Source organism: Schistocerca americana, chromosome 2 (genome assembly GCF_021461395.2).
Source record: "Schistocerca americana isolate TAMUIC-IGC-003095 chromosome 2, iqSchAmer2.1, whole genome shotgun sequence".
Taxonomy (NCBI): Eukaryota; Metazoa; Arthropoda; class Insecta; order Orthoptera; family Acrididae; genus Schistocerca; species Schistocerca americana.
In genome coordinates this window covers 761446103-762599535 of record NC_060120.1, presented here as the reverse complement: position 1 = coordinate 762599535, position 1153433 = coordinate 761446103, and the positions used below count along the sequence as shown (strand labels likewise).

Genomic DNA, 1153433 nt, shown 5'->3' with positions numbered 1-1153433 from the left:
TTCTTATATCGTTGAGAGGTGAAGGTTAGGTTAAATGGGAGGCTGAAAAATTCCATGGTCCAACCGGAATTCGATCCCGTAAGTTCTCGGTTTCCAAGCACGCGCTTTATGACTTGGCCACCAGGCTCGACACTTCAAAGTTCTTTCAAACCTGCTAGTGATCTTATACCACCAACGTAGACTATCACGTCAAGTACTCTCCCTACAATGTACCGAGCAAAAATCACACAAACGACGACGCAGGATTGTATGCTGCAGTATTAGGAAACCCTGTGAAATGACAGTGGTCAAAATAGTATGAGTATATCCAAGGGTTGAAAAGCGAATAGGATTTAAATGCAATAATAATTACGACGAAGGACGCTTATTATAGTGTTATGAAAAATTAGCGCAACGCTTTGGATAAACATTTAGGGAAACTATATATATATATACACTCCTGGAAATTGAAATAAGAACACCGTGAATTCATTGTCCCAGGAAGGGGAAACTTTATTGACACATTCCTGGGGTCAGATACATCACATGATCACACTGACAGAACCACAGGCACATAGACACAGGCAACAGAGCATGCACAATGTCGGCACTAGTACAGTGTATATCCACCTTTCGCAGCAATGCAGGCTGCTATTCTCCCATGGAGACGATCGTAGAGATGCTGGATGTAGTCCTGTGGAACGGCTTGCCATGCCATTTCCACCTGGCGCCTCACTTGGACCAGCGTTCGTGCTGGACGTGCAGACCGCGTGAGACGACGCTTCATCCAGTCCCAAACATGCTCAATGGGGGACAGATCCGGTGAATTTGCTGGCCAGGGTAGTTGACTTACACCTTCTAGAGCACGTTGGGTGGCACGGGATACATGCGGACGTGCATTGTCCTGTTGGAACAGCAAGTTCCCTTGCCGGTCTAGGAATGGTAGAACGATGGGTTCGATGACGGTTTGGATGTACCGTGCACTATTCAGTGTCCCCTCGACGATCACCAGTGGTGTACGGCCAGTGTAGGAGATCGCTCCCCACACCATGATGCCGGGTGTTGGCCCTGTGTGCCTCGGTCGTATGCAGTCCTGATTGTGGCGCTCACCTGCACGGCGCCAAACACGCATACGACCATCATTGGCACCAAGGCAGAAGCGACTCTCATCGCTGAAGGCGACACGTCTCCATTCGTCCCTCCATTCACGCCTGTCGCGACACCACTGGAGGCGGGCTGCACGATGTTGGGGCGTGAGCGGAAGACGGCCTAACGGTGTGCGGGACCGTAGCCCAGCTTCATGGAGACGGTTGCGAATGGTCCTCGCCGATACCCCAGGAGCAACAGTGTCCCTAATTTGCTGGGAAGTGGCGGTGCGGTCCCCTACGGCACTGCGTAGGATCCTACGGTCTTGGCGTGCATCCGTGCGTCGCTGCGGTCCGGTCCCAGGTCGACGGGCACGTGCACCTTCCGCCGACCACTGGCGACAACATCGATGTACTGTGGAGATCTCACGCCCCACGTGTTGAGCAATTCGGCGGTACGTCCACCCGGCCTCCCGCATGCCCACTATAGGCCCTCGCTCAAAGTCCGTCAACTGCACATACGGTTCACCTCCACGCTGTCGCGGCATGCTACCAGTGTTAAAGACTGCGATGGAGCTCCGTATGCCACGGCAAACTGGCTGACACTGACGGCGGCGGTGCACAAATGCTGCGCAGCTAGCGCCATTCGACGGCCAACACCGCGATTACTGGTGTGTCCGCTGTGCCGTGCGTGTGATCATTGCTTGTACAGCCCTCTCGCAGTGTCCGGAGCAAGTATGGTGGGTCTGACACACCGGTGTCAATGTGTTCTTTTTTCCATTTCCAGGAGTGTATATATATAGAGTGACTCACCTAACGTTACCGCTGGATATATTTCGTAAAAACCACATCAAATACTGACGAACCGATTCCATAGACCGAACGTGAGGAGAGGGGCTAGTGTAATTGTTTAATACAAACCATACAAAAATGCACGGAAGTATGTTTTTTAACAAAAACCTACGTTTTTTTAAATGGAACCACGTTAGTTTTGTTAGCACATCTGAACATATAAACAAATATGTAATCAGTGCCGTTTGTTGCATTGTAAAATGTTAATTACATCCGGAGATATTGTAACCTAAAGTTGACGCTTGAAATTGGTTCAATTGGCTCTGAGCACTATGGGACTTAACAGCTGTGGTCATCAGTCCCCTAGAACTTAGAACTACTTAAACCTAACTAACCTAAGGACATCACACACATCCATGCCCGAGGCAGGATTCGAATCTGCGACCGTAACAGTCGCGCGGTTCCGGACTGCGCGCCTAGAACCGCGAGACCACCGCGGCCGGCGACGCTTGAAACCTCCGACGTTAAGTTGCGTGTTGTAACAAACACGGGCCACGGTCGGCGAGCAGCATCTGCAGGGACATGTTTACGATGACTGCCGTGTTTACGAGTGTGGCTGTAGTGCACTGTTGTGGTTTGGTCTAGCTGTCGCAGTGTCCGCGTGTAGCGCTTGCCGCTATTGTTATTCTGCATTCGTCTCCGCACGCAGACCAACTGTAGTACACCATGTTACCAGACGTCTGTGATAGTGTAGTGTTGTAGGAACTGTGACCATGGTGTATTCGAACTCTGAAAAGGCGGAGATGATACTCATCTATGGCGAGTGTCGACGAAATGCAGCTGAAGCCTGCAGGGTGTATGCAGAACGGTACCCGGACAGAGAGCATCCAACGTGCCGCACATTGCAAAACATCTACCGCCAACTGTATGCAACAGGTATGGTCGTAGCACGCAAACGGGTCCGTAACAGACCCGTCACAGGAAAAGCGGGTGCAGTTGGTGTGTTAGCTGCTGTTGCCATGAACCCACACATGAGTACATTGCGAGAGCCGGTGGACTGAGTCAAAGTAGTGTCATGCGCATACTGCATCGTCACCGCTTTCACCCATTTCATGTGTCGTTACATCAGCAATTACATGGTGATTGATCGAGTGCAATTCTGTCAATGAGCATTAACAGAGAATGCGTTGCAGTTCTACTTGTTTACCGACGAAGCGGGTTTCACAAACCACGGGGCAGTGAATCTACGGAACATGCATTACTGGTCCGTGGACAATCCTCGCTGGCTGAGACAGGTAGAGCGACAGCGACCGTGGACTGTAAATGTGTGGTGCGGAATCATTGGCGACCACCTCATTGGTCCTCACTCATTGGAGGGGCCCAAACAGCTGCAACATACATCGCGTTTCTACAGAATGATCTGCCAACGTTGCTCGAAAATGTCCCACTGGAAACACGTCGACGTATGTGGTATCAGCATGATGGTTCACCTGCACATTCCGCAATTAACATTAGGCTGACCCTTGACAGGATGTTTGACGGGCGTTTCATAGGACGTGGAGGACGCATAAATTGGCCAGCCCGTTCTCCTGATCTTACACCTCTGGACTTCTTTCTGTGGGGTACGTTAAAGGAGAATGTGTACCGTGGTGTGCCTACAACCCCCAGAGGATATGAAACAACGTATTGTGGCAGCCTGCGGCGACATTACACCAGATGTACTGCGGCGTGTACGACATTCATTACGCCAGAGATTGCAATTGTGTGCAGCAAATGATGGCCACCACATTGAACATCTATTGGCCTGACATGTCGGGACACACTCTATACCACTCCGTAATTGAAAACGGAAACCACGTGTGTACGTGTACCTCACCTCTCATGGTAATGTACATGTGCGTCAGTGAAAAAGACCAATAAAAAGGTGTTAGCATGTGGACGTAATGTGCTGTTCCAGTCTCTTCTGTACCTAAGGTCCATCACCGTTCCCTTTGGATCCCTACGTAATTCGGTGCTCTCCGATACACACGATCGAACAGCGGAGGAGTGGTACTCAAGCGTCAACGTTAGGTTACAATATCTCCGGTTGTAATTAACATTTTACAATGCAACAAACGGCAGTGATTACGTATTTGTTTATATGTTCAAATGTGCTAACAAAACTAACGGGTTTCCATTTAAAAAAACGTAGGTTTGGGTTAAAAAACATACTTCCGTGCATTTTTTTATGGTTTGTATTAACCAATTACACTAGCCCCTCTCCTCACGTTCTGTGGAATCGATTCTGTGGAATCGATTCGTCAGTATTTGATGTGGTTAACGAAATATATCCAGCGGTAATGTTAGGTGACTCACCCTGTATATGGCAACCAGAAATATTGGACCGAGTAGACAAGAAATGGCAGCACTGAATGTCGACCGGACACTTCAGGAGGTAATAATGTTGAAGAAGAAGTATATCAGTCTTTAGCACCAATCTCCGCCATGAGCCGAACGCGCTAGGAAGAAACAAGTCGGCCAACTCATTTATGCGGCAGCCATCAAACAACTACCGAGCGTATGAACAACGCAGATACAATCCCCTCTTATCCCATGTAGGAAACCCCACAGCAGAACAGACATTTGGAGGACAGAAAGCCGGCCGAAGTGGCCGTGCGGTTAAAGGCGCTGCAGTCTGGCACCGCAAGACCGCTACGGTCGCAGGTTCGAATCCTGCCTCGGGCATGGATGTTTGTGATGTCCTTAGGTTAGTTAGGTTTAACTAGTTCTAAGTTCTAGGGGACTAATGACCTCAGCAGTTGAGTCCCATAGTGCTCAGAGCCATTTGAACCATTTTGGAGGACAGAAGACAACACACCGATGCGTTTCCACTGTGGAAGCCCTGAACACATTGTATGGTACTGCAGTTGAAGGCGATTTTTCGAAGACCGCGACGCCACCATACGATAACCATTGCGACAGTTCTGTTAATGTCGGCTGCAGACTGTTTTATTAGCCTACCTATGGGATGAAGCCCAACACGCCGTAGCCATTCCTCGTCGTCCTGTAGAGGTATGAACTACTCGTCTAGCCGACAGCTTCAGGAAAATAAAATCAGCCGACCATCTGCGGAGGACCATCTATGAAGGTGAGGACGCCACAAGGAAAACAGTTACCAAGATGTCACGAAATCTAATTGACGTCGTCATTGACGGTCAGCTTGTCCATGCACTGGGAGACCCAGGTGCTCCCTTTCTATAATGCTGGACGTTTATCGTCCTCAGCTAAAGAAGTCTGTGTTCCAAATACGAAAGCGATTGTGCTCAAAGTCGCAAACTGAATAAAACGTCCAGCTGACAGAACATGTATTGCAAGAACAACTATCAGTGGCAGAACAGAACCCTTCGAATTTGTCATTTTATCAGAATGTAGTCATAATGCTATTCTCAGGTAGGTTTTCTTGCATGCGTGACAAGCAATCATAAACTGTTTAAGATAAGAGCTTCAGTGTAATGAAGCCATTCCAACAAGCACAAATCCAAAGATTGCCCAGTGCGGTTGTTTGCCATTGAAGGTGTTGATATCCTACCATGTCAACAAGACGAGTTCCAGAGTGGCAAATCAAACACCTTTCAGCTGTCTAAATTTCCAAATTGGTATTTTACTGGGCTACCAGTTTCGGCGGTATATTACGCATCTTCAAGTCCCATGACCGACGTGCAGGAATACTCTCACCCTTGTTCCGGTCAAAATAGAGGCCAGAATTCAAGGACTGGAATCCGTAGCTTTTTGAGACAACGATGACTTCAAACATCTCCTATCGACTGGATCAAAGGTGGGTACTTCCTACAAGTCGGTCACGGCGCCTGAAGATGGCGTAATACGACGCCGAATCTCTTAGCCAGATAAACATAGCAATTTGGAAATTTAGAGCGCTGAAAGTTATTTGATTCGACATTCTGTACTGAACAGTCGAAGTCCTGCAACCATCTGTGAAAAGATGAACATACAGAGACGATTTTCAATCCTCAGTGGAGTTGCGCTGTTCGACATCGAATCTTTTGTCGATTGTAAAAAGCTATTCATATGTGCCAGCGACGACTGTCAGCATTGTAGTTGGTCAAGGATAACTTAAGATCGCTGTCACCAGCCGCCATAAATCATCCCTAAAGATATGTGTGTAGAGACAGCCTAATCAGTGTCACTGTTGAAGAATCGTGCTCCAATAACACTACAGAGAACGCAGGAGGCAACTACCGAACTGTCAGTAGGATCTAAGGAGGAACTTCGATGATTCATAGCCATTCTGCTTGTGTTTCTGACTGCTTTAGAATCCCGAATGGAGAATGGTTCAAATGGTTCAAATGGCTCTGAGCACTATGCGACTTAACTTCTGAGTTGATCAGTCCCCTAGAACTTAGTACTACTTAAACCTAACTAACCTAAGGACATCACACACATCCATGCCCGAGGCAGGATTCGAACCTGCGATCGTAGCGGTCGCTCGGTTCCAGACTGTAGCGCCTAGAACCGCACGGTCACACTGGCCGGCCCCGAATGGAGAAAAGACAGACCAACCGGCTCACTGGTGGTCATCCACCAATTAGCCAGTGCTTATATGGAATGAGGCCAACTGAATGACGTATAATCAGGGACGAAGTGGAGAAGATGCTTCAGGATGGCATCGTCGAAGCTCCAGAGAGTCGTTGGTCATCTCCTGTGGTCCTAGTAAAAGTGTTGGGAGCAAAGTTATGAAGAAATATGTCTACCCAACGCCGTGAACTGATGACACGCTAGACTGGTTGAAAGGAGCAAAGTACGAGTATTTATCAGCTAAGGACAAGCAGGCTATTGAAAAATCGAGGTTGACAAGGCTGAATGGGAAGAGACTGCTTCTTGACTCCTGAAAGCCTCTTTGAGTTCTAAGTCAGGCGTTTGGACAGTGTTACGCTCCAGCCACCTTGAAACGAAAATGGACAACCTGCTTTGACACTTGAAATGGACGATGTGTCTTTGCTGTAGAAATGTGCTCAGCTTGTATCCAAACAAATGCCTCTTTCTCGCCCAATACATTAAAATCTTGGAGCACCTAGAGAATGGCGTAGAGTCTGTCCTGATCCAGAAAAATAAGAGCCTTCACAAAAAGTGATTAAATTACCCCAAACTTCGTCAAATTACCCACTGCATAAAAGTGTATCAAATTTCCGTCTGCACTGTCTCATCTCGCCGGCCGGTGTGGCCAAGCGGTTAAAGGCGCTACAGTCTGGAACCGCGTGACCGCTACGGTCGCAGGTTCGAATCCTGCCTCGGACATGGATATGTGTGATGTCCTTAGGTTAGATAGGTTTAAGTAGTTCTAACTTCTAGGGGACTAATGACCTTAGAAGTTAAGTCCCATAGTGCTCAGAGCCATTTGAACCATTTGAACTGTCTCATCTCTCTGTGTCAAAAATGTTCAAATGTGTGTGAATACCTAAGGGACCAAACTGCTGAGGTCATCGGTCCCTAAGTCTTACACACTACTTAAAATAACTTATGCTAAGAACAACACATACACCCATGCCCGAGGGAGGACTGGAACTTCCGGCGGCAGGGGACGCGCAGTCCGTGACATAGCGCCTCAAACCGCGCGGCCACTCCGTGCGACTCTCTCTCTCCTTCCCACAGTTGTCTCTTCATTACAATATGTTACTGAGAAATGAAAGCAAAAGTCAAACTTACCATTTCTCTCTACCTTTTACATGTCAAAAAAACTGCAAACTCTTTTGATGTGTCTCACGCAAAGTAAACATTTTCCCTTGCCCCTCCATCTCTCTCTCTCTCTCTCTCTCTCTCTCTCTCTCTCTCTCTCTCTCTCTCTCTCTCTCTCTCTCACACACACACACACACACACACACACACACACACACATACTCAATATTACAAACGTGACTCTATATACAAAAATAATCACTTATTCTCTCTCTCTGTATTTATTTATCAAATATGGTAATCCGTAAACACACATGTGATTCCAGCTGTCACTACATTTTAAAAAAATACCTCACCTTTTTTCTATCATGGTGAAAAAGTCTAGAACTACTCAGATCTCTCAAGATTTTTCGTCAGTCACCTGCAGATATGCACTGAATATCCACTGTAGAGGGAGGTACCTCCACACGTCTCAGCGGTCCTGATAATATATAGCTATGATGAGAGACAAACTGACGGTTGTTAACACTGTGTGTGTGTGTGTGTGTGTATGTGTGTGTGTGTGTGTGTGTGTGTGTGTGTGTGAGTGACAAACTGTAGAGAAAGGATCACAAAAAAGAACTCAAATACAAAATATGACACAATATTTTTATATACAATGTTTTTACAGTGTTTTTTTCCCTACCAGTATATGAGCAGTTGTAATGGACGACCGAATTTTCCTCAAAAAAGTATACAATTTACATGCAGTATTTTACATACATTTAAATTACAGGGGATCATTATACTTCCATCGAAAATTTAGTACAATTTACAGATATTTCCACTGAAATCATTTTATGATGGGTAACTAAAAATAGTTTTTCTCTACCAGAAAAACGTGGCATTCGCCTCAGTTTACGTTATTTACACTATTAACATTTTTCCCATCAGAGAAAGGTGGTACTCACATAAAATAACAATCTACAATTTTTAATTATTTATATTTATGCAATTTGTATTAGCCAGGTACTCACATTATTTATAACCATAATTTTTTATGTGTTAGCGTCCCCAGCCCATTGAATTTACTTTTATCTGGAAGTATATGATGTTTATCATCTTGAGCAGATAAAGAGAGTTGAAGTCAAAACAAGATGCTGCTTCGAATGAAAGACAAAATGCTCAGTGGTGTTTACCTCCAAATAAAGAATGCACTGCTTGCAATCATTGGTGGTTAGCCTATTTGCAGATGCTTATTTCATACCTTTCGCTTTAATCATTACCCAGTCAGCCTCACTCTCAAGAGCATACAGCCCTGCACAGAAAACCACAAATTTTGCAATGGGCTCACCATTCAGTTTGTCCTTCATCAGACTAACCACTTTTTAATTCACCATAGGAACACTAAGTTTGTTATTCGCTGGGAATCCTTAAGTATTGACTCATTTGTGAACATCGCTTCTGATACGGCATAGGGTAATACGGCTTCCAAGTTATAAAATTTTTATTGGAATTCAGCCGCCTTAATGTAAGATAGGCTGGCTGCGACACGATTAGCGGCGGACCAGGAAGCACGGTGATGCAGGACAGATGGGCAGCATAGTCTGCAGCTCTGCTGTAGCTGAGAGAGAGAGAGAGAGCAAATGCAGCGGGAAAACAGAAAAGGACAGCGAGTCAGCAAAATAAGAAGCACGCTTGTTCGCGCGGCGGGATGCCACGAAGCAATAGACGCGGCTAGGGGAAATACTCATAGACCAATTTAACTAGCTGCTAAGAGAGAATTAAAGCAAGGGTAGCCGAATAACGAGACCACATGCGGTCATCGCTAGTACACCCCACGTCACAGAACTTCGGAGAGCTCTTTAAATACCGGAGCCCCAGCTCCAGGAAGAAGAGAAGGTTCAGGACAATGGGAACGATGGAGTACGTGTTGACGACTTTCCGTTCCATGATGACCACATTGTTTTAGTAAGACTTTTCTCAGATCATCAAGCGCAGTACCAGACAGCCGTGGAGTGCCGCAGAGCTGAACTCCACTGACGAACTTCGTGCTGTGTCGCACCAACCACTACTGATGGCAGAGATGATGAACCACCAGCAGCAGTGTAGTACCAGTAGCAGGTGATGTACTCTCTGAGTATGGGATAGAAGACGACGACCAGGGTTCCTGGCAGACCACCGTCTGGTACGCCTAAGCGCATCCGAGTGCGGGGCCTACGAGGCCGGCAGTACTGGGTTCAACGCCTGCGGCCTACAACACACCACGGATGGGGTGGCCCAGGGAAGAAGAGGCACGGAGTGGGATCGAGTACACTCCCTCAGCTGGTAGCAACCATCCATGCTGTACCAGGCTGGGCTAAGCATCCGTATCGGCGCAAGAGGGACGACATTTCGCTAGGACGCAAGCGCAAGGGCTGGCGCAGCGTCCGACACCGAGAGTCTGTCCGTGACCAAGACAGGAGGCAGCTACAGCCAGCAGTGCACCTCCCTTTGTAAAAGTTGCAAAAATAACGATTCGCTGAATAATCATGTTCTATTATCGCCACGAGCGTTTCTAGACGATTCCTGACGTCAAAAAAATGGTTCAAATGGCTCTGAGCACCATTGGACTTAACTTCTGAGGTCATCAGTCCCCTAGAACAGAACTACTTAAACCTAACTAACCTAAGGACATCACACACATCCATGCGCGAGGCAGGATTCGAACCTGCGATCGTTGCGGTCGCGCGGCTCCAGACTGTAGTGCCTAGAACCGCTCGGCCACTCAGGCCGGCTTGGCGTCATCCTCTCGGCCCCTCTGTACTTCTAATATCCTTGTAAATACTGGAGTTTTGATGTGATATATGAGGCTATCAGAGTCTCTGTAGAACAGATTTACACAATTTGGTGGCAGTTTGTTCAAAATATATCCATAAAGGAAATAGAAAAGAAGCGTTTCTCAAATATTTAAGATTCCCATTCCCACTGTGGTGGGTTATCAAAGGCTACGATGAGTCTCGTAAGTTCAATAGCGACTGAAGTTACATTAAAAACGACGCTCCTTTGGAAATCTTGTTTTGCAATTAATGCTGCTATCCCTTGATGTTGCTGGTCTAGTGTCTTACATCTATAGAACATTTTGGACGGTTTTTCCGAATACAGGACTATTAATTAGTTTGAAGAAATTCATCTTAGACCCATTCCACTTAGTTTTGCAGGTAAATCTCTATTATGGTTTCATGCAGGGAGCTTTCCTAAGTGGTAGGATTTGGCGAATCTTCTTTAAAAGCAGTTTATTTTCCAACATTGTTTTGGGTTCCTACAGTATGACGTCTTCTGATTCAACATCGAAAAAAAATTCTTTGGTTTCTTACTCTCTGAAGTTGGGTCCATTTTATTCCAGACGTAAAGGTAAATCTGAATGCAAATCATGGATACCATCAGGGTATTCAACATGTACTTCTAGTATGTATCCTGTGTTAGAATCATCTGGCATGTCCTCCACACAAAGCTTTTAACACTCTCTGAAGGAAGTCACTCACAATTAGATGCAGAAAGTTGTTACACAATCGCCCAGCTATATAAGATACATCGAGCTGTATGGTGTAAGATTAATCGAGTTTTCATCATAAATCGACATGAATCTGTTATTGGCAACTGCATGTCTACAATAACAATGAACAATTCAACCTCCGATGCCTCATTCAACACATTGGAATTGTTTGATATTGGTTATTAGCTGCAATTCGTCTTTGTAATTTTCAGCAGAGCATCCCATGCCAAGCCAGATGAGGTAACAAAATACACAGAATGTAATTCATATTTCCTAAGGTGAACACTTAGAAAATTTCCGAAAACGTCACTAAGGGGAAGTACATTAGTTCTTCAATAAAAATCAAAGTGTCTTACCATTGAATGCGTTCCACACACTGAAAGCTCTAGCATTAAGCCTTTGTTATTGTTTTGCCTGTTCCAAACTCTAAAGATTTTCGATGGAGAGCTGGCAATCTTGTTTGCATATTCATAAGAAAAACCGTACTTTTGGTTAACTATATTAAACTCAAGATCATCTGTAAAATATGCCCTCATTATATTGTGTTTTTCTGGTTTTATGTAGAAGCACACTTTTAATGAATCAGTAAAAATGAAATTAATCTTGCAGTACCTTTCTTGGTGCATTACTGGAATACTCTTTGCGAATGATTCATATTTTTTCATATTGATGATAGAATAGAAATGAGACATGATTTTCATGTAGTTTCTTCATCAGCATCTGTCGTCTTTTGTACAAATAGATTAGTGATCAAGAAATGCACATTGTCATTACTCGGATTGTGGGATACGACAGGTACAGTGCAGTGACGCCTATAATTCACATGCATCATGGGTGTACTGCACCACGGTAAGCACCTGTGAAATGACAGCGAACCCGGTGCTTTACTTCGTCTTACTCAAAGGGTTTTACGCAAATATTATAGACTTTGCCTGATTCTTCTTTGAGTCTTCATATCTCCTGTTAATTTTGTAATAATCACGTATTAACAGTCTTGGTGATAACTTAGAGCTGTTGAATAAACCATTCATGCAGTCGCTGTCTCTATACAATTTAAACTAGGAATATTCCTGGTTATGGATGCAGTGGGTGTAGTAATCGACACTGAATGATTTATACAAATGTACCTGGTTGGAATACGAACCAGAGTCAGTACTAGTACTGTAACCAGATGGTAGAGCACTTGCCCGCGAAAGGCAAAGGTCCCGAGTTCGAGTCTCGGTCGGGCACACAGTTTTAATCTGCCAGGAAGTTTCAAATCAGCGCACACTCCGCTGCAGAGTGAAAATCTCATTCTGGAAACATCCCCCAGGCTGTGGCTAAGCCATGTCCCCGCAATATCCTTTCTTTCAGGAGTGCTAGTTCTGCATGGTTCGCAGAAGAGCTTCTGTAAAGTTTGGAAGGTAGGAGACAGGATACTGGCAGAAGTAAAGCTGTGAGTACCGGGCGTGAGTCGTGCTTCGGTAGCTCAGATGGTAGAGCACTTGCCCGCGAAAGGCAAAGGTCCCGAGTTCGAGTCTCGTTCGGGCACACAGTTTTAATCTGCCAGGAAGTTTCATATCAGCGCACAATCCGCTGCAGAGTGAAAATCTCATTCTGGAAACATCCCCCAGGCTGTGGCTAAGCCATGTCCCCGCAATATCCTTTCTTTCAGGAGTGCTAGTTCTGCATGGTTCGCAGAAGAGCTTCTGTAAAGTTTGGAAGGTAGGAGACAGGATACTGGCAGAAGTAAAGCTGTGAGTACCGGGCGTGAGTCGTGCTTCGGTAGCTCAGATGGTAGAGCACTTGCCCGCGAAAGGCAAAGGTCCCGAGTTCGAGTCTCGGTCGGGCACACAGTTTTAATCTGCCAGGAAGTTTCATATCAGCGCACACTCCGCTGCAGAGTGAAAATCTCATTCTGGAAACATCCCCCAGGCTGTGGCTAAGCCATGTCCCCGCAATATCCTTTCTTTCAGGAGTGCTAGTTCTGCATGGTTCGCAGAAGAGCTTCTGTAAAGTTTGGAAGGTAGGAGACAGGATACTGGCAGAAGTAAAGCTGTGAGTAGCGGGCGTGAGTCGTGCTTCGGTAGCTCAGATGGTAGAGCACTTGCCCGCGAAAGGCAAAAGTCCCGAGTTCGAGTCTCGGTCGGGCACACAGTTTTAATCTGCCAGGAAGTTTCAAATTTTATATATTTTTCAAGTAATTCTTTTCATTAGGCATGACACTGGTAACCGGTTTAAACGGGCTTGGTCAACTGGTGTACATCTAATCTTTTCTGTGAATTAAAATAACAATTGAATGCTGATACTGAGTAACGCTGCGTCTTTTTTTTTTTGTTTTTTTTTTTTTGTTTTTTTTTTTTTTAGGACATCAACCCTCTGACTGGTTTGATACGGCCTACCTCGATTTCCTCTCCTGTGCCAACCTCTTCATCTCAGACTAGCACTTGCAACGTATGTCCTCAATTATTTGATGATTGTATTCCAATATCTGTCTTCCTCTACAATTTTTATGCTTCACGGCTTCCTCTAGTACCTTGGAAGTAATTTCCTGATGTCTTAACAGATGCCCTATCATTCTGTTCTTTCTTGTCAGTGTTTTTCATATATTCCTTTCCTTGCCGATTCCGCGGAGAACCACATTACTTACGTTATCAGTTCACCTAATTTTCAATATTCATCTGTAGCGCCACATCTGAGGATTTTCGATTGCCATCTGTCCTAGTTTTTCCGCAGTCCTTGTTTCACTACGTTGCACTGTTGAGCTCCAGACGTACATGCAGAAATTTCTTCCTCAAATAAAGGCCTATGCTTGCTACTAGCAGACTTCTCTTGGCCAGGAATTCCCTTTTCGCCTGTGCTAGTCTGCTTTTTATGTCCTCCTTGCACCGGGGTCGTGAGTTATTTTGCTACCTAGGTAGCAGAATACCTTAGCTTCATCTAAGTCATGATCACCGATCCTGATGTTAAGTTTCCCGCTGTTCTCAAGTCTACTACTTCTCATTTCTTTTGTCTTTCTTCGTTTTATTCTCAGTCCTTACTCTGTACTCATTAGATGGTTCCCTCCATTCAGCAGATTCTGGCACTCTTCTTCACTTTCATTGAGACTAAAAACGTCGTCAGCGGATCTTATGATTCATGTCCCCTCACCTTGAATTTTAATCCCACTCTTGAACCTTTCTCTTACTTCCGTCATTGCTTTTTCTGTGTACAGATTGAACAGTAGCGGTGAAAGACTACATCGTTGTCTTACAACCTTTTTAATCCGTGCATTTTTTTCCTGGTCTTCCATTCTTATTATTCCCTCTTGGCTCCTGTACAAATTGTATATTATCCGTCTTTCCCTATAGCTTACCCCTATTTTTCTCTCTTTTTCGAACATCTTGCACTATTTGACATTGTCGAATACTTTTTGCAGATCGTTAAATCATATGAACTTGTCTTTCTTTAGTCTTGCTTCCATTATCAACCGCAACATCAGAACTCTCTGTTGCATTTACCTTTCCTAAAGCCAAGCTGAATGTCATCTAACACACCCGGGTTCCCGGGTTCGATTCCCGGCGGGGTCAGGGATTTTGTCTGCCTCGTGATGACTGGGTGTTGTGTGATGTCCTTAGGTTATTTAGGTTTAAGTAGTTCTATGTTCTAGGGGGCTGATGACCATAGATGTTAAGTCCCATAGTGCTCAGAGCCATTTGAACCATTTGTCATCTAACACATCCTCAATTTTCTTTTCCACTCTTCTGTGTATTGTTCTTGTCAGCAACTTGGATGTATGAGCTGTAATGTTGATTGTGCAATAATTCTCACACTTGTCAGCTCCCACAGTCTTCGTAATTGTGTGGATGATGTTTTTCCGAAATTCAAATTGTGTATCGTCAGATTCATATATCCTACGCACCAAAGTCAACAGTCGATTTGTGGTCACTTTCCCCAATGATTCTAGATATTCTAATGGAATGCCTTATTTGATCTCCTTAAATTCTGATTCTAATACTGGATCTTCTCTGTCTTCTATATCGACTCGCGTTTCTTCTTCTGTCATGTCATCAGGCAAGTCTTTTCTCTCACAGAAGCTTCCAAAGTACTCTTTCCACCTATCCGCTCTCTTCTCTGGGTTTAACAGGGTAATTCCCGTTGCACTCTTAATATTACCTCCCTTGCTTTTAACTTCACCTAAGGTTGTTTTGACTTTTCTGTATGTTGTACTCTGAGCATGGATAAGTTTCTACGTGATAGAAATAACATATATCAGTATTACTAACAACTCACAACATTAATCGATTTACATGTCTGTTACGGCGGCATTTTGTAATACGCCTTGGTACAATTTGAAAGTCATTGTCTTTGCTCTTGGTTTCCACACTTATAAAATGAATACTGGACACCGCAGACGTTTTCAAACCTGTATTTCATTTTCCGAAAATGGGAACATGACTGAGCTCTGCAGGGAGGAGTATATTGGCAGAGTTTAATACATTTGCACATGTCACTGCACCGCGCCTCTTTCGCTGTCTGCTGACATCAGTGGATTGTACTGGACCAGTGTCACAGAGGGCCTTTTGGAAATACTGGAAACTTACAAAATCCACGATTCTGACTAAACACTGAAGGAAATAATTCAACTACGTGTTAACGTTAATGAATCTCATGGATTTTATGCAGTGCTCCCGCACGAATCTTCTTAAGGTAATAGGAGATAACATCGCATAATAAACTTCAAGTCAAAGGATCACGCATATTTGAAATGGACTGTGCTAGCACAATTCCCAATAGCGTTGCTTACTGGGAATCTGGAAAAAAATATGGAGGGATTTTCCCGAACAAATTTCTCGCCAAACAGAGCCGCAGATTCTACGGCAAAAATAACCCCTCCCAGAAATTTCCATATGTGCATGCACATTCTTTTAAAAAAAATAGTCGTGGTGAACCACCAATATTTATTTCCAAACCACGTGAAACTCGAGAAGGCAGGAGAGATAAATATTCCATAATTAATACCACGCAAAAGAGACTGTTTGAAAAATAATGTTGCACGTCCTGTCATTCATGATGGCGAGCATGACTATATATATATATATATATATATATATATATATATATATATATATATATATATATATATATAAAAGGCATAGTATCAGCTATCTTCGTCAGCATTTGTTTAGACATCGAGTGAGCAACAGTGTTAGCACAGATTGCAAATAATTTCCTCACATTACTGATTATTACAGCATTTAGATAAGCCCTACATTGCATCACATAGTTGTTGATGCTTAAACCAGGCATTGTTCTTCTTCCTTATGTTTCAGATGGTTAGCAAATATATGAGAAACACAGAGCGAAGTAAGTGGACTGCAGAAGATTTGTGAAAGGCGAAACTTGCTGTTGCTGTTGGGTTTTCGATTAAGAAAGGCAGATAAAACTTTTAAAATACCTCTTAGCACACTGCGATACAGATCAAAGAGCGAAAATGAATCGGCATCGTGCTTAGGAAGGAAATGTGACTTTCCTTCTGCCCGTGAAGACGCTACGACGTGTTTAGAGATCAAAACGCAATTCGCTTTCAGTTCGATTTTATTGTAGCCGTTAAAGCTTGGTTAGCTGTGCAGTAATTCAAGTAATAATGAAATAATTTCTGTTGCAGAGGTACTTCGATTACTGCCTAAAAGTTTACGATATGTCACGGAAATATTAGAGTAAAAGACTGGGGTGCTGCGTATTGAGACATTGAGGTGGTTAGGAGACGTCCCCAAAATATCATTTGGAAATGGTCCACGTATATACTGATTTGGGTAGAACAGTGCACAACGGATTATGCAAACAGATGGCGAGAGATTGTAGTCACTTCCACAGAAGAACTGAAAATATTAGTCAAATAACGGAGCCACTTTTATGTATACGATGTACATAGCGTGACGGGTAAGCAAACACAGGGAACAGTGTGCAAGAGATAAGATTGCAACTTATATCTCGCAAGGTCACGGCGAGCGCTCACATTACCGCCACTTATAAGAGAAGTGCACTACCACTTTAATTATGACATACGCAAATTAAAAAGAATTTTTCCCGAAATTTTCTTTTTAACGATTTTTTTTGCCGGATATAGACTGGGAGACTTAAAGGTTCATAACGGGTGGCAGGGACAAAGAATCCAGTGAAATTTGTTTAAGTGCTTTATCTGAAAACTACCTTGAGCAGTTAAACAGAGAACCGACTCGTGGCGATAACATATTAGACCTTCTGGTGACAAACAGACCCGAACTATTTGAAACAGTTAAGGCAGAACAGGGAATCAGTGATCATAAAGCGGTTACGGCATCGATGATTTCATCCGTAAATAGAAATATTAAAAAAGGTAGGAAGATTTTTCTGTTTAGCAAAAGTGACAAAAAGCAGATTACAGAGTACCTGACGGCTCAAGACAGAAGTTTTGTCTCAAGTACAGATAGTGTTGAGGATCAGTGGACAAAGTTCAAAACCATCGTACAATATGCATTAGATGAGTATGTGCCAAGCAAGATCGTAAGAGTTGGAAAAGAGCCACCGTGGTACAACAACCGAGTTAGAAAACTGCTGCGGAAGCAAAGGGAACTTCACAGCAGACATAAACATAGTCAAAGCCTTGCAGGCAAACAAAAATTACGCGAAGCGAAATGTAGTGTGAGGAGGGCTATGCGAGAGGCGTTCAGTGAATTCGAAAGTAAAGTTCTATGTACTGACTTGGCAGAAAATCCTAAGAAATTTTGGTCTTATGTCAAAGCGGTAGGTGGATCAAAACAAAATGTCCAGACACTCTGTGACCAAAATGGTACTCAAACAGAGGATGACAGACTAAAGGCCGAAATACTAAATGTCTTTTTCCAAAGCTGTTTCACAGAGGAAGACTGCACTGTAGTTCCTTCTCTAGATTGTCGCACAGATGACAAAATGGTAGATATCGAAATAGACGACAGAGGGATAGAGAAACAATTAAAATCGCTCAAAAGAGGAAATGCCGCTGGACCTGATGGGATACCAGTTCGATTTTACACAGAGTACGTGAAGGAACTTGCTCCCCTTCTTGCAGCGGTGTACCGTAGGTCTCTAGAAGAGCGTAGCGTTCCAAAGGATTGGAAAAGGGCACAGGTCATCCCCGTTTTCAAGAAGGGGCGTCGAACAGATGTGAAGAACTATAGACCTATATCTCTAACGTCGATCAGTTGTAGAATTTTGGAACACGTACTATGTTCGAGTATAATGACTTTTCTGGAGACTAGAAATCTACTCTGTAGGAATCAGCATGGGTTTCGAAAAAGACGGTCGTGTGAAACCCAGCTCGCGCTATTCGTCCACGAGACTCAGAGGGCCATAGACACGGGTTCACAGGTAGATGCCGTGTTTCTTGACTTCCGCAAGGCGTTCGATACAGTTCCCCACAGTCGTTTAATGAACAAAGTAAGAGCATGTGGACTATCAGACCAATTGTGTGAATGGATTGAGGAGTTCCTAGATAACAGAACGCAGCATGTCATTCTCAATGGAGAGAAGTCTTCCGAAGTAAGAGTGATTTCAGGTGCGCCGCAGGAGAGTGTCATAGGACAGTTGCTATTCACACTATGTATAAATGACTTTGTGGATAACGTCGAAAGTTCACTGAGGCTTTTTGCCGATGATGCTGTAGTGTATCGAGAGGTTGTAACAATGGAAAATTGTACTGAAATGCAGGACGATCTGCAGCGAATTGACGCATGGTGCAGGGAATGGCAATTGAATCTCAATGTAGACAAGTGTAATGTGCTGGGAATACATAGAAAGATAGATCCCTTATCATTTAGCTACAAAATAGAAGGTCAGCAACTGGAAGCAGTTAATTCCATAAATTATCTGGGAGTACGCATTAGGAGTGATTTAAAATGGAATGATCATATAAAATTGATCGTCGGTAAAGCAGATGCCAGACTGAGATTCATTGGAAGAATCCTAAGGAAATGCAATCCGAAAACAAAGGAAGTAGGTTACAGTACGCTTGTTCGCCCACTGCTTGAATACTGCTCAGCAGTGTGGGATCCGTACCAGATAGGGTTGATAGAAGAGATAGAGAAGATCCAACGGAGAGCAGGATCATTTAGTAATCGCGAAAGCGTTGCGGAGATGATAGATAAACTCCAGTGGAAGACTCTGCAGGAGAGACGCTCAGTAGCTCGGTACGGGCTTTTGCTAAAGTTTCGAGAACACACCTTCACCGAAGAGTCAAACAGTATATTGCACCCTCCTACGTATATCTCGCGAAGAGACCATGAGGATAAAATCAGAGAGATTAGAGCCCACACAGAAGCATACCGACAATCCTTCTTTCCACGTACAATACGAGACTGGAATAGAAGGGAGAACCGATAGAGGTACTCAGGGTACCCTCCGCCACACACCGTCAGGTGGCTTGCGGAGTATGGATGTAGATGTAGATGTAGATGTAGAACTGTGTTGCGGAGAGGCGATGTCTGCTTAATCTGTTTCCTCTCCAAAATACACAACACACACGCATCCACAAAGAGAATATGTTTCTGGGAATATCTACAGGAGAGAGACCGTTCCTGGGAAATGTGTGTTGTAAACAACTACAAGATATGAGAAAAGCTTGCTGACTAATGCCCGTTAATCACATCTTTCCAGCCGACTCAGCAGGAAGGTTCAGGTATAAAAGCAGGAACACTCACCAAGAAGCTCTCAGCTGATGCTGAATCATTGGAGTGATAATATTATCATCACAGTCACTGTCTTCACAAAGAAATGGAAGTACAACATGCACTGCTACTAATAAGAATTTATACGTAAGTATATTCGTTATCAAGCCCCAAGAACACCTCAACCACGCTTAAAATCAGTTGTCTATAGTATTACTGTGGTTGGTAAAAAGAGATAAATGAGTGATGCTTATCCTACGAAAATTCAGCGTCGAATGTAATGATAAAGTCTAAATAACAAGCAACTGCTGGTGTTCAGGTTTTAAATGACGATCCACAGCACACCAGACAGCGCCACAAACCATTATGCCACACTGCATGCACTACAACGGGCGGAATTGATTCCTCTCCTGGAGATACAGCGACCCAATGTTTCAGAACTTCTCTTTGGAGCCGATTGCAACACTCTGGCTGTAGCTCTTTTCAATGGCCCTCGGGCGGCGGTGCTGGTAAGTCTTTGCGTTCTGGTCTTGTTGTGACATCCTCTCCTTTGTGACGAGAATCTTGGGGTTTAGTGTCGTCAGAACCAGTTTTCTCTTGCGGTATCTATAGGCATTCTATACTTCTAGATAATGGGTAGTTCAGGATAAGTTGGTACGGCTCAGATATCCTCATCGCCGTGTGGAAGACCCCTAAGGATGGCGTTGTTGGATTGAATAATAACAACGATATTAAACAGAGCCTTGTACAAAGTGTTTCCTTCTCCAACGAATACTACCGTCTGTCTTCCTTTAAGAAATCACCAAATAAAGATAACCTGTTTCACATGCAGGGCTGCTTAATTTTACATAATCCCATAGGTGATCACATTGGTCGGTTTTTGATCACTTTTTCGGTGTATGTGGACCAGAGCTCACCTGCTATCACAGGGAAGTATCACGAGGGCGTTCTGTGTTGTTCTATGCTATTTTGCAGCTGACGTCCACTAATAGACAAAAATTGCTAACTATGAACGCTGGTCGTGGCGTACTCTTTTCTCGATCAAAACATGACTTGATTTTATTCCACCTGACGATGCAGCTAAAACGCTGCGAAAACGGTAGTGCTTATAAATAAAGTACTTACAGTTCAAGCGGTTTTATCTTCAAATGATATATCCAGGATGATGGCTACCCTAAGTACAGAGTCTTCTCAAATAAAATAAAATATCACCGACATAAACGCCTTTCCTGTGCCACGCTGAGTGATTATCGCTTATTCTCCCCAAGTAAAATTTCGAGAATGCGTAACGTTTGTTAGAGACCAATTTTAATAATGTCCACATTCTACATAAATTATGAAGCGATATGACAGAAGAACGAATTAGTAGTTACTAGATTTTAAGAAAATTGTAATACTGTGTTTACGCTACGCTATTTCACCTATTTCACCTATTGTATAGGTACGAAAATTTCACATAGGGCGCGACCATTGGATTTAAAATAACACGAGATAGCCGGCCGAAGTGGACGAGCTGTTCTAGGCGCTTCAGTCTGGAACCGCGCGACCGCTACGTTCGCAGGTTCGAATCCTGCCTCGGGTATGCATGTGTGTGATGTCCTCAGGTTAGTTAGGTTTAAGTAGTTCTAAGTATTAGGGGACTGATGACCTCAGATGTTTAGTCCCATAGTGCTCAGAGCCATTTTTTAAAACGAGATATTTCCAGTATAACGTCTAGATTGCACTTCTGTGACAAAAACACAATAATGTGTTTCCATCTTTCAAGTTCTACACAACCTTCACAACTTGATTGTTTCACGACTGATGTGTCTTTTGACAACCGTATTTAGTTCTCGGTGCACCCATCATACATTTACGATCTTTCACCGAGTACCTTCCAACTGTTTCGAAAGTTGAAGGAGCATGTGAGTGGGAAGACTTTTGCAGACAACTGAACCGTTCATGAGAGAAGCTGAACATTTTTACGACGCTGAAGACATCTCAACACATCTTTTCGTTTCAGTATATCCATGGTGGATGACGAACTGCGACTGTGATTTAAATTGGTGATTTATTTGGCAAAAATATGCAACCAGTAGCTATTTTAATTCTTTGATATGATTTATTCTAAAAAAATGGTTCAAATTGGTCTGAGCACTATGGGACAGCTATGGTCATCAGTCCCCTAGAACTTAGAACTACTTAAACCTAACTAACCTAAGGACATCACACAACACCCAGTCATCACGAGGCAGAGAAAATCCCTGACCCCGCCAGGAATCGAACCCGGGAACCCGGACACGGGAAGCGAGAACGCTACCGCACGACCACGATCTTCGGGCGGTTTATTCTCCCGTAAACACGTTTTTCGATCCAGTGCAAGCTCATCATCAGATGGGGGTGTTACACCTAATGATGCCCCTGCAGTAGCTCCAAAGAAGTCTATGGTAGAATAAACCGCATAAAAAACCAAAAAAAGCGACTGTTTGCATATTCATTACCAGATAAATCACCATCTTTTCGTTAGTACAGGCATCGTATTTGATTTATTGTGATTTTCAGTGTGTTTTAGGTTGCTTGAATGTCTATTCATTTAGCACATTCTTAGCATTTATGTGTAAATCTTGTTATTAATTTGTATTCGTCCTCAATTATTTATTGGTTATATTATGTTCCTTTCTTCATCCATTCTGCGGCGAACCACTTCACTGAATATTTTATCAGTCCACTTAATTTTCAACACGTTAAACATTCATTTCTACAGTGCATGATTCACAACCGTATAAGGCTGTGCATCAAACGTACATTCACAGAAATTTCTTCCTCATATTAAAGTCAATGTTTGATACTAGAAGAATTCTTTTGATGATGAACGCCCTGTTCGTCTGTCCTAATCTTGTTTTTGTGCCCTCCTTGTTTCTTTCCCAATGAGTTCTTTTATCCTTAAAAGTAGCAGAATTCCTTCACTTCAACTACTTCTTGGTCACCAACTTTGATGTTCAGTCTATTGTTAACCTCAATTCTGCTACTCTCAATCCATGTTCTATACACAGTAGACGATTCATTTCACTTGAAAAGTCCTGTAATTCTTCTTCACTATTGTTGAAGAGAAACTTATCATTGATACCTTTTCATCCGGAATTTAGAGCCCACTCATGAAATTTTCTTCATCATAGCTCCCTCGACGTGTAGACTGAACACTAGGGCGAAAGACTGCATCCTTGCGTTACACCACTTTTTAGTCAGAGAACTTTGTTTCTTTTTGTCCCCACTTGATTCTTGTGTGTGTTGGATTTACTCATCTTTTCTTATATTTATGAGTATTTGCAAACTTCTTGCTCCATTTTGTCCTGTCAAGCACTTTTTGTAGATCGAATCAATAAATCCCATGAAAGTGGCTTGAGTTTTCGTAACTTCTATTATCAAGCGTAACATGAGAACTGTGATACCAAACTGATGATCCTCAGTTTTCTTTTTAATTCACCTACATATTATTCTTGTTGGCTACATGAGGTGCTGAGTTCTGCGCTTTATTTGTAGCATTTATCTGACCTCGCTGTATACGAGATTCTGTGGATGGTATTTTTCCAGAAAGCTGACGATGTGTCTTCAGTGTCATAGATCCTATACATGAAGTTATTAAACCATACAGTGACAGTATAATCCATTGATATACAACTGATTTATTTTCCGCTCTGCGATGCGTTCCAGTTGAATTATCATCAGAATTTGTCCCGTCAAATACTTTGATTCTGTGTCTTTGAAGACAGTTTTTAAAAAATAGAGGTTTTAATCCCATCGCCAAGGCGATTTACTCTGTCACAACAAGCATGTAAGCACGCTGCGAGCATCGGGCTGAAATTAGGTATCGGAGCTGAGCGCTGACATGTAAGCTCCAAGTTCAGCCCTGAGCGAACAAGCAGCAATTTGCTTGTCCAACAGGCACGGCTAGCAAATACCACAAGTGCTCCAAACTCTGCGGAGCTCGAGAGGCACCTGAATAAATTGTCGCGGGCGGCGCTGAAGTCAAACTATCGGCCTGCTGTTAACAAGGACGAAACTTGTGCTTGTAATCAGCTCCATCGGCTGGGAAGTCTATTTCCGACATCCTTACACTGAATATTAACAAGCCGCTCGTCTGAGTCAGCCGCAAGGCAACGAAGTCAACGTAGGACTAATGCACAACGTATCGATACTGAGATATATGATGTGAAAGACCTAGTAAAACTAACTATCCTATACTAAGCGACGATTCTTCTATGTTTGTAATAAGAATATGCTACTGTGTGAACTTTTTGTTATGAACCCTTTTTTAATTTTAAATTTTGTGTATGTAAAGAGAACCTGATTGGCCCATTTTTGTTTTGGCAGCTAAGCTGATGGTGCTGACCATGCTGCTGGGGGCCTCCGTTGACAAAGTAAACCTTTTCTTAATTTCTTATGAATCTGAAATGTGTACAAACGAAAAATTACAAGGACTATTTCTTTTTCAAGCTCCGGTCAGTCGAGAGATTAAAACTACTGTGAAAATCCGATGAAGCTTTGCGCAGATATGTTGCGCAGTGTCTCTAGTACGCCCGTCCATCATGTCATGTGGCACTTTTCAGTTCTGAACGCTCTGTGAGCACGTAAAATTTTTTAGGTTAGAGGGGTCTCGGGAAAGGCTTGAATGGCAAAGGGTGTGGAACGAAAGCAGGAAGAGGGCAGACACAGCAACAATCAGTACTGTTGATGTTACTTTCCACCATCTCCCTACGCTGGTCTGCAGTTCGTTGTCCGTGGTAAAATACTGTCTCTATAGACAGTACTTCACGTGAGATGAGTCCGAGCTGTATGGTGGGCAATCAAACACTTCCCATCGAAAACGCTGCAGGAGCGATTTTGTTGCACCTGCAGTGTGCGGCCGAGAGTTGCCATGAAGAAGGACATGCACCCTCTGGCATCAGGAAATCGAATGACAGTACTGGGCAGGAGGCACTGTTGCTTTAGGTATCTTTACATCTATGTCTCCATCTACATGACTACTCTACAATTCACATTCAAGTCACTGGCAGAGGGTTCTTCGAACCATTTTCAGAATATTTCACTACCGTTCCACCCGCTAATAGGGTGTGGAAGAAACGAAAACTTAAATCTTTCTGTATGATGTCAAGATTTGTCTTGTTTCATTATGATGATCATTTCTCCCTATCTAGGTTGGTGACAATTACATATTTTCACATTCAGAGGGGAAAGCTGGTGACTGAAATTTCGTGAAAATATTTCGCAACAAGAAAAAGATTTTTATTTTAATGATTGCCATCCCAACTCACTTCCTCTGTTTCCGATAATACAAAACGAGCTGCCCTTCTTTGAATTATTTCACCCTCTATCAATCCTCTCTATTAACTATCACATACAGCACAGCAATGCTGTGGCAGAGCATGATCAAGCTTAGTGTATTAAGTGACTTTTGCAAACCTGTTGCATCTTCAAAGCGTTTTGCCAGGAAAATGTTGTCTTCGCTTTGCCTTCCATACATCATCGGTCTAATCTGAGTTGGTCGTAATTACAATTTATAGACATTTAGTCGAAGTGACAGCCTTTAAATTTATATGATTTATCATGTTACCAAAATTTTGCAGATTTCTTTTTTTACTAATGTGGATGACTTCTCACTTTTCCTTATTGAGAGACAATTACCGCTGTTTTCATCATACAGATATGTTGTTCAAGTCATGTTGCAATGGTTTTCATCATATGTTGCCTTTACTAGATGGTAAATGACAGCATCATCTGCAAACTATATAAGAGGGCTGTTCAGTCTGTCTCCTAAATCAGTTATGTAGATTAGGAATAGGAAAGGGCCTATAACATTTCCTTGGGGAACGAAAAATATCACTTCTGTTTCACTTGATGATTTTCTGTCGATCACTACATTCTGTGACCTTTCTGACAGGAAATCAGCAATCCAGTTGCACACCTGAAGGGATACTCTATAGGCATGCAATTTGTTCAGAAGTCTCTTATGAGGAACGGTGTCAAAAGCCTTCTGGAAATCCAGAAATATGGAATCAATTTGAGATCACCTGTCGACAGCGTTCATTACTTTGTGTGAATAAAAAGCTACTAGCTTTTCACTAAACGATACTTACTGAATCTGTGGTGACTGTGTGTCAATAGACCATTACCTTCGATATAATTCTTAATGTCAGAACGTAGAATATCTTTCAAAATGACGCATAAGATCGAAGTTTCCGATATAAGTCAGTAATCCGACCGATTGCTCCTGCTTGCTTCCTTGTGTCTTGGTGCGACTTATGCAACTTTACAGTCTTTCTGTACGGATCTTTCGTCAAGGAAGTTGTTATCTAGATTGCTAATTATGGGACTATTGCATCAACACATATTGTTAGGAACCTTCTTGGGATACAATCTGAAGTGCAAGACTTGCCTTTATTAAGTGCTTTAAGATTAGAGAGACTATCATCACACTTTTCAACAAAGACTGCGTGTATTGTGGATACACTTTATGTGTCTTTAAGGTAGTAGTTTCCATTGATTTCTACAAGTTCATGTCACTGATCATCGCTGATTCTTTCGCCTTTAGGTGTTGTTTCCCATCCCAAGGCAGTAATATGAGCCTCTGTTCGCTTGTCTGCACTCTTTGACAATGCTGTTGGATGCAAGAGGATAACTTCTTATGCCGGAATTCTTTGGCTTGTATTGCTGATGAGTTTTATTCAGAATTTAAGCATTGTCAGCGTTGCAACCTAGGACGAAAGCCACAACATCAGGACTGTATCACTGATACCTTTAAATTCCCTAAAGCAAAATGCATTGTTGTCTAACTGATCTGCAGTTTTCCTTTCCATTTTTCTGTATATTATTCTTGTCATCAGCTTGGATGCATGAGCTGTTAAGCTGACTGTGTGATAATTCTCGCACTTGTCGGGTCTAACAACCTTTGGAGTTGTGTGGATAATGTTTTACCAAAAATCTTATGAATAATATATTTATTCCAAGTCAGACTGAAAGAGCATTTTGATTAAAAATTCGAGGATACAGATGAAGATTCTAATTTCGCCATATGCACTGTAAAAACTTCAATTGTCTATACCAAAGAAACCAAATTCTCATTTTCTCATTTAAAATTTACAAATCTAATAAATTTTATTTCTTTATAAATAAGAGTCATCCAATCTTATTAGCATATACTTAGAAAACAAAATTCTCATATAACTAATCAATAACAACCTAATAAATTTTTCTCTTTATAAATGATATCTGTCAAACCATGCCCACCTATATCATCGATTTAAATTTAAATTAAAAATCTCAAAGGTACATTTTAACTGTAATCGTTTTAATAATGAAAACTTAAATTTCTTTCTGTACAAATAAAACCTGAGCTATTTCAAAATTCAAAAACTTATAGTAAAGGAAAATATAGATGGTGTTATAGAGGTTTAGAAAAGTATTGTAAAGGAAAGAGTTATTCAAATGTAACTAGACAAGATCTGATGGAATTTATTGATTATTTCAATAAGAAAGAAATGAAGAAAAGAGAACAAAAATATAAAAATGCAAAACCCCTTAGATCAATTTGTAAATCACAAAATTTGGCGAAGTATTCCAAACTTAATAAGCAAAAGTTAATTGTTCTCATTCAAATCATAATGACATTATTAATAACAATGATAACGATTATGAATTGAATGAATTATCTGTATAAGATATTATTAAGATTTATAAAACGAAAAAAAATTCTAAACTCAGAAATGAGAATTAATTGTGGTTATCTGAAGATCTTCAGGTAAAATTAATGATAACGATTTGAGTAAAAAATCTTATAGTGATCTTTGTAAAATCTGTAAAAAAAACTTAAAAATTACTCTAATGTTAATAAACAGCAATTAGTCAATCTTATCAATAAATATGAGTGTAAAATTAGTAATAACGGTAATGGGAATTGTTTTCGAAAGATTCAAATAGATAAATATGGACATATTACACAAAACTGATCAGAAAATTTACAAGGTATCCATTTTCTGGATGATGATTTTTTCAACTCACCTACACGAATTTATAGAAACGTTTCTACTTTTAAATCAATAATAATAACTTATGGAATTAATAATAATGATAATTTTGTTGAATGACACGAATTTTTTTAATCAAATTAGAGAAGCTATAATCACCAAAGTTCGGAATATTTTAATAAAAAGAAGAGCAATAAAAGTTAATAGAGATTTTATTCTGATTTTAATACACAAGGTGAAATACAAGCATTTAATTTTAAAGCAGGAAGTCAGATTTTATTTAGAACAACTGATTTAGAAGATCTTTGTCAAAATCTGTACACAAGCTATTAACTGAAATGGAAGAAAGGCAAAGGGAAAAATCTGGTTGGTCTATATTTTATACAGATAGTTCAGAATTAAATGTTAATAGACACAATCCAGTTTTTGATTCTTCATTTATCGGTTTACCAGAAGTAATAAAAGATAAAAAAAGCTGCAGTTCACATAAAAAAAGATGGATCAAAAGCTGTTTTCTGTGGGTCATAAAATCTGCATTACATCCAGTAGATAAAAAGTCAGAAATATTTAATAATTATAAAAATATTGGATTAGAATTATATGAAATATTTGAATGAGAAGAAATTAATTTTCTTTTTAAGTTAACAGGTATTCTAAAACTTATAAGAAATCAAATATTTTAGTCAATGTTTATGCATATGAAAGTAATGAAAAGAAAAAAAAATTATTATGTAACCTCTTTACCACACGAAAATTAAAGAACAAAAGAAGTTAACCTTCTTGTAATTCAACAAGAAAATAATTCACATTATTATTGGGTAAAAATCTATCCAGATGAATTAGGTCATAAGCAACTAAAAATGGACATCAAATTTATCTTTGAGATCGATGTTTAAGATATTTTTATTCATAAGAGAAAGTAGACATTCATGAAAACGATTGTAAAGATCATAAAGAAGTAAAAATAAGTGTCTCTGTAAAAGGTAAAAAAACTGAATCTGAACAATTTAATTATTCATTACGGGTACCTTTTGTAATTTATTCAGATTACAAATATTTGTTAAAAGATATTAACTCTTGTCAACCAAATTCTGAAAACTCATAACTCAATAAATACCAGAAACATTTACTGATTTACTATGTTAAATATTCTAATGGAAATATTAAAATCCTGTAATATATACAGGTAGATATGCAGCAAAAATTCTTTGAAATGTTAAAAGAACAATCTAGAGACATTGCTAAACTATATGGATAAAATATTCCAATGATAATGAGAAATGGAGATAAAATAAGTTTTATAAATTCACAAAATAGTCATATTTGTAAAAACAAATTTACATTTGGGGAAAAGAAAGTGAGAAATCTTTGTCATTTAACAGAAAATATCGTGGAGTAATTTTAACTATCAAAATCAAAATTTATTCCAGTTTACATTCCTATTTTAACAAACAATAATGTTCATTTGTTAATCAAAGAATTAACAATAGATAATAAAGATATCAATGCTATTCCAAATAACAAGCGAAAACATATTTCTCTTTGAAAATATGTTTAAGATAGACTAACATTATGATTTTAGGATATGTTTAAATTTATGGATTAAGTGTTGATAAATTATTTTCTAATTTCACAAAAGAGCAATTTAGAAAAAGAGCAAACTTTCTTGATGGTGTATAATTAGCATTAATAATCAAATAAGTAGTTTAGCCCTTTGAATATATGGATTCTTAAGAAAAATTACAATAACTAAATTACCTATATAGGAGTGTTTTTTTCGAGACTTAATAAAGATAATATTTCTGATGAACACTGCAAGCAAGTATGAACAGTTTGGGAAAAATTAAATATATAGAGGAATATACAAAGTTATATAATAAATGTGATGTTTTAATTTTAGCTGATATTTTTGAAAATTTGAGAGAAACGTATATTACATCTTATAAACTTGATGCATCTTGGTATTTTACTGCAAATGGATTATCATGGGATATTCTGATAAAAACGACAAAAATTGAATTAGATTTATTACACACTTATGTTATGACTTTATTTCTTGGAAAACGAATTCGAGGTGGAATTTGTAAGAGTATAAATAATAGGCTAAATCACATAATAAATGTATGAAAAATTTTAAGCCAACAAAACAATCAATTTGTATTGCTTATTTAGATTCAAATAACCATTTATAAATTAGATTTGGAGGGAACCAAAATTTTTTAATGCTGAAAAAATACTTTTAAATGTCAGATGATTCTCAATATGGTTATATTTTAGAAGTCGATTTAGAATATCCAGAAACAATACATTGCTTACATAAAGCTATATCGTTGGATCCAGAAGGAGGAAATAAGTTATTAACAACTTCAAATAATAATGAAAAGTATGTTTAACATTAGAGTAATTTTAAAAAGTGTTTAAACTTTGTATTAAAGTTAAAGAAAATTCATTGAATCTTATCAATCAGAGTGGTTAGGAAACAATGTTGAGTTTCATAGAGATATGAAAAAAGTCAGGTAACGATTTTGCAAAAAAATTTCACAAGTAAATGAAAAATTCAGTACATGGACAAATATTGGAGAATGTTACAAAAGGCAGAATATTGAAATGATAGCAGATACAAGAAAATACACGAATTATATTTGAAAACCAAATTATGATCGTACTACTGTATTTCCAAAAAATCTAGTAGCAGTTCACATGGAGAAAAAAGAAGTATTGATCAATAAACCATTTTATATTGGGAAAGAGTATTCCACATATTTCAAAGATAAAAAATGTATGATATTCTCTATAACATTATGGGGCCAAAATATGGAGAAAATATTGTTTTATGTTGTATGGATATTGATTCTTTCAGTCGATCTTTAATTACTTGGATACAAGTGATTATTCAAAATGTATCAGTTATGGAATTCCACAAGCAAATAGGAAAGGCTAGGAAAAAAGCAAGATGAAAATAGTTATGTTGGAGCACATTAGTTCAAGATTGAAAATGTATCTTTATAAACGTGGTGATAAAGTACTTAAGAAATCTGTTGAGAAAAATGAAAATACCTTTAATAATTATAAAAAGTGTTTAACTGACATAGTAAAACAAAATAGAAAAATGAATTTGATTAGACCATGAAAATACGAATTGTATACCATTAAATGCAATAAAATTGTTTTAAGTTCTGATGAAGATACATGTGTTGTATTACAAGATGGTATTAATACACTAATATTGGTTATTATAAAGTAATTCAAATAAAATAATAGATGTTAAGAATGAATTTCTTATGAGATACAAACAGTTGAACAGAATATAAAATAAATTAATATTCTAGCACGATACGGTAATTTTTGATGTTTTTCCAAATAAATTATATGAACAATTTTTCCACAAAAACATTCAGCTTTTCGATAGTCTGTTTCTTTATTTTTTTAATAAATTAAAGCTACCTTCACAGTTTTCGGTTGATCACAGTTATGAATACATTTAGAAGAATTGTTAATTACCCTTCCACATTTTTGACAAAAATATATGTTTTGTTATGCCATTTATGAACACATTGTTTTTGCTTCTGTTTTCTACGGTAATTACAACCTGATTTTGTTGGCATATTATGTTTTGTTATTTTAATTTCTTTACAAATTTTTTTTCTTGGGTGCACAATGGACAAATCATTTTATTTTCGCTTTCCATATCTAAAGAAAAATTATTGGTACTAAAAAATAAAAATAGATTATAAACTTTGTCATAGAAAATGGAGTCATGTATAGATGTAAAAAATAATAAATTTTCATATAATTATAAAACCGTTTCAGTTGTTATTGACGAAATAATAATCCATGGCTTAAAGCTAAAAATATTTAAGATATTTTGGATTTTTCCAATTCCAGAAAAGCTTTAAGCCATAGTGTTTCAAATAAAGCCATAAAAATAATAAAGAATTGGAGTGTAACAAAAAGTTCAACTCCAATTCATATACAAATTTTATAAATGACCAAGGATGATATTCATTAATCATGAAATCAAAAATGTGATTAGCAGAAAATGTTAAAGATTGGGTTTAGAGGAAGTTTTACCATCCATTGGGAGACTTGTGAATATAAAATAAATATTAATATAAAATGACTCTACTATGGATAATTAACTCATTAAACAAACTGAATGAACTTGAAGGTAACTAAATACAAAAATCAGATGAACAATTTAATAAAACTATAGAAATCGTAAATGAAGGAAATGATCAAATAAATACTTTATTACCACATGTAGTTCGTAAATTTAGTGAACAAAATTTAAGACTAACTTTTGTTACTTTAAGATTACAGCTGACTGGAGTGGCCGAGCAGTTCTAGGTACTACAGTCTGTAACCACGCTACCACTACGGTCGCAGGTTCGAATCCTGCCTCAGGCATGGATGTGTGTGGTGTCCTTAGGTTAGTTAGGTTTATGTAGTTCTAAGTTCTAGGTGACTGATGACTTTAGAAGTTAAGTCCCATAGTGCTCAGAGCCACTTGAACCATTTTTTAAGATTACATGATTTTAATTATGAATTTTATATTATTAGAGTACAATTTAAAATATGTAAAATCTAATAGTTACTATCAGAAACAGACATGAAAATTGTGAAGAATTTTTAACATAAATTATTTACCAAATTCAGTAAATGTATATCACTGAGTGACAAAAACTTTAACACTTAACTGCCATCCAAATTATTTCAATAAACTGAATAATTAATTACAATAACAATTTTGTGATGATATTACTAACCTAACTCTTTCTTAGAAGATAAAACTAAAGTTCCAAGTACATTTTTATAATTAAATATAAAATAACAATCATTAAGATTTTTATGTATATCTAAGAAATAAAATTGAGTAAAACCATATGATCCCATCAACTCAAACTAAAATGGTTTCGATGTTAAGTCAGTTTTGTTGTACTTTATTTCAGTATCAAAGTATTCTCTTCCTTTTTTAATAAAATAATATGTATAATGAATGTTATATTCAATGCAAAAAATATTTAAATTCCTAATAACACTCTCCATTTATATACAAATTTTTTATTAAGATTTGAAAAATTACACTGCTTTTATCTACTCAACTATTCTGCGAGTTATCAGATCCTAACCATTTAACATATACTTTATTACCTCTCTTATTTAACACGTTTTTAACAACTTACATACCAGAAAAGTTCTTTTTTAGTAGTTATTGTCCCCAAAAATTTCCTTTTATTTGGTAATTCCTTAAATCTTTCAATTCATATGTAATTGGATTATAATGAATAACATCTTTAATTTATACAATTTCTGATGTATATTCTTTTTCAAAAAATCATTTTAATTTAATTAGTCTACTTTGTCCCCAATTTTATATTCTGGTTCAGTACCTAACAAATATGTCACAAACAGTTAACAACATCATTCTTTAGGTTTCTTTATTTATATTTTTCAGCGCCATTATTAGAACTGAATGTTTTATGTTATTATATTCGTCAATTAATTTGAAAACTAAGTCAACCCATTTATAATTTCCTTGGGGAGTCATTTTGTTGCATATCTTTTCTTCCAATGTTCTTTTAAATCATTCACCAACAGATGCTTTTAATTCACTATTTTAACAATGATTGATGTAACAATTTCCATTAATTCTTGAAATTATTTATTATAAAATTCTGTACTATTATCAGTTTGCAATTTTTTTACGAAATATCGATGAATAATTTTTTGAAAGTGTCAGCTGTGTTCTTACCTGTTATACCTGTAACTAGAATAGCTTAAGTATGTTTTGAAAAGATGTCTGTAAAAATTAATTAATATTTATATCATTGTTTTGTTTTTAAAATTCCTTTCAGATTGCCTGAATCCATTTATACTAAATTGGCTTGTCACAAATAATGCATTTGAAAAGGAATTATAGGTTTAAACAATTTTTTCTCATTGTTTTATGTTATTCATTGTTAATGTGTTCACGAATATTTAATCCGTTACCTACAAAATTTATGTGAAGAATTTACTCCTTTTACATACTGTACAAGCTCCTTCGATTCTTAGTCCTTTTTTAGTCATTAATTTATGAGAACTACGTGCGTCAGTAAACTTTCCGCATCTGAAACAGTAAATGCGATTATCATTCTCCATTTATAGAGAATAGTAAACAATTATATTATTTCACCAAATGTACTTATCTTTACATCAGCTGCAACAATTTTAACAAAAATTTTTAGTATTACAGGAAGAAAATTTGATTTGCACACTAATTTGATGCATCTAATTTTAGAAGTTATTGTGTAAAGTTTTTTTTAATAACACTCATCTTAACATCAAAATCATTGTGTTAAATCTCTATTTATGTTTTCAACAATTACAGCAAAAACTTTTTTTAAGAATAAAATCTTATTCATTGATATTGTGCATTTTTGGATCAGCTCCAGTCATAAAAATATATTTAATAACTTATTTATCATATAATTTATAATTAAGAATTCTTAACTCATTGAAGTATAAAGTATAACCTATTTTTAAAATATCTTCTTCAGTTTCCTTTTTTGAAATATTTATTTTCTTCTTGTTTAGTGATATAATTATTGAGCTGTGGTAGAATATTTGTGTATTAGGGTTTTGTAAAGGACTTGATAGCTTATTCTGTAGATATTGTATGTTGACTACATCTACTGGATCATTTACATTCACAATTTTTCCAACTTTAAAACGAATATAATATCTTGTTCGTTTAAAAATTGCATTTAATTCTTTCTGAAGTTGTGTAAGTACATTAAATATTATTGAGCCTACTGATGATGCAACATTTTTTAATTTTGAAATTAATCCATTGTTAGTTTCTGGTTCCAATGATTGAAAATATTTTAATTCTTCTAAACCTTTATTGAGCTTGTTTCCAAAAATGTCCATTTATTAAATCTAATATATCATTAGTATTATTATTCATGCATAATAGTCTTAAAAGAAACACATGCAAATTTCCACAAATTACTTCTTTGAAATTTTGTATTCTCCTGAAATTTAGAGTAGATTATTTTTTCCTAAATAGGTAACTAATTCTTTAGGTACATTTCCTGCATATGTCTCAAAAACAAATTTTATATCTTTATGCTTTTAATAACAAATCCAATGAGTACCAACATGATTAGAAGTATCTACATTTACTATTCCATATTCCAACCTTTTTGGTTCATTGGGTAATTTGTCAATCATAGAAATGCCACGAAAATGATTAATTTTTAATTTTTAACTAATTCTTCTATCAAAATTAGGTTATGATAATTAATTTTTTTCATTATTTCTTTGAAATTTTTTCCACCTTCTTCTGTTCATTGCTATATTATGTCTTCTTTGTTGTTCTAAGTCGTTACCTCCTCTTATTTATAACTGCATTTGCAATTGCTGCAGAACCATCAACTAATGAATCAAGTGTAGTGAAATATGGTAATGCAGCCTTCCTGTAGTACTTCCCCTACAAGAGCATTCCAATCTATCATGACTATTAGAATTTCATGTCCATTACTTACTGCATTACCCTTCAATATCCTTATATAACTTCTCTATCTCTCCGTCATCTGTTTTCGATGTTGACATGTACACCTGAGGTATCGTTTTCGATGTTGGTTTGCTGTCGATTCTGATGAGAATAACCCTATCACGGAGCTGGTCACAGTAATTCACTCTATGCCTTACCTTCCTATTCATGAAAAATCCTACTCCTGTTATATTATTTTATGCTGCTGATCAGAAATCCATGTTGTCTTTACATTTCACTTCACTGAACCCACACTACATCTAGCTTCAGTATTTCTAGCTTCTCTACAATGTTCAAACTCCTTAATTTTCACGCCCCAACTTGCAGAACATTATTCTTCAGTTGGTTAACTTCTTCTCATGGTCACCTCCCCATGTACAGTTCCCTCCAGGGGATCCGAATGTGGGACTAGTCTCGAATCTTTTGTCAATGGATTGATCATCATGACAATTTTTCAATTACACTGAGGTGACTAAAGTCGTGGAATTCCTCCTAATATCGCGTCGGAGCTTCCTTTGCCGGTGTAGTGCAGCACCTCGACGTGGCATGGGCTCAACATGTCATTGGAAGTCCGCTGAAGAAATACTTGGCTGTGCTGCTTCTACAGCCGTCCTTAAGTGTAAAAGTTTTCCCTGTGCAGGATTTCATGCTCAAACTGACCTGTCGATTATATCCCATAAATGTTCTATGGCATTCATGTCGGTCGATGTGCGTGGCCAAATCATTCGCTGGAATCATTCAGAATGTTCTTCAAACTAATCCCGAACTATTGTGTCCCGGTGACAAGGCACATTGTGATCCATAAAAATTCCATCAAAGTCGCTGAATGTCTGCAAATGGTCTCCAAGTAGACGAACGTAACTATTTCTAGTCAGTGATCAGTTCAGTTGGACCAAAGGACCTAGTCCATTCCTTGTACACACTGCCCACAACATTATAGAGGCGCCACCAGTTTGTACAGTGTCTTGTTGACAACTTGGGTTCATGACTTCGTCGGATGTTCGAGACAAGGAGAGGCGCTGCAGGCGATGTCGTGCTATTAGCAAAGTCACTTGCATCATTGTTAGCTACCATACACTGTTACCGCCATATTTCGTTGCATTGTCCTAACGGATATGTTTGTCTAAGTCCCACTCTCATTTCTGCCGTGTTGCTTGTCTGTTTGCACTGAAAACTTTACGCCGCTGCTTTCGATCGTTAAGTGAAAGCCTTCTGTCACTACGTTGTCCGTGGTGAAAGGTAATGCCTGAAATTTGGTATTCTCAGCACACTTGAAGCGGTGCTGCCAGTACGCTTCGCTACTACTGTCGATGTGCAAATGATATCAGAATATAAATTAAGTAACGTTTACAATAAACTACGATATTACAAGAGTGTTTCTTCTCTTGTAAACATAAACCTCACCATTGGAGATGGAAGTGTGCACCACTGTGTTCTATTAAGTACTTCTATGTGTCACACTTCCTCGTCGTATCTATACATTTCCCAGTGAGTATGAGGGCATGATATGAGAATATAATGGTATGTAGGTAGGTGAAGGACTAACCAAAGATTGTTAGAAAGCAATAGGATTGTCAAAGAATAGCATCAGAAGACTAAGCACAGTCTCAGGAGGCTGTGGAAAGACCGATTCCGATGAGAGCAGACGGCGTAGGTTGGCCTTCAGCCAAGGGGAGCCCACAGTTTGAATAAGAGATGGTTGTTTCCGGAAAGCAGCCATGTTTCTACTGCTACTGGGGCCGATCAGAAGAGACGTGCTGTCGCTGAGTTCCGGTTGGTATGCGGTAAGAAGTTGAAAATTGGGTTATATCAGTGTGAATTGGACTCTCGGCGCGTTATTTAGGTTTGATTTCGTTAGTAGAGTGTTAAATGTCGGTGCAATTTTGGTGGAATAACGTGATGAATGAGTGGTAGCTACAATCGTCTTTGTACTAGTGCTGACCATCAGTCTTGCACCTTATAGGGCGAGCTTCAGAGTGTACGAAAGTAGGTGAAGATATTTCTGTGCTAACATAGTATTGTGCAATCGAGGTAAATTTTGAAGTAGTTTTTTTGTGATCGAGTCTTGGCCACCATTTCGGGCCATTCCTGGAATGTCACAGCAACTGCAGACAATAAATAGGTTTTAAATCGGTCAATGGTTGCGAACATTCAGGAAGGATAATTGAAAGCGTGCTAGAATACTTTTAGTTAATATTTGGACGAATTCGTGGCACTTTCTTTGCAGCTTGTGTCTGCGCCACCTCCGAAAGAAAGTAGTCACGGTCAAAAAAGTGCGAGTGCTTAACTGTGGTCAGGGATTATTAGAGGTAGCATGAATTGCGAGATTGACATTTTACTCGATTAATTTGAGTGTTCAGCTCATACTCTATGTGGTTTGTAGTAGATGCCTTACGTGTAGCTGAGACCAGATTTATTTGCGATCTTGACTCCGAGGATTTTCTGCCCTTTATATAAAAATTATGGTAGATCGCTTATCTCTAACGTTGATATTGATAACAAACATGAATCCTGAAACTGCTTCTCCATCGAATGCAGACTTCCAGATTCAAAAAATGGTTCAAATGGCTCTGAGGTCATCAGTCCCCTAGAACTTATAACTGCTTAAACCTAACTAACCAAAAGACATCACACACATCCATGCCCGAGGCAGGATTTGAACCTGCGACTGTAGCAGTCTCGCGGTTCTGGACTGAAGCGCCTAGAACCACACGGCTACTTCCAGATTCACTGAAATCTTACGTAAGAGTTTGTGTGCTTTGTGGTTTTCCACAACAGCCTATATGAGTGGGTAATCACATTTCAGTATTACTAGAAGCCATAACAGATGTATTCTCTTCACCATATGCTATGAAAATATTGCTTCAAGCTGCATTCAATGCAGGTCGGAGGCGAGGTGGCTGCTTTCTAGTTCCTCGATCATTAGCTGTTGTCAAACAGGTGACCCAACGGTAACGAATAGGTTCCTCTGTAGTTTTCCCTAACCATGTTCTCAAGATCTGACTGCTTCAAGATTTTACTGTCTTCGACGCGGAATTATATGTGGTCCTACGGGCAGTGGAATGGATGAGATATGTTTCGAGTGCTCAATCCTTGTCTGTTCCGATTCCCTTTTAAGGTGTCAGGCAAATCCAACACCTTCCATGAAAACCCTGACATGATAAGCAGATCCAGTAGTATGTCACATAGCTCCGAATAAATCGTGACATTAAATTAACCAAAGTAATACGAGTAACGAGTGAGCAAATGAAATACCACAGACTAACACAAGAATGCCTAAATGCATGTCATACCTTCCCACCGTGAGATAGACGCAGTTCCGAGGGGAAAACGAGAACAGAAGCCGAGAGCAGAACCGTGTTAAGTTAGAAGGCACTACGACGGACAGCCACGCCACCAGCTAACCGTTAGGACCACCCCCCAGCCCATGTTAAAAGCTAGAGCCCTCCAGATGAACAGTATAGATCTTACGATAACACAAAAAAAGGCCACACCACCCGCAAGTTTTAGCGTGAGACTTTTTCGCGTCTCTGTTACGTTAGGACCACCCCCTAGCCCATGTTAAAAGATAGAGCCCTCCAGAAGAACAGTATAGATCTTACGATAACGCTAAAAGGACTACACCAGCTGTAAGTCTTAGCGTGAGACTTTTTCGCGTCTCTGTTACGTTGCAAACTTTAAAAACATTGCCCCACCACGAAATGTATAACGTTTCTCATTGAGTAGACATAATTTTGTAGGCGGAGCTTAAGGTTAACATTGAGACCCTGATTGGTCAGATGAAAACACAGCCAGATAGTTTTTTTTAAACCAACTTCGGTAAATTGTAGTAAGGAGAAGTTAGGAGAGAGTTGCTTCGGAGACGGCGAGGTGAGTGGAGCTGTACTGTTCGCCACCCCCTGACGAACACCGACAAGGTAATGAACGCATGCGATGCCGCATAACAGCGCATAAAGCTTCACTCAGAACTGCAGAAGTCTCATCTGTTACACCCATTTTTTGCGTAATACTAGTGTCGATCGTCAGTTAAAGCTCATGGTGTTCACATTTGCCACTTTAAGTAAAAATCTGAAACGCGATGATTTTTCTGTTATATAGTTATTGAGAAGCCACAACAGCCACTGTAATTTACGACAAGTTAGATAAGTAATTAAAGATGATTGAGGGTCACTGTAGACCATTTTGATAGTTTTCTCTTTTGTGAAACTTAATTTAAGCCTAGATTATAGATGCGATATGGCATAGGTCATCCTTCGATCCATTGTAGAACTTGGAAACCCACTCAGGGAATATTCGTTCACATTTTTGTTGAACCCAGTTTGTTTTTACCATCCTGTATCAAAACATTTCCTTTTATCAATAGTGCAATTTATAAACAATGTTTTGTGAGTAGAATAAAATTTCCAACTGCTTTTTCGACGTTATTTTACCAGCTAACTAAAAATAGGAGAGCCTTGAACCCCTTACACTAAATTTAGTTAGTATTAAGATTCTTTTACAGGGAGTGCAGTGGAGTTGACGCTGAAATCATTAAGTGTTTGGTTATATCATCGCTAGTCTCACTGAACTCTTCTGAATTCTACATGTCATGTGTGGTCTGACATCTCCTTACCAGCATCAGGTCCCAGGTTCAAACTAGTCAATTCCCTAAAATACATGCTCAGAGCGTTGTTGCGCAAAAGGGGTAGGGAGACACGATATAGAACAAACAGACACCATCCAGAATGTTAGCAAATGGCGACCCTGCCAGGATAGTAAAATACCATGATTGAAGGTCGACCACATGCCTAACTAGGTAGAACCCGTAGTACAAGTAATCAGAGCTCCCTCACCACAGAGTACAAGGAATGTGAGCAGAAACATGTCACAGCACAGTTCAGTGCAATCGGTTGCAAACCAACTATTGGGTGAAAACACCGAGCGTAGGTCGTTGGAAGAAAACGCAATAGGACCCACCAATCTGGCAGAATTATTACAATTAATGATGGATACCATGACAAGAGAAAATAAAGAAATTGTGAACCAAATTAAAATTCAGAATGCAGAAACGACGAACCAAAATGCAGAAATCACGAGACAAATGCGTGAGATTAAAGAACAAAACAAAAAAATTCAGTTACACCTAAGTCATATTGAAGACGAGGCAAAAGAATCTCGAAAAGTGATAGGAAACTTAATAACAGGTTACAATCAATTGAGAACAGACATTGACAAGGTACAAGTGGATGTACAAACATAGCGTAATGACACTCAGGACGAGATCAAAACATTACGTAACAACACCCAGGGAGAAGTCAAGAAACTAAAGAAACAGATAAACGTAATTACTAGACAAGCAGCAGGTACAGCGCGTGAAATTGTTGAAAACAGTGTGCTACACAAACTTATCACAAAAGCGGCGCTGAAAAGATATAATAACCGCATAGTCAAAATAGAAGCGCAAACGAAGCGACAATTTCAGAAATTCCGAACAGAGTTGTTGCAAACCATTCAACAGCGTAGTGAACAGGACCGAACAAGCACAGAGTCTGCAACCACATACGTATCTGTAACAGCACCGAAAAAAAAGCAATTAACGAAGATATCATGCATTTACGATTCCAATCACAGGCCGAAAGTAACAAATGTGACAATGGAAAGCCAGGTCGCGAAGAGTACAGTGCAATGCATTCAGCTACACGTTCACAACCGATGGAAGAAAATTATTGCGTACCACTCCAACGATACTACGCAAGGGTACGCGAAAGTTACAGTGGACAATATCCAATGGATCTACCATAACCGGAAAGAACGACGGGAGAAATGATCAGAAACAATAGTGGCAAAGAACCGCGAATTTCATATGGAACTACGACGAAGTACGACAACGATAATTTCCTCAGTCAGAAAATTTCAACACTTTCGAGAGGGAAACTCATTACATCCACGAACTTTTATTGATCGATTCCGGTTAGGATTACCAGAACACTGGACGCTAGCAAACAAATTAGACTTTATATGTGCACACATGACAGGAACAGACGCAGAAACCATGCAGAATGTTGCAGTGACATGCCGATCGTATGAAGATTTCAGAGAGAAGTTTCTCATCTCGCTCAAGTCCATCACCTTCGCGCAAAAAACATTCGCCAACCTCATGCTTAAACATTCATAGGATTGTGTGAATGTGTGAAATCAAATTATGTGATGTAGGAATTGTGCAAAAGAAATGTGAGGAAAACTAAATAAGTTAAGCACACCAGACAGCTAATAAACTACAAAATAACAGTCATTGACTATGGACTTAAATAAAAAATAGACTATCGATTAAAATAAGTCATTAGTTCTGAAACGGACAGAATATAAAGAACAAAGGTAAGGCTTAAACACTAAAACTATATGCCACTTATTTTCTCCTCAAAAAATAAAGGAATAACTGTATTTTACTTATTTTCTTCTTATAAAAACAAAGAATAAAAAATATCTTGTTGGATGTTTTTCCTTTTTTAACATTTGTACCATTTGTTAGGATAATATCTCAATACTTGTGTATGTATATTTCTTTGTCAAAGCAATTCCTGGAAATAATTCTTATTTGTTAGTGTAACAATGTTGAAATGAGTGTCTAGATACAAAAACATTTTACTTGTACATGATATTTAGAAAATGTGTTAGGAATAGATTTTATTTAATTACTACATTTATAAAAACAATATTTCTAAGAACATCGATGTGAATGACTCCTCACTTTCGATAACAAACTTCTTACAAAACAAACTTCACACTTAAATAAAGAAAGAAAATAATTAAAAATTAATAATAGCGTAAAAATATTCTTCTCTTGTCATTTTTAATTATAATGTGGAAGAATATAAAAATATAAATTAGTAATACAAAGTAGCATAGAACAGAATAATGTGGCTGAACAGTAGACAACAAAATTTAGACAATGGAATAATTTTTGACTGACTTAGACAACGATTCAATCATTGCCTAACTTCAGTACAAAAATTAAGTTCGAAGGGTGGTGATAAGTAAGGTGCCAGGCAAATCCAACACCTTCCATGAAAACCCTGACATGATAAGCAGATCCAGTAGTATGTCACATAGCTCCGAATAAATCGTGACATTAAATTAACCAAAGTAATACGAGTAACGAGTGAGCAAATGGAATACCACAGACTAACACAAGAATGCCTGAATGCATGTCATACCTTCCCACCGTGAGACAGAAGCAGTTCCGAGGGGAGAAACGAGAACAGAAGCCGAGAGCAGAAGCGTGTTAAGTTAGAAGGCACTACGACAAGGGACGGACAACCACGTCGCCAGCTAACCGTTAGGACCACCCCCCAGCCTATATTAAATGCTAGAGCCCTCCAGATGAACAGTATAGATCTTACGATAACACAAAAAAAGGCCACACCACCCGCAAGTTTTAGCGTGAGACTTTTTCGCGTCTCTGTTACGTTAGAACCACCCCCTAGCCCATGTTAAAAGATAGAGCCCTCCAGAAGAACAGTACAGATCTTACGATAACGCTAAAAGGACCACACCAGCTGTAAGTTTTAGCGTGAGACATTTTCGCGTCTCTGTTACGTTGCAAACTTTAAAAACATTGCCCCACCAGGAAATGTATAACGTTTCTCATTGGATAGACAGAATTTTTGTAGGCGGAGCTTAAGGTTAACACTGAGACCCTGATTGGTCAGATGAAAACACAGCCAGATAGTTTTATTTAAACCAACTTCGGTAAAATGTAGTAAGGAGAAGTTAGGAGAGAGTTGCTTCGGAGACGGCGAGGTGAGTGGAGCTGTACTGTCCGCCACCCTCTAACGAACACCGACAAGGTAATGAACGCATGCGATGCCGCATAACAGCGCATAAAGCTTCATTCAGAACTGCAGAAGTCTCATCTGTTACACCCATTTTTTGCGTAATACTAGTGTCGATCATCAATTAAAGCTCATGGTGTTCACATTTGCCACTTTAAGTAAAAATCTGAAACGCGATGATTTTTCTGTTATATAGTTATTGAGAAGCCACATCAGCCACTGTAATTTATGACAAGTTAGATAAGTAATTAAAGATAATTGAGGGTCACTGTAGACCATTTTGATAGTTTTCTCTTTTGTGAAACTTAATTTAAACCTAGATTATAGATGTGATATGGCATAGGTCATCCTTCGATCCATTGTAGAACTTGGAAACCCATTCAGGGAATATTCGTTCACATTTTTGTTGAACACAGTTTGTTTTTACCATCCTGTATTAAAACATTTCCTTTTATCAATAGTGCAATTTATAAACAATGTTTTGTGAATAGAATAAAATGTCCAGTGGTAAACTTAACTGCTTTTTCGACGTTATTTTACCAGCTAACTAAAAATAGGAAAGCCTTGAACCTCTTCCACTAAATTTAGTTAATATTAAGATTCTTTAACAGGGAGTGCAGTGGAGCTGACGCTGAAATCATTAAGTTTTTCGTTATATCACCGCTAGTCTCACTGAACTCTTCTGAATTCTACATGTCATGTGTGGTCTGACGTCTCCTTACCAGCAACAGGTCCCAGGTTCAAACTAGTCAATTCCCTAAAAAGCACGCTCAGAGCGTCGTTGCGTGAAAGTGGTAGGGAGACACGATATAGAACAAACAGACACCACGCAGAATGTTAGACACTCTTCAGTGCTTGTTCCAGTAGATAAAGCAGTTCAGAATATTCAGGAGGCTCTTCTCCTCTTTCTGCTGGGTACCAGAGCACATGGGTGTTACGGGTGACTAAATGGCGGAGGTATCAGCCAATAAGACGTTCACGATCCTCTGTTAGTCCAGTGTGCCACCCCGCGGCATACTATCGCCTCGGAGTTGAAGGACAGAGTCACGTTGGAAGAAGAGTGGCTGGAAGTGACAGACAATAAACTGCTTCTATTAAGATCCACAACGCGGACACGGCGTACCGCCTTCCAGCCACGCAGGCAGGATGACATTCTTCTCACTCGTGTCCGTGCGGGGGACAGCTCTACGACGCATGGCTTCTTGCTCAGGTGGGAGGACCCTTCGATGTGTGATACTTCTGGCGTACAGAGCAATGTGCGTCACGTTTACTGGACTGTGTTTTATTTTCGGGCTAGAGGACAGCGGGAGATAGGTCGACAGATATGCCCTCTAATTTAAGTGGCATTCAAACGAACGTGGTCAGAGCTTTAAGAGTTTGTGATGTGTCCAAGTTGTTCCCTAAATTTTTAGGGAGATGCTCTTTATGTGTTTACTGGCTGACGGCTCATCCGTGATTTCTGTAAGTGGTCAGGCAATCACGTTTCCCTATGATAGCATTTTAGCTTTTCTCTTGTATTTCTTTATTTTCGTTTTAGCACCTTTAAGGTATTTTACGTGCTGGCTCAACCTTGTTTCTTGTAAGTGGTAATCCACTCACATTTATCTGTGCTGTTATTTCAGATATTTTGTCGTTTTACATACGCTTAACTCCCAGGTATAGAATCTTGTAATCCTGATTCTGCCAACGGTCTTCTCAAAGAGGGTGGAGGAGCGGACAGAGGTTCAGGGGACTGTTTTGCCCTTGGGATGGAAGAATGCCCCCAAAGGCGGAAGAGTCAGCAACGATCAACGGCATGAGGATGCAGAATTTAATGGAAACCACTGTATTATAGAAAGGTAATGTGTATCCAAAGGACACATGGCCTGTAATTGAAAAAGTGTCATGATGATTTCTCCGTTGGCAAAAGATTCCGGAATTGTCTCTATTTGGATCTCCGGGAGGGGACTGCCAAGGGGGAGGTGACTATGGGAAAAGATTGAATAATCAGTGAAAGGACAACATTATACGAGTCGGGGTGTGGAATCTAAAAGGTGAGAACGTTTTAGGAAAGCTAGAAAACCTAAAAAAAGAAATGCAAAGGCTGGGCGTTAGTGAAGTGAAATGGAAAGAAGACAAGGATTTCTGATCAGATGCGTATATGATAATATCAACGCAACAGAAAATTGTATAACGGGAGTAAGATTCGCTATGTATAGGATAGTATGACAGAGAGTGAGTTACTATGAACAGTTCAGCCATAGGGTTGTTCTCTTCAGAATCGGAAGCAAACCAACACCGAAAACGATAGTTCAGGTATACACGCCAATGCGGGAAGCTGAAGATGAAGAGACAGAGAAAGTATATAAGGAAATTGTAAGCATACTTCAGTATGTAAAGGCTGATGAAAATCTAATAGTCATGGGGGACTGGAAAGTGGTTGCAGGGGAAGGAGTACAAAAGAGGGTTATGGGTGACTATGGGATTAGTATTAGGTATGAGGGAGAAGAAAGATTAATTGAGTTCTGCAAAAAATTCAGCTAGTAATAGCGAATATTCTGTTGAAGAATTATGGAAGGAGAAGGTATACTTGGAAAAGGCTGGGTGATAAGGAAAGATTTTAGTTAGATTACATCATGGTCAGCGAGAGATTCCGAAATCAGATACAGATCTGTAAGGCGTACCCAGGAGCAGATATAGACTCAGATTACAACGTAGTAGTGGTGAAGCGTAGACTGAAGTTTAAGAGAGTAGTCAGGAAGAATCAATACGCAAAGAAGTTGGATACGGAAGTAGTAAGGGATAACGAGACACGCTTGAAGTTCTCTAAGGCTATAGATACAGGAATAAGGAATAACGCATTAGGTAGTACAGTTGAGAGGAGTGGAGTCTCTAAATGGGAAATCACAGAAATTGGAAAGAAAAACGTAGGTAGAAAGAAGGTAACTGCGAAGAAACCTTGGGTAACGGAAGAAATACTTCAGTTGATCGATGAAAGAAGGAAGTACAAAAATGTTCGGGAAATTGAGGAATCCAGAAATACAAGTCGCTGAGGAATATACGGGAAGCTAAGACAAAATGGCTGCATGAAAAATGTGGAGCAATAGAAAAACAAAAGATTGTCGGAAGGACTGACACAGCATATAGGAATACCAAAACAATCTTCGGTGACATTAAAAGCAAGGGTGGTAACATTAAGAGTGCAATGGGAATTCCACTGTTAAATGCATAGGAGAGAGTGGATAGGTGGAAAGAGTACACTAAACGTTTCTATGAGGGTGAAGACTTATGTGATGTGATAGAAAAAGAAACAGAAGTTGAAATAGAAGAGTAGGGGATCCAGTATTAGAATCAGAATTTGAAATAGGTTTGGAAGACTTAAGATCAAATGAGGCAGTAACGATAGGTAACACTGAGAATTTCTAAAATCGTTGGTGGAAGAGGCAAGAAAATGACCATCCACGTGGGTGTGTAGAATGTACGAGTCTAACGATATAGCATCTGACTTTTGGAAAAACATCATCCACACCGTTCTGAATAATGCAAGAAATGAAAATTTCGAGAATTATTGCACGATCAGCCAAGTTGAAGACAAGAATAACATACAGAAGAATGGAAAATAAAATTTGGGATCAGTTAGATGAGTTTGGTTTCAGGAAATGTAAAGTCACCAGAGAAGATGTTCTGACGTTGCGGCTGACAATGGAAGCAAGACTAAAGAAAAAAATCAAGACACGTTCATAGGATCCTTCGACTTGGAAAAAGCGTTCGACAATGTACAATGGTGCAAGATGTTCGAAATCCTGAGGCAAATAGAGAGAGACGGGTAATATTCAACATGTGCAAGAGCCAAGAGGGTATCATAAGAGTGGGAGAGGAAGAACGAAGTTCTCGGATTAAAAAGGGTGTAAGACAGAAATGTAATATAGAAATATAGTCTTTCGCCTCTCTCCATTGTATACATCGCAGAAGTAATGGCAGAAATAAAAGAAAGGTTCAAGACTGGAATTAAAATTCAAGGTGAAATGATACATTGATAAGATTCGCTGATAAAATTGATATCCTCAGCGAAAGTGAAGAAGAATTAATGCATATGCTGAATGGAATGTACAGCCTAATGAATACAGAATATATTGTGAAAGTAAATTGAAGAAAGACGAAAGTAATGAGAAGTAGCAAAAATGTGAACAGCGAGAAACTTAACTAAACAGATGAAGTGAAGGAATTCTGCTACCTAGATAGCAGGGAGGACATCAAAAGCAGACTAGCATTCACCAAGAGAAGTATCGTAGTATCGACCATAGCCCTTAATTTGAGGAAGAAACTTCTGAGAATGTTTGTGGGGAACACAGCTTTGTGTAAAACATGGACTGTGGGAAAACGGGAAGAGAAGAGAATAGAAGAATTTTAGACGTGGTGAAACGTCCCCTTAGAGAAATTTATGAATTACTGTGCTGGTAAACCCCTTACATTATTTGATTTTCAAACAGCTGAGCAGATCTGAACGTACTCAGACATTTCGCTCTTTACCTATTCTGATCAACACTAAATTGACACACAAATTTTTAGCGCAACTCAATCTGACTTTCAATAATCTCTACAAAAGAATGGCCCTGACTAACAGTAACCTATACCTTTCATGAATCACTTACCTCACAAAAATCTTCGTTACTAGAACTACTACAATACAGCGAGCGCCAATACTGCCAGTTAAATAAAAGATTCTAATTACTGAAGGCACTAACTACTGATAGGCATACTTAGCGAATGAAAGATTTTGATAAGAGAACAAACAATGTATTTACCTTAATAGTGTTCAAAAGTCGTAATATATATCAGTTCATGACATCCAGTCTTACAAATTTACTGTCTCTGATGGACACACGTTCAGATCATCCACTCTAAAAACTCCGCCATCTCACTCCCCACATCCACCACTGCTGGCGGCTCACCTCCAACTGCGCAACGCTTCGCGCTGTTCACGTCCAACTGCCCAACACTACAATAGCGAATATTCCAACAATGCCAACCAATCACAGACTTTCATACAGAGCGCTACGTGGCGTTACCAATATAAAAACCTAAACAGCCTACTTACAGTGGTGCTATAGACTAACGTTGAAAATTAGGTGGACTGATTAGGTAACACATGAAGAGGTTCTGTGGATACTCGGAGAGAAAAGGAATATATGGAAAACACTGAGATGAAGGGACAGTATGATAGGACATCTGTGAAGACATCAAGGAATAACTTCCACGATATCAGAGGGATATGTACAGCGTAAAAACGGTAGAAGAAGACCGAGATTGGAATACATGCAGAAAATAATTGGTGGCGTAAGTTGCACGTGCTACCGATACTCTGAGACGAAGAGGTTGGAACAGGAGAGGAACTCGTGGCAGGCCGCATCAGACCAGTCAGAAGACTTATGACTAAAAAACAAGCAGATTTCACCCTTTCATAGTTGTATTGAGGCGTGAGAAGGTAATTGTGTGCCTCAGTGCCAGTGAGGTTGGAGGAAAGTGTGTCTGTTTGTAGTTTTATCCCTCAACACTGTGTGACAATGTATTTAACCATTCTATCCACATTCGTTTCTTCAGATGTTTGTAAGGGGGCTGATAACCTCCGCGTTCAACCCCGTAAATATCAAACACACAAATACACACACAGGAAGCGTATATTTGAGGATAAGCTCTTCCCCTGCTTCTGCACAATGTTGCCATTTTTTATTGCACCCTTCCCGGGCTTAAATTTTTCATTGTCTGCTGGGACGCTCCAACGGTTAATTACTCGGTAGTGAGTGTCATCTTTAGTGATGTGCCATGGTTACTTGAGACAGTTCAAGCCCCGCTCGGCTCGCCAGGTTGCCACAAGATTAGTGGCTCCTAGTGTTGGTTTGTTGTGGCATCGAGCGCGTGGAGCGTAAAAGCAGCCGTGAGCAGCGCCACGTATGTTGACAAGCCTGGCGAGTAGTGGATAGCGGACGAGTCTTGTGTGTACCATCGGACCAGCTGAATATTGGAGACAGCGCTGGGAAAGACGATGGGAGGTTGGTGGCTGATAACACTCCGAGAGCAGCGTCAAGTGCACGGAGGACGCGTTGTGCAGAGGCGTACAAATTACGCCTGCCTGCCCATATCTCCGCCGCAACCGTTACAGCAGCTCAACCTGCCGTAACGGAGATACATCTTTACTGAAGCACAGTGGTTAAAGAAGGCCAGCTTGGATTTCAGCAAGTCTGGAAAGCTTACGGGATCCGTCTGGCGTGCTGCACCTGACAACTGGCCGCGCTCTCGGTCCAACGTGGCCACTAGGTGTTTATCTGCGCAGTTACTTTCACTGCAGCTCACTTTTCATGAAGGTAGGAGCAGCGAAGTGAACTTTCCGAACTTAAACTAGACTTGCGAGAAATTAAGAATAGGGAATTATATACCACTCACGAGACAGAGCACAGGGGAAAAATTGTCGTGTGTTTGTGAGGCAGCTTCAAATGAATCAGTATGTGTCTTGCAACGCAAATTGTGCAGAAAACTACTAAATAGTCTTTTGGGAACCTGAAATATGTTACAAGTTTGTAAATTTTACCAGCAGTTTCCTCACTCCATAAATGTTTTGAAAGAGGACAAAGGCTTAGTGGCTGGCAAGTGTGTGAGAATATGTGCTAAGCACTTGAGGCCGTTTAGCAGTATACCGGCTTTCTAAGTTTAGGGCAAACAATGGTTGAGCTAAGATAAATAGTATGGCACAGAGGATATTAAAAACCACATTCTGATGGTGTACAACACAGTGTGAAAAAGCTTAGTGTGAAAGAAAAGCTTTTTCTTACAGATATGTATTTTTAAATAAACATGACATGAAAAACGAACTTCTCGTTTGCTTAAATGGATTTGAAGAATTTAGAATGACCTATTTTGGCTACTTAGAATGATTTTCAGCGAAACCGAAAGACAAAACCTGGAAAAAGTAATTGAGATTACTGTACCAGGTTTCATATTTGGCTGGAACAAACTAAAGTTGCTTTACTCAGTGTTGCAGTATAGTAGACATCTTCAGGTTCTTAAGTCCAAGAGATGCTTCTGCTTACTACAGGAAATGTGTATTAGAGGTGACCTGATGATGGTAGGAGCTGAGAATAGCTAGTGCTAGGCGAAAGAAGGTAAAGTTGCAGAAGAAACCGTTCGTATCGAAATACGCCAGAAAATCACAAATAAAATCCACAATTTTCTGGCCTACACTTACCCAGAATGAGTACATACTCGGGAAAAAAGAGCTATTCCTCATCTTCCGAACCCTACTCATAACATCACAATGAAAGCATACGGAATGAATTGCTACGTAGCGTAGCACAATGGGAAGACGGACAGGCAAGCAAGACTCCTTCAGCCTGCTTGTGTTTGGCGTAGCTTGTCTTGGATGGAGTAAAGCAGCTTGCGAGTTCGGCTGCTAACGTGCGGCAGCGTGCCTCCCTGGCGCAAGCACGAGAAGGTTAAAAGCGGAATACGTACGTCTCTCGTTGCAGAGCAGGACTTGAAACGTGCGCCTGTGGAACCGATTGGCAGTGGCCGTCGAGGTCTCGGAGAATGGTGTTCAGGTGCCTGGGAAGACTGTACTTCGAATATACGGGCGTGACGGCAGCTAGTGCCGTATGGTAAGCAAAGAGGAAATTCAAGCCCAAGGGCGCGCCAAATCTGCAATTAATAGTTCGTTGATACCAGTTACGCATTTCTTCAGTGTAGGACTATCACCGTCACCTCAGTTAGATATGTGCTGTATGTATGGTTGAGACTGTGCAGACTATCTACTCGTAGGCTGTCCCACAGCAGTATCGTCAATCTAAAGTAACTTTTCTGACCATAGAATGAAGGCTTACACGACCAGATGACATAGCTGCTGGTAAACCTTTCAGGATTTGAGGTCGTGGTCCAAGAAACTCTTCTGTTACTGACGTTTCGTCTGGAAATGCGCTGGACATCCTCAGAGGCGTTCCTCCACTGAGTCTTGCCGACTGACCGGTCGGACGTCCGAGAGGGTGTTTCACTAAATGTGTTTGCCTCTGTAAGTTACGAAGTAATAGGCGACGGAAATATTTATTACGGTAGGTCACCATAAGAATCGTTACACTGTCTGCGGAGCTATGAACATAGTTTATTGTGTTATTATCCAAAGAGTTACAGCAAAAAGATACAATTTTTTAAATGGAACAATCGTTGTTTCTATCATGCACTGTGTATATATCAATTTAAATTACATTCCTATCACTTTCAGTTTGGGAGCAACAACCCTTCAAAGTTTCAGGGGCAGATACCACTCGCTGTACATAATACATGGCTGTGTGGTGGGTGATGGATGTTCTGGCGGTAGGAAATTGATTTAAATGAGATGTTAAATGAGTGTCCACATTCCTGAGTGCACAATGCAATGAGCCTTCTAAAGGATTTGCGGACGAGATGTAACATCGCCGGTGTCACGGAGCAACATGCCTCCTCGATGCGCCGTTTTAGATCATCTGGGGATGTGGGCTCAGTGATATAAACATGATCCTTTAGATGTTAAATCGGGAGACCTTGCGGGCCATGAATGAGGACCATGGCACCCCAACCACCTTCCTGCAAACCTGTTGTTAAGTTCTTCCACAACAGTACGCGCAGAATGGGCTGGGTGACCATCGTGCTGCATCCACATATGGACTCTCGTGAGTAGACACACATGTTCAAGGAGACCACCCAAACTGACGATTATAAACATGCGATATAACTCATCTGTCAGTGTACCTGGGAAGCGGTGTGGACCGATGATTTCATCCCCAAGGATTCCACGCCATACATTAACAGACCACCTACGTTGACAGTCGACAGGTCTTACTCACCGAAGATTGTTTGTGGCCCAGTAGTGCACGCTATGGCGATTCACTGCACCGTAATTTGTGAAGGTGGACTCATCAGAGAACATCACACCCTTAAAGACTCCAGCGTGAAATTGCGCATGGCCCATTCACACGATGTAACTCTCACACGGAAATCGTTCCCATGCAGCTCCTGGGCCAGTGGCAGGCGGTACGGGTGAAACCTGTGGCCGTGTACTATACGCCACACAGATGTGAGTCTGACACCAGCGACTGCACCAACGGCTCGTAAGCTGACATGAGGATCGTAGTGTACTGCAGGTAAAACAAACACCTCCGCGTCCTCACTTCTTGCAGTTCTTCGTCTGTTACTGCGGCGCATTACCAAGCTGCCTGTTTCCCGAAGTCGTTGCTCGGCACATAAGAACGTAATGGCTGCCGGAGCTCTTCGCGTATGTCATGGCTGATTCAGTGGAATCGTGTCGGCACTCGCCCAGCATCAGCAACATGTCAACGTACTCGTTGTTTGCGTATGCCATCTTCATCCTATGTCAGTAACTGTGGTATACTGAGGCCCGTTTGTTTGTGTGGCTCGAACTGTCAGGTATACGGCCGTGTGCGGCGACAGTCGGCAGTCTAACAGCGCATCGAGGAAGCTTCTCGCTCCGTGACACCGGCGACGTTACAATTCGGCCGCACCACATTCAAAAGGCGCATTGCGTTATGCGCAGCGTGTGTGGTATCTGCCCCTGAAACTTTGAAGGGTTGTAGCTCCCAAACTAAAAGTGATAGGAATTTACTTTAAATTGATGTATACACAGCTGGTGTTAGTGATTCCAGTGCATGATAGAAACAACTATTGTTCCATTTAAAAAATTGTATCTTTTTGCTGTAACTCTTTGGGTAATAACACAATAAACTATGTTCATAGCACCGCAGACAGTGTAACGTTTCTTATGGTGATCTACCGCAATAAATATTTCCGTCTCCTATTACTTCGTAACTTACAGAGGCAAACAAATTTAGTGAAACACCCTGTATATACTGTAGAGAGGGGGACGTGGTCGAAGTAACACGTGATGAGCAGAGATAATCCTTGTCAACGATAAAATTAACTATAGATTGTCGTCTTGTCAAAGATAAAATTGTCTAGCGATTCTGCCGAGCTACTGTCCATATGTCGCTAAGATTCATTGCCCCCTCTTCCATATTAAAATTATCCTGATGCTTATAAATTTCAATGGCTTCTCTAAATAGTCGTGGATAATAACTTATAGATAAAATTTCTGTTTCAGAAAACTTCACTTCGTGATTTCCTGACCGAAGAGGATTTTCTGCTATAGCTGATTTCTCTATTTTCCTAGGCGGCAAAGACTTTTGTGCTCTTTACCGCGTATTTACGCTCCTCTTGGTAGTTCTAATATAAACTTTACCGCACGTACACGGAATTTTGTATACACCACATGTCGACAGAGGATGAGGTTTAGTCTTCACAGAGCGGACTACTTAACTTATTTTCTTTGTGGTCTAAAGATCGGTCTAATGTCATGTTTCTGTAAAATCTTACCGATCTGATCAGTTATTTTTTTAATAAAAGGGAGAGAAACTGTATTTTTCCGTCGTTGTGGTTCATCCTTATCCATCGGTCTTCTGTTCCTTGATCGCAAAATTCTCTTTCCCTCTTTCTCTGAGTAGCCATTGTTCTCGAAGGCCTGCTTCAGATGTCTTATTTCAGCGTCCAGGTGTTTCGATGTGCAGATCCGTTCGGTTCTATCGACAAGACTTTTAATGACACCTCTCTTTTGTTGTGGATGGTGTTTGGAGTTTTTATGCAAATACTTGTACGTATGTGCTACTTTTCGAAAAACTTAGTGTTCCAAACTTCCGTCGGACCGTCTAATAACTATAACATCCAAGAAAGATATTCTGTTATCATTTTACATTTCCATGGTGAACTCGATTTAAGGATTAATTTTATTTAGATGATCAAAGAATTCGACCAAGCCTTTTTACCATTGGACCAAACCACAAATGACTCATCTACAAACCGATACCAGCGAGGTGGTTTCTTATTGGCTTTGTCTACAGACGACTGTTTGAATTTATCCAAATTGGAATCAGCGATCGTAGAACTTAATGCGTTACCCATTACTACACCATCAGGTTGGTCATAAAATTCATCGTCGCACTGGAACTGGCTCGAAGTAAGGCAGTGTCTAAAAAGAGCAGTCAAGTCTTCTGGAGAAATATCCGTTATAGAAATCATAACTTCATTAACTGGAATCATAGTGAATAAGGGCACTATGTCAAAACTTAAAAGAATATCTTCAGGAGCCACTATTAGTCCAATTTTCTCAATAAAATGACGGGAGTCTTTTATATATGAGTCAGTTTTCCCAATATATGGTTGTAAACGAGTTGCCAGATGCCTTAATATTTCTGGTCATCACCTGTTACTTCGACCACGCCCCCTTTTCTACAGTATATATGTCGGTGTCGAACGTTCAACCGGTCAGTCGGCAAGACTCAGCGGAGGAGCGCCTCTGAGGATGTCCAGCGTAGTACTGGACATAACGTCAGGAACAGAAGAGTTTCTTGGACCACGACCTCACGTCCCGAAAGGTTTACCAGCAGCTAAAGTGACTTTGCATACATTGATCATCGTCATTGCAACTTATTTTTTCGGAAGGCTAGTGGTGGCTTAATGTTGATACTATTAAGACATTGCTCTTAAAGCGCGAAGTTTTTGCTCAAGCGTGGCACTACCTTTCATGATTGCTGTTTAGCTCTTTTAACTACCTTTTACGAGCTTACTATTTCATGTTATTCTGTTAGGTTACGTGGCATATATGCGTGCTAGCGATCAGGTCTTCAGGCTCGTTAGAATATTGTCCCAAACGAGGATTGCTTGTGTACTTTATCATAGCGTAGCATCCTGTATCTAAACTGTGTGATTTAAATTTTAATTCTGATTGTGTCTTTCTGTCTTACATCCTCTAATTGAGGATTTCTATAATACTGAGCCAGACCTGAAACGTGTATTGTGATATTTTGAAATATACCTTCGAAGTCTGATTTAGTTCCAGTGTTATTTGAGTTGTAGGTATCACTATATCTCTCACGGAAGATTTTGGCACTGTTTGAATATTATTGTTAAATTATTCCTATTGTGCCTGTTTTAAGTAATCTATTATCGGCGTGCTTTACTTAAAATTTTAATAGTTTTGTTTAGTAATAGAGCTGCCAATATAAGGCGTCTCGGATAAATTATACTTACACTTCCACAACTCCAAGCCAATTCCACTCCACAGCCCGTACTGTTGCTGCTTTAAATTTCCTCTGTACCAGTGAAAATGCCTACAACTTGTTTCCTTAAAATACCGCAATGTGTCGTTATTCAGAACTGGCTACCCTGCTGGCGGCAATTAATGTTAGCACTTTCTATGTGTCGTACGCAACGGAAGGATTACTTAATTTGTTGTATAACGTCTTCAGGACGGTAAATTGTAATAAGACATGGGCAAGTATGAAAATGTATTTTTCTACTTATCGAGAAGCATACTTGAGTGCACATATGACTGTTAACAAGAGCAAGGAATATTCGTGCTTACTGTTTTATACACTTGGAGGTATTTAGTGGCGGGGGCACAAGAACGGATCAGGGAAGGAAATTGGGAGTCTCCTTTCTAATAGAATCATCGCAGCGTTTGGCGTATGCCATTTAAGGAAACAATGGACAGCCTAAATCTGAATGGACGGGAGCGGATTTTGACAACCGTCCTCTCGAATGCTAGTCCAGTATCTTGCCATAGCGCCAGCTCGACCAATGCTGTCTGAACTGCGATGTCCGGTGATAGCATAGATCTTGCTTCTGAGTTTAGCGATAGGGCTACAGCGAAAGCTCCCAAACCCCTCATCATTTAACGGAATGCGGAGGGTGGACGAAAATATCGATATACCAAAAACATGACGCACTGCAATGCCTAATACGTTGTAGGAAAATCATTGGCATTCAAAACAGCATACAGTCGTCTCGGAATGGATAAATGCAGGACCTGTATGGTTTTAAAAGGAATCTTAGACCATTCTTATCGCAAAACAGAGGCAAAGTCTGGTAACGATTATGGTCGATGGTGATCACGCATCATTCTCTCCGAAGTAGAGCGCATAGGGTCAGTAGCATTGAGATCTGGTGATTGTGGTGGCCAGGAAGATGCGACAATTCATACTCGTGTTCACAAAACTAGTCCTGGACGGTGCGAGTTATGTGAACTGTGGCCCTGTCGTCTTGGAACACAGCATCGCCAGTGAGGAACAAACATTCTATCACGGGATGAACCTGGTCAACCAAAATGCTCACATAATGCTTCGCAGCAATGCGAACTTGCAGAGTATTCATGGGGCCCACGTAATATCACGATGTTGCTGACCAAATAATCACCGAACGCCCCCACTATGCTTCATTCTTGAGACGCAAACTCAGCCAGAAGTTAGTGTGAAAGAAGACTCACCAAATGATGTTCTTCCATTGCTACGTAGTCCAGGTTTTTATGGCTTTGGCACCACGTTTTCCTGGTCCTGGAGTTTGTAGCACTGATGAGTGGCTTTGGAATTCCAGCTCGCCGTGAAATTCCCAGCTGCTGACCCTTCCTTCGTATTGTTAAGGTGCTGACAAGGTTAGCGAGTGCAACATTCAGTTTGGAGAGGTCGTCCTCTTATTTTTTGTAACAATCCTCTTTAATGACTTTCAGTCTCGATCACTTAAAAAGCACTTTCGTCCACGTGGTTACATAGCGGATGATGATTTTCCGCTCTCCCTGTAGACGCCACGGTGTCTCTTGAAACACTAAATGCCTCGGCTACCTTGATTACTGCAGCACCCACCATACGAGCACCAAGAATTTGCCTGCATTTGAAGTTACTTAGCTCCGACATAATGGACTCGCAGTTCCACGAAAAACTGTTCAGATCACGACAGACAATTGCAACGTGTTGAGGGCATTGCGCAGGAGCCAGTCTCGCGTTTTTTTTTTGTTTTTTGTTTTCTCCAACCACTGTACCTTTCTGAATTCAATTAATAGTTAATTGACTCAAATGGAACGAATGAACTAACGGGAAAGAAGTGAAGATGCAATCAGTTCATATCCTGAACCTGCAATGTAATGAGAAGCTCACTACGCACGTAAGTACTGAAAGTTTGTGCCAAACTGAGACTATGATATCATATAAAGTCTCTGTGCCCTCAGTGATTCCATCCCCGTTGATTCATTCACTTTAATAAAGTAAACGAAACTCCTCCCGAATAGGCTGTGAAGGCCCAACGGTACCAACCGGCCGCCGTGTCATCCTCAGCCCATAGCCGTCACTGGATGCGGATATGGAGGGGCATGTGGCATCGCTCTTCCGGCCGTACGTCAATTTCCGAGACCGGAGCCGCTACTTCTCAATGAAGTAGCTCCTCAGTTTCGCCTCACAAGGGCTGAGTGCACCAGGCTTGCAAACAGCGCGCGGCAGACCAGATGGTCACTCATTCAAGTGCTAGCCCAGCCCGACAGCGCTTAACTTCGCTGATGTGATGGGAACCGGTGTTACCACTGCGGCAAGGCCGTTGGCGCGTTCACTTTAATGCATTTGAATACTTTTCTATACTTTATGTCCCTTGTAGCAGAGTCTGTCACTGGCCATCATAGACAGCGCTTTCCCACTATTGCTACTTCCACATACTCCCTGACGAAATTTCTGGTACTAGTTACGGAAATCATAGATGAAACTTCAATGAGAAAGAATTTCAGTCATTCCTGGAATCTACACAGATAGTGCAATAGGTAAGCCACTTCTCGATGAAAATCAGGAACTACAGAGTTCATTTGCTTCGACACTGCAATTGATTCCATACTTAAAAATTAGCTCTAACCAGACAATGTAGGATACCTAGCGTCGAAGATGTCTAGTCACTGGGCAGGTCTACTTCTGGTGAAGTAAGCACGTGCTATCTCTGGCATGAACGGGGGGAGGCCCCCATTTAGCCAATATTTAGCGATAAAACACACACTGATAAGAACTTGAATATTCGACAAATGCTTGCTTATCTTCCGTACACTGCGCTCCTATTAATAAGAATTTCACACTGAGATATTAACATCGTATATGAGGACGAGGTCTGTTGATCTCTACTAGTACGGCGTTTGTTTGAGTGAATTTTACGGTGTTGAGGTAAACTGAGTGATTTGGCACTTATCAGGACGGCATGAAGTTGTATCACAAGCTGAATTAAATCGCAGACAAACGTAATTAAACAGGGTCCCTCTACACCGCAGTCTCATGCAACTTTCATTCAGAAACGTACTTTCTTTTTAGCACTTTCATGTAGAGCCTTTAATTTGTGGTTTCCACAGAAGCTAGTTGTGATAAGACGAGGGTATAACCCGTCAGCTCAAAAAGTTCCGAGACGGGTTAGTACCGAATACAAAAACATTAAGATGGTGATCATCTTGGGGTTGAAGCAAATTGTAAGTTTTTCCTTAAATAATTTATCTACATTAAGTTGTATATGGTTGCAGATGCCAAACTGTGAAAGAAATCAGCCACTGTAAAAACGTAACACATCAGGAAAACCACACCATGTGGTTAAAAGGTATGAATTCATAATTTTATGCGTATCTTCGAAAATCTGTAATTACGATTTTAAAAACTAATATTTACATGTATACAAACAGTACAGAACATTCTTTAAGTGTAACACACATAAAATAAAAGCCCACTGTTGATGATGATGCAAAAAACAAAATTGTGTTTCGATAAAGGCGGACCCTCATCCAAAAACAAATGTATTAAGATGATAGTTTTAACGCTTTCGGCGTTCTACATTGTCTCCCCTCCTCCCCCTCCCCCTTCCCCCTCCCCCTCCCCCCAAATTAAGTACAACACGTATAACGTCCATAAATCCATGTGAAAACTGTCAAATAAATCCTTCTTAGGGATTCAATTCGGGCGTCACTATGGCTTGAATGTCGCTCATGTCATCAGAGCATTAACGCCTTAAGTGAATTTCTGTAGTTTGACGTTTTGTGGTACGTTTGTTTTGATAAGTCTCTTTATCCGTGACGATATTTTCCAGAAAAGAACTGTCCTTGCTTTTCATTTTAATCAAGTCGCGGCAGGGGTCAATTCGTTGTTTTTGTTAGTGAATCAAGGTGTGCAGCACAAACTTTGCTCACACTTTTTCCTTCTTCAGAACATTCTGGAGAATGTCTTGAACGCTTCATTTAGGGGATTCTTCTATTGCGATTTGTGACACGACAATGCTGACACACTACAGTCATAGGTTCACTTATTAACATTGCAGCTCACGACTGACTGGTCGAATGAAAACATGTGTTGTTGACAGTTGTTGGTCCAAACTGCCACCACAGTTCATTTACATGTGTAATCTACAATTCACAGTTAATTTCCTGTCAGAGGCATCATTGAACGACTTTCATATTATTTCTCTACCATCACTCCAAAAGAAGTGGACACTATATTTGTAAAAATACAGTTTTCATTCTGCATGTGTGAAAGTTTTACAGTGTCTAGATACATCCTTCCGCTTGTTTTCAAACCTAGTTCAACCTGTTCCCGTGAGTGGCGCCGTCACAGCATGTCTTCAAGTTGCCTGCTACACTTGACGTTCGTCAGAAGCAACGTGCTGTCATAGAATTCCTATGCTGTGAAAACGAGACAGTGGGAAACATCCACAAGAGGTTGAAAAAGGTGTATGGAGATGCTGCTGTCGATCGTAGTACAGTTAGTCAGTGGACAAGCAGGTTACGTGATGAAAACGGGCAGGGCAATATTGAGGATTGTCCTCGCAGCGGCAGGCCTCGTACTGCACACACTCCAGACAATGTGCAGAGAGTTAACGAATTGGTGACTGCTGACAGACGCATCACAGTGAACGAATTGGTCACGCTACGTTGGGATAGGGGAAGGGAGTGTTTGCAGAATTCTGAAGGTGTTGGCGTTAAAAAAGGTTTGTGCCAGGTAGGTTCCCAGGATGTTGACAGTGGCTCACAAAGAAACAAGAAAAACGGTATGCAGCGAACTTTTGGAACAGTACAAGAATGGTGGAGATGAACTTCTTGGATGAATTGTGACAGGTAATGAAAGATGGCTCCATCATTTTTCACCAGAGACGAAGAGGCAATCAATGAAGTGGCGTCATGCAAATCCACAAAAGAAAAAAAAAATTCAAAACCACACCTTCTGCTGGAAAAGTTATGGCTACGGTGTTTTTCGATTCCGAAGGGCTCTTGCTTGTGGACATCATGCCAAGTGAAACAACCACAGATTCTGATGCATATTTGACAACACTGAAGAAACTTCAAGCTTGACTGGGTCGTGTTCGAGCACATCGGCAAAAGCAGGATGTTTTGCTGTTGCACGACAATGCACGGCCACATGTCAGTCAAAAAACCATGGAAGCGATCACAAAAATCGGATGGACAACACTGAAACACCCACCTAACAGTCCTGACCTGGCTCCATGTCACTATCATCTCTTTGGGAAACTGAAAAACTCTCTTCGTGGAACAAGGTTTGAAGATGATAACTCCCTTGTGCACGCTGCCAAACAGTGGCTCCAACAGGTTGGTCCAGAATTTTACCATGCGGGTAATCAGGCGCTGGTTCCAAGATGGGGTAAGGCAGTTGAGAGGAATGGAAACTATCTAGAGAAATGAAAATGTTGTTCGTAAAGGATGTATCTACACACTGTAAAGCTTTCAATCATGTAGAATAAAAGATGGATTTAAAAAAAATTGTAGAAAAATGTGAATGGTGGTAATGATTCACCAAAGGTGATGACAGAACGGAATAGAAACTGTGCCATGACAAATATTTAAATTTACAGTTACTGCAACTTCGCAACCAGTAACACTTTCTCCTTACGCAAGATGAAAGACATTTAGAGGCTTTCTCCAAATTCCTTAAAATAAATGTTCGCTTGAAAACTCCAGAGCTTAAAAAAATAACTCGTGTAAATTAATTATATTAAACTTGGCGCAACTGGCGCGCTAAACTTTACAGAGTCAACTGGTGACTCATTGAAAGGGCAGATAAGAAATTCCTTAAAATAGATGTCTAACACAAAACTCTCAAAAAAGGTCAAGCTGACGTGTACATCAGTTAGTTTAAAGCGTACCGAAGCTTGCACGTACCTTTGGCGCAACTGGTTCCCTAAACATACAGAATCGAAGGGTAACAACCCAAGACAAATAGCCTAACATATGTGGAGCCATCTGATGGACGACCTCAGCGCTACCAGTGCAATAAATATTTAACCTTAATGGAATGACGGGAAGATTGACAATTTAACATCTCAATAAAACCTAACAGTCCTTTGCAGCGTGAAGAACACATTGTTATAGACTGTTATAGACGGGGGTAGACAGAAGACATGCCAAGCCAAACACTAGCTTCAGCGAACAGGGGCAAATAAGAAAAGAAGTTATATATTCGAAAAATTGGCTACTCACTTGTACGAAACCCCCCACACTGAGATACTTAGTTCAACAGGGCCACTTGCTCTGCCATGGCAGGCAACTCCAGCATACTTCAATGAACGAACTAGACAAACATGGTATCAGACATACCAGAAAAAAACCGCTAGGCGGACACGACTCTGGGAGTCTTAATCACTCGTGTTTGCAGCTACAACTCCAACACACAAGGCAGCTTCTCCAGCGGACCACGTGTTCCCTTTCTCATTCGTAGGCCAGTAACAGACTGCAAGCCCGGATCAGTCAACACCGCTGCAATTCTACCTCAGCCAAAGTTTACAAGCTCCGCAGTGCACTCTTTGCAGTACTCTCTAATAACGATACCCAGGAATGTGCTGGAACGCCTCAAATCTCAATTACTTGTTGGATATATTCCAGTTTCTGTCTGCCCCTAAAGTTGTTATTCTCTATAGCCTTCTCACGTACCATGGAAATTATCCTTGATGTGCTATCCTTCTGTCTTTCCTTCTTGTCAATCTTTACCACATGTTCCTTTTCTCACCAATTCTGTAGCGTATCTCCTCGTTGCTTGTTGCACGAGTCCGCTTTATTTTCAACATTCTATTACAGCACCCTATCATAAACACTTCGATTCCATTCTTTTCTGTTTCCCTTACACGCAATCTTGTATTTCAAACGCAAACTTCTTTTCGCCTTGGCCTCTGCTAGTCTGCTTCTTGTTCTCCTTGCTTCCTCCATCATGTGTTACTTTGCTTCCAAAGTCAGTGAATTCCTTCACTTCATCTACTTTGTATTTCTCAATTCTGATGTTAAGTTTATTGCTAATTTTATTTCTGCCCTTTCTCACTACCTTCATCTCTCTTCAAAGAACTGTATCACCTATGTCTTTTAACACTGAATTTTAATGCCACTCTTTAAATTATCGTTCATTCGCATTATCGGTTGTTCGATATATAGATTGAACGGTATGAACGAGTGACTACATCATCATCTTACACCATTACGAGTACTTCGATCTTGGTATTCCGTACACAGAGTCCCAGTGTCTTCAACACACTCCCTCGCCTTTTTCCATTTACGGATGATACGCGAGAAGAAAGATAGTTGGCACTTCAGTGTACATTACGGGAGATGTACACTTTCCGATGAAAAGTAACCACTAGACAGTTTCACCAGTATAAAAGAAGGTGGGAACTATAGCGTTGTCAGTAGAGAAGCAAAAACACAGAATGGGTTGATCAGGAAAGTTCTATGACTTCGAACGTGGACCAGTCATTGGATGTCACCTGAATAGGAAATACACCAGGGACATTTCAACCCTAAAGCTGTCCAAGTCGACTGTTAGTGATGCAACTGTGAAGTGGAAAAGTGAAGAAACACTACAGATAAATTAAGACGAAGCGCACCTCATGTACTCACGGACAACGATTTTACAAATCACATGAAATCAGCGGAAGGAATCACACGTGAGGTTCAAAGGTGCTACTAACAGTCCAGTTAGCACAATGACTGCGCAAAAGGAGTTTTAAGGAATTGGGCACAATGGTCGAGCAGCTCCTCGTAAGCCAGACATCTTGCAGCCAATGTTAAGCGATGCTAGAGATGGTGCAAAGAGCGACGCCACTGGATAGTGGATGACTGGAAAAGAGTGACATTAATTAAAACTTCCGGGCTGAATTGCCGTGGTCCATATATAAAACTTTTTCTCCTTCCTGACGTTTCGTTGCCTACTGCGGGCAACATCTTCCGAGGTGAGTCGGCGACTGGCTGCTAGGCGCTGGTGTTCCCGCTTATATAGAGCGCTTAGATGGCGCCACCACTCGTCACGTGCTTTCGACTTTAAAACTATCTCTGGCTAGTGCCATCTCTCTCGATTACGGGTAATCGATTGTCACTTCGTTGGTACAAAGTCGACTGCCATATCTTGTCTAGTTTTAATCCTTCTTCTTTTCTATTAAAATTATTTCCGTGCTATAGCTTCTCTGTACATGCGAGTATAATAATGTGAGGTCCTAGCTATCACGTTTGTCTCACTTAATTTTATTTCGCGATCACCGTCTTTGAAACGTGTTCCCCTAAAGCTGATTTCTCAATCTGTCCCAATCTACAGTTCGTTTTGTGTTCCGCTAGGCGGGTATTAACACTCCTTTTAGTTGTTCCAATATAAACCATGCCACAGCTACACACAATTTTATACACACATGGGGTAGCTAAAGGGTGTCGTGCGTCTTTCACCGATCTTAAACTTTCACTAATTTCCTTGGTAGGTCGAAAGATTGTCTCCACTTGAAACCTGGCCAAAACTTTACCAATACGGTCCGTGATGTTATGAATAAATGGAAGAAAAACTTTTCCAGCCGACGGTTGTTGTTGTCGTGTATTTTCGAACACTTTTCTTCTAGGGTGGAGTGCTCGATCTGTTTCCTTGTCAGTGTACCCATTTCTCTTGAAAGCTGTTCGCAAATGGCTTAATTTATCTTGCAAGTAAATTGACTCACAGATGTTATTAGCTCTGTCCATTAAAGTTTTTATGACTCCTCTCTTCTGCCTAGGATGATGATTCGAATTCTTATGTAGGTAACGATCGGTGTGACGTCATAAGCGCGTGACTGCGTGTGAGATCGCTCTCTAAGTTTTCATCTATTTTTAGTTTTCAGATATATATTTTAACTGTTTTTGTGATAATATTTACTATATAAGTGACTTATTAGTGGTTTCTTCATTCACCTCTGCATTTCGTGTGTTGTGGCCTGATATTTATGAGTGTTTCGTATCGAGCAACTTAACCTCTTACCCGTGTTTACATTCCGCGCTGACCAGTTGCAGCTGTAGCGGCGCATCGAAAGCTAAGTACTAATTAATTGTTTGTGTATAGTAGTTTATTTAGGAACTTTAGTAGTCTTCAACCGGTGTTCTTGGTGTTTTCCGGTGAAATAACTTCAGAAGAAATTTTTGCGAACTGCTTTCAGTTTCGTTACTGTCATTAGACGTTTGATTTTCTTTCTGTGTTAGTATTTTGTTATATTCTCATTTGTTGTTGATTAATACTGTCAATAATAGTAGTTACTTCCCTTGTAGAGCAAGTTTGTGATAATTGTAGTCAGTTTTTAACATCTTCTTATTGTAGTAGCGGAACTTAGATAAAGTTGTTTTCTTGTTTCAATAATTGTAAAATTTTACCATGAGTGAGAAGTGTGGGCTTTGCCGTAGGTTCGTGAGTAGTGGATTGCGGTGTGAGACTTGTTCGAAGTATTTTCACTGGGGGGAATGCAGTGGGGAAGCCAGTGGGCATTCTGGTGAGATCCTCTCCTGGAACTGCAGGTTATGTAGCAAGAGTAAGTTGATAGAGGAGCAGGAGCGTAAGATCTGTGCCCTTCAGGTGCAGTTGAAAAACGCACAGGAGGAGCTAGATAGGATGAGGAGGGAGAAGGGGGTTGGGGAATGGGAGCTGGCTGTTGGCAAGAGATCTGCTAGGAGAAGGAGATTTTCAGATAGTTTTACTATTGGTGTTTGTAATAGATATGACCAACTGTCAGAGTCTAGTGGAGAGGAATCTCTAGTAGCTGTAGATGTAGGAAGTATGCAGCAGACCTCAGCAGTTACGGTGGCTAGGACAGTTGCAAAGTCTAAGAGAAAGAAGAAGGTTCTGCTGTTAGGTAGTTCTCATGGTAGAGGTGTAGGCCAGCAGTTGCAGGAAGTTTTGGGGAGTGAGTACCAGGTCACCAGCATTGTGAAGCCTAATGCAGGATTGGCTCAGGTGACTTTTAACATAGGGGGGTTATGTAGGGATTTTACTAAAGAGGATCAGGTAGTGATTGTGGGTGGGGCTGGTAATAGTATTGATAGGGATGGGAAGTATGACATAGATGGTGACCTGGAAAAGATAGCCACTCAGACTGGCAACACGAATGTGCATTTCGTGGAACTGTTTCAGCGTCACGATCGGCCTCATCTTAATATAGCCGTCAGGCGTAATAACATGAGACTTGGGGGTGCGCTGATGACAGAAGGCATGAGTCACATTTCAGTGGTGTCGGTGGAGTCTATCAGTAGGACGGGTTTCACTAGACATGGCCTGCACCTCAACAGGTATGGGAAGGGGAGGTTGGCAAAACTTATAGGTGACAGCATAGGTGGGGGTGGTGGGATCACTCATGGGAAAATTCCGGTAGTTGTGGGTGTTAGAGCTGTACCTTTTTTAGATTGAAGTCAGCTGATAGGTATTCCTGCTTAAGGGAAGTCTCTCTAACAAAGAAACCACTTTCTACAAAGCTTGGGTATCCGATTAATGAGGGAATTAGTATATTTCATCAAAATATACAAGGTATTCGAGATAAAGTTAGTGAACTGCTTATAGATGTTGACTCTGAAATTATTGGTATATCTGAACACTTCTTAAATAAGGAGATAATTCAGAGGCTTCCTTTACCTGGATACAGGTTGGCTGGCAGCTTTTCTAGGAGCTCTTTGCGGTGTGGGGGAGTAGCCATGTATGTGAAAAACGGTATCCCATTTGAGTCAATTGATGTTTCAAAGTACTGCACTGAAAAGGTGTTTGAATGTTGTGCAGGTGTGGTTAAATTTAGTGGAGCTAAACTTCTTACTGTTGTTATTTATAGATCCCCAGACTCCGATTTCACAACATTTTTGCTAAAGCTAGAGGAGGTTCTTGGTTCACTTTGTAGGAAATACAAAAAGTTAGTTATATGTGGTGACTTCAATATTAATTGTATAAGTGATTGTGCAAGGAAAAGGATGCTGGTAGACCTCCTTAATTCATATAATCTTATGCAAACCGTATTCTTTCCAACGAGAGTGCAAGGAAACAGTAGAACAACCATAGACAATATTTTTGTTCATTCGTCATTATTAGAAGGGCATTCTGTTAGCAAAAAAGTGAATGGCCTTTCAGATCATGATGCACAAATTTTAAGTCTAAAAGATTTTTGTGCTTCAACACATGTTAAATATAGTTACCAACTTTTTAGGAAAGCTGATCCAGTTGCTGTACAGACTTTTGTAAACCTTATCAAGGAACAAGATTGGCAAGATGTTTATAGTGCTGATACAGTAGACGATAAATATAATGCTTTCCTCAAGACTTTTCTCGTGCTCTTTGAAAGTTGCTTTCCGTTAGAACGTTTAAAACAGGGTACTAGCACAAACAGGCAGCCTGGGTGGCTGACTAAAGGGATAAGAATATCTTGTAGAACAAAGTGGCAATTATATCAAAACGTTAGAAACAGTCAAAATCTAAATGCAGCAGCCCATTACAAACAGTATTGTAAGGTGCTTAAAAAAGTTATTAGGAAGGCAAAAAGTATGTGGTATGCAGATAGAATAGCTAAGTCTCAGGATAAAATTAAAACCATATGGTCAGTCGTAAAGGAAGTGGCTGGTCTGCAGAGACAGGTCGAGGATATAGAATCAGTGCGTAGTGGGGATGTCCGTGTTGCTGATAAGTCGCATATATGTACAGTACTTAATAATCACTTTCTGAATATAGCAGGTGAACTAAATAGAAACCTAGTCCCAACAGGGAATCATATAGCGCTCTTAGAAAAAAGTGTTCCGAGACTGTTACCTGAAATGCTCCTCCATGATACTGACAAGAGGGAGATTGAGTTAATAATTAAATCACTAAAGACCAAGAACTCTAATGGATATGACGGGGTATCTAGCAGAATACTGAAGTATTGTTCCACGTATATTAGCTCAGTACTTAGCCATATCTGTAACTTTTCCTTTAGCAGTGGTCGGTTTCCTGACCGATTAAAGTACTCGGTAGTGAAGCCACTTTATAAAAAGGGAGACAGGGATAATGTTGACAATTATAGACCTATTTCTATGCCATCGGTGTTTGCTAAAGTTATCGAGAGGCTTGTATATACAAGGTTACTGCAGCATTTAAATTCACATAATTTGCTGTCAAATGTACAGTTTGGTTTTAGAAATGGCTTAACAACTGAAAATGCTATATTCTCTTTTCTCTGTGAGGTTTTGGACGGATTAAATAAAAGGTTGAGAACGTTAGGTGTTTTCTTTGATTTAACGAAGGCTTTTGACTGTGTTGACCACAAAATATTACTGCAGAAGTTGGAACATTATGTAGTAAGGGGAGTAGGTTACAATTGGTTCGCCTCCTACTTTAAGAACAGAAAGCAGAAGGTAATCCTCCGCAATATTGAGAGTGGTAATGATGTTCAGTCCCAATGGGGCACTGTTAAATGGGGCGTTCCCCAAGGGTCGGTGCTGGGGCCACTGCTGTTCCTTATTTATGTAAATGATATGCCTTCTAGTATTACAGGTGATTCAAAAATATTTCTGTTTGCTGATGACACCACCTTGGTAGTGAAGGATCTTGTGTGTAATATTGAAACATTATCAAATAATGTAGTTCATGAAGTAAGTTCGTGGCTTGTGGAAAATAATTTGATGCTAAATCACAGTAAGACTCAGTTTTTACAGTTTCTAACCCACAATTCAACAAGAACTGACATTTTAATCAGACAGAATGGGCATGTTATAAGCGAGACGGAACAGTTCAAGTTCCTAGGCGTACGGATAGATAGTAAGCTGTTGTGGAAAGCCCATGTTCAGGATCTTGTTCAGAAACTAAATGCCGCTTTATTTACCATTAGAACAGTATCTGAAATAAGTGACATTTCAACACGAAAAGTAGTATACTTCGCATATTTTCATACGCTTATGTCATATGGTATTATTTTTTGGGGTAATTCTTCTGATTCAAAAAGGGTATTTTTGGCTCAAAAACGGGCTGTTCGAGCTATGTATGGTGTAAGTTCGAAAACCTCTTGTCGACCCCTATTCAATAGTCTGGGAATTTTGACATTGCCCTCACAGTATGTATTTTCTTTAATGTCGTTTGTTGTTAGCAATATTAGCTTATTCCCAAGAGTTAGCAGCTTTCACTCAGTTAATACTAGGCAGAAATCAAATCTGCATGTGGAATGCACTTCCTTGACTCTTGTGCAGAAAGGAGTGCAGTATTCTGCTGCATCCATTTTCAATAAGCTACCACAAGAACTCAAAAATCTTAGCAGTAGCCCAAACACTTTTAAGTCTAAACTGAAGAGTTTCCTCATGGCTCACTCCTTCTATTCTGTCGAGGAGCTCCTGGAAGAGATAAAAAATTAAGCAAATTCCAGTGTTACATTCTTGATTTTCTTTATTTAAACTAACGACTTGTTTCATTTTATCTGTTTCTACAATCGTGTTATAATTTCATGTATTGACTCGTTCCATGACCATGGAGACTTCTCCTAAATGTGGTCCCACAGAACAATAAATAAATAAATAAAAAATAAAATAAATAAATATACCTTGTGCCCTAAAGTCCTGCTATTGATAATCTATTTATGGAATTTTTCGAACAACAGGTGCTGAAGTCGGCCCTTTGAAATGGTATCGATACGTGGATGACACCTTTGTGATATGGAATCATGCTGAAGAGGAACTGAGTGATTTTTTGGTGCACAGAAACAGTTTCAATCCAAAGATACAATTCACCATGGAGAAAGAGAGTAATGGACAACTAAATTTTTTGGATGTATTGGTTATTAAACGGGCAGATGGAACTCCAAACTGATCTTTCCCGAGGTATAGAGAAGCTATAGCACGGAAATAATTTTAATAAAAAAGAAGAAGGATTAAAACTAGACAAGATATGGCGGTCGACTTTGTACCAACGAAGTGACAATCGATTACCTGTAATCGAGAGAGATGGCACTAGCCAGAAATAGTTTTAAAGTCGAAAGCACGTGACGAGTGGTGGCGCCATCTAAGCGCTCTATATAAGCGGGACCACCAGCGCCTAGCAGCCAGTCGCCGACTCATCTCGCAAGATGTTGCCCGCAGTAGGCAACGAAACGTCAGGAAGGAGAAGAAGTTTTATGTATGGACCACGGCAATTCAGCCCGGAAGTTTTAATTAATGAAGACGCCGGCCGTGAAAGCTTACATGTTATGATTGGAAAAGAGTGATTGGAGTGATGAATCTCGCCATATCCTGTGGCAGTCCTATGGAAGGAGCTGAGTTTGGTGAATGCCTGGAGAACGTTACCTGCCATCATGTGTAGTGCTAACAATGAAGTATGGTGGAGATGGTATTTCAGTATGTTTCGTGTGTCCTCTTTATTGCGCACAGGAATACGCTAAATGCAGACGGATATGAATACATTTTTAGAATTGTGTATTAAGAACAGTAGAGCAATAGTTCTGAGGCGACGGCTATTTATATCAGCATGACAGTACGCCCTGTCATAAAGCAATACATGTGAGGCAATGGTTTGTGGACGATAACATTCCTGTAATGGAATGGTCTGCACAGAGTGCCGACTTGAACCCAATAGAACGCCTTTGGGCCGAGTCGAAACGCTGACTTCAATGCAGACTCCAGCGTCCAACTTTAGTAGCTTCTCTGGTTTCGGCTCTTGTGGAAAAATGGTCTACTATTTCTCCACAGACATTCAAACACATTGAAAGTGTCCCCAGCAGAGTTCAAGCCGTCATAAATGCGAATGGTAGACACGTCCCATGTTACTGTCCATTAATCGGCGTCCGGATGCATTTGATCAGATAGTATATGCTGGAGTAAATGGTATACTTGTTGGCTCGTTTTGGATGCAGGGTCTCCGTATTTTGAGAGAGGCACTCCACGATATCCAACGCCTTCCTTGCAACTTTCCACTGTAATTTTTTTAGAATTTCCGTGACACTGACGTTGACTAAAAATCCAATTAGGAATGGTGCAGTTCTTCTTTGAAAGTTTGCAACTATTAGCAGGTTGAGAAAGAGTACTCAAGAATTGAGCAGTTCCTATTTTTGTGGACGATTTGTTTAGTAGGTGAATCGCACATGATTAACCATCCATAGCGTTTTTGCAATAAATCCTTCTGCCTTCCCCTAGGTATTAGTTTTCAGTACTCGTGCAATCTTTAATCGCTTCGGACGTAGTTCGTAGACTCCTGAAAGTTGTGACTGTTTCATTGCAGTGAAACAATATCGGGTCTTTTCGTCTATTCATACGCAATACATTACGTTTATTTGTGTTTAGAGTCAGCTGGCAATATTAATATCAGGCGCTGACAATATTCAAAGGTCTCTGCATCGTATAACAAGTTTCTAACAATATTACTTGACTGCGAACAGGCTCATAGGGGTAGAAACGTTATCGAGATCTTCTTAGCGAGAATATTTAGCTACCTTCTCTTTCAAACTTTCTTGTTGATCCATTCTACCATTTTTATTCTCTTCTCTGTGAAACGTCCCCTTAGAAAAATTAGTGAATTGACTGTGCTGATAAACCTCTTACATTATTTGATTTTCAAACAGCTGGGCAGAACTGAACGTACTCAGATATTTCGCTCTTTACCTATTCTGATCAACACTAAACTGACACACAATATTTTTAGCGCAACGCAATCTGACTTTCATAAATCCCTACAAAAGAATGGCCCTGACTAACAATAACCTGTACCTTTTATGTATCACTTACCTCACAAAAATCTTCATTACTCGAACTACTGCAATACAGCGAGCGCCAATACTGCCAGCTGAATAAAAGATTCTAACTAATGAAGGCACTAACTACTGATAGGCATAGTTAGCAAATGAAACATTTTGATAGAGAACAAACACTGTATTTACCTTAATAGTGTTCAAAAGTCATAATATATATTTATCACTTCATGACATCCAGTCTTACAAATTTACTGTCTCTGATGGACACACGTCCAGATCATCCGCTCTCAAAACTCCGCCATCTCTCTCGCCACATTCACCACTGCTGGCGGCTCACCTCCAACTGCGCAACGCTACGCGCTGTTAACAGCCAGCTACCCAACACTACAATAGCGAAATGACAACAATGCCAACCAGCCACAGACTGCACACAGCACATCCAGTGATTTTCATACAGAGCGCAACGTGGCGTTACCAGTATAAAAACCTAAACAACCTATTTACATCTGCTGCAGCCTAAAACATACGTAAATTGTAAAGTTAGTAAGCTGGCAGGAAAACTCATAATTCCACACGACATGTAAGCACCTGGTGATGTTACGGTGCTTCGGCTTTGTGTTATCTACCGAGCCATTTACACAGGGCGGGCAAAATAAAATCGATCAGCCATCTAATAGCTGGTATGTCCACATTTGCCACGGATAACGGCGGCGGTACGCAAGCATGAGGCCCTGGTAGGTCGTTGGAGCGATTTGGCAACCCATCTGCTCACATAAGTCGCCTAATACGCACAAATTCCGGTGTGTGTGTGTGTGTGGGGGGGGGGGGGGGGGAGGGGAGGGGAGATACGGAAGGGCGGCATGAGCTCTGACGCTACGTCCAGTCACATTCCAGATGTGTTCGATAGGGTTTAAATCTGGTGAGTTGGTGGGCCAGCACATCTACTGGAACTCGCCACTGTATTCCTCGAACCACTGCATCACACTCCTGGCCTTGTACCATGGCGCATTATCTTGATGAGAAATGTCACATTCGTCGGGAATCATGATCGCCATGAAGGGGTGTACGTGGTCTTCAATCTGTGTACGATACTTCTTGGCCATCATGGTGCCTTGCACAAGCTCCACTGGACCCACAGACGCCCACTTGGATGTTCCCCAGAGCATAATAGAGCTGGAGCCAGCTTCTCACCATCCCGCAGTATATGTGTCAAGGAGCTGCTCCCCTGGAAGACGACGGATTCGCGTCCTCCCATTGGCATGATGAAGAAGGTATCGGGACTCATCTGCCCACGCAACTCTCTGCCATTGCGCCAACGTCCAGTGACAATGGTCACGTAACATTTCAGTCGTAGCTGCCGTTGTCGTGGTGTTAACATTGGCTCATACACGGGTCATCGGCTGCGGAGACCCTTCGTTAGCTGTGTTCGGTGCACGGTGTGTTCAGATACACTTGTATTCCGCCCAGCATTAAAGTCTGATGTTGTATTTTACCAGTCCGCCCAGCCTAAGACTTCCGACGTCTTTAACGAGTGTTGGCCGCCCAACCTCACGACATCTAGACGTGGATTCAACTTGGTTTCGCCATGCGTTGAAGACACTCACTTCAGCTCTCCTCTAACACATGACAAATCGTGCAGTTTCTGAAACGCGCGTGATAAAGCTTCCGGGCCATTACAATCTGCCCTCGGCCAAACTCAGATAGATCGCACATCTTCCCCATTCTTCATCTGGGCAACACGCTCACTGATAGTGCATGCCCCGTGTGTGTTACTGATTGATAATAGGTCGGTGATCATATGGTGTGGCTAACCAGTGTACAATATGATGCGAGATAGACCCTTGCTGGTGAGCAACCCAGAAGATACTGCAAACTGCCACCGTTGACTACGATACAGCGCTCTGCTCGATTTATAAGACTGTCCGGATCGCGTAGCAATTCTAACTGAAGAGTAGTGACAGTTGTGTTTTCGGTCTTCTGCTGTAGCTCTTCCAGTGTGTGAGGATTATATGACTACACCTGACCCTTCAATTTATTCCAGAGGAAAAAAGCACAGTAGAAGAGGTCAGGCGTTCGAGGTGATCAGGAGATTTCACTACCTCTGCTGATTGTCCTCTCTTCGTTGAACACCTCACGCATGTGTTACAAGGTTGTCAAGGCAAGGCGGTTTGTACTTTGCTCCGTCTCGCTGAAAATATCCATATACCAGTTTATCCACAAATGTATTAATCAGTTTCTCGACGTACCGGTTTGTTTTAACAGTTTGTGAAAGATTCGTGTTATAATGGGGACGCCAGACATCTGAGCACAAAACACCAGTACTGATACAATACAAAGGTTCTCCAAAGTACTGGAGGGGATCTTGTGACACGTAATTGTACATTTTTTGTGAGTTCATATACGTTTTACCAGGCCTCTTCTAAAGAAATGAAAAATTGAGGATGCAAAACTCTGATTCCACTTACTCAGACACAACCTGCAGAACTCAACAGGTGAAAGTTCGTTTGGATGCTTTAAGTCATCCACAACAGGAAATTTGTGAGAATACGGATGTAGGTTCTTTATGATAACTTTTCGTGAGGACGATCTGTTAATTCCCAATGCTCAGATAAATGGCGTTGAGTTTAGTTCGTTCCGCAGTTAACTTCAATCAAGCTGTTTTTTCTGGTGTTCGAACTCTTTTCGGAAAGTTGGGGATTTTATTCGCTACAGAGACCGTTTATTCCAATTTTTCCACTAAATTTTTGCGTCGAAGACTTTGCTGGAGGTTTTGCCAAAACATTTTCCAGTCTTAAACTCTTACGCAAACACTTCCGCATACGTTTTCTACCAGTTGTACATTGTATAACACTTGGCAACGAACACACACTGCTTTATCGTGAGCATTGTTTTTTGTTGCATTGAAAAGTTTTTTCGGAAGGAATGCACAGCCTGAAAATTCGTTATCGTCTCTGAGATTGCTTAGGGGCCACACATTTGTGGCTATTCAGAAAGTAGGGAACGTTTTGGCATAAAAAAAAACTAAGTACAAGAAATATATTTTATTATATATAGCTGAAAGAGCGACTGTCATACAACTTTTCCATATAGTCACCAAATACATTGAGGCACTTATCATAGCGGTGGATAAGCTTTGAAAGACCTTCGTCGTAAAATTCTGCCGCCTCAGACTTGTGGTAACCTAGCTTTTGAGTGAAAATTTCAAACAACAAAGTCAGTGAAACTTGAGGAAAAGAAAGCTAAAGCTCCGTTATTGTGAAGCGACGGTTTTCAAGAATCGTTTCATCAACTTTAGCGACAAGATCGTCAGTTACAATGCTCGGGCGTCCACTCTTCTCTTCATCATGAACGTTGGTTCGGCCATTTTTAAACCGAATGCACCCTTCCCGGACGGAATATTCGCTCATTACTTTGTTTCCGTACACTTCGCACAGTTCACAATAAATTTCTATAGGTTTTAGGTTTTTTGCCAACAAAAACCTTATCATAGACCCCACCTCACAACTGGCGGGATTTTCGATTGCAGCGCACATTTAAAATTCGAATATTGAAAAAAGCAGACGCGCAGAGACGTTCCCGCTGTCACGGATGGATACCGACTGAGCTGCCGAGCACGCACATACCATAATATACGCGATCGGCGCGCGCCTAGCGGCCTCAGACGAAACGATCTCTACTTTCTGAATAGCCCTCGTAGATGAATTACTACTATTAATATACTGTACTTAGTCAAGGATGAATTGCGAAGAGCAGCTATTCTAAGAATGTTCTTATATTTGTTCTGAGATAATAATTTACATTTTAATTTCAGGGATGCAATTAATTTGTAGCTTGTGGTTAACTGTGTGAACTGGACAAAATATATTTATCGCATTCAAAGTGTATCTCAGCAGATACTGTAATTTAGTTAAGGGCCTATTTGATGCTAATAAATCACGGTGGAAGCATTAATTTAAAAATGTGCATCGACCTACTTCCTGTCATTAAGTGTATTCTGAATTATAAAACTCGCTTACTATTCCCTGAGTTCGATTTCTGATATGTGGCCATTTTATAGTCCTTAGATAACGTAACATCAAGCTGTCTCATCTACTGACTATACTTCATGTCGCCTTTTGATATTTCGGGACTAACCTAAACTTATTTTGTTCACAGAACAAATAAAATTTTCCAATTTCTTACTCCTTAATGTATACGGCTTATTCAGGTGCGAACTGAATCTTTCCTCGCTTCATCTCTCTTTGCCGCCGCAGGAGAGGTAGTACCATGCCATTCACGTCTGCTCTTCTCTCTTATTCGAATGTAATGAGAGGAAATTACTCGAGAAAGAAAACGTAAGAGTTGCGCGTTCGTAGATGTATGACAGCGATCGATTAGTGCATCATAATCGAGGTTTCCAGCACTTTCTCTTGTTCATTAACAGCGATCAATTCTGAGTCAATCTTACACATGTTTTTCGGGCCAGCTTTAATTTGGCGACTCGGTAAACACCACAAACAGCAGCGGTCATATCACACTGCGTTGAGGTGAACTAGACTCTGTCTCTGGTTTTGGCGATGCCTTTGCATTAAAAATGACAATCCTAGTTCTGTTAGTTAGTAAATCAGTTCAGGGGTTTATGTGTAAGTAGATTCCGCACGCATGCATTTTGTATATAAAGCGAGGGTGTGGAACTGTATCGAAGTCAAGAAATTCAGAATCAACCCGATTTCCTCAATCTGCTGACCACCGGATTTCTTGAACGAAAGAGGAAGTTGAGCGTGACACGATTGGTGCTTGCGGAGGCCACGTTAACCTGTGCACAGGAGTTGTTCGGTCTCAGAAATGTCATCACACGCCAGCTCAATACACGAATCCTCAATTGTGAATGCAGCCGTCACTGAGTCAGGTCAATAGCTCTCTGTGAGATGTTGGTCCACATTCTTCCAAATATGTCGAATCCATTTTAAGCAGGACCTCTGCAAGTGTTTTGCGTTCTTTGTAAATATATAGATTGTCAACGTACTGCATGACCTTTATATTTGAAACTGAGAATTCGTTTCAGGTCAAGGGTACATACCTGCGTCTACATTCACATTCCGCATGTCCCTATACGGTGTATGGAGAAGGGTACTTTGTCTACTGCTAGTTATCCCTCACTAGTCACACTTGCAAATAGAGTGAAGGAAAAACCGACTATCTACATGTTTTCCCAGTGTATTCTAAGCAACGACTCCGGAATCCAGAAACCTATAAAAAAGTGTGCGCCTCTGGTCTCAATTACAGAAAGAAAATACATCGTGTTAAGTCATTTATTCCTGTATGATACTATTTGCTATATATTTCGGTTAAGAAATGCTACATTTTGGTACTACACTACGCAACACAACTCAGGTTTCACTTTTCGAAACCCCATAATTGTTTCCAATTACGACGCAGAAGCTCGAAATTTCTCTAAAAGATGCTTGCAACATTACTGTATAACGGTGCAAAGGCATGGCGTCCTGTGATGTCACCCTCTGACTCAGCGACGCTTCAAACAGCAAGGTGTCGACATATGAAAAAAAAAAGGCCACTACTCTGAAGCTCATGTGAGGTGTCAGGTGGGTTAATGGAGTCATATTGGCACCAAATTTCACCAAAATTCAGCCCAACGCCACGGAGGACGTGTCACACAATGGGGATGTCGTCACACCCCTTCTTACCCTCATGTCACACCTTATTTTGACGCCTGTACGTTGGAGGTCAGAACCACTACGCCCAGCGTTGAATCTCGCGGTTTTCATATTGGTTTCAGAGAAAAAACATTTCAGACACACAGGAATAGGCTTCAGGGGATGACATAAAGGGCGTCGGCGCAACCATCCCTTCCATTGGCACGTTGATTCCCACACATTTCACGGTCGAAAACGACAGTTCGTAGTGCGATGAGCAAGAGGACGACGTTGTTGATAACGTTTGACACTGCTGACACTCTCACCCCCCCCCCCCCTCCTCCCCTCCCGGACGATTCAACGCTTCTCTACGCACATCGTGGTCCTGCAGTCCAATTTGGAGCGTAGCGGGACCGCAGTGTTTGCTCTGGTGTACGGGATGGAACCAGTCGACGAAATCTGCCCGTGATCTGATGCAACAAGAGGCGTTTATCCGTTTTCAGCCCTCCTGTGGCGTCATAATGAGCGGAGAGGGGGGGGGGGATTACATTGACACATACGACAAAGGGTACCTCCAAGAATCTCAGTTCTTCGGCACCACCCTCAGTGCCACCCTCCTCCTTTGTTGAGCATTTTAAAGTTGAACCTGTATAGAGACACGCAGTCATTGATTTTTGGGCGTTAGTGTGACAGGCAATCATTTCGACCCCCATAGTTTAGTGACACTACGTTGCTGGACTCGCGTTTGTCAGCTGCATGCGAAACCTGAGTGGTGTCTCTCTGATGCCTAGGATTCAGTGACTGGCTGTCTTTATACAGGGACATTTTTAAATACCCAAGAATGATACGCTGGTGGCACCTAGGGTGTTGTCGAAATTGGAGGTCTTAGCGGGACCATTTGCGGTTTTATTCGCGCATGCGTCAATGTAGTGCCCTCTCGTGATCACCCCACAGGAGGGCGCGAAAAAGGCGGGCTGAAAAAATAAACACACCCTTTGTTGTTTCGGATTACGTTCAAATTTCGTCGAATGGTTTTGAACGGTCCTTAGGGATGCCACCCTATGTATTAGAGCACGCATTGCTCTCTTGCTACACTCCAGAGGGGTGCGATCACATTCAATGGAATTTCAGTCCCACGATGTCCTTAGAGAAAGGATGAATCGTCCTAGGGATATCAGCAGTGTCCAAGGTTGTATAGAACGTCGTTATTGCTCTGCGAACTGTCTGTTCGAGCGTGAAATGGTTGGGAATCAACCCCCAAAGGAAAGAAATGGTTTTCTTGGCCCCCTTTCTGGCAGCCCCTGAGCCCTTTTTGTGTTGATACCGACTGCTGTTGTCTGGGGTGTTTTCCTCTGCCAACCATAATTCAACGGCTTGATTTCAACGTTGAGCTTCGTGGTTCTGACCTCCATCACAGAGGAGTCGAAAGGAGGGATGAGTTTCCATATGAAGGAGTGTGACGACCTCCCCATCGTGTTGTACGACCACGGTGGCGCTGGGCAGCAGTGTGGTGAAATTTGGTGCCAATGTGCCATCATTAACCAGCCTCATACATGAGCTCGGGCCTTTTCTCCACAAGTGTTGTTTTAGGTATCACTGGGCCCGAGAATCATCTCGCAGGGTGCCATTGTAGAGGAAGGTTGTAAGCCCCTTTGAGCCAAATTTCGGTCTTCTGCGTCGCAAACGAAGACAACTACGGGATTTAGAGAAACTGACTCTTTAACTGTATTGTGTTGTGCATTACTGGCGATTTACTTCATTGCTTATATCTGCTATTTGTATGACTTAATATTATAGGATGTTGAGTCAAAAATATTCTCATACTAGTTTTCATTTTGAGTCTCACTCCTTCTAGAACGAATATACTGAATCGTAATCAGATTTATTTGTTGACCCACTCAACGCTAAAGTAGTGAATAGCCATCTTCCAATAAATCCCTTGCTCTGATAACGAAAGTGAGCAGTGTTTACATTGTTGCTATAGGCGTAACTGTTAATGGCTCTGTCACGGAACCGCATCAAAAACTACGCATTGAGTCAATTACTGTTGATGCCTTCAATTTGTACTCTAGGACAATTAAAAAGTAACTGACGTATGGTATTAAAAGTCGTTATTGCGCAAGACAGGTCTCGTCGACGACGGGCTTTTATAAAGGTAGCACAGGTTCAGATTCGAGACACAAATTCAAAGAAAGTATGCCAATTATTTGCCTTATGTGGAAAAATAAATCAGCATAGCCTGACAGGCATTTGAACCCTCCTCCTCCTCAAGGCGTGTTCAGAGTTTAACTATTGCGCCACCTCGGTTGATCCATGCGCGTGCTGCCTAATCGAATTTCCGGGTTAGCGGCGATAGTGTCGCAAACGAGAACGCCCACAGGGCACAGTCCTCGTGATTTCGGTGTCTGTGGCAGACGCTGCGGGCCGAGTCCCCCGCTCTGACTGGAAGGTCAGCGCCGGTGTCTGCCGCTGCGGCCGCCCCTAGGGACGCCGGCTGGCTGGCTGGCTTCCTCTCGTCTCCTCGGCGGTTACTTCGCAGGGCGTGGGAAGAGGAGCCACGGCCCAGCCGAGGTAGGTCCGGGAGGTGGCGGTCCGCGGATCAATACCAGGCGTGCGCACGGCGGCCCGAAAAATGGACTGCGGGCCGCCTCCAGGCAGCGGGGGCTCAGAGGGAACGAGGGAACCTCTCCGGACCGTTTGTGTCCAGTGCCCTCTGCCTTCGGCTCCATCTGGATTACTGAAGATCTTCTCTAGTCGTGTCTCTTAGCAGTAGAGGTTGCGCTACAAAAACAAACTTGTGTCAATACTAAAGCGAACGCTGAGTAACGTTTACTTAAAAAAATGAAAAAAAAAAATGATAGTAGCAAACCGAACTCGCATGATGCTCCACCACAGAGACGGAACACCAGGACGCGTTGTGAATAGAGACTGATATCAAGCGAGCCCAGAACGGATGTGAAACTATTTCACTACTCACAGCTATTATGTCTGCAACTGAAAATTCAAAATGATTCGGCGTTCTAAAAGCCTCCAGCAGCGTATAATTTTAGTGTGTGATAACAAAAATAAATAATTACAATAAAAAAAGGATTTTTTTACTGCAGAGATATGATGGTATTTTTAGAAGGTGGTGGTGTTTTCTCTAAATTTTCCTCTCCGATCTTAGCTCTCTCATTTAGAATCAAGTGTAAATGTCTTTTATTATTTAATTTTGTCTGTGTGTTATTAATTCTTGTTTTCAAACTTTGATTTTCTCCATATTTTTGTCAATAAATAATGATATACTAATATTTCCTCAACTAATATTGCTACTAATGCATATTTTTACGATTACTTGATTATCGTACCGATTAGGCTATTTATAGTATTATTAACTTGCTGGACGACAACTTCGTTAACAAATACCACACGTAACATATTCGAAAAACGTTCTATAGTAATAAGGAAATAAATAAATTTATCAGTAGATCATGCTAGAAGTTCATAAGTAAATTTATGTCAAAAACTACTGAAAATATGGATATCGAAAGTATTCTCATGTATCTGAAAGTTGCCTGCCTGAAGACAAAATTATACACTGTTGTTGTTATGGTCTTCCGTCCTGAGACTGGTTTGATGCAGCTCTCCATGCTACTCTATCCTGTGCAAGCTTCTTCATCTCCCAGTACCTACTGCAACCTACATCCTTCTGAATCTGCTTAGTGTATTCATCTCTTGGTCTCCCCCTACGATTTTTTACCCTCCACGCTGCCCTCCAATACTAAATTGGTGATCCCTTGATGCCTCAGAACATGTCCTATCAACCGATCCCTTCTTCTGGTCAAGTTGTGCCACAAACTTCTCTTCTCCCCAATCCTATTCAATACTTCCTCATTAGTTATGTGATCTACCAATCTAATCTTCAGCATTCTTCTGTAGCACCACATTTCGAAAGCTTCTATTCTCTTCTTGTCCAAACTATTTACTGTCCATGTTTCACTTCCATACATGGCTACACTCCATACAAATACTTTCAGAAATGACTTCCTGACACTTAAATCTATACTTGCCATTGCCAGTCTACATTTTATATCGTCTCTACTACGGCCATCATCAGTTATTTTGCTCCCCAAATAGCAAGACTCCTTTACTACTTTAAGTGTCTCATTTCCTAATCTAATACCCTCAACATCACCCGACTTAATTCGACTACATTCCATTATCCTCGTTTTGCTTTTGTTGATGTTCATCTTATACCCTCCCCTCAAGACACCATCCATTCCGTTCAACTGCTCTTCCAAGTCCTCTGCTGTCTCTGACAGAATTACAATGTCATCGGCGAACCTCAAAGTTTTTATTTCTTCCCCATGGATTTTAATACCTACTCCGAATTTTTCTTTTGTTTCCTTTACTGCTTGCTCAATATACAGACTGAATAACATCGGGGAGAGGCTACAACCCTGTCTTACTCCCTTCCCAACCACTGCTTCCCTTTCATGTCCCTGGACTCTTATAACTGGCGTCTGGTTTCTGTACAAATTGTAAATAGCCTTTCGCTCCCTGTATTTTACCCCTCCCACCTTTAGAATTTGAAAGAGAGTATTCCAGTCAACATTGTCAAAAGCTTTAAGTCTACAAATGCTAGAAACGTAGGTTTGCCTTTCCTTAATCATTCTTCTAAGATAAGTCGTAAGGTCAGTATTGCCTCACGTGTTCCAGTGTTTCTACGGAATCGAAACTGATCTTCCCCGAGGTCGGCTTCTACTAGTTTTTCCATTCGTCTGTAAAGAACTCGTGTTAGTATTTTGCAGCTGTGGCTTATTAAACTGATTGTTCGGTAATTTTCACATCTGTCAACACCTGCTTTCTTTGGGATTGGAATTATTATATTCTTCTTGAAGTCTGAGGGTATTTCGCCTGTTTCATACATCTTGCTCACCAGATGGTAGAGTTTTGTCAGGACTGGCTCTCCCAAGGCCGTCAGTAGTTCCAATTGAATGTTGTCTACTCCGGGAGCCTTGTTTCGACTCAGGTCTTTCAGTGCTCTGTCAAACTCTTCACGCAGTATCGTATCTCCCATTTCATCTTCACCTACATCCTCTTCCATTTCCATAATATTGTCCTCAACTACATCGCCCTTGTATAGACCCTCTATATACTCCTTCCACCTTTCTGCTTTCCCTTCTTTGCTTAGAACTGGGTTTCCATCTGAGCCCTTGATATTCATGCAAGTGGTTCTCTTTTCTCCAAAGGTCTCTTTAATTTTCCTGTAGGCAGTATCTATCTTACCCCTAGTGAGATAGGCCTCTACATCCTTGCATTTGTCCTCTAGCCATCCCTGCTTAGCCATTTTGCACTTCCTGTCGATCTCATTTTTGAGACGTTTGTATTCCTTTTTGCCTGCTTCATTTACTGCATTATTATACTTTCTCCTTTTACCAATTAAATTCAATATTTGTTCTGTTACCCAAGGATTTCTACTAGCCCTCGTCTTTTTACCTACTTGGTCCACTGCTGCCTTCACTACTTCATCCCTCAAAGCTACCCATTCTTCTTCTACTGTATTTCTTTCCCCCATTCCTGTCAATTGTTCCCTTATGCTCTCCCTGAAACTCTGTACAACCTCTGGTTCTTTCAATTTATCCAGGTTCCATCTCCTTAAATTTCCACCTTTTTGCAGTTTCTTCAGTTTTAATCTACAGTTCATAACCAATAGATTGTGGTCAGAGTCCACATCTGCCCCTGGAAATGTCTTACAACTTAAAACCTGGTTCCTAAATCTCTGTCTTATCATTATATAATCTATCTGATACCTTTTAGTATCTCCAGGGTTCTTCCATGTATACAACCTTCTATCATGATTCTTAAACCACGTGTTAGCTATGATTAAGTTGCGCTCTGTGCAAAATTCTACCAGGCGGCTTCCTCTTTCATTTCTTAGCCCCAATCCATATTCACCTACTACGTTTCCTTCTCTCCCTTTTCGTACACTCGAATTCCAGTCACGCATGACTATTAAATTTTCGTCTCCCTTCACTATCTGAATAATTTCTTTTATTTCATCATACGATTCTTCAATTTCTTCGTCATCTGCAGAGCTAGTTGGCATATAAACTTGTACTACTGTAGTAGGTGTGGGCTTCGTGTCTATCTTGGCCACAATAATGTGTTCACTATGCTGTTCGTAGTAGCTTACCCGCATTCCTATTTTCCTATTCATTATTAAACCTACTCCTGCATTACCCCTATTTGACTTTGTGTTTATAATCCTGTAGTCACCTGACCAGAAGTCTTGTTCCTCCTGCCACCGAACTTCACTAATTCCCACTATATCTAACTTTAACCTATCCATTTCCCTTTTTAAATTTTCTAACCTACCTGCCCGATTAGGGGATCTGACATTCCACGCTCCGATCCGTAGAATGCCAGTTTTCTTTCTCCTGATAACAACGTCCTCTTGAGTAGTCCCCGTCCGGAGATCCGAATGGGGGACTATTTTACCTCCGGAATATTTTACCCAAGAGGACGCCATCATCATATAATCATACAGTAAAGCTGCATGCCCTCGGGAAAAATTACGGCCGTAGTTTCCCCTTGCTTTCAGCCGTTCGCAGTACCAGCACAGCGAGGCCGTTTTGGTTATTGTTACAGGGCCAGATCAGTCAATCATCCAGACTGTTGCCCTTGCAACTGCTGAAAAGGCTGCTGCCCCTCTTCAGGGCCCCTCAACAGATACCCCTCCGTTGTGGTTGTACCTACGGTACGGCTATCTGTATCGCTGAGGCACGCAAGCCTCCCCACCAACGGCAAGGTCCATAGTTCATTATACACTAACAGAAAAAAAAATCACACCACCTAGTATTTGTGCGGGATAAATGAAAGTTGGTAGGTGTGTTTCTACCTCTGAAAGATGATGTCTATTTACACTTTTCGCCAGCCGCATAAGAGTAGCGTTAGTAGCGCCACTATGAGCAAGCAAATCAGGTTTGCTTTGAATACACGCTGTTACGGTCGTGAGCATTAGTTATCTTAGAGACTGGACGTGGTAAGTTGATTTTAGTCAGGAATGCCTTTAAGGCGACAAAGACACCGCTATCATCATCTGAGTTGGAAAGAGGTCGTGTCATAGGGCTATGAGAAGCTGGATGTTCCTTCTGCGATACTGCATGAAGGCTTGGCAGGAATGTAGCCACTGTACATGACTGCTGGCAGCGGTGGTCACGGGAATGTACGGTCGCAAGAAGACCTGTCTACAGACGGCCACGTGGCACTACCGAGAGAGAAGACCATCGTGTTCGGCGTATGGCCCTGCCTCATCATACTGCATCTGCAGCAGCAATTTTAGCAGCAGTTGGCACCACAGTGACGTAATGAACTATTACAAATCTATTACTTCAAGAACAACTCTGAGCCAGAATCCCGATAGCATACATTCCACTGATCCCAAACTACTGCCAAGCGAGAGCTCACTTGAGGGCAGGTTGAAGGTCTGATGAAAGTTGTTTCTTCCCTGGTGGCATGATAACCATGTGTTGGTTAGGAGGAGACCAGTTAAGGGCTTTCAGCAGACCTGTCTGTGTGCTAGACATCCTGGACCTACACCTGGCGATGTCCTATGGCATCAGGAGCACTCTCGTGGTTATACCTAGCATCCTGACTGCAAATTTGTACGTCTGACGATTCGAAGTGCTGTGCTGTCACTCATGAACAGCATTTCACGTTTCTTCCCCAACATAATAAGTCTCTCCTAAATACCGCTGTTGTAGCTGAACATGCTCTAGAGTGTGTCGACATGTTGCCTTGGCCTGCTCGATCACCAGATCTGTCTCTGATCGAGCATGTATGGGACACCATCGGACGACAGCTCCCGCATAATCCACAACCAATAGCATTCCTCCCTGTGCTGATCGACCAAGTGTAACAGGCTTGGAACTCTACCCCACAAACTGACATCCATCACCTGTACAACACAATGCATTCACGTTTGCACGCTTGCATTCAACATTCTGGCTGTTGCACCAGTTATTAATATACCAGTATTGCACATTTGCAATGGCTGATCTCGCGCTTATATTAACGTGTGGTCTTGTAATGTTTATCACTTCAATATATTACTTAGACAAATGTATTCCCGAAATTCCATTACTCTATATTGATTAATTTTTGGTGTTGCAATTTTTTTTCCGTCCGTCCGTCTCTCACTTAAGAGCGCAGTATGAGATAGGTACCTGTTATAAAGTCATAACATTAGCTTGTTTAGTTTCCGAATGTATCTTTTATTGTTTAGTGGGGTGTGGTCTATTTTCACAGCACCTAGCAGATTAAAACTATGCCACGTCCCTTTCATCTACGATAGATACGAAATAGTTCTTGCAGTTACCAAGTGAAGCCATGTGGTCACACCTAAGAAAAATGCGTCAATTGAACTTGACGACTCAGTTGCAGACATACAAAACGTGCGACTTCTCGTCGCAAAACAAAACAATCAAACGAACACTTTCCTTAAAGATATGTGTGACTTGTACTTCTTAGGCTTCATTTGTGAAATTAAGACTATGTATTCGAGGTGAATAATTTTTCCACACAATGCAACTTAATAATGCAGCTACAGTTACAACAGCTCAGCGTCTCAACTCCAGTACAGAAAAAAAAAATTCAAAGCACTGTGTATTTTACTCTCTGATAGTAAATGCATTATCGCAATAGATTTACTGACACTGAAATATCCAGTTAATGATCAGATATCCGGTGTCGTAAACGCAGTGTGGTTTGAAACAACTGGAAGTCATTCCACACACCCTAAAATACACGATCTCGAAGTAATCTACTCGAAGAAGAATTTTGCGCATACCGATTACTTTTCTTACTTTTTCTTTAACTTTTACTTCCTTTCTTCCTTCAACGGAATTCATTTTTAATTGCGGTCGGGACTTATTAACTCTCACCCAAGCAAGAGATGTAGATAAAGTTCATAACATTCTCAGTTGGGTTTCTGTTTTTCTTTTAAGTAGCAAAGTTGAATGCGATTTTCATCACTTCAAAATTACAGAATATTTAACATTTCCAGTTATTTCTTACGGTATCAAGCCTTTATATGCACTTAATACGCTATTTGACATGTATTCATCACCACAGCGAAATTAAAACAGAAGTCAGGTTACATTTTCAATAACACGCTAATTATTACGAACAAACGCATGACCTTCGACAAATCATTACATCCCCAGCGAGAAACGAAAAGTTATATAATAAAAATTCCGCTTTCAGAATCGTAGGTGATCGATAAATACAGCTGTTCAATAGTGTTGCAAGATACTGTATTTCGTCCTCCCCCTTTCCCCTCTCATAACGTTAATAGAGGCTACCCCCCTTCCTCTTAAGTCGTATCCTGGTTACTCCGTTGTGTGAACGGTAATGCTTTGTGTGCTTCTCCAATGCTTTCTTCCATGTAATAGCAACCTCACTCTCTCATCACAAATTCTTTAAAGAAGCAAACTCTGTTTCAAGAGAAGCTAGTTTCTGACGTATCTCAATGTTTATGAGATCATATCTCCTGTACTGGTATAATTTTACAGGTACGTTCAGTGGTACATGTGAATATTGTCTGCAATGTGTGTTGCGACTAGAAGCACTAATAAAGAAATAATGGTGCAGTTTTACTGCATTCATAGCGAAGATGTAGCGAGTGATATTGTGGGCCATGCCAGCAAGAATATAAATTGTTTGAAATTATGTGTAAAATTTGATGGAAGCCACCGAGTGCTCTCTTTGTCAAAGTCTGGATGAATACAGCCGGGTTAATCTGTGTGCTGCGAGTTACGGGCCGCGCGGTTAGGGGCGCCATGTCGCGGATTGTGCGGCCCCTCACGCAGGATTCGAGCCTTCCTTCGGGCATGGGTGTGTGTGTGTGTGTGCTGTTATTAGCATAAGTTAGTTTAAGTAGCGGTGTGTATGTCTAGGGACCGATGACCAAAGTACTTTGGTCCCTTAGGAATTCACAAACATTTGAATTTTGCGAGTTATGCTGCTTCGACACATATGCACAGTTTTTAACTTTAATACTAGATTTGTTATGCTAAACCTTTAGCTTGGGATTATACCTCTTAATTTGAGTGCTTCAGTTGTAATTTTTCAACACTTGAGTCACTTTTTGGATGACCTCTACTCTTTGTGATATTGTCATTTTCTGTTGTTACCTATTGTGCGCCTCCCTCTGCTATCCCAGTGGGGGAAATTTAATTTAAGGATTTTGTATTTACTGTTTCCGGTCTTCCAAAGGCGTTTTTTAAAAATTTATCAAGAATATATTTTTATTTTTAAATATTTCGATTTGCTTGTTGCTATGAAGTGTTTTACCTGAGTTATTAATTTGGTGCCAGAAGGCATATTTCTTAAATATCTAGAGTGTAAGATTCCATTAGTAGTAATCGCTGAACCATGGATGGTCACTCATGGGGAGTGAAATGAAACGTCAGGACGACAGTAGATCTGTTTATCTATTCAGGCCCTCGGTCATGTACATCAGGAACAGCTTGGTGGAGGCATCCGGTTGCCTCTCAAGCGAAACAATAGACGTCTGGTATTGCTGACAGCGCAAGGAGAGGGGCCGAGCGTGGTGTCACTCGAATGCGCTCTCAGCGATGTCTCCAGCCGCGACGGTGATGACAGCGAGGCAGCGTCGGCCGTGGTCACTCTCCAGCGAGCGGACAGCTCTCTGTCCGGCGGCAGCCCTCTCGTGACTCGGGACAGGCTACCCTGCCCCTGTGTTTCAGATCCAAAAAGTATGAGAACATTTATGTTAAGCGAACCGGCGGAAGTGCCCGTGCGGTTCTGGCGCTGCAGTCCGGAACCGCGGGACTGCTACGGTCGCAGGTTCGAATCCTGCCTCGGGCATGGGTGTGTGTGATGTCCTTAGGTTAGTTAGGTTTAAGTAGTTCTAAGTTCTAGGGGACTTATGACCTAAGATGTTGAGTCCCATAGTGCTCAGAGCCATTTAATGCTTATGTGTTGCATAGATACCCTTGCAACGCATCAAGGTAATAGACCCTTCTAAAACAGTTCGTTCAGTGCCTGATCATCAAGTCAGAGTGTGTTTCAGATCCAAAAAGTATGAGAACATTTATGTTAAGCGAGCCGGCGGAAGTGGCCGAGTGGTTCTAGGCGCTACAGTCTGGAACCTCGCGACCGTTACGGTCGCAGGTTCTAATCCTGCCTCGGGCATGGATGTATGTGATGTCCTTAGGTTAGTTAGGTTTAAGTAGTTCTAAGTTCTAGGGGACTGCTGGCCTCAGCAGTTAAGCCCCATAGAGCTTAGAGCCATTTGAACCATTTTATGTTAAGCGATTTTATTTTCTACTCTTAGATAGCATACAGCCAAATAAAAGGAAACTGACTGAAAGCTGAAAAATTTCTGCAGTAAATGTGAAACCAATTATAAATCATTAGAAAGAAAAATGAAATTATATGAATGTATCTCTCTGTCAATCAACAGATTTTAAAAGAGGACATAGGTGGCTATAGTAACATCCTCGTGTAGCTGTAGATTATGGACTGCTAATGAACAGAAATTGCACGACGGAAAACAAATCTGTGTCCACGACTCGTCACAAATTTAGAACATTGTGGCTGATGCTCGACGCCATCGTTGCTACAGCATCGTAAACAACTCACGCAAACTGTTTCAGAGAATATATTACGTTCCGCTGGGTCCGCAGCATAGTATACGTCATTATAAGACATAATGAATATGAAATACCCATAATTAGCTGCAATATGCTGATATATTTAATATTTTACACTACAGGCCTATTTTGGCTTAATTGCCGTTATGAAGTGACCTGTGGAAAATAAAATTGGTAAGATTACCTATCTGTAAATTGTGGCTGTTTTGTGTTGAAATTTACATGAATTCTTACATCTAGTTGGAAGTGACGACAATATTCCACTTGTAGTAATCTTTTTCTGTGAAGCTGTGATAGGTATAAAATTATTTTGTTTTGCAGCTACAAAAGCAAAAAAAAAATGTGTTTTTGACAGGCATTCTGACATTTCTTTACTACGTTCCTATGTGTTTACTAGGCGTATACGGCCTACTTGAGGCGACGTTACATTTTGTATTCCATATGACTATCCCTTTTCATGTTCTATAGCATTCTATAATATTTCTGTTTAAACCCTGTGTGTTTATTTACAGTTTCGTGTTGATATTTTCTTGTGTGAATATATATTTTCAACTCTTTTAGAATGTTCATAGTAAGTACTTTCTCTGCTATGTGGAATATTTCTAACGCAGTTTCAAGTACCTCGGTTTTGAGGTGTTTAGTTTTCAGATATAAATAGAAGCTTGACGGATTACTATCACTGCTTTTATTTACATCTGAAAACTCAACAACAGAAAGCCGAAAAAATTGAAACTGCGTTAGAAATATCATACATAATATCGAAAGGACTTACTATGAACATACTCTAAGAACTGGAAATAATACAGAGTGGACAATTTTAGTCCATAACGGGGAATAAATGAACAGAGAAGAGATACAGAAAAATGTTTTACATAGAAGTTGTAGGTTGCAAAGAGGGTCACACACTGCTACTAATGTCTGTAGCATTGAATGCGATTTTCAAGATGATTTTAGGGTTAAAGTTACTTTTTTTTAAAATGAGAACCATAATATTTAAGGTTTTAAAACAACTGAAAATTTTACATATAAAAATGATGCATAATTCGAGGTCATCGCATCGTGCAATGAAGGTCAAATAAGCAAATATGTTTTTAGTTGTAAGAGAGATTAAATTGGAATAGAGGAGGGATACAGCAAAACTGAAAGTTAGACACAAACTGGAAGTAGCATCACGAGGAATGAGAGGCGAGGGGAATCACTCGACGACTTATAAATCAATGATCTACGTTTTATAAGTTTGCTCTGTCTTCCAGATGTCAAAATGACATTTAAACATTATGATGTATTTATTTTTGGCTATCAGCACGTTCATTAAAACTTAACGTTCAAATACCTTTTAGGTCTTTCCAAATTTGAAGTCACATGTAAGAGTTTCCATGAAACAAAACTTAACCTTCGAATAACTTTCGATAATTACCTTTAAGATCATAGTTATTGGTAATTATACGTGACCCCTTATGATTCAGTTTGTATCCAACATTGTATTTTGCTGTATCCCTCCTCTTTTCCGAGTTAATCCCTACTACAACTAAAAACATATTTGCTTATTTGGCCGTCATTGAGACTTGCCACGGCGTAAAATAATGTATCATTTTTTCGTAAAATATGCCGCTCTTTTCAAATCCAAAATCAAATATTAGAGTTTCCATCTAAGAAATCACTTTAACATCCAAATCACCTTGAAAAATCATGTTCAGGTCACGCTCATTAGTAGCAATGCGTAACCCTCTTTACGGCCTACAACTTCTATTCAAAACATTTTCCTGTATCTTATCTCTATACCGAGTTATTTCCCGTTATGGAGTAAAATGGTCAACGCTTTATATTCATACAAGAAAACATTCACACGAAATTCTAAATAAACATGCAGGCTTTGAACATAAATACTATCTCGAAAACCCTATTGACATACTAGAATACGAGAAGGAATAGTCATATGGAAAACAAAAGGTACCCTGACCACAGACAAAATTCAAACGATATTAAAAACAACGAAATGTAACATCTCTGGCAAGCTGTGTATACTCTGTAAACATATAGCATCGTTTTAAATAATTGTCAAAATGCCTATCAAATTGTAGCTACAAAAAAGTTTTATATTTACGATGAATTGAAAGAAAAAATTACTGTAGTTGCATTATGGTCGTCAGTTCAAACTAGGTTAACGTAGAACAGCGACCATTTACGTGTAGGTAATCTTAGCAATAATATTTTCGCAGGTCACTTGGTAATGGAAATTAAGCTGATAAAGGCTTTTCGAGTAAAATATTAACTGAATTACCTTGTTGCACCTATCTCTGAAGCTTTAATTTTTCATTGTGTCTTACGTTTCTGAGAACGTTGCAAATGGCATGATCACCATTTTCTTTGCGTACTGTACAGTACACGGCTTTACGTAGCCTCATTTCATGCAATTTTAAACCAGGACAGAGCGGCATGTTCTGATCATCAGGAAGTGAACTCCAGCATATCTCCTTTCCTTGATGCTCAAATACTGTTTTTTCGAAATTAAAAATTACCTCCAGAGTTTAAGAAGACTGCATGAAAACTTCAAGATGTCCAAAAAAATTATATACCAATTAATAATCTGTCACGTTTCAATTCGTAATACGGGCTGTGATAAGGGTGCCCTGTGCCATGTCAAGAACGCCTTTACTTTTAGACAGATCACCCGTTCCGTACTGTCGCATCGAATTAGTCCGTCCCTGCGGGTAGGCAACACAGTGAACAGATTGCCAAAGTGGACTGCTGTCGCACATTACCAGAAAATTCGTATTAGCACCTTCAGTTCTTTGATGGACGTATCGATGTTCGTCGTTTCGTAATCGTTGCTTGTATTTAGCACCTGGAACACGAACTTAAAACTTAGAGTGGTGTTGCATCCTCTGCTATTCCCTGTATGTCTTGTTTTCATATAATAGTATTTTGAAACTCCAGAGGTACACTACTGGCCATTAAAATTGCTACACCACGAAGATGACTGGCTACACATGCGAAATTTAACCGACAGGAAGAAGATGCTGTGATATGCAAATGATTAGCTTTTCAGAGCATTCACACAAGGTTGGCGCCGGTGGGGACACCTAAAACGTACTGACTTGAGGAAAGTTTCCAATCGATTTCTCATACACAAACAGCAGTTGACCGGCGTTGCCTGGTGAAACGTTGTTGTGATGCCTCGTGTATGGAGGACAAATGCGTACCATCACGTTTCCGACTTTGATAAAGGCCGGATTGTAACCTATCGCGATTGCGATTTATCGTATCGCGACATTGCTGCTCGCGTTGGTCGAGATCCAACGACTGTTAGCAGAATATGGAACCGGTGGGTTCAGGAGTGTAATACGGAACGCCGTGCTGGATAACAACGGCCTCGTATCACTAGCAGTCGAGATGACAGGCATCTTATACGCATGGCTGTAACGGATCGTGCAGCCACGTCTCGATCCCTGAGGCAACAGATGGGGACGTTTGCAAGATAACAGCCATCTGCAGGAACAGTTCGACAACGTTTGTAGCAGCATGGACTATCAGCTCGGAGACCATGGCAGCGGTTACCCTTGACGCTGCATCACAGAGAGGAGCGGCTGCGATGGTGTACTCAACGACGAACCTGGGTGCACGAATGGCAAAACGTAATTTTTTCGGATGAATCCAGGTTCTGTTTACAGCATCATGATGGTCGCATCCATGTTTGGCAACATCGCGGTGAACGCACATTGGAAGCGTGTATTCGTCATCGCCACACTGGCGTGTCACCCGGCGTGACGGTATGGGGTGCCACTGATTAGACGTCTCTGTCACCTCTTGTTCGCATTGACGACATTTTAAACAGTGGACGTTACGACCCGTGGCTCTACCCACCATTTGATCCCTGCGAAACCCTACATTTCAGCAGGATAATGCACGACCGCATGTTGCAGGTCTTGTACGGGCATTTCTGGATACAGAAAATGTTCCACTGCTGCCCTGGCTAGCACATTCTCCAGATCTCTCACCAATTGAAAACGTCTGGTCAATGGTGACCGAGCAAGTGGCTCGTCACAATACGCCAGTCACTACTCTTGATGAACTGTGGTATTGTGTTGAAGGTGCATGGGCAGCTGTACCTATACACGCCATCCAAGCTCTGTTTGACTCAATGCCCAGGCGTATCAAGTCCGTTATTACGGCCAGAGGTGGTTGTTCTGGGTACTGATTTCTCAGGATCTATGCACCCAAATTGCGTGAAAATATAATCATACGTCAGTTCTAGTATAATATATTTGTCCAATGAATACCCATTTATCATCTGCATTTCTTCTTGGTGTAGCAATTTTAATGGCCAGTAGTGTACTTGTACTTTTGAATAACTCTGTACTTAGCCAACAGGTGGTTTCTAACTGGCTAGCGGTGTGAAGTAAGTATCGATAGAGCGCCTTGACTGAGAAGTTCCGCAAATAATTGCCATTTGCACAACCAGTTAACGATAGCCGCTACCTTTTGCAATCCCGTCACCGCGTGCTGCTCGCGCCAGATAAAAGTCGCGTAGAACGGCTCAGCTGTCTCGCATAAAAGAGAATCTCTCGCATCGCCACATTACGAGAGCGCAGACACAGAGTCTAGTTTGCAGCCTGTTGCTGCTCATTTGCCGGCGGCGCTGCCCCCCGCTCCCTTCCGTCCCTGCCGTACCGCCGCCACCGCCCCCGCTGCCACTCACTGGCGAGCCTCTCTTTCATCCTGCGACCGAGAGCAAAATCCCGGCGCGAGTTGGCGGGCCGGGACAACGAGCTAATGGCAGGATTAGGCGGCGCCACGCTAGCGGCCACCGCCGCACTCGCCGCCGCCCGCCGCTAGGATTACGACCCGCGGCCCACACAGCCGCAGCAGACGGCGCACCGGTTGAGTGCTCGGACTTTTTCTTTTTCCTCCTGCCGACTACCAGCTCTTAACTCTGCTGCTTTGAGCTGCTTCCAACGAGCTGTTCAGACACTGTGCGCGTTTACGGGGACTTCCTGGCTCCACTGGGAGACTAAAATGTATCGTCTTTCGTCTACACTGCTACCAACTGTGATTGATGCGATGCGACGGAGAGAGATGTGTAATATAATTATAATTTATTGCCGAAGCAAGGGTCTGCTTCTGTTCATCGATGGGTAGTCTTTTTCTACTAAATGACGTCGCTTCAATTTAAAATAAAATTCTAAAATGGTTACTGACTACTCAGAATACCAGTAACTGCTACGTTCAACCATTAGTGCAGGTTTTTAAATCACTAACACAATTGAGGGTGATCTAAGTTTTCACAAAGCAAATTTATTGTCCACATTTGTTACAGTTTTCTGCTTATCAAATGTTCAAATGTGTGTGGATTCCTAAGGGACCAAACTGCCGAGGTCATCGATCCCTAGACTTACACACTTTTTAAACTAACTTATGCTAAGAACAACACACGCACCCATGCCCTAGGGAGGATTCGAACCTCCGGCGGGAGTGGCCGCGCAATCCACGACATGGCGCCTCAAACCGTGCGGCCACTCCGCGTGGCTTTCTGCTGATCAACCCAAGCCATTTTGCAGCTATAAATAACAGGACGCGAGCACCCAATGGTGAATAAGAACGCATCATAAATTTAACAAATTAATGACCTAGTTGGGAAACACCAGACTGTATTCACAGCTACAAATTACATCAAAATATCCTTACTCAAGGCTAGATAACCATTACACCGCTCCATTATCCTGTAGGTCGATTATATACAGAATTCAAATATCGATTCCTGTAACTGCTGTGGCATACACCGAAATAATCTGTCTAAACTGAACCCGAATAATTTCAAGTTCAGTGACTGTGCCAGAAACTATGTGGAAAACTACACAAAATTTATCAGAGCTCACAAGGAATGCGAAATATTTTCAAGCACTAAGTCCGTGCTAAACCACCACTCTCTTGGACAGTTAGCCTGACAGACAGACCGACCACCACAGACAGACAACTGGAATCTTGCTCCAGACCTTTTAAAGCCTCGGCCACCCCTTCCAAAAATTAATCCCATCTCTAACTCTCAGCGTCTACTACCAGCGAAAAGTGCACCCAGTGACGTCACGAAGTCCCCCAAATGATCACCAGCATAAATTTACAACTTTTTATAATGTAATAGAAATTCCAGTTGCGCCATTAGCTGCGCGCTAAAATTCTACTTCAAAAAAATAATTTGTAAGTATCATAGCTTGCCCATAAATTAGAGTTTAATTATTCACAATTTGAGCCTTCAACGGCGAAAATTGTTTATGCTCTTGGCATCTTTGTGATAAAGTCCAAACAAATGGTATAATATTTTCATTACGTGTTCTATGCTCTTTTCATTGCTGTATCTAGAATTTACGTATCATTGACTAAAACAACCTATCGGAAAACTGTGTAAATTTAACATTAAACAATAAAAAGGCTTAATAAAAAGAATACTCTTACACTCTAAACAATGTATGCTGAATTTAATAGATTTCCAATTAAACTGATTACCTCATATTACTTATTAGAGTTAATCATCATATGGTTATCTCAGTCGATGCAGCTCATTGGAAGGCGCAGTTTGATTGGTCGGACTCTTTGGTGGCGTGGTCACATTAAAAAAGTTATAGATTATCAAGCGCATTTGCTACAAGTAAGTTATCCCTGTAACTTCATTTATATATAAGTGATATCCCTTTATTGTTAGATGCATAATTAAATCCTCTTCCATATGACACCTCGTGTGTTTCTGTACGTAGCATCGTTTGCGCTGCACATGCGCAGATGGTTACAAAGCCAGTAAGACGTTTCAACGGCCACTGAATGCTGACGTCACGGTATCGTGAAAAGCCCACGCGTGGTCCGCGTTTTGTCAGAAACCACGAGGACGGACCTGCTGTTGACCAAGTGGCCCTATGGCCATAACGGCAGAGCAGAAGACTCCCTCATCCAGTGGCCAGAAGTAGCGTGCGTGCCCCCTACCATCATAAGCCCCGTGGTCGTGTAATTCAAACGGCGTGCCTGACAAAATTACGTTCCAGTAAATCTACACAGATATTCCTTTGCCCTTTTGCATGGTGCAGTCACAGGATCACGGTAAAGACAAAGTTGTAAAACATGTTCGTTTTCCATTGTTTATTCATTAATCTGAAGAGGTCGGGTTGTAAGTAATACGGTATTCGTCGACGTAACCGACGTCCCGACCACGCGTTAGCGCAGCAGCACTAGACACTTGGAAAACTGATGTAAAGTGATAATCTGTGTAGTAGTTGTGCCGTGGTGAACACATACAGTCACAGGAGTGCCGGGATGGATTCGAATTTCCGATCGTCCGAGTCCAGCGACACGACTGGGTGAAACAGAGGGCGCGGTTGTCCCTGTGCTGTCCGAGGCGGAAGGAGGCGCCGAGCTGCCGCGGAGTCTGGGGACCTCGCCACAAACGCAGATGCCAGGCCGGCCGGCGTGCTCGTGGCTGCAGCCGGGCGAGGGGCGCTGGTTTTACCTGATGGTTGGCTTGCAAGTGTTGTCGAATTCGTTGGTCTCCACAACGACGTTTATGTACCGCGTGACTGTAATTAAAGCGCAGTTGCTCATAAGGGTCCAGTATTATATGGCAGCGAAACTCGACAGATATTCTAATGCGTTAATACGGAACCGATTTATGCTGAAAAAGAAAAATAGTTCCAACTTTGGCCACCAGGTGCAAATCTAACCCTGTGAAGGCACGAACGACGCACACAAATGTTTCCACATACTGTATAATGGATTAGGGACGCGACGGGGGCAGGAAAGATCAAGCAAGTGAGAAAGGCATAATGTTAATTTTATTATTAACTGACGCTTACATAATTTAATCAATATGAATACCAGAGTCAACGAGGTGCTGTACAGCTGCAGATTTGCACTTGGCGGCCAAAATTGGAACTCATTTTCTCTAGAGTAAATTAGGGCTACAGTAACACATTAGCATATCTACCAAGTTTCGATGCCTTATGACAATTACAGCCCACACTGGGCCTCTGTGAGTAGCTGCACTTTTATTATAACCACGTGGTACATAGGCCTACCGTGCCGGGTATTGTGGTGACAGTGTAGTGTAGGTACTAGCACCGCTCGCTCCGAGAAATGTTTAAGCAGTAAGTCATGTTGCTTCGCACCGTGATATACACACGTTAAAAAAAGTTTGGCATCACCCCAGTTCCCAGAACTCCTGCAGATAGACGTTGACTGTGGATATTGTATCACAGACACAGTCCCTTTGACTGTTCAGACATGTCACTAAACCCGCCCAAAGATGTAAACAACCTTGCATGAGCAGCGCCTATCAGACGGAGGGGTCCGACGGCCGATGAGTTCCAGTCATTCCACCAGGAAGGAGGTACACGGTTCGTGTTGTCTGTAGTTAAAGAATGTGTAGACGGTCAATACCACGGTTTGATCTCGTCCGCTTTGTTACGTTGTGCCAGGAAGGGCTCTCAACAAGGGAAGTGTCCAGCCGTCTCGGCGTGAACCAAAGCGATGTTGTTCGGACATGGAGGAGATACAGAGAGACAGGAATTGTCGATGACATGCCTCGCTCAGGCTGCCCAAGGCCTATTATTGCAGTGGATGACCGCTGCCTATGGATTATGGCTCGGAGAAACCCTGACAGCAACGCCACCATGTTGAATAATGTTTTTCGTGCAGGATGTCGTGTTACGACTCAAACTGTGCGCAATAAGCTGCATGATGCGCAACTTCACTCCCGACGTCCTTGGCGATGTCCATCTTTGCAACCACGACACCATGCAGCGTGGTAGAGATGGGCCCAACAACACGCCGAATGGAGCGCACAAGATTGACATCACGTTCTCTTCACCAATGAGTGTCGTATATACCTTCAACCAGACAATCGTCGGAGACGTGTTTGGAGGCAACCCGGTTCAACGGGTGCAGCAAGGTGAAGGTTCCCTGCTGTTTTGGGGTGGCATATATACGGCCGACGTACACTATGGTGGTCAAGGAAGACGCTGTAACGGCTGTACGATACGTGAGTACCATCCTCCGACCGATAGTGCAACCATATCGACAGACATTCACGAGGTATTCGTCTTCATGGTCGCATCGTGCACATCTTGTGAATGACTTCCTTCAGGATAACGACATCGCTCGACTAGAGTGGCCAGCATGTTCTTCAAACATGAATCCTATCGAACATGCCTGGGGTAGATTGAAAAGACAGTTTATGGACGACTTGACCCACCAAGCATTCTGAGGGATCTACGCCGAAGTGCAGTGGGACAATCTGAACCAACAGTGCCTTGATGAACTTGTGGATAATATGCGACAGCGAATACAGGCTTGCATCAATGCAAGAGGACGTGCTACTGGGTATTAGAAGTATCGGTGTGTACAGCAATCTGGACGACCAAGTCTGAAGGTCTCGCTGTATGTTGGTACAACATGCAATGTGTGGTTTTCATGAGCAATAAAAAGCGCGGAAATGATGTTTATGTCGATCTCTATTCCAGTTTTCTGTACAGGTTTCAGAACTCTCGGAATCTAGGTGATGCAATTTTTTTGTTGTTGTGTGTATTATTATTTGATAACCAACCGTAATCCAACGCCAGTCGCTAATATCGGACAGAGAATCATTATATTTATGAGGAATCATGTCTTGCAGAATGGAGTCTGAGACGTGGTACCAAGGAAGGCAGGATTGGGTTACGATTGTGGACGGGGCCGTAATCAATTGCTCTTGTTTAGTTTATTTTTGACTCATGTACACATTATTTGGAAACAACAACAAATAAAAGGTGACAATAAATTAATAAGTGTTCCATGGCTGAAGGCCTTAATGACAACAAATTCAAGACTATTTCTCGGCTGAAGGCCCCAATAGTAACAATTCAAAACTGTTTCATGGATGAAGGCCTGAATAGCAGTCTTAAGAACCAGTTAAACTACTTCAACCTGCAATTACTGTTATTAAAATATTTTTAATAGAACAATCATCAAATCTGACCAAACCAAAAGGAGAGGAAAGGGGGGGGGGGGGGGCGCAGACGTTACTCAAATCTTCGCAAGCCATGAGACAGACAGCCAAGAGTTGCATTCACTCCACGAGATGGTAACTCAGACTAGTGGCAGTTTAAACGCATGAGCAATAATCATTTGCCGTATCTACCTAACGTCTGCCACGATGGGATAACACACCCAAGCCGGAACCGGCGGTCAACATTGCATCTTCAGACTGGTGTTTAGAGCATCCGGAAGCAGAAAGGAACCACTTCTACCAGAAGAGAAAAAAAAACAAAAAAAAACCACCCGGCCCACGAATCAAGGAAGCTGTCGAACTATACGCCTTACCGGACAGGAGCGGCAAGGTGAGGAAAACTACACCGCAGTAACATACACTAAGCTCCAGGGCAGTTAACTGGGGCGCTAGCGACGACTAGGCAGGAAAAATACCATTGGTTGGACTTCACAAATAATAACGTATTGAATGCAACAATTAATAATAAGAAGTGGAGGAAGGCTAATTTAGTTCGCCTCCCCTAAAGGCTCCACACGCTGCTCTTCGTCTCGGCGACACTGCGAGCAGCAACACGTAAGCAAATGGCGAGTTCTCACAATGGTGGAGGTTTCACTACTTCAATTAAGGTCGACTCAACTTAAACTTCCTTGGTCCGGTTGTCAACGAGGTTGTACCCCTCGCGACTACAGCCCTTCCATCCGGCAGTGCATGCGTGACGCCAGTGGTCCTGACGAGTCATGGAGCTGTGCGGACCTGACTGCTCGTCCGTCCCCAACCGAACTGCCAACTCGCACCACACGGAAAAACCACAACGTCGCCCCAAAGATAGAACCACCGTTACTAGATATCGATAACCGCCGCTGCTGCCATTAGTGGACTGACAACGCTTGCAAACGGAGTGAGGCCAATGAACACAAGAAGAAGACGACAACCGTAACTATACCAACTAAACGATGCCAACCTAGCAACAGCACCAACGCGAGCAGCAGCACGGCTCAACCTCCCCCCCTCCCCCCCCCCCCAATACAAACCCGGTGACAACCCAACTAGCGGTCTAACCAAACTTATTTTGATTAAGATGGACCCGGTATTGCTTACCGGTATGGTTGTCCTTAACCAGATTGACTGGGTTTAAAATACGTATAATTGTACACGGACCTAGAAAACGGGAAGTAAATTTACCAAGGTTGCCAACAAACCTCTCCCTCCCGGGAAAGTTACGGACATACACTGATCCCTCGGTTTACCTCTGAAGACTCGTCGATTACGGTTTTTCTTGACGACCTGAGGGGTAATGTCCGCAGGAATTAGATCTTGAATCCCCAGTAAGTTCGAAATGGGGGAATTAACAGGATAAGCAAAGATCAGGGAAACCGGGGTAGCCTTTAAAGCCTTATGGCTGGCAGTATTGAAGGCAAAGCTAAGCCAAGGGAGACTACAAACTCATTTACTGGGTGACTTCTGATGAAAGATAATCAGTGCGGATTTAAGGTTACGATTGACTCTTTCCGCGAAGGAGCCCTGAAGATAATTCGAAGTGGTAGTGACGTGCTTCACAACGCTTTGAAAACAGAAGGCCTTGAAGGGAGGCGAAAGAAAGGCTGGCGCATTATCGCTAACGATTTGCTTAGGGGGTCCAAAAACACTAAATACGTTAGTTAAATGCACAATGGTGGTAGCAGCAGTCACATTACGACTCGTAAGAAGCCATGTAAACCTCGAAAAGGCGTCAATAATAACTAATACGTACCGATGGCCTCCTTTGGTGCGAGGTAAGATCCCACATAATCAATACAGAGCTTGTCCATGGGCAGGATTCGCGCTTAGAACTCAGGAAGCCTTGTTGAAGAGCGTTCTTCGGTTTGGCCACATGAAACAAGTGGTACCTAAACTGGTTCCTAAATGCCCGCCAATCAAAGAGTTGTGAATGTAATGGAAATCAGGGCGTACTAGGGTGGTTGATAGACAGATCTTAATCTCCCAGGCACGTCCCACCCTTTTACACAAAATGTCTTTGCTGATAATGTATTCATCCAAATTTTCTCCTGTCGAAAGCCGTTTCTTAACGGGTCCCCAAGTGGGGTCCTGATCCTGATGTTCGGCAATGTCACTAAACAAATGAGGGATACCGCCTAACACGACACAGCTAAGATTGTCCTCCTTAGTTTCTTGGGCGCCCTCACTAGGTGGATGATCAGTAACAATACGGCTGAGGATGTCCGCGAGCACATTCTCAGTGCCCTTAATGTGTTTAACCTCGAACTGAAACGCCGAAATGCGTACCACCCGACTCGCAATACGGCCGGTTTCACGTGGCAAATCTCAAGCTATGGCTAAGTCATTATATTTTGTCAATTAAAATGCGAGACATTTCGTATATCGTAGACGACGTTTAGACTGACACTGCCAAAAAGGTTGTGCGTCAATCAAAACAAATTATAATCTATCCTGAAAATTTACAAGAGTGTTTAAGATATTTTTATGTAGACTCTTTAGTTACGGAATCGTCCAGATTCTGAGATGAAGTCAGAAAATTTGCCTAAGCTGATTGTCTTTTTACTGTACCCTCACGGTTGCGGAGGTAGTCTTTTATCCACTCAGGGTTGTCGTAATCTAAGACAGCTACAGTGAATATTCTACGTCGTTCTATGTGTCTGTTTTAAAGTACTTTCATTAACACATGCTGTAAATGCCGTTCCAAGGTGTTGACGTTCAGGCTATAAAGACTGGTACCGAGTAAGTTTCGTATTGGCATGGTTAAAAACTGGGTACTACAAGTGGTGATTAACTTGTAAATATCTAGACAGTTCACTGCTGTAGCTAAGTGCTGATAAAATTTTGCAATAGTATGCTTCTCCCTGAATTTGCGGAAACCCCAGAACAACCGTGCCGTTGGGATATAGCACCTGTGGTAGAACTTCCGAAACTGCACCCTCCTCTCGACACGCACCTCCCCCCTCCTCTTTTTCCCTTTACTGAAATTTTTCTGCAAACATTTAGTAAATTTTGTAAGTAGTTCTAATAAACTCATAGGAACATGACTATAGGCACTGCAAAACTACTTAGACTGATAATAAAACTTCATAAATTAAACGTTAGAACAAAGAAGGTAACTGTGAAGAAGTCATGGGTTACAGAAGAACTACTTCAGTTGATCGATGAAAGAAAAATAAAAAAAATTGTTAAGGGGAATTTAGGAATACAGAAATACAAGTCGCTGATGAATGAAATAAATAGGAAGTGCAGGTAAGCTAAGACGAAACAGCCGCATGAAAAAGTGAAGAAATCGAAAAAGAAATGATTGTCCGAAGCACCGACTCAGCATATAGAAAAGCAAAACAACCTTCGGTGAAATTAGAGGCGAGGGTGTTAACATTACGTGTCCAAAAGCAATTCCACTGTTAAATGCAGAGGAGAGAGCGGATAGTTGGAAAGAGTAAACCGATGGTCTCTATGAGGGGGAAGATTTGTCTGATGTGATAGAAGAAGAAACAAGAGTTGACATGTCGATATAGAGGAGATAGGGGATCCAGTACTAGAATCAGATTTTAAGAGAGCTTTGGAGGAATTAAAATCAAATAAGGCAGAACGGAAACATAACATTCCTACATAATTTCTAAAATCATTGGGGGAAGTAAGAACAAAACGACAAGTCACACTAATGCGTAGAATGTATGAGTTTGGCGACATACCATCTGACTTTCGAAAAAATATCATCCAGACAATTTCGAAGACTTCAAGAGCCGACAAACGCGAGACAAGTAGCTCATGCATCCAAGTTTCTTACAAGAATGATATACAGAAGAATGGAAAATAAAAACGTAGGTTTTCGCGGCCATTTTCACAGTCAATGAAGTTTTTCTGGGTTTGTGACGGCATTGTGAACATGTAAATCAACCGACGTTTCGGTCAATGCTGCAAGTGACCTTCTTCAGGTTGTTTGTGTTTTCTGCTGAATGAGAAAACTTTGTTCCTTACATACCTGCAGACATGGGTGCTATCTAATTCTGATAGGCTGTTAAGGATGGAGGAGACGGATGTTAGAAGTTCTTTATTGGTGTTTTTATTATTTGTTTTCATTGTTGGAAACTCGACGTTTTGACTGGTATTTGCTTTACTGCTTGTGATAGGTGTATATCGCCTATCACAAGCAGTAAATCACCTGTCACAACCACTAATGCAATCGCCAATCAATACGTCGGGTTTCCAACAATGAAAACAAATGATAAAACACCAATAAAGGACTTTTGACATCCCTCTCCTCCATCCTTAACCACCTATCAGAATTAGATAACATCCACGTCTGTGGGTTTATAAGGAACAAAGTTTTCTCACTCAGCACTAAACAAAAACACTCTGAAGAAGGTCTCTTGCAACAGAGACTGAAACGTTGGTTGCCGGCCGGAGTGGCCGTTCGGTTCTGGGCGCTGCAGTCTGGACCCGAGCGACCGCTACGGTCGCAGGTTCGAATCCTGTCTCGGGCATGGATGTGTGTGATGTCCTTAGGTTAGTTAGGTTTAATTAGTTCTAAGTTATAGGCGACTGATGACCTCAGAAGTTAAGTCGCATAGTGCTCAGAACCATTTGAACCATTTTTTGAAACGTTGGTTGATTTACACCTAGCCAGCCTCTGTGGCCGAGTGGTTTTAAGTGCTTCAGTCCGAAACTACGCGGCTGCTAAGGTCTCATGTTGGAATCCTGCCTCGGGCATGAATGTGTGTGATGTCCTTAGGTTAATTAGGTTTAAGTAGTTCTAAGTCTAGGGGACTGATGAACTCCGATGTTAAGTCCCATAGTGCTTAGAGCCATCTGAACTATCTGATTTACATATTGACAGTGCGGTCACAGACTCAAAAAAACTTTATTGACAATGGAAAAGAAAATTGAGGACGTGTTAGGTGACGATCAGTTAGGCTTTAGGAAAGGTAACGGCACCAGAGAGACATTTCTGACGTTGCAGTTGATAATGAAAGCAAGACTAAAGAAAATAGAGACATGTTCATAGGATTTGAAGACCTGCAAAAACCGATCGGCAATGCAAAATGGTGCAAGATGTTCGAAATTCTGAGAAAAATACGGGTAAGGTATAGGGAGAGTCGGGTAATATCCAATATGTACAAGAGTAACAAGACTGGACGACCAAGAACGAAGTGCGCGGATTAAAAAGGATGTAAGACAGGGATGTCGTCTTTCGTTCGTACTGTTTAATCTGTTCATCGAAGAAGCAATGATGGAAATAAAAGGAAGGTTCAAGAGTGGAATTAAAATTCAAGGTGAAAGCATATGATGACATTGCTATCCTGAGGGAAAGTCAAGAAGAATCACATGATCTGCTGAATGGAATCAAAAGTCTAATGAGTACAGAATGTAAACTGAGAGGAAATCGAAGAAAGACGAAAGTAATGACAAGTATCAGAAATGCGAACAGCGAGAAACTTAACATCAGGATTGATCGTCATGAAGTAGATGAAGTTAAGGAGCTCTGCTACCTAGTCAGCGAAATAACCAATGATGGATGGAGCAAGGAGGACATCAAAAGCAGGCTAACGGTGGCGAAAAGGGTATTCCTGGAGCACAATTTTTGGAGCACAGTCTTGTGTGCTAGTGAAACATGGACTGTGGGAAAACCGGAACAGAAGAGAATAGAAGCATTTGAGATATTGTGCTTCAGACGAATGTTGAAAATTACGTGGACTGATAAGGTGAGGGATGAGGAGGTTCTGAGCAGAATCAGAGAGGAAACTAATATGTGGAAAATACTGAGAAGTAGAAGGGACAGGATAGTATGACACCTGTTAAGACATTATGGAATGACTTCTGTGATACTAGAGGGACCTGTAGAAGAAAAAACTGTAGAGCAACATGAAGTTTGGAATACATCCAGCAAATAATTGAGGAGGCAGGTTACAAGAGCTACTCTGGGAAGAAGTAGTTGGCGCGGGAGAGTAATTCGTGGCGGGCCACATCAAACCAGTCTGTCGAATGATGATCCCAAAAATAAAAGAAAAACATTGATTAATAAAGAAACAGACATAACGGTTAACCTCTCGTAATATTATGAAGGTCATTTCAAAAGTCATACAGATTGCGCATATGTGACCGTTGCTGTGACGTGAACGAGTTGAAATTCATGTTATTTGTGAGCGAGACTTTAGGCGTGACGGTCGTATATATATTTGCTGGTTCACCTGGCTATGTCGTGAGTAATGAAGTTTTAATACTGAAGTGAAAACCGAGTCGGGTCGGATACAAGTAGTGACCAACGTTCCTACGCCAAAATAGAATCCCTACTTGGAAAGAATCCAATGGAAATTTACAGTGATTTGAGAGAAGTATGTGGAAATAGTGTACGGGATCGTAGCACGGTATCACGGTTGTCTGCTCGTTTCCTTGAAGTTCAGGTAGGCACTGAGGACAACTCAGGAAATGGAAGGCCTTCAATTGTAACAGAGTACACCTCTCAGATTATTTTTTATGACATTTTGAGAGAGGATCGACGATAAACGTGAAGGGAAATTGCATATGAGCCCACAATGTCCATCAATTCATTTTACAGAATCACAACTGAAAAGTTAAAGACGAGGAAAGTTGTTGCCAGATGAGGTAAGAGCAGGAAGCAGGTCGCAAAAGAGTCACTGAAGAATTGCTTCAAGGTTATCGAAGAAGATCAGTTTCTGAAAAGGATTGTTGCACTTTATGAAAGCTGGATACGAGATTTTGAGGCCGAACTGAAATCACTGTCGTCACAATGGAAAAGTTCCGATTCTCCAAGACCGAAAATTTCCACTGCTAACAAACAAAGTTGAAACTGGTGATCTTTGACTAGGAGATGAATGGAGTCACAACTACATACAGAGTGGACTAGGCAACGTCAGTAACAAGTGTGTACTGCAATCCCTTTTTGGAAAACATTTTGCTTCAGGAAATTCGTGTCAGAAGGCGTGACCTGCTTGCAACTGATGTCCCAATTTTGCACCACAATGGAAGACAGAATATGTCTTACCAGTGATATTGGATTGGATTGGATTTGATTGTTTGGGGGAAGGGACCAAACAGCGAGGTCATCGGTCTCGTCGGATTAGGGTAGGACGGGGAAGGTAGTCGGCCGTGTCATTTCAAAAGAACTATCCCGTAATTTGCCTGGAGCGATTTAGGGAAACCTCGGAAAACCTAAATCAGGATGGCCGGACGCGGGATTGAATCGTCGTCCTCCCGAATGCGTTACCAGTGAGAGAAACAATTGACAAATATGGGTGGGAAATATTCCCCACTCGCGCTACAGTCCTGATATGAGCACATCAATGATTTGTTTCCTAAATTCAAGGAACAACTCCGTGGAAAACATTTCGATACAAATGATGAAGCATCTAGTATGGTTAGCCAGGTAAGCAGATCCCCTATCCGCAATACAGAGATTGCCAAAACGTTGAAAACTATCAAAAGCAAGAATGGAGATAATATCTAAGGCAAGTAAAAGTATAATTCTCTTCAATTCTATCTTACAGCGTGCAGAGCTTTAGAAATGACATTCGTGTTGATCAACTACAGAAGGCAAACTCACACAGTAAATCGTACCAACAGAAACTTGGGAGCAGCAAAATGACTGGCTGGAGAGAAAAGTAAATCAATATGCCATCTTTATTACTAATTTTCTTCCCCTAGCCTCTCATTCCCGATGTCAATCGGCAGAAATTGGCAAAAATCGGAAGCTTTCGGGCGATAGCCGATTTACTTCAACACTCTCTCGCCGAACCAAGCACACTGATGCCACGTAACCTACATTAGGGATAGACTTCTGTACGGTACTAGTAGCTTCTATATGACACTACGTGAACGAAATGATATTGTAGAGATGACACTGTGACGACAGCGTTCAGTTACTTTCGGGTCTAGCAAAAGACTTTATCGCAGGTGGATTATTCTTTCTTTTTTTTGGGCCAGTTTTGCGCGCCTACTGTGCCTGTGCCCTTGACGGGCACAGCCCTGCTTCCAGAGGAAAAGCCTATCTTCTGTACATGAGAAACCTTTCTTTGAAAATTATCAGACTCGTGCAGAAGTATGAAGTGCATTGGATCTTGTGCCAACCAGTTAAAACAACAGTTGTTCTGGATAACTGAAGGATGATGTGATTTTACGAAATCTACAAATTTCCTTGTAAGTACGGTCAAAGGCATATGGATAAACCCACTTGCATTTCTCGAGAACGGTGCATCGAACATCAGTGGTACATCTACATTCTACAGACTAACAAATCTGCGCTGGCTGAACGTTTTAATCCCATTGATCATTCCACAGATTACGTAAAAGGTAAGATATTGGACACAGTTTATCTATTAGAATTCAGAAGTGAAGGAAGCTTTTGAAGCTCAACTGGCAGACAACCTGCTCAGCCGAGGACGTTCGTCAGTTGCTCCTAACCTCTTATTTTACGTCTGAGTTTTCAAAGAATTGGAAATTTATTCGAAACTAAGGTCTTCGGTGTGGAAAAATGGTAAGCTTCTAAGTCAATGCAGTCAAAAGATACGGCCATTTATGTCACACATTTTGATACTCGCAAACTCACTCACAAAAGCCTATAGTGTGCTTTCCGTTGACCTAGAATCATAAAATTTAGCAAGAAGCAAGCTGTCATAGCATCGTATAAGTAAAGGATAAAATCCGGAAAATTGTAAATTTGTAATTATGTTACACAAAAATTATTCTTTAGCGTTTGTTCTCCGCCTGTCTCTGTCCCTCTGTTAAGACCCGTTTTGTCAGGAACGGGTAGAAGTTTCAAGTTGAAATTTATGACCTACGGTCTAAGGTCCCTTGCAGGTGTAAAAAATCTAAGCTTCTAAGCCATCGCAGTCAACTAATGTACGACACATATTTTGATTTTCGCAAACTCACTCATTAACACCTATAGACATGTTAAATAAGACGCGGGTTACAAAGCTGTTCCTCGTTTGTGTTGAGATGCTCGGCATGTCTCAATGCTGGTTCGCGCGCTGCTGGTAAGGCTCTCTTACAAGAATGGTGACTGTTCCAGTAGCTCTTGCAGAAGTTTCGGATACACAAGGGTACGACAAAAGGCGTTGGTCAAATATCTGCCGAGGGTCTGGAGAAAATGAGTACGAAATTAGAAAAAATACAGGTTCTTCTGTAGGAAAACAACTGAGCCTACGTCAGCAGATGATGTGGCTATAGCATTGCAAGAGGGGTCGAGTGGTGATTTGCAAACATTCAATGCACGGGGATTTGCACGAAGTGTAGACGTGCCTCCGAGCATGGTGAGTAAAAGTCTTCGAAACATGCTACATTGCTAACCACATAAAAATACCCATATTCAAGAGTTGCTTCACGCTGACCTGCCAGTAAGACAAACGTTTACTTTAGAATTTCTTGCTCACATGGAAGTAGCCATGGAACATTCTGCGAACAGACGAAACTCATTTCCAAGGACCTGTCAATTAAATGTCGGCAACAGAAAAAAACGTAGCCGTGTGCAGCGGATGGACGGCATCGTTTATCGCAGGGCCATAATTTCTCGAGCAGATGGGTTCTGCGGGCCCAGTTACCTGTACCATCACTGGTAAATCGCCATAAAGTCTTTTGCACATAAACGATATTCTAACATTTCAAAAGCGTGGATGTGTTTGTTGGATCATGTTTATGCAATATGACGCTCTTCCGCATATCACACAGCCACTGAAGCAGCTGCCGCAAAGGAATTTTGGAAATGTTAGAATTATCAGCCATCATTTCCCTACAGTCTGTTCGTGGAGAACACCTGATCTTAGTCCGTGTGACTGCGGCCCGTGGGGCTATATAAAATATGTTATATTCAGTTCTCCGACCACAAACGTATCTGAACTGAAGGCACGCATTGCGCAACGCATTCTGCACTTAACATCTGGGACCCACTACTCTGTTATGGAACATGCTGTTTCTCGATTTTAACTTGTGACACAAAACAGCGGGCAGCATATTGCATATGTCTTGCACCAGTCTCACAATAGTTAAAAACCAGTTGCATTTTTATGCGTTTTTGACCTCAGAGCAATCAAAAATAAAACTTTACTGTTGCTTTTTATGCGTTTTTTGGTCTTACGACAACTAAAAGGCGATGTCACTGTTGTTTTTTATGCTGTTTTTGGCCTTAGAACAATTAAATATCGTCTTTTCCTATCCGATGTGGACGGCCTTGGCCTGGTGGATGGGATCACCAAACAGTGCAACAACTGTTGAATGCACAATGCACAATGCACACTACGCTTGATTTGACCTGCAATTAACACCACAGCCGTCGTATTTCAATTCATCTATCATTTGTAGTCTAACCTATTTTCGTTATGACGCTTGCAGGGCCATCTAGTGGCAAAATTTTGGCTAATTTTTTTCCACAATGTTTCTTCCTTCATTGATAATATTCTGTTAAAATTTAGCGTCATTCTGAGCAGCGGTTCTTCTTTTAAAGCGTTTTGAAACCGGAAATTTATTTATAATCATCCTGTTCTTGTAAAAGCTTCGAGCTGTAATCCAGCTCTATTTTATCACGATAATAATAATGGCGTGTGACGAGTGCCTCCCATCGAGTAGACCGTCCGACTGGTGCAGGTCTTTCGATTTGATTCCACTTCGGCGACTTGCGCGTCGATGGGGATGAAATGATGGTGATCAAGACAACACAACACCCAGTCCCTGAGCGGAGAAAATCTCCGACCCAGCCAGGAATCGATCCCGGGCTCTTAGCATTGAGAGTCTGTCGCGCTGACCACTCAGCTACCGGGGGCGGACTTTTAGCATGATGAAACAGTGATTCAGAAATTTGGTACTAGATTGTAGGGCATACACAAGAGCAGATATAGACTCAGATCACAATTTAGTAATGATGATGAATATGCTGAAGTTTAAGAGAATCGTCTGAAAAAATCACTGTGGAAGGAAACGGGTGCTGCACTGCGAGAATATCGCCGACTGAAAAATCTGAGGAGATGCCCGGTGTCATTAAATGGTTTAAAGAAGATGATAATAAAATTCGAAAACACGGGTGAGCTTGGTGTGGCATCTGGAAGAGAAAGGTGTCCTATCCCAGTGGAAGTTATTGAAGACCCTGCTCTTACTGTAAGTGGCCATGCAGCATGTGTGCTGTGTACTTCTAGGGCCCGTGCAATGTCACGAGAATTATCTACCAGATGGTCAACAGTACGGAAACTTTTGCTGCCTGTTTTACACTGGTACCAGCACGAGATCTAGACGGTGCAGCAACTGATACCTAATGATCCACAGCAACGTTTTGAATTTGCTCTTCGGTTTCTGACAGGATAGAACTGATGACATTCTTTGGAGTGACGAGGCATATATTACACTCCAGAGTGCACTGAATAAACACAAATGCCGAATTTGGCGTACTGTTATACCGCGTCTTGTGCACGAAGAGCCATTGCACTCACCATCTGTGACTGTGTGGTGTGGATTCACAGCACCTTCGTTCTCCGTCCCCTCTTCTTTGAGAGAACACACAAGGAGGGACTGTGAGGTGTACGCTGCGCGTTATCGGGACCATTTTGTGCAACTGTGATTCCTGCTTTGGAAGAACGCAGCTGTGTGAAAACAGCACTGTTTTCATGCAAGATGGGGAAACCCCTCAGGTCACTTCGCCAATGGAAGATCTGCTTAATGCAACCTTCCACGAACGTGTGATCTCAAGTTACGGTCTACAAGAATCCATGTGCCTTTTGGCTCTGGAGATATATAAAGGAATGAGTTTATCAGGGACACGTTCGGTCTCAAACTAATCTGAAGCTCAGGATACACGAAAACGTTGCTCGGTTTCCACCGGAAACGCTACGACCAGCTGTTGATCATGTCGTTTTAAGTTTCAGTATCTCGTCTACGTGTTCGGTCCCCTTACTGAACAAACTGTGTGAGCGGAGGTTAATTATAAAATCAATACTATGTCTTTCTTATTCGTCTGACCTCTTCTGCACACGTCACGTTCATAATCCGCTACATGCGAAAACATATCCGTGCGTCTTTCTTGCATTCACAGCGCACCATTTGCTCCTGGTGGCCAGAATTGGAACTAATATTTTTTTTCACTTTGAATCGGTTCCGCATTAATGCATTAGAATATCTACCAAGTTTCGCCGCCATATGATAACCGCAGGTCACAATGGGTCTCTGTCAGTAGTTGCACTCTAATTAAAACTACCCTGTGTATTCGTCATAAATTTGATATTAATTTTTAAATGAAAATATTTTTCAGATTTTCGATTTATTTCACTTCACCCGGGAGAATATCACTTAGGATACATGTTTGTAAGTACCATTAGCATGATTCTATTTTAGTAAATGTGTGCAATGTATTTTTGTTTTTATGACACGTTCTACATCCTTCGCTATCTGCGTACAACGGGTTTACGGAGCAGTAGGTACAATTATTTAAATTATCTACCTTGATTATTTCACAGTTTAAATTGATGCAAAGTTCTTACTTATTAACATCTAAGTTGGCACAGACAGCCATTCCGACACGCGAATGAGAGAGATTAGAGCGTCGCTCAGGCCGGAACCCGGAAACTGTGAGGCGGTTCGCGAAGCTAGTATCGCAGCTGGGTAGCGCGCAGTCTGCGCCGTTACGACCGCCGTAAAAACAAACGAATTAATAAAAGGTGTCTACAGCGTAACAGCATTGTCTTCAGGCGGCGCCACTTTCCGCCCACACAACGCTTTCTCCCCCACCCCTCACCTTCTCTCTCTCTCTCCCTCTGTCTCTCTCTCTCTCTCTCTCTCTTGTTTCCCTCAGCGTACTACCTTTCTAACTTCCACTTCGCCAATTCCCGTGGCTGAAAAAAGGACTGCAAAAACGAAGGGAAAAAAAGAAGATTCCTAGGTCTGCGGCGAGCTGCGTTAAGCCCGCAATCTCCTGAGCTGCGGCCCGGCTAAACTTCCCTTATCTTGGAAGCTAGAGGTCATGTGGCGATGGGACGGTGTGGGTTGGGAGTGTTGGAGAAGAGCGGGAAGAGGGAGGGGGGCGGGGGGTTGGAAGGGGTGAGGCAAGACAGGGTTAGGAAGGGCAGCAGAACGCTGAGGGAACGGTGGAAATGGGAAGGATGAACAAACTTCGGGGAGAATATTCTCATTTGCTCTTAGGGTTGGCCATATGATGAACACAAAGCTGAAGGTTCCATTAGAGAAGTAGGTAATATGAGGCAGTAATTATCTATTGGAGAGTCTTTCAAGAAAGAGCTCTTGCGTTACCCTTAGATAATCGTTTTTGGTATCTAATTATTAAAACTGACAGTTCCTAGGTACACATCAACTGAAGTCACAATGCGCTACCTAAATTAGGAAAGTACACACAGTTCTAAAAACTGTTCAGTATGCTTCATAAGTGCTCAGTATTTCAGGAAAATCTTCGGTATTAATAACCGCTCAGCAATATTTATTACTATATCAGTACCGGTTTCGTAGCACTAAAAGCCACATCGTCAGGTGAACATATGATTAAAACATTAGATCGGAAAATCTCGGAATCTTTTTTCCCAACATTCGTCGTCCGTCAAAACAAAACACCACTAAGAGACGGTATGTCATGGATTAAAAACTGCAGATTCCAATATAATGAATGTTTCCAAAACAAATCCTACCGTAGTTATCGATTCTCAGATCCATATGGAACCGCATATAGGGGACGCGGCCGCGTGCTCTGTCATACTGTATTGGAATCTGGCAATTTTTAATCCATCACATAACGTCTTTTAGCAGTGTTTTGTTTTGACGGACAACGATTGTTGAGAACAAAGATTCCGAGCTTTTCCGCTCTAATGGTTTAATCGTAGGTTCACGTGAAGATATGGCTTTTAGCACCACAAAACAGTTTGTTTGCAGTAACAAAAGGACCAAATACAGCTGGAGCGGTTATTAATACCCAAGTTGAATACTCATAGCGGTGGTTGTCTGCATTTCAGGAGAAGGTACTTCAGGTACTTCTTGGTAAAAGTTTGTACATCATGGGTGCAGTAATGGAGAATTACAGTTCTTTCAATATTAACTTATACCTGCAAGAAAATTACCAAAATGATAAACAACTCGAAAATAAGTCACTGAAATTAACTACTGACAAAATGAAAAAGAACCTAAAACATTTTATATTGAATTATAAAAAAGTCAACAGCAATTTCAACACAGTTTTCGACGTTTTAGTGGCTGGTGGCAAGTTATTGGAACTGCGTGTTGCTGAATAATGGAGACAGTTCTGATCCAAATAAATGACTTTAAATCATAGTGTAGATTGTTCTTATTCCCAGTAATGATTTCAAGCACTGAGCTCTTGGAATGAAGAAGACATGTTATTCATGAAAAATTTCATTAAGGAATAAGTAAATTGGGAAGCAGTTTCCTGGACATATCTCTATGGGACGTCCTTGAATTCAAGGCACAAATAATTCACGTTACACGCTTCTGAACTTGGAAATCTTTACATTGGCTTGATTTGCTACCACACGAAATGGCCCCGTTTGACATCATGGAATGAAAGTAAGCACGATAAACCACATTTCATTTTTATATATCAGCCATGTCTAACAACGTACGATGTGATATTTGTATGGGTCGATCAGCAGCTCCTCTCAACTATATTTCGCATCAGGTTACCTTCCATTACGAACGTGGGTGCACTCAGCGACTGTGATCTAATTTATAAATGATAGAGAACAGGAATCGTCCTTTTTTTAGGTTTTATTTGGCAAATCTAGATCTCGGCTAGTGCCTAGCCATTATCAATGCAGTATTTTCTAGTCTCTGTGCTTGTAAGTTCCCCCGTTGTTCGGCCATCAGTCACAGTTCTTTGAATACTACTCAAGTAGTATTGCTTAAATTTTGAATAAAGTGTCATCGGAAATGACGGCATGAGAATTGGCGGCTTAAGAAATCACTCCTGTTCGGCAAACGGCCTTGTCAAAGTTGGCGGAGGAGCGGTCAGAGGTTCAGAGCACTCCCTTACCCTTGGGGTGGGAAACTGTCATCAAACTGTGGAATAACCAGCAATGATAAACAGTATGAGCCAATGGAACGCAATGAAAATCATACACATAATGTGTATCCACTGGACATGTGACCTGTAATTGAAAAAGTATCATGATGGTCTCCCCATTAGTAAAAGATAACGGACTATTCCTCCATTCGGACCTTTGGGAGAGGACGGCCAAGGGGGAGGTGACCACGAGAAAAAGACCGAATAACCAATAAAAGGGTAACGTTTAACGAGTCGGGAATATCAGAAGTTTGAAGAGGAAGGGAAGCTGGAAAATCTGAAAACGGAAATGTTAATGCTCAATCTAGATACAGTGCGTGTCACTGAACTGAAACGGAAAGAAGGCAAGGGTTTCTGATCAGATGAGTTTAGAGTAATATCTACAGCAGTAGAAAATGGTATATTGGGAGTAGAATAGGAAGATACGGCAGGGAATGAGTTACTGTGAACAGTTCTGTGACAGAATCGACAGCAAATCAATACCAACATCAATAGTTCAGATGCACATGCCGACGTCCCAAGCAGAAGGTGAAGACCTAGGGAAAATATATGACGATATTGAACGGGTAATTCAGTACGTAAAGCAAGAGTAAGATTTAATAGTCAAGGGACATTAGAACGTGATTGTAGGAGAAGGAGTAGAAGGAAGTGTTAAAGAAGAATATGGGCTTGGTAGCAGGAATGAGAAAGGAGAAAGATTGAGTTCTGTAATAAATTTCAGCTATTAACAGTGAAAACTCAGTTAAAGTATCACAAGAGGAGTGGGCGCACCTGGAAAAGGTCGGGAGATATTGCAAGAATCTAGTTAGATTGTAGCTTGGTCAAGCAGAGGTTCCGAAATAAAATGCTGGATTGTAAAGCATGCCTAGGAACTGGTACAGACTCCGACCACAATCTAATAATGACGAGGAGTAGAATGAAATTCAAGAGAATCTCTGAAAGAATCAGTGTGGAACGAAGCGGGACACTGAAGTACTGAGGAATGATGAGACGCGTTTGAAGTTAGCTAAGGATGTGAATTGTATCCGTGGTCTAGGGGTAGCGTCTTTGATTCATAATCAAAACGTCTTCGGTCCCGGGTTCGATCCCCGCCACTGCCTAACTTTTGATAAATAATCAGCATTGGCGGCCGAAGACTTCCGGCATAAGAAGTCGGCCTCATTCTGCCAACGGCCTTGCCAAAGAGGGCGGAGGAGCGGATAGAGGTTCAGGGTACTCTCTTGTCCCAGGGGTGGGAAATTGCCCCTAAAGGCGGAAGAATCAGCAATGATCAACGACATGAGGATGCAGAAGGCAATGGAAACCACTCCATTAAAGACAGGTAACGTGTATCCACAGGACATGTGGCCTGTAATTGAAGAAGTGTCATGATGATCTCTCCATTGGCAAAAGATTCCGGAATAGTCCCCCATTCGGATCTCCGGGAGGGGACTGCCAAGGGGGAGGTTACCACGAGAAAAAGATTGAATGATCAACGAAAGGATAACGTTCTACGAGTCGGGGCGTGGAATGTCAGAAGCTTGAACGTGGTAGGGAAACTAGAAAATCTGAAAAGGGAAATGCCAAGGCTCAATCTAGATATAGTAGGGGTCAGTGAAGTGAAGTGGAAGGAAGACAAGGATTTCTGGTCAGATGAGTATCGGGTAATATCAACAGCAGCAGAAAATGGTATAACAGGTGTAGGATTCGTTATGAATAGGAAGGTAGGGCAGACGGTGTGTTACTGTGAACAGTTCAGTGACCGGGTTGTTCTAATCAGAATCGACAGCAGACCAACACCGACAACGATAGTTCAGGTATACATGCCGACGTCGCAAGCTGAAGATGAACAGATAGAGAAAGTGTATGAGGATATTGAAAGGGTAATGCAGTATGTAAAGGGGGACGAAAATCTAATAGTCATGGGCGACTGGAATGCAGTTGTACGGGTAGGAGTAAAAGAAAAGGTTCTCTAACGCTATAGATACAGCAATAAGGAATAGCGCAGTAGGCAGTACAGTTGAAGAGGAATGGACATCTCTAAAAAGGGCCATCACAGAAGTTGGGAAGGAAAACATAGGTACAAAGAAGGTAGCTGCGAAGAAACCATGGGTAACAGAAGAAATACTTCAGTTGATTGATGAAAGGAGGAAGTACAAACATGTTCCGGGAAAATCAGGAATACAGAAATACAAGTCGCTGAGGAATGAAATAAGTAGGAAGTGCAGGGAAGCTAAGACGAAATGGCTGCAGGAAAAATGTGAAGACATCGAAAAAGATATGATTGTCGGAAGGACAGACTCAGCATACAGGAAAGTCAAAATAACCTTTGGTGACATTAAAAGCAACGGTGGTAACATTAAGAGTGCAACGGGAATCCCACTGTTAAATGCAGAGGAGAGAGCAGATAGGTGGAAAGAATACATTGAAAGCCTCTATGAGTGTGAAGATTTGTCTGATGTGATAGAAGAAGGAACAGGAGTCGATTTAGAAGAGATAGGGGATCCAGTATTAGAATCGGAATTTAAAAGAGCTTTGGAGGACTTACGGTCAAATAAGGCAGAAGGGATAGATAACATTCCATCAGAATTTCTAAAATCATTGGCGAAAGTGGCAACAAAACGACTATTGACGTTGGTGTGTAGAATGTATGAGTCTGGCGATATACCATCTGACTTTCGGAAAAGCATCATCCACACAATTCCGAAGACGGCAAGAGCTGACAAGTGCGAGAATTATCGCACAATCAGCTTAACAGCTCATGCATCGAAGCTGCTTACAAGAATAATATACAGAAGAATGGAAAAGAAAATTGAAAATGCGCTTGGTGAAGATCAGTTTGGCTTTAGGAAAAGTAAAGGGACGAGAGAGGCAAATTCAATAATGGAAGCAAGGCTAAAGAAAAATCAAGACACTTTCATAGGATTTGTCGACCTGGAAAAAGCGTTCGACAATATAAAATGGTGCAAGCTGTTCGAGATTCTGAAAAAAGTAAGGGTAAGCTATAGGGAGAGACGGATCATATACAATATGTACAACAACCAAGAGGGAATAACAAGAGTGGGCGATCAAGAACGAAGTGCTCGTATTAAGAAGGGTGTAAGACAAGGCTGTAGCCTTTCGCCCCTACTCTTCAATCTGTACATCGAGGAAGCAATGATGGAAATAAAGGAAAGGTTCAGGAGTGGAATTAAAATACAAGGTGAAGGGATATCAATGACACGATTCGCTGATGACATTGCTATCCTGAGTGAAAGTGAAGAAGAATTAAATGATCTGCTGAACGGAATGAACAGTCTAATGAGTACACAGTATGGTTTGAGAGTAAATCGGAGAAAGACGAAGGTAATGAGAAGTAGTAAAAATGAGAACAGCGAGAAACTTAACATCAGGATTGATGGTCACGAAGTCAATGAAGTTAAGGAATTCTGCTACCCAGGCAGTAAAATAACCAATGACGGACGGAGCAAGGACGACATCAAAAGCAGACTCGCTATGGCAAAAAAGGCATTTCTGGCCAAGAGAAGTCTACTAATATCAAATACCGGCCTTAATTTGAGGAAGAAATTTCTGAGCATATACGTCTGGAGTACAGCATTGTATGGTAGTGAAACATGGACTGTGGGAAAACTGGAACAGAAGAGAATCGAAGCATTTGAGATGTGGTGCTATAGACGAATGTTGAAAATTAGGTGGACTGATAAGGTAAGGAATGAGGAGGTTCTACGCAGAATCGGAGAGGAAAGGAATATGTGGAAAACACTGATAAGGAGAAGGGACAGGATGATAGGACATCTGCTAAGACATGAGGTAATGACTTCCCTGGTACTACAGGGAGCTGTAGAGGGCAAAAACTGTAGAGGAAGACAGAGATTGGAATACGTCAAGCAAATAATTGAGGACGTAGGTTGCAAGTGCTACTCCGAGATGAAGAGGTTAGCACAGGAAAGGAATTCGTGGCGGGCCGCATCAAACCAGTCAGTAGACTGATGACAAAAAAAAAAAGGATGTGAATACTGCGATAATCTATGCGACATTTAAGGAGAACGACTATAAAAAGGGCAATCACAGATGGTGGACAGACAAACATAGATACATTGCAGGTCACTGGGAAGAAACCATGGGTAACAGGAGAAATACGTCAGATGATGGACGGAAGAAGGAAGTACAAAAATGTTAAGATAATTCGGTATTACAGAAATACAAGTCACATAAGAATAAAACAAATAGGAAGTGCATTGAAGCTAAGGATAAATGACTGCACGAGAACTGTGAAGTAATCGAAAAAGAAATGACTATCGGAAAGACTGATTTAGCACATAGAAAAGTCTAAACAACCTTTGGCGAAATTATAAGCAAGTGTTGTAATATTAAGAGCGCAATGAGAATTCCACTGTTAAATGAAGAGGAGACAGCGGATGGCTGGAAAGAGTATACCGAACGCCTCTATCAGGGGGAAGACTTGTCTGATGACGTGACACAAGAAGAAACAGGGGTCGGCATGGAAGTGATACACAATCTCTTCCCAGTATTAGAATCAAAATTAAAAAGAGCTTTGGAAGACTTAAGATCGTGTGAGTCAGAAGGGATAGAGAACATTCCATTGGAAATCTAAAATCATTGAGGTAAGTGGCAATAAAACGACTACTTCATGTTTATGTGTAGTATGTATGACACTGGCGATATACCATCTGACTTTCGTAAGAACATCATCCACACAATTCCGATCATAGCAAGAGCCGACAATTGCGTGAATTATCGCAAAATTAGCTTAACAGCGCATGCATCCAAGTTACCGATGAGAATAACATAGAGAGGAAAGTAAAAGGAAATTAAGAATCTGTTAGATGACTATCACTTTGGCTTTAGAAAAATTAAAGTCACGAGAGAGGAAATTCTGACGTTGCGGTTAATAATGGAAGCAAGACTAAAGAAAAATTAAGAAACATTCATAGGATTTGTCGACCTGGAAAAAGCGTTCGACAATGTAAAATGGTGCAAGATGTTCGAAATTCTGAAAAAAGTAGGGGTAAGGAATAGGGAGAGATGGGTCAATATGTACATCAGCCAAGAGGGAATAATAAGAGTGGACGACCATGAACGAAGAGCTCGTATTAAAAAGGGGGTATAAGACAAGGGTGTAGCCTTTCACCTTTGCTGTTCAATCTGTACATTGAGGAGGCAGTGATGTACAGAATATGGACCACAAGTAAACAAAGGAAAAAAAAAACACTTTCTATAGCCACTGGGCTGAAAGTAAGTCGAAGAAATTGATGAGAAGTAGAAGAAATAACAACAGCGAGAAAATTAATATCAACATTGGGGATCATGGGGATCACAAAGTAGATGAATTTAAGAAATACTGCTAACCCGTGATGGACGGAGCAATGAAGATATAAGACGCAGATTAGCACTGAAAAAACGTTAAGACATCTGTTAAGACTTGAGGGAATAACTTCCATGGTACTAGACAGAGCCGTAGAGGGCGAAAACTGTAGAGGAAGGCAATACATCCAGCAAATAACTGAGCTCTTTGGTTGCAGTGCTACTCCAGCATGAAGACGCGCGGAAGAAGACTTAGTGGCAAGTGGCATCAAACCAGTCAGAAGACTGATAACTTAAAAAAAAGGAGGAAAATCAGAAACATTGTCACATACACAGAAAACTTTGCTTATCTTCTGAATTATTCGTTATTTTCGCACTACCTATGAGGATGTAATTATTAAGCAGTCAGTATGGTCATCATATATAATACACTGCATTCCAAAATATGATAAAGTTGAGTCCCAAAGGTAGTACCCTGTAGCCTACTTCCCAGCCACCCGACACACAATGATGTACGGCTGGTTGCCGCTCTTCCCATACGCCAGTAAACCGGATGCCAGAGACCAAACTTACAGCAGCAAATTCACTACTGAAAAAGAAAAATCTGTCAACAAAAAAGTAGTAGGCGAAACGCAAGAAAATCAGAAGGCTGCGGCTGTGACCAAAGTTGTCGCAAGTTCACAAAAAAGAAAGGAATCTGAGGAGATTGATCCGGAGTCCGACATCTCTTTCATGAATGAAGATAGTATGAAGGAAGCAGTAATTCATACAGCTACAGATATGTCCGCACCATACGAAAAGTACTGGGAAATGGCTTAGAAGTGATGTCTCTAAAGTTTGTACACATATACAACATAGTTTTTCAGTTAAACGAAAAAGACGTTTCGCTTATTAAAAAGTGTGATGTGATAGGGAGACTGCTAAATCCTCAAAGGTGTTACTGGGACGGAAATACTAAACAAGGAATCTGCTATGTGCAGTCCTGTTGATGTCCATGAAAAAATATAAGACACTGATTTTCCTTTGTGTATCTCTCCTTTGTGTATTAATGTCATTATATTAAGTATAACTGTAAACGGTTTCTAGCCATAGCTAGGTGACTTAATAGTATTAAAAACAGGAAAAACTAATACGAAATTTCTGTAGTTCTTTCTGAAGTATGTTTCATGCCATATGTTTCCTATTTTCCTAGAAACATCCCCTTCGCAGAAAAACCCCAGTTATAGATATACGGGGTGGTCCATTGATCGTGACCAGGCCAAATATCGCACGAAATATGCGTCAAACGAAAGAACTACAAAGAACGACACTTGTCTGGCTTGAAGGGGAAACCAGATTGCGCTATGGTCGGCCCGCTAGATGGCGCTGCCATAGGTCAAACGGATATCAACTGCGTTTTTTTAAAATAGGAACCCCCCATTTTTTATTACATATTCGAGTAGTACATGAAGAAATATAAATGTTTTAGTTGGACCACTTTTTCGCTTTGTGATAGTTGGCGCTGTAATAGTCACAAACATATGGCTCACAATTTTAGGCAAACAGTTGGTAACAGATAGGATTTTTAAATTAAAATACAGAACGTAGGTACGTTTGGACATTTTATTTCAGTTGTTCCAATGTGATACATGTACCTTTACGAACTTATAATTTCTGAATACGCATGTTGTTACGGCGTGATTACCTGTAAATACCACATTAATGCAATAAATGCTCAAAATGATGTCCGTCAACCTCAATGCATTCGGCAATGCGTGTAACGACATTCCTCTCAACAGCGAGTAGTTCGCCTTTCGTAATGTTCGCACATGCATTGACAATGCGCTGACGCATTTGGTCAGGCGTTGTCGGTGGATCACGATAGCAAATATCCATCAACTTTCCCCAAAGAAAGAAATCCGGGGATGTCAGATCCGGTGAACGAACAATCCACCAGTCATGAAATATGCTATTCAATACCGCTTCAACCGCACGCGAGCTGTGCCGGACATCCATCATGTTGGAATTACATCGCCATTCTGTCATGCAGTGAAACATCTTGTAGTAACATCGGTAGAACATTACGTAGGAAATCAGCATACATTGCACCATTTAGGTTGCCATCGATAAAATGGGGGCCAATTATCGTTCCTCCCATAATGCTGCATCATACATTAACCGCCAAGATCGCTGATGTTCTACTTGTCGCAGCCATCGTCGATTTTCCGTTGCCCAATCGTGCATATTATGCCGGTTTACGTTACCGCCAATCGTGCATGTTATGCCGGTTTACGTTACCGCTGTTGGTGAATGAAACTTCGTCGCTAAATAGAACGCATGCAAAAAATCTGTCATCGTCCCGTTATCTCTCTCGTGCCCAGTGGCAGAACTGTACACGACGTTCAGAGTCGTCGCCGTGCAATTCCTGGTGCACAGAAATATGGTACGGGTGCAATCGATGTTGATGTAGCATTCTCAACACCGACGTTTTTGAGGTTCCCGATTCTCGCGCAATTTGTCTGCTACTGATGTGCGGATTAGCCGCGACAGTAGCTAATACACCTACTTGGGCATCATCATTTGTTGCAGGTCGTGGTTGACGTTTCACATGTAGCTGAACACTACCTGTTTCCTTAAATAACGTAACTATCCGGCGAACTGTCCGTATACTTGGATGACATCGTCCAGGATACCGAGCAGCATACATAGTACAAGCCCGTTGGGCATTTTCATCACAATAGCGATACATCAACACGATATCGACCTTTTCCGCAATTGGTAAACGGTCCATTTCAACACGGGTAATGTATCACGAAGCAAGTACCGTCCGCACTGGTGGAATATTACGTGATACCATGTTTGTGACTATTACAGCGCCATTTATCACAAAGCGATAAAAGTGGTCCAACTAACATTCAGATTTATTTACGTACTTTTTTTTTCACTGCTGCTACTCTTTGTAATAACCCGCCATCTTTATACATAATACGGGTCCTTTCTAGCCAATGGGCTGGTCTCTTAGCCGACACACTGAGCGCTACAACCATACTCTGTGTGTCGTTGCCCGTGTCCCACCAACGTGGAGGTGGACCACTATGCCCTCTTTCTAAGTATAGATTGCAGCCATAAATACTTATTACAAAATAAATATACATAAATTTAACAAATTATAATTCTAAAGTTTAAAGTTAATGTAAGTTAAGATATTGTATGAAATTAAGTAGTGGTTAAAGATTATGTCTTAAACATGCAGGTGTATATTAATAAAATTTTGTTTAAGTTAACTATACATACAGTTACTGTTCATTTGTCAAGAATGCAGAATTTCAATTGAGACAGACTTATTTTGTGTTCATATTAATTTGCTTCTTCTATATGACCAATCAAACTTTACCAATATTTGATTATAGGAATATAAAACTTAGGATTAAAGATATCATATGTAGCTCGTTGTTTTACATGCATTTAACACGTTAAAACCTTACCTATCTAGGATGTGATAACATAAAACTTGCCATTGACATAAATATTAACATTGAAATTATTGTCAGTCACTAGCTTACATTTCTCAAAAACAAGTTAAAAGCTTAAAATATTACTACTACGTCAATTCATAAAACTTACAGTTAGTCATAAAACTTGCAACTAGTACATCTTATCTGTAGTTTCTATTTATGCCGTCAGAGCATTATAACTTTACAATTCTTGGTGTGCACATCGTGTTAGCTCTCATCAGTGCTATCTCCCTCTGTTTCCTCGCTGTCACTGTCGTCCTAGAGTGTCTGTCGTTGCTGTGGCCGAATCTGCGCAGGTTGGCGTTGTCTGTCTCTTCTGTACTCTTCCTTAAGGGCTCTCGAGACTCTGTCTGCCATGTCACTGATTAGCTTCCATTTATCAGGGTCCCGCAGCGCTTGCTTCACATCGTCTTGCAGCAGTTGTAATGCCTCACCAGGTTCAAGTCTATTGCACTGGAGAACAACATGCTCTGGTGTTCCCACGTTTCCGCATATGCAATTGGCATCTCTGTCCTGATGTATACGATTAAAGTACGTTGGGTACGGTCCGTGACCCGTAAGGAAGTGCATCATGCCTACGCCTGGATCAGCATGTCTCATTTTCAGGCGCTCTTCAATATTAGGAAAAAACTCATATACACGCCTGCTCTTTTCACTGGTGTCCCACTGCCTTTGCCACTCCATCAGTCTCCATCGCTTTAAGTTGTATCTGGTTGGGACATCCTCGTCAGTTATCTCCTGAACTTTGTGATTCTGTCCTCGTCTCAGCCAATACGCTGCTGCTCTGTACCTTATTGTTATATCTATAGGATACGTGCCAAGCACTACACATAGGGCTTCAGTAGATGTTGTTCCAAAAGCGCCAGATAGCCGCAGGAGTACATTCCTCTGACCACTTCTGGCGGCTGTCACATATGTCGACAGACGTAATCTGTGTGCCCATGTGCTAGAGGCAAAACTCACTATCGACTCATATATTGTATAGTAATACGTCTTAATCATTCTTAGTGGCATCCTATACTCTGCGGTATTTATTCTGGCGAGTTTATGTAGAATAGCTACTGCCTTGTCGGTCGTCAGCTTTATATGCTGCATAAATGATAGTCTTTCGTCTAGCTGGACTCCAAGGTATCTAGTTACCTTCTTCCTGGCAATGTTATTATTACCCAATCTTATCACTGGATTCCGCTGTAAGTTTCCTTTCATCAACATATATGACGTCTTTGCTGGGGCTATTGTTAACTTATATTTCTGGCACCAATTGTTCATTTCAAGCAGGGTGTCATTTGCCTTTGTTTCCAATTCGGCTCTTGAGTTCGCCGTGACTAAAACTGTTAGATCGTCAGCATAGCCCACGATCCCTTCTGTATTGACACTTTCTTCCATGAGACTGAGAAGTGGCTCAATTGTGATATCCCAGAATAGGGGCCCTAGGATAGATCCTTGTGGGCATCCTTTTGTTACCTTTTTGACTACCTTCCTGTTACCTTCTTCCCATTGGACGACCCTATCTCGGCAGTAATCTTTCAAGCTGTGGTACAGGGTTCCCGGGAGCTGCAGCTCCCTTAACCGCAAGAATAATCCAGGCCACCACATGTTGTCAAATGCTCCTTGTATATCTATCAATATTGCTACTGCATATTTCCTGTCAGTTTCATTAATAATTCGAAGCACTTGATTGATGGCGTCATCTATTGACTTATTCTTGCGAAAACCATACTGATGCTCACTAAGCCCCTGAAGCTCTCTGTGGGCTTGCAGACGATCACCTAATAGTCTTTCTTGAACTTTCGCCAAGGTGTTTAATAAACATATAGGCCTGTATGACCTCGGATTTGTAGGGTCTTTATCGGCTGCCTTTTTATTATCACCGTATTTGCTGTTCTCCACGAAGCCGGTATTTTCCCTTCTAATAATGCATCGTTTAGAAACTTTGTCAAGAAAGGCGTTATCTGTACTGCTACTTGGTGTAATGTCTCCAGATATATACTGTCCGGGCCCGGTGCTTTCCGACTTTTCATACTGAGAATTGCCCTTTGTACTTCTTCATTCGCGAACGGGGGAGTTACTGCTTCTGTCAGATAGACATCATTAAAACATCGTCGCATATTCGCGTGTTCTAGGTTATCTGACGTCAAGTCATCGTCTGGTAAAAGTTTAAAAAGCAGATATTCCGCAGTGCTCCTCCATCCTCTCGTCATGTTCCCATTTTCTTGTTTCAGTGTAGACAGTATGGTGGGTGATTTAATCTTCTCCGTCAAAAGCTTATATGGCGTGCCCCAAATATTTTCAGCTAGTTGCGTTTTGACATAATTGTCCCAATGCTGTTTCCTTGCGGCGATTAATTTTTCTTTATATTTTGCCTTCGCATCACGATAGTCAGCCAGTCTGATATCTTTATCTTGTGCGGTGATCGCCTTTTGATAAAATTTGCGTTTCTTCCTACTATCTTTTCGAAGTAGGGATAATTCATTTGTCCATGGCGTTCGTGTTTTGGGCCTGCAGTTGTGCTTTGGAATGCTTTCTTCCTGTGCCCTCACCAACAGTTGCGTGAGGACGTGGATTCTGTAGTTCACACTACCACGTTTTGAAGCAAGATCAGCTGATTCTACTATCTGTCTCAGTTTAAGCCAGTTTGCTCTCTTCAGATTGAACTGCTTTCCTTCTCGATTACTTGTCTCTAGAGTGCCATGTAACTCTATCACTATCCCATTATGGTCACTATGTACAAGCCCTGGTCGCACTTCCCACCTATGGCAGTGTGGTAAAGCTTTGTCGTTTACTATAGTTATATCTATCTCGCTCTGTGACCTACCATTGTCGAATGTTGGTGGTTCTCCCTCTTTGTTTAGAACGTATAGGTTGTGCTCAGCGAGGATTTCATTGATGATTCTTCCTCTATCATCTGTAGTGTTTGCATGCCAAACGGTTGACTTTGCGTTAATATCAGTTGCGATGAGCAATTTCCCTCCTCTTGCATATTCGGCCACCATCTTAATCCAATCTGCATATGGTTCTACGTCATGGGAATATTGGGCGTACAAGGATGCTATTATCCACGTTTCACTTCCTCTTTTCAGTTCTACTGTTGTTGCATGAGTATTACTTAACTGAGTAATTTTAGTAATAGTTATATCTGCTGGTTTTACAACCAATGCTGCCATCGGTGGTGTATCTCCTGTTATCACTCTACTATTACTTGGGATACATATCAGTTTGCCATTTCTTGAGTACGGTTACTGCAAACATGCTATATCAATTCGTGTCTCCTCCATTGCCTTAGGAAGCTCGTTACTCACCATGATGCTATTCTTCATATTTAACTGTAGTATCCTCAATTTATTTACGTTTCCTTCTCTATTCATATTGGATTTTAGCAATCAGTCTGTCGTGCAGCATCTTGTATGTTGGGCAGTCTGAGCTTCCTCCTTTATTACAAACTTTGTTTCTTCTTTTACATGGAATGCAAGCAATCAACTTTTTTATGTCCCTTCTCCCCACACTTGGCACAGGTTATTTGTTCGTCATCACAGTACTTAGTTGTGTGGCTTAGCCCACAGCATTTAAAACATTTACTTATTGCATCGTAGTCCTCAATATACAGTGCCAAAAAATTTATAAAGACTCGTTCTTGATTCAAAAGAATTGTTCTTATCTTTGGTGTAACTTCCAACACTATGCTAGTTGTGCTCCTCCCCTTATGCCCTGCTTTAAATTTAATCTTCACCCCTTCAGAAAATTCTTCTTCGCTAATATTTCCTTCAATGTTTAGTTTATAAAGCTGTAATAAAAATTCACTCTCCGTAACTGTAGTTGGGACCCCGTGAGTTATAAGTAATGGTCTTCGTTTTTTAGTTTCTTCACACCTAATATGTTATATCGTTCCTGCCCTTGCCTGTAACTTTTTACAGTCTTCTTCGGATGCCGTTTCAACTATCACCACTGTCGGTGTGGTTCTTATAGCCATAATTTTCAATTTTTCTTGTTTAGGATCTATTTCTCTCGTCAATGCGTCCCGAACAACTTTGGTGTTTTGATTGTTTGTAGGTCTGAAAAATAGTGTTGTAGCCTGCTTTTTCCATCTTCGCAACCGATTTACGTTGTTTTGGGTTACCTGGTGCAACCACAGATGCGAAAGTCTGTGTCGTTTTTATCCCAACGCCTTGAAGGTGGCTGTTTTCCTCTCGTGCTTTTCGCAATTCATCCTCTAGATTTTGTATTTTATGTTTTGCATCTGGTATCGTTTCGCGCAGCAGCTCATCCACCTGTTGTCTCAACCTGTTATTTTTCTCTTTTAACATATCTATTTGGCCTTCGAGCCTCGCCTGTTGGAGGGCCTCGGTGGACTGCGAATCATGTAGTGCTCTAGTTGTAGTGAGCACTTCTACTTGTTGTCGAAGTCGGGTATTTTCTGTATTTAACACATCTATCTCTCCTTCTAGTCTCGATTGTGTCAGTACTAATGCCCAGATTCTATTTCTCACGAGTTGGGAAACGTTGGTGGAAACCTTCTTACTTTTCAATTCGGCTGCAAAATCACTAAGTATTTCTTCTACTGCGGTAATTTTCTCGGCGTTTGATGCACTTTTCGGTGTATCAAAAGTTGCCATTTTGTTTCCATGTGCTTCTTCACTCTTTTTCGATCTACATGGTGGTGTACCTTGCTTTTTTACATCTTGTCCGTGTAGAGAGCCGCTCCGTTGGTGCCTCTTTACGTCCACTGTCCCGTAGATCTGCGCACGTTCAATACGCGCGCCTAGTGCGGTTTCTCCGGCGTGAATTTCCTCGTGTCCAGTAACGACACGTTGCGAGTTGTTATCAGTACGTCTTCAATTAAAATACTCTCCCTCCATGTCGGTTTGGTCAATCAATAAAATATTTCTGCCAAGATGACGTCGTTATGATTCCAGCAAATCAACTTGCACACTAGAAACCGACCAATACAAAATTTCGCGCGGATTTGAAACAGTCCCCTTTTAGCGAATAGGATAGTAGAAGGGAAACCGTCAATCATGGGGCTGCCCTCCGTAATGATGTAGAGGAGCGCACAGCAAATCACCAACAAGTGGTGAGATGACATGTCGGAACTGTTACCGCCAAACTGACGTCACTACGTAAACAGCAATGGCAGACCAGTTTACCGCGCCAAAACTAAAATACGTTGGAATATATAGTTTCTAACATCATTCTGCTCAATTCAGTCTCATTATTCACACACAAAACACTTTTCCAAGCACTACAGGAAATAGTAGACCGTCTTTCCCAATTTAAGTTCGGAAAAACACTAATTGAGAGAGATATTCATTAACTTATAGGCAGTCAGGACAGATTAACAGCCTACATTGAAGAAAGATCTTCCTATGCCTTATTTTGCACATTTATAATCTCAATTTTTATGCACAGTACAGTACCTTAGAACAGCAATCACTGATATCACTTTCATAACAAAACTCGAAGAAAACACCACAAAAACACGATCAAGGCGAGGAGCACTTCAGCAGCACGTCTTCATGGCAGCCATGACAGATAGGGACAGCGGGAATGTCGCATATGTACAGGGACAGCGGGAGTTTAGCATGTTTACGTACTACACGAATCTGTAATAAAAATGGGGGATCCTATTTAAATAACGCAGTTGCTATTCGTTTGATCTATGGCAGCGCCATCTAGCGGGCCAACCATAGCGCCGTCTTGTTTCCCCCTTCAAGCTAGACGAGTTTCGTTCATCGTAGTTTTTTCGTTTGATGCTTATTTCTTGAGGTATTTGTCCCGCTCACTATCAATGGACCACCCTGTATATTGTCTTCAAGGTATATAACAATATCACATGTACATCATGTTTTGGACCAGCGGCAGCATGTTTAAGAATATCAGTCTAAAAATGATACATTGTTTTTATTTTTTTCTGTTGTACATTTGTAATTTTAAAATATTAAGTAACAGTATAATTTCAAATCAGGTTATATTCACCAACATTTAAAATTTTTGCCTCACAATTTATCTTTTTCTTTCAAAAATACAGACGAATTTTATGATTTTGTATCATATTTAAGTTACCTTATAGTTGTTCAACGAAATGGAATACGGAACACCAAAGAAAGGGGCATGGTTAATCTCAGGTGTTGCGGGTATGCAAACAATGGTTGCAGCCAACCAAATACACAGAAAGAACCAGCAAACACCGCCGACAGAAAAAGAAAACAAAACAACCACAAGATAATTATTAGATGAGCGGGAAGTCCGAACGACAGCTAATAACAGGTAATATGGATTTACTAGAATCAGCTGGCCAGCTGTCTTACAGGAAAAGATACCTTTTCCACAGATGCATGTTGAATTTATAAGGGGCAGACAAATGAAAACCGAACACGTGGGGCAGAGAGACCATGGAATGGTTCCATTCAAAAGTCATCCTCACACGCGTTAAGAAATTTATCCCACTGAGAGACGAAACGATCAAATCCTGTTTCGTGGAAAGCAATCGGCTGCTGACGGATGCACAACCGCACCCACTCTTGCAATTCTTCGTGCGACTGAAACCGACGTCCACGCACGTCTTTCTTCAGGTCCCCAAAGAATTGAAACTCACTCGGTGAAATATCCAGGACGAACAGAGAATGCTGCAATGTTTCCCAACGAAATCCCTGAAGCGTAGCCTTCGTCCGATTGTCAGTGCGCGGGCGGGCGTTATAGTGCAGCGGTATTGTTACGTCCGACAGCATTCCGAGACGTTTTGCCTGTATGGTGCTTTGCAGTTCCTGAAAAGCGTCTTCGTAAAGCTGTGCGCTGGTTGTGGTTGAACGCTGTCGAATGGATCATCCTGTTGCACTATGGACAGCCTCCACACTACCAAGCGGACGAAGGCTACCCTTCAACGATTTGCTTGGGGAACACTGCAACATCTTCTGTACAACACAGATCTTTAATCGTGTAATTTTCACTTGTTTGGCGTTGTGAATAAATATATGCTTGAACATCGGTTTCAGTCGGACGAGAAAATGCAATAAAGAGTGTGATTGTGATCCGTCAGCGGCCGACCAGGAATTGATTGTCTCGTCTTCCAGTGAGATAAATGTCTTATCGCGTGTGGTGATTAGTTTTGAAAAGAACAGCTTCATGGTCCCATTGTAGTAGGTGTTTGGTTTTAATTTGACCACCCCTTATAATCCAGAGACTAAACGTCAGTGGTACATATCTCTCTGTTAGCATCTTTGGTTGCCTCCTGAGTGAATTTAAGCAAAAAATACTACAGTTTTAGTGACATAATGTAATAAAACACATTGTTCCTTCGTAAACCGAACACTACCTTTCTTACTTCCTTTCTACCTTCTTTCCTTTCTTGTTAATCCGGTGTTTTGCTTGTCCTTTTTGTCTAGGGTAAGGTGTCTCAAAACTGATACAGCTAGAACTTTCCAAGTAATGATACACGCAGTCTACGCATAAGAAGACCATACCTATCACAAATGTTCCTGCTGTTAGTTATGCTGCAACGTTTAGGAATAGTTAGCCATAATTTGTTTTTCCATCAGAATCTTCATTTTGACTATAAAATATAATATTGAGAAACAACATTTCCAAACTACAAATAAATGTGTGCACGGCTGTAGACCATTTGCCACACTTACTGAAGTATTGACTTTGTACCCACCAAATTTGCGTTACATACACAGAAAACTTTGATGTATCTGCTGAATTATTCGTTATTGTCATGTTTGTTGTATGGAGATAATTATTAAGCAGTCAGTATAATCCTTAAATGTGTTACGCTCCATTCCGAAATATGATACAACTGATTCCCAAAAGTGATACCCTGTCGCTTACGTCTCAGGAACTGGACACTCAGCGAGGTATCGCGGGTTGTCGCCAGAGACCAAACCTCCAGCAATATATATGAAGATGGTATCTGTTCTTTCTGACCATGCAGCTCGTTAGAATGAAATTACAACGAAATGAATACCCTTAGCTGCATACAGGCGTTGATATAACTCAACGGGGACAGTTTAAAATGTGTCACCCGGACGGGACTCGAACCCGGGCTCTCCTGCTTGCATGGAAGATCTCCATCCATCTTTTCTTATTTTTTTGTTTTTTCTTCTTTATTTGTTTTTAACTGCGAAAAAATGACAGTAGTGAGGTTTTTTATTTATTTTTAAAGAAGGTAGGAGAAAGAGAAACCTTTATTATTCACAAAATAATCATAGTACATCCTTACACATTATAACTGTCCTGGAAGGAACCTCGCTGCCGTCCTACCATGTAGCATGACATAACGACAAAGTTGGACCACCTCCGGTACTCTAAAAAAAAGTATTTATAGATATGAAAACAAAATTCGAAGTACATCCCATTGCCAACTGTGCAAGTGTTAGTTCTTCCTAGGTCGCATAGTTGTCCTTAGCTGATCACTTTACTTGGTCGGTTTCACAACGACAGCACCGCCGCTCATCTTTGCGCACCCGGCACACCCCAAGTATATGAGGGGTCCGCAAAAACCGTTACTAGGAAATTGGCATACCAATCCTATTACTTTTGTAGCCGTAACCATTTTGTGTGTCCATCTTGCAAGTATTGCCAGTAATCGAGTACGTTCAGTACGTTCAGACGTGTGTCTCTATAGATGTAATGGACCGTCATACCAGTGATCCACGCCACTGCGTTCGTCTTATGACGTGGAAAATACGTTTCCTCTGGGAAAAAACACCATGTCAGAAGATACTACTGAATAGATAGTGCGCCGCATGAACGCTATTATCTTCCTGGCGAGTGTCCAGACAGCCAGTGCCTCGCCGCAGACCAGCCGATGGTCGTCCGCATCCAGCACGCCACATTGGTGACGCATGTGCGAATCCGCGAAATGTACTGCGTACTTTTTATCATTCGTAGGTTATTTTCGGTTCACTTCAATATACCATATTGATCTGACTGTTGTGGGTAGGTGGGGGTGGTGTACCGTACGCTACACTATGTGCCAATTTACGGCTGGATGTGTCCGTGCCACCCTATTCCGGGCGATCTGTCGAAGAAGCAGACGGTACACGTCCTTCGATGTCGACTGTCGGAACGTCGGTAAACGCTCTCGCGTTACTGTTCCACGATGAACGTGCAAGCATACGTTAACGGGGGCGAATATGGCCGACACTGACAGGAGGAAGATACGATGTTGATACTAGTTCTACGATGATCGTCCCCGCAAGCATGTAATGACTGTTACGCCACCGTTTGAGTATAGTATTAATATACATGGCACTCGCCTTCTCGTGCACGTTCACTAAACCAACGCCCCCCTCTCGCCCTGGGAGGGTAAGCGTGTTGTACTGCACCTTAATGAGACGTCCCAGATTTACATAGTACCCAAAAGCCGCCTGAATCCTCATAGCCATCGTGCGCGTCAGGGGGAGAAGGTGTGTCAGGTGGCGCATCATGGGCGCGAGATCAAGGTCGACTAGTAACACTCGCTGCAGCATATCCATCGACCGTAAGGCGTTTAGTCGTACTGCCGTGCGGACTCTGACTAACAGCCATCGGTAGTTGTCCGCAGCCGTTCCCGCCTTTTCCTTATGGAAGGTGACACCCAAACTGTTGTGGACTGCCAAGACAGCCAATCCACTAGGAGGAAGCCGAAAGGCACGCGTTTAAGCTCACGCAGGCTGGCGTGAGGTCGGGAACAGTTAAAGGAGTTGAGTCTAGTAAAAAAAGTATGTAGCTGCTGGAATACTTAACTTTAATCCATAATTGGTGAAGATCGCTCGTGACGGTACATGTTTTACAGCATCAATAGTGACTGGTAATGGCGCCTTTCTAGGTCGTAGCAAATGACGTAGCTGAAGGCTATGCTAACTATCGTCTCGGCAAATGAGAGCGTAATTTGTCAGTGAACCATCGCTAGCAAAGTCGGCTGTACAACAGGGGCGAGTGCTAGGAAGACTTTCTAGACCTGCCGTGTGGCGGCGCTCGGTCTGCAATCACTGATAGTGGCGACACGCGGGTCCGACGTATACTAACGGACCGCGGCCGATTTAAAGGCTACCACCTATCAAGTGTGGTGTCTGGCGGTGACACCAAACAAACAGCGGAGGATTTGCACCGCAGGTAAGGGTTCTTTCGCTCCTGGTTCTAGTCCACGCCCCACATGCATGAATTGTGATATTCGGAAGTTGACATCGCTGCTAGCTGCCATCCCATGCGTCTGTAGCCAATCCAGTGCTGATTGAATCTCCCCCTCATTCCGCACGAGGAACACAGTGTCATCCGCGTATGCTCTGCATTTGAATGATAGATGCCGTAGGGAGATCCCGGTAAGACGGCGCCGAAGGCCTGCGAGGCACGGTTCTAAGGCGATCGCATAAAGGAGGATCGACAAGGGGCAACCCTTGATGGACGGAGCAATGAAGATATAAGAAGCGGACTAGCACTGAAGAAACGTTAGGACATCTGTTAAGACTTCAGGGAATAACTTTACTAGACATAGCTGTAGAGGGCGAAAACTGTAGAGGAAGGCAATACATCCAGCAAATAACTGAGCTCTTAGGTTGCAATGCTACGCCAGCATGAAAACGCACGGAACAAGACTTAGTGGCAGGTGGCATCAAACCAGTCAGAAGACTGATAACTTAAAAGAAGAGGAAAAACAAAAACAGTGTGACATACACAGAAAACTTTGCTTATCTGCTGAATTAATCATTATTGTCATATTTCCTATGTGGAGATAATTATTAAGCAGTCAGTTTCACCATCAAATATAATACACTCTATTCTGAAATATGATAAAGTTGATTCCCAAAAGTAGTACCCTGTAGCCTACGTCCCAGGAACCCGACACACATGTACTGCTGGTTGCCGCCCTTCCCATACGCCAGTAACCAGGAAACGTTAGCGACAGCCCCGGACATTTGCACAAGCCCTGCCCATTTACCCCCCTCCACACCTACCCCCCGCCACACCAATCAAGAGCGCATCAATATGATCTTCGGTAGTCCTCGTCGCTGTCGTGTTTTTGTTCGTCGGTTTTTTGTTTTACCGCGGTTGCTCATACTAGCAGTGTTGTGCTGTTAGTACTTCTTAGCAGTTTGTGTAATACTGTCAAAATGAAACATAGATAAGCACTCTCAATAAAGTTATCATACACAAGGTACCTAATCTTGACTGTTGTGGCCAACTGCTGTCAAAACTTATATCTAACAGACATTACAGTACGATAAGATGTGTTGGAATGACACTGACAAAATTATGTACATATGTTTAACAATAGGCAGCTCTAAAGCTCTCAAACACTGAAGAAGAACTCAAAGTAATCTCGTGTTTGCTATAAGCAAGCAGTCATAAGAGTTCACAAGCAAAAATTCACCCATTTACACAGGGAAATATTAATGAAGAATGTCACTGTATAAATATCTGACTGCTTGCATTATGCATTTCTACATTATCTTACTTTAGTCTTAATGAGGTAATCAGAAACAAACCAAGACATCGACTTTGCCTTGTTTATGCACAACATTGACTTTAGACAATCGAGATAAGGGACAGCATCTTTGGCGATACTACCAACTAATATTTCCCAACAGAATTTCGTACACTACGCGAGGTGACGGACATTTGCGCTCACTGCAGTTAACAAATATCAGATTTTTTGATATAGTGCAGATGAAAGCTCATGAAATAAAAAAGACAGTGTGGATACCATTTTTATTTTTCTTTCTTATTGATAATTTTTCAACTCGCATATTCAACGAACATATTTCTAATTCTTTTCACAATGGTACCGATAAACTGTATTTCGTACTAACTACTGATTTTCTCCCTTGTTGTGACTGGCATATCTGTTATACGAACAACTTTGACGTTGGAACATGCGGCAGATCATGGGCTGAGCTTAGGATATGGATGGGTGTGGAGGGAGGTGGTTGGGCGGGACTTGTGCACCGTCCGGGGCTGTCGCTGACGTTACGTCAGTAACCCGGATGCCAGAGACCAAACCTACAGCAGTAAACTCACTGCTGAAAAAGAAAAGTCTGTAAACAAAAAAGTAGTAGGCCAAACGCCAGAAACTCAGAAGTCTGCGCCTGTGACCAAAGTTGTGGCAAGTTCACAAAAAAGAAAGGAATTTGAGGAGACTGATTCGGATTCCGACATCTCTTTCATGAGTGAAGATAGTATGAATCATGTAAATCTCTTTGAAGAATTCGACTAAATCCTATTACAATGACAATTCCAGCAGATGTTGGAGGACGAGATTCTAAGTTGGCTACATTTCCAGAAGGAAGGAGGAATTAATACAACTACAGATATGTCTGCACCGTACGAAAAGTACTGGGAAATGGCTTAGAAGTGATGTCTCTAAAGTCGTTAAATATAAACAGAATAGTTTTTCAGTTAAATGAAAAAGACTTTTCGATTATTAAAAGGTGTGATGTAATAGGGAGACTGCTAAATCCTCAAGGTGTTACTGGGACGGGAAACATTAAACGAGAAATCTGTATTAGGTATAATTGCCTAGCCATAGCAAGGAGACTTGATAGTATTAAAAATAGGAAAAACTAATAACAAATATCTGAAGCTCTCCCTAACATACGTTTCGTGCAATAAATTTCCTAATTTTCTAGAAATATCCCTCCACAGAGAAATCCTCGTTATGTATGTGCGTCGTTTTGTGTAATCTCCAATTAATTGTTAAGAAATCAACCTTATATCATCATTGCACATAAAAATATCTGATGTATATCATATTTTGGACGAGCCGTATTGTGTTTAAGGAGTTCACTACAAAAATGATGTACTACTTCTTTTTTTATGGTCTAAATTTGTAAATTAAAAAATAAATACAATGTAATTTCAGAGGAACTTATACTCACTATCATTTAAATTTTTTGTACTAACAGTTAATCTTTTTCTTTCAAAATACAGACTCATCAATTAAAATTTTTTCCTAACAGTTACTCTTCTTCTCTTAAAACTACAGACGAATTTTGTGGTTTTGTGTCGTATTTTGGTTACTTTATCTTATTTTGTGTGTCATTTTAATAGTTAAGTAACGGAACTAAGTAATACACACCTTGTACAGAGACTTTACCGCCGCTCTGATTGCTAATTTCGTGGAGTGTCGTTTTTGTACATAGCCTCCGATAGACCTGTCATTTGACTTGATGGTGTATTGTGACTTACATCCCGGGTTGTCTTAGTTAAATACGTTCCGACCGCCAGTATGCATGCTTTCTTGCCTGCTTAGCTGAATATTTTTAGCTGAGAGATATTTTTTTCCTCTACTTACAAGCCTGGCCATGTTACCTTCGGGCTGGTACATTGCCCCATCTTTTTAGTAAGTGTTGCTATTTGTTAGCGTCTTTGGTCGATCTCATAAGTGTATTTAAGCAAACTATATCGTTATCCAGCTTAATTGAGCCTTATTTCTATCTCTTGTCACGCATCGGGTATCAAATCTGACACGTGCTGGCTGACGCCAAACACACACATACTCCAAAAGTATTCATCTGGCGCATGACATTATGTTTAAGGGTATATAGACTGTGGAATATTTTCGGAATGAAATACAGCAGGGGCATGGACGTGTTTGTTAATCAGTGAAATTAATCAGTGGAAACGAGAATACGATAAAGAAACATAGATTTCCGTTTACATAAACATAACTAAACACTCAGAAAGAAAGACAGATAGTTTAAGATTCGTTTGCAATACTGAATATGAACATGGATTTTAATAGTTAGTATTTAGTGGGCCCTTCTTTCCTATTTATAATCTCTTGCATCCTCATTGGGACGAATTTCACCAGAGATGCTGTCGTTTGCGTTGGAATTTTAAGTCAGTCCTGTAGTGGATCGTTCATTAGGTCATTTCAATTGGATATCCGATGATTTGTCGATTACATTCCACAAATTCTCTATTGAATTAAAGTCTGAGGTTTATGGTGTCGGCACGCAGCCTTGCCTCTAGAGCTATATGTTTTGGTTCGTTAGCTTGTGTGCAAATTTAATCATCAAAAAGACATATATTATTCACACATAGATATGTTTTTAGGATTTTTATGTAAACTTTGTGTTCCACAATTTCATTAATAAAACAAAAACCCTCATACCATTTGCAGCCCCAGAAAAGAACTGAGCTTCCTCCTTATTTACCTGAAGCTGTTATATTTCTCTTGAACTTTTTCTCTTTTATCCACACGGTTACTCGTCCATTTCACTTAAACAACTCAAATCGGTAAATACAACCCTCTTTCAGAAACTAAACCTATCGGATTTGTGTTCTCTTGCAAATGAACATGTTTTCTTTGATAATTTTACTGATGGTTTCTACAGGCTGTTCAGCCTCCATGCCTAGCTTTATAAGGCACATCTCTTATAGTCTGTGCTGAAACTCACTTTCCTTTATGCATCTGAACTGCTGTTGCAAGTTTTGTAGCGTTTACGTTTAAATTGCTTAACTTCTGTAAGTGGCTGTCGTTTTCTCATCTGGGATGGAACTGCAGGAGGATAAAAAAAATTGTTCAAATGGCTCTGAGCACTATGAGACTCTGAGGTCATCAGTCCCCTAGAACTTAGAACTACTTAACCTAACTAACCTAAGGACATCACACACATCCATGCCCGAGGCAGGATTCGAACCTGCGACAGTAGCAGCTGAAGCCGACTGAAGCGCCTAGAACCGCTCGGCCACCGCGGCCGGCGCAGGAGGATCATTTCTTGATTCGTTTTCGCACGTTTTGTTTTCTGATTTAACCTGTATATAATAGTTTTCACTGTAGTGGTTGGTCTGCCAATGGTTTCTACGATTTCTTGAAAAGAATTTCTTTTTGTAAAAAGCCTGACGCAGGTTTCTGTTGAAAGTTTTTGACGTTTTCAACTCATACTACTTAATATTGGGTAACATCTTTGAAAACAGGGAGGGAGGTATCCACTACGGTGGAGGAAACATAACTGCACTAGAAATGGGAGAGGGGCGTGTGTCAGTGCAACAGCACACCTGGGATCTTGTTTGCTACACGAATACTTGTCTGACATCAGTTAGGGAATGATTTTAAACAAAGTGGATTTGTCCACAAATTAAGCAACATACGAACTCAAATAGCGTTTTATTTCTAAAAATAGAGCTTAATAGATGTTATTGTTCGTTTCTTGGCTATATTGTATGGCTGCGCTTGTTATATTCTCTGTGCTGAGGTCGGACGAATAATTTTTTGGATCACAGTACGTCTCGTCTCGTTTCGGTTAACGCTATGGAGTATACAGACGTACATGTCATTATATGGGAGGAATGTTTGAATACACACCACATGTGAGCGCATTTACATATGTCAACGTACTGAATGCAATAAATCTAGGATATGCGAATATCGGTAAACGTGAGTAGGTACTAATGTATACTGATAACTGATCAGTTATGGAAATATAATGACTCCACTTCATCACTCTGAATGACTGGACTAGGGTAGTTCATTGGCGTTAATAAGTCACCTTTTAGGAGGAAAAATTTATGGGATCAAAACAACAGCAGTGATTTTTCTGCACCATAGTTGATGAACATGATTTGATGCCACAAATTATTGAGAATGCGCAGCATTCCGTGGGTTCCAGGCAACATAATTAAAATGTGTGCAATTTTAATCATACCCACTCAATTTGTTTCTCAGTACAACTCTTCTCCATTATGCGAATATCAGGACTAGTGGGAAGATGTTTTTTTTAATGTTTTTCTACGTAATTCCTGAAGTGATTTCCATATGGTATGATACGCGATGGCAGCGTCTCCGATGCATGACGCTACGTTTGGAAACGCTAAGGACATCATCTTGGTGTATTCGCTAAAATCGAGCGACACTACAATTGCAGAAAAATCGCAACATGCGCTTGCCAAAAGCTCAGTGAAAGGATGCAATTGTGATATGGTCCTATATGACAGAAGCCATCGGTGTGTTCAAATAATTACATATGTGGCGCTAGCGTCGCATCCTTGTAGCATCAGCTTCAGCCCCAGTATCGCATCACGATACTCTTCGACCGTTCGGATAATTTTTGAAATTATGATTTATTACGAGAATAAACAAACTCGATCAAACTCCCTGCAGACCACATTACTTCAATGATTCCTATTGTATGAGAAGAAAAAGGGGGGTGGAAGGGAGTTCGATTTTGATTGACGAATTCCCCCTCCCATCTCCCTTTCCCTCCCTTTCCCTCCCCCCTTCACACTCTTGGATCACTTCGCCACGTGCCGAGAGTGGTGTTCAATATGACAATGGGCAAAAAATGCCGACGGATGCTGAGTCATCAATTATGGTCAGAAATGCCCTTGCCTTCCGCTACCGCGTGTAGGAGACTAGTATGACCCTTTCTTGACTACTCCTCGAGTGTTTGGGGTACATACTAAGTGGGATTGAAAGACGACATTGAAACCAAAGACAGTCTACTTTTTAACGTTGTTAAAAAAGCGTTTATCCTCTGTGGCCCTTTTGAAATGATCCGTTGAATGTATTCAGTGATTTGGCACCACAAAGTTCTTTCCTCGTCCTTCAATATCTTCTATGCTACAGAACCTAAGATAAGGAGGTATGACTATTCATCAAAGTATAGGGAAAGAAACAGACAGCAACATCACTGAAAAACGATTTCCGGATGATGTTATTTTCTCTTTATTTGCCACCAAATTCGTGCACTTAGAGGGGACAACATTTGACATTTGAATACAGAAAAAAAGTTCATCTTTTGATATACTTTTAAAATAGTATTGGCACCACCTTCAAAAAGTCAGAACGGAGAAGCAGGGAAAATAACTTTCGGTGTCCATAGCCAGACGCACTATATGCAACGCACGCTTGTTTAAGCAGACGTGTTTCCCCAGGCGCTTGTTGCTTCTCCAAGTCCTTCATAAAGAAATTCCATAAACACGTATTTACGGATTATTCCGTTGCTTCTTGGTAGATTAGGTCCATATTTAATGTTGAATAACAAGTAAACTATTTTTGTTCTACTGATTTGTGATTATTTGTAACTAGTTCTCAGATTACTGCTCCATCTGCAGGAAACAACTAACTAACGTACGCGAGAGACACTTGTTATTAGGTAATGAAACATTATAAGCAAAGACGCAATCAATTTGCACAATATGGTGGGCACCAAACTTGGGTTTTAACGTTGAAATTACGCATTACACAATGGACAGTATTAAGGGCAATAAATAATTAAACTACACAATATTACAGTAGGAGAGGTTGCATGGTTCTAATGCTAAAATGTGTGAAATTTTGACAATGGCTGAGAAACTGTCAAACTGAGCACTAGTCCTTTAGCTGTGCAGCAAACATGTTTCATATTTTAAACTACAGTTTATGCAATGGGCACACAGATCATGCTTAAAATACGCAATATTATGGTACTGTAAGTTATACTGTTGTAATGTTGAAGTTTGTGAGGTAAGCAAGGTAAGGAATATGATATTATATTGTGTTTTAATTTTCTATAGCAATATGTGTCACTATGATGATCTGTGAATATGTGGCTAACGATGTTCGACGCTAGGAGCGGCCGACAGGTCATCAAGGGTAACATACCGTTTGACATGCTGTTTACAAGTTTCCAGTCTTTTTTGCTCAGCCTTCGTACACACGTTTCTCCCAAAACAATCTACACTGAAGCACCAAAGAAACTGGTATAGGTAAGTGTATTCAAATACAGAGACATGTAAACAGCCGGAATATGACACTGCGGTCGGAAACGTCTACAGAAGGCAACAAGTGTCTGGTGCAGTTGTTAGATCGGTTACTGCTGCTACAATGGCAGGTAATCAAAATTTAAGTGAATTTGAACGTGGTGTTGTAGCCGGCGCACGAGTGATGGGACACACCATCTCCGAAGTAACGATGAAGTGGGGATTTTCCCGTACGGCCATTTCACGATTGTACCGTGAATATCAGGAATCCGGTGAAACATCAAATCTCCGACATCGATGCGACTAGAGAAAGATCCCGCAAGAACGGGACCAATCACGACTAAAGAGACAGAAATGCAATCCTTCCGCCGCAAACTGCTGAACATTTCAACAAGTGTTAGCGTGCGAACCATTCAACGAAACGTAATGGATACAGGCTTTTGCAGCGGAAGCCCAATCGTGTACCTTTGTTGACTGCACGACACAAAGCTTTACGCCTCGCCTGGGCCCGTCAGCAGCGACATTGGATTGTTGATGACTGGAAATGTGTTGCCTGGTGTGACGAGTCTCGTTTCAGATTGTATCGGCCGGATGGACGTGTACGGGTATGAAGACAACATCATGAATCCATGGACCGTGCATGTCACCATGGGACAGTTCAAATGGAGGAGGCTCTGTAATGGTGTGGCGCGTGTGCAGTTGGAGTGATACGTTTAGATACGACTCTGACACGTACACGTACGTAAGCATGCTGTCTGATCACATGCATCCATTAATGTCCATTGTGCATTCCGACGGACTTGGGCAATTCCAGCATTACAACGCGAAACCCCACACGTATACAATTGCTACAGAGTGGCTCCAGGAACACTCTTCTGCGTTGAAACACTTCCACTGGCCACCGAAGTGCCCAAACATGAACATTATTGAGTTTATCTGGAATATATTGCAAAGCACTGTTCAGAAGAGATCTCCAGCCCTGCAGGATTCATGGTGTCAGTTCCCTCTAGCATTACTTCAGCCATTATTCGAGTCCATGCCGTGTCGTGTTGCGGCAGTTCTACGTGTTCGCGGGGCCCCTACACGGTATTAGATAGGTGTATCAATTTCTTTGGCACTTCAGTGTATATTTATCTTGATAGTTTTTGCGTCGTTGTACTGTGTACTGGAAAAAGCTAAAATATTACTTACGAATAATAGGTAACGGCGTTCCGATGCGGAATTGTTATCAGGTTGCAAGAAACCTGAACCTTATCTAAAGTGTTACACGTATGCTGTCAATTATGTTGAAACCGGTGACATAGTTCGCATTATTACAGCACTGTTTTTCTAATTACACTAAGCGTTTTTTAATTCACAAGCGAGTGCAGAATCGCAGTTTTGAGCTAGGAACATTAGGTGAAAAATGATTAGTTTAGCCTGGATCAGTGGCCACTTTTATAGGCATTCGAACAATTGTCCTACTGTAGCAATGTTTGGGAGGTTTCTGAATAGCTCCAGTTCTATATTTTACACTTATAAGAACGGGTTCAAACTTTGCACTAAGGTAGATAAATGGATAAAACTCTTTTTATCCAAAAACCTTTATCCGTTGTGAGGATACGATGGCTTAATGTCGTGCGAAGGATAGCAAGCAAAATTCATTCTTACGTAAATTGAATGTGCGGAAACAGTTAAAGGTGATTAAAATAAATAAAACATGTGTTACTACGACAAAATTGAAAACTCGCTTTCAAAACTCTAGCATCATTTGGATTTTACGTGTTTTTTTTCTTGCGCCATTTCTTTGTTTCAAATGACTTGCAAAAAACACGTTTTTTGGGAGGTTTTTGAAGCACGCCACTTATATGTTTCAGACTTGTGCGAATCGGTTCAAATTTTGTAAGAAAGTAGACAACTACATGTAATTAATGGTCGCCTTGATGTTTTGTGAATGATATATCCGTTGCCACGACTTAAGCAACATGGTTTGTAACACAATTAAAAAACCTGTACCGTATCAGTCACAGCCAGTCGACAAAAATCTACGTCGGTTGCCAAGCTATGGCGATCTCATGTCACAATTATGGTAGGCTAAATGTTGGATCGGTCTAGTAAGCTGACATACGGCCGTGAGAGCTGTGTGCTGACCACATGGCCCTCCATATCCGCATCAAGCGACGCCTGTGCGGTGAGGTTGACACGGCGGCCGGTATGTACCGATGGGCCTTCATGGCCTGTCCGGGTGTAGTTTTTAAACGTTGGGTAACAGAGTTCAAAATGCTCCTGTCACAGCACACAAAAACGAATCGGCAGAGTTATGGTTTCAAATGAAGGAAACTAGCTTCTTGATTTATCTGGCAGCTTAAAAGACATTTAAATCAAAACACGTTGACATATTCGCGCTTTTTTACGAATTAAGTCTACTTCCGCAGCGCAATGAGCCGTCTTAGCCGCAAAGTGTTGGCAGACCTGCATCTTGCAATTTATTTAGTATTTTTCATCTTGCTTAAGTCCCTAATCCTGTTCCCAAAAGCCAGAAGATTCGCAAGCTACAGTAAACTCTATACTGTATAATATCATATGGCTGACGAACATACATGTAATAACTAAACGAAGTTATGGAGGATAACATTTATTGGGTGGATTTGTCCTTGGGGGGGGGGGGGGGGAGGGGGCATCGGATGACACCATATATCACGTTATTTCACTTGACACGATGCATTTTGTTACATGACAAATAAAAAAGCGCCAATATGTCAAGATTGAATATAACATTTCTGTGCTACACGTTACTTTTTGCATAAGACACGAGTTCTAAAAAAAATGTTCAGTTGTGTGTCAAATCTTATGGGACTTAACTGCTAAGGTTATCAGTCCCTAAGCTTACACACTACTTAACCTAAATTATCCTAAGGACAAACACACACAACCATGCCCGAGGGAGGACTCAAACCTCCGCCGGGACCAGCCGCACAGCCCATGACTACAGCGCCCTAGACCGCTCGGCACACGAGTTCTAGATTGCGGTCAAGTACTCATAATACACTTAGAGCTGTAAGAGCTGTAAGAGCTGTAAACGTGTTATGGCTTTCGTGCTGGAGTGGTTGCGAAGTGGAACGCCTCTACACATGGCATTCCACCTCTCTTGTGTTACCGAAGGAACGAATACATTTCAACAGCGGGTTATTCACAAATGAGTGGAATAGTGAAAACTCGCTTTATTGACCATGAAAGCTACCCTACGAAAATTTTATAGTATCCTGAGGAGAACATATCTTTTTGCCTAATATATGCTATTCAGCAAAGATGTTATTTTAATAGTTACTTTACATAATGCCCATCACTAATTATACAGCTGCGAGGTCACATGCCTTATGAGTGGCACAATTTTATATTGGTTGGCGTAGTTAAATCGTACACGGTCCAGTCTAATTAATGTGACCACCTGGCCTTAATAACCACCTTTTGCAGCGCGGACCACTTCGAGACGTCCAGGACGAGGTCCATGACATTCTGGAAGGTACAGCAGGGATGTGGAGGCATGCCGCGGCCAGCTGCGCTAGATTTATTGGTCGAGGATCCATGGCGAGAACAGCTCAATCGATCTACCTTTTACTGCGCAGAAGACTGCGGTTCCAATGTGGGCGGTGAAAGGAGCTTTTATGATTCTAGAGGAGCACTACGTAAGTTCTTTATTAGCCGACGGCTGCGTCTTTGTGGTTAAACTACCATTTATAGTGTACATGTTGCGTACAGGCAGTGCATTGAGTATATTGCTAAACAAATAAAATTACGCAAGGAGTATCGGTGGTTGTAGTGCGACGTATTGTGGTTATTGTGTAATGGTATACGGGGCATGTGAATGCATTCTCTACAGGCGTGAACCATTACGATTGTGTTAACTACACAACGTGAAAAGGAATGATTTGTATATTCTATTTTTTGTACGTTTTATTCCAGTGTTTCTTATTACGCCGTGAGTGTGGCTGATTTGGTTTATGCGATATGTACAAAGGAAGTTACCTCGTTATTCAGTTCTCTGAGACCGATTCAGTATTTTATTTTAAAGTATATTGACTTGAAGTATATGCGTATATAGATTGTAGGGACGAATCTGTGATGGGAGTGGCCGTTGACCATATTTATATACGCGCTATGTGTGTGATCTTAACTGAATATGAGAGTTGTCTTATTGTCCTGCAGTTAGTTGCAGGAGCTGTAACGCTATATTTATTTTCTTTTCCAGTCTAAGGCCCAGGGCCAGGTATTGTAATTATTATCCTGACTGCACAATTTTCATTGAATTCTGTTTCATTGTGTTGAAGGCATTTCGAGTTAAATTCCTTTTTTGAGCCTTGCTTTGGTGAATTACATTAGGCTGCAAATTAAGTTCTGTTTAGTTGTTAATGTTCTGTGTCAAGAAGGTTTTAAATTTCATAAAGTAGTTGCTAAACTGAGCCCATGGGTGCACAGTCCCCAGCCTAAAACCCACTCCATCCAAACCTGCACTGTAAAACAAATTCTTAATTTTCATCATGAACTTTATGGGGAAATAACTAATGACAGTACATAGATATAGACGTATATTTCCGTAACTTTTGCGGATAGTTATTCTGTTTTATTAAGAAGCGATTTTCTACAGGAAAGTGTATTCCGTTAAAAGCGAGCTCTTGTAGGAAATTGAATGACGTCTTGCTCACAGACATAGCAGAAGGGCGGTTTTAAACCGTAGTAGACGTCAGTGCCTGCCAAGCTAATAGGTCTGAGCAGTCTTCTCATACTTGTGAAACTGGGCACAGTTAGGGTGTCTGTAAAAAGTAGAGCTTCTCTTGGCAGTCGACTTCTTTTGAGCACCAATGTTTTAAATGACATTCAAATCAACTGGATAGTTGGGTCTTCTACAGGCAATACATGTGTTCCATGATTAATATAATCACACTCAAGGCCACATGAAACTACGAGGTGTGTTAAATAAGTAATGCAACACGTGTTTTTCTGAAAGTGAATTGGATTTATTAAGGATTCCAGTTCTCCACTCTTTGGACTACAAAAATCTATTTTTCAACATAATCTCCGTTCAGTGCGACGACCTTACGCCACCTTACTGGGAGGGCCTGTATGTGCGCATGGTGTCTCTCTACTGGTCGACGTCGAAACCAACTTCTTGCTGCATAATTAACCTCCTGATCATCCACGGGCTGCTTTCAGTGGACTGCATCCTTCATTGATCCAGATGGATGTCGGAAGGTGCGAAATCCGAGCGGTAGTGTGGACGAGGAAGATGAGTCCAGTGGAGTGGCGCTCAGACTTGTGTGAGGCCTTGCGTTGTCATGAAGCAGGGGTAATTCGTTTGCATTTTTGTAGCGACGAGCACGGTGAAGTTATTTCTTCAATTTCCTAGGGTAGCACAATACACTTCAGAGTTGACTGTTACACCACGATGGAAGACATCAAACAGAATAACCCCATCACAGCCCCAGAAAAATGTCACCAAGTCTTTGCCGGCTGAAGGCGCGGCTTAGAACTTACACTACGGGGGAGAGGTCATGCGGCGCCACTACATCATTTGCCGTTTTGTCTCAGTTTCGGAACTGATGAACCCATGTTTAATTATCTGAGACGATGTTCGACAAAAAAATGTCATTATCAGCCTCAAAACGCACAAGAAAATTTCGCACAGATGGTCCTTCGTTCCTTTTTATGGTATTTTGTTAGGCAGCGATAAACCCAGTGGGCACAAAGCTTTTGTACCTCAAGTGGTGGACGAGTATTTCAGCACTACCTGAGGAGACGTCCAGTTGAGCTGCGAAGTGTTTTATTGTGATCTGTTGACCGCATCGAATAAGTGTGTCCGCAAGTTCCAACATTGTAGGAGTCACAGCTGTGAGCGCTAGCGGTACGCAGAAGATCGCACAGGTTCTCCGCGACCGTGTTGCGATGATGATAGACGCCTCGCCCGTCGGTTCGCCGTGCTTTTGTTCACTTCTAAGTCTCCGCAGACGTTCTATAAGTCGGCCGCGGTGGTCTCGCGGTTCTAGGCGCGCAGTCCGGAACCACGCGACTGCTACGGTCGCAGGTTCGAATCCTGCCTCGGGCATGGATGTGTGTGATGTCCTTAGGTTAGTTAGGTTTAAGTAGTTCTAAGTTCTAGGGGACTGATGACTACAGCTATTAAGTCCCATAGTGTTCAGAGCCATTTGAACCATTTGAACGTTCTACAAGCGTCTGCGATGTTCTGGTTTTTCTCCAGAAGGAACTCGATGAGAGCTTTCTGCTTGGAACGCTCCTCCTATACGGACGCCATTTTTAAGGCTGCGCATAGATCACAATTCGATAATGATGAAGAGCATGCTGAAGCCTTCAAGACTAGTTAGGAAGAATCAACGCGCAAAGAAGTGGGGTACGAAAGTAATAAGGAATGAAGGGATACGCTTGATATTCTCTGAGGCTTTAGAAACTTGGATAGTGACTAGCTCCGTAGACAGTACAGTTGAAGAAGAATGGACTTTTACGACGAAAGAAGGAAATAAAAAAATGTTCAGAGAAATTCAGGCACACAAGTCAATTAGGAATGAAATAGATAGGAAGTGCAGGGGCTAAGGCGACATGGGAACGTGAAAAATATGAAGAAACAGAAAAAGAAATGGTTGTCGGAAGGACTGACCCAGTCAAAATAGCATTCAGTGAAATTAAAACCAAGTAAAGTAACATTAAGTGTGCAATCTGAATTTTACTATTAAATGATGAGAAAAGAGCAGGTAGATGGAAAGACTACATTGAGGGCCTCTATGAGGCAGGGGACTTGTCTGATGACATGATAGACAAGAAACAGAAGTCAATAGGGAAGAGACAGAGGATGCAGTATTAGAATCAGAATTTAGAGGAGTTTTGCAAGACTTAAAATCAAATAAGGCTTAAGGGACAGATAACGTTCTACCAGAATTTCTAAAATCATTGGAGGAAGTGGCAACAAAATATTATTCAAGCTAGTGTGTATAATATATGAGACTGGCGATGTACCATCGGACTTCCGGAAAAATATCATCGGCACAATTTTCAGTATTATAAGAGCCAACAAGTGCGAGACTTACCGTACAATCATTAACAGCTCATGCATCCATGTTGGTGATAAGAATAATAAACAGAAGAATGGAAAAGGAAACTGAGAACGTTTTACATGAGGATCAGTTGTGCTTTAGGAAAGGTAAAGATATCAGAAAGGCAGTTCCCACGTTGCGATTGATAATGGAAGCAAGATTGAAGGAAAATGAAGACATGATGACAGGATACCTGGAAAAAGCGTTCGACGATGTAAAATGGTGCAAGATGTTCGAAATCGTGAGAAGGACTAAGCACAGGGAAAGACGAGTAATATAAAATATGTACAAGAATCAAGACGGAACAAGTGGAAGATGAAGATCGAAGTGCACGGATTAAAAACTGTGTAAGATCTCCGGGGATATAGTCTGTTGCCCCTAATTTTCATGTCGAAGAAGCAGTGATGGAAAAGAAAAGTTTCAAGAGTGGGATTAAAACTGAAGGTAAAAGTATATCAGTGTTAAGATTTGTTGATGACACTGCTATCCTCAGCGAATGTGAGGAACAATTATAGAATCTGTTGAATAGAACGAACAGTCTAATAAGTATAGAATATGGACTGACTAAATTAATGAGGAGCAGCAGAAATGAGAGCAGCGAGAAACTTGTCATCATAATTGCAGACCAAGAAGTAGAAGAAATTAGGGAATTCTGCTCCCTAGGCAGCAAAATATTCCATGACAGAAGAATAAGAAGGACATGAAAAACAGACAATCGCTAGCAAAAAGGGCATTCCTGGCCGAGAGAAGTCTATTAGTGTCAAACATAGACCTTAAATTGACGAAGAAATTTCTGAGAATATACGTTTGGGGGACAGAATTGTATGGTAATCAATCAGGGACTGTGGGAAATCCGGAACAGAAGAGAATCGAAGCATTTGAGATGTGGTGCTACAGAAGAATGTTGAAGATAAGGTGGACTGATGAGTAAGGAATGAGGAGGTTCTCCTCAGAATCGGAGAGGAAAGGAATATATGGAAAACACTGACAAGAAGAAGGAACAGGAGAATGGGATATCTGTTAAGACATCATAGCATAGCTTCCAAGCCACTAGAGGGAGCTGTAGAGGCTAGAAATTGTAGAGAAAGAGAGAGATTGGGATACGTCCAGCAAGAGAACGTAAGTTGCAAATTTCGGCGCAGGAGAGGAATTCGTGGCGATCTGCATCAGGTGTCACCACCTGTCGGAACTTCATGATATTATAGGGACTGAAGCGGAAATATTCTACAACGTCCAACAATTAATTTCCGCATGTTTTCAACCGAAAGTGAGAGAGAAAAAAATTTGTGGCATCACAAGCCAGGCGACATGTTGCATTAGTTTACCTGAGTGCCTAACGCCCGAAAATTTCGTAAGGGGCTACCGCTTTTGTGAACAAAACACGTTTGTTGTAAGCTAGTCACAAAACTCAGATACGTCAGAATTACGATGGTAATTACTACCGCATCCGAACCATAATCGCCACTAAGCTGCCTCTAACGTAATCTTCCACATTCCCCCGCCGAGTACCATTCATTAGACAGAACCTCACCTTTAATTTTCATGTTTGATTTCGATATTTATCTAAGGCCCATGATTTTTTTGTGTGTGATTTTACAGTATGGATCGGTGGATATCTACTGGCGTATTGATCATTGACTCTCTTCAGTAACAGTACTTTTGGCAATTGTTTCAGTGGTTTCTAATTTCATAAAAGTGTGAATCATTCTGCATATCATGGATCTCTATGACACGATATACCTATCTGTGTCTGTCTCTCGTGATCGCTGTGATCATGGGAGAGGCCAACGCTACATAGACCTGCAGTATGAAAATAATTTGCTGCCGTAGACAACGGACAAGGCCAACGGCTTTGCCGCGGTGGTAACACCGGTTCCCGTCAGATCACCAAAGGTAATCGATGTCGGGCTTGGCCAGGACGAATGGATGACAGTCCGCGTCTGCCGAACGCTGTTGGTAAGAGGGGTGCACTCAACCGATGTGCGGCCAATTGAAGAGCTACTTGATTGAGAATTAGCCGCTTCGGACACGGAAACTGACAACGCTCGGGAGAGCGGTGTCTTCACCACATGCCCCTCCATGTCAACATCAAATGACGCCTATCGCCTGAGGATGACACGGCGGTTTGTCGGTACCGTTAGCCTTCCGAGGGCTGTGGGCTGTTCGGACGAGGGAAGAGACAGACAGACAGAGAGAGAGAGAGAGAGAGAGAGAGAGAGAGAGAGAGAGAGAGATGATGATGATGATGATAAAAGCAAGACGGGACAGTGGGGGTGCCCACTTTAAGCCACGACTTGTCCGCAAGTCTATTTTCAGAAGCTGATCACGACATGGTTTATTACGATGTGGACAGGTTGCCTTTAGGAAACCCGTCAGGCGCGTTTTCGCTGAGGCGGCATTTCCAGTGGGCATCTCTGTAGACGCGGCTGTGAGGCCGGCGCCGAATGGCGGCGGCGAGTGTGACCACGGCTTTAATGGCCGGCGGAACGAGTGGCCCAGTAATTAAATTGCGCCGCGCCACGCAACGCGGCGCTCCATTCGCGGATTAGCGGCAGGCTGGGCAGCGGGCAGCGGGCAGCGGGCAGCGGCCAGCACGGCCAGGGATTTCATTAGAGCGCCCTTTAGGGCCGCCGCGGGCGTTCCACAGCCCACGCACCTCGGCGCTGTTATTGGCCGTTGACGTCAGGGCAACGTCCGCTCATGACTTCCCAGAATGCCTACATAGCGGTGTCATATTCTACGTAGCCGTTCTTCAAACGGCTGTCTCTCTGTCATTAGACCTGTGTCTCTTTCTCACTCTCTCACATACACACAACTACACCCTTAAGATACGCACGTATGTCGTTCCCTTGTACCTATCTGTCATTCTCTCTATTTCTTACTGCGTGGTCGAGGGGTAACGTCTCTGATTATTAATCATAACGACTTCGGTCCCAGTTTAGAAACCCGCCACCGCTTAAATTCTGATTAATTATCAAGATTGGCGGCCGAAGACATCCGGCTTAAGACGTCATCCTCATTCTGCTAACGGCCTTGTCAAAGAGGGCGGAGGAGCGGACAGAGGTTCTGGGCACTCTCTTGTCCTTGGGGAGGGAGGAAGGGGGACTACCCCCAAAGGCTGAAGAATTAGCAATCATCAACGGCATGGGGATGCAGATGGCAATGGAAACCACTGCATTAAAAGAATTAACGTGCATCCACAGAATATGTGACCTGTAATTGAAAAAGAAGTGTCACGATGATCTCTCCATTGCCAAAAAAATTCCTGAATAATCCTCCATTCGGATCTCCGGGAGGAAACTGCTATGGGAAAGGTGACCAAGGAAAAAAGACGGAATAGCCAAAGAAAGAATAACATTCTACGAGTCGGGGCGTGGAATTTCACATTCTTGACACTAAAAAATACAAAAAGGGAACTGCAGAGGCTTAATCTAGATAAAGTAGGGGTAACAGAAGTGAAAAGGAAGGAAAGCAAGGATTTCAGGTCAGATAAATGTAGGGTAATACCAAAGCAGCGGAAAATGGTAGGATTCGTTATGAAAAGGAAGGTAGAGCAGAGAGTTTTGTTACTGGGAACAGTTCAGTGATAGGTTTGTTCTTATCTGAATCGACAGCAAACCCACACCGACAACGATAGTTCAGGTATATATGCCGACTTCGCGAACTGAAGATGAAGAGATAGAGAAAGTATATGACGGTATTGAATGGGTAATACAGTGTGTAAGGAAAGGTGAAAATCTAATAGTCGTGCAATGCAGTTGTAGAGGAAGGAGTAGAAGAAAAGGATAAAGGAGAATATGGACTAATTGAGTACTGCAATAATTTCAGCTAGTAGCAGCGAATAGTCTGTTCAAGATTCACAAGAGGAGGAGGAACACTTGGAAAAGGCCGGGTGATACGGGATAGAGATTCCGAAATCAGATACCAGTCTGTAAATCGTACCGAGGAACAGATATAGACTCAGATCACAATGTAGTAGTGATGAAGAGTAGGCTGAAGTTTAAGAGATTAGTCAGAAAGAATCAATATCAAAGAAGTGGGATACAGAAGTACTAAGGAATGATGAGATACGCGTGAAGTTCTCTAAGGCTATATATACAGCAATAAGGTATAGCTCATTAGGCAGTGCAGCTGCATAACAATGGACATCGCTAAAAAGGGTTATCACAGAAATTGGAAAGAAAAACATAGGTACAAAGAAGGTAACTGCGAAGAAACCATGGTCAACAGAAGAAATACCTCAGTTGATCGATGAAAGAAGGATGTCTAAAATTTTCAGGGAAGTTTAGGAATAAAGAAATAGAAGTCGCAGAGGAATGAAATAAATATGAAATGCAGGAATGCTAAGACGAAATGGCTGAATGCAAAATGTGAAGAAATCGAAAAACAAATGATTGTCGGAAGGACTGACTCAGCATATAAGAAAGTCAAAACAACCTCCGGTGAAATTAAAAGTAAAGGTGGTAACATTAAGAGTGCAACAGGAATTCCACTGTTAAATGCAGAGGAGAGAGCGAATAGGTAAGAGTACATTGAAGGCCTCTATGAGGGGAATTTCCCTGATCTGAAGTAAGAAGAAACAGGAGTCTATTTAGAAGAGATAAGGGCTCCAGTACTAGAATTAGAATTTAAGAGATCTTTGAAGGGCTTAAGAACGAATAAGGCAGAGGGGATACTACTTTTCAATTTATACTTCGAAGAAGTAGTGATGGAAAATAAAGTTTCAAGAGTAGGACTAAAACTCAATGTGAAAGTGTATCAATCTTTTGATTCGCTGATGACATTGCTATCCTCAGCGAACGCGAAGAACTATTGCAGATTATTTTGAATGGAAAGAACAGTCTAATAAGTATACAGTATGGATTGACGGAAGTAATGAGAAGCAACAGCAACGAGAACAGCGAGGAGGTTAACATCAGGATTGATGGTCACGAAATAGGAAAATTTAAGAAATTCTGCTACCTAGTCAGCAAAATAACCCATGATGGACGGAGAAAGGAGAACATCAAAAGCAGACTAGCACTGGACAAGAGAAGTCTACTAATATCAAACATAAACTTGAGGAAGAAATTTCTGAGAATGTACGTTTGGAGCACAGCACTGTATGGTAGCGAAACATGGACTGTGGGAAAACCGGAAACGCAGAGAATCGAAGCATTTGAGATGCTACAGGAGAATGTTGAAAATTAGGTGGACTGGTGAGGTAAGGAATGGAGAGGTTCTGCGCTGAATCGGAGAGGAAAGAAATATATGAAAACACTGACAAGAAGAAGGGAAATGATGATGGGAAATCTGTTACGAAATTGGGGGATAACTTCCGTGTACTAGAGGGAGCTTTAGAGGGTAAAAACTGTAGAAGAAGACAGAGATTAAAAGACAAAGGTTAGAGTACATCCAGGACGTGGGCTGCAAGTGTTACACGGAGATGAAGACGTTGGCACAGGAGAGGAATTCGTGGCGGCCTGCAGAAACCAGTCAGAATCGTATTCCACCTGAAACTGTAGAACTGTAGGCCCCCTTTCCCTGGCTGGATAACATCGGTAGATTAGGGTCACGCAAGTCGCAGACGTGGCGTCCAGTTGAAATATTTCCTCTCGGCCATTAAGCCAGGCGAAATGTCACAACTTAAAATCTGATCTTTGTGTCATTTTACTTTATCTGCCGTTGTTACAGTGAATTATCACCTGAATATGGACTAAGGAGCCAAAAACTGGATAATGAACGATTAAAAATAATTTCAAAACACCTAAAAATGTTTTCACTTTGTTGTCATTCTTACTTTCTGCCACTAAACAACGGAAATTCTACTAAAATTATAGTGAACCGGTTCTCACCTTATAAGACTATCGTCAAGTAACATCTGAATCGGTCCAAAAAAATTTATCTTCCGGCGTAACACTAAGCGCTGGCACGTCGGTCTGCAACGTTACAGCAGAGAGGGCTGTGAGGCGACGTCAGCCAATACTACGCTGACTAGGACGACGCCACGACACGAGTGGCCCCTATGTTGTTGTTGTTGTGCTCTTCAGTCCAGAGACTGGTTTGATGCAGCTCTCCATGCTACTCTGCCCTGTGTAAGCTTCTTCATCTCCCAGCACCTACTGCAACCTACATCCTTCTGAATCTGCTTAGTGTAATCATCTCTTGGTCTCCCTCTACAATTTTCACCCTCCACGCTGCCCTCCAATACTAAATTGGTGATTCCTTGATGCCTCAGAACATGTCCTACCAAGCGATCCCTTCTTCTAGTCAAGTTGTGCCACAAATTTCTCTTCTCCCCAATTCTATTCAGTACCTCCTCATTAATTATGTGAACTACCCATCTAATATTCAGCATTCTTCTGTAGCACCACATTTCGAAAGCTTCTATTCTCTTCTTGTCCAAACTATCTATCGTCCATGTTTCACTTCCATACATGTGGGACCTATACGAAGGCATATAGGCAGTCATTTTTCCGTCGTTCTATTTTGGAGTGGAACAGGGACAGCAGATGCTAGTTGTGGTACGAGGTACCCTCCACCACGCACCGTATGGTGGATCACGGAGTATGTATGTAGATGTAGATGTAGATGAAGAATATGAGCGCCGCTCCGCTTAGCCGCGACCGCACTAGAAGATGAGCCGTCTTCCAAAGACTTTAGCCGTGACTGATGAACAATTGTGTTTTGCTTGCATTGAAGTCGTGTATACCAAAGGACATTGATTATTTGCATGTAGGCAGTTGTTTGCGACGCCTCTTTGTGAGAAAGCAAAGTTACGTACTGTCAATTTAACTTACTGTTATAAACTCCATTAATGAGATTTGCTTGAATTATTGCGTAGCTATCCGAGAAAACAGCTTCCTAGTCACCTTATATTAGACGAGTGGGCAGGATACGACACTTTTAAAGGGAAAGTTAAACAAACATTGAACAGTAAGTATACATGATCTTCCGTTAGTCACTTTTTAGCAGTTTATGGTTAGTTATACGTTGTTGCATTGGAGTGTGCAATAAGGATAACAGGTGATGGCTCTTATAACCTCTTGCAGCTCTTTAATCAGTGAGCATACTGAAAACTAGCTCACGATACATTTGCTCATACGTGAAATTTGTTGTTAACCAGCAATCACAATTCGGATACAACGGTAACATTCATAAATATAATACTACAGAGAGAAATGACCTGCTATCCATCACTAATCCTTAATAAGTCATAGAAAGGCGTGTGGTATTTTTCCAAAAATTCTTTGACCACCATCTAAGTGATGTAATGAATTTAATAGCAACGAAAAGAAACTAACTTCAAAATCAAACTGAAATCTTATCAGGTTGACAGATACTTCCTATGCCATAGGTGTGTGTGTGTGTGTGTGTGTGTGTGTGTGTGTGTGTGTGTGTGTATATGTGTGTGTGCGAGAGAGAGAGAGAGAGAGAGAGAGAGAGAGAGAGAGAGTGAGCGAGGGAGCTAACGAACCATCTATAAAACTGGAATACAGGGGGATACTAAACGAATACAGCAACTGCAAACAAATATAAGTGTTTGATGCATGGATAACATATACAGAGAATGTTAAAGGAAATTCAGTTTCTTTGTAGATGATCTATTTGAGTCACGTTAGCCACACGGACAACATCTAAGCGTTAATTCATTTGACGCCATATATTCCGAAGCGTACGTGGAGTCAGTGGCGTCAGTGCATTGTGACATGGGTTGTGGAACCGGTTTCGGCAAAGATTATGTTGTGACTTGGCAAGACAGCCAAGCCACTATGAGATAGCCGAAAGGCACGCGTTTAAGCTCACGCAGGTTGGCGTGAGGTCTGGAAAATGACAAGGAATTGAGACTAGCAAAAAAGGTACGTAGCTTCTGGAATACTTAACTTTAATCCATAATTGGTGAACATCGGTCTGACGGTACATGCATCACAAGATAAACAGCTAATGATAATGGCGCCTTGCTAGATCGTAGCAAATGACGTAGCTGAAGGCTATGCTAACTGTCGTCTCGGCAAATGAGAGCGTAATTTGTCAGTTAACCATCGCTAGAAAAGTCGGCTGTACAACTGGGGCGAGTGCTAGGAAGACTCTCTAGACCTGCCGTGTGGCGGCGCTCGGTCTGCAATCACTGACAGTGGCGACACGCGGGTCCGACGTATACTACCGAACCGCGGCCGATTTAAAGTCTACCACCTAGCAAGTGTGGTGTCTGGCGGTGACACCACAGATTCTTCATGTAACTCAATAAAGGGGAATGCACGAGCGTAAACTCCGGAGATCTAGGCGGACAAGAGCAGAACACAGTGCCATGATGTCCAGTACGACCGAGCCAACGCTTTTCGAATGTACCGGCTTACGATACGCTGGGATCGCAGCGATCGAAATTTTGAATTTACTTTTACATTCTCTGTAATTTCTTCCGTTCTATCGCTTTGTGTTATGTATAGGGTGTTAAAAAAGTATTTTGAAAAACATGGACGAAAACAAGAAAAAAAGTTCAGCAACTATGGGCTCTAAAATGCATACCTTAACACCTAAGAGCGCTTGTTCGTCTTCGCTACTGTGGAACATTTCTCGTCCAGCAAGCTTTTTGCTTTTATGAACGACATATAGAATCCAGTAAATAAATGAGAACATATTATTCGCTTACTGTGAAACAGCTGAGCTTCTAATGTACCAAAGTGCTTTAAATATCGTGTTTAAGTAAACATCAGGCTACGCTACATATCAGTGTGTTACCACAACCTTTATTTCGTATTCACACTTCTAGGGTGGCTAGAGATCACAATCGCCTTCTTTTTGGGTGTGAAGCGAGTGTTTGACATCTTTTGGCACCCAGCCCTACTATACAATGTTCTCGCCTTTGGGTTTCATGGCTACTACGTTCAGCTTATGGAAACTCCGACGGCGGATATTCGTAGTCCAGGCAGATTGGGCCACTTCTGCCGTCCAGGGGTTCCCGGCAACATCCGTCTTTCGGCCTCTATACCTCGGACCTACCCAGGTAGGTTCAAGTTACTCGGTTAGTTTACACGAATGACACCGCACTCCTTACGAGAAGACGACGGCCGCTTACCTACACAGACGCTTGCAGAAGGCGTGTTCAGACTGCATTAGACAGCAAAGTGGATGATGGGCCTGAATGCGAGTAAGAGCCAAGCTGTACTGATCGCCAAGAGACGCCGTCCAATGATACCGCAACTGCAGCGCTTCGGCGAGCTTGTACAATATAACGATGACGCAACCTACCTCGACGTCACCTGCAAAAGCACGGGCGTGATGTTAAACGGAGATGCACCAACAACTTGCCGCACTCCACCCACTCCTGCGTGTAGGATCCACGTTGCCCGCCGACTATGGCCTCACAGTCTTCCGGGCTTGTGGCGGCCCCATCGTGGACTATTCGTGCGAGGCATGGGGCACCGCGGTTAACTGTCACCTACCCTCTCTGCATCAGGCGTAGTACTTCGCAATACGGAGGGTATTTCACGCACCTCTATGGTTTCTGGCACAACGTCTGCACTCCGCAGCACAAGAAATAGAGATCATTGCCCGCCTCCATAATCATGCCAGCATGACGTAAGAGAAGACGAGGAAATCCACCTCTCTGTTCATCCGCCAACAAGGCAGACCAAATGACGACAGTCCGTTTTACGGTTTTAACTTCACAGATAGTTAGGTCACCATGCTGCGCCCCTGCAGTCCATATCAATATGGCTCTCGAGACGACACAACAGCACACTGAAGAAAAGTATGAACACTAATACACACTGCTGTTGCAGTAAGTGCTCAAGAGTAAACACTGCCTTACATCTTTCACTTTCAGAAAGAGAAGATAGCGCATTGCGTGCGCATTCACATTCATTGATTTCCCCAATTCACAAAAACAACAGAATGAGGCCTCATTTCTTTTCTATATTCTGTTGGTCGATTGTCATAGAAAATAGCTTGCAGTATAAGAGATGTATTTTAGAGTAACGAAGTCGAACAGTGCTTGGAGCTCTCAAGATATGATACCGTTATTTATTGGATATTTCTTTCTTGTTCTGCTCCATACAACCAACTACCAAAACATGAAACACGAGAAATTTTAAATATTTGATTGATTGTGATCCAGCAACCATACGCTGTTTAATTATAGGACATATATACAGCCTCTTCGGTTGCACAAAATTTTATCATCTGACCACGGTTTCGATTGCACTAGGGCAATCTTCATCAGAATAAAAATTTACAAGGAATGCATGTAATCTCACCATGATTTAAAACGTCTGATCAATAGTGCTCTCGTCAAACAGAAATGTCACAGGAATAAAAACTAAAATGTAAAAGTATAACATAATTGACAACCAGATAAAATACTCCATGGAATATAATGACAACCGCAAGATCACTTAGGACCAAGAGCGGCATTACACGGTTGCTACCATCAGACTAAATAACCTTGCGGTTGCCTTATATTCCATGGAGTATTTTATCTGGGCCCCCATGAGCCATGACCCTTGCCGTTGCTGGGGAGCCTTGCATGCCTCAGCGACACAGATATCCGTACCGTAGGGGCTACCACAACGGAGGGTATCTGTTGGAAGGCCAGACAAACGTGTAGTTCCTGGAGAGGGGTAGCAGCCTTTTCAGTAGTTGCAAGGGTGACAATCTGGATGACTGACTGATCTGGCCTTGTAACATAATCCAAAACGGCCTTGCTGTGCTTGTACTGCGAACGGCTGAAACTAAGGGGAAATTATAGCCGTAATTTTTCCCGAGAGCATGCAGCTTTACTATATGGTTAAATGATGATGGCATCCTCTTGGGTAAAATATTTCGGAGGTAAAATAGTCCCCCATTCGTATCTCCGGGTGGGACTACTCAGCAGGACATCGTTATCAGCAGAAAGAAAATTGGCGTTCTACGGATCGGAGCGTGGAATGTCAGATCCCTTAATCGGGCATATACGTTAGAAAATTTGAAATGGGAAACGGATAGGTTAAAGTTAGATATAGTGGGAATTAGTGACGTTCAATGGCAACGGGAACACGACTTCTGGTCGGGTTAATAATGAATAAAAAAGGAAGCGTGGGAAAGCTACTACAAACAGTATAGTGAGCGCATTATTGTAGCCAAGATAGACACGAAGCCCACTCCTACCGCAGTAGTACAACTTTACATGCCAACTAGCTCCACTGTTGATGAAGAGATAGAAGAAATGTATGATGCGATAAAAGAAATTATTAATATAATGAAGGGAGACGAAAATTTAGTAGTTATGGGGGACTGGAATTCGATAGTAGGAAAAGGAAGAGAAGGAAAAGTAGTAGGAGAATATAGAAGGGAGGTAAGGAATGAAAGCGGAAGCCGCCTGATCAAATTTTGCACAGAGTACAACTTAAACTGGGTTTAAGAATCATGAAAGAGGCCTGGAGACACTGGAAGGTTTCAATTAGATTATATAATGGTAAAACTAAAATTTAGGAACCACGTTTTAAATTGTAAGACATTTCCAGGGGCAGATGTGGACTCTGACCACAATTTATTGTATATTAAAACTGAAGAAACTGCAAAAAGGTAGAATGTAAGGAGATGCGATCTGGATAAACTGAAAGAACCAAAGGTTGTTCAGAGTTTCAGAGAGAGCATTATGGAACGATTGACAAGAACGGAGGAGAGAAATACAGTAGAAGAAGAATAGGCAGCTTTGACAGACCTAAGACCTAAGTGGAAACAAGGCCATTGGAACTACTGATAGCCTTGGGAGAGCAAGTCATGATAAAACTCTTCCATCTGGTGAACAAGGTGTATGAGACAGGGGAAATACCCTCTGACTTCAAGAAGAATCTAATAATTCAAGTCCCAAAGAAAGAAGGCGCTGACAGGTGTGAAAATTACAGAACTGTAAGTTTAATAAGCCACGGCTGCAGAATACTAACACGAATTCTTTACAGACTAATGGAAAAACTGGTAGAAACCGACCTTGTGGAAGATCAGTTTGGATTCCGTAAAAATGTTAGAACACGCGAGGCAAAACTGACCCTACAACTTATCTTAGAAGATAGATTAAGGAAAGGCAACCTACGTTTCTAGTATTTGTAGATTTATAGAAAGCTTTTGACAATGTTGACTAGAAAACTCTCTTTCAAATTCTGAAGGTGGTAGGGATCAAATACAGTGAACGAAACGCTATTTACAATTTTTAGAGATACCAGACGGCAGTTATAAGAGTACAGGGTCATGCAGGGGAAGCAGTGGTTGGGAAGGGAGTGGGACATGGTTGTAGCCTACCCCCAATGTTATTCAATTTGTATATTGAGCAACCAATAAAGGAAACAAAAGAAACATTTGGAGTAGGAATTAAAATCCGTATGGAGAAGAAAAAAAAGACTTTGTGATTTACCGATGTCATTCTAATTTTGCCAGAGACAGCAAAGGACGTGGAAGAACATTCGAACGAAATGGACAGTGTCTTGAAAGGAGGATATAAGATGAACATCAGAAAAAGAAAAAAGAGGATAATGGAATGTAGTCGAATTAAATCAGGTGATGGTGAGGGAATTAGATTAGGAACTGAGACACTTAAAGTAGCAGATGAGTTTTTCTATTTAGAGAGTAAAATAACTGATGATGGTTGAAGTAGAGAGGTTATAAGATGCAGACTGGCAATGACAATGAACATCTGAATTGTGCGTCAATGACAAGGAAAGCGTTTATGAAGAAGAGAAATCTGTTAACATTGAGTATAGATTTAAGTGTCAGGAAGTCTTTTCTGAAAGTATTTGTATGAAGTGTGGTCATGTATGGAAGTGAAACATGGACGATAAATAGTTCAGACAAGAAGAGAATAGAAACTTTTGAAATGTGATGCTACAGAAGAATGCTGAAGGTTAGATGGATAGATCTTATAACTGATGAGAAGTTACTGTATAGAATTGGGGAGAAAATGAATTTGTGGCACAACTTGACCAGAAGAAGGGATTGCTACAGAATAATACTGAAGATTAGATGGATAGATCATGTAACTAATGAGAAGGTACTGTATAGAATTTCGGAGAAAAGGAATTTGTGGCACAACTTGACCAGAAGAAGGGATCGGTTGGTATGACACGTTCTGAGGCATCAAGGGATCACCAATTTAGTATTGGAGGGAAGAGTGGAGGTTAAAAATCTTAGAGGGAGACCAACGGATGAGTAAACTAAGCAGATCCAGAAGGATATAGGTTGCAGTAGTTACTCGGAGATGAAGAAGCTTGCGCAGGAGAGAGTCGCTTCGAGAGCTGCATCAAACCAGTCTCTGGATTGAAAACCACAACAATAACATTTTATCTGGTTGACAACTATGTTATACTTTTACATTTTAGTTTTTATTCCTGTGACATTCCTGTCTGACGAGAGCACTTTTGCTCTGAAGTTTCAAACCATAGTGTGATTACATGTATTCCATGTAATTTTTCATTCTGATGAAGATTGCCATAGTGGAATCGAAATCGTGGTCAATTGATAAAATTCTGTGAAACCAAAGTGGATTTATATACGTCCTATAATTACATGAAACACTTTTTTTTAACAGTCTATGTAATTACAGGCTTTTGTAATCTCTATGTTCGCTTTCTGTTGTCCTATGTACCTTCCAACATGTATCTTCTTTTCTTTTTTGAGTCATCAGTCTTCTGACTCCCAGCCACTCATTCCTCTCCCTTGCCAAATTCTTCACCTCAGAATAGCACTTGTAATCTACGTCCTCAGTTATTTTCTTAATGTATTCGGATATCTGTCTTCCTCCCCATTTATTGTCCTCTACAGCTCCCTTTAGTACCCTGATGTCTTAACAGATGGCCGGCCTCGGTGACCGTGCGGTTCTAGGTGCTTCAGTCCGGATCCACGAGACTGCTACGGTCGCAGGTTCGAATCCAGCCTCGGGCATGGATGTGTGTGATGTCCTTAGGTTAGTTAGGTTTAAGTAGTTCTCTAAGTTCTAGGGGGCTGATGACCTCAGAAGTTAAGTTCCATACTGCTCAGAGCGATTTGAACCATCTTAACAGATGGCCTCTCCCTTCTTCTTGTCAGTGTTTTCCACACATTATTTTCACATCCGATTCAGCGAAGAACCTCTTCATTCCTTACATTTACAGTCCGCCTAATTTTCAACATTCGTCTGTATCAATACATTTCAAATGCTTCGATTCTCTACTTTTCAGGTTTCCCCACAGTTCATGTTTCACTACCATACAGTGCTGTGCTTCAAACGTACATTCTCAGAAATTTCTTCCTCTAGTTAAGGCTTATTTTGTTACTAGTAGACATATCTTGGCCAGGAATGCCATTTTATCCAGTGCTAGACTACTTCTGATGTTCTCTTTGCTCTGTCCGTCATCGGTTATTTTGCTGACAAGGTAGTAGAATTCCTTAACTTCAACTACTTCGTGACCATCAATCCCGATGTTATCTTTCTAGCTATTCTCATTCCTGATACTTCTCATTACTTTCGTCTTTCTTCGATTTACTCTCAGTCCGTATTCTGTACTCATTAGACTGTTCATTCCCATTCAGTAGAGCACGTAATTCTTCACTTTTTCTCAGGATATCAATGTCATCAGCGAATCGTATCATTGATATCCTTTCAACTTGAATTTTAAACCCACTCCTGAACCTTTCTTTTATTTCCATCATTGCTTCTTCGATTTACAGATTGAACAATAGAGGCGAAAGACTACATCCCTGTCTTACACCCTTTTTAATCCTAGCTCTTCGTTCTAGGTCGTCCACTCTTATTATTCCTTCTTAACTCTTGTACATATTCTATATCACCCGCCTCTCCGTGTAGCTTACCCCTATTTTTCTCAGAATTTCGAACATCTTGAGCTATTTGTCATTGTCGAACGCTTTTTTCCAGATCGACAAATACTATGAACGTGTCTTGATTTTTCGTTAGTTTTCCTTTCATTATCAACCGCAACGTCAGAATTGCCTCTCTGGCGCCTTTACCTTTCCTAACGCCAAACTGATCGTTATCTAACACCCTCAGTTTTCTTTTCCATCATTCTGTACATGTGTCTCGTCAGTAACTTGGATTCATGAGCTGGTAAGCTGATTGTGCTACAATTAATACAATTGTCAGCCTTGCAGTTTTCGGAATTGAATGGGTGATATTTTTCCGAAAGTCAAGATGGTACACCGTCAGACTCATACATTCTACACACCAACATGAATAGTCGTTTTGTTTCCATTTCCCTTAATGATTTTAGAAATTCTGATGGAATGTTGTCTATGCCTCCTGCCTCATTTGTTCTTAAATCTGCCAAAATTCTGATTCTAATACTAGATCCCCTGTCTCTTCTATATTGACTTCTGTTTCTTCTTCTAACATAACAGACAAGTCGAATACATGTATTCTGATACATCCAGCAAATAACTGAGGACGTAAATTACAAGTGTTACTCTGAGATGTACTCTTTCGACCTATCTGCTCTCTCCTCTGCATGTAACAATGGAAGTCCCATTGCACTCCTAATATTACCACCCTTGCTTTTAATTTTACCGAAGGTTGTTTTGACTTTTCTGTCCATTAAACAATCAATTCTTTTTCGATTTCTTCCTATTTTTCAAGCAACCATTTCGCCTTAGCTCCATTGCACTTCCTAATTATTTCATTCCTATGCGACTTGTATTTCTGTATTCCTGAATTTCCTTCAACATTTTTGTACTTCCTTCTTTCATCTATCAAGACGTATTTCTTCCGTTACCCACGCTTTTTTCGCAGTTGCCTTCCTTGTACTTAAATTTTTCTTTCCAACTTCTGCGATTGCCCATTTTAGAGAGTCCATTCCTCTTCAAATAAACTGCCTACTGAGCTATTCCGTATTGCTGTATCTACAGCATTAGAGAAATTCAAGCGTATCTCGTCATTCCTTAGTACTGCCGTATCCCACGTCTTCATCACTACTACATTATGAACTGAGTCTATATCTATTCCTGAGTCGCCTTACATTCCAGTATACGATTTCGGATTCTCTCCCTGATTATGATGTACCGTAACTGACATGTTCCCGTATCTCCTTGCCTTTTCCAAGTACACCTCCTCCTCTTGTGATTCTTGAACAGAGTATTCACCATTACTAGCTGAAATTTATTGCAGAAGTCGATTAGTGTTTCACCTCTATCCTAACGTAGGTTTGCCTTTCCTTTCGTAATACCAAGCCCATATTCGGTCGTAACATTTTTTTCTTCTCTTTAGCCTACAACTGCCCTCCAGTCCCCCATCACTACTAGATTTTCATCTCCATTGACGTACTAAATTACCCTTTCGATGTCGTCATATACCTTCTCTGTCTCTTCATCTTCAGCTTCAGCTTGGGACGTCGGCATGTGTACCTGAATTACCGTTGTCGGTGACGGTTTGCTTTCGATTCCGATGAGAACAACCCCATCACTGAGCTGGTCATAGCAACATACTCCCTGCCCTATCTTCCTATTGATAACGAATTATGCTCCCGTTATACCATTTCCCGCTGCTATTGACATTACCCTGCCTCATCTGACCAGAAATTCTTTTCTTCTTTCCATTTCATTTCACTGACTCCCATTATATCTAGACTGAGCGTTTGCACTTCACTTTTCAGATTTTCTAGCTTACCTACCACGTTAGAACTTCTGACATACCACGCCCCGTCTCGTAGAACGTTATCCTTCCGTTGATTATTCAGTCTTTTTGTCATGTTCACCTCCCCGTTGGCAGTCCCCTACCGGAGATCCGAATGGGGAACCATTCCAGAATCTTTTTAGGGTAGAGATCAGTATGACGCTTTTTCAGTTATTGGTCACAGTCCTGTGGATAAACATTATGTTTCCTTAATGAAGTGGTTACCATTGCCTTCTGCATCCTAATGTTATTGATCATTGATAATTATTTCTCCTTTAGGGGAAATTTCCCACTCCAAGAACAAGAGAGTACCCTGAACCTCTGTCCGCTCCTCAGCCCTCTTTGAGAAAGCCATGGCCGAATGAGGATGACTTTTTATGCTGGAAGTCTTTGGACGCCAATCCTGACGATTTTCATTCAAAATCTAAGCGGTGGTGAGATTCGAACCCGGGTCAGAGGATGTTTTGATTACTAGTCGAAGACAATATCCCTACATCACGAGTATCCATCATTTGTAAGTGGAAATTAAATTAAATGTAAGATTTTTATGTCCCTACCAGGATTCGATTTCGCGACCTATCGGTTTCCACTCTCAAGCTTTTCCACCAGGCCCAACACTTAAACTTGTCAGTTCATACGGTACTACGACTCCCGTTTTAATGCCCTGAAACAGTCCGTTTATATTGAAATATGACCCATAAGTGAACAACAATGCGATCTACCTTAGTCTGATATTATGCCGTAGTAACTAGGAACTTTCTCTTAGCACAACAGAATAATGAAAACGGGATTTAAGATAACCTACACTATAAGAAATTGAAACCACAACACTTACAACAGATCTCATGCAGCTGCTCCCTATCTGCGTGAATGATTCAGAGAGTTTGTTGGGATGATGCGTGCAGTGAAAGTGTACTTGCACACTGTTTCCTACAACTGAAATCAGATCGTATGGTAGACAAGTATCGACGTCTTCGTTACCTTGAAGCTTCACTGCCACACCCACATACCTTGTTAGCTGAAAAATTTCATTAAAGGAAAGTATCATCTTTGCTGAAGGCACTTCATTTTTTTCTTCTTGAAATGTGGTGTGATTCTCTCCTATGCGACGTTCTTATATAAGCACATCTGATGATTTGGACAAAGATCAGAGTATAGGAAAATAGCTTCGCGAGACTGGCAAATCATGTGAATACTGACGAAGCATATATATGGTGTCCAAGGAGGAATTGTCAGTATTCAGCAAATGACAGAAACGACGTTTCAAGCAAAAGAGACTGGTAAACATGGAATCTAGACTGCATATCTTAAGAGCTATGAACACTTGTTCATCTTCGCTACTGAGAAACACATCTCTTCTACTGAAAAAAGTGCTCATACTTCTCAAGGTATGTGAGCCTTGCGCGGCTCGTGTTCATGCCATTTATTTTTTGTCATATTCTATTACGGTATTTCCGCCTCGTCTCCTTATTCCATTTACTGGTGTCACTAACTTCCTGCTTTACTTGTCCATGAGCGACAGCAGCAGCGCGTATCGATAAGTGCACTGCCGTACCATCTCTGGAGCGACCGATAGTATTTCCAGGTCTTCGTATGTCTGGCATTGGTAGCGACCATCTCCCTGTCCTCCTCACCGTTTCAGACGGACGTCGCCCCCGCCCGACCCTCGTAATGACTCTCCCCCAAAGTACGTCCATGACTATTCCTACCGGGATACCCTCTCCACCCAGCTCGATAGCCACCCCTTCACCTACCACCACCCTGACGATGTAACCCATGCCGCCTCCTTTCTCCAGCAGACCTTGTCTGAGGCTGTGGAGGCCCACGTCCCTACTGTCGCCATCCACCCTCACCGTCCTACCTTACCCCCACAGGCCGTCCTCCTCCTCCGTGAATCCCGCCATCTCTACCGTGCCTTCCTTCATACGCGTGACCCGGACGCACTGCGACACCACCGGCAACTCCAGCGACACATTCGAAATTTGCTCGCAGCTAAGAAACGCCGGGACTGGCGACAGACATGCACCCGTTTAAATGCTACCCTACCTATAAACTCGTCTAAGTTCTGGTCAGCCTTCCGTCACCTTACCGGAACTAAACCCTCCCCCTATTATCCTCTTCTCCATGATGACCACCCCTTCCCTGACACCCTTAGTAAGGCCTCCTACCTCTCTGATGTCTTTTCCATCCCCGATGATCCTCAGTTCGATTACTCCCTCTTCCCGGATGTCCGCGATCGAACTGACACCTCTGTCCCTCCCTTCGCTCCTGGTTTCCAGTACTTGGACAACATTGCACACACGGAACTCAATGCCCCTATCACTACACAGGATCTCATTGCTACACTCCGCACGAAACGCAACACCGCTCCTGGTCACGATCGCGTCACAAACCGCCACCTTCGCGAAGCTCCTGTCTCTTTCCTCTCCACCCTGGCCAGGCTCTACAATGTAGTCCTGTCCACCGGTTACTACCCCGACCTGTGGAAAACCTCCCGTATCCTGATGTTCCTTAAACCTGGTAAACCGCCGTCCGCCGTCTCCTCCTACCGTCCCATCAGCCTTACCTCGGTCTTCAGCAAGTTCCTGGAATCCATCCTCACCCGACGCATCCACCAGCATCTCCGACAGCACCGCCTCCTTCCCATTACCCAATGTGGCTTTCGGCCATCCCTCTCTTCAGACGACCTTCTCCTTCACCTCACACATCTCCTTTCCGAACAGCTTAATTCCCCAGGTTTTCGCGGCGCAAAGACTGCTCCATTAAGTTTCGGGAATGCAGCCGCATAAATTCTGCTTCTTCTTCTAATATTTCGGCTGTATACCTTTCAGCCATCTTCAGAGAGAGCCGTACGACTGACGCTCCAGCGCTCGCTCCATCCTTTTAAACTCGCGGACCGCGCCACTGCGCATGCGGCCACAGATAAACAAGGCGCCAGTGATGTTAATCGGCGGCAAAGACGTACAATATGCATGAGTTACGTCTGTGGCTGCGCATTCGATCCACGCTGGGAGGTCGATGTATTACTGGGAGCTGAACTGTAGCGACGTCTTTGTAAGTTCAATACTGAAAGTGCCGGATTCCATGATTTATCTAATGTGAAACCGCTGTCTCTATTAATTAAATTCTTCGTCAAGCGGATTTCAATGGCCTCTTTTACTACGGACTCCCAGAAAGATGAAACAGAAGTCAGAATTTCGACATTTTCATATACCATAGAGTGACCAGAATCAATACAATGCTCTGCCACAGCCGATTTACTGGGTTGTAAGAGCCGAGTGTACCTGCGATGTTCCGTACACCTCTCTTGGACTGTACGATTCGTTTGTCCGATATATGAAAGGCCACATTCACATGGTATCTTGTAAACTCAAGGCTTGCGGAGTAGTAAGTCATCTTTAACGGAACCCAGGAGTGCAGCCGTCTTCGCCGGTGGACGAAAAATCACTTTTACTTTATGTTTAGTGAGGATCCGTCCTATTTTGGATGAAAGGCTTCCCACATACGGCAGGAAAGCCATGGATTTAAATGTTTCCTCGTCATCTTCTGCATTCCTTACGGACACCTTAGGTTTTATTTGTAGTGCCTTACGTATCTGTTGTGGAGAATACCCGTTGTCCTCAAAAACTCTCTTCAGATGTAGAAGTTCGTCTTTTAAACTACTTTCATCAGATATGACGTGTGCTCGGTGTACCAAAGTTCTTAGAACACTACTCGTCTGCGAAGGATGGTGACAACTATTTGCATGTAAATATAAGTCCGTATGGGTCGGTTTCCGATATACTGCATGACCCAAAGTGCCATCTCCCCTGCCCATGGTATCATTGCTCTCCCCTCCCCGTCCCCCCCCCTCCTCCTCTCTTGGCAGGTCACCGGACTCGTACATGCGTAGTGAACATTCGCGCGCCGGAGATCAACGCCTCGTGTTTCTGTGTGTGCCGTCGTTTTGTGCTTAAGTGGTTCAGTGTTATACGTTTTGTGCACCTACGTTCGCGTGTGACAATTTTCGTCTATGTATATCTCCAAGTGTCTGAACAAATTTTATCTTGGACTCTACGCCCGTGAACGGCTCCACGTATTTTAAAAAGTGTTTGTCTCCGTTTATATGTCCACCGTATTTTTTCTCTAATTGTCTTCAGTTGTATCTTTTGTGTTTCTCTGAGGCCAAAGAGCGGCGTAGTATGCTGCTGCTGGCCTGCCTGTAAATAGGTTTAAAAATACCAATAAAGAAAAACAAATATATCTGGCAGTCAGTTGGAGACGGACCAGCAGTGCAGTCGGTATGCAGCAGTAGTGGAGTCGGGGATGGAGCGCCGGTGAGGCGCCGACAGCCAGTGCTCGCCGACCGCTGGCGACACACATGAACTGTCCGACGGAGGGAGATTGGATCGGGACGACCGTTGGTTGGTTTTCGGTTGGTAGTCTTAACAGCCAACGTATATTTGGTTCTTTCACCGTTTCTGGGCCTGGAAGTCGGTCGGTTGGCGTGGAGCAGCGAGGATTTCCTCGCAGGACGTAGTTTGGCCAAGGCTACTGGTGGTCTCTAAGCGTCTCGGAGTGTGTGGGACTGTTCCCATTGCTGCGAGGTCCGTGGCTCACTGACCCTGGACACGAAAGTTGAGTTTTGATTTAATCTACCAGCAACTCAAGACTGTTCACATTGTGTCATTTAGAGTTCGTTGTCGGCTGTTGGAATATTCCTGCGAACAACAACGTGGTTTTCAAGTTGGAAAATTCTAACCACCCTCTGGTGGACTTTCACTGTATTTGGTTATTTGAATTGAAGTGCACAAGCCTTGTGGCCGTCAACGTTCCGGTTACCTGCCCTGGCCGTTGCGTAAATTACAGTCAGTGTAGTTTCCTCATCGTGTTGTTCCTGTCCAGCACGGTGTGTAGTTTGACAGCTCCATGTATGATTGGTTGTGGTCGCCAATATCTTTTACATTATTCCGTTGAACTTATAACACTGCAACTGGTTTTACGCAGCTTGTACTATGAAATACCAAATTTGGTTTATGTACTATGCCCCAACAGAACAAGTAGTCCTGTCACGGAAAAGCCACGTATAACACTATCGTCCGCTACTACTATACCATTACCTCAAAGTTGGAGGCAGGTCATGAAATAAAACTATCTTGTTAAAGCAATTATGGTATAAAGCAACAGAGCAGTGTTACCCTCTGAGAGGAATTTTGTTATGTTGACCATGTTGTACCTAACGGAGGTGGCTTATCGGAAGTGAAAGACAGAATTACGTAAATATTCAAACAGTAACAAATAATATTTCACCAGGCTACACTGTTTAAAGAACAAAGAAAACGGTCCCCAGCCTAATTAGGCGGGAGAAGATTAATATTCTTGTTTTTAAGAAAGTAGGTATGAGTAACTTCAACAGACAAACACAACCTATATTTTGCCACACGCGAATGCAATGAACTCTGACACCTGCATATGTTCACGATAAGATTGGAAACTGACAGAGCAGAACAAACTATTTGCATAAATATAACAGATAAAAATACACACTATTACTTTCAAGGCTTATTCAAACTGAATGGCCTTTATAACATTACTATTAATATACACTGTAGAATCCAAAATTAGACATAGATTCAGCATTACTTTTGAAACATTTTCCTCGCTGACATAAAATTGTAAATGTAGTTCACTGCAAAATTATGAACTGATCACAGGTTAAGTCTCCCTCAACTAAATATTATTCTGTTTAGAACGAAAATTAATTGGAATTCACTAACAGGTTACTTCCTACTGTCTTTTGAATAAAGAAATTATTGTTTTCATAAATAGTGATCTTTATATTAATTGTTATTTATCATGAGCATAAAGAATAACCTGTGGATCCTATTACACTACTAATAAGCACTTTCAATACCCAAAAGAAACAAGTGCTTAGCAAACATGAGTATATAACTTTCCACTATTGCAGTTTTCCGGTTTTACTACAGTGAGACACAAAATTAACATATTTGTAAGATACTGATTCACCTTTTGCAATTTACAACAAGCAGCAATGTGATCATTTACCAAGCAAAACTTTATAAGCCTCAGTCTTAAGAACTTTTAATTTTGAAGTTAGCAACAACGTATTAATAAGCGGTTTTAATAGAAAAATTATTTTCTGCAAGCATCAATTACTTTAGTTCACTCTCTTGCCACATTAACTTTAACTTTGTTTTTACTATGTTCAAGAGGCATTAATTAACAAAACACTGAGCTTTAATGTTCTTTCAGTAACGACACTCTTTAATGTCTCTAGCAGCGGTCTCTCCGCGATATTTTCAGAAATTTTATAAATTATATAACTCAGTACATATCTCGAAATATTTCTTATCTTACCGATTCCTAAACTTTAATATACGATGATTATCAATGCAAAGTAGTTTCATGCCCTATTATTCCTTGGAGCGTCCATTTACTCCATGGAATAGCTTATCTGCTATCTAGGTTTTCTCTTCTGAAAAGAATGAAGGAGAGCTTGCCGATTAGCCGTGAAAGAAGGAGGATGTATATGTATGTATCGTTGAGCTAGTCGCCATCTTGATGAGATTCTGTATGAGAAGGAATTTAATACATGAACTAAATAAAAGTAAGTGTGTTCGCGTATTATTTAACTGATTATTATTGACAGTGTCTGCTTACTACGCTGTGTTGCACGGGATCAGTGGGGAACGTCTGATTTACACTGGATGAACCTGCCGTTTTGTATGCTCAAGATATCCAGTTTATTACTTCAAAATAGGCTAACACGGTCTTACCAGCAGATCTCCGGTGTTCCCCATGTGATCACCGAAAGTTAATAATTATTACAAATGTTTTCAGGAGATCGACTGACTATTTTCGTCGCACCGAGACTTCGAAATTGCTTCACTGCCTTGTGGAATTTAAGTTAAGTTCAATTTAATCAGGGTAGAACAGTATTGAACTGTGTGAATGTGATAAGCCTGCTTTGTGAATGAAAATTCCCTTAATATACGCATGTTTTTACTATGCTGATCAGTGAAGCTAAATCAGGCCGGTGTGAGACAGGTTTTTTAAATTTTAGACCCCACAAAAACAATATTAAATTTGGCGACCGTGACAGGACATATTTTTGAGCATTACTTAAACATTGTGTGAATTTTATGTTGCATGTGCACGAGAGAAAAGAAGACGAGGCCTGTTCCAGAAGTCACAATTTCTCCAGAACCTACGAGAACGTCGTTCAGGCCAGACAATATACGATTAAATTTTTGTAGATAGAAATTTAAAATAACTATTTAAATGCCTAACGGTTTGAATCAGATTGATTGAGTGACTGTTGGGTTGAACTTCACATAGGAAGTGTTTATTATAAGTGAGTATTATGCAAAGTTTAGGTCAGTGACTTTATTAACTCATATGCGAGTGACTTTATATATTTGTTGTTCTGTGTATTAGTGGTTCTTACTAGGGCGGCTTATAAAATGGCAATGCAACAGCAGAGCGAATCATAACAGCCCTCAGCTGTTTCTGAGGTTAGTGAAACATTAGATGCTAGCTTAACTGAAGTAGTACCTAGCGGCTGCATTAATCAGGCCCCACAACAAAGCTTAAGTGTTTCGATGTCATCTGAGCACGACGAAATAAACCCATTGACTGTAATCATGCAGCAGTTAACACTGTTAGCCAAAAATGTAACAGACTTAACTAAAGCGCAAATAGAGACTAAAAGGGAATTAACTAAAGCGCAAATAGAGACTAAAAGGGAAATGAATGAACAATTAGCAGTCAATCAAGTGAAAGTGGATCAATTAGCAGCCAATCAAGTAAAAGTCCAGGAGCAATTACTAGCTTATCAAACAAAGTTGAATGAGCAATTAGAAGCTAATCAAGCGGAATTAAATAATAAATTAGTAGAGAGTTTTCAGAAACTTGATGATAAATTAAATAAAACTGCGGTAGAATTGAAAATTCAGAATGAAAAGACAGAATTAAAATTAGCTGCTCAAATTGAGCAAGTCACTCAGCAGTGTAATGAAAATGCGAAGAAGTTACGCCTAGAGCTAACCGAGTATGTTGCTACTAAGCTTGATACTATTAAAGAGCAGGTCGAGTCAATCCCACAGATAGTTCAAGCACAAGAACAGATGCAATGTTCTATGGCGGTAATTCCGGTATTAGTTGAAGTTCAAGATGAATTAAAGCAACAAGTAAATGAGATGTCAGCAGATATGCAGGATTTGAGACAATTACAAGACAAGATTCCGAAGGACATCCAAAATTTGGATAAACCCATAAATAACATAAAGGAGAGACAAGACGAGGTTGATCATAAGGTAAACATTCTCGCGGGAAAATGCTCGCAGTTAAGTTTGGAAAGGCAAAGCATTTCTTCAGACAATATTGAACAAACGGTCAGAGTAGCTATACAATCTATGACTGAGTGTTCTGAAGAAAATTTATTTAATAAAGGTTTGCGAGAAGCCAGAGGACAACTAGGCGAAGATCTTAGACAATGGAAAGAAAACATTGAGAGATCCTTAAACCTATCTCGAGAAGATTTGTGTTCCACGCAAGAAAATGAACCCATAACAAGATCTATTAATGAAGCTACATTATTTAACCGATCAAGTACAGAAAGGGACATTAATGCACATGCTCGTTTTTGCAATCACAACACTATGAGGGTAGTCATAGTGACTGTAATTGTGAAAGAAATACTGAGGAGAAAATGCTGAAACAACGTCAATTCCAGATCTACAACCCAGACAAGAAAAATGCTCATCCCGTAGTGTTTATAAGAAGTTTTAGGGGAGTATTGCCAAAAAATTGGAGTGAGTGGCAAAAGGTTAGTTTCGTGACCGGTTATATTCAGGGGTCAGGAGCTATATGGGCATTTGATATGATATCAACTTGGGACACATATGAAGATTTTGAACGAGCATTTTTATCCAAATACTGGTCCGAAGGAGTACAAGAACGTTTAAGGCAGGAGGTATTATACCCGGAACCTTTTTCCTTTTCACGTGGGTCTTTAAAGAAATACTTTGAGAAATATATAAACATATCGCGGTATTGGGATAAGCCTATGCCTCTACAAGACGTGATTGGCATATTAAAATCTCGACTTCCGGCCAGCATCAGAAATAGAATGCTGTATATTAATGAGCATGACCTTGACTCTTTCATGACTACGCTTGATACTATAGATATGATCGAGGAAGATGAACATCGGCCAAGACAACCGGTTATGCAGAGGGGAGAGATTGAGGCGCCAAGCGCAAACCGGAACGGAAACGGATTTAATAATTAGGAATAGTCAGAGATTCAATGGAAACAATTGCAACGGAAATGGAAATTTCAATAACAGTGCTGCGAGGGGCAGATTCAGAGACAATCGAACAGGTCGCAGATACAACCCAATGTTTGGAAATGCAAGAGATTATCAGAACCAGTAGTTTTCAAACAATAATAATGAGTACAGAAATTCTTACACTAGATTTGAAGCAAATAACACAACCAGTCATCAACAACAACCAATCGTAACAGAAGTAGTAGATGATTCAAGAGGAAATAATAATCGGCATTTAAACTGAAGGGGGCTGCTTTATGCTCCGTAAAGTCGGCCGGGGAATACAAAAGGGGCAAACCTGTTTTAAACAAAATTAATTCCGTGGCAATGTTGAGATATAATGAAGGCGAATTAATGACAGATGAACTGTGTAGTCGAAGATAAAATGGTTCCTGTGTCTGAGATCATCACAGAAGTGGGAGGAATTTTAACCAATGTTGTATTGGACACAGCTTCATGTACAGACGGAGTATCCGGAACTTTGTTTCGCAGAATCAGTAAAATTAAGAGAGTCCCTGTCCTCCCAGTACAAAATTGCCGAGTTATACGTGCAGTGGGAGCAAAATCCCGGAACGTCAAGATACAAACGCTTATAGAGATAGAATTTGGAACTGTAGCTAAACAATGCACATTCCTTGTAGTGGAAAAGTTGTTAAGTATATTGTATTCTTGGCATTGGAACTTTGCAAGCCTGCAATTGCAAGTTGGACTTGGTAGAAGGACAGGTGCATTTTAAAATCGAAGATCAATTTGTTACACTGATCTTACTGAGAAAGGAGGCAGTGTATGAGCGATATATCCGTGGTGCTGCTCTGCAGTTGATTTGTGCTGAAAATAATAACATGTACCGACTACCGATCAAGTCAATTCAAGTAGAGGATTTCAGACAAACAGTCGAACAAAAGATTGCTGAGTCAGATTGCCTAACGGATAATCAGCGGGAACAATTATCAAATATATTAACAGAATATGAGTCAGTTTTCGATGAAAACCCCGGAATTATTAGAGGATATGTTTGTACATTACAGATTAAGCCCCATAAGACATTTTGCCGCACACACTACCCCATTCCCTGGCGATTAAAACAACCAGTTCAGGAGGAGATACAAAAACATGTTAAACTGGAATCTTATTGAACCGTCGAACAGCCCATATTATTCTCCGTTGCTTGTTGTACCAAAGCCAGCAGGAAAAGTTCGATCGGTATTAGATGCAAGGGAAATTAACAAAATTATAGTACCTGTGCGCACACATCCGGAGGAAATCGATGAGTTAATACAGAAATTTCAAGATGTATCCTATTTAACCAGTATTGATTTGAGAAGTTCGTTCTGGCAAGTCCAGTTAGACAAGGACTCAAGAAAATATACTACTTTTATATATGGAGGGAGAAGCTATCAGTTCAAGGTCGTTCCGTTTGGTCTCAATATCAGCTCTGGAGTTTTTATTTCTGCGTTGGACTATGCCCTTGGACCAGAACTACGTAGTCGAATAACAATTTTTGTGGACGATTTATTAATTGCCTCTAAAACTTGGGAGGAACATGTACAACTTATTATGAGGATTTTTGCTGTGTTCAAACAAACTGGTATAACTGCAAATCTAAAAAAATCCCAATTTTCTCTACAGAGAATTAAATTCTTAGGACATATGATTAATGCCAAAGGCATTCTTCCAACAGAAGCGAAGATTAGTGCGATAAAAAATTTTCCAACTCCAAAAAACAGAAGACAACTGAAAGGCTTTATAGGCTTGGCTTCATTTTTTCGTCGATTTATTAAAACTCAAGCAATGAACTCTGAAGCACTAAACCGGCTCCTGAGGAAAGATGTACCATGGCAATGGTCTAATGATTGTGAAAAGGCTTTTTGTGAAATTAAGGATCAACTGATAAATGCTCCGTTTTTATACCACCCTGATATGAATGTCGGATTCTGTTTAGCCACTGATTCATCAGATGTGGGGTTACGATCTTGTTTATTTCAAATTAGGTACATCGATGGTGTAGAAACCTTTTTTCCAATTGCATTTGCTAGCATAGTTTTATCCACCTGTGAAAGAGCATATACCACTACGGAATTGGAAGCCTTAGCAGTTATTTGGTCTTTGAAAAGGTTTAATTATTATGTATATGGCTCAAGTATAACCGTTTATTGTGACCACCAATCACTAGCCTTTTTACAAACTTGTAAGTTGCTGCATCCTCGCTTGTCAAGGTGGACGCTGGCGCTGCAAGAATATCAGTTACAAATTATTCATGTAGCCGGAAAAGAAAATATTATAGCTGACGTGTTGTCAAGATCTCCAGAAGGAATAACACCTGAAATGGATGTAAATAATAAGGCAGAATTTCCAGTGCTTCTTCTTCTTCAAGAAAATAATTACAAGTTATATTATACCCATTTATGTAAGACAATGGCTCAGCTTCAGAAGAAGGATCGGCGATGGAATGCTATAATACGACAATTCAATCAACAAAATCCTACGGTCAATTTGGAATACTTCCGGCTTGTGAATAATATTTTATTTTTTAAATCTGGAAAGGCTGAGAATCCAAAGTGGTGTGTCTGCATATCCAAAGAATATGAAGAACGATTAATTTGGTTTACACATTTGACCTGGGGTCATGTTGGTGTTGTAAAGTGCGCTAATAAGATTAGATATTATTGTTACTTCCCAAATATAAGGCGAAAAGTGCGTAAAGTCATACAAAAATGTATTCTCTGTCAAAAGGCTAAGCCGGACAACAAGGGAAATGAAATTGCGCTTCACTCAATAATACCTGAAGCACCAAGATCACTTATATCATGTGATATTTGTGGACCACTTCCTAGAGCCAGAGGTGGTGTTAAATACATTATTGGATTCTGTGATGTGTTTACAAAATATGTTAAACTATATCCTATAAAATCAGCAACTGCAAGAGCTGCGGCAGTAAAGTTTGTAAATGACTACATTCTTCATGCAGGGATTCCAAAATCTATAATCTCTGACAATGCGAAGATATTTATTGGATATTTATGGAGGAAATTAGTATCACAACTAGGAATAAAACAGGTATTTACATCTTGCTACCATCCACAAGGGAATTTAATTGAACGGGTTTTTCGAGAACTAAACAGATTCATAAGAACGTACTGTCATGATAAACAAACTACCTGGATAAACTATTTGACCGAGTTTGAGCAGATTTATAATAATTTACCACATAGTTCTACAAACATTACCCGAATGAACTGATGTTCAGAGATAACGAAAGAAACTTTTGGGTAGATAACTTGCCTAAACTCGAGGACACCAAAATGTCATGGGAAGAAAAAATTCGCAATGCTCTCATTAACATTACGGAGAAAGAAAGACAGCGAAAGGAAATCCATGATAGAAACATCAAACGGATTCAGACTTTCAATATCGGACAGAAAATTCTTTTAAGAAGACACAGCAAGTCATCAAGCTTGAAGAAGACCATTAGAAAATGGAATCTAATTTATACAGGTCCATATATAATAGTTGATATACCGAATCCTGGTGCGTATTTATTAGCATATCCGGATTCTGGAAGAATAAAAGGATTATTTCCCAATGTAAACCTAAAGAGGTACTTTTAAGGAAAGTGTTTCAAATTAAATGAAAAGTCTGTATGAAGTATTTGGGTGTCGGAAAAAAAAATTGAAGTGCGAAGGACAGTATGCCTCAGCTACTGTGATAGGTTAAATGACAGCATGCCAAGCATCTGTGATAGTTTAATGAACAGTAAGCGATTGCTTCTGTGATAGTATAGGAATATTTAGAAAAGTAAGTGGAACTGTAGCTATTGCTGCTGTGAAGACTTACGGGTTATCTGTCTACGCGATGATCACCAAAGAAGCTTGTGGGTGTGAAATGATATACATTCAGGGAGGGTTAATCTCCAGTGATAATAAGTTTACTGAAACTATACGATCGAATACGGTGCTTGCGTGTGAAGTCTGTGTTTGTAAACTGACAGTTCACAGGAGAACAAATGAACCGCGTTAGAAAATTAGAATCGGTTGCAACTGTCCACAGACGTAAAGACTCGCTGGTTTTTTTTTGGCGCGAGCTAAATTCTATTCAAGAGAATTTAATTAACTAGCTTAGTGTGTGTTTATAAAATTAGAGTTAATAAGAAAGGTCTTCATTGAATTTATATCAATGTGTCATTTTCCAATTGGATTTGTTTATTGTTATATAAACAATATGTTCATGCGAAAATGCGGAAATCGGAGTATAAAAGAGAAAAATTTGGTCGTCAGTCACTACTAACAAAGATTAATTTCAGATGGAGAGGTCATTTTGCAAGACTTAATTAAACGTTCTCTTTCAGAAAAATTTCATTGTAATCATGTATGAATAAGATATAATTTTTTTTTGAAATTGTCTCAAATAATAAAGTTTTTAATATTCTGACATGCTATCCACATTCGTACTTGAAACCAAATTAGGAAAGATTCAGATCTACTTCCACCTGGAAAAGCCAACGAAAAAAAAAAAAAATTAAAACCAGGATTAGAACCTTTCGGCTTACTCAAGAAGATGGATGAAATTATCCATGTTTTCAAAATTGTTTTCGGATCTGGAGTTGTGATATTGTGCAACTGCAGTATCGATTAAGACACCTAGGTGTGGAAAGTATAAGACGAATGGATTTTACCATTCCTCAGATGGAAGATTGGATGGATCAGGTCCATATTTGAGTTCAAAATGAATCTGGAGAAATTCGACTAACCCTTCTCTTCCAGGAATCTTTAATAATTGACCATTTCTTAGACGAATTTAGATTGTTTCATGCCACAATCCTGAGTACCTGTTCCTGAGGTTCCTTCTGGTCTCTCAAATCCGTTACGTCTCCTGTCCGGTACGCCAATGCGACGCCTGTCCTCCGTGCCGTGTCCCATGTACCTATTCGATCAGTTACACCGCAGTTCAGCAAGACATCGATGAAGAAAATTTTTTAGAAGATTGCAAAAATTTGGATGTGTATAGATATTTTTTGGCTATGAGACAGATTTTATCTTTCCTATGAATTCTAGAATATCTCTCAAATTTCAAAATTATTTTCCGGGGTATCCCTGTGAAGGCCAGTTCCTGAATAGGTAGACCTGATTAACAACTATATAAGTCCATCTTCCCTGGTTGTGTGCGTGGGATGCGTGTATGCCCCAGTACACGTGAAAGCAACAACTAGGTATCTAGGTAACGAAGATCGGTGTTACCTATACCAAATCTCTTTCAGTTCTTGTAATCAAAAAATCTTACTAACTTCTTAAAATTTGTAGGAACGTATGTTCCACAAATTCTAACGAGTTAGCTAAGCCAATAGTTAGCTCGCAAAGTGGATACATATCAACTTTGCTCGCTGCGAGGGGCGATGTAATGTCTCTTGCAGCGGTCTCTCCGCGATATTTTCAGAAATTTTATAAATTATATAACTCAGTACGTATCTCGAAATATCTCTTCTTATCTTAACGATTCCTAAACTTTAATATACGATGATTATCAATGCAAAGTAGTTTCATGCCCTATTATTCCTTGGAGCGTCCATTTACTCCATGGAATAGCTTATCTGCTATCTACGTTTTCTCTTATGAAAATAATGAAGGAGAGCTTGCCGATTAACCGTGAAAGAAGGAGGATGTATATGTATGTATTGTTGAGCTAGTCGCCATCTTGATGAGATTCTGTATGAGAAGGAATTTAATACATGAACTAAATAAAAGTAAGTGTGTTCTCGTATTATTTAACTGATTATTATTGACAGTGTCTGCTTACTACGCTGTGTTGCACGAAATCAGTGGGGAACGTCTGATTTACACTGGATGAACCTGCCGTTTTGTATGCTCAAGATATCCAGTTTATTACTTCAAAATAGGCTAACACGGTCTTACCAGCAGATCTCCGGTGTTCCCCATGTGATCACCGAAAGTTAATAATTATTACAAATGTTTTCAGGAGATCGACTGACTTCGAAATTGCTTCACTGCCTTATGGAATTTAAGTTAAGCTCAATTTAATCAGGGTAGAACAGTATTGAACTGTGTGAATGTGATAAGCCTGCTTTGTGAATGAAAATTCCCTTAATATACGCATGCTTTTACTATGCTGATCAGTGAAGCTAAATCAGGCCGGTGTGAGACAGGATTTTTAAATTTTAGATCCCACAAAAAAATATTAAAACTCGGTAATCACTTTAATTCAAGCGGAGAGGAACCTGAGAGGTGTTATGATAAGGAAAAAAATCAAGGTAAGTACATAAATTCAGTTATAAATTACCTTATATTTGAGCACACTAACACATCCAATAAGCTGATCCTTCACTGTAGATTATTATAGTGTTTCGTTGCAGTGATTGCGCGATGTGGTGGCGATTGCATGTTGGTAGGTGGATCTGCAGGTAGAATTGCCGGACTCTGTCATTTCTTGGGGGCGATGATACACATCAATTCCAGAATAGCTCCAGTTCTTTATCCATCCATCCGAGGCACTGGAAAGTGGCACGGAAAGCCTCTCTCGGCATCAGCACAATATACAACTTTTACATGGGCAGTTCACAGTTTGGTAGCTCGTTCCCGACTGACTCTCAGTTCCATCCTTCTACCTAGGCCAACCGCAATTTTCGCACGCTACACAGTTCCTTTCCCGAGGGGAACCACAACACCTTTTACATACAAAATAACTAAGAACCCTAAGTGAAGGTCAGCAGTTTACATAACAGCAAACAAACATTTTAAATAAAACAGAACATTTGCATATATTGGCAGTTCTACACAAAATTATTCAAATAAAATTATTTAATTTTAAAGATAACCAAAGAGATCGTATGAGGAAGACAAAAGACGATTACAGAGATTATTCTTAATTGCCGTATCGAATTAATCGTACACTAACTACAGAAGTTCAACGATACGGTGTTGAACAAAATAGAAAGCTAAATGAATCAACAAAAGGTATGTAATGTCTAAGCTATGGTGTTATAAACTCCCTGTTGTACCCTGCTCGGGTGAGGTAGAAGTTACCCTGTCGGTGAGTCCGTTGACTGTTGGTCGGTTGGGTTGTCGCCGGATCGTGAATGGTTGGCCCGACTGCCTGTCTCACCTAAGCGAGCGGTAGTGTTTGAATTCCAGGCCGACCCTCGAACATCTGAGCGCCCTTGGGTGAACTGCCCTTTTTTTTATTTGTTCTTGTTGTTTGTACTTGTATGGCTTCTAGCCGATTTTTTTTTTTAATTAAGGTTTTTTGCCCTTAAGTCGTAAGATTCTCACGCCTTCAGCCTAATTTAAAGAACTGTTTCACGTAAGACCATTGGCATTTTAAAGGTTTTAATGTTGTTGAATTTTAAGTGTTCGGCCTTCAGGCGATTTTGAGTTTGAGTTGTTTTACTCTTAAAGCCTTCAGTCTAGTTCAGAGAAATGTTTCACGTAAGGCCTTTGGCATTTTAAAAATTTTAATGTTGTTGAATTTTAAGTGTTGGGCCTTCAGGCGATTTTGAGTTTGAGTTGTTTTACTCTTAAAGCCTTCAGTCTAGTTCAAAGAAGTGTTTCACGTAAGGCCTTTGGCATTTTAAAAACTTTAATGTTGTTGAATTTTAAGTGTTGGGCCTTCAGGCGATTTTGAGTTTGAGTTGTTTTACTCTTAAAGCCTTCAGTCTAGTTCAAAGAAATGTTTCACGTAAGGCCTTTGGCATTTTAAAAATTTTAATGTTGTTGAATTTTAAGTGTTGGGTCTTCAGCCGACTAGAGTTTGAGTTGTTTTGCTCTTAAGGCCTTCAGACTGAATTAAAGGTCTGTTTCACGTAAGGCCTTTGGTATTTAAAAAAAACAATTAATGTTCTGGAGTTTTAAGTGTTGGGTCTTCAGCCGATTTGAGTTTGAGTTGTTTTGCTCTTAAGGCCTTCAGACTGAATTAAAGGTCTGTTTCACGTAAGGCCTTTGGTATTTAAAAAAAACAATTAATGTTCTGGAGTTTTAAGTGTTAGGCCTTCATCCGATTTGAATTTAACTTGTTTGCTCTTGAAGTGTCTGATTCTTTGGGCCTTCAGCCTAACTAAAGAACTGTAAATTTCTGTTTTGCTTGAGTTTTGCCGAATTAAGAACTGTTTTACGCAAGACCTTTGTTTTTTTTTTATTAATGTTGTTTAGCCTTAAATGTTGGGCTTTCAGCCGATTCTGACTTAAAGTTGTTGCTCTGAAAATCTCAGATTCTTTGGGCCTTCAGCCTGAATAAAGAACTGTTGTAAGATAAGGCTGCCTTTTAAATTTATGATTGTGCTTGTCTTTTAAGTTATTGGGTTTCAGCCGTTTTTAAATTAAGGTGGTTTTCAGCTGGTAATTAAGTCCCAAAGATTAAAGCTGTGTGTTTAAAAAAAAATTTTTTTTGGGGATCTTGTAATGTTTGATTAAATAATAAAGTTGTATGTTAGAGTGTAACTTACAGCCCCTTATTTTGGCCCCTTTCCACCATTTAAACTACCTGTCCTGTCCTGCGGGTTAAGCTGGGCGAATCAGTATGCATTTCAGATTTCAAGTTTACTAGACTCTTTTGCTTGAAATGGTCGTTTCTGTCATATCCCTGAATATTGGCCATTCTTCCTGGGACGCCCTGTATGTACACTGCTTGACTAAAAAAGTGACACTCGCGGAAGACATGCTCGAATGTCAATGTAACTTCGTACACGTACACATCAAGGGTGCATACGTAAATGCTTAAGAGTCGCAGTTCTCTGTGAGTGGCAGAACGGCCACCAAAGTGCATTAGTGTTGTTACCGGACCTGGCAAGGTATTCAAGGGGCGTGAACAGTGTCAGATGTTGAGCGATCACTACTTAGGACACAGGGATCCTGCATACTCATGTGTGATGGTGACCGTATGTCGGACTGGTTGGAGTATGGTGGCAGGCACACTGGTCGTCAAGATTCCGGTCGACCACGTGTGACCACCACAAGTTAGGGCTACGTTATTGTCCGCCAGGCACATAGTAACCGCGTCAAGTCTGAGCCTTCCATCCGAGAAGAAGTATTGGACTCCCAACGACATACTGTGTTATCCCGCACCTTTTGTCACAGACTGATAGCTGCTGGGTTAGGTAATCACCGTCCCATCCGTAGGATCCCGTTAACACCACAACGCAAACGGCTGCAATCGGAGTGGTGCTGTGGCTGTAAGCGTGGACTGCTGATAAGTGGTATCGCAGAGCGTTCAGCGATGAACCGCGGTTCTGCACTACCCCAAATAACCATTGTCGGCGAATATGTTCAAATGTTTTTGGAAGTTACCGCTGTGTGACTCCTGGCATCAAGGTGTGGGGAGCGGTCATGTATTATTTCAGGTCACGGCTGACGGCAGTTGAGGCAATTGGACTGCACAAGAGTACATTGCGTACATTTGCGTCCTTATGTGTTACCTCTCACGGTATGGTGGTGCCATTTTGCAACAGGACAATGCTCGCCCACACATGGCACCTGTATGAACTGTCGGTGCTGAATTACTCCCGTGGCCACCAAGATGCCCAGGTTTGTCCGCGATAGAACATTTGTAGAATCAGCTCGAACGTCAAACCCGATCCATTACCAGCACCCAGGATATCAAGGATCAGCTACAACGGTGGTGGCAAAAGTTGCTTTGGGAGAGGATACAGCGTTTTTATGACATCCTATCCAACTCCAGAACATTAATTTTTTTTTAAATACCGATATCTGTTGCAGATGCACCTGAGAATGAGCAATGCTGAAAACAGGAAGTGTTTAGTAAAATACTGTCTTACAATACAGTCTAGTGGAATGATACTTTTCTTCAACTTTTCCTATGCCGTGTTTCCCCACATAAAATGTCGGTAGTAACTACTGCATTTAAAATTGTGAAGCTGATGTTAAATAGAGATTTTATTCAGAAAATAACTGACATTTTGAAGGATTTTTTTCTTTTTGCGCCATGTAACAGATTCTCAATTCCCTGTTTCATTCTTCTGTATATTATTCTTGTTTATAATGGTGTGATTATCTAATTGTCTCATATATCCAAAAGTGAAGTGCAGTGTCGTTTATCCCTTTATTACATCAATTTTGAATGTACATAAACAGGAGCGAACTAGGTAATTACACCATTATATTCCGATTTTTTAAATAACAGTATTTTTCTTATAGGAGACTGTACTTAAATCAAGTTAAAAATTTTAAGTATCGTTACCTCTGCCCCGTTTAACTTCTCAGTCTACCCCACGTCATTATATCTGACGCAGGAACAATCAAGTGCCAAGCAGAAATACGGTTAGTCAGCCAAGAAAAATTGCCAAAGTATATTCGTCCTCATTTCACTAGTTGAAATTTATCTATCAATTCTATTTACAAACTGGATCGTGGTTTGGTAACACGTCTCGTTCGGAAACTGTGGAGTCTGCTAAGTTCATGCAACGATTACGAAGTTAGCTCGTCTTTACGCATAGGCCACTAGGCATTACCAGCGGCTTTCTGACGAACCCCGCTGCCCTCGGAGCGGACTTGGCTGCTCATTTAATCACTTTAACCGCGTTACCGTTCGTCTGTTTGCTTCGATCCGCAGGCCTGCTGTTTGGCAAGCTACCCGCTGTGTGTGTTAAGAGAATTACGGCTAAGGCCTTCCTCACAGTAGTAGATTTATCTGTTTGCACAGCGCGTAATGAAAATGGATGAAGTGCAACATTTACACTCCTCTGAATTTGGTCCGCAGCAAACAAAATAAGCATCAGAATGTTTACCAGTGTCCGAAGGTTTCAAGGCATTTATTTCATTACATGTTTGTTTTCTCATTCGTTGCGTTAGATTATTATTCAAAAAGAATACGGCATTAAAAACAAATTTAAAGTGCTGTCAACAAACTTAAGGGTTATGCGAAGACAAAAAAAGAGTGATTTCGACTATAAATGTATGCTATTCTATGCGACATTAAATCACTGCAGGTTTCACTATGTACTGTTCAAGTCCTACAGTGTTTTACATGATTTATGGCGCTTGAGGCACTGGTAAATAGTTTGCTTTACAGAAGGTGTTCACTCAGTGCCGTCTGAATAGAAAATCTAATTGCAGTACCACGAAGTTCTTCGTATTGGACCCCCCTTTTTTTTGGCACAGCAAGTTATGTACATTCTACGGTCAACGTCTATAATTCTTCCGAGACAATATACCTGTAAGGTATCAGATACTACCGTCCGAAGCGGAAATGAAAGCATTCAATGAATTTGTTAGGACATGACTTATTTTTTTCAAATTTCTAATGTATTCGAGCAATAATGTAAAAGCTTCATTCGATGGTGCAATGGCTTCATCGTTATTTATTTATTTATTTCTTGTTCCGTAGATCCAGTTAGTGAGTCAATCACAAGGATATCGTGTCAAATTGTACAGGTTTCAATTTAAACTTACAATAAATACAAGGACAATTCAATGGCAAATTGTACATAGTTTAAGTAAGACATACCATAAATACAGTAACATATACAATGTCAGCTAGATAACATAACAACCATTTTACAGACAAAAGGAGTTCCAAATAAAGGTTAAATATAAGAGCACAAAGTTAAATGAGATATTAGGCCTACAGGAGTAAATACATGTACAGCCAATCTGTTGTTACAAAAAGTGTGCTAATGCCCAAATGCACAATTATAATAACCATGCGAGAAACTCCCCTAAACCGAAGCACATATTTATATTCTGTGCATAATAAACTGAGTTTAAACTGACACTAGTCATTGAAATGTAGGCGAATGAGTTAACTGGCTAGGTCCTAGTAATCTACATAAACTACAGTCACAATAACGCTGTAGGACGTGTTCATGTAAGGTAATACAGAGTACCCAGTGAGAAACAGACGATGTATAAGTGCAGACTGGTAAAAAATTGTCCTTAAAGTACTATGTTTAGAGCAATGTTATTACACACAAATAATCATGAGCTGAAGCCATGTTGCTGCCTGCATAATGTAAATAACATGTACCACATATTTTTGTTATTGTTGGGCACACACTCTTACTTATATGACATTATTCTATCATACATCTGTATATGTTTTTATATATTGTAGTACAACACCCATGTGTTCAAAGGCCAAAAAAGCAGGGTATGACTTGTGTCTATCTACAGTAAGTTTTTGAAGTAAACCTTTGTCCGACCAAGGACAGTTCTATATGTATCTTGCTTGAATTGTGGTACTTTCTTGTCTCACCAGGCTCACTACTTAATATCTGCTTTCTACGCCATTATAGACAGCTGTTTGTGAATAATTATACCTCAAGGCTTCAGTATTCTGCTTGGGAGTGTTTGTGATTTGTTGGTTTCCACTGAACCTAAACACTGCGAGTTTTGCTCTCTTTTATTGTCCTGGATGGATGTTTGCCGGTGCCTCCCTCACATCAGCAGCAGTGAGCGTGTGCGCCTGTCACGTCTGCGGCAGGTAAGCGTCACAACAAAAACCTAATAAAATATTACAGAGTAAACAACTACCAATTGTTAGTAAAGTTCAGTTTTTCGATCTTTACTATTCTTAAAGGTCACTCACTGAAGTAGTTAATTTTAAATGTGAAAAGATAATTATTTATGATCTATTATATGGTTCCGACGTAAGAGTGATCTAGTGGTTGTAACACACTATACAAATGTTATCTTTGTAGTAATACCTGTCAGATGTACCTTATACGCCATTTAAAGTGGATTCTCACTCTTCTGAATATGTCCAGCATATGTAAACAGATGTGCTATTATGTAAAGTTTTTGTATTATGTAACAAGCATCTGTTTGTGATATGTATATGGACATGACCTTTTGCACAAGATGCTTTATATTATTAAATATTTTAGCGATGACAATACATTTTATAGTGTGCTTCTTTTTATCCGCTTGGCATATTGTGCATGAGTTTCAGTGTAAAATGAACATGTTTTACTAAAAAACTTTTAAGATACGTAAAGGTGCAGGTTCACTTCCAGATTTTTTAATACCAAACTAAAAAGTTTTCTCAAATGTTACATCTTAAATTATGAGACGTATTCCATGTATACGCTCTTTCTTCCAGACTTGAAGACGACATCAAAGTCTGTTGAAATTGGTTGTCTTAAATAAGAAATAATATGCAGCCTTTTCTGTTGAATGGTTTTTAAAAATTAAAACTAATTGCCCTTCAGTACTCTCAAAGTGACAAAATTCAATTAAACTGTACACTTGCCTTACACCAGTGATGCTTCTCGGATTGAGTCACCCGAGTACGTCCAACGAACTTACAGACAGAGCGAATTTGCCATTGATTATCGGAGTAATATTCAAGATTTTGTGATCAACTCTCCTTCATGTTATTGCTACCAAGGGTGATAGCTTGAAGGGTGAGACCTTCGCAATTCAGTTTCTGTAAAATGACGAGTCCAGTTATAAATAAGACAATAAGGATAAGATATTGTCCGTTTATTTTCTTCTTCCTAGGATTTCGTCTGTCGTAGGTCGGAGGGGCGGCTCTGTTCATCTGCCTCCATACTTACTGAGCGGCGTTTTCGTTGATGACTCGCAAATAGCCAGAAACGATCTATTGTCGGATATCCGTTTTTAAATATGCTGTATGTACTCTGTGTAATTCAGGGGCGGGCAGGAAACCTGCACATGTGCGGTGCACTTGCACGCGTGCAGTTAACAGGTGTTCCGCGTACACACAGGGGCAAGCTGGCCACCGGCTTATCTCCCCCATCCCCACCATACCTTCTGTCCGCTCCTTCCTCTGTAATGCGTTTTGTTTCCTAGCTTGCTTTATTGAGTGAATGAATAAGGTTAGTAGGAGTGCTTGAAAGAAATCATGGTTTGAAAGAGTACCTATTACCTACGATACGTTTTATTTAATTATCACAGGTGGAGTTTACAATACGTTTAATATCTGAAACAAAATTTCTACATAGAGACAAACACAAACAGTTACGTAAATTTTCATCACTGATGTTTGCTCTTAACCGAGACTTATTAATTCAGCAAATGGTTTTCCAGCTCTCGCTATATTAAGCGCAGTCTTATAACTTGCACATACCGCTGGGCTATTATTGTTGTCGTCCTGAAAACTTGAAAACAGTGCTCCATAAAATGTTAAATCAGTTAGATGAGAGACATGACGAGAGAAAGTCGCAGATCTCTCGTGACAACAGCAACTACGACAAATTCAAATGGCTCTGAGCACTATGGGACTTAACTGCTGTGGTCATCAGTCCCCTAGAACTTAGAACTACTTAAACCTAACTAACCTAAGGACATCACACACATCCATGCCCGAGGCAGGATTCGAACCTGCGACCATAGCGGTCGCGTGGTTCCAGACTGTAGTGCCTAGAACCGCTCGGCCACTAGGTCGGCCAACTACGACAGATTCATCTGGTATCGTCAGATCGCTCTTCTTAAGCTCAGTCAATTCCCCATCCGCTCAGAATACGACAATAAATTGTACTCGTCCTTGTGAAATTTATTATAATGGCCTTCAATACTAAACTTCCGTTGACCAGCGAGAATACTGCCACATATTAAACATTTCGAATTTTCACGTTTTTGCACTAAGAAAAAATGATTCTCCCATTACTTTTTAAGAGACAGCAAATCTCCGCTTCTCCGTTTCTTGAAATACAACGTTCACTACATAGTGTTCGCTTCGCATCAACGTCCGCAGCTTAGCCTGGCACTACACTGCCGCAACCTGCCGGCTGTCGCCACAGCCCCGGTCGACGCCTGCACGCGAGCAGCACGCGTGCAGCGCTGTGCGCTCATGAGCCGCGTGCAACGTTTGCCCGCCCCTGGTGTAATTGAATCACCTTAAATCCCATCTTATATCTAAGGCCAAACTGAAGACTTATATTTTGAATTAAAACTGAAACAAAATCTTACTTTAATAAGGTATTGCTGTTGTAGATACTTCTATGAAATGTTTTGTCATATATTCTCATAATGTCTGCAATGTTCTCTCCTTGTCCAGAAAGTTATTATTTTCTGTTCAGCTGTTTTGCTTTGTTCTTTTATCGTGCCGAAGTTTTATTTTCATTTTTATTCAGTGCTCTCATACTGCCCTCTCGTTCAACGTGAGGTATTCCGTTCCAAGTAGCAGCTCAGGCCAAAATACAATTTTAGGATGCTTGATTTGTTCTTGGAATCTCCGGGACTCCTTTTAGTTAAAAAAAAATGTTTTATTGTATTTGTCAGATCGAAAATGCTTAATCTTACTTCATTGGCTGTGCTGTCCACTTCTTTTAACTATATCTTCTTTTAAGTGCTTATCTTATCAAACTTCCACATGACGTTACTATGTATTATACTCCATTGTTTGAAAAAACTTGTATATGAATTTTTCGCCAAATATCTGCAGATGATTTTCAGATTTTTTTTTCACGAACGCTAGTTTTTCTTTCTTTCTTATTTTTCAACCAAACTGGATCATTCCTCATTTTTGCCAAACGTGCAACGTCTCCAGTAACCTCTTAGTCTCGTTTTTCCTGAATCTTTATGAAACGATGTGTTATCTCACTTCACTTCTATATGAAAGCTTGACTAAACTTCAAATTTATAAATTCCGATCTTCTGTTACATGCTGCCCGCTATGACATCCGTCTATCTTCCTTTCATTGCACTGCACTGACGTCTACTGTATCTAAACTGAGCCTTTGCAGTTCTCTTTTCAGCTTTTCTAGGTTCTTTACCATAGACAATTGGTATTTCACACTCCGACTCGCAGAATTTTAGCCTCTTATTGATTATTTAATTTTTTTCAAATACTCACCCCCCCCCCTCCACTTTTCGCTCACCTCAAGAAGATCCGAATGGAGTTCCCCAATCCCCCCTCCCCCCCCCCCCCCCCAGCCACCCTGCACTTATGCAAAGACTTAAATTTACCCCAGAGAAAAAGTTCAATGGTTTCATATCAGGCGAACATGTTGATCAGCTGATAACGTCCTCACATCCTGTTCAGCGACGTAATTCAGTCCACAAGTTTCCCATGACTTGCAAAGGTTACCTCACCGTTAAAAATAATTCTATGTGAAAGAGATATAGTCATGATTCCCTGTCTGAAACCAGTTACAGAATCCCATCTATCTTCTGCCATCCCGCTGGTTACCCTGCCAGAGAAATGACGACGCCTATGGAAGCAATTTACGTGAAAAATACGAACCGTGTTAAAACGACTTATTCCATAGGCATCCGCTGTTCCTCTGAAGCTTACATGTGAGTTTTGAGCAAAAGGTAACAGAACATCCATTTCGTTTGCTGCAGTCATTGCAGGATTCTCGCTTGCCTTTGGTGGATTATTACAAGCATTATTCGGCGTATTCACCGATTTGTTAAGCTTGTTGGACACAGTTGTTCAGGACACCTTGTACGTACAACAGATCTTCTCTCTTCACGTTCATTTTCCATTCTCGGTAAAGCAGTAAACTGATTTCTTTAGTTTACTGAAATACTATCTTTTTTCAAAGTAGCTAGAACTTGATACACAGGGAGACTAGAAATCTATCTTTCTTCTGTATCGCTTTAATGTCTGCGTTTCAGTGGTGCAACGCTCTGTTTCCTCCCGACATAATGTGATGCATTTGTTTTATTAAGGTACGAAATCCTGGACTCCCGACAAAATAGCCTTCGCTTTTATGTGAAAAAGAGATAAATTCTAAGTTCTGAATACTGTAAGTATTCCGGAACTACTAACCGAAGATTGAAACACGGTGGACTCTTTGAGATCTATGATACCTGTAACAGATTGAGTATTGTTGTATTTTAAAAATTATAGTTAATGCCAGTATCTTTGTAACCAATTTAGGTATGAGAACAGTCTATACGTTTAATGAAGACTACCTTACAATTAGCTAAAATGAAAATAACATTATGAAATCTTAAACTGTTCCGAAAATGTTTGAGGTGAACGGGTTAGTCGAGTTAGTGGGGAGAGGTAAGGAGAGAGAGAGAGAGAGAGAGAGAGAGAGAGAGAGAAAAGAAAATATCGAGAAGCCCGCCATCCGATGGGCGTGGACTGTTAGGTTACTACGAAAGTAGAAAAAAATTCCAACTTCCAGACAAAAGCGTAGTGACAATATCCTTTATTACAGGGAAAAGGTTAACGTTTAACACTGAGTCGACATCGAAGCTACGAGTCGGAGCACCTTACGGATCGACGAGGATACTGGAATGAATTGTCCTTCTTGTTTATGGTGAAACCATCGTATTTTTTTGTTTGCAGTAGTTTATGGAAGCTACGAAAACAAAATGCGATGTCCAAATTGATATTTGCACCTCCCTCCTGCTTCATATAAGTCCAGTGGTTAAAACATTGCGCTGGCCACACCATAGAAGAGGAAATCGGTGGAAGCTTGAGACGGACATCAGTTGAAATGTAGAAACGATACGATTAATTCTGATTAAACAACGTGCACAGATAATTTTTTTGTGGTAACAGAAAATGCAAAAAGTGAATAGGTTCCTGGCTTCTAAAACATTACAATAGTATCACGGAATATCTGTGGGACTACAGTGGATAGACATGTGAACGCACACCATCTCATACATACAACATTGTGTGGACCAAAGCCAAGCCTGCACTTCCTTGAAGTCTTCGTCTTCGGTAGTATAATTCGATCGTAATGCTACTGGATGAGACGTGTAGTACTAAAGCGCTATGCTATTTTTCTGTATGTTGTATGCTTTATTATTCCATTAGTCTTTCGCAGCTTGTTGAGCCTTTACACTGTATCTTTCTAGAAAGATGGACTAATAGGGCATGCAGCTGCTTTAGTAAAAGTACAGTATAAGAGAAGTTTCAACCGATGTATTTGTAATGAAATACTAACTCGAAGCTTCGTTTTCCTGGTATCTAAACAGTGTTGCAGCGTGACACAAAATGGAATTATATCTTTGGTTTTAATACAAAAGGTGCACCAACTAATGTGTTCGCCCCTAATATTTCATGAATAGCTCAAGATACGAAAAGAACTTCACAGAAGTTACTTCAAACGTATTTTTCTGTACAATTAATATTCCAAACTATTTTTTCTACCTCGAAACAACGACGGGTTACCACTCTTTCACTCCTCCTCTTTTTTTATGAAATAACGTTCTTCTGTTAAGGATTTGCGAGATGCTTTGAAAAAAGAACGCTGTCTTTTATTTACAATAAAATTGCCAAAAGTTGTCGGTGAATGTTCTAGACGTTACAGAAAATGCGTAGGTGCCAGGCACGATATTCTATCTTTACTTTACATTGAAAATGACAGTACACAATATTGGCAGAGTCAGCCCAAATATTTAGCAAAACTTCGCCTTTACTTTTGTTTCTCTACAGAATTATCCAAGTGCTTCTTTCAGTATTTTCTCTCCATGATCGGTCCAATCTCGTGAAGAATTACATAGTTTTATTTACAAAAGGAAACGTGGGTGCTTTACTGTCTATGTAGAACACAACTAGGAGGTTTAACTGTACCTCAAAACACTCGTCTCTTCGGGTAACGTTTGTCATAAAGCTTACTTTTTATGTATTTGAGGCATCAAACATATATACAAATATCTTTAGTTAAACACACAATTTAATTTGCAGAAACAGATGACAGTACAGGAAATGTCTTTATTGCAGTAAGATCACAGTATCTGTATAGTTATGATACGTTTATGAGGGTTCGGGGCAAATGCTGTAAGAGTATTCCAGTGTTTTTAATGTTCACACATCGCAGACGATGTCTCTGCGTTTCATTTCTTGAGGGACCCGCCCACAGCACATTTGGCTTCTCGTACACCTGACAGTCGCGGCCTCCCTGGCGGCGTTATCTGCTTTATTTGTAGGCACCCTAACGACGTCGCGGGTGTTGATGATTCAGTTATTTGCCAAGCCAGCTGGAGGGTCGCGCCTTAAAAAGTCCCCCTGCCTACCCTCCGGAATGGTGGGGGAGCGCTCTGCGCCGTTGGTGGGTGAAGGATTGCTCTCTGCCTAAGGGAAGCATCGTTGCTTCCTCGTAACCACTGAAAATATTTTACGCATCCCCAGCAGGAAAGCTAGTTTTTAACGTGTAGTGTTATTCCCTGGTAATTTCTTTTGCTCTTTTTAAGAAACGTAAGCATTACCCATTACGCTTAAACCAATTATTTTTCTTGGGATATTAAAAGGACTTAGAGGGAAATATTTGCACATTCTTTGGCCTTAGTTAGTTGCAATAAATATACCCTTGGCACTTCAGGTAGTTACACACAGAGGTGACAAAAGCTATGAGATATCTCCTAATATCGCGTCAGACGCCCTTTTTCCTGGTGTAATGCAGCAAATCGACTTGGCATGAACTCCGAATATCGTTGGAAGTCCCCTGCAGAAATATTGAGCCATCCTGTCTCTACCGCCTATAGCCCTCCATAGCTGTGAAAGTGTAGCCGGTGCACGAGTCTGTGCATAACTGACCTCTCGATTAGGTCCATAAATGTTCGATGGAATGTAGAGAGATGTGGGTAGCCAAATCATTTGCTCGAATTGTCGATAATGTTCTGCAGACTAATCGCGAACAATTCTGGTCCGCTGACATGGCACATTGTCATGTAGAAACATTCCATCGTTGTCTGGGAACATGAAGTCGATGAATGGCTGCAGAATGGTCTCCATGTAGTCGAACATAATCATTTCCAGTCAATCATCGTTTCAGCTGGTCCAGAGAAAGCAGTCCATTCCATGCAAACACAGCTCACACGATTATGAACTCACCACCAGCTTCCACAGTGCCCTGTTGACAACTCGTGTCCATGGGTTCGCGAGATCTGCGCCACACTCGAACCCTACCATTAGCTCTTACCAATAGAAATCGGGGCTCACCTCAGCAGGCAACTGTACCTAACTGTCAAGGTCCAACCAACATGGTCACGAGCCCAGGAGAGGCACTGCAGACAATGTCGTATTGTTAGTAAAGGCACTCAGGTTGATCGTCTGCTGCAAAAGTCCCTTAACGCCAAATTTCGCCGCACTGTCCTAACGGATATGTTCTTCGTCCGTCGCCATTGAATTCCTGCCGTTATTTCACGCAGAGTTGCTGGTCTGTAAGCACTGACAACTCTACGCAAACGTCCCTGGTCTCGGTCGTTAAGTGAAGGCCGTCGGCCATCGCGTTGTCCATGGTGAGAAGTAATGCCTGAAAAATGGTATTCTCGGTACACTCTTGACACTGTGGATCTCAGAATGTTGAATTCCCTTACGATTTCCGAAATTGAATGTCCCATGCGTCTAGCTCCAACTACCATTCGGTGTTGATAGTCTGTCAATTCCCGTCGGGCGGCCATAACCACATCGGAAACCTTTTCACATGAATCACCTGAGTACACCATATTGCCCTTTACACCTTGTGTACGCGATACTAGCGCCATCTGTATATGTGCATATCGCTATCCCATTACTTTTGTCCTCAGTGTATGCAGCACTGGTCGTAACGAATAGAAGACGATCCTCGTGTTACACAGAAAGATACCATAGAAATACGGTCGTTAGTCATAATCGAAGGGTACGCACTCCATACACGAATTTAGCACCTTTCCTAGATTTAAACTTTCCACCAGTATTAGGGCTAAGTCGAATACAGTACTATAAAATAGGTAGGGGAAATGAAAGTGCCGCAGACTCCAACCATACAGTGAAGAGCATTTAATTGATGTCGGAGACATTTTTCCCAATTAACTTTCCTCGAATATCCTACGAAACACATCGGAAATTGACAGTTATGTACCATTTGGATAGTATTCTACTTACCTGCACGAACTGATCCGGTACACACCAGGGAAATAGGCACGGTGATTGATTTGACGAAGATGAGTAGTATTAGACAGCTGATTTCAGCTTACAGACACCTGTGATTACTACTGTTTAGCGCCGCGAAGAGAGAGTATGAACAACTTCTCTTGACTTTTTCTCTGATTATGACACTGAGTGAAGTCAAAACATCGGGAAACTAAGCTGTATCACTTGGGAATAGCTGAAACATTTATAAGAAAATAAAAAACATCGCCAACGAAATTTGACTGTAGTATTTCTCTCCCTCTCGTTGTTGATTGTTTTGTTTGTTTGTTAACATGTGGGAATGGAGTAGCTGGGAAGGGACGTGAGAAGTTTAAGGTAAGAAGTGTTTACAAACTTTTAACGAAGGGTATATTATTTGATCTTAAGCTTAATTAGAGTATGAGAAATATGTGAATTAGAGAAACATTCCCGTCGGCCAGTAGTAAATTTACACGACCAGGTGCGATCTAACGCGATTCACGTCAATATTCGTTGTTTGTGTGGGTTACTACCTCAAAAAGGTGGATGAATATTCAATGATCAACGGCATGAAGATGCAGAAGGCTACGTAAACCACCCCACTAAAGACACAAAACGTTTATCCACGGGCTTGTGGTCTGTCACTGAAAATGGTCTTAATGTGACACTGTTGATGGTGATCCGTCCTTCACATGGGGACCTCAAGCTCGGATTCGAGAAGAGTACGCCATGAAAAACCAAAATTAGCTGGATTCCGTTCCTTCCGTGGCAATAAGAAGCCTAGCATGGTCAGACGACAATTGACCATGCTGAACTTGTCATTGTCACGGAAGGTACGGTATCCAGTTAATTTTGGCTTGCTGCATACGATCCTGTTCACCGCACGTGAAATCGGTTGTGGCAGGCAGGTTATGCTTGGGGCCTGAAGATGACGCCGTTTGGTGTCGAAAGTGGTAGCATGTTTTGAAAAGAATAAAAGTCATTGGATTCAAATACACCCGCTGGTTATTTTATCATTAATCAAGTCAAGTTGACTTACTTCAAAAGAACAGATGGCCTTCAAATCAAATGTACTGTAGAACTTCGATAACGTATACCGTGTGATAAGGTCATACGCTGAAGTCACAGGAGCGGTATATACAGTAGACTTCGCAGTAGCACACAGAAAATCGTTAACGTGTGTATGATCTGATGACATTAGTGTCAATGGAATCGATTTGGGAATTTGACGTTTAGGTGGGGCGACACATTTGTATGAGAATGTACTGGATCTGAATCGTTTTGCAGCCATATTATCTGGTTAAGTCGTAGTAACACCTTTTCTAAGGTAGGAAGTATTTGTCAGAGAGAAATGAGTTGGGTCAGTCGGTCCTGCTAGACTCCCAATGATAAGATTAGAAATCAAACCAGTCCGTACGTTCACACTGAACCTGTGTTGGTTACTTTTAATAACATTTTTCAAGCAGAGTTTCGTATTCCCAATTGTGGAGATTGTGCAGTTTCATAGTTCCGTGTCGAGTGAACGTCTATTCATCAGTAAACAGCACCAAAGTTGGTAACTGCGGCTAGAGTATGAAGTGTTGTAAGTAACGTCGACCAACTGCACACGTCGTGGGTAGTCCTCCTAAACCATTGACAGGACACACTGCTACTGGTACGAATGTAGATCTCGTTCACAAATAACTCTCGTTAACACTCACTGATTGCTAAAAACTTTACGACCACCCGCTTAACAGCAAGTTGGTCCGCGTTTGCAAGTGAGTACAGCAGAGATTCTCCGTAACACGGGTGGTGGTGGTTAGTGTTTAACGTCCCGTCGACAACGAGGTCATTAGAGACGGAGCGCTAGCTCGGGTTAGGGAAGGATTGGGAAGGAAATCGGCCGTGCCCTTTCAAAGGAACCATCCCGGCATTTGCCTGAAACGATTTAGGGAAATCACGGAAAACCTAAATCAGGATGGCCGGAGACGGGATTGAACCGTCGTCCTCCCGAATGCGAGTCCAGTGTGCTAACCACTGCGCCACCTCGCTCGGTTCCGTAACACGGATCCGACAAGCTCTCGGTAGGTTTTCGAAGGTATGTGAAAGCAGATCGCTACGCACTTATCACGAAATTATCCTAATTTACGGGCTGATGGTTTGTGCGTGAAGAGCTTCCGCCCGATAGTGCCTCACATGTGTTACTTCGGGTTCAGATTAGGCGGTTCTCGCGACCAAGACAACAATGTGAGTTCAGTGCCATGCTCGTCAAACAACTGTTGCACAATGTTGGCCTTGTGACAGGGACAGTTTCCTCCGTGATGGGAGGTAGATTGGTTCAAATGGCTCTGAGCACTATGGGACTCAACTGCTGTGGTCATAAGTCCCCTAGAACTTAGAACTACTTAAACCGAACTAACCTAAGGACATAACACACATCCATGCCCGAGGCAGGATTCGAACCTGCGACCGTAGCAGTCGCACGGTTTCGGACTGCGCGCCTAGAACCGCGAGACCACCGCGGCCGGCTGGGAGGTAGATGATCCACATTAATGTTTACGTAGTCAACGGCTGTCATTTTGCCGTCAATTACTACAACAATTCCAATGGAAGCCAAGGTAATTGTTCTCCACAGCATACTACTGCTCCCACAGGCCCGAGTCCGTGGCGTAGTGCACGTTTCGTGCAGCCGTTGGACGGTATGACGGCGCATCCTGGCCACTACCTTCGACTTGTTGTGACAAGAAACGTAATTCATCTGACCAGGCAACGCATTTCCACTGATCCACGGCCCAGCCGCGATAATCTCGTGACCACTGCAATCGTAGCTGACGCTGTCGTTCAGTGGAAATGAGAACACTTAGGGGTCGTCTTTTGCGGTGCTCCATGTTCAACAATGTACTGTGTACGGCGTGCTCTGAAACATTTGTGGCAGCACCAGAACCGTACGATGTCATCACTTCCGAGACAGATTACAGCCTTATCTGTTTTACAGGGAGGACAAGCCTCCCACCCTCACCTCGACGACCAACACCTTGTTGTCCACTCATGCTTTCACTGCTAATTAATCTCTTTCCATACTTGGTCCCGGCTGCAGCATGCGAACAGCTGACTAGCACCTCCGTTCACAAGACTCTCTTTTTCAGGAGCAGAACCGTAACATTCTGCCCTTCGTCAAAGATGATTCTGTTGGTAGTAGTAGTAGTAGTAGTAGTAGTAGTAGTAGTGCTGGAATGATTACCTATTCGTCGCTGCTCCGCTTGTATACCTTTCTTATGCGTAAAGTGTCTGCAACGCCACGAGGATGCCTTTAGCCTCGTGGTGGCCACTGTTTACAAAGTTTTGGCTCCTCAGTGATATGGCCATGCTTGAACCACATGACGGTTTCCTTATTCTCGGTAACCCAGTTTAACTTTTTATTCTTTGAGGCACAGTTGAATAAAATAAGTTGTTTCAGATGTTCAGTCTTGTAGCTATTCCCAGCGAAAACGACAACGCACTTGTTCCATAAGCCCTCGAAGACGCCTAGGAATTACGTGACGCCCTTCGAAAGCGCTGGTGTTTTGAAAATGTTCTTGAAGACGTTACATTCAGGTCCTTTGCCAATCTGTTCTTCTGTAAAATTTTAATTGCTGATATGACAGCCCAAGCAGTAGTCGGATTAGAATGAATTACATGATGCGTAGTCTTGACAGAACACGAACGCTAGAGAATTGTGTTACAAGGGTGTGTGACAAGGCGGCTTTTAACGCTTAATAATGATGGTATAACAATTCGTTCTCTACCTCACGGATGTTAAGAGGACGGCAATGTAACAACATCCTTGCCGCCAGTGTGTGCAGTTGCCGTTGGTAGAATGCTCGCTTAGTCGTAAATCTTACGTACTTTCCCACAAGTAAATCTGCAGCACCAAAAATAAAACGACTTCAGACATCAAATAAATTTCTCAGTCAAAACTACCTGAACTTGCTTTCCGTGTAGAGGATCTATATTTCAGATCTATCTTTTCCTCCAGATTCAATGGAAGTACATGGAATACAATTCGATAGCTTTTAGCGAAAAATTAGCTTTCAGATCACCAGAGAACGCAACGAGCGTAATATCCAACACTTAAAACAGATGGTTTTCTTGGATATAAATTACTGAAACTTAAGTCCCATCCTTAATAAAATAAAGAAAAAATGACTGTCAATACTTTGTAGAGAGTGTTGCAACGGCTCAAAGCTGCCAGCCTTTGTAATTTACAGGTGTAACTATTGCCCTGATTTTGATGAGAAAATGGCTTTACTTGTTAATCTGCAACCAGGAATGTTTGCAGTACCGCCCTTTGATGTTGAAACTGAAGGGCAGTAGGAAAATTTAAGATTGCCGTTTTATTCCATTTTTGTTTTACCCTGGTTCGTTGGCCACTGAAAATTATGATCGCTCTACACCAAAAATTGTTCTGTCTGCAGACAATTGCTTTCGTTTCAGCGTAAATGCAGCTAGAAATACTAATTCAATACTAATGGATGGGTACCAAGGAACTATCAGTGAACGGTGACTACCGGGAATTTCGGGAAGGACTGGACCAGGGGTTTACAAACCTTCATTCAGCTTTTTGTTACACAGTTTTATTGAACATTAAATTTAAAAATTTTCTCATCGTAAAAATGGTTCCCAAACGATTTTACAATGTTAACAAATCAAAACAGAGGTTTTGCGTGCCGTAAGTTAAAAAAAAATCAGTTAACATCGAAGGCACTAAAATCCCAATGAAAACAAATGCAAGTAGTTAAGTATAATTATAATATTACTTTAATCTTCGGTAAGAACCAGGAAAAGAATTGTATTATAAAAAACAGGCCTTAAGGCTTCACCGTATTACAGAAAAAAGCAATATCTAAACATGCGATAGCAAGGCGGGGCAAATTCAAATACACTAACAGTTACCAGTACATGAATACTGCATTGCCATTAATGAACAGAATAATAAGACCTTCGATACAGCTCCCACAAAGAAATTTTGACTTACAGGAAAAACAAGGTAAATAGTGGTGCCAACAAATGTACACAAACTAATGGCCAAGTTATTAATGGATCTCTTCATACATTAGGATTAGCGCACTCTCGAGGTGTTTGGACTCTAGTGGCTGATGCAAAAATACCTGAGAAACATACGATAAATATCTTCTATCCCGGAACTGCCGGACGATATAGCGTATCTTAGCCCCAGGTCCGCGACCAAATACAGGGCAACGGAACCTCTAGCACGGGCACAGCTCGTCTGCATCGTAATCAGATTCTGTTCGCCCGGCCACGGAAGATCAAACAGGAAAGGAAATGCATAAAGAAGGTTGGTCATGAGATGCTTAGCCACCAGCCCGGGCTAGGACTAATGTAATTGTAAGGTGGCTGCATGACATACAAACCACAGATCACTACATTGTAATAACAAGGTTAAAGCTAACGTACAAGGATCAGATATAATAAACAAGAACCGACTAGACAATTTACCATAGGATTCAGCACTTTCAGCCACCTACCCTCCCCCCCCCCCCCCCCTCCCGACTTATAACTGATCACAAATACAAACCGAAACCTGAGAAGGCTCTAAGCACTATTGGACTTAACATCTGAGGTCATCAGTCCCCTAGAACTTAGAACTACTTAAACCTAACTAACCTAAAGACAGCACACACATTCATGCCCGAGGCAGGATTCGAACCTGCGACCGCAGCAGTCGCGCGGTTCCAAACTGAAGCGCCTAGAACCGCTCGGCTACCGCGGCCGGCAAACCTGAGAAGCAATTTGGGCTTACATATGAGCAAAACCATATTATAATTAATAACAAAGCCTACTTCGGCGCTAAGGCGAACGGAATACATTAGATTTAACGTCGTGTGAGACGACTTGACCTGGTACAGTACAATACAAAAATAAAAATTCAAAACCAAATTTTAAAACACTTAAATGACCGGATTTTATTATTATCCTGGCTAATTACAGATCCTCACGAATGCCAAGATTTATGTACTTGGAGAAATTGATAGCACATAGCGCTTAATCTGATATATTAAATGATACACACGACAATTTCCCACAAGGGGAGAGGCCACAGTCGGATATTTTAAGCTTCTGAGTAGGAGGAACAGATTATCAACCATCCCGGAACACAAAATAGCATGCAACAGACTAAACCAAGTCTTTAGGAAAAAAGGTTAACAAACAAATTTGTAAACTATAATATCTAAATGGCAGCATATGATAAGCAGAAATTTAACGTCGTGACAAGTTGCTTGAAGTCATTGCTCGGAAACAGGCTAACGGACCAGTTACTTCATTTACCAGTCGCAACATACAACTAACGGTCTATTCAAAATGCTGCGATTATGTAAGAGACAAGTCCACTGCAGTTGTAAGTACAGAGGCAAGAACATGTGTCACTAGAAACAGAAGCATTCGCCATTACATAAAAGTGTGACTTCGGCTCCATATGTGGCAATCATATTGAAATCAACAGAAATCTTTCAGTGACGTAAGGCGCCAATCGCACAAGCTACCCTGCTGGACTCGTGGACAAACCATGCACTTAAGTGAAGAATCGGTAACCACAGAGCCGCAATGGGTCAACTTCCACCATCAAAACTCCTCTCGCCCCGCCCATTTGCGGTAGGGAGAAGCCAGGCGAATCACACTTTGGCCTGGCTAATATATACGTGAGAGATTTTATCGGTACCAAGGTTACGTACCAATAGGTTTACTTAACTGTATCAATACCCTACACAGCTTCACAAAACGCGAACGCAATTTAACGGAAGGTTGCGTTTTCCCTTTTATGCCAGAATCAAAGTTTAGCTCTACTCCAGTTGTGCCGGGAGAATTTGCTCGAGAGACCATAAATTAGATAGCAGGGAGTTAAGAGGGTATGCCAGCATTAGGGACGCTCGAGTCGTCTTATCCGCGTCACGCTGGGCCGAATTAAAAACAAAGATAGGCCACGGTGTTCAAGTATCACACTATCTTTGTGCCTTGGAATGAAAAATTATTAACGTATACTTCAGATTCCTGTTAACTCTCTCCGCGAACTAGGGCTGGGGGCAATAGACGGTGGTGCTGATATACCGAAAAAAACATCATCATCATCATTTAAGACTGATTATGCTTTTCAGCGTTCAGTCTGGAGCATATTCCCCCTTATAAAATTCCTCCATGATCCCCTAATCAGTGCTAACATTGATGCCTCTTCTGATATTAAGCCTATTACTTCAAAATCATTCTTAACCGAATCCAGGTATCTTCTCCTTGGTCCACCCCGACTCCTCCTACCCTCTTGCTGAACTCATGAGTCTCTTGGGTAACCTTGCTTCTCCCATGCGTGTAACATGACCCCACCATCCAAGCCTGTTCGCCCTGACTGCTACATCTATAGAGTTCATTCCCAGTTTTTATTTGATTTCCTCATTGTGGTCACCCTTCCGCCATTGTTCCCAACTACTAGTACCTGCAATCATCCTAGCTACTTTCATATACGTAACCTCAACCTTATTGACAAGGTAACCTGAATCCACCCAGCTTTCGCTCCCGTACAACAAAGTTGGTCGAAAGATTGAACGGTGCACAGATGACTTAGTCTTGGTACTGACTTCCTTCTTGCAGAAGAGAGTAGATCGTAGGTGAGCGCTCACTGCATTAGCTTTGCTACACCTCGCTTCCAGTTCTTTTACTATGTTGCCATCCTGTGAGAATATGCATCCTAAGTACTTGAAACCGTCCACCTGTTCTAACTTTGTTCCTCCTATTTGGCACTCAATCCGTTTATATCCCTTTCCCACAGTCATTACTTTCGTTTTGGAGATGTTAATCGTCATACCATAGTCCTTAAATTTCTGATCTAGCTCTGAAATATTACTTTGCAAACTTTCAATCGAATCTGCCATCACAACTAAGTCATCTGCATATGCGAGACTGCTTATTTTGTGTTCACATATCTTAATGTCACCCAGCCAGTTTATTGTTTTCAACATATGATCCATAAATAATATGAACAACAGTGGAGACAGGTTGCAGACTTGTCTTACCCCTGAAACTACTCTGAACCATGAACTCAATTTATCGTCAACTCTAACTGCTGCCTGACTATCTATGTAAAGACCTTTAATTGCTTGCAAAAGTTTGCCTCCTATTCCATAATCTCGTAGAGCAGCCAATAACTTCCTTCTAGGAACCCGGTCATACGCCTTTTATAGATCTATAAAGCATAGATACAATTCCCTGTTCCACTCGTAACACTTCTCCATTATTTGCCGTAAGCTAAAGATCTGGTCCTGACAACCTCTAAGAGGCCTAAACCCACACTGATTTTCATCCAATTAAGCGTTAAGAAAACAAAATCTCCTAAATTTTCTAGATCTAATGGCACTCACCAAAGATTTATAGAGAATAAACACGGAGAAAATGCTAGTTAAATATCGAATAGGTAATGCAGCAGTAGTTCTGCGACTGGGAATCAAACAGGAAAAACGCGTAAACGTATCGACCACGATCACAGAGCGGTTCCCATTCCTGGTACAAGGCAGACGACCGATATAATCAATGTAAAGTTAGTCCGTGGGTGTATTTGATAAACTTTTCGTGAACTGGGATTAGGTTAGGCACATTTACAATCATGACACACACCTGTCAAGCGCTTGACATCGTTATATCGTAAAGGCCTTTACTCAAAAGATAATCCTGAGGCTGCTCACCCCCATGTAGCCTACTCTTAGTAGAAGAAATAGCCGGGTAATAAACTTGTGTCCGCCTTAGATCGGAGAATAACTCAGAGACCTCGCTTAGTACAGTATCCACACACACGCAGTTAGTATCATCCCCATCCTCACGATGGCTACACTCCTTAAATATGCAACAGAGGGACAGATATTTGGACCGTCCAGCGCGAGGTCCTCCCGGTCTTCCAAGGCCGCCACAAAACTCAACTCAATACCAGATTATCGATGGCCAATTGTGAAGAATGGGACTAGGGAAGGCAGATTTGGGTGTGGACGGGGCCTTACTCAGTTACCATTGGATGCTCAGTTTCTTTAAAAAATCATGTACACTTTACTTGGAACCACCCTCCTTCTCCACCGAAGACCAACTCCTTAACCTCGTTCACCTTCTCTCCCTCCAGCTTAACTCCCGTCGCTCCGCCACTTTTATTTCCCTCGATCTCCAAAATGCCTATGATCGTGTATGGCACCCCAGTCTCCTCATTAAACTCCAAACCTACGTCGTGCCTATCAACTTTGTCTGTGTGGTCGCTTCCTTCCTCTCGCGCCGTCCTTCATATGTCACCCTCCACAACACCAAATCCTGTATCTTTTATGCCAGTGCTGGCGTCCCCCATGGCTCTGTCCTCTCCCCTCTCCTTTATCTCTTGTACATGGCTGATATGCCCAAGCCACCCCCACCTGTCCACCTTCTCCAATATAGTGATGACACCGCCTTCCTGGCTCTCTATCCTATCCTTAAACGGTCCCAATGCACCCTCCAAACCCACCTTGACCAGTTCACCATTTGGTGTAATCAGTGGTTCCTTCATCTCAACCCCTCCAAAACCCAGGCAATCATCATAGGCCGCACCACCCACTCCTTCTGTCTCCATGATTTCTACCTCCCCCTTTATGGTCATCCCATCCAGCTCACCCCCAGCCTGAGATACCTTGGCCTCATCCTTGACCGTCATCTCACCTAGACCCCTCACCTCCTGACCATCCAGCAGAAAGCCCATTGCCACCTCCACCTCCTGAAACTCCTGTCTGGCCACCATCCTCCACACCTACAAATCCCTCATGCGTCCTATCCTCTGTTATGCCAGTGTTGCCTGGATCTCCGCCCCCACCCCACCGAGCGAGGTGGCGCAGTGGTTAGACACTGGACTCGCATTCGGGAGGACGACGGTTAAATCCCGCGTCCAGCCATCCTGATTTAGGTTTTCCGTGATTTCCCTAAATTGCTCCAATCCGCCCCCCACCCACTTTTACAAGGCCCTCCAAATCCTTGAACACCACATGCTCTGTCTTCCCTTCCATATCCGCCTTCCTTCCCCCACATGGCTCCTACATGACCTCATCCCCTTCCCCCACCTCCTCCTTTTCCTCCAACATCTCCACATCCTTTACACTGTCCGCAGGCTTGATCCCTCCACCCCCTAGGTTTCCTCCTTCCTCTCCACCCCCCACACATTGCCGCACCTCTATCGTTGTATCCCTCCCTCTCTCCTCCTCCACACCTCCATCTCCTTCATCAGGGCAATTTCCAGCATGTTCCCTTCCAGAATATTGAACTTAACTGTGACATATACCCTTCCTTCCACCTGTAACTTTGCCTTGTCCCTCCCCTCCCCAGGGCCCCCCTTTTCCTCTCCCCTCCTTCTCCCAGAGCGAATTTTCCTCCTTCACCCCCCCCCCTCCTGAGTCCCTGCACTCCCTCCTCAACTGTGTCCCTCCCATGTCCTTCCCTTCCCAACCCTCTTCGACGCACCCCACCCATCTCCCCCATCTCCCTCCCTCCCTCCCTTCTCCCTCATCTCCATGCCTATTACAGATCCTGTGATTTACTCATGATTATCAGTGTGGTACATCAGTGCTGTGTTTGGTGCTGTTCTCCTGCATGTCACGAGCTGTGATTTTAATTGTGTGCTGGATTTGAACGCAGTGTTACTGTCAGTGATTGTTATGCGCTATGCCGTCCCTCAACACTTTTATGATGCATTTTACAGTGGCCCCGCCCCCCTTTTTGTCTGTTCTCATCCATTGTGTTCCCCCTTTTCTTATATTTTTGTCCGCCATATTTTCTCCTTTGTCATTTTAAATGTCTTCTGTTGTATCCTTATTGTCTTTTGGCTGAAGAGCAGTGCATATGCTGCTGCCAGCCCACCCCGGATGGGGAACTGAAATTCAATAAAGAAAAAAAAAGTATTTGGAACCAATTGGATATAAGGTTGACAACAAGGAACAATTATGAAATTTGACTGTTAAGACAATATCTAATCAAAAATTCCTTAGACAAATTGCATCACAGCTGAAGGCCTTAATAACAAGAAATTCAAATTATTTGTCAGCTGAAGGCCACGAGCAATACTTTAGAACAATTAACGGCTGAAGGCCTGAATTACAAATGAGGAAGGCAATTACACATTGAAAATACCAAAATCATTTTTTAAAACAATCATATTAAAAAATTGACTGTAACACAAGATACACTGACGGCTGAAGGTCTTATTAAGAAAAATTCAAATTATTTAACGGCTGAAGGCCACAAGCCATAGGAATAATTTAAACAATATTATTATTAAGCAATTGACACAATGAGACCAAATAAAGAAGGGAGTGATCCACAGACAGTGCTCCAAGGATCGACATGAGAAAAAGTCTCTACATCTGCGTAAGCGGTGAGACAGGCAGCCAAGAGTTATGCTCACTTAACAGGATGGCAACTCAAACTCCACCTAAGATGCGATAACCAATACCACGATAGATTAACAGTTAACATCGTCAAATGACAAGCATTTAATTACACAAGTTGGTTCCACCAAATCCTAGTACGGAGACAGGGTTAAGACGAAACTGCCTATTCGAAATCTGACTAGATGCCCATGGAACCGCAAAAGACAATTACACAAACAACTCAAACAATGCTAAAACAGGCACTATGCAGCAACAAGACGAATTGCACGTAGAAATGAACGTTCACAGAAACGATCGAAAGACCAGATACACGCCGTCCACTGAGGTGACCAACCGAACGACCAACCATCGGTCGTTGCCAATCAAGTCAGGCAAGGGAAACGTTTAGAGTATAAAACCGCTAACTGATAGCTTGATGGCATGAGGTCACTTCGACGGACGGACACACACACAAGTGGAAGTTGAACTACTAGAACATAACGATCCATTCAACTTAAACTTGCTGAATCTGGACCTCGACGTGGTCGTGCACTCTCGTGACCACATCCTTCCATCGGGCAGTGCATATATTGCCAGCTCCCTTGGCGAGCACTGGCACTGTCGGACCTCACTATTGCTCTGTCCTAACTGAACTCCGACACACGACGACCCGGAAATCCTAGAGGTAGCTCCAAAGATAGTACCACAGTGCTCGCTACCGATAAACGCCGCTGCTGTCACTCACGGACATACAAAGCGAGCAAACGCAGTGGCGCCAGTGGACGGCCTAAGAAAACGAGAGGTCACAATCCGAATACACGACGCCAACCTGTCAACGGCACAAACAAGAGCCGGAGCACGGCTCAAATTGGAACTCCTTATGCTCAGTACAAAATTTAAATTTCTCTAATGCGAATAGGACAGCTAGAGCTTTCCATTCGTAAACAGAGTATTTGAGTTCCGTGGGGGATAGCTAACCCTTTCGAAGCATAGGCTAAGGAACGACGCTGGCCCTCATCTTCTTGTAAGAGGACAGCAGCAACAACCGAGTTGGATGCATCAGGCGGAATAGCTAAACTGGTCGACTGCTAAGTGATTCTTCAATAGCTTCGAACTAGGCTTGCTGGCTCTCGCTTCAGACAAAAACATCTCCTTTTTACGTAAATTATTAAGAAGCGCAGCCAGTTACGCGAAACTGGGAGCAAATTTTCAAAAAACATTGTCCATGGCAATAAACCATACTACTCCTTTCTTGCTCTTGGGAGAAGGGAACCTGTGCAAACGGTGGGTACATACCTGATCAAACCCTTAGTGCCTCAGTAGACACCAAATGCACAAAAAATGAAATCTGCGAACAAACTAAATCGATCTTAGACCAATTAACTGTGAGCCCTGACTCCCTAAGGTGGGAAAAACATCTCAGAGATGCTCCAGGCGTTCATCGAAGGTGGCACCGCAAACATCTCCATCGTCAAGGTACTTATAGACGCATTTAAACTGGGGAGGTCTTGTACGATTACTTACGTTCCCCACGCGCAAGAGAATCTAAATCATTAAGTCTGCCACGCTTTCAGCAGCAAGTCTTAGCCCTTCAGCAGTGCCAAATATCCCGTCCAATTCTTGCAAGGAAGCAGGTTTACTCTAAAACGTTACATGCGATCTTCCGACTTCATTATCTCCAGGACGTTGTGAATTATTTCCTCATCCGCGAGGCGAAGTTTTGCGCGGTCACTGAAGCACGAACGCGTTCGATGTAATGAGATAAATTTCCTTGCAGCGATTGTATCCGTCAAAGGTGCTTCTGCTGTTGCTCACTCTTAATTCGAGATGTCAGTTTATGCTGAATGGCACATCTTAAATTCCTTGGAGAATCCTGATTCTGGAACCCTTTGGCTAACAATCTACACAACTAGCTGCGAGTTAAGGTATACAACAGCTGGTTAATAACGAAACCTAATGCGTTAGTATGATATTAAAAACGAACAGTTAGCCATAAGAAAAATCCTGCTTGACTGAAATGCTCAATGGAAAACTCAGTAATACCTTGCAAAAATTGCATGATGGGATTAAGTAACATAGCGAATCCTCCAATAATCGGTGTGTTCGCAACTTCTTCTCCTTCCGCAGCAGTGCCTTGTGGGATATGCCGGACAGCAGGACTCTGACCATCTAACACACCTAGCACTTCTTCTAATCCCAGAACACTCACACTGACTTGCATTTCTTGAACCTGCTTAAAAAAACGTTCCACTAAATTACTCTGATCAACATTTAACTGCAGTTGTATCAAATCGATAAGGCGGTTACCTCAGTGCGAGAGTTTAACCTACACGTGAGACATTTGTTTATGGGTGGTTGACCAACTACGAGGAATCTACATTTTGCAGCAAATCTACGATAGCAGATGAATACAAATCAATAACTGTCCCTAAGTGACTAGCGGTGTCCGTCATGATGCATAATGGTAGATCAAGAATCAAACACTGACGAGCCACCAAATCAGCCGTCCCCTTACACGGCTGTTGGCGCACCTTCAGTTCATTCTGGAGCTAATTCCTTGAGAGAAAAGTAGTACAGAGACAGGTACTCGCCTCTATACCAACAGAACAGTGTACCTGCAAAACAAAGTAATTAGCAGTTGATCAAAATATAAACTCTACACAACCCAAAAAGGCAAACGGCGAATGAAGGTCTCTAACAGGGAAACGAAAACTAACCCTATTTCACCAGAGCACAAATACGCTCTGCTACCATTGAAATGGTGACTACCAGGAATTTAGGGAAGGACCGGACGAGGGTTTACAAACCTTCATTCACCTTTTTATTACAGTTTTATCGACCACTAAATTTAACAATTTACTCATTGCAAAAACGGTCATCAAACAATTTTACAATATTACCAAAGATAAACAGAGATTCTGTGTGTTGTAAGTTAAGAAAAAATCAATTAACATGGAAGACACACAAATCCCAATGAAACCAAATGCAATTAGTTAACTACGATTATAATATTACTTTAATCTTCGATAAGAATCTGGAACAGAATTTTATCATAAAAACAGTCTTCGAGGCGGAACAATTTACGCAATGCAAACACTAGGCAGAATATGATTATTAAATTACCATTAATGAACAGCGTGATAAGATAGCCAACACAGTACCCCACAAACGGAATTTTAAGATGTGAAAAGAACAAGGTAAATAATGGCTCCAATAAAGCTTTAAAACTAAGTGAGTAATTACTCGTATTAATAATCTCTTGATACATTAGTACTAGCGGGTCCGCAGCTCGTGGTCGTGTGGTAGCGTTCTCGCTTCCCACGCCCGGGTTCCCGGGTTCGATTCCCGGCGAGGTCAGGGATTTTCTCTACCTCGTGATGACTGGGTGGTGTGTGATGTCCTTAGGTTAGTTAAGTTTAAGTAGTTCTAAGTTCTAGGGGACTGATGACCATAGATGTTAAGTCGCATAGTGCTCAGAGCCATTTGAACCATTTAGTACTAGCGGACTCTTGAGGTGCTAGGACTCTAGTAGCTGATGCCAAAATATTCGAAAAAGATCTGCCAAGTAACTTCTATCCCAGAACTGCCGGACGATGTGGTGTACCTTAGTCACAAGTTCCGCGAGCGAATACAGGACGACGGAAACTTTAGAGCGACCACAGCTCAACCACCACTTAGCCAAACTCCTTTCGGTCGACCACGAAAGACCAGACAGAAAAGAAAATGCAAGTTGGTCACGTGATGCGCAACCACCATCCCGGGCTAGGACTAATGTAATCGTGACTTGTCTACCTGGCATACAAACTACAGATCACTGCGCTGAAACAAGAAGGTTAAAGATAACATACAAGGATCAGATGTAACAAACAAGAACCCACAAGACAATTTATCATAGGATTGAGCACTTTCGGCCAGCCGACCCAGTGACTTATAACCGATCACAACTACAAACCGAAACCTGAGAAGCAATATATGCTTACACATGAGAACAACCATATTGCAGCTAGTAACAAAGCCTACTTCGGTGCTTAGTCGAATAGAATAAAACATGAAATATAACCCCAGGTGAGACTTATGGACCTTGTATAGTTCAATTAGCAGTCATTTAAAAATGTTGTTGTTGTTGTTGTTGTTGTGGTCTTCAGTCCTGAGACTGGTTTGATGCAGCTCTCCATGCTACTCTATCCTGTGCAAGCTTTTTCATCTCCCAGTACCTACTGCAACCTACATCCTTCTGAATCTGCTTAGTGTATTCATCTGTTGGTCTCCCTCTACGATTTTTACCCTCCACGATGCACTCCAATACTAAATTGGTGATCCCTTGATGCTTCAGAACATGTCCTACCAACCGATCCCTTCTTCTGGTCAAATTGTGCCACAAACTTCTCTTCTCCCCAGTTCTATTCAATACTTCCTCATTAGTTATGTGATCTACCCATCTAATCTTCAGCATTCTTCTGTAGCACCACATTTCGAAAGCTTCTATTCTCTTCTTGTCCAAACTATTTATCGTCCATGTTTCACTTCCATACATGGCTACACTCCATACAAATACTTTCAGAAACGACTTCCTGACACTTAAATCAATACTGGATGTTAACAAATTTCTCTTCTTCAGAAACGCTTTCCTTGCCATTGCCAGCCTACATTTTATATCCTCTCTACTTCGACCATCATCAGTTATTTTGCTCCCCAAATAGCAAAACTCCTTTACTACTTTAAATGCCTCATTTCCTAATCTAATTCCCTCAGCATCACCCGACTTAATTAGACTACATTCCATTATCCTTGTTTTGCTTTTGTTGATGTTCATCTTATATCCTCCTTTCAAGACACTGTCCATTCCATTCAACTGATCTTCCAAGTCCTTTGCTGTCTCTGACAGAATTACAATGTCATCGGCGAACCTCAAAGTTTTTATTTCTTCTCCATGAATTTTAATACCTACTCCAAATTTTTCTTTTGTTTCCTTTACTGCTTGCTCAATATACAGATTGAACAACATCGGGGAGAGGCTACAACCCTGTCTTACTCCCTTCCCAACCACTGCTTCCCTTTCATGTCCCTCGACTCTTATAACTGCCATCTGGTTTCTGTACAAATTGTAAATAGCCTTTCGCTCCCTGTATTTTACCCCTGCCACCTTTAGAATTTGAAAGAGAGTATTCCAGTCAACATTGTCAAAAGCTTTCTCTAAGTCTACAAATGCTAGAAACGTAGGTTTGCCTTTCCTTAATCTTTCTTCTAAGATAAGTCGTAAGGTCAGTATTGCCTCACGTGTTCCAGCGTTTCTACGGAATCCAAACTGATCTTCCCCGAGGTTGGCTTCTACTAGTTTTTCCATTCGTCTGTAAAGAATTCGTGTTAGTATTTTGCAGCTGTGACTTATTAAACTGATTGTTCGGTAATTTTCACATCTGTCAACACCTGCTTTCTTTGGGATTGGAATTATTATATTCTTCTTGAAGTCTGATGGTATTTCACCTGTCTCATACATCTTGCTCACCAGATGGTAGAGTTTTGTCAGGACTGGCTCTCCCACGGCCGTCAGTAGTTCCAATGGAATATTGTCTACTCCGGGGGCCTTGTTTCGACTCAGGTCTTTCAGTGCTCTGTCAAACTCTTCACGCAGTATCATATCTCCCATTTCATCTTCACCTACATCCTCTTCCATTTCCATAATATTGTCCTCAAGTACATCGCCCTTGTATAGACCCTCTATATACTCCTTCCACCTTTCTGCTTTCCCTTCTTTGCTTAGAACTGGGTTTCCATCTGAGCTCTTGATATTCATACAAGTCGTTCTCTTATCTCCAAAGGTCTCTTTAATTTTCCTGTAGGCGGTATCTATCTTACCTCTAGTGAGATAGGCCTCTACATCCTTACATTTGTCCTCAAGCCATCCCTGCTTAGCCATTTTGCACTTCCTGTCGATCTCATTTTTGAGACGTTTGTATTCCTTTTTGCCTGTTTCATTTACTGCATTTTTATATTTTCTCCTTTCATCAATTAAATTCAATATTTCTTCTGTTACCCAAGGATTTCTACTAGCCCTCGTCTTTTTACCTACTTGGTCCTCTGCTGCCTTCACTACTTCATCCCTCAAAGCTACCCATTCTTCTTCTACTGTATTTATTTCCCCCATTCCTGTCAATTGCTCCCTTATGCTCTCCCTGAATCTCTGTACAACCTCAGGTTCTTTTAGTTTATCCAGGTCCCATCTCCTTAAATTCCCACCTTTTTGCAGTTTCTTCAGTTTTAATCTACAGGTCATAACCAATAGATTGTGGTCAGAGTCCACATCTGCCCCTGGAAATGTCTTACAATTTAAAACCTGGTTCCTAAATCTCTGTCTTACCACTTAAAAATACAAATTCAAAACCAAAGTTTAAAAACAATTAAGTGGCAGGATTTTATTATTATTCTGGCTTACTGCAGCGCCACAAAAATAACAAGTTTTATGAACTTGGAGTAATTGAAAGCATATAGCAATTAATCTGTTCTATTAAATATTATATACGACAATTGTTCACAAGGGGAGAGACCATAGTCAAATATTTTAAGCTTCTGAGTATGAGAAACAGATTAACAAACATATCATCTGCTTCCCGGTACACAAAATAGCCTGCAACAGACTAAATCAAGACTTTATAAAAAAAGTTTAACAAACCAATTCGTGAAAATACAGTATCTGAGTGGCAGCATACGATAAGCAGAAATTTAATAGCGTGACAAATCATTTGACTTCACTGCTCGGGAACAGGCTAACGGACCAATTACTTCTTTTACCTGTCGCAACATACAACTAATGGTTTATTCAAAATGTTGCGATTATGTCAGACAAGTCCACTGGGGTTGAAGTATGGGGCGAGAACATATCACATAAACGTTGACTTCAGCTCCACATGCGGCAGTCTTATTGAAATCAACAGACGTCCTTCAGTGACGTAAAGTGCCAATCGCACAAGCTACCCTGCTGGAATCACGACAGTGAAGCAGCTCCCATTTCTCTCTCTTCTCTGAACCACCGAGCGATCCGCTTCCCCTCCGTGTGGATTGCAATCTCTCCCCTTTATCGAGAAGGAGCATAACTTTTAGCCCCCCACCCCCCGCGCCCTCCTCCATTGCTGCCAGATGGAGCCATCACTTCTGCCACGTGCTCGTGGACAAACCATGAATGAAATTATGTGAAGAATCGATAACCAGAGAGTTGCAATGGTCAATAAAGTTGTCGTAGTTAAATACTACAGCTATCTGATTTGCTGGAGCACGGTTGTGATCGAAGAGTGAACTACTCGATGCTGGGAATTACCTGCCTGCTACTCCACAGAACATGATATTGAGACTGGAGTAGATGTTGAGACTGGACCACCATGCGCTTTTACAGTCGTCTTGAGGAGAAGAAAACAGCCAGAGTTCTACACAGACATCTAAAATCAAGTGTATTGAGCAAATTATAAACGTACCAAAAATAATTATGGAAACTGAACTGAAAAATACAGAGAAGAAACACAAAAATTTTTCCCGATTGCGTAACACACTGAGGTGACGAAACTCGTAAAATAGCTATATTCACTCATACAGATGGCAGTAGTACCGCGTACTCAAGGTATAAAAGGGAAATACAATAGCGTGGCAGTCATTTGCACTCAGGTGATTCACGTGAAGAGCTTTGCAACGTGATTAGTACCGCAAGACCGGAATTAACAGACTTTCAACGCGGAATTGTATTTAGAACTAGACGTATGAGACATTCCATTCCGGGAAATAACAGCACTGGAAAACCGTGCCTGGTCAGGTGAGTCCCTATTACAGTTGGTAAGAGCTGATGGTAGCGTTAGAGTGTGGCGCAGACCGCACGAAATGATGGAAACTTGTTGTCAACAAGGCACTGTGCAAGCTAGTGGTGACTCCATAATGGTGTGAGCTGTTTTTACAGGGAATGGGCTGGGTCCTTGGTCAACTGAACCGATCGTTGAATGGAAATGGCTATGTTCGGCTACTTGGAGACCATTTGCAGTCATTCATTAACTTCATATTCCCAAACAACTATGGAATTCTTGTGGATAACAATGCTCCATGTTAGCCGCCCACAATTGTACGCAATTCCTTTGAAGAACACTCTGGATAATTCAAGGGAATGATTTGGCAATTCACATTGTCCGACATGAATCCCATCGAACATTTATCGGACATAATCAAAAGGACAGTTCGTGCACAAAATCCTGCAGATAAAACTTTTGCAATTAAGGCTGGCTGTCGAGGCGGCACTGTTCAATATACCTTTCAACGACTTGCTGAGTCCATGCCACGTCGATTTGGTGAACTACACTGGGCAAAACGAGGTCTTACATGATGTTAGCAGGTATCCAATGACTTTTTCAGCTCAATGTAATTCCGTCATCGATACCAAAGGTCTCGTAAGATCGGTCGAATGGAATGAATAGTGTCATGAAATTAGGTTATAAGATAAAAATCACCAGAAGACTGAAAAGAACAAGAAAAGTATTTCTGAAAGAGACAACTATTTTAACATCGAATATAAATTTTAATGTTAGAAAGGTTTGTCTGAAAGTATTTTTTGGGCTGTATCCTTCTACTGAATTGTAATGTGGACGATACAAAGAGAGTAGCAGGTTTTGCAGTCTGGTAGCATGGAAGAATGTTGATAGTCAGATGGGCAGGTTGAACTACTAATGAAGAGGTACTAGGGAATAGTATCCAATAAAAATCTTAGTAAAAATACGTTTCATCTGCGTTTTGTTGTATAAGACTGAAGCAGTTAACTAGCTTTTAACTTAAAGATTATTTATTTCGACGTTTTATCATTACAAAATTGTTAACAGAACACATAACGAAATACACAGTTTTAGCACGAAAGAGAGACGTTTATATGCTCAATTTTTCGTAGTAACACATATATTCTGTATGTACATTTTATACGCACTCTGACCGACACCCCTGTGAGCTGTACTAAATTGAGCACTGTGGCACGAATCGCGATCTATATAAAACAGTATTGCCTCCAGAAGCTTCTAGAAGCCTTATCTCTTTTCAATGTTGCATAAATCAAAGGATTAATTTTAATGGTAAATGTGGCTAAATAGAACTCTTTGGATACAAACTTCCCACGTGTAAAGTGCAGTATATATTTAAATTTAACAAAATACTGAATTATTTACGAAAATATTAAGTGTAGTTTTGCAGCATAACAATTTTATGTTTAGTAAACAATAAACTGCCATGAAACATTACATAAATTATATCTGGAAAATATTTGATCATTGTGAAATTATTATAGCTCATAAAAAGTGAAATTTATAGGATGACTGATTTTATGAGCAAGAACTTTTACATTTAAAGATGCAAATGTTTCAAAATGTTCTGAATTCATTCAAAAAAGTGGATAATTTTTGTAAAGGCTTTATATAACGTGTTAGTTATACAGCTATGAATCAGGCACTTTATAACTATAATCCGGTACTTTATGACTGTAATGAGAGTAAATGTTACCGAAAGAATAGGTAAGATAAGTTTTCCTTAAGAAAGAATACTATCACAAACCATAGACAACATTGGAATCCCACAATCGTGGTGTGTTGTAGACTCAAAGGCTTGATTGCAGTAAGCTGGTTCATATGGATGTCGGCTGCAACAATCCTGCTGAGATTAAGGGGCTTGTGCAACACAGACTAGCATGGAGAGCTGGATCAAACCAGTTCACAGAGTGATGACCACCACCACCACCACAACCACCACACAACAACAACAATTAAAATGTGATCTGGAGTTACTGGACGACTTATTTTGATTGGGTGATGCTTTCATGCGTAGTAGTACTTACTCCTCTTAGTGTTTATCGTATTTCAAGGGACAAAATTTTCTTACATATTCGTCGATTGCTACTCGTATTGATGTCTTTATGCTTATACTGTCTTTATTCAGATTTAGTTTGTCGGCATTGCTTCGGTTTAGTTTGTATCTTCGATGAAACTCCCTTTACTTTCGCAAAAACCTCCTCCCATTCCTGTTGAAGCAATATGCTTTCTCTTTTTTTGCGGATTATAAATCTTCTACTTGATTTGATATCACGCTCCAGGATTTCCTTGCCTGTACAAATCTTCTTGTTTCAGATTTGTGCTTACACTCCCCAGCCATAATAATTTTACTTGCTGACATTCAATAAATGGCCATAACACCAAGTCCATAGAAATGTTAAACTCTTGGTTAATTTTTGAAGGCACTCGTACGACTATAAAGTTAATCGTTGCTGTGTATGTTCTTTGGACCTGCTTATGTAGCATAATGTGAAGTACTCTTACAAGACAAGGATGTGCGCCAGACCACATCCTCAACTAAAGAATGTTGGCTCAATGCACGGATGCTTTTTAAGGTGGTTTCCCGATATTGCGTAATTACATTCTGAGCTGTTCCCCCATCGCCGCCCCATAAAATTTGATAATCAAAACTGACAGATGACGTGTACAGTCCGGAGCCGTTTGCAGCATTAATAGTTTTAAAAGCTGTTATTATAACTGCTCGTGCAGATTCCATAACATACAGAATTAAGCGGTCGGAGATGCTACGTACTGTTCAAGAGTGACTGACACCAGTCTATACATTCAATTCTGTGCCCTGTCTCACAACGGATATACCGAACACTCTGCGTACAGCAAGTGCAACAACATCAGTAGGATTAATAAAAGACCAAAATTGCCACTGGGTTTCGAACACAGAATAAAGAAAGCTGAATGTGTTACAACCCATCGACGATATGTATTCACTAACATTTCGGAAGCACTGCTTATATCTTGCACTAATTGTTTATAGCAAAAAATATAGGCCACGCAGTGCTCTAAGATAGGGAATACTCGAAACTGGAGCGAGGAAACTGATATACAATACTCCACTAATGTTGTTTACCACTGTACTCAAATCTACCTGTCCACTAAAGAGTGTCGATGCTTAGAGATAACATGGTGTCTCTCCTAAGAGACATCAGCCGCATTTTACCGTATGTTTCGATACGTACTTGGAATTTCGTTTTTGCAATGTATAGCTGGAGTCAGCGCAAACAAATATTGAAGGGAAATTCTGCCTTAAGCAAACCATTGATGACTTGCATAAGCTGGAATTCCTCTCCAGTTTTTCTTACTAAACACGGAAATAAGAAGAACTATAAGATTCACAAGATGGCAAACAAATACTACTCATCATGTCTTTAATGCTACGCCCAACGCCAACGGAAAGCGGCCCTTGGTTTCCAGTTAGAAACAAAATTATTTTTAAAGGGAAAGTTTGCATGCACATCCCATGGAGCGACGGCAAATTAGTCTAGGGCAGGGATCGGAAAGTAATTTTAGACGGGGGTCCGGTTGCTTCTGAAAATTTTTATCGAGGTCCAGACGGAAAACCTCATGTTCCTTAGTAATGTTCTATTTTCATTTTCACTCACAAAATAATATGAAAATGCGACAGATAGGCATACTTGTATTCAAAAAATCCAGAAAAAAAGTCCATATTCCATTATAATTTTTTATTTTAATTTTTATTCTGAATCCAATATAAAATAAAATAGATAGACATATTTGTATTCAAAATCCAGAGAGAACGTATATGCATTACTATTTTTTATTTCAATTTTCGCTCACAGAATATGAAATACAATCGATAGGCATATTTATATTAAAAATCAGTGGGAGAAATGATATTTGAGGTCTTGTGCCAGTTTCTTAAAGTTAGGTTCACGTGGGGAGCAGCTTATGCTAGCAGTGTCTGCAAGGTGGTAGGTCATAAATCTTGAACGATACTTGTTCTTCAAATAATCAATTATTCATTCAAAATGAAATTTCACAAACATATGTTGAGCCAAACATGGTAGCCAGGTATATGGCTAATTTTTTGCAGTTTTCACATTTTTCTGGGACATATTTAATCACAAAATTCTTCAGCGGATGAAATTTTACATGTTTGTAGACAATCTTTCCTGCAAGTAAAGGCTTCGAAAAGCGGAACAGCTTTTCAGCCACATACGTCCATTCTGCCGCCGGAGAATCTTCAAAAGGCGATTTTAACAATCGCGACAGCTTCTCTATCACTGAAAAGTCATGGAATCTTGCTGCATATTTCTTCTTAAGATCCGACATGGAAATTTAAAAGTAATGAAATGTCTATTTCAGAATTCTTTCCATATTCAAAATTTGTTGGAAAGTGAAAAATTCGTGACTTTCATTATCAAATTTATGGTTTTAAGGATCCATGTAGGAACAAAAGAAAGTTATGAGCCTCGATAATTACGAAACGCTCCGTACGGGATCCCAAAAGCTACTAACGAAGTGGCGATAAAATTTGTGTACTTTATTTATGTTCGTTCTGTATAAAAATACCGACGCCCGCACCGCAAAGGAGCTACTTCCATGTCAAAGTGTATGATGCCGCGCACCACGGGAGCCACTCCGCTAAGGAGCTGCACTGCAAAGGAAGCGCTTCGTTGTCAAAGATCGCCGCCGTAGACTGCACTTGCCGGAAGAGCTATAGAGTAGCTTTAAGCTGTCGTTCGAGTTACGAGCACAAAGAATGGCGTTTGAATTAATATGCCTTCTCCGATTTAATAAAGGGTTTAGAGGCTGCCAGAGTCTGAAATCGATTTTTAACATTTTCTTTTTATTAAATAAGAATCTCGTGTTGCATTCGTGTATTCAGAACCTTTATGTAGATCGGCATAACATGCTGCGCCGGCAGCCAGCTTTCTCCCTTCCGTCCCCGATCTTCAGCGCACTCTTCTGCGCTGCACAGTATAATAACTATGCACTTAATGTACCTATAACTAGCCATTTAGAATTTTAATTATTGAGTAGTTGATTGAGCGCTACTAGAATAAATTATGAGGGTGACGCTCAAACGAATTGTTCTCTAGAGAACAATATTTTTTTTAAATAACCTGAGTACGTAATTTATACTTCGAAAATAATTTTGGTGGGCCATTTTTTGACCTTGCACTGTCCGGACATGGACCACGGTCCGCCACTTGACGACTGCTGGTCTAGGGTGACGTTTGTTTTATCGATCTTTATTAAGAGGGACAATAAAACACGAAGAAAAATCAATAGTCCAGAGGCGACGGCACCGCTTTGGCTCGCAATGACTGCAACAGCCATGCAGCAACGCTGCTCAGTCGCTGCTGGATTACTGGTTATTCTTCGTGTTTTACTATCTCTGTTGATACTTATCGATAAAACAAATATCGCACTAAGCCAATTTGGGACTGCTCCATTGAAAAGGCACGCAAAATTCCTCTTTAAATCTCATTTTGTTTGTGAAGGGAAATAAACAAACGCTGTCTGTCAACATTGGGCGTCGCACGAATCGTGTGATGAGCAGTATTTGTTTGGACTGACCCAGCTAAACCCAGACGAAATGTGCCTGACGACTCTTACGAGAGACTCCTGCATATACAGGGTCAACGTTAATAAAACCGATAAACTGTAGGGAGAGATTCCTTGCTGAAAATAGAGGAAAAAAGGTCCGACGGCTATGCGTCCGCAAATGCATCCTTGCCACGGTAGATGACGCTGACGAATGAAAGTTCGTCTGACCAATTATCGTCAGTTCTTTCTGTGTTGCAGGCCATGTGATAGACGCAGCGTTTTGTAAGTAGCTGAAAGTCTGGTATTCATGTCGGTAATAAGCCGAGATGGTGTTCGTACGGGCAAGATGTTTGTGTACGCCCAAGCGGATGGAAACGGTCGAAAGGCAGCACGGCTATACCAATACAAGTACCCTCACAGACACCAACCATATCACACTACATTTCAACCCCTTTTTGGGCGTTTGTGTGATCATGGTTCCTTTCAGACTAACAAACGTGCAGGGAAGTTGCGGAGTGTGCATCCATCAGATCTGGAGGGCCGCTTTCTACAGGATAAGGAGATGAGCCCTAGTACAAGCTCCAGGCGAGTGGCCCACCAACATGGTGTAAGGCAAAAAGATACGATTCTGTGTGTCTTGCATGACAACTGTTGTTATCCCTATCAGCTGCAACTATTGGAAATCTGTTGTGATTAGGATGAGGTGCAGATCTGTACTGTATTCTGGGACGATTTGTTGTCGTTGCATGCACACCGTACATTTCTGGGACACATGTTCATAGGATCTTTCTTCCTCCATTTGCAGTCGGGATCAGTCCCAGCAATTTGTCGGCTACGCGAGAGGCGTTCAATGAATTCGGAAGTAAAGTTCTATGTACTGTATTGGCTGAAAATCCTAAGAAATTTTGGTCTTACGTCAAAGCGGTAGGTGGATCAAAACAAAATGTCCAGGCACTCTGTGACCAAAATGGTACTGAAACAGAGGATGACAGACTTAAGGCCTAAATACTAAATGTCATTTTCCAAAGCTGTTTCACAGAGGAAGACTGCACTGTGCTTCCTTCTCTAGAATGTCGCACAGATAGTTGATATCGAAATAGATGACAGAGGGATAGAAAAACAATTAAAATCGCTCAAAAGAAGAAAGGCCGCTGGACCTGATGGGATACCAGTTCGATTTTACACAGAGTACGCGAAGGAATTTGCTACCCTTCTTGCAGCGGTGTGCCGTAGGTCTCTAGAAGAGTGCAGCGTTCCAAAAGATTGGAAACGGGGACAGGTCATCCCCGTTTTCAAGAAGGGACGTCGAACAGATGTGCAGAGCTATAGACCTATATCTCTAACGTCGATCAGTTCTAGAATTTTGGCACACTTATTATGTTGGAGTATAATGACTTTTGTGGAGACTAGAAATCTACTCTGTAGGAATCAGCATGGGTTTCGAAAAAGACGATCGTGTGAAATCCAGCTCGCGCTATTCGTCCACGAGACTCAGGGGGCCATAGACACGGGTTCCCAGGTAGATGACGTGTTTCTTGACTTCTGCAAGGCGTTTGATACAGTTCCCCACAGTCGTTTAATGAACAAAGTAAGAGCATGTGGACTATCAGACCAACTGTGTGATTAGATCGAAGAGTTCCTAGATAACAGAACGCAGCATGTCATTCTCAATGGAGAGAAGTCTTCCGAATTAAGAGTGATTTCAGGTGCGCCGCAGGAGAGTGTCATAGGACCGTTGCTATTCACAATATGTATAAATGACTTTGTGGATAACGTCGGAAGTTCACTGAGGCTTTTTGCCGATGATGCTGTAGTATATCGAGAGGTTGTAACAATGGAAAATTGTACTAAAATGCAGGAGGATCTGCAATGAATTGACGCATGGTCCAAGGAACGGCAATTGAATCTTAATGTAGACAAGTGTAATGTGGGTGCGAATACATAGAAAGAAAGATCGTTTATCATTTAGCTACAATATAGCAGGACAGCAAGTGGAAGCAGTTAATTCCATAAATTATCTGGGAGTAGGCATTAGTAGTGATTTAAAATGAAATGACCATACAAAATTAATTGTCAGTAAAGCAGATGCCAAACTGAGATTCATTGGAAGAATCCTAAGGAAATGCAATCCGAAAACAAAGGAAGTAGGTTACAGTACACTTGTTCGCCCACTACTTGAATACTGCTCACCTTTGTGGGTTCCGTACCAGATGGGGTTGATAGAAGAGATCAAATCAAATCAAATCAAATGTGTGTGAAATCTTACGGGACTTAACTGCTAAGATCATCAGTCCCTAAGCTTACACACTACTTAACCTAAGTTATCCTAATGACAAACACACACACCCATGCCCGAGGGAGGACTCGATCCTCCGCCGGGACCAGCCGCACAGTCCATGACTGCAGCGCCGGAGACCGCTCTGCTAATACCGCGCGGCGATAGAAGAGATAGAGAAGATCCAACGGAGAGCAGCGCGCTTCGTCACAGGATCATTTAGTAATCGCGAAAGCGTTACGGAGATGATAGATAAACTCCAGTGGAAGACTCTGCAGGAGAGACGCTCAGCAGCTCGGTACGGGCTTTTGTTGAAATTTCGAGAACATACCTCACCGAGGAGTCAAGCAGTATATTGCCCCCTCAAAAATGGTTCAAATGCCTATGAGCACTATGTGACGTAACTTCTGAGGTCATCAGTCGCCTAGAACTTAGAATTAATTAAATCTAACTAACCTAGGGACATCACACACATCCATGCCAGAGGCAGGATTCGAACCTGCGACCGCAGCGCTCGCTCGGCTCCAGACTGTAACGCATAGAACCGCACGGCCACTCCGGCCGGCATTGTTCCCTCCTACGTATATCTCGCGAAGAGACTATGAGGATAAAACCAGAGAGATTAGAGCCCACACAGAGGCATACCGGCAATCTTTCTTTCCACGAACAATACCAGGCTGGAATAGAAGGGAGAACCGATAGAGGTACTCAAAGTACCCTCCGCCACACACCGTCAGTTGGTTTGTGGAGTATGGATGCAGATGTAGTTATTAACGTTCACTCTGCATAAATAAAATATTTAGCACACAATTGAAAAATACAGCACGTATGTGGTCTGTAGAAAGCTTGTACCAGACCTCAGCTATCATTTTTCACGAAAGACCAGTAAGACCCTTTTCAAAACTCCCCTGCTGTGTCCGTAAAAATGTCAGACACCGAAATTAGGGGCAGAGTGAAAAGCGCCGTGAGGTGCTATATTGTTTTTTTGCTTTCTGGGAATGGGGGTGGGTGTGGGTACAGCCGTATTAAAAGGCAGTGCTGACCGCCGCGGCTGGCAGCTGCAAGTGGGGTGGCGCGGTGTGGTGCGCCGTGCTGCCTACCACAGAGCACATTAGGCGCGCGCCGCTGGACATCGGCCGCACAGCACGCTTGGCGGCGCAGCCGACCGGCTCACCGCAGGCGCAGAGCACAGCGCGGGCTTTATTTTCGCTCCGCTCCGAGGACGCTCAAGGCCGTCCAGAGGCACGGCTTTATGGCCTTCTTTTAGCCTTGGAATTCGTTGACTGTGTGCCGCTCTGAGCTGTTGAAAAACTTAAGTTACAAGGAATGAAAGCAATCGTGAAGGCTCTTTTCTCTGAGAAATGTAGGGAACAAAGCAGAAATGGAAGTTGACAAATCCCAGATGTGACTGGGGAATGAACATGGAAGAGTTCACTTTTTTAAAATTTTGATCAAGTGTTTAATTAACGACCGTGTAAGTTAAGAGCTATCCACAGTGAAAGTGTGGAAAAACTGCAAGAATGGTCTAAAGAGCACACACTATGGATTAAGAGTAAGCTGAGGAAAGATTAAAGCAATCTACGGGCTCGCGGAATAGATTGAATTAAGGAATTCTATTACCCTGGAAGCAAAATAGCACTTTACAGGCGAAGTGAAAAGGACATAAAACAGACTAGCACAGGCAAAGACAGTATTCCTGGTGGTAATAAGTCTACTGGTATCAAACACCTGCTTTAATTTGATGAGGAAAGTCCGGAGAACGTGTGTTCGAAGCATATCATTGTGTGGAAGTGAACCATAGCCTGTTGGAAAACCAGAAAAGAGAATCAAACAGTTTGAGATGCGGTGCTATAGAAGGATGTTTAATATTAGACGGACTGATAAGAAAGAAGGAGCTTCTCTCCAGAAGCTCCGAGGAGACAAACTTATGGAAAACACTAGCAAGAAGAAGGGACAGGACAGCATCAAAGAAAAATTATAGTAATTATGAAAACCCCTGACTGCTCAGGGGAATGGTGTCCTAATTTTTCAAGAATGACCATATATTTCTATTTTTTATTTTTATTTTTGACACTGTCTCGTTTACAGGAACATCTGTATCGTCGCAACTTGCTTCATTTCAATTGCTGGAAAACTAAAACAGCAAAAAATGCAGTTAATCGAATGAAGGTTAAAAATTCAGCCTGTTGTGGAACTATGTATTTTCTACTGCTCGCTCTTAAGACAACTGTGGAGGGAAACACAGAGCATTATGCTGCATAATAGCCGTGTGTTACCAGCACCTGAATGTGTTACTGCTTTTTGTCCTCTTATTGCTGTACGGGCTGGTGGAACTAGTGGTGTGCATAAAGCATCTCTATAGCTGTGGTCACACAAGCCTGAAATATTGAATGACCTTTGAATGTTTACTTCGGCCAGCATCTATCGCAAAATGTACCGCGCTACTTCCCTGCTTTTATGCCTCCTACTGCGACTAGTAACACAAATAACTCAGAACTTTGTGCTCTGTAATGTATTCAGGGCAACAGGCGGCTGATACGCGTAACAAAGTGGCATAACAAGTAAGGGTCCCAGCGCACGCGCCGTATGTGATAACGACCTGTTGCGTCCGACCGCTGCTCTGCCGGTCCGCTTCCTGTTCCACGGATCACAACTTTCCCTTCTGCTACAGATACCAGAGTGCACTTCGCAAGTGGCACGTACGTATGTTCTAAATCCAGCAGGTGTCTTGAACACCCAACAGCCTTGAATTTGATATCTTTTTATTGTGCATACCTAAGCCATACCAGTTTTTTGGTATTGCATATTGAAGTGGCATACTGCATCCAACCATACATGATGGCTCCTCTCAGTATGGTCTCGTAGACTGTCAAACTGCCATGAGTGGCCTCTAGAGATCCGTGTGACTGTGGCTCGTAGGCTTAGTGTGTATCTCGTCGATCCGGAACTTAAACTTTAGAGTGATGCTCAAAGAGTTAAATCTATGCTCGCGTAAGAAAGACAGAATATTCCATACCGCAGGATTATATGGAAGATTTCAGGAAAGATAAGTTCTAATGAGCTAAGAGAACACTCTAAGCGTTGTATGAAGTGGTCAATAATCTTCCTGTCTGCTTCACTTTAATGGAAGCACATTGGTCATCAGAAACATACTAAAATCAACACTGGTTTAAGAGAAACATGAACGACGAACTACTTAAAAGCCTAGTAATACATGGTCATAATCTTCTGTATTATTCTAAAAGGAGAATAATTATAAAACCTTAAGCCGAAAGAGTATTTGCTTTGGAAATGGAACTTCCGCAGCTGCACTATCTTATTTTCATTTTATTCTTTACGTACTTTCTCCGTGACTGTCACGCTGTTAAATTACTGCTTGTCATATGCTGTCACTTATATGTCACATTTTACCGCCCGCAAGTGTTCGTTCTTGTGATCAGTCAAGTAGTCGCTCTAGAACCTAGCATTAGCATTGCTCATAGACAAAAATTTCCGGTACCGCAATGAATATGCGTTTTGACCGTCAATTGGCCTTGTGGGTGCAGTGCCTTGAGAAAATGGCGACAAAGCAAGAAAGAGTTTTGGGTGTTGGAATATGCTACGCGTGTCACTGCTACAACATGAAAGGTTAACCGCCACTATAGGAGAGTGCGAGGGACTGAAAATAATTACGAAATTGTGACGCATGAGCGAGCTTCTCTGGAAATTCATGCTTTTTGTGTAGTGTCAGACAAAGATGAATAGGCCATTTTCCTTCTGTGAGAACGAAAATTACCTCTTACCTTGACATGTTGCTTTTTCGGTTGTTTTCACAACTAACGGCTGAGTTCAGGAATTTCATCTTTCAAAAGAGGGTACATCTTCACTGGAACATCGGTTTTCACCGCTACCGAAACGACGAACTTCCGCATCGCACTGAGTGTATTGGTGAAGATGATGATGTCGCTCATTTCTCTTGGACCCCAGGTCGGCTGATCTAAGGCCTTATGACCTTTTCGTTGGGAAAACAGGTCAAGAACACTGGAACAGATCACAGAACGTATCGATGCTATTGTGATACCCACTGACACAATGTTGCTACATAAGATGTTGAATGGTCTACCACCTGGAGGTGTGCCGTGTGACCAGAGGGGCCCTCATAAGACATTTGTAGGGTGAAAACTGTGAACTTGAATTTACGGTCCCGTTCATGCATCAGTCATATTTGCACATGCAATACTTTGGAAAATATAGAGCTTTGAAAACGAATGAATGTATACTCCGAACGTCACCACTATCAGTTGCATCTAATATTATGCCGACAATTTTCACGTTAGATCCATATAATGAAAACCAAATAAAACGATTTTTTTCGGGTCACCGTGGTCTAGGGTTAGCGCCTTTGATTCACAATCAAAACGTCTTCGGTCCCGGGTTCGATCCCCGCCACTGCCTAAATTTTGATAAATAATCAGCATTGGCGACCGAAGACTTCCGGCATAAGAAGTCAGCTTCATTCTGCCAACGGCCTTGTCAAAGAGGGCAGAGGGGCGGATAGAGGTTCAGGGCACTCTCTTGTCCTAGGGGTGGGAAATTGCCACTAAAGGCGGAAGAATCAGCAATGATTAACGACATGAGGATGCAGAAGGCAATGGAAACCACTGCATTGAAGACACGTAACGTGTATCCACAGGACATGTGGCCTGTAATTGAAGAAGTGTCATGATGATCTCTCCATTGGCAAAAGATTCCGGAATAGTCCCCCATTCGGATCTCCGGGAGGGGACTGCCAAGGGGGAGATTACCATGAGAAAAAGATTGAATAATCTAGGAAAGGATAACGTTCTACGAGTCGGGGCGTGGAATGTCAGAAGCTTGAACGTGGTAGGGTAACTAGAAAATCTGAAAGGGGAAATGCAAAGGCTCAATCTAGATATAGTAGGCGTCAGTGAAGTGAAGTGGAAGGAAGACAAGGATTTCTGGTCAGATGAGTATCGGGTAATATCAACAGCAGCAGAAAATGGTATAACAGGTGTAGGATTCGTTATGAATAGGAAGGTAGGGCAGAGGGTGTGTTACTGTGAACAGTTCAGTGACCGGGTTGTTCTAATCAGAGTCGACAGCAGACCAACACCGACAACGATAGTTCAGGTATACATGCCGACGTCGCAAGCTGAAGATGAACAGATAGAGAAAGTGTATGAGGATATTGAAAGGGTAATGCAGTATGTAAAGGGGGACGAAAATCTAATAGTCATGGGCGACTGGAATGCAGTTGTAGGGGAAGGAGTAGAAGAAAAGGTTACAGGAGAATATGGGCTTGGGACAAGGAATGAAAGAGGAGAAAGACTAATTGAGTTATGTAACAAGTTTCAGCTAGTAAAGCGAATACCCAGTTCAAGAATCACAAGAGGAGAAGGTATACTTGGAAAAGGCCGAGAGATACGGGAAGATTTCAATTAGATTACATCATGGTCAGACAGAGATTCCGAAATCAGATATTGGATTGTAAGGCGTACCCGGGAGCAGATATAGACTCAGATCACAATATAGTAATGATGAAGAGTAGGCTGAAGTTCAAGTCAAAGTCAGGAAGAATCAACACGCAAAGAAGTGGGATACGGAAGTACTAAGGAATGACGAGATACGTTCCGGGAAAATCAGGAATACAGAAATACAAGTCGCTGAGGAATGAAATAAATAGGAAGTGCAGGGAAGCTAAGACGAAATGGCTGCAGGAAAAATGTGAAGACATCGAAAAAGATATGATTGTCGGAAGGACAGACTCAGCATACAGGAAAGTCAAAACAACCTTTGGTGACATTAAAAGCAACGGTGGTAACATTAAGAGTGCAACGGGAATTCCACTGTTAAATGCAGAGGAGAGAGCAGATAGGTGGAAAGAATACATTGAAAGCCTCTATGAGGGTGAAGATTTGTCTGATGTGATAGAAGAAGAAACAGAAGTCGATTTAGAAGAGATAGGAGATCCAGTATTAGAATCGGAATTTAAAAGAGCTTTGGAGGACTTACGGTCAAATAAGGCAGAAGGGATAGATAGCATTCCATCAGAATTTCTAAAATCATTGGGGGAAGTGGCAACAAAACGACTATTCACGTTGGTGTGTAGAATATATGAGTCTGGCGATATACCATCTGACTTCCGGAAAAGCATCATCCACACAATTCCGAAGACGGCAAGAGCTGACAAGTGCGAGAATTATCGCACAATCAGCTTAACAGCTCATGCATCGAAGCTGCTTACAAAAATAATATACAGGAGAATGGAAAAGAAAATTGAGAATGCGCTAGGTGACGATCAGTTTGGCTTTAGGAAAAGTAAAGGGACGAGAGAGGCAATTCTGACGTTACGGCTAATAATGGAAGCAAGGCTAAAGAAAAATCAAGACACTTTCATAGGATTTGTCGACCTGGAAAAAGCGTTCGACAATATAAAATGGTGCAAGCTGTTAGAGATTCTGAAAAAAGTAGGGGTAAGCTATAGGGAGAGACGGGTCATATACAATATGTACAACAACCAAGAGGGAACAATAGGAGTGGACGATCAAGAACGAAGTGCTCGTATTAAGAAGGGTGTAAGACAAGGCTGTAGCCTTTCGCCCCTACTCTTCAATCTGTACATCGAGGAAGCAATAATGGAAATAAAAGAAAGGTTCAGGAGTGGAATTAAAATACAAGGTGAAAGGATATCAATGATACGATTCGCTGATGACATTGCTATCCTGAGTGAAAGTAAAGAAGAATTAAATGATCTGCTAAACGGAATGAACAGTCTAATGAGTACACAGTATGGTTTGAGTGTAAATCGGAGAAAGACGAAGGTAATGAGAAGTAGTAGAAATGAGAACAGCGAGAAACTTAACATCAGGATTGATGGTCACAAAGTCAATGAAGTTATGGAATTCTGCTACCTAGGCAGTAAAATAACCAATGACGGACGGAGCAAGGAGGACATCAAAAGCAGACTCGCTATGGCAAAAAAGGCATTTCTGGCCAAGAGAAGTCTACTTATATCAAATACCGGCCTTAATTTGAGGAAGAAATTTCTGAGGATATACGTCTGGAGTACAGCATTGTATGGTAGTGAAACATGGACTGTGGGAAAACCGGAACAGAAGAGAATCGAAGCATTTGAGATGTGGTGCTATAGACGAATGTTGAAAATTAGGTGGACTGATAAGGTAAGGAATGAGGAGGTTCTACGCAGAATCGGAGAGGAAAGGAATATGTGGAAAACACTGATAAGGAGAAGGGACAGGATGATAGGACATCTGCTAAGACATGAGAGAATGACTTCCATGGTACTAGAGGGAGCTGTAGAGGGCAAAAACTGTAGAGGAAGGCAGAGAGATTGGAATACGTCAAGCAAATAATTGAGAACGTAGGTTGCAAGTGCTACTCTGAGATGAAGAGGTTAGAACAGGAAAGGAATTCGTGGCAGGCCGCATCAAACCAGTCAGCAGACTGATGACAAAAAAAACGCGTTTCGCCTCTGTTTTTCGAAATAAATCGTCAGTGGCTCAGATTGTTGGTACTGTTCTACATGAGATCTTGCTCATTAGCACAGCAATAAGAAACGTTCACCCATTGTCCCAGTTTTAGGGCTGTTCTTAAATGTTGTTTCTGCTATTGCTTTTGATGTAAGATAACTGTGGTGTGTGAGATTTAGTTCTATTCTTTCGTCTTATGGAGCCTCGGACGAGTTTTCTAACGTGAAAATAATCAAGATCATAATATTCGCAGACGAGGACTACATGACAATAGTTAAAGTCGATACTACAGCTTTGTCAAGCATTTCCTTTCGACTAGTACGACAATTCTAAATATTGTGTTAGTGGCGTAAGATAAAATCATAGAACAAAATCTCATATACAGCAGTAAGTTTACTTCTGAAGCGATAGTACAAATAACAAGTAAGAACAGCTCTAAAATCGCAAAATCTGAATTAATTTCTTAGTGCTATGCTAATTATGAAGACTATTTGTAAATCAGCATCTAAAAACTTTGCCCTCATGGTGTTCTTAAAAAAATAAAGGTGATGCTCGTATTTAAAGGAAAAAAACTCTTTTCATTCATTGGTGTTAGACGGACCTAACGTGAAAATTATCAACATAATGTAGTAGATGAATCTAAGAAGAAGTTGGAGGTAAGTCTCCAAACCTAATTCGTAATCAGAATGGGACCAGAAGCTTTGCATTTTTCCTTGTTTATAAGTATATATTTAACTTGCTATTCATAGTACATGTACGGTGATTCATTGTGATAGTGCCATAATACAAATCCAAAGGCGCATGTATGGATGCTAGGACTGTTTTTTTCTGTCGGGTACTGGTTCTTTTATCTTTTGCAATGATTATTCCAAGTTGCGCCGTGGGTCAGATTCCATGTTGCACTGTAGGTCGCCTCTAACTAGTGGGTAAGTCAGTTGCAGTGTCGAAATAATGCAACAGTACATTACCACAGTCCACAGTACTCTCAAACCATTGAAGAAATGTATGATGAAATAAAAGAAATTATTCAGATAGTGAAGGGAGACGAAAATTTAATAGTCATGGGTGACTGGAATTCGAGTGTACCAAAAGGGAGAGAAGGAAACATAGTAGGTGAATATGGATTGGGGCTAAGAAATGAAAGAGGAAGCCGCCTGGTAGAATTTTGCACAGAGCACAACTTAATCATAGCTAACACCTGGTTTAAGAATCATGATAGAAGGATGTATACATGGAAGAAACCTGGAGATACTAAAAGGTATCAGATAGATTATATAATGGTAAGACACCTTACGACTAATCTTAGAAGAAAGATTAAGGAAAGGCAAACCTACGTTTCTAGCATTTGCAGACTTAGAGAAAGCTTTTGACAATGTTGATTGGAATGCTCTCTTTCAAATTCTGGGAAGGGAGTAAGACAGGGTTGTAGCCTCTCCCCGATGTTGTTCAATCCGTATATTGAGCAAGCAGTAAAAGAAACAAAAGAAAAATTTGGAGTAGATATTAAAATTCATGGAGAAGAAATAAAAACTTTGAGGTTCGCCGATGACATTGTAATTCTGTCAGAGACAGCAAAGGACTTGGAAGAGCAGTTGAATGGAATGGACAGTGTCTTGAAAGGAGGATATAAGATGAACATCAACAGAAGCAAAACAAGGATAATGGAATGTAATCTAATTAAGTCGGGTGATGCTGAGGGAATTAGATTAGGAAATGAGACACTTAAAGTAGTAAAGGAGTTCTGCTATTTGGGGAGCAAAATAACTGATGATGGTTGAAGTAGAGAGGATATAAAATGTAGACTGGCAATGGCAAGGAAAGCGTTTCTGAAGAAGAGAAATTTGTTAACTTCGAGTATAGATTTAAGTGTCAGGAAGTCATTTCTGAAAGTATTTGTATGGAGTGTAGCCACGTATGGAAGTGAAACATGGACGGTAAATAGTTTGAACAAGAAGAGAATAGAAGCTTCCGAAATGTGGTGCTACAGAAGAATGCTGAAGATTAGATGGGTAGATCACATAACTAATGAGGAAGTATTGAATTGGATTGGGGAGAAGAGAAGCTTGTGGCTCAACTTGACCAGTAGAAGGGATCGGTTGGTAGGACATGTTCTGAGGCATCAAGGGATCACCAATTTAGCATTGGAGGGCAGTGTGGAGGGTAAAAATCGTAGGGGGAGACCAAGAGATGAATACACTAAGCAGATTCAGAAGGATGTAGGTTGCAGTAGCTACTGGGAGATGAAGAAGCTTGCACAGGATAGAGTAGCATGGAGAGCTGCATCAAACCAGTCTCAGGACTGAAGACCACAACAACAACAACAACAACATTACCACGAAGAAGACTATGCTAAAAGTGAAGCACTGAGGTGTTCAAAACAACTTTTAGGATGAGAAGAGTTTCGTTTTTACTAAATCCATGCTGCAAGCATTCCCTCTGATGTCACAAGTGCAAAGCTTTCGAGTAAAATAAACAGGGTCCCTTACCATAAAATGGTACAAACAGAAATCTCAGTGCGACTAAATGATCAAAGCACATCAAGAGCTGATTTTTTTAAGTTACGGATTAACTTTAAATTCTAAGCAGACCGTAGGCTGTTGTGATACTTCCTAACTGATTACAACTTTGTTCAGAACCAGGAATCGTAATCGGGCAGTAATCGGGCAGCTGTTTTTCGCACAAAATACTGCTATCCAAGCACGACTCACTATCTGCCTCACAACTTAGATCTGTCTGTACCTCTCTCCCACTTTCTAAACTTACTTAAAATTGTTCTGCATACCTTACGGAGTCAGCAACCCCAGGAAAAAAAATCGCGAAAAATGTCTCAGAAAACGACCACACCTATTGTCCATCTCTATGGTATACGTAGGGCTTCGCCGGGATTGAACGTGACTGAAGTGGGAGCTCCAGATGGCATTTAGGGAAAAAAGTGTTTTTGGCGCGGTTTGGGCGAGACACGAGCCTTTTTGTTAGTATAGTTCCCAGATAGCGATTGCCTATGTTTCCGGAAGGAATCATTCACTTCACGAATTGCTCACGAAAGGCAGGCGTCCAATTTCTAACCCAACACACAGTTTTAATATATCAGTAAGAGTCAAGCCAGCGTAGAAGCGGCTACAGATTTAAGACTGTCTTCGGTACTACTCTAGCAAGGTACACGCAAGTGAGTGCTTGGAAAGTCCAAGAGCGACACTAACAGGTTTTGCTCCCGGATTAGCTTCGACACACAAATATGTTTTGACTAGAACTTCTTAAAGTTGCCGATGCACAAATTCACATAATTCAAATGCAACTTGCCCTTTTATGCAAAACTGAGAAAATAGTATATTTCCACGTATTGTGTCCAGGTTTATATTTTGTGTCAGCGACGAAGCCTCCCTGTGGTCAGACACTTCCAGTCCGCAATCCACAACCACAGAACAGAGCTCCTTCCATGTAATTGTTTTTGAATCATCAGTCTTCTGACTTCATTGATGCGGCCCACCACCAATTCTAAGATTAGCACTAGTAACTTATGTCCTCAGTTATTTGCTGCATGTATTCCAATCCTCCTGTGCAGTTTTTGCCCTCTACAGCTCCCTCTAGCCCAATGGAAATCATTCTCTGGTGTCTTAAAAGACGTCATCCTGTCCCTTCTTCTTGTCAGAGTTTCCCACACATCCCTTTCCTCCCCGATTCTGCAAGGACCCTCCTCATTTCCTACATTATCAGCCCACTTAATTTTCAATACTCATTTGCAGCATCACATCTCAAATGTTTCGATGCTCTTTTGTTCCAATTTTTTCGTAGTCCATGCTTCGCTTCCATTCCAAGCTGTGTTCTCAGAAATTTCTTGCTCAAATTGAGGTCTATGTTTGATACTAGTAGACTTCTCTTGGCCACGAATGCCCTTCTTCCAGTGCTAGTCTGCTTTCGATGTCCTTCTTGCTCCGTCCGCCATTGGTTGTTTTGCTTACTAGGTAGTAGAATTCCTTAACTTCATCTACTTCGTGACCATCATCCTGGTGTTAAGTCACTCACTGTTCTCATTTCTGCTACTTCTCACTATTTTCTTGTTTCTTCAATTTACTTTCAGTCCATACTCTGTACTCATTAGACTGTTCACTTTATTCAGGAGATACAGTAATTCCTTTTCACTTTCACTCACGATAGCAATGACATCAGCGAATCGTATCATTGATCGTTTGATGTTGCATTTCAGAGCAATGAGTCTGTGCGTCCCTTTTTAACTACCTTTTATTACGTGGAACGCATCTGAAATTCTCCAAGAGTGTAAATAAATAAGGGATTTTCTTGAAGCTCCTTAAAACAAGAAATAGTTACTAAATTTTTAATGCGCTAGGATTTAATAAAACTTAACAGCTTCACAGGATCGTTGTAGGAATTTCAGTTTATACTCGTATATGCGTCGTTACAATTTAAATCGTATTTGTTAGATTCTCTTCACTGAACAGGTATCTTGTGATAGATCTGTTATAGTTAGAATGTTCCTCGTAGAATTTTAATCTAGAAAAAATTACAGCTGATGTGTTTCGTAAGCTACGTAATTCTTTGATAGACGTCAGCTCTTTTATGACGAAATGTCTCAGAATTTTTACGTGTCATGCATTAACGGTGTCTGCTTCCGGCATAGATGCGCACGACAACAGCACATGATCAACCGACAACCTTCATCGTTTGCAAGATGCTTGTTCCCAGCTTCTTGACGATAACAATGTGCCCTTTGTCAAAGTCTATTTTGTCAATAGATTTTCAACATGTATCGTCGTTACACTTCTCTTATGTACATCACTAACCGCATCACATGTCTGCATCGTCACCAGGTGGCGCTCAGTCTTGCAATAGGGACTGTATTGTCTCATTTAAAATGCTACTGTCAAAGATACTCTTGTCCTTTCTTATCAATCACAGACAGGCCGCTTTCCATATTTGGAGGAGGCGCAACTTCTCAGGCCCCACGTCTGGCTGTGGTGTCCATCACTGACCCTTCGCAGGCTAAAAATCGCAATATTCATCTCACTGTTCATTGTAAACTTGAGGACTGAGTGCGACACTTCCGACAATAGCTCTGACAGACGACTATCAGCTTCCAGAAGGGAGATGAGCCCAACTGCCATCTTAACAAGTTATAGTAATCAACAGCGGAAAATGCTCCAATTGGAGCATCAGAAACGCCAATATGGTACTGTTTATTAAAAGACTGACTGAGAAGCTGGTTCAAAATGGTTCTGAGCACTATGGGACTTAACTTCTAACGTCATCAGTCCCCTAGAACTTAGAACTACTTAAACCTAACCAACCTAAGGACATCACACACATCCACGCCCGAGGCAAGATTCGAACCTGCGACCGTAGCGGTCGCGTGGTTCCAGACTGTAGCGCCTAGAACCGCTCGGCCACCCGTCCGGCTGAGAAGCTGGGTTCCGACGCCACACTTTCTATTTTCCTCAGCATCTTTAAGAATTATCCCAAAAATTTTAGCATGCGAACACATTCGCAGTCTTTTTAATATGCAGTTCACTTCTACTCATACAAGCTCCCTTAACTGTAACCCACTAGTCCATCGCTGTAAGTCGCTCGTACCCATCCATTACCAATTGCCCATTTTCACTCGCTCATTCAGCGCAACTCATTGCCATCATCTCTTTGTGTGTCTCTGACTGTCACTGTTCCCTGTCTTACAGCCACAGTCTTATTCGTTCTGCCCTACTACTACTATTACTATTGTCTCCTCTCATTGTCACAGTCTCCCTCTTTCTTTCTATTACTGCTACTGTCTCATTCAATCCTTTCCACTGCTGCTGTCTTTCCATCATTGCCACTGCCTTAGACTCTATCTTGTCTCTTCTTACCATTGGCTCTTATCCACTATCACTTTCTCACCCTCTTTACTTATTATGAAATGGGACAGCCGGTACCCGATCTCTGTCAACATCTTTTAAAGTGTGGTCTACGCTGTAAGGCGTGGGGTAGGGGTAGCGTCTTTGATTCATAACCAAAACGTCGTTGCTCCTGGGTTTGAAACCCACCACTGCTTAATTATTGATTAATAATCAGCATTGGCGGCCGAAGACTACGGGCATTAGAAGTCAATCTCAGTCTGCAAACGGCCTTGTCGAAGAGGGTGGAGGAGCGGAAAGATGTTCAGAGTACTCTCCTGTCCTTGGGGTGCGAAACTGCCCCTAAAGGTGGAAGAATCAGCAATGATCAAAGGCATGAGAATGCAGAAGGCAACGGAAACCACTACATTAAAGACACATAACGTGTGTCCACAGGATGACCTCTACATTGACAAAAGATTCCGGAATAGCCACTCATTCGGATTCCGGGAAGGGACTGCCAGTCGGGAGGTGACAATGAGAAGAATATTCAACAACCAAAGAAAGGATAACGTTCTACGAGTCGGGGCGTGGAATGTCAGAAGTTCGAACGTGGTAAGAAAGCTAGAAAATGTAAAAATGGAAATGCTCAGTCGAGACACATTAGGTGTCAGTAAAGTGAAATAGAAAGAAGATAATGATTTCTGGTCAGATGAGTATAGGGTAATATCAACAGCTGCAGAAACAGTATAAGGGGAGTAGGATTCGCTATGAATAGAAAGATAGGGCAAAGAGCTTGTTTCAGTGAACAGTTCAGTGATTGGGTTGTTCTTATCGGAATCGGCAGCAAAACAACACGACAACGATAGTTTAGGTACACATGTCGACGTCGAAAGCTGAATATGAAGAGATAGAGAAAGTATATGAGGTAACTGAAAGGTACGAGAAGGGAGATGAAAATCTATATTAGTCATGACGGACTGGAATGCAGTTGTAGGAGAAGGAGTAGAATAAAGGTTACAGGAGAATATGGGCTTGGGACAAGGAATGAGAGAGGAGAAAGAGTAATTGAGTTCTGCAATAAATTTCAGCTACCAACAGCGATTACTCTTTTCAAGCATTACGAAGGAGGAGATAAACTTGGAAAAGGCCGGGTGATACGGGGAGATTGCGGTTAAATTACGTCATAGTCAGACAGATATTCAGAAATCAGGTACAGTAAGGTGTATCCATGAACAGATATATTCAGATGACAATGTAGTAGTGATGAAGAGTATGCTGAAGTTTAAGAGATTAGTCAGTAAGAATCAATTCGGAAAGAAGTGGGTTACGGAAGTTCTCAAAAGCTATAGATACAGCAATAAGGAATAGCCTGGTAGGCAGTGCAGTTGAAGAGGAGTGGACATCTCTAAAAAGGGCAATCACAGAAGCTGGAAAGGAAAACATTGGCACAAAGAATATAGCTGCAAAGAAGAAATATTTCGGTTGATCGATGAAAGAAGGAAGTACAAAAATTTTTAGAGAAATTCAGGAATACAAAAACTCAAGTCGCTGAGGAATGAAATAAATATGAAGTGTACAGATTTTAAGACCAAATAGCTGCAAGAAAAATGTGAAGAAATCTAAAAAGAAATGATAGTCGGAAGAACTGACTCAGAATGTAGGAAAGTCAGATAGTGAAATTAGAACCAGGGATGGTAGTATTAAGAGTGCAACCGGAACTCCTTTGTTAAATGCAGAGGAGAGAGGTGATAGGCGGAAAGAGTACATTGAAGGCCTCTATGGACGTTTGGATCACAGTACTGTATGGTAGTGAAACATGGACAGTGGGAAGGTGGAAGACTTGTCTGATGTAATAGAAGAAGAAAGAGGAGTCGATTTAGATGAGATAGGGGGTCCATTATTAGAATTGGAATTTAAGAGAGCTTTGGAGGACTTAAGATCAAATAAGGCAGAAGGGATCGATGACATTCCATCAGAACGAGGACGTTGAGACATGTTACTAAGGCGCAGAGCAAAAGTAAATGTCGTACTGCAGAAGAAAGGTATGAGCCGATACCAAGGTAAGAGTAAAAAAATGATGGGAAATAAATCCAGGAAACCCTAAGCTTGTCTTGAGAGCAGAAGTTGAGTTTCAGCGGGAGACTACGTCTCTAGTTAATGCAGTGGACTCGCTTTCGAGAGGGGTAAGGTTCAAATCACGCCCGACCAAAACTCGCTTAAGACAAATCCTGGTACGGCCAGCGAGGTCACCAGATCTCTCCCGTCTTCAAGACCATCCAACCATATCAGCATTTTGACTATATAATCCGTCAATTAGACAAAATTTGGCACGATATCCCTCAGGAAGATATCCAACAACTCTATCAATCAGTGCAAAAACCGAATAACCTGCTTTGATGAGTGTTAGAGGTGGACCAATGTGTTATTGAATTGCTCAATTTGTGAAGCTCTTTCTCTTGAATAAATCATCCAATTTTTCTGAAATTACAGTCGTCTGTTTGTACAACACGTCTGTCGATTACCGTGCAATTCGGATTATTATTGTTACTATTATTATAAATTTTGATTGCATACATGATGACAGGGTATAAGTGCAAACAGACATCATAAGCTTTATGACCTGATCTACATTTACATTGATACTCTGCAAATCACATTTAAGTGCCTGGCAGAGGGTTCATCGAACCACCTTCACAATTCTCTATTGTTCCAATCTCGTATAGAACGAGCACCTAAATCCTTCCGTACAAGCTCTGATTGCCTTTATTTTATCGTGCTGATCGTTTCTCCCTATGTGGGTCGGTGTCAAAATATTTTCGCATTCGGAGGAGAAAGTTGGTGATTGCAGTTTCATGAGAAGATTTTGCCCCAACGAAAAACACCTTTGTTTTGATGATGTCCACCTCAAATCCTGTATCATTTCAGTGACACGCTCTCGCCTATTTCGCGATAATGCAATATGTACAAGGAACAAGAAGGAATAATAAGAGTGTAAGACCTAGAACGAAGTGCTCGGATTAAAAATGGTTTATGACAGGGAATAGTATTTGCCACTGCTGTTCAATCTATACGTCGAAGAAGCAATGATGCAAATAAGAGAAAGGTTCAAGAGTTGGATCAAACTTCAAAGCGAAAGGATATCAATGATACGTTTCACTGATGACATTACTATCTTCAGTGAAAGTGAAGAAGAATTACAGAACCAGTTCAATGGAATGAACAGTCTAATGTGTACAAAACTCTACTATTATCAAACATAGGTCTTAACCTGAGGAAGAAATTTCCAAGAATGGACGTTTGGATCACAGTACTGTATGGTAGTGAAACATGGACAGTGGGAAAACCGGAACAGAATACAATCGAAGCCTTTTAGATGAAGTGCTAGTGGAGACTGCTGGAAATTGGGTGGACGGATAAGGTAAGGAATGAGGAGGTTCTCCACAGAACCGGCGAGGAAAGGAGCTTAATAAACTGTTCACTAATATGAAAAGTTAATTAAAAGACTGAACAGGAAATAAACCGATTAATATCAAAGATTGGGAGAAGAATTTATTGTCATTGCGCTCCCATGAAAGGAATCTCGTTTTTAGAAAGGTACCAGGAGCTATTTCGATTGGAGTTAGGCACGTAGCAAACGCTGCTAAAGATTGCGATATAAATGAACACCAGAGGGATATGTCATATGGGGGTACATGACCAACTGTTGCCCCTGTGACAGCAAAATCGACAACTTCAACATAATTCGATCTTGAGTGAAAAACCTTGCAGAATATGAAACTGAAGAACGAAAAGGCCTGGCTTTACAGCAACTTACGAGGCGTGTACTATTGAAGTAATGGTCATTACAGAACCTTTAATAAATGAAAAGAAAAAGCGAGAAAAAATGCAGAGAAAAAAACTAGTCAAACAGATTATTGGTATCAAACGTAAGTATTGTATTGCTACATGTGTCGTATTACCTTATCCTTTCCATTCCTTTCTCTATTATCTGAAATAAATAAATAAAAACATAATTTGGCATTTTTCTTGCTCTCTCGCAATTACGTAATTTTCAGTTACAATAACATGGCTTATACGACGCTTATTAGATTTGAATAGCACACAGTTAAGCGAAGAAAAAAACACCTAAATAAATCTGAGCATTTGATGCCGCATCGTTCAATGCTTTCCAGCTGTCTGTCTCATTTTCGTTGTCGTCTTCTTCTGCATCTTTCCTGTCCTTCAAACGATAGTGAAAGAAATCTTTCTGGTCCTTACACATACACCTACATCTAAATGGGTACTCTGCAAATCACACTTAAGTGCTTGGGAGAGGGTTCATCGAACGACCTTCACAGATCTCTATTATTCCAATCTCGTATAGCGCGCGGGAAGAATGAACAACTATATCTTTCCGTACGAGCTCTGATGTCCCTTATTTTATCGTGGTGATCGTTCCTCCCTATGTAGGCCGGTGTCAACAAAATATTATCGCATTCGGAGGCGAAAGTTGGTGATTGGAATTTCGTGAGAAGATTCCGTCGCAACGAAAAACGCCTTTCTTTTAATGATGTCCACCCCAAATCCTGTATCATTTCTATGACGCTCTCTCCCATCTTTCGCGATAATACCAAACGTGCTGCATTTCTTTGAACTTATCCGATGTACTCCGACAGTCCTATCTGGTAAGGATGCCACACTGCGCAGCAGTATTCTAAAAGAGGACGGACAAGCTTAGTGTAGGCAGTGTCCTTAGTAGGTCTGTTACATTTTCTAAGTGTCCTGCCAATAAAACGCAGTCTTTGGTTAGCCTTCCCCACAACATTTTCTATGTGTTCCTTCCAATTTAAGATGTTCATAATTGTAACACCTAGGTATTTAGTTGAATTTACGGCTTTCAGAATAGATTGATTTATCGTGTAGCCGAAGTTTAACGAGTTCCTTATAGCACTCATCTGGACGACATCACACTTATCGTTATTTAGGGGCAACTGACACTTTTCGCGCCATTCAGATATCTATTCTAAACCGTTTTGCAGTTTGTTTTGATCTTCTGATGACTTTATTAGACGATAAACGACAGCGTCATCAGCAAACAACCGAATACGGCTACTCAGATTGTCTCCCAAATCGTTTATGTAGATAAAGAACAGCAAAGGACCTGTAACACTATCTTGGGGAACGCCAGATACTCGAAGACTTTCTTTCAATTACTACGAACTGTGATCTCTCTGACAGGAGATCACACATCCAGTCACATAACTGAGACGATATTCCATAAGCACTCAATTTCACTAAAAGGCGCTTGTGTGGTACGGTGTCAAAAGCCTTCCGGAAATGCAGAAATACGGAATCGATCTGAAATCCCTTGTCAATAGCACTCAGCACTTCATGTGAACAAAGAGCTAGTTGTGTTTCACAGGAACGATGTTTTCTAAATCCATGTTGACTGTGTGTCAATAGACCGTTTCCTTCGAAGTAATTCATATTGTTAGAACACAACATACGTTCCAAAATCCTGTTGCATATCGACGTTAACGATATGGGGCTGTAATTTAGTGGATTACTCCTACTACCTTTCTTGAATATTGGTGTAACCTGCGAAACTTTCCAGTCTTTGGGTACGGATCTTTCGTCGAGCGAACGGTTGTGTATGATTGTTAACAATGGAGCTAATGCATAAGCATACTCCGAAAGGAACCTAAGTGGTATACAGTCTGGACCAGATGACTTGCCTTTTTGAAGTGATGCAAGTTGCTTCACTACTCCGAGGATTTTTACTTCTACATTACTAATGTTGGCAGCTGTTCTCGATTAGAATTCTGAAATATTTACTTCGTATTCTTTTGTGAAGGCAGTGTTTAGTAACTCTGCTTTGGCAGCACTGTCTTCGATAGTATCTCCACTGCTATCGCGCAGAGAAGGCAATGATTGTTTCTTGCCGCTAACATACTTCACATACGACGAGAATCTCTTTCAGTTTTCCGCCACGTTTCGAGACGAAGTTTCGTTGTGTAAACTGTTATAAGTATCTTACATTGACGTCCGCGCTAAATTTCCAGCGTTGTAAAATATCGCCAGTCTTGGGGATTTTGCGTCTGTTTAAATTTGGCTTGTTGTTTCGTTGTTTCTGTAACAGTGTTCTAACCCGTTTTGTGAACAAAGGAGGATCAACTCGGACGCTTTTTTTATTTATTTGGTATAAATCTCTCATTTGCTGCCGATACTATTTCTTTGAATCCAAGCCACATCTGTTCTACACTTATATTATTGATTTGGAATGCGTGGAGATTGTCTGTCAGGAAGATGTCAAGTGAAATTTTATCTGCTTTTTGAAGAGGTATATTTTTCGCTTATTTTTCGAGGATTTGGGGATTACAATATTCAATCTCGCTACGACAACCCTGTGTTCAGTAATCCCTGAATCGGTTTTGATGCTCGTTATTAACTCAGGATTATTTGTTGCTAAGAGGTCAAGCGTGTTTTCACAACCGTTTACTATTCGCGTGGGCTCATGAACTAACTGCTCGAAATAATTTTCAGAGAATGCGTTTAGCACAATTTCGGATGATATTTTCTGTGTGCGTCCGGAATTAAACATATATTTTCGCCAACATATCGAGGTTAAATTAAAGTCACCACCAACTATTGTCGTATGAGTCGGGTATGTGTTTGAAATCAAACTCAAGTTTTCTTTGATTCTTTCAGCAACTGTATCATCTGAATTGGGAAGTCGGTAAAAGGATCCAGTTATTATTTTATTCCGGTTGCCGACAATGACCTCTGCCCATACTAACTCACAGGAAGTATCTACTTCAATTTCGAGACAAGTTAAACTACTTCTGACAGCAACAAACATGCCACCGCTAACCGTGTTTATCCTATCATTTCGGAACACCGTTAGGTTCTTCGCAAAAATTTCAGCTGAGCTTATATCCGGATTTAGCCAGCTTTCAGTGCCTATAACGATTTGAGCATCAGTGATTTCTATTAGCGCTTGGAGCTCTGGTACTTTCCCAACACAGCTACGACAATTTACAACTGTTATACCAATGGTTCCTGTCTTTACGTTCTGTCTGTGTTGAGCCTGCACCCTTTGTGACTGAAGACCTTCTTGTGTTTTCCCGAGACCCTCTAACTTAAAAAACCGCCCAGTTCAAAAAAATGGCTCTGAGCACTATGGGACTCAACTGCTGAGGTCATTAGTCCCCTAGAACTTAGAACTAGTTAAACCTAACTAACGTAAGGACATCACTAACATCCATGCCCGAGGCAGGATTCGAACCTGCGACCGTAGCGGTCTTGCGGTTCCAGACTGCAGCGCCTTTAACCGCACGGCCACTTCGGCCCCGCCCAGTTCACGCCACACAGCCCCTGCTACCCGTGTAGCCTCCTTCTGCGTACAGTGGACACCTGAGCTATTTTCGGAACCCGAAACCCATCCACCGTTTGGCGCAAGTCGAGGAATCTGCAGCCCTGATGGTTTCTGCATGGTTGTAACTGCGCCGTCAAGTGGGCTACAATTGTCAGTATAGACAAACCGTTTTGTGTCCACATTTCGACGTCTGACCTGTTGCCAGGAGGGAAATGAGCTTTAGTGACTTGCTCTTGACACGTGTACTTAGAGGTACTACCCAACCTAGAAACATACGACTGTTAACAGCTATGATTATTAGTCTGTAAAAGACGTAGATACCAATGTAATGTTGTTCAGTACACTATACTCAGCCACGAATAGGAATAGCTGCACTTATACCCTGTTACAACGTGTATAAAGAAACTAAAGGACTGTTGGTTTCAAAGGAAGATACTGAAACGGGCGAGTTTACAATTGAGGATATAATTCTTCAGATCGGGAAGTTGACTGTTAAACTGTTCAAAATTTACTACGGGAGTCTCAGCCATTGGATGCATCTGACCATTGGGTTTTTAAGGACCGAGACGCTACCCTTAACCAGCCACTAGGTTTAATGAAGTCTGGCAAAGAACTGAATCAGCATGGAATGACGTACCGATTTTCAAGCTTACTTCATCTGGATGTCCAGCTGACTTACAGCTGTTGTTGCTCTCAGAAATGATAGCTGTGCACCCTGTCTACCTAAAAATCACCCACAAATTTGATAATGTATTCTGCCTACGGTACTGTATACGTGCAATAAGTAAATTTTCTATATTTTTCATCCTTCCTGGTGCTGCAGTTTTAATAGCTAGCAGTGTAGCTGCTACACTACTGGCCATTAAAATTGCTACACCAAGAAGAAATGCGGATGATAAACGGGTATTCATTGGACAAATATATAATACTAGAACTGACATGTGATTACATTTTCACAAAATTTGGGTGCATGATCCTAGGAAATCAGTACCCAGAACAACCATCTCTAGCCGTAATAACGGCTTTGATACGCCTGGGAATTGAGTCAAACAGAGCTTGGATGGCGTGTACAGGTACAGCTGCCCATGCATCTTCAACACGATACCACAGTTCATCAATAGCAGTGAGTGGCGTATTGCGACGAGCCAGTTGCTCGGCCACCATTGACCAGACGTTTTCAATCGGTGAGAGATCTGGAGAACGAGCTGGCCAGGGCAGCAGTCGAACATTTTCTGTATCCAGAAAGGCCCGTACAGGACCTGCAACATGCGGTCGTGCATTATCCTGCTGAAATGTAGGGTTTCGCAGGGATCGAATGAAGGGTAGAGCCACGGGTCGTAACACATCTGAAATGTAACGTCCACTGTTCAATGTGCCGTCAATGCGAACAAGAGGTGACCGAAGCGTCTAAGCACTGGCACCCCATACCATCACGCCGGGTGATACGCCAGTATGGCGATGACGAATACAGACTTCCAATGTGCGTTCACCGCGATGTCTCTGAACACGGATGCGACCATCATGATGCTGTAAACAGAACCTGGATTCATCCGAAAAAATGACGTTTTGCCATTCGTGCATCCAGGTTCGTCGTTGAGTACACCATCGCAATCGCTCCTGTCTGTGATGCAGTTTCAAAGGTAACCGCAACCATGGTCTCCGAGCTGATAGTCCATGCTGCTGCAAACTTCGTCGAACTGTTCGTGTAGATGGTTGTTGTCTTGCGAACGTCCCCATCTGTTGACTCAGGGATCGAGACGTGGCTGCACGATTCGTTACAGCCATGCGGATAAGATGCCTGTCACGATACGATAAAACGCAATCGCGATAGGCTACAATCCGACCTTTATCAAAGTCGGAAACGTGATGGTACGCATTTCTCCTCCTTTACACGAGGCATCACAGCAACGTTTCACCAGGCAACGCCGGTCAACTGCTGTTTGTGTGTGACAAATCGGTTGGCAACTTTCCTCATGTCAGCGCGTTGTAGGTCTCGCAACCGGCGCCAACCTTGTGTGAATGCTCTGAAAAGCTAATCATTTGCATATCACAGCATCCTCTTCCTGTGGGTTAAATTTCGCGTCTGTAGCACGTCATCTTCGTGGTCTAACAATTTTAATGGCCAGTAGTGTAGTTTCTGTTGAATATTTCTTAATAAATTTCCTTCCAGCTTTCCTCTGAAGGAGCGTAGTCGGTGAGATGTTATTGGAACGGGTGGAGCCTGTAAATCTCGCGGCTCGGTAGATCTGTAGGTGCAGCGACCGTCGCCTCTGGCCATTTAACTTGGGTGCTGGCCGCTGGCTCGGCAGGCAGTCGCCTACCTCCGCCATCCGCCAGCCACCAGCCGTGTGAGACGTCGCGAGGACGCGAGCCCGCGGCCACTGCCGACAGACAGCGCGAGATTGATCGCCCGGCGCCGCCTCCCCTTCACTTGAGCCGCGGCACGGCGCGTTCACCCCGTCTTCCGTCCCTGTTAGCATCTGCTGCGTCAATACCTGCCTGGCCCTCCTCGCAGCATGCGTGAGGCTAGATTGCTCTTCACGCCCCGGCGCACACGGGACGGGAATTCACGTCGCGCTGCCGCGCCACACTCTCAGGTACAACGCCCTTCACGTTACGCGTTTCTCCACGTCAGACGTGGGGGGCAGCCACATGGCTTTCTCTATGCAGGGTAATAATTTGAAGGCGAGGAAGCTAAAAGTGAGAAAAAACCTTTTATTCACCTGACCAGCCACAGCACAGCAATAACAGACAAGACTTAAAAGTTGAGCAAAATGATATGAATACTTTAAACTGCCACATAAAGTCACGTCGAAGACCTGCGACCATTACGAGGATGACCGAGCGCGTCCTTCTCGTCTGGAATTGCCTTTTTGCCCTTCATCAGATCATCAGAGAAAAATTTGAAGTTGTACATCAGTGATAATTCCAATCCTAAAAAACCAGGCGTTGACAGATCTGAAAATTACCGAACTATCAGTTTAATAAGTCACGGTTCCAAAATACTAATGCGAATTCTTTACAGAGTTACTAGCAGTTGTAGACTTAGAGAAAGCATTTGACAATGTTGACTGGAATACTTTCTTTCAAATTCTGAAGGTGGCAGGGATAAAATACAGGGAGCGAAGGGCTATTTACAATTTGTACAGAAACCAGATGGCAGTTATAAGGGTCGAAGGGCATGAAAGGGTAGCAGTGCTTGGGAAGGGAGTGAGACAGGGTTGTACCCTCTCCCCGATGTTCAATCTGTATATTGAGCAAGCACTAAAGGAATCAAAAGAAAAATCCGGAGTAGATATTAAAATACATGGAGAAGAAATAAAAACTTTAAAGTTCGCCGAAGACAATGTAATTCTGTCAGAGACAGCAAAGGACTTGGAAGAGCAGTTGAACGGAATGGACAGTGTCTTGAAAGGAGGGTATAAGATGAACATCAACAAAAGCAAAACGAGGATAATGGAATGTAGTCGAATTAAATGGGGTGTTGCTGAGGTAATTAGATTAGGAAATGAGACACTTAAAGTAGTAAAGGAGTTTTGCTATTTGGAGAGAAAAATAACTGATAATGGTCGAAGTAGAGAGGATATAAAATGTAGACTGGCAATGGCAAGGATAGCGTTTATGAAGAAGAGAAATTTGTTAACATCGAGTATTGATTTAAGTGTCAGGAAGTCGTTTCTGCATATATTTGTATGGAGTGTAGCCATGTATGGAAGTGAAATATGGACGATAAATAGTTTGGACAAGAAGAGAATAGAAGCTTTCGAAATGTGGTGCTACAGAAGAATGCTGAAGATTAGATGGGTAGATCACGCAACTAATGAGGAGGTATTGAATAGAATTGGGGAGAAGAGGAGTTTCTGGCACAACTTGACAAGAAGAAGGGACCGGTTGGTAGGACACGTTCTGAGGCATCAAGAGATTACAAATTTAGCATTGGAGGGCAGCGTGGAGGGTAAAAATCGTAGAGGGAGACCAAGAGATGAATACACTTAGCAGATTCAGAAGGATGTAGGTTGCAGTAAGTACTGGGAGATGAAGAAGGTTGCACAGGATAGAGTAGTATGGAGAGCTGCATCAAAGCAGTCTCAGGGCTGAAGACAATAACAACAACAACAACAAGGAATGACGACATACGCTTGAAGTTCTCTAAGCCTATAGATACAGCAATAAGGAATAGTTCAGTAGGCAGTACAGTTGAAGAGGAATGGGCATCTCTAAAAAGAAGTTGGGAAGGAAATCATAGGTACAAAGTAGGTAACTACAAAGAAACCATGGGTAACAGAAGAAATACTTCAATTGATCGATGAAAGGTGGAAATACAATAATGTTCCGGGAAACTCAGGAACAGAGTCACTGAGGAATGAAATAAATAGGAAGTGCAGGAAAGCTAAGACAAAATGGCTGCAGGAAAAATGTGAAGACATCGAAAAAGAAATGATTGTCGAAAGGACAGACTGAGCATACAGGAAAGTCAAAGCAACCTTTGGTGATATTAAAAGCAAGGGTGATAACATTAAGAGTGAACCAGGAATTAAATACAGAGGAGAGAGCGGACAGGTGGAACGAATACATTGAAAGCCTCTATGAGAGGGAAGATTTGTCTGATGTGATAGAAGTAGAAACAGGAGTTGATTTAGAAGAGATAAGGGATCCAGTATTAGAATCAGAATTTAAAAGAGCTTTGGAGGACTTAAGAGCAAATAAGGCTCGTCCAGCGAGAGGGGGGACGGATCGGGTCAGGTGACGGATCCGAGCGGTGCCGCGGCCGAGCTGGCGACAACTGTGGATGGCGCGCCGGTAGGAGTCAGCTGCAGCGATTGAAACTAGCACCACCTTCCGGAAGACAGCGACGTGACTGTGATGTCACAAGCACAGCACGCACCATCAGACAACACAGCACCACAGCTGTCGTTAAGTCGACAGCCGCCTCTAGAGATGACGTATGGCCCAGCGATCGCAGCGGTGGCGCCGCCAGAGAAGTGATACGTGCCGGCATCACAGCAGAGCGGCAGTTCCAAGACAGTTCGATTACCGAAAAGATCGCCTTCTACTTTTATGCTTCGGGCCGCATCGTCTGCTTCTAGCGAGCTCACACCAGCCCGTCTTCAGTGGGACATTCTAGTGCGACTAGACCTGTTACTATCCAGCCTTATCCTCTGGAATATTAGTTGAGCTTCAGGATCTGCTGCCCTAGCCGATTTGTACAAAGTCGAGTATTCGTGTGTCACTAATCTTTATCAGTGTTTCAGTTTTCTCCTCGTTATCCATTTACAGTGTTTCCCTCACCAAACTATAAATAACTGAGGGAGGTGACAGGTAAAATGTCGTTCTATGGTTGTATCAAAAGTACGATACAACTGTGTCCACGGTCGCTGCCAGCGGCGCAGTGTGGGGAGCGGAGGGCTGTGACGGTGGCCGAGGACGGCGGCACGGGCTGCTGTTGTACAACTTTTTTTTTTTTTTAGTCATTAGTCTTCAGATTGGTTTGATGCGGTCCGAGACGAATTCCTCTCCTGTGCCAACCTGTTCATCCCAGAGAAGCACTTGCAACTTATGTCGTCAATTTTTTGCCCCCTCTAGTATCATGATGACTTAACAGATGTCCTATCATCCAGTCTCTTCTCCTTGTCAGTGTTTTGCACATATTCCTTTGCTACCCGATTCTGCGAAGAACATCACCATTCCTTACCTTATCAGTCCATCCAATTTTCAACATTGGTCTGCAGCACCACAACTCAAATGCTTCGATTTTCTTCTGTTCCGGTTTTCCCACAGTCCATGTTTCACTACCATACAACACTGTACTCCCGACGTACATCCCCAGAAATGTATTCTTGAAATTAAGGCCAGTGTTTCATATTAGTAGATTTCTCTTGGCCAGGAATGTCCTTTCTGCCAGTGCTGCTTTTTAGGTCCTCCTTGCTCCGTCTGTCATTGGTTACTTTGTTGCCCAGATAACAGAAGTCATTAACTTCATCTACCTCGTGACCATCAATCACGATGTTAAGTTTCTCGCTGTTCACGTTTCTGCAACTTCTCATTACTTTCGTCGTCCTTTGATTTAATCTCAGTCCATATTCTGTACTCTTTAGACTGTTCACTACACTCAGAAGATCATGTAAATCTTTTTCACTTTCACCCAGGGTAGCAATATCATCAGCGAATCGTATCATTGATATACTTTTACCTTGAATTTTAATTCGACTGCTGAACCTTTCTTTTCTTTCCATTATTACTTCTTCGATGTAGAGACTGAATAGTAAGGGTCAAAAACTACATCTCTGTCTTACAATTTCCCCCGTCCACTCCTGTTATTCCCTCTTGGCTGTTAAACTTATTATATATTACCCGTCTCTCCGTGAAGCTTACACCTATTTTTCTCAGATTTTTGTACTTCCTTCTATCGTCGATCAACTGAAGTATTTCTTCTGTTACCCATAGTTTCTTCGGGTTTACCTTCTTTGTACCTACGTTCTTCTTTCCAACTTCTGTGATAGCCCTTTTTAGAAATGTCCATTCCTCTTCGACTGTACTGCCTACTGAGCTATTCCTTATTGCTGTGTCTATAGACTTGAGAATTAGCATACCAGTCGGAGACATTCATAGGATTTGTCGACCTGGTAATAGCTTCGACAGTATAAAATGGTGCAAGATGTTCGAAATGTTGTTTCTAACGGACACTTGGAGGCTGGTTTTTTGAGCCACTCTTGCTGCGATTTTCCTGGTGTGAGTATGCTTCTTCCGCCAATGATCAACGGCATGAGGATGCAGAAGGCAATGTAAACCACTGCATTAAATAAACGTAACATGTACGCGAAGGACATTTGGTCTGTAATTCAAGAAGTGTCATGATGATCTCTCCATTGGCAAAAGATTCCGGAATAGTCCCCCATTCGGATATTGTGGAGCGGACTGGGAAGGGGGAGGTTATCATGAGAAAAAGACTGAATAATCAACGAAGGGGTAACGTTCTAGTCGGGGCCTGGAATGTCAGAAGCTTGAGCGTGGTAGGGAAAGTAGAAAATCTGAAAAGGGAAATGTAAAGGCTCACTCCAGATATTGTAGGGGTCAGTAAAGTGAAGTGGAAAAAATACAAGGATTTCTGGTCAAATGAGTATAGGGTAATATCAGTAGCAGCAGAAATTGGTATAACGGGAGTAGGATTCATTAGGAATAGGAAGGTAGGGCAGAGCGTGTGTTACTGTGAACAGTTTAGTGACAGGGTATTATCAGAATCGAGAGTAAACCAACACCGGCATAGATAGTTCAGGTATACATGCCGACGTCGCAAGCTGAATATGACGAGATGGAGAAAGTGTATGAGGATATTGAAAGGATAATACAGTATGTCAAGGGGGATGGAAATCTAATAGGCATAGTGACCTGGAATGCAGTCGTAGGGGAAGGAATAGAAGAAAAGGTTACAGGAGAATATGGGCTTGGGACAAGGAATTACAGAGGAGAAAGACTGATTGAGTTCTTTAACAAGTTTCAGCCAGTAATAGTGAATACTCTGTTCAAGAATCACAAGAGGATGAGGTATACTTGGAAAAGACCAAGTGATAAGGAAAAATTTCAGTCAGATTACATCATGGTCAGACAGAGATTCCGAAATCAGATGCTAGTTTGTAACGAGTACCCAGGAGCAGATATAGACTAAGATCACAATGCAGTAGGGATGAAGAGTAGGATAAAGTTTAAGGAGGAAAAATCAATACGCAAAGAAGTGGGATACGGAATCGGGCAGGTATGTTATAAAATTTAAAAAGGGAAATGAATAGGTTAAAGTTAGATATAGTGGGAATTAGTGAAGTTCGGTGGCAGGAGGAACAAGACTTCTGGTCAGGTGAATACAGGGTTATAAATACAAAATCAAATAGGGGTAATGCAGGAGTAGGTTTAATAATGAATATAAAAATAGGAGTGCGGGTAAGCTACTACCAACAGCATAGTGAACGCATTATTGTGGCCAAGATAGACACGAAGCCCATGCCTACTACAATAGTACAAGTTTATATGCCTACTAGCTCTGCAGATGATGAAGAAATTGATGAAATGTATGATGAGATAAAAGAAATTATTCAGGTAGTGAAGGGAGACAAAAAATTTAATAGTCATTGGGTGACTGGAATTCGAGAGTAGGAAAAGGGATAGAAGGAAATATAGTGGGCGAATATGGATTGGGGGAGAGAAATGAAAGAGGAAGCCATCTGGTAGAATTTTGCACAGAGAATGACTTAATCATAGCTAACACTTGGATCAAGTATCATAAAAGAAGCTTGTATACATGGAAGAATCCTGGAGATACTAGAAGGTATCAGATAGATTATATAATGATAAGACAGAGATTTAGGAACCAGGTTTCAAATTGTAAGACATTTCCAGGGGCAGTAGTGAACTCTGACCACAATCTATTGGTTATGAACTGTAGATTGAAACTGAAGAAACTGCAAAAAGGTGGGAAATTAAGAAGATGGGACCTGGATAAACTGACTAAACCAGAGGTTGTATAGAGTTTCAGGGAGAGCATAAGGGAACAATTGACAGGAATGGGGGAAAGAAATACAGTAGAAGAAGAATGGGTAGCTCTGAGGGATTAAGTGGTGAAGGCAGCAGAGGATCAAGCAGGTAAAAAGACGAGGGCTAGTAGAAATCCTTGGGTAACAGAAGAAATATTGAATATAAATGATGAAAGGAGAAAATATAAAAACGCAGTAAATGAGGCAGGCAAAAGGGAATACAAACGTCTCAAAAATGAGATCGACAGGAAGTGCAAAATGGCTAAGCAGGGATGGCTAGAGGACAAATGTAAGGATGTAGAGGCTTATCTCACTAGGGGTAAGATAGATACTGCCTACAGGAAAGTTAAAGAGACCTTTGGAGAAAAGAGAGCCACTTGTATGAATATCAAGAGCTCAGATGGAATCCCAGTTCTAAGCAAAGAAGGGAAAGCAGAAAGGTGGAAGGAGTATATAGAGGGTCTATACAAGGGCGATGTACTTGAGGACAATATTATGGAAAAGGAAGAGGATGTAGATGAAGATGAAATGGGAGATACGATACTGCGTGAAGAGTTTGACAGAGCACTGAAAGACCTGAGTCGAAACAAGGCCCCGGGAGTAGACAACATTCCTTTGGAACTACTGACGGCCTCGGGAGAGCCAGTCCTGACGAAACTCTACCATCTGGTGAGTAAGATGTATGAGACAGGTGAAATACCCTCAGACTTCAAGAAGAATATAATAATTCCAATCCCAATGAAATCAGGTGTTGACAGATGTGAAAATTACCGAATTATCAGTTTAATAAGTCACAGTTGCAAAATACTAAAACGAATTCTTTGCAGACGAATGGAAAAACTGGTAGAAGCCAACCTCGACGAAGATCAGTTTGGATTCCGCAGAAATATGGGAACACATGAGGCAATACTGACCCTACGACTTATCTTAGAAGAAAGATTAAGGAAAGGCAAACCTACGTTTCTAGCATTTGTAGACTTAGAGAAAGCTTTTGACAATGTTGACTTTAATACTGTCTTTCAAATTCTAAAGGTGGCAGGGGTACAATACAGGGAGCGAAAGGATATTTACAATTTGTACAGAAACCAGATGGCAGTTATAAGAGTCGAGGGGCATGAAAGGGAAGCAGCGGTTGGGAAGGGAGTGAGACAGGGTTGTAGCCTGTCCCCGATATTATTCAATCTGTATATTGAGCAAGCAGTAAAGGAAACGAAAGAAAAATTCGGAGTAGGTATTAAAATCCATGGAGAAGAAATAAAAACGTTGAGGTTCACCGATGACATTGTAATTCTGTCAGAGACAGCAAAGGACTTGGAAGAGCAGTTGAACGGAATGGACAGTGTCTTGAAAGGAGGATATAAGATGAACATCAACAAAAGCAAAACGAGGATAATGGAATGTAGTCGAATTAAGACGGGTGATGCTGAGGGAATTAAATTAGGAAAAGAGACACTTAAAGTAGTAAAGGAGTTTTGCTATTTGGCGAGAAAAATAACTGATAATGGTCGAAGTAGAGAGGATATAAAATGTAGACTGGCAATGGCAAGGAAAGCGTTTCTGAAGAAGAGAAATTTGTTAACATCGAGTATAGATTTAAGTGTCAGGAAGTCGTTTCTGAAAGTATTTGTATGGAGTGTAGCCATGTATGGAAGTGAAATATGGACGATAAATAGTTTGGACAAGAAGAGAATAGAAGCTTTCGAAATGTGGTGCTACAGAAGAATGCTGAAGATTAGATGGGTAGATCACGTAACTAATGAGGAGGTATTGAACAGAATTGGGGAGAAGAGGAGTTTCTGGCACAACTTGACAAGAAGAAGGGGCCGGTTGGTAGGACATGTTCTGAGGCATCAAGGGATTACAAATTTAGCATTGGAGGGCAGCGTGGAGGGTAAAAATCGTAGAGGGAGACCAAGAGATGAATACACTAAGCAGATTCAGAAGGATGTTGGTTGCAGTAAGTACTGGGAGATGAAGAAGGTTGCACAGGATAGAGTAGTATGGAGAGCTGCATCAAAGCAGTCTCAGGGCTGAAGACAATAACAACAACAACAACAAGGAATGACGACATACGCTTGAAGTTCTCTAAGCCTATAGATACAGCAATAAGGAATAGTTCAGTAGGCAGTACAGTTGAAGAGGAATGGGCATCTCTAAAAAGAAGTTGGGAAGGAAATCATAGGTACAAAGTAGGTAACTGCAAAGAAACCATGGGTAACAGAAGAAATACTTCAATTGATCGATGAAAGGTGGAAATACAATAATGTTCCGGGAAACTCAGGAACAGAGTCACTGAGGAATGAAATAAATAGGAAGTGCAGGAAAGCTAAGACAAAATGGCTGCAGGAAAAATGTGAAGACATCGAAAAAGAAATGATTGTCGAAAGGACAGACTGAGCATACAGGAAAGTCAAAGCAACCTTTGGTGATATTAAAAGCAAGGGTGATAACATTAAGAGTGAACCAGGAATTAAATACAGAGGAGAGAGCGGACAGGTGGAACGAATACATTGAAAGTCTCTATGAGAGGGAAGATTTGTCTGATGTGATAGAAGAAGAAACAGGAGTTGATTTAGAAGAGATAAGGGATCCAGTATTAGAATCAGAATTTAAAAGAGCTTTGGAGGGCTTAAGAGCAAATAAGGCAGAAGGGATGGATAACATTTCATCAGAATTTCTGACATCATTGGGGGAAGTAGCAACAAAACGACAATTCACGTTGGTGTGTAGAACGCGTGAGTCTGGCGACATACCATCTGACTTTCGGAAAAGCAACATCCACACAGTTCCGAAGACGGCAAGAGCTGACAAGTGCGAGAACCATCGCACAATCAGCTTAACAGCTCATGGATCCAAGTTGATTACAGGAATAATATAACGAAGAATGGAAAAGAAAATTGAGGATGAGCTAGATGACGATCCGTTTGGCTTTAGGAGAGGTAAAGGCACGAGAAAGGCAGTTCTGACGTTGTGGTTAATAATGGAAGCAAGACTAAAGAAAAATCAAGACACCTTCATAGGATTTGTCGACCTAGAAAAAGCGTTCGATAATGTAAAATGGTGCAAGCTGTTCGAAATTCTGAAAAAAGTAGGCGTAAGCTATAGGGAGAGACAGGTCATATACAATATGTACAACAGCCAAGAGGGAATAATAAGAGTGGACGACCAAGAACGAAGTGTTCGTATTAAAAAGGGTGTAAGACAAGGATGTAGCCTTTCGCCTCTTACTGTTCAATCTGCACATTCAGGAAGCAATGATGGAAATAAAAGAAAGGTTCTGGAGTGTAATTAATATTCAAGGTGAAAGGATATCAAAGAGCCGGCCGCGGTGGTCTAGCGGTTCAGGCGCTCAGTCCGGAACCGCGGGACTGCTACGGTCGCAGGTTCGAATCCTGCCTCGGGCATGGATGTGTGTGGTGTCCTTAGGTTAGTTAGGTTTAAGTAGTTCTAAGTTCTAGGGGACTGATGACCACAGATGTTAAGTCCCATAGTGCTCGGAGCCATTTGAACCATATCAAAGATACGATTCTCTAATGACATTGCCATCCAAAGTGAAAGTGAAGAAGAATGACGTGATCTGCTGAACGGAATGAACAGTCTAATGGGTACAGAGTATGGATTGAGAGCAAATCGAAGAAAGACGAAGGTAATGAGAAGTAGTAGAAATGAGAACAGCGAGAAACTTAACATCAGGGTTGATGATCACGAAATAGATTTGGTTAAGGATTTCTGCTACCGAGGCAGTAATGACGGATGGAGCAAGGAGGATATAGAAAGGAGACTAGCAATGGCAAAAAGGGCATGCCTGGCCAAGAGAAGTCTACTAATGTCAAAAAACGGCCTTAATTTGAGGAAGAAATATCTGAGAATGTACGTCTGGAGTTCAGAATTGTGTGGTAGTGAAAAATGGACTGTGGGAAAACCGGAAGAGAAGAGAATCGAAGCATTTGAGATGTGGTGCTACAGACGAATGTCGAAAATTAGGTGGACTGGTAAGGTAAGGAATGAGGAGGTTCTGCGCAGAATAGGAGAGGAAAGGAATATGTTGAAAACACTGACAAGGAGAAGGGACAGGATGACAGGACATCTGTTAAGACGTGAATGAATGACTTCCATGGTACTAGAGGGAGCTATAGAGTGCAAAAACTGTATTGGCATTACACTTCAGATTGGAATAAGTCCAGCAAATAACTGAGGACGTAGGTTGAAAGTGTTTCTCTCAGATGAAGAGGTTAGCACAGAAGAAAAGTCGTGGGGAGCCGCATCAAACCAATCACTGATGAAAAAAAAAAAAAAAAAAAAAAAAAGAGCAAGGATCCGAGTGACGCTTTGCTGAGAAATTTATCTGTAGAGGAATGTTTGCTACGTTTGGACGTACAAAATCACTGCGTTCCATCCGTTCTGCTCCTCTATCTCTTTATTATCAACTTTACTAGAGTTGAATCCATAAATTTCATGTTGGTTCAATGCGACCCTTGCGCGTACGATGAGTGGCGATATTGGTTGCATTAAGGTAAGATATTTCATCACAATTGCCTCAATAATCTCACTAAGAAATCAAGATTCATTCACGGGGTCCCGAGTTCCGATTCCCGTCGGGGTGAGGGATTTACACCTGCCTCGAGATGACTGGGTGTATGTATTGTTCTCATCATTTCATCATCTTTCATGGAAGTGGCGAGATTGGACTGAGCAAAGGTTGGGAATTTGTACGGGCGCTGATAACCACGCAGTTGAGCGCCCCACAACCCAAACATCATCATCATCGTCAAGATTCATTTAACATGGTGAAAGAGGAGGATCCCTTAGAGGGGAGTACGATCTGGCAAAGAGTGGAAGCCACACTTTCGATCGCCAGCTTGGGTTTAAGCAGATGCTAGTAGCAGGAGTCGCTTTCTCGTCTGCTCCCATTAATAATATCGGCCGCGAAAAGGATGGATCCCTTTTAGAATTTATTGTTGGGAAGGTGTCTGCGCTCAGTGTTTGTTCTGTCGAATAATTCTTCACATAGCTGCAGTAAGGGCAAACGTAATCGGGACGCGAACGTTAGCTCACACTCGTATCTTCGGTGCTTAAGAGCAAACATCAATCATCAGAATACGTTGCTGTCCTTATCGTCCCGTGACTGCCCCATATAGATTCTGATGCTGCCATCAGAAACCCTTGTTACGATTTATGAACACGGTTTTAGAAAGCATGCGAAATTCAGCTTACTCTTTACTCACATGATATACTACGAACTGTGGATGAAGGGGAACAGGCAGATTCAATATTTCTTGACTTACGAAAAGCATTTGCCACAGTGCCCCCCGCAGACTGTTAACGAAGGTATGGGGATACGGAATAGATTCCCAGGTAAGTGAGCACTTACATACATTCAAGTAATGAACCTAGTACGTTGTCTTCGATGGTGAATGTTCATCAGAGAGAGGGGTATCGTCAGGAGTGCCACAGAGAAGGGTGACAGGACCGCTATTATTTTCTGTGTACATAAATGATCTGGTGGACTGGTTGGGCAACAATCTGTGGCTGTTTGCTAATGATGGTGTGTTTTAAGTGAAGGTGTCGTTGTTGAGTGACTGTAAGAGGGTACAAAATAAGTTGCAGAAAATTTCTAGATGGTGTGATGAATGGCAGCGAGCTCTAAATGTAGAAAAATGTTAGTTAATGCGAATGAGCAGGAAAAACAAACCCATAACATCGGAAAAGAGCATTAGTAAGTGCTGCTTGACACAGTTACGTCTATTAGATATCTAGATGTAACATTACAAAGCGATATGAAATGGAATGTGGGGAAAGTTTAATGAGAGAATTTAGGGAATGTGTGGTTTATCTGTAAATAAGATCACATGTAGTGTGATGTATTCATGAGTACTACTCGAATATTTGGAATCCGCACAAGATCGGATTCCCAGCGGTCTAAGGCGCTGCAGTCATGGACTGTGCGGCTGGTCCCGGCGGAGGTTCGAGTCCTCCCTCGGGCATGGGCGTGTGTGTTTGTCCTTAGGATAATTTAGCTTAAGTAGTGTGTAAGCTTAGGGACTGATGACCTTAGCAGTTAAGTCCCATAAGATTTCACACACATTTGAACAAGATCGGATTAAAGGAAGTCATTAAAGGAATTCACAGGCGGGCAGCTATATTTGCACCGTTAGGTTCGAACAGCATGGAAATTTTACGAAGATATTTCCAGAACGCAAATGGGAATCCCTGGAGGGCAAGCGACGTTCTTTTCAAGGAATACTACTGAGAATATGTAGAAAAGCGGAATTTCAAGCTATCTACAGATCGACTCTCCTGTTCCCAACATGCATTTCGCGTAAGGACCACGAAGATAAGATAGACAAATTAGTGCTCATACTTATAAACATTGTTGGGGCGATCTCTGTTTATATATTTTTTTGTGAAAGCCAAGATCTCTTGATTTTAAGACCTTTATACCAATTACTAATTTTGACAGAATCGTGTTGTCGTCTTCATATTGGCATTACACTTTTCGTATATGTTCACATACTCGTACTTGTGTCGTCGACATTTCGAGGACAAAGAGTAAATACATTTAAAATAATAGCTCGACATGGTTTATCATTTATAAAACAGAGTGCTCCCAGATGGATCGTCAAATGAATGAAAGGTAAAAGTACAACATCCATAGCACCAATAGAGTTAAAACTACACGCCATGTCGACGGCCTCACGTGGGGTTCACATATACCCAACGTTAATGCCAATCTGAATATGACAGCATGATTCTGTCGAAACTAGTAATTGGCAAAAAAGGTATTAAAATCGAGCGGTCTTGGCTTTCACAAAAAATATATAGGCCTCTTTCGGAAACATATAGATCTCTGCTTTTCCCTCGTTCTATTTACGAGTGGAACAGCAATGAAACTGACTAGTAGTGCTACAGATCAGCCTCTGCCTCTCCCAGTATGGCGCAGCGTGGAGTACGTACGTAGATGTAGATGCAGATGTAGAACTGAAAGGAGAACATTTAACCACCTGAACATATCGAGCTGAGTGTGACGTGCTTCCAGTTTTCCAGTGACCAGCCATGATCATCCAAATACGCCACACCATCTATTCTGAAATACGTGTTCTACTTATAGGTGTTACAGTAGGATTGCAGCACTTTTTTTTGTATACTATAGTTTTGTTCAACACTACTTACGCAACAAAAATATGAACTTTCGAGCCGATTTCTTTGCGTTTCCCAAGCTATTACTATATTATGGAACTGAACTTTTTTGACGCTACGGTTTAGCGTGCCTATCAGTTAGTATCAACGCGATATCGGATGGGAATGTTAAGCTTACTAGCGCCATTGACTCTATTTTGGAAAAGTGCATTTTGTGTTAGTGTCGGTTTTCATTCTCCCCTTTCCTTTCACTTCCCCAATGACCAGTAACAATGGAAAATCAATCCTGTACTGCACAAGAATTAGGTGCCGCCATGATCATTGATATGAGGAACCCTATTTCACTGCTTCAGCATGTACCATAACATCCACTGAAATGAGTTACAACGCTGGGTCTCGAAATAATGGCTGGACACAACAGAGCATTCGCTGGAAAACATGTGAAGTTGTAGATGTCTTTTACCTCACGTCTGCTGAAATTCTTTGGGAATTTTATACCGACTTGTATTATTCGTAACATGACACTTCGTAAATATTCGCTGTCCATCTCACGTAAACATTTATAGAATGGTCAAAAATACAAAAGTACACGTGATAATTATACAAAAGTCCTTTAACAGCGGTTGCACTTCCAAAAGTGACGTAAGGGTAATAAACAAAAAACTGAACTACGTCTCGGTTGCGTAACGATGAGGATGAAGGAAAGAAGGAAGGAAGGAAGAAATATTATTGCTTGACGTCCCGTCGAGGACGAGGCGATGGGAGCAGAATTTTGGGTAGGGGAAGGATGGCAAAGGAAATGACCCGATTGAAAAGAAAACAGGCAATCTGCCCTTTTAAAAGGAACCGTTCGGGCATTTGTCTTTGGTGGTTTATGGAAACCACAAAGACACCGAAATCTACAGGGCCGGACAGGTATACGACTATGAACGCGGATGCTCCTACGCGGATGGTGTGAGAAAGAAAATCATATCAGCATGTGCTTTAAACAATTTAGAGAATGCACAGGAAACTTAAATTAGAATGCTCAGACGCGGATTTTAAACTAATTTTGCCGAGTACGAATCCACTGTTTCAGGTTTATGCAATCAGAGTAATATTTCTTCTTGGAAGCTGAGCTGAAGTTCACAAATGGACAAAGGTACGTTACAACGGAGACCTGCATCCTCTAAATGCCGGAACTTCAAAAGCCTACCACCCTGTACTTTCACCACACAAGCCAGTGTATGAAAACCAACTTGTCTATTTATTCCTTCTGATCAGAACAACAAACTATTATTTGAAGCGTATGATTTGAAACAATGGGAAGGATCGGCTCTGAATGCCTTTACGTAACAGAAAAAAGCCCGGTGAACTTGTATTCTGCCCAATTTCTGTTCTCAGATGAATGTCGATGTAACGATGGCAGTTACGTTATGAGTTTTTTTTTCCTGAGAGGACACCACCAACGTGGTGAAAATCTACAGGATGTGTTACCTCGTAGCTAGACTTCTGGCTTCTGACACTGAGTGTGTAAAGAGCACAGAAGAAGTATCTGGCTCTGGGAAAGTATCAGTGTACCGTGAATTTACTTTACATTTGGTAATTAGAAACCTTAAGAGGTAAAGTTGATGCAGTCCTTTTGGTTGTTGTTCTATATCGTACTATGAGCCGGACTATCGAGTTTTGCAAACATTGCTCTTACCAACTGAACATCCTGACCCAGCTCAAAGCGAGTATCTGCGAGGATTTCTTTCTGCTTCCCAAATTTCACAGCAGTACACCAGCATGACTTTGTGAAAATGCACTGCTACGAGAAATGGTTATAATATGGGCAAAAGAGCAAAAGAGTGGTTTACAGAATCAATGTGTCACGCTAAAATAACACACAGTCGTTATTCCGGGATGGATAGTTAGGGGAAATGTGCACTAGGGCATATATTGAAGTTTGGAATGGTAGCACAGCTGTACCGGCAAAATGCTTTGCGTCGTGTAGTGGGGCGTGGGTGAGACTGTTGCTTGAGGCCGGGAAAGATTTGGTTGGGAGTCCCGTTACAGCACACTGTTGAAGTTTCATTACACCATATGATTGGCTGTGAAGATTCATTCTGAGCATCCAAAGACCTCAAACAGCATAAAAAGACGTCTATAGCGATGGAGAAACGGCTGAGGAAGTTAACTGCATTGCGCCAGAAGCGCTCTATGTGAGTCTCTGGAGAGACTACTTTTAAACGAGGCTGCACGAAAGGAGATATTGAACTGCACACTGTTAATTACAAACGAGTTTCCTTTGATGTGCGGCGCCTCGTCCCAGCGCTGATCGCCTAGCATTAATTAAAGTGGCGAGCCATGTCGGAGTCACTAGGGCGGTTGGTGTGCAAATAGGTGCGACTCCGCAATTCCGGCCAAAGAGGTGAGGCGTCACTTGGCAAACATCACACCAGTTTCATTAGCAAAGCTAACGCTGGCTTCTGCAGTAACGCCAGTGATCGCTAGATTCTCATAAACACAGTAAAAGCCAAAAAATATGTTCGCCGTATTCAACAAGTTGAGATAAGTTCTTTAGCCACCTATCAGCGACGGTACTTGTGGACAGTCGAGAAGAATCAAAATAACTATGAAACTCTACATCAATGGTGGGAAACACTTCCGAAAGCAAAGAAAACTACTGGAATTCATCACTCAGTCGTTTTGTGAGTGTGTAGAAAGGTGGTTACAATGTGCAAAATTGTTCATGAATTTAGAACGAGAACTGAGCCTCACCAAAAAAATGCTATATACTTATTTGGTCGCACCATACAACAGATTCTGAATAGTTTTCAGATACTAGCTTCTACATTGCCTGTTCAAATGATGAAGTGGGACCATAAAAGGTATGTAAAACTGAAGTCTCGATTTGAAGTCTTCATCGAACTGTTTACCTCCCTTTAATTGCCTGTATAGTTTAAGGGCAGATGGAAGCAAGAGCAGACCACCCGTAGTAACACCGCGTCCTTGGTAGTCAGACGAAACGTCAGTTTGAGGACAATTTTTCGTATTTATCAAATGAAGACAAAGTTTATATACGCAATCATCTTCGGCACTCTATTCTTAATTGTCCGTCTTGAACGTACATTATTGTAAAAATTCAAAACGTGACCGTTTTCAGTTTACTGCCATCATCAGACCTGTTAAAATAAAGTGGATGAAACACTTCTATAACAATATTATTTTCAATTGGATGAAGGTCAATTCCACACAAAAAATGTATGAGTATATAAAAAGGATAACATGGCTGACGGCCACAACATACCATTAAGAGTATTCTCATAGGATTACCAGCGTCAGATGCTTTGTGCACTCACGTACATTAACAAGTGTTAACTATAACCTGAGGACGTCCTATTCTTATGCAAACACGAGCCATAGCCGGTAGAGGGCGCTAGTGACGAGATCACACACGCGCCCAGCATCATGAATTACAAAAGTGTAGGACATATTGAATTACAGTTCATATTTTATGTTAGGCACACACTTAAGCCTTGTGAAACCATTTTAATTAATAACTTTCAACATCCTATTTAAACTATCGACTGTGTGCTGGCCACTTACGTTATTCATCTGGAGCGCCCTCTACTAGCTATGGCTCGTGTTTGCGTAAGTAAAAGACGCCCTCAGGCCATCGCTAGCACTTGTTCGTATCGTTCTGTGTGCCGACCGTTTGACGTTGGTAGCCGTATCAGAATACTGTTAATGGTCGTCAGACACATTTTAAATGTGTTCTTCGATTTTTTTGTACAGATTTAGCGTTCAGCTAGTCGAACCTTTTATTGTTACGTCACTGTTTTCCGTTTTGTTCTAACAGATCTGATGAGGCCATTAAGCAATAACCGATCACACTTTGAATTACGCAATAATGCGCTATCAAGACGAACAATTAAATAAAATTTTACGTCTGTTTTAGTCGTGACCAAGTGAATGAGGAAGGTAGGAGCCTCAGAACCGACAGATTTTCACATGGATAATGATCCCAAGCGGATAAACTTCATTAGAAATTCATTTTGAATCTAAATGTAACACATTTACAATACTGACTGTCAAACACAGTGATGTAAAGTGTATCGTCGATGAATTCTAGGACAGCGGAATGCGTGGTGTTGAGTGCCGAATCATGTTGCAGTAACAGTACCGTAATCATGTACAGATGTGGGCACTGCCAGGACAGCGTTACTTCCCATTGTTCTCACTCATCAGTGAGGAAGTGTCTTGGCAGCTGTCTGTCTTCACTGGTTTGGTACTACCGTAATTAATGAAATAACTTTTCAAAACACAGTCATGCAAAAACTGCTCTAGTCCCCGTTATGTAGTTTGTGACAAATTTTAAGACATTGCCCGACAAAAAAGTGACGGTACAAGAAAGCAGTCGGATGGCAATGTGACTTCGTATACCTACACTCCACCAGCGGGTACATTAATGACTATATCTGCAAATTCTCTGTGCCTTGGTGATATTCCTAATTTACCGCATGTGGCAGGCTATGTAAGACGCGCGAACATCTTCAGATGTGTGATCGCTGCGAAGGAGATGTGGATGTCACGTACACGAGTGAGACAGCGTTATCAGCACGTGACAAAGTTAGAAACGGGCCACAGTATGGGAATCCATTTGACTGGGCGATCAAACCGGGCAGTATCCAGATCTGTGGGGTATTCAGATATCACAGTGGCCCGATACTGGACTGCATGTGAACGTGTAGGGCAGGCATACTCGATAGGCTTCTGGTCGCCCATGTCTGACCACCACAATGGAGGACAGCCGTATGGTACACCAAGTACATGGTAACCGTGTCACATACACGCCTGCCATTTGAACTTACTGCAGTATTCTGTGTCATCTCGCTCCATCGGTCGGCGACTAGCAGCAGCTGGACTAGGGAATTTTCTGTCACATGCGTAGGCTGCCGATAACGCCATACCACCATGCCTTTGGAGTTGTGCTGTGACTGGGGAGCTTGAAGAGCTAATGAATGGTATCGTACTGTGCTTAGCGGTGAATCGCGCTTCTGGAATAACCTGAACAACCATCGTCGGCGACTATGACAGCGGTCTAGAAAGAGGTCCCATGCTTACAAGGTTTTGGAGAGGTGTAGCTGTCTCACTCCTGGCATCATTATGTGGGTACTCAACGTGTATAACATCAGGTCATGGCTGGTAGTCACTGAGGAACTCTGAAGGCACGGTGGTACATGACGGACATCCAGCGTCCTCCTGTGTTACCTATCACTATCATGCGATGTTATCGTGGTGTCTTTTTTAACAGAGCACTGCATGTCGTCACATTGCAGGTATATCTAAGAACTATCTGCTTGATTTTAATGTTCTCCCGTGGGCAGCAGAATCCCTAGATTCGTCCCCGACAAAACGTGTGGGACCAGATCGGAAGTCAACTGCACTCCAGTGCCAAATCTAGGATATCAAGGACCAATTGCAACAGTTGGCAATGTCAATAAAAATCACCGACAGCCGTTGAGCCGTGCGTGGCTCGTGTTCGCGCCATATCCCATTTGACATCCTGTTTTTACTATACTACTACCTCGTTAGATTCAGAAGGATGTAGGTTGCAGTAGGTACTGGGAGATGAAAAAGCTTGCACACGATAGAGTAGCATGGAGAGCTGCATCAAACCAGTCTCAGGACTGAAGACCACAACAACAACAACTACCTCGTTATGTTAATTTCAGTTACTGATGTCACTGAGTTGCCGCCTTGCCTGCCCGTGAGCAGCAGCAGCGGCGCTTATCGATATAAGCCCTGGCGTATTGTCTTTGCTGACTGCTATTACTTCCTGGTTGTCGTGTGTTGGCAGTGAGTTCGGATCTGCCAGGAAGTGGGAACGCGCCTGTAGTGCAGTTTGGACCTGGCATTCATAGATTTGGGACGCCGCAGAAGTCGGTCGGGTTGGAGCAGTAGTGAGGCTTGGATAGCCACGACTCGCCAGACCGTTGCCGGCGCACATGACTTGCACTGGGGATCGTCTTGGTTGATCATTGGTCGGTCGTCTTACCGGACGACGTGTATTTGCTTGCCAGTTGCTTATGGGTTGGCGGTGTGTGTCTCCACTCGTGGTTCGGCAGCGTCACTGCTCAGTCACCGCTTTTAGCATTGGTTGCGTTCTTCGTCCTAGTGTTTGTGAAATTGTGTGTGGCTTGTGATGTCGACTGCTCATTTATTTTAGTGCTGTCTCCGTGCTGGTGTGCGAGGAGTCAGTCGGTTGGCGTGGAGCAGCGAGGAAATCTCTGCAGGGCGTAGTTTGGCCGGGAACGCTGGCAGTCTCTACGCAGTGTCGGAGTGTGGTGGGCTGTTCCCATTGCTACGAGGTCCGTGGCTCACCGATCCTGGACAAGAATGTTGAGTTTGGATTTAATTTACCAGCCAGTCAAGACTGTTCACATTGTGCCGTTTGGTTCTCGTTGTTGGCTGTTGGGACATTCCCGCGAGCAACAACGTGTGTGTTCGAGTTGGCGAAGGTTTGGCCACCATCTGGTGGAGTCTGACTGTATTTGTTTATTTGCAATTGAAGAGCACCAGCCGAATTTTCAGACTTGTGGCCGTTAACGTTCCGGTTACCTGCCCTGGCCGTTGACGTAAATTTAGGCAATGTCTTTTCCTCACCGCGTTGTTGCTGTCCAGCAGGGTGTGTAGTTCGACAGCTTAATGTATGTTTGGTTGTGGTCGTCCACGCCTTTTACATTTGCATTGAACCCCCGGTTGTGTGCTGGTTGAGTGGAGCAAAAGTTACTTTGTCGGTGGGTCCGTTGACTGTCTGTTGGTTGGGTTGTCGTCGGATCGAGAATGGTTGCGCCGACTGCCTGTCTCACCTAAGTGAACGTTAGTATTTCAAGTGCTGGCCGACCCCCGAAACTTCTGAGCGCCGTTAGCTGCACTGCCTTTTCTTATTTTCTGTTGCGTGTATTTGTATGGCACATAGCCGATGGTTTTGAATTAAAGTTGAATTGGTTTTAATGGTGTTTTAAGTCATGGGCCTTCTGAATTTTGAGTTAATGGCTTTTAGCCGGTTTTTTTTTTTTTTAATTTAAATGGTTGTGCCCTTAAGGCATAACATAGTGTGGCGTATTGAGCCGATAACTAAGTTCAAGAATTTCTACTGTAATGTTTGGTCAAATAAATACAGTTATGTGTGTTCGAGTGTAACTGACAGCCGCTCATTTTGGCCCCTTTCCATATTTCCAGCTACCTGTCCTGTCCTGCGAGTTTAGCAGGGAGTTTCAGCCGTGTACTTTAAGGTAGTATTTTATTTTACTTTATTTTGAAGTCAACCAGTTTCGGCATTTAATTATGCCATCTTCAGGCCCCATAAAACCGAGCTTTTCGTATAGCGCCATAAATCACTGGATGTCGTGACTTCAATCGTTATGTAATTGCTTCATTCGAAGACGTTACAGCGGATATGATAGCCGTTTTTTGCACTAAATACATTGTAACCGTTTCACAAACACGCCTGTCATTTGAACTCATTGCAGCATTCTGTGTCATCCCGCACCAGTGTCTGGAGGCCAGCAGCAGTTAGACTAGGGAGACTAGGGGAGTTGCTGTCACACGAGTAGGCTGCCGTTAACACCACGACAACAAACAGCTGCCTTTGGAATGGTGCCATGACTGGGGACCGTAGCTGTCACGTCTTCGAATGAATCAATTGTATAACGATTGAATTCACGATATCCAGTGATTTATGGCGCTACAAGAGAAGGGGTTTTTATTTTTCTTATTTTTTTATTTTTTAGAAGCGTATGGGGCCTGAAGATGGCCTAATGAAATGCCGAAACTGGTTGCGTTCGGAATAAAATAAAATAAGGTACACGACTGTTGGTGATTTTTATTGACCAATTACTTCACCAAATGGTTCAAATGGCTCTGAGCAGAACTACTTAAACCTAACTAACATAAGGACATCACACACATCCATGCCCGGGGCAGGATTCGAACCTGCGACCGTAGCGGTCGCGTGGTTCCACACTGAAGCTCCTAGAACCACTCGGCCACACTGGCCGGACAATTACTTCACCAGCCAATGTCCCCTTGCCACGATAGACCAACAGAGATTGAATAGATCTCTTCCCAGTCCAATAAGTGCCTGCATCAAGGCCTGAGCGAGTGCAACGTCACGGTGATACGTGGGCTCAATCTGCCAAGATCTTTGTAAATGTGACTCGATTTTGTAATCACTGAAACAGCATCATCACACAGCCTCTCAAACCGTGACGTTTGACATCGTATCCCCCTTCCCTTCTGAGTGCTTCACCTTCTGTCAGATAGTGCCGATCCATCTTTTCCCCTAGAATGTGACAGCTCTTAAACTGCGATATCGGACAAAACTCAATGAAACTGTGTAAATAGTCCAATTCCTGACTACAACGAACTGAATTACTATTGCTACGTATCACGACGCCTGGTTTCAAACAAATGTGTGTCAGTACGAAATAGCTGTTCTTTGTCTCAGATGGAAAAAGAAAAAAAGAAAACCTGCATCGAACAGAAAGTCAGGCGAGTGCAACTGACGTATGTTGAGCCATGGCGGCCGCTGTGGCAGAGCGGTTCTGGGCGCTTCAGTCCAGAACCGCGTTGCTTTTACGGTCGCAGGTTCGAATCCTGCCTCGGGCATGGATGTGTGTGATGTCCTTATGTTAGTTAGGTTTAAGTAGTTCTCAGTCTAGGGGACTGATGACCTCAGATGTTACGTCCCATAGTGCTTAGAGCCATTTGCACCATTCTTTATTAACCCATGTCTACTAACGCAGGAACAAATGAAAACAAATAATTTCCCAATGCGCTATATAAAAATGCAAAGTTATTAGAATAACGTTAATTGGGAAACTTAGAGTGGTTGATGAGTCACCTAATTCGGAAAGTTTTCTTGCAACGGTCGCTTTGGCGCCATGCCATTGTGTTATGTAAGTTTCACAGTTGTATTCCTTTAGTGGAAATAACGGTAATCGCTCCGTGTGCAGCATACTCTTGTGTCTAACCTACTTTTATCGAATACAAAGAACGTGTTCGATTACAAAAGTCTGTTTCTTAATCATATGCTACTTTATTAAAATTTATTGCCGCTTTCGGATTTGGAGCTGCATTAGGTGTAATAATTACTTAAGCTTATAGTTAATCACTACTTTACTAGGCATGTGTTCAAGTGGAAGTGATGAAGCTGTTTTCTTCCTCACCTGCGAACCAGAATTTACAGTTTTTAACAGGGAACTTGCAGTTTAATACGAAATCTGAAACGTGGTAAATTTGTGCTCCTTCATATACACAAATCGTTACCATATATAAACGGCAAGTCAGAAACTTTGAAACTGACTTAGGATAAAACCTCAAACCTTTAAGTTTTGTAGTACGACACATAAACGAGGATTCTGAACATCTGTTGCCCCTGAATCTATGTCTTGCAAAGAAAGGTTCGCAAAACCTCCATGTATGAGCTTGATGCTGTTCTAAACATTCAAGTAAAATATCTCAACGTTGATCAGTTAATTTTGCTTGACTCTCCTGACTGTGCAGAAACCCCAAGTATATTACTCTTTATTATCTTACATAAGTGTCCTTTGCAAGCAATTCTAATAATACGTTGAAGCTGTTAGCAGTATGGCCTTACAATTGTGCAATATGAAGACTGTTAAAGGTTTATTTTGTCTTTGAGATACGGAAAGTATTGGCTTCACGACTATTATTTCGAAATATGTATTTGTTAATTACTTGTACTGGTTACAGAAATGTGCATGTAATACTTTTGTATGGATACAACACGGTATGCTAGTAGCAACACAAAAATGATCACTCCATTTCATGAAATTACTGAAAAAATTTGTTTTAGATCTTATACGAAAACAGTCTAAAAAGTTTGTAAGGGTGTTGCAGATTAGGTTCTGCTGAGAAATAACTGCGCCGTTTCCGAGTTAATTAGCACTGAAGTTAGCCAATGAGGCCGTTGCACGCGCAAATTCAAGCGGCCCACCAGATACAATTAGTGACAGCGGCTCTCATAGCGTAAATAACAGTGCACGAGACTATTCAGCATTTGGCTCTGGTTCGATCCTTACTCTTATGGCATATTCAATTTTTGTATCGCTATCTTGTTTGGTTTCAGGAAACCAAACGAAGAACGAGTTTGGCGACACCGTCTCTGGCGGGCCGCTTCAATTTGCGCGCCTAACGGCCCTTTTGGCTACCTTGAATATTAAATTTGCTAAATAAGTCGGAAGCGGCGCAACGTATCGAATTTTGTTCTTAACAGTTATTTCTCAGCACCATATACCCTGCAATACGCTCACAAGTTTCTCAGATTGTATAACCAGTGCGTCCTGAAAAGAAATGTCTCCAAATTTTTTATTCAGTTTTCAATATCGGTTGAGTTACTACATGTCATGAATATTACTCACTCGGACTTCCCGCTTCGCTGACACAAGAGGGCTACTGACTGTAGTGTAAACGCGGTGAGTGTAATGTAATTATGTCGACGCATGACAGACCCTCAGAAAACTAAAAGTACGAACTCGATGAGGTCTTCCACACATGGAGCTCCCTCTTCTTCAGCATTATCGTCCAGATTCCTTACTGACATCTTTTTCAAAAATTTTCGAAAAAGTAATGTACTCAAGACTAGTCGCATACTTAAATAGAAACAATTTACTTAGCATATCACAGTTTGGATTCCAGAAATGTTGCTCGATTGAGAAATCTATTTACGCACTCGCTTATCACATAGTATAGGCCTTAAATAATAATATATCGCCATTTGGTATTCGTTGTGGTCTCTTAAAGCTCTATGATTGTGTAGATATACTCTTAGAATTACTCAATTTTTATGGAATTGAGGACTTTTCACACAGCTGGCTTGAATCATACTTGACAAATAGAATGCAAAAGATCATAGTGAGTAATGTAGACAATGTCGGAAAGGTAAAAAGTTTTAGTGACTGGGATAAAATCACAACGGAAGTCACACAGGGTTCAATTTTGGCACACACCTATTTCTTATACGAGGGTTGGAACTTTAATAGTGGCAACTATTTATTTACACCTCGTACGTGTTTCAAAGTTTTACTAACCTTCAAAGTAGTTACCAGCATTGTGTATAACCCATTGACAGCGATGTGGAATTCGTAGGATACTCTTAGCAGTGCCAGTTGTGTTGACAGTTCGAGCGGCGCGGTCTATTGCCTGACGAATTTGTAGTAGTTCTGAAGCGAATGCCGTGGAGTGTTTCCTTCAGTTTAGAAATCGAGTTGAACTTACGAGGGCTTAAGTCAGGGGAGTGCAGTAGTTGGTATAGCACTTAGCAGCCCCATCAGTCAAACAAATCAGTAACAGCAAAATGATGGTTTAGGTCCTGCAGAAAGTGTCATCATTTCTGTCTCTATGCTGTTCATTTTTGGAACACAACCTACGATCAGCTTAAGTTCAGGATAGAACAGGCTGGTTTCAGAGAAAGCAAATCATGCACAGACCAAATCAACACCTTGAGGATCATTATTGAGCAATCCATGTGATACTGGTCTCCTTTGTATCTGGCTTTTGTTGACTTTGAAAAATCCTTTGACAGGGTGCAGCGAGAAGCCATCTGGAAAACAATGCAGAGTTACGGAGTACCTCCAAACATCATCAGCGTCGTGAAGATTATGTATAGAGAATATATTTGCCAGATGAAACATGATGGAAATCTCTCAGAACCATTCATTTTACATTCTAGAGTAATGCAGGGTTGTTTGCTTTCACCACTGCTGTTTTTGCTGACATTGGATGATGTCATGAAGAAGATAACCTGAGAGAAAGGGAGAGGTATACAGTGGACTCTATATGATCGCCTGGAGGACCTGGACTTTGCGGACGACATCTGCCTTCTGACCCACACTTTCAACGATACGAGTGAGAAGCTTAAGGAATTGGAAACAGAGGCTCAAAGAGTTGGATTAAAAAAAATACGGCTAAGACTGTGCTTAGGATGAACAGTAGGAACAAGAATGCACTAGCCGTGACAGAAGACGAGATTGAGCAAGTGGAGAGTTTTTGTTATCTGGGTAGTATCGTTTCCAAAAATTGAGGGGTGACAGAAGACGTCGAATGTAGGATCAAAAAAGCAAAAGGGGCCTTTGCCCAGCAGCGAACAGTGTGGACATCTCGTGAAATGTTGAGGGTAAAGCTTAAAATCTTTGACTCAAATGTAAACTCTGTTCTCTTTTACGGGTGTGAGACGTGGAAGGTGACAGCACACATTAAAACAAGAGTACAAACCTTCACAAATAAATGTTTGAGGACTATACTCGAAGTTCGCTGGCCAAATGTTATCTCAAACCGAGAACTATAGCAACGCACCCAACAACGGAAAGCCGAGATAACCGTAAAAGAAAGGAAATGGAGATGGATTGGACACACCCTGAGAAGAGGCCTGCATCATATTACAAAGCAGGCTATAGAATGAAACCGACTAGGTGCAAGGAGGAGAGGCAGACCGAGGTCGACCTGGCGCAGGACTGTTGAAGCTGAGGTGGCAGCCGTTGGCCACTCCTGGAGTAATATCAAGAAGATGGCAACGAACCGGGTCAGATGGAGAGATCTAATATGTGCCCTATGCTCCACATCGGAGTAAAAGGAAGTAAGTAAGTATAGAGAAGGCAGCAGAAGAGTTAGTAAACAATATTTTTCAAAGAATTTTAAGTGGTTCTCTAAAAATGGACTTTCCCTAAATTCTGAAAGAATACAGTACATTCAGTTCTGTACAATAAATAGTCGCACCAACAACTGATATAGCACATGAGCAGGAGTCAGTAAGTATGGTAGAATGTTCCTTATTTTCGCATGTATATGTTCCCTAAAACTTGAATTTAAAGAAGAATAGCCGGCCGGTGTGGTCGAGAGGTTCTAGGCGCTTCAGTCTGGAACCGCGCGACCGCTACGGTCGCAGGTTCGAATCCTGCCTCGGGCATGGATGTGTGTGATGTCCTTAGGTTAGTTAGGTTTAAGTAGTTCTAAGTTCTACGGTACTGATGACCTCAGATGTTAAGTCCCATAGTGCTCAGAGCCATTTGAACCATTAAAGAAGAATATTACTGAGCTTCTCAAATGGTTAATTTGAGCTGCCTTTGTTCCTCGTATAATTGCTAATCTTAGAGATAATCCTATCAATCTCCTGGCATATTTTACCACTCACTAATGCCATACGGAATAATTTTCTGGGATAATTCATCACTTACAAAGAAAGTGTTGATTACAAAAAAGCGAACAGTAAGAATAATATTGGTGTTCACCCACGGACGTCATGTAGGTACCTCTTCAAAGAGTTAGGCGTTTTATCTGCGCCGTATCAGTACATAGTTTCGCTGATGAAATTCGTCATAAGTAATCCATCACAATTTGAGAAGAACACTGATGTACATACCTAAAACACTGGAGGAAAAAGTGTTCTTTGTTAGCCCTGTTAATGCTGTCACTGGCTAAGAAAAGAGTTCAATGCGCAGGAATAACAATTTTTGATCATTCGCCCAATAACATAAAATTGTCTGACTGGTAGTGAAGTAAGGTTTTAGATCTAATGTAAAATCATTTCTTCTGTCCTCCTATTAAAAGCTGGTAGCCAGAAGAAAAGGAAAGAATAAAAGAACAACTAGTTTTTAAGTGTAGTTGCGTCATATCAATAGGAATAAAATGATAATGTGTTCATTCAAAAAAATGGTTCAAATGGCTCTGAGGACTATGGGACTCAACTGCTGTGGTCATCAGTCCCCTAGAACTTAGAACTAATTAAACCTAACTAACCTAAGGACATCACACACATCCATGCCCGAGGCAGGATTCGAACCTGCGACCGTAGCAAATGTGTTCATTAATGTTAACACTAATCATGCGTAGATTTCCTGTAAATTTACTCGTTCCGCATCATTTCGATAAAAGAATCGTTCAGATGACCTGTGGAACATGTAACTAACTAACTGACAATGCCAGACCACATGAGAGCTACGACATCTGCAGCAATCCGACGCCTCAGGATCACTGTCATCAGTCGCACAGTCACACAGTCACACAGCACAGTCACACAGTCATCAGTCACACTGTCATCAGTCATACAGTACCGACTTGGCTCCATCCATTTCCAAAACTTAATGAACACCTTCGAGGACTTTATTTTGATAATGAAGAAGCAGTGCAAGCAGAGGTGAGATTGTGGCTCTGGCAACAAAGTCAAACGTTCCATAGCGACAGTATCAACAAATTGTTCTCTAGCTGGGAGAAATGTGTTCGTCACCAGTGTGACTATGTTGAGGAATAAATACGTACACATGAAGAATAACGACGTAGAGCGTGAATAAAGTTTGTTTTATTTAAAAAGCTTTAAGAGTTATAAAAATATCGGAGGCATTATTTTTCAGCCCATCGTTGTTCACAGTACTTTGAACACGCAAGGGTTTATGAAGTCCTCCAAAACTGTAGCCTCGATGAAAAAGATACTGGGAGTTGCTGATGTTATTGTGGCTGAGCTGGCTGTGATGGGCTGGGAGAGCTAGAACAACTGTCTGAAAGAGGAAAAAGATAGAAGAATGAACTTGGTAATTTTGTGGAGGGGACAGAATTGACCGGAAATGGCACTGAGGAATATGACAGTGACGTTACATTGTTGCGAGCGGACGGCCGAATAAGATACGCATTCTGATGTACGTTACAGTGTCACTTAAGTGGGCAGTGCCGCAGAAACGTCATTGCACCTACACGGTGTGTGGTACTATACGCAATTAACCTAATAAGTTTATCACAATAATATTTTTGTTTTTCCGTGCGGGATTAGCCGAGCGGTCTAACGCTCTGCAGTCATGGACTGTGCAGCTGGTCCCGGGCGGAGGTTCGAGTCCTCCCTCGGGCATGGATGTGTGTGTTCTTCCTTAGGTTAATTTAGGTTAAGTAGTGTGTAAGATTAGGGACTGATGACCATAGCAGTTAAGTCCCATAAGATTTCACACACATTTGAACATTTGAACATATTTTTGTTTAGTGCAAAGGACAAAGTATCTAGTTGTTTTCACCTTGTATGTTACGGATTTCTGGCTAATGCTGAAAGCTACAATTCGCTCGACATGACTTTACTCGTCACCAGATACAATATCCAAACGGCCGAATTTCAGAGCAAAAAGGAGCAGGAGCAGGAGCATATTTACAACGTCGATTGTGATCTCACAATAACATGACAGAATCAATGTTCACTGTTATGGATGCCTTTTAAAAATGTATTCTGTCTCTTAGTGGTCGCTTTAGAATCAAATCCTTTTTTATCATCTCAAGTTAAGACTTTTATTACAGTCTTATAATTCACAGTACTTGCTCGGTGAAATTAAACCCAGCTGAATTGTTTGTAGAAAATTAGTAACCACTGAATGACGCTTATTATCTTACAGATCTACGAAAAAAATTACGTATTTCAGCTGTAACTATAATTGAATTTCAATCAACTGATTATATGTATATGGAAATGCTCTGTTTACAATTTTGAGAAGTACTGAAAGTCAGAAGTATATCTTTGGATTTACAGTATTTCGACGAAGGGTATTTACAAATACATATGTTTGTGTTTCAAGGATCGTCAAGAGCGTGAACCTGTACGTTAACGACATGCACACACTCTGAATAACTGGGAATAATCATATCATATCTTAATGTTGAAAATTATTGGCTCTGGGCACTATGCGACTTAACGTCTGAGGTCATCAGTCGCCTAGAACTTAGAACTAATTAAACCTAACTAACCTAAGGACATCACACACATCCATGCCCGAGGCAGGATTCGAACCTGCGACCGTAGCAGTCGCTCGGCTCCAGACTGTAGCGCCTAGAACCGCACGGCCACTCCGGCCGGCTGAAAATTATTAATTGCAATTGTAATAGCATAGACACCAACGATTCATCAATTTTGTTGAGTGCCTGTTTAAATAACACACGTAGAAATTTAATAACTGAGTTTTATGACAGTTTCTGACAGTGTCTATTTTACCACATCCTACCTCAAATGTAGCGAACCTGCAGGTATTGACGAAATCAATGACAGTGCCTGTTCAAATAACACAAGTAGAAATTTAATAACTGAGTTTTATGACAGTTTCTGACAGTGTCTATTTTACCACATCCTCCTTCAAATTTAGCGAAGCTTCAGGTATTGGCGAAATCAGTGACATAGAATCAAATTTAATCCTGGATTAGACGAATTTGTGGCGGATGTGGGACGGCATACGGTTGGAACATTCTGAACTACATTCTTTATAAAAGATCCATAAACAAAAAGGGACTAGTTTCACAACAACGTCAGATATCAAAATAATAGGACTATAAGAACGTCTGTGTTCTCTTCTTCCACACTGCATACAGTAACGCCAAGTTCGTTCTTTGGTTTCCCAGTAATATAGTGTATTAGGGGTCTGACATTTCTCTGTGATGTCCTGTGAGTTGTTTGATTAGTCTGTAGTTACACTTTGTACTTATTTGTCAACGCAGTAACTGCCCATGTGTAATGCAAATGCATGTACCTTGTGAAATAACCCTCCTAATGTGCGCGCAAATGAAGCTTCAAACGCCTTGTAACGTACACGGACGAACTCCTCTCTCCCTTTGATGTACCGACAGTGGACTGCGTCCCCCGATACTCGGCGGGCCTCAGCGGGCTGCAGTTAGCCGCCCACTGAGAGCGCACCGCCCACCTCCGAGCCGTTCAGCGCGTGGTGGCGCCACTGTTACAGAGAGCAGCTTGCGAAGGTAAACAATTTATGTCACACTGTTCTTGCGCGTCTGGATTCCGCAACCTGCGGAAACCAGCGAACCGTGATCTACATCTACATATACAGGGGATGGACAAAAACGAGGAAACACTGCGAGAGATGTATGCTTGAATATAAATGCAACTGTTAGCCAATCCTGCAGGTTGCGCTGTTGTATTTGGCCACTAACGCTGCATGTGTCAGTCGTGTTGGGAACAGTGTTACGTGTTATGAATGTATTATGTCAGAGCTAGTGAATTTGAACGTTGGCAAATTGTTGGTGCTCGTACAGTGGATGTTTCCGTAACCAACGGAGCCGAAGTGTTTGGTGTTACAAGAGGCACTGTATCGAGGATTTATACCGCATACAGAGAAAGCGAACGAAAGTGTGTGATGAGTAGTTGTGACGGACGGTCATTGAAGGGAATTGTGACGAAAATTCACAGCAGAACTGAATGTCGCTCAGGCGAACTCTGTCAGCACCAAAACAACACAAAGGGTGATCCATTGACAGAGAGCTGCAGGGTGAGCTGGAATTCCAAACCCGCTCGTCAGTGCCCGTAACAGGGGAACGTAGTGCCGAAGCTCTAAAACCTGGATTATGTCGCAATGAAAGAATATCAATTGGTCGGACGAGCCTTGTTTCACACCGTTTCCAACCTCTGGATGAGTTTACGTTGCATTAGTGAAAACTGACGAGGATTCAGTCATATCATGGTATTCCGTGGGCTTCATGAGTACTCCGCAGAGTCGCATTACTGACAAGGTTTATCTGACGGCTCGCGGAGCATGCCCGGGAACGGATGCCAAAGTGCTCAGCCTCGCTGCAGAATTCCCCCACCGCCACTCCACGACGTCTGAGCGCATGGAGGGGGAAGAAAGTGCAGTTGCACTGCATATGACTTACATTTCACATTTATCAACAACCCAAACAAATTTTCAGTATTGTTTAACTATTGTTTTTGATGCACTGAAAACATAATATAAATAAAACTACCCGCTTATGGTTAGATGCGAACTATTTCACAGACTATTCTCATTCAATATGCCACGTAATCGTGACTTATTTAATTTTGTAACCGAAAAAAGGTCTTTCACACAAGTATGTTAACTGAAATATTGTAGCACTTCTGCAACCATATTATGGAGACATGGAAACACTACCTGAGGAACGCAATGTAAGCGTCCTGCCGTAAAAATAAATAAATAAATAAATAAATGGCTCTGAGAACTATGGGACTTAACATCTGAGGTCATCAGTCCCCTAGAACTTACAACACTTACACCTAACTAGCCTAAGGACATCACACACATCCATGCCCGAGACAGAATTCGAACCTGCGACTGTAGCGGTCGCGCGTTTCCAGACAGAAGCGACTAGAAGCGCTCGGCCACAGCGGCCACCCTGGCGTACAAGAATTTGTCAATAAAATAGGAATTACACTGCAAGTCAACCAGTTACATCCAGACACGCATAGGGGTGCTTTAAGATGAAACGGCAAAGTGTGTCAGAAACAGCTCCACAACAGATGTAAGATTGACAGTGTCCTCAAAACGTTTATGAGACTGTCCTTGTAATTCATCGAGGCTCGTGATTTGATTAACTGTAGTGAACTTAAGGAACAGGTCTGTGTTTGTCAGAATGTGTCCCTTATATAACGCAATTTTCTTTTTACATGAGCAGTGTGCATTGAAGTCCACTTAGAATGTGAGGTCTGGAATCCATTCTTGATGTTTTAATTGTCGTTCCTGCACTCCATTTCCTTTCATAAATTCAACAATAGTGAGTTTTAAACCGTTCTGTGCATGCCCCTTAACTCAACCAACGTACTTTGCAGTATTACATAAAGTCTTTATACTTTTCGTTCAGTGCCATCGAAAACTGTTACCACGAATTTCTTCATGTGCTGCATGCCTGCAAATTTAGCGCAAAGCGCTTCCTGGTATAGTGAAGAATGAATCCCGTCTGTCGATCGTTGTAAATTTTTGTTCTTTTATTGTCAACTAAATATTTATACTCTTTTTCCGTGGTATTGTAATATCGTTTAGTAGCAAATTTGCAGTATTCGTCTCTTATGTGATTGCGTAATAGATAGTGAGAATTCTGAAAGTGGCTTTAGAAAAGAATTTGAAAATTGGTAAATCCCATAGTCTACCCACGACCTACCGCTTGGACTGCCTCACACTGACTACCACGTCGCTATGCATTCAAAGAACACACACACTATATCCTAACATATCATCATTGTACACAGCGACTACGGGGGCTGAATGGGACGAACAAATGTTGCAGTGGAAACTTTTTAAAATACGATATCTCCTAAACGACTCGCACTAGAATCCTGCATTAAACAACCTTGAGATTCTAATTTACCCTACATTTAGTTTTATAATGTCAGTAGGCATTGTTTCATTTAAAAACATTCTCTTTGTAAGTGTTATTACAATATTTTGATTGGCTAACTATACGAGCGCCTGACTACCAATGCATTGTGTGAAAACCGCACAGCAATAACACTTTCCATTTCCGCGCTATTTGCGGTACAAGTTTTAGACGAGTCACCATGCATGTGTTTTATATGTATTAAAAACATATAGTCATTCCAATATTCATCATGGTATCGCGTAAAAATCCGAAGTACATCGGTCAAGTACTATTTGTGATATTTGATAACAATGTTTTCTCTTTAGATGGCTTTCTATATTTATTGCGTTCTATATATATTTATATACCATATATACTTAAAAATATGTAGCCTATGTCCGACCGAATGTTTATTAGAGTATTGTGTAAAAATATGAGGTAAATTGGTTGAGAACGTTTGGGGTTTTTGGTAACAGTGCAGCAATGTACTGTAGATCATGGCTAAAATAACACTTAAGCTTTGTAGATGACTTGGACGGAGACATTCTCATTGCTTGTATGATTTGAGTTAATGTAACATCTTCTTTAAAAAATGTGACATGCGCGTTTAATGCAGGACCATGATTCGTGGCCATTTTTGGCGGATTCTGGTGGTTCTCAAAGGCACTGTGCCTGCTGTAGCGTTGACTGCGAGCGCGTCTCGCTGGGCAGCGTTCCAGCCAGCCACGTACAAAACTCTGTTATGGCTACCCAAATTGTTGGTCGGCGTTCGAAACATTTTTGAGAATTATCACATCATCTGGCATTAATCTTGTTGTCCGCTTAGTTACGTTCCATTGTAATTTGAGCATAATTAGAGTCCAGACACGTGACTCGAGAATGCTTTACCACTTTTCCCATAAGTGTTAACCTGACGCCACGTAGACACCTCGCATTAAAGAAAAGGAACAATGATCGACTGTTTTGTTGCAGACATTGTGTGAAGGCTTGACGTTAAAAGAGCTTCGAAAAAAAAATAACGTGGTTAAGGAATGCTGTTTATACCGATCCACTAAGTTTATGTGGTAAAAGGGAGGAAATAAAAGTAACTTAACCTCGATCATTTTCACCTCGAGTTTCTCCGTCACACCCTGAAAGGTGTACTGCTCGAGTAAGGAAATTAGTGAACGCTCTCTGGTGACCGTTTCCTTAGGTCATTCTGCTTGATCGGTTAACAGCATCCTGCAGAACCACAATAAGTGGAGATAAGTTGTCTTCTTTGTGTGTCACAATCCAGAACAAAGGATTCGATTGTATAAAGTGAGCAACAACGACAACAACAACAACAAAAAAAAGGAACAGTTACTGGCAACTAAATCAGGCTTCATTCCGACGATTTAGAAGCCAAAGTAGTCCCATACTCAATGAATGGCCTTGGGGAAGCAAACGCAGAAATCTTGCACCGTCGTTCATGGCAAGGCTCTAGTGCAGGGGGTTCGACTGCTTTCCTTCGGTCTGTTATGCAGTGTCAAGTGTGTATGTGTGCCGTGTAGATACAGTGAAGATTTGAGTGTGTGTTGCTATAGGTGAAGAGAGAGAGAGGTTGAAAAGCGGTGCAGACACATAGTCCACTCCTCTCTAAAACCACCAAAGGGGCCTCCGAGCTTAAGGTCCCAATCCGCCCAATCCGATGGACGGATCACTGTGAACAGTGACGTGATGTCACTACATGATACATTATGGAGACATTTATGACTTAATGTGGGACAGTGACGCAAAGACTGACGATTAGGAACTATACGATACCACACCTTCTTCTCCAACAGCCAGTAACAGCCACGAACGTTCTTGTTTAACTTCAGTGATATGGCTGCAACCGGTGTCTCCAGTGCGGCGAGATCGTTAACCCTTCACTCACGAGGTGACTCTGCTGTAACCTATTCCAAGAGGTCGGGTCTGTGGTACCCCTATGTTTAAACTGAGATCTAAAGCGCAGATCATTTGAAATTTTTAATTTAAGTTATGTAACATTTATTTTACAATTACTAAAGTGCTGTTATATTCCTTGTTGATTTTTGTTACATTAAATAAATCGTGCAGTATTTTACCTTTTATCAAACAAATTCACATACTTTTATGAATTTTTTTACGTAGTATACGCAAAAAACTATTAGAGAATTAAATTGTTATATATATATATATATATATTCCAGGTTTAAACTTGCACACAAAAGTTGTATTCGATAGGTATGTAAAGAAAGTCAGCAAAATTGACATTCTAAGCTGGCTCTACACTTCCCTTAGACCACATTTGATTTTAACGAATACATTTACGTATTAAATTAGTGAAACAGAAAGGTCCCCATCACAACTGTTCTGAAGTTCTTCCTCTGAGTGATCCTCCACCAGCAGAACTATGATCAGTGGCTGTTATGAAATCGTCTTTCTCGTCTATTTCTTGATCTATATCGATGAGAAATTCACCCATCCACCGGCTAACAATTCCACCAAACACAGAATCGTTAAAACTGAACATCACTGTGAACACATCTCGCACCATATTAGGAGGCCCTAACACATGTCAATAATATGTGTCAGCAGCATACAAAGAAGACGATAATGCAGTCGACAAGAAAACAGTGTAAGGTTGGTGATTTAAGGAGGGGTAAGGGGGGAGGGGGCACGGGAGAATTCCGCCGGAACTGATCACGGAGAGCGAATTCGAAAATTTTCGCGCGGTCTGGGAGACCACACCTCGTGAGTTAAGGGTTAATCTCTACGATGTGGCACCAAATCGAAAAATGTGAAATGGATGAAGATTGTTGTACTACAGTTACAGCCATAAAATCTCTGCCTATCGTGAAGAAAATATTACTTGCTCATATTTTTGGTTTTGTCAGAGAACTGTAAAATTTGCAAACAGTTTTTAAAATTATGAGCATTAGTGTTCACGTACACTGCCATTCCACGTTTTTTAGGTTTTGTTTGTATATTGACATGTTCTTCGAATTGTCATACCTCTTGGCGGTTTGTCAAATATGGTTCGAGTGGGAGTAATCACACAGCTATTTGTAAATACCATATCTTTGACAACAATATCGTCTTTTTATATTATATGTGGCGCTACGTTTACCGTACAATAGACGCACCAGTAGAAGAAGAATGGGTAGCTTTGAGGGATGAAGTAGTGAAGGCAGCAGAGGATCAAGTAGGTAAAAAGACGAGGGATAGTAGAAATCCTTGGGTAACAGAAGAAATATTGAATTTAATTGATGAAAGGAGAAAATATAAAAATTAAGTAAATGAAGCAGGCAAAAAGGAATACAAGCGTCTCACAAACGAGATCGACAGGAAGTGCAAAATGGCTAAGCAGGGATGGCTAGAGGACAAATGTAAAAATGTAGAGGCTTATCTCACTAGGGGTAAGATAGATACTGCCTACAGGGAAATTAAAGAGACCTTTGGAGAAAAGAGAGCCACTTGTATGAATATCAAGAGCTCAGATAGAAACCCAGTTCTAAGCAAAGAAGGGAAAGCAGAAAGGTGGAAGAAGTATATAGAGGGTCTATACAAGGGCGATGTACTTGAGGACAATATTATGGAAATGGAAGAAGATGTAGATGAAGATGAAATGGGAGATACGATACTGCGTGAAGAGTTTGACAGAGCACTGATAGATCTGAGTCGAAACAAGGCCCCGGAAGTAGACAACATTCCATTAGAACTACTGACGACCTTGGGAGAGCCAGTCCTGACGAAACTCTACCATCTGGTGAGCAAGATGTATGAGTCAGGCGAAATACCCTCAGACTTCAAGAAGAATATAATAATTCCAATCCCAAAGAAAGCAGGTGTTGACAGATGTGAAAATTACCGAACTATCAGTTTAACAAGTCACAGCTGCAAAATACTAACGCGAATTCTTTACAGACGAATGGAAAAACTAGTAGAAGCTGACCTCGGGGAAGATCAGTTTGGATTCCGTAGAAATTGTGGAACACGTGAGGCAATACTGACCCTACGACTTATCTTAGAAGAAAGATTAAGGAAAGGCAAACCTACGTTTCTAGCATTTGTAGACGTAGAGAAAGCTTTTGACAATGTTGACTGGAATACTCTCTTTCAAATTCTGAAGGTGACAGGGGTAAAATACAGGGAGCGAAAGGCTATTTACAACTTGTACAGAAACCAGATGGCAGTTATAAAAATCCAGGGACATGAAAGGGAAGCAGCGGTTGGGAAGGGAGTGATATTATTCAATCTGTATATTGAGCAAGCAGTGAAGGAAACAAAAGAAAAATTCGGAGTAGGTATTAAAATCCATGGAGAAGAAATAAAAACTTTGAGGTTCGCCGATGACATTGTAATTCTGTGAGAGACAGCAAAGGACTTGGAAGAGCAGTTGAACGGAATGGATAGTGTCTTGAAAGGAGGATATAAGATGAACATCAACAAAAGCAAAACGAGGATAATGGAATGTAGTCGAATTAAATCGGGTGATGCTGAGGGAATTAGTTTAGGAAATGAGACACTTAAAGTAGTAAAGGAGTTTTGCTATTTGGGGAGCAAAATAACTGATGATGGTCGAAGTAGAGAGGGTATAAAATGTAGACTGGCAATGGCAAGGAAAGCGTTTCTGAAGAAGAGAAATTTGTTAACGTCGAGGATAGAGTTAAGTGCCAGGAAGTCCTTTCTGGAAGTATTCGTATGGAGTGTAGCCATGTATGGAAGTAAAACATGGACGATAAATAGTTTAGACAAGAAGAGAATAGAAGCCTTTGAAATGTGGTGCTACAGAAGAATGCTGAAGATTAGATGGATAGATCACATAACTAATGAGGAAGCATTGAATAGGATTGGGGAGAAGAGATGTTTGTGGCACAACTTGAATAGAAGAAGGGATCGTTTGGCAGCACATGTTCTGAGGCATCAAGGGATCACCAATTTAGTATTGGAAGGCAGCGTGGAGGGTAAAAATCGTAGAGGGAGACCAAGAGATGAATACACTAAGCAGATTCAGAAGGATGTAGGTTGCAGTAGGTACTGGGAGATGAAGAAGCTGGCACAGAATAGAGTAGCATGGAGAGCTGCATCAAACCAGTCTCAGGACTGAAGACTACAACAACAACAACAGACGCACCAAAGCTTCAAACCTTGCTAAATCTGCAATGACCAAGTATCAAATTATTTACTTACTATTTTCTAGCCGGTCTGAGTGGCAGTCGGTTCTAGGCGCTACAGTCTGGAACCGCGCGACCGCTACAGTCGCAGGTTCGCATCCTGCCTTGGGCATGGATGTGTGTGATGTTCTTAGGTTAGTTAGGTTTAAGTAGTTCTAAGTTTTAGGGGACTGATGATCTCAGACGTTATGTCCCATAGTGCTCAGAGCCATTTGAACCATTTTGAACTAGTTTCTAAAACTTGATAATGGAAGCGGGACTGAAGAAAACTCAAGACATGTTCATAGGATTTGTCGGCATGGGTAACTCTTGGACAATATAAAACGGCAGAAGATGTTCGAAATTCTGAGAAAAATGGGAATAAGCTCCAGGAAAAGACGGGTGACATACGTTGGGAGCCAGGAAAGAACAATAAGACTGGAAGAAGTGCCCGGATAAATAATAGTGTGAGACATGAAGGTTCAAGAGCGGGATTAAAATTCAGGGTGAAAGGATATCAGTGATAAGATTCCCTTATGATATTGCTATCCTGAGTGAAATTTAAGAAGAGTTACAGGATCTATTGAACTGAATGAACAATGTTATGATAGTAGCATATGGATTGAGAGTAAATCTAAGAAAAACAAAAGTAGTGAGAAGTAGCAGAAATGTTAACAGCGAAAAACTTACCATCATAGTTGTTTGATCAGGAAGTAGATGAAGTTAAGGAATTCTGCTACCTAGGTAGAAAAATAACCGATGATGATCGGAGCAATGAGGAAATAAAAAGCAGACTAGCAAAAATGGCATTCCTTCCTCTAATGTCAGACATAGGGCTTAATTCGATGAAGGAAATCCTGAGAATCTACGTTTGGAGCACAGCTTTGTATGGTAGTGAAACATCGATTGTGGAAAGATCGGAAGAGAAGAGAATCGAAGCATTTGAGACGTGGTGCAACGGAAGAATGCTCAAATTAGGTGAGATGAGATAAGGAATGATGAGGTTCTCTGCAGAATCAGAGAGGAAAAGAGTATATGGAAAACACACGAAGAAGGTTCAAAAATGGTTCAAATGGCTCTGAGCACTATGGTACTTAACAGCTGAGGTCATCAGTCTCCTAGAACTTAGAACTACTTAAACCTAAGTAACCTAAGGACATCACACACATCGAAGCTAGAGGCAGGATCCGAACCTGCGACCGTAGCGATCGCGCGGTTCCAGACTGAAGACACGAAGAAAAGCCAGAACAGTAGGACATATGTTAAGACACCAGAGAATAACTTCCATAGTACCAGAGGGAGCTATAGAGGGTAAAAACTGTAGAGGGAACGTAGATTGGAATACATCCATCAAATAATTGAGGACGTGGATTGCAAGTGCTACTCTGAGATGAAAACTTGGTACATGATAGGAATTCGTGGCCAATCGCATCAAACCAGTCCCCAGATTGATAACTCAAAAACAAAAATTACATAAATTTCAAACTTAATTAGCACAATCGACACAGATTACGAAAGTACTTGACGGGAATGAAAGTTTTAATCACAATACTAACGTCCGTAGATATTTTCTCATTAAATCTATAGAACAAAGAAATAAATATTGCAGTGACCGTGAATGTATTAATTAACATCTTCAACCCCTTGGGTGCGAAAGACTTCCATTTCACGTACTAGGAATATTCATATTTTATGCCCGTTATCGACAGCTGTGACGTTAGAAATGAAAGTAGTTACACCGACAACCAGCGTTTACAATTGGGACTGAAGATATCCATGAGCACAAAATAAAAATATAAGGTATCTTATCATTAATTCAATTGATCATTAATTCAATTGACAGTGAGTACATGCCATACTTTGATGTAGCAAAATATCTCTGTCATATAAGTTCATTGGGATTTTGATTAAGTATGCACATTGATATTTGCCTCTGGGTTTCATAACCTGTCCCTATGAACTTTATGTGAAAGCTAGTGCTAGGTTGCTAATTTTCGGATTCAAACATAAAAATTATTCAGGCAGTGCTTCCCGCAGGTACAGTATATCGGTCTCAGTCGAGACATAAAGTAAATAATCTTCATAGTGTTATATCCCTGATTATGATTCAAATTTCCATAATGCCACAAAAAAATTTCTGTCTTTTTGCTGTCAAATTCTAATGAAGTACGTTCCTGGAAGAGTCAGCAACTATATTGTTTCCCCCTACGTATATTTACAGAGATTCGAGTTCACAAGGAGGCATATCAACAATCGATCGTCACCATAATACATATCTAACGAAACAGAAATGGGGAGAAGACGCAGTGGTACACAAAAAAATACACTACTGGCCATTAAAATTGTTACACCACGAAGATGACGTGCTACAGACGCGAAAGTTAACCGACAGGAAGAAGATGCTGAGATATGCAAATGATTAGATTTTCAGAGCATTCACACAAGGTTGGCGCCGGTGGCGACACCTACAACGTGCTGACATGAAGAAAGTTTCCAACCGATTTCTCATACACAAACAGCAGTTGACCGGCGTTGCCTGGTGAAACGTTGTTGTGATGCCTCGTGTAAGGAGGAGAAATGCGTACCATCACGTATCCGACTTTGATAAAGGTCGGATTGTAGCCTATCGCGATTGCGGATTATCGTATCACGACATTTCTGCCCGCGTTGGTCGAGATTCAATGACTGTTAGCAGAATATGGAATATGTGGGTCCAGGAGGGTAATACGGTACGCCGTGCTGGATCCCAACGGCCTCGTATCACTAGCAGTCGAGATGAGAGACATCTTATCCGCATGTTTGTAACGGATCGTGCAGCCACGTCTCGATCCCCGAGTCAACAGATGTGGACGTTTGCAAGACAACAACCATCGGTACGAACAGTTCGGCGACGTTTGCAAACAGCATGGACTATTAGCTCGGAGGCCATGGCTGCGGTTACCTTTACGCTGCACCACAGACAGGAGCGCCTGCGATGGTGTACTCAACGACAAACCTGGGTGCACGAATGGGAATATGTGATTTTTTCGGAGGAATCCAGGTTCTGTTTACAGCATCACGATGGTCGCATCCGTGTTTGGCGACATCGCGGTGAACGCACATGGGAAGCATGTATTCGTCATCGTCATACTGGCGTATCACCTCGCGTGATGGTATGGGGTGCCATTGGTTACACGTCTCGGTCACCTCTTGTTCGCACTGACGGCGCTTTGAACAGTGTACGTTACATTTCAGTTGTGTTTCGACCCGTGGCTACTCTTCATTCGATCCCTGCGAAACACTACATTTCAGCAGGATAATGCACGACCGCATGTTGCAGGTCCTGTACGGGCGTTTCTGTATACAGATAGTGTTCGACTGCTGCCCTGGCCAGCACATTCTCCAGATCTCTCACCAATTGAAAACGTCTGGTCAATGGTGGCCGAGCAACTGGCTCGTCGCAATACGCCAGTCACTACTCTTGATGAACTGTGGTATCGTGTTGAAGCTGCATGGGCAGCTGTACCTGTACACACCATCCAAGCTCTGTTTGGCTCAATGCCCAGGCGTATCAAGGCCGTTATTACAGCCAGAGGTGGTTGTTCTGGGTACTGATTTCTCAGGATCTATGCACCCAAACTGCGTGAGAATGTAATCACATCTCAGTTCTAGTATAATATATTTGTCCAATGAATACCCGTTGATCATCTGTATTTCTCATTGGTGTAGCAATTTTAATGGCCAGCAGTGTATGTTACACACCATTAAGTGGCTTGCGGAATGCCAATGTAGATATTATAGTAGGAGAAGTACGGCTCGAATTGTTAGTCGATATGAAGAGTAGCTTGACTGCAATAACAAGTTAAACAGATCAAAGTTTTTTTCTAACAGTCTACTAACTATTTTGATGCACCATATGTTCTCAATTACTTATTGGCTGTATTAAAATCGCTGCTTTCTCCCACAGTTTGTATAATCTACAGCTTTCTTTAGTATCATGAAAGTTGTTCCCTGGTGTCTTAGATGTCCTATCATCCAGGCCCTACTTCTTGTCTGTGTTTTGCACATATTCGTCTCCTCGCCGATTCTTCTGTCATTTCTTATCAGGCGCCTAATTTTCAATATCCCTCTGTAGCACCACGGCTCTCTTCTTTTCCGGGATTCCCACAGTCCATGATTCTTAGTCGTACAGTACTGTGTTCCAGACGTGCATTCTGCGAAATTTCGTCCTCAAATAAATGCCGATATTTGATATTAAAAGACTCAGTTTGGTCAGGGATGCCCACGTTTCCTAAGGCTTTTATGTCCTTCTCGCTTCGTCTGTCATGTGTAATTTTGCTTTTAAGATAGCAGAATTCCTTCACATAGCCTACTTCATGGTCTCTAGATTTGATGTCAAGTTTATACAGTAGCTAATCTCGTTTTTGCCACTCCTCGTTACGTTTGTCTTCCTTCGATTTACTGTCTGTATTCATCAGATATTAATTCCAGTCGACGGTTCCTGTAAAGCTTCTTCACATTCATTGTTGATAGCAATGTGAATAGTGAATCATGTCCTGTCACCCTGAATTTTATTCCAGTTCTTTGACCTTTTTTATTTCTGCCATTCCTTCTTCGATTTATGGAATAGACAGTAGGAATAGAAGACCATATCCCTGACACACCCTTTTTAATCTGATCATTTAGTTCGTGGTCTTCCAACCTTATTATTCCCTCTATTTTCTTGTATATATTGTACATTATCTGTCATTCCTTATACCTTACACCTATTTCTGTCCAAGTTTCGAACATGGTGCACCATTTTTCCTCGTCGAACAATTTTTCTAGGTCGACAAATCCTTGCTTCCATTACCACGTCTTGCTCCCATTATCAAAGTAATTGTCACTCAACCGATCCTACATTTCTTTCCAGTTATTTTGTATTTTATTCTTTTCAGCAACATAGATGCATGAACTGTTAGTTGACTGTGCGGATGATATTTTTCTGGAAGTTTGGCTGTATGCCTAGAATTTTATAGATTCCACAATCCATATGGTCTGCCACTTCTCCCATTTGATTTGACTGAATGCTCTCTATCCCTTCTGCGTTATTTGATTGCAAGTCTTTCAAGGCTTTGCTAAACTATGGCTCTAATACTGTAAGTACCGGTATATCCTCTATTTCTTCAATAACGACTCCAATTTCTTCTTCTGTCACGTCATCAGTCCTCTTTTCTTATCAATGGTATTCCCACTGCACTCATAATGTTTCCGACCTTGCTTTTACGATCGTTGTAAGTTGTACATGCTGAATAGGTTCTTCCGGCGACAATTGCTTTTTCGATTACTTCACATTTTACTTGCAGCCTTTTCGCCTTGGCTTCCCTGCGCTTCCTATTTACCTCATTCCTAAGGGATTTATACTGATGTATTTCTATCTGTCTCTCAGAAGATTTTTGGGCTTCCTTCCTTCGCTGGTGAATTGAAGTATTTTTTCTGTTACCTGACTTTTTACTATACTTGTACCTATGTTTGTCTGTTCAATTTACATAGTTGCCCTTTTTGGAGATGTCTATTTTTCTTCAGCTGAACTGCCTGAGGTGGTATCACAGTATCTATAGTTTCATAGAACTTCAAACCTATATCATCACTCCTCAGTACACTACTACATTCCACGTAGATTCTTCCAAAAGGTTCTCTTGAACTTCGGTCTACTCTTCATCATTAATACATTTCAGTCTGTATCTGTTCTTGAGCACGCTTTGTAACCCAATATCTGATTTCGAAATTCTTCCTGACCGTGATATAATCCAGCTGGAATCTTACCCTATCTCCGGGCCTTTCCCTTGTATGCCCCCTTCTGTTGCGATTTTTGAACAGTGTATTAGCTATTACTAGCTGAAATTTGTTGTAGTGGACCTCAAAGAGCCATTCTTACTCATTCTTACTACGAGGCCTATATTATCCCACAATATTGTCTTCTGTTCCTTTCCGTACTACCACGTGCCAATCCCCGATGATTGTTAGATTACCATCTCTCTTTACAGACCTACTTAGCCGCTCAAAGCCTCCAAACACTCTTTCTATCACTTCAACGTCTTCCTGTGAAGTCAGCATATGTGCGTGCACTACTATTGTTGGCGTTGGTTCGATGTAGATTCTGACGAGAAAAACCCCGTCACTGAACTATTCACAGCAAACTTAAACGGATCTTTTAGTTAATATATACGTATTGAAAGATGCGCATGTATAGGGTGGAGAAAAATTGTATCACGAAGCTTTAACCCCGGATAGCTGAGGCCGGTAAGGAACCAGAATTACAATAGTTGCGTAGGTCGACAACGCACAATTTTTAGACTATGGAAACTTGGCGCCACGCGCTCCGATTTGTCGTGCGATTGTCCTGTTGCCGTTCGTCGGTTGACGGACACAGCTGTGGTTCCCGCGGACAATCGGAGAGCGTGGCGCCAGGTTTCCGAGTTTAAAAATTGTGCTTTGTCGACCTATACAACATTAGTAATTTTGATTTCTACTGGCCTCAGCTATCCAGGGCTATAATTTCGTGACACAATTTTTCTCCACCTTGTATAGGTTAATTGGACATTTATTTGTGGATAGTTTCAGAATGAGTGGAAATTTCATTTTACGAGAGCGTAGCAGTCGCATGTGACATCTGTGGAATAATCGACTTACCGTAGAGACAGTGGTATCTCTGAACTTTTGTATCTTTGGCTCATTTGTAGAGTGAAGAATAGTCGAGTGTTGAACATGGAGAAAGCTGGCAGAAATTTTAGCGTAGTGCATATTGGAGGAGGATTTGCTGAAGAAAATTGCTAGAAATTATTAATCTGATGGAATGTCTTACAGATGCAGCATTTATGGAACAGAGAGAATGGATTTACATAATAAGTTTTGCTGGCGCGCGCTGATAATGTTAGCTAGTCTTGCAACAGAACAGTCCACCTTCCCACCTCAGTTTAGGTCGTTTCAGTTCAATTCATTTCAATCTGCATAATTGTAAAAGAATTGCCTTGTAAGCTTTTTGTAAAGAAAATAAGGTTTCTTGGCTTTCTGTGAGTTTTATGTTTTTAGAAAATGCGAGTTTAAAATACAGCATTGCGATTATAATGAACGGATTAGCGTTTTCATTTCAACTAAGAAAATGGTTCAAATGGCTCTGAGCACTATGGGACTTAACATCTGAGGTCATCAGTCCCCTAGAACTTAGAACTACTTAAACCTAACTAACCTAAGGACATCACACACATCCATGCCCGAGGCAAAATTCGAACCTGCGACCGTAATGGCCACGCGGTTCCAGACTGTAGCGCCTAGAACCACTCGGCCACACCGGCCGGCCATTTCAAGTAAGAATTTCTTTTAGTATGAGAAAATAATCCCCCATCTTTCTCCCAGTAGTTCAGTTTGCTGCTGATTAAGCTGTAATTTTTCAGGCGAGATATTTAATATTTTGTTGTTTTTTTTCGTTTTTCATCTCACGTTTCCATTGCGCAAATTCTAAGAATTTTTTTTTATAATTCAGATTTTTAATGGATTAGTGAAAAGTGTGTTTCATAGTGATGCTAAGTAATGTCAGTGTTACAGTTTTTAGCCATGGGCAGTGCACAGTTTGATTTTGATAGTGGTTTTTGAATAACCATTTTGGCTTAACTTCTTGCACAGTTCACGCCGGTTAGTTTTGTCTTTATGTAAATCTGTGCACTGATAGACGCTGTTCGCAATAGTGATTTCAGTTCAGCCTTTTTATAACAGGGACAGTACATTCAGTTTTGAGTAATAAGCAGGCAAGCATTTTAATGCTCATGAACAAACGAACGATCGAGTCAGGCGCTAATAACTTTCATTATCAGTCTCCATGCACAATAATTTGTTCATTCTTTTTTTGTTGTCATAAATTCCATGCGTTACCAACGAAAGCGGTAGCATAGATGCATGCCTTGTCACAAACTGTAGAACTGTATTCTGTTTTTAAATGTGTTAATTGTAGTATGATTTGAGAACACCGATTAACATATTTTATCTACCTAAAATGTTGGCAAGATTGAAGAGATTTTGTTATTAAAAGAAGAGGATGTGAGTTGCTGTGGCGGGAGGAGACGCAAACGCGCATGCGTGTAGGATGCACTATGTACGGATATTTTAATCTGATTCTGAGTCATTTTGGTATCGAGTAGTATAGGAACAGGTTCCGCAGAGATCCTTTTGACTGTATTTGGCTAAGTTTTAAGAAGACAAGTTTAAAAAATAGAGTTAAGTTTAAACAGGCAGAAGCTAACTGACGCATGAGCCACTGGCACATTATACGTCTTAGTGTGGAATGAAATAAATGTGCATGCTCTGATGAAGTACACTCGGAACGGGCGTGAAGTGTTTATTGCATATATCCTGTTTTGCCCTAAGTGTCCGTAAGACTCTTATCGCAGTATCTCGCCATGAGTAAGACTTTCAGCATTTCCAAGACTGTCGAATTGTGATCTCCTAGCGCATAAATTTATATCGCTGAATTTTAAACTGCTGTTTACTGATATAAAACATTGGAGATGTGGTAATACCACAGTGTAACATATACCGTCGCGACACTTCTGCTCATTTTTGTTACACTCTGCGACAGCAGCGCACCAAGCAACGCTTCTGAAAACGATATTTGATGAGTGTGTGTAGTATCGTTTATATTGATTTTTACTTTTTTTTTTTTTACTATGGGACCAAATTGCTCAGGTCAATGGTCCCTAGGCTTACACACTACTTTAACTTAAACTTACTTACGCTAAGGACGGTACACACATGCATGCCCGAAGGAGCACTCGAGCCTCCGACGAGGGGGAGCCACGCGAACCGTGACAAGTCACCCTAGACCACGCGGCTTGATTTTTAATATAATTCTTATAACGGAGGGCGTACGTAGTATCATGAAAATCGACATACATAAAAAATGATACCACATTTGCCTTTCTTTAGTTTCCAAAGGACCCTGGAAGGTATGAAACGGTACATTACAGAACAGTTAATTCACAGTTCACTTGTGACCTAGAGATGTTTATTGAAGAATGTTGTTTTCTTTCAAGAACAAAAAATAGTTATTAAAGAGCAAAAGACCTGACGTTTTGCAGAAAGACTTCGTATATCTACTCACTACAGTGTATGCGGAACGCAGTAAACTTGTATGGAATGCGGTACCTGTATTATGAAATACACCAAGTAAGTCATCATAACTGTTTCTGATAGGAAAACCACACAGACGCGATAATAAAACCTCAAAAGTCATAAAACTGTTGCCCAACAAAGAAGAAATCAATTTCACTATTTTTGCTACATCTGAACCGCAAACGTCAAAAATCTTCAACACTATCGCTTTTGAAGCAAAACTGGTTAAATAAACAAAAATATTTGTGTATTGGAAAGTCGAGTGAACAGAAAACAAAAAAATAAATTATTTTATCCATGTTGAATCTTATGAACATCGCTACCGTTAATGATAGCTGGTGAATGACGCAATCAGCCACAAATACTTTTTGAATATTTTGTTTACAATATGTGTGTTGTGGTGAAATTCAAGAACGTAGACATCCAGCTAGAAAACCCCATGGACCATAAAAAACGAACCAGCATCTACTGGAACATGCTGTGAAACAGACGACATGCTCATGACCGAAACATGTATGTAATGAAAAATATTACCCATCTGAAGATGATTATGGTAGCCCAAAACAGATTAGGGCAATAAAATAAAACATTCAAAAATTGTTCGTCACTGGTTGCGTCATTCACTAACAAAAATATATGTTTCTCGAGCATGAAATATATGTTTATATTCTCTTGATTTCAGTGGCATGAGCTGTAATTATACACATATTCGGAAGTATCTCTTCCGAATAAGTTGTGTCTTGTGGCACTGAATCAGTGGGATTCGGCTGCTTTTAAATTTATTTCATGATAATTACGTATCTCGATAATTTACTGATGCTTCGAACACAAAAAATGTATTAACGATTTCGTTAATTTAAAGAAACTTTTGTATTGCGACTGCTTTCTTGCCGCTAGTGACACTAGAGTTATTCCAAGTGTAAGACGGTAACGATTTTCACAGCAGTGAGTGTCGTGACTGTATATGTTAGACTGTGCCATTACCAAAACCGTCCATTTCATCTTGGTATAATGGTGGTCACAGGTTTTATTGCAACAACAGCGAGGATACGTAATCCCAGGAATGTCTTCTTTGACGCTAGTCTTTTCTTTGGCGAGACTCAGAGGTGGCAAGAAAAGACGGTGCAGCTCTTGAGACCTTGGTGCGTCGATGTTTATTTATGAAAATGAATTTTACAGTTACTGCAATAGAATCAGAATGAAGAATTAAGTGAAAGGTTAAAAATTGTATCACTTTCGAAAAATAACTTATTTATTATTTAACGTAAATAATTATTTGAAACAAAGTAATGTAACACATTTTTAAAACGAACTAAATAAAATAATATGTAAAATAGTATGCGAAATAATTTTTCCTAGCCCCATGCGGATAACTAACCCCATACAGATAGTCGTGAAAATTTGTGCTTGTGGATTTTTATTAGCTGTGACAATATCGTAAAATTTAAAACGAAAAACTTGGTGCGCATGCAGCAGGTAACTGATGCAGCATTGGTTCACCTAAGTCACTACCAATTTTATTGCACTGCAGTTGGTATGAACTGTTGTGTGACTTACTATTGACTAATGCATTCGCCCTACGCTTTGCGATTTAAATTTTATAAGCATTGTCATAGCTGTTAAAAACTTACAGCTGTAAATTGTTAAGACCGTCTCTATGGGGTTATAAATCTGTATGAAGCCAGGAGAAATTGTTATATACTGCTTAGCCCGTTGTGAAAACGTGTTATATTAAAATGCTTTTATTTAAGTAATTATTTTCTGCTTGTTAATTGTTTGCGTGAAATTTTCCAACCAATTGCAAACATCTTTTGTTGTCATAGAGACAGGTGGTAAATTTCGAGTGTATTTCAGTTTGTCTTAGCCTGAGACAACCAGAATGTTGCTTCTTCCTAACTATCTCGCTAAAAGACCGTGGAGACAAGAATTAAAGAGATTCGAGTTCACATAGAGGCTTATCTGCAATTGTTTGGTTCTGCGAAACATTTGCAAGTGGACCAGGAAAAGAGGAAAACAGCAGTTGTATACAAAGTATCCTCCGGCACACACTAGACAAGAAAGCGAGTTAATACTGCATTGTCATTCAGTCCTAAGCTGTATGGAAAGTTTGAAGTCTCCAAGTAATCCGGAAGTTAGTTTGAATGAAATGCAAAATCTGTACCGAACAGACAAACAGACAGAAAAAAAGAGTACGGTCGCTCGCACAGGACTCGAAAGCAAGTTAATGTCGCATTGTCACCCAGTTCTGAGCTAGGTAGAAAGTTTCAAGTCTCTAACTCCTCGAGAAGTTAGTTTGAAATTAACTGCAAAATTTCTACCGAATAGGCAGAAAGACAAGACACCTACTTAATAAAAACCTTTTAAAAATAACTCATCTACTGTAGAAGGTTTATGTAACATAATCACTCAACTTTTGCGAAGAGCGGAGTATTTGACTGACAACTTGCAACAGCATTCGACACAATATTCAAACTAGATATCATTGCAATATCATTCATTATTTCACACAATGTAGAAAACAATGTTTAACAAGTATTTTTGCAGCACATACTGAATTTAACGCATATCAATTCTCGTAGTCGCCTCCTATCACGTTTCATTGTAGAAGCAAACATCACAATTATATTTTAATTTCTTATTAGCTTTCATCTCTAATCCGTATTTCTCTGTTACTTTAGAATTGTGCCATATTATTTAGATATCTTATTTTATACCGCGAGGCAAAACGTATGTGTAATGAGTGTGCCACTTGCGTGTATGCCTTTCAGAGAGGAAGTGAATCCAGCTTTTTGCTAGAAAATTTATTTAGCGGGGGACAACGGCATTTCTGACAGTCAGTAATGTACTGCTCTGTGCGATTAATTCCTTTACAAAAACTTCAGTTGCCATAAGAAACTGGATAACAAGTACATTCGGAGACGACCGTAAAACAGCGGACTTGTAAATTCACTCGCTGCCCCACCTACCTACCCATTCATAGCGAATTCTACTCCCGTTGAAACATTTTCTGCTGCTGTTGACATTATCCTTTATTCATCTGATCAGAAATCATTATCTTATGTCCATTTCACTTAACTGACGTCTACTGTATCTAAATTGATCATCTCCATCTCCCTTTTCAGATTTTCCAGTTACTGCATCACTTTCAAATTTCTGGCATCCCACGCTCTGCCTACTAGAATGTTACTCTATTGCTGGTTGTTTAATATTTTTCTCTGCGTTACCTCTAACCTGGAGGTCGCCGACCCGAAAAAAGAATTGATACGGAATCTTTTCCCACTGGAGGAATCATCACGACACTTGCTTCATTTAAAGTTCACACGTGCTGCGGATACACAACATGTGTCTTAAAATCAGTGGTTTCCATTGAATTCTGCATCCTCATGGTGCTTGTCAGTAGTGATGATTTTTATTTAGAATTTAAGAATTGGTGGGATGCCAACCCCAGACCCTAGACGCTAGACCGAATACTCGGTTACGGAACGATACATTAATAAGCAATTATTTATTACTTCTATCCGATAAAAGGTGAACATTAGCAAAAAGATAAAATGGTGATGAAATAATCGAAAGCTGTCTAGTTGGAAAAGAAGTATCATTTTATTATTTTCTAGGTCTGCTCTGTCGTTTGTAGCTTGTTGCATCCGCAGAATTTGTAATAAAACGACAAGAGTTACTACGCAACGATTCCGAACGTCTGACAGTAGGGAGGACAGAAGCTATGAGTCCCGTCTCATTAGAGTTACGTCAATGGCACGATCCGATCCGCTGCTTCATAACTAATGGCGTTCGCTTTTTTCCCATCGACTACATCCGGCGACCTACTTGCGAATTAGGGCGTGAAACTCTCTTCCGGGTATCGCGACAAAGGGGGCACTAGACTAAGCAGAATATATAATCACCTATTTTGCGAACCGGTGGCTGGCTATGAAGTCCAACTTCTGCAGTAATCACACAGTAAAGTCTTAATAGCACGGCAAGAGAATGAGGTTCTGCAGTTCTTCTACTAGCCCAATCTAAGAGAAGGCTTATATAAAATTCTTAGCCTCGAGTGCTTAGTAATATATGGAAAACTATGATGTACGTTAGTGGGTAGAAGAGACATGAAAGGTGTACCCACACAGCAAGAACCTAGGGTTTCAAAAGCCAAAAAGGTCTTTCTCTAAACAAAATTTCCGCTAGTAGCCTTAATTGCAATCACAGCATCAACATTTCCGCCTACAGTGTCACACCACGAAGAAAGACAGGTCAAATATACTGCTTTTGTACGTACTCGAACAAAGGTGAACAAGGAGGGGGAATTATGCTGATGGCCGAGCGGCTCTAGGCGCTACAGTCTGGAACAGCGCGACCACTACCGTCGCAGGTTCGAATCCTGCCTCGGGCATGGATGTGTGTGATGTCCTTAGGTTACTTAGTTCTAGGGGACTGATGACCTCAGAAGTTAAGTCCCATAGTGCTCAGAGCCATTTGAACCAATTTAGCTGACTTTTGGGGCCGTAAAAAGCCCAATATCTTCTTATCTACTTGCAGCTGGTTCCTGTTATAGGACTCGTCATTTTGCTACTTGGAACATCGGTTCACACGATTTGTTTACTTCTTCAGTTTTCTTAGTCACTGGTGTCCACAATACCTATCATCATTTCATAACTGCAACATCATTCTGTATAAGTCCAGCATCGTGGCTGTATCCTCGCAAAACACTGAACCTTTCTCCATCTCGTTCTGTCTTTCAGCCATACGGGTGTAAAACAAAATACCTCATAAGCTGTGTCTTATCCAAAATCTCTCTGCGTTATCAACAGAATATTTCTCGATTCAGCAAATTTCAGCTGTTTTCATTCTGTCCAAAAAGGATTCTGTACCTCTGTCTAAATGTAAACTATCTGTGATTTTGCCGTGCCTTTCTATTTCCATTTTCTTCCTTCCACATCATATGCTACTCTTTCTCTTCTGATTCTTCCGCTGACCAGTCCTTTTCTTCTGCATACTGATTCTTTCTGAACTGCAGCCATACATTTTTTGTTGTTGTCCTTAGTTACGTTCGGCAAGAATATAAGAAGGAAATTCCTTAATACATTGTTACTAAAAAAAAAAATTATAATTCATTACGTCGATTACTACGAGAGCGTGCTGAACAGTAGTACCTCCGAATTTTTATGTGAAAACTCTTAAAGCTTCCTAAATAAAACAAACATTATTCACATTCTTCATCTTCATCCTTCATGTCTACGTAGATGAACTCCTCCGCCGCTAGAGATCTCCGAATTGTAGCGTGTAACATGTCGGTGTGTAACGTAGCTAAGTCGGTGTGTGGGTTGTATAGCGTGCTGTGAACGAGTTTCGAGTCTGGAGAGTTCGTCCACAAATGAGGCAGCTTCTACATTACCATGGCAATGCCAGACCACACACGAGGGCTGCGGCATCTGAAACATTCCTCCATACAGCCACGACTTGAGCCCATCCGATTTTCATCTGTTTCCAAAACTTAAGGAACACCTTCGAAAACTTGTTTTTTATGACCATGTCGTGATATTCCATGGGCCCCACTCGTACCCTGCAACATCGTATTGCTGTCAAGCATTATGTGACCATTTTTGCTGTTCAGGTCCATACCATTATACAATGTTTGTTCCACGATGGTATTGTTGTGTTCCGACGATGTGGCCCCTGTTCTCGCAGCTCATGTCATACAGGACAGGTTTTGGAGCACGAGGATGAATTGTTGCATCTCCTGTGGTGATCATAATCAGTATCATTGAGTCTTTGTGCTGCACTTTCGACATCATCATTACAAGTACCTGTCTCTTGTTTCCGGGAAGGATGGTATAAGATTTCCTTGAAAAGCGTACAGTACCTGTAATTATCCACTCAGAGACGACTGTTTTGATTGTTAAAAGTGTTTCCTACATCGCATTAGGCATGGTAATGTGGTTTTGTTATTTCGATATTTTTTCCAACCTCTGTATTGCCTGTTGGGTTCTATTTTCGGGATCAGCAGTCAATGTACCTTTAAATAATTCTGGCGTTTCATGCGCACGAATGGCTGGCGCTTTCGTGGGTTCACCCTACATTGCTGGTTGCGTACTGGAATCTAGCTCGCTGTGCCTTTCCCGTTGGTAACAAAATCGGAACAGACTATGTTTCATTACCATACACTGCTGTCTTCCAGATGTACATTCTCAGAAATTTCTTGCTCAAATTAAGTCCTATGTTTGATACTGATAGAGCTTCTCATGGCCAGAAACGCCCTTTCTGCAAAGGCTAGTCAGCTTTTAGTGTCCTCCTTGCTCCGTCCGTCATTGGTTATTTTGCTACCCAGGCAGTAAAATTCCTTAACTCCATCTACTACCTGATCATCAATTCTGATGTTAAGTTTCTCGCTGTTTTCATTTCTGCTACTTCACATTACTTTCGTCATTCTGCGACTTACTCTCAATTCATATGCTGTACTCATTAGACAGTTCATTCCATTCAGCATATCAGGTAATTTTTCTTCACTTTCGGACGGGATAGCAATGTCATCAGCGAATATTATCATTGACATTCAGTGACCATAATTTTAATTCAACTCCTGACGCTTTCTTTTATGTCCATCACTGCTTCTTCGATGTACAGATTCAACAGTAGTGGGAGGGGGGGGGGGGGAGACTACATCCCTGTCTTACGCCTTTTTCAATCCGAGCACTTCATTCTTGGTCGTCCACTCCTATTATTCCTTCTTGGCTCTTGTACATATTGTACATTACCCGTCTCTTCCTATAGCTTTTCCTCGTTCTCTCGAAATTTCGGACATCTTGCACCATTTTACATCGTCGAACTTTTTTCCAGGTCGAGAAATCCTACAAACGTGTCTGATTTTTCTTTGGTCTTGCTTCCACTATAAACCGCAACGTCAGAATTTACTCTCTCGTGCCTTTACCTTTTCTAAAGACAAACTGATCGTCATCTAGCACATCCTCAATAATTCTTGTCAGCAACTTGGATTCATGAGCTGTTAAGACGATCGTGCGATAATTCTCGCACTTGTCACCTCTTGCAGTCTTCGGAACTGTGTGGATGATGGTTTTCCGAAAGTCAGATGGGATGTCCCCAGACTCATACATTCTACACACCAACGTGAATAGTCGTTTTGATGCCACTCGTACCAATGATTTTAGAAATTCTGATGGAATGTTATCTATCCCTTCTGCCTTATTTGATCTTAAGTCTTCCAAAGCTCATTTAATTTCTGATTTTAATATTGGATCCCCTAACTCTTATAAATCGTCTAGTGCTTCTTCTTCTGTCACATCTGAGAAATCTTCCCCGTCAGAGAGGCCTTTAATGTACTCTTTCCATTTGACCGCTCTCGCGTCTGCATTTAACAGTGGAATTCCCGTTGCACTCTTAATGTTACCACACTTGCTTTTAATGTCACCGAAGGTTGTTTTGACTTTCCTGTATGATGAGTCAGTCCTTCCGACAATCATTTCTTTTTCTATTTCTTCACGTTTTTATGCAGCAATTTCGTCTTCCCTTCCCTTCACTTCCTATTTATTTCCTTCGTCAGCGACTTGTATTTCCGTATTCCTGAATCACCCTGTACATTTTCGTGCTGAAGTATTACTTCTGTTACCCAAGGTTTCTTCGTAGTTAACTTCTTTTTACCTACGCTTTCCATCACTGCTACATCGTTATCTGAATCTATATTGCTTCTGTTTACGACTTACAATCCAGTATCAGATATCGGAATCTCTGTCTCATCATGATGTAATCTAACTGAAATCTTCCTGCATCACCCAGTCTTTTCCACATATACCTCTTCCTCCTGTGATTCTTGAACAGAGTATTCGGTATTACTAGCTGAAAATTATTGCGGAACTCAGTTAGTCCTTACCCTCTCTCATTCCTTGTCCCAAACCCTTATTTTCCTGTAACCACTTCTTCTACTTCTCCACCTACAACTGCAATCCAGTCTCCGATGTCTATTAGATTTTCATCTTCCTTTATCTACTGTATTACCACCCTTTCAGTATCCTCATATACTTCCCCTATCTCTTCATCTTCAGCTTGCGACGTCAGCATGTATACCTGAACTATCGTTCTCGATGTTGGTTTGCTGTAGATTCTGACAATAACAACCCTATCACTGAACTGTTCACTGTAACTCACTCTCTGCCCTACCTTCCTATTCATAACGAATTCTACTCCCGTTATAACATTTTCTGCTGCTGTTGATATTACCCTATACTTATCTTAACAGAAATCATTGTCATCTTTCCATTTAAGTTCACTGATCCCTACTAAACCTCTATGAGTCTTTTCATTTCCCTTTTCAGATATTTTAGCTCCATACCACGTTCAAGATTCTGACACTCCACGCCCCGACTCGCAGAAATGTGTCTTTAATGCAGTGGTTTCCATTGCCTTCTACATCCTCATGCCGTTGATTATTGCTGATTCTTCCGCCTTTTGGGGGCAGTTTTTCACCCCAAGGGCAAGAGATTGCCTTGAACCTCTGACCACTCCTCTGCCCTCTTTGACAAGGCCGTTGGCAGAATAAGGGTGACTTCTTATGCCGGAAGTCTTCGGCCGCCAATGTTGATTATTATTCAAAATTTAAGAAGTGACTCCGGACCGAGGACGTTTTGATTACTAATCAATGACGCTACCCCTCGGCCACGGGTCGAAAATTTGTCGTAATGATAAAGTAAGGAATGAGGAGGTTCCGCGCAAAATTGGAAAGGATAGGAAAGAGTGGAAAACAATGAAAGGGAGAAGGCGCAGAATGACAGGTAATCTGTTAAGACATCACGGAATGACTTCCATGGTACTAGAGGGAGCTGTAGAGGGCAAAAACTGTAGCAGTCAGAAGGCTGATGGCACAAAAAACAGAAAAGAAAAAAAAAGAGAAAAGAAATCTAGATGTCAGTTTGCTCACAAAATCCTGAACCGGCAACATTTCGCAATTACAGGTGGCAATAGAGAGGCAGCATGGCTCAATACTGCTGCAGGGGACTTCCGACTTACTGAGCGCACCCCACCTCGTTGCTGCACTAAGCCGGGAAAAAGGAGGTTCGACACGATATTAGGAGGTATCTCATGACTATAGTCACCACAGTGTAAAACAAATATTAGTCGCAGTTAGTAAATTACGCTTATTAACGGAACAGTCCACATGGAAAACTGAGGAAATTAAAACCGATCTTTTTCAGAATTGACATTGGTTAATTAAAAATGAAACTACAGCAGCGTTCATTCGGGGAACCCTAAAATTTAAATATGAACTTTCCGGCCAGTGGTTTGGAGTTTACTGAAGCCTGAATTCAAACATTAATTCTAATATTAGCTGCACATAACAATATTCCGTTGTTTGATTGCAAAATTAAACAAGTAGTAATTCGTATGTAATTTCTGACCTTTTAACCTAATTTTCACGTTCGCCACATTTGCCACAAGACAACTGATTACAGTATACAAACTATTTTTTTAGCTTAGGTTGTAATATTCATCGTTATACCTGAGAGCCTATTTTCCAATGGAAATTAATTAAAACAACCTCTTGTGATGCAGTACATTCTTTCCCAACGAATAGTCAGTAAAGGAAATGCGAAATATCAGAAAGGCTCTGAGCACTATGGGACTTAACATCTCAGGACATCACACACATCCATGCCCGAGACAGGATTCGAACCTGCGACCGTAGCGGTCGCGCGGTTCCAGACTGTAGCGCCTAGAACCGCTCGGCCACACCGGCCGGCGAAATATCAGAAAGGTCAAGTTGATAGTAACTGACGGAAAGTCGTCGAGTAAAACAGAACTGATATCTGGCGTTTTGGCCCTTGCTGCCCCTAATCTTTATAAATGATTTAGGAGACAATCTGAGCAGTCATCTTAGATGTTTGCAGATGATGCTTTCGTTTATCATCTAGTGCAATAATCAGATGGTCATAGCCAATTGCAAAATGATTTACAAAGATATCCGTATGACACTAAAAGTAGCAATTTACCCCGACAATCCTCATGAGTACTAAAAGGAATCCGTTAAATATCAGTTACGCGATAGATCATACAAATCGAAAGTCTGTCAATTCAACTAAAAACCTAGGGACAACCATTACGAACAACTAAAACTGGAACGCTCATATACACTATGTGATCAAAAGTATCCGGACACCCCCGAAGACATACGCTTTTCATATTAGGTGCGTTGTACTGCCATCTACTGCCAGGTACTCCACATCAGAGGCCTCAGTAGTCGTTAGACATTGTGAGAGAGCAGAATGGGGCGCTCCGCGGATCTCACGGACTTCGAACGTGGTCAGGTGACTGGGTGTCACTTGCGTCGTACGTCTGTACGCGAGATTTCCGCACTCCTAACATCCCTAGGTCCATTGTATCCGATGTGATAGTAAAGTGGAAACGTGAAGGGACACGTACAGCACAAAAGCGTAAAGGCTGACCTCGTCTGTTGACTGACAGATACCGCCAACTGTTGAAGAGGGCCGTAATGTGTAATGGGCAGACATCTATCCAGACCATCACACAGGAATTCCAAACTGCAACAGGACACACTACAAGTACTACATAACAGTTAGGTGGGAGGTGAGAAAACTTGGATTTCATGGTCGAGAGAATACTCATAACCCACACATCATGCCGGTAAATGCCAAACGACGCCTCGCTTGGTGTAAGAAGCTTAAACATTGAACGATTGAACAGTGGAAAACGTTGTCTGGAGTGACGAATCACGATACACAATGTGGTGATCCGATGTCAGGGTGTGGGTATGGCGAATGACCGGTGAACGTCATCTGCCTACGTGTGTGGTGCCAACAGTAAAATTCGGAGGCCGTGGTGTTATGGTGTGATCGTGTTTTTCATGGAGGGGGCTTGCACCCCTTGTTGTTTCGCGTGGAACCATCACAGCACGGGCCTACATTGACGTCATAAGCACCTTTTGCTTCCCATTGTTGAAGAGCAATTCGGGGTATGGCGACTGCATCTTTCAACACGATCGAGCACCTGTTCATAATGCACGGCCTGTGGCGGAGTGGTTACACGACAATAACATTCCTGTAATGCACTGTCAGCACTGACCTGAATCCTATACGGGTAGAACATCTTTAGGATGTTTTGGAACCCCGACTTCGTGCCAGGCCTCACCGGCCGACATCGATATCTCTCCTCAGTTCAAATGGCTCTGAGCACTATGGGACTCAACATCTTAGGTCATAAGTCCCCTAGAACTTAGAACTACTTAAACCTAACTAACCTAAGGACATCACACACACCCATGCCCGAGGCAGGATTCGAACCTGCGACCGTAGCAGTCCCGCGGTTCCGGACTGCAGCGCCAGAACCGCACGGCCACCGCGGCCGGCTCTCTCCTCAGTGCAACACTTTGTGAAGAATGGGCTGCTACTCCTCAAGAAACCTTACAGCACCTGATTGAACGTATGCCTGCGAGAGTGGAAGCTGGGCCATAATGGACCAACACCATATTGAATTCCAGCATTACCGCTGGAAGGCACCACGAACTTGTAATTCATTTTCGGCCAGGTGTCCGGATACTTTTGATCACATGGTATAGGCAATGTTACGGGGAAAGCGTACCAGAGACTGAGTTTTATTGGCAGAACACTTAGAAGACGCAACAAATCCACTAAAGAGACGGCCTACATTGCGCCTGTACGTCCTCTGCTAGATTACTATTGCACAGTATTTGACTGACGCTGAAAATCGGAACAGTTCGAATAAGAGCAGCTCGTTTCGTATTACCGCGAAATAAGGTAGAGAGTGTCATGGATATCATAAGCGATTTAGTGTGGAAATCATTACAATAAAGGCGTTTTTCGATGTGGCAAGACCTTTCCACGAAATTACAATCACCAAATTTCTCCTCCGAATGCAAAAATATTTCCTTAGAAAAGAAAGCAGAACGTTGTTAGGTTCGCTCGCCAAGGACCATTATAGTGCCGTGTAACTGCTTTGGTTATTGCACTAGATTAATAATTTTATTCTCAATTCGTAAATTGTATATATTTTACCTTATTAATTTTTGTTAGATTAGATACGCTCACAATATCCAGTCCAGTTATTTTTGTAGTACACAGTTGTTTATTTCCTTTATCAAACAAGTCACGTTTACTGTACCGCAAGAATATTAAGGATGTCCTTGCATGTTGTCTAAAGAGATTACGTTGACTGGTATTTCCGGCGGACGGTGGGCACTTATTGCGTGTACTGGTGTACCAACTGTCCCGTGGTTCCCTTTGTTACATTTTTGTAGCTTCGTGCAGCTGACTGTGCGTTTTTAGTGCTCTAATAAAGGAACTGTTCATATCCTGACTTTCCGTCATGACATGTTTCCATGAATTACCATTTCCTTTTATTCTGCTCATCTATTAATACTACTGTATCTGCATGTTATGTTCAGTGAGGAACAAATTCCGATAATAATATTGGGTGTACCAGGTAGAAAATGATATTCAAATGACAGAAATAAACAAACTGCTTTAGAGGCTGCTTGCAATGTAAAAATAAACTATGTAAAATGAATGGGAGCTTAAGCTTAATTTGTTTGTAACGAAACGACCAAGTAAGTTGACCACCCCAAGTACCGGAGTGAACAGGGGCACCTGTCGCACTTATCAACATATATTTACCTAGAGAAAACCACTAAACCAAATAGTCACTGAAATCTCTCTATTTTTTTTTACTATAAATTCTGTTTCGTAGATATAGGAGTAGGTGTAAACGGCGGCACCGTCGTTAGGACATACTCTGCTGGTTCGGTCTTGCCACAGACGTCCTTACTACGTCCGTTTCCCCGTCACCTTTCAATGCCGAGGGACCATTCGAAACAATTTACCTCTTAACACGTCCTAATGGGCATCGCGAGGGCTGTCGCGGACTGACGAGTTAAGTGATGTAGCACTGGGCAGAGTCGGCGTGGGCAGGGCCCCAGTGTAGGACCATTACTCCTGATGGGCATGTGGTGGCCTTTCTCTAAGGACAGTACTTCTGTCTCCCGTCATACGAACGGGAAATAAGTTCCTCTTGAAAATATCTCATCATGTACGAGGGTGGTTTGAAAACTTCTCGGAATCGCCACGAAACGTCAGCGCTAGGGCAACGAGTTGTTCACGTGATATTCATTGTGCTGTTGACTGTAAACATGTGCCACGAGAGTGCTCTTGGAAGAAAGCTGTGGCGGTGTCGTGGCTCTGTTGTTGTTCCCTCGTAGTGATTTGCGAAGATGGAAAAAAAATCGAGATTCGAGCAGTAATTCAGTACTTCGTAAAGAAAGGTATGAAAGCAAACGACATTCATCCCGATTTCCAGAATACACTGGGGGACTCTGTTCCTTCACATTCAACTGTTTCCAAGTAGACAAAAGATTTTAAACTTGGTCGGGAGAGCTTAGATGATGACCCATGCAGTGGTCGGCCAAGATGTGTCGCTACTCCAGAAATCATTTCAAAAGTGCACAAAATGGTCATGGAGGATCGCCAGTTGAAAGTGCGTGAAATTGCTTACGCTTGCCAGATATCATCTGAAAGGGTATATCACATTTTAAGTGAAGAATTAGAAATGTAAAAATTATCTGCAATATGGGTGCCGCGCCCTCATACATGCGCCGTAGCCACGGCAAAATTACACTAACTAAAGTATGAAACTTCCTGGCAGATTAAAACTGTGTGCCGGACCGAAACTTGAACTCGGGAACTTCGCTTTTCGCGGGCAAGTTCTCTACCATCTGAGCTACCCAAGCACGACTCACGCCCCCTCCTCATAGCTTCAGTTCTGCCAGTACGTCGTCTCCTACCTTCAAGTACGGGCAGAACTGAAGCTGTGAGGACGGGGCATGGCTCTGAGCACTATGGGACTCAACTGCTGTGGTCATAAGTCCCCTAGAACTTAGAACTACTTAAACCTAACTAACCTAAGGACAGCACACAACACCTAGCCATCACGAGGCAGAGAAAATCCCTGACCCCGCCGGGAATCGAACCCGGGAACCCGGGCGTGGGAAGCGAGAACGCTACCGCACGACCACGAGATGCGGGCGACGGGGCGTGAATCGTGCTTGGGTAGCTCAGATGGAAGAGCACTTGTACGCGAAAGGCATAAGTCCCGAGTTCGAGTCTCGGTCCGGCATTGATGCATGACTGTATTCGTCGTGGCAAGCTATCCAAAACTTCATCAAGGTACTGTTGGTTCAGATTGTCCCACGCCTCAATGGCGATTAGGCGTATATGTGTCGGAATGGTTGGTGGGTGACGTCGTCCGTAAACAGCCATTTTCAATCTCTCACAGGCATGTTCGATAGGGTTCATGTCTGGAGAACACGCTGGCCACTCTAGCCGAGCGATGACGTTATTCTGAAGGAAGTCATGCACAAGATGTGCACGATGGGGAGCGAACTGTCGTCCGTGAAGACGAATGCCTTGCCAATATGCTGCCGATATTGTTGCAGTATCGGTCGAAGTGTGGCATTCACGTATCGTACGACCGTTACGGCGCCTTTCATGACCACCAGTGGCGTACGTCAGCCCCACACAATGCCACGTCCACGCGGGGAACCTCCACCTCACTCCTCTCGCTGGACAGTGTGTCTAAGGCGTTCAGCCTGACCAGGTTGCCTCCAGACACGTCTTCGAAGATTGTCTTCTTGAAGGCATATGTGACACACATCGGTGAAGAGAACGTGATGCCAATCCTGAGCGGTCCATTTGGCATGTTGTTGGGCACATCTGTACGGCACTGCACAGTGCCATGGACGTCGGAAGGGAAGTTGCGCATCATGCAGACTATTCACACGGTTTGAGTCGTAACACGACGTCTTGTGGCTGCACGAAAAGCTTTATTCAATATGGTGGCGTTGCTGTCAGCGTTACTCCGAGCCATAATCCATAGGTAGCCCTTGGGCGACCTAAGCGAGGCTTGTGCCCGACAGTTCCTGTCTCTCTGTATCACCTCCATGTTCGAACAACGTCACTTTGGTTCACTCCGAGACGCCTGGACAAAGTAACAATGCGAACGCAATCGAAGCGCGGTATTGACGTCTAGGCATGGTTTAACTACAGACAAGTCGAGACGTATACCTCCTTCCTGGTGGAATGACTGGAAATGATCGGCTGTCGGATCCCCTCCATCTGTTAGGCGCTGCTCATGCATGGTTGCTTACGTCTTTGGATGGGTTTAGTGACATCTCTAAACAGTCAAAGGGACTGTATCTGTGGTCCAATATCCACAGTCAACGACTATCTTCAGGAGTTCTGGGAACTTGGGTGATGCAAAACTTCTTTTGGTGTGTTTATATTTGTACTCGTTTGAAATTTAGACCAACTTTAACTCCCACTCTACAAAATCTACGTATTACCAAAGCTATGTCCACAAAAACTGTTATCCAACTTAAACTCGTATGCTAAACTTTGACTAAACAGGACCTAAAATGAACTGAACAGTAACTGATCTGAATGCAACTTATCTTTATGTTAAATGCGTAAGTGACGTAAAACATAAAATATAAAAAACGTAAAACATAATTATGTGACCCTAATCAAAATTTCCACTTACACTACTGGCCATTAAAATTGCTACACCAAGATGAAATGCAGAAGATAAACGGGTATTCATTGGACAAATATATTATACTGGAAATCAAATGTGATTACATTTTCACGCAATTTGGGTGCATAGATCCTGATAAGTCAGTACCCAGAACAACCAACTCTGGCCGTAATAACGGCCTTGATACGCCTGGGCATTGAGTCAAAAAGAGCTTGGATGGCGTGTACAGGTACAGCTGCCCACGCAGCTTCAACACGATACCACAGTTCATCAAGAGTAGTGAGTGGCGTATTGTGAGGAGCCAGTTGCTCGGCCGCCATTGACCAGGCGTTTTCAGTTGGTGAGAGATCTGGAGAATATGCTGGCCAGGGCAGCAGTCGAACATTTTCTATAACCAGAAAGGCCCCTACAGGGCCTGGAACATACGGTCGTGCATTATCCTGCTGAAATGTAGGGTTTCGCAGGGATCGAATGAAGGGTGGAGCCACGGGTCGTAACGCATCTGAAATGTAACGTCGACTGTTCAAAGTGCCGTCAATGCGAACAAGAGCTGACCGAGACGTGTAACCAATGGCACCCCATACCATCACGCCGGGTTATACGCCAGTATGGCGATGACGAATACACGCTTCCAATGTGCGTTCACCGCGATGTCGCCAAACACGGATGCGGCCATCATGACGCTGTAAACAGAAACTGCATTAATCCGAAGAAATGACGTTTTGCCATTCGTGCACCCAGGTTCGTCGTTGAGTACACCATTGCAGGCCCTCCTGCCTGTGATGCACCGTCAAGGGTAACCGCAGCCATGGTCTCCGAGCTGATAATTCATGCTGCTGCACAAGTCGTCGAACTGTTGGTGCAGATGGTTGTTGTCTTGCAAACGTCCCCATCGTTGACTCAAGGATCGAGACGTGGCTGCACGATCCGTTACAGCCATGCGGATAAGATGCCTGTCATCTCGATTGCTAGTGATACGAGGCCTTTGGGATCCAGAACGGCGTTCCCTATTCCCCTCCTGAACCCACAGATTCCATATTCTGCTAACAGTCATTGGATCTCGACCAACGCGAGCAGCAAATTTGCGATACGATAAACCGCAATCGCGATAGGCTACAATCCGACCTCTATCAAAGTCGGAAAAGTGATGGTACGCATTTCTCCTCCTTACACGAGGCATCACAACAACGTTTCACCAGGCAACGCCGGTCAACTGCTGTTTGTGTATGAGAAATCGGTTGGAAACTTTCCTCATGTCAGCACCTTGTAGGTGTCACCACCGGTGTCAACCTTGTGTGAATGCTCTGAAAAGCTAATCATTTGCATATCACAGCATCTTCTTCCTGTCGGTTAAATTTCGCGTCTGTAGCACGTCATCTTCGTGGTATAGCAATTTTAAAGGCCGGTGGTGTATCTCGCGTCTTGACAACTTTCTGTCAGATTTCTCGAAAGCACAACAGCAAACTGCAAGCAGGTAGCGGTTAAGCTAGGTTTCTGTTTGTAAATAGATATTTGAGCTGTGGTAATGCGTATGGGGAGAGTAACTATTCCTATCAAATGATATGCCAAGACAACGATTTTAGAATGAAGTATATATTCAAAAAGACTGAGTAATACGGCGCGTGATCTTCACACATAACACAGGTCTGAATAATACTATGCTAAAAAAAATGAACAATGATTTAAAAAGGGTACAACATTAACAGAGAATTTCTATAAAAGTCAAACAGCTTAATCAATTAATACGTTAATGCATTAGTAAGGGAAGTGGAGTGGAAATTCTCGCAGCTGTGAGCAAGTTAAAGCTGACAATAATCACTCCTAGCTGCGCAGTGCTGTAGTCTTACCTCAAACTTCTTCTCTTCAAAAATAATAACATTATTCAAAATATATGTTCTCTTCACTTTCTAATGTATTCATCTTACTCGTTCTTGACCTATCTAACAGACACAATTACAAGTTAACACAGACCAACTGAATCGTTGATCACCTACCACACTGCAACTATGAATATATGAAATGGTTCAGATGGCTCTGAGCACTATGGGACTTAACATCTGAGGTCATCAGTCCCCAAGAACTTAGAACTACTTAAACGTAACCAACCTAAGGACGACACACACATCCATGCCCGAGGCAGGATTCGAACCGTAGCGGTCACGCGGTTCCAGACTGAAGCGCCTAGAACCGCCCGGCCACTTCGGCCGGCTATGAATGTATCAGACTGCGCGGGAGCAAAGACTGTGCCACGACAAGACTAGAGGTTATTTAACAGTAACGTAGCTTGTTCTCTCTCTGACGTGCATAACGATGACATAGAAAAATCAAAGTGACGTCACCCTACAATATAAGTCAAAGAACTATCCCACATTCAGCTTAATACCTCATCCGTCGAAGTTTCTGACAAGAATAATACACAGAACAATGGAAAATAAAATTGAAGGTCTGTTAGACGACGATCAGTTTCACTTTTGGAAAGTCAAAAGCACTAGTGAAGCAGTTCTGACTTACGCTTTATAATGGACTTAGTAAAAACAAGACACCTTCATAGGATTTGTCAAACTGGATCTAAACCTATTACTATTCAACAATGTAAAGTGATGAAAGATTTTGGAAAGTCTCAGCAAATAAATATAAGCCATAGGCAAGGACAAGCAATACATAATTACAATGCATACAATAACGAAAAGGTAGAAATAAGAACGTAAGTCCAAGATCGAAGTGTTCTGATTAGAAGTGTCTAAAATGGATGCAGTCTTTCACCCCTACTGTTGAATATATATATCGAAAAAGCAATGACGGTAGTAATTAAAACGTTCAAGAATGATACTAAGATTCAAAGTGACAGGATATCACCACGTTTGGACAAGCCAGTCCCAGAGGTTTCCATACCATGGATGTAGATAAGATTTGTTGATGACATTGGTATTCTCAGTAAAAGCGGGGAAGTGTTTCAGGCTCTGTTGAATGAATAAATTGTCTAATGAGCACACACAAAACGGGCTAAGTGTAAACCGAAGAAACACGGAAGTGATGAGGAGTAGCAAAATGAGGTTAGCGAAAAATGTAACATCAAAATTGAGGGCTATGAAAGAGAGAAAGTATTTGCATACTGTGGAAGAAAAATAACAGATGACGGACGAAGCAGAGCAACACTGGGAAGAGAGCATTTCTTGCCAGAAAAAGTCTACGAGTATTAGTTTCTACTAGTATATAATTTCTGAGAATGTAAGTTTGGAGAACGTTAATGTGAATCATGGACTGTGGGTAAACTATACTAGAAGTGAATCGGAACGATTGCAATGTTATGCTATAGAAGGATACTGAATATTAAGAAGACACATAAGAAATGAGTTGGTTCTCCGCAGAATCGGCGGGGAGACGAACATGTTGAAAACTGACAAGAAGAAGGGAAAGGGTGATAGTACAGCAGGGAAGGAGGGCAGAAAGTGTAATACCTCCAATAAATAACTGGGGATGTACGATGCAAGTGCTACCCTGAGATGATGAAGGTGGCACAAGAGAAGAATTCAATTTTCGCTCTGTCAGGCAACCACAGTGAGTACCTCAACCTTGTAAGAGCATCTCCTTTAGGGTTAGAGGAGGTGCCGAACTACAGGTGGATACCACCAGACTACTTCGCTCTGCAAAAGCCTGCACAAGTCGTCTGGCGGTAGCGCAGAAAGTCACTCGTCAATGTATTGTTATGCGACAACGTGTGAACATGTCAACAAACACACAATACAGAATCACAACTACATCGCCCCCACCCCGAACCCCGTGTGGCACAGAAGCCATAAAGCTGCATGGCCCCCTCTGGATTTGATCGTCGCAGTCCGGAGCCATTATTATTGTTATTATTATTACTGTCACCGTTGCGCAGGAGACGTTGGAAGCGGTAGGTGGCTGGAGATTATGCAGACGTAAATACTGGTAAACTTCAAAATTATTTATTTACGATCCAATACAATTTATCAGAATGCATCAACATAAATAGCAGAATAAGACAATACACTGAGGTGACAAAAATCAAGGGATAGCGATATGAACATACGAGTATAGAGATGGCGGTAACGTAAAAGGGTAGTGCATTCACGGAGCTATCATTTGTACTCAGATGATTCGTGTGAAAAAGTGTACGATGTGATTATGGCCGCACGACGGGAATTAACTGACTTTGAACGCCGAGTGGTAATCGGAGCTAGACGCATGGGACACTACATTTCGGAAATCGTTAAGGAATTCAATAATCTGAGGTCCACAGTGTCAAGAGAGGGCCAAGAAAATCAAATTTCAGACATTACCTTTCACCAGGGACAACACAGTGGCCGATGGCCGTCGCTTAACGACTGAAAAAAATGGCTCTGAGCACTATGGGACTTAACATCTATGGTCATCAGTCCCCTAGAACTTAGAACTACTTAAACCTAACTAACCAAAGGACATCACACAACACCCAGTCATCACGAGGCAGAGAAAATCCCTGACCCCCCGGGAATCGAACCCGGAAACCCGGGCGCGAGAAGCGAGAACGCTACCGCACGACCACGAGCTGCGGACTTAACGACTGAAAGCAGCGGCGCTTGCGTAGATTTGTCAGTGCTAAGAGACAAGCAACACTGAGTGAAACAGCCAAAGAAATGAATGTGGCACGTACGACGGACGTATTTGTTAGGACAGTGTGACGAAATCTGGCGTTAATCTGGTACGGCAGCAGTCGACTGACGCGAGTGCCTTCGCTGACAGCACGACATCGCGTGCAGCGCCTTTCCTGGGCTCGTGGTCATATCGATTCGACCCCAGATGACTGGATGTCCTGGATTCAATTCTAGACCTCTGCCCAGAGTCTCGTAAATTGAAGGCATCGACACGTCGATGGCGATCCGTCCGTCGATGTGGACGTTCAGCTCGGGGGCACCCTTGGTTCTACCTGGCAGGAATAGGCTATCTGCCGGCACCCTTCTCTCATCACCTCCCCCACGGACACTACAGCACACAAACACCGTTACAGTGGTCTATCCATAACAGATGCACTTACGGACACAACTCTCGCGCTCTGCATAAGAAAGGTGCCTTTGGTCGTGCAGGATTTGGAGAACCTATTCATTTAGGCAGCTATACTTGCTCTTCAGGGTCTCCCAGCCATTCATGACGTATGACTTCACTAGTATTCACTTGGGTACATCCAGCAAGCTTTTTTTCTGAAACCAAGACGTAAGACACCATCTTCCCATCTGGATCGGTCTGTGTGTTGGTAACAAGTTTCAACTTAGCAACTAGCTAATTCCTGGACTCCATCAGATCACCCAACCGCTGGCCGAACGAATTTGCCACTGTCCCAGTACCGCCCATAGCGTCGTTTCTATTACTGTCCTGTCGACTCTTCCTCGTTGGCTCTCCGCAGACTGACAATAGATCCATCTTCCAGACCCAAGATACCAATGCGTCCTCCCTACATACAGCCGCAGCCAACCCCCGCTCATCTCCGTAGAATGGACGTTACTAGGTTCCGTGGTTCTGATGCTGCCCGACCAACCGACAGACATGTGTTGGGACTATGTTCTCGCTTGTATTGTCTGTTTGCGAATCGCGACTCTTCTTTCCAGTCCTATGCTCCAAGACCAACCAGTACAATGCTCACTGGTTAACTCTGGGAACCAGGATGAAAACAACACCGGACATTGCAGCCTTCACTGACCCACGCAGCTCTCCAAATGTTCTCTTACACATGCTAAGTCAGAGGTGTGACAACTCCACTCTTAAACACCAGACTCTTCGGATCACTTTTCAGTCGGCTCGTCGCCTTCCAGTGGCGCCGCAATCACCTCCTTTGATGTCCGGCGTGCTCTCTGCGACGACAGCAACACGTCGCCAGCCCTGATGCCAGCTGCTGCCAAGAGGGGTGGGACTTCAGCTGTACATTGTGTCGCTAAATCACAGCACACTAAATCACAACACACTAATGTTATTACACTGTCCAGTCACATTAACATGGCCACCTGTGAAAAGCGGGGACCGCTGCAATATATGTAAGAAAAGAGGCAATGAGTTTCTAGGGGACACCGACAACGATGTGTAGCCGGCCGGTGTGGCCGTGCGGTTCTAGGCGCTTCAGTCTGGAACCGCGTGACCGTTACGGTCGCAGGTTCGAACCCTGCCTCGGGCATGGATGTGTGTGATGTCCTTAGGTTAGTTAGGTTTAATTAGTTCTAAGTTCTAGGCGACTGATGACCTCAGAAGTTAAGCCGCATAGCGCTCAGAGCCATTTTAACCATTTTTTGCTACGCAGACATTGATGGCGGAGTCAAAAGTTTACAACCTACATGCAGGACCACGACATCATTGCCGGTTTCAGACATGTATAATGTAGAGTTCATCAACAACAGCCAGCTGTGTGTTAGGCGCAATGGCGGCGCGTGCTTCAAGTAGGTTTCGGACCGGCTTTGTATAGGATAATTTAGAAAGGCCGAAGTTGTGTGGAGAAAATTAGTTGCACGTTACTTTTGTGTAAAGACAGAAATTACATACAGTATTTATTTAGCGTATGGCTAATACAGACATATTATGAAATTAAATTACATATACATATGAACATATTGACACACAAGAAACTTAAGTTTGTCTTTACAACTGAATATCCAGTCCTTCAATCCAGCGCACTGCATCTGGAGTTGCTAGCAGGAAGTTCTCTTTGGCGCCGTGATAGGCTCGAATCCTGCATTCACTGACAATGTGGTGAACAGTCTGGTATGGAGCCCCGCAGTCACAGGCTGTATCAGGAAGCTTCTTCCACGTAAAGAGAGCATCCCTGCGTCGGCCATGGCCGGTACGGATTCTGTTGAGAGTAGTCCAGGTCCTTGCGTGGTAGGTCGAATCCACTTGGAAGTTTAGCACCTGAAAAGATGTTATGCAGGTGCACATCTGTCACTGCTTCCCATCGACCTTTCCATTCTTCAAGAGGTTTGAAATCCTTAGCAACCATGTCAGCAGCATCGCACAGAGTTGGATGGAGTGATTTCAGTCTCTTGCCATTTAAAAGTGACAGGTCGCTATACACGGGTAGGTTAGAATTCCTGGAGATCTTGTGGAATTCTCTCATAAGGGCAATGCATCTGCGTAGATTAGGAGGCATTATACCGGTTGACAGTGGAAGCCAATAAACTGGAGTAGATCTGAAACTTCCTGGCAGATTAAAACTGTGTGCCCGACCGAGACTCGAACTCGGGACCTGGCAGAAGTAAAGCTGTGAGCACCGGTCGTGAGTCGTGCTTCGGTAGCTCAGTTGGTAGAGCACTTGCCCGCGAAAGGCAAAGGTCCCGAGTTCGAGTCTCGGTCGGGCACACAGTTTTAATCTGCCAGGAAGTTTCATATCAGCGCACACTCCGCTGCAGAGTGAAAATCTCATTCTGGAGTAGATCTGATTGCGCCAGATATTATGCGCATTGTCGTATTCAGCTGGGTATCAACAAGCCTTGTATGAAGACTGTTCGTCCAAACAGGTGCACAATACTCAGCACTTGAGTACACCAGGCCCAGAGCTGAAGATCGCAGGGTGGTTGCTGAAGATCCCCAGGTAGTTCCGCATAGCTTATGGAGGATTTTGTTTCCAGTCCTCAACTTTTGAGCTAAGTTAAGAAGGTGTTGTTTGAAGCATAGTGTACGATCCAGGATGACACCAAGATATTTTGGGTTCCAATTATGACGAAGAATTCTGCCTCTGAAACTTACTTCCAGATTTACGTTCGCCAACCGGTTATTTAGATGGAAGCAACACACTTCCGTTTTACTCACACTGGGTTGGAGTCTCCAGATTTTGAAGTAATTATCTAATGCAGACAGGTCATTGGATAGAATCTCTTCTGTTGTCTTCATTTCCTGGTGTTTTACGGCTAGAGCCAGCTCATCGGCATAGCAGTATTTTCTGGACGAAGTGTCAGGTAGATCAGATAGATATAGGTTGAACAGTAAGGGTGAGAGAACTGATCCTTGAGGCAATCCGTTGTTCAGCTTCCTCTCCTTACTTATGTTGCTTCCAGTGATTACCTGGAACTTCCGATCACTTAGCATGCTGTTAATCAGTCGAGCCATTGCTCTGCAGGGTATGATACGGAGAAATTTGTAGATAAGGCCTCCCCTCCACACACTGTCGAAGGCGGCAGTTAGATCAACAAATGCCACAGATGTTTTCTGCTTCATTTGGTATCCTGACTCTATGAAGGATGTGAGAGACAATACTTGGTCGCAGCAGCTACGCCCTGATCTGAAGCCTGCCTGATCAACTGGAACGTTCTCTAGGACAGCGCTACATATTTTGTTATATATTAGCCTTTCAAAAAGCTTGTAACAGCAGCTAAGTAGGGCAATGGGGCGATAGTTTTCTACCTTGTTGCTGGGTTTGCCAGATTTCAGAACAGATATTATCTTTGACTTTTTAAACGCTAATGGAAGTTGACCACTCAATAGGATGTCAGTGAAGAATTCTGTCGCCATTTCTTAGCTTTTCCTCCCATATGGATCAGGAATTCTGGATGGATACCATCGAATCCAGGCGCCTTAACAGGTTTGAGGTCCTTCAATGTCTGAAACTGTGAAGGGATGGGTATACTCAGATGAGGGAGATGCCTTCTTTTTTAGGTCACGAAGGTGTCGTCTGATAAGTCTTGTACGTTTCTTGTCAGGAGGTACTCTTGAGGTAGTAATGATGTGGGAAGCAATTTGGTCTGGTGTTACTTCGGAATTTTTTCTGCATGCTGGTGCACTTCCTCCCAGTTTTCTCAGAACACCCCATTCTTTCCTGCTCGAGTCGGTAAAGTCCATATTTTCGACTGTTTCTGCCCATTTCTGCCTCCGAGACATGTCCAAGCTGGACAATAGTTCCGTAGCTATCTCTGGGTCACCACTTTGCTGGAAGTGTTGGTACAGTGTTTCACTTTCATCATTCCATCCTGGGACATATTCTTTTCCGTATCCTCTTGGCATACACTTTTTAGCTGTTGCTATTACTGCACCAACGAAGCGTTGATAGTTATTATGTGATGGAGGTATCCATCGAATGGTCTTATCCAGTTCCGTTGAAAACTTCATCCAGTCAGCTTTCTGGAAATTCCATCGAGCATGCGGAGTTGATCGTATGACAGGAACGGTGCAGCCAATTTGTATTATTACAGGTCTGTGTTGGCTGTGAGGAAAGGGATCTATCACTTTCCTTGTGGTGTTGATGGGAAAGGCAGTTTCGTTGCAGCTAACAAAGCATAAGTCAGGATTTGAATCCTTGTCCCAAGCAGCTGACCTGAAAATGCCTTGATCTTTGGCATCAAACACTAGATGAAGATTATTCTCTTCGACCCATTCTGCAAGCATGCTCCCATTTTCATCATTTTGAGAGTACTTCCAAAGTTCGTGGTGACTATTGAAGTCTCCTATGTAAATTGCAGAATGTTCTGCTGTGTGTAGGACAAACTCGGGCCATGTTGTTTTGGATGGTTTGTAAACATTTGTAATAGTAATGCCGTGCAATTGTAAGATAACTGTATGTATATCTGCCTCCACACTTACAGAAATCAGTGAAGCTTCGTTTACGTTGTTACGGACATACGTAGAAATTCCATACACCTCGTGGTAAGTTACACCAAGTGCAGAATATCCAGGAATTCGACCTCGGCTTCGGAATATTTCTTCACTGGAAACACGAGTTTCCTGAATGGCGACGACATCGATATTGTTGTCCAGCAAAAATTTTGACAGGTTGTCACACTTTGCCCTACTAATGCTTTCGATATTCAGTTGAAGGAGTCTGATAGTTGGTCCAGTGTTTCTTGTTAATTAGCTCTGAAACTGCTATTTAGTTGATATGTCATTGCCAGGAGATCCTATGGATAGTCTGGCTGCCTGTAATCACTGTTGCTCAATTAGCACCACCCAGGAGGCACGTGTAGGGTATTTTAAAGTTAAACTTACGGACGTGAGCAACGCTACCTCCCATTACGTACAGTATGAGACAGTTATATGTCCTTAGTGCGCTAACTTCTTTCCTCAGATGACTAACCCAGTATGGGACAGTTATATGTCTGGTGCGCCAACTTCTTTCCTCAGATGAATAACCCATTGAGCTACAGGCTTTTCCAGAATTACAAAAGAACAGCTAAAATGTTGATTTTTACAACCAAGGTCTCCGCGAAGTCAGCTATCGTTGGGAAAAGACTGCCACCGACGCCAAGTATCGTGGCCGCAGCTTCATCTTTTCGAGGTGATAATTAAAACTTCACAACAACCCCTCGCAGTTGAAGCTTTTCCGAGAGCCCTGAGGGCTATGAGGACATAACTGGCAGCACACTTCCGGGGGAACGACGTGATTGCAGTTCATGTCCGGTGTGGCGTAGTTGTCCTGTGCAACCAGAATAGTTACGTAAATGCAGAGAGATAGAGGCACCGATGTAAATATTTGCCAGACACATATCGCTAAACATGAACGTCACCCTGTACGAAGTCATGATTTAGACCGCTGTAATATTTCGTGAATGAGAATGGTTGTAGACAACGAGAGAGCTGTTATTCGAAGTAATATACTGAGAAAGTCCCAATTCAAAATGACGCGTTTTTTGTTTACATACATACATCACAAGCCACTGAATGTTGGAGGCTACCTTGTATTACTGATAGTCATGTTCTTTACTGTTCCGCTCGCCAAAGGAGCAAAGAAAAAGCTACTATCTATAAGCCTTCCTAAGAGGCCTGGTTTCTGTTGTCTTGTCTTCGCGGACTTCATGTACGTTGGCGACAGTTCGATCATTCTACAGTCAGTTCCAAATGTCTAGTTTGCGAAAAGAACGTTGTCTTCCCTACAGGTATTCTCATAAGATGCATCTCCGTAACACTCGTGTTAAGCGAACCTACTCATGAGAAATCTTGATGCACGTCTCTGAATTTTTCGATGTCTTCCTTTAATCCGAGCTTGTGGGGATCTCGAACACTCGAGCAGTACTCAAGAATAGATGGTAAAAATGTTCTATACGTGGTATCTTTTATAGAAGCGCTATACTTTCCGACGGTTCTTCCAATTAACCAAAGTCGACAATTTGCATTCCGTACGTGCTCGTTTCATTACATACCACTTTGCAACGTTAAAGTTACATATTTAATTGACGTTAGTGTGTAAAGCAGCACACCACTAATACTGAATCAATCTTCAAACTTTTGCATTAACTTATATTTTTCTACATTTAGAGCAAGCTGCCATTCATCACACCAAAAAGAAATTGTAAGTCATCTTGTATCATCCTACAGTCATTCAATGAAGATGCCTTCCCATATACTACAGCGTCATCAGATAATTTATGTAGGCCTACATAGAGAACGAGAGACGTCGTATGACATTTCCCTGGGGTACTCCTGTCCCTGTACCTGATGAGCACACACTACGGAGAACAACGTAGTGAGTTGTATTACCTAAGAAGTCCTCGAGAAACTCACATATCTGGGACTCTATACCATCTGCAGTAAGGTGCCGTGTCACACGCCCTCCGGAAATCTAGGAATATAGAATCTACCTCAGGTTACCTTCCATTAAGAACATGGGTGCACTCTGCGACTGTGACATGATTTACAAATGATAGAGCACAGCAGTCAGACGTTGGTTTTTGCAGGTTTTATTTGGCAAATCTAGAGTTCGGCTAGTGCCAAGCCCTTATCAATCCACTATTCCACACTATCAATGTATGTCAATTCCCTGTTGATCGGGCGTCTGTCACAGTTCTTTCAAGAATACTGTTTAATGAAGGTAGGCTTTGTTGAGAACACTTCGATTGACTGTACGGCCATACAGCCAGTGCAGCCAATACAGCCATACAGCCAATCGAAGTGTTCTCTATAAGGCCTACCTTCATTATACAGTATTATAAGTAGTCTTGAAAGAACAGTGACAGACGCCCGAACAACAGGGAACTGACATGTGTTGATAATATAAAACAGTGTATTGATAATGACTACGCACTAGCCGAAATGTAGATTTGCCAAATAAAGTCTGTAAAAAAATGACGACTGATTGCTGTGTTCTGTCACTTGTAAATGGAATCTACCTGTTGCCCTTCATCCATGAGTCTCGGTATATCACGTATTTTACGTTCAGTCCTTACTTTCCGAGCATGGATTACTTATTAAAAATTTATGTACTAAGTACCCTCTAATGGGCCTAGGAGCTTGTAATAGGAAATATGAAACACTGTGTATTTATACGGACTGACGCTGGATGGACAAAGAACAAATATGATATGATAAAAACGTGTGTGAAAACGAACTGTTTGTTGTGATGGAGGTAATTTTATTCATACCACTGGGGAGACTACAATGTACAGATGTACAGTGTGTTCCACAGGTAGGGCAGACACTCGTCATCGCTAAGGAGGGTGGATGAGCGATCTCTTCTACGATGTAGTCACTAATAATTTCCGAACATAGAGGTTCAACCGGCTGTGGTCACTATCTACGTCTACATGTACATCTACATCAGCATTTATATTCCTCAGGGTACCTGATGGTGTGTGGCCGACAGTACTTCTAGAAGCATTACCATTTCCCCAGTTCCCTGTTCCATTCGCGAATGGTGCTTGGGAAGAATAACTGTCGGTAAAAACTCCATCGGAACCCCAATTCCTCCGATTTTCTCGTTGTGGTCATTTCGGGAGACACTTGGGAGGACGTTCGTTGACCATTACCCCAAGCCCTGATGTTTTCTAACCGATCCCGTGACGGAAAGTCCTGATCTTCGATCTTCTCCATCTGTATTATTAATCCAACCTTCTACCGGCCCCATAATGATATTACTAAAATCTCCGGTATAGGTGCCAGATTTTCTAATTGCAGAATTTTCTTTTCTTATTCATGCGTCGTCCTCAAATGGAAAACAATTAGAAATACATGGTGAAAGTTCTTGCCACATTAGTACTATGTCTCTGACCGGCAGTCATACCTGGGACCTTCGCCTTTCATAGGCAAGATCTCTACTAACTGAATCTGCCCGAGCACGACTGCTGGCCCTCTCATAGCTTTACTTTCGGCAGTACCTGTGAAGACGGATTGTGAATCATACTCGAGTAGCTCAACTGACGAAACAAAGCTCCCGGTCGGGTACACAGTTTTAGTCTGCCAGGAAGTTTCATATGAGCGCGCATTCCACTACTGAGTGAAAATTCCTTCTGAAGTCCCATGCTGTTTACACGTGCGAAGTTACAGACACAGAATTTTCGCTCCAGTATTGTTACGACAATAACAGAGCAACGAGCGAGTTTTACATTTTGTGGTTTGCCGACTGTGGCGTTTCCTATTATTCTTCCGACAGCGTACATAAACGTTACTAACATATATATTCAGTTTTTAAAATTAATTAACATGAAAACAGACAATGAAAATTATTTTTCATCCGAGGTAAGTGCATGTGTAGTCCACCAGATATAGGGTATTTGTGTTGCTATTGGCTGACAGTAGCGGAAGCTGCTATATTCAGTTTAGATAGCTGCGGCGCTTGTAATTTCCCTGTGTGTTTATTTATTTAGTTTCTTTGGATGTGTGGAAGTACCGGCTTCTTGTACGTAGACGCAAGTTATAGTAAATACAGCGCATAACACTGAAATACATCTATATCTCAAATTAATTAATATACATGCTTATTTGTGGTGACGCTGACTGTGACTATGATAGAAGTGTAGTTATTTAGCTGATAGTGTCAAACGACACAACCTTAAGTTCCCTTCTGAGTATCATTACGCACTCTACAGTACGTCATTTGTTTCAATGTCCGCTTTACCAGGAAACCGTAGGCAGTGTTAGATCTCGGAGTCCAGTTCTATGAATGAAAAGGTGTAACCCTCCATGAGATGAAGTTGGCATTTGCTCGTACTGTGCAAAGGACAAATAGCTGTGTCTTAGAACAGTTATGGTCATCGCCAAAAAACTGAAATCGATAAAGTTTCATGCCTCTCTGGGGAATACGTTACAAATTGCTCCACCACTGCATTGTATCATGTGAGTTTCTAAATAGTACACTAGAAAAAAATGCTCTATCTTTTGCACTAACAGTCTCGCCTCTGTTGCTCTGTTCGTCGTTCAGCTACATCCCATCTTTCAACTACCTATGAAACGAAGCTCGATGCATTTCTGTTTCTCTAAGATTGTGGCAGCTTGATCAGTGATGCACTTGCATGTTAATTTCTTTATTTTTATCCTTGGCCGGATGCATTTCTTGCCGCCAGCGTTTCTTTGTACCGTGATGTGCGAGCTTTGTCCAGTTGGATTCTAGTGTTCGATGAGGCTGTCGAAACGGAAATGCAGAGCCACAAACTTTCATAGACTGGCAAGTATCCGACAGAAATCTGATTTGCTTTGTTTATTCCGTTGGTTCCAGTCACTTATATTGGAATCGTTTCAGCCGACATTTCTGAAATTGTTTCAATTGACAGACATACACGTTTCATAATTGGGTACGGTCTTTCATCATTTTTATATGCCATCTTTATCATATTCTCGTCGGACCGATACCTAAAAGAAGTGATCCGTGGGGTACCCTTCATGATCAGCAATCTATATTTCATGAACGTTCCCTATCTCGCATGAAGTACGTTCTATTAACTTGATTGACGGATAAGACGAATTGTTTGAGCTCTCCGAGCTTAGAAACGGAGGGCTGAACAGCTGGAATGCACGTTAAAATAACAGAGGGGGGTGGGGGATGGGGAATCGAAGAATAGAAATAGTGGCAGAGGGTGCCAGCCCTCTCTGTCTTGGCGTACGTGACGTGGAATACGTAGGTGCAACGATCTTTTCCGCCGAATTCGGGATCGAGTATTTCCATTGGTTGCTGGAAATTTGTGGTAGATGCTTCGAATTCTTTCTAGAAAATCTGTCTTTTAAATCGGTCGAAGAAGGGATCCGCAGGGTGCCCTGCGTGACTCGAGCCGGCTGGGCAGTTGTGCTGCGCCCGGAAGCTCGGCCCTTCATTGGCCTGTCGGGAGTGTTGAGGAGCGGAGGGTGGGCAGCAGGAGACGGCGCCATCTGCAGTCTTGATCACGAGGCAGTGATGGAGAGACGCAATGCTGACGTGCATCTAACTAGGTCGCGGTCAGAGCTCGCTCGTAGTCATATTTCTCTGTATCAAAATCTTTCTGAATTGCTGAAACCTTTGTCACGTGTGTCGTAAGTTAAATTATATACACCGTCCCGTGTTAGGTTGATCAGTATGTTCGTTCTCTTGCTTCAACAATTGTAAATCATATCCCTATTTTCCTCGCTCGTCTCTTGTCCTGTGCAGATCATTTAATGTAATCTCTGCGATTGAGTAATGACAACTTTCTCTCTTCCTTTGCCCTTAGAAACGCTCATCCCTTTTGTAGTATGATGGACTACGCACAGGCTTATGAAGTCCTTTCCCTTGTCCGCATAGAGGAACCCCACATGTTGATCGTTTTGTCTCCTAAGATGTTGTCATGTCCTCATTTCGTAAGGGACAGTAGCATTTAATGAAATGTCAGAACATAGCATACAACTGATGACTAGTAGCATGACAAAGGAAGTATATAATCAGTAAACAGATAGACAGCAACAGAAACAACGATATTACATGGAAGTCAGGACTTGAAAACGTATGTAAAATCATATTGTTGACAAGCAACTCATACGTAATATAACAAATGTACCACAGTTTATAATATAACCTGACGATGACTGTACACCTAAAATAGGCTTATAAACTCTAAACTCTGCCCGAAGAGGTCTTGAAAGGCCCAACGGTACCGACCGGTCACCGTGTCAGCCTTAGCCCAGAGGCAACACTGGATGCGGAGCTGGAGGAGAATGAGGTCAGCACACCGCTCTCCCGGCCGTATGTCAGTATACGAGACCGGAGTTTACGAGAAAAGTGGCTCCTCAGTTTGCCAGAGCTGTGCCACCGGCTTGCCAACAGCACTCGGCAGACAAAATAGGATTATAGTTCAAATAAAAATAATATTCGTAATAGTGTAGCTGATTATACAAATTTATTACGTCCTTGAAAGACATTTATTACACAGCAGGACCATAAGATTACAAACTGTAAAAGTAGCTGTTAATAAATGTAACTGTTAATAAATCCAAAGGTCTGAATTCAGCCTTTTACTAGGAGCCCCCCAAGTCAATTTCAGATGCATCAGTAAAAAGAGTTAAAAACATATGAAGTTCACCTAAACGTTGTGTTTATCTCCATAAGGCCATACTGTGCTGCGTGTTCTCATTGCGTTAGGTTAAAGAAATTATTTTACGTTCTCAGGCCAAAAATTCCCCATAATTTAATTAACCACAATGTAGCCATAGGACTTATGAGGTACGACACCATTATCAGTAGCTACGTTAAAAGAAAAATAGGGATAAATGATTAAGGGATTACTGTCACATTTTGTCCATTTTCAGCTATAAATACATATAAATACCACTAGTTTACCTTCACATCACTCCATGCTACGAAACACTAAAATCATAGCACACTATAATCATAGCCGACACCTTATAAAACCGAAGAACAACAACTTTATGTACCTCGATGAGCCAAACCATTATGACGGTTGCCCATCCCGAGATTGAGTGCCATCTAATAGGGCTGCGGGCACGTGACGTGCCGAGGGAAGTACAGGGCTATTACAAATGATTGAAGCGATTTCATAAATTCACTGTAGCTCCATTCATTGACATATGGTCACGACACACTACAGATACGTAAAAAAAACTCATAAAGTTTTGTTCGGCTGAAGCCGCACTTCAGGTTTCTGCCGCCAGAGCGCTCGAGAGCGCAGTGAGACAAAATGGCGACAGGAGCCGAGAAAGCGTATGTCGTGCTTGAAATGCACTCACATCAGTCATAACAGTGCAACGACACTTCAGGACGAAGTTCAACAAAGATCCACCCACTGCTAACTCCATTCGGCGATGGTATGCGCAGTTTAAAGCTTCTGGATGCCTCTGTAAGGGGAAATCAACGGGTCGGCCTGCAGTGAGCGAAGAAACGGTTGAATGCGTGCGGGCAAGTTTCACGCGTAGCCCGCGGAAGTCGACGAATAAAGCAAGCAGGGAGCTAAACGTACCACAGCCGACGGTTTGGAAAATCTTACGGAAAAGGCTAAAGCAGAAGCCTTACCGTTTACAATTGCTACAAGCCCTGAGACCCGATGACAAAGTCAAACGCTTTGAATTTTCGGCGCGGTTGCAACAGCTCATGGAAGAGGATGCGTTCAGTGCGAAACTTGTTTTCAGTGATGAAGCAACATTTTTTCTTAATGATGAAGTGATTAAACCTCCCCTACCAAGAAACGTGCCAGAACTGCGAGCTCGCATCAACGATGCTTTCGAACTCATTGATGGGGACATGCTGCGCCGAGTGTGGGAGGAACTTGATTATCGGCTTGATGTCTGCCGAATCAGTAAAGGGGCACATATCGAACATTTGTGAATGCCTAAAAAAACTTTTTGAGTTTTTGTATGTGTTTGCAAAGCATTGTGAAAATATCTCAAATAATAAAGTTATTGTAGAGCTGTGAAATCGCTTCAACCATTTGTAATAACCCTGTATTTAAATGGAGCAGAGACAAATGAGGAATCATTCTAGCTACAGTACGTACTGCAGATTGGGAAGTCCACTGGCATAAACGACTTTGTCGGAGGGCACGTTGCCGTGGACCGGCACCTGGGAACGAGCGTCTCTGAAACGGCGAGGCTGGTCACCGTTTGCAAGGTAATGTCGTGATCATGTATGGAAAGCAGGTGACACGTGGTGAAACTGCGACTAGACGACAAGGTGCTGGACCTCTACGCCTAATCTATAACGTAGGGTAGGCGGCGATCTATGGCAGAACTGACGACAGATGGTTGCAAACACAAGTGTCGACCAAGTTGCTCTGCAGTATATGGTCCCTAAATATTCCCATGTTGACCCGTCGACATTGTCAGTTACAATTACAGTGGGCACGACATCATCGAGACTGGACCTTTGATCAGTGGAAAGGCATCATCTGGTCGGATGAATCACGTTTCTTGTCACAACAGTCCACTGGTTGCTTTAAGATACGCCGTCATACTGGTGAACGGCTGCTTGAAACATGCGCCGTGCCACGACGCAGATCTTGTTAGTAGTATATCTGCTAAGGGAGACAGTGACCTGCGGTTCCATGTTACCTGTGGTAGTAATCGAAGGAACCATGACAACTCCGGATTACGACAACATAATTACGGATCACCTGCAACCCGTTCACGCTTGGTGTCTCACCCGACGACGATGACGTGGTTCAGTAGGACAGGTGTGCGTTGCAGCTTTCCGAGGATCACGCTAGGCCTTGGTTACTAGATTCACCTGATCTGAACCCGACGGAACACATCAGGGACATTATCGAGAGTCAGCTCCACGCTGACAGGCCACTGGCTGTAACTTAAGGGAATTGCGTGATCTGTGTGTAGATATCTTGTCCCAAATACCTCCGGAAGCTTACCAGCAACTTGTAGAATACATGCCACGCAGAACTGCTGCTGTTCTTTCTTTTTTTTCTTCGAGTCATTGGTCTTCTAATTGGGTTGATGCGGCCCGCTATGCCTCCTTTGCCAACCTCTTCGTCTCAGAGTAGCACTTGCAACCTACGTCCTGCATTATTTGCTGGATGTATTCCCATCTCTTTCTTCACCCTCTACAGCCCTCTCTTGTACCATGGAAGTCATGCCTTGATGTCTTAACAGATGTCCTATCATCCTATCCACATATTCCTTTCCCCTCCGATTCTGCGCAGGACTTTCTCATTCCGTACCCTATCAGGCCACCTAATTTTCAACATCTTAGACACTACGATTCTCTTCTGTTCCGGTTTTCCCACATTCCATGTTGCGTTACCATATAGTGCTGCGCTCCAAACGTACATCCTCAGAAATTTCTTTGTCAAATTATGGCAGTGTTTGATACTAGTAGACTTCTCTTGGACAGGAATGCCCTTTTCTGCCAGTGCTAGTCTGCTTTTGATGTCCTTGCTGTCCGTCATTGGTTATTTTACTGCCTAAGTAGTAGACTCCCTTAAAAAAAAATTGGTTCAAATGGCTCTGAGCACTATGGGACTTAACTTCTGAGGTCATCAGTCCCGTAGAACTTAGAACTACTTAAACCTAACTAACCTAAGGACATCACACACATCCATGGCCGAGGATTCGAACCTACAACCGTAGTGGTCGCGCGGTTCCAGACTGAAGCGCCTAGAACCGCTAGGCCACACCGGCCTGCAAGACTCCCTTAACTTCACCTACTTCGTGACCATCAATCCTGGTGTTATATTTCTCGCTGTTCTCATTACCTTCGTCTCTCTTCGATTTACTCTTAATCCATATTCTGAAAAAATATTACACTGTTCCTCCCAATCAAACGATCTTTTAATTCTTCTTCACTTTCACTGAGGATAGCAATGTCATCACTCCTGCACCTTCCCTTTATTTCTATCATTGTTTCTTCGATGTACAGATTGAACAGTAGATGAGAAAGACTACATCCCAGTGTTACACTCTTTCTATTCCGAGCACGTTATTCTTCGTCGTCCACTCTCATTATTCCCTCTTGGCGCTGGTACATATTGTTTATTACACGTCTACCCTTATATCTTACCCCTATTTCTCTCAAAATTTCGTACTTTTTGCACCATTTGGCATTGTCGAACGCTTTCTCCAGGTCGACATATCCTATGAACGTATCTTGATTTTTCTTTAATCTTACTTGCATTATCAACCGCAACGTCAGAATTTCCTCTCTGGTGCCTTTACTTTTCCTAAAGCCAAACAGATCGTCATCTAACACATCATGAGTTTTCTTTCCCATTCTTTTGTATGTTATTCTTGTAAGTAACTTTGAAGCATGAGCTGTTAAGCCGACTGAGCGATAATTCTCGCACTTGTCAGTCCCTGAAGTCTTCGGAATTGTGTGGATGATATTTTTCCGAAAGTTAGACTCATACGTTCTACTCACCAACGTGAATAGTCATTTTATTGCCACTTCTCCCAATGATTTTAGAAGTTCTGATGGAACGTTGTCGATCTCTTCTGCCTTATTTCACCAAGTCCTCCAAAGTTCTCTTAAATTCTAATGCTGGATCCCCTATGTCTTCTTAGTGGACTCCTGTTTCTTCTTCTACCACATCAGACAAATCTTCCCCCTCATAGAAGCCTCCAGTGTACTATTTCCACCTATCCGCTCTCTCCCCTGCATTTAACGGTGGATTTTCCGTCGCACTCTTAATGTTACCACCCTTGCTTTTAGTATCACCAAAGGTTGTTTTGACTTTCCGATATGCTGAGTCAATTCTTGTGACAGTTATTTCTTTTTCGATTTCTGTATTCCTGAATTTCCCTGAACATTTTCGTACTTCCTTCTTTCGTCGATCAACTGAAGTATTCCTTCTGTTACACATGGTTTCTTCGAAGTTATCTTCTTTGTTCCTATTTTTATTTTTCCATCTTCTGCTATTGCCCTTTTTAGAGATGTCCACTCCTCTTCAACAGCACTGCCTACTGCGCTATTCCTGACTACTGTATCTATAGCCTTCGAGAACTTCCAGCGTACCTCGTCATTCCTTGTTAGTTCTGAATCCCACTTCTTTGCGTGTTGATCGTTCCTGACTAATCTCTTAATATTCAGCCTACTCTTCATCACTGCTACATTGTAATCTGAGTCTATATCTGCTCCTGGGTACGCCTTACAATCCAGTATCTGATTTCGTAATCTCTGTCTGGCCATGAGCTAATCTAACTGGAATCTCCCCTTTTCCAAGTATACCTCCTCCTCTTGTGATTCTTAAACGAATTACTCGCTATTACTAGCTGAAATTTATTACACAGGTCAATTAGTCTTTCTCCTCTCTCATTCCTTGTCTCAAGCCCATATTCTCCTGTATTCTCCTGCTTCTGTATGGCTTTCCAAAGGTGAACCAGCAGGTGTTCGTAGTGTTTTGGTACATCGGGGTCTCTTGACTTGTTACCAATCAGGGCTTAATACTGTAAGACAGTGAGAACTCTACGCGGATCGGCGTATCCTGAGGTTAATGGTTAATCTATTCACATTTGACTATTAGTGTTCAGCTACAGTCTGTGCCTCCAGACACTTTGGCAGAGATTACATTTTTACTGCCGTTACTTAATTGGTCAGGTGCAAACGGCAGGTGGCCTGGACTCCAGATTTCAAGCCAAACTTGTATCAGCTTTTACTCGTGCGTTTTAAACATTCTGATATGTGGCTCTGCTACTTAAGACTTTGTTTACTTTATTTCTTGTTGTAACCGTGTGGTTCTCATGTTCAACTTGTAGACAAATTGTAAATATAATAGATTACTTGCTAGTCTGATTCAACCTCTTAATATGCTTCTTATGGCCTTTAGATAGCCACTATGCTCCTATTTATACCCTCATTCTACTTTCCAGCCAGTCCACGTGGTTTAAGTTGTTGTTGTTGTTGTTGTGGTCTTCAGTCCTGAGACTGGTTTGATGCAGCTCTCCATGCTGCTCTATCCTGTGCAAGCTTTTTCATCTCCCAGTACCTACTGCAACCTACATCCTTCTGAATCTGCTTAGTGTATTCATCTCTTGGTCTCCCTCTACGATTTTTACCCTCCACGCTGCCCTCCAATACTAAATTGGTGATCCCTTGATGCCTCAGAACATGTCCTACCAACCGATCCCTTCTTCTGGTCAAGTTGTGCCACAAACTTCTCTTCTCCCCAATCCTATTCAATACTTCCTCATTAGTTATGTGATCTACCCATCTAATCTTCAGCATTCTTCTGCAGCACCACATTTCGAAAGCTTCTATTCTCTTCTTGTCCAAACTATTTATCGTCCATGTTTCACTTCCATACATGGCTACACTCCATACGAATACTTTCAGAAATGACTTCCTGACACTTAAATCAATACTGGATGTTAACAAATTTCTCTTCTTCAGAAACGCTTTCCTTGCCATTGCCAGCCTACATTTTATATCCTCTCTACTTCGACCATCATCAGTTATTTTGCTCCCCAAATAGCAAAACTCCTTTACTACTTTAAGTGCCTCATTTCCTAATCTAATTCCCTCAGCATCACCCGACTTAATTAGACTACATTCCATTATCCTTGTTTTGCTTTTGTTGATGTTCATCTTATATCCTCCTTTCAAGACACTGTCCATTCCATTCAACTGCTCTTCCAAGTCCTTTGCTGTCTCTGACAGAATTACAATGTCATCGGCGAACCTCAAAGTTTTTATTTCTTCTCCATGAATTTTAATACCTACTCCGAATTTTTCTTTTGTTTCCTTTACTGCTTGCTCAATATACAGATTGAACAACATCGGGGAGAGGCTACAACCCTGTCTTACTCCCTTCCCAACCACTGCTTCCCTTTCATGTCCCTCGACTCTTATAACTGCCATCTGGTTTCTGTACAAATTGTAAATAGCCTTTCGCTCCCTGTATTTTACCCCTGCCACCTTTAGAATTTGAAAGAGAGTATTCCAGTCAACATTGTCAAAAGCTTTCTCTAAGTCTACAAATGCTAGAAACGTAGGTTTGCCTTTCCTTAATCTTTCTTCTAAGATAAGTCGTAAGGTCAGTATTGCCTCACGTGTTCCAGTGTTTCTACGGAATCCAAACTGATCTTCCCCGAGGTTGGCTTCTACTAGTTTTTCCATTCGTCTGTAAAGAATTCGTGTTAGTATTTTGCAGCTGTGACTTATTAAGCTGATAGTTCGGTAATTTTCACATCTGTCAACACCTGCTTTCTTTGGGATTGGAATTATTATATTCTTCTTGAAGTCTGAGGGTATTTCGTCTGTTTCATACATCTTACTCACCAGATGGTAGAGTTTTGTCAGGACTGGCTCTCCCACGGCCGTCAGTAGTTCCAATGGAATAATGTCTACTCCGGGGGCCTTGTTTCGACTCAGGTCTTTCAGTGCTCTGTCAAACTCTTCACGCTGTATCATATCTCCCATTTCATCTTCATCTACATCCTCTTCCATTTCCATAATATTGTCCTCAAGTACATCGCCCTTGTATAGACCCTCTATATACTCCTTCCACCTTTCTGCTTTCCCTTCTTTGCTTAGAACTGGGTTTCCATCTGAGCTCTTGATATTCATACAAGTCGTTCTCTTATCTCCAAAGGTCTCTTTAATTTTCCTGTAGGCGGTATCTATCTTACCCCTAGTGAGATAGGCCTCTACATCCTTACATTTGTCCTCTAGCCATCCCTGTTTAGCCATTTTGCACTTCCTGTCGATCTCATTTTTGAGACGTTTGTATTCCTTTTTGCCTGTTTCACTTACTGCATTTTTATATTTTCTCCTTTCATCAATTAAATTCAATATTTCTTCTGTTACCCAAGGATTTCTACTAGCCCTCGTCTTTTTACCTACTTGATCCTCTGCTGCCTTCACTACTTCATCCCTCAAAGCTACCCATTCTTCTTCTACTGTATTTATTTCCCCCATTCCTGTCAATTGCTCCCTTATGCTCTCCCTGAATCTCTGTACATCCTCTGGTTCTTTTAGTTTATCCAGGTCCCATCTCGTTAAATTCCCACCTTTTTGCAGTTTCTTCAGTTTTAATCTACAGGTCATAACCAATAGATTGTGGTCAGAGTCCACATCTGCCCCTGGAAATGTCTTACAATTTAAAACCTGGTTCCTAAATCTCTGTCTTACCATTATATAATCTATCTGATACCTTTTAGTATCTCCCGGGTTCTTCCATGTATACAACCTTCTTTCATGATTCTTAAACCAAGTGTTAGTTATGATTATGTTGTGCTCTGTGCAAAATTCGACCAGGCGGCTTCCTCTTTCATTTCTGTCCCCCAATCCATATTCACCTACTATGTTTCCTTCTCTCCCTTTTCCTACACTAGAATTCCAGTCACCCATGACTATTAAATTTTCGTCTCCCTTCACAATCTGAATAATTTCTTTTATTTCATCATACATTTCTTCAATTTCTTCGTCATCTGCAGAGCTAGTTGGCACATAAACTTGTACTACTGTAGTAGGCGTGGGCTTCGTATCTATCTTGGCCACAATAATGCGTTCACTATGCTGTTTGTAGTAGCTTACCCGCATTCCTATTTTCCTATTCATTGTTAAACCTACTCCTGCATTACCCCTATTTGATTTTGGGTTTTAACCCTGTAGTCACCTGACCAGAAGTCTTGTTCCTCCTGCCACCGAACTTCACTAATTCCCACTATATCTAACTTCAACCTATCCATTTCCCTTTTTAAATTTTCTAACCTACCTGCCCGATTAAGGGATCTGACATTCCACGCTCCGATCCATAGAATGTCAGTTTTCTTTCTCCTGATAACGACATCCTCTTGAGTAGTCCCCGCCCGGAGATCCGAATGGGGGACTATTTTACCTCCGGAATATTTTACCCAAGAGGACGCCATCATCATGTAATCACACAGTAAAGCTGCATGCCCTCGGGAAGAATTACGGCTGTAGTTCCCCTTGCTTTCAGCCGTTCGCAGTACCAGCACAGCAAGGCCGTTTTGGTTATTGTTACAAGGCCAGATCAGTCGATCATCCAGACTGTTGCCCTTGCAACTACTGAAAAGGCTGCTGCCCCTCTTCAGGAACCACACGTTTGTCTGGCCTCTCAACAGATACCCCTCCGTTGTGGTTGCACCTACGGTACGGCTATCTGTATCGCTGAGGCACGCAAGCCTCCCCACCAACGGCAAGGTCCATGGTTCATGGGGGGGGGGGGGGGGGGGGGGTGGTTTAAGTATAGAACGAAAATGGTTCAAATGGCTCTGAGCACCATGGGACTCAACTGCTGAGGTCATTAGTCCCCTAGAACTTAGAACTAGTTAAACCTAACTAACCTAAGGACATCACAAACATCCATGCCCGAGGCAGGATTCGAACCTGCGACCGTAGCGGTCTTGCGGTTCCAGACTGCAGCGCCTTTAACCGCACGGCCACTTCGGCCGGCTTAAGTATAGAACGGCAGAGGCAAATAAAGAAAGATACAGTGTTATAGAAAACCATTTACATTTGTAGTTTTGTCTTCAGGCTGAACTCATTCTTAGCTTAGCTTAGCTTAGCCATAAGCCTCAGTTATTTGACAATAAGTATTTCAATTTCCTAAATATCTTTCAACCAAAAAAAATTTTTAATGCAGTTTAGTTGAAACTTATAGGGAATAGTAGGGAAATATCGAATAGGGTTTCAAGAAATGCAGATAATCATGCATATTGGAGAGAAAACGTATTTCACATACACAAAATAAATTCTAAGATGGTTGTAATTTAAACTCTTGAAACAAATACTTTTACGTAATTGAAAAATCACTGACTCGGTAACAAATCTGTTACGTTTATTAACCTCAATAGAATGTTCTTAAACAATTATTTGTTCATGTACTAGTGGTGATTTGTTTTACATTGATTCGTCTGCAGAAGTCACAATTTTTATTTCATTCTCAGCCCCTGCTCTGAGAAGTTTGGTTTTGTGGAATACAAAGAGTTCCAATTTGCCCAAAATGCCATCTTGGACTTCACAATATAACAAACAGAACCAGCTGTACCCTTAGGAAAAAATGGAGCAATACGATCTACAGCTACTTAACTTAATAAATTGCATGTTTTTTAATCGTTAGCGTAAATTTTCAATAATTACTACATGGTTTTGAAAACCTACTTACAAAAATTTGGCCAAGCTACAGAAACTATTTTTCTGTGCCCTAATTCACACGACGTCTGGAGACGAACTGAACTCACTATAGAGCCTCTCAAGACAGACGTCTCCTGTTTGGGAGCACACCACTCGACGAATGAGAAATCATGGTATTCCATATTTCCCATCCATTCCTTAATATCCGATCTACACTAGGACAGTAATGCAGACAGTCCAAAATAAATACAACTGCATGAAATGCGTAATGCAAGTGTAGTGAACGTTGTACTTTAAAGTTCAAAATCGAACACTTTGACGTTATCGCTTACTGCGTGGTTACTACAGACTAACGGCACACACCACTTTGTACCTAAAAGCGCTGTACCTCTTCAGTAACCAGCCTCCGTTCCTGCACCGGTAAGCATTGCGCTCTGCTTTGTTGAAAAAGAAAAACGGAGAACATGCTCGAAAAGTTCGAGGACATCCGATGTGTACTTTTGAACCGAATCGTCTCAGTATTTGCTTTAAGCTGTTTACGGAAACTACAGAAAACCTAAGTCTGGCTAGTCGAACATGGATGCGGACCCTGCTGCTTCCAAATGCAAGCGCAGTGCCTTAACCATTGCGACATGAAGTCCACCAGCACTGCGGTGCGTACGCCAGTTTGCAAATGCAACTCGCAGGCGCCCTTGTTTGTTTTACGCCATTTGCATTCGCATCTGTTTATGAGCTGTACACGTAATGGTAACAAGTGTTTATGAAAATGAGTGTGGTCAGAGTCGGACAGTGATTCGTGTTTCGAATGTGGGAAACGGGACGGTACTAGACATGCATAATGTGTGAGGCCAACAGGTATCATACAATGAATGAATCCATGATTCATTGGTGGCTGTGATGTTTAATTCAAGACATTAGAATATTCGCTACGGAGAATGGAGTTTGCAGCCGTCAAATTTGGCTGAGACATTAGTGGAACTTGTCAATACCGCAGTTATAGAACAGACGTTGTGGCATAGTAACGCCCTCTTCCATGAAGAGGCTTGATCGAATGAAACTATGACGAACGGATTGTCGTGACACATGGAAAGTTGTGTACAAAAATTGATGACATACTACAATGTCGCTGAAGTGGGCATAGTCAAATTATGTGGAAGAAAGTAGATGGTTGAGTTCTGTGTTACTGATGCTCTCATTTTTTTAGGTAATAAAATCCTCCGAAAGCACCAGATTAATTTAAACTTTATTTACAGATGTTTCTAAATCTTTTATTTTCCTTATCAGTATTGTTTGATACGCCAGAGCAACTTCATATTTCTGTTTTCAATAGCTGCCTGTCAGTCAAAAACATTTTGAACAAAATGACCGTAATAACCACAAATGATAATATGAGACATCGATTCAACGATCCCCGTTGATCTGGCAGTGGCATTTATTTCACATTGGAAGAGTGAAATTATTTACATGTAGTAAGCCATAATTCTCTTTGAATCACCATAAAATTCTGCTCCATTTTATATGCGAAATTTGACACAAACCGGTATACATTACTTTGGGCAATCCAGTTACTTCTAAATGCTTACAGCTACAGTTTAAAGAAAACACAGCAACCAATCACACTTTTTTGAATGAAATATTTATGTCATCAAACCATAAAGGATAAAATAAGTCCTTGTAGTTGTAATTGTTCTCTTGGGCTTGGTAGTTTGATGAAATAGCTAGCAAGTGAGAAGACAGCCGCTCTAATTGATAGTTTGTAGGGTCACTTCACGAACTTTTCTACCGCATCAAGAACTGAGAACAGTAACGGTATTAATAGGCACTTGTTGTTTGACGACTAAATGAAGTTTGGCCAGCCACTCGCTATAGCTTCAAAACACTGACGTGCTGTGTCAAAATAGTGTCTCTGCTAGGTGACATTACTTCTGTTACATAATATATGAATGGAAATCTGGCGTAACTCATATCAAGTGCACTAATAACCATTTCTTATCAAGAGGATGAATACAAGATGAAGGGCTTCGTCCTACAAACTGATTTTATTCTTATGTTAAAACTGTAATAAAAAAATCGCCAACAATAATATCTACATTTTTTGTACTGATCTTCCGATCAGAAGGTGAAAAAAATATGCAGGATAAAGCTGTGGTAGTAGTGTCACTTGTAAAATGTGCTGGAAAATATGCTATAGGAACTATTAGAATGAAAGAGATGAAAAGAACGCAGTGTTGTGGAAACTACGGGACCATTTATAGTTAATGAAAATCCATTTATTTTTGCCAAAACATTGTTCTGCCTCAATCAACAAAGACGGAAACGTACCAAAATTATTGCTAATTTGAAAATATACTTCAAGGTGCGGCGTGTTGTACGTGCAGTTCATGAATATAACTGAGCAGTAATCTTGCAAAGGTAAAGGAATCATAAAGTCGATAAAAAGAAAATACATAACATTCGACTTGGATGTGTTCCCTCACTCCATCGGTGCTACAGCTGAAGGTACACTTGATCCAGGCTGCAGCAATTATATACAAAAATGTGATTATGTGGTGCAGCTGCAATGAATGGTGATGCTGCTGTATCAGAAAGCTGCAAACCTATGAATTTTATGTCTTAATTCCAATAATCAGATTTAACAGAAAATGAAAAGACCAGTACACCACATTTGTGAATACGTAACATGTAAAGAGATTTGAAATTTGTTTCTCACGATGACAACTTTCAGAACCATTCTTCAATCCACATATTCCGAATCGCAAGCTTACTGTGTAGATTATTATTTACCAACCACTCGAGTTCTGAAAATATCCCCCTCTTTGAGGAGCTGGGGAGGGATATCGAAAGTGGGACACTTAGCGAGTTGTAGCGCTAATAGCTAGCGAGTGCGGTTACACGTTTCTCCATGTGCCGCCCATTTAAACCACACAAAGCATTCTAGTTCTGAGTTTTTCTGTCGGCGGTTCTGTCTGCTGTGACTCTGCTATTTATGAGTAATCTATTAATTTGAAATTGCTTTCTTTGATAATTTTCAGTCCACGGGTTACAAATATATGGTGAGATTCCAGCTTGCATCATACATCTTGGCATAATATTGTTTGCAGCATTTCCAGATTTTTAAAGTGCAATTCCGTGTGTTCAAATTTAAAATTCTTTGTTCTGTGAGGTGGTTAGTTTTCGAGGCACATTGAAAGTCGCCTCTTCCTTCGCAGTTTTTGTTTTTGCTCATTACATTTTGCTTTCCTTAAATCGCGATACTTATCCTTCCAATACTTCGTTAATTTCTGCCATATTCAGCTTCGATTGATCGAAATAAGCACTTTGAGCAATACCTCTGCATCCCCATCGAAGCATTTCGCATCTCTGGGAGGTCGCGTTGGTCACCAGTCAACAGGTAACTTTCACGTTTTTGTCAGCACGTGGTGTTCCATGTTCGAACGAGGACTTACCATACACCTCTGTTCACTGGTGCTGTCGATTTTTGTTTTGTTTGAGAGTTGTACCTTTGTCTGATGTCAGTGCGAGCTGCTTCGGAGTTCTACAGTGATGAAGAAAATGGGTGAGGTCTTCTTAATTGCTTGTTGTCGTGAATGTTAGGTGAACGCATAGTGTGTTCAGACTTGTGGTAATGTTCTTCCATGTGTTGAAATGGAAACTCATAGCTTGCTCACCTCCTATCAGATGGAAACTGATCATAGGAGCGAACATCAGCATTTCAATGCGTCGTGCTATAGATTCAAAATTATCATCCTCTCCTGAACTTTAAAAGAGCTGCTGTCTTGTTTACAATTGTGTATTGAGAACGTATTATTGTTGGATTTATCTTCGTATTTGCCACTTTGAAATACCGTATAGGCTTGTAAATCTTTCGCTAACAATATGTACATATTAATGCTATTATTCTCTGAATTGTTTTCATCCAAAATCAAGTCATTTCATTCCTGCTCTACGTAATGTTGCGGCACATTGCAATATTGCTACCACTTGTTGATGCTGATTGCGGAACTTAAACACTTGAATGTATTAGAAACAATTAACTGCAATAAGTATGAAATTGCAAACCATTAGCAATAAATACGTTATTTGCATGACATTAGGTTTCAGGTTTTCGATAGTCGGACTTCGGCTGCTGTTATAGGCGAGCTCGAATTTCTGAATGCACTGCTGAGTGATTTGGTATATTAGCAAGATATACTGCGGCACACTAGATAGCGAGGACCTTTTAACTGTTAGGTGGAAATTATGTTCTGAACTCGTTGTACTATCTTACCCATCCTCAGCAAATGTAGTCGAATGTAACGAAATAATAAGTAACCAGTTGCATAAAAGTAATTTAATTCCTTTAACGGTTTCGGGCAATTAGTGCCCTTCTTCAGTAGGTCATACCTATCGATTATTTGCGAATTTCAGCAGTAAGATGCACACAGCAAAATGTCATGATCCTAAAAAATATATAACATTAGTAAACATATAATGATACATATAGTTAGTTCCGTTATTAAGCAATACTAATGGACAGCTTTGTACCTCCAACCACGTATTGTAGGATCTGAAATTCTAAGAGTGCAGCTGTTCTGCGGGAACGGAAATATTTGCACCCTAATTACTTCCTATACCAGACATGTTTTCGTGGAATGTCATATACGCTAAATCCATCTTTTGTGCGTAATGCAGGAACATATAAAATTATTAATAATAATGAATGAACAAAGATATTCTACACAGCGCAACAGAATTAGAGGCGCGGGATTAGCCGAGCGGTCTCAGGCGCTGCAGTCATGGGCTGTGCGGCTGGTCATGGCGGAGGTTCGAGTCCTCCCGCGGGCATGGGCGTGTGTGTTTGTCAGTAGGATAATTTAAGTTAAGTAGTGCGTAAGCTTAGGGACTGATGACATTAGCAGTTAAGTCCCATAAGATTTCACACACGTTTGAACATTTGAACAGAATTAGAGTATCACTTTTTCGAAATACGGTAATTATGTCCCATTGCGACGCACAAGTTTGAAATTTGGCTAAAAGGTGTCTACAAGATTCCCCTGTAATGGAGCCAAAAGAGTGCAACCCTGTGACGTCACCCTCGGGCTCGACGGTGCCTCGAACAGCAAGGTGTCGACACATGCGAGAAAAAGGCCACAGTCAAAAGTCCATGTGACGTTTAATACATGTTAATGATGTCACATTGGCACCAAATTTCAGCAAAATTCTGGCCAACGCTACCGTGGACGTGTCACACAACGGGAATGTCGTCATACCCTCTCTTACATTTCAATCCCTTTCATGACGCCTCCGCGAGGCCAGAACCGCGACGTGGTGTGTTGATAGCACGCGGTTTCAAAATGATTCAAAAGGCTCCATGCACTATGGGACTTGACATCTGAGGTCATTAGTCCCCTAGAACTTAGAACTACTTAAACCTAACTAACCTAAGGACACCACACACATCCATGCTCGAGGCAGGATTCGAACCTGCGACCGTAGCAGCAGCGCGGTCCCGGACTGAAGCGCCTAGATCCGCTAGGCCACAGCGTCCGGCAAAATCACGCGGTTTGCCTTATGAGTGGCCGAGGGAAACATTCCAGACACTTCGCTGCTCAGACACGGCACAGAAGGGTCTATTGGGATGTTATAAATGGCCTCAATGAAACCATCCATTTCCATGAGGCGTTGATTCCCACACATTTCGCAATCGAAAACGAGCGATGAGTAACATCAAGACGTTCTTGACAGCCTTTCATTCTGCTGAGACCCTCAGATGTTTCAATCATTCTATAAGGACATTGTGGCTGGGAAAGCATAATCACTCCTTGCTGCTTCGGATCACCTTCAGCTTTCCTCGAATGCTTCTGAACAGTCGCCGGTGGTCCCAGCCTGAACACGAGGGCCAAGCTTGGGGTAGCGCGGCACTGCAAATGGTTGCGGTCACGTTGAATGGAGATACTGGAGATTCAGAGAAGGACTGATACATCCAAGGGTGTCAGAAGTGTCAACTATTGTCAAGAACGTCTTACTGTTGCTCGTCGCATTGTGAACTATCACTTTTGACGGAGAAGTGTATGGCAGTCAATGTCCCAGGGAAAATACCATAAGGGCTTTCCGTGCCGTTTCTGGGTGGCGATGAGTCCAGAATATTTCCGTCGGCTGCTTATGACGAAACATCAACGCTGGAGATTGCAGTTCTGACCTCCATCCCAAAGACGTCAAGAAAAAAAAGGTGAAACATTGGTAAGAGGTGCTGTGATAACCTTTCCTTCGTCAGGCACGTCTACGGTGCCGCTGGGCAGAATTATGATGAAATTTGATGGCAATGTGAGGGCAGTGTTCACCTTAAAATCAAGTGGACTTCTGAACTTTGACCTCTTTTCGCCAGTGTCGGCACCTCGCTGTTTGAAGCATCGTCGAGACCGAGGATCACGTCACGGGCGCCACGCTTTTGCACCGTCACAGACGAAGGTTGTAGGCACCTCTGGGCTAAATTTCAAAGCTGTGAGTCGGAAAGGGTGGCAGTTACGGGGTTTGGACAAGTGATCCTTTAATTATTTGCGCAATTTGCAACGAATGTATGTTCGACGCACTGGTTACTTACTTTGTTTAATTAATCTTCTCAAGAGTTATAACGATATATGAAAGACTGATTCAGAGTCAATACCTTAACTTATGATGTGTTCTTGTGGGAGCAGGCGAATTTTGCGTCCTGCTCGTACGAAGACTCAGGCCACTAAAGTGATTACCGAATGCGAGATAAAAGAGAAACGCTAGGATACGAATTCGCGTCAGTAATATAATATTTACAATATTTCTTTTGAATCTTTCACGATCAGTTACTGAGCAAAAATGACACACACTAACATTAAAAATAATAATGGATACGGTTCCCCCAAATGGCGACATGAACCATGCAAAGTACAATTACTGAAGCCATTGTATAGCTTAGTACTATTTTTGTCACGAAACAAGTATGTCCGGTTCTAGAAATTACTGGCAATGTTGACAAGAATCGTAGTCAAGGTTTATGAATTCCTTTTAGTTTCAGAGCTGACGAAGTCTTTGAAAAAGGGTTGGAAATACAAAGAAATACAATAAGCTAAGAGCTGTAGTTGTCAATTGTAAACCTATTTACAGAAGATTTCTTCATGTCTTTTGCTCGGCGTATTATGCGCCTAGACGCAGTCTCGAGAGCATACATTTTAACTCGTAAGCGAACAAATTCTCCATCACCATTAAATTCGTCTTTCATCAAGCCGGCCTCTTTCTTGTTCACACGTGGGACGTTATAAATATTACTATCACCATACTTCGACTTATCGAACCGTTTGTAAACATCACTTCTGATAAACTCAAAGATATTTGGTTTATATTAGACTATCAGTTCCTGTGAAGGACAGTTTTATTCGATTTGGGAGAAATTAGTTTGAAACATTTATCTGTGTGAACGTTTTCGAAATATCTGAAAAGCTCATTCCTGCTGCTATTGGTTTATTGGAGACTATATTAAAATTTTTCACTTCAATGGCCATTAAATTTTCCTTCGATAAACATTTCTGTAAATTAACGCAGGTGCCCCAAATACGTCTTCCCAGGATGTCGCTAGTCTTATGTTCATCAACTTTCACACATTCTGCATTGTGTTCCCAACATACAGCTCATAAATATGAAAAAGTTCTTCTAGAACTCTTTCATTGCACTCATCCGATTTGAGTGTTAATGTCAGAATATGACTTCAAACAGGGAGCTTGCCTAAATGAAAACGATAAAAGACGATGGATGTTGGTAAACATTGTTTCAGATTCCTGTAGTGAATGACATAACATTTGTTGTCGCGTAGTGTCGAAACTATGTTCTTTGGTTTCTTGCTGTCGGATGGCGGCGCCATTTTTTTTTAAAGCGCATGTCAAGACGGAATAATGTACAATGAACACAAGAGGCTTAGACTGTTAACTTAATACTTTCTTTCTAAAAACATGAAAATTAAAGATGCATAGCAATCACTTTCAACATAATATGGCTCAAAATGGCTCTGATCACTATGGGACTTAACATCTGAGGTCATCAGTCCCCTAGAATTTAGAACTACTTAAACCTAACTAACCTAAGGACATCACACACATCCATGCCAGAGGCAGGATTCGAACCTGCGACCGTAGCAGTCTCGCGGTTCCGGACTGAAGCGCCTAGAATCGCACGGCCTTCGCGGCCGGCACATAATATGGTATGCAGCCTGCTCTCTCGGTATCTCCACGCTGACTTACCTTCTAGCCTCTGAAGCATTCAAATAAATGATGAATATATTCTGTTAATTGCAGATCTTAAAATGCGAATACTGAGTGTAATAGTGCCTACTGTGTATTGAGCCGCGGACCTAGAAACGACGGAGAAGCTTCGTCCCGCCTTAGCCCTCAGTGGTTCACAACCCCACAGCAGGAACAGGCCACAGCAGTCCACCCAGCCCACCACCACCCCTCACCGAACCCATGATTATGGTGCAGTTCGGCCCCCAGTGGATTTCTTCCCCCCCCCCCCCTCCCCCCTCCCTTGGGAACGTCTCACACTAGACGAGTTAACCCCAGATGTTTGTGTGGTAGAGTAATTACGTTGTATGCGTACGTGGAGACACTGTGTGCGCAGCAATGGCCAACATAGTGTGGCGGAATAAGGAGAACCAGTCCGCATTTGCCGAGGCAGATCTAAAACCGCCTTAAAAACCATTCACAGGCAGGCCAGCACACCCGACCTCGACACTATTCCACCTGGGTGGGGACTGGCACGCCTTCTCTCTCGGGAAGCAGCGCGTTAGACCGCGCGGCTAGCCTGGCGGACAGTAGTGCCTAACTTTCACTGTTATTCCTGCTAAAGGCAGATAAGGTGCAATGGTTCCTGCTGCAGTGAAGCGCAGATTACAGTGTGGACAAAATACTACGAAGCTTGTAGTCTTTAATCAGTCTCAAGGGAATAATTCTCGCGAGCTACTCTCACGAGCTTCGATTCAATTGATAATTATTTAATTTAATACACAATAATTTATAGAAGAATGAATAGAGTCATTCGTGTGTAGAACATGTGCACTGGAACGTTACAACAGAAAGAACTGAAAAACAAAACTTTTGATTAAAAGAGGTTTCGGATGGACTAATTGAAAACACGATTCTGTACCACGTTGTAAATTGTACGTGTGTGCGCGCGCGCGTGTATGTGTGTGTGTTTGTGTGTGTGTGTGTGTGTGTGTGTGTGTGTGTGTGTGTGTGTGTGTGTCTGGTAAAACTCCCATGAGTAGTCACAGCAAAGCCCTAAATTATTAAGCTAATAAGGATAATAAAGGCACCACACCCCGCTGTACCGTACGTTAAATGTATGTCTGCCAACTCTCGTGACGAGTAGCATCTCTGACTAGACGTCATACACTGTACAATGTAACACACCTCACCATGGACATATCACAAGCTGTCCGATGCAATTGAGAAGTGACTCCAGAATAGCGCTGTGCATGTGGCACAGGTTACTGGGCCAGTGCAATGCATGCGTACGCCACATGACACAAGTGCTATGAGCTAAGTTGTGTACAGCATGTCTGTTCGTGAGGGGTGTTCGCTGTTTATCACCCGCTGCCTGTTTCAGTGTAAGACACCTGGTATCTTTATGAGAGTGCAGTAGAACTGTATGCCCCGTTGCAATACAAGCGTTGAGACTAGCGGTCGTCGCTTTAAACAGTTGTCATGAGCTACGTTGTTGTTAGTATTGTACGCTCTGCATGTCCGTAACACAATAAATATGCATTTCTGACCATTGGTTCCCTGTCTCAATATAATCGGTCGTAGACCTAGTATTACCTGTTTCAATTTGACCCAAAAAGTTTGAGATACCCTATATAATTCAAATCGCCCAAATTAAAAAAAATGTTCAAATGTGTGTGAAATCTTATGGGACTTAACTGCTAAGGTCATCAGTCCCTAAGCTTACACACTACTTAACCTAAATTATCCTAAGGACAAACACGCACACTCATGCCCGAGGGAGGACTCGAACCCCCGCCGGGACCAGCCGCACAGTCCATGACTGCAGCGCCTTAGACCACGCGGCTAATCCCGCGCGGCCCCCCAAATTACTTTTTGTGTATTAATTGCAGAAAACTGCTTTGTGATGCGGCTTTTTTGTTACCGTAAGGAGTAAGCTGCTATCATTAATAAGGGTTGTTTTATCCGTTAGCCTGTATGACAGAAACTTTGTCTTGTGCAGAATGTGTAGCCACATAGCGAATCGCTATGTGATGCAGCTTTTTTGTTACCGTACGGAGTAAGCTACTATCATTAATAAAGGTTGTTTTATCCGTTAGCCTGTATGACAGAAACTTTGTCTTGTGCAGAATGTGTAGCTACATAGCGAATCGCTGTAAAGTGTCTATGCATTGCTTTAGGAACGACAGTACTGATCTAACGAATCACATAACAGAGAAACCTTTTCCATCTAAAGATTAGCGAGGCCATCCCGTGTGACTGGAGTGCGTGAGACAGGATGACATTATGAGCCCACGAACAGAGACAGTGTTGGCGGCGTGACGAGTTACAGCCCGTGGCGGCCGCGTCTGGCCGGGACGGCAGCGCCAGAGCCGCCCTTGACCGCCGCGAACTCGTCCCCGCCGGAAGGGCCGGCTGGCAGCACTGAATTGGCTGGTTACACGACACGTACCGTACTGCTGATGGGCCGCCAGGGTCACTGGCCGCCGAGGCCGCTAGCCGCTGCCGCTGCCGCTGCCGCCTCCACCTGACGTCGACGTCTCTAGGGCGCGCCCCGGCGGCCCCGCAAACCGTCATTCTCGTCCCTCAGAGCTGATCGCTTCCAATGCCAGCTGAATTAACTACTTCACGGAAGAGCCCCCTTGAAGAGTACGTAGCTCTGGTTCCCTCCAGCATAGATGAAGTAATGGACTGTAGTCAACGTTCTGTCGAGTGTACGGTTTATTTAGTAGCTCTTCAATTTTATGAACACTGCTGTCACCTTCATTGAAATTACACCAGACACATTACTCTAAATTGTACCTCACAGTAAGTTCGTAAAGTACAATCTGAAATGTATAACATCCTAAATAACGACCACTAGTTTACGCCAAATTTCTATATTTAATGTTTATCTAAAAAAGACAATTGCCGTAACAAAACCAGTGTCACAGACAAAGCTAATCATGAATTTTAAAATTTTTCAGCCGAACTGAATGTTCCATGTTATTTTCGGTCTTGCAGTTGGTCTTCGTTTAACACGTCCCATAATATTTCAGCTGGGCACCTGCCAGTCATCTTTCGGTGAGCCATCGAAGACTAAGGAAGACTTTTTTTTCTTTTCTTGGTCATTTCCTCCTCCTCGCCCCATATGGGCGGAGATGGGCTGTCAGTAGATACAAGTAGCTGCTATTCAGCCATATGAAAGTAAAAATTTTAAAGCATATTATAAAATTGGGCACAGTGTTTGACAAGTGAATGCTGGACGCAGTAAAAATACAGACTCTCAGTTGCACACGTTAAATATAAAACGCTGATTTACTGATAAATTGCCGGTAGGGGTGGCCTAGCGGTTCTAGGCGCTACAGTCTGGATCTGCGCGACCACTACGGTCGCAGGTTCGAATTCTCCCTCGGGCATGGATGTGTGTGATGTCCTTAGGTTAGTTAGGTTTAAGTAGTTCTAAGTTCTACGGGACTGATGACCTCAGAAGTTGTCCCGTAGTGCTCAGAGCCATTTGAACCATTTTATTGATTAATTAAAATATTGAGACAGATGAAATGGCAAACGAGTGTTTCACAAAATGCAATAGACAGATGGACAGCTGCATAGTTTTAAGGTAAAAGCCGATGTGTTGACTGATTAAGATATAGACGAGCGAAGTGATGAGAGGACGTACACTGCCAGGGAGAGGGACATTATGGCAACGTAGCAGTCGGAATAAGTTAGTGTCTAGGAGGAAGTTCATGAGGGAGCATGTTTGGAGAAGGAATTTGAGAGAGTCAAGAGGGATACTGTTGCGGACCACCTTAGAATTTGTGTAGAGAGGCCGCGAGCTCTGCCTGAGGAAGGTGGGGTGGGTTCTTTTAGATCTGGTAGGAAGGGTATGTATATCAGGACACCCTTCATGGTTGTTTAAAGGAAGGCGGTTAAAGTTTCGCTGGGAGAGAACGTGGAGGACGTGAAGACGTAATACTGGAGGAATGTGATGGTAGAGATGCGGCAGAGTACCAGGATCAGTGAGCAGGTGGGAAACTAGAGGCTCGGTAGTGCCGAGTTTACGGTTAACGTAAGATATTCAGAGGTTTTCAAGATTGAGACGAAAAGTTACTCCGTTCCGTAATATATAGCGCTCTCCGAGTATTCCGCGTATTCGTCAAAATTAAGTTGACAGACGGACCATAATTCCCGGCGGCAGCACCCCTGCTGTTGGAAACGCGGAACTCAGCTGTCCTTTACATAACCGCTTGTCGCGGCCGTTGGCGCACTCTCTCGATTTTAATTAGAAGAAATCCTGGATATGAAGTTGCTTGCACTTTTCAACTGGTAGCCGCTATCACGGTCCATCAGTTTTTCTGCCAGACGTATTTCCACGGATTTCAGAAGGTGTGATTTACAAAGCACATTTTTAATTGGAGTGGTTTAACTAGGACAGACTGCACGCACCGTGAAAGAATGCTGCACTGAATATCAACGTTGTTCTCCACTTTTGAAAATAGGAAAGTCCGCTATTGCTGGACATTGTATTTCATCTACATGGATACTCTGCAAATCAGACAACTGCCTGGCCCAGCAATCGAACCACCTTCACACTAATTCTTTATTATTCCATTCTTGAACAGTGCCTGGAAAAACGAACACTTATATCTTTCCGTGTGAGCTCTGATTTGTCTTATTTTATTATGATGATCGTTCCTCCCTATGTAGATCGTCACCAACAAAATATGTTCCCGTTCGAAGAAGAAAGTTTGTGGTTGAATTCATGCATCATGACTGTGACACTCTTTCCCCTGTTGTTGTTGTTGTTGTGGTCTTCAGTCCTGAGACTGGTTTGATGCAGCTCTCCATGCTACTCTATCCTGTGCAAGCTTCTTCATCTCCCAGTACCTACTGCAACCTACATCCTTCTGAATCTGCTTAGTGTATTGATCTCTTGGTCTCCCTCTACGATTTTTACCCTCCACGCTGCCCTCCAATGCTAAATTTGTGATCCCTTGATGCCTCAAAACATGTCCTACCAACAGATCCCTTCTTCTAGTCAAGTTGCGCCACAAACTTCTCTTCTCCCCAATCCTATTCAATACCTCCTCATTAGTTACGTGATCTACCCACCTTATCTTCAGCATTCTTCTGTAGCACCACATTTCGAAAGCTTCTATTCTCTTCTTGTCCAAACTGCTTATCGTCCATGTTTCACTTCCATACATGGCTACACTCCATACAAATACTTTCAGAAACGACTTCCTGACACTTAAATCTATACTCGATGTTAACAAATTTCTCTTCTTCAGAAACGATTTCCTTGCCATTGCCAGTCTACATTTTATATCATCTCTACTTCGACCGTCATCAGTTATTTTACTCCCTAAATAGCAAAACTCCTTTACTACTTTAAGTGTCTCATTTCCTAATCTAATCCCCTCAGCATCACCCGATTTAATTTGACTACATTCCATTATACTCGTTTTGCTTTTGTTGATGTTCATCTTATATCCTCCTTTCAAGACACTGTCCATTCCGTTCAACTGCTCTTCCAAGTCCTTTGCTGTCTCTGACAGAATTACAATGTCATCGGCGAACCTCAAAGTTTTTATTTCTTCTCCATGGATTTTAATACCTACTCCGAATTTTTCTTTTGTTTCCTTTACTGCTTGCTCAATATACAGATTGAATAACATCGGGGAGAGGCTACAACCCTGTCTCACTCCTTTCCCAACCACTGCTTCCCTTTCATGCCCCTCGACTCTTATAACTGCCATCTGGTTTCTGTACAAATTGTAAATAGCCTTTCGCTCCCTGTATTTTACCCCTGCCACCTTCAGAATTTGAAAGAGAGTATTCCAGTTAACGTTGTCAAAAGCTTTCTCTAAGTCTACAAATGCTAGAAACATAGGTTTGCCTTTTCTTAATCTTTCTTCTAAGATAAGTCGTAAGGTTAGTATTGCCTCACGTGTTCCAACATTTCTACGGAATCCAAACTGATCTTCCCCGAGGTCCGCTTCTACCAGTTTTTCCATTCGTCTGTAAAGAATTCGCGTTAGTATTTTGCAGCTGTGACTTATTAAACTGATTGTTCGGTAATTTTCACATCTGTCAACACCTGCTTTCTTTGGGATTGGAATTATTATATTCTTCTTGAAGTCTGTGGGTATTTCGCCTGTCTCATACGTCTTGCTCACCAGATGGTAGAGTTTTGTCATGACTGGCTCTCCCAAGGCCATCAGTAGTGTAAGTAGGCTGTTTATGTTTTCTTATTGGCAACGTTACGTAGCGCTCAATATGAAAATCACTGGCTGTGCTGTGTGCAGTCTGTGGCTGCTTTGCATTGTTGTAATACTCGCCATTGTAGTGTTAGGCAGCTGGCTGTGAACAGCGCGTAGCGTTGCACAGTTGGAGGTGAGCCGCCAGCAGTGGTGGATGTGGGGAGAGAGATGGCGGAGTTTTGAAATTTGTCATGAACTGCTATATTTATATATGATGATATCAAGGTAAATACATTGTTTGTTCTCTATTAATATCTTTCATTTGCTAACTATCACTATCAGTAGTTAGTGCCTTCAGTAGTTTGAATCTTTTATTTAGCTGGCAGTAGTGGCGCTCGCTGTATTGCAGTAGCTTGAGCAGCGAAGATTTTTGTGAGGTAAGTGATTTGTGAAAGGTATAGCTTAATGTTAGTCAGGGCCATTCTTTTGTAGGGAATTTTGAAAGTCAGATTGCGTTGCGCTAACAAAATATTGTGTGTCAGTTTAAGCACAGTCATGTATAATTGTTCAAAGGGGACGTTTCAGTAGTTCTAATGGAATGTTGTCTACTCCCGGGGCCTTGTTTCGACTCAGGTCTTTCAGTGCTCTGTCAAACTCTTGAAGCAGTATCTTATCTCCCATTTCATCTACATCTACATCCTCTTCCATTTCCATAATATTGTCCTCAAGTACATCGCCCTTGTATAAACCCTCTATATACTCCTTCCATCTTTCTGCCTTCCCTTCTTTGCTTAGAACTGGGTTGCCATCTGAGCTCTTGATATTCATACAAGTGGTTCTCTTCTCTCCAAAGGTCTCTTTAATTTTCCTGTAGGCAGTATCTATCTTACCCCTAGTGAGACAAGCCTCTACATCCTTACATTTGTCCTCTAGCCATCCCTGCTTAGCCATTTTGCACTTCCTGTCGATCTCATTTTTGAGACGTTTGTATTCCTTTTTGCCTGCTTCATTTACTGCATTTTTATATTTTCTCCTTTCATCAATTAAATTCAATATTTCTTCTGTTACCCAAGGATTTCTATTAGCCCTCGTCTTTTTACCTACTTGATCCTCTGCTGCCTTCACTACTTCATCCCTCAGAGCTACCCATTCTTCTTCTACTGTATTTCTTTCCCCCATTCCTGTCAATTGTTCCCTTATGCTCTCCCTGAAACTCTGTACCACCTCTGGTTCTTTCAGTTTATCCAGGTCCCATCTCCTTAAATCCCCGCCTTTTTGCAGTTTCTTCAGTTTCAATCTGCAGTTCGTAACCAATAGATTGTGGTCAGAATCCACATCTGCCCCTGGAAATGTCTTACAATTTAAAACCTGGTTCCTAAATCTCTGTCTTACCATTATGTTATCTATCTGATACCTTTTAGTATCTCCAGGATTCTTCCAGGTATACAACCTTCTTTCATGATTCTTGAACCAATTGTTAGCTATGATTAAGTTATGCTCTGTGCAAAATTCTACAAGGCGGCTTCCTCTTTCATTTCTTCCCCCCAATCCATATTCACCTACTATGTTTCCTTCTCTCCCTTTTCCTACTGACGAATTCCAGTCACCCATGACTATTAAATTTTCGTCTCCCTTCACTACCTGAATAATTTCTTTTATCTCGTCATACATTTCATCTATTTCTTCATCATCTGCAGAGCTAGTTGGCATACAAACTTGTACTACTGTAGTAGGCATGGGCTTTGTGTCTATCTTGGCCACAATAATGCGTTCACTATGCTGTTTGTAGTAACTAACCCGCACTCCTATTTTTTTTATTCATTATTAAACCTACTCCTGCATTACCCCTATTTGATTTTGTATCTATAACCCTGTATTCACCTGACCAAAAGTCTTGCTCCTCCTGCCACCGAACTTCACTAATTCCCACTATATCTAACTTTAACCTATCCATTTCCCTTTTTAAATTTTCTAACCTACCTGCCTGATTAAGGGATCTGACATTCCACGCTCCGATCCGTAGAATGCCAGTTTTCTTTCTCCTGATAACGACATCCTCTTGGGTAGTCCCCACCCGGAGATCCGAATGGGGGACTATTTTACCTCCGGAATATTTTACCCAAGAGGACGCCATCATCATTTAATCATACAGTAAAGCTGCATGTCCTCGGGAAAAATTACGGCTGTAGTTTCCCCTTGCTTTCAGCCGTTCGCAGTACCAGCACAGCAAGGCCGTTTTGGTTAATGTTACAAGGCCAGATAAGTCAATCATCCAGACTGTTACCCCTGCAACTACTGAAAAGGCTGCTGCCCCTCTTGAGTAACCACATGTTTGTCTGGCCTCTCAACAGATACCCCTCCGTTGTGGTTGCACCTACGGTACGGCCATCTGTATCGCTGAGGCACGCAAGCCTCCCCACCAACGGCAAGGTCCATGGTCAATGGGGGGGGGGGGACTCTTTCCCCTATTTCTCGATAATGCAAAACGTACTGCCGTCCTTTGAACTTTCTCGATGTACTCCGTTAATCCCGGCTTCCACAACGCGCAGCAGTACTCCAAAAGAGGACGGACAGCGCGGTGTAGGTACTCACCTTAGTAGATCTGTTGCATTTTCTAAGTGTTTTGCCAATAAACTGCAGTCTTTTGTTCACCTTCCCTACATCTTCCATGTATTCTTTCCAATTTAAGGTGTTAGTAATTGTAATTTCTAGGAATTTAGTGGAATTTACGGCATTTAGATAAGATTGATTTATCATGTAATCGCTGTTTAATGGATTCATTTTAGCATTCAGATGGGTTGAAATGGCTCTAAGCACTATGGAACTTAACATCTGAGGTCATCAGTCCCCTAGACATCGAACTACTTAAACCTATCTAACCTAAGGTCATCACACACATCCATGCCCGAGGCAGGATTCGAACCTGCGACCGCAGCAGCAGCGCGGTTCCGGACTGAAGCGCCTAGAACCGCTCGGTCACAGCGGCTGGCTTCCTTTTAACACTCATGTGGATAACCTCACACTTTTCATTATTTGCCAGTTTTCGCACGAGATATCTTTTATAAATCTTTTGCAATTTGTTTTGATCTTCTGATGATTTTACTAGACGATAAATGTCAACATCATATGCAAACAAACTAAGACGTCTGCTCAGATTGTCTGCTAAATTGTTCATATAGATGAGCTGCAGAGGGCCTATAACACTACCTATGGGAATGTCAGACTTTCCATCAAGTACTAAGAACTGTGATCTTTCCGACAGGAAGTCAAATCCAATCGCATAACTGAGACGATATTCCATAAACAAGAAATTTGATTACAACCCCTTGTACGGTACGATGTGATAGACTTCTAGAAATCTAGGAATAGCGAGTCAATTTGAAATCCATTGTTGGTAACCCTTAAGACTTCATGTGAGGAGAGTGCTAGTTGTGTTTCACAAGAACGATGTTTCCTGAATCCGTGTTGACTATGTGTCAATAGATGGTTCTCTTCAAGGTAATTTATAAGGTTCATACACAATGTAAGTTCCAAAATCCTGCTGCATATCGACGTTAATGATACGAGCGTTTAACCTAGTGGACTACACCTATTGCCCTTCTTGAATATTGATGCGACCTCTGCAACTTTGAGTCCTTGGGTACAGATCTCTCGTCTAGCGGGCGGTTGTATATGATTGTTAGGTATGGAGCTATTGCTTCAGCATACTCTGGAAGCATACATGCATTGAACTTATCGAAAAATTTCGAGCTTCTGTAAAAAAATTCCAGTCTTTGGGATTTGCGTTCGTTTAAAAATGGATTGCTTTTTTTGTTGTTTCTGCAACATTGTCCTGATCTGTTTCGTGTACCATAGGGGCCAGTTCCATCGTCTGTTAATTTCCGTGGTATAAATCTCTCAATTCCTGTTCACACTATTTCTTTGAATTCAAGCCACATCTGATCTACACTCATATTGTTAATTTTGAAGCAGTGGATATTGCCTTTCAGGAAGACGTCAAGCAAATCTTTATCTGCTTTTTCGAATGGATATATTTTTCGTTATTTTTGGAGGATTTGGAAGTTTCGCCATTCAGTCTAGCTACGACAACCCTGTGTTAAACAATCCCTGTATATGTTTTGATACTCGTTATAACTCTGGGTTATTTGTTGCTAAGAACTCAAATGTATTTTCACAACCGTTTACTATTCGAGTGGGCTCATGAACTAATTACTCGAAATAATTTTCAGAAAAACCGTTAAACACAACTTTGGATGATGTTTTACGCGTACCTCAGAAATGAAATATTGAAACATATATTTTCGCCAACATATCATAAGTAAATTGAAGTCACTACCAACTGTAATTATATGAGTCAGGTAAGCGTTTGAATTTAGTCTCAAGTTTTCTTTGAACCTTTCAAGAATTGTATCCTCTGAATTGGGAGATTGGTTAAAGGATCCAATTATTAATTTATTGCGCTTGCCAGGAATGGCTTCTATCCTTACTAACTCACAGGAACTATCTACTTCAACTTCGGTACAAGCTGAACTACTTCTAATACCAACAAACACGCCACCTTCAACAGAATTTAGCCTGTCTTTGCCGCGCGGGACTAGCCGTGCGGTCAAGGGCGCAGCAGTCATGGACTGTGCGGCTGGTCCCGGCGGAGGCTCGAGTCCTCCCTCGGGCATGGGTGTGTGTGTTTGTCCTTAGGTTAATTTAGGTAAAGCAGTGTGTAAGCTTAGGGACTGATGACCTTAGCAGTTAAGTCCCATAAGATTTCACACACTGAAACGTCCCCTTTGAACAATTTATACACGACTGTGCTTAACCTGACACACAATGTTTTTAGCGCAACGCAATCTGACTTTCAAAATTCCCTACTAAAGAATGGCCCTGTCTAACGTTAAACTATACCTTTCGCAAATCACTTACCTCACAAAAATCTCCGCTGCTCAAGCTACTGCAATACAGCGAGCGCCACTACTGCCAGCTAAATAAAAGATTCAAACTATGGAAGGCACTAACTACTGATAGGGATAGTTAGCAAATGAAAGATATTAATAGAGAACAAACAATGTATTTACCTTGATATCATCATGTATAAATATACCAGTTCATGACAAATTACAAATCTCCGCCATCTCTCTCCCCACATCCACCACTGCTGGCGGCTCACCTCCAACTGTCCAACGCTACGCGCTGTTCACAGCCAGCTGCCTAACACTACAATGGCGAGTATTACAACAATGCAAAGCAGCCACAGACTGCACACAGCACAGCCAGTGATTTTCATATTGAGCGTTACGTAACGTTGGCAATAAGAAAACATAAACAGCCTACTTACATAGAGAAAACATAAACAGCCTACTTACATAGCCCCCATGCTCCCCACAAAAAAATTTTACAAATTTTTTTTGGGCAGTGGCCAATAATGATTTGATAAAATTTTTCATAATTACAATAACAAAGAAATCAAATGCACACACTTATTGATACAATGTTGGTCAAAAGCTAAAATTGTCTCACAGTCCATAAAGACAGTCCTAATCGTACATAACAGGAGAATAGCAGTGTTTTTCTCAAAGTCTGAGCAGTAAAAGAAAATGCACACGGAAGTAGTAGATTTCCATGCAGTCTTGAAGAAGTAGTGTTGTCCTTCCAATGGAAAGACAGTGCTGACTCTTGACATGCATACAGGTAATGGGCCACAACAGAGGAAACCCACAGTAGAGTCAGTCGAAATTTTGAAGAGTATTGGTAGGTAGGTCATCACAGAGCAGACCCACTGTAGTCCTGGTAGAGATTACGGTATTGGTGGGCCACCAGAGGTGCAAACCCACTGCAGTCCTTGTAGAAATAATGGCATGGTGGGTCATCATAGATGCAGACCCACTGTAGTCCTTGTAGAAATGGCCAGCAGCCATCTGTTGCGACTGTGCAGGTGCACAATCACCATCGAAGAGTCTTGCAGAGAATATAGCAAGTCCATAAAACACCACTTGTGCACTCACAAAGTTTTTGGAATTGTCCTTAGAACCAGCAATGCTGTTATCCAGTCCCTTGCAGAATCATTAACACACATGCAAACACTATCAGTCCCTACTTCTCACATATTGTCCATATACTATGACCAACAGAAACGTGTGCAGTGAAATGTAACTGACAAGTTAATAATATCATGAACTGGTGACAATTACAATTTTATAACATAAGAATACAATAAAGGTACAAATACATCATTAAAAAACATAACAATATAGATAACATTTGTAGTAAAACAGGTGTTACAAAAGAATAGAAATAGACATATACGTCAGTGTTACAGGAATTATGACATGAGTACATACATAGATCAGAATAACTTGCGAAACATCAACTTCACACATGAGCATTTAAACAGAATGAATAATGTCTAACATCTTTACAAAGTAAATAACATATTATTAATGCCAATTATATTCGAGGATAGCAGTATTCCTCATCATAGTGAATGTAGCTTAATATTAAAAGAAGAAAAAATTCTATGAAACTACACAGAGACAGGAAGAAAACAAATACACAAGGGTACACACACACATAGTGGGATAACACCAATAGGAAAGGACAGGGTTCGTTTTCAGTGTAACATTTGGTACTGCAGTCCATCCCAAAACTTCATTCTATAGATCTTTCGTCTTATTTCAACCTTTGCTTCCACCAAAAAAATCTTATCCAAGCATGCTTTCTGTATTCTGTTCATATTTCTTTCAAAATAATTATTTCTGATTGTACAATACTCATTTGGGCCCAAATCCTTTTTATATAACTTCGCAATGCATTCTTTACCTATTCACCATAGTCAGTTTCTCATATAGTCTACCCCCTCTTAAGCTAACTTAAATCTACTGAGCTCAGATGCTAAACTAAGGGACGAGGCAATGCAGCAGCACGTAAAACAATTATTATAAACAGCAATGAAAAAAAATACAGATTGGCAAAGCTAGCAGCAGCAAATGTAATAACTTATATCAAAACATGACATAGCTCAAGCAGAAAAAAATATTACACTAAAAATGGCCATGTGTAATACCTATGTCACATCTTAACACTAGAGTGCTGCATCACAATTTATTCTACAAAAGAAATTACCAAGTACTTGAAAAGAAAATTATGAATGCAGTTCCTGTGAAGGTAAATGTCGCTTTGTGCTCCCTCATTTTTTTGAAAAAAATTATTATATACTCGATCTGTAGACAGAAAATATTTATATTAGTACATCTATAAAATTTTATTTTAACCAATGCTGCAGTGCAGCTAGAAACTAGATATCAAATGAAATAAGCAACTATGTACAAAGCAAAGCGTAAGAACATCATTCAATAGTCATGTGGCATTTCATAAGTAGTAAAAAAATCTCTCGTCTAGAAAGACAGTAGTCATAGTCAGGTGTGTAGACAAACTATTTCTTGTCATTTCATTAGGCATTTCAGTAAAAATCAGAAAGTACGATATGTTTCCAAGTAATTAGCGTGTCGGATTTGCGATGCTTTCTCTAAAGGAATGACAATGGCAAGGATAATGGCCTCCCTTTTTTTTTCCTTCCTGTGCTCTGAAAGGCACCCGCCAATGGCCCTCTTTCCAGGCGTCCGACACAGCTGGGTGCCCACGACGCATTACGTGCAGGTGGTCACTTAACTTTCTTACGGAAATATTTATGACAGCAGTTTCCGCTACAGTGACAGTCTCACATAAAAATATTTCACAGGTCAAGAATTAGCGTTGCAAATCTGTAGAAACAAAATGCTATTGATATAACAGTGTCCAAAAAAATTTTCATCTGCATTGTAATACATTCACGAATATACACACACATTTCATAACTCTTAAAGTACGTTTCTTGGTTTCCAACATCCTTTTCATAAATCAGAGTCCCTAAACACTACTCATTATTCGTTACCTCATTATACATATACATATTCGTCGACACTTCTTCAATATTTCATCATGAGAAATACGTAGCATAATAAACATTCCTCAACAACATAATACACATCGTCGTCGTAATAATAACATCATAACACCTCAGTCAAATCTCAAAATCGTCGTAAATTCCTCCAATAATTTCTAAGCCTAAAAAAATTCTCTGCTCATGTCAAAAGTGTCAGCTGCCTCAAACGTACTTTAAAAATCATGATCTCATACCAAATACATCATTCAAAGCTCTCATAGTATCACAATGATTCCAAAAAAAATATGAACAGTTTACAAAGTACAGACAAAATACAGTTTCATAAGTGTGAAGTTATCCAACTGTATAATTGCGTAAACATGTGTCACTGATGTAGTAAAATAAATGTTTGTCTCTCTCAGTTAAATAATCAGATAGCTGTGTAATTTGTGTGTTAGAGAAATAAGGTACCGATGTGCAAAGTTGTATAAGCAAATACCATATTAGCTAGGGTTCCTTGTGGTTGCCACACACATGGTACACAAAGTAGGCGTGTACCCCCCTGAGGATTTATGTAATTATACCCTCAGGTGTTACAGATTACAGCAATGAAATGAAATATATCACGGAAAACTTTCTTTGTAATTCAAAAATCTTTAAAATTAAATGTTTTAAGTATAAAATTGATCACTGAAATGCGTGTCCTGTAGCGCTAAATGTGCATCTTGTTGTAAGATAATCTCTGTGGAAGTGTCGTAGTTATTTTCCTCCGAAAGCTAAGTTCTGCAGAAGCCAATGTACTTACCTCATGATAAACAAAAGTGAAATGCTTTGCGTATAGATATCGTAGTTATTATGCTTATTGGCGTGATGAAGAAAGTACTGTACAGTAATGTATTGTTGTGCCACGAAAAAGCTGTCTCATTGTTGCTATACCACAAAAGTTACTACTAAAACATGTTTTTCTTTCCAGAAGAATTCAGAAAACTGTGCAGATATAAAACAGATACACCGCAAAAGTAACATTGTAAATTGTCACTCATTAGTAGCGTCGTGATAAAAATCGTGTAGCTGTCACATAAACTAACCTCTGTGTCATCTGGTATCTCTCAGAAAGCACTTTAAATACAGAATGTATTTTCAGGTAACCAAAATGTTGCATTAAAATCTCATTAGCAGTACTGGTAAATGTTCTAAGTATGTGAGCCTTATAGTCGTTACGTAATCGTACAACTAACAAGCAAGAATGTACACACACAATAACACTGTGACGTCTGTTCACTATAACAATGCATTCGTCATTTCTGTTTAAATAAGTTCTCTTGGTTCTGGATTGGATATTTAACTTCAAACATTGTTGAATGTTAACAGATTCTAAGTCTGACAAAGCATATTAGTAATGTGAAGCGAAAAATTTTATGACAAAGACTAAGTTAAAAAGCAGATTATCTTTCAATAAACGGTTTTACATGTGAAATGTGGTGTAAACCTTTACTCTTCCTAGTACGCAGAGTTTCAACTTCAACGCAATTATCATGTGGTATACGTCGGATTCTGTAAGGTCCATTGTAAACTAGAAAGAATTTGTGACTCAAGTGTTTCTTCTTATGTGACAATGAATGAGCTTTAATGAGAACTTTCTGACCAATATACAACTTCTTTGCATTTGCTTTACCGTGTAGTTTTCTCCTTTTGTCTGCTGCAGATTTTATATTTTTAAGAGCCAAATCAATTATGTCTTTGTGTCGAAGTTTACGTGTATTCGGGAAAGGTACAAGCTCTCTGATTCTGTTCGGTGGTTCTTCATTCTTCAGTACAAGAGTAGGTGGTAAAGCAGTGGAGTCGTGAGGCATTTCATTCAGCACGTTTTGAAATAAGTGTAAATATCTGTCCCAATGCTGATGCTTTCTGTGACAATAAAGTCTACAAAGCTTATTGATTTCTTTCATAATCCGTTCGGAGGGGTTACAATGTGGTGAGTACAATGAAATAAAAACTGGTTTGATTTTATGGTTGCGAAGCATGCGTGACCAAACAGCAGATCTGAATTGCGGTCCGTTATCTGAAATGACTTTACTAACGTGTCCAACTTCACGTAAGAAATTTTTAACAAAGGCGTTGGATACAGACCGTCCAGTGGCTTTACGTAACGGTGTGAAAGAAACAAATTTTGAAGTAAGTTCAACAGCGACTAGAACGTACGAAAATACATTAGATGTTCTGACAAGCGGTCCCAAGAGATCAACAGCCGCAAATTCTTTTAATTTAGAAGGAATAATAGGAAACAACGGAGCACGATGTGAGACAGTGGATGGTTTCGCCTTTTGACAAAGTTTACAAATAGACAAGACTCTTCGAATTCGCTTTTCCATATTGTTAAAATAACAAGTCGTTCGAAGAATATGATAACATTTTCGTGGGCCAAAATGTGCGTAGCTGAAATGAATGTACCAAATGAGCTTATTAACAAAATCGTTAGGAATGCAAAGTACCCATAGCTTGTCATCAACAGTGCAGCGTTTGAAGAGTATGTTGTTTCTAACCAGGTAATAATGCCGAATCTGTGTGTGTGTCTTTTCATGCCATTTGCTCTTGATGTCTTTCCAAATCGGATCTTTATCTTGTTCATGAGCAATGTCCTTTAAAGATGTGGTGATGAAGTTTTCAAAGGCGACTTTCTGAATGTAAAGAATACTGAAATTTTTCTCGAGGTTGCCTTCTGTGTTACTTTTCTCAAGCCCAGCCGGTGCGCGTGACAGTGCGTCCGCAACAATGTTCTCCTTACCGGGAATGTAGACTATTGTGAAGCGGAATTCTTGCAGAAACAATGCCCAACGTTTTAACCTATCATGATTTAATTTTGAAGACATAAGAAATTGTAATGCACGATGATCACTGTATACTTTTACGTGCTTACCAGAAAGAAAGAAACGGAATTTGTTAAATGCCCAAACGATAGCTAAAGCTTCTAATTCAGTAATGGAATAATTTTTTTCAGATTTTGTTAGCACTCGGCTAGCAAAAGCAATGGTTTTCTGAATGGTAGTGTCATTTTCTGTGGCTTCTTGAAATAAATGGGCACCAAGACCGACTTTAGAAGAATCCGTGCTAAGGCAGAAATCTTGTGACAGATCTGGATGAGCTAAGATTGGCGCGTGAAGTAACGCTTCTTTCAAAGAATTGAATTCCAACTGTGCTTGTTCGTCCCAGTTCCAAATAGTATCTTTTCCAGTGAGAGAACAAAGTTTTGGTGTAACAAGAATTTGCATATTCAGAAAACGACGGTAAAAATTTACGAGACCTAGAAAACTGCGGACTTGTCTTTTTGTGGATGGAACTGGAATGGCTCTGATTGCTTCTAACTTTTCAGGATCCGGCTGAATCCCTTCAGAAGAAATAATATGTCCCAAAAACTTCACCTTTGTCCTACCGAATTCAGACTTTTCAAAGTTAACTGTAATTCCAGATTCTGCAAAAATACGTAACAAACTGTTGAGGATGCGATTATGTTGTTCCCATGAAGCTTCTGCTATCAGAATATCGTCCACATATAAGGTGATGTGACGTTTTAAGAACTCAGGTAATATGGAATTTAACCCACGAATGAATGCTGCCGAAGAAATGTTCAAACCAAAAGGAAGTTTCCGAAACTGATAACAAACGCCGAAACAAAGGAAAGCTGTGTATTTTCTACAGTCTGGATGAAGTTCGATCTGATAAAAGCTGGATCTGAGATCAATGGAAGACAACACTTTTACACCATTAAAATTTTGAAGAAGTTCTTCCATCGTCTGCGGCCTGTCTGTTTCAGGAATAATGATCGTATTGATTTGTCTCGAATCTAAGACAAGCCTGATCGATCCATTTTTCTTCTCAACAACATGTAATGGATTGTTGTATGAGCTTACTGCAGGCTCAATAATGCCCTCGTCGAGCATAGATTGTATTTCTGTTCTAACACGGTCCCTATAATGTGCTGGAATTACATATGGTCTAACACAAAATTTAGTATGCTCACGAACACGAAATTGGTATTGAAATCCCTTGATTGTTCCTGTTTTATGAGTAAAAACTGTGGAATGTGCTTGTAAAATCTCAAAAAGGTCCTGCCTATCAGTGTCATTACAATTCTCAATTGTTTGAATTTTATTCTGAATTAACTCATTAATTTCAAATATGCCGTCGATGTCATCCCTGTCAGTACTTGCAGAGTGATTGTTAGTGTCTAGTTCCGTAGAAAATTCCGAACTGTTGTCTAACAGAACGTAAAGCCGATTAATTTCCTCATCATGGTTTGAGAGCCAATCTTCAAATTTCAAAGCTATTGACTTACCTTCTTTTTCTAAAGTTATTTCAGCATCGTGAAAGTTTAAGATTGCTTTGAATTCATTCAAAAAGTCTACTCCCAATATAATTTCCGTCGACAATAATGGAACAATAAGAAAGTTCGTAGAGAAGCTGTGGCTTTGACAAAAGAATTCTAAGTTGGTTTGTTGGCGTACATCTACACTTTTTCCAAAGATTGCACCTTGTAATTTAATCTTACGTAACGGAAGTGTGGGGCAATCGTTCGATTTGTTGCATTTGCTAAAGGCTGTTTCACTGATTACTGAAATGGGACTGCCAGAGTCAAGTACTGCCGTAAATTTTACGTCATTTACTGTAATGTGAATCACAGGATATGCAATGTTGTTATGTTTTATGTCGTGTTCCTGGAGTAAGATGTCCCTAATGTCTTCCATTTTTACGTAATTACTAGCTACGGCAGCTGCGTCGTCAGTTTCATATGTATGTTTTGTGGCTGCCAGCGGTGTGAGTCATTGCCTATTGTCTCTTTGTTGGCGCGCGTCGTTATTGGGGTTTGGAGACCTAACTTCTACAAATTCCCCTTGACGAGAGGGCCCTGCTCTGTTTGAATCCCGCCAGTTCTGATGCAATTCAGGTCTGTCGTTACGATCATATCGTCTGTCGTCATGTCGGTAGATTCCATAGTTTCTTTCTTGTCGGTCACATGGTGGAGAATTTCTCCCTGAATCGTCCGTTGCGTCTAAAGTTATTCTGTCTCCCTTGATAGTATTTATTTTGGTTCCCGTATTGTCTGTTTATCTTATTATCTCTGTGATAGTCATTACCACGGAGAGGTGATCTTTCCCTGTAGTTATTACTACTCTGCCAACGGTTGTCATACGGGTGGTGTCTGTTTTGGTCACGATTTGTGTTGTGAGAATAGCCTTGTCGTGTAAAGTTATTACTTCTTTCATCGCGGAATTGCGACGGATGTGACCTGTAATTGCTGTGTTCCTGGTTTCGCGTTCCGCGATTGTCAGTGTCAATTTCTAATTCTTGTAAGAGTCCCTGAAATGCTTCAATGTCGTCTTTGCAACGTCCTGCCAAAATAATATGTCGTAAATGTTCAGGCAGTTTGATTAAGCAAATGCGGATGAGTTCTGAGGGGCTGTATGGGTTTGAAAGATACTGATTCTTATGCAACATGTCTTCAAAATATTTCATAAGACTGGAAAATTCAGATTGTTCGAAACGTTTCATCATTATGATGCTATGTTTTACACGGTCTTGTGTGGCTTGAGACCAATATGCTGAGAGGAAGGCATGGTAAAACTCTCCTTCACTGTGGCAATCGTGAATTACCGATCGCATTCTTACAGCTGGTTCATTCTCCAAGTAGCCACACATAAATTCTAATCTGTGTTCCAACGACCAGTTGGGAGGAAAACAATGAGAGAATTGATGGAGCCATGCTTGTGGATGAATGTCGTTGCCAGAATTCTTAAATGTTTTGAATTTACGTGTAGTAATGAACAGCTTATAGTCAAAATCATCATGTCGGCGAGTCGCATATCGGTCATTGTTAGGTCGTGTCGGCCGTTCCATCTCAAAATTCGGTGCACATTGCCAATTTCTTTCATAACTTCCGAAATGCCCTGTGTTATTATTTTGCGGCTTTTCCGTATTTCTAAGTCCCTCTTCCCGTGTTGGAGCGCGAGTGTCCTCTGAAATACGTAATTCTTGTACTACTTGTGCCAGCTGATCTTGCACTTCCCGGATTTCTCTTTTGTACTGTGTATTGATTTGATTCTGATTTTGTTTGAATTTCCTAATTTGTTCATACTCTTCTGTGTCAGTGAAGGCTACAGGTGTTGTGTCATTCAGATCATCATCTACCTTTGTAGATAAGTTATTTAGCTGATCCGAAAGTTCAACTACTTTCTCTGACAATGAACTAATTTCCTCCATGTGTGTTTCTACTGTGTCCTTTAAGTTTTCCTGAGTTTTTGCAAGTTGCGTAACCGAATCGGTAGATGCAACTGAGTCAATTTTAGCTTGCAAGGTCTCATGATTTTCATGAACAATAATTTGCAGTTCTTTTATGGCTGCTTCGTGATTCTGTAATGCATTTTCATGCCGTGAAAAAATAGGTTGAAAATGCTCACAAATTTGTGTTTTTACGTCGTTACAGACTTTTTGACATTTCGATTCGATTTTATGTAACTCAGTAGTTAAATCTTCACGTGTTTGTTCAAGTGTGGTGTCTAACTTTTGAAGATTTTGTTCCATTGTGTCTAACTTTTTAAGATTTTGTTCCACTGTGTCTAACTTTTTAAGCTTTTGCTGTGTTTGTCTCTGATTTTGTTCCATTTGTTGCATTAATTGCAATAATAATGTATTAGTGTCTGGAATCTGTTTCTCTACGCTTTTCGGCAGTGCATTTGCACCGGAAACATTCACATTTTGACAAGCAGAAAATGTGTCTTGACTTATTTGAGAAAACGGTGATGACCCAAAACCTGAATCTACAGTATTTGCGAAATTGTGTCCTGTCATTTCGGATTCCTGAGGCGAGCTGTTGCCGACCGATCGATCGATAATGCTTCCCTGTTCACTACCTGTTTCACTGTCTACACCATTGTTTGCAGCCCGCTCCATTTCCCTATTCACAATTACCAAATTACTACTTTGAACATCAGTTAATTCACTACTCGGTGGCGCTAACACACTGCTTTCGTCTTCACTGTCATTTCTCAGTTTACTTTGGAGCCTAGTATTACGTTTTTCACACGCCATAATTGTCACAATATTTCACACGACAACGCAGAAAAGCACAATTTGAAGATCAAAAATAAGAGAACACATTAACATAGCACTGAAAATAATATCTAGTTAATTGCAGCTGCGAAATACTTGGTGCAAATCTACATGCATGCCACAACTGTTTTACTGTACAACAATGAAAGACTGCAACTACAAAGGAGATTTTCTCTACAATTACGCGCTAGCAATAAACAAAATCTACACTAATTACACAAACTACAAGAAAAAATCAGAAGATTCCAGTGAGGTATCCTCGGCTAAGGGTCGACATATGAAACGTCCCCTTTGAACAATTTATACACGACTGTGCTTAACCTGACACACAATGTTTTTTGCGCAACGCAATCTGACTTTCAAAATTCCCTACTAAAGAATGGCCCTGACTAACGTTAAACTATACCTTTCGCAAATCACTTACCTCACAAAAATCTCCGCTGCTCAAGCTACTGCAATACAGCGAGCGCCACTACTGCCAGCTAAATAAAAGATTCAAACTATGGAAGGCACTAACTACTGATAGGGATAGTTAGCAAATGAAAGATATTAATAGAGAACAAACAATGTATTTACCTTGATATCATCATGTATAAATATACCAGTTCATGACAAATTACAAATCTCCGCCATCTCTCTCCCCACATCCACCACTGCTGGCGGCTCACCTCCAACTGTCCAACGCTACGCGCTGTTCACAGCCAGCTGCCTAACACTACAATGGCGAGTATTACAACAATGCAAAGCAGCCACAGACTGCACACAGCACAGCCAGTGATTTTCATATTGAGCGTTACGTAACGTTGCCAATAAGAAAACATAAACAGCCTACTTACATAGAGAAAACATAAACAGCCTACTTACAACACATTTGAACAATTTTTAGCCTTCCGCAAAAATTTCAGCTGAACTTACCTCCGGCTTTAGCCAGCTTTCAGTGCCTGTAACGATTTGAGCATCAGTGACTTAGTGCTTGTAGCTCTAGTACTTTCACAACACAGCTACGACAGCTTACAACTCTTATACCGATGTTACCTAGTTCTATGTACATTCTTCCTGTGTTTGGCCACCACCCTTTGAAACTGAAGCCCTTTTTATGTTTCCCCGAGACCCTCTAACTTGAAAATCACCATTTCCATGGCACACAGCTCCTGTTGCCCTTGCAGGTACATCCTGCTTGTAATGGATTCCTGACCAATTTAACGGAAACCACCCCGCCACCCCCCCACCCCCCACCCTATGGCGCAAGTCAGGAATCTGCAGCCTACACGTTGGAAGAAAAGAGCCTCTTCCCGGCTCGTCGGCATACTTCCCGACAGTGCTCATCCGCGATAGTGCACAACCGCGTTTCATTGTTGAACGGGCCGTGCGGTTCTGGGCGCTACAGTCTGGAGCCGAGCAACCACTACGGTCGCAGGTTCGAATCCTGCCTCGGGCATGGATGTGTGTGATGTCCTTAGGTTAGTTAGGTTTAAGTAGTTCTAAGTTCTAGGCGACTGATGACCTCAGAAGTTAAGTCGCATAGTGCTCAGAGCCATTTGAACCATTGTTGAACGCCGTGCGACGCCTTTCATCGGCAGTCCCTGATGCTTCCTAGTCACGGCACCCCTCCAAACCGCAGCCACTTTTATTGTGGTGTTAAGGGCCGATCAAACATGGGACGGCAATTCCCTAGTTCACCTGCAACTAGTCTCCAACCAATGGTGCATGGAGTCTGTGACTTGTTTCCAGATAGGGGATGCAGATTTTAAGGTGTTCGTGCTGGTCAAATCCGAATGGCCCACTACTTTGAATATTAAACGACTCGACCAGCGAGCCAGATAGAGATCCACAATGACTCCCTTCCAGAGTCTGTCAGTTACTGATAACGCTGTCTCACATGAGTACGCATTGATAAATTCGTATCGATATATTTTAAACTAACGTTGGTGCTTTGAGTTATGGTTTCTGACGTTTTCTTGGCACTTCCCGAGAGACCGAGTTCCGTATGCGTCGGTTTTAAGTCGGTGTGTAAGCGAGGTACGTGAGGTGGGCTTTTGGAGTACATTGACCACGGAGTCTCCTGGCAGCAGTGAGCATGTGAACATAGTCCACGCGCAGCGACGAATTTACCTCGGAAAGGCAGCAGGTTTTTCAGTTTGAGGCTGACTATGTGATTGGTAGCCACATATAAAATCTTCATCTTCACTTAAGACTTCCGGGCTGATAGACCGTGATCGAAGTATAAAACTCTCCCCTGACGTTTCGTCTCCGACTGCGGGAGACATTCTCGGAAGTATAGCGGCGAACTGCGAAGAGAACTCGAGGAAGTACTGATTATACAGGCAGTACAGATGGCGCCACTGTCAATCACGTGGCGCCGGCTATGAGTTTGTCTCTGGTAATGCCAACATTCACGATTGAAAGTAATCGATCGTCGCGATTGCGGTGCAACGCTGACATCCAAATTTTATCCAGTTTAACACCTTTGTATTTCCTGTTAAAATTATTACGGTGTTTATCAATCTCTATAGCCCCTCTACACTGGCGTGCATAATAATGCGAGGTTTTTGATATGACACTCGTCTCACTGAATTTTATTTCATGATCACCTTCCTGGTAAACATGTTCCGCTACGGCCGATTTATCCGTGTGACCCAGGCGGCAATTCCTCTTATATCAAAACTAGACATGATTCTCTTAATGGGAATTCCGCGATCGTTCATTAAATAAAATATGGCGTTTCAGTCTTTGATCGCTATTCTTTATTTTCAATTACCGGTTTCGGGTTAGCTGCCCATCTTCAGATCATATATTGCAGATACAGAGTAGCTTGTCCGTACAGAACAATCGGTTCGCTGTCATGATATATGATCTGAAGATGGGCAGCTAACCCGAAACCGGTAATTGAAAATAAAGAATAGCGATCAAAGACTGAAACGCCATATTTTATTCAATTCAACTTATGTTCAACAAGACGGGTGTTCACACTTCTCTTTGTGGTACCGATATAAACCTGTCCACAACTACAAGGTATTTTATACAAGGTGTTACAAAAAGATACGGCCAAACTGTCAGGAAACATTCCTCACACACAAAGAAAGAAAATATGTTATGTGGACACGTGTCCGGAAACGCTTACTTTCCATGTTAGAGCTCATTTTATTACTTATCTTCAAATCACATTAATCATGGAATGGAAACACACAGCAACAGAAAGTACCAGCGTGACTTCAAACACTTTGTTACAGGAAATGTTCAAAATGTCCTCCGTTAGCGAGGATACATGCATCCACCCTCCGTCGCATGGAATCCCTGATGCGCTGATGCAGCCCTGGAGAATGGCGTATTGTATCACAGCCGTCCACAATACGAGCACGAAGAGTCTCTACATTTGGTACCGGGGTTGCGTAGACAAGAGCTTTCGAATGCCCCCATAAATGAAAGTCAAGAGGGTTGAGGTCAGGAGAGCGTGGAGGCCGTGGAATTGGTCCGCCTCTACCAATCCATCGGTCACCAAATCTGTTGTTGAGAAGCGTACGAACAATTCGACTGAAATGTGCAGGAGCTCCATCGTGCATGAACCACATGTTGTGTCGTACTTGTAAAGGCACATGTTCTAGCAGCACAGGTAGAGTATCTCGTATGAAATCATGATAACGTGCTCCATTGAGCGTAGGTGGAAGAACATGGGGCCCAATCAAGACATCACCAACAATGCCTGCCCAAACGTTCACAGAAAATCTGTGTTGATGAAGTGATTGGACAATTGCGTGCGGATTCTCGTCAGCCCACACATGTTGATTGTGGAAGTTTACAATTTGATCACGTTGGAATGAAGCCTCATCCGTAAAGAGAACATTTACACTGAAATGAGGATTGACACATTGTTGGATGAACCATTCGCAGAAGTGTACCCATGGAGGCCAATCATGATACGTACAGATGTGCTTGATGGTAGTACTGTAGAGCAATGAGTCGCATGTCAACACAAGCACCGAAGTCAACATTACCTTCCTTCAATTGTGCCAACTGAAGGTGAATCGAGGAAGTACAGTACATACTGACGAAACTAAAATGAGCTCTAACATGGAAATTAAGCGTTTCCGGACATATGTCCACATAACATATTTTCTTTATTTGTGTGTGAGGAGTGTTTCCTGAAAGTTTGGCCGTACCTTTTTGTAACACCCTGTATACCCCCGGTGTAGCCAAAGGGTGTCGTGCATCTTTTGCCGATCTTAAATATTCTTTTATTTTCCTGGTGGGTCTGAAAATAGTTTCCACCCCATACTTGCTTAAAACTTTCCCAATGCGATCTGTGACCTTACCAATAAACGAAAGAAAAACTTTGCACTCGGGCGATTGTTGTTCGTCGTTGCTTCTGATTCTCCGCCTACAGCGAAGTGCACGATCTATATCTTTGCTAGAATAGCCATTCTTCGCGAAAGTTGACCGTAGATGTTCAATCTCATCTTTTAAATAAACAGGTTCTCAGATTTTGTACGCCCTGTCTACCAAGGTTTTCATTACACCTCTTTTTTGTCTAGGGTGGTGGTTTGAATCTTTATGGAGATAACGATCAGTATGTGTGGCCTTTCTATACACCTTATGGCCCAACGTTCCGTCCCGTCGTTTAATCACAGAAACATCCAGGAAATTCAATTGCCCATTCCTTTCCGTCTCCGTAGTAAATTGGATTTTCGGATTAATGCTATTTAAATGTGTCAGGAAGGCATCCAACTCTTCTGCTCCGTGTGTCCATACTACGAACGTGTCATCGACATAGCGATACCATCTGGCTGGTCTCTTACTGGCAGTGTGCAACGCCCGTTGTTCAAAAGTCTCCATAAATAAGTTAGCCACAGCACGACTAAGAGGACTGCCCATAGTAACCCCGTCAGTCTGTTCATAAAAGTTATTATTGTATTGAAAGTAGGTTGTAGTGAGGCAGTGTCGAAATAATGCCACAATATCGGTAGGAAAAATATCCGCTGTGCATAAGATAGCTTCGTTTACCGGAATCATGGTAAATAACGACACAACATCGAAACTGACGAGGATATCATCCGGGCCCATGCTCGTTTCCTTTAACTTGTCAATGAAATGAGCTGAATTTTTAATATGACTGTCCATCTTACCAACATAGGGTTACAGCAATGAGGCAAGGTGTCTAGTTAACTCGTGTGTTGGTTCGCCTATAGCGCTGACAAATGGTTCAAATGGCTCTGAGCACTATGCGACTTAAATTTCTGAGGTCATCAGTCGCCTAGTACTTAGAACTAATTAAACCTAACTAACCTAAGGACATCACACACATCCATGCCCGAGGCAGGATTCGAACCTGCGACCGTAGCGGTTGCTCGGTTCCAGACTGTAGCGCCTAGAACCGCACGGTAGCGCTGACAATTGGCCTCAACGGAATCTCAGGTTTATGCACTTTGGGTAAGCCATAAAGTCTAGGTGGGTACGCTTCTGTTTTACAAAGCAGCTTCTTATCGTCGGAGTCGAGTGAAAACGCTTTCACCAGTCGATTGGTCATTCTTAAAATCTTCGTAGTTGGATCCTTCCGGAGTTTCTTGTAATTCGAGAGAACCGAAATATCGTTGATTTTTCCAAGATATTTGCAATCAGTGGGTTAGTACCTACTCCGTACACTGCCTTACTGTGTTTTGATCTGATGCGTCATTATTGCGATCTATTTCGGATGACGTTATCAGCTTTAGTTACTTGATTTAATTTATCTATGTCTCTTCTTATTCTCATGATTCCTTTTACTATAGATTCACGACACCCCTTCAAATCAGGAAGTAAGCCGTGTAAGTTGTTCATTGAGGTTTTTTATCTGTACGTAGTGTTTTTTTTTTCACTTGACTGTTTGGCTGCAATTTTGCCTAATACATCTGTCTGTCCATTCCTTATATTCTATGAGTGTTTTTGGCTTTTGCCTGTTTGTAATTATTCTTCTCAGTGCGAGAACTTTCTGTCACTGAAACTGGTTATTTGCCTATCTTTTTCTTCTAGCCTTTGACCATGGCGTCTTTCACATTCTCTGATGATGTTCGACATTTTATAATGCTATCCTTTCCTCGTCTTCAGTAACATTCCCTATTTTACATGTAAGATCAGCTCGCACTTTGGCATTAGCGATATCCATGATAAATTCAGAGAAACGCAAAATCCCCAAGACTGGCTATGTTTCACGGAAGTTCGAAATTTAGTGCGGACGTCAATGCGAGATGCTTTTAATATTTTCCACAATGAAACATTGTCTCAAAATATGATAGAAAACCCAAAGAGATTCTGGTCGTATGTAAAGTGCACCAGTGGCAAAAAACAGTAAATACCGTCACTGCGCGATAGCGATGGAAATGTTACTGATGATGATGCCACTAACGCGGTGTTACTAAATACAGTTTTCTGTAATTCCTTCACGAAAGAAACGAAGTAAATATTCCAGAATTCGAAACTAGAACAGCTGTTAGCATGAGTGACAAAAGTAGATATCTTAGGTGTTGCGAAACAACTCAAATCACTTAAGAAAGGCAAGTCTTCCGGTCCAGGTGGTATACCAATCAGGTTCCTTTCATAGTATGCGTCTTTCTTAGCAATCATATACAACCGCTCACTTGACGAAACGTCTGTTCCTAAAGACTGGAAAGTAGTACAGGTCACACCAATATTCAAGAAAGGAAATAGGAATAACCCATTGAATTACAGACCCATGTCACTGACCTCAATCTGCAGTAGGATTTTGTAGCATTACTGTACTTAAACATTATGAATCACCTTGAAGGCAACGACTTATTGATACATAACCAACGCAGATTCAGAAAATATATTTCCCATGAAGCAATGAGTGCTGTCGACAAGGGATCTCAGATCGATTCCATATTCCCTAGATTTCCAGAAGGCTTTTGATACCGTTCCTCACAAGCGACTATTAATCAAATTGCGTGCCTAAGGAGTATCGTCTCAGATGTGTGACTGAATTCGTGATTTCCTCTCAGAGAGGTCACAGTTCGTAGCGATAGACGGTAAATCGTCGAGCAGAACAGAAGTGATATATGGCGTTCCGCAAGGTAGTGTCATGCCCCCTCTGCTGTTCCTGATTTACATAAATAATCTAGGTTATAATCTGAGCAGGCCCCTTAGATTGTTTGCAGATGACGCTGTAATTTACCGTCTAGTAAAATCATCAGACGATCAATTCCAATTACAGAATGATCTAGAGAGAATTTTGTATGGTGAGAAAAGTGGCAATTGGCACTAAACAAAGAAAAGTGCGAGGTCATGCAGATGGATACTAAAAGAAATCCGATAAATTTTGGGTATACGATAAATCGCACAAATCTAAGGGCTGTCAATTCGACTAAATACCTAGGAATTACAATTATGAGCAACTTAAATTGGAAAGACCACATAGATAATATTGTGGGGAAGGCGAAACAAAGATGTGCTTTGTTGGCAGAACACTTAGAAGATGCGACAAACCCGCTAAAGAGATAGCCTACATTACACTTGTTACATTACACTTGTCCGTGCTCTGCTGGAATATTGCTGCGAGGTGTGGGATCCTTAGCAGGTAGGATTGACGGAGGACATCGAAAAAGTGCAAAGAAGGGCAGCTCTTTTCGTGTTATCGCGCAATAGGGATGAGAGTGTCACTGATATGATACGCGAATTGGCGTGGTAGTCACTGAAACAAAGGCTGTTTTCTTTGCGGCGAGATCTATTTACGAAATTTCAAACACCAACTTTCTCTTCCAAATGTGAAAATATTTTGTTGACACCCACCTACGTAGAGAGAAATGGTCATCATAATAAAATAGAGAAATCAGAGCTCGAACGGCAAGATTCAGGTGTTCCTTTTTCCCAAGCGCCATTTGAGAAGGGAATGGTAGAGAAGTAATATGAAAATGGTTCGATGAACCCTCTGCCAGGCACTTAAGTGTGAATTACAGAGTGACCATGGAGATATAGATGTAGATGCAGATAAATTGTTCTTGTGTACAGGAAAGTTGTTCAAGTTTAGTAAACATATTCGCACGTTCCTTCCAGTACACGAGAAATGCGAAAACGTGCGAAAAAGTTTTTCACTTCTAGTTAATAATTTATAGAATAAAAATCGACTTCAGTTGCCAATATTTTTTTTAATTGATTCCACGGCCGGTTTAGAAGCTTGAAGTTTCATCTGCAGGTGCCACTTCCACGTTTTGCTGTCCAGACGGGTGCTGATGTTATGCTCCCATGCATTTGGTTGACGTGTGCGTGATCCTACCACACATTTATGTTCCTATAATTATTTGGTGGCACCTGAAGATGAAGCTTTATGCTTAGAAACAGGTCGTGAAAAAAATTAAGAACTTTACTGGAAACTAAAGTGGATTTTTATTTTATACACTACGTTCCTCAGTTGCGATCGTTCATCCAATCAAATGTCTAGTTAATAATCCCATTTCTGTCTAAGCTTGGGTTGTGTGGTATCTAAGTTTCATTTTGCACCGCCAGCATAGCAAATTCATATTATTACAATATAATTTAAAGATGTTGTTCTCTGCGATCCGTAATAATACAGTGATACTTTTTTCTCTTTGCACGTACAATTGCTTTCCTCTGTAGGGAGATGAAGAAAACGGCAAAGAGCTCAGGTTCGTATTACGATATAATTTAAAGATGTTATTCTCTGCGATCTGTAACAACACAACGATATTTCTTTTCTCTTTGCACGTTCAATTGCCTTCCTCTGTATGGAGATGAAGACAACGGCAGAGAGATCAGGTTGCTTTGATCAGCTCATTGAATTACGCACTTTTCTGTCGAGGTTTGCTATATGTAATTATGCGCCATTGCGATACGCATAATTATTATCTGAATAATACTGCGGAAATAGTTTCCAAACTTGTTTAATATTGCGTATGAGCGCATGTCTGGGACTTCGATAATTTAGGTACTAAAAATAAAACACAAGGTAAAATATTTCTCCGTGTAAACTAATCAGTCCAGGGTTTTACGTTGCTAGAGTAATCTGCTACGTGGAAATGGAAGCAAAGAATTATTTCCCTCGTATTAAAGATTTCTCTCCATGACAAGAGGCTAAAGGGCAAAAAGAATAATTAAATATGCAGGAGAAATTACTCAGTTGTTATACTTATTTATTTGTTTTGAAATTTCAGATTCGTCAAAACAGTTTTCATGGCAATAGTTAAAGTTTTAAGTTTCCTCAGTATTACGTTCTGGCTTTTCTCGCGTTAGATTTACGGCTGACTGATCTTATTCGTTCATCTCCATTTCTTAAATCTGTTAATAATAAAATGCACAAATGAAGAAATGAATAACAACCATATTGCAAAACATCTGGAGCAATACTACCATCAGTGAAGCATCTCCTGTTAAAAGGAGCACATAGCACATAATGATTACCACTGAACATGAAACAACCTCAGAACACTTTACCTTCTAGAAGCTCCCCCACTGTCCTACCGCCATTACGCGTAATGCTGAACCTGATAATAATGGAATTTGGTCTGAAAGAATTTTTACTACAATCTGCAGGTGAAACTTTTGAAATTCCACTATTTCTTGCAGAAACGATAATACATGATAAAAGGAAAAGAGCTAACTTGCGATATTTCAGAAACGGAAGTCATGTTCATTATTACTGGCTTGAATTCTACTTTTTAGTCAGTACTCGGTTTGCTTCCTAGCCTCCTTTACTGTCGTTATTAACAACCCTGTATCGTGAGGAAGATAATAACACATGTATTAGATAACAATAATTTTGACCTTCAAAGCAGTCGACAGTGCAGCGTCCGCGAAAAACAAAATATGAAATATTGTTTCTAACGTGTATTATGATAATCACTCACTGGTATAGATAGTTTAATTATTAAATAATGGTAATGAAATGTGTTGTATCTCTAACCCTGTACTGCAGTATCTTTATTCACCAGCAATCCATCTGTCTCTCGAGGATAGAAATATTTGCACACTAATCTCTCCAGCTATTCTGCTGGAGTAGAGGAATTTGCACACGAATTACATACTTTCTGTCGCAGTAGCTTAACATTATGATTTCGCAGAACACCACGTTCTAAAAACGACTTTTGTGTTTGACACTTGAACATCTAGGATGTTTGACAATGAATGAACAAAGGTATGCCTCGGGCATGGATGTGTGTGATGTTCTTAGGTTAGTTAGGTTTAAGTAGTTCTAAGTTCTACGGGACTGATGACCTCAGAAGTTAAGTCCCATAGTGCTCAGAGCCATTTGAACCATTTTGAACAAAGGTATTCGACTACAACTGAATGGTGGATGCATTGATAATTTACCTTGTTTTATTAATCTTCTTAAGAGTCACGTTGATACATGAAAGAATGTTCTTCACTCAACACCTCAGCGTAGGTGACATATGCTTGAAACTTAAGATATGCTGTTTGAGGGGCAGTCGAATTTTGCGACCTGATCGTACGAAGACTCAGGCCAGAATAGTGAATATTGAATGCTAAGTAACCTCGTATCGATAAAAGACAAATGCTAGGTGACGGACGTGCTCTGGATCGTCAGCGAACAATTATACTGAGGAAAAATTACGTACACTCACATTAAAAATATAGGGTGATGCAGATAAAAGCAACCCATGTAAGTATAAAGGAAACGCAGTGAAATTATAGAAACGAGAGCTGAAATGAATTTACACTTTATTTACAGTGAAAAACCTATTTATAGAAGATGTTGAAAGTTACCTCCTCTAACATCAATAAACAGTTGTGCACTTCTAAGCATATACAGATACGCCGGGAGTAAGGTTCGGATATCGATGGCAACAACTTCACGGCTGATGTTATCTTTCAGTCCCTGTATTATGTGTTGACTTGTTTCATTGAGCCTGCTCTTCAAGTGTCTCACAGGAAAAAAAAAAAACACGTTGTTAGATCCGACGAACGTGGTGGCCATAAACCTTTGTTGACAGTTCGCTCCTCAGTGAAGACATCATGGAATCGTTCCAGGGGTACCTTAGACATGTGGCACGTTGCCACATATTCCAGGAAGAAGCAGTATTGTCTTTCATATTCAGTGAGGTGAGCGCAAAATGTATAAAAAATTTCCATACATGGAACAGTGTTGACAATGTTGAAGACAATGTCAAAAAATATTGGTCCAATAACGTGCGTTCCTGTAATACCAAACCAAACGTGGATTCTATCATGGAGTGGTTGCTGACAATCATTGTTACAGTTCTCCGTTGTCCAGTACCTCGTGTTCTGTGAATTCACTGAACATAAACATGAAGCCATGCTCCATCACTCACGATGTAAAGGAAAGGGTCTATCAACCCATCTTTCATATTACACTACTGGCCCTTAAAATTGCTACACCACGAAGATGACGTGCTACAGACGCGAAACTTAATCGACAGGAAGAAGATGTTGTGATATGCAAATGATTAGCTTCTCAGAGCATTCACACAAGGTTGGCGCCGGTGGCGACGCCTACAACGTGCTGACATGAGGAAAGTTTCCAACCGATTTCTCATACACAAACAGCAGTTGACCGGCGTTGTCTGGTGAAACGTTGTTGTGATGCCTCGTGTAAGGAGGAGAAATGCGTACCATCACGTTTCGTATTTTGACAAAGGTCGGATTGCAGCCTATCGCGATTGCGGTTTATCGTATCGTGACATTGCTGCTCGCTTAGGTCGACATCCAATGACTGACTCAACAGGTAGGGTCGTTTGCAAGACAACAACCATTGCGCGAACAGTTCGACGACGTTTGCAGCAGCATGGACTATCAGCTCGGAGACCATGGCTACGGTTACCCTTGACGCTGCATCACAGACAGGAGCGCCTGCGATGGTGTACTCAGCGACGAACCTGGGTGCACGAATGGCAAAACGACATTTCTTAGGATGCATCCAGGTTCTGTTTACAGCATCATGATGGTCGCATCCGTGTTTGGCGACATCGCGGTGAACGCACATTGGAAGCGTGTATTCGTCATAGCCACACTGGCGTATCCCCCATCGTGATGGTATGGGGTGCCATTGGTTACACGTCTCGGTCACCTCTTGTTCGCATTGACGGCACTTTGCACTTTGAACAGTGGACGTTACATTTAAGATGTGTTATTACCCGTGGCTCTACCCTTCATTCTATCCCTGCGAAACCATACATTTCAGCAGGATAATTCACGACCGCGTGTTGCCTGTCCTGTACGGGGCTTTCTGGATGCAGAAAATGTTCGACTACTGCCCTGGCCAGCACATTCGCCAGAGCTCTCACTAACTGAAAACGTCTGGTCAATGGTGACCGAACAACTGGCTCGTCACAATACGCCAGTCACTACTGTTGATGAACTGTGGTATCGTGTTGAAGCTGCATGGGCAGCTGTATCTGTACACGCCATCCAAGCTCTGATTCAATGCCAAGACGTATCAAGCCCGTTATTACGGCCAGAGGTGGTTGTTCTGGATACTGATTTCTCAGGATCTATGCGCCCAAATTACGTGAAAATGTAATCACATGTCAGTTCTAGTATAATATATTTGTCTAATGAATACCCGTTTATCATCAGCATGTCTTCTTGGTGTAGCAATTTTAATGGCCAGTAGTGTATTCAAAAGCTGCGTGCAGCAATCTACACGATATGGCTCCAAAGTGAGTATAATATCTGCTGGCAGCTCCTCCGTCCTACAGGCGCCTGTTGGGCCAGTTCACGTGTAGACTTCTCTGGGCTCTGAATAATTCTTCGGTAATGTCTGCTGTAACTTCTGGTGTACGAATTGAAGGGATTCTTTGTCGTTTTATATTTTGCAGAGATCCGTAAGCGCGCCAATTTTTATACAAGCTCTGCTGTCTTTGCTGGTAATCCTCTATCCGGATACTTGACCCCGAAAATTTCGCGAGTTTCTTTAATCCAACCTGTTTTTACATATGCTTCCACAATTTTAATTCGTTCTTCTATCGAGAAAATCATTTCGCAGACCGCAAAGAGAAACGTCTAACTTCACTGATGAAAGAAACTGAAAAGATGACAGAAGAATGCTAATAGTCGATTATTGCGTAAAACTGTTCGTAGTTGTAGCAGTTTACTCTATTTAAGAACTCGAAATATTGCTTTCACATTTAAAGGGGAGGCGTCCTATTTATAACTACGCCACCTTGTAATAGTGGATATTACATTGGGACTATCTGGAACAGCGCGTGAAATGTGAGAATCGATATGTCGAAAATTTTTCAGATTTACAGATCTGATCATCAAAAACCTTCTGTTAGATATGCCACTCCTGACGATACCGAGTCTCTTCCTCGCGGAGTTGATGTCATCAAGACTAGATGCATTGTCACCCAGTTTTAGCATACTGTTTCCTGGGAGTGACTGACTGTTCGTCCTTTGCAGTTGCTAGTACAATCAAAATTGGCATTCCTCACTATAGGAATTCTGCTAATATCAACCGGAGACCTTATGTTATGTTATGTTAACTGGGGACGTAGAAACGACGGAGAGGCTCCGTCCCGGCAAGAATCCGCCTGGCGGATTTGTGTCGAGGTCCGGTGAGCCGGCCAGTCTGTGGATGGTTTTTAGGCGGTTTTCCATCTGCCTCGGCAAATGCGGGCTGGTTCCCATTATTCCGCCTCAGCTACACTACGTCGGCGATTGCTGCACAAACAAGTTCTCCACGTATGCGTACACCACCATTACTCTACCACTCATATTGGCTACACTCGTCTGGTGTGAGACGTTCCCTGGGGGGTCCACCGGAGGCAGAACCTGGGTTCGGTGTGGGGGCGGTGGAGGGGTGAAGTGGACTGCGGTAGTCGTCGTGGGGTAGTGGACCACTGCGGCTGCGGCGGGGGACCGGCGCTCCTTCCCGCCCGGAAAGCAGTGCTTTAGACCGCACGGCCAACCAGGCGGGCAACCAGAGACCTTAATCTGAGGAGCGAATTTCTTCTATGTTTGACAGCGCACAGTACTGCGTGGAAGTGAATCATCGACAGCGGGATAGCTGGAAAATAAAAGAAATGAAGTGTCTGATATGTGGTATTACGAGGGAGACTGAAAATTAAATGGGATTATGTGAAGAAATGAGGAGGTTCTACGCAGAATCAGCTAGGAAAGAAATATGTGGAATTTACTGTCTACAAGATGGAACATGATAGTCGTAGAAGACAAAATTGTAGGAAGAAGAAGTATTGGAATTCTTCAACAAACAATTAAAGAAGTTGCTTTAAATGTCTAGTATGTTACCATAAGATCAATGAATACCTGACAAAGCTGGCGTCCGATGAGGGAAAGTAGTGAAACAAGTCAAATAGCATGCGGTCTGTGGCGGTTTATTTTTACGTGAACTACAACAGTCACTGAGTTCCCTGCAGTATATGCCTGCGTTTGTGATCCCTGGACAGACGTTCCGTGACACCTAACCTTTCAGAAGATGTGCTGTGCATAATGTCCTTGCATACGTTTTCTTACGGCTGGTGGTTTCTCAGTCGGGTACAAAGCTCCCGTCGATTGATACAATAATTATGATTGACTACAGTACAGCTGCTACATTTTCAGTGTGCTGAACAGCACATAGAAAGGAGGCCTTTTTTTGTTTAGTTGTTTTCAGTTTTGATTTCTTTAGTTCCTAATTAACGCTATTGTTATGATTCACTAATAAAGGAAAGACAATCTTGAAATCAGAGATTAACTATTGCTTCACAGTTCATTCAGTATTACAGGACTGGGGCAGCAAACGTTGAAAGGTTGTCTAACTACAGAATACACTGATGGAAGTGGAAATTAATCATGTGCAGTTGGTGTTCCGGAGACATATTAAGTCTCGCCTTTATCTACGGTAATGATGTAGGCTGAAGGAATGAACTAAAATTGGTACCAGTGCTGAGATTTGAGCCTGCGTCTCCGCTTACTAGGCAAAGGCGCCAGCCATTACGCCACACTGGAATTGTGGCTACTCAACCACGTGTCGCTCGCCCATACAAATTCCAACTCACAACTCATCCCTTTGCTACTGCCTTCCTAAACTCGCATCAGTATTGCCGTAAAGGCTAACGCATCTACTTAGGAAAGAGGAGATCTTGGTTGGAGTCGTAATGCTGGTGCAAATTTTAATTCATTGCTTCAGCCAGCATCATTACCGGAAATGGAAATGGTACACAATAAATTTCCAGTCAAATTCTGTGGACATCTCCACCATATAAAGGGTAACTAATTGGCTAGACTTCCATTCCATTCGGAACTGAAGTCCATCAACAATATCAGCATGAAAACAGTCTTCGCCGGCCGGAGTGGCTGTGCGATTCTAGGCGCTACAGTCTGGAGCCGGGTGACCGCTACGGTCCCAGGTTCGAATCCTGTCTCGGGCATGGATGTGTGTGATGTCCTTAGGTTAGTTAGGCTTAATTAGTTCTAAGTTATAGGCGACTGATGACCTCAGAAGTTAAGTCGCCTAGTGCTCAGAGCCATTTGAAAACAGTCTTCTACTCGTTCTGGCGCAGAAGCAAACAGCCTCCCATTATCTTCTTGAAGAATTTCTTCCCATGACTGAAACAGGTACTGCGTATGTGACTTCCCCTCACATTCCTGTCAACACAGGAGACGGGCAGCCAAGTCAACAATCTGTAAATTCTAGAAGCTGTTTGTGCGTGGAGTACTGCATTATCCTGCTGGAATATGCCAGTTGAAACTCTGGTAATGAAGGAGTATGACAAAAGGGCTTACCATGACTGCACAAACAGGTGAGCATTCAGCCTCCCTTCAGCAGTTACGAGATCAATCCTATTATCTTAGCCAATAGTTCCCCAGGACCTGGAAAGGCAGAACCCTCTAAAATCGTTCCTTCCTGTCACTTTCCGCCTTGATAAACAAACCTGGGAGCTTCTCATAGTGTAGTCCTTCCGAAAGGATCCGAAATCTATCTTGTCTTGCAAATGTTAATGCTAAATGTCTTGTTCTAGTAAAGATGTAAGGAAATAATCCCATAAAATTATTAAATAGTATTATAATAAAAATTGAAATAAAGATGAATGTCCCATTCTATTGTCATTGTACTACATCCAAATGCCTGCACGAACAGTCGGTATGATGCTCCCAAGTCTCTCCTACCTTTTGCAAATTCAAAAAAAATGGCGATAAGCTGCATGTGCATCTCGTCTGGGAATGTTGTGTCGTGGTCTCTGCCTGAGAAGCTGCACTACTGTTACAGGCCCCCACATCGACACAGAGTCGACGAGGTTATTTACGGATTCGGCATGATTAAATTAGCAGATGACCGGATGCCCTCCCTATCACCACCCAGTTACCCGCAATGGTGGAATACTTTCATGTGAGAGTGAGCGAGGACTTTGGTACCGGCCCAGTAATCGCTTAGTGATACAACCACATCTAGGCTGGCCGGCACAACGACGCTCGTCGTTAATCCACCAGGCGGATTTGATCCAGGTAGTGTTCCGTGTTAAATAAGTATAATTACATGAAAAATTGAACATATTTTAATGGTAGATGGTCAGGTACAATGTCTCTGGGCAAATAATAAATATCTTAAATCAGTTAACTGTTTGCGCTTAAATACTATAATTTGTGATCCATATAGAGGACGTTTTGTAAAAAAACTAATTGCAGGCCTCTCGAACAATATCTAAATTACAGTAGTGTTGGTGAGAGGCTTGCTTTCTTAACAATATCGTACTCCGCTCAGTATGAGTATACGCTGCTAGATAGCATACTTTAAAGAATGGGGCTGAATGGTACCCAATAACCATCATGTATTCAGACGATGTAATTTGTTGGCGTTCGTTCGAGATGTACATGGTACCACACTGCCCATTTCCGTCAGTGTATTTTACTATGGGGCCTCTCACCCTCTCAAAATATTTTAAAATTTCATTATCTGATAGTGCAATCTGCGGCCTGTAATCAGTGACACTCACTAGGACGTCAAGAATGTGTTGCAAGATATCTTTAACCTGAACGACATTTCTGAGAAGGAAGCATTCACCAAAGTCCAAAATCCTCTGATTTGAGGAATGTTCTGGAGTCCAGTGCGAATCTGGCGCTGTGTGTGTGGTGTGCTCAGGTGAGGGCCGGCGTGCCCCTGGCGAGGCCGGAGCGCCTCGGCGTGGCCCGCCGCCCGCGACGCGCGTCGGTGGGGATTACTGCGTCGGAGCGCGCGGCTTTGGGGGCCGCTGGTATCCAAGCAACGCAGCGTCGACCCACACTCCGCCGTCGATACGCCTCCGCCGCTCGTGTCCTTCCCACTGGGATAAATTTCCAATTTATATGCTTACCGCCCGGAGGTGATAGCCCGCGCCGTGAATTCAATTTCAAACCCGCCTGTTATTAGAGCTCCGAGCCCGTGTCAAGCCGGCGGCGGTAACGAGAGCGAAACGGCACGGATTACTTCGCTACCTTCTGCGTTTACCTTGAATCGTCACACTGTAAAACATTTTCGTTTCGTAATGACTGAGTCTTGTAACGGAAACCCTCCAGTTCGCATTTTCGCTTCTTAACACTCCCTTTAACAAAGTCATGATTGCTTATAACACCAAAGGAAAAAATTCTATTTTTCTCCATTACGTACAACATAATAACAGTTTTCTCATGCATTTACGCAATATTATGAATGAAACATTAATAGTAAAGTGATTTAAGTAGACAATCTGAAGGGTTACTTGTGCTAAGTTATAAAATACAATAAACCGACACATTGGTTATCACGCGAATGTACGAATATGGTTTCCATCAGATTACCTACCTCAAAACTCCACAGTAAATTTCTCCCCATCTGTGACTTAAATGTAGTTTCCCTTCTGTCGCCCTTTACTAAAAAGTTATATGCGAAATACCTTGTAATGTTACTTGTATGTTCAACGAATGTGAAATGATTTTTACCAGGCTGTTGGTCTTCTCTCGAGCTGTGACTTCACCATAGACGAATTATGATTTATAAGACGTCTAATATCAAGACCATGAACAAATAGTTCTAATGCTTCCATCATTGCCGGAAGGAGATTTTTTTGTGTTTAAATCTATCCCAATTTTTCTCACACGTGCTTTTTGGGATAGTTATCAACTAACAGCTCCTTTAGGACAAAGCGTAGGCATTGGCTTGTGATCGGAAGAACTTTCGAGAAACCAAACAGAAACCAAACAGCACAGACAGCTTTTTTCATGACCTCAACATATGAGTTATAAGCCCTGATTTCCTTGCTAAAACAACTGGTTGGTGTTGCTGTGACACAGTCAGTCGGGCGACCTTTCTCCACAGTCCCTTTTCCATTCGATATTGTGATTATCACTTTACAGTTAAAGTTTAACAAAATATTGCATAACTGCACTTATCTGCCACAATAAAACGAACAGATCTCTTTTACCTCCTTAAACTTCAAAGCTATATTACCAACTACTTTTCCACAGCTTGCCGTAGATTCTGTACGACTGAAACTGTTTTCACTTTTTTCATGGAAGAACTTGGTGTGTGGCTATGATTATTAACATTCCCCAGCAAATTACTATGAATGTTTCCATGAAAGCGTGCATTTTAGTTCTTTAAACTGTTTCACGCTGCTCCATTTCTAAATCAAATAGCATCCCCTCAAAAATAGCATTAATATAGCTACAGAAAGTCGTCTACCGTTCAGTAACACAATACAGGTAAAGTAGAAAACAGTTCACTGGGATAGAGTAGAAAGTCTGGACATTGCCTAATAAGTTGGAGAAATTTCCAGTACTGTCCTGCGGTACAATGGTATAAGAAATATACCAGGAACTTCAAGGGAGATTCAATAAGTAATGCAGCACATCTTTTTCTCTGACCGTCTCGGTTGAAAGAAATGCGAAATGTGCAGTGGGACATAGTGGAATAATCCCGCTTGAGCCCCTGTAGTTTCATATAATTCCTACTGAGCCTTCAAAATGGCGTCTGTCACCGATTTACTTTCGACGGAAAACCAGAGCATCGCAGATATTCATAGGTGCTTACAGAATGTTAACGGAGATTTGGCAGTGAACAAAAGCACGCCGAGTCGTTGGGTAAAGCGTTCGTCATCACGTTCGTCATCATCACAACAACGTCGCACAAACCCGCCTGATCTTCCGCTTGTCTGCCGACCGCACAAAGCTGTGAGTCCTGCGGTGTTGGAACGTGCGGACATTTTCGTTCGAGGTCATCGAGGATCACAAACACCTCGCTGCACGACTGGACGCCTCTGTTCGAGTGCTGATACACCGTCCACCAGTTGGGACTCTCAGAGGTTTGTGTCCATTTGGTTCCTTGCCACTTAACAGGAGGCCATAAGGACGAAAGAAGGATCATCTACGCGGACTTTCTTGTGGGTTATGGGGCTGAGTGTAACATTTTTTGCGAACGTCGTCATATACGACGAAACAAAAGGTTTGTCACTTTGAACCGTAAAATAAAGGGTAATCCATGGAGTGGCGCCAGACAACTTCTCCTCCAAAGATAAAGGTATAGCCCGCAGCCTCAAAAAAAAAAAAAAAAAAAAAAAAAAAAAAAAAAAAAAAAAAAAAAAAAAAAAAAAAAAAAGTTCAAATGTGTGTGAAATCTTATGGGACTTGACTGCTAAGGTCATCAGTCCCTAAGCTTAGACACTACTTAACTTAAACTATCCTATCACACCCATGCCCGAGGGAGGACTTGAACCTCCGCCGAGACCAGCCGCACCCGCAGGCTCAGCTGGTAAAGTCATGGCGACGGTCTTCTGGGACTATGTAGCAGGTGTTCTGTTTGATGTCGTCCCTTGTCGTGCAAGGAGGAACTATGTGGAGTACTGTGCTGCCCTCAGGAAATTGAAGAAACGACATCAACGTAATCGTCGTCACAAAAATGCAAACGAGCTTGTCCTTCGCATGACAACCCAGGGCCTCTCTCAAATCTGCGCACCCGAATGGAGCTCACAATACTTCGTATACTGTTCTTTCTCATCCACCCTCCAACCCCCGACTCCCATCTTTTGACTCCTAACATTTTGGCCCGATGGAGGATTCACTCTTCGGAAAGCAGTACATGGATGATGGGGAGGATATATCTGCAGCAATACGTTGGCTCCGACATCGACCAGTAGACAGATACAGTGCGGGCTTACAGGCCCTCCCAATAGGATGGCGTGAGGTGGTCGCATTGAACCGAGATTATGTTGAAAAATAAGGTTTTGTAACCAAAAGATTGTGAAACAATATGGTTTACTGGAATCCTGAATAAAACCAATATGCTACCACAATAAAATGTGTTGCACTGTCTACTGAACGCCCCAGGTGAAACTATCAGTTAGAAAATTTACAGTTAAGTGCTAATGGATGAAGTGGGCATGGAATTTTCAAATGTCGTATGCATACGAACACACACATATTCCTCTATAACTCTGCAGCCAGTAAAGATATTGTGTTGAAATCTTCACGAATGTGAAGCTAAAGGAATGAAGGATATTATGTAATAAATTTACAAAATATCATGTTTGAAACTCAGATAACTGCTTATACCCCCATTAAATACAAGTGGTGTAGTCCAAATTGGTAATTTCAGAGAACAGCATGACCTGTCATGTGACCTCCCACCTTCCCTTTCCAACGACCACTGCATTAGCACGCTGAAATCCTTGCTGCATTCGGGTATTGGTTACGTGGGACCAAACATTTAAATCCTTTTTTTCACTTGAGCCGATATCCATTGGTATTCTGACCTTGTTATTTTATATTTTTTATGTGTTTTAAGTAAGAGTACCACCTGTGGTCACTTGGTCCACGTAAGTAATTTTGCATCGTGGAACCAAATGACCACCCGTGTGCACCTTGGCTTTTCGTTTAACACATTTATTTCATTTTAGATTTTGAACCGAAATGGTTAGTAGAGGTCTCTCAGATGCAGAAATCTCTGAAATACTAGCTAATCTTTCTGAAGATGATGTCACAGGCTTTCCGATGACCCTTTTAAAGACCGAATATTTCACCTGATGACAGTTCCATTTCGAGTTCTGAGGATGACGATGGTGATCATAACGCAGGATCAACCGATTCTAAGCTAAATGATGACGTTCCTCTTATGAGTATTTCAAACTGACACAAATGGGAACCTGTGGAAGCGGACAGAATTAATTTTACTTTATCCTCTCCAAAAATTGGTCTTCATCCAAATGTAGTACAAAAGCTTCACGGACTACCTCCTATCTCTTATTTTGAACACTTCATACACGATAATGTCATAATGCTATTAGTTTGAAAACACCAGTAGGTGTGCTGCACAAAACATTGTTGCAACCGGAACTCCAAATAGAAAGCTTTCAAATTAGTTTGACACCAATTTTGACGAAATGTGAAAGGTTTTTTTGCGATAATACACTGGATGGGACTTATGCAGTTCGCCAAATTGTGGCACTAATGGTACACAAAAAGAACATGTGAAAATGTGATTCCAAATCAGTGCGACAGATTTGATTGTTACTTTTGAGGGTGCATTTATCAAATAATGAGCAAGAAAGAGATCCAGAAGACAGGCTCTTCAAAATATCACAATTTTTTAATATTCTGGGGAAGAAATTCAAGGAATCCTACACTCCAGAAGAAATAGTTTGTATAGACGAAAGCAACTTATTATTTCGTGGGCGCATTCGCTTTCGACATTACATCCCTAACAAACACATAAATATGGGACTAAGGTTTACAAGTTGTGTGTTAATGGAGGTTATACTTGGTTATTCAAAGGCTGCCCTGGCAAAGAAATAACAGGCGATGTATCTGTTGCCGAGAGGGTGGTAAAAGACTTAATGATGAGCCGAAAGATAGTAGGAGAACACTGTATACTGGGAACTGTACATTATTGTTTCACTATCTGAAAGGGTAATCCTGCGAGAGACTCACCCGATAGGCACGTTACGTGCAAATCGAAAGAATTTGACCCTTTATGTGGTCAAGGAAAATTGAGAAATGAGACGCCATAGTCCAACAATATGAAGACAAAATTGTAGTCCTGCCTGAAATGGAGGATAAACGTGGGGTACTAATGATTAGTACGAAACATGATGACTCAATGGTCCAAGTTACCCAAAAAGGAAAAGAACAAGTAATCCCGTTATGGTCATCGAAAGTAACAAAGGAAAGGTCTTTTATCGACCTCTTCGACAAGATGACCACATATGCCCCACACGTAAGAAGAACTGTCAAATGGTACTAGAGCCTTATCCTCCATTTCATCACTTCTACGTCTACTGTAAATTCCCTGCATTTGTACAATAAAGTAAACAACAAGAAAAAGGACATATGCGATTTCAAAGAAACTCTTGTCGAAGAAGTCGCATATCCTACTTTGGATCCAAGCTTGCCAAGACCTTCCAGCTGCAAACCTAAATACTTGCTGAAAGAATAGAAGGGGCAGAAAAGGCTTACGGGGATAAGCTGTAGCCCATGCCACAAAAATATGACACGTGGCAGAGTGCTGCTTATGCTCGAAATTATGCGAAAAAAATTAACACATCCTGCGAGACATGTAACTTATCAATCTGCCTTGAAACATTTCCAAAAACATCACTAAATGTACATGTACCAGAAGTTCGTTTCACATTTCCAATGATTTTTCTTTTCACCAAAGAAACTGCTAAATTGCAACATTAGTTTAATTTTTGTTTCACAATTTCACTGCATTTCGTTTAGATACTTATTTTCTATAACACTACAAAGGCAAATTTCATTTTCCCTTAGACACTGGGATAAATAATATGTTACTATTTGTAAGACCTAGTTTACGGATTACATTTTGTTTACGAGAATTATTGTAACCTTCTATGTAGCAGTCAAGAAAAGATAATTAAAAATATAATTAGGTGTCACATAAGAATACGTTTCATATTCTTAAGCATCAGTACCAGCACATACATTCTGCCCAATCTGCATATGACTTTTTCATTTACTAGGACCTCTGGTGTACGCTTATAACATACAAAATATGCCCACAGGTATCCAGACGGGCTTGAAGTAAGACACGCCGAATGACCACGTGACCACGGGTGCGTTCCCGTGCTGATAGTGATATTTCAAAATGCCCACCAGTGGCCTTTCGGTGTTCAATGTGTTAGGCTTATTTTGAAAAGTTATGTTATTATTTAAAAAAGATGCCCATCGGATGATTCGTATTATTTTACTCCCGACAACCCTACAAGCAATAACTTGCAATTAGAAACAATTAAATCAAAACTGGCAGTAACGGCAGTATGGAGTTCATAGACAATGTTATCAACGCATGCGACCGTTACACATCATGTTGGTAGGGACTGCATTTAGCAACTACACGCCTTCAATGGGTGGAAACCCTTGCCCGCTTAGCCATGTAAAGCTGGTAGCACGTCATATTAATCTCACAACTAATTCATACGGAATGAATGACCATTCCCCATAACAATAATTTAAATTATATTTTAGTTCCAGGCACAAAGTATTGTGATGTCTTTAACACTACTTTTTGGTATCTGTTCAGCTAAACCTCCGGTTTTTTTGGTTCACATTACGACAATTAGATGCTTGGCAAAGTAAGAAATGTTGAATTAGATACTATATTTTTGCAAAACAAAAAAGTTTCAGCTTATGGTGAAATGTAGTGAAAGAAATCGAAAATAAATCAATTAATGAAAATATTGCATTGAGACCAAAAGCAGGAATGAATATAATCATATTTCCATAAGTGTTGTATCCCAACCCTTTTGTTCTCAATGGTGTTTTATCATTGTTTTACATTTCATTGCGGATTAAGTTTTATAGCTTATGTTTCCATTGAACTTTATGAGTTATCATTCGCAGTTTATAATTTTACAGCAATTGTCCCTTACATTACACATCGTAATACACTAGGTTTGATTATATGCACCGAGAGCCCATAACTGTCCCCTATAATGTAAAATTAATTATATTATGTAACAGATGAACAAAAGAAAATTATAATAGGTAATGCTTAGTATTTTCATTAACTGTAGTTTAGGATATCAAAAATCATGATGTTTCTTAATCTCCACACCATCTCTCTTCACTTCATTCTATCACTGAACTGTAAAATCAGGCCGGCCGCTGTGGCCGAGAGGTTCCAGGCGCTTCACTCTGGAACCGCGCGATCTCTACGGCCGCAGGTTCGAATCCTGCCTCGAGCATGAATGTGTGTGATGTCAGTAGGTTACTTAGGTTTAAGTAGTTCTAAGTTATAGGGGTCTGATGACCTCAGATGTTAAGTCCCATAGTGCTCAGAGCGATCTGAACCTTTTTTTTTTTTTGTATAAAATCTGTTTGCAGTTGCCTCTCGTCGCTGAAGGTTGACTAGATACTTTGTATGCATATTGGAAGATCAGTTCGGCTTATTTCACACGAACGATATTCTGTTACTGCTAAGCGCTTTGTTGCAATGTGTAATGTACAATATTCCTTCACTAACACCATGTTATATATTTTGTCAAAACTAGAAATTCAAAAGTCGTGGTGTAGTGATGAACACTGTGGTAAAGACATAGGAAAGAGTTTGAGTGCAATCAATGGCCGCGCCATCTCATAGCGTATTTCACTATTTATGGCTGAAACCAAAACGCACACAAGGTTACACCATCGTGGAACTGCATTTGTCTTCAGGACCTGATCACGAGGAAGGCGTTTGTCCGTGGGCAGAGGACGTGCGGGTGACGCAAACTCTGGTAGCAGTAAGTGCATCAGGAGAGCGGCTTACTGGAAAAGTGAAGTAACCACTTATCTGTTTTGAAGCCATAGGACAACTGTCTCGTGAATAAGTACCGAGAATGTAACGCACCAGACGTAAAACGTGCGATGTATTTACCACAGCATGTTTCGGGATTACTTCATACCATTATCAAGTGCTATAAAATAAGGAAACATAGCAGTATGTCGCAATACTACACATACTGCCAAATATGAAAATATTTATTTCATCCTGTAGTATAAAATACTTAACAGTTTTATGTTATTAGGGGCCGCAAAAAGTAAAAACCCAGCGACAAAAATGTAAAATTCTTCCTAGAACATCTCATGTTACAAGGTACACTAAGTTGACAAAAGTCATGGGATAGCTTCTAATACCGTGTCGGACTTCCTTTAGCCCGGCACAATGCAGCAACTCGACATTCCGTGGACTCAACAAGTCACTGGAAGTCCACTGCAGAAATACTGGCTGGCCGCGGTGGCCGAGCGGTTCTAGGCGTGGAGTCCGGAACCGCGCGACTGCTACGGTCTCACGTAGGAATCCAGCCTCGGGCATGGATGTGTGTGCTGTCCTTAGGTTAGTTAGGTTTAAGTAGTTCTAAGTTCTAGGGGACTCATGACCACAGCTATTAAGTCCCATAGTGCTCAGAGCCATTTGAGCCAGATATACTGAGCCATGCTGCCTTTACAACCGTCCATAATTGTGAAAGTGTTGCCGGTGCAAGACTGTGTGCACGAATTGATCTCTCTATTATCTGCCATAGATGTTCGATGGGTTTCATATGGAGCGATCTGGTTGGCCTAATCATTCGCGCGAATTGTCCAGATTGTTCTTCAAACCAGTCGCAAACAATTGTGGCACATGTTTGGGAACAAGAAGTCCATCACTGGCTGAAAATGGTCTCCAAGAAGCTGAACATAAGTATTTCCTGTCAATGATCGCTTCAATTGGACCACAGGGCCCGGTTCATTCTATCTAAACAGACCGCATCATTAGGGGCCACCACCAGTTCGTACAGGGCCTTGTTGACAGTTTGGGTACATGGTTTCCTAGGATCTGCTCAAAACTTGAACCCTACCATCAGCTCTTACCAACTGAAATCGGGACTCATCTGACGAGTCCTCGGTTTTCCATTCGTCCAGCTTTCAACCGATATGCCCACGAGTTCACAAGAGGTGCTGCAGGCAACGTAGTGCTGTTACCAAACGCACTGGCGTCGGTCGGCTGCTGCCGTAGCCCATTAACGCCATATTTCGCCGAACTGTACTAACGGATACGTTCGTCGTACGTCCGACACTGATTTCTGCAGTTATTTCACGTGGTGTTGCTTATCTATTAGTACTGACAGCTCTACGCAAACGCCGCTGCCCTCGGTCGTTCAGTGAAGGCAGTCGGCCACTGCATTGTCCATGGTGAGAATTAATGCCTGGAATTTCGTATCATCAGCACACTATCGGAATGTTGAATTCCCTAACGATTTCTGAAATGGAATGTCCCATGCATCTAGCTCTAAATACCACTCCGCGTTCGAAGTCCATCAATTCCCCTCGTGCGACCACTATCACGTCGGTAATCTTTTCACGTGAATCACCTGAATAGTAATGATATTGTCATGTTACATCTTGTATACGCGATATTACCGCCATCTGTATATGTACGTATTGCTCTTTTGTCACCGCAGTGTACAGTTGTAAACTAGAGGCAGGCGCTTGTACCTGTGCCGCCTTGCAGGAAAGTACTATCGTTAATAGTTGCAAGTGGTTTCCGTTAGTGTACAACTATACCTTGTGAGCATAACACGTCAACATGAGATGTTCCAGGAACAGTTTTATATTCGACAACTCATGTTTGCTGATGCCTTTTCTACCTTCTAATGGGATAGAAGCTTCAAGGTATGTCATACTGTAGGGAAATATAAGTATTTTTATACTGGAAAAGTCAAGACCTTTAAATTAGAAATCTTATAGTGTACGCATTGGTGAATCAGCCCCTTTTCTATTTCTATCTCACGTATTTCAGAAATACAGGGTGTTTCAAAAAGGATATATGTATTACAAAGCATTATTTCGCCCAAACTATCGATCGCTGATCCTCGGATCAACTATTGGAGAAACAAATACATAGTCTAGTATATATTAATACCCGCTAGGTGTCCGTTTTGTTTGGTAACCGTCATATGTTTAAAATGACTACTCCGCAGCAGAAATCAATTAGTGTTCTCGAGTTTGCGAAGTGTAATTCCGTGATTACAATGCAAATACGTTTCAGGTTGAGGTACAAAATTGATCCTCCGAATGAGTGAAACATTCGCAGGTGGTATCGAAATTTTCTAGACACAGGATACTATGTAAAGGAAAGAGTCCTGGGCACCCACGTGTTCCTGAAGAAAATGTTGCACGAATTCAAACTGCTATCCAACGTAGTCCATCAAAACTGGTTGTTTCCGATGCTGCACGAAGACAACTTCATTTTTCAACAAGACGGGGTAACCTCTCACTGAAGTCGATAAGTGTGTGAATATCTGAATGAAACTCTACCAAACCGTTGGATTGGTCGTCATGGAGTTGGCGACTTAGCATGTCTCAACTGGCCTCCACGGTGACCGGATTTGTCACGCTCTGACTTCTTCCTGTGGGGTTTCGCTAAAGACAACGTTTATGTACCACCACTCCCACAGAACCTGGAAGAGTTGAAGAACCGCATACATACTGCCATAACACCAGTGACGAAGGACATGCTTGCCCAAGTATTGATGTGATATTGTTCGTGGCGCTGATGGTGAACATATTGAACATCTGCAATCTTAACTTGAGAGGTTCGTAAATATTTATGTGCAGTATATCTTAAACTTTAATAAATATATGCGTTGGAAATAAGTATCTTTTTTTTGAAACACCCTGTACTTGGAGATGGCTACACAACAACTTTATTGAGAAAGAGCACAGCCCACATGAGCGGTTCAAAAGCAATCCACGGATTTACAAGTCAAAGTCACTGATGCGTCTGTTTCTTCCGGACTTACAACAGTTTATCGGTTTCGAGTCTTATCAGCCATCATTAGAACTAAAAACAAAGTGATCACATAATCAGCGAAGTCGATCATTTTAGATTTTATAATTGAATATAAACTGCAGAAATACAGTTCTGCAGCCGTTGTTTATCTGCAAATGTGTGTACACTTGTATTCAAGGGGACCACTGGCTGAAAGAGAATAACGGCGTCATTTGTTTGTGAGGCAGTGGGAAAATGCCTTGAAGGGCGAGGTGTATCGGTGCACAATGTGGCACCGAGGTCAGAATGTACAGACATGGCGTTACCCAACGACTGGACTTGGCCTGAGTAATTTAAGTTCGCTGAAGGTTATGAGATTCAGCAGGGCAGTTATTCCTATTAGAATTTGTCAATGTCGCAAGCAATGAAAATGCTGGTGAATAATTTCATACAAAAGCAAGACACCAATTATGCCAAAATGCAAGTAGTTTCTAAATTCACGTTTTCATCGTAAGCAAGGAATAGTATGTTGCAATTCTGCTTTGGGCGTCCGCCGTTCGACAGTCTGCGATATGCTAAAAGTCCCTAGAATGACGGGTGGATGACAGGTTAGGAATTTATGTCCCATTAGCGCAAAACACGGTTAATACTGTCAACAATACAGACTCTTTCAATTTTATGTGAACAGAGTTCAATATTTATTTTATTCCTCGCACACACAACAAGTAAATTGTTCGAGTGGCCAGTACATACTTCTGTCTGTTTGAAATTGACAGGTTCCTGTCTGCCGGCACTTTCATTTTCTTGCAGTATAATTTATCATTTTGTGAACTGTAAAATTCATTTGACTTCTTTGTTTGAGACTAGCACTTACAAATTTCAATACACATGGATACAAGCTTTTCGCAAGTTCTTTGCTAAGTCACTGCAACAGTGTTAATTCTTAGGTGAGTCGTTACGGTCTCAGCCAATATCATTCGTTGACATGTTTCAAGCCACGTGGCTTGCCTGTTGGAAGAGAGTTAGCCATTACACTGCCTTACTGCGTCTAGTCTGGTAACGGTTATAAATGCTAGAGAGGTACTTCAGATGTCGCATGCTGTTGTGATATAGTCCCTTTGTTTGCCTGAGGACCTTGTTGTTGCACAGTCATTACTACGCACAAGATGTCGCTTAAGTCCACTCCAATTTATATTCTGCGTTGAAGTTTTCGGTGTCAGGTTAGTTGGCTCTGTTTACTGGCGTCGTTCCGCCTGCAAGCACTCGGTCGCGTGTTTCACTGCATTGGAGTAAGTCCAACGAGAATGTGAATTCAGCATTGTTTCGAAACAGGTCATTGCATCACTTCTAACTTCATTTTGTTCCATAGTATTTTCAATTTGCCGACGTTAACTGTTCGTGTAGTATAAAATTACCTCTTGTATTGATGAAATGAAATGTCATGTGACGAGGGTCTCCCGTCGGGTAGACCGCTCGCCTGGTGCATGTCTTTCGATTTGACGCCACTTCGGCGACTTGCACGTCGATAGGGATGAAATGATGATGATTAGGACAACACAACACCCAGTCCCTGAGCAGAGAAAATCTCCGACCCAGCTGGGAATCGAACCCGGGCCCTTACGATTGACAGTCTGTCGCGCTGACCACTCAGCTACCGGGGGCGGACTCTTGTAATGATGAGTCTGGATTACACATCCGATGAGACTTTCTCGGTTGTAGGAGGAGCCTAAGTTCGGGTATCTCCACGAGATAGTAAGCATAAGCTATTTCAGTTGTCTTCAAATCTATCCATGACTAAAATCACTTGATGCGATTTTATTTACCAGAAAGTAATCGTCGTGTGTCGTCGATGTGGTCTTCAGTCCAGAGACTGGTTTGATACAGCTCTCGATGCTACTCTATCCTGTGCAAGCTTCATCATCTCAGAGTACCTACTGCAACCAAACATCCTTCTGAATCTGCTTAGTGTATTGATCTCTTGGTCTCCCTCTACGATTGTTACCCTCCACGCTGCCCTACAATACTAAGTTGGTGATCCCTTGATGCCTCAGAACATGTACTACCATCCGATCCCTTCTTATTGTCAAGTTGTGCCACAAATTCTTCTTCTCCCCAATTCCATTCAGTACCTCCTCATTAGTTACGTTATCTACCCACCTAACCCTCAGCATTCTTCTGTAACACCACATTTCGAAAGCTTCTATTCTCGTCTTGTCTGAACTATTTATCATGCATGTTTCACTTCCATACATGACTACACTCCGTACAAATACTTCAGAAAAGATTTCCTGGACTTAAATCAATACTCGATGCTAACAAATTTATCTTCTTCAGAAACGCTTTCCCTGACGTAGCCTGTTTACATTTTATATCCTCTCTATTTCGATCTTCATCAGTTATTTTCCTTCCAAACAGCAAAACTAATCTATTACCGTAAGTATCTCATTTCTTAATCTAATTCCCTCAGCATCACTTAATTTATTTTGACTCCATTCCATTATCCTCTTTTTGCTTTTGTTGATGTTCATCTTATACCCTCCTTTCAAGATACTGTCCATTCTGTTCAACTGCTCTCCCAGGTCCTTTGCTGTCTCTGTCAGAACTACAATGTCATCGGCAAACCTCAAAGTTTTTATTTTTTCTCCATGGACTTTAATTCCTACTCCGATGTTTTCTTTTGTTTCCTTAACTGCTTACTCAGAATACAGATTGAATAACATTGGGGTCAGCCTCGACTTTGTCTCACTCCTTTCTCAATCAGTGCTTCCATTTCGTCCCCCTCGACTCTTATATCTGCCATCTGCCTTGTGTAAACTGTAAACAGCCTTTCGCTCCCTGCGTTTTACCCTTGCCATCTCGAGAATCTGAAAGAGAGTATTCCGGTCAACATTGTCAAAAGCTTTCTCTAAGTCTACAAATGCTAGAAACGTAGGTGCGCCTTTCCTTAACCTATGTTGTTAGATAAATCGTAGGGTCAGTTTTGCGTCGCGTGTTCCAACATTTCTATGGAATCCAAACTGACCTTCCCCGAGGCTAGCTTCTACCAATTTTTCCGTTCTTCTGAAAAGAATTCCTATTAATATTTCGCAACCGTGACTTATTAACCACATAGTTCGGTAATCTGCACGCCTGTCAACACTTGCTTTCTTTGAGACTGGAGTTATCACATTCTTCTTGAAGTCTGAAGTTATTTCACCAGATGGAAGAGGTTTGTCATGACTGTCTCTCCCAAGGCTATCAGTAGTTCTAATGGAATTTTGTCTACTCCGGGGACCTTGTTTCGACTTAGGTCTCTCAGGGCTTTGTCAAATACTTCACGCAGTATCATATCTCCTATTTCATTTTCATCTGCGTCCTCTTCCATTTCCATAATATTACCCTCAAGTACATCGCCCTTGCGTAGATTCTCTACATACTCCTTCCACCTTGCTGCTGTCCCTTCTTTGCTAGTGATTCTCTTTTCTGAAGATTTCTTTAATTTTCCTGTAGGGAGTGCCTATCTTATCCCTATGCTTCTACATCCTTACATTTGTCCTCCAGCCATCCGTGATATGACATTTTGCACTTCCTGTTGATCGCATTTTTGAGACGTTTTTATTCCTTTTCGTCTGCTTCATTTACTGCGTTTTTATATTTTCTCCTTTCACCAGTTAAATTCAATATCTCTTCCGTTATCCAATGATTTCTTCTAGCCCTTGTCTTTTTATCTACTTGATCCTCTGCTGCCTTCACTATTTAATCTCTCAAAGCTACCCATTCTTCTTCTACTGTATTTTTCCCCCATTCTTGTCAATCGTTCCCTAACGCTGTCTCTGAAACTCTTTACTACCTCTGGTTCTTTCAGTTTATCGAGGTCCCATCTCCTTAAATTCTTACCTCTTTGCAGTTTCTTCAGCTTTAATCTACAGTTCACAACCAATAAATTGTGGTCAGGGTCTGCCCCTGGAAATGTCTTGCAATTTAAATCCTGGTTCCAAAATCTGTGTTTTATCATTATATGATCTATCTGAAACCTTGCAGTTTCTTCAGGCCCCTTCCACGTATACGACCTCCTTTCCTGATTCCTGAACCAAGTGTTAGCTATGATTAAGTTATGCTCTGTGCAAATTTCTACCAGGCGCCTTCCTCTTACATTCCGTACCCCAAACTCCATATTCACCTACGACTTTTCCTACTCTTCCTTTTCTTACAATCGAATTCCAGTCCCACATGACTATTAAATTTTCGACTCCCTTAACTATCTGAATAATTTCTTTTATTTCATCATACATTTCTTCAATCTGTTCATCATCTGCGGAGCGAGATGGCATATAATTTCTACTACTGTAGTATGCGTGGGCTTCGTGTCTATCTTGGCTACAATAATGCGTTCACTATGCAGTGCGTAGTAGCTTATCCGCGTTCCTTTTTTTTCATTATTAAACCTACTCCCGCATCACCCATATTTGATTTTGTATTTATAACCCGTATTCACCTAACGAGAAGTCTTGTTCCTCCTGCCACCGAATTTCACTAATTCCCACTATATCTAACTTTAACCTATCCATTTCCCCTTTTTAGATTTTCTAACCTACCTGCCCGATTAAGGAATCTGACATTCCTCGCTCCGATACGTAGAAATCCAGTTTTGTTTCTCGTGATAACGACGTCCTCCTGAGTAGTCCCCGCCCGGACGTGTGAAAGGGGGACTAATTTACCTCCTAAATATTTTACCCAAGAGGACGCCATGATTATTTAACCACACAGTGAACCTGCATGCCCTCAGATAAATTTCGGCTGTACATAGTTTCCCCTTGATTTCAACCGCTCGCAGTACCAGGACAGCAAGTCCATTTTGGTTTATGTTACAAGGCCAGATCAGTCAATCGTCAAGATTGCGCCCCTGCAACTACTGAAAAGGCTGCTGCCCCTCTTCAGGAACCACAGGTTTGTCTGGCCTCTCAACAGATACCCCACCGTTGTGGTTGCACCTACGGTACGCCGATCTGTATCGCTGATGCACGCAAGCCTCCTTACCAACGGCAAGGCCCATGGTCCATGTCCTGTGTACTTGCTTCATTTGAATGCACTACGCTACTGAGCATATTTTCATGCTACAGAAGTCAAATATGCTTTTCACAGTCACTTTAATGAATCACTACTCAGCTGCAGGATAGGCATTGAGAATCGAAAATAATAAGCTGTACGCATGCTAATTAGCTTTCAGTGACTGAGTAAGGAATTGCTACATATCACACCATGGCAAAAAGTGACACAAAAAACGATAATTTTTCTTTTTTGTCACTGAAACATATGAGTGAAGTGCCACAACGTGCATCAAAAACGTCTCGTCCTCATCTCGCGATTTGTCTTCTTCAAGACAGTTGTTCCAGTTTTGATGCAGGCTGCTTCATGATCCGTTACGGCAAGAACAGTGTCACTTCAGCATTGCTAGTGGCAGGTGTGTTGTGAGACTTTTCATGTATAATGTAAGTTGAAGATAATTTTTAATAGCACTGATTATTACAATGTCTGTGTTTATACGGTGTCTGTATCTTACATTACAATGTCCTTCAGACATGCAGGCATGTGTAAAGGAACAGACTCTGTATTGACGATTACAGCTGTTCTAAATATTACAAAATTTCGTGCGTTGCTGCGTACAAGGAAAAAGAATCGCAATTTCTGCTATAAAGAAAGTTCTTACTGAATCCCTTTTCTCGGCGAAAAGTACTTCTACATTACACAAGCTCATTTATGATTCTGTGTTTTTGTAAATTGTGTTCCTTAAATTTTTCCTTATTGACATTCCGTATTAAACTATTTTAATTTTCGTAAATTTCAATTTTGTATTTTTCTAATACAACAATTTCAACTCGTTTTCCATTTTTTATTTTAACGAAATATTAGTTTTGACTGATGGCGGCCCGAATGTCGTAGTATACTACAGTAATTAAAAATAAGTATATTATTTGCGGTGAGAAAGGGTCAATAGTTTTTAATGATGGGCCATAACAAAAAGAAAAAAGTGCTTATACAATCATGAAAAGTGACAACTCAGAATTAATTAATAATTACCTGATGAATCATGCATTCGACGAGTACTGAACTACGTGTATGTCCGTATTACTGTTGTACAGACTGAATGGAATTTGCAGCCAAAATTGCATACTTGAAATTTAAAGGGCGCTTATATTATAAAGTTTATACAATTCTTTAAGTAGATTTTTCTCATGTATTGTATTTTTGAGTTGTGTCACTGTGCTTGCTGGGGCGCGATATGATGTTCTGCCGGACGCTCATATGAGACATCTATCTGCTCTGCTTCACTGAAATATTGCAATTACATCTCCGATAGCAGGTTAATCATTATCAAATTATTTTTCAGCTAATTAACGATTTTTGCGTTCTGGATTTACTCTCCCAATGCCGACGAGACTGCCATATAGCATAGTTGTACACTATAACCGGAAAGTCAACACACATATTCAAAGCACTTTCTTTCATATAACTATTCATTTGCGTAATACATACGTTATTTCCATACGCAGGACTTAGTCTTCCTTCTATTGCGCCGAATTTATGCAAGCGTGTTGTGTGTGACTATTTTTAATGTATGTTCATGTTATATTATGGCTTATCACTTACCACTACCAATGAAATAGTCTATGCATTTCGAACACACACACACACATACACATACACATGCACATACACAGACACACACACACACACACACACACGCACACACACACACACACACACACACACACACACACACACACACACACACACACGCACACACAAACACACACTACAAATTTGAGTCGATTGCTTAAAATCTTATTCTCTCTTGAATACAACCCTGAAGAACAGATCATAGTTCGGTACACGTCAGCATCTAATTAACACGATTCACAATTCTTATAAGAAATTTTCACACACTAAACTTCCATCTGCCACAAGGTTCAAACCTATAGCGAAATCTTATAATAACCTTCATCTTAGCACAGCAGTAACCTCCATTGTCACAAAAATTTATTAGAAGTTTTGTTCTCGTTGTTTTTAAATTTAAAGTTCATGGTTATACAAACAGCTGCTATCTTCTGCAAATACTATAACTTTCAGTTATTCCTGGGCATTCATAACAATGATCAGTTTCGTTTAAAGTATTTATCCATAAACTGATTGTTTTATATGTTAATGTAAGAAAAGAAATAAATCATTTGAAGTTTGTTCTTGTAGCACTTTATTTACTTATTTAATTTTTGGTGTTCATGTTAACGCTAGTTTTGATTAAAGTATTTGCCCATATATCGATTTTATTACATGCAAACAAAAACAGTTAATGTCTGTGTGCAAAGTAGAGCTATGTTATATCTTCGTACGAAGATCTTTGTAGCAACAGTTTTACAACACATGCTGGATGGTGGAAAAGTTTCGCTACTACGGTGTATGTACGTACATATCCTGTAAAAAGTGAGTGGCGTTTTACCAACTGTCTATCACAATGGAAGCTGATAAATGGATATTAACAACAAAGACGCCCATATTGTCACAACTAGCACAGAAATCATTTTTGGACCCAGACTGCTCTATAAAAAAATACTCACGGCGCAGCATTAAAATATACTCTATCTTTCTGTCACAGAGGTAGCACCCAGCATTACGTTTTCAGGTAGTCATGTAACCTCCTATGCACCATCTGAAGATGTGCCTGAAAAGGTCCGAAAACCGGTTTATCAAATAAATAACTATTTCAAAATAGTGACTGGTTGCAGTTTTCTGTATTTATATTGAATAAACTGTCACGGGTTCTTAACCATCCGAAATGGATAATCTCAGTCTGTTATTCCACTGCCTCCACGTCCTCTTCTCTCAGACAGGTACAACCAAGAGGGTCTCTGCGGAAACACTTCCGAAACCACTTATAGTTCAAAATGTCTCACAACCAAATGAAGATGTCCATATACCGCGTCTGAACCGCTGGCGCGTCCTTCTCCCCACACGACAGTTCACAATCTCTTGTTATAAAGACAAAATCTCCGCAATCTTGACTATATTTTAAGTAAATAAGACATACCACTAACTAGGCCATTGTGTGTGTGTGTGTGTGTGTGTGTGTGTGTGTGTGTGTGCGTGCGTGTTTTATTACTTACAGTACAATATTTTCAGAGCGTATTTTAAATACAACCTACAAAATATTTTATACGTGTGAAAACAGTACTACAGTTTGTTACAAGACGAACATTAACAACATAAGGTATTTTTTACACAATAAAATTGAAGAATGACAGATGTTTACATGTACAGATCAATGTTAATAAACAGGAATGTCCTTTTCACTCCGCTTGTGTCACAGTCTGACCTAAATTGTGTCCCAGTCTATATCAGGTGGACAGCACATTGAACGTGGATTCTTAAAAACGTAGCATCCTGCCCTTCTTCACTTGGCGTTGCCAGAGGTGAAGGAAGTCTATTCGTGCCCGTTAAAAATGGCGCCTGATATGATAACCGAACTCACACCTTCGGGATGCTAAGCAATCATGAAACCCCTAGGCAACTGATGCCCATATGAGTTCGTCTTAGAGGAAGAAATAGTACATTGGATAAGAATTGTGACTCGTTGAAACCAGACTGGAGCTTATTCGATACATTAATTTCTTAGCTGTGAAGCAGTACTGCACGATAAAACCATCATTCAAAATTGCCTATATTACTGATTGTGTACTTTCGACATGCCCCATGCATTCGCTCATCCAATAATTCACTGCAGGTTCGGTGACATCCTCCATTATATTTTGTATCATAAGGAACTAAACCCCAAGACGGTCTACATGCGGTTTCTAACTGATAATCGGTTAAGATTACGATTAAAAACCGCTTACAAATTAACCTCGTTAAAGAAGAACCAAATATCTATTAACCGGTTAATGGTGAGAGAGCTGTTAATTTATCAGCTCTAATTCAGACATGGAATGTACTCTATGTTCGTCCCTTTTCAGTGAGATAAGAGGGTGCTCCTTGCCATCATAGCTTTGATGACCATTGCGGTTATCAGAACGAAGCCGTTTTGGAAATATTCATTTTTTTCATCAAATTTTTTAGCAGATAAACGCTATTGTAGAGTGTGAAGTTACCAAATAGATTGACAAATAATGTCTTTATTGGGATACTGTCACAAGGCGTGCTTGCGAAAGCATTTAGTACCTTTTGGTAATTTCTGAAGAAGTTGCCCAAAATCAGGTAATTATATCCAACTTACGTCAACTAGTGTTGTAGTTAGTATCAGACGTCTCCAACAATTAATTAAATTAAAATCAAAGTCTTTCTTGAAGGCGACACTTGGTATATGCAACTTACGCATTTCCGTTTAATAAAGATGTTTGAAAAACACTAAAAGTGAAGGCAAATGCAATGTCAAAAGTCAGGTGATGCGAATGCCAAGTCAAAAGTCAAATGATGTGGGTGTCTTTTTTCAAATGTTATGGTCGTTCTTCCCAGATTAGTTGTAAGTGAGTTCTGTTTCACCAATATCAAGTAGAATAAACTAACCGTCATAGCAAAACTTCAAATGTTTTCGTCGCAGTTAAATAAAATTCTCGTTTTGCACTTGGTTCACTGCCTAAAACCATATGGAGAAGATTGCCATAGCAATTGTAAAATGCACTGCAATATCTCGGATCATTGAAATGACCACGAAATTCCCACTGAATGAGTTTAAATATAGTTTCCACTTAAACGACGTAGAAAAAAGGTGAACAACTGACGTAGTGACCTGAATCTTACTTGCTAACCCAAAATATTGTGGTCCACCCATTTTAGTAATCTGACAAGATTTGAGTAGAAAAATATTCACTTGCTTATAAAATTTACGTTCACATCTCACACTACAACTATGTGTTATACAAATATTCAAGATCTGAGAGTGCGAATTCAAAGTTAGAGAGTTGTCCAGCTTTGGGTGGATTGTATATTACGCAGATAAGTAATTTTCTGTTGATATATTTAATTTCAATGAATGTGTATTCAGGTTTTTACTTGTTTTTGGACGTGATTACGACATTGTGGAGTGAGTGTTCACGTAGATATGCAGCCACACCGCCAACTGTTGTCCTGTTATACCTGGCATATTCAGAACCACGTAGTCATCGAGGCTTACAGAGCTGCAAGGGAGAATACTCGGATTAAGACATGTCTCCAAAAGTAGTACGAAATGAGAGCTCAGGTCCTGAAATATGCATGCGCACTGAGTCAAGTGTGCCGGTAAAGAGTGAACTTTTGCATGCACTAGTTGTAGTGTGCGGTCATCACGAAACGTTTCCACTATAATGCTGCAAGTAGGAACAGGGGCTGACCTTGACTATGTCGTGGTCAGTGCCTTGCAATACAGGGGGTTGGAGCGCAGAGAATATTCGTTTTGAGGAAATAGGACTGAGAATAGTGACGACTGTAAAAGGAATTTACCCTCTGTATTAAAAGCTGAAATGTAGTTAGTCTACCATACAGTTCAGCATGGGAGAAGAGAAGCAGATGATTTACAAGGCCAGTGCTCGCAGGAGAGGGAAATAGGTTCAATAACTAAAAGATTAACACAGAAAGCTAAAAATTAAAATTAGAAATTACGAAATTGACATTCACTGCGACTCACTTCTTGGATGAAGATACATTGAAGAGCCAAAGGAACTGCTACACTTGCCTAATATCGCGTAGGGGAGCCACGAGCACGCAGAAGTGCAACACGACGTGGGATGGACTCGATTAATGTCTGAAGTAGTGCTGGTGCGAGCTGCCACTATGAATCCTGTACAGCTGTCCATAAACCCATTAGAGTTCGAGGGATGGAGATCTCTGCTGAACTGCACGTTGCAAGGTGTCCCAGATATGCTCATTAATGTTCTTGTCTCAGGAGTCTGTTGGCCAACGGAAGTGTCTAAACTCAGAAGAGTGTTCCTGGAGCCACCCTGTAGCAATTCTGGACGTGGGGGGAGTCGTATTGTTGCTGGAAATGCCCAAGTTCGTCGGAATGCACAATGGACATGAATTGGTGTAGGTAATCAGACAGGATGCTTATGTACGTGTCAGTTGTCTGAGTCGTATCTACACGTATCAGGGGTCCGTTATCACTCAAAGTGCACAAGCCCCACACCGTTGTCCGCATCTCGTGGTCGTGCGGTAGCATTCTCGCTTCCCGCGCCCGGGTTCCCGGTTTCGATTCCCGGCGGGGTCAGGGGTTTTCTCTGCCTCGTGATGACTGGGTGTTGTGTAATGTCCTTAAGTTAGTTAGGTTTAAGTAGTTCTAAGTGTTAGAGGACTGATGACGATAGATGTTAAGTCCCATAGTGCTAAGAGCCATTTGAACCAAACCCACACCGTTACAGAGCCTCCACCAGCTGAACAGTCCCCTGCTAACATGCAGGGTCCATGGACTCATGAGGTTGTCTCCATACCCGTACACGTCCATCAGCTCGATACAATTTGAAACGAGACTCGTCTGACCAGACAACGTTTCCAGTCATTGACAGTCCAATGTCGGTTTTGTCGGGCCCAGGCGCGGCGTAAAGCTTTGTGTCGTGCAATCAAAAAGTGTACACGAGTGGAGCTTCGGCTAGGAAAACATGTGTCGATGATGTTTCGTTGAATGGTTCGTACGCTGACACTTATTGGTGGCCCAGCATGGAAATCTGCAGCAGTTTCCTGAAGGGCTGCACTTCCGTCACGTTGAACGATTATCTTCAGTCGTCATTGGCCCCGTTCTTGCAGGATCTTTTTCCGGCCGCACCGATGTCGGAGATTTGATGTTTTCCCGGGTTCCTGATATTCACGGTACCCTCGTGAATAGGACTAAAGAGACATCATGTGCGTAGTAATTACTGTTCAACAACAAGGCCCTCCAACAAACAAAGGGACTATATCAGAACAGCATGCGACAGCTGAAGTACCTCTCTAGCTTATACTCGTTACCAGACTAGACGTAGGAATGCAGTGTAATGGCTAACTCTCTTCCAACAAGCAAGCCACGTGGCTTGAAACATGTCAACGAATGATATTGGCTGAGACCAAAACGACTCACCTAAGACTTAACACGGTTGCAGTGACTCACCAAAGAGCTTCCGAAAAGCTTGTATACATATGTATTGGAATTTGTAAGTGCCAGTCTCAATCAAAGAAGTCAAACGAATTTTACAGTTCACAAAAAGATAAAATATACTGCAAGAAAACCAAAGAGCGGACAAACAGGAACCTGTCAATTTTAAACAGACAGAAGCTGACCGATTGTACAGGCCACTCGAACAATTTACTTGTTGTGTGTGCGAGGAGTAAAATAAATATTCAAGCTCTGTGTTCTGGCGCTGCAGTCCGGAACCGTGGGACTGCAACGGTCGCGGGTTCGAATCCTGCCTCGGGCATGGGTGTATGTGATGTCCTTAGGTTAATTAGGTTTAAGTAGTTCTAAGTTCTAGGGTACTTATGACCTAAGATGTTGAGTCCCATAGTGCTCAGAGCCATTTGAACCATTTTTAGCATGTATTGTTGACAGTATTAACCGTGTTTTGCGGTAATGGAACACAAATTCCTAACCTGTCATCCAACTGTCATTGTAGGGACTTTTAGCATATCGCAGACTATCGAACGGTGGACGCCCAAAGCACAATTGCAACATCCTATTCCTTCCTTACGATGAAAACGTGAATTTAGAAACTACTTGCATTTTGGCATAATTGGTGTCTTGCTTTTGTATGAAATTATTCACCAGCATTTTTATTGCTTGCGTCATTGACAAATTCTAATGGGAATAACTGCCCTGCTGCATCTCATAACCTTCAGCGAACTTAAATTACTCAGGCCAAGTCCAGTCGTTGGGTAACGCCATGTCTGTACATTCTGACCTCGGTGCCACATTGTGCACCGATACACCTCGCCCTTCAAGGCATTTCCCACTGCCTCACAAACACATGACGCCGTTATTCTCTTTCAGCCAGTGGTCCCCTTGAATACAAGTGTACACACATTTGCAGATAAACAACGGCTGCAGAACTATATTTCTGCAGATTATATTCAATTATAAAATCTAAAATGATCGACTTCGCTGATTATGTGATCACTTTGTTTTTAGTTCTAATGATGGCTGATAAGACTCGAAACCGATAAACTGTTGTAAGTCCGGAAGAAACAGACGCATCAGTGACTTTGACTTGTAAATCCGTGGATTGTTTTTGAAGCGCTCATGTGGGCTGTGCTCTTTCTCAGTAAAGTTGTTGTGTAGCCATCTCGAAGTACAGGGTGTTTCAAAAAGAAGATACGTATTTCCAACGCATATATTTATTAAAGTTTAAGATATACTGTACATAAATATTTACGAACCTCTCAAGTTCAGATTGCAGATGTTCAATATGTTCACCAGCAGCGCCACGAACAATATCACATCAATACTTGGGCAAGCATGTCCTTCGTCACTGGTGTTATGGCAGTATGTATGCGGTTCTTCAACTCTTCCAGGTTCTGTGGGAGTGGTGGTACATAAACGTTGTCTTTAACGAAACCCCACAGGAAGAAGTCAGAGGGTGACAAATCCGGTCACCGTGGAGGCCAGTTGAGACATACTAAGTCGCCAACTCCATGACGACCAATCCAACGGTTTGGTAGAGTTTCATTCAGATATTCACAAACTTATCGACTTCAGTGAGAGGTTTCACCGTCTTGTTGAAAAATGAAGTTGTCTTCGTGCAGCCTCGGAAACAACCAGTTTTGAAGGACTAAGTTTTGAAGGACTACGTTGGAAAGCAGTTTGAATTCGTGCAACATTTTCTTCAGGAACACGTGGGTGCCCAGGACTCTTTCCTTTACATAGTTTCCTGTGTCTAGAAAATTTCGATACCACCTGCGAATCTTCCACCCATTCAGAGGATCAATTTTGTACCTCAACCTGAAACGTCTTTGCACTGTAAACACGGAATTACATTTCGCAAACTCGAGAACACTAAATGATTTCTGCTGCTGAGAAGTCATTTTAAATATATGACGGTTACCAAGCAAAACTGACATCCAGTGGGTATTAATATGAACTAGACAATGTATTCGTTTCTCCAATAGCCGATACTAGGCGCAGCGTCCGATAGTTTGGAGAAAATAATATTTTGTAATACGTATATTCTTTTTGGAACAGCCTGTATTTCTGAAATACGTGAGATAGAAATAGAAAAGGGGCTGAATCACCAATGCGTACACTCTAAGTTTTCTATTTTCAAAGTCTTAACTTTTCCGATAGTTTCTTCTCTCTAGGTCACTTTGGTAATCAGACCGTTGTACTGAGGATGTTAATAAGCACCAGTTGTCAAACGTGAGATATATTTACCACAACGCCTTTCGCGAATACGTTAACCCAGTATCAAGTGCTATAAACAAGGAAACGAATGGGTTCATCTCAAGACTTCGCATACTGACAACCATATAAAAATATTTATATCGCCCTACAGTATAACATGCCTTAAAGCTTCTATTCCATTAGAAGATAGAAAAGGAAGCAGCAAACATGAGTTGTCGAATATAAAACTGTTCCTAGAACATCTCATGTTGACGTGTTATACTCACAAGCTATAGTTGTAAACGAACGGAAACCGCTTGCACCTATTAACGATAGTACTTTCCTGCAAGGCGACACAGGTACAAGCGCCTACCTCTAGTTTACAACTGCACACTGCGGTGACAAAAGTCGTGGGAGAGCAATACGTACATATACCGATGGCGGTAATATCGCGTATACAAGATATGAAAGGGCAATATCATTTGTATTCAGGTGATTCACGCGAAAAGGTTACCGACGTGATAGTGGTCGGACGAGGGGAATTGATGGACTTTGAACGCGGAGTGGTATTTGGAACTAGATGTATGGGACATTCCAGAAATCGTTAGAGAATTCAGCATTCCGAGAGTGTGCTGATGATACGAAATTCCAGGAATTTATTCTCACCGCTGACAACGCAGTGGGCGACTGCCTTCACTGAACGATCGAGGGCAGCAGCGTTGCGTAGAGCTGTCAGTGCTAATAGACAAGCAACACCACGTGAAATGACAACATAAATCAATGTCGGACGTACGACGAACGTATCCGTTAGGACAGAGCGGCGAAATATGGCGTTAATGGGCTACGGCAGCAGCCGACCGACGCGTGTGCGCTTGGTAACAGCACAATGTCGCCCGAAGCGCCTCTCGTGAGCTCGTGACCATATCGGTTGAAAGCTGGACGACTGGAAAACCGAGGACTCGTCAGATGAGTCCCGATTTCAGTTGGTAAGAGCTGATGGTAGAGTTCAAGTTTTGAGCAGATCCTATTAAACCATGTACCCAAAGCCACAAGGCCCTGTACGAACTGGTGGTGGCCCCTAATGATGCGGCCTGTTTAGATAGAATGAACCGGGTCCTGTGGTCCAATTGAAGCGATCATTGGAAGGAAGTACTTATGTTCGGCTACTTGAAGACCATTTTCAGCCATTCATGGTCTTCTTGTTCCCAAACATGCCTCACAATTGTTTGCAACTGGTTTGAAGAACAATCTGGACAATTCGCGCCAATGATTTGGCCACCCAGATCTAACCATCAAACATCAATGGGAGACAATCGAGAGGTCAATTCGTTCACAAAATCCTGCCATGGCATCACTTTCGCAATTGTGAACGGTTACAGAGGCAGCATGGCTCAATATTCCTGCAGGGGGTTTCCAACGACTTGTTGAGTCTCTGGAATATCGAGTTGCTGCACTTTGCCGGGCTAAAGGAAATCCGACACGGCATTAGAAGCTATCCCATGACTTTTGTCAACTTGGTGTACCTTGTGAGTATTACATGAGATGTTCTAGGAAGAAATTTACATTTTTGTCGCTGGGTTCTTACCTTTTACGGCTCCTAATAACATAAAACTGTAAGATATTTTATACTACAGGATGACATAAATATTTTCATAGTTGCATCATGTATAGTATTGCGACATATTGCTATGTTTCCTTATTTTATAGTAAAATGGTTCAAATGGTTCTGAGCACTATGGGATTTCACATCTGAGGTCATCAGTCCCCTAGAACTTAGAACTACTTAAACCGGACTAACCTAAGGACATCACACACATCCATGCCCGAGGCAGGATTCGAACTTGCGACCGTAGCGTTCGCGCGGTACCAGACTGAAGCGCCTATATCCTCTCGGCAACACTTTATAATACTTTATGATGGTATAAAGTAGTCCCGAGACATGTTGTGGTAAATACATCGCACGTTTGACTTCTGATGTGTAACATTCTCAGTACTTATTCAGGAGACAGTTGTCCTATGGCTTCAAAACAGGTAAGTAAGCCGCTCTCCTACTGCACGTACTGCTACCAGTGTTTGCTTCAGCCGCACGTCGTCTGCCCATCGACAGACCCATTCCTCGTCATCAGGTCCCGAAGAAAAATGCAGTTCCACGATGGTGTAACCTTGTATGAGTTTTGGTTTCAGCCATAAATTGGATAAATACACCGTGAGATGGCGCGGCCATTAATTGCACTCAAACTCTTTTCTATGTCTTTACTACAGTATTTATCACTACAGTACGAGTTTTGAGTTTCGAGTTTCGAGTTTTGACAAAATACAAAACATGGTATGAGTGAAGGAATATTGCAATAATACCATAAGATGTACATTACACACTGCAACAAAGCGCTCAGCCGAAACAAAATATCATTCGTGTGAAATAAGCCGAATTGATCTTCCAATATGCGTACAAAGTAACTAGTCAACCTTCAGCGACGAGAGGCAATTGCAAACTGATTTTACAGTTCAGTGACAGAATGAAGAGAGCGGGTAGGTGGCATCACTGGTGTGGCGATTAAAAAATAGCATAATTTTTTATATTCTAAACTACAATTAATGAAAATACTAAACATTATCTATTACAGTTTTCTTTTGTTCATCTGTTACATAATATAATTAATTTTGCATTATATGAGACAATTATACGCTCTCAGTGCATATAATCAAACCTTGTGTACTACGATGTGTAACGTAAAGGACAATTGCTATAAAATTATAAACTGCGAATGATAACTCGTAAAGTTTAATGGAAACATATGCAATAAAACCTAATCTCCTATGTAATGTAAAACAATGATAAAATGCCAGTGAAAACAAATGGGTTGGGATACAACACTCATGGAAATATGATTATATTCATTCCTGCTTTTGGTCTAAATGTAATATTTTCATTAATTGGTTTATTTTCGATTTCTTTCACTACATTTCACCATTAGCTGAAACTTATTTGTCTTGCAAGAAAAATAATATCTAAATCAGCATTCCTTAATTTGCCAGGCATCTAACTATCGCAATCTGAACTCAAAATACCCGAGCATTAGCTGAACAGATACCAAGAAGTAGTGTTAAAGACTTCCTAATACCTTGTGCCTGGAACTAAAATATAATTTAAGTTATTGTTATGGGTACGGTGATTCATTCTGTATGAATTAGTTGTGAGATTAAGATGACGTACTACCAGCTTTACGTGTGTAAGTGGGCAAGGGTTTCAGCCCATTGAAGGCGTGTAGCTGATAAATGCGGTCCCTATCAGCATGATGACAACGATTCCATGCGTTAATAACATTATCTATGAACTCCCTACCGCCGTTATTGCCAGTTTTGATTTAATCGTTTATAATTGCAAATCATTGCTTGTCGGGGATAAAATAATGCGAATCATCCGTTGGGCATCATTTTTGTATATTAAGACAACTTTTCGAAATAGGCCTAAGACATTGAACACCATATGGCCACTGGTGGGCATTTTGAAATATCCCTGTCAGCCCGGGAACTCACCCGTGGTCACGTGGTCATTCGACGTGTCTTACTTCAAGCCTGTGTCCATACCTGTGGGCATATTTTGTATTTTATAAGCGTACACCAGAGGTCCTAGTGAATAACAAAATAATACTCGGATTAGGCACATTTTATGTACTGGTAGTGTTGATTAAGAATATAAAACGTATTATGATATGTTACCAAATTATATTTTTAATTATGTTTTCTTGAATGCTACATGGGAGGTTAAAAATATGATTATAAAACAAAATATATTTCGTGAGCTAGATCTTACTAGTAACATATTATTTTTCTCAATGTTTAAGGGAAAATGAAATTTACCTTTGTAATGTTATAGAAAATAAGTATCTAAACGAAATGCAGTGAAATTGTGAAACAAAATGGAAAATCTCAATTTCATAGCTACCTCGGAGATCCTGTGTCCCATCGCTCGTGCACCGGCTATAGCACCACGTTCAAACTCACTTAAATGTTGATAACTTGCCATTGTAGCAGCAGTAACCGATGCGCCAGACTCTTGTTGTCTTTTATAGCTGACCACAGCGCCGTATTGTGCCTGTTTTCATGTCTCTGTATTCGAATAAGCATGCCTATACCAGTTTCTATGGCGCTTCTGTGTAAGATGACCAGAAAAAGAGTAAAAATTTCAGTGCTACTCTTACATACAAGATAGAGAACTTACAAAAATAATTACAGAGCTACAGTTACGAGAACAGTAGGTGAAGGCACAGATACAAAGACATTTCTACACATGATACAATTTCAAGATAGTATTTAGAGTACAAGGGATGTCACACCATAGTAATACTGAACCAAGTCGAGAGATGTTAAGTTTTCACTTTGTCTCGCGTAGTTTCACTCGGTTCTGTCATGTTTGCAACTGCCTTCTTTCCAGCTGCGGTAATTACTCTGTCATCTCGAGTCCACACATCCTGAAGGCCGAAATGTGATACGACATTGTTCAAATCCTTACACGTTCCTGTGTAAAGTCTTCTCTTATTGTAAGCCCTGTCCTTACTAATATTTTCTAGTGGCTAAAGATCTCCCTCCTTTTTCGGTACGAGGCTTCGTAGCAGCTGATAATCTTCGTCCTACCCTATGGCTCCTGTCAATGTCCACCTTATTGACTTCAAAGCCTAATTTCTCACGTGCGACCTGTATAAGCAGGTAGTTTGTGTCTTCCACCTCTTCTTCTGCTACGCCAAACAGCCGCAGTTTATTTTACCTTTGGTACTGTTCTAACTCAGCACACTCTTCTTCTTTCAAAACTTCTGCATTTTTCCCCTAGTCAGCCACAGACATTTTCAAAGTGGTACTTTCAGCAGTACTTCTCTCAACGGTGTCACGACTTCTTCTTAGCACTCCTGCCCTCACTGCATCTATATAGTGCCAGCAATCAAGTCAAGATTATCTTTACCTCGGAGTGGCCTAACCCCTCGCCACGGGTCGGGCCGCCGCCCCGTTGCTGGATACACTGTTGTTCTGTCTCCTGTTTCCCATTTTCCAGCGGAGGTATTGATAGAGCACAGAAAAAGTGGCACTACTGCGAAGAACACTGATGTTTACATGAGTTCCACTTGTATTGAACAACAACACAAGAGAGAAGACCTTGAATTTTGACTGAAATTTGCGTGCCGAAAACACGTGTTACACTTCAGCCGCCGTGTGTCTTGTGTATGGAAAAATTTAAAACGGTTGCCGACAAAAAAATTTGATTTTATTTCATGAACCAAACGTGGTGTAAAACCGCCGGGTATTTATTTCTTATTTAAACTGAGATGCTTGAAATTTCCGTGCTGGACTAGGGTCATAACTCGAATCTCTCTTTTCGTGGGTTATGTCCATCATGGCACGATATAATTTCATCAGCTCAACGTTTTCCTTAGACATATGGACCACTCAGCACACATTTTTGTCCGCGTTGTGGCTTAGCGGATGATGTTTTCCCGCTTTCCCTGCATGCGGTATAATTCATCGACAGGCTGCCATTTAAAACGCCAAACACTTAGGCTACCTTGGTTACAGAAGCACCCGCCACATGAGCACCAACAATTTACCCACGTTAGAATTCACTTAGCACCGTCACAATGCACTCACAACCTCACAGAAGACTGTTCTGACCACTACAGACACTTGCAACGTGTTGGGGTCATTGCACAAGTACCGTTAGTGGTCAAATACAGCAGCGCAGCATGCAGACTTGCCTAGCGCCTGCATTTGCGTTCAAGTATTTCTTGCTGTGTTTCAACATTTTTCTCCACGCGCTGTATCATCTCAGTCATGAATTCAAAACGAACTTCAGAATGAAGAACTGAGCAACTTTTGAAACAAAAGTTATTTGATGTGGACGGATCAATACTTCCATTGTAATGTGAGCTCTGAAAGTATGATACTAATTCACTGGCACAGAAAGGGGTGAATTATGATGCCACAAAAATCTTTCGTCATTTGCCAAATAGCATTAACAGTGTGACAGATAGCCAACCAACATTTAACAACAAATTAAAAGAATTTCTGAATGACAACTCCTTCTATTCAATAGACGAACTTTTAGATATTAAGTAATAAATGTAAAGAAAAAGAAGAGTAATGAAAACTTAGGTTAAACTGACACGTTCCATATCATTAAGAAATGTCGTATTCATGATCTATGGAACAAGAATTAATGTAATGTAATGAAATGCAGTTTTCGCTTGCTAGAGATGTTTTAATATAGATCTTTTTCATAATTAAAAACCTTAAAGAAGAGGAGAGTATACGTTTTTAGTCCATGGATACTCATTCCAACCAAAACTGGGTGCTCAAAATATTTGTATGTCGTCTTTAGGGCTTTGCGATGGCCAATGGGAAAAATCGCAAATAGTCTTACATGAACCAACTTCAGACTTCGTTTTAGTATCTTGCTTCTCTAAAATAAAATTTTTAGAGTGTAGTCGATAAGAAAAAAAGGTATTCATTCACTAAAATTATGTTTAGTTAAAATTTCATTTGCTGATTTATCCCTAGAACGCGAGAGCTCGTGCACCATCTTTTGATGTTATTCATTATTTTTTACTTTACAGCACGCTCGGTGCCTTGTTAGTCCTTCATCAACGTCATTACTGTACCATTGTAGAGTTTTATCGTACACTGGTATCACATGTACATAACTTGTAGGACGTCATGTTTGTCACATGCTGCGAAAAAGTACGAGCTTATGAAAGAAAATACTACGTACTGCTCCCCAGTGTTGAATGGGTGTAGTTGGTGGTATAGCTGGCTCGTAGACTTCCGAAAGTCATGTTTTAGGACTGAAAAGGATTTTATACTCGATATCTTAATAATCATTTACAGTGTCTTAATTGCAAATGCAGAGATATGTTCCGTTGACTTGCACGCTATTTTCTATTACAGACCAACTACATTCGTTCATTACTTGTGCAGTAATTTTCTGAGTAGAGTCCTAATTCTCTCGATATACGAACTAGCCTGATATTTCATTACATACTTTCTTTGCCCGCAAATGTACAGTTGTTACTGTGACTAGTTTTCCATGAAGCGTATTTACTGTGTTAGATACAGTATTTCGGATTCATCTATATTATTAACATTTTACTTCGTAATAGGTAATATAATTTATCACCATCGTCGTTGAATGATTGATGTCTAACGTAATAAAGTCAACGTTCTAAGTTTGATTTCCGGTGATCTCTTCTCAGGGATGACAGAACATTAACTTTTACTTGCTCGATTAAAACGTAAGCATCGACGCTGACATTAGCTTAGCTTAACTGAGGTGGCGACTCAAGGGACACGCACAACATTTATTTATTTATTCACTCGATCAGTGACTCAGTTTCACATAGTACCTAATTCCCAATTTTTAGCTGATTTACAGTGGAGATAAAATTACTCATAGTCTCTTTCTAATGCAAGGTGTAACGTAACACCACGAAGATGCTGATCTCAGTTCGTATAAGTTGATATTTCTGTGTTTTACCAATTATATTATACAGAAAAACCAAGCAGATGCGGAATTAATGACCTAATGAATATTCTTAAAAGATACTGTAATCTTTATCGCTGTATCGACAAATTGGTTTCGAGTCTGTCTGCGATAATACATGCGCTTCTGTGCTCAAACAACGTCTGGAGACGATATTTCATGCAGGTGGGCACCGAAGGCAGGTGAGCAGTAGTTGCATCTTAACAAACAAGATGAGATAAATCTTTCATTTCTGTTCTGTTATTCATTGGAAATTTAACGTTACTAAGTTGAGAATGTTATGATGTTGTGCGTCGTAAAAGTGTATAAAACTTACTAGGAATTGTTATTTTATTATTATTATTATTATCATTATTAAGGCCCCTGGAAGGTGGGGATAAAAAATGTGGAATTTTGGTTTTTTGCAAATATTAAAATTTTACCGAGTTTCCTGATTAATTTGTTTCAAGAACCATGCACCTACCTTAGTTTTAAGTATTTAAAAATAAATAAATAAAAAGCGTCTGCACTACACTCCGCGGGCGTTTCCCGACCCGTTTCACAGGTTGTTTTCGTCTGTTTGTCGGAGAAAGATTTTTACATCTTTTGAACTTCCTCTATTTTCTTCACCGATGTGGATAGAGACTTTGCGTTGCGTGGATTCTATGCAGAGTTTGGTAGCTCTGGCAGAAAATACGACAGTTGTACACCGAAGTTTGTTGCTGTGTGGTTTTCGAGCGCGCTTTTGAATGTGTTGTTACGAAGTGTAGGCAGACAGAGTGGGTGCGTTCTTGTTTGAATATGATTTTTTTTCAGTGGAAATGCTGCGATTGAGTAATAGAACACTTAAAAAGTGGAATGACAAAGAGAAAAGCACGTTTTGAAGAACGTTTCTGCAAATGTAGAGATTAGGTCTGGAGCAGATAGTGAGGCTTCTTCCTACCAGCGCATTGCATCCAAGAAGAAACGGAATACTAGTGAAGACAGCTACAATAAAATGTCTCAGGAAGCAGATCAAAATATTGTAAACGAAATATCTGACATAGGTGCACTGTCACGTATGTTTTAAAATTATATCAAGGGTTAGAATTGGAATCAGGAAGGTCTTGAGCTTCAAGTCAAGCGACTTGGTGGCCTTGTATGTGAAATAATGTTATCTTGTGAAATGTGTGATTAAAAGCACCGTTTGTAAACATCTTTGGAAGGTGACTATCAACAGCTGTTATGTAACGTATGAAATGCGTATTTCAACCATCAGCTTGCTTTTATTCTAAACCCAAGTACCAACTGGTTTCGGTTTTGGGCCATCTTCACGGATCAGGACTCCTGACCTTCTCTTCAGTACTGCTCTGTATACATTTAGTATTCGTATGTTTGCTTCTTAAGTCCTGTGTCATATAATTACATTCATGGCATGAACTACACATTTTAAGTAATGACTAATGCAATATGGAGCTTAAACTATTTTAACCCTTATCCATGAAGATGGTCCAAGACTTAACTGGAAGATATTTGTGTTTAAAATAAAAGCTGCTGATTGTTCAAACATGCAATATATATATATTTTAAAATAGTAAATATACATAATACAAAAGCCCTATACGAATTACAGTTTTATAGAAAGTGGTAGTTATAATTTAAACAAATTTAAATTTGAGGAAGGAAGCTTTAAAATCTGTTACCTGTTTAGAACATCCCAAATGCATATGATGGATTGTCGGCATCTTCAATCTTATCTGATAATTTTCTTTTTACACTTTTTTCCTGTTCAAGTTTGTTCTCATAAGCATTTTGTACCTTTCAGTTTTCCTTATTCTTTTGGAGTCTATCACAGTCATGGTTTGAATTGTGAAGCAGCCCAGTTTTAGTCCCAACCTCTTCAGAACTTCACACTTATTCACAAATCCTTTATTTTAAACAGCTACTGTATCATAGACTCCAAAAAGTAGATTACTAATTTCAGAAAAATCCCTTTTGGGAATGCGACTTCAAATTAAATTATTCACATTTTCATTGCAATTTTGTGTTTTTCCATGCAGACATTTTTCCAATAATGTTCCATTTGATAACACTTTAAATATTGGCTTGATTTCTTCCTTGACTGCAGTAGATAATTGTGTTTGACGTCATAGATTTCTCCTGTATTTTTCAATTTTTTTACATACACCATGACGATGGACCAGGTGGACTAAACTGTGCTCAGGTTTTGCATCTGTCTACATTATATGAAAAAATAATGCCCAAATAACCTTCCTCATATAACTTGCACGTTTGGTACTCTGCCTTATACAAAACCCATAATATCTCTGCAATCTGTCTGTGACATCATCCGTCAGCCTGTTCCTACCTCCAATAGGATTTCCATCAGCAAGTAGCTTTCTTCCTAATTTTGTTTTGAGCTGCCTCAGCTTGACCCCATTCTCTTCTGAATGTGACCAATACATTCCAACTTTTTTACTTGGATGTCATTACCATAGGGTTTCAATTCTTCAGTTCTTTTGAAACTTTTGCAGTCACCAACACCTAGGAAATTGACAAAAATTTTGTTTACCTCTTCAACATCTATACTACCACTGCTTCCATTGCAATTAGCTTGACAGCTTTCAGAATGTTTATTCTTAATTCTATCAGGGCATCTGCAATATTTTGATAAAATTACATCAGTCACCTTTGCATTGTCTCCACTAGTGGCTGTTACCATAGCACTGAGTGCCTGGTGGCCTCGCTTTTGCCAGGAACGGTCTAAGCCTACAGTAAGGTCCCTTTTGTTGACACTGTCATTGACATTAACAGATTCTTCAAGTGCTTTCTGCATAGTTTCGTGTTCAATATGTTCCACTACAGACCCTAATGTTTTATTGTAAATACTAAAGTTTGTGGGAGGCTTTGCACATCATTTTTCCCGCCATTGCAACTTTTCTAATAGAGTGAAGGGGATAAACCAGTCTCAGATTAAGTTCAAATAACTTCCCTGACTCACTTTGCACAGAGTTACAGAAAAAAATGTTATTAGATATTCTATATGAAATTTTTTGTTAAAATATTAGTATTCAGATAAACAATATTAATTTTTCCTATTACAATCCACTCGCAAGCTTTCAGTCAGCGCTGGTCATACACAAGAGGCAGTTAGCAGCTGAACGTTGCATGTAGGTGCACGTTTGTGTGATTTTTTAGTGACTGTTTTCACATACAGTGTTGTTTCAAAGTATTATGCATTTTTGACGTGAGTAAAGAAATTAGAAGAAACTGTCATTTCGTGATGTCTCAGACGGGTTTATGAATTTTGAAGGCCTCAGGACCATTAAAACTATAAGCCAGACTGAGAATCGAACCTGGACCCTCTTACCTACTGATCTATCCTGGCGCGCCCTGGGCATGTGCCTGGACAGCTGAATCTGATTTCAAAAATGGCTCACACTCTGGAACACAATAAAAGATTCATTCTGGACGTTTGTGAATGAACAAATAAATACCCTCATTTCACATGAACTCCTTACAAAGAGCCCAGCAACGACCTAGACATGAAACATAGTGGAACAGACGAGGTGCCTGTGGACATGTATCTAATCAGGGATCAATGTACGTGAGAAAATTATCTATTGCGTACTTCAATACCACAAGAACGCGTCTCTTCTCTTCAGAGTATAGTCTCTTAATTACTGTGAGAGAGACTGTGATTGCAAAAACTTTTGTTTTATGCTGTCTTGGTTGGGAAATCCTTTATCTGCTTAGCACATGGAATCGGAAGTATTTTAAGTGCTCGAACACCAACATTAATTTTTCCTTTGAAAACTGTGTATGATGTATCACGAATGTAAGTATACTACTACCCATCAAAATTTCAACACCATGAAGGTGCCCTACAACAAATGTCAAATTGGCTTGAAGTGTAATGTATACTGGGTGATGCTATGCAAGCACTTCATCTCAAGCATACAAAGAAGGTAGGAGTAATACCCCCTGTATTCTGTGTGTAATAAAAGATTACACTGAGAATTTCGTCTGTTTCTTAGTGAGACTGTCGTAGCATGCCTGGTGTAGGAAGGGAAATGTCTACCAAATCGTACCAGAATTCTAAAATAGCTGGATTATGGCCTATTGGGACTTCAGTTTCACTTTCTGTAGTATTTCTGCTTCTGTCTCATGACATGTGAATATGGAATCGATGGATTCAGGACGACCATACTCAATGTCATGCGAGATTCCAGTGGTCTCTTGCCACTGGCGCCTGGAAGGACAGACATATTCTTTACTCAGCTGTGCACAGTCTTACAGCCTTGTTACTTATCTTGAGTCAGTAAATAAGCTTATTTGCAGCAAGGCAAGTATCTGCAAGGGCACCACGTAGACATGTGGAATACCACACACAACAATTATAGAGATTATTGTCCTAACTTCTCTTGATTTGAAAATAGAGGAATGGGTACAAAGTAACAGATTACAGTGGCACAATGTCGTCGTTTTAGGCCAGTGTCTGTTCTGTGTCAGTCACGAAAACCGACAACGGGGGAAGGGCGCTATGCCTATAGTTTGAGGATGACACGGCAGTAGAACAGTAACGTTAAAGTCTTATGGAACCTGTTCTGACAGAGTTTAGTTTTCGTCTGTTCTGTGTGCAACATCACTGTGTATGAATCTGTTTGTTAGATTGCATTTCTCAGTGTCATATGGCCCACCAACTGCTGTCTTTGTAGAGCGTACCATGAGGTTACATAACACAAGCATACGTAATTTGCATGACCACCTCGATACAGACTGTTACCTGGCCAGCATGTTCACCATATCTCACATCCACTGAAAACCTTTTGTTATTGGTTGACAAGAGACTAACAAACCACCACCATTATGACTGACACAATTGAAGAAGGATTGGTTTAACATACCAATTTAGTTCTTTCAAGTTTGGTTCAACTCGGTGCACAGCTGGTTTAGAGCCATTTATTTTTATTTAATCGTATGGTGATTTTATACAATATACAGTTGATATAAGGCAAATGATATTATACAATATACATATGATATCAGACAAGATTAAACCTTAATGTTCGTGTTATTCAACCAGTAAATTAAGCTGGGTGTGAGAGTGAACAAGTCATCGGGAATTCCAGGGTATGAATGAAGTGGACAGCGTCGGACTAGATGTTCAATTGTCTGCTCTTCTTGGTTACATTCGCACATTGGAGAACTGATCCATCCCCATTTGTACCTGAAGTACCTACAACAACCATGTCCAGTCCTTAACCTGTCGAGGCGGCACCAAAGGTTCCTCGGTAGGTCAAAACCTTTTGGCTTCTTTGTGTGATCAAGGTGATGGGCTCTTGTTGCCAATGTTTTTGTTGACCATTCATGCTTCCAGCTTTTGTTTAGATCAAAACCATCCGCGATGAGTTGTCCTGCAGTAACACTTGTCGGTCTTCTTGATCGCAATCGTTGCTGTGGCGGATGACAGAATTCCTGGTGCAGTGGTAGAGAGGATGATGCAGAGATCTTCTTGGCCTCCCTCAGAAGAGCTTGTTTCCGCCTTAAGTGAGGTGGAGGGATGTGACTCAATGCAGGTAATCAGTGGAGTGGCATGCTGTTGATTTGATGGAACCAGAAATGCAGCGCATTGTGTCGTTAAGTTTTGTGTCCACTTTCTTCACATGTACACTTTCCAACCAGACAGGTGCACAGTACTCGGCAGCAGAGTACACAAGACTGATGCCAGTTAAACGCAGACAGTCAGCAGGGGTTCCGCAGGTGGAACCACTGAGCTTATGTAGTGTGTTGTTCCTTGCAGCTACTTTATGAGAAAGCTTGGTGATGTGCTCTTCGTAGCTCAGGGTTATAACTAGAGTGATTCCGAGATATTTTGGGAAAGGATTGTACCTCAATGTCTGTCCATTGAGGAGCACTCTTGGTTTGTAGTTCGCAGCACGATTCGCTAGATGGAAACAAGAAACTTCAGTTTTTGATGTGCTTGGGATTAATCACCAGGTCTTAGAGAAAGTTGACATCTTCTCCAGATGCTCCGTAAGAATTCGTTCATCATCTTCGAAATTACTGCTCTGTGCTACAAGTGCGATGTCATCAGCATAAATGGGACTGCAGCTTAGTGTATAAAATTTGCCCTGTAAACAAAGTATGAGTAAATTTTTTATTTGCTATACTTCCTATAGTTGCAAATTCCAGAGGCAGCAATTACCGTCAAATGTGTGGCATAGTGACCAGTTTCTGTTGTAGATGACGATAAGAGAGAGTAGTTATGGTACAAAACAACAGCCAGCAGGGTATTTTGTGTAGGTTACTATGAGGAGTGTGGCGTGGTGACGCGTTTTGTGAAGATGAGAGATCGAACTGAGGGAGTAAAACGTGAGTCCGACAATTAGGCCGAACCTGTCGAATAGCAACCAAGAAGCAAGTACTGTGCTGAGTAAGTCATGATAACAACAGTGCGACGTGAGGTATGCACAATGTTGATTTTTTCATGCTCATGTTTCGTGATTAGCACGAGCTCCTGATGTTGGCAGAGACGAGATACTGCAGACGCTACCGTGGAGGTGTGACAGCAGTGGCCAGCGCCGCTGGCGTGCGGAGCAGCGTGGCTGGCAGGCGCGAGGAGCGAGCAGCGCCGAGAGGTCCCTGGGCAGTGCGCAGTGCGGCGGGCAGGCCTGGTAGCCAGGCGAGGCGCCCGCAGCGGCCGCGGCCGGCCATCGATCTGCGCGGCGCGCACTGCGCATGCGCGGCGTCGCCGTCGCCCAGGAGGCAGCATCCGGCAGCTCTCAGCTGACGCAGCCAGTGTCCGCCAGGCGAGCGACCGCGCCGCCTCGATCTGCCAGCCGACCGCCGCAGCCGCCGCCGGCAACTCGGTGAGTACCACGTGCTCGCGCGCAGCTACGCCCCCTCCTACGTCTGTCACCACCAGGAGACCACGCGTTCCGCAAGTAAGTTGAGTGTGTCACAAACAGCTGTTTTTGTGATTCTACCTCGACATCATTTACGCAATATACATTCTCCACTGACAACAGTCAACTCAATAAGGAGATGTCAAGCATTTATAGTTTAATCGTAGATACTTAAATCGATGTCATGTGACGAAGGAATTGCTTTCGGCTAGTGTTTAACATTCCGCAGAAACTTGAGGATACCATACGTGTTTAACGATTCGCAATCCAGTGGTTTTGAAATGCTTATGCTTTCTCTCTCTCTCTCTCTCTCTCTCTCTCTCTCTCTCTCTCTCTGTGTGTGTGTGTGTGTGTGTGTGTGTGTGTGTGTGCGTGTGTGCGCGTGTGAGCGTGTGAGCGTGTGCTTGAACGCGTGCACGCCTGAACATACGTTCATGTGTACGCGTTGACAATGAAATAAGTGTTTGAACGGAAATGCTGTACGTCTTATAATGTAGTGTTTTCTGTACGTCAATGTACTTGAATTGCCTTCTGTGTACAATGGATTTCATGTGATATTGTGACTTCTGTTCATATTACTGTAATTTCCTGGGAAGAATTTAACAATGGACTGTTTGTGGTAGAGGAATGCTACAACATGCGCGTAAATATGGGAGAGTGACGTCTACAGTCAGATCGTAATCATTTGCTGAGGCATTTCCCTCGAAACAGATGCGAATCTGCCAGAACAAAACCAACGGCCCATCGCACCGCACAGAAAGAAATATAGTTACAGCTTTCCAGCCGAACAACTTGCTAATATTTATGGGTACTTGAAATTTTTTAGCTTATGTGTTACTAGTCAAACAGTTTTTCTCTGGTGCATTAGAGCAGCTGCTGGAGTAACTACAACTGCGTTACTTCTGCATTGTGTTGCATAGTTAACTTCAAATCTAATAGAAACTTTATAGGTTAAATATTTATACAGATTATTGCGAATATATCACATCAAAAGAAAAGTTCTTATGTAATTCTACCTACACAATTACTGTTATTGCTCTATCAAATGTTCCGAACCTACATTTGTATAATTCACTTATACTTTATTTCCAAGAAGTTTGATGATCAAGAAGATAACGTCCTCAGATCTGGTTAATTTGGCTGACGCTGATGAAACTTCAACGTTTTTTGTACATGGCACTCTAGTGCTGGGTGTTTCTAAGGTAGTCCATAATTTTTCAGCCTAGCTCAGATTACTTGTCGTACGTATACTCTTATGAACGTAGGTGAAACTAATTTCATACTACATCCCAAGAACTACAGCAATATGGTGTACCTCAGAGCATCGTCAAAGGCTGTGAAAACTTGATGCCATTGACGTGACACAATATTAGCGCCGTAAATTTTCACTTTAGTCCTTGGGAAGTTAATTAAAAAACGAAAATGATCAAAGATAAATGCTATTAAATGACGTCGAAGAGATGGTACTCTGCAAATATGGGAATGCAGATTCTCATATAAACAAAAGTAATTTCACTTTTCAAGTAGAGAATCTGAAGTGTTATATGTTACCTATAACGACAATGTACAGTGAATAGAGTAAAACACAGCATAAGGAGAAATGCTACACATTAAGCTTACCCTAATCATTTTCGGTGGACTAAGCACAACATACATATCTGTGTCCATCTCATATGATAATGGGGATATCAAGACAATATGCTCTGTGACAAAAACTGAGATTCTGCACGTAGGGATGTACCGTATGAACCTCATTGTGAACAGACGAGCATTTGACTCATGCTGAATTCTGGAACCTGGCCTTTTTGAACTGTAAATCCAATTAGGAGGCAAAAATAGTATTTTTTAGCATACGTTTGAGGTACGTATAGGTTTTATGGTTCCTGATGTTGAAGCATACACAGTAATTGTATGAGATATTTACATTACTTTTACAAATCTGCCGTACTTCTGTTTCAATAAGAAACATCTGAACAAAGTGAAAACTGTTTCCCCATTCCCAATTCAATATATTGATGCTTGCTGTGCTGATCGACTTATGTCAAGTGTGACTGGAGGTTTTACACCTATTCTGATAACCTTATGAAGCAACATTTCAGTCATAGAGCGGCGAAATTTCTAATTGCTCGCACAGTGAATTACAATGTCTCACCACAGACAGCGACTGTTTATTGACGTAGTCAGACTACCTAATCTCGAAATTTATCTGACAGTATAAACAATTAGCAATCTTGGAGAAAAATTTCATTACATGAACGAAACAGAACTCAAAATTTCTGTTTAGGAGAGATAAAAACGATTTGCATATGAATTGTACATTTTTCCCAAACACAGCTTCAGCAACACACAAATACTCCGTTTGTTTTTCTTATCATGAATATTTTTCACTCCAAGGTTGACCGATTGTTTGCAAGAGACTCCAGCGAACTTTTCAGATATATATTCAATCCTTGAGAAAGTTCATCGTGTTATCACTTAGGTACCGCCATTGTCGTCTACGGCGCAAGATATTGGCAGCTGACTGCCTTCATAAAATTGACAATTCTAAATACAAGTGATTCAAATAAGAAAATAACTTATATTAACTGCCATCTCATTTCCTCGAAAGAGTGTGATGTACGTAAAATTCATTGAGCATGGTATTTGAAACGTAATTATTTTGTGGCTTACTGGTTTCTTACCTCACTGTGTCATTGACATTGTTTCAACCGTCATAATTACAATAAGATAGTAAGTAGTTCACTTATTAGTAAACAGTACTCGAGCACTTAATTCCTTAGCGTTAAAGGGCATGGCTAACGACATCAGTAACTCATCCTAAGCGAAGAACAGCTAACCCAGAACAAATAAGCTATCCTTTGGAGTGAAAACATTCCTTATTTTAGCTTGTCTCTACCTTTCTATTATGAATGGATCTTTCTATATTCTTTATCCCTTTTTGCATGTCAGCCATAATAAAGCAATATCGTCAAAGAATTGATAGGATTCAGAAAATGCACGAAAATTCCTAGAAAATTACAACGAAACCTATGCTTTTTGCTGATTCACTTGTTAACAACAGCAGTTTTTACATTTCTTGCGTCAGTCTTCGCTTTTAAAATAACTTACTTTTGCTTACAGGTCAAAGCGACAAACTAAAACAAACTGTTGTTTTAATGTTTCTGTCAGAAAATGTGGCTAAGATTCTTCCTGGCAGTAGTCGAAATCTGTAAATCGTTTCACCATTGTCAATCGTCTGCATTTATTTGAACACAGAATGGCTGACACTTAGTTAGACCCGTTCCTATTCCTTCTATTTTCTATAAGTTTAATTGTTATGTAGTATTTAACGTAAAGCATACGTTTGTAAGGAATGATAATTTTACGTGAGCTGTTAAATCTGTCTGCCAACAAAATAAACGAGACATCAGAAGCGTCATAAACGTTACCGGGTGCGAAAGCGTGCGGATGTCACGTCACTCGGTCTTCCCGTCACGTAATTGGACGCTAAGTTGCGCTTTGGCGAAAGGGTGACTTTCCTGAGTGGCTCGTGCGGGCGTGTAATGTTTTCCTCAGAATGGAAACAACGTCTAACCACTCAACTAAGCATTGGTTGTGTTTTCTTTTTCTGAATGTACTTAATTTTTTCCAGGATTCGACATATTCCGAATTCAATGTAGGTGTTGGAGATGGTTCGATCTGTGTGACATATTAAGAGGCTTTTGAGTTTCATGGAATTGGACATGTGGCAAAGACTAACAACAGAAGCACAAGCTGCTTTTTATTTCCATTCTAGTTTTTTTCTAGTAACATTTCGGCCATTTGCTTGACTTACATTTTAGGGATTAATAGTTTAATCAGCAAATACGATGTACGCACTTCTGATGCAGACATATTTGATGTACGCGCTAGAGCTGTGGATTTTCGTCATATCTGATTGTAAACATTTCTTGTTAAGCCACAGACTGAAATGACTTTGTCAGAGAAATCCATGGTTTAACTTTGCTATCGGAGATGAACATTTCTTCCAAGTCTTATTATTTTTGTATCACCGAAGACCGGCGGCATGCTTCAATGTTCCACCCAATGAATACAGCGTCATCGTATAAGGAATTACGTTCTTGAAATCTAGATTACGTTGAGACCGCGTTACTCCGCTGTTCTCAACGCCCTATACCTTAGACTGATAATAGACTATTATTAGGTTGAGGCTAGTTTCTCTATCCTGATTTCTGGCTACGTTATTCCCCGTTCACCCAGCAATGTAATTTTCGTATCGCCAACGTAGTTTCCTGTTGTCTACACACCATACTGTTGCGCATTCGCCGCTATTGTGTTCTTTACGTACGACATACGTTACTTTAAGGCAATGTTCTGCTTTGTCTACATTATATAATTTACGTTGTGGTTCGGTTGCTCCTTCCACCATATCCTTTGAGTGAAGGGTATCACTCCTTAATATTTAACAAAAGAGCCTCCGAGAAATTACAAGAGGTCGAGAGACCTAATCAAACGTTCGAATTACGGACTGTAACATAATAATTACAGTTTTTAAAATTATCAAACGATTAGCCAACAGTCTGTTCTGTGCACTAAGGGCCATTAATTCGGAATTCCGTTGTTAGTTTAAACATTAATTTTTGTTTCTGCTTTTGCCTCAACAGCCGGCCGTTGTGGCCGAGCGGTTCTAGGCACTTCAGTCTGGAACCGCGTGACCGCTACGGTCGCAGGTTCGAATCCTGCCTCGGGGATGGATGTGTGTGATGTCCTTAGGTTAGTTAGGTTTAAGTAGTTCTAAGTTCTAGGTGACTGATGACCTCAGATGTTAAGTCCCATAGTGCTCAGAGCCATTTGAACAATTTTTTTGCCTCAACATTTTTGTGTACTGCTGCTATTATTACATTGTTAGTGGAATAATTGTTGACTTTCGCGAGGTAATTCTGCACTGCGGCAAAAATCTCATATTACCATGGACATCTGAATGGCGCATATGCAAAGCGAAACGGCTGATGTATTTTAATTGCACTTGCTTTGTTACCAATATTGGAAGTATACTCAAATTGGAACCATGAAGTTTTTATAGTCGTTTCTGTGTTTGACGTATTTTGCTCAGATTTCTGAGAAAGAAGGTACGAGGGCATGCTGAAAAATAATTCCTCACTTTTTATGTAAAAAGCCCTTAAAGCTTTTTAAATGAAACAAAACTAGTAAACATTCTATATCTCTATTCTTCATGTACATATTTGTTTTTCGCCGCGCGGATTGAGGCGTCATATCGCGGACTGCGCCGCCCCTCCCGCCGGAGGTTCGAGTCCTCCCTCGGGCATGGGTGTGTGTGTTGTTCTTAGCATAAGTTAGTTTAAGTAGGTTTAAGTAGTGTGTAAGTCTACGGACCAATGACCTAAGCATTTTGGTCCCTTAGGAATTCACACACATTTGAACATTTATTTTTCAACAAAGTCTCCCAACAAGATAGCAGTTTGTTGATACCATCACTGTAGAATGCTTCAGTTTGTTGACGAAACCACAACCTCACCTCTGCTTACACCGCTTCATCACTAACAAAGTGAAGACGTCAAAGGCGTACCTTACGTTTTGGAAACAGAGGAAAATCGGATGCGACTAAGTCGGGACTGCATGAAGGTTGATCGATCCAACGCATCGTATTGTAGAAGATGTCGCAGCGGTGTGTGTTGTTGCATTGTCCTGCTGAAGAAGAGGGTGCTCCTTGTGTGGACGAGCGCTTTCAACTCGAAACTAGATTACAGCTCGCTGTTTCTCGCATTCCGACACAGTTACGCTTCACACCGCCGTGTTACATGCTACAAATTGGAACCATCTGGCGCCAGAGGATTGCAACTTGCATCACTGAAGCAGGAAAGTCGACCGAGTAATATCCATGACATGTAAAACCTCAACCGATACTGTAAACAGAATAAAATATTCGGAGAATTCCCTTTCAGCACGCCCTCGTATGTTTCCCACAATACGAACTGCCAGTTAAGAAGCTATAGCTACCTATTCTGGTAATACAGTGCAAACTTCTCTCTGAAGAAACGGGCCCTCCTGCAAGCCTATCTTTTACGGGGACAAAAACGCAGACCTTTATTCTTCTCCGTTATATTATTTCTCTTTTTGAACACTATTCTAACTGAGTACACAGCACGACCTCTTTGGAGTATGCAAAGGTAGGGACCAAAAATTGACAAATGGTATATTTTTAGTCCTTGTTAGTGATGCAGACGAGTGATTCAGCTGACGGAGCGGTCTTCAAGAAAGGAAAACGTCCAGCCTCGAAATCCAGACAGACACACAGTTTAAGCCAGAAAATTTTTATGAATGCGTAGCCGCCGCACAAAACCCCCACATGGGTTATGTTGATATCATGTGCTGATTTTGAATAACACTTGAAACTAACAAAGCCGAGAAGGTGGTGGTCCCAGCAGTATTTCAATTAAATTTTGCATACAATACGCTATGGGATTATTTCTTCCTAGCTAACGTCTCTCAAAAGTCTCTAACGTAGTGCGCATTTACAGGTAGACTGTAAAAGGGCTTATGTTGCAACACATGAATAGCAGGAGTCCTGGCTGAGTCGCGAACCCGAAAACAATTTCAATGAAAGCAATCCTACAAGGTAGACGTCCACCAAGGTAACACTCTAAATTTCAATGAAATTTTGTAAACATGAATAAAATTTTGAAGCTTGGCATGGTAGCCATCTAATCCATGGTACCTTCCTCCATATTTTACAGCTACTACCACTAAAAGTGACAAATTTCTTTCACATAATATTAATCTATTAAGATTCGTAGATCATATATTACATCCATCAGTCAATAATCTAGGACGAATTAGTTTAAAGGATTCTATGATTTTTCTCGTACCTTTCAAAGAAATTGTATTCAACGCACCAGTATAATCAATAATTGTAGACTTCTTCTACGGAGTGCTTGGCCCTTACATCTCGTCCTGTACAGTGACAGGACTGTAAGACTTAGACATAGCCAATAAAGTATAGCAGCAACGCTCAGAGAATTAAAATTGAGTTCAGTTGACTAAACGCCGGATTGTTCACGGGAAATCCTATTGAAGTAATGAACAATTTATTCAGAACTGCCTATTCAGCATTCTTCTACCTCCACAGTTTATCTCGCGTTCAGATTATAAAAGTTCATTAAGGACTAGGGACTACGGGGACATACATAGGCTTTTACCGCTTGGAAAGAGCGTGGTTGCTGTCGGTAATAGCTACCCATCGCCTTATGCTGTACGGAGGATATTTCAGACCTACCGTTGCGATGCATTTTCTCGGAATCGGGGCGTTCGATCTTCCTCGTGTAAACTGCCTTTCAGTCAAACTAACAAGGGGAAAAAGGATGGTGAAACTTAGATTGTATGGATGACTCTGGAAAGTGAAGATACACCATCAACTTCAGAATTTAAGTTGGTAACAAGGGGAAAATTAATAAGGTAAAGAAAAGAGCCCTCCAAACTTCTACTTTGTGTAAAAAGGTTATTTTAATTTTGCAATGGCGATAAAACGAGAAATCTGAGACCACTGAGATAGAGAAAAAACAGTGAGTACAAGCAGCATTCTATAATTTACATTCTTCAGTTATATGTAGGAGCCCCATTATTTCTCAAATTATTATTGTTGTAGTAAGCATCAACAGCTACGTGCTTCTTATGGCTTTTTATTGCGGTATGTTAACTGACCCATGATTCTATTTCTCGTTAAAACGAAAGCCCAGTATTGCTACGTTTGTATTTTATGCTTGAGCGTTTCTGGCAACTGTTAAGTATTCCATAATGGTTCATATCGTCGTTTGACTTTGAGCTACCGTACGATAGCGTTGTAAGACTTCCTCTCACGGTGTTGTTTGCATGTTTTGACGTTCCGAATCAGTCCGTAATTGCTCCTCAGTTTTTCAGTGTTCCTTTGTTGTAGATTACGAGATTTATTTACAGTTATTGCAAGTACTAAGTGTAGATTGTACCTTCAGTGGCCATTTTTATGGTCATGAGAGATAGTATACGGTGTCGTTGCCTCAGGACAGGAGGTGGGAATAACTGCTCCTGTGTTCAGCTCATACAGTGGCTGTCAGGTAGAGTGGGAAGGATGGGATGTGCGAACATTTGTTTACCACCTTCATTGGCTATTAGGTAACGGGTACCAGTAACAGTTCCGGAGAGAATGATAGGAAAATACCCTGAAAATATTAATTTTCATTTGTCTTTCTTATTTGTATAATTTCACTTTTAATTCAGTATTTGTAAAATTAAACAATGCTCCTTTTATGCACCATGCTCCATGGACAACCAGGCTAGAATGCCGTCACACTACACGTGTGGGTGTCCACCTCATGCTACTACTTGCATATAATAAAATTTTGGCTCATTTTTGTGCAATATGTGACGTATTTTATAAAGGACTGTTTTTCCATCACAATAAACGTGTTTTAGGCACTTTTAAACATTTTCAAGAAATTAATCTTGCTAGTGACAGCTTTCGAGTATTATTAACGACAACTGAATTGATCTAGGGTAGGTGGTTGAACAGAGTCAGACATTGGCTTTAAAGGGGTCTTATGAGACCTGTGTATTCACAAAGCAACTCCAAATGTTACGACAAATTAAATTGAAGCTGAATATCGTATTTGTTAAATATGTAATTGGTTAGATATGATGCGATGGCACATATGTATTCTCCGTTGCATTTAACTACGGGATGTGAGTCAACTAGTTATTTAACAGTGCTAATCTGAAATCTGCTCGTGTCTAAGCCACTGAAAAACTGTACCGTTTTTTCCCGTTTATTTAACTATCAGTATATTTTGATGTATGGAGAAGATGAGAACGGGTACGTGTTCTTAAATAAAAAGGTAGAATCATTTAATGTCAGTGCCTGGGAGACAGAGGTCTAGGGTCAACTATCTGGTTGGAGAGATTTGCTACATTTGCGTGCACTCGCACCTAACCTTCACGAAAAGCGAGAGTTGTGCCTTTGGCTGATATAACGATTGGTCACAGTGTCGGTAGTATTCTTTGCTTTTATTTTACTCCTTTGTTAACAATAGCTTTGCGTTGCCCCGAGCCCAGGGAAGATGGTAAACTCCTGGCGTGGGGCGTAAGGCCATGTTGATAGCCTGTGCTTCGCCGTCTGTATTTGTGGGAGTGCCGTCGGTGCTAATGAGTCGTTACGGTAACTGTCGGGCTACACGCTCACCTCACAAATTTGCACCTGGCCTTATGGCTCCACAGCGCCTGTTTCACGCGATGGTTGGTTTCATTACAGAGTACTCGACCGGCATGTTATCAGCATCTGTATTTCATGGATCCGCCGCCTCTGATGTAGAACCGTGTCAATTTCAGGCTGAGAGGTCAATCCGTCCCGTTCACACTGACCTCGTGTTCAGAACAGTGCTCTTATTCGTGCTATGTCTTTCCATTGACTCTCTTTATGCTCGACATCTCTCCTGCACACTCATAGCCTGGAAGCCGGAACTAGCTCGTCCTTGCATGAGCTGACTTGCAAATGTATTCCGTGGTGGAAAGTCCGTAAATTTTCTGTTCGAGATCTGCGTTGTCCTTGAACCCTGGGTTCCTATGGAGTCAGGGACGTTAATAGCAGACTGAGTTCTTGTAGTACAGAGAAAGCATTATTCGCTCAGTATTTACATGCAAATACCCTCACCAAGTGGATGTAAATACTGCATCTATATTATTCTGCTGTTCCACTAGTGCGTACTGAGAAGGGATTAATTTGTTTGCATATGGTTATAGAATCCGATTTTTTTATTTTTTTCTGGCATATTTCGGCCGGAGTGGCCGTGCGGTTCTAGGCGCTGCAGTCTGGAGCCGAGCGACTGCTACGGTCGCAGGTGCGAATCCTGCCTCGGGCATGGATGTGTGTGATGTCCTTAGGTTAGTTAGGTTTAATTATTTCTAAGTTCTAGGCGATTGATGACCTCAGAAGTTAAGTCGCATAGTGCTCAGAGCCATTCTGGCATATTTAATAGACTATAAATAACTTGGATCTAAAATGACGTTTCTTGTCATGGAACAAAGAAGGAGGAATATACAAAGAGAATACCTATATTTGCCTTCGAAGTGATCTAGAAGGAAGTTGGCCGTAATCCATGATTTATGAAGTTGCTTCAATGTGGCATTAAAGATTTCCTTTGGAATACAGCGAAGCAATGGTGTCAAAAGTCTATGTATGTGACCTTGATGGCAACCATCCTACGGCATTTCGAACTGAAAATAAGAAATCTGAGGTCCTGTGACGTCGGTTCACAGAGTAGGTAGATGTCGGTCACACATATCAATGAAACATTGAAGTTCGCATACGAGATGCCTGTCTATTTTGTGCGACACAAAACTGGAATAGAAGTCTCTGCACGCACATGCACACGATTGGAACACAAGTCGCCAGTACATTTATTACTTTTTATCCGTAACTTGTATACTACTACTAGCAGTTTACAATATGTTAGCTAAGAGGCTGAAGTGGCTACCGAATATTGGTGTGCGTGTGTGTACGTGTGTGTTAAGCTGCAAGCCAATGCAGTTTTTTTACTCTTTTTTATTAAAGACCTAAGACTCTTCGCCAGGAACTCGATGCTTCGATATCATCCAGTTCATCACAGAGTTAGACTCTTGATGCCAGCTACCTGCTTCGATGTCCGTCTCGGTATCTGCGCGGTCAGCGTAGCTATATACCAACCAAAGGGGCCGGGGTTCGATTCCCGAATGAGTCAGAGATTTTCTCGAGTCGGGCAGTGCGTTTTGTGTAGTTCTCATCTTCATTTCATCATCACTGACGAGCAAGTCGCGTAAAAAGCGTCGCAAAGAAAGAGACGCACCCGGCGGCCATTCGTCACACGACACAGAGAGAGAGAGCCTTCCTCCGATGCGTATTTGTTAATCAACAATTGCCTTTGTATTGTTAAAACATACGTCAACACCTATCCACAATTATTTCTCTCCTCCCACCTACATTAGCCGAAGGTATGCACAGCGGAAAGATTATCGTGTGCTACTGTACACGTCCGAATTTCAGTAATTATTCCTTCGCGATCATTAAGGGAAACATCCTTTGAAGTAATGTTTCTTGACTCGGACTGAATTTTGAGAGCAGTGCTGTCAACGGCTTTCTATTACATTCTCTTATTGACAAGGTGGCCGGATATTCTCGTGTTGTGTTCTAGATAGAACAGCTTACCACAATAAGATTAAACACATTTACATTCGGTAATTTCTTGCCACACATTGCGAGATACTCATACTTCCGCGGTTATACATTAAAAAGTGAAGCATCTACAAGAATACCGAATAACCAAATTTTATTTAGTGTGTGTATGCAGCATAATAAACAGACCACGTGATTATTACGAGTGACGTTCAATAAGTAATGCAACACGTTTTTCTGAAAGCGGATTGGATTTATTCAGGATTCAATTACACCATATTATTTCACGTTGTTTTGGCTACAAAAACCTATTTTTAACATAATCTCCCTTGAATGTGACGGCCTCACGCCACGTTAATGAGAGGGTTTGTATGCCTGCATGGTACCATTCTCCCGGCCGACGTTAGAACCGACTCCTTGCTGCATCAGTAAACTCACTATTGTCCGCTTACTGCTTTCCACGAAACCTTCATTGGGCCAAGCAGATGGAAGTCGGAAGGTGCCCCAACTGGTGGACGAGTGTCAGCATTAATACCGAAGTCCAGTTGAGTAGCGAGATGTTTGATTGTGATCCGTCAGTCACCTCAGAACATCCGCATTTTCCAACACTATAGGAGTCACCGCTGCATGTGGCCGGCCGGCACACTGGAGATCGGGCATGTTTGTGAGACCTTTTGCGATGATGACAGACTCCTCTCCCAAAAGATACACCGCGCTTCTGTTCATTGCCAGATCTCCATCTACATTCTGCAAGCACCAGTGAATATCTGTGAAACTCCTCTTTTCCGCCATAAGAAACTCAATGACAGCTCTCTGCTTGGGACACTATTTTGAAGGTTCAAAATGGCTCTGAGCACTATAGGACTTAACTGCTGAGGTCATCAGTCCCCTAGAACTTAGAACTACTTAAACCTAACTAACCTAAGGACATCACACACATCCATGCCAGAGGCAGGATTCGAACCTGCGACCGCAGCAGTCGCGCGGTTCCGGACTGAAGCGCCTAGAAGCGGCCGGCTTATTTGGAGACTGCGTATAGCGTTACCTCCTATAGAAGCCTCATGAAACTATAGGTGCTGAAGTGGGGGTATTCCACGATGCTCCACAACAAATTCCGCATGTTTTCAGCTGAAACAGTCCGATAGAAAAAATGTGATAGCCTTGGCAGTTGGTGAACCCGCTCAGCATTAAGATCGATCGGCTAGGACTGCAAGAGCAACACAAGGTCTTCCGTTATCTTGTTGAAAGATGTCACGGATACATTGAACGTAGGGCACAGCCACTGGCCTTACGTCGGAAAAGCAACGGCAGCTGTCCAGTTTACATATGTTCGAACCAGAGATGAACGTGTTGAGTACTCTTTGGCACCCCATTTCGTTACGATGAAGAAGACAATCTGGCTAATTTTGTTCTCCTCGTAACCTCCACACCGGAATACATTCACTGTGTTGCTGTAAGCTGAAACGTGACTCAGCTGATAAAAAGATGTGGTGCCAGTCCTGTGACAAGTGTTGACATTGGTCGCACCACCATCGGTGCACGTCTACCTGCTGGTGTGTCAACGAAAGCCGCAACTGTAGTCGCCTGCCTGACAGTTCGTCCTGCTCCATATGTCGTATCGCTGTCACTGCGGAAATTGCGTTTTTGACTATAGGGAAATACACTACCAAGTCACATTGATGTTACCACCTGTCGAAAGCCTGAATAACCATCTTTCAGAGCGCGGAGCGCTGCGAGACGTACAGCAAGAGAATCAGTGAGGTTCTGGGAGGTGCCGATAGCGAGGTGGTGCCATGCCGAGTCCAGTGACTTGGCCAGTTGTGCTAATTTTCGCCGCGCGGAGTGGCCGCGCGGTTTGAGGCGTCATGTCACGGAGTGCGCGGTCACTATCGCCGGAGGTTCGAGTTCTCCCTCGGGCATGGGTGCGTGTGTTGTTCCTGGCATAAGTTAGTTTGTTACTTTAAGTAGTGTGTAAGTCTAGGGATCGATGACCTAAGCAGTTTGGTCCCTTAGGAATTCAGAAAGATTTGAACATTTTTGAACTAGATTTTTCTGTTGAGGATCCATGATGCGAACAGCCCGATCGAGATGATCCCACAGATTCTCGATTAGGTTTAAATCCGGGGAGCTTGGTGGCCAGGGGAGTACTGTGAATGCACCCTTCAAACCACGCATGTACACTGGGACCTGTGTGACACTTCGCATTGTCCTACCTAGTAGATGCCTTCGTGCTGACCAAAAACAAACCGCATATAGAAGAGATCACTCAGGGAATTCCACGAAAACATTTCCCAGACCGTAAAGTTCCCTCCTTGTATCCCTTCAGAGGTTTTTGCCATCTGCGGTATGGAGAATAATAAGTGATTCGCTTGGAAAGATCACCAGTTGCGGTATTGGCGTCCAAGGGCCAACCTTCGTCTCTGGCGAACAGTAGTCAGCATGGGTGCACGAACCAGGAGCCTGCTCTGGAGGCGGATGCACTGCCACTTTCAGTGAACAATCGTAGGGAAGACGGTAGCACCTTGGTTCGTCTGAGCGGTCAGTTGCTCAACAGTTGCTCGTCTATTCGACTTTACATATTTCCGAAGCAGTCGTTCGCCCCTGCCATCTACGGCCCGTTGTGCACCACAGTTGCCTCGGCAATGGTTTTGGACAGCGCCATTTTGCCGTACACGGTATATTTTAACCACGTCGGCACAAGAACAGTTTAAAAACTTAGCCATTTCGTAAATGATTCCACATTTGTCCCGAAAGCAAGTAATGATGCACTTTTGGACGTCAGTTAAATCGCTCCAATTCGGCGAGACTAAAAGAGTGCACTGTTTTCCGCACTGATCAGCAAGAACATTTTGACCACTAACGATGTAAGCCCGTCCAGGCGACAGCAGCGTCACGTGGCGAGGAATGACTGCTGGTCTGAAACATGCACGGTGCACGTAGTACCAGTAAGCGTGCTGTCCGTGTGTAGAACGGGCAAGGTATGCCATCTATCGGAGTTTGACCGACGGCTTATTATGGTGGCCCGGAGGCTCGGTGTTTCAGAAACTGAACGACTTCTCGGGTGTCCGAGAATTGCTGTAGCGATTGTCTTCAACACGTGGAGGAACCAAGGTGAAACCAGTTCCAGATGGCAAATGAGGGCTGACGCATTATTTGCGTATCCAATATAGGGATCGCATCAACTACAGCCTGAAGATGGCGCATTGAAGCGCCGAAACTGATTGCAACAAAATAAAATAAAATCATAAGGACGTCTGTAAGTGTTTTATTTTCTCACAGTAGTAAACGGACGTCGTCCCAAAGACCTCGTGCGAAAAGGATGGATGTACAAAACATCCAGATGTCGTGGGGTTGGGCGTCTACCCCTCATTACAGATGTCGGACGTCATAAGCAGGGCATCCTGGTAAAACAGGATAGGGGCGAACTGTATCGGAACTAACATCATGTATTAAAGCTGGGCAAAGTACATATGTGTCTGAACACACGGTACATCGAACGCTCCTAACGATGACGACCCATGCATGTGCCAATGTTAACAAATGGTTCAAATGGCTCTGAGCACTATGGGACTTAACTACTGAGGTCATCAGTCCCCTAGAACTTAGAACTACTTAAACCTAACTAACCAAAGGACATCACACACACCCATACCCGAGGCAGGATTCGAAACTGCGACCGCAGCGATCACGCAGTTCCAGGTTGTAGCGCCTAGAACCGCTCGGCCACCGCGACCGGCGCCAATGTTAACACCACGACATCGGCAACTACGAATGAAATGGGAACTTTACCATCGACACTGGACGTTGGCGCAGCGGCAGAGCGTTGTATGGTCTAACAAGTCCCTATACCTCCTTCATCATGCCGATGGGAGTTCGCGAATACGTCGTCTTCCAGGAGAACAGCTTCTTCACGCATGTAGTAAGGGTCGGAGACAAGCTGGCGGTGCCTCCATTAATCTCTGTGGAACATTCACGTGGGCATCCATGCATCCAATGGAGCTCGTGCAAGGCACCATGACGGCAAAGGAGTACTGCACACTGGTTTCAGACCACGTACACCCCTTCTGGTGATCATGTTTCCCGATAGCAGTGGCATTTTTCAACAAGACAATGTGTCATGTCACAAGGCCAGGAGCTTGATGTACTGTTTTGATTAACACACTAGCGAGCTCCAGTTGATGTTCTGGATCCATAAATCGCTGGATCTGAATCCGATCGAACACATCAGGGACGTGATTGAAAGTGGTGTCAGAGCTCAACACCCTCCTCCGCGGAATTCTCCGGAGTTAGGTGACTTGTGTGCAGATTTGGTGTCAACTCCCTCCAGGGACCTATCAAGCCCTCATTGCTTCCACGCCACGACACGTCGCTGTTGTTATGCCTGCCAAAGGGTGACACGCCGGCTATTAGGTAGATGGTCATAATGTAGTGGTTGATAAGTGTATACCTTCCACTGTTAGTGCTCTCAACCGCCGTCTACGAGTTGTAATTGCACGTTGACGTTGAACAAACGATGCTCGCATTACTGTGACCCGGCTGTGTAACGTGGCTGTACGATTGTGCACGCCGAGCGCACAACTGCCTACGCTTTCCGACTCTAGTAGTGAGGGGCCATTGAGATCCTGCAGGGTATCTAGTGCGACCCTCTTGAACCCATCGATTACATATTGGCATGATCGCCGTGAGATGTCGACCAATGCTAGCAGCGGCATTGCGGAACGAGAAACTGCCGCCTCGATATTCCACGATCCCGTTGCTGCCGCATTCCGAAACTTGTTAGTAGACGTTTATCTGCTTTTATGAGGCAGAATACGACAGTCTCAGTAAGTAATAGCATTTTATGCTATTTCTTCTTCTTTGTTCATTTTCTTGTAACTCTGACCCGCATCGTCGCGGGTTTCCATGGACAGGAACACATTTGGCATGGTTAGTTGAAGGGGTGGTCGCATGCCTTCCTGTCCAGTAACCCCTCGGGCCGGAATGTGTGCATCCCAACTGTCTGCGTGAAGTGCTATTCATGTGAAGGCTAGCGGAAATTTTCTTAATGTCTGGGATTCTTGTAATAGGCGGAACTTGGTTATCAGGGCGATGTTTACCTAGTTGGATGTGGGAAACCGCCTATAAACGAATCCAAGCTGGCTGGCAGACTGACCTTCGTCGTTAATACGCTGGGCGGGTTCGATCCGGGGCCGGTGCACCTCCCCGTCCCGGAAGCGGCCTCATTAACGCACACTGCTATCCACGCGGATAGCCTTTAAATGCGACTGTGATGAGAAATCCGCTACCTAATTTTTCCTTGTGTAGAGAATGCAGACGATGTTACTCCCACATTGAAACACCGGTCGTTTGCATTTCCAAGCACGCCAGTTTGACGTTTATTGCATAGCAACTTCAAGGTTTGGAAATTGTAATGGTCTGCACTGTACGATCAGACACTCTCCACAAATTGTACACTGTTAGTATTTTTAATAAAATAATTTTAAAAATGCGGGATAACAGAATAGAAACAATGCAAACACGCGACGAGAGTTGCAGTCTCCCTACAATCTCAGTGCTGTCCCTAGTGTGTGTAGCTGCCTGATCGATGCAGCTTTGTGACTGTTGTAGTTGCGGCAACAAATACGGTAGTGTAAAACTGGCACCAGAACTACCAGTTGAGGTTAAAGCTTTAGGTACTGCACTCTGCGTGACTTAAAAAGTAAGTTTCGAAGCAAGAACTCCATATTTAAAGTGTCCCTGAAGCAATCAAGGCTTTGAGTCAGTTGCATGAAAGCGCTGTCATACAACAGTTAAATCTTAACTGATTCTGCAGAAGATACAACAATTCAGATAAATCTCCTGCAAAAGAGGGGTTGAAAATCAGGTCTATGTATATTTCTCAAAAAAAAAAAAAAAAAAAAAAAAAAAAAAAAAAAAAACATAGTATAGGCCAAATGGAAGGGAGCCACCGATGTACATGGTAACTGATTATAGAAGAATAAAAAAGACTTCAAAACTTAAATATGTAGATGAAGTAACACAACTAAATGCTTTGGGCAGAGAAGCTAACTTACCAAAGACATGAAAAATGAACGTGGCATTTCGAGTAACAAGAAATCTGTATAACAAAAAAGTCAGTTCTCATAAATACAAAACTTTCATTAGACCAGAATATGCCTTTATGCTTCAGAATGTCTCTCCTTATGTATAGCCATACAATTACGTTAAATAAAATAAAAATAAATTAAAACAAACAGAAAAATATTAGGATCACAGTAATTATGACAACGGGAAATGGAAATTAAGAAGTAATAATGAAGCTTATGAAGAAACAAAACGGATATTAGACACAATGAGGAAGGGACGACTTTTATTCCACGGGCACTTAAAAAAGACAGATAAAAAAAGAATGACAAAACAACTTTTAGCGTTGACAAAAACATCATTCACATGAATCAATGAATCAAAGAAGTTGAAGCAGATCGTTGGAGCAGATCCGAGGGAAATGGAAATGACGGAAGAAGAAATAGAAACGTTCTGAGCAAAAGTAAACGGTCTCCAGCACTTCCACAATATAAACGGAAAAAGAAAAGTATAGGGAAAGAACGAGAAACTTCTGGAGAGAAAGGAGAAAAGGAAGAAGACTTAAGTTGTTTCATGTGTTGCCTAGTACACCAAAACAATAATGAAGGAATGTGAACGATTATCAGCTTAGCGGAAATGGAATTTTAAGACAGCAAAACTACTTCAAGTACTACAGCGACCTTGAACACTAAAACGTTTCATTACAAGAGCGAGTTGGTAAATGGTGGAGCCGTACGTCCAAGTTGTTAGTGGCGAAAATTGTATAAAATTGCTCTACGTTTGACTTTTTTATGGAGTTCAGAGCTAAAGTGCGCAGAGTTTGTCCTCTCAGGTCATCATGCTCGGGCGAACTTTCCGAATCGATTATCGGAATATTAACGACACGAGCGTTTTTGATGAAGCTCCGAGGAACCCAGCGTAGGCCGCCAGACGCGAGTAATGTGGTATTTTTTCCTAAGCTACTCGAAGCCGCAGCATGAACATGGCCAGGTCTGCTTATTAGAAAGTAATTGGTGGGCAACCAAAAAAGAAACTGGCACAATCTCAGCAGAGCATACCGCATTTCATCTGTTTATCGTTCGCAGGACGCATAAAAATAATTCTTTACATTATCACATCCTTTGTCAAGCCATTTCATTTACATTCTGCCACCCCCCCCCCCCCCCTCACGCTCTCTCTCTCTCTCTCTCTCTCTCTCTCTCTCTCACTGACTCACTCATTCACGCGCCCGCACACACAGAAACACACACACACACACACACACACACACATGTTCTTTTCTTTTTTAGCTTCAGTCACTTCACAATTTCATACATACTTTTGTATTTTTTCACTCCTATTAGTTGGTTTAAATTTTCGCAATTCATGCCCTTAATCATATTTTGTAATAGTGATGTACCGAGTGTCTCACTGTCAGTTATTATAAGAAATTACAATAAAATAAGTTTTGAAACTATCTAATGGCTAGAAATTTAACAATACACATCGAAACATGAAACCCACAGAAAAAAGTTATATGCTTCACATTGTTCGGTATGGAAGTTTACTGTAGTTTTTAGTTCACATTTAGATTTTGTACAATAAATTACAACCATCAGTCTCTAGACAAAAGCAAAGCGGAATGCTTTTCTTTCTGTGGAAGTCGGTATATACGAAACTCACTGACCTGTATTTCTTTTGCAATGTTTTATTCAATATATATTCACAATGGCCCGATTTCTAACAGGTCATTTTCATGTGTGACAGATATGTAGATACATTCTTGTCGGTATGAAAGTGAAGATGACCAGTTCAGCTAAGTGCTAATAATATGGGTGAAGATCGCTAATGTATCCAAACAAACATTGAGACCGCTCGTGCACCCATATTCCACGGTGGATATGGACAGCCAGTAGTTTTAACATAGATACATTATCTCAGTGGTTCTATTCTTCATATGAATTACCAATTAGATTATGACTTCAACCTTTAAATACACGCATGATCTACCTCATGTCTTTTAATTACAGAAGCTTGATCATCTTCATTGGGTATTCACCGGTCAGAATATTAGACACCCGATTACAAGTGCACACTGATCACTTTGAAGTGCTGTAGATAGTTCGGAATTGGAATCTGTCAGCCATTTGACATAACGCTAAAGTCGTCGTCACACGGAAACGCAATGGGACTTAACTTCTGAGTTCATCAGTCCCCTAGAACTTAGAACTACTTAAACCAAACTAACCTAAGGACATCACACACATCCATGCCCGAGGCAGGATTCGAAGCTGCGACCGTAACGGTCGCGCGGTTCCAGACTGTAGCGCCTAGAGCCGCTGGGCCATTCCGGCCGCCAAGACAAGCGGTTGTCAGCACACGGTACGAGCTGGTTAACGTGATTTTTGCGCTCTCAGCGCTCTGCAGCAGCAGTTGGCTTTGTATGGCTCGCAAACAACACAGTTTTTTCACGAAGATGGACAAGCGTAAAATTCCTTTGCTAGCTCTATTATGACCGATTTTCCACCATTCTCCACATGCTAATCATGTTATGTCTGTGGTATACGTAACTGAAAACTTTAATATCCGTGAACATATAATAAGACAAAAGGGAAAGGTAGATGTCCTGTCGATAAGGACATCAGCTCACCAAATCGAACAAACTCGCTCCTGACAGAGAGCGCACTTACATTTACATAATAACAAATATTACAGAAATTACTTCTATTACTTTCGTAACAAAGTCCTAAACCTTTTTAGGGAACATTAAGGTGAAAAAAATTTGGACTTTGCAAAACGCGGTGTAGCCTCTTTCTCATAAAGTTGTGCATCTACTAACATGTGCTGAGTGTCTACGTTGAGCGACCTTGTGTTATGTCTTCTAAACGCTTTAATCGCCGAATTATTATTAACCGACTTTTAATTATACCAAATCCTAACAAAAGCGATACGTTCTTCATGAATCTTCACTTTGCCGCTGCCTTAGAACGGCTTACTTTATGAAGCGAGAATAACTAAATACGAAAATTCTTTAACTATCAATATGATCCTTCCCGTAATTATATTACAATACATCGTACCAACAACGATTCGGTCTCGAGACATTCGTTATGCTGGTGCTTAGAAACACATATATTCATAGGGTATAAGGTATAACATAAAAACCAACGAGTTATGGCTTCTACTGAACACGACAAATACAATATGACGTCTCACATATACTGATTGTGACATAGGGAGCGTTCTTAGTTCCTGTTGGTTCTGCGTTACGTAGTGGATTGCCGAAATATTGCAGAACTTATTTTGAGTTTCGCGTCAGTAAATGACTCGTCAACGTGAAATAACACGAAGTGACGTCACAAAACTCGTAAAGTGCCAGGTCAACGTTAGCTAACTCGTCTAGTGTGACGGGCAGTACAGTGCAGTCAAGTAATGACTTGTGTCTGTGCTGGTTGGTTGTACGGAATCAACGAGTAAGCTGGGTCGACGTGAACACGTGACAGAACGGCAGAAAGTAACCGTCATGTTAGGACGTGCCCATGACCACATTGCGAATGAATTTACCCCGAGTGTTTGTGTATCGACGTGGACTGTCAAATGGTTCAAATGGCTCTGAGCACTATGGGACTTACATCCGAGGGCATCAGTCCCCTAGAAATTAGAACTACTTAAACCTAACTAACCTAAGGACATCACACACATGCATGCCCGAGGCAGGATTCGAACCTGCGACCGTAGCGGTCGCGCGGTTCCTGACTGAAGCGCCTAGAACCGCTTGGCCACCATGGCCGGCCGCGGACTGTACAGCGTGTCTACAAGAAATATATACCACTGACAGCTATGTACACGGACTAAGAACACCGGTCGTAAAAAGATCCCAAACGACAGGGACTGGAGAGAGGTGTTACGCCCCGTCAAAGACAATCGGTTCCAAAACCACCGGGAAATGGTGCTGTCAGCGAATTCAGGTCTGTCTCAACCGGTTCCCGAGTGAAAACTGCGAAGAGAATTGCGTGAAAAGACCGCTAATTTTAAATTGCGAAGGAAACAGCATGCAGTGGATATTTGGAACTGGGTAATTCGCAGAAGTCTCTTGCTCAAGCGGCACATGAAACTGCACGTCGACAGTGGACCGAGAAAATGGACGCTGCACACTAGCTTGCTGGAAATGCGTAGTGTGGTCCGAAGAATCGTGATTTTGCCTCTTTTTGAAATATGCTTGGCGGTGAGTGGAGCGAAGGCTCATTGAGACGTTTCACCGTAATGCGTGAAGGCTACAGTTCAGGTCGGAGGCAGTTCTGTGATGCATTTGAGGTGTTTCCGTATCATGAGTAGCGTCCGCTAATTTAGTTTACTGCCAGTGTGAACCTTGATGTTTGCTTCATCTTTGTCGGTAGCCTTTCTCTATATGCCCGTGATGAATAAGCTGTGGTCACTGCTGTCTTCCAAGATTACAACAGCCGTCCTCACAGGTCCGTATGCATACCTTTTGACGAACACATAGGCGTCCTACTGCAGCTCGAACGATCCGCTAAACTGTCCGGTCTTAATCTCATAAAAAATATCTGAGGCTATCCGAAACAACGGGTGAAACGCAGCAATCAACATGCCAGAAATTTAATAGTTCTAAAGGGATCCAGTCGTCAGCCAGTATCTTCGCATGGACATGGTACACCTGTAGTAACTTGTGGGCATTCTTCCTCACTGAAGTGATATCATTGTCAAGGCTAGGGGCGGTCCTACGCCGTGTTAGGGTGACTACCTTTTGTATTGACGTAAATTTCATTTATTACAATACCTCTCTTGGACGAGGTTAGGGCAGGAGTTAGGCGTTGGCCTGGTCAAAGAAATTATTCTGGTATTCACCTGGAGTTATTTGGGAAAACAAAGGAAAAACTAGATTTGACGTCTGGACGGGAACTTAAAAGGAAGGAAGAATAGTTGGCTTTAACGCCCCGTCGACATCGAGGTCATTAGAGACGGAATACAAGCTCGGATTGTTTCAAGCACGGGAAAGGGAATGAGCCGTGCTCTTTCAAAGGAAATGTCACGGCATTTGCCTGGAGCGATTTACGGAAATAAAGGGAAACCTAAATATGGATGGCCGTACGCGGGCTTAAATGCGAGTCCAGTGTGCTAAACACTGTGGCGCCTCGCTCGGTGACGAGGACTTAATTGTACCTGTTTGACCGCTGGACCACCTTATGTAGTCTGCTCTCGATCTTTTTAGCGGGGTTCTGCTCTCCTCCATCTTCGGAGGAGGTTTATGCCTGTGGGATTTTCCTTCGGACTTTCAAATGTCAGTAGATAGCTTATTTTCTTCTTTGGTGGTCCACTGCTGTTGTGGCTCTGGTCTAGCACTCGGATGGGTGACCATCCGGTCTGCCGAGCGCTGTTGGCAAGCGGGGTGCACTCAGCCCTTGTGAGGCAGACTGAGGAGCTACTTGATTGAGAAGTAGCGGCTCCGGTCTCGTAAACTGACATACGGTCGGGAGAGCGGTGTGTTGACCACATACCCCTCCATATCCGCATGCAGTGACGCCTTTGGGCTAAGGATGAAGCGGCGGCCTGTCAGTACCGTTGGACCTTCCTGGCCTATTCGTTCGGAGTTTAGTTTTTAGTAGGTCTCTGGGACGTTGTGATTTTGTCAAGACGTCTTGACACGCCGCTTGTTAGTGCCATTCAGTTCATTCATTTAAGGTTTCACGTCTTCCAAAAATGACAACTTTGATAGATAAAGTCCATAAAAACATCTACACATTTCGTTCCGGAGCTCGTAGAAACGAAACAGAATTTTACAGCAAGTGGGCCATCTCACTGAGTGTGGTAAGGCAACTCACAAAATTCAGAAGATATTTATCAAAAAAAAAAATCTGGAACTGTCGGTGGTTGACTGTATGTCAACGAACGAAGTTCACGGAAGAAAAGACTGGGTTCACTGCACAAGTAATATCTAAGTCTTTCCCACAGAGTGCTTCTGATGTTTGATGCAGCGTGTGAACGGGAAACTTGGAATTTGCGAATCTTCCACCCGAGTCCAGTTCTTTGAACATACGTCATAAATTGAAGGCACATAGCAGCCAGGAGATCTAATATCATAAAATAATATTTAAATTTAAATCGTATCACAATGTCTCGTGTTCCATACGTTTTATCAAGCCAATTAAAGTCTTGTTTACCTACTTTGGACTGCCTTAGCAGATATGACATAATAATGGTCTAACCACTTTCAGCACTGTACTTGACCACAAAATAAAAGCAAAAATCTAGATAGTATAGAAGACAAATAAAGTGATACAGCCAAATGGTGGTTTACATTTTTCAAAAGTAGTTCAAGTACTGTCGGCGGGTCGGATGAACTGGCATCATGGGCTGGATCCGTCCTGCGGGCCATAGTTTGATTACCCCTTCTCTAAACCTCTTCCGAAGGTAAAGTACTCTATCTACCTGACAGAGTTCCGCTATCAGAAAATCCTGAAATAGGAGCAAAGCGGAAAGCACTATTTTCTTTTGTCTATAGCCGCACTTTTACTTCGGCAAAATAATTTTTGTCTAATTGTTTTGGTTCCAACCGACAGAACGATGCAAAGTGAATTTGAGTGCTCCCTTTTCCAGACTTTGTAGACGATAAATAAGTGTATCGGCCGCCTCTCTCCAGAACAAAGCTGCGACCTCCGGAACCAGTCGCAATTGTACAGAACAGACACAAAGATTCTGTGGGAATACGGACGCTGGGTTTAGCAGCGGGTGGATCTGGCTCTGCCACACCCCAGTTTTTTACCCACAGTTCTTCGACATGTTGGCGGCATATTAGACGCCTGTGGGAACTGATAGCTCACTGTACATTTCCGCCCACGCTATCTATCTGCCCAAAGTCCATGAGGACTGGATGTCTCACTACGATGAGTGCTCAGGTATTCGTTGCGTTGAAGACCAGCCAGCATTTCGCCGTCCATGACACCAGGTTGTCTCAGGCGGAATGGAGTCTGCGCTGCATAAGCTGGACACACAGCCTGCATGCGTGGTCTGTCAGTTCCTTTTAATACAGAGCTTATTGGGAAAAGGAAGGAAGATATTGGTTTAAGATCGACGACGAGTTCATTAGAGACAGAGCATTGCGAGGAAGTTCACGTGTATTTTTCAGTTTAACTATGATGGAATTTCGGGAAATCGGGAAGAGCTGGAGAGGTATTTGAACCGCTGTCCTGCCGGCAGTGACTCCATTGCCTTAACCACTGCGCCAAGTCGTCTTGTGAGCCCGCTCGTGGACCGGACCGGCTCACCTTGCTCTGACAGACGGCGCGCGCCGCCGGGAAGGCCACTCCTAGCGCCACCTGCGGCCGCCGCCAAGGTCCGCGCCCCACCACGAGCGCACGTCTTCTCAACACTAGGATCCCTCCCAGCGCGTGTGTTCTCACCGCGTGGAACAGTTGACGCGCATTCCGTGCACCTGTCGCACCAGCGTGCAGAACTCGACAAGTTCGCTACAGAAACAGATACCGCACAACCAGTCATAAATTTTCTGATCTGTGCGGCAGGTAAAGTGTTTTGCGTCCAGCTTCTTCCCGTAACTGTGGCCGATGACCCGTACGGCCTGATTCATCATTCCGAATTATAACGTGTTAATCGTTATCTTGAAAAAATAAAGTTATGTAATTAACGTTCTGTTTACTTGTAGGAAACGTCTGCAGTCTTGGTACACATTGGAATACCTGCTCCTCTGTATTGTTGCATACTTGTACAGAGACCAAAACAAAGTGTCACATCCCATAAACAAAGTGGACTGTCGTGACGTAGTTCTGTTCCTCCATTTGAAGGGGGCAATGCTGCAACAATCCTTCCTGAACCAGTGCAAGTGGAAGGCAACAATGCACCTTTATAAGAGATATTGGTTAGGTGCTGAGTATGCTTCGGGCGTGGTCAGACTAGTCTGATTGACGAAGAACCAAGTGGCAGACAGTCTCTTTGCGAAGAGCGGCCGGCGTGCAAAACAACTTGAGTAGGCTCCATTTTCAGTTTTTCTGTTTATTTCTTACCCTCATGGAAAAATAAGTGGATTACCTGCAGTAGCGTACATGATGGCGATACAATGAAATCGCAGAAGGACCTTGCTATTATTGTTGAACGAATATGACGAACGAGGTCTACTTCGTCTGAAAGGGACAATTACGGCCTTTTGATAAACAGAAGGTCTCTGACGTTGACCCGAAAGCCATGAAAATTTAAACTGGAACCTGACTGTGAAAAATATTTTTTTACGCATCTACGATATCGATTACTAAAAAACGTTATGCCGTAATTGCTGGGCGAATAACAGAATCAATGAAATTGCTCTGACAAAGGGCGACAAGATTACTTCCTCTTCGTGGGTAGCCGGGAAAGACTGATGATACCCCAAGTGAGCCACAGCTGGAGAACTGGTAAATTCGTATAGCATGGTTGGCTTGGAGTCCCTGAGGAAGGATGCTCAGCCACCTTTTTTTCAAGTTCTCTCAACTGGACGCCACTTTGGCTGTTAATAATATAATTATTACTGTTAATAATATAATTGAACTATAAAGTTCCAATTAAGGAAATGTAAAGCCAATATGAAAGCTGCTAACTTTTTATATTAGCGGTTAAACTCCCCTTAACTCACTTCAACAATCGTATCGGGGAAAGAGTACCTACAGTTTAAAGTGTCGTTCCTGGCATATCTTCGCATCATTAGGAGCTGAAGTCTAGCGTAAACTAAGACTGAAAAATTCCGGTGTCTCACCAGGATTGAATCCTAACCACTAGACCGTCAAGGCCATCAGCTACAGATATGTCACTCTATCTACAGGACACGTCATACTTATTACAACTCTCTAAGATCGAGTTAAGAACTGTCTATAAATGCGGATATGAATGAACTCTACAAGACGTGGTCCTCCATTGCTCATTGTGACACAATATTCTATATATATCGATCTGTACACCGCTATAAAAGGCTGTCAAGCGTGGAGCACATAGCTTGCCGAACAGGGCTTGCGACACATTATCAGTTTAGTATAAGGAAGTGTGCCGCGATGGCCTTCTCATGGCCGGCCGCAGTGACCGAGCGGTTCTAGGGCCTTCAGTTTGAAACCGCGCTGCTACTACGGTATCAGGTTAGAATCCTGCTTCGGGCATCAATATGTGTGCTGTCCTTAGGTTAGTTAGGTTTAAGTAGTTCTAAGTTCTAGGCGGTTGAGGACCTCAGATGTTAAGTCCCATAGTGATTAGAGTGATTTGAACCATTTTTGAGCCTTGTCATGGTGCGGCAGTAGCAAAATAGAAACAAGTGTGAATGTTCTGTGGCGAATATACGCCCGTGGAGTTCGGGTAGCCAAGTTCGGTGCACACATTGTCAATATTCAGGCTAACAAAGATATTACATAGGAAAGAAGTGTTAGTTATGAAACTCTTTTTAATTTATTGGCTTTTGGGACGATTCCATATAGCTGTCTCCACAGTGAGATGTCATCTATGACGATACGAACTTAAGTACAACAACCAGTCCCTGAGCGAAGAAGCTCTCCGACCCGGCTGAGAATCGAACCCGAGCCCCTTCGCTTAGCAATCCACCGCTGTGACCGCCCATCTACAAAAGCGGAATTCTTTAAAACTTGTTGACGAAACTAAGACTCGTTGCCAAAACCCTCAAGTCTCGGCAAATATCTTGCAGCCTAATCTATGCAAGCTGACTCACGACCCACTGGTATATAGAAGAGCTACTGTGAAATTTGGTAAGTAGAAGATAGGGAGTACCAGAAGTAAACCTGTAGAGAAAGCTCGATCGGTAAGAGCATTGCTCCAGCAAAGGGAGATTCCAGGTTCGCGTCCCGTTCTCGCACATTATTTTCCTGCCAGGAACTTCAATTAAAGCAATCTCCACTGGAAAACAAAAGATGTACTGTATTCTGAGAACGTAACTTTGTTCTCATACCCGGTGACCACCAGCTTATGTCTAGCGTAAATGCAGACTGGAAAATTGAGAAAATTTAGAGAACCAGAATTTGAAGCTGACTGCAGAACAGTTGTATTGCCACCAACACACATTTCGCATAAGGACCGCGAATATAAGATACCAGAAATTAGTGCTCAACGGAGGCACATAGACTAGGACTTTTGATTTTTTACGAATATCGGGAATCCGATATATCGATATTTAAAGATTATAAATGTATCTGCCCCCGATAAATCGAGAAAAAATGTCATATGTCGGTGGAAAAAGTATTGACCTATTGTATTGTATGTAACTGGGGACCTAGAAACGACGGAGAGGCTTCGTGTCCGCCGTAGCCCTCAGTGGTTCACAACGCCACAACAGGCCACAGCAGTCCACTCACCCCACCGCCGCCCCACACCGAACCCAGGGTTATTGTGCGGTTCGGCGCCCCAGTGCCCCCCACCCCCCACCACCAGAGAACGTCTCACACTAGACGAGTGTGACCCAATGTTTGCGTGGTACAGTAATTATGGTTTACGCGTACATGGAGAAAGTGTTTACGCAGCAATCGCCGACTTAGTGTAAGGGGAAAGAGTCCGCATTCGCCGAGACAGATGGAAAACTGCCTTAAAAACCATCTACTGACTGGCCGGCACACCGGACCTCGACACTAATCCGGCGGGCAGATTCGTGCCGGGGACCGGCACGCCTTCCCGCCCGGAAAGCAGCGCGTTAGAACGCACGGCTAACTGGGCGGGCGAAGTATTGACTTACTGCCTTATAAAAATATCGGCAGCACATTGTAAATATACTCCCACTTTTAGAGCTGTATATTCAAGTACTGATTTATTATTAGATATTTATAGATAGATCAACAACTTACCAGCCTACATAGAGCACAAATTGATAGGGAAACGACGCACTTTCACGGTTGGCGACAGCCACTTTGCTAACAATGATAACTGCATGTAAGTGGCAAAATAAAAAGTATCCAGTGGGTCTGTCGTTTGATTTCGTCATATATCAGATTTGTCCGGAACACTTCATGTCGACTTCAGGTTTTTTCATTTCTGCAAGCGCCATAGAACAAGCAGTTGTAGTGTCAAAATTGCGTGGTGAAGTTAACGTTGCATTTTCTGTTGGTAGTGCCGAAAACGTCAGCATTTCCACTCACACATCTTTGCTCTCGTCATCTATATTTTTGACCATCATTTTCAGCAACTGTTTTTGAAGAATGCTGACGTGAAGAAATAGCACACTAGTTGCGTCAAAGATGTTACTGAACGCAACTGGTGTGCTATTTCTTCACGTCGGAAATCTTGTTTTCCCAATCACAACGCCCTACGCCCTTGGCCCCACCCCTCCCCCCTCCCCCGCCCCCTCCCAGGGAAATCGGACCACTACTTTGTGCGACCTACATTTTCTTCACAGAGTCAAAGAGAAAGACTGGACGAGATGAAAGCTCAAAAAGTAGTAAGACTACTTCACGCATTGAAAGTAAAATTACGTTCTACTACACTTTCAAAAGAAGTGTTTCAAATATTTACCGAAAATTGCGAAAAAATCAAGTAAAATAAAAATATCGGCACCTAATATTGCCATTTTACTACCGATATATCGGTGAGAAAGATATCGCAGACGCATATAGATATTATTTTAAGAAGCTTCGATATATCGATATTATGCCAACGGCCCTAATATAGTTAGTCGTTTTTCCTTCGCATTATTTGCGAGTGGAACAGGAAAGTGGTACAGGATACCCGTTATCATGCACTGTATGGTGGTTTGCGGAGTCTGTATGTAGATGTAGATAGTCGATGGAAAATAACCCAAAAAAATTTAATCGTTTGTGAATAAAACCGGCTGGATCGCTTACTAAATTTGATACTTTATTTATTTTCCTTGAGTTGGCGCCTCGATTAGGCAAAGTTTTTAGTACGGACAAGGGCTTTGGGATCAGTGATTTGCTTCAAACTTTGTACACCTTCAGTAGGCCATTAAAACAACGTAATGTGCAAGTAATAAGGTGCAATAATACTTCGGCAGTTCCGAGAAAATCGCAAGAGGAGTTTCACACTTCTATTGCGTAACTGATGTATCTGTGCGCAAGGGCTGGGTGTTAAAGAGTTCACGGTGGACAAGTGGTTAGCGTTCGAGCAATAGAAGCAAACGTATACGAGGCAATGATTCCAATCCCACTCAGACTTAACTTTTAATCGATATTTTTTCATTACTGATCGTGTTATTTGAATTATATAATGTTTGAAAGGCAATATAATATCAAACAACCACATATATTCGGATGAAGTTTTAGTGAATTTCATGACTACTTAATATTTTTAATTAAATTATTAGAACAAACAAATTATCACTAATAAATGTAGAAACGCATAGAGTTTTCTGACAATGTATGACTGTCATTATTTGCGAAATCCCTTACACATGCAATCTGGTAAGGTACCAGGAACTACTTTGCACCTGGACGCTTCGAGCTGTAGACACACAGGCAGGCCCCATTTGACAGTTAACCTGCCTAAAGGCGATATGTTGCTAATGTAGCACAAACGGATAGTGTAGGCGCAATTTTTTTGAATATCACAGAATTTACACTTATACTACAAGAAACGAAAGTTTGAGCCTCATACACGTTCGTCTTACGAAACTTGAATGCTAAGCACTTGACCACCATGAACTATAATAGCCGTTACCTACAGACAGATACATCAGTTACATAGTAGACGCGTAAAACTTCTCTTGCGATTTTCTCGGGATTGCCAGAGTATTGCACCTTATTACTTGCACATACATTGTTTTAACGGCCTACTAAAGGTGCACAGAGTTTGAAGTAAATCCGTGATCTTAACGTCGTGGCTTCCCTTTGAGACAAAAAAAAAAAAAAAAAAAAAAAAAAATATGGCTCTGAGCACTATGCGACTTAACTTCTAAGGTCATCAGTCGTCTAGAACTTAAAACTAATTAAACCTAACTAGCCTAAGGACATCACACACATCCATGCCCGAGGCAGGATTCGAACCTGCGACCGTAGCGGTCGCTCGGCTCCAGACTGCAGCGCCTAGAACCGCACGGCCACTCCGGCCGGCCCCTTGAGACAGAATTGAGCCATGGGGGCTTCCCTTCTTTCAATTCTCCCGCTGTGCAGACGAGAGAACTAGCGACTCCGCGCTACAGAGAGCGCTTTGCAACCAGGGAGAGCGACCGTGCCGCTATGAGTAAAGCTCAGCATAGTGAAAGTACGGCCAACTTGTCAGTGGCCCACTGCGCCCCTGCTGATACATGTATCACCAGCAGGGTAGTGGGCCCAGAATGGCGGCTGTTGGAAAGTTGGCCTTACTTTTCCTATGCAGAACTTTAACAGTGAGCGGCGAGGCAGCAGGTGCCAGCGGCACAGCGGTTTGCGGCATTGAATCGGACCCGGCTCCACTGGGAGTTGTGCGCTGTGTGGGGCCTGAAGTTGGTCACGTTGGCTGTTATGATTTGGTATGAGGAGTATTGACAGGGCGGTTCTCCGACATTATTCACGAGTGTGCATTATTATAGGCGATATTGGCCCTGTTTGTTCCTTAAGCGCCAACATTTACTTCATTTTTACGTTCAAGTAATTTTCCTCTCAAATGGGGATTCAGTCTGTATGAATTAATGTACTGTTTTATCGTCAGTCTCAGAAGTTGCTTTCAAAATTTATCATATCAAATAATTACCCCCGCCCCCCCCTCTCCCGAAGTATTAGATACAGACTATATCTAATACACTTCTACTCGCTGTAACATTTACATTATTTTTAGAATAAAAATCTGCGAGTATATCTGCTATTATGTAGCATCTGTGTTCACCGAAAGTTGTTGGAAGAAGATGCACATAGTTGGAGTCTTTCACAAACGCCAAAAATTAAAAAGAAAAAGAATCTTACTACCATGAGATTAGGCGACCCTGGACGCCAATGGTGCAACGCGATATCCGTACCCCCCCTCCCTTGTGGCAAAACGATCACTGAGGCAGCTCATTGTTAAGAACAGCTTTTACATGCAGGCACTCCAAGCTGTTCATAAATGAGCTCTTCAGTATGTTCTCACGATTGGTTAATGAACGAGCGAACAAGCTAGTTGCACCAGAGGGTCTCCTACTGGCAAACACTAAAATCAGCAACTTACGAGAGGCATTCAGTAAGTACTGCAACACCTTTTTCTCTGGACCAGTTTCGGTTTAAAAAATGCAGAATTCTTTTTGTGGGACGTCGTAGAATATTCCTCCTTCATCTACACGTTCATGAAGTTCCAACTGTTAGTGGGGTTATATGTAGCCTCTCAAATGTCGTCTGCAACCGAGGTGCGTTCACTGAGTTTCTTTTTGAGGAAAACCAGTGTGTCTACGGAGACCTAGCATTGAACAAAAGCACGATGAGTCGTTGGGCGAGTGTTATAATCGCAACAAGGTTGCCCAAACTTCTCCGGTATCACTCGTGCTGTGTGCCTGCACACAGCCATGATTCTTGCAATGTTGGAACTTGCGGACAGTCTCATTCGAGGTCCATCAAACACCTCGCTGCTCAGCTATACGTCTCTGTTGATCAGCGAGAGCATCTCACGAAACTTCACTGTCCTGTTCTTCCTCATCAGACCTACATCCCGGATCTCGCACCTTCCGCCCTCTATCCGTTTGGCCCAATGAAGGATGCACCCAGCGGGAAACAGTACGTGAGTGATGGGGAGTTTATTTATTGACGCAGCAAGACGATGGCTCCGTCGACTAGCAGAGTGGTACCATGCTGACATACAGGTTCACCCATTAAAGTGGCGTAAGGTCGTGCTATTGAACAGGGCTTATGTTCAAAGATATGGTTCTGTAGCGTAAAGGGTGGAAAATAATGTGGTACATTGGAATCCTGAATAAAACGAACCTGCTTTAAAAAAAAGTGTGGCTTTACTTACTGAACGCCCTAAAGTAACTGGTGCCGAGATAAACTGAAGGGCTTATTTCAATAGTGGTACAAGTCCATTTTTGTTCATTGTGAGATACAGAGTCCTAAAGTTAAATGAGCGCTGAAAAATCTGCAGTTGAGATACCAGAAATATCCAAGCATATGGCTTCTTGCTAGAGATGAACCTTTCGTTCTGTTTGTTTGGATCATTGATTTCAGAAGCATTATAGGCAGAAAAGTGGAGGTAATGGACTTGTACCACTATTGAAATAAGCCCTTCAACTTTTAGCTTCAGTATGTAAGTTAAATATTACGCTAAGTTCAAAATGGTTCAAATGGCTCTGAGCACTATGGGACTTAACATCTGAGGTCATCAGTCCCCTAGAACTTAGAACTACTTAAACATAACTAAGGACATCACACACATCCATGCCCCAGGCAGGATTCGAACCTGCGACCGTAGCGGTCGCGCGGTTCCAGACTGAGGCGCCTAGAACCGCTCGGCTACACCGGCCGGCTATTACGCTAAGTTTCCATCTTCATATAAGTAGAAGAAATAAACTTGCGAAAACAATTTAATCCTTTGGTAACACACTTTACTGTTGTATGTCTAGCTCATTAATGCCGCCACAGTTACTAGACCGTTGATTATGTAAATTAGCAACAGTGATTGATTAACCAACAAAAACGTAAAAGCTCTTTTCGTTCAGTCGGAGAATGATGATCGATTGCGCTGAAAGTAATATTTCTCACCGTAGATGAAAGACGAAAGCTTTTAAACGGAGACTCTGTCAACCGTTCGAGTATATTGCGTCACAAAAAAGGGATTAAGCTCAAAACACTTACAGGCGCAGAAAAAATCCATTATTCAAAGTAGCGATTGAGTAGAAGCCGGCCGAAGTGGCCGCGCGGTTCTGGCGCTGCAGTCTGGAACCGCGAGACCGCTACGGTCGCAGGTTCGAATCCTGCCTCGGGCATGGATGTGTGTGATGTCCTTAGGTTAGTTAGGTTTAACTAGTTCTAAGTTCTAGGGGACTAATGACCTCAGCAGTTGAGTCCCATAGTGCTCAGAGCCATTTGAACCATTTTTGATTGAGTAGAAGCATTCTATCGACTTTAATGCGGAGAAAAAAGGCAGCGAAGAAATGAAGCGTTCCATTGATCCACGAACGAGACCTAGTCCTGGTATTAGGGAGAAAATCGTTTTGGCAAGGCATTAAAGGATAATCTCCACTCATTTTACCCTATTCCGTTCCCGTGAAAAGGTCGTCGCATTTCTGGCGAATCAACCAACAGCTTAAGGGATTCTGTGAATTGATTTATAACTGAATAAGATTTAATTTTATAGCAACGCGCTTGCGTTCTCTCAGGGCGTATGTACGAAACTACAGGCTTTTAAGAAAATTTAGGATTTTCTGTTAAATAGTCTTTTTTCCCAGATATAATAATAAGCAGATACTGGTCTGAAAATGTTCTGCTGACATTATCATACAATGTGATTTAGCCCCAACTAGAAAATTTGGTGAGCGCCAACAACTTATTGATACGCTAAGTGGTGTAATACTGCAAAAAAACCGTATAATCATTGAAGAAAATTGAAAAAAATGAAGTCACAATGAGTATGAACAATACAATGAACTAGCATTATCTACAGCGATTTCTCCGTAATTTTGAAGGAATAATATTTTAATTTTTCTCTAAATTGGATATGTTGACTTTTTCTTGCAAAACATACGTTTGACACTGTGCTCTTCGTAGAAGTGTGTCAAACTATTAACAGACCACATTTTTTAGTTAATGAATAGCTGTATGACACATTGTGGGAAATTACATCTTATGTTCTAGGGAAAATTCAGAAAACCGACAATAAACGTCAAAAAATATTAGAACGCATTTAAACCTCGTGTGAAAAAATAAACTCTAAGAAAATATGGTCAGTCTAACTTAACCGTGCAATCCCTTAACCTGTCGTATGACATGTTTTACAAACACTTGTTACAAGGTAACATGGTTATAAATACTGGCGCGTTGTGTAAACTGAAGCGAAGTATCGAAGAGGGAATAAAACACATACGCAAAGGGAGTATCTATATAAGTCAATCATACATTTTATTGATTTCTTAATACATTTTACATCAGCTGTAATACTTTTCCTTGATATCGTAACTTTTATCATTAATGATGGTATTTGTAGTTCACTTACGGGCACTTTTTCTTCAGATCAAAAATAAGCTATGATATTCGAATCGTTAGGAAGGTACAACACTGAGAACATTACACAAAATTTGATTTAAAGAATTAACTCACATTCCAATCGCCCAACAAAGATACAATACACACACTGTCCTCATCTGCACTTATCAAATGAAATAAGAAGTATAAGAGGCGATGGTAACGAAAAAGAAGCTGCGTTCGAGTAAATAAAAAGGCTGAAAGAAAATACTTGCAACAAATGAAACTAAGCCTCCAGTGACAGTTGATAATTTAGGCAGACAGGGACAATGTAACAAAAGTTGTGTGTTAGTCGCACAAAATGACATTTATCTCTCAAAGCACATATCTAACGGAGGTCATACGTTGAAGCCAGGAGTGTTCAGATATTTTCGTATTTCTGGAAAATAATGTCATTTGTAGCCAGAAACATCATATATAGGTTAGAGAGTATTGAGAGGAAGGAAATTGCAGATATCGTGTGACTGGTGAGGGCATTGCATTTTGGGTCTAGAATGTTGGTCAGCTAACGGGAAACTATTGAAAATCCTATAGTCTGATTTACGTTAGTTGGCATCTGACTTTTAAGGCTCCCCAAGATTGCAATATTGTCGTAAAGGAAATCGGCTGTGTCTTTGGAAAGACACGAATGAATCTGAAATGCACGTGTTCTATAGATCTTTATTCTGCTTCTCTGTAGAAAAACGCTGTTCTTAACGCTAATTGGGGTCGCTGATATGTTAATTTCTTTCGAAAGGGGTTAGCTTTCGCCGTCATGGGAACAGCTTTACATTTATAGAGTCACATCTCTGAAACTGCTGAACTCTCAGAGATAAGTTTCGTTTATTGTTGAATAAAATAACTAGCTCAGCAACAGATCTCTCAAAAGTTTCGTACCGCAATTGAGTTTACATGTATAAACTTCTGAAATCAGTGCTTTTCGCATTTTTTCAATATTTAACTAGTAACAATTTTAAAATGTGTCATAAACTGTTTTCAATTTCAATTAAGCTGGAGTTGCGTTGTTTCTTGAAATAGGTGAAATTTTCGCGGCAAGAAACGTTTCCTACTTCATTGGCAGACACAATGCTTCGCTTAGTGAATGTGGCAACACAGTGGGAGCCGAAAGTGCCAGGCTGCCATTAGAGTATTGCTGCAACCAGCAATGCAGCCATCTAGCTGTCAAGTGTCAATTATATTAAACTGGACTATTCGAGAAATTCTCTATGTAGAGGCGGTATGTACGAACAGTAACTGGAACTTTGCGAATGTAAATGGTCATAAAAGAAACAGGATGCTGCTATTACGGTAAGACACGAGAAAAAAACTATTGTGCTATGCAGAGCGCGTATTTACAGTGAACGGCTGTGTAGGGTAGTATCTGAATGTTTTCCAAGGCTATACCATCCATCCCTTTGTTGAGACTCTCCCTCTTTCACCACATGGTTCGCCACAAATACTTATACAGGAGTCAGTATCGTGCTGGACTGTTTGTCTCTTTGATGAATGGCATGAATAATTCGGTATTCCCTGATGAAACTTTCATGCGACGAAAATGTCGGCGGTCGACATTAAAGGACCAGTATTGCCAACTCCTGTTGTACGGGTTCCTCCGATTCAACACAGAAGCTAGAACAAAATCATGTACCCTTATCACCATCAAAAGGAAGAATGGAGATTAGAACTAACTGTCACGCTAATTGTGAGGTTAATAGAGACTTAGCATTAGCATGATATGGTAATTGATTGATTGTTGTTGTTGTTGTTGTTTTGGTCTTCAGTCCAGAGACTGGTTTGATGCAGCTATCCTGTGCAAGCTGCTTCTTCTCGGAGTAACTACTGCAACCTACGTCTTTCTGAATCCCTTTAGTGTATTCGTGCCTTGGTCTCCCTCTACGATTTTTGCCCTCCGCACTTCCCTCCAATACTAAACTGATGATTCCTTGATGCCTCAGAAAGTGGTATGCCAACTAATCGCTTCTAGTCAAGTTGTGCCACAAATTCCTCTTCTCCCTAACTCTACTGAGTAGCTCCTCACTAGTTACGTAATCTACCCATCTAATCTTCAGCATTCTTCTGTAGCACCACATTTCGAAACTTTCTATTCTCTTCTTGTCTAAACTATTTATCGTCCATGTTTCCCTTCCATACATGGCTACACTCCATACAAATACTTTTAGGAAAGACTACCTGACACTTAAATCTATACTCGATGTTAACGAATTTCTCTTCTTCAGAAACGCTTTCCTTGCCATTGCCACTCTACATTTTATGTTCTCCGTACTTCGACAGTCATCAGTTACTTTACTTCCCATAGAAAAAGTCACTTACTACTTTAAGTGTCTCTTTTCCTAATCTGATTCCTTTAGCGTCACCTTATTTAATTTGATTTCATTCCATTATCCTCGTTTTGCTTTTGTTGAGGTTCATCTTGTATCCTCCTTTGAAGACACCGTCCATTCCGTTCAACTGCTCTTCCAGGTCCTTTGCTGTCTCTGACAGAATTTCAATGTCGTCGGCAAACCTCAAAGTTTTTATTTCTTCTCCATAGATTTTAATTCCTACTCCAAATTTTTCTTCCGTTTCCGTTACTGCTTGCTCAATATACAGATTGAATAACATCGGAGATAGGCTACACCCCTGTCTCACTCCCTTCTCAAACACTGCCACCCTTTCATGCCGCTCGACTCTTTCAACTGCCATCTGGTTTCTGATCAAATTGTAAATAGCCTTTCGCTTCCTGGACTTGACCCCTGCCAGCTTCAGAATTTGAAAGAGAGTTTTCCGTCAACATTGTCAAAAGCTTTCTCTAAGTCTACAAACGCTAAAAAGGTAGGTTTGCCTTTCCTTAATCTATCTTCTAAGATAAGTCGTAGGGTCAGTATTGCCTCATGTGTTCCAACATTTCTACGGAATCCAAACTGATCTTCCCCGAGGTCAGCTTCTACCAGTTTTCCCATTCGTCTGTAAGGAATTCGTGTTAGTAATTTACAGTCGTGACTTATTAAACTGGGTAATTAATTACCGTAGTATTACTGAAATCTCAATAAATGTGACTCAAATATTTCAAGACAACCACGAAAAACTTAGGATGGCTTAACTGTTACCCATTTATGAAGTAAACTCTGACGTGTTTGCGTTGTTGCGTCAGACGGAGCTTAAATTCGATTTTTGGTGTAAGTCTTTCAGTCTTCGCCTAAGAATTTTATCTCCTGACAACTAGAATGGGAACTTTATCTACACCGGGAAATTTATCTGTGACCACCAGTAAAACATTAACCAAGATATTCGGAGTTCATGGAGTACTTCTCAAGATTTACGTTCAACAACAAAAACTGAAACTCCGAATGCGTGATAATTTTGGTGTAAAATGTGCCACCGTAACCGAGTTCGCTAATACATGCCTGTCTGGTGGTGGTCGATTCAGGTGGACGTTTCGAATTCTGGTGTTGGAGAAATTTTCGCCTTCAATATTCGGCCGGGAAGAGGAAGGGAGGTCTTGGCGTAAAGACCCTGATCACAAAATATTGGATCGATCTTGTGGACTGAATTCTAAACATCTGCAAGGTGTATATGGTGGCAACGGATTTCACCATCTAGCTTCTCTCATAATCACACAACACGAACATGGCGTCATACGAAACACACATCGATTAAAGTCACCTACAGTCAGGAGGTATACACAACTGTTCCACATCACGAGGAAACGGGTCACTGAAAGCGCAGAGATAGAGAGAGAGAGAGAGAGAGAGAGAGAGAGAGAGAGAGAGAGAGAGGGAGGGAGAGAACCTATCTTTCAGCTCTACCTCACATTCAGAAATGCCTTACAACTCTTTCTGACTGTCGCAAACACAACGTCCAGCAAAGAATCGAAGTGAATAATCACAGGCATATAACTGTCATTTTTCGGGGATGATCATAACAGCGTCCTTCGAATTGCGTTCTTCCTTAATCTGCATGTAGTTTCTAGGTTTGTTTGATTAAATCAACAGGTCTTTGTAATATAAAATCCTTATCGCACAACCGCTTTTAAAAACGTCTATCTGACAAGAGTCGTCCTCCACAGTCGAGTTGTCAGTGCGTCTGACTAATGTGGAGAGGCCGCGTTCAGTCTGGACACTACCAGACATTGGTGAGATGATTGGAACGGGGTGCAGCCAGCCTCGTGATACCAGTTGGGGCGCTTCTTGAATGAGCACCAGTGGCTCCGTTTGGAAGTCTACAACACAGGAGAGTGTGGTGTGCTGATCCCACAGTCTTCCACGACGCATCCTCATGATGCCCTATGGTAGAGGATGAAACGGCGACAGGTAAACGTCGTGTGTCCTTGAGGGTCTGATCGCGGACTTTATTTTTTTTATGTATTTGAACAAGAGCGACGTAGATAGCCCCTGCAGGCCTGACTTGTAGGGAAAGCTGACCCTCCTAAAATCTGCCGACCGGGGTGGCCAAGCGGTTGTAGGCGCTACATTCTGGAACCGCGCGACCGCTACGGTCGCAGGTTCGAATCCTGCCTCGGGCATGGGTGTGTGTGATGTCCTTAGGTTAGTTACGTTTAAGTAATTCTAAGTTCTAGGGGACTGATGACCTTAGAAGTTAAGTCCCATAGTGCTCAGAGCCATTTGAACCTAAAATCTAACAACGCATCTTTCTTCCTCTCCCTCTCCGTTTCTCCTGCAGCCGTCACGGGTTGTAATAGGTCCACAATACTCCACGGTTAGAGGCGTAAATTGACGTGATGATAAAAGTTAAATAAAATGTATAATAAAGAAATGCAAAAGTAACGAAACTATGTGCATAGAGCATTTAACTTTTAATACAAATTAATTATTAATAGTATAATAGTTTTTATTCTGTAGGAGTCCTATTATAATGTCACGTGATGAACGATTATGTCATGACACGAAGCGAATAAAACTGTTGTTATGTGACAGCTTGAGATGGAATCACAAATAAACGATAATGGAAAAGAAGTGAGGAAATTTAGGAATCGTCTCTATATTCGTCTGGAATTAGTTGGGAAATTCATAGGGCAACTAAATTTGGTTGACTGGATGTATCGCAACACCCGTTTAATTTCAGCAACACTCATACCTAAAATACGTATTTCCGCAGACGATTATGCAAGTTTGTCAAGAGAAAAGCCTATTACTTCGTGAAAATATGACATTTATTGCTGAGTACTTTTAATTCATGTGAAGGGACGTTGTCAGTATGTTTCGAGCACATGTGCTCGTGGGAAAAAAAGGTGCTTGCCACACACAGTTACTTCCTCCGCTTTGTGTTAGCTTAAGGGATGCAGCTCATCCATTCAGACAAGAGCCTCTTAACCTAACAGAGCTGGAAATGCAGCTATGTCTCGTGATGAACTCAAGGCTCTTAATAGTGGCCTACATGAGGCACTTCGCGCAAACGTATTATGATGATTTTTGAACTAAAAATTGCATGATTATGAATAGTCGAACACCAAAATATTATTTCAATTTGCATCCAGGAATGGAAATGCATACAGTGAGACGTTATTGAAACTGATAGTTGACACAATTGCGTTAAAACTCTACTGGTAATCAGGAATAATTGTTCATTAAGAGTGATTCCTTATTCTCAGTGCCTGACAAAGCGCAGAACTCCTAATGGGGGGAAGAAACGAAACTTCTCTGGTTGGGAGGGTACGTGGTGTTATTGCAGTGATTATAAATTCGAGTCAAATTGACACTGAGCCCACTAATCAGTATGATGTAGCACCCGGTCTGGCTTTGAGGTATGCGCTGATCAGGTCGGAAACGGTGTCAAAGTTATTGCTTCCTGTCCTGATGCAAGCTGGCCACAACTGTTGGACTGGGTTCTTGGTATCCTGGCTACGGTACTGAGACGGATCTGACGTCCGAGCTGGTTCAACATACGATCCACTTGCAACAGTTTGGGGGAATTGCTGGCCACACCAGCACCAAGATGAGACAGTTGCTACAAAGACATTCCATGTGTAGACGAGCATTCTCCAGTTGAAAAATAGCATCACGATACTCTCCATGAGCACAATGAATGTCTGTGACGTACCATTGTGCCGTCAGAGTTCTGTGAGTCATTATCAGCCGCGACCTGAAGTCTTACACGACAGATCCCCACACCATAGCCGCGCGGGGTATCCGCGCCGTCTTGGGCGCCTTGTACGGATCGAGTGGCTGCCCCTGTCAGAGGTTCGAGTCCTCCCTCAGGCATGGGTGTGTGTGTTGTCCTTAGTGCAAGTTAGTTTAAGTTAGATTAAGTAGAGAGTAAGCTTATGGACCGATGACCTCAGCAGTTTGGTCCCCTAGGACTTACCACAAATTTCCAATTTTTCCCCACACCATGACGCCACGAGTAATTCCGTTGTGCCTCTCCAGGGCACGGCCGTACTCGCCGAAGATGGTCACACGGGGTGTTTCAGAACTGTATTCATCGCTGAACACGATGCACATTTATAAGCAGTCCTTGATCCCACTCCAAACGCAACCGTTTGTGTCGTAAGTTAATAAGACTATACAGTAGGACGATAATTCCCTAGTCCTGCTGCTGCTAGTCTCTGGCCAATAATTTGGGATGTCACGAAATGTTACAGGGAGTCCATTACTTGTCCTCGTATGACAGGTGCAGGTGTATGGATTACGATGTGCTTGGTGTACAAACAACGAAATGGTCCTCCCATGTGATGGTCGACAGCACCTTCCAGTCTAACATCGAGCCGCTGTCGCCTCAGAACGCACCGTAAATCTGGATATTGCACGATTCGATCAGCCCACTAGTTGACTAGTTTACATTTTAGGATACCCATAGTGTGGCCTCTTCCAAATTCTGTCTCCGTGCCTTTTATCTGACGCTGTTCACGCCCCTTATATAACCTAACAGGCCTGGCAAACGAGACACTAACAACACTAACGCATTGTGGTAGCTGTTGTACTTGTCGGAGAGCACTACGAATCTAATCATTTACCAACCCACGAATGAAGTCAAAGTGTGCAAAGTTACATCGACATCCAGACATACCTCATGGAATAGTCGGTAACTGATGAACCGGTTTACAAGAAGCAGAATATGTGACGATCGTTTTACGGTAGTGGACGTACTTCCGAGATCAGTGGGAAGTGAAGGCCTCTCTTGATGTTGTACAGCGACAGCCCGATTTGCATGCTGAGGGTTGACATTTTTAAGCAATTCCGACATACTTTTAGGTTCATTTCGTAATATATCTGGAGAAAATAAGAAAAAAATGACGAGACTCCTGCTGCGAGGGCAGACTTCAGGTACTCTGCATTAGCCGTTTGTGCTCACGCCGTCGCTTGATGGCTTGCGCTCTCGTATGGAATTCAGCTGGCTCGCGACAACGTCGAACTCTCGCAAATACTTGAGGAGCGCACTTCCTCGTCCGACTGAAACCGATGTCCACGCATGTCTTTCTACACGTCGCCAAAGACGTGATCCGGTCTGTAAGAAGGATGGTGCAGTGTTTCCCAACCAAATCGCTGACGTGTAGCCTTTCTCAGGTTGGCAGTGTGGGGGTGGGATTATCGTGCAACAGGATGACTCCGTCCGACAGCCCTATGGCAGAGCCAGCAGTGGAAACATGCCCCATCTCCCCCGCTAAAATCCAATGTTTTTCACAAGTTCCGGTGAGGTCGTGATGTCCTCCTTCGACTGCAGGGGGCCTCTTCTCGTTGAGTTCCTCGAGCGTCGAACCACAGTCAATGCGCAGCGCTATGGAGACACTTTGCAGAAACATAAAGCCCAGAAATGTTGTCGTACGGAAGCAACCTGTTGCACGATAACGCCCGCCCCCAAACTGCCAGTCGGACGAAGGCTAGGCTTCAGCGATTTTGGTAGGAAACACTGCAACATCCTATGCACAGCCCTGATCTTTCACCGTCTGATTTCCACGTCTTTGCCATACGGCTCGTATCTTCCACCGTATGATTTTCACATCTTTGCCGACCTGAAGAAAGACATGGGTGGACGTCGGTTTCAGTCGGACGATGAAGCGTAAGAGTGGATGCGGTTGTGGATCTGTCAGCGGCCGAAACAGAATCTGATCGTCTCGTCTCCCAGTGGGATAAATGTCTGAACGTGTGTGACGATTACTTTTGAACGGAACCATTCAATGGTCCCGTTGTGGCGTGTGTTCGGTTTTCATTTGACAGCCCGTCATACGTGTAGTCGAAACCTGGGCAGACTCGGTGACCCGCTGTAATTTCTGCCTCCACTGTGAGTCTCAAACAGTACTGGAAAACGTGAACGTGTAGCCTGTGAAGCGGTGCGTTACCTGGCAGTTTGGAAGGCGACCTCTGGGAAGCGGCGTGCTCCTCAGCGCGAGTGGGCGTGTGTCACTAGCAGCACGCGCTGCCGCGGCGACAGCCGAGGCCGGCCGGTGAGCGACGGAGCGCCTCTGTGGCCAGCCGTAAACGCCTGCGTGACTCACAGCGGCCGCCGAGGATTTCGCGGGTAAACGAGTCGTGATCATTTCCTAGACTGTAGCAGGCGAGCTCTCAGGCACGCTACCACTGAGCCAACAGCTCACTGCCACCACAACAGGTGTTGCGCGACGCTTTCGGAAGGTCGATACCGCTAATCCCCCTAACTGCCTCACAGAAGCTTATCCACCTGTGCCTCTTTGAAGATCAGTTCCTATAAGAAGTTGGGAAGGAATTAGAGTGGAGAAGCATCAAGATTTTACTTTTGTGAGACTTTCTGATATTACCCACTTAGCTAACCTTCGCTTCAAGGTATTTTACAGATTATAATGAGCAACACTTATCTTCGTAAATAAGAGATGTCTAATCATGTCTTACCCACCTCCCAAACAAACATGCAGACACACACACACACACACACACACACACACACACACACACATACACAACACACACAGAACACATTGACTCACACTCCAATGATATGATTGATTTCTTAGGTTGGGATACAAACATGTTGAGGTAGAATGAGATATTCCCCCTGCAGCGGAGTGTGCGCTGATATGAAACTTCCTGGCAGATTAAAACTGTATGCCGGACCGAGACTCGAACTCGGGACCTTTGCCTTTCGCGGGCACTTGCCCGCTAATGACAAAGGTCCCGAGTTCGAGTCTCGGTCCGGCACACATTTTTAATCTGCCAGCAAGTTTCATGTTGAGGTAGTTAGAACGTAATTTGTAAAAACGCAAAAAGAGCCAAATACGTGGTGCAGTCACAGACTTTTAATTAGCACACCGAGGAAATAAAGTTACGTAATTTTTTATTTGCTGCCATATATCGGCAGTCCTGGTACACACTCAAATCACCGCACGACAGCATCACAGCACACTGCTAGAGAAGACAGTTGATGAAGATGAGTGTCGTACGGTAATTTGTTTGCTGTTGTATCAGGCCAATACAGACGCATAACTAGTTCATCTAGATTCACCTGTTACAATTGCAGCACTTCCGCAGGTACCGAAAACGAAATACCGTGCGGTACTCCACAAAAAATAATTGCATGACTTTATTCTTTCGAGGTGATAATTAACCTACCCGAGTAATATGCTCGTACAGTGGGTACGCATAACGTAGGGACGAAGATAACTAAATATGATGTCCCACTACCAAGTAACATAGCTCTATAAAACTTGGACGATATGTACAGAAAACTGCTGCAGTATAGTTGGTAAGTAAACTGAAAGAAATACACAAGGAGATGGACAGAACTGACACATTTATTCAAAGACAATAATTCCACTGAAGCCACCGCGGTATAACATGTTATCCTGGACATTACAAAAGGCGAGACATGGTTTCTAACAGGGTGTGCGATCACGACGGTCAGCAATGTGTACTCTGCAATGTGCTCTCATGCTGGTCACAAGGTTGGCACAGAGCTCTTATGGTAGGGCGTTCCACTGCTCCACCAGCACAGTTGACGATTGGTGGATGATCGTTGGTGCGTGTGGACGTGTTAAATATGCCTCCTCAAATCATCCACACGTGCTCGACAGTATTTTAGCTAGAGCATGGGACAAGCCAGTCATTTACTGAATTTCCTCTAGTGCCCAGAGATCCTCCACCTGCGCTTCTCGATGCGGTCCCGTATTGTCACCCACAAAAATTAAGTCAGGGGCGAATGCTGGCGAATGCTACCCTGAAAAAACGAGTAAGTGTCAGAATAACATTGACCTGTTAGTATACTGTGTTCAAAGAATTAAAGTCAGAAAGCCCATGCAACATTATGCATCTCCATATTGTGTAGCTTTTCTGTATAGAGATAAATAATAAGTTGAGTATTGTGAACTAAAGCTGTTCTGAACTGAACTGGACTAGTTTCCTATTTAAAACATCGCACGCCCGCGCGCGTTTTTGTGTGTGTGTGTGTTGCGTGTGTGTGTTGTAAGTAGCCTGTTTAGGTTTTTGTGTTGGTAACGCCATCTAGCGCTCTGTATGAAAATCACTGGCTTTTCTGTGTGCAGTCTGTGGCTGTTGGGCATTGTTGAAATAGTCGCTATTGTAGTGTTGGGCATTTGGATGTGAACAGCGCGTAGCGTTGCGCAGTTGGAGGTGAGCCGCCAGCAGTGGTGGATGTGGGGAGAGAGATGGCGGAGTTTTGAGAGCGGATGATCTGGCAGTATTGGCGCTCGGTGTATTGCATTAGTTCGAGTAACGAAGATTTTTGTGAGGTAAGTGATTCATGAAAGGTATAGGTAATTGTTAGCAGGGCCATTCTTTTGTAGGGATTTTTGAAAGTCAGATTGCGTTGCGCTAAAAATATTGTGTGTCAGTTTGGTGTTGATCAGAATAAGTAAAGAGAGTAATGTCTGAGTACGTTCAGTTTTGCTCAGCTGTTTGAAAAGCAAATAATGTAAGACGTTTATCGGCACAGTCATTCATAAATTTTTCCAAGGGGACGTTTCAGTGTGTGTGTGTGTGTGTGTGTGTGTGTGTGTGTGTGTGTGTGTGTGTGTGCGCGCGTATGTTCTAATCCTAAACAATGCAAGTGGTATAATTACGTATAAGCTCTCTGTTGAAGAGAGTCTCCAAAACAGTCTGAAACTATGTAACTCTATTTGAATAAACTTCTACCAAACTACTTAGAAAACGAAAAACTATATACTAAACGAGCTGTCCTATGAAACTGAATTCTGCAGTGCAGTGCACAGTGCTACAATGCATGTCGTCATAGTACGTGAATTGCAGTTTCAGCACTCGAAGCTAACAGAGTAAAAATGCTACATAAAATTACAAATCGTATTTTGAAAGAGTAACTAAAAGAAATTTTCTGTGCAAATGCCTTGGCTAAATGAATTTCAGTCACTGAATGATACACACCCAAATGTAACACTGCACGGTAAAAATAATTCTGTCTGTATAAGAAATGAAATCTGAAACGACTTTACCAAAATTTAATCTGATAACAGCTTTGAAATGCAAAGCTAACTGTAAATGATCCTGCTGTATTCTGACTGTGATGTTAAACTGGCCCTAACTAATTTTTGAATGGCTTACCTGCAGCAACGGACACTCGGTACAGCTCGAAAGAGATGAACATAAACGTACAGCGAAGCAGCAGACTTGCTAACGGGAAAAAAGCCACGCCTAGTGTAACACAAGGACGTGCAGCTATTCTAAGCATATTAAGCTTCAGTTTTGGTCACTGTCTTTCGTAGAGTGCAGTGCGGGAACACGCAATTAAAAATTCATTTCTTTTGTGAGGAGACGATGGAGAAAATTGCATTTACTAAATGATGTAGAAGAGACCATGATTAAAAAACTACACTGAAACTCTGATACCTCGCTCAACAATTATAACCATCTTCACAAAACTTACTAATTAGAAATATGACTCTGCCATGAGATTAATTATTGAAATGACAAAGGAGTGGTATCTGTGTCTTCTGAACGCAAGCCATGTGAATTGATAACTTTACTTAATCACGTCTCAATAATCGAACTAATTAACCCGAACCAGAGCCGGTCGCTGTGACCGAGCGGTCTAGGCGCTTCAGTCTGGAACCGCGCGACCGCTACTGTCGCAGGTTCCAATCCTGCCTCGAGCATGGATGTGTGTGATGTCCTTAGGTTAGTTAGGTTTAAGTAGTTCTAAGTTCTAGGGGACTGATGACCTCAGGGGTTAATTCCCGTAGTACTCAGAGCCATTTGAACCATTTTGACCGCGCACTTGAGCGCCCCACAAACCAAACATCACCATCATCATCTGCCTTGTATTAATGTCTAACAGGTGTCTGGATTCTTTTGATTAGATGATGTACCTTAAGCATGTGAGCTTCAGGGTCAAGTACCTGATCTGTATCGGTAGCCATATTTAAACTCCTAAATAACACCTCATATTTCTTCATCAGTTTTTGTTATCCAACCAATGGCATGCCTATTATTTGCTTCCATACCAATATTTTGGTTCAACTTCCGTGCTTAAATGTCCTTTCTTCTTGACAGTAAATTATAGCTCTCCGCAGTTTTCAACATATTCTCGAAACTATCTCTATAAATCGATTGATACGAGATCCCTAACACATACTTATACTGTGGCGTTCGACCTGTGGTAAGTCGCTTCGAATGCTGGCGATGGAAAAAATTTTCACTGCCATTATTTGGCCGGTAAGAAGAGGAGAGGTGTTGGCGAAAGGTTTCTGATCCTGGTTTAAATACCAGACCTCTCCGCAATGTTTATGAGAGCAGGGCGGAGGAGGAGGAGAGTAGTGTTAAACGTCCCGTCGACAGCGAGGTCATTAGAGACGAAGCGCAAGCTTTTCGTTTTGTTTTTTTTTCTTGTCATTTTTTTCTTGTTTTTTTTTTTTTTTATTTGACCGTCAGCTTGGGTGAGGGAAGGATGGGGAACGAAATCGGCCTTGCCCTTTGAAAGGAACCATCCCAGCATTTGCCTGAAGCGATTTAGGGAAATCACGGAAAACCTAAATCAGGATGGCCGGAGACGGGATTGAACCGTCGTCCTCCCGAATGCGAGTCCAGTGTGCTAAACACTGCGCCACCTCGCTCGGTGCGAGAGCAGGGCATTTGACACAGTTGATGGTGATCCGTCCGTCGGACGGGGACATTATGCTTGGTGGGCCCCCTGGTGCCATGCGCGAGGAGAAGGCCATGTACTGGCACCGGGTTTCACACTCTCCGTTCTCATATCATCATCATCATCATCATCATCATCACCATACGACACAAACGTTACACTACACACCTCCCCCCCTCTCTTCTCTCTCTCTCTCTCTCTCTCTCTCTCTCTCACACACACACACACACACACACACACACAATACATACATGTGGTATTACGAAGGTTGTAGTGGAGTATGTTAAGAAATAAAGAAAAACAAAATCTATGTGATCTGAGGCTTTCCCGGCGAATGTGTTGTGTCTAAGGTTCTCGGGTGTCCAGCCGGATCCGATCGACGAAGTTCCACGATATTTCGGCAAATAACCGTTCCGCCGTCATCAGGTGGTGCTGATGGAATTCCATACAAGGGGAACGAGGGTATCTCAGGGAGGGAAGAAACGTTCTTTATCACTTACCTGTTAGTTTTGTTTCACCTTCACTCTATATTTGTGGAGTCAGATCCGTTGACTTATGTTCCTTAAAACCATAGTTAATTGTTACACTGATACCTGTTAAAATGACGCCTTTGGAAAAAAACTATAATTTGATGGAAATCTGGAGGTCATTATATCGGTAATTTTTCGGAAATTACTGTTGCATAATGGCTGAAAGAATACTGAACTGCACTGATTAAAATATTTGAAATGGTATTAAGTGTATTAAAAAATGTAAACTAAAAGTTTTCCAGAGAAAGAATCGTAGTAAATATACAAAAAACGTTGAAATAAAGGAAATCAAGGCTTACATGACGAGCAACTTCATAATGGGATGTTACTGCAGACATTTCAACATGTGAACTCTGTGATGGTGATACACATTGCATAAAATACGAATGCGCTCTGAAACTTTCATAAATTAATCTCCGTTAAAGCTTCATAAATTATATTTGTGTTTAATTAATCAGTTTACATTTTCCTCTCATTAACAGCTTGCCTTATTTGAAGCCGTTTCAGCTACCGACGTAAACTCACCAAAAGAAAATGCAAATATATTTCTGGGACGTATGTAGATACCATATTGAAAGTGGAACGGAAGTACATATGCTGGATATTTGATTTTTACATTGTTGGCTCTAATACTGCACTATTTTAGAACACTGTAGAGAAAGGGTTTTCGCCTTGCAATAACTAGACTTTTTCTGTCTGTCATCACAGTTTCTTTTCAGAGTGCGCGGTAAATTTTTTATTGTCAATTCAACCACGATACATAGTTACTGAACTGTAATTATTTTGTAATTCTAATAATGATGAATTTGTATTGACGTCTCCACGAATGTTTTTTTTTCTTTTTTTGGATGTCATAGGGACATTTTGTCTGCTTCCTGAGATGTGTGTGATACGATGATACGACTGAATTAAAATAATTTTAATACGCTAGAACCAAACGTGGCCGAAACTTCGTAAGACACTTCATTTTCATCATCATCATCATTATCTTCTTCTTCTTCGTCTTCTTCCTGAAACGTTTCTGCTTTTACCGGTCGTTCACAGAGCTTCTTCGAAGCTTTTCTTTTCTATCACAGTCAATCATACAGCAGTTCGCTGTCTTCCAATTGGTCTTCGTCCAGATTCTGTCCAATCTAAGGCTCACCTTGGAAGTCTTTCTGATGCCTTTCTTTTAATGTGGCCAAACCATTAAAAATTATTTCTGTCCACGGTTCCTTTTAGGGGGCTTGAATTTCAGGGTCTTTCCTATTTTTCATTCCTTATCCTGTCCCGTCTCGTCTTACCCAGGATCCCTCGTAGAAAGACCATCTCTGTTGCTTGCATTCTTTTCAGTTATTTCTATGCCCAAGTTCAACATTCTGATCCATAGGTCAAAATTGGAAGATAATGACTTGTATATAATGATCTTTGCTTTGGTAGGTATTTATCAATTTATGCTTGTCTGATACACAGTTATAAAATTTCGAAAAAAATTCTGTTCCATTCGAAATTTTGATGTTTCCTTTATTGGCTAATTTACTTCCTAGATACCTGAAAGGATCTACTTCTCTAACTGTTTTTCCATTAAAACTTATATCTTTCATTTTTTTACATTTTTCCTGCTTCACTTGCAGGATCAAGTAGTACAGCCAAAAGATCGCCTGTGATGTTTGCTACTTCCTTCTCAAAACTACAAGTAATCACAACCGTAAGCAGTTTCATTTCTTCAAAACGTCGATTTCAGGCGAATATTGAGACTTTGGGGATGAGTCCCAATTCAAAATGGAAATATTTGAACTGGAAAAGGTAAGATGTAAAATGACTAGACTTTACCCTTAGAATACAGTGATCAGCTAATTATCTTCTTCATATTCTTCTTCTCTTTAGTTACTATGTTACGATAAATCCTATCCAGGTGCCCATTTCGCTAATGTCAGTCCCATACCCCTATTTTTAAGAAGAATTACTTTTGAATACTAACAGAAATCTAAAACTATGCGTCTTCAGCAGATGCTCATATAATCTTCTCTTTCAGCTTTCTATTTTGCTAAAATGTGATTCTACCTTAGGGATTTTTCTTTTTATCAGAGAGTTCCTCTCAAAAAGTCGATTGCTATTTTTTTGGATTTGGACCTCATCAACTGTTCGTAAACACTAAAGCTGCATCTAAAATGAGCTTTTGTGTAGTCGTATGTGTTCGTCTGAGTTTTGGGTTTCAATGCATGTATATTACTGTGTTTCCGAATATACTTCCAAATTTTCAAAGCTTGTTCCTTGTTCATATCCTCGTTACACGAAACAATCGCAAGTAATTAACATCTTTACTTTCTCTATAATAATAAACGATAAAGAAGCACTTACGGTTCCCGCGGCTTTTCCGTTGCGTGCTGCTGTTGGTAACGGTTTACGTGCTGAATTATGTGAATACCATGAATCATAGGATATGGGTAGCGAATCACATTGCTCATTCGTAATTTCCTATGCTTCGTAAAAGAAGGTAGCTGGTGTTTTATTTCATTCGCAGGAATTTAGGCTGAGAAATGAGGTCACAGGCTAGTTACGACCTCAAACACAGCGAGGGCTTTGTCGTGACAGTGGTTGTAAGGATCGTTTCAGTTGCAGCGGTTTAAACTGGTCGCACACTAACCACTATCTTGGCAATCGCGAGACATTCCGAAAAAAGAGTAAAATAAATGTGAGAAACAGATTATAAATTTCAGGGTTGCCAGTTTCACTCAGTAATTTAAGGTGTGCTTAGATCCCAACCTAGAAATTACCTCGGAAACCGTGACATAGACGGAAGAAACATGTTTAGCTGCAATTTTCATAGGCTATCGTATTCAAACACCGAACCGATTACGATCAACAGTAATGCAATGGCAGCCGTAGCACGCAACGGAAGAGCTGCGGAAACAGTAAGTGGACTTACTCAAAAAAACTATTGTATTATCGCATAAAATATTTCTATTGCGACTAATCTTCAATATTCTGTGTGATGAATAGATCATCAGCATAAACATCGCAGTTACTGAAATTCTTTTTGCCTCATGAATCAAATGAATCCCTAGATGAACCTTATATTTCCAAGTTATAAAATAAATATTAGACGCTGTTGCCGATAGGCAGTGAATCCTCCATTTATGAAGAGACACTATTCTATTAACGATTGATTTACATTACGTAAAATAATTTTTTTTTACTACGGGAGTATTACAACACTTATGGACAACGTTATCAGGACATAGTTACTGCAGAAAGTTTAAAGAAAAATTCTAACAAAGGCTCTTATTTCATTCAGAAGGTCTTTTAATTTTCATTACTTCGAATTAAAAGAGCCACGACGCCTGCAAGACGTAGCACTGGTTTATATTTTTGCATGTTAATTTATCTAAGAACAAGTACCTGTTTGAAAATCGGTAAATGGTAAGCGCATTTTACGCAGAACTTTCTTCTTTCTTAGAAACACTTGGAAACACTGATCTCGTAATGTGCTTCAAACCAAATATTTGGACCGTCTAACGCATATGCTAAACAGATGTAATTCAGTGCGTACTTTTTAGGAGATCGTATGACTAGCACGTAGTTCCTTACGGATTACGAAGCTTGTAAAGCACGGAAGAAACTAAATAATAGCCAGGACGGTGTACTGGCGTGCTGCAAGAGCGTCCCCAGAGGCCCGTTGGCTTGTTTACGAGGGAATGTAGGTCAACCGCCACAGTAAAACGTAGCACCACCATTCACCAGGCATCACAGTAAAAGACTACACTGGGGAGCCCAAATGAAGTGGTCCGCACTCGCTGCGGTGGGTGGGAGGAGGGTGCTTCGCCGAGCGCCCTCTCTCTCCTCCCCACCCTCCCTCCTCTGACCATACCCCCTCTCCCTCCTCCACCCCCCCGCCGACGTCTGCCGCAGGCGCTCACCCTTTCTTGGCTGGATGTTTGCTCCTTGCTCCAATACGCTCCCTCCACCGCGCCACTGCGATTCACTTAATGTCAGCGGCGGCCTTCTGCAAAGCCTTTCAGAGGTCAAGGTTCTACCAGATTTGGCCCGAGTCCGTTGCATGAATAATACACGCCTCGCCACTTAACAGAGAGATTCCTGCAGTCGTCGTCTCCTGCTGTCGTGTTCCCGCAGTGAGTGTTCTTTGCTTTACCGCTGATAATTTCCTGTACAAACGGTGGGCTTTAATTTCACTCGATTATGTGAATAGAAACAGCATATTATCAGCTCAAAGCTACGGCCGAATGATAGAAAGAGCTTGAAAAACGTCATATTTCTATTGTCAAGGATTGCTGATCTATAATTCTTGATTTTTCACTACTCTCGCTCCACAGGTCATCTTCTGGTGTTAATTGCAACCTCCTCTGTGGCAACATAGTAACTCTGATACATCAAATGAAACATGAATCATTACACACACACACACACACACACTCAAACACACACACACACACACACACACACACACACACATGCGCGTGCGTGCGTGCGGTTGAAAATAGTCTGAAAAGCTTGTAAAGGCGTGCTAAGAAATAACTGTTATCAAAAAAATTCCATACGTTGCGCCGTTTCCAATTTAGCCGATGAAGCTAGCCGATCAAGTTGCTGCGTGTGAAAATTGAAATAGCCAACCAACGACAGTGTAGCCATACAAGTTCTGCGTTTGTTTTCCTCAAACCGAACAAACGTAGCTTTTCTCACCTTGCTTAAATTTATCACTTTCTAAAAGAGGCACATTTCAACTGGTAATGAGCATTTAAGCAGCAGCAGAATATGATATAACGGGAGTAGGATTCGTTATGAACAGGAAGGCAACGCACAAGTGTGTTACTTTGAAAGCTCGGTCATAGGGTTGTTTTCATCAGAATCCACAGCAAACCAACACCGACAACCATAGTTTAGGTATACATGCCGACGTCGCAAGCTGAAGATGAAGAGATAGAGAAACTACATGAGGATGTTGAATGCGTAATTCAGTACGTAACGCTACGGTCGCAGGTTCGAATCCTGCCTCGGGCATGGATGTTTGTGATGTGCTTAGGTTAGTTAGGTTTAACTAGTTCTAAGTTCTAGGGGACTAATGACCTCAGCAGTTGAGTCCCATAGTGCTCAGAGCCATTTGAACCATCAGTACGTAAATCTAACAGTCATGGGAGATTGGAATGCACTTGGAGGGGAGGGAGCTGAAGAAAAGGCTATAGGAGAATATGAGCTTGGTACTAGGAATGAGAGAGGAGAAAGACTAATTGAGTTCTGCAGTAAATTTCAGCTAGTAATAGCGAGTACTCTGTTCAAGTATCATAAGAGGAAGAGGTATACTTGCAAAAGGCCTGGAAATATGGGAAGATTTCAGATTACATCGTGGTTAGGCAGAGATTCTGAACCCTGATACTAGATCGTAGGGATCACCCAGGAGCACATTTAGACTCAGATCACAGTCTAGTAATGATAAAGAGTAGGATGAAGTTTAACAGACATTACTCAGAAAAAATAAGTGCGAAAAGACGTGGGATACGAAAGTATTAAGTGATGAGGAGATACGCCTGAAGTTCTCTAAGGCTATAGATACTGCGATAATGAATAATTCAGTAGGCAGTTCATTTCAAGAGAAATGGACATCTCTAAAAAGGTCAATCAAAGAAATTGGGCCGGCCGAAGTGGCCGTGCGGTTAAAGGCGCTGCAGTCTGGAACCGCAAGACCGCTACGGTCGCAGGTTCGAATCCTGCCTCGGGCATGGATGTTTGTGATGTCCTTAGGTTAGTTAGGTTTAACTAGTTCTAAGTTCTAGGGGACTAATGACCTCAGCAGTTGAGTCCCATAGTGCTAAAAAAAATAACGAAAAAAAAAAAAAAAAGAAATTGGAAAGAATAACATAGCAACAAAGAAGATAACTGCGAAGAAACCAACTGTAAAACAATAAATAATTCTGTTGATCGATGAAAGAACTGTTCAGGAAAATTCAGGAATACAAAAATACACGTCACTTAGAAATGAAATAAATAAGAATTGCACGGAAGCTAAGGTGAAATGGCTGCAGGAAAAATGTGAAGAAATCGAAAATGAAACGACTCTCACAAGGACTGACTTAGCAAATAGTCAGGACAACCTTCGGTGGCATTAAAAGCTAGGGTGGTAACATTAAGAGTGAAACGGGAATTCTGCTGTTAAGAGTGAATAGATGGAAAGAGTACGTTGTGGCCTCTATGAGGGGGGAGACTTTTCCGATGACGTGATTGAAGAAATAAGTCGTTATAGAAGAGATATAGGATCCAGTATTAGTGTCAGAATTTAAAACAGCTTTGGTAGACGTAAAATCGAGTAAGGCAGAAGGGATAGACAACATTCCATCAGAATTTCTAAAATTTTGGGAGAAATGGCAACAAAACGACTTCTCACGTTGGTGTATAGAATGTATGAGTCTGCGATATACCATCTGACTTTGCCGGCCGCGGTGGTCTCGCGGTTCTAGGCGCGCAGTCCGGAACCGCGCGACTGCTACGGTCGCAGGTTCGAATCCTGCCTCGGGCATGGATGTGTGTGATGTCCTTAGGTTAGTTAGGTTTAAGTAGTTCTAAGTTCTAGGGGACTGATGACCACAGCAGTTGAGTCCCATAGTGCTCAGAGCCATTTGAACCATTTGAACCATCTGACTTTCGAAAAACATGCACACAATTCCGAATGCCGTAAGAGCCCAGAATGCGAGGATTATCACACAACCAGTTTAACAGTTCATGCAACCAAGCTGCTGACAAGAATATTATGCAGAAGAATGAAGAAGAAGATTGAGAATGTCTTATATGACGATCAATTTGGCTTTATAAAGGCAAAGGCACCAGAGAGGCAGTTCTAACGTTGCAGTTGATAGTAGAAGCAGGATTAAAGAAGGATCTTGCGAAGCTCAAAGGATATGTCGACTTTGAAAAGCGTTCGATAATGCCAAGTGATGCAAGATATTTGAAATTCTGAGAAAAATAAGGTTACATACAACATGTACAAGAGTCAGGAGGGCATAATAAAAGTGGAGGACCAAGAACGAAGTGCTCGGGTTAAGTAGGGCTTAAGACAAGCATGTAGTCTTTCATATATATAATGTGTGTGTGTGTGTGTGTGTGTGTGTGTCAGTGTGTTTCTTGTCCAACAACCCTTTTAATATTATTATACTTCTTAGGTGACAGGTATCACAAACTACTGTGACAGTATACATTTTTTAAGTAATGGATGTGTATGTGTTGCTTATTTTGAAAAAATGGTTCAAATGGCTCTGAGCACTATGGGACTTAACATCTATGGTCATCAGTCCCCTAGAACTTAGAACTACTTAAACCTAACTAACCTAAGGACAGCACACAACACCCAGCCATCACGAGGCAGAGAAAATCCCTGACCCCGCCGGGAATCGAACCCGGGAACGCTTATTTTGAAATTTACTAATTGCTGTATGTTAGGAACTTAACAGGCATCAAGACAACAGCATGTAATGTGCTTAGCAAAACCACTCGTAAAGATTAGAACAGTCAACTGTGTGTTTCTCGTAATTAATAAAAGGACTGCAGACTTCTTAACATATTTTTGCTTTTCAGAAAAGTCATTCTTAAATGAACGGTCTGATTAACAGCAAAAAAATTGTAGTTCGGCATTCTACAATGTTTCCCAGATCTGCGATGCCTAACGTTGTGTCTTTCACATCTACTGGAGGAAGAGCCTTGCACATCATTAGCAAGCATGCAGTTCTTACGTTATTTTCTGGGCTGACATCGCCATTTACTGCGTTAAGATTCTCAACAATCTCAGCTGTTTTAGTGACATATGCATGCGTTGCTATAAAGCGCTGAGCTAATGTCCGAAAGCAACTGGCTACCGGTTTGACTGTCCAGAGTAAGGTTTTTGTTGTTTCCACGTCACAGTAGCGATGACAACCGTAGAAATGATTCGAATTTGCTTACATTACATTAGCAAGAGTCCAAGATTGTTAAGAGGATATCTTATTTGCAGACGAAAGCTAATTTAATGTTTACAAATAGTCTAGAAAGCCCGGTGGCGGCGGTCTATAGTTATGTAAGTATTTATCTTTGGCTGGGCAGGATTATGTTCTCTTATTAGTGACATTATTTTAAAAACTTTAAAGACTCTTTTAAAAGACACAAAATTGATGACGAAGTAGGCGGAACGTTGAGGTTAAAATTAAATATGAGACGCTCAAAATATTTCGGGAACTTATAAACACGTTAAAGTTATCAAAGAATTCTTATAGTCGCCACGTACCAACGCCGATGGGAACATATGGAGAATCTTAGACACTCACTGACCCTCTTGAGCAGCCCCACATCCCCACAACATGTCATACACATCGTTCTCACAGGTCTTACTAAAATTAATTTTTATATGCAGTTTCTATTTTTTAATAAAGGTCGTAGTGTAATAACATGGCACTAGCAGTTTCTCTACATAAGCGTCTACATCGACATCTGTACTCCGCAAGACACCATACGGTGTGCGACCGGGAGTACATTGTGTACCACTGCTATCTCCTCCTTTCCTCTTCTAGCCAGAAATGTTTCGCGGGAAGAAAGATTGTTGGCAAGCCTCCGAGTAAGCCCAAATCTCTTATGTTCATTGACTTTTCTCGAGATACACGTAGTAAGGAAAAATATATTGGTTGAATCATCTATCGAATTTTCACAGTAAACTGCACAATGATGCAGAACGCCTCTCTTGCAGCGTCTGCCATTTGAGTTAACTGATCATCTCCATAAAGCTTACTAAATTATCCTGTAAGAAACGTAATGCTCTTCTTTCGATCTTTTATTTTTCCTTTTCAGTCCTTTCTGATACAGATCCCAGTCTGATGAAGTTTTGGACGAAGCTATGTCCTTTGTGGATGGACTACTGTTCGCATTCTTCCAATGAATCTGTCTGCAATATGTCTCATCTATGATTAGTTTTATGTGGTTGCTCAACTTCAAAACGCTCCGTAAGCAACGTCCAAGATATTTTGTGGATGTAACAGTTTCCATTGATTGATCTGCAATCGTGTAATCGTAACACAATGGGATTTTCTGCCTGTTTATCCACAATATGTTATATTTGTGTATGTTGAGGGTCAACTGCAAATCCGTACACTATGCGTCACTCCTATGATGGTCTTCCGGAATATCGCTACAATTTTCTAGTGTTGATACTTCTCTGCATGCAAGGACATAACTCCACTCTTCTCCAAAACGTGAAAGATCTGCATTTTTTCCCAGTTACTGGCAGCGCTTCGTTCCTCCATCAATATTGCTCCTAGAAAAGGAGCAATTTGTTGCGCATGCCCTATGTGGAATCGTATTCGTATCCCATTATGTCCAACGGTCAGTGCTTACCGATATGGATGCGATAGTATGCGTACCTAATATGGTCCCAAAAGCCGTCACAAAAACGGGATTTTCTGGTACTCATACCTCGGGTTCTATTGGTGATTAAAAATGGTAAGTTCATGTGTTTGGATTGGCCTTGGGGTAGAGGCCATCTATGTACCCAGAAGAAGGACTGTCTTAATGTTAGTTCTTTTTGCATTTGATGTGATCTGTGGTGGACTTCATGGGCCTTATTGAGGCACCAATAGTTCATGGGCGGTTCCTCAGAAAGACCCCACAAAAAGATATTTTATATGTTTTCGCCTCACTAGCGGACCGAAACCCCCACCTAAGATTCCAAGTTGGCTGGTCACAGCAAATGGCTGTAATTTTTACAATATGTTCCTAAGATCCCGATCTCTAACAGTCTTGAAAATTATCTTCATACCTTTATCCGTTTCTAGGACACAGAGGTTCAAAGTTACCATACTAGTAAACGTCAAACACACACGTTAAATCCGGTGTGAGGCGAAAACGTTATCTGGTAACTCCATGTTATAGTACTGAAGCACATGCAAACTTTTCTGCACGTTAACTCCGTACTGAGGTGTGAAATTATTTTTGCGTTATTTCAAGTTCACATATGCGAAGTATCTAAACTTTACTGACCAATGCAATTCTCTTCTTATAAGATACATTCCTTGGTGCAGCAACGAACGGAAGGAAACCAGCTGAAAAATACTCCTATCGGAGCACAAGATGTGAATATATTTCTGTTTATTTAAAAGAATCTGACCGATAAGTGGCTAGCAGCAGCCTCATTCTATTCTCCTCAGACCCTTGAAAATTTTTCTCAAAAATTTTGGCTTGTGAATGTATTCTCACTTTTTTATGGCAGAGAGAGAAGAACGCAGTGGCAGCGGCACAGAGACGGAAAAGTTATAAACACTGGAAGATAGTAGACGGTGGTTGCCTTATAGAAAGAGCGAAGGAGACAATGGTAATGTGTGTATGAGAGAGAGAGAGAGAGGGACACAGTGGCAATGGAACATAGTTAACAGAGGCAGAACATTACAATGAAAAGAGAGAAGAAGAGAGGGGAGAGAATAAAGAGAAAGTGGAAGTGAGTGAGAGCTAGAGATATAGAGTGACAGAGTATATGTCAATGACAACGACGAAGAGAGAGAGAGAGAGAGGGGGGGGGGGGGAAGGGAGAAACAGCGAGTAGAGACAGCAGCAGTAGTTAGGAAGGAATTGGATATTCGCGGTAAGAGGTAGCAAGAGGGAGGCAGTGACAGTGGAAGAAGACTATAGTAGTAGGACAGAACGAAGGGGACTGTGACTGTGATACAGGAGGCAATAAAAGAGAGACACAAAGAAATAATGTCGATGGTTGTACCGAATGCATGAGTGAGAAAGGTCAACTAAAAGTGAATGGGTATGAGCGAGTTATAGCGATGGAGTGGTAGGTGTGAGTGAGTTACGGGAGTCTGAGGTGAGCTGCTTGTTAAAAGAAGCGCGAAAGTGTTTGCATGCCAAAATTTTTGGGAAAATTTTTAAAGATACTGAGGTAGGTAGCACTTTAGATTCAGTCTTTCAAATAAATAAGAACATATTCGCATTTTTTTTTCTTTTTTTTTTTTTTTTTTTTTTTTTTGCTCCAATAGGAGCATTTTTTATAGTAAATATGTAAACGATCCTTGAAACGCTCCTAAGCTACTAACACAAACTCTTTTGCAAACCAAGAGAAGTATGTTTCTATAAATTTTTTAAACTTAGATTTTAACATTTGTGTCTTTTTCATATACATCTTCCCGTTTTACCGGCAGCATGTTGATAATGGAACATCCAGAATTGCACACACCGTTTTTTTTTTCGACCAAAAAGGAAACGTTAGGCGGTTACAAACTGTTTCACAGTTTAGTATTCTCTGAATGAAATCTCCAGTATCTTCTAAGTAGGTTCACGCTGCATACAGGGACGGTAGGGCGAAGAATTCTGAGACTCCTGAATAACGACTTACGTGAATTTCAAATGAAGACACCTTGAGGTTATGGTAAATCATCCCAGGTGAAGAAGACATTCCCCACATCAACATGATGTTAGAAAGTACTACCTTAAAGTACTCCAATTCACATCATTTTCCTATCCGTTGCGTTTTTACCATAGAATCGTGTTGACATTCTTTGTCATATGATCTTACAGACACAACATGTTTGTAAAAGATGCTCTTCGCCACCTGAGAAGACATAAATGGAAGCCAATAGCGCCTTATCGGGCACGCCTGTGCCAACATCTTAATAATGTGTTGTGGTTTGAGGGTATAAGGCGCTGTTAATGGAGGCATTAAGCCTTGTGATCCGCTAACTGCCCATCGGCAGGGGCAAGTTATAATGCCGCACTAGATTTTGCCTTTTCCTTCTCCTATGTCTATTATAAGCAACAACACTGGACTTTACAGCCTTCTCTGTCGAACATTTAGGTTTAACGTACACATTTCCTTATAACCATCCAAGAAAGCTGCAAAGAGGAAACAAGTCAACGACACACAATCACTGGACAGCTGAAATACCACTCATACCGTACCAGCCATTTTTGTAATTCTAGCTCCGTGTTTTTTCGTTTGACAGCGATAAGCAGTAATGCTTGCATCAACCACCAGAAGTGACTTCAACGCTTGATGTACCTGTCATGCAATCAGTACATTATTCATGTACAGTTATCTATTCAACTTCCAGTGGCAGCTCATTCAGCAAATCTGGCTGCTTCCTATTTCCTTCGAGTTTAGAGGCTATGTACAGAGAATCGTGAGGCTTTGCAAAGTCTACGTTGGCGGCCAATAGAGTAGTGTATTAGTCACATACCACTCCAATACTGCCAGCCAGTAACGCATACGCCAGGTGTAAAGCTATTGTTGAGCGGTAAATCAGTTTACAAAATTCTGGTTTAAGCTGTTCACTAATACGGCGCAGTGTCAGAATTATGAGCTCCTTTATGAAAACCTCTGGTTTCCAGTTCTTGAACAGATGCTTCACGGAGCTCTTGCCGTGTCAGGTACGTCTGCTTCGAGCTTTCGATGGAAGGAAGGGAAACTAGTGTTTAAAGTCCCATTGACGTGGAAGTCGTCAGAGACGGAATTCACGCTCGGAATGTTTCAACGATTTCAAGAAATCGTACGTGCCCTTCCAAAAGAACCATCTCGCCATTTGCCTCGAGTGATTTAAGGAAACCACGGGAAATCGAAATCTGAATGGCCTGACGCGGATTCGAGGCGGAGTCCTCCGGAATACGATTCCAGTGTGCTAACAACTGTGTAATGTTGTTAAAAACAAATGGTGACCAACTACATGGTCGTCCACTCATAACTAATGATTCCTGACCTGACTATGGAGAACACGTTGTCTATATCTAGTCTAAGCTCGAACGTTAAAATATATCATTATTGAACGACTGGTGGTTCTGTAACTTTGGTTTCACATACGCGAGCATCGTTTTGAGACAGGAGATATTCACACTATAGTATCTTCGCTGCAGTTTAAAGCAATACTAACAGTCGACCTAGGAGAATGATGGATAGTGGTCATTGCCTTCGTCTGTTTCAGTACCTGTTGCTTCTTTTATCCTAACAGTCAACAGAGCTTAGCGTATTGCCCGAATCAACTAAGACATCAAATTACAACTACCTGTTGTGAATGACCAAGCGTTCCAAAAAGTAGCGATTTGAAATCCTGAAACAGTTCTTAAAAATGTCGAAGGCCGTCGAAGAATAGGCAAAAGAAAAATACCACGCTTTAGGAACATCTTAGACCAGACTGACCCCAAAACGTTGGGCAATCTAACACTGTCGCTGAAGAGAGACGAGACTGTCCATGGTGCATAGCACAGGGGAATTGGCGAGATGCCTAGGAATAAAATATGAAGAGAGAGAAGGCTATACTAATGTCAAGCGGGAAGTGTTTACGGAATGGACATGGTATGCAGACGAAGAGTAAGACGTAGACAGCATAAACGTCAAGTGGGCAGCTACTAGTAGTAACCATTCGTCGAAAAATCGTTTTGTACCTGATACAAAGTTTAGTAACATATGCAGTAAGGACAGAAAACACAGTAAGCTTGTACCTTACTGACACACTGTCATACTGCGAAATTTTCCGGACTTCCGATATACCATCACTGACAATGAGCTGCATACCTTTTACGACAATATTGTGACGAGAAGCTACGTCTTAGTTGCCTGTTGGTCGCCTCCCTTCGCTCTCTTCACTGCTAAAATTCCGTCTGCATTTCCACCTGTGCAAGCTAGGTAAGATGTGTGGCGGCTGATACTTCTGGTATCGGTATCATTGCCACTGTCCCCTGTCCAATTCGCGAATGGTGCGTGCGAAGAACGAGTGTCGGTAAGTCTTCGCATGAACTCAAATTTCACCGATTTTCTCTTCGTGGCCATTTCAAGAGGCTCGTGCGGGAGTAAGTAATACACTAGCTGGTCAAAAGTATGCGGATACTTGTTAGTAGACATTAATATAGGGCAGACCAGTCCATTTATATTCTCTAGGGATTAGCCAAACCCAAATCCTTCCATCGGACTCCCACAGGGTGTAGCTTGATTCATCACTCCAAATCATTCGTATGCAGTCATCCACCGCCAAGTGGCATCGCTCTTTCCAGGAGCTCAAGCGTCGTTTAGCATTGACTCCAAAAATACGTGGCTTTTGAGGGGCTGCTCGAGCATGATACCTCATTCTTTTTAACTCCTTATGCATAATGATAGCTGGCCAGCTTTGCAGTTCACGAGTGATTCCTTCCACATACTTCATGCGATTTTTGACAACCGCCCTCAGCAATGCTCGGTGGTCTCTGTCCGTCTCTACGTAAGGGCCGCCTGGTTTTGGTTTAGCTGTAGCAGTTTCCTCGCGTTTCCTTTTCACAGTCATATCACTAACAGTCTACTTGGGCTGGAAGGGTTGAAATGTCGGTGACGGATTTGTTACCCAGATGACGTCCAAGTCCATGTTCGTAGGCACTGAACTCTCCTGAGCGACTCCTACTTCCAGCCTCCTTTTACACTGGAAGTCCGCCTTTTGTGACATACCGTGATCGATTCAGCATTACATAGGGGTGCCCGCATACTTTTGATCAGATATTATACGTTTCTTGGAACTGGCGCTCTCGGAATTTAAACAGTAAACCTATCCTTGATGCACAGCTCCTATATTGTAGTATATAACATGAGAGCGTTTCCATAACACTCTTGCCCTTACTATAAAAACTTTTAAAGAAATACGCCGCTCTTCTGTCTCTTAAACCGCCCTGTCTGATACCTGTCTCAGATTGACGAACAAGTCTCAAGAATCGTTCGGACAAGTGCTTCGTGAAACACTTCGCTTTCGATCGCAAGAGGGGCATGATACATGCACTGCAGAGTATCTGAGAAGTCGACGAAGCGAAAGTGACCGTGAGGTAAACAATAAGAGGAGTCTTCAATGAACTGGAAAGTAAAACGTTGCAAACTGATTAAAAACCGTAAGAAGCTCTGGTGCTACCTAAAGTCAAAAAGTGGATCAAAATAATCCTTCCAGTCGCTCAGTGACAGGGTGGCTTCGAAACGAAAGGTAAAAGAGAAAACGCCGAAATACTAAATTCGGTCTTTCAAAAGTATTTCTCCATGGAAAGTCATAGTACGGTCTCTCCTGCCAATCGTCACATAAACACTAAAATGGCTGTGGTAGTGGAGCAAGAGACTCAAGTAAAAGACACCTCGTCCGGATGAAATAACTTGTAAGACTCTACAAAATATTACACTAAATAACTTGCTGAACATCTAGCAGTAGTTTATCGCTGGAGCAACGAAGAGTACGTAGTGACTACAAAATAGCACAGGTCATTCTCGAAGAAGGGTAGGACAGATGAAGGTATAAATCGCCAACGAAATCTGTTGTAAAATTATGGAACACATTTTATGCTCGCGTATTATTACGTTTTCGCAGAACGAGAAACTTTTCTATAAAAATAAAATAGAATTTCACAGAGATCTTGAGAAAGCCAGCTTGATCTGTTCGTCCATGGGATCCAGGGCGACCAGTAGATCGAGCGTTCCTTTCTATGGCAAGACATCTCGTACAGTTCTGCAGCTTCGTTTAGTAAACAAAATAAGAGCTTACCGACTATCGGGCGAGATTTCTGATTGGTTTCAAGACTTTCACGGGGGTATAATTCAACTCGTCGCTCTTAACGAAGCAATGAACTCGCATTCTAGAGGACGATGACTCAAATCCGCGTCCGGCCATCCTGATTTAGATTTTCCGTGATTTCCCTAAATCGCTAGAGGAAAACGCAGCGGTGGTTCCTTTGAAAGGGTACGACCAATTTACTTACCATTCATTCAAACATTCCCAGCGAGTCGTTAACCCCAACTTCCTTCTTAACGGAAGAAAATCGACAAACGCATAAGTCTGTTCAGGAGTATCAGGGAAGTGTGACAGGACCTTTACGGTTTACAATACACATAATTATTCTAGTGGATAACCTCGAAAACTCCATGAGGCTGTTCGCAGACGACAATAAGGTAGCAACTCCGGAAGATCGTAACGAATTTTAAGGGATCTGCAGACGATTGATGACTGATGCATGAACGTAAGTAGATGTTGCGTATGGTTCAATTACACTATTGGCGACAGATCACTGTCAATAGTTATGATGTGTTATGTTATGTTAACCGGGGGCCTAGAAACAACGGAGAGGCTCCGTCCACGCCGCAGCCGCAGTGGTCCACAACCCCACGACGACTACGGCAGTCCACTTCACCCCTCCGCCGCCCCACACCGAAACCAGGGTTATTGTGCGGTTCGGCCCCCGGTGGAAGCCCCAGGGAACGTCTCACACCAGACGAGTGTAACACCTATGTTTGCGTAGTAGAGTAGTGGTGGTGTACGCGTACGTGGAGAACTCGTTTGCGCAGCAATCGCCGACATAGTGTAGCTGAGGCGGAATAAGGGGAACCAGCCCGCATTCGTCGAGGCAGATGGAAAACCTCCTAAACACCATCCACAGACTGGCCGGTTCACCGGACCTCGACACAAGTCCGCCGGGCGGATTCGTGCCGGGGACCAGGCGCTTCTTCCCGCCCGGAAAGCCGTGCGTTAGACCTAACGGCTAACCGGGCGGGCTGTTGATACTTACAACCGTAAAATAACGTAATAGTAACCATTCAGGGAGAAATTAGCTGGAATGACTATATGAAGGATATTGTAGTAAAAGTTTATGCCAGGCTGAGATTCGTTGGAAGAATCGTTGTGGATTGTAATTCATGCACAAAAGAGGTGATTTATGTGTTCGAAAGTTTTTTATTGTTGTCCTGAAATCCTTACCAGATTGAATTAAAAGATGCAGAGCAGATTCTACAAAGAGCGGCGATTTTTTTTTTTTTTTTTTTTTTTTTTTTTTTTTTTTTTTTTTTTTTTTTTTTTTTGTGATACCGTTTAGTCAGATGGGGAGCGCTAAGATGATGCCCAATAAACTACGGTAACAGACGCTACAAGAGAGGCTGAACACACGGAGAGGTTTCCTACTGAAATTCCAACAGAGTGCGTTTCGAGAAGAATCGGGCAACGTATTACTCTTCTCTCCTCCCCTTCTCTCCTCAGACCCGCTATACCCCGCCCCCAAACACACAGACACACAGACACACACACACACACACACACACACACACACACAAGCCTCACGAAGTAACAAGTACGTCAGAGAAATTACACCCAATACGGAGATTTACCGGCAATCATCTTTTCCACGTGGTGGTGTCAGTCTTCAACGGAACAAGTAAGGGGGAAGGAAGACAGTGGTAACGGAAGTACACGCCACTCACCTACCGTAAGGTGGCTTGCGGAACGTAGATGTGGATGTAACTGAATTCCATTTACTTAAGATTCTTCCAACGAATCCCAGGCTGGCAAATGGTTTACCTACATTTAATTGTATGAGGTCCGGACGTCAGTCTAAACCTTCCCTCCAAGAAACGACACATTTCCGAGTATTGTCCCTGCAACGAGCATTCCCAGACGGTCGGGAAATGTGGAGAGGGACACCGCCGTGGGACGAGTCTGTGTTTAGCCGGCGGTGGCGGGCCAATTGTGAAAGCGTTACGGTAATGGACCTGCCGCAAACGACGTGGACGCGGCCTGTTGTCCTCCGGTACAGCGCGCTCTGCGCAGACCACCAGCGTGCGGAGAATGCGCCATTCATTTCGCGTCGTGTCGATTTCCTTTCACCCAGTGAGAACTGCGCTACAGCTTTTTTGTTTTCCCTTCTTCGAAAATTACTAGCCACGTGCATTACGGGTGCTATAAGTACTTGTCGCAAGGAACCTTTCGAAACTTACAAGGCCTCAGTTAAAGATCAGTTTTGTTCCCCTATTGATACAGACCTCACGATAAAAACTCTAAATTATATGAAAATTGCAGTACCAATGAAGGAAATAAAATTTATGCCTCAGACCAGATTCACAGTGTGTGGCTATATGACGCTTAGTACAGATAAAGCAAATAAGTTTCAATTTATTGCTACGCTATGAGAAAACAAGTTTGCTACGAACGAGAACAAAACCCATTGTTTCGCCCGTACTGGGGTACTGCTGAAGATCGAGAATATTCCAGGCATACATAGCGTGGCAGAGCAAATTTTCACATGCATATTTATTATTATTATTATTATTTATTCATTTCAACTTTGCGCAGCAACGACCATACAGCCAACAGTAGTTACAGAAGTGTCACATTAACATAACTGGAATATCCACAGTAGAACAACGAGATTTCGGTACACAAACATAAGCTCTTAATGTGAAATAAAAACAGTAAAAGTCCAACACCATACAGCGATCAGAGGTTACAATAGTGCAACGTCAACATTTGTACGATTTTTGCAATAGGACAATGATAAGAATGTGAAGTACAAAGATAAGTTCGTTAAAAACACCAAATTACGACGCAGGGTTCGATATAGTTCGGTTTCCATGAGAGAATGGCATCCACAGAAACTTGAGCCGCACAACTCATAGGTCAAAGTTGTATCACTTCTTCTACTGCAGTGTATTTTATTTGTTCCAGACGCGTTTCACCTTTCACTTTAAGGAATCTTCGTCACTGAAGATGCCTTAAAGCGAAAGGCGAAATACATCTGAAACAAATAACATACACTGCAGGAAGGAGAAGGCGTTTTTTTATTTAAAAAACCAGTATTTCTGTGCCTGCCGCGAATGATAGCCGTGCAAACCTACTTGCTGTAGAAGTAGTAGGGAAGACGTTGCCCTCAGCAACCAATTTCTTGTACAAGACAGCCTGTGCGGCCTAGTTTTTAGCAGGCCTACATGCCAATATGACATGATTCAGATCCGCCACCGCCATTGTCCTGATCAGTGTTCAGAAGCGATGATTTTCAGCCGGTATAGATGCGCGGTGTAAAACCCGTGTCACTAGCCTCGTGCTGATGGGAGAGGTCAAATGACGTCTACTAAGCTTTACCGAGGTGACCGCGAAGAGACGTTCGGTTGTATGGCCGTCAGGTGGCCGCCCTTATAGCGCTGGCAGTCGTGCCGTGCACAATTACACACGTGATAGGCAGCTTTCTTGACCGTCGAGTTGCAGTCCGTATCGGGGAATCGCGCTGGACGAAATTGTCCTTCCGTAATAATCCCCTTGGCGAGGGATCAACAGTTTCATTATGTATAATGCCCTTTTATCCAAAGTAAGCTGACGCCAATAACTAACACACGTATGGTTGACAGATAAGAGACTGTGTCAGATTTGCTGAAAAATTTCAAATTCCCGACTCTCGAATAAAAATGCCCCGTATTTCGCAAAAACTCATTAAAAAAGTTCCAGAAACCTGTTGTCTAGGTCTATATCTGCACTCTGCATACCACTGTGACGCACATGGCAGATATACTACCCATTGTACCAGTCATTAGGGCTTTCTCCCGCACCATTCACTTATGAAACTTGGGAAGAATGATTGCTGTAACGCACTCGTGTGCGCTGTATTTAGTGCAACCTCGTCCTACGGGGGCGATATGTTGGGGGTTGTAGTATATAGCTAGATTCACGACTTTAATAGATTCTTGGAAGATTGTAAGCAAGCTTTCACAGAATAGTTTGAGTCACCTTAGAGCGTTTCCCAGTTCAGTTTTTTCAACACCTTCGTAACACTCTAGCGCGGGTCAAACAAACGCGCGCTGTCCTCGTTTGTATATGTTCCATATCTCCTGTTAGTCCCAATTGGTGCGGATGCCACACACCAGCGGTATTTCAGGATGTGTCGAGAAACTGTTTTTAAACTATCTGCTTTGTAGGCTGATAGCATTTCCCCAGTGTTCTAATAATAAAACGAAGTCTACCAAATGCTTTACATACGAGTGCGACAATGTCCACTTCATATCCCTACAAACTGTAAAATGTAAACTTTCACGGCCGGAAATGACACAATTAATAAAATTATTAATGGCATGGTCGAACTGATTTTACCTTACGGCATAAGATGGTTCAAATGTTCAAATGGCTCTGGGCACTACGGGACTCAACTGCTGTGGTCATCAGTCCCCTAGAACTTAGAACTGCTTAAACCTAACTAACCTAAGAACATCACACACATCCATGCCCGAGGCAGGATTCGAACCTGCGACCGTAGTCGCACGGTTCCGGACTGCGCGCCTAGAACCGCGAGACCACCGCGGCCGGCCACACGGCATAAGAGCCCGGAACATTTTGAGTTGAGCTATTCTGACTGTAAGTAAACTACGTTGTAGTCATAGGATAGCAATTGTTACTATCATTACTGTTACTAATATTATTATTACTATAATTATCACGTGTCACTTTCCGGGTCATATGTAATTAGTAAGTTGTTTGTTTCGTGGACTCGTCTGTAATCGGGAAGAAATTTCAGTGATCTCTGGAAGCTAGAGCAACTCAAGTTTTATTTTTAATAGGGCTACAAGAGCGCTTTACACGTCACCAAATCCAGACAGGAAGATGTCGAATTTCTTAATAATGAAACCAGTTAACTGTTTCTTCTTCATGTCGTATGACGCCTTGCAGAGAGAAATGTTACCAAACTCAGTCTAATTGTTATGGAAGTGAGAACATTATGCGCACTTTGTGCCGTCATACGTGAACATCATATTAAAAATAAAGCAGGGGAAAAAGGGAAGTGTTACATATGGCCAATTATGGAAATTTTCTTCAGTGGCGGTTTTGTTTCGTCACCACAAAGACTGCGAACAATAATATTAACCATCGCAATACCAAGGGGGGTACTTTATGCCCTTTCGTAAATATTGGAATCGAGTTAGGTACTTTTTATTCTAAAATTTTTGTGAAAAAAGTATTTAGTGTTTTTAATTATGTGTTCTACCAGATTCGATAAACGTGTTAACTTCTCCAGTTAAATTAAAATCGTAGTAGTAGATGTGACTTTCCACAATGAATGTCATATTCAACAGCCTCAGGTTCAGGACCCTAATCGAACATCAGTTTGTTGTTAAAAAGTATGTTGTGAGTAAAGTCAACAAGTAACGAAATTTGTATTTTTTAATTTTTTGTGGTAGTCATTAAATACTCCCTTGCCCTTCGATAGTACACGTAAGTGCGTTGGTATGGCCAAAAGTGTGATGAATGATATTGTCAGGTCCTTACCCATCAGTACCTTTTTAAATACAAAATTTTGAAAAACACAGCCCTCAGTCGCGAACACAATTCGTAACTTAGGTTTCGGTGTCACAAGGGACACCTTCTTCGGACAAAATTAAAACTAAATGTTACAGCATAACGTACCAAAAATTACGAAAGCTGCGGTCATACATGACAGCGTCAGATAGTCAGGTGCAAGCCACTAGGGGCTGCCATGTGTCCTCTGCTACAGTCAACACAAAACTACCTAGGTTACAAATTAATTGCGTTCGCGACTGAGAGCTGTGTTTTTCAAAATTTTGTATTATACAACAGTCGCTGATTGACAGCCATGTTAAAAACCTTAACCTTTTTAAGTCGCAGAGACATGTAAGTAAACATTTTTTCGAATATCTGTCATTGTAATAGAACAGATGCAATATTCACTTGCAAACTGAAGTAGCATTCTTACTGGTTTACGTAAAGGTAAAATTTTTTGGATGTTTTTCTTTCTATCTTTAAAACGTTTAGTCTATTTACTGTATGAAACAATAACGTTGCTCCTCGGTTTCTGTAACACTCGTTTGCTGTCAACGCCGGTGTGCGTAAGTGTATTCCTGTCTTCCTCTTGATCATAATATTCTACGAATAGCAAACCCTACTTGTTTATACTCAAAGAGCCACTACTTATTTTCTACCGTAACTGCAGAACACGGGCGATCAGAATGGTGCAACATCCCAAGCACCAGCCCGGAGCCTGCAGCGAGAGTTCCGTGCAGGTGAGTTTGAGCAGCGAGAATCGCTCGGCGCGGGACAATGGGCGCATCCCGCGGCGGGCGGGCGCCGAGCCGCTGAGTCACGGCACGCACAAGCGGTGACCCCGGACACGCGGAAGCGACACGGAAAGGCGAGGCGCCGCAGACTGCGCGAGCGCTGCTGGCCCGCTACCGGCGGCCCGCGCCGGCCGGCCTTGGCTCCCCAAGGCGGCGGCCGGTTCCCGGCAGCCTGGCTGCGCGCCGAACATACTCGGCTCTCCCGAAGGCTTTGTCTCACCGCGTAGAACCCGCAACGACGACGGCCGAGCCAGTCGCTATGCCCTACTTTCCGCGCTGCTTCCCAATACAATACCACCTGACATTTACGTCTATTCACATTGGTCGTGACGGAACGCACGAAACAACGACCCATCAAATGACAGCACGTCCACGCTAGACGAATCCTCACAGTCATGTCTCGTCAAGCGACGTCGCGTCGCGCCGCGTCGCAGGGCCCAGTACTGCACACGAATGTTAGTTTACGATGTGTCCGTCTACGTAAATAGATATCGGGATTTAGCATCCTCTATGTAACACCCCAAGAAACCCGAAAACCCAAATAAGAATTCCATGATAATTTAAAGTAGGGAACAGTGTTATCCTGACAGGTACGACAACTTTGACGTAATATAACACCTTAAAGTTTTCATGAACACCAATTTCAATAATAATTACTGAGTATATCATGATAAAAAGCTAGAAAGAAAGAAAGAAAGGTTATTTTAATTAGCTATCAAACATCTTAGTAATAACTAAAAATTAGTACGGCGAAAGTTAAGTCCAAAGTAATATGTCGGTCAGAGATAACATTTATTGTGAAAGAGAGTTGTAAACGCGACGAAAAGAAAATTCAATGCGTCTACAATGCTCGATCATGGAAAAGTTAGTCGCTTGCTAGCTTGCTTGCTATCAAGTTGAGAGAGAGCACCGTTTGTTATAGTACTACAAACGGAACGCTACGACATTGTTTCTATTCAAAAAAAGTAATATTGTGTGACAGAGATGCGCGGACTTTGTTCTCACTTATTCTGACTTGAGAACTTGAACTGAAGTGATATTCTGATAGTGTACAACGAGTTAATGAACTTTAATTATTAGAGATTTTATTGTTGGAATCAACCTTCATCAAGGTGAACGGTTACAACGAAGAATGGACATAGTATCGAAGACTACAATACCTGATTAGCCTGGAGTAGGAAACATTAATACGACCACACGAAGGTAATACAAATACGCCGACTGTAAAAGTTGTCGTAATTGTCACGATCACCGAACTGAAAAGAATCGTAATTGATCTGATCCATCGGCGTGCGTGTGGTGTGATGATTATAAACTAACTGCTAAGAAGGAACAATAAAATTGCTCGGCAGTAATGGAAATCTCACGTGTTGGCTCCATCATTAATTGAACTGTGTGATAGTTGATGATCAAAATTAATTAACTACGAACATTTTAATTTAAAGAATGACCTGATCAACATTGAGCATTGAGAGGAGTGTTTTGCCGAAATAATATCACGACGCACCGAAGAAAGATAGCATTATAGATTATCTCTGTATTTGCGTCTTGCCGTAATGAACAATTCTGCCTAGCAACGTAATAACAACTACTGATACTGAACCGCAAAAGAATTTTTCCTCGCTTCAGTGATGTGAAACGACGCCGGTGATGAATGATTCACTCAATACTGCAATAACTAACTAACCGGGCATAGCAAATCATCATAAAACCATAACAGATAATTAAAAACAGCAGTTCGCATCGCTGAGAAGACTGTGCGGACTCGCAAACGGACTTTTATACATTCCTCGAGGAACAATTTTCTTTACAGATTTTCAGGTGCAGTTCCACGTTATCCGACGGGGACAACCATCACTGCGCGTTGCGTCTCCATTCCACCGACCGAGCTGTAGCAGTAGCGGCTCAACATCAACAGAGACAACAAAAGGGGAGGGGGGACGTCACATCTACATTAAGCAATTACCAAATGTAGTAGATGTAGCTTCTTCTTCAAGACTTCGCCTGCTGCCACTGCCGGTTCCGTCTTCAAAGTTTCCCTCCGCCTTCTCCTTTCTGTTCCCATACCGGAAAACGTCACTCCTGTCGCGCCTATGTGCTCGTCCTGTTCGTGATCGTGGACACCAGGCCCAGGTTCCGGTTGCCAGGAAAGGCCGATTTGTTCAGTCTGAAGATAACGGACAGTTCTTTCCCTTTTTTATCAGTCTTGTGACTGGTTTGACGTAACTTGTCACTATTTCCTCTGCTGCGCCATCCTATTCATCTCAGAGTATCACTGGCTCCAAATCTCATCAAAAGTGTCCGGACACACCTTTACAATACGGAATTCACGATAGGCGGACCCGCCACTATAAAAGGAGACGAGGAGGGTCGTGTTGATCGTGGTGAACAGAATGGGTTGCTCAGGAGAGCTCAGCGACTTCGAATATGGACTAGTAATTAGGTGTCACCTCAGCAACAAATCCATCAGGGCTATTTCAACCCTTCTCAAGCTAACGAAGTCGACTGCCCGTGATGTGATCTCTTTGACATTACTAATTTTACCCGCTAATTGATTGACTGACTAGATTTATTCTTCGTCTGCTTATCCTAAGGCTTAAAAGTACAAAACATGTTTCTTACAAAGGCAGGGTAAATTAGACGTACCACAAGAACTGAAAAAAAGGAAAAATGCTTATAATCAAACGTAATACAGCGCGATGCGGAATATATACATCGGTGCAACATCTGCGAAAGCCTTTCATTGTGATTTTGCCAATTAATCAGTTTCAGCCACCATGGCCAATCAGAAATGACATGAAAATAGCAATAACACAATGAATTTACCGTAGCATACCAACTGCACTACAGCTTTGCGTTATACCTAAAACTTATTTCGTTATACACCACCTAACATAGCGATTCTACCAAGAGTTTCTAATAAATAAATCTGTCACGTTATTTCACTTCATAGAAACTTTGCTTCTTCCTAAGGATCAAAAGTACCGTACATTCCAAGCTTTATTTGCTCTAACCATATTTAAAAATAAGTAGAAAAAATAACAATTTCTTTGCTTGTCCTTTGTTTACTGCAGACTAACGTTAAAAGCTTCATTCCTCCCTGCCTCTCGTGTTCAGTTACAGTAGTTCTTAGTACTTATATTTATGAACTTAAGTGGGTGAGAAAATTAATATTTAACGTCCCACCATCAACGATATAATTGGAGACGGTGCACAAGCTTATTTTGTGAAAGTAATCGAAACGAAATACGCCTTGTCTTTTTCCAGGGAATCATTCCAGTATTTACCCCAACTGATGTTGCGAAACCATCTGCAGGTGGTCGCTCATGTCGGCACCAATGATGTGTGTCGCTATGGATCGGAGCAAATCCTCTCTGGCTTCCGGCGGCTATCTGATTTGGTGAAGACTGCCAGTCTCGCTAGCGGGATGAAAGCAGAGCTCACCATCTGCAGCATCGTCGACAGGGCTGGCTGCGGACCTTTGGTACAGAGCCGAGTGGAGGGTCTGAATCAGAGGCTGAGACGTTTCTGCGACCGTGTGGGCTGCAGATTCCTCGACTTGCGCCGTAGGGTGGTGGGGTTTCGGGTCCTGCTGGATAGGTCAGGAGTCCACTACACGCAGCAAGCGGCTACACGGGTAGCAGGGGTTGTGTGGCGTGGACTGGGCGGTTTTTTAGGTTAGATGGCCTCGGGCAAGTACAGAAAGGGCAGCAGCCTCAAAGGGTGCGGGGCAAAGTCAGGACATGCGGGGGCCAAGCAGCAATCGGTATTGTAATTGTAAACTGTCGAAGTTGCATTGGTAAAGTACCGGAACTTCAAGCGCCGATAGAAAGCACCGAAGCTGAAATCGTTATCGGTACAGAAAGCTGGCTGAAGCCAGAGATAAATTCTGCCGAAATTTTTACAAAGGCACAGACGGTGTTTAGAAAGGATAGATTGCATGCAACTGGTGGTGGCGTGTTTGTCGCTGTTAGTAGTAGTTTATCCTGTAGTGAAGTAGAAGTGGATAGTTCCTGTGAATTATTATGGGTGGTGGTTACACTCAACAGCCGAGCTAGGTTAATAGTTGGCTCCTTTTACGGGCCTCCCGACTCAGCAGCATTAGTGGCAGAGCAACTGAGAGAAAATTTGGAATACATTTCACATAAATTTTCTCAGCATGTTATAGTCTTAGGTGGAGATTTCAATTTACCAGATATAGACTGGGACACTCAAATGTTTAGGACGGGTGGTACGGAAAGAGTATCGAGTGACATTATACTGAGTGCACTATCCGAAAATTACCTCGAGCAATTAAACAGAGAACCGACTCGTGGAGATAACATCTTGGACCTACTGATAACAAACAGACCCGAACTTTTCGACTCTGTAAGTGCAGAACCGGGAATCAGTGATCATAAGGCCGTTGCAGCGTCCCTGAATATGGAAGTTAATAGAAATATATAAAAAAAGGGAGGAAGGTTTATCTGTTTAGCAAGAGTAATAGAAGGCAGATTTCAGACTACCTAACAGATCAAAACGAAAATTTCTGTTCCGTCACTGACAATGTTGAGTGTTTAGGGAAAAAGTTCAAGGCAATCGTAAAATGCGTTTTAGACCGGTACGTGCCGAGTAAAACTGTGAGGGACGGGAAAAACCCACCGTGGTTCAACAACAAAGTTAGGAAACTACTGCGAAAGCAAAGAGAGCTTCACTCCAAGTTTAAACGCAGCCAAAACCTCTCAGACAAACAGAAGCTAAACGATGTCAAAGTTAGCGTAAGGAGGGCTATGCGTGAAGCGTTCAGTGAATTCGAAAGTAGAATTCTATGTACCGAATTGACAGAAAATCCTAGGAAGTTCTGGTCTTACGTTAAATCAGTAAGTCGCTCGACACAGCATATCCAGACAATCCGGGATGATGATGGCATTGAAACAGAGGATGACACGCGTAAAGCTGAAATACTAAACACCTTTTTCCAAAGCCGTTTCACAGAGGAAGACCGCACTGCAGTTCCTTCTCTAAATCCTCGCACAAACGTAAAAATGGCTGTCATCGAAATAAGTGTCCAAGGAATAGAAAAGCAACTGGAATCACTCAACAGAGGAAAGTCCACTGGACCTGACGGGATACCAATTCGATTCTACACAGAGTACGCGAAAGAACTTGCCCCCCTTCTAACAGCCGTTACCGCAAGTCTCTAGAGGAACGGAAGGTTCCAAATATTTGGAAAAGAGCACAGGTAGTCCCAGTCTTCAAGAAGGGTCGTCGAGCAGATGCGCAAAACTATAGACCTATATCTCTGACGTCGATCTGTTGTAGAATTTTAGAACATGTGTTTTGCTCGCGTATCATGTCGTTTCTGGAAACCCAGAATCTACTCTGTAGGAATCAACATGGATTCCGGAAACAGCGATCGTGTGAGATCCAACTCGCTTTATTTGCTCATGAGACCCAGAAAATATTAGATACAGGCTCCCAGGTAGATGCTATTTTTCTTGACTTCCGGAAGGCGGTCGATACAGTTCCGCACTGTCGCCTGATAAACAAAGTAAGAGCCTACGGAATATCAGAGTAGCTGTGTGGCTGGATTGAAGAGTTTTTAGCAAACAGAACACAGTATGTTGTTATCAATGGGGAGACGTCTACAGACGTTAAAGTAACCTCTGGCGTGCCACAGGGGAGCGTTATGTGACCATTGCTTTATATAAATGACCTAGTAGATAGTGTCGGAAGTTCCATGCGGCTTTTCGCGGATGATGCTGTAGTATACAGAGAAGTTGCAGCATTAGAAAATTGTAGCGAAATGCAGGAAGATCTGCAGCGGATAGGCACTTGGTGCAGGGAGTGGCAACTGCCCTTAACATAGACAAATGTAATTTATTGTGAATACATAGAAAGAAGGATCCTTTATTGTATGATTATATGATAGCGGAACAAACACTGGTAGCAGTTACTTCTGTAAAATATCTGGGAGTATGCGTGCGGAACGATTTGAAGTGGAATGATCATATAAAATTAATTGTTGGTAAGGCGGGTGCCAGGTTGAGATTCATTGGGAGAGTCCTTAGAAAATGTAGTCCATCAACAAAGGAGGTGGCTTACAAAACACTCGTTCGACCTATGCTTGAGTATTGCTCATCAGTGTGGGATCCGTACCAGATCGGGTTGACGGAGGAGATAGAGAAGATCCAAAGAAGAGCGGCGCGTTTCGTCACAGGGTTATTTGGTAACCGTGATAGCGTTACGGAGATGTTTAGCAAACTCAAGTGGCAGACTCTGCAAGAGAGGCGCTCTGCATCGCGGTGTAGCTTGCTCGCCAGGTTTCGAGAGGGTGCGTTTCTGGATGAGGTATCGAATATATTGCTTCCCCCTACTTATACCTTCCGAGGAGATCACGAATGTAAAATTAGAGAGATTCGAGCGCGTACGGAGGCTTTCAGACAGTCGTTCTTCCCGCGAACCTTACGCGACTGGAACAGAAAAGGGAGGTAATGACCATGGCACGTAAAGTGCCCTCCGCCACACACCGTTGGGTGGCTTGCGGAGTATAAATGTAGATGTAGAAACCTAAATTTGGATAGCCTCCCGGATTTGTACCGCTCTCCTTTCGAATGGAGGTCACACGCCACCTCGGTCGGCATTTATATCCTTGTTTACCCGCAGTGCAGATTATTCCATTGCACTTGTATTCTAAGACATCGCGTCTCTTTCGCGACAGACAGTAACATAGACATAGTGGGTGTTGTGACACATAAATACCGTGCAAATACCAAAAACCGGCAAGTGAGTATCCACTAACCAGCAACGAGAAGTATAATACGCTCGTAAAACTGTTGTCCCTTTTTTCCTGTAGCTCGAGGACTGTTTGCTTTCAGACATGGTTTCATGCTCAGATAGACTTAATATTATCATATTTCTAGGGACTGATGCCTCCTTTACTTTACGATGGAATGGAAAGGTGTTTCTTTTTCTGCAAATGGTTTAAATTATTAATCTGTTTTTCAATGTTTTAGTTCTTTGCATTTTTTGCTTTTAAGGCAGAAAAGGGAAACTAATCAGGAAAGACCTTCCAGATTCCTTATCCTTGATACTAGGTGATGAAGCAAGAACAGTTGAACGCGTTTCTATACCCATCTTTAACAAGATTACTATAATGGATCCCCTCCCTCTCACCCCTCCCCCCCCCCACCATGATGCTAGCTGAGACAAGGAGGGGAGGAGGGCGGGAAAGGGGATAAGGAGGGGGAGGAACGGAGGGGGGAGACTGCGCTCTCCCACCTGCTGACTTGATGATTTCTCTCGCCTTATTTTACTACTGTCTGTCCTGTTTATGTTAATCACATCTTTAGACTTTCTAATTTTACTTTTACAGGTCTCCTGGCCACACTGCTAGAAAGAATTATTTATTCCATTAGTGTCTTACCCTACATCAGGACGAGACGGGTGGTAGGTGCCTCTCGCCATATATGAGTCGTGGTTGAGCCTTTAGTCTGCTCTCTGACCTGCAGTCCGGTCTGCCTCATACAGCTCCCATTCAGCATTGCTTTCACTTCCTCGATTTTACCAATTCAACACCACAACTCGATCAAATTTCTGACTGATGTCACTAACCATAGCTGGACCATTCCTTGAACGAGAGACTGCTAACCCCACTGTTTAGTCCCTTAATCTCGCACTCACCAATCAGTCAATCAATTAACGAACCAACCAACCTATCCAGGATATTACTTTCGTGGGTGTTGCAAAATGGCTAAAACACTCTGGCTGGTGCGTGTTCCAGAGAAATGCTCCTTTTTCCAGCGTGCACTATGATTATGCTACATTATCAGATCTGATTGTGCAATGTTGGTATCAGGCATTCACTTTGCGTAGCAATATTCAAAAATTCGGATTTACAGCGTTGCTTCCTGGTGAGTTGCACGATCTTACAAGGTGATTTAGTTGCTTAAGAGATGGCAGCTCCTTCCATCAGTTCACCACTCCAAATACAGTACCTTAGAATGTCTCCAGTTTTCCTTGGACGCATGACCTCCAGAACAGTCGTTAGATGTTTTTCCCGACTGCTCTACTGAATACCACGTAGTAGGTTCCTAGAAAACAGTGTACACTTGCTCAGTGGCCAACAGACGCACCGGCTAAGATAGAGTGACCTCAGAGGGAGCGATGCGCTGTGTAAGACGAAGAGGCGGCCTCCCGAGCAGCTGTGGAGGCGGTTGCGAGGCCGGCCCAGCCATTAGGCCACTAACGATAAAGGCGACCTGACAAAGGGGCGGCCTTGACCACCGCGTCCGCGCCTAGCCACTCGCCGTTCGTGCGACGCCCGCAAGCGGGAACTCTGTCAGGGCACTGCACTTCTCTACAAAAGATCCTAGCATACGCTGAGAACACAAAATCCGTGGAGTATTAATGCTTAAGGCGGAGAAATGTAATACCAATAGCCTTCGCAGCTACATCAACCCACAAACCTCTTTGGAGTGTTTGTTTACACCCAGTGAACATAATGGGTAGGATATACATGTTACAACAGAGTAATGCAGAAGTATGTCATTTCTGTCACAACGAATAAATAGAAGGAGGGTGGTGGGGAGATGAGCAATGGCAAGGAGCAGTGTACTAAGTGACACTTCAGCCAATAGTGTCATTTCCGTGCAGCTGTCACTTGTGTGCACTTCGAGACGCGCGTAAAATAGTACCGTTGATTTTCACGTTATTTTCAGCATGAGTACATCGCTTTGCCACTGCAGTACACATTATGGTTAACATAAAGCAAGTATGAAACTTCCTGGCAGATTAAAACTGTATGCCAGACCGAGACTCGATCTCGGGACCTTTGCCTTTCGCGGGCAAGTGCTCTACCATCTGAGCTACCCAAGCACGACTCACGCCCCGTCCTCACAGATTTACCTCTGCCAGTACCTCGTCCCCCTACCTTCTAAACATTACAGAAGCTCTTCTGCGAACCTTGCAGAACTAGCACTCCTGAAAGAAAGGATATTGCGGAGACATGGCTTAGCCACAGCCTGGGGGATGTTTCCAGAATGAGATTTTCACTCTGCAGCGGAATGTGAGCTGATATGAAACTTCCTGGCAGATTAAAACAGTGTGCCGGACTGAGACTCGAACTCGGGACCTTTGCCTCGGAATGTAGGGGCGAGGTACTGGCAGAAGTAAATCTGTGAGGACGGGGCGTGAGTCGTGCTTGGGTAGCTCAGGTGTTAGAGCACTTGCCAGCGAAAGGCAAAGGTCCCGAGTTCGAGTCTCGGTCCGGCAGAGAGTATTAATCTGGCAGGAAGCTTCATATCCGCACACACTGCGCTGCAGAGTGAAAATCTCATTCTGGATAAAGCAAGTATGTCAAGTATTACGTTTACAAGGGGCAGTGGCAGTTTTCCAATAACATATTTTTGTCTATAGAGAGTCAGTAGCAGATAAAAAGTGGCCCAATGTGGTGCTTGCCAGAGCGCTGCCGTTTACCAGGCAACAGCTGAAACTATGAGTGTGCGACTGAGAGATACAGCACCATGGTGACGTCGCAAAGTACTGAAGTACTAGGTGGTTATAATTAAAGTGCAGCTACTCAAGGAGGTCGAATGTGGGATAAATTATTGTATGGTAGCGAAACTTGGTAGGTGTGCTAATGCGTTAATGCGGAACCGATTAACGCTGATAAAAAGTAGTAGTGCCAATTTAGGCCACCAGGTGCAAATCTGGCACTGTACAGCACCTCGTCGACGTCTCCGGTACTCATATAGAGCAAATTGTGTAAGTGGCGGTTAATAATAAAATTAGCATTATGCCTTCATCACTTGTTCGACCTTTTCTGCTCACATACCGTTCCTAATCTATTACATATGGAAACTTTTCTATACATCTTTCTTGCATTCACAGATGCAGCTTTATATCTACTGGCCAAAATTGGGACTAATTTTTTCAGCGTAAATCGGTTCCGCGTTAATGCCTTATAATATCAACGAACTTTCGCTGTCATATGATAATTACAGCCCACAATGGACTTCTGTGAGTAGCTGCGCTTTAGTTAAGACAGCCCCAGCATTCGCCGTCTCTAAATTCACAGAACACCCCAAGCACCCACCTTCTTACAGGTACACCACTTCGGGTGTATGGTATTGTTGCACAGACAATCACGACTCCACCGTTGACGCTTATCAGATGCATACTAAGACGGAGAAATTTCAGGGACGGATTCCTGACTGGAAATGGAGAAAAAATGTCCTATGAACACGTGTCCATAAATGCATCGTTGACACGGTAGACGGCGCTGACGAAGGACAGTTTCTTTGACTACGTGCGGCGTGTTCCTTGTGTGTTGCACGCTGTGTGAATGTCGCGGCTTACTGTAAGCAGCAGACTGCTCCGGTATGCATGTCGGTGTTTGTGTACGGCCACGCAGATGGAAAAGGTCGAGAGACAGCACGGCTATACCAAAACAAATACCCTCACAGATACCAACCACATCACATAACATTTCGAACGCTTTTTGGGTGTTTGTGTGATCATGGGTCCTTTCAGATAGACAAAAGTGCAAGGAAATGGCGAACTGTGTGTGCACCAGAGTTGGAGGACCGTGTTCTACAGGATACCTTAGTACAAACTCCAAGCAAGTGGCCCGCCAATATGGTGTAAGCCAAAGTACGATTATGTGTATCCCGCATGAAACCGCTACTATGCATATCACCTGCAGTCGCACGGAGTCCACTTTGAACAGCTGTTGTGAGGTGGACACGATGCAATTCTGTGCAGTGTTCCGGGACGATTTGTTGTCGCTGCACGAGCACCGCCCGTTTCCGGACACATGTTCATAGGATCTTTTTCCCTCCATATTCAATGAGGAATCCGTCCCTACAGCTCGTCGGTTTTATTAAAGTTCACCCCGTATTTTTCGTTTACTTTTCACCTTCGTCGCAGTACACATTCAGCCAGCTCAGCCATGCTTCCTGCAACACGAACATATTTGTTTTAGCTACTACTGAGGCTAGGCAAACAGTAGTAGCACATCTGAAAGCCACGCCAAAGGGCGTTGTGGAATACGAATCAAAGAACTTCACTTTAGAGGAACAGAGCCATCCCGGGACGAGTGTGGTCAGCTGATTATTCATCGTAAAAGAAAGGACGATCATTCGCCGTTACTTGATGACTGCAGCCAATAGCGACCGACGAAAACTCTACGAAAAGATCTAAATGTCACAATGGCAGACTTAAATGAGTTTTTAATTCAGGAGCTACTTTTGTGGCACTCGAGCTGTAGGTAGTCGATTCAGAGCCAGTGATAGGCTTTTCTTCCGTCAGTATTTGGTCAGCAACGGCAGGAGTCAGGCTAGCATCCAGTTTTATACCTCCAGACTTCGCACTGTATACAGTGTAAAAATACGATGTTACTCCTAGTTCTTAATGAAATGACTGCATGCGATGGAAGGGACATTAAGTTCGGAGGCCAACTTGGTCTTCTTCAACGTGTGCAATGTGGAGTAGCAGGAACGGGAGAAAAATCTATTCACGTCACTCAACACTCGTCACCAGAAGAACTTATAACCATCGGCCACATGATACAGATACGAACACTGCCGTTCATAACGGGTCCAAAGGAGACAATAAGAAAAAATTTCCACGGAAACTGCAAGCAAAAGACAGAAAAGGAAGTAAATATCACAGCAGTGATACAGATATCTGTGCTGTGGTAGGCTGGTGAAATAAACATTCCGGATTAAAGTAATAAGACTTAAACGAGCAGTGCACCGGAGAGGATGGGTACCTTTGCACAGAAAACAGATTAAGGGTAAACAAAACAAAGACGAAGGGATGTCGTAGTGAAAGCGACTCAGTAGGTATCGAAACTTGAAGAGACAAGAGAACAAGTCTGCTGCCTAGGAAGCAAGGTTAAAGAGGTGACCGACGAATCACATATGTAAGCGGCAGATGGAAGCAGGTAAAGAAAAGTTTTTCCAATATATGAAACGGTAGTATGAAATATTGGCATGGAAACGAGGGATAGGTTCTGGAATTATACTCCTGAAATTTAACGTTGTGTGAAAATGAAAGATGTGCCATGCGAAAAGAGGATAAGATGAAGTAAGCACACTGATGTGTAACATGAGTAAGTTCGAAGATAAGTTCACAAAGAAATTATTAAGGGTCGAGATGCTGCAAACAATAGAAAAACGGTGCCAGGAAGACAAGTTGTAATGTACCAGTGGATGGTTCGTAGAATGCGGATTTGAAAAGTGAGACGCCAGAACATGTAAAGATGATTATGCAGACCACTGGGACTACTAAATATGAAGATATGAAATGATGAGAATAAAAAAAAAATTCTTAGGTGTTACTGAACCAGTAAAAAGAAGAAAGCATTCGGTAGGGTAGAACAACGCCCCTCTGTGTTAGGTTAGCGAGATGGGAATGGCGATCATATCGTCTTTCTGATGCTAGTAGTTGTCACTGATGGATTGGAGTATGGTAATGGAAACACGATATGTTGCATTCTACTTGCAAACGAGGTTCTGTGCGACTTGACGATTACTCTATAGGCCAGCACGTTTTGAGTGTGTCTCGATGCTTGCATAGCGTCTACCGTTTTTCAGCAAACGTCGAATGATACCAACTGTTACCAACTGCTGCCTGAAAATCATATGCATACCTTCATCGGATTGACTTACCGTCAAATGATACATACTCTGCCAGAATAATGTTTTAGATCACAGGGCAAGGACAGTATAAACTGCTGGGATGAACCCAGAGCATCTTTCGTGCAACTTGTTGAAGAGACTTGTCTGTACTCAAGATCCTTCATACACAAACATCTGAGAACTTCTGAAGCTATTGTAAAGGCATGGCTCAGGATATCTTAAAATTTCTTACTTCCTCCTTTATGTAGTGATGCTATTTTAAACAGTTGTAGTAAATAAATTATTACATTCAGCTGATGCCGTAGCTCTAAAAATGCAAGTGTGTGATCATTTTTCATCGTAGAAGCAGCTAGCACAACCAACGTTTGTGACTAGAGAGACAGGTAGCGAACCCAATTTATGATATCATTATTAGTTATACGTTTTTCTAGCCTTTTTATTTTATAATAAATATTTCTGAATTACCTGTGTGGTAGACAAGTAGAAGTATCGTAAAATGTGTTATTCGCTATTGTGTGACAGCATATTAAAACTTTTGGATCACAAGGCAGCCGAATGTTAAAGTGGAACATTGGAGATTGTACATAAGCGGCAAATCAGTGCGAACAATTGATGCTAGCCTTCCTTGTATCTGATTAGACGTCGCGTCGGTAACTGAGTAACTACGCTCACCACCTTCCCATCGCTTTCAAACTCCTTCACAGCCTCCCGGTGTCCACCGATACCTTGCCGTATGTAGGTCAGCGCCGGCACTATCCCCATCGGGATTCGTGTAGTCGCGCAACGGAGTAGTACAGGCCATTCACAAAGGGCTGAAAGCTAAATATATCTGAACCTGCAGTACATGCTGCCAAATTAAGCCAGGGACATGGCCCATAAGCTGGAGTCTGTGCACATCAAATTCAATATGCTACGTGCTTCACCATTCCATTAGACGGCCTTTCAGATCAATACCGAACGTAAAAACTAAAAAAAAATATCTCAGTAACCAGTGCCGTGGAAGCTAAAGCGAGGCCATATGCGCTGAATACTGGCCAGCTAGTCCGATAATGTCCGGCTCTGTGTCTGGCAAGTTTTGATGTCAGGTTTCGTTAAAATTCCCGAGCGTGTTAAGCGCACAATTCTACACAATCCTCGGTTAAAATCTCCTTTCTTCTGATCTGGTTGCGGAATTGGTATTGATTCCTAGATATGTTCAGTCTAACATAGATTTATCATTTTAATCAAGCTTCGGGTTTTTTAAACTACTCCTTATGCAAAACACAATTTATTTCTTCTTATTCATCCAGACATGTTTCGATGGCTATATGTCACCTTTCAGTGGGTCAAATTTATTTATGAAAATATAATACAAAGTTCATGGTGGGTTCTGTCTGGTTTGTTTCGATTGCTCATCTAAAATTACATTGGTAATTAAAAACATTTCTACAGATAGACTTTTGTGCTCTTTTTTGTCGTTTTGACAGCACGTCATCTGTCAAATGCACAGATCACTTCGTGACTACTTTGCAGATAATATGTTGTCAAAACGACAGAAACGGGCACAAAAAAGCCGATATGTAAAAATACGTTTTCACTAGCAGTGTAATTATCAGGTGACCAATCAAAGTAACGAAAAGAAAATGCACCAGTTAGGCCTAAACTACATAAGCGACAACAACTTTCATTTAAATTTTACAGAAACGAATTTGGCCCACATAGGCATCGAAGCATGCCTAGAGGAGTAAAAAGAAATAAACTGTGTTTTGCATTAGGTGAAGTTTAAGAAACAAAACAAAATACAAGAAAATTAAACTGCAAACACGTTAACAGGAGATTTCAACCAGAGCAAAATGATTTTGATCAGGTTTATTTATCATTTCTAATGTGATTTACTTTTTAACAAAATAGTACATTTTTCCAACGAAACTAACTCACAATATGAAACTTTCCTTTCCTCCACTCCCGTGGAGTCACGGTTGCGACCGCGGTGGGGAACCACGCACTCTCTCGTGATGCACAGCGCGCGAGACTAATCACGGGGCATAATGCTCCCCAAATTCAACCACAAACATTTTTTAGCGGACATAGTGATTCTCTGCGCTGCAACACTAGTAATTCCACATAAGGCTCGCCAGTCGCGCTTAGACCCTCACTTCTCACACCTCCAAAGCCAATCATTAAGAGCCCTGTAGCTGTATAACTACTTAAAGTAACATTCCGGGACCCGACCACTAAACCGGAATACGTCAACCGCTAACAGCTCATACACCATCTCCAGCTGGTGGCCAACAACTCCCGCTGATAATCTTCATAAAAACAAAGCAGGAAGACGCTGCAAAGTCAAGAAGCAAAAAACCTCACACAAAAACGCCACAGAAATTTGCACGGAAACAAATGAAATTTACTGGTATCAGTTAACCCAAGCCAAGTACAGTACTTATATCCAATACCACCTCCATCTAGCTGATAGCCCCACGCTCTACTCTGAGGCCTCTTTTTCTGAAAAAGTCCACACTCTCTGATAGAAGACACTCGCAGAGAAAATTGGTAAACAGCCTAAGCAGAATTCGAAGCCCATACACAGCAACGCTATTTAGAATGCTTTGTAAACCTCCTGTAGTAGAAAAGAAACGTCGTCGTGCACAAGGGAGAACTCACGCCGGACATACAAAGTGACAACCACATCAACATACAAACTCGGTCACAGAGGGCTCATTTCACCACTTGCCACCGCATCCCTACGGTGCTGCCGGCTAAGATCTCGCTACAACTGAGCTCCACACCACTCTACATCATTCTACGTTTAGTTCTTCGAACCAGTCGAGTTCAGTAGCAGAATGTAGGCATTGTCACCGGCCATCTCTTGCTGCTGGTTACAGTGCTCCTGTAAGGTGCTGCCTTCTGGCTGGACGTTCAGAAATTTTTCTGCAACGAATGCTGCATACACTTGCCGTCATTGGGAACATTACTCTTCCTGTAAGCCAGCCATCTTGGCTCCAGCAGCAACCCGTTTAGGAATATTAGGGAAGCAGGCCTTCTCTCTCATGATGGAGTACTGAAATGAGCAATAACAGAAAAAGGTTACTGTTTTTCTTCGAAATATCTTAAGATCAGGAAATACGTGTAACGCATTCAACTTATACCGTGAAAATCTGAACGAGCAGTTGATATGTGGTGCGTAAATTTCCTTTTCACTAAAGTCTGCGCTGCTGTCATACGATACTCGTAAATCAAGAATAGGTTAATACCGTTTGTGATAGGTTGAGGCACCTCCTATCACCTTCCTCCATCATTGTCAAGGATAGCTGACGGTTTCTTTACATTTATTTATTTATTTAGCGTATGGCTCATAACATCACAGTAAAAATTACAGAAACAACACGATTAAAAAAATCACATATGTATAAACAGAACAATAAATAACAGTTTGTATATAAGGACACCACCAATTGTAAATTTGCACTCACAGAAGAGCAATCACAAACAAACGTCCAGCTTAGATAATATATAGTCGATTGCCTCTTGGGTCGCCATTAGGAAATCCTGTGGGTTACCCTCATATGCCCTTAGTGGGCATTCCTGCACGATGTATTTGACCGTCTGTTTCTCAGCGCCACAGTCGCAAGCGGCCGAAGGAAGTTTACCCCACCTGTGTAAGGAGTCGGGGCATCTCCCACAGTTGGTTCTGATACGATTAAGAGTTTCTTTACAGTCACGATATTTAGCATCTGTTCAACTCATTAAAAAGCAACGATAAATCCTCTCCACTTGGCTTCGCTGTGAGAGCGGAAAGTGGTGTGATTATCAACATCAGTCAGCATGTTGCGTGAAAGACGTGTATTTCGTAGCCATTTTTCAGTTTCAAAATAATAAATCAACGGAGGTAGACGGACTGATGTACATACACAGCTTTTAAAAATACAATTGCGTAGAGTATCAATGAAATCAAAGCTGGTCACATTGCTGTTAATGTACTAGAAGGGACAATACATCACTGACAATCCTATGCTTTTATTATGGGCTGAAACAACCGTTTCGCAAGCGTGCCAAATGCTTAGTGAAGATCAGTTATGAAAATACGAAATGGAGTCATCTGGCGCAGGAGCCTGTCTGTTTTTTTCGCTCTAGAATCTCACAGCTGGTGGACTAATCTGATTCAACACATTGACGAAATTCTAAAATTACCTCTACAAAAATGGGCATGTAGTTAGAAAAAGGCTGCTCTATATTATCTGTCCAGAAGTATCCGGACACCCCCATGGAACGCAGAAATGACAACTAAGTGTCACAGTGGCGGGTCCGCAGTATAAAAGGAGGCGGGAAGTATTGTACTGTAAGTACGGAAGCAATAAAGGTAGAATGGATCAGTCAGCGGAGCTCACCGACTTCGAACACGGGTTAGTGATTGAATGTTACCTGAGGCGACTCCCACGGCGACACTTTAGCCGTTCTAAATCTCTCCAACTCCTCTGTAGCTATTGCGGTTGTGGAGTGGGCACAACTTATCCTATATCAGGAAGACCTCATTCACTGACGGACACGGACTGTCGAGCACTGCGAAGGTTGGTTTCAAAAAATAGTATGAAATCAGCGGAAGGAACCGCTCGTGAGTTCCAAAGTGCCGCCAGTAGTCCAGCTAGCACAAAGATGTTGCGTATGAAGTTAAGAAGAATGGGGTAGAATGGTCGAGCAGCTCCTCATAAGTAACTCACTTCTATAGCCAATGCTAAGTGTTGCTTGAGGTGGTTTAAAAGGCTACGCCACTGGACCGTGGATGACTGGGAACGAGTTATTTGGATTAACCGAGGTGTGCCTGTGGCAATCCGATGGAAGGGTTGAAAGTAGGCTGTTTAGGTTTTTCTGTTGGTAACGCCACGTAGCGCTCTGTATGAAAATCACTGACTGTGCTGTGTGCAATCTGTGACTGGTTTGCATTGTTGGAATATTCGCTATTGTAGTGTTGAGCAGTTGGATGTGAACAACGCGTAGCGTTGCGCAGTTGGAGATGAGCCGCCAGCAGTGGTGGATGTGGGGAGAGAGATGGCAGAATTTTAAGAGCGGACGATCTGGACGTGTGTTCACCAGAAATACTGGATATCATGAACTGATATATATATATATATATATATATATATATATATATATATATATATATATATATATATATAACGACTTTTGAACATTATTAAGGTAAATACATTGTTTGTTCTCTATTAAAATATTTCATTTGCTGACTATGCCTATCAGTAGTTAGTGCCTTCAGTAGTTAGAATCTTTTATTTAGCTGGCAGTATTGGCGCTCGCTGTATTGCGGTAGTTCGAGTAACGAAGATTTTTGTAAGTGGTTCATGAAAGGTATAGGTTATTGTTAGTCAGGGCCATTCTTTTGTAGGGATTATTGAAAGTCAGATTGCGTTGCGCTAAAAATATTGTGTGTTAGTTTAATGTTGATCAGAATAAGTAAAGAGCGAAATGTCTGAGTACGTTCAGTTCTGCTCAGCTGTTTGAAAATCAAATAACGTAAGGGGTTTTACAGCACAGTCATTCTTAAATTTTCCTAAGGGGATGTTTCAGGGTTTAGGTTTGGTTAATGGCTAGACAACGATCGCTGCCTGCCATCATGTGTAGCGCCAGCAGTGAAGTACGGAGGAGGTGGAGTTACAGTGTGGGTGCATTATTCGTGGTTAGGGGTTATTATAGTGAAGGTTTTTTTGTGTTTGTTTTTTAGTCATCAGTCTTCTGACTGGTTTGATGAGGCCCACCACGAATTCCTCTCCTCTGCCAATCTCTTTATCCCATAGCAGCTGTTGCAACCCACGTCCTCAGTTATTTTCTGGGTGTATTCCAATCTCTGTCTTCCTCTACAGTTTTTGCCTTCTGCACCTCCCTCAAGTACCACAAGTCTTAGTAGATGTCCTATCATCCTGTCCCTTCTCCTTGTCACTGTTTTCTGCATATTCCTTTCCTATCCGGTTCTGTGCAGAACCTCCTCATTCCTCACCTCATCAGGCCACCTAATTTTCAACATTCTTCTGTAGCACCACATCCCAAATGCTCCGATTTTCTTCTGTTCCGGTTTTTCTACAGTTCACGTTTCCACAATGCCGTGCTCCAGACGCACATTGTCAGAAATTTGTTCCTCAAGTTAAGGCCTACATTTGACACTAGTAGATTTCTCTTGGCCAGGAATGCCTTTTTTGTCAATGCTATCCTGCTTTTTATGTCCTCCTTGTTACATCCGTCATTGGTTATTTTGCTGCATGCGTAGCAGAATTCCTTAACTTCATCTACTTCGTGACCATCAATCCTGATAAGTTTCTCACTGTTATCATTTCTGCTACATCTCATTGCTTTCGTCTATCTTCGATTTATTCTCGATCCATATTCTGTGCTTATTACATTGTTCGTTCCATTCAGCATATCATGTAATTCTTCTTCACTTTCACTCAAGGTAGCAATGTCATCAGCCAATCGTCTCATTGATATCCTTTCATCTTGAATTCTAATTTCACTCCTGAATATGTCTTTTATTTCCATCATTGCTTCTTCGATGTACAGATTGAATATTATGTGGGAAAGTCTACATCCCTGCCTTACACGCGTTTTACTCCCAGCATTTTGTTCTTGGTCGTCCACTATTATTATTCCCTCTTGGTTCTTGTACATATTGTATATTACCCGTCTCTCCCTATAGCTTATCGCTACTCTTCTCAGAATATCGAACATCTTGCACCAGTTTACTTTGTCAACGCTTTTGCCAGGTCGACAAATCCTATGAACTCGTCTTGATTTTTCTTTAGTTTTGCTTCTATTATCAATCGCTACATCAGAATTACCTCTCTGGTGCTTTACGTTTCATAAAGCGAAACTGGTCGTCATCTAACACCTCTTCAATTTTCTTCTCCATTCTTCTGTATATTATTCTCGTCAGGAACTTGGATGTATGAACTGTTAAGCTGATTACGCTATAATTCTCGCACCTGTCAGTTCTTGCAGTCTTCGGAATTGTGTGGATGATATTTTTCCGAAATTCAGAGGGTATGTCGCCAGACTCATACATTTTACACACCAACGTGAATAGTCGTTTTGTTGCCACTTCCCTCAGTGACTTTAGAAATTCTTAAGGAATCCCCTCTGCCCTATTTCTTCTTAAGTCCTCTAAATCTTTCGAAAATTTTAATTGTAGTACTGGGTCCCCTGTCTCCTCTAAATCGACTACTATATCTTCTTATATCAAACACTTCTTCCCGCTCATAGAGGCCTTCAATGTACTCTTTCCGCCTATCCGCCCTCTCCTCTGTACTTAACAGTGGAATTTTCGTTGCGCTCTTAATGTTACCACGCTTGATTTTAATTTCACCGAAGGTTGCTTTGACTTTCGTATATGCTGAGTCAGTCCTTCCACCAATCATTTCTTTTTCGGTTTCTTCATATTTTACAGCATTCTGTACTGCGTACAGTAGACGAACAGTTCGGAGACAATGGCTGTATTAGCTTGTCAGTGGACCCTGTCATAAAGCGCATGCGTGAGGCAGTGAGGCAGTAGCATTCGTGACCTGCCCAGAGTCTCAGTCTGAACCCAAAGGAGCATCTTGGGGATGTGTTAGAACGTAGACTTTGCTCCAGCTCCCAACATCACTACCTCCTCCGGTTTCTGCTCTTGGGGAAGAAGGAGCAGCCATTCTTCCACAGACATTCACACACCTCATTAAAACCGTCCCCAGCAGAGTTAAAGCCAACAAAGCCAAAGACTAACATGTGTCCGGATACTTTTGATCAGATAATGTAATTAATGTTCTGACCGAACGTCGACGCTGCTACATCAGAAGCTGTGAATGGCTAATAATGGATCAGTGGACGGCGCATTAACTCGTGTACTAACCCACTCGCCGCCCGCGGCTAGCGGCAGCGTTCAACGGTATCCACCTCACGTGTCCTGCCATGACTGATTGTCTGTCGAGTGTGCTTATTGCGCTGATGTGGGCCTATGTTTTACACTATATCTACCGATATTTTCCATTCCGTCAAACTTCAGATGAATTCGACAACAAACGTCAGTGCATAACGTGTTTAACGGTAAAGGTCGGTCATTCTAGTTTAATGTTACTCTTTAACGTTTATCAGTTTTCACCACAGTCCTGGCGCAAAGCGTGTATCACGAAACGGTGCCTGCCAGAGTCAGGCTAATTTCTTAACGAAGCGGTCGTCGGATGCCCGGCATAGCTGGGCAGCGGCGGACAGAGCGGGGCGCGCCTTTCGCCTTTGAGCTGGCTCTGCGCCCACACCGCAGCAGACCTCACCGCGGCTCGGCCTCTCGGCTTCATTCCGCTCCAAGTGGACTTCCTCCCGACAGCGGCAGCACAGGTCCGCTCTCAAGGACTCAGCCGCGAGCCGCAGCAGCAGCAGCGGCAGACGTGCGTCAGACGAATAGCCGCGCCGCGCCGGGCCGGGCCAGCACAGCTGTCACGCGGCTCACGCAATCTGTCCGTAATTTACGTCTTCGCCCTTTCGGTCGCCGCGGGTTAGTAGAAAAACACAACAAGGACAAACAGCTACTAAAAGTATACTAGTTTCCGGCAGATAGTGTCTATCGCAACAGGCAACTCAAAACGTAGGTTGCAAACAGTGCGCCAGTATCGTGTTCTCTGCTAACAACGATACAGAGTGTATGACAATTATAAGCATAAACAGTAGCTGTAAGGACAAAGATACAGTCAAAAAATCGTAATAAACGTGGCCCCGGAAACCAATGGTTTTCACGTAACGACGTGCACTGCAAGGGGGGGGGGGGGATATAGTACACCTAGAAAGACGACGTCGATTTTGATCCGATGACTGTATATGCCACCTGGGAGATAGAAGCTGAACTGATAATGGTTTTAATGTCACCCACCAACACATAGATTAGTAGTACAACTAACAGGGCGCCATTTGTGTCTACCCTTTAACACGGAATGCTCACAGCCAGAAGGCTCAGTGTGGTACAGACGCGTGAAACAAGCAGGCAACCATGCCACAGAGACGTCCTCTTGCCTTCTACAGCCAAGTGGGCGAATTTGAAAGGGATCAAATTGTGGCATTCCAAATGGTGGGTCAGTCCTTTCAGAGAATTGCCACACGAGTTGGACGTGTAGCGTCAGTTGTGCAGCGATGCTGGTATGAGTAGTCATGTGAATATTCGAACCGGTAGTCCAGGTTCTGGACTCCCACCAGGATCGACTTATCGTAAGGGCAGTAGTGGCAGATTGTTCAGCTGCCGCAGCACAGGAGAGCGGGCTTGTGAGCCCGGACGTGTCAACACGAACTGTTGCGAACCGGATATTAGCAGTGGGACTACGGGCACGCACAGCTCTAGCCTGTCTTCCAGTCACACCACAGCTCGACTCGAGCTGTCAAAGCATCATTTGAAAGATGAGATGGCGAGCCGTGGTCTTCAGCGGTGAACGCAAATTCTGCCTGAACGCTAATGATGGTCGTTTGCGCGTACGATATAGACCTGTTAAGCGCTGCATTCGTCTAAGATATACTGCCCCCATCCCAAGCCTTGCGATCTGAGGTGCGCTAAGCTACAACTCTGGTTCACCTTTGGTGTTTCTGGAGGGACGCTAACCAGCGCTCGGTACGCGCAGAATGGTGTTAGAGTCGTTCTTCGCCGTTCTTGCAACAGGAAGGTTATGTGCTGTTCTGACAGGACACTGCTCGCCCCGCATTGCCCTTGAAACTCAATGTGCTGTCTAAGACGTGCAGCGACTTCCCTGGCAAGCACGATCTCCAGACTCGTCTCCAATCGAACACGTGTCGTGTAGGATATGATGGTACGAGAAGTGGCTCTTGCCGTTCGTCAACCGACAATTCTTACAGAACTACGTGAACAGGTCGAGCAGCTGTGGCACAACGTATCCCAGGACATTATTCTCTATGTGTACGATCGACTGAATGCATGAATAAGTGTCTGCATTTCCATCCGTGGAGGATACGCCACATACTAACATGGATATATTTCGGCATGGGTCGATAACTAATGCCTCAGAACTGCTTGTTCTGTTGATTCGTAACTGAATTTTTTTCATGTACTCCGCATTCACTGTTGCAACAATAAATTTTTAGAGAACTGAAAACATCTAAAAAATGTATTAACTTCTTTCCGGCAATATATACGCAAACACAGCCATGCAACCGTCACAACACTGCTATTTTCTAACGCTACCTTTATTTCGAAACATCGCAAGTGATAAATTGCCCTCGTTTGATTTCGTCATCATTCCGGGTACTTAATACTAGTACATGGCTTTTCGGCAACAACTGAATCGGTCGTAGCTCGCCAGTAACAATGTTCCTCCAAACTAAAATCCATTGGATTGTTTGGGAGGGGATATTCTAAAGTTTTGACGTATTCTAGAACTGTTGGTAGTATCAATCACTCCGGGAACACGTCGTAGACGGTCGTCAGTGAATTCAAAACACACCTAAAATTTTTGAACTTATTTCGGCATCGACGAGGTCTCATGCTGAAACCTGTCTCCACGTGAACGGTGGCCATGTTGTAATGTGTTTGTCATCAAGTGCATGTCTCCTCGAGAACTCTTGTTATAAGGTGTTCATGTACTTAGTCGTAATGCACCTTATCGAGAATCCATTGGTTTTTGGACCAACTTTTATTTAGTTTATATCGTGCTACGGATTATATTGTCCTCCACCCGCCCCTTTCGTTTGTAAGTATAATACACTGCCAGAAATAAATCGCAACACCAAGGTGGAGCTGTGCTAAAAAAAACGAACGTTGCTGTGCATGTTTGTGCATTTGAAAGATGATGTCTATTCAAATTTCACGCCAGTCGCTTAAGAGTGGCGCCAGTAGCGCCTCTATTAGCATGCAAACCACGTTTGCTTTAAATACACGTTGTAACGGTCGTCAGCATCTGTTAGCTTTGAGATTTGACGTAGTGAGTTGATGTTTCTCCAACAGGATAACGGTCGCCAATTTACCGCTGTTGTAACCCAACGTGTTCTACAGAGTCGTGTTGTTTTGGTCTGCTCGATCACCAGGTCCGTCTCCAATCAAGCACAAGTGGGCCATCATCGGACGACAAGTCCAGTGCCTTCCACAACGAGCATTAATCAACCGTCCCTATATTGAACGACCAAGTGCAACAGTCGTAGTACTCCATCCCATAAACTGACATCGGGCATCTGTAAAACCAGTGCATGCGCCTTTGCAAGCTTGCATTCGACATTCCGGCTGTTACACCGGTGATTAATTTACCAGCATTTGACATTTGTAATGGATTATCTCGCTTTACGTCAGCCTGTGCTCTTACAATGTTATTCATTTAAATATATTATCTAGATAAAATATATTCCCAAAATTTTTTAGTGCTGCGATTTTTTTCCGTCTGTGTAGCCAAATACATTGTATATTTACGGAAATAAGTTCTGCATTGAGCGAACACAGATTCTTCTTCATTAACAGCCGAACATATTGCGGTGAAGTTTCGTTATCGTCGGTCGTACTGGCTGTAAATCGACACTCACATCTGCAAATGGCATGCTGCACTGCCATATTAAAATAAAGGTATCGATTGCGAAACAAAAAGAGTTAGGAAATGAAAAAGCTCCATTGTGAGAAAAACTAGAAATGAAAACAATCATAATTTGTTTGTTAACGAAAAACTGAAGAAATAACTGTACTCCACTTCTGTATCTTCACTTTACTGGTTTCAGAAATAGCAGCCGGCTCAGCCGAAACTGGTTTGGACGAAAATAAGTTTTTGCGCCAATAACTTCATTTCTACATGATGTGGGCGAACCAACAGTCTAACGAATATTGTACCATTCTCGTATGACACTTTGTGGAAATTTGCTTATGATGGGCTCCAGACCAGCGCCTAGACACAACCGTTAATCCGCGCTGTATCCGTCGGTGAACAATGGGAGCAGCAACACGCATCGAGAAAAGCAGCCGTTAATGAGAGCTGCTGGCAGGCGGAAGTGCGGGCCGGCAGTAATCACTGCGCCCTCCGCCTCTGCCGCTCTGGAGCCGGCGCTGATTGCACTCCGTGCTGAGTCGCGAGGATTACTCTGCCAGCTCGCAGACACACGGCGAGGTCTTGCTAGTACTGTCGGCGGCAAGAAAATTTCATTCTGCACTACCAAGGGCACAGGACAGATCAAATAATACAGACTAGTTGCCACGATAGTAATGCTGTGGTTTCCAGTTGATGAGTAGATTTGTGTGGTTGCGACATCTTCATCGCGGCCATGTCTAACGCGACATGGCACCTCTTGTTGTGGTACAGAATTCCTGGCCACGCTCTTCCTCTTGCTATTTTATTCGCCAGAGTCAATTTCAGGTATTTGGGAAAGGAGGTTGGGGGAGGGTCTATGTCCAGTCTAGAGCCAATGGGTCTGTCTTTCAGCAGTCCTTCCGAATAGTTCGTGGTTGAGGCGTGCATCTACATCTACATTTATACTCCGCAAGCCACCCAACAGTGTGTGGTGGAAAGCACTTTACGTGCCACTGTCATTACCTCCCTTTCCTGTTTCAGTCGCGTATGGTTCACGGGAAGAACGACTGCCGGAAAGTCTCCGCGCGCGCTCGAATCTAATTTTACATTCGTGATCTCCTCTGGAGGTGTAAGTAGGGGGAAGCAATATATTCGATACCTCATCCAGAAATGCACCCTCTCGAAACCTGGACAGCAAGCTACACCGCGATGCAGAGCGCCTCTCTTGCAGAGTCTGCCACTTGAGTTTGCTAAACATCTCCGTAACGTTAACACGCTTACCAAATAACCCTGTGACGAAACGCACCGCTCTTCTTTGGATCTTCTTTATCTCCTCTGTCAACCTGACCTGGTACGGATCCCACACTGATGAGCAATACTCAAGTATAGGTCAAACGAGTGTTTTGTAAGCCACCTCCTTTGTTGATGGACTACATTTTCTAAGGACTCTCCCAATAAATCTCAACCTGGCACCCGCCTTACCAACAATTAATTTTATATGATCATTCCACTTCAAATCGTTCCGTACGCATACTCCCAGATATTTCACAGAAGTAACTGCTACCAGTGTTTGTTCCGCTATCATATAACCATGCAATAAAAGATTCTTCTTTCTATGTATTCGCAATACATTACATTTGTCTATGTTAAGGGTCAGTTGCCACTCCCTGCACCAAGTGCCTATCCGCTGCAGATTAACAATTTCGCTACGGTAATAATAGGAGCAGCACCAGGCGGGCGGGGACCTCGAACGGAACGCCCGACACGGGCCGGGCCTCAGAGAGCTGCCACAGATGGCGACAAGTAGCGCCAGGCGGATGGGGACGGCAAAGAGAGCACGCAGCACCCTCTGGGTATAAATACTGGACAAGATCGTCCAATACGGCAGTCTCAGGTAGCACCTGAAGAAGGCAACGAGTTACGTGGCCGAAATATTGTGCCAGAGCGACACAAACATCCGGCAGTAGACCTGATTATTCCACATCTCATAGTCAAAAATACTTTGTAGACTAAGCCAGTTCATTTAGCATGCGTTTTGTCGCGGAGAAATGCAAACCATTTGCAAGGAACTGAGAATTGTTACCGAATCAGTTTCTGCATAATATGTTATGTTCAGTTCTACCATTGTTTGTAAAAACCACGTGCTGTGATGAACCAGATGTGTCGGTATCAATAACAGCAGATGCTGAACGTTCTAATCGAAAATTCGTTATTTTTTGACCATAGCGCACGCAGGATTAATATTACTTGATCGCTGAACAGATTGGGCTACTTAGCTGCTATCGAATCCAGTTTGTTGTTATGCCATAAGATGTAACAAAAAATGTGTGTGAAATCGTATGGGACTTAACTGCTAAGGCCATCAGCCCCTAAGCTTACACACTACTTAACCTAAATTATCCTAAGGACAAACACACACACCCATGCCCGAGGGAGGACTCGAACCTCCGCCGGGACCAGCCCACAGTCCAAGACTGCAGCGCCTCAGACCACTCGGCTAATCCCGCGTGGCCCAAGATGTAACCACTAAGTAACAATATGTATTAATAATTTCAGTTTGCACCGAGACCTCTTCACTATTAACAACGTTTAGAATCCCTTATAGCTACATGTAATAACAACAGCTTGCTAACTGCTATCTCCAGTAACATTATAGAAATTTTCTTTAGACATAGGCTTCTCATACAGTTCTTGAGTTTATTTATCCCTGTGGTGGGAATATAATGTATAATCGCCTGTCACCAGCTTCAGAATTCACACGTCCTGTAGAACAATGCAGCTCACTATATGAGCGTCCCCACTGGTCAACGATAAATTAGTGCGAGTGGCTATGTAGGGTCATAATTAGCTTCGACGAATCCAATTTAACTGTAATGATGCGAATCTAGATTCGCCACTTGATTGCCAAATTACCGAACACACTTCTGATTAACCTGCTTGCCCAAGACAGATAATAAAATAAGTTTCATATGAAAGTAGTGCTCCCTCTGAACGGCCTGTGTATGGTTGAGTGATACTTGGACTCCGCAGAAAAGCTCTCTTGCACAAAATACGTGAGTGGGACGGGAAGAAACCTTACTAAGTGGTGTGACCTACCCTCTGCCATCCACTTCAGAGGGGTTTTCAGGGTACAGATCTCGACGTAAATTTAGTTCGTGAACAGCACTAATCAAAATTTCAGACATTATAGCTTGAACCACGAAAAAAAAGGGAAGTTTCAGTGTTAGGCTGACGGAGATGTCGCCACTGCACTTGTGTGCCGCGCATCTGAAGTATGGCTGGACGTGGACAGCAACTGGTACTCAACATGTCAGGCGGTGGGATCAAACAAAACTAGCGTCTGATTTTAAAACGCTGATCAGATTACAATCGTATTCACTCTATGACAAAACCAGAGATATTTTAGTCGACAACTGGCTGTGGCAGATTGTGAACAATAACTATCGACTCAGTAACAGCTGACCTCATCTCGCCATTGAGGTTCGTTTATTACACCGCCAATTTCAGACTCAAAAATTAAAAACAGGAAAAAAATCCAACACCCAGATCTTTGTTACTATGTAAGTTACTCCATATGGTACTCCCGGGTACTCATCACTCGCTACAGCAAATTGTTTGCATGGTAAAATTAACACTAACAAAAGAATCTAATCGGTTCTACAATTTGACAATGTTTATTTCTCTGTATACTTACTGTACATAACCCTTTCGATGAAATATTTCATTCCGGGTGGTTATACTTAAAGTGCATCTACTCAGAGACACTGTAATTATCGTATGGCAGCGAAACCAATGCATTGATGCGGAACCGACCTACGCTGGAAAAAGAAAATAGTTCCAATTTTGGCCACAAGACGCAAATCTGGCCCTGCAAATGCTAGAAAGACGTACAGAAATGTTTCCAGATGTAACGAATTATGAACGGGACGTGGCAAGAAAGTCAAACAAATGAGAGAGGCATAATGTTGTTTTTATTATTAACTGCCACACAATTTGTTCAATATGAGCACTTGAGACGTCGACGAGATAGTATACAGCTCTAGACTTGCACCTGGTGAACAAAATTTGAACTTTCTTTTTTTTTGCGTAAATCGTTTCCGCATTAACGCATTACCATACAAACAAATTCGCTGCCATACGACAATTACGGCCCACACTGGAGCTCCATGAGTAGTGCACTTTAATTATAACCACCCGCTAAATTCAGGTGGCTGTGTGTGTCCCTTCTAATGGTCTCCTCTCCTGTCACTTTCAGTGTCAAGTTAGTGATTGCTGTCTTAGTGGCCAATTAACCTGTCCTTACAACACCCTGCTGGAAAAATACAAATCAGACGTTTCCTGCTAATCCTTCTCTGGTTTTGCCGCACTTCCATAAACACTATGCTCCCGAGGAAAAGTTCGAGAAACATCTTGCTAAGTCGCATCTGGATATTTAATGCTAGTGGTGTTCTTCCGTTAAAGGGAGCTGTCTGCGCCTGTGTCAGTCAAACTCAGATGTGTCTCTTGCTTCCATTACGGTTTTTAATTTTGTGTAATAGATATCGCATTCTTGACTCCTTGTGCTATCTTCCCCACTTCTGAAGTTCAACAAGTTGCTATTCCTCTTTTTACTACTCATAATCACTTTCGTTATACCTTTCTTTATTCATAAAACTTGTGTTATTTTGTTACACATATACTGTCCATACTATTCAATATCTATTACATCTGATTTGCTTTGGCTAATATCTCTTACTGCTAATCTGTAAATTTTTATCTGTGATCAAAAATTTTTCTTTACTTCCTCATAGCGGTAGCGGTAAACTGTAATCCTGTGTTATGCCCACTTAACACTAACTTGTCCTACATAATTTTCTGGATTTACCACTTCCAATCTGATCAATCTACAACAATCATGCTACACTGTAGGGCACGTCCCATTAAAGTAGCTCTATGTATTACTCTACAAAAATTACTGAAAGAATTGCAACAAATGGCTCTGAGCACTATGGGACTTAACAGCTATGGTCATCAGTCCCCTAGAACTACTTAAACCTAACTAACCTAAGGACATCACACAACACCCAGTGGTCACGAGGCAGAGAACATCCCTGACCCCGCCGGGAATCGAACACGGGAACCCGGGCGCGGGAAGCGAGAACGCTACCGCACGACCACGAGCTGCGGACAAAGAATTGCAACAACTAGCCCCAGTCTTCCCAGCAATGTTTATTTTCTTCAGACCATGCCACCTGTGTATCACATTTCAGAAATTCCAAAAATGTCTTTGGAAAAGTTCTAGCATGAATTTTAAGGCTTCTGGTATTATGCCCTGCCGGAAAGAAAATCGACAAGACAGATTTCTTTCAAAAGTTATCTCTCACTGCTGTTTGTTTGGGAAAGTAAAAAAGAGTTGACTTGCTCTTGTTATGTCTATGCAACATTTGCATGGTAAGCCGAATCAAGAGTGACTACATTATTTTGCAGACAAACGTTCTCCGATCAGAATGAATCTATCACTAACGGCGTCGTTGTGAACGTTATATTAAATCCTGACCTCTTTTCCTTCCATCGAGACTCTACTCCTGTTTTCAAGAGGACGGTGGTGGTGGTGGGTAGTGTTTAACGTCCCATCGAAAACGAGGTCATGAGAGACGGAGCGCAAGCTCGGGTTAGGGAAGGATTGGGAAGGAAATCGGCCGTGCCCTTTCAAAGGAACCATCCCGGCATTTGCCTGAAACGATTTAGGGAAATCACGGAAAACCTAAATCAGGATGGCCGGAGACGGGATTGAACCGTCGTCCTCCCGAATGCGAGTCCAGTGTGCTAACCATTGCGCCACCTCGCTCGGTGCAAGAGAACGGTTTCGTTGCCAAACGTGTATGAGCTGTAACTGGAGAAAATCGCGCTGAGTACCCAAAGTTGAACCCACCCTGTGTCTTTCTGATTCTTAACCTCAAATCGCAGGGAATAAATTTCATCAAACAAATGGGTTATCTTTGATGTGAAGTCTATTCTCCAGAAACATTTTTCCTTTCTGGAAAGGTAACAAGATTAGAATGTCAATGGATGAAGAGGCTCAATGAGGATGATGCTGAATTACATGTTTTGATAGAAAGAGGAATTAAGTGTGTTTTTTTTAGGTAGCATAGCAGACGCAATATAAGCAGAATGGAAGAGAAACTTTAGGATGAATTAGGAGACGATCATTTCGGTTTTAGGAAACGTAAGGCTCGAGAGAGACAGTCCTCAAGTCGTTGTTGATAATGGAAGGATGCTAGAGGCAGCTATAGATGGTAGCAATTGTTGGGGAAGACAGAGACTGAATTCATGCAGCATATAACTGAGGACCTAGGGTACAAATGCTCATCTGAGATGATAAGATTGGCTCAGGAGTGGAATACGTGAGGGCGTGGTGGGGGGTGGGGGGGGGGGGGGGTGGGGAAGGGTGGCGGGGTCACGTCAAACCAGTCAGAAGACTGGTGACTCAAAAAAAAGGGCAGTTTGCCTCCATAGTTTGACAACTACTCGGCGGCCCCTGTGGAGCAGAGGGAGAGCGCGATGCGGCGGTAAGAGGCCTGTGTGGAGAGACGGCACTTGGTTTTATTAGCGAAGTCGGGCCGTGTCGGCTGGTAAGTTGCTCTCTCCTCCCCGCAGGCGGGTGCCGGCCTCATATCCGCAATGCCCTCTCGCACACACGCGGATCGTACACAAACGGCGGCTGCCGCGTTTGTGCTGAAACAATTACGAGACAGTCTCATTACTTTCAGGCATATGTAATGCAATGAAAAGGTCTCGGCCAGTATTACAAACATCTCACTTCTACCGTGTGGACGAACTGAGTGTTAACGCTTTTGCAATCAGCCATTTTTGAGTCGCATATGCTAAAAATATAATGTGTATTTGTACTGTTATGCAGCGTTCTACCTAAATTGTCATACATCTTACTGCATCCCATGTAAAAATATGGAAAAATACCACTTACCCATAAATGTATGTAGTCTATTAAGAGCTTGAAGAGATTGTCCTAATTTTTTACTTTAAGTTGACAGACCAAATTTTAAAAAATCTTTAAAATTTTTATAAACACTGTACTTTAATTTAAGAAGGCTCACTGCTATCCACAGAATCCACACACATTTCTGTGTAAAATGACATAAGGGAAATGAATTTTTTATAATAATTTAGAAAGATAATAATTATTTATTTGAAGACAACGTTACAGTACTCTGTGCAGTTGCTTCAGTGTACTGTGCTTCTTCCGTTTTTCTTCACGTCGTTTACAGTACCACCGAGAACATCATTGTCACTTTCTGAAACGTTGCTGCTTTCGCTAAGACACTCTGAATCACTAGTACATTCCAGAAGTTTACGAAGTCCTCTACCCTGCCCATTGTAGGATGAATTTTTAACAAAAAATATCACAAAAGTGAAAAAATAAACTGTAACTAACTAAAAGACAAATTACACCGAAACAACATTCAGTCATGGTACTGTATAAAAACAAGAATGCAGAAGGACAGAAAATAAGGAATTACTGTGAAATATGATGCCAACAAACGAACAACGCAGTAGCAGAATAATCGAATGCCGATATTTACCTGAAACGAAGCTCAGTCGATGATAGTTATCGACCTACACATAGATTGAAGCGTTGAACATCTATAATCGGCTTACCATCACTATATAGTGGCGAATACTATAAGCTAAGCGAGATAAAACAGAGCACCAATGAATCGGAACGCTAACAGTATTAGCATTGGTAGGGGAACGATGATAGATCATTTCCTGACATTCAAAGTGTTAAAAAAGAAATATACGTTATTTTTGGCTGAATTCGCAATTTCCTGTCTGTCACTTACGCTGATTATCCAAAACATTATGACCATCGGCTTAACAGCGCATTGTTCCATTTTCGGAACGTAATAGAGCAGCGATGTTGGTTGATTCGAAAAGTCCCTGACATGTTACTGGAAGCGTGTCTCACAAGATGTCTACACACAGGTCACGCAATCACTATAAATTATGGCCTGTGGTTTGTGGCCGCGGAACTGGCGCCAGACCACGCTCCAGATGTGTTCCATCGGATTCACAACTGGTGAATTTGATGATCAAGGCATTAACGTGAAATCATACTCTCTAAACCACTGTAGCACGACTCTGGACACGCTGCAGAAAGGTGCCACTGCCGTCGGGGAATATCTCAGGCATAAAACTAATGACACTAAACCAGAAACAGAAATTCTCAACTTCCTTTCCAAATGGTACTTTACAAAGAAAAACACAGGAGAACTGTCCCAGTTTCATCCTCGTAGCACTGAAAATATGAGTGAAATAAGTATTCTTGTCAGTGATGTTGAGAAACAGATAAAATTGTTAAAATGTAACAAAGCTTCAGGGCCCGATGGAATTCCTATCCGGTTACACTGAATATGCAGCTGTGTTGGTTCTTCTGGTTGATCCGTCGAACAAAAGCCCTTGATACCGATTTGTTGTAGACTCTTCTAATGGAATGACTTCAATCGTGCTAACCAGGATGGTTCCGAAAACATATATCACGTGAAACACAAATCGCACTTTTCTCACATGGTATACTGAAAGCCTTGGGTCAAGTCTGCGAGGCAGATGCAGTATTTCCCAATTTCCGAAAGGCATTTGACTCTGTATGTGAGGCGGCGGGTTAATTATAATATTGATAATCAGTCATATGTAATAAGAGGAAATATTTAGAATATTGTTCGCCGTCTTTTACGGGAGCCCGGAAACTACTTCTCTGGTCATCCAGAAAGCGATGGATAACATACTGACCATAGTTCCCTGTCTGCAAGTCCACAGCACTATGAGCGGTTCAGAGGCGACCTCTACGGTAAGTTCCTATTAAATCGTCTTTCACCCTGACTTCTGATAATCAAAATAATTGCTCGCCACAAAAGTGGAAAATAATTGTCACCACTTGCCACGCGGATTTTTTAACATTACAGGCGGCAAACTAACAGTTACTTCCGCGAAATCTAGGCGATCCAGGACGGTGTACATTCCTCGCGATTTCACTTCCTATTTGAAGCGAAAACATTGGTTTAGTTGCAGTCTGTCTGTGTTGTCAGCCGAGACATCGCGCACTCCGGCGTTTGACTGACATGGATGGTATGGTGGCTGGGTGCGAAGTGAAGCGAGTCTTGCCTCTCAGGCCGTATTTATACACGGGCGCAGCGGACGACCAAGAGAACATCTGATGTTATCCGCTCTATGCCCACGGAAGCAGCCTGTAAACGGCGGCTTTCTCGGACACACAATATTTTATAACAAGGTTGCGTATTAATTTAAAATCTCTTTAATTTTTGTATGACTGTACTTAAGTTGGTTAAAATCAGAGAAAAAGCATTTAAACTTTGCCGTCTAGAATTTTCAGAACGGAACTGACAGTAGAACATGACCTCTGAATTATAACTTTAAGAGAACCTGTATTTGTTACTATTTACATCCAGGCCTTGAAACCTTTTACAGCTTTATTATTTAATAGGTATCATCATGTGCTTTAACCAAAACTTTCTGGCATTAATATAATAGATACTTAATCTACTACAAATAAGGACGTTTTTGTGCCAAATTTAATTTTCAGCAAATTACCCGAAAACTACTAGCGGTAGCTCAGTGGGGTTACATAATTAGTGTTCCTATACTAAACTGAAGCTTCATACAAATTTTCATATTTCTAAGTCTAATATCAAGCACTTTCAATTTTTATTAAAAAGGTGGATTCTGACCAAAATATTGCTTTAATCACGTTGAGCCTTGTACCAGTTCATTTTACCAGATCTGCACATTACGACCAGTGTCTGGGTTCCTAGCTCTATCATTTAGCGCCACTTATTTTTTTCATAAAACTATGTATTTAGGGAAAAATATTCACCTGATCGATCTGAGATTTGACAGGTTATACATTAATATACTAAAGCACATGCTGACAAAGTTTGGAAAAGCAACTTTAACTTTTAATTCCATTCTTAAATGATGGTGCAATACATGTGTGCTACGCACAGACGCGTTGTGGTGACGTGGTGCTGCTAGCAGTGAACAGGGGTAAGTTCCGGCGCACTGGCTCGCCTCTGTATCTCTCAAATGATACAGCGCTTGTTTCGCTACATGTACCACACCTTTGTTTATTATCAAAAGTACGATCACGTAGGGTTATCTAGCAAAATATGTGACTGGACAGAGAAATTTGTGCTAGGACCACCTGCAGAGCATCGGCACTTCGTGCTGGGAGTGTGAATTGGCCCTCGATGTAAACAAATGCAACGTATTGCGAATACATAGACAGAAAGACTCTTCACTGTGTGTTTAGACAATTGTAAAACAATCACCGGAGCAGTCACATCCGTAAAATATCTAGGAGTATTCCCATGGAACGATTTGAAGTGGAACGACCACATAAAATGCATCGCGAGTGAGACAGATGCCAGACTGAGATTAACTGGAAGAATCCTCAGGAAATGTAGTCCATCAACAAAGGGAGTAGTTCACAAAACACGCGTTTGACCAATAGCTGAGTATTGCTTGTCAGTATGGGATCCATATCAGGTGAGTCAGTTGGAGGGAATAGAGAAGATCCAAAGTAATGCAGCACTTTCCGTTACACGTTCATACAGTAAGCGCGAAAGCGTCACGTAGATGCTCAGCGAACAGACGCTGCAGGAAAAGTGTTCTGCGTCACGATATAGTCTATTGTTAAAGTTCCGACAGCGTACGTTCCTAGAAGAGACAACCAGTATATTGTTCCTCGTTCGTGTGGCTCACGGATAGGCCGTCATGATAAAATCAAAGAGATTCGTGCTCACACGGAGGCTTACCAGCAATCATTCTTAACGCGGATTTACGTGACAGGAACCGGAAAAGGGGCAGGTGACACTTGTACACAAGGTGTCCTCCGGCACACACTGCAAGGTGTCTTTCGGAGTTTAGATGTAGACGTTGATTTAGATGTTGTTGATAGAGGTAATCCCGAGAAAGCCTACTTACAAAGTATCAAGAATTGGCTTTAAAGGGTGGTTCTAGGCGTATACTAATACCCTCTGTGTAGCGCTCCTGTAAGGTTCGTGCCGATAAGATCAGATTAAGTACTGCACGCATGAAGACATTTAAACACTCACTCTTCCCGAGCTCAGTACGTGAATGGAACGGGGAAAGCCCCTAACTGGTACAATGGAACGATCCTTCTACCATGCACTTCACAGTGGTCTGCGGAGAATAGACGTATATGTAAAGGATGCAAGTAGTCCGCAATAATATTCACGTAGTCCACAGCTGTCGTAGTGAGTATGATTACTGCCACAAACACAACGAAGGTCGAGTGAACGTCTGCCAAACCAAAATACTGCCGCACCAGCCAGCGTCAGTGGAACAGTCGAGCAGTCATTTCCTTGGATAACGGCGTATCTGGATGAGACCATCGATCTTGTGTAGCAAGAAATATGATTCATCCCAGGTGACGGTTTCCATTGACCTACGGTCCTACTTCGATGTTCCCGACGATGTCGTTGTGTCAACATGGGAACAAGTGGGTTCAAATGGCTCTGAGCACTATGAGACTCAACGTCTGAGGTCATTAGTCCCCTAGAACTTAGAACTAGTTAAACCTAACTAACCTAAGGACATCACACACATCCATGGCCGAGGCAGGATTCGAACCTGCGACCGTAGCGGTCTCGCGGTTCCAGACTGCAGCGCCTAGAACCGCACGGCAACTTGGCCGGCTCTGTCGTCAGATCCACCACATATCGCCACATGTCCTGCTTTACAGAATGGTCAAGCCTTCGATCTCCACGTTATGTGATGAGGCGTGGACATACAACACATTGACGTCTTCTCGTAGTTTCACCGTCCTTCAAAACTTCTGCTCACGACAGCTATACGCGAAAAGCCGTCCATCTTCGTCGTTTCCGGGTAACCATTTACCCGTAGTCAAAGTCACATACGCCTGTGTATTTTTCCGTTTGTGCCTCGTATTGTTGCTAGAATGATCCTACACTCGGCTCCGTTCCGCTTTAGTGGTTTCTGAGCTGTGTGGCTCGATCAGCGATATTCCCGCCGCCGGTATGGGTCATCTTTCCGGTGGTGTGCGCAGTGCGCGTGGTGGCGCCACCTACCGGACCGATCGGGGAACGAGCGGTAAGCTCTAGCAAGTAGCGTGGAATTTTGCTTTGGGACGCCTAGCTGTAACGTCGTTTGCCAAGTCTGGCGGACAGTACAGGTGTCGTGCGAGGCAGCAGGAAGAGCACATCTACAAGGGGCTGTTTAGCCGGGTGACGGCGCCGTAGCAAATATCGCCGGCGTGGAAGCAGTCACGTTACTGGGAAGCCGTTGGTGTATTTCGCTTCCTATATGTCTCCTGGCATCGGGATCTGCGGCGGCTGGCTTCGTCGAACAAGCAAGAGGGTAAGGGCCTTCATTGTGCTGTAAACTGTGGCCGGAATCGACTACTGGGTTTAGTGCTGTTGACTTCATTTTCTCGGCCGCCCGGTGCTACTCCTACTGAGTCTGGCCACGAATGTGTTAATCTCAACTTGCTTAGTACGCAAAGTTTTAGTGAGAGCTGTATATGATGTGATGATTAACATTTATTAGGGCCTGGAATACTGATACATTTTTTTGTAGATTGCTACTGTCAGTTTAACCGTAATTGAAAATATTTTGGCTGGTCCTTGGCTAAGTGCCGCCTGGTTATTGTATTTATATCACACGACGGTGTTAAGCTGGCCAGTTGCTATATATATATACATGGATAAAATTTTCCCTGGATATATTTAGCCGTGAATTGCAATAACATTACTGTTCCGCTTCTATATGAAGTAATAGTGCGTCTGAGAGACACGCGTCTAATTCTAAATGAGTAGTTTCATAAATTCTTAAGAGTTACTGAGAGGGCAGTTGTTATTGTGTGTTCAAATAGTTTGAAACTGATTCTGTTATTGAAAGGACGAGAATTCCTTCAATGACAGTATGTGCATATTGTTGTAATTAATTCTGGTTTTATCACAAATTTAAGTGTGGCTATTTGCTCTAAGTCGCTTTGTGTTTTTCGTCGGGGCGGGGGAACTCGATATACCGGTAGCCTGCACGCTAGTTACTTGCATTTGATTTCGTTTTATCGAGACTTCTGCTGTTTGTCCTGGTAGCGGGTGCGGGGTCCTGGCTGTGTCCTGCTTGTGCTGTTGTGTATTTTCCGCCCCCCTTTGCCCGCGCGTGCCGGCTGGCCGTGTATCTAGTTCGCTCGCGGCATCGTGTATAATTGGCCTTACGCACATAAGATTTGTACTGCTTAACTGATGTGCATTAATAGGTTGAATAATTCTACAGATGATGTGCTGTAATGAATTGTTGGGTTTCTAGTTACTTCAGGCAGAGGTCAGTCTGTTGTAGATACCCACTAGTTCTGGGATTTTTTGTGCCTATTCGTGACCGTCGCTGCTCCCGTTTGGGGGTCCATGCCGAGCCTGTATTGGAAACAGTTGAGTGAGTGGGTGTCCGCTTCTGGGAGTAGTTTGTTGAATCCCACGAGGTTGCTTGGTCACATGAAATTTTATATTTTATATCCTACATTGTACGGTGCCTGCCATTTAAGTAACGTGGTTGTTTGCCATGGTATCTGATTTGTTGTTGCCTGTACTCTGAATTTCAGTTGGTAATGCCAATCACAGCAGTAACGAAAAACTACATTTCCTTGTTAAATTTTAGTAAATTGTTCTTCAGGTTAATCATAGTTTTTGAGTAAATAATTTTTAACTTATTTCACTAAATGTGTAATAGGCTATAAGTGCCGTGGTTTATGAATGTTTATATTTTGAAGTAACTTGCTCCCACCTAAAGGGTAATTTTAAAAATGTGTTTATGATTTTATTTGTTATTTGTCTTGTTTAAATGTGCCAAATAAATGTTAAGTGCAACTGTCGATGGTGATTGCCTGATGTGTGCCTTGGTCCAGTCCTACCGCCCACAACGTATTGTGCTGAGCTTGTGTCGTTGTGTAAAAGATTGAATGCCATGCTGTGCTGTCACATCAGCTTCATTACCACGTCATCTGCCAGCAGCGCTATGAATCTAACTTTTGATTGCATTGTCATCTAATAAGAAATATCTACTTTCATACAGGGTGTTCGGGAATTCCCGTTAGAAACTTCTAGGATTTGTAGAGAAGAGTGAGTACATAACCAAAAAAAAAATGGTTCAAATGGCTCTGAGCACTATGGGACTTAACTTCTGAGGTCATCAGTCCCCTAGAATTTAGAACTACTAAAACCTAACTAACCTAAGGCAGGATTCGAACCTGCGACCGTAGCGTTTCCAGACTGTAGCACCTAGAACCGCTCGGCCACTCTAGCCGGCTGAGTACATAACATTCTGAACATGAACCCATGTCCATATCGTTTCCTTTCTACGACCGTTTCAATCCATATGTTTAGCTCATTCACTTCTGTTTGAGAAAGTTAATTAGGCGTGACGCACCACAGTTATTAGTAACAATTCTAAAGGAAACATAACGAGACACCCATTTATCATTTAAGCACATTTGTTGTATTAGCACTTAAACATATGTGTTTACATTTTTCCGAAACAAAAAGTAACTCAGCATACTGTATGTACAAGAACAGTACTGATACATTACAATAGCGGCTCGATATGGCAACCACCAACGTTATTACAGACGTACCTACGAAGCATCTTCTGGTATACATCTGCCATCCCACCTGGTGTCTCTTCAGTTTTTAGTGCAGGGCCAGAATTCGTGCCAGCTGATCTTCATCTGTCTATACAGGAGTCTCGTAAATTAAACTTAGCAAATGACAAAACAAGCAGTTCAAATGGTTCAAATGGCTCTGAGCACTATGGGACTCAACTGCTGTGGTCATAAGTCCCCTAGAACTTAGAACTACTTAAACCTAACTAACCTAAGGACAGCACACAACACCCAGCCATCACGAGGCAGAGAAAATCCCTGACCCCGCCGGGAATCGAACCCGGGAACCCGGGCGTGGGAAAAACAAGCAGTAGTCCAGAGTTAAATCCTGCGATCGCGGCGGCGAAGCGGTTGGACCACCTCGGCCTATCCATCTTTCACCATTTAGTCTCCAGAGATGTCTCCAAATCGGATCTGAGAAGTGGTGCACCATTCTCCTGCAACCACGTATCCTAACGGGCATTCAGTGACACAGCCTCCAAGAACGGGTCCATTACGTTTTGTAGGAAGATCAGGCATGCAGGACAAGCAACTCTTAACTTTTCTCGTCCCCTCGGCAGACTTAGAAGCGTTACACATCTGAATGTAAACCGTTGTCGAACAGAAATGTTACGTCTTTGGACATGAATTACTATTAAATGTATTAAGTACACACCACTCTTTACAAGTGCTAAAACCCAGTAATGGGAATTTCCGAACACCCCATGTGTGCGGTTTATGTTCTTTCGGATATTCGGCTGTCCGAACGTGACCAGCCCAAATTTCCGACTTGTGGTGCACTACATACTTAGGACCTTCATTGCTCACAGACTCACACTAATTACCGGAAGAAGTCGGACAAAGAGTTCATCTGCACTGAATGATCTTTAATTGCCGTCAAGGCGCATATTTTTATATATGAACGCATATTTTATATGTGTCTCTTCTTTCACTATTGTTTGTGCTTGAGCACGGGCATAGAGCGTTTAACGCACATAGAACATTTATGCGGTAGCTACTGATTTCTCCACTTACGTTTGTCCCAGTAATTACGTAATTTGGCACAAACGTTGCAGCCCGCAAAAACTTTCATTTTCCTACACGATACATTAGCATATTAATATCTAGCGTCATTTAAAACAATTAATGTTCGGTCGCTGGATTATCCGCTCAGCAGCCTATCAAAGTATTAAAGACGTTTTTAAAAAAAATGGTTCAAATGGCTCTGAGCACTATGGGACTCAACTGCTGAGGTCATTAGTCCCCTAGAACTTAGAACTAGTTAAACCTAACTAACCTAAGGACATCACAAACATCCATGCCCGAGGCAGGATTCGAACCTGCGACCGTAGCGGTCCTGCGGTTCCAGACTGCAGCGCCTTTAACCGCACGGCCACTTCGGCCGGCAAGACGTTCTTAAAAACTACCTTTTTCAGTCTTTGTCGCTGTGGGTTATTTCAAGGTTTCCAGTTTCACACACAGTCACACATCTTCGTAACTGTTAATACCGAGTTCTAATCCAGAGTTACAATTATTAAAAGAAAAAAGACTATCAGTTTACAAAAACAAAAATATTCGTAGTTACAGAGTAACCTGTCGTACAGAAATACTAGAATTCATTGTCATTTACTGAAAACGAAGTTGTATGTAATCCCTTTATCTTACAAATCAAGATCATTTTGGTTGCCGCAAAATTACACTTGAAATAATTAATACACAAAACAATACAGAGCAGTTCTTAACGCCACAGACTTTTCTCGCTTCTCGTGACAGTCGGCATAATCGTCTTGAGAGATTCAGTAACTGTTTAGAGACGTAAGACAATTCAGATTTATTGTTCCCTCTCAGATGCACATGTTTAATTAGATTACATGTTTCAATGAGTCTGGATCATCTTCAGATCTAACAACGGAACCTCCCCATCGCACCCCCCTCAAATTTAGTTATAAATTGGCACAGTGGATAGGCCTTGATAAACTGAACACAGATCAATTGAGAAAACAGGAAGAAGTTGTGTGGAACTGTGAAAAAATAAGCGAAATATAAAAACTGAGTAGTCCATGGGCCACATACGCAACATAATGGAAAAATCTGAGCACACGAGGGGCGTGGTCCCGTGGTAGCGTGAGCTGCTGCGGAACGAGAGGTCCTTGGTTCTAGTCTTCCCTCGAGTGAAAATTTTACTTTCTTTATTTTTGCATAGTTATTATCTGTCCGTTCGTTCATTGACGTCTCTGTTCACTGTAATAAGTTTAGTGTCTGTGTTTTGCGACCGCATCGCAAAACCGTGCGTTTAGTTGACGAAAGGACGTGCCTCTCCAATGGGAACCGAAAACATTTGATCGCAAAGTCATACGTCAACCGATTCCTCCACAGGAAAACACATCTGATATATTCTATACGACACTGGTGACGGCATGTACGTCACATGACAGGGATATGTTGTCGACCCACCTAACTTGTACACTTGGCGAATGGGTAAAAAGATTCTTCTACCTTGCCCGATTTAGGTTTTCTTGTGGATGTGATAATCACTCCCAAAAAAGTGATGAAAACATAAGAGTTTGTCACATAAACTGAAAATAAAAAATTAAACTTTTCACTCGATGGAAGATTTGAACCAAGGATCTTTCGTTCCGCAGGTGCTCACGTTACCACGAGGCCACGGCGCTCTTGCACTCCCAATCTCCTTGATATTGCCTATCTTCCCAGGAACTACTCAATTTGTATATTTTGCTTATTTTTTCACAGTTCCACACAACTTCTTCCTGTTTTCTCAATTGATCTGTGTTCAGTTTCTCAAGGCCTATCCACTGTGCCAACTTATAACTAAATCTGAGGGGGGTGCCATGGGGAGGTTCCCTTGTAAGTAGCCGTGTCAGCAACTCGTCTTGTCTACTCACAACGACAGAGTCCAATACTCTTGCGGTTCTGAGTAGACAAGACGAGTTGCTGACACGGCTACTTTGATCTGAAGATACTCAGAGTGATCTAAATATCCAATCTAATTAAAAATGTGCAACTGAGACAGAACAATAAATGTGAATTATCTTAATTCAGAATGCTTGTGCATTGTAATGTAATACATATATATGGAAGTGAAACTGATAGTGTTTCTACTGTATAACATAGTTTAGTGTTTAGTTTACTTTGCAACTACGAATGTGGTATGCAACACAATCTTTTCTGTGAACAGATTATTTTCTGTTAACTTTGTAAAGCTTAGTATTAGGAGACCAGTTGTCGTTGACTATCTCATTTCTTACTCGAGCTGAAATTGGGCGATGGTACATTAAACCAGTTATATTGAAATAATAAACAGCGACAGTCAACTGGAGAACGTATTTCTTCTACAAGCTAGTATCGCGGATCATTCTTTATTGACAAGAGTGTACAGTTTCGAGAAAGAACAGTGGTATAAACTCTTGGCTCAGATCCGGGAAGAGAGAGAGGGTTTCCTTCCGACCATCCAGAAATAGTTCTCTGAGATTTCCCTGATGTACTTTACGCCATTGTAAGTTGATTCCCGTGCCTTTGTCGATTCCGTTTCTAACAGACGTGATAGTGGCGGCACGATGAACTAACCTTACCTCTATCAGCATTTCTTCTCACACCCCCTCTCTCCCCGGTGCTTGCCCTTCACTTGAATGTAACATACGAGTATTTCCTGCGAGCTACACACCAAGAGCAACGACCTTGTACATCGCGAAACAGATATATCATCCTAATACATTCATCATTGCCATAATTTAAATCTGAGTAGATATTTCGTGTACTTCTTAGAACATATTTAATCCATTTTAATTTATGGATGTCTTTGTCACACTGACGGCCTGTGCGCATCGAGATGAAGTTATACAGAGTGTTGTGGATTGGCAAGAGAGCCAACCCACTATGAGAGGAAGCCGAAAGGCACGCGTTTAAGCTCACGCAGGCTGGCGTGAGGTCTGGAACAGGACAAGGAATTTAGACTTCAGAAAAAAGGTGGTACTTGGTGGAATACTTAACTTTAATCCATTAATGTTGAACGTAGCTCTTGTCTGTACATTATTTACAATATCAATAGTAACTGAATAATGGCGCCTTGCTAGGTCGTAGCAAATGACGTAGCTGAAGGCTTTGCTAACTATCGTCTCGGCAAATGAGAGCGTATTTTGTCAGTGAACCATCGCTAGCAAAGTCGGCTGTACAACTGGGGCGAGTGCTAGGAAGTCTCTCTAGACCTGCCGTGTGGCGGCGCTCGGTCTGCAATCACTGATAGTGGCGACACGCGGGTCCCACGTATACTAACGGACCGTGGCCGATTTAAAGGCTACCACCTAGCAAGTGTGGTCTCTGGCGGTGACACCACACAGAGAAAGAACAGTTTTGCTTTAGCAGTAATAAAGAAATAGCCGAAGCAACTTAGCTGTTAAGAATGAATTCTCTTACACTGTATTACATTGATTGTATGGTGTGGTGCGTGCGATGCGGGAATTCGAACAGGGACCTGTGAATAACAGCCCATTATGAAAAGAAGGAAACAGAGAAAAGTCCGTGGCAAGGTGAAGGTTTCAAGAGGCCCGAAGGCACTCTTATATGATGTATTTGATAGCACCCGGCCCACGAATGGCAGGATTCGAATCTCGGTCTAGCACACAGTTTCAAATTGTCACATGTAATCACCGTTAAAACTTACTTTTAAGCACCAGTACATTCGTCCAAATCATTACTTTCAATAGTGCATAGCTTTATATGTCTCAGGAGGCTAATGTAAGTCAGGTTAACGGAATATGATTTGAGAAATCAGATTGGCAGCGAACTTAACCGTGGTATGAAAGCTTCAATTACCGGATAACATCAGTCCGTTAGTACATAGCATATTACGTTCCGGTTTTAATGCACTGAAAATAATGAAATTTGACCTATGAATGAGCAACTACGTATTTTGAGTAATTGTAGTGAAATAGGAGGTACTGCACCATAGCATAAAGGAAAAATTAAAATTCTCAGTGACTCATACGCGAGTTCAATGTATAGAAACAAGACGTTTTGATCGTTTACCTAATAACATTCAGTGTGTGACAGGTAGCACGGAAGTTTTAAGTTTAGTGTAAAATCATTTCTCCAGGACAATTCCTTCTATTCCATTTACAAACTGGTAGTAATCGTTCGTAGACGTCCTGTAAACTGACTCGTTGCACAGCATTTCCGTAAAAGAATCATTCAAATGATCTATAAAACATTTAACTAATCTCTAAAGGACTATTAATGTAAGTTAAATCAAGATAAATAGCAACCGACATTTTCAACTGTTCTAATACCACCTATTCGCGTTTATCACTCCTTTTAGGAAAGATACGTGCAGTGCAGATAAAACTGCTAATGGAAAATAACTTACTTGAAAGTAATTTCTTGAAGTATTCTTCGCTGCAATAAGTGGCTATATAGAACCACTCCATATTCTTGATAATCCCCAAAATATTATTTACAGAGTTGGAAAGTAATGTGCAAAGCGACTGATGTACTCGTGTACTCGGATGACACAATGCAAAATAGATATTGATCCTTACATGTTCTACCAAAGACGCTACTCGAACGAAGAGCTAACATCACTTACGCGAATACACAGCTGCAAAGCACGTCCAGCAAATGAACCTGAAACATTATGTAATGTAAAATTATGTCAGTGCAATATGAGCAAGCATTAGTCTTACCACCAGTCCTGGACAATATACATTAAAATGCCCGTCTCAGTTTCACAAGACAGATGTCTGAAATTTACAAGACGTTGGCAGGCATAACGATGTTCACATCTTCAGGCGAAAATTATGTATTAATATTACTGGCCAGCTAGACTCCACGTTCAAAATACTGTCTAAAGACATACCTTGTACTACTGAACCGAAGATAAGGCTATTCGAGCAGACGAAAAGAAAGGGTTTGAGTCATATGAGTGATGTACAACTCACTTGGTGTTACATAACATGAAAGACCTTTATGAAAGACGGCTTTCAGGTGTTACAAGAGTGTATTAACAAAAGCAGCGGAGTATAGTGACTTCGGTGGAAAGACGACAGCAGTTGTTCGCTGGCTGCCACACTGGGTTCCGTCCCCCGGTACGGACCTTATTCACAAGAGCGCCAGGAGATCCGCTGTGTGAGGACGGCGAAGAGTGTGAGTGACCTTGTTTCCAAGTTCCGACCGGGCAACTTGCCACAGTGTCAATGCCGCTACGCCAGCTGAACTTGGTTTCGGCCTTGTCTGTCGCAATACGTGTTTTTGTCCCACTTTTCCGCTCAAGTACACACATGAGATACACAGCGTCCTTTTACGTGTACGTAAATACTTTGGAAGCCACAATATTTCATACAATTATTTGTCACTCCCATTCCCTTAAAAGCTACGAGAGGAGTGCTGGAAAAAGCAGTCTGTGTAAATCTGTATCAACCCTCCCATGTTCTTACGGTTGTTCCGCTGGATATGTAGTGGAGGCAGTAGAATCATTTTTCAGTCTATCTCCAATATAATGTTTTTGAAACTTATTAATATCTTAAATAACTTACTAATATCTTAAATATTCCCTTTCACAATCCACGAGCATCTCCTTAACACTTCCCTAGATGAACCGCCAAACGACACTGATATTCTTTCAACACTTCCTGCAGTCCTGCTTCTGATACTCGGGCAGTTATCAAAAAATGTCCTGAAGCTTCTCATACGTAGATTCTTTTGCATCTGAACTATATTTTTCCTCTACTCTTCTAAAAAGAGAGCGTTTATTTTCTGCTCCTACTACTTATTTTATGCATTCGACCCAATTTGCTTATCTTGATAACAACATATCTAGATATTTTATCGAGTCCAGTGATATACCAGTAAAATAGTTAGCTCAGTAGCAAACTCTGTCTCATACACATGCTCATTTCCTTGCACTCATCCATATTTACGGCGATCTACCGTTTCATGAAATGAATATTTTATCTAAGGTTTTCCCTAACGTTATAAAATGATTCTTTGCTACACATAACTGCATCGTTGCATCACATAATAGTTTGCTGCCCATGGCACCTGACAGGTCGTATATTTTTATTTGTTTCTGATGAGCACCCATCATCCAAAATTACGTACTGCGTTTCTTAAATCAAAATGTCGACTTTTCGATTCATTCAACATAGTGAAAAGAATTATTACTTTTCGATTCATTCAACGTAATGAAAAGAATTATTACTTTTCGATTCAGTCAACGTAATGAAAAGAATTGTTAATCAGGAGGAAAGTCGAAGGACGTGTTAAAGAAGCCATTAAAAACTTTCTACAGTAGAGAGGTAATGTCTTTACGTCCCATCCAGAACAGTGGTAGAGAGGACAGAGCCATCACAGTTGAATAGCAATCTCGTAAGATAACTGTTAAATATTTGGAACCTAAAATGTAGGCTCACAATCACTTATTTTGTTGTATTTCGAAGGTTCATCCGTTCATCATAAACAACTTAACACAGGAATCTGAATTCCGTGGAAAGTGTAAACAAAAGTTCGTCCAGGCAAAGAACCCAGAGCAGTCTCATTATCTTATAAAAGTGAAAAGCGTTAAAACACAACGATTAAAAAGTCAATAAAATGATCGTGGTCACTTTTTCCGTAAACATATCGTGCTCAAAAACGTAGCCCTCCAGTAAAGGTACTTCAGCAAAACTGATTCAGCATGTGTGTTGACATTCCGCTTGTCACCGCGACACAACCAACTTTCAAGTCACCAGAGTATAATCTATTTTTGCAGAAGTATATCTGATGATGGGCTACTTTTAAAGAGGAGGACGCTCTTACTGTATAAGAGAAATGACCAGGAAACTTTTATTGACTTTGATACGGATGTGTTGTACCGTTTTTACCTACAGGCAATGAAGACACTATTGCGGTAATTTTATACTGACGATCGCCTATAGCTGCTTTCCATGCAGTGCAGATTCTCGTATTTATAGATTATTGACAATGAAGGCATGTACCATCGAAACGAGTAATAATTACTGTCTTGCATCACGGATGTTTGAGACTAGATTTTAGCTTTTAGGTTTGTTACAGCCGAGACGTTGCATCCAATCACGAATAAAATCAACAACTGCACTGCAGGCCCACAGATAGAGCGAAAGGCTTACAAAAACGTGCTGAATGATTTTAAAAGGAACGTAAGGAAAGCTATTCGAGCATTGGAAAGTGAAATTTGAGGTACAATGTTATTTTCTAATTGCTTCCAAATGTTTACCAATTCTGCATCTATCTAGCTGATCGTTGATTATACTAGTAGTGAAACCGAAGATGAAACGAAGTCAATCGGTCAGTTACGCCGAAGAACTTCGGATTACAGTCCATTCTTCTGAATGCGACACTGTCGCAGAAGTAACTGTTTAGAGGTAATGATAATGGAGTCATAAAGCAATTTAAATCTTCCATTAGATGGAGGTAATTGGTGATGGTACGGTATCTGTTAATGGTATATTATATCGATTACGACTCTCCTTCCAGTACCAAGTTGCAGAGGGACTCTGGGCCAGAAATTTGAGAGTAAATGCGAGGAACTACAGACATACGTCACCGACGTTAGTTGTAAAATTAAATAGTACATGTTGCCTTTGCGTACGATTACTTTTTTCTTTTTTTGCCGAAAATCTCATCCCCAAGGATTAATACCTCTGTACGGGCTTTGTAAATACCTAATTCAATACTCACCTTGCGAGTTTCCTTTAGTAAAGCCATATAGTTGTTGATATCAAACCTCAAGCAGATGCAATTGTTCTCGCGTCCAGCAGCGTTCACATTCATTTTCGCGCTGCTGTCTAGAAGCTATCAGTTCGTGCTTAAAACTTTATCAAGCGAAGTATGCGGCTGTACTGAGAATGTGTTAGCAAACATAACTCAGTTCTCGGTGTCGATGTAACGTCAGAGTCGAAAACAAAGGCCGGCGATAAGCCTTAGCAAAATGTCGTCGGCCAATAACTCTTCACGACCTGTTAAGTACTTTGGTCTTTCTCTGAAGTTGTTCGCAGTCTACATCTTTAGAACTTCGTCGCGAGATGCAGAAAGACAGCATTATAAAGACTGATACAAAGATTAGCATCTGAATTCCATCCTACTTGAATGTAATATAATCCGAGTAAATAGGCCATACAGCCAATGTTATTACACTTCCGTCGAACAATCACTGAAGAAAGTCAAAACCAGAAAAGTAAGGTAGTGCCAAACAGGAGCGGACTAACGTAGAACTATCACATAAATAAAGCGAAGGGGAAGGGAGATCCCATTATAAAATGCATTGGAGGAGTAGGACGTAAGTGAACTTCATCCACGAAGAAGGTAACATAGCTTACAAAATTGTTGTCCGGTCTATGTTTCTTTGTTAGTCGTCAGTCTGGAATCCCAGTCATGTTTAAGGGAGAATGTAGAGAAGTACAGAGAAGCGCCACGTTATTCGTCAAGGATATTGCATGGAAATACTTAGTAAACTCTAGTCGGAGTTGTAGAAAGATTGTTTACATTGCAGAAATATTTACTCTTAAAACGGCATGTCCAGCCATTCCACGAAAAGTAGGACACATAGCATCTCTTCCCACATGTTTATCACAAGCGTGATAATGGTATAGTTTGAGAATTTCGGGCATACTGCCACTCTTTCTTCCGCGTATCATGAGTGTACAGGATATAATGTGGGGAAAAATGGAACTAGCACACAGCGTACATTTCGCCGACCCTGGCTTTCAGAGAGCTATTTTACAGGAGGGGAGTTGTTCCAGGCAATACAAAATAAAATAGTTGTAATTACGCTGTAACTGGACTGAGTTGCGTGGGTCACACTCCGCGAGTAGTTGTCCCAAAGTTCGCTGTTTCATCCACCAATACAGTTTCTGTAGGTTGTCACTTGTATTGATATGAGCCACAGTAAGATGAGGGAAGACTAACGTCACAAACGAAGTGATGTTTTTGTGCCTTGCTTTTTGATTCTGACTGCGAAAGAAAACAAAACAAAACATAAATCCCTCTTGCTGAGCCGGCCGCTGTGACCGAGCGATTCTAGGTGCTTCAGTCCGGAACCGCGCTGCTGCTATGGTCGCAGGTTCGAATCCTATCTCGGGCATGGATGTTTGTGATGTCCTTAGGTTAGTTAGGTTTAAGTAGTTGTAAGTCTAGGGGACTGATGACCACAGATGTTAAGTCCCGTAGTGCTTAGAGCTACACTCCTGGAAATTGAAATAAGAACACCGTGAATTCATTGTCCCAGGAAGGGGAAACTTTATTGACACATTCCTGGGGTCAGATACATCACATGATCACACTGACAGAACCACAGGCACATAGACACAGGCAACAGAGCATGCACAATGTCGGCACTTGTACAGTGTACATCCACCGTTCGCAGCAATGCAGGCTGCTATTCTCCCATGGAGACGATCGTAGAGATGCTGGATGTAGTCCTGTGGAACGGCTTGCCATGCCATTTCCACCTGGCGCCTCAGTTGGACCAGCGTTCGTGCAGGACGTGCAGACCGCGTGAGACGACGCTTCATCCAGTCCCAAACATGCTCAATGGGGGACAGATCCGGAGATCTTGCTGGCCAGGGTAGTTGACGTACACCTTCTAGAGCACGTTGGGTGGCACGGGATACATGCGGACGTGCATTGTCCTGTTGGAACAGCAAGTTCCCTTGCCGGTCTAGGAATGGTAGAACGATGGGTTCGATGACGGTTTGGATGTACCGTGCACTATTCAGTGTCCCCTCGACGATCACCAGTGGTGTACGGCCAGTGTCGGAGATCGCTCCCCACACCATGATGCCGGGTGTTGGCCCTGTGTGCCTCGGTCGTATGCAGTCCTGATTGTGGCGCTCACCTGCACGGCGCCAAACACGCATACGACCATCTTTGGCACCAAGGCAGAAGCGACTCTCATCGCTGAAGACGACACGTCTCCATTCGTCCCTCCATTCACGCCTGTCGCGACACCACTGGAGGCGGGCTGCACGATGTTGGGGCGTGAGCGGAAGACGGCCTAACGGTGTGCGGGACCGTAGCCCAGCTTCATGGAGACGGTTGCGAATGGTCCTCGCCGATACCCCAGGAGCAACAGTGTCCCTAATTTGCTGGAAAGTGGCGGTGCGGTCCCCTACGGCACTGCGTAGGATCCTACGGTCTTGGCGTGCATCCGTGCGCCGCTGCGGTCCGGTCCCAGGTCGACGGGCACGTGCACCTTCCGCTGACCACTGGCGACAACATCGATGTACTGTGGAGACCTCACGCCCCACGTGTTGAGCAATTCGGCGGTACGTCCACCCGGCCTCCCGCATGCCCACTATACGCCCTCGCTCAAAGTCCGTCAACTGCACATACGGTTCACGTCCACGCTGTCGCGGCATGGTACCAGTGTTAAAGACTGCGATGGAGCTCCGTATGCCACGGCAAACTGGCTGACACTGACGGCGGCGGTGCACAAATGCTGCGCAGCTAGCGCCATTCGACGGCCAACACCGTGGTTCCTGGTGTGTCCGCTGTGCCGTGCGTGTGATCATTGCTTGTACAGCCCTCTCACAGTGTCCGGAGCAAGTATGGTGGGTCTGACACACCGGTGTCAATGTGTTCTTTTTTCCATTTCCAGGAGTGTATTTGAAACATTTGAACCTCTTGCTGAAACGTTAATAGCAAAGAGGGAAAAAATCGAATAGTAAGAAAATTAAATGGTGCACCATTCAGAGAGGAGAGTGACAGTATTTCTGATTGTGCCGACAGTGTTCACAATTATTTTCATGAGTATTTTGAGAACTCAGAATTATAAAATAATTAATTTAAAAACGGAAGGATTCCGAAACAGACGAAAGCACACATCCCTAACTTTGACCTTGCATATGCAGTTAATACCAACAGCAGTGGTTGAAAGTGCCAATAGACTTACAATAAACCCCCGCCGGAACAACGAGCGAAAACCGATTTGAACAAGATTGGTGATTCACACACACTATGCTATGACTGCATTATGAAGGATATTCTCCTATGTTTTGTTAGCTGTTCGCGAACCATTTGATCGGACAGATCAAGAAAAGTTGACGAGCTGAGTTATAAGTTAAAGAAAATGTAACAGAGAGCTGCATGAAATCAGGGAAGTACCAAAAAATGCTTTACGAGTTTTTAATATGTGTCATTCTTTCGCAATTGAGGCGAGAAAAATTTGTATTAGTCATTCGTGCGGAGGGCATGCCGATCAGACACTTCACGATGAAATTTTTGTATATGTAAGAAAACCATGCACCTGAAGCGTAAAAATTATCACACCTAAATGTACTCACCTTTTCCAACCCTGTGATGTTTATTTTACAGCTAGGCTAAAACGTGTACTAGAAGAATTCAAAATACTCCCTGTTTGCTAAGGACAAATAGGAAAATCGCTTCGAGGAAAGATTGCATAAAAATACATTCCATAATTCAGCACCAACTAAGAGTACCTGCTTACACAGAAATAATCAAATAAGCGTCGTTCGCATAGAAGTTGCTGCATGAGATAACAATAGTTTTGAATCCAAACAAACTGTGCTTTCCGGTAGCACATCTGAAAAATCCGTGTGCCTGGAAGGCAGTAGCTTCCATTAAACGTCCGTGCTTCGGTTGCTTCTTCGACAAATATCAACCGAAATACTGTTCTAGCACAGCAAGCGATGTTTTTTTTTTTACTTTATTGTTATTTTAAAACCTGTACAACTCAGGTAGGCTGGCAGCGGCACACTATGCCGCTCTTCAGCCATAGCGTTTTACAAGAGTATAAAACATGGTGAATGACAATGAACAAAGCGACGGGCAAAAGAGAGAGGTCACAGAGACATAAAAAACACGGAGTCGTTCACATGTGACGATAACAACACTGAAAACACGTCGGCACGGCGCACAAAACACTGATGAGTCCGACGGCACAAGTGAACGTAGGAGTGGAAGCAAGCGATGCAAGCGATTGAGACTAAAACGATTCTGTATTGTAATCTGTAACGGAGTACACATTTGTAGAAAGTTTCCTGTAATGATTGATTTCTTAATGAAATTACACCACTGGCCATTAAAATTGCTACACCACGAAGATGACGTGCTAGAGATGCGAAATTTAAGCGACAGGAAGAAGATGCTGTGATATGCAAATGATTAGCTTTTCAGAGCATTTACACAAAGTTGGCGTTGGTGGCGACACCTACAACGTGCAGACATGCGGAAAGTTTCCAACCGATTTCTCATACACAAACAGGAGCTGACCGGCGTTGCCTGGTGAAATGTTGGTGTGATGCCTCGTGTAAGGAGGAGAAACGCGTACCATCACGTTTCCGTCTTTGATAAAGGTCGGATTGTAGCCTACCGCGATTGTGGTTTATCGTATCGCGACATTGCTGCTCGTGTTGGTCGAGATCCAATGACTGTTAGCAGAATATGGAATCGGTGGGTTCAGAAGGGTAATACGGAACGCCCTACTGGATCCCAACGACCTCGTATCACTAGCAGTCGAGATGACAAGCATGTTATCCGCATGGCTGTAACGGATCGTGCAGCCACGTCTCGATCTCTGACTCAATAGATGGGGACGTTTGCAAGATAACAACCATCTGCACGAACAGTTCGCCGACGAACCTGGGTACACGAATGGCAAAACGTCAAGTTTTCGGATGAATCCAGGTTCTGTTTGCAGCATCATGACGGTCGCATCCGTGTTTGGCGAGATCGCGGTGAACGCATATTGGAAGCGTGTAGTTGTCATCGCCATACTGGCGTATCACCCGGCGTGATGGTATGGGGTGCCATTGGTTACACGTCTCGGTCACCTCCTGTTCGCATTGACAGCACTTTGAACAGTGGACGTTACATTTCAGATGTGTTACGACCCGTGGCTCTACCCTTCATTCGATCCCTGCTAAACCCTACATTTCAGCAGGATAATGCACGACCTCATGTTGCAGGTCCTGCACAGCCCTTTCTGGATACAGAAAATGTTCGACTGCTGCCCTGGCCAGCACATTCTCCAGATCTCTCACCAATTGAAAACGTCTGTTCAATGGTGGACGAGCAACTGGCTCGTCACCATACGGCAGTCGCTACTCTTGATGAAATGTGGTATCGTGTTGAAGCTCCATGGGCAGCTGTACCTGTACACGCCATCCAAGCTCTGTTTGACTCAATGCCAAGGCGTATCAAGGCCGTTATTACGGCCAGAGGTGGTTGTTCTGGGTACTAATTCCTCAGGATCTATGCCCCCAAATTGCGTGAAAATCTAATCACATGTCAGTTCTAGTATAATATATTTGTCCAATGAATATTAGTTTATCATCTGAATTTCTTCTTGGTGTAGCAATTTTAATGACCAATAGTGTACTAAGGCGAAAATGACTATTTTCGAATAATTTTGCCTTACATTTACAGTTTAATAAAATTCAGTACGATGATATTTAAAAAAAGACAAATGACAGCATCTGATCCACTTTCGCCAGCGTCGTAGTAGTGAACCTCAGCTTGTGCTCTACGCTCGCTTGGTCCAAACCTGCAACGTTACCGGATACAAGAGGTACGCGAGAGGTCGATTTTCTCGGAAACTAGGAGCTGTCCCTCGAAAAGGTCCCAGCCAGGTACAGAGGACAGGTCCCTCTACACCATAACTACGTAATACACAAAGAAATCCGTAATTACAAGTTATGATGGTCCTATTGCAAAGCTACTGATATGCAATCATTTCTTCGACGATCTGAACTTTGTTGAGATGCTGGAGGCACGAATTTGAAGAATTTATCACAAAAAATGAGTCACTGTTTGAACATACACTGACGGATAAAAACGCAACATCAAATAATAATTAATGTAGTGTAATGAAATTTCGGGAATACTTTTGTTGAAATGGCTCTGAGCACTATCGGTGGTCATCAGTCCCCTAGAACGTAGAACTACCTAAACCTAACTAACCTAAGGACATCACACACATCCATGCGCGAGGCAGGATTCAAACCTGCGACCGTAGCGGTCGCGCGGTTCCAAACTGAAGCGCCTAGAACCGGTCGACCACTCCGGCCGGCGGAATACTCTTGTCTAGGTAAGTGATTAAGATTGCCAAGATAATATGTTAATAGAAGCACGAGATAAAGCCATTGCAAATTGAAAAGCTTTTACATTTATAACCGATGTTGGCGCCAGAATGCTGTCTGCAAGCATGTAAACCTGGATTCATTGTGTTGTACAGGTGCCGGATGTCAGTTTGTGGGATGGAGTTCCACGTCTGTTGCACTTGGGCGGTCAACACAGGGACGGTTAAAGTTGCTTGTGGATGCCTCTGAAGCTGTCGTTCCTATGATGTCCTGTATGTGCGCGACTGGAGTCAGATCTGATGATGGAGTAGGTCAAGACAACAAATCGACACTCTGTAGAACAAGTTCAGTTAGAACAGTGGTATAAGGACGTGCGTTATCGTGTTAGTGAACAACCCATAGAATGATATTCATGAATGAAGCACAACGGCCGGCCGCTGTGGCCGAGCGGCTCTAGGCCCGTCAGTCCGAAACCGCGCGACTGCTACGGTTGTAGGTTCGAATCCTGCCTCGGGCACGGGTGTGTGTGATGTCCTTAGGTTAGATAGGTTTAAGCAGTTCTAAGTTCTAGGGGACTGATGAAAAAAATGGTTCAAATGGCTCGGAGCACTATGGGACTTAACATCTGAGGTCATCAGTCCCCTAGAACTTACAAGGGAACCTCCCCATCGCACCCCGCTCAGATTCAGTTATAAGTTGGCACAGTGGATAGGGCTTGAAAAACTGAACACAGATCAACCGAGAAAACAGGATGAAGTTGTGTGGAACCGTTAAAAAAATTAGTAAAATATACAAACTGAGTAGTCCACGAGCAAGATAAGCAACATCAAGGAGAATGTATGCTAAGGAGCGCCGTGGTCCCGTGGTTAGCGTGAGTAGCTGCGCAGCGAGAGGTCCTTGGTTCAAGGCATCCCTCAACTGAAAATTTTACTTTCTTTATTTTCGCAAAGTTATGATCTGTCCGTTCGTTCATTGACGTCTCTGGTCTCTGTTCACTGCAATAAGTTTAGTGTCTGTGTTTTGCGACCGCACCGCAAAACCGTGCGATTAGTAGACGAAAGGACGTGCCTCTCCAATTGGAACCGAAAACATTTGATCGCAAGGTCATAGGCCAACCGATTCCTCCACGGGAAAACACGTATGATATATTCTATACGACACTGGTGACGGCATGTGCGTCACATGACACGAATATGTTGTTGACCCATCTAACTTGTACACTTGGCGAATGGGTAAAAAGATTCTTCTACCTTGCCCGATTTAGGTTTTCTTGTGGATGTGATAATCACTTCCAAAAAAGTGATGAAAACATAAGAGTTTGTCACATAAACTGAAAATATAAAATTAAACTTTTCACTCGAGGGAAGACTTGAACCTAGGACCTCTCATTCCGTAGCTGCTCTCGCTAACCACGCGACCACGGCGCTCTTTGACTGCCAGTGTCCTTGATGTTGCTTATCTTGCGCATGGACTACTCAGTTTGTATATTTTACTAATTTTTTTCATAGTTCCACACAATTTCTTCCTGTTTTCTCGATTGATCTGTGTTCAGTTTTTCAAGGCCTATCCACTGTGCTAACTTATAACTAAATCTGAGGGGGGGTGCGATGGGGAGGTTCCCTTGTTAGAACTACTTAAAGCTAACGAACCTAAGAACATTACACACATCCATGCCCGAGGCAGAATTCGAACCTGCCATCGTAGCGGTCCCGCGGTCCCAGACTGAAGCGCCTAGAACCGCACAGCCACAATGGCCGGGCGGGACTGATGACTTCAGATGTTAATTCCCATAGTGCTCAGAGCTATTTGAACCATTTTGAAGCACAACAGGTCGAATCATCAGATCGACGTACAAATTTGCAGTCAGGGTGCATGAGATAACCACGGGAGTGCTCTTGCTGTCATACGAAATCACACACCAGACCATAACTCCATGTGTAGATCTAGTGTGTCTGGCATGCAAACAGGCTGATTGCAGGTCCTCACAAGGCCTCCTCCTGACTAATACACGGCCGTCACTAGCACGGAGGCTCAACCAGTATTCATCATAAAACACAACAAATCTATACTCTGCCCTCTACTGAGCTATCGCTTGACTCCACTGAAGTCGCAAATGGCAGGGGCTTTGCGTAAAGTGGAATGCACGCTACAGGGCGTCTGACTCAGAACTGTCCTTCGAAGTACCCGATTTCTAACAGTTCTTTGTTACTGTGGTGCCAACTGCTGCTCAGATTACTGCTGCAGATGCAGTACGACACGCCAAACCCGTGCACAGAGTAAGATGGTCTTCCCTCTCTGTTGTGCCACACGGCCGTCCGGAGCCCGTTCCTCTTGCGACCGTACATTCTCGTGTCCACCGCTGCCAGCAGTCATGTACGTGGCTACATTCCTGTCAGGTCTTTCTGCAGTATCACAGAAGGAACATCCAACTTCTCGTAGACCTATTACACGTCCTCGTTCAAACTCAGAGAGCTGTTAACAATGGCATCTTTGTCACCTTAAAGGCGTTCTTGACTAACAGCAACTCACCATGTCTAGTCTCAAACGACTGCTACGATTGGCAAGAAATTTGAATATAAATCACTTTTCAGATGTAGAAGCACGCCTACTAAGTTTTTTTTATGTCGTTTAACTCCTTCTTGGTGTTGCGATTTTTTTCCGTCAGAGTATGTTAGCAAACTTAAGGTTTATGCAGGGCAACAGCTTACGTTAGATTTCATCACCCCATTGAGATATTCATACAGAAGCGTCACGAAAGTCGCTTCTATATCACTAAAACAATTCGCAGCACTCCTAAAGGCTGTTTTCTGATCTTAAAACTGGGAAATTAAAAAAAGATCTGAATTTCTTTGTTTTTTGAGAAAATGGCCAATTTAAGACTGAAATCCTTGAATCAATTGACTTTTTATGTCACAAACATTACAAAACTATGTAGTTTTCAGTGAACAATGGAATTACATTTTGGAAATTAATAAGAGAGACAGGTAAACGAGTAAATGGATCAAGAAACAAGCTGGAGTAGATGCAATTAGGATAGAAGACGTAATTATGACTAATGAAAACGAAACAGAAGCGTGTGGTATATGCAGCCAGTCAACTGTATGGTATATGGACAGAAGACGTTGTCCACTGGGCTCCAGGAGATAAAACCAAGAGGATACGATGGAAAATGGGTAGATGACATGAGAAAACATGCAGGATTGTCTTGGAAACGTTCTGTAGAGGCCCTGTAGTACGTAAGTCCAGAGGTAGTCTTCGTTCTCATTGGATGTCAACTGTATCATGGTGATTGTATATATTTATCGCACCACTATTATTATTATTATTATTATTATTATTATTATTATTATAAAAGCTATATGCCAGGACTACGAGTATTGAACATCGGGTGCCGAACTATTGTCGTGGCATACAGGGACACTAGTGTGAATGGCGTTTGTGGCACCGATTTCTCACGCCGACACTTTTCCCTGCAGGAAATTTAAATAAAGGGTACGATTGCCGTCATAAACTGCAGGTCTCAGACAATTCCGACTCTCTATCTATAGACGCGTGCTCCAGGCTGTTAGTTTTACAACGTGACGTCGAGTACACGAAATACCAGTCAGAAATGTTACTCCGGTTGCCGTAGCATGGCAAACGAACATTACGGTAAACAGCCGATAAATATTTCAACAAATGAAACGCTGTATTCAATATTTCATGCAACGGCGTCGTCCGAAGTTGGACTATTGGGTAACGGCATGTTAGATGTGAAAGTAATAATTTCCGGATCTTCCACAATATGGTAACTTTTCCTGAAATAATCTTCTAGTGATACTTTTACAAGGGCATGTCATTATCTCGGCGTCTATATAGCTAAACAGAAAACACTTTTGCTCCTAGAAGACTTTCTTTTACAACTACATAATCGGTAAACTGTTTAACGCTGAACTCGGAAGTTAAGCAACCGGGAAAAGGGGTCAAGGTGGATAATGCCACATTGAATACACGGTCGTTCGCCTGAAGCTGAGAAGACAAGAGAGTAAAATTCACAAAATACACATCTGTCTCGAGTCTTGTTCAAGCATCTAGATCAAACAAAGACACACACATATTATTCCATACATACAGTATGAACCCAATCTGCATGCAGTAATTATGCGTGACTTCGATACAGAACTCAGTTATCCGGAATGAACATAAATTTCCCTTCCAGTTAGCTGATTATTTGGTTGTTTAGCTGCGATAGCTATCAATTAATGACAAACGCGATTCTCGCATGACCAGCCCAACAGACGGATCACAGGCCGATGATCACAAAACTGTGGAGACAACATAGCTGTAATCACACTGTGACGTTTCATATTAAAACTGATAAAGCGTAGTCCGTCGATTAACGGTGAAATTATTTCCGGGTTCAGCTTTACTGTGACACATCCTACTGCGATCACCACTTGGATAATGGTATGCATCGCCTTGCAGATGTCATTCGATAGTTTCACTATTAATAGCCTGAGCGAACGTGGTTCTCGACTTTTCTGTTTGTCCGGGCTGTTCGCTTGACCGCTTTTACAACAGTAAAACACATTTAATTCTTTATGAACGTGATGCTATCAATGCAGTTGCTACAAAGACGATTGTGAAACATAAACAGGATAATAGACGTTTCTTCCAAACGTGTTTTCTTTAAAACTAGAAAGAACACATTACATTAATTTTGTACTATTTAAAATATAACATCACACGTTAACTGTCATATTATTGGAGGAAGAACTTTTTTATGTAACAATAGCGACTGCACCTTCGTAAAATAAATACTTATTTACAGTCTTGTAAAACTACTGTCGAACATTATGACCAATTACAGTGGCATGATTAAGCTGTGAACAGCAGCAGATCCTGAAGAACGCCAGCAGGGGCGTCGAAACGTCAATCATGTGGAAGAAAAGCCGTGACCTAACATCGTAGAAGAGTTTACTTCAATCGTTAGAGATATGTGTACAGCATAAGATGCATTGTACAGCAGAAACGATTAATACTGTTGATCATGCCGCTGATAATTGGTGTAATAACAAATGCTAATTCGGCATATATTCTTCTTGCGTAGCTTCAACCGAAACTATTTCATCAATACATTCAAGATACTAAATGTCAATGCTTCAAAAATATTTTTAACCTCACAAATGCCTCTGATTTTATAGATTATATACAGAGCCGAGAACAGACAATGAAAGTCGAGTACTAAGAGGGAAAGCCGGCCGCGGTGGTCTCGCGGTTCTAGGCGCGCAGTCCGGAACCGTGCGACTGCTACGGTCGCAGGTTCGAATCCTGCCTCGGGCATGGATGTGTGTGATGTCCTTAGGTTAGTTAGGTTTAAGTAGTTCTAAGTTCTAGGGGACTGATGACCACAGCGGTTGAGTCCCATAGTGCTCAGAGCCATTTTGAACTAAGAGGGAAATAGTATAAACTTGTCCGATATTGAAAATTACCTGGATTCTAAGCATGGTATCCCAAAGATTCTTTGCTTGACCCTGTTTTGTTCCTGCGGTTAAAAGACTTATCTCCCATCACGTATCTCGATGCTTTCAACTTCTTTGATCGGCATCTCTTCCCACCATTTAATTATTTCAGAGAATGCACAGTTCTCCATGGCGTGTTGTGAGTGAAGTAGTGGGAGGGATTTAGAATGCAGCAGAGAGAAACATCGGTTAGCTGTGTCACAGGCCTTCATTAATGAAGAATATTCATCTATGGTGTATGTTTACGGCTTTTGCGACCGTAGCGCTGTCGCTGCTGTCAAAGGATACCGTCGGTCCTTTGCGACACGCGAATTCCTAATCGTAGAGCATTTACCAGAGAGTTCAGTACAATGACTAAAACTGGTATTCTTCAGAGTTCCCGTTTTTCTTCGGAACGTGTAGTTCAACAACCCATTGCTGAAATGGTGCGCTGTAGTCCTACAACCCACAGACGGCTACTTCCAGCACGTATCAACGTCCCAAGAACGCGTGTTGACGAATATCACATTCGGAAAAGTTGTACCTATTTCACGTACAGCGTCTCCACAATCTTCACATTGGCGACAATGCTACACGATTTGAATTTTGCTACTGGTTGAATGACAACCGTTATTTCTCCCACTAATACCGTTTACTGATGAAGTCACATTTATGCGAATGGGATCAACCACACACGTAAAAATCATCTATGGTTCTATGGTCTGCCGGCCGGAGTGACCGAGTGGTTGTAGGCGCGTCAGTCTGGAACTGCGCTACCGCTACGGTCGCAGGTTCGAATCCTGCCTCGGGCATGGATGGGTGTGATGTCCTTAGGTTAGTTAGGTTTAAGTAGTTCTAAGTTCTAGGGGACTGATGACCTCAGCTGTTAAGTCCCATAGTGCTCAGAGCCATTTGAACCATCTATGGTCTCAGGAAGGTCCACACGTTACAGTGGGCACTACGTTTGAAGTTTGTTTTTCGACCAGTGTTTGGTGCGGAATGATTGGTAACATGTTGATAGGCCCAGTCATCTTAGAACATCGAATGGCTGGAGAGAATAATTTGCATTTTGTGGAAGATTCGTTTAATTAACACTTGGAGGACGTTCCTTTCGCCAGGCGGATTGCAATGTACTTCCAGCATGACGGTTCCCCCTCCAAATTTTACCAGACGTGTGAAGAAATATATCAACCCTAATCTTTGGATTGATCGTCGTAGTACAATTAACTGGACACCGAGATCCCCAGCCATTACGCCATTAGATTTTTGTTTGTGGGTAGGATGAAGTCTGAGGTGCACAAACGAAAGGTGAATAACGAGATGGCCGGCCGGGGTGGCTGAGCGGTTCTAGGCGCTACAGTCTGGAGCCGCGCGACCGCTACGGTCGCAGGTTCGAATCCTGCCTAGGAGATGGACGTTTGTGATGTCCTTAGGTTAGTTAGGTTTAAGTAGTTCTAAGTTCTAGGGGACTGATGACCTCAGAAGGTAAGTCCCATAGTGCTCAGAGCCATATGATGCTCCAGAGCCATACACCACACACGATGGACTTCCCTCTCGGTAGCGCCACGAGGTTAGCAGAAGCCCGGTCTTCTTGCGACCGTATATTCTTGTGACCACCGCTATCATCAGTCATTTACAGTGGCCACATTCCTGCCAAGTATTTCCGCAATATCCCAGAAGGAATATCCAGCTTCTCATGGCCCTATTATACGACCTGGTTCAAACTCACTGTTGTGTTCGTAACGGCGTCTTCGTCGCCATCAACTCACCACGGCCTGTCTCAACAGCTACAGCTTGTATTTAAAGCAAACAAGTTTGCATCCTCATACTGGCGCTACTATCGTCGGTCTTATGCGATTGGCGCGAAATCTGAATGGATATCATCTTTCAGGTGCAGGCACACCCCTATGAAATTTCGTTTGTTGCACGACACCTTCTTGGCGTTGCTATTTTATTTCGTATTTGTAGTTAATGGTACCGTGTCACCGTTCATCATCTCTGAGGATTATGTAAGTGTTTTTTTACCAATAATAGTAAATGTTCTATTGAACATCATTTAGCATTTATACGTGTTGACAGCCTGAAGAATTAACGCTTACCTGAAGGCGACAAGCTATCGGGTACCACACTGGATTGTTTTGTCCAATCCCTGTACGTGAGTCTCCAAAGTTTCCTGAATGCGAGGCGAGTGCGTGTGTGTGTGTGTGTGTGTGTGTGTGTGTGTGTGTGTGTAGTATATGTGGTCGAACTATCAGTTTCATGCGAGCTGCGATAATGTCAGAGAAGCAGCACAGCGACATCCGACGACCATTACGTCAACGCCCTTTCTTTTGTAAGGCGAGACGAAAGGAAGCTGGGTGGTGGTTAGTGGACGTAGGCTCCGCCTCCCCCGGGGAGCGTTAAACGGCGCCGGCAGACAGCAGCGGCAGCGACAGCGGCAGCGGCAGTCGGCGGCCGGTGACAGCTCGGGCCCAGGCGCCTGGCGGCGGCAGCCACAGAAAAACGGCGAAGCTGCACGTGGCTGGTGTCGGGTGTCGCTCCCACACGGAGCCACACCTGCTGCCGCGCCACTCACGCGCTGGTGGTCCACACGTCTGCAAATCACCGCGAGGAGCCTCGACAGAACCTTTGTGAACAGCTGATAAAACGTCACACTATTACAGATTAAATAGTTCTGCTAACAGTGTTAATGTACTTGATCCGAGAAGCAGCTAACAGGGTACATATCTGTCTTCACAAGGTAGAAAATAAAACATAAAAAACTTTTGGCCAAGATTTATGAACGTGTTTTTCTGAGACAGCTACCAGTCACAATTTTTTGTTAACTTGTTTAAATCATTTAATACGCAACCTGTTTCAAGACACAACTTCATGGTCAGCCAAATACACTGAAGCGGCAAAGAAACTGCTATAGGCATGCGTATTCAAATACAGAGATATTTAAACAGGGCTAATACGCACTGCGATCGGCAACGGCTGTATAAGACAAATGTTGTTGTTGTCATCTTCAATCCTGAGACTGGTTTGATGCAGCTCTACATGCTACTCTATCCTGTGCAAGCTTCATCATCTCCCAGTACCTACTGCAGCCTACATCCTTCTGAATCTGCGTAGTGTATTCATCTCTTGGTCTCCCTCTACGATTTTTACCCTCCACGCTGCCCTCCAATACTAAATTGGTGATCCCTTGATGCCTCAGAACATGTCCTACCAACCGATCCCTTCTTCTAGTTAAGTTGTGCCACAAACTCCTCTCCTCCCCAATTCTATTCAATATCTCCTCATTAGCTATGTGATCTACCCGTCTAATCTTCAGCGTTCTTCTGTAGCAGCACATTTCGAAAGCTTCTATTCTCTTCTTGTCTAAACTATTAATCGTCCATGTTTCACTTCCGTACATGACCACACTCCATACCAATACGTTCAGAAACGACTTCCTGACGCTTAAATCAATACTCGATGTTAACAAATTTCTCTTCTTCAGAAACGCTTTCTTTGCTATTGCCAGTCTACATTTTATATCCTCTCTACTTAGACAATCATCAGTTATTTTGCTCCCCATATAGCAAAACTTCTTTACTACTTGAAGTGTTTCATTTCCTAATCTAATTCCCTCAGCATCACCTGACTTAATTCGAGTACACTCCATTATCTTCGTTTTGCTTTTGTTGATGTTCATCTTATACCCTCCTTTCAAGACACTATCCATTCCGTTCAACTACTCTTCCAAGTCCTTTGCTGTCTCTGATAGAATTACAATGTCATCGGCAAACCTCAAAGTTTTTATTTCTTCTCCATGGATTTTAATACCTACTCCGAATATTTCTTTTGTTTCCTTTACTGCTTGCTCAATATACAGATTGAATAACATCTGGGATAGGCTACAACCCTGTCTCACTCCCTTCTCAACCACTGCTTCCCTTTCATGCCCCTCGACTCTTATAACTGCCATCTGGTTTCTGTACAAATTGTAAATAGCCTTTCGCTCCCTGTATTTTACCCCTGCCACCTTCAGAATTTGAAAGAGAGTATTCCAGTCAACATTGTCAAAAGCTTTCTCTAAGTCTACAAATGCTAGAAACGTGGGTTTGCCTTTCCTTACTCTTTCTTCTAAGATAAGTCGTAGGGTCAGTATTGCCTCACGTGTTCCAACATTTCTACGGAATCCAAACTGATCTTCCCTGAGGTCAACTTCTACCTGTTTTTCCATTTGTCTGAAAATAATTCGCGTTAGTATTTTGCAGCTGTGACTTATTAAACTGATAGTTCGGTAATTTTCACATCTGTTAAGACCTGCTTTCTTTGGGATTGGAATTATTATATTCTTCTTGAAGTCTGAGGGAATTTCGCCTGTCTCGTACATCTTGCTCACCAGACGGAAGAGTTTTGTCATGGGAGAGTTTTGTCTGGACTGGCTCTCCCAAGGCTGTCAGTAGTTCTAATGGAATGTTGTCTACTCCCTGGGCCTGGCGCGCAATTATTAAATCGGTTATTGCTGCTACGATGGCAGGTTATCAAGATTTAAGGGACTTTGAACGTCGTGCTATAATCGGCGCATGGGCGATGAGACACAGTATCTCCTAGGTAGCGATTAAGTAGGGACTTACCCTTACGACCATTTCACGAGTGTACCGTGAATATCAGGAATACACTAAACCAAGATATCTCCGACATCGCTGCGACCGGAAAAAGATCCTGCAAGTACTGGACCAACGACAACTTACAATAATCGTTCAATGCGACTGAAGTGCAATCCTTCCCCAAATTGCTGCAAATGTCAATGCTGGGCCATCAACAAGTGTCAGCGTGCGAAACATTCAACGAAACATCATCGATATGGGCTCCCGGAGCCGAAGGCCCACTTGTGTACCCTAGATTACTGCACGATACAAAGCTTTATGCCTCGCCTGGGCCTATGAGCACCGATGCTGGTCTGTTTATGATTGCAAACCTGTTACCTGGTCGGATGAGTCTCGTTTCAATTTGTATCGAGCGGATGGATGTGAACGGGTGTGGAGACAACCTCATGAATTCATCAACGCTGCATGTCAGCAGGGGCTGTTGAAGCTGGTGGAGGCTCTGTAATGGTGTGGGGCGTGTGCAGTTGGAATGATACGGGACCCTTGATCCGTATAGCTACGAATCTGGCAGGTGACACATGTGTAAGCATCCTGTCTGATCACCTGCATCCATTCATGTCCATTGTGTATTCCGACGAACTTGGGAAATTCCAGCAGAGCAATGCGGCTCACCGCACGTGCAGAATTCTCACATAGTGACTCCTAGAACTCTCTTCTGAGTTTAAACAGTTCCGCTGGCCATTAAACTCCCCAGACGTGAACATTATTGAGCATATCTGGGATGCCTTGCAACGTGCTGCTCAGAAGAGAACTCATACCGATTATGGACAGCCCTGCAGGATGCATTGTCTCAGTTCCCTGCAGCACTACTTTAGACATTAGTCGCGTCCATGCCAGGTCGTATTGTGGCACTTCTGCGTGCCCGCGGGGATCTGCGCGACATTAGGCAGATGTACCAGTTTATTTAGTTCTTCATTGTGTAAAATTACAAATTATAACACAATTGCAAATAAATCTTGATGTATTTTGTCTTGGAATGTGCCGTTTCAGATTAAGAGTAGGTCAAAGCACATGCTCTTGCAGAATACAGCTACTTTAAAAGCTATGTGTATTTCTTTCAAACGTTCTGTATTGCCATTAAACTCTCAAGATGAAATTATACCCCAAAGAGTTGGACAATTTAATAAGTTAAGATAGTTAATAAATAATTGGCTTGCTTACTGTCACTTACACCGAGGATACGTCCCGTTCCACTCATATGTAGAGCAAAATAATATCTCATTTTTACTCACAGTGCTTATAGTAGCCTGCTTATGGGGATCATAGTAACTGAAATGTGCCACACTAAAAACTCTATAATAATAAAGATATAAAAAACGAAATAGCGCACATCATCTTTGACATTACTGGTAAACTTCTGAATATTCGAGGAAACCAGACGGATGAAATGGTAACGATATCCGCAAAATTAGAGGACAAACGATTTGGTGAATAAAGACATGAAAATATAGAAACTTGGAATGTACGCAGCCTTGCCTATAAAGAATATGAATTACTAAGAGGAAGCTAAAAACGGTAAGAAGGACTTGGTTATGCTGTCGAAAACTAAGGAAAGTAGAAAGGAACATGTGATTTGAGAAATTACTCAATAATTTATAGCGGTGAGAACGGAGCAGCAGCAGGAGCAGCTATTCTAGTTAATAAGAAACGGAGGAGCAGAATTACATTTTATAGTTCGACAATTGGGTAAATGAAAGTTCTGTAACATGCAGATTTAAAATAAAAAAGGATGTATGAGTATCGCATCAATGTATGCTCCTGTAGAAGGAAGAACGGCTATAGTGCAATAGCAGGCGATATGAATGCTGCATGAGCCCATTCCAAGAACCCAATCGCAATAAATGAGGAAGGAGCAATTAGTCAGAAAGGAAAAATATTATGAGTCTTTGTGAACTTCCGAGTAGAAAATACCTTTCTTAAACTTAGAGAGGATCACAAATTTATCTGCGCGTTCCACGGTTGTGCGTCAATAATGAAGAGATGGAAAAAATAATTTAAGACTTGACCGTGATAAGAGTATGGATATAAACTCTGATCATTTCCTTGTATGGTGCAAAATAAAACTTTAAACTAAATGGGCAGGAATATTACACAAAAACAAAGCATCACAGGATACAGTATGAAAAACTAACTTATTAGAAGATACTAAGATCAGAAATTTATATCAATCACTTGCAAGATTATACATGGTAATGGAGTGTATGAGTACTGTCATCAAATTAGAATGGCAGAAACTAACTCAGCTGATTGAAAGGATGGCCCTCGAAACCTTGGGGAAAAGAAACGAACACAAAACTAAAAAGTTACTTACTATTTGGAATGAAGAATTAAAGCATGCTGTTCAAGGGAGAAAGAAGCTACACCTACAAAGAGTCATAGATGAAACTCTTCAGACATTGGAGGACTATGAAACACAAAGAAAACAAAGAATATACTAATAGCTGCACAAAACGAAAGCTGAGAAAAATGAATATCTGGACCAAAGACGTGTTCACAGTCCAAAATCTACCGAATTCAATGTAATGAAAGACCTAAACAAAGATGAAAAGGATGTGGCTAGTTTAGACATTCTAAATAGAAAAGAGTCGGTGAAGTTTTCCAAAATCTATTATTGGAAGAAGAAGAAGAATAAGAGGAGAATAAGGAAGCAGAAGAAATGAACAGAAGTCTTTCGGAAAATGATAAAGTAGAAATTAAGGAACGTCAAGAGACCTTAACAAGCTATAAAAATCGAAAAGCTCCTGGAATGAAAAATCTAAATGTTGAAATTTTGAAGCGCCTACCAGAGGAAGCTAAGTATAGGATTTTAGATTTTTTTAAATCAGTGCTGATGGCAAAGAAAAATACTAAGGAAATGATCAAGGACAAATTGTCGAAATTGTAGAGGAACAAGTCTCTTAAATATGGCACATAAAATATATGCGAAGCTATCTGCAAATCGAACGAGAAATATCGTAGACAATATATTAATAGAAGAACAAACAGGTTTTCGGAAAGGATTATCCTTCTCAGATAACATTTTCGTATTAAAACAAATAATAGAAAAAAGAAGAGAATACAATATAAAAACATACATAGTCTTTATAGACTATAATAAAGCTTTTGATAACGTGCACAGATGAAATCTAAGGAATATTACGAATTAAAGAGGAATATCACTAAACCTGATTGAAGTTACACGAAATGTATATAGAGTAAAGTACCTAAAACTTGCATCGCAAATATTGCTGAAAAGTGCTATAGATATGTGGCTTTCACAGAATGAATTGGTTGTCAGGATCTCGTATTGTTAGACAGTAAAGAAATTGTAATATCTAGAAAGTGTATTTTTTGTGTAAATATCCAGGAACAATGCCTATTGACGTCAACAAACAAAAAATAAGGTAAATCAGAATGTTATTGGTGTTTGTTGTAGGATTCTAATGTGAGTCGTTTCTAAAAAGTGTACGTTTGCGCAAAAAAAATACACTTTCTAAGTATTATTACAATCTGTTGATTAGTTAAAAACAGGAGCCCGTGACAACTAATCCGTTATGAAACTTCCTGGCAGATTAAAACTGAGTGCCGGACCGAGACTCGAATTCGGGACCTTTGCCTTTCACGGGCAAGTGTTCTACCATCTGAGCTACCCAAGCACGACTCACGACCCGTCCTCACAGCTTCTTCTACTAATCCATTTAGGCGTTTCACCCTGTATACAAGAACACGTATTACTGTAAAGCTAGAATCTTGAAATGTCGTCCAAGGAAATATTAATAAAGAAGTTAGATAATGGTGCTGCGCTTTCAAATATACATTTGTACGAAGTTTCTAGGAATAGAAACAACTGATTATGAAATTTAATAAAAAGTACAGCTTCAAAGAAAGAAATTTTATCAAATCTTCCCAGAGGTCTTTCAAAGCTGTGAAAACCGGAAAGCTTCTGGAATGGGCAATATAAATATAGAACTTTTCAAGTACCTATCAGAAGAAGCTACGTATACGCTTTTAAATTTTTTAAATCAGTGCTGGCAGCAAAGAGGACCAGATTCCAGTTGCGGATAACGAAGATAACTTACACTTTACAGGGTATGCTGTGTGAACCGTATGAAAGAGCATGGCACCACATTTTAAGCATATCGACAAATAAAACCAAGTCCGCGGCATATTAAAGCTCCCAACCAAGATGATAATCCATATTAGTAAACAAAACTATTGAGCAAGCTACCACGTTCAGGTCCTTAGGCTATGACATATCACATCCCGACGAAGTGGATACCGATAAAAAGATTGAAAGATTCATTATGGTGCGTGGCACCATGAAAAGAAAGGTAAGGGGAAAAGCACGTAAAGACACCATGCTTCATTTTAAAGTTACGGCGATTCCCTGGGGACTACGAAGTGGAAGCTGGGCATGAACTCTAAAGCACATAGTAGACTCCAAGCAGCTGAGTTGAGATTTTTTATCATGACAATGAGTAGAAGCCTATCAATTGTTTTGTGTGTCTGTATGATGGTCTGTCACGAATTGTTGCTACCATGTATTTGTATCACATGACTGACTCTGGTTGTGGCTCATTTAACACGCGAACAAAGGTTACTACGTTTATTATGTCTCGTAAAGCGCACAGTTTTACACTTCCGTATGGTTAACTGCCATTCTTTGCACCAGACTTTTATTCTTCCAAGAGTTAAATGGCTATTATTACATAGTTTCTGCCACACTTGCTTCCTCTAAGGTAACAGCTACATCTTCTCAATGCCTTTGTTGGCACTAATTATTCCCTACGTCGTCCTGTTAACATGTCTCCTTTTCCCCTTGTCAGTCCTCCCTCTGACACATTTAAGTCACTTATGTTTCACAGATTACTTTCCCGTCAGTGCCAAGTGTAGTGTGTTTACCGAGGAGTCCTTAACCAATGCCGGGCGGAGTGGCCATGCGGTTCTAGGCGCTACAGTCTGGAGCCGAGCGACCGCTACGGTCGCAGGTTCGAATCCTGACTCGGGCATGGATCTGTGTGATGTCTTTAGGTTAGTTAGGTTTAATTAGTTCTAAGTTCTAGGCAACTGATGACCTCAGAAGTTAAGTCGCATAGTGCTCAGAGCCATTTTGAACCTTAACCACTAAGCTGACTACTGTCTCTTACGATGTATTACTAAATCCAAAACCTTTCGAAAATCTCTCAACGTTCAACGCATCTGGTTACACTTATCCAACGCTTTCGGAATACCGTGTTTTAAGAGCTTCATATGGGTACATGTTTTCGAAATGCATACTTTTCGTCACCGATTACGTAGTTTTATTGCAGCTAGGTCTTTGTATTTCAACGTTTTTCTAAATGTAGGAGATAGTTTTCAGTACGAAGAAACTGAGGTAAATTCTGGGTAAACGTAGATAATTCTATATAAGACCTGACAAGTACTTCATTAGGTTTCGGGGCATAAGTTGCAACGAATTCAAATACTTACAAAACCCATCTTTTCAGTGGGACAGGAAATGAATTGTAGCAGTGGTATTTTATTTTCCTTGCCACAAGAACATTTACAAACAGGATCGATTCTTTACTGAAAATGGAAATAAGGGTTTGGCGTCATTGGCCGGGAGGCCCCTTATGGGGCAGGTCCGGCCGCCTTGGTGCAGGTCTTATTACATTTTACGCCACATTGGGTGACCTTCGCGCCGAATGGGGATGAAATGATGAGGAAGCCAACACCCAGTCTCTGAGCGGAGAAAATCACCGACCCAGCCTGGAATCGAACCCGGGCCCAGAGGATGGCAATCCGGCACACTGACCACTCAGCTATCGGGGCGAACAATTCTTTGTCTGTTTCGAACCTAGGTAGAGATCTCTTCTAAACAGCACGTTGCAAGGTATCCCAGATACGCTCTGGGGAGTTGGGAAGCCAGAGGAAGTGCTTAAACAGAGAAGAGTGTTCATGGAACCACTCTGTAGCAATTCTGGACGTGTGATGTGTCGCATTGTCCTGCTCGAATTTCCCAAGTGCATCGAATGCACAATGGACATGAATGGATGCAGGAGATCAGACAGGATACTCACGTACTTTTCACCTGTCACGGTCGTATCTAGAAGTATCAGGGTTCCCATATCACTCCAATGCATACGTCCCACACCATTACAGAGCCTCCACCAGCTTGAACAGTCCCCTGTTGACATGCAGAGTCCATGAGGTTGTCTCCATACCTGTACACGTCCATCCGCTCGATACAATTTGAAACAAGACTTGTCCGACCAGGCAACATGTTTCTAGCCATCAACAGTCCAATGTCGGTGTTGACGGACCCAGGCGAGGCGAAAAGTTTTGTGTTACGCAGTCATCAAGGGTTCAGGAGTGGGCTTTCGGTCCCGAAAGCCCGTATCAAAGATGTTTCGTTGAATGGTTCGCACGCTGACTCATGTTGATGGCCCAGCATTGAAGTCTGCAGCAATTTGCGGAAGGGTTTCGCTTCTGTCACGTTGAACGATTCTTGTCAGTCGTCGTTCTTCTCGTTCTCTTAGGATCTTTTTCCGGCCGCAGCGATGTCGGAGATTTGATGTTTTACCGAATTCGTGATACTCAAGGTACACTCGTGAAATGGTCGTACGGGAAAATTCTCACTTCATCGCTACCTCGGAGATGCTGTGCCCCATCCTCGTGCGCAGACTATAACACTACGTTCAGACTCACTTAAATCTTCATAATCTGCCTTTGTAGTAGCAGTAACCGATCTAACAACTGCGCCAGACACTTGTTGTCTTATATAAGCGTTGTTGACCGCAGTGCCGTATTCTACCGGTTTACCATCTCTCTATATTAATACGCATGCCTATACCAGTTTCCTTGGCGCTTCAGTGTACAGCAAATTTCTTCGCGTGTTTTGAGAGTGCTTGAATTGGAATTTTGGTATGATAGTTACAGCGTTAAAGGCTTCACTTACGGTTGATCTTGTTTATTTATGCAGCGTATGGCGAAAAACAAGGCAGTATTATACAGATATAAAACGATCGTAGTAATGGAAAACAGAGCATAGAGTGAAAATACTTTATACATACAGAATAATAGCTTACAATGTTAAATTCAGTTTCTCAGTCCTGTCAACAGCAACTGCGGTCAATACCAACAAACCATTGGCATTGCTATAAATGACGTTAAGAGACTACATTCCTGCACAGTTTGTTGGAGGGTCTCCCCACTGTGTTGCCCGCATCTGTACTATAATTTGGGCCTTTTTTCCGTTTTGAAAGGAAGTCCCTGCATACACCATGCCACCTATGGATTCTATCTCCTATTTTCAACCCTGATGGTTTATTATGGGTATTTAAATCTGTTTGAATTCATGGTGGTGCATGTTGGATTAATACTTGCTCCCATTTATGATGTATGTCAAATACATCAAGAACTTCAGCATAAGCTTTTACAGCCGGATATCAGCCTAGCAGACGTAGCTCTTGTAATGTAGCCATGAATGAAAAGCTCGGTTTGTCCAACATCTACTTCTGTAGCAGAGCTTCCCACCTCTTGAGTTCAGGTTTGCTGGTCAGCTTTCTGGTATAGTTGCCCTCCCGGTCGGCAAGCGTAAATGGTTCAAATGGCTCTGAGCACTATGGGACTTAACATCTGAGGTCATCAGTCCCCTAGAACTTAAACTGCTTAAACCTAACTAACCTAAGGACATCACACACATCTGTACCCGAGGCAGGATTCGAACATGCGACCGTAGCGCTCGCGCGGTTCCAGACTGGAGCGCCTACAACCGCTCGGCCACACCGGCCGGCGGGCAAGCGTCTTTCGGTTAAACTGCGGACTGGGCTGGCACTCGAAACAGGATCCTTTACTTTCGCTTGTAGTACGCTTACCATGAACCGGAACCTGTAATTGCGACTAATCTGTGACGTGAATGAAGATGAAACGTGTTACATAAGCGATTATATACAGTGTGAGAGCGTACTTCATGATGCGTACTCAGCCATTTTTAGACTTGTTGGACGCCATAAATCTGAACTTCATGATAACTCTCCATCTCATCCAGTCGCCTTTGCGGGAGTGTGAAACAGGCGGACAAGCGAGGCACTCCGTCTTGGTGTCCTCCAGTTGACGCCCAGACCGTAATTCTCTGCCACGGCTCGTTCGCATCAGTTAGCGTCCCATTTGCAGCGACGAGAACTTGCTGTTGCTTCGAATGCTGTTACACCAGGCGAGCAGTACAGTTAGCTACTGGTGTTCATGACAGGTCTTCCTTTTCAGAGGACAGACATTAGCAGTAATCAGTAAACAAGGCCAGCGTGTTAACATAAGAGTCCCACGGAAATTTACGCACTAGGCAAAGAGTTTGAGAGAAAAGCAAATCCACCAGTGCATTTCCGTAAAATCCGTTCCACATAAGAGGATATTGACTTTTTGGTGCTCACTCACATTTTGCTAAGTGCTCGAAACTTGACAGGCGGTTAGAAACAAAGAAAAATAATTTCTTCTGATTTCATTTCGTTTGGACCAATGCAAATCTCTGTTAAATGTGTCTTTAAGATGGTACTGTATAACGTGGAATCTCAATTAATCCTTTTCGTTAGATATTTTTTTATCAGAATTATAGATAACTGCAGTAAAAGAGCGGACAGAGAGAACACAGCGAAATGCTAATCTTTCGCAGACTTCCCGACAGAGTTCTACATGGAATTCCACTCACAACTGACAATATTATTACACCGAATTTATCTAGAAAGCACCAAACTTCCTAAAAGTGCAACGAACAACTATTCATTGAAGATTTGAAACGCTGACCGATGCAGAGACGTTATTATCGCAACTGGCAATAAAGCTAAAGTGGAAACCGCAATTAGTATTGGTTTTTAACTCTTTTAACGCCTTACAATGCGTTTAAGTGTGTGTACTTCATCATAAGGTACTCACGTTCGCCTGTTTCCTTTTCAGCGCCACAATTTATATATTAGTGACTAGAAAACTTTACCTTCTAGAAATTGTTACAGTTATACTTGTCGTATTAAATTCACCACGCAAAAATATATACGTAAAAATATGTCCTCTTTCAAAGGGACGCGAAAGTCAACAAAATATTTGTCGAATTTCTGAAAAGTGAAGCATGAATATTGTCATTGTGAAACATCGCTTCCCTTGAATCGCCAGTTGTCTACCGGTTCTTACAAACTCGTTGCTTGTTGCGAACGTTCACACATCTTCAAACATACAATCATACCAACCTACGAGCCGCTTTCCCATCCCTGTTCATCTTGCAAAATTGAATTTGAATGTATCACATCAGACCCGCCTTAGAGTTGATGACTGAAACACAAAGGACACCGAAGCAACTACTCCAGTACTGCTTTGATTCGTTTAGGGAACTCCTTAACGGATGACCTATCGTACATGACAAGATAAAATATCTCCGTCTGTCAATGGGAACTGTGCTTTTAAACGAAAAATGCAAATTTTCTTCGAAGTAACCTCATAAAACATAGTCGGATTAGTGGAACAAATAGAAGCAATTCAGAGGCGTGCTGCTAGATTTGTTACGGGTAGCTTCGATCAGCACGCGAGTATTTCAGAGATATTTCCTAAATTCAAACAACTATCTCTGGAGGGAAGACGACGTCCTTTTAAAAATATTGTTGAGAAAAGCCGGCCGGTGTGGCCGAGCAGTTCAAGGCGCTTCAGTCTGGAACCGCGTGACCGCTACGGTTGCAGGTTCGAATCCTGCTTCGGGCATGGATGTGTGTGCTGTCCTTAGGTTAGTTAGTCTTATGTAGTTCTAAGTTCTAGGGGACTGATGACCTCAGTAGTTGAGTCCCATAGTGCTCAGAGCCATTTTTTTGTTGAGAAAATTTAGAGAAACCGCGTTTGTAGCTTAGTGTAGAACGATTCTACTGCCGCTAACGTACATTTCACTTAAGGACCGCAAAAATAAGAGAAATTATGGCTCATACGCAGGCGTATAGACAGTCGCTTTCCCCTCGCTATATTTGCGTGTGGAACAAAAAAGAAAAGACTAATACCTGTAAAAGGTATCCTCAGTCATGAACCATATGTTGGCTTGCGGTATATGTACGTAGACGTTGATGTAGTACAGCTCTTTTGTAGTGCTTTCCACGGAAATGATTCCATCCGTGAAGTGCAGTACTTGAAGATCTATCATACAGAAAATCTAGGATGCCATAAAGCTCTCACTGGCTTTTCCAGACATAAACGTGACTGGGTGTTTGTGTTGTCCTCCTCATTTCATCATCATTCATGAAAGTGGCGAGACTGGACTGAGTAAAAGTTGGGAATTTGTATGGGCGCTGATAACCGCGCAGTTGAGCGCCCCCACAAACAAACGTCATCAGACATAAACGTAATTAGATTTTGGAATAGGCTGAAGCCAGAGAATGCCTAATCTGGAGAACAGGATGAATGTCCAAAATCTGCCTACCAGCTCCTCTGCTTCTCGATGGAAAGACTCTGACTCCGTAACGAATCAAAACTTGAACATTCTTATGTTTAGCTGAAAAAAAAGAAAAAGTGCGGGTAGGTGCAAGACTCACTACAAGCAACTCGTGGATCTAACTTTTGTAATTGTTAAAATGTAATTAGGCGCATACTAAATCTTCACATGTTTGTCTGGTATGTATTGCCCTAGAAATAAATTGGAAATCCACCAATTCCACTCAGCGCTTTCGGGGGATCTTCATTGGTTTGTAATGCAGATACCGCAGTATATTGACAACTGCTTTGCAGATTTCCAGATGTATGTGGCTCCAAATGTCTACGTACAGGTCATGCAATTTCAGCAAGTTACGGGCTGGTGGTTTTTGGGTGCGTAGCTGGCGCCCGATAGAAATGCAGATGTACTCCATAGAGTTCATTTCAGACGAATTTCACAACTAAGACATTGACGTGACTTCATTACAGTGTTCCTCAAACTGCTGCAATACGATTCTGACCATTTTATACGAAGGCGAAGAAACTTGCGCAGGATAGAGTAGGATGGGGAGCTGCCTCAAACCAGTCTCTGGACTGAAGACTTCAACAACAACATCCAGGAATATACCATCGCCATCGTCATCGGGGAAGACATAAAGTGTGAAGGGTCCGCAATAATGCTCCACAGCTTTCGATAACCAGCACAGATCCCACGTGAAGCCCACATGAGTGTCTCTCACAGCTTAACACTGCCGCTCCCCTCACCCGCGACCGGCGTACGTGGCGCGGTGCGTGTTTCGCAGAGAGGTTCACGTGGATGGCTGCGTATGAGGACTCGACTGTCGACAAAACACTTGTGGATCCATCAGCACTTACTCTGACAGAACTGCTACAGATCACCAGCTATCCTGCTTTAGAGTGAGCAAGCCTCCGACCACCACGTTTGTGATGGAGCGTGTTCAATGCCTTCTCGTAGTTTTACCATCTTTCAGCCACTTTCAGTAGATGTTCACGAGAGTAACTGGGAAACGGCCGCCCAACTTTTCCGTTTTCAAAATGCTGATTTCCGTGGAAGACCCCTAACAATTTACCCTTTGGCAAAGTCTTTTATGTCAGGAGATGTCTCCATTCGTGGACCGTACTGCTGCCAGAATGATTCGTCTGTTCCGCTTATGATGAGCACTACAATATTTTTGTGGTCACAGGGTCCATATACTGAACAAACGAAAACATATTACATTACAACTACCCCCCGTCAATGTCTATTCAATTTTTGCATCGGTCTGGCAGCATCCGTATTTGGGCATCAAACTATTCTTAAGGCGTATCCCGCTGCCACTGGTAGACAACTGCATGAAGTTCGTCATTGGTTGTGAACTTCTTACCCCAATGAACTCTTTTATTGCATCAAATAGGGCACAGCCGCTAGGGGACAGATATGGTGTATACGGAGGTTGCGGCAGCACAGTAAACCCTAGTTCTCGCACGGTGGCAGTGGTCTGGTGACTGACAAGTGGCCACGTTTTCTCATATTGGAGCAGAAAGCCACGGTCCCATTTTCCGTGGCGACTTTGTTTAATGCTTCGTCGGAGTCAGTGCCATGAACTACAGCACAGATCACTGGCAAGGGTCGTACTGAGAGGGAACCAATCCACCAGCAGTATGCCTTCCTGATCCCAGAAAACAGTCGCCATTTGTTTCTGCGCGAATAGTCCCGGCCGTGGCTTGTTGTGACGAGGGCTCCCACTATACTTCTACTCCAGCATTTCTTTCCTTGAGTCTCGTAGGACAACCATGACTCGTCGGCGATGACCACGCGCTCAAAGAACTCCACGGGACTCCACTGTACTGTTGCACCAACTGTTGACATATCTCCACATGATTCTCTCTCAGCTCATTGCTGAAGGCAGGGGGGCATCCACTGTGCACACACCTTCTTCATCTTCAAATCCTCATAGATGGTGGTGTGGAAGGCCTTCTCTGGTTCATCAAACGTTATTCGCCCGTGCCCCATTATCAAGTCATTGACACGCTGTGCATTGTTGCAAGTTGCTGGACGCCCAGTGCTTTCACGTTTCTCAGCACAGTTCCCGCCGTCTCTGAACTCTGATACCCAACGAAACACGGACCTGCGACATGGTGCTGTTTCCCCACATATGGGTACTAACCTCTCATGGATATCTGAAGTAGCCGGCCGGGGTGGCCGAGCGGTTCTAGGCACTACAGTCTGGAGCCGCGCGACCGCTACGGTCGCAGGTTCGAATCCTGCCTCGGGCATGGATGTGTGTGATGTCCTTAGGTTAGTTAGGTTTAAGTAGTTCTAAGTTCTAGGGGACTGATGACCACAGCAGTTAAGTCCCATAGTGCTCAGAGCCATTTGAACCATTTTTGATATCTGAAGTAGTCACTCCTTCTCACTAGAGAAATCAAGCTCTTCAACATTGCCCATGCTTTTCTGCTTCCATGTTATCTTTTCGATATCCACCAGCGTACACGCAGGCGGGAACAAGTACTGCTGCAATGCGCCACCTGTGAGAGGCATCAACAAAATCCGGTGATGACAGAGAGTACTATGACCTATCTTATCACATACAACGACACGTATTTTATTTGCAGAACTTATAGGGGGAGTGCCATTCAATACTGAATGGACTATTCTTATCGTGTCAAGTGCCCGCAACGCCACCAAGTGGCATTTAATTTCGCGGAGGGCAGTGGTCTTAATACAAATAACAGAAACCGCGGCCGGCATCCACCCCACTAAAATCTTTCTGTGTTACTACCGCCCCACATTAAAAAGTACTTAAAATTCTAAGATACTAATCTGATGTTGTGGCTGTGTTGCAGCCGCTTTCCCCAGTGCGTGGACTAATTAGCTAGGCTGTTGGTGCTTCAGTGTATTGCGTTTCTAATGGTATCAGAAGATCATTGAGTTCACAGTTCGTAGAATTTTTACTGGCCGTAAAATACTATTGGGATCGTCGGCTATTTTAGTATTTTAAGCATTTTATGAGATGGCGCAGCAATACACTCAGAAGGGTTTCAACAAATAGTCATAATGTTCTGGCTCATCAGTGTTATCTCCATTTGCAATCCCCTCCGTCCGAAGCGCCTTGCATTTGGTTGAAAAGAACAAGTATGTACAGGGGTTCGGATCTTGAAAACCCCATTCTGCTTGTCAGTACAATTTCAATTCTTTTTCTTCTCAAAAATATTCGTAGTTAGAAACTCGTTTGCTCATCTCCCATATCGGTGCGATGTTGGTAGAGAAGAATTTGGACTTACAGTAGGTCATATCTCAAACAAGCGGCTCTGATTACTCAGTGAAAGAGTGAAAAGAAAAATGCTTCCGTGATTTGCTCTTCAGTGGTAATTCTTCCTTTTTTGAATGCTTTAGCTATTGGATTTCCTTGAGAGGAAAGAAAGAACGATTATAATTTTCAAACAGTTCGTTAGTTTCGTACTTTGTGTATACTAATGAAGACGTGGAGAGACTAGTATTCGTGGGAGAGTTGCATGTATTGGCAGCGCTTAAGTTGTAATATATATATGCCTTGTAGCCATGACCTGACGTAAGGAGCAGGCGTCAAGCGGTGCTCCCACACGTTTTATAGAAACGGGATTACTTGCATGTTGCATATGAAGGCTGTTTCTTTTCTTTGTTAACACTTCATTCAACTGTATGCACAACTTGCATTAATGGTTTCAAATCAAGAGGCATGATATTAGTGTCTATATATTTACTGAATCCATTTATGTATTTCCCCTTTTGTGTTATCTGGAAAAACTCACACAGATTGCTTACATTTCTGTCATCTTCAGCAATGTATGTTTCTTCGGGCCAGTGGGCTGTGGTCACAATTTTCAAGTCTTCAAATAACATTTCGAATTTTTCGTCACGTTTGGCTTTTAAAGAAGAAAGGTGTGAAACTTTGCTTACATTTTGCACTAATCGCTGCTTGGGATTTTCTGCCAAGCTCCCCAAAAATTTTCTGCGTTGAATTTCTTTTACTTGGCTGTTACTGTGTAGAGTTATGTCTTTGACTAAGTAAGATTTCACAGCGCTCATGGCTTGCTCTAAACATGGATCTGGACAATATGTCATTAACTCTACAACGTGGGCTGTGCGCTTAATTGCCCTACCAACAGCTGATAGTGGGATCTCTCTTTCATGTAGACGCAAGGATAACTCGGAAAGCTCTGTTAGGGCATCATAGAACAGACTCAAATTCTTAATGACTTCATTACTAGTCATAACTTTCCATACAAAAATTGTACCGCCTCTTTCTTTGCCATCTCTTTTAGGATCATTTGCAAATTGTGTGAAGTGCTTTTATAAGAGTCCGTAACTAGCTACAGGGCAGTTTAATAAGGCTTTGTCGTTATTAACAAATATATTCTCACGTTGAATCGGAAATTTAATATCTTAAAATTTCTCGTACTACCACTCAGACGTATCGGAGCATATATTTTGCCGTACGGGAATTGGAAATTCATTTCATACCGGTACGTAGTGTGTATTTTTCACAAATTTTGTCAGACAAGCAGCATAAGCGCCACTGAACTGGCTTAGCCGTACGAGGTGTCTGGTAGCCAGTAGGTTAAAGCAACGGATTTCGTTAAACGGTACGCCCGCCAACAGCACTGTGTACAGTTGTGGGAAGCTAACTGGGCGACAGGAGGCCGTGAGCGACCAATTCTCACGCTGTGAGGCAGTGATTCAACCTGAAGCGGTAAATCAGCACGCCGCCACGCTCTTTACTGCGCGCGAGCTACGACAGTAACCCGATCCGTTGTTTACCATCCTTGTTGTGGAAAACAGTCTTAGGATGAATCCAGGGCACAGTTAAGGAAATCTATTTTCTCTTCACACTTTCCAGGAAGCAAGAAACAGGATGATTGTAAGTGATTAATCGGCTTCTTAATGTTGTTATTTCCCTGACATTGAACATTAAGGGAAGTTTCAAGTTACGCATTTGGTTTCACATACCATCTAGGGATATAATTTTACAGTGTTTTTGATTACAATATACCACCGTTACAGAACTGTCGTAGTTGGTTCGTATCGATTATGCGCAAAGAAACAGACTTGATGTGAAACTTCCTGGCAGATTAAAACTGTGTGCCCGACCGAGACTCGAACTCGGGACCTTTGCCTTTCGCGGGCACACAGTTTTAATCTGCCAGGAAGTTTCATATCAGCGCACACTCCGCTTCAGAGTGAAAATCTCATTCTGGAGACTTGATGTGGTTCCGCGGGCATTTGGATGTAAATATGGACACAGTATGGGCACACTCTCACATGCATCTACATGTATCCCTGTCTGTTGTATTTATGGCAATTTTGATGGATTGTAGTTCTCGACATAGTGCTTAACTGGTTACGTTCGGCTACTGTCGTCCTTCCCGGATTCATGACACACTTGAGGAACCATGGACCCACTCTTTCCGCTTTTCTGACGAATCGCTGATTGTGTCGTTTATTCACAGACAAAGAATTTTCGGTCCCGTCCACGTCGCAAGATTAAAGCCGTGATTTAGCATACCTAACCTGATGATGTAGTTTCTAAAATACGAAACCAGTTGGTAAATAAATTATTTACAAAATAACAGCCAGGTGATTTTTATTCAAAATAAAATATGGATACACGATCTCTTAGCAGTCGGAAGGTGTCTCCAAATGCTTTGCTACGCGAGACGCACTGCCAACAAGTTAGAGGTCTGGCTGGAAAGGCGAGGATACAGTTGTTACAATACTGGACAGGAAATAACGTCCCTCGAGCGAAAGTGTATTTTGACGTTTTCGAACAGTGTGTTTCGGCAGATATTTTCATCGCAAAACTATCACATTGCAGGTGTATTATATATGCTGTATGTAACAAGTTACAGTGGAGGAGAAAGAACAGGCTTTACGTGAAACCTGCCTACCTAAAGCGCACAGAACGTTAAAATGACTTGCGAGAGTGCAGCCAGGTACCATCTCCGACAACCGCTTGTCAACGATGTCACCTGGATACACTCCGTATTTGAATAACAGACTTTATTTCGGACGTGACTGGGCCCTATCAAATTGCCACGCGGATTACTGAGTTTGGCTGCAGACACTTGCACATGGCTCCCTCTCACGCCAAATCTCTCACTGCGTGTTTTCTCCTTCTAGGGGAGTTCACTCCTCCTCTAGCACCTTTGTTGAAAATGAGAACATGCATTATCACAGGTATCGGCTTCATCACATCAGAAGCGATCAAGGTGGCCTGACGAAAATCGAGTTACCGTTTGTCCCCTGACATACACGCTGATCTGTTATAGATTGCATCTACAGGTTATCTCAAACATTTTGAGTCAAATTGAAACAGGTGACAGTGGGACGATCAATGCACCGTGGTGTAGGGGTAGCGTCTTTGTTTCAAATGGCTCTGAGCACTATGGGACTCAACTGCTGAGGTCATTAGTCCCCTAGAACTTAGAACTAGTTAAACCTAACTAACCTAAGGACATCACAAACATCCATGCCCGAGGCAGGATTCGAACCTGCGACCGTAGCGGTCTCGCGGTTCCAGACTGCAGCGCCTTTAACCGCACGGCCACTTCGGCCGGCGGTAGCGTCTTTGATTAATAATCATCCGTCCCGGTTTCGAAACCCGTCACCACTCAAACTCTGATTAATAATCAGCATTGGCTGCCGAAGACTTCCGACATAAGAAGACGGCCTTGTCAAAGAGGCGGAGGAGGGGACAGAGGTTCAGGGCACTGTCTTGGGGTGGAAAACTGCCCTTAAAGGAGAAAGAGCTGCATTAAAGACACATAACGTGTGAAAGGGTCCTGTAGCCACCTTTCATTGCCAACTCTCGTAGTGGTCAAGTCGCCAAAGAGGTTTCCGCTACTTGTGAGAAATCCACCTGCGTTAGGTTGGTGGCGGAAATGGCATCCTGGGGTTTTCCGGTCCACACGGAGCGTGGAAGAGGCTGGAGAAGCGGGAGGCAGTCTGCCGCCGGTACGGGAAGCGTACACAGCTGTGCTCCAGTCGAAGAAGGGTGAGTTGGACTGACCGCGTGGCGCGTTGTCACATAGAGAGGGGAGCTTTTAGCTTTTGGTCTCGAATTTCGTCTTATAAAGATTTACTTGCTGGGTTGCAGCAGGGAATGCAAGGCTTTTGTAGACTTTCAGTTTGATTCCCAATGCAGTCTTGACTTTGATCCGTGAGAGGAACGCAGCACAAAGGAGTTGCATATGTTGAAGTGCCCTCGATTCAGTGTGAATGTTTATGTGCCTACAACTGTGTGTGTATGCTTCTAATCTTTTCCGGATGTCTCATGTGATTAAAATTTGGCCACGGTCCATAGAAGTTGTCTCCGCGGACCGAGTGGGCACGCGGGTCTGTTATGAAACGTATAGTATTCCACAAGCAATTGTACATAGTTAGCACGCAACAGCAGTCTATAGATGCACTACATCAATGTTTTAAGGAATAAATAATTTTGCCTTCAATCTTATCTTGTGTACCGATGTTACGTCGCCGTTACCTTCGCCATTTACCACCTAGTAGTTTTCCTTGTTGGCCCACCTATAGCGCTTCCATGTGCACAGGTGTAGTGATTAGTGTCCCTTTTTTTATCTGAAACAAATGCTCTGGAATAGATCGTGTTTTCACGAATCTTGCTGCAGGCTGCACTTACGCATGGTGTTCACGACCTATTTACTTTACTCAATATTTGATTCACGGGAAGAATGCCTGGATCATATTAATAACTACATCCCATTCTTTATCAATGACTTTACAATGAATGTTCTTTTGTGAGTTTTTCTTATTAATAAATTAAGTAATTTTCCGACTCAGTGCTACCTCTTTTTTGTCGTGTGGCTAGAGTTGGTGGCGACCCTATCTTTTATACTGATTTCAGTGTCCAGTAGTATTTTCTTATTCAAAGTGCGCGTGGCTCTTTTAGCTATCAGGATACATTCAAAGGGCGCTTCATGCTTCTTGCACATAGCGTCCTTTTATTCACGCTACTTACACGTGTATCCACAGGACATGTGGCCTGTAAGTGAAAAAGTGTCATGATGATACCTCCATTGGCAAAATATTCCGGAAGAGTCTCTCATTCGGATCTCGGGGAACGGACGGCGACGGGGCAGGTAACCATGAGAAAAAGATTGAATAACCAACGAAAGGACAACGTTCTGCGAGTCGGGACGTGGAATGTCAGAAGCTTGAAAGTGGTAGGGAAACTAGAAAATCTCAAAAGAGAAATGTAAAGGCTCAATCTAGATATAGTAGGGCCAGTGAAGTGAGATGGAAATAAGACAAACATTTCTGGTCAGATGAATATATGGTGGTATCAACAGCAGCAGAAAATGGTATAACGGCAGTAGGATTCACTATGAATAGGAAGGTAGGACAGAGTGTGTTACTGTGAGTAGTTCAGCGATAGGATTGTTCTTAGCGGAATCGACAGCAAACCAGCACCGACAACCATAGTTCAAGTGTGCATACCAACGTCACAAACTGAAAGTGAAGAGATAGAGAAAGTGTATGAGGATACGGAACAAACAATACAGTACGTAAAGCGAGATGAAAACCTAATAGTCGTGGGGGACTGGAATGCAGTTGTAGGGGAAGAAATACAGAAAAAGGTTACAGGAGTATATTGGCTTGGGACAAGGAATGAGAGTGTAGAAAGACTAATTGATGTCTGAAATAAATTTCAGCTAGTAATAGCGAATACTCTGGTTCAAGAATTACAAGAGAAGAAGGTATACTTGGAAAAGGCCTGGTGATAAGGTAAGGAGTGAAGGAATATGTGGAAAACACTGACGAGGAAAAGGGTCTGGATAATAGGACATATGTTAAGACATCAGGGAAGAGGAAAAAAACTGTACAAGAAGACCGAGATTGGCATACATCCAGCAAATAATTGAGGTCATAGGTTACAAGTGCTACTCTGAGATGAACACGTTGACAGAGAAGAGGAATTCATGACGGGCAGAATCAAACCAATCAGAGGACTGATGATTCAAACAAAAAACGAAAGAAAAATACATTGTATTGAGATAGGGAACCAACAGATGGAATTGCATATTCATTGTGTTGTGGAGATTGTGGACATCATCAGCGTACACCACATAACAACTACATAGCCCAAAGTAATTGTTCAAAGTGAGGAGCACCAGTCTCAATGCAATCGTGGCAACGGAATTTTGGACATTTGTGGCAAGGACTATGGGACCAAATTGCTGAGGTCATCGGTCCCTAGGCTTACGCACTACTTAATCTAAGTTAAACTAACTTACTCTTAGGACAACACAGACACCCATGCCCGAGGGAGGACTCGACCCTCCGACGGGGGGAGCCGCGCGAACAGTGACACGACGCCTCATACCGCACGGCTACCACGCGCTGCATGGCAACGGAGCATCAAGTTCTGATGTATTAGCTCAAAGATCCCTGGTGCCTGTTGTACCAAGAGACAGTTAGTTTGGAACCTAGCTATCAGAGCTTCATCCTTTCCTACGGGGTTTCCTATACCAATGTCTTTACCCAATCTCAGATGTGTGAGATCCGACGATAGCGGTTGCAATGGGACAGGAGCCCTTCCCCCTCTCTTAACAGCGACGAGGCTATGTATTGTTCAGGTGCTTGCGGGTATTAGCATCGCAGTGGGCTATGTCCATAACACAATAAATATGCATTTCCGACCATTGGTTCTCTATCTCAAAATAATCGGTTGTTGACTCACTGTCAGCTTGACCCAAAAGGTTTGAAGTATCCTGCATAATCTGGGCAATAATATCAAGTATAGGAAGCGAAGGTGTCCTAGGTGTTTGAAGAGGTGTGGGACCGTAACGAGCAGATAAAGCATAGGAATGGGAGAAGGTGGTCGGACACAGAAAGCGAAGCTTAGTTAGCATTCCTGTACTATACAGTACATTGTACGAACACAGAGATATGTGAGCACAGTGTACGTCGTTTGATACACGTAGTGTTTTGAATTTGACGGCGCAGAGTTGACTGTCGCGCAGTTTGGCAGTGGCGCCGTCGCCTTGAGTGGTGCGCTGCAATTTGTGCCGCTGCAGCACCTGGCGCGCCGTGTCGTGCACTCCACTTGCCAGCAGCCTGCAGCTGCAAGGCCGCCCCGGCGCGCTCGACAGCCGAGGACGCGCATCCGCGAGGTCGCCGCAGGGGCGCTCGTGACGCCGCCGTCTCCTCACATCGCTGGCATTTGCGGCGTTCCAGAGCTGCTGGAGGAATACCCTTGTGTACCACAGAATGGAAAAGAAAGTTGAGGAACTATCAGACGATGATCACCAAACGAGGTGGAGCAGACGTTAGCACACTGGACTCTCGTTCGGGAGGACGAAGGTTCAATTCCCAGTCCGGCCATCCATGTGTAGGTTTACCGTGATTACCCTAAATCACTCCAGGCAAATGTGAGGGGTGAGGTAATGGAGATCGCTACTACTGTCATTGCAAACGTGTTCAATTTTTTTTTTAATTTAAGAGAAGCTGCGCCTTACATGTAGATACTGTTTTAAATAAGGAGAACGTGTCTGGCGATATGGCAGAATCAGTGCCCCGTTAGAGCTTCTGAAATTCCAAAAGTTAATGTTACGATAACGATATCTAATCAGTATATCGAGCACCGCCACTATTATACCTACCATCACTGAGTTTTCTTGAGAGTTATTTAATATCTCATCAAACGTTTCACGAGACACTTTTAACCACAAAAATATAAGTTTTTTGTTTGATAACGAGTTACTTTCTAACATCACCGTGTACAGAGCTAGACTGCCTCATACCACACCTAGTAGCTTCTCAAATGGTTCAAATGGCTCTGAGCACTATGGGACTTAACATCTGTGGTCATCAGTCCCCTAGAACTTAGAACTACTTAAACCTAACTAACCTAAGGACAGCACACACATCCATGCCCGAGGCAGGATTCGAACCTGCGACCGTAGCAGTCGCGCGGTTCCGGACTGCGCGCATAGAACAGCAGTTTGTCACTTGCCTGTTCAGGCAGCATTTCCGTCTGAGATCGGCCACCTCCGCCGACATTCTTCACGTAAATTTCAGTCATTTGTACATCTTCCAAAAGTTCTTTTTAATGAATAATGTTGCAAATAGGAAACATCAGTGTAAGGATTAAGGGAGGTAGGACGTCAAACGAGTCGACTTGGAGCAGGAGAGGCATCACAGGACATTTTACTTTTACAAATAAATTCATAAAACTTTGTCAGAATCTTCAGGAAGGATTCAGGATTCGCACTCATTGCAGTGGAAGTTCGATAACATAGCAAAATAAATTTTTTTGCGTGCGAAATTTCATCATTTTTTCACTTACTAATGGTTGCATTTGTTGCTATAGGTACACTTTTCTTCACAAGTTAGAGAGATTCTTCAATGAATTTTGCACAGCATACATACCATACTCACAGGTGTATGAAACTCTAGAATTTATTTAATTTATGATAAAACGAATGAACTGTTATATTTTAAGCTTCATGTTTAGAAAAAACACAAACTTTTTAGTTAATTACCTCAATTTTTGCCACAGGTTTTAATAGATTTGGAAAATTCTAGAGTTTCATACACCTTTAAGTATGGTTTGTATGCTGTGCAAAATTCATCGAAGAATCTCTCTTACTTATGAAGAAAAGTGTACCTATAGCAACAAATGCAGCCATTAGTAAGTGAAAAAAAAGATGAAAATTCACATGTAAAAAAAATTATTTCGTTATGTTTTCGAACATCCACTGCTATGGGGATGAATTCTGAATCCTTCCTGGCCATGCTGAGAAAGTTTTATGAATTTATTTGTAAAAGTATAGATAGTGAAAACTAAAATGTTCTGTGGTGCCTCTCTTGCTCCAAGTCGGCCCGTTTGACGTCCTACCTACCTTAAAGTACGATCAGCCTGGTTTTTTAATAAGTTATTTAGTAATTATTTTCACTTGAAGTTAAGGAAATTGCAGCGAATTATTAAAGGAGCTCCTACAATATGCCGTACCTCAAAGAAAAATTATCCTACCGAATGAAACTTCCCCACGCACTGGATCCAGATGGCTCGACTTTTGTCGTAGTGGAGTGGATAATGGATAACCTACCTATTCTGGCAGGCACAGCCACAGCTGTGAATGTAACTGTGTCATAATGCCACAGTCTGTCCTGATTTACGCTTCCCACGGTTTCCCTACATGGCTAAAGGTCAGTTGGACGGTTCCTTTGAAATGGTAAATTTCTTTTTCCATCCTTTCCCCGAATCCAAATTTGAGCTTCGTCTCCAATGACCACATCTTCGGCAGGACGTTAAATCCTAACCCTCCTCTTCCAGCTCGACATATTACGCCGTTTTACTGCCAGCAAGGCAGCCTCATACGAAGACGTGACAGCAACTGATGGTGAAGGTTGTTAGGATAATTCAACAATGGAATGTTGGTGTGGATGAACAAACACGCATTTAAAAAAATGGCTCTGAGCACTATGCGACTTGACATCTGAGGTCATCAGTCGCCTAGAACTTAGAACTAATTAAACCTAACTAACCTAAGGACATCACACACATCCATGCCCGAGGCAGGATTCGAACCTGCGACCGCAGCGGTCACGCGGTTCCAGACTGAAGCGCCTTGAACCGCACGGCCACACCGGCCGGCGTGCCAGCAAGGCCTGTGCTTGCATCGCCAGTGACTCAGTCACGTACGGTGCCTCAAGCAACTTAATTAGCACACCAACTGAGTGAGGTCAGGACCAAGGCCATCGAAGACACGGGATCGCTTAGTTCACTCCACCAGCGCACCTGTCAACAAGCGACAGGAGACAAAGCTGTCTCCCTGGCAGGGCAGTCAGTACGCAGCAATACTGCTGCTGTGAAATCCTTAACCTCAATACTCCCAGTGATCAGCTAAGAGTGAACCAATGAATGACCACTAATCAGTTACATTCATACCTTGATGCTCATTAAGGTCAAACACAAAAGCTCTGTTCACACTAGAGGACGCTTACTCGTCAGCACAGAGTATCAGACACAGCTTTATCTATTTGCTTACATCAGCTTCCTTAACCAATTTTCAGTTTCAATAAACTCCACCAACAGCCGTATACTTTAATTATTCTGAAAGCAACCAGTTTCGGCATTTCATTTTGCCATCTCTGGGCCCCACACGCTTTTATCCAAATAAACGAACTTGTCGTACAGCGCCATAAATCACTGGATCTCGTGAATTACGATCGTTACACAAATGCCTCATACGGAGACGTGACAGCAACTGATGGTGAAGGTTGTTAGGATAATTCAACAATGGAATGTTGGTGTGAATGAACAAACACACATTTAAAAAAATGGCTCTGAGCACTATGGAACTTAACAGCTGTGGGCATCAGTCCCCTAGAACTTAGAACTACTTAAACCTAACTAACCTAAGGACATCACACACATCCATGCCCGAGGCAGGATTCGAACCTGCGACCGTAGCAGTCGCGCGGTTCCGGACTGCGCGCCTAGAACCGCGAGACCACCGCGGCCGGCAAACACGCATTTGAATGGTAGCTTCATTACGAGGCCTTTTTCATTGTAATCATGTGTGTTTTCAGATTGGGAAAGTTATTGACACCTTTTTCATCCATTTGGTCAGCGACATAATACTCAGCATAAACGGAAAACCTTCTATTGGTGTCTGAAGGCCTAAGGCGCGATAACAGGGCACCTGCAGTGTTAGCCTCTAAAAACTGGGTAAAAACATACACCACAGTTAGTCAGAACGCCTGCTTTTAGTCGTGAAGGACATGTTACAGAATCAAGAACGCGGAGAATGTTGCAACGAGTTGTTACAAAGTTCAGTTTTGGTCTCCCCCCCGTATAACAATTGCGTTACCTACCTGCACAGTATAATCACGGAGAACATAGCATTTCTGCAATGTGCACATGGTGGCTTTATCTTCGGGTTAAGCTTATCAGTCGATAGCTTACGGGCGCAGTTCACAACGGCAACTCCTGTGTTGAGGTAATGGCTTACGTGATATGAGTTGAAAACACAAGCTACAAAATCATATCGTTGAAACAGTTGTGCTCGTCTCATACCAATTGCCTCTTGAGGCTGTTGTTCCACATCTACAACTACGAGAGCTATTCGGAAAATAAGATCCCGTCGGTAGCGAAATGGAAACCTCAGTCAAAACCAAAAGTGTTTTATTTGCAGCAGTTTGCTGCACCTTCCAGTTATTTCTCTACATAGACACCACTCCGTGTTTATACACTTGTCGTAGCATTGTGCCAACCTTCCAATGCCCTCGTTATAGAAGGCAGCCGCCTGTGCTTTCAGTCACTTCTCAACGGTGGTCTGCAGGTCGTTGACTGTGCCAAAATTTTGTCTTCATAGCCAGCACTCCATAGGAGCAGAGATGAACCAAGGGAGCCAAGTCCGGGCTATATGGTGGCTGATCAAACACTTTCCATCGAAAAAGCTGCAGGGGCGTCCTCATTGCTGCTGCAGTGTGGGGCCGAGAATTGTCATGAAGAGGGAAATGCATGAGATCAGGCGAAACCTGCAAGCGGGCACCCATACCAGGTGGGAGACTCTACTATTCTAGGTATCATTACGTGTTCACTGTGTGCTCAGAAGTCTGTGCTCAGAACTGAAAAGGGCAAAGTGATGCGATCGACGCTGCCCAACATGTCTTTGCAAAGCTTCGCCAGATTTTCACTGTCGTTTCTCGTACTTATGCGCCGAAAATTAACTAGGACGTAGTATACAAAATATGCTGCTCAGAATATGAGGTTTTGGTGACGTCAAATGTCAGCGAAGTTCTAAAGCTTCGCCGGCTAATTTTATGTCTTTGAGTAAGAGGGTGGCTGCTGCAAATCTGCCACGACAGGTTATTTGATGTAGTTAATACTCGAGGAATGGCTTTCATATCTACAACGGTCAACTGTTTGGCACCTGAGGACGTAACTTTAGAGTCACGATACTAATTGTGAACCGTTAGGAGATCAATAAATCTTGTCGCACAACCTGTTGTGGTTATTAATTTACTCTTAATAAACCCCATTACAAATTACCGAAAGTGTGTTAGCAGATGATCCAAATGACTTAGAGCCGAATGCTTGAAACTTGATCATAAAGTGCTTAGTCGGAATTATTCTGAATTGCTCGAACTCTTCTTCCATTCGTACAAGTTATGGGGTTTCTGTGGTAATGTTAAGATCCGCAGACTGACTGGAGTTTGGGTAAGCATTCTAACTTGTAATGCTTGAGTGTTATTAGATTCTATTAAACTGTGATGTGCTCATGTTACGGTTACTCCTGAGGCCAAAAGAACAGCTGTATTAAGTAATGGAATTTGTATAGGATTAAAAGGTTGAACTCCTATTGGAGGTCATAATATTCCTAGTTCAATCAAACGCTCATTTTATACATCTCCGTCTCCTTACGGCTCAGGTGCAGTGTGCTTCCGGTATCACTGTCACTACTACCATTTACTTCTTTGTATTCTATACTATAGTTGCGATCGTGTCAAACTAGCATAGTTTGTCGCATCGATACATAATGTAAGTTAATAAAAACTCTCCTGTACCGTACAGTACTGCTTTGCGTGGTATTTTCATATTTTATTTCTAAGTCTTCCAGTTTTCGGCACTTTCACCGGTCCGTACGTCGCCTTGGACTAGATTCTGGAGATCTCTAGGCCGTATCGAGCGCTCCGTCCGTGCTGGAGCCTCACGAAGTGTGCTTATATATTCAACGGATTTGCATACGAATTACAATTATTTCAGGTGAAGGTAATAACTTTTGCTTATTTCTAGCATGATACCCGCTTAAGCAGTAAAATTTGGGCTTAATTTTTAAGACAGCTTCCCGAAGCAATCCATATCCGCACTGACGGCACTAAAACCGCTGTCTTTGTTGAAAGCTCCCTCTTCATTCAAAGTTTGCCGAACGATTTACCTAAAATTGCCGAGGCAAGCATCATGAACTCGCGACCGTACTAGAAGCGCTACCTTTTTTCTCGCTGGTAGAATCTACTCAATTGATTATACTCGGTAATTTACTGTTTCGACCATTCTGAAAAACTTTATTCCTAGCCTAAAGAATCGTTGTACTGTTGACAACGATGAAAAATGTTATCTTCTTGTGGGTGTTGGCACTTATCGAGATTAATGAAGTCGTTCTTCGCTTAGTCAAATAGGTTGGTACAGTAAGAGAGATACAAGCTGAAATTTCAATTCCAGCCAACATTTGAACACCGTGACAGCAGAACAGAGAGAAGTGTTCGAAGAAATACAATTAAACTCGATCCACAATGGAAATTCATCTGGGGTGGATGAGATGCTTGTGAGTGTATACATAGATTGTGTGAAATAATTTGTTCTCCCTCTAGCATAAATTTACTACAATCACTGGAGCCACGATGGATACCAAGCGATTGGGGAAATGTGCATATCTTTTCCGTTTTTTAAAGCACGGCTATCGAACGGATCCAAGTAATTACAGGCCAGTGTCACGATGTCATTCTGCTGTAGAGTTGTGAACCATATTTTCTGATCATGCTTAATGATGTTTTTGGAAAACGAAAACCTCTACTATAAAAATCAACGTTGGTAAATGAAATAGATATTGCAAAAAACAGTTCGCCCATATAATTGCTTGGTCTTCCGTGGCAAGAGTCTGTTAACACGGAAGTTTCCTGGGTATGGTATCGCGTCATACTGTAAAAAACTATCATTGACGAAATCAATGTTTCGGCCACGGTTACACTGGCCTTCTTCTGGGTCTATTTGTTCAACAGTCGACACAGAAGAAGGACACTGTAACAGTGGCTGAAGCATTGGTTTCATCAATGATAGTTTTTCACAGTATGACACGATACTATACCTAGAGAAATTCCACGTTATCAGCTCGCTCAGTTCGTCCATTAAATCTAGAGCGGCGTGGACAAAAGCACCCAGATTGACGCTGTGGTCATTAACTTCCGGGAGGGACGCAATACAGTTCGGCGCTATCGTTTGTTAAACAGAATACGAGCCCACAAAGCACAGGACCAGGTTTGTGATGTAAATCAGATTTAACGGTAGAAAATCAACATATGTAAAGGTGATTGCGAATTTACTCTATGGAAGAGTTACAGTGCCATATTGCTTGCAATTGTACCGCATGGGAATGTGGAGGGAAGTCTGGGTGAATAACACGAAGAATGACAATTAGCTACATTTATTAACAACAACACATAAATTAAAACAAGAAATAAGTGTTTTACAGTGAAGAGTCAAGCTAGATCGATCAACTGTACAACTCTTTAGGATACGATTTTAGAAAACTATAACCTAGATTTACTTCGCTAAGAGATAACTTTACGAAAACTGAAATATTATAACAGATTTTCTTCAACGACCATCAGCTTATACTGAATTTAAATGTTACTGCTTTACTACAGTCCAAACACACAAATCTTTAAGAATGAACTACAATATGAAATAATAGCTTGAATTTAAATTAAAATAAATTGTAACTTAGTGATTTAGGTTTAAAGCAAACGTAGTACACCACCATTCAATAAATGACTAAGTTCAAATAGCAGTTGAACTTACGGTGCTAATACATACGTACTCTAACTGTATTTGTCGGTTACAGTGTACGACTGATTCAGAAATAAATTCCAGCAACCAGATTGTTAATTCCTCCAGGGGGGCGTACATCTGGTCAATCGTTACAGTGCCACGTAATACTAATATGCATCATAGGCCACACGGCTACGTAACGGTATACACAACACAAGAGCTCAGATAATCTGAAAAGAAATCTAAGCTAGTGCCCAGCTTGCGCGCAGGGTAGCCTTGCCATGGTTCGCGCTGCTCCACCCTTCGGAGTCGAGTCCTCCTTCGGGCATGTGTGTGTGTGTGTGTGTGTGTGTGTGTGTGTGTGTGTGTGTGTGTGTGTGTGTGTGTGTTGTACTTAGCATAAGTTAGTTTGTTAGATCAAGAAGTGTGTAAGCCTAGGGAACGAGACCTCAGCAGTTTGGTCCCATAGGAACTCACCACAGATTTCCAAAAAAATTAGTGCCCACCAATAACCGTTATAATTTCACTGTACTAATCTGAACTAGATTTATTATGTTTACCCTGAAAGAGTCACAAAGTGTAGCAGTTGCCAACGAGGGAAGACAGTCGTTCGTATATTAAAAGGCAACGTCCACTTAACTTCTCGTGAATTACCATAGCCTATAATATATACTAGGCAACAGACACTAAGCAGGTAAGTTAAACAGTTCAAATAACCACCAGCCAACTCTATTACAAAAGCGCTTTATTATTAGTTGCCGGTTAACTCACTCAGCCTTATCTCACTTACTTATAAATAATTGATAAACCAGTCTTGGTCACTTGACATAATTTCGCTTGTACTTACAACAACGTAAGAAAAATAAAAGTGCCGATACTAATAATTACACAAACCGCACAAGGATTAAACGGAGGCGCCGCCTGGGAGCAGAGTAGGATTCGTTTAAAATAACGGTCAAATTAGTCACACATCTCAAATACCACTACTGCAGCTACTAAGCGGGCGGACAGCACTGCAGAATTACTTAGCCCGTCCAACGCTTTAAAATAAACGTACCGTTCAGTTTCAGAGTTCCTGGTATTGCCATAGGCTGTATACGATTATAACTCCCCTAAAAGAAGTTTAGCTGTGAGTAAATCAACTATCGTCCCGTAGTAATTTCCACATCCGTCAATAGTAGGCAGGAACGCTAAGTGGCATCCAACAAAGGACTGTGACCAAGACGCCAGACCGTATAACGGGACGAATACGACACACTTTTCCTGTTACCAGCTCGGAAACTCATGTCCCACATCGAAGTGCCTGCCGAACTACCTCGAACCACCACCAACTGGCTCCCTCCGGACTCCCACCTCCCCAGCATGGCCCACTGGTTGTGCCACCGTTGCAACCAAAAACTTAAAGTGCCACAGATGTGCCACCAGTCGGCACACAATATGTATAGGTTTATTTATAGATAACTCCTGCATTTCACAAGAAAGACTGTGCAAAAATTATAAGACATAAAAAAATACAACGTATCAGTGAATGGACCATCTCTTCATGTTTTTAAGTTACGTTGTAGATGTTCAAAAAGAAGACAGTTTGCGGTAAATGTCAACACGTACGTGCGATTCAAAGAATTCGCTGACATTAATTGCCCATGAAGAGGAGACAGGGACGCGCTTTGGAAATCTATTCATTGGGTAGCGCGAATTATTCGATGCGGCATTACAGAGCGAATGGTTTATCTCTATGTTCTGACACGCATGTCTCGTAAAGCAACGGAGCATATTAGTAATACAGACTTTGAGAGCTGCTCTAAGTGTTCTTTTTCTCTATGTCTTGCACTTTTAATGCAATCGTCTTCTGAGACCCAGGACATGCCTATGAATAACCTTGTATTAATGATCTAGTGGAAAATATCGGCTGCTACATGTGGCTATTCGCAGACGATGGTGTTGTCTGTAAAAAGGTTACACCTCCAGAACACTGTAGCGAAATGCAGGAAGTTCTACAGAGAGTCTATGCGCAGTAACAGACAGTTGAGCCATAGGTAAATACATGCAACGCATCACACATAAATGGGCAGGGAAGGGAAGAAAGTGGTATTATTAGTACTACTCGACACTCATCCTAAGGTGGTTTTCAGAGTGTATATGCATACGAGAAGGGGGGGGTCAATAAGTGATGCAACAATTTTTTCTGGAAACAGGTTGGGTTTATTCAGAATTCCAATACATCATCTTATTCCCATCTCTTTTGGCTACAAAACCCTATTTTTCATAATAATCTCCGTTCACTGCAACGGCCCTACACGACCTTACTGGGAGGCCCTGTATGCTCGCATGGTACTACTCTACTGGTCGACGTCTTGCTCCATGAATAACCTGCCCATCATCCACAGAGTGCATCCTTCATTGGTCGAAACAGATGGAAGTCGGAAGGTGCGGGATCCGTGCTGCAGGGTGGATGAAGAAGAACAGACCAACGAAGTTCCATAGTCTCTGACGATCTGCGACAAAAAATTGTCACCATCAACCTCGTAATGCGCAAGCACTTCCACACTGATGGTCTTTCGTCGCTTTTTATGGTCTTCTGTTAAGCGGCGAGGAAACGATCGGGCACACACCATTGAGTATCCAAAATGGTGGTCTCTCAGCAATACCAAAAGAGACGGACAGTTGTGCTGCGAGGTGTGTGAGCGTGATCCGTGAATCACCTCGAATGAGAGTGTCCGCACGTTACAACATCGCATGAGTCACAGCTGTGTGTGTCCGGCCATCATGTGGGATATCCGACAGGTTTGCGCGACCAAGTGGCGATGATGAAGGATGCTTCGTCCAAACACTCACCGTGATTTTGTTCACTGCCAGGTCTCTGTAGACATTCTCCAAGCATCTATGAATATTTGCGATGCCCTATTTTTCCGCCAAAAGAAACTCAGTGACAGCTCTCTGCTTGGAACGCACCTCTGTTGCAGACGCCATTTTGTCGGCTACGTATAGCGTAGTCACCTATCAGAAATTCATGAAACTATAGAGGCTGAAGGAGGAATATATCACGATGTCCAGCAACAAATTCCACACTCTTCATCGGAAACTGGACGAAAAAAATGTATTGCATTATTTATTGAACGCCCGTCGTAAGTAGAAACCTCAAATACGAATTACAGACACGTATTATTTATGAGCACTATAGAAGACCAGAACCGAGGATGCAATCAGATAACAATACACGAAGACAAGAACTTTGTAGCAATTCACTCCATATTTCCAAAGTCAAAGTAGTCCAGGTTATCTATTGTGAATACATAGTACAACTATATCATATATCAGTCTGGAGATTATGATCTACCATTTGTCTAAATGGAGCGGCTTCATCTCATTATCAAGGTCCATAAAACGTGGAAAACGCAAATCACGATTTTGCTTTGTTAGACATATTAACATACAAATACTGGAAATGGAACTCTGTCTATATTGCCCTGTAGTGTACTTTAATTTAATATACCGTTAGGCATAGTCAAAAATAGTAAGTAAGCGTCAAACATGTATTGGCAAACAAATAAGATTCTCCATTAAGCGTATCATGGTTTAAGGTTCCAGCGGCCCTTAACACTTTCACAAAGCTCTGTTTACCACAGAACTCATCCACCAAACATTGCAGTATCTTTTTACGTATACATCAGTGCCACCAATGATACAGCAGTCGACACAAAACTTTTTTAAATGTGTGTTTATTTGTTCAGCTCAGGATCTCCTGTTTCGAAAGCCACTCACTAGTATAAAAATGATGGTGATGAACTAAGTCCGGACTTCCAATTTCGAAATTCCATTTGAGAATTCATTGAAACCAGCCGATTTATTAAACGCTGTGATTGTTGCGCATACCTCTATTTGTGTGATATCACCTGTTTTTACCATTACCTCTGGAATTTTTGGCTCAGTGAGCGTTACCTGAGTAGCCTCGTTTAAGGTTTCTTTGGAGTATTCTAGTCATCGGGCAGCTTGTTCATCTATTATGAGCAGAAGTTTGCCCCTTTTATCCTTTATGTGGCCGTTTGAAAAAGAATGCCCTCCAATAAGTTCTAAAACGATACGGTATAATGTCCTGGTGTCGTTCAGAGAGGCTGCATTTTGCGCCTGTCCATGTTACTATTCAAACCACTCTATTCTGTAGCTCTAGAACCGCTTTTGACTCGGCGGTCTAATTCTGCATATTTTCGTCTAGCTGCCCGATACTCTTCCTGATCTTTAGCTTGCTCACGCTGTTGCTTTACCATCTTTCTTTCACCTATCATATAACAAGTTCGACCTCAAATCCATCAGTCTTTCTCTGCGTTCTTCTCCGTCATTCAATTCTCTTCAGCGCATCTAGTCACAGAATCACTAAATAACCAGTATAGGATAATCTGAAACCCTCAATATTACCATTCGTGCGCTGTGCTGTAGCAAAGGACCCAACAACATGCTAAAAGCCATTACAGTCATTCCTTATTGATTCACTCGTATCATCCATTAAGACATGCAAAATAATGACCGGGAAGTTCATCGAAAACATTCTGCAGCTGCTCATAAAAAGCATCATCTTCTTCATCGTTTTAATCTTCCGTTGATGCATAGTCCTGCACAGCAGTTGTCCTGGTGTGAACAGAATGAAAGCGTGCAGCTAGACTCAGGTTTAACAACCAGAGTCTTCCCAAACATTGTGGTGACACCTTTCCGTTCTAATGGAGAAAAAGAGGACTCACACCATCTCTGTTTTGGGTTATTCAGACGACCCGAAATTATGGCAGCGGTCTTTCAGAAATTTGTATAGATGGGTCTTCTGCTGCCAAGCAGTGTGAGGCTCTGTTAATAGCATAGGATCACAATGCTTGTTATGCGCTTTTCAGACATACTGTCGCTACAGACGTTCGCATATAACACTTAAACAATGACGCTCTTTGTGTAAAATTTATCGAGTAGAAGTAATGTGTAAATTAATTTTCAACTTCTGGAATATCACCTTATACTGTGTGTGAAAATGTATTTCGCTGTTTGACGCTGAAGGGCTACACATAAAATAAAACAAATTTTCGTATTCTATCTAGTAGGCCTACAAAACGTCCCAAGTAGCCGAGCAACATGGTAGGAGCATGATAACTAAAGAGGGGTTCCCTTTACAGGAAAGTGGCCTGTCCCAACTACAAAATGGCTCTGAGCACTATGGGACTTAACTTCTATGGTCATCAGTTCCATAGAACTTAGAACTACTTAAACCTAACTAACCTAAGGACAGCACACAACACCCAGTCATCACGAGGCAGAGAAAATCCCTGAGCCCGCCGGGAATCGAACCCGGGAACCCAGGCCTGGGAAGCGAGAACGCTACCGCACGACCACGAGCTGCGGACTGTCCCAACTACAGGCTCAGGCTCTTTTGTGTTTATATCTTAGCGGTCAGAGGACAATAAAATAATAATAATAACAATAATAATAATAATTTCTTGCCCTCATAGTAACATATAATGCTGAAATAATTACATGTCAATATTAAAAATTTTTCGACGTTTTTCTTTTTTTTCTACATTTGGCTTTATATAAATAGACAAGAAAAAGCGATTGTATACATTGTTATCGTGTCAACTATCACTTTTGATACAGAGCTACTTTATCTATGGTAGTGACTATTTTACCATGGACATTCGCCTGCATATTATCATGAGCACCAGAAACCTTTCCAGCAGTAGTGTTAGTTATCACCTCCAACGACCTACGATTCTTCTTTGCACTGTAATCAGGAGAGGTCCTACAACGATTGCTACAATCCTACGCTCAATCTCTTCAAAATTACTTTAGTCGCGGAATTCGCATACGATCGGACGATTTAAGACAAGCAATCTTTATAAAGCAGCAAGACATACACCCACCATCTTTGATCCCATCAAGACCAGTGACCGTTTCAGCCAATAATTGCTGTCTAGAAACACGTTCTAAAGAATTCAAAAATCTTCGTAATTCAGCTACATCCAACATCATTAATGTATCCTACACTATCGAATGCTTTCTTCCTCAAGGAATTATTCTCAGTGGCACCCTCCTTCGTCGTGTTTGCCACTGCCAGATGGTCAGATGGTTTAATATACGTCCATAAGCCTATCCTTTTTCTTGGTAGGTTTTGTCACAGGCTTTCTCATATTTCATAATGTCTATTGATTACTTTATCCACGTAATTCTTAGCGACCCCTCCAACGTTTCCTTCATCTCTCAGATTTCCTCGTTGTTCAGACTTACTTCTCTCCACTAGTGAGCTCCAAGCTTATTTTTTCATATTATTTTGCACAATTCTATAGTAATAAATAAGAGTGGAGTTATCTTTCGTCATAAATACAGTCCTCGTATGTCTCACTCTCCGCGTTTGCTTGCTCATTTCACTTATGTTCTTTGTGCCTGCTTAGTAGCAAGCTAACATATTTCAGTTTCTCCCATTTACACCCGTTTTCTTGTTCAGAAACTTTTTAATGCCTCCTTCTTGCTATTCGTATTGATTTTATTCTTAAATTGTTTTTTTGTTTTCCTTATTCCGATTGTACAATCATCAAACGTCGCTTAAAAACATGTTTCAGTTGAAGCCATTTGTTGCTTAAATAAAATGTTTTATTCGTCATCATTGGCCAGTTCAGACCACATGATCAGCATCAAGTGCCCAGTAACATAGTGCCATCTTTTTTATATTCTTGCGTTCAAATAGAGTTCTCTCTTTAGAAATTTTTCCTCTTCCTCTGTTTCGCCTCTGCATGACACCATTTACACACAATTAGGAGTTAAATATGCTTTAAATAGTTTATAACTCTTAATTTTTCTTTGTTAACTTCTCCTTTTTTATTACTCTAATAAAACTTTTTAGACATTAATCAAAATTTCCTGTTAGTTACACATTTCTCTGTAATTGCCTCACTAGCGGTTTGCATTACAACATGCGAACTGAAAAGAATTCGTGCGATCACTTTTCTAATATTCGTACAACGGGGATAATTAACATCACTACCTAAAAGGTTTCCCGCCAACAGTGCTGTCCTGCGAGAGTCTGGACAAAACAACCTTTACGGGCAGTTAGCTTGCTCTACCGCTGCGGTAGCCCTACTGCTGCCCACAGCAGTACAACATCTGTTCTCAGTGCTCTGCATGTCGGCGCCACAACAGCAGCACGTGCCTGTGGCTACGTAGTACAAGTTTGCAAAGCTGTTGTGTCCTGTTGTTTCACTCAGGAGCTACATATTCAACCGAAAACTGGAAACCAGCCATTACGATTATAGAACTGTCGCGCTGAAAGTTATAAAATTTCATTTACCCTAACGAGTGTGTTTGCTTTCAACATGTGCTTTTGAAAGGGACTGCGAAATGTGTTACCCCCTACTACGGACGTCCCTGGCCAACTGCGCCAGAGTATTGCTAGCGTGGTGTGACCTCCTTTATGTTGCAGAATACAGCAGCAGACATCTGTAGTAGAAACGCTGTGTATCGTGACGCCAGTCAACAGACACATTGGTGCGTCGCAGATGTAAATAGTATGAAAATGGTCTGAGAATGACTTCTTAAGAATAGAAACTTTTCAGGATCTAAAAACTCAAGAGCAGACCATGAAGTCAGATATATATAATGTAAAATGTGTAGCATTCCAGAAATTCTACATTGGTCAAATGCGCAGGTCTGTTAATGTCTGCTGTAGAACATAATAGCATAGGTGGTAACAAAACAACCTTTGATTCTCATCTGAAACAAATGCGGACATTAATTATAAAACATAGATCAAAATCTTGATATGTCATTCGGCACCGGGGACCGAATCGCACAATAACCCTGAAAGAATGGTTCGGGGTTGTGGACCACTGCGGCTGCGGCGGGAACCGAGCCTCTCCGTCGTTTCTAGGTCCCCGGTTAACATACAACATACAACCAGTAAGATTGCGCACGCTCTCTGCAAGAGGATGGTTAAAAAAAATATGTGCACCCAAAAGGTCCTAGTCGTGTTTGAGAATATGAGAATCGACTGATTTTAATCATCATTTTAAACACCTCAGTTTAATTGCCACTGAAAGTAGCGTCGAGGGAAATCTAAGAGACAATAGCAATAGAAAATATAAACCAACCAGCATCATGTAATAAAGATTTGGACTGATGGAATTAAAGCAAAATTTGACAACTTAATATGAGAAAGGCTCCAGAGAGGTGAATGATGGCGGAGATGAAGCAAGAGTACTTCTCGGACAGACCGGACCATTCCTTCTGTGGACAGAGGCTAAGCAGTATGTTCTGAACACGTCTGATGGAGAGAGACACGTCTAATGGAGAGACTCAGTCAAGCATATCTGTTTAGGACATTTAAAGCCGACGCACTACAAACCTCCTGCCACCACACGTGCTCACCCTGTTGCCTGGAGCCACCGGCAACCATCCTTCAATGCACGGGAGTCACGCCAGGAGATGTTAATAAGCTATCCTCCACTACTATGAAAGTAATTCCCAAAACACGTCTGATTTAAATGTAGTACAGGCCATTTAATCAAACATTAATTAATTTTCAGAGCAATGTCATTTTTCTTGTCGTATTTTGACGTGCTGTCCTCACTTTCGGCCTGCTTTTGCCGAGGTTACTCAGAAGATGGTAGACGTGGTCAAAGGTCGAATGGACAGAGCAGGTGTAAGATGAGATAGAGCATTTTGACAGTTGAGTGCCGTACTTACAACCGAAGCATGCACCAAACGGGTCACCGCTATCGTTCCACGATCGTATTTTATTTCGTTTATTTCGTAAAGGTGAAAACAGAGAGACGTCTATTTCGGCTATTTCGAGAAAAACTTTCGATCTCATCAGTCCTCTCGCCTATCATAAGCTCAAGTTAGTCCGGTAGCCCAGTGACTAAGAGCAGAGTTCCGAAATTTCACGCCTCGTGATAAAATCAGCTCTTATGTTTTGTTTTTCTTTTGTTACCGCGGAAGTATGTCACATCAATATTTTTTGCGAAATTATAAAACGCAATGGAATTACTGACAATAGAAATCACCTTTTCAAATGTTATTACAAATAGATTGTATGATCACAAACCTCATATAATCTTATATAATTAACAGTACTTGAAATCAAAAACGTAAAGATTACAGTATTTCAGTTTTGGCTTTGTTTTTAAATTTGAACCTTCGGGAGAACCAGTACATTCACAGAAACATTCAAACCATAAAAATTCTGAGCACCAGAGCCACATCCTAAGGCACATGCACTACAGTCAAATGTTTTTGTCTAAATATCTTAAGGAAAACAGCCTCACGAGCGGTAAACCACGCATATCGAAGCATTTTTCCTGGAATTGATTGTGGGTTATTTAAAGTGTATATTGTACTGCATAGCTTCTACTTGTGATTTCCCTTCGTAGTGCGATGAGTGTACCGCACTTGTATAATCGGCGAATGTAGTTTTCCAACTGGCCGTATGGCTTACGTAACAATATACGCTTCTTCGGACAAAAAGCCCATCATCATTTTCCCACCCCACAAGTTAATAACATACTGAAACCCATTTCCACCCAAGGTTGCAAAACTTTGTCCAGAAACGCATGATAGGTTTCATCCGTGACCTTATCAGATTTTGTGGCCGTTGCGTGCACATTCTGAGGTCGTTCCATAAAACAGCTAACCTCATGATGGACTCGAGGACCAAATTTGCCACGAACTTCTTCGAGAGAAACGAAAACTATTGGTAGTAGTTTTTTGAAAGTTATTAATCCGTGATAAAACCCATTTTTAATAAGATCTGCAATCGTTATTTCTTTAGCCATTAGTTCCATTGTATTTCTAGGTGTCATAAAATACCGATGTCACATTCTTTCACGAGAAGGAAAGAAAAAAAGACATCAGATTGGGTTTTACTACGTAGCACAAAATTTAGAAAGTGTGCTCTTAGCCACTGCGCTACCATGGCACTTGGTTGCACACCGCGCGGGTAGCCTGATGAAGACGCGACGAAACTTTGACCGTAATTTTCTCGGAAATGCGAGTTGGGCCCGTTATTTTCATCGTACTGTCCTGCAAGTTTTGACCGTATCATAGAGCGACCCAAGGGAGGGTTCCCCTTGTTAGATATGTAACACATGCTTCTCAGCGCGAGCGTTTTATAGTAACCGACATTTTTTGCCGTCAGGTTTGTAGTTTGACACCTTGACCGCGTGCGGTAACGCACTGATCGTCGGTTAGCGATCCCATTACTAGTCAGCTGGCCTGTAAACCTTTGAACCTCGATTTATCGATTGGATGGTACTAGAAGATGAGGAACGGAAGTGTTGATTTCATTGCGATTCGCTTTATTTAATGTCGCTACAGAAAATCTGCATACACCAAAAAACCAAGTATTCGGTTTAACGGGAAGAACTTATTGAGAGTTTGCAGCTGCTGTTTTTCCAACAGAAACTCTGAAAGTTCTGGCTTCTGTTCTGTTCATAAAATGAATATCTTCATTAAAACCTGACTACACACAAAAGGGTATAGCTTCGTCGGCAGCAGACATACCAATCGAAATGAATGTGACACTACGATGCTTTTTTAAATCTCTATCTTCCTCTACAGTTTTTGTCCTCTACAGCATCCTCTAGTACCATGGAAGTCTTTCCCTGATGTCTAAACAGATGTTCTATCGCCCTGTCCCTTCTCCTTGTCAGCGTGTTCCACATATACCTCTCCTCCCTGATTCCGCAAAGAACCTCCTCATTCCTTACTTTATCAGTCCACATAATTTTCAACGTTCGTCTGTAGCACCACATCTCAAATGCTTCGATTCTCTTTTGTTCAGGCTCTCCCGCATACAATGCTGTACTCCAACCGTACATTCTCAGAAATTTCTTCCTCAAATTAAGACCTATGTTTGATGCTAGTAGACTTCTCTTGGCCAGGAATGCCCTTTTTGCCAATGCTAGTCTGCTTTTAACGTCCTCCTTGATCCGTCCGTCATTGGTTATTTTGCTGCCTAGGTTGCTGAATTCCTTAACTTTATCTACTTCGTGATTATCGATTATGATGTTACGTTTCTCGCTCTTCTCATTTCTGCTACTTTTCGGTTTACTCTCAATCCATATTTTGTACCCATTAGACTGTTCATTTCATTCAGCAGATCATGTAATTCTTCTTCCTTTTGGCTGAGGATAGCAATGTCATCAGAGAATCTTATCATTGATATCCTTTCAAATGGAATTTTAATTCCACTCCTGAACCTTTCTTTTGTTTCCATCATTGCTTCTTCGATGTACAGACTGAAATGTAAGGGCGAAAGACTCCATCCCTGTCTTACACTCTTTTTAATCCGAGCACTTCGTTCTTAGTCGTCCACTCCCATTATTTCCTCTTAGCTCTTGTACTTATTGTATATTACCTGTCTCTCCCTAATTCTTAGTCGTCCACTCTCATTATTTCCTCTTGGCTCTTGTACTTATTGTATATTACCTGTCTCTCCCTATAGCTTATCCCTACTTATCTCAAAATTTTGATTGTCCACTCTCATTATTCCCTCTTGGCTCTTGGACATATTCTATACTACCTATCTCTCTCAGTAGCTTATCCCCATTTTTCTCAGAATTTGGAACATCTTACACCATTTTACATTGTTCAACGTTTTCTCCGGGTCAACAGATCCTGTGAATGTGTCTTGCTTTTTCTTTACTCTTTACTCCATTATCAACCGCGACGTCAAAATTGTCTCTCTGGTATCTATTATCTTTCCTAAAGTCAAACTGATCGTCATATAACACATGCCCAGTTTACTTTTCCACTCTCGTGTCAGCAACTCGGACGCTTGAGCTGTTAAGCTGATTGTGCGATAATTCTCGCACTTGCCTCAACTCTTGCAGTCTTCAGAACTGTGTGGACGATACTTTTCCGAAAGTCAGATGGTATACCGCGAGACTCATATATCTTACACACCGGAATGAATAATCGTTCGTTGTCACTTTCTCCAACGAGTTTAGAAATTCTGATGGAATGTTATCTATCCCTTCTGCCTTATTTGATCTTAAGTACTCCAAAGCTTTCTTAAATTCTGATTCTAATGCTGGATCCCCTATCTGTTCTAATAAACTCCTGTTTCTTCTTTTATAATATCACACAAATCTTCCCCCTGATACAGGCCTTCAGTGTAGTCTTTCCACCAATCTGCTCTCTTCTCTGCATTTAACAGTGGAATTCACAGTGTACTGTTAATGTTACCACCCTTGCTTTTAATTTCACCGAAGGTTATTTTGACCTTCCAGTATGCTGAGTCAGTCCTTCCGGCAACCATTTCTTTTTTGATTTCTTCACATTTTTCATGCAGCTATTTCGTCTCAGCTTCCCTGCACTTCCTATTTACTTCATTTCTCAGCAATTTGTATTTCTGTATTCCTGAATTTCCCTGAACATTTTAGTACTTCTTTCTGTCATCGATTAACTGAAGTATTTCTTCTGTTACCCGTGGTTTCTTCGCAGGTACGTTCTTTGTACCCATGTTTATCTTTCAAACTTCTGTGATGGCCTTTTTAGAAATGTCTATTACTCTTCAACTGACCTGCTTATTGAGCTATTCCTTATTGCTGTATCAATAGCCTTCGAGAACTTCATGCGTATCTCGTCATTCCTTTGTACTTCTGTATCCCACTTCTTTGCGTACTGACTCTTCCTAACTAATGGCTTAAACATCAGCCTACTCTTCATCACTACTGTATTGTGATCTGAGTCTGTATCTTCCCCTGGGTACGCCTTGCAATCCAGTATCTGATTTTGGAATCTCTGTCTGACCATGATGTAATCTATCTGAAATCTTCCTGTATCACCAGGGTATTTCCAAATATACCTCCTTCTCTTGTGATTCTTCAACAGCGTATACGCTATTACTAGCTGAAATTCATTGCAGAATTCAATTAGTCTTTCTCTTCTCTCATTCCGTGCCCCATGCCCATATTCTCCTATTACCTTTTCTTCTACTTTTTCCCCTACAGTGGAATTCCAGTCCCCCATGACTATTAGATTCACATTTCCCTCATACGTATGGTATTACCCTTTCAATATCCTCATTTTTTTTGTCATCAGTCTACTGACTGGTTTGATGCGGCCCGCCACGAATTCCTTTCCTGTGCTAACCTCTTCATCTCAGAGTAGCACTTGCAACCTACGTCCTCAATTATTTGCTTGACGTATTCCAATCACTGTCTTCCTCTACAGTTTTTGCCCTCTACAGCTCCCTCTAGTACCATGGAAGTCATTCCCTCATGTCTTAGCAGATGTCCTATTATCCTGTCCCTTCTCCTTATCAGTGTTTTCCACATATTCCTTTCCTCTCCGATTCTGCGTAGAACCTCCTCATTCCTTACCTTGTCAGTCCACCTAATTTTCAATATTCGTCTATAGCACCACATCTCAAATGCTTAGATTCTCTTCCGTTCCGGTTTTCCCACAGTCCATGTTTCACTACCATACAATGCTGTACTCCAGACGTACATCCTCAGAAATTTCTTCCTCAAATTAAGGCCGGTATTTGATATTAGTAGACTTCTCTTGGCCAGAAATGCCTTTTTTGGCATAGCGAGTCTGCTTTTGATGTCGTCCTTGCTCCGTCCGTCATTGGTTATTTTACTGCCTGGGTAGCAGAATTCCTTAACTTCATTGACTTCGTGACCATCAATCCTGATGTTAAGTTTCTCGCTGTTCTCATTTCTACTACTTCTTATTACCTTCGTCTTTCTCCGATTTACTCTCAAACCATACTGTGTACTCATTAGTCTGTTCATTCATTTCAGCAGATCATTTAATTCTTCTTCACTTTCACTCAGGATAGCAATGTCATCAGCGAATCGTATCATTGATATCCTTTCATCTTGTATTTTTATTCCACTCCTGAACCTTTCTTTTATTTCCATCATTGCTTCCTCGATGTACAGCCTTGTCTTACACCATTCTTAATACGAGCACTTCGTTCTTGATCGTCCACTCTTATTATTCCCTCTTGGTTGTTGTACATATTGTATATGACCCGTCTCTCCCTATAGCTTACCCCTACTTTTTTCAGAATCTCGAACAGTCTGCACCATTTTAAATTGTCGAACGCTTTTTCCAGGTCGACAAATCCTATGAAAGTGTCTTGATTTTTATTTAGCCTTGCTTCCATTATTAGCCGTAACGTCAGAATTGCCTCTCTCGTCCCTTTACTTTTCCTAAAGCCAAACTGATCGTCAACTAGCGCATTCTCAATTTTCTTTTCCATTCTTCTGTACATTATTCTTGTAAGCAGCTTCGATACATGAGCTGTTAAGCTGATTGTGCGACAATTCTCGCACTTGTCAGCTCTTTCCGTCTTCGGAATTGTGTGGATGATGCTTTTCCGAAAGTCAGATGGTATATCGCCAGACTCATATATTCTACACACCAACGTGAGTAGTCGTTTTGTTGCCACTTCCCCCAATGATTTTAGAAATTCTGATGGAATGTTATCTATCCCTTCTGCCTTATTTGACCGTAAGTCCTCCAAAGCTCTTTTAAATTCCGATTCTAATACTGGATCCCCTATCTCTTCTAAATCGACAACTGTTTATTCTTCTATCACATCAGACAAATTTTCACCCGCATAGAGGCTTTCAATATATTCTTTCCACCTATATGCTCTCTCCTCTACATTTAACAGCGGAATTCCTGTTGCACTCTTAATGTTACCACCGTTGCTTTTAATGTCACCAAAGGTTGTTTTGACTTTCCTGTTTGCTGAGTCTGTCCTTCCGACAATCATATCTTTTTCGATGTCTTCACATTTTTCCTGCAGCCATTTCGTCTTAGCTTCCCTGCACTTCCTATTTATTTCATTCCTCAGCGACTTGTATTTCTGTATTCCTGATTTCCCGGAACATGTTTGTCCTTCCTCCAACTGAAGTATTTCTTCTGTTACCCATGGTTTCTTCGCAGCTACCTTCTTTGTACCTATCTTTTCCTTCCCAACTTCTGTGATGGCCCTTTTTAGAGATGTCCATTCCTCTTCAACTGTACTGCCTACTGCACTATTCCTTATTGCTGTATCTATAGCGTTAGAGAACTTCAAACGTATCTCGTCATTCCTTAGTACTTCCGTATCCCACTTCTTTGCGTATTGATTCTTCCTGACTAATGTCTTGAACTTCAGCCTACTCTTCATCACTACTATATTGTGATCTGAGTCTATATCTGTTCCTGGGTACGCCTTACAATCCAGTATCTGATTTCGGAATCTCTGTCTGACCATGATGTAATCTAATTGAAATCTTCCCGTATCTCCCGGCCTTTTCCAAGTATACCTCCTCCTCTTGTGATTCTTGAACAGGGTATTCGCTATTACTAGCTGAAACTTGTTACAGAACTCAATTAGTCTTTCTCCTCTTTCATTCCTTGTCCCATGCCCATATTCTCCTGTAACCTTTTCTTCTACTCCTTCCCCTGCAACTGCATTCCAGTCGCCCATGACTATACTTTCTTTATCTCTTCATCTTCAGCTTTCGCCGTCGCTATTTACACTTGGACTATTGCTGTCGGTGTAGGTTTGCTGTTTATACTCATAAGAACTACCCTGTCACTAAATTTTTCACAGCATCACAAACTTTGCCGTGCCTTCCTATTGATAACGAATCCTAGTCCAGTTACACCACTATCTCTGCTGTCGTTATTACCCTATACTCATCCGACCAGAAATAAAACTTTTGCCAATGGAGAGAGCATCATGATACTTCTTCAGCGACTAAAATCTCGTATTTTGATATGTAAGGAAGATAATATTTCTGAAGCAGTATGTACCGGAATATCATATGGAAGTGCAACATAGCCCGTGAATAAATCGGGCGAAGCAAAGTTAGAAGAATTTGAAACATAACACAACAGGAAGTCTGTTGTAAAGTAAGTAGCCAGGTAACTGTGCAATTCAGACATAATTGAAAGAACAGGCGACGAAAGAAATCTTTTATTTTCTTTCATTTAGTGGCTTTTGATCCGTGACTGAACTCTCAACTATAATTTATTTTATTTATTTATTTAATCGTATGCCTAGGGCCCCCCGTCGGGCAGACCATTCGCCGAGTGTCGGTCTTTTAATATGACGCCACTTCGGCGACCTGCAGTGGATGAGGATGATAGGATGATGATGAGTACAGCACAACACCCAATCCCTGGGCGGAGAAAATTCGTCGACCCAGCCGGGAATCGAATCCGGGCCCAGAGAATTGACACTCCGTCACGCTGACCGTTCAGCTACCGGGGGCGGACAACTATAATTTATACGTACTATTGGTAACCAATGTCAGTTTTGACTATTATCTACTGTATGTACAACATCCATTTTTAGCAAAGGAGGTACAGTTTGTAAAATTAGTATGTACGCACCACGCTTAACTATGCACTGAAATTAAAATTCAGTTACAACAAAATAGTATCATTATCAACTAAATAAGGTTGTAAAAATACACTACACTTTGTGTCCAGCTTGTCTTCTGACGTACTGGGTAGTTGGGGTCCGTCGTCTTACAATTCGATTCTTCGTTTCGGTTCAGCTCCCTAGGGGTCGCGCCTCTCGCATTTGGTCTCGTGTTTCCGGTCTTCTTTGGGGCCCCCACCCCACACCCAAAAGAAAATAGAAAAACTCTTGCCGTACTCGCAGGATACAGATCTTGCCGTTTCTGATAATATGGGGATTCTAGATCCCTTGAGAGCTATGTATGCCGTTGTTCTCAAAAGAGTGATAACACAGTGACGGCCTTTATACTCTATGACATTGAAATCCGATCAGTGCTGTCTGTCTTTTCGGCCCATCGTAATATCATATGCTTCATATGATTTTCTTTTCGTTCTCCTTCTTCTTCTTATTCTCCACAAACGCAAAGAGTGCTGTCGATCAGTCTCGAACTATGTAAACGTTTTTAAAACGACCGTGACTGAATTTTATTCGACGTGACGAACGATGTCTGTGTTTCGTTCACTGCACTGCAGGACATGACGAACACAACATGTAAAACATATTGTCGTGAATGTAAGATGTAACAAATATGCAGCCATGACAAGATTAGAACAAAATACAGATCGATATTGCCAAACCATAGAAAAACTCGTTAAAAGACAGCTTGATCGAGAAATATTCTCTCATATACAGAATGATTCAAAAACCGGTATTGGTTTCCCCCTCATATTATTTAGTCTCATAGGAATGTCATACACGTCTTAGAACTAACACGGTTATAAAGCAGTAGGTACAGAGTCATAGAATTTTCCATTGTTCAGCAATGTTTCCCGCAAGGTCGATACATTATTTCAGAAAAAGGTTGGGTTCATTCCTTAACGAGCGCCAGCACTGAGTCTTCTCAGAAATCTTCTCCGTTCGTGGAAGAGAAGTCTGTCGCTAATGATCTCGCTGGCAAAGAGATATACAAGACTTGAAGGAAGGTAATACCAGAAAACGAAAGGACGACCTAATTCGTTCCGAGCGTAACAGAAAGCAAAATATTTGTACAGAGCTTTTAACAATGTATGAGAGAGTAATTTTTTAATGTCATTAACTTTCGCCTCGTAATTGGGTCGAGGTGTGACGTTCATATTTCGTATATATTCTCATCGCACTAGCAAGATACCGCCTCAGGTATATTCAGTAGATATCAGTAAAAAGTGACCTAACTTAGATGTTCGAGGTGTGTGAGTAAGTAATAAGACTGCCCGAGTTTTTTTTATTTTTATTTTATTTTTATTTTTTTTAGGCAGCAATACTGTCCACTTCAAAGTATATCCCTTCGGCAACTACACACTAGCGGAGTCGTTGCTCCCTGTCTTAGTAGCAGCGCTGAAAGGCGTCAACTGGCAGGACTTTTAACATGTCGGTCAAATTATTTTGAACGTTCTTCAGAGTGCCAAAATGACGCCCTTTTAAACCATTTTTCATTTTGGGAAAAGAATAAATTCATAAGGACTCAGACCAGGTGAAAAGGAGGGCTGTGGATCAAAAAAGTCGTGGTGGAAGTGGCCGTGTGATGTGGGGCGTTGTCATGACGCTGCGACCACTTGTCTGCAGTGTCTGGTATCACTCGATTCACCTTGTTCCTTAACCTCTCAAGTTCATCTTTATAAAACACTCAGTTGACAATTCGTCCTGGAGGAGCAAATTCCTTACGCACGATACCCCTACTGTCAAAAAAGCAAAGCAGCATTGTTATGATCTTTGATTTGCTCATTCGAGCTTTCTTTGGTCGAGAAGATGTCTTGGTGAGCCGAACCTCACCTGTGCTCGTGCGACTGAACCATTGGTGGTCATTGGAAATACTCTCAGGAAGGTCGTCACACACGTTTCTTCGACTGTCCTTTTCCCCAGTTGGAGGTTTTTCGGTACCATGTTGGCAAAAATCTTTCACATGTGCAAAATTTAGGTCAAAATTTGATGTATGGTGAAAGGGTCTATCTCTTCAACCATCATTCTTATTGTGAAAAATCTGTCTGATCTCACTGGAGTACGCACACAATCGACGTTTCCGTCAGTTGAAGGTCTCGCTGAATGAGGTTCACCTTCAACTTGCTCTCGGCCTTCCAGAAATGATTTGTGCCAGCGAAAAACTTGTGCTCTTGATAAGAAATCTTTCAAAGGTCACACTCACGGATTCCCCACGTTTAACACGAAACTTGATAGCATAATGTTGCTCTAAGTCCGCTGTTCCATTTTCACAACAGACAACAAAACACTTCACTGATGCCGCTCTCAAAAACCAGATGATGGCTGTACGAAGCTGAAAGTCTGACTGAGCATCTGGAATGGATGAACACAAGTAGAACAACACAGCGTTGACAGATGAGTCTGTGTTCTCAATATTATTTCTCTTCCACACATCATACAACTAAAAATACAATCCTTCTGTTACCTACAGACAGTTTAGATTCAAGTCATTTCCTTAGTTTTTCGTCCTGGAATAACTTAAAATAGCTGAAAACTCATCATTACCCTGCGATTGTCGTTGTTATTCATACGGATACGAGTTACCAGTTTGTGCTGCTATGGTCTTCAGTCCGAAGACTGGGTTTATGCAGCTCTCCACATGAATGTACCCTGTGCAAGCCTCTTCATCTCCGCATAACTCAGCAGCCTAAATTTCTCGCCAAGTGCAGTGCAATGGTTTCGCTATTACATGATCTCTCGCCAGCAATGCATGGCCGGCACCATAAAGTCATTATGGAGGCAGGTACTACAGCGTCCCTCAGGAACCTGCTTCCTGATCTTTCCTGCATTTTTTGCCATGGACACCCCTTGCTGCCTCCAAACTGACGATTCCTTGACGCCTGTCCTCATGCTTGTTGACAATCGCTTGACACATGGCGCATCAAAGCAGTTTCCTTTCCGCCCCAAACTGCTGAAAGCGTACGAGTTCGTCATCGTTATACGGGCTGTGGGAGTGGTAGGGGCAGTTGGTGCCGGATGCCCTTTGTGATGCCGGAATTTGTGTGCCCCATCTGTCCGTGTCCAGAGTAAATCTTTGGCAGGATCGCCTCTTGTAACCCTGGGAGCGGCGCGTTAACGCTCTCGGCTGTCTGGGCGGACCCTGAAAGCACCATAACTCGTCATAAATATATTTTATACTCATTGTTTATGTTCCTCTTCTTCAATATTGTATGCATATACGTTGTGGCCTTCTGCATGTATCGAGGTGATTAAGTAATGAAATAACAACTGTCCATCTGATACCACACTCCATAAACTATTAAAGTTCTTGGCTCAAGTGATAACGCCCGTAGCAGGGCCCATCATTAATATCACCTTAAAAGCGCAATAGTTTATTAGATTAATGGCCCGTTTTATCAGGATGAGTAGCAACTAATGATCCTTCCAGCACGTGACCTGAAAGTTTCAATTTTCCATGAGTTTTTAGACTTTCCAAAGAATAAACTTTCCGCACTATTTCACGAAATTATTTTCACACCAGAATAAAATGTTTTACTGCAAATCACTTCTCATTCAGACTCGTAGTCAGATTAAAAGGCCCGTTAATCTAATGATTCATAGTGGTTTTAAGGGGATGCGTATTTCAACCAGCAATAATCGCTAATGGATCGGATCTAGAACAGCTCACTCCACTCCTATGAGTGGAAAATGAAAAAAAGTTAATAGGCTATTAATGTTAGGTCTCCACATAAATAATCTTCGAGCTACAAATGATAGCCAATAAAGTATATTCTTGAAATAAATATTACAGGCCGTGAGACGTTTGTTCCCCCACTATCTTATAAATATTTCAATTCATGGTCAATTCAGAGTTAAAGAGAACTAAATTTTGACCTGGCTTTGTGTGAGGTACGTCGTAAGTCAATCAAGAATAATAGTTGGCCACAATATTATAGCACGTGAGACTAAGGGCGCTTCGGTAGGCTTATCGTAAGACTGCATCGTGATATTTTACTAGGACACGCTGCAGCGCGGAGTGACCGCGCGGTTGGAGGCGTCATGTCACGGACTGCGCGGCCCCTCCCGCCGGAGGTTCGAGTCCACCCTCGGGCATGGGTGTGTGTACGTTGTTCTTAGCATAAGTTAAAGTAGTGAGTAAGTCTAGGGACCGATGATCTCAGCAGTTTGGTCCCTTAGGAATTCACACACATCATTTGAGGACACGCTGGAACACTTAGCAGTAAATGCGCGACTCTTTTGAAATCTTTCACAGTGCAATGCGCTTTCCTTAGTCACCGCTGTACTTGTTTACTGTAACGTCATCGTGTGTTTCCGATAACCGCCACACGAGGCCAAGCGCTGTAATAACGCGGTAGGATAACACATTGCAACGATTGATAGAACATAATTAAATCTGTTCGCTCAATTTGATGTTCTCTGTTCGAACAACTATAATTTACATTCACAAGACTTACAAGGGGAGGCCGCCAATTGTGAAATTCAGATTCGATTCATACTGAGCATAATAAAAGCTCATGGCCAGAGGTGTAATGTGGCAAAGCAGCAAGATGCACTTCTCAGCCGTTGTCGAGAAAACCGACAGTTAAAAGAATACTCTCCACGATTAATAAGGTTCTACAGCGTCGTGGCGCAGCGGTAAGCGCTCGGGTTTGTAATCCGAAGGTCGCCGGATCGAATCTCGCGCCATGCAACCTTTTTTTTTTAGTATTTGTTTTTTGTAATTCAAATGTGTATATATATGCGCACACGCACACACGCACACACACTCACACACTCACACACACACACACACACACACACACACACACACACATATATATATATATATATATATATATATATATATATATATATATAATTCCCGGTAATCACTTGCAACAGTTATGCATATAATAAGTTGTTGAAAGTCGTTTGTCGTGGAAAAACTGGCGACTTCAAACATCATTGTTTTCCGCAAATAAAGTTGTATTTCACAAATTTTATTAATTGTCTTCATAATGTTTACCACGTATAGTTAACGGAAGACGTAGAAACGATATTCCGAAACGAATACGTATAGTGTAAGTCAAACGTTCGAATTAGAATAGAGACCCCACGAACACAAATTTGCTGTGGCAGATATGAAATATAAACTCCGTTACTCGCTCGTTACACTTGGACAGATGTTGAATGGGCCGAAACGAGCCGCCGCATAACAGGTAGATGCGGTCCCTAGCGCAACTTACAACATCGTCGAAAATCAGTGCGGACGTGAGAGCTATGGTACACCCTGTTAAACAAACGGAAAAATGGACGCGGTACAATTGGAGAGCGATCCGCCTTCACCAACATGCATAAGCAATTCATTAATAGTTTATATATATATATATATATATATATATATATATATATATATATATATATATATATATATATATAAATTTGAATTACAAAAAACTAATAATGAAAAAATGTTGCATGGCGCGGGATTCGATCCGGCGACCTTCGGATTACGAACCCGAGCGCTTACCGCTGCGCCACGACGCTGTAGAAAATTGTAAATCGTAGAGAGTATTTCACCGCAACGGTTTCTTTTAACTGTCGATTTTCTCGACAACGGCTGAGAAGTGCATCTTGGTGCTTTGCCACATTACACCTCTGGCCATGAGCTTTTATTATGCGCAGTATGAATCGAATCTGAATTTCACAAGTGGCGGCCTCCCCTTGTTAGCCGATTACACGAAATATTAACTCCTGTGTTCCAGGAATAAATTACCAATATATATTCACCAAAGGTACTTCATAATAGTTGAGATTAGCTAGCGCTAGAATAGAGTTTGACAAGAACTGTCTATCTTTGCTAATAAACTAACGTTCTAAGTAACGTTCATGGAATGTCGCACCGAATGCACAGAACAAACCAAAATCCGGCGCCTCTAGCGGCTGGATTGCGAAGTAATTGACAGATCACGTAAACAGAGCAGACGACGGTAACTGACCATCTTGTTCGCTACAGATTTCATGTTTCTTATTCAGCAGCGGTGGCGCCCCAATACACCATGGCTGCCAGAGTATTGTGGCCGGCTTTCGTTGCTCACAGCGTCCAGGCACGGTTAATTTCATTTTCCCCAGAACCTCCGGATAATGCGCCGCGTAGTTACAAAACCTTCTTCTATAACAATTTTACGCACGTTAGTACAAGGTAAATCAACTACTTGTGGTTTCTTCTGGTCGCTCAGAAATGTTGTTTAACTTATTCTTCTATTTGAACATTCCGTGCGAGGATTAAAACTTCATATTTAACGTTGTCAATGGCAATGCGTTACTACGTTGCACCTTTTTATTTCCGCTGAGCAGTAAAAATTTGATCACTGTACTTTTCCTCCACAGCAGTACGACAAACCGTCATTCTATGTTCGACTGGTTGAAACAGAGAAATAATCGTAATGTAAATCTCTATAGCTTCTCTCCTAGTGTATGCAAACCTACACAGCTCTTAACACAGAATGACATCTATACATGGTGTCATATACCGAACCCCCCACACGCAGCTTGCTTTCATGATCTTTCCACAATACAGGAGCCAAACAGTTAAGTAAAACAGAGGACGCCAGAGGCAATGAACCTCCTCGCTATCTTATTCCCTCAGTCGCTCCATTCCTGAGTCTACTTACTATGTCTCACAACTCACGATCGGAACTGTTGTCGTACAGGCAGGTTTAACCGAATTAAAACGGGAACATACAATTGCCGCTTTCAGAACGGCCTTCGGATGTGATAGTCCGTCTCCGGCCAGTGATGTCCTTTCCCTTTAAATCCTTGTGCTTTTCCTCTCCCTCTTACTTGAGGAATCTCACTCAGCAGCCAGCAATTACGTCTAGGCCAGAGTCTGAACTTTCTCTACCTCTATGTAAACCGTCCGATGTAGAACAGAGTTTCTCGTCCTGACTAATATATAATAGTAACTGTTACAAACAATGTCTATAAATATAAATGAATTCAAGTGACGCTGATAATGCGATATGAATTATCAGAAAAAAAACTAAAAAAAATATCGGTGAAGTGGAAATCTGAAGCGTTTCTCTAAACAAATTGCACCTTGTCGTATATTACGCTGTGGAATAATGAGAAAAGGTATGACAAATTAGAACACGTTCGCAGGATGCACAAATTTTTTCTCTAGCTCTACTGCATTCCCGTAAGAATTTGGAAAAAAAACTCGCTTACATGGACACGGGTCACTGTCCGCCATGTATACATATTCCTATGTCCACAAAAACTAACGTAGTGAATATGAGAAAAATGACTCATTTCATCTGTTTCGTTACTGTTTGCTGTTCAGAGCAGAGCCATCGGTGAAGTCAAGAGTGAGTGCATCCGTTGAGTGCCACCGCCGACTTCAGCGTCTCTGACGTTGCTCCGCCACAACCGACCAACTGCCACACACACACCATGACACGGAAATATAACTGCCACACTAAAGAAGTTAGGGCAGTACTAGTATCGATAAACGCTGCTGCTGCCGCCACTGATGGAGGCAACTGAGCAACTCGTTCAGATAGTAACTGATGGAGGAATAAGACGCCACTCGATGGTGACAAAATGCCCAAAAGGAAAAATGGCATTAGTGCGAGCCGACAACGGCTCAGTTCCTTTTGTACGTACCTCCACTACAGTCTCATAACTTCCGTAGCGCCTTGTGCATATCCAGTGGCAATCGCGGCCATGAACCATGCACTATTAGCATCCTGTGGTGCGCGAGACAAATCACACGACGCATTCTCCCGTAAATTTGCACAGACTCGATTAATTCTAGGCACTGCTATACACATACTGTTACGCTAAATAAGAGTCGCCAGCCTTGCTTTGATCCACCAGACAGGGTGAAAATAGGCCACCCTGCAGCAATCAAACAACTTTTCAAAAGACACCCAAATCGAACTACTGGATTGGAAAACGAGCACTGCGAATGGTAACTACAACGTCTTCGATCAGTTTAAAGTATCTCCTCCACACACAAAACAGGATGACAGGCTAAAGTTAAAAGGGGAAATGGCATACACAGAAACATGACAAGTCACCATTGGAACCAACGGAATTTATTGAATTCTATAAGACCTATCCAAGGTCGCCGCGTTATCAAACACTGCTTCCAGCTAGCTGATGTTTCTACGTTCTGAGCCTTCTATCCCTCTAATAAATTTTTGCTCATTAAGTAACTCCATTTCTCCCAAAAGCGAAAAATAAATGCTGTACATTGATCACTTAGAATCATGGTCGTCAATGGATACAACCTCGGAATAAGTATTCAGTGTATGGGTAATTTTATAGTTAGTAATTATTCCGACATTGTGTCTACTGACTACCAAATCACGTGTTACTATGAACACGAAGTGATTTTTGTTACATACAAGGACGGTGAATCCACGTACATTTGTGTACCTGAAAATGAGCACAGGCTCGAAACTGACCAGTAGAGCATAATAACTTACTCATTGAACATGAAATCCGGGGATAAATAATATTCTTTGAATTTACTGAAGCTACGGTTACCACCAATTGGAATTCAAAAAGTTTGTCCCCGTCACTCATTTCCGCTAAGATCAAGTCTGAAAAGGCATGTTCTGGTGTGGTAAACACCACTTACAGATTAGGCCTTACGTCTGCTCCGACTGGCTGACGCTGCGGTACTGTGGGGGACAGGGCAGTACGACGGGCGGTCTGTGGTCATGGGACAAGTGATCACCATGTCGCCAATCCCTCAGCCGTTATTGCCAGTAGATGAATTCTGCTCATGCAGCTGCTCCTTTAGTCTTCGAGCAGTTATTCATTTTGCCTCGCCTCAAGTAGCGGAGTGGACCTCGTACCAACCCCTAAACTAAATAATAATAATAATAATAATAATAATAATACTGGGAATCTAACCCGGATCCTTTCGCCCCGTAGGCACCGGCGCTGTCTATTTTACTATTCGGCTACGCAGGGGATGCATAATGAAGTTATGGAACACAAATGTTCTGCCTAGATATTCTTTTACATCAGTCATACAAAAAAAAGGGTAAGTGTGATAACATAGTCATCAGTTCGATAGGGAAAAACCGACGGATCTGACCTATATTACCATAAAGCGAAAAACTAATTAAGAATGAACTGACAAGCTTCTTTAATTTTGCAATTTTGTGGTAATAATTATTTACGATTCACAAAACTTCCAGCAACTCTGAACTCTGCGAATGGTGAAGCAGTGTTCAGTGCATCGCGAGTTCTATCTACATTTCCTTCTAAGAAAAGAAAGTTGGCGATCCATTGCAAGGGTAGATACATCTGACAACAAATGCTTCCTCTGCGTCACTACTATCCTTAGCGGCACTTGTTTCTCTCACAACCGGCACCCCCATTAAAAAAAAACTAAGTTAAAATCTGTGCAATATACTTAGAATTACTGTTTGTAAATCGCTTGGTTGTTGAGCTCCTTACTTCTGAACTGGCGGAAATTGTAAGTTGGGGGGGGGGGGGGGGGGATTGTTTGGGGAAGGAGACCAGACAGCGAGGTCATCGGTCTTATCGGATTAGGGAAGGAAGTCGGCCGTGCCCTTTCAGAAGAACCATCCCGGCATTTGCCTGGAGTGATTCAGGGAAATCGCGGAAAACCTAAATCAGGATGGCCGGACGCGGGATTGAACCGTCGTCCTCCCGAATGCGAGTCCAGTGTCTACCCACTGCGCCACCTCGCTCGGTGAAATTGGAAGACTTCAGGCTGCTAATCCTTTGTTTGTTACCACTGCCACTAATAATAATAATAATAATAATAATAATAATATAATAATGTTTAGGCCCTACAACACTGTAACGCCGTTGCGTAGTTAGCATTCTCTTGTGCTGCCAGTTAGTTCGTTTATTGTTGCATAGCGAATAATGAAGCAATATCCAATCTATTGGGGGAACTTCATACAACTTGATGCCACACTTTCGTAGTATAGTAATGGAAATATTTGTTTTTATTTAATTTGAGTTATTTAGATGAGTTATTACGCCAATTTTTGTTTGAAATTTATAAGTTTATTAATATAATAAAATAATTTAGATTTTTCAACGAAGCTACAGGCTTCAGAATAGCAAGCAGGTGTTACATTGTTCAATGTTTTGTATTTAGTGGTGTAATTATATCTTTTAGAACGTAGCGATATCTTCTGCTCCGTTACCTCTCTCTCAGTTAGAATCTCGTTTACATTTATGTTAGTTATCGAAAAGGGTTATTTATGAAAGTTTCGTTTCGTACGAGTTACAAATAAAATAGAATCAAAAGTAATCTCTGGTTGAGCTTCGTTATTTGTGAACTTTAATATGTGTAATTATTGCAGTGTTAAGATTTTAATCTGAGGCTAATTAGTTTAAAATACTAGAGTACACTTACTATAATTTTAAAGTCAGTCTCAATTCAAAAGCAGCTAAACAATTTTCATGAAAAAGTTAACTTCCGATCGCAGCACAGAGTGATCGGCTGTCATTTATTTGAAGAATTTCACCTGACTACATTGCAGCAACCTCTCTGACTTCCAGCGTGTAATCTCACGTGAAAACTTAATTACGACGAATATAAGGTGTCAAAACATTTATTTTCAATAGTGAATGCTTGAAATTAATTCTAATTACAAACAAATAGTGCTTGTTTATTGAATTAGACTGAGCTTACTTAATAACAGGGCTTGTGAGCCGACCATTCTGGCCGAGTGGTTCTAGGCGTTTCAGTCTGAAACCGCGCGACCGCTACGGTCGCAGGTCCGAATCCTGCTCGGACATGGATGTGTGTGATGTCTTTAGGTTTGTTAGGTTTCAGTAGTTCAAAGTTCCAGGGGACTGATGACCTCAGATGTTAAGTCCCATAGTGCTCCAAGCCATTTGAACCAGTTGAAGGGCTCGTGAATAAACAATTTACGAGTATGTCAAGCTACGCTACGTCCGATATTACTGTTACAAGAGATTTTAATTAAGTTTGTGATTCGTCCTCCTAGCTTTAAATAAAAATAAACTGAACATGACCCTGCAGATTGAAGACATCATCACCCGCCAAACTGATAAACTAACATTTAGCATCTACGAAAGAGGAGGAGCCACAAACTCAGAAGCTGTTTGTATGATACGCCAGCATATGTGACGTGTCTCAATTTTTCTGTCATAGATACATATGTATAGTTAGTGGGCTATGTGAGGAAGCCGTTGTTCATACATTAGTTTAACGAGTTGTAATCTCCACCACATTATGTCACGCATTAATGCTGCTGTTTGAAAAAGAATGTCGTTATTGGTAACTTTGGTAAACAACCATACAGTCTTACGAAACAGTGGCAACAGTAACGATCTTTTAAAAATAATTTAGTTTCGTGACCGAAACGCAGTTCAACCTTTTGGGTATTAACAGTAAGAAGATTACATTCTACGCTACAGAGGGTAATTACTTCCAGTTTGGGAAACACTGTACTAGAGTTTATAGTAGTACTAACACCTTGGTGTGGAAGGAGAGAAGGAGCGGAGCACCTAGAAGCCACGCGAGTGGTCCGCTGCGCGAGGAGACGGGGATCCGCGGCCAGAAGACGTCTGGCCGCAGCTGCAGCTGCTTGTCGTGAGATGAGCCGCACGCATGCGCAGAGGGCGGGCGCTCCTGCAGCACGTGTGCAAGTGTAATGACAGGATGTCCACCCACTTACTCATCAATTGCAGGCCGCGTCACCAGCTGTGACAATCTGTGAGGTGTGCACACGGTGTTCTGCAATTGCCGATCATGGGATTTGGCTGACTTCTGGCCAGTCGCTCGCGTACGATATCATGTACACCGTTCTGTCGCCCTGTGTCAAAACCAGAGAAACTGTTTGGCTCCAGCAGAGAGATAACTGGATTATTATTCATGGCCGCTCAGTGTCAAGTGCCCTTGTGTAAGCATGAAGGCGGGTTCATTTAAATGGACTGAAATGAGATTTTTTCCGTTGTCAACTGTAAACCTCGTTCATTTTCCACTTTTGACCAATTTCTGCTGTTATGCCATTTTCACGTGCTCATTAAAGTGCATGAGCTATCAGCGGGTAAACATAATACTGAGGACAGGTAGTCATGTGCACAACTGGCATAGAAACACATTGAAAATAGAAACAGAAAAGAGAATACTGCTTATGCGAGTCAGTTGTAAGATCAGTAGTGATCTAACACGCAATATCATAACTAAGTGCACGTTGCAGAATTGTTGTCGTTCTTGTTAACACAACACAGGTATCTGAACCCGGTTTCAAACAAGAGCTCTATGTTTATACAGGGTGTTACAAAAAGGTACGGCCAAACTTTCAGGAAACATTCCTCACACACAAATAAAGAAAATATGTTATGTGGATATATGTCCGGAAACGCTTAATTTCCATGTTAGAGCTCATTTTAGTTTCGTCAGTATGTACTGTACTTCCTCGATTCACCGCCAATTGGCCCAATTGAAGGAAGGTAATGTTGACTTCGGTGCTTGTGTTGACATGTGACTCATTGCTCTACAGTACTAGCATCAAGCACATCAGTACATAGCAGCAACAGGTTAGTGTTCATCACGAACGTGGTTTTGCAGTCAGTGCAATGTTTACAAATGCGGAGTTGGCAGATGCCCATTTGATGTATGGATTAGCACGGGGCAATAGCCGTGGCGCGGTAAGTTTGTATCGAGACAGATTTCCAGAACGAAGGTGTCCCGACAGGAAGACGTTCGAAGCAATTGATCGGCGTCTTAGGGAGCACGGAACATTCCAGCCTATGACTCGCGACTGGGGAAGACCTAGAACGACAAGGACACCTGCAATGGACGAGGCAATTCTTCGTGCAGTTGACGATAACCCTAATCTCAGCGCCAGAGAAGTTGCTGATGTACAAGGTAACGTTGACCACGTCGCTGTATGGAGAGTGCTACGGGAGAACCAGTTGTTTCCGTACCATGTACAGCGTGTGCAGGCACTATCACCAGCTGATTGGCCTCCACGGGTACACTTCCGCGAATGGTTCATCCGACAATGTGTCAATCCTCATTTCAGTGCAAATGTTCTCTTTACGGATGAGGCTTCATTCCAACGTGATCAAATTGTAAATTTTGACAATCAACATGTGTGGGCTGACGGGAATCCGCACGCAATTGTGCAATCACGTCATCAACACAGATTTTCTGTGAACGTTTGGACAGGCATTGTTGGTGATGTCTTGATTGGGCCCCATGTTCTTCCGCCTACGTTCAATGGAGCATGTTATCATGATTTCATGCGGGATACTCTACCTGTGCTGCTAGAACATGTGCCTTTACAAGTACGACACAACATGTGGTTCCTGCACGATGGAGGTCCTGCACATTTCAGTCGAAGTGTTCGTACGCTTCTCAACAACAGATTCGGTGACCGATGGATTGTTAGAGGCGGACCAATTCCATGGCCTCCACGCTCTCCTGACCTCAAACCTCTTGACTTTCATTTATGGGGGCATTTGAAAGTTCTTGTCTACGCAACACCGGTACCAAATGTAGAGACTCTTCGTGCTCGTATTGTGGACGGGTGTGATACAATACGCCATTCTACAGGGCTGCATCAGCGCATCAGGGATTCCATGCGACGGAGGGTGGATGCATGTATCCTCGCTAACGGAGGACAGTTTGAACATTTCCTGTAACAAAGTGTTTGAAGTCACGCTGGTACGTTCTGTTGCTGTGTGTTTCCATTCCATGATTAATGTGATTTGAAGAGAAATAATAAAATGAGCTCTAACATGGAAAGTAAGCGTTTCCGGACACATGTCCACATAACATATTTTCTTTCTTTGTGTGTGAGAAATGTTTCCTGAAAGTTTGGCCGTACCTTTTTGTAACACACTGTATGTTGCGTCACCTCAATCGCTTGAGAGTTCTAGCCCCAGTAATATACCAGGAAAGTGTATATTTGTAGCGATAGAAGAAATGGAAATTAACTGTTCACTTTATTGATACGCAGAGTGCTCACATGTCATTGACAGCTATGTCCCTGAAATGCCTCCGTACACTGTGTGTTTGTATTGATAATATGGTATTCCTAGGCCACGTACTCTGGATTAACATTTGCGTGCCAGTTTTATCTGCAAGTACGTACATCGAATTCAGTTTATTTTTATGAAACTATAGTGATGCAGATTAATTATTTATGTTGTTGTACAGGAGACCTGAAGATGCTATGGTGATCGAACATGGTAAAATGTTTGTTCAGTCTACCACCTACATTAGTGAAAATGACGTTCTAAAAATACTTACGAATTATGAGCCACCATCTTCATAAAATATACTAATTTAAAAAGTCATATACTTACCTCTTGTTGGATGTATCAACGACAGGGAGTTTCTCATTGCCACGCGCATTCTAAGTGTTCCCGGTGATTTACACTGCCCCGTATCCAACTTGTTTACTCACTTTGCGTGTAAAGTTCAATATTGAACTCTTTGTTTCTATCATTCATCAGAGCGGTTCGGTACTTCAGAACAGAACTCCTTATCTTATCGAGCGATGTGTCGCGGTAGTAAGAGCGGTTTCAGAGTCATTACCGAGCAATGTGTCGCGGTGGTAAGGAATTTGGATTCGAATTCGAGAGCACCAGGATTCAAATTCTCTTTCGTCCACCAAGATTTAGTTTTTCGATGAGTTCCCTAAATTGTTTAAGGCAAAGGCCAGGATGGTTTCTCTGAAAGGGAACAGCTGAATCCATTGCCCATCCTACAAAGACCCGACGTTTTGCTTCGTCTGTAATGAGATCGTGTCGACAGTAAGTTAATCGCTAATCTTCCTGCATGGGGAAGCGTAATTTGCACACGAAAGAGATGATTAATAATATCCTCAAACAACCGATTCTTGGGTATTGTTCGTTAGTCGGAGCCCTTTACCAAGCTGAATTAATGAAAGAGAAAGGGAAGATCAAAAGTGGAACTGCACGATTTGTCACGCGTTTATTTAGTCACAAATATTGCGCAAAACGTGACACATTGCATTTTTCGGAGAAAACCTCAAGAGTAACTCTTCTAATTCATCAGAAAATTTTCCTGATACTTCACACAACAGTGTCGAAAAAGTGAGTCTTATAACTAACATAGTCAGATCTGAAGATGGCTGTGTGGAACCGGAACCGTTCACAAAAAACGTAAATGGACAACAAAATCAGTTGGTGAAGAAATATTAAACGAAGTGCAGAGGAAGACACACAGCGCCTTGCAGGATCTCAGTGCAGCCACGGGGCTAGCACCCAAAATGACGGACATACTGCGTCTAATCAAAAGTATCTGGATATCGCTTCGTAATGCGGAATTGACCACGAGACATCACGAGAGCACACCCGCTGGTATAAAATGAGGCGGAGAATTGTGCTGTCAGTAACGAAGCAGTGAAACAGAATGGGTTTGGCAGCAGAGGTCAGCGACTTCTAATGTGAACTAATCTTTGAATGTCACCTGCGTAACATCTGTTGGCGGTGTGATTATGAAGTGAAAATGCAAAGAAACAACTACTACAGCTAAACGAAGACCAGGAAGACCTCATGTACTGACGCACAGATACCGTCGAGTATTGCAAAGGCTTGTTGTAAAATATTGCCTAAAATCGGCGGAAGGAATCACTCGTGAATTCCAAAGTACTTCCAGCAGTCCAGCTAGCACTGACTGTGCCCAGGGAGTTAATAAGAATGCGGTGCAATGGAAGAGCAGCTCTGCATAAGTCACAAATTTCTGTATTCAGTATTAAGCGTCACTTGAGGTAGAATAAAGAGCGACGCCTCTGGATGGTGGATAGCTGGAAACGAGTAATTTGGAGTGATGAAACAAGCTACACTCTGTGGCAATCAGATGGAAGGGTTTTGTCATAGCGAATGCCTGGAGAATGTGACCTGCTATCATGTGTGTGCCAACGGTGAGGTACGAAGGAGGTGGTTTTAAACTATGGAGTGTTTTTCGTGGTTATGACGTGGTCCCGTTATTGCGCTTAATAAAACGTTAAATGCAGAAGGATGTGAACACATTTTACAGTCAGGTGGTAAGTCATGGGTTAGCGATATGCAAACCTCCAGATGATGATAGTATCGCGTACACAAGGTATAAAAGGTCAGTGCAGTGGTGGAGCTGTCATATGAACTCAGGAGATCTACGTGAAAAGTTTTACGACGTGATTATGGTCGCACGACGTGAATTAACAGACTTTGAACGCTAAAACGTACTTGGACAACACACATGGGACGTTCCAGCTTGGAAACCGTTAGGTAATTCAGTATTCCGAGATCCACAGAGTCAAGAGAGTGCTGAGAATGCCAGATTTTACGCATTAACTCTCACCAACTCCATTGCAATGGCCGACGGTCATCGCTTAACGACCTAGAGGAGCGGCGTTTGCGTCGAGTTGTCAGTGCTAACAGACAAGGAACACTGCTCGAAATAGCAGCAGAAATCAATGTGGGACGTATGACTAACGCATCCGTTACGACAGTGAGGCTAAACGTAGTGTTGATGGGCTAAGTTAGCCGACGACCTACGTGACTGCCTTTGCTAACACCACGATATCACCTGCAGCGCATCTCCTCCTCTCGTTATCATATCGGTTGGACCCTAGGCCACTGGAATGCCGTGACATGGCCAGGTGAATGTCGATTTCAGTCGGTAACAGGTGATGGTAGGGTTCGAGCGTGGCGCAGACCCTGCGAAGCCGTGGACGCACGTTATCAACAAGGCACTGTGAGATCTGGTTGTGGCTCCATAATGGTATGTGCTCTGTTTATATGGAATAGTCTGGGTCCTCAGGTCCAGCTTAACCGATCATTACTGGAAATGGTTATGTTTGGCTTCTTGAGGACCATCTGGAGCCATTCATGGACTTCTTGTTCATTAACAGCGATGGCTGTCACTAGGCCAAAATGGTTCACGATTGGTTTGAAGAATATTCTGGACAATTCGAACGAATGATTTAGCCACCCGTATCGCCCGACGTGAATCCCAAGGGACATGTATGGGACGTAATAGAGAGGTTAGGTCGTGCACAACATCATGCATCGTCAACACTTTCACAATTATGGAACGGCTATAGAGGCAGCTTGGATCAGAATTTCTATAGGGGACATCCAATGACTTGTGGAGACCATACCACACCGATCTGCTGCACTAAGCCGGGGAAAAGAAGGTACGACAGTATATTAGAAGGTATCGCATAGCATTTCTCACCTCAGCGTACAGAATTTTGTGCTGCGTACTTTAGAGGAACAGTTCGGAGACTATGATTCTTTCACCATGACACTGCACCCTGTCGTAAAGCAGCAACTACGAAGTAATGGTTTGCCGACAGTAACGTTCCTAGAAATGACATTCCCGATCTGAACCCAATAGAACACCTCTGGGATTAGTTAGAACATCGGCGTCGCTCCAGACCGCAACATCCAACATCATTATCCACTTTGGTTTCCGTTCTATAGAAAAATGTGCTGTCATTCTCCTTCATAAAGACAAAGAGTGGACACACCACATATTAATGTATACTAATAAGTGTCCTGAAACATTTCATCAAATAGGCTACCGCCCGCTAGGGCGTGCAGCATCGTACATTCACTTACCTTGAGCATGGAAATGTCTTTTTTGCAGAAAGACAAGTATCTACACGGACAGGACGACGATAGCTTTCAGAGTGTCGATCGTTATTACGGCTTCCCTTGACGCAGCATCAGAGAGAGGCGCGCAGACAGTGGCACCACTTTGCGTATTCGGGGGACTCCCTTTTGCCGTTTAGAGCTGCATGATGAACGATTGCTTCTCTGGAGTCTCAGAACGAACTTTGGCAAATGGCATTCGTCACCATTACATAGCGTAACTATCTGAATAATTTCTTTTATCTTTTCGTACCTTTATTCAATCTCTGCATCATCTGCGGAGCTAATTGGTATATAAACTTGTACTGCCGTGGTGGGTAAGGGTTTCGTGACTATCTTCACCACAATAACGCTTTCACTATACTGTTCATAGTATGTTATCCGCGTTCCTATTTCTTATTCGTTATTAAACCTACTCCTGCATTACCCCTATTTGATTTTGTTTATAAAGCTGTATTCATCTGATCAGAACACGAATTCCCACGATGTCTAACTTTAGCCCTCCATTTCCCTTCTTAAATTTTCTTACCTACCTGCGCGATTAAGCGGCCTTACATTTCACGTACCGATCCGCATAATGCCAGTTTTATTTCTCCCCATAATGACGTCCTTCTGTGTAGAGCCCGCTCGGAAGTCGGGGACTATTTTACCTCCAGTATAGTGCCGTCATCATTTAACCATACACCAGAACTTCCTGCTCTCGGGAAAAGTTACAGCTGTAGTTTCCCCTTGCTTTCAGCCGTTCGCAGTACCAACACAGCAGGGTCGCTTTGTTTGATGTTACAAGGCTAGATCAGTCAATCATCCAGACTGTTTCCCTTGCAACTACTTAAAAGGATGCTGCCCTTCTTCAGGAATAACACCTTTGTCTGGCCTCTCGAGAGATACCTCTCCGTCGTGGTTGCGCCTGTAGTACCTGAGTCATGCAGGACACCCCATCAACGGCAAGGTACATGCGTCATAGGGTTGGGAGTTGGGGGTGGGGGGGGAGGCCTATCAGTAAAACCTCGTTATTTACATCCTTCCAGATGTTGCAGTAGTGTAGATCCTAGCCGTTAGAATGTAAAGGATACTTCAGTGTTTGCACCAGATTTCTATTGACGACAGACTACGTCGTATGGAATAACTTCTCTTAGAGACAAAATGTTCGCTGACGGTTCCCTGTGACGCTAGGCGTCTTTTATTGAATTCATCAGCCCTAGGGCGATGAGATTTTACCAAACTAGCAGGGTCTGCTAGCAGGTGAGCTGCATCTGAATACTACCTCCCCCAGTATTCACAGTCCTGACACATTGATGTGAACGTCGCCCATGTTCGACGTCAAGCCGTAAAACCCACTCATAGAATGCCAATGTAGCACTACCAATGGAGGTTACACGAAGCGTGTCGGAGATCGCGGAAAATAGTGCAGTCGTCTTAATGTGGAAACAGCGATATATCTGCTGTCAAAAAGGGCGTGATCATTGGCTTTCGAGTCAAAGGTGGAATCATTTCCGAAACGTCTTTGTCTATGGTTAAAGTATACCTCGCATAGCAAAATGGCGCTTCTAAAACCGGCGCCGAGTCAACTGTGTAGATATGTACAGGCCAAAAGATGTCCAACTGTTGAGCAACTGATCACCCAGATGAATCAAGGAGCTCTCAACGATCGATCCGAGATAGTTCCCGTGTATGGGCTTTCGCAGCAGGCACAAGATTCGTGTATACATGCTGACCACTGTTCGTTCATCTGTAACAAAGGCTAGGATTTGCACGCCACTATCGCAACTGGACGTCCACTGAATGGTGATAGGTGGCCTTTTCAGATGAACCACGTTTTATCCTGCATCGGACAGATATCTATTGGCACACACAGCATGAAACGTCTGAAAGCAAACACCGTGCAACAACAGTTCAATCGTTGCAACTCCGAGAGGGAAGAACGTTTCTGTGTGGCTGGTCCCGGCGGAGGTTCGAGTCCTCCCTCAGGCATGGATGTGTATGTTTGTCGCTAGGATAAATTAGGTTTCGACCAGAAACCTTAAGAATGAGTGTAATAATACCATAAAACAGCCGCTTTGTTGATATCGTTTTATTAGACAACCAGTTCTGACGTTCCAATCATGTCATCTTCAGGCCTGTTGCACGAATGACACCAAGTAGCACTCGTGCATGTGTGACACGCCGCCATTAAGTGTATCTGGTTCCGTAGATATCCGAATTTCATGAATTTGTGAAGAGCACACATACTCAAGAAGTTCGGATATCTACGGAACCAGATACGCGTATTGGTGCCTTGTTTTGTATACCCACAACTGGTATTTGGTGCCGTTCATGTAACAAGCCAGAAAATGACGTGACTGGAACGTCGAAAAGGTTGCTTAATAAAACAATATCAATATAAAGGCTGTAGGTATAGTACTATTACATTTCATCGACCAGCCGCTGTCCAAAGCTCCTGGACCCAGGATGGAGGTACGTTTACATAAGAATGAGTGTCTGTAAGCGACAAAGATATTTAAGAAGCTTGGAATGGCTCCTTTCATGCACAGCAGGCAACTGGTTTATAAGCAGTATACATTGCGTGAAAACGCCGCAAACTGCCTACGCCCTTCCGCCTATCAGAGGTATAAAACATTGTAAAAGAAGCCTAGCTTCGTTGGATGCATCAGCGAACATTTTGTGCGTAACGTAAGTTCTACATCTACATTTACATACATACTCCGCAATCCACCATACAGTGCGTGGTGGAAGATACCTCGTACCACAACTAGCATCTTCTCTCCCTGTTCCACTCCCAAACAGAACGAGGGAAAAATGATTGCCTATATGCCTCTGTACGAGCCCTAATCTCTCTTATCTTATCTTTGTGGTCTTTACGCGAAATATAAGTTGGCAGCAGTAAAATTGTACTGCAGTCAGCCTCAAATGCTGGTTCTCTAAATTTCCTCAGTAGCGATTCACGAAAAGAACGCCCCCAGAGACTCCCACCCGAGTTCCTGAAACATTTCCGTAACACTCGCGTGGTGATCAAACCTACCAGTAACAAATCTAGTAGCCCGCCTCTGAACTGATTCTATGTCCTCCCTCAATCCGACCTGATAGGGATCCCAAACGCTCGAGCAGTACTCAAGAATAGGTCGTATTAGTGTTTTATAAGCGGTCTCCTTTACAGATGAACCACATCTTCCCAAAATTCTACCAATGAACCGAAGACGACTATCCGCCTTCCCCACAACTGCCATTACATGCTTGCCCCATTTCATATCGCTCTGCAATGTTACGCCCAAATATTTAATCTACGTGACTGTGTCAAGCGCTACACTACTAATGGAGTATTCAAACATTACGGGATTCTTTTTGCTATTCATCCGCATTAATTTACATTTATCTATATTTAGAGTTAGCTGACATTCTTTACACCAATCACAAATCCTGTCCAAGTCATCTTGTAACCTCCTACAGTCGCTCAACGACGACACCTTCCCGTACACCACAGCATCATCAGCAAACAGCCGCACATTGCTATCCACCCTATCCAAAAGATCATTTATGTAGATAGAAAACAACAGCGGACCTACCACACTTCCCTGGGGCACTCCAGATGATACCCTCAACTCCGATGAACACTCACCATCGAGGACAACGTACTGGGTTCTATTACTTAAGAAGTCTGCGAGACACTCACATATTTGGGAATCAATCCCATATGCTCGTACCTTAATTAGGAGTCTGCAGTGGGGCACCGAGTCAAACGCTTTCCGGAAGTCAAGGAATATGGCATCCGTCTGACACCCTTCATCCATGGGAAAAAAGGGCGAGTTGCGTTTCGCAGGAGCGATGCTAAAGTCGTGCTGATGCATGGACAGCAACTTCTCTGTCTCAAAGAAATTCATTATATTCGAACTGAGAATACAGGGTGTCACAAAAAGGTACGGCCAAACTTTCAGGAGACATTCCTCACACACAAAGAAAGAAAATATGTTATGTGGACATGTGTCCGGAAACGCTTACTTTCCATGTCAGAGCTCATTTTATTACTTATCTTCAAATCACATTAATCATGGAATGGAAACACACGGCAACAGAAAGTACCAGCGTGACTTCAAACACTTTGTTAAAGGAAATGTTCAAAATGTCCTCCGTTAGCGAGGATACATGCATCCACCCTCCGTCGCATGGAATCACTGATGCGCTGATGCAGCCCTGGAGAATGGCGTATTGTATCACAGCCGTCCACAATACAAGCACGAAGAGTCTCTACATTTGGTACCGGGGTTGCGTAGACAAGAGCTTTCGAATGCCCCCATAAATGAAAGTCAAGAGGGTTGAGGTCAGGAGAGCGTGGAGGCTATGGAATTGGTCCGCCTCTACCAATCCATCGGTCACCGAATCTGTTGTTGAGAAGCGTACGAACTCTTCGACTGAAATGTGCAGGAGCTCCATCGCGCATGAACCACATGTTGTGTCGTACTTGTAAAGGCACATGTTCTAGCAGCACAGGTAGAGTATCCCGTATCAAGTCATGATAACGTGCTCCATTGAGCGTAGGTTGACGAAAATAAAATGAGCTCTAACATGGAAATTAAGCGTTTCCGGACATATGTCCACATGACATCTTTTCTTTATTTGTGTGTGAGGAATGTTTCCTGAAAGTTTGGCCGTACCTTTTTGTAACACCCTGTATATTCGAGAATCCTGCAACAAACCGATGTTAAGGATATTGGTCTGTAATTTTGAGGATCCGTCCTTCTACCCTTCTTATATACATCCCACTCTATACGAGGTAGGTTGAAGTCGCCTCCGACTAATATAGCATGATCCGGGTACTTCTGCGATACAGACTGTAGACTCCCTTTGAATGATTCCAGAACTGTCACGGTGGAACCTGGTGGCCTGTAATAACACCCAACAATTAACTTTATTTCTCCTAGCCCTGTTAAACGTGTCCAGATAACTTCACAATCGTGATCTATCACCCCTAGACATTTGACGTGTGAAACACATCTCAAATTGGTAACCGCCTTATTAAAATACCACAGAAAAACGAAAGGTTCTGAAACCCACATTTAAGAACTAGCGTAGAAAAGCCCAACGCAAAACACGAGCCTAAGCATTAAAAGTGTGCATCGTTGGAGGACACGGGCGCACCGTGTACCGTGCGCTGCAGACTGTGACGGGGCGGGAGGGCGCAGGCGTGTTTGCCTTGCAGATGAAGTCGTTGCTTAGGCACCGTGTTAGCGGCCGGCCCCAGTAATTGCGGCCATCCACTCAGGCCATCCGCCGCTGCCGAGTTGGCGCCAACTTGCCGTGGGCGCCGGCAGCGCTACCTGTATCCGGCCCGCGCCAACTCCCGCCCAAGTCCTGTGGGACGTTAAGGTAAACAGCCTCCGCCCGCTTATCTCGCTCTGCAACAAACTCCATCTTGACCTTACACAGAGTAGCGCACGTTTATAGCCAACAGAAACTCGTCCAGAGATTATGGAGGTTTATGAGGGCCCTGCTTCTTCGTTTTCAACAGCTAAAAACTGCTTTTAACTTAGAGGTGAATATGATGGAACTATTTTAACCATCGTAGGCTGTTAGTTTTACTTCTTTAATGGCCGGCCCGGGTGGCCGAGCGGTTCTAAGCACTACAGTCTGGAACCGCGTGAGTGCAGGTTCGAATCCTGCCTCGGGCATGGATGTGTGTGATGTCCTTAGGTTAGTTAGGTTTAAGTAGTTCTAAGTTCTAGGGGACTGATGACCTCAGAAGTTAAGTCCCATAGTGCTCAGAGCCATTTGAACCATTTCTTTAATGCACCATGCATATACACCGAGGTGACGAGTCATGGGATGGCGAGATGGTGGTAATTTCGCGTGCGTCAGGTAAAAAAGTGTAGTGCATTTTCGGAGCTGTCGCCTGTACTCAGGTGACACATGTGAAAAGATGTCGTACGCGATTATGACCGCACGACGGGAATCAACAGACTTTGAAAGCACAATGGTGATTGGAGCAAGATGTATGGGACATTCCATTTCGGAAATGGTTGGGAATTCACTATTCCGAGATCCGCAGTGCCAAGAGTGTGCTGAAAATATCAATTTTCAAGCATTACAATGCAGTGACCGATGGAATTCTCTTAACGACCGAAAGCAACGGTGTTTGCGTAGAGTTGTCAGCGCTAATAGGCAACCAACACTGGTGGTAACTAACAGCAGAAATCAATGTGGAACGTACGGGGAAAGTACGCGTTCTGACAATGCGGCGGAATTTTGCGTTAATGGGCTATGGCAGCAGATGACCGACGCAAGTGGCTTTGCTAACAGGACGACATCGCCTGCAGCGCATTTCCTGCGCTCGTGCCCATATTGGTCGGACCCTAGACCACTGGAAAACCGTGGCCTGGTCAATGACTGCCGGTTTCAGTTGGTAAGAGCTGATGGTAGGGTTCGAGTGTGGCGGAGACCACACGGAGCCATGGACCCAAATTGACAACAAGGCAAGCTGGTAGTGGCTCGATAATGGAGTGAACTGTTTTTACATGGAATTTATTGGGTCGTCTGATTATGTTCCGCTACGTGCAGACCATTTGCAGCCGTTAATGGACGTCATATGCCCAAACATCGATGGAATTTTTAGGGATGACTATGTCACTGGGCCACAATTGTTTGCGATTTGTCTGAAGAACGTTCTAGACAATTCGAGTGGAATGATTTGGTCACACAGATCGCCCGACATGAATCTCGTCGAAAATTTTTAGGACGTAATCGAGACGGCAGTTTGTGCACTAAATCGTGCACCGCTAACACTTTCACAATTCTGGACGACTATAGAGGGCAGCGTGGCTCAATATTTCTTCCAGTGATTTGTTGAGCCCAAGCCGAGTTGCTGCACTAAGCCGGCGAAAAGGAGGTCCAACACGGTATTATGAGGTATCCCATGGCTTTAGACACCTCAGTGTAAATTGCATCATTGGTCAGTTTGCACCTTAGCCCATTTTTAACATAAGACGAAACAGCTTTTATAAAATGTGACACAAACATCACCAACATGTTGAAAATGGTATGATGAGTGGCAGATAGCTCTGAATGTAGAGAAATGTAAGTTAATGCGGATTATTAGGAAAAACAGTGCTGTAACATTATAATACAGCATTATTAGGGTGCTGTTTGACACAGCCACGTCGTTTAAATACCTGAGCGTAACGTTGCAAAGCGACATGAAATGGAACGAGATTTGAAGATTGTCATGGGAAGGAGCATGGTCGAGTTCGGTTTACTGGGAGAATTTTAACAAAGTGTGGTTCATGTGTAAATGAGACCGCTTTAGGACGCTGTATTCCTGAGAACTGCTCGAGTGTTTGGGATCCACGCCAGGTCGGATTAAAGGAAGAAAAGAAATTTGGAGACGGGCTGCTAAATTTGCTACCGGTAGGTTCGCAAAACTTGGAAGCATTATGAAGATACCTCCAGCACTCAGATGGGAGTCCTTGCATGGCAAGTGACGTTGTTTTCTAGGAACACTATTGAGAAAATTTAGAGAACCGGCATTTGAAGCTGACTGCAGAACGATTCTACTGCCCCCAACATACATTTCGCGTAAGGACAACCAAGATAAGATACGAGAAATTAGGGCTCTTATGGAGACATAAAGACAGTAGTTTACCTGTGGCTCCATTTGCGACTGGAACAGCAAAGGGAATGACTAGTAGCGGTACAAGGTACCCTCCACCACGCACCGCATGGTGCCTTGCGGCTTATGTATGCAGTTGCAGATTAGCACAGTGCGTTAAAGTAATAAAACTGTCACGCTACAGAGGTTAAAATGATTCCACCATTCAGAAGACATTTGAAAAATGACATTATTCCACCAGGAATAAATAATAAGAGTTTTACTACACTTTACGTGAGTAGTTAACCACGAGATAGTTTTGTGCTACGGAAGTCTCCATTTTTCAAATCTGATACGTGACAAACGTTATCATTCTCTCAGCATTGTTCGTAGCGATTCAAAAAGAATCCGGCTGGTGTCTGTTGCTGAATTTTTACTACGGACGAGACCTGTATTCCCAATTTCGTCAGAAACGTAGTAGGTTTCAGTGCAGTGGGCCTTGATCAAAAAAAGCAAAAACGATTTCATTTCTTAATGTTATTGATTACCATTCAAACGGTAAAACAATAACTGGCCTATTTTACGCATCTTCTCTAAGCCAACTGAGTATAAAAATGCGTAAGATGAAGAGAGGCTAGCAGAAGTCACCACAAAGCCAGCTATGGAAAATCAAAGATTTATAGCAATAATTATTGGTACGTCCACCCTAATTATCATATTTAGTATCCTATGTCATTCAACTTATCCATTATCTAAAGAAGCTCGGACGGCAAAATGTATATATTTAGTGAATAGAGAGCGACTGATTTCGTGCGGTGCTAAGAAGATGACCATGCCCACTGATCATCACCGGTTTCGTCCAAATTTATGGAATAGGCAGGGTTTGTCCAGAAATGAAAATCACAGAAGTGGGAGCTCCAGGTGGCCAAACGTTTACAAAAAAAAAAAAAGTAAAAAAAAAAGTTTTTGTAGCTAGTAACGCGAAGTATGTTCGCGTAGTTTCCCGGAAGCGGGTTGCGCAGCGGAATGAGTACAGAATGGTAACCAAGGGTCGAGGTGTCGAGTCTCAATGTGGAAACTTTTTAATTCATATATGTTACTTACACTGCAAATAAAGCGAAATAGTGCTCAGTTTATTGTGTTTAATATTTTCATAAAGGGCATCAAAAGGAAAAGAGAAGCAAAGGAAAATTTGGGATTCCAAATAAATTTGCATTAAGCGATATCAAGGTGTACACGAGAGCTTCGGACATAAAATTAGTTACTTTCATTATATAACTGAGAGTGATTTACGCGTGCTTGGTTGATATTCATCGGTGAAACGGGAAAGCAGCAATTCTATCAGCATTTTGCAGACATTATGAAGGCCCCATTTTTTACAATTACATTGTTGTTTACATAGTTGGTTTACATTGATAAAAGGATCTCTCGCATAGCAAACCACATGCAACGCACCATTTATCCAAATACTTGTGACGGTTGCTGGTGGTATTCAACGGAATGTATTTTGATGCAGTCTTCTCGGAATGTGATTTCTTTTTTTCTCGCGATATGAGCAGTTTTGTAGGTTTTTGATCAAAATCTTACATGATGACAAAAGTATACATTGCTAGTTTACACTAGCAGAGTGCCTTCTAGGGGCAGCCACTTAAACACTGCACGATGGCAATAATTCTTCATCTTGAAAAATCTTGTTGTATAATTGTGGATTTTCTCTCCTGAATAAATTTGTTCTCCTGCGCTTAGGAATCGCTTTCTGCATCAAAATACATAGTGAAGCAAAACCCGATCGAGGCCCTGTCTATGTGACAACATTCTTTGCGTCACTTTGGTCACTGAAATACGCAGGCTAATTGTAAATCACTGTTACTAACTTCTAGGTTTTGTGGCAGCAAAAAAAGAAACAAAGCTTCGAAACAGACACAAGTTCGAAAAATCTTTTTTCCTAAAAGTGAAATAGACTATACTACTACGCCAGGATGAAAATTTTACTCTACACCTTGGGGGCTCACCTAAGCCATTATGAACCAACTTGTCAAAAAACTGTGTATCTTGTCACAACTCGATAGGCAGGTTAGTCAGGTGCTTACACATACGGATGTCCAGTAACCGAACCACCGAGCGATCTGCTGCAGTGGTTAGCTCAATGGACTTGCCTACGGAAGGACAATGGATCAAAGTACCATCCATTCATATTTAAGTTTTCGGTAATATCCTTAAACCGTTCCAAATAAATGCTGGGTTCGTTCCTTTGAAAAGGACACGACCGATTTCCTTTTCCATCTTCTCTTAATCCGAGCTTGTGCTCCGTCTCTAATGACCTCGCTGTCGACGGAACGTCAAATTGTCGCCTTCCTTCGTAAGCGTTCACGTTATTTTTTCTGCCCTTTCTGCAGTAACAGAGTAATAATTTCATTTTTATTCTGAAGTTCCAACTTTAGCGTCTTCTCCCATTCATAATTTCCCAGTCGATTTGATCCATTAGGACACAGGTTATGTCATGTTGTTAAGCTAGCGTGAAGTACGTATATGTCGAATATTCAATGGCGGCTGCCTCCACTGGTACAGTATGTCTTGTATAATGTACAATAGTTCAACGAAATGATCATGAACAATGCTGCCCCTTTCGTAGGTGGGGCACTCGTTGACTCATAACACGACTCCTGTTGAGATAAGTAACTGACCACTTGATAATGGACTATCAGCCATTATAGATGAAATTTCATGAAAAGCTCTGAATAAAAAGTAGGTATGCATTTTCGTCTTCCTCCTCCTCCACTATCTACGATTGCAAATACGTATGACTAGTCTAGCTACACCGAAAGTAATGGTTAGAAAACTTACTGCATATTTCCAGTGACAACCGGGAGTAAATATTCGGTGAATATCGAACATCGATGAGAGTAATATTCGAAGACAATTTCTTCAAGCTTTTTTGGCTGAAAATGATAATCTTCAGATTCTCGTACTTGCAGGTGACTTAATGTCATCTTACACATAATTCTGACAGCTACCATATATATATACTCTGTGTGTCCCAAATATAAATTGTTTACTGTTTCGTCGACAAACAAGCTATGAAACAGACAAGCAACGAGTGAAAAATCTGATTCTCGGTTTGGATGGAGTCCAGACAACGAGCAAACGAGTTATGCACCTCATATGCTGACGAATACGGATGTGGAAACTATCAAAATATCAGCTAAAATGACCTCAACCCAATGCAGAACTGAAATTGTGGAGGTTATTTCTAAATGTATTCTATTCAGAATACCACCTATGTACCTTCAGCGAATGAGATAAACTGCGAAAACTTCGAACTGGGCGGTTGTTTGAACTCCTGTCCTTCAGAATATGTTCAAGTGTCTTAACAACCGAACCACCACGCTACGAATGTGATGATGTGCTTGTGGTATTCATGTATACTATGAACGTATTTTTGCAATCAGTTTTCTGTTAAACTGTCTCCCTTCACTTATCATTATCCTGGCATTGGTTATTTACTTGCTTTCAGCGAAATGCTGACGTACTCTTACGACAGATGTTAATTGTCAATGTAAAGATGTATGCCAGTTGTGCTGACTTTGTAACAAGGGTCCCTCATTACCTTAGACGAACTTTGCGTTATCAATTTGGCAACTTTCTGTGTTACTTCCACCACTCCTTCACTAAATGTTGAGCTCATAGCCCCTAACGGTGCCGCGCCTCCGCCTTGAATATCTCCAAGAATGAGCTTCTCCTGTTCGGTGCCATTACACTTAAGTTGCGGGCACCTGCTACCGAGGAATTTATCTGCCCTACGTGCAGGGAATGAGGTAGCCAGAGCGTGCCGCAGATTAAATTAATTCCACGCCTTTCTGGCGGCGTCAGCACGAGGATTACGAGAATTTATTAGCCGGCTCTTCTCGCCAGAAGTTCCCTCAACTGCTTTAATTTCCTTGCTTAGGACGTTGCCAGTTTCCTTCGTTCCGCGCCTTAACTCCACGTTTTACGTTGCGAAGGGTAAATCTCAGGAGGACAAGCTCTGCCTAGGCGAACGTAATAAAAAGCCGTTCCAAAAGGTAACTTCAGTACTTCGACTGAAGCTTGAAAAAGTCCTTGTGATAGTTGTTTTCTAATTCGGAAGTGTGTTTCCGTGCGTTTTCCGACATCAACCGCTGGCTTCTACAAATTCTAAACAGAAAACAAAAGCGTAAAGCACTACAACAGTGATCATGTGAAAACCAGATGCGTTGATGTTGTATAAAAGCTGTTTCCCAACAGCAATAACAGAGTAGTTTTATACTACGCACGAAGATGTCTTGTAAGTACATTTGTACATTTTGCTCTTTCTCCTAGGTCAGATTAATTATTTAGCATGGAAAAGCTACATATTGCAAAGAATTATAAACGAAAACGGTTTTCCACTCCACTTTTCTCGCCTTACGTATTCTGTATGTAGATTATAGTCCGTCATAAGATAAAAGAACAGTAGCTGGTGGCTGTTACAATTTCAGTAAGACATCTGTTGTATTTTCATGTATCCATAGTTTCATGGAGATATCCAACGGAACTAACTTTTATTACATGAAACTTTAAGTTATGACAAATAAAGAGCCTTTTTCTGAAGCAGATTGTTAGGAATAGATGGAGTGGTCACACTAGATCTATGATAAACGCAAAGAGAGGAGAATTCGTTAGAATTATACCACAACACCATGACTCTAACGAAAACATCGGCCCCTTGAATGCGGTACTCTCCTCCAAAGTGTCAAGGAGCGGTCCAGAGAGTCTACTTATTCTTATTTGTACTCTCCAGCTTTCCATAGCCCGCACCCCAAGGCTTGTTCCGGAGCCTCAATTGTGTTATAGCCCTGGGGGTGAAAGGCACGTGTAGTTTAGCGCACAGTTTTAAAATTACGCGTATTATCTACCCATGTATATTATTGTGTGTGTGAGTATGTTTGTTACCCCTTCACGATGAAACGGATGGACAGGTTTTGAAGAAATTATGAATGAAATTATCATATACCCTGAATTAAAACATATACTATTAGAAAAAATGTGTAGTGTAAGATGTTTGTTGACTTGAAGAATATAATGCGCAATGTGGAACATTAATTACTCTTAAAAAAAGCTATTTAATCTTTGAGTTTTGAACTCCATTGCATTTATGAAAATGCTTTTATTTTTTAATGTCTCCTACATAATAAGATTCAACGTAATAAATAAAACGTTTATGCAATCTTCAAAGCGTTTAATCCATTCCTTCATACAAGGCCATTGTATTTTAGCCGCTAAGCTTCAGGTGTATCGTATAGCTTCCGAAACGCTTGCAAACTCACAACGCTGGTATCATTTAAATGCTGTAAGACAGAGAGACGTCATGCTTTTACACGTAGTACGTGGCAGATTTCTATTGAGGCTGAATTTTGTTATGATATGGGAGTGATCCGCTGGTAACAGGCACAAACGTGAGGCCAGATGACATTGCTGCAAGTAGAAATATTATGAAATTTACGCTTCACCGAAACTAGAAATGGCTTATTTTCTGTCTTCGTCGACATAGCGTGTTTGTTACTCCTTCACGCTGAAGCGGCTGAACGGATTTGAATGAACTTTGGAACTGAAATAGCCTATGCGCTGAATAAACACACATAATACCTTTTATTCACAAAGAAAGTCACAGTTCCCGTGGTATGGTCAATGTGACTGCTGTTCCCGTGGGATGGATAACGTGACCGGAACGTCGTCCGTGCGACTTAAATATGAAATGAATACATTAAGTATAGCGTAGAGATTAGTTTTTTCCTTACGTACACGAGTGAGTTGTGAGTGACGTATTTTCTGTCAACTTCTCCCATGGTTTTTTTCTCGGATGCCGCGCTGTCTACTGGGCCGCAAGTGGTTGGCGCCTCAGCACCTCTAAGAAATCACTTTTTTGAAGGAACGTACTCTTGGATAGTGAGTTTCAGCATTAATATTTCTTTATAAATAACTGTTCATCCACGGGTGAAACAGCGTGATGCAGCTAGTACAACATATACTCTGCTGAAAAAAAAACCACTTCTGATTTTACTCTAGTAAAAGGTACGCATGCAAGACTACAGGATAGCTTGAATGTAGTCGAAAAAGAGTAAAGAGCAGTTTCAGAAATATAATGGTATTCAGAAAAATTTTCCAACATGCTGTAAACACGTGAATCGCGAAAGAGAGATATTTCCCGGCAAGAATTTAAAAAATGTATGCTTAGAAATGTTACGTTTAAATGGATGGATGTTCTGTAAAGCCTCCAGATGCGCGGAACAAACAAGGTATGATATCAATAATGAAAGTTCTCCTTTGCACATTTACAGCTGATTGATAACGTTGAGAAACGTAAAAGGTGGCACCAGTCCGGCAGTCAGATCATCGCCCAGCGATCAATACTGATGTTTCCCGTAATCGAATAAGGCGAATACCCGGATGATTGCCGGCTGGGGTGGCCGAGCGGTTCTAGGTGCTCCAGTCTGGAACCGCGCGACCGCTACGGTCATAGGTTCGAATTCTGCCTCGGGCATGGATGTTTATGATGTCCTTAGGTTAGTTAGGTTTAAGTAGTTCTAAGTTCTAGGGGACTGATGACCTCAGAAGTTAAGTCCCATAGTTCTCATAGCCATTTGAACCATTTAAACCCGGATGATTCCTTTGAAATGCTTCCGTATCCTTATCCTATCAGAGCTTGTGCCATGTGTCTAGCGACGTCATCGCCGACGGGATACTAAGTACCCTTCTTTTCTTCAGATGTGAATATGTGGTTTTATTGAAATGCCCCTTACCTGCGGTAGCTCATGATCATTTAGAAGAATTCTGTGTATCACCTCATCTCTAAACGATGAAAATGTGTCTGAACACATTAAAACAAATACTTCTTTTAGGTGACCGTCAACGGCTGAAATATATAAGCTTGGCACTGTGTTGTTTTTTAATTTACTATTTATTCCGACAGGTTTCCGTCCAGGGAAAAGAAATGTGTAAAAACCCTCACATCTCATGTAAGAGTATGATAGAACAGTATCGTCTTTACTGCAGATACAAATATTGTGCACACCGTAATATCGCAGTATCCTGCAAAATGCTATAGCCCATTCAGTGGGAAGACACAAACTGACCCTATAAAACGCTGAGTCACATTCAGTGGACAATATCAAATTGCCAGTGAATGAGCCACGGCATTTGTTTAAGAATCTTCTATATTATGTTGCGCACGATATTTGTGATTGCAGTTAAGATGGTAATTTGCGTTGTACCACGTACGACATGTAAGACATTTCAATTTTTTTTTTTTTTCGCTTTGGTTGATGGTTCAAGATCGAAACCTGGTGGAATAAATAGGAAATAAAAAAAAGTACTGTCTATGCATTTTCTACGAGACATTTGAAAGGTCAAGTTGAAGATGCAGTCGGCATGGTCCTATATCTTTTTAATAGAAGTCATGAGGTTCTTCCATATTTATGATGAAGTTAAATCGAAACCAGAATGTGAATTGAGAATCAGTGACTTTACTTGGAGACGGGACATAAATACCGACACGCATTTCCTAAACGATTTGTCTGGAAACGCTAACGTACTTTATTGGGAAAGTTTTTGTTAGTTTTATTCACCGCAAGCTACAAGTAATCGTTATCATATGGTCGTATTTCTGTCTTTCCAGGAGTGCTTCACAGGGACTGCTCATCCCTGTACAAGAGACTCCGCGCTAAAGCAGCTGCCGACCGCTCATTACAAGAACGACGACGCTCTGGGTAAGCAACTGAACCATTCTCTCTCTCTCTCTCTCTCTCTCTCTCTCTCTCTCTCTCTGTCTCTGTGTCTCTTTCGCATGTGTCACCTCCACAGCAGTGAAAGATGTCGTGGTCTCAAGGATAAAGAAATCGTGAACACTCTGCTGAGTGCCCTCACGGCTGGAGGATATAATGAATCTCGAAAAACCCTCATTGCATTTGGAAGTTCACTCCACTGTGATCGGCACTCTTTTCTGTAGCTCTCTTACAAAACGGTGCGAATCCACGTTAAATTAAATTGTAGAGAAGTGAAATCTCTATGCTGCTGAACATACAAAAGCTTCCAGAAGGTTAATATTCTGTTCCATTTTTTATTCCTTTCTGAGCAACAAGGTTACTGAAACATTACTTAATGAGGCAAAAACATGAAATGTAAATTCAAATCCCGCTTCTAGTATTTATTACCACTTCAAATCTCTACATGTAAAAGGCAATGCCCCGACTGACTTATCATCGGCCAGGCCAAACCACTACGGATAAAAATTTGAAATTTGCGGAGGGTGTTGATTTTATACGTTAGGTGTCGTTTAAGAAGGGATTTTTTGATATTCCAGCCCCAAGGGGCCGAAACAGCGGGATAAAAGGCTTTGTGAAAAATATGTCGTTATTAAGGCAATTGTGGAGTTGTAAGTACGAAAATTGGTATTTGGTTTCTTGGTCAGAAATAAAAAATATATATTCTTCGGTTTTCTTGGAAATTCAACCACAAAGAGGGTGAAGTAGTGGGTGAAATTGTTTTTGAAAATAAATCGTTATTAAAGAACTACTAAAGCATTTTTAAAGCTACATCTATTAAAATTTATATTTGACTTCTCCGTCATAAATAAAAAAATGTGTCTCACTGTTTTTGGAAATTCAAACCTGTAAGGGAGTGAAAATTGAATGAAAAGTTTTATGGAATTATTCCGTTATGAAAGCATTTTCAATGCTAAATCTACGAAAATTTGCATTTGACTTCTCTTTCTCTGTTAGAAATTTAAAAAAAGTGTTTCACTGCTTTTGGAAATTCAAACCCTTAGGGGGTGAAACAGGGATGAAACTTTTTAAGGAAACGTTTTCATAGTTAAAAAAATTTTAAAGCTAAATGTATGAAAACTTGTATGTCACGTCTCGGATATGAAGAAATACGTGTTACGGAACGAAAGTTTCTATGGCAATATAGCCAAAGGAATGCAAAAGGGATAATCAACTAAAACCTTGGACTCCAGATACCAGAATAGCTTTTTGGTCAGAAGTATGTTTGGAAGAGAATGCTTCTATGGCCTTAATTTGCGTGAAAAGTTTAGAAGGTATTGTAGTTTGTGAACAACCTAAAAATTCCAGTAGACAAAAATGTTTAAGAAAATCTGTGCGGATCACATAGTTTACCCGAGCGAAGCAGTGGGCGGTAAGTGAGTGAGTTACTAAGTCCCGAAGTCATTAATTTTACCCATCATAGAATGCAATAGATTCGGGGACTGGTGAAAATAATCATCAAAGATAATATTTTAGTTCGCAGTAAATCCACCACACAGTTGAAGTAATGTGTTCCCGAAATAAAGTTGACAATTTTTTGCTGCCGTTCGAAGCAAGCTAGGGCATCCCGTTTCTTAACGCGTCGTCAGAAATTTCTTCGCTTAAGGATAATTTCCAAGGGGGTCGGGCTTTTCCGGCAGTGTACCTTTCGTCATCGTGTTGATGCTGTCCAACACTGCGTGTAGTTCGACAGCCTCTTGAATTGTACTGTGCATATGTTTTTGGAAGGTCTACCTTGGTTCCAGTGTTTCCTTCGGCCTTGGGTGTTTGTGGAGAAAGAGCATTTCGAATAGAAATTACTCATCATTCCTTTTATATTCTTGATGGTATGACTTGATGCAAAAAAAAAAATACAATGTATGGGAGAAGTCCTAGTCGCTTCCTTACTGACCTGTACTGCTTTCATCTAATTCTGAATGAAATAAATGTTTCATTGATGATGTAATATTTATGGAAACGCGAACGAGCTAAAGTTGTATTCTAATCAACCAATGAAAAACGTAACGGAATGAAAAACCACAGGCCCTTCAACAAGTACGTGTCTTTGATATTTGAGACTCAGTCGAGGATTTCTGCGCTTCGTATTGAGAGACATCTTATTTAACCTGCTATACTGTACATTCCAAGTAATATGAAACACATTGGATCAGGCGTGCGATGATCTACGTACGCTATCCGATCCCTATTGGATTTAGCCCGCTCTTCGTAATATAACACGAGGCTCGTCTGCCGGTGTCCTTCTTTCATTGTATTCCACTTCCACAAACAGCATGTAAGCGTTGTTCGTCTTTCGTTCACACTCTTATCGAATAATTCGTTTTCTGGTGCGTGACTGAAATATGACTTTCTACTATAGCTGATTTTGTCTGTCTGCTTATTCTTGTAGGGTCGTACAAATGGTTCTACGATCACCAATAAGTAGAGCTGAAGAAACCGTGTTCGTGTGTGTGTTCTGTTTCATATTTCTCTCTCTCTCTCTCTCTCTCTCTCTCTCTCTCTCTCTCTCTCCCCCTCCCTCTCCCTAACCCCCTCCCCCCCTGTGTGTGTGTGTGTGTGTGTGTGTGTGTGTGTGTGTGTGTGTGTGTGTGTGTGAATGTGTGTGTGTGTGTGAATGTGTGTGTGTGTGTGTGTGTGTGTGTGTGTGTGTGTTTGTGCTTATTTGTATCATTTGGTGACCGATCCATTATTTGCGAATGAGAATACAAAATTGAAAGGAAACGAGTGTAGCAGCCTGTTCAAAGGAACCACCGCTACACTGATTTTGCTGTGGGAAACAATACAGAAGCTAAATCGTGACTTCAGGACGAGGATTTGAAGCTCACTTCTCCTGGATATGAGTCCAGTGTGCTAACTCACCGCACCAGTCGTGACTGCATATAATAATACTGGAACCACTCATGGGCCTGCAGAGGAACAGTAAATTTATTTTTTCCTGCAGATGCTTTTTGGGTCGAAAGAGGATGTCTTCAGTGTAGCAACGAAAAGGGTAATAGATATGACATACTTTACTCGAACCGTGGAAGTGGGAAAGTTTCCGTCGTCATCTTTTGGGCTGTCGGGTGTGAAGAGTGTGTAGAGTTTCTTCTTTACCAATGTTCTAGGTAAAATACCAAACGACTCCGACAAGTAATATGCAATGCAATACATTGCTGACGCTGATCTGTTCAAGGCAACCGTTAGGTTGAACAGTTAAGCTGAACAGACCCTTAAGTGGTTCCATAGAGGACCTGATTATATGGCAGCACCGATTTTTATTTTCTTCTTTTTTTCCATCATCATTAGCAATGGCACTGATAATGTTCTGTAGTACCAGTATTCATCGCAGTAGTCCCTGCTAGTAATCTGCACGTCTGGGAATGGACGCTTGTGCTGTCGCACTGGCGTCCATGCGAAACACTTTTACAACAGAATTTTCGGCAAGAGAAGATTCTTGAGAATTAAAATAGACTTCACACGGCTGCTTTACGCGTCTGCTACGTTCAGTCACGTATTTTATTACATAGGATGTCCACAAAAGAACGACCCGGTTATAAATTTTAATATCATCAACTGTAAGTCTTGGAGAGTGTTGGTTCAAGGTCGCGATTGAAGAGTAACTCGAAGAAGCGTATACACAAGTATTGCTTTGTTGTTTTCCAGCTTGTAGCGCCACATATGGAAATCACTGCTCCTAAATGTACAGCATTTTGTGTTCTGCTGTTTTCTAAGAGTGATTCTATAATTCAAGTTCAACGCGCGTTTAGTATAAAGTTTAATTGTGATCCTCTAAGTGATAAAAACATCCGCCGAAAGTACAGTCAGTTCGAAACGACCAAAAGTGCCTTTCCTTCGTAGTCCTAAGAAGTTCGCTCGGAAAGCAAGTCTTGAATTTCAGTTACCAATGACGACAGCATGGAAGTTTTAAGAAACCCATAGCAGTTACAGGTGATACAAGCCTTCTAGCTAGATGACTATAGCGTATGTTATAACTTCGCAAGTGAGTAGTGTTGCAGCAGAAGGATAATGCAATTTTTCATCTAAGTGAGGCAACTTTTCACCTAAGGGGGGGGGGGGGGGGATGGTTAATACCAGTAGTTTTCGTACCTAGGTGTCACAACATGCTCATTGACCTGTACAATACCAAGGAGATGCCACAAAATTAAATGTTTTCTGCGCTTTGTCCCGACGTAAAGTGTACGGATCGTCTTTTTCCCACTGAAGCTACTTAACAGAGGTGGGTTGTCTGGATACGTTGCAAAAGAATGAGAAGGTGAACCTGAAGGCTTTATTTGGCGAGAAGATGGAACCTTTCCCCATTGACATCCCTTTGTACGGAAGTAGTTGAACGTCGAATAGTCTGACCTTTGGATAGATCGTATCTACGTTCCGCCACTAGGTAATGATTTGCCAGAGCTGGTACACAGAATTTACGAGGATATTGTTTGCTTATTAACCAAGGCGTGGAAAGAATTTCATGTTTGGTTGGATGTGAAACGTATAACTAAAGGTGCGCATATTGGTATATTCAACATTTGTAACAAACACTTGGTTAGTTTGTCTTCAATTTGACATATGGTCTAAATTAAAATTTTGTAATATACCACCGAAACTGGAATGTTGTTTTTAGGACACCCTTTATTTTGTAGGACAGAGAACCAGTACAAGGTATTTTTGTTTCTTTCTTTTTTAACTGAAATTTCATTTGTCAACACCTAAAATAAAATAAAAGTTGTTATATCAGAAATTGAACGGAAAAAATACACGTATATAATTTACTTTGCGACGATATTTCCCTGATATCGTGTATAAATGTGTGTGAATCTCATTATACGCCAAGTCCTAAAACAACTTACGCCATAGGCATCGTGATACGTTTTAGATTTTGAACTCGTCATAGTTAAAATATTCAAAATGTTAAAATGCGTACCCGCAATACACTTTTTACCTTCTGTTATTGACATAATTTTCCTGTCCATATATAGCGTTGATAATGCAAATTTAACTTTCCGAAACCGGTCTCCGAATAATTTCATAGGAAATTGTAGCTGGTCTCTGGATCTCCTTCCTTTACAAAATGGATTGCACATCTGTGGACCTAAATAAAGCACTCCGTGGAAATGCATCAAGATAATGCTAGTCTGTTTATGTGTACATTGTAACACCTCAGTTTAGCCTCTGATGTAGAACACCATAGCTTTCAGTTAGTGTTTACGGCCACACAAATTGAAACAATCGTGGGTATCAGAGAGAGTTTATGTGCAGATACAACACACTTGTATTGACTGTCTTTTAACACCGTGTCCTTGACTGTTGAGACATAGGTCCTACTGGTGTTCCAGTTTTCTTGTCCCCACATCGTTACGATGCCTATTAGTTCCTCCTTGGAGGAATCCACAGGACGCCAAGCCACCGAAGACAAGAGTCAATGCGGTTGCATATTGCGAGACATTATATGCACGCGAAGGGACACGCTTTCGCTTGCCGTCGTTCTACTGTACGATAGTCAAGACATGAAAGGATCACGAGTGCGTCTATGGTACAGCGTAGGGCTCGATAGTTCACCGTAGCGTGGAACAATGGGCGCGATGAGGGCGCAATGTGCGTCCGTCTCTGCTAAGCATTGGCTCCTTTTGTGTAAGACAACACAAAAGAGGACCGACGGTTCATAATGAGGATTCAGTGGGTGCCTTTTACGTAGACTTCTCGGTCATTACCACGTGATACTGCACCACAAAAACTGAACTTCTGCGAATCCATTTCGCTAGTATATCACAGAAAACGACGAATAATCAGTATCCCAAAGGGCGCGTCAGATGGGACTGTGGTGGCGCAAATAACTTCTTAAACAAAGTGACAGTCCTTGGGTGCGTTGCCTAAACCAGTTGTGATCACTCGGAAGCTCTTGTGTATTGTGGCTTCGTTTGTGGAAGGCAAGACATGTGGTTGATGACATTACATGTAAATTGTGTCAAACAGTTTGAAACGGCAGCCCCAACACAATTGCACGTTATGGACTTTCACCTTCTCTCCTGCAGACGTCTCGCCGTTCTTAACGTCAGCATCTTGTTTGACTTAATATACCCCACTGCTGGGAAGAGATTTCAAAATTATGACGATGATACTGTCAAACAGTTAGTTACCTCTTATTATTATATCTTGCATCGATCTTCGATATGAAACATGCTACCTCGTTATGATAAGTGTCCCAACACAGATATCAGTTATTTTGTAACACACTTGAAGGTCCGAACTCGAGTTTACAGCTGTTTCCTCCTACTACAAGTTGCTGCCTTGTCTAGCCGAACTTACGTCTCGAAATTCCTTGTTAGTATCAGTGTACTTATACGAGATGTCCTGTATGCCCATCTCAGAGCCGTGCCTTGTCTATGTCACGATACTATAGACAATGCCAACGTTACTTCACCCTCTCACATTTCAACAGTAACTTCTCTGATGAAACATTTTTTAACCCAGACCGATTAGCGCGGGGTCTAGAGTTCATGAAATGAATGCTGACATTTTTCCTCGTATATAGTTAAACCCTTATTTAAAATACTTGCTGCTCGAAACAGCTTCATGCAGATTGTTTGCCAGTATATCACATCGCTTTAGAGGATAACTAGCCTTTCCCCAGAGGCTTCGCCCGCACACGTATACTGATCACACCTTCTCCTGCCCCATGTCCACCTCTTCCTCTTTCTTTGTGTCCAGTTCATCCTCCCATTTCCATCTACCTCCTCCTCCTTACCCTCTCTGTTACTACATCTTCGCCTCCCCCACTCTGTCCATTTCTCCACTCCCTCTCTCTGACCATATCTTCCTTCCATTCCTCTGACCATACCCTCTTCCCCCATTCTCTGCCTCTGCCTCCTCCTCTTTCTTTTCCACCTGCCCACCAACCCCCTACACGTTCCACCTCTCTCATTCGTCTACCCCTCCCTCCATTTCATCCTGCCCCTTACTCTATGCACCCCCTTCTCTATCCTTCTCAATCCGTCCCCAGCCATGTTCGTCAGCACGTGTAGCCTCTGCAATATACACTCCTGGAAATGGAAAAAAGAACACATTGACACCGGTGTGTGTGAGACCCACCATACTTGCTCCGGACACTGCGAGAGGGCTGTACAAGCAATGATCACACGCACGGCACAGCGGACACACCAGGAACCGCGGTGTTGGCCGTCGAATGGCGCTAGCTGCGCAGCATTTGTGCGCCGCCGCCGTCAGTGTCAGCCAGTTTGCCGTGGCATACGGAGCTCCATCGCAGTCTTTAACACTGGTAGCATGCCGCGACAGCGTGGACGTGAACCGTATGTGCAGTTGACGGACTTTGAGCGAGGGCGTATAGTGGGCATGCGGGAGGCCGGGTGGACGTACCGCCGAATTGCTCAACACGTGGGGCGTGAGGTCTCCACAGTACATCGATGTTGTCGCCAGTGGTCGGCGGAAGGTGCACGTGCCCGTCGACCTGGGACCGGACCGCAGCGACGCACGGATGCACGCCAAGACCGTAGGATCCTACGCAGTGCCGTAGGGGACCGCACCGCCACTTCCCAGCAAATTAGGGACACTGTTGCTCCTGGGGTATCGGCGAGGACCATTCGCAACCGTCTCCATGAAGCTGGGCTACGGTCCCGCACACCGTTAGGCCGTCTTCCGCTCACGCCCCAACATCGTGCAGCCCGCCTCCAGTGGTGTCGCGACAGGCGTGAATGGAGGGACGAATGGAGACGTGTCGTCTTCAGCGATGAGAGTCGCTTCTGCCTTGGTGCCAATGATGGTCGTATGCGTGTTTGGCGCCGTGCAGGTGAGCGCCACAATCAGGACTGCATACGACCGAGGCACACAGGGTCAACACCCGGCATCATGGTGTGGGGAGCGATCTCCTACACTGGCCGTACACCACTGGTGATCGTCGAGGGGACACTGAATAGTGCACGGTACATCCAAACCGTCATCGAACCCATCGTTCTACCATTCCTAAACCGGCAAGGGAACTTGCTGTTCCAACAGGACAATGCACGTCCGCATGTATCCCGTGCCACCCAACGTGCTCTAGAAGGTGTAAGTCAACTACCCTGGCCAGCAAGATCTCCGGATCTGTCCCCCATTGAGCATGTTTGGGACTGGATGAAGCGTCGTCTCACGCGGTCTGCACGTCCAGCACGAACGCTGGTCCAACTGAGGCGCCAGGTGGAAATGGCATGGCAAGCCGTTCCACAGGACTACATCCAGCATCTCTACGATCGTCTCCATGGGAGAATAGCAGCCTGCATTGCTGCGAAAGGTGGATATACACTGTACTAGTGCCGACATTGTGCATGCTCTGTTGCCTGTGTCTATGTGCCTGTGGTTCTGTCAGTGTGATCATGTGATGTTTCTGACCCCAGGAATGTGTCAATAAAGTTTCCCCTTCCTGGGACAATGAATTCACGGTGTTCTTATTTCAATTTCCATGAGTGTAGTTCAATAAAGCACACCAGTAATACATCCACAGCGTATCTGTCATGCAGGGCAGTCTACACATCAGGGGTTTGAAAATCATTTATTTTCCCCTGACATACAGGTTGCCACCTGAAGCAGGTCGATAAGGCAAACTGTTGCTATTAACTTTAAATGCTATAAATGGGAATATTTTAGGTTAGGTTTTGGTGTGAGGGGGATCAAAGACCATTTCATCGCCGTAATTTAACCAGAAGTGTAGGAGAGCCGGTGGCTGGTGGTTTACAAATCCCAGACGACATAACTATTGAGTTGCATTCCAAACTTCTGTGCAGTGTATCAGGGGAATTCGGTCATCTGTGAATGTTGTGCTTGCTATCTCCCTTGGTGCTGTACGAGAGGAGTATGCACTGTATCAGAATAGCTTTCACCTTCCCCTCTTTTTTGATACAGAAGGTACAAGCACCTTGCAATAAATGTTCTGTTAGCAAAAAAATAATAATCTGGAAACAGCCTTCCATTTCTGTAGCTCCGGTTTCTGTCCACCTTGTTTCTTGCAGGGCCAATAGATCAATTTGATACTTATCTGCCTCCCTTACTACACATTTTGCTGCCCCAGGTTGGTATAGGCTTCTGACATTCCAGGTCCCTAGTTGTATTTCCTTCCATAGTCCTTGTTCTTGCTTAGGTCGTTTTACAGAGATCAGCCCTATCCGAGGCTCTTCTGTGATGCTAGTACCGGTGATTATTTTTTCCAGTACGGGTTGGTAGCCCGTCGCCAACCCCCAACCTGGAGGACCAGGATTTTTCATTCGGAGTTTTCTCCCGTAGAAAGATTGGCTTCTCCACGCCTATAGAGGTCTTTCTGCCCTTTTGTACATATACCAGGGAATGACAGGAAAAGGAAATGGTGAGGACAGGTTTGGGATAGGAAAGGGGAGCGATAGATCGTTGTGGGACACACTTTGTCTGGCTCCTCCCCTTTGGCCTGTCCGGCATGGGTGACCCTGCTGGTAGCTACGCTACTGCCGGCATAGTCCTCCGGATCCGGAGCACGCAAACCTCCTCGCCCGCGCGGACAGTGCTACGTTAAGGCGGTGTCCCCTAAGGAGGTGATGAAGAAGAAGATTAGCAAAAAAATAATAATTTGGAAACAGCCTCCTTGGCTATGACAAACCCAGTTCCCCACAATAGTCTTTCATCTATGAGTGTTAGTTTGGCAAGAGAACTTCTGTGCAGTTTGGAAACTGCAAGAGAGGCACTGTCAGAAATGAAGTTGTGAGGGCAGGCAGTCAGTCGTGCATGGATGACTTAGTCAGTAAGCGGTAAGAGCTCCGGGAGGAAGTATAAAAAATGAATTAAATTCTGAAGTTGTACATTGCTGCACAAGTGGTACATGAAGTTTAGGAAAATATGATAAATAAATACAGTGGTAAGATACTCATGTCCAGTTTACGTGGCCTGGAAGAAGTAGCGCAGGGATGACGGTAACTGGAATTTATTGTACATATAATTGAGTGAGTCTAATGTGCACTGGTGATGAATTAAGACTCTGAGTATAAAAAGTTCAGAAGATTGTGGCATAAACTCAGTAATTTAGCGAAACCTTTTTTCTAAAGTGAAATAGAAGAATCAACCAACCGTTGACAGGGAAATTTCGCTGCCCTTCCTCCTTCATTTTGCTACAGTTCGTGGAAAATATATAAACATTACGAAGTTTCGTCCCACGTATGTAAAGTATTATTCGAAAACTGTACAGTATTTGACCATAATGACAGGGTCAGACATCTGAGAGAGATTTTCCATGGAAACAGTTTCGATGTTTTTGATGTATCCACGGGGCACAGAGGCTCCAAGCAGTTCAGCAGAGTCAGTGAGGTTGCCCGTCTAGCAGGCGTGTGCGGCAAGACGACACTACGGTTCCGGTCCGGCGTAGTAAACATCAAAAAAGTTTTGCATTACCACGGTTCCCAGAGCTCCTGAAGATAGACTTTCACTGTGGATATTGTATCACAGACACAGCCCCTTTGACTGTTCAGAGATGTCACTAAACCCTCCCAAAGACGCAAACAGCCATGCATGAGCAGCGCCTATTAGGCGGAGGGGGTCCGACAGACGATCAAAAAAATGGTTTAAATGGCTCTGAGCACTATGGGACTTAACATCGATGGTCATCAGTCCCCTAGAACTTAGAACTACTTAAACCTAACTAACCTAAGGACAGCACACAACACCCAGCCATCACGAGGCAGAGAAAATCCCTGACCCCGCCGGGAATCGAACCCGGGAACCCGAGCGTGGGAAGCGAGAACGCTACCGCACGACCACGAGATGCGGGTGACAGACGATCAGTTCCAGTCATTTCACCAGGATGGAAGTACACGGCTCGTGTTGTCTGTAGTTCAACCATGTCTAGACGGTCAATACCGCGGTTCGATCGCGTCCGCATTGTTGCTTTGTGCCAGGAAGGGCACTCAACAAGGAAAGTGTCCAGGCGTCTCGGAGTGAACCAAAGCGATGTTTTTCGGACATGGAGGAGATACAGAGAGACAGGAACTGTCGATGACATACCTCGCTCAAGCCGCCCAAGGGCTGTTACTGCAGCGGATGACCTGACAGCAACACCACCGTGATGAATAATGCTTTTCGTTCAGCCACAGGACGTCGTGTTACGACTCGCTGTGCGCAATGGGCTGCATGATGCGCAACTTCACTCCCGACGTCCATGGCGAGGTCCATCATTGCAACCACGACACAATGCAGCGTGGCACAGATCCCAACAACGTGCCGAATGGACCTTCACCGATGAGTGTTGCATATGCCTTCAACGAGGCAATCGTTTGATACGTGTTTGGAGGCAACCTGCTCAGGCTTAAAGCCTTAGACACATTATCCAGCGAGTGCAGCTGATTTGGGGTGGCATTATGCGGGGCCGACGTACGCCACTGGTGGTCATGGAAGGCGCCGTAACGGCTGTACGATACGTGAATGCCATCCTCCGACCGATAGTGCAACCATATCGGCAGCATACTGGCGAGGCATTCGTCGTCATGGACGGCAATTCGCGCCCCCATCGTGCGCATCTTGTAAATGACTTCCTTCAGGATAGCGACATCGCTCGACTAGAGTGGCCAGCATGTTCTACAGACATGAACCTTATCTAACGTGCCTGGGATAGATTGAAAAGGGTCGTTTAGGGACGACGTGACCCACCAACCACTCTGAGGGATCTACGCCGAATCGCCGTTGAGGAGTGGAACACTCTGGACCCAAAGTGCCTTGATGAACTTGTGGATAGTATGCCACGATGAATCCAGGCATGTATCAATGCAAGAGGACGTGCTACTGGGTATTAGAGGAACCGGTGTGTACAGAAATCTGGACCACCACCTCTGAATGTCTCACTGCCTAGTGGTACAACATGCAATGTGTGGTTTTCATGAGCAATAAAAAGGGCGGAAATGATGTTTATGTTGATCTCTATTCCAATTTTCTCTGAACCGAGGTGACGCAAAACTTCTTTTGATGTGTGTATATTGCTGCGCCGGTCATATGGATCTCAGTATCGTTCCTCCCACCAGTATTTAGAGGACTGAACGGCCTGACGACAGGAGAATGAACTGGAGTTCAACTGGAGAGTCAGCGGATCTGTTTACTGGCTGACTTACTGCCAGATAGTACGACATGCGTCACTTCCTGTTCTCGACGGCCGCCGCTCTCCTACAACACTCCTCACTCAGTGAATGGAGGTGGAAGTGTCAGTTAATCTGATGAAGATTCTAATACCAAGTTATTACTAGTCAGTAGTGTCTAATAGCTGTTGTGAACTTTTACTCAGAGTTGCTACAATATTTTATGCTCTTTCAATACATCAGTATTGTTTATTTTTCCTTAGCTTTAAGATACACTGGAGGACGATGTCTTATCTCTCTTCCATCTAATGTCACAAATGCTCAAGGTATGTTTCCGCTAACACAGTCCAAGTTGGACAGCTTTTACAGTGCCCCATCCCTCTAGAGACAGGTTTCGTGATGGTGCTGGACAGGGGAGATTGTAAACTTCTGAAAGAGTGCGGCGATTTACGCCAGGAGTGTGAGAACAGGCAATGTACTGATGGAAAATAACGTTTCCATGGCGTTGTAGGAACAGCAGCAGAATGGGCTGGAGGATGATCTGAATATCTTCTGTACTGTAGGTGCACAGGCAGCTAAGGGTATAGCTCTCCACGTCACGAAACTTAATGTGGTTCACTTATGATATATGCACTGCATAGACTACAAATACCTAGAAACGCCAGCACGGAATCTACTGTCACAAACCGACACAAATTTGTCCCATTATTTTGTACAATTGTGTTTTCGGGAGACTGTCAGATTTTGGTTGCTCGGTGACGAGTTGTGAGATGAAGCTTGGCGAAAGACCGGGACGAGGAACTCGTATTTTACAATTTCTAACATAGTACTGCCTTCGAAAACATTCAAGAAATTGTGAGAAGGCTTCTGAAAACACAGTTCATGTAGATAACTGAGATTTTATTGTGGACACGTGGGGGGCAGGAAGGTCCTCTAGAGGCACTGCCTAATATACTATTAGTAACTGCATCCTATGTCGGGGCCGCTTGTCCGTGGAATATCCCAACGCTGATTATCGTAGTTCTGGAGGGTAGCTGCGTTCACATTCACGTCTTGACTACTAAGTTAAGCAAACGTCGTGAGCTGACAGCATACCAATCGTAGCACAATCTACGTCGCATACAGCATTACTATAAGCTGAATTAGGACGAATGGTGTCTTTCATCTAGCTTCCTCTCACAACTCTCGGCAGAGAATTTTTATACGCCCATTACTTTTTTCAATGTTTATAAATGACATAGCAGACAACGTCGAAAGTTCCATTAGGTTTTTCACAGAGTATGCTGTTGTGTACAGAGAAGTCACAATGCTTAAAAATTGTAGGGAAATGCAGGAAGACCTGCGAAGGATCGACGCTTGTTGCAGAGAGTGGCAGTTGACCCTCACCATTTTGTATCCTAGTGCGCATACGCAGACAAAAAGAGCCATTATTGTATGATTACACTATTGCAGAACAATTACTGGAAGGAGTTACTTCCGTAAAATGTCTAGAAGTATGCGTACGGAGCGATTTGAAAAGGAACGACCACATAAAATTGATCTCGGGTAACGCGGATGCGGGACTAATATCGTTTGGAAGAATCTTCATGAAATTCAGTCCATCGACAAACGAAGTAGCTTACAAAACACTCATTCGACCAAGGTTTCAGTATTGCTCGCCATTCTGAATCGGTGCCAGATAGGATTGATAAAGGAAATAGAGACGTTCGAAAGAACAGTATCGTTTTTCTTTACAGCTTCATTTAGTAAGCGCGAAAACGTTATGGGAATGCTCATCCCTCTCCAGTTCCTGATGTTGCTAGAGAGCCGTTCTCCGTAACGCTGTGGTCTACTGTTAATGTTTCGAGAGCGTACGTTCCTCGATGAGTCAGCCAATATACAGCATCATCCTGCGTATAAGTCGCATAAAGACGATGAAGATAAAATCTGAGGAACTCGAGCCCACATAGTGGCTTACCATCAATCTTTCTTCCCACGAACCATACTCGACTGGAAGAGGGAAAGGGAGAAGGACCCTCTGCCACACACCATGAGGTGGCTTGTGGAGTGTAGATGTAGATATAGGTTAGTAGTGGAGTAGGTTACTAGTGGAGTGGGGTATTGGGTGAGCAGGGTGTTGTGTGCGAACGCTGCGATAGTGGAGGCACTGGTGATATGTTAGTATGTGTGTGTGTGTGTGTGTGTGTGTGTGTGTGTGTGTGTGTGTATATATATATGTGTCTGTCTGGCACATTAAGTCCATTTACTTCGAATTTAGTTTGGGCAGAGGGGTCGATAAATTTGTAGAAAGACATATCTCCATTACGCTGTATTTAGAAAAGTACTGTTTTGTTTTTCCGGTGCCTGTAATACAGGCTGTTTATAAATTAGTTATACAGAAGAAACCTTTAATTGTGAAAAAGGTAAATAACTTACAAAAAAGTTTAATACAGAACTGGATGCAGTAAATTTTCAAGTTTTATTTACAAATTTCCCATACGGATGCCTTTCTTGACATGGTAAATGTCGTGTCTCTAATCAATTTCCTGCCAAATCCTATGAAGCAAGTCTTGATGTAAGGTGGAAACTGCTGTCTTATGCTTTGTCGCAAGCTCGGCGACGTAACCCGGAAGCGGAGGATTATACAATCTACCTTTAATATAGCCCCACACAGAGAAGCCCATTGGGGTTAAATTAGGTGGCCGTGGTGGCCAGCATATTGCTCCACCACATCAAATACAAATCGGCACATTCCTACGGAGATACGCGACAACTTCACGCTGATAATGAGGCGGCGCCCCATCTTGCTGGAAAATAAATTCTGTCCCCATATCCTGTAGTAATTGAAACTATAGATAATTTCAACCATAGGCAGGTACAATTTACTCGGCAAAAAAAAAGAAAGGACCGTAAATCTTGTTACAACTTAAGTACAAAAAACATTTGCCTTAGGCGAGTAGCGTACATCTTCTATTACGTGACGTGGTTTCTTCTCACCTCATATCCGAATATTGTATCGAGTCACTTCAGGGCAGGTATGGAAGGTACATTCACGAAACCATAAACAACATTCAGCACTATCTGCACTGTTATGCGACTCCATGATGATTACTGGAATAGCTCATTCACGTCTGCCACGTAGCCGAAATGTCGGAACTGCCAGTGTTAGATGGAAGTAAAATATACCGCATTCAGTGCTGTATCAAAAATTTATGTAAGTTATTTACCTTTTTCGCAATTAAAATTTCTTATTGTATCGCCAATCTAGAAATACAGTGTATATGCTATTATAGAAGAAAAACACAAGTGATCCATAACAAATTATAGAAAACGAGACATGCACGAAAACAACCGTGGTACTCACATACAAAGCGCGTTACCCGTGCGAAATTTGGACGTATCAGCGGCGGAATGAGAGGGTTCCTTGGTAGCGGACGCGTGTATTTTGTGGTGGCAGTGCGACGACGGGCAGCTGGAGAGGACGCCGCGTAGCCCCTGCGTGCGGCATGGAGTATGGAGGGCTCTCGTGCCGCAGCCCCTCGCAGCTCGCGGCTCGCAGCTAGCGGTACCCCCCGGCTGTCAGGTGCTTGCCGCGCCACGCACGCCTCTACTTCACGTCTCGCTCCGACATCCACTCCCTTGTTTGGCACGTAACAACGCGTGCAACGACTACAAACAGCCTGTGTGCTTCCCACAAGTACAGCCTGCCCCTATTGTAGGATACAGGATTCTTTCCCTCCCCCCCCCCCCCCCCCCCGAGAATATCGTCTAATTAGTCTGGCAATCAATACTGAAACAGAAAGCAAGAACATGAGGGTTTGACGTGTCGACGACGATCAAGTCAGTAAAGGAGGGGCACAAGCTCAGACTGGCAAGGAAATCGACTAACTCGTCCAAAGGAAACGTTACCGGAATTCAATTTGGAGATTAAGAGGTTTCATGGAAAAGCTAATTATTTACGGTCGCATGAGAACCGCCACCCTCCAGAACGCTAGTCTAGGGCTGTGCCATCTCCCTCTGTAGAACCGAAATGTATCATAAATCAACGAACATCTACATCTACATGGGTATCGACATGGGTACGCTGCAATTCACACTTAAGTGCCTGGCAGAGGGTTCATCCAAACACCTTCACAATAATTCTCTATTAACCCACTATCGAACAACGAGCTGAAAAAAGGAACACCTACAGTTTTTCCGTGTGAGCTCTGATTTCCCTTATTTTATTATGATTATCGTTTCTCCCTATGTAGGTTGGCGTCAATGAAATAATTTCTGAAACTACCTGGCAGATTAAAACTGTGTGCCAGACCGAGACTCGAACACGGGACCTTTGCCTTTCGTGGGCAAGTGCTCTACCAACTGAGCTACCCAAGCACGACTCACGCCTCGTCCTCACAGCTTTACTTCTGCCAGTACCTCGTCTCCCACTGTGGGGACGGGGCGTGAGTCGTGCTTGGGTAGCTCAGTTGGTAGACCACTTACCCGCGAAAGGCAGAGGTCTCGAGTTCGAGTCTCGGTCTGGCACACAGTTTCAATCTGCCAGGAAGTTTCATACCAGCACACACTCCACTGCAGAGTGAAATTCTCATTCTAAAACAGTTTCTCATTCGGAGAAGAAAGTTGGTGATTGAGATTTCGTGAGAAGATTCCACCGCAACGAAAAACACCTTTAATTTAACAGTGTTCATCCCAAATCCTGTATCGTGTCCGTGACACTCTCTCCTCTACATCGCGATAACACAAAACGTTCTGCTCTTCTTTGAACTTTCTTGATGTACTTCAAAAATCAGACCTGGGAAGGATCCCAGATCGCGCAGCAGTACTCCAAAAGAGGACGAACAAGCGTAGTGTAGGCAGTTTCTTTACTAAATCTGTTACATTTTCTAAGTGTTGTGCCAATAAATCGCAGTCTGTAGTTTACCTTCCCCACAACATTTTCTATGTGTTCTTTCCATTTGTTCGTAATTGTAATTCCTACGTGTTTAGTTGAATTTACGGCCTTTAGATTAGACTGATTTATTGTGTAACCGAAGTTTAACGGATACCTTTTAGCACTCACAGTTTTCATTATTTAGCCAATTTTCGCAACATTCAGATATCTTTTCTAAATCAGATTTGGTATAAAATACCATGTTTTGATTTATTCTGTTTGAAGGGTGACCACGGAAAATATTCAAACTTTCGGGAACAGCTGAAGAGTGATTATGTCAAACATTCTAAGTATTAGGTTTACAACTTTGCTTCCGCCGTTTTGCAATTGATAACAGTAGCGGGAAGTTGGGTGCATGTGGCAGGTCGTAAGTGTCATACAATAAGTTTAAGAATTTGTAAACCTAACGCAATCAAAATATTAGTCAATTTGTGACGGAAACATAAAATTATTCTAAACTGAATATTTATTTATTCATTGCTTATCAGCCTAACCAGATTAGGGCCTTAAGCCCTCTTTACATCTGACCAGCACCAAGACATAAAAAATTACAGAACTATAACAATAATAATAATTTACATTATTAAGATAAGTAATAATTGGGAATAATAATAATAATAATAATAGTAACATTGATGATAAAGTAATGAAGCAATTAAGAATATGCCAACTTACGTGCCCAATTCTCATAATTTCTTGGAAATTTTCATTTTCTATTTTAACATGAATAAATCGGTGGTTGAGGATCGTAAAATACTGGGTGAGACTTATGATGAGTCACCCTTTAGTGACCAAGCGAGGTGGCGCAGTGGTTAGCACACTGGACTCGCATTCGGGAGGACGACGGTTCAATCCCGCGTCCAGCCATCCTGATTTAGGTTTCCCGTGATTTCCCTAAATCGCTTCAGGCAAATGCCGGGATGGTTCCTTAGAAAGGGCACGGCCGATTTCCTTCCCCATCCTTCCCTAATCCGAGCTTGTGCTCCGTCTCTAATGACCTCGCTGTCGACGGGACGTTAAACACTAATCTCCTCCTCCTCCTCACCCTTTAGTGAAAAAACGTGCAGACAACGGTTTCAGCCCTTCAAGAAGGGTGATTTTGATATCGAAGAGCGGTCTGGCGCTGGAGGAGATATTTCTGGAGCTGCTGAAACCTACGGATCAATCGCAGGAGATCGTTATGGAATGCGATTGATGCTTTTGATGACAAACGGCCACAGTACGTTGACAAACGTGAAAAAATTGATTTTGCAGCATGACAGTGCTCGACCCCAAATCGCAAAACCCGTCAAAACTTAGTTGGAGACGTTGAAACTGTAAATCCTGTCCCACTCACCGTATTTTCCAGACTCTGCTCCCTCTGATTGCCACATTTTTCTACCAGTGGCACACGACATGGCTGACCGGCAATTCCGGTAATATGAACACGTGCAGAATTGGATCTATTCACATATTTCCTCAAAACCACTCAGTTCTTCCACCGCAGGATTTATATGCTGCCCGAAGGGTGAGAGAAAGTAGTGGCCATCGAAGGCCAGTACTTTAAATCGTAAATGTTTCGTAGGTTTTTGACAATAAAGCCTCGAAATTTGAGAAAGAGAGGGGGAAGCAGATTTGTAGACCCAATACCATTTTTTTCCCAAAAATCATTTTCAACGCTCTTGTGTTCCCAGGTCCCTAGACCAGTTCCAAGTACCAAATGTGGGAAAGTGTTTCAAATTCATTACTAGATGGCGCATGTACTTTGTGCTAAAATTGCTTCCTTCTGGAGTTTCAAGTGGCATGCGTCAAAGTCTCCTAGGTTTAACTGATGCACGTTTATTTGGATTTGTTTGGATTTGGTTGTATCAACAAACCAGCTGTGTAATGGAAGGAGACATTCTGGATTTCAAGACCAGAAAAAAAAACCTGGAGAAGAAAGGTAAGTGAGGTCTTTATCGGAAAGACATTCACAACGTGGTTGAAGCTGTGAACACATTCCAAGCAATTCTAATGCGTAAAACCGTTTTTATAGATACTCCTGAGACATTGTTGTCAATGTAGACGTCTAATATTTCCAAACACAGTATGGTCAAAATGTCTCTGCTCCGTTCATCCCAAATGTTAGTTAAAAATTCTTACTTTTAAACAGAAGAAGGGAAAAATGTCAGCAAATTCAAAAGATTTTTTTGTTTATTTATAGACGCAATCACATTCTTATGACGCAGTCATAACCAGTTTCAGCCATACAATGACCATCTTCCGATTCTAACAAAATCACTCACTCCATTGACAAAATGTCGTTTTTTCCCAGATTCAAAAGATGACTGATGTATCACAAGCTGTACTACAGCTGAAAGATTAACAATGTTTATCAGTTACAAAACAGAAAGATCTGGTGATGATATCATTTTTCTCTCAACAGCACAGAAATTGCTACAATAAATAGTATCTGAGCCCAAGAAAGGAGTTGCTTAAGAAGGCCGTATTGAGAGATTTTCTTATTGAATATAATTTTGTAATTCTCTTGTAAAAAAAATTAAAAGATGTAAGAAATGGCTTTTGTTGACTACAGCTCTACGAGTTAAAACATTACTGCCCTATTTCTGTACTCGTTTTATCACAAATAAGATGTGCCTCAGCATTAATAGCACTTCAAACAAACACCTTATTGGCACTTAAAACCTGTCAGTTCTCTCGTATGACATCTATAGCGTCCGTAATAAATTATTTATTTTTTTATTTCTCTCGTTTCTTAAGGTGATGAGGAGAGAAACATAATTCTGTTGTATCATAATACCTTCCCAATTTTTTTCAACATAAGTTAGTTATGTACAAGAAGAGATATAATCATTATTTCATGATTCTCTAGACAACTGCCAGAGGCATTTAGAACGTTGTTCTTAAGAGAAAATGTATTAGTTTCAGATGAGAAATCCTGCTCCGAAAACTGTCAGTTATGGAAGTAGTTCACAAAATGTAGACGTTGCCTTGATCTACTGACGATGATAAGAATCCACGTACACACATGATTATAATAATTTTATTTATTTTTTCAACCCTCAAAAAGTTTTACGTTAAAGGCAATTGTTTAAAGTGGTGTTGCCTAGTTGCCACACATGCGAGATATCATCTCACGTTGTTTATCATATCCGCTGAAACATTGTTGGTGTACTTCAGACTACTTCATAATCAACGAGAATACTTGTCTTGCCACGATATCTTCTTGACAATCGACGTCTCTCCCACAATAGCCCTTTCACGTAACGCAAACCATATGAAACGAAATGGGGTAAAATATGGTGAAGGAACTAACCACGAAACATATCTTGCTGTTCCTATCCATCTTTCAGGGAGCTTCTGATGTTGATATTCATGCGCTTGATGGGCACATTGAACTGAGACTAGAGTTGCGCTCCAGTGAAACTACTGTTCAATACTTTTGTTACACTATATAAATGGCGTAGTAAATCGTAGGATTATCGGTAGTATTGGTGGCACTGCTAGGGAAATAAAGGTAAATCAGTGTGTAAGAGAGAAACTGAGAACTGGAAATGGGAATGAAATGGAATAGCCAGAGTATTGGCGCAAACGTGCAGTAAATTCAAATTAATAATGCAGGAAAAATTGACAGTTATTAATGTTACCCACAAATCATCAATAAAAAACCGTCAGGGCCTAGTTTGGGAATACATACTACTCTGAAATTGGACATGTCGAGGAGAGGGGAGGGAGGATTAATCATTTTATCTCACCACATGACAATACCGGCGGGGCATGACGCCGCTGGCGGCTAATGTGATGTTGACGAGAAGTGTCGATCTCCATGCGAGTAGGCGTGTTGTCGCGTGGCCATTGATTGACAGCAGTCAGCCGTTATCTCCATATTTTAAAGTATCCACGCGTTTGTGGGCTATGGTGGAGGAAGGAAGACTGGGTTTGAGGTCCCGTCAACATCGAGGTCATTAGAGACAGAGCACAAGCTCAGATTGCGTCAAGGATGGGGAAGGAAATCGGCCATGACCTTTCAAAGGAACCATCCTGGCATTTGCCAGGAGCGATTTATGGAAATCACAAAAAACCTAAATCGAGATGACCGAACGCAGGTTTGAACCGTCGTCCTCCCGAATGCGAGTCCAGTGTGTTAACCACTCGCTCGGTGTGCGTAATCATGACAGCTACTTAACTCGTCTCATGTTCTTCGCTTCCCGCTTAATCGCTCTTCAGGTAACACTACCACCCAGTGGGCGACGTATTTGCGTTGTATTCGACAGAGCAGCAACTCTCCGGCTCCCAGAGCACATTCGGCGTCTGTTTTTTTGCAGGAGTTTGACTGTAGAGACGGCATGCACATTGTATTTCGAGGTGTGTGTGTGTGGGTGGGGGTGGGGTGTGAGATGGTGGGAACGCAGGTAAATGCTTCTATATTCTTGTACAAAACCGACAGAAACATTACACAGTAGGAAATGAAAACGATGTTACAAAATGACAACAGGTTTCTGGATGAATGCAGGGATCAGACTCACAAGAAGACAGCTCCTGAACGGTTTTTTCCAAATTTATGGTATATGCACCGTACGGCTAGAAATAAAAATGATAGAAGTGGGAGCTCCAGATGTTCTACTGCTTCGGAAGAATAGCATTTTTACCGCCAGTCGGGTGAGGCATCGACTATTTATGTCAGCGTAATTTCTAGGCAGCGGTTAGCGAAGTGGAAAGAGTACATACTGGTAATCTGAGGGTAGTGGGATCGAGCCCCTACACGGAAATATTTTTTTTCCATTTTCAGTTTTTAAAATACAAACAATCCAAATAAACAGAAATAAAGCTAAAAAAATGGTTCAAATGGCTCTGAGCACTATGGGACTTAACATCTGTGGTCATCAGTCCCCTAGAACTTAAAACTACTTAAACCTGACTAACCTAAGGACATTACACACATCCATGTCCGAGGCAGGATTCGAACGTGCGACCGTAGCGGTCACGCGGTTCCAGACTGAAGCGCCTAGAACCGCACGGCCACATCGGCCGGCAATAAAGCTCAACAATATATTGTATCGATTAATATTTTCACTATAGGCATGAAAAGGAAAGGCAAAGCAAATTTGTAATTGCAAATAAATTGCCAAAAAAGGATTGTAACGCGTACTCGAGAACTTGGTACATAAATGTAGCTACTACTATTATTTTACAGGTGAGGATTTACTCGTGCTGGGGTGATATTCATAGTAAAATCAAGGGCATCCGTAATTTCCTCGACATCTACACCACGAATCTATTGTGGTGTCCGAAGCTCAAAATTAAACTAACAGAATACAGTGTCTTCGTGGACGCTGTAGGTACAGCCCTTTCTTGAAAATTTATTTGCCATCCCAAATTTTCTTTTGCCTTTCCTGTTAATGGTTTTATGAAAATATTGATAAAGATGATACATTCAGCATAATTTGGAATTATTAGCAGTGTAAGTAACGCAAAATATGAAGACAGGCAAAGAAAAAAATTCGCGGGAGGTCTCTGCCCTACGACTCTTGGATTACCGCTCTGTTAATTTTTCTCTACGCTAACGGCTATCTGCAAAACTATAACAAAATGACTCATACCTCACACTACTCGCGCGTAAAACGCTTTTTATTCGAAATGCTTGGCCATGTGGAGCTCCTACTTCGGTCATTTCTGGCCAATCCACGTATACAGGTATACCATAAATTTGGACGATATCGGTGATGACGAGTAGGCGCAGCCCCTTGTCTAAAAACTGTGTAGAAAGCAGGCCGAAATGCCTTTAGTATGTAAAGTTATAGAACTTTACGCGAACAGCATGCAAATCATATAGCTTAACCTCATATGGGAACTTTCAAAACGGATGTCCTGTGTGACTTTCAGAATGATCACATAATGAATCCAAATAAACTTAGCACGAACTCACAATGATTTCTACTTCCACTCTTGTTCTTCAGGGTGCTAAATTTCCCATATGCTTTTCATTGATGAGCTCAATTTGCAATGTCACCTAATAAATGATTGACGTTGCAGGTTCTTACGCTGTCCGCCGTTACGGTGCCAATTCCCTGGGGGCTTACAGTCAAGATTTTCTTCTGAGAATGCCTTCTCTGTATTTGCTAAATTTCCCATATGCTTTTCATTGATGAACTCAATTTGCAATTTCATCCAATAAATGATCGACGTTGCAGGTTCTTACGCCGTCTGCCGTTGTGGCGCCAATTCCCCGGCGGCTTACATTCAAGATTTTCTTAGCAAAACTTCTGAGAATGCCTTCTCTGTATACCTGAGTTGCCAAGAAGGCTGCAGCTTAGCAACAGACCCATTTGTTTGTAATGGGGATGTCTTTAGCTTCGCCCTCCCCACCTCATGTGTTACAAGTAGGTCATCGAGAACTTGGTAGCATCACTCGGCTGTGAGCTACTATTTAAACGAGACATCCATTTCTGAACCAAACACAGCAAGTTTAAACTACAGCTGTCCTTCTTCTGCGGCGTTCAGATCCCTTTTGTCCAGAGCGTTCGACTGCGAGATATTAGAAACCTCAGTGTACACGATGTTATGCGGGAAGAAAGCATTTATGCACTAATTAAATATACAGCGCAAGTAGTGTACCGCCTCAAAATATTTGAAAGAAGACGACATGACCGCATAGAATCAGCAATATGATCTTTTTTATTCGATGACTAGATTCGAGATCGTTATTTATCGCCTTCTGATCAATGTAATCAAATCATACTGGACTGCAATGCCCTCTTACAAATTCACCACGCACATGTATTGACGTCTTTACTCAACGGCGCATGTTTCGTTATTACGCCTATTGAGTATCCCATCTCTGGAAGAACGGATTTCAGCTGGGTAAATCACATGCGCAGAAAATTAAGGATTGACTCCACAGCGCTGCAGCGCCTGTTTCCTAAACACAATGCTAAGCCCAAAGTCGGTAGGAGTTACATCTTGCACTTCTTATGAAATGAAATGCAGTGAGAAAGGGACAGGATGCAAAGGAATCGAGGCTAACATAGAAGTATTTGAAGAAACATAGTCCAATTGAAGTTCTTACGATCAGCACAAGGATACTGCCGTGCTCGATAAACTCGAAATTATGATGTTCGGCAGAGGTATGAAATGAAACTATGGCCGCTAATAAGACTATAGTAAATTCCCGTATTAACTTCCTTTGAACAAACGTTAAGATATACATGTAATTACTCTCAAGTATTACTTAGGGTTTTGTCGAACTTGCTTACTGTGACACACTTACCAAACACATTTTTCCTCAAAATTCAAAATGAAATATTCAGTTCCTTCCATCGAGCTTCTATATTTCCAATCTCCTCTATGTAGTATTAACATCTCCAGTCATACAAATCTGAATATCATTTAAATTTCTGGAGCATGTTTTCGACATTACTCTAAATTAGTTACCCAAAGGTAGCATTATGTAACGCTAGAGATTTTCCTACTTGACATATTTTAATGTCACTTCTGAAATCGACAGAACATGAATTTTCTTTCTACAGATGTTTCATGTGGCTTTCTCTTGTCACACGGCAGATGTCTAGTCTATAGGAAATTTCTTCGCATATGCTCGAGAGTATGCCCGGGGACGACCTTCATCTTTCTCCCTATGTGCCACACAATCTGTTTCCATAAGTGCTTTTATAGTCTGCCTAAAGTGGAGCTTTGAGAACCGTTCTGAAGCGTCTCTTTACAACAATGTTGGCGACGATGTTTAGTGGTCCGGCAAGGCATATTGTTAGCACGTTCCGCAAACCTGCTCGTCTATGTTGTGTTTACCTAATGGTGCGACATCTGCCGGCGTAGATGTGAAACTTGAGGACATGGTGTAAGGTGTGAAGAAGGTGTGAATCAGTCAGTAGTTTCCAAATTATTTAGGGTCACTTTCAGGTAACTATTTTAAAATAACCCGAGACAGTCAGTGTTCCAGATTTTCTTCTAATATTGAGCTTGTTGTAAATTCAAATGGTTCAAATGGCTCAAATGGCTCTGAGCACTATGGGACTTAACTTCTGAGGTCGTCAGTCCCCTAGAACGTAGAACTACTTACACCTAACTAAGGACATTACACACATCTACGGCCGAGGCAGGATTCGAACCTGCGACTGTAGCGGTCGCGCGGTTCCAGACTGTAGCGCCTAGAACCACTCTGTCACTCCGGCCGGCGCTTGTTGTAAATTAATATTGCTACGTTTACTGCTTTAAGCCACATTTATATGACTCATTAACGTCACCTACGCTCTTTTTCCAAACTTACTCACCCTATGTTACTTTAAAAACCTGTCATTTATTGTTGTAGAACGAAGAAACTGACTTACTAAGAAGTCAGCACCGTTTCCCAGAACTCTGAACTGGTTTCATGTATTACGAAAGCAAAGTCGTTTAGTTTCGACGCACACATCAATTTCCTAAGAAGGTTTCCTTGCAACAGCTGTCCAAGGAAAAGTCACTGGAGGGACAGGTAACTAGTAAAGATCGAATCGTAGGGTCACGTCAAAACATTTCGAAATATGTGTCTAATGTTGGCATCAACACTACCCATAGACGAAACAGAACTGAATGAGACGTTAACTTTACGTCATGTCAAAGATACTGTGCAAGGATGTCATGACATAGCATTTGCCAGGAAGATGGCTTCAGGTAAACATTTTGTGTGGTATAGGCTTCTAGTCTGCTGATTTTTGCTGTTTACCTCTGCCTTACGCCATTGCTCTTGTTCGTATATTTTGTGATTTTCACATTTTTATTTAATTACTTACATTCTTGTGACACAAGCCAATGGTGTTTTAAGAGAATAACAACTTTTGTATTAGAGTCTGTGTATGAATGAGAAAGTGTCTCATACACAAAAATTATTATTTATGGTGAAGGAAAAACCCGAATTGTTCGTAAAAAAAGAATGTAAAAAACACTCGGAAAATCATTTTCAATTACTGACTCGACAGTGCATCAGTCACAGCCAAGGGGTGAAGGCTATTTCAGGTCTTTCTGTTCTCATGACTATGAAACGTAAAGGAAACAAGCCGAAAGGGACATGGCAAAATGGCGGTGTGATCTACCTTAACATATTCTCTCCGTACTATCGTCACGTTTTCATTAGGTCGCTTTCTAAGTGTCTATTCGGTACAAATTTTGCAATTGATTTTAAACTAACTTCCCTATGAGCTAGTGTCTTGAAAGATTCAACATAGCTCGGAACTGGATGACAGGGCAATATTAAATCCCTTTGTTGGGTGGTTGGGTGGTGTTCACCATTGCCATTTCACAACGAGCTAGAGACCTGAAATTTAACACAGCTGCCAACAGGATTAAAATGCAATATTAACTCGTTTTCTTGTCTCGTGCGTGACGGAGGGTACTACGTGCACCACTATTTCCCCCTTTTTCTACTGTTCCGTTCACGAATGGTTGGCGTGTACAACGATTCCTTTTAAGTCTGTAATTTTTACATTCATGAGACGTACGTACGAGGAAGCAATTTATCGGTTGATTCAGACGAAGAGAAACTAATACATCTGAAATGTAACACATGTCTCTTGTAGCCTCATGAAAATTTTTAAAATTCATTGAGAAATTTCGCATACAAGACTAAAAAGCAGAAAATAATGATTTATGTAGAAATAATTTCTTAATGTAACACGTTTTTAAAAATGGCTCTGTGCACTATGCGACTTAGCTTCTGAGGACATCAGTCGCCTAGAACTTAGAACTAAATAAACCTAACTAACCGAAGGACAGCACACACATCCATGCCCCAGGCAGGATTCGAACCTGCGACCGTAGCGGTCGCTCGGTTCCAGACTGTAGCGCCTAGAACCGCACGGCCACTCCGGCCGGCTATCACGTTTTTAACTCGAACTAAAAAGTAGAAACTAATTTCGCTTGTATATCGTACTAGGAAAAGTTATTTTATGCATTTCAGTGCGATTTAAGAAACTGTTATATTAAAAACTGATTTTTACATAAATTATTGTTAGATATTTTATGTAACAAACGTAAGTTGGTGTTTGATGTATTTTACTGTTTGTATGGCGCTTTTCCTTTAGGTGCGTATAGCGTGAGTAGTTTAAGGGGCTCCGGAAAGGCTCAAAATCATGAAAAGTTCAATTTTTACTTTTTTGCGTTTTCTGAATCTGCAGACTATTACCTTTTAATAGATATATAATTTATTCAATTCCGAAGACTACAACTATTTTTAAATTTTTTTTGAAATGTGTTCTACATGGGCGTGACCCACTGTGGCGCTGTTAAACTGCTGTCAAATGGTGTTATTATTAACGTCCGTGTTCATCAGGTACATTTTATTGATGTGAGATAAAGTATGTGTTGTGGCTAACCTGTGATGGTTCAATATATATCGCTGGTGTGATTGTCGATTGTTTCATGTTTATTTACTCTGTCGTTATCTCGAAAATATTCGTAATTAATTCTGTTTCTTGAGTCTCTGTTTTGTTGAAGTATAATAATGAGTAAAAGTAAAGTTATTAGAAATCCTCTGAAGGCTTTTAAGGAAAGGAGAAATGTTGGAAAGCCAAAGGTATGTGTTATTACTGTAAACAATAAAGACGATAACCAAGTGAGTGAACCTAACCTCTCAAGTACACCTGCCCATAGCAGTCAAAGTGGGAAAGAAAATACTTCACAGAAGAAGCTTGGTTCAATGAGTGAAAACTATGAATGTTTTATGGGCGAATCGGATGTGAGTGAAATATTTGATATGTCGGTTCTCAAAGGAATTTTTTCAAACTTTGTAAGATGTATTCATTGTAGTGAAGTTGGTCTGGAACTCTCCATAATAAAGCACGTAGGACTTGCTAGTGAAATACAACTGAAATGTGATAAGTGTTCATACATGACCACCTCTTGGAACAGTGTTGCAGTAACTGCAACTGAAGAAAATGGTAGCAAAATCTACGAACACAACAACGAGCGATGCTTGCTTTAGACAAGGAACGCCTTCGGGCTGCAGACAGGGCTGTAAAGAGTCTAGAAATACAAGCAAGAGTAAACAGGAGGAGGAACAAGAGGAAGCTGGAGGAGGAGTTTGCAGAGGATGAAGATAATCCATCCTATGGACCTGGAATGCACTAAAAAGTTAATCTAATCTTTGTCGCTCGATTCCCAAAACTTTTATTTTCTCATACTAATTACATGTTCTCTAAGGATCTTCCAAACATATTTGTTTCAGACTTTCAGTAAATGTTACACAGTACCTTCTGCATAATTTAACACAGCCTTTTTCCAAAAAACTGTATTTTTGAATATATAAATAAAAAATTGCAAAAAAATGTTGCGAATTTTCATTACAATTGAAAAAAATCATCTTTAATAACTGAACTAAAATTTTGTAAAATCCCTGTGTTAAGTTGTAGCCCATATTCCAATAAATAATCTGTAAAAAGTTCAACTTCCTACCTCAAATACTTTGTGAGGAAAGATGTAATTTATAAGCGTTATTTTAACATTGCAAGTATAGGGCGTTCCGGAGCCCCTTAAAATATGAGCATTGCCAAAAGCTTACAGTATAACTTTGTTTTGAAGCTGAAGAAATATATCTGCTACGATTGCAAGATAGGTAACGTACTGACAATTCCCTAACTTATGGAATGACGGACAGTCCCACAAGACTCCATTTTCGTCATTCAGCACACTACTCCGCAATACGACGTGATATCGGCAGTCAGTCAACTCTTGTGTGAAGTGATCGTCGTTTCAGAGTTCGCTGACCTGACGTTTTCGCTGGCGTCCTGTGTGAATCGGACTCTACCAGGACAGGGCAGGAGCGAGTCGGCAACCAGTGACGCAGCGAGCACGCCGCCTCACAGCCGGCGCTGCGGGGCAATTAGAGGGAGGACATTCCGGCGAGCTGCGGCCCTTGTCTGACACACCTGCCGCTCTCACGGCCACCGACTGCTGCGGACGGCCAGCGTCGCATTCGCCCCTGTCGCAGGCCGGCTCGTAACGACGCCGACGTCGCTGCGTAATTAAACTGTTACACCTGCACAGTTGCGAGCAACGGCCGGCGCTCTGGCGCAATTTCTATCCGTCCTTTCTATCCCGGCCTTTTTTCCGTTAACTTTTGCGCGACGGAAATACATTTTAATGTTCAAAGAGTCTGTAGGGTATAGAGGAGCTCTTTCCCCTCATTTCAACTGTGAGCCCCGTACAGGGTGAACTTTAATAAAATCGACAAAGTGTAGGGACAGATTCCTGACAGGAAACGGAGGAAAAAAGGTCCCGTGAACAAGTGTCCGAGAATGGACGGTGTGCGTGCGACGAGGAAAAATCTTCTCGGAACACAGTACAGAGCTTTATATCATCCACGTCACTACAGATCTTCTATTTGGCCGGCATGGGATGCAATGCACGCGTTCACACATCGCAAAATGCACTGTCGTACTCCTTTGCACATACCAGCCTCTCTCCGAATAGAGTCACAGGTGTCCGGTCTGCACATCAAGAAACGGTACACCATACGCAACGCTTATCAAATGCCCCCAACTGGTATTTCATTTCAAGCACAAAGCTTTTCCTACAGAATTTCATACTGTGCTGTTCTAAATATAGTTCACGAAACATGCCGAGGTATATGGGAGTGGTTCTGCGGTGTACTCGTACATTTGTCTTTGCCAACTACAGAGGAATGGGAAACCATCGCACGTGACTTCCACAACAGACGGAATTTCCCCAGCAGCATCAATTGCATAGAAGTGAAAAATATAAGCAAGAAATGCCCCAAACAGACAGAGTCGATATATTTCAACTCTAGGGCTATATTTCTGTCGTATTGGAGGGAATACCTGATGCAAATTACAAGTTCATTGCTATCGAAGTTGGAGCTTACTGTAAGCAAAGTGATGTGGGAACCTTTTCAGATTCAAATGTGTGTCAGCGGTTTGAAGCAAACACTTTAAACGTACCACAGAATCAAAATATTCCGTCGACTGACGTTTCATCACCCTTTGTTCTGTTGGGTGATGATGTCTATCCTCTAAAAACATATTTACTGAAACCATATTCAAGACAAAAACTTACACTTGAAGAACGGATTTTCAGTTATAAACTATCAGGGGCTAGTCAATGCGTAAAATATGTTTTTGGTATTCTAGTAGCCAAGTCGAGGCTTTCAAAAGCGGATCTGCAAATCGATCCACATAAAGTTTGTTGCATAATATAATCATCGATAAGGAAGGTCTTCCTACCCATGATATTCCTGAGGTGGTCTTGGAGCCCCTACGCAGTGTTCCAGACACGGAGATATAATTACTACGGAAGAAGCGCGTATGGGGCTAGAGAAACCCAGAAAAATTATTTTGCTGGTCCAGCAGGTGAAATTCCGTTTCAGTACAACCTACTATAATAGTCTATAGCTATACAAGTCATATTCTTGGCGGATGGATAAAAAAATTAATTCTAATTGCTTATGTACCTAATTAATGTAAACCCCATATTAGAATAGAAAAATTTTGCTTACTGCTAGTGTTGAGTTCTGTAGAAACTTTCTCTCACTTTTGTCGTGAAATATCTCTGTTATGATAATGCTTGTCTCTCATACCCCACAAGCACCTGTTCTCGTGTATAACACTGTTCAGTTTATAGTAATCCATGGTGAAAAACCCAAATCACTCGAAATTCAACGTACGAAAAAACCCAAAACAGACACACGTAGCACGAAAAAATCAAACTTGTTGGAACGCTCAACTGGTTCTGACAACGTCGTGCATGTTCTGACGCGTTCGTCGCTGCCTATGTAACACTCTCATTGGAAAACAGGCGTTTTTTTGTTCGGCCGATTTCGTCAGAAAACATTTTCGCCAGAACTCGCATAACCATAGTCTTAGGCGACTGATGCGAAATTTGAAGAGGCGTCACCTTTCAGATGTAGAAACAAACGTACCAGTTTTCGTTTATGGCGCACAACTTCTCCTTGGTGTTGCGAATTTTTTTTTCCTTCACTGTATTTTGTTCAGCTTCTCACTGAGATTTAATACAGCTACTATTTAACAGTAGCGCGGAATAATCTGAAAACACACTCTAAATATTCTGATTTAGTGAAAGCTTGTGGCGTATCTAATAGCCTCCTGTACAGTGTTACTACCACCTGATGCTAGACTCTGGTGCATTCACTGTCTCTTACACAGCCGCAAGAAACTAAAATCAACTGACACTTCAACGACACTATTCCACGACAAAAAAGATTCAGTGCACGACATTCGGGTCATAGAGGATGGGTGGGCAATATAGAAACGGTTTGTCAGTAAATCATAAGTAAAATAACTTTTCTACTTCCACCCAAGATATTCTTTTTATTTATGTTTTTCACGGCTCGTTTCGGGAAAGGGTTCCTATTTTCAAGTACGTTAAGTGGTATGCTCTTTATTCCCAATGTTTTCCATGTATAAGGTGCTGCATTGTTCTGGGTGTTTTTACTGTGATGTATAGAAAAGCCCTCAAGTTTTAACTAACGATCGATCTTTGAATAGAGTTAGTATCGAAATATGGGAAGAACTTCAACTTCCTGTTTCCTTGTGATGTACTTGCGCAGAAATTCACAGACATTTAGCAGCACACCTAGTTTTCTTTGGGCAGTATGCAATGAAATTAGAACACGCACATAAAAACACAGATGTTTTATCATGTAGTCACCGCAGGTAATGTCATACGTCATCCAGAGTATGTACAGATACAGAGGGTATTTATTTTGATAATGGATGATTATTGGTCACATACACAATATAAGAAATAAAAGACCGACGCACAACTAAGGAATTATCCGAATGGGACGGAAATCGGTAGATGTGGTGTCCATGTTAAAACAAACAAATCATTGCAGTTTCCGAAGAAATGGATGATTTATTCAAGAGAAATAGCTTCAAAAACTGAGCAAGTCAATAACGCGTGGTCTATCTCTGCCCTTATGCAAGCTGTTTTTCGGTTTGTCATTGATTTATAGAGTAGTTGGATGTTCTCCTGAGCGATATCGTGACAAATTATTTCAAACTGGCACGTTAAATCGTCACAAACCTTAGCTGGTTGACGGGTTCTACCCATAATGCTCCAAACATCCTGAATTTGGGAAAGATCCGGTGATCTTATTGGCCAAGTTATGGTTTGACAAGCATGACAGAAAGCAGTAGAAGCTCTCGCAGTCTGCGGGCGGGCATTGTCTTGCTGAAATGTAAGTCCAGATGGTTTGCCTTGAGCAGCAACAAAACGGGGCGTAGAATATCATCGACGTACCGCTGTGCTGTAGGGGTGCGCCAGATGGCAATCAAAGGAGTCCTGTTTTGGAGTGAAATGGCACCCCAGAGAATCATTCCTGTATGTCGGGCAGTATGGCGGGTGGCAGGTTGGTATCACTCCGCTGTCCGGGGCTTCCCCAAACATGTCTTCGCTCATCATCGAGTCTTGGAATCTTATTGACTGGAGTTTAATCGTCTTCAGTGATGTCCCGATTTGAAGTGAGCCACGATGATCAGCGAACACATTACTTTACGTTGTAAAATTTTTAAAGACGCTACTCACAATGGCAGACTGAACACAGGCTGTATACTTTGGGTCCAATGCACTACTCATCGGTATCTTTGAATCGCTTCCCTAGTAAAAGCAAAGATTACTGATTTCCTATACAGGTTATACAATTCTAGATAACGGGGAAATCTTGACGGTCACTTTCTCTTTTCTCGATTGTGGTTAACTTTTTGACACTGATGTTGGTATCCTCTGGCATACAGTCCGGTTTGTACAATCTATGCGTAGATGCAAATACTTCTCAATTACATTGAAATTTGAAGCCTTTGGTTTATACTGTTTGCACAACGAACTGTCAGAAGCCTTAATGAGAGTAAGGATTCGTGCTGCAACCTCTTCCGCTGCGTGGGTTGCAACACCCACATCGCTGAACTGTTCAATTATGTCTGATAATTATTGATGGTACTGTAACGTTCGGCTTTTCCGTTACTCGGAAAATCCCCACGTATCATTTCAGGGTAAATTCGAGGTCGTTAACGAGCACTAATTCTATAGGCGCCCTCCCACACAGTTTGTAATAATAGTGACGTCATCGCTCGCTGTTTTCAGTGCCCGTTATAGCCGATACGGAGCATGTACGAGTCCCTCTTCACATCCAGAATTCTGGAGAATAATTTCATTCGCCTTGATAGACTTATTTTATTGCTCTGTTTGGATGTACCTGCTTTATGTTTACGCGCACTACTTGATAGTATTCACTTTCATTCAGTTATATACAAACATCAGCAAAAGTAGCTACCCAAATGGTTGCACAAAGCTCGAAATGTCAACTAAGAAAGAAAGACAAACATCTTACATATAAACAAAACGACAAGATAAACCCCCGAAAAACTTTCGTACTGTAGATATTATACAATGTAGTTATACTGACCGAGAAAAAAATCGCAATAATGAAAAATAATTAGAGTAATGGAAATGGAAATGAGCGTTTGGTGTCATTGGCCGGGAGGCCCCTTACGGGGCAGGTCCGGCCGCCTTGGTGCAGGTCTTATTACATTAGACGCCACATTGGGCGACCTGCGGGCCGAATGAGGATGAAATGATGATGAAGACAACACAACACCGTCCCTGAGCGGAGAAAATCCCCGACCCAGCCGGGAATCGAACCCGGGCCCCTTTAGGACGGCAGTTCGTCGCGCTGACCATTCAGCTATCGGGACGGACATTAGAGTAATGAAATTTCTAGGTAACATATTTAAGTGACTGACAATGCAAGAACACAGGCTAACGTAAGCGCGAGCTAATCCATTGCAAATCTGAAATGCTGATTCGTTAATAACCGGTGTAGTCCCCAGAATGTTGAACTGATGCATGCAAACGTTTTTGCATTGTGTCGCAAACGTGCCAGATGTTAGTTTATCGGATGGGATTCCATGCCTGTTGCACTTGGTTGGTCAGTACAGTTAATGCTGGTTGTGGATGACGCTGGAGTTGTCTTCCGATCATGTCCCATATGTACTCGGCTGGAGACGGATCTCTTGATCGTGTAGGCCAATGTAAAATGTCGACACTCTGTAGCGCATGTTGGGTTAGGACAACGGTGTGTGAAAGAGAGTTATCCTGTTGGAAAACACCCTGTTCCTCAATGGCAGCACAGCAGGTCGAATCACCATATTGACAACAGGGTGAGTGGGATAACCACCAGTGTGCTCCTGCTGTCATACTGAATATCACCGTAGACCTTAATTCCAGGTGAAGGTGCTGTATGTCGAGAACGCAGACTGCTTGTGTTGGTTAGAACGAGGTGTTCAACTGGCCTGGTTCCAACCAACACACAGCCATGACTGGCACCGAGACAGAACCAGCTTCATCAGAAAACACAACAGCCCTCCACCCTGCTCTCCAGTGAGCTCTCGCTTGACACTACTGCTGTCCCATATGGTGGTGGCATGGTTAGCAGAATGCACGCTATAGGACGTCACGTTTGGAACTGTCCTTGAAGTCAACGATTTGCAAAGTTTTCTGTGTCACTGTGGTGCCAGCTGCTTATAAGATTGCTATGATGCCCCAGAGCCATTCGCCGAACACGATGGTCTCCCCTCTGGGTACTGCCACGTGGCTGTCCGGAGATCGATCTTCTTACGATCGTACGCTCTCGTGACCACCGTCGGCAGCATTCAAGTACAAGTATGTTTGCAATATCGCAGAAGGAACATCCAGCTTCTCGTAGCCCTATTATGCGCCCTCGTTTAAGAGCATATTTGCCGAATTATTGGCATTGTTGACTAACGCCAATTCATAACGTCGAATATCAAAGGGAAATAACGCTCACGATCGTTAAAGCATGTATCTAAAGCAAACGTGATTTTCATCGTCAGAGGCTGGCGAAAAATTTGGATAGAGATCATCTTTCAGAAACACGCCTACCAACTTTCGATTATGTCGTACAATTCCTTCTTGGTGTTACGATTATTTTACGGTAGTGTAAATATGGCTATATACATGTGAAATATACGGAAATATACGTAGGTGAATTTTGGTGCTCCTGACTTTGTGAATATGTGGCTAGGGTAGACACAAATAAAATCCCCATCGTAGATTTTAATTCTTTTAGGCCCCAATATAAATCAGGATGATGCATTACTAGTCAGGATCTGCAAGGCGAGAGAAAAGGTTAATGAAAGTGGTGAGTAGGATTTAGCACTGTATAAACTATCAGATAAAATGCATCCGGACAGCAGTTAGTGGGCACTGATAACGATTGTGTCTACGTTCACCATTATGAACTCTGTCCGGGACACTTTCAGTGTCTGAGTGTCTGTGGAGGAATGGCTGCCCATTATTCCTCAAGAGACCGCTCCCGGTAGCTGAGTGGTAGCCGGCATGGTAGCTCAGCGTGTTCGGTCAGAGAGCTGGTTGGCCTCTGTAATTAAAAACTGAGTGGAAGGTATAGTGTAACGACGTAAGTTTTGTATAAATGATTTTCTTTTGACATATGACCTTGTGCAGACTTCGTCACCAACGTCAGTTACAAAACACTTCAGAATTATTTAAGCTCTTTTTAAAGTGGTCGCTGAATGGTTCTTGAACGAAATTGTAATTAAAACATCACCATTTGAGTCGTATGCGCAGAATTACGTCACTCAGTTCAATTGGTTTGCGCAAACTTTTTTCAATTTAGATGTCGTTTGTTTCTTCTCAGAAATTATATTAATGCAAGTTATCTGCTTTAATAAATATTAGAACCACATTGAATAAACTTTCAAGACTCAAACTCGCGATGAAAGTTGTCAAAAATTAATAATCCTGTCAAATAAATTAGTAATACTTCTTCCTTAACATAATTCTTCATAAATAAATTCTCGGAACACGTATTTAAACTTTTGTAGTATACACTAGTTTATTATCTTCCTATATTCTACATATAGATGTGAACCTGAGCCTTGACAAGATGGGACTGAACATTTACAACATGATTAAACTTTCTATGACGTCATTGTTGTAGAAACATTACAAATTCATATTTTTTCAGTTTTTAGAAGCACGACGCAAATACTCGGTTTCAGGATCTTCTGTTGCTCTTTGGCTGTCGACCTGCGACGTATAGTGGCCAGCAATTTTCTCTCTGGTCCCGGCAGTGAAGATGCTGTCTCCGTTCGTTGCGCCGCCCTCTCCGTACGTGAAACATAAAAATAAATACAAAACTTTAGATAATTCACAACCATTACAAATATTTCAAAATACATAAACAAAACACTAAATTAAACTTATATTCACCTGCAAACTGGGCTGACACTGGTGATGGGTGACGCTTCAATTTCACGTCCCACTACAAAGGATCAACAAACTAACTTTAACGGACGTCATGTGACGTCCGCAACGACCAAACACAACGATCAACAACGAACAAAATGCAAAAAAAGACAAAAAAAAGTGGTCAGCGTTACAGAATGCCAATCCTAAGGGACCGGCTACGATTACCGGCTGGGTCGGAGATTTTCTCCGCTCAGGGACTGGGTGTTGTGTTGTCCTAATCATCATCATTTCATCCCCATCGACGTGCAAGTCGCCGAAGTGGCGTCACATCGAGAGACTTGCACCCGGCGAACGGTCTGCCCAAAGGGAGGCCCTAGTCACACGACATTTTATTTTTATTCCTCAAGATGTGAAATCGGAGAAGGTAAGTGATGTTGGAAGCTAGGGCCCTGAGTAAAATCGACGTTTTAACGTATCCTAAAGGTGTTCCATTGTCGGGACTCTTGGCAGCCCAGTCCATTTCATGAATGGTATTGTGAACGAATCATTGCCGCGCAGATGCTGCTTTATGAAAGGTACCTCGACGTCCATTGGACGCTAAGCCGAGATATTCTTTCCTTTTATGACAGAGTGCTTTGTCAAGCGGATACAGTCATCGTCACCGAACTGTTCCTCTACTATAAGTCCACAATGCTGTGAGACGTATTTATATCGTTCCACATTAACGTTTTCTTAACCGCAGTAAGAGAGCCATACCCTAATCACGTTCCATAACACAGCCTCTTCTGTACTTCACCATTGACACTACACAGATGCCAGGTAACGTTGGACCCAAAACCTTCCATCGGATTGCCACCACTCCACATCACTTGGAGTGGCCGCGCGGTTAGAGGCACCATGTCACGGATTGCGCGGCCCCTCCCGCCGGAGGCTCGAGTCCTCCCTCGGGCATGGGTGTGTGTGTTGTTATCAGCGTAAGTTAGTTTGAGTAGTGTGTAAGTCAAGCGACCGATGACCTCAGCAGTTTGGTCCCTTACGAATTCACACACATTTGAACATTTTTCCAGTCATCCGCATTCCAACGAGGTCTATAGTTTCACCACCTCAACTGTCGCTTAGCATTGCCTACAGACATCTGTAACTTACGAATAGCTGCTCGACAATTGCTCCCCGTTTTTTAACTCCTTACGCACGGCCATTGTTCTAGCTGAGCTGTTGCTAGCACTTTGGATCCAGGCGTTATTCTTTCCGCTAGTTTCATGCGATTTTTTATAACCACATTTCGTAATGCTCGACAGTCCCTGGCAGTCAGCCAGCACGGCTGGTCCTCATTTAGCTGTGGTTGTCCCTCACGTTCCCGCTACACAGTCACATCAGCAACAGTCAATTTGGGCTGCTTTAGAAGGCTTGAAGTATCCCTGTTGGACTTGTTACTCAGGTGACATCCAATATGTGTCCCAGTTCGAAGTCACTAAGCTTTCCTGACCGACTCATTCTGATGTTACTCTTTCCCTACTATCAACAAAATACACCCAGTCTACGTTTACTTTGGCCTCTCGTGACATCTACTGGCCAACTGCGCATTACTTAGGGTGTTCAAAAATGGCTCTGAGCACTATGGGACTTAACATCTGAGGTCATCAGTCCCCTAGAACTTAGAACTACTTAAACCTAACCAACCAAAGGACAGCACACACATCCATGCCCGAGGCAGGATTCGAATCTGCGACCGTAGCAGTCGCGCGGTTCCGGACTGAATTGCCTAGAACCGCTCGGCCACAAGGGCCGGCTACTTAGGGTGTTAGCATTCTTTTGATTACATGGATTTTGTGCGTTATTGTTGCAAATAATGAAGCAAATCACCCCTGAAATAAAGAAGACCTTCCGGATTTGAAAAGTACGATTTAATGCATTTTAATGTATAAGGAAAGAAGGAATCGATGATCAGCGAGGTTTAGCGAAGCTGGATACTTCAGCATTCCTGTTAAATAAAGTGAAAGTTTGAGAACGAGGCGGGTGAACACTCTAACAGACATGATACGTTTCTTCACTATGCATAGGACACAACATATTGATGCGAGACAGATTTCGTTAACCTATACAAAGACTAATAAGTAGAATTAATGTGGGATCACTGGTGTCCCAGCAGCTTTTCGGGAAATGACAACCAGCGGATTATGCGAAAGAAATACGGTAGTTCATTCTTCTGTGTCTGTTGCCAACGATAATTTCGTACTAATGAATTTAAACCTCGAGCTGGCACGCCTGTGTATAAAGTGCGCCAACTACAAATAATATTATCAAATGGCTCTGAGCACTATGGGACTTAACATCTATGGTCATCAGTCCCCTAGAACTTAGAACTACTTAAACCTAACTAACCTAAGGACACCACACAACACCCAGCCATCACGAGGCAGAGAAAATCCCTGACCCCGCCGGGAATCGAACCCGGGAGCCCGGGCGTGGGAAGCGAGAACGCTACCGCACGACCACGAGATGTGGGCAATAATATTATCGTGCACAGTTCCATTGTTGTTTTACAATAACAGGCCCCTACTTATTCCTGCATTATTGTTTCAGCTAGCACAGCGAGAAGTTGTGATGTCATAAATTCACCTGAGCTCAAGTAATTTAAAATAAACTGTGATTCTGTCATCTTAGTGTACAAAGCACGCCGCGCTCCCGATCATGTTAGTAATTTTTCCTTCACTTTAATTTCGTTCCTTTTTAATCGAATCAAAAGATAACACATAACAAGCGGGTATATCACTGTACAGGGCGGGATCAAAGCTGACAGACAACGAGCTTGATTGTTTACTCAATGGGGATCCTGAGTTCAGCTCTGTACCAGACAACGAAAACGATGACGACTCTGAAGGAGAAGAGGAATTTATCACACGAAGTGACCACGATTCACATTCTGATCAAGTCCATGATTCAGATGATGACTGAGAAGAGACACTCTCCACTTGTGGTATTTTTATTGGGAGCGACAAAACCTGTAAATGGAATAGAGTATGTCCTAATGTGACTTCTAAAATAAAAAGAAAAAATATTATGAAAATATTCCCTGGGACTACACGTGTTGCCAGAGGTGTCACAAGTGAAACAGAGGCTTTATGTCAATACTTAGTCTGGAAATGATTGATGAAATTGTAAAATAAACGAACATATACCTTCAATCTAAGAAAGCATGTGTACAATATTCCGGGGAAAGAGACGCTAAGGAAACTAAAAGATGTGAAATAATGGCATTGTTGGTATTACTGTATCTCATCGGGACTAAGAAAGCAAACAACACAGATGTCACTGAACTGTGGACAGCAGATGGTACTGGTATGGAGGTTACGAGAGCTGTCATGAGCTACAGAAGATTTCTGTTCCTTTTACGATGTGTCCGTTTTGACGACAAGAGTACAAGGCAAGAAGGAAGACCGAGCGAGGTGGCGCAGTGGTTAGCACACTGGACTCGCATTCGGGAGGACGACGGTTCAATCCCGTCTCCGGCCATCCTGATTTAGGTTTTCCGTGATTTCCCTAAATCGCTTCAGGCAAATGCCGGGATGGTTCCTTTGAAAGGGCACGGCCGATTTCCTTCCCCATCCTTCCCTCACCCGAGCTTACGCTCCGTCTCTAATGACCTCGTTGTCGACGGGACGTTAAACACTAATCTCCTCCTCCTCCTCCAAGAAGGAAGAGTAACTGATAAACTTACTGCAACAGGGCAAATATTGAACGCCTTTGTGGTGAACTGCAAGAACGCTTATAGTGTGGGACAATTTGTGACAGTAGACGAAAAGTTGCAAGATCTCTGGGGTCGCTATTCTTTTGTTCAGTATATCCCGAACAAACCAGCGAAGTACGGGATAAAGATTTTTGTTTTAGCAGATGCTAAAACATTCTTCACTAGTAATATTGACGTATATTGTGAAAAACAACCTAAAGGACCATACGATGTTTCTACTTCTTCCTGTGATATTGTAGGAAGGCTAGTTACTCACATTGAATACTCAGGAAGAAACAATGGATAATTGGTACACTAGCTATTACTTAGCCAACTCCCTTTTGAAAAAGCGACTGATATGCGTCGGCACGTTGAGAAGAAACAAACGCGAGATCCCACAAAAACTTTTACCTGGGAAATGTTGGGCTATCCACTTCCCTTTATTTGGGTTTCAGAATGATGTCACGCTAGTCTCGTATGTGCCGAAACAAAACAAGGCAGTTATATTTCTTTAAACTATGCACGATCTTGGAACCATTCACGAACTTACAGGTAAACCAGAGATAGTTTTGGATTACAATATAACAAAGGGAGGAGACGACACAGTCGATCGACTGGGAAGTGCGTATTCCATCGCACGGGTGACAAGAAGATGGCCATTGGTTGTATTCTGTGCTCTGATGGTTATGGCAGGAATCAATGCTCAAATAATTTTTCATGGAAATGAGGCAAATCCAAAAAAGAAGAAAAGAACTTTCTAGAAAGATTTAGCACTGTCTCTTATGAATCCTCAACTAGTGTAAAGAGCTGATATTCCTTCACTTGCTGCCGACATTGCTACTTTCCTCGTGAAATACAAAGACCAACATGTTGAAAGAACTGAGGAGCTACCAGCAAGAAAAGAGGTCGGTATGTGACATGTGGCCGAGGAGGAAACACATCTGCTACCGTAAGGTGTAACTCATGGCATAGCTTTGTTTGCAAGGGACACATAAAAACAGTGCATACATGTGAGAAGTGTGGAGGAGTTCCCGAAAATGCGCAAGACAATTAAATGTGTATATGGAAGGAACTTTGTGATAACTGATACTTCTTCAATATACACAACCTTTGTTCTTTTATATAGCAATGAAAGAGTGGTTTTGTTCAGTATGTGCTTAAAAAAGTGTTGGAATAGATTGATACGTCACCTGCAGCAATAGAATGATATGACAGTTCATTTGTTTGATCAAATAGTAAATTAGCGATGTAATATAATTTTCTTGTATTGTTGTTTAAATAAACTAAAATTAAACTGTGATTTAGCTCATACATGTTCCCTTGGTAGCATAATGATAGTTTCTGTCTACGTGTGTACAAAGTGCGCCACGCACCCGCTCTTGTTACAAAAAACGGCACGCGTGCTCGAGGGTTAAAAAAAATGAAGAAAAAGAAAAAAAAACTATGTTGACTTTGCAGTTACTCAGTTGGGTGATGATGGCCTTTCAAATAAAGGTCTTCATCATCCAACTGACAACGTCTTCAAAGAAGACAATGCAGGCTGTTTGAAAATTTCAGTTATAAAATCCTAGGACTTGTAGAGGGGAGTGCGTACACAATATTTTGAACAGGAACCCATGTCCGGAAGATAACCATTTCCGTTCTACGATGTTTTCATTTCAGATGTTTAACTCATCCATTTCTCCCTCAGAAAATGAATTAGGCGTGACGCAATTCACTTATCAGGTAACTAATCGAAGGAAATATAAAGAAACATCAATTTATCACTTAAGCACATTTGTACCTTATTACAGACATCGTACGTACGAAGCACACACCAGGGAGATCCCACAAGGTCTCTCTTCAGTTTCTAGTGCAGCGGCCAGAACTTGTACCAGCAAATCTTACTCTGTTTCAATTTTGCATACAAACCCATAAGAAGTAGCCCACACGAGTTAAATCCGGCGATCACGGCGGCCACGTGGTTGCACCACCTCGCCTTATCCATCTTTCACCGTACTGTCTTTCGAGGTGTCTCCGAACCGCACGTGAGAAGTGAGGTGGTGCACCATCATGCTGAAACCACAGGTCCTGACGGACATTCAGTGACACAGCTTCCAAGAACGGATCCAATACATTTTGTAGGAAGATCAAGTATGCAATACCAGATACACTGAGTGCGAGGAGGTATGGCTCCAGTCAAATGACCGTCCAGAATACCTGCCCATACGTTCATACCAAACCGATGCTGAAATCTCTGAATGTGGATGGCATGAGGATCATTGTCTGCCCAGAAATGGCTGTTTCACGAATTCAGGACACAGTCGCTACTGAACTTATATTCACCTGTGAACAGAACCTGATATGGAAACAGGGGTGTGTTGATACAGCGGAGCAGAAACCACATCTAGGAGGTAACACGTCGTGTAAACAGCTGAACCCACAGCGTGCATCCTTTGTAAGTTGTACGGATGTAGTTGTTGCTCACGCAGAACGTTCCAGACGACACTGTGCCTAACACCCACTGCACGCGCAATTATTCGAGTACTCGTAGGCGGGTTCTCTTCAACGCGATGCGGTACATCTTCAAATTCGGGCGTGCAACGCGGGCGTGCAACGTTGCCGTGGAGCACCATAGTCCTGCACCCCACTGTGTGTACCTGTTTCTCGGAGAAAGTGTATAACTTGGGCAAAAAGTTTATGCGATGGCGTGCTACGTTGCGGAAAACGTTCGTGATACAGCCGAATAGCAGGTCTTCCGTTAACTCGAGTTTCGCCATACACAAAGAGCGTGTCTGTGAATTCCGAAAACGTGTACCGAACCGTATTTGCTGTATCGGAGACTCACAGATATTGGATAGGTTTCCTTTCAAGGCAGATGTTAAGTGGCATCAGGTGACCGTCTGGCGTAGTACACGTCTTTCTGTCTACCTTATTGCATACCAGGACAAGGAACTCTCAGACTTCTTTCGTTTCCTCAGCAGACGGGAAGTGTTGCAGATCTGAACTGCAACCCTCGGGGAACGGAAACATTTCCTACTCAAAATATTATATACTCACTCCCCTCTACAAGTCCTAGAACTCTGTAACGGGAATTTCCGAACTCACTATGTACCAGTGAAGAAAATGGGAAACATACGAGGGTTGGAACTCTAATAGTGGCAACGATTTATTTGCTGCTCGCACAAAATAGAAAAGTGTTTCAAAGTTTTACTGACCTTCAAAGTAGTCACCATCATTGTGTATAACCCGTTGCCAGCGATGTAGAAGTCGAAGAATACTCTTAGCACTGCCACTTGCGTTGACAGTTCGAGCGGCGCGGTCTAATACCAGACGAATTTGTAGCAGTTCTGAAGCGAATGCCGCGAAGTGTTCCCTTCAGTTTATAAATCGAGTTGAACTCACTAGGGCTTAAGTCAGGGGAGTGCAGTTGGTGGTATAGCACTTAGCAGCCCCATCAGTCAAAAAATCAGCTTGCACTATACGTGCTTGACATTGTCCTACAAAATGATGGTCAGGTCCTGCAGAAAGTGTCATCACTTCTGTCTCTAAGCTGGTCGTAGGTTGTGTTCCAAAAATGAAGAGCTTACAGTAGACCGCGCCGCTCTAACTGTTTATGCAACAGCCACTGCTAAGAGGATCCTACGACTTCTACATCGCTGGCAACGGGTTATACACAATGCTGGTGACTACTTTGAAGGTCAGTAAGACTTCGAAACACACATCCTTTTTGTTCGAGCTGTAAATAAATAGTTGCCACTATTAAAGCTCCAACCCTCGTCTAAAATTCGTACTGAAATTATTGCAAAGCAAAACTTATCTCTGAGACTGCAGTCATTACAACGACACAAATATTAAATACCGAAGTCACAATAGTGCAATGGAAGGGTGAGAAAATTTATATTATTCGTTACAAACTGGTAATGAAATTGAAATTTAGAGCTGAGTAGTTATGTATTTTTACAAGCAACAGTTTCTTCGACAGCTTTATATTCACAGAGAGAACAGTACATAACTACAACAGAAATACGCGTACCCTGTAAATATTGAAAACATCGAAAACATAAATAAAAATAATTTCAAAACAAAGTAAACAACAGATTGGAGAGTGTTAAGATTTGCTTGGGAGTATCAGGTGAAAGTTAGGAGCAAACAGATGCTAAGGTTTGTTTGATTATTTAAAAATAATTTGATTCACAATTTGTATTTTTCTCCCGTCCGTGATTAAAGAAGAGACAGATGCTGATCTTGTGCAACTAACACAGAACATCACTGACGGACAGAATAGAGGGAACAGTAACGGGAGCACTAATTTGGGCTGCAGTCTGTGTAACAATGGACGGCAGTCAACATACAGCAAAACACTTTCCAGTGGCATGTGCAATTTTTGTAATAGCAGAAGTGTCAGTGGCAACATTTAATATAAGTTGATAAACGATTTTCCACAGCATGAATAACAGTCTATTCTACGATGACTGTCACAGGTAGGTGCCGAAATAGTACTATGCACGAGATAATTTGATCAAGACATGGAGTAAGTGTAGTTTGTATCTCAGTTTCAATAAATTAAGTAAAAATTCCTTCATATAAATATCTTCTCCAGCCATTGAAAAGCCCACTGGGAAGCTAATTCTTTGTTTTTGGTTTTAAACCTAGCTCATAATTACCTCTCGGTTGGTTCAGCAAGTTACGATTTAAAAACAAGTAAATTATGTTGGGCAGGTGGAACACGAAAGTTTCAGTTTATCTTCCCATATACAGTCTCACTAATAGATCGGCTATAAAAACACTTTCTACACACAAGAATGACGCAAAATAAACTGCTGGTTATTCTGGCACTGAATACTTCAGTCACGAACGCCGCCCGCCATTAACAAGATTATCTTTACAATTTCATAGATTAGCCGATTCAATAAATAGAGCACTCGAATGTAATTAGGTCTGCTAAAGTTTACTCCGTGTTGTGCACTGTTGTAATTCAGTGGTGCGCTTGCATTGCCGTAATACAACGGCTACTCTCATTCTAAAAATACTGATATTTTCCGCCTGGAATGAATCACAATGAAAGATTTAAAGTGTTTATGTCTTCACTATAAATTAAAAATTCATACAAAACAATGAATTTTATGTACTGCGTTCTATATCTCTCTGTGAGAAACGAACATCGAGTTCAACCTGTGTTCCAATTTGTTAGTTTTTTTTCTATAAATTATACTAATAGGGGACATCGTCAGAGGTTATGAAGAGGCAAGTGATATAAAATATTACCTTTAACTTGTTCCTACGATGACAGCCTGCTAATTAGGAGCGTCCATTCGCAATATTTTATTTGCAGTTATATTGAGACATGTTGTTGTTGTGGCTTTAAGTCCGAAGACTAATTTGAAGCATCTCTCCATGCTGCTCTATCCTGTGCAAGCCTCTTCATCTCCGAGTAACTACTGCAACCTACATCCCTCCGAATCTGTTACTGTATTCACTTATTGTTCTCCCTCTATGATTTTTACCCCACACGCTCCCCTCCAGTACTAAATTTGTGATCCCTTGATGTCTCAGTATGTATCCCACCAACCGATCCCTTCTTTTGGTCTCGCTGTACCACAAATTTCTTTTCTCCCCAGTTGTACTCAGTACCTTCTCATTATTTACGTGATCTACCCATCTAATCTTCAGCATTCTTCTGTAGCACCACATTTCAAAAGCTTCTGTTCTCTTCTTGTCTAAACTATTTATCGTCCATCTTTCACTTCTGTCCATGGCTACACTTCATACAAATACTTCCAGAAAGGACTTCCTGGCACTTAACTCTATCCTGGACGTTAACAAATTTCTCTTCTTCAGAAACGCTTTTCTTGCCATTTCCACTCTATATTTTACATGTTCCGTACTTCGACCATTATCAGTTACTTTGCTTCCCAAAACAGCAAAACTCATTTACTACTTTCTCGTATCCGAATCTGATTCTCTCAACATCACCCGGTTTAATTCGACTACATTCACTTCTCCTCATTTTGCATTTGTTGATGTTCATCTTATGTCCTCCTTCCATATACTGTCCATTCCGTTCAAGTGTTCTTCCAAGTCCTTTTCTCTCTCTGCCAGAATTGCAATGACATCGGCAAACCTCAAAGTTTTTATTTCTTCTCCCTGGACTTTAATTCCTACTCCACATTTTTCGTTTGATTCCCTCACTACTTGCTCAAGCTACAGATTGAAGAACATCGGGGATAGGCTACAACCCTGTTTAACTTCCTTCTCAACCACTGCTTCCCTTTCATGCCCCTCGACTCTGATTACAGCCCTCTGGTTTCTGCACAAATTGTAAATAGCCTTTCGCTCCCTGCATTTTACCCCTGCGACCTTTAGAAGTTGAAGGAGAATATTCCAGTCAACATTGTCAAAAGCTTTCTCTATACAAATGCTATAAACGTAGGTTTTCCTTTCGTTAACCTATGTTTTATGAGAAGTCGTAGGGTCAGTATTGCCTCGCGTATTCCTTCATTTCTCCGGACTCAAAACTGATCTTCTCCGAGGTCGGTTTCTTTTGTAAATGATTCGTGTTAGTATGTATTTTGCATCCGTGACTTATTAAACTGATGGTTGGGTAATTTTCACACATGTCAGCACCTGCTTTCTTTGGAACTGGAATTATTATATTCTTCTTGAAGTCTGAGGGTATTTCGCCTGCCTAGTACACCTTGCTCACCAGACGGAAGAGTTTTGTCATGGGAGGCTCTCCCAAGGCGGTCAGTAGCTCTAATGGAATGTTGTCTACTCCCGGGGCCTTGTTTCCACTTAGGTCTTTCACTGATTTCTCAAATTACTTAGTTATTACTGTTAATCGTCTATAGGTTATTTGTGGTACAGGAAACGATGACGCAGTGATACGTGTGTCGAACCATTCCATAGACGAGGGTTATACAGGGTGACGAACATATATTGGTGCACGAAACGTTATCACAGCAAGTCAAACTCGCCATCTTATCCCATGGTCGTACACCTTCGCCAACAAGTGTCGTCTCACCAGTAGAGCCCTAACCTGGTGTGAACCTGCTCGCTTCGATGGTCTGCTGCAGTTTGTTGCTGCCTGTATTGATGGGACATTTCTCACTGGATAAGTTTCCATTAACCAGAAACTATTAACCCTTAGATCGCAAAAGGTGCCTCAACCACTGACATGCCGACATGTCGGACGTGTCTTGCTGCAATTTGTTTTACAGTGTTGGCGGCATGCGTGTTGAACGTTACCAGGGCGACTGTACTAACAGCCTGCATTGCTGGGCGGTGTAGCGGACAACCACCAAGTGACGGTTGGGCCACAATTGAATATAACTTGCCATCGCCAGTCCCACGTACTAATTGCAAGGAGATCATCGGGCACCATACCTTCAAGGCTTTAGATCAGATGCACTGTCCCTATTTCAGTTGAACTCAACAATTTCCAAGTGCTCACAGAGATTTTACAGACTTTTCAGAGGTAAAAGCTCCGAAAACTCCTTGTAAAATCTCTGTGACTTAGTTACAGCGGTACCGTCAGTTCATTTTCGCTACTTACAATACTTAGCTGTTTAGCGCAGCTAGTGAAAATCAGGAAACATGTAAGGAATCGCCTGTTCCAAAAGAGGAGAAAGGATAGCACTGTGGACTACGGACGAAGTGAAGATGTATTCATTTCTCTGTCAATGAAATGAGGAAACATACTGTTCAAGAGGTCCTGAAACCGATTAACGCATACGTAAACATCAATTGTTCATCGTTATTGAATAAAATGCTAATTAAACTGGCATTATATTCGAGAGAAAACTGGTACTGTAAGTTAGACGTAGACATGCTTTCTCTTCAGATGGGACGTACAGTTATCACAATTTGAAATGACAAGACATGAAGAAATATGGTTTTTTTTACACCAATGCAACACATAAAAAGTTAAATTCATAAAAGAATTTCTGAGTTGTTGGGTACCTACTAAAGCCCTCAGTCGTCCTGTTTTCCGTGGTTTCCCTAAACTATTTCAGGCAAATACCGGGATAGCTCCCCCTTTAAGGCCACAGCCGACTGCCTATCCCATCTTTGTCATTCCAGACCTGTACGCCGGTGACTGTTTTCATACATGAATTACTTTATTTTTGTTGACCTTAAATTGTAATACCAACACATGTGCAATACGCTTACAAGAGAGATATACGGTAGTAGTAGTAATTAGAGTAGGTTATGCAGTTGTAACTCACGTCAAAAGTCTTATAATCTAGAAAATCATGACACAGGTTCAAAAGTGACATGCGGGGAAGTAATTACAATCCGTCAATAAAGCGTTGCAGAGGAAAATATGCCATTTTTACACACAAAATTCACAAATGAAGAGCTAATACAAATTACTGTTATTTATGTCGATTACTCTCTTGTTTTCAAAATTTTCTGCACTTTTTGTACGTGATGACACTAATAAAGAACTGGAAGTGCAAGAAAATTAAAAGAACGAAAGACAAACAACTATTAATAGTCTAAAGTAAACCGGTGGATAAGACACACACAGTGTCTATCTCTGTTGACGTTACTGCGTTGTAGACTTCAATTATACATGGTCATAGGAAATGGAGTTTATCGACAACCAGATCTCTATGAGAACCAACATAAAAGTACTCTAGGCGATAGAATAATTGCTAGAGAAGAAGGCACTTTGTAGCAAAACGTATGTATAAATACAGTAAAAAATTGCAATAGGATCAATATAGAAAACCTGGGGATACTGTGTCACGGTATAGTGTGTTCTGTTAACTACGTAACATATACAAATACTTTTAAAGTTGTTAAAATGTTACAAAAACGGCATGAACTTTTCTTAGACACATAAGTCACACTAAGTGTCTCAGTCATACTCAGATAACCCAGAAAATACGGCGACTGCTCGCGGTGAGGACGAAGATCCAGGTGTAAGGCTCATTTTCATTTGTCACCGCATATTCGTTTTTAAAAAAGGAGAATATAAAATTTGCAGCATTAATGTGCATTAAGTTCATGTAATTAAGCTGTTTTGAAGTTATATACGGGGTGAACGATAACTCCGCCAACAAACTTTCTAATGTTCTTCAGACATATGAGAGACCCACGGCCTCCGGCGGCTCGTCATTGCATTTCACAAAAAAATGGTTCAAATGGCTCTGAGCACTATGAGACTTAACTGCTGTGGTCACGAGTCCCCTAGAACTTAGAACTACTTAAACCTAACTAACCTAAGGACATCACAAACATCCATGCCCGAGGCCGGATTCGAACCTGCGACCGTAGCGGTCGCGCGGTTCCAGACTGTAGCGCCTAGAACCGCTCGGCCACTCCAGCCGGCCATTGCATTTCGTTTAGTCTCTTGTCCCAATTCGCTTTGTGTCTGTACTGCACCGAAAATATCAGCACAAAAGTGCAAATGTAGACAGTGTGTGCTGAGTGTCTTGTTTCTCGGCACCTGCTCTCGACAACAGTCGTGCCCTGTTTAACTCGTTGTCCTCAAGTTTGCGTTCAGTACTACTCGATTCTGTCTTAGGATCACTTTCCCGCCAGTTGGGCGCGAACAGTGATACACAGCAGTACTGTGGATAGGTTTTTCCGATGAAAAGTCGGGCGATATAAACCTCGAGTATGGGTTCACAACGACTCTGCGCTGACGTGTTCCACCTTCGACGGTAGCTGCATCAACAGACTTTTGCATGTGAGAGTTGTTGGATTACTATATGTTGTGTGTTATACGCTTCGGTTATTACGTACTACAAGCTTTTTCACTACTTTGAAAGTATTATTACTATGTAACGAGCCACCGAACCGTGGTGGATCTCCTACACCAAAATATTCAGAAGGTATTCCTGAACAACCTCTGAAAGTATGTCGATAGATTTCTGGTTCGTCCTATATATTAAGCATATTTAGTATAACTCGAACGGAATGGTTAGTGTCTTGAAAGCAGATTGTAATAAGAATATCATCAAGAATAAAACGACAGTAATAGATCGTAGTGGAATAAAATCGGACGATGCGGAGGGAATTAGATAAGGAAATGAGGCGCTAAAAGTAATAGATGAGTTGTGCTATTTGAACAGCAAACTAACTGACGAACGGGGAAGTAGAGTATATTAAATACAGAATGGCAATAGCAAGAAAAGCATTTTTTGAAAAAGTGAAATACAGAACTAAATACAAGTGTTAGGAAGGCTTTTCTGCAGGTGTAGGAAATGTATTCATATTTGTGAATAAGAACCACCATCAGCTGTATATTGGAATGATGATAGTGAAAATTTGCGCCAGAGTGGGACTCAAACCCGGATTTCTCGCTTTATGCGAATAGTCGCCTTATGCGTTTCGGCTATCCGAGCACGTATCACGGCCAGGTCTAAATTTCCAGATGTCGTCAGCCATGTGTCGCAACTTCCATTCGTACGTTACGTGTATTACGGTCCGTGAAGGACATGTCTAATGAGAATCGGGAGTGTGGTATTGGTGAATAAATACGACGTGCATGCACGCATGCCTTGTGCGGAGGTGACACCTGGACCATAACAAGTACAAGAAGGGAATAGAAGCTTTTGAAATGAAGAATACTGAAGATTAAAGGGTTAGATCAGATAGCTATTCAGGAAGTACCAAACCAAAATGGAGGGAAAATAAATTTATGGCTCAGTTTCAGAAAAAGAAGGTTTGTGTTTTGATAGGAGGCATCGTAGAGCGTCAAAAAATCATCCCTTTGGTAATGGAGAGAACTCTGTGAGGAAGGAGAGGGCGGGGAAGGGTAAAAATTGAGTCCTAAGGTTGCTCGACAATAAGCAGGTTTAAATGGTCATATGTTGCAATAGCTATGAAGAGATGCAAAGGCTTGCACAGGATAAACTAGCATGGAGAATTTCAGCAGCCCAGCCTTCTGACCACACAACATCAATGACGTAATAGCTTCTAAAGTAGATAATGCAAGTTTTGCATCTCTTTAATCCGTTACTCTTTATGATGGCGGCTGTGGTACGGCGAACAAAGTCCTTTTCAGACCTGAGGAGGTAAATTAATCAGCTAACTGCAGAGTATATATTTAGGACAAGATGCGAGTGATTTATGAATAGCTGTTGATATAACAGTTTAGAAGGACCCAGCACTTCCACACATTTGTGAAATGGGGTGGGGGGATAGTTTGGAATAGTGCGCATCTACTGCGACCGATGTGCACAGTTGACAGTGGCATTGTGCGATCGCGTGGGCGCGTGACAGCTGAGTGACGGGTGTCCGGCGTTAATTGGAGGCCTGCCCACGCGGCAGACGCCGCGGTTTGATGACGCGGCAGCCGAACGCAGAGGCCGGGGCCGGGCGCCGCCAGATAAATCCCACCATTTGCGGTCTGCCCGGCTGCGGCTGCCACTGCGGCTTTTCGACGCCGTGCATCGTAAACATGCGTCGCACATAGCCTGCCGACTAACACGGGGCGCGTGCAGTTAACAAAGTCGCCGCTTCACTGAGCGGAGCTTCTTTCATAAGCACAAGCAGCACTCCTTTCTTTCTACACTACTGGCCATTAAAATTTCTGCACCAAGAAGAAATGTAGATGATAAACGGGTATTCATTGGACAAATATATACATGTGATTACATTTTCACGCAATTTCGGTGCATAGATCCTGAGAAATCAGTACCCAGAACAACCACCTCCGGGCGTAATAACGGCCTTGATACGCCTGGCCATTGAGTCAAACAGAGCTTGGTACAGCTGCCCATGCAGCTTCAACACGATGCCACAGTTAATCAAGAGTAGTGACTGGCATATTGTGACGAGCCAGTTGCTCGGCCACCATTGACCAGAGGTTTTCAACTGTTGAGAGATCTGGAGAATGTGCTGGCCAGGTCAGCATTCGAACATTTTCTGTATCCAGATAGGCCCGTACAGGACCTGCAACATGCGATCGTGCATTATCCTCCTGAAATGTACGGTTTCGCATGGATCGAATGAAGGGTAGACCCACGGGTCGTAACACATCTGAAATGTAACGTCCACTGTTCAAAGTGCCGTCAATGCGAACAAGAGGTGACCGATACGTGTAACCAAAGGCACCCCGTACGATCACTCCGGGTGATACGCCAGTATGGCGATGACGAATACACACTTCCAATGTGCGTTCACCGCGATGTCGCCAAACACGGATGCGACCATCATGATGCTGTAAGCAGAACCTCGATTCATCCGAAAAAATTATGTTTTGCCATTCTTGCACCCAGGTTCGTCGTTGAGTATACCATCGCAGGCGCTCCTGTCTGTGACGCAGCGTCAAGGGTAACCGCAGCCATGGTCTCCGAGCTGATAGTTCATGCTGCTGCAAACGTCGTCGAACTGTTCGTGCAGATGGTTGTTGTCTTGCAAACGTCCCCATCTGTTGACTCAGGGATCGAGACGTGGCTGCACGATCCGTTGTGGATAAGATGCCTGTCATCTCGACTGCTAGTGATACGAAGCCGGTAGGATCCAGCACGGCGTTCCGTATTACCCTCCTGAACACACCGATTCCATATATCTGCTAAAAGTCATTGGATCTCGACGAACGCGAGCCGCAATGTCGCGATACGATAAACCGCAATCGCGATAGGCTACAATCCGACCTTTATCAAAGACTGAAGCGTGATGGAAGGCATTTCTCCTCCTTACACGATGCATCACAACAAAGTTTCACCAGGCAACGCCGGTCAACTGCTGTTTGTGTATGAGAAATCGGTTGGAAACTTTCCTCATGTCAGCACGTTGTAGGTGTCGCCACCGGCGCCAACCTTGTGTAAATGCTCTGATAAGCTAATCATTTGCACATCACAGCATCTTCTTCCTGTCGGTTAAATTTCGCGTCTGTAGCACGTCATTTTCGTGGTGTAGCAATTTTAATGGCCATTAGTGTACGTCTACATTCATATCTGCACCTATGATCATGTTGGTTCAACATTGGAACGCACTTGGTTCAAATGGCTCTGAGCACTATGGGACATAACATCTATGGCCATCAGTCCCCTAGAACTTAGAACTACTTAAACCTAACTAACCTAAGGACAGCACACAACACCCAGTCATCACGAGGCAGAGAGGAACGCACTACATCAGTGATTGTGCGTGGTATAGATTCAACAAGTCCTTCGCAGACTTCTGAAGCTATGTGGCACCAGATGCTTTCGCACATGCCACGCACTTCATTTAAATCGCTGGCCAGTGGTTTATTTGTGCGGAGATGGGGCACGACAGCGTCCCAGATGTGTTCAGTCTCGTTCAGATCAGGAAAATCTATTCTTTCGGCGGAAAAACCGAGCATCTCATAGAAGCTTGCAGAATGTCTACGGAGACCAGGCAGTGAGCAAAAGCACGGTGAGTCGCTGTATGAGGTCTGTCATCCGATCTCCCTAGCGCTGGTCGGCTGCACGCAGCTGTGTCTCCTGCAATACTGGAACGAGCGGACACCGTCATTCGAGGTGCTCCACAGATCACATTGAGACACCTCGATGCTCTACTGGATGTCGCTGTTAGTAGTGCTGACACATTCTTCCCTCAGTTGTGGTACTCAAAGGTGCATGCCCACGGGTTTCCTTACTGCTTAACAGTAGACCATAAAGAGCAACGAAGTACGATCTGAGCAGAATTGCTTGCGCGTTACGAGGCTGATCGCGACAATTTTGTGTCGAACATCGTCTCAGGCGATGAAACATGGATTCATAATTTTGAACCGGAAACAAAATGGCAGTCTATTGAGTGGCGTCACACCACCTCTCCTGCGGAGAAAAAGTTCAAAGCCGCGTGCTCAGCAGGTAAAGTTATGGCGACGATCTTCTGGGACTCTGAGTGTGTTATTCTGCTTGATATCTTTCCTCATGTTGCAACGATCAACTCTGAAATTTATTGTGCTACCCTCTGGAAACTGAAGAAACGCTTCAGCGTATTGGTCACCACAAAAATGCAAACGAACTACTTATACATGACAGCGCAAGGCTAATCAAAAGGCTGCGCACCCGAGAGGAACTCACAAAACTTCATTAGCCCGTTCTTCCTCGGGAGGACGACGGTTCAATCCCGCGTCCGGCCTTCCTGATTTAGGTTTTCCGTGATTTCCCTAAATCGCTCCAGGCAATTGCCGGGATGGTTCCTTTGAAAGGTCACGGCCGACTTCCTTCCCTAATCCGATGAGACCGATGACCTCGCTGTATGGTCTCTTCCCCCAAACAACCCAACCCAACCCGTTCTTCCTCATCCATCCCGCAACCCGTATCTCGTGCCTTTGAACTTCCGTCTGTTTGCCCCAACGACCGATGCACTCCGTAGGAGGATCATGGGGACGTTATTGACGCAGTAAGACGTTGGCTCCGACGTCGACAGTAGAGTGATACCACGCGTGCATAAAGGCCATCCCAGTAATGTGGCATATGGCCGTCACATTGCACGGAAATTACGTTGAAAAAAATGATTTTGTGGTTAAAAAGTGGGGAATAAAACCAGCCTGCTTCCAGAAAAAAAAATGTTTTCCTTTACTTATTGAATGCCCCTCGTATTAACCACGATCGGGCTCCAGTTGATGCCGACCGCATCTGTCATGGTGCCTTCCATTACTACTACATACCCGTTAAGGCCTAGCTGCATCCCCCACAGCGTAATGCTACACCCTTCAGCGTGGGTCCATGGTGCTGTGCATGTGGAGCCAGACGTTCTAGTGGGCACTTCGGTTTCGGGCAAGACTGTCGACCTGGTGTAACAAAAAACGCGATTCATCCGGCCAAGAGCACGTTCACATCCATTCTCCACTGGATGTCGATAATCCTGTCGCCACTGTAATCTTAATCGATCGTTGGAACAACGGATGACGATAATCCTGTGACCACTGCAATCTTAATCGATTATGTCGTTGGAACAACTGGGGACACGTAGCGGTGTCTGCTTAGATGCCTCGCGTTCAATAATGTATGCTAAATAGTTTTCTCCGGTATACTAGTGCCTACACCTGTGTTGCACGCTGTCGTCATATACGTACTAATCGCCACCTATACTGCTTTACAGAGCAGGCAAGCCGTGGACCTCCACATTCTGTAAGGAGGTGAGGACGTCCAACAACTTGTTGCCTGCTTGTGATTTCACTGTCCAACCTCTTTCCATAGATGCTCACGACAGAAGCACGCGAAGAGGTGGTCGTTCCCATTTGCCAGACCGTAACAAAATATAACCCTTGTTACAGTCTCTTCTGTCAGTGAATTTCTACATCTGCGACCCGTATCGTCTCCAGAACGAATCCCTATTGTCTCTGCTCTGCTTATACCCTTTCTTCACCGCGGCACATATCTGCAACGCCACCAGGCGGCACTCAGTCGCACGGTAGGAAGTGGTCATAATGCACGCATGTCCAAAAAAACATAGCATCGAACCTGACAGGTACTGTCAAATACGCCGGCCGCGGTGGTCTAGCGGTTCTAGGCGCGCAGTCCGGAACCGCGCGACTGCTACGGTCGCAGGTTCGAATCCTGCTTCGGGCATGGATGTGTGTGATGTCCTTAGGTTAGTTAGGTTTAAGTAGTTCTAAGTTCTAGGGGACTGATGACCACAGTAGTTAAGTCCCATAGTGCTCAGAGCCATTTGAACCATTTGAACTGTCAAATACAGACATTGGCCTAATATATTTCACTCTCAAGTCAAGGTAACATGGCGAGGAAACTAAATAAGTCTCTCTCTGTGGGTGAATCACATAAGAGTGCGAGAACAATGTGCACCAGACACTGGGACGTGGATGTTTAGGTATGTCCGTTCTAGCCTCGGTCCGGAAAAAATTTTCATTTGTTTCCAATACACTGTATTCAGAATTTGAGAATACATTTCATGACTTAATGTTTTGGTTCATGAGTGCATACTCCATAAGCCACCTTATACTGTGTGGTGAAAGGTACTGGCGGAAGTAAAGCTGGGCAGCTTAATCGATAGACCACTTGCCGGCGAAAGGCAAAAGTCCCGAGTTTGAGTCTCTGTCCGGCACACAGTTTCAATCTGCAACGAAGTTTCGAAGGTACTTTGTTTACCACTATCAGTTCGCTATTCCACTGAATAATAACTCGCGGGAAGAATGGTCGTTGGTACAACAACATGAAAGTTCGAATGTCTCTTGTATTAATTTCAAGTATTTTCGCAAGGTATACGTAAGAGAAAGCAATCTATTGGTTGATATTTCTAGCAATGTACGCTCCCGCGATTTTGACAGTAAGACATACTGCGACGCTCAACGCCTCTATTGCAGTGTCTGCTGCTGCAGTTTGATAAGCATCGTCGTGAAGCTTCCGCACGCACTGAATGAAACTGTGTCGAAACATAGGAACTTCTTAGGATCTTCCTATTTTCTCTATAGATCCATCTGGTGAGAGATCCATATTGACGAATAATGAGGGAGCAAGGATTTTGTATGTTGCCTCCTTCGTGGACGATTCTTGCAATGTGTCTGCCTCGTAGTCTCGTATCGGCCTTTTCTAGGATTAGGTTCACATTCTAAGACAAAAAAAAAGACTTGCCGTGGGAACTTTCGCGGCGGATGGATTAACGTGTGACGCTGCAGAGCAGTTTCACAGCGCAGGGAACGTGTCGATACCAGGACATGATGTCCTTGCGAATTTCATTCTGTGGACTGTAACTATGGCTCGCAGACAGGCGCGTGAACAATATACGCAGATGTCAGTATTTGAGAGAGGACGTGTAGTTGGGCTCAAAAAATCCAATTGGAGTAATTAGCGAATCGTTCCACATTTAAATAGGAGCGATGCTAGTATTCGACGATGTTGGCACGAATGGGTGAACCATGGGCGGACACGGCGACAAAAAGGAAACGGTCGACCTAGAGAGACGACAGAAAGTGAGGACCGAGTGATAGTCTGAGAGGCACTAAGAGCCACGGATACAGCATTTTCATCGATCCGACTCTCAACTGGTGCTTCAGTGATCACAAGGACCATTAACATACGACTCACAAAAAAGAGCTGAGGTCACAGCGCCCCTTGCGCATATCACTATTGACCTCCGTACACTAACAACCCCGTTAGCTGTGGTGTCGGCCACATTTGGCCTGGAATCTCATTGAATGAACTATAATTACTTGCAGTGATGAGTCCCCCTTCGAACTGAGCCCCGATGACCTGCGAGGGCGTGCCTTGAAACGGCCTGGTCAGCGATGGGATACTGACCTATCACTCCCCATAAGGACCGACAACGTAGTGACGGTCTGGGATGTCACTGCGTTTCATAGCAGGATCCTTTTGGTAGTCATCTGCAGTGCCCTAACGGTACAGCGGTATGTCGACGATATTCTATGCATCGTTTTGTTGCCGCTCATGGTAAGTCATCTTGGACTTACATTTCAGCAAGATAACGCCCGCCCGCACACGGCATGAGTGTCTACTGCTTGTCTTCGTGCTTGTCATACCCTCCCTTGTCTGGCAAGGTCGCATCTCACCTATGGAGAACGTTCGGAGCATTGTGAGCAGCGCCCCCCAATCATCACGGCAATTTGTCGATCTAACGCACCAGTTGGACAGAATTTGACATGATCTCACTGAGGAGGACATCCATCTACACTTTCAACCAAGCCAAGCCAAATAACTTTTTTAATAAGGGCTAGAGGTGGACCAGCGCATTATTGACAAGCTCACGTTTTGAGAATCTTTCTCTTGAATACATCATTCAGTTTTCCTGAAATTGCATTCGTATCCAGGATGTCAGATTTTCGACTGTTTATGAACACATTTTGACGTAACAACTCAGAATGGCTCGGTGTTGTTTACTACGTTTTCCTACCTGCAGCTAATCTTTTCATCTGTGACTAGCTACTACGTCCAACATGCTCCGTAATCTGATTCGCATATTGCAGCAATGCTGTTTTCTCCCTGAACTGCTCCTGCCAGACCCAAGCTAAACACTGCTGGCGCCGTAGTAGCCTACTTGTCCCACTCGCCTGACCCTTCCGGCAACGGACTCCCATACACTTCCCTCTTCACTTATTCCTTCTCTTACTTCCTCATTTCGACCTTTATATGCCCCTTAATTTTTAATATTCCTGCATAGCATTGATTTCAAATGCTTCCAGTCCCTTATTCTCAAAGTTCTGATCGTCCACGTTTCACTTCCGTACAGTGCGGTGCTCCATATTAACTCTTACAGAAAGCTCTCCCTTGTACTCGATACCTGAAGATTTCTTTCTTCGCATTTTGCATTTTTTTTAGTATCTTCTTTACTTCACCCATTCCTAACGTCTTACTTCCGAAAGAAGAGAATTTTTTTTACTTCTTCCGTTACTCCCTATTTTGATATTCAACAACCGTTATCTCTTTCCTAATATTCTTCATCACCTTCGTCTTTGCGTTGTTATCACTGGGACTTAGGCTTACATCTGCATTACATGGTCTAAAATACTATAAGCAAATTCGAAAGAACACAGCCATTATAAAGGGAAAAAATGGTCGCAGGTATTGAACTAGCTAATCAAATTTGGAAATCTGTGGTAAGATCTTCTGGGATCAAACTACTGAAGTTATCGGTCTCTAAGCTTACACACTACTTAATCTAACTTAAACTAACTTACGCTAAGGACAACACACATTCCCATGCCAGAGGGAGGACTCGAACCTCCGACGGGAGGAGTCGTGCGAACCGTTACAGGACACATTAGACCGCGCGGCTACCCCGCGTGGCCTAGCTAATCATTTAGGACGGCTAGCCACTTCGGAAGATTTATCTTCAACGTTACTAGATATAAATACTGAACAGAGGCTGACGTACCCTACTTCTGAGTTGTCATATACAACTATAGTGTTTAAAGTAATCGTACGTATACAATGTTGCCGAAAAAATTAGTTTTTATTGCTGATAGAAGTCTTAATATTGACTTTTATGTTCCGTACATGTTCTTCATACGATAGAACATTCCCCTTCAAACTTAGTACATCTATCCCACACAAAGAGGACGTTAGTAGGTAATGAATGTCTTAATTTTCATATAAGTGGTACTGATTTTCACAGGTGTTACGAATATAAGTGCTGTTATTCTATTTCTTTGCACATTTTCTGCCGTAAGCAACTTCTACCTTGAGGCTCATTTTGTGAATGTATACGTTGATCATGAAGTGTCTGATGTCTGCTACTCTTCTCTGATATCCTCGCTAAAGCTTTCACCATATAAGCCTGCGTTTGATCGAAGGCTGTCACAGATTCAAATCGATGTTTGAAGTGAGCACAGCAGGAACGGCTAGTTCCGTAACATGGTAATGACTGACACGTCTCTCTCGTTCTCATCATGAGATTTTTAGGGCTCTTTCATGTTTGCAGCGAAGTCGCCAAAACCAGTAAAACGACTCCCCCAGCTAACTAGACTCCATTTGCCATATTCGTGGTGCGCAAATTGCGGGTGGAGTTGCGCATTCGCTGAAAGCTTTCTAACGAGTGAAGACAACTCTACCATTTAGATTCCTTCCTCTTCCGCACGATTCCGCAAAATGAAGTTATTACGCCTCGCTGGAGAGGTTCTCCGTGCTAAATACTCCTGCCTGCGGGCCTATTCCGCCTGCAGCAGTAGCGGTGATCCTCCGCTGCCTCCCATGCAGTAGTCGCAATCTGGCAGCCGGTTTTCTGTGGACGCTAATTTCCCAGCGGAGCTTGCAAACGTCTCCCCCCAGACAGTCAGACGCGTCACCGAAACGAAAACAACATCTGATGTGGATATTCCTTCCCGTGTATCTGCGCAATACAAATGAGCTACCACTAAGTAATTCTGACCTGATAGTTCATTATTCCTTCACATATAGGTATAATTTCTTATAGGAGTATTAAAAATTGTTCTCTGCTCGAAACAGTAAATGATTTCCAGATTGCATCTCGTCAAAATTACACTACTGGCCATTAAAATTGCTACACCAAGAAGAAATGCAGATGATAAACGGATATTCATTGGACAAATATATTATACTAGAACTGCCATGTGATTACATTTGCACAAAATTTGGGTGCATGGATCCTGAGAAATCAGTACCCAGAACAACCACCTGTGGCAGTAATAACGGCCTTGATACGCCTGGGCATTGAGTCAAACAGAGCTTGGATGGCGTGTACAGGTACAGCTGGTTTCGCAGGGTTCGAATGAAGGGTAGAGCCACGGATCGTAATACATCTGAAATGTAATGTCCACTGTTCAAAGTGCCGACAATGCGAACAAGAGGTGATCGAGTCGTGTAACCAATGGCACCCCATACCATCACGCCGGGTGATACGCCAGTATGGCGATGACGAATACACGCTTCCAATGTGCGTTCACCGCGATGTCGCCAAACAAGGATGCGACCATCATGATGCTGTAAACAGAACCTGGATTCATCCGAAAAAATTATGTTTTGCCGTTCTTGCACCCAGGTTCGTCGTTGAGTATACCATCGCAGGCGCTCCTGTCTGTGATGCAGCGTCAAGGGTAACCGCAGCCATGGTCTCCGAGCTGATAGTTCATGCTGCTGCAAACGTCGTCGAACTGTTCGTGCAGATGGTTGTTGTCTTGCAAACGTCCCCATCTGTTGACTCAGGGATCGAGACGTGGCTGCACGATCCGTTGTGGATAAGATGCCTGTCATCTCGACTGCTAGCGATACAAAGCGGGTAGGATCCAGCACGGCGTTCCGTATTACCCTCCTGAACACACCGATTCCATATATCTGCTAAAAGTCATTGGATCTCGACCAACGCGAGCCGCAATGTCGCGATACGATAAACCGCAATCGCGATAGGCTACAATCCGACCTTTATCAAAGACTGAAGCGTGATGGAAGGCATTTCTCCTCCTTACACGAGGCATCACAACAACGTTTCACCAGGCAACGCCGGTCAACTGCTGTTTGTGTATGAGAAATCGGTTGGAAACTTTCCTCATGTCAGCACGTTGTAGGTGTCGCCACCGGCGCCAACCTTGTGTAAATGCTCTGATAAGCTAATCATTTGCATATCACAGCATCTTCTTCCTGTCGGTTAAATTTCTCGTCTGTAGCACGTCATCTTCGTGGTGTAGCAATTTTATCGGCCAGTAGTGTATCATTGTGATTTGACAGTTAAATACAATTACCGATAGTATCTCATTTCTTAGTCAAATTCGCTCAGCAACGCCGGATTTCATTCGACTACATTCCATTCCCCTTGCATGCTTTTTTATGTCCATGTTATAGATTTTTTCAAAAACACCATCTATTCCGTTTAACTTCTGTTCAAAGTCCTGTGCTGTCTCTGAAAGAATTACAATATCATCCGTAAACCTTAGTTTCTAGTTCTTCTTCCTGAACTTTAATTCCCTTTCGAAATTTCTCCTTGGTCTCTTTTACTGCTTCTCAATGTACAGGTTGAATAATGTCGTGGATAGGCTACAACCCTGTCCGCTACCTTCCCTATCTCTGCTTCCGTTTCATGTCCTTCGACTCTGCATTTTGGTTTTTGTTTAAGTTTCAGATAACATTTCGCTCCATGTTTTTTATCTCTGCGATCTTCAGAACAGCAGAGAGCGTATTGTCAAAAGCTTTCTCTTGCATGCTTTAAAGAAGCATCGGCACACACACAAACAAACAAACAAAAGGAACGTGTAAAATAGTTTTGTCACGACCTATTCTCCTAAGAAAATAAGTAATTCTGAAAGATTGTCGTCTACTCCACTGACTTTGTTTTGACTTTCAGTCCTCAATCAAATTTTCGTATCTTATCCTCCATCTCACCTTCATTTACTTCTTGTTCCCCTTCCAAAACATTGACGTCAAGTTCATTTTCCTTTTATTGCTTTCTACATGTGCTTAGTACTGGCTTGTCATCTGATCCCTTTATATTCAGATATTTGCGTCTCTCTTCTCCGAAGTCCTCTCTTATTTGTCTATAGGCGTCGTCTGCCTTTCCCCTAGTTATGAATGCTTCTACAGTCTTCAATTTGCCGTATAGCTATTGCTGTTTAATTATTTGTGCCAATAATTAATCACACGCTGCTAAAAGTAGTAAATAAATTGTTATTTATAATAAGTTTATATGTATTTATGAATAGATGACACTACACCACCTACAATGGCACTGAACTGTATGTTAGTGGTATGTAACTCACGTATTTTGAAAAATATTCTTCTAAATGCACGTTGGCCAATAGAATGTATGTAACTGTTGAAAATATAAAAAATTCTTCCAGATTTGAAGTTCAATTAAAGTTTGCCGAAACTAGTCGGTCACGTTTGTAACTCATTCGATCTGGGCAAATAAAACTTCAACCAGAAGATTATATTTTTTTATTTTGAAAAATTTTCCTTGTATTGATGGGGAAACATGCGTCAAAATGTATGTCCTAATGTAATGAAACCAAAGTAGTGTCGTCAAGAAATACACACAAAATTAGCTCTGCTTCATTACACATTTTAAGAATATAATGTAAACTAAACGACAGTGCTGGCACACTTATCCTTTTAAGGGTACTTCTGTTCAAGACAAACTGAGATCCAGTAATAAAATATTCTCGGATTTCAAGCAGCTTCAAGTGGTTAACTGCCCATGAGCTTTCGGCGAAGATCATTTCTGCCATTGTCAAGTGGTAGACTGTCGTCTGAATGCCGCTGCCATGCTTACAATACATGAAACAACAGAGATCAAAATATCGCAGAACACTTTCAGTAGCGAGGTGGATTGCAGTTGAGTACGGCCTGGGATCCCATGATCGGAGAGTTGAAGCTGGCGTGGCTGTCGCTCAACCAAAATATTGCCATTTATGGCGCGGGACTCGACACCAGTGACGTCACTGACTGAGGCGCGGCTATATATGCACGACAGAGGCATTCAAACAACAGTCAATCACTTGACAATGGCAGAGTCGTTCTCTGCCGAAAGCTAGTGGGCAGTTAACCACTTCACGCAGCCTAAAAACTGAGAGTATTTTATTGGTGGATATCGCAGCGAAAGGATGCACTTGTACATGAGGTACAGTAGCCACAAAATACTTGTATGTCAGAGCGTCGTTAGTTGTCGGTATTATAAGCTTATTCGTAGTCGTCAGTTTTGTAATTGCACAAAATGGAAAATTATGTAGCAGCTGCTGGAAAATCGTCTTGTGACATTGGATGAAACAGCCCCAAATGTGAACAGTAGTCATGGCTCAGTACATCACATCATTCACAGAATATCTGCTAGATGTGTGCCGCAGTAGCTCATTCCAGAACACTTTACAGTACTCATCAGAAATTGAACCAAGTGATTACCATATGTTCAGGCCACTCAGAGAGGTGGAGGAAAAAAAATTCTTTCCGATGAAGAGGCGCGGCCGATGGAGCACACGACAATTTTTTTTTTTCCAGAGAATCCGTACACTACCTACGCGCTGGAGGAAGTGTGTTGAACGACAGGGAGACCACGTTGAAAAATGATACACCTGTGTTCCACATTTGTTCAGTATTTTTTAAAACATTTAAGGTTTTCATTTAATCCCTCTCGTACAAACTAAATAAATTTCTTAACAAGAAACACAAATCCGTTTACGCGTTCACTATCTGTTTTTGGGTTAACAAGACTTCTGAGCTAGAAAATGCCATCAAGGATTACATATACAAAATAATGCAACACTAGCATCCCCGATTTAAAAATATCCTTTGCAGTATTTCTCAATAAAAGAAACAGTTGAAATTATCAGAAGCAATCTGCTAACCCATAATTAGATCAGTACTGCAGGATGTACAGTAGTAATTAAATTTTAAGAGTTTGCTTTGGATTACAATTTTTTCACCTTCAATTACAAAAATACCATCGAAAAGATGGTCTTGGGTGGGTAATAGTCTGGCTGGCACTTTAGCAGATAATTTTGTGAATGATTTAGAATGTAATTACTTCGCTGAGTTTCCAAACCAAAAATAATAAACTATTTAATATAAACGTTATGTCGACGATATTTTATTACTGATAGAGGGTGACACCAATGAGATTATCGCATTTGCCCAAGCAATAGTCAGCGTGCACTTAAAAATAACTTTTACTACGGATGTAGAAGAAGAGCACTTCATTAACTACCTAGACCTTACTAATAAGAAAGTTGATAAAAAACGCATTTTCGATATTTAGAAAACACACATGCAAGGCCACAGTGATATAAAAAGAGCTACTGCAGTGATTCACCGGCTCCATCGTTTCCCTTTGGTCGACGATGAAATACCTATGGAATTCAGCATTTTAGAGCAAACTGCAATAGCCAATGGCTTTTATAAATGATGTTATGCACCCCTACAACAGGCTAAAAAAAAACAACGAAAAATAAATGGTTGGCAGACGCTCTCAGAAAACAGTACTACTAAAGAAAGAACGGAAACCATCCAGATGCAATTTCACGACAGTACGTCCCAGCAAATAGAGAACTGTTTCAGAAAACCTAATGCTAGACGTGGTATCCAAGTTTACGCACTAAAACTTCACGTGAAACATAAGTTGAGAAGTGCACGTGTCAAATTTAATAGCTCTGGTGTATACAGGGTTGATTGCAATAATTATAATAAATATTATATCGACCAAACCGGTCGCTCTTTTAATGTAAGATTTAAGGAGCACTTAAAGCCAAGTAAGAAAACAGCCTCTGGGATGCACTTAACAGAAACCCGACATACTATAGGGAGCATTGAGGATAGTATACAGTATTCTCCGCAGGTCGCAAAAAGGTGGTACCCTTGATGTCTTGGAAGAGATTACAAAGCCAAAAAGGAGGAGCCAGGAAGTGTGCCCCATGGGCAGCGCAGTTTAGTATCCAATCCCTACTTTGCCTTGTTTGATAATGTTTTACTTTCTTTACGCCTCTCGTGTGTATATCTTACCCAGTCGTCACCTCATAGCTGTATATACTACATCACATACTCGTTTCATCTTCTTGGGTTGATCTCATTACTCTCGTGTTTGATAGTCGCTTGTTTGTTAATGTAAAGTATTTTATTGAATGTATAATCACACAACTTGACAGATCGGTTTTTGTGCCCTTTTTTGTCGTTTTGACGGCATGTTATCTGCAAAGTAATCGTGAAGAACATTTGTGCACTTTTAATTACTTCTTCGTAGACAGTGGTTATCTTACTGTACTTACATTTTCCATCCTGTTGTTTGTCTCTAGTGCGTATCTCTTTCTACTCCTACAGAGTACATTGTTTGCACATACTTTTTTACATAATTTCACTCTGACATTTACTTCGTACTGTTTTCCACCAAACGCGTCTTGAACAGACACTTCTGCTTCCGTACTCATTGAGAGGTGCAGTGTCGTTATCGCTGTACACTTGTTCATCGATTGCCTTATATTTAGTGTGGGTGGTAATTCTGGACGTTCCGTGAGGACTATGGTGGTCTTTCTGCAAGGATTGAACCTAAGTGACGTGTGTGTGTGTGTGTGTGTGTGTGTGTGTGTGTGTGTGTGTGTGTGTGTGTGCAAAATGAGAGAGACAGCCTGATGGAGGAAAAGACAGAGGGAGAAACAGATGGAGCAAGACTAAGAGACAGAGGGAGAGACACGTTGAGGGAGAAGGGGAGGGAGAGACAGAGGGAGAGACTAATGAAGGGGAAGGTAAAGGGAGAGGTAGAAGAGATAGAGGGAGATATCTGAGGGTGTTTGACTATTATGTTTTAGTTGGGGAAGTGTCTTTGTATAATTCATCGAGTGTTTCAGTGTTTTTTTTGCACAGTGTTGTATTTTCATTCATGACTTCGTTTCCTTGTATCATCGCTTTTTGTATGTGACAGTTCTCTTCTGTGAGGTTTCCATAGAGACTGTTGCTTTCTCTGAGAATTTTTACATTAGTGTCAGTGATGTTAGTGTTACGATTTTCTTGTGTGATATGATCTGAAGAAAGTGAAATGTCTGCTGTTTACTTTTTAAGGCTCTGAGGTGTTGAGGACGTTTGGAAACTTCTGTATGTATGTCGTATGTAGACAGATTGGCATCAGCTACAAGTTAAGCTACAGCTTTGGAGAATTTGTCTTAGTGTTTACATTTTTCGGTACTGTGTTATTTGTGTGGAATGATAATCGTAGTTCTTGTTTCTTCAGGGTGTTCTATACCGTGTGGACTGTTTTCTTGCTGTATCTTAGTGTGTACCATGCTGTGTCCTTTACAAAGCATTTGGTTCCCTTTGTTTATCAAATGTCTGTGTTCCTGATTCTCTTTTGTGACTGGTGATTTGTGAGTGGTTTGTTCTTTTTAATTGACATTTTTTATTTTGTTGTTCAGTTTGTGTGTTGTACCCATTATCTCTCGCTATCCTTTGTATTGTGTTTACTTCTTTTGCGTAGTTGAGTTTATCCATTGGAATTCTATTGAGCCTGCATAGTAAGTATCTGAGACTTAAGAGTTTGTGTGCCTGGCGTGAGTGCAATGGCTGTTCTTGTGGCTATAAGTTTTTTGAATGTTCCAACCTTATGTTTCTTCTTGATTCTGTTTACAGTGATTTGTAAGAAATTAAGTTTCATGCCTGCTCCTGTCTCAGTGGTGAATTTTATTAATGTTAATTCGAAAGGTTGCGGGTAAAAATGCACTCGTTAGCCCGAACAGACTCTTTAAAATGCACCCTGTATCAGCGCCGCCCCGAAATCATCAAAAATAGTTTTCCGTTCACATACCGGAAAACTAGTAAAATATTAATGCCGCTCAAAGAAGCACGTATCCTCTTCTTTATATTTATATTTTGCAGGGTATGATGAGCCTCAGTACCGCTTTAATAGCATGGCACATAAATACTGCCCTAATCGTAAAGTTCGTTGATGCGTGAAGCTACAACCATGTTACGAGGCCGCACTATTATGGGAGTTGTTACCAGACGCCGGAAAGTGCAGTAAACTCTCCTGTGGAACTGGAGATGAAATAACAGAACACTCTCATAATTTTATAACGAGGTGAATCTAAAAAGTGTTCATATTTACTTAAACACGAAATCAGCATTTTAGGCACAGTGATGACGACGCGATTTTCTCATATTCGAGTTTTGCAGTAGAGTTTGTTTAAGAGTCATTCCTTGCGTTAAACGGAGCGAGATGTACGTTGATAAAATACCATTTACCGAAAATGTCGTTCTTTGGTATCGCAATGCCTCAGATACCATTAGTTTAATCCCCAGCATTTTCATGCTGTCTCGTGCATCGGGAGTATGGAAGAATATTAAAGGTGATACATAGTATTAGGACATCAAGCTAAACTAGCTGTTGATACTACTCCAGAGGAGTAAGCTAAGTGACAGTTACAGGCGGTCGGTCTCTCTCTCTCTCTCTCTCTCTCTCTCTCTCTCTCTCTCTCTCTCTCTCTCTCTCTCTCACACACACACACACACACACACACACATACACACACAGTTAACAACACAGATTTGCCCAGCGGTTTGAACGTCTCGGATTCGATTTCTAGTGATCAAAGTATTTGAAAATATATGCAGCGGCAATGACAAGTTGACGAAAACACGACGTAACGCTCCATATGTACTAATTCCTGTCACCTAGAAATAAAATTATGAGGAAGAGTTCACATTTTGAAACGGAAACGTTGATGGCGAAAACATTATGGTCACTGCATATTGTGAAATGCAGCCTAACGGCTTTGTGGGCTCCTGTCGTGGAAAGGTATGTATATAAGTGAAGCGGAGAAAAATGGAGAACGATACTATAGACGATGTAGGCGGCAATAGGAGAACTCCACTGACGAAAACGAACAAAGGACGGATTGCTATGGCCCGGCGCCTGGAAACAGGCGTTCCGAAACGGTGGGTTCTGTGTTCTCGTGCTTCTATCGTTATCATCTGTGAAATGTAGTTGCCTGACGGTGAAACCAAGCGTACACGAAAAGGTATCGGACATTGTCTACTTATAGAACGTGAAAGTTGAAGGATTGCCTTCTGTGTGAAGCAGAATAGGTGGCTATCTGAAGACAGTACAATACTGGCGCAGGCGAAAAACGTTTCAGGGCACACCACTCGGTGCACATAGTTGAATATGGGGCTCCGCAACAGACATCACTTATGTTTCCCGATGTTGTCTCAGAGCCGTGCGGTTAAAGGCGCTGCAGTCTGGAACCGCAGGACCGCTACGGTCGCAGGTTCGAATCCTGCCTCGGGCATGGATGTTTGTGATGTCCTTAGGTTAGTTAGGTTTAACTAGTTCTAAGTTCTAGGGGACTAATGACCTCAGCAGTTGAGTCCCATAGTGCTCAGAGCCATTTTTTTTTTTGTCTCAGAGACGTCTATAATTAAGATTGCAGTGGACACGGAATCATCAAGATTGGACCGTATATCAATATAAAAATGTCGTCCACTCGGATGAGTCACGTTTCTTGTTACACAGGGTCGATGATCGTGTTCCGATAAGCTGTCATACTGGCGAGTGGTTGCTCGATACATGCACCGTCCCACGGGCGTAGGCTGCCGGTGGCAATACACCCGAACTCGGGACTTTTGCCTTTCACAAGCAAGTGCTCTACCAACTGAGTTACAGAGCCGTGAGTTGTGCTTCGGTAGTTTAGATGGTAGAGCACTAGCCCGCAAAGGGTAAAGGTCCCGAGTTCGAGTCTCGGTCCGGCACACAGCTTTAATCTTCTAGGAAGTTTCGTATTCTTAGCTGGCATAACAGACAAAATTTAAAATTCACAATTATGTTTACAGCAATTTGTTGTCTCTTCCCTTTCGGTCGATGTCAAGATTTCATTAAAAATCACCAACAACGAACACATAAGGACATTGTTCTTTCCGTGCTGGGAGATCTAAGTTTGCAGCGATTTTGTAATACACGATATACGACTCTCAATAGATCGTGTCCTATGGGTTTGGGACCAGTTTCGTTTCGCTAATCAATTCTGCCACATCCGCTACCTCGCTAACTTCGTCTCTGCGCGCCAGATTACGAAGTTTGTTAGGCAACCCACGATACGCACGACTGCTGCGGGAAACTGCCTTTGTGCATCGCTGTGAATGGACGCTGTTATAATGTGGTTAACTGCAACAAATGTTGGCTGTGTCTGTGTATCTGTTTTCCTGTTATCATTTAACTACAGATGATAAATCCGCTGTAGGTGACCTAGAACAGCTTTCCATTTGTTCACGTAATAGCACTAGTTGGACTGATCGTATATACAGAATAACGTTTTGAGGCTAATCTGCTTGCAGCGATAATGTAAGCTTCAAAGGACTCTCAATGCTACAGTTATTCAGACAATAGTGAAACACAGTATCTGATTCTCTCTGTACTTACGTTTATCAATGTATTCCATCATACATGGTGCGGCAACGTTCATAGTAGGATATAAAAAACACGCCATCAGGCAGTAACTGTAATTTATTCATTACCTCTTATGTCAATTAATAGTTAAAGGTAGGCCACGTACTAATGTGTAAGTCATTGTCCATTGCGTGGATTACTTTTTGAAAATGACTCCTGTCAAATGATGCCTCCTCTGCACGACACATTCATCTAGTCGGCGTTGGAAGCTTTCCATAACTCAGAGTAACGTATTCCCTGGGACATTGCCGATGACAGTTCTGATGCGATCCTTTAACTCAGGAATGGTGGCCAGAATTTGCACGGATTTCTTGCGACAGACATTTCCCGGTAGAGTAATTTCCCGTTTTGGTGACATTTCCTGGCCGACTCGCTCAGCTGACCTTTTATGTGCAGACTTTTTACTTTGGGGCTACCTGAAGCAAGAAGTGTTCCGAACACGTTGTGCCACCATTCCTGAGTTGAAGGATCGCATCAGAACTGCCGTCGGCAGTGTCACAGGGATTACGTTACGCCGAATTATGGAAAGCTTCCAACGCCGCCTAGATGAATGTGTTGTGCAGAGGGGGCATCATTTGACAGGAGTCATATTCAAAAACTAATCTACGCAATGGACAATGACTTACACACTAGTAAATGGCATACCTTTAACTATTAATTGACATAAGAGGTAATAAATAAATTAGAATTACTGACTGATGGTTTGTTTTTAATATCCTACTGTGAACGCTGCCGCACCCTCTATTACATCATTGCAACATATCGCAACTACACTCGTGCAACATTTTGAAATGACACATAACACAGCAAGTAAGACTAGGAATCTCTACAGTTATAAAGACACGCTAGGCAAAGTAATTTCTATGCAACAAACGCTAAAAATACAGAACAGTTTTCGAGTAAGCGTTGTAATTATTTGATTTTTTAGACGATGACAAACAAAAGAGTTTATTGTGCTATTCTCGCTATCAATGTCGAAGCTAGTTACCTCAGTTTTCACGCGGCCAGACAGGACATTTTGATCTGTCGAAATGTGCAAACATGTCCTGTTTTAAAAAGCCGGAGTTTAGACAGCCGATCACGCGTATGCCAACGTTAGATGAATATACGATGTAACTATAAAACTGGTGGACAGCTCTCATAATCTGACAAATGGTTATTCGTATGTAGCTCCGGGATTTCTGAGGAAGTGTGCCATGGCTCTTAACAAATGAAATCTGGACTCATGTGACCAGCTCACGATTTTTGAGTCGTCTAGGGTGCAACCGATACGGTTACGAGTTAAAGGGAGGCGCTGCAGGCGATGTCGTGCTGTTAGCAAAGGCACTCACGTCGATCGTCTGCTGCCACAGCCCATTAATGCCAAATTTGGCCGTACTGTCCTAACGGATGCGTTTGTGTACGTCCTACATCGAGATCTACGGCTATTTCACGCATCGTTGCTTGCCTGTTAGCTATGACAGCTCTACGTCAACACCGCTAGTCTTGGTCGTTAAGGTTGTCGGCCACTGCATTGTCCGTAGTAAGAGGTAATGCCTGAAATTTGGCTTTCTTTTCATATTCCTGACACTGGGGCCTTCGGAATACTGAATTACCTGACGATTTCCGAAATGGAATGCCCCATGCGTCTAGCTCCAACTACCATTCCGCCTTTAAAAATCTGTTAATTCTCGTTGGGCGGCCATAATAATGTCGGCAATCTTTTCACATGAATCCAAATGAGTACAAATGACAGCTCTGCCAATGCACTGTCGTTTTATATCTTCTATACACGATACTTCCGCCTTCTGTACGTGTGAGTATCCACGTCCCATGATATTTTTCACCACAGAGTGTTGCACTATACAGGGTGGTCCATTGATAGTGTCCGGGCCAAATATCTCACGAAATAAGCATCAAGCGAAAAAACTACAAAGAACGAAACTCGTCTAGCTTAAAGGGGGAAACCAGATGGCGCTATGGTTGGCCCGCTAGATGGCGCTGCCATAGGTCAAACGGATATCAACTGCGTTTTATTAAATAGGAACCCCCATTCTTTATTACATATTTGTGTAGTACGTAAAGAAATAAGAATGTTTTAGTAGGACCACTTTTTTCGCTTTGTGACAGATGGCGCTGTAATAGTCACAAACGTATAAGTACGTGGTATCACGTAACATTCTGCCAGTACTGACGGTATTTGCTTCGTGATACATTACCCGTGTTAAAATGCACGGTTTACCAATCGTGGAAAAGGTCGATGTCGTGTTGATGTATGGCTATTGTGATAAAAATGCCCAACGGGCGTGTGCTGTGTGTGCTACTCGGTATCCCGGACGACATCATCCAAGTGTCCGGACCGTTCGCCGGATAGTTACGTTATTTAAGGAAACAGGAAGTGTTCAGCCACATGTGAAACGTCAACCACGACCTGCAACAAATGATGATGCCCAAGTAGGTGTTTTAGCTGCTGTCACGGCTAATCCGCACATCAGTAACAGAAAAATTGCGCGAGAATCGGGAATCTCAAAAACGTCGGTGTTGAGAATGCTACATCAACATCGATTGCACCCGTACCATATTTCTATGCACCAGGAATTGCATGGCGACGACTTTGAACGTCGTGTACAGTTGTGCCACTGGGCACAAGAGAACTTACGGAACGATGACAGATTTTTTGCACGCATTCTATTTAGCGACGAAGCGTCATTCACCAACAGCGGTAACGTAAACCGGCATAATATACACTATTGGGCAACGGAAAATCCACGAGGGCTTCGACAAGTGGAACATCAGCGACCTTGGCGGGTTAATGTATGGTGCGGCATTATGGGAACAGGGATAATTGGCCCCCTATTTTATCGATGACAATCTAAATGGTGCAATGTATGCTGATTTCCTACGTAATGTTCTACCGATGTTACTACAAGACGTTTCACTGCATGACAGAATGGCCATGTACTTCCAACGTGATGGACGTCCGGCTCATAGCTCGCGTGCGGTTGAAGCAGTACTGAATAGAATATTTCGTGACAGGTGGATTGGTCGTCGAAGCACCATATCATGGCCCGCACGTTCACCGGATCTGACGTCCCCGGATTTCTTTCTGTGGGGAAAATTGAAGGATATTTGCTATCGTGATCCACCGACAACGCCTGACAACATGCGTCAGCGCATTGTCAGTGCATGTGGGAAAATTACGGAAGGCGAACTGCTCGCTGTTGAGAGGAATGTCGTTACACGTATTGCCAAATGCACTGAGGTTGACGGACATCATTTTGAGCATTTATTGCATTAACGTGGTATTTACAGGTAATCACGCTTTAACAGCATGCGTTCTCAGAAATGATAAGTTCACAAAGGTACATGTATCACATTGGAACAACCGAAATAAAATGTTCAACCGTACATACGTTCTGTATTTTAATTTAATAAACCTACCTGTTACCAACTGTTCGTCTAAAATTGTGAGCCATATGTTTGTGACTATTACAGCGCCATCTATCACAAAGCGAAAAAAGTGGTGCAACTAAAAGATTCATATTTCTTTACGTACTACACGAATATGTAATAAAAAATGGGGGTTCCTATTTAAAGAAACGCAGTTGATATCCGTTTGACCTATGGCAGCAGGGACCGATGACCGTTGCAGCCTGGTCCCTTTAATCCCACAAACCAACCAACCAACCTATGGCAGCACCATCTAGTGGGCCAACCATAGCGCCATCTGGTTTACTCCTTCAAGCTAGACAAGTTTCGTTCTTTGTAGTTTGTTCGTTTGACGCTTATTTCGTGAGATATTTGGCCCGGTCACTATCAATGGACCACCCTGTATAGGACTTTCCCCTGAGCTTCGGCTATACCTGCGGTAGGGACAAAAGGTACCATGACATCTGTGGACTACGTGATTATTGTTGCGGATCACCTGCATCCCGTCGTGCAGGATGTCTTCCCCAACAGCGATGGCTCTTGAACTTCAAGCTAATCTTTATTACTATTGTCACGAATTTATTTTATTTTCTTGGGAGCGTTAATTTAATTTAAATTGATATGTAGACACTGTTTTTAGAGTTTAGTGTTAATGTTTTCCCTGATTTGCTCGTATTATATTTATGGCTCAAATTTTTCTGTTTTATATTGCATGCCATCGCACTTTCAAAGATGACATTCACTGTGTGCTCGTGCCTCGGTATAGATGAGTAAATGCAATGTTTTAAAAATATTGAAATTTCATTGATGACGATAATCAGTTAAGGTCTGATAATGACTAAGTCAAAAACCGGCTAACTAAATAAACTGATCCCGTAGAACAAAGACAATATTATCCTTTTCATTTATAATTATGTTGCACTGCCAACAAGCGACGATAGAATCAGTTTATGTTACGTCCTTAGGTAAGCGAAACGGCAGCTCGACGCGACATCTGTAGGTTAGTCGTGCTTTTCGGCGACGTTTATGTTTCAAACCACGAAAGATTTAGTTGTTACAAGACCTTCTATATAAGTGATTCTCAACTATTCTGCGACCGTTACCCCGAGCGTAAGCATATTTTTAGTTGGTATTTTCCCTCCCTCCCATATCCCGTAACCTAACCCCTCCATCATAATTAATTTTTACAAAGAAAAACAATTTCCTCTGAATACTTTCACATCTTTAAAATGGCGGAAGATAAATGATATTTAATTTTTGTAGATGTCTTACTAAACCACGAATTAATCAAGCAATGAGACAACTGTTTATTTCTACCATCCTTTTTCTTATGTAATGATGAAGCAATTCTCTGTGCGTCACGAGTGCCACGTACAGCTCCTTCTCAGAATATCAAGTTATCCACGCTGAGAGAGACGCTGATAAGGAAACTTCACTTTTGTTCTTATCGAAATTTGTTTCATCACACTCTATACCCCATTTAAAATAAACCAATAAAAATTTGTTGGCAATAATTACGCTTACTGTCTGTAAATCATTTGATCGTCGGACACCTACCTTCTGAACTGGCTGAGATTGGAAAACTTATCACTACCAAAACTTTGTGTCTGACCACTGTTGCTAAAAATAACAACAAAAATAATAATATTAATAATACTGTGTAGGCCCTACAGCAGTGTAGTAACTATTCAAAACTTACTGATGTGTTGTGCTGTTAATTAGTTCGCTTATTGTTGCGAAACGAATAATGAATCCACTGATAATCTGTGGGAACGATGTACAACTTGGGAACAGACATTTGCGTGAGATATTTAAACATAGGTCATCTATACATTTACTGTTACGGATGCGTAGTACAAAATAGGATGTATGTTCAAATGGCTCTGAGCACTATGGGACTTAACATCTGAGGTCATCAGTCCCACTAGAACTTAGAACTACTTAAACCTAACTAACCTAAGGACATCAATCACATCCATGCTCGAGGCAGGATTCGAACCTGCGACCGTAGCGGTCGCGCGGTTCCAGACTGTAGCGCCTAGCACCGCTCGGCCACTCCGGCCGGCCAAGATGTATGTGCACAGGGAGTGCACTACATGAGAAAATGTTGTTCATTTGTTACACAAACTGCAACTACCATCGCACTGTGCCACACATTAATGCTACTATTTAAAAAATGTTGTTATTGGCAACTTTGGTGATCAGCATTATAGCCTTATGAAGTAGTGATGATAGTAACAATCTATTCAAAATAATTTAGTTTCATGACTGAAATATAGTTGAAACCGTTTGCTTTTACTCCTCATAAAGTTACATTTTACCCCTCAGGGGGTAATCACCCCCGTTTGGGAACCACTGTTCCAGATGATGACAAACAACTGTGATTGAACTTAATTCACAGTGCGCATGGAGATGGAAGATAATTTCCTTTCATGTTCAGCTTTCAATAACAAAACTACGTTCCATTTATGTGGAGGAATGATCCGCTACAACGTAAGAATATGAGGAACGCAGCAGCCACGCGCTGAAGTCGAAGAAAGCTTTTTGAATTTTTCGATGTTTCCCGAGAAAGGGTTTGTGGTCAGTTCTTTTTTTCGAAAAAGTCGCATACCAAAATTAAGTAGCTGCGTATGTTGAAAATCTGGCTGTTTCAACATTTCGTTTCTCAACATGCAGTGCTCCGCCGCACTGCCATCCGCGTGTATGGCATTTCTTAACAATGAGCTGCCTCAATGCTGCATCGGTTCAAAGAAGATGGTAATAAAATTTGAATACACGGGCGAGCTTGATGTAGCACGTGGAAGAGGAATGCATCCTGTCCGGATGGAAGTTATTGAAGACCGTGCTGTTGCTGTAACTGACGATGCAGCACGTGACCTGTGTAGTGTTAGTGCCCCTGCAGTGTCACGAGAATTTTCTACCACATGGTCAACAATACGGAAAGTTTTGCGGTCTATTTTACACTCGTACCTGTACAAGATCCAGACGGTGTAGCAACTGAAACCTCACGACCCACAGCAACATTGTGAATTTGCTCTTCAGTTTCTGACACGGATCGAAGTAGATAACATGTGACAGGCCCATATTCTATGGAGTGACGAGGTCCATTTTACACTACAGGGTGCACTTAATAAACAGAGCTGCCCAATTTGGGGTACTATTAAACCTTGTGTTGTTTACGAAGAACCATTGCACTTGCCATATGTGAGTTTGTTACGATTGCACGTTATCGAAGCCTCCTTGTACAGCATGCGGTTCCTGCTTTGAAGAGCGCAACTGCGTGGAAATCACTGTTTTCAAGCAAAACGGTGCAACACTTCCTGTTGCTTACCCAGTGAAAAAAGTGCTTACTACAGTGTTCCACGAAAGTGTTATCTGTATGGAGGTTTCCCAGATGCATAGCCGGCAAGATCATCTAATCTGAACACATTTGACTTTTGGCTCTGGAGATATCTAAAAGAATGTGCGTACCAGGGGCACGTTCGATCGCTACCAGTTCACCTGCTCTGAAGGCCAGTATACGGGAAAACGTTGCTCCGATTCCACCAGAACTTCTGCGAGCAGCTGTTGATCACGTAGTATTACGGATGCAGCGACTCGTCGACGCCTCCGCTGCTCGTATTGTAAGTGGCAGGTAATAAAAAAATCAACTTTATGCCTCTCCCCCACTGTCTGACCTTTTATGCACACGTTTCTAATCCATTACTTACGAAGACATTATCATACGTTTTTCTTACATTCACAGCACCAGATGTGCACCTGGCGCCCGAAACTAGAACAACTTTTTTTCATTATGAATCGGTTTAAAATTTCTAATCAAGCTTCGCGGCCATACGATAATTGCAGCCCATACTCGATCTCTGTGACTAATTGCACATTAATTATAATTTCCCAACATGTTAAAATGGGAGTGGCAGTGAAACTATACTTTTCCGGCAGAGTTCGAGTTTACTTCTAGCATTTTCCTTGGAAATTTGTACGAAAATATAAACACTAATGTGTATTATGATACTGCTATTTGTTTTTCGCGGTTTATCGGATTGTTTTAGAACATTACAGCGTCGTTAATCTCGAGATGGATGAAAGATCTCGTCGGACAAAATAGTAGCTACCCCATTAAAAGAGCAGCCTGCTCGCTTCCGAGGTGGTTCCAGGAGGTCAACCTGACCCTTGACCACTGACACTAAATCATGGCAGCGGAGTGGTGGGTTCGCAGTAAGATGGATCAAACTGCAGACGTGACACACGACACAATGGCGAAAATCAGCTCTCATATTTGGACGTGCCCATGACAATACGGTGAATGACGATGCCCGATTTATTGGTGTATTGACGATGACTGTACAACCTGTCTACAAGGAATGACGTGCCACTTTCAGCCATTTAATACAGCAAAAAGAAGCACTGGCCGTATAAAAGATCCTAACCCATGGAAACACGACACGAATGTCAAGGATATAGGTTTCAAATCCAACAGGAATGACTGCTATCAGCGAGTAGAGGTCCATTTCAACTTGCTTCCGAGCGAAGACAGCGGAGAGAAATGTATACAATGATTTAGAATCCTATACCTCAAATGACGTCATTCTTCTCATTGGGACATAAAATTACATGTCACTGCTGGACCAGACAGCGTAGAAAAGCGTTGTCTCGAGAGTCACGACAGCACCTCTTTTCAAATCAGGCAAGACGTCGTAGCACCGACAACGCAATTAAGGTTTCAATTTGCAATGTCAGGAGGGTGTGATTCAGACCGCAGATGGTTCACTGATGTTTTGGTGGTGATTTTCGTTACCATGATTCGGGAGCCGTCACTCAGGTTACCGTAAACATGAACCTAGATGTTCTTCTTAGCGTGTCAATGACAACCATTTAAATGGAGAGCAGTGCCTTAGCAGGGTGCACTGTTTTTGGAATTTGTGATGCTAGATCCTCTTCCGTCACGATGCCTAAGGAGACGGCATATACAGGGCAGCGAAGGAAATGGATTGGATCATCGTGTGCTCAACACCACACACATCAGACACACCTTGGTTATCGTAGAGTTCCCATTTAATATGGTAGTTTTACTTCGTGTAATGCCCACTCGAAGACCATGATCTCCATATTGGCTGTGACAGGCTGCTTGCAAGGGATAGGTCCTCTATTGTTGGTGTCCAGTGACTTTTAGCTAGTACCTGCCAGCGTTGAAGCCTCTCATCCGTCTTTGACTTCACTAAGATATAGGAACTACAGATGAAGCTTTATCTACTGCGAAGAGGTCGAGCAACACGTTCATGCCCATGAAGTGGGTGTCTGTCGTCGGTGCTGACTTAACCCTTTCCAGGTTCCGCTGTCACTACCCGTCTGATACCGGATTGAGCAATTGTGGCCGGAAACTGGATCTTCTCGACTGGGATTCGTGTCAAGCATCCTGTCACCTGCCGGCTAGTTTTGTGAAGAGCAATATCAACCTGTTTCGACTGACGGGATTGGTACTACACAGGGGAAGCATATTTCTTGCCGATAGCACGAGGCTGGAGCCGACACCGGAAGTAAATGTGGGTGTACTCCCCAACTTGTGCCTTTGAGTTTTTTAAGATACTGTTTCATGCTACGACCTTCATTCTGACACTGTCACAATGTTCCTTTGAATATCAGATTCCTATCACGAATAACCGCGTGGTACATCGAAGTAGAGCTGTGACTGACAGGAGTTCTTAGCCATGAGACTTTTAATGTGTAGTCAGCATATTTCACAAGCTGCGACATCGTTTTTATGAAACAGATCTGATGATGGTCATTAAAGACCGAAACCGGTAATCTGTTAACAAAAAGTTTGTGACCATAGACGTAAATTAAAGGAAACTTGTCAGCATATTTGATACGGAGAGGAAAATCGCTGACATAAGTTGTTGAGTACGAGCACCGAAGACGTCGACGTGATCAACAGTTGCTCGCAGAAGTTCTGGTGGAATCTGGGAATGTTTTCCCGTATTCTGGCCTTGAGAGCAGGTAGAGTTCCAACGTGTCCCTTGTAAACACATTTCCTTAGAGATCCCAAAGCCAAAGGCACAAGAGTTCAGATCAGGTGACCTTGCCGGCTATGCATCTCTGAAACCTTGTAGATAACATTTTCGTGGAAGGTTGCAGAAGCACGTTTTTCACTGGTCGAGCAAAATGAAGTGTTGCGACGTCTTGTATGAAAACAGTCGTTTCAGCACAGTTGCGCTCTTTCAAAGCAGGAACCACATACTGTACAAGGGGTGCAAACGTATCAAACTCACATATGGCAAGTACAATGGCTCTTCGTGAACAATTCGCAGTTGAATAGTACCCTAAATTGGGTAGTTCTGTGTATTAAGTGCATCCGGTAGTGTAATATGTGCATCGTCTCTCCATAGATAATGGGCCTGTCACATGTCATCAACTTCGATCCGTACCAGAAGCTTTTGCTTGGATTTGGCTTCAGGCTGTTGGCTTCGTAATGCTTTTCTATTTCATCAAGAGCCTCTCAATGCCTCCAGATGTCTTATACCGGGAACAGAGTGCCAGGTCGTCGACATGAACAAATGAGGTGCACGCCTTGTTACATGACTGATCGTTCGTGCACTAGTTAAATAGTGTTAGAGCAAGAACGCTACCTTGGGAAGGCCGTTTTTGTTTTGCGCCACCGACTTTTATGTGTTGAAAACTAACACAGAAACTTTTGTTGCCGAGCAGCTCTGCAAAGATATTCACTAAGCTGTAATCTTTGGTTGTGTTGCACACTTTTGGAAGAATTTTCCTGATGTGTCGTAGGCCGCTCGCAAGTCAACAAAGGCAACACAGGTGACAAGATCATTCTCGAAGCCGTGCTCGATATGCCCCCGGATGTTTATTTTTCTCGGAGGGCAAGTGCTGCCATTTCTTCATTTATGAGTCCGCTAAATACGGAATGAGAGTAGAGATAGTTAAAGCAAAAGTTATGGTATTTCAAGGATTGGAACCCATAAGACACAGAATTGTAGGAGATGGACCATTAATTGAACAACTAAGAAGATTTAAATATTTAGGGTGGAATTTTAAATTTCTCTAATCAGATGATGCAGAGCTCAAATGGGCCAGATTCAGGCACTTCTGTTGAACCATGTAATTTATATTAAAACTTAACGTACGGAAAGAAACATTAATTAAACTTTCCACAGAGATAGCGTTGCCTTTGCTGTTGTACGTTAGTGAATGACGGACCGTAAAATCTGATCAGTTATGACGAATCGAATCATCAGAGATGAAGCTCCTCCACGTTGTAGCAGGATATTGATTATTGCACTATAAAAGGAACACCGATATTAGACAAGAACTAAATGTTGAATCGATTACAAACATAATTAAGAAATACCGACTGAACTGGCAAGACAATATCCACTGTATGTCTAATAATAGAACTAAATCTGGAAGACGATGATGAAGTTACTGTGGAATGCGCTGGTTATTGCTTTATCAACCCTTTGACTCTTCCGGACATCTTTCAGAAAAGCTCCTGTGGGCAAACTTCTGTCGACATGGATCTTTTATTCAATCTTTTGTGCTGATTCATCAGTGGCTATGTCAGACTTTCCATTCCAGCTTTATGGAGACCACCACGTCGACTTCATGAAATATACGACTCTTTCTAGTTACACTTCCTAAAACCCATAAAAATTTTATCTTAAACAAAAATAAGTATCGGTAACCATTTCCCCATTTACGTGCAGACAACCCTATTCTTGCAACACAAAAAATATCACTACTGAAATCTAATGGCCTGGAATGTGAATGTACGCAGTTACGGAGAAGACTGTGCTGCCTTTTGTGAAAGCAAATATTTTCTGCCCTTTGACTTACGTATTTATCCAGACGCTCTTCCAACAATGTCTACGTTTTCTGATACAAGAAGCAACAAGACACATCTTTACTATTAACAGTTCATTAATCAGGAATTGTTAAATACTCAACATTTGCCTGTACTCTGGTGTTGGCCCATAGGTGTCTCATTCCGAACGTAATATGAGAATATAGACGAAAAATGAAAACGTAAACATAATTAAAAACAGGATACACAAAGGGAAAGAAGGTAGTGGAGCATCAATAAATCGGTTATAGCTATATGATGCCGATAGTTGGATCTGAGAAGTGTTGCCGTCCAACAAAAACACTGTTCATCCTTAATGCTGTCATACCACAATATCTCCAAGTAGTAAGTTAAATTCCTATGGTATTGTGTGATGTAAAATAGTGACTATGTGACAAGCAATTTTAAATTATGAAAATGAAGAGGACAGTACGATTTAAAATTCAGTACTATATTTCATAAATAAAACCGTTTGTAGATGAGGATACATAAATAGATAGTAGAGTAAATTCTATTAGCTGACGGCCGACTAGTACTGGATAGCGAATTGTATCAGACAATAGCTGTTTCTAAGCTCTAGCCCAAGTGTCAGCACCTTGCGCGGCACTGCAATGTGAACTATGGGGAAACAACACGACTCATGTGATTTTCAATCAAAACAACAGTGCGTTTTGGAAAGTTTTTCTGTGCACGGACTCAACCTTGGAGCACTGTGCATTTTTGTGCATTTATTACATTTTTACAGTGTCTGTAGATACAACACACATTATTTCATGTACCACAGGCTGACAGTATCTAACACAAGTAATAATCGGAATGTTTTTGTGAGTTTTTCTTTAACAGGCAAAGACTGAAAAATGAGGACTTAAATGCGATAAAAATAACGTTAAGGAAGCTGTAGATACAACACCGTTATTTATATTTACTTGTAAATATTATTTATTATTTTTACTTGTAAATATAATTAATGGTTTTTCGTGTTCACCCACTTTACGTGTGCCTTAGTAAATCATTCAGAAAAAATACTGCTTTTAATTGGTTAACCTCAATTAATTACTCATACAAACTACGTCGTTATAAAACGTATAACATACTGAGAAATAGATTCGCATTGCATGTTACATCGCACAATGATACGTAGACGAGAAAATCAAGCCGACTGATCCCTGATGACTGTGTGATGCGCGAGGATGTCCTAGTGTCAGGCAGAGTGGGCGCTGTTTGAAGTCGTCAGCGCTGGATAAGCAATATTTATCCAATTGATATCCGCGCCGCCGATCAGGTCAGCAGTGGAACAGTTTGCTCTGCACACAGTTGACGTATCGATTCTGGCAGACAGCAAGATGGATACGCCTGTCCAGCGCAGAACCGCGGTATCAGTCGAGTAACGCACAGTTACCGCCAAGATTCGTCCGAACATAGACCTCTTTCACAAATAAGGATCTGGTTTCACCTCAACAAGTAACCGACCAAAGAAAGGTCACGAAACATTTCTTGTGTCTTTTAACACACGCCGGCTTCAATATCGCTGTGTACATTATGCTTTTTGTTGTTGTTCTGTTACCAAATATATGAGCGATACCTCCGTAACACGTCTGCAGTGTAAGGATATAATTTGGATGTGGTAAGTTCTCTGATTATTGTGATATCAGCACCCCTGGGGAAGATGTAAGGCAGTTCAGATTAGTGTCAAGTCAGTGACGTCGCTGCAACTTTGTGCTGTTTCACTCGATTAACTAGCCCTATTGATCGTTATCTGTGTAGATAACTACTGTCATAGACCATAAAATACACTCTAAAAAAACAAAGATAAAAAACATGACACACCACGGAGGAGTTATCCGAATGGACCGGCCGCTGTGGCCGAGCGTTTCTAGGCGCTTCAGTCCGGAACCGCGCGCCTGCTACGGTCGCAGGCTCGAATCCTGCCTCGGGTATGGATGTGTGTGATGTCCTTAGGTTAGTTAGGTTTAAGTAGTTCTAAGTCTAGGGGACTGATGACTTCCGATGTTAAGTCCCATTTGACCCATTTATCCGAATGGGGTGGAAATAAGCATAAGTGATGTGCACGCAAGTACAAAGCAATGGTTATAATTTCAGAGAAATTGGATGACTTATCCAAGAGAAAGAGCTTCACAAGTTCAGGAATTCAGTAACGCGTTGGTCCACCTCTAGCCCTTATGCAAGTAGTTATTTTGCTTGGAATTAATTGACAGAGTTGTTGGACGTCCTCCTGAGAGATGTCGTGCCATATTCTGTCCGACTGGCGCGTCAGACCGTCAAAATCCCTAGCTGGTTTAAAGCCCTGAAATCTCGTCGACTGGAGTAGAATTGTCTGCAGTGATGAGTTCCGCTTCGAACTGAGCTCCGATGATCAGCGAGAACGTGTCTGGAGACGCCCCAGACAGCGGTGGAATACCAACCCGACTGTCGCCACCATATGGCCAGACATCAGGGAGTGATAGTCTGGTGCGGTACTTCATTTCATAGCAGGACCTCTCTGTTATCATCCGTGGCACCCCTATAGTACAGCGGTACGGCGACGATATTCCACGACCCGTTTTGTTTCCCATCAAAGAAAGCCATATTGGCTTCCATTTCAGTAAGATAATGCAAGAGTTTCTACTACTTGGCTTCCTGCTTTTCAAATTTTCCTCGTCTAGCAAGATCGCCGGATCTTTCCCCAATTGAGAAAATCTGGATCGTATGGGCAGGGCCCTCCAACCACTTCGGTATTTTGACGCTCTAAGGCGCCAACTGGACACAATTTGACAAGATATCTCTCAGGATAATACGAATAGTGAGTTGCATAAGTGCCATAAATGGACCATCTTCTTATTGACTTGCTCAATTTGTGATGCTCTTTCTCTTGAATAAATCATCCAATTTTTCTGAAATTTTAAGCATTTGTTTGTCAGTGCACGTACACAACATCCAGTGATTTCCATCCCATTTGGATAATTCCTTCGTTGTGCGTCTTTTCTTTCTTGGAGAGTACTTCTATAGCAAAATCTTAAACAAGGAATTATTCACTATCTTCTTTGTTGCTTGTATGCTCACGGTACACAAAACACGGCATTTCTGTACTTGGAAGAATAAAATAATTTTGATGAGTTATATAACTGACGTGGCTGATTCGGCTGAAATTTCATTACTTTAACGGAGTTCGAAGCTGCCGTCGATCTCTATAGGATTTTTAACATATCTCCGCTATTAAGGACTAGTGAAGGGCTTTTACAACGAAGAGCCAAAGAAACTGGTACACTTGCCTAATATCGCGCAGGGCCTCCGCGAGCAGGTAGAAGTGACGCAACACGACGTGGCATGGACTGTCTGAAGTAGCGCTGGATGGAACTGACGCCATAATCCCTGCAGGGCTGTCCATAAATCCATAAGAATACGAAGGGATGGAGATCTCTTCTGAACATCTCTTTGCAAGGCGTCCAGGATAAGCTCAATACGGTTCTTCTCTGGGGAGTTCGTTGGTAAGCGGAAGCGTTTAAACTCGGAAGATTGTATCCGGAGCCACTCTGTAGCAATTACGGACATGTGGCGTGTCACATTGTCCTGCTCGAGTTGACCCTGTCCGTCAGAATGCACAACTGACATGAATAGATACAGGTGATCAGACAGCATGCTTACCTACGTGTCACTTGTCAGAGTAGTATCTAGACGTATCAGGGGTTCCATATCCTCCAACCGCACACGCCCCACACCGCTACGGAGACTCCACCAGCTTGAAAGTTCCCCTGCTGACATGCATTGGTCCATGTATTCACGTCTCCATACCCCTACACCCCGTGCACCCGTGGTGTAGAGGTAGCCATAAGATTGCACCTGTGGTCTATGGTTAGAGTGTTCGATTCTTAATCAAAACGTCTTCGGTCCCGCTGCTGCTTAAATTTTGATAAATAATCAACATTGTCATCCCAAGACTTCCGGCATAAGAAGTCACCCTCATTCTGCCAACGGCCTTGTCAAAGAGGGCGAAGGAGAGGACAGAGGTTCAAGGCACTCCCTAGTCCTAGGGGTGGGAAACTGCCACTAAACGCGGAAAAATCTGCAATGATCAATGGCATGAGTATGCAAAAGGTAAAGGAAACCACTGCATTAAAGACGCGTAACGTGTATCCACAGGACATGTGGCTAATTGTGTCATGATGATCTCTCCATTGGCAAAAGATTCCAGAATAGTCCCACATTCGGATCTCTAGGAGGGGTTGCCAAAGGGGAGGTTACCATGAGAAAAAGATTGAATAATCAACGAAATGATAACGTTCAACTAGTCGGGGAGTGGAATGTCAGAAGCTTGAACGTGTAGGGAAATAGAAAAACTGAAAAGGGAAATTCAAGGCTCAATCTAGATTTAGTAGGGGTCAGTGAAGTGAAGTAAAGTGGAAAGAAGACAAGGATTTCTGGTCAGATGAGTACAGGGTAATATCAACAGTTGCAAAAAATTGGTATAACGGGAGTAGGATTCGTTATGAATAGAAAGGTAGGGCAGAGAATGTGTTACTATGAACAGTTCAGTGACAGGGTCGTTCTTATCAGAATGGACAGCAAACCAACACCGACATCGATAGTTCAGGTATACATGCCGACGTCGCAAGCTGAAAATGAAGAGATAGAGAAAGTATACGGGTATATTGAAAGGGTAATACAGTATGTAAAGGGGGATGGAAATCAAATAGTCATGGGGGACTGGAATGCAGTTGTAGGGGAAGAAGGAGGTTACAGGAGAATATGGGCTTGGGACAACGAATGAGAGAGGAGAAGGACTCACTGAGTTCTATAAGAAGATTCAACTAGTAGTAGCCAATACTCTGTTCAAGAATCACAAGAGGAGGAGGTATACTTGGAAAAGACCGGGTGATACGGGAAGATTTCAGTTAGATTACATCGTGGTCGGACAGAGATTTCGAAAGCAGATACTGGATTTTAAGGTGTACCCAGGAGCAGATATAGACTCAGATCACAATATAGTAGAGATGAATCAATACGCAAAGAAGTGGGACGCGGAAGTACTAAGGAATGACGAGATACGCTCTAAGTTCTCTAAGGCTATACAGCAATAAGGAATAGCTCAGTAGGCAGTACAGTTGAAGAGGAATGGACATCTCTAAAAAGGGCCATTACGGAAGTTGAGAAGGAAAACATAGTTACAAAGAACGTAACTGCGAAGAAACTATAGGTAACAGAAGAAATACTTCAACTCATCGATGAAAGGAGGAAGTACAAATATGTTCCGGGAAACTCAGGAATACGAAATACAAGTAGCTGAGGAATGAAATAAGTAGGAAGTGCAGGGAAGCTTACACCAAATGGCTGCAGAAAAAATGTGAAGACATCGAAAATAAATGATTGTCGGAAGGACAGACTCAGCATACAGGAAAGTCAAAACTACCCTCGATGACATTAAAAGCAAGGGTGATAACATTAAGAGTGATACGGATATTCCACGATTAAATACAGAGGAGAGGGCAGATAGGTGGAAAGAATACATTGAAAGCCTGTATGACGGCAAAGATTTTTCTGGTGGGAAAGAAGAAGAAACAGGAGTATATTTATAAGAGATAGAACACCCAGTATTCGAATCAGAATTTAAAAGAGCTTTGGAGGACTTACGATCAAATAAGCCAGAAGGGACAGATAACATTCCATCAGAATTTATAAAATCATTGGGGAAGTGGCAACAAAACGACTATTCGCGTTGGTGTGTAGAATTTGTGAGTCTGGCGACATACCATCTGACTTTCGGAAAAGCATCATCTACTCAATTCCGAAGGCGGCAAGAGATGACAAGTGCGAGAATTATCGCACGATCACCATTACAGCTCATACATCCAAGTTGCTTACGAGAATAATATACAGAAGAATGAAGAAATGGAGGATGCGCTAGATGACGATCAGTTTGGCTTTAGTAAAGGTAGAGGCACGAGAGAGGCAATTCTGACGTTGCGGTTAATAATGGAAGCAAGACTAAAGAAATATCAAGACACGTTCATAGCCGGCCGCGGTGGTCTAGCGGTTCTAGGCGCTCAGTCCGGAACTGCGTGACTGCTACGGTCGCAGGTTCGAATCCTGCCTCGGGCATGGATGTGTGTGATGTCCTTAGGTTAGTTAGGTATAGGTAGTTCTAAGTTCTCGGGGACTGATGACCACAGATGTTAAGTCCCATAGTGCTCAGAGCGAAGACACGTTCATAGGATATTTCGACCCGGAAAAAGCGTTCGACAGTGTAAAATGGTGCAAGGTGTTCGAAATTCTGATAAAAGTGGGGGTACGCTATAGGGAGAGACTGGTCATGTACAATACGCACAACAGCCAAGAGGGAATAATAAGATTAGACGACCAAGCACGAACTGCTCGTATTAAAAAGGGTGTAAGACAAGGATGTAGCCTTTCGCCCCTACTGTTCAATCTGTACATATAGGAAGCGATGATGGAAATAAAAGAAAGGTTCAGGAGTGGAATTAAAATTCAAGGTGAAAGGATATCAATGGTACGATTTGCTGATGACATTGTTGTCTTGAGTGAAAGTGGAGAATAATTACATGATCTACTGAACGGAATGAAGAGTCTAATGAGTACAGAGTATGGATTGAGAGGAAATAGAAGAAAGACGAAGGTGGTAAGAAGTAGCAGAAATGACAACAGTGAGAAACTTAACATCAGGATTGATGATCACGAAGTAGATGAAGTTAAGGAATTCTGCTACCTGGACCGTAAAATAACCAATGACGGACGGAGCAACGAGGATATTAAAAGCAGACTAGCTATGGCAAAAAGGGCATCCCTGGCCAAGAGAAGTCCACTAGTACCAAACATCGGCCTTAATTTTAGGAAGAAGTTTGTGAGAATGTACGTCTGGAGTACAGCATTGTATGGTAGTGGAATGTGGACTGTGGGAAAATCGGAACAGAAGAGAACCAAAGCATTTGAGATGTGGAGCTACAGACGAATGTTGACTCTTGGGTGGATTGATAAGGTAAGGAATGAGGAGCTCTGTACAGAATCGGAGAGGAAAGGAATATGTGGAAAACTCTGATAAGGAGAAGGGACAGGATGACAGGACACCTGTTAAGACATGAGGGAATGAGTTCCACGGTACTAGATGGAACTGTAGAGGGCAAAAACTGTAGAGGGCAGGAACTGTAGAGAAAGACAGAGATTGGAATACATCCAGCAAATAAATCAGGATGTAGGTTGCAAGTGCTACCCTCCGATGAAGGGGTTAGCACAGGAGATGAATTCGTGGAGCTCCACATCAAACCAATCAGAAGACTGATGACAAAAAAAAACAAAAAAAAACAGTACACTTGCATCCGATCGATGCAATTTGAAACGAGACTCATCCAACCAGGCAACATGTTTCCAGTCATCAACAGTCCAATGTCGGTGTTGACGGGCCCAGGCGAGGCGTAAAGCTTTGTGTCGTACAATCATCAAGGGTACAGGAGTGGGCCTTCGGCTCCGAAAGCCCATATGGTTCGCGCTCTGACACGTATTGATGGCTCAGCATTGAAATCTGGAACAATCATGGGAAGGGTTGCACTTCTTGAACGATTCTCTTCAGTCGTCGTTGGTCCCGTTCTTGCAGTATCTTTTTCCGACCGCAGCGATGTCGGAGATTTGATGTTTCGCTGGATGCCTGATATTCACGGTACACTCGTGAAATGGTCGTACGGGAAAATCCCCACTTGATCGCTACCCCGGAGATGCTGTGTACCATCGCTCGTGCGCAAACTATAACACTACGTTCAAACTCTAAATCTTGATAAGCTGCCATTGTAGCAGCAGTAACAGATCTAACAACTGCACCAGACACTTGTCGTATTATATAGGCGTTGCCGACCGCAGCGCCGTATTCTGTCTGTCTACATACCGCTGTATTTGAATACGTATGCCTGTACCACATTCTTTAGTGCTTCAGTGTATACTGGTTTAGCGTGGCGATCGGGGGTATAGCAAGAGGTATGTTATGGAAAGCTTTATCATTTTATATGGTTTTTCACACTTTTCGCTAAGTATGAACTTAAAGTGCAGTAACAGCTATTAATGGATGACAGCTGAGTAGGCTGCGAAAAGCCTATTAACAAGAAACTTACACATCTGGACCATTCCAGCACGAAACCAACTACAATCAGTGTTAATAATCTTATTCGAGGATACTAACGTACTCGAATATTAAAACTGTAGAATTTGCCCAGATTATAAATCTTCTTGTATATCGACAGCACCCTAACTGTCCATGGTACTGTTTATTATTAACACACTGCACATTCGTTCCAGTCATCGGAATTTCGACTTAGTGCCTGACGTCCTGTACACCTGAACGCCTCGTGATCGTATCATCACCACTCATTTGACATCTACAGCTGTGTAAGGATTTTTCTTTGTTTTTTCCATTATTATGACCTACTGTCGTGTTGGGCCTGTGTGTTTTCTACACTCATTGGCCAATGTTCTAATAGACTCACTGTAATTCATTTTCAGGCTTTCTTTTCGTACTGATATATTCATCTATACTATATTTTCGACCTTTTATGATCTCATGGAAACCAGAAAGAAAAGAACTTCTGATTACTTGGCTCGTAACAAAATGTGTAGATTGAAATAATGTTATATGACCCTAATTTTGGCTTTAGGAAAAGCAAACGCACCGGAGAGGAAGTTCTTTCGACCTAGGAAAGTTTTTCGACCTAGGAGAAGGGACCGACGATGCATAATAGTGCACTCTGTTCGAAATTTTCGCGAAACTTGGTGTAAGATTATATAGAATATGCACAAGAAACAAAAAAGGAAGAAGAGGAATGGAAGGCCAAGAAGTAAGTGTGCTCGAATCAAGAAGTGTGGAGGAGTATTAGGCAGCAGATTAGCGACAAATTTAACATCAAAACTGAGGACTACAAAGTAAATAAAGTTAAGAAATTCTGCTACCTTTGAAACAAAACACACATGATGGATGAAGCAAACCAGACCAGCTCAGGCAAAGAGAATATTCCCGGTCAAAAGAAGTGTACTTAGCATCAGACACCGATCTTAATTTGAGGGAGAACTTCCGGAGAATACACTTTTTGAGCACAACATTACATGGAAGTTTATAATGGACTGTGGGAAAACAGGCAAGAGAATCGAAGCACGCGAGACGTGGTGCGTAAGAAGGATTAGTGGTCTCAAGAAATGAGGGTGTTTTCCGCAGAAATGGTGAGAAGAAAACCCTAACAAGAATAAGGTACAGTACTGTAGGACATATGTTTAGACATCATGGAATAACTTCCCTGGTATTTGATGGACCTATAGACGGTAAAAATCTGTAGAGGTAGACATATTAGAGAATATGTTCATAACAAAAATGCGTGGTAGGCCGCACCAACACATTCGAAAGACTTGATAACCCCCCCCCCCCCCCACCCCGCCCCCACCCCGCTCTACACACTCTCACACACTCCTTCCCCCGCATTGTGTAGTGACTGCTTTAGGTTGGTAGTTTCTACGCTGAGTAAGAAAGCGACTTGTAGTTGCAGTTATTACACGCAGACACTTACGTGAAAAAGACTTACGTGAAGAAGACTTCCGTGAACTCATCCAGCGTCAAGCTCATGTGCTACAGGCGACCTTATATGAATGTGACCCTCAGGCACTGACTGTTATTCGTCATGTATTTCTGTATGCTAATCCCTTCACGACCGAGAAAACAATGCACACACAAATTATACGTTAAGAGTGAGCGATTATACACGACATACATTTCTGCGATAACTACCAGTAATGAATAAAAGTTTTCACACTTATTGAAACTTGCAGGTATCTATTTGGATTTTTTACGTTCACACTTGAAGCCAAAAAGATTTCTAACACATACACTCAACAGTAACTCTTTGTACGCCATGTCTGGCTCGTAGTTTTCTGCAATAACTGTAGTCTCTTTTATCAACACGTTTCGTGTCAGTTAACTAGAGGATCATGGACTCACATATATCTTTCACAGTTCGCGATTATTGGCCATCACGAATATCGAAACAAAAAGAAAGTTTAGTTCTTTCTTTCACACTCGAGGCCAATGTGTTGACTTTTTGTCATTTTTTGGAAGAAATGTTCTGTAAACGACAACTTTATCGGCTCTACAATGGAGTATTTTGAGAAATACTGACTTTCTCATCTGACAGAATCGTTAGAAATTACCTCGACATATTGTCTGGCCTTCTAGGGAAATTTTATGGTGTAATATAGTTTATGTACACCGGTCATGACCCTGTCTGCAACAGAAACACATGCCAACGTTGATACTACACATACACACAATGAACTTCAAGAAATTGACAGAAAAACGACGCACATACGTTTACTGCTGCTTAAGACACGTCCAAACGCTACCTCCTTCCTCATTCGAAAGTGCAGTCGCAAAGGAACAAAACTGCAAAGGAATTACAGCAAAAATTCTGTATTTTGCTTATAAAACTGATACTGCTTACCTGTAGGTAAGACACGGTTATTCGAAATGCAATTTTTTTCAGAGATAAGATGCAAAAATTTGGTGCTTGTAAACAAAATACTTTTGCAATTGAAATATCTTCAGTAGTTTGCCTCCTATGACTTGCATAGAGTTATCTAAAATCAATTTATAGTTCTCTCAGCTGCGATGAAGGTCATTACTGTTTGTACCAGTTTCGATTGTTATTGGACGCAGTCATTTTCCTGAACAATGACTAAATTATATATATTGTGTCCTGTAGTAAAACTAGTGTTTTTAATGTTATGTAGAGTGAGGTTCAATACCACGTATGATCCACACAGACCTGTAACAGAAAGAATTCTTTGACCTCACAATGATTATGATGATTAGTAAAAATCGAATCTGGTAACAATAAGAAAGGTTTTCATAGCAGCTGATACAATATGATTTTCGATATTTTGATGTTATCCGAAGCTACAAATTCCGTTAGGGTTGTTTTTAGTAGGAAGTTTAGTTGCATATTTCGGTGTGAAATTGCTTCACGACACTATATTCTTATGCATAAGCAGTAACGTAATATCGTCAGTTAGTAATTATGTCCCACAAAATTGCTCTGCAGTTGTAAAGGTTCGGACATTTCACAGCTAAATGGCTGCACAAATATAGATAGTTCTTTAAAACTGAAATACACGCTTTCTGATGTCGTGAGATCTTTAATCGGCTGCGCTCATATCTGTACAAAGTTACGCTTTCTGATTTTGCGGGGTTCTTAATCATCTGCTTTCATACTTGTACTAAGATTGTAGACCTGTATGAGCTCCAGTGTGGTTTCATTTTTGTCTTCATACGTCTCGGGAAATATGTGTGCACTTGGTAAAGAGTCTGATCAAATTTGCTTGTCGTCTGCTTAATAGCGCAGGAGACATCCCCCAAAAACAGGAAATCTCGCAGTTTTTAATCTGTTATCTATTTTCGAGGAATGACGCGTTCTCAATGTCCATGCCTTTCTTGGCTGTTGAAAGCCTAAAGCGCCTGTGGAAAATCAAACAGGAAAAAGTATTGTGTAGATACATCTTTATGATAACGGCCGCAGAGTTAAAAAGTTCAATTAATTATTGATCCCCGAGTGGACCTTGATAGATGTGTCACAAAGAGTGAATACAAAATAAAGTCTTGAAAGAAGTCAACGATCGCTGCACGAACATCCTACATCGTTCTTCATTTATTCAGATCAACTGTAAATTGTGCGTTTCGGCAGACTGCTATCATCAGATTCAAAAAGAAAGAAATAATCAATACAGAATTGAGTGCTTGCAAGGATTTGCCTGCAGTGGAACAGCGACCATTAGAAACTAAAATTGTAGACCAGCCGCAAGTCGCATGTAATTTTTCATTATTTTTGCACGTTTCTCTTGACCAACGCATCTTCAGAAATCACGCTTCCGAGGGCCACCAGTTAGAAATATTTGACTGTTAAGAGCTACATACAGCACGAAATTTGTAACGTTTCGCTCTCGGCTGCATAATTTCTCAAGATCTTCACGTTGGTCGAGAGAAATGTGTAAAAATAATGAAAAATTACATGCGACTTGTGGCTACTCTACATTTTCAATACAGAATAAACAAATTTTGTAATGAATCTCACCATCCACAGGTTGGCACTTGCACAAATTAGCAGTTGCACATGGCACTGCTAAATTTGACATATTCTTCATTGGTTAATTTTTTCTTCTTGAAACTGATGATGGTACTGTGCCGGAAAGGCTAATTTACAGTTGACGTTGATAACTAACATACCATCTAAGACCAAAAAAGTCGCACCACAAAGCAATTATCCGAATGGTACGAAAATCGGGAGACGTGATGTACATGTGCAGACAAACAAATTATTACAATTCCAGACAAATTGGATGATTTAATTAAGAGAAAGAACTTCACAAATTGAGAAAATCAATGAAGCATTGATTCACCTATAGCCCTTACGCAATCAGTTATTTGGTTTGGCATTGATGGTAGAATTGTTGAATGTACCACTGAGGTACGTCAGGTTCAGTTCGGTTCAATTGACGCGTCAGATAGTTGAAAACCCAAGCTGGTCCGAGTGCCTTGCCCATAATGCTCCAAACGTTCTCAGCTGGAAAGAGATCCGGCCTGTTACTGGTCAAGGTAGGGCTTGGCAAGCAAGAAGTTTCTGGAGACTCCCTGAATGCCGGCCCGATATCAACCTGACTGTAGCCCGCCTTGTGGCCAGACATCCAGGAGTGGTGGTATGGAGTGCGTTTCATAGCAGGACCCCTTTGGTTGTGATTCGTAGAACCAGTATAGCACAGCGGTACGTCGACGATATTCTACAACTCATTTTGTTACCCTTCACGGCTAGCCAAGCTGGGCTTACATTTCAGCTAGATAATGTCTTCCCGCCCACGGCGAAAGTTTCTACTGCTTATCTTCGTGCTTGCCACACCCCACCTTGGCCACCAAGGTCGCTGGATCTCTCTCCAATTGAGAATGTTTGAAACATTATGGGCAGGGCCCTCCAACCAGTTCGGAATTTGATCTAACGCGTCATTTGGACAGAATTTGGCACGATATCCCTCAGAAGGACATCCAACAGCTTTATCAATTAATACCAAGTCGAATAGCTGCCTGCATACGGGCCAGAAGTGGACCAACTTCTTACTGACTTACATGTACCGATTACCATCCCATTCGGATAATTCCCCTGTGGTGCGTCGTTTTCTTTTTTTGTCTTAGAGTGTACATTAGAGAGAGTGGCGTTTTGCCAGAGATATATACAACCACATGTTTACGCCACAGGTCACTATTCCCAAAAAAACAGGGGGAAACAGTCAACATCTGTATAAAATGGGATTTATGTGAGGGTCACTCCAAAAGAAATGCACACAATTTCTTTTAAAATCCATCTTTTATTCTACATGTTTGAAAGTTTTACAGTGTGTAGATACATCCTTTAGGAACAATATTTTCATTTCTCGATATAATTTCCATCCCTCTCAACTGCCTTACGCCATCTTGGAACCAGCGCCTGTATACCCGCAAGGTAAAATTGTGGTCCAACCTGTTGGAGCCACTGTTTGGCAGTGTGCACAAGGGAGTCATCATCTTCAAACCTTGTTCCACGAAGAGTATTTCAGTCTCCCAAAGAGATGATAATCACGTGGAGCCAGGTCTGGACTGTAAGGCGGGTGTTTCACTGTTATCCATCCGAGTTCTGTGATCGCTTCCATGGTTTTTCGACTGACATGTGGCCATGCATTGCCGTGCAACAACAAAACATCCTGCTTTTGTCGATGTGGTCCAAAACGACTCAGTCGAGCTTGAAGTTTCTTCAGTCTCGTCACATATGTATCAGAATTTATTGTAGTTCCACTTGGCATGGTGCCCACAAGCAAGAGTCCTTCGGAACCGAAAAACCCCGTAGCCATAACTTTTCGGGGAGAAGGTGTGGTTTTGAATTTTTTTTCCTTGGGTGAATTTGCATGATGCCACTCCATTGATTGCCTCTTCATCTCTGATGAAAAATGATGGAGCCATGTTTCATCACCTGCCACAATTCTTCCAAGAAATTCATCTCCACCATTCTCGTACTGTTCCAAAAGTTCGCTGCATACCGTTTTTCTTGTTTTTTTGTGAGCCATTATCAACATCCTGGGATCCCACCTGGCACAAACCTTTTTAAAGCCAACATGTTCAGTATTCTGCAAACACTTCCTTCCCCTATCCCAACGTAGCGTGACAATTCGTTCACTGTGACACGTCTGTCAGCAGTCACCAATCCGTTAACTCTGTACACAGTGCCTGGAGTCTATGCAGTACGAGGCCTGCCGCTGCGAGGACAATCCACAATATTGCCGTGCCCACTTTCATCACGTAACTTGCTTGCGCACCGACTAACTGTACTGAGATCGACAGCAGCATCTCCATACACTTTTTTCAACCTCTTGTGGATGTTTCCCACTGTCTCGTTTTCACAGCACAGAAATTCTATGACAGCACGTTGCCTCTGACGAACGTCAAGTGTAGCAGCCATCTTGAAGACATGCTGTGACGGCGCCACTCACGGGAACAGGTGGAACTAAGTTTGAAAACAAGCGGGAAGGATGTATCTACACACTGTAAAACTTTCACACATGCAGAATGAAAACTGAATTTTTACAAAAATAGTGTGCATTTCTTTTGGAATGATCCTTGTAAATTGACTATTTCAAAGGAGACAATATATTACAATTTATCTGCCGTTACAGACTGTTACGAACTTTCTGTGTTCACCCTGACATTTCAAGCGTGCGTAGCGGCAGAGGCAGTACAAAATGAGTTGTCGGGCGTTTCCGTGGCTTTTTCTGCAGCGCGGCCACGTAATCAGTGGGAACGGCCTCGGGGGGCAGTGTGTCAGCAGCAGCTGCAGCAGCAACAGCGCTCTGAGGTGCAGCGGCCAGGCTGCTGGTTCGTTACTGGCCTCTGGGGGCGCGGGGGTCGGGGGTCAGTTTACGGAGGCCGCTGCTGGTTGGGCGGCTGTTACATTTTCATCAGGCGCCGCGGGATTTGCTACACGCCCTCTGAGCGACGACGGCCGTATTTCTGCGCCGTTTCCCGCCGTGGCCGGCGGTTCTGCAGCCGCCGGAGGTCCGCTGTTTCCATCGCGGTATCCGGGCGTCTACTCGGCAGGTGGCGTTCATCACGTGGGGCGTGACACGTCCCGTGTATTTTCAGCACGTGGCGCAAGCGTAATTTGTAGTAGTGTTTCAACCATGTTCCAACGCTCTACAAACATATCGTAGTATTCTAAAACCAGAGAAATTTTTGTCCTGTACCTTTCCAACATTTCATCTGTTTTTTCTAATATTGTTCTTTTCATCTGCTTTCGAGCATTACATTTCATTGATCAAGAATTTCCTCATTCATCCGCTCTGTAAAATACTGTTGTACAACATGGCGTCATGGAATTACGTGTACTACTTTCGCAGCCTCGCCCTGTAACAACGAAACACCAGCTACATATTCATACCTTCCATTGCTAAAATTCTTATTTTACTAACATAAGCTGCAATGAAAAACTTCAGTACTGGTATCACTTTCGTCACTAATCATCATGAGTCACAGGAAGTTTCCTATTAACAGGAATTGTTTATGTACAAACTGGGTGTTTACAAGGAAAGTAACACTGGACTCGCATTCGGGAGGACGACGGTTCAATCCCGTCTCCAGCCACCCTGATTTAGGTTTTCCGTGATTTCCCTAAATCGTTTCAGGCAAATGCCGGGATGGTTCCTTTGAAAGGGCACGGCCGATTTCCTTCCCAATCCTTCCCTAACCCGAGCTTGCGCTCCTTCTCTAATGACCTCGTTGGCGACGGGACGTTAAACACTAACCACCACCACCACAAGGAAAGTACAGCTACTCACAGAGCTCCAGTGTGGACTGTAACTACCGATTTACACTGGAAAAAATTAGTTCCAATTTTGACCACCTGGTGCAAAGCTGACACTGTATGGCATCTCGTCGATGTCTCCGGTGCTCATATTGAACAAACTGTGTGAGCGTTGGTTAACAACAAAATCAACAATATGCCTTTCTCAGTTGTTTGATCTTTCCTGCAAATGTTCCGTTCTTAATCTGTTACGTACGGAAACATTTCCATATGTCTTTCTTGCTTCTTGCATTCGCAGCGTTGCTCGTGGTGGCCAAAATTGGAAATAATTTCTTACCAGCGTTAATAAGTTCCAGTTTAGCGCATTGGAATACCCACCAAGTTCCGTTGCCTCTGTGAGTAGCTGCACTTTAATTATAACCAACCAGTACATAAAGTTCAGCTCCACTGTGAAGAAAGTCAGAAACTTAGACTGAACAACACAACCCGAGACAGAAAATCTAAACATTACTGAGATGATTGCACGGCCTCTACCGCCTGGGGTTCGAGTCATCCCTCAGGCGTGGGTGCGTGTGTTTTTCTTCGCATAGGTTAGTTCAAGTAGTGTGTAAGAATAGAGACCGATGATCTCAGCAGTTTGGTCCCTTAGGAATTCACACACTTTTGAACATCTGAACTGAGATGAATTAGAAGACAGGCATCTTCCACGTTAAGTAGGCCCAGAGTGAGCAGGGCCTCATGGACGTAGAGAATGTGATAACAACAAAATACGTAACATATATTTATAAATTAATAAATGTGCAGATATGCCTTTCTCAATTTTTAAGGGAAATGGTGTCGAAGAAATGGAGCAATTTCTAGTTAGAAACTTTCTTACTTATAAGTTAGTAGCAAACTTGGCACATGAAGTACATTAAATATTTTTACAACACTTGCTCACAGATGTCTTATTAATGGACTGAAGACGAACAAAAGTCAGAGGTTACGTAAGACTCACATTATTGCATATTATTAATTACATATACAACAACTAGAAATATTAAGAAATTCATCAGTGGACCTTCAGGCTTCTTTTAATTTGTATTTCATTACTCAGCAGCCAGATTTTATATGGCTGTTGACATGTTATCGAAAATCAATATTACTGAATAATAAATTTTCTCTCTACGAAAAAGATGCTACAAATTTTTGCGTAAATAGTTTGAAAAAGATGTAGAGCAGGCGCCCAGTGGTTTCCCAAATAAGTTCCATCGTATTCAGATCATCCGGATTTGGTGGCCAAACATCACGTGAGATCACTACCAAACTCCTCAAACCGCTAGAGCACGATTCTGGCCTTGTAACACGAACAGTTATCCTGCCGGTAGACGTCATCGCCGTCGGTGAAGATGTCGAGCCTGATGAGGTGCGCCTAGTCCGGAATAATGTTGTGATGTTCACGTAGTCCACAGCTGTCACGGATCCCTCCACTGCTACTACAGGTCCCGTGGTGGGCCTCCATTGCATAACACTGTCATCAGCAGCGTGCGCCCTAGCCGGAGTGCATGTTTCGAGCAGCCGTTTGCCTAATGACGGCGTATTCGGACACAGCCATGGAATTGGCGAAACGAGGGAAGAGATTCGTCCTCACGTTCCCATTGATCTACAGTCCAGTCTCGATGATCCCGAGACCAATTTAATCCTTACTGACGGTATCGTTGCATCACTGTGGGAACGCATAGGGATGTTCAACAACATGCTCCGAAATACTTGTGCCCTGTACCAGCTTTGTACTCTGTCGAAAGATTTTCCATAGACCGCCACTCACGAAGATTTGCACAACTGGCAATCCTCCGACTTCTAATTTGTGTCACGAAAAGTGGACCCCCTCCCCCCCCCCCCCCCCCCCCCCCATATTTCGTCGCCTACTCGTCGTTTTATCGCTCGTCACCCACCTTCCGCAGATGTTCATGATATCAGCATGTGAACAGCCACCAGCTTTGCCGTTTTCAAGATGCTCATTCCCCACGTGCCTTCCGTCAAAGCCGCTAATGTCAGTGGACTTCGCAATTTGCGTCCGTATTATCGCCATAATTATTCACCATTTGCGTCTGATTCGTTTACACACTTACTTTAACGCATCAAGTGCCTCAGTACCACCAGACGGCATTCAGTCTCTCATTCGGCAGTGGATATAAGGTTTTCGGTCACAATTGCATCTAAAATGTCTGTTTATTGGTATTTTATCTTCCTCTGCATTAGTTAGACGGAAAAAGGCCACACCAGGAATTGCAAATTTCAGCAGAAGTTTTTCATCATTTCCTCGTGATCCAGTCACATCTGGCGAAGTTAATGTATTAAATAAACAGAAAAGACATATGAGTCATCGTAGTGAAACCTATTTAAATTTTCTGCAAGTGTAGCACAAAAAATTTTTAGAAGCCACTCTGGACATTGTACAACATCCAGAAATTTTCTGACAATGGGTACACTGAAGTTCTCAGTACCTTTAACAAACTTTGACTTAAGAAATACCACCCAATCAAGGCTCATGTTGCACATTTTACTTTTTCTTCTATTTCTTCTGCAATAAGTTTGTCACTATTTTTGTAGACGAATTTACATGATAAATCTTTAATGCTTCATTTCATTATGGTTATCATAATTGCAAGAAAATTATAGAGTATTCGACAAATCTTGTTTCCCTAAAGTGTATCTCTGTGTAATAGCACTGCTTCAAGAGGATATTTTTGAAACTGCAGAGCTCATGTGACCAATGGTTTCACAGGGTAGTTTGTTGTGACTATCAGTTTATGATATCAAACTACGTAGAGGAACAAACAAATAGTGAAGCATATTTTACAAAAAATCATGAGTTTTATAGTGCTGTACTTCATTTTTTCCAGTAGGGGTCATAAGTCTCTTTCGTTTACTTAATAGCACTATCCCCTTCACGTGTGACACTTTCATCAGACAACGACGAGAAGCCACGACTGAAAATTGGAGAAGATGAAGCTTTGCTCTTAAGCTTCGCATGAGCACCCTTTTAATCTGCTTCTACATACATACTCCACAAGCCACTATACATTTCTCTTATTTTATATTCGTGGCCACTTCACGGAATGTACGTCGGCGACAATAGGATCGTTCTGCAGTTCAAATGCCAAGTGTCTAGATTTTACCAGTAGCGTTCCTCAGAAAGAACGTCGCCTTCCCTTCAAGAATGCCCATTTGAGCTCCCGAGGCATCTCCGTAATGCTTGCTTGGTTGATTTGAGGGAGGGTACGAAACAGCGAGGTCATCGGTCCCACCGGGTTAGGAAAAGATGGGGAAGGAAGTCGGCCGTACCCTTTAAAAGGAACCATCCCAGCGTGTGCCTGAATCGATTTGGGGAAATCACGGGAAACCTAAATCAGGATGACCGGACGCAGATTTGAACCGTCGTCCTGCCGAATGCGAGTACAATATGCTAACCACTGCGCCACCTCGCTCGGTAGTAATGATTTACTTCCGCGTTGTTGTGTTGTTCGAGCCTCCCGGTCACTAATCTAGCGGCCCGCCTCTGAATTCCTTCAATGTGTTCCTTTAACCCAACCTCGTAAGGACCTCAATCACTTGAGCAGTAGTCAAGAATGCGTCACACTAGTGTTCTATATGCGGTCTCATTACAGTCTCCCAATAAATAGAAGTCGACCATTTGCCTTCCCCACCATTCTTTTTGCCATATTTGAACACGTTATTGCTTCCGAAACTAGAGAGCTTTATTTTCAGTTGCCTTGATATGACACATGAATGAATCGAGGGCCACAAACTTGTGCTGTCTCATACAAATGCAGAGATATTCACAGGTACCTCTAGGGCGCCAGAAGAGGACTGCATGAAAACTGAGAGACATACACAAATCAGCCACATATCAGTAGATAGAAAATTTCTCCAATTCTGTAACTTGCATTACATGTGCTCAGTATGGTCACCGTTTGTGATTAGGCAAACGTTAGTTGATAGTTGATGGTTGGGGGGACAACATCACAGTTACGGATCGTCTGTGAAAACCAATTACAGACGCTGGCCACTGATGCAGCGTCTATGCGGATGGTGTTAACCATCTGAACAACAGCTAAGGCCTGAAGATGATGCACTGAAGCAGCGAAACTGGTAGCCATACAATAAATGACATCACAAGGACGGCTGAAGGTGTATCATTTACTTAGATAACGTTAAAATAAGTGTACATTTCCTTGAAGCCCCCTCTGCTGCTGACCAAGAAGGTGCAGCAATAGCAGTCCGCTTTGGATAAATCTGTTCATTAGGTTGTCTGTCTGCAGAGGGAACTAATTCGATGCCACAATATGAAGTGGGTGGTTTGTGTAAATGCTGATACACCTGTCGCCTAGTGGTGTGCTCTGCAGCAACGCCACTGTGCGTATTTTGCATCGAAGCTTAGAGAGATGCGCTATCCACTGATACTTCTTGGATTCTTCACGCGGTCCACTTCTGAAGCACCGGAGGTACTAATGAATAACCATTTTTCTGGTTGTGAGTGTTGTGCAGCAGGTTTTTTGGTCATACAGTATGTTACTGCAAAGTAACTTTGGTGTATGCAGGCTCGAATGTGTCTTATAAGACGGAACAAGTTCTGTCCAGCAACTTGAAGACGAAAATATATATCTTCGCAATCGATAGCGTGCGTAACACAATAAACAAAGAATATTTTGTTTTTTATCGACTACAGCCGCTAAGCCAGTGCGTTTTCAGTGTGTGTTCCATAGAAAATTGCTTTGTCTGCCTCCTCCATATAACTATGGAGAATTCTAACCTTACTTGCTGCGTAGCGTATCATTTTAAACTGTTGCAAGAATGTTATTGAGATAATATTCTGTAATGATTTAAAACGTTTATCATTGTGTTCCTTTCTAAAAGTAAACAGAACCATATTCTGGGGTCACAACTGTGTGAAAAATTGTAGCATTGTACTATGACTGCAGGCAGATTAACCTTAAAACACAACTTCGTACATGTGTTAAGTCCAACTAGTGATACTACGTGAATAGGTGAAAAGATGTTCTAGGTCACACAAATCAGAATTATCCTTTGTAGTTAAATGATAATAGGAAAACAGATATACTGACATAGCCAACATTTATTGCACTTATTCGCATTGTAACAGCATACATTCACTGCGACGCACATTGACAGCTTGCTGCAACAGTTGTGCGTATAGTGGGTTGCCTAACAAACTTCGTAATCAAGCGTGCAAAGAGAAGCTAGCGAGGCAGCGGATGTGGCTGAACTGGTTTAGGAAACGAAACTGATTCCACACAAGTAGGGTGCGATGTTTTGGCACCTTTTATTAAGTATTACAAAATCGCCACAAACTTCGGTGGCCAAGTGCAGATATACCAATGAGCTTTTGTGTTCGTTGTTGGATGATTTTTAAGGAAATCTTGAATTGGCAGAAAGGAAACAGATTCATGATCGCTTTAAGCCGAACTAGGAAGAATAAATTGTTCTGTAATACCATCTAAGAATCCTGAACGTACAAAGAAATCTGTGAACAGTATGAAAGGATTATTTTTACGAGCAGCACTGAGCAGCGTAATGTTAATGGAATAACGTCATGGTGGGACACGCCTATGTTGTTTAATGAACACACAGCTATTTTCACGCAGTAGACGCGGTAGAGCGGAACATACGTTTTATGTTCTTGTTTCTTTGCAAAGGTAAATTTCGTCGCCAGATGTTGTTTTACACCCCGGGCTTTATTTACTCTCTGCCTGCCATCCATATGACCTTAAACAATTTCTTCGTTGTACACTTTAGATACTCTTGAAAAAAAAATGAAGACCTATATATTTGAGTTAGTATTCTTGTCTACTGAAGCCACCGGAATTTTGCGAAATGCTATTAGAAGTAAGTCCAGGTTTAGAACGTTGAATTATTATTATTATTATTATTATTATTATATACATACTTTTACGTTAAGATTCCATACACAACATTGGGATTTAGCTAATATTCGCATTGATTGCATCAGTCTCATCGGCGTCTTGAGAGACATACGAAGCTGTACGGAAAGAATATCTTAAAATTATTGACCCCTACGCTTACTACAACAGGGGAAAACAGTGACGCATCTAAGCCTTTTATGATGACATAGTAAGATTTATTCGTACAATGATTATAAGGAATGTGAGTGAAAGCTCCTGCAAATATTGTCAGTATGCGCTAGGTTTACTGGAATTCTCCCAAATACCTTACTTGTTGCACATCCTAATTCCAACACAGATCTGATTTTCCGGATTACGAGTGCTTAATCCGATTTAAAACAGTATGTATTCTTTTGGATATGACACCACCAAGATTTCAATGTCTTACAGAATAACTGTCCATTGAGCAATATTTTTCCAGTAACTACGTATGCATACACATCTGAACTAAAAACTCGCCTGATCCTTGACGGAATTATATCATTGCACTTACCGAGGTGAAGGTACTACCAAGATAATCATATAGGCTTGAAGCCTTGCTCTAGCTTATATGTCAATCATTTCAAGAAACAGAATTTCAGCGTAATAGTTACATTAATTTTACATACTCCTAGTTAAATAAGACACGCACGTATCCTTGATTCGTTTCTTGGAGTTGATATTGGCAGAGCAAACTAAACAATTTTAGTACTTTAGAAAGTATTAGCAGCTTACCAAAAGGAAAGCTTGCCCGTGTCATCGGTTTGATGATTTCTTGTAGAACTGATTAATGTATGTTGTAGACTGCTGCAGGCTTTTTATTCGTTATATGAGCTAGTGCCTGTAACATACAGTTCCTCTGTCTCGTTCTTCTTTTCTTTTGTTTTTTTTTTTAAAGATAAGGACTCTGTTGCTTTTCTTGAAAGACTTCGTATCGGTAACCACAAGTCTCATCAGCTAGTATCTGCACTGTGATGACAGTATAGGAATACCCAGATGCTCCATTTCGATAACTGTAACAAAATTCCGGAAGATGGAGGCATAAAAGGCATTGAAATAGAGTGCAAACAAGGCAAACTGTACTGGTATATCTAAATACGTTAATACACAACTTTGTTTCTTGTAAACTATTCACCTGCTCTGTCTAGATGGTTCTCGCAGGACATACAAATAACACTTCATTGATGATTTAGATAAATAGTTTTAATAGGGCTTGAATAGGGAATATCCCAAATGTGTACCAACCAAGATTTGTCATGTCATATTGTGTCACCAGTACGAGTTTTTAGATTATTGCCATTGTGTATCCTGTGTTCCATTTTCATCTTGTCGACTTGTTTTAGTATACTCTGATTGTAAATCTTGTCTTCTATTGATTAAATCCTTTGTTAATCTTATGTAGCCCGTCCGGTTAGGCGTTCGGTCTAGCTCACTTCTTTCCGGATTGGGAAGAAGTGCCTGGTACCCGGCACGAACCCACACGGCGGACTTGTGTCGAGGTCCGGTGAGCCGGCAAGTCTGTGGATGGATTTTAGGCGGTTTTCCATCTGCTTCGGCAAATGCAGGCTGGTTCCCCTTATTCCGCCTCAGCTACACTATGTCGGCGATTGCTGCGCAAACAAGTTCTCCATGTACGCGTGCAGCACCATTACTCTACCACGCAAACATAGGGGTTACACTCGTCTGGTGTAAGACGTTCCCTGGGGGAGGGGAGGGGGGAGGTCTACCGGGGGCCGAACCGCACAATAACCCTGAAAGAGCGGTTCGGTTTGGGGCGACGGAATATAACATTTCCTGTGCTGAGATGGCTGTATGGGCACCTTCCGAAAGCCGATAATTGAATAAAAAAGGAAACAACGAACCTCGAAGAGCGGAAAATTAGTATGAAGCTATCCTGTGCGCTACAAAATAAAATAATTTAGAGCTGAACTGCCTGTTACCCAGGGTACTGGAAACAACACGATTTCCATCCCTGTTTCTCGGATATAAAAATAGCGGCGCTGCCGCCCTTGGAAGGTCTTCACTTTACCTAGTAATACTTGTACGTCTAAAGTTGGCGGAAGTCAGCTGAAACTGATCATGGCAGTAAAATACGCCACATAGACTGTTCTTGTATTGTGACGCAACAAAACAGGGATTGTGTTCCTCGTGGCGACTCTGGAGATACAGCGAGGTTACAAAAGTCATGGGACACCACCTGATATCGCATTTGACCCAATTTTGCCAGGCGTAGTGCAGCACCTCGACGTGGCAAGGACTCAGCAAGTCGTTGAAAGTCCCCTGCAGAAATATTGAGACACGGTCGCTCTATAGCCTTCCATAAATGCGAAAGTGCTGCCGGCGCAGGATTTTGTGTACGAATCGACCTCTCGATTGGGTCCCGGTTTCGGGTGATACGTGTGGCAAAATCATTCTCTTGAATTCTCCAGAACGTTCATCAAACCAGTCAGGAACGACTGTGGCCCGGTAACATGGCGCATTGTCATGGGGACATGAAGACCGTGAATGGCTGCAAGTGGTCTCCAATTAGCCGATCTCCAATTAGACGAACATTACCATTTTCCGTAAATGATCGGATGAGCTGGACCCGAGGACCCAGTCCATTCTATGTAAACACAGCCCACACCGTTATGGAGCCACCACCAGCTTTCACAATGCGTTATTGACAAGTTGGGACCATGGCTTCGCGGAGTCTGCGCCCCACTCGAACTCTACCATCAGCTCTTACCAGCTGAAATCGGGATTCATGTGACCAGGCCACGGTTTTCTAGTGGTGTAGGGCCCAACCTACATGGTGATGAACCCACGAGAGACGCTGCAAGCGATTTCATGCTTTTAGCAAAGGTGCTCGCGTCGGCTGTCATAGCCCATTAAGACCACATTTCCCCGGCTGTCCTAACGGATACGTTCGTCGTATGTCCCACATCTATTTCTGCGGCTATTTCACGCTGTGTTGCTTGTCTGTTAACACTGTCAACGCTACACAAACGCCGCTGCTCCAGGTCGTTACGTGAAGGCCGTAAGCCACTGCGTTCGCCGTGGTGAAAGGTTTTCTTGTCACACTCTTGAAACAGTGGAGCTCGGAATATTGAATTTCCTCTGCGTCTAGCTCAAACTATCGTCCCGCGTTCAGTGTGTTAAATCTCGTCATGCGGCCATAATCACGTGAGAAACCTATACACACGAATCACCTGAGTTAATGACAGCTCCGACAATGCACTGTCCTTTTATACCTTGTGTACGCTCTAGTACCTCCATCTGTATATGTGCAGGTAGCTATCCCAGATAGCTATCCCAGTACTTTCGCGGGCGGCATGAAATACCTTTGTCATAATGTATTACTGGAATCGGAGGCGCCGAACGATACAAGGAGAGGAAGAACGGGATCGGAATGCGGTTCGCCTAGGTTTCGATACTGGGACTGCAGACTGGTGCCGCAGTAGGGGGCGGGCTGTCGGCTGGCAGATTTGCGGTTTGGCGCCAGCAGCGGGCGAGCTGTGTTGCATTGCGGCACGCGCCGCACCACACCACGCCCTGCGGACTCTGGCCAGACACGAGTTCGCCACACAGCCTACTACCCACCTCACCCCACCCGACCACTATCCTCTCCTACGATCGCGAGCTACTTGACCACATAAGGTCCTCTCTAAAAGTTTTAGCAGCCTACAAATAAGTTTTCGTTCTACAGTCCATGTTGATACGCCGCTGACCATTAAAATTGCAAGAACAGGAAGAATAGCAAATAACGGAATTTTACTTATCTTAAGTATATAGTATGGGAAGGACAATACATTCAGAAACGTGTATATGATGTGGGGTATACAGAGACCGAAATTTACTACGAGGGGCGTTCAAAAGGTAGTACAACACATATTATCTGAAAGAAGGTTGGCTTTATTCAGTATTCCGATAAACCATATTATTCCCCTTTCTTTTCGCTACAAAACCCTACTTTTCGGCATAATCTCCGTTCAATTCCACAACCTTAAGCCACCTTCTGGGAGGGCCTGTATGCCCCCATGGTACCACTTACTGGTCGATGTCGGAGCCAACGCCTCGCTGCATCAGTAATCTCCCCCTCATTGCATCCTTCATTGGACCAAACGGATGTACGTCGGAAGGTGCGAGATTCAGACTACAAGTTGGATGAGGAACAACAGTCCAATGAAGTTTTGTGAGCGCCTCTCGGTTGCGGAGAAGTGTGTGAAGCCTTGCGTTTCATGGAGAAGGAAAAGTTTGTTTGCATTTTTGTAGCGACGAACACGCTGCTGTCGTTTCTTCAGTTTCCTGAGGGTAGTTCAACACACTACAGAGTTGGTCATTGCACCACTGCGGAGGACATAAAACAGAATAACCCCTTCAGAGCCACAGATGTGCGACGCCATGACTTCACCCGCTGAGCGTGACGCTTTGAACATTTGCCTCGAAGTCATGAATCTATACTTCATCGCCTGCGAGAATATTTGAGAAAAAGTGGTCACGACCAGCCTCTTGGCGCGCAAGCAGTTCCTCACATGTGGTCCTTCGTTGCTCTTCATGGTCTTCTGTTAGACGTTGAGGAACCCAGTGAGCTCACACCTTTTAAGTTCCCCAGCTGTTGGATGAGTGTCTGCACTACCGACGGAGATGTCCGGTTGACCAGCGGAGTGTCTGATCGTGATCTGTCGATCACCTCGAATGAGAATGTCCGCACGTTTCAGCATTACAAGAGACACTTGTAACAGTTGCGTGCGATCGACCGCTTTCGGGTCTCGTCATGCAGGCACCTATGAACAGATGCGTTGTTCTGGTTTTCCTCCATAAGAAACTCAATGACAGCTTTCTGCTTGGAACTCACCTCCGTTAAAGACGCCATTTTGAAGACTACGTATAGTGCCACTAATCGTAACTTAATGAAACTATAGCGGCTGAGGTGGGAATGTTCCACTATGTTCCACTATGTCCCACAACAAGTTCCCCATTCTTTCAACCGAGAGAAAAATATGTTGCATTGCTTACAGAACGCCCCTCGTACATTACAAGATCAAACAGCTAGACGGGATTGCATTGACGTAACCAAGTAAAATATTCCTCGTTCTGAACTGCTTTGTAGAAGACATTTTGATGTACATCAGAAAGAGTTGCTAAAAAATTAATTTTTCTTCATGGCGTTAAAGTCCTCGTCTGGCCGACATCCAGTTCTCCAAGGCTACCTACATTCACAGTACCAAATAAATATTTTATATACACTACTGGCCATTAAAATTTCTACACCAAGAAGAAATGCAGATGATAAACGGGTATTCATTGGACAAATATATTATACTAGTACTGGCATGTCATTACATTTTCACGCAATTTGGGTGCATAGATCCTGAGAAATCAGTACCCAAAACAACCATCTCTGGCCGTAATAACGGCCTAGATACGCCTGGGCATTAAGTCGAATAGAGCTTGGATGGCGTGGACAGGTACAGCTGCCCATGCAGCTTCAACACGATACCACAGTTTATCAAGAGTAGTGACTGGCGTATTGTGACGAGCCAGTTGCTCGCCCACCATTTACCAAACGTTTTCAATTGGAGAGAGATCTGGAGAATGTGCTGGCCAGGGCAACAGTTGAACATTTTCTGTATCCAGAAAGGCCCGTGCATGACCTCCAACATGGGGTCGTGCATTATCCTGCTGAAATGTAGGGTTTCGCAGGGATCGAATGAAGGGTAGAGCCACGGATCGTAACACATCTGAAATGTAACGTCCACTGTTCAAAGTGCCATCAATGCGAACACGAGGTGACCGAGACGTGTAACCAAAGGCACCCCATACCATCACGCCGGGTGATACGCCAATATGGCGATGACGAATCTACGCTTCCGCCGCGCGGGATTAGCCGAGCGGTCTTAGGCGCTGCAGTCATGGACTGTGCGGCAGGTCCCGGCGGAGGTTCGAGTCCTCCCTCGGGCATGGGTGTGTGTATTTGTCCTTAGGATAATGTAGGTTAAGTAGTGTGTAAGCTTAGGGACTGATGACCTTAGCAGTTAAGTCCCATAGGATTTCACACACATTTTTTTATACGCTTCCAATGTGCGTTCACCGCGATGTCGCCAAACACGGATGCGACCATCGTGATGCTGTAAACAGAGCCTGGATTCATACGAAAACAACTGCCGTTTTGCCATTCGTGCACCCAGGTTCGTCGTTGAGTACACCATCGCAGGCGCTCCTGTCTGTGATGCAGTGTCAAGGGTAACCGCAGCCATGGTCTCCGAGCTGATAGACCATGCTGCTGCAAACGTCGTCAAACTATTCGTGCAGATGGTTGTTGTATTGCAAACGTCCCCATCTGTTGACTCACGGATCGAGACGTGGCTGCACGATCCGTTACAGCCATGCGGATGAGATGCCTGGCATCTCGACTGCTAGTGATACGAGGCCGCTGGGATCCAGCACGGCGTTCCGTATTACCCTCCTGAAAACACCGATTCCATATTATACTAACAGTCATTGGATCTTGACCAACGCGAGCAGAAAATGTCGCGATACGATAAACCGCAATCGCGATAGGCTACAATTCGACCTTTATTAAAGTCGGAAACGTGATGGTACGCATTTCTCCTCCTTACACGAGGCATAACAACAACGTTTCACCAGCAACGCCGGTCTACTGCTGTTTGTGTATGAGAAATCGGTTGGAAACTTTCCTCATGTCAGCACTTTGTAGGTGTCGCCACCGGCGCCAACTTTGTTTGAATGCTCTGAAAAGCTAATCATTTGTATATCACAGCATCTTCTTCCTGTCGGTTAAATTTCGCGTTTGTAGCATATCAACATCGTAGTGTAGCAATTTTAATGGCCTGTAGTGTATTTTAAAATTGTACAAATGTGACATACGTAATAGAAGGATCTAAGGTCTGCCATATAACGACTTTAAGGGTGAAACCCGTCGCAGAACAATGAACGTTTTTAGCGGCTTGTAGCGGTTTTATATGTAAATCAATTAAACACATTCTCATTAATCTACACTAATATCTGGAGACATGATGTCTTTAACGTTGCAGCATATGCACATTTACACAACGAATACGACGATCAAGGTGATTATATGGATGGTCAATAGAATTAATATATGGAATTTGCACTGAAGAACTTTAGAAGGTGGTTCACCTGACTAACATCGTGTAGGGCCCTGCGAGCACACAGAAGTGTCGCAACACGACGCGGCATGGACTCGACTAATGTCTGAAATAGTGCTGTAGTGAACTGACACCATGAATCCTGCAGGGCTCTCCATAAATCCGTAAGACTACAAGGGGGTGGAGAACTCTTCCGAAACGCACCTTAAAAGGTAGCCCAGATACCATAAATAATATTCATATCTGGAGAGTCTGGTGGTCACTCTGTAGCAATTCTGGACGTGTTGGGTGTCGCATTGTCCTGCTGGAGTTGTTCAAGTACGTCGTAATGCACAATGGACATGAATGGATGCAGGTGATCAGACAGGATGCTGACGCACGTGTCACCTGTCAGAGTCGTACCTAGACTATCAGGGATTCATATCACTACAATTGCACACGCCCCACCCCATTACAGAGCCTCCAGCAGCTTGAACAGTCCCCTGCTGACGTGCAGGGTGCGTGGATACATGAGGTTGTCTCCGTGCCGATACACGTCCATCCGCTCGATACAATTTGAAACAAGACTTGTCCGACCAGGCAACATGTTTCCAGTCATCAACAGTCCATTGTCGGTGTTGACAGAACCAGGCGAGGCAGAAAGCTTTTTATCGTTCAGTCATCAAGGGTACAAGAGAGGGCCTTCGATTCCGAAAGCTGATGATATTTCGTTGAATGTTTCGCACGCTGATACTTGTTGACGCCCAGCATTGAAATCTGCTGCAATCTACGGAAAGATTGCGCTTCTGTCACGTTGAACGATTCTCTTGAGTCGTCGTTGGTCCTGTTGTTGCAGGATCTTTTTCAGGCCTCAGCGATGTCGGAGATTTGATGTTTTAGCGGATTCCTGATATTCATGGTACACTCGTGAAATGGTTGGACGGGAAAATCCCCACTTCATCGCTACCTTGGAGATACTCTGTCCCACCGCTCGTGCGCCGACTATGACACCACTTTAAGACTTACTTAAATCTTGATATCCTACCATTGTAGCAGCAGTGACTGATCTAACAACTGCGCCAGACACTTGTTGTCTTAACTGGTGTCGCCAACAGCAGCGCCATATTCTGCCTGTTTATGTATCTCTATACTTGAATACGCATGCCTATACCATTTTCTTCGGCTCTTCTGCGTGTATATGATGAAGGTACTGATTGTGGCCAACCAACCACACTTTTATCTGTGTGTCAAGTTGCAGTGTCACATTGAAAAATGTTGTGGGGTACTACGACACAACATACATTGCTGTAGGACGGAGCGGCTATGCTGGGAAGACACTTGCGGGCGCCAGTGGCACAGCGCTGCGGAGGGTTGCATGGGCGGGCCTTTGTGTAGTGCGGATGTCGGGCGCCGGATAGCGCCATCTCGTCTCCTCCCGGCCAGTGCTGCGCTGCGCTGTGTTTCGCTCAGATGTTTGCTGGCACCACGTCTTTTGTCTCCGTCGGCGGGCTTTCTTGCCCCGCGGAATCTCTCCGCCCCTGGCAACGCGATGCGACACAACAGCTGCCGTTAACGAGTCTCTGCCTCTCTGTCTCCCTCTTTCTGCTACGCCTATCTGCGAGCGGCTCCCGAAAAACTCGGGCTCTAAGCGAAACTTGTTGTGGGAGCACTGTCGAAAGAGCGCAGTTTGGTAAGGCGAGCCCTCGGGAAGAGGGAAGAACTTGTTTGAGATGAGGCCTGATCTCCACGGGCAGGCACTTTGCGGATGGTCTGCACTCTCCCGTGGACACATTTGGCAACTTTATCTCTCATGTACGGCGTAGTAATGGTTTCCAGAGGCTGATTTAAGTGCTCACTCCTCAAACATTCACTTAATCTTACGACTGTAGGTTTTTGCGATACAGAGACTATCTCGTGAGTGTTTCGCATGAATTCGCTTCTATAATCGAGACTGGTCACACTAATACAGTAACGCGTGATGTGGTGCTGGCAGGCTCGAAAATCCTGGTGTGTGACATAAATCCAGCACCAGTATGACGCGACAGTCCTGGCATCAATGCATCTCTGAATCAGCAAAAAAGCGTGATCTTCGGTAAGTGATCTTTAATTACCAGCTGACAAACGCGGCATCGCTGTGGTATCATACAAAAATGAACTGTATATCTAGTGTAACATCAAAACAAAAATCATTTCGATGTATTAAATGAAATTATAAAATAGATGCACAAATGAATATGTATAATGTATAAATACAATATCAAAATTAAGAAACATGATTCCGGACATTTTCTGTACTCTGGGCGTAGCTTTTTTGCGTGTCTACAACACGATTTTGTAAACGTCTCTCTGACAACATCCCTCTATAGCTCTATGTACCGCCGTCATTTTCGTCTACAGCCCTTTGCGCTTCGCAGTTGAGAGCTGTCAAAAGCGCTGCCAGGTGACAGAGATGACCTAAGGTGATTCCAATGTAGGAGTGTCTTAGCGGTAAAGAATAAAGTGATGCTGCATCGTCCAACTACCTCACTGTTTATGACGTCATATCTCTTTAACTATGTGTCGTAAAATGACATAATTGCATGGCTGCATTCAGCGGCTTATGTGCATACCGTCAGCGAAATGTGTTGCGAATAGGATTACTAGAAGATAAGTAATAAATTTAAACTTCATTCACAATACAGCTGATTTTCGCGCATCTCAGTTTTTATGTCGTCATAACTCCTGAACTGTGTGTGGTACCATGATATGCGAGGGTAAGTCAATCATTATCCTCAAAGTAGCTATAAAATGTTATTGAAACTTACAAGACCACCATTTTTCGACATAGTCTCCTTGCGTTTCAACACACTTGATCCATCGTTGTACAAGATTCCTGATCCCCTCATAAAAGAAGGTTCTCGGTTGAGCTGCGAACCAGAAATGCACCACTTCTTTCATTGCTTCGTCCGAGGCAATCGACGGCACCTTAAAGCCTGTTTGAGCAGACCAAACAAGTGATAGAAGGGGAAAGATCGGGATTATAAGGAGGATGATCCAGTACTACAAATTTGAGTTTCTGGAGCGTTTCAGCAGTGTGGGCAGCAGTATGCGGACGGGCATTGTCGTGCAACAACACGACACCTTTTGCCAGCAGCCGCGCGGGATTAGCCGAGCGGTTTTGGGCGCTGCAGTCATGGACTGTGTGGCTGGTTCCGGCGGAGGTTCGAGTCCTCCCTTGGGCATGGGTGTGTGTGTGTCTGTCCTTAGGATAATTTAGGTTAAGTAGCGTTTAACCTTAGAGACTGATGACCTTAGCAGTTAAGTCCCATAAGATTTCACACACGTTTGAACGTTTTTTTTTTTTTTTTTTTTTGCCAGCAATCCTCGGCGTTTGCTTCGAATTGCAGGCTTTAGCCTGGCAGTATGCATCTCACTGTAACGTACACTGTTTATTGTTGTGCCCCTTTCCCCATAATACTCCAGTACTGGACCTTATGCATCCCCCACCCCCCCAAAAAAAAATTCGTAAGCATCAGTTTTCCTGCGGACGGTTGTGCCTTGTACTTTTTCTTGCACGGCGAATTTGGATGTTTCCATTCCATACTCTGCCGTTTACTCTGTGGCTTGCAATGATGGATCCATGTTTCGTCACCAGTAATGATCTTGTCTAAGAAGTTATCCCCTTCGTCACAATAGCGATCCAAATGTTTTTTGCAGATCTCCAAGTGCGTTTGTTTATGCAACTGTGTGAGTTGTTTTGGGACCCATCTTGCACAAACTTTATGGAATTCAAGTCTGTTGTGGATGTTTTCGTAGGTAAAACATGACTACTTTGCAGACGATGTGCCACTTAGTCAATAATTAATCGTCTATCTAAGAGAATCATTTCACGTGAACACACAATGGTTTCGTGCGCACACTTGTGTGACCATTTCGGAATTTTTCAATCTAATCGTAGACACTACGTTATGGAATGACACTGTTCTCGTACTGTACCGAAAATCTTCGATGAATTTCGGTCCCTGTTACGCCTTCCGACCACAAAAAAACAGATCACTGAACGTTGCTCTTCTTTGGTGCGAATAGACAGCGGAGCAGCCATGATTAACACCACGGCAGCGATAATGAAACTAACCTAGCAGCTTGAAAATTCCAAACAAATAAACAAAGCATGCTTCATCAACGTAAAACGACAGTACTACTAAAATAAACAAAAATATAACTAAAATGAGGATAATAATTGGCTTACCCTCGTAATTTTGTAGGTGCATTTAGCGGCATGTGTGATTACTGCTGAGAAATTTATTGCGAATACAGATAGTAGCACAGAAATAATAAATTTAAACCTCATGCATGATGCGGCAGCTTGTCACGCGTCTCATAGTTGAACTATGAGAGTGTTGGCTGACGGTGAGGGATATGTATACCAAGTTTGGTTGAAGCCGGTCAAGTGGTTTGGGTGGAGATTTGGACACACACACACACACACACACACACACACACACATACACACACACACACACACACACACACACACACGCACACACATGCCAGGGGACTGATGACCTCAGAACTTAAGTCCCACAGTGCTCAGAACCATTTGAACCATTTGTGATAATCTGAAAGGCGAACAGCTTGGTTTGATACTAAATTATTGAGGTTCCTTTTTTTCTTTTAATTCAACTTTCATTGGCAGCTATGTTTGCGGAGGCACGGTGTAATGACCACCCTCAGAATTTTGTAAGATTTCTACTTAGTCCCCAACTACATCAATTTTCGGATAGCCATTACTAAAACTTTCAAAATATTGTTATAAAATCTTTTGCCTTGATAACTAAAAGACATTGCATTACAGTTGATTAGCACTTTCGGTTGCTAAACAACAGTTTTCAGATCATTCACGATAAAAACTCTGAGTCTAAGAACGTTGTAGGCTAGAACACCATCGTCTGATAGTATATCTCGGAACACGCTCATTAATGAGCCAGGTTTCAATACATTGTTGGTTATACCAACGAAGTTACAGTGTGTTCTGATACATTGTATTAAATAAGCTTGATCAAATTTTCTTACTTTTATATTTTCCATTTTTAATATTGACGAATAAAAGTTCGTATCGAGAATGTGTAAACTTTGTACTCAGATATACTTCTTAATAAGCATGGTTCAGAACTGCACTCTGCAACTTCGTCGGTATATTTCCAGAATGAGGTTTTCACTCTGCAGCGGAGTGTGCGCTGATGTTAAACTTCCTGGCAGATTAAAACTGTGTGCCAGACCGAGACTCGAACTCGGGACCTTTGCCTTTCGCGGGCAAGTGCTCTAGAGTTCGAGTCTCGGTCGGGCACACTGTTTTAATCTGCCAGGAAGTTTCGTCGGTATAATCAACAATGTATTGAAACCTGGCTCATTAGTGCGCATCTTCCGAAATATACTACCAGAGTATGGCGTTCTAACATTCAGTGTACGTAGATACGTATTCCTTACCATGAGTGGTCTGATCATCGTTGTTTAGGAACCGAAACTAGTAATCCACTGAATGTGATTGTGCTTTTGAGATCAAGACAATAAAAAACTAACTCTCATTTCTTGTTCCACCGCAGCTGAACATTTTTGATTAAATTACATGTTTCGATCACCCTGGATCATCTTCAAATCACAGTACACACATGTTCAGAAAAGAAAACAGAACACATTGAACGACCAGAGACAAGACGATCATATTCACAGGACATCTACATTAGTATGTTAATCAGAAATGGTTAGCATTTAAACCATGTCGCGGCCGTTGTGGCCGAGCGGTTCTAGGCGCTTCAGTCCGGAACCGAGCTGCTGCTACGGTCGCAGGTTCCCATCCTGCCTCGGGCATGGATGTGTGTGATGTCCTTTGGTTGGTTAGGTTTAAGTAGTCGAGGGGACTGATGACCTCAGATGTTAAGTCCCATAGTGCTCAGAGCAATTATAGCCATTTTTTGAACCATATCGGCCCGCTGGTTGAACGTCAACATCGATATCGCGGTGCAGTACCACCTGCCGGTAAAATGTGCCTGCAGCTGTAGTTGTCGCTATAAACCGTAGGTAATGGACCAGTCTTACTTGAACAGACGTGCAGGTCGCCTCCTGACGTATGCGCGAGCCATAGCATCGGATCAGTGAGTCTGAAAGAGGGCACATTATTGGCATGAGAGAAGGTGATACATACATTCGGGAAATTGTGCTCATATGGGTCGAAGGGTTTCGGCAATGCAACGGTTATGTGCAGAATGGTTGACGGAAGACCGTAAAACACAACGAGATGGGCCAGGTCGCACCACCCAGGTCACCCTACGAGAAGATCGACACGTCATCCGAATAGAACTGCAGGCCCCAGCTCTGGGGCAACAGTGTAACATCGTACACTATCAGGATTGACAGTCCATCTCAGTTTATTAAGGCATGGGTTACGTGCGCGTTGTCCACGTATCCCCCTATATATGACGAATGTGCAGAAACATGCTAAACTGCAATGATTTATGGAACGACATCAGTGGGGACAGGAATGGCATCAGGCAGTTTTTTTTTTTTTTCGGACGAATCCAGGTTCTGTTTGTTTAAGAATGATGGCTGCATTTTGATTCGCTGCAGAGAGGGGGAGCGGTTTCACAGCGACTGCATTCGCACAAGACATACAACTCCAACTCAAGGCCTTATGGTCTGGTGCGCTATTGGATACAACCACAAATCACAGTTGGTATGTGTCCAGGGCAGTGCGACCAGTGTGACCTACGTGAATGATATCCTGCGATCCGTAGCCATACCCTTTCTGCACAACACACCAGACGCCACTTTCCAGCAAGACAATGCACGACCACCTGTTGCTGCACGAACACGTGCCATTTTGGTGTCAGAGGATGTCACCCTTTTTCACTGTCCCGTCAGATCACCAGAGTTGACGCTAATCGAAAATGTATGGACTTTGGAACCAGGTGGCTGCAGCATGGATGACTATACGACAGGACGCACCGATGCCATCACGATGGAACAAATTATCAGGGTCCATGGAGGGTGCTGTGCCTACTAGGCAACAGCACACATGCTGGACCGACGTAGCTGAAATGTTGATCATGTCTTGTAAATATGAACGCAGCCCGCCCCACACACCCACACTCCCAGGAACTATGGACCTTGCCGTTGGTGTGGAGTCTTGCGTGCCTCAGCGAAACAGACAGCCGTACCATAGGTGCAACCACAACGGAGGGGTATCTGCTGAGATGCCAGACAAACGTATGGTTCCTGAAGAGGGGCAGCAGCCTTCTCAGTGGTTTCAGGGGCAACAGTCTGGAAGACTGACTGATCTGGCCTTGTAACACTAACTAAAAGGGCCTTGCTGTGCTGGTACTGCGAACGGCTGAAAGCAAAGGGAAACTACAGCCGTAATTTTTCCATAGGGCATGCAGCTTTACTGTATCGTTAAATGATGATGGCATCCTCTTGGGTAAAATATTCCGGAGGTAAAATAGTCCCCCATTCGGATCTCCGGGCGAGGACTACTAAGGGGGGCCTCGTCGTCAGGAGAAAGAAAACTGGCGTTCTAGGGATCAGAGTGTGGAAAGTCAGATCCCTTAATCGGGCAGGTAAGTTAGAAAATTTAAAAAGGGAAATGGATAGGTTAAAGCTAGATATAGTAGGAATTAGTGAATTTCGGTGCCAGGAGGAACAAGACTTCTGGTAAGGTGAATATGGGGTCGCAAATACAAAATCAAATAGGGGTAATGCAGGAGTAGGTTTAATAATGAATAAAAAAAAATAGGAGCGCGGGTGATCTACTACAAACAGCATAGTGAACACATTATTGTGGCTAAGATAGACACAAAGCCCACTCCAACCACAGTGGAATAAGTTTATATGCCAACTAGCTTCCAAGGGGACGAAGAGATTGATGAAACGTATGCTGAGATAAAATATTCATTCAGATAGTAAATGGAGACGAAAATTTAATAGTCATGGGTGGCTGGAATTCGATAGTTAGAAAAAGGAAGAGAAATATGGAATGGAGGTAAGGAATGAAAGAGGAAGCCGCCTGGTAGAATTTTGCACAGAGCATAGCTTAATCATAGCCAACACTCGATTCAAGAATTATGAAAGAAGGTTGTATACATGGAAGAGGCCTGGAGACACTGGAATGTTTCAGATAGATTATATAATGGTAAAACAGAGATTTAGGAACCAGGTTTTAAATTGTAAGACATTTCCAGGGGCAGATGTGGACTCTGACCACAATCTATTGGTTATGAACTGTAGATTAAAACTGAAGAAACTGAGAAAAGGTGGGAATTTAAAGAGATGGAATCTGGAGAAACTGACAGAACCAGAGGTTGTAGAGAGTTTCAGAGAGAGAATTAGGGAACGACTGACAAGAACAGGGGAAAGAAATACAGTAGACGAATAAAGGGTAGTTTTGAGAGATGAAATAGTGAAGGCAGCAGAGTATCAAATAGGTAAAAAGACAAGGGCTTGTAGAAATCCTTGGATAACAGAAGAAATATTGAATTTAATTGATGAAAGGATAAAATATAAAAAATGAAGTAAATGAAGCAGGTAAAAAGGAATACACACGTCTCAAAAATGAGATCGACGGGAAGTGCAAAATGGCTAAGCAGGGATGGCTAGAAGACAAATGTAAGGACGTAGAGGCATATATCACTAGGGGTAAGATAGATACTGCTTACAGGAAAATTATAGAGACTTTTGGAGAAACCATTTCCATGAATATCAAGAGCTCAGATGGAAACCCAGTTCTAAGCAAATAAGGGAAAGCAGAAAGGTGGAAGGAGTATATGGGGGGTTTATACAATGGCGATGTACTTGACGACAATATTATGGAAATGGAATAGGTCTTAGATGAAGATGAAATGAGAGATACGATACTGCGTGAAGAGTTTGACAGAGCACTGAAAGACCTAAGGAGAAAAAGGATCCGGGAGTAGACAATATTCCATTAGAACTACAGACAGCCTTGGGAGAGCCAGCCCTGACAAAACTCTACCATCTGCTGAGTAAGATGTACCACATAAGCCTAATACCCTGAGACTATATTAAAATTCCAATCTCAAAGAAAGCAGGTGTTGACATATGTGAAAATTACCGAACTATCAGTTTAATAAGTCACGTCTGCAAAATACTAACACGAATTCTTTACGGGCGAATGGAAAAACTGGTAGAAGACAACCTCGGGGAAGATAAGTTTGGAGTCCGTACAAATGTAGGAACACGTCTGGCAGTACTGACCCTATAACGTATGCTGGAAGATAGATTAAGGAAAGTAAAGCCTACGTTTCTAGCATTTGTAGACTTAGAGAAAGCTTTTGGCAATGTTGACTGTAAAACTCTCTTTCAAACTCTGAAGGTGGCAGGGGTCAAATACAGGGAGCGAAAGGCTACTTACAATTTGTACAGAAACCAGATGGCAGTTATAAGAGTCGAGGGGTATGAAAGGGAAGCAGTGGTTGGGAAGGAAGTGAGACAGGGTTGTAGCCTATCCCCGATGTTATTCAATCTGTATATTGAGCAAGCAATAAAGAAAATAAAATAAAAGTTCGGAGTAGGAATTAAAATCCATGGAGCAGAAATAAAAACTTTGAGGTTTTCCGATGACTAATTCTGTCAGAGACAGCAAAGGACCTGGAAGAGCAGTGGAACGGAATGGACAGTGTCTTGAAAGAAGGATATAAGATAAACATCAACAAAAGCAAAACGAGGATAATGGAATGTAGTCGAATTACATCGGTTGATGCTAAGAGAATTAGATTAGAAAATGAGTAGTAGATGAGTTTTGTTATTTGGGGAGCAAAACAACTGATGATGGTCGAAGTAGACAGGACATAAAATGTAGACTGGCAATGGCAAGGAAAGCGTTTCTGAAGAAGAGAAATTTGTTAACATCTAGTGTAGATTTAAGTGTCAGGAAACCGTTTCTGAAAGTATTTGTGTGGAGTGTAACCATGTATGGAAGTGAAGCATGGACAATAAGAGAACAGGAGCTTTCGAAATGTGATGCTACAGAAGAATGCTGAAGATTGGATGGGTAGATCACATACAGGGGGTACTGAATAGAATTTGGGAGAAGAGAAATTTGTGGCACTACTTGACTAGAATAAGGGATCGTTTGGTAGGACATGTTCTGAGGCATCAAGGAATTACCAGTTTAGTACTGGAGGGCAGCGTGGAGGGTAAGAATTGTAGAGACCAAGAGATGAATACACTAAGCAGATTCAGAAGGATGTAGTTTGCAATAGGTACTGGGAGATGAAGAAGCTTGCACAGGATAGAGTAGCATGGAGAGCTGCATCAAACCAGTCTCTGAACTGAAGACCACAACAACAACATCTCTAGTCGTTCAAGGTGTTCTGTTTTTTTTTCTGAACATGATTATAGTTACTACAGAAACCCGTCTTATCTATTCAGAATCACATATCAGAGTCTTCTGATACGCGGTTCTGAGTAGACAAGAATGATTGCTAATATTACTTCTATCTTAAGACGACCACTGTGATAGAAACATGTAATCTAATTAAAAATGTGTATCTGAGACGGAACAATAAACGAAAATTATCTTAAATTTCAATACAGTTGCTGAATATCTCAAGACGAATATGTCGGCCATAGTGAGAATTAAAGCAAGGTTTTGGAAATGTGTAGGATTGCTTAGCTGTAGCACCTGATTATGCCATTTCTTACTGTTAACTGCTTCTGTTGTTGTTTTTGGTGTTGTGTTCAGTGTGGAGACTGGTTTGCTACAGCCGTCAAAGCTAATCTATCCTGCGTAAACCTACTCTTTTCTGAGTAACTACAACAACCAAATGCCATTTGAATCTGCTTGATATATTCGTTCATTTGCCTCCTCCTACAGCTTCCAACCATTATTAAAATGACGATTCATTGGTTGCACACCGGTAACCTAATTACATTGAAAGCCGTTTCAAGCATCAAAATGAAATAGAAAATAACTGTGTTTCGCAAAAGATGTACCACCAATACTTCGTATGTAGCGAGAACGGAACTTGAGCAAAGAGCTAATTATCCCCACAATGACTGATAGAAGTAACAAACAAAAATTAAAAATATTCCTCCGTAATGCCGGGTCTTTATGGGAAGACTGACTGAATATATCTGATTATAAAATAAGGATGAGAGCGAACCTGACAAGGCGAAGGCAAGCATAGAATTGATTGTAAATGTAAAAGAGCAATTATTGTATAATTGCGAATTGGGAGCACGATGGCCACAGCTGACGCTTCAGCAATGCCATAAAACGCGGCAGATTGAATGGAATAGAGGTATCTGCAGCGCCCGCACGCAGACTCCCGGCAGTGCAGTGAATGGACAGCGCGGGTGTTCGCTTGTCCTGGCGCGGCCGGTTTTGCGCAGTAAATATTTTAGCGCTCGCGATAATCCCGTTATCCTGGCGAGCTCAGCGCCGGCGCCGAACGAGTGAACGCATTTTTTCAGCTGTGCTGCCACCCTCCACCACACCCCATCCCCTACTCCGCTGCCTCTGGTAGATGAAAGCTCTGCAATCGTGGAGTCCTTGGAGCTCCACAGCGTTAAAAAGTCACGTGGGTTTCACACGGATGACGTTACTGCCTGCATCACCTATACCAGAAACATTTACATCCTAAAAGATGCTGTGGGGTGGAAGGGGAAGGGTTAAGCAAATACTCGCTCTTTGGTAATCAGTATCATTGAAATTAAATTTATTGTACTACTTATCATTCATGTAATATTGTCGAGACACTATAGGTGTTCCAAGTGGATGTACGATGGGTATTTATAACGTTTTAACTGTCACCTTGAAAAAATAAAGGCCGTAAAATTGTATAATGTGGTCAGCACTTCTCTTCATATTCACTTTCCAGTTCCACACCTTTTTCGAAACGATGGACATTTTGACGGAGATTTTGACTGTAAAGGTCTGCATTTTGGGTTTCCAGGAAACGCTCCAACTCGAAAGTTAAATCATCATTCTCGAAATTACCTGTCATACAATGGTTTCTTCATTCGAGTCGAGAAGAAATGAGCCATTTCTGGAAAATACGAGGGCTGTCCAGAAAGTAAGTTACGATTGATCGCGAAATGAAAATCACAGTGAAAATCAGAAATGTTTCATTTGTAACAGTTAGCTACACCTTTCAGCTACTTCTCTACGTAGTCGCCGTTCTCTTCAGACATTCGTCGTAGCGTTGTACCAACTTCCCAATACCCTCATCATAGAAGGCAGCCGCCAGTGCTTTCCGCCAATTCTCTACGCTGGCCTAAAGCTCGTTGTCTGTGCCAAAATGTTGTCTTCATAGCCAGCGGTTCGTTTGAGCAGAGATGAAACTCAGTGGGAGACAATTACGGGCTGTATTGTGAGTAACCAAACATTTCCAATTGAAACGATGCAGGAACATCTTCATTGCCCCTGCAGAATGAGGCTGAGAATTGTCTTGAAGAAGAAACCACACGACAGTTATGTAATGTTGGTTGCATAGCTTCGGGGGAAAATTCTCACCAGGTCCTCGTACTTGGCGGGAGACACTATCTTCTATAACATCTTTACGCGCTCACTAAGAGCTCAGGAATGAAAAGAGCGACATAATTCTACCTAGATTCGTACTAGAGACACTGCCCAACACATCTTTGCAAATCTTTATCGGATTTTCATAGTCGTTTCCACTTCGCGACCGATCGTAACTTACTTTCTGGACAGCCCTCGTAGGACGGGGTAGGGTTGGGAGGGGAGGAGGGAGCAAAATTACCATAGTTTGCTAGATCTCGCAAGCAACATGTTTGACTTACTTGCGCAGAATTAGATGGGGCTTTGTTGCGCACCCAGCAATATACGATGTTGTTAAGGCGGCTGAGTGGTTGGACTGAGACCAATATTTCTGCTGCTCCCTAAATTTAGAGAGGTTTTTTTGAATGGGTGTAAACGGCCGCGGGACCCTATGGGCGGCGACCTCCTGTCACGGTCAAAACGGGAAATGTTGCATGATGTGATTTTCACTGTTATCAATATCGACTCGATCGAGAAATTTAGGTCTCCGAAGATCAAGGACTCCGTTTCTCGCGATGCCTCCTTTTTTTTCTATATCAGAGTTGCTCTTCCTGGTAGTTTTTATAACTATCCATCGTACAAGGTCGATGCGGCCGACACCTGCGGAAAATACGCTTGTCAACGCCCGGTGCAGCGGTTACACACGCTGTTTCTGTCCTTTCCGGTGACGCTTTCCGTGTAACTGGTTTTGTCGACAACAAATTTGTGCGAGACTATAGTCGACATATTCTTCAAGGGAGAGCAACATGTACCGATATTTGAAACTGTTCTGATATAACTTTTCAGTTTTAGCTGCACATTTTTCACTATATGACACCTATCTCTCTGGACCATCTTCTTTTTCCTGCCCGGGGTCGCATTTTAATCTGAATGTGGTAATGTTAGTACAGGGTGTTCCACAATTTTTGACGATTTCAGATTTGAATAACACACGCACACTAACCACGCAACGAACTTGAACATTTTACACAAATTACAACATTTACTCATGATTACTTAGGAAATACTACACGGGCAAATGACGACCAATCGCGGCTGCACATTACTGGAGGTGTTTCACCCAGTTTTCGAACACACTTTTCGTAGCTTCCTGACACGCAGATGATCCGCCCGGAGAGCCGTACGCTTTAGCTCGCCGCTTCGGGATTCGCGGAGACACGTAGGCTACAGATCGAAGCCGTATGGCGGATTAGCTAAAAGGACTGACGTGCCGGCCATCCAATATGTACTTTTTAGACGGTTTTCCTCATCCAACTAGGGAAATACCTCTGTACCCAATCCCAGCAAACATTTAAAAAACGCTCTCACATTCTCCCATGGGATAAAGTTAGACGCAGTCAATCAGTCTACATAAATTCTGACCGCGATGGAAGGGAATGAGAGGGGGCGGGGTGGGGGGGGGGGGGGGCGGGAGGGAGATATGGCAACAGGTAGACCACCTCCTAGGACTAACATAGCCACATCCATATTAAAATGCTGACCCCGTGCAGAAAAAAGAATAAGATACCTGATAGGAAGGTATGTTTACCGAGCGATGTAAGGCAGCTGACAAGACACTGTGCTCGTAGCAGTAGGCATTTCTTGCCACTCATATTTGAATTTGCTAAGTAAAGGACGTAAGACAGGGATTTAGTCTTGCGCCCCTACTGGTCAATTCATACGTCGAAAGGTCAATGACGGAAATAAAAGATAGGGTAAAAGTGAAATTAACATTCAGGGTGAAATGGTATCAATGAGAAGACTCGCTTATGACATTGCTATCCTCAGTGAAATTGAAGAACAGTTACAGGATCTGGTGAATGGAATGATTCGTCTAATGAGTACATAATATGGACTGAGAGTAAATCTAAGAAAGACGAAAGTAATGGGAAGTAGCAGAAATCAGAATAGCGATAAACTTAACAGCGGGATTGACGGACAAGAAGTAGATGAAGTTAAGGAATTCTGCTACGTAGAGAGCAGAATAACCAGTGACGGATGGAACAAGGAGGACATCGAAAGCAGACTAGCAATGGTAGAAACGGCATTGCTGGCCCAGAAAACACTACTAGTATCGAACAAAGGCCTCAATTTGAGGAAGAAATTTCTGAGATTGTACATCTGGAGCTCAGAATTGTATAGTAATCAAACACGGACTGTGGGACCGAAGAGAAAAGAAGCGTTTGGTAGGTGGTGCTACAGAATAATGTCGAAAATTAAGTGGACTGGTAATATAAGGAATGAAGAGTTTCTCCATACAATCGACAAGGAGAGGAATATATGGAAAAGACTGACAAGATGAAGGAACAGGATTACAGGACATCTATTAGGACATCTGGAATAACTTCCATAGCACTACAAGAAGTTGTAAAGGGTAGAAGCTGTAGAGAAAGACAGAGAGTGGAATACATCAAGCAAATAACTAAGGACGTATGTTGCAACTGCTTCTCTGAGATGAGAAGGATGGCACAGGAGACGAATTAAGAGCGAGACGCATCAAACCCGTCAGAAGAATGATGAATCAAAACCAGAACAAACAAAAAAAAAGTAAAAGGAAACAAATGCCTGGATGCTTCTTTTGAGATGGGCACGACCGACATCCTTTCATAGTTAGTTTGTGCTCCGTCTCTATTACTTCGACGTCATTGGCACGTTTAGCTTAATCTATCTTTTTATTTCGAAAGTTGTTATGTCTGGCGACAGAAAACTGAACGCATAGTAGTACCCTTGCGATAAAGGTTCTCAATTTTGTACAGTGACAGTGTAAGATCTTCCAACAGTGCAGCACAGGAAATTTGACTTGTTATCACTCTCGTGGTTCTAGTCAGGATGCATCAGAAATAATTTTACGAATACATAAATCAAAGTAAGTCACCATAAACAAATTCATAATTACTCCTCCGTTCTGTAGTGCAATATAAGCTGCTTGGGAGCTTTACAGTATGGTACAGCTGAATGTCATACCAGAATTTGAACTTGTAACTTTGCTTCTAGCGGTAAATGCTCTTAACAACAGCTATCCTGTCGGTCTTTGATTTGAGTCCTGGTGCGGTACACATTTTTAGTCCGCCATGAATTTTAAAAATAGATCCACACTCAAGTACAGAGTGAAATAATCATTCCGGGGATGATATCTATGCTGTGTGTAAGGCATTTCTTGCCGATATGTCTTCTTCGAGGATTGATAATCCGCAAAGTGTGCAAAAAAGCTTGTACGTAGTTTGAAAAACAGAGGAACGGATGCTCACAGAATGAAAGCTGCCAGGACAGTTCATGAGTCGTACCGGGATATCTCATTCGGTTGCACTGTCCACAGTAGTGACGGTTCCGGATTCGATCTCAGTTTCAATCTAGCAGGAAGTTTACATATATTAAAAATACAGGGTGGCTATAATTAAACTTTCACTACTTGAGAGAACCCCACGAAAAACGTGTGATCGTAGGACAATTAAACTTTGTGGAAACTTTTAGACGGGCACGGGGAAGAGAAATAACGAATTGACCATTGAAAGAAACACATTTTAAATTCCACATGAGAGGGTAACATTTACTAATTGCTTACCATATTTACGTTCTAGATTACGAACGTTGCTCCACGTGACGACCATCTGCATCCACAACACCTTGGAATCGCACTAGAGATACCCTTTCACAACTGTTCGCAGCACTTTTCGAACGGTGAATAGTGGAATGTTCAGCTGTCGTGACACAGTTCATGCACTGTTTGAACATCGCATATTGCATCCATAATTCTCCACGGGAACAGTAATATTATCAACAATTCGTGGCGCTTTTAACCATCGGATTCTCTCAGGAACAATTTCCGGATTGCCAGTTAATTCGAACTTTTCAATCATGTTCCTCAAACCAGTTGCGGAACGAGGATCTCTCGGTATTCCTTTAATCTGTCGATACACTCGAAGAGCAGCAACACTATTGCTATTGTTTCAATAAAACAGCATTACGAGTGAAACCCCGCTCAGTTTGCACAGATCCGTGTTGGCTGTCTGCAGCTGGAATGCACACTGCTGATTGTGTTTCGGCCCTACTCCGCTGTACCAGTGCCAGCACCTAACTCCAAGATATGACAGTAACACTGTAAAGCTGAGTACTCATACGGTAACTAGTTCTCCGTCTTCACTGGCTAGGGAAGCGAAAGTTTGATTGTAACCTTCCTCTAAATATGGAATTTCCCGGCAGATTAAAACTGTGTGCCGGACTAAGACTCGAACTAGGGACCTTTGCCTTTCGCAGGCAAGTGCTCTACGAGGTACTGGCAGAAGTAAAGCTGTGAGGACGGGGCGTGAGTCGTGCTTGGGTAGCTCAGCTGGTAGAGCTCTTGCCTGCGAAAGGCAAAGGTCCCGAGCTCGAGTCTCGATCCGGCACAGAGTTTTAATCTGCCAGGAAGTTTCATATCAGCGCACACTCCGCTGCAGAGTCAAAATCTCATTCTTCCTGTAAATATATATCCGAATTTTTAAGTTCTCTAGTTACTTAAGAAGTAAAGTCCACTAATTCAAGCTTACAACTAGGCTACTAATTAAAATTCACTTTTATACAGAGTCATTCAGCTACCCCTATCACTGTCGTTTCATTCAACCGGAAATATTATAGCTGGCCCTCATAAAGTAAGCGCGAGATTTTCATTTTCCCTCGCTCCCAATGCGCAAACTGGTTAGTTCTAAAAAAAAAAAAAAAAATAAAAAAAAAAAATAAAAAAAAAAGAGTGATCAGGACCTCTTTGTAGGAAATATAATATAGTTACGTTTCGTACTGGAATATGTTTTCGCTAGAGATCGTAGTTTCCGAGTTATTCAACAAAAAAGTACAAATGTGATCTTAAAACTCACCCCCACTCCCACACTCAACCGCCATCAGTCAGGATTTCTAGAATGTTGTTTGGCACTCCCGCTTACCGCTGTACAAATGTTTTCGACTGCACCAATCGGTTCTCACATTCGATTTGTGTCGGTCATTGAGTGGCCTTATTACGCGACTGGTTTAGTCGCGCACTTACAAATTGTAAAACTGACGTTTGCGAAAGTTTTGCCTAACAAGTTTGCGAATTTTAACAACATAAAATAAATAATTAGATCGTTGTATTCGTCAGGCGTTCTGACTACGTAGCTACTGTGCTTGTAAGGGTTAAGTTTAGATCAAACTCTCAACGTAATTTCTTTTAGTGTAACGTTTACAAAATCTTTTTTTTTCGTTCATTACCCTCACGGGCACGTTAATTAAGTATGTTAACGACATAGCGGGCTATGCAGGTGGCTTAATAGACAAATTAGTAGAGACCAAAAAAAAGGTCGACTATCGAGAATAGTTCCGTGAAATCGGAAATTTTTGTACAGTTCTGGGAGGTAGCGCCACGAGCGAAATACCAGAAATCCCTACTGGTAATCGATGAGGTTCGTTTGAAGGTCAGTTTTGTACGTTTTTCTTGAATAACTCGATAACTTTGGCCTCCACTGGAAACATGTTCAATTACAATATTTAACTACATTAAATTTCCTACAAAAAGGTCTTCTCATTTTTTCTGTAGTAGTAATAGTTTTCGCGTAGCGCGAGAGAGAATATGAAAATCTCATGCGTGGTTTGTAAAAGCCAGTTGTAACATTGCCGGTTTCATAAAACGACAGTGGTAGGGGCTGCTGAATCACCCTATAATATAACTGAGTAATAATATCCATATAAATCAATCAGCTGACGCACACGTTATGCCTTCCACGGCTATTTGTTGCTGTGGAGGCGGGTTTACATTTGACATTCATGTCCATGTTAGGTTAGTGTTTTCTGACCTTTCTGCATACATGATATCTCGCAGATTAAACTTAAGTGACGTCAGGTGCCGTCTGACGTAGTACACGTCATCCAGTCTACTCTACTGTATACCAGGAGAAACAGCTCTGAGACTTTTCTCTTTCCCTCAGCAGATTTGGACGCGTTAAACATCGGAATTGAAATCTTTGTAGAACGGAAACGGTACGTTTCCGGACATGGGTTCCTGTTGAAAATATTATGTACTCACTTCCCTCTAGAAGTCATACACGTTAGTAACGGAAATTCCCGAACACCACGTCATTATCATCATCGTCGTCATCATCGTTTTCCAACTTCAGTTTCCCGGGTGTGGTGTACAAGCGTTCGCCATCTTCTTCTGTCTTCATACATGTTCTGTTCCAGGACAACTTCCCATTTTTGTCCTTTCTCCTTCACATTTGATCTGACAGTCTTTATCCACCGTTTTCTTGGTCTTCCCAGTGGTCTCCTTCCTGTGAGGTTCAGGTTAAAATACTTTTTTCCAGGTCTTTCACTGTTCGTTTTCATTATGTGCCCATACCACTGAAGTCGAAGTTTCTTTATGACACTGGTAACAGGAACCTCAATACCAGCTAATTTCCTCTTAACCTCATTCCTGATTGTACCTGTTCTAGTTGTTTGATTCATAGTTCTAATAAATCTCATTTTGTTGCCTGAATTGTGCTGAGGTATTTGTTTTGTAGGGTGTATGTTCAAATGCGTGTGAAATCGTATGGGACTTAACTGCTAAGGTCATCAGTCCCTTAGCTTACACACTATTTAACCTAAATTATCCTAAGGACAAACACACACACCCATGCCCGAGGGAGGCCTCGAACCTCCGCCGGGACCAGCCGCACAGTCCATGACTGCAGCGCCTAAGACCGCTCGGCTAACCCCGCGCGGCTTTAGTTTCTAAAGCATATGTAAGAATTGGTGCGAAATAGGGGTATTACATGATCGCTTTTGCTTTTCGTGGCAATTTATCGTCCTAGAAAAGCTGCCTAACTCGACTGTAAAAACTGGATGCTTTATATGTCCTGCTGAGTGCTTCCTGCCCAATAGAGTTGTCTTTCAAAATCATGCTTCCTAGGTACTTCAAATGGGAAGCATATTCTAAATTGACTCCTTCTATAAATATGTTTGAGGGTGTTCCTTGCCTGTTGAGGAACATTTATACTGTCTTTGTTTCATTTATTTTTAGTCCAAAACTTTTGAATATGTTGTTCCAATCATTAAGTTTCTTCTGTGCTTCAGCTTGTCTCTCTCCGTACTATCAAATCATCAGCAAAAACCTGAGCGTTTGGTCCGCTGTCTATTTTCTTGATATATTTTGCCTTGTCCATTACTATTAAAGACAGGAGTGGTGATAGGGCACGTCCTTGTTGGTCACCTCTCTTTGTTTCAAACCATTCTGATCATCTGTTAGGTAACGGACGATCGAGGAACACTGTCATACGTTTTTTCAATGCCCACAATCACAAGATTTCTTCCATACTCCCAGTACTTTTCTGTCAGCATTCTTACTGCAAAAATAAGCTCCATAGTACCTCAGTCTTTCCTAAATTCATGTTTTTCTTCCTCAAGTAAAGATTCTGCTATCTTTCTAAGTCTCATTTCTATTATCTTTCCTAACAGCTTCAGGGTGTGTCTTAGCAGCATGATGCCTCTGCAATTTCCATTCGTCGACTACCCTTTTTGAACTCCTTTGCTCCAGTCTTCTGACTTTTTGTTTTCTTCCGACATCGCTAATAACACTCTATATAGCTGCCTTTATCACGTCTGAGCTGAGATCATCGAAGCATGTCGACTTTCTATTCCGCATGATCTTTCATGCTGTTTCTACCTCACGCCATGTTAATGGGTGTCCGTTATTTTGGACTTCAATAATTAATTTACAGTGTTTGATAGCTGTGTTGTCCCCTTCTCTATTTGGCAGCGCGTTGAACAATTTTTTCATTTCATTCCTCATCCATTCCTATGTTCGTATTGAGTTACGGTCATCTGCTTCCGGTGCAAAGATACTTCATATTCACTTCGTTTACTCTTCAGTTGTTTGAATAGAAAATTCCTACTTTCCTATCGGTCTTCCTCTATCCTCGCAGTAAAGTCCTCCCAACACTTGTCCTTTTCTTCCTGGATCAGTCTTTTTACAGCTAATTTCTTTCTCCGATATTCCTGTGCTAGATGTCCAATTGCTAATTCATTTCGTATATCATCTATTTTCTGTTTCTCATGGTCTAATTTTCTTTTCAGTATGTTCCTGTCTTTTACTGCTGTCTTCACTTGATCATTCCACCAAGGTGTTTCCTTCTCTTTTAGTGAGCCATTAGCTTTTCCGGAAATGTCCGCGGCTTCTTTAACAAGGGTTTCTTTGAATAAAGACCCATTCTTCTTCTACTCCCCCATTCTCAGTTTTGGATAATTTGGCTGTTTATCATGCTTCGTAGTTTTTCATATCCTTCAAGACCCAAGTTGAACTTGGCATTCTCTTTTGCTTAAATATTGACACTTGAACATCTTTTAGGTCAGTTAACAGCCGCTGGTTGCTATCTAGGCACTCACTGGGCATGCCTGTAACATTTGTATCATACTGACCACTTTTCTATCCGTGTTGATGAAGTCTATCATAGTCTTGAGCTTTCATCCCAGTTGTATCTCGTTATTTTATGACTCTGCCTCTTCTGATACCACGTGTTCTGTATGGTTAAGTTGTTACGCACGCAGAAATCAATTATGTTCTCTCCTTTCGCATTTCTGTTCCCATAACAATGAGGACCGATTGTGTTTTTGCGTCCTAGTCTTTCTTTACCACCTTGAACATTCAGATCGCTCATATCGATGGTGTTCTCCTTTGTGATTTGTTCTTCAGTTTCATTAAGGAAATGCTCTTTATTTTCCGCGGTACATCCTGTCTGTGGTGCATATACTTGCAAAACAGTATGCTATGTATTACCAGCCGTTAGTCTCATCTGGATGATCCTGTCACTCACGTATTTGACGTCTGGTTGTGTGTCTATATCTTTATGAAGAACGAGGCCAACTCCATTTTTGGGTTCACTGTTGTTACCACTCCAGTATATCATATATCCATTTGTCAGTGATTTCTTCCCACAGCTTTTCCACTTTGTCTCACTCAACTCCAATATCCTAGTTTACCTCTGTCCATAGGATCTACTAGTCCATCAAATTTGTTGATGAGAGTGAGGATACTGAATGCTCCAATTTTTAGTCGTTCCTTTTTGGGAGGGTCTTGTGTCTTCCGGTATCTTCCATGAGCATCAGACATTTGCCCGTCGTTACTTCGAGCGGTACTAGAAGAACTGTCGGTCTTGTGTTTTTCATTCTTCCATCCGAGGCCTGGCTTAGGTTTGAAAGCAGTATATATTTGTTGAGCTGCTGACATTCTATGCCTTCTTTCAGGGTTTTCTCCCTTAGCCTTTGAATATCCTTCTTCTCCACAAGGCAGTGCCGCCTGAGGTAGCCGCACGGTCAGGGGCGCCTTGTCATGGCCCGCGAGGCTCCCCCCGTGGGAGGTTCGAGTCCTCCCTCGGGCATGGGTGTTTGGGAAGTCCTTAGTGTAAGTTTTTTTTAAAAAAAAAAAAAGTTGTGCGTAAGCTTAGGTACCGATGACCTCAATAGTTTGGTCCCTTACCACAAATTTCCAAAAATTTTCCACAAGGCAGTGGTTTCCTCTTCTTCTTATTCTCAGGGAGGATAGTTTGCCTCATCCGCCATCTCCGCCATTTCGAAGGTCTCCTTCTACGCCAAAGGTGCAGCTCTGGTCTTCGCCCATAACCCTAGGTGAGGGTTCCACTTTATACCCTCTGAAACTGCATCCCTGGCTGAACTTAGCCATCTTTTCACACCGGCCTACTGAAGTGGAGGATTCCCACCCACGCATCGTGCGTCAGGCTAGAATTACTCAGGTGGATGGTAGGGGAGGTGCCGCTATCTCCCATGAGCCAGATTAGTGGTTGTGTATGATGTCACAGCCTGTACGTAGTACAAGTAGTCAGGTTTAAGATGCCAGGATAGTCATTTCGGAAGCTGTCAAGTGAGGCTGTTAAGCATGACAACGCGGATGGTAACGCTCGCGCATCTTATCAGTTGTATCAAAAAGGGTTTTTAGACAAAAGTGTCGTGTCTAATACATTAATCATCGAATACTCTCTATCCATGGAACATGGATTACTACGCTAGAAATAAATCAAGCAATTACTCGTTACGTTATAGTGACAGTAATGGTTCAAATGGCTCTGAGCACTATGGGTCTTAATATCTATGGTCATCAGTACTCTATAACTTGGAACTACTTAAACCTAACTAACCTAAGGACAGCACACAACACCCAGCCATCACGAGGCAGAGAGATTCCCTAACCCCGCCGGGAATCGAACCCGGGCGTGGGAAGCGAGAACGCTACCGCACGACCACGAGATGCGGGCAGTGACAGTAATACCATATGTCAGAGGCCAGATAACCTCCATTTACGAAACATTACATGGCTAATGAAACAACTGCTGAGCAAATCAAGAACACACTTTTTATTGCTGTGTGCAACGGTGCGGAGCGAACGCGATTCTCTGCTACTGCGTAAAACCGCAGTGAGTTTTAATGAACAGCTCGGCACGCGGCGTCACCAAGTGTAAACGCCGGCGAGCCGTGTGACGCACATTCGGATGGACTTTTGCCACGTCAATTAATATTTTGCATGTCGTATTTAATGTAGCTTTTCATTTGGCATAAAATAAACCACCTCCGCCACAACAGAAGGCCCATTCTGCCAAAACAAACACGGTGGCACACACAGTTCAGTTGACAAATTAAAGGCCGAAATCGTTGAATTTCGTTTGGAAATCGGATGATGTGCAGCTCGTTAGATACTCATACAAACCGGATTCGGTGTGCGGAAAAGGACGAAAGTAACCTTTGCACGATGTGTCACTACCAAGTAGTATATCTCGATGATGCTTGGGCCATACATAGAAAGAGGTGTTACGGGTAATGCAAAAGATATCTAAAATAGGCAATGAGGAGAACAGAAACAACACTTTTATTTAAAGACAGTAATTTACCTGAAGCCACAGTCATTCATGATGGTCTCCTTGATATTACGAAAGGCAAGACATGGTTGTTGATTAGCACGGACGGCAGAGCATTCTCTGCAACACGCTCTCATGCCGGCCACGAGGTTGATAAACAGTTCTAGAGGTAGGGCGATACTTTCCTCCACCAGCGCTGTTGACAAGCTAGATGGTCGTTGGTGCATGTGGATGTGGTGCAGTACATCTCGGCATCGCATCCCACAAGTGCTCGATGAGATTTAGGTCGGGGTAACAGGAGAGCCAGTGCATTCGCTTAATAAACTCTCGTTCTAGAGGAGCGTTTACACCCGTGCAGCTTTCAGCTAGTAGCCGTGAGGTTGTGCTTCGCCCCACATGCAAGTAGAGGCACTTGTCTCCGTGTCTGGTATGAGGAGAATACTGGGTCCCAGGGGCTCCGGACTTTGCACTGGTGGATGCGCCTCCTTGCCTCTTCGTACAACGGCTGCATACGGCTACTGCGCACGGAAAGTTTCACAGATGTAAACGCATCTAAGGAGCTCTTCCAACTGCATTGTTATCCGCAAAAGTAGTGAGGGTCGAATGCATCGCTGAAAAATCGCATGCGGGGATGGAGTACAATGTCACAATAACATGTACTGGCGTGAGTACCATGTTCAAAGATTTGGATGTCAGTACGCTCATGCAACATTACGCCTCCGTATAGGGCAACCATCGAACCACAGATAATGTTCGACAGTGCTCACAAGTACAGGATGACGGCATTACCATCAAAGCGAATGGAAACTTGATTAACAACAAGCCATAAGTCGAAAACATTTTGAATAGTCATTTTTTAAATGTTGTGGAGAAAATCTAAATGTTCATTAGAAGAAGCAAGGTAGTTAAAGGAAGAGGCCTTACCCACACCATTTGATACAAATGAAATTCCACCCACCTCTCCTTCTGAAATTAGGAAGATAATAAACTCTCTCAAGAATAAAAGCTCACATGGAATTGATGGCATTTCCAGCAGGATAATTAAAGCTTGTTCCCAAGAAATAAGTGGGGTTCTTAGCCACATATGTAATAGCTCTCTGAAGCAGGGTATTTTCCTAGATAGACTGAAATATTCTATTGTTAAACCACTGCATAAAAAAGGGGATACGTCTGATGTCAACAACTACAGCCCAATCTCTCTTCTGACAGCCTTAGCCAAAATTCTTGAGAAAGTAATGTATTGTAGAGTAGCTTCACACCTTTGTAAAAATAAAGTTTTAACGAAGTGTCAGTTTGGTTTCCAGAAGGGTTTTTCAACGGAAAATGCTATATATACTTTCACTAACGAAATATTAAATGCTCTGAGTAATCGGAAGTCACCCGTTGGGATTTTTTGTGATCTATCAAAGGCTTTTGATTGAGTAAATCATGGAATACTTCTAGATAAGCTCAAGTACTGTGGTATGAATGGGACAATGCTCAAATGGTTTAAATCATATCTAACTGGAAGAGTGCAGAAAGTTGAAATAAGCAGTTCACATAATATGCAAAAAACTGGTGATTTCTCGAACTGGGGAACAATCAGGAATGGGGTGCCGCAATGATCGGTCTTGGGTACTCTGCTGTTGTTAATATATATTTATGACTCGCCATTCTATATTCACGAAGATGCAAAGCTGGTACTTTTTGCCGATGATACAAGTATAGCTATCACACCCAACAGACAAGAATTAACTGGTGAAATTGTAAACGATGTTTTTCAGAAAATCATTAAGTGGTTCTCTGCAAATGGGCTCTCATTAAACTTTGACAAAACACAGTATATACAGTTCCACACAGTAAATGGAATGACACCATTAATAAATATAGACTTCGATCAGAAATCGGTAGCTAAGGTACAATATTCAAAATTTCTAGGTGTATACATTGATGAGGAGTTGAACTGGAAAAAGACACTGAGAATCTGCTGAAACGTTTGAGTTCAGCTACTTGTGCTATTACGGTCGTTCCAAATCTTGGCGATATACGTCTCAGTAAATTAGCTTACCACGCCTATTTTCATTCTCTGCTTTCGTATGGCATCATATTCTGGCGTAACTCATCATTGAGTAAAAGTGTTTTCATTGCACAAAAGCGTGTAATCAGAATAATTGCTGGAGCTCATCCAAGATCATCCTGCAGACACTTATTTAAACAGCTAGAGATCTTCACTGTAGCCTCACAATATATATATTCACTTATGAAATTTGTTATTAACAATCCGAACGAATTCAAAAGTAATAGCAGTGTACATGGCTACAACACTAGGAGAAAAGATGATCTTCACTACTCAAGGTTAAATCTAACTTTGGCTCAGAAGGGGGTAAATTATGCTGCCACAAAAGTCATTGGTAACTTACCTAATAGCATCAAAAGTCTGACAGATAGCCATATAGTATTTAAAAGGAAATTAAAAGAATTTCTTAATGGCAACTCCTTCTATTCATTAGATGAATTTTTGGATATAGTAAGTGGGTAATTTCCTCTAACCCCCCCCCCCCCCCTCCAAAAAAACTTGTCATGTAATATTTTGTGTAATGTAATATCTTGTGTAGACACCTTTTATTAACCTGACACGTTCCACATCATTACGAAGTGTCGTATTCTTGATCTATGGAACAAGTACTAATCTAATCTAATCAAGGGTCCTTCAATAAGTAATACCCCTCATTTTTTTTAAATAAAAAAAAGCCATAACATACGCACACAAACGTCCTTGTTGGTGCTTCATATTTGATGTTTGATCTGTGCGCCGGCGAAGTTTCCAACCGTTCTGGTATATTGCAGAGCCGTAGTATAGCGTCAAATTGATGTCTACATACGACTCACGTTACAAGCAGCATGCTGTTCTTGAATTCTTGAGGGTAGAAAAGGAAACCGTGGTGAACGTGCATAAACGTTCGTGTGGTATGTTTGGCGATGCTGCAGTTGGTGGGAGTACATTTCGGCGATGGGTAAAGAAAGTTACAGCCTCAGGAAATACAGAAACAGCGCACCATGATCAGCCACGCTCGGGACAGCCTGTCACAGCCACTGCTCCAGACATGCTGAATCGTGTGGATGCCATTATTCGTGGCAACCGACGCATCACAACTCGACGTTTGGCTCTACAGTTGTCGGTCAGCAATGTAAGTGTGTCTGTAATGATCGAGACTGTAGGATATTCAAAGAGGTGCTCACGATGGGTTCCACGAATGCCCACAGTGGACCAAAGAAAGGCCACTTCGTTTGAATTGTTGGAGCATGCCGGCCGGCCGAGCGGTTCTAGGCGCTTCAGTCTGGAACCGCGCGACCGCTATTGTCGCAGGTTCGAATCCTGCCTCGGGCATGTATGTGTATGATGCCCTTAGGTTACTTAGGTTTAAGTAGTTCAAAGTTCTATGGGACTGATGACCTCAGATGTTAAGTCCCATAGTGCTCAGAGCCATTTTTTGTTGGAGCATTTTGAGGCCGACGGAACACACTTTGAAGATGTCGAGACTGTCAGTCATGCAATGAAAAGATGGCTACGCCTACCGGACAAGAGTTTTTACCAGCAGGGAATACACATTCTTGCACAACGTTGGCATACGGCCATAGAAGGTGACGGAGACTATGTAGAAAAATAGGACATGGACAAGACATGTTGATATATATTTTCACCAAATTCTGACTCTTAACAATAAGTAGGTTCTGAGAAGAAAAGGTGTGGCTTGTACTTTGCGCATTACGTGTGGTTGGTCCAGGTGTTACGGTGCTGACCCGCAAATTTTTGTACGTGGTACACTGGCCAGTCAACATTACTGTAACACTGTACTCCCTCCCACTGGGCGTTTTTTTTTCGGAGGTGCGTTCACCCCTGATTTCATTTTCATGGGTGACAATGCGCGGTCACGTCGAACGAGGAGATATTCGGCGAATGGAGTGGCCCTTCCGCTGCCATGACTTAAATTACATCGAATATGTATGGAATGTCCTGCCGAGACGTATTCAAACACGTCTACATGCACCAACGACCAACCAGTAGTTATCACCCGCTCAGTAGGAGGAATGGAACGCCCTACCGAAAGCGCACCTTACCAACATTGTGACCAGCACGAGAGCTCGTTGCACGGCACGCACCGTCGTGCACATTCATCTCACACCCTATTAAGACCAATGTTCCGACTTTTTTAATATCCAGGGAAGCATAATTATTTACGGTGTTTTCGAATAAACGCGTCATTTCTGTTCGTATCACTGCTTGTTACTTTCAGTCACCCTCTGCACTGTACTGTACTGTACTGTACTGCACTGTAACGGTCCTTTATACGCATGGTCCAAGTTTCATCGAGCTATGTTACTTGGCAGTGACGTATGCTTCTTCTTACCTAACTACAGCTTCAAAAAGCAAGCTAAAATACACTGATCGGTTAGCAACTTTATGATGACATTCTTAATTGCATTCTGACACGCCTGTGAAACACAAGCAGCAGCGATTCGGTGTGGTATGGATTCGGCAAGTTCGTAGTAGGTTAGCACCAGAAGTTTGCCAACAGGTCACGCAGTTCTCGTAAACTAACGGCCATTGGTGTTTGAACGCGGAGATGGCACCGAACAGCGTACAAAACGTGTTCCATCGGATTCAATTCAGATCAGATTTTTTGGCCAAGAAATCATCGTGTTTTCACTCCCATGCTCCTCCAACCACTGTAACACGGTCGTGGCCTTATCCTGAGGGTAGTTGCCGTCGCCGTCAGGAAACAAATCAAGCATGAAGGGATGCAGGTGGTTCGTAACAATATTCACGTAGCACACTGTTGTCGCCGTGCTTTCGATTACTACCACAGGTTGCACGGAAGCACGTGAATATTCCCCATGTCTCCCGCAGCCCTGTGTCCGTGGCGCAGTGAACAGTTGCAAGCATTCGCCTGAAGGTGTATTAGAACACGACCTGCTGGAATAACGAACGTAATTCAACCGTCCAGACAACAAGTTTCCATTGACTCGCGTCCATTCTCGATGCTCCCGTAAACATTACTATTATAACTGACTGTCGTTGGGTCAACATGGTAACACGTAGAGCTCGTCTGCTGTGAACTCCGTGTTCAACAATGTACGATGAAGAGTGTGCTCCGAAACACTTGTGCCAGTAGTAGCTATATTCTGTGTCGTCAGATCTGTCACATATGGCCTCCTATAATACTGCACTTTACAGTGCGGGCAAGAATCTGACCCTCACGTTCTGTTACGAGGGATAGACGTCCAGCAGCTAGTCGCCTACTCCTTGTTTCACCGTCCTTCAACCACTTTTCACGACAGTAGCACGCGAGCAGTCGACCAACTTGACGTTATGGGATATGATCTATCCAGCCCATAATAATCTGCTCTTTTATCCTAGTCAAAGAAGTACAAATAACGTCGGGAGTGTAACAGACAACATAATGAAAGTCATGACCTTGCGGCGTGAGCCCGGCCGGGTTGGGCGCAATGTGAGGGGAGGGACGCATGTAAAGGTCATTCTTTTTAAGTTTCTCTCGAATATCTAGAAAATCGTGGCAACTAGTGGAAATATTTTCCAGTCCAAAATTAAACTATGTTAAATTTCCTACATAAAATATGCTATTCATTTTTTTCTCTCGGACCAATATTTTCTGTGTTGCAGGAGACGGAATAATCGCAGATTAGTAGTATTAAAAATTGCGTTCTAAGTATAAAAATTGATGTTTATTGCTAAATCAAGTGGCTTAAGAACAAAAATTTGTGTGCCACATCTAAGTGCATTAGATCCGCATTAAGGGATAACTTGTGCTCTGAGGGTGTATCAGGGTACAAAGGCGGAAGTGGAGGCTGAAGGGAAGGTAGGTCGACGAATTGTGATCATGCAATCCCTTCTTTCATTGGTCAAATATTGTAAAATGAAGAGCGAGCGGGCGTTTCTCTACCGCAGCACGCCACAAAACGCAACTGTGGCGTAGTTCATAAAGTTATACCCTCCCTTCCGCAGTTCACCGTATGGATCACTGCTGAAGCAGAGTGCAGACACTCCCGGCGGAGGCAGAAGTTAAACTGGGAGTCAGACAGTGTTGTAGTCTACCCACATTGTTATTCAGTCTGTACTGTGAGAAAGCAGTAAAGAAAAAGAAAGAGAAATTTGGGAACAAAAGTAAAGTGGAGGGTGAAGATATCAAATTTTTTATGTTTGCCGATGACGTAGTTCTGTGAGAGACAGCAAAGAGCTTAGAAGGTCATTAGAACTGAATGGATAGGGTCTTGAACAAATGTTATAAGATGAACATCAGCAACAGCAAACTACACTAGGACATGCCGAAGCAACCAGAGTACAAAATGAGATTGTAAAGTAAATGACAAGTTTTGATATTTGAAGAGCAAACTAACTGGCGATGCTACAAGAAGAGTCAGTATAAAATGCAGACAGGCAATAGCAAGAAAAACTTTTCTGAAAAGAAAGACTTTTTTAACAATTAAGATAAATTTAAGTGTCTGTAAGACTTTTCTCTAAGTATTTGGAAGACTATTGTCTTGTAGAGGAGTGATACGTGGAAAATAAAGTGTACAGATAAGAAGCAAATAGCTTTTCAAATGTGATGCTACAGAATAGTGCCGAACATTAGGTGAATAGATAGAATGGCTATTGCGGAAGTACTGGGGCGAATGAGGAAAAAGAAATTTATGGCTAACTTGACTAAAAGAAGAAATAGGTTAACTGGACATATTTTGAGGCCTCAAGGACTCGTCAGTTTGGTAATGGAGCTAAGTTTGGGACGAGGAAGCTGTATTAAGCCAGTCTTTGGAATGAAGCATAAAAAGACAACAAAGACATCTTGGAAGAAAATCTACTTTGTTTCTAATATTATCATGGATTAGTGTGTAATTCCCTCTACAAATAAACAAATTACAAATTAGAATATTACTATAAACTACCCGAGCAAAGGTGGTGAAAATTCCAAATGTCAAATTCAGAGTACGGGATTCCGCCTCCTCTGGACAGATGTTGGATGGTGTAGCAGCTCCAGTTGTAGGGTCTGAGCCCTTGCCGCCCTTCGCTGGACCCCTCGCTAGCGGCGTCGCATCGCAAGGCGGCAATTAACAGATCCCTCGTTTTATTGACTTCCCCCCTTATGTTGACCCCCCCCCCCCCCCCCCCCGCTCCTCCTCCTCTCGAAACGTCCCCTCTGCGGGACTTTCGTCCGGTCGATAGCGACAGGCGGTTATCTAAATCGTCCCCAGTTAACGACGATCGTACTACTGCGTCCACTGTCATAATTAGTGTTATCAACAAGCAATAGAGAGTATTACGGTATTCAACGGATAAGACGTTCTTGTCGACTGTAGCGGATCGATAGTTCGTTATAGTTTACTTCAGTTTGTTTTGTTTGTCTGTTTTCGAAGCGTTTACTGCCGTTATAAATCATTAAAGTGAGGGAATAGTACTTACGGACTGCCATTTATGGATTTGTTCATCAAGTACGGAAATGATGCCATTTCCAAGTACTTAAAATGATGTACAAAAATTGTTTGTGAACTGATGCACCGATGTCTCTTAATACTGGTTACTGTTTCACACAGGCACAGTGCAGTCACCGAAGCACACAAATAGCAACCTCTTGTGACATTTCGGCGACTCATTTCTGGATATTGTAATTATAGTACTTTCTCAAAAGGTTAAATTTTCCTTTTCGTCAGATCAGAAGGTTTTCGGATACACAAAGACATTCAAATTTCGTCATATGGACTGTCGTTAATCTGTGTACTGTTATATTTTCGCCATTATCCAATATAATTTGTGTAACGTAACAATAGTAGCAAACGATCTGTTTAAATCTGATTTTATCGATTAAAAATGAATCATAAAAGCCTTCAGCTGTGAAAACAGTTGGTTCGTTTATGAATAACTTTCCTGCAACACTTATGATTTCCTTTAATTTATGTTTTACACAACGCGCTTCACGAAATGATTCCCATTTTCAAGTGCATTTTTCTCTGCACGTTATGCCATTTTCACATAAGGTTTTTGATGTGTGCGGTTCTATTTCGTTGTGTTGCATTTACTGTAATATATACACAACGTGCATTTTTAGTTTGTCCTCTACCATTGAATGTAATTGGTGGCGAAATTTGAAAGAACTTGTCCTTACAGTGCCTCACACATGTTAAACATCTCATACTACTTTCTGTTCACAGTATACATCGAGAATAACTTAAATAAGCAAAATGTTACAAGGATGTTTTTAGATGTTGTTGACAGACATAATTTATCGGTCTTCCACAGAGTATGGTACCTTCTTGTACAAAGGTTATTTATCTTAACAATCTGGTTCATAATTTGCTTATATCTATTTTATAATGGTGCTATTTCTACGTGTTACTATTTTTATTTTAAGTTTACTGTCGACTCATTTGAAATGAAATGAAATGCTCATGTGGCATTGTTGACCGGGAGGCCCCGACCGTGGAGGTTCGGCCGCCGGATGTAAGTCTTATTTCAGGTAACGTCACGTTGTACGACTTGCGCGTCGGTGATGATGAGATGGTGATGAGAACAACACAACACCCAGTCCACGGGCGGAGAAAATCTCCAACACGGACGGGAATCGAACCCGGGCTCGCGGCATGGGCGGCAAGCACGTTACCACTGAGCTAAGTAGGCGGCCGAAGTATCTGAAGAAATTCTTAGATTCACTTTCAAGTTTTCCGTTTAATATATTATCTTCTTATTTACTGTAATGTGAATATATTGTCGCAGTAGAAGCTAAGTAGCACAGTCGCCGTAATGACAGCACGGTAGCTCAGCGTGTTCGGCCAGAGAGACTTATGACCACAGCAGTTGAGTCCCATAGTGCTCAGAGCCATTTGAACCATTTTGAAACCTTCGTTAAGTGAAGTTAGTGTTCGTCATTAATCTACTTACACCTTCTTCTACGTGACAATATCTGCAGTTCTTCTAACACATCCACTTTATGCTCTTTATTTAGTCGGCGGAGTACTTTGACATTTTGCTCTGCGTTTCCAAATGGGTGTCCTGTATTATGTACGTGTGCAGCTATTGCTGATGTTGTGTGTCTGTTGTGTGTATAGGTTTTAATGTGCTCTGTGAATCTGATGTTGAAATTTCGTCACGTGTATTATAGGTAGAACAGCACTCCTGGCATGTCCCTTTGTATGTTCCTTTGTATATTCCGAAGTCTCAGTATGGATCAAGATTACATTTTATATTATGTATTAGTTTTTGTTGTAGTTTATTAGCTGTAGAAAACCGACTTTTTACTTTGTTCTTTTTGAAAATATATGTGATCTTCTGTGATATACTGCCAACGTTTGGGATGCTGTGTCTGGCTCTCTCTTCACTGTGTCAATGATTGTGTCAACCATAGAAACAATGTAATCACTGGCAACTACAATCTGTTTCAGTATGTTGATTAAAAGATATTTTAGTTTCCCTCTATAGTACTGATCTTAGAATGACTGTTATGTGTTTGGAATCCCCTCTCACTATCAGCAGAGCGTATGTACATATCTTCTATAAAATTTGTTTTCTTTATGCAGGGTTCATGGCTGCTAAACAGTTTTCATTCTAAGTGATTTACGCATATGACAGCTATGGTACCAGATATACATGCTCCCCCTGCTAGTCCATCTGGTTACTGATAAATGTTGCCATTAAAAGTTAAGGAGTTTTATCTTAGGATTAGCTGGAGGAGCACCAAAAATTCAACGTTCTCTGTGTTTGCAAGTTTCTTAAGTTTCATGAGGTTTTTTCGGATTACTATTAAAGCTTCTTGTATAGGTATGTTTGAGTAAAGGCTGGTAATGTCAAGTGATAAAAACTGAGCGTCTTGGGGGAGGTTTTTGGCTTCTAGCTCTTCAGTTAGTATCACGCTATTTTTTATAGAGCATGTTCATTCATAAGTATACTTTTTCATCAGTATTTTTGCCAGTTTCTGTGACTCTTTGTGTGCTGGGCTGTTTATAGAGTTTGCCAAGAGGTATTTCAGATTACTTCTTTCTGTATTTTTGGCTATGCTCTTAGGCTTGGCGCGTTTGGATTCATGCATGTAAGTCATTTCATTTCAGTTTCTGTCATTACGAAATGTGTATTCTTTAAGTTCCTTGAGAAAGAAATGAAGAAAGATAAATACTGATGAAAAATTACATATATGAAACAATACAGTCTATAAAAAAAAGCATGATACTAGCTGAAGAACTAAAAGCCACAAAACTCCCCCAAGATGCTCAGTTTCTATCACTTGACATTACCAGCTTTTACTCAAACGTACCTATACAAGAAGCTCTAACAGCAATCCAAATGAACCTCATGAAACACGAGAAACTTGCGTACACAGGGATTATTGAATTTATGGACCTCCTTCAGCTAACCCTAAGTTACAACCTTTATATTTAATGGCAACATTTATAAGCAACCAGAAGGCCTAGCAGTGGAACCATGTATATCTGGTACCATACCTCTCATGTACGTAAAAACTTTGAACAATTTAGGCAGCCATGGACTCTGCCTAAAGAAAATGGAATTTTATAGAAGATATTTACGTGACACACTGTTAGTGAAAAACACAACAGATGTACTAACTTCCTTGAATAATCTACTTGAGAAAATTATATTTATAGTGGAACACGAACAAGACAAAAGCACCGATTACCTGGACCTAAATATTACATGACACAGCAACACACGCACTTTCAAAGTTTATAGGAAAAATACAATGACCAGCACCACAATCCCTGCAACCTCATGTCACCCAGACATCCATAAGTCAATGCTGCATAGGGACACTAAAATACTTTTGAACCAAAAAAATAGGCGACATGAAATAAACATTGTGAGATTACATCTAAAACATCTTTATAACTGTTTGTATACGTGAGTTATTTTCGATTTATACTGTGTACGGATAATTGCGTGAGATGTTTAACAGGTGTAACGTTATCCACAAATGGACCCTAACAACACTGTAAGTACAAGTTCTTCTGAATTCCGCTGCTAACTACGTATAAAGAGCGGTAACAAACTAAAAATTGCGCGTTGTTTTTATAGTGGAGTAAAGTCAACAGAACAAGGCACACCTCATACATCAAAAGCATTACGTAAAAATAGCGTAATACGCAAACAGAAACGTAGTTGAAAATGGTAATCGTCTCCCGATAAGCTTGGTATAAAATATAAATAAAAGAAAATAGTGTCTGGTACCATAAAAGTTATAAACTAAGCCATTAAACTATTTAAAGTATCTGTTGTTCATTCGTTGGACGTATTGTCTTTTGCTTTTAAAAAATCATTTGATATGTACACTGGAACACACGGAACAAAATGTACGAATAATACGGAGAATCAGTGTAGTACATAATACTTTTTTAGAAGCAGGAAAGAGTGGATTCTGAAACAACCACATAATCAATAGTTGGTGGAACGGCTTCAGGTCTGACACATTTATGGTAATAATATCAGCTTACATACTGTCTTTGTACTTCAGGATGCAAGTTATGCGACACACGTTTCAGGGACACTCTGTTCCAAGTCCAATGACGATTAATTTCGCTAGGAGCAATGTGTTAATAAATATACCTTTAAACAGTTGTATGTCACATTGCTAATCGACAGAAAGGATAGGTAAAACAGTGACAAGAAAATGAATTAGGCACACTTCTTACGACGAGGGGATTTTAAAAAGACTATAATGGCAGACCAAGTAACTTTTATTGAGTGCTACATTAGACATGAAAGTAACAGACCAGTGACACTATTTTTTACCGTAGCCACCAACTGAGAAGAACCTTCGGCACGTTCTACTAATCGCTTGTTCTTCGGCGACCCATAGGACACGGAACCATTCGAGAAACTTTGTATGAACGTCATCGTTGAAAAATCTACGATTGCTGTGAATCAGTTCCTCGATTACCTGGACGTTTAAACTACACTGATCAGCTAAACATTATGACCACCGACCTACTATCGATATAAACCAGTCCAGGCGACAGCAGTGCCACCTGGCGAGGAATGACAGCTAGTCAGTCACACGCACGCTGCATGTGGTAACAGTGGGACTTCTGTCCGTGTGTAGAATTGGGAAGGCGCACGATCTATCTGAGTTTGACCGAAGGTAGCTTATGATGGCCCAGAGGCGCGGCAAAAGCATTTCGGACGTTGCGCAACTTGTTGGGTGTTCGAGGAATGCTGCGTGAGTGTCTTCAACACTTGGTGAAACCAAGGTGAAATCACGTCGCGACGTAGTGGGGTTGGGCGACGACCCCTCATTACAGATGTCAGACGTCGTAGGCTGGACAGACTGGTAAAACAGGACAGACGGCGACTGTAGCAGAACTAACATCAGATTTTAAGGCTGGACTGAGTAAAAGTGCGTCTGAACACACGGAGAACCGGACACTCCTAATGATGGGCCTCCATAGCCGACGACTCATGCATGTGCCATGGTTAACATTACGACATCCGCAAATACGAGTGAAACAGTCGACGTGACCGTTGACAGTGGAAGTTGGCGCTGTGACAAAGCGTTGTATGGTCTGATGACTCCCCGGCATCTTCTTCATCATGCCAATGGGAGAGCGCGAATCCGTCGTCTATGAGGGGAACAGCCCTTTGACACCTGTACTTAGGGGCGGAGACAAGCTGGCAGCGGTTCCTTTGTGCTCTGGGGAAAATTCGTGTGGACACCCATGGCTCCAGTGCAGCTCGTGTAAGGGACCATGACGGCCAAGGAGAATCGCACACTGCTTGCAGGTCGTGCACACCTTCATGACGATCATATCTCCCGATGGCAGTAGCATTTTCAACAAGATAATGCGCAATGTCGCAAGGCCAGGAGTATGGTGATTTAGTGGTTCGAGGAACAAATTGGTGAGTTGCACTTGATATTCTGGCCCTCCAACTCGCCAGATCTGAACTCGATGGAACACATCTGAGATGTGACTGAACGAGGCGTCGGAGCTCATCGCACCCTTGCCGGAATTTACATGTCTGTGCAATGTGGTGCCATCTCCCTCCAGCTACGTACCTAGAGTGGTGCTGCAGTGGTTATCACATTGGACGCGCATTTGGGAGGGCGATGGTTCAAATTCGCGTCCGGCCCTTCAGATTTAGGTTTTCCGTGATTTCCGTAAATCGCTTCAGGCAAATGACGGGATGGTCCCTTTGAAAGAGCACGGCCGACTCCCTCCCCCCGTCCTTCCCTAATCCGAGCTTGTGCTCCGTCTCTAATGACCTCGTCGTCGGCGGGACGTTAAACATTAATCTCTCCTCCTCTTCCTCCTCCGACTTACCAAGGCCTCATTGCTTCTATGCTAAGACGTATCACAGCTGTTACCGGTACCAAAGGTGCAAATATCGGCTATTACGTAGGTAGTCATCATGATCTGGTTGATCAGTGTACGCTAGATGTCGATGGCCTTCCTTCCAGATCAGCATTAGCCACATTTGTGCGGCTTTTATCAAATTTTCGGCACCATTTCACTATGGCTGGATGAGAAATTGCGTTTGGTCCACATCTGACAGAATTTCAATGTGAATCTGTGATCAAGTTAGACGTTCTGCCCACAAGTACTGTACAGCCCCGCTTATTTCAACTCTGGAGTAGGTTTCCAGCAGCCGTGCCATTTCACTCGCATCCTGTGATTCACATGTTAACGGCACTGTGGCAGAAATATTTCTGCGGGAGAAAGATGACGTACTCTCTTTGGACGATGCGCTTCCCGTTTCGCGCAATGGTCTTGGTGTGCAATAACATTTGTGGTTTTCTTTTTGAAGCCCTACGTAGTTCGTAGCTTTCCCCTCCGGAACAGTATGAAGCCACCAGACTAAGCGTTCTTGTGTTACACGGTATTTATCATATATCAAAAACAACAGCAATGTTTCGTCGCGCCAGGTTTATAGAGTTTCTCTTGCGGAGAAGTGGCGTACATCTATCGTTAAATTCAATTACGTTGCTTCTTCGGTTCGTGTCCAGTAGCAGGTCCTCATCAACCATAACCTCAAGTTTATCTAAGACTGTTTTAAACAGCTTTTACTTTTTTTGGAGCAGTTCTCTCAGTAGATATAACCGCACCACCGTATCTGCATTTACTCCTTCCTGCCTGTAACCCCTTCCGCACGCCACTGTAACTAACATCATCACCAGCTCAAGGCGCTGCAGTGCTGCCCAGCTCTTGGTTCTGTTCTTGGAAGACATTTTCATCGCCTGTAGACGATTTTCGAGGAAAGGAGAGAGAGTTTCGAAGAGTTCCTAATTACCAGTATGTTGTCTATGTTTTGAGTTTAGCTTCAAATGTCTTACAGAGTCTCATGTAGTTTTAGTGCCTGTGACACTACCGATGGTGATTGCCTGCTAGGAAAGTTATGCTCTGAAGCATCCACGATGCTAACTGTCTCTTTCAGTCTCCACCCTCAGCCTTCTTAGCATTTTCATAGTCATCCGTGATAGAACAAACGTGTCAACACACTGCACAACTACGCATTACACTTTTGCACACGAGACAAGTACAAACTTGACGCACTGTATAGTTTAGGGAACGGGGAGCCCTGCTTCAGCACATCAGTGTCTCAGAAACACCCTGAAACAACTCACAGAGTTCGCATTAGGACCTGTTCCGTAGTTTTTGTAGTGCATTGAACTTTCCTTCCTTTCACATTCTCACCATTATCTAATTAACTGGGCCCGTATAACTTAATGCATATCCTGTGAATCTCTATCGGAAGAGGTCTTCCAGCATTTTAGTTGTTGGTATCATCAGTTAATTCTATTCACTATTTTTGTATTACTACCTTTCGAAAAATTTTATTTCAGTATTTTTGTATTATTACCTTCCGAAAAATTTTACTTATAACAAGAGCCCATGTTTAACTTTTGCAAGCGTACTACAGATTAAACTTGGTCGCATGTATGAACTGGCTTCTTATGCCTTTCTTGTTTCATATGTCTTGTGTGACGCTGTCTCGTAGCGGGCTGCACTCGTTTTAACACTGCACAGATTTCTCCACGGCACTGGCTTCTTGCGTAGCTTGCATTTATAGCCCAGCGCAAAGCCCAAGCGACTGGAAAAAAGCAACAGATGACTCCCATACGTAAGAATGGACCCGCAAAATTACAGACCAATATCCTCAACATCAGATTACTGTAGAATTGTTGATCATAATCTCAGTTCGTGTGCAAAAAATTTCCTTGAGATTCGAAAGCTTCAATCCAGAAATCTGGACGGATTCAGCAAGCATCGCTCATGCGAATCTCAGCTTTCCCCTTCCTCTCATAACACCCTGTGAACCATGAATGAGGGGCATCAGGTAGATTGCATATTTCTAGATTTTCGGAAAGCGTTTCACTCAGTGCCACACTGAATGCTGTTAACGAGAGTACGAGCTTACAGAATAGGTTCGCAGATAGGTGAGTGGCTGGGAGTCTTTTTAGGCAATAGAACAAAGTACGTTGTCCTCGACGGCGACTGATCGCTAGAGACAAGGGTATCGTCAGGAGTGCCCCAGGTAAGCGTGATAGGACAGCTCTTGTTCTTTTTATTCACACACGATCTGATGGACCGGGTAAGCAGCAATCTGCGGCTGTTTTCTGATGACCCCAAGATGTGTGGGAAGTCGTCGTCATAGAACGACTGTAGGAGGATACAAGATGACTCAGACAAAATTTATAATTGGTGTGAAGAATGTCAGCTAGCTCTAAATGTAGAAAAATGTAAGTTAAGCAAATGAGTATGAGAAACAAATCGGTAAAGATAGAATATAGCATTAGTAGTTTGTTGCTTGACACAGTCATGTCGATTAAATGTATAGTAATAACGTCGTAGACCAGGTAAGGATGGTAGTAGGAAAGGAGAATGACCGACTTTCATTTATTGGGATAATTTTAAGAAAGCGTGTTTTATCTGTAATGGAGACCGCATGTAGAACACCACTGCGACCCATTCTTGAGTACCGCTTGAGTGTTTGGGATCCCCACCACATCAGATGAAATGAAGACATCGAAGCAAGTCGGAGGCGGGCTGCTAGATTCATTATCTGTAGTTTCGATCATCATATTAATATTACGGAGATACGGAGATGTTTCGCGAATTCAGGTGGGAATCTCTGCAGGAAAGACGACGTTCTTTCGAGAAACACTATTGAGATAATATAGAGAAGCGGCGTTTGAAGCTGATGGAAGAACGATTCTGCTGCCGCCGACGAACGTTTCGCTTAAGCACCTTAAAGATAAGGAAAATCAGGGCTCGTACATAGGCGTCTAGACGATCGTTTTTCCCTCGCTCTGTTTGCGATTGGAACAGGAAAGGAAGTGACTAGTTATGGTACAAAGCACTCACCGTTCGGTGTGAATGTATGTAGATGTAGATACAAAACTTTGGAATTCCATTTCCTCCTACCGTCATTCCAATTCTTATTGTTTTGTTATTGCCCCAAATTCTGTGCTAATGAAGCTCTGGATTGGATTTAATAATTAACCTGGCGATTAATAGTTAACCTACCTTCTTTGGATTAGATCATAAACATATACGAACTTCAGCCGCTTCCTTCCTCTTTTGCGGATTTCTTCCTGTTTCAAACTAATCTTTCACCTGCTTTATTCCCTTCTCGGTATGCTCGAGAATTCTACGCCGTTTTAACTAGCACTTTGCTTCGTCAGTTGTCACATTTATTACTCTGTCCTATCCAAAGACATTTTATATTATTTGTCTGTTCCTGTATCTCGCTCTAATGGTTCTCCGGGTTCAGATAACCGTCTTGCAGTTCACTCACATTTAGTAGGAGTCATGGTTTATGCCCCAAAATTTACGCACTTTGTGATGTAATTATATACTTTACGAGTTCAGTAACGCAGGTAGTTACGGAATCTCTGCTTCAGGATTCCGCAATGCATTCTCTTTGCCCGCGGCCATACATTGCGGCGTTAAGACCTCACGTGACCTTTCCAGTGCACATGAATATGCAGCCATTATTATGCTAAACTGACGCTTATGGGAGAACATAAATTCCGCAATCGCCGTCTCCCCTTTGAACTCCCCAGCGAGGGGACTATACATTGCGGGTCTGAGGCTGGCACGTTCTCTTTATCAAGTGTCGCGGGGTAGAGAGGGCTGGGGTGAACTCTGGCGAGGCGCCCAGTGCATACCAAACAGGGCGCCGGGCTGGAGATGCCACGCACTGTCTCCTGCACGACGCCACCAATATGTGCACTGCGCCTGATCTGCATGACTCTATGTAGAGTTCATGACGGATCTGGAAGGTTATCCGCAGAACAGTATAAAATATAAAGTCGTCCATAGAGTTCCCTTTACGAAACGAAAGTCACATGACGTAGTAATATATATGTAACATAGCAAAGCACAATAAGGAAAGGAGGACACTCGGCCAGCGTAGGCGAATAAGCAGGAAATAGAGAATCCAGCGCGATACTCAAAATCACGTCTCTCCGTCTACCATCTGACTGAAGGTCAGCAATGTTCGAAGGTCAGCAACGTAGCCACAGGTTCCATGAGTTCGGAAAGCGTCATTACCGGAACATCCGACGCCAGTGTCGCTCCAAATAGCAGTAGAACAAGGTATCATTAAAGCGACCACATGCCCCTCTAGCAGATGTTATGCATATGTCACTATTAAACCACACGGGCCTCTAACGACGTGATTACTGGACAGACTGTCTGTCATATAAGGCGAATTTCGTGCAACGATGCGAATCCACGTCCAGGTTGACGTTAACGACGTTGACATCGAAGACACATGTCTTTTTCCTTCCATATGTTCCTCTCGCGGTACTTTTTTTTATTCTCACCGACGGCGCAGCATAGATTTAAATGGCTCCTTTATGCCTTTATCTAACATTCTCTCCATTTGCTATTGTAGAACTTCAGCGTTAGGTCGTTTTCAGGTCTCTAAAACGGAAGCACTAAACATTGGATGCATTAGTATAACTTACGAATTTAACACAAGAACAAATCACACACTGAAGCGACAAAGAAACTGGTATAGGCACGCATTTTCAAATACAGAGATATTAAACAGGCAGAATACGGCACTACGTTCGGCAACGCCTATATAAGATAACAAGTGTCTGGCGCAGATAGGTTACTGCTGCCACAATGGCAGGTTATCAAGATTTGAGTTTAAAAGTGGTGTTACAGTCGGCGCACGAGCGATGGGATACAGCATCTCCGAGGTAGCGATGAAGTGGGGATTTTCCCGTACGACATTTCATGAATGTACCGTGAGTATCAGGAATCCGGTAAAAAACCAAATAGCTGGCCGGCCGGAGTGGCTGTTCGGTTCTAGGCGCTACAGTCTGGAACCGAGCGACCACTACGGTCGCAGGTTCGAATCCTGCCTCGTTAGTTAGGTTTAATTAGTTCTAAGTTCAGGGCGACTGATGACCTCTGAAGTTAAGTCGCATAGTGCTCAGAACCATTTGAACCATTCGAACCAAATAGCTGATATCGCTGCGGCCGGAAAAAGATCCTGCAGGAACGGGCCAACGACGACTGAAGACAATCGTTCAACGTGACAGAAGTGCAGCCCTTCCGCAAATTGCTGTAGATTTCAATGCTGGGCATCAACAAATGTCAACGTGCGAACCATTCGACGAAATATCTTTGATACGGGCTTTCGGGGCCAAAGGCCCACTCGTGTACCCTTGATGACAGCACGACACAAAGCTTTACGCTTCGCCTGGTTCTGTCAACACCGACATTGGACTGTTGATGACTGGGAACATATTGCCTGGTCGGACGAATCTCATTTCAGATTTTATTGAGTGGATGGACTTGTACGGTATGGAGACAACTTCATGAATCCATGGACCCTGCAAGTCGGCAACGGACTGTTCAAGCAGGTGGAGCCTCTGTAATAGTGTGGAGCGTGTGCAGTTGGAGTGATATGTGACTCCTGATACGACTAGATACCACCCTGACAGGTGACACGTACGTAAGCATCCTGTCTAATCACCTAATCACTCATGTCCATTGTGCATTCCAATGGACTTGGGTAATTCCAGCAAGACAATGTGACACCACACACGCCCATAATTGCTACAGGGCGGCTCTTCTGGGTTTGTCCGCAGCTCGTGGTCTCCCGGTGGCGCTCTCGCTTCCGGAGCACGGGGTCCCGGGTTCGATTCCCAGCAGGGTCAGGGATTTTCACCTGCCTCGAGATGACTGGGTGTTTGTGTTCTCCTCACCATTTCATCATCATTCGTGAAAGTGGCGAGACTGGACTGAGCAAGGTTGGAAGTTTGTACAGGCGCCGATAACCGCGCAGTTGAGCGACCCTCATTCCAAACATCATCATCATCTTCTGAGTTTAAACACTTCCGCTGGCCACCAGACCCATAGACATAAACATTACTGACCATATCTCGGATGCCTTGCAAAGTGCTGTTCAGAAGAGATCTCCACCCCCTCGTACCATTACGGATTTATAGACTGCCCTGCAGGATTCATGGTGTCAGTCCCTTCCAGCAGTACTTCAGACATTAGTCGAGTCTATGCCACGTCGTGTTGTGGCACTTCTACGCGCTCGCGGGGGCCGTACACGATATTAGGCAGGTGTACATGTTTCTTTGGCTCTTCAGTGGTTGTCAATTTGTGCTGGAGGATTATAGCTTGCTTATTGTAAAATAAATCTATAAACATCCAAACGGCAGTTTGCATCCAAGTATTTCATACGAATAAAAACCGAATAACTATGTTGTCTCCTGTAAACGAGCTGAAGATGAATAATTGTACTCACTACGAGTACTACCTTCCATTGAAAGTTAAACACCACTGGCTGGTACGCGTCGAGTCGTGAAATGGAACGACTGGGCTTGGCTCACTCTGCAACCTCTCTATCTTGTGTCATTCACCTACACGTCTTCCGACCAATGCGCTCCCATTCAGTTCGAGAAACGAAGTAAACAACAGACCAACATTAAATTTCTTCTGCAGAAGCAATATTTTGTGCATTAAGTTTCCTATCGTTTTCTTATTTCTGTATTTTCTATTTTTTAAGGCTCAGGGGAATGTTTTCTACTGATCCTAGGGAGCTCAAATTTCGAACAGATCATTTTTAAATGGAAAGGAGCCAAATTGTAGTGTAGCTGAAGAAGAATTATAGAGAATTTTAAAAAATACCATTGAAATCTAACTTAATATAAAACGTGCACTTTCTCTCATGACTGCAAACTAACATAGCCGTTTGGGTGCAGGTACAATATGTGATCAAAAGTATCCGAACACCTAGCTGAAAATCACTTTCAAGTTCGTGGCACCCTCCATCGGTTAAGCTGGAATTCAGCGAGGTGTTGGCCCACCCTTAGCCTTGATGACAGCTTCCACTCTCGCAAGCATACGTTCAATCAGGTGCTGGAAGGTTTCTTGAGGAATGTCAGCCCACTCTTCACGGAGTGCTGCACTGACGGGAGGTATCGATGTCGGTCTGTGAGGCCTGGCACGAAATCGGCGTTCCAAAACATCCCAGGCGATCGATCGTATTGATAGATGCAATCGCCATCCCCGAATTGCTTTTCAACAGTGGGAAGCAAGAAGGTACTTAAAACATCAATGTAGGCTTGTGTTGTGATAGTGCCACGCAAAACAACAAGGGGTGCAAGCCCCATCATTGAAAAGCACGACCACACCATAACACCACCGCCTCCAAATTTTACTGTTGGTATTACACACGCTGGCAGTTGACGTTCACCGGGCATTAGCCATACCCACACCCTGCCAACGGATCGTCACATTCTATACCGTGATTCGTCACTCCACACAACGTTTTTCCACAGTTCAATCGTCCAATGTATATGCCCCTTACACCAAGCGAGGCGTCGTTTGGCATTTACCGACGTAATGATGTGTGGCTTATGAGCAGCCGCTCGACCATGAAATCCAAGTTTTCTCACCTCCCGCCTGTCATAGTACTTGCAGTGGATCCTGATGCAGTTTGGAATTCCTATGTGATGGTCTCGATAGATGTCTATTACACATTACGATCCTCTTCAACTGTCCGTGGTCTCTGTCAGTCAACAAACGAGGTCGGCCTCTACACTTTTGTGATGTACGTGTCCCTTCACTTTTCCACTTCCCTATCACATCAGAAACAGTGGACCTAGGGATCTATAGGAGTGTGGAAACCCCGCGTACAGACGTATGACACAAGCGGCACCCAATCGCCTGACCACGTTCGAAGCCCGTGAGTTCCGCGGAGTGCCCCAGTCTGCTCTCTCACGATTTCTAATGACTACTGAGGTCACTGATACGGAGTACTAGGCAGTAGATGGCAGCACAATGCACCTAATATGAAAAACGTATGTTTTTGGTGGTGTTCGGATACTTTTGATCACATAGTGTAGGTAGAATCATCAATTTGTTTGAAGCTTGATTTATTTTCTGTAGATAATGTTTGTTCACACGATAAGAAAAGTCCTGTGTGATGCAGTGTAGTTATTTTGGAGGCATATTTACTCTCTTGTTTCACCATGCATAAGTACCTTTGCAGATGTGTGTAGCAAATTTCTGAACAGTTGGCAGGTGATAAGTGAATGTCGTCTCAAAAATCAACGTATGCCAGTCATTGAATGCTATTTTGTCTCGGTCGGAGCTGAAAGTTTTCCTACAGGTCGGATAGGGGACCTACAGATGGCGTAAATATCACGGAAACTGGATGCTCAATAAAATAACAATTTGGGAATTTAGACGGCTAGAGGTGGTCTGATTTCACAAGCTGCGTTATGGTCGCAAATTGAATAGTGACCCGAAAGTAGAATAAATTTCCTTTACTTCACATCTATGCTCACATATTTTCATGTCCTTAGACTGCCGGTTTCAGTCAACAATGACCATCTTCAGATCCGTTTTATAAAAACATGTACTAATATACTGGAGCCATAGTGGCATCGTCAGATGGTTGTGTTTAGATTTGACGATGCCACGGACTCCAATATGTTAGGACATGCTTTTATAAAACAGATCTGAAGATGGTCATTGCTGCCCGAAACCGGTAGTCTAAGGACATAAAAATATATGACCATAGATGTGACGTAACGGAAATTTAGTGTTTTGATTGGATACTCTGTACTGAGCGACCGAGGTCCCGACGATGGACGTACAGAGACTTTACGTTATACGAGCTGGAGTCGAGTAGGATTATCGATCTCCTGGAAATGTGTTGATCATATCCTACTTAGTCTCATACAACGTATGACAAGGTATGGCTCTACGACAGTAATATAGGCGTGTAATTCGTGAATCCTTGAATAGAAGAGTTTCGTACGCAGGGGCAAGCGAGTACTGAACCATGCAATGTGACAAAGCATGCGCTGACCTCCGTGTGGCCGACATGTCCATAACGGACTGTGTGTGTGTGTGTGTGTGTGTGTGTGTGTGTGTGTGTGTGTAAAGAAGAGAGTGGTCTTCTAAGGGCAAAACTATGCAGTCGTACAGCGAATCAACAAACAAAAAATTGACGCAGCTCGGTCCGGGCTGTGGATTTTTCCTGAAAATGTTTTCTTATCAATATGTGATTTAATTATCAATCTCTTTAATAAAATGGCTACAAAGAATATTATAACACACGCAATAACATTAAAGGACCGCTTTTTTGAAACCCTGTCATTTTCTCCCATTGTGACGCGGAAGTTCCTCCCTCATGGTGGAAAAGCGTGGCGGCCTGTGACGTCACCCTAGGGCTCGGCGACGCTTCAGACAGCAAGTTGTGGACAAAAGCGAAAAAAAAGGCAATGCTCAGAAGTTCTTATGAGGTGTAAGGTGAATCACACTGTTGGTAATTTCACCACATTTCTCTCTAACACCAAGACGGGCGTCTCACGTCATGGGAAAGTCGCCACATCTCGTGCCTGAGGAAACACAGATGCTCAAAATCGAAGCGAAAAGTCTCCAGGAGCACCCCTTGTCTTACGGAGTCCATTATCACACATCTCGCTTTCGAAAATGACAGCTTCCAGTGCGATGTGCAACAGGACGACGCTCTTGATAACCTTTGACACTGTTCACCCGCTTCCATCAATTTCAAGCGTGTTTAAGCCTCATATGAAGCATCATTCATTATTTTGTAATTTTCACACACATTCTGGCGAATACTTTTATTGCTTTACTTTATATTCTAGTAGTGTTCCGCAGGCTCTTCACAACAACACCAGAATCAATATCTTAGCTAAATGGTTTTCCACACTCATAACATACACCGGAACGTTGATGTCACAGGCAAAACAAATACTGCGCAACAAACACGTACAGACGTGATCTATCCGTTGTGGGATCAGACATTACTTATACATTATTATCTCGTAGTTATTAGTGATTCGTATCTGACAACAATTTGTCACACAAGAAAGTTGGATCAACGAGTGAATACACATCAAAAACTAGCTGCTACAGGCGGCATTAAATCATTTAAACATATAAGGTGTCTTGGGAAGTGTTCTTCACCAGTCACAGTTAATGTTTTGTGGACGCGTGTGTAAACAAAACCATGTGACATTCTCAGGAATGTGCCCAAACTGACGCTGATTCCATGTCAAGACCATTAAAAGCTCTGATTGCAAAACGTCACAGATTCACAACAAAACAGAGTCAGAGGTCCTATGCAATTCCGTAATGATAATCATTTGTGTAGCGTCACGTAGCTATTATGTTGCGTAAAAATCATTTTAATGACAAGTACCTTTCTGACTTTTTGGTATTGTAATTTCATAAGGGTCGTGTACACTGCATTCGAAGCTCAGCAGTGAAGAATAGCTACATGCAATGAACTGCCGCCTGTTTTCATGTTGTAGATTTTGCAGTATTAGTATATAGCAGACGCGTACTTGACATTCGACAAACTAGTTTTTGTTTTCCTGAATAAATTCCACGTCCGTGAGTTATTTCAGATTTATTTAATCCTATTTGTACAGAGATTTGGACTGATCTGAATGTGTCAGTTTAACAGAATGCAAAACTGTATGTTTAAATGTCCAGTGAGTAGTACGTGGTGGACGTACCGCGAAATGAAATGAACTCCGAAGTGGTTTTCAGGGAGACTTGGGAAGCAGCGGTGCTTATCAGCGCCATAAAATATGCAGATAGCTAAATCGGATGCTGCGATAGGCCACCATCCGCCTCTTCCCGTACTTATCCCCCTATAATGGAGCTCGTTGTGGAACGGCGCTTGCCTTTACACTCGTGGAGAACGACGCTATTCAACCCAAAATACCCTACGAGATACCGACAGTAAAGCTTCAACTGAATTTTTTGTCGCATCTAAAGTTTGTTTCTGTCATTTCACTAACTCGAGTACAAAAAGTGGTATTTTTAGTCGTTAAGTTAATGGCTATAGTGTGGAAGACCCAAGACAGAGAACACTCAGTAAACACTTCCACACAAATACGCAGTGTTTTCTACAAAAGACTTCAGCTTTTACTCGAATAGGAAAGTGCCAACGTGGTTACCGATGGTTGTAAAAGTTCACGACTCTGTGACGAATCTATACGGGAAGAGCAGAGTGACCGTTTCTCTAGCGACCAATGCATGTTAAAGTAAAGGGATTGCTACCGCATGAAACATGCAGAAAAACGTTGTTAAGACTTTCCGCGGCTGCTACTGGAAATCAGCTGACACAAGAACATTTTTGAAAAACGTTTGAGTACTGGAATTAAGGCTGAAACAGGTCAGTTACTATATCCAACGCAAGAATCTGCTACGCATGGGAAGTGGTGACAGATCAACCACACATAAAAATCCATAACAGTGTAATCATTGTAAAGGGTGAGTCGGTGCTGATGTTACAGTTTTTCAGGCACGGTGGAGTAGGGTAAACGTATCATTTTGCGGTAAGGGACCCTGGTCCGGAACCGACCGATTTGAAAGTTTTAAGCGAAAACCGTTCTGGTACCTCTGGTAGTGTTTTTGTTCAGATTGTAGGGTTGTGTAGCGTACCGTGTACAAAGAATAAAAAGTGTATAGGGTGCATCGTCTAAAACTTACACCGCTGATATTTCGGAAATGGGAAGTGCTACTGATGCGCGGTTCTGACAGAACGGATTGGTAGTTGGGGCTCTTATTGATAGCTAATAAATAGATTATAAGAATACTTACAAAGTGTATTTTTTTAAATGGAACCATGCCTATTGAAACTAACAAATTAACACTTTGCCGTCCCCACGTTTGGTACACATTTATTCGCTTGGCGCCGGCAGCGCTAATTCAGATTACGTGGCTTGTCGCCGGCCGTTTGTCAACTTTCCGTTGATGACAAGCTTCAAACACATTGACTTTTGAGTGCTTTAATTTTTCCGGAAATTCTGTATTTTGCCGTATTGTTCCACAAAATCTAATTTTCTTTTCAAGTAACTTCTCTGCAAATTCTACACTGTTTTAATGAGTATCCCTGTAGAGGTGATGCCACTTTGCATAAGAAAGTGTCAATAGTTCCATCACTGTTTTTGCTCGAGGCTGTCCAGCGCCCGAATATATCTTGAATGAGGAAATGTATCCCGAACTTGAATCACACAGCATCCGAATGAGTATGTCATATTTCGTAATTTTCGACGGATCGTAAACTTTAAAATTTAACCGTCCACTGGAGGGTATCATTCCTTCATCAATTGAGATCTTTTGACTTAGATTAAACGTTTCTTTAAATTTTTTGGAAAAATAACCAATTACGAATTGCATTTTGAAAAGCCGGTCGTTTTGCGAAATATCGGTGTATCTATCAACGGATTCATTGACCAATAATCATCGATCCTTGCTTTTTTTACACTTCCCATAAGGATAGCAAGCCCAGACCATTATCTAAGTTCGGGTTCCGTAGCGTCGACAATATTGGCATTTTTAAACCAGTTTCCTTCTATTGGAATTTTGACTGTAGTAGTTGTTGGTTTCGGTACTTATACATTTAATCTTTGGGAAATATGTTTGGACCCGGAGATCCTTCAAATTTATTATTGGTCCTTGGTAAATCAAAATCTGACCACTTTGCACTGTCTTCTTCGTCTGATTCATTCCGAATCAGTTGGCAACCGTAGCGTTCGCCGAATTCTTCTTGGAGGTATTTCAATATCTTCCCACGATTCTTCTTCACTTTCATTTTTTGATATCCAAAGTCTTCTTCCCAATCGGCCGAGTAGTCCAGAACGTCAGACAAGACGTCCGCGCATTCATCGTAAATAATCGTATCGTCTTTTTCGTCTCCCATGATGAAAGGGCACAAGCACTTACAAAAACAAAAAACTTGTTGACGTGTGCAGCTTATTGTTATCTAAAAAAAAACAGAATGCAAAAGATACTAAAGTGCTGTCGCCGGCCACTGCGCGATACTATGCTCATGACACCACTGTGGTGTCGCCGGCCACTAACAAGGAGAAGGCCTCAAGACACGGCCAACTGATTCGGCTCAAATTTGACAGGTCGCTTGTGTACAACCTAAAACGAAGGAATCTAAGATATTTTGGGTTAACACCCTCGAAATTTTGAGAAAATCGCCCCTAAAGGTTATGACGAGCAATCGACTCAAAATTGGCGGCATCGATAGATAATTGTAAATAGAGCATTTTTCATCATTAGGAGTAGGGTTCGAAAATGCATACTTTTCCAGAAATCGAGGTAAGAAACTTTTACAACTGCCGCTTCTGTACCCACGTGGTAAACGCTTTTCGCCGACAGCATCGATAGCGCAACGGCCAAGGTAACTGGCTGGGACTTGGAGAACCCGGGTTCGAATCTCGAAGAAACCTAGCGGATGTTGTTCTTTTCGTTTGCATTTTTACCATATTTCAATTAATAGGGATAGGAGGGTTAATAAGATAAGTATTATTATCATTCCTTATTGATTTACTTACCTTATTAACCCTCCTATCCCTATCAACTGAGATATGGAAAAATACAAACGAAAAGAATAACATCCGCTACGTTTCTTCGAGATTCGAACCCGGGTTTTCCGATTCCCAGCCAATTACCTTGGCTATTGCGCTATCGGCGCTGTCGCCGAAAGCCGTTTACCGTGTGGGTACAGAAGCAGCAGTTGTAAAAGTTTCTTTCCACGATTTCTGGAAAATTTTGCGTTTGCGGACACCATACCTGATCATGAAAAATGCTCTATTTACAATTATCTATCGATGCCACCAATTTTGAGTCGATTGCTCGTCATAACCTTTAGGGGTGATTTTCTCAAAATTTCGGGGGTGTTGACACAAAATAACTTAGTCCTTCGTTTTAGGTTGTACACAAGCAATCTGCCAAATTTGAGCCGAATCGGTTGGCCGAGTGTTAAGGTAGAGTAAATTAGAACGTCAGTGGCGTTGGTTGCAGGATTCTAGTGCAAGTCGTTTACGAGATATCGTATTTTGAAAAGTTTCCACATCGATACTTGGCAATACCTGTGACAGCACACACTAAAGAACAACACTAGCGCGTAAATTACTTACGAGGACCAGTGAAGAGACAATCGACCATCACAGGATGTGTTCAGAATGACCACCGACAGCGGCAATACACGCTTCCAGTCTGACATGGAACGAATGCTGCACACGTTATAGCATTTCAGCGGAAATGTTCGAGCAGGCTGTAGTAATACGTCGTTGCATATCATCGGGTGTAGACAGCCTCTTTCAGCTTTCCCCACAGAAAGAAGTCGACAAGAGTCAAATTCGAGAACGGTCTGGCCAAGGTACTGGTCCTCTGTATATAATGCAACGACGTCGAAGCAATTCGTGAAGACAGGCTGTACTACTGCGTGCACTGTGGGTTGGACAGCCATCACGGTGGTGCCGCAGCTTCCTCCTAATCTGCAGACGAACGTCTTCCGTGGAAGATGATCTGTTAGGAGGCTGGGCGTTCAGCGATCCTACTATAAAAAAACGGGCCTATGAGCTGATGGTTCACTATCCCAGACCACACTTCTGCATTCTATGGACGCTGACGTTCCATCTGATGAAGCCAACGGGGATTGTCAATAGGCCAATAGTGCATGTTTCGGCGGTTTACCTGACCATGACTGGTAAATGTGGCTTCACCACTAAACAAGAAACGTGATATATCTGGTGTACCCTGTGTACAGAAATTAACACGTTTCTCACAATCGTTTCCATGCAGCTCTTGATGGATAGAGATTTGATAACGATGGCACCTATGTCGGTGGAGATGCATAGGACACTTGTCTGACACTTGCCGCTTCTTCATGAGATCCCGCGGGAGTTACCGCGCGGATCAACTGCAACAGGATCAAGAACATTAATTTCCCCTTCTTCTACAGTCACTTTTCTCCTTATGTTACGTTGCCTAGGTGTTACACTACCACTTTCACGTAACCGGTTGCAGAAGTTGATAAGTAACTACCGAGATGGTTGACGTCTCTTGGGATATCTTGCCGCATACACCGTTCAAGAACGTTCTTCCTACACTCTCCTTACATCAAGCGCACGTCGGCTTTTTCTGCATTGGTAGATCTATGGTGCACTCACGACCTACTGCTTGGACTGCCACACACTGATTAGCACGTAACAGAACACTCAAGGAACACGTAAGCACATTGTAAGCAAACATAACAACATCATACCTAGCAACTACGCAGGTTGAATGGTACAAACATGCGTCGGCGTGGATACTTTCAAAAATACGATACCTCGTAAACGACTCGCACTAGAATCCTGCAACGTACATCACTGACATTATAATTTACGCAAATTTCAGATTTTTTAAATTTCAATAGACATTATTCCATTTAAAAGAGCATGTTTGCACAAAAAATATACTTTCTAAGTATTATTACAATCTCTTTATTTGCTAACAATACGAGCCGCTGACTACCAATCCATTCTGTGAAAATCGCACATCAATAGTACTTTCCATTTCCACAATATTTGCAATTCAAGTTTTAGGTGATTCACTCTGTATAATGATATGATTGATTAAATACCTCCACTTCAACATTAATCTTTCAGTTTGTGATCCGTGCAGAGGACTTCATGAAAAAATAACCGCAGGTCCTCTCGAACATTATACGAATACCAATAGCTTTGCCGAGATGCGTGTTTTCTTAACAAATGTCTGCTCCGGGTGCGAGTACACGGTGCTACATAACATACTTTAAAGAACATTTTTAGCAGTCTAAAGAATGAGTGAGCGCTTATATAATGATCAGGGTTACTACGAATAAGAAATGAGAACACTTCAATAGTAAATTTCTTTACCTTGGAGTTACTCTTTTGAAAATAACGGACTATTTCAGCCTGTGCCATTTGTCGTGATAATATATTACTATATTCAGTGTGACAATAACATTTAGTGAAGCAGTCGAAGAAAAATAATTGCGTCCAATTCGCTCAATGGCTGACGAAAGAAGAAGTGCAGAAGTACAAGAAAAAGAATGAAAGTCGCCTAAAACAGATGATGGACGAAATTCCATCAGAATGTCTTTATGTAAGCGTTTACTCTCTCTGCTAATAACTAGAGCACTCAATATAAATATCAGCTGTACTTAATCAAAACGCTGTAGTAGGTAACTTTTAGACGCCCAAACTGAGAAAAAGAGCCCAGTAATCATGGGCTCTAAAATGCATACCTTAGGGGCTGTTACCACCTGTTCATCTTCGCTACTGTGAAACACATTTCTTCTACTGAACAAGTTCTCATAACTCATATCCATTATAGAGCCCATGATTACTATACTTTTTACCTTGCTTTGGTCCCTGAAAGTCGCCTGTCTATCCTACAATCTTAGCAACAACAGTACCAGTACGTTCCATTGTCAGAGGTATTGGAATGGTTTCCGCTTATAACATTCGGCTCGGTCGCTTCTGGAGCAAATTCCCTTACTGATGTAAATCGATATATTTACCGTTCTCCATCATCCGTGAAAGTTTGTATCATCATCACGGAATCATCCTGCATAAAGGTAAACACATCCATGTAGGTCAGTAAAAGTCTCCCGCTTCCTTCCTCGCAGCCGGCCAGAGTGGCCGAGCGGTTCTAGGCGCTACAGTCTGGAACCGCGCGACCGCTACGCTCGCAGGTTCGAATCTTGCCTCGGGCATGGGTGTGTGTGATGTCCTTAGGTTAGTTAGGTTTAAGTAGTTCTAAGTTCTGGGGGACTGATGACCTCAGAAGTTAAGTCCCATAGTGCTCAGAGCCATTTTTTCCTTCCTCGTAACCCAATGCTTTATCAATTTTACTTCAGCATAATGAAGTACAGAACATCAGTATCGATAATTTTCTAACAAATTATTGTTTGGGGCCCATATATGGAGAACTAAATTACAAAGATTGGAGATGACATGTTGAAAAGAATGAAAAACACCGATAAGCTTAAATGTAAAAAAATTCTGTATCTGGTAACAAGGTCAATTCTTCATAGCCGGCCGCTGTGACCGAGCGGTTCTAGGCGCTTCAGTCCGGAACCGCGCTGTTGCTACGGTCGCAGGTTCGAATCCTGCCTCGGACATGGATGTGTGTCATGCCCTTAGGTTAGTTAGGTTTAGGTAGATCTAAGTCTAGGGGGCTGATGACCTCCGATGTGAAGTCCCATAGTGCTCAGAGCCAATTCTTCACACTGAAGCCAGTGAGCAATTAACCCGGAAACAGCTCATTTTTGGAGCCATATTTACTGGAACCTTTTTTGCATCTATTATCGAATACTTTCACACGTGTATATTTTACGCTATTAATTATGATATTCTCTGTACTCACATCGTAGCAACCATACGAGATACGCGAAAGCATAAACTACATTCTAAAGAGCCTATTACGCTGAACAGTAACACTTTTTACGCCCATAAAAACTAAAATTAAATGTGATTCATTAGTACGAACTAAAAAGTAACTAAAAATTTTGTATAATTAGTAACCATTTAACCAAAGGTGACATAATGGGGATTAAATTGACAGAGAAGAGAAGTCCATGAGCGGCATCAGTTGAAATACCTACCTTTGTTGGCAACATTATACAAGGTGTTTATAAATGAATATCAGGGTTTTAACGCTTTATAATATTTATTACATTAAACTTACAGTTATAAATGATATGTCAAATGACAGAGCAACTCAAACAGTTTTACCAAGAACATTATAAATGTTCAATGTGAGCACCATTTGTCACACGGCACACATCAAATCTGTAGCCCAAGCGCTGGATAGGCCGCAAGGGGCCCACTGACAGGGCATGCTTTGCATGGCCTCCACGTTCACTCGACCTAACACAATGCGATTTTTTCCTCTGGGGCTTCATCAAGGATCGTGTGTATGTTCCTCCGCTACCAGCAGAGCTCCCAAAATTAAGAAATTGGATTGAAACAGCTGTTGCTACAATCGCCTAAGACACACTTATCAACGTTTGGGAAGAACTCAGCTATAGACTTGATGAGTACCATGTGACAAATGGTGCTCACTTGGACATTTATAAGGTTCTTGGTAAAACTGTTTGAGTTGCTCTTTCATTTGACGTATCATTTGTAACTGTAAGTTTAATGTAATAAATATTATAAAGCGTTACATCCCCGATATTCGTTTATAAACACCCTGTATTTCGCCGTTACAAGGCAGTAACATGGAAACCTAATCAAAAGCGAGTTTAATTTATGAAACGTGACAGCTACATAAATAGGAATGCAGCAGTGCTGGAAAATCAATACGTACTATCATTATAATACATGTTTTATATGATATACTTGGTTGTTTTGAGCTGATTACTGTTGTCGTAATTAAAGTCTCCCATAATTTAAATTTTATTATAATTATGAGATGACTTATTACACCAGCCTGAAGGTGAGGTAATTTTTCGTAAGAATTGTATGAGACTGATTATTAATTTAAAAAATTGTGCTCTATTAATGAAATAGTAAAAATATGTAATCTTGATATTGACCCTTATGAAATTACGATACCAAAAAGTCAGAAAGGTACTTGTCATTAAAATGATTTTTACACAACATAATAGCTACGTGACGCTACACAAATCCATCGTATAACGTACTGTACTAAGATTTGCCCGCAGTAGACGAACCTGTGATCGTTTTTGCAGCGCAAAACTCGATTGTATCGGTTCCCACTTACAGAATTCTCTCATGTGTACCCTCAGCACTTGTAAAGCATTTCAGTGTTACATCATAGTTTGGGTTTTCATTTCGTGGTTTTTCGTACTTTGCCGATTAGTTGAACTTGTAACGTTTCCAATAGTATTTAACGATCAGATGTTCGAATTTTTCCTGTGTTATTATTTGTGACTTGATGAACGGTTGGGAACTGCATTTATTTGCAGTTGGTGGACCAGTCGGAAGTTGTACCTGTGTCTGCCACAGTGGGGTATAGAGCGGCTGCAGTTACAGAATTTGGCACGGAAGGGGCTATTCCAGCGACATAAAATTGTTGAGTTTGTTCGAAATCCAGACATAAATTAATTGCACAACTATTGCATATCAGGTTTGTAGAATTAAACTATTTTTTTATGTTTATAGCCATATAATTGTCATTTCAGGTATTGTTGAGCAGCGACTTTCGTTTTGTTAAAATATGGCAACCTAATATTTGTAAAGAAAGCTGTGAATTGCAACGTCTATTCTTGACTACTGAATCCCAATGTTCTCATGTCTGTGTTTTAATCTGAGCTCTACGACCGAAGCAAAGGTTTCCGGAACATGCTCATACTGTGCTCAATTTTACCTGTATCATAGTGGCGAACTCTGTGTGAGTCACTCCCATCGCAGTGATATCACGGTAAATTTTTGACGGGATATTCGTGAGAAGATAATTGTGTTAAACAAGAAGCCGTTAATTGTATTCGCTTTTTAGTTACGAAATTATTATCAAGCACAGTTTTTCGGCACCAGTTGATAATGTACAGAGCTAGTGGCGATTGCACTGCCTTTGTCAGTTATAAATATTAAACACTTCGGCGAACATTGAAGTGCTCGTAGTACTTTCCACTGTACAATCATGTAACTCGCACCTTTTATGCACCCTTAATATGATTTTTAAAATCGTTAATTTTTGTCGGTTCTGCGGACATACTCCCGACCGTGACCACAGACCATTCCCTGTTGTCTCTCGGATCTACGTATCTCCCTCTTCACTGAGCGAGGTGGCACAGTGGCTAGCACACTGGACTCGCATTCGGGAGGTCGACGGTTCAATCCCGCGTCCGGCCATCCTGATTTAGATTTTCCGTGATTTCCCTAAATCGCTCCAGGCAAATGCTGAGATGGTTCCTTTGAAAGGGGACGGCCGACTTCCTTCCCTAATCCGATGAGACCGATGACCTCGCTGTCTGGTATCCTCCCCCAAACAACCCAACCCAACCCTCCCCCTCTTCAGTTTCTCTATTACCGACGCCACCCTTGGACTACCACCCTGTCATTCCTTTGGTACGGTGTGTCCACCTGACTGCCATGCCGTCATCACGCGAACACCAAGCAATTGTTCACAGTAGCAAAACCCATATTTCTTCTATGACAGCCTGATGAATTGTGGATGAAGCCCGACCAACAGACATTACATCCATTGAGCGAAAATAATAGTGCATTGAGAATGGCTGGCTTCTAGCCGTAATCTAGATCTGCACAACAAAATTTAAAAAGGATGACTGATCGCTGCAATCTATAGTTTACAAGGCAATATAACAGTCGCTGAGTGCAACAGCTTTCTGGATGGAAGGCAACCTGATGAACACTATACGTTTTCGAACTATTCCTTTCCTTGTAGTACATTTGGAACCAAAGAGTTAAATCGAACTGGCTCTGAGTCCAGGCTCAAATTCAAATTTAATATGTCTATTAAGATTATTAATATGTGTGTTAATAAATATGTGAGGTGCCATCTGACGTGTTTAAATATATGGTCACCTTATATCGGATTTTATTTATGATTCAACGAACAGTTACGACTTGTATTTACTCTTTGAACAATAAATTATTTTGAGTATCAGCGCTCAGGATGCAGAAATTTTACGGTATTGTTTTCACTATAAGGGGACTCACTAGTCAGTGGATGAACAAACATTTTTTAAGCACACTTGAGGCAGGACTTTGCTGATTATACCGAGATAGTGTCTAATTCACGCTCAAAGTTTGCATTTGTGAATAATACCTGCGATATTTGTTGAAATAAGCAGTTCCATTATTGCAACCATGTTAGCTACAATGATCTGTAGTAGCTTGTCCCATTATCACCCTAGCATTCATTTATTACGCATTTCCAGGATATGATGCAGTCATTTTGTGTACTGAACTACGGTTATATACGACCACCCTCCAACACAACGAAGCGCTAAAAATCGTTTGTATGGTTGAATTTTAGCTAAATCGGCGATATTCGAGCCGTATTTTTAATACATTTTACCATATTCACAACAGCAGTCACGCCGTCCTCTTCTTCTATATACTTCACTTTCTTGTAGCAAATTTCGAGAAACAAAGCTCTGATGTTGACCATTCTCTGTGTGTGCAGGTGTCATGAGGTCGAGCTGAGCCGCTGGCAGGTGGACGGGTTCCGCTACACTGCTACTGTGCTGACAGATCGGTGAGTGCCCGGAGCATGCAATATAAGTTGAAAGGTTACTATAATGTTTGCATTGTGATTGATCAAATTTATGTACGCTAAATAAAATATCCAATGTGCAACTAAGTAGGTTAATGAAGCTGGATTCTACTGAGTAATAATTCGTACAATGCACAAATAAGGACACATCACTGACGGCAAATTATAAACATATTAATTCGTCATTTGAACAAAGGTGACTTGAAAAAATGTACTTCCTGTGACCACCGGATCCACTGCTCGTCGAGTTCCCTTTTGAAACTGAAAATCACAGTTGATAAAAAGAAATTAGCTACTAGTGTAAGACATCGAGAGTGGAAAGGACAGTTACATAGCCAGATTGATAGTACCGCCTGTTATAGGCTTATGAAAGCCTGCAACAGATGGTAAGTGCGGAAAACAAGAATAAATTTGCAGGAAAAGTTATTCATTATTGAACGAGATCTGTTTTCGTTTCCTGTGTTTAGTCATTTTATTTACTTATTTTATTTATTTATTTGTTGAGTCATAAATCTTCTTACTGGTTCGATGTGGTTCGCCACCAAGTCCCACTGTTTGTTGGATGAATTTCGATCTCTGTCTTTCCCTGCAGTTTTTACCCACTACAGCTCCCTCTAGTACCAATGACGTTATTTCCTCATTTCTTATCCCATGTCCTATCATCCTGTTCCTTCGTCTTTTCCGTGTTTTCCGTACTTTCCTTCTTTCACCGATTATGCAGAGAACCACCTCATTCTTTTCAGTCTGATAATTTTCAACGTTATTGTGTAGCGCCGCATCTCAAACGTTTCGATTCTCTTCTATTCCGGTTATCCCATTTCCATGATTCACTATCATACAATGCTGCGCTCCAAACGCACATGTTCAAAGCGTTCTTCTTCAAATACAGACCTGAGTTTACTATCAGTAGACTTCTCTATCACAGGATTGCCCTGTTAGCCTGGCTAGTCTGCTTTTTACGTTCCCCTTGTTTTGTCTGTCATGGGTTATTTTGCTTCCAAGGTAGCAGAATTCCTTAACTTCCTCGTGATCACCAATATTCATGTTAAGCTTCTACCTATTCTCATTTCTGCTGCTTCCCTTTACTTTTGTCTTTAGCGGTTTACTCGCAAACTATATTCTGTATTCATTACATTGTTCATTCTATTCAACAGATACGATAATTCACTTCAACTTCATTGGAGACTACAAGGTCAACAGCAAATCTTATCGCTGACATACTTTCACTGCGAATTTTATTCACACTCATCAATTTCTCTTTTATTTCCGCCAATATTTCTTGGATGTACAGATTAAACAGCAGGGGCGAAAGACTGTATCCCTGCATTGCACCTTTTATTCGTCTTTAACGTTTTGTAAACAAGACTGTCATATAAGGTAGACTCGCTAGTTAATAATATACAAAATCCATCAAGAGAATGCGAAAGTCCACTAGTAATGGAGGTAACAGTGCACATTATTCAAGCAAGGAGATCAAGGAAATAATTGTAACGGCCATTTATATATTTACGGACTTCGTCCCACAGAGAAAGATGATCATCCAATATTTTCATAACACAAAGGTAATGCTCAACAGAAAGATTTAACAATTAACTTGTTTTCAGCTGAGAGGGGCTACGTAAGCATGACGGAGTAACGGATGACAAAGACTGTGAGAATGTCCTCGCCCACTTTGGTCCGAAACTCAAACCATTCGCAAAGCACTGAATTCCGATTCACACGAACCGTTCATAAAACGAATCAATTGACTACGTATGAAAGAGACACTCAAAGCAGAATGAAGGTAACGTTGAAAATTATGAAAGCAGTACCTCTCCTATACCCAATAGCATCGTGTGATCTCTCTAATGAAAGTTTCGTTGTGCAACTTTCCATCTGCCCTCTACCACGAAATACTATCAGCTTCGCTAAATGCTAAATCAAAATGCACCTTCTCAAACTTTCCCTGCCAAAGCAATGACTCGTTGTCCCTTCAGGGAACTCAGTGATACATTACTGTCTCTCTGCCGTGTGTCAGTCCAAAGAATAGATCGCAAAGTTTTCAACCGAGTCACACAGGCGCACATCTTTGGACATGTAGTCGCCTATATCAACTTGAGTTAAGCAATTAAAGGAGACAAAATAGAAACCAAATTTCATTTGAGATGAAGATTGCTGTCTGCTGAACAAGTTTCTCCGTCCTCTTCTTTCCTACTACTCACAAAGTCCTTGTTAGTGTTGTTAAATCCTAATCCGAATTCTGTATTAAGTTCAGAATCACAGATACACAAAACCAGTACACAAATCCTTTATTTTTTGCTATAACCTGCTGCATGTTAACCACTCTCCAGAAAACTGCACCGGCTGAAAATCTGCTAAGCTGCAGGTGATAACGGTATTCGAATAAAAACAACTGCGTCGTACAACTCCAAAAGATTATGTATTCTTACATTTTAGTCCTGGCAATCATACATACATTTTAGGTGAAGAAATGGCTTGTTTTCTATAATGCAAGCGCATGTTTGTTTTTACACAGAAGCAGGCTCACAGTCCAACCAGGAATATATCTTTTGTTTCTTATTTCTTCAATTTTCCCAATTGTCTGGCAAGAAGTATGAAATTCGAGAGAGCTGCCCCATCGACTGAAACAGCAAAACAGTAGCAAAGTGCAGACACGTCACTGAAGCGAATCTAGACTCACCCCCCACCCCACCCCACCCCACCCTTCCCCACCTATCACTGAGACCCTGATCTCACATGAATATGCTGTCCATTTCACTCAAGAAATCTTACTTTCCGCTTTGAGTTATTCTACTTTGAACCTTTGCAACAACAACAGTTTCAAGTAACGCCACGCACCCTTGTTTCCCCCCGCCCCAGCCACCATCCCTAAAAAGCTCTATAAAAGGTAGTTGGTTGCCATAGCAGACGGCGATTTCGTTTGAGGTTAGTCACAGTTTACCTCAAGAAGTACACAGTGGTGTGGTTACAAGAGGTATGCCTCTATGTATCAGAGCTGGAAATATGCCAGTTTCCTTTAACTTTCGAGATAAAAGGTCAAATTATATTACGTAGACAAATAAGGAATAAAACCGTAGCATAGATGTCACAGTGATTGCACTTCTTAACTTTCTGGGTAGGTCCAGCACACTTCATTTTAATCTTAGAGATGATGTGTTTATTGTAATGGATAAATGCGAAATGGAAGGAAGGAAAGACAGCGACTCAGACTGAAGCAGCCAGGTAGCCCAAAGAATACTTCTTATGTTACTGGGAATCTATATCCTGTAAGTGCTATTGACCAAGCGATGTGGTGCAGTGGTGGAATACTAGAATCGTATTCAGTAGGACCGCAGACACCCAGATTTAGTTTTATCCGGGATTTCCCTAAATTGCTTAAACTACACGATCGTATGGTTCCTTTGAGAACTCCGCAGCCTTGACGAACCCATGCTTGTGATCAGTCACCAAAGATCTCGCCGTCGAAAGGACGTGAAACACAAACCTTTCTCTCTTTTCTGTAGATACTTTTACTGTAGCATGCAACGGTTTCAAAAATATTAGTTATTTCCGTAATATGGATCCTCTGGAACTATATCTTTAATGGTTTTGTTTCCTCACTATTAGCCCCACATACTGTATCGTAGCTTTCAATCTATTCTCGATAGACAATGTGTCTATAGAATGAAATTTTCACTCTACAGCGGAGTGTGCGCTGGTATGAAACTACCTGGCAGATTAAAACGGTGTGCCGGACCGAGACTCGAACTCGGGACCTCTGCCTTTCGCGGGCAAGTGCTCTACCAACTGAGCTACCAAAGCACGCCTCACACCCCGTCCTCACAGCTTTAATACCGCCAGTACCTCGTCTCCTATCTTCCAAACTTCACAGAAGCTCTCCTGCGAACCTTGCAGAACTAGCACTCCTGGAAGAAAGGATATTGCGGAGAGATGGCTTAGCCACAGCCTGGGGGATGTTTCTAGAATGAAATTTTCACTCTACAGCGGAGTGTGCGCTGATATGAAACTTCCTAGCAGATTAAAACGGTGTGCCGGACCGAGACTCGAACTCGGGACCTTTGCCTTCCGCGGTCGAAGGTCCCGAGTTCGAGTCTCGGTCCGGCACACCGTTTTAATCTGCCAGGAAGTTTCAATGTGTCTATACTATAGACAATGTGTCTAATAGTATATTTTAAATACGGCAGTATGCCATCTTAGTCATTGTATAACATTAAAACATTTGATAATGGCAACTTAAAGCCGAAATTATGATCATGTAAATGTAACACTGCAAAAAAAAAAAAAATATGACTGTGACCCCACATTATGAAAAATTAATTTCTGAAAGTGTTTCGCGTAACAACCTCGAAGACAAAATAAGAGAAATTAGGGCTCTATTGTAAGCTTATAGACCGTAGTTTTTCCCTCGCTTCATTTGTGAGTGGGACAGGAAAGTGAATGATACGGTACTCAAGGCCAAACACTATATGTTGTCTTACGGGTGGTGTATGTAAGGAGAATGTATGTATCTAAAACAAAGAACAGGTCTATACGTGGAGAGGCGCTGAATGAAACGCGTTTGGCTATCAAGAGGACAATGATGGAAGCCGTCAATGACTACTGTAACGTAAAGCTGTCGAAAGACTCTTCACAAAACCCATAGAAAAGACCTGTTAGTTGCACTAAACTTAGTTCAGTCAGGCACGAAAGAGACAGGAACTGAAACTGAGAGTAGCAAAGCAAACGCAGAAAAGCTTAATTCTTTTTTCAAATGCACCGTTACAAAGAAAACCCCACGAGTACTGCCCCAATGTAATTCTCGTATCACATAAATAATGAGTGAAATAGATATTAGTGTCAGTGGCATTGAGAAGCAGCTGAAATCGTTAAACTGAACAAACACCCAGGGCCCGATGGAATCCCTATCAGATTCTATACCCAATCTGCGACTGAGTTACTCCCTCTGTTTACTGTAATCTACCAGAGATCGCTCGAACACAGAACCGTGGTCGGTAGCTGAAATGAAACCACACGTCACACTCGTTTAAAACAAGGGCAGCAGAAGTGATCCACAAAACAATCATCAATATCCTAAAACGATGCTCTGAGTCTAAACGTAATCAAGTATCTCAAACAGAATGAGGTCCTCCGTGCCAGCCAGCATGGATTTCTAAAACATGAATCATGTGAAATCCAGCTCACACTTTTCTCACATGACGCATTGAAAGCCATGAATCAAGACAGTCAGGCAGATGCAGTATTTCTCGTTTTCTGAAAATAATTTGATTCAATATTACACTTACGCTTGTTATCAAAAGAACGATTGTATGGCGAATCAAAGAGAAATTTGTGACTGGACTGAGAATTTTTGGTAGGGAGCATGCAGCAAGTTAACCTCGATGGAGACTCATTAACAGATGTAGAAGTAACTTCAGGTGTGCCTCAAGAAAGTGTTTTGGGTCCCTGGAAGTTTTATATTAATGACGTTGTGGACAATATTAATACTAACCTCAGAATTTTCACAGAGGATACAGTTATCTATAATGAAGTGCAGTCTGAAAGAAGCTGCAAAAATATTCAGTTAGATCTTGATAAGATTCCAAAGTGGTCCAAAGTTTAACAGCCTGCTTTAAACGTTCATTAGAGTAACTTCGTGCACTTTACAATGAGGAAAAACGTAGTACCCTCTGATATACATCAGCGAGCCACAATTGGAATCGTAAACATTCAGATATCTGTGTGTAACACTTAGCAGGGACCTGAAGTGGAACGATCACACAGGCTCAGTTATGGGTAAAGCAAGTAGCACACTTCGGTTTATTGGTAGAAATTGGACAAAGACAATGTCTGCAAAAGAGACTGCTTACAAATCACTCGTCCAACCCTTCCTAGAATATTGCTCAAGCGTGTGCGATCCATATCAAGTAGAACTAACAGGGGATATTAAATGTACACGGAGAACGGCAGCACGAATTGTCACGTATTTGTTAGACCCTCGGGAGAGTGTTACAGAGATGTTGAAAGAAGACAGACGTAAACCAATCCCAAAAAATCTACTTATCATGTTTCACGGACTGACTTTAAATAATAAATCTAGAATATACTACGGATTCCTACATATCACAGCAGTTAAACGGCATTCTTCCCGCGCTCCATATGTGAATCAAAGAGGAAAAGCCCTAATAACTGGTACGATAGGACTTACTCTCTGCATTGCACTCCACTGTGGTTTGCAGAGTGTGGGTGTAGTGTAGACGTAGATACATATCTTCCCTACGAAAGTGGATTTCAACCGGAGTCAAATTTTTCTTCCTTTACGACGAACATCAGTTGTCAATTGCTGAAATACAATATGGTTTTTAATACTATATTTAGTATGTGTTTATTCGTGAACGTGTGAAAGCATTTGTTCAATGTGAGACCTGAGTCGCTGAAAGTGTTACCTGGCTGAATTCCCGGAAGTTATTTGAACATTTGTTCAATGTTTCCGTGAGTTCTAATTTGGTTGCTCTGGTTGCTCTGAAGAGTGCATCGCTCTTCACAAGGAAGTACTGGTGCTGAGCGGTATAAATGTACAGAACACAGATCTCTCCTGAATTACTGCAGTCTGCCTAATCAAATGAGTCTGGCTACTTTTTTAAGAGTTCTCTCGGAATCACTGGCGAGAGCCTGGGTGCAAAGCTAATTTAAAACGTAACTACTCTAACAAAATTCACTCGCTGTGAATAATATGCTAGACTGAGCAACGTAATTGCTGCGCCGCTCCGAAAGGGAATACTTTAATTGTGCAATTCTGCCGAGTATTTCGGGCTACGGACTTCCATTTGCCGCGCAACGTCACACAGTTCTTATTATGTTGTTATAAAGCTCACAATAATTACTTTCTGCCACTCTCTTTCGTAGTTTATCTTTTGACCCTTAGCTGTGGATGGAAGACCTGTATCATAAAACGTCATCTTTCGAAATCAAAAAAATATTTCTCCTGAATTGAACTTCGTATCTATCCTCAACGCAACTTCCTTCTTTTTTATTAAAGTGTTGCTACTTAGTATAAACATCTAGTGAATAAAACACGTCTATGATAATAATAAAAGTAAAAACAACCAGAGATAACTTAGTGCGGAACAGAAAACTTAAAACTACGCAATTATCTCGGGAACTGGAAAAGAAGCGTAATAGGTAGAACAATTGTCCTATGGCATCTGACATCAAGGGGCGACTCAGAATTTAAGAGAGGCACAAAACGACATCTTAGTTCTATCCTAAAATGTAGCAATTCAATTTTCTTCGGTAACAGAAGGAACACGAATCGTGTTCGCATCAAAATGTGCCCCTTTCACCATTTTTCATAACCGACAGATGAGTCAACATTAAGGTACAAATTGCCAGTAACAGTACATTCCCCGTACCACATTACGGTAATCTATGACTGATCACAAAACAATCTTTAGCGATGTATCGAGAGAGACGGTGACTTCGTGACATAGTTTTTCTTTCAGGCGACAATGGAAATGATGCAAAAGTTGACTCCTACTTCAGCAGAAAAATCAAATGTCATTTGAGAACGCAACTACAAATTCCTATGTGGGTTAATTAGTTAATTTAGTCATTTTTCTACACTCGCATCTCACGCCACATATTTAACTACGTTGTTCTGGCGATTGTTCCGAGCAGATATTTTGAATAACTATTTCGTCCGTAATGGACTGCATTGTGTGCGCTGCTACTTAGAGTCAAGTATTACGAAATGGATTCGCATTTCGTGAATCTGTATTGAAGTCACCTGTTTGCGGCACATGAAAATTTGCGCCGGACCGGGGCTCGAACCAGGATTTCCCGCTTATTGCGAGCGATCGCACTAACCACTTCGGCTATCCTAGTGCGCCTCCAGGAGTGATTCAGACTTCAGCTTCCGCTCGCACACTTCGTGATTTCCGCGTTCTGGAGGCGTGTTCGGATAGCCGAAATTTTTAAGGCGATCACTCGCGATAATTGGCAAATCCGGAGTCGAGTCCCGAGCCGGCATAAATTTTCCAGGTGCCAATCCAAATTCGCGAAATGCGAATTCATTTCATAGTACTTTGCTGTAATCATCATAGCAGTGTCTGCTCCTTCATATTTGCACTCATGTCTGAACGACATTGTGATTTGAAGATACAGAAACTGTATAAACACAAATATTGTAACCATCAATAATATTACAGCAAAAATCTTGAACAAATAGCTTTGGTCATCGACACCGATTTAGTACAACCACTACGCACTTCACTTCTGATTTCATCGTCATCAGGTGATAAGTTACGTTCATTACAATCTTTTTGTGATTACTGAACTGCACATCAAGTGACAGCAAACATGTATATACACATTAGAAGAATATTGAATAGACAGAAAAACGAGGACACTCATACAACTGACCCTTATAGACACCAAATCCAAAATAAAATTTATGAGAGAAATCTCAGACCCATTCGAGATGCATACAGGGGTCAGATAAAGAGATGGTCTCTCACCACTTTTATTTAACACTGTCTTGGTCAAAATTATCAAACAATGCGAAGGAAAAGTAAAATGAATTCAGTAAGGAAGAACTTTTGCAAACAAGACGATTATAAAATGCTTGGCATCTGCAGATGGCATTGCACTACCCAGCAACAATAGATAAGAAGCAATGTAATGCTTACATGAACTCTCTGACAAAACAGGTCTACAGATATCGTATGAGAAAACGCAATACAAAGAAAGAAAGAACAACGAAACCAAGCCATGTACAGAAAATACGGAAAGGTTAACAGAGTGGAAAAATTCAAATACCTCGGGGAATGTATACTGATAGAAGGATTAAACAAGGCATCCAATATACAAAGAACAGAAAAGCTTCAGAAACTGTACTGACATGGGCGCACTATAATAAAAGAAGTATTTCAAGACAGGCTGAACTCAGCCACTATAGTAGAGTTGTGCTACCAGAAGCACACTACGCATCAGACCACAATATGAGCGTCAGGCATCACAAAGACAGAAAAAATAGAACGTAAAATCCCCAGAATATTTTTTGGAGCAGTACACAGAAATGTCATATGGATGAAGATATCAATCAAAGAATTACATGAACGCCGACTAAAGTGATATTGACACATGCATAGAATGAACAACAACAGACTCACCAACAGGATTTTTGATGCAGTAAACAGTGGAATCAAAAAGCCAACTTCATTCAAGAAATAGAAGAATACTTAAAGCAATAAATGAGAGAGACAGATTCAGAAACAAAATTGTGAAAACGAAATCTGAAATTAATAAAAACGAAGGAAACAAGCAAAATTTGGGCAGAGCAAAGGAAACAGGAACACAGCCAAAGAATGAAGAGGTTTTGGGAAGAGAAAACGAAGAGAAAAAAAAGGAAAAAATGAATAGTCATATGACATTCAAGAAACCACCATCCTGGAGGCAAAAATGTGTAATAATAATAATAATAAAAATATATGTGTATGTGTGCGCGGCACAGTTTTATTTATTTTAATATTGTATTTCTATGTCAGTCACCACTGTAAGATGACATATGACCTCGAGAACGAATTTCTAATTTTGCAGCGCACAGTGCGCGCTGTTTTGAAATTTCCTGGCGGATTAAAACTTTGTGCCGTTCGGAGATTCCCTTTGCGGGCAATTTTCTTTCCAGTCAGCTACAAAGGCAGGATTTACGATCCGCTGTTACAGTTTCGCAGCATCTCTCATCTGCGCGCCAAACTTCAGAGAAGCTCCCAGGGGCACCTTAACGGGATTCGCATCCCTGCAAGAATGTTGAGAGCGCATCGTGCGGAAGTTACGGTTACGGATTCGAGTCGAGTTGCAGCACACAATGTACTCTGTCGTTAGGTTTCGATATGTAAAAATTTTTTGTGCATTTATAACAGTATTGTATTGTGTGCGACTTTCCATTTGATGATATTGTCGTGCTCATCGAAACGGGTAGTCGGTGTAAAACAGTCGTGACAGACGAAAAATTCTAGCTTCGAACATCCTGAAATCGTGTGTGGTGTCAGGCTTAAGAAGTCTATATACATCTTACACTGCTGTTTCCTGGGAGAAAAAGTCCTGGAGCTTGTTCAGATCATGTCACAAAACAGTCCAAATACTGGCGCCGCTTTTATTTTCTCAAGATTAGTCAGTTTCCATAGATTTTCAATCGACAGCTTTCCGGTGTAATGCTGATTCCTGGTTTACATTTATAACTCATCAATCACACAGTCTTTAGGAATGTGGGCACCACTATGTCCCCAGTCCTTCCCCACCGCAACCAGTAACCCGGCCTCCTGCGCCAAAGTGGAAGCGGCCACTGAGTGTAACCACCCCGGCCGTGTCGTCTTGGCACGCCACGGTCGCTGACCCAGTAACCCGCCCACAATGACACGTGTAGCTCCGCGTCGCTTAACGCCCTCATTTAGTAACCTCAACGCGTCCCCACTCGTTCATTCATCTACTGCCATTTCGTAACACCAGAGCCAGCGCGTGCGGTAACCACGTGTGTGCCTGGGGAGGGAGCAGGAATTCGTGTCAATCGTCTCTCCTCGTAATGGATCCTAGTTTTTGGTAATCTATAGTTGCAAGGACGAACTTAAATAGCCTTAATATAAATTTGCTTGCCTAACTGGGTGTTAAGAGCAAATTTGATAATAACAATAGTATTCAAAGATGTGCAGCGGATCGTCCAAGATGGTTCATAATTCGTCGTACGGGCTACCCGTCTTTCTGAAAGAATGCGCTGCAAGAGCAGTAGTTCTACGTGAATGAAACCCACAAGGGTGAGGGGGTGCTAACATATCCAGAGAAAAGCAAGCGCGATGAGGCAACGGCTGTGAAACACGTATATGTTTACTGTCTCTGCTAACGTGCTCAAGGTTTTTTACTAGCGTGTGGTACCCTGAATATAGGACATATTCACAACATAGGGAAACATGAAAATAAACCTTGTAGTGTGCATTTATCATGAGCTGTTGGCTTGCCTGTATTGTTCTTGTTCCGCCTGATACGAAACAAGTGAGGCTGAATTACGAAATGAAAATGGACATCACATATAACTGGAGGAAGAAGCATAGTAAATGAGTGTAAAACACACACGTACTGACCGAAGACATTTATCACTTGGCCGTGAAATACTGGGGGATAGATCATGGTTACGACAAGAGCAAACAAAAATAAAAGAAATTATATCAGCGAATTACATGAAGCTGCATCAAAGTATTGTATTTCAAAACAAGTGGTGTTTAGCTATGCTCAGCGTATAGGCCGGAAGACCAGACAATGTCTTGCACTATCACGGCGAAATAAAGTACATGAACTATAAAGTTCGCAAAAGATCCATGAACAGCCGGTACGGTAGTACAGAGTGGCATCCGGCACGGTAGCTCAGCGTGTTCGGTCAGAGGGTTAGGTACTATCTGCAACAAAAAAACTGAGTGAATGGATCAACGAAGAGCCTAAATGGGTGTCATCGGACGTCCACCTCGATCCAATTCAACGAACAATATAGAATAGGGCAAAAAAAAAAAAAAAAAAAAAAAAAGCTTGGTCAGAGGGTTTCCTGCACTCTGAAAAAAAAAAAAAAAAAAAAAAAACTGAGTGAAAGGCTAAACGATGAACTTGAACGGGTGTCTTGTGACGTCGTCTGTGACCAAACGGATCGATCGAAAACGGAGAAAATGATCAATTTTTAAAAAAATGAAGTGTCCATATAATTTGGGTGTTTGTAGTGATACATGAACAGATAGGAATTTAGCCTAGGAAACGATGATGCACACGGATCGCGAGCAAAATAGATTAGTTTTCTGTTCAGTACGTGCCTATTTGACTCTGTATGCTAGAGAATTTTGACTCCGTCAGAAACGGGAACAGAATGCAGAATGTGTTCCGCTAGACCAAGAAGAAGCAACAGCTGAATGAGGCCACAGCGTAGCACTGTCTCTTCAGCAGACAGTGTTCAGTGTGCCCATGCTCAGGGAGGAAGAAACTAACAACTGCAGTCTATTACAACATGTGGGTGTGACAGTTGAAATGGACCACTTTCAACGGTGATTAGATAAAGAAGTGAGAGGTGTCTACACCAAAGCCTATATCCCTTCTTAGGCCAACTTCTAACAGAATCTAAATAGATTCTGTCGGTACAGTACCCGAATACTGTAGTTTACAACCAGAACCAAAAACTAGGTTTTGAACTATCATCGAATGATAATGAGACATGACTTACTTAATTAGCCATTGCAAACTGTTCCTTTTGATCTTTGCAACGATGCTCTATGTTCATGGTGGTCAAACACAGCCGAAAGCGCAACTTACTATCAGCATTTAGTGAATGCTGAAGATTCCCCGTAACAGCATAGATTTCCTGTTCTACCTAATGGTACCATTTCCTCGTCGGATGGCTTAAAAATGAAATGGCTCTGAGCACTACGTGGCTTAACTTCTGAGGTCATCAGTCGCCTAGAACTTAGAACTAATTAAACCTAACTAACCTAAGGACAGCACACACATCCATGCCCGAGGCAGGATTCGAACCTGCGACCGTAGCGGTGCTCGGCTCCAGACTGTAGCGCCTAGAACCGCACGGCCACTCCTGCCGGATGATTAATTATACACTCCTGGAAATGGAAAAAAGAACACATTGACACCGGTGTGTCAGACCCACCATACTTGCTCCGGACACTGCGAGAGGGCTGTACAAGCAATGATCACACGCACGGCACAGCGGACACACCAGGAACCGCGGTGTTGGCCGTCGAATGGCGCTAGCTGCGCAGCATTTGTGCACCGCCGCCGTCAGTGTCAGCCAGTTTGCCGTGGCATACGGAGCTCCATCGCAGTCTTTAACACTGGTAGCATGCCGCGACAGCGTGGACGTGAACCGTATGTGCAGTTGACGGACTTTGAGCGAGGGCGTATAGTGGGCATGCAGGAGGCCGGGTGGACGTACCGCCGAATTGCTCAACACGTGGGGCGTGAGGTCTCCACAGTACATCGATGTTGTCGCCAGTGGTCGGCGGAAGGTGCACGTGCCCGTCGACCTGGGACCGGACCGCAGCGACGCACGGATGCACGCCAAGACCGTAGGATCCTACGCAGTGCCGTAAGGGACCGCACCGCCACTTCCCAGCAAATTAGGGACACCGTTGCTCCTGGGGTATCGGCGAGGACCATTCGCAACCGTCTCCATGAAGCTGGGCTACGGTCCCGCACACCGTTAGGCCGTCTTCCGCTCACGCCCCAACATCGTGCAGCCCGCCTCCAGTGGTGTCGCGACAGGCGTGAATGGAGGGACGAATGGAGACGTGTCGTCTTCAGCGATGAGAGTCGCTTCTGCCTTGGTGCCAATGATGGTCGTATGCGTGTTTGGCGCCGTGCAGGTGAGCGCCACAATCAGGACTGCATACGACCGAGGCACACAGGGCCAACACCCGGCATCATGGTGTGGGGAGCGATCTCCTACACTGGCCGTACACCACTGGTGATCGTCGAGGGGACACTGAATAGTGCACGGTACATCCAAACCGTCATCTAACCCATCGTTCTACCATTCCTAGACCGGCAAGGGAACTTGCTGTTCCAACAGGACAATGCACGTCCGCATGTATCCCGTGCCACCCAAAGTGCTCTAGAAGGTGTAAGTCAACTACCCTGGCCAGCAAGATCTCCGGATCTGTCCCCCATTGAGCATGTTTGGGACTGGATGAAGCGTCGTCTCACGCGGTCTGCACGTCCAGCACGAACGCTGGTCCAACTGAGGCGCCAGGTGGAAATGGCATGGCAAGCCGTTCCACAGGACTACATCCAGCATCTCTACGATCGTCTCCATGGGAGAATAGCAGCCTGCATTGCTGCGAAAGGTGGATATACACTGTACTAGTGCCGACATTGTGCATGCTCTGTTGCCTGTGTGTATGTGCCTGTGGTTCTGTCAGTGTGATCATGTGATGTATTTGACCCCAGGAATGTGTCAATAAAGTTTCCCCTTCCTGGGACAATGAATTCACGGTGTTCTTATTTCAATTTCCAGGAGTGTACTTCTTGATGTAGGAAATCGTTAGAGATATGCAATCTCTCCTTGAGACATAATTATTTTATCTAATATTTTGCTGCTTTTAGCTTTTTTAAAAAAATTTAGTCTTTTGACTGATTTGACGTTGCCCGCCACGAATTTCTTTTAGATATACAGAACCACATTTCGGTGGTTGTTCTGTTGGTTTGTGGTTTTGATACAGAATTGAAGCGTCATTCTTGTGGAGATAAGGGAACAGCGACCGAGAGATATCCGTTATCACTCCGAATTTTATTATTCAATTGTTTTAACCGTAGCCATTCATAAAGCTGTCCTTAGGCTGGTGTAGAATTTTTCAGAGTAAATTATCACATAGCAGTATATAGGTAACACTGCAGACACTTGACAAAGACATTACAGTATTGGCGCTTTACACTGAAGTGGATCAACCCAGTAATCGAATTTCTGAGAACTTTTAATTGTTTTCCATTCTTTCACTTTGTTTAGAGTGAATCGACCAAACAGATGATCACTCTTCTGCAATGAAGAAAGGAAGTATTGGTTTGAATATTTCGTAGACACCGAGATCATTAGAGACCAAACATGAGCTCTTATTGGGACTTGATACCGGCCACAGCCACTTTATGGGAACCAACCGGGCAGTCACCTGAAGTGGTTTAGAGTAGCCGCGGAAAACCTAAATCAAAGTTGGAAACAATTATTTAAACCTCTCTCCTAGTAAAAAATTGTTCCAGTGTCTTACTGAGTACAGCGTTTGTTTCTTGTTACTCCGTCTACACAGCCCGTATATTACACCAAAACAAAGAAATACGTTTCGATTACTCCGATTCAGAGCATCATTCCTCAATCTTTACGTAACGTATATATCGTGATAAGCGTACAAAGTTACGATTTATAGCTCCCAAATCCATTTCCTAGGCCATTTATGTTGTAAAAGTCAGTTGAACGAACCCCTCCCGTTCTGTCTTTGAACTGGGAGGAAGAGAAAGTTTGCAGACACGAAAATGGATGGATATTCAGCGGCACGGGTCACCTTTGATGTTTAAAAAAAGCTTCTCGGGCGAAGCGCTGTCCGGGTTGAAAGAGAAAGGGGGCAGTGGTCGTTATGCAACGGTAAGCAGTTTTTAGCGGAATGCGTCACATTTCAGTGTTGTTGGTAGTAATATTTTCGTAATGGATCACTCAAAAAGCACTGAAATAGTCGTCTTCCGTCAATTGAGTTTCATACTGGGACCCTCAAGACGGTTGCAATCAATAAATGATATCGCTGCAGACCTATATCATTGATTAGTTCAGTGCAGGTGGATTTTTCTCCGTAATGCACAAAAAACGTAAATATCGGTTATACTAAATCAGACACCTTCACTGACATAACTTTTAGGTTGGACAGGCCACTTGTAAATTTCCGAATAGCTCAGTTCGTCATTCACTCTTCCCAGCTGATGTACACCTTTGACGTGAAACCAGGCAACACTATACTGAATGGCCGGAAACGTCATGCAAGACTCCAGCGATGAAAATACATTCTTTTTGTCACTAACGTAATCAAGTCTTCACAATGTCGTAGGCGTTGTTCGGCAACTCCATCGTCGTAACAGTGATATATCCTGCTAAATTGGCTTGACTATCTTATCATCTCGATGAAATATGCTTAATAATTCCTACTTAAGATATCATATCTAGTTAGTAAGGTTTTTTGATTTCAAGAAGGTCGTTGCATGCTTAGGCTACCCCTGCTCTCATTTTTCACGTTGTAAGCTACCTACCTCAGCTAAGATTATGGTAATGAAAGAATTTTTACTGTAGTAATGCCTTGTCCACATAGTTGTAATGTGCTCACTCTCTAAAACAGTAGTTGCTTTCGATATCATTTCTAAATTTGCGCCAGCCGCTGTGGCCGAGCGTTTCTAGGCACTTCAGTCCGGAACCGCGCAGCTGCTGCGGTCGCAGGTTCGAATCCTACCTCGGGCATGGATGTGTGTGATGTCCTTAAGTTAGTTAGATTTAAGTAGTTCTAAGTCAAGGGGACTGATAACCTCGGATGTTAAGTCTCATAGTGTTCAGAGCCATTTGAACCATTTTTCTACATTTTCTGCAAAAGCTGTTATCACTTCCTTTCGCAAATCTTTAACTGAGCTGATAATTGTCACAAGTATGTGACGGATATTAACCCTAGGTGTCATACATCTCCTGGAAACCTCACAGGAGTAACCGTAGTCGTTCAAGTTATATCACCAATAAAATAAGAAATAATCTCTTAACAGATTCGAAGCAACTGTCTGTGACACGAATCTGTATTTTCTTCATAATCTCGTTATCAAACAAGACGGAATAAATATGAAACCAATGATCAAGCTTGTTGTATGTGTGACCTATGGTAGATCTGAAGGTGAAAAACTTATGAAAGTGCACAACTGCACATTCCCTATTTCTTCTGCTTCGTTTCTTTTTCAGTAGTCATGCACTCAGTTTTTTACATTCTTAGCCCACAATTTGATTTATTACTCCGTGACATCGATGCGTTAGTCTATTATCCATACTATCTCTCCATTTTGGTTATATTCCTGATATTCAAGTTGTATATGGCACAAGGCAGCACGTAGATACAGTCTGTTTAATATCAACAGTGCTTCGTATCTTACTGTTTTTTGACATTTTGGATAAGGCTGTCTTGCCTACATTTTTAGTTTTCTTAAAATAAGCTTTTGTCATAAGCCGGACAGGGTAAATATGCAACTCGTTTGTATATTCCAATGGCGTAATCTGCCGTCGCTTTGAAGCTATCCCTTACATTGGTGTCTGGTAGCGGAGCTCCACTGATTATTGGCTGGAGCAGGCTGTGGATAGTAGTGAGCACGTTGCTAGCTGTCCATAAGGTTCTTCACATTCCTATTGCAGCTGAGACTGCACAGTACTGCTGACGATGTTGGGCAGCCCTCGTATGCTCACTCATATTCGGGATTGGTACTGACTGATCTTGGTAAATTCTCGTAATATTCCTTTTTCTTACCGCCGAAGTAACTTCAATAGTCATTGCGTTTATATTATACCAGAATCGTAAATTTAATTTTTCGTCCCTACGAAGATCATTTCTCGATTAAATTTCAACTGGTTTTGTATTTCCTGTTGTGAACTTCTGCATGAACTATAACTAGAGCAAAGGTAAAGGCCTTAACTAAGCAGTGTCATGTTTGCTCCGTGGCACAGGAAGGCTATATAAGGCAAGGCCAGTTGCTGGTTCAGATCTCATTGGACTATCTATGTGCATCGCTTCAGGATCCAGTATGGAATTCAGTAGCGAAATGCTAAGAAAACTTTTGCATTGCGCTGTCTGTACGATCAGCTTATTTTTATTTATTTTTACTTTTAATCGTCGATATTTTTGTGTAATGCAATAAACGTATTCGTTATTTGTTATTGTTACTATTATTGTTGTTATTCGTTCACTCTCAAGCGTTTTACCATTCGAATTTGGTACCCACGGAAATGACCAATGAATGTGAAAGAATGGAATGTTGGACGTCTCGCCATACAGAACATACATATTTACCTCGGCGTCTTATTTTCAGGGTAATAGGAAAAACCTAACAAGAAAAGTCGACAGTCCGAGCCTGACGACACAGGCAGTACTCTGCAGCAATTTATGTTTATTTAACACCATGTCGGCAGATACATTCGTGTCGCAGTATACCACTCAGCATTCAGATACCTAGTATAGGTGCTACCACTGCTACAGATAGCTACGAATTTGTGACCTCGATCATGTTTTACCACTGGTTCAGCTACTGGTTTCGTGTTACATCTGGAAATGGAAGACCGTATTTGACAATTTTGTACTACTGCTCTTGGAATGCCAACGAATAAAACAGGGTTTTTTCTTGCTTTCATTTACTCAGCTACATAAATTAACACGGAAATTCCGGGTATTCAAGTCCTTGTTTCACTCGTGACATTTAATTTCCAATAACACTCGTAAACCTTCTGGCAACATTGATCCAGTGCCTCGTGGAGCCAAGCACAGTGGTCTGCATTCGAGTATCAAGCGACACCACACACAAAAGTTGCTGAAAAGGTTCGAAGGAACCATCAGTGACGTGGATTTGGTGTCTTTAGATCATTTAGGGACCAAACAAGAGGGGAACATTATGCAACGACTTAACAGGTTAGATGGAATGCATTACATGGATAGATCTCAAGGTGAAAAACTTACGAAGGCACAGAATTACACATAGCTCACATTTGCAGTTTAGTTTCTCTGTTAATGAACGTAATTTTGTTTCTTGTCTTCTGAATCCTCAAATGAATTGATTGCTGCGTGACAGTGAATAATTTCTTCTTGCTTCCACCACCACCAACAGACTTATGGGTTCTCGCGGTAGTCGTGGAATTGTATTTGTATGTGGCACAAGACTGCACATAGACGCTGCCGAGGTGCAAAGTAATTAACATCTTACCGTCTAAAAACAAGTGAAACAAGTTTGGTTTCCAATTCCTTTTTATTCGACTGAAGTAATATTTCTTTGCAAACTATAAATTTGTTTTATTAGTTTGTATTTTGGAACAATTTTAATCGTGATGGAAAATAATATACCTCAATACTACACATGAGGCATGCTGCTTGAAGAGAAACTAATTTCACTGGCTTTGCTATCCTGCGCTGAAATTATAAAACATCGGAGTTAACAGCCTCCTTCCACGCCGTAAAGCTTCAAAAATGAATGTAACTGTATGCCTTAATATCGATAGCCTGAAAGGCAACGTTAGAAAGTTGCTGCATAAAAACCAAACACATTCCCGCGTTCACTCTGAGAGCCTATATAAGACGGACATGCCAAGCATTTCACTACGTAGCTGCACCTGGCACTGCTAAGAACTGGCTAGAAAGTTACAAATATTTGACTACGTTGTGACAGCGCAATTACTTCTGCGTGTCGTCCTGAATTGTTGCGTCATTTGGCACTCTGTTTGCACTCCGATGGTTGTTGTTAGTGACCGAGTGAGGAGCGTTTATATCCGCTCTAGCCGGGTGTTTTACAACAAAAGCTAGGCTCCCGTCACGTAGCCAGCTGAAGAAATGCAGCTTTGTGCTACACTATGTAGCAGTCTACACTGAGAAGACAAAAAAATTATGGGATACGTCCTTATATTGTGTCAGACCTCCTTTTGCCTAGCATAGTGTAGTAACTCGACTTGTCGTGGACTCAACAAGTCGGTGGAAGTCTCCTGCAGAGCCTTGCTGCCGTCCATAATTACTGGTGCAGGATTTTGCGCATGAACTGACCTGTCGATTATGTTCCATAAATGTTAGACAGGATTCACGTCGGACGATCTGGTGGCCAAATCATTGGTTCAAATGGTTCAAATGGCTCTGAGGACTATGGGACTTAACATCTGGGGTCATCAGTCCCCTAGAACTTAGAACTACTTAAACCTAACTAACCTAAGGACAGCACACACATCCATGCCCGAGGCAGGATTCGAATCTGCGACCGTAGCGGTCGCGCGGTTCCAGACTGAAGTGCCTAGAACCGCTCGGTCACACCGGCCGGCGCCAAATCATTCTCTCCAATTGTCCACAATGTTCTTCATACCAGTCGCACGACGGGTATTCGTCCATAAAAATTCCATCATTGTTTCAGAACATGAAGTACATGAATGGGCTCCAAGTAACCGAACCTAACCATTTCCAGCCAATGATCGGTACAGTTGGACCAGAGGACCCAGTCCATTCTGCGTAGACACAGCCAACGCCGTTATGGACCCGTCACTAACTTCTACAGTGATTTGTTGACAACTTGGGTCTATAGCTTCGTGGTGTCTACACAACACTCGAACGCCACCATCAACTCTTACCAGGTGAAATTGGGACTCAACTGACCAGAGCACGGTTTTCCAGTAGGCCAACCGGTACGGTCTTGAGCCCAGTGTTGTGCTACAGGCGATGCTGTGCTATCAGCAAAGATACTCGCCTCGGTCGTTTACTGCCCAGCCAAGTAACTCTAGGTTCCACCGCACTGACCTAATGGATACGTTTGTAGTACGTTCCACATTGATTTCTGCGGTTATTTCACTCGCGTTGCTTGTCTGTTAGCACTGACAACTCTATGCAAACACCGCTCCTCTCGGCCGTTAAGTAAAGGGGTCGGCCACTTCCTTGTCCGCGGTGGGAGGCAGTGCCTTAAATTTGGTATTCTCGACAAACTCTTGGCTCTGTGGATCTCGGAATATTGAATTTCCTAACGATTTCCGAGGTGAAATGTCTCATGCGTTTAGCTCCAATTACCATTCCGCGATCATAGTCTGTTAGTTCCCGTCGTGCGTCAGTAATCTCGCCGGAAACGTTTTCATACGAATCACCTGAGTGCAAAAGACTGGTTCGGCAATGCATTGCTCTTTTATACTCTGTGTACACGATAGAACCGTCACCTATATCAGGGTATATCGCTATCCCACGACTTTTGTCACCTCAGGGTATACTCGCTCTGGCTGGGCGTGTTGCGATAAGAGCTAGGCTCCCGTCAAGAGGCCAGCTGCAGAAACGCACCGTTGTGCTACAGCATGTAGCGGTCCAGTCCGCCTCTGACGGCAGCATGCTGTGTTGCAGAACATGACGTCCTGCCTGAGGCTGACGCAGCAACAAGAGGGACAGAGATTGCAGTACGTCTACAAAAATGTGGACAACTGCATCAAGCCAGTCTTCGGGCTGTGCTGCATCAAAGCAGATTTTTGTCTGTCAAAACCACAGCAACATTCCGACAACTGGAGTTGATTTTTGAAGGCAATGACGTATATTTTTTGCATGGGTCATCCATCTTTTTATACGATCGTTGTAGAAACAGCTCAAAAACTAGTAGCTGTCCGTAACTGTGGCTGAATCTCTGGAAGCGTTAGGCACGCAGTGGCCGGTCCTGACCGCCGCTGCCCACGTCGCCGCCAGCGGGCAGCGGGCACCTGTGACAGCGGCTGCAGCCCGACGCGTCCCGCCGCCACCAGCCACGCCGGCCGCCTCCGTTCGGATGCTGTATTGATCGCTGGGAGGCGGCGTCGCGGCGGCCGCGTGGTCCCCAACACCCTCCGCCACGCACCACGCGCTGGCCGCCTTTCGCCACGGGAACAATGCGCACCACCCCACTCTGGAAACTCATGCCACACCGATACGTACTACAGTATTTCGGGGCCGGAGGCTTTCAGCCGTTAAAAGCAAACGCCTTTCTGCCAATGCGCAAACTGTCTACTCCATGAAACTCTCATTCAGTCGATGGCTCCACATGGGCAAGATGAGCGGCTGTAGGAGCGTTCTGGATCATAGCGTTCACATGAAGGTCGGCCTACATCCACGTACTTCCACATTCTGTACGCTAGCATATGGTGGAGAGTACTTCATCTACGAGGATCACACCAAAAGAAATGCACACTATTTTTGTAAAAATACAGTTTTCATTCTGCATGGGTGAAAGTTTTACAGTGTGTAGATACATCCTTCCCGCTTGTTTTCAAACTTAGTTCAACCTGTTCCCGTGAGTGGCGCCGTCACAGCATGTCTTCAAGATGGATGCTACACTTGACGTTCGTCAGACGCAACGTGCTGTCATAGAATTTCTGTGCTGTGAAAACGATACAGTGGGAAACATCCACAAGAGGTTGAAAAAGGTGTATGAAGATGCTGCTGTCGATCGCAGTACAGTTAGTCGGTGTGCAAGCAGGTTACGTGATGAAAGCGGGCACGGCAATATTGGGGATTGTCCTCGCAGCAACAGGCCTCGTACTGCACACACTCCAGACAATGTGCAGAGAGTTAACGAATTGGTGACTGCTGACAGACGCATCACAGTGAACGAATTGTCACGCTACGTTGGGATAGGCGAAGGAAGTGTTTGCAGAATACAGAAAGTGTTGGCGTTAAAAAAGTTTTGTGCCAGGTGGGTTCCCAGGATGCTGACAGTGGCTCACAAAGAAACAAGAAAAACCGTATGCAGCGAACTTTTGGAACAGTACGAGAATGGTGGAGATGAATTTCTTGTAAGAATTGTGACAGGTGATGAAACATGGCTCAATCAGTTTTCACCAGAGACGAAGAGGCAATAACTGGATTGGCATCATGCAAATTCACCCAAGAAAAAATATTCAAAATCACAGCTTCTGCTGGAAAAGTTACGGCTACGGTGTTTTTCGATTCCGAAGGTCCCATGCTTGTGGACATCATGCCAAGTCGAACCACCATAAATTCTGACGCATATGTGACAGCACTGAAGAAACTTCACGCTCGACTGAGTCGTGTTCGACCACATCGGCAAAAGCAGGGTGTTTTGCTGTTGCACGACAATGCACAGCCACATGTCAGTCAAAAAACCATGGAAGCATCACAAAACTCTGATGGGCAACACTGAAACACCCGCCTTACAGTCCTGACCTGGCTCCATGTGACTACCATCTCTTTGGGAAACTGAAAGACTCTCTTCGAGGAACAAGGTTTGAAGATGATGACTCCCTTGTGCACTCTGCCAAGCAGTGGCTCCAACAGGTTGGTCCACAATTTTACCGTGCGGGTATACAGACGCTGATTCCAAGATGGCGTAAGGCAATTGATGGGGATGGAAATTGTGTGAAGAAATGAAAATATTGTTGCTAAAGGATGTATCTACATACTGTAAAAAGCCGAGCGGTCTAAGGCGCAGCAGTCATGGACTGTGTGGCTGCTCCCGGCGGAGGTTCGAGTCCTCCCTCGGGCATGGGTGTGTGTGTTTGTCCTTAGGATAATTTAGGTTAAGTAGTGTGTAAGCTTAGGGACTGATGACCTTAGCAGTTAAGTCCCATAAGATTACACACACATTTGAACATTTTACACACTGTAAAACTTTCAGACATGTAGAATGAAAGATGGATTTTTTAAAAAAAATTGTGTGCATTTCTTTTGGAGTGACCCTCGTACCATTATCAGTTCCCTCTTTCTTTACCATTCCTGACGGGTACGCAAGAGACTCTCGTAAGTCTCCGTTTGAGATCAAGCATCTCTGATCTTATATAAGCCTGCAGGTTTTCGTGTCCGTTGTCACTAAAGTTAAAATCTTCTGGGTTGTTAGGCAGCCTCATATTTCCTGTAAAATAATTGACGTTTCGACCCCTCTGCTAGGATCTTCTTCAGGATCTTCCGGTGTCGAATACTGCTAAAACACTGTCAGAGACCAGTGTCGGGTTCTCTTATAAAGAGGAGTTTTACCGCGTTTCTGTTGGAGAAGTGGGAGGATTGTTTAAAATTCTTGTGACTACCTTTGGTGGCGTTCGTCATAGGCTCTGATTTTACCGTCCTGGCCATTTAGCAAATGTGGGAGGAACCAATACGTTGACTTAAACGTTTTCGAAGACGCGTTCTCGACCTCCTCCTATAGCTTAGAGAGCGAGCTAGAGTCAGGCACGATTCGAATCCGCGTTGAGGATAAATGACTTTTGGTCTTCTTCGCCAGAAAGCATGAGCGTGGCTTCTTGGTGGGTTTTCATGCTCTTTTAGGCAAATTTTCGACTGGTCCCCAAAGCCTGAATCAGAAAATACGATTGTCTAACTGTGAAAATACGATAGAACGCAGTACAGAGTTTAAATGTTTCACAGATAGACAGCACACAAGACCTCCCTGTACTTTCCGTCCCGTGACGCAAGAGGAAGGGTATCCGGCTATAAAGTCAGATAAAAATAAGTTTGTCAGATATTGCAAACGTGTGACTCCGTACGCCGAGATAAACGCGATGAAACAGAGGCAAACACACTACCAGAATTTTAGCCGTAAACATCTAGGTGACCCGCACCACCACTCCAAATTAAAGATAAGTCCTGTGACGGTGTTACGCATAGTAGACGAATTCTTAACAAAAATCACTGCTCTACTTTGAATCTTTCCTATCTCCTCTACTAATCCTACCCGACAAGGGTGAGAAACTGTCGAGTAATAGCCAAGAATCAGTCGAAAAACTGTTAGCCATTTCTTTCATAGATGAATAGCCTTTCCTTAAGATTCCTCCAAAATACTGCAGCCCGGCATGTGTATTACCTACAACCACTTTTATGTCGTCACAACCCTTTAAGTCACTCCGGGCTTACACTCCTATATACAGTATCTGATCAAAAGTATCCACCCTTTACCTTTATGTGGCTTTAACTCTGTTGGAAACACTTTCAGTCACGTGTCGGAAAGTATGTGGAGGAACGAAAGGGCATTGTCCCTCAAGAGCGCAAACCACAAATGGTTCAAAATGGTTCAAATGGCTCTGAGCACTATGGGACTCAACTGCTGAGGTCATTAGTCCCCTAGAACTTAGAACTAGTTAAACCTAACTAACCTAAGGACATCACAAACATCCATGCCCGAGGCAGGATTCGAACCTGCGACCGTAGCGGTCTTGCGGTTCCAGACTGCAGCGCCTTTAACCGCACGGCCACTTCGGCCGGCTCCACAAATGGTAGTGATATTGCACTCTAAGCTCTCATACCGAAGGAGTCCCATTGGGATCAGCTCCTGACTCCGTCAGGACAGTCCATTTCAGGAATATTTTTTTCCCGTACTCCATTGGCTCAAATACACTACTTTATGACAGGAGGCATTGTACGCAGGTACAAACAATAATGTCTCCGACTGTAGCCGCTTAGTCTGAGGCGCCTTGCCACGGTTCACGCTGCTCCTCCCGTCGGAGGTTCGAATCCTCCCTCGGGCACGGGTGTGTGCTTTGTCCTTATCGTAAGTTAGTTTAAGTAGTGTGTAAGCCTAGGGGCCGATGACCTCAGCAGTCTGATCCCATAGGAACTTACCACAAAAAAATCTCCGAACTGTTCCTCTACTGTATGCACTATATACCGATGTAAAATGTGTTCATATTCTTCAGGATTTAGCCGAAATGCTGGTGGAAAAGTAGATCACCTGAGGCAGTTGCATTCTCGCACAGCTTAAAACGCCAGATCGCTACAGATATAAAGCAATTCCCCGGATGACTGGCACTGAAAGTAATCGCACCTTATAACATGACGATTTTTTTTTTTTTTTTTTTTTTTTTTTTTTTTTGAGTGATATACTTTGCATCGACCGAAGTGCCATCCTCACATTGCGTCGGTGGTCATTACGGACAGACCATTGTTCCCATGCAATGTGTCCGTTACGATGCGCTTTCTCGTCCCAGTTACATCATTCATTCATAAGCAACAGCGTGAAGTAATGAACTTGAGCGTCTCGCGGTGACAGCGCGGCTGCGAAATGTCAGCGGGTCGCGGGAGCGATGAGCGGCACTCCGGCGTGGGCAGCGGGGCGAGGAGCGTCGGGCGCCGCGCCGCCGCCCGCAATCCGTCAGCTGTCCGGCACAGCTGGGCCCATTGTCGGTGCCTGTCATCCACCTGCCCACACTCTGCCCTCACGCCACGCGCCACGTCACAGTGCTCTCTCCAGTCTCCGCCCGGTAGGCCGATCCGCCGTTTGAGGGCATCGTTCCAGCGCAAAGTTTCAGAACGTGGAAGGCCAGTAACATGTAATGGGACATCCTCCTCTAGCATTGCTTTCCTCAACAGCAGTTGTCGATACCAGTATTATTTTTCGAATTTTGGACAGATCAATACTATCTTAGCTGCTTTCCTGAAAGCATTCATATACTCTACTGGCCATTAAAATTGCTACACCACGAAGATGAGGTGTTAAAGACGCGAAATTTAACCGACAGGAAGAAGATGCTGTGATATGCAAATGATTAGTTTTTCAAACCATTCACACAAGGTTGGCGCCGGTGGGACACCTACAACGTGCTGATCTGAGGAAAGATTCCAACCGATTTCTCATACACAAACAGCAGTTGACCGGCGTTGTCTGGTGAAACATTGTTGTGATGCCTCGTGTAAGGTCGAGAAATGCGTACGATCACGTTTCCGACTTTGATAAAGGTCGGATTGTAGCCTATCGCGATTGCGGTTTATCGTAACGCGACATTGCCACTCGCGTTGGTCGAGATTCAGTGACTGTTAGCAGAATACGGAATCGGTTCAGGAGGGCAATACGGAACGCCGTGCTGGATCCCAACGGCCTCATATCACTAGCAGTCGAGGTGACAGGCATCTTATCCGCACGGTTGTAAAGGATCGTGCAGCCACGTCTCGATCCCTGAGTCAACAGATAGGGACTTTTGTAAGACAACAACCATCTGTACGAACAGTTCGACGACGTTTGCAGCAGCATGGACTATCAGCTCGGAGACCATGGCTGCGGTTACCCTTGACGCTGCATCACAGATAGGAGCGCCTGCGATGGTGTACTCAACGACGAAGCTGGGTGCACGAATGGCAAAATGTCATTTGTTCGGATGAATCCAGGTTCTGTTTACATCATGATGGTCGCATCCGTGTTTGACGACATTGCGGTGAACGCACATCGGAAGCGTGTATTCGTCATCGCCATACTGGCGTATTACCCGGCGTGATGTTATGGGGTGCCATTGGTTACACGTCTCGGTCACCTCTTGTTCGCATTGACGGTACTCTGAGCAGTGGACGTTACATTTCAGATGTGTTACGACCCGTGGCTCCACCCTTCATTAGATCCCCGAAAAATCCTACATTTCAGCAGGATAATGTACGACCGTATGTTGCAGGTCCTGTACGGGCATTTCAGGATACAGAAAATGTTCGACTGCTGCCCTGGCCAGCACATTCTCCAGATCTCTCACCAATTGAAAACGTCTGGTCAATGGTGGCCGAGCAACTGGCTCGTCACAATACGCCAGTCACAACTCTGGATGAACTGTGGTATCGTGTCGAAGCTGCGTGGGCAACTGTACGTTTACACGCTATCCAAGCTCTGTTTGGCTCAATGCCCAGGCGTATAAAGGCCGTTATTACGGCCAGAGGTGGTTGTTCTTGGTACTGATTTCTCAGGATCTATACACCCAATTTGCGTGAAAATGTAATCACATGTCAGCCGTTTATCATCTGCATTTCTTCTTGGTAAAGCAATTTTAATGGCCAGTAGTGTAATTTTATACACAATATGTTATATTTCAAACTAAAATTTATGAAAAAGAATTACTTTATTTTCTATGTAACAACCGATAAGCATTAGCTCTGAATACACAGTTACAATTATTTTTTTTTAGAAACATTTGAAATTACGAATTATTTGGCACATTAAAAATTTGTATTATTAATTACGCAATCCAGTACTGTTTACTTTGTTTATTTCTGGATTCATTTATGAACTAATAATCGAAATTGATAGAAATTCATCTGTCAAGAAAAATTGTAAACCATTTGGAATTTGGTTATTACCGCAGAGCGAAGTAGCAGTAAGTATTCCTCTGATTTGAACGGACGTATTTTTGTATTTTGGGCGAACAATGTAATTTCGGCTTTGTTAATGTGAAAATTTAAAGACTGTATGATATACTAAAATGTGACAAGATATATTAATGTAACAATAAAAATTCTGTAACAGCAATCTTCAAATTTATTTAGATCAATTCAACCATGATGACCTCAAATGCGAGAATTTCCGCTTAAAGAATCAGGCCCCTAGATAAGAAGAACTTGAGCCAACTGCACATGAAAAGTTAAGTACACCAGAAAGTTTATTGCAATATTCATTCCACTCAAATTTTTCATTAAAAACTTCGCTTATTGTAGACAATAACTGGTATTAGGAAGGAGGGAGGAGATTACAAACAGTACTTACGAAACTGAGAACACAGTCGTCGATAACCAGCTGCGCAACCATCTTCAGGAAAACAGGTCCTTAAATATCCATGTGTGTCTGTATTACCAAACGACAATCCCGGAAACAGAACTAGGTATCAGCTAAAGGTTTCCTATCTAGGGCCAACTAAAAAATTTTTTTTCAATATTTCGCTTAATTACTCGCCGAATTTAAAAATTTAAAATGCTGTCATAATTAATTCAGTAGGAGGTATATTCTTATTTACGACGTTTAACACAATAATACAAGTATTACAGATAGAAACTGAGTGTTTGTGTTAGGGCAGTATAAGTGACGGCGCGCAAATATCCGGACTATTAATCCGGTATTTTAGAATAAGTGCACTTTGTGACTTTCAACAAACATTACACATAATTTCAAACCTTTACAAAACTTTTTATGTTTACTTCTCCGACAAAATGATGAAAGGAAAAAAGTTTATCGCTTACAACATTTTCGCTGTTCCTGCAGCAACACTTCAGTATCGGACGTGTTTTAATTTCTTACTTCTTTACTAGCGACTCTATTCGCAACTAAGTTTGCAGACAGTATCCACACATGATGCACGAGATGCGGTGTCAAAAACATGTCAAAACTACCTTTTGCTAAAAATGGACCGCAAATTCCTCGGCTTATATTCATTGAGTGGTTCATAATGGCAAAACTCAGCAACTTACAATAGACGTTAATTATAATTTCTAACCTTTGCTATACTTTCTGACGCATTCATGCTTAAAATAAAATGTCTAGCACACTAACTTATTTTCAAGGTAATCAGACTTCTGAAACTGCTCTGTACATGGAAGTTAGGTTCTTTAAGCAGTCCGGGATTTCTTAGCTTTTATTTATACCATTACGTGAACGAAACCTATGTCCACTTCAGTCAGAGGCATCAGGAAGCATTCTGGTTACTAAGGTAGTCTCTGGCACAAACTGTATGGTGGCTTGCAAAGTATCAGTGTAGACTTAGGCAACATACACTATGGGATCAAAAGTATCCGGACACCCACAAAAACATAAGTTTCTCATATTAGGTACATTGTGCTGCCACCTGCTGCCAAGTACTCCACATCAGCGACCTCAGTAGTCATTATACATCGTGAGAGAGCAGAATGGGAGGCTCTGTGGAACTCACGGACTTCGAACGTGGTCAGGTGATTGGGTGCCATTTGTGTCATACGTCTGTACGCGAGATTTCCACACTCCCAAACATCCCTAGGTCCACTGTTTCCGATATGATAGCGAAGTGGAAACGTGAAGGTACACGTACAGCACAAAAGCGTACAGGCTGACCTCGTCTATTGACTGACAGAGACCGCCGACAGTTGAAGAGGGTCATAATGAGTAATAGGCAGACATCTGTCCAGACCATCACAAAGGAATTCCAAACTGCATCAGGATACACTGCAAGTACTATAACAGCTGGGAGGTGAGAAAGCTTGGATTTCATAGTCGAGTGGCTGCTTATAAGACACACTTCACGCCGGTAAATGCCAAACGACGCCTAGGTTGGTTTAAGGAGCGTAAACATTGGACGACTGAACAGTGGAAAAACGTTGTATAGAGTGCCGAATCGCGGTATACAATGTGGCTATCGGATGGCAGGGTGTGGGTATGGCGAATGCCCCGTGAACGTCATCTGCCAGGGTGTGTAGTGCCAACAGTAAAATTCGGAGGCGGTGGTGTTAGGGTGTGGTCGTGTTTTTCATGGAGGGGGCTTGGACCCCTTGTTGTTTCACGTGGCACTATCACAGCATAGGCTTACACTGATGTTTTAAGTGCTTCACACTGTTCAAGAGCAAATCGGGGATGGTGATTGCATCTTTCAACACAATCGAGCACGTGTTCATAATGCACGGCCTGTGGCGGAGTCGTTACACGACAATAACATCCCGGTAATGGACTGGCCTGGGCAGAGTCCTGAATCCTACAAAACCCTTTTGGGATGTTTTGGAACGCCGACTTCGTGCCAGACCTCACCGATCGATATCGATACCTCTCCTCAGTGCAGCACTGCGTGAAGAATGAGGTGCCATTCCACAAGAAACCTTCCAGCTTCTGACTGAACGTATGTCTGGGAGAGTGGAAGCTCTCATCAAGACTAAGGGTGAGCGAACAGCATATAGAATTCCAGCATTACCAATGGAGGCCGCCACGACCTTGTAAGTCATTTTCAGCCAGATATCCGGATACTTTGGATCACTTAGTGTACCACTATTACCGGTAGTGTGTGCCCTCGCTCCAAGGACACTACCCAGAATTGTGGAATGTAAACCAAGACAGTGGTGATCTGTCGAAATAAAGACCTGCAGGTCCTTGCAATTTTTATTCTCTCCCTCAGTGTCATATCTACCACGATTTGAATCTGCTTTCATTTGAATAATTTGAACCACACCAACATCTCTATTTTTCACATGAGACATGAGGCTCAGCGGCCTTTTTCTGCCAATTCTTTAACCTCAGTTGCTACAGTCGCATATGGACAGTGTTCTCCTTGGCGCACCTTAATCAGTTACTCGTATTCTTATGTTACTATATGCAGTTTCCACGTTAAAAACAACGAGTGGTGGCGGAATGAAGTCTGCTGAAATTTGTGCTACAGTAGCTTCTACTTACGCTAGAAGATAGGTTAAAGAAGAGCAGACCTACGTTTGTACAATTTGTAGACTTAGAGGAAGCTTTTGACAATGCAAACTTGACTACATTCCTTGAAATTCTGAACGTAGCAATACAATACATGGAGCGAAAGGTTATCTGCAACTTGTACCACAATTATAAGACTCAAAGAACATGTAACGGCAAAGAAATCGAGAAGAGGGTGAGTCAGGTCAGTAGCCCATTCCTGATATTATTCAGTCAGTGCACTGAGCAAGCACTGAAGCAAACCAACTAGAGATATGGAAACAGAATTAAGAATAAAAAACTTGGAGGTTTGCTGACGAATTTTAAGTTGTGTCACAGTGCGACACAATGTAGAAATGTTTATGAAGTAAAATGCTGCTCTTTTCTTGTTGATTCCACAAAAAAATTGTTCTGTGAACTTCTAATATGTGAGCCCCCGGGTGCACCTATGCGAATACTATATTGAAATTCATTCTAAGGTAACTGTTCATTTGGCCTTGGAAAGCGTGGCTGGATTTCTAAGAGCTGGCTACGCTAAAGTCTAGGGAACAACGAACGAATTTGTTGCACTTGCCCTAAATATCTAGTTACAAAAGTTCAAAATACATGCAGGAAATAATTTGCGGTGAAAAATATTGTTCACTACTCACAGTGCTTTTGAGATTTAATTAAATGGTATTTATTCATTTTTCGACATATAATATAGCGTAATAATTGTTTATCATTAAACTAATGGAAATATGTGCCAGATCTTAAACTATAGAGATAAATAATTTTTATTCCTACCACGAAAACTGGAAAATCGTCAAGTCAAATATAATTTACAGGATCAGCTGCAGCACGTGTTCCAAGTGCCATGTTGGACAGACAGAACTAGCGTTCAACACACGTTTTAAAGAATACATCGAACTGATAACACTTCCGTCTGTGGCTCTCATCAAAAAAAAATGAGTAATACTGTCAATAACGTCGAAACATTACCAAAAATCCTACATAAGACCAACAATGGAAATATCATGAACGTCGTTGAAGAAATAGGGTTATATAATGAAAGCAAAGGACGACCAAAAAATTTACTAAACGAAAAAACGTACTTGCATGATGCCTAAAACGCTTTTAGACAGCTTGTACCTTGTATTTCGCACTCTTCATAACGAAGGATAGGCAGACTAAAGTAATGTGTTTGCATATACGCTCATTTCAGTACATGCGTTTGACATGTATTCAGTAGACGTTAACAGCTTCGCCAAGCCCATTGTGATTGTAAACATCATGATACTATGTTACTGATATCACCAACATTTGGTGTACATGGAGAGTTTCGCATGATCTCACTGCAAGTATTATCTTTGGTCGATACGACAGAAACGTGATTCGCTACGACCTTTGAATAATCACCTTTCATTCTTGCAGCAGCAATCTGTGTTGAAACAAACGAGAACGGCCCTTAGCGTACACTCAGCGACGAATATGTTTTATGTTGCATGATTGTGGTGTTTTTAGACGTTGTTTTACGCAAGACTGACTCACTTCGAGCGATGTTCACATTGCTCCCATGATTTTAAAGTGTAGTTATGTAGATTGTGAGAGTGATTGCTGGTCATTTTATACGTATTTTCCTGTCATGTGCCCAAAGCGCTAATAGAAAGAACAGCAGCTCACGTCGTTATAGGTGCGGAAAGATAGCTAAAGCCGGAAATAAGTATAGCCAAAACGTTCACAAAGGACCTAACCGTGTTCAGAAGAGACAGATTAAATACTGTTGGTCGTCGAGAGTTTATCGCTGTCAGAAGTAGTTTACCTCGCAGTGAAATTGAAATGGATAGTTCCACTGAGTTAGTATGGGTACAGGTTATACTGACAGCCGAAGTAAATTAATAATTGATTCCGTTTACCAACCGCCCTACCCATGATATAGTTGTTGAATAGTTCAAAGGAAACCTGAGTCTCATTCCAAATAGGTCCACCACTCACACAGTTACACACCAGTGCCTAAAATTAAGCCAACAAATCGCTATTTCCCCTTCCCGTGTCTAAGCACCGATATACTCATACAAACTCTAAGTTGGTGTCCGTATGATTGTGTTCCACACGGAAGACGGCATTCTGGTCAACGTACAACCACGCCAGCGATGACGTCACGGCATCTATCATACAGGGTAATAACTGCCGGGTAGTCCCACATCCACAATCGCTGTGCACAGTCACAGGCGGTGTAGTATGGCACAGAGAAGACGCCTACCAGGCTCTCTACAGTGGAGAGCCATAGGATGAACGGAAGCAGGACAGTTGCAAACTGATGTGGCCCGATGGCTTAAAGTGAATAGTTCTGTTGTTTCTCGGATGTGGCGACAGCTGATAGAGACCGAAAATGTATCCCAAAGACCAGGGCAGGGCCCACCGTGTATATCAGAAATAGAAGACCGTTATTTGTCTGTAAGGGCACAACGGAACCGCCTTAGTACCGCACAGCAACTGGCATCTGACCTCGCAGCATCCAATGACAGTTTGGTACCGAGGCAAAGGGTGTACAGAATGCCTCGGCAGAGTGGCCTTTACTGTCGGAAACTTGCCGTACATGTAAACTACTGGCCATTAAAATAGCTACACCAAGAAGAAATGCAGAGGCTATACGGGTATTCATTGGACAAATATATTATACTAGAACTGACATGTGATTACATTTTCACGCAATTTGGATGCATAGATCCTGAGAAATCAGTACCCAGAACTACCACCTCTGGCCGTAATAACGGCCTTGATACGCCTAGGCATTGAGTCAAACAGAGCTTGGATGGCTTGTACAGGTACAGGTGCCCGTGCAGTTTCAACACGATACCACAGTTCATCAAGAGTAGTGACTGGCGTATTGTGACGAGCCAGTTGCTCGGCCACCATTGACCAGACGTTCTCAATTGGTGAGAGATCTGGAGAATGTGCTGGCCAGGGCAGCAGTCGAACATTTTCTGTATCCAGAAAGGCCCGTATAGGACCTGCAACATTCGGTCGTGCATTATCCTGCTGAAATGTAGGGTTTCGCAGGGATCGAATGAAGGGTAGAGCCACGGGTCGTAACACATCTGAAATGTAACGTCCACTGTTCAAAGTACCGTCAATGCGAACAAGAGGTGACCGAGACGTGTAACCAATGGCACCCCATACCATCACGCCGGGTAATACGCCAGTATGGCGATGACGAATACACGCTTCCAATGTGCATTCACCGCGATGTCGCCAAACACGGATGCGACTATCATGATGCTGCAAACAGAATCTAAATTCATCACAAAAAATAACGTTTTGCCATTCGTGCACCCAGCTTCGTCGTTGAGTACACCATCGCAGGCGCTACTATCTGTGATGCAGCGTCAAGGGTAACAGCAGCCATGGTTTCCGAGCTGATAATCTATGCTGCTGCAAACGTCGTCGAACTGTTCGTGCAGATGGTTGTTGTCTTGCAAACGTCCCCATCTGTTGACTCAGGCATCGAGACGTGGCTGCACGATCCGTTATAGCCATGCGGGTAAGGTGCCTATCATCTCGACTGCTAGTGACACGAGGCCGTTGGGATCCAGCACGGCGTTCCGTATTACCCTCCTGAACCCACCGATTCCATAATCTGCTAACAGTCATTGGATCTCGACCAACGCGAGCAGAAATGTCGCGATACGATAAAGCGCAATCGCCATAGGCTACAATCCGACCTTTATCAAAGTCGGAAACGTGATCGTACGCATTTCTCCTCCTTACACGAGGCATCACAACAATGTTTCACCAGGCAACGCCGGTCAACTGCTGTTTGTGTATCAGAAATCGGTTGGAAACTTTCCTCATGTCAGCACGTTGTAGGTGTCGCCACCGGCGCCAACCTTGTGTGAATGCTCTGAAAAGCTAATCATTTGCATATCACAGCATCCTGTCGGTTAAATTTCGCGTCTGTAGCACGTCATCTTCGTAGTGTAGCAATTTTAATGGCCAGTAGTGTACCTCTGACGCGTTTTCACAGAAGAGAACGTCTAGAGTGGAGTAGTCTGCATGACACCCAGGCGCTCGAACAGTGGACCAATGTTTTTTCTCACAAACGCGCCCCGAATTGGTCTGGAGAGTGAGTCTCGACGTATTCGCATCTGAATGGAACGTGTAACACGATTTCGGGACACAAGCGTTGTGGAAAGAGTACGATACCGAGGAGGATCCCCAACGGTGTGGGCAGGGATCATGTTGACCATTCGAACAGCTCTTCATGAAATTGTACGGGTGAATCGGCAATGTTCAACTGCCGTCAGGTGTCGTGACGATATCTCGAGACCTCATGTGCGGTTGTTTCGAAGTGTTGTGGGCCCGGACATCGTTTTGAAGGACAATAGTGCTCGACGTCACATAGCAGGGGTGGTTGATGTTTTCTTGGAACCAGAAGATATTGCAGGCATGACGTGCCCTGCTCCTTCTTCTGGTTTCAATACCATAGAGCATGTCTGGGATGCGTTGCATCACGTCAGCATCCACCAACCACTCCTCAAGATTGCGAGCAGCTCTCCAGGAAGAATGGGCGTTATGGCCTCAACATGAGATTGATGACATCATTCACTGCATGCCCCGTTGTTGTCAGGCCTGTTTTGCTACCATAGGTGGTCACACTCCATGCTAAGCACAATTATAAGTTGTCAGAATGTGTTTGCAAATCCGTTAAGTTGAAAAAAAAAGCGAAGAACATTTTTGTCTACCATTTTGCATTTTCCAGTTTTTTATGTTCTGCATTCTTTACATTGCTTCTACTTCACTATCATCTGTTTATAGTGTTTTGTGCAAAATAAACGCAGCCTTGCAGAATTTCCGTTTATTCCTTTAATTTTGGACACCAATGTAGTTAGTAGTAACTTCAATCTATCGTCGAGATGTTGGCGGAAATGAATGTTTAAAGTCAGTGGTAGGCATAAAAGTCTTCTGAAATGGTACTGAATTCTTTCTTAGAAAATTACTTTCAACAATTAGTTCGTGACCCCACTCGAAGTGTAAATGGTTGGGAAAACATACTCGACCTCTTAGCAACAAATAATCCTGAGCAACTCATAACGGATACAGGGATCAATGACAACAAGGTCGTTCTAGCGAGACTGAATACTGTAACTTCCAAACCCACCAGAAATAAAGACAAAATTTTTCTATTTTAAAAATCAGACAAAAATTCGCTTGACGGTTTCCTAAGAGAGAGTCTCCACTCCTTCCAGTAAGACTATTTAAGCGTAGACCAGATGTTGTTCATCAGCCAGCTGTATATTATCGCGAAAAAAGGGAGAGAATGTCCCGGATATGATACGTGAGTTGGGTGGGAATCATTGAAGCAAAGGCGCTTTCGGTGCGGCAGGAACTTCTCATGGAATTTGCATTACCAATTTTCTCCCCATAGTGTGAATATATGTTATTGGCACCCACCTATACAGGGAGAAATTATTATCACAATGAAATAAGAGAATTCAGACCTCGCATGGAAAGATTTGTGTGTTCGTTTTTCCCGCACGCTGTTCGAAAGTGAAACAGCATGAAGGTGGTTCCATGAACCCTGCTCCGAGTACTTAATTGTGAATTGCAGAGTAATCATGTAGATGTAGATTTCAGTTTCTGGCTGAGAGGTATAAAGGACCAATCTGCGCAACAGAAATACACAAATCATTTACAATCGTGGGCGAAATCTTGTTATCTCCTTTATCAATATAACTTAGTAACACGCCAGAGAACGAGCAAAACACGAATATGCCGATGTAAAAAGAAACAAGACATTGTAAAATGTAGATAAATAGAACAGTATTCACAAATCAGACGCTGTGACATCGTGGAGGTGACTATGACGGCGACTGTGACTCCAGCCTGGAGTCGGTCTCACGATATAAATAAGATATAAATAAGAGATGCGCCGCCCAGCAGTACCACGAGACTCCTGCTGGCCACCGGGGCGAGAACACGTACAGCGCCACAGCACGGCACGGCACGGCTGACCTTGTATACCGCTGCAATGTCACAGCCCGCATTACAGAAACTTTATTGACGCAGATCGAAAAGAAAACGTACTGATAACACGTTTTAACCCTCTCGGTGCATTAGCGGCGTGTATGGCTCTGAAAATTAGAAGGAGGTGTCATTACCTCCGCCACACGATAATTTCGACATTTTGCAGACTTTTGGAAAACATTTTATGCTCCAGTATTATGTCACTTCCGGAGACCCAAAATCTCCTCTGTAGAAATCAACGACGATCGTGTGAAATCCAATTAGCTCGGTTCGTCTACGAGGCCAAGGAGGCAATAGGCACCGGCGCTCATGTTTAGGCCGTATTACCCAAGTCGGTTACGTGATGAAGCAGATACGAGCGTCTTGAATATCAGACCTGCTTTGTGAATGTATTGAGGAGTACCTAGCAAGCGGAACACAAAATCTCATTCTTAACGGAGAGAAATTTTTCGTCGTAAAAGTAACTTCGGGCGTGCCGCTGGTGACTATCATAGGACCTTTACTTTCCGCAAAATATACAGATAACCTAGTAGATAACGTCGGAAATTCAATGACGTAATTCGACGTAGTCGCAACGCTTAAAAATTGCAGAGAAATGCAGGAAGATCTGCAGAGTATTGAAGTTCGGTGCAGGGATGATCAGTTGACCCTCAACAGACACAAGTGTACAGCAGTGCTCAACAATAGGAAGAAAGCGGTATTACTATATAATTACAAGTCTGGCCAAGAGGCACTAGATTCAGTCGTATCCATTAATTGTCTGGGAGTACATGTGCGGAGCCATTTAAAGTTTACCGACCACGTAAAACTAATCGCAGGTAAGAACGCAGCATATAAAACTGCCGTTCGACCAGTATTTGAATATTGCTCCTCAGGCTGAGATCCTCACCGGATGGGACTGATAGACGAAATCGAGAACATTCCAAGAAGAACAGCGCGTTTCGTCATTGGTTAATTTCGCAAGAGCGAAAGCGTCGCTAAGATACTCAAAATCAGGTTAGAGGCGCTACAGGAGCGGCGATGTGCGTCACGGTGTGGTTAAAATTCCGAAGACGTTCAATCCTAGAACAGTCAACCAATACACTGCTTCCTCCTAGGTACATCCAGCGAAAAGACTGTTAGCATAAGAGACTTTCGAAATCACGCAGAGGCCTGCCAACAAACGTTACTGCGGTGGACCGTTCGAGAGTGGAAAAGGAAATGGGTGGGGATGGGTGAGATTCGCGAACAACAGTGATACACGAAGTACCCTACATTATGCTCCATAAACTGGCATGCGAAGTGTTAATGTAGATCTAGTAGAGTATCTCCAGGCTTTCATTGTTTCATAGCCGTCGTCAGCATGAAATAATTTCCTCCCAGCTGCAAGCCGAAATGTCGTATAATTTATTATGTTCTCATACGTTACGTAATGGCTGTGCGAGATGCTGAGTTTGTGATGAAATTGTCTAGATCTTTTGACGTATTTCCACAATTAAATGGAGTTATAAAAAATTACACAGCTTCAAGAAAAGGTATCAACGCTCAGAAATCATTTTCATTGACATTATTTTTAAGCAGCGCTTCAGTTTCGAGAAATTATTGTCCGACATCGGTAGCACTCTGTTTGGCAAATACGTGTTCCCAGCAATTGCGTCTCCGCCACACACCGTAGGGTGGCTTGCGGAGTATAAATGTAGATGTAGAAAAATGTCACTTCAGGGAAAAGAGAAAATTATAAAGGCACCGGCCTTTTTTGGAGAGCTTAGTATTCACGCTAGTGGTTATGTTACCACTTCTATATGAAAGGACTCAGTAGTAATAGTTTCAGTTGCGTTATTTCGTTGTACTCGATTAAAGGACCTGAAGTGCGTGACACTACGAGTAATCCACTGAGTTCCTCAGAGTAACTGCTAAGGAAAAACAACAACAGACATCTACAGCAAAATGTTACTATCAAATGTGTGAGACTCCTGACATTTGCGTTATATACATAGCAATACGTCAATACGTAATTTGGTACCATAAACAGCACTGCAGAGAGAAACTGTTGGTAGGGACGTAATATAAAGGAAATTGTCAGGATGTTTCCTGTAATAGGCACACATAGATGAAACACTTAGTGCAAAATAGTTATGGATGGAGGTATCATAACTTTTAAAATTGATGTTATAGTGATTGTTTTTAATTAGCATACAAAGTCGCATTTGAAAATTTCCTGCCAGAGAAAATACTTTGGCAGGTTTCGTATGTCTCGAGGGAAGAATATTCCCTCAATTGCGAATATTTACTATGGGATGTTCCACATCTAACGTCAACAGGTGTTTGATTTTTGGAAAACACAGTATAATTACTGCCAACAAAACAACTCTTTGTAATCTAACGCTAGCTTTGCATCTACATGACTATTCTTCAATTCACAATTAAGTGCGTAGCAGAGGGTTAATCGATCCACGTTCAGACAACTTCTTTACATTTCCACTCTCGAACAGTACGCTTATATCTTTCCATGCAGGCTTGAGCAAAAACAATACTAAACTGATCTCCCAGCCTCCAAGTTCGCCAGACATGGCCCCATGTGAATGTTTCCTGTTCCACAAAATAAAAGAAACATTAAAGCATTTACAGACATAGATGGAAGAAAAACTACCGTACATGGCCCAAATTTGAATGTCTTTACATCTGTATAACTATCCTACAGTTCACAATTAAGTGGCAAATACACTTCTCGGTTTTTCCGTCTCATCGTACAAAGTACTGCGTAAATCTCACAATATTTCATCAATGAAATGAAATGTCGCGTGACTAGGGCCTCCCGTCGGGTAGACCGGTCGCCTGATGCAAGTCTCTTGAGTTGACGCCACTTCGGAGAATTACGCGTCGCTGGGAATGATATGATAAAGATGAAGGCAACATAATACTCAGACTCTGAGCGGAGAAAATCTCCAACCCAGCCGGGAATCGAAACCGTGCCCCTTTGCATAGCATCCGGCCACGCTGACCACTCAGCTGTCGAGGCGGACATTTCATCGATGCAACATGCTCGACTTCTTCAGGTAGCGGTAGTTGCTGCAGTCACTGAGCAAGACGCATGGCAGATGGTTCATCGAACCATCTTCAAGCTATTTCTCTACCTTTCCAATCTCGAACGTCGCGCGAGGAAATCGAACACTTAAATCTTTCTGTGCTAGCTCTGATTTCTCTTATTTTCTTACGATGATCATTTCTCCCAATGTAGGGGAGCGCCAAAAAACAAATTGAAATTCTGATGATAAAGTTGTTGATTAGAATTCCGTGAGCACATCGTGCTGCAACGAAGAGCGCCTTTGTTGTAATGATTACCATCCCGATTCGTGTATCATATCCATGGCAATCTCTCCCCTATTTCACGATTAAAAAAAACGAGCTGCCTTTGTTTGAACTTTTTTGACGTGCTCCGACAATCTTATCCGATGAGGATCTCGTACCGCGAATCAGATCTCCAGTAGAGGTCGGACAAGGGTTGTCTAGGCAGTCTCTTTAGTTGAGCTGTTGCTTCTTCTAGGTGTTCTGCCAATAAAAGGCAGACTTTGGTTCGCTTTCCTCACATTACCAATGTCGTCGTTTCAGTTGAAATTATTCGTAATTGTAGTCGCTAAATGTTTAGTTGAACTGACAGCTTTAGTTGAACTGGCAGCCTTTAGATTTGTGTGATTGATGGTGTAACCGTAATTTAACGATACCTTTTAGTCCTCATGTGGATACCTCACTCTTTTCATTATTTTGAGCCAATTGCCACTTTCCGCACCATACAGGTATATTGTCTACATAATTTTTCATTGGTTTCGGTATTCTGGCGACGGTATATTACAGCATCATCTGTAAACAGTCTGTTAGAGTAGTTCAGATTGTCTCCTAAATCGTCTATAAAGATTAGGAACAGCAGAGGGGCTATAACATTTGCTTGAGGAACGCCAGATATTACTTCTGTTTTACGCGGTGACTTTTCGTCAGTTACTACGAACTGTGACCTTTCTGAGAGGAAATTACAGATCCAGTCGTACAACTGAAACGCTAATCGATAGTCATGTAATTTGTTTGGGAGTCGCTTGTGCGAAACGGTGTCAAAAGCATTCTGGAAACATGGAATCAATCTGAGATCCTCTGTCGATAGCACTCATTACATCGTGTTTCACAAGAACGACATTTTCTGAATACGAGCTGACTATCTGTTGAGTTAGAGGTAATTCATAATGTTCGCAGATGGTATATGTTCCCGAATCCTACCATAAATTGAGGTCTGTGATAGAGGTCTGTAATTATTTCCTTTGTCTGGTATCGGCGTGACATGTGCAATTTTCTAGTCCTTCGGTACGGATCTTTTGTGAGCCAGCAGTTGTATATACTGCTAGGTATGGAGGTATCGTATCAGTATACTCTTGAAGAAACCTAACTGGTGTATAGTCTGGATCGGAAGACTTGCCTTAATTGATTCAAACTGCCTTTCAACGCCGAGGATATCTACTCTACTAATATTGCTTCTATTATCTGTATATTTCGCCGCGAAAGGGGAAGAAAAATGAAATTTCTCTAATCCCTTGCTATTCTATCTCACATCTTGTTGCATAGTGTAACTTCTTTTTACCTTAATTCTTGTTTGAGATAAGTATTCTAATATAAAGTAGATGTTTCACAAGACAAAAAATGAGATGCGTGACACAATCAAGGTATAACATAAGTGAGTTGTAAGTTGATGACGTCATTATTACATGTACTCTCAGTCATTGTACTAACGCTGCTTTGCTGACACACCAGATTTAAAATACTTTACATAGCTATATCACCTATGTCATTGGAGTTGCAAGAAAATGAACAAATAACGATGTGTACTTTGTCTGTCAGTTGACACGATTGCCCCAATGATTTATCTCCTCTTTCCTGATATATATACTAGTGCACCTGTCTGTAAACACGATTATAGCCCTTTCTCCGTGTCTTATATACACTTTTTTTCTACAGTCGATTGTTAGATTTTCGGTACATGGTGTTTATAATTTTGTCTTTATTTAAAAATTTGTTTACCCTTTTCTCTTACTCATCCATTTTTTTCTTTTCAGAATCTAAGTTTCGTTGTCTATGATCTTTTTCTTTCAGTTCTGTCAGAACTGATGATCACTTTCAAGCAGCGAAGTAGGATTAGTCATGGTTTCCTTAATTTCCTTACAGCTTCTTTCTTCATTTTTTTAAAATTCAGTAGATACGCTGTAAACATAAGAGAAGCATCCACTTTTTTTTCTTTTACGGATAATGTGTATACTAACAAGCGGAGAGCCAATTTTAAGCCAGGAACTACCCTTATTATTTACTTTTAATTATTATATAGCTCTTAATACATCCAACAATGAAAGGTCCGATACAGATTCGTACTCAACGTGAAGGTTACACGTTGAGCTACAGACATGCACAACGAAAAGACTGTTACACGTTTACCTTTCGGTCGAAATCTTCTTCAGAAAAGGAAACTCACTCACACGTACATTCACATAAAGAAGTACACTTCACAATCTCTGGCAGCTCGGACCGGAATGACGGAGATGGCGGCCATGTGTGTGTGTGAGATGTGCTTGCTAATGCGGATGAATGTGTGTGTGTGTGTGTGTGGGTGTGTGTGTGTGGGTGTGTGTGTGTGTGTGTTTTCTTTTCTGAAGAAGGGTTCAGCCGAAAGTTAAACGCGTAACAGTCAATTTGCTTTGCATGTAGGCAAATCAATGCGTCGTCTTTACAGTGAGTAGCGATTTATACTTTCCAGTTTATTGTTGATATTCAAACCTGGAGGTTCCATTGTTTGATTTTTCTTAACATATGCAGCTCCTCTAAATAGTGTGATTGTAGTTTTGTTGGCCTTAATACGAATACTGTGCACTGTTGCTACCAAATGGAGTTCATTAGCAGCTCTTTCAAAAGATTCCTCACTAAGAGCAGTTATTACAAGCAATAACCAAACAAAATAGTTATTATGTGTGTGTAGTTCTTACTCTTCTGGATCCAGCGAATTAAATCGTGGTTCCAATAAAAATGAAAATGTACTGAGATGGTACTGCATTCTAGTCATTTTTTTACTAATGGTTTTATTGAAATCTCTGTAGATACTTTTCGTTACTTTTCTGCAGAATAATCAACGATTTTTTGTTGTCAGTGTCATCAGACTGAAATTTTTTTGATATCATCGCTTTTTTTATTTGTCTAAGAGTATAAATGTATCTGCATACGATTTTCCTCCGAGAGACTGATATTCAAGCCTTTGCTGCTGTTTTGCGCAATTTCTAGATAATAATTTGTAATATATATTGCTTGTGGACATTTCTTGCTTTCTTACGAACGCCTTTGTCACACACGGTAAGAGAAAGAGATGTAAGGAGACGTCCAGATGGCTGATCAGCAGCACCAGACTAGCTGTGAACTGCGCCAGCGAGCAGCGTCGCATGTGAGAAATGATAGCGCTGCGAGGCATCGCGACACACGGCCGTTAGCGGCGGGCAGTGCATCAAGGCGACAGATGTGGGACCTCCCATTCTGGAGCGTTGGCGACGAAATTGTCTCCCCAGACCCGTATTCCTCACGTCACACATGTTGTAGTATAGCACCGTCGCGTTTGCCGACAAGACAGAGTGTTGATGTCACAGCAGTCCACACACTGAATTCGCCTTCGGGAGAAACAAGTTTTAAATTCCGATGTGGCCATCCAGATTTAGGTTTTCAGTGATTTTCTAAAACGTTTACTGCCAATTCGCCATGGTTCCTCTCAAAAAGAACACGGACATCTCAACAACCTTTCGACGAAACGTTAAATGCTAACCTTTCTACCTTTCCAAAAAAACGGAGAGGAAGACAATAGTTCAAGCTAGAATGTGAACAATACCTGTAGTTTCACCTGTAAGGGAAGGTGAATATCAGAAAAACTCCACAGGTGAGTCAGGACGAGAATATCTTCCACTATCTCGGTCGCCATGAATATGAATCTTAGCATTATCAGAAATACCTGGTTCTTCTGGAACAATAAAAATAAGCCTATACTTAACAGCTGTGCTAGTGACCCCAGACACCTCCCTGGATTTTTCTGTGCCAATATCGTCTTCTGTCTGACGAAAGGTTTAGCTTCCTGTTTTCCATCGTGACTATCAATGACAGGAAAAAGTCTAGTTTGGGGCACTCTCTTAATGAAATGTTCCCAATTAATTTTAATGGATCCTTCTGTTAACATATTATTTTAAACTGGATTGACACAAAATTTTGACTATAGTAATTAATCTAAACATGTTTTATATTTACAAGACCATTGTTTCTTGGTTGCCTGTTAGTAACAGAACTTGAGGAAAGTAGTCGTCAACTGGTACAATAAATAAATGCTGTAGAACAAAGTCTGCGTTTTGATTCAAGATTTCCCGTTTTTAAATACGTTCCATCAACCTGGCACTTCAAGTGAATGTCTTTTTAGAGAGCTGTTTGGACTGAAACAACTTCTTTGTACGTTTCTAAATTAATTTTGTAACATTCTCTTGCAGCACCATTAGAAATGTCTGGCGTTCCTTCTTTCCTACTTTTTCCATTGTCCAACTTTCATTTCCTAAGTGCATTGCTTGAGGTGTAAATTTCCTTGACTTTCTTTTTTCAGTTATAGTCCTTTATTCATCTGGTTTTATTTATCTGTTCCAGGTCATATTGTGGCCTGATTGTAAACAGCAGATTTGTTACAGTTTTTATCTTGCCCAACTCTTATAGTCAGCTGGTTATTGCTCTAGCGTTCGTCATCGATTTTGCCTTAGGTCTCTTTTCATTTTCGTTTTAGTTCACAGTGAAAGCAGGAAAGATACAAATAGTTACATGACCAGGTCGTGTCTAAGAGCCTTAATTCATTTCAACTCTTGTCACTACTCTGATTTTCCTCGAATTTTTCTCCATCCTTTCTTCCGATCTTTCTCTTGTCCTCAAGGTTCCAGTCGATCACAAGTATGACCACATCATCTTCTGTTTTTCTGAGCACCATTTACGATCCAATACTTTGACATCGACTCTTCTGGTCTGTTATCCGAGGGATTTCATTCTTGTAAGGGCTGGATATTTAACAACACCGACGGATCGGAGTCCTTTCTTTGGTAACAATAATTGATAAGAGAGAAATGCCGTCCGCAGAGTAAAGATTTTAGACAGTGTGCGCTCCATTTTATATCTCTTGTTACATCTCAAGGTCCTCCCCAAGACATTGTCGATTATGAGAAAAAACTGCAATGGAGAGATAATGATCTACCAACCGTGCCTTATTTCTAAGTTTAACTTACTTCTACAAATAACTAAAATTTCTTGATATTTTAGATAAAAGGGAAATTAATTCTAGCTCAACGGACGGTAGTGGATGTCAGTGTCCTCATTCAAAGACCAGAAGAGAATTCGACGATCACATAATGCTAGACTTATATAACTCCCATTGTATGTATTTTATTGTAACTGGGGACCTAGAAACGACGGAGAGGCTCCGCCCCCGACGCAGCCGCAGTGGTCCACAACCCCACGACGACTACCGCAGCCCACGTCACCCCCTCCGCCGCCCCACACCGAACCCAGGGTTATTGTGCGGTTCAGCCCCCGGTGCCCCCCCCCCACCCCAAAGGGGACGTCTCACACCAGACGAGTGTAACCCCTATGTTTGCGTGGTAGAATAATGGTGGTGTACGCGTACGTGGAGAACTTGTGCATAGTGTAGCTGACGCGGAATAAGGGGAACCACCCAGCATTCGTTGTGGCAGATGGAAAACCGCCTAAAAACCATCCACAGACTGCCCGACTCACTAGACCTCGACACAAGTCCGCCGGGCGGATTCGTGCCGGGGATCAGGCGCTCCTTCCCGCCTGGAAAGCCATGTGTTATACCGCACGGCCAACTGGGTGAGCTATATAACTTCCATACTTCCTGCCCATTACTGTTATTGCAACAAAAATCTTTATATGGCATTAGTGGTTGGGAACGACTAAACGCTGCTCGGCATTACGTCATGAAAATAAATATGTGAGTTTAGCTTGCTCCAACTGAAGATGAAACTTAAATAGCTCGAACATTTTTTATGGAAGTAAACAAATATTCGGTAAGTAACTTGGCCATACTTAACGGTACCTATTTGCAGTTTATACACAGTTACGCGTTTTACAGTATCCATAATGGATAAGTTTAAGCGGCTCAGCAACCCAAATTAAGTGTATGTTATTGGTTAGATGGCGGCTGCGGTATGTAATCTCCGTACACACATGACAAACGAGACTTCAATGAAATAAATTCACTCAAGCGAAAATAATCTAATCAATGAGAATGGAATCAACTAAAATAAAAGACGAGAAAAAATATTAGATAAATTCATCCAGAAGCGCAGAACGTGCACCGTGATGAATATGCCGTGACAAAAGAAGTTTTGTACCAGTCCAAGATTTGAAAACAGATCAACTTAATTCGCGCAGTAGTCTTAAACACATAGGCCACCCGCGCATGTCTCCAGGACAGACTCAAATTTTCAGTGTGGCTTATGCCTGAGCCACAAATTTTCATTTACAACAGCATACTCATTAAGAGACTTAAATTATAACTGCAAGCCACTATTGTGTTCTTCTAGTGCTTAACATTATTAAGGAATCTATTTCTTTTTTACTGCACTTTAACGGTTAAAGAGTTATCTCACTTTCGTGGAGGATTGTACCTAACAGAGTTTATGAAATAATGCAAGAAATAAGAAGTAAAAACTGAAACCCATAATTACGTTACAAAATCCAAATGAAACATCAAAAATTAATGACAAGTATCAGGTAAAATTAAACAAATGTTATTTGTTGCTTCATTTCCATCACTTAACTGAATACAAAAGTAATATAAACAAAAAGAACAATTTATATGGGGTTGGAATAATTTCTAGAAAGGAAAAGGAAACGACCCATAAGGGTGACCCTTAATATAAACTGGCAAATTATGAAAGTCTGCGACGTAACACCTGCGGTCGTGCATTGCCGTACATATTTCTGTGGAGTGTGTTACCAACCAACGACCAGAAGCTGTAAATTAAACTAAACTCCGTCCGAACAGGCCTTGGAAGGCCCAACGGAATCGACCGGCCGCCGTGTCATCCTCTCAGCCCAGGGGTGTCATCACCGGATGCGGATACGGAGGGGCATGTGGTCAGCACACCGTTCTCCCGACCGTATGTCAGCTTACGTGACCGGAGCCGGTACGTCTCAGTCAAGCAGCTCCTCAGTTTGCCTCACAAGGCTTGAGTGCATCCCGCTTGCTAACAGTTCTCGGCAGGCCGGACAGTCACCCATCCAAGTGCTAGCCCAGCCCGACAGTGCTGAACTTCGGTGATCTGACGGGAACAACTGCGGCAAGGCCATTGATCCTAGAAGCTGTAAAGTCACGTTAATATTCGAACTTTTATCCAGTGACACACGGCGTTGTTTTGTTGTAAACAGACTGATAGCATCTGTCCACGGCGATTTAAGGTGGTACAGAGGCATAAAACTAGCAGGCGGAGGCAGAAGTCAAACTGAAATTCATCGTAACCCTATAGGAGTGTAATTACCCGTGAAGCAACTGTTTGTTAATTTGGGACCATTACGAAGTTGACTTACCGAAAGTGATAGAGAATATCGAAAGAAGAACTACAAACACGTGTTTGTTTTCTTAGTGTGGGACCGCCATAGACAGTCAACGAACGTCAGTGGGAGCCGTTACGTGACAGTCATTGTGCGTCGCGGTGAGCTTCACTCTAAAAATTGCTAGATTCCATGTTCCGATATGAGACAAGAACGGATTCTTTCACTTTTCCCAGGATAATTCGTGACAGAATACTTCATGGCTGAACAGCCGGATGCCAATGTACAACGGACACGTATTTCAGTAAGCGACCATGTTGCCATTATCAGCTGCGCTGATGATCTAGGTGGTGGCTAAAGGTTTATATCTCCTCCTCACCCTCCCTCCCTCCAACCACGCGCTCTGTGTGCCGTCCATGCCCAGGCGACGGTGCGTGTACAGTATTTACTCTCGCCCTCCTCAGGCCTACACGTCGCTCTGTCCGTGGTTCGCACCCAGGGAAGCGTGCTGTCGGTGTCTCCACCGTTGTTGTTGTTGTGCCACCACCTAAGAAAGTTCGTTGTGGGTTGTCTCCTTCGTCTCCTTCCTCTTCGAAAACAGACCAAGTGTGGGTACCTATGCGTTATTAAGGATGTAGCTACTGTCACGAGAGAGCAGCGGTTCCCTTACTCAAATATAGACGGACACTTTAACTCTCATACGGACTTGTGGAAAGCTTTTTATCAGTGAAACTGTACACCTTAACCATTTCCTGTGTTGGTCATTGTATTGTTGGAGGTTCCACATAACTTGTTGGCAGTTGATAACAGACCTGCGGACAAACTAGAAGCATCGTCGTGTCGAACGCTTTCTCAGTGGACAACTGTAAAATTTCAGTGGTGCCATTATTGACCACGACATCGTAAGAGTTTCTGTTTACTGTATGGTTACAGATTACTTACCATCTGAGTATGATTTGATGTTTAAGCTTAATTAGTGTTTCTATTTATATTCAGTGTTGCTATGGCTTTGAGCTCTCATTCACGTAAGTCAGTGCTTGATCCAAATTTTTTGGATTTGTGAGAAAAGGTCAGGGGAAGCTGAAGTTATCGATGCAAATTATCTCAAAGATGAAAATGATACATCTTACAATACTGAACATGTAACTGCTTCAGAACAAAGCTGTGACTCTAGTGAATCAGATAATGAAGAAAGAAGCGAATACAGAGAGCAGTCATCTTGTTTCTGTGGCAGAAATAGATATAAGTCGAATCCCAGAGGAGTATGAAAAAACAAGCCCACAACCTGATCATCAAAGTTCCTCAGTTAAAGGCCCTGAAAAAAGATTGGAAAACTCGTGAAGTCCATTGGAAGTATGGATGTGTTTGTTTACGAGAGATACGTCAGAGTAAATTTGTCAGACCTGTCCTTCAGTGACATGTAAAGAGCGGAGAAGAGACATTGGGTGAATATTATTCGTGAAAAATTGTGTATCGATTCATATGGGGTGTTCAATCTGCTAATTTTTCACACTCTATATGTTCATCTTATAGCAATCTATGATTGTTTAATGTTATTTCTAATACAATAAATTACTGTGAGTTTTTATGTTTTATTTCACTTCACTGTTATGCAGGGTTACATAAACTTTTTTTTTCCTTTTGTGATTTATTTTGAATTGTTTGTGTCTAACTGGTGTATTGTATTCTATTATATACAAATATGAAATTCATGAATACATATTTTTTATGAATGTAAAATAAATTATTTTTACTTGTTAAAACAAACGTATTCTTTTTGACGCCACAACACCAATAATGATACAAAGAAGTAACAACTCCGTTTGAGGGTAAATGAAACAGTCCTCCAAGATAGCCGGCTGTGTCAGATGCTGTACGGGCGCTCATGCCTAGGCGCAGACCGCGACAGAGCTCCAGATCTGAGGAAGGGGGAGATGGATGTCCTGTTCCAGCTGTTCATCAGTGCAGCTGATGATGGAAACGTGGTCGCTTGCTGAAATGTTGTGCTGGTTGGAAACTGACATCCGGCTGTTCAACCACGAACTATTTCGCCAATATATTACTTAACTGAAAATGTATATCACATAATGCTACGAATAAAAAATTAGAAAAATTCGGGTGCATAGAGGGCGGTGTCGATACTCGCCCTTCAGGTGAACCGTCCCCAAATGGAGCACAGTGCGGTAGCATGCGAAATACTCGGTATACATTCGTCGATCATCTTTAAGCTGTGGTAAGAGGATCATTTGAAACAGGTGGCTCGAAGTGAAGAGAAGAAGTACTTAAATACCATTCCATTTAGCCGGCGTATGATTTGACATAATTACCTAACGTAAATGCTGAAGTGGGATGAGAATGGTTTCCTATCCCTTCCTTAAGCATTCTTTGCTTGTGCTCCGTATTTAATTATCTCTACTTCAATAAAACGCTGCACATCAAGTATCCCTCTTTGCTTTCTCTGTCTCGGTATTGGAGTAACTCATCAAGCCAACCTAAAGACTTACCATCCCGAAATCATGTGAAACGAACTGCTGTAGAGGTCTGTTCAAGGAACAGATAACTGCTTCCCAATATATTTATACTTTAACGAAAATTGTCTCTAATACTTCACTTCGCTATTTCGCTTTAGTCTCGGGATCTTCGGCCGGGTAATTAACGATTTTTCTCACGTTTTGCCAGTCGAGTGGCTAGCGTTGTGCGAGATTCACCTTTCATTGGTGGTGGTGGACTGGGCAATGGACAGTGAGTCTTTGACTGTGCTAGACACTCGTGTTAGCGAAACTTCAGAAAAAAAAGTTAAACAATCGTCCGCTGAAGATCTAGAGATGAAGACCAACGGGAAATATGAGAGCAAATGTTCACAAAAGCCTCAGAAATTTAATAACAAACCTCTTCTAAAAACCAAACGTTTCAGCTAACGTGTCTATTACTAAGGAGCTCACATTTTCGACTTCACAGCAGCTGTAAAAGTTTTAACTACTAATAAATTTCAGTTTGAGAAGCGCCTAATTGGCGGCCAATTCCTTCTGCTACATTGACGAATTTCTTAATAGAACTAAATGACATATATCATTAATAATTTCAAACAAACTGAGTGTTCAGTAAAATATAATTTCTGCACATGTCCAATGTGCTTCACAAAGTGAGGAAGTCAATAACGCGTTGGTGCAAATGTTCAAATGTTTGTGAATTCCTAAGGGACCAAACTGCTAAGGTCATCGGTCCCTAGACTTACACGTTACTTAAACTAACTTAAACTAATCTATGCTAAGAACATCACACACACCCATGCCCGAGGGACGACTCGGACCTCCGTCGGGAGGGGCCGCGCAGTCCGTGCAGGGCCCCTCAAACTGCGCGGCCACTTCGTGCAGCCACTTCGCGGGGCCGCGTTGGTCCTTATGCAAGCAGTTATTCGGTTTGGCTTTGCTTTCCAAACTTATGACTCCGCGACGAAATAAGCAGGTGTGAAATTGGGTGTCAACAAAACATCAGTAAAACGTTTTTGAAAAGTCTATTTCAGTTCGACCGATTCGCCACAACGCACCATTGGCAACGACTGCCCACTTTAGAAGACGTGATTGTTACGCGGGCCTGCCTACACATGTGGCTGAAGGCGCCGGCGCTCTGGGAGCGTGGCGTCGGATAACGGCGGCGACGATGGCGGTGACGCGTACATTGCTCAGGTCGATAGACGTGACGTCATACGACGCCCAGGGCACAGATCGCTCGTCTGTGTCCCAGTTGCCGCGGAGCGTTATACGCAGCAAACACATGACTACGTATGGTTTCTAAAACAAGTGGTGCTACACACTCGAAACGTTACATTCGCAAAGACAGTCGCTCACGTACCACGCAACACATACAATATCGATATATGACGACCATCCAGGGCTCTACAGTAACTCTGTTGTGTTCGCAATGTGCTGTAAATTAATATAGAAATCGAACATTCTATAAAAATGGAACAATTATCTTTACATCATCTTTGTGTTGAGGAAGTAACTGACTGAAACTATATACATAGATTCTTACCTCATTAGGAGTAGATAGCGTCGTTTGGAATACCAGATTGTGACTCGAATAAGGAATTCCTTAATAAGGAATAAGGAATTCCTGTTTCGAGCTCACCGTAACAAGACCTACGATTTCCAAAGATTCTCGCGCAGTTTACTGAGGAACAGCACGGAACAGGCGAAGGACCGTTTCTTGCCCTGGTATACGAAAATGGATCAAATGGCTCTGAGCACTATGGGACTTAACATCTGAGGTTATCAGTCCGCTAGACTTAGAACTACTTAAACCTAACTAGCCTAAGGACATCACACACATCCATGCACGAGGCAGGATTCGAACCTGCGACCGTAGCAGCAGCGAAGTTCCGGACTTAAACGCCTAGAACCGCTCGGCCACAACGGCCGGCCCTGGTATAAGAGACGTTATGTAAATTGATTAAATGCACTGAAATTATTTGGAAAAATCTTAAAACAGCCAGAAACTGTTAGGTTGATAATTATTGTTTTCTTTTTGTTTTGATGCATATTATCATCATTTCAACAAATTTTATGACGAGGAATGTTCTTTTACATCCAAAATACAGGCGCAACACCAGAATCCGCTGCACTAAGCTTCATGGTATTACAGCATGGTTGAGTCTGTTAACATGAGGTGAACAAGTTGAGTGTCCATTGTACAGCGCGAAAGTTGATACGAATAAACGTCGGAAATATACAAAATTGTAAATCGTTAAAGACATTAAAATAGGTGAGTACAGTCCAAAAATCTTCATTATTATTGATTACAAGCTTCAGTATCGTTAGACAAGTGGATATAAAATGATAGATGGGCACTCATAACTTGTTCATTTGATATCAACATCTGAACAGACTGGTAAAACAGTGACACATTACACAGTGGATGATGATTTAAGATCGTTAATAAGAAATATTAGACTGTTATCAGTTTTAACATATCTTTTCTAATTAACTTATACCTAAAAAACCCTGAAATGAAATGATTAGATCAGTAGCAATTGTATTTCAGAATGTCACTGAATACCGATATCTACACACTCATGTCCGACGTTATCGCAATTCTATACGTGCAACTACGGCAAAGAGATCCCCTACTGCGATGCAACTTGCGCCTGAAACTTGTATTGGTTTAACGTTTCAAATAATCTGAAGACTGACATCCAGCAGCTCGTTTGCTCATTTGTCGGCCATGCACTCGACACTTGCTCCTTCGGCCACAGCCGAGACCCGCTTAAACACCGATCGCATTCTTATGAAATAGAGAATGAGGAATGAAAGGGAAGGGATGGATGGGTATTCGTGACTTCCAGACGCACGTGGCGCTGTGGTAAAGCAGTGACGAAAGTTGAAAATGTATGCCGGACCGGAAGTCCAGCCCGGATTTACTGTTTCTCATGACCGGTTGCGTCAGCCGCTTAGGCCATTACAGCGTGGGAAAGTTGGAAATTTGAGTCGGTCAGGGACCGCGTCCTCATGGCTAAAGCGATTACGGCAACCGGTGATGAGAAGCGGTAAATTAGGGTTAGAATCCCGGTCCGACACCGATTTTCAACTCCCGTCACTGCATTACTTCAATACCGTGTGCGGCTGGAAGTCATGAGTTCACACCCATGCCTTCCTTTCTTTCTCCATTGTCTGTTTCATATAAATATATGCACCAGCCGTGTCATGCCGGACATGTCCGGCAGAACACACACCACTCACATATTCATTCGTTGTAATGGGACAAACTTGCTAAATAATATGTCCAGGTACCACTCTCCCACCTGTACCTGATGAGACAGCGACAGTTTTAGTACCGTAATGAGTAGCGGTTGTACAGCCAGACACATTCAGAATCTTCGTTTGGCGCGTACTTCACCAATGGACGTTTCTACCATTTTAGCTAATTTATCATAATAGCAGTACGTTCTTGTCATGGAATTGTAGAGGCGTGGGACAAAATTTTCCGTGAAGAGGGCCTTCGCCACGAAATAATCGGGAAGAGATGCAGAGAGAAGCAATGAAGAAAGAAGAGCGGTACGTCAATAGATCGGTAACATGTATATGTGAGAGGCGTCTGTTCTGCCGGACATGTCCGACGTGACACGGCTGCTGCATATATTTACATGAAACAGACAGTGGGGAAAGAAATGGAAGAGTTGGGTGGGAATTCGTGACTTCCAGCCGCACACGGTATTGAGGTAATACAGTGGCGAACGTTGAAAATCGGTGTCGGACCGGGACTCGAACTCGGATTTACCGCTTCTGCTTCTCCTAAGCGGTTGCCGTAACCGCTTCGGCCATCAGGACGCGGTTCCTGACCGACTCAAATTCCCAACTCATCCACGCTGCAATGGCATAAGCTGTCGAGGTAACCGCTCATGAGAAGCAGTAAATCCGGGCTCGAGTTTCGGTCCGGCATAAATTTTCAACTTTCGTTATTACAGTACAACAGCGCCCTGTGCGGCTGGAAGTCACGAATTCCCATCTATCCCTTCCATTTCATTCCTCATTCTCTATTCCATAAAAATACGATCGGTGTTTAAGCGGGTCTCGGCTGTTGCCAAAGGAGCAAATGTCGAGTGCATGGTCGACAAATGACAAATGAGCTGCTGGATGATAGTTCTCCAGATTATTTGAAACGTTAAACTAATACGAGTTTCAGGCGCAAGTTGCATCGCGATAGGGAATATCCTTGCCATAGTAACACTCATAGAACTGCGATGACTTCGGACATGAGTGGGTAGATGATTGTATCCAGTGAAATTCTGAGATACAATTTTCTTTTTATTCTTCAGTACTGCTTACAACCGTGGCAGTAAAATCTTAGATACTGGTAACTGAACTGAATGTATGCCCTCATATCAACAGCATTAGCATCTATAGAGTTGACGGAAACGATGGCAAAAAAAATATCTGGCCAAGAATGTACCCTCGCACCCTCCCCCCCCCCCCCCCCCCCCCCGCCACTCCCCACTCCTAGAACCCTGTGGACTACTGCTATACGCCGCGTTCTTTACTACAGAGAGACACAGGGGAATGTAATTGATACACATTGCAGCTCTAAACGGTGCACCTCACTCCAGGACAGAAAAACCATAATTTCATAGAAAAGTTGGAGGAGCAAGGCCAATAGAGAGACCAAGCAAACGTCAGCTAAAAGCAGTGGAGACAGAATTTGGAGGATGGAGGAAGACAAGGACCGATAAATATATGACGACAATAAGGCGTGACCCGGGTTGCACATCGCATACGGTAAACTTGATTTGATGGCGGTGATCATAATGCTAATAACCAGAGCAGTGTGTATTTTATGACGCAGTCGTGATCCTTAACCCCTTGGGAATAACCCAATAAGCCACTTTAAAATTCACGGATAAAAATCAGTTTATCTCCAGTACGACCTAACATAAAATTACGGTACGTGTATTTAAACGATAACGACACAATTTTCAGCATCTCGTTGAAATAGAGATGATTAAGGCACAGAGAACCATCTTGGTCGGACAAAGATGGGAAAGGAAACCTGACGAGCAGCTTTTGACGTTATCGGACTATTTTCTTCTCGAGTCACTTGCGAAAATCGACAAGAACCTGGATTAGTATAACCCGTCGGAGTTTTCATGCCCGCTCCCGCAAAATACATCGGAATCGTATCAGTAAGAAGCTTGTTTCAAATCGCGGTCAAATAATCCTGATTTACCTTTTCCGTAATGTCTTTAATTCCCTTAATGCAAATGTAGGGTTATTTTCTTTCAAGAATAAAATGCTTGTGAACTTCCCCATACCGAGCTTGTACGCTACCCCTAATGACATTGAACATCAAACTTAATCGTCGTCCCATCTTTTGCTATGTCTTAAAATTTTATAGAACGACGAGTATAACGGTGCTTCTGTACTAGTCTGTTTCAAAGAAGGAAAAACAGTGACTACAGGATACATCAAATTTAGGGGAGTTTACGGACCGACGAGATTAGGACAAATCCAAGAACATTATATAATTTTTGTAAATCCCTAAAATGTAGGACTTCACACAATAAGTGCATAACATTATTTCTGAACCGAAGACTATTACTTCACAAGTGTATTTTACAAGAAATAAAGAAAGGACAGAAGAAAATTTGGCCATCCACAAAAAATATCATTGATGTGACAGACAGGTGAGTGCTTCTACATTATCTGAAAGGTGGTGATTTCTACTGTTGTTGATGATGATGATGATGATAATGATAATGATGACTGCAATAATCCAAAGAAAATTTCTGTAACGGATATGTCTTATAATCCAGGGCAGTAAGTAGCAAAATTTACAGAAAATAGGAATCATTGTGACAGGCCTCGAAATACATTTTGTCGACATTGCACCTGCTTCGTATACTTCGTTTGAAACACCCAACTGCTACTTTTTCTTGCGACACACACACGCACCCATATATACAGGGTGGTCCTTTGATCGTGACCGGGCCAAATATCTCACGAAATATGCGTCAAACTAAAAAACTACAAAAAACGAAACTTGTCTAACTTTAAGGGGGAAACCAGATGGCGCTATGGTTGGCCCGCTAGGTTGCGCTGCCATAGGTCAAACAGATATCAACTGCGTTATTTAAAATAGGAACCTCCATTTTCTATATCATATTCGTGTAGTACGTAAAGAAATATGAATGTTTTAGTTGGACCACTTTTTTCGCTTTGTGATAGATGGCGCTGTAATAGTCACAAACACATGGCTCACATTTTTAGACAAACAATTGGTAACAGGTAGGTTTTTTAAATTAAAATACAGAACGTAGGTACGTTTGAACATTTTATTTCGGTTGTTCCAATGTAATACATGTACCTTTGTGAACTTATCATTTCTGAGAACACATGCTGTTAAAGCGTGATTAACTGTAAATACCACATTAAAGCAATAAATGCTCAAAATGATGTCCCACAACCTCAATGCATTTGGCAATACATGTAATAACATTCCTCTCAACAGCGAGTAGTTCACCTTCCGTAATGTTCGTACATGCATTGACAATGCGCTGACGCATGTTGTCAGGCATTGTAGGTGGATCACGATAGCAAATATCCTTCAACTTTCCCCACAGAAAGAAATCCGGGGACGTCAGATCCGGCGAACGTGCGGGCCATGGTATGATGCTTCGACGACCAATCCACCTGTCGTGAAATATGCTGTTCAATACCGCTTCAACCGCACGCGAGCCATGTGCCGGACATCCATCATGTTGGAAGTACATCGCCATTCTCCCATGCAATGAAACATCGTGTAATAACATCGGTAGAACATTACGTAGGACATCAGCATACCATTTAGATTGCCATCGATAAAATGGAGGTCAATTATCCTTCCTCCCATAATGCCGCACCATACATTAACCCACCAAGGTCGCTGATGTTCCACTTCAGGTAGTCAGCGTGGATTTTCCGTTGCCCAGTAGTGCATATTATGCCGGCTTACGTTACCGTTGCTGGTGAATGACGCTTTGTCGCTAAATAGAACGTGTGCAAGTAATCTGTCATAGTCCCGTAATTTCTCTTGTGCCCAGTGGCAGAACTGTACACGACGTTCAAAGTCGTCGCCACGCAATTCCTGGTGCATAGAAATATGGTACGGGTGCAATCGATGTTGATGTAGCATTCTCAACACCGATGTTTTTGAGGTTTCCGATTCTCGCGCAATTGGGCACCATTATTTTTGCAGGTCGTGGTTGACGTTTCACATGTGGCTGAACACTTCCTGTTTCCTTGAATAATGTAACTATCCGGCGAACGATCCGGACACTTGGATGATGTCGCCCAGGAAACCGAGCAGCATACATAGCACACGCCCATTGGACATTTTGATCACAATAGCCATACATCAATACGATATCGACCTTTTCCGCAATTGGTAAACGGTCCATTTTAACACAGGTAATTTATCACGAAGCAAACGCCGTCTGCACTGGCGGAATGTTACGTGATACCACGTACTTATACGTTTGTGACTATTACAGCGCCATCTAACACAAAGCGAAAAAAGTGGTCCAACTAAAACATTCATATTTCTTTGCGTACTACACGAATATGTTATAAAAAGTGGGGGTTCTTATTTTTAAAAAAACGCAGTTGATATCCGTTTGACCTATGGCAGCGACATCTAACGGGCCAACCATAGCGCCATCTGGTTTCCCCATTAAAGGCTAGACGAGTTTCGTACTTTGTGGTTTTTTGGTTTCATGCTTATTTCGTGAGATGTTTGGCCCGGTCACTATCGATGGACCACCCAACATTAAATTTTCAGATATCATTGCCCCATGACTCCCACACGTATACGTTCCCGTCTCTTAATATCTGTAATAATCGCCGACGGTATCCATCAACGCAAGCAGGAGCACTACCAATGCAGAGGCCGTAAACATGCACCATATCGGCATATTTTTCATTAGTGTAGATGTGTGGCACTTAAGCTGGCGCGTGTACAAACACAGTTAACCGATGCCTTTCTCTCTCCTGTACACTCTGTTCCTCGCATTACTTCACTCACAGACCACGGTCAACTGAGTGTTCATCGAGCTAGTTTAATGGCAGAAAGATATCCAGAGCAAAGAGGTAGACAGCAACAAGATGGGCTACAATAAAACATCAAAGAAGTTGGGTGGGTAAGATACACATGTGTCTGCCACTAGCCCAAAACCACTTGTTCATTAAATGTGTTCTCGGAAACTATTCGGAATATGACATGTCCGTATGAAGGTTTTTGCTTCAAATGAGCGCTCCTGACGTATCCCTGAATATTGACCAATCCTCTTTGAACAACCTGTACCTTCTAAGTTATCTTCTTCAGGTGATTGTGTATGTGGAAGTTGTCATTCCACGAAAACAGGATACTCTGTTTTCCATATTCTTGACCCATATGCTTCCTCAGTTTTAAATAGCTGCTTGATGTCGGTTTTTGTTGCTGCAGTCTTCAATCCGAAGTCTGGTTTTCTCTGTAATCTATCCAGTACAAGCTCCTCATCTCTACATAGCTACTGTAACCAACATCCGTTAGAAACTGCATATAGTGCTCGAGCCCTGGCACCCTCTACAATTTTTATCCCCCAAACTTTGCTCGATAATTGAATTCATTTCCTGATGCCCTAAGATGTGCTCTATCCCTTTTTTAGTCAAGCTGTCCCCCTAATTCCTTTTTAATCGATTCCATTCAGTACTCTTCATTAGTTATACGAATTAACTGTATAATATTCAGCATGTTTAGTAGCACCACAGTTCAAAAGCTTCAATTCTCTTGTTGTCTAGACTGTTTATTGTACACGGTTCACTTCCGTACTAGGCTGCATTCAAGACAAATATATTCAGAAAAGGCTCTCTAACATTTAAATCATTTTCGATGTCAACATTATTTTTTTCAGAAAAGCTTTCCTTGCAATTGCCTGTCTGCATTTTATACCCTCTCTACTACGGCCACCATCAGCTATTTTGATCCCCAAATAACAATACTCGCCTACTACCTTTAGTTTCTTATTTCCTAACTTAATCCCTTCAGCACTGACCTGATTTTATTCCATTCCATTCCCCTCTGTTACTTCTGTTGATCCTGCAACCAACTTTTCAAAAACGGTTCAAATGGCTCTAAGCACTATGGGACTCAACTTCTGAGGTCATTAGTCCCCTAGAACTTAGAACTAGTTAAACCTACCTAACCTAAGGACACCACACACATCCATGCCCGAGGCAGGATTCGAACCTGCGACCGTAGCGGTCTCGCGATTCCAGACTGCAGCGCCTAGAACCGCACGGCCGGCAACCAACTTTTCAAAATGGTTCAAATGGCTCTGAGCACTATGGGACTTAACATCTGAGGTCATCAGTCCCCTAGAACTTAAAACTACTTAAACCTAACTAACCTAAGGACATCACAGACATCCATGCCCGAGGCAGGATTCGAACCTGCGACCGTAGCGGTCGCGCGGTTCCAGACTGAAGCGCCTAGAACCGCTCGGCCACACGGTCGGCTCTTGTAATTTCAGTCTAGTTTCTGTGTGCGTTGTAGATAGCGTTTTGCTGCCTGCATTTTATTCCAGTTACCTTTGGAATTTCCAGGGTTGTATTACAGTTAACATTTTCAAAGTCTTTCGCAAAATCTACAAGTACTATAATTGAAGGCTGCCTTCTTTCAAAAGAAGAATTACAGTGTTAGTATTGCCTCGCGTGTTTACCCTGTAATCATGGATATGTCGTTTATATCACTTTAAGCTGTGTAAGTATATGAAGTGCAGTTACGTCGAAACTCATTGCAGAGTAATGCTTCATATAATAGCAGCTTTTTGCTGGTGTAACTAACTATATCTTTGATACACACAGTAAAAATTTGTCAGAAATATTACAGCCCTCTATCCTCTATATTATCTGCACGGTAGACCTCCTAGACTATTATGAGATACAGAATCAGTGGTCAGAAACTAATATTTTAGGCGGTATGTGACCTCGAATGAGCAATGTGTATGTTTAGGAACGGTGAGGTGTGTCTTTATCCCTCCCCGCCCCTCCCCCCTTCCCACTCCACAAAGGAAAATAAATCGTGAAAAAACAGAGGAAATGACTTTCTGAGCGTAAGCAGGAACGACCGAAAGAAGCAATATTATCCTCATTTACACACTCGCATGTATCCATCGTCGGCAGACTCTTTCTCAATCGTAGCAGCAAGCGGAGTACTGATACTGGGGAGTTCACAATAAGAGTTTATATGTTCTAAATTTTGCTGTTACTAAAGTTTTGATAGTTTGCTGTGATTGTAATTTTTAAATAAATTGCATGACACGTGAAGGAAAATTTTCTTATCGGCGCTTTTCTGAAATGCAGTTGCCTTAGCATGAAAGAGATGTACTAAGTAGTGACGTAAACAAATTTTTATTATTATTAAATTGAAATATTTCATATTTTTATTGTTGTTATTATTAAAACCTAGGCACTTTAAAACTGTGGGTGATGGCAAGCTGTAGTGGAGATGACAGGAGACAATAATAAACAATAAAACGTGACAGCTCCTCCCCCCCCCCCCCCCTCTCCCACCTTTCCCTCACGAGCCGAGCATAGAATCGCGCCATCTATAGTCTTGCACGTGGTTCAAATGGCTCTAAGCAGTAAACATCTGAGGTCATCAGCCCCCTAGACTTAGAACTACGTAAACCTAACTAACCTAAGGACATCACACACATCCATACCAGAGGCAGGATTCGAACCTACGACCGTAGCAGCCGCGTGGTTCCGGACTGAAGCGCCTAGAACCCCTCCGCCACAGCGGCCGGCCTCTTGCACATGACTTACCTATGAAAGCACAGTACGGACTGAAGAGAAATTGGTTTGCTTAGTCCTACACACATTTCTAATAACACAGCAGGCTAGAGGCAAACTCTTAGTGTTGTATTGCGTGTATCGAGATTGGCAGTCCTTTTGAAATATTGCTTAAAACAGAAGTTGTTACTCTAATGTTCAATTTATTAATATTAGAAAAAAGAAAATACTCGTTTACAACCTTAGCTTCTTATGCAATAGGCAGAGGACCACTACTACGTTCATAAACTTGATCTAAGTTTTTGGGACAACTTCTAGAGAACAAAACAACAAAACAACGAGACCAAGAAAATTTAGACCCTGTTAAGTAATGATTTTTATTTTATTTTATGATTTTCTTTCTCTACTGATAAAGCCAGAGAGGCATGTTCAGGTAAATGTCTCATGGAGAGTCAGGGATTATTCAGGTGAATATCAGATAGGCTTGTAGTGGGGAAAAAGGAGTTGCAATGGTTCCAGAATTTGCCTTGCATCCAATGGAAATCTCCCGAAATTCTTAGCAAAACTGTGTGTGTGTGTTTGTGTGTGTGTGTGTGTGTGTGTGTGTATGTGTGTGTGTGTGTGTGTGTGTTTGTGTGTGTGTGTGTGTGTGTGTGGTGTTTATATGTATACTTAATAAAGTCAATGACTTACTCGACATAGGCAGTGTAACTGTTGCGTGCAATATCTACTATCCTTGATTGCCTGAAAATATTGTTTTTCCTACCGGCATTGATCAGCGCTAATTAAGAGAACTGAAGCTCGAACCAGGTATTTAAAATGTGTGTAAACATAGGAGTATCGAGAAAATCCTGGCCTGGCCGGATTATTTCGCGTGGCGCAACAGCGCGCGGAAAACTGCGGCCGGAGTTGTGCGGGTGATGGATGCCCGCCACCTGTTTGCGGCGCTGATGTGTTTATAACGCAGCGGCGCAAAGGAAATGGACCGACCGCGCGCCGTGCCGCCAGAACACTGCACATCTCGCTACACATCAATCACTGTCGCCGCGTCCGCATTTCACCGACGCATTAGAAACCGCATTGCTCTTCTTCAGCTACGTTAACCTTCCATAAGTCATCCTACAGCAAGCGGCACGATGCATTTGTTGGCATCTGCAGTGACGTGCACTCGAGTTATGTAAGGTAAGCGCCGGTCAGCCGAGAGACTGAAAGGAGGAAATGTCCCTTCCCTCCGCCTTTCTTCCCATCCCCTTCGTTCGGAGCCCAACCTCTCAGCACATGGGATTTCGTAGTCGTTGTTTAGGCGGAGTAGAGTGTAGTTGTGTTCTGAATTTATAGAGAATTCTTGGATGTTTAAGATCGTTTACCACGCATCTGATTTCACTTGATCCTAGCTAATTGCCTTTCATTAAGAGGAGCCACCGAAGACCCTTTTGATCGACATACCTCGCCTTGTATTGAGACTGCTCTGCTCTCAATTTACTACATACATCAATGATTACATCTTTCAGCTATATAACATGGAAATGAAACCCTCAACTGTAACTGGATTCTTCCTTATAGGAATCATCTGTGCAATGCACTAGTTTTGCAGTCTATATGACGTGCAAATCTATTAGGATATATCGAAGAGCAAACGAAGAAGGATATGCCGTTGACTGCAAATTATAAGCATATGAACGCAGCACCTGAAGACAGGTGACTTGAATTTCGATCGGAGAAATGTACTACAGGTGATCTCTGCATGTACTGTTCGTCGACTTACCTCTTGAAGCTGACATTTACAGATAATATGACGACTTAGCTAAGCAGTTACCAGTGAAGACATCTGGAGAGGAAATTACAGTTAAAAAGAGTCATGCGTATAGCACCCCTGCTGTAGGCTTCTGGAGGCCTGGGACAGATGGTAAATGAGGAACACGGAAATAAATATCGGGAGAATCATTTACATCTGGACGAGGTCTGTTCTACTCGTACTTTCCCTGTATGTAGTCAGTAGTATTTTACAGACCGTGTGGACTCGCCAAATAAAAGTGTACAAAAACCACCGAGAGAACGATAAAGTTCACTGACAGTGTTAACAGGGTATATTATTACGAAAGATTTGTGCAAGGGCAAGTAAATAATTGTTCCCATTATTCATACAAGTACGGTTCAGTTCCACGCAGAAAAACAACTCTTCAGTAACATGCTTCGAAATTCTCGAAGATAATGCGTGACGGAAAGCTATTAAAATATTCATTTGCTTGCAGCTAATTTAATCTACGCAATCATCATACAAGAATGGATTATAAAACATGGGGCGGATATCCTTGCCTACATGGATAAGAAGCTTAAACCTATTCGCAAATCGGCATTCCAGTTCACCAACAGTACTCTATAAAGTGAAGTAATTAGGCGTCCGTGAAAGAAACATTGTAAGCGGAATGAATGCCAGAGCTTGGTGAAAAGTAATGCCTCTGAATTCTTTAATCTGTCCTATTGAGGTATGACATGTCATGCATATTACTCGATGGACTTTGTGCCTTGCTGGCGCAAGTCGTATCCCTCTGCCCCTAGAGGGCTCTGAATTGTAGCGTGCAACATGTCAATGTGTAACATAACTATGTCGGTGTGTGAGAAACAGCGTGTTGTAATCGAGTTTCTAACAGCGGAAAAGTACCTGAATTTGGAATCCATAGACCTTACCTGCTGCTGGCATCGTCTTGATTCCTTTTTTTGCTTCAGTGATCCTTTGTGGTGGAACTCCATTAATGGTCTCTTGGTTTCGGGGTCAAAATGATGAAGCCAGCTTTCATCACCTGTCACAATGTTGTTAAGGAAACCATCACCCTCACGGTCAACACGCATTGAGCAAACTTGTGAGCATTCAAGGCACCCACTGTGCCCACAGTTCTATGGACCACACAGTTCTTCGATGATAGCGTGTACTCGCTTTCGTGATGTGCTGGACTTACCTGGGAGCTGTGTCCGACGATTTTCTCTAATGAGCCTCGTCGGTTGCCATACAAGGTCGTCTATTCCGAGCCCCGCCACACACTTCGAGGTTAGCACCACCGTTTCCTTCATTGTGAGCACGAACAAAACCATTACTGATATCGATATAATCATCACCACGCACAGCTTTCCTTCTTCTGTGGATTTAGGTGGATTTTACACCGTTTAAAGAGAACAGAGAATAAGAGCGTAATCTACAAGGTGTAAAAAATTATTCCATTTTTTAAGAGGTGATAAGACGGACCGAAACAAGACAATGCTAAGAAAACATTGGCTCCAAAATGCGTACATTAGGAGCTTTAAGCAGTTGTTGATCTCCGGTACTATGAAACATATTTCTACTACTGCCAGCTCTAGGCTATTACGAGGGACCTACAGAATGCAGTAAACACAATCGTCTATTGTTGCTCACGGTTACAGCAAACAGTAGACATCTGTTAGCGTTGTTACTGTAAACGTATTCACGTTTCTGGGAAACTGCAGCACATGCGTTGATTCTAATGAAACGAGTTCTTGTTTTGATAAATTTTCTGTGATGGTCTGCCAAATGGCAACCGTGGAGCCCGTGCAGAACGCGGGCCACCATCTGCACAGTCATTCAGCCTTCTTTTCCAAAGACTGGCAGAATCTGGCTTCGTAGCTCCAACAACGGCTCACCGCGGCAGTCCTCGCAACATTCGTACCTACTCTTATGGAAGAGCAAGTACTGCAAGGAGTGGAAGAAGATCCTAGAACTAGTGTACGTAGAATTTGAGCAACTACCGGGGTTGGCCGTTCTCTTGTCTGTACGATCCTGCATGAATAATAGCTATACCCATATCCAAGCCATTCGACTACAAGATCAGCCTGTCAGTAAGCAGTTCTGCCCATGTCTGTTGTAAAAATGTGGTATGATCCACTTTTTACAACAAAGACACTGTTCACTGACGAGACTGGTTTCGCGCGAGTCGGAATTGTCAATTTTCATACGCAAAATGTGTGGGGTGATGCAAAGCATCACGCAGTTGAAGAAGCGAGGCATCAGCACCTATTGTCAACTAATGTATGGGTAGGAATTACTGGCGATAGAGCTGTGGGCCGTTACATACTGCCAATCAGGTTAACTCGTTCAAAGTATCGTCACCTCTTTTCAAACGATTTGGCTGCCATGCTAGAGGAGGTACCATTCCGACGATGGCTGGAACACTAACACCAGACCATTTTTTTCCAAGGTGTCACAAAGACATCTAATAGGGAATAGATTGGACGAATAAGTCCAGTACGTTGGCCAGCTCTTTCCACCGATTTTAATTCCTTGGCTTTATTCGAGACCCTTTAATGGTGTAGAAATGAACCCTTCATCCGTTGTTTCCAGTGCGTCGTTATCAATCTCGAGGATTCGAACCTGCGACCGTAGCGGTAGCGCGAATCCAGACTGAAGCGCCTAGAACCGCTCGGCCACACTGGCCGGCCTTTCCCTCGCATGAAATTTTATTGGATCGTTTTAATTCTTCCTGAAATGTCTGCCTATTAACGTGTTTCACTGCAAAAATGTGCTAGTTTCTCCAGTCTGTTTCTTATCCCGTTTTGGATAAACAATCTGTTTTTTCATTACCATGTAAGTCGCAGTGAGATGTTATTCACCGAACTGTTTTTCTGTCGTAGACATTTAATTACTTCTTGGACTTCTTTAACTTGAATGATTTTTGGATCTTGTGTGTTGTTAAATGCCGATATTGTTGCTGTGGAATCAAACAATATAACTGCTTTGTCGAATGTATGTAAATAGTTGTTCAGCCGACTTCTGATCAATTCTGATGGCTTCAATTTCACCTTAAAAATTGCGGTCTTAAAGATTGATAGAAAGAGAGAATTTTGCTGTATGTTTCTACTGCAACGCTTCCTTCTTTCCCCATTAATGAACCATCTGTGTAGATGTGGAGCCACTGATCTTGAGAGCAATATTAATCGTGGAAGAAACGCGACTTGTACGGCTGCTGTCCAGCCATTTCACAATTTTGATAGCTGTTCCTCCCATGCGAATATGTGAAGCTAAAGAGGAACCAGCGTTTGTGAGGAGAGCTCATTCCAATATGTCTTAAAGCATTTGCGACCCAGTCACATTAATGCGACGACTGCCTATGTTCGACGTCAACGTTCAGGGAGGACATAGAAGCAATTCAGAGGCGAGCTGCTAGATTTGTTACTGGTAGGTTTGATCATCACGCGAGTGTTACGGAAATGCTTCAGGAACTAGGGTGGGAGTCTCTAGAGGAAAGGAGGCGTTCTTTTCGTGAATCGCTACTGAGGAAATTTAGAGAACCAACATTTGAGGCTGACTGCAGTACAATTTTACTGCCGCCAACTTACATTTCGCGGAAAGACCACAAAGATAAGATAAGAGAGATTAGGGCTCGTACAGAGGCATATAGGCAGTCATTTTTCCCTCGTTCTGTTTGGGAGTGGAACAGGGAGAGAAGATGCTAGTTGTGGTACCAGGTACCCTCCGCCACGCACCGTATGGTGGATTGCGGAGTATGTATGTAGATGTAGATGTAGAACCAGTCACAGATGGCACGTGGCAGCACTAGAAGTGGAGGGTACATACAACTTATGTGGTTGTCGTCTTAATGCCAAAACGGATAAGTTTGTAAACAGATCGCTTGCCTTCATGGTTAGAGCTTACCGTGCATGGCAAAATGGCCTATCCAAAACCGGCACTAAGTCAGCTGTATGCACCACGGGCCATAGAAGACCGGGGTGAACGACGGCTGCAGAGATGTGTACGGGCGAATAGGCGTCCAACTGTTGAGCAACTGTCCGCCTGGGCGAAACAAGGTGCAACCAACCGTTCAGCGAACGCAGCTACCTATGGGCCTCCGTGCGAGGCGCCTTGTTGATCCGCCTATGTTGATTGCTCTTCATCGGCTACCAAGGCGGAATTTACAGGCCAGTAATGCAACTGGACGTCCACTATGTGGCGACAAGTGGCCCTCTCAGGTGGATCACGTTTTATGCTCCATCGGACAGACGGCCCTTGACGTGTACGACGTGAAACGTCTGAAAGCAAACAAGGAGGGAGCATTATGGCGTGGGGAATGTTTTCGTGACATTCCCTGGACGGTCTTGTTGCTCTGGAAGGCACATTGCATCAGCACAATTACGCATCTATCCTTGGGGATCATGTTCGCTCCTATACGTAGTCTGTTTTTCCCCGACACGGTGACACCTACCAGTAGCAAAATGCAACATATCACACAGCTTGCATTTCTGTGCGTGGTTCGACGAGCTCCAGGATGAGTTTACCATATTTCCGTGGCAACCAGACTCCCCGGATTTAAACCTAACCGAGAATCTGTGGGACCACCTCGATCGATCTCTTCGCGCCATGGATCTTCAACCGAGAAATTTAGCGCAGATGGTCACGGAACTGGAGTTGGCATGGCTCCACATCCCTGTTGGTACCTGCCAGAACCTCAATGAAACTCCAGCTGCAAAAGTTGGTAACACCGGCTTTTGACAAGTGGTGACCGGACAATGTATTACTACAAGTAAATGAAAATTTAGACTGTTTTGAAATGGAACTAAAAAAATGTTGTAATTTAATCTCAAAGATACAAGAAGAAAATTTGTTCGACTGTCATACCAGAGGAATACTCTAAAAAAGTTTTTTTATCATTGAGAGACAAAGGACTAATTTCGAGATTCTTTTATTACTTCTAGTATTAACTACCTTTTTGTTCTGATGTGCTGGCGTAAAGACGTACTGTATAGTTTCATATCTATGTGTGTGTTAAATGAAGGTGTTAAATCATGAAAAATGTGTTTTATAATTTCTGTCAAGATCAAGCCTAAATCCCATACCAATGGAGTACAAATTATTCTGTTAATGCGAGAAGGCGAATTTTAGATGGAGGCGACGATCTTCACGACGGCGCTGCTCAACAATAGAGGTACGTGATCGTGCTCACTACTTTCCTTTGGTGGCCGCTAAGATTAATTTCGATGTGTTTTTGCCGAGACATTCAGAACCTGCAATCTCCCTTTTCGTATAAAAATAGGAGTCCGATTGAAAAAGAAATATTCTTAAATTTAAATAATTGCAATTCTTTTACCCAGGCCACGGGGAATGATAGAAAGTACGTGCCTCTACCCTGATTGTACGTTCGCAATCTCAGAGTGTGTTACGACGTAATTATTTTACACACAAAAAATTAAGATAGATCTTTCTCATCAGATCGCAACCACTCGTACGCGAATGTACGTACCCTCTGAGTGTGTCTAGTCAGTCGAGCGCATTGTTCTAAAGCTTTTCTGTTAATATTCTGTGGATTGCATCTCCGCAATTAATTTTTGTTTATGCCGCAAATCGCACTTCACGCGAACTATTTATTACGCAAGTTTCAGGCTCCATTTAATGTCAAAAATTCCGAAGTACGGCTGACTAAGCAAACCGCTACAATAATTTCATATCTCTACAACTACAATAACAAAAAAAACAATAACAGAGAGAGGGTACGTTACAGTTTGCAGTTTGTGGCTCTAGTATGTACCTCCGTAAAGGAACATGAATCATTGACATTGTTGTGTTGGCTGAAGAGCCAACACCGTGTTACGAGGGGAGGCCGAAATGCACGCGCTTTAGCTCACGCAGGCTGGCGTGAGGAGGGAAGAACTATACTGACTTGAGGTCTGGAACATGACAAGGAATTAGAATTCAGAAAGCAGACGTAATAAGTTGATACTTAACTTTAATCCATTAATGACGAACTTCGCTCTTGACGGTACATGATTCACAATATTATCAGTTCAGAATACATTCTTGAAGAATATGGCGCCTTGCTAGGTCGTAGCGAATGACGTAGCTGAAGACTATGCTAAACTGTCGTCTCTGAAAATGAGAGCGTATGTAGTCAGTGAACCATCGCTAGCAAAGTCGGCTGTACAACTGGGGCGAGTGCTAGGGAGTCTCGCTAGACTAGACCTGCCGTGTGGCGGCGCTCGGTCTGCAATCACTGATAGTGGCGACACGCAGGTCCGACGTATACTAACGGACCGCGGCCGATTTAAAGGCTACCATCTAGCAAGTGTGGTGTCTGGCCGTGACACCACAGATATAATGTGTGTATCATAAGGTGTCTGTACAGCACTGTCAAGAGGACTACAGTAATACGAACAGAAGGTACAATGAGAAACATATCATGGGCAGTGAGGTGATGATTTCTATTTACTATATGTGGAGTCCTTGCTCCAGTGACATACAGATCCTCAGCCGGTCAATTTAATTCGTGCCTCTCCTTGTAACTGTCAATATACTCTTCTCAAGGATTCTGTCGTGGTGGGGAAACTAGAATTGGGTGCACCAAAGTCTCGAAAGCTGGTAACGGCTGGGAGGACAGTGAGCTCACACCCCTCCTTTCATACCGTCTCCAGATGATGTCATTGACAAACGTGGATACGATGACCGTTCGACATCGCGTGGTCTTCAGAGCTGTAATGCGCAGTTGGTAATACAAGTATAAGGAGCAAAACCATTACTCACTCGCAGGAGATATCAGATTAACTACGTGTAACACCGTATCTAGCCTTGAGAATTACCTCAGTTCAGTGAAGGATAAAATCCATAATATTCTTCAGGTATTACGAAACTGATTCGCAAATTGTGAATCTGAACAGCCGTCAGCTATTTGCGACAGCTACAAATTTGTGTCGAACCGGGACTCGACCGTGGATTACCCACTCATCGCCTGGAGGCGTGCACGGATAGTCGTTGCTAAGGTGTCCGCTCGCAATAAGTGGAAAAATCCAGGTTCAAGTTTCGGTGAAGCACAAATTTTTATGCTGTTCTTAGTCCGAATCCGCAAAATGTGAATCAATTTCATAACATTTACTACAGCTCTAATTGTCAGCAGTGCCTGTTCCTTCAAAGATCCATGAGTGTCTGAAGAACAATGGAACGTGAATAGACACTGTATAAACACAGGCATTGTAACCATCAAGTATGCAACATTCAGCTGAAGCCACTTATTGACTGTCCGATCCTACGGAACTAACAAATTGCGGGCATGTTGACTGTCACATTTCTCCCACTGTTCCAAACTGTCACAGACATGTTCGGTGGGATTAAGACGGGTAATTGAGCAAGTGAGTCGAGGTGGGAGACAGCGCCTGAATGTTCGTCAAACCAGGAATGCAAACGTGCAGCCCTGTGAGCACAGCTGTTGTCATTTTGGAAGACGAGAGTCACCACTGCATACGCATTGTGATGTACATAACAGATTGGCACTCGGTCACCGAAAATGTTGAAACTGGTACAGAAACCCCATTCAAAACATCACAGAACCACCTCTAGCCTCAACTACACATTCCACATATTGCAGGTTAAATGCCCAAAAGTGTCGTCGGTGTACACAGCGCCTTGTATCTGATGCCAGTTTCTGTGTTGTTGTTGTTGTTGTGTGTGTGTGTGTGTGTGTGTGTGTGTGTGTGTGTGTGTGTGTGTGTGTGTGTTGTTGTTGTTGTTGTTGTTGTTGTTGTTCTTAGCGTAAGTTAGTTTAACTAGTCTAGGGACCGATGACCTTAGCAGTTTGGTCCCTTAGGAATTCACACAAATTTGAACGTTTCGTGGGGTTGTCTTCTGAAGTGTTATTACAATGTAACGTAATGCAATGTAATTTGCTGAGCTGATACCAAATAGATAATAAATTAAAATGTCAGTTGGGTTTTATTTATAGAAGTGTGAAACATGCGTCAAATGTTTCAAGTTTTCTGAATTATAACTGTCTGCAGCAGAGCGAAGACAGCATTGGTGGAGCGCTGCAGTCAGCAGCCGTTTTGCGACGTATTTAAAACTTACATTATTGCTTTACAGATGCATTCTTTAATCATTTTTCTTCTTGCAAAGCTGGAGCCCTAGACCAGGCAGCTTTATTAACGAATTTGCCAGTCATTTTATTGTGTGGAGTTACGCCCTGGCGTATACTACGTCTAAAGGACGACGATTTTCCTTACAGAGGGAGACCATTTGACCTAGTACGTTGAAAAGTCAAGTGTTAGCTAAAAACAAATTTATTTTCACCAATAATTATCAATGAGCATTTGGTTGCGTCTTAATGTGTTCGCAATATATCGTTCGTATGAGGCTTAGAATTTGCATGGAGTTACTAGATTGTTCTTACTGTTTTACCAACTGCAGCAGTATTACCCCACATACAGACAATTTCACGGAAATAGTAATATTTAATTAACATAATTATAAAATTTTCAAATTTAATCAGAGTAAGCGCACATTAAAGTGGTATCAGCAATACAAAAAGGTGAAGGGTCACATTATGGCGTGGTTCTAGTTCAACATCATCTACAGCGATCCAAACCAACCAGTGCGCTCTTTTAAGGAGGCGACTAAAATTTTACTCAGTGAGTAAAAAATAGCAGAAATTTTGGTTTGTTGGAAACATTTTTAATTATTCGTCTACAACGACGTTTCCCTCTTCAAAATAGCCCTCATTAAACACATTTATTTCAGCGCTTTTTCCAGTCCCCGAAACACTTCTCGAATTTGGTCCTTTAGCTCTCTCGGCGGTGTGTTTTCAATTAACCTATGTTTGTAAATTGACGGCATTTTAAGATTCCTTTCAGCTTTTGGAACAGAAAACATTCGCATTCGGCCACATTCGCAAAAATGGCGTTTTAAATCTAATCTATGCCTGCAAACGTATTGAGGTTACTTTCATTTTGTGGACCAAAAAAAGGAAACATAACACCATGTCTGACGAATATGGAGGCTGTAACATCATTATAATATTGTTTTTATTCAAAAATTCATGAAGAAGCAGCGAAGTGAGAGCAGGTGCACTGTAGTGTGGTGCAAAAGTAACGATCTCTTCTTCACAAATCCGGACATCTCTCCAATTACTTCATGCAAACAGCACTGAACTTATAAGTAGTATTGTTTTTAGATCCTTTGACCTGGTCGAAAGAATTCATGGTTCATTTAACCATTAAAATCGAAGAACAGGGACAGCACAACCTTCACGTTTCGCCGCACTTGTGTCCTCTTTTTTCGGTCTTGGCAATCCAGAATGTTTCCTCTGGCGTTATTGTGCCTCGCCTTTGACGTCATATCCGTAAAACCATTTTTCATCACCCGTACATCGTTATTAATTTCGTCTAGCGACTCCTGACCATCATTCATTCGCCGCTGATTTTTTTCAGAATTCACGTATTATACCGGATAGTTTGAAAAAAATGGCAACATCCAACTAAAATCTAACGTCATAAATGACACCTCTGTCATTCGAAAATTGTTCATGATTATCTCTTTCACATTTTCCTCCATTCAATCGGTTGATGACGAGCTAGAGAGTCCAGGGCGATCGTTATTTTCAATTCATTCATAGAGTTTTTTGTAAACCTTATACCACAGGTAAGTCCTTGTTTTACACATGGCGGACTCAGCTAAAGCAACATTTAACATTTCTAAAAATCCGCTGCACTTTATTCCTTTCTTACGTAATAGTTTAATTAAAATCGTCTGAACCATTTATACAAAATAAATAATCGCCGATACTACCAAAACTTTTTTTGAGAGCTGGCAACAAACTAAATATCCGATATGATTACATTGTAAAAATATTTTTGTGACGTTGTAACGTGTGTTGGTTGGGTGTATAGCTGTAGCTGTGGTTGCTATCTCTGTCGTCTTTCCTCTTGAAATTCTGAATTAATGCACATTACTTAAAGAGGGATAAATGACCTTCAGAGATGCAACAACTGTCATTGTCCCCTAACACATCACTCACCTATTGATTTTCTATCCCATACATCAGACTTAGTTTCTTACAGCAGGTGTTTTGTCGTCTACTGAAGAACTGATTAACAAAAAGGGAGATGAGGGAAACTACAGACCAATGAAAACCAGTATAGTCTGGCAATGCAACTATTTAGAAATGGACACACAAATGAAAGTTGTCCCTATCACGAGATTACTTAACTGTCACTCACAGTAACGCAGCCGTCGGGCGGCCAATGGAATTGCTGTAGGGCAAGTCAAAAGAAGAAAAGTTCATGGAAGTAATAACGTTTTCAGAACAAACACCAGTCTCTAGAGACAACGCAAAATGAATTAACATGGAGAGCTAAAACGAAAGAAACTAGCCAGAGGTCAAGAGTGCCAGCACAGTAACAGGGGTCGGGCAATAGAGTTTATCACGCTACATGTCGATTTTCAGTGACAGCATCTCGCGGTGCAAACGAAGCGACAAATGGTTCAAATGGCACTGAGCACTATGGGACTTAACATCTGAGGTCATTAGTCCCCTAGAACTTAGAACTACTTAAACCAAACTAACCTAAGGACAACACACACATCCATGCCCGAGGCAGGATTCGAACCTGCGACCGTAGCGGTCGCGCGGTTCCAGACGAAGCGACAGCACAGCCAAAACCACCGAACTTGCGGCGTGCTTCGTGGTTATGAGCTGTAACTGGGTAACCTCTTTTGATGCTAGTCAGTTGTCAGGATGAGCATTACTGCAAAGGGCACTTGATTCTAAGGCATTATGTCAGGGTGAAAAACACTAAATAAGTTACTTTTTCTCTCTTAACAACATGTGGGCTGGGTGGGTTCTTCCTTGGCTCGGGTATGAGGTAGAATGAAACAGCATTTTTACATAAGATAACTTTTATTGAAAGTTTTGTACAACGGTTTCCTTACTGGATTGTTCTGGCTGGGAGAGCGGCAGCTGTGTCGGTTGCGAAGCCTTCTGCTGCGGCAGCGGCGGCGTCTGATTACGCCTGGCGGTGTGTATCTCGTGTCGCCGTCTCGTCCAGTTGACTGGAGACGCGCTTCGTGCTGTGGCCCATTTCATTATTGAGAACGAAGTCGTGAATCGGATGGTGATACCTTGGATGTGGCGTTACAGTGCTTCTCTTCTCTATGCGGCGTGTGACAGTGTTGTGCGTCGGCCAGCGGAGCGGCGAGGCGGGGGAAGGCCAGTGTCCCGGACTCGAACAACGGACTCCAGCTTGCCATCCTTCGGCTGTCAGATCTTCATCATCAGCTCACAGGTGACTGCTGATGTGAGGCCGTCTCCTTCCCGTCCTCACGAGTCACCCGGGTACGTAAAAATCAGTCTTCAAATACCTTCTAACTTAGGTCTTCTGGCGGCGAGGCTGCTGCTTGCTGTTCCATTACAGCGGCGGACTTGGTGCGTCTGTGTACGATGTAATCTCTTCCTGCATGATGGTCTTCAGCACCGAAACTGAACTGAAACTGGAACTGAACTGTAAACTACTCCTGTCGGGCCCACTGCGTCTCGCGTATTTATTCACTTCAGTTCACTGGAGGTGAACGACTTCACGGTCATTACCTCTTCTGTCACGTTGAAAACTTCTCGAAGAATCTTCTTAACGTCGGTCATTGGCTCTTGGAATGTAGGCGAGGGCCTTTGATCACATGTGACAATTGAGAAACACGTGAGCCGGTCGGGCGATGCCCTGACGGATGAATCGACATCTTCCGCTTATGTGGGGAGGGCGATGGCTTCTCCTGAACATGCTGACTTCACAGTCATTGCCTCTGCTGCTCTGCCCACTGTTTGCCAGTGTTAAACTAAACAATGTTTTTCATTTATTTTCTAATTTCTACTTCACTTCACATTGATTTCACTAATTTATTTACCTATCTTAAGTACCACTCAACATCCCTCCACTCTTCGGAGAAATTCGCCCTCGAATTTACCACTCCACAGAGCATCACGAGTAGCTGGCAGGTGGCTAACACGCCTGCTCCCAAGGTAATGGAAACGACACTTGCCAAAAAACGGTGATAACTGCTGCACGACTAACCTTGCGATGTCGACGCTTTCAGAAACTGTAAAAGAATGGCCGAGGAGAGCTGCCCTCTGGAGTACTTAAATACTCGGTCGACGAACTACAGTGCGCCTCCGCAGTATACAACCAGCCTAACAGAGGTAACCGTTCCTGCCTTCATGTTGGGTGGCTCAATCTAGCGCCTATTCCATAACGCTAGAGAACCTTGTGTGTTAATCAGCTAATCGACAGGCCTCAGTTTGGTATCAACTTACTCGGAATTTAATTGGTAGTTCAAATCTGTCTGATCTGGACTGGTCTAGACAGACGCTGTGGCCTCGCTACGTGCATTATGTGCTTTATGAATTAACTGCGTTAGCATATTTTTACACACAAAAGAGGAAAATCGCGCCATTTGGACTGTTAAAAGAGGCACAATCGAAGAACGCCAGCTACAATTTGATCACAATGCTGTACGATGCACTTTGCTTTTTGCAGCTGGGTGTGATGATGAAAAGGAAATTATTAATTGCTGCAGGACCGAAACAGATTACTGGCACAGTTGAAATGGGCGTTACGAGTCTACCGTACACACAGATGTGGCTTGTTGGCGTCGACCAAGACAGCGAGCAAGTGCGCGCGCTTTGGACGGCGTCTCCGCGCCTCGCGTCTGCCGAGGGCTGTGCGTGAATTATTGAACCGCAGTCGCACGCTGCGCGCCACGCCACGCCAAGCCGCGACGCCTTGCCGCGCCGGCCGGCCGTCCTAGTGCTTAGCGGCCGGTGCTTGCCGGCTGGCGCCGCTCCTCACTTATTCACCAGCGCCTGCCACCGCCGCCAACAGCACGTCCTCTTCTTCTGAGCTGGGAGACTTAGCTGCCAGCTAGCCTTAAGTGCCAGCTTCTTCACGCTCGCATGGTCGTACGTCTCTTCTGCGTGCGTGATTAGAGCATGACAGGCCGGCCTCTGTGGCCGAGCGGTTCTAGGCGCTTGTTTGGAGCCGCGCTGCTGCTACGGTCGTAGGTTCCAATCCTGCCTCGGGCATGGACGTGTGTGATGTCCTTAGGTTAGTTAGGATTAAGTGGTTCTAAGTCTAGGGGACTGATGACCTCAGATGTTAAGTCCCATAGTGCTTAGTGCCATTTGAAACATTTTTGAGCATGACAGTGTGCTGCATCGCTGCATTACATTATTTGGCTCTCATCTCTGTAGTTCGTCCATCTGGCAAAGGGAGGGTCTGACATGTGGGTCACCGATTTTGATCAAGATCTGCAAGGACGTTCTACACTGAAGAGCCAAAGAAACTGTAAACATCTGCCTAACATCGTGTAGGGTCCCCTCGAGCACGCAGAAGTGCCGCAACAAGACTTTGCATGAACTCGACTAATGTCTGAAGTAGTGCTGTGGGGAACTGACACCATGAATCCTGCAGGGCTGTCCGTAATTCCGTAAGAGTACCAGCGGGTTCAGATCTCTTCTGAACAGCATGTTGCAAGGCATCCCAGATGTTCATGTCTGGGTAGTTTGATGGGTATCGCAAGTGTTTAAACTCAGAAGAATGTTCCTGGAGACACTCTGTAGCACTTCTGGACGTGTGGGGTGTGGTATTGTTCTGCTGAAATTGCCCAAGTTCGTCGGAATGCACAATGGACAGGATGTTTACGCAGTGTCATCTGTCAAAGCCGCATCTACACGTATCAAGAGTCCTTCCAACTGCACATGACACACATCATTACAGAGCCTCCACCATCTTGAACAGTCCCCTGCTGACATGCAGGGTCCATTGATTCATGCAGTTTTCTCCACACCCGTACACGCCCATCCGCTAGATACAATTTGAAACGAGACTCGTCCGATCAGGCAACATGTTTCCAGTCAATAGTCCAATGTCGGTGTTGACGGGCCCAAACGAGGCGTAAAGCTTTTTGTCGTGCAGTCATGAAGGGTACACGAATGGACCATCGGCTCCAAAAGCCCATATCGATGATGCTTCGTTGAATGGTTCGTACGCTGACACTTGTTGATTGCCCAGCACTGAAGTCTGCAGGAATTTGCGGAAGGGTTGCACATCTGTCACGTTGGTCCCTTTCTTGCAGGATCTTTTTCCGGCCGCAGCGATGTCGGAGATTTGTTGTTTTACCGGATTTCTGATATTCACGGTACACTCGTGAAATGGTCGTACGGAAAAATCCGCACTTCATCGCTACCTCGGAGATGCTGTGTACCATGGCTCGTGTGCCGACTGTAATCCCACGTAGAAACTCACTTAAATCTTGATAACCTGCCATTGTAGCAGCAGTAACCGATTTAACAACTGCGCCAGACACTTATCCAGCCTGTTTATATATCTCTGTATTTGAAGAAACATGCCCATATCAATTTCCTTGGCACTATTAAGCATTTTGAAAAGAGAGAGACACGTGCTTCGGCGTTTTACTAGACACCACTGAGATTTTGAAAAAATGGAGCAAAAAGCCCAAAAACGCGTCTCTTTATCTTCAAAAAAGAACGTTCAAGGAGAACTTGCTCAAAATCGGTAAGCCACATATCAAACCCTCTGCTTGTGAACGACTGTGGAATTCATGTACAAGGACGAAATCTCCTACTGTTTCAACAAATACAGGGGTGGACAAAAACACCACTAACATAACACATTACTATGCCCAGTACGGTATGGAGAAACCGTTCGCATTCGAAACATCTTCCAGACGTCTCGGAATGGATAAAAGCAGGTCCATTCTGCCTGTACGATAGTGGCATGTAGTGGTAAACATGATGCAGATCGATAGTGATCACGCACCTCTCTCTCCAAAGTAGACTACAAACGCTCAACAATACTGAGATCTGGTGACAGTGATGGCCAGGGGAGACGCGACGATTCATCCTAGTGCTCGCAAAAGTCCTCGACAATGCTTCATGAACAGGAGACACTGTTGAGCAAACATTCTACCAAGAGATGGAACTGGTCAGCCAAAATGGTCACATAATCCTTGGCAGCCCATGGAACACCACGATACGTTTGCCTACATCATCATCGAATCACTGGGATGTTTCACTCTTGGGACGTAAGGAAGTAATCTTGCCCAGAAATTGCAAACAGTGTGAAATAAGGCCTGTCCGACCAAATTACTTTCTTCCATTGCTCCATAGTCCAGGTTTTATGCCTTCGGCACCACGGTTTCCTGTTACACGGGCATCTGCATCACTGTTGTATGGTTTTGGAAGCCCAGCTCGCCCTGCAATACCTTGCTCATAAAGCTCCCTCCGCGTTTTTTTGAAACCCCAAACGCTTCTACTATTTTGGTAGCAGAAGGACCAATTATACGAGCATCAACAATTCGCTCACGTTGCATTCACTTAGCTCCATATTACACTCACATCTGTTCTCTCCACGGGGACGCTTGCAAAGGATTGAGGACACCACACAGGTGTTGTTTATGGTCAAATGCAACAGCACAACCTGCAGGCTTCGCTAACATCTGCATTCATGTCCAAGCATGCACTTCCCGCGTTTATTCCATATTTTTGTCCAGTCCTGCATGTTATTGCTGTTGTTTAGTGTTGGGTTTAGTTCAAAGACTGGTTTGATGCAGCTCTCTACTCTACTCTGCCTTGTGCAAGCCTCTTCATCTCTGCACAGTTACTGCATCTTACGTCCTTCTGAACTTGCATACTCCCCAGCCAAACCCAACACTCTCCCAACACCCCTCCCTCTCTCTCCCTTTCAATTTTTCTCACTCCACCCCCTCCTCGGTTCACCCGTCACACCCCTCCCTCCCTCCTTCTCGCTCTCTCTCTCTCTCTCTCTCTCTCTCTCTCTATCTATCTATCTCATTCACACACACACACACACACACACACACACACACACACACACATACATACATACATACTTCCCTCCGTCAACATACTGACGACTTCTTGCTGCCGTACGATATTTCCTGTCCGTCTATGCTTTGTTCAGTCCACCCATCTAATCTCTAGCATCCTTTTGTAGCACCGTATTTCAAATATCTATTCTCTTCTTGCATGAACTGTTTATTGTTCATGTTTCACTTCTGTGCAGAGCTACACTTCAGAAAAATATCTTTACAAATGATTTCTTACACTTAATTTTATGTTCCATAATCACAAATTCAACTCCTGCAGAAGTACTTTTCATGCTATAGCCAGTCTGCACATTTACCCTCTCTACTTCGACCATCATCAGTTATTTTACTGTCCATGTAGCAAGATTAATCTACTACTTTTAGTGTCTCACTTCCTAATCTGAATCCTTCCGCACTGTCTGATTTTGTTAGACCATATCCCATTATCCTTGTTTTATTTTTGTTGGCGTTATAGCCTGCTTTCAAGACACTATCCATTCTGTTCAACTGCTGTTCCAAGTCCTTCGCCGACTCTAATAGAAAGTTATCGACAAATCTCAAAGTTTATTTTTTTTTCTCCCTGAACTTTAATTTCCTTTTCACGCTTCTTCTTGATTTCCTTCATAGCTTGATCCGTGTACAACCCTAACCCATTCCCTTATCAACTACTCCTTTCCTTTCCCGTTCTTTGTCTGTTATAGCCACTGTCCGGTTTCTATACAGTTGCACATAACTTTTCTGTTCCCATATTTTAGTACTGCTACCTTCCGAATTTCAATAAGTTTAGTCCAGTAAACGTCGACAGAAACTTTCTCCATTTCTTCGAATGCTATAAACGTAGGTTTACATTTGTTTAACCTGTATTCTAAGATAAGTGTGAACATTGCCTCGGGTGTTCCCCACTGCCTCTGGAACCCCAACTGACCTTTCCCAAGGTTGGCCTATACTAGCTTTTCCTTTATTCTGCGATAATTCGTGTACGGTGATTTAAATTTGTTGCCATCTGACGTTTAAGGATCAGACGTGCCACGTTGTCGCTATATGTACTTTCTGCAGATAGTCACTACGTCGCCCCACTCACCACGGCGATATAAAATCAGTAAAAATCACGTAAAAATCTAAAATTCAGTGTAGATCTCTGCAATATCTCTAAGCAAGTCACAAAATCAGTTATTTCATTGAGGCTTTATTGCAACTTAAGGTTTTTTTAACGGGTGAAATTGTATGTGCGACTAGCTGCTTCAAAGTAGCACGTCATATGCAAAATTATTGAACTCTCTGAAACTTGTTTTCGTTGATTACCAATACATATTACTTCCCAACGGATCTATGCCAGGTTATGTATCTCATTGCATTTAATAACTATAAGCTTCGGTGACAGCATTTTATCTTTTTGTAATTTTGTTGTTACTCAGTTCGTAACAAGAACGAAGTTTAACGCCTCCTAAAAAGAAATCATGTAAAAATTCTGAAACTCACGTGTATTATAGATATTTGTTGTCTCCTATACGCTCCTCTTTCGACTACTTTCACATCATATCGTAAGGCAAATGAAATTATATGTTAAGAAAGAAACTGGTGGTCAGTGGTCGCCGACATTACTGGTTGAGTTCCCCTTGCTGTACTGGTGATGATAGCAGTCCAGCCTGCTAGCTGTCAGACGCCAGCGATTTTACATCGCAGTGTGTCCCAAATTATGCTCGCAAAAGAGGGTCCTAGACTATTTGGAGATAAGGAAATAACTTTTCCACGAGCTACCGGGATTTGCAACCGGATTACATCGACGACCTGCCACGATATTTCGGCTGACAGCCAGAGAGCAATCTTCAGGCAGTTTTACACTCGAGATTGCTGTTGCACGTCGATAATTTCAGTTCAAAAGCTGTCGCGCTGGAACTTGACTATTGAAGTTACTGGATAAACCACACCTGTCGAATTATGGGCCACAGGAGCTGAAACTTAGTGCTAAAACTGATACAATTAGTACAGTTACGTCCTGTACCATGGCTTAATACTGAGTAGTTTTACGCTCTGTTACTGTTCGCATGTTACGTTTTTCCAATGAGTGTATGTTTCGTTACCATTTCTCTTCAGTGTTGTACTTCTTCCATACACCTATGAGCCATCTAAATTATAGGAACGGACGTCTTATGTCGCCTTGGTTGCCAGAGACGGTGTATGATTGTCGTTACATTGTCTAATTGTCTTCGTACCACAGAGACCTACTTTTATGGCGTAAGTTGCGGGTTTGAATCTTTAATCTGGAAGGCATTCTAATTTGGATGCGTGTGGGGGAAGTCGGGGTTTGTCACGTGGACCTACACTTTACCAATTTCTTATATGAATAGGCTTTCACCATATACCTTTGCTATACACAGCTTAGACGTTATCTTTATATACGTTGCGTTTCCTACTCCATAAAGGCTCCTGTTATTCCGTTTTTTTACCACAGTACGCTATGAGGATATTTTCGTTTTTATCGAGAAATTAGATCAGACGTACTGGCACTCTGTGTTGCCCTTTTATTGCTAGCGATATTTGCTCATGATTGCGTACTTATCTACCTATGCTGTTTTTAGTATGTGCCCTCTGACGATACATGTAGAAGTCATTAAATGTTGGTACTATTTATGTTAGATGGCCACAGACAGATACGCAGTTGGCCGCCTATTGCCTGGGTGCTAGTGGATTCGTATTGTCCTCGGAGTCTTTCGCGGTGGCATCTCTAAAATTTTCTCGGCTTAAAAAACGAGAAGATTATACTTAGAATAGTACTGTTGCGTGGTAACATGCGGATCTGGCTCTTGATCTCAGTGCAATTGTTTTCGTAGTCAGTCGCGGGGCTGCCACTACGATAAGCATTCAAGATGTTGGTTTGGCGTACTTCTATTTCATTTTCTTATATTTTGTTTTGTTTGTAGGTTTGTCCCCATTTTTTATGATGGAAGGGTACATGCTATTCGCCCCCAATTTTTTAATAATTATTTGCAATTGGCGGATAAAGCTATTTCACCAGCAAAGCTTGAATCCCCCTTCCGTCCTACTTTGATGTCTTTAATGGCTACCAGTAAAGTGAGTATGTTTAGTAATTCTCAGTATTAGGTTTTATGATTATTATGTCATGATCTGGGTCCGCTGGATCATATGAATTGACAGTTAAGTTTTTATTGTGTTCTCTTTAGATTTACACCTACAGGCTATGAAACCAGTTGTGTCCCGCTAAAGGGTATTCTACAGTTGTAAGCGTTGTTTTTATTGCAAGTTGTTTTACCACAGCTGCGGGTACCCAACACAATAGTTTGGAACATAACGTTGATTCATAGTCATTACTGTTGACATTAAGCTTTTTCAAATTTTTAGATACTTGTAGTTCATGCTAATGCTATAATTCCTGTATATAGGGGCCTGCTGATGGTAGAGTTGGCTACCGAAACCGGTCGTAATCAAATAAATAGTAAATACATACACACAGCTGATTCATTGGTTCACATAAATTTATTGGTTTCTGCCTCACAATCCATTTGAAGATACATGTACGAAACATGGCAATAAAACAATAAATCACCGCGTCTCGTGTCTTTTTCAGTTGAAAGCCACCATTTATACTTCACTCTTGAAGAAATTCATACCGTGATTTCTGTAAGGTTTCGACCTAGTAGTTTAATAAAACTAACTAAATGTTTTGGAAACATCTTTCAAGAATATCTCCATTTGCATTTGTTTATGTTAGACAGTAAACTGTTTCAGCAATAATATTAGCAGTGTTTCAAAAAATGGCTCTGAGCACTATGGGACTTAACTTCTGAGGTCATCAGTCCCCCAGAACTTAGGACTACTTAAACCTAACTAACCTAAGGACATCACACACATCCATGCCCGAGGCAGGATTCTAACCTGCAACCGTAGCGGTCGCGCGGTTCTAGACTGTAGCGCGTAGAACCGCTCGGCCACCACGGCCGGCTTAGCGGTGTTTATTTACAACTTTGTTCCGCAACGAATGTTATCATTTGTGGGCCATTCAGCACTCAGATGTGCGTGAGGCATCAATAACAACGGAAAAAATCTGTGGCAGAGCAAAAAGAAATTTTTGTGCGAAACACTCAGGTGTCTCTACCAAGTTTCCGTAGAACATTTAAATAGCTGCGTATTTCCTATTTCGTAAATGTTTCAGGCGTCGAAAGGAGCTACAAACAATTTCGCCAGTTTCTTCATGTTTATTAACCAATATATTATTCCCTGTAAAAACACAGTAACCTTGATGACACTATCGTACTTTAGATCAATGGCCTGCTTCGCAATCGCCGCCTCACCCTCTGAGCAAAGAGTCACACGCTTCAGTAGTGCAGAAAATTGTTCCCTTACAAAACCAGAGCAGGTATTCCTTCATCAAGCAGCCACTCTGTTTTCATAACGTCGCCGAGTGCGTACCAGCACCTGGGATCTTGTCCACATGCATCATGTAGCAGTCTCAAACGCTTAAACAAGGCCACCTAAGCAGTTAGCATAAATTAGTGATCGGATTTCAGTCGCACAGTGACGTCTTCATAATGTCTTTCTTCACATCGTAATTACGATGGACTGATCTATCTTGCTTATCAATACCAATAGATTCCCTTGAAGCCAAGAAAACGTTACATCAGTTACTTTATGAGAAATATATTACAGGTGAACAACAATTTAGCTGAGAAAATTGTAGCCGAAAACGTAGCTTATGGGCCCGTTTAGATGAACGCGTACAAAGATTTCGGCAATCAAGTCTGAACATATATAGTGTTAAAGACATAACATATTAAAACTGAAAATACGCACATTACGCACACGTGACGCACAAAAGTGTAAACTTCTGTACCCAATATGAATGTACGAATTCCATATGATCTCTGTGGAACAGCAATCATCAAATATCGTTTTTCTTACTTTATGTGGGGCAGGTGGTGTCACCAGTCATCTAACTGCTCTGATGCAGGGTGCCACAAACTCCCTCTTCATCTCAGAGTAGCAATTACACACTATTACTTGTTGGACATGTTCCAATCTTTGACTCCGTCTATAGTTTTTAGTCTCTATATCTCCCACTAGTACCATAGAGCTTATTCCTTCATGCCTTAACACATTCTCTCCTCGCCAGTTCAGTGGAGAACCTCATTTCTTATCAGTCCACTTAATTTTCAGCATTCTTCCGTAGCACCAAATCTCAAACGGTTATATTCAATTCGTCTCCAATTCCCCTACAGTCCATGATACACTTGCATACAATTCTGCATCCCAGATGTACACTCTCAAAAATTTCTTCCTCATACATCACATTATTACTGTATTTCTCGTCTATCCCTGGTTGTTGCTAGCGATCTGCTAAAGCCACAGAGGAGCCACAGTTCACAATGTGAAGGAGGGATACGCTGTACAATAACGATTTTCATAAACACGTAAATATAAATACGTCGATGAAATGACTGATACTTTCGACGACAGTGAACAAGATACTGCTTCTCTCCTCTGTCATACTATCATCCAAGAATGGTTTACTTAATAAAGCGTAGGACATGCATGAAAGCAAAGTTCTATGAATAATTTTGCACTTAGGGAAATAACAATCGATAAGTTTCCGGAATGCGCAACCACGTAGTACTTCGCATGCATCTTAAAATTTCTTAGGCTATCTGCACTGTTGTTCCAGTATATTTTGCGCCATTGCAGGAATAGAGTAGTATTACGGGGACCAACCTCGAGCAACGAGGCCGAACGTTAGAAAGAGAAACGGTAATGACGACATTCTACGGTACCCTAACGAGTTTTAACACACACTCCTCATTTACGTTTGTCGTTTCCATCTGGCGCCCATGAGCTGAAGCGCTCAAGCGCTTACTTTCCTCTCCAAATGTTCTGCAACGTTCACGATTTATTTTGTTTCAAAGAAGCTTATTTTCTAAGCACTGCAGAGCGAAAACTGACACGATTTAAGGTATGCAATAACAGAAGCAAAAACGTTGCAGTAAACATGAGTCCACCAGCAGACCGTTTGCGAGAAAATTACGTCTGTATAGCTACGAGCCAACACTGGTTTCAGTATGACATCTTGTCCCGTTTAATAAAAAGGTACCTGACATGTTAACTTATCGGCTGTGTCCACATCTACACTGCGCAAAACATTAGAGGAACACTATTTCGAAACCCCGTAACTGTTTCTGATTGCGAAGTTTAACATTCAATAAAATTTTCTGGGTTTTGTGACTGCATTGTCAATGTAAAGAAGAAAAACATCCTGAAGAAGTCGCTTGCAACAGGTACTGAAACGTCGGTAGTTTTACATATATTGACAATACGGTCACAAACCCGGAAAAATTTTATTGAATGTGACAATGGCCGCGGAAGCCTACGTTTATATGCGACGTTTAAGTTTGTAATTTCCCTTAAAGGTTCCTACGGCCTCTGTAAAGGTGCAAAAGCTCGGCGCCCTGTGACGTCACCGTCGGGCTCGGTGACTATTCAAACAGAAAACTGTCCACATATGCCAAAAAAAAAAAAAAAGGCCAGAGCTCAAAAGTTCATTTGAGTAGTAAGGTGGGTTAATGATGTTTCATTGAAATAAATTTCACCACAATTGTGTCCAGCGGCACCGTGGACGTGTCACACGATGGGAAGGTCGTCGCACCCTCTCTTACCGAGATTTAAACCCTTTCTTTTGAGGTCTCCGCGATGAATGATAGAACCGCGACGCCTACGGTTGAAATCACTCGTTGTTCTTATGCGTTGCCAGGGAAGATGTTCGAGACACATCGCCTCTCAGAATCGACATGAGGAGCCTCAGGTGGCATAAAGGGAGTCAATGAAACCATCTCTTCACATGTGCGTTGATTTCCAAACATTCTCTGTCGGCCGACCGGACTGGCCGTGCGGTTCTAGGCGCTGCAGTCTGGAGCCGAGCGACCGCTGCGGTCGCAGTTTCGAATCCTGCCTCGGGCATGGATGTGTGTGATGTCCTTAGGTTAGTTAGGTTTAATTAGTTCTAAGTTCTAGGCGACTGATGACCTCAGAAGTTAAGTCGCATAGTGCTCAGAGGCATTTGAACCATTCTTGGTCGAAAAAGACACTGCGCATTGCGATGAGCAGCAGGTTGACGTTCTAAACCTTTGACACTCACGACATACACGGGTATTTCAACGCTTTTCAAAGGACATCGAGAGCTATCAAATCCCATTCCTTTGGAGTGCAAAATGTTCACAATTTGTGCTGTGGTGTAGAGTGTGGAACCATGGGGAACCGTTCAAAATCATTCCATGAACTTTGACCGCGATCCGAAGCAGCAGAGGGTGCCTACGCTTTTTCAGCCCTCCTATTTTGCGCCCTCCTGTGTCGCGTCAAGGAGGGTTGCGGCATTGACACATGCGTTAATAAAACAGCAAATGGTCCCTGTATGACCCCTCACTTTGGCAATATTCCGAGTGATACCAGTCCACGTTTGTCGAGAACTTTAAAAATGTACTTGCATGGAGAGGACCTCTGAGATTCCCAGCCACCTGCTAGTAGGCATGCCGGACTGTAGAGGTGTCATGTGGTTGCTTATCTCCAGGCGCCTAGGACTCTCACCTCTGGACTGAATCCAGTGTCTACATTCCAAATACACTACTGGTAATTAAAATTGCTACACCAAGAAGAAATGCAGACGATAAACGGGTTTTCACTGGACAAATACATTATACTACAACTGGCGTGTGATTACATTTTCACGCAATTTGGGTGCATAGATCCTGAGAAATCAGTACCCAGAACAACCATCTCTGGCCATAATAACGACCTTGAACGCCTGGGCATTGAGTCAAACAGAACTTGGATGGCGTGTACAGGTACAGCTGCCCATGCAGCATCAACACTATACCACAGCTCATCAAGAGTAGTGACTGGCGTATTGTGACGAGCCAGTTGCTCGGCCACCATTGACCAGACGTTTTCAATAGGTGAGTGATCTGGAGAATGTTCAGGCCAGGGCAGCAGTCGAACATTTTCTGTATCCAGAAAGGCCCGTACAGGACCTGCAACAGGCGGTCGTACATTATCTTGCTGAAATGTAGGGTTTCGCAGGGATCGAATGAAGGGTAGAGCCACGGGTCGTAACACATCTGAAATGTAACGTCCACCGTTCAAAGTGCCGTCAATGCGAACAAGAGGTGACCGAGACGTGTAACCAGTGACACCTCATACCATCAAAAATGGTTCAAATGGCTCTGAGCACTATGGGACTCAACTGCTGTGGTCATAAGTCCCCTAGAACTTAGAACTACTTAAACGTAACTAACCTAAGGACGTCACACACATCCATGCCCGAGGCAGGATTCGAACCTGCGACCGTAGCGGTCGTGTGGTTCCAGACTGTAGCGCCTTTAACCGCTCGGCCACTCCGGCCGGCCCTCATACCATCACGCCGGGTGATACGCCACTATGGCGATGACAATACACGCTTCCAATGTCGGTTCACCGCGATGTCGCCAAACACGGATGCGACCATCACGATGCTGTAAACAGAACCTGGATTCATCCGAAAAAATGACGTTTTGCCATTCGTGAACCCAGGTTCGTCGTTGAGTACACCATCGCAGGCACTCCTGTCTGTGATGCAGCGTCAAGGGTAACCGAACCGCAGCCATGGTCTCCGAGCTAATAGTCCATGCTGCTGAAAACGTCGTAGAACTGTTCGTGCAGATGGTTGTTGTCTTGCAAACGTCCCCATCTGTTGATTCAGGGATCGAGACGAGGTTGCACGATTCGTTACAGCCTGTCATCCCAACTGCTAGTGATACGAGGCCGTTGGGATCCAGCACGGCGTTCCGTATTACCCTCCTGAACCCACCGATTCCATATTCTGCTAACAGTCATTGGATCTCGACCAATGCGAGCAGCAATGTCGCGATACGATAAACCGCAATTGCGATAGACTGCAATCCGACCTTTATCAACGTCGGAAACGTGATCGTACGCATTTGTCCTCCTCACACGAGGCATCACAACAACGTTTCATCAGGCAACTACTGTTTGTGTATGACAAATCGGTTGGACGCTTTCCTCATGTCAGCACGTTGTAGGTGTCGCCACCGGCGCCAACCTTGTGTGAATGCTCTGAAAACCTAATCATTTGCATATCACAATATATTCTTCCTGTCGGTTAAATTTCGCGCCTATAGCACGTCATCTTCGTGGTGTAGCAATTTTGATGGCCAGTAGTGTACATTTGTACTGAGTGGGTCAATATTTCATTCTGAAGCTAGCCGTGGCTAGTAACCATACATTTGTACTGACTATGACAATATATCACACTGACGCCAGTGGCGGCTGGTAACCACACGTACATGGTTATCTAATAAACTGGCTCTTTTGTTGTGCCATCTTTATTAGAAGTATTTTATTTCTTCTATTGCATACATTCACACGTACCAGTTTTTGCTATTAATTATGATAAAAACAAACTCATATACCATAGTTGGCTGGGAGACTCCTAGGAGCACGTTCGATAGCCTAACTGGAAAGGTTTTTGCTGTTAATTACGTGCACACACACCTTTCCTTCACGGAGAGTGACTCGTGATTTATGTGTTATACGTGTAAATCATCGTAACGGTGAGTGTAGTGTTAGGCCATGTATGTATTTTATAATAATGACAGAAGGGAGAGAATGAAATCCAGTGCCGTCAAGTAGCCTATTCCTCTCGAAAAGCACCAAAGGAGCCGCCGAACTTAACATACCCCTCCGACGGACCGATTACCGTCAACAGTGTCACGTAACGTCACTCTATGAGACACACTGCAGAGAGTTTTGGAATTTAATGCACGACAATGGCGTGATAGAGATCAGGAACTTCACATCACCACCCCTCCTTCCCTTTGCCGGTACGGTAGAGCTCCAATCAGCGCATCCAAGCTCCAGGCACGCCAGACGTTGCTAAACTTTGGTGATCTGATGGGAACTGCTGTATTCAACGAGACACACACTCTTACAATAGTTCCTTAGCGGACGTTCTGTGGTTTACACTTTGTGTGTAATGAGAATATAGTACTCGCTTTGATTTCGTTTAGCGTTTTCAACGAATACGCTTGATCGCGGCCCCATTGGTCTCGAAAGAACTGTGTGGGCACAACGGGAACTAACGCAGAATGCACTCGCCTGGTGCCGGTGCTGCTGCCGCGTGACAGCAGCAGTTTTGTTCTACGCTGGGGGAGCGCTGCGCTGTAGCATTCGATTTGTCGGCCGTTATGTGAGCGGAGAGCCGCCTGTCGTTTTGTCCGACTCGCGCTCACCCCTGCCACCTCACTCTTGTCAGTGGCGTGGTGACAGGCGCAGGTACAGCTGCCGTCCCACCTGATGCCTCTCAGAGTGGCCACCTGCTCTGGAAGCTCCGTTCAGCGTGGGTGAGGGATATAGGCGTGTCCGATGCGTGTATTCTCTTCCCCTCACCAGTAGCTTAGTCGATGCCCGATTATTACGTTATTCTACTAATGAATATTTAAAATTATTCACGTTGAATCAATGGTGTCACACGGATGAAGATTTTGTCACTATGCTAGCACCACTGCACAGTATATCTCACGTAGGAATCTTTAGAATAAGGTATGATAGATTATGGCACATGCAGAACCGTACTCAACATATTCTCTCGCTCAGTACGGCGGGAAATCGGTAATATGAGTACGATTTACGCTCCTTCATGCTCTGTTCAATGCCTTACAGAGTACATATGTAGATTTAGCTGAAGTTTTGTTTACATTTGAAGACCTGCCAGTTTCGATCATCACAGAGCCTGTTTATGGACAGAGGGAACGCATGAATATGACGTAACTACACTGATGCTTAATAGCGAACTGATACACCTTTGGAAATTAAGGCAGTAGATATTCTGCGTGTATGGATTCGAAATCCTTTGGTAGCTTTCCGGGGGTATGCAATACACGCAGAATGTCTACATGCAATTTCCATACGTTACAGGCACTGCTGACGTCCTATAGGGTCTCAGATGTGTTCTATCGGTTTCATGTCAGGCGAATTTTGTGCCAAGATGACAGTGTAAGTTCACTATTGCTCGATTCTGCCACAGACTTTCATCCTCCTGGAATAGGCCATAGCTATCGAGGAATAAATGAACCGCGAAGGCATCCAGATGGCCCTAAAAATGCTCACGAAGTCCACCTGTCCTGGTGCCTTCGGTTAGTACCATAAGTATCGGGGAAACCGAGATCCATGTACCCTACAAAATAGCACTACCCCTCCCCCGCTCTCCCCCAAGGGAATGAATCTCTAGTATGGTAAACATCTCAAGGAGCTCAATGATGGCATATCGAATACGATCAGTGGCACTTTTCCACTGATCCACAGTCAGTTCTCAGTAACCCCATTCCCACCATAGTCGTATCTGATGATACTCTTGGGCCATCACAGGTACACACAGGGGTCGAGTGCTGCTCAGCCTCACGTCGAGAACGTGGTATTGAAAGCATCCTCGGAAACAGTTGATCCTGCACGAGCATCGTACTCAGTATCATGGGTGTGGTGGTTTCTGTCGCACAGCTCAAGTGGCCACCGCCGGTTGGCGCTGCAGTCACAGATATCCAAGATGGTAGAGGTGGGAAACTCGAAAATGCAAGATGGCAGAACTAGCCCAGTTGTTCCTTGTAACCCATCAGATATTGCAATCTAGGGATGATGTTTTAAAGTATCCACATAACCTGAATTATTTCGCAAAACAACACTGGTGTTCGAAACTTACGGACGAAAGTAAGTCTTGAATTATGTTTGACTGCCAAGTAACATAGCTCCATGAAACCTGTACCATACATTGAAATAGCTGCTACAGTATACTACAGGAGGTAGCTGAAATAAACATCCAATGTGACCAATGAAAATGGAACTTTAATTCAAAGACAGTAATTATACTGAAGTCAGCGCGATTCATGATGGTCCCTGTACATTACAAAATATGGATACGGTTCTTAGTAGAGTATGTGATCAAGTATGTGATGACCAGAGACAGAAATCCATGCTCAGCAAGGTGGTCGCACATTGGCCATAAGGTTAGTGAGGAGTTCTTGTGGTTAGTCGCTCCATTCCTCCAACAACGCGATTGACACCTGCTAGATGGTCGTTCATACATGAGGACACATCCCTCAAGTTTTCGATGGGATTTAAGTCGCGGGAACGAGTGGGCCAGTCTAGTCGCCGAATATCCTCTCGTCCCAAGAGCTTCTTCTGGTCCATGCGATCGTACATTGCCACATATAAAAATGGTCGGGCACCGCTGAAAAGACGCATGTGGGAAGTAGTACGGTGCCACAGTAACGTTGACTGGTAAATGTGCTGAAAGATTTGGAGATCAATAGGACCATAGCACCTGGACCACCGAAACGATCAAGTTCGACAATGTTCCTGGACGTTCTCACGTCTCTCCATATAAGGGTACTTAGAGTATTGCCCAAAATAATCGTTTTCGAGATCCAGGTTATATTTTGGGAGGGCTCAATGTTGCATGGCGTACTGATGTCCATATCCTAAAGCTTCTGGAAAGACTGCAAAAAAATAAAAAAATAAAAACTCAATTTCAGCAAGAAATTAATGCTGCCGTTTGAAAATGAGCTTAAGGCAGAGCTAGCCACAGAGCGGATTTTCTAAATCTGGAGCTCTTGCACTATTTCGTTTCTAAACTCCAGTTCGACACGAAGCGCGGAACATTAGAATAGGTAGATCGAACTGCCTGCTTTCTATATGCAACAAATGTTTTTGACATAATTGTATAATTGTAAGCGATAATCTTCAGAAATTATTGTATTTCTGTATGCTTCAGAGGGAATATAAATGCGAAGATGAATTTTGTTGTTTAAATGTACTGCTACAATTGAATGTTGTTGTTGTGGTCTTCAGTCCGGAGACAGGTTTGATGTAGCTGTGATCGCTTCTCTGTCCTGTGCGAACCTGTCCATCTCTGCATACCTACTGCAACCTACAACCACTTGAAAGTGATTATTGTACTGAAGCTCCGGTATTACTCTGTAATTTTTATCCACCTCGCTACGCCCCTTCACGCACATCATCACCATAAGTAACAGAAAGAACTGTCACATCACCGACTTGGGATCGGTTTTAAGAAGCCTGATATCTTACCTATGAATTTACATCATGCTGAACATGCTGTATTTCGCGATTATGAACGCAAAATCATTCTCAGGGAAGATGATGTTCTATGTAACATAAAATTTGTCATAATACACAGTGTGTGTGCCCAATCGCTCTTTTTCGAGAAATGATCTCAACCATTTTTACTTTGTTATGGATACCCGTTAGGAGAGAACTACTCGGTACCTCCTCATCCCCTGTTCGGGTCTGTTCCAGCCAAATGACCACCTGCTCAGTTTTCTCCGGTCGTGCTCCGACATCCACATCTATACTCCTCAAGATACCGCTGCCACTTCCCCCTTTCCCGTAGCGAATTATCCATGGGTAGAATGGTTGTTGGTAAGCCTCCGTGTGAGGTGGACAGCCATTCATTTTACGTTCATTCTCTTCTCGCGAGAAATACATAGAAGGAAGCAATATATTGATTGACTCCTCTACGAATGTGCGCTCTCGGAACTTTAGCAGGAAACAACACCGTAACAGCTGAAAGTCTCTCTTATAACGTCTACCGCTGAAATTGGCTGATCATTTCCGTGACGCTTCCGCTATATTAGATAAACCTGAAACTAAATGTGCTGCTCTTGTTTGGATCTTCTCTACTTCCTGTATCGATCCTTCTGGGTGTTTCAAAGTTACACGGACAAACTTCGAGGGGACGTAGAAGCAGTCTTGAGGAACAAAATGAGGAAAGAATCCGTGTCCGGAAACGTCATCCAAGTTATAGGAGCCGGCGCTTGTATGTGTATGTATGTACATGTTGACCGCATGATGGTGTTACAGATGCGGGTGACGGAGAAGGATAAATGTATCAATTTAAATTAAGTGGCCGTCGACCAGAAACGAACGAGTCGAAAGTTTTATGCGAAAATCGTTCTGATACCTCTGACACTGGAATACAGGACCGTTACGTTGTTGCTAAGTTTGAAGGGTGGACAACTTTTAGAGGTGGTAGTACGGACCGAAACAAGAAAAAAAGTCCGGTAAACATGGGCTTTAAATGCATACCTCAGGAGCTATGGGCACTTTTTCATGTTCGCTACGGTGGAAAACATCTCATCTCTGGAACAAATGCTCACAGCTCTTAAGGTACGCATTTTAGAGTCCATGTTTACTAGACATTTTTTCTTGTCTTGGTCCATACTACCACCTCTGAAAGTTGCCTATTCTACAATCTTGGCAACAACAGCACCGGTACTGTGTTCCATTGTCGGAGGTATCACAATGATTCTCGCTTATGATTTGCAAATCGTTCGTTTCTGGATCAACTGACTTTACCTCAGGTTGATGCATTTGTCCTTCTCCACCACCCCTGAAAGTTTGTAACAGCTTTCTGGAATAACCCCGTATACAGGGTGTTACAAAAAGGTACGGCCAAACTTTCAGGAAACATTCCTCACACACAAATAAAGAAAAGATGTTATGTGGACATGTGTCCGGAAACGCTTAATTTCCGTGTTAGAGCTCATTTTAGTTTCATCAGTATGTACTGTACTTCCTCGATTCACCGCCAGTTGGCCCAATTGAAGGAAGGTAATGTTGACGTTGGTGCTTGTGTTGACATGCGACTCATTGTTCTACAGAACTAGCATCAAGCACATCAGTACGTAGCATCAACAGGTTAGTGTTCATCACGGACGTGGTTTTGCAGTCAGTGCAATGTTTACAAATGCGAAGTTGGCAGATGCCCATTTGATGTATGGATTAGCACGGGGCAATAGCCGTGGCGCAGTACGTTTGTATCGAGACAGATTTCCAGAACGAAGGTGTCCCGACAGGAAGACGTTCGAAGCAATTGATCGGCATCTTAGGGAGCACGGAACATTCCAGCCTATGACTCGCGACTGGGGAAGACCTAGAACGACGAGGACAGCTGCAATGGACGAGGCAATTCTTCATGCAGTTGACGATAACCCTAATGTCAGCGTCAGAGAAGTTGCTGCTGTACAAGGTACCATTGACTACTTCACTGTATGGAGAGTGCTACAGGAGAACCAGTTGTTTCCGTACCATGTACAGCGTGTGCAGGCACTATCAGCAGCTGATTGGCCTCCACTGGTACACTTCTGCGAATGGCTCGTCCAACAATGTGTCAATCCTCATTTCAGTGCAAATGTTCATGTTCCCTATACGGATGAGGCTTCATTCCAACGTGATCAAATTGTAAATTTTCACAATCAACATGTGTGGTCTGACGAGAATCCGCACGCAATTGTGCAATCACGTCATCAACACAGATTTTCTGTGAACGTTTGGGAAGGCATTGTTGGCGATGCCTTGATTGGGCCCCATGTTCTTCCACCTACGCTCAATGGAGCACATTATCATGATTTCATACGGGATACTCTACCTGTGCTGCTAGAACATGTGCCTTTACAAGTACGACACAACATGTGGTTCGTACGCTTCTCAACAACAGATTCGGTGGCCGATGGATTGGTAGAGGCCGACCAATTCCATGGCCTCCACGCTCTCCTGACCTCAACCCTCTTGACTTTCATTTATGGGGGCATTCTAAAGCTCTTGTCTACGCAACCCCGGTACCAAATGTAGAGACTCTTCGTGCTCGTATTGTGGACGGCTGTGATACAATACGCCATTCTCCAGGGCTGCATCAGCGCATCAGGGATTCCATGCGACGGACGGTGGATGCATGTATCCTCGCTAACGGAGGACATTTTGAACACTTCCTGTAACAAAGTGAAGTCACGCTGGTACGTTCTGTTGCTGTGTGTTTCCATTCCATGATTAATGTGATTTGAAGAGAAGTAATAAAATGAGCTCTAACATGGAAAGTAAGCGTTTCCGGACACATGTCCACATAACATATTTTCTTTCTTGTGCGTGAGGAATGTTTCCTGAAAGTTTGGCCGTACCTTTTTGTAACACCCTGTATATATACATACACAGGCGCCGCCGGCCGAAGTGGCCGTGCGGTTCTGGGCGCTGCAGTCCGGAACCGCGAGACCGCTACCGTCGCAGGTTCGAATCCTGCCTCGGGCATGGATGTGTGTGATGTCCTTAGGTTAGTTAGGTTTAAGTAGTTCTAAGTTCTAGGGGACTAATGACCTAAGCAGTTGCGTCCCATAGTGCTCAGAGCCATTTGAACCATTTTAAACAGGCGCCGGCGCCTGTGGCTTCGACACTCCGTGGCGCAGTTGGATGACGTTCCCGGTCACGGACTTCCATCCTCATTTTGTTCTTCAAGATATCTTCTACATCCCTTCGAGGTTTGTCAGTGTAATTTTGAAGCACCATATAAAAGATACGGTTGCCAGACTGCCGAGCAATATGCCAGTATTGGTTGAACGAGTGTTTTGAAGTTACCTCCTTTGTTGGTGGCCCAAACTACCTGAGGATTGTTCCAGTGGATGTCAGTGTAGCATCTGCTTTACCTGCGATTCTTTTTATGTGCTCATTACATTTTAAATCGCTCTCCTTGCCCGCACTTCCAGATATTTGATGGATGTGACTGTTTTTTTTTTTTTTTTTTCACTGTTCTGCAATGGTCTAATCAAACAATACTGGGTCTTTGTGCCTATGTATCAGCGCAACGTAAAATTTTTTATGCCGAGTGGCAACCGTCAGGCAGTAACGCGGAGGATCAACTCTAAATATTACAGTGGGAGGGAGCCACAGCGAACAATGTCCGCACACCTATCGCTTCCTTTGAAAGAGCACTGAAAAATGTAGATAGGAACCAGCACATCATACAGACAAATTGTATTTCCGTTCCTGGCAGTAGGTGACACAATCACTCTGGATTATACGAGGGTGATTTGAAAAGTTCTCGGAATCAACCAGAGAAGTCTCCGCTAGCGCAACGAGTTGTTCACGTGGTATTCATTGGACTGTTGCCTGGAAACACGTGCCACGACAGTGCTCTTGGAAGAGAGCTGTGGCGATGACGTGGCTCTGTTGTTCCCGCATAGTGATTTGCGAAGATGGATAAAATCGAGATTCGAGCAGTGATTAAGTACTTAGTAAAGGAAGGTATGAAAGCAAAGGACATTTTTGCCGATTTCTTGAATACACTGCGGGACTCTGCTCCCTCATTTTCAACTGTTGCCAAGGGGACAAATGAATTTAAATTTGGTCGGTAGAGCTTAGATAACGATCCACGCAGTGGTCGCACAAGATGTGTCACAACTCCAGAAATCATTGCAAAAGCGCACAAAATGGTCATGGAGGATCGCCGATTGAAAGTGCATGAAATTGCTCACGCTTACCAGATGTCATCTGAAAGGGTACATCACATTTTAAATGAAGAATCAGAAACGAGAAAATTATCTGCAAGATGGGTGCCGCGACTCTTGACGCAGGATCAGAACGCATGAGAATGGACATATTGGGTCAATGTTTGGCCCTTTTTAGAAGAAACGAACAAGATTTTTTGCTCCGGTTTGTGACCACTGTTGAAACTTGGGTGCGCTACTATATCCCAGAGGTAAAACAACAGTCAAAGCAGTGGAAACATGTTGATTATCCGCCACCAAAAGAAGCAAAGACAATTCCTTCGGCTGGAAAGGTCATGGCATCAGTGTTCTGGGATGCGAAGGGGATTCTGTTCGTAGATTATCTCCCCTCTGGGCAAACAATTACTGGAGAATACTACGCTAACCTCCTGGACAAATTGCAACAAAAGACACGAGAAAAAAGGTCAGGTTTAGCAAGGAAGAAAGTCATCTTCCATCAAGACAATGCGCTCTCGCACTCATGTGCCGTCGCGATAGCAAAATTACACGAACTAAGGTATGAATTGTTGTCACACCCGCTATATTCACTTGATATGGCTCCGTCAGACCTCCATCTATTCCCAAAACTGAAAATTCTTGTTGGTAAACGAAGATTCACTTCAGACGAAGAACTGATAGCCGGAGTTGACAACTATTTCAGAGACCTGGACGAAATTCATTTTTGAGATGGGATCAAGGCACTGGAACATCGTTGGACCAAGTGCTTTAATATGCAATGAGACTACATCGAAAAATTAAAAAAAAGCTTCAGTGATGTAAGTACTTTTTTTTCTATTCCGTTCCGAGAACTTTTCAAACCACCCTCGTAATTAATGTTAAGCAAGACTGATCAATTCCATGAAAATAAAGGAGAAGCAAAATGAAAAGTTTAAAAGGAAGCAGAAGGTTAAAACGTGTCTAAGAAATGACAAAAAACAATGAGAGGTTGAAGTTCGTGATGCACAGAATTGTCGCAAGTCAAGGCTTGGTACTGTTACCGTACCTTAACAAATATCAGTTAGATAATTTTTAAAAGTTGGGAGAAAAATTATTTGATATCACGAGGTAGGTTATTTCATAGACAAAATAGAAGGACCCACCATAATCACTTGTGGTATGAGAGGAGGGGGGCGGGGAAGGCGGAGATGATGTAGCGTCTTCTGAGTGGTGTTTAAGTAGGAACGCTGTATTTGAAATGACTTGTTTATAATGAAGACCGTGCTGCGTGGTAATACCTTCGTACAGTACACAGCCATTGTAGTCCCCTGTGAAATATTGTATCTATTTTTGGCTGGTGGTTCCCGAGAGGTACATCCAGCTTGCTGATCGGAAATTTTTTCATTCTTCCCGAATAATGGCAGCTTTTCTTGGCAAGGTGAGAAAAACTTAAGTTTTCCAGTACATGTTTGTAATTGACTATCATGATTATGTGTATAGTGTAATGTCATGGCCGGCCATGGTGGCCGTACTGTTCTAGGCGCTTCAGTCCTGAACCGCGAGACTGCTACGGTCGCAGGTTCGAATCCTGCCTCGGGCATGGATGTGTGTGATGTCCTTAGGTTAGTTAGGTGTAAGTAGTTCTAAGTTCTAGGGGACTGATGACCTCGTGACCTCAGATGTTGAGTCCCATAGTGCTCAGAGCCATTTTTTTTTTTTTTTTTTTTTTTTTGTAATGTCATGTTCGTGTTGTTGATAATTAGATGAAACACTGAAGCTACCACACAGTTTACTCACTTGAATAACACTACGGGGGTCGATGGGCGCAACGCACGCACCGTATACAATGCAACACATCCTCACAGTAAGACACAACTAGGAGTGATTTGAGATTTAAACCAGGTAATTCTCACATATCCAAAAATTTTTGACACCCCTTAGCAGAAAAATACTTGGGATGAAAGATTAAGCCAGCCACCTCTTGTGTGCCAGCTATCTCATCTATAGCGGCGGATAACGAGGAAATATGACCATACATTATCTGTCGGTTATGTATCTTGCAGGAGACCATAGTCATGTAGAACTTTCCGAATGAGATTTCCGCCATTTGACTGAATATTCTGATATTAATTTCTTTCGCATTATAGTGATCTCAGCTTTGTAGCCATTATCAAGTGCAAATGTGGAATACCATAAAATGTACGACACATCTGAATAATGTTCGCTGCACATTTTCGACATCTTCGGAAATGCCATTTTCGACTTTGTTATGGTAATTTGAAAATTTATTTCGGCCCGAAACATGTTCTCGAATGAAGAAAAAGTAAAATATTTGCACTTGGACTGGTTTTCTGTTCTACATCCGAATGACATGTCGTCGTGAACAATTATAAACTAATTGTCGCATTACAGAAAATGAGTACAAAATAAAGTACACCTGCCGTTGTGCACAGCAGACAAACTTTAACATACGAGATATTACGTCAACTAGTTGATGCAGGGATGTGACGCATGCATGTCACAGCACTACCAACTAGTCCATAAATCAACTATTTGTTGTGTGGACGTGATGTGCACATGTAATATCACTGTATCAACTGTCGTATACATAACACAATACATTAACGTTTGCTTGCTGTGGACAATGCCAGCTGATTATGTATGTTTAATGAGTACTAATAATTTTAATTTGATGACTGAATGATAAGACCAGATATATGTTGCAATATTTCGGCAATGATACGTCATTCAGACATGTCGAATATTTTGCGATATTGCACATTTATTAATAATATGCAGTGAAATGGTGGCTATTTCATAGAAAAAGTGTTTAAGGCCCGTAGAGTTGACAATTTTTGTATAGGACGTCACAACAGCTCCGTATGGACAGATTCTGGACCATTTTCCTTTTCATGTCTGTAGATAAGGTTTCTGATCCTTATGTTTTCGAAAACGGAGAATCTTTCTGTTGAGTACAAATGTAGCGCTCATGCCGCATTACTCAAACGCATATTACTGTGGAACCGTAAATGATTCTACATTAGACAGTTTTAAGCCCCAGATCTGAAATTCAATCTCGAACATTCATATCATAGTATTGTTAATTCGAGCGCAATAACGTCCCTATTTCCTTTTGATAATGTAACCTTGTGGTCTGCGTTTAATGCGTGGTGCATGATACGGGCGCTTCTTTTAGACAAAAGTGAACCCAATATCGCAGGATTACTTTCCCGCAGATATCGGCTGTCACGTCAAGTTGCAGTAATCCATGAAAAGCGGCTCTCGGCGCGGCACACATCTGCACAGAGAGCATTAGGCAGGCATAATGGAGGCACAGGAGATGACAGGAGGCTGGGTGACAAACCGTTATTGGATGTCGGGAGGGCTCACAGCCTGTCTAACCGCCGCGACCCACACATCACTCGTGATTGAGGGCAACAGAAACATGATAGTTGAAAGAGTGTCATGCTTTGCGGGTTATATGTTAAAGACCGATCCTAACCTACAGGACAGTATCAGTATAAAACTGCGACTTTGTTTCATTAATGCCTACCGGGTTGGCCGAGCGGTTCTAGGCGCTACAGTCTGGAACCGCGCGACTGCTACGGTCGCAGGTTCGAATCCTGCCCCGGGCATGGATGTGTGTCATGTCCTTAGGTTAGTTAGGTTTAAGTAGTTCTAAGTTCTAGGGGACTGATGACCTCAGATGTTAAGTCCCATAGTATTCAGAGCCATGTGAACCATTTTTTTGTTTCATTATTATATTACTGAACACAAAATGTTCGAAGATCGTTATGGGAACACAACCAGTCACAAAAATTGTAATTGTAAGGAGTTTTATGTTATTGCTGTGGGCAGAATCGAGCCATTATGAAAATTTTACTATGTCTACACTTATATCAGTTGTAATCGACATTAATATGCAGTCTCCTGTTGATTACTCTGACAGTGCACTAAGACAAGAGTAGAAATCTGAGGATGGGCATGATTCCCCTCCAACAGCTCCTTAAGATATTTGCGGCCGGCCGAAGTGGCCGTGCGGTTAAAGGCGCTACAGTCTGGAACCGCAAGACCGCTACGGTCGCAGGTTCGAATCCTGCCTCGGGCATGGATGTTTGTGGTGTCCTTAGGTTAGTTAGGTTTAACTAGTTCTAAGTTCTAGGGGACTAATGACCTCAGCAGTTGAGTCCCATAGTGCTCAGAACCATTTGAACCATTTGAAGATATTTGCGGCGGGTTGTGGTTTTTCCTCTACAATTTCTAACTGAGTAAAAATCACGGATTTCAACAGCGTTAAAAAAAATGGCTGTGCGACTCTACTGTATTATGTTGTAGGTAATTAAATTTACGTTTTAAGCTCGTCGCACAAAGCAAACACAAATATGGCTGACTCCAACAACACACCGCAAACACGAAATTGCAAATGTCTCCCGAATCACCAGAGAGAATTCGCCTGACGGCTCTTAGGGGGGGGGGGGGGGGCACCTTCCATACATAAATGATTTAACGGAGAATATGAGCAATGAGCAGTAATATACGACAGTTTGCTGATGACGCCAAAGCATGCGGGAGGATGACGCCGTTGAGTAACTGTGGAGTATACAGCATGACTTAGACAGAATTTCTAAAGGGGACATTTTTACGAACCATTATGAAAGAGGCTGCATATAGAACACTAGAGCGTCCCACTCTTAAGTACTTCTCTAGAGTTGGGCTCCCCACCACATCGTATTTAAGAAAGACACCGAAGCGATTCGGAGGCGTGCTGCTAGATATCTTACCGGCAGGTCCTATCAATACGCGAGTATTAGGGATAAGCGTCATGACCTCAAAAATGGGATTCCCTGGAGGGAAGACAACGTCCTTCTCGCGAAATACTATTGAGAAAATTAGAGATGCGGCGTTTGTAACTGACTGAAAAACGACCTTAACGCCTCCAACATACACTTCGGGAGAGGAAGACGAGGACAAGATAAGAGAAAATAGGGCTCGCGTGGAGGCATATAGACTGTCGTTTTTCCCCCGTTCCATTTGTGAGTGGAACATGAAAAGAAATGACTAGCAGTGGTACAAGATACCCTCTGCCATGCATCGTCTGGTGGCTCGCGGAGTATGTCCGTAGATGTAGATATAGATTTTGTTATGCACATAGTCTCGTTCTCGCCGACTATGTACACATTCTTTCAGTTAATGTGAATGTAATAGTGGCATGTATACATCCACATAATTATAAAAATGGATGTACATATGTATGTAAGTATGTTCCACATCTCCTAAACCACTCGACCGATTTCAATTGTATGTCATACACATATCATTTACCGTCTAGAAAGAACCACTGGGGGGATAAGAACAATCCACCTATAAAACTGGTGGGGGTGAAAAAGCAATGTAGCTCACGACGCCAACATATCCATACTTAAGTCACCCAGTATTTGAAACTGAGAGTAATTAAAGACCTGCAACAAACTTTAAACCTAATTCCAAACTCTTACTAGACTTTGTTTTCGTTGACGACGCCCATAAAATTCGCAACGAGAGACGTTTACCGCTCAATAAATTTTCGCAGTTCATGCAGTTAAACGGTCACATGAAGCATGGTGTTTTAATTTATTACTTCTTTCTGCTAGCTACATTCTTGACAAATATGGCAGACAGCATTCCTATATAACACTGAATGTACCAGAAAAACTTACATCGTTGTACGACACTCATTTCAGGAGATACGACGCCATAAACACTGAGATGAGTGAAAAACTACGGCATCATACAAGACGTTTAAATGTATTACTTCGTTATTACTATATTCAAAACACATTTCGCAGGCGGTAGTCACATATACTACTGGATGTACCTACAAAATTATATCGATGTACAGCATATAGTTCACGTGATGCGTCGTAAACATTGAGCTACGTGAAAATTAAACTGCAGGGCGTAATTCGCTAGAGGTACAGGTGGAATATGTGTACAAGTACGCGTGAAATATGTTAAATATGCGTGAAATATACACTAAAGCACCAGCGAATCTGGTATAGGCATGCGTATTCAAATACGAAGATATGTAAACAAGCAGAGTACGGCGCTGCGGTCGGTAACGCCTTTATAAGACAACAAGTGTCTGGCGCAGTTGTTAGATCGGTTACTGCTGCTACAATGACATGTTAAATTGTAAATTTGTGGGAAGTTCCTATGGGACCAAACTGCTGAGGTCATCGGTCCCCCTAGGCCTACACACTACTTAATCTAACTTAAACTAACTTACGCTAAGGACAATACTCACCCATGCACGAGGGAGGATACGAACCTCCGATGGGGCGGGGGGGAGGGGGAGTGGGGGGTAGCCGCGCGAACCATGGCAAGGCGCCCAAGACCGCGCAGGTACCAAGCGCGGCAATAGCAAATTGGCAAGATTTAAGTGAGTTTGAACGTGGTGTTACAGTCGGCGCACGAGCGACGGGACACAGCATCTCCGAGGTGGCGATGAAGCGGGGATTTTCCCTTACGACCATTTCACAAGTGTACCGTGAATAGCAGGAATTCCATAAAACTTCAAATTTCCAACATCAAAAAAATGGTTCAAATGGCTCTGAGCACTATGGGACTTAACATCTATGGTTATCAGTCCCCTAGAACTTAGAACTACTTAAACCTAACTAACCTAAGGACAGCACAAAACACCCAGCCATCACGAGGCAGAGAAAATCCCTGACCCCGCCGGGAATCTTTCCGACATCGCTGCGGCCGGAAAAACATCCTGCAAGAACGGGAGCAAAGACGACTGAGGAGAATCATTCAACGTGACAGAAGTGCAACCCTTCCGGAAATTGCTGCCGATTTCAGTGCTGGACTATCAGCGTGCTAACCATTCAACGAAACATCATCGATACGGGGTTTCACAGCCGAAGGCTCACTCGTGTACCTTTGATGACTGCGTGGCACAAAGCTTTACGCCTCGCCTGGGCCCGTCAATACCGACATTGGACTGTTGATGAATGGAAACATGTTGTCTGGTCGGACGAGGCTCGTTTCAAATTGTATCGAGTGGATGGACGTGTACGGGTATGGAGACAACCTCATGAATCCATGGACCCTGCATGTCAGCAAGGGACTGTTCAAGCTGGTGGAGGCTCTGTAATGGTGTGGGCGTTTGCAGTTGGAGTGATATGGGACCGCTGATACATCTAGAGTCGACTCTGACTGGTGACACGTACGTAAACATTCTGTCTGATCACCTGCATCCATTCACGTCCATTGCACAATGGACGTGAATGGATGCATTCCGACGGACATGGGCAATTGCAGCAGGACAATGCGACGCGCCACACATCCAGAATTGCTACAGAGTGGCTCCTGGACCACTCTTCTGAGTTTAAACGCTTCCGCTGGCCAACAAACTCCCCAGACATGAACATTATCTCGGATGCCCTGCAATTTGCTGTTCAGAAGAGATCTCCACTCCCTCGTACCCTTACGGATTTGTAGACAGCCCTGCAGGATTCGTGGTGTCAGTTCTCTCCAGCACTGTTTCAGACATTAGTCGAGTCCATGCCACGTCGTAATGCGCCACTTTTGCGTGTTCGCGGGGACCCTACACGATATTAGGCATATGTACCAGTCTTTTGGCTATTCAGTACATATATTTATTAAAAATAAATTTCGCAGACAGTAGGCACATATACTACCTGGAAAATTATATCAATGTACAGCACATCGTTCAGAAGATACGAGGTCGTAAACACTGAGCTGTGTGGAAATAAAACTACAGGGCGAAATTCGCTAGACATACATGTGGAATATACGAGTGAAGTATGTTTAATATGTGTGAAATATATTTCACGTGTGCATATAAGGGCAAAGCCACAGGTAAAAAGCTCGTGCTAACACCTGTAGGGGAAACAATCAAGTTTGGTACACTTATTAGTTACAATCTGGAAAGAAATGCTATAGGGGTAATAACCAATTAGAGTGAGTGTGATAATGTGGGGAGAGGAGGGAGGACGAGGAGATGGACAGACTTTGAGGGGGAGGGGGAGATGGACTAATAGAAGATTCGAATAAATACATATCCGGGCAACGCCGGGCTCTCCGCTGGTGTCAGATAACTGCCACGCGCATGGCAGAAGGTAAGTGATGTGTTTGCCCCGAGTTCTCGCAGTTTCTTGAATTCCATTTGAAAATGGCCAAACGACCGAAATTGCGATTTTCGATTTCTTTCTTTTTAATTTGTAGCAAGCGGAGGCGATGGTGATACCAATCGCAAATAACTCTAATCAGATGAGATCGGTGTTGAACTATCGACGCGCAGTGCATTGCCACCGCGGCTCCTTAGCTGTGGCGTCGCGTCGCGTCGCGTCCCGCTTTGACGCGGCCGCATCAATCAGCAGCTGGCCGGCCGCCGCTCATCTGCCCGGCCTGGCGTCACTAATGCGCCCTTCACGTCGCGCTGCTCACCCACGCGCCCTCTGACCTTACCACTGCGCCCTTGGCACCTCGTCTCCCTGTCCAAGCCGTGTCACACATACGTGTGTCGCAGACGGAAGAGGGTCTAACACTGGTTACATTCAGATTAAGAGCTCAGGGTTGTTAATATTTAGTTTCTTACTCGCATAAACATTCTACACCTCACAGCAACATTTTAGTTGGCAGTGGCTGTCCAAAGTGACGACCTTCTTAAAATCCTTCCCCACCGTCGTGCAGTGTAGCCGTGCGGTCTACGGCGCTTTGCCATGGTTCGCAGGTTCGCGCGGCTACCCCCGTCGGAGGTTCGAGTCCTCCCTTCGGCATGGGTGTGTATGTTGTCCTTAGCGTAAGTTAGTTTAAGTTAGATTAAGTAGCGTGTAAGCATAGGGACAGATGACCCCAACAGTTTGGTCCCATTGCACTTACCACAAATTTCAAAAAAAAAAATCTTAAAATCCCTGTAGTTTGTTTTGCAATAAAACAAGTAGCGAGACAGTATCAACGACACCGATGGAAAAAAATTCCAGCACCAGGAAGGAGCTTTGTGTAGGCGTGTTTCTACAACAGTAAGCTCGCGTCTATTCAGATTTTGCGCCAGTCGCCTAAGACAGCCGCTAGTAGCGCCGTTATGAGGGTGCAAATCAGGTTTGCCGTAAATACGCGCTGTAACGGCCATGATCGTCAGTTACCTTTGACAATGTACTTAGAGAGTTGATGTTGATCAAGAATGACTTTAAGACGATGAAGACGCCATTATCAACATTTCACTGAGTTTGAACGAGGTCGCGTAACAGGGCTAGAAGAAGCCGGATGTTCCTTCTGCGATACTGCAGAAATACACTACTCGCCGTTAAAATTGCTACACCAAGAAGAAATGCAGATGATAAACGGGTATTCATTGGACAAATATATTATACTAGAACTGACATGTGAGAACATTTTCACGCAATTTGGGTGCGTAAATCCTGAGAAATCAGTACCCATAAGAACCACCTCTGGCCGTAATAACGGCCTTGATACGCCTGGGCATTGAGTCAAACAGAGCTTGGATGGCGTGTACAGGTGCAGCTGCCCATGCAGCTTCATCACGTTTCCATAGTTCATCAAGAGTAGTGACTGGCGTTTTGTTACGAGCCAATTGCTCGGCCACCATTGACCAGACGTTTTCAATTGGTGAGAGATCTGGAGAATGTGCTGGCCAGGGCAGCAGTCCAACATTTTCTGTATCCAGAAAGGCACTTACAGGACCTGCAACATGCGGTCGTGCATTATCCTGCTGAAATGTAGGGTTTCGCAGGGATCGAATGAAGGGTAGATCTACAGGTCGTAACACATTTGAAATGTAACGTCCACTGTTCAAAGTGCCGTCAATGCTAACAACAGGTGACCGAGACGTTTAACCAATGGCACCCCATACCATCACGCCGGGTGATACGCCAGTATGGCGATGACGAATACGCGCTTCAAATGTGCATTCACTGCGATGTCGCCAAACACGGATGCGACCATGATGATGCTGTAAACAGAACCTGGATTCATCCGAAGAAATGACGTTTTGTCATTCGTGCACCAAGGTTCGTCGTTGAGTACACCATCGCAGGCGCTCCTGCCTGTAATGCAGCTTCAAGGGTAACCGCAGCCATGGTCTCCGAGCTGATAGTCCATGTAGTCCATGCTGCTGCAAACGTCGTCGAACTGTTCGTGCAGATGGTTGTTGTCTTGCAAACGTCCCCATCTGTTGACTCAGGGATCGAGACGTGGCTGTACGATCCGTTACAGCCATTCGGATAAGATGCCTGTCATCTCGACTGCTAGTAATACGAGGCCGTTGGGATCCAGCACGGCGTTCCGTATTACCCTCCTGAACCCACGTATGCCATATTCTGCAAACAGTCATTGGATCTCGACCAACGCGAGCAGCAATGTCGCGATACGATAAACCGCAATCGCGATAGGCTACTATCCGACCTTTATCAAAGTCGGAAACGTGATGGTACGCATTTCTCCTCCTTACACGAGGCATCACAACAACGTTTCACCAGGCAACGCCGGCCAACTGCTGTTTGTGTATGAGAAATCTGTTGGAAACTTTCCTTATGTCAGGTGTCGGCACCGGCGCCAACCTTGTGTGAATGCTCCGAAAAGCTAATCATTTGCATATCACAGCATCTTCTTCCTGACGGTTAAATTTCGCATCTGTAGCACGTCATCTTCGTGGTGTAGCAATTTTAATGGCCAGTAGTGTACTTGGCGGCAATGTAGTCACTGTGCATGATTGCTGAAGCGGTGCTCACACGGAGGTACAGTCCCAAGAAGACCGGGCTCTGGACGGCCACTTGGCACTAACGACAGAGGAGACTGTCGTGTTCGGCATATGGCTCGGCATATCGTACTGCATCTGCAGCAGCAATTTGAGCTGCAGTTGGCACAACAGTGACACAACAAACTGTTACAAGTCGGTTACTTCAAAGACAGATCATTGGCAGACATGCTATAGCGTGCATTCCACTGACCCCAAACCACCGCCATTTGCGACTTCAGTTGTGTCAAACGAGAGCACATAGGAGGGAGGATGGAGGTCTGCTGTGTTTTCTCACGAAAGCCACTTCTGCCTTTGCTCCAGTGATTGCTTTGTCTTGGTTAGAAGGAGGCCCGTTGAGGGCCTGCAAGCAACATATCTGCCTGCTAGACACACTGGACCTGGAGTTACGGTCTGTGGTGCGACTTCGTTTGACACCAGGAGCACTCTCGTGGCTATCACACGCACTCCAACTGCAAATTTGTACGTCAGTCTACTGATTCGACTGGTGCTGCTACTCATGAATAGCAGTTCGGGGGATGCTCTCCAACAGGGTGATGCTCGCCCACTTACCGCTGTTGCAGCCCAGCGTGCTCTACAGAGTGTCCACCGTTGCCTTGGCCTGCTCGATCACCAGATCTGTCTCCAGTCCACCACATCGGGCGATGACTCCAGCGCCATCCACTAACAGCCTGTGTTCACCTACCAAGTGTCCGCCCCGATAGCCGAGGGGTCAGCGTGGCGGATGCCGTCCTACGGGCCCGGGTTCGATTCCCGGCTGGGTCGGAGATTTTCTCCGCTCAGGGACTGGGTGTTGTGTTAGCTTCATCATCATTTCATCCCCATACAGCGCGCAGGTCGCCCAATGTGGCGTCGAATGTAATGAAACCTGCACCAAGGCAGCCGGACCTGTCCCGCATGAGACCTCCCAGTCAGTGACGCCAAACGCTCATTTCCATTTACCTACCAAGTGCAACAGGCACCGAACTCCATCCCACAAACTGACATCGGGACCTATACGACACAATTAACGCACGTTTGCATGCTTGCATTCAACTTTCTGGCGATTACACTGGTTGCTAATGTACCAGCATTTCGCATTTGCAATGGCTTTCCTCGAGCTTACATTAACCTGTGGCCTTGCAACGTTAATCACTTAAATGTTAACCAGATAAATGTATTCCTCTGATTTCATTACTCTACATTAATTTCTTCGTACTGTGATTTTTTTTCATCAGTGTAGTTCCTCTTCGATTTCTATTTGGGCTTCATAAACCAAGAATTCCCAAAGGAAAAGTACTTAGGAGGGAGAACCAGCGATTGCCACGGCCATAGGACATATAACCCAATGAAGAGCGTATCTGTTGTTCAGGTTCAAAGTGACAAGATGAACTGTTGTGCTGCAACCATCTCGTCAATAACAAGATCCACAGTTTTCAAAAACTGTGGTAGCACATCTCGAATGAACGCAATGAAATGTCCATCATTCAAGGGGTGTGGCAACAAATAAGGTCTTGTCGGTTGATTTTGCACAGTTCCAGCTCACAAGCTGATATAAATTCGTTTCTGCCTGACGAACTTCCGACATGGCTATTGCGGCAGTTCAAACCACCATCAGGCTGAAAGAAGCCTCGTCTGTGAACAATACAAACTGTAGGAAATTAGGGTGTGAATACTGAGCTGGATGATCTCCTGACGGAACTGAACCCTAGGTCCAATATCATTTCGCTGTCACACTTTGTTTATGAGAAGGATGTAACTGCTCCGCCACTTTTGCGAAATATACGTTTGCGGGCCGACTATCCAAAAATATCTCATCAAATCCTGGTGGGCGGTCTACTTTTCGAAGAGAATCTTGGCCAGCTTTCTGCAGCTTGAATGGTCTAGTTTCCCTTCGTAGTCATAGTTTTTTCCAATCAGGGTGATACCTCTTCTTAGTGCATCCGCGTGGCTTTTCGTGCGCTATACGCACTGCGCTATATATCAAATGTACGTGTGCATGTTCCCATAACGAGCAATGATCTGTCTTCAGCAGCCATTCATGAATAATTGTAAACAGAGGTAAACTCCACTATAGACATATCGCAGATGTTGAACTACAGTTTCTTAATGCCAATTTCAATGCGGCAGGCAGTTGCTTCTCGTGAAACGTCAACAGTTCACAAACACGGCTTCCAACGAACATCCTATTCAAGGCCTCATAAAGCATGAAATATTCGTTTCCGACCATTGTTTGTTTAATCTAAAATAGTTCAGTATTCTCTTCTTTGTCATCAGTCTTCCGACTGGTTTGATGCGGCCCGCCACGAATTCCTCTCCTGCCAACCTCTTCATCTCAGAGTAGCACTTGCAAACTACGCCCTCTATTATTTGCTGGATGTATTTTAATCTCTGTCTTCTTCTACAATTTTTGCCCTCTACAGCTCCCTCTAATACCATGTATTCTCTACCACCTGTATAGCTTCGACCCTAAAGATTTATAACACGTTGTGTGCGAAGAAGGTAATCGGAAAGTAACTTCCTGTTATGCGGGAAGATATTAAGTACTAAACGAAGTTTAAGCTCGAGTAGACAAAGAGGTCATTAGAGATAGACGCTAACTCGGTTAGCACAAATCTGGTGAATGAAATACGCAGTGTCTTTTTATAAAGAAATCAACGTGTCACTCACATTAGTCATTTTAGGGAAACTACGAGAAAGCTAAACTAAGTTTGACGGACGAGTTTTGAAGTTCTCTTCGACCTAATTCGATTCCAAGTACTTGGCTACTACGCCATTTCGTTCCATAAGATAACTAACATCTACTTCATGGCAATACGGAGCGTGTACCAGCAGACATCTGAATGTCCGAGCTGCGAAATTGTCCTTCGTGCGACAAATAGTCACTGCAATCGCTTATCACGCCAATTATCAAGTACGTGAGGTGATTACTTTTCCGTATGCAAAAAAGATAAAATAACTTACTGATGCTGACTGTGAAATTTGGGGGCAGAATGTTATGACTGATAATGCTGTGATACAAACGTGCGGCATGTCGCAGGACAGGCTAAGTGCAGTGTAAGGTTATGCGGGGAGGGACGAGCGTCTGTAGTCAAATGGTTACAATGGCTCTGAGCACTATGGGACTTAACTTCTGAGGTCATCAGTCCCCTAGAACTTAAACTACTTAAACCTAACTAACCTAAGGACATCACACACATTCATGTCCGAGGCAGGATTCGAACCTGCGACCGTAGCGGTCGCGCGGTTCCAGACTGCAGCGCCTAGAACCGCTCGGCCACCCGGCCGGCGTCTGTAGTCACCGATGCACTTAAGCATATTTGGATACAATAGAGAGAAATTGGCTGTTCACCATTTTAGACTTGTCGAACTCTTACCCTTTTGTTGAACAAAAAGCTTTATACTACGTGCTAACTGACGCAATAGGTCACCGAAATTTTATGCTCTTTGAGCGGTCACATTTCCTTCCGACTGCCTAGGATATACAGAATGGATTCTGCACTCCCGTTCCAGTTGCGACACACACACGCACTCACACACATAAGAGTGAACGGTCTCTCGATCACATTGTTACAGTCGCTGACATAGTTTCCACACATTACCGTCGAGACAGAAAGACAGTCTACGGGGAGGGCTTACCCCAGTTCGCCATGGATACGAGTCGAATCCTGTAGTCGATGTTAGATGGCGAGGGCAAGTTATAACGTTGCTTCGGTTATTGAAACGAAAGCATAACGTAAGAGTTCACAGCAAAGTGCGAAAACAGATACGAAAACAGTTCAAAACAAATAACGCTACATGTTGCATTCCGGCGTTCTTGTTTTGCTACACAATTCTTATCCACTCATTGCCATCAAAGTATGGGATCTTTTGCTCAATAAACTTTGTATCACTGTATTTTGCATATACCTGAAGCTCGTGTTATCACTTGCATTACTTACTTGGGTCACAACTCATTGAATTATTCGTCTGAAACGCTACACTGACTCCGTGAGGCGGGAGTATATAAAATCAAACTCGCGTCCTGTGATGCAAAGTACACTGGACAGACGGGCATAATATTTTCGGTCATATACGAGGAACACTGACAGGCTTTAGAAGTGAGGAATTAAAAGTCAGGTCTTAAAGGGAATAGAAGACGATCTAGAAATCTTGCACACGGAAAAGAAAGGAAGGATGTTCGATTTTCTGGAGTAACTAAAAACTGCTATTCACAGAAAAATATTACAAATTTCTTTTCGTTCAAGTGGAACGCAATGGAACGAGACATTGTAGCATATTTTTGGATTTATTTTAATGCAGATGCACAGGGATATTAAGTACTTTATTGGTGTTCTAGATTGAGGTCATGCATATAGTGTCTTTGGAAATAATGGAAGAGTGAGTGACAAAGGCAATGACATTGTGGTTCAGTCAGCGGTTGCGAATGCGCAGTGGTACTACAAGTGTAGTAGCTCACAACTGCGCCAGAACGACCGCAGAATCGTCAAGTGCACACCATCGATGCTCACAGCCAGGCACTGCCTGGTGCGTGGCTGCTGTGTATAATGGGGCCGACAGGCACAGAAGTGAACGATTTTGCTGTAAGATGAGGATCTAGAGACCAATGTGTTCCATTTTATTTTAAGAACGCCATAGATGCGTTTTTTGATTTTTTGGTGTCGACAACCTGATGATTACAGCACTGTCACTCGAAAATGCGTTACTGCATAGCGTGAACTACAGTCAAACTATAACAACTGCTACCTCACATTCAACAAACGACTGATATTTAAAGATGTTCTTCCCATACAATATCTGCAAGGTGAATAAGAACGGAATGGGGATGACTTGGAGGGGAGGAGAGACTCTGAATTGGCAGCGGTGTGATGTGTACACCGCAAAAAACACAATGCTGCTGTTTACAAAGTGCTCACCTAGCAGAAGCGGCCTTTGGGTAAGATGTTTCTGATGCAACGACGCACCCACAAGCCAGCTTTCCCTTACAAGTATCTCCTGTCTCAGAGCGTTCTTCCGTCTATTCCACGGAGCTTTCGTAGCGTCGGACAAAGATCCACTCACAGCCGCGGTCAGGAAGAAAGAAGGGAAGGAAGATTAGAGTTTAACATAATGTCAACACTGAGGTCATTAGAGACGGGCTGCGGCCAGAATCCACCCACTACCGCGAAGCACGAGACAAATTACGCAATGTATTGCTCCGCAGGCATCTTCGGCAACATTTGTTGGCCGACCTGGAGTAATTGCCTGCGCTGCTACACTATCAAGTGCGTCTAAGTGAGGGCCCCCAACATCACTTTGTCCCTCAAGATAGAGTTGAAACTGTCACTCAGTGACTGAGCATACTCAGTGTTACCGCGGATATAGCAGCTCACAGCTACGCCGGACGGAAAGAGAAGCATCAGCTGCATTCAAAAAAAGCTCAGATCCGACCACTGGATTGGGAAACCAACAGCCACAATGATTCTCTACACCGTCTACAACCGGTTTCCAGTATCTCCACCATTAAAAGCAGAAAAGATAAGTGTAAAAATAAAAGTCTAAAGATAAAGAGGAGGAGGACACACTCAAAAACACCGCAGGTTTTCACTGTAAAAAATTGAAAATTAATGGCTTCTGTAAGACCTCGTCAATCCCACCTTGTTGCCATCACAAACCTCCAGGTATCTAATGTTTCCACGTGTTTACTCATTACATCACACCTTTTGTCACAAAATCCAGAAAACTGTTGACCATTTCACAGCCATTAACGCACTTGCCAACTATTTGAGTTTTCCACGTCAGAACAGAAACTTTATTGATTACTGAAGATCACTCATTCGAGACTGCATACAAGAAACGCTTTTAAAACCGCAGCTCCACCCCACGTGGCCCACGACTCCCGTCCTACCCTTGCAAGGGCTGGAGGCTGACTCCCGATTCCGCGAGCTACAAAATCACTCCACGAAGTTATTTCAACGTTCGGACCTTTCAGCCAGTCACTTTCAGGAACAGAATTCAGACACTGTAACTGTCCATATCCTGCTAAAGCTCCTAGTACGCGGGGTGGGGGACTGGCTTCAATAAATAATGCAGCACATTTTTCTAACGCAGGTAGGTTTTATTCAGGATTCCAATGCACCATATTATTCCCCTCTCTTTTGGCTACAAAAGCCTATTTTTCAAAACAATATTTGTTCAATGTGACGGCCTTACTTCACTTAACTGGGAGAGCCGGCCGCTGTGGCCGAGCGGTTCGAGGCGCTTCAGTCCGGAACCGCGCTGCTGCTGAGGTCGCAGGTTCGAATCCTGCCTCGGGTATGGGTGTGTGTGATGTCCTTAGGTTAGTTAAGTTTAAGTAGTTCTAAGTCTAGGGGACTGATGACCTCAAATGTTAAGGCCCATAGTGCTCAGAGCCATTTTTTTTATGTCCGCGTGGTACCTCTCTACTGGTCGACCTCAGACCAAACGTCTTGCTCCATCAATACCCCCGAATCATTCACGTACTGCATCCCGCACAGTACGTCCTTCATTGGGCCAAATAAATGGAGGTGCGAGATTCGGGCTATAGGGTGGACGAGGAAGAACAGTCCAATGAAGTTTTGTGAGCTCCTCTCGATGCGCAGACTTGTGTGAGGCCTAGCGTTGTCATCGAGAAGGCGAAGTTCATTTGCATTTTTGTGCCGACGAACACGTTGGAGTCGTTTCTATAATTTCCTGAGGGTAGCACAATTCGGTTCAGCATGAGGGAGAACATTAAACAGAATATCTCGTCCAGAGTGCCAGAAGTCTGTCACCATGACTTTACCAGCTGAGGGTGCGTCTTTGGACATTTTCTTCGGAGGAGAGGTGGTGCCGCTCTACTTCATGAATTACCATTTTGGTTCCCGTTCTAAGAAAAGAACCCATATTTCATCGTCTGTTACGATGGTCGACAAAAGATTGTCACGATCAGCCTCGTAACGGACAGTAAATTCCTCCCAGGTGCCCCTTCTTCGCCCTTTATGGTCTTCTGTTAAGCAGCGAGGAATCCAGCGCGCACACACCTCTGAGCATCCCATCTGGATAACGAGTGTGTCAGCACTACCAATAGAGACGGCCAACTGAGCAGCAAAGTACTTGACTGAGATCCGTAAATGACCTCGAATGAAAGTGGCCGTGCGTTCCAACATTGCAGGAGTCATAGCTGTGTGCGGCCTGCCGGCACTCAGGAGATAGAATAGGTATCTGCGACCTTGTTGCGATGATGACGGACGCCTCGTCCAACGACTCACCGTACTTTTGCTCACTGCCAGGTCTCCGTAGACATTCTGCAAGCGCCTATGAATATCTGCGATGCTCTGATTTTCCGCCAGAAGAAACTCAATGACAGCTTGGAACGCAGCTCGTTACAACCGCCATTTTGAAGGCTACGCACGAGACAGCGCCGCCACTATTAGAATTTCATGAAACTGTAGGGACTGAAGCGGGAATATTCCACGATGTCCCACAGCAAATTCCGCATTTTTTAACCGGAAACTGATCGAGAAAAAAATTTTTGTTGCATTATTTAGTGAACGCCACTCGTACTTGTTGTATGGTGCAATTCCCAGTGTTAGGAGACATCGTCTTGTGGAAATCAGTAGCTTTTGAGCCCAGGCTACCTCCCATTTTGCCAGATTACGGAAAGACCGGCACATTCATTATCTCAGGGCTCGAGATAGGTCCCCGTCCTCAGGAAACCTGGAAGCCGGCGCTGGCGCTCAAAATAGTGATCGGCACTACCCGACTGGCACAGCTAGGAAATATGTTACGTATTGATGGTGTAACTTCGTAAATTATTATGGTAACAATCTTGGAAACGGAAGAAACTGAATAGCTTTTGAAAGGCAGTCAGGTGATAGATGCAGCGTCTGTCGGGCTTGTAAACACGTGGCAGAAGGGAACAAGCGTCCGCCCCCGCAACAGTGCACGACGAACGGCTAACGAGTTTGTGGAGGGGGGAGGGAGGGGGGCCTCCAGTCCGTGCAATATTAAGCGGCTTTTCCTGCGCACCAAAGTTTGTGCTCGCTCGGTGAGCACGTGATCGATACCTGAGCTGCCTACGAGGCGAGCGGCCGTTTAATGGAGTTCCCTTCCCTTCCCTTCGCTGCCCTGATGAGATGGGAAGCAGCGGACATGCCGAACAAGCAATTACTGGCTGCCGCTGTCATGCAGCAGGTAGCCGCACGCCGCCGCCGCCGCCGCTGCCTCTACTCGCCAACCATTTGCAACTCAACAAAATTAAACGCCCGCCCAGTTGCAAGCGCTCGTAGAGTCGCGCTGTCAGTAACAAAAACATCGTCCCTCCTGTTCCGCTTTTGCCTCATCCCATATATACACTCCTGGAAATTGAAATAAGAACACCGTGAATTCATTGTCCCAGGAAGGGGAAACTTTATTGACACATTCCTGGGGTCAGATACATCACATGATCACACTGACAGAACCACAGGCACATAGACACAGGCAACAGAGCATGCACAATGTCGGCACTAGTACAGTGTATATCCACCTTTCGCAGCAATGCAGGCTGCTATTCTCCCATGGAGACGATCGTAGAGATGCTGGATGTAGTCCTGTGGAACGGCTTGCCATGCCATTTCCACCTGGCGCCTCAGTTGGACCAGCGTTCGTGCTGGACGTGCAGACCGCGTGAGACGACGCTTCATCCAGTCCCAAACATGCTCAATGGGGGACAGATCCGGAGATCTTGCTGGCCATGGTAGTTGACTTACACCTTCTAGAGCACGTTGGGTGGCACGGGATACATGCGGACGTGCATTGTCCTGTTGGAACAGCAAGTTCCCTTGCCGGTCTAGGAATGGTAGAACGATGGGTTCGATGACGGTTTGGATGTACCGTGCACTATTCAGTGTCCCCTCGACGATCACCAGTGGTGTACGGCCAGTGTAGGAGATCGCTCCCCACACCATGAAGCCGGGTGTTGGCCCTGTGTGCCTCGGTCGTATGCAGTCCTGGTTGTGGCGCTCACCTGCACGGCGCCAAACACGCATACGACCATCATTGGCACCAAGGCAGAAGCGACTCTCATCGCTGAAGACGACACGTCTCCATTCGTCCCTCCATTCACGCCTGTCGCGACACCACTGGAGGCGGGCTGCACGATGTTGGGGCGTGAGCGGAAGACGGCCTAACGGTGTGCGGGACCGTAGCCCAGCTTCATGGAGACGGTTGCGAATGGTCCTCGCCGATACCCCAGGAGCAACAGTGTCCCTAATTTGCTGGGAAGTGGCGATGCGGTCCCCTACGGCACTGCGTAGGATCCTACGGTCTTGGCGTGCATCCGTGCGTCGCTGCGGTCCGGTCCCAGGTCGACGGGCACGTGCACCTTCCGCCGACCACTGGCGACAACATCGATGTACTGTGGAGACCTCACGCCCCACGTATTGAGCAATTCGGCGGTACGTCCACCCGGCCTCCCGCATGCCCACTATACGCCCTCGCTCAAAGTCCGTCAACTGCACATACGGTTCACGTCCACGCTGTCGCGGCATGCTACCAGTGTTAAAGACTGCGATGGAGCTCCGTATGCCACGGCAAACTGGCTGACACTGACGGCGGCGGTGCACAAATGCTGCGCAGCTAGCGCCATTCGACGGCCAACACCGCGGTTCCTGGTGTGTCCGCTGTCCCGTGCGTGTGATCATTGCTTGTACAGCCCTCTCGCAGTGTCCGGAGCAAGTATGGTGGGTCTGACACACCGGTGTCAATGTGTTCTTTTTTCCATTTCCAGGAGTGTAGATACACCGCTCAAAAGAATTACGGAAACATTACTTTGGGCGTCTACCAGTCTCTATTGAGCAATAATTGAGGCCTGGATATGTTACCAAATTATACCTGTATCTTTCACAAATTTAGTACACAATAAGACATCATTACACCCTCGATCGTTTACATAAAACGGACTCAAATGTTCGACGGGAGTGGAAAACAAAATGGAAACAGAAATTCATCCCGTATCCTGCGTGCTTTTCGTTGGACTTCGAAAGCTTCAATAACGTGTATGTCCTCCACGAGGATTTATCTCTGCCTGATACCTACATGGCATGCTCCGTATAAGTCTCTGGAAGTATCCGTTCCCATTTTACAATGAGAGCCCGTGATAGATCCTGGAGGGTCTCTGGTGGAACAGGACGACCACGGACATGTCTGTCAAGCGTGCCCCACATATGCATGATGGGGCTTAGGTCTGGACTCCCCACCGGCCATTCCATTAATTCAATGTCCAGGCATCGCCCGCCTCGTAGACCTAGGGATTAGAAGGAATTCAGGGCAATCATTGTATGCAGGACCTGTTCACCTGTTCGGTGTACTGCCTGACGCTAAAGTGACAATGGACAACGACAACATCCGTATTACTGACAACTCTAAAGCCTCACCACAACATCACAGAACCTTAGAATATGGAGAACCGTTCTAGTGACTATAAGGTTCGCAAATAGTGAAATCCCTGTCATAAGCGACTTTAGGGAAGACAAGGTACAACGCTGGTGCAGACACAATTGTATCTGCACGCATCGTTTAGCACACATTGTTTAACCTGGGACACAACAGCAGACGACTGATACATGTTCACATTTTGACCCAACGATATCATCAACTACAATTTGTGAGGCACGTTTTCGTGGTGATTGGACAGTGGAACAACAGAAAAGTATCGCCCTTTCGGACGAATCACGTTTCTTGTCACGCTGGTGTGTCCGGACACGTCGCCTGACCTGCCATAGACAGTCGCCTGTCCTGCGTTACACAGGAGACAAGATTCCGTGATGAAGTCTGGACGTTCAACACCTTATTGCCCACTCGCAGTTTCACCGTCGACCACTTTCCGTAGACACTCAAGACAGGACATCAACAGCCGACCACTTTGAGCGATTCCGATATGTTTGTTCCCAGCTCAGGGCCATAGCAATCTGCTCTTCCCTAAAGTCGCTCATGACAGGGATTTCACTATTTGCGAACCTTATAGTCACTAGAACGGTTCTCCATATTCTTTTTTTTACTTTATTGTTATTTCATCCGTCTCGTCACATATGGCCAGGGGTGGGCTACCAGTGATGCAGTATCCAGCTCTTGTGTCAAAAGCCTTTTATATACAAAAAATCCGGCCTGGGTGGCCGAGTGGTTCTAGGCGCTTCAGTCTGGAACCGCGCGATCGCTACGGTCGCTGGTTCGAATCCTGCCTCGGGCATAAATGTGTGTGATGTCCTTAGGTTAGTTAGGTTTAAGTAGTTCTAAATTCTAGGGGACTGATGACCTCAGCAGTTCAGTCCCATTGTGGTCAGAGCCATTTTTTATACAAATAAAGAAATTACTATAAGATATAAGAATGCAATTTTAAAAACTGTAAGAGTGTGATTTACTACACTATTTACATAAAATACGGTGCTTTCTTCTTCGGTTTCCTTTTTTTAAGATTAAAATCAGAAAGCCTGAAAGGTAAAGATAAAAATAAAAAATAAATAATTAAAACACGCTGAGAAAGGACGGCGACGTTCAATAACGAGGAGCAATGCACTTTCAGCAAAAAGCTGAAGGAGCTGCACTGTGGAAAAAATTGTTGTGTAGAAAGGAAACGTTGGCTGATTTGTAGGAGGGGAGGGGGGGGGGGGGAGGAAGGACGCTGAATAATGTACAGGTCGTTGGATGGTATGTATTGAAAGGAAAGTAGTTGTTAGGGTGTCATGAAAGACGGAAAGGAAGAAGTAGTTTGGGAGGTGGGCAGATCCGTGATACCAAAGGGTAAGGGATGAGGAAAGATAGAGACGGCAAAGGAAGGGAGATGCATGATGTGGAGTGGGATACGTGGGTGGTTATAGTTGGTAGGGCGGATAAATATCGGGTGGATTTCTCTGTCTTTGAGACGGTTCCCCATTCGTGTCACCTCCGCTTATAGCGCCTTTTTTTACTGCGTCAGGTGCCCGCAGTGCCATGAGTCGGCATTCTGCCTCGTGGTGGGTAGTGGCCGTAGTGGTTCGGCTAATCGGTGTATAAAAAATTTGTCAACAGGGTCAGCAGCACTGCCGACTTATTCGCATAGGATGCAGTTGTTTATAGAAAAGTATTATTGCTGCATATAGCCTTGCGAATATCAACACGCAAAGTTAGAAGCATACGATGCCAAGCATAATAACTGCGTAAAACTTGTGGTCGCGAAACTAAGAAAAACGCAATGTGAAAAACTGTAAAACCTTTAATCTAGTCTGCTATTAGTAAGTGAACTATCAGAATGACTTACCATCGCCAATAAAAGACCAGATTTTACTGACAATTTCGTGTTGTCCTTCTAGAGCACTTAGATTAATGAGATAGCTTTGGTGATGTACACTCATTTAGTAATTTTTTTAAATAAAGGCAGAATGTTTATGCTCATTATATCTAGCTCTATTTAACGTTCTAATAAGCTAATTTATTCCATACGATTTCAGTCTTTCTCGGCGTATTCCACTCATGTCGTTGCGACAAGACGACGCCACCACTCGGCTGATACCCCAAGAAGAATTCATGAGCAATTTATTCCAAAACAACGACGATTTGATGCATGTATAAATGATTAAGCAAAAACTTCAAACGATGATCTCTCTGTGGACCTGCTGAATCACCTTTATTAAAATCTGATTTAACGTGGGAATAAAAAGGTTCACACTTGTTTCACCTAAAACCGCAAAGTATTCGTCAGTCATCTTGCAGGCAGATGATGTAGGAAAGTACTGGTCGAAGTCTCCTTTTGTAATAGCTACAAAAGCCACGCCTGCGGAAATATCCAAAGTTCTTTTCCAACTTTGAAAGAAAGAGCACAATAAGGAAACCGGTGAAAATTCAATGGCAAAAAGAAGTAGAGAACGAAGAAAGAAACCTACTGAGGTGACAGAATGGGGAGAAGTACACAATGTAGGAAGTTGGTCGTTATAGAACGGATAAGGGTGGGGTCGGGCAGTCGTCTCATTGACCAGAAACTCTCACAAACCACAAAGCTCACTGTATTCGAGGACAAAAGGCTAACACCGGGCAGCTGCCCACAGCTTCCAGTTTTCTGTGAATTAAAGGAAATATTTACAACCGATTACGGTGCGCCGCAGCTCAGAGTAAAAGCCGCCACGAGAGAGAAGCTGTTCGGGTTCTTACGAGTGCATTGCGGTAGTAAACGCGAAACGAATGACGGCGACAGGCAAACGTCTGCATGTATCAGAAGAATTGTTCCACTGTATTATGATGGGCAGTAATATTCCTGTTTATACAGAGAACTAGAGACCAAAACCGTTGATGTCAGAATCTTGCAGGAGCCTATGGCATATTCTATACTTTTCGTGCAAATTTACACTGTATGCAGGACTTGGCCAGAAATAAAAGTGACAGAAGTGGAAGCCCCAGACGGTGTTTAGGGAAAGCTACTGAGGTATTAATTATCGCAGTATCTCTAGCCTCAAAGAAGTTCAAACGTATCTATTAATTTCTTAGTAGTTCGGCATCCAATTACTTTTCTCATTGATTCTACCTGACTGGTCACTTAAACTTCAACCTACATTTTATCGTTAATAAATTGTGTGCTCCTGGGTACACATTACAATCCAGTATCTGATTCCCGAATAGCTTCCTGACGTTGATGTAATCTGACTGAAATCCTTCAGCATCCCCCGACCTTTACCTATAATACCTCCTCTTCTTTGTGACCCTTGAACGTGTATTTGCTATTACTATCTGAAATTTATATATAACTCAATGAGTCTTTCTCCTGTGTTATTCCCATTACCAAGCTATAATTCTCCCTTACCTATTATTTCTTTCACTTACCCTACAACCGTATTTCAATACCCCATGACTACTAGATCGTCATCTCCCTTTAGGGTATAACAACGGTGAAGTCGCTGATGACAGTGCCACTAAAGCAGTTATTAAACACTGTTTTTCGAAATTCCTTCACCAAAGAAGAAGCAAATATTCCTGAATTCCAATCAAGAACAACTGCCCAGATGAAAAACACAGAAGTAGATATCCCCGGTGTAGCAAAGCAGCTTAAATCACTTAATAAAGGCCTCCGGTCCAGACTGTATACCAGTTAGGTTCCTTTCAGAGCATACTTCTATGATAGCTCCATATTTAGCAATTATATACGACCGCTCGTTCACGGAAAGTTCCGTACCTAAAAATTGGAAAATTGCTCAAGTCACACCAATTCCCAAAAAGAGAAATAGGAGTAATGCGCTGAATTACATGCCCATATCACTACCGTCGACTTGCAGTAGGGTTTTGGAACATATACTGTGTTCTAACATTATGAATTACTTCAAAGAAAACGATTTATTGACACATAGTACGGATTCAGAAAATATCGTTCTTGTGAAACACAACTAGCTCTTTATACTCATGAAGTAATGAGTACTATCGACATGGGATGTCAAATTGATTCCATATTTTTAGATTTCCAGAAGGCTTTCGACACCGTTCCTCACAAACGTCTTCTGACCAAACTGCGTGCCTATGGAATCAGTTGTGCGACATAGGAGACAATCTGAGTAGCCCTATTAGATTGTTTGAGATGATGCTGTTATTTACCGTCTTGTAAAGTCTTCAGATGAACAAAATGAACTGCAATGATTTAGGTATATGTGTGACGCGAAAAGTGGCAGTTGACCCTGTATAAAGAAAAGTGTGAAGTTATTCACATGAGTACTAAAAGAAATCCGCTAAATTTCCATTACGCGTTAAGTCACACAAATCTGAAGACTGTAAATTCAGTTAAATACTTAGGGATTAAAATTAATTACAAATAACCTAAATTGGAACGATCACATAGACAATGTTGTGGGTAGAGCAAAACAAAGACTGCGATTCATTGGCAGAACACTTAGAAGGTGCAACACGTCTACTAAAGAGACTGCTTACACCACACTTGTCCGGCCTATTCTGGAGTATTGCTTTGCGGTGTGGGATCCGCATTAGGTGGGACTGACGGATGACATCGAAAAAGTTCAAAACGTTCGTCTGTAGCACCACATCTCAAATGCTTCGATTTTCTTCCGTTCGATTTTCCCAGAGTCCATGTTTAACTACCATACAATGCTGTACTCTAGACGTACATTCTCAGAAATTTCTTCCTCAAATCAAGGCCGATATTTGATATTAGTAGACTTCTATTGGCCAGAAACGCCTTTTTTGCCATAGCTTATCTGATTTTGATGTCCTCCTTGCTCCGTCCGTCATTGGTTATTTTAGCAGAATTCCTTAATTTCATCTACTTCGTGAGCATCAATTCTGATGTTAAGTTTCTCGCTGTCTTCATTTCTACTACTTCTCATTACCTTCGTCTTTCTTCGATTTACTCTCTGTCCATACTGTGTACTTATTAGACTGTTCATTCCGTTCAGCAGACCATGTAATTCTTCTTCGCTTTCACTCAGGATAGCAGTGTCATCAGCGAATCTTATCATTGATATGCTTTCACCTTGAATTTTAATTCCACTCCTTCCTCGATGTTCAGATTCATCAGTAGGGGTGAAAGGCTACATCCTTGTCTTACACCTTTTTTAATACGATCACTTCGTTCTTGGTCGTCCACTCTTATTATTCCCTCGTTCGCCCCCGGTAGCTGAATGGTCAGCGTGACGGATTGTCAGTCCTCTGGGCCCAGGTTCGATTCCCGGCTGGGTCGGAGAATTTTCTCCGCTCAGGTACTGAGTGTTGAACTATTTAAACCTAACTAACCTAAGGACATCACACACGCCCATGCCCGAGGCAGGATTCGAACCTGCGACCGTAGCAGCAGCGCGGTTCCGGACTGAAGCGCCTAGAACCGCTCGGTCACAACAGCCGGCGCTAATGGAGTCAGCAGGGATTATGTTGACCGCTCAAACACCTCTTTATGAAATTGTCGAGGTGAATCGGAAAGGTTTAACTGCTGTAGGGTACCGTGACGAGGTCTTCGGCCTCACGTACGGTTGTTGTGAGGTGCTGTGCATCCAGACGTCGTACTGATGGACGATAATGCTCGACCTCATAAATCAGGAATGGTTGATGTTTTCTTGGAAACGGAAGATACTGCACGCATGGCGTGGCCTGCTCGCCCTCCCGATTTGAATCCCATAGAGCATGTCCGGGATGTGCTAGGGAGACGGGCTGCATCACGTCAACATCCACCAACCACTCTCCAAGACTTACCAGAAGCTCTGCAGGAAGAATGGGCGATATTGCCTCAACATGACGTTGATGACGTTATTAAAAGCATGCTCCGTCGTCGTCAGGCCTCTATTGCTGCCAGAGGTGGTATAAAGACTCCCTTTTCTTACTGGGCTAATTACTGTTTAGCTCTACAGGGCCTTTATACTGAAATGTTTCCCCACACCACCTAGTATTGTCTTTCTATGTGTGTGAGTAACTGTATGTTCACTGTTTTGGGTAAATACATACAGCGTACACAGGGCGGTGTGTGAAACTGATAGCGATTACACTCTTCCGCTGTTGTAGAAATCTGCTACAGATGCTGCAGATACCGTGTTGAGCTGAAAGTGGTAACCAAAGTACGGAGAAATATTCTTCGGGGCTCTGTTGCATAGCAATCAGATTGCTTTCAGTTCTGAGAAATGTCCAGTTACTATTGTGGATTTGAATGATCCATGAAGTGACTTCTTTTCCGAAGAAAACATCGAACTCTTTCACTAGAACTGAGCGCTCCCGTCGGAACTGTTCTCAGCTGGTGTTTGTTAGTAAATCACAATAGCAGTATATCGCTGGGTGTATAATAAGACGTACCTTCTTGAAATGAACAATATTTTATTGTTCTATTAACTGATTTCCTTCCATATGCACTTATATTTTACAATGTGAATCAAAAACTCGCAATGGCGTCGATTTTCTTACATCACAAGAATGGCTCTCCCCTCACCTAAAATTACTCTTAACAAGAACGAAAAAAACTCTATATCCTAAGAATAATTATGTGAGCGCTGACCACCACAGAGTAATAAACAATATCTTTGTCTCTCTCTCGCACTGTCACAGCAAGTTACGCTGCATGATACATCATAGTAGTCACACCCCATGCTGAGCACATTAATCAGTTGTCAAAATGTGTTTGCAAATCCGTTAAGTTGGAAAAACACGAAGAACATTTTCCTCTACTGTTCTGCATGTTGTAGTTGTTTACGTTCTGTGTTCTTCACTGTCTTCTACTTTCCTGTCACCTGTTTACACATTTTTGTGGCAAAATGAACGCAACCTTGCAAAATTTCCATTTGTTGCTTTAATTTTGGACAGCAGTGTAACTACAGAAAGTAATACTGAAAACACAATCAATTTTTTTTTCTTGCGTGGCCATGTCAAGTTTATGGTTTCTCTGTGTAAGGTTGGTCGTTTATAATTGAAACAGTTACCAAATGAAACTGAATCATCTTGTCAGCTATAGCTTGTTTCAACGTGACTCACTTTAACTTAGCTTACCACTGATTCTGGCTACAAGTACTCTCTTGTGATATTGTTGTCGACGTACCTTCATCTTGTGGTGATATTCAATCCGAGGACTGTTCTGATGTATTTTTCGGCGCCAATCTATTCAGTGCTAGTGCCTTTGTCTCTGCATAAATACTGCAGTCGTGTGTCGAAAGCTTTTTATCTCAATGCTTGATGATCCTATAAACGCAATTCAGAACAGTTTCGGAATTTTCCTTAACCGGTTTAATGAATGCACTAGAAACAGAAATGCGTTTGGCGATTAGCATTTAACCCATATCTCATATCCTCCCGAACACAAGTCGATGTGTTTACCATCGGTCTCTTACTACGATTAGTAAATCTAATAACGTCACATGGACACTTCTTTTCAGTATTACTTCATTTCTTTGCAACTCTAACAGCTGTTTATTAACTCTAAGGAAGAGGTGAGACAAATATTCTGTTCCTAATTACATTTTATGGCTTTGTAATTTTCACAATAGCAATATGGAATTTTATGTCTATGGCAATAAGGTTAAAAGCAAATAAATAACCCACTTAAGCCGCAAGTATCTCAAAGCTAAATTTTGATTGCAGTTTCTCCAACAATTATAAGAAAAGTCGAATTACGTTCGACGCCTTGAAACTACAAAATTTCGAGACAGTTGCCAAAATAGCAGTACAATCAATACGTGTTCACAGAGTTTCGGGTTCGTCTCATGAGCATCCACAGCAACAATAACTGATCAGTTCTTTGCAACAAAGCGTGTTCAGTATTTAGGAAACGCTTGAAAAGTATAAATGGGAGTGCTGCCTTGCTCAGATGTTTTCTGACCGATTAGGAATGTGACTTGAGTGGCATCGATACAATCACAGTAAGACAAGCCTGCGAACCAGCGTATTGGAACTAACAAAGATTTCACATAGACATTCCTGAAAAAAATTTTTTTCCATATTTTATCAGAAATAAAATCAGAAATATCTTAGAACACATTTGAGCTCTCAACTTTGTCTTTAACACTATATATATACATATACACTCCTGGAAATGGAAAAAAGAACACATTGACACCGGTGTGTCAGACCCACCATACTTGCTCCGGACACTGCGAGAGGGCTGTACAAGCAATGATCACACGCACGGCACAGCGGACACACCAGGAACCGCGGTGTTGGCCGTCGAATGGCGCTAGCTGCGCAGAATTTGTGCACCGCCGCCGTCAGTGTCAGCCAGTTTGCCGTGGCATACGGAGCTCCATCGCAGTCTTTAACACTGGTAGCATGCCGCGACAGCGTGGACGTGAACCGTATGTGCAGTTGACGGACTTTGAGCGAGGGCGTATAGTGGGCATGCGGGAGGCCGGGTGGACGTACCGCCGAATTGCTCAACACGTGGAGCGTGAGGTCTCCACAGTACATCGATGTTGTCGCCAGTGGTCGGCGGAAGGTGCACGTGCCCGTCGACCTGGGACCGGACCGGACCGCAGCGACGCACGGATGCACGCCAAGACCGTAGGATCCTACGCAGTGCCGTAGGGGACCGCACCGCCACTTCCCAGCAAATTAGGGACACTGTTGCTCCTGGGGTATGGGCGAGGACCATTCGCAACCGTCTCCATGAAGCTGGGCTACGGTCCCGCACACCGTTAGGCCGTCTTCCGCTCACGCCCCAACATCGTGCAGCCCGCCTCCAGTGGTGTCGCGACAGGCGTGAATGGAGGGACGAATGGAGACGTGTCGTCTTCAGCGATGAGAGTCGCTTCTGCCTTGGTGCCAATGATGGTCGTATGCGTGTTTGGCGCCGTGCAGGTGAGCGCCACAATCAGGACTGCATACGACCGAGGCACACAGGGCCAACACCCGGCTTCATGGTGTGGGGAGCGATCTCCTACACTGCCCGTTCACCACTGGTGATCGTCGAGGGGACACTGAATAGTGCACGGTACATCCAAACCGCCATCGAACCCATCGTTCTACCATTCCTAGACCGGCAAGGGAACTTGCTGTTCCAACAGGACAATGCACGTCCGCATGTATCCCGTGCCACCCAACGTGCTCTAGAAGGTGTAAGTCAACTACCCTGGCCAGCAAGATCTCCGGATCTGTCCCCCATTGAGCATGTTTGGGACTGGATGAAGCGTCGTCTCACGCGGTCTGCACGTCCAGCACGAACGCTGGTCCAACTGAGGCGCCAGGTGGAAATGGCATGGCAAGCCGTTCCACAGGACTACATCCAGCATCTCTACGATCGTCTCCATGGGAGAAAAGCAGCCTGCATTGCTGCGAAAGGTGGATATACACTGTACTAGTGCCGACATTGAGCATGCTCTGTTGCCTGTGTCTACGTGCCTGTGGTTCTGTCAGTGTGATCATGTGATGTATCTGACCCCAGGAATGTGTCAATAAAGTTTCCCCTTCCTGGGACAATGAATTCACGGTGTTCTTATTTCAATTTCCAGGAGTGTGTATATATATATAATCACACATTTCAGTAAGGTTGATTTAATAACTGATATGGCATCCATTACTTGCTTAATGACAATAAAAATTTCAACACAACTTACAGGATGGTCGAAATAATGTTATATCTTCATGAGCAAGCAATAAATGCGGTAAGAGGTGCAAAGGCAGGGAAATGGATGGAAAGCGGGAATAAATGACAAAACTATCTTGTTTTGAGCAAAAATGAGAACTAAAAAAAATGAAGTTAAAAACGTAAATATTAATAAAATTTTACCACATTCGTAGAACTGCATAAAAGGCTTAGAAATCACGTAATTGGAGGCTAAACATTTTTCTAAGAAATTTAAAACATCTAGAAATTATGATTTGTGTGGAAGCAAATGATGGTGCACCACATTTCGCGCCCGTAAACAGCGTCATTCTTCTGTGTCTGTCTGTGACGGTCTTGGTGTCTTTGTAGTGTGTTGAACTGATGTATGAGTAGAAGATTTCTTGTAGATTTTCATGTTACAGCATTTATGATGAATGTCTCTTTGGTGCTGTTGTGTACAGAGCAAACGCAGCAGATTGTATGTTAACAATGGATAGCGTTTGTGTTCTGTAAGTTTAATGTTTTCGTGAATGGAGGAGGAGCATCAGAAGAAATAACAATACCCCACATGTTGCAAACCGGGGCATTGGCGCTTATTGGGAAAGAGAACAGTGGAGCCCGTGGTATTACGCAGAGACAGACAGCAAGATAAATAAGTCCCGAAGTTTCCTTTTTATAATAGTGGTAAATGGTTTCGAAAGCTAATAGGAATCAAGACTGTGAGAAACACGGTATCATCTCACTTGCGTTTTTTGTTTAACAATCCCTCTCTTAATGTAACTATCACAAGATCCTATGTTTCTGAAGGTAAAGTAAGGTACACAAATTTGAACTGAAGTGACCAATACCTCTTTAGTGACGCGCTAATCGAGTAAAAGGTGCTCTGCTTGAACGTCAAATCAGAATTAGACGACAATTCGAACTTCCAAAAATTAACTTTACGTTATTGTCCCGAAAACTGAATTTAAATATATTTCCAATAATTTCCTGTTCTAATAAAGATAAATCAGGATGAGAGACAGAAAATGTTCTATTTTTTTCTAATTTCTACACTATATTAAGTTTCTGGTGCAGTAACAGGGCACTGCGAGCTGGCTATGAAGGAACAGGAATCAACACGTCAGTTCTCGAGAACTGCTTGCTCTACACATTGCACTGGAACACTGATACGGAACTAGTTGTGGCACACAAGAGGCTGGCGTCTCTGGTAAGCTCGTCTCATTCTGTGTTTTTCTATGTCGCTCCCTTTGTGACTGGCTTTCTGCTCTATTGGCCTGAAAGAAACCCTCGGCCCAGTTTCTGTAGAGATAAATGCAGTGCTCTTGCTGGAGAGGACTCATGAAAGAATGAAGTCCCCTCTTGGCGCTAAGAGAAGCTTTTGTGAGGGAAACACGGGGACCTGCTTTCAAGGTGTTTTGGCCGTAGCACTGCGGAGGTCAATGAAAGCGCTGCAACGAAACGCTGTCGAAAGACAAGTATGATACCTCACTCTACGTCTAGCCTCATCATGACACCCACTGTTGAAGAAGAAACAGAGATAATGAAAAAAGAGAACGGACTGATAAACGTACAGAGCAGCTAACGCCACTGGTTCGCACTTAAGACCAATGTGACACAGGGCCGAGATCCAGGAACTCAGAAAAGTTTCTTCGTTCAGTCCCGGTGTGATGTTCTGAAACATGTACAAATAAGGCAAAATATTTCTACAAATCCCATTCACAAATGAACGTACAGCCAATCAATATTCTTGTAAATGGAATATGTAGAATTACGTTCACATTCGCTGCATCCTTCGATTATGGTAACACTACGAAAATTGCTTTTTTATGTTAGAAACGAGTAAAATATTTTTCCAATTGTAAGAGGCGATAAAAATCTTGAAAGAAAAATACTTTTCTTGTATCCGACAACACTGTTTTATTTATTCGTGAACCGTTTCGACTCCATAGGGCAGCATCATATTATATTTTGGGCAGATCAGTCAAAAAAATTGACAAAAAATAAACAGTTGATTATTTTCAGGAGGTGGTTGCACTTTAGAATATAATTTTAAAATTTTTCACAAAATTAACCTTTATCATTATAGTAAGCAATGAATACAAGAGAGAATTGGCGAAAAGTAAACTATAAATTGTTTTAAGGATATGGTTTCACTTCAGAATCACTGGGACAAGCAGTTCTCTATCACCCTTAATTTAGTGACTTATATTTGAAAGCAATTTCGCGTTTTTCTAGACACAATCCCACATCTTCAAACTTTAGCGATCTCATAATGCCTACAACAAATGAGATCACAAAACAACAACAAAAATTGAGCCAAAAATTTGATAAATTTATATAAAAAATATCGGATGGCTACAATTAAAATGCAGCCACTCACGGAGGCACGGTGTAGGCTATGATTACCGTATGACAGCGAAACTTGGTAGACATGCTAAAGCGTTAATGCGGAACAGATTTACGCTGGACAAAACATTAGTTCCAATTGTGGCCACATGGTGCAAATCTGGCGCTATACACTATTTCTATGATGGCATGACAGCCACGCTCTCATTTGACAAGCCATAACGTGAGTGAACAGTATGGTTACCGATAACAGAGACAGTGCGCGGTTGGTGACAGTGTTTTATCTGAACGGCAGCAGTTACAGTATTGCAGTGAGACATTGTCACAGACTCAAAGGTCTGAGGAGAGACCTGAGGTCATTAAATAGTTTAAATATGATCATGAAATTAGAAAACATGGATGAGCATGGCGTGGCATGGGGAAGAGGAAGGCGTCCTAGCCCGGTGGAAGTAACTGACGAGGCTGCTGTTGCTACAACTGACCATGGATCACATGTCTTGGGTAGAGCTAGTGCTCGTGCAGTGTCACGGGAAATCCTAGTCTCATGGTCAGCACATGGAAAGTTTTTCGGTCTGTTTCACACTGGTACCCGTACAAGATCCAGACGGCGCAGCAACTGAAACCTCATGATCCACAGCAACGTTCTGAACTTGCTCTTCGGTTTCTGGCACGGATTGAAGTTTATGAGATGTGGCCAGGCAATATTCTATAGACTGACGAGGCACGCTTTGCACTACAGGGTGTAGTGAACAAACAGAACCGCCGAATTTGGTGTACTGTTAAACCGCGTGTTGTGCACGAACAGCCACTCCAGTCGCAGTATGTGACTGTGAGGTGTAGATTCACAAGCACCTTTGTTCTCGGTCCGTCCTTCTTTGAAGAGAACACACCAGATTGTCTGTCAAGTGAACCATGACGCCCGCACTCTATCGAGATCTCCTTGTACAGCATGTGATTCCTGCTTCGTAAAAGGACAAATGTGTGGAAACCACTGTTTCCATGCAAGATGGGACAACACCTTATGTCACTCGCCCAGTGAAAGTTATGCTTAATGTAACCTTCCACAAACGTGTTATCTCCAGAGATTTTCCAGATGTATGCCCTTCAAAGTCACCTGAAATCTGTCTGACTTTTGGCTCTATGAATATCAAAAAGAAAGCGTTTACTAGGCACACATTTGGTCTCTACGTGATCTGAAGGTCGCAGACAGGAACACTTTGCTCAGATTCCACCGGAACTGCGGCGAGCAGCTGTTGATCACGTCGTTTTAACAAATTTTGTGAGCAGCTGTTTATAATAAAATCAACATTATTCCTTTGTCACTAGTCTGACGCTTTCTGCCCACAACCTGTTCGTAATCCATTACAAATGCAAATAATTCTATACATCTTTCTTGCATTCACAGTGCCACATGTGCACCTGGTCGCCATAATTGGAACTAATTGTTTTCACTGTAAATCGGTTCCGCATTATCGCACTAGAATATCTACCACGTTTCGTTACCATACGGCGATTACAACCTACGCTGGAACTCTGTGAGTAGCTACACTTTGAATGTAGCCACTTTCGAAACCACTCGTAACAGAAGTAGTGTAAACTCAATTTGCATTGCAGCAACTTTAGATATACTTGTTTTCACTGTCAATGATCTCCCAAATATAATCACAATGCAAAAAAAAAGAAAAAAAACACGTCGCCATCTCCAACAATCATATAGCTCAATCTCCGCTTCAACTATTACAGTACTTGCGTAGAAGTACCTCAGCGCTTCATTAGATGTCTGTTTTACAGTAGCATCGGCGGTTTTATCTGAAAGACACTGGTAGTTCAAAACAAATTGATAGAATGGTGGTTCAAAATGGCTGTAAGTACTATTGGACTTAACATCTTAGGTCATCAGTCCCCTAGAACTTAGAACTGTTTAAACCTAACTAACCTAAGGACATCACATACATCCATGCCCGAGGCAGGATTCGAACCTGCGACCGTAGCGGTCGCGAGGTTCCAGACTGAAGCGCCTACAACCACTCGGCCACAGCGGCCAGCGATACAATGGTGCCTTCAGGCAAAACAACTGGTATTCAAAGGGTTAAATTAAGACGACCATGAACGAAGATGGGGTCTCTATCAAACTGTTTAACAGGTTTTAACTGAAAAATACCTTGTGAGATAACTTTTATGTACAATATACAGCCAAAACTGTCATAAAAATTGCGTTAATAGATGTACTAGAGACCGGTAGATTTATGACACGGAACATCAGCTTAATTTTCCATGAAAACTCAATGTCTCATTTTTACTCTTGATTACAAGTAAATTCATTTTTTGCATGTATGAGAAATACATGAAACTGCAACTGTAGAATTAGCTGTATCCGTCAAAAATATAACAATTTTCTCTGTGTATAAAACTTATCTATCTCTGATCACTGGAGATAACTTCAAATGCCAAGATCGCAAAAAAAGCATTTTGTTGAATTACTTTTCGACAGAGTTATGATATCATCGTACCTTATGCTTTAAAAATTTTTACAACATGTTGTTCGCAGCATACGATCCGATGATGACGGCATAGCTCTGTCAAAGCCGGTCATCCAGTAAAATGCTTTGTTACCGGTCTTCGCTTGGAAAGATTTCTCCTGTTACCATACATTGTAGATCGCCCCCAGACTGACCACGTAACGAATATGTGACTATATTTCTGTTTTAAAAAGATACCATGATTTCTGCATTTTCAAATATCTCTGTCTCTGTTATTTGCAACAGCCACTAATCACCTGGCGGTAAACTAAGAAGCCGAAAATATTCTCTAGAACAGTTGAAAAATTGTTGCAGTGCATAAGAAAAGTGATTTTTTTCTGATAGAATATCAAATTCTATTTCATAATTAATTTTTATTATCCTAAACATATTCTTCTTCTTCTTATTCTTATTCCTCTTCTTCTTCCCGTCCTTGTCCCATGTTTCGACGTGGTCAGCGTGTTATTATTGATTTGGTGTTGTTACTGGAAATGGATAGCCGGATGCTATTCCTGACGCCATCACTTGCCCCGCAGGACGGAATGTGTGTACCTCATACGTGTGCGTCGTGTGCATTGGTATCGTTTTCTCACGTGCAAGTGTAAGAACATTTTCTAAATGTTTGTGAATCGAGTAACGGAGGTGGGCAGGAGTACCAGCCCGGTACTCACTTAGTAGGGTGTGGGAAACCGCCTAAAAACCACATCCAGGCTGGCTGGAACATCGGGACTCTTCGTTAATGCACCGGGCGGATTCTATATGGGACCAGCGCACCTTCTAGTGCCCCGGAAGCAGTGTGGTAACGTGATCGGATATACGGGAAGGTTCCTAAACAGATGAAAAAAATGAGACATTTTAAATACTTTTTGAACTGATTTTCGCTAAAGCAATGGTAGGTATTTATTGTATAACCACATATACAAAATATCGGACGCAATTACCAAAATCCTTTTCCAAAATGTTTTGGAAATATTTAAGTGACACCAAAGGTTATCACTGGCTAGTGAAAATGATTGAATTAACCAGGTGGCTTCTTTTGGCCTTTTGTCATTCAAGACATTACATCGATGTCTTCCAGTTCATTAGAGCAGATGCGAGGAGACTAATGATCTGTGACTCAAAATCATCACACACGAATTTGAGGCTCAAGTGAATCAAGAATTTGTGACACGGTTAACTCTATTTGTCTGATTTCTTTACGTCGTCCACTTGCTCTCAACAGACGCCAAGAAACTCATTGCACTCGATTTTTGAGGTACATTTGGTACCTGATGATGATGATGATGATGATGATGATGATGATGATATAGAGAACGAATTTTCTAATCATACAGAAAGGTCACCCGCAGAATTTACATATATTTATAGATGAAAAACCTCTTCGCTTTTGTTAAGTTGCTGATGGTTTAGTCACTAACGAACATGAAAGCTGTTTGTGTATGGGAATGACATTCGGAAATGGCATGTTTTGGCGAGTGCAGACGACGCAACAGGCAACAATGCGAGAAACTTCTGGGCCTTTGTTGACAAAAACACATAGTTGGCAGGCCACATTTACCCGACGATTATCGCCTAGTAACTCTGCTGGCCCACTCCAGGGGAAATATGGTGTTCCAAAAGCTTTTTTATTATCAGGACATCACCATACACATAAGATTTCACACATTGTCGAGCAACGAACGCAAGGGCTTTAGCATATTTTTCTTGAAGAATCAATTTTGCCAAGATCGCATTTTATTACTATTACGGGTTTCGACAGATCTACTCTGACATCATCAGATTTTGTAACCTTATTACATGTACATGCCTTTCACAACACTGAAAACCACATAGTGATGTTGCGACAAATTGTAGTATAATATGGCAGGGAAAATCATCACATCACAAATAAAATAGTGCACAATTAAAACATACAATACGACGTGCTGATGTCCCAGGATACACTAACATACTGTATAACACAATTAACATAAAATTAAAGTAGAATGGTATTTAAAGCTGACTCGCCTTCTAACAAAAAGGCACATAAAAAGGCGATATTTTATCAATTCTTTCAAGCAGTACGCCAAACACCAACCGATGGTGACCAGGCGTTATAGCACGTGAATTGTATCGCCTCAGGTAGCCAAGAAAAATATGACTGACATCATCTTCTTTACCGCACTCAAACTGAGGAAAAACCAGTTCAGTACGACGTACATGCCTCCGCCGTCGCTGAAGGTGAGGCACCTTTATGGTGTTCTCGAAGTCTTCTGGAGCATAGATTTTTCGCTTTACGACTCTCTCTTTCGCCTGGTTTACTATTGAAACCTACGGATGTAATACCGAAAAGGACTTGGTGAAAATAAATTACGACGATCCTAATCTGAGAATATCCTGAAAAGGAATCGACATTTGATGGCTGTAGGTTACTCTACAAATCTGACTGACGAAACCAATACGAAATGTGGCCGGCATCAGGAGTTATACCACTCACATAATATTCCATATTATACCTTGATAAACTAATTGCGGTGGATGTTTCTAACTTAGCATTCAATAAATATCTCTGTGACCAACAATGACCAGCGAACAATTGAAGTGGAGCAAGGTTGTGTGTCGCATTTAGGGGCAATTAGCTTTAAACCTCTGACACGTTTCGTGCTTGTCGTCCTCACATAAGTTCTGCAAGGTTTCCCTAGAGTAAAAACAAAGGTGATCTCTTCGACAGGGCACGCCATTCTCTCTACCATTGTCCATTAGATATCGACGGCTCGATAAATTCTAATTTGCTTTCTTTACTTCTTCTACTGTCGTTTCGACAATCCTGTTTCACGTTCCCGACGGTTTCTATTAAATGGTAGGAGAGTCTTCGGAAATTTCAGGGTAGATTTCTTCTGCAAGCTCCATCAAGAATACTTGATGCCCTGTATTCCATCAGCTCCTGTGGGTGGGACAAAAATGCCAACAGAAAATTCAAGAAATGAAGCCCAACCTAGCTGTTATTTACAGTTACATGCACTTGAAAACGTTAGGCAGTTATTTTGTCAAAGTATAATTTTACTTCCATCTTAAGAAGGGAATCTGATAATGGCTTTCTAGTGCGTCTAAACCAGTTATGATTCTGTTTGTGTGATCCAAGGCTAGAAAACAAAATCAAAACTTTTATTTATAAAACGGGGACCGTGTTGCGCTTTAAGCAGCATGTCTAGCCTATGTAACCCAGAAAACCATGATGTGCTAATGAATGTCATGCGTTGAACAAGTTTGACGTGGCTGAAGTTGTAGGTATCCCAACTACATGAATTTTATATGTATTACACGAAATACCTAACGTAAATACCTAACGTAAAAATCTTTATCCGCGATTGTTCATTTTTGAGTGAGAATGAATGCGGAAGAACTTCAGTACCAAATGGGGCCATTCATCAGCACCCATTATCACACTCCGGACTTCAATAAAAACAGAGTCCATAAGCTGGGAAAACAACGCCTTGAAAAATCCTGGCCGTTTACTTGGCTGGGAAGAAGACCGCTCAGCGTATATTCCCGACTTGAAAACTGTTGTAACGATGAATAACCTCTGTTAACTCATCACTGGATGCTTTGTCATCTTAGGCAATTTTTCAATGGATAGTTGTTTCAGACACGAAAGTTTTATAATCAACATCTCGTTCTAGTTCACGGCTGGAATAAGCATCGTTTGGCATTCAAATCGATTTCTCATAAACTGTTTTCTGCCGGTGTAATCCCATCGATCTATTCCTATTGGCTAACTTTAAAACTTGGAGGACCACCATTTCGTACAATTCGGAACAAAAGATGGTCACCTTGGCAGAGAATTTTTCGGTGTTCGACAAAACCAATACAATTTCTGCAGTCAATAATTAGATAACTGACACAGTTGTCTTCGTTGCGTGATGCGAGTCGAAATGTATTCGTTAGCCCGACTGTTGTTGTTGTGGTCTTCAGTCCGAAGACCGATTTGCTTCAGCTGTCCATGAAAATCTAACCTGCGCGAGTGTCTTCAGCTCCGCACAGCTACTGCACGACGACGACGACGACGACGATGATGATTAGTGGTTTAGGACACTAAACGGCGAAGTCATCAGCGCCCTAGTTAATGTAACCTACATCCATTTGAACCTGCTTATTGAGTCCAAGCTTTTGTCTTCCCCTATAATTTTTACTCACCACGCTTCCTTCCATTACTAAATTGAAGATTCCTTGAGGCGCCCTTCTTTTACTCGAGTCGTACCTAAATTTCTTTGTTTCTCTCAATTATATTCAGCCCTTTCTCATCTGTTATTCGTTCCACACATCTAATTTTCAGTACTGTTCTTTTAGAAACGTTGAAGAAACTTCCATCCTCTTTTTCTCTGAACTGCCCGTCCACATTTTACTCCCGTACGAGGCCACACTCCATACAAATAGCTTCAGAGAAAACCTACTAACACTTAAATTTATATTCAATGTTAACAAGTTATGTTTTTCAGAAATTATTTTATTCCTATTTCCAGCCAACATTTTATATGCTCTCCATTTCGTCCATCGTCAGTTATTTTGCGGCCCAAATAGCAAAACTCATCGACTGCGTTTGGCGTCTCATTCCTAATCATATGTGCTTTACCTGATTTTATTTATCTACATTCCGTCATTCTTCTTTTATTTTTGTTGATATTCATCTTACACTTACTCTTAAAGACACTATCCATTCCATTCAACTCCTCTTCCAAGTCTGTTTGCCGTCTCTACCAGAATTACGATGTCATCAACAAACCTCGAAGTTTGTTTTCCTTCGTGAATTTTAATTCCCTTTTCCAATTGTCTCCTTGGTTTCCTTCACTGCTTGATCAACGTACTGGCTGAATAACATCAGATTGACTACCCCCAGTCTCATTCTCTCCTCCACTACTGCTTCCCTTTCGTACACTTCGACTCTTACAACTGCAGTCTAGTTTCTGTACAAGTTGTACATCAACTTTTTGAGGCTTGTATTTTACCCGTGCTGCCTTCAGAATTTCAAAAAGTGTATTTAAATGAAGATTGTCATCATCTGAAAACGTATAACGCAATAATCAGGCCGGGAAAAATTCGCTAATCTCCATATTGTAAACTTGCTAGATCAAATGTATAGAAGTCGAAGGAGACTATTTTTTGGAAATAATCTACTTTTCAGGTGATAAACTGAATTACTGTCTTATTATGCATGTATTGTCGCGACAGTAGAGGTAAATTGATAGCTCTGGCCCTCCTCGTTCGAGGAACGTAGCCGCTGCTGGCTCGGCACCGGACACAGTCGTACCTTGGGTGCAGTTACCTGCATCGCATGTGCCCTACGTTGATAGTCTGATGCGTTGCTAGGCAACAAGGAAATGTCCGTCGGCGACGTGGCGGCGTGTGCAGCAACGTGCAGCGGCGCCGCCGCTTGGGTGGCGGTATGGCTCCACTCGTCACCGCTATAGCCTCACACAACAACTCACTCAGTAAGTGCTTCGGTCCTTTAGGGCCTTCGACATCGAAGTTTTCAGTAGTCCACTATAGTATACAGTAAAAGACAAAGGAATTCAAGGTATTAGCTGTCAGTGGACATTGATTTATACCAATGTGACAAGTTGAAAATTTGTGCTGGACTAGGATTCGAACCCAGGTCTCTTGCTTACTAGGTAGGTGCGCTAACCACTGCGCCATCCAGATGTAGTGATCATCGGAACTGCACGGACAACCCTATCCCGCCTCCAGCCAGACCTTAAGTTCTCAACTTACACCACACGTTTCTGATGTGCTGTTCCTGTTCATTAGCCTCATTACACGCGGCGTCTCGCTGATTCCCGTAAGAGTTAGAGCTTGGTGTGCATCGGCGCTGGAGGAATGCAAGGTGTGTTTTAGGGGAGTGCTAGGGTAGTCCACGCAGTTGCAGTGACCACAGTGTCCGGATGGCGTAGTGGTAAGAGCATCTGCCTAGTAAGCAGGAGACACGGGCTTGAATCCCGGTTCAGTACAAATTTTCAAATTGCCCCATTAATATAAATAGGTGCCTACTGGTGGATAACGTTTTGAATTCCTTTGTATCTTGATTCATAGCGGCTGCAGGATCAAAATGGTGCGCAAAAGAACAGACACCACGTATATAATTAAGGTGAGGATGGCCAGTGATCCTTTCACTGCAAGTGTACACTAAGCTCGAACTCTTACAGGAAATGGCGAGACGTCCGAAGTGATGGAGCTAATGAACAAGCCTCTACATCAGTAGCGTGTGGTATAAACTGAGAATTTGGGTCTGACAGGAGCCGTGGTTGGGTAGTTTGCGCAGTTGCGGTGAACAATGTGTCCGGACAGCGTAGTGCTCAGTGCATCTGGCTAGCAAGCAGGAGACACAGGTTCGAATGCTGATCCAGCACAAATTTTCAGCTTTCCCCATTTACATAAATCAGTGCCCACTGGCAGCTAATATCTTCAATTCCTTTGTGTCTCGATTCATAGTGGCTGCAGGATCAAAATAGTGTCTGTTCTTTTGGACATGTCTGAGAGAACAGACACCACATATATATATTATATAGTATGTGCGAGATAAAAGCGCCCCGGGCCAGTAACACCCGTATTCATAACAAAATCTCACTTTATTGGATAAACTTTTGTGCGAACAGAAGGAAAGTTGACTACGATAAACATGGGCTATTGTAGTAGTTCTTACGGATAATCTACGAACTAGTTTCGAATAGTCGCAGGTGTAGCATATCTTGTGGTAAAAATAAGAGCTACTGCAGATGTGATCTGTTGGTGTATTAACTGGAAAAATCCAATTATTTTGATTTACATTGAGACGTTATTACGTGATGGATGTCATAAGATTTTCTCGTAATCTGCAGTGATTTCCTTGTTGACGTCTGTGTTGTACATGAGAGCAGATCCTAACAGCAATGACTCTTACGACCTTATTATCCCACACGTTAGGTGCTTCTTTAGAAACAAGTCGTGATTTCCAAGGTGGCGATTAGATTGGACTTACGAGCATGGCTTAAATTTATTTGAACATTCCGCTCTGCATTATGTCGTGCATATCATATTTCACTGTGGCACCTTTTATCTGTCTACCTTTAACATCCTAATGACGTTAATCGAAAACAATGCTGTCATTTGTTCACCCCTCTTATGTAATCATAAATGGTTCAAATGGCTCTGAGCACTATGGGACTTAACAGCTGTGGTCATCAGTCCCCAAGAACTTAGAACTACTTAAACCTAACTAACCTAAGGACATCACACACATCCATGCCCGAGGCAGGATTCGAACCTGCGACCGTAGCAGTCGCACGGTTCCGGACTGCGCGCCTAGAACCACGAGACCACCGCGGCCGGCCCTTATGTAATCAGTCAACGCCTGTCGAAGCCATCTGCTATCCTGGATTCTACATTGTGTTCTTAACATATCATTTTCAATTGACGGTATCTCAAGTTTTATCAGTTGTACTAGTCTATATTTCAGTATGATATAAATGTATATAAAATATCTCAATATGTTTTAATCTGTCCTCAACGTCTGCTTAATCTCTACCCAATTCATTTAAAAACGGAAAATTCTTTTAGATAGTACACGAATTTGAAAATCAGAACATCTCCACGCGTTTTCTTGCTCGTAAAATCACATTCTTACTCCGTTAAAACAGGATTGCAAAATCAACTGTTTCAGTACTCCTGATTGCTTTCGTTCAGTTAGTTAAAGTACAAACTTGTACACTACATTTAGTTTTTAAACAAAAATTTTTTGACGAGTATCGAAAAGTGACAGTAATTTACAGTTATGAGTCTAACGCCTGCCGCACTCACGGCGGCTCAGTTATTTCCCCAGCCAGTGCCTTTTGATTCGACATCCAGACGAATTTATGGTCTTTCATGCAAAACTCTATGCTATCTTAAAGGCACGGAAGCAAGTGATGTACAATGTTGCGATAATATTCTCGTCTTCTCTGATTTTCTCGTAGTGCACACTGCTGCTTGTGTTTCAGCCCTACGTCGCAAACTAGTACCTGCGCCTAACAACATGTCATGACACTAACACTACTAACAACGCAAACCCTGCAGCGCATAGTGTGAACATCATTCCTGTAAAGTTGGGTACCATACGGTAAATAGGTTTCCCTTTACGCCGGTTTGGATGACGGAAGTTTAACAGTAACCAACCTGTATATCCAACAGGCAAAAGAGGAAGACAGACACTGGAGTACATCCAGCAAATAACTGAGGACGTAGGTTGCAATTGCTACTCTGAGACGAAAAGGTTGACACAGGAGAGTAGTTCGTGGCCGGCCAAACCAATCCAGGTAGAAGACTGATGACTCAAAAAAAACCTATGGTGAATTAAAATCCATCTAATAAAACAGCTCCAGTTGGTATTTTCAGCGACCTATCTAAGGCATCTGACTGTGTGAATCACAGTATTCTCCTAGATCAATAGACGTTTTATGGGACTGATGGTATTGTCAACCAATGGATAATGTCATTCTTAAACAAAAGAATCCAGAAAGTTGTACTTAGTTATTCAATCAGTATAGTCCTGTGAGATAATGCTGGCTGGGGAGAAATCACGTTTGAGGTTCCCCAAGCCTCAACCTTAGGTTCACTACTGTTGTTCATATATGTAAACGATCTTCTTTCCAATGTACAACAAGCAGAATTAGTTATTTTTGCTCATGACGCAAGTATTGTAATCACTTCAACCATATATACAGAAATAGAACAAATGGTAAACAAATTTCTCAAATGTACAGTTTACTGGTTTTCTACAAATGGTCTCATCCTTAATTTTTAAGACACAAAAGTTCAGTTTTGCGCATCTAAGGGTGCTGCACCACTCACAAGTATAACACAGGACAAGGAAATAATTAGTAGGGTGGAAACAGGGGTGTCTATATCAATGAGAATTGAAACTGGAAGAAGCGAGTTTTGAAACTTCCAAAACAATTTAGTTCAACCACATTTGCACCTAGAATCATTGCAAATCTTTGGGAGAGACAAATCACTAAGTTGACGAGATTTGCTTATTTTCATTCAATAACGTGATACAGAATATTATTCTGGAGTAACTAATCTTTAAGAAAGAAGTCTTCATTGCTCAAAAACGTGCTGCAAGAACAATTTGTGGTGTTCACCCACGATCTTCTTGTAGTCATCTGTTTAAGGAGTTGTGCATTCTAACTACTGCTTCATAGTATATTCATTGCCTCACGAAGTTTCTCGTAAATAATCCACTACAGTTAAAAAGGAATACCGATGAAAATTATTACAATACCAGAAGGAAAAATTATGTTCACCACTCCACATTAATTATGTTTTTACCACAAAAAGGGGAGCTCAATGCTGAAAAAAAAATTGTTGATCACTTACCCAGTGATATTGAAAGCCTAGCAGAAAGCAGAGCAAGACCTGAAAACAACCTGAGAAAGTTTCTCCTTGACAACTCATTTCGCTGTGCAGAGTTTCTGTTATTGTAATATGTTAAAGGGGAACTACTAACACATGTCTATATATCATTTCCTCTAAAAAAATCAAACTTAAAAATGAAAAGTAAAGCTGTGAGTACCGGGCGTGAGTCGTGCTTCGGTAGCTCAGTTGGTAGAGCACTTGCCCGCGAAAGGCAAAGGTCCCGATTTCGAGTCTCGGTCGGGCACACAGTTTTAATCTGCCAGGCAGTTTCATATCAGCGCACACTCCGCTGCAGAGTGAAAATCTCATTCTGGAAACTTAAAAATGTTCAGCATGTAACCAAATGTACAAATTAATTTTCGATGTGAACCTAAAATGACTCGTTCCATATTATTACGATTTATCGTGCGAGACGATCCATTGAACATGAAACTAACTATCTAACTAACACTATAGATAGATGATCATAGTATTAAAAATGCTACCGGTAGACTGAGGTTGCACTTCGAAGTACAGATTCAAGACAGAGGCGTGGATCGATAAATGGTGAATAATCGAAGTGTGGAGCGTATTAACGTTTTTGCATTTAGAGAAAGCATCACTAGCTGCAATTCATCTGTGTTTACTAAAAGTTTACGGATGTAGTTTTGGGGCCAGGAATTTGATAAAGGCACAACAGTTGCGGTGGAAAGCAAAGATCAGGGCGACGAAGTACGTCCGCCTCCGACAACAACGTGTTTAGTGGGGAAAGGGTAGATTCAAGCCTATAGCCGACTTTCTATACGCCAGATTCCACACGAACGCAATGCTGGACTACCATAAGACGTGTGCTTGCTGGGTACCGCGGCAACTCTCAGACGAGAATAAAGCCAAGAGAAAGATATCAACCGCTTAACGCGGTATTAGGTGGAGGGTGTTCCATTTCTTCACCGTATCGTGATAGGTGACGAAACGTGCGTTCATCATGAGACACATGACAGAAAGAAGAAAGTAACAGTCCTGTGGAGACATCTCTCGTCTCTTTCTACACTCTCCTCCCAAATCATGAGACGTCCAAAACGGAATACGCGAAAAAACTTATGGCAGCAGTCTGTCTGAGACACGTAGGCTTTGATGCTGGTTAATTTCTCCATCCATACTGCCACTTGTTATGCCATGCTAAAACGGTAGCAGAAGGCGATTCGGAGGAAAATTTGAGCTTGCTTTGGACATTAGCAACAGCACCAGACCACATAGGTCCCGGATACACCTTATGTGGTCCGCTGTTTTCAATGGACTGTAATGGAACACCGTCCATACAGCCCTGATCTCGCACCAAGCGATTATCACCTCTTCGGACCTTTAAGGAAGCACCTAGCCAGTCGCCACTTCAGAACCGATGCTGACGCTCAGGAGGCATTAAGGGGCACATAAACCTTGATCCTGACTCGTTTCATGCCGGTTTCGACAGACAGATTTACCGATGGAGCAGATGCTTAGACAATCAAGGTGACTTGCGAGGAAAAGCAAAATGTAACAGTGCCTTAGTAATGTGTATCTCTTTGTTCTCCAAAATATAACTTTCTTTCGCAGAGAAATTGTCGCCTTTCTTCCTGAAACATCCTCGCACATATAGTCAAAATTGCCCGGAAGGTATCTAGCCCTCTGTGATCCACGGTGTTCAGAAAAAATCAAAATGTGTGTGAAATCTTATGGGACTTAACTGTTAAGGTCATCAGTCCCTAAGCTTACACACTACTTAACCTAAATCATCCTAAGGACAAACACACACACCCATGCCCGAGGGAGGACTCGAACCTCCGCCGTGACCAGCCGCACAGTCCATGACTGCAGCGCCTTAGACCGCTCGACGATGTTCAGAGATCTAGGTGAATAGTGCGTACTTCAGCTACTCGTTTGATGGGTTTCAAATAGCTCTGGCCATCCAGATTTATACTTAAATCTAATGTCAAGATAGTTGTCTGAAATGGACACGACATATTACCCTTTCTTGATCATTCCAGTTTTGTGTTACGTCTCTAATAACCCTTTCGTTGATAGAACGCAGAAAAGTCATATTCATTTTTTCTTTCACATCATACCTCATTTTCGAAGTTTGAGAGCACACATGGGTCGGTAATCCTCTTCATTTTTGTACTGCAGTGTACATAATCTATAGTAAAAAGCTAATCCAGTCTACAGGGCGTTAGGAGTGTGAGTGCAGATATTTCTGTTGATGACTGAAGAGAGTGTACTGAACAACATCACATCAGTACATACTTTATTTGCAGACTAATAATTACAGATATTACCAACAATTGGTTGGTTATTACCTCCAAGTACGAGTGCTGACAGGCTTAGTGCAATTCGTAGCGCAGTTACAACAGTGCACAAAACGTTACATAGTTGGTTATGTAGTGTATTTGCGGGAAAACTGTTAGAGGCGGAGAAAAACAAGTAACACCTATTAAGTACCAATTATGACAACATTTGTACCTATACCCTTAACACCCTGTAACTGTCATATTGTTAGCGTAACATTTAAACTCAATTGTTTGAAAACAAAACATTAACTTATATTTGGCGTCCTTTCGTGGTGAAGATACTGATTCCTTACCGTGAGAAACAATCATCGTTCCCAGTACACTCTAGGACTGAATATGGCGCTACATGGAAAAGGTACTATTTAGTATTAATATATCTGACCTGACGTTTCTAATCGAGTCAAGTTTTATTCCATGTAAAAGCAGACGTGCCCAGCGACTGTATATTTTTTTTTTTTTTTTCAAGCAGTAAAGGGTACATCAGTGAGTCGCAGATACTGTTTATTGCAAATCTATATTTGGTTCACTGAGTGGCCATCTTCAGTGCAGTAAATGTAAGTTAAAACATTAAAAGCACCTACGTATACACATAAGCCCAACTGGACTATTCAAATCAAAGGCTGAGTTGACGCTCAAGGTGTGGAGCTAACGAGTGTGAACTCAGCCTTTGATATGAGTAGTCCAGTTGGGACTATGTGTATATATAAGGGGTTTTAATGTTTTAACTTACGTTTACTGCACTGAAGATGGCCAGTATGTAAACAAAATCTAGATTTGCAATAAACATTGTTGGCGACTTTTTGCTGTACTCTGCACTAATTCCTACTAATCGTTTAATAATCCGACTGTTTAAAATTTCAGTCCGTGTTGTAGTTCCATTTGCATAAATTTTATTCACTACACATCTAAGTGGCAAGCTGCATAATTTCGTGTTGATACCTGTCCCCGTAAAAAGAGATTTTAGAGTTTACAACTTCCCATCCAGACAACTACGTTAAGCCATGTAGCTTTCAGCTTCACATAAATATCTGCTCATTACAGTCTCGACTTTCGTCCAGAAGGAGAAGTGTAGAAGTACTCGTACATCATTCTAGCTGAAAGGCTGATGACTTCACGCAATAAGTAAAGAAGAAATCTTTAGATTACGGTATATTAATAATTTTTACTTATGGACCGTCTGACAGCAACTGAATAATTTCATTCATTTGCTGTCAGACGGTCCATAAGTAAAAATTATTAATATACCGTAATATTACACGCAACTGAGGGAGACAGGACTATAAAAGTTGAAAAAAATCTTTAAATGTTTAAGCGTGGCACAAATAAACGATACACTTACGTTCAAGAAGTGTTCTCCTCAGGGAGAGATTTCCAGCAGTGAAGTGAAATCTCGCCACTGTCTGTTGCATAGTAGCACACTAAAAACCTAACCAATATAATAGCTTGTGACCTTAACCGTCAGATGTTGACCTTAATACAAAATCTGCTATATGATTGATCTAAATGACTAAACTGTTATTTCTATCAGTCCGTATAAATCTCCGGAATTTGAATCACCAATGCTAGAAATAGATGTTCTGTTGGCGATAAAGGATTTTCAAGACTGCCAGCTAGATTTCGCATTCAATGGACTTCAGTCCAGATTATACCATTATTATTTCTGTGCGCCACTGTTCTCCCAGATTCCCTATCTGCTCTTCTGGCCATATGATGTCAGAACTGCACAGGTAGTCGGTCTCTTAATTACCTTACTATCGACGACACGGTGAACATTAAGCTTCTCTGGAAATTAACCTGAGGAAAAATACACGGATTCCGCAAGCTGTTTGTCAACTACCTGCCCCTAATGAGGCTGTAATTAATAACTGTTAGACAGCTAAGCTTATGAGTCATACCTATCGCAAATATTTGTCCGCGACTCGGTGCTAACGACACCGGCCAGCTCCAGCATCGCTGCTGCTGTGGAAAACACTGGAAATTTGAAAGCCAGTCTGCAGCGCGGCAGTGCGATAGGAGCGCACCCGCGGGCTGCTTTTTTTTTTTTTTTTTTTTGTTATCGGCTCGAAGCTATTTTTGGAACGCGACACCCAGTTGTCGCGATTTATCCCTGCACAGCCGAGTGCTCGCTTGACTGAACAAGTTTCATATGTCAGCGATCGGGCGTTCCAGCAAACAATATTACTGTACCGGAATTAGATTTTGTTATGAATGGATACGTCCCACTGTGAAAAGTGTATTCCACGGCGATAGGTTAAAGTGTCTATTTCTTGTCATTCGGAATGACGCAGGGTCGTAACATAACCAGTTCTTATGGTATCGCTATTAATTTTTAGTGTCGAATGAATTGGTGCGGAACAGATGACGACAGTTAATAAACAACTCCACGTGGCAGACTAAAGAAGGAAATATGGAGATGCTAGGATTGTGATGATGGAAAATGTTCCGAATTTTGCTATATTATTACGTAAATATCAACACGTTGTTAGTAACAGTAATACACAGATATAATTATACGAAAGAATCAGCTGAGTGAGGTGGCACAGTGGTTAGGGTATTGGACTAGCACTCGGTAGGGAAGCGGTTCGAATTCTTCGCCCGGTTATCCAGATTTAGGTTTCCCGTGGTTTCCCCGTTTCCCCATGTCGCTTAAGGCAAATTCCAGATAATTCATCTGAAAACAATGCTTCCGATTTCCTTTCCTGTCCTGCCCTTCCAAGCAATCGTATTTGTGTTCCCTCTCTAATGACCTCAATGTAAGATTACTCCGAATGAACAAACAGCTGTAGAATAGAGTACTACAAATTAAGATAACGAGAATATGGCATGTTCATTATGCTACCAATGCCCACTCTCATATGAAGTGAATGTTAGTGTCGAGGTGTGCCGACGCGATACCATTTTTTCTAGTGCCCTGCAGCATACCAAGAGCAACAGAATCCTATGAATTACGGTTGAATCCCAATGGCTTTTTTGCCTTGAATACACCTGTTCTCCACCAGACCACCGAAGTTAAGCAATGTCGGGCGTGGCCAGTACTTGGACGGTTAACTGCCTAGGTACGCCGCGTGCTTTTCGTTGCTTCCTCCTAGCCTTTACAGTAGGGGAAAGAATGAGAGTGGCATAAAGTCTCTGTTTACTAGTCTTGTCCCTGATCACTAGTTTTTGCGCCAAAGCCCTGGATTAAATTCATGAAGTGAGGGCATGTTACTCTGTTAATGGTGATCCGTCCTTCGAATGTAGACGTTAATACGTTAATCTCGGCGAGACGAGTAGGCCATGTGCCGGCACCGGACTTCACCTTCTCCCTTCTCTCATCATCATCATCGTCATCAGCATCATCCGACACGTAAACAACACCACACCACACCACACCACACCACACCACACACACACACACACACACACACACACACACACACACACACACACACATTACAGTCGTTTACACTTAACAGCCAACATTAAATACACAACTCTCACACATCGCAAAGGGAAGGTACCATTGTGAGAAAAGGACACAGAAGCATTTCCAGTGCGGCTGTTGAACTGCTCTTCGGTGTCTCCTAGCCAACAATGTCACAAGAATTTAATTTTTTACAAATGGCTAAACGGCTAATACGAGGCGTATTCCAAAACTAAGGTCCTATGACCAATATTTAACCGATGGTAGGCCTGAATGAAATCTGACGCATGCAGCGCTGTCTACCGACTCTTTAGGAAACTACTGCAGTGTTGGTTTGATTTAGCAGTCGTTTGCCAGTCGATGATGATGATGATGATGACGATGATGAAAATGATGATTTGGTTTGTGGGGCGCTCAACTGCGCGGTCATCAGCGCCCGTACAAAGACCCAATTGTTACACAGTCCAATTTTTTCACAGTTCACTCTAGCCACTGCCACAAATTATGATGATGATGAAATCATGAGGACAACACAAATACCCAGTCCCTGGGCAGAGAAAATACTCAAGCAGGCCGGGAACCGAACTCGGACCCCGTGATCCAGAGGCAGCAACGCTATCCACTAGACCACGAGCTGCGGACTTTGCCAGCCGATGAGAGCAGATCGCAATAGCCGAGACAATCGTAGATCCCATAAATTGTGAAGTGGGCGTGTGATTAGATTTTTGCTGGTAAAAGGACCTTCAGTTCCTGAAATCAACTGTGAGTTAGGCCTAGTTTAAAGACCTAAAGTAGTGAGTGACAAACAAGTTCGAAAGTGGTGTCAAGACTTTCAGAATGGTCGCATAAATGTTGACGGTGAATAGCGCAGTGGCAGATCCAGTATTCAGACCGACGACATCGTTGATCAAATGAACCAAAATCTTCGAATTGATCGCCCAGTGACGATTAGTTGTGTGGGTAATGAATTTCAAAATGTTGCTCGAAACTCAATTAATATGATTGTTACTTAACAATTTGGATATCACAAAATGTGTCCGAGGTGGGGTCCAAAAATTCTCACTGATCAGCGCAAAGGGCAAAGAATATGTAGTGCACGACAGTTTTTGGAGCGCTATAGACAAGATGGAGATGATTTGTTTTCCCACATTGTTACGGACGACAAGAAGTAGTTATCGTAGATCAATGCAGAATCGAAACAACAATCAATGCAGTGGCACCATTCAAGTTCATCCAACCGAAAAAAAATTATAAGCAATCTCCCTTCTCGAATCGAAAACTGATGGCTACCGTTTTTTGGGACGACAATGGCGTCCTTTTGATTGATTTCATGGTCCGTGAGTCAACAATTACAGCTGACGTACAGTGTGAAACGCTAACCAAACTGAGACGTGCGATCCAAAATCGACGCCGTGGGAAACTGTCGTCTGGTATAACCACCCTTCACGACGACGTACGCCCGCATACCGCTGCTGAAACCAAGATAAAGAGTCAAGATTTTCGTTGGGAAAAACCTTGCACCAAGCGACTATTTCCTCTTCTTGCATTTGAAAAAAGTGGCTGTGTGGACATCGATTTCAAAACGACAATGAAATCAAAACTGGCATTATCAACTGATTCAATTCCCAGATGGCAGATTTTTACCCAGAGGGATTAAAGAAGCAGGTTCAGCATTACAGAAAGTGTATGGATGTTAACGGCGATTATGTAGAAAACCAAAATTGATATGCAGTGAAATATTATTGTCAATAAAAACTTTTTCTCATGACCTTATCTTTTGCGGCCAAACGAACCTTAGTTTTCTAACACACCACGTATTATATTATAACGAACGAACATTCACTGTAGCGGTCACGCATTCGCTCAGCAACTTTGCAGTCAAATTCCACTGCAAGTTAAATACAGAAACTTGATCATGCGTATCTTCTGGAACGATAACGTTGTGCGTTATGCATTTGCTGCAGATAGCAGATATTGTGGGAAGCAACAACGCTTCGTTGCCTGGAAACAGATTATTCGTTTCCTATTTGAAACTACTAGTTTCATGTTTGAAAACAAAATATTTCTGAGACGTTTTTTGAAACCACAGAATGCACAAGGTAGGTTCTTAGTAAGTATGAAGATTAGCTGCACTTTGTAATACTTTTCGAGTAATGAAACTGTTTCACTATAGTATTTACGATGTACAAAGATAATTGAATAGCACATGTTATGAACCATTGGGAACTGCTCCTAAATTGTGAAAATTGTGACTATGTCTGAAAAAATGTACCATGGAATTCAATGTCAATGTTGCCCAGTCGAAGATTTCTTTAAAAATGAAATTTACAGAAGCTTTTTCAGGTTGTTACACGTAAAATTTAATAGTTTGTGAGTTATTCAGTCTTATGCCGTTTTTATTATTAGTAGAATCTTCTGAATTGGCTTGAGAACTAACTTATAATAGCCTAGAATACACTTCTAAATGCACACGCACTTCGTAAATAGGTTGCTTACACTTCACAACTTTTGTTAAAACAGAGGACGAGATTTCCACCGAGGGTGGTAAGCTACAAGCTTTGGCTCTTCTATTTCCAAGAAAAAAGGCATGCACCTTATGCATGCTTTCGTTGCGCAGTTGAAGATGAAAACAAGTGCTTTCGCAAAGTCTAAGAAGAAAGGTGCTTCTTAGACATACCATTACGCCGATCACAAGCAGTCAAGAGTCATCAAACGAAGTGGAATCACTGTAACTGGTATCTACAGTTCTCAACGTCGTCAGCAGGAAAGTGAGCTCGGACCAGGATAACTATTCTGCTTCCAGGATTGCTTTATCGAATGGGCACGTAAAACGTAGCTTTAAACATAATTTTCTTTCTAAGGGGAAACAAACCACGGCTTTCCGTCGGCATGGTCGTCGCATGAATGACGCGATCAGCTATATTTGTTTGGGCTGCCATCAGATACACGTTGCAAAAGCGAAATTGCAGATATCTTCCGAAACAAGAGTGTCGCCTGACAACTCTTAGGCGAAACACATAGTATAAGGGGGAAAAGCTGTTACTAGTCTCGCGAAAACTTCAGATTTTTATGTGTTACTCTGACGGACATTCACATGGACTAATTTTAAATATATGTGTAATATTCAAATGGGAAAATGTTGCTACAATAAACCACGGAAAATTCTTCATCAATTTACTCAAGTATGACTTGATAAGTAATATATTTGTGCCGATTCTGGACCAAAGAACATATTGATTAAAAACTCCATGCTATTAACCAAGATTTCAATTACACTGTATCCACCAACCAAAAATTTATCTACACTCACAAAACGAAATTTTCATATAACTAACAAATAAATTATTCATTTAAAATTTAATATTCTAAATACTAAATTTAAAAAATAAAAAAAATTCTGAAATTTATTAAAATTCAGTAACATGAATCAGATGATCTTTATTTTTTTTATCTCAATATATAAAATTCAATCCAATAATTTTCTCTAATTTTTCATCATATTCTAAAAAGATTTGAGTATAACGATCTGGAAGCGTAATTTTAAATTTATCATCTAAAAGTTGAAAGTAATAAAACTTTATCACCATATTTAGGTGACAAAATTTCAGCTTTTCAAACATTGTAAGATTTATGTTTTTTCATCTCTGATAATTTAGTGAACACTTCTGCACGACCATTACTATAACTGTTAAGTTCATTAAGTAGAATTTCAACACTCCAAATTTTGTTCATTTTCTTTATTTTACTTACATAGAAAAAAATTGAGTTTTCAAAAGATAAAAAATTTGGAAAACATTTAATTTTTGACAACATAAAGTTTTCGTATAGATAAAAAAATCTGATTGCTATGCTTTCAGCTACCTAGTTTTGGCTACATTTTAATTTCTGTATTTCTTGCCCTTTTTAAAATGGAGACAGAAAGGACGACCAAAAATGGGCAATACATGTGAAAGAAAGTAATGTGAAATGGAAGTAAATGGAGATTACTGAAAAATTTCAACAAAGAATGGACAACATATATGAAAGAACGTTAATGAATGAAAATTGGAAGTAAATGGAGATTGATATAAAATGAGGACAACAAAAAATGGACACCAATTGTGAAAGAAAGTAAATGTATAAAAGATCGAAGTAAATGGAGATTGATGAAAAGGAGGACACCAAAAGTGGACAACAATTTATATTTTTTTATATGTATTAAATGAACAACATAGAGTAGACAGTAAGGAAATGTACTAAATGTTGAGTATTAAAAGATATTACTGAATATGGGGTAAAGTTAGATAAACCTAGATTGATTTGTAAAAAAGTGTATTAATAAGAATCGACTTAGTAGATATTATTCAAACAAAAACAACAACAACAATAACATATTGAATAGTACCAATGATGTGAGGCAGATATTAAAAAATTGCACTAAATGTGAGACAGTAAAAAGTGTAACAGAATATGAGAAGACATTAGGTAAACCTACATCAATTTGCAAAAATGTATAAGTAGTGATCATATGAGTAGGTACTATATATTAAAGCGAGAGAACACCCAGAATAGTATGAAAAACATGCATAAGGATATAAACAACAAGCAAGATAATAACCCAGAGTAGTATAGGCAACTACAGTAATAGTGAATATGTAATCCATGTAATATCATAAAGAATTTAATGTGTTTTGAAAAAATCATGGAAAATACTATCAACTTGTAGAGATTTTAGAAGATTAAGGTGGGAAAACAAAAAAAAATACTACTCCAACTTAAAACAGATTTTATAACTTATTAAAGATCTGTAGTAAGAAATGGAAGAAGACAGAAACGGTAGAAGTATAGGTGTTTTTTACAAGAATAAAACACATTACCAGAGTACAAGAGAAGAATTAAACAGTTTGTTAGACCAAGAATACCTGAAGTCGAATGTTTGGATTCAATTTTACTTAAAAACGGTTGTGTAAAAACTACAGTTTACGATAAAAATACGTATTTGCAGAATTAAAAGACTTTAAAAAAACTTTGTAGATAGAAAGGTGGAAAAAAGATTCTTAAGGTAATTAACAAATGTTATACGGAAGAAAACGATTCAGATTCTAGGAAAGAAAGCGAAACACATAGTGACAAATATTATACACCCATTTCCACAATAAGAAGTTGTAAAAGACTGCAATCGTGGATGAATTTACAGAAGAAGGACTTAATTTTTGTTTTTTGTTAATTTTATCATAGTGTCGAATTTTTGAAACATAAACAATATATTTTTTATTAAAAATTGTTAAACTAAATAGTTGGTAAATATGATCAATTTAACAATCAAATTAACGCTATCGTTAATAACCATACAATCAACATTAACAATCACCTGTAATTAACAAGAGGTCAACGGTCAACGAGAAAGAAAATGTTGTCATGTGCTGTGAAAATCGTCTTCTTTCATTCGGGCAGTTTCAACTATGATGTAGACGATAAGACAAAGAGTTTTCACGAATACATTCTTTCTCCTTATAAACAATTTCAAACAAAAATCATACGCAAAATAATATAATTTTTTGATTTCTTTCTTGCCAGCAGCTTTTTTTAAAAAAATAAAAAAAAACAGGAAATTTGTATTTATGGTTAATTCGTTTATGATTAGGATGCTACTAAGGAATCTCAATCGTTCGAAAATTGGTAATCCTACCCATTGGAAGATTAAGAATAAAATGATCCCAATCGACCTGCCCACTCATTTTAATCTACTTCAGTTCCTAATCGAGGTTTCATTTGCAATAACAGTAAACAAAGCTCATGGTCAGAGAGAGGAGTAAGATGACAAATGAGGGGTGGGGGAGGAAATGGACATAGAGAAGGAGCATAAGGTGATCCACAGAGAGGGGGAGAAGAGACGGAGATGGCAAACACAAGGGGAGGAGGAGATGGGCAGGGAGAGGAGTGGAAGGAGTTCAGAATGGGTGTCCAATTTCCGTATATATTTAGCAATTCTGAAGCATTGGTGCAGTCACTAACTAAGGGGCTCCGGAACGCCCTATACTTGCAATGTTAAAATAATGCTTATAAATTACATCTTTCCTCACAAAGTATTTGAGGTAGGAAGTTGAACTTTTTTACAGATTATTTATTGGAATATGGGCTACAACTTAACACAGGGATTTTACAAAATTTTAGTTCAGTTATTAAAGATGATTTTTTTCAATTGTAATGAAAATTCACAACATTTTTTTGCAATTTTTTATTTATATATTCAAAAATGTACCGTTTTTTTTAAAAAAGGCTGTGTTAAATTATGCAGAAGGTACTGTGTAACATTTACTGAAAGTTTGAAACAAATATGTTTGGAAGATCCTTAGAAAACATGTAATTAGTATGAGAAAATAAAAGTTTTGGGAGTCGAGCGACAAAGATTGGATTAACTTTTTAGTGCATTCCAGGTCCATAGGATGGATTATCTTCATCCTCTGCAAACTCCTCCTCCAGCTTCCGCTTGTTCCTCCTCCTGTTTACTCTTGCTTGTATTTCTAGACTCTTTACAGCCCTGTCTGCAGCCCGAAGGCGTTCCTTGTCTAAAGCAAGCATCGCTCGTTGTTGTGTTCGTAGATTTTGCTACCATTTTCTCCAGTTGCAGTTACTGCAACACTGTTCCAAAAGGTGGTCATGTATGAACACTTATCACATTTCAGTTGTATTTCACTAGCAAGTCCTATGTGCTTTATTATGGAGAGTTCCAGACCAACTTCACTACAATGAATACATCTTACACAGTTTCAAAAAATTGCTTTGAGAACCGACATATCAAATATTTCATTCACATCCGATTCTCCCATAAAACATTCATAGTTTTCACTCATTGAACCAAGCTTCTTCTGTGAAGTATTTTCTTTCCCACTTTGACTGCTATGGGCAGGTGTACTTGAGAGGTTAGGTTCACTCACTTGGTTATCGTCTTTATTGTTTACAGTAATAACACATACCTTTGGCTTTCCAACATTTCTCCTTTTCTTAAAAGCCTTCAGAGGATTTCTAATAACTTTACTTTTACTCATTATTATACTTCAACAAAACAGAGACTCAAGAAACAGAATTAATTACGAATATTTTCGAGATAACGACAGAGTAAATAAACATGAAACAATCGACATTCACACCAGCGATATACATTGAACCATCACAGGCTAGCCACAACACATACTTTATCTCACATCACTAAAATGTACCTGATGAACACGGACGTTAATAATAACACCATTTGACAGCAGTTTAACAGCGCCACAGTGGGTCACGCCCATGTAGAACACATTTCAAAAAAAATTTAAAAATAGTTGTAGTCTTCGGAATTGAATAAATTATATATCTATTAAAAGGTAATAGTCTGCAGATTCAGAAAACGCAAAAAAGTAAAAATTGAACTTTTCATGATTTTGAGCCTTTCATCTTATACGTCTTCTAATTAGAATTACATGCCACACACGAGATTTCAGTTTTCATTGCAAATATAAATTCTTAGTTATCGATCTTTTACAAAAGATTGTTAATAAAAATTATGTGATTTAAAAAACTTTACAAATTAAATTTATGGAGAAAAAATGAAACACCAAATACTATTTTTTTAACTGTGTCCATTGTTTTGTACCACAGATGTTGTCTGACACGGGCCAGAGTGATAAGAATCGTACAGCATACAGAACAATAATTTTCACGGCATCGATGACACTGTACAAATGCAGCATTTTTATCGCATTTTCTCTTAACTCACCTGCAATTTTCATAAAACGGTAATTAGATGCATGTTAATTAGCATTTTTTATCTTTATGTATTTTATGCTTCACGGGAAACCACCTAGAACATGCACCTTTGTTTGCATAGACAAGGAAACGAACCCAGGCTGTCTGCTTGGCGGACAAGCATTGCACCGCATAAGCACCCTAAATTATTGTTATTTTGCTGAATTAAAGACGCTCTGAAAACTTCAAACTCGATTTCCTCGAAACATTTTTGCAGTTATATTTAACTGATTTGAGTCGTATTTGAGTTTTGAACCTCACGTACCATAAACGCGAGAGCGTGCTAAAAAGTAATGCCTTCGAATTTTTTAATTCTGTTCTTAGCATCGCATGACGAATTACATGTCATATGTATTACTCCATCGAGTTTCTCGCTTAGCTGACGAAAGTTGCAAGCCTATGTCACTAGAGGGATTCGAATTGTAGTGTGTAACACGGCGGTGAGTAACGTAACTATGTCGGTGCTTGAGAGACTCTCAGAAAACTGAAAGTACGAATTCGAAGAGTTCGTCCACATATGGAGCACCCTCTCCTTCAGCATGACAATGTCGGCCCACGCATGAGCGTTGCGACATCTGCAACAATGCGCCAGCTTGGGTTCACTGTCATGTATCATCATCCTCACACTCCCATCCATACACTCCCTACGTAGCCACATCCAATTTTCACCTGTTCCAAAACTTGAAGAACATCGGGAACTTCACTTTGATAGTGATTAAGAGGTGCAAGCAGAACTGAGGCTGTGGCTCCGTCAAAAAAGTCAAACATTCTCTCTCCCGTTTGGAGAAATGTGTTCGTCGACAGGGTGACTATGTTGAGAAATAAGTATGAAGACATGAAGAATAAAGATGTAGAATGTTAACAACGTTCGTTTTATGTAAAAAATTTTAAGGTTATTCACATAAAGTTCGGAGGCATCAAAAAACTACAAAAATACGTCTGCTGTGTGGTCTCCTTGTGAGATTCTCTGTTGTGTGGCACCCTCTGAAGACTACCGTTGTGAACCGCGACTAGTGGAGATATAACAATATTTGTTTATGCTTCATTTAAATTTTATAATTTTTTGCTTTAAAATATTCGCATATTGGCACTATGTTTTCTGTATATGTAAAGTAAGGTGCACTATACTGGAAGTTGAAGTTCTTTGCATTGTGTGTGAGTAATGTATGTAAAATACTATGTAAATTGTTTATTACGTTAAATAATTTTCTGATGACATTTTGTATTTAAAATATTTTTGTGTATAAATAGTTCATGTTGATGTAAATTTGACAATTGTAAGAAATGGTCACGCTTAGGAACAATGTAAGAAATAGGTGTTACGTAAAAGTCAGTGTGCTTATGTTTGAAACGAAAGTCGCTCTGGGGAGTGGAAAAGGTGGCAAGCGCGGGAAGTAAGTCACACAGTCCATAGCCAGCAGTCATTGAGGCAATACACATGTGGAGCAGGAGAAGCTTTGCCTGCAAGTTTGCACAAAAATGCCTCGGATGAAGACCGCAAACGGCTTACGGCATAGTTGCGAGTTGTTGGGCTACTATATGTAAAATTGAACGACGTTAAGAAGAGAAATTGAGCCCTTACAGTAAGATAGTTGCAGGCCTTACTGTGGGAGTGTAGCCGTCATAACTGTTCGCCAGTCCCAAGCCTACAGCCACCAGATAAGGTTATTTTGTATTCTACTTTTGTACATCGTGAATCATTAACATAAACTGTGGATAATCATTCTTGAACTTTAAAGAAACTGGTTCACCATGCTTTTCATCCTAATCATACATCTATATAGTGTTCCTTCCTGGTGTTTTTTAATCCGAGTATCCTGTTTTGCACACTCATGAAGTGCCGAGATAATATAAAGAGGCACCATTTAAATGGCTTTTTTATTAAATAATGAAAAAAAATTTCTTAACTGTTGCAAAGTGTTATAGTAAAAGTTTGCTTACGTAAAATGCCATCAGAATGGAGCCTAGTTGCTAGAATCTGTTAAATGACTATATAGAGTAAGTTCAAAGAATAATAGCTTGTGAAAGTAAGTTACACTAAGAAAGAAGTTTTCTTGAAGTGAAATTTTCAGTAAAAAAAACTTATGCTTTAGTATCTTAAGTATTTTAGTATTTAAGTTTGTTGATTATGGAAAGTGCTTTTCTGAAGGTCCCCCCTGACCAAATTTTTTTAGCTTCGTTGAAGTAATCTACTGGGCTTTTTGTCTTTTCAAAACGTGATGTATAAGGATTTAGTCCAACATGGTTTACATGGAGTAATATTGATTTGAAAAAGCAACTTAAACAGTAGCAAGAAAAAAGCAAAATTCATACTTCTGCTTTTCCAGTACTTCACTATTTCATTGCCTGGATAGTCCGGCGACCGTTATTACATATTTTAAACCACTAAATGAACTTGGAACTGAGTTGTCTTAGCTTCAATCTGCAAATCTGTGTTAAGTTCCTATGGGACCAAACTGCTGAGATCATTGGTCCCTAGGCTTACACACTACTTAATCTAACTTAAACTAACTTACGCTAAGGACAACACACACACCCATGCCGAGGGAGGACTCGAACCTGCGACGGGGGGAGCCGTTTAGCTTCAATATAGTACTATTCATACTGCGTTTCTTTCTAACCGACAGACAGAACACACGATCAAATGCTGTAAAAAGGGTAACTCTATTGATTAGCTTTTCGTTTTAATGGGACTATCCTCCCATAGTTTCTTTTATTTGGAAACTAAGCTAAATTGTAATAAGATGGTTATACGTGGCAACATCCAGACAGAGTTTTCTGTTATTTAGGTAAGACCGTACTAAATTACAGTAGTAATGGAAGCCTTATACGTGGCTTTTCCCGTCACTGGACTATTTGTTCTGTTGTGGTATAGTATAGAGAGTCTATAACAATTTGAAGAGGAGCTAAATAATGGTGCTATTTTTTTATCTGCATTAAGTGACAAATTCGTCAGGCCCTTAGTTAACCTAAGGCGAACGTTTTTACAGGACAAATGTGTCGCTTGCAGCTAAACAGTTCTTTGCTTGCTGGCTGCCAGAGCCCACCTAGTGAGTGGTCCTGTGCGTCGTGTTGCAGGCTGACAACCATGTCGTCGCGCTCTAAGGAAAAGATGGCGGCCGCGTTCCGGCGGCTGTTCCGGCCCAAGCTGGCGTCGTCAGGAGCGGGCGAGGCGGCCGGAGACGCTGCGTCCGGAAGCGGATCCCCGGCCGTGGCGGGTGCCGCCGCCTCCAGCTCCTCCTCCGCAGCGGGGGCGGCCGCTGCTGGCGCCAGCGGCGGCGGCGGCAGCAACTCCAACTCTCCCGTGGCAGCCGCGAGGCGGCTCCTCAGCAGGTCAGGGGGCGCCAAGCGCAGCACTTTCTCTCAACTTCTTTTTTTTTTTTTTCATTTCTTTTTTTGCACCTCAGGTTCCTCTATTTTGGTGCCGTCCTCCATCCCACATTATGAGCTGATTTTTTCCATCTCTACATTTCTCGTTTCAACTTGTGGTCATTGAAACTGCAAAACCAAAAAGCACAGTAAACAAAATAGATTATTTTATTGTGCCTATACAGTAACGATCATGGTTATCGCTGAAGAAAACGTTTTTCGATTACAGTGGTTTCTTTCGTTTCCAGTTTAACCTGACTGTTAAAATCGCTCAACATAAAAGCTTTCTGAAATAACCGATTTTCGGTTTTTACATTCCTGTTATTTCTAGTAATAAACGTAGACTTCGAACAAAGAACGTAAAAACATATTGACGGAGAAGAGCAGGAGATCTCGATCGGTATTGAGTTCATGCTATGGCAGAAACTGGTCTCATTGTCTCCAGGAAGGATGGCAAAAGTGAAGCAGGCAGGTGCGGCGACAGCGTGAACGAAATGACATAAGCTGATGACTTCCCTATATCATCACTACCTTCCGAACTTCACAAAAGCTCTCCTACGAACCTTACAGAACTAACACTCCTGCAAGAAAGGCTATTGCGAAGACATGGCTCAGCCACGACCTTCCAAATTTCACAGAAGCTCCTCTGTGAAGTTTGGAAGGTAGGAGACGAGGTGCTGGCGGATGTAAACCTGTGAGCAGGTATCGTGAGTCGTGGTTCGGTAACTCAGCCGGTAGAACACTTTCCGGAGAAAAGCAAAGGTCACGAGATCGAGTCTCAATCCGGCACACAGTTTTAATCTCCTAGGAATTTTCATGTCAGCGCACATTCCGCTTCAGAGTCAAAATCTCGTTTTCCTCGGAACCTTTACACATGAATGCGACTATTGTGATGTGCGTGTAGAACCGGGACTCGTCTGAAAAAGCGACGTGTTGTCACTCTCGGGTTGTTTGTTGTCTTTGGGCCCACTACTGTCGGCGCGTCACTCTCGACTCCCGTGTCAATAGGACCCTCAACAATCGTTGCCGTGCTGGCAATCCGTGATATTCCAGGCGTCATTGTCCTGGCCGTGTGCGTATTTGTATCACTGCAAACAAGCCCATTTCCTGAGTCAAGCTACGTGATGTGGCTGTGAGATCCCGCACGGCCGAGAGGAAAAGTTTCTGTCCTCTCTGGCGCTAGTTGCGTGGGCCCATTGAGTCCCTGTACGGTTTTGAGTACGGCGTTGTTCAAATGGCTCTGAGCGCTATGGGACTTAACATCTGCGGTCATTAGTCCCCTAGAACTTAGAACTATTTAAACCTAAGGACATCACACACATCCATGCCCGAGGCAGGATTCAAACCTGCGACCGTAGCGGTCGCGCGGTTCCAGACTGAAGCGCCCAGAACCGCTCGGCCACCACGGCCGGCAGTACGGCGTTGTGTACGACCCTCCCGAGCCCGTCGTTTCCTTATCTGCATGAGCTCGTGGCATCCTGACCAACGCGAGCAGCAACATCGCGCAAAACTGATAGGCTACGATCCGGCTGCTGTCGAATTTGTCGAATTCCAACACGTGTTGGTAGATATTCCTCCTCCTTACAAGTTGCAAAGCTCGATCTTTTCAAAGACAACATTCAAATGCTATGGAGACCTTACAGCATAATCTTTACTTATGCACTGCTGTGCAAAACTTAAGGACGAAAGTCATTTTCCATATGTGTCACTGCCAAGTAGCATAGCTCGATGAAACTTCGACCATACAAAGAAAGAACTGCCACAGTAGAGTGTAGAAGATAACTGGAAGACATACACAGAGAGACGAACAGAAATGACACTTTCTTTCAAAGACAGTAACTGCACTGAAGTCATCGCATTAATGATGGCCCCCGGACATTACAAAAGGCGGAGCATGATTATTAACACCTTAAGGACCAAATAGTTCTGTTCCAGCTTACCACAGTGGCCGTGTATTGTGTCTCCCTGACTTGCATGCAGCCCGCACAACATAGCTGCCTTGCAGGTCCTCTAATCTCCTTTCGGTACCCTATGTTGTTTGTACCCAACAGTATTTTTTCGGCTAGCTGCTGTGTTTTTTCATCTGCCCATAAACCAATTTACATCCCATCAGTTTTGCATCTTTTGTATTTTGCAATGTTGTTGTTTGAACAGAAAACGTTTCTGTGCATTAAGAAACAATAATTTTTTATGTATGCATAAAATAACCACCTTTACAAACTTTAACTGTGATATAATTATAAACAGTATTTGAGAGTGTAATTACTATCCTATTCTATTGATCATACTACGTTCAAACTTGTAATTCGTACACAACACATGTTCTAGTAGTTCTTCAGTGTGTTGTACTTCTCGCAGCACACTCCCTTGTGAATAGGCACCTTGCAGAACAAGCAGATGCAGCGGGTTCCCTTCCCAACTTGTGTGTACTACGAACTTTGCAGGACATGGAAGGGTATTGTCTGGTCCCTGATCCAACCATTTCCTCCAAGTTGTGTTTCCTCATATTCCCTGATAGTCTTTGAGGATGGTCTTATTGAGGTTTCCGAGACGTGGGAGTTTTTCTGGGGTCTTCGTCTTCTTCTCCATCATCCCCTTCAGCATTCACTTCAGGCTGCAGTATCAGGCTGTGTCCAACAGGAATGACTTGTAGTCATCTTCTTTCCTGGTTTCTGCGTTCTATACACAGCGAAGCCATTGAATAGGGCACAGCCGATCAACCAGGGTACTACCTTCTTGCTCTTTCTGAGAAATGATTAGTACTGCAAATATTGGTTTGCTCTGTCCAGTATTGCTCTGTCAAGTATTTATCGAACTGAAGGATACGGTCAGAATTCTTTACAACACCACTCATGCTTTCTACACTCTTCATCGTAGCTGCATGTACAGTGCTAACTATTCTCACCACTTGCTTGAACTTGCAATAGAGCAGTTGAAAAGTCAGTTCGAAGTCCCCTATTGGCCCTTATTGTCCCATAGACTCCACGCTTCTGTGCAAGTGAATTATCTGCAGTTTCATACTGTTATAATAGTTGTCCTGATAGACATACGACAGGCGTCTAAAGTTGCGCCAATATAGAAAAAAGTGGCTTCATCCAGTATGTTACATATGTAACCGTTGTGGCCTCACATACCATTACCACAAGTAGACCATATTTCACCAGGATTCCAGATTGTAGATCATAAATCCAAGGTATCATGCCCTCGTCAAATAATATCTCTTGGATGGGTTTATACATAGTCTGACAACGATCCACAAAATGCTGGAGAATAGGTCGGACGTTATAGAGCCTGTCTGCTGGATCATCCTGTCGTGAATTGTCGGAAAAGTGACGTGCGTTCCACATCTGCTGCCATCGATTGCGACTCATCAGCTGTCCGACGTTAGAAGTTTCAAACAAAGGGCCTGTGCTCCATTAGCACCGATAACTGTCCATTTTAACTTGTCCCATCACAAGTATGATCGCTAAAAATCATTTCATTTCAACAACTGAAATGTCGGTCTACTTTATTGTGTTGTGTGATGCTATATATGAATGTAAATTCTGACCGCTATGTAGATTAGATTGTGTTACGAAAACATCAAATAATTCGTCACCAAAAGAGCGAGGTACAACCTCTGAAGTGCAACATGGATTATCGGGAACAGTTGTAAAGCCTAGCTGACCTCCAAAGGTTCCAAAGATGTGACTGGATTGTCATTCGTATAGCCACTTCTTGTATCCGTTCCACGTAAACAGATGTCTACCCCGTCATCAGTACTAACATCACTCTCACTCACCAACACACGTAGCTGTTTTAAGTGTTTTCAATGTTTAGTTGACGCAGAGGGCCCAAACTCACTGCCACTATCATTAGTAGTATCGCAGTTGTCATTCTCTGTATCCCTTGGTGCATCCCATAAGGCATCTGTATATAAATCATGAAACATTTCACCGCCACACAAAGTACGTTGCCAATGACACGCTATCTTGTGCGATGATTCCTGGAGCGTAAGATCAACCTTGTATCCATGCAGATTTCATTGCTATCATGATCGGACAAGTGGTCAAATAAAACGGCACTAATATCTTGTCCATCGAATAACGCTAGGTACAGGAATTTTTAGACTGTTTCCATTTATGAAATAAGTAGACATACAAACTTCGCTTTTCGTCAATTATCGTTGTATTCGACTCTCATACACAATAAAACTCTCACTTTCAACTTAAATATATAACTTCCGGTAAGTACCTCGTACAGTCGAACGTCAGGAACAAATTAAATTACAGTTAAAAGAAAGTTGGCTTTGATACCATAACTTTTCTTAACATAAATCAGAAAATAAATCTTGCCTATAGCAAGGTTACGTCAAGAGTTATCAAGAGTTCTTTTTCAACTTTCTTTGTTTTAATAACAATAGTCAATGACCCAGTAAGCACAGAGCTTCATATAAACTCTATGGTTCTTCCTTACACACTCACTAAAACATCTAGGGATTGCCCGACAGGCACTTGTCGGTGCCGTTAGTCCGCCGGGTCTACTTTCTTCCCGCGACTGATTTTAAACGTGCACACACAAACATGTGACGCGCAGTAGATAGGATTCTACCATCCCACACTCATATCCGGAATTTCGTGTGTTCGAGACGGTAGAAGGCTGAGTGGTTCTAGAATTTACACAGAAATTCTCGAATCACTACACTACTCCATGCCTTGCCCGCAAAATGGTACAAACTTTATCCAACGGAGAGTACAGCAGATGTAAACGACGCCCGTGTAGGAATAGGAAAACGGAGATTTCTGTTCCCTGTCAGCCGTCGTTGGCCTCTATAATACGGAGATCTGAGGGCCCGTCATCAGCGTGTCAGTAGGGTGCGTGATCACCATGGACAGCAGTGCACCCTCTGCAGCGTGCTCCCACGCTGGCCACAAGGTTGGTGAGGAGATCTTGTAGTACGGCGTTCCACTCGTTCACAAGCGCTGTAGGCAACAGCTGGGTAGTCGTTGGTTCATGTGGACGTGCTGCAATAGTGTCTCCAGCGCAACCCACGCGTGCCTGATTGGATTTAAGTCGGGGAAAAAGGGAGGCCATTCCATTAGCCGAATATCATCTCGTACCAACGGCTCCACCAACTGCGCTGTTCGCCGAACGGTTCTAGGCGCTACAGTCTGGAACCGCGTGACCGCTACCGTCCCAGGTTCGAATCCTGCCTTGGGCATGGATGTGTTTGATGTCCTTAGGTTAGTTAGGTTTAAGTAGTTCTAAGTTCCAGGGGACTGATGACCTCAGAAGTTAAGTCCCATAGTGCTCACAGCCATTTGAACCATTTTTTGTATTAGTTGAAAACAGTCTTGGTTGCAATTTTAGTTTTCTTTTACCAACTACGCGTCCTGTGAACGTGAGCGCGTTATACAGGTCTTGGAGTCACTCACGTCTAACTATAAAGTATATACTGAGATTAACGAAGGCGATGTTGGCCTGATACACTAGGCGATGCCCTTTAGCTACTCTGTCTAATGGATCGTCCTAAGAAATACCAAATTAAGATCAGCCTGAAGATACATAAATAAGATAAAACGCGTAATTGATAAATAATAAACAAAAAAACAAAAATTGCAACCAGCACTGTTTTCAACTAATACTATTAAACACTGGTTTGCTGATTCATGCCACAGTTTGATTGGAAGGATTCCACATTTAACTGCTCATTTCCCGTGTCTTCAACATCCGCGTTTGGCACTATAGTCACGTTGATCTAACGCTATGTCTCGTTCAACTTTCCGTGCTCGATTAGGAGACCTCCGGCATCAGGCTCCCATAATTTCATTCATTCTCTCCGAGTAGTTAATAAAAAAAATGATATGTTAATTCATCTAACTCGTTCTTATGTTTTGCAGATCAATGCATATAGACCCACTTAGAGCAGTTGTGCTGGTATGCTAACTTCCTAATAATCCCATCTTACTTACGTACACTACCGTAAGATTCATTCTCCCTCTCTCTCTCTCTCTTCTCTCTCTCTCTCTCTCTCTCTCTCTCTCTCTCTCTCTCTCCCTCCGTCTCCCTCTCCCTCTCCCTCTCCCTCTCTCCCTCTGTGTGTGTGTGTGTGGGGGGGGGGGATGTTACTCTGAGATTTTTACCGGACAGTTTAGTGGGATATAGTAAACTGTTGAATGTACGTCTCCGAAGTTTTATCACGTTCAAGTCGGCGAGTATCACTGCTGGCTCATACTACATCCTACCATCGGACGGCGTGGACCACTGGTGGCTCACGCTCGACTCTAGCAATTATGCTACCAGCAATACAGTAATGTATGATGTATTACCTATCAGCCAGGCGCAACGAACAGCAGTGAATATAATTTCCTGTGAGCCTACGGTGAGGGACCTATCTGAACAAATCAGATAACACATAACTTGTGATTAATCTAGTGTAGAATTATTTTATGCTATGTGATCCATTGTTTCTTAAAATAATGGAATCCTGCTTTTTTTAAATAATTGAATCCTGCAATTATCCATACACATCAAAAAAATTTTTGCATCAAACCGGTTCACAGAGCTCCAGAAGATGGACGTTGACTGTGGATATTGTATAACAGGCACAGTCCATTTGACTGTTCAGAGATGTCACTAAACCCACCCAAAGATGTAAACAACCATGTATGAGCAGCGGCTATTAGACGGAGGGGGTCGGACAGCTGATGAGTTCCAGTCATTCCATCAGGAAGGAGGTACACGGCTCGTGTTGTCTGTAGTTCAACCATGCCTAGACGGTCAATACCGCGTTTCGATCGCGTCCGCGTTGTTACTTTGTGCCAGGAAGGGCTCTCAACAAGGGAAGTGTCCAGGTGTCTCGGAGTGAAGCAAAGCGATTTTGTTCGGACATGGAGGAGATACAGAGAGACAAACTGTCGATGACATGCCTCAGTCAGGCTACCCAAGGGCTACTACTGCAGTGGATGACCGCTACCCACGGATTATGGCTCAGAGGAATCCTGACAGGAACGCCACCATGTTGAATAATGCTTTTCGTGCAGCCACAGGACGTCGTGTTACGACTCAAACTGTCGCAATGGCTGCATGATGCGCAACTTCACTCCCGATGTCCATGGCGAGGCTCTCTTTGAAACCATGACACCATTCAGCGCGGTACAGATGGGCCCAACAACATTTCCAAATGGACCACTCAGGATTGGCATCAAGTTCTCTTCACCGATGAGTGTCGCTTCTACCAGACAATCGTCGGAGACGTGTTTGGAGGCAACCAGGTCAGGCTGAACGCCTTAGTCACACTGTCCAGCGAGTGCACCAAGGTGGAGGTTTCCTGCTGTTTTGGGGTGGCATTATGGGGGTCGACATACGCCGCTGGTGGTCATGAAAGGCGCCGTAAGGGCTGTACGATACGTGAATGCCATCCTCCGACCGATAGTGCAACCATATCGGCAGCATATTGGCGAGACATTCGTCTTCATGGACGACAATTCGCGCCCCCTTCATGCACGTCTTGTGAATGACTTCCTTCAGGATAACGACATCGCTCGACTAAGTGGCCAGCATGCTCTCCAAACATGAACCTTGTCGAACATGCCTGGGATAGATTGAAAAGGGCTGTTTAGGGACGACGTGACCCACCAACCACTCTGAGGGATCTACGCCAAATCGTCGTTGAGGAGTGGGACAATCTGGACCAACACTGAATCGATGTGGATAGACGACACGACGAATAGAGGCATGCATCAATGTAAGAGAACGTGCTACTGGGTATTAGAGGTACCGGTGTGTACAGCAGTCTGGACCACCACCTCTAAAGGTCTCGCTGTATGGTTGTACAATATGCAATGTGTGGTTTTCATGAGCAACAAAAAGGGCGGAACTGATGTTTATGTTGATCTCTATTCCAATTTTCTGTACAGGTTCCGAAACTCTAGGAACAGAGGTGATACAAACTTTTTTTGATGCGAGTATAAAGTCAAGATATTAAAATAGTCGCCTAGGCCATTTGAATACGACCATCACCCTGTGGCAAGAAACAGGAAAATCAGGTGCGCTAGATGAAGGGAAGCATGAATACGCGTGTCTCTCCTCAGCGATAAAAACAGTTCTCAGCGCTGGCCTGAACGTGCTCAACTCTTCCCTGTCACGTCCTGACACGTCATCTGCTTCTGCTACCAGTGGACTTCAGGCTCCTCGGTGTGCTGTTTGTCTTTCACCCAGTTACTTATGTATGGCTGTTCCAGTTTCCATCGTTCCTCTCCTTTGTGCTTGTTTTTTTACGGTTGTTATTGTTGTTATTGTTTCCAGGGATCGATCACCAACAAAATGATCAATTAAGACACTATACTTCTACTAGTTTTATCCAGCACGTTCCGTTTGTTTACGTTGCCAGTCAGCTACTAATTCCCCTACCGCCGATTCTCTTCAGGATTTCTTGTAAAGCGTTACATTTTTGTGATGTTGACATTTCCCATTCGTATGAAAGCGTCGTCTTTAAATGGCTTCATAGGATCTTCAATATTAATCGTCACGTCATGTATGAACATGTCGTTAAAACTACCAGTACTGAAGCATTTCCTTGAGGTACACTCAGAATCACTTCGTGTCAAAAGTTCCCTCCTCTTCAGGATGACGTAATGAGTTTATCTATTGAGTAGCCTACAGTGCAGTCAGAAAGAGGTTCATAACTTCCCTAAGCTCGAATTTTGTATTTTGTTCATTGGGGGACAGCGTAGAGAGTTTGCTTTCTGGAAATCAAGAAACACAGTGTTAAACTACTATTTTTTTCCTTCTGGATATTATCGTCGAACATAACGAGTTGACTTTCACGCAAGCTCTGCTTGCTGAATCCATATTGACTTCTGTGTCGGTTTTCTGTCTCCTGAACGTCGTAATACGGGGCCATAAAACGTATTCAGTAATTCTACAACTAACTAATGTCATAAATACATATGTGTAGTTACGTGCATCTGTTCAACGACACTTCTTGAAAATGAATATAATCTGAACCTTTTTCTATTTCTTTGTAGCTCTTCGTTAATCTAGCATCCTACGATAAACATCTATTAGCATAAAACCCAGCTTTTTCACGTAATCTATGTAGAGTGTAAGCAGTATCTCACTTAACTCATCCGAAGATTTCCTTAAACTGCTTCATTTATTCAGATCTTTGACATGGCCTATGACTTTTACTTTTGCAGCCCCTTATAGAAGTAATAGATAACTGCTGTTATTTTTCCCTCCTCGCTTGTTCCGCAACGCTACACACTATTGTGACAAGCGTTTTCCGCGGTTTCATTTTGAGCAAGTCACTATTCTTCTTTCTCTACTCTTCAAAGCTTACAGCTTTTCTTTGTGTACCTTTGATAGAAATTCTGCGCTACTCCGTACCATTCAGTAGATGTATGTTTACATTAATTTATCTTTACGAACCTTATCATCTAGCAAGGTGGTGGCGTCTGAAGACACTGATCTTAAATTCGGAAGGATGGCAGTTCAAGTCCTTCTCCGAACCTAGAGATTTTTTTTACGTGATATCCGTATATCGCTTACCGCAAATGCTTATAAGGATCCTTTGAAAATGACATGGGTGGTTTTCTTTCTTAACCTCTCACCTTCCCCTGCACCTCCACCCGATATTGTGGTCTAATGGCTTCACTGTCGACAGAACCTTAAATTCTAAACTTGCTTCATTCCTTCATTCGTGCCTTAGCATGGGTTTCTCTTCCCCTTTCACTTTTACTCTGTTTTGAAATCTTCTAGACTTAATGCATTTCTCCATCAAAAAGGAAGCTGAACAACGCTACTAATAAGCTCCTATTCTCCATTAAATTTTCCTTAACATAATTCTGTCTTTCTTGAGTTTCGTATTTTGTTCTCACATACAGGTATTGTAAATTATTAATCTGTCGCTTTTCTAACACAATCTTTTTCTGTATTTTGAATATTTGTTTGTCTCGAAACATTGACGAAAACTTTTTTTTTCCAAGTATGTATGATTTTTCTTATTTGTCCTTCCATCACTTATCAAAATGGAAGAAAAGGTCCTCTCTTATTTTTTTTATTTTCTAAAATCAGACTAATCTTCATCCAGTAACCCTTTTGTTTCTACCTTTCTGTATATTCTCCTCGTCAGAAATTTACGAGTGTGACATATTAGAAGACGATTCTGTAGATCTCACCTTTATAGAATAGTACATCTTTGATACCGTAATTCTTCTGGTAAGTCTCCTGTTCATTAGCGTCTTGACACTAATTAATATAGTCTTCTGCTTCCCACATTTCATTTCAATTACTCCGGAGTTATGTCATCAGTCCCTTCTGACCCATCTGAGCAAAAATTATTCAAATCTCTGGAGACGTTCTCCCTGCATTGCTGAATCGTGTTTTATACTGTATCAAGCGGCTCGTCTTATTCTGATTCAGGGCGAGCACAGAGTTATTCCTGCCCTCCACCATCCCTTTGCTGTGCTCTTAAAAGGAAGTTTATTCTGTATATTATACATTACTACTTTTACTTCTCACTTAGCTGAAATTATGTTCAGATTTATCTAGACACCCGTATTTTTTTCTACAATCTTCTCTGTTATTGAAAATTTTGTAATCTTTCTTATTAGAACAATTTAGAAAGCTCTCACTCTACTGAAACTTCGTCCCTTCTGCCGGCAGAGAAAAACTTTAGCCTCATTGGGTATAAATGCCAGTCCTTCCATTCTGAAGATACCTACTGTAACTTCACTAATACAGTCGAAAGAAACGTAAAGGTGTATATAACAAAAACTATAGGATATAAGGAAATTATAACGCTCTGTCTGCTTTAGATTACTGCAATACGGTTTAAGTCGACTACGGTGTTATTGCACCTGGGAGTGAGGGCGCTTCGGTCGACTCATCGCGAGTCAGCGCGTAGTGGGAATCGATAGTAAACGCACAAATAGCCTGAAAGTATTGACAATGCAATGCGTTTCTCTTAGTCACCAACATGCTTGTTTACTGTAAGGTCACTGTGTGTTTCCGATAAAGCGCAAGTGAAATAATATTGTGGCTGAGTAGTACTAGCATGGAAGCAAACTATAAACTATACACAACAGTATACACACCAGCTCAACACCAAGTTCAGACTGGTTCAAGTCTACCATCAACCACCTGAATTCATTTTTAAAACCTCTCTATACAACAGTGGAGGTGTCTTTCAATAATTATGTTCCTGGTCTTAACCTAGTTCTTGTCGGAATCAAACCGACCCATCTTTACAAATGTTGACGACCGAGAGATATTACTTCCAGTTAAAAGCCGCTAGAGAACGCCAGAGCTATTTCAGGAACATAGAAACTACACTCAGCAGACAACATATTAGTTACCCTCTTAAAAGAGCAGACCGGTCTCGCTTGAAAACTGTAGATGATGTTGAGCTGGTTCCACGCGGTCACGGACACACTAAACATGTCGCACGTTATGGGAATATAGTGGTGTGTGTGTGTGTGTGTGTGTGTGTGTGTGTGTGTGTGTGTGTGTGTGTGTGTGTGTGTGTGTGTGTGTTTGTGTGTGTGTGCGCCGTGTGTCTGTGTGATAGTCCCCTGTATGGAACCAGCGCATTAACATGGATCGATGTGGATACGTGACAGAATAGCATAAACCATCGTATTTGGACGTGCCTATGATCACACCTGAAGTAATTCCCCAATTTGTTGGTGTATCAAAGTGGACTGTCCAACGTGTCTACAAGGAATATTGCACCACTCACAGCCAAATACCAAGAGTTTGTAGGAAGATGGTATGCGACAGTGACCGGAGAAGAATGTCACGCCGTGTCAATGGCTGTTGGTATCAAAGCCAACAAGCATTACTAGTACTGTCAGTGAATATAGGTCCCTCTCAACATGGTCTAGAGCTCACATTCTAAGGAAAGAGCATGTAATTGTCAATTGAAGTCAGGTATCTCGCAAAAGGCCATTTCTCACACCGGCACATGTAGCTGTACTTTTTCAACTACCCAAACGACACAGGATCTGGGCAGCAGCTGAATGAAGACGCACATTGTAGTCGACGAGTCGTGGCTTCGCCTCTTTTCAGATGGTGCGAGGCGTCGAGTGCACTGTCGTCCTAATGAGGCGCTTAATCAACAACGTGTGGGGACTATAGTTTAGCCAGGAGGTGTTTCTGTGAAGTTTTCGGGGCGATTTTCACACCACAACTTGGACCCATTCATTTAGTTTATCGTGGATACGAACCAGTGTGTTTATTTCAACGTTCTCCGTGACTACATGTTGCCCTTTATATTACATCTTCATGACGAGTGTGCTGTGCTCACTTTCGCCCTTCAATACAACAACCGTCTTCACAGGGCTGCACACATAAGTCCCTAGTTTGACAAACGCCCGGGCATCCTATTTCACCTCCACTGGTCTGCTAAATCAGCTGGTCCTTACCCCATAAAAATATTCGGGATTATTTGGAACGGCGGGTGAAATGTAACAACCATCATCCCAAAATTCGGGAGCACCGCAGGATCTAATCACCAATGAGTGTCCCGGCCGCATATTAAATACCTGAACAACTTGTGGACTCACTTTCTCGCCGAATTGAGGCCAATATCAGGGCTACTGGCAGTGTTACGTAGAATCTGCGTGACGTCTCCGTGGAATAACGAAATTTTGTCCGGTGCAGACTCGAATCTAGGATTTAGCTCAAGGAAGGGGGGGGGGCTTAGCTCATAAAAGTTATGTCTCAAGATTCTCTAGAGTAAACCGAAGTGTTTTCTTAATGCATACATATTGTAAAGGCAGATGTATGTGTGTATGTATTTACGTTCCACATCTCTTCCAAAACCACCTTTTCGATTTCAACCAGACTTATTACGCATATCACTTACTGCCTGGAAAGAAGCACTATGGCTGTATGGATCACCTTTCTCGCAAAGGGATGGAGGTGGAAGTGAGGCATACTCACGGCGCACAAACAGCAAGAGTATACTCATCCAGTACTTGAAAATGAGAGCACTTTGTGGACTGCAACAAACATTACACATAATTTCAAACCTTTGCCGAACTTTTCCACGCTGACACCCGCCACCCCATCAAAAAATGATCGAATGAAAGAAATTATCAATTATTATATTTTCGCTACTCATACAGTAAAACTGCCGCATCCAGCATGACCTTTTAATTTAGAGGAAGAGATGATCAGAGAGATGGGGGAAGGAGGAGACAAACTAGAGTAGGAAGGAGGAGATGGCTGAGGCAGGGAGAGAGGAAATGGACAGAGAAAGGGAAGAAGAGGAGATGAGCAGAAACAGGAGGCACGGAGAAGACAGAGAAGGGAAAGAAGAAGAGATGGGCAGAGAGAGGAGGAGGAGATGGAGAGAGAAAGGAGGAGGAGCAAATGGACTATCAGAATTGTAATAAATGCATACCTCGGCAAAGCCAGGAATTCAGCTTGTTTTAATACTAACTGCAATAGCTAGAGTTTCCTTTTTTTTACATAGGAAATTATGAAGAAATAGTTGCAGTTTTGGGAGGGGCGGGAGGTGGCTGTGGCCTCATATACTCTCCACCCCACCCCCCTCCTCCCTCGGGGGATTCGACTCTAGTTCGGTGTGCTTAGATACTCTCTCTGTGGGAACCTGCGCGGTAGATAAGCACCAAATCACAATATCTTACTGCAAAGACTGTCAGCAAAGACATTGTTTTATGATGAATGTAGTCCTAAAATGTTAATTATGTTTGGCATATTGCGCCTTTAAATTCGAGGTTCATGTTCCGTGTATAGAAGTCTACCGCAGTTGATATTGTGAATATACTAATATGAACTCGCATTGTGTAAAACGAATTTCGTTTATTGTGTGTGTCCAAAACAGCGCACCATTGACTTACATTAATAGCTGATGCATGTTTCTGAAACAATGTGCATTTCACTAATGACTTGTTCAAATGCATTGTTCAGTTCATTTACGTTGAAACGTGACAGTTTTTCTGGCTGAAATGTGCATGTGATAAAACAGTAGTCGAGTTTTCGTGGAAATGAGTTCGCTCACAGTTTGTGAATAGCCATCCAACGTAGTTTGTTGTCGAATTCTGCATAATACTGGTACGAGTTTAATGATTTGTTGTGTCAATACGGCTTTAATCGTTTCAGGGTCCGTGAATAACACTCCGATGGCATGTATCTGACTTATTTCATTGTGATATCGCATGTACCGTGCTCACAGCGGTTGTTGTATGCCGTCCCTCGTGGCTAATATCTGCTGCTGATTGGCTTTGTTCGTCGTGCCTTGTTTATCGAAGCTACGCCTTAATGAGCCACTACGGACATCAGACCCACTGGATTTTATCTGGCACAAATCATGCTCTCATATGTCAGTATCTTTATAGTTGGTTTATGTTAGTGACAATTTGGTTTTAGCAGCTGCCTAGTTTGCAAATACCTTCTGAGAAAAAATATTTGGACATCAAAAGCAATCTTCTAATTTTTGTATTGCGAATTACTCGCTACTGCGAATATCGGCAACTTACGATGCATTCATTATGGACTACTGTATGACGCCACCAACTGAGACTACTGGTCTTTTCATGGCCTTCATAATCACAAAGGGCACTCACTTTATAGCGTCATAGCTGTGAAAACAGGTTGCAGCATTACTTTCTCTTTGATTTTTGTTTTCTATTTTCATTTATTATTATTATTAAATATTAATCCGTGACGCAGAACCTCGAACGTTCTTCAGCACCGCTACAATTTTGCAGTCTTCTGTTTTACTTCTCCAGCTGTTAGTTAACATCTATAACCAGTAGTTCTGCAACAGTTAAATACCAAACAATACGTATTCGTCGTAGAATGTAAACTTTCGCGGCCGGTATTAGCGACAGTGCTGATATCTGTATTGTGAGCATTAGGCCGTGGTCTAATCTATAATTCTCTGCCTAACATTTCAGGAGACATCATTAAAGATTTTAACGGCTCAGAAAGCAGTTACAGACCCAAATAAAACAATTCTGACTGTTGAGCTGGTTTGAGTCTGTAACTGCTTTCTGAACCGTTAAAACCTCTGATGATGATTCCAGAATTTGAAAACGAAACGTTAGGTAGATAATTTTGCCTTGGAACACGGCATAATGCCTAGAATACAAATATCAGCACTGTCACTAATAAGTATTCGATCCTGCTGATACTGAATATTGAACCATTTGTAATAACTAGATGCCGCACGTTCAGTCCAACGTCTGCTCTTTTAACAAGCTGTATCTGTGTAACAATCTTTACCATCTCCATGGAGGACTTCATTCAATATTTTCTACTGTTCGACTTGAAGTCCTTGGCTCATCATACATATTTAAAATATTAACGCCATGTAATTTGTGTAAGTATCAATTTTATCCGGTATCAAGAGGTTTAAATGTTTATTTTATAATATGTTTGAAATATTATTGATGACTTCCGTCCGAAGAAGATACGCCTAGGGGTAATGAAACTTGGTCAAGGTTTTACATTAAACTTACGCAACCGGTTAGCAGTATACTACAAGTACTGAAAATATGTATGCAATCGCGATTATCCTCTAACGAGTTTCAAATTATTCGTTACGTGTCACTTTGTTACTGATCATCATTGCATATAGTGTGTCAGGTAAGCCACTGACACTAAGCGGTGACTCACAACTTATTACTAACACACAAAAATTGCTACATGTGAGCAAAGGAAAACTGCAGATTAACGCTGTTTAAAACCGTTATTGATAAAGGGGGAAACATCAGTATGCGTGTTGTAGGTACGGAAGTTAGCCATTCATTCATGATTCATTCATTCATCGTGTTCCATAGATCCTAACAAGCAGAAGAAACTTCAGAGATACAGAATGAATCAATGCGTAAATTCACAAAGGATAATTACCCTGTAAAAGTTTAATCTGTGTGGAGCAATTAACAATGAACTATCACTGTGATTGTTAAATTAAAATTGATCCTGAATCACGTAAATCAATGTGCAAATGATTCTACACTCACTGCCAAAATGTATAAGGGGCGATTAAAAAGTTTCAATTTGAGAGCGTTGCTGCAGCGTATACGCAACGTAGCGCGTCTCCGATGCGGTTATATAAGCATCGACACGTAGGCAGCGGATCAGTGTAGAATTCGTGTCTAACCGATTGCGTGCGGTAAATGCGGAAACCTGAACTACGGCAACATTAGTATCAAATGGGTCCATAGAGGACCAACATGCTATTATTTTCTTGGCTGCCGAAGGACAAACCCCATTAGACATTGATCGGAGAATGAAGAATATATATGGCACAGCACCTCTGTCGAGAACCACCGTTGTGGAATGTTGCGCTAAGAGATGCTTCTACTTCATAATAACGCACTTTCCCATATCGCAAAGCAGAAGCTACGCCAACACGAGTGGGAGTTACTCGAACAACAGCCTACAGTCTCGATCACTCCAAATTCAAATGATTCAAATGACTCTGAGCACTATGGGACTTAACTTCTGAGGTCATCAGTCCCCTAGAACTTAGAACTACTTAAACCTAACTAACCTAAGGACATCACACACATCCATGCCCGAGGCAGGATTCGAACCTGCGACCGTAGCGGTCGCGCGGTTCCAGACTGTAGCGCCTTGAACCGCTCGACAATACAGGCCGGCTTCGATCTCTGCCCATGCGATTATCACACTATCGGTCCCTTAAAAAGGACCTTAAAGGGTCGACGATTCCTGCTGGACGAGGATGTGCTGCAGGCAGTTGTGGACTTCTTCATGCTGTAGGACACGGTTTTTTACCAAACGGGTTTCTGCAAATTGGTGCACCGGTGGGATGATTGCCTCAATGCTCACGGTGATTTTACCTGATTGGGATATCGATTCTGGACTGTGCAGCCTTCGAACGGAAACATTTTGATCGCCTCTTAGAATAAAGTTAAACTGGTAAGGAAATTAGGTCGCACTGAAAACAAATTATGAAAGGAGTAAAACATTGAAAAAATTAGGTTTATTATTACATCATCGATACAAAAATAAATCTCTCAGGACCAATTTGACTGAGTATAGACACGACACAGTAATACGACAAGTGGGGATGGGTGTGGGGAGGGGGGGTGAGAATGGAGTGTCTTATCTCACCACTCAACGAAGTCAATTTCGCATGAAGGCTTGTGTAGCAGATGCGAGGTCGACAGAACGAGTCGTTTATGCCTCGTTTGTTTGTATGGATGCGGATTGACAGCCACCAGCTGTTATCTTCCGTCTTCTGTAGCTTTACAGTGATCCTATGCGTGGCTTAACTCGTTCATTCTTCCGTACTGGCTGACTTAATCCCTTAGGCATAGCTCGAACTCGGAAGCTGACACAGTGTTCTTGTGCTTGCGCTCTTAGTGATTATTGTCTGAGTTGATTACCTCACTGAGGTGGCATTAATGTAATATTTGGAGCCTAAGGTCAGACGAAGAAGTGCAGTCAGGTGCTTAAAGATTCCGGAACCGGAGAACAAGAGATAGCTGCACGACGTGGAGCGGAAAATGAGTATGTGACAAAGTGACTCTAGACTCTGGAATGACTGCAGGGATCTGACTCAAACTCTGAATAAAGAATAGGTTTACATGCCCACAGAACACACGCACACTATTTCTCTCGTCGTGTCCGATTTTCTGTCTCTGCATTGTTAACTCTCTGACTGACTGATTGCTCGCTGTGCAATCTGATTCCCCTGACAGCCTGCTGAACGTCGAATCTGATTCCTCTGACTGCCTGCTCACCGCTTGATCTGATTCCTCTGATTGCCTGCTCACTGGCGGATCTCTTTGACTGACTGTCTGCTCACCGTCTGATATCATTGACTCACTGTCTGATTTTTCATTGTCTTCTTCTTCCCATTGACTGTCTGATCAATATTTTCTCTGATTCCTCTAAGGTGCTGGATTTTCCATTGTATCGTCTTTGTCTTTAGTTGACTTAATTTGCGATCCTACCCAATAACCGATCGACACTGTGTAAGTACACTGCTCAGTTCTCATACAGGATGAAAATTTCTGATCTTGCCGTGACTGGTATGTAACCCAGGAACTCCTGTTTCGTAGTCAAGCGTTCCTCATCGTGATACTTCAAGCTACGGGGTGCAGCTCCCTTGAGTAGTGCTTCAAGTATTTGTCTGCATTTCTGAATTTTCAAAAACACGTACCCAACTACAAGTGCACTTTTTTCTAACAAGAATCCCTCCGTTTTGTTCAAGTGTCTCCTGCCGTCTTTTTTGACATGCGGAAGGGGTACGATACGACATGGCGACATCACATCCTCTGCACGCTTCATGGGTGGGGTCTTCGGGGCCTGCTCCTGATTTTCATACAAAATTTTCTGTCGCTTCGTTCCTTTCGCGGGCAAGTTGCGGCCTCCCATAGTTCCTCCAGAGTTAGAATGGGGTCCCAGAAGGATCTGTCTTGAGTGTCTGCCTCTTTTTAGTTGCAATTGATCGGCTCGCTGCAGCGGTGGGGACGTCTGTCTCAGCTTCTTTGTATGCTGATGACTTCTGCCTATACTATAGCTCCACTGGTATTGCAGCTGCTGAACGGCAGCTGCAGGGCGCTATGCGCAAGGCGCAGTTTTGGGCTGTAGCGCATGGCTTCCAGTTTTCGATTGCCAAGACCTGCGTTATGCGTTTCTGCCGGTGTCGCCCTGTTCATCCTGAGCCACGGTTTTATCCTGACGGCGAAACTCTTGCTGTGGGGGAGGCGCATCGGTTTTTGGAATTGCTTTTTGATACCCAGTTGACTTGGCTCCCTCTTATTCAGCAGCTTAAACAAACGTGCTGGTGGCATCTTAACGCTCTTCGTTGCTTGAGTCACACCAGCTGGGATGCCGATCGGTCTACCCTTATACGATTGTATCAGTCGTTAATTCAGTCCCGTCTAGATTATCGGAGCCTGGCTCACGGTTCGGCATCACCTTCCGCATTTCCGTTGCTTGACCCTATCCTTCACAGCGGGATCCGACTCGCCACTGGAGCATTCCGCACAAGCCCTGTCAACAGCATACTTGTGGAGGCTGGTGTCCCTCCATTGCTGATACGGGGCCAACGATTAATGGCCGCATCTGCTGCACACGTTTGTAGCTTGCCGGGCATCCCAGTTACCGTCTGCTGTTCCCCAACTCGGTCGTTCATCTGCCAGAACGGCGGCCCCAGTCAGTGTACGATCTCGGTTCGTGTCCGGGCTCTCCTCTCTGGGCTTGACTGTTTCCCTCTCCTACCTGTTTTCCGGGCCCATATACGTCTACCCCCGTGGTGTGTGCCGCGTCCATACCATCGACTCGATTTGGCACAGGGCCCTAAGGACTCAGTCCGTCCTCTAAGGTCCTCCGCCGCCACTTTCTTTCACTCCTTGCCGCATTTCTAGGCTCTGACATGGTCTGTACCGATGGTTCGATGGTTTCTGGTCGTTATGGGTATGCTCTTACTCTAGTGGATCATTCTGAACAACGCGCATTGCTGGCTGGCTCCAGTGTTTTCACTGCCGAGCTGTAGCGATCTCTCGCGCCCTATAGTATATCCGCTCCTGCTCAGGTGAGTCCTTCGTTATCTGTAGTGACTCCCTGAGCGGTTTACGAGCTATCGACCAGTGTTTTCCTCGCTCTCGTCTGGTGATGGCTATCGAAGAGTCTCTCCATGCTCTTGCCCGTTGCGGCCGCTCCGTGGTCTTTGCGTGGACCCTGGGTCATGTCGGCATCCCGGGGAATGAACGAGTAGACACGCTTTCCAAACAGGCTGTTAGTGCCCCGGCCGTTGAGATTGGCTTTTTGGTGTGTGATTTCGTGTCAGTTTTGCGACAGAAGGTACTTGGTGCCTGGGGTGATGAATGGGGCACCCTGCCTTCACCCAACAAACTTCGAGTCGTCAAGGAGACTACAGGTGTGTGGCGCTCCTCCTTGTGAGCCTCCCGCAAGGACTCAGTTGTTCTCTGCCGGCTACGCATTGGCCACGTCTGGCTGACGCATGCTCATCTCTTGCAGCGTGAGGAGCCACCTCTCTGTCGCTGTGGATCAGTGTTGACAGTGGTCCACATCTTGTTGGCCTGTCCGTTTTTAACTGCGCTCAGGCAGACGCTGCAATGACAGACTTAGTTTTGCGCTTTATTCTGGCAGGGGACTTTTATCAATCAAGCTGAGGGTTTGTTTCTTTTGTGTGTTGCGTCTGGCCTTTGGCCTCCGGTTTTAGATTGGGGCTTTTAGTGTGCCTCTTGGTGGTTGGCTTTTCCTTTTTATTTCCATGGTCGGCCAACCACTGTGCCACTCTGTGATTTTATTTCCAAGATTTCTGGTCTTTGTCTGTGTCTTTCTTGTTCCTCGTCGTCCCTTGTTACCCCTTTTACATGTTTTTATTCCTTCTAGGTTTTTATGGTCGTTGAACAAGGGACTGATGGCCTTTGTAGTCTGGTCCCTTCAACTCCCACAAACCAACCAACTAACCAAGTGTCTCCAGCTGCTTGTTACTTGGCGGAGTCATTCGCATTGTCCGTCAGAGTTTAAATGGGAAAATTTTTTCTGATTGAGGCAAATATTTCAGTCAAATTCTACCTGTTTGACTTTTTGAAAATTCTTGGAATAGGGAACTGACAGAGTAGCAAGACAAAAGTAAGAAACGCAAGGAGGGATTACCATCACCCACTAAGGAGAGACTAAAGATAAAAAGCTAGATATATACGGGCATCTTAAACAAACATACAGAACAAGATTCGAAACACTATCAAGGTGCGCTGGAAGTGCTTCTTGAATGAACATCTGGAACAAGACTTATAGTGCCAGTGGTACAAGCTGCTTACCGAAAAAAATAAGGTTTCCACCCTTCTCTGTTGGAACTGCTAGAAGGGACTAATAAAGTGAATGGAGTTGTGACTTACGTTGATGATATCTTGGTGGTGGTCTCTGGAGTTTCTAGGTGGAAGCTCGAAAAAAATGCAAATCACGTGTTTTCAAAGATGCAGGGATGGTGTAAGAGTAACAAATTAACAAAAACTCCAAATAATGCAAGATGCATGCTGCTTAAGGGCAAATTCTCCATAAAAAGGGATCCAAATTTTGGTTTATATAACAGCTCAATTGCATGAAGCGCTGTATGCAGGTATTTAGTTTTCTTCGACGAGAGAAGAAATTTTTCACCGCATGTAGATACAATCTGTCTAAAGGCTGCTAAAATCGTCCACAAAATTGCCAGCGTCAGCACTGCCAACCACTGCTTAACCCTGGACCCTGTTAAACTGTACCAGAACTCAAAACTGATTGTCACTGTGGGCATTCCATCAAATGTTTGGGCTCACTGGCTCCGTCTTGTACGACACAGAGTCACCCTAAGACTTACGCAGCGAGAGGTTCTAAGGATGGCGGAAGCATTGAGTAGTACACCACCAGAGGGTCTTCTCGTTATCTGGGAATTCGTCCTGCTGACAATCCAGTACGATATCTTGCCGCATCATTTTGTTTATGGCGAAATAATATAAACCATAAGAAATTACAGGTTCCACAATAATTAATACCTTAGAAGTTAGAAAATGGTTCAAATGGCTCTGAGCACTATGGGACTTAACAACTGAGTTCATCAGTCCCATAGAGCTTAGAACTACTTAAACCTAACTAAGCTAAGGACATCACACACATCCATGCCCGAGGCAGAATTCGAACCTGCGACCGTAGCGGTCGTGCGGCTCCAGACTGAAGCGCCTAGAACCGCTCGGCCACATCGGCCGGCTTAGAAATTAGAAACTGGACACTTGGCGGATGGCAGAAGGATCGGGTAAGTGGAAATACAAGACATCTCCTATATAGTGTTGTTTCGTACGTCAGAGAGAGACTGAAAATGAACCATATCATCCAAGCAGAGGCATAGTTCATTTCACGACAGGAGACGGCCCTCACCCTTCCACCTCTTCCCACCCCACTATGTACAAGAATGTGAAAGAGGCCGTCAGCATTTTGTGGCTATGGCGATTTAATACCCGTTTAACATGTAGTGTTAACATATCCACTCCTTGTGGAAGCTGGGTGACATGATCCTCCTCAGAGTGAAATTACGTTACTAATTAAGAAAAATGAAACATTCAAGTTCCTTGAACATAATCGCAAACAATGTCTCTAGGAATGAACTAAAGAAGTTTCTAGTTTATTGGAGAAAGGAGTACACTTATAGCAGACGTCAACAGAAGATGGGTGATTGAGAGGGACTACTCGAATGTTGAGGAGTTGTGAAAGGATGGCGGTTTTGCCCCTGGTGAAGAAATTATGAACTCACAAGTAGCGTAAAAGCGCTGCGAGTTGAGCGAAGTATTGTGTTGGTTAGAAAGAGCGTACGTAATGGTGATATAGTAAAACATAAATACATTAGTTATTAATAATAATACGTTACAGTCGTTTACAAATATTTGTGATGGCTCGATGTTTTTGCCGAGTCTCTCAACAACTGGACAATAAATTATAATTACAATTTTAAATGTTTCAAATTAGCTGTATAGGTTTAATATACCCCGAGGTGGCAGAAGTCATCGGATGCCACCTCGTTTCGTGTCGGACCTTCTTTTGCCCGGTGTAGTGCAGCAACTCCACGCGGCACAGTTTCAACGGATCGCTCTAAGTTCCTTACAGACATACACAGCCATGCTATCTCTATACATGTCCATAATTGCGAAAGTGTTTAAGGTGCAGGGCCTTATGCACGAACTGACTTTTCGATTATGCCCCACAAAAGTTCAGGGGGATTCACGTCGGTCAATCTGGGTGGCCAAAACATACGCTCGAGCCGTCCAGAATGTTATTCAAACCAATCGCGAACGATTGTGGCCCGGTGACATGGCGTATTGTCATCCGTAAAAATTCCATCCTTGTTTGGGTTCAAATGGCTCTGAGCACTATGGGACTTAACTTCTAAGGTCATCACTCCCCTAGAACTTAGAACTAATTAAACCTAACTAACCTAAGGACACCACACACATCCATGTCCGAGGCAGGATTCGAACCTGCGACAATAGCGGTCGCGCGGTTCCAGACTGTAGAGCCTAGAACCACTCGGCCACCCCGGCTGGCCCTTGTTTGGGAAGATGAAGTCCATGCAAGGTTGCAAATGGTTTCCAAGCAGCCGAATATAATCATTTGCAGTCAATGTTCGATTCACTTGGACCAGAGGATCCAATCCATACCATGTAAACACGACCCATACCATCAAGGAGCCACCGCCAGCTTTCACCGTGCCTTGTTGGCAACTTGGGTCTATGGACTCGTGAGGGTCTGAGCCATATTCGCAATCTACCATCGCTCTTACCAGCTGAAATCGGGTCTCGTCTGAAAAGGCCACGGTCTTCCAGTCGTCTAGCTTCCAACCGATATTGTTACGAGCCCAGGAGAGGCGCTGTAGGCGATGTCGTGCTGTTAACAAACGCACTCGCGTCGGTCGTCTGCTCCCATGGCCCATTAACGCCAAATTTCGTCGCACTATTCTAAAGGACACCTTCGACGTGCATCCCATATTAATTTCTGCGTTTATTTCATTCAGTGTCGGTTGTCTCTTAGCATTGACAACTCAATGCTATCCCAAGACTTTTGTCACATCGATGCATGTACGAAATGAACAGTTTGCTAAGATGTAGGCTGTTTTCCCATTCAGCGCAGGCAAAACTGGTAGCCATAAGATCAGCTATACAAATTTGCATATGACGAAACGTATATATATAAACACACAGGTGGGCAGTTTTATGATTCCATTAAGTAAGGAAATAAATTTTGGGAAAGCCTCACCTACCAGTTGCGGCTCAAGCGTTCCCTCTTACCCTAAGCGCCTGGCGGCGAAGTATTACACTATACTGCTTAATTCTATGTGTGTTTGCGTCAGTTAAATGTAGTCTAGTAAATTAGTAGGAAAGCGCTTATTCCTAAGAAAACTACTGCTTTCTAAGTTACATTTAACACTTGTTGTTTATCTGCTACTATTAACTTGATGTTTACATGAATACGTTGTTATTTTTCAAAGTAAATGATTAGCTGTATTTTTAGCAACAGAGATTTGTTTACAGCACACTTCGTCTTGTTATTTAGCTTTAAAATGAACAATGTTCATCTTCCCAGTTTTCAAAACGAGTCATTTCGAATAAAATCATCGAGGAGTTGACAGCTGTATCTGTCATGGTCATGTACAGCGTCAGGAAATTCTCAAAGGAGTACTTGAATGACACATGCTCGTGAAGGCGTGTTGGACAGCTTCAGGCAGCTATGGTACACCAGGGACTGGGACCATAGAGATATAGAGGCCCTACAACGAACTTGTGACATCATACTAATCGGCTTGTCCGCCACAATCTGCGAACGCTCAGCTCCGTGCAGGGCTCACGGGAAGTAGATATTTAATTGAAATGGTACTACTAAAGGTCTTAATTTTGTCGCGTGCCATCTAGAATTTGCATGCACTTAAACACACTGTCAAGAATTATTAAACTCCTCTGAAATAATTATTCGCTTCCGGCAGGAGACGGCTGCCAGCAGTTGTAAGACCTGCAGTGTCACGTGCTCTGACGTAGCTGCTAAGTCCTGTCTTCCTCGTGGGCCTCGGCGACACCGAGTGACGTGCAAGAGACCGGCACCACGTTCGAAACTTCCACCTCCGCGCATGCGTCATTTTTACCTTACGCCCGAAGGTTTTGTTTTCGCGTCGCCTATATAAGGATTACACCGTGTCAACCATAGCAATGAGTAGTTTTTACCATGGTAACAATGGTGGATACCCATGAAAAGTACGAAGATTTAATTCTAAGGGGGCACTTTGAAAACATTGATTTTATGCACGCATACAGCTCCAAAAGACTCACAAGACACACAACAATATTAGTGCCATGCTGATAACAGGAATAGAACTAATGCATTACTTGCCAGAAATCACTCTAATTGAAAATTACACACAGTCTTCAATTATTCACCAACAGTAATCCTTACGAAATTGTACTTACAATGCACCATACCTATCTCTGTAATATATACCTTCCACTCTAGGAACGTGGCTACCACACTTTATAGATTCCTTTGTTCGGTTCTACTGCTGTCTCCGATAGATCTTCTACACACGAGTTAGATGTTTTATCCAAAACATCTGTCGTTTTTTGTACACATGACGCGCAATATTTGTGAAGACAACTAATGCCCTATATATACCAGCATCAACACTGTCACTATTTACTGAATGTGTATCAGAAATAATATTAAGTTACAACCGCTTCCTTTCCTTAATAATGCACACATTAAATCATATTACGACCCCTATATTCGATGTACAAGTTCGCGCGTGGGAAAAAAACATTCTCGCGAATAACGCCATTTATTTGTCAGCGAGAAACTGGAATACCAAAACTAATGGCTGGGCTCGGGTTGAGCACAAACGGCATGCGGGAAAAAGTATATGCACAAACCGAAACGTATTAGGGAGCATTGACGCAATACTTCAAGTGGTGTGGAACATTATTTACTCAATAATTCAATAGATCTAGTGGCCACTCCATCCCTCATAAAGCTCTGCCACTGGGGTTCTCTGCTGTTAGGTCTTACCACGACATTTTACGTACTATATTATTTAATCCACTGATCTACTGCAGCGGTGTACCGTAGGTCTCTAGAAGAGTGTGGCGTTCCAAAGGATTGGAAAAGGGCACAGGTCATCCCCGTTTTCAAAAAGGGACGTCGAACAGATGTGCAGAACTATAGACCTATATCTCTAACGTCGATCACTTGCAGAATTTTGGAACACGTATTATGTTCGAGTATAATGACTTTCCTGGAGGCTAGAAATCTACTCTGTAGGAATCATCATGGGTTTCGAAAAAGACGATCGTGTGAAACCCACCTCGCGCTATTCGTCCACGAGACTCAGAGGGCCATAGACACGGGTTCCCAGGTAGATGCCGTGTTTCTTGACTTCCGCAAGGCGTTCGATACAGTTCCCCACAGTCGTTTAATGAACAAAGTAAGAGCATATGGACTATCAGACCAATTGTGTGATTGGATTGAAGAGTTCCTAGATAACAGAACGCAGCATGTCATTCTCAATGGAGAGGAGTCTTCTGAAGTAACAGTGATTTCAGGTGTGTCGCAGGGGAGTGTCGTGGGACCATTGCTATTCACAATATACATAAATGACCTTGTGGATGACATCCGAAGTCCACTGAGGCTTTTTGCGGATGATGCTGTGGTATATCGAGAGGTTGTAACAATGTAAAATTGTATTGAAATGCAGGAGGATCTGCAGCGAATTGACGCATGGTGCAGGGAATGGCAATTGAATATCAATGTAGACAAGTGTAATGTGCTGCGATACATAGAAAGAAAGATCCCTTATCATTAAGCTACAATATAGCAGGTCAGCAGCTGCAAGCAGTTAATTCTATAAATTATCTGGGAGTACGCACTAGGAGTGATTTAAAATGGAATGATCATATAAAGTTGATAGCCGGTAAAGCAGATGCCAGACTGAGATTCATTGCAAGAATCCTAAGGAAATGCAATCCAAAAACAAAGGAGGTAGGTTACAGTACGCTTGTTCGCCCACTGTTTGAATACTGCTGAGCAGTGTGGGATCCGTACCAGATAGGGTTGATAGAAGAGATAGAGAAGATCCAACGGAGAGCAGCGCGCTTCGTTACGGGATCATTTAGTAATCGCGAAAGCGTTACGGAGATGATAGATAAACTCCAGTGGAATACTCTGCAGGAGAGACGCTCAGTAGCTCGGTACGGGCTTTTGTGGAAGTTTCGAGAACATACCTTCACCGAGGGGTCACGCAGTATATTGCTCCCTCCTACGTATATCTCGCGAAGAGGCCATGAAGATAAAATCAGAGAGATTAGAGCCCACACAGAGGCATACCGACAATCCTTCTTTCCACGAACAATACGAGACTGGAATAGAAGGGAGGACCGATAGAGGTACTCAGGGTACCCTCCACCACACACCGTCAGGTGGCTTGCGGAGTATGGATGTAGATGTAGATGTAGAAATGTTTGCTTACTATTCTAGAATATTCCAGTCAAGATACATTATGCAAGAAGCAGTACCTAATGCCTGTAAATTTTTAAAGAACTTCGCATTCACTTAGATAAGGTGCTACAACTTTGCTTCCGCCGTTTTGCAATAGACGGCAGTAGCGGCAAGTGGGGTTCGGGTGGTTGGTCATAGGTGTAATACAATAAGCTTAGGCATCTGTAAACATAACACCATAAAAATATTAGTCGATTTGACTGTTCTCGATTAAGGACGTCAGCTTACGTACCCATTTCTCGCCATTTGCGGGAAGTTTTAATTTTCTGCTTTAAGATAAAGAAATCTGCGGCTATGGCTCTTAAAATGCTGAGTAAGATCAATGGTGAGGGAACTATTAGTGGAAGAACGTGCAGAGAATGTTTTCAACGTCTTAAGAACGGTGATTTTGATGTCGAAGACCGGCATGGCGGTGGGAGACGGAAAGTTTTCGTAGCTACTGAAACAGATGAAGACAGTCAAAAGACATCATTATCGAAAGCAATTGAGGCGTTCGAGCCAAGCACTGAAACACAAACGGCCACAATACAGCGATAGACACATAAAGGTAATTTTGCAGCAGGTCAGTGCTCGACCCCATGTCGCAAAACCCGTCAAAATATACATGGAAACGCTGAAATGAGAATTCCTATCCCTCCCGCTGTACTCTCCATACGTTGCTCTCTCTGACTACAACCTTTTTCGATCAGTGATGCATCTGGCTGACCAGCACTTCCGATCATATGAATAAGTGCAAAATTGAATCAATTCATGGGTCCCCACGAAAGACGCCCAGTTCTTCCTCCATGGGATTCGTATGATATCCGAAAGTTGATAGTGTAGTGGTCAGCGATGAGCAATACTATGAGTCATAATTTTTTTGTAAGTTTTTAACAATCAAGCCCCGAACTTCGAGAAAAATCGGCCGAAGCAAAGTTGTAGACCTAGTACTTTTACTTACCACCAGTTTCGATCGTGCAGATTATCGTTAAATAACATAAAAGGCCACTCCGGCACATCTAGCATAAACAGTACCATGTTGTCAATAGTATAATATTTACTGAAGAATTCTATTGTAGTCACAACGACTGGTAAAAAAATCAGGTGCCATCAAAACTGTGATAGTGGTTAGAGAGAATTCTAAAGTTATGCCATATGTTTTAAATGGAAATAATGACAAAATTTGAACAGGGAGGCTCGCTACAATTCATGCTCATTACTCGCTTCAAAGATTCAGTTCACAACACGAACATTATGTTCGTGTTGGCAACGATTACGAGTACTGTGCATACTCTGTTAATGTTGTGTGTTCATAATTTAATGCCTGATGGTAGTAATCGACATTTTTTGTGCTGAGCTACACTGTTCACGAGCTGTGATAGATGTCATATGACAATCGTAGTTGTGATGCCTTACGATCTATTAGCATTGGTTATGGCGATAACGAACTTCACAATCTGTGTTTTATTTTTGTCGACTTGCTATAATCGATAATGGGTATGCTGGACTGACATTTTATAATACCTGATCTTTGTGAATATGAGTACTTTAAGAAAAACACATCGCACTAGGACCCCTGCACGTTACCAGCTGTCGGATTTGTCCATATCTTGCGGATGTAGGCTGTCGGTCAACGATACTGCCGTTTGGGCCTTTCCACTGACTAATCTTATACACCTACCGGACGACATGTTGCCACCAGTCAAGTTCTTAGATATCTCATCAGTTTTGGGATGAGGACACGGCTTGTATACAGGAATGGAACAGTTAAGGACAAAAATAAAATATCTTAAAGAAGAGGGCCTGAAGACCAATGTGTTTGTAGTGCTTGAATATCACAAATGTGTTAGTTTTAACCATACGTACTGAGTGTTGATAACATGTTGATGAGAGCATTGTCTGTCGCAACACGTTGTTGATAAGTGTTAAGAATGAATAACGTGGAAGAACGCTACAAGTTGTGACTGGTATAATGTGCTGGTTTTTTCCTGTTGAACTATTGCCTCGGCGTGGTCAGATTGCAATTTGCAATTTCAGTATCGCGTCTTGTGATAGTCCGTTAAAATTTTTTCAGTAATTCATGAACATCTTGTCACTTTATCATGTTATATAAACTTCGTAAATACATCATTCATTATATCAGTGACAAGTAGCGCTAAATCTTCCGCGACGTGTGTGCAGTCAGCCAATGTAACGCTGAAGGAGTGAGATGTGCGGGCCAGTCTGTATGCCAGGAGCCCTTTCCTCGCATCGCTCCTCTTGACTACATGGTTCCTGTTTGTCTCCCTCCTGCCCAGCCTACCCTCAATGTTTCCTCCAAGCATAGCAAGTGTGTGCGTGTGTGTGTGTGTGTGTGTGTGTGTGTGTGTGAGGAGGAGGGAGGGGGGGGGGGAGGATGTTTTTGTGTGAAGTGTTCGGTGCATATCTAGGTGTATGTGTAATCTTTTACAAGAAATTCACCATGAAATTTCGTAACTAGACAAAACATAAAAGTAAATCCAAACCATTGCATGACTGAAGACCTTGCACTTCGTCCACCGAGCTTGGGGGTGTGAACTGTTGCAACTCCTTTTCTAATTCATATCCTGATTGCTCATAAACACGATTCAATCACTATCAGTCAGCTCAGACTCCGTGTTGCATTCTCATACGATTTGGGATAGCGTATACAGTCCAGTCCGAAGGGCAACAACGTATTTTCTGCTTGTTGCTTTGGGTTTTCGACTGTTTTCTCATCCACGCCATTATTCTATTGTTGATTTTTGCCCCTGAGTTTGGAGCACTTAGTCAAACACGTGCCCACAGCACTTGCAACAACCTTGCATCCTTCTATCACGTAATCAGTTGTATAGACTCCTGTGTCATTCATTAAATATTATGTAATATTTTAAACAATTAAATAATTTCGCACAAATCTCTCGCCTGTACGAAAATATTGCAACTTCTACTACGACCTGCTCTTTACTTTGCAATCTTCTCTGAACCTACTCATCTGCAGCTGAATACTTTGAATCGTGAAAGTTGACTAGTCACCGGCTAACGTTACTGAGGTCAATTAGCAGCTTTTTCTAACAGAGTTATCCTCAATTTGAAATGATATCTACCTTTACTTATAACTATCAGATTTCTCGAATTTCTTGTGCAGAATATTTGCTGTTATTCATTTTTATCTCTTTTTTTTTTTTGTTTTTAGTGCAACTGAGTTATTTTACAAGGGCCAACTTCGTGTTAAAAATAAATAAATATTACATGCTCATATGAATAACGTAACAAATCACTCTTTCTTGCAGCATAGCAATTAAATTAATTGACAATATTTAAAAAGGATTTCTTCTCCTTTCAAGGAGTAGGTAATTCGCCTTTCCCGGTCACAAAGAAAAGTATCACCAACGATTCCTCCGATTCCCAATGTCTCCAGTCGTTATTCCTTATGGCATTCAGTTCAGCCTTGAGACCAATCTTTCTTTATTTTACAGTGCAGTTTTTCACAGTCGGTATTTACAGACTTGGTGATTTCTGTTTTATGTTTGTTAGACTAAGGCAATTTCTGTTTCTGTCATTTCGTCTCCTAATGCAGCAGATATCTTCCGAAGCTATAAACATGCATGTTAACTTTCTGAACTTGTGAAGTTTACGAATTATCTAACTATGTCTTTGTAGAATCTGAGGACGTCTCCAGTGTTTAGGGAAAAAGTTTAGGCACAAAAATGTTTTCGATCGCGGCCTATTTTAAAAATTTTCTGTTATCTCAACAAATAGACATTTTTACGTCTCTCCAGTCAGCCTTTCATTGTTCTTACGAATATCTGTATCTTACCAAGCCATTTAGTATTCGTTACCCACGTCATTAAGCCGTACATAAAATTGGTACTTAATAAAACGTCATTCTTGTTTTTTCGCGTTTTTCTATATAACATTTTTTGATCGTCTCACATAGTATTTGTACTTACTCAGTTTATGATCGACAGCCTGATCAGTGTCGTAAGTTTGCCATAGCCAAGGTATTGGAAGTCAGATCTATTGTCTAAAGTTATTTCTCTTCAAATTGCGTATTTTCTTCTAAAAGGCACTGTCTTGCTTTCTTATCTAGGGATTTTCGTATTGCATTCCGAGAAGGAAAGTTGGAGGTAAATCGACGTATATTAATTTTAATTTTGAATGTTATGCAAATTATTCATCTTTCTTTGACAGAATGTAATGTACTAAAATTTTCCTTCTCCGGAGCGCGTTTTGCAAGTCGTGTGATGCTTTACAGAAATGTGCAGACCAGAGAGCTGCGCAATTTATTTCCGGATTTGCTTTCAGGCAGAGGCAATTAGTACGGTACATAAAGGGTTAATACTGTATTTTGCGCTATATGCAAACTCTGTCGTTTGATTAACGTCCAGGGATATTGTCAGGCGTAAAGGGATTACGGCAGCGTCACGTGGGCGCTTTTCAGCGGTAAATTGGTTTGTGCAGAATACGATTTTAGTTTTAAAACGTGTCGCGCAAATTCAAGCTGCCCCCTTTCCATTAAATGTTTATGCATCGTTTTTCGTCGTATTTTGTTTTCCAGAAGTTGATTTAATTTTTCTCGAATCAGCAAAGATAGTGTCCAAGGTACGTTGATCTCAGTGGGATGTTGTAAAACATATTAACCTCTAATTTCTTTCTACTCTCAAGTAAGCTGAATGGACAAGTATTTTCTTCCCCATTCTTGTTCTTGTCCTGAAACAGAAAAACATAAAGCTCGCTAAGCTCCTTTATGTCAATATAAATTATGAATCGTGTTTTTGAAGTAAGTACCGTTTTAAAATATGGATGCTGCATTGCTGTGGGCGGCAATTCTTGCATGCCGGATGAGTATCTCGTTATATTGACTATCCACAAACACCATAATCGATGCATTAATCCGTGCTTACGATCGTTTGTGTTTATTTAAAAGACCTCAGTTAATTGAAAATCCCGCCATGTGTGAAATACGCAGAGAGATTCGTTTTCTGTGTGCGAAAGACATGAATGCGGTCGAAATTAATAGGCAGATTAGTGAAATTTAGAATGAAAGCACTACGAGCGATAGAATGATAAAACAGCAGGTTAAAACGTTACACGTGGCCATATTATTGATTATGAGGACGTGCGAATGGGTCATCATGTTTCACCACTGAAGAATTACTGAATACTTTACGCGGAAAGTTAATGCAAACGTTCAAGGAAGCAGACACTTTACGATCTATTTCTTATATAATAAGTTGTGTCCTTTAAAAAAGTTGTACAGAACATTTAAATTACCGGAAGTTTGGCTCACTCTGGTTACCGAAAATATCTACTGAGGCGTACAATGCTAATTCAGTAGCAAGTACTTTGATTTACCTTGAGAGACACGGGCATGAAATTTTAAGCCTAACTGTCACTGGAGACGAAAAAAAAGGTGTACCGTGTAATACTCCAATTGAAACAATAATACATAGACTGGATTCACTCAACACCACGAAAGAAAGGTGAACATCATGCAAACAACTTCAATCTGAGACATCATGTGCACTGTGTTTTGAGCTTGTTAGGTGATGATGGGATTTCTTTCACCACAGGGGAACTCAATCAAACCTAAGATGTTTAACTAAACAAAAGTTCGAAGTGATTCGGCAAGACGTCTTCCTTTTCTTCTTCATGTTTATGCCTGTCCACATGCGGCTCAATTATCAAAAAATCTGATCGCTTTATATGGTAGGGACCGACTTGACCTCGTTCCGTGTAGACCTGGTCTGGTAGCTACTGACAGAGAAACCAACATTCATTTAAGGGTGTTAGCGACACGGTAATGGCAATGACCTCAAAAAGGTCGTTTTCCAGTGGTTTGAAAATTAGACGTTCGATTTATTTGGGGATTGAATTCAATAGTTGGCTATTCGCTATAGCAGTTGTCTTAATACTAGTAGAAATTATGGTGAAAAGGAGAGTAAAGTACAGAGTTTTGTGCAACAATAAAATTGTTTAAAAATTTACGCATTTTTGGTTTCACTAAATATTTAAAAAACTAGCAGCAACAAAGCAAAACCTACTTTGATATCTTGGTAACATTGTGTGAAAGTTTGTCATCCAGTTATCATTAGAGGAGTAATAAAATTTTTCTCAAAATGCAGGGTAAGAGCACACGGGCCTGAAGTACTTGGTGCATACTTAAACACTCACCTGAATAAAATAATAAAGATTACAAATAAATACATAGAAAAACAAATTAGGAACTTTCTATTTTTCGGCGAATTCAAAAAGTAAATGTCGTAATGATCCAATAGCAAGGCCGAAAAACCGTTTATCAAGGGAAATGCAGAGTGGCAGTATTGCTCGTCATTCTTCTAATGAAGAAACTTTGTGAATCGGCCGAGGTGCTTACTTAGTTTTGCCTGTTTTGAGACTTTCCTTAAGGCAGCCTCTGAAAACCCGGTAGCTTTTGATGCCTGCCATCTATTGAGCTCTTATTTTCAACAACGTCAAAAGATTGACGATAGAGAGGCTCTCTTAATGGCCGTCGAGTTGATTTTCTCGGTTGCTTTCTGAAAAGAAAATGTCACTGTGGAATATGTGATTATACTCGAAGTGTGCTTATGAGGTAGGTACATGTATGTTTGGAAAAACCAGTACCCAATCAGAGAAAAATTACTGAAAAGAAAACTTAAGTTGTCTAAGAAGACATGTGGGGTAAATAAACACCAACAATCAATGCTTGAATACGCTAGAAAGAGCGAGCGGGGTGGAGCAGTGATTAGCACATTGGACTCACTTTCTGAAGAACGATGGTTCGAATCCGCCTCGGCCATCCCGATTTAAGTTTTCCGTGGTTTCCCTTAGTCGCTCCTGGAAAATGCTGGCCAGGTTCCCTTGAAAGGGCACTGTCGATTTTCTTACCTATCCTTGAAATATTCGAGCTCAGTCCCTAATGACCCCGATGTCGACGGGACGTTGAACCCTAGTCTTCCTTGTTTCCTTTTTTACGCTAGAAGGGACTGCACAAGTCAAAATACAGGTTATGGGCTGAAAGATCGCAAATAGTTTCTTGATGGAATAAAACTACGCCCCGAGAACTCCTACCCCATGAGACCTGCGTACTTTTACCAAATTCCTCTATTTTCTTTTTCAGCACGCTACAGATAACACACACAACTGAAGTCGTGGAGAAAAAAGAAGATATTGGTAGGCTATAGCTGCCAGTTCCAGCAGCGAGAAACCGATCGATCTGAAGCAGTGGTTAGTACACTGGACTTGTAGTCGGGAGGACGATGGTTCAAATCCGCGTCAGGCCACCAAGATTTAGGATTTCCGTGATTTCCCTAAATCGTTCCATGCAAATGCCGGAATGGTTCCTTGGAATGGGAATGGCCGATTTCCTTCCCTATCCTTGACGCAAATCGAGCTTGTGCTCCGTCTCTAATGTCGTCTTAGTCGAGTTTATCTGATTTTTAAGTAGTTTTATGTTCACCTTACACTCAATCGAAACTGAACAAGGTTTAAATCGAATTCTTTCCCGCTGCCATAAGGTTCCCGAACAGAGCTCACGAGAAGAACACGGCTAGTGCCATAATCTGGTTTCCGAGAAACTTCGCTCAGTGTCTTGGCTTATCCGTAGATACTCGACTGTTTCTGGAAAAAAGATGGTCAAAGTTTTGTAAATATTTTCGAGGTTTGTGTGCATTTATCACGTGATATCCTCGGACGATAGGCTGGCACAGCGGTTAGCATCGTTGCCAGTTAACTTTCAGCCGCGGGTTCGAAACCTGGATAATGCCTTTATTTTTTATTTTCATTTACATTCCCATATCTGTAGAAGATTGCTACATGAATATTTTGTAGTGTGTACTCATATAGCGTTGTCCTTATTCGTCTACCAATTGTATGTCGGATGAATGAATTTTAAAAAAAATGAATTATTTAAAATTCTTTTCAGTGAAACTCCTGTAGTGTATCTTGATTCGTAATCGAGTGCAAGCACCACTTTTCACAAAAGTGATCCATTATGCATGGTTTGCAGCGAAATTGTTGCGAACGTGCAAAATCTTCATCAATGTTAAAGACGTTTCTTTCCCGAATGACATTCATTCGATGAAATCTCACTGTGGCAACCCTGCGATCGCGCGATGCTCGTGGAATTCGCAATGTCTGTGTTTCAAATGTTTCTACGATCGGTAACATCCAAGGGAATGCACCAAATCTTCCTTGAGAATAAACATTAGAACAAAATATAAGAATAAGAAATGATACGAGAATGAAATATCAGAATATGAGAATTTAAAAAGATTGTAACCCCTCAACATAACATAAACACATATATTATATAACAAATGTAAAACACTTAAAGTGAAATCCAGTTGTCACTTTATAATCAACATAACCCGCTTCTATCCCCAAATTTGATGAGAAACATTCATGTAGTAACAATCTCCGGAAATGGGTACATAACTGAAAACAATAAAAGTAAAAATAAAATAAATAAAAACAATAGTCGGATTTCGAACACAGGACCCAAAATTAAAAGGCCGCGACGCTAACCACTTAGCCACTAGTTCGCTTGAGCTGATCGTGTGGCAAAAGGCACATAAAGTTCCTTGAAAATACCTAGAAAACTTCGACCGTCCTTTTATTTGAAACTGTCGAGTATCTTCTGATAAGACGAGACTCGTATTCGCTTATTTTCACTCATTTTCCACTGAGCGAATTTCCTGCAGAGTCAGGGGACGTCACTTGCCGTGTTCACCCCGTGAAGAGATGATGGTGTATGCGCTGTTTGGTGGAATAATGGCGAACTTCTGCTTTAGGGACCTAAAGCTTCATACGCCCCTTGTCCTGTGCGTACTTTTACACCACCTACCCTGCTTATTTGTAATTCTATCAGAGACAGCAAAGGACTTGAAAGAGCAGTTGAACGGAATGGAGAGTGTCTTGAAAGGAGAATATAAGATGAACACCGAAAAAAGCAAAACGAGGATAATGAGATGTTATCTAATTAAATCAGGTGATGCTGAGGGAATTAGATCATGAAATGACACACTTCAAGTAGTAAATGAGTTCTGCTGTTTGGGAAGCAAAATAACGGATGATGGTCGAAGTAGGGAAGACATAAATATAAAAACTGGCAATGTGAAGGAAGGCGTTTCTGAAGAAGAGAGATTTGTTAACGTCGAGTATAGATTTAAGTGTCAGGAAGTCCTTTCCGAAACTGTTTGTGTAGAGTGTATGGTTCAAATGGCTCTGAGCACTATGGGACTCAACTGCTGAGGTCATTAGTCCCCTAGAACTTATAACTAGTTAAACCTAACTAACCTAAGGACATCACAAACAGCCATGCCCGAAGCAGGATTCGAACCTGCGACCGTAGCGGTCTTGCGGTTCCAGACTGCAGCGCCTTTAACCGCACGGCCACTTCGGCCGGCTATAGAGTGTAGCCATGTATGGAAGTGAAATATGGACAATAAATAGTTTAGACAAGAAGAGAATTGAAGCTTTTAAAATGTGGTGCTACAGAATAATGCTGAAGATAAGATGGGTAGATCACGTAGCTAATGAGGAGGTACTCAATAGAATTGGGGAGAAGACAAATTTGTGGTACCACTTGACTAAAAAGTGAGATCAATTGGTAGGACACGTTCTGAGTCATCAAGGGATCACCAATTTAGTAGTGGAGGGAAGTGTGGAGAGGAAAAATCGTAGAGGGACACCAAGGGATGGATACAATAAGCAGATTCAGAGGGATATAGGTTGCAGTAGTTACTCGAAGGTGAAGAGGCTTGCACAGGATAGAGTAGCATGGACAGCTGCATCAAACCAGTCTTTGGTCTGAAGACCACAACAACAACAACGACCCTACTTACTTAAAAAAAAAAAAATCTGACGTAAAACACAGTGAAACCATATTATCATTAACCAAGGAATACGGAAGTCCGTGATCATACCTTGAAGACCACGTGAAGCCGACCGTCTGCCGCGTCATACACTGCCACAATATGGCGTCATGTGGGTGTGGTACGGAGGGGCATGGAGCCAGCACACTGTTCTTCCAGCCGTTATCAACTTTCCGAACCTAGCGACCGTTACTTCTCTGTCAAGTAAATCCTCCATTGGCATCACGAGGCTGCGTGCATACCGTTCCAGTCTTCCCACCAAAGAAAAATCGTCGGGAGTGTTGGGAATGAAACCTGGGTCCTCCGAATTACAATGAAACACATTGTCTGCTCAGCTTCGGAGACGGACACTTTCGCTGGCAGAGACAGAAAACTAAGAAACACTTCCTTTTTACAATGTTAACCACATTCCCCGTTCTTGTCACGCAGTCCTCTACATGAATTACTTATTCGATGGTCTTGTTAGAGTCGCCTGTCCATCTCAGGAACAAGCTGGGTGGTAGAGCCTGCGCAAACAGCTGTAATTTGGTTATGGGTTGTCGCTTGTTGCTGTGCCTACTGCGTGGAATGCCCACTAAAATAAATTATCAGACAAATTTTTAATAATACGACTGATCAACATATTTCCATAAGCTTAGCGTATTTGCGCTTTTAAATCACAGTGACAGTTTCACCTGTCGTCGCATGCAGTAGCTTACGAATGATTCACACAGTGTCTGTAGTTGTACACCCTAGTGTAATACACACTGTAGAAATACATATAGGGTGTACATCATTGGTATATACGCCTCGGCGCGCTAATGTAACGGTTATAAAAAAATTCTCCCTCCCTGTGCAGGATTCACAAAGTGTAACCGTAGGGGATACAGATAATACATGACATACAGAAGTTTGGGACGGTCCGGGGACCGTGCACGGACAGCCGAAGACTTAAGGTGACGACTTGCGTTAAGCAGGAAATCCGGGTTCGTGTCCCCGTGCGGCATGTCACATATAAAGTGTACAGCTGACGTCAAACTTTAGCAATTTTGGAATCCGTTTCGTAATAGCATATTAAGAACCTAATCATTAGATATCGAGCATTTTCGAAACCAATGACGCTTGGACTACTTTAAAAATGGAGTTTTTATTACTATATTTCTTTTTTCGAAAAATCTAGATACCGAATCTTTGGTTGGACGTTAGTGCCACTTTACTAATTATTAGCTATGAGTTCTGTTCGGTCAGTCATTTCAAAATTGCAACTGAATAATTAAAGCCATTATTTCATAATTACTCCTTAGGTCCAGACTGTAAGTATTATTACCCATTAAGATTCTTTTCAGTCCTAAACCAAAGACAAATACTTAATTTCTGTACCTAGGTGTTTTATAGTTGTTTTCTGTATTCACTAGTAAAGTGACAAACAAGTAGTTTATTCAAAGTTTTGTCGTGTACAGTGTTCACTTTGTTAACGATAGTACATGTGCATATTTGGACTGGCGACCGTAATTTCCATCTCAACAACATACACAACACAAACATTTACTCATTTGTGATGTAGCTATTTTATGTTTCTGATTCCATTTGACAATTTGTTGCCATGAAATGAGATTGTGTTCAAAAGGCACCCTGGACTCGAATTCGGAAGGACGACGGTTAAAATGCCCGCCTGTCCATCCAGCCTTACGTTTTTCGTGATTTTCCTGCATCCCTTAAGGCAAGTGGCAGGGAGGTTCCTTTTAATAGACCACGGCCGAATTCCGTTCCGTTCCTTCCTTAATGCGAGCTTATGCTGCGTCTCTAATTACTGTGTCGTCGACGGGACGGTAAGCTCTGAGTTTCTTTCTTCCAGACTTCAAGATTACATGATCACGGACAAATTTCCTTTTTTCTGGGAAGTCTTTGAGAACAGTCTCAACATTCACAAAAAGAATTAAATTTGCAGTTAGTTCCTCGTATTCGATTAGCTGCACAAAATCGGCAGTGTTACATGTTTTTGCACCTCGTGTTATTGATGCAGGGGCCCCATCTATACTACTAAACAACTAAAGCAGCCATCCCATCTTTCGTCCCAGTTACAGGTTGTCTATCTTCCTCCAAGATCAACAAAAGTTTGATTTTTAATTTTTCCTAATAATTACTAACAAAATTTAAAAATTTAAAATCGTGTCATAATCTACTAGTAAGCAGGTATAAACTAACATTTAAAAATTTAACGCAATAACACAGGTATTAAAGGTAGAAACTGTGTGTATGTGTTGAAGCAGCGTACCCCATGGCGCGCAAATGTCACATTATATTCATCCAGAATTTGAGAATGTCAGCACTTAGCGACTTCTAACAAACTTTACACCTATTTTCAAAGCGATATGAAACTTTTCCTCGAATACAACACCCACAAAATAATGAAATGCAAAAAGTTTACCGCTTACTACATTTCCGCTGTTCATGTACTAAAACTTAAGCATCAAATATGTGACGTTTTAATTTATTACATGTTTACTGCTTGCTCTGTTCGCAACATATTTTTCAGACAGTATCCACATACACTATACACAATGTCCCAAGAGGAACGGTCAAAATTCTGGGATTTGACAGGAACGATCAATCGAAGCCATAAAGTCTAGTAAACATCGAACCGAAATGCATACCTTAAGTGTTATGAGCACATCTTCGTCTTCGATACTAAGCAATAAATCTCTTCTACTGCAAGCTTGTTATTTTCCATAGTTTGGAAGGAAGTGATTGGACCAAACAAGAAAAAAATTTGCTAGAAAACGTTGGTTCTAAAATGCATACGTTAAGAGCTGTGAGCACTTATTCAGCACAAGAGATGTGTTTCGCACTAGCGAAGAAGAAGAAGTGTTCATAGCTCTGAAGCTATGTACTTCAGCGTCCACATTCAGTTTTTTCGTGTCTTGGTCCATGCTGTCACCACTCAAAACAAGGAAAGCGAAGAGCTTGCAATAGAAGATATTTGTTTCATGGTATCAACGATGAAAAAGTGCTAATAGATCTTAAGATACGCGTTTTAGAACCCATGTTTGTTAGACTTTTTTGCTTCGAATGATCATTTCTTATCTCTGATTACGGCCCATTCCTCCTGAGACACACTGTATAACTTATCTGCAAAATCATGTCATTGTACGGCACATAGTTCAATAAATAGAACATCATAGTTATTCAGACGTGTGAGAAGCTACGTTTCCTTAAAATGGAGCGAGAATTAACCAGGCTATACCGACCCAGTGTTTGATAACCTGAGCAGTTATCACAAAATTTAAACATATTTTTAGACGTTTGAAGATGTTTTACATGAGAAAGTCCGATTCTGTAAAGATTGGTGGTTTGAGATTACGGTTGACAACTCAATAAGATAAAATAAATGCCTCATTCATGTGTGGGTGATAATAGTTCTCAAAGATAGGACTAAGTCGATAGGTCTCTACTGAGTTACAGTGATTGGCAACTTAACTCTTGCTCTTCCACTACACATCTTTTGTAAAATGGGAAGACATGGTACATATTAAACTTCAACATTTTTGGGTTAGGCTTTACCGTGACTGTTATTGCTATCGAATGAAACAACAAGTTTACTGTTACCAGTAACTGGTCGTAATACATCGCAAATAACCTGTTACATTTTGTAGTATCAAGACACCGTCTTTATTTACAGAATGTTAACAGTTTATTTGTGATGTATTAACACTTTGCCGTCCGCACGTCTCGTACAAATATATTCGCTAGGCGCCGGCAGCGCTAATGCGGATTAGTTGGCTTGTCGCCAGCCGTTCTTGACATTATCGGGAGATTATAAATTGATACTTTTACTAATCTCATCGTTAGTTCTCCTAAGTTTTCAACCCTGTTCCCTACTGTCATGAAATTTCGAAGATATACATCGTAAATAAATACAAAATTTATTTGTTTCATGTATTTGTTTATTTGCATTGTCTTTGGTACTTTGTTTTGCTGCGTATCACATGAAAAAGATATACTGTCTCCAAGATGTAACGCAACTCTACAAGACTTGCACATTAAGTTTGTTGTTCTTTTCTTTGTTTTTGGAACATACATGGCAGTTTCTTCGTTTTCGTTTATTCCTTTCGGAAATACGTAGGCCTATTAGTTGGTGTTGCTTTATGTGACTGGAAAGTCTGTTAACCGGATCATGATGAGACATACGCGATGTAGTGGCAACCTCCAAGTTTTGCTCCGAGCATTCATCGTAAATAATCGAATCGTCTCTTTATTCTGCCATGAGGAAAGGGCACAAGTACGTATAAAAACAAAAAAATTATTGACGTGTGTAACTTATTGTTACCGATACAAAACACCAACAGAATGCAAAAGATACTAAAGTGCTGTCGCCGGCCACTGTGCGATACTACGCAAACGACACCATTGTGGCGTCACCGGCCACTGAGCGATACCATACCCACGACACCACTGTGGTGTCGCCGGCCGCTGACCGTTATTTCGCGCACGACACCAGTGTAGTGTCGCCGGACGGCAGAGTGTTAATACAAGAAAAGCAGCCCGTGACCACTGGAGACAGTGCCCCAAAGTCGTAACAAAACACACACATGTCGTATTAACACAGGTAAGTCCACGTGCTGACGAAGGTTTCAACCTTTGAAACTCTCTGTGGATATAAATAAACAGATATTGGTAGCAGCAGACACGATAAAGTAGAATGATTGCTTTGAATGGCGTAGTCTCATGCACGCAGTGGAATTTTTACTTACACAGTTTGAGCACTGACAAAACAGGAAATGCGGGAGTGGTGGTGCTAATGACTGGCTCCGTTTGTCGACAGGCACGGCTACCACCACAGGGACGCGGTGACGCCGGCGGAAAGCGCCGAGGCCAGAGGCGGGGGCGGAGTGGCGGGGGCGGCGGCGCCGGTGCGGAAGTCGGCGCTGAGCCTGCTGCGGCCCAAGAAGAGCTCCGCCGCGGCTGCGGGGGCGGGCGCCGGAGCCGCCGCCGCGGGGCACTCGGCCGACAAGGGCGCCTGCGGCTCCCAGGCCGGCGCCATCGCAGCCCACAAGACGGTAAGAGCAAGCGCCTCTCATCGAAACGCTGCGAACAAAGGGTTTCCCGCCAGGAATGGTCAGTATACAGGGATGTCACAGCAAAGATCATTCGAAGCAAAATCTACATTTACAGCGATACTCTGCAATCCACCTTACATCGCATGGCGCAGGGTATCCCGTACCACTACTAGCTATTTACTTTCCTGTTTCACTCGCATACAGTACGAGGGAAAAACATCTGGCTGTATGCTTCCGTATGAGCACTAATTTCTAGTATCTTTTCTTAGTAGTCCTTACGTGCAGTGTATGTTGGTGGCAGTGGAATTGCTCTCCAGGCAGCTTCAAATGCCGGTTCTCTACATTTTCTCGATAGTGTTCCTCGTAAAGAACGACTTCCCTCCAGGGATCCCCATTTGTATTCCTAAAGCATCTCCGTAACATCTGCGTTGTGTTCGAACCTACCAGTAATAAACCTAGCACCCCACCTCTGAATTGCTCCGATGTCTTCCTTATCTGACCTGCTGCGTCTTCCACACACTCAAGCAGTACTCAAGAATAGGCCGCACTAGCGTACTGTGTGCGGTGTTCTTTACAGATGAACCACGCTTCCCTAGAATTTCTCCCAATAAACCAAAGCCGACCATTCGTCTTTCCTATCACGATCTTCACGTGCTCGTTCCATTCCATATCACTCTGCAAAGAGACGACCAGAGATTTAAACGACTTGACTTTGTCAAGCAGGACACTACTATTGCTGTATCCGAACATTACGGGTTTGTTTTTCCTACTCTTTCGCATTAATCTACATTTTTCTACACTTAGAGCAAGCTGCCATTCATCAGACGAATCGGAAATTTTTTCTAAGTGACCTTGTAACCTCCTACAGCACCTACGACACCTTACCGTACATCACAGCATCATCGGCAAACAACAACAGACTGCTGCTCACCCTGTCCACCAATTCATTTATGTATACAGAGAACAACAGCGGTCCTATCACACTTCCCTGAGGCGCTCCTCACGATATCCTTGTGTCTGATGAACACTCGCCTTCCATAAATTAAGAAGTGTGAGAGCCATTCATAAAGCTGTGAACGTACTCCATATGCTCGTACCTTCTTTAACAGCCTGCAGTGAGGCACCGTGTCAAACGCTTTCCGGAAAACTACAAATATTGAATCTGCTTGATGCCCTCCTTCGATAGTTCGTAGTATATCATGTGAGAAAAGGGCAAGCTGCGTTTCGCACCAGTGATGCTTTCTAAAACCATGCCGATTCGTAGACGAAAATTTCTCGGTCTCAACAAAATTTTCTATATTCGAACTGAGGAAATGTCCAAGGATTCTGCAGAAAACCTATGTTAGGGATATTGGTCTGTAATTATGCAGGTCCGTTCCTTTGTCCTTTTTGCGAACAGGAGCCACCTGCGCCTTTTTCCAGTCTCCTGGGATTTAGAGCTGGGTGAGATATTCGCGATAAATGCAAGCTAAATAAGTGGCCATTGCCGTAGAGTACTCTTTGAAAAATGGAATTTGGTTTCCATCCGGACCTGGTGACTTATTTGTTTTCAACTCCTTAAATTGTTCTGTACGCCAGGAATGCTTATTAGTATGTCGTACATATCGGAGTCTATTTCATCGTCAAACGACGGTATGTCTGTACAATTCTCCTGCGTGAATGATTTCTTAAATTCGAAATTTAAAACTTCGGCTTTCATTTTGCTATCTTCAATTGCCAAATTTCCACACCAGACTGGTCAATAAGTGATAGGATGAAAGCCTTAGATCCACTTGGCTGTTAAACAAAGCACCAGAATTTTTCCGGATTCTCTGCCTGATATTTTGCTAAGGTATGACGGCGGTAGTAATTGTATGCTTCGTGCATTGATCTTTTCATAAACGCACGAGTCTCTATGAACCTTTGCTTGTCGTCATTTGCGTGTTTTCTTTTGAACCGTATACCTTAAGAGCTACGAACACTTTTTCAGTGCTCATAGCTCTTAAGTTATGCACTTTAGAGCCCATGTTTAATAGACTTTCTTGCATCGAATGATCGTTCCTGTCATATCCCTGAATACTGACAATACCTCCTCAGACACCCTGCACACATGGTGCGCCTGTAGCTTTCGGTGAATGGACGTTCATCTAAACAGCGGCCTGTGTTTAAATGTAAAGATGTGCGGCCACATGGACATGGACGTCGATACGTGCCACGCAGCGTACAACACCATCAGTTCTCCTTTTCTCTGGTGGTATCTCGCAATATATGGATGAAGGGCAACAGACAGATTCCATATTCCAATATTTCCGCTGAGAGTTCGTCACAGTGACACAATGCAAACTGTAAGCAGAGGTTAGGACATAGGAGATAGTTTCCCAGATTACGTTTTAAGTAATACGACCCAGTACCTTGTCCTGGACGGGGAGTGTTCATCAGAGACAAGGATACCACCATGAGCGCCCCAGAAAGTTTTGAAAATTCCACTCTTGATCTCTATACAAAGTGAAACGGGTTTAAGTGCAGACGTTTCTATTGGTGACTGAGGACAAAGTGCTGAAAAACATTACATCAGTATTTACGTCATTTGAAGACTAATAGCTATACCCATTACCCCGTCAAAGTTTGTGACGTGTTTGTGGGAAGACTGTTCGACGTAGAGAAAAAACAACCAGGACACAGATACATGCATATCATAAGGTACCACTGTAAAAATACCTGCACTTGTACCCATTAGACCATGTATACATAAGAGATCTGCCGGATAGCGTGAGCAGCAATCGACGGATATTTGCTGATGATGCTGTAGTGTACGGAAAGTTGTCGTTGTTAAGTGGCTGTAGGGAGATACTTGATGACTGGGACAGATTTTGTGTATGGCTTGATGAATTTCAGCATGCGCTAAATGTAAAAAAAAAAGAAAATGTAAATTACTACACATATGTAGGAAACACAATCCTGTGTTGTTCAAATACAGTACTAGTAAAGAGCTGCTTGACAGAGTCACATCTATTGTATTTCTAGATGAAACGAGGCAGAGTGACCGAAATATAAGGAACATGAATGGATGGTTACAGGGCAGTTGAATGCCACTTTGTATTGGGCTAGGTGACAGGATGTAAATTTACATCTACACGATTACTCTGCGATTCACACATAAGTGCCTGGCAGAATATTCATCGAACCACTTTCATCCTATTTCTCTACCGCCTCTTATTTTATTGCGATGACGATTTCTCCCTACGTAAGTGGGCGCCAACAAAATATTTTCGCAGTGGTGAAGAAAGTCGGACGTTAAAATTTCGTGAAAAGATCTAGCTTCAGCGAAAAATGCTTCTTTGTTTAAGTGATTGCCACCTCAAATCTCTTATCATATCCGTGGCACTCTCTCCCCTATTTCACGATAAGACAAAGCGAGCTGCCAAACTTTAAACTTTTTCTATGTCCTCCGTGAGTCCTGTCTCGAAAGAATCCCATACTGTACAGCAACACTGTTGCAGAGGACGGACAGTCGTAATGTTGGCCGTTTCTTTAGTAGATTCGTTGCATCTTCGAAGTGTTCTACCAATAAAATGCAGTATTTGTATTTGTTTTATCTTGCTCACAACATTATCTATGTGACAGTTGGCATTTAAGTTGTTCGTAACTGTTTATCCCTAGGTATATTATTGATCTGACAGCCTTCAAATTAGCGTGATTTATCGTGTAACCGAAATTTAACGGATTCCTCTTAGTACTCATGTGGATGATGTCACATTTTTCATTATTTAGAGTCAATTGCCACATTTCACACTGCACAGATAACTTCGATGAGGATAGAAGTTGAAGTAATGAATCAAAATTTGTATCAAGTCTGGGACTTCAATTCAGGTCTCCTCCTTACTAGGCAGATGGGCTGAGCTGTGAAATAAAGTTTGTGTTAGGGTACTCCGTGCAGCTGTGTTAACCTCAATTCCAGGGTGCAAGCACTATACCTCAGCGTGTTCGGTCAGAGGGCTGGCTGACTTCTGAAATAAAAAAATAAAAAAAACTGAGTGGACTATTCAACGATAAACTTGAAGGGGTGTCATGTGACGTCCGCCCAGATCACATAACAAGAACAGCGAGGAACAAATGAAATGAAAAAAATCCTTGATATGGCCGTACTAAAAAAAAAGAAATACGGTGTATTTGATCTGCCCAGTAAGCAGAACAATCTTGTTGTGTCACAGATTTTGATTCATTGCTACAGCTCTTATCCTTACCTAAAGTAGAGACTCATTGTGTCTCCAGGAAAACGTAATTACATAATTACATCTGATCCCCACAGATATATTGTCTAAATCATTTTGCAATCGGTTTTCATCTTCTGGTGACGTCACAAGACGATAAATGAGTGCCTCATCTGCAAGCAATCTAAGATAGCTGCTCAGGTTGTCTGCTAAACCATTTATATGGGTTAGGAACAGCAGAGAGTGTATAACATTTCCGCGGGCAACGTCAAATATTACTTCTGTTTTACTGGATGACTTTCCGTAAATTACTACGAATTGTGACCTTTATGGCAGTATATCATGAATCCAGTCGCACAACTGAGACGGTACTCCACTGGCACACAATTTCATTATAAGCCACTTGTGAGGAACGGAACCAAATCTAGAAATGTGTAATCAATTCTAGATTCCTGTTGATACTTGATACATCACTTCATCATGAGAATAAAAGGCTAGTTGTGTTGCACAAGAACGACATTTTTTGAATTCGTGCTCACTATGTCTCAACAGATCGTATTCTTAGAGGTAATTCATAATATTTGATCACAGTATACGTTCCAAAATCTTGCTAGAGATCGACGTCATTGATATGAGTCTGTAAAGCAGCGGATTTGTCCCATTTCCTTTCTTGAGGATTAGTGTGACCTGCGCAAATTTCCAGTGTTTAGTTACGAATCTTCCTCCGTGCGAACGGCTGTATACCATTGCTAAGTACGGAGCTATTATAGCAGCATACACTGAAACGAATCTAATTGGTCTGGATCGGAACACTTTCCTTTCTTAAGTGATTTGAGCTGCTCCGCTACTCGATGATATGTACTTGTAAGGTACTCATATTGGCATCAGTTCTTGATTGGTATTCTGGAATTTTTACTCCCTCTCATTTGGTGAGAAAGTTTCGGAAACTGTATGTAGTGGCACTGTCATAGGTAACATTACCATTGTTACCAAGCAGAGAGCCGGCCGCGGTGGCCGAGCGGTTCTAGGCGCTTCAGCACGGAACCGCGCGACTGCTACGGTCGCAGGTTCGAATCTTGCCTCGGGCATGGATGTGTGTTATGTCCTTGGGTTAGTTAGGTTTAAGTAGTTCTACGTTCTAGGGGACTGATGACCTCAGATGTTAAGTCCCATAGTGCTCAGAGCCATTTGAACTACGCAGAGAAAAAATTGATTTTGTTTCGGTGCTGGTGTACGTTAGATACGACCACAATGTCTTTGGATTTTCAGTCAGATTTCGAAACAGAGTTTCGTTTTGGAAACTATTAAAACCATCTCGTACTGAAATACGGCTAAATTTTGAGCTCCTGTAAGACTTCGCCTCTGTTGAGGAGTAATCTTCTGATCTGTTTTGTGTATCGTGGGGGACCAGTTCCGCCGCTTATTAATATACGAGTTGGTATAATCTTTCAAATTTTGTTGATACTGTTTCTCTGAATTTGAGTCACGTGTGGTTTACATTCACATAGTTAGATCTGAGGGAATGTAGACTGTGTCTTAGGAAGGAGAAAAGCGAATTTTTATCTACTTTTTCTAATAGACATATTCTGACTTTACTTTTAGTAGATTTTGATGTTACAGTATTTAATCTCGTTACAACGATCTTGTGTCACTGATCCCTGTATTGGTCGTGATGCTCCCTATTCCCTCAGGATCATTTGTTCCTAAGAGATCAAGTACGCCGTACAATATCTTGCACAGTATAAACGGTGGTGTTAGGAGATTAGGTGCACCAATACAGAATGATCCTCTTTACCGTGAATGATACGTTCTTTCAGCGATTTCATGTGCCCTGTCACAGCGCTACAAAGTCGGGAAGACCGTCATGCAGGATTCTTAGAACTTCCAGGACTCCGCTGCTTACCATTCTACAGTCATTAGAGCCACAGGATAGACAGCAGTTCCACATTCAGTGGAGACCTCTCAGCGTCCAACTATGTTACACCCCGGGCACGTTGATGGCCTCTGCACAGCAATCAGTGCTTACTCTCGATGGCAGGAGTGATCACAATAATGAGTCTTGACAGTGTAATCGAGAGATATGGAATTTTCAGCTGGAGTGTAATGTGAGTTTATATATAGAGTATCAGCTGAATAAAGACATCCGTTGAAGTGGGAATCCAGCGAAACATGTAGCATAATGGCTGAGTCTGTTACTGTCCCTATGTAGCACTGAGTTTCAGTTAGACTAAACGCCCTCCGCGTGCCAGTATCCAGGATTAAAGGACCAATGAATGGGCTGGCTTGCTTCAGGAGAGGATGCAACGGCTTTATGACACGCTCCCCCACACAATCAGTGTATACATCCAAGCCAGAGGAGGTGCAAGTCACACTAATAAGTGGGCTCTTACTACCAAACTATTTCTAAATTTGACTCGATATTGTAATAACTAAAATAATGTCATATAACCTGTCAACCAGCGAAATTTCATTTCTTTCCTTCCTCCCCCTATGGATGCTTCACCTTTTTTTCTTTTTTTTTTTTTTTTTTTTTTTTTGCAGAGTATGTGGGATACTTAATTCAGGAACGTCTCAGCGAGTCAGTGAGCATCTCCTTGATCGGTCCTCAGAGCACTGAGACACAGTCAAGAGGACTGTGTTCGATTACGGGTGACCATTTCAGTCCTTGTGCAGCATAATGCACTGAACGGGGTTCTCATAGTCTGGGCAGACCAGCTAGACAACGCATTGAACACACAAATAGTGACACTGACACGAAAATCAATGAGGCGACGTCGAAACAAAAAGCTTGCAACAGGGTAGCATACATTGTTAAACAAATGGAACGATCTTATATGCTTTGTCATTTTCTGCTGTGCCTGATTGATTAGAGTGTATAAATTTAGGAAGGAATAGTGTCCCTTAACTATTGCTCGTAGGTGAGAGGTTTAGTGTCGAGACCTTGTTGAAACTCCGATTTAATACTTGCTGGACCAGGACGAGTACTAGTGACGGAGTGAGGAGCTGATGCAGTGAATAAAATGTTGGAAGCGTGTTCTGGAGATGGGGTGTTCATAAATTTTGGATTTTTCACGATTTTCATAAATTATTTCTAACAAATGTGAGGAAGAATAGCGCGAGGTGCCTCTTCCTCATAGTTTTCTAAGAAGCTGCTGCTCCGAAGATGACCTCATTGCTGACAGGATGTTAACTTTAAAAATTTCTCTCTTTTTCTTGCTCTCACCTGGATATCAGTTTTACGTGGTTGGGCTCTTCCAAATTATCAATTCTATTAATCCTTCCGGACAGACGACCGGCTTCAAGCTTTGAACTTACCGCCGACTGAATTTCTATCAAATTCTGGAGATGTCCTACGACTTTTTCCGTCAATGAGATGAGCTTCGTTTGGCCTGACCTCTTCTTAAAGTTTGATATTACTAGCTACTGCTCCACAAGTATATGAATGTCCTCCCTAAAGCCATACACAATCAGTGTTACAAAGAAATACACTGAAGTCATACCACATTTCTAGAGGTACTCTAATACGTGTACAGGTACAAATACTGTCTCGTCGGCAGGAACATCTTTCACGGAAGTTGATTTCTGGGCATGAAAATCGTGTCATCTCTTACTCTGCGAAACAATCCTGGGCTCCTCCGAGCGGAGAACGGCTTTCAATTAATTGCTGTTACGTATACACGCGAGTGTTCCCACTGCAAACGCCTCAACCACTTCCATTAAGACTTCTATGCACAGCATTCAACATTGTCACCCTCCCGGTAGCCACAGAAATGTCAGCCCGTATTTTGGATTGTGCCACGCTCCTATTCCTTCAAGTGGACCACATTAAATATCAGTCATCGCGCTGTCCACTATCTCCCCGTTGTTGAACTTGTAGGACGCCGGACCAGTGGTAGAAATTGTTTACACTATTTAGGAACAACAAGATGATCAACGTATAAAAAGTGTAGCTACTTCAGTATCTAGCCACATTTACATATGTACCAATATCATTTCCAGGTTGCATTTGGAAATGATGTGTGGGAAGAACGCCTTTATATAAACCTTCGTATGAGCTCTAATGTCTCTGATTTTTCTCGTCGTGGTAATTTTGCAAAATTTACTTGGGAAGAATGAATATGTCACCCGATTCTTTTTGGAACGTCCGCTGTTAGTATTTCAACAGTAAACCCATGCCTGATACCCAGTACCTCAGTCTGCATCGAACCCATTTCGCATAGCCAACAGCGATCCATCGAGGATCGTGCTTTAGCTGACATCCAGAGCGCTTCAGAACAAGCTGGCTACACTAGCTGTTTCGTCTCTCTCTCTCTCTCTCTCTCTCTCTCTCTCTCTCTCTCTCTCTCTGACACACACACACACACACACACACACACACAGCAACAATTGGCGTTCTACCTTCAAACATGCAACTGTGTACTGTGAAGAGATTCCGCAAGCGAATTACAGTGTCCTGGGTTGCGACTAGCATTTTTGTGTATCCTTAATGTGTTAAAACATACTCGACTTTATTGTCAGCTCGTTAATGTTTCCCCAAATTATTACAACTGATTATTTTTCTTAGTATATGGGGATCATCTTTAGGAAACAATCCAGACACAATACGAAGCAAAAGCGGTCTTTGAACATATGGCCAGAAATGTGCGCTAAGGGACTTACGCCCATTTGCAAGCGCAGATAAAAGATAGTTGACAGTGACCCCAGCATCAGCAACCGGCATCTGACACGACAGAATGGAATAAGCCAGACGACCGTGTAGAACATTCTCCAAACCTGCCACTATCCCTATCACTTACGACGCATGCAGGCCTCGTTAGACGTGCCCCCGTGACGACGGTTCTGCCGTTGGTTACAAGAAAACGTCACCACGGTGCTGTGATTTGTCACGGATCTTGTTTACAGATGTGGTTACCTTTACGAGGGGCGGTATGTTCAACATTCGCAGCATCGACCTATGGGATGCAGAGAATGGCCTTGGTTTGGTGGCAGCGAGTCATTAGCACCGGTACAGCCTCACCTTGATGGCGGGTATTATCTGCGACCGCCTTGTGGGAAGAGTGAGCCTTCCACATTGCTTTAGAGGCGAGGCATATCTGCACTTCCTGAGAGTCACCCTGCCTGCTGGTAGAAGTGCCTGTGGTGATACGAAGGGTAACGTCGCTGCTACGTGATAATGTGCCCTCTTCAGTGTGGAGCTAAAGATTTTTTTATCTTCACCTTCAAGTCGGTGTACCCCACATAGAATGCATTCCCGATCATATCTTCATTTGCCCTTCTTTTCTCCTAATCCTCTCATTTCCTGCACTTTTTCCCCGTATAGCAAAATCAGCCTGTTTAGGAGAGACGTTCTGTAAGTAATTCAATTTTTTTTCTGAAAGCGGGTTGGTTTTATTCAGATTTCAAAACACTATATTATTCCACACTCTTTTGGTTATGAAACACTATTTTTCGACATATCCACCGTTCAATGCGAAGGCCTTATGCCATCTTACTGGGAAGGCCACTATGCCTGCATGGTACCACTCTACTAGCCGACGTCGGAGCCAACGCCTTGCTGCGTCAATAACCTCCTCATCATCCAAGTACTGCTCCGTGTGGTGTGCATCCATCATTGGGCCAAGCAGATGAAGTCGGTAGGCGAGGAACCTAAGTAGAGGACAAATGTGTCACCACTACCAACATAGACATCCAGATGCGAGGTGTTTGATTGTGATCCGTCGATCACCTCGAATGAGAGTGTCTGCACGTTCTAACATTGCAAGATACACAGCTGTGTGCGGCCGGAAACCACACAGGAGATCGGATTGGTTTGTGCAATCTTGTTGCGATGATGATAGATGCCTCACCCTATGACTTGCCGTGCTTTTGTTCACTGTCAGGTCTCCGTACACATTCTGCAAGTGGCTATAAATTTCTGTGATGCTCTGGTTTTCCGCCAAAAGAAACTCAATCACAGCTCTCTGCTTCGAACGCACCGTTACAGACGCCATTTTGAAGGCTTGGTATAGCTCCGCCACCTATCGTAACTTCATGAAACTATTGGAGCTGAAGCGGGAAAGTTCCACGATGCCTCACGACAAATTCCTCTTCTTTTCAGCCGAAACTAGCCGAGCAAAAACAAGTGCGGCATTCCTCGTTGAACGCTTTTCGTGCGCTACAGTGGTAGTTTCGCCAGTAACTTCGCAAAAATGGAGAAGAATCGAAGTTATGAGGAACCAGTCGTCCGTTAAGTAAACTACTTTCAATGTTACGCGCTTTGCTAACCTCAGTTTCCACCATAAATCACCGAACCACATGTTGCTCCATCTATAAGAAATACGCCTTCAATGGTAAATGGAGCTCCTCGCAAGCGGAGACGGAAATAGGCTGCAGAGCCGCCAGGGCGAAATGCTCGATCACGCGAAAGAGGCTGCCGTTCGTGTGGCCTCCCATCGACCACGGCAGTTCTCCTGGAGCATGGCCGCCTTCCTTTCTTTTACACCCGCCATAAATCAGCCGTTCTGCGCCATTTATACCGTGTCCTCCAAAGTTGTGCGGGAGGAGGAGGTTTGAGTTTTATACAGACGCCTCAGAGTCAAGGTCTGCTGCCAAAATTCTCCACAGAATCAACATCACTGGCAAGGACACTCGCAATGGCTTTGTGAGTGCCTAAAGACGTCATCCCTGAATACTTAATACTACAAAACATGCTCTATGCTGCCTCATCCCTTCCGCATGAATCCTTTTTATAGATGTACACACACATGATAGGAAGGGAGGAAAGGAGGGCATAGGCGGCAGAAAGGGGAAGGTTAGAGAGTGAATGAGAAAGTTTGTCAGAATCGAGCACCATCGCTCTAGTGCTTGCTACTGTTTGTCAGAATGGAGTACCATCACTCTAGTGCTTGCTACTTAATACAGGTATAACACAATCACGCGCACAAGTAACGCCATACGCAGTGTGACTGCCCCAAGCAGCAATTCGAGACGTATAGTCATGTCTTTCTCTTCGTAGTTACATCTTCACATGATGCAAATTCCCTTCTTTGCGAAGTTTCCTCTAAAAAAATTTTCCTTAACTCATTACACAGCGTAAATTTGGTGACTAAATAATTACCTTCATCTGAAGCTCACGTATAGCTCTAGTGAAGGAATAATGCAAACAACTCTGAAATAGGAAACTTCATTAAATGAAGAATTCGGTTTTCCAACTCAAGCTGTCGTCTATTTGTAGTTTCAACGCCTTTTTCTTGAATTTTGCTGTTTAAACAGATTATTATACATTTACGCTGTAGGATTTTGTGAGATTTGTTGAACAATATTTTTTTATTACCGTAAAAATTCAACATGGCTTCGTTTTGTCGTGGGGAATGATGTCGGTTCTCTGATTACTTTTCTCCCACTCAACTGTGCTTATGGCTTTAATCTTTTTGGTGCCTATTTCGAAGCAACTATTGATTCACCATACGGGAACTTATGCATTGTGATGGATACCACTGCAAGTATACTCTGTTAATATACCGTTGCAAAATGTGGTCTGGTAACTGTAAGATTTATAGTCTTACAGTTAGCACACTAGAGGAAGAAGAAGAAGAAGAAGAAGAAGAAAAATAAGGTATATTTGTGGTGCTGTATGATCACAGTTCTAAAGTGCCCTAAGATGAACCAGTAATTGCTTCCAAACAGACTGCAAATAAATGAAAACAATATACGCCTCTGAGCGAAAGAAAAGTAGTCAGAATGTGTGCCTCATTCTCCATAGCAAAATATTTCACCGTAGACGTCCCCACCTTCCAGCGGTATGAACACAAAAAGTCTAATTAGTTCGAGGTAGACTTGGTGGCTATTCTTTGCATATCGACACAATGAAAATAATGGAATAGCTAACAAACAATACAACTTTCTTTATGGAAACCGGTCGTTGTGACCGAGCGGTTCTAGGCGCTTCAGTCTGGAACCGCGCGACCGCTACGGTCGCAGGTTCGAATCCTGCCTCTGGCATGGATGTGTGTGATATCGTTAGGTTAGTTAAGCAGTTCTAAGTTCTAGTGGACTGATGACCTCCGATGTTAAGTCCCATAGTGCTCAGAGCCATTTGAACCATCTTTATGGAATTTTTACCATTCCAATGTACATTTACAATCCACTGCATCATCATCCAGTCTTCGTAGTTAGGTAAGATATTTGAACTAGTCTATTTATTGAAATGGCGTAAAACGAGTCAATTTACAGGCTATGTGTAAGAGTACATTGAAGGCGTCTATGTGGGGGATAACTTGCCTGATGACGTGACAGAAGAAGAAACAGAAGTCGATGAGAAAAAGTTAGGGCAATCAGAATTTAAAAGAACGAGTAGATAACATTCCATTGGAATTTCAAAATCATTGGGGGAAGTGGCAACAAAACGATTATTCACGTTGTTGTGTGTAATGTACGAGGCTGGCGACATACCATCAGACTTTAGGAAAAACAGCATCCGCACAACTCCGAAGATAGCAACATCCGACAAGTGCGTGAATTATCGCACAGCCAGCTTGACACTTGACAGCTAATGCATGGAAGCTGCTGACAAAAATAATACACAGAAGTAAGGGACAAGGAAATTGAGGATCTGTTAGATGACGATTCGTTTGGTTTAAGGAGAGATAAAAGCGGCAGAGATGCAGTTCTGACGTTGCGATTCATAATGGAAACAAGAGTGAAGCACAGTCAAGATACGTTCCTAGGATTTGTCGAACTAGAAAAAACGGGAAACAGAAAAAATGGATTTGTCATACTGGCATAATTTTAGCATTAGCCCAACTCCAATGGGAATGTTTTTTAATGGATTTGATTTGATTTTACTGATGGTCGTAAATATCACGTTACTTGGCGTGAGCTTCTTTTCTCTGAAATTTGTCGTCGGTTATATGTGATTTTACTTGTAAGTAATTTTTTGCTTATTATATTTTTATCCAGTGGTTTTGTACATCCTTTACACTTGATATTTCTTTTTAACTATAATGTGGAAAACTTCCTCAACAGTTCCATATACCTCTGAAGAAAGCAATTTTACAATTGTTTAAATCTTGGCGAAGGGCTGTTAATAAACCTTTATACCTGCAACTGGTTGGCTGATTTCCTCGAATCATTTATCAATATCCATATTAATTTCAGACCTTCTCGTGCAGCTACACTTCAAATTAGGTTTTTTTTTTTTACAAGTGACCAGTTTTTAAATAATAATTAGAATATGGGGATGGATGGCATTATCCAGAAGAAATGATCTTAGTTTAGATTTAAAACTTGTTTAATACCAGTCAGACATTTCATGTTACTATGAAAAGTTTGACTGAAGCATTTTGAACTTCTTTTTGAGCCACTGACAGTGTGTTTGGGCGTGTGGCAGACGGGGGTAACTCGTTGAAGAGGTATCTAGCTACCCACAACATGACTGTTGTTATAAAAGAAGTTACGTAGCAACAGAAGACCTGACGATGCAGCTGTGACTTCTTAATGTATGTTGGCATAGAAAGAATGCCATAAAAATAGTAGAAGCATTTTATGATCAAGTTTTTCATTAATTTGTTTGCTTGAACCGCAGTTGATATTCTCAACCATTTCATTTATGTGCTTTAGGTAAGAGTATTAGTACCATTTTATATTGGTATAATTCTATCATTCTGAATACAACAAAATCAGTGTACAAAATAAACGAGAACACTGGACCCAAGATAGAGCCGCGTGGTAGCCCGTTCTCTGCGCTGCCGACAGGTGCGCGCGCGGCGGCTGATGAAGGAGCTACGAGAGATTCAGCGGCTGCAGGCGCAGCAGCGGCACGACCCGGTGTTCACGGTGGAGCTGGTCAACGACAACCTGTTCGAGTGGCACGTGCGGCTGTTCCGCGTGGACGCGGAGAGCGAGCTGGCGGGCGACATGCGCGAGCTGGGCGTGCCTTGCATCCTGCTGCACCTCGCCTTCCCCGACAACTTCCCGTTCGCGCCGCCCTTCATGCGCGTCATCTCGCCGCGCATCGAGAAGGGCTTCGTCATGGAGGGCGGCGCCATCTGCATGGAGCTGCTCACGCCGCGCGGCTGGGCGTCCGCCTACACCGTCGAAGCCGTCGTCATGCAGTTCGCCGCCAGCATAGTGAAGGGACAGGTGCGTCTCCTCCTCTTCTTTGGCAATCATTCTACATAGAAAACACTACGCTTATAGCATGCGCAAAACTAGCCTTTTGCCCGCATCTTCATCCGCATACGCATGTGTCACGTATATTTCACACGTATACCGGGCGTGCAAAAATTCATTTCCCAAACTGAAAGATCTGATGGTGGAGCCAACAGCAGACATATTTCGTTAAGCAACCAGGTATTGGAAACTCAAAAAACACCAACGGAGAAATGATCCCATCAGAGCACAAAAAAGCGAACGTGTTTCTGTTTAAAAGACTCTGTCTAAAAGTAGGATACCAGCTGCCTCATTCTACCTTCCTCAGCTCCTTTACAAATTTTCACAAAAATATTCGTGCTCTTTTTTTAACACGCAAGTCACTTCACACTCCTACAAGATCCTCTAACTATAACTCACACCCACTAGTACATCACTGTAAACCGCTCATACCTATCACTGCTACTCGCCCATACTCACTCGCTCATTCAGCCCAACTCATTGTCATTACCGCCTTGTGTCTCTCTGTCACTGTCTCCTGTCTCACAGCCGCAGTCTCCTTCGTTGTGTCCGACTGCTACCGTCTACTCTCTCTGTCTCTCTCTCCCTCAGGCCCACTCTTACTGCTACTATCTCTTTCGTTCATCCCCACTGCTGCTGTCTCTTCTCACTGTCACTACCTCTGTCTCTGTCGTTGTCACTGCCATGGACTATTATCTCTCAGTATCACTGGCTCTCGCCTACTTCCACTTTCTCCTTCTCTTTATTCCTCTCCCACTTGCACCGTCTCCTTCGTTCTTTTCTTGTCACTCTTCTGTCACTGTCAATTATGTTCCACCTCCACTGTGTTCCTCTGTCTCTCTTTTACTGCCACTGTCTCCTTCACTCTTTCGATACCGCAACCACTGTCTACTGTCTTCCAGCATTTATTACATTTACGTCGCTTTCCCACTGCCATTGTCTCCTTCTCTCTCAGCACAAAGAGAGCTAATATTCGCATACCAAAATTTTTGGGAAAATTTTTGAAGGTGCTGAGGATAGCAGAATGAGGCAGCTCGTGCCCCACTCTTCAGTCAGAGTCTTTTAAACAGGAACATATTCGCCTTCTTTGTGCACAGATAGGAGCATTTTTCCGCTGGCTCCCTTCCTTTCACTGCTAGAGCAGGGCACGTCACTCGTACGAAAAGAACTTTGTGTGCAGAAAACTTTGATAGTTTTCTTTAGTGAAATTGAAATAACGCAAAACTAATTTTGCGGCTCAGACCGGCATTTACGTGCACAAAAATTCTGCATGAGCTTCAGTACTACAACGTCAGATTCCTAGAACCCTTGCGTTCATGACAGAAACACTTTACAGCATATTTCTCCGTGCTACGTCACTCTATAAATACGTTTTCGCCTAACACTGGGTTTTACGTGCGTATTTTACGTTTACAAAAAGGTTAATTTTGAATCTTTCTATCTCGAAAACGGATAAAAATATCAAGAAAATTTTCATGGTTTTTCGAGATCAGGATCTTAGGAATATATTGTTAAAATCATAGCCATTTGTTGTCCATTGCCGTCTTGGAAGCCGAGGCTCGGTTTTGGTACAGAAAATCCACGTTTTTGGGGTGTTTCTCGATGACCGATAAAAATTTTTTAAAATGGGAAGAGGGCACTTCTAGATATCTTCCTGGAAAATATACCATTAAAATCTGAGCAGTTTACTGCTGTTAGTAATTTAGATATCCACTGCTGACGGTGAAAAGCCGCGAAAACGCTTTTTTTTTCGGATTTTCTCATAAACTGGCGAGGAACTAAATGGTGTCTCCGCAAACCCCCTAAGCCGCACCGTAGACTATATGTAATTCAAAAAGAACCAACCGATTGCTCCATTTTCCTAAGTGGAGGAAGTTTATAATATTCAAACACTGACCCTGTTCTGTTTGGTATACAAATACTTCGTAGCCCAAGGACTATCCAAAACACTCTACCTTACTATCACCAATAGCTAATAGAATCTGAGGTACGAGCCCAGAAAAAAAATCCCGATTGTATGTGCGGCGTTTTGGAACCCTAGAGGTAGCGCATGTTGCTGTCGCCAGCGTACTGATGTCTGAGACCACCCGTGTCGAAAGAGATAAACAAAAAGTACTTTCTTTAAACATCGTTATTCCAGAGTTGATTAAGGCACGTACCGTTGTGACAACCTGATGTCCAAAATGAGCCAGTAAACTGCATGTAACGCTGTAGTACCTGCTTGACTGTTGCAGTATATAATATGGAGTGCTACACATGGAGAGAACTTTGTTTACGTTGCAACTGAATGCAGTGGTCAAAGAGCTCATCCAATGTACGACGAAAGTTTCTCTTCACGAAGATGTCCCAGTTGTTTCACACTTACTGAAATCCACGACCGCATGGGTTTTGTCGGCACACTGATAATATGCAAGTTTAGTGCAGGCAGCCTATGAATGATGCGTACACCTGCCTGTGTGGGAGTCATTCTACTGCGCTTTGACAACAGACCCGAAGCAACTACACAAGAAATTGCCACTCCGTTCGGTGTTCACTATTCTTTAGTATCGAATGTGTTGCGTGAACAGCTGCTTCATCCTTTTCGTCATACTAGAGTACAAGCCTGGGGCCAGATTGACCGTCCCCCGCGGCTTACGTTTGTATAGTGGTTTCTGGAATAGGGTAAGGAAGACACTCTTTCCTGAAATTGTGCTGTTTGTGAATGAGGCTCAATTTACTCGAAAAATAAGCTATAATTATCATAAATCACATGTATAGTTATAGGAGGTTATAAGACACTATTTTCATTAAACATATGGTCCGATATCGTGGGCCATTTCTTGTTTGTGTCCTATATGATGCCTCCTTACATCAGGTGCCAACATACAGACTGTTCTCGCAAGAGCACCTGCCGACGTTACCAGAGGCGTTATCCCTACGTAACAGAATGAGGACGTGGTTCAACATGGTAGGGCTCTGGCGCACTTTGCAAAAACATATGCGCAGCATTAAGTCGTAAATTCGGCAATCGGTGGGTCGGACGGTAAGACCCTCGGACCTCACCCATTAGACTTATTTCTCAGGGGCTCCATGGAACACAAAGTGTATTCTACGCCTTTGGACTCAGAGGAGGAATTAGTTGCAAGAATACATCACACACTTTCCATTGAACGCAAGACACTCTGCCACGTCGTCACAGCCTCTGTGCTGAAGGTAAGTTTTAAGTTTTCAATCTTTATTATAACGCTGCTCATAACGATAAAGGAGTGAAACACATTTAACTTTGCTTTATTCATAGCCAGACCTCATGGCCTCCAGGATACTCCGTGCTCATTCAGTATCCATTTCCAGCATGTTGTTGCATATGGAGTTATCTCCATCATAACATCTGTCAGTTTGGGCACTGAATTTTTGAACACCCTGTGTAAATTTCACGTTATATGACATACACAAAACATATTTCATTAGTATCAGTAGCCGGTGATGAGCTCGCTCGTTTCCGCAATCTTTGTAAGAGATATTCACGTTGATCTTTAGATTTAGCAGCCTGCATTGTAGTGAAACTTTGCTGAATAGCTTGAACCCTTGGGGTACGTTCATACTCTGCTTCGTTTCTTCGCAGTACTTTAGCTTTTTTCCTTTCCACTGAATCTTACCGACAACCTTCTGTTTCGTTTCACGCATACTGACAATAGTTAACTGATAATCGTTACGAGAAAAAGAACTGACGCTGGCAAGTGCCCGTTTTACACCTTGTGGCTCCGGAGAGGACATCAAATGTATCTGTGATATTTAGCCATATGCCATAATCCATGGATTTCAAACACGTTGATAAAGTTATATGTTGGCTGTCGTCTCCATTTTTTCGACCTACCTAAACAATACAAATAAGTGATAAATTTCACTTCTTACTTTTAAAGTATTCCAAATCAACCAAATACGGGAAACAAATCGTTTGCGAAAATTTTTATATGCCAACCCCTATACCCAGGGTGGTAAAAACGATAATTTTCTCCCACAACATGTTTGTGCAAATAATGAGTATACTCCATATTTGGTCGAAATTGTTCCCAGCATTCGTTACTTACGCTTTTAAGGAATCGTATTTCACCCCCACCAACAGTCACAGGGGGTGCTAGGCACGTCTCACTGTCACAGTAATTTTTTTTCTGTATAGCAAATACTACATGTGGCAGTTTCGACAGAAATTACATCAGCCAGTTCAGAGATTTGTTCATACGTCACTGTTTATGTATCCTCACCCGCACTCCCAAAGGCGAAAGCGTCATCAGGCCTGTCACCAACGAGCCTAGCCACCCCAAAACAATGACTTTGATATCGGTCGTTATCGGATACTTTTAAATGTCACAACTTCCTGCTTCCACCCGTAACCCTATGGGTCGAAGAGCTATACTACCCCATAATATTTTTACACAAATAATTTTAATTGTATAAATAATGAGCTGAAATTGCTTCAGACGTTCCTGAGTTCTGCTTCTAGGTTGTCCCCTTTCCTACTTCCGCCCACACCCTGTTGTATGAGAGGTAGGAGGTTCTTATTCAACAACGGCTATATCCAGGTAGCGACTGATATGTTTATTCGGTTTGAATGAAATCGATCCAGTGGCTTAGGATATATGCAATATGCGTACATACATATTAACAACGGGCGATCAAAATGTTTCCGTTCGAAGGCCGTACAGTCCAGAATCGGTATTTCAACCATGCAAAATCGCCGTGAGCACAGAGGCAATAATCCCACCAACGCACCAGGTTGAAGATATGCGTTTGGTAAAACACTATTTCTTGCTGCCTGAAGAAGTCCGTAGTTGCCTACTGCACGTCCTCGTCCGACAGGAATCGTCAATCCTTCAATGCCTTTATTAACGGCTCGAAGACGTGATAATCGCGTGGAGAGAGATCAAGACTAAGACAGGTGCTCGAGTATCTCCCACTTGAGTTGACGTAACTTCTGCGTTACTACATCTGCAATATGGAGACGTGCGTTATCTTGATGCAGCAGCATCTTTTGTCGCATTTCTTACTGCACGCACGTCGGAAAGACACAAAAGCCACACTAATCCCTTCCCTACATGTCGGTGCTTATATACCCTCATCGGAGTCGTGCTACTTTGCATATACGCCTCAGCATAGAATAGAAACTCCTGTATGAACAATCATAAGAGCTTCGGTGGCAGGCCAGTGCTGTGCAACAAAGGCATACGAAGGAAACCAACTTGTAGACAACATAAAAAAGTGGGAACAGAAAACGGATGAAGATGAGACTGAAGACAAGGTGCTGCGATAAGAACTACGGAGCTCTGAAAGAACTAAATCGAAACAGGGACTCTGGAGTAGACGACAACCCTGAGAACTGCTGCGATCCTTGAGAGAGCCAACCACGACAAATCTGTCAGTGGTATGTACTATATACGAAACAGATGAAATACCCCCAAACTTCAAGAACAAATTCATAATTTCAACGTGAAGGCAGATGTTGACAGGTGTGAACATTACCGAAGCATCAGTTTTACAAATCATGGATGCAGAACACCAACACGAATCATTTACAGAAGAATGGAAACTCTGGAACCTCTGTTATCCTTAGAACAGTGGAAAACAATTGTATGAACTTTGTAACAACGTTAAGTATCCTAGTGTTGTCCGCCCAGCTAGCCGCGCGTTCTAACGCGCTGTTTCCCGAACGGGAAGGTGTGCCGGTCCCTGGCACGAATCCGCCCGGCGGATTTGTGTCGAGATCCGATGTGCCGGCCAAGCTGTGGATGGTTTTTAGGCGGTTTTCCATCTGCCTCGGCTTGTTCCCCTTATTCCGCCTCAGTTACACTATGTCGGCAATTGCTGCACAAACACTGTCTTCATGTCTATGTACGCGTACATCATCATTACTCTACCACACAAACATATGAGGTTACACTCGTGTGGTATGAGACGTTCCCGTGGGGGGGGGGGGGGGGGGGGGGAGGGGGGGGAGGGGTAGTGGATGGGGTCCACTGGGGGCCGGTCAGCACAATAACCCTGGGGTGGGTGGACTGCTGCGGCCTGTTGTGGATTTGTGGACCACTGAGGCTACGGCGGGACGAAGCCCCTAAGTCGTTCCTAGGTCCCCCGTTCAATGTTCAACACACACAATCCTAGTGTTTAAATACATTTGTATATTCTTGGCAGATACCGCGTAAGAGCCTTCTTTAACTGGAGTGCACTGTTGTGTAAACACGCACTGAAATTTGCAGACCGAAGGCTGGCACCGACGTAGTGTCTGAGGCAGACGCTGTACGTACGTTCGATACATTTAGCTGTGTAATGATGGGTTCATCTTTGGACGTAGAGTGGGAAACGAAGAGGTCCAAAGACTACAGATACCTCTAATACAGTCTTACAGAGGAAAGGTATTCCATTCTGACATTTAACAAACATGAACGAAATATTTCTCCTGTTACTGCAATAATCTGCCACAGTACTCTGGCTTATCAAGAGCACAGAAATCAAGATGAGTGATATCCCTGTGTTCCTGTATTATTTTCATTTGTATACGGGCCGATAGTAATAAAATCATTATTCAATTGTCTCTAATAATATACCTTGCTGCTGCAGTAACTTATTGATGGTGTGGGGTCCCATAGCAGTTGGATGCACTAAATGTGTTATTCATATCAGTCGCTCGGTTGTTAACATCTGGTATGTGCGTCAGTAGGAAAAGATAAATATGAAGCGAGGGATATCAGAGAACAAAATTCGCCGGGATGGTTAACATACCCAAAACAAACTTATTAAATTCACATATGAACGAAATGCGACTCTCTATATATGTACTATAAAATGTCAAAAATCATTTCAATTGTGAAGTCTCCAGAGTATTAATGTCTCCACTTCAGATACCGCTTAATGAGAATTAAAATGGTTCTGGCAAAATTGATTACCATAAGGCAAATATTTCTAGGATTGAGCAACGTCGGCGTAACCCAATGTTCTCTTTAGTGAAATATGAAATTTTTATATTGAAATGCTTCTGTATCTCTAGACACCGTGTTGCTCTCATTAGTTAGTCCAACTCAGGGACGATCTGAATCTTGACATGAATTTTATCGAAGCCACATCCGCTGTCTGTTTCGTAGCTGATACCCCAAATTCATTTGTAAATGTGTCAATTACTTCACCGAAAGCTTGTGCTGGTTACTGGGTGCCAGCTATTGGCGCATAAGTATCCCTTTCAAGATCAAAGCAGCTGTTCAGCTTAATGAGACGAACATGCCCTCACAGAACTCGCGATCTAAGCGATGTAAATCATAGCTAACTGATATAAGGCTGTAACCTTTCGTGAAATTCTAATTAATAATGAAACTAGGAAAGCGGTGACGTGTGTAAAGAGAGTGAGATAGAGTGATTCAGACAGAGAGAGAGAGACAGACAGACAGACAGACGGAGATAAGAGAGGAAGGGAGGCTACGTCAATCCGTACATACTGAGTAATTAAAAGCAGTGCTTAATTTCAAAACTTTTCCGTGCCATAACACGCCTCTTCAACCATACAAACTACCTCCCCGCCCCCTCCGCCACCCTCCATCTCAGCCATAAAAATTACAAGTTTCGATTTTTGAAAACTAGTGACAAAACTTACAATGAGAAATCATTTTTTTACAAAATACTGTTCCGAAATTGAGGTTTATAAAGCGTAATTTCTCATAATCAAAACAATAATACCACAGGATTCAATATAAACAACAGGTGCTACCATCATTCCCTCTAGCAGTGTCACTTAGCTCCCTATTTCCGCTCGTTACACATTGATAGAAGTCGTTAGTCTTCGCGACTATGAACTATGAACTGGCTGCAACCAGCGACAACGTTCAAACAGTTCACTGTAGGTGCTCATTGAATGTATGTTCAGTATTAATTAATAAAGTATTTAGAATAGCGATCAGGATATTCCTGGTCCATAGAGGCTCATGTACAATTCCAAATTTTCTGGAACCGCGCGACCGCTACGATCGCAGGTTGGAATCCTCCCTCGGGCATGGATATAAGTGCTGTCCTTAGGTTAGTTAGATTTAAGTAGTTCTAAGTTCTAGGGGACTGGTGACCTCAGACGTTAAGTCCCATAGTGGTCAGAGCCATTTGAAACATTTTTGAACAATTCCAAATTCCCCATACCCCTGCCGATCACATTACGTTGGTCTCCCATTGTCACGTTTACTGATGCCGGCGCAAAGGTAAATTGTAGTTATGCTGCTATCTGACACACGTACACTGTTTTAAATCTCCTGTGTCGATGCTGCTATCTGACACACGTACACTGTTTTAAATCTCCTGTGTCGACTTGTTCCACGGAACCCAAAAAAATTCAATAGCGAGTACCGGAACGCTGTTTCGGCGCATTCCTGTCGAAATTAGGCCCTGATTGAAAGGAATTTTCTTCAAAACCTAGTAAATTTTATTGATACTTTCTAATTCTTTCTACTTTTTTCAAAAGTTCTCTTACGCTTTTTTTTCCTTTTTAATGAAACTTCGCAATTTGGTCAGCCTATCATGATTTTGTTTGTGGAATTATTCTGTTACATTTCGTAAGTCTGATACCGTTCGAGGTGATGTATTGGATAACATATTACATGCGGGAGCGGTTTGGGTGGATTCACCATCTAGATTTAAGTTTCCCCTAAATCATCCGAGGTAAATGCTGCGATAATACAGACATGGCCGATTTCCTTCTCCAACCTTCGCCCAAGTGTCAGCTCTCCTCCGTCTCAAATGACCCAGATGTAGACGCGACATAAAATAATAATCTTCCTTCCTTCGAAATTTTCGTGTCGGTAATTGACCTTCGTTATTGTCGTCATAAGCAACAAACAGGTGCCCATTCCTATCGAGTAATTATATCATTATAGAGGACACACACACTATATATATATATATATACATACGAGCGCGAGTGGGATCGAAGCTTCAGCGCCATTTCCTGACGGGCGCCTGCAACGCGACAGCCCGTGACACAGCGCCACACCAACCTTTAACAGAAGGCTACGCCTACTAACATCAGGTACTGCCTACTGCTGCAAGAAGCAATCAGTGAATTATATCATAATTATAGCAGAAACTTAAGATGGTGAAAGTACACGATAGAGAAATAAAGAAGTTCCAGTGAACATAGGTCCACAAAAAAGCCTTTTGCGAATCTGTGTTTGCGCTCAGTATGTAGTACGGTACTTATTAGAACAAATGTATGTCTGTATCCTTTTCGATTAAGTCCTCATATGATTACACTCAAGTTTCTCCCATGGTTTATATAAGGGCCGTTCAAAAAGAAACGAGCCGGGGTCTGGGATGCGCAAACCGGTACAGGAGGGCAATATCGTGGCGTGTGTAACGAGGTGTGGTTCCGATCAGAGGGTGGAAGTTCACAGCCCTTCGCCAGAGGACACGCGTGCACGTCACGTGACTATACAGAGCTAGCAGCAGCTTGCATCAATCATCCAACGCTGCCAGTCGCATTGCAAACAATGACATGGAGGCGTCAACAGAAGAGCAAAGAGGTGTTGTTCGTTGTCTGACAGTGAAAGGAGTAGGAGGAGCGGACATTCGTCGACGACTGTCACAAGTGTACGGCGAACACTGCATGTCTCTTGTAGGGGCACAAGCGTTTCAGGGAAGGACGGGTGTCGTTAGCCGATGATGCACAGTCTGGAGCAACACACTGCATTACCGATGTCATCGTCTAGCTGGTGGATGCACTCATTACCCAGGACCGCCGAGTGACAGGCTAAGCCATAGCCGCCGTGGTCGGATTGAGCGTCGGAAGTGTTCACACCATTATGAAGGAACGACTGCACATGCGCAAAGTGTGTCCTAGTCTTCAACCACGCCAGGAAGCATGTCGAATGGCACACTGTCGTGCTCAACTGCAGCGTTATGCTCGGCAAACGATTCACCTCGGGTGACAACGTCCATCTGTACGTGCGGAACTGGTTAACATCGCAGCCCAAGGAATTACATGTGACAGCCATTCACCGCCTTGTGTCACAGTGGGACAAGTGCCTCAACAGCCAGGGTCAATACTTCTAACATACAGGTGCTGGTTTCTGTAATTATGCCTCCGGCTCGTTTCTTTTTGAACGCCCCTTATAGTTGGGCCATATATTACATGCATGACTGGCCAGATGGATAGGACGAACAGGGACTGTACTTTGACCTTCAATATCTTCCTGACATCAGTCCCCTGGATTTTCTGTCTGGAGTCATCTCTAATGGAGATTTACAGCACTCCTGTTGATACAGTTAACAAACTTGGAGAGCGAATTATACAGCCTTGCAAAGACTTACGAGATGGTCCGTGGTGTTTGCAAGAATGTGTAATTCACTGCAGAGACTAGTGCACTGTTCTGTCCCAGTGAGAGAACGACGCGTGGAACACCACCTTACACAGCTCCGGGTGTAAGTAAACAGTGATACGTAACGTGCTGAAGCAATTTGTATTTCTTTTTAAGTTAGGCCAATTACTGAGGTCAATTACATGGAGATTGAGTCGAAAAGTCTACATTTGAAATACATTGTTACTAACTGGCACAACATTTCATACTGAGCTCTTCGGTGACTCGAAACTATACTCTTTCACTCCTGACATCATTTTTCAAATTTTTTAAAAAGGTGATGTATTCTAGAATACTATCTCCACTTAGCAACAATAACGTTCGCAGCAAATCACTGATTTTGTTTCAGCAGAGTTGCTCTACTGAGAATTCCATTTACATGTTTATTCACAAAATTATACAGCCATCATATAACCAGTGTTAAAATCCTTCTATGGAGCCCAGAGACGCTGAATATGCTCCTCTTTATTAAAAGACTCCGACTGTCAAGTGGAGTACCAGCTGCCTCACTCTACCTTCCTCAGCACCTTTAAAAATTTTCGCAAAAATGTTGGCTTGCGAACATATTAGCGCTCTTTTTAACATCCAACTCACCACTCATTCACACAGTCTGCCCTAGCTGTAACTCGCACACACCTACGAGTCCATCGCTGTAAATCTTTCATACCTATCCACTCCCAGTTGCCCATTCTCACTCACTCGGTCCAATTCGTGGTCATTATATCTTTGTGGCTTTCTGTCAATGACCCCTGCCTCAAAGCCACAATCAGATTCGTTCTGTCCTACTACTAATGTCCACTCTCATTGTCACTATCTCACTCTTTTCCTCTCTTACTGCTGCTATCTCATTCATTACTCAAAGTGCTTCTGTCTCTTGTCACTGTCACTGCCTCTCTCTTCCTCGTTGTCATTATCATTCTTTATCACTGGCTCTCACTAATTTCAACTTTGTCCTTCTTTCTTACTCCTCTCCCACATGGACTGTCTCCTCCACTCTTTTCCTAGCATATTCTCTCATTGTCGACTCTGTTCTACTGCCACTGTGACTCTCTCTTTCTCTCAGACTGCCATTGTCTCCTTCACTCTTTCTGTATCGCAGCCACTGTCAAAACCTTCCAGTATTTATTACTTCTCCGTCTCTTTCCCGCTGCTACTGTTTCCTTCTCTCTGAACAAGAAAAAGGACGAATATGTTCGCATGCCAACATTTTTGTGAAAAATATTAAAGGTGCGGAGAGAGGTAGAATGAGACAGCTGGTACTCCACTTTTCATTCAGAGAAAATGAAGAGTATATTCGCCTTTTCTGTGCTCCTATAGGAGCATTTTTCCGCTGGTTCCCTGCTTTTCCCTGCCACAACAGGGCATATCACTCATGTGAAAAGAACTTGATGGGTCAGTATAACTTTGATAGTTTACTTATGTGAAATTTAAATAACGCAAAACTGATTTTACACCTCAGACCAGATTTTACGTACACAAAAATTTTTCATGTGCTTCAGTACTCCAACGTGGAGTTCTCAGAGACCTTCTCATGATTATGGAGCCACTTTATACCACATCTGTCCATGCTAAATCACTTTATAGATTACGTTTCCACCTCACTCTGCATTTTACGTGCGTATTTTGCATCCACAAGTAAGATAATTTTGAACTTCAGTATCTCGAATAAAGATATCTAGAAAATTTTAAAGGTCGTTCGAGATCGGGACCTTAGGAATATATCGTAAAAATTTCAGCCATATGCTGTGCGTAGCCATGTTGGAATCCTCGGCTGGGTTTTGGTCCACAAGTGACGGTGAAAGTATAGAAAAAAAAAACACTTTTTTGGGGTTCCCGAGGAACCACTCATGAACTAACTGTGCCTCCACAAGTCCATCAAGCCCACCGCAGACCACATCAAGTTCAAAAAGAGCTATCCGATTTCCCCCATTGCTTAAGCACGTGGAACTGTTTAATATTCATACTTTGACCCTGTACTGTACTATGTTAACACCAAGACGGTCCTTCTGTTGGGTCTACAAATGGCCCCTTGCCCAAGGGCTATCCAGTACACTTGACTTCACCTTTTATCACCAAGATTTAACGAGGTATGAGCACCGTAAAATCCCGCTTTTATGCTTTGCGTTTAGGAACATATTGATATGCATGCTGTCGCATGGTATTTTCTGTGACCTATCTAAGGCATTTGACTGTGAATCACAGTATTCTCCTCGGTAAGTGAGGTTTTTGGGATTGATGGTATAGCCAAAAAATGGATAATGTCATACGTAACCAAAAGGTATCATTGACTGGTTTTCTGAGAATGGTCTCACCCTCAGGTTCAAAAAGACACAACATATTCAGTTCTGCACACCTACGGGTACTACACCAATGATAAGAGTGAAACATGCTGAGAAAATAATGAATAGACTAGAAACTTCCAAATTCTTAAGGGGTCATATTTATGCGAATTTAAACTGGGAAAATAACATTTTGGAACTCCTAAAACAACTTAGTTCAGTCACATTTGGACTTAGAATCAATGCAAATCTTGAGGAGTGACAAATCGGTAAGCTGACGTATTTTGCTTATTTTCATTCAATAATGTCATACGGAATAATGTGCTGGGGTAACTGATCTTTAAGAAAATAAGTATTCATTGCTAACAAACGTGCTAAAAGAATAAGATGTTATACTCATCCACGACTATCTTGTAGACGTCTGTTTAAGGAATTCGTCATTCTGACTGCTGCTTCACCGTATATTTATTTACTCATGAAGTTTGTTGTAAATAATGCACTGTAGTTCAAAAGGAACAATGATGTATGTAATTATTATAACAGAAGGTAAAATGACATTCATTACTCCACATTCAGACTGTCTTTAACAAAAAAGGAGGTGCGCAATGCTGCAACAAAAATGTTTGATAACTTACTCAGTGATGTAAAATGTTTGACAGATAGCAAAGTAAAATTTGAAAACAAACTAAAAAAGTTTCTCCTTTACAACCCCGTCCATCCTGTAGAAGAATTTCTATTATTATGACGTATGAAAGGTGGTGGGTAGGAATTACTAACTCGCATCTGTCGCAAATTTTTTAAAATACCTTATAAATGTTCAGCACATAGCCACATTTAAAAATTAATTTGCGATGTGCATGTAAAATGACTCGTTCCATTTCATTACGATTTATCATGCAAATGATCAGTGGATCATGAAACTAACTAGCTAACTAAATTCACCCATACACCGAGAGGGGTAACGCACTGACTAGCCATTTTAAATCCTCCTCCGGTCATCCGGATTTAGGTTACTCGCCGCTCCAGGTAAATGCTAGGATGGTTCTTTTGAAAGGGCACGGTCAATTACCTTCACCGTACTTAAGAAAACAATTCGAGTTTGTGCACCATCTCTAATGCCCTCGTTGTCGACGGGACGTTAAACACTAACATTCTTTTCTTCCTTCGTCCAAGTCAGTTTTCGCAATCAATTATGATCTGCAGTAGCTACTGGAGTGGGATGGTTGCACCGCTACCCAATGAGACCATTAAGGTCTCCTTTCTGCCCGACAGCTTCCATCGATCAGTCAGATCATTTTATGTTGCGGCGGACTCGAGTGTTAATATTCGTAAATTACTTATCTGAACTTTGTTTACTTTCTGATTACTTAGAAGCTGTTATGATCTCTGATCTTGTTCACATCTACAATGCTTTGAGTGTTCATAAAACATATAAACACATCATTTCTTGTCTTTTATAGTCCTTCTACCATAAACCATAATGTCAACAGTCAGAAACGATCAAGCTGTTGGACATATTTCTTCTCTTAAACAATTTAATTATATTGTCAGAATTAGAAAGTAATCTTTGGAGCAAACTGAAACGTAGTATAGCATATAACAAGACGTTTAATTCTTAGTGTGGCATTTCTTTTATTAGTATGTTTGCATACTTCACAGAAATTTGTGTTATCTCCAAGATATTATTCATTAACAATAGTCAACGAAGTTTATGCTTACAATTCACGTTTTTCGGTTCAGTATCCGAAACAGGACTTATCAGTAATCTACGCATATGTTGCTGCCCTCGATGTTTTGGTTCGAATTAACCGAGGGAATATTGGGTTTTCACCTACTGACCACGACATGGTTGTTAGAGACGGAGCATGAGTTCGGATAACACAAGAATGGAGGATGTAGTCGCCTTAATAGATGTAGGAGGAGCAACAGAAGAAATCCAAATCGCTAACGAAATAGCTAAAACGTTTCATTTGTGTGTGTTAAGTAGCTGTTTTCTCCAGTATAAATTATTTTTGTTTTCTTTCACTTGGATAAACTTATAAAGAGTACATTTGTGTTTCAGAGGATTGGCGCGATCCTTAGCTGATATATCTTAAATTTTAGCTCTCCCACATACGACCCAGTAAGATAAAATCATTAGAAGCCACTGTTCATTTACCATAAAAAAAAAAAAATTTAATGTGTGTAAAATCTTAACTGCTAAGGTCATCAGTCCCTAAGTTTACACACTACTTAACCTAAACTATCCTAAGGACAAACACACACACCCATGCCCGAGGGAGGACTCGAACCTCCGCCGTGACCAGCCGCACAGTCCATGACTGCAGCGCCTTCAGATCGCTCGGCTAATCCCACGCGGCGTTCATTTATCAAAAAATGGTTCAAATGGCTCTGAGCGCTATGGGACTTAACTTATGAGGTCATCAGTTCCCTAGAACTTAGAACTACTTAAACCTAACTAACCTAAGGACATCACACACATCCATGCCCGAAGCAGGGTTCGAACCTGCGACCGTAGCGGTCACGCGGTTTCAGACTGTAGCGCCTAGAACCGCTTGGGTTCATTTATCCTCAAGAGATCTCCATTCAAACTTTATACTATTTTCTGCTATCACTGATTAATTAGATTAACCGTTTTTAATTGAAAACATTACTTACTATTCCCAATTATTAGTTCCATTAACCATATAGTGTTGAAGAAAACTGACGTTCGTAAATGAAGTTCTCCTGAACGAAATACACCGTATAATGGATTAAACTAAAGAACTTCGAAAGGTGCTACGTTCTTAAGAGATATTACGGTCTGCTAAAACTGAAGACTCTTATATGAAGATAGACCTAAGACCCTGAAACACAAATTTTGTGACCCTTTCTTAACCATTTTCCTTGCACTCTACCTGCGTAACATCGAAAATCAAGCTGTTTCATGACTGATAGTTTTAATCTCAGTACAGACGAACGTATGCACTTTATAAGGTAATAATAGGTTCTTTGTAGATTACTCGAACTCCAGTCGCACTCACGTCGACATTTCCTTGTATTACCGACAGAAAAAACACTTTCGTTATATTCTATTGTTTGTGATTATGTTACAAGTAATTCTCAGAATCTCATCATAATAATCTCAAGAGAGCAGGTATTCTACCTGTTAAGTGACTGACGGCAGTATTCGACTTCTGCACGCCTTCTTCTCCAGTCCAGCTACTACTAGGAGGAACTGGTGTTCTAAAAATCTACGAATCTCAGCGCATGCAGCGTCACCTTAGCGCTAGAGTGCATCTCATATTCATTTTTACTGATGAACATAATACGCAATTAATTATTTTTTCTCATTTACTTTATTGCTTTAGTATACTCAGTCATTTTTCCTATCTAGTAATTTTCTTGTTTAATATATCCACATCGTGATGTGCTTATGAACCACCACCCCCTCTCCCCCTTTTTATAAATGCTGCACGATTATAATTCTTTGAGAAAATATGTTTTTAAAAATTGTTTGATTCGTTATGTTTTATTACTGGAATGAATTTAACTATGAAACTATTTAACTAGCTATTCTTTTTTGGCAATTTAAATTGACGAAGAGGACTTCTCTCTGCCTGTAAAATCTCGACCTCGACATCGACCTCTACCTTTACCAGTAATTGCCTTTAATATTGTTGACAACGCAAAGAGAAAGTCACATCTCCATTTGCAGCATGTGCCTTTAGTCCTAGTTTTATCCTCCAAGTTTCCGTACTTTAATCGGTAATAATCCCTACAGCGCCACTGTATGTCTGTCCTTCTTCTAAAACTCCTTTCTCTCAGGAACTGGTAGAGGTATTAAGTTGAAATTTATGTCAAATACTAAGGTCCTTGATCCCTTGACGACGTATCAACTTAAAGCTTCTATGTATGTGCAATCAAAAATTACGACCATTTATGTCATAATTTTTTAAATCCCAAACTCAATCATTAAAATCTATAGGTTAACTGTCTATAAACATGACTAGCGACCCTCACAGCTTTGCACAAGTAGCATTAAGTATCTACTGCCAGACAACTTGTGTGGCAGGGCGTATTTTGTTTGCGAACAGCTGTATAGAGTTATGAATAAATATCAGACAGCAACATTAATTGAATGAATATCACCACTTTCATATAACTTACGCGATGTAAGCAGCACATGCCAGGAAAGTTGTCTGGAGGCATGAATGTTATTTGTGCCATATTCAACTGGCGTTTGGAGTGACATCTCATGGCAATGACTGGAGCTCATCGTGATTCAAGCGATATCTTTACAACCAATATAAATATTGGATGCGAATCACGGGTAAATGTGTGTGTGAATGATTCGGTATCTATAGGGGACTGGCTGATGTGGCACAAATAAAAGAATGAAATGAGGAGAAAACACACATGATGTACTTTTTTAGCACATGTTACAGCATTCCTCTTGCGAAGCTTAGTACGCAATGTGATAAATTGTTCACACTCATTGCCACAATTGTTCTTCAAGCACTCTTTATGTCGAACTTCTTCACTGTGCCACGCGAACAATCCTGTACACATCTGGGTTTGACTCTCCGAAGACATAAAGCTGAACGTTGAGACATCTGTTGCGCCGATGAAAGAACGTAGCGTATGTAAACGCAGCAAAGTTGTTGAAGTAGTTTTTCGGAAAATGTTCCACTTGTACACTCCTGGAAATTGAAATAAGAACACCGTGAATTCATTGTCCCAGGAAGGGGAAACTTTATTGACACATTCCTGGGGTCAGATACATCACATGATCACACTGACAGAACCACAGGCACATAGACACAGGCAACAGAGCATGCACAATGTCGGCACTAGTACAGTGTATATCCACCTTTCGCAGCAATGCAGGCTGCTATTCTCCCATGGAGACGATCGTAGAGATGTTGGATGTAGTCCTGTGGAACGGCTTGCCATGCCATTTCCACCTGGCGCCTCAGTTGGACCAGCGTTCGTGCTGGACGTGCAGACCGCGTGAGACGACGCTTCATCCAGTCCCAAACATGCTCAATGGGGGACAGATCCGGAGATCTTGCTGGCCAGGGTAGTTGACTTACACCTTCTAGAGCACGTTGGGTGGCACGGGATACATGCGGACGTGCATTGTCTTGTTGGAACAGCAAGTTCCCTTGCCGGTCTAGGAATGGTAGAACGATGGGTTCGATGACGGTTTGGATGTACCGTGCACTATTCAGTGTCCCCTCGACGATCACCAGTGGTGTACGGCCAGTGTAGGAGACCGCTCCGCACACCATGATGCCGGGTGTTGGCCCTGTGTGCCTCGGTCGTATGCAGTCCTGATTGTGGCGCTCACCTGCACGGCGCCAAACACGCATACGACCATCATTGGCACCAAGGCAGAAGCGACTCTCATCGCTGAAGACGACACGTCTCCATTCGTCCCTCCATTCACGCCTGTCGCGACACCACTGGAGGCGGGCTGCACGATGTTGAGGCGTGAGCGGAACACGGCCTAACGGTGTGCGGGACCGTAGCCCAGCTTCATGGAGACGGTTGCGAATGGTCCTCGCCGATACCCCAGGAGCAACAGTGTCCCTAATTTGCTGGGAAGTGGCGGTGCGGTCCCCTACGGCACTGCGTAGGATCCTACGGTCTTGGCGTGCATCCGTGCGTCGCTGCGGTCCGGTCCCAGGTCGACGGGCACGTGCACCTTCCGCCGACCACTGGCGACAACATCGATGTACTGTGGAGACCTCACGCCCCACGTGTTGAGCAATTCGGCGGTACGTCCACCCGGCCTCCCGCATGCCCACTATACGCCCTCGCTCAAAGTCCGTCAACTGCACATACGGTTCACGTCCACGCTGTCGCGGCATGCTACCAGTGTTAAAGACTGCGATGGAGCTCCGTATGCCACGGCAAACTGGCTGACACTGACGGCGGCGGTGCACAAATGCTGCGCAGCTAGCGCCATTCGACGGCCAACACCGCGGTTCCTGGTGTGTCCGCTGTGCCGTGCGTGTGATCATTGCTTGTACAGCCCTCTCGCAGTGTCCGGAGCAAGTATGATGGGTCTGACACACCGGTGTCAATGTGTTCTTTTTTCCATTTCCAGGAGTGTAGCATAAAAAATAAAACTATTCGGGATTCACATGTATCTTGTCTATGAAACTGTTCTCAAACGATTGCAGAGAAACTTTTGGCTAAAAATATTTGCTTATTTGTAGTTATAAGCCTCACATCACAGCTTGATGATGAGGCCGTTATCCTTTCGTTATTGGTCATATTTATTACGAGAATTCAAAGTTGAATAACTCTTGCCCGTTGTTCGAAGAATGTGCAATGAATTAAGTGAGCGAATTGCGGTTGCTAACCTGAAGAAAGCACAAATGGGCAATCTGGAATTGCCATATTTCGAAATGCTTATAGCCACATGATTGACAGATGAATGCTAGGTTAAAAGGTAGAGTGAAAAGAAGGATTCAGCCATGATTGGACCCCACAACCTATCGGTTTCCTCCCACTCACATTACGGCTAGACTACCAGACAAGATGTGAATTGATGAAATCTTCTCGGGCTTCCATCCGGGTAGCTGCGTCGAAAATCCGCGACGTTTCTATGAGTGTAATTCTCATCATCTTATGGCGAAGATGTGCAATCAATCATAATACAGACACTTCGACAGAAGATGATGAGAATGACACTCATCGAATCGTCGCGGATTTTCGACGCATCTACCTGGATGGAAACCCGTGAAGATTTAATCAGCAGTATACACCGGTAAAGCCTATATTCACATAAGATGTGAATTAGATCCCTCCTTCTGTGTCCTCGAGCCACTGCTGCTCTCTCGTGCAATGGAAACTGTTCACTAGGTGGCAAGGGCATCGGTTTCACAACTTAACTTCAATCAATCGTAATACAGACAATTTGTAATAAACATTTATAAATTATATAACAAAATCTTCTTCATGAATCAGTGTATCTGGATCAAAACCTCTACAGCAGTTTCTGAGATTAGTTAGCATACACAGACGAACGTGAGCAAACAAGAGATCGTGGAAGATCTTCTAAAATCGGCTGCTCTTCACCAACACTTTCTCTTTGAGTGGATGGACGCCTGATGACTTTAGATGTCAGTTTATCTCCATTTCTTCTATGAGGTCCTTGAAAATGCCTTTCTCAGCCTTGTGCAATAACTTGACATTCAACGTCAGAGAGGTGAGGGTGTGTCCAATTTCAATCAGGTGGGCAGTGAAGTTGGACCTCTCAACTATATCCCACCTACCCAAAGTTACATGTTCACTAAACCTGATCTCAAGCCTTCTACCTGTCTGTTCCATGTAACAGGTGTCACAGTCTGGATATTCAAGTCTTTACACACCTGATTCGTAGTGTATATTTCTTTTATCAACCCCATCAGCCAAAATACGCACAAGGCTGTTTGTAGTTGAGAAGGAAACCTTTATGTTTTGTTTTTTGAAAACCGATGCCATTTTTGTACTAAATGTGCCACAGTATGGCGAGCAAACGTATTTGTTACCTTCATTTTCCATGTTGTTGCTATCTATAATTTCTCTTAGATTTTGGGACAGTTTTCACAATATTTTTGTAAATTTTATCTACGTTAGGGGGCAGGGGTAGTTGTTCGCCCTGGAAATGTGTTGGATAGAGCCTCACTTTTTTTCATGTTCAGCTGGAGAGAGTAGGGGCTTAAGAAGACGGTTAATAGAAAAATAAAATAGGCATTCTTATGCCGATCTGGGTGACCTGAGCCGGCCGAAGTGGCCGTGCGGTTAAAGGCGCTGCAGTCTGGAGCCGCAAGACCGCTACGGTCGCAGGTTCGAATCCTGCCTCGGGCATGGATGTTTGTGATGTCCTCAGGTTAGTTAGGTTTCACTAGTTCTAAGTTCTAGGGGACTAATGACCTCAGCAGTTGAGTCCCATAGTGCTCAGAGCCATCACTTTGGGTGACCTGAGTGGTAGTAGTAGCATTTATCGCCGTGTACAACAGTTCCATTTGGTATCACCTTTGAATCTGCTGCTCTGAGCTTAGGAAGTCATCTAACACACATGTGCGAGATGTTTGAACGATGCGATAGAATTGGCCAACAAATAACAGTCTCATTTGGAAAACTCAGTTATGTAAATTTAATCACAGCTTCACAACTTGAATTACAAAATAAAAACCACAAGCGATAAACAAATCCATAGCAACTGGAGTATCAACGGGCGAAACGAAAGCTTATCTGGGTAACCAGCTGTATCTCTGTAACAAATAAAAACTGGATACAAGTTGTATGGAATGTTTTGCTAATTAGTATAGAGATCAACACCAAAACATTTTTCTATTCCTTCCGAAATATCCTGTATTTTACTGACCGATTATTAGGAAGAATCCTAAACAAAACTAACTACTTCAGAAATTAATTTACGTATTTGTAGGTTTTGTGAATCGTTCAGCCATTGTCACGTCGATTGAGCGTTAAAGTGATGGCGTCTTGTGTCGGCAGGGGCGCATCGCCAGGAAGCACAAGGGCAGCAAGGACTTCAGCCGGCGCTCGGCCGAGGAGTCGTTCCGCAGCCTGGTGAAGACGCACGACAAGTACGGCTGGGTGACGCCGCCGCTCGCCGACGGCTAGCTGCCAGCACGTGACAGGTGCGTGTGTCGGCGCCGCTCCACGCTGCGCGGCGAGGCGTAGCGAGCTCCTGCTCACGGCTGCGCACTCTGAGATAAGCCGAGCCTATAGCCGGCCAGTGGCTACGCGCTGAGAGTTACCGTGCGGCAACGACGACGTGTTTTCCATTCAGTAATACAAGAAAACAAGAAGCAGTAAAATAAATTTACATCTACTAGTGATCGATTTCATGTAACTTTTTTGTTCATACAATTTTTTGTTCATTCAGACTGCTAACTGAGCACCACAGCCTCCGTAAGTTTAAAGAACGTCCGTCATCACCTACACCCGGGTGGTAGTTTAAACCAATAACAGCAAGCCATTCCCGATTCTTTAAAGAATCGCTTTCCCGTGTATCAAACGAGTCGCTATTTCACGAATTATTTAATTTGTTAAGAATTTGACGGTAAACATGCAATATACTGGGTAATCAAAAAGTCAATATAAATTTGAAAAATGAATAAATCACGGAATAATGTAGATAGAGAGGTACAAATTGACACACATGCTTGGAATGACATGGGGTTTTATTAGAACAAAAAAAAAATACAAAAGTTCAAAAAATTTCCGACAGATGGCGCTTCATCTGATCAGAATAGCAATAATTAGCATAACAAAGTAAGACAAAGCAAAGATGCTGTTCTTTACAGTAAATGCTCAATATGTCCACCATCATTCCTCAACAGCAGCTGTAGTCGAGGAATAATGTTGTGAACAGCACTGTAAAGCATGTCCGGAGTTATTGTGAGGCATCGGCGTCGGATGTTGTCTTTGAGCATCCGTAGAGATAACGGTCGATCACGATACACTTGCGACTTCAGGTAACCCCAAAGCCAATAATCGCACGGACTGAGGTCTGGGAGGCCAAGCACGACGAAAGTGCCGGCTGAGCACACGATCATCACCAAACGACGCGCGCAAGAGACCTTTCACGCGTCTAGCAATATGGGGTGGTTCTAATAAAACCCCATGTAATTGCAAGCATGTGTGTCAATTTTTACCTCTCTATCTATATTATTCCGTGGTTTATTAAGTTTTCAAATTTATACTGACTTTTTGAACAACCGGTATGTATAGTTCAAGACGCAAATCCCAAATTATATTGGTTTTATTACTTTATAATTAGTCACCCGGAGGCTAACGAAAGAGTTTCGAAAAGATTTGAAATTACGTGTACACTTTATTGAAGTTTCAAAGTGCTCTCATTCTCAAATACTGGACGAACGCCAGGAGTTACAACTGCCACAAAATATACACATATTTTTACGTTTAATTCTTGCGTTATTGTCTTAAACCTTTAAACTCTTGACGAGTAGATTAAGAGAGTATTTTGAATTTTAAATTTGGTCAATATATATATGAAATATTAATAATGAAATTTGTGTTGGCCCTGTAAGCCATTAGACTGTCAACTGGCAACTGGTCCCGTGCAACATGAACCATTACGGCCGTTTAGTAATGTAAATTAATGCTTTATTAAGCACTAATAACGAGTTTCGAGCGATTTTATTAACACAATTGGACCAGAAGTTTGTGGCTATTTTAAGTGTGGACCTTCTCTCTGTTTTAGCCAACGATTATACGAGTATTAGCCTGAGATGGGAATTTTACTGTGTTGTACATCACTCCATCCACTTTTGTCTAGTGATCAGTCAGCCACATATATCTGAGACAGCATTTTCACTACTTTTTTCAATGGCGACTAAAAATGTACATATGGCCAACACCTACTGCATATACTCTTGTCTCATCCTACAAATAAGGTTCGTAACTCACTGTGAACTATCAGACAAACACCCACGCACACTTATCTCTCCGTTTTTCCACCACGTCGCTCACTAATTTCAGATTACAGTTATCTTTTGTCTCGCATTTCTGCCACTTCGCATCGTCAGTAACATGTAGTTGAGGGGCGGGGTTTTTCACAAAAGACACAAAAGTTGACAGTTCAGAAGGATTTTTAACATCTGCTTGGCTGCACTGTTCACATAAATTTGAAAGAACTTAAAAATGCAATTCATACATATTGTACAAGCAAGAACGCCCCACCCACTTTCACCTCTTGCTCCGCTGTCCGCCCACGCACCGCTACCTTTGTTTGCCTACGCACTGCACACTCCTGCATCGTCCAGTGCCACAAAACTATTCGTGCATGCTCTCGACTTAGTGGGGATGGCGTGTATGAAGGACGCTTACAGATTTAACGGGATATGTGTAGGAGGACGTAATGTGCTCGTCAACTTTTCTAGGAACCTACGCTCTCTGAATTTTAGCAGCAAACACCTCTCTTGCAACGTCTACCACTATTGTTTGCTGTGCATCTCCGTGGCGCTTTTGCGCTTACAAAGTGAACCTGTAACAAAACCCGCTACTCTTCTTTTGATTATCTCCACTTCTTCTACCCACACTTTCTGGTATGGATCCAGGACTGACGAGCAATATTAAAGTAAGCGTGATTTGTAAATACTTTTCTCGAAGTCCCATCCATTGACGACCATGCTATGCATAACGACTCATGACATGTGATTTGTTATAAACATCTGAGGATGGTATGACCACATCCATTTGTGCACTTGAGAACGAGCACAAGCTCAAAACTAGCTAGTATTGATTAATAAAATACCATTTAAACTAACTGCTTGGTGGAAATTATGTCGTTCTTTATAACTACACTAACTATTTCAAATACCAGAAGTTCCAAATGGAACAGTAAAGAAACAATACTTTCGACAGTGAAGAAGTTGTTCACAGAAAAAAATACTGCAGAAAGAAAATTTATCTACCTGCACAGAGATGACGTATGTACATTGTGCAATAATGTAAGTCAAATATCAGCACGATTTACGAATAGTCTTATTGATACAGCTTCTTACAGCAGTCACGCCGTACGGAGTTTGTCAAATGAATCAAAAAGTATGTCGTGCCTTACCAATAAATTCCTTGGATGGCTTATCGACAACGAAAATCCATCCGAAATTTATAATGTTTACGAGGTGGCAGTTCCTACATGTACAATAATTAAGAACTGTTCTGTTAGACTGAAAGTTTTGTTGCACATGAAGAGTCTGGAGACTATCCAAAAACTGTAGTTATAGATGAAAGCGTGACGCTTCATTCTTTCCCGGCGGATACGTTCAACATATGGCTATCGGGTGTACCACCAGATCATATTCTATGTAGTCGGCCACGGCGGCCGAGCGGTTCTAGGCGCTTCAGCCCGGAACCGCGCGACTGCAACGGTCGCAGGTTCGAATCCTGCCTCGGGTATGGATGTGTGTGATGTCTTTAGGTTAGTTATGTTTAAGTAGTTCTAAGTTCTAGGGGACTGATGACCTGAGATGTTAAGTCCCATAGTGCTCAGAGCCATTTGAACCATATTCTGTGTAGCCCACTGTATTTGATCTAGGCAACTGCTACTAGGCAGCAGCGACGGGCACTCACAATATCATAACGTCAAGCAATTTCCTCGATAAAATGTTGTGGAACCCACAAAACGTGTTCCGGCGACACTTTCGTGAGCTATGATTTGAACAGATGAAGGTGTCGAGACAGTGTGTGATATGATTTTGGAAGACCGAGTACCGAAGGGGTCTCTAGAGAATTTGCAAAAAAAAAAAAAAAGAACTGCACAGGTAAGTGTACCGTTAATCTTCCCTTGAAATAAAAACACTTATATGTGCGATTCTATTTTTTATGTATTTTCCAAATTGTGCGTATTGGTTCGGAAAACTAAAGTTACAGTGAAAATTCCGATGATATCACTCTTTCTCTCTCCCTGCTCAGTTACTCAGTCTCTTTTGCTCTTCCGTTTCTCCTTCCTCCATCTCTCTCTCTCTCTCTCTCTCTCTCTCTCTCTCTCTCTCTCTCTCTCTCTCCTGCCTCTGTCCTATATACCACACTGTCCATATTTTTACGTTTAATCTATAATTCAAAGTTGTACGTACGTATAGCGATAACATCTGCTGCAAGGCAACACCTGTGGACGGCTGTCTTAAGAAACTCTACTTAGCAGAACTGTTTTTGTCGCGCCGCCACGGCTGGCTCTGCGATATTGGCTGAGAGACGAATTTTTTTCTCAAACATAGGAATTTTTTATCAGCAAATATCTTGGTAATCGGATTAACCAAATTAGGAATACTATTTGTATGTTTCATTTACACATTAAGAGTTTGAGTCAGGCAAATTGTGTGTATAAATGGTTATTAATGGGTGAATGGTTCTGAAAAGTGATTTGCAAACGGAAATTGGGGAAGTTAGTTAATGTGGAACTCTGCAATCTACTGCATGTTTTGTGTACCACAAAATTTTGCTGGGCCGCCTTCTTCTTCATTTAGCAAAGGTTCAGTCCCGAGTGATGAGAGCACTTTCTCCCCATAATGAACTTCCGCCAGGTAGCAGGAAGAGACCGGAGGGCTTCTTTCCGCCACTAACTTGTCGAATGATTACCGAAACGGTACAAATACTTTTGTCTTGACTGAGAAAGCTACGTTGGCTACAGCGTTCCTACCACAGCAGACAGCCAGATGCTGTACTGCTACCACGCACAATAAAAATTCTATGTACACACTCACTCACTCATTCAAACGGAGGATAAAGAGAGACAGGAAATTTGGAAGCACAAAATGTAGGAAATATACATAGGGCAAGGTGATTACTGGAAAAACTTATGTAATTCTCTATCACTGATTGGGGACACACACAAAATACAAAACTAAATTACAAATTACTGTGCATGACCAACCGAAATATAAGTTAAATAATATGAAAAGAATCTAACAAAGGCGTTTCAATGCACAATTTTCAAAATGCATAAAAATAGAATTGCACAGATAAATGTATCGTTTAACTTATCTTGAAATAAAAATAATTGAATTAAGCTATCCAACTTGCAAGCTAATCACAAATCATTAGGTGTTCCATATAGAAAACGACATTGCTGAAACAGTCCTCAAGTAGCATGTGGCACTTCATTCTTGTTCTTATTCACTCGAAGCAATTTAAGCAAAAATATTACATCCCCACCAAGCCACTATCCGCTACGCTGGACAAGTCATTTATTTTTAACAAACACTTTATTGATAAAATTCTCTCGGACTTCCAGCCGTGTCAAGAGGTTTAAAACCCACAAGCTTTCGCCCGAGTGCTCCTCAGCCATTATCAAGTTGTGACCGTCGGTGATTGCTGCTGCCACCCTTATATAGCCGCCCTGCCTTTAGAGACGTCATTGTCCTCACCCCAGCTCCTTAAATGGTACTTTCTTAGTTGCGCACCTGCCACGCTCACTTCAACCTTCCGATAGCCGAGTTCCGAGTCGTACTTACCTGCAGGCCGCCGTCTTTAAAGAGGTTTTTGTCACGAATGTTTCTTAATCTCGATCGCCTCTTTTGTGACGTTATCCCACAAACTATTAGTCAATGTAATAACAGATGTCTCGTCGAATGCAATATGGTGTCCGTTTTCTAGGGCACGTTCTACCACTGCCAGTTTCTCAGGTTACTATAGGCAAAAAATTCTCTCCTGTACCACTCGGCGGCATTCAGCAGTACGTACAATCTGTCCAACGAAAAATTGCCCACACCCATATGGTATTTTATGTGCTCCTGGTGTTCTGAAGCCTACAACGTCTTTCACAGGCCATATTAGTCATTGAATTTTTGCTGGAGCCCTGCCGAGTGAGTCGATTTTATGCCTCTTTAGGAGCCGGGTAATCTTTCCCGTCACTGAGCCACAGAACGGCAAAAACATAAGCTTCTTTGTGCTCTCCTTACGGGCCTTCTGCTTACATTTCTTCGGCAAGACGGTTTGAGAAATCTGGTGGTTGTGTAGCTGGCTCAGTGCTCGAGTTCCGTCGGAAGGTTTTCATCGTCTGAAACGGTTTCCGCTCGATGCACTAAGATCTTCAGAACTTTGCGAAGTGTGTTGATAACTGACAGCATGCAGACATCAGTCCGTGTGGACTGGTTTCCGGTGAACACTGTGGATGAGACACCCATTTGCTTTACACCTGAAGAGGACGGCAAGATTAATGAAACTTCCTGGCATATTAAAACTGTGTGCCGGGCCGAGACTCGAACTCGGGACCTTTGCCTTTCGCGGCCAAGTGCTCTACCAACTAAGCTACCCAAGCACGACTCACGCCCCGTCCTCACAGCTTCACTTCTGCCAGGTTCGCAGAAGAGCTTCTGTTAAGTTTGGAAGGTAGGAGGCGAGGTACTGGCAGAAGTAAAGCTGTGAGGACGGGGCGTGAGTCGTGCTTGGGTAGCTCAGTTGGTAGAGCACTTCCCCGCCAAAGGCAAAGGTCCCGAGTTCGAGTCTCGGCCCGGCACACAGTTTTAATCTCCCAGGAAGTTTCATATCAGCGCACACTCCGCTGCAGAGTGAAAATCTCATTCTGGCAATGCCAGGATGGTTCATTTGAAAAAGGCAGTCCTGTTTCCTTGATGTATCTTGTACGATCCAAGCATTTCTTCTGTCTCTAACGAGATCGTTGTCGATAGGCAGTTGTTCCTTATTGGTGCGCTACGTATTCGAAGTAAGCGAAGTCGGTCAGAGATGATAGTTACCCAGTGGGCGTCGTCATTACTCGCTGCGTTTGCATCAGGTTTCTACGAACTATCATAGGACACTTCGTACAGCAGACGAGACTGCTTTAAACCGATTAATATTAGTTAATTTACTTTATCACATGCTAACAACTTTGGTCCGGGCTATACATTCAAAATGAGTTTTCATAATGTTCATTACAAGATGTACAGGGTGACAATTATTGAACTATATTAAATAAAATCGTAATAAGTTCTGAACAGTTTGCGTTAGGACGTTCAAACTGCACAGTTGCCCGCGGGGGAATGATGGGAATTAGTATGCGCATGATGGTTTGGTTTAGCAGCGAAGCCCACCTTCATTTGGGTGGGTTCGTCAATGAGCACAATTCGCGCATTTGGGGGACTGGGAATCCGCATTTGGAGATCGAGAAGTTTCTTCATCCTCAGCGGGTGACTGTGGTGTGCAATGTCCAGTCACAGAATAATCGGTGCGATATCCCTTAATGAAACAATGACTATCGTCATGAAGGTTTTGGAAGATGATTTCATCCTCATTATCCAAAATGACCCTAATTTCGACAGTATGTGGTTCATTGCAAGACGAAGCTCGACCCCACCGAATCAGGAGAGTGTTTGATGTCCTGGAGGAGCACTCTGGGGACACGATTCCAGTTCTGCGGTACCCAGAGGCCATTGACATGGGCTCGATTGGCCGCCACATTCTCCGGATCCGAAAACATGCGACTCCTTTTTGTTGGGCTATATTAAAGACATAGTGCACAGAAATAACCATCTAACAATTACTGCGCCGGAAACAGCCATTCAGGTGGTCATCGACAGCATCGATGTACCGACACTTCAGTGTGTCACTCAGAATTTCTCTATTCATCTACGCTACTTCATCTCCAATGTTGGCAGCCATATCGAACACGTCATAACCTAAATCCGAATAACTGTAGTGACGTTTACGTGTTGAATATAGTGTGTGCACGCCGTAGTTTGTAACTAATTTACTTTTTTCATATAGTTCAATAACTGTCACCCTGTGTCATTGCTGTTTGAATCAGTTAATTCTGAGGTCATTTACAGTCATTGTGGGAAGGTCTGCAAGTGCCTGTAGCTTTTATGATAGGAATGTTTATGTTAGTAGTACACCGTTACGGATCTACAACACCAATTTCAAGGCCTACATAGACTTTTTTGAGCGGCACAGCTGCTTCCGTTCTTGGATATGAGTGTGCAGCAATAAGTTGGTGTTAAACAGTGCTCATCGAAATAACGCAAATTTCAATTGTACTCTGAATTCTTTCATGCTTAATTTATCGTGAAATATTTTGTTTTCGCTAATTAAAACGAGAAAAAAGAGGAAAAGTTCACGACTGAACAAAATTGTAAAAAAACAAGCTGCTATAACACACACGTTTACCTTTATAAATAGCTGTATGTACTGTATTGCAAAACATGTAAGTGAATATGGTGCGGCAGGAAAGCAGCAGTGTCATCATACTGTGAAGCATAAACGAGGTAAAGGAACTATCTGCTTTTGACCTTCAACTAGTGGGTAATTTAATATCATTTTAAAATAGTCAGTTTTACAGAGAGTGTAATAAAAATACGGCTGACACTCGTTCTAATGTCGTATATTTCGTTTTAGCTACAGTAGCAAAAGCTCACAGATCCCTTCGTCGTTATGCGGTTGGTAGTAGGGAAGGCGAATGCTCGACTACGTTTTATTGGGAGTATTTTTAGAAAATAAGCTCATCTGTAAAGGAGACGGCTTGTGGAACGCTACTTGCCACTCTTTCTTGGCTACTGCTCGAGTGCTTAGGTCCTGCGCCAGGTCGTAATTAAGGGACATCGAAGAACTTGAGAGGCGTGTTGCTAGATTTGTTACCGGTAGGTTCGATCGGAGATTCTTCGTAAACTCATGTGGGATTCTCTGGAGAAAACATGACGCTCTCTCTGCGAGGTACTATTGGTTAAATTTAGAGAACCGGCATTCGAGCCCAACTGCAGGACGATTCCACTGCCAACAACTTACATTTCGCGTAAGTACCGCGAAGATAAGAGAAATTATCTCGTACAGAGGTTCCTTTTGGGAATGGAACAGAAAGAAAATGACTAGTAATGGCATTAGTACCCTCCGGCATGGACCGTACTGTGACTTGCGGAGTATGTACGTAGATGTAGATTGGTGTTCGGTTTTTAGGTCGCCACCAGCATTATAGAGAAGGCAGCACATTAAAATAACACAGCCGGTAAATCATCCGGCGGCCGTTACGGTGAATTAATAGAAAAATATGCCTCTGCTATGATTAGATAGGCACTGGAGAGAAACTGCACTCCCCAGTTTGTATATTACGTAGCATAATGTCAGAAGAACTGAGATTTCGTTCTGTTGGTGTAAAGCAATATTTCAGTAACAAGCGAAAAAGTTTTTACGTTTTCTGTCTACAAAAAAGACAATACTGATTTTTCATAACGAAAGAAAGAAACGTCGTTTTCGTGGGAGAATAGCATCGACTCTACATGTAAACGGACATTTATAATGTCTACTAAAACACCTATCAATTAGGTATTGAAGTAAATAAAATAAACAGCGGCAGAGCAAACAACAACTGCTATCAGTTTTGATTTGTAAGTGCATGAGAGTATTCACATGACTGAGAAACTGAATCCGAACATTCAGATTTAGTGATGCTGCAGATTTTGGTAAGACTTTTCTGTAGAATTAAGGGGACTTCAGGCAATGGTGTCATTTGAAATTAAGTACGAGAGGAGAAATAATTTTATAAAAAACAAAAAAGTTCCATGGGTCACTGATATTTAGAAACTCTGAGCTCTTTTATTCTGCTTTTTTGATTTAATACAAATCTCCTCGTCACTCGAGAAGTGGCCAGACTTCTGCTGTTATTGCACTGAATTCTAAATTTTACCAGAACCGATTTGAACAGGTTTAGTTTTTTTTACAAATTATGGTAACGCCTCTAATTCTTTCATGTAACTCTCTTTGTTTGACCTTTGTAAACGTGTCGCAGACATTAATAAAATTGACAGCAGCACACATTATGAGGTCTGCTTTCGATCAAGTACAAAATCCAACAAATACTGTTTCAGGTAGCTTTCGCACGTATTTTTGTGCGTCTCGAATGACAGTTGACGTTGAGGGGGCAGCACAGACATAAAAACGCTCAGATGAGCAGCTAATCGATTGCAGCCATACACATACACAAACAACACAAACGCCACCGTGAAACACGTAGCTGAACTGATTAATTTACGTTGCAGCAGAAGCTGGTGTAATACAGCAACGGCCAATAAGATTAAAGTAATAAAAAACCAGCAAATGTTGTTCTCACTCTCGCAGAAGACAGAGGATCGAAAAACCTTAAATAAATGCAACATACCTTTCAACAGTAATATCGGCTATTTTCTAGCTGAGCAATAGTAATGCTTGATTGCCAAGCGTCTGTGATCAGTGGTACAGAGCGCAAAAGTAATGAAGAAAGCAAGAGAGGTACTTCAACCGTTCCCTGACTCCGTTTTGTGTGAGCGAGCTTCTTTCTGCTGTATCAACAATGAGATTCAAAACAAGAAACTTAAGAGTTAAGCGATGCACATTAATATACTCGTTTCCTTTGTAAGTCAAAATCAGTATCAAAGGAACGTTTTTCACAATTGCAAATGACTTTAACAAAAGTTTGTAGAGTGACTGTCTTACATTCTTCGTGTCTTTTTTTGTGCTGCTGTATTATACTCCGATGCTTTTCATAACTTTCAGTAAATGAATCAAACAAATAATCGGCTAAATACTTATTTCCAATTCAATGTACCGTAAGTATACATTTTACAAAAGAAATATGTTGCGTTTCGAAACTTGAACAAGATAAAAATTTAATTTGATATTCTTCCGCATTTTTACGTTTTCTTCGTCACCGTCTATCATATGACCAAAGAAACAGTGGACAAACGATTCTTCACCCAAGCAAATAACTCACACTGCTACAGACTTTTCCATTTCCATATCAGTCATCTGTGTTAGTAAAATTCCAAACTTCCCCCAAATATAGAACTGCTTATCACTTTCACAAAAAAGAGCAGTAAAATGCGACATTAATTCAAAATTAGACGAGTTTTATTTGCACCTAAAGATACCATTTTGCTTTCATATTCAATACTTCCTCAACACATTTGAGCTACAATAGGTAAGACATATCGATATTTGTGTATCACCTTAGTGAATGTTGGCTCCAATCCATGGGGGAGAAACGAAGTAAGTTTATCTTACTTACGGTTGTCGCCAAAGGCAGTGTCATTCTGTTAAGTTGTTATGTAGGTATTCACGTGTTAACGTGCTTCGTTGAGCGCTCTTGGTCTCCCCTAACTTCTTGTGGCTGATAATACTTTCCTGAATTTCATCCTGAAACGAGAAATATCCCTCCTCTCCACCCCACGGTTTTCTAACTCATGGTATCTGTTGCAAATTAAGCAATAGACTGTACCTGATCTCTCAAGTCCCTTTGTGCAGTGAACGCAATCTCTCACCAAGTAATATGACCACTTATACATTACTAGCTGCTCCCCGTGGTGTTACTTGCGGGGGAATTAAATAGATATTTATAAAGAAATGTTAATGCTGAAACTCACTATCCTCGTTTATACGCCATCACAAAAATAATCTGTTGGAGGTACTGAGGCGCAAGCCAATTGCGGCCCAGTAAACCGTGCGACATCGGAATAAAACACCAAATTTTCGGACGATGGGAGGAGCTGACGGAATACATGTCGCTCAAAACTCACTCGTTTCAAAAAATGTTCAAATGTGTGTGAAATCTTATAGGAGACTTAACTGCTAAGGTCATCAGTCCCTAAGCTGACACATTACTTAACCTAAGCTATCCTAACGACAAACACACACACACCCATGCCCGAGGGAAGACTCGAACCTCCGCCGGGATCGGCCGCACAGTCCATGACCGCTCGGCTAATCCCGCCCGGCTCACTCGTTTACTTAAGGAAAAAAACTGATCTGTGCGCTAAGCTTAATGCATTCATTTGATAGTTAATTGTCATGAATGACTTTTTAGTCGCGTTGCCTAATCCACGGAAACAGTAGTCACGTTAACCATCGCAGGGGAGCAGTGAATTTTTCAGAATAAAAGGTAACCTATGTGTTAATTCAGGGTATAGGCTACCTCCTTTTCGAAGTACATCTAAATCCGTCCAGCCGATTCAGCGTGAAGGAGTAACAAACAAACTCGACGAGGAAAGAAAATAAGCGAGTCCTAGTTCGGTGCAGTGCAACAACGTCATCTGCCCTCACGTGTCATCACCGAGCGAGGTGGCGCTGTGGTTAACACACTGGACTCGCATTCGGAAGGACGACGGTTCAAACCCGCGTCCGGTCATCCTGATTTAGGTTTTACGTGATTTCCCTAAACCACTCTAGGCAAATTCCGGGATGGTTCCTTTGAAGCTGCACAGCCGATTTCCTTCCCCATCCTTCCCTAATCCGATGGGACCGATGACCTCGCTGTTTGGTACCCTCCTCCAAACCAACCAACCAACTTCACGTGTGTGACTGTTACCAGCGTCTAGGCTCGCATACCATAAACCATAACCAGAGACCGCCTCACTAAAAGTCTACCCCGTTCCATAAGTAAAGGCACAACGTCCCTCTGCCGTACAGCATTAAATGGCATCGTCGTTGTGAGTCCTCAAACGTCTCAGGAACTGTAAGATTTGTACGCCTGACACTCAGCGGCTAAAATGCAACCGGCTGACAAGGAGCCGCGAATTAAACACTTTGCGGCTTGTATAAGCTTTGTAGCCATTGTGTTGACTCGTATTAAGTAGGACATAGTAAACAATACAAGCATTTTAACAAATACGATGCAATTCAAAAAGTCAAAGACTAACTAGATTTTTCTAAGAGTAATTATTCTTCCACATTTTGCGTTGTGTTCGTCAGATCAATAGATATCATTTACTACACAATTTTTAAAGTAGTCTCCGTATTATTTCGGGATATAAGATGATTTCATTCGAGATTTCTTCCAGATCAATCCAAGCCGTTTCAGCGTGAAAGAGTAACAAACATACACACATATTTTCGCATTTATAACATACGAGCACACTGATGGAAAAAAATCGCCACACCAAGAAGGAGTTGTACAAAATAAACGAAAGTTGGTAGGCGTGTTTCTACATCTTGATGTCTACACATATTGCGCGCACAAGGGTGGCGCTAGTAGCGTCACTTGGAGGATGCAGATCAGGTTTGCTGTAACAACATGCTGCACTGGTTTTGACCGTTACTTATCTTTGGAATTGGACATGTGGAGTTGATATTAGTCAAGAATACGTTTAAGGCGGCAAAGACGCCATTATAAACACCTCACTGAGTTTGGACGAGGTAGTGTAATATGGCCACGAGTAGCTGGATGTTCCTTCTGAGATATTTTAGAAACACTTTGCAGGAATGTAGCCACTGTAGGTGATTACTGGCAGCGGTGTTCATGGGGATGTACGTTCAGTAGAAGGGCAGACTTCGGACGATCACATGGCACTACGGAGAGGGAAGACCATTGTGTTTGTCATATGGTTCTGGCGCATTGCACTGCATCTGCAGCAGCAGTTTAAGCAGCAGTTGGCACCACAGTCACACAACGAACTGTTACAAATGGGTTACTTTGAGGACTGCACCGAGCCAGACTCCTTTTAGCGTGCATTCCACTGGCCCCAAACCACTGCCGTTTGTGACTTCAGCGAAAGTACATTGGAGGCCAAGGTGGAAGTCTGTTGTGTTCTCTGATAGAAGCTGGTTCAACCTCGGTGGTAGGGATGGCCGTGTGTTGGTTAGAAGCACGCCAGTTGAGAGCCTACAAGAAACCAACCAGTCTTCGTGCAAGACACACTGACCTGGAGGTAGGTCTGGGGTGCGATTTCGTAGGATAGCAGGAGCACTCCGATGGTTATCCCTCTCATCCCGATTGCAAATTGCTTCGTCAGTCTGGTGATTCGACTTTTTATGCTGCCATTAATGAATAGCGTTCCAGGGGGAGTTTTCCAACAGGATAACCTTCGGCCACATACCGCTGTCGCAACCCATCATGCTGCATAGAGTGTCGACATGTAGCCTCTGGCTGCTCGATCATCAGATCTCTCTCCAAGCGACGACATATGAGAAATCATGAGACAACAACTCAAGTGTCATTCACAGCCAGCAACAGGTATGGAACTCCAACCCACAAACTGACATCTGGCACCTGTTCAACATTAGGCATGCACGTCTACATGCTTGTATTTAATATTCTGTCAGTCATACCAGATATTAGTGTACCAGCATTTCATATTCGTAATGGCTAACGTGTGATCCTCCAACGTCAGTCCCTCAAATATGTTACCTGGGTAAATGTATTTCCGAAATTTCATTACTCTACGTTTATTATTTTTTGGTGTTGCAATTTTTTCCGTCAGTGCATATATGAGATTTTAATTGCAAAATTTCTTCCATTACATAGTCTCGGCTGATACGGCAACCAGTGTAAGATTTTGTCGATGCATTCGCATCATGTAATCACTTTTATGGACTGCGTGTGCTATGAATACTTTCTATAATTTGAAGATGCGTACCACAGTTGAAACATGTCACTCAAATTTGAAAGTAAAAACTTCCGCAACCAAGATTGTATTTTTATCTCAGATTTTAATATTTCATTATTTATTGTTGGACTTCCCATCGATTCGTTTCATCGCACCATCTCAAGCACCGCTCGCCGAGAGTCTTCTGCCTGCCTCCAGAACTCCAGAGAGTGATGGAGGCGCCGCGGACTCTCGGAGCTCACGAAGCGGCTGAAACTACGGTACTTGACAATCCTCTCTCACACAAAGGCCTTCCAGTAGAGGATTGCAGGAGTACGCCTCGACTCCCAGTCAATCTGTGAAAAATGTTATCTTGCAAACTGTAGGGGGTTAACTGTATTGGCTCAGTACTGTGTCGTCATATCCCAACAAGAATTTCAGTTTCTAGTCTGAAATTTTCCTGTTGTTGCAAAAGAAATCACAAGAATGGGAATTGGTGCTCTCGATGAAGATGTCAAGTAACATCATAGAAACGTAAGACCTTCTGGTAGGTTAAGAGTGCGGTTTATCTCTTGTTCCTCTATGGTCTGTTGGTTGTCAACGCTCGCTACTGACGCGGTAGTCCCTGATTTGATTTCCAGTGACCCCGTCGTATGTTTCTAGGGTGGGAAGATCTGGAACAGGATGAAATTTTGCCTCGTGAGACTAAATAAAAGTTGTTTGTATGTAAACAGTGCCATTGGCAAAAATACTGCCGAAGTAGCGTAAAATCGTAAGTCATGCAGTTTGGTTAGAGGAACAGGACATAGAATTTGTTTCATTTGGTACTAGAAACAACAATTATTGGTTAAAATTGTCAATTTTACAACACCTTCATTGTATCACTATAAACTGCGAGCTGTATCAAGGAAAAAGGAGCTATATATGGTGTTTCACAATTCCTATCAGGTTTCTACGGATTGTAGCGAGGATTTAGTACACAAAGTTCGTAAGGAAACCACGGAATCCATGACCGGAAATGTATCATTCGGAAATAAAATAAGTTTGAAGATAGGATCACTTCAAAATCTCCTGCAACCGGTAGGCACAAATCTGAGAACAGTGCCGTCGTCTATATCTGTTATTACGACACGACATATAATTTTGCCCACGCCGTGGGTTCTTGTAGAACACACTCATTGACTCCGTTGTGGGTGGCTCGTGAAGTAGGAGATCTGAAAGTGAACCAATCTTCAAACTTGTTTTGCATCCAAACGGTACTTTGCTGGACATGCGTGCTTTGTCAAAACTTTATCTACTAAGTCGACTATCTAAAAGACGGTAACATGAAATGTGAAACACCGTAAATATACGAAGTCTTTGCATCAAACACCAAGAAGTAACATGTCACTTCTTAGAGGCATCTAGGCGTAGGAGCATATACAGTATGTCCCAGTTCCGTTAGAACTGTTAGCGTGATACTCCAAAATGCAATGCAATGCTGTAGCAAGTTACGGCGTTGTGATCCCTAAAGTCTCAAAAACAGCTGTATAGAAAGTCAAAGCGCCAGCATTCCTGCAGCAAGCATCCTGGCGACGAATGCACGTAACAGTAGCCTACGTGTCTGACAGTCGCCGAAAATGGCAGTGGAACGGAGAGGCGACATCAATTTTTTTTGAATCCTCCAGTGTTTGTGGGCGAGAATTGATGGAATTCGGCCCGATTACCGAGAGGCAGGTACGTGGTTGCTGTCCCATGACGACACCCCAGTCCACAGAACGAAGATTTTGCAAGAGTTTTTGGTCAGCAAATGGGTCATAGTCATGGATCACCCACCGTACTCTCCGGATTTGGCCCTAGCCGTCTTCCTATTTTCCCCCAAATTAAAGTTGACAAAGAAACCACACAGCTATGACGCAGTTAAGAGCATTTACGGGAACTGTACTGCAAAACTACATGCAACTGCAGTAAAGGACTACAGAGACAATTCCAAAACATTTTTGAAACGATTTCAGTTGTGTTGTGACTCAGGGAGAGACTATTTTCAATAAATACAGCGATTTTTTGAAGATGATCGTGATTTTTATTTTTCATAACTACAGGGGTAAGCTATAGAGAGAGACGTGAAATATACAATATTTACAAAAGCTAAGAGGGAGTAATAAGAGTGGACGACCAAAAACGAAGAACTTGGATTATAAAAGGTGTAAGATAGGGATGTAGTCTTTCGCCCGTACTGTTCAATGTGTACATCGAAGAAGCAATGATGGAAATAAAAGAAAGGTTCAAGAGTGGAATTAAAATTCAAGGTGAAAGGATATTAATGGTACGATTCGCTGATGACATGGCTATTCTGAGTAAAAGTGAAGAAGAATTACATGATCTGCTGAATCAAATGTACAACGTAATGAGTACAGAATATGGACTGAGAGTAAATCGAAGAAAGACGAAGGTAATGAAAATAGCGAGAAACTTAAGATCAGGATTGATGGTCACGGGGTAGATGAAGAAATTCTACTACCTAGGCAGCAAAATAACCAATGACGGACGGAGCAAGAGGGACGTTAAAAGCAGACTAGCACTGGCAAAAAGGGCATTCCTGGCCAAGAGAAGTGTCCGAGTATCAAAAATAGGCCTTCATTTGAGGATGAAATTTCGGAGAATGTACGTCTGGAGTACAGCATTTTATGGTAGTGAAACATGGACTAGGGAAAACCGGAACACAAGAGAGTCGAAGTATTTGAGATGTGCAAAAGCTGTAGAGGAAGACAGAGATTGGAATCCATCCAGCAAATAATTGAAGACGTAGGTTTCAAGTGGTACTCTGAGATGAGAGGATTTTGTCACGGGCCGCATCAAACCAGTTACAAGACCGATGACCCCAAGAAAAAAGCCCCAGCCCTAACGGAACTGCCTCTAATCCAGTCATCTGCTCTACGTGAAAGAAGGTGCACAGATTTCCTGATACGCTTCTAAAATATCTTTCTCTTCTTAGTGACACACATTCTGAAGTTTTCCTTGTCACTCTATCAGTGTACTGGGGTAGGTAGCATGCAGCACACATGGTTAGCAGATCCTGCTATTTCGATGAAATCTCGTTGTCCCAGGTCTCAGGAATAAAATAAAAATACCTAGCATCACCCGGAAGAGTCAGTGAATACTTTGTCTGTAGCAAAAGTTGTTCCCCATGACGTAATATATCACCACTATAAATATGATGCAAAGACACTGAAACACCCCGTACATGTACAAAGAGCGTATACCTGCTGATCTTAAATATCACAGATCGACTGTGAAGTCCCGTCGCTTGCATGTATGCCATTCTCTTCGCCACTGGTTTCCATGTTTCTGAGTCTTTGCGTGTCATAATTTGACAATTCATGTGTGATAAATGAAGATAAGGAACAATGAGCTCTGCTCATGAGTAACGTACTAAAGGGGCGAATATCAAGATTACGATATCACATCAGCTCACCATACTTTTTTTCTAGGGAAACACTGCGTGCTCTAACTTCACACTCCTCTGTTAGCATTTTCTGGCCATCCGCACGCGATGCTGACTTTTTAAACTAGCGGACAGCAGACACGCGAGTGGGAGGGCACGCAATTAGCATCAACAAAACCGATAAGACTTCAGAAGTATTTATCTGATCCCTTGTCCTTGAAAAAAAGTTGCGTGTAGATGTAGCGTACATTCTCACCAATGGAGCACGCGAACATTACTCGTTCCATCTAGATACCCATAATTTCGCACAACATTATTAGTAGATGAGATTATTCAGTGACATTTATTAGAATCAAATTGAGGAAAACTGTTGAATTATGAGTGAGAAGAACGCAACAGCTTCTTATCCAAGTAGTGGCTCCTCTGCTAGAAAAAAATTTCGGTCGACAGGAAAGAAAAGGTTTTATGCATTCCAAAGGTACAATCTTCTTGATCCGAGCTTCTTATTCAGCCAGCTGTGCGTATTTGAGACAACGTACCTATTCAGATCGCGAGTGGAGATCGCATTATGCATGCATACAACGATAATTCAACGATTACAGACAGGGTCTTGTCCGCTCTCGTTGTCCGAATGTGGTCTCACTTCAATATGGTACCAAGCATATACTGTTATTTAATCAGCGTAAGCGATTGCGTTGATTTTTCCGTTGCTGTCTCAACCCAGAGACCATGCTTAACTGCAGTATTTTTACAAGCTCTTTGCTCGGTTAGTCACAGTATCTTTGTTTTCTAAATAAATTAAAAAAACTGACTTAAGCGTATTGTCAGTTTCTTTATGAACACTGAATATTTGATAGAAAATATTCCTCACTAACATAAAATAGATGGGGCTATAATTTCAAACATTTGCCATTTTGGCTAATAATACGCGTAACTTGTTTTCACCAAGATTATAACTACCTCTGTGCAATTGAATAATATAGTCTCTGGTACATAATACCCTCTTTTTCAAATTAAAGGCAAATTGTCCTTGAAATTAACCACTCAAATCACTGAAGTTTTTAGAATGTTCTGAATAACAGATATTTCAGTATCAGTTGTCACTTTGATCCGCTATCGTATCACAAATAAGATCAATCAAGTTACAGTGCCCACTTGCGTGTGATTTTATCAGTTAAATATAACATTTACTGGTTCGTTAGCGCCAATTTGAATCTTGTCTTTAATATGTGTGTTCTTAAAATGGCATTACTCTTCTTAGAATCCACTTTTCAAATATTCACTTCCCAAAATAATCAAGATAAATCAGAAAAGTAAAATCTTCACATTAATTCTAACACAGACGAAAGTGTCATTGCAATACTAAGAATAGACCGTCTTGCCACATCATAACTTGTTATTGTCTACGTAAACCAGAATACAGCTAGTATGTTTGTGTTTTGCTAAAGGCGGACCCTGTCTAAAAACATACCTATTGTTAAAGCGAACACGGAAAAAAGAGCTTCAACCCCAAGATGATAAAAAAAAGTGTGTGAAATCTTATGGGATTTAACTGCTAAGGTCATCAGTCCCTAAGCTTACACACTACTTAACCTAAATTATCCTAAGGACAAACACACACACACACAAACACACACACACACATGCCGGAGGGAGGACTCGAACCTCCGCCGGGACCAGCCGCACAGCCCACGACTGCAGCGCCTTAGGCCGGCCTGTGTGGCCGAGCGGTTCTAGGCGCTTCGGTCTGGAACCGCGCGACAGCTACGGTCGCAGGTTCGAATCCTGCCTCGGGATGGATGTGTGTGATGTCCTTAGGTTGGTTAGGTTTAAGTAGTTCTAAGTTCTAGAGGACTGATGACCTCAGAGGTTAAGTCCCACAGTGCTCAGAGCCATTTGAACCTTTTTTTGCAGCGCCCTAGACCGCTCGGCTAATCCCGCGTGGCAAGATGATCAGATTACAGCTCTTGGCATTTCGGGATTACAGAACAGACTGAATATTTTACAACACGAATTATATGTTTTTCTTTATTCCTTGCTAAAAAAAATTAGGCGTAGCAAGAACTTGACGCTCTTGGCATTTTCCTCATCCCTCTGGCCGCCGACTTGACGGCGTATACGTCCGTTGGCGTTAACTGCTCTCTCGGATTTGAAGTGCGCCGTCACTGCCAATTTCTTACTGTGTCGCTCATAGAATAGAATAAAACAATGCCTTTTGTATTTACATGCAAACATTACGTTATCATAAAGTCCTAATTACATTAAAACATGAATTCGAATTATCATGTATCGTTGCTGCCAGAAAAACCGATAATGACATGACTGAATAGTTCGTTATACTACAACATTCGCATCAAGTACTACCTCCGAAAAATTTCTTAGCGGTCATTGTCACCAAATTGTGTCGTAGCTTCATACCACACAAAAGAAAGGCGGTGCAGTTTGACAATGGCAAAACTATACAGAATTTAGCTATATAGAATCAGTCGGCTTTGTAATGGTCAACGGAGTATTAATCGAGCGAACAAAGTTGACACTCGGCGCGGTGGCTGATGGGAGCGACTGTAAATGGGAATTGCCTTTACACCTGCTCCCACCAGCTACAGCGCCGAGTGTCAACCTCGACTGCGCATGTAGTACTTGAACGCCCTCTGCCATTCCTATGTACTCTGTATTCTGTATATGTATTTCATTCGTTTATTTTCACTCTTGTTTGTGTTACCGGCAAACTGTGTAGAATACCAAAATCATTGGGCACGGTATCTAACGCATCTGATTAATACTTTTCCTAGCATTTAAAATAATATCGGTTGTGCTTGGGACAAAATATGAAAGATAGATGATTTTAATATTGTTACAGCTACAAGAGTTACATACGGTGTTGTTGTAATCATTTCAGTCTAGATCCGTTGAAGTTCAGTTGTTTCAGAAAGTCACTTTCGCTAAAATGGAATCTGCAAGCGATAATTGTGAAAATGTTGTGGTTGATTACCGTGCAAATGCAATGAAACAGAAGCTTTTTTAACAGAGTTACAAGTAACAAGGAGTAAGTCTTCAAGAAATAGTGTTTTTCAAAAAACGATCGCTATAGGGAAGTTTAGAAAGATTCAAAATGGCTCTGAGCACTATGGGACTTAACTGCTGTGGTCATCAGTCCCCTAGAACTTAAAACTACTTAAACCTAAATAACCTAAGGACATCACACACATCCATGCCCCAAGCAGGATTCGAACCTGCGACCGTTGCGGTCGCGCGGTTCCAGACTGTAGCGCCTCGAATCGCTCGGCCACTCCGGCCGGCGTTTAGAAAGGTGAATACAGAAAAAACATTCCGGTATTACTTGAAAAAATGGTCTACAGTTAGTGCTCTTGTTCTTGAAACTGATAAAGGTCGTGGGAACGCTCGCAACATCTTGGCTGTCGCTTTTGATGTAACAAATGATGGTTTTTTACAAACTGGGTACCAAAGAAGGCATCATAAAGCAGTTGTACACAAGGTCATAGACTACAGCATGCAAGTCTGATGGACAGAGAAATATCTCTCAGCTCAACTGCAACTCAGAAATCTACCGCGAGCAGATAAGGATTTCCAGATTGAGATTTTTCACTCTGCAGCGAAGTGTGCGCCGATATGAAACTTCCTGGCAGATTAAAACTGTGTGCCGGACCGAGACTCGAACTCGGGACCTTTGCCTTTTGCGAGCAAGTGCTCTACCAACTGAGCTACCCAAGCACGACTCACGCCCCGTCTCACAGCTTTACTTCTGCCAGTACCTCGTCTAATTCTGGAAACATCCCCCTGGCTGTGGCTAAGCCATGTCTCCGCAGAATCCTCCCTTTCAGGAGTGCTAATTCTGCAAGGTTCGCAGGAGAGCTTCTGTAAAGTTTGGAAGGTAGGAGACGAGGCACTGGCAGAAGTAAAGCTGTGAGGACGGGGCGTGAGTCATGCTTGGGTAGCTCAGTGGGCAGAGCACTTGCCCGCGAAAGGCAAAGGTCCAGAGTTCGAGTCTCGGTCCAGCACACAGTTTTAATCTGCCAGGAAGTTTCGTATCAGTGCACACCCCGCTGCAGAGTGAAAATCTCATATTGGAATTAAAACACAGTTTACGAGTAAAAACTTCAAAACATTGTAGCTTGTTTGATACTAAAACACTGCCAAGCCAGTGCTGATCATAAGTTACAGTTTCAGCACCCGCATGCAATTATAGTCACTCGTAATAGCCAGCTTATGGTAATTAATCAAGTCCGTTATCAAAAGGATTAACAAGCAGATTGTTTGCGACAGACTGCTCGCTCAAATATTACAGTTTGCCGCTACGACTGTTGAGTTTGCGGTCGGTCAAGTTTTAACTATTATTTCATAAAATTTTCATATCTTTTCAGATGTTCTTATATCCACGTCCAAACATGATCACGGCTAAGATCCGAACTGCCCCTGGCTTCACAAAGCAGTTCTCTTGGCCTACAAAATACGCGCAAACGTACTGGCCACTGATTGGCCGATATACATCATAACCAATCTAATATTTAGTATTAAACAGTGCAACCCCGCTTCTTTCACTTTTGATCAGTCAGAATTTAATAGCTTTTATGAACAATTTATCGAAGGAACAAATTTATAAAATCCATAAACATCAAAGTAAGTCCTTCTTTAAATAATAAAATTATCGTAAAATGTATCATGTTTTCTCAGTCCCATTAACTGGATAGCTGCACTTCACAATTTCCCCTCAGTATGCAGTTCGTACGCTGACGTATACTTAGTTAACAGAAATAACTATATTCATTTATTTAATACTTCACATTATCACCAATAATCAAACAAATTAGCAATAATTAATCAACGTCGCAATAAATACAGGTTTTTCCCCAAGCATATAGTTTTAACTACTGATAATTTCATAGCCCGTAGTATGCTGACACCTTTCGGCCACAGCCGAAACTACTAGCATCTAGCTACTGAATCCGAGCCGAGCCCATCTGTCATATGAGACAATTTGACTTTCATTAAACATATAAATTTCTAGTTCCAACATGTTATTTCACTGAAATTTCATACTTAGCCTGTGTCCATTTCATAAAATACCTAGGCATTTTATACAGTTCCTAGGACAAGTATTAAATTAAAATGAACTTAAATACCTTGACAAAAAGTTGTAGGTATTCTGCATATCGTCTACGCATTCTATGCAGTGTCTTGATTTGACACTTTGTAAGAAACGTATGCACTTGGATAAATGTGCCAATTTTCAAGAGGGAATATCTTTTCTTTCCCTGTCGATGAGACAATAATGCTCTGACAAGGCGTTGGTAAATAACTTGTGGAGCAGCAAACGACTAAAATGAATATGCAAGTAAACATATTTACTATGTAACTGCATCGTGGGAAACATGTCCCATATATAACAAAGCAGTAGTGGGTTGCGGGCCCAACACGTTCCATAAAAGTTTTGGAAAAGCTTTACAATTTTGTAGTACTATATTTCACAAATATTTGGTACGTTCGCCTATAGTTGTGCGACTGAAGTCTATTCGAAAAGTCCTTTCATCTTAACCACGTGATATAACTTGTAATGTCGGAGCCAAGGATACAAACGGAAGATGGAGGATAAATATGGACACTGCCGCAACAAGTCCCACTCGACGCGTTTAATTCAGGGGTTCCATTCGGCCTCTGCGTTAGTGCGTCTTCTGCCTGTTCTCCGCATCCTATCCAGCTCTGAGGCAAATTACGATTTACATTCTGCCCTCTGCTGAGAAGAATGCGCGTGACAGCAACGCGGCGCCTAGTCCAATGTGCATTGTGACGTGGCTATTGCGGATTACTACGCACCATCTAAAAACGTGATGGTGCAGTTATACCGACATTCTGCGACTGACTTGGTGAATTCAAACTACGTAAATATATTTCAACACTACCCCTTTTCGGGTATATTAATACTTCTGAAACAATAACAGTCCAAGTCTGATTCGTTTTACCATGGTATCGGTTGTTGATGGATAACTAGTTTGTTAACGTTAGTACTATGCTTCCAATTGCTCAAATGCGTTTTATCGTCACGACACACGGCCCCCTTGTTTAGTTAAGAGGTCGCGATTGTTACGCGGTTTCTCGACTGTGTCTTGTTTACATTGAGGCTTTGATGACGGCATACACGATTCAGGAGAATTCTCGCCTTTGAATGATTTTCCTGACTGCTGTGAGAAGCTTAGGCACAGTAGAGCATCTATTCTACACTGCGTAGAAATGTATGGTAGAACTTCACATCCCTATCACAATTGTCATAGTGAAACTTGTATTTCTCAGATATTAGGAGCTTTTTCTCAGGAGAGGAAAGAGAACATACACTATAAAAATTCCGACTTTTCGTATTTTTCTAATAGCTCAGTTTCACCTTAGTTCCTGATCACATGAATTTATAATATTTCCCTACCTGCGCTATGGATCACATGTGTCTTCTTGCAATGGGAAGACGATTGGTGGAAGGTGAAGAAATGACATCAGTGACAATTATTCTAATACAAACGAGAAACAACAACGAAACAGAATAGTATAACAATAAATACCTAGAAATGGAGAGATTAAATGGCGAAAAATGAAGTTGAACACACGATTCTACAAACAGGACAATATTTTCTAGACGGTCAATGACAATGATACAAAAAGGGAGAGAAATATCACCTCCTTGTTAATTTCTAGATTAATTTTCATATGTACTTTGATCTCTGGGAGTAATACATCCTGTAGTGGTAGACCACAAGATGACACAGAAACAGAGTGTATTTTTTAACTGTTCAAACACTTCTAAGAAATTTACTATTAGACAGCAATAAATGGGACATCAATCGAATGCAACGTCTTCTCTCAGTTAATTCTTCATATGGTTATACTACCGTTTTTCCCAAACTGTCCTGTAATTGACATAAAACCATTGCGAAAAATTTATATCAAATCGGAATAAATTAATCTCTATCAGTAAATGAAAAATGAATCAGTACCAGTGATTGTCAGTATTTGAAAGCGCAGATTACAATTTTCTTTACTGAACTGCACGTGCACCTGAATAAGACGCCTCTATGAAAACACGTTGTTCTTGGCTGCAGGCGAGGGTATGAGCCATAGATCTTAAATACCAGGAGGGAACAGACCCAGCAACGAGGAAAGTCCGCACACACACACACACACACACACACACACACACACACACACACATACACACAAACACAAACACACACACACGTCGAAGGCACCGTGCCAGGGGGTGAGGCTGAATAGTGCTTTAAAATAAGCTGCCTTGGCGACGGACACACCAAAGCTGGGAGGGAACAAAGAAGACTTCCTTTAGTGACCTCTGTGTGGTCGGGGGCTCTGGTTCGACAGAGCCCTGGAAGACTGGCTACTGTGGACTAAACTGCAGGCAGTCAGAACTCGTCGAAATACCCGCGCTGCTAAGATAACATCATAGAAAGTGGAATGGGATAGAAAAGTCTAGGGCTTCTTTAAAAACCGTGAGACGCCGACACTGCCTACAGGTCCTGCAAGTCAGAACGTGTAATGAAATGTAAAAACAGCTCCCCTTGGTTAACCTAAATACACACATCAAAAAAGTTTTGCATCACCTCTGTTCCGAGAGCTCCGGAACCTGTACAGAAAACTGGAATAGAGATCAACATAAACACCATTTCCGCCCTTTTTGTTGCTAATGAAAACCACACATTGCATGTTGTACCACCATACAGGTGCATCACGATTGCTGTATACACCGGTACCTCTAATACCAAGTAGCACGTCCTCTTGCATTGATGCATGCCTGTCTTCCTCGTGGCATACTATCCACACGTTCATCAAGGTCCTGTTAATCCAGTTTTTCCCAATCCTCGATGGCGATTCGGCGTAGATCCCTTAGAGTGGTTGGTGGGTCACGTGGTCCATAAACTGCTCTTTTCAATCTATCCCAGGCATATTCGACAGGGTTCATGTCTGGAGAACATGCTGCACACTCTAGTTGAGCGATGCACCTCGTAATCCTGAAGGAAGTCATTCACAAGACGTGCACGATGGGGGTGCGAATTGTCATCCATGAAGACGAGTGCCTCGCCAATATGGTGCCGATATGGTTGCACTATCGGTCGGAGGATGGCATTCACGTATCGTACAGGCGTTATGGCGCCTTCCATGACCACCAGCAGCGTACGTCGGCTCCGCGTAATGACAACCCAAAACAGAAGGGAACCTCCACCTTGCTGCACTTGCTGGACAGTATGTCTAAGGCGTTCTGCCTGACCGGATTTCCTCCAAACACGTCTGGTTGAAGGTGATGAGAACGTGATGTCAATCCTGAGCGATCCATTCGGCATGTTGTTGGGCCCATCTGTACCAGGCTGCATGGTGTCGTGACTGCAAAGATGGACCTCGTCATGGTCGTCGAGAGTGAAGTTGCGCATCATGCTGTCTATTGCGCACAGTTTGAGTTGTAACACGACGTCCTGTGGCTGCACGAAAAGCATTATTCGACGTGGTGGCGTTGATGTCAGGGTTCCTCCTAGGCATAATCCGTAGGTAGCGATCATCCGCTGCAGTAGTAGCCCTTGGGCGGCCTGAGCGAGGCATGTCATCGGCAGATCTTGTCTCTCTGTATCTCCTCCATGTCCGAACAACATCGCTTTGGTTCACTCCGAGACGCCTGGACACTTCCCTTGTTGAGAGCCCTTCCTGGCAGAGAATAACAATTCGGACGTGATCGAACCACGGTATTGACCATCTAGGCATGGTTGAACTACAGACAACACGAGCCGTATACCTCCTTCCTCGTGGAATGACTGGAACTGATCGGCTGTCGGACCCCCTCCGTCTAATAGGCGCTGCTCATGTTTGGTTGTTTACATCTTTGGGCGGGTTTGGTTCAAATGGCTCTGAGCACTATGGGACTTAACATCTTAGGTCATCAGTTCCCTAGAACTTAGAACTACTTAAACCTAACTAACCTAAGGACATCACACACATCCATGCCCGAGGCAGGATTAGAACTTGCGACCGTAGCAGTCCCGCGGTTCCGGAGTGCAGCGCCTAGAACCGCACGGCCACCGTGGCTGGCTTGGGCGGGTTTAGTGACATCTCTGGACAGTCATAGGGACTGTGTCTGTGATACAATATCCACAGTCAACGTCTATCTTCAGGAGTTCTGGGAGCCGGGATGATGCAAAACTTTCTTTGATGTGTGTAATTTAGAAGTGGAAGTAAGAAATACAGCAGTGCTTACAGAGGTCCACCCTGATTGGCCAGCTCTCGAATGTAGACAGAGAGAGAGAGAGAGCAAGACATAGTATGGAGCGCCAAATATAAAGAATTTTGTAACTGGTTAACCAACTGTAATGAGAGTCAGGAAAGGGGACCAGCGTCTTTTCAACCAAATTATTACTGGCTGGTACTTGCAATGTTTGTCATTCAGCAAATCAAAATTACGTGACACTATCAAAAAACAGAGAACCGGGTCATCCTTGTAGGAAGTGCACTGCAGAAATTTACTTCTCAGACAGGCACCCTCTCGGGCAGTCTTCTGATTTCAGCGTCTTGATGGAGAGATTTCACTTCTAGACGACTTCTCTAGGCTCATCTTGGATTAAATACTCTCATCCAGCTGGACTGAACTTAGTTGCAGACACAAGTTGTTTGTCCAGAGTCAGCGACTGATTTTGCAGTCGCTTCAGCCGCCACATGCAGTTCATGAGTATGATGAGATCAGCCACAACAACGAGGCAAACTGTTGCTAAAGTCGAGTCGCCTTCAACGACATTCAGTAATTTCAATCTTTATTCTGAAGACATGTTTGCAGTTAGATGTTCAATATGGTGTCAACTTTGGCCGTAGATGCAAACACGTACCCTTCCGTAGTCTTTTTACCCTTTTCAATTAACCTTCGGTAATCACGGAACAATTTCAGCGAATGCAGGCCTAAATGTTTATATATATGTGCGTTCATTTGAATCACATTCCAGATCCCTTGTCCAGGTTTACTACGGCATTAGGTTATTATTATCAATTATTTTTCACTTCTTTTACATGTAATAAACTGAGTTGATTGAGGTCCTTGTTTAATCTCACAGTGAAATGAATTCCTTTATTATTGTTTTGGTGCTAACGATTTAATTGTGTCAGATACGCAGAGCCCCATTAATACAGCCAATCAAACATTTAATTTAAAAGCACCTTCTACACATAGCCAATTTCTTCTGATACGTCTCTAACGTTAGGTGTTCCATATACTATGTGTAATCGCCCATCACCCATTTACCATAGTGGACTTTCTCGTTGCTTCATTCTGTGGCTGCTGTTTCTGAATGTCCCTCACGTGGATCTACTTCAAGGCTTGTACGGTCATGTATGAATTTTGCTGACTATTTCTAAATTGTTGAAAATTAAGGAAATATCTTCTCACAAACCTTCACCAACTATGAATGAATTTCGCTTGTTGATAAAGCACCTAAAAGAAAAAACAATTATTACAATACTGGACAGCATTATATCGATTTGAACGAAAGACACGCGAAGCGATTGCTTTACAACAGTTGTATGAGCCAACCAATTCTTGGATCACATTGACACTTGACTTACGTCATCGTGCAGAATAGTAACATGGTTGTTGTTGTTGTTGTGGTCTTCAGTCGGAAGACTTGTTTGATGCAGCTCTCCATGCTACTCTATCCTGTGCAAGCCTCTTCATCTCCGAGTAACTACTGCAATCTACATCCTTCTGAATCTGCTTAGTGTATTCATCTCTTAGCCTTCCTCTACAGTTTTTACTCTCCACGCATCCCTCCAATACTAAATTGGTGACCTCTTGATGCCTCAAAACGTGTCCTACCAACCCATCGCTTCTTCTAGTCAAGTTGTGCCACAAATTCCTCTTCTCCCCAATTCTGTTCAGTATCTGCCTATTAGTTACGTGATCTACGCAACTAAACATCAGCATTCTTCTGTAGCACCACATGTCAAAAGCTTCTATTCTCTTCTTGTCTAAATTGTTTATCGTCCATGTTTCACTTCCATGCATGGTTACGCTCACTACAAACACTTTCAGGAAAGACTTACTGACACTTAAATCTATACTGGATGTTAACAAATTTCTCTTCTTCAGAAACGCTCTCCTTCCCATCGCCAGTCTACATTTTATGTCCTCTCTACTTCGACCATCATCAGTTATTTTTCTGCCCAAATAGCAAAACTCATCTACTAATTTAAGTGTCTCATTTCCTAATTCAATTCCCTCAGCGTCACCCGGCTTAATTCGACTACATTCCATTATCCTCGTTTTATTTTGGTTTATGTTTGTCTTATATCATCCTTTCGGGACACTGTCCATTCCGTTCAGCTGTTCTTCCAAGTCCTTTGCTGTCTCTGACAGAATTACAACGTCATCGGCAAACCTCAAGGTTTTTATTTCTTAATGGCACTGAGCATTATGGGACTTAAATGCTGAGGTCATCAGTCCCCTAGAACTTAGAACTAATTAAACCTAACTAACCTAAGGACATCACACACATCCATGCCCGAGGCAGGATTCGAACCTTCGGTCGTAGCGGTCGTGCGGTTCCAGACTGTAGCGCTTAAAGCCGCTCGGCCACCCCGGCCGGCTTTTATTTCTTACCCCTGGATTTTAATTCCTACTCCAAATTTTTCTTTTGTTTCTTTTACTGCTTGCTCAAAATACATACTGAATAACACTGAACGACATTAGAAAATAAAATTCCATCTCATTGTCAGTATCAGGCCGACAGCTTTTCGCTTCAGCCTCCTATTATTAAGATCAGAAAATTTAATCTTTATTGTGAGCAATTACCGTTAATTGATGTAATTGAATTTACTTCCATGTCTGGAGTCCAGGAGGTGCAAATTATCATCTGGTCTGCAAAATAGGTCATGGTTTGTTCTGTTTTCATCTGATTATATCCTCATAATTGTCTTGAATCTTTTGACCAGAGCTCCTATCAGTTTTGCTACACAATGATTTTATTTCTTCTCAGATGCTATTTCAAGGAATAATATGAAGTTTTTGGTTCAGCTGAATAAGTTAATTTGAATTGTACAACCTTCTGAAACAAACGCTGATCAATGAAACATACTCCGTGTGTGAGAAACAACTGACTTTATTCCTCGACTGCTATTACTTCAGATTCTAAAATTTTGTTATTGGGGTCAGCTATAGAAATACAACTAAGTTTCCTTGTAACAAACAGTGATAATTACACTTTTGTCACGTCTTATGTCACAGGATTTGTAGCCGAAATAAATTACTAGTTTGCAGCGGTACTACACAACTGAACAAACACTCTGCAACACTGTGTCACAAGAGAATAAAAGATGAGACACACAAGAGTACTTCAGTTCTGTTGCTAAGAATACACACTACGCGATGATGAACTTTGCCTCTTTTTGCCGGTAATGACACAAAAATATTTATTTAATAATAAAGATTTCTACATTTACTAACTAAATATCTTGTCCACTATATCCACAGACTTACTTGTAACGTTAAATATAAGTAAAATCCTTTACCTAACTAACAGATCCTATGTGAATCGAATACAACGTGTAGTAAGCTCTCTACTACGAAAAGGCATCACCTCAGTGAGGCCTCCTGGGTTTCTGAGGTACTGTCTCAGAGCTTCGACACAAACTTGCGGTTGATTGTCACTAACTCCTGGTTTTAGGGGACCACGGATAGTCCTTTGCCGAGAGACGGTGTCTTGCACATTTCCGACTGGCGCCGCGTAGCACCCTCAAAAATCTTCCTTATTCCTAGGGGTGTGTGATGAGTTGACACAAAGTGTGCTGAAGATAAGATACGGTTGTTTTCTCTGCATCTCCTCAAGTGGAGAACTGTTGTTCGGAACATCCGCCATCGTCATGATCGACGAAGATATTCGTGGAAGACCTTATCAACAGGAGTGGCGTTCGTCCAGTGCGACTTTCCAACGGCAGTTAACTACCGCGCCGTAGAGCGCGACTTTCATGATGCTCCAAGACGTAAGCATAATCGCGTACTCGTATGCTCGGTTGGTCATCGTCATTGTAATTCAGTATAAACAAAACTTTTCCCAGAAAATAAATGGGTAAGACACACACATTATTGCTTAAATTCAAACGCTCATTGTTCCCTGACACATTGACGCTCCAGGGCGACAGAGGAAGCATGAACCGCCTCGCCTGTGAGGTATTAAAAAACTAAAAACCCGCCTCGATTGCGAAAAAAGCACCTAGTGTTAAGTGTTAACTCAGGTTTCGGCGTAGATAACTACACCTTCTTCAGAACAACAATAAAACCCACAAGTGCCTAAGAAGACCTTTGTCAATGATTAAAAGAACACCATAGCTATACATTTATAAACGAAAAAGAAAAGGAAAACACAAACAGTACGTATGTACAAAGTCAAAACCACTACTTACCTTAATGGTGTACGCTCCACCTCACACCGGCCTATGTTCGATGGGCCATGACCCGCCATAAACTGCAGCTACAAACGGTCGCTCACTTACAAGCCTGACCCGCTATCTATGCACATGCGCAAGACAAGGGAAGTTACTTGAATGCGCATGCACATACGAATACGAGGAAGTTTATACGTTGTTCGGGGCTGTGGCTGACAACCACATTGAATTTAATATTTTTCGGTAAAACACGTTTTCCGACAATGTTATACCTGCCGATTTGGCCCATCCGGACGGCCATAAGATGGCCTTTTTTCATTCTAATATTCATCGAGTTACAGCTATCCTTCTTGCACCAGATGCCGTAGAAACTGAACTGATCACACTTAAGAATATTACTATAAATAATGGCTATAGGCCTCAGTTGGTAAGACAGATATATAACAAGAAAATAAATAAAAATAATATTACGTCTTCCACCCTAGGGGATGCGTTAGATGACAAACAGGTGGCAACGATATCTATCCCTTACATAGGCAATACAAGTTACAAACTGGGGCTTTTACTCAGAGCCCATAATTTCAGAGTCGCCTATTCTACTAATAATAGTTTACATAGGAATTCAATTCACTCCTTGCAGAGCAAGAACGATAAACTTTCCCTATCAGGAGTATATAAAATTACATGCGGGGATTGTCCAAAATTTTACATCGGGCAAACGGGGCGAGCTCTGGGTCTCAGGTATAAAGAGCATATTCCTACTAGAAGCGGTGACGGTACTAGGGGCTCTACTTATGCGGAACACCTTGTGCAAACGGCTCATGCGCCGAGCCCCCCAGTTAATATCGAGTTACTTCATGCCGAGGTTAAGGGCTTAAAACTGGATGTTTTGGAAGAAATACAGATCTTTAAGCATCTGCAACATGTTAAAGGCAATATCCTCAATGAACAACTCCTACTAAGAAATAGAAAATTTTTTTAAGGCTTCGCGCCTTCACTTTGTTCTTCTTACTTGTAAATCTGATGATCTGGCGCGCGCGCGCTGATTGACGAGCGCGGTTGGTCAAGCTGTTCATCTTCTTTCTTTTTATCCTCATTTTCCTTTTACGATGAAGGTGATTTTAGCCCGTTGAACACCTCACGTTTTATCCCTATATCTTTATTTCTTTATTACCACGACGTCTTTAGAAGACGTCCCCTTAACCCCCCTCCCCAGGCTAACTACTGGCTTTAGGTATAGTTTTTAAGAGTTCCTCCTGTTGTCATAGGTAGCTTCATATATAAGTTTCTTTACTTGCATGAGCAACCGCGTGCAGTTATTTTTAGGTTTCATCTCCTTTTTAGCTCGTCTCTTGTTCTATCCATTTCATTTTTTGATATACGTTGATCTACGGTTGGGAATATATGGGCTATTTAGCCCCGACCCATGTATAAACTTTCTCGTATTCGTATGCGCATGCGCATTCAAGTAACTTCCCTTGTCTTGCGCATGTGCATAGATAGCGGGTCAGGCTTGTAAGTGAGCGACCGTTTGTAGCTGCAGTTTATGGCTGGTCATGGCCCATCGAACATAGGCCGGTGTGAGGTGGAGCGTACTCCACTAAGTTAAGTAGTGGTTTTGACTTTGTACATATGTACTGTTTGTGTTTTCCTTTTCTTTTTCGTTTATAAATGTATAGCTATGGTGTTCTTTTAATAATTGACAAAGGTCTTCTTAGGCAATTGTGGGCTTTATTGTTGTTCTGAAGAAGGTGTAGTTATCTACGCCGAAACCTGGGTTAACACTTAACACTAGGTGCTTTTTTTCGCAATCAAGGTGGGTTTTTAGTTTTTTAATATATTAACCAACGACTGCTGACTCGCTGCGATGTTGAAGGTTCTCGCCTGTGAGGCGTTGTTGAAGGATGTCTGGCCCCACTAGGCGGTCACCAATAACAACTGGCCACACTTTCAGATTGAACCGGTACCGATGGTTCGCCGCCACTGCATCATGGGGATGCTCTGTAGTCCACAGGTGGATGTCGTGAAGTTTAAAGACGTTGCACTGCGCAAAAGATGCTTCATCTGTGAATAAGATCCATGATATAAATGCTAGCCCTGTGATGGCCTGTGCGGAAAACTATCGAAGAAACCGTCGCCACAGATGCAAGTCCGTGGGTAACAAGGCCTGCATGCATTGTAACTGTCGCCTTGGAAAGTGTTCCACATAATCGTCTAGATTATCCCACGGTACCGGACCACTTGCCTGATGCTGGTTCCAGGGCCACATTGTACACTGTTAAACACCTTTTTCTGCAAGGCTTGTCTACATACCGGGTACACATGCCTTTGATCGTTACACAGTCCCACAAGTGAGCCTGTCTCACACAAACGACGGAACACTGTTGCAAATAGGTTATGGTGCAGTTGCTGCCGGCAGGTATACTTTTCTCGGTATACTCGTCCTGCCGCCCTCTTATTCTCATTTCTATATCCATATGTGAAGATCATGTCTGCCTGCGTAGCTGAGTGGTCACTGTGGCTGAATGCCATGCGGAGAATCCACGTTGAATTCCCGGTATCGCCAGGAGTTTTACCTGGGTTGGAGCGCTGGAAGATGGTGCACTCAGCCTCGTGAACCCAACTAAGCAGGTACTTGACCGAATAGTAGCGGTTACAGGATCAAGAAACTCGACATCGACCGCGAGAGCGTTAGTTTGCCCATATGCCCCTCCATACTGCATCCAATGACGCCATTGGCAGAGGATGGCATGGCGGTCGGTTGGACTCGATTGGCCAGTCTGGGACCAGGACGCGGAACTTTACTTTTATGTAATGACCATGAAGGACTGTTCCTGTTTGGTATACTGGTTCATCGTCTCTCAGCACTGCACTACACGACATGCGTCCACACCATGGTGAGTCGGTAACAGCAATGGATCGGATGCCCCCTTACTGGTAGGTGAGCGCACTGTCGTCATGGACAACATTACAGTCATTTTGCATGTGTAGCTAAATCGCTAGTACAGACAGAGCATTCTCATTTGCCTTGTGTGTTCTCGTATGTGCTTCCAGTCATTGAAACCTATACTGTCATAGATCTTTTATTTCACCGTCAAGCGCGTGTACTCCACTTGTGCAACATTTCCGTCCATATGACCTTTCTTGCTCCTTATCTCCTCGGGGTCGTTTCCTGCAGTTTGTCACCATCTACCGAAATCATCCTATACAGGGTTAACGGGTGTAACTGCAAGTATTTTTGTATGTGGTACGTTAATATGCACATACATGAGAGGTTTGGTTGTTTCTCGTCTGCGTCGAACAGTCTTCCCACAAACACGACACAATCTTTTCGACTTGATGTTTTCTGCACGCCTAAGTGAACTACGCCTATCTGTATAAACTAACCATTTTGCGTCCACGCGTCGACACCTGACCTGCTGCCCAAGGGAAAATAAGCATTAATACTTGCCCTTGTCACATGTACTTGGAGGTACTAAACAACCTAAAAACATAGGATTTGTAATGGTCATGATTATTGGTCCGCAAATGACGTAAACACTAATGTAATGTTGTTCAGTACACCTTCCTCGCCCATTACATCTGATATGTACACAGTTTTTCTACAAATAAAATGTTCGTATGGCGTTGTTGGCTGGGAGGCCCCATCCAGGGGAAATTCGGCCGCCAAGTTGCAAGTCTTATTTCAGGTGACGCCAGCCACACTGAGCGACCTGCGTGTCGGTGATGATGATGATGATGATGATACGAACAACACAACACCCAGTCGACGGCAGGAGAAAATCACCGACCCGGCGGGAATCGAAACCAGACCCGCTGAACGTTAGGCAAACACGTTACAACTTAGCTAAGCAGGCGGACAATTTTTTCTGCAGCTAAAGTATTCAAATGATAACATTAAAATAGAACAAAATTAATTCTTTTGATGATATATTGCAAAATAGATTATGATGGTATGGTTGGTGCTAAGACGGTGTTGGCGATAATGATAACAACTACGATGACGACGACGACGACAACGATGATGGCGATGGCGATGGGTCGCTTTGTCTTGAGAGTGGTGGGCTCCCGATCTGGAAGTGGGATGTAATAATGGGAGAGCAAACACAGCTTTCATCTAAGGAAAGAGACGGGAAGTGGGGCTTATTGCTGGTATGATAAGTAGATTCCAGGGCGGATTTATGAGTCAGGAAGATAGCTTGGGATAGGCTACAGAGGGTGTGGGAATGGAGGAAGCGTGTGGGTTGTGTCAGCAGTGTAAGTGCGGCAGTGCCATGAATTGCTTAGGATTAGGAAGCAACTGGGTTGCGACCATTGAGTTTGCTGCACGAACAGAAGTTATGAAGATGTTCGAGACTTGCGTTGATTTTAGGGAAGAGACCAAACAGCGAGGTCATCGGTCTCATCGGACTAGGGAGGATGGGAAGCAAGTCGACCGGGCCCTGTCAAAGGAACCATCCCGGCATTTGCCTGAAGCGATTTAGGGAAATCACGTTAAACCTAAATCAGGATGGCCGGACGCTGGATTGACCCGTCGTCCTCCCACGTGCAAGTCCAGTGTGCTAACCTCTGCTCCACCTCGCTCGGTGATGTTCGAGGAATTTGTGGCGTAGGCACGTGGGCTGCTGTGCACTAGGCAGAAACACCCTCCACCGCTACTGATACATATCACTCAAAAAGCTATTTTATTCAAGCTATTTCAGCTCTAATGTCCCTCTGCATAGTTTATAAAGGGCACATATGAGCTAGAGAGAAAAGATTGAGTAAAGAGTAGAAACTTGTCACTGCCCCTTGAGTGTTGTTTTGCTACCTCGCTACAACCGTGCCGGCGGCCGTGTGTTGCAGGTGGTGCTGCCGCCGCTGCTACCGCCCTCGCCGCCGCCGCCACCGCCTCCGCCGCCTCCGCCGCCCCCGCAGTGTTGAGCTGCGCCTCCCGCCACTGCGGAGTGGACAGCCGGCGCTCTCCTCCACGCAGCCCCCTTCTCGACGAGCCTCTATCCTCAAAACATCTCATCGTCACTCTTACTTTCCATTTTCTAGACTCTAGATCAAGCTGTTAGTTCATAGCTACCTGTAGCTTTATTAAGAGACATTTTCTCCTGCTCTAGGACTAGTGTTTATAGTTCACCCAACCCAAAAGAAATAGAACGTCAGCATATTCAAACCCGAGTACGTGACCGCCCTCTACAAGTGGCTAGCTACAAGTAAACTTTACACGTATAGTGTACCTCGAAAGACTCCACCCCCGAGATAACCTCGTCGTGTTTGATCCCAGTGCTTTGATGTCCGCTTTAATCGTTTGGAAGCTGTAACAGCTTCTCTCTTTGCAGTCTGGACTGGCTGTGTACTAAAAGTGTCTACGAAGATACCAAGGAAAAACTTAAATCCGAAGGTGCCGACATACTACTAAATTTAATAACCTATGTTTATCAGACATAAATTACCTGTGATGCTTCGTATGACATGTGGATAATTGTGCTTCTGACGAATGCTTGTTATAGTGTGACGTTTACTCTTATTGAAATGACATGTCTACTTGTACCTCATAACAAAGATTAACATTTTACCATCCAGATAAGTTACGGTGGACTTTACGGTCAATTACACGAGATCTTCCTAAACTATACTGCCGCAAATGACAATAGAAAACATTGCGGTAAATCTCTAAACACATAATGCACAGCAAAAAATGTCATTTTAATGACTCCAAGTTTCTCTTACGAACACCACTGCTGCCGTTTCAATCTATCTAATTGGTTCTGCAAACATTATCAAGATTTACATTCATACCGTATATATATTACTGGCACATAAACTACAAACTGTTATTTAAAAAAATGACATGGAATAGAATTTATTAGTATTACAAACCGAGAGATATGCGGAAATTAATGTTTATTAATATTTGCTCGAAAACTTACTGACGTAAGACTAAAAATACACTTTCGGGATGTCTCTACACGTAGAAATAGTAACATTCTTCGGTCTAAAGCTTGGTCAGTTCTTTTTTTTTATGTTCGCGTGTTTCGGTTCTCATACGTTGCCACGCCTCTAGTACCAAACCAAAATAAAAACTGACTATAAAGAGATCAGTTAAATCCAGATACAAAACTACAAGGGCGAGAGTTCAGAATGAAGAAAAATAGTAGCAGCTAAACATCATTCCATCCCCTTGAAATGTGTGACGTACAATTAAGCCCGTGCAATAGTATTGTGGTAGTAATCCATTCCCAATAATCATCCTATAAATCATTTTCACTAGTAATGTAATTAAGAACGAACTGACGTGCAATGTGAAACCAGAAATTTCAAGCATCTCGACATACGGTAAATTCGGTTGAGAATTTGCGAGTCCCATTAGGCTTCCTCCCTTAGATCCGTCCCGTATCCGTCAAAGAAAATAAATTTGCGAAGGCCGTCCACTCGTAAGTTATACTGAAACCGTGGAGGTCTCAAGCTGCGGTTCACCATTCTCCCTGCCTTCCACCGAGATAAACTAAACCTCCGTCGATAATGTCCCACGCCGAATTTCCATGAACACCAAAACGGCCATTGGATACTGTACTTTCCCCAAAGAGAACTTTACATTTCTGATTGAATCTTACACAGCATAATTTCTATACGGGTTCACTTCCTCAGTATTAATGTAGCAAGGATAGTAAGTGTCGTAATTGTAAAGTATTTGCTAAGAGATTGGATATGATGCTTTGTAGTAATAAAGTTTAAATATTACACACAAAAACATATACCATATGCGCATTGTATTACTTTTGAGCATAAAATGTGAAAGACTTTGTAATTTTTCATTATTCTACATTTGGGAAATGTTTTTGATATGCATCTGTAGCACAGATAGCTGCTGGAGCTAATTGATATGTTAGTACATGACCTGTTTGGTCTCATGCCATCCAGTCCATAAATATTTTTACTGGTGTCATTGTCACAGAAATGACGTCTCCAACTGCCTTCAACATTTTATTTAAAAAAAGAACGCCCATCAACAGAAGGAAGCATTCATCATTAATTAGCTTTTAAAATGATAGGAAATTCTGCGATATTTTTTACCTGAAGTTGGAAACATTATTTCCCTACACAACTATTGAAACGTATCTTTGTCTATTCTTTATTTATAATAATTATTTTCTTATTTCACTTGCGAATTTCAGCATATCATAATATAAAATAGAAATCAAACGCTAAAATATAGTTATTTCTCTCTCTCTTTCTCTCTCTCACTCTCTCTCTCTCTCTCTCTCTCTCTCACTCTCTCTCTCTCTCTCACTCTCTCTCGCTTGCTTTACTTCGTCGTAACACGTTCCATATGAGTATCCTGTCATCCTATCAATTTTTCTCTATTTAATCCGTATGCCTGTTGGTACATCTGTGCTCCTCAATATCCACATCACTAAAATACTGTTCTCTATGAGAGACCACATTTATTTATAACAGAACCATTAGATCACACGTGATTAAGACTTAACGAAATTAACGTATCAAGAGCAAATTGTGCTCGTTGTAGGGCGAGAATCGTATCAGTTATGTTTCTGACAATCGATATGCTCAACTGCAAAGTCTACAGCAAATAGTAAAAAACTTAATAGGCGCCGCATTAGATTCAGAAAAATGTTTTCTTTTTTTTCTCCTCGTTTTGAATACCGATCACTTATGTTCCTACTGTTCCGGGCCTACTATCAGATTAGCCACTTCTCAATATAGAAGTAATCTAAAAAACAGCTGCTATTTTTTCTTATAACCTAGGATGTGTGATTACTTTTAAATTAACTTAAACCCCGTGCCACGACTCTCAGCCTTTATTGGTAGTCGCATTCGTTTCTCCGATGCTGGTGTCTTCTTTACTTCCAACTCTATAGCCATAAATTCATCACCTGTAAAGGTTTCAGGTTGATTTTCAGTATAGCACTATAAAATTTAATGCAAGCTGTGAAACTGTAGCTTGTATCTATAGCATCATCTTCATCTTAAAAACAAAACTTTTTTGATTGGTAACGCTACAACATCCAATTTCTGGATTTCTATGCTACTGTTTTTCAATCCTCTACATTGAGAACTTTCGTAACATTGTGGTCTTATTTCCAGTCTACAGGTGTGAAGACGAAATTGGCTAATAAGGCAAGGTCGTATGGTGACAGTACGATCTATCGATTTAAGAAAATTTTAGTTGGATTGCTATGGAACATGAAAATTAATCATTACTCCTAATAACAGTAAATAATTTTTAATGTTTGAACGTCCCAACGACTATTGTCTTGTGGTACTGACAGTGCTCACTATAATTCAATTGAAACAACCGTTATGTAATTTACAGAAAAATTGTGTATAATGTATATTAGTTTAGCAGCTGCCAAAAAAGATAAAAAACGAACACACAAACAAAATAATAATGTAGGCCAACGTGACAAAAAAGAAAAAAATATTACTTTAGCTCATCTGCTTTTATTAAGAAGCTGAGGTGGTGTATCACAGGCTCTTAGATTCTTCGTGTGTTCCGTTAATTCAGATATCCCAATGGACAATCTACAGTCATCTGTAGAATTTTGTGCTGTTTAGTAAGTCGTTTATTGTTGAATAAAGCACCTCTCCTTTGCACGACGTAGAAATTACCAACTTTGAGGGCCCTACAGGACACGCAACCACTAAATAGTACTTCCCAGATCTCATTACCCACCTGTCAAACATAGACTACATTGCTCAAAATTAGCACCGATAATTGTGTCTGCTTCATTGTACGATGTGAATATATTCGATGTATAGAGCATTGTGTCGTTAAGCTTATTTCTGTCGACTCATGAAACCATGGGAATGCAATGTTCCACTTTTAGAATGTACATTTTAATTGTTAAATGATTACTTGTTCATTTAATACACTGCTGCATTACGTGGAAGGGAGCGACTGAGAAAATAGTTCAAATTAGATATGCTCGTTGACTGGTGTGATGATACTTATTGTGATGTAATGTTGTGTTTTAGATAACATATTATCTTGTCATTGATGGTACAGTGAAAAATATGTGATTTGCTAAAGATAAGTATTAAATAAATCCTACATTTTATTTTAATGAATACGAATTGTTATAAGACTGTTGGTAGACTTAATTCTAATAAAAAAGACATAAAATATTTTATTCGAGTGACTTCTAGTTTTTTCATACTGTATTACCTTTCACACAGCCTACGTCAGATTCTACGCCGTCAGCAAACTCTGTGTAAGTCGCTTGACTGCAATCGTCATACATAACCACTGTGTTAACCGCGCAGTCAGTCTGGTAAGCAGTTGTGCCACATGCACATTTCGTGAACAGAGTCGGTGTGCATATGTGGACACTCTCGTTACATTGTAGCTGTGGTGTAGCGGGTCATCAGCTGATGCAATCGCTGCTTACTGGCTAAAATAGTATTGCAATTCAGTGCTTTTGTATCCAGCATCACTTTCGTGCGAAAAGAATTCTGAATGTGTCAGTGCAGTTGACATATGTTTCCAATCAGCGAGCAAATATAGTAGGCTACTTTGGTGTGCAAAGGACGAAAGTAACTTTCACATGATATATCACGCCCATGTAAAATAGCTCGATGAAACTTGGACCGTACTTTACAGAACTGCCACAGTATAGATAGAAAATAACTGTTATAAATTGTCGTAGCTGCATTGGGAACGAACCAGAGCTCCAAGAGCTAATAGAAAGCACTGAGGCTCAAATCGTTTTATGTTAAAGCCAGAGATAAGTTCAGCCGTAATTTTACAAAGAATCTAATGGTATTCAGAAAAGATTCAAATTCAGTTGGTGATGGCGCGCTTTTTGCTATTTGAAGTACTTTATCTTGTAGTGAAATTGAAGTAGATAGTTCCAGTCAGTTAGTATGGGTAGAGGCTAAACTTGAAAACTGGAATAAATTAATAATTGGTTCCTTTTACCGACACCCTGACTCAGATGATACGGTTTCTAAAAGATCTGAAGAAAACTTGAGTATCGTCTCAAATAGGTATTCATCTTGTTATAGTTGGTGGTGACTTCAGTCTAACCTTAATATGTTGCCGAAAATACATGTTCACAGCCGGCAGTAGGCATAAAAATTAGAGACTGTAATTAGTGCGTCTCTACCAAAACTATTTTGAACGATTAATTCAGAAGCCCACTCGAAGTTTAAATTGTCGCGAAAGATTACTTGGCCTCTTAACAACAAATAACCCTGAGCAGAAACAGAGCATCATGACATAAAAGGATCAGTGACCACAAGGCCGTTGTAGTGAGTCTGAATACCTCATCATCAAAACCCATCATCAGTAAACGTGAAATATACCTATCTAAAAATGCAGATGAGAATTCGCTTGATGTCCTCCTAAGAGACAATCTCCACTGTTCCCGAACTAACTATATGAGGGAGCACCAGATGTGGCTCGAATTCAAGGAAACAGAATCTACAGCAATTGACAGACTTTTACCACATAAATTGATAAGACATGGAACTAATTCCCATGGTACACAAAACAGGTCAAGCAACTGTTGCAGAAGCAATGAAAAAAGTATGCCACATTTAAAAGAATGCAAAATCCCCAAGATTGGCAGAGATTTAAGGAAATCGAAATTTAACGCTTTTAATAATTTCCACAAAGAAACTCGGTCTCAAAATCTGTCAGAGAATCCAAAAAAGATTCTGGTCGTATGCAAAGTACAACAGCTGCAAGATACAATCAATACCTTCACCGAGCGATAGTGATGATAATGTCACCGATGATAGTACCTTAAAGGTAGAATTACTAAATATGATTTTCCGACATTACTTCACAGTAGAGGAAGAAGTAAATACTGCATAATTCGAATCAAGAACAGCTGGCAACATGAGGAACTTACAGAAGGATATCCTGGTGTACCGAAGCTAATCACATTACTTAATGAAGGTAAGTCTTCCGGTCCAGATTATATTCTAATTAAGTTTTTTTCTAAGTGACAGCTTCGTATTTAACAGTCATACACGAGTACAACCGCCCTTTCGATAAAAAATCCGTGCATAAAGACTGGGAAGTTATACAGTCCACACCAATATTCAGAAAGGAAACAGCAGACCCATATCATTGAGGTCTATGTGCTACAGGATTTTGGAACATATACTGCGTTCGAACATTATGAATTACCGCAAAGAAAACGATATAGTGACACCCAGTCAGCACGGCCTCAGAAAATATCGCTCCTGTGCATCATACCTAGACCTTCGTTCTCATGAAGTAATTAGTGATATCGACAAGGTGTCTCAATTCGATTTAATATCTCTGAATTTCCAAAAGGCTTTTGACACAGTTCCTTACAAGCGACTTCTAATGAAATTGGCTGCCTATGGAGTGTGGGCTCAGTTGTGTGACTGGATTTGCGATTTCCTACCATAAAGGTCACAATTCGTAGTAAAATGCAAGTGACGTCTGGTGTTCCCCATGGAAGTGTTATAGGCTCTCTGGTGTTGCTAATCTATGTAAATGATTTAGGAGATAATCTGAGCAGCCAGCTTGGGCTATTTGCAGATGATACTGCCATGTGTCATGTGCCTTCTACTAAAGTCATCTGAAGATCAAAATTAATTGCAAAATAATTTAAACAAGATATCTGTGTGGTGCAAAAAGTGACAGTCTACCATAAATAAGGAAAAATGTGGGGTCATCCACATTATACTAAAAGGAATACATTTAATTTTTGGTTGCACAATAAATCGTACATATCTAAAGCTGTCAATCCAGCTAAATGCCTACGGATTACAATTACCACCATCTTAAATTGTAATGATGCCATAATAATTTAGCGGATAAGTGAACAAAAGACAGCGTTTTATTGTCAGAATGCTGAAGAGATGCAACAAATCCATTAAATAGACTGCCTACACTATACTTGTCCGTCTTCTGCTAGGTGTTACTGTGTGGTATGGGATCCTTACCAGATAGTATTCACGGAGGACATCGAAAAAGTTTCAAGAAGTGTAGCTTGTGACGTATTGTTGTGAAAAAGGGGAAAGAGTGTCACGGATGTAAGAATTGGGTTGGCTGTTATTAAAACAAAGGCGTTTTTTGTTGTAACGAGATCTTTCAACGAAATTCCAGTCACAACTTTTTCTTGCAAATGCGAAGATATTCTGATGACGCCCACCTCTAAAGGGAGAAATGATCGTAATAATAAAATAAGAGAAACGCGACTGACGCGGAAAGATTTAATTATTTGTTTTTCTCATGCACTCTATGAGAGCAGAGCGGTAGAGAAACAGTATCAAAGTTTTTCAATGAACCCTCTGCCAGGCAATTAAGTGTGAATTGCACACTAGACATGTAGACACAGATATAGAACATAGTCCTTCACTCTCTCTCCGTAATAGCTCATCGAGTCACTGTGCCCCGAAGTAATTCTATTTTATCAATGGAAGGCGCGTCCGTGCGGACCAATAGTCCCTACATATTCATCTACAGCTTCACCTACATGATAACTCTGCAATTCACAATTAAGAGGATACACATAAACACCTTCACGCTGTTTCTCTAGCGTTCCAGTCTCGAACGGCGCGAGGGAAAAGCGAGCACTTAGATCTTTCTGAGCGAGCTCTGATTTCTCTTATTTTATCATAATGGTCATTTCTCTCTACATTCGTCGGCATCAACGGAATGTTTTTGCAGCAGGAGGTAAAAGTTGGTGACTCAAATTTCACGATAAAATCATGCCGCAACTATTAACGCCTTTATTTTAATGATTGCCACCCCAATTCACGTATCAAGTCCGTGCCACTCTCTCACCTATTTCGCGGTAACACAAAGCGATATGCCTTTCTTTAAACTTTTTCGATTTCCTCCGTCAGTCCCATCTGATGCGGATCGTACACCGCGCAGCAATACTCCAGAAGAAGGCGGACAATAGTGGTGTAACCAGTCTCTTTACTAGACCTATTACACTTCATAAGTGTTCTGCCAATAAATCGCAGTCTTTGGTTTACTTTTCAACACAACATTATCTATGTTATCATTCCAGTTTAAGTTCTTCCTAATTGTAATCCCTAAGTATTTGAATTTACAGCTATTAGATTTGTGTATTTTAGCGTGTAACAGAATTTTAGCGGACTTATTTTAGTGCTTATCATTATTTAGAATCAATTGCCACTTTTCGCGCCACACAGATATCGTGGCTAAATCATTTTTCAATCGATTTTGATCATCTGATGACTTTACAAGACGATAAATGCCTGCATAATCGGCAAATAATCTAAGATGATTGCTCAGATTGTCTCCTATGTCGTTTATGTAGATCAGGAACAATAGAAGGCTTACAACACTTCCTTGCCGAACGCCAATATTAATTCTTTGGTACTCAATGGTTTTCCTTCAATTATTACGAACTGTGGCCTTTCTGACAGGAAATCACGAAACCGATCACACAACTGAGACAATACACAGACACGCAATTTGATTAGTGGAGTCTTGTGGAGAACGGTCTGGAAAACCTTCTGGAAATCTAAAAATATGGACTAAATTTGATATTCCCTGTCGATAGCACTCATTACATCGTGAGAATAAGGAGTTGATTGTGTTTCACAAGAACGATATTTTTTGAACCTGTGCTGACTGTTTGTCAATAAATCATTTTATTTGAGGTAATTCATAATGTTCGAACAGAGTATATTTTCCAAAATCATACTGAAAACTGACATTAGTGATATGTGTCTGTAATTCAACCGATTACTCCTATTTCCCTTCTTTTGTATTGATGTGACTTGTGTGACCCTCCAAGCTTTAGGTACAGATCTTTCAAAGTGCGAGCGGTCGTATATGATGGCTAAGTGTAGAACCATTGTATGATTGCGAAGTATGGAGCTAATGTATCAGCACTCTCTGAAAGGAACCTGATTGCCATACGGCCTGGACCGTAGGTCCTGGCTTTATTAAGTGGTTTAAGCTGCTTCGCTACACCGAGGATATCTATTTCCAAGTTACTTATCACGTTGGCAGTTGTTCTAGATTAGAATTCTGGTATATTTACTTCGTCTTCTTTGGTGAAGGAATTACGGAAAACAGTGCTTAGTAACTCTGCTTTAGTGCACTGTCATCAGTGACCACCATTGTTTTCGCACCTAAATTTCGAAAATGCTTATTTATTCCGTATCACGTCCAAAGAGAAGGTTAAGTGACTGTCGATCTCCTCATTGCTTGTCATAGGCAAATAGACAATACTTCCGTTTCCTACAGCAATCCCCCTAGAGCAGAGGTGGGCAAATAGCGGCCTGCAGGTCACATTTGGAAAGCTAATGGTTTTTGTACATGCCACGAAGACTTTCAGAAAAATCCGCCTTGAACCGAGATTTCCTACCAGTGCGCAACCCCAAATTTCCACTATGGCGGCCACGTCATAACACATGCGTGGTGTAGATACTATTCGCGCAGTGTTTCTCCGTTTTATCTGGTTTGTTTCCATTCTATCTGTGCAACAGTAACTAAATAAATTTACAGCTTTAACCGAAACATGAAACGTCTGAAAAAAAGTAAAATCACCAGAATGAATGTCGCATGTTCAATGAAGAACAGACAAACATATATTTCTTTGGTGGTAAAGGGAATAAAGCAGTGTGTTTATTGCGTCATGAAACGATAGCCGAGTTTAAGGAGTACAATCTGAAACGACATTACAAAATAAAACATAGCGAATTTGGCTGCAAACTTTCCAAGGAAGTACATTAAATAAAAGCTGCCGAGTGTGTGAAAAGTATGGCTTTTTTCGGATGGCGAGTTTATTAAGCAATGTATTTAGATTTGGCAAGCACATCTGGTCTTCGTAACGAGCTCACAGAACAGCGGAAGACTGCGAGCAAAGATTCTATTTGGCTTTCCTTGGCGAACAAAAAAATGTTCAAATGTGTGTGAAATCTTATGGGACTTAACTGCTAAGGTCATCAGTCCCTAAGCTTACACACTACTTAACCTAAATTATCCTAAGGACAAACACACACACCCATGTCCCAGGGAGGACTCGAACCTCCACCGGGACCAGCCACACAGTCCAAGACTGCAGCGTTCTAGACCGCTCGGCTAATCCCGCACGGACCTTGACGAACAGATAACGAAAGTACTGCACAACAACTATTCCTTATCCGTAGAATTAATGAGAATTTCGTTAGTGCAGAGGGATCAGCTGGTTAGAATCAAGTAAAGATAGTCCTCTGGTCAGGACTTGCCTGAGTGTGCTATGAATTGTCAGGAGAAAAGTGGCTTGTCCTGGAACAAATTAGTAAGCACTACAACTGGTGGCGCCAGAGCTTAGAGTGGGATAAATGTAGTTATGGTAAAGCTTTTCAGAAGCAAGTCAAGTCACGAGCACAAGACACATATAGTGATATCTTGTCTTTTCATTGCATTTTGCATCGGGGCAGCCTTTGTAAATCTGTGGGCCTACTGAACTTAAAGCCTGTGGCAGATCCTGTTGTTGGTGTTGTGAACACAATCAATGCAAGGGCACTCCACCAACGACAGTTCAAATCTCTTTTTCACGATGTGGGGGCAAAGTATGAAGCCGTAATTTACAGAAACAATGTTATGTGGTTGAACCTGGATAAAGTAATGAAAAAGAGTATGAGCGTTGCAGAATGAAATCCTCTTATTTACGGACACGAAGGAAATATCTCACGATTTAGTTATAAAAAGAAGATGTGAGGAGTAGAGATGTGAGATGAAGTTTTTAGTTGATATGTTTGAGAAACTGAATGAAGTGAACGTCATATTGCAGGGAAAGGGATTGTTTGGACATGAAATTTGGCCACATGTAAAATCGTTCAAAACAAAACTAGATCTGTCTTCAAGGCAAGCAGGTGAAGGTAATCTCTGTCATTTCACTGTATTAGGAAAACAGAGAGTGTTCCTACTAAGATGAGGGATCACCTATAGAGTTTGGAAGACGAGTTCACCAGAAGATTTCAGGAATAATAAGAAAACTGAGCCTCAATTCAATTTGGTATGTAATCCCATCGCTGCTGAAATTCACACAACATCTGAGGACCTGCAGCTTGAACTTACAGATATGCAATCAAACCATACTGTGAAATAAATGTTTAGCGCTGTGACATTAGTTGACTTTTACAAATCTTCATCAGCTGAAATAGTGTCATGTATGTAGTAATTTGCTGGGTAAATGTTCTCAACAGTTGGGCCTACATATTTTTGTGAGCAAAGTTTGTTTTAAGATCAACATAAGTAAATATCTTTGACAGTCATTAACTTGCAGACTGTGATAAGAATCACAACAAGCAATCTCAATCCTGATTTTAAAAACCTGTAAACAACTGTGATAGGTTACAGTTGACTCATTAGACTAATTCTAAAATTAAATGTACTTGCAGACGTAGATGATATGACAAACCAAAACAAATATATTTAATAATACTACGATTATTTTATTTATATTGATTGACTTTTGTGGTGCAATTTATGTCTTTTTTTGAAATACAAAATTAACTAATGGATGCAATCATCTTAAAAAGTATGACCCCCCCGATCACCTCCGCTTCCACAAAGTGGCCCTCGATCCAAAAAAAATTCCCAACCCTGCCCTAGCGAATTAGGCAGTTTTGTATTTATCTCAGCAAAACCCATGCACAATTATTGGCTAGTTTGCTCATTACACATCGATCCCGTAGATACAGCTGCTTCCTCCGCCACGGGTTACGTCGTATAACTGTTCGAACTCTGTGTTATCCCAAACAATGCAGCAACTTGCTCCTTTAGTTGCTGACAGCACATATCCATCAAATTTACGATACACAAATCTCGAACTCTGTTAGTCTAATGCTCCACTCGTTTTCCGATTCTACTAATTTGTGAGCATGGTGGGCAGTAGTTTCGAAAAAAGACAATAACGATATAAGCTCCACTAGCGCCCTCTCAATGGTGGTGACAGCGTCACTCACCTCAGCCAGGTCAAAGAATGGCGGAACCATAATGCGGTCAGTAGACACCCCTCAGCCGGCGCGCAAACTCGGCCTCGTTCCTGTAAATGTCATAACCGCTAATAGACAGTTTATATACGATCTCATTCTTCCACAGCTGTTCGAAACTGGGCACCTCCCTTACAGACTTTGTGAAATGCAAGTATCCACTATCAGTATCCGCTAGACGAAGCAAAGACGAAATAAAACTTCCTTATTGTAACTCTGAATATTTCCAATTTTGAAAATTCGCTCCCTCGTGTCTATTAATTTCCAGTTGCGCACACGACTCATCGCACCCGCAGTCACTGTCTGCTACCACTTTTTGGCTACAGTTAGGAGCAGTAGTTCTTGGTTGAGAGATGTGCAACAACATTTAAGTAACATCATTATTAATAGTCTCAAATGACAGATCAAAATTACGAGGTGGACCCCCAGTTCACACTTACGATTCACTTACTACACACTGAGACGACAAAAGTCATGGTGTACCTCCTAATGTCGTGTCGGATCTCCTTTTGCCCAGTGTAGTGCAGCCACTCGACGTGGCATGGACTGCACAAGTCGTTAGAAGTTCCCTGCAGAAATGCTGAGCCATGCTGCCTCTATGGCCGTCCATAACTGCGAAACTCTTGCCGGTACTAGGTATTGTGCACGAACTGATCTCTCATTACCCCCCATAAATGTTAGATGGGATTTACGTCGAGCGATCTGAATGGCCAACTCATTCGGCCGAATTGTCCAGGATGTTCTTCAAACCAATCACAAAAAATATGGGGCGACATGGAGCATTGTCAAAGGTTAAGAAAACGATTTTTGTAAACATAATGTCCATGAATCGCTCCAAAGGGTCTCTAACTAGCCGAATATAACCATTTCGTTCCCATGATCTGTTCAGCTGCACCAGTCCATTATATGTAAACTCAGCCCACACCATTATGGAGTCATCATAAGTTTACACAGTGCCTTCTTGGCAACTTGGGTCCATGACTTCGTTGGTCTGCGCCACACTCGAATCCTACCGTCAGCTATTACCAACTGAAATCTGGACTCGTCTAACCACGCTAATGTTTTCCGGTCGTCTAAGGTCCAACCGATATGGTCACGAGCCCAGAAGAGGCGCTGGAGGCAATGTCGTGCTGTTAGCACAGGTACTCGCGTGGGTGGTCTGATGCCATGGCCTATTAATGCCAAATTTTGCACCAATTACTTAACGGATACGTTCGTCACATGTCCCACATTGATTTCTTCGGCTATTTAACACGGTGTCGATTGTCTGTTAGCACTGACAATTCTACGAAAACGCCGTTGTTCTCGGTCGTTAAGTGAAGGTCGTCAGTTACTACGTTGTCCGTTGTGAGAGGTAAAGGCTGACACGTTGTATTCTACGCACACTCATGACGCTGCGGATCTCGGAATATTGAATTCCCTAACTACTTCCGAAGTGAAATGTCCCATGCATCTAGCTCCAACTACCATTTCATGTTCAAAGTTTGCTAACTCCCGTCGTGCAGCCGTAACTACGTTGGGAACCCTTTCATATGGATCACCTGAGTGCAAATGACAGCTCCGCCAATACACTGCATTTTTATACGCCATCTGTAGAGGTTCACGTCCTTAGCCCATGAATTTTGTTCCCTCAGTGTATATTAAGACCAAATTCCCCAGAAAAGTGACAGTGTAACTTGAAACCATCCACTGTTGATTTACCGATATGTGTTTTACTAATAACACCGTAAAGAGTTGTTTTTCTCTAATAATATGCACTGGTGCTCTTGAAACTAATATCCATTCTATTTCTTTAATATGTTGTTGTCGTCGTCTTCAGTCCTGAGACTGGTTTGATGCAGCTCTCCATGCTACTCTATCCTGTGCAAGCTTCTTCATCTCCCAGTACTTACTGCAACCTACATCTTTCTGAATCTGCTTAGTGTATTCATGTCTTGGTCTCCCTCTACGATTTTTACCCTCCACGCTGCCTCCACTGCTAAATTTGTGAGCCCTTGATGCCTCAGAACATGTCCTACCAACCGGTCCCTTCTTCTTGTCAAGTTGTGCCACAAACTCCTCTTCTCCCCAATTCTATTCAACACCTCCTCATTAGTTATGTAATCTACCCATCTAATCTTCAGCATTCTTCTGTAGCACCATATTTCGAAAGCTTCTATTCTCTTCTTATCCAAACTATTTATCGTCCACGCATCACTTCCATAAATGGCTACACACCATACAAATACTTTCAGAAACGACTTTCTGACACTTAAACCTATACTCGACGTTAACAAATTTCTCTTCTTCAGAAACGTTTTCCTTGCCATTGCCAGTCTACATTTTATATCCTCCCTACTTCGACCATCATCAGTTATTTTGCTCCCCAAATAGCAAAACTCCTTTAGTACTTTAAGTGTCTCATTTCCAAATGTAATTCCCTCAGCATCACCCGACTTAATTCCACTACATGCCATTTTCCTCGTTTTGCTTTTGTTGATGTTCATCTTATATCCTCCTTTCAAGACACTGTCCATTCCGTTCAAATGCTCTTCCAAGTCCTTTGCTGTCTCTGACAGAATTACAACGTCATCGGCGAACCTCAACGTTTTTATTTCTTCTCCATGGACTTTAATACCTACTCCGAATTTTTCTTTTGTTTCCTTTACTGCTTGCTTGATATACAGATTGAATAACATCGGGCACAGGCTACAACCCTGTCTCACTCCCTTTCCAACCGCTGCTTCCCTTTCATGCCCCTCGACTCTTATAACTGCCATCTGGTTTCTGTACAAATTGTAAACAGCCTTTCGCTCCCTGTATTTTACCCCTGCCACCTTTAGAATTTGAAAGAGAGTATTCCAGTCAACATTTTCAAAAGTTTCTATAAGTCTACAAATGCTACAAACGTAGGTTTGCCTTTCCTTGATCTATTTTCTAAGATAAGTCGTAGGGTCAGTATTGCCTCACGTGTTCCAACCAGTTTTTCCATTCGTCTGTAAAGAATTCGCGTTAGTATTTTGTAGCTGTGACTTATTAAAATGATAGTTCAGTAATTTTCACATCTGTCAACACCTGCTTTCTTTGGGATTGGAATTATTATATTCTTCTTGAAGTCTGAGGGTATTTCGCCTGTCTCATACATCTTGCTCACCAGATGGTAGAGTTTTGTCAGGACTGGCTCTCCCAAGGCCGTCAGAAGTTCTAATGGAATGTTGTCTACTCCCGCGGCCTTGTTTCGACTCAGGTCTTTCAGTGCTCTGTCAAACTCTTCACGCAGTATCGTATCTCCCATTTGATCTTCATCTACATCCTTTTCCATTTCCATAATATTGTCCTCAAGTACATCGCCCTTGTATAGACCCTCTGTATACTCCTTCCACCGTTCTGCTTTCCCTTCTTCGCTTAACCTGGGTTTCCATCTGAACTCTTGATATTCATGCAGGTGGTTCTCTTTTCTCCAAAGGTCTCTTTAATTTTCCTGTAGGCAGTATCTATCTTACCCCTAGTGAGATGAGCCTCTACATCCTTACATTTGTCCTCTAGCCATCCCTGCTTAGCCATTTTGCACTTCCTGTCGCTCTCATTTTTGAGATGTTTGTATTCCTTTTTGCCTGCTTCATTTACTGCATTTTTATATTTTCTCCTTTCATCAATTAAATTCAATATTTCTTCTGTTACCCAAGGAGTTCTACTAGCCCTTGTCTTTTTACCTACTTGATCCTCTGCTGCCTTCACTACTTCATCCTTCAAAGCTACCCATTCTTCTTCTACTGTATTTCTTTCCCCCATTCCTGTCATTTGTTCCCTTATGCTCTCTCTGAAACTCTGTACAACCTCTGGTTCTTTCAGTTTGTCCAGGTCCCATCTCATTAAGTTACCACCTTTTTGCAGTTTCTTCAGTTTTAATCTACAGTTCATAATCAATAGGTTGTGGTCAGAGTCCACATCTTCCCCTGGAAATGACTTACAATTTAAAACCTGGTTCCTAAATCTCTGTCTTACCATTATATAATCTATCTGATAACTTCTAGTACCTCCAGGATTCTTCCATGTATGCAACCTTCTTTTATGGTTCTTGGACCAAGTGTTAGCTATGATTAAGTTATGCTCTGTGCAAAATTCTACCAGACGGCTTCCTCTTTCATTTCTCTCCCCCAACAAATATTCACCCACTATGTTTCCTTCTCTCCCTTTTCCTACTCTCGAATTCCAGTCGCCCGCGACTATTTAATTTTCGTCTCCCTTCACTACCTGAATAATTTCTTTTATCTCATCATACATTTCATCAATTTCTTCATCATTTGCAGAGCTAGTTGGCATATAAACTTGTACTACTGTAGTAGGCATGGGCTTCGTGTCTATCTTGGCCACAATAATGCGTTTACTATGCTGTTTGTAGTAGCTTACCCGCACTCCAATTTCTTTATTCATTATTAAACCTACTCCTGCATTACCCCTATTTGATTTTGTATTTATAACCCTGTATTCACCTGACCAAAAGTTTTGATCCTCCTGCCACCAAACTTCACTAATTCCCACTATATCTAACTTCAACCTCTCCATTTCCCTTTTCAAATTTTCTAACCTACCTGCCCGATTAAGGGATCAGACATTCCACGCTCCGATCCGTAGAACGCCAGTTTTCTTTCTCCTGATAACAACGTCCTCTTGAGTAGTCCCCGCCCGGAGATCCGAATGGGGGACTATTTTACCTCCGGAATATTTTACCCAAGAGGATGCCATCGTCATTTCATACAGTAAAGCTACATGCCCTCGGGAAAAATTACGGCTGTAGTTTCCCCTTGCTTTCAGCCGTTCGCAGTACCAGCACAGCAAGGCCCCTTTGGTTAGTGTTGCAAGGCCAGATCAGTCAATCATCCAGACTGTTGCCCCTGCAACTACTGAAAAGGCTGCTGCCCCTCTTCAGGAACCACACGTTTGTCTGGCCCTTCATCAGATACCTCTCCATTGTGGTTACACCTACGGTACGACCATCTGTATCGCTGAGGCACGCAAGCTGCCCCACCAACGGCAAGGTCCATGGTTCATGGGGGTAGTCCTTTAATATAACTTTCCCCAAAAGAGTAATGCTCAGAGGCCGCCTTATCTTGATTACCAGTATTGCTCTCTGGATTAATTGCATCATGCCTTTTTTCTTTGTATTTGACCCTTCACAACATTGAGATGCAATGTGACCCACCTTCTGACAGTTGTGGAACTTGATTGGTTTCCTACTATTCTTATTAGAATAAAGTGCTGTAGTTATTTCCTTCTCTGAATTGTGGTTCGCTGATGTACTGTCCATTTCCAGGAAGATTTTCACTTTTACACTGTCTCCCATAATCGGTGTGCCTGAGCTTTGTAAAACCATAATCGTGGGTACACATTTTCCAGGCAGTCGTGCTAGCAATTGTGCTTATCCATCCATTGGCAATCTCGAACCCAATGTTCCTTAGCTGATTCGATGTATGATTATCTTGCTGAGATATTCGACCAAGTTCTTGCACTTATCTAGTGGGATAATGATAAATAAACGAAGAAATGCGAGTTTCTTGCAAGACCACCATCCTCAAACGCGCTCTGTAATGTGTGCAAAGCTTATTTTGGCGTCACAGCTTTCTCTATGTGTATATAGTCCATTGGATCAATATACAGGGCGTCCCAAAATAATGTACACACTTTTTGAAATTGATATCTCTTTAATTAAAGGAGACAGAAATGCAGTTTTTGTGGGTAATTATTCAAAAGGCAATGAAAAATATAACAGCACTTTCTTTTGTTCCAGGCTTTTAAATATGGTGCTATTGTTGGCTCAACGGAAATGCATGCTAAAGTGTTACTGGAAAACAGAGAATGTGAGTGAGGTATGATGATGTTGGAGGGCTGAATTTGGAGCACCATCACTAACAAGGATAACAATTACAGGAATCTGAGATAAGTTTGACATGATAAGTTTGACATGACAGTGGCATGTAAAGTGCCCTCCGCCACACACCGTTGGGTGGCTTGCGGAGTATAAATGTAGATGTAGATGCAGAGGAACAGTGCAAGATTTAAAGAAGCGACATTGCGGGAGAAAGGGATGTTCAGCAGTCAATGAAAGGCTTGATGCAGTGATCCAGGCATACACAGAATCAAAAAAATGACTTTGAGCACTATGGGACTCAACTGCTGTGGTCATAAGTCCCCTAGAACTAAGAACTACTTAAACCTAACTAACCTAAGGACATCACACACATCCATGCCCGAGGCAGAATTCGAACCTGCGACCGTCGCGGTCGTGCGGTTCCAGACTGGAGCGCCTTTAACCGCTCGGCCACTTCGGCCGGCTACACAGAATCCTGAATAAATCTGCAAGGCAATGCTCTCGTGAGATCGGGACCTGCAAATGCAGTGTTCATACAATTCAGTGGGCTCATAAATTGAAGCCTTACATTCCAAGACTTTTCCATGCTCTTAATGAAGCTGATCCCAATAGACTGTCACAGGAGAGTCCCACTTAGAAATGTTGCATATGGTAACTCATGGTCTTAATGACTTTTTTGATAATGAAGATTATTGCTTTCAGCAGGTTGGTGCACCACATCACCTTCACATTGATGTGAGGGTATTTGTCACTTGTACATTCCCTGGAAGATGGATAGGACAAAGAGGGAGTGTGGAGTTTCCAGCTTGATCCCCTGATTTAACTTCTCTACACTTCTGTCTGTGGAGTACTCTCAATAACACAGTTTACACTGCAAGACCACAAACACTGGATGATCTTAGAGAGAAAATTGAGAAGACCTGTGATACTATTCCATCAGGAACAATACGCTTGGCATGTCACTCTGTTCTAAGTCATTGTCGATAGTGTATTGCGTCTGAAGGAGCCCATTTTGAATATTTACCACCTTTAGCTGGACCTTAAGGTACATCACAATCATTGTACTGTTTTTCTATCTCCTTTAATTAAAGAGATATTCAGTTTCAAAAAGTGTATACATTATTTTGGGACATCCTACATAATGTCAACTTTGACCTTGCCTTCTGTTCCTTATTTGCATAATTTTGCCCAGTGGACTTCAGCGTACCATTCACTACTTCCCATAAATGGTCAAAATATAAGTACGCTTCCACAGCAAATTTCCATGCATCAAACTTCTCAAGACCTAGAAGTCGCTCTATCTGCGGTATTTTTACCACACTCATTTTTCACAATTACCTTTACTGATAGTAAAGACAATATTAAATTACGCAAATTCCTGCGCAACTGGCTCGACCGATAGCTTTCACTACACACTTTCACCACTGTTCCGATGATTCTTTTCTTCTGTATGCCAGAACACTACCGTACCACTGTCTGTTTTAAACTAATGTAAGGAACATCATTTTCGTCTAATTTTAATGTCATCTCACTGAAAACACACTTCAAGGCACGTCATCATAATTTCACATCTTCAGCTTGCCCTTGACATACTTATACATGATGATAACTGGTATTTTTCTTCTTCTTCTGGCCTCGCGGAATTAGCCGAGTGGTCTTAGGCGCTGCAGTCATGGACTGTGCGGCTGGTCCCGGCGGAGATTCGAGTCCTCCCTGGGGCATGGGTGTGTGTGTGTGTGTTTGTCCTTAGGATAATTTAGGTTAAGTAGTGTGTAAGCTTAGGGACTGATGACCTTAGCAGTTAGGTCCCATAAGATTTCACACACATTTGAACATTTGAACTTCTTCTTCTGGTTCTTTTTCCCCCTCTACACTTTACCTTGAACTTCCGTCAATTCATGTGTCCGATGCCACCCGTCAGCTGATCTGTGACGTCCTATGTGATGTCACAGATGCGAAAGATGTAAGTGGCCTGTTATGAAATATTATCGTGGTTGTCTTAATAACTGTGCTGTTTATTCCATGTACGTCGCGATTTCCGAGAGTATGGTTAGGCAGGAATCTAAGCGCACAGGTGAAATTGCTGCTAGTGAATTAAGTACCAATCGTATTTTTCATCTTGGTTCTCATATATATTTGGCTTTTTTTTTTCGAATGCGTCAAGGTTTCCTAGGGTTAGGTTAGACTGAACCTGAGTGAACAGCTTACATTGCTGCCAGTGAATCGATTGGTAATCTGTTTGTAACCTTAGTTTGCAAATGTTGCACGATTTCCGGGAATTGGGCTAGGCAGGAACCTGAAAGCACATTGCTGCAAAAGAAACAATCTGCAATCACATTTGTAGTTTTGGTTCTCATAAATATTTTGCTCTTTATTTCCAAATATTGCATGATTTCCAAGAACGAGGCTGCGCAGGAACCTAAGAGGAAGGCTTAAATTGCCGCAAGGGAAACCATTAACAATCATATTTATAATCATAATTCTCACCAAACATATTTGGCTGTTTTTTGGGAATGTGGCATCATTTCCGGGGTTAGGATAGGCAGAAACCTGAGAAAGCAGATTACACTCCTGGAAATGGAAAAAAGAACACATTGACACCGGTGTGTCAGACCCGCCATACTTGCTCCGGACACTGCGAGAGGGCTGTACAAGCAATGATCACACGCACGGCAAAGCGGACACACCAGGAACCGCGGTGTTGGCCGTCGAATGGCGCTAGCTGCGCAGCATTTGTGCACCGCCGCCGTCAGTGTCAGCCAGTTTGCCGTGGCATACGGAGCTCCATCGCAGTCTTTAACACTGGTAGCATGCCGCGACAGCGTGGACGTGAACCGTATGTGCAGTTGACGGACTTTGAGCGAGGGCGTATAGTGGGCATGCGGGAGGCCGGGTGGACGTACCGCCGAATTGCTCAACACGTGGGGCGTGAGGTCTCCACAGTACATCGATGTTGTCGCCAGTGGTCGGCGGAAGGTGCACGTGCCCGTCGACCTGGGACCGGACCGCCGCGACGCACGGATGCACGCCAAGACCGTAGGATCCTACGCAGTGCCGTAGGGGACCGCACCGCCACTACCCAGCAAATTAGGGACACTGTTGCTCCTGGGGTATCGGCGAGGACCATTCGCAACCGTCTCCATGAAGCTGGGCTACGGTCCCGCACACCGTTAGGCCGTCTTCCGCTCACGCTCCAACATCGTGCAGCCCGCCTCCAGTGGTGTCGCGACAGGCGTGAATGGAGGGACGAATGGAGACGTGTCGTCTTCAGCGATGAGAGTCGCTTCTGCCTTGGTGCCAATGATGGTCGCATGCGTGTTTGGCGCCGTGCAGGTGAGCGCCACAATCAGGACTGCATACGACCGAGGCACACAGGGCCAACACCCGGCATCGTGGTGTGGGGAGCGATCTCCTACACTGGCCGTACACCACTGGTGATCGTCGAGGGGACACTGAATAGTGCACGGTACATCCAAACCGTCATCGAACCCATCGTTCTACCATTCCTAGACCGGCAAGGGAACTTGCTGTTCCAACAGGACAATGCATGTCCGCATGTATCCCGTGCCACCCAACGTGCTCTAGAAGGTGTAAGTCAACAACCCTGGCCAGCAAGATCTCCGGATCTGTCCCCCATTGAGCATGTTTGGGACTGGATGAAGCGTCGTCTCACGCGGTCTGCACGTCCAGCACGAACGCTGGTCCAACTGAGGGCCAGGTGGAAATGGCATGGCAAACCGTTCCACAGGACTACATCCAGCATCTCTACGATCGTCTCCATGGGAGAATAGCAGCCTGCATTGCTGCGAAAGGTGGATATACACTGTACTAGTGCCGACATTGTGCATGCTCTGTTGCCTGTGTCTATGTGCCTGTGGTTCTGTCAGTGTGATCATGTGATGTATCTGACCCCAGGAATGTGTCAATAAAGTTTCCCCTTCCTGGGACAATGAATTCACGGTGTTCTTATTTCAATTTCCAGGAGTGTACATTGCTGCGAGTGAAAGGACTTGTAATTTTGGTTTTCAGTATTATTCGGCTAATTTATTCCGTCGAGGCAGAAGTTAGGCAGGAACCTAAGAGGAGAGGTATGTATATCAATTCGAGTTTTCCAATTTACAGTTCGTTATTTTTGGGATTTTTCGTTAGACATCTGCTGTTATTTCTTTTAGGATTTACATTTTAATTTTTGTCTCTGTACTTGAACTAAATAGATCAAGTCTCGGAAATTGTAATCGACAAATAGAGCTGATCAATACGGCTTGATTATAAATAGAGACGCTAAAGTTTAAAACCATGAAAGAAAGCACTTAACAGACCTATTGCGAAAAAATAACAAACCTTGGGACCGAAATGTAGAATTGCCAGACATGGGTCAATTCTAGTTATCAGTTCCAAGATTTGTTATTTATCGCAGTACTATTGAAAACAACTGCAAAAACAGAAATCCTACAACAAACCATTGCAAACACTTACTGCAAAAACGCTAAAAGTAATGAACCAACATTTGTTATTTTACGTGTTTTTGCAGTAAGTGTGGGGGTGGGGATAGTGTGCATTCTTTTAGAATTTTCATCTGTCGATTCCACGTTCCTTTATTATGTCATTTACATTAGGTGTGAACTTTCAGTTCGTTAAGGGTTTAACTGTATGTATCGCTTCATTTATTACGGCAAAAATGTGGTAAATAACAAATCTTAGGATCAACAACTAGAATTGACCTATATATGTGTTGTGTGCGTACTGTAAGACCTTCAGTACACACACCATCAGATTATTTGACTTGTCACTCTAACGAAGTAGGTAAGTGTCAGCAATATGTCTCGTGGTCTTATTGTGGCGTGTTTATCTTCTGTCGTTAGGTCAGACGATAGAAATGCCACTTACATGCTTAGAGTAGCAGGTTGACGGTGACCAACTTTAAACAGAACTTGGTTAATTTTCACACACATTTATTAAAAACAATAACAAGCATAAAAATTACTTAACTTGGTTCTGGATGCTATTTACAATTGACAATCTGAAGTTCCTTTGGAACTGGTACGTTAATCTTATTCTCACATATATCTCTGATACTTGCCAAAAGTGTCCATTCATTTATCTTCATGGCTATGTACAGGAATATGGTAATCTTATTAGGCGCATACTGAAACTTGACTATAGACTGGTACAGACAAATGTAGAATTTGTGCAGACTGGTACAGTCTAATGCAGACTGATACAGACTGATGCAGACAAATGCAGACTGACTAATCGGAGGTCTGTACACTCGTTATAATACCTCGCACGTTCATGTATCACTGCGCGAGTGTGATCCGCAAGGGGAAAAGGTCCTATGTTAGCAGCAATCTCATTGGATGCATTACATATTAATACGCGGATCGGCGGAAGCAGAATTTGGTCCGTCTCTATGGCAGCGCCATCTCATAATGCGGAGACGGACGAGCGCTGGGGCTGCGCTGTTGTGCTTAGTGGGGCGCGCTCTAGTGGGAAACTTGTGTACGTGCTGACTAGGCAGAACTATGTACACATCAATATGAGGGAGTGGTGAATAGTAATCTCTCTTAATCTGACTAACATGGCTGTGAGTAACATAACTATACCGGTGAGTGAGGCACAGAGTGCTGTAATCGAATTTCGAATTCATTGAGGTCGTCCAGTCATGGAATACCCTTTCCTCCAGCATGATAATGCCAGACCACACACGAGCGCCGTCACATCTGCAACAATCCGACGCCTTGATTTCACTGTCATCGATCATTCTCCATAGGCTCATAACCTGGCCTCATCTGATTTACACCTGTTTCCAAAACTTAAAGAACACCCTCGAGAACTTCGCTTTGATGGTGATGAAGCGGTGCAAGCAGAGTTGAGGCTATGGCTTCTTCAACAAAGTCAATCTTTCTACAGTGACAGTATAAACAAACTGATCTCTCGTTAGGTAGCGTTCTCGCTTCCCACGCCCGGGTTCCCGGGTTCGATTCCTGGCGGGGTCAGTGATGACTGGGTGTTGTGTGATGTCCTTAGGTTAGTTAGGTTTAAGTAGTTCTAAGTTCTAGGGGACTGATGACCATAGATGTTTAGTCCCATAGTGCTCAGAGCCATTTGAACCATCTCTCGTTAGGATAAATTTCTTTGTCACCAGAGTGATTATGTTGAGAAATAAATATGTAGACACGAAGAATAAAGACTTAGAATGTAAATAAAGTCTGTTTAATTTAAAAAGCTTCAAGAGTTTCCATATAAAAAATTCGGAGGCATTACTTTTCAGCATCCCCTCGTGTAATTTCAGATTCTTAATGACCAACTCGCTGATGAACTTACTATCGGCTTATCAATTTTATTTCGAGGTTCCGTCTGAAGAACACTGTAGTGTGAACACAGAGACACTGTATAAACACAGACATTACCACCATTAATAATGTATCTAGGCCTTGACCAGTAAAAATGACGATAAAATATTTGTCTCTATACGGGAATCACGAAGTGTGCAAGCGTAAGGGTTGTAGATTCTGTGGCATATGGAAGTCTGGGTCGGTCTTGAAAGCGTGCCCAACTTGTTAAGACGACCGCTCGCAACAAGTGGGAAATCCGAGTTCGAGCCCCTGTCTGTCACAAGCTTTCATCTTTCACAAACAACTGACGTCAGTCGGAATTCGTAAAATACGAATCAGTTTTAGACCTTCCAACTGGTAGCCCAGCATTTAGAACACAGCTGGGAGGCGTTTGTAACTTCTTCATGATCATACCATACTATGCAAAGTACTAAAATTATAATCTATGTCAATCTGCTGGTTGGCTTATGACCCTACAATCAAATACATGTACAATGTTTGTATGATGCACAATGTGTGTATAACATCCGTTATTCAGATGTGCAGTAAGGGTTGTTATACTACTTTATCAGTAATAATAAATTATTGCGTTGAACCACTTTAATTACACAAATCAGTAACGCATTACGTGAAAAATCCTCTTATCATCTGGTAGTCTGTACCGAACGCATACAGTTAAAACACATTAGTAGTCTTTATTAAACAAAGTAAATTAAAAACACATTGTAGTACAGGTCCTCATCTTATTTTAATATCCTCCTCTTCTGTGCTTAACCCTCCCACCACACTTTTTCACCATCTACCAGACCATGGACAATGTTGACTACTTGACGATAAGAGCATTATCTCTCATAATGCTTATTAATTTGTATTAAGTATGATTCTTTGGACTGTTGCTTCAGAGTGTTAAATTTTCATTTCCAACTAGTCTACCTTGTGTTAACCTCATAAAATTTTGGCACTAATCTATGAACATCTTGTCACTTGAACAAATTATATAAATTTCGCGAACACTTTAGTCTTTTACAACATCATTTGTATGTTGAACGGTTCTACCGTGATGTGTGTGGAGTCAGACAATGCATTCACGAACAACTAAGATGCGCGAGCCAGCCTATATGCCAGGGGCTCTTTCCTTATATCGCTCGTCTTGGCTACACGGAACCCGATTCTCCCTCTCTGCTCTATCGCACTATTAACTTTATGAACATGTAGGTATGTTTTTATTTGAGTGGGTGGATGTGTGGGTATCAGCTTGGATGCGTTAGCCATGTAAGTTTGTAGCTAGGCAAAATATCAACGTAACTCCAGATCACTGAATGACTAAACGCCTTCGTCTGTCCAATTAACTCATTAGATCTCATTTTCTACATTATCTTATGAGTGCCAGTACGCACGTTTGAATCACTATCAATCAGCTCACATTTCATGTTGCTTTCTCATGCGGTTTGGGATACTGTACACCAGGGTCGGCGATGGCATGCCAAATTGCACGTGAGCACGATGTGTGGGCTGCGTGCATGCCGAGTCTCAAGTTGTCGCATCTTTGTTGAGTACTTCTAGGAAGTGGCCTACTCGCTACAGCGCAACAATTCTTTTATCATTGCGGTGCGGCATTTTCCTGTATCGTGACTTGCTTCAGTTCGACAGAATCGTGGTGACAGTACTGTCTATCCTTCGCTTTGTATTCGTGGTATGAAAGAAGTTCCCAGTTCAGTGGCTGTTTGCACAAATAGATGTAGTCTAGCGATCTATCGCCATGAACCTCTAAATCGAATGCCAATGACAGAACAGAAGGTTGAGAACTGTAAATATCTGTTATGCGATATGCAGTCGCATAACCTACGGGTACCGCAAATTTTCTCTGGAACGACAACAGCATGCAGAGAGAATTTTACGATTCAGTTGAAGATGAAAGAGCAAAAGATTACAACGATTCACAAACGGGAGTCATTTTTCTGTACATTAAGAAGCACTTTATGCAAAATTTAGAGGCAAGGAGCACATGATGAAACTGTTGGTCCGAACAGTAAATTTTCCGAAGTCGCAGGCATTATTCCACTGTTAGTTGCAAGAGTTTTCGATAAACCTGTACGACGAGTATCGAAATTTTAGATATTACTGCAAATTGCGTTAGTTAGGGGGCATGCGTGGAACGATTTTATCGATTTAAATCCCGCTTTTTCGAACTTCAATATGGAAAAAGAGAGCTGGAACGGAAGTAGAATACCCGAAATGGATTGCAAAAAAATGGTTCAAATGGCTCTGAGCACTATGCGACTTAACTTCTAAGGTCATAAGTCACCTAGATCTTAGAACTAATTAAACCTAACTAACCTAAGGACATCACACACATCCATGCCCGAGGCCGGATTCGAATCTGGGACCGTAGCAGCAACGTGGTTCCGGACTGAAGCGCCTAGAACCGCTCGGCCACCGAAAATGGATTGCAGATCGACCATTTTAAGACGACTACCCACAGACAGACATTGTAAGGGGAGAAATAGCTTACTTCTGATTTGATGGGGACGCATTTGAGAAGAAAATTGCATCGTGGAAGGAACATGTCCTGACAAAGACATCATCCATTTTCCTAAGCTCACTGTCGTTAAAGAAATCGCGACGTTTGAAGAATTCATCGTGGCCTTGAAAGTATTACAAGGACAGTTCCTAAACGTTGAGAGTAGTACCAATCTCATATCTGCTTTCAAGTTGTTTTGGAGACTATTTGCTGTTTCAATTGAAGGCGCCCCTGCGCAGGTGCGCATGGCACTGATTGATCTGCAGCACTATTCCTATTTAAAAGACAAATTCTCTTATGTTAAAACTGTTCAGGAGATATACATTGTTTTCCTCGGGAAGAGTTTTAGCGTCTCCGTTATAAGATTTCAGATGTGATAAATTAATCGATCAACGTACACTGATGAGCCAAAACATAATGACAGCTGCCCACCGCGAGGTTGAATGCCTCCTGGTGTTTTTTCGGGCACGTGAGCAGTAAGGGAAGAATGTAAGCGGAAGAGAGGCGATTAAGCAGTCATTATACCGAAGATACGGACCGCAAATGCGGAAATCCATTGATACAAGCGATTGTCAAAAGGCACAGTCTTATGGCCCTGCAGCTAGAAAGGAGAATCTCGGAAACAGCGAAGTTGGTCGCCTGTTGGCGTAATACTGTCGTGATCGCCTAGGGAAAGTGGTTGAAGGGTGGTGAAATAACGAGTAGGCCGTATCGTATTGGATTACTACGTCTCATTACAAAACGTAGAGGTCGGAGGATTTCCGCTGTGTTACCCAGGATAAGCAGCGATCTGTGGCAGAGTACAATGCTGGTGCAGGCACAAATGTGTCTGAGCAGACCATACAAAGGCTATTGTTGAACATGAAGGTCCACATCACACGAACCCTACCCGTTCCTTTGTTGACCGAACGACTTCGCCAGCTGTGATGGCAGTGTGCACACCGTCACCCACTTTTCACTGTAGATCAGTAGAAACGTGTCGCCTGTCGAATGCATCGAGTTTCTTGCTACACCATGACGATGGCTGGGTCTTACACGCCTTCATCCAGGCGAATGGCTGCACGAATATGCACCATGCCACAGATGCAGGCAGAATTATGGTATGGGGTACATTGATTTGGGCTTCCATGGGATCTGTGGTGGTAATCGAAGGCGTCATGACAGCAGTGAACTACATGAACATTACTGCGGACCACCTGCATGGCTTCATGCTTGAAGTATCCCCCTTGGCGATGACATCTTCCAGTAGGATAACGGTCCGTGTTTCAAGGTCAGAATTGTGATACAGCCGTTTGAGGAGCATTATACTGATCTCACATTGATGTCTTGGCCAGAAAATGTGCCTGATCTACACCCACTGGAAAGCATATCGGGCGCCAGCTGCGTGTCCGTAACAACCATCCCTTAATTTGCGGAAATTGCTTGAGCTGTACGTAGTCACCTGATGCCATATACTTCTGGAATCCTGTCAAGGACTTGTAGAATCCATGCGAAGCACAATCTCTGTCGTACAATGTTTGAAAACACATTACTAAACGGGTAGTCATAATGTTTTGGCTCATCGGTGTATGTGTGTGAAAGAATTTTGTCGATTATTGTATTAAATGAGTCACGAATATGTGACAACCTGAGTACGAAAATCTGTGAAATCGCCTGCGTCTGTACGAATGCCGACAGTTCGTACCAGATAAAAATTATATTATGTGTTCAGCGCCCCAAAAATAATTAAATAATACTGAAAATTAGTTTTTTGTGATCTATGTTGTTGAGAAATATGAAATCAAATTTATGCAATGTGGCTCCATTCTCATTTAAATGCGGCACTTTCTCAGTTTTCCCTCTTCCCCTTTCTCACATTCAGACAGCGCAGTGTGGTGGTGGGGGAAATGCGTATCCATGCGAAAGATGCGGTATGTGAGCAAGAGCACAGCCATACATCAAGTAGCAAGAATGTCTTTTCTCGTGTCTTTGCACCCGCGACTATTTTCTGTACCAGTACATCTCGATGACCCCATTGCTCTGCTGTGAGTTTTTGCCTCTGAGATTTGAGACTCAGTCAAGCACCGGCCCCCAGCACTCCTAACAACCATTCAATCTTGCATCATTTAGTAATTTTTTTATACTTTCTCACTCACGAAAACTGATTAGAATTTCATATAACCTTCTGCTTCTATGATAATAGTACAGCTTCTATAATGATCTGCTCTTTGCACTCCAATCTTCCCTGAACCTTGTCATCTCATGTTGAACGCTTTGAGCCGTCAAAATTGATCAATGGGCAGATTTTTAAAGGCAATTAGCTGACTCTTTTAACAGCGTTATCCTCAATTTCAAGCGATGTCTGCTTTAATTATAACTGCCACATTTCTCGAATTTCTTGCAAAAAAGTATGCTTCCATTTATTTTTCTTTCTTTTAGGATTTCGTATCTTATATGTAAAAACGAAACCCTTATAGGATCACTTTGTCACCGGTCTGTTATCTGTCCGTCTGCCCGACTCTTCAAAACCTTTTTGCTCAGGAACAGCTAGATGTATCAAGATGAAATTTATTACACATACTATGATCTACGGTGCCTTGGCGATCTAAAAACGTGAAGCTTCTAAGCCAATGGAAACAAAAAATACGACCATTTAAGTCACATATTTTGATACTCGCAAACTCACTCATTAAAACCTGTAGGGTACTCCCCTCGACGTAGAATCATGAAATTTGCCAAGAAGAAAGGTTTTACAGTATAAATACAGGATAATATTCAGAAAGCGGTTAATTAGTAATTATATAACACGAAAAAATCTCTTTTTGTCATTTGTTAGTCGACTTCAAACTCGAAATTAAAATATCCTCGAAAGTCTTGAAATTTCTGGGACCGATATATGCCAGTATGGATGACGATGACAGACAAAAATCGTCGAGATCCTCGATTCATGAACTGGTATAGGCATGCGTATTCAAATACAGAGATCTGTAAACAGGCAGAATACGGCGCTGCTGTCGGCAACCCGTATGTAAGACAACAAGTGACTGGCGCACTAGCGATGGGACACAGCATCTCCGAGATAGCGGTGAAGCGGGGATTTTCCCGTACGACCATTTCACGAGTGTACCGTGAATATCAGGAATCCGATAAAACATCAAATCTCCGACTTCGGTCGGCCGGAAAAAGATTCTGCAAGAACGGGGCCAAGGAAGACTGAATAAGAGTCGTTCAACGTGACAGAAGTGCAACCCTTCCGCAAATTGCTGCAGATTTCAATGCTGGGCCATCCATAAGTGTCAGCGTGCGAACCATTCAACGAAACATCATCGATATGAGATATGAGCTTTCGGAGCTGAAGGCCCATTCGTGTACACTTGATGACTGCACGACACAAACCTTTACGCCCCGCCTGGGCCAGTCAGTACCGACATTTGACTGTTGATGGCTGGAAACACGTTGCCTGGACGGACGAGTCCCGTTTGAAATTGTATCGAGCAGATGGACGTGTACGGGTATGGAGACAACCTCATGAGTCCATGGACACTGCATATCAGCAGGCGAGAATTCAAGCTGGTGGAGGATCTGTAATAGTGTGGGGCGTGTGAACTTGTAGTGAAATGAGACCCCTGATACGTCTAAATACGACTCTGACACGTAAGTACGCATCCTGTCTGATCATCTGCATCCATTCATGTCCATTGCGCATTCCGACAGACTTTGGCGATTCTAGCAGGACAATGAGACATCCCATACGTACAAAATTACTCCAGGAACACTCTTCTGACTTTAAACACTTCCTCTGGCCAACAGACTCCCCAGACATGAGCATTATTGAACATATCTGGGATGCCTTGCAACAAGCTATTTAGAAGAGATCTCCATCCCCTCGTGCTCTTACGGATTTATGGGCAGCCCTGCAGGATCCATGGTGTCAGTTCCCTCCAGCGCTACTTCAGACATTATTCGAGTCCATGCCACATCGTGTTGCGCCACTTCTGCGTGCTAGCGGGGACCCTATACGATAATAGGCAAGTGTACCAGTTTCTTTGGCTGTTCAGTGTAATTACGTTTGTACGAAACCCTGAGTGCGCGAGTCATGCTCACACCTGGCCAATGTTATTTAGTTTTTGCGTAAGTGATTTATGTTACTGGGGCCAATTTCGTGTCCAGAATGTTTTTAACATTAAATAAATATTACAGATTTCCCAAGTCCGACCAACAGTGCGATGAAATTCGAATGAATAACATAACCAATGACTCTTGGTCACAGCATAGCACTTAAACAACTTAGACAATGCAGCAATGTAAAAAAAAAAAAAAAAGGAAACACAAAAAAATCTTGTCCTTTCATTGAGTAGGTAATTTACCCGTTCCGCTCACAGAGTAAGTTGCTGCTAATGTTTCCCTGATGTTCCAGTATCTCCTGTGCCATACAGTCTATATGTTAAAACGTATCTCGGTACTGTTCCATGTTGCAGTCTGTTTAGGCGCGAGACTAATCTTTTGTTATTTTACAGTGCAAGTTTTCACAGCCGATATTTACATACTACGTGATTTGTATTTTACTCGTGTTACGATGTAACCTACTGCCTTAGGTTTTCCGTGACACTTTCATCTCCTAAAGCTGTAGACATCTTCAGAAGATATGAAGATGTAGGTCAGCTTGCTGAGCTTTTGAAGTTCACAAATGGCCCTTTTTTAAGACTCTGGGGACGTTTTCAGTATTATGAGACAAATGTTAGGCACAGAAGTAAGCCACAGATCACGGCCTAATACCCATAAAATATAAACCTTTGAAGATTTCTTTATTTAGTTATTTCTTCTTTAAAAATCAGTTCTCTCTGGACATTGTCATCTTTACATCTATCCGGTCTCGTGCAGCCTTCTTGATCTTAAGAATCTAATTTACGATCTCCGTATATTATTAAAAAATATAGTAATCATCGTCCATGTATCATACTTCAAAACTGCAACAGCCATCAGTTCATAAAATGCTATTATTGTTTCTTTCCTCTTTCACTCGAATTGTTCCACATCTGGCCTGGTACTTAGTCTGTTTGTGATCGATATCTTTAAGATTATAGTAAGTTCTGTCACAGCCAAGATATTGGAAGTGAGACACTTGTTCAGTACATCCGGAGTTATTTTTGTGCAGACTGTATATTTTCCTCTAAAAGTCACAGTTTTGGTTTCCTGTGCAGAGTTGTTCACGTTATATCACGAGCAGATCTGGCAAAAGAGAAAAAAAATACGTCTGTAAATTAGAATTTTGAAAGTTATACAGTATTTTCATCTTTCTTCTGCAGGATATAATGCAGTAAAATTATCATTTTCCAGTACATATTTCGTAAATCGTGCGAAGTGTGACAGAAATGTGCGAACCAGAGAGCTGCACAATTTATTTCGGGATCAGCTTTCAGGCAGAGGGCAGTCATTAGGATAAATAGTAGGATAATGCTGTGTTTTGCATTGTATGAAAATTCCGCTGGCATTTGATTAACGTCCAGGGATGCTATCATACGTAACGAGATTATGGCAGCGTCACGTGGACGTTATTTAGCGGTAAATCGATTTGCGTAGAACAGGATTTACGTTTTAAAACTCGTCGTACGGATTTAGGTTGTCCTCTCTCAATTCTACGTTTCTGCATAGTTTTTCGCCGTGCTTTTGGGAAATTAATTTTGTAGCTCTCATTTTAATTATTGTCTAATCAGCAAAGATTGCGTCCTGTTGCAAGACGCTGACCACAGCGGAATGTGGGAGGGTATGCTCTTATTCACTTATTTCTTTCAAATAGTCTGAAGTGTCGCGTATTTTCTTCCCTGAAACTGAAAAATATGGACCTCGCTAAGCATCCCGATGTTAATACGAGATACGAAGTATGTTTCTTAAACAAGCACCATTTTTTAATATGTCCGTTGCGGGCGATGACCTGTGCATGCAGGATAAGTACCTACATCTATTGGCTACATACAAACAACATAACGGAAGCATTAGTCCGCGTTTGTGTTGTGTGTGAAATACGTGGAGTTATTCCTTTCTAGTGTGCAAAAGACATCAAAGGGGTCGAAATTAATTGGCAGATTAGTTACACTTAAAAGGAACACACTAAGAACTATGGAATGGAAATAAAATTCGTTATAATGTTAAAAATAGACGCTTATGATGAAGCGTAAAATGAGCGACTGTCTTTCACCACTGAAGAGTCACTGATGACTTCGCGCAGAATGTTGATACAGATTTTCAAGAAAACCGACGCCTTACAATTGGGTCCCTATCAAATGCGTCTCGTCAAGCTTCAAGGAGTGTAAATTATGGAAGTTATTCAGTATTGTTAAACTACGATAAATTATACCCGTGCTGGGTTCCCAAAATGCTGACTGAAGTGCACAAAACCAGTAGCAAGTGCTTTGAATTATCTTGAGAGGACCAGGAACGAAATATCAAGCATCGTTTCGACTGGAGGCGAAATCATGGTGGATCATGTGATAGCAGAATAGAAACATAAACATGGAATGGATGCATTCAACGTCAGCAAAGAAAGTAAACTTAGAGCAAACAAGGTCGGTCTGAAACATCACTGTGTTTTGGACCACTCGGAGAGTGTTGATGTTGAAGTTTTTGCGCCAGGGTAAAATAGAAAATTCTGAGACCTTAGATTAAACAGCATAGAACAATCTAAACAAATGGTCTGCCTAGTTCAGTAACGTGATTTTTTCAACAACTAGAGCCCCCTGCCCGATCTAGTGCCCGCTTGTTCCTACAGTAGAAAAAAAAAATTGACCGATTCAAAAGCCAAGCCCACTTAATGGCTCTGAGCACTATGGGACTTAACTTCTAAGGTCATCAGTCCCCCAGAACTTAGAACTACTTAAACCTAACTAACCTAAAGGACATCACACACATCCATGCCCGAGGCAGGATTCGAACCTGCGACCGTGGCAGTCGCGCGGTCCAGATTGTAGCGCCAAGAACAGCTCGGCCCCAGCGGCCGCCGCCAGGACCACTTAAATACTGTTTACTGGATAACCTGTTTCAACACACTAAAGGTGCCATCATCGGATCGGAATGTAGATTAACATTTATATCGTTATATCCAAATGTTTATAAATGTTAATCTGATGGCACCTTCAGTGTGTTGAAACCGGTTATCAAGTAAACAGTGTTTAAGCGATCTTGGCTTTTGAATTATTTCTTAATTATGTGTTTATATATTGTAAATAGGCTGTTTATGTTTTCATGTTGGTAACGTCACGTAGCGCTCTGTATGAAAAATCACTGGCTGTGCTGTGTGCAGTCTGTGGCTGGGTGGCATTGTTGGAATTTGCTATTGTAGTGTTGGGCAGTTGGCTGTTAACAGCGCGTAGCGTTGCGCAGTTGGAGGTGGGCCGCCAGCAGTGGTGGATGTGGGGAGAGAGATGGCGAAATTTTGAGAGCGGACGATCTGGACGTGTGTCCATCAGAAAGAGTAAATTTGTAATATTGGATATCATGGGCTGATATATATATTATGACTTTTGAACACTATTAAGGCAAATACATTGTTTGTTCTCTATCAAAATCTTTCTTTTGCTAACTATGCCTATCAGTAGTTAGTGCCTTCAGTAGTTAGAATCTTTTTTTTAGCTGGCAGTAGTGGCGCTCGCTGTATTGAGTAGTTCGAGTAACGAAGATTTTTGTGGGGTAAGTGATTTGTGAAACGTATAGTTTAATGTTAGTCAGGGCCATTCTTTTGTAGGGATTATTGAAAGTCAGATTGCGTTGCGCTAAAAAATATTGTGTGTCAGTTTAAGCACAGTCTTTTATAATTTTTCAAAGGGGACATTTCAATATATACATATATATATTTCATCTATCCTAGGACTTGAGAATCCCCGGATTTTTGCTTGTTATCGATATTGATAGTGGCAAGATATTCTTCCCGGGAATCCTAAGACCACATAAAAATCTCCACAGAAATTCCTCAAACTGGCTCATACATACAAAAAGCAACGAACAAGGGACCAGTTTATGTATGTTGAGAGAGAAGATTCATTTTTTTATTTACTTAGTAAAACCCCTTTTGACGGATGATGACTACATTGTATGTTTAAATGGCAAAAGCTACTTTTATGTGATAAAATTACAGTTTAACATTTTTCAGGTTTTTTACTTTACTTGTACTGTGAAAACTTACTTCTTACCAAATTCCATGATACTAGGTCAAAGGGAAGCACCTTATAGTTTTTTATGAATGAGTTTTCGAGTATCATGTCCGTATTTCTTTACTAAAATGACTTAGAAGCGTAACATATTTACATCTCCAACGGTCCATGGACCAAAATATGTGACATAAATTTGAATTCTATGCGTCTACCTCTTCCAGAGAAAAACTGTTCTTAAAAACTGGACAGAGAGACAGGCAGATGGACGGAAGACAAGGGATCCTATTAGGGTTCCGTTTTCACAGATTGAGGCACGGAACCCTAAAGATATTAACTCCTATATAAAACAACTGTATGGCACCGTTGTTAGATCAGTTACTGCTGCTGCAATGGCAGGTTATCAATATTTAAGTGAGTTTGAACGTGGTGTTATAGTCGGTGCACGAGCGATGGGACACAGTATCTCCGGGGTAGCGATGAAGTGGAGATTTTCCCGATCGACCATTTCACGAGTGTACCGTGAACATCAAGAATCCGGCAAAACATCAAATCTCCGGCATCGCTGTGGCCGGAAAAAGATCCTGCAAGAAAGGGACCAACGACGACTAAAGAGAATCAGTCAATGTGACAGAAGCGCAACCCTTCTGCGAGATTTCAATGCTAGGCCATCAAGTGTTTGCGTGCTAACTATTAAATGAAACATCATCGATATGGGCTTTCGGAGCTGAAGGCTCATTCGTATACCCTTGATGAATGTACGACACAAACCTTTACGCCTCGCCTGAGCCCTCAACACCGACATTGGATTGCTGATGACTGGAAACATGTTGCCTGGTGGGACGAGTTTTTCTTCAAGTTGTATCGATAGGATGGACGTGTACGGGTATGGAGACAATTTCATGAATCCATGGACCCTGAATGCCAGCAGGTCCATGGACCAAAACACGTGACATAAATTTGAATTCTATGTGTCTACCTGTTCCTGAGAAAAACTGTTCTTAAAAACTGGGCAGAGAGACAGCTGGTGGAGGCTCTGTAAAGGTGTGGGGCGTGTGCAGTTGGAGTGATATGGGACCCCTGATACGACTCTGTTATTGTGACCCACATGTCGCCACACTGGCGACTATTGACTAATGGCTCTTAATGCAACTCTCCACAGTAGCTTCCATACTACTTCTCATTCCTTCTGGTAAAGACTTACAATTTTTGCTCAAAGACTGTGTAGGCGCACTACACAACCAGTATGCTAACATCTGTCGAACGAATTAGACGCAAATTGGAAGTACATGGAAAAATAATTCAACGGTTTATGACATTTAAATACATTGGCACTGAATTATTAAGCTGCGGAAATGTCGGAAAGGAGGTTGTAAGACCATTAGCTCTCGCAAGAACTTAACTCCAAGTCGTCATATTCACATGCATCGGAGGCCGACTTCTTACACTTTACAGAAGCATATCGCCATCGGTTACAACTCTTCTCAGGAGAACTGTCGCAAATAGGTCTATGCTGGCCAGTGGAACTCATCGACTGACTCTCTTCGATTTTCATCATTCTTCTAAGAAGGTAACTGCGAAGAAACCATGGTTAACAGAAGAAATACTTCGGTTGATCGATGAAAGAAGGAAGTACAAAAACACAGAATACAGAAATACAAGCAGCTGAGGAATGAAATGAAGAGGAAGTGCAGGGAAGCTAAGAAGAAATGGATGCATGAAAAATGTGAAGAAACTGAAAAAGAAATGATTGTCGGAAGAACTGACTCAGCATATAGGAAAGTCAAAATAACCTTCGGTGAAATTAAAAGCAAGGGTGGTAACATTAAGAGTACAACAGGAATTCCACTGCTAAATGCAGAGGAGAGAGCGGATGGGTGGAAAGAGTGCATTGAAGGCCTCTATGAGGGGGAAAATTTGGCCGATGTGATAGAAGGGGAAACAGGAGTCTATTTAGAAGACATAGGGTATTCAGTTTTAGAATCAGAATTTAAGAGAGCTTTGGAGGACTTCAGATCAAATAAAGCAGAAGGGATACATAACATTCCATCAGAATTTCTAAAATCATTGGAGGAAGTGGCAACAAAAGGACTATTCACCTTGGTGTACAGTGTGCATGAGTCTGGCGACATACCATATGACTTTCGGAAAATTATCATCCACACAATTCCGAAGACTGCAAGAGTTGACAAGTGCTAGAATTATCACACAATAAACTTAATAGCACAGGAATCCAAGTTGCTGACAAAAATAATATACAGAAGAATGGAAAAGAAAATTGAGGATGGGCTAGATGACGATCGGTTTGGCTTAATAAAAGTAAAGGGATGAGAGGGGCAATTCTGACGTTGCAGTTGATAATGGAAGGAAGACGAAAGAAAAATCAAGACACGTACATAGGATTTGTCGACCTGGAAAAAGCGTTCAACAATGTACAATGGCGCAAGATGTTCGAAATTCCGAGAAAAATAGGGGTAAGATATAGGGAGAGACGGGAAATATGCAATATGTACAAGAGCCAGGAGGGAACAATAAGAGAGGACAAACAAGAACGAAGAGCTCGGATTAAAAAGGGCGTAAGACAGGGATGTAGTCTTTCTCCCCTATTGTTTAATCTGTACATCGGAGAAGCAATGATGGAAACAAAAGAAGGGTTCAGGAATGGAATTAAAATTCAAGGTGAAAGGATATCAGAGATACGATTCGCTAATGACATTACTGAGTGAAGGCCAAGAAGAATTACATGATTTACTGAATGGAATGAACATTCTAATGAGTACAGAATATGGACTGAAAGTAAATCGAAGAAAGATGACAGTAATGAGGAGTAGCAGAAATGAGAACAGCGAGAAACGTAACATCAGGATAGGTGGTCACGAAGTAGATGAAGTTAAGGGATTCTGCTACCTAAGCAGGAAAATAACCAGTAATGAACGGAGCAAGGAGGACATCAAAAGCAGACTAGCACGGGCAGAAAGGGCATTCCTTGCCAAGAGAAGTCTACTCGTACTACACATAGGCCTGAAATTGAGAAAGAAATTTTTGAGATTGCACGTTCGGAGCACAGCATTTTGTGGAAGTGAAACGTGGACTATGGGAAAACGGGAACAGAAGAGAACCGAAGCATTTGAGATGTGGTGCTACAGAGATATGTTAAAAATTCGGTGGACTGATAAGGTAATAAATGAGAAGCTTCTGCGCAAAATAGGAGAGGAAAGGAATATGTGGAAAACACTGTCACGGAGAAGGGAGAGGATGCTAAGATATCTGTTAAGACATCAGGGAATGGCTAGCATGGTACTAAACGGATCAGTAGAAGGCAAAAACTGTAGAGGAAGACACAGATTGGAGTACATCCAGCAAATACACTCCTGGAAATGGAAAAAAGAACACATTGACACCGGTGTGTCAGACCCACCATACTTGCTCCGGACACTGCGAGAGGGCTGTACAAGCAATGATCACACGCACGGCACAGCGGACACACCAGGAACCGCGGTGTTGGCCGTCGAATGGCGCTAGCTGCGCAGCATTTGTGCACCGCCGCCGTCAGTGTCAGCCAGTTTGCCGTGGCATACGGAGCTCCATCGCAGTCTTTAACACTGGTAGCATGCCGCGACAGCGTGGACGTGAGCCGTATGTGCAGTTGACGGACTTTGAGCGAGGGCGTATAGTGGGCATGCGGGAGGCCGGGTGGACGTACCGCCGAATTGCTCAACACGTGGGGCGTGAGGTCTCCACAGTACATCGATGTTGTCGCCAGTGGTCGGCGGAAGGTGCACGTGCCCGTCGACCTGGGACCGGACCGCAGCGACGCACGGATGCACGCCAAGACCGTAGGATCCTACGCAGTGCCGTAGGGGACCGCACCGCCACTTCCCAGCAAATTAGGGACACTGTTGCTCCTGGGGTATCGGCGAGGACCATTCGCAACCGTCTCCATGAAGCTGGGCTACGGTCCCGCACACCGTTAGGCCGTCTTCCGCTCACGCCCCAACATCGTGCAGCCCGCCTCCAGTGGTGTCGCGACAGGCGCGAATGGAGGGACGAATGGAGACGTGTCGTCTTCAGCGATGAGAGTCGCTTCTGCCTTGGTGCCAATGATGGTCGTATGCGTGTTTGGCGCCGTGCAGGTGAGCGCCACAATCAGGACTGCATACGACCGAGGCACACAGGGCCAACACCCGGCATCATGGTGTGGGGAGCGATCTCCTACACTGGCCGTACACCACTGGTGATCGTCGAGGGGACACTGAATAGTGCACGGTACATCCAAACCGTCATCGAACCCATCGTTCTACCATTCCTAGACCGGCAAGGGAACTTGCTGTTCCAACAGGACAATGCACGTCCGCATGTATCCCGTGCCACCCAACGTGCTCTAGAAGGTGTAAGTCAACTACCCTGGCCAGCAAGATCTCCGGATCTGTCCCCCATTGAGCATGTTTGGGACTGGATGAAGCGTCGTCTCACGCGGTCTGCACGTCCAGCACGAACGCTGGTCCAACTGAGGCGCCAGGTGGAAATGGCATGGCAAACCGTTCCACAGGACTACGTCCAGCATCTCTACGATCGTCTCCATGGGAGAATAGCAGCCTGCATTGCTGCGAAAGGTGGATATACACTGTACTAGTGCCGACATTGTGCATGCTCTGTTGCCTGTGTCTATGTGCCTGTGGTTCTGTCAGTGTGATCATGTGATGTATCTGACCCCAGGAATGTGTCAATAAAGTTTCCCCTTCCTGGGACAATGAATTCATGGTGTTCTTATTTCAATTTCCAGGAGTGTACATTTGAGGACGTTGGTTGCGATTGCTTCTCTGAGTGAAGAGGTTGGAACAGGAAAGGAATTCGTGGCGGGTGGGATCAAACCTGTCAGAAGACTGTTGAGAGAAAAAGTGGACTTTAAAAGTAACGACTTAGACATTAATTTTAAAAAATTTCTCAAATACAAAAAACATGAAGCACAGAAATATTATATTTGCAGATTAGAAGATTTTCTAGCGCTGTTACGAACAAAACGTTTCACATATTTGAATTAAATCACTGATAGCCGAATGGACTGAGTCCAACTCCAGGAACAAAAAAAAATGGCTCTGAGCACTATGGGACTTAACTTCTGAGGTCATCAGTCCCCTAGAACATAGAACTACTTAAACCTAACTAACCTAAGGACATCACACACATCCATGCCCGAGGCAGTATTCGAAACTGCGACCGTAGTGGTCGCGCGGTTCCAGACTGTAGCGCCAAGAAACGGCTCGGCCACTCTGACCGGCCTCCAGGAACAGCCAGGTCGCTGATTCAGTTCTTATTGTTAGTGTCGTTGTTTCCTTGTATCTGAATTCCGCATCTACTTGCAAGTGGAAATGTTAAGTAATAATATATTCAGTCACATTTTTTATGAAAACTAATATATTTCTTTACTTTTATTACTAACTGCATTAAGACGTTAGTATTTTATTTATTCGCCATTGTTACATGAAAATATTGTATACATCAATTACTGTAGCTGTCGCCACTCACACAATCTTGGCTGTATACTTTCATCTTTTTTCAGCGTAACTGGATACTGCGTTGCGTTACAATACAATTAATAGCTTTCTGCAAGTTATTTTTCACAAACGTTAGTATAAATACATGTCTCCACTTGTGGTTCGCCTTGCTGTTGGGGAGTATTGCTCATTAAAAATCTCCTAGCTTGACGATAATGAACCACTGATGGTCATTCTACACGATAAGTCACAATTTTCAAGGCATTAGTAATTAAAAGTAAACAATATGTTACATTCATTTTAAAAAATATTATATAATCGTTGTTAACTAATATTTCCTTTAAATAATAAATGTAGAATTTAAATAAAAACTAAAAAGTTGCTTCTAGTAAAAAAACCATTTCGTGTTTAGTAGACTAATATGTTGCCCACTCAGCTACTGGGGATTTCGTTCAAATGTCTGAAATACTTTCTCCTAACAGCACTGAGCATCAAATCTATATAGGGAGAAAACCAGAGAAGGCAGTCCTTGAATTCCCCTTGTGAGATTACAGTAGCTTCAGTTACCATTTGTCTAGCTGTTTGATTCTGCAAAATTGTACAATATTGTGAAAATGTAGCTGAATCGCCGTGAGACGGGTAGACCGGTCGAAGTAATAGCTAAAAGTTTCGAGCGTTATTATGTACTACGAATGTGTCGAAACCATGATTCAGTTGAATAATTCATAAGTTACACAATTTTCAGTTCCCTGTGGATAATTTATTTATTTATTCATCCAAGAATCATCTCACAATGGTAGCAGTATAAATCATCCCAATGAAAATGAATAGCTCAAAATATGCATACACGCAGAATGTAAAAGCATGCTATCATGAGGCTAGCAAAGGTGGTCGGCAGTGGCCTTGATGAAAGAACAATCCCAGCATTTGCCTGAAATGATTTTGGAACACTACTGAAATCAGCATGGCCGGACAGAGCAAACTCCATCAGCCCAAATATGAGGCCAGTATCTTAACAACTTACCTGCCTCATTCCCCTGGCTCCTATTGTGCAGTTTTCCATGACTTATACACAAATCGCTTAAAACAGTTTATAAAAGATACGTTTGCACTTCGTCGTTGCACACACCACGGGCACCTGCTGGTGACTTGGAACCATGAAAGTGCTGCTTTGCCCTTTGCACTAATTCCACTCTCTCCTGAAAACTGACTCCAGGCCCTTAGACTTGCACGTTTTCGTATCCCCTCAATCTGGCTGAAAAACTGAGTCATCGCACCCCCATGATGAATGAGATGTTTAGCTCAGGAGAATGACAAAACATAACTATCATAGATTTCAAAACTTATATTTTCATTATTTATTTTCTTTTAAAAGCATCGCCTTGTAATTATACATTGTAATTTAACTGGGTGTCGGTAGCTATCGCATGGTATTATTAGCCGGTACTCTTAGTCGTCTAAGTAATGTTTGATTGGGCAGTACGCATTACTTATTAAGTATATTTTATCTGACCTATTAAGCAGATGTATTTTAGAAATCTTTTCTGTCTCCTTGGGAAATTTATTGTACGGCTTTGTTCGCTGATATTAAATGTTGTTTTCAATTTTAAGCACAGGTCTATCAACGTGCCTTTGGTATCTTGCCTTGCCGTTTGATATTTGCAGGCAGCTTCTTAGTCAGAGAATACAGTTCTTAATACTACAATAAAATGGACATCTGTACACTTCACATCAAAAATTATATTCTGGGCCTCACGTCTTAACGTTGCGTCGTTTCTGTGGATATGTATCACACGAACAAGCTATAAACAAACTCTCGTAACCCTTTTTCATTTAGTTTTAATTAGAGCTCGTCACGACGTGGATTCTCCGGAGTCGGAAGTTTCCCGCCATTTAACTCGAAAGACAGGAGGCGCGGGAAGTTCATATAGGTGGATCGAGCTGACTGTATTCGGTTGCAGTCAGAACTTCCTGAAGCATTTTTGTATAAAAATCTTCTGAGAGCATTAAGTTTGTGTGTGCTCCAGAGGAATTATAAATTCTTAAGGAAAGAAAGATATTTAAAATATGCTGCTACCTTTTGTAATAATGGGAATAAAACCTCCAATTTCAAAACAGGGCTTATGTTTAGGAAAATACAAGTATAATTGGTTTGCTAAGAGGATAAAATAGAAGATTACAAAAAGGTCTGAGGATCGCTACTGAATTTAAAATAACTGATGTACTGTTGGTTTTAACTTGCTGTAATTTGCACACTAAGTAATCATCATTTTCATGTAGGAAAAAAACATTTTTGCTCTCTGCTGGAAAAAATTTCGCTCGCTGCTTTTTAAACTAGTGCTACACAGTCAATCTTCGTCTTGACCTAAAAATGTAAACCTGTCCTCATTCTGAAGGTTGGTTTGAACACTGCAAAGCTTTAATAGGCATGGTCTTGTTGCTTCTCTTACGGCTTGTCTTCTTCAGAACTGAAAAATGTCTTACCCAGTTTGACACTGACTCCGTACCATGGCGCAATTTGCCATTTTTCACATTAGCGGACCAATGCTATAGGCGAAAGAAGCGATAAGTGACATAAAAACTAAGGCCAGTTTGACTTGGTTGTTTTTAGGCGCAAATGTGTAAATGGAAAGCTTAACTACAGCCACATTGTCGTTGACTTTAAACTGATTTCTAAATATATTGTTTAATAACGTTATAGTTATTTGCACTATTGATCAATCTGCTTGCTGCAGACATGTTTGCTAGTATGTTTCTAATCGCTGACTCTTGATTCAAGAGCATCTAGGGGCGGCCATTAGACAAAACTCGTCTGCAGTCTGAAGCATTCCGACTGCCTTTTTAATAATACATCACAAAACAATTCGGTTAAGCAACTATGACAATAGTTGGATTCGTGGTCTTCCCTTCTAGTGGTACCTGATTTATAATGAACTAATTAATAACTGTAAACCTTCTTTACCTTTGCGAATTAGAGGTCGATCCCCGTGTTATCAGACATGCAGAAAGAACAAGGTATCGCTTCATTCTCTGCACTGCCAGCCGAAGGACACGCGACACACTCACTTCAGAATGAGCAACGTCCACTAGCCTCAGGTCTCAAAGCCGCCCAGCTATGGCACATAAGAACTGAGGGAGCCAGAAATGTTGTAGTGTGTAGCTGTGCTAAACACAGCATTTCTCACGGCAGTTGCAGAAGCCTCGCACAGGATTCACAAAGGAAACTTGATTGTAGTGCACCAATTTGGAACTTTGTGGTAAGGTCTTATGGGACCAAACTGCTGAGGTCATCGACTATTAAATCTAACTTTAACTTACGCGAAGGATGACACACACACACACACACACACACACACACACATACACCCCTGCCCGACAGAGGACTCGAACCTCCGACGGGGGAGCCGCGCAGACCGTGACAAGACCCCTCAGACAACGCGGCTACCCTGCGTGGCTGTAGTGCACCAACCACACTTGGTCAGAAAGTACAGAGCGGGAAACAGACTGCAGTGGTCCCAGAAGTCAGCAAACATAGGTGTTGTGCCTTACAAAATACAACAGAGCTATTGCAGAGTTCGGAGGCGAGCCTGCCAAGTGAGGTGTGGTAACAATTAATTTAGCAGTATTTAAGCGGAAGTAGGTGGATGCCTTTCCAAACCAGCAGCCGCGGAAGTGTTTTGCATACGTGCCACTAGGCACAGCAAAGTCCAAGGAAGTGCTGCCCGAAAGAGTATAAATACCTAGCCATTTGGTACAAAGACACTAGTGTTAGTACCGCAACCCTTCAACCATAGGGCTGTAACATTTGGGACGCCTTTCGGAAAGCTGTTCGTGGAGCACAGTTCGACTCTGCAACAGGAAGTCTGCACTGAAACAGCTGGAGCTGGAGTCGCCATCTCACCAAGGCACTAGTGGCCCTGGAGAGCAACTCGCTGGCCGTCATCGGGGAGCAGTAGGTCACGGCCGTTACGTCACCTGCCCACTGCCTGCTGGACAGTGCTGAGGGTACAGGTCAAGCAAAAACACTCGGGGCCGCAGCTGGACACCAGGACCAGCCGTCGCTGACAGAGGCAGTTGCGTCACGCTCACGCACCAGCACTCGACCAACGCCGCGCTCTGTCGGCATTGCTGGATGACACACACAAAAAGCTACTGGACCCCTCAGCAATGCTGCTGTTGCTTGTATTTAACCATTACAGGGAGAGGTAAGAAAGGTATTTTTATACCTCTGGCTGTTTGTCTGGCACCATACGGCATTCCCCTGCACCCCTTGGCTCTCTATCACTTCATCACTGTCGAGATGGATCCACAGTTGTTTGATTAGGTTTACCTCTGGGAAATTCAAGAATCGGAATTCCTATAAGAGATTGTGTGTCCCAGAAGATACCATCAGCTTCTTAGGTTCTGCATGACATGCAAAAATAAATTCATAATGAGACCATTCAAGAATCTGTTCTTCATAGATGAAAAATTTCCAAATAGTAGAAATACCTACTGCATGGTAAATTTTCATTTATTATTGTATGTGAGTAAATTTCATGGCGTAAATAAAAAGAACAATATGAATTGTTGCTATTGTTATGGTGTTTGATACAGTTCTCCACGTTGATCTAGCCTGTGAAAATCTCTTGCTCTCTGCATAGCTCTTGCAACCAACATCCACTTGAACGTGTTTACTGTAATCAAGCCATAGTTTCTTTGTAAAAATTTTACCCCTTCTCTTCCCTCCATTTTCACATTAATTTTTCTTTAAGAACTTAGGAAGTAAGGAAGGGAGATTGGGTTTCACGTCTCGTCGACATCGAGGTCATTAGCGACAGAGCATAAGCTCAGATGGTGCCAAAATGAGGAAGGAAATCAGCCGTGCCCTTTTACAGGAATCATCCCGGCATTTGCCTGTAGCTGTTTGCGGAAATCACGGAAAACCTAAATCTGGATGGCCGGACGCGATATGAATCATCGTCCTCCCGAATGCGAGTGCACTGTGCTCCCTTGGTTTTGATGACTTAGGATGTGGCCTGTCAAACTATCCCTTCTTGCCCCTAAATTTCGTTTCTCCCCAATTCTATTCAGTAATTCTTCGCCAGTTATCTGATACACTCATATAATCTTCAGCATTCTTCACATTTCAGAGCTTTTCTTGGTAATACAATTTCTCTTACCCATTTTTACATAAAATAAGTAATCACCGATATTTCCGAAACACATGTAACCTTTTTCGCAATTGACAGCAGACTAAATATCCTATTTGGCTAACACTGTACAGCCACTTTACAGACATGTTTATCAACTCAAAGGCGAAAACATCGGGCACATCAGGGTAATATAACACTTGAAATTACAAAATTCCAGTTTTTTTTTTTTTTTACATACCTCGTAAACAGTTATTTTTCCTTCACCAATTTGCGAACGTAATAGAGCAGTAATTCGTGAATACTGGCACGAGGTACCCTTCGCCACTCACTGTACAGTGCTACACACTAATAGGATAAGGGTTTGTCATATTATTGCTCGCCGCCCTGCGACTTTACATAATTCGGTTGATTTTGTGATTTACATGGCTTTTGATTTTTCGTCTCGGCGGATTTTGCGATCTATTAAGGCTCTCTTGATCAATTATATCTCTGCTGCCGCCTCAGTTTTATTTGTAATCAAAGGACGAATAGGAAGACAATGGAAAGCGATGAGTTCATTACGGCTAGCGTACATGTTGAGAAGAAATCAGTCACCATTGTCGTGGATGAGAATAATTTGTTCAGTATTTGTCAGGAAATTACGGATAAGTCAATAAAGGTGCGTTGATGCAAAATTTAACTATGTTATATTATTTAGCACAGGCATTTGACCACCCTCCATAAGTTTCAATAAAAACAAATCAGCTTGCAATACAACAGCATACGATGTATATCTCTTAATGATACTTTGGTGTCCGCAAAAAAAAAAAAAAGAAAAAAAAAGAAAGAATAGAAGTGAAAGAGCCAGCCGAAAGTCTTCAAGAGTGAAGAGTGAAAACTCAATTATTTGAGAAGATCACACAAAATGTACGGCACCATTTTGAGTTGCTTGATTTATAAATATATTTATAAAGGTAAGCTCTGAGTTAACGGCAAGCTTTAGCATTTTCTATGAAGACAGCTTATTTTCTTCTTTTATTTGAATTCTGCCTCCTAAACCGTCGTACAAAGCTCTAAATAATTACAGGATGAGACTGAATGTTATCTATCCATCGTTGACAGACACTGATAATCAAACTTAACAGTAGTAATCACACAGCTTTTACAGTAATTATTTATTCGACTGTCTTGTTCGACTCGTCTTTCCTTCTCGGTGAGCAGTCGGCGATAATAAATAACTGTGGTAAGGCCTTACGGGACCAAACTGCTGACGTCATCGGTCCCTAAGCTTACACACTACTTAATCTAACTTAAACCAACTTACGTTAAGGACGGCACACATACCCATGCCCGAGGGAGGCCTCGAACCTCCGACGGGGGAAACTGCGCGGACCGCGACAAGACGCCTCAGACCCAGGTGATAATAATTTGCGGTGTCCAGCGACATAAAACTGACCACCTTTGAAAAGCCTTAACAGCCATCTTTTGCAGCTCGGACGTGCAGGAAAGGAGGTTTCGGGAGGTACTGACAGGAATGGGGAGCCATGCCGACTCCACTGCCGTGGCCAGCTGCGCCAGGTTTCTCGGTTGAGGGACCCATGGCGCGAACAGTCTGATAGAAGTGGTCGCACAAATTCTCGATTGGGTATCAACCCGGTGAAGTTGGTGGCCAGGGGCGTAAGAGAATCTTATTCTGATGCTCTTCGAACTACGCTCTTACACTGCGTGCTGTGTGACACATTGCATTGTCCTGTTGGTAGATGCCATTATGCTAAGGAGAAACGAACTGCATGTAGAGGTGGACATGACCCCCAGGATTAGACACATATCTGTGGTTATCCATTGTGCCTTCCAGAATGACGAAATAACTCAGGGAATGCCTCGAAAACATTCCCCATACCATAGCGATTCCTCCTGATATGCTTTCAGACGTTTGGTGCCGTACACCCCAACGGCCATCTGTCCGATGGACAGATTCATCTGCTTCATCTGAAAAGTCCACCTGTCACCACTCAGTGGACGTCCAGTTGTGGTAGTGGCGGGTAAATTACAGCCTTTCTCGCTGATGAACATCAGTCAGCATTGGTACATCAACAAGGCATCTGCTGCGGATGTCCATACGCAGCAACGTTGGACGCCCCTTGTATCATGATTTTATTTTCATGTATTATTCTGTTGCATGTTGAAATTCCAGTACCGACCGAGGCGAGGCAATTGTTAACATATAGTAATAACATACGGGTCAGGGTGGGGGCGGGGCTGGAGTGCGATTCCTGCAATTCCCCATCCAGATCTAAATTTTCCGCAGTCTTCGTAAATCATTTGAGAGAAATGCTGGTATTACACTGAAGGACCAAAGATACTGGTAAAGACATGCGTTTTCAAATACAGAGATTGACAACAAGTGTCTGGCGCAGGTATTAGATCGGTTACTGCTGCTACAACGGCAGGTAATCAAGATTTAATTGAGTTCAAAGGTGGTGTTAAAGTCGGCGCACTAGCGATGGGATAGTATCTCTGAGGTAGCGATGAAGTGGGGATTTTCCCGGTCGACCATTTCACGAGTGTATCATGAATATCAGGAATCAGGGAATGCAGCGAAACATCAAATCTCCGACATCGCTGCGGCCGGGAAAAGATCCTGTAAGAAGGGAATCAATGACAACTGAAGAGAATCGTTCAACGTGACAGAAGTGCAACCCTTCCGCAAATTGCTGCAGATTTCAGTGCTTGGCCATCAACAAGTGTCAGCGTGTGAACCATTCAACGAAACATCATCGATATGGGCTTTCTGGTCTAATGACCCACTCTTGTACCCTTGATGACTGCACAACACACAGCCTTACGCCTAGCCTGGGCCTGTCAACACCGACATTGGGCTGTTGATGAATGGAAACATGTTGCCTGGTCGGCTGAGTCACGTTTCAAATTGTATCGAGCGGATGGACGTATACGGGCGTAGCGACAACCTCATGAATCCATGGAGCCTGCATGTGAGCAGGGCACTGTTCAAGCTGTGGAGGCTCCGTAATGGTGTGGGGCGTGTGCAGTTGGAGTGATCTGGACCATTGATACGTCCAGATACGACTGTGACAGGTGACACGCACGTAAGCATCCTTTCTGATCACCTGCATCCATTCATGTCCTTTGTCCATTCCAACGAACTTGGGCAATTCCAGCAGGACAAAGCGACACCTCACACCTCCAGAACTCCTACATAGTAGCTCCAGGAACACTCTTCTGATTTTAAATACTTCCGCTGGCCTCAAACCCCCAGACATGAACATATCTTGGATGCTTTGCAACATACTGTTTAGAAAAGATCCCCAGCTCCTCGTTCTCTTGCGGATTTATGGACATACCTGCAGGATTAATGGTGTCAGTTCCCTCCAGCTCAACTTCAGACATTAGTCGAGTCCATGCCGCGTTGTGTTGCGACATTTCTGGGTGTTCGCTGGGGCCCCACGCGATATTAGGCAGGTTTACCAGTTTCTTTCGCTCTTCGGTGCATAACGACGCGGCCTATTTCCTTCTCTATCCTTCCGCAGTTGACCTGTCCGTCTCCAATGACATAACCGTCGACGGGTCATAAAATCATAGTCTTCCATTCTTCGAAATTGTGATGTCGAAGATTAAGCGTAGTTACTGTCGTCATAAAAAGCAAATAGACAAAAAACAGGCGCCCATTCCTATTGTCTAATTACATCAATATAGAGGATACACACATACACAGAGAGAGAGAACATACTATTTAGGAACCAAACATATGTCTAAAGACAGATTCGAAGATGCGAGTATAGGTGCGCTTGGTCTTGGTCCATGTCGCCACTTCACGACTGGCGCCTGCAAAGCGACAACCCGCGACACGACGCCCCACCAACCTGTGAACGCCGGCAAAGTCTACGAGCCGCAGACACTGCCTACCATTCCAGGATGTATCGGGATATACAGATTACATAAATAATAACTTTCTAGTAAATATAGGTCCGCAAACACGGCATTTGCAGGTAATCTCAAACAAGTCATTTGCGAGGTTATAGCGAATGTGTGGTTGCCAGCAGTACGAAATATTGTCCTATTTCGTACAAATGTATGTTCGTATGCTTTTCGATTAAGTCCCCATCTGATTACATTCAAATACCACCCGTGGCCTATTTTTGGGGGCGATGTGGTACATCCATGGCTGGGCTTCCGCAAACTTTGATGGTGATGTAAGGCGACATCTAGCGCGCCATTATTTTTGAAGTGCATAGGTCGAGAGGGGTCTGTATCTTGGCCTCCAAGATTCTGACTTTAGTCCCTTGGTTTTTTCTGCTTGGAGTCATCTGGAAAGGAAATATACAGCACACCTGTTGAGACGGGTGAAGAGGTGGAGCAGCAAACTGTACAGTCTTGTTCAGACTTACGAGATTATCAGGGAGAATTTGTAACTCACTACAGAGGCAAGCGCAGTATTAGATCCAAGTGAGATGACGACGCATGGAACAGCTCCTTAAACAGGTACGGGTGTGCAGTAAATTGTGAGATCTAATGTGCTGAAATGGTATTGTATTTCTTGTTGAAGTAAGCCACTGGTGAAACTGGAGTCCAATTAGATGGGGCTTAATCGAAATGTAGACAATATTTCATCCTGAAGCAGGTGGTGGCTAGTAAATACACTTTCACCCACCTCAGTATTTCCAATTAACTAAGTTACACACTGGCTATTCGAGTGAAATGGTTATACTGTTACCCAATCAGATTATTATGGTCTACTTTCCAAGTGAAAACTTCCATCCATCAAAAGGTGCCTTCTATTCCACAATTTATCTATATTATAAGTACGAGCAAGTTATCTTAGGAGAAAGTGGTGGCGTGCTATATACTGCCACATTTCTCTTTGAAATATATCTGCTTGCTTTAAATAAATAATTTCTGTATGCAGGACTATGTTTATTGACCGTTATCAACAAAGTTGAGACCCTCAATTCACTTTTTTCACTTCAGTGTTTGAAACTGTGCTTATAAATAATCTGCGCACATGATGCTGCTCTTGATCTTTTGAGAAGTGACAGAAGGAATATTAGGCTTTAACCTACTGTCCACGACAGGGTCGTCAATGACGAAACGTGAGTTTGGATAACACAAGAATGACAGATGAAACTGCCTTGAAAGATGCACAGAGAGCGATAGGAAACGTAAATTCTTTTCGAAATAGTTGACCCGTTTCATTTTCGTGTATCAAATAGCCATTTTCTCCAGTATTTGTAAATAGCGAATTTACATTTCGAAGTATTGGCGACATCTTTGGTAATATATCTTCAATTTGCCCACGTAACTCAGTAACATAATACTATTAGAAGTTCTGCAGTTTTGCTCCATTTGAAACAGTTTATTTATTCCGTTGATATCTGTATCTAAATCTCAAACCACTTCCAACCAGCCCTGATTAATTAGACTAACCTTCTTATTTGAAAACGTTACTTATTATTTCTAAATACTAGCAATATTTATCATATGAAGTTGAAGAAAGAATGGAATTCATAAGTTTCCTAGACAAAATACGCCGCATGTTGTACTAAGGTAAAGAACATCTAACAGATTTACGTTGCTAAGAGACAGTCTGGCATGCTAAATTTGAAGCCTTTTTTTTTTATGAAGATGGACTGTGCTTCCTAAACACATCGTGAACAATTCATCTCAAACTGAGTGACTCTAGAATATTTTTGTTGCGTTCACTGTTAGCTTTATTTGTTTATGAAATCATGAGCCTTCCACTCCACCTCTGTAGCAGTGGAAATCAAATAATTTCTCCGGTCGATAATTGTAATCGTAATACCAATTTACGTGAGCACTGTAAAATGCTCTTTAGGTTCGTTGTAGATTACTCGTATCCCAATTACATTACCGTCAACATTCGATTACATGAGCAACAGAACAAAAAATTTCTCTACATTCTCATGTTTTTAATCATGTTCAGGTCAATGAAGACCCTTTTCGTCAGAATCTCAAGAGAACAGATATTTGCCTGTTACTTGCTAACGCTCTTTGGAAAAGTGACATGTAGCCCATGGAGATTAAGTGTTTGATTGCTGTATACGACTGCTGTGCACCATCTTCTCCAATCCAGCATACTACGAGGAAACAGTGCCCTAAAACGCGCGGATCCAGACAAATATAACGCCACCTAAACGCCAGAGTGCATCTCAGTCATTTTTACTTACGAACTTAATATGCGACCAATTATTTTCCCTTAGTCATTCTGAACGGTGTCTTTACTGTTCAGTGGTATCTTTACAATTAATCTGAATACGGAGGGTAAAGTATGGCCTCAATACAACTGTCGCGCAAACAGAATGTAGTAGGATGCGCCGTACATCAGAGCTGGATGAAGCATGGAATGGAATTTTAGCAGTGAGCGTAAACAAAAATTCTGGCAAAAGAACATTTATTACATAGGTAAATTTAATTACGTACATGAATATGTATAGTGAGCAATGTGATGGTTACTGTTGCCTGCAATCTATCACGTCGCATATTAATTAAACCTAGAACTTTACTTCGGTGTCCCCAGCAAGGTCTATGATCTATGGAAGAGGAATGATCAAAGGATGGTTTAACCACGAACAATTACATTCACACGCACTTGAGAGACTAACAGGAAGGAAAAGAACTAAAAACCTTCACCATAGCACATGTGAGTAGCAAGAGGAGCTGTTCCCTTGTTTTTAACATGCGGAATAAATGAATAAAATTTCTATAAAAGTAAATTGCTATAAAATTGAAGCATAAATAAGAATTACAATTAATTCAGATATTCTACAGCGGAAGATCGCTGTGGCCTTTGCACTGTAGACCTTCTCATAACGAAAGTTATCATAACGAAAGTTCTCGAGTGAGACGAATTGCACAAAATTCAGTCATAAAATCATGGAATTCATACGCAATACACATGCTCTAACGAAAGGGATAATAAACAAAATGAACTGAATCACAATAAACTCAACATAGCTCCACGTGCATGATTAACAATTCAACTGAACAATAGCCTACACCGTCCCTGGATTTTAACGCATTTAACACTCGCGAATTAGCAAGTAAAATTTGTCACACACGATAATAAATTATGAATGATGAAAGAAATCATTTACTTTGACTAGCTTTGAAAAACTCACATAAAACACAACATTAACTTCTCAGCGAAAAGGCACACTTACCGCAGTAGGTCTCACTCATCTCGCGTCCCACGGAACACTTTACGGGCCTTCGCTCTCCAACCAAAATCGCTCCCCGTACCTACGGAAGTAGCCAGAGGAACCTCTATTGTAGTGCCAACCTGTACAAAAAGTTCGTCCAAGGCAAACAGAAAACTCTTTGTTACATGGTACGTGTTTCCTACAGTTGGCTGTTCTGACACAGTGGCAAACTCCTACACTCCCACGGATCTACGCACTGAAATCCTTGCACACTCTCATTCATACATTCAATAGATCGGACAATAAGAGGAAAGAATAGATACATTGAAATATGGCACTTAAATATACAAAACATGTGTGTGGGGCTCTGACAAGTACCAATAACTAATGAAGTGTTAAAAGGAAATATGGATAGTATACTGTGACTACCACAAACACACTCAGCTGCTCAGTCTTTTCCCTTTTCTTCTTTACATCTAGAATAATAGACCATTTTCACCAACAACTGAGGTGCCAGAGGCAAACAAATGAAGCTGTGTGGTATGGCAAAATCATGAAGAGGATCGGCCAGAGACCCTTCAATTCCTTTTGTATATTGAATTATTTTTCCTATCAAGTAAATTTCTTGTTTAATGCATGCATATCACGATGTGATAATGAGCCACCCCTCCAAACTCACCATCCCCTCCCAATTTTATAAATACTGAACGTTAAAAATTCTTTAAAAAATTTTAGAGCTTTTAAACTTATTTACGAATCATGTCATATTACTCCAATGAATTTAACTATAGAATCTACCAAATTTGCTGTTCTTTCTGCGAATTTGGAGATGCTTAACTAGATAAACAGTGGATTTCTCTCTGCCTATAAAACCTCTACCTCTGCGAACTGCTGCCTTTAGTATTGTTGACAACGCAAAGGGAATTTTATATCTCCGTTTGCAGCATGTGCCTTTAGGTATAAAGTTATTATTCTTCATGATTATCTATATAGATTTTATGGACTCTAGATTCTTTGTCTCCTCATTGTATTGACCGTCTGAAATGACTTCTTGTCGGCTACAGCCGCTTACGGAGGTCATGTGATTGTGTCGTATAAAATGTTAAAAAAAGTTATATTCTTCTTCTTACACTGTCAGCCAGCTAAGGTTCACGTTTAAGCCACAAAGTTACTTTTACGCTTTCTCCAATACTCTCTGATCTGTCCAGTTATTTCTTTCTTATCGACTGTTGCCTTTTTTCTTCCCATGTTTTCTTAAATTATTTTTTTCTTGGAAATCTTCCTAGCTCTTAATTTCGTTTCCGTATTCTCTTTGTCTTCAATTTCATGCTTATTTATGCCAATTTCTTCTAGGTTTTCATTTATTTTTCTTAGGCTTGCTTTCAGTTTTTCAACACGCTTTCTCTCGTCAGTCTCCTTCGGAGCTTTCATAAAAAATTAGTCGTTTCTTCCTTTTTTCTTAGTGTCTATCTATTTCTTGTTATTTATAAATTTCGATATTTCTACTGGTGTTCTGTTTCCTAATATCTTTCTCACAGTCTTGCTTTGGTTTTTTCTGATACCTCAATTTCTTTTACTGATTCTGTGTATCTGATGCATATGTGCGTTCTAGCCTAATTATGGTCTTGCAATAATGAATGTTTGTTTATTGGCACCTAAAAAACCGCCAGCCTGTGTGTCTAAAGTAGATCGTAAAATTCATTAAATATTTTGAATACATTCTAGATACTAGTGCTCTTTCTGTTCTTAATTCTGCTGATGCTTTACTAAACATATTACTTTATACAATAAAACTTAACAGTAGATATACACTAGATGTTTCATGAGAAACAGTTTATATTTTATGAGGTAGTAATACAGACTAATTCTTAAAAAACACTCCATATAATGTGTCCAATTTTTATCGGACTCACCTATATTCCTGTTGGAATGTAAACGATATGAATAGTCCCAGAAGGTGTTGAGCAAAGGCAGACGATTAAGTTCAGAGTAGATTTTTCTTAAAATCAACCTGTGACTTCAATGTGCTTTCGAATTCTCTTGACATCACCACGAGCAACTCTTCTGAGTCGTCGTGGCGTTATTTTATGACGGCAACACTATTCATAAGCCTAACGATCAATTCGTCTATAGTGTTAAATTTTTCCTCGCAAACTCCGCTTTTCAACCATCCCACCGGAAAAAATCTGAAACATTAAGGTCGGGTGTCCATGGTGGCCAAGAAACGTGACCATTATTACCGAGCAGTGTTATGGGAAATGTTAGATTTAAATTATATGTCACCTAGTGTCTAGAGCTTGCAGCAGCCTCATCATGCTGGGAGAAGATATCCATCCCTGAAGGCAAAGGAGCCTCTTCCAGTAACGCTGGAAACTCGTTTTCAAGAATAGATAATGGGGTTTTGCAAGACGATCCGGTAACACAACAGACACAGACCTAATGAACTGATTAGCTGTTTACCACACTACGTATTTATATAGAAGCGTTATGTAAGCCATCATGAGTGAAAGTGGCTTAATCAGTAAACAGTATTAATGGGATTACTCGCCGATTTGCAATTAGCCAATGACAATATTGCAATCGTCTATTATTACCTGCTTACCGGCGGTGCTGAACTCGCTCTAAGAAAATAAGAATAGAAATCGTGCACACTTATAGTATACCACATTTCTTATACGTGGAACAACAATATGTGTAGAAATTATGCGCCTGCTTATTGAAGGATCACGTTCTACCAAGTCAATAATGCCAACTACTTCATCCACACACTGTACTTTTGCATACTAGACACTGCAACAATCTCATGAAGTTCAATGAAACCATGAGTAATCATTCACAAATCTGGTACTCTGCGGTTAGGATAACGTTTACAGTCGTCTCTCCAAGCAACAACAGCGTTTCTATTACAGAATGCAAGTACAATGTAGCATAATCAGTATTGTAAATATGTGCAACATGCTTAAGCAGCCCAGTAGAATTGGTCAAGAAGTCTGAATCGCATTAGTAAAATTCAGTTTAGTGAACTTAAGGCCAACTTCACAATTTAAACTTAAAAAAAAAAAAGGCCAACGACCAATGAACCCTTAGCTTGTGGAACTCCAACAAGCGAAATGAAAACTCATTTGGGTAGCCAACAAAACCCGCGCACATGCTGTATGGAATGTTTTATGTATATAGTCTATAAACCACATCCTAAAATATTTACTGTTCGTCCTCTATAAACCACATCGTAAAATATTTACTGTTCGTCCAAAAATGCTTTGTATTTCACTACTCAGTTAATTAGTAAGGATTTGAAAAGAAACTAACTACCGAAACAAACAAAAAATGATGTATTCGTAGAGTCTGTGGAATGGATAGGGACGTGTTTCAGAAAGCATAACAACACCAAGGACTTCAATCAGCACTCGGCCGAGGTATCGTTCCGCAGCGTATCTGGACGTGCAACAAGTACGGCTGGATAACGCATCCGCTCGCTGGAGGCTGGCTCCGAATAAGGGACAGGTGTGAATGTGAGCATCGCCCGACGCTGCCAAGTGAGCCGTAGTGAGCTCCCATTGACAGCTGTGCGGTCTTGAGATAAGCCAGGCAAATACTAGGCCAGTGACTACGGGTTGAAATTTCATGTGGCAAGGACGACGTGTTTTCCGTGGTAATAATATAAAAAGTCGTGTGGCAGTAAATTAAATTTAGGTCTGTTCATGATCGATGTAATTTATTTACTTTTGTTTGTTGTTGATACAAAGCGCTAGTATCTTCTTTGATTACCACTGACTGGTCACCACAGCCTACATTTAAAGGGTGATATCATTTCTACCAGGACGCTGGTTTAAACAAGCACCACCCCCACACACCATACCCAATTCTTTAAAAGACTGAACTCCCATGTATAAAACAGCTTCAGAACTCTTATTACTTCGGCATGCTGCTTTTATTAGCTTCGGGTTTCTCATCCATAAACTAACGAATACTTTTAGAAAAGGTTTGAAATTACGTGTAAAGTTCCTTGGAAGATGCTTAGCGCTGTCTTTATAAAACACTGGATTAGTCCAGTCTGGATGATATGCACTATGTTTTCATAAAATTTAGTTTTTCACGCATCTCTATGTTGATGACGACATATCTACTGAACTATGCGACGTACAATGACAATTTCACCGATACATTCTGTGGTATATGTGGATGCTGCCTTCAAGATGTGTTGCGGATAGACTCAGTAACTAATACGTCACGCCTGAGATTGAAATTTTAGTGCAAGAACAGCGAAAATTTAGAAACCGATAAACTGTTTTTCATTTCATCATTTTGTGGTTGGTATATGCAAAAAAATTTTCGAAAACATTTTAAATTACGCACAAAGTTTTCTGGAAGTCAGTAAGTGCTCTCATTCTCAAATAAAGGATGACTAAAGTCTGTGTAATTTGCTCGCCAAGATTTATAATACCTCAAGACGTATATATAATTACTAACTTTAATATTTGAGTTAGTGTGTTAAATTTTTTACACAGGATTATACCTCTTATTTAATGTATTATGATAGTATTTTAAATTCACTCAATAATTATATGAAATATTGAAACTTTTTTTGGCCCTGGAAATACTTGCAGTTTTCGTGATACAATAACCACCATGGAGGAGAAAAGAGCTAAATCGATACACATTGACGGTCATCAACAAACCAAAATGCAAAGTGTTTTGACAAATTACAGTGACATTTCTCAGGAAAAGCACGAATAAATCAACAGCTGCCAGAGTAAACTTGATTTCATACCTCATAAACCTTTTAATCTGCCATGCCACTGAAACCCCTGGAAAAAGCGAAGTACAGTAATCCTTAGGGGATTACTGAACTATCAAACCGCCATATGACAGCCCACTTTTGGCATGTCGAGAAGTACTATTTCACCTCGATGGCAGAGGTATCAATAAAATCTTGGCAGCAGTCAGAAACAGCCTGAAAATTTAGAAGAGCAATTACAAAAGTTCACTGGCACCGAGTATCTTAGTAACATCAACTTGAGGGCGTCCAACTGGCGAATTCCTTTAGACAGGAAACAAAAGAGATACATTTTCTTTGTTTATGCTGATGGGATTTACCAGCTTACAGATCTTGCCATTTGGTTTATCAGTCAGCTCAGGTATATTCATTGTTACTTTGGATAAATTACTTAGTCCAGAACTTCTGGAACAAGTACCACTATGTGGGCAACCTGTTGATTCCCACTGTCGGCTGGACAGTGCATGTTATTCTTGACTTTAAGAAGCAGGCATTATTGGTAATCTAAAGAAGTCTAAAGTTGGGCAGTCCTAACTTCAATTCCTGGGGTATATTGTCTGGCAATGAGAAACTTAAATACATCAACCTGTTGATTCCCACTGTCGGCTGGACAGTGCATGTTATTCTTGTCTTTAAGAAGCAGGCATTATTGGTAATCTAGAGAAGTCTAAATTTGGGCACTCCTAACTTAAATTCCTGGGGTATATTGTCTGGCAATGAGAAACCTAAATACATCACTAATTTTCCACATCCTCAGGAAAGGAACAACCTCAAACCTCTTTTAGACCATTGTTCTTTTTGTAGATGTTCCATCTTTGACCAGGCTGCGTATAGTGTTGTTATTTACAAACCTACTAAAGAAGGATGTTCACTGGCAACTGTCGCCGGGGTGCCAAGCAGCTTTTGACAAGATCAACACAAGTCTGCCGGAAGGACAGATGCTACTTCACCCACATATGAACCTAAATTTTTGTGTAACGGCTGATGCTTCGAAAATAGGAAAAATATGTTGCCTATTTCAGACTAAACAGGGTGGAGGACAAAACGATTGTGCAGACAATCAATTTTGCAAGCCGTATCTTTAACCATTTTGAGCGTGCTTACTCCATGACCAAATTAGAACCCGTCTTATAAATAATTCACTTAATGGCCTGTTTTGTAGCCTAGAAACCACATCATAAGGTTAAATATGGTGAATGACATTTAAATTGCAATATGGCCAGGACCAAACATTCCTTGTATATGCATAATGAACCATGGACCCATGCTTTCCGCTTACCTGACAATCTGTTAATGAGTCATTTATTCATAGACAAGGAATGTTCGGTCCTGTCCATATTGCAACTTTAATGTCATGGTTCACCATATTTAAGCTGATGATGTTGCTTCTGGGCTACAAAACTGGTCGTTAAATAAGTTATTTGCAAGAGCAGCCAAGCAGTTATCCTTCAAGATGTCTACTTATGGCTGCAGTTGTTCGTCATACAAGATAGTGTGTAACAAATTAGAACCCTTAGCAGTGGTGTGGGCTTATTTAGCTGGACACCACACAAATGTCTACAGTGAACACAAAGCCTTAAGGTTTCTGGTTAGCTGCAGGCTGCTACATCCACATTTAGACTGGTGGCCATTGTCACTTCAAGAGTATGACTTTGAGCTTATAGCTTATGTATGTAGAGGGGACTGACAATGTGATCGCTGATGCATTGTTGCAGCTACTGCAAGGACTGAAAAATATCATTTGAACATAGACAATGGACACAATATCCAGGTGTTAGTTATGAAAGATGCCACATACCAACGTATTTCCTTGGTATTTGCAAAAGTATGTCAGATCTGCAAGATGCTGATCCTAACTGGTATGACATGAAACAAAAACTTTTAGTTTCTGGAGTATTAAAATGTGTGAACAAACCCAGTGTGTAATGTTAGTTCAGCAAGATGTGACATGGACAGGCGATGAAGATGCGCTTGATTTATCAAAATACAAAAAGCTGGTAACTTCTGCTGCAATGTTCCGAAAACATCTATGCATCTCATCTCCACTGATACCTAAAGAATTCTACCAAATTTAAAGCTGATGTACAGTACTTAGTATTGTTGTATGATGTGTTCACTAAGTATTTTTGGCTAAATGTAATACAAACTGCAACAAGTATGTCAATATTTGGCACATGCAGAGACCGACTAATTTGTGAGAGCAGGCAAGTCTGAAGCGCTACTCTGACAGTGGCACAATATTTCCGAGTGACAACTGGAAAGAACTTCTCTGGAACAACGGAATTAGGCAAACATTGAATTTGAGGTACCACTACAAAAAGGAATCCTGTGGAGAGATGGTGTTGCGAATTGTCGTGGTTCACACATACGTATATGGTGCAAAACTACACATAGACTATATGGGTAGAATTCCTGGAGATCTTCGAACAGGCAGTGACTTATAAAAAAGATAATGAATGTTTTGCCTCAGCGTCGACCCATTCCCATGATAGTGTAAGACAGACAATCTCATGTAGAAAAAGTATGACCAATATTACGGCCATATATGGATATATGGAGGATACTTAGGTTATTGCCTATGTCAGGAATAGAGTGCTTGTGTGCTTCTCAGTGATTACGTTTGGTTTCTCCAACATAAAGACATTGGCAGTCATTACAGTTAATCTGATAGACACCTGACACTATGTGTGGTTGGTAGTTACGGGTTCCATGTCGTCTAAACTATAGGCCCACTTTCTCCAGGTTATGGGTTCCATGCCGTCTAAACCGTAGACCCACGTTCTCCAGGTCTGACACAAACCGAGGTACTACATGAAAAACCATTCGTTTCGTTTCCTTTCAGTGACCAGGTCTCATACAGGCTAAGTAACTTGTTTAAAAAATATAGTGTAAAAATCGCATATAAATCTCAACCGTCACTTTTAGGCCTTATGTAACACAACATTAACACTGCACATGAAGTATAACAAAACAGTAGCATACACAAAATTCACTGCTATGACTGAGGCCAGCTATATCGAGCAAACTGAAAGAAATTTCAAAAGGCGATATAAGGAACATAAGGAATTAAAAAGAAAAAACATAGATAGCAAATCTACATTGGCAGCTCACCTTGTGCAAGATACTCCCAGTGCACAACATCGAAAACAACCTAGTAATCCTTCATATTATGAAGAAGGGCTGCTTTATGGACACTTATGAAGAGACAGGAATTTACATTCACCAAGGAAAAGTCGCAAAGTAAGCAATGCACAGTCAGGAGCACCAATCTGTTAGATCCCTACCGCCCAGCTACTGACACCACCCTTTAAAGATTTTCCGCTAGTTCGCAGTTGTAGCTAGCTTTCTCTAAACACACTTTTGTAAGCAGTTGACCATGCGTTTATGCAATGCCGGCACAGCCCTCAACAGTTACCAGTGGTTCAAATTTTATTTGTTAGAGGTCATACCTTTCCGCTGGAACTGGACACGTCGTACATTGCAACTATTTTGCACTTTTCGTTAATTGAAACAAACGCATTCAGATTGCATTTGAAAAATAAGCAACTATAATTCTGAAACACGTCAGAATATACCTCGTACTCTTTTAAGCCTAGCATGTTACCAGGTTTTCGCATTGTACGTTTTTATAATTATGACACTCCCATTTTCCTCATGACAACGTTGGGCGCAAAACTTTTTTAAAGCTACTTGACTTTTGCTGTTTTATCGTGTACTATAATATTTTATTTGAAAAACACGTGATGTAATTTTGAAACACATCAGATAACTCTTTTTGAGCTAAACCATGTTAACAGTCCTAAAGTACCAAACTACACAGTTTTTATAGCTAAGACACGCCGATTCTTCTCATCACGTCATTGCGTTGCTTCCTGTAATTTACCGTTAAGAAAGAGGGAGAGAAATGGATGGAAGTTAAAATGTTTTTCATCTTCTTTTAAGAATCGAGAAATTTTCTGATGTACTATTCCTCCGAACCATAGTTTTTCGGAAGCCGGGATGAGTCACACTAACCACCGCTGGAATTGAACAAGAAACTCATAATTGAACCAAGTAAATTACGAAGTACCACAGTTTCTACTGTGGATGGTACGTCACGATAAATTCTGTTACCAGCTTCGCTGGTTGTCAGGTTATCAATCGTTGTTGGCGACCAGATTTATCAATCGTTGTTGGCGAGCAGCTAAGTTCGGTGACGGCTGCCCATGTTTATATATGAAATACAATGCAACAAATAATTTTACATTACATTGAATAACACAGACCAGAGTTCGTATAGTAAATTTAGGTTACAGAGGTTCGACTTTTCTGTGGTGCGCAAATCTGCACGTAATGACACTTGGTTTGCGCTCTAATCGGCACATCACCAAGCTGATCTTCCAACTCCAATAACATGAAATACAAAAACTTTTATATCATTAGTGACAAGGGGCAACAACAATCGCCTAATCGACAAATATTGAGACTGCTATTATTACTGCTACTTTTATTATTACTACCCGACTTCTTGATGTAACTACACTAATGCTTACAAGCTAAGCTGCTGCAAGACAGAAGGCCAGGGGAGAAAGATAGAAGGCGACTAGTGTCTCTCTTATTCACAAAACATTATTGTAATTCACACCAGCGCCTGGTACTGGAATGTAATGGCAGCTTTTGAGGTTTACTTTGCTATCGAAGTATTTACTTACATTCTCTACAGCAAAACATTATTTGCACAATATTTATGCACTATACGTCCATCATATTATGTATGAACGTTTAGCAGTTTCAGATACACTTGATAAAGAAAGGCTGAAACCGGTCATGTGAACTGAATAAAGTTTCAAAAAAACTGGAGCAAATTCTCATCAATGAAGAAACACAGAGTGTTACCGACTGCGCACCAAATTCCTCTTCACCGCTGCCTTTTGATTTACAGCCATTCTTAATTGAGATGGCATTAGAAAACAAGAAACAGTGTGACAGAACGTTCTAAAAGACAGAAGAGCTGCAGAAAAAGGCATATGTGCGTTCTAAAAAGAAATAACAAGTAATTGAATTTCTGATGGGCATTACAAGAAGACTGGAAGAATTTTAAGACAGACGAACGTTTCAAAAGCATGACGTGAAGAATTATACGCTTTTCAAAAATATTTAAGAACAGTTCAAAGAAACACAGCAGTCATTTTAAAAGGTTAGAACAGCAATCAACAGGCCACATACCTGGTTGAGGCTACATGATGATCAAATTGGACAAAAATATCGGGAAAGAAAATTAGAAATCCGAAGACAAGACGAAACAATTAACTGAGGATTAAGTCAGAATTTGCGAAACTAAATTAGTTATGGTAACTCAACAAATAAAGGGCACAACCAACGAATTGCGCAAGGGTGTAGATGTGATTAAAGAGTGGAAAGACTGGTCACGGACGATGTATCAGAAGACAAGAAATAGGTAGAGGAGTTATTACGTAATGAAGCGGGTTTGGTTAGGACCATTCGGGTAAACTTAATGGATCAGGAGAAAATAAAAATGTTGTTCCTATTTAAAGAAGCACAGGCAGAAATCAACCGTTACAGTCGTAAACCGATAGCAGAACTGTTTCAGGAGAGATAACGTAATGGTGGGTCAGCAAACAGTACGAGGATCAGAGAGACGTTAATTAGGGAAGAAAGTAGGCAGAAGGGATAGGACGCATAATCTGTATTAACAGTCAAACTCTGCCTTATTCTCGGCGATCCTGTACCGCCATCCGTGCAAGTACAGTCAGCCTTGCCGGTAGGAATAAGTTACCAGGACGTCGAAGAGGACGAAATTCGAAAACATTTTGTTTCCGCGCAAACGTATGCGCTGTTCCCGGGCAGAGCGAACAGATTTCGTCACAAATTTTGTGTCTAACAGTTCCAGGACGGATTTCTGAGTGCATGGTCTACCGGTTAAAAAATCTGTTTCACTCGCACGCATCTTGGGGAAGAGACAGTGGCAATCGTGCAAGTGATCGCAGCAAAATGCAGCACGAGGAGTTACGACGGGCGTTCTTCCACGACGCAAGAGAAGCAGGAACATGTGAAACTAGGCATTTTGATGGTGGAATCTTGTGCGGGAAATCAACTCTCGGATGCGCCCTTTGAACACAAAGAACTAATACGGTTCTGTCAAGAGCTAATACGGTTCCATTGCCAGTTGAGGGAATCAGTGTGGAAATGAAGGACAGAGAAGTATGAGCGATATAAGCCAACGGACGAGGCCCCAAATTTGCAATTAAATGGGATTGAACCCCGAAGCCTTCATTGTAAATTGAGAGTGGTGATTAATGGTAACTAAGAAGCAGTTAACGCTTATAATATTCCACTTAAAAGAGGCCCTATCTGTCAGCAATTTATACTAAGTGAATATTGTTGTTGAAATGCATATATTGGTGTGAAATGGGTGAAGTAACGTTTGTATTGTTGGTACGACTGGAGTTTGAATGGGAGGCCGCTTGCCTGCACATTTAAGTTGCACCAGTCACTGTTGGGCGTTGACTTTTGAACAAGGTTGGGTAATCGTGTCTTGTTTGTTAATATACGCTTAACTGTTGTCGAACGTGTATTCGTCATTGAACTCATTTTGTGATGAAAAATGGTTCAAATGGCTCTGAGCACTATGGGACTTAACATATTGGGTCATCAGTCCCCTAGAACTTAGAACTACTTAAACCTAACTAACCTAAGGACATCACACACATCCATGCCCGAGGCAGGATTCGAACCTGCGACCGTAGCAGTCCTGCGGTGCCAGACTAAAGCGCCTAGAACCGCACGGCCACTGCGGCCGGCCTTGTGATGAAATCTCATGATGTCTGTCGACGATAGATCATGGAGAAATCTGAGAAGGAAGAACTAGTGAAAAGCGTTATTCAGAAGTCTGTCAAAAAATTTCATGAAACAGGTTCAGTTTTAGACAATAGGCGTGCCACACAACGATCATTCAGGACATTGAAGCAGCAGTTACAACACCTCTCCATAAGTCTTTGCGTAGGTTAAGCCAGGAAAAGAACATTTCACTTGGTTCAGTCTACACAGCAATGAGAAGAATAGTAAAATTTTATCCGTAACGTATGCTGGTTTTCCATGAGCTGAATAATGCTGATTATGTCATAAGGGTTCACTACAGTCAATGGTTCAAGACCCTCTTTTCAGGCAACATTGGCATTTCAGTTCAAGTGTTTTCCACAGATGAAGCTTAGTTTCATTTTGGTAGCTATGTTAATAGGCGGTACTCCTGGACCTGAGGTACTGACAGCCCGCACACTTTCATTGAGTCTCCCCTACACTCACTCAAAATTGACGTACGGTGTGCCGTTTCAAGACCACGAATAAATGGACCTTCGTTTTTTGAAACAAATGTGGACGCTGCCGTCTACCAATTCATCCAACAGTTCATAGCCTTACTGCAAGAGTGAAATTACAATTAAATTAATACAATGAAATGAATACCCTTAGCTGCATACAGGCGTTGATATACGTTAACGGGGACAGTTGAAAATGTGTGCCCCGACCGGGACTCGAACCGAGTATCTCCTGCTTACATGGCAGACACTCTATCCATCTGAGTCACCGAGGTCACAGAGGACAGCGCGACTGCAGGGACTTATCTCTGGCACGCTTCCTGTGAGATCCACATTCCCAACTTAGTGTGCCGCACTGTATTCGTAGTGCCCCTGCCCTTTACATTCATTGCTCGCGGCATTACCGCGTAAGAGTTCGGGCAACGTTTGTGCATCCGTACAGCAGATGGTCAAATGGCCGGTAAGCCTTAACTGGTATCTGTTTTTTCGGACTTGTCCGAAAGAACAGATAGCATCTTCATATATATTACTGCAAGAGGGTGAGCGTGACTGCTGGTTGCAACAGGATGGCGCCACTTGCCCTACAGCTCGCTCTATGGAGATGCTACAGGAGGTTTTTGATGAAAGAATCATTTGGACAGGAATGTGATCTTAATAATCTGGACTCCTTTCCGTGGAGCCAATTAAAAGATATTGTTTACAAGAGCCGGCCGGTGTGACCGAGCGGTTCTAGGCGCTACAGTCTGGAACCGCGCGACCGCTACGGTCGCAGGTTCGAATCCTGCCTCGGGCATGGATGTGTCTGATGCCCTTAGGTTAGTTAGATTTAAGTAGTTCTAAGTTCTAGGGGACTGATGACCTCAGAAGTTAAATCCCATAGTGCTCAGAGCCATTTGAACCATTCTTTTGTTTACAAGAGCAATAAACGCACCTTGCAGGAACTGAATACATCACCGAAATAGACACAGTAAAGCTAACAAGAGTAGCCAGGAGCATTCACAAAAGTGTCGAAAAGTGCATAGAAATGAATGGACAACATATACAACACCTGCTGCAATGTATAATAACTTACGATGTAAGTTTGCCAATTAAATATTACTCACAGAATATACTACGTGATGTGGACTGATGACCTCAGATGTTAAGTCCCATAGTGCTCAGAGCCACTTGAACCATTTTTGTTTTGTTTACAAGAGCAATAAACGCACCTTGCAGGAACTGAATACATCACCGAAATAGATACAGTAAAGGTAACAAAAGAAGCCAGGAGCATTCAAAAACGTGTCGAAAAGTGCATAGAAATGAATGAACAACATACACAACACCTGCTGCAATTTATAATAACTTACGATGTAAGTTTGCGAATTAAATATAACTCACAGAATACACTAAGTGATGGGCCTCTTTTAAGTTGAACACCTTGTAGTTCTAGGAATTAAGTAATCACGAAGTATTTTAGGCACTGGATTACAATAGCACAGGTCATAAGTTTGTGGGAAATAGGAGCTTGGCCAAGTGTGTGTGCAAAAGATAAACGTTTGCTTTGTACTGCTCAATAAGACACCGTGAGAACCGTAGAGTGCAGTTAAACGAAGAGAGTTTGCCGAAAACTATGAAATTATATTGATGGTAAGAAAGGGATCACACAAGAGTAAGTTTATAAGTTATAAATAATTTTATGTATGTTGTAGACCATACAGAATGAGAAAAATTGTACATTATAACGTTGTTGTGACAGATCCTCATGAGACGCAAATCATATGGTAGGCGACAGATCTTGTACCTCAAGAGATTCACTGAACGGGCAATGTTAGAGAACAAACAAGCGCTCTCACAGCTCTGGGCGAGTGTACGAGGGAGAATAAAGGAGAATGATATGGAGGAATTTTATTGTGGGTTGCATGTGGAAGACGTCCCGGCATGGTTTAAACCATTTAGGCAGTATCGGAAGGTGACAATAGTGCAAGCATCCGACGAGCCATTGGATGAGTTTACTCTGTAATGATGGTACGATACGTGACGCCAGCACCGAGCAGTACTGAGCTCTAACTGCCGGTAGCGATGGGCATCGATCCTGTTGTATTTTGCCAGATGCGATGGGGAACCGAGCTTGTTATGTTTTGCCAGATCCGATAGAGTGCTGAAGTTATAAGGATTTTTATATTATGTTTAACTACGCCAGCAGCGTGTGACGCTGAGCGATGATGTAGGGAAGGACAGATTAAGACACAAAGAAATTAATGACATTAGTTGCCAGAGGGTATGAGCTTAAATCATTGGAGAAAGTTGAAAATTTGTGCCGGATTGGGATTCGAACCCGGATCTCCTGCTTCTCACGGCATTTACCCGGTTCCTGTAAGACTTAGTGCGTGGTGTGCATCCGCATTGAAGTGATCATTAGCCGTCCTCGCCATAATAATATGTATGATATGTATGGTGTCTGTTTTTTCGGACATGTCCGAACATCTTGGACCATTTTACATTGTCGAACGCTTTTTCCAGGTCGACGAATCCACTGAACGTGTCTTGATTTTTCTTCAATCTTGCTTCCATTATCAACCGCAACCTCAAAGTTACCTCTCTGGTGTCCCTACCTTCCCTAAAGCCAAACTGATCGTCATCTAAGAGATCCTCAATTTTCTTTTCCATTGTTTTGTAAATTATTCCTGTCAGCAGCTTGGATGCATGAGTTGTTAAGCTGATTGTGTGAGAATTCTTGCGCTTGTAGGCCCTTGCTAACTTCAGAATTGTGTAGATTATGTTCTTCCGAAATTCTGAAGGTTTATCGCCTGTCTCACACGTTCTATCCACCGACGTGAATAGTCGTTTTGTTGTCACTTCCCCCAATGATTTTAGAAATTCCTATTGGATGTTACCCATCCCTTCTGCCTTATTTGAGTCATCCAAAGCTCTTTTCAATTCTGATTCTAATACTGAATCTTCTATCTCTTCCCTGCCGAGTCCTGTTTCTTCTATCATCTCATCAAACAAGTCTACTCCGTCACAGAAATTTTCAGTGCAATCTTTCCACCTACCCGCTCTCTCCTCTACATTTAACAGGGTAATTCTCAGTACACTCTTAATGTTACCAATCTTGTTTTTAATTTCACCGAAGGTTGTTTTGACTTTTCTATGTGCTGAGTTCATCTTTCTGACAATAATATTTTTTCGATTTTTTCATATTTTTCATGCCACTATTTCGCCTTACCTTCCCTGTACTTTCTGTTTATTCTGTCCTAAGTGATTTGCATTTCTGTATTCTTGAATTTTCCTGAATATTTTTTACGTCCTTCTTTCGTCGGTCCACTGATGTAGCTCCTGCCCTGCTTACAGGCAGACATCCATTCCTCTTCAAATGAACTGCCTACTGAGCTATTCATTATCGCAGTATCTATAGCCCCAGAGAACTTACAGTGTGTATCCCATGCCTTAGTACTTCCGTATCCCACTTCCTTGGACACTGGTTCTTCCTAATTAGTCAAAATGGCTCTGAGCACTATGCGACTCAACTTCTGAGGTCATCAGTCGCCTAGAACTTAGAACTAATTAAACCTAACTAACCTAAGGACATCACACACATCCATGCCCGAGGCAGGATTCGAACCTGCGACCGTAGCGGTCACGCGGTTCCAGACTGAAGCGCCTTTAACCGCACGGCCACACCGGCCGGCCCTTAATTAGTCTCTTAAACTTTAGCCTACCCTTCATCATCACTAAATTGTGATCTGAATGAATATCTGTTCCTGGGTAAGATCTTACCCGTTCAGTATCCCCATATACTGTCTCTATCTCTTCATCCTCTGCTTGCGACCTTGGCATGTATACCTGAACTACTGTTTTCAATGTTAGTTTGCCTTCGATTCTGATGTCAAGTGCCTTTCGCTGAACAGTTAACAGTAAATCACTCTCTGCCCTAGCATTCTATTCATGACGAATCCTACACCCGTTATACTATTTTCTGCTGTTGTTAATACTACCCTATACTTGCCTGGCCAGAAATCCTTGTCTTCGTTCCAAATGAACTGTACAGAAAGCAAATATAATAAACTGATTTTTTAGATGACAGAGATATACTGTGAACTGTTAGTGACTTCTGGAGAATGATTACACACAGTTTGCAAAATACGCAATACTCAAGTGTATGGTTTCACACCCTTCACGGGGAAAGGTGGGAACACTCCCTTGCACATCCTTTGCATTATTACAGAGGTACAGTGCACCAGCTCAACGTGGGGCTGACTCAAAGAGACGTCGGATGACCCCTACAGAAATATAGACCCACGCTTCCTCTATAGCCGTTCACAATTGCGAAAGTGTTGCTGGTGCAGGATTTTGCGCACTTACTGACCTCTCGATTATGTCCCATAAATGTTCAACAATATACACGTCGGGCGATTTGGGTGGCCAAATCATTAGCTCAAATTGTCCAGAAGGTTCTTCAAACATAGAGAAGAAATGGAAAAATATAAAAATTGCGGTTCAGATAGCTGTTGAAGGAACCTTAGGAAACCAGAAAACGATAACGAGGAAGAAAGGGTTAAGAATTCGGACCCCAGATTAGATAAAGTTATAAGAAAAAAACAACACAATTAAGTATCTCAATGAAGGAACAGAGGAGCGTTATCAAATTTAAAAACAAGAGAGAAATTATGCAAATCTAGCAATAAGACGAGCTCATCAAGAATCTTGGGACAGGTTTATAAGCGTAATGGACGGCGATATTCACGGAAGGCAAAGGATAGCTTATAAAACAATGGGAATGCTGTTGCTCAAATAAATAACATCCGGCAAGCAAAATAGATAGAACGTTATAAGTACTTGTGGTATGAAGAAAACTGCTCCACAGAGGATATAGTGGATGAAGTTGAAACAGGATGTGCAGACGATTTATTATTCATGGATGAATTAAGAGGAGCCCTCAACAAAAAACAGAAAATCGCCGGTATGGATGATATAAAGGCGGAGATGGAGGCACCCTATTACAAAAGAGATTACTAAATTTATTTAATATGTGCTGGAGCAGCTATTCCAGAGGCATGGTCACTAGCAAAGGTGATATCACTATTTAAAAATGGAGACCACAATAGCTGCGAGAACTGTACAGCACTCAGGTTACTTGAAACGCATACAAAGTTCAATGCAAGAATAGTGAACAAAGGGTTAACGGTCATAGCCGAGAGTTTATTGGGCAAAGAACAAATGGGCTTTCAGAGGGGCAGATCGACGACAGATTTAGTATCTATAATAAAACAAATAATCGAAAAACAAAGAGAGTATAATAGGGAAACCCGCCTAGCGTTCACTGATTTTATTAAAGCATTCGATGATGATGAGAGAATTATGAGGAGAAGAGGATGTCCACAATAACTGATAAACTTTTAAGAAGTCTGTACAAACACACGACTGTAATTTTAGATATAAATAGCACTCTAACACAACATATAGTCACAAACAAAGGAGTAACACAAGGTGCAGTATTTCACCCTCACTTTGTAATATTTATTTAGATGATGCAATTCGGAGGTGGAAGGAAAGTGTTTTAACGGGGAATTACGATTAACTGTAATTCCTGCTTGAATAGTCTTTTATATGCAGACGACGCCACATTGCTGGCGGATAATGAAGATGACCTGTAAGAGGGAATACATTTATTAGGCAAGGCTTGGGAAGAGTATTATTTGACAGTTTTAGAAAAAAAGACAAAATCAATGGCTTTCAAAAAGAAATATACTGTACAGACAGAAATTGTGATCGACAACAGAATAGGTCAAAAGTTTTACTTATTGAGGTTGTGACGTCAGATATGAGTATGACAGAGACATATAGAAGAAATTAAAAAAGTTCGCGAGTATACGTGGAACAATAAACAGATGTCTTAAAAATAAAACGGGGAAAGAAACAAGATTGAAATTTTATGAGACAATGGCAGTTCCAATGCTTCTTCACGGATGTGAATCGTGGGTTATAAGTAAATGTCAAGAAAGCCACATAAGCAACGGAGATGTGGTTTCTAAGAGCAGAAAAGGGATGCGCAAGAGCCGACAGATTTAGAAATTCGGAAATTAGGGAAAGCTGAATATATTTAACATCCTCAATGAAATACAAGAAAAGAGAAGAAATTGGAAAGAACATTTCGAAAGAATTAGTGGAGGAAGATTACCTTTCCAGACAAGAAAACTTAAGCCAGTTACTAGAAATCCAGGAAGATTGAGGAAGTGATATGCGTCATAATAGGCAAAGCAAAAAACGGCGTATTGCTTGACGTGAAGATGATGATGATGATGATGATGATGATGATGATGATGATGTTCTTCAAACCAATCGCGAACAATTGTGGTCTGGTGGCATGCTGCATTGTCAGCCAGAAAGATTCCGTCGTTGTTCGGGAACACGAGGCCCATGAACGGCTACAAATGGATTCCATGTAGTCGAACATAACCATTTCCACTCAATAATCGACTCAGTTGGATCAGAGATCCCAGCTCATTCCACTGTGGGATGTCCACACCATTATGGAGCCACCATCAGCTTACACAGTGCCTTGTTAACAACCTGGGTCCACGGCTTCGTGGTGTCTGCGCAACACTCGAACCCTTTCATCAGCGGCAGTCATCTGACCAGTACACGGTTTTCCACCCTTCTTCGGTCCATCCGACATGGTCACGAGCCCTGGAGAGGCGCTGCAGGCGATATCGTGCTGTTAGCAAAGACATTTGCGTTGTTCGTCTGCTGCCATGGCCCATTAACGACAAATTTCGACGCACTATCATAACGGCTACTTCCGTTGCAAAGTCCACATTGATTTCTGCGATTATTCCACGCAGTGCTGCTTGTCTGTTAACACTGACAATTCTACAGTCGTTGCAGAAGAAAGAGTACTTCTAGGGGTAGTACAAAACAAGGAAAATCAGTACAAAGTTTTATAGAGCGTATCAGAAAAATCAATATTAATATTAACTGACGGATGAGGATCGTGTCAATAAGGTCATTCTGCGGGAAGCAGAGCAACGGGGCTTGATACGTTTGTACAGGGTCTACCAGCTGAGATGTTCAGATGTGCGCATGGAAAACCTCTGACGAAGCAGTAGCAATTGCGGGAGTTTGCAGAATAAGATTTTCACTCTGCAGTGGAGTGTGCGCTGATATGAAACTTGCTGGCAGATTAAAACTGTGTGCTCGACCGAGACTCGAACTCGGGACCTTTGCCTTTCGCGGGCAAGTGCTCTACCATCTGAGCTACCGAAGCACGACTCACGGCCGGTCCTCACAGCTTTACTTCTGCCAGTATCTCGTCTCCTACCTTCCAGACTTTACAGGAGCTCTCCTGCGTACCATGCAGGAAGGTAGGAGACGAGATACTGGCAGAAGTAAAGCTGTGAGGACCGGCCGTGAGTCGTGCTTCGGTATTTCAGATGGTAGAGCACTTGCCCGCGAAAGGCAAAGGTCCCGAGTTCGAGTCTCGGTCCGGCACACAGTTTTAATCTGCCAGGAAGTTTGCGGCAGTTTGATCTAAAACTGACTCAGTGACCAGACCAAGGGAGAAGCGAGTAGTTTCTAATACAGATGCCATATGTTATCGATGTGGCTCTCCAGGCCACATTCAGCAGATTTGTAGCAAGCCACAGTATTTCAAAAGTGCAAACAGGTTGGACGGTGCTTTCCAAAATGTCCGCATGGAATCAGTGTAACACACACACACATCTGTTAAATGGAATAGGAGATGATGTGACCTCTGCACAACGCTCCTAGTACGGTTGACCATGGGACACCTCTGTGCGAAATCAGTGGCACACATTTATCTATCCGGCTACGTAAAGGGAAGGTTGTGTAGGTTTTTGTCAGATGCAGGATCACAGGTATCCATGGCTAGCCAGACTATATCTAGTGCCGTTAATTATAACCACCAAGTAGTATATTAATGGTGTGGCTGCTAATAGTGTTCACTCGCTTTGTTCGGCATTGCTGGGCTTATGAACCAGGAGGAGCAATTTCCAGATGTGTATGGGACTTCTCCATAGCATAATCATAAGCTACAATGCCATTCTTTGGCTGGCCTTCCTCGTTAAACATCATACCAGCATCAATCTACTAGTGCACATAGAGGAGCTATACAGGACACCACATTATCTCGGTTTTACTGCTGACAGAGCTGAACTATCACAAGAGACACCCAAGATGTCAGGTAAACCGATTATGTACACAGTCTCTTAAACTCGACTTGCAGGACTGGATGAACTTAGGAACTAATCTGCTGGTTAACAACAGTAATAGTAGGGCAGACTATGTTCTAGTACATTTTGTTAGTGCGGGTTGCATACATTCAGGGGCAAGCAAAACGCATACATTCAGTGCATCCTCCCCCTCCTCATCCTCCCTCCACCCCTCTGGGAACTCCTCTCACTGATGCAAGTACTGTTACAGGCCTAACTTATTCGAGTACTCCCCTCCCACTCTATCAGTTTGATCGACAAACGAATTAATTCGATAAATTAACTAACCCTCCCCCACTGGAAAATCCCCCAGCCCTCTATCTTCCCCCTCCCGCCCACCTGCAGCTGACTGGCCATTTGGCGGGAAATCAATTACAGTGTATGAAATATTGTTTACACAACTTCTGGTTGACAGGACAACGTCAGAAAGATGTTTATTTAAACAGTTTATAGAATACAACGCAGTGCATGGAATGTAGTTCCTTTATTTATTTAAAGACTTTGGCAGGAAATCGATTACATTCTATGGAATATTGTTTAAGCAGTTACTGGTTTACAAGGCAATGTTAGTAATATTGATTAATTAAACAGTTTATGGGAAACAAAACAGAGTGTGGAACACAATTTATTTCTTTATTTAAAGAATTTGCCGGGAAACTGACTGCAATGTATGGAATTCTGTGCTAGTGTCAGTCCTAGTCGAGGGAAAGAGAAATTTTAGCAAAATTCAATGAAGGCGCGGTTGCGCGATGAAATCTAGGGCCGCTGGCAGAGTGTGGTAACAGACAACAGCCAGCACGTCAGGCAAGGTAAACATGGAACTCACGGGCGCGCAGCTGCGACGGCGGTATTGCACGCACGATTTGTTTTGAGTGGAGCAACAACGAGGCAGGAAATTGCGGAGTTCCTTTAAATTATTGCGATGTATGAGGCAGAACACTATGCCAGAGCCAGGAGTGGCGATTTGTAAATGGCTGACATATGAGAATTTATCCCTGCCATAGTTTCTGTTTCTCTCTGACACTACGTCAGAAGCGAAGGAGAAACCAATATAAATACCAGGAATGTGCTGAGCTGGCTAGACTCACGGGATATCAGCGGGCGGCACGCCAACACTACGCTTCACCATCGAGTACTGTAAATTAGCTGAACAAAGAAATGTTACCGAATACCGCTGTTATCACTATGCACTGACCCTCAACGCTCTTGAACTTGCTCGGCCTCCTGACGAAATACGGCGTGGTGGGTCCCGGCTTCTGCTCAGCTATCTGGAGTCCCAGGTTCGACAAAACGTCCCCGCAACAGGAATACTGTTTGTTTAAACAATTTGTGGATGACATCGCAGTATGAAATATTCAAACAATTGCAACACTTTTTCATTCCGATTGCGCAAGGAAACGCTGAGTGGGCCTGGTTTATGTTTTTCTACTTGAAACTGGGATGTTAAGGCACTTATTTTTTAGTTTCCTCACTTTTCGAAGCACAAGCGCATAGATGGTCAGAACAATTACATGGCGAAAAGTTCATGACACATTTCGAAACCCGACAACTGATCGTGAAAAGAAACACAGACACACAGCAGATCGGATGTCTAAAAAATTCTCTTACAATCCATAGCACTGTCCTGAAGACAAGACAAATGAGTGGAATTTTCGATGTCCTATAACTGCTGGTCTGGAGATGTTCTAAAGCGACAACTTTCGTAGATACCTTACTTTGCAGCCCGCATTGTTCGAACCAGTCTGCAGAAACTGCTATGCACCCGACAGAGGATATCTTCTGACTCTGTTATGTCATGGAACTTCTTGTGAATGGAGCATTCTGATTGCTTCTTACTGAATTTACCCGCCAAATTACTGTTGATGATGTGGGACCACTTTCGACCACTTTCTGCAGATTGACAAATTACGAGAATTTCAGCGGCAAACTATTTTGAACAGATCGAAAAACAGCAGTCATATTGCACTGACAGTCACACTCCGCAAAAATGGTATACAGATCATGAAATGCGGAAACTACCGCCAAAGACGATTTACCAGTTAAACTGCTCTGCTACTGTCGACGAAAGCTTGAATTGTTGGAGTGAAACCGATCTCCAGCCAGGCTATACCACCACAAACGATTGCTACACCCTACCATGTAGTTGTAGTGTACACAATTCGTATCCTGCACCAGACAAATTCATCACTTGTGCATCCTGCATGTGGCTGTCGACCACCAGACACGCATATCGCAAAGACAGACAAATCCCAAACATAAACATAATCGTCATATATAGTCGTATCGCTAGATTTCCCCCACGAGCTCGGTCGGTCAGACGGAAACTGCCCCGAGAATCGCTGGCCTGGTGCGCGATCAGTGCGCCCTCCCCACACAGCAGCCACTCTCCAAACCGCGTACAGAGGCTGCACTGGTTCCCCCATCAGAAAGGCGTCCCCTAACGGTATGGCCTGCTTGCAGCCGGCGTTTCTGCAGGAGTTGCGATCAGCCCCAGACTCTGTGATTACAAGAACATTTAATTTCTGAAAGCTGTCGATGAAAAATGCTTCGTCAATCGCAAGTTAATTTACCGATCTCGAAACCGATTTCAGCTGCAATGTACGATTTTACACGCAAAAATTATTTATGGTGGTTTTATGCTGAGATCATAGAGAAGCATATGAAAATTTCCGGAATATCATGTATTTTCACATGCTTTGCCAGAATACCACACCATTTACACGATTTGCACTCGATATCAAACATGTAGCAGTATGTTTCCGATCGCTTTGCACAGTTCAGTTACGAAGATAAAGGGTGGAAATTATACAGTACTGGTCATTAAAATTGCTACACCAAGAAGAAATGCAGATGATAAACGGGTATTCATTGGGCAAATATATTATACTAGAACTGACATGTGATTACATTTTAACGCAATTTGGGTGCATAGATCCTGAGAAATCAGTGCCCAAAACAACAACCTCTGGCTGTAATAACGGCCCTGGTACGCCTGGGCGTTGAGTCAAACAGAGCTTGGATGGCGTGTTCAGGTACAGCTGCCCATGCAGCTTCAACACGATACCACAGTTCATCAAGAGTAGTGACTGGCGTATTGTGACGAACCAGTTGCTCGGCCACCATTGACCAGACTTTCTCAATTGGTGAGAGATCTGGAGTATGTGCTGGCCAGGGCAGCAGTCGAACATTTTCTGTACCCAGAAAGGTCCGTACAGGACCTGCAACATGCGGTCGTGCATTATCCTGCTGAAATGTAGGGTTTCGCAGGGATCAAATGGAGGGTAGAGCCACGGGTCGTAACACATCTGAAACGTAACGTCCACTGTTCAAAGTGCCGTCAATGCGAACAAGAGGTGACCGAGACGTGTAACCAATGGCACCCCATACCATCACGCCGGGTATGGCGATGACGAATACACGCTTCAAATGTGCGTTCACTGCGATGTCACCAAACACGGATGCGACCATCATGATGCTGTATACAGAACATTGATTCATCCGAAAAAATGACGTTTTGCCATTCGTGCACCCAGATTCGTCGTTGAGTACACCGTCGCAGGCGCTCCTCTGTGATGCAGCGTCAAGAGTAACCGCAGCCATGGTCTCCGAGCTGATAGTCCATGCTGCTGCAAACGTCGTCGAACTGTTCGTGCAGGTGGTTGTTGTCTTGCAAACGTACCCATCTGTTGACTCAGGCATCGAGTCGTGGCTGCACGATCCGTTACAGCCATGCAGATAAGATGCCTGTCATCTCGACTGCTAGTGATGCGATGCCGTTGGGATCCAGCACGGCGTTCCGTATTACCCTCCTGAACCCTCCGATTCCATATTCTGCTAACAGTCATTGGATCTCGACCAACGCGAGCAGCAATGTCGCGATACGATAAACAGCAATAGCGATGGACTACAATCTGACCTTTATCAAAGTCGGAAACGTGATGGTACGCATTTTTCCTCCTTGCACGAGACATCACAACAACGTTTCACCAGGCAACGCCAGTCAACTGCTGTTTGTGTATGAGAAATCGGTTGGAAACTTTCCTCGCGTCAGCACGTTGTAGGTGTCGGCACCGGCGCCAACGTTGTGTGAATGCTCTGAAAAGCTAATCATTTGCATATCACAGCATCTTCTTCCTGTCGGTTAAATTTCGCGTCTGTAGTATGTCATCTTCGTGGTGTAGCAATTTTAATGGCCTGTAGTGTATCTCTAGAAACCCGAAACCTTAGCGAGGTCATTATGTAGGATGTGGTGCAAACGACTGACTAACTCGAAACTTATCTTGTCTGAGTAGACCTTTATGCAAAACCTCGAAAATGGAGGAAACTGGTAGAGCCACTTGTACTTCTTAACGAATGCCGATGTCAATGACAGAACAGATTCCACACCATCCTAGTGCTTTACAAAATCAACTAAGGTTTCAATACTTATAATCGTATGTGAGTCTCATTTCTAGAGAACTGTCTCTTCCACCTGTTTCTCACCATCTAGATGGAAACAACATATCACAATCAATGTTCTCTCAACCAAATAAAGACGGTAAATGTTTGGAAGGGCAGTACAAGCAGTCAACCAGTGAATTTACATGGGATAAAATAATTGTCCAGAGCAAACACACGCCAAATTCAATCTTCTCCAATTTCTACGGAGAAGACTCGTAAAACATGCGATCACGGAAGTTGCCGAACACGTACTGAGTAGTACGTCGCTATTCACCCACCTAGAAGGCGACACGATTAGGTCAACTTCACGCTCCAGCTCGGGCAGCTCAGCGACGGCTCGTACCTTAAAGCTGGAAATGTCAATTCGTTCTGTCCAACAGCTATCTCCGCCACTTACCCGCACGCCTGGCAGAATCGTCCTAGGAAATCAGCCACTGTAATTAAATATTACTGCTGCAGCCCCACTTTGATGACATTCGACAATTAGCGAAAAATTGGAAATTCCTCCTCCAGACGGGTGTGACTCTAGAATTATCAGTATCTATATCCTTCTTATGACTGGCCATAATTTTCCACGTAAAATCTTTCATACCCCTCACAGCTATGGGTACGCTGGTCAAATCCGTACCGCCTTTACAACCGAACAAGTCATTTTCTTTGAACATGTCGGAACATGGACCACAGGACGGCTACACTGCAACATATACACATTTCAGACAAGCAGTGCAGTTATCGTTTATATGTATACAGCGCCAGAAAAAATTATGGTGTGTCCACACTCTCACCAGCTAGGTGTCTCGATTCTCCTCAGTTCTAGGAAATTATTTAACGTTTAAGTTTTCCTGTCAGCAGTTCCGGAAGGTGCTGCATCCCTTCAAGACTGTTATAAAGCACGGGCGTCCGGCACGATGTGATAATCAACAGCGCTCCCGAGGACGAAAGGGTTAGAAAGACATCACCGTTATAGGCTGCTGTACTGCAATAAACATCGCAGTCGACAGTGACGATCTGCTTAGGGGAGCCGATGAGGGGGCGTTCTGTGTATCCATTTTTTTACAGCCGTATTGCCCGTCCTGTTTCTACATTGTAGCATATCCAATTAAACCATTGTACTGCTAAACTGAGCAGCTCTTTACGCAATGAATATGTCACCGTTTACGGTAGGATATAGTCCTCAATACGTTCAAATCACAATTGATCACGTCAATTCTATCCTCCCCTTACGACTAGACAAATTAATGAATGGTAGTCTGATCACTTCCCACAAAGATCTGGTGATATGTCGGGACATAAATCACAGTACCTTTACGTTCAAGCAGCATAACATCTCTGATTATTATTTATAAGTGCACAGCGTCCACACAAAAAAAAATGTATGTCCACACTCGCACCAGCTGGATGTCGTCTCGCTCTGCCCAGTAGCTAAACCCCCGCCACGTCACCGTCGTTATCACAGATTTGCCGCGGAATAAAGGGTGTCATTACAATTAAAAAAGCCTTCGCGTCTTTTTTTATTTTCTCGATTTCGCCATTCCACGGAACCCGGGACGCCAAGGGGGCGTCTGTGTTAGTGCATTCCATGTTTACAAGCATAATTATCGTAGACCTACCAGACAGATCATACAAATTTCCCTGACTCAGAAATCATGACGAGTGCAATATACTAGAGTACGTCCACTCGGAGTTAATTTTCAGGGGCCAAGAAAATGGGTAGAGAACGTTCGTACATCGCATTACTGTTCTGTGTTGAGTCTAAACATATTTTAAGTCCCTCTTGCTAAGCATTGTACCTGTGTAACACTTTGGAGGCGGAAGATGACCGCAAGAAAATTGGGTTTGTTACGAAAAAAAAGTCTTTAGAGCGTCATACAAAGATTTTTGTTTGGTGCTTGTGCGAGAAACGGTCAGTTAATGAGGCATTTCGCCTTGCCAGAATTGGGAAAGAGCCGTCTGTCAGCTCCCCTACACCACCTGCAACTTGATGGTCTAAAAAAAAAAAAAAAAAAAAAAAAAAAAAAAAAAAAAAAAAAAACTAAAAGGAGAAAATAGAAAATATGCAGTTACATCAGAATTGCGATGGCTTCTGCTTGTCCCCATCACATACCCCTCCCTGCTCCCCTTCCTCTACCAGAAAATCATGTAAAACAATGAATGTGCACCATATTACATATACAATGAAATTTTTCGAAAGAAATTAAATTCTTAGTGAAAAGAAAAGAAGTAACGTTTATCGATTTAGATCCTCGAAATCATTTGCAACTAGAACAACATATTGCATGTAAATTGAATTTTTTTGAAAGACGCTACATACAGTATAAACAACACACTGAAACAATACGAATTTCTTAGTGAAAAACGTCACCTTAAAGATTATGGTCCCTCGATATCATCTTCGAAAACCTCAAACTCATTGGTCACAACTTATTACGTATACGATGAAAAATATATATACTACTTAGGATGATATTGTTGCTGCAGCTGCTGCCACTGCTGCTGCTGTTGCTGCAGCTGTTGCACCTCAGCAGTCATTTCATTCACGATGCGGTGGATATATGCTGAAATAATAAGACGAAATGTACTTAATACGAAATCGTTAGTGAAAAAGTAACATTTTGCTACTTTTGATCCTCGAAAGCATCTACAGCAAAACCGCGAAGGTTGTTGGAGAATGCAGTCATGTGTGATAACCTGGTTTTGTTGAGTTTCGCCATACTATCCAGATACTCCCATGTAAAAACCTCTGCCTTGTTACAATTTGAAACTTCTCCTCGTCGGGAAATGCATCTCGAGTGATGTGCATATTCTTCGAGGTAGAGTTTTAACTCGTTTCTATATTGGTGCCTGTATAAAACGTAGCGAGTCAGGGAAGCGGAGCGTAATTCTTGGCGTCATTCGTTTGGAGGATGAAATATATTTCTCAATGCTCTCGGGCATGACACTGACCTGATTTTTCTCATGATGGACGCAGAGTATGAGCATGCCATGAATGTCTCGCGGGAATTCAACATCTCCACTTTAGGAGAGTATGCAACGGTACTTTCGCGTTTTCGCCAATATGGTATCAGAACGTTTAAGTTCTACCACTGTAAAGACACAAGATCCGCGATTAGGAGTGTCAGAACTGTGTAGTAAGTAGCGGCAGAAACACCACCACAAAATCACGCAGCACTAATACTCCAAACCATTGACTCTCGGAGAGAGATTTTAACCGTGTTCAACCTAATGGTAAAGTATCGAACTATTTTTCTCCGAATTATACAATTTGTGGGAAAAGCAATGAGAATAATTACTTTTGGAAACCTTTTATCATACAAAGCCTGTTATAACAATAAACTGTTTCGCTTAATAAAACGGCCGCCAGCCCAAATCGGGCACAGTGTCTACACAAAAAGATGAAGTCAATTTTAGACACTGAATAAATAACTACTTTCACTTACTACGTAACTGAAACACAACCACTTAATTTCCATTTACTATGGTCACTTGGCAGTAACAACTATTAATCCCATTTTCTGTTACTTATGGAAGTTATCACTATACTTCAGTAATTATTTAAAGAAGACACACATATGTTTCAACAAGGATACAAAAAAATATTAAACTTATAGCTATTATTCATATGACCAAAACTATTATTTAACACGACTAAATTTCATTTCTTTCGGACTGTTATTTGTTAACGTTTTACTAACACCAATATTTGTCTGGCTTTCTTTGACATGGAGAAGCAACACAAACAATTACTGTTAAGATTGTTGCAGTTGAATAATTATGTTACTTTACTTTCAGAAATGCAAATTGAAAACTTATCATCATGATCACGCAAAGCGGTGGCCCTTAAACTGATACGTGCAAACTTTAGTATTTAATAATGATTTTCAGAATTTACTACCAAAACAGTACTATTGCCAGTAATTTACTATTATTCAAGCTTCAATAAACATCAGGATACTCGGAATAAATTCGTTTAGGTAAGGACCCTACTGAGGTAAATGAAATAGGAAAATTACGGTTAAACACAAGGGTACATTTAACACTTATATTCCACTGATTGAAGAAGTATGGTTCATACTGTGATACACTTCTAAATAAAGTACTTTGCCTGTTACTGATGTCGAAGGTGGCGTGAGGTGGTTCTGCGTAGTAACATTGCACAGGTACGGCTCTTGATGTACATAGCTCTGTCTTCCTCTTGGTGGCGACGATAAAATTCCAAATTTCTGAGCTATGAATTTATTGCCGTACTGCGCCAGTCATGTAGAACACGTCCGAGGCCAAAACCCAGCCTTGCAGGTAAATTCGGGGCCTCTAGTGCTTGACCAACGTAATGCGTGTTCACCCCTTGCAGGGCAGCTACCGACTGTGTGACCCAGTTGCGTGCCAATTCTCACTCGCACGACCCACAACCTTTCCCATTCCACCACAGAACGGAGTTCTGTTCTACCTGTGATCCCTGTTGTTGTTGCTGTGGTCTTCAGTCCTGAGACTGGTTTGATGCAGCTCTCTACGCTACTCTATCCTGTGCAAGCTTCTTCATCTGAATCTGCTTAGTGTATTCATCTCTTGGTCTCCCTCTACGATTTTTACCGCCCACGCTGCCCTCCAATACTAAATTGGTGATCCCTCGATGTCTCAGAACATGTCCTACCAACCGATCCCTTCTTCTAGTCAAGTTGTGCCACAAGCTCCTCTTCTCCCCAATTCTATTCAATACCTCTTCATTAGTTATGTGATCCACCCATCCCTACACCTTTTCAATTTACACTTCTGCTTACAAAAACTCTACGTATGAACTATCTACAATTGCATGACAGCATATACATAAAAAATTGACATAATTATTTACAGTTGTACTTGAAATATTACATAATTATTTACAAAATATTTTTAATACATTTATTCCTCCTGTGCCAGAGAGGTTATTTTAAACAGATAAACTACACCTAACAAAAGCTTACTCTCGTGATAGTATTTGCTTAATTTTTCAAAATTATTATGGAACAAAAAACTTTTAAAATATACAGATTAATGGCAGTATTATATTTACAACAGCATTACATATGCCCCTGTTTTGGTAATGATTTCTGTCGAGACAATCTTAGCAAAATATCCAAATACTATTGACTATAAAGGGGCCACTTCTTTAAAACTTATTACATTACATTTTATACATAAATATCTCAAAGCAATAGTAGACAAAATTATTTTTCTTCAGTTGCAATAAACGGTTTTTTTACACATTATAAATTCTGGTGTTCAACAGTAATGTTACAGAAAAATAATATTTAGATGTGTGCGAAGAAATCATAAACCTGTACAAATTATTATACATACATTCCAACATAACAACTACAAATGAAGTTTCATAACATAGCTTTACCATTAAATACACAAATTTTTACCTACAGCAACTAATCAGGTAATCATTTTCCAAGAAATATACTAACCAACTGTTTTTCTCATAACCTTTAGTTATATACCAGATCTTTGTGTATACCTTAGTTTCAACTGTATTTCAGTAACCTTATTATATTTCATAAGAAAATTCGGCTGCACCATTAAAAAATTAAAGCAGTCAATTTACTATTCTTTTCATAAACAAATAACTACTTTAGAAAATTTTCAACTTTATACTGCACAGAGCAGTCCTTTTCGATTACACATACACAAGAAAAGCAAAACAATTTACTTCCAAATCCAATTACATTATGCTGCGCAGTGCAGTTCACTTCCCATTACAAAGACACTTGGTACCACCATTTTCGCCGCTTTGTGCAGTCCATTGGGTACTATACCATATGCATATTACTGCATTTAGTTACTATGCTGCCTCTGGCAATCTTTGGTAGTCCATCCATATTTTACAATTCTGTTCTATTTGTTTCATGTCATTAGGTCCAATGAGTAATGACTAATTCGTTACATATTTAGCATTCAACCTGAAACTTATATACCAGTATTAGAAATTTTGACATAATTAATTTTCTACACCAATATTTACAAACTCTAGATATCATATACTAGTCATAGTAAGGATTACAGTCACATTAGGTTCTAGCTACATAGAGCATAAGGTCTACAACGTTTCTTAACCGTAACTGTCTTTTAGTTTCTGGGTACACCAGATAATAAGCATTGTTATGGCAAACATTTTCCACCAGAGAGGGATCGTGGTAAATAAATTTAAATTTGACAATCTCATGTTTAATTTCACAGGATTTTTCATGCGTTTTAACAAAGAACAGGTCGCCTTTCAAATTTCACAAATTTAGCTTTTGCATTGTGCCTTTTGTTTCTGGCATCTGCTTTCTTCCTCATTCTTTCTCTCACTAACTCTTTCTTTTCATCTATATTTAATTCATTACCAGTAGTGTATTCTAACATCTCTTCTACCACACTCTTGCTCTTTTTACCTTACAAGATTTCCTATAGATTCCTATAGATTCGTGAGGCACAGAGTTGATAATCGCCTCAAATTTGGACACAAACTTGCCCCAGGCTCTATGATTATGGTGGCAATATGTTCTACATAAACGTCCTAATTCTCTGTTACACCGTTCAGCTGGGTTGGTGGCTGGATGGTACGCCGAAATATGTATTATTTGTACACCTAAACGTTCCATTCCTTCTTTCCAGATCTTTGAAATAAACTGGGGTCCATTATCTGACATTACAAATTTAGATTTTCCGATTTTGTTAAAATATTCAACCATTCTGTTAAAAATGGCTTTTGCACTAGGTTTCTTCAAAGGATACAACTTTATGTGCTTTGAAAATACTTCCAGCACTACTAGTATACAGGTACAATTTCTGGATGTCTTTGGGAGAGTTCAGTACAAGTCAACACAAAGCAATTCCAAGGTATCCTGCGGAATAATGTTTTACATTGGCCCTCTGCTTATTAGATTGGGAACTTTCGCTTTCTGACAAACATCACAAGATCTCAACCTGTCTGCTACCTTTTTAACTGCTCGGTTTAAAATTACTACTATATCGGACAATTTTTCCAGACATTTCTTACTTCCACAGTGACCTAACACTAAGTTGATATAATCAGTTATTTCAGTTTCAAATTGCGAAGGTCAACACAGTCGCCACTCTTCAGTTGTCAGATTTTTCCTTTGGTAAAGTATGCCCTTGTGTATTTTATAGAATTTGGCTATCTGCGGATGTTGGGCGGAATCAAATTCGACTTTTACTGATTTCCAATTTTCATCGTCAGTCTGGTAATGCCTCATACTTTTACAAATGGATTCAATCTTTTTCCTACCAGGTACTTCCTTAAGATAGAATATCTGAAACTTGCCGTCTTCTGGGTTTTCTCTGGGGACAGAATCCACATCCTCTGGTAACCTAGACAAAGCGACTGCAACTATGTTTTCCTCTCCTCTCACGTAATGAATGTCATAATTGTACTGTTGTTAAGACAGCGCCAAATGTGTCAATCTCCCATTCAACAGTCTGCAATCTTTCAGAAAAGTTAATGCCTTGTGATCTGTACGAAGGACTACTTTGTGTCCCCGTAGATAATGCCTGAACTTTTTAAGACGCCAAATAATTGCTAATGCTTCCTTTTATGAGATGGGATAGTTCTTTTCATATTGCGTCAGAATTCTGCTAGCGAAAGCAATAGTCTTGTGTAAAACTTTTCCTGACTCTTGAATTTCCTGAAATATGTCGACACCAGTGCCTTAAAAACTGCTATCTGTTCCCGTATGGAATGGCTGAGATAGCTCCGGATGATGCAGTACATTATCTCTTATTAATTCAGCTCTTAACCTGTCAAAGTCTTCTTGACATTCCAGCGTCCAAATGAAAGCCTGGTTTTTTCTCAGTAACTTATTCAAATGTGAACTATTGAACAGTTGTCCTTTTGCAAATTTTCTGTAAAATCCGAACAGGCCTATGCAAGCTTTGAGTTGCTTCCTGTTTTTAGGTGGAGGACAATTTTCTATTGTTGTTAGTTTTTCAGGATCTTTGCAAATTCCTGAAGTGGTAATGGTGTGTCCTAAAAATTTTATTTGCTTCTGCACGAATTCACATTTCTTTAGCTTCAGAGTCATACCTCCCTTAATTAGTGCTACAAAGACATCTTTTAACATATCAATATGTTCTTGCCATTCCTGTATGGGTATTAATAAATCATCAACATGGACAGTCAACCTGCTGGTTGAATTCCTACCTGGTACAAAATCTAGGGCTCCAATAAAAACAGATACCGAAGTGTTCAGTCCAAATGGAACTACCTTATACTGGTAACACTTTCCACTTTGCCAATATCCAGCAGTCAAGTCGAGGCTACTTAACTAATGCACGTTCTGAAATTTTTGAAGCACTTCATCCAAACCTTCTGGTCTATCCACTTCCCTTTCTACTACTTTATTCAGAGTTCGTGCATCAATTCACAATGAGGAGCGCGTTATTATATTCACAATACTGCACTCAATGATGCCCCATTCCTTCATTTTGTCTATTTCGTCTTGAACAGCTGATTTCTTACCAATCGGTACTGAATATGTGTGTACGAAAAATGGTTCATGTGGCAACGTCTCAATCTGGTAGACAAAGCCTTTCACTAGTCCAGGTAGGTCAGAAAACTTTGGTTATCCTCTAAGGTCTTAATTAATCCTCTTTTTAGCTCCTCATTTATATCGGCTATTTCCAATACCATGTCTTTCAAATTGTCTTTCATTTCGTCTTCATCATGTACTTGCTTAACGTGTTGACATTCATGCACATTTGATAAAATATTATTTTCTGAATTGATTTCTACCTTCAAAGATTGATAGGTGTTATTTGCATCACTGGATGATTCTTCGAAAGCAACTTCTTACAAGCCTTTGCCTGTATTAATCTTCACGATTTCATTCGCATATTCAATAGTTACTCGCTGTTTAATCAACCAATCAATCCTCAGAATCATTTCAGTACTTACATCCGGTACTATTAGGCAATAGTGTTCGAAAGTCTGTCCTTTATTGCTAAATTCAGCAAGTATCTGATGTTTGATAGGCTTGCTTGGTTTTCCAGTAGCTCCAATGATTTTGCCCCCTACCACAGACATAATGACTAGCCCCAGTTCCAGTTGGTCTTTGATGTATTCGAAAAATGATTTCGATATGGCACTTATTTGAGAACCAGTGTCTAGCAAAACATGTACTTTACAGTTGTAAATATCGACAGTTATAACAGCTTGTTAATGCTCTTATTATCGGAGCATTCCTGCTCCTCCCGCAACAGATCCTGTTCAACCATTAGGTCTTCACAAGAAATGTTGCTTATTCGTTTTTGGTCAATATCAGGTAGTTTCTTCTCTGTGGGATTCGCAATGATTTTTGCTACATGCCACTGCACCTTTACTATATCAGGTGGTTCCTGCTTTTACCGATCTCAAATTCCTTTGTGACCTGTTCATCACCTAATCTATCATGATTGAAATTGTCTTCCAATTCTTCTGTTTCGAAACCTGTATCCTTTTCAACATCTTTGTCTGACAATATAGTATCTGATTTACTTGTTTCAGTCAGGCTAGTTTATTTCAAAGCTGTTTTTCTTATGTCATCCTCTGAATTACACGACCTATGAACCTCCGCTTTCACTTCAAACTGTGTTTAATCTTCCCCTATTTCGATGATCCGTATGTTCTCATTTTCTGCTGTTACATTATATGAATGAATTTCATTTACTTTCTGATCGTAAGCATATTGGGTGGCTTCCATATCGAGTTTAGTCACACTAAGCAAATTGTCATCTTCATCAAAAACCCATTCAAATATCTCGTATACCTTTTCCTTCTTATTTCTGTCACTATCATTTATGTTGACTGCTCGCGATCTTTGCGCGGCGTCTATTATTTCCTCATTTGTACCATTAGCAAGTATCGTCTCCTTTTGGACGAACTGCTTTTCGTCTTCCTTCTCTTCAACCTTCATTAACTTTTCCTTTGCCGCCTCTTCCCATCCATATTGCTTTAAGCCTGTGACTAAATTACTCATTTCTTCACGCCATTCCCGTACCTGCTGATCTTGGAAACTATTCTGCGTATCTTTTGTTTCATATTTATTTGCTGTGGTGGTATGAGCACGATTTACGTA

General features: G+C 42.2%; 1 protein-coding gene across 1 annotated transcript; it reads left to right on the top strand.

Annotated features, from left to right (window-relative positions):
* Positions 1–416982: 416982 nt before the first annotated feature.
* LOC124594407 (ubiquitin-conjugating enzyme E2Q-like protein CG4502) lies at positions 416983–1030018 on the top strand. The gene is made up of 7 exons (XM_047132777.1): positions 416983–417095; positions 628039–628129; positions 795328–795399; positions 952222–952476; positions 994186–994420; positions 1008343–1008729; positions 1029890–1030018. The coding sequence occupies exons 4-7, from the start codon at positions 952232–952234 to the stop codon at positions 1030016–1030018; spliced, it is 996 nt and encodes a 331-aa protein (XP_046988733.1). The 5' UTR covers positions 416983–417095; positions 628039–628129; positions 795328–795399; positions 952222–952231.
* Positions 1030019–1153433: the final 123415 nt, after the last annotated feature.

Coding starts and splice junctions, on each gene's coding strand:
- LOC124594407 (XM_047132777.1), top strand. CDS start 952,232: ATGTCGTCGCGCTCTAAGGAAAAGATGGCGGCCGCGTTCCGGCGGCTG. Junction 994,421..1,008,342: donor CCATCGCAGCCCACAAGACG/GTAAGAGCAAGC, acceptor CGCTGCCGACAG/GTGCGCGCGCGGCGGCTGAT. Junction 1,008,730..1,029,889: donor CCAGCATAGTGAAGGGACAG/GTGCGTCTCCTC, acceptor TTGTGTCGGCAG/GGGCGCATCGCCAGGAAGCA.